This window comes from Nyctereutes procyonoides, unplaced genomic scaffold (assembly GCF_905146905.1).
Source record: "Nyctereutes procyonoides isolate TBG_1078 unplaced genomic scaffold, NYPRO_anot_genome, whole genome shotgun sequence".
Lineage (NCBI taxonomy): Eukaryota > Metazoa > Chordata > Mammalia > Carnivora > Canidae > Nyctereutes > Nyctereutes procyonoides.
In genome coordinates this window covers 4,513,039-5,666,471 of record NW_026575030.1, presented here as the reverse complement: position 1 = coordinate 5,666,471, position 1,153,433 = coordinate 4,513,039, and the positions used below count along the sequence as shown (strand labels likewise).

The window sequence follows — 1,153,433 nt, the reverse complement described above, 5'->3', positions numbered from 1 at the left end:
AGAGGGCCTTATGTGGGGCTGGGTCCCAGGACCCTCAGATGATAATTTGAGCCAGAGGCAGAAGTTTAACTGCCTGAGCTACCCAGGTATCCCCATATGGTCAATTCTTGTTCATTCCTCAAAACTCAACTCAGTTGTTCACTGTTACAGAAAACCTTTCTAATAGTCCTGGACAAAGCATCATTTCATCATATCACCATGTTTTCATAACACACTGGATTTCCATGTATTGAAGCATTTTTAGGTTTCATCTGTTTGTTTCCTCCTTTGATTACTCTATGAGACACAAATTCTTTGAAGGAATTTTCTGTGAGTTTGGATCCCTAGGGCCAAGTGCATAATTATATTTGGTTAATATTTGTTGAATGAACAAATGGCTTAATTAATTAATGTACGTTTGGCATATAGTTAACATACTTGAATAGAGGTATATATGAGCAAAGTGAAGAATTTACATGCATATAAACTAAAAGTGTTATCTTCTTTAGATTAACAATTGTAAAAGTTTAATAGAATAAGTTTAAAATCTATCATTTCATGAAATTGATAGATTGAGTGAATATGAGCCTAAACTTGTTAATCAAATGTCAGAACACTGAATTAGCAATCTAATCTCTGCTTTACCAATCTCCATTAACATTCATACATATGCACTTTAGAAGCACGAAGGAGAGACTTTTAAGACAGATAAAATTGTCAATGAGTTTATAGAACTAATTATCCCCAGAGTTTCACAGGGATGGTGTATGCAAGTAGTTTTAATAAAAGGTTGTAAAATGTAATGACTCTTCTGTGACACTATGAAAAATATCATAACGGTAATCGTTAATAGTAATTTATAAGTGCAATCATAAAAATAGTTTTTAGAATGAATTATAAGGCTAATTGTAAAGATAACTACCTTAATGATTAAATACAATATAGCTAAAGGAAATACACAAAATGAGAGTTCATAGAGGGTCTGGTAATCTAAACTGCACAGGTATGAAGGTGTGACTGAGAGGAAAATGCTAGGGATGGGGAATTCCACAGATTTCACCCTTTTCTCCAGGCGTCAGGAATTACAAAATTGATCAGAGCACTTTTTCAAGACAAAATAATCTTTGCTTTGAAGGATATTAGTAATACAACAAATTATACAAAAGTCAGTTACACTCAGTAAAATTCTTCTCTTATGGGTGAGATGTTTAGTAAACAAAACTCTTGCGGGAATTCGATGAAAACCTCCAAGAAAGTAAAATCAGCCTACCACCTCATTATCATGGAGCTTGCTGCTGTGAATGAATATAATAACTATGAATGAGCCTATGAAGAAGGGATTGCACAGTTGCTTTCACTGCTATATCTCCACTCTATTGACAGTATTTGGCTCATATCAGGCACTCATTTTGCACATGATTGTGATATAAGGAAGAAAACATCCAGAAATTAAATTTTATATGAGACTGTTATCTTGGGGTTGGGAATTTCAGCAAAGGAAGAGTTAGATAGTCATATGTATAGTAAAGAATACTTTAATCAGATAAATTATATGCACAAGGACCTTGAGGCAAGAAAGGGCTTGAATAGTTCATGTAATTAAATAAAATGTGTATAGTTAGATTAGAGATACCAAGAACATGAGGCTGTAGAGGAAACATGGGTCATATCCTGGAGGGTCTTTTTAATCATTATAAGAATTGTGTGTTTAAGAGTTTGGGATTTTTCAATTATTTTAATCAAGAAATTTTATGTTGTCCTGTTAAAGTATGAACTGTTCAAGGTATAATTTCAAAATTTAACAATTATATCCTGAAGTTTAAAATACTTTTGGTGCCAGATATGATGAAGGTTAATGCATTAATTTCACTCAATGTGTAATTTTATTTAATGTAAAATAAATTAAAGACATCAAGCCATGCAGATAGGCTTCTAGAATGTGAATCTCTGATATTTGTGGGTCACAGCTAAAGTTAAAATCTACACTCCCTCCCATAGAATTGTAAATATTGAGAATTTTGCCATAAACTGATTCACAATTTATATTATTATTGTCACCTAAATGAATACTAAATTCAAAAACCTAAACACAAATATAACTTAAATAGTAGTTACTGCAGTACTTTACATATTGAGCACTAGAAATCTGAAGGGTTTTTCACCACTCTAGATTGTAAGTCTAGTTTTAATGATTATTGTCTTGCACTTGAGAGATAGCTAAGGAGGTGCTTTTGTTCATTTTTAAAAGACAATCAAAGTACCTATTTTTAAACAGAATCACACCAAATTAAACAAAGGCAGTTTCTTGTTATAATCATAGCTTTTAGCAAACTATTACAAGTACTTAATCATTTTTTCTTGCTATAAAAATACATGAAATTTGAAAAGAAGAACATACTGAACAGCACATCTAATTTTGGTATAGCCTCAAAGGGTCTCAGTGTCTGCTGATCCCTCTTAATTTAAATCACATCCTTTCATTATATAACTCCTCATGAAAAAGAGTGGACAAGATTCCAGGTTTAAAAATCTAGCTAACCTGGATCTAACTCTTGGTACAGCCACTTATAATACCTGTGTAACTTTAGGGATATTTCTTAATCTCTCTGAGTCTTGGGTTTCTCTTTTATAAAATAGAGGCAGCAATATTTTAATCAGTCTTACTTTGAGTTATAGAAGGTAACTTTTATATATTGCTTAATCCCTCACTTATCTATCATATATAAGCATCTAATAAATAATCAGTTATAAAAATATTGGATTTCTTAATCTTCTCTTGATATTTCTTAAAAACTTCAACCCCTATTCATGAAGACTGACTACTTTTTCATGTTTTCTTTCAGTTTATATTTATATTTTCTGCGGGTAAAATTTCCATATGTAAATTCCTTGTCATCCTACACCCTACTGAGAGCACGGTCAGGTTTTTTCCAGCGGTTCTACATGAGATAGAACTGAGGGCTGCAGACCCGAGATTATCTTAAAATAATTCTTAAAGGAAGAGATGAGAAGGAATACAGTAGAAGCTGATGAGATGTGGAAACAAATCTTTGGGACAGGGATAGATACAGGGTGTTTGGAACTGAAGACAGGAGGATAGAAGAGTGAGCACTGGGCAAAATTTGAATGAAATATAGGGGAAAAATTTCAGTGAAATAGAAAGAAATGAATTCAGATATCCATTTATAGTTTTTATTCCTAATTTATGATTGTTGCTAGGTCCCATAACACTGAAAACCAATAACAAAAATTGTGTTAATGGGAAAACAAACTTCCCTGACATTTCAAATGTCATTATTACTTTATCAAGTCTATCTACATTTCTTAAAACTATTTGTGAATTCATAGATACTTACATTCATATGGCCCTTGCTTATTATATAGCATAATTTGATAAAAACAGAATTATAAATAGCATTTATTCAGTTTATAAAACACAGACTATAAATAATATTTATTCAATTTTAAATATATATAGATAATTTCCATAAGCTTTTTGGAATCTGCTAAAATACATCTTCTATAAATTGGTAGTTTACAGTATTATATTTAGAAGTCATTTCCTATGGCTTCCCTTTCTGCAAATAAAAGGATGGTCCTTGCTGAATCATTCATTTTAAATTCCTAACTTTAAAATATTTTTTCCAAGATAATGAAGTATGTGTAAGAAACAAGTGGTTTCTCAGAAGGAGTCTGAAAATCATAGAAGAGAGAGTATACATTAAACATTTTCTTAATGAATCAATTTGCAATTAATATACTGGATGTTATTTCAGGGAATGATACCTCATAATTTATTTCATTTTACAAAACAGATCTTAAATGTACTTTCGGGATATTAGAAAGTAAAAATTGCTCATGCAAATAACATTTTGCTTAAGCAAAATGCTTAAAAGTCACTGAACTTAGAATAGTAGAAGAACTGGCAATAAGATATCTTTGATGTGATAATACAATATTGGGACAAAACCATTTTCCTGATTAGATTTTAAAAGATTAGAAGGTGAAGAAAGATTTAAATCACACATACTAATTTGGTTTAGAAAGCCTGGAGGAAACAATGTCCTTCATGTTAAAATTCAAATTTTAAATTAACAAATGTTTCATGTGAAGATAAAAGTAATTGGAGAATTTCTGACCATGCACTTGAAAGTCAGACAACATTTCTATTGCTCTTTGATGATGGATTTTTTATGGTTTTTGTTTGGTATAATTTTATCAGGATTTGTGATTTTATGGCAATTTCTCACTGGATTTGATGTTGAGGGTGAAAAGATTAATTGGTGCTCTACGTACAGCAAGAATACATACATACATAAGAATAACTGGCAATTTTGTACACTGTTTTATTAAAGATGCTTATTACCTTAAATTTAGAGAATTAATCTCACATCTCGGAGATTAATTATTTTCTTGCTAACAGTTGTAGATAAAGGTAATGAAATTTCTGTTTTTCCTTTGGATGGTACAGCCTATTCAATCTAATTATAGCACAGAAATACTTTTGTTAGGCATAACTCTGTGGATTTTACACTAGCAGGCAATTTTAACGTTTGTATCATCAGTTCACTTGTGAGCTATCACTTACACAGAGATAGGGTATGGTAGAAAGGTTGTTTTACTTCATCAGACATTTATCCTCAAGTGCATTCATGTATCATTCATTCAACAAAATGCTAGCCAAATCACTGTCATTAAATGAAAAGAAAGAAATAATCAATAGGTGATTTACTGGACTGATTAAAGTCATTCAGTTATTCAACAAACAACCCTAGCTGTGATTGTCAGCCTCCAGGACAGTGAAAGAAGACAATAAATTGTCAGGTTAAGTCACTAGGTTTGGGCTCAAAAACTAGTTTGAATGCAGTAATAAACAAAGCATGTATTTTAATATGCTCCTAATAGGACTTAGTTAAATATATAATAAAATAATTCTGCTTCATGAATACTCAGGAGATTATGCAGCCTCTCTTTGAATAAGTGGATATTCAGTATTCTTACCTGTAACAACTGAACTCTGAACAATGAATTCAGAGCACATGAACAATGGTATTTTTGTCTTCTCCTTCAGGTAGATGGAAAATATTGAGATGAATTAGCTTTAGTGTTCATACTCATATTCCTAGCTGCCCTTCTCAGGCAAGATCTTATATTAAGTTAGTAAGAATAAATAGGACTTTTCTGGTTTCCAGTTCCACATATCATGAAGTTGGAAGTCACCACTGTCCTAACAAGTAAAAAGCTGAACAGGTGGAAATATCAACAACTCTTCTTAGACTCTTAAGAGAGAGGGCATAGTGCAAACCACTGCCCCCAGTGTTGGAGAGACAGGTAAATACAGAAAGTTGAGGCTTACTAGAGCAAAGACTCACAAGCAGAAACCATGCAGGAACCAGAGCTGGGGTAGAGAAACCTGAACTGTAATTGATAAATTGTTGGAAGCTCAGTGTGAACCACTCGAAGTAGAGCCTCTTAACTCACGATGTTGTACCACCAGGACATCAGCCAGGTTTTCTTAGTAAATACGAGAGAAGAACCCCTTGGGGCTTGCAGGAGGGGGAGGAAAAAAAGCCATTTTTGAAATATACCAGAGCGCTCTGTTCTTTTTCACAGGAATCTGGTTAACCAGAGCCTAATCTACTAAAGTATTATCTGAGCCTAATTGACTTGGGGAAGGGAAATACCCAATTGCAGTCCACTCCATCTGTCCTTTCCATCATAAGAGGAGGAGAAAAAGAAATTGGGAAATACTTATCAAGTTCCTAGTCCAGGGATATAAGCTCACAAAGATAGTGAGACCTCATCTCAGGTTACAGAATGCTTCCCCCATCACACGTACACATCTCACCACCACATTACTAAAGGCCTATTTAGAGTGTTAAAGGTCTTTTTATCCTGTACAGAACAAAATGTCTAAGGACCATGGAACAACAACAAAATATATAACATACACTCTTAATAAGAACACCAGAAGGGAGAGAGAAAGGATCAGAAGAAATATTTGAAACAATAAGGACTAAGAATTTCCCCCAAATTAATGTCAGATAGCTAGGAAACCCAGAGTACATTTTTATTTCTCTTATTCTTAATTAATTCCTCATTTTCAAGTCTGCTTTGTCTGAAATTAAAATAGCTTCTCTTGCTTTCTTTTCATTAGTGTTAGTATAATATATTTTCTTCCTTCATTTACTTATAATCTAAATGTGTCTTTATGTTTAAAATGATTAATTGTAGACAACACAGAGTTGGATGGTGTTTTTCAATTCCTTTTGAGACTTTCTTTTACTTGGTGCATTGGACCATTGACTTTCAAAGTGGTTATTGAGATAGCTGGATTAATATCTATTATATATGTTACTATTTTCTATTGGGTGACCTTGCTCTTGGTTCCTATTTTTGTTGTTTGTGTCTTTTCTATTTTTGTGTGTGTGTGTGTGTGGTTTAACTGAGCATTTTATATGATTCAATTTTTTCTTCTATTTTATCCTATCAATTACATTTCTGTTTTTGTTTGTTTGTTTTAATGATTGCCCTATCAAGTTTGCAATACACATTTATAACTAATCCAAGTCCATTTTTAATAATGCTATACCACTCCACAGGTAGTGTGAGTACCATAAATAAAGAAATAATTCTATTTCTTCCTTTCTGTCCCTTGCATTTTTCCTGTCATTTCACTTATATACATGCGTACATGTATGCATAAGATATACACATAGCTTAAATAATCAAATAACTTGTTATTATTCTGCATAAACTGTCATCTGTTAGATCAATTAAGAATAAGATAAACATTTTCACTTTACCCATATTTATTCCCTCTGACGCACTTCTATTATTTATGTATGTTCAAGTTACTGACCTATATCATCTTGATTCTCTCTAAAAAAATTAGCATTTCTTGCAAGGCGGGTCAATAAAGTGCCTCAATTTTTATTTCTCCTCGAAAGTGCTGGATAATGTATTTTATAGATGTCAATTATGTCCAGATGATTGATAATGTTGTTGAGTTCAACTATGTTCTTAATGATTTTCTGCCTGTTGAATCTGTCCATTTCTGAAAGAGGGGAAGTGAAATCTCCAACTGATAGTGAACTTGTCTATTTCTCCTTGTGATTCTACAAGTTTTTAGCTCATATAGTTTGATGCTCTGTTATCTGGTGTATACACATTTAGGACTGTCCCTGTAGTATACAGCATCCAACTTAGGATCCACATTTTTCACAAGCTTATATGGATCACATTCTGGGTCACAAAAAAAAAACCTTAATATTTTTTTAAATATAATTTCAACTTGCTGACATATAGTATAATGCCAAGTGCTCATCACATCATGTGCACTCCTCAATAAATTTAAAAGAAAGGAAATCATACAGTGTGTGCTCTGGTACAATTGAATTAAACCAGAAACCACTAACACAAAGGTAACTGGAAAATGTGAAGACTAAACAGCATACTTCAAAATGACTTAGGGATTGAAGAAGTAATCTCAAGAAAAATTTTAAAATACTTTGAAGTAAATAAAAATAAAAATGCAACATATAAATATATGAGAAGCAGTAAAAGGAGTACTTAGAGGGAAATTTATAGCATTGAATGCACATATTAGAAAAAAAGATCTAACATAGGCAATCTAGGTTTCTATCTTAAGAAAGTTTAAAAAGCAAAAAAAAAAAAGGAAAAAAATTAAAAAAAAAAGAAAGTTCAAAAAGCATATTAAATCCAAAGAAAGCAGAATAAAATAAATAATAAAAATTAGAGCAGAAATCAGCAAAATTGAAAACAGGAAAATAATAGAAAAAATCAATGAAGACAACAGGTGATTCTTCAAAAAGATAAAAAATTATAAATATTTTGGTTAAGAGAAAAAAAAGAGAGAAGACACAAATTACTAATATCAGAAATGAAAGGGAGGACATCACTACATATCCCATGTAAATTAAAGGATAATAAGGAACACTATGAACAACTCCCCATAAATCTGATAACCTAGATAAAATGGACCAATTCCTTGAAAGACACAATCTGCAAAAACTCATACAAGAGGAAATATACAAGCTTAGTAAGCCCATGTGTATTAAATAAATTGAATCTATCATTATTAAACTTCCAAAATAGAAAGAAAAAAAAAGCCACCGGGTCCAGATGGGTTCACTGATGAATTCATTCAAAAATTTAAGGGAGAAATATCTACAATTTCTTTCAAAGGATAGAAGCATAGGATATACTTCCTTACTCATTCTATGAGACTAACATTATTCTAATACCAAAACCAGACAAAAACATCACAAGAAAACTAAAGACCGATATCTCTCATAATCATAGATGTAAAAACCTTAACAAAATACTAACAAATTGAATTCAATAATGTATAAAAAATTAAGAGAATTATACACTTTGGCCAAGTAGAATTTATCTCATGTATACATGGCCAGTTCAACTTTGAAAATGAATTAATATAATCCACAAAAATCAACAGGCTAAAAGGAAAAATCACATAATCATGTCAATAGATGCAGAAAAAGCATTTTGTAAAATTTAATACCCATTCACAATAAAAAACTCTCAGTAAATTAGGCATACAGAAGAATTCCTTTCACACAAATAAAGGATATCTATAAAAAATCTACAGTTAATATCATATTTAATGGTGAGAAACGGGGTGCCTGGGTGGCTCAGCAGTTGAGCATCTGCCTTCTTCCCAGAGCGTGATCCTGGAGTCCCAGGATGGAGTCCCACATCAGGCTCCCTGCATGTAGCCTGCTTCTCCCTCTGCCTGTGTCTCTGCTTTTCTCTCTGGGTCTCTCATGAATAAATAAATAAAATATTTTTAAAAATGGTGAGAAAAAAAATGGTGAGAAAAAAAATGGTGAGAAACTTGAATTTTTTCCATTAAGATCACATATAAGGCCAGGGTTTTCCCTCCAACCACTTGTTTTCAACATCATGCTCAAAGTACTTGTTAATACCACAAGTCAAGAAAAGGAGAGAAAAGTACACAGATTGAGAAAGAAAATATAAAGCTGCTTTTATTTAAAAATGACATGACCATCTATGAAGAAAATCCAAAACAACTGACAAAAACCTCCTGAAATTAATAATTGATCATACCAAGTTTGGAAATTACAAGGTTAATATACAAAAGTCAATGCTCTCCTATATGCCAACAGTGAACAACTGGAATTGAAAATTTAAAAATATACCATTCATATTAGAACCCCCAAATAAAATTCTGGAGTATAAATCTAAAAAAAATGTGCAAGATCTGTATGCAGTATAAATTAAAACTCTGATGAACAAAATCAAAGAAAATCAATAAATGCAGAGATATTCCATTTCATGGATAGGAAGATTCAATATTGTCAAGATATCAGCTCTTCCCAAGTTGACATACAGATTCAATGCAACCCCAATCAAAATTCCAGCTAGATATTTTGTGGATATTGACAAACTAATTCTAAATTTTATATGGTAAGCAAAAGACTCAGAATAGCCAACATAAAATTTTAATATTATGAAGAAGAACAAAGCTGGAGAACTGAAACTATACAACTTCTAGATTTACTTTAAGCTATAGTAATTGAGATACTATTGGTGAGAGAACAGACACACATATCAACAGAACAGAATGGAAAGCCCAGAAAAAGACTACCATAAATAAAGTCAACTGATCTTTGACAGAGGAACAAAAGCAATACAATGGAGCAAAGATATTTTCTTTGATGAATGGGGCTGGAACAACTGAATATTGACATGCCAAATTAAATAAATAATAATCTAAATGCAGAACATAGACTCTTCACAAAAATTAACTCAAAATGGATCATAGGCTTAAATGTAAAATTTAAAATTTAGAAGACAACATAAAAGAAAACCTAGATGAACTTGGGTATGTGAATGCCTTTTTAAATATAACACTAAAGACATGATTTCATTAAAATTAAAAACTTCTGCCTTCTGCACTATGGAAGACAATGTCAAGAGAATACAAGTCATGGACTAGGCGAAAATATTTTCAAAAACACATCTGATAAAGGGCTGTTATACAAAATATACAAAGAACACTTAAAACTCAAGAAAAAAAACCATATTTAAAAATATGTCAGTGAATTTAACAAACAACTCACCAAAGATGTTATATGGATGGCAAAAATGTATATAAAAAGAGGTTCCATATCAAATGTCATTATGGTAATGAAAACTAAAAGAACAACAAAATACCACTATACATCTATTAGAATGGCCACAATTCAGAACACTAATACAACCACCAAATGCTAACAAGGATATGGAGCAATAGAAACTCTCATACAGGGCAGCCCGGGTGGCTCAGTGGTTTAGCACCGCGTTCAGCCCAGGGCCTGATCCTGGAGTCCTGGGATCGAGTCCCACGTCAGGCTCCCTGCATGGAGCCTGCTTCTCCCTCTGCCTGTGTCTCTGCCCCTCTCTCTCTGTCTCATAAGTAAAATCTTTTTTTTTTTTTTTTTTTTTTTTTTAAGAAACTCATACATTTCTTATGGGAATGCAAAAGGGGACAGCCAATCTGAAAAACAATATGGCAGTTTCTTATAAAATTAAACATACTCTTAACATACAAACTAATAATCACAATTCTTGCCATTAACCTCAAAGATCTCAAAACTTTTGTCCATATAAAAATCTGCACAAGGATGTTCACAGCAGCTTTATTCATAAGTGTGTAAACTTGGAAATAACCAAGATGTCCTACAGTAGGTAAATGAATAAAATGTGGTACATCTAGATAATGGAAAATTTTATTTAGCATTAAAAAGAAGTGAGCAATTTAAGTTATGAAGAGAAATGGAGGGACATAAAATGCACATTACTAAAAAGCTACATACTATATATTTCCAACAATATGACCTTTTGGAAAAGGTAAATCTATCGACTACAAAGTCAGTAGTTGACAGGGGTAGAAGGTACAACTGAATAGGTGCAGCACAGAGAATTTTCAGGGCATGAAAATATTCTGTATAATATTACAATGATGCATATGTCATTATACATTTGTCAAAACCCATAGAATATACAACATCTCTAAGTTAAACTGTAGACTTTGGGTGACTATGACAGGCTAATGCAAGTTAATCAATCCTTGGTAAAAAATGTGCTATTTTGGTGAGTGATATTAATGGTGACAATGGGGGAAGTTCTGAATGTGTCAGGCTAGAGAACATATGGGCAATTTCTGTATCTTCCTCTCAATTTTGTGTTAAACCTGAAACTGCTCTTTTTTTTAAAAAAAAAAAAAGTCTTAAGAAGAATAAATAAGATTGTTTAAGACCAGCTTTTCCTGGGGACACCTGGGTGGCTCAGTTGTTAAGCATCTGATTTTGGCTTAGGTAATGGTCTCGGGGTCCTGTGATTGAGCCCTGCATTGGGCTCCATGCTCAGTAGGGAGTCTGCTTGTCCCTCTCCCTCTAACCCTTACCCGGTCGTAACCTCTCTATCAAATAAATAAAGCCTAAAATAAATCAACAAAACAAACAGCTCTTCTCATGTGAAGAGAATTAGAATGAGCTAGTGAGGAATCCCTATTCAATTCTGACATTGACCAGAAGTAGCTAGAAGGGTAAACATCAAAGTAAATTGTGTCAGTGTTTCAAATATGTCAGAATATGAACACAATTGACAAATTAATAATTATCAATATTGTTGAGTAAAAAGGCACTGTTCTAAGGAAGCCAAAAGGAAGAAGATGAAACTATCACTACTCACGAGTGGAGTAAGTGTATTTTTAGACTAAAATCTGTTGCGATTTATCTGTATTTACACACAACATTTGGTGTGTGTTATGGGGCTTAATTTTATTATTTATTTTGAGGTAAGTGGAGATTCATTTGCTGTTGTAAGAAAAAATACGGAGATCCCATGTACCCTTTACCCAATTTCTTTCAATAGTAACATCTTTCAAAATTATATTACAATTATTATTAATAATTCCATTTTGATGTATCTACTTATTATTCACAAAAACTGTTTTTAACCTTCATCTTATCCCTAAATATCTAAAAGCATGAAATAATAATAAGAGCAAAAGGAAAAACTAATAAGTTTAAAGAATTGAGTCTTTTATTATAATTCAACTCCATTAATATCCCAGCAAGTGAAAGGTGCAAATTTTAGGATTAATCTCATCAGGGAAATATGACAAATCTGTTCTTTGATTCAAGTAAAAAGAGAACAACTTGTTCACCTAGCTTATCATAATATCTTATTCCCAACAGACTCTTATTTCTTCTTTATTTTACTTTTTTTTTTTATCTTGGAAGAAAGCTACCCTACAATGAATTGTAAGCTATAGTTAAGTTTAAAGTCAAATAAGTCATGCGAAGAGCCATTGTATGGTGTATAGCCATAAACCACAAACTAATTGTACAGTAAATTTTTTATTATATTTACTTTATCACATATTTTATCCTACTCTCAATGTCTCTTTCCAACCATCTGTCAAGCAAGAGTTTTTTTTTATCCACTTTATTATGCTACCTTTCACTTATAATTAAAAACAACCTATGAGGTACACAGGATTTGTAGCGTTCATCTCATTATAAATATGGATTTCAGAATTGGTCCCTAAAGAGCTATGTAAGAATGAATGGATTGGTAGATAGGGGTAGAGACATAAGCAGATAAAAGGACAGAGTGATATCACAGAGGGTAGATTTAAAACTAGGCTCTTCTAATTCTTCTCATCCATTGCCCTTCACCCTCTGAATGTTTTACTTTCCCAATATGCTGCCATTCTACAATGGGAAGGAAATAGAGTATGTATTTTCTAACACTTCAAAATGCTATACACAGGAAAATTATGATAATAGAACACCATCGTCATCATCATTGTTGTTGTCATATCATCATGACTGATATGATTGGGATGAACTCACTTCATTCTCAAAAATATCCCCCAAACTGTAGAGAAGAAATCCAAGCACAGAGACATTAAGCATCTCTTGCATATCCCCCATAAGAAGTGTCAATATATCCTCTTTTTCCTCTTCTCATAACTTTCCTTTAGTTGTTGGTGAAAATTCAGAAAGTCCTGTTGCTCAGGACTTGTAGTTGAATTGTAGTTCCCAGGTAATTGTGACTGTAGTCCTGTTCACTAACCCAAGTGTAGCCATGTGTTTTTCCACTCGTGAAGACACACTGCTTGCCTTCACTGGAAATTAAAGTGTAGTAGCATTAGTGAATTAAGATGTCTAAATAATGATTCCTTATAAATTGGATCATCATCTGTATATACTGCAGATTTCAGTATGCTCTGTGATTCCAAGCACAGAAGCAGTAAGGCAATGATTCCTTTCTTTGGCTTACCTGAGCATTTTATAGGAATTCCATTTTGATATACCTATGGTGTCTTTCTAATGATGGCTACTATAAATTCTTTATCAAGTAATATCTTAATGTTGGCATATTTGATTCTTTTTTTTTAATTTTTATTTATTTATGATAGTCACACAGAGAGAGAGAAAGAGAGAGGCAGAGACACAGGCAGAGGGAGAAGCAGGCTCCATGCACCGGGAGCCCGACGTGGGATTCGATCCCGGTTCTCCAGGATCACGCCCTGGGCCGAAGGCAGGCACCAAACCGCTGCGCCACACAGGGATCCCTATTTGATTCTTTTTTATACTCATTTTGAAATCTTCCTGGTTCTTTTTTTAAGATTTTATTTTTATTTTGAAATACAGAGAGAGAGAAAGAGAGAGAGAGGCAGAGACACTGGCAGAGGGAGAAGCAGGCTCCATGCAGGGAGCCTGATGTGGGGCTCAATCCCTGACTTCAGGATCATGCCCTGGGCTGAAGGCAGGTGCTAAACCACTGAGCCACCCCGAGATCCCCATCTCTTCTTGGTTCTTAATGTGACAAATACTTTTCAGTAGAAACCTGAACATTTTGTGTATTACGATCTTTTGTGTATTTGAATCTTATGTAAACTTAGTTTTAGTGGCTTTCTCTGTCATCATTCTGACAGATCAGGGGAGTATGCCTTCATACTCTCATTACTGTCAAATAGGGGTAGAAGTCTGGGTTCCCTGTTTGATCCCCATCATTACTAAAGGTCTTAGATTTCTTTTTACTGCTGAATGGATGTGGGAATTCTATTTCTAACCAGCTGGAAGAGTAGGAGAGGACTTTGTTATTGTTTCCCATGTTGATTTACTAACAGGGATGTGGCTGATGTCCTTATAACTGTTGGAGGTGATGAATGTCCTCACTCTCAACTAGGCCTCCTAAGAAAGAAAGAAAGAAAGAAAGAAAGAAAGAAAGAAAGAAAGAAAGAAAGAAAGAAAGAAAGAAAGAAAGAAAGAAACAAGACAGTGGGGCTCCTTACTGCTAGGTGGAGGTAGAAATTCAGATTCTCTATCTGGTCTCTGCTGACACCACAGGATAGGGCTTCATTACTGCTCAGCAGGGATGAGTGTTCATGCTCCCTACTCGTCCTTCACTGATACACCATGTGCCTTGTATAGGTTGATGAAAGTAGAAATTTGGGCTCCCAGTCAGTCTTTGCTGGTGAGGTAGTAGTGAGGCCACTGATGTGTGAACGTATGCGTGTGTGTGTGTGTGTGTGTGTGGTGTTTGTTGGATTGGAGCCATTATTTTGTGAATGTTTTGAGTCCTCGTAGGCTACAGTTTTCTTAATACTTTGGCTAGAGAGCAGGAGTGCTTTAGCACAGTTTTGGTTTAGTGCCTATTGGTGTTTCTAGGTGGTTGACTTCTAAGGCACCATCTCTGAGTTATATTAGGTAAAGAGAAGAAGCAGATTCACTACCATCATTCTTTCCATTCTGGGATCCCTGGATTAGTCTGGTTTTCTTCTCTCCACTTCTTAGGGTTTCATTATTTTGGTTTATATATGATGTCCTAGGTTTCTAGTGTTTATCTGGAAATATGGAAAAAATTATGACTGTTGTATTTTTTTCTGGAATCAGAAGTCTATATCATCTATATTTAACTATTTTTACATAGACATCAAAATAGCACCTACTTATTAGCTAGATTAAGCAACATGATCAGGACAATCGGTTGTTCTAATCAGCAGCAGATAATCCAGTAGCAGTATGCTAATGAAGAGACAACTCTCTAGGGGCAGCTAATATAGTATAATAGTATAGTATAGTATAGTATAGTATAGTATAGTATAGTATAGTATAATAGAACACAATAGAATATAATATAGTGTGATAGTGCTGTAGCCATCATCATCTCTGGTAAAGAAAATTTCTTGACAACTTATTTATGAGCATGTGTTAGATTTTTATTACAATATTATTTTGAAAGAGAAAAGACCCCTGATAGGCTACCAAAAATATCTGTTCTTGTTAGGACATTTTTATAGGGGAAATAATCATAGTTAGCTAGAAAGGAATAATAGAAAATCTGGTGAAAGTTACTATATTTTGACTGACAGCTCGGTAGGAGTATAAACAATTACTCCATTATTTTCAAAACAATCTTATTGGCAACAAAGTTCTTCCAAAAATCACTTATTTTTATCAGGAATGATAATTTCTTTTCAGAAGAAAGTTGTGAGTCATAGCCCCAAGAATTTCCAGACCGTATTGGGGATATCTTTTCTTTTTATACACATGTCAATACCAGAAACCTTTCTTATTAATTCAGTAAAGATTAGGAGGAAAAAGTCTTAATTAGGGAATATATACCTTACTAAATAGCTTAAAACTGTTAGGATTTCCAGGTACAATGACGATTTAAGAGAGTTTATAGACATTCTGACTTTATTTGAACAGGACATGTGAGTCCTCTAGCCTCTTCAACTTTGTCTACTTGACTTGATCTATAATGACCCTGTGTTGAGCCACTTACTTGAAGAATCTCTTACTTGCCTCCATTTGACTACTGGTCACTCTAGAACTGGCTCTAGAACACTGTCGTAATTATCTAGGGTCATTCTTACATGCAGGGTGTTTTGGAGTTCTAAAAAGGTTGAGATTGGAGATCACTGAATTTACACAATGGTTGTAAAATTGGGTTTTCCCGGTTTTGTTAAAAAGTGTAAGTAGAATTTGGTCTGACAGTTTTGTTATCATCTATCAAAGAAGCTTATGGGGGAGAAACTAGTCTTACACACGAGCAAATATTGTTTACCATCTATAGTTACTAGAAGTACGCAATAACAGTGCATTCCAAATTGTCTCAGTTTGAAACTGTATGTGTAACAAAGCATATTTTCTGTTAATTAAACACTGTGATATAATTTTGCTTAGGGAGCTTATCTGAAATAACAGATTTTTCTAAGTGTTTTGAGACCAGGGAAGCTGTATCACCTGACAATATTCCATGATTCTAATTACCTGGGAGGAATCTCATCAAAATTTTTATTTCATACCACATCTGTTTAATGTTTGTAGTGTTTCATATTTTTAAAAAGTTATGCTCTTTTTAAAAAAGCAAAATACAGTGGCAACTTTCTTACCTACCCTGATATTTTATACTCTGCATTTACTGGCAAACTTCCTAATCAGTGATCCAGAATATTTGTAACCACAAACTCCCAACATAACACATTTACCAGTAATATAGCTCAGGCTTGGGCACCCACCATTTATATATGTCTAAAAGCCACATTAAAAAAAAAAACACATAAAAACTTGTAAACTTTTTTTAACTTTTCTTTCCATCCATGGTTTTAGAGATTTAGATCCTCAAATTATTCCCCAATGCATGGAGTGGATTATGCTTTTTGTAATATGTTACATTTGATTAATGCTAACTGCACAGTAGGGCCTTTCAATTTATTTTAATTTATGCCCTCATATTGTAGGATATTATAAGTTAACCTCTACCAAAGTGCAACTTCAATGTAGCAGACTGAGCATTTCCAAAAGACTTTCAACAGCAGTTATTTACCTGTGACTATTTCTGAATCCATTAAGGTCCTAGGTCATTTACGTATGAATGCAAACCATCCTCAGTTCACATAGCCAACATTCATCAGAAACGAGTCTAAATCTGTTCCCGGGTCCCTCTCTTTGGGCAACAAATTGTTTAATGAAATGTGAAAATAGGCATCTCATAATGTTTTATGACCAAGCTATAGGCCTAGGAAAGAATGAACGTGGCCAAACTTATAGTTTAAAAACATAAACCCTTTTTGTATAACTTACTTTACTCCTAATCACAGCTAGCTCTGAATCTTTAATTCAGGATTAATAATCTAGAAGTATGAATTCTTCCTAATTCTGCAGGTACTGAGAAACAGAACAGCCAGATCTGCTTCAAATACTAATCACTGGCACCTAATACAGTGATAAGTGTAAGTGATTTCAGTTCCAACCTAACTAAAAATGACCAAAGCTATATGGAAAATTAATTCACTTAGCCAGAGTCCAGAGATAAAGTGACTCTAGAGTTGTTCATCAGCAAAATGAAGTCATCAAGAACCCAGCTTTTCCTTCCACCTTTTTCTGTCATGCTTAATGTGTTGGATTTTTTCATGGGTAAAACTGCTATTTTATTTCTAAGCATCACTTGCAGACATGACAATATTAAGTGGACAAATGACCTGGTTTTTCTGAGATGTCCCTTTTTAAGAGTTAATGTTTCTTAGAAATTCCCTCAAGCAATGTCTCTTTTTCTTACGTTTTATAGCTCACAGGCCCTCTCATAAATTAAGTATGAATAGATACTTTCCAGGATTGAGTACTTTCTCTGACAGGTGATTATCTCAACACAAGCAGGGTTTTGATAACAAGGGATTTCAGGGGGTATGTGGCTGACTCCGTTGCTTAAGCATCTGCCATTGGTGTAGGTCATGATCCAGGGTCCTGGGATGGAGCCCAAACTGGGCCCCCTGCTCAGCAGGGAGTCTACTTCTTTCTCTCCCTCTCTCTCCTTGTTCTTTCCCCCTCTCTCTCTCTCTCTCTTAAATAAGCATTTAAGTAAGATTTTAAAATAAGGGAGTGAAAGAAAGAAAATTAATACCTATACTGAGAACATCACCATGTAAGCCAAGTATTTTGCGCTGCTAGATTTTACAACTATCGTGGAGAAAGGCTAATGTCCTACAATGTTTCTGCATTACCTATTTTCCCCTTGAGTGTCTTTGTCATACAAGTGTCTTACCAAGAGAATCAGCTTCTATTAAAAAAATGTAATTCTAAAAGGTAGATGTGAAAGCTGGCAGATGTGAATCCCTTTCAATTATCCCTGGTCTCTATAGTCCTGACAAACCAATTATATACATTAATTATTGAATATTTTCAGCTTTTGGAATCAGTTTCATTCATATGTCTAGCCAGAGAATACTCAACACCTCACATACATCAGTCAAGGGGACTGGTTTAGGGTACAATTTCCAAGGCTAGATAGTTGCTACTGGTTTCTACTCTGATTTTCTATATTATCTTCTCATTTTCACTTTAAATACAATTGTGCATAGTTCCATTATGTGTGTAGAGATGTAATAAGTATAGGAAATATATATAGTAGGCAATGACAAGAAGAATAGACATTGAGAGTAAGTAGAAGGGTTTAAAGTTTGCAAATACTTGTGTTTATCATCCCTCCCACACTCTGACTCCTCTCAGTGTGGTCTGTGGCCCCAGAAATTGCTAAATGTCAACAAGGAGAAGATAGAGAAATTGAGAGTCTGCCTTTAGAAACACATTGCAGCAACATCCGAATAAATCTTCCTTTTTATAGAACAGTTCTAGGTCTGTTAAGGTAATGTTGTTGAACTTATGTGCTCAATCACATGTAGTGTGAACAATGTATTGTTTGGTCTGTCATGAGTTGTAAACTTAAAAATTAAAAAGAAAACCAAAAATTATCTTTGGGTACACAAAACTTGTGAAGCCTTACAGTATAACACTTAACCTAAGAAAACAAAGGTTCCCTTTACTCTTCAGTCAAGGATCTATAAGAATGTGTTCATGAATTAAAAAATGAATTATATAATAGTAGCTATAGGTGTAAGGCATAACACAGCACAAGTCATTTTGGAAATAATGACATAATGATGACTAATAATGAGTTAGTCACTCAAATGTCAAACCAGTTGTGTTTCTTCCAACCTCATGACAAAGTATTTTCAAAGTATTTTCAAAAGTAACATGAGTAACTATATATAATATACCTAATAATATATGTGAGTACCCCTAAAGCTTTTGTTTCAAGTTTATGAGGTAGGTCTTATCTATGTGACCAAAAACAGACAGTAAACAATAAGAAAAAACACTTCTCTGCTTATACTTGTGGAACCCAAATCTCAGACATGGTTGAAATTTAGCTAAGGTTTGAATTAGTAAAATCCTAATTAAGAGAATCAGTGATGGAATCAAGTTCCAAAGGCCAGGCTAGCTTCCTAGGTGCTGAGAAGCATCCACAAATTATGAGTGCACAAGTTTGCGATGTAACTAATGTGGGTTAGCTAAGTGAGAAAGGGAAGGTGAATTACGGAATTTTTTTTTTTAAAGAGGAAAAAAAGAAAAGAAAAAGCAGAGAAAGATATAAGGACTGTTCCATCCTAAATTTATTTAGGGCAGCTTGTAGATCTTGGAATAGTAGACACATGAACCTTTTAAACAAAATAAATTATTACATTAATGAGCACTGAAAATACATATCTAAAATTATAAGTGCAGGTATTGTATATGATTTTTATGCCGTTTTCTTCTATATTTCATGTATTATTCTGTAATTTTTTTAAAGTACTTAGAAGTATAAATCAGGTTAACACACAAAAAAGGGGAAATGAAATCCCAATTTTATAAAGAAATATATGGGAAAAATAAAAAGTCTGAAAATCTCTAATATTTTTAAGGGTGCAAAAATCCAAACTCTCATGTATTTTAGATAGAATCTGTGAACACATGCAATAATTTTAGAAAGTAAAATGGTAATGCTTGTATAAATATGCACTTTCACCAAGTCATATCATATTTGGGAAGCTTTGTTATTGAATTAAAGAAATATAAGATGTATACATATATATTTAACATACTTTTATAATCTGTATAATCATATATAATATACAGTTTTATAATACATAAATATATAATAATATACCATATATTCTATAGTCCACTTTATAAGCAGACACACATATAAATATATACACATATATATGTTTGTGTGTGTGTGTGTATATATATATACATATATATATATATATAATGGAATTTATTGCAGCATTGTTTGTAGCAGAAAAAGATTAGCAACCTAAATTTTGAACAACTGAAAAAATGGTAGAATAAAGTGGAGAAACTAGAAAAAAATGAGCTAATTCTGTATGTATTAAACTGAACAGACATTCTTTATGTATTGATCCAAATTACAAAATAATGTGCAACAATAAATTATTTGTGTAAACAAATCTTATATGGGTGGATTCATGTAAATGCCTAAGTATAAATTTAGACAGACATGCTGTAGTAAGACGTGGAGTGATGAAATTTTCCTGCTTACATCTATTAGCTCAGAAGTAAAAGAATGGTGGGAAACAGAGTGGGAAAATTGAACAAATTTCTCTTTATACATTTTTGAAAAATTTCCTTTGTCACAGAAAGAGCATGTTTCAATCAGAGTTTTTGCTCATTTTTATCTTAAAATAATTCTAAACTCACAATGAGTCTGCAAGTTGTTAATTGTTGTAATATGCAAAATGTAATTTGCAAAATTATAATTTGCAAAATCTGCAAAATTGTTAATAACTTGACAGTATAAATGCTCTGTATGTACATTTGAATGCACATGTGCACACACATACACATATTTCCTAGGAACAAATTGCCTTCTTATATAACTGCAATGATAAAAATCAGAAAATTTAACATCGAGACAAAGGGATTACCTACACATGGCCCATATTCAAAATTTACCAATTTCTCTAGTTTTATCTTTCACAGTATGTTTCTCTATCCAAGATCTGATCCAGGATCTTTAATTTACATTAAATGCCATATCCAAGTAGTCTCTGATGATATAGAACATAAAAAAAAAAAAGAACAGGTCTCATTTCTCTTTGTCTTTCAAGACACTGGTATTTTTGAAGAGTACAGGCCATTTTTGTAGAAAGTTCTAGAACTTGGTTTGTCTTATGTTTCATCATGACAAATGCTGGCTATGCACTTTTTTGTCATGAAAGTGACACGGAGTTAACTTTGATCCTTTGGTTAAAATGCTGCCTGCTAGATTTCTCTACCATAAAGTTATTATTTTCCCCTTTAGTAATAGTTAATAGTGCAGTAGGGAGATATTTTAATATTATGTAAACATTCTGTTCCTCAGTAAATGCTCACCTACTAGTTGTAACATTCACTGGTGATTCTTTGTTACCGTAACAGTTGCAAAAAATTGACCTTCCAACTCCACCATTTATTTCCTCTACATTTATTGATTGGCGTCCAACTATAGATTTTTTTTTATTTCAATAATGCTCTAATAAAATAACAGCAAGTGGGATAATACTTTTGGAGGCTACTGAGGATTAACTGGGCTTAGGTGAGGTTAGTGGTTGGCAAAAACAAGCCTTGGATGAAGCTTTGGCTCTAACAGGGTACATTTCAGTACATCTGTTAACCTTCCATGCCTTTGTCCCATTTCTGCCAAAATAAGGTTAATTACTGCAAAGGCACTATTGAGAGTTACGATTCTATGAAATCTTTTGGAATTGCTTCATTTCCAGGAATTCTTCCACTGGAAAAAGTAGCTCAAATTTAAGAGCTCTGGATGAACAAAGATGGAGGCAATTTGGCTCTTTACTATGCTTCAGTGGCCATGACTTCTCACATGCCATTTATACACAAAGGAATGTGATTCTGGGTAACTAGGGTACTGTATAATTTTTCTGACAATTGATCAAATTATACCTTTTGTACCAGAGCCAAAACAGTAATATGGAGACAGGGGCAATGTGAACATTTAAATATTTGTTTTAAAATATTACAGTGATTTTCCCCCCACTTCCTCTATGCTTTTAAAGATTGAATTGCATATAAAGGAAGCATTTGCTGTGAAAAATAAACCTCCACTTCATGTGAAGGATAATAATAAAGTGAAATTACACCTCAAATGAACATGTCTTGTTAGCCATAAAATTTAAATTATCATCCTACCAAAGAGAAAGCGGATGCTTCACATAATCATACAACTGAAAGGAATCTTAGACATCATGAGGTCCCACCTCTTTATTTCAAAGATGATAAACTGAAGGCAGCTGACATGAATCATTGAAGGTCATGGAGATGAGAATGCAGATTCTTTTGTCTAGCCCATGCTGTAGGCAAAGCTTAATTAGTATAAGGTTCCAGACACAGTAGTCAGGGTAAACATATTAAGCCGTTTCTTGAGTAGTATGATATAAAATACAGCAAATATAACTGTCCCCCAAATTACTCCACACCCAGATGACATTTTTTTCTGAAATTCTAATGTTAGAATTTTATCTTATGAAGATTTATTTCTAGAATTCTTTTAAACTCATATTTTTCTATTAAATCTTCATTTCATTGAGACTTGCTAATTCATTAACAGAATGTTATGAAGGTTATGAATTAATGTAATTCATTAACAGAATGTTATGAATTCCACAGTTTCCTATGGAACTCTGAGTCTTCTTTACATCTGCTTTATCTATCTATATCTATCATCTATCTATCTATCATCTATCATCTATCTATCATCTTCTATTTGTCCATGTGTTCATTTATTTTTCACTATATCCCTATGCTGTACTTTACATCCCTGTTATTTATTGATTTTAATATGTACTTGTCTTTATGTATGCATTCATTTTTATATGTTTTTGTTTTTTCATTTTTTTCTTGATCAGACTACAAAGCTTATTTATTATTTTGGTTTTTTCAGAACAATAATTTTGGGTGACTTTATTAAATCTATGGTTCTTCTGTATTTTAAATAACTATATTTTTCTTTTATTTGTATATTTCTTCTAACTTTCCAAGTTTTACAGTTTTTTTTCTAAATAGTGTTGAATATATACCCTGTTTGCTTTCATTCATTCTTACATAATACATTGAACATCAAATTATGAAGAGACTTTGAATATAGCTTTAACCACATTTCTTACTTTTAGAAATATACTAATCTAATTGTCTTACAGTTTATAACATGATATTGGTTAAATATTGGTGTCAGACAGAATGAATCCTAGCTCAGCCAGTATTTCCAATTTGTGCTTTAGAGAATTACCTTAATATTGAGCCTTGATAGCATCACTTTCAATGTTGTAATCTTGATGGTAGACATGCGAACTCTATTTAAAAGCGTGAACTCTAGAACTGGATTGCCAGGATTTGAATCTGACACTTCTTAGTTTTTAGTTCTGTGATCCAGGGCAATTTATATAATTGCTCTAATTGACAATTTGCTTATCTGTAAAATCAAACTGACAGTAGTACCAAACTCACAAGTGTAAGTTTCAAGTGTGTCAGTGTGTCAACACTAAAGAACATTGTAATAGGCAATTACACACTAACTAGCTATTTTTATGATTAAATTTGATAGTCCATTGAAAAGTTTACATCACACTGCCTATCATGTAGCAGATGTTCAGCAAATACGTTACAACTTTTAATATTATTAATCATTTTTCATATTCAGCATCTGGAATTTTTCTTTTGTTTTACTTCCCTCCTTCCCTCCTTCACTCCTCCTTTCCCTCTCTTCCTGCCTCTCGCTGTTTCCTTTTCTCCCTCCTTTCTTGTCTTCTTCTCTCCCACTCCCCAATTCCTTTCTTTTTTTTTTTTCTGTCCTACCTTCTTTCTTTTGCTAATTCTCTATCCATTAGTGTATGATTAAAACAGAAAACCTATAATAAGTGTCATGAAAAAGGGATTCATCGTGGGGATTAGATACATAAAATCATGGAAGCTAGTGAAGATATTCATAGAAAGTTAGTGTTGGTGTACCAGAAATCAGCATAGATCAGTAGAGCTAGCAGTCAGGAAGAAAAGATGGAAGTAAAGCAGGACAAACTGCAGTACTGAAGACAAAAAGGAATCCATAAATACCAACTAGAATTTGTATCCAGTACTTATCAACTTCAACCTCAGCAGCAACCAGGAAATTTTCCAGGGTATGCTTTGTATTCCAGACTTGCTGACCCCTACTCTTATTATGTATTTAAAATGCAAATACCCTGTGTAGGTCAGGATGGATAATACAAACCAGTGCAGTATTGCAATTTTGAAATTTGGCTACAAGAGACTGTGACTTTAATCTTGCCAGCCAGTTCTCTCTCTCTCACATCTTGACTTGGATGAAGCTGCCATATTGGACAGGACCAGATGTCAATAAATTGAGAGCAGCCTCTGGCCAACAGCCAGTAAAGAGTCACAGTCCAGTAGCCCATGAAGTACTGAGTCCTGCCACCAACCACAAAATGAATCTGAAACAGATTTTTTTTTGCTAGTAAAACCTTGAGATGACTGCAACCCAAGCCAACATCTCTTAAGCAAAACTTTATGAGAAATTCTGAAGCAGCAGAACCAGCTAAGTCAATAATTGGACTTCTAACCAAGAGAAAAGGTGAAATAATAAGTGCATGTTGTTTTAATCTGGAAAATATGAGCATAATTTGTTCATTGGCAATATATAACAAATATACTGCTCTTAGCACTCAACCAGTCAAGAGGAATGCAATAAGGAAAGTGTATAGGGGAAAGTCATTTTTTAAAAAGAGACTTTTCTTTTTTTAGCTTTGAGAAGAATCTTCAAATATACATTGGAAAAGAGGCGCCTGGGTGGCTCAGCTGGTTGAGCATTCAACTCTTGATTTTGGCTCAGGTCATGATCTCAGGGTCATGAAACAAAGCTCCACACTGGGTTCTGCAGTGGGATTGGAGTCTGCTTAAAATTCTCTCACCCTCTCCCTCTGCCCTTCCCCACTGCTCACTCTCACTCTCTCACAGTTTTTAAAAGACTGTGTGTGTGTGTGTGTGTGTGTGTGTGTGTGTGTGTGAATGACATGTTAAGGAGTAATGAGGAAAAAAAAGAATTTTAAGGAGCAATGACAAAAAAACTGTAGATAATGAAATGGTATAAGACAGTTAAGGAATACATTATATTACTACATTCAATTCCACACTGTTTTCTCTCTCTCTTTTTTTTTTTAAGATTTTATTTATTTATTCATGAGAGACACAGAGAGAGAGAGAAGCAGAGACACAAGCAGAGGGAGAAGCAGGCTCCCTACAGGGAGCCCAATGTGGGACTCAATCCCAGAACTCCAGAATCACATCCTGAGCCGAAGGCTGACACTTAACCGCTGAGCCACCCAGACGTCCCAATTCCACACCGTTTTCAAATAGCAAAGGTGGATGTAAAATTCATGTTCCTCCTCTGTTGTCTACACCCAGTCCTCCAATTCAATGATATGCCCTTACAAGGAATGTGAAGGATTGTGTGAATTTGAGGGAAGGGAGATAACTGCATTTATTTTAAAAATAATTTTTTTTAAGAATAATCTTACTGGAGAGTGGGTCTGCAGAGCACTTATTGCTGTCCTGCAGGATGTGGAACTCCTCACTAGGGTCATAATTTACATCTGGTAACTGATAATCCTGAACCTCTATGTTTGGGCTTATTTAACTTCATGAAATATTTATTTAAGAATTTTCTCATTTTTTTAAATGTGTTGTTCATATTTTTTGCCAAATTATAGTCATTTTTTAAATTTTTGGGGCGCAAATATCTTCATTGTCTTCTCATTTGTGGCTCCCTTTTTGATTCTTTTAAAAACTAGAAGTTTTTCATTTTAATAAAATTCATTTAATTATTTTTTTCTTTAAGGCTTCATTTTTATGTTATCTAAGAATTATCTCAAGGTCATGAGAATATTTTCCTAATTTTTAGTCTTTTGTCTTTCTATTTTACAACAAAATGATTCTGTGGTATGATGCTACAGTACCTTTTATTAAAAGATAATCCATTCTCCAACAGAATTCAAGAAACATAAATGAAGTTGCTTATATGTATAGATGTTTTTCTGGAATCTAGTCTGTCTTACAGATCTATTTACCTATTTTTATGCCAACACAGTTGGTTTTATTACTATAGTTTTCTAATAAGTCCTGAAATATGGCACTATTATTCTTCCAAATGGTTATTCCCCATTAAGATTGTTTTGACTGTTCTAGTTCCTTTCCATTTCCAATAATATTTAAAACCCATCTAGTCAGTTTCCACCAAAAAAAAATTGAAAAGTTTACAGAAAATTTCCATCCTAACAATATTGAGTCTTGCACACTTTTACTTCCCCATTTAAGTCTTTTTTAATTTCCTTTAGCAACACTTTTATTAAATTTATGGCTAAGTGTTCAATTTTTTCTTTTATATTATAAGTGGTGTGGGTTTAAAATTTCATTTCCCCATTGTTCCTTGTGTCTTTACAGTAGTACAATAAATTTGAGAGTATTGATTCTGTATGATACAATTTGGTGAAATCTTATTTGTCCTAACAATTACTTAGTGTGTTATTTTGGATTTCACACTTACCAAATCATCTGTTTATCTGTGAATAAACATTTTTTATTTTTTTTATTTCATTACAGTCTTCTTTCTTGCACTTACCTTTAGTAAAATGTAAAAAGAAAGTCATAGGATTAATGCCCTTATTCCTGACTTCAGGGACAAAACATTAAATTTTTCATTTAATATTATGTAAGGCTTTTTTACAATTATTCTTTATAAGAATAATGGTATTTCCTTCTATTTCCAACTTACTGAAATTTTGTTGTATGTAGGTGATTAATTTTTTCAAGTACTTTCCTCTGCATCTGTTGAGGTAATATTATAGTTTTTCTTTATCTGTTAATGTGATGATTATGTTGGTTTTTTGAATGTTAAAGAACTACTCTGTCATGCAGCATAATCTTTTTTTTATTCTGTGTCTAAGTATTTTTTTAAGATTTTATTTATTTATTTATGAGAGACAGAGAGAGAGAGAGAGAGAGGGAGGGAGAAGCAGGCTCCATGCAGGGAGCCCAATGTGGGACTCGATCCCAGGACTCCAGGATCACGCCTTGGGCCGTAGGCAGGTGCTAAACCACTGAATCACCTGGAAATCCCCAGTATTTGTTTTGATAATACTTTTATTCAGGTTATTTACATTTATGTTAATGGAGATAATAATTTTCATTATTTTTCTGTATCATACATGAGAGTTGGTATCAGTTACGCTAGCTTCACAAAACAATTCAGCAAGGGTTGTCTCTTTCTCTAATCTGTGAAAATATGGCATTTTGTATTCTCTAATATTATCCATATTCCATATCTTCTTGTCTTTCCATATCTTCCCCTTGTCCCTTCTGGAATACTTAGTCCCACAAAAGAAAAATTCTCTATGCTTATTCTTCCCACAATAGAATTCATTAACTGTAAGTTATCTTCCCTTTGACGACATGAAAATTATTTCTACTATAAGGATATCCTTGAATGGAAATCGTCTTTACTGGTGATTATTTTTATATCTACTGCCTTCCTATCAATGGTGCTGAAGTATTGTAATTGCTCCTTTTTGACAATTGACTATTTCAGAGCATTTTCCTTCCATACACTGACCCGCCTGACAAAAAGCAAAAGTAACAACACAACAAATATTTTAAAAAGTATTAAATCTCCAGTGGTGAGATTATAAGCTGTAATCCTTGTAGTAATTTTCATCATAAAAGGCATAAATATAACAACATTCTTTGTGCCATAACTTTTCTTGGCTCTCAATTCTCTACAGAACATTTTATAAAACTTGGTCCAACATTTTATCTTCTCCATAATTTGGCCCCAGTCTGACTCTGTAATGTTGGTTTCAGTAATATCTCTGGAGCAAGTTTATTTTATTTCCCTAAACTCATATAAGTAATATACCCTTACTCATACCATTTCTCTAGAATTCACTCTCTACTCTGCCTATCCAGATTCTGCTCATCCTTCTATACACAATTTTAATTTCGTCCTGTCCATGAAGCTTTCTTGGTCAATTCAGAAGAAAATATTCTAGTTGCACTTTTAAACTTCTTTGGCAGTGACATCAATGGATACTTCTGGTTATTATTAGTTAAATGCTTTTATATATCAGAATTTTCAACCACATAATATATTCAGAATAGAAAGAAGTCCTCTCTTATTCCTCTTGCCTAAAATGGTGCCCAGAATATATCAAATACTCAAAGGATATTAGTTACAGCAATGAAAGTGAAAAAAAAGTAATTATTTTTGTTTTCAGACTTCATAAACTTCATAGACCATTCCAAATATAAGAATCAGGGATTTGGTCTTGGCTGTGCTACCAACTATCTACATAGCATTAAGTAAATATTTCCATCTTAGTTTCTCCTCTCTGAAATGGAGTCTATTAATGTCTGTCTCTGTAAGCCCCATGATCCAACAGATACATCCTTAAAAAATTAAAAAATCTAGGTTGAAAGAAATAATTTATTATACAAATAATAATTATTTAGCTTAAACTTTGACCAAGGGCTAGTTAATGGCAACATCCAAATATAAATATGACCTTAGAAATCATAAGGAATCTCAAAGTAATTGCAAGAGGGAAAACAGCATATTTTGTTACCAAATATCAAAAAGAACATTTGTATTCCTCCCCACTGTGAAGTTTCTGAGTATTTTTATTCTATAACTATTGTTTTCTCTTTATCTACAAGTTTTCTTTATTAAAAATATCAGAGGTAAATAACTAAAGAAGAATATTTGGAAAATATTTTTCCTATGCTCTAATACCTACACTGGGGTTCTTAGGAAAAACAGAAAAAATAGTGTTTTGGCATAAGTAGATACTTCAATAAATCATGAGATTTTCTGCAAATTATTTCCTAATAGTAATTAAAGGGGGCATGTGGGTAGCTCAGTCAGTCATGTGCCTGGCTCTTGCTTTCAGGTCAGGTCATGATCTCATGGTTCATGGGATCCAGCGCAATGTCAGGCTCAGCACTCAGTGGGGAGTTTGCTTGAAGATTTGTGTCTTCTGCTCCTCCCTCAACTCTCTCTTTCTCTGAAAATAAGTCTTAAAAAAAGTTTCACTCCCAAAACAAAGATGACTTCCAAAATATCCTAAGGTGAATTTGCTCAGTAATAAATGACATTTCTATGGAAAACTTATTTTAATGTAAATTGTAAAGGAAAATAACTTTCCAACTCTTGCTGAATTAAAAGGAAAGATTTAGTAATATCCAAGTGCTGGATGCCCTGGAGGCCCTAATGGTGGGGGAGTTATGTGGTGCAAATGGGATTGGAACAGCTAATGCTCAGTTGGGGTTTAGGTGGGAAGGAGACACAGTGTCTACTAAATATTCAGGTAGTCAAAAGATCAATGAGAAATGGAACTTTTATCTCATTATTTCCTTACAGGAACTGTTCCAATGACAGGATAGTAGTATAAAGTCTGCTCATGTAATAGTATAAAGTCTGCTCATGTCATTGAATAAATAAAGCAAAGGAAGCTCAGAGGCTATTTCCTAGAATGAATAAATATTATTATGTTAGATGGAAATAATCAGGGTAGAACCAAGGAAAGTAAAATAAGGAGGTGGATATGTCATTATAGGACTTGACAAATATTTAGGATTACCTTTTCTGAATTGAGCTTCAATAAAAAGTGTTTTGCTTAGGTAAATGGATATAGAACCAGTATCCAGCAGCTGTACCAGAAAAGCTTACAATTTGAATGCCAAAATGGTAATGTATTTATTCTTTTTCTACCATATTCCAAAAGTTTGTTGGTTATTATTAAGGATAAATTGAGAAAGTGAAATTTTCAGTAATGAAACATTTTTAAATACATGGAATTGACCATGTACGCGTATATAATTCTTGTGAAAACTATACTAAGATTCTTTTCTAGAAGCTGATAGAAATTTTTCAAAGCTTCATTTGAAAAAGTAAACAGAAGTTTGTAGATGAGGGCAGCCCGGGTGGCTCAGCGGTTTAGCACCGCCTCTGGCCCAGGGTGTGATCCTGGAGACCCAGGACTGAGTCCCATGTTGGGCTCCCTGCATGGAGCCTCCTTCTCCTTCTGTCTGTGCCTCTGCCTCTCTTTCTCTCTATGTCTCTCATGAATAAATAAATAAAATCTTAAAAAAAAGAAGTTTGTAGATAAAAAATAAAAACAGGATGGCTGACTTTTTCCCACCACAGAATGAAATATATTCTAAAGTAAAAATAATTAAATTCACAAATATCCGCGCAGATCATTGAACTAAAACAGCTGTAGAATTTATTTCACAATAGCTTGTAAGCAGTCCGAGATGTGAAGAATGTCTATCTTCTTGGCTTGCTGACATGAGATGGCATTAGTGATCAATAATAACTTGAGACTTGGGAATTTCAAATAAATGGACTTATAGCCTATGGAGACCTAAGCTGTTGATAGGTAGAGGCTCCCCTGAATATATAAAACCTTACAGTATAAAATAGGTTTTGTAACACATAATCCAGTGAGGCCGATAGCTTATTATTATGGTTTACCAAACAAGTATGTTAACAGGGGAAGCTAATGCATGTTTCTCAATATATTGGATATGCAAATGCATGAAAAGACACAGAAATATGGTCAACCACAATCAAAAGCTTTATTAATTTAAGGATTGAAGACTTGGCAATATTGGCAATTCTAATGAGAAATGAGTCATCAGAATTGGTTCCTCAATGAAATTGGCTACAGAAAAGTCAATCTGAGAAAGGAAATATATGGAAATCTTTGCTACTCAGACCCTTATTAAATGGCTTCTCTTAAGTGTTCATGGTTTTGAATATTAAACAGAATTTGATTTGATTCTGGAAAAGACAATCTTTAAAAAAAATTTAACTACACATGCAATAGATTTCAAAGGGGCCTGAATTATGCTATGCATTGCAACCTGTCTTGCTCATTTGCTTTGTTTTTGTTTTTCTAAATTAGAGTATTTGCAAATGTGCCAATTCTTCAGTTCTCTTTATTTTTTTTTTACAAATGGTTTGGTTGTGCATTTTTTATTGTAAGTCAGCAAACCTCAAATATTTAATTTTTCTCTTTTTGTACTTTTCTATTCATTGTTAAAACATCTTATCCTCTCAGCAGAGTTAGAAGAATCTGCTAGTGACCCAACTGTCTGCCTGCAATTGTAACAGTTGACTTTCAGTCCTCTGACATCCTTCTGGTTATACTGAATACCTATGTGTCAAAGAGAACTCATGACAAGAAGAGTATATAAAAGAGAACTCAGAGTAAAGTGTTCTTTTTCTGAGACTTTGGGTCAACCTCACTATTTCCTGCTCATTAATGTCACTGACCTCCTGTTCTCTGGTTTCTTCGGGTCTGGACTTCTAAATCTCTGTCTGGTCTTGCCTACTCTAAGCTACCTTTACAGAAATCAATGTCTTTCCCTTTAAACCAAATGAAATAATAAGAACATGATGTAATTCTAAGACTTCCTCTTCTCCCCACAACCTCCGTGCCATTCCCAGAACCTGCTTTGGTTCTGACTTCTGGATTTGTCCTGGTCCAAACTTGTTACCACTATTATTTAAATCAACTACAACTACTGCTTCTATTAAAATGTCACCAAAACATGATGTTGCACCACGTGTCATGTTTTATAAAGAGCATCTCATTTAGACTACATATTAGCCCTGAAATATAGGTGTTAAATCCCCATATACAAAAGGAGAAAATTGTGTCATGAATATTAATAACTTGTTTTAAGACATATGTAAATGATAGAACCAGGAGTCTTATTAACGTATTCTAATTTCAATACTATTCTCAATTTACTACATTTATAGATTAACTCAACAGGAAACCACACCAATCAGTCCATGCACCAAAAAAAAAAGGGGGGATTATTCATTTCCCCCAGCATGTAGACCTCGAATTGCCAAGGTTCCAGATACAGCAAGTCAAAATATTAAAGAAAGAGAAATTAAGGCTTTTTGTCATGCCTTTTTTTTTTAAGATTTTATTTATTTACTCATGAAAGACAGAGAGAGGCAGAGACACAGGCAGAGGGAGAAGCAGGCTCCATGCAGGGAGCCCAACGTGGGACTCAATCCCAGGTCTCCAGGATCACACCATGGGCCAAAGGCAGCGCTAAACCACTGAGCCACCCAAGCTGCCCCTGTCAAGCCTTTTTAACTACGTGAAAAAAAATTAAAATGTTTACACATAGGCATATACATATTTATACACACATATCATACATATGTTTGTGTATACATATGTATATATGTGTGTGTGTGTGTACATCAAATTTGTTATTTAGACTCAATATAGGAACACTTCTTTATAAACTTATAATTATTGGCTTATCACGACTGATAAGAATATCCACATTTTCTTATGAAGCAAAGAAAATTAACCAGTAGCAAAAAAAGGCCTAGAAGAAAAATTTTGTTTTCTATTCATTCAATTACCATTAATTATTTCAAAATGAAATTTACCTTTGTAAAAACTTAGAATTAAGTATGCATTTGATTAAAGGGGTCTATGGAAATTGTAAAGAATGTCATAAATACAAATGAAATTACTTTTATTTGATAATTTTATATATAAATATATAAATCTTTGCAAGATATGGTATTTTTCATTGAATAAACTAAAAAGATAATATGCTCAAAAGAACAAGTTACTCAATTAAATGAGAATAATAGAATTTGAGCCTATTTTATGATAAATCTTTTTTTTCACTTAAAGATGGTGCATATTTTATCCTTAAAAAAATAACTAGGGCAGCCTGGGTGGCTCAGTGGTTTAGCACCGCCTTCAACCCAGGGCCTGATCCTGGGAACCAGGGATTGAGTCCCATGTCGGGCTCCCTGCACGGAGCTGCTTCTCCCTCTGCTTGTGTCTCTGCCTCTCTCTCTCTCTCCCTCTCTCTCTGTGTCTCTCATGAATAAATAAATAATTTTAAAAAAATAACAATACTTTATATTGGTACAAAATCTCAGAGAATTGTTAAATTTTTATCAGGCTCTAGAAAATGCCAAGTACATATTAAAATTTATTGATGCCAATAAATTTTTTTTTACAATTTTCTGAATTCTTCTGTGATGCTTTCTTTGCTCTGAAATTATTTCAAAATTAATGTTTTGATGATGGTACTCATATGCTGTAGGAGGCTATAAATTGAATTTGAAATTAGCTATCACAGTCACATTATCTTCACTTTAATAATTAAATATCTATATTCTTTTGATACCAAATATTGAATAATGAGTAAAAAAATTCCCAGTTTGATTTCATATTAGTTCTTACCAAACTGTTCAGTTTGGAGCATGATTCTTATCCTCACTAAGCCTCACTCTTCTATCTGCAAAATGAAGACAATGGTCACAAGAGACATAGCTGTTGTAAAAATTAAATGTGATAATTGTACACGCACACTACTAAAATGTTGCTTAGGACAGGAAGCCTATAAATAATAGCTATTATCATCGAGTATCATGATTAATTTATATATTTATATATAAATATAAATTACTAGTACACATTAATTATTCCTGTTTTATTTTAATCAGTTATTACACATTAGTTTTGTTGTTGCCTCAAATCCAATATAGAATGAGATAAGCCATAAGATAAATAATTGATTCCAAAATGTATACTTGAAATACATTTTTTGTCTATCACTATCAATATCCCATAATAATTAGCAAATTTCAAATGAAAAGCTAGCTTTGAACAGAATATCAGTATGCTTTTGGTTCATTAACTTATTCAAAAAAGGCTGAATAAATGGCACTTTGTAACACTGCAAATAATGCTGACCATTTTCTGGTTTATAAAGCTTCACAATGAATCCTAGGTGGCTAAATAAGAAATACACTTATTCAGAACTGTTATAATTTTTTTTATTTCAGTTCTTTGTACCACTCTTCCCTGCTCTGACAGATAATGGAAGTTGACCATTTTATGACATATATCTGATTCTATTATCACCTAAAACTTTAAAACTAACTGAACATCATTTTGTTGGTAGCAATAATATCTGCTAGAGTATCCCTTTCTATTGATTTGATGTCTTTCTTTATTTTTAAAATTTTCTATCTTAGCCAAGCTGAATTATGTAATTGTTGCTGCTTTCCAATAACCTGAAAATTATTATTAACAATCTCGATATTCACAATATTTTTATTACCTACAACACCATAGAGAACATAGATGGAGATTTCCTGATGCAAAACTGCATGTATGGCATTTGAGAAGTTTTCGCTTGCCACTATATTAAAATATGTCTTGCATCTTAGAACAATATCTGCTTGCTAAAAAGTCTTTCCTCCATGTAAAATGACAGTTTCAATCCCTGTGAATTTTGCTCTAGATCATGTTTAGCTCATACTTTGAAACTTTGACCTCCTATTCTTTAGTCCCCACTCCCTTGGGGAATAAAGTTTTATTTTTGACTCACCTAATCTTGACTGCCAAGTAATGGAGTGATCAAGACCTTTGTTCTGGAATTATAAAATGTGGGAATAATTCACGTGCATTTTCTATTTCAGAATTACTAATAGAATAAAACTTGTTGGCTATTTGCTTTCCTTCACCTGTTCTTTCAATGGACTTACCAATATGAATCTCCTTGACCCTAAAAACTCTGATTAACTCCTTTCCACCTTACTCTTGAATATACCCATAAGAGCTTTGAAATAGGTCAGATTGTATCTTTTACTACATGGTTGTATGTATCTCACATTTCCCTAACCCCTCACCCACGTCTGTTAGTGACCTCTCCAATGTGAGGCTCAAAAGCCTGTGTACATGCATTTACTTCCCATATAATAAACATTGAATGGTTATTTGCTAAGTGAAAAAATAAGAAAATGGATAGTTATTGTGCTATAATATGTATTTGTCTCCTACAATAGTTTAGATATTGTGTCAGAGAAAAAATACATAAAATTCATTTTTATATCCCATTCACTAATACAGCACTTGGGATGTAGTAGAAGCTCCAAATATGTTACTAAATTAACTAACTTTGTTTGCCTTTCAGATCATAAAAATGATGTAAAGTAAATCTTTCTCTTTCCTTCTTCTTCAGTGTCATTTAGGTCTAGGCTTTTTGGGTGATAAAAAATGATGGCCACTTAGAGCTGGGTGAAAAGGAAAAACAATCAAGAAGGGTTTGAACAGCACTTAGGTAAGGTCATCCAGTCCAATGATTTATATTATCAGGGAGAGTGGTGAACAAGGGTCAGCCTCAGGAAAAATCTACATGAACATATGCACATAATCCACTGGAACTTTCTTTTCTTCTTATTTTGTTCTTAACACATTTTTTTGAGTTTATTTATTTTTATTTATTTATTTTATTTTTTATTGGAGTTCAATTTGCCAACATATAGCATAACACCCAGTGTTCATCCCATCAAGTGCTTCCATCAGTGCTCATCACCCAGTTACCCCCCCACCCCTGCCCACCTCCCTTTCCACCACCCCTTGTTCGTTTCCCAGAGTTAGGAGACTCTCATGTTCTGTCTCCCTCTCTGATATTTCCCACTCATTTTCTCTCCTTTCCCCTTTATAACCATTCACTATTTTTTATAAACCCCAAATGAATGAGACCATATAATGTTTGTCCTTCTCCGATTGACTTACTTCACTCAGCATAATACCCTCCAATTCCATCCATGTTGAAGCAAATGGTGGGTATTTGTCGTTTCTAATGGCTGAGGAATATTCCATTGTATACATAGACGACATCTTCTTTATCCATTCATCTGTCGATGGACACCGAGGTTCCTTCCACAGTTCGGCTATTGTGGACATTGCTGCTGTAAACATCGGGATGCAGGTGTCCTGGCGTTTCACTGCATCTGTATCTTCGGGGTAAATCCCCAGCAATGCAATTGCTGGGTCGTAGGGCAGATCTATTTTTAACTCTTTAAGGAGCCTCCACACAGTTTTCCAGAGTGGCTGCACTTAACACAGTTTTTAGTGTTAAGTGTTAACACACTAAATCAATCAAGTGTTAAGAACATACTAAAAAGTGTTTTTGTTTTTGTTTTAAAAATAGTATTGCTTATTACAAAGCATTTATAACATGAAGGGGCAAAAGAATGAAAACTATCCCATATTACATCACTAACTATAAATTACTATCAATTCCAGACGTCATTTTTCTATACACAAATACAGATAGAATATTCAACTAAAATTTACTTCAATTTCAGCCAAGTAAAAAAGAAAAGTAAAATAAAAGGAAACTAAGGAAATTGTAGAACTGTTAAACACTGCCTTACAAAAGTTATTACATCCCTAAAGCTTTATCTAATATGAAAACATTATGAAAAACATTAACTGTTTGAAATAGTTTTTCATTAATAATTTCAATTTTAGGCAGTATTATTGACTCTCTGCTATGAAAGTCAAGGGTATTAGCATCTGATTCTCTTCCCGCTTTTACTCCATGAATTGCTTTATGTTTGCTATTTTACTTATTATCAATTACATCATTATTTTTGTACCATCATTGTTTCCAACATGTAAATTTTCTACTGTAAAGCAGGATAACCTCAACAGTTCCAGATACTTGTTCTCTATTTCCTACATTTATTCATATTAAGAGAATACACCTGGTCTATACACCTGGTCTTTATATCCTATATAAATGGTCACTTGGTGTGAGTGGAATATTTTTTCATTCTCAAGTTGACATACACTACTCTTCTTATATTATCTTCTGATACTCAAAGTTCTAGAGAAATGTGAGGCCAACCTGATTTCTTTCCTTCTAGTCGCTGAATTTTTTTCTGACTTTATATTAATTCATTTTAAAAATATCGTTATTTTAATTAGGCGATGTTTCAGTAGCTATTGTTACAAGACATATGTTCTTTTAATATGCAGATCCTTTCTTCATTTCAGGGAAAGTTTATCTCATTGTATTTTTAATATGTTTTTCTATTCTGTTTGTTTATTTCTCTACATTAGAGACAATTCATGTTTTTGTTTGATTAATTTTGACTTTCTTTTGGTTGTCTTTGTCACCTGTATCCACTGGAATTAACTACAGCTTTATTTTCTGTCAGTAATTGGATTCTGCAGAAGATACATCAATTCTTTAATTCATACTTTAATCTTTAATTCTGCTTCTTTTTCATCATGTTCTTACTGTTCTTACTGATGTTTCTTATTGTTGCCTTATGTCTAGCTTCTCTTTTTATTTTTTCTTATCTCATTTATTTTCTCATCTTCTGTTTGTAAATTTTTTTATTAGATTGAAATTATTAGTTTGTTGATCTATACTTCCAAAATTATGAAGAATTTTTCCTCTATTTACATGAGTTTTATTTCTCACTTGGCCAGGAAATGGTCTAGGATAATGGTCATGTGTTTGGACTCTAGAACCAAACTGCCTTGATCAAATCCTTGCTCTTTTACTTATGGTTTGACTTTAGCCTAGTGATTGAATCTCTCAGTTATCTGGTTTGCTCCTCTGCAAAATGGGGATGATAGTAACTGTATATGCTTCAATATAATTTTTGTGAAGATGAAATGGTAGTATAGGTATATAGCCTACTACCTGGGTAAAGGTAAAACCACCGTACAGAATATCATTCCACTAATACTTATTCAACTGAATAAAGTATAACTGCTCCCAAAACAGTGACCCCTAGAATATAAACAAAAACAGAGCGTTTAAGAGCAAAAACATCAAAAACACAAAACTCACGATCAAAGAACAAAATATAGGATTCTAGAGTAGTAAATCACAGCATATCAACATTCTTGCTTCTGTTCTTTCCCCTTAGAAGGCAAACTGGCATCCTACAATTCCAAATCCTAAGAACTTTTGCTAATAGTCCCAAATCTTTTTTTATTTTTATTTTTTAATTTACTCATGAGAGATACACAGAGAGAGGCATAGGCATAGGCAGAGGGAGAAGCAGGATCCCCAGGGAGAGCCTCAGGTGGGACTCTATCTCAGGACCCTGGGATCATGCCCTGAGCCAAAGGCAAATGTTCAACCACTGAGCCACTCAGTTACCCCTAGTCCCAAATCCTTTAGCAGGGACTTTTCAACCTTTCCTATGACAGAAGAGAAGTGACATGGGCTAAAAAGGAGACAGGTGAAACAGGTATAGCAGAAAATACATTGTGTCTTCCTCTTCTTGTTAATGGCTTTGCTACATTTTCTGGCATCCCTTGTAGATAAGCACAGCTGTGAGACTGAGTACCATCCAAGGGAGCATGAGGGGAACTGACTTGAATTATTCTAGTCCAGGCTCTTAGAACCCTCCCTTGTTTCCATGCCAGGCTATAGAGAGGGGGAGGCAATTACGAGAAAAAATTTAACAAACTACAGGTTGAAGTTGGGAAAGCTTTTTCTAGACCAAGTTTCAGAAAGATTACATAGATTAGGGGGCCATCTCTATAACATCTTTATTCAGTATGGTAAAATGAAGGGAAAAAACAACTTAAAAAAGACATATTTAACTGTATTTGAGCAATTTACAATTTTACAATTTTCAAATGTTTGTCATGTTAGGCTACATTAACTACAATTTATGAGCAATGAGAAAAAGAGTTATCTCAGCCTCAGTGAATGCGATAAAGTTTCTTTTTTCGTTCTTTCTTTTCTTTTTTTTTTTTTTTTGCAATGAAGTTTCCAGGGCTACCTGCTGCTGTGGGAATCGATATGAAGCTTGGGGCTAAATACTCCATGTAGCAGACTCCTTCACCTCTGTGTGGCCAACCCTCATATGTGGCATTCACAGAACATCAGGAGTGAGGGAGGAACTCCTGTATTCTATTAAAAACTGCACACCACTTCAGATAAACTCTCTACACCCCCATCATCTCCTTAGATTACCGAAAATTTAGAAGAAACCTAGTTCCACCCAGATGAAAGACCAAAAATCTGAGAAAGAAAAGAGCCTGGATGTTTAAGAAATGGAAAGAGTTGGCAGGAAAGTTGTGCCCAAGTTAGAAATGACATAGGAAAATTTGGGGTATGCTGATCCAATACGGTCCAATACGGTCTTGCAGATTTAATTTTAGGTATTGTTAAAGACCTTATTTACATTTTATGCAGAGAACTATGGGAAACACTGAAGGACCTCAAGAAGATGGCAACAAGATGTAATTTATATCAATGAAAAATTACATTTCAGGGGTAGACAAACTTATAAGTAGCAAAGTCAGGAAATCATTACACATGATAATAAAAACATCACCCATTCTTAGAAAATGACCTTCAGTTTAATAACTACAGTAACTAGGGAAAACCAGAACCAGTTTTAAACCTGACATCAATAACATTTCACTTCAGTGAACATGCCTCTAAAATCCATCCAACTAGTCACAGTTCCACAAAGACTCACTCTAATAAACACACTTCTAAGACTGATATCAACCGCCTGCCACCTCTATAAGCAACACAACCCCATGATTAAACTCATTAATATTGTGCAGTGATAAAAGATAGAGTGCTTGGAGAGATCTGAATAATTCATCAAGTAGCTATGGTCTTTCAAACGGCTATTTTTATATATAAATATAGCATTCCTATTGTACCATGGATTGTTTTAACCAAAAACAATAAATCTACTCACATGTAAATGATAATGATTTGAAATTGTTACAGCAAACAAATCTATAATGGAGAATGTGAACCAAGTGAGCTGGAAAGTAGGTGGTAGGCAAAGGTCAGCATAAGTAGGATTGGGCCCTAATTGCTTAAAAGTAGTGAAGTATCAAAGAAAAAAAAGTGGTAAAGTATCTATAACCTAGAAGTGGGGAATATTTATCATTTAGAATCTCTGAAGGTTAGTGGGATTAAACCAAAAAAAAAAAAAAAGTAAGTTTTCATACTAAGTAAAACACATACCTAATGACAAGCAAAAGAATAAGGTATATGCTTAAGGCAATTTCCATATTTCATCTTTACTCACAAAAAAGGACATAATTTGTTAGCAAGTGTGCAAAGACCTCTTCAGTTTTGTTCACTACTCCCTTGGATATCTCATCCATCTTAAAAACTCTGTTTACAGCATAGTGACTAACCATAGTAGGTACTCAGTAGGTACATGTTGAATGAACAGATTAGTAGATAATTGAATTGAATTTTGAAATTAATACCTTTGAGTACACTCTTTGAAAACCAATATTCTAGCAATCATTCTTAGGGTTTTTGAATACAAATCTCTAAGAGATGTATAGTTTCCTAGGTAAACACTGAACAATAATATATGTGCTTTTTGGGTAGTAACTATATTGTATTTCCTCCATTTGAATTATATTTCATCATCTTAAATAATCTTTTTTGCAGCACTGTATTTCCCTTTCTTCTCAAAACATTATTTTTCTTTGTCTTGTAGGACACCATCTTTGCCATTTTTTTCTCTTTCACATGTTTTCCTTTTCTATATCCTCTGCTCATCTTTAAGTATTAATGAGTCCTAGCGATTTGGACTGTCTATTCTTTTATATCTATTGTTTTATATCTGTAAGATCTCTAGGTGATCTTACCAAGTTTCATGGTTTTATAAATCATTTCTTGACCAATTATTTCAAAATGTAGATGTCCAGCTTTTACCTTTACTGTAGACTCCAGGATCATGTAATCAAGTGACAAGTGCTTTAGCATATGAAGCCATTTAAACTTAACTTGATAAAAGCAGAATTCTTGATTTTCACCTCTGCTAATGGAAATGTATCATTCTTTACATCCCCTAATATAATTCATTGCTAACTCCTCTTGGCTCTGTAATGAACATATATCCATATGCCACCATTTGCAATGCTACCTCTTTAGTTCAAGACTCCATATATCAAACTCAGGTTACTTCAATATCTATGGAGGTGGTCTCCAACATTCAGGCTTATCTACTTTCCACTGATTTCAACACACCAACAATAGTAATATTTTTCAAAAATAAATTATATTATTTCTCTCTATAAAATATATCTGAGATTTTTCATCACTAATCCAAAGTCCAAAGCATTTCATTGACCTATAAATTCCTACACAGTCCCACCCTGCTTATCTCTTTGACTTTTCTTTTCCTATTTTCTCATCTCCTACTATCCTCAGGATCAATGGACTTTTTTTTCCTGTGCCTTAGGGTCTTTGAAGTTTGTGTTTCCTTAACCTGTAAGCCTATCCTTGTACACATTTGCATGACTATCTCCTTAGGTTTCAGTACAAATGTCTATGAAAAAGCTTCTCATCACCCTATGAAAAGAACTGTACCTGCAGTCATTTTATTACATACCTCTATTTTATTTTAAGGCAATTACATGAAAATATTTGTTTCCATTATTTATTTATTTCTCATTTGCCCTTCTCCAATAGAATGTAAACACTATGATAGAAGAAAAATAACTCTTCTTCACTACTATATTTCTAGTTCTTAGCATAATGCCTGGCATGTAGTAATTATGTTAGTGTATTGAACAAACAAATCAGTAAAATATATTTTTATGGATAAGATCAAAATTATCAAAATAGGGGAAAATAACTATAATCTAACCATATTGCTGAGTGATTGATGCCTAAATATACCTATGACTAAACAGATTAGTAGATAAAGGCACAGTGCTGAAATATTTTTACATGTCTTGACATTTTATTTCTCCTGTGTTGTCTGACCTATTGTTCCTTAAAAAACATTGATGTGTTATTTATATTTTGCTAACATATTTTTAGTATTAACTACAAGCCACTACAAAATCTTCTATGATCTAAGGCAGAGGAAAAAGAATTAACGATGTGACTGACAACCTGAAGAAAATGGAAGAGGTATAGTTATCAATCAAATGACTTTCTTTCATCTATTATTGACTTTTTAAAAAACTTTTTTTAAGAGATTATTTATTTATTCATGAGAGACAGAGAGAGAGAGAAGAGAGAGAGATGCCGAGACACAGGCACAGGGAGAAGCAGGCTCCATGCAGGGAGCCCGATGTGGGACTCGATCCCGGGTCTCCAAGATCACACCCCAGGCCAAAGGTGGTGCTAAACCGCTGAGCAACCTGGGACTGCCATTTAAAAAACCTTTTAATAATAAAAAAAAAAAACCTTTTAATGTCTGTGATTGAAATTGATGCCAGATTAAAACGCACTATCTTAACTTTAAGATGTTTAATTTAATTATAACAGTAACCAAAAAGAAAACATCTATAGAATATACACAAAAGAAATAAGAAAAGAACCAAAACATGTCACTAAAAATAGTCAATAAAAGAAAAGAAAAAGAAGCAAAACAAGCCCTACAGAAAACAACAAAATGGTAATTGTAATTCATTCTTTATCAATAATTACTTTAAATGGAATGGATTAAATACCCCAATTAAGAGATATGGAGTGAATGAGTGGATCAAAAAAATAAGATACAACAATACACTGCTATGAGAGACTCACTCATATGTCTTTAAAAAAACATAGAAGCTGAAAGTGAAAGGACAAAACAGGAATGGTCATGTTCATATGACACAAAATAGACTTTATAATATAAATTGTCCCCAGACACAAAAAAGGCAGTATATAATGATAAAATGGTCAATTCTCCAGGACGATATAGTAATAATAAATATATACACACTTAACATAAAAATACTCAAACACATAAAGCAAACATTGACAGAACTGAAAGGAAGTGACATAAAAATAATAGAAGACTTCAATACTCTACTTTCAGATATGGATAGAAGAACCAAAATAATCAATAAGGAAATAGGGGATTTGAATCAAACCTGACATATATGCATGTATTTCTAAAGTGCACATGGAACATCCCCTAAGATATACCATATGTTAAGCCACAATATAAGCCTTAACAAATTCAAGAAAATTGAAATCATCCAAAGTATTTTCCCTGAACACAACAGAATGAAACTAAAAATTAAAGCAGGAAGAAATTAAGAAAATTCATAAATACATAGAAATTAAAGCACTTCACACTTCAATAACATATGGGTCAAAAAATTATAAGGGCAATTAAAAAGATATGTAGACAAATGTAAATGAAATTACAGCATCTCAAACCCTAAAATGCAGCTAAAATGGTACAGAGAAGTTTATGGTAATAAACACATATATAAAAAAGAACAAAGTTCTCACATCATAAACCTAGCAAAACACCTCAGGAAACTAGAAAAGGAACAAACAAAGAAAAGTTACCAGAAGGAAGGAAATAATAAAAGATTAGAGCAGATATAAATGAAATATATAAAAATAATAGAAAACATAATAAAGTTGTTGGCTTTTTGAAAAGATCGACAATATTGATAAATATTTAGATGAGGAAAATAAGAGGGAATGCTCAAGTAGCTACAATTCAAACTGAAAGAGGAGACATTACAGCTTATGCTCCAGGAATGAAAAAGATGATAAGAAACTATAATGACAATTACTCCGATAATTAGGTAATTGAGAAAAAAAAATACATAAATTCTTAGAAACAAAATCTACCAAGACTGAATCATAAAGAATTTTTAAAAACCTAAAGAGACATATAACCTAAAAGGAGATTGAAATAATCAGAAACCTCCCCTTGCCCCAAATAAAAAAACCCAAGACCAGATGGTTTTGCCGGAAAATTTCACCCAACATTTAAAGAATTAAGAACAATCTGCCTTAAACACATTTTTTAAATTTAGTAGGAGGAAACACTTCCAAACTCATTTCTTAAGGCCAAAATCTCTGAATAAGATATCAAAGATATAAGAAAAGATCATTATAGGCCAATATCTCTTTTGAATCTTGTTGCAAAAATCATCAACAAAATGCAAGCAAAACAATTTCAAAAGCACATTGAAAGGATTATGTACCATGACCAGGATATTTATAGCAATAAAAGATGGTTCAACATACCAAATCAATACAATACACCATGTTAACCGAATGAAGGACAAGAAACACATAATGATCTCAACTGACAAAGAAAAAGCATTTGACAAAATTTAACATCTTTTCATAATAAAGACACTCTTACCCTCAGGAATAGAAGAAATATATACTTCAAAATAATAATCTCCACTAACAAAAAGGCTACAACTAACATGAAAATTTTCCATCTAAAATCAAGATCGAAGCAAAGATGCCCACTCTTGCCACTACTATTCAATATAGTACTAGATGTCCTAGCTGAAACAAATAAGTGACTGATGGATGGATAGATAGATAGATGGAATAGAAGCAATCAAATTGGAAATGAAGGAGAAAAATTATCTATGTTCATAATTGACATGATCTTACATGTAAAGAAGTTAAAGATTCCCCCTACCCTAAAATGTTGAAGCTAATAAATGATTTTAGCAAATTGCAGAATCCAAAATCAACATACAAAAACCTACTGTGTTTCTGTGCACTAACACTGAGGATCTGAAAAGGACAATTCCACTTCCCATATTATGAAAAGTATAAAATACTTTGGAATAAATTTAACTAAGAAGGTGAAAGACTTGTATGCTGAAAATTATAAAATATTGCTAAAAGAAATCAAATAAATGGAAATAAATATCATGTTCATGGACAGAATGACTTAATATTCTTAAAATGTCCATATTAGGGATCCCTGGGTGGCGCAGCGGTTTAGCGCCTGCCTTTGGCCCAGGGCGCGATCCTGGAGACCCGGGATAGAGGGTCCCGGTGCATGGAGCCTGCTTCTCCCTCTGCCTGTGTCTCTGCCTCTCTCTCTCTCTCTCTCTCTCTCTCTCTCTCTCTGACTATCATAAATAAATAAAAATTTTAAAAAAATGTCCATATTACCCAAAGCAATCCACAGACTTGATGCAATTCCTATCAAAACCCCAGTGACATTCTTTGCATAAACAGAAAAAAAAGTCCTAAAATTTATACAGAATCTCAAGGGATTATTAATATTCAAAACAACCTTGAAAAAAAGAGAACAAAATTGGTGTTCTCACACTTTCTGATTTCAAAAAATAATACCAGCAATATTAATTAAGATAGTGTGGTTCTGGCACAGAAACAAAATAGAGATCTGAGAAATAAACTCTTAAGTATATGGGTAACTGGTCTTTGACAAGGGTACCAAGACTACATAATGGGAAAATGACAGTCTTCTTTTCAACATACAAGCTTAGGAAAACTGGACATCCACATGCAAAAGAATGAATTTGGACCTTACCCTTACACCATATGCAAAAATTAATTCAAAATGGATTAAAAACCTAAACATAAGATTTAAACCTATCAAAGTCCTACAAGAAAACATAGGGGACAATGTCAGGGCATTGGATTTGGCAATTATTTTTTGGATGGCACCATAAGCACAGGCACCAAAAGTAAAATTAAACAAATGGAACTACATTAAACTAAAAAAATTCTGTGCAGCAAAGGAAACTATCAACACAATGAAAAAGAAATCCACAGAATAAGAATCAGAGAAACTGTTTACAAACTTGTATTTGCAAAAATCATATTATATTTGATATAGGAGTTAATATCCAGAATATGTAAGTAACTTGATATTTGAAAAGGAGTTAATATCCAGAATATGTAAGTAACTTCAGCAACTCAATAACATCAAAACAAATAACCTGATTTTAAAATGGGCAAAAGTCATAAATAGATAATTCTCCAAAGAAGATATATAAACGGCCTGCAATCACACAAAAAGTTTTTAACATTACTAAACTTCCATAAAATGCAAATCAAAACCACAATGGGATATTACCTTACACCTGTTCAGATGGCCACTATCAAAAGAATAGAAAATAACAAGCATGCCAAGGATGCAGAAAAATTAGAACCCTTGTGCATTGTTGGTGTGAATATAAAATTGTGCAGACATAATAGACACATGAAAAAATGTTCAACATCCCTCATCATCAGGGAAATATAAATCAAAACCACAATGAGATACCACCTCTCACATCTGTCAGAATGGCTAAGATGAACAACTCAGGAAACAACAGATGTTGGCAAGGATGTGGAGAAAGGGGAACCCTCTTACACTGTTGCTGGGAATGCAAGCTGATGCAGCCCTCTGGAAAACATTAAGTTCCTCAAAACAAAGTTCCTCAAAAATTTAAAAATAGAACTACCTTATGACCCAGAAAATTACACTAATAGGTATTTATCCAAAGGGTACCAAAATACTGATTCAAAGGGGCACATGCACCCCAATGTTTAAAATAGCACTGTCAAAAATGGTTCAACTATGGGAGGATCCCAAATCTCTATTGACTGATCAATGGATAAAGACTGATAAACCATGGAATATTACTCAGCCATCAAAAAGAACCAAATCTTGCCATTTACAACATGGCAAAGTATTATGCCAAGTGAAATAAGTCAGTCAGAGAGAGACAAATACTTTATGATTTCACTCATAAGTGGAATTTAAGAAACAAAACAGATGAACATATGGGAAGAGAGAGAAGGAAAAATAAAATAAGATAAAAACAGAGAGGGAGGAAAACCATAAGAGACTCTTGACTATAGAGAACAAACTGAGGCTTATGGAGGGGAGAAGAGTGGAGGGATGGGCTAAATGGGTGATGGGCATTAAGAAGGGCACTTGTGATGAGCACAAGTGCTCAAATGTGCTGGGTGTAATATGTAAATGATAAATCACAATTCTACTCTTGAAACTAATACTACACTATATGTTAGCTAATTTGAATTTTAATAAAATCTTCTAAGAAAAAATATAAAATGGTGTAGCCATTATGGGAGACAGTATAGAGGTTCTTCAAAAAAATTTTAAATAAATAAATATATATATATATATATATATATATATATATATATATAATTACTATATAATTCCTCAATCCTACTTCTTGATATATACAGAAAGGAGTACACAGCAGGATCTTGAAAAGATATTTGCATACCAATGTTCAATGCAGGGTTATTCAGGATGGCTAAGAGGTTTAAGCAACTTAAGAGTCCATCAATAGATGAAAGAATAAAGAAATATTCATATATACATATAATTGTATATGCTACTCTCATGCTATTTGCAAGGTTCTCTCATCTTTGTTTCCAACAGTTTGATTATAATGTGTCAAGTTTTTTTTTAGTTTTTTGGATGTGTAGGTTCCAATCTTTCAACAGTTTAAGATATTTTCCTTTATTATATCTTCAAATACTATTTTCCCCTTTTCTCTCACTCTCCTTGAGACTCCTTGATCCTTGATCTTTTGGATATTGTTCTAGAGCTCCCTCAGGTTCTATTCACTTTTCCTCATTGTTTTTTCTTTCTGCCCCCCAGACTTGATAACTCCAGTTGTCCTTATTTTCAAGTTTGCTGATTCTTTCTTCTGCATTCTCAAACTTCCTGGTGAATTCCTTTAGTGATTTTCTTTTTTCCTCTAGAGAAATTTTTATTTCGGTCATTATACCTTAAAGCTCCAGAATTTCTATTTGGATCTATTAGTACTATTTATTGATACTTTCTTAATACATTGTTTTCCTGGTTTCCTTTATTTCTTTATCCATGGTTTCTGTTAGCCTTTGGAATACATTTAACACATCTGATTTAAAGGTTTTGTCTAGTAAGTACAGTGTGTGTGCTTCTTCTGAAGCAGTTTCTGTCACTTTATTATTGTCACGTGAATGAGCCATACTTTCCTATTCCTTTTTATGCCTATGGTTGTTTCTGTGAAAACTGAACACTTTTGAATAATTTTATGTAGTAATTCTGGAAATTAAATTCTCCAAGAAATCAACTTCTTCCCCAGAATTTGCTAATATTAATTATTTAGGGATTGTTTGATGAATTTACAAACTATTATGCAAAGACTCCATTCCTTCTGCTTCATGGTCACTGAATTCTACATTCTATTTTCTTAACAGTCAATACTCAACCTGACAAAGACTTCTTTAAATACCTGGAGTCAAAAAGAGAAAAAAACTAGCTGTCTAGATTTTTTTTTTTGGATCAGTTCTGAGCTGAGGCATCTCTTCAATGCTAATCCAGGCCACTTAGAACTCTGTCTTAGCCTTCATCTCTTGCTTTTGAAGATCCCACAAATTCTTCAAACATGTATGCCTAGCATCTTCTTAAGTCTATTCTGAGACTGCTTCAAGCCCTGAGCACGTACACTGAATTTCATATTGCCCAGTGAAAACAGATCCTTCTGAACTTTTATTTCTTCAAGAAACTTCTTCTTGACCTACGTCTTTCCCAGGTGTTAGAACTGTCTGCTGTTTGTCCCATTCACTGTAACTTGCCTCAGGTAGGCATAGTGTATGTCTTTAAATCTTTTGATGGTTGCTGGTACTACTCAGAAAGCCAATCCAGCCTGATGGGGGTGGGTAAACAGCAGAAAAATAAATGTTAGCCTCAGCCCTGGTCCCTAAGAAAACCACCAGTGCTATACAATGATGTTTGTGTTCTCCCAAAATTTATATGTTGAAACCTAATCCATAATATGGTGGTTTCTAGAAGTGGCATATTTGGGAAATGATTAGATAATGAAGGTGTTAACTTTTATAAAAATAGGATTAGTGGTCTTATAAAAGAGGCCCCATAAAGCTCCCTTGTTCTTTCTACCATGTGAGGATGCAACAAGAAGACAGCAGTCTGTAACCCAGCAGAGAGTCCTCATCAGAACTTGACCATGCTGGCACATTGATCTCAGACTTCCAGTCTCTAAAACTGTGAAAAATAAATTTCTATTGATTATAAGCCACCCTGTCTATGGTATTCTGTTACAGTAGCCCAAACTGACTATGACAACCGGATAAGTCAAAATATACAACCATAGTATTTTAAAAATAAAATCCCTATTAGCACCTAGCTCTATCAAGCTGCACCAGGTATGTGGGCTAACATCCCCATGGCTGCCATTCCTGCTATGCTGGGGGAGTTGCATATGGTAATTATATGAATGAAATGTTCCAAGGCCTCTACCAAAGCTCAGCTGTCCTTTTCTTCATTAAGTAGTCCTCTGGTTGTTATAAATATTGGATTAGATTAAGTTCCAGAGTTACACAAAAGTTTAATCTGTCAGTATTGCCAGTCAATAATTGTTTCAGTGGAGGGACCTGTTATTTAACCACCTCACTCTGCCATTTCCTGAGGCCTCACTCCCTGTATGATTATCTCTTGATCTAAGGGCTGTTCCTTATCTCTCTTCTTCTTAACATATGGAAAAGAGAGATTGTAACTGGGTTAATTTAATTCATCATCACAACTAGATAAAGCAATTTAAGATAATGGCCAATTCATAGATCAGTAGCATTTCCATATACTTTATAAATTAAGGTATCACCTAGGAATATTATTTACATATCCGCCCAGAGCAATTTCTTTGCATTGCTCTATTCAGTCTCATTTGACAATTGCAGAGTGGCCTGGAAATGTGCCTTTGATAATTGATAAAGTTGTGACTTTATTATTATGCTTTAATTTCCATTTCACAGAAATATTTACGTGTATTATGTATTGCCTGCTTTTTGAAAGCCACAAAATGGATGAGGAAGAAATTATCTGATTGCATATACAATATTTACTGAGGTGTAGCATATCTAGATTGACTTCACCGTTCTGGAGTCATTTTTCTTTTCCTATATATTAAAATTTTTTTCTAATGTATTGCATATTGCTTTCCAAAGTAGAGTTAAGCAATCATATTAAAATAAAAAAATTGTGAAAAAAATGCAAGAAGGAATAAACAGTAATAAAGGATCATTTTTAAAAGTTCTCAAATTAATCCTTTCATTGGAGTTGTATATATGTTGAGCTTTGAACACACCTGTATGAGATCACATATCCACTTCCTCATGAATGTAGGGAAAGACAAACAAACAATGTTTCCAGAAAAGGAAGTTGTTTATATACATCCTGAAAATCATGAGGCAATGTATATCCAAAGTGGGAAAGTACTGGCAATTTTTACCTCACCACTGGAAATGACTGACATTTATGCAAGTGAGAACACTTAATCAATCGATGTCCAAAATAATAAAATAACCCAAAATATGATAACTATATTCATATTTTATTGTTGTAGATGGTATATATATAATAATTCATATAACATATATGCATACTTTAAAAATAATAAAAATAAATGTCTACTGTATAGCTTAAAAATACAGTAAAATTTATATAATGATATATAAAGCAGGGATATATAATGAAAGATGTGTATGAATAGATTTTTAATGTCTTTAAACTTGGAAGGAGGAAAATTTACATCTTTATTTTTACTAATCTCTAGCCAAAATTTCACATTTTCTTCAATTATGTACATATAAAAAAATTAAAATAAAGAAAATTAGTATTAGCTGTTCCTATAGTTTAGTCACCAATAAAAATTAAGTATATTTTCATAGTCATTTATAGTTGTTCCAAATATTTAAAAACATTAGTTGTATTCTTGACTTCTTCAAAATTACAGTAATTACTGGACTCTCTGTCAGAAGTCATATGATCATAGTTAATGTATGTTCAGACACATCTATGAGATAATTGGCCTCACGTGAACCCTCTAGGAGCCATTTAACTACCATAAGGTAAAACTGCATATGGTCATATTGGTGACCCTGCTAGCTACATTAAGTTCAGTGTTCTCTGTTTATAACTGTGCATTGATCAAGATTTGGAAAGAAGTTAATTGTATTCTTTTTAATTTTTAATTTTTATAAAATGGAACTGATTCAAATGAGAATTCTAAATTTTCCAATGGGACGCTTCCAAGATTAAGTAGGGTTAGCACTCCTTAAAATCTTTTCTTGAAACATCCAATACAGTTACTTATTAGATTGCCAAACAATAACAAAAAGCTCAACAGTAGTATTACAGAGATTTAAATGATGCCATGTTTCTCACAGAAAATTTTCAAACAAGCTTTTCTCTAGACATGAGGGAAAGGCTTTAAAGGGATTCCCTTTCTAAATGATTTTCTATGTTCCAAATATGTTCTATTTTTTAAGAATTATCATCTATCTATCTATCTATCCATCTATCGTTCGATAGAAGTTCTATATTTATATATATATTTATATAATTCTAAATGTATTCTATATTCAATTGATATGTCTTTTAACTTTTGGATAGTATTGGCAGCCTCACTACTTTCCTTCAATATGAAATTGGGTAAAACGTCCACAGCTACCATCTCCTTTTATATACATATTTTTATATATTTAAAGATTTTATATACATACAAACACACACATATATGCACAGTTATTATTCTGTAGGTGTATGCTTATGCCAAGGAAGAAAAATTCACTTGTTGGCATGTCCATTTTAAAAGCTACTAAGGCAGTCATCATTTAAAAAATCTTGAAAATGGCTAAAAGATGTTTCTTGGTTTTCTTTTTTGCTCAAAAAGATAACTTTCACTGGAAATAAAAACCTCATCCTCTTGCCACAAATAAAGCTCCTGACATACTTGAAAAGGCTTCTGTTTTTTCTACTTTAGCAGAAAAGCAAGCTTCTCATACAGTTGTCATATGTTGCTTTTTACAGAGACATGCATTGGCACTAAAGATTCTTCCAACGACCCTGAAAGTTTTGTCAACCACCATAAAAATCATCAGCTTTATCATTAAAAAAACTACTTTGTCAAGACATGGAGATAGAATACAAAAGTGCTTCACTACCACAAAGAAGTTTGCTTGCTCTCAAGAAGACAAGGATTATTTCAACTAAAGTTCAAGCCTAAATCTTTCTTCAACCACAGTCAAGTACTTTCTTTTCTTTTTTCTTCCTTCTTTTCTCTTTTTCTTTCTTTTCTTTTCCTTCCTTCCTTCCTTCCTTCCTTCCTTCTTTCCTTCCTTCTTTCCTTCCTTCCTTCCTTCCTTCCCTCCTCTATCTTTTAAAGAAAGGATATTTATCCATAGGTTGGCTTACCTGACAGATATTTTTAACAACGTAAATGAAACATACCTTTCAATACATGTCCTAAAATCACCATTTTTTAAAAGATTTGTTTATTTATTTTAGAAAGAAAGAGAGAGAGTGTGTGTGTGAATGGGGGGAGAGAGAGAGAGACACCCTACTGGCCCCACACAGTGCTCAATCTCATGACTCTGAGATCATGACCTGAGCTGAAATCAAGATTCAGGTCCTCAACCAACTGAGCCACCTAGGCCCCCACCATTGCTGATGTAAGTAAATAAATGTGCGTGTGTGTGTGTGTGTGTGTGTGTACACCTTCTTGTCCAACTTGCCAATATAGAAAAAGACAGTTGCTCCAAAAATCCTTATAAACATTTAGATGCTGAAAGAAGAGCTTTACCAGGACACAATTGAGATACAAAATTATCTATCATTTTATTTCTTTAAAGAGAGAAATCTACACAAATCTTATATACTTAAGCTTCTTCTATAGTTATTTCTTTCTTTTAAAAAGCTATTTATTGGTGGAGGATGGGGAGGGGGAGGGGCACAGGGAAAGGGAGAGAAGTAGACTCCCCATTATCAATGCGGCCTGACCTGAGGCTCAGTCTCACAACACTAAGATCATGACCTGAACAGAAATTAAGAGTTGGATGTTGAACCAACTGAATCTTTAAAGATTCTGGTGCCCCTCTAAAGTTTTTTCTATCTTTATGGCATTATAATTGAAGAATAGTTCCACATTTCTTCTTTTACTGATATAAACTATTAAAGATACCAACATAGACAAAGAACTCATGGATTTTGTCCAAATAAGCATGGACAAAAGCTTATTACTAATTGAAACTTACCACAAAAGAGTACTCGAATTAACATTTATTATTAAGTTCAAAGCTCACACATAACACCTTGAAAAAATGCTAGTTTTCCTTGACAATCCATGCCTTGTAGAACACACTGTGGAAGACTTAAATTACTCACAGTAATACCTTTGTGAATCCAGACTTTTCTTTTTTTCCTTTTTTTTAATAGAGAAATCCACATATGCTTTCTTCCAGAAATAATACAGTACAATTTTTGTATTTAGATTAATGTTTCATTTGAAGATTTTTCTTGTATATTGAATATCAGGAGCTAATTATTAAATGGCTTTCTAAATGCTACTGCTTATATATAGAATTGCATTTGATCTTCACATCTTATATCTAGAAAATATGGCAAATTTTAGTAACTGCAATATTCTCTTTGTAGAGCTCTTTATTTCCGTTCATCAAGAAAGTAGTATTTTGGTAGAATTTGGAACTCTGCATCCCTTTCGATCTTTATGGCACTGTTGCTACCCTCTACTGCGATGTAGCTTTATTTCATACTTAAAAGAAATGCTTTAGTGTTTTGACATTTAATTTCATATTAATGTTGGACATAAACCCTTCATGAAGGTAAGGGATATTTTAATTTCTGTTTCTAACTGCACATGAACTTCATTATAAATCAATATATATTTTATTAAGTGATATTTCTGCAGCTACTTTGATGAGCATGAGATTTCCTCTTACATCTAGTAATATGATATATTAGCAAAGTCTTCTAATATTGAAACAAACTTTTATCTCCGGAAGAAATCCAACTTGTTCAAAATACATTACCTTTTCTACTCCATGTTCAATTTTGTTTAATTTTTCCCGAATTTTTACATCTGTGCCACTAAGGAGATTGCCCACAATTTCCATTTCTCATAGTGAACTTGTAGGAGTTTGAAATTAATTTATAAATTAAAAAAACAAATAAATACAAAGACGTGTTAAAATGTAGTTCTTTCAAAGAATAAAGTTGAACAGCCTTTGGTGACAGTATTCAAGAAAAAAGAAACATGGCACATACAGCCAGAATCAGGAATGAAAATTGGAACATCATTACAGCTGATTCTGCTAAGGCAGTAATATATACAAAACTGTATCAATGTACTTGAAAATTTAGACAATGTGGATAATTGTTAGAAAATAAGTGCTGGGGTCCCTGGGTGGCGCAGCGGTTTGGCGCCTGCCTTTGGCCCAGGGCACGATCCTAGAGACCCAGGATCGAATCCCACATCGGGCTCCCGGTGCATGGAGCCTGCTTCTCACTCTGCCTGTGTCTCTGCCTCTCTCTCTCTCTCTCTGTGACTATCATAAATACATTAAAAAAAAAATAAGTGCTACAAATTGACATAGGAAGAAATATAAAATTTGAATTGCATAATACTATTAAAGAAAATCAATCAGTAGCCAAAAATATTTTCACAAAGTAAACATCAGGTGCAGATGGCCTCATCAATAGGTTCCACTGAATATTTCAGAAACCTGTGATTTCATGTAGACCTAAAGTCTTCCCAGATAGTATAAAAAAGAAACTACTACTTAGATCACTTTACAAGGCTCACAGAACTTCGATGTTGAAAGATAGCAAGGAAAATGTGAAAATGACTAATTACAGGCTCATCTTACTCATAAATATAGATTTAAAATATTAGCAAAAGTATTTAACAATGCATGGAAAGATAACACACTGTGAACAGGTTAGATTTTCCCAGGAATGTAAAGTTGTTTCAACAGTTACAAAATTAATCAATGCTAGTCAGCATATTAGAATATTTAAAAAGATAATTTATGTGATCATTCCATAGATGCAAAATCATCATGATACAATATCTTAGAAAACTAGGAATAGAGGAATATTCACTTAATCTGATTAAAATGTGTCTATGTATATATACATAGGTAGTATAATATTATGTATATGTCAGCACTTTAATCATTTATATATAACATAAACTTATCAACATGTGTATGTCTATGAATGCATGATATGTCTGTGTATTTAATAAATACTAATATATATTTATATTTAGAAGTCTTTTTTTTAATGGGAAAGAAGTTCAGTATCACCATCTTTATTCAGTGTACTGACAATGCTATCCTGTAGAGTAAGGCAAGAACAGGTGGAATAGAGAAAAACAAAATTTCCAGTAAATATATAGATTATGTGACTATGTATGTAAATGTTCCAAAAGAAATTAAAAATATATAACCAACATTAAGACAAAGATTTCAAAGAGCTGCTGGATGGATAATAAATCAATAAATCTAATCCAGAGTTCTATAAGTTTAGGCAAAAAAAATATATATATATATATACACACTATATATATTTTTTAAAATATATATATTTTAGGCATATGATAGAGATTTAGAGATCTAAATCTAGAGATCTAATCTCCTTTGTGCTCCTTTGACATCAACTCTTCCCCTGTGCTCAGGCAATCAGATATCAGCTTTCTTTCACTCTACATTAAGTTCTACCTTTTCTAGAATTTCACATAAATAAAATGCCACAGCATGTACTCTTTATTCAGGCTCCTTTCATTCAGTATATTGTTTCTGAGATTCATTCATGTTGTTCAACTTATCATTAGTGCATTTATTTTTGTTGCAGGATAGTATTCCTTTGTGTGAGATTTGTATAGCCAGTCTCCTATGAATGGACATTTGGACTTTTTCCAGTTTGATGCTATTATGAACAAAGCTGAGGGGCACCTGGGTGGTTCAGCTGGTTGAGTGTCTGACTCCTGGTTTTGGCTCAAGTCATGATCTGTGTGATCGAGTCCCACACATGCTATGCATTCAGCCAGGAGTCCGCTTGATACTCTCACATTCCATCTGCCCTTCCCCCAGCTTAGTCTCTCTTTCTCGCTCTCTCAAATAAATAAATCTTTTAAAAAATTAAAAAATCTACTATAAATATTTGTATTATGGCTTATGCTTTTATTTCTCTTAGGTAAATTCCTCAGCATGAAATTGCTGGGTATTACTACAAGTATGCATTTAATTTTATAGGTAATTGCCAAATAGCTTTTCAAAGTGATATATCACTTTGCATTCTTACCAGTAAAATTTGGATATTCCAGTTGTTCGAATTATTTGCCAACTGCATCAATCAGGGTGGCAACAGAAACAATAGGATACGTATAGGTATTTAAAAAGAAATAGATCTTTCTTATGATTACCGGCTCACATGAAGTTCACAGAGAGGCCGAAAATCCCATCTGCTATCTGCAAGCTGTAGCCCCAAGAAAACTGTTCTTGTAGCTCCATTCCAAACCCGAAGGCCTGAGAACTGGGGTAGACATAATGTAAGTCCTAGTCTAAGTCTGAAGACTCAAGAACAGGGAATCAACGGTGTCAAAGCCAAGGCCTGAGAACAAGAAGTGCCAATGTTCAAGGGAAGGAGAAAATGGATATACCAACTCAAGCAGAGCTTCAAGAGAGTAAATGTACCCTTCTTTTGCCCTCTTTGTTCTAATCAGGCCATCAATGGATTAGATGATACACAAGCACACTGGTAAAGGTGATCTTCAAATGCCAAAGCTGACGATTCAAATGTTAATCTCTCAGAAACAGTTTCATAAACACATGCAGAAATAGCGTTTTGCCAGGTTTGCCCTTGGTCCACCAAGTTGACACATGTAATTAACCATCACACCAACACTTGGCTATGTCAGTATTTTTGGTGTTTCCAATCTAATGAATTTGTAGTAGTAACTCATTATGCTTCTAATCTAAGTGTTAATGTGATGACTAATGATATTCAACATATTTTCATGTACTTGCTAGTCTTCTTCTGTTGTGAACTGGTCAATATGGTGCCTAATTAGTACTAAATTTCTTTCTTATTTTGGACTTGTAAGAGCTCTTTATATATTATGGATTCAAGTCTTTTTACAGCATTATAATTGCTTTTAGAGGCACATGGTCAATACTTTTAGTGTCCCAGATATTTTTTTTTTTATTTTTTAATTATGAGAGATTTTTTTTATTTATTTATTCATGAGAGACACACAGAAAGAGAGGCAGAGACATAGGCAGAGGGAGAAGCAGGCTCTCTGCAGGGACCCCGATGCAGGACTCGATCCCAGGACCTCAGGATCACAACCTAAGCCAAAGGCAGATGCTCACCACTCACTGAGCCACCCAGGTGCCTGATATTTTTTTTATTTTTATAGCTAGAGATAATTATATATTTTACATTAATTAATATTCTTTAAACTATACATAATCTTTTGCACACCTCTTTGTATATCTGTTTTGTGTATTCTTACCTAGGAGTGGTATAATCAAAAAAGGGAAGCATGTTGGCTGGAACTTCTGATTCTCTTATTAAGTCAGAGGCCCCAGCAATTTACATCTTGTGCCTCTGCTATTACTTTAGCCCTTGAAACATTCTACTGGAGCCTCAGGATTCACTGGGAGAGAGATGATTATTGCCAGTTTCTTATAGGCCAAATCTAGTAGTGGCACATGTAATTTCTGCTAACAAGAAATTTACTACTCTTTAGTTATATAGCCCCATTTAAATGCTTAGAAGGCTAAAAGGTATAGTTGTACAAATGTAATCCTAGGTGGAGAAATTATTACTTTTAATATTTTATTTTTATTTTCTCTAGTTCCATTACAGTTCTCATTTGGTCCAAAGGTAGGCATATGGTCCAGGTTTGGGCCACTAGTTTATTTCTTTATTTTTCACTACAATGATTCAGGATGGTTATTAAACCCAAATTAGTCCAAAGAACCTCAATGTATTATTGCTAGATTTTGAGAACCATAGGACAGTGACTAGGGTGAGTTCCTCTTACATTTTATAACTAAAGTGTTTCATTTAACCCACTATAGTCACAGTTTTGAGAACCACTATTCTTCATTAAAACTCTAGGGCTCTCTTGAATGCATTTTTAAAAGTTCCTGATATTTTGGTTTCTACTCAAATTATTTAAATAATGGGTGATCTGACTCCTACAAGACACCGGCTGGGAATAATTATTTTCGACCTCAAAGAATAAGTTGTAAAAAAAATCAAATTATATGTGTAAATATTTCAGCCACTGAAAGAAAGGTAATATATATATATAATATATTATATAATATAAATATATATGGTTGTATTGCATATATGCATATAATATATATAATATATATGGTCATATTATATATGTTTGTAAATATATATATATTTTGAAATATCAATATTCTCTGAAAACCCAGTGTATCAATCTTGCAGTTAAAAATATATTAATTAAAACTGAAAGCACAGGTACTATGTTTACAATACAGCATGCAGTATGATTGGTTTGGGAATTTATGATGACTACTTTTTATATGTATTTGGCAGAGCAATTTTTGTATTTTTATTCTACATAGTTCATATAAATATACTATAATCCGTGCAGTGCTATCCCCTTTTACAGATAATAAAATGTTGTATGGAAAACATTTTTATACAATGAAGCTTTTGAGTAAGATTTAAATATATGTCTGTACAACTATAAACTCCATGCAATTTATAGAGCATCTTTTATTAGTGGAAATAAATAATTTGGTAAATTAGTGAAAATCTACCTAAAGCCACAACATGCTATGAACTCTTAAACACAAAGAAGAGAGTTACTACCTCTATGCCCTAGAAATGTATACTTTAGAATTTGTACAAGAAATCTTATTACACTCATAGGCAATTAGATAACAATACAAATGATCTTTGGTAGAGTTCTAAATTGTTCTGTTCTAATTGTTGCTTGGCTATAAAGTGCTTAATATCAGATATTCTCCATTTATCACCCAGCTTAAGGTCATTCAGCATAAATTCTGTAAAAGATTTGAACATAAACAGTATTTTTAATATAAGATGGCTTTCTGGTACACAGAAAAGAGGGCAAAAGTCCAGATGCCAATGTTTAGAAAGAATTAAAGAGACGGCCACTTTCTCTACTATTGCATTGAACCACTATGAAATTATAACGACTTTGGTCTGGGGAGTCTAAATACACAGCATCCTGTTCTAAATGTTAGCACTTTCATGGTGAACACCACATGAAATGCCGTGATGACTGGCATGAAAGCAATGTCTCATGCATGGAAATTCTATGTGTGGCAAAAAAAAAAAAAAAAAAAAGGCCTGATTAATAAGTACACTTGAGGCATTTGAAAACTCTTAGTAATACCTCTGATGGTTGTACATTTAGGAGAAGACTGTCAAAATCTGGGAAAACAACTTATAAAATAGATCAGAGTAGAGTGATATATACCAAATTATGCCTTTTTTTCTTCATCCATTTCAAATAATGATATCATGCCTTCCTGAAAACTATCTTAAATCTATACAATATATGACATTATTAAGCATGTAAAAACAGGCAGATAGGTAGATGCCCCATAATACATGACACATATAAACCAACTGCAAATTATACTTTTCAATTTTATGCCATTAATCTAATTTTAAGCCTTTATATGAATATTTGATATTTGGGATTGGGAATGGTTTCTTGAAAAGCACTCAAAAAGAGTAAAACACAAAATTAAATATTGAGGGTATTGTCTATATCGCAATTAATATTTTCACATAAACTAAAAACAAAAAACAAAACTCAAGGTTTTTTCAATATACAAAGAGCGGATTAGCATTCAAGATATCTGAACGACATTACAGATCAAAAGAAAAATAGTAAGAAACATAATTTAAAAAATGAGATAAGCAAGTGATTAGGAAATACATATGGCCAATTAGATGAATCTCTTATTTTGAATTGATCAGGGTTAGCAGCAAAAGCCATGGGACAGTACATGAAGGGTGTTTTTCACATAAGTTAAGATTGCTTACCTGCCTTTTTAAGTACCCACCTAAAGCACAGGTACTTAATCCCACCTAAAGCAGAGTATTCAGAATATTTACACTAAAAATTTAAAAGTCTATTATTACAAAATATTGTCAAGGATGCAAAAAATAAGAATATTCACAAACTGTGACAATGTATCAGAAATTCCACCCTTAGCTAGCTATATTCCAAATAATCTATATGCAAAGTACATAATTATAGGAATATTTATTGTAGCACAGTTCAAGAAATTGGAAACAACATAAATGACCTTCAGAAATAAAATGGAGGGATCCCTGGGTGGCGCAGCGGTTTGGCGCCTGCCTTTGGCCCAGGGCGCGATCTGGAGACTCCGGATCGAATCCCACATCAGGCTCCCGGTGCATGGAGCCTGCTTCTCCCTCTGCCTGTGTCTCTGCCTCTCTCTCTCTCTCTCTCTCTCTCTCTCTCTCTCTCTCTCTCTGTGTGTGTGTGACTATCATAAAATAAATAAAAATTAAAAAAAAAAAAAAAGAAATAAAATGGATATATAATTTGTGAAATATTCAGCAATATAAAGTACTTAAAGTGAATGAACTAGATGACATATATTAACATGAATAAGTTTCAAAATATAATGTAAAAAAACAGATTCAGAAAAATGCATACATATTAGCTCTTATTTATTAAAAGTCAAATATTATATAAAATGTATATGAGAATGCATATATAATGGAAAGTATGCATGTGTTATAAAACCCAAATTTCTTGTGGTGATTTCCTCTAGAGAGGAAGAGAGGCATTAAAGCTATAGGGGTACCTGGGTGGCTCAGTCGTTGAGCGCCTACCTCCGGCTCAGTTCGTGATCCTGAGATCCTGGGATCGAGTGCCTCATTGGCCTCCACAAAGGAAGACTGCTTCTTCCCCTGCCTATGTCTCTGCCTCTCTTTCTGTGTGTCTCTCATGAATAAATAAATAAAATCTTTTTTAAAAAGCCTATATATACATACATGATTTGTGAAAATTTCATCCATATTAGGATGTACTCCAACTGGTTGGTGAGTACATTAAACATCATTGTGTTATAAATTCTAATCTTTTTGAGATGTCTCCTTAAATAAACTAATTTTAAAATAGAAGGATTAGAGAAGATATAAAGTTGCTATCATCTGGTTATAGATTAAATTTCATGAAATAAAAATATCACTTATCAAATATTAAGCTTTATTTTTAAAAAAATAAGCTTTCCTTTTATAGGTCACATATAAAAACATTGTCTAACAAATCTAAAAATTATATTAAATATATATATTTTATATATAGATGATATATAACTCATTTTCACTATATTATGTATATATGTTAGTACTATTAGTAGTTTTAATGTTGATTCAATGGAGCTATGTCCATAAAATGTTTTATACCAAAAATGCTAGAGTAAAAGTAAGTACCTATCACCATTTTAAGGAAAAAATTACCTATCAATATGTTCCAATGACTTTGACAAACCACTCATTTACTGTTAACTCAACTTAACAGTAGAAAACCATGGAAAACAGTACATTTGACCTCATTTGACCTAATTAGATGAAGAATGTGAAATATGGAGTCCCATTTCTGGCAAGAAGCCATTCACTTAAATTGATTTTCAAAACCACATCCTTCTCATCACCTTCTCTTGAGTTATGCAGACTGATTCCATTCAGTTCCCTTCCCAAACTGGAGTTTCTCTAAATTCATTTGACTATTGATTTAATTTGCATCAGAATAAGAAAGAGCCACTTATATGTGATATTCTGGTAGAAGGTGAGAAAGTGAAGACATCCATCCAAGTAGCATCAGGGAAGTATAAGACAAGCCTGATTCCTATTCATAGTGGGACATTGGCTCCAATTGTGGGGTGCCTATCATGGACAGCCTATTTTGTGGAAGATTGAGGTCCCCAATATACCACAAATCTCTACATACTAGGGATAGAAATTTTAATAAAATTTCAGAAGAAATGTAAGTTTAGGAGAATATTCAGAAGTTATTGAAAGGAAAATTACTATCTTTTTTATGCAGTGCAAATGACAAGAAACATTGAATGAGTGTGTGTGTGCTTTGAAAATATTTCTGCATTGAGTTGTGTTGTTATGGATTCTTTATGTTATGTTTTGCTTCTGGTTTGGTTTTCTTGGTATCATAGCAGCTTTTATCATAACATTTTACATCAATCACTTTGAAACTGAGGACTCTAATTTCAACTTGTCAAGGACGAAGAGATGAAATGTGAGGAAACTACCTGACAAGAAGCAGATATTTGTGCACCAAGAAATGATATTCACTACTCCCATTGTGAATCAGATGTATAAAATTATGGCTGTCTTGGCTGTGATTGACATTTGAGGGATTTTTTTTCTACAAAAAGGCATCAGAGAAACATCTTTAATAAAACTCATGCCTCTCTGTTGGCCTATAGTTCACACAGTGATTCTAGAATTCAGTTTTATACAAATGCATACATATCTAAATTCCAGTTTTTATTCCCTCTGCTGTTTGTATGTGCTTTAATGCTACCATGTGTATTGTTTTGCAACTATAATTTAAATGTTAGGGCAATATACTTACTCTAAAAACCACTTCATATAATTACCTAGAGTTAGAGATTTGAAGGGGGTCCAACCAGAACAACTGCTTGGCCAACTTTATTTGATATATATATATATACTTTCTCAATTGGTGTTATTATTTGCAAAAGGTCATTAAATGCAAAATATCCTTTAAGTATATACCACATAATTCTTTGATCAGTCACTTCCCCAAAGTGTGGATGATGGTTAATTCTACATGTCAGCTTGATTGGATCATGGGATGCCCAGATACTTGATAAAAAATTATTCTGGGTATTTTTATGAGGATGTTCGGGATGAGATTAATATTTAAATCACAGATTGACCTTCATAATGTGGGTGAGCCTAATTCAGTTAGTTAAAAGCCTGAATAGAAAAAAAGGGCTGAACTTTCCCTAAGAAAGATAGTCTTTACTCTGGGAGATGAGTTTTATTCTCCCTTCAGAGTCAAACTGACATATCAGCTCAGCTATTCCTGAGGCTCAAAGCCTACCACTTATCATTCTAGAACTTAAGCCATTGGCTCTGTACTGGGTCTTGATCTTGTTGATCCATGCTACAGATCTTGGATTTGACAGCCTCCACAGTCACAAGAGATAATTCTTTGTGATAAACCTCTTAGTCTCTCTGTGTATACATCCAATTGGTTCTTTATCTGGAGAATCCTGACTAATGCTAATAAAATGTTAGATGAGTCTAGTGATTTAGTTTTCAGTGACAGACAGTATCAAAATTTTAAATAATAAATTGAGATTATTCTGTTGCTACTATAAGTCAAGAGAGAGAAACTCAGAAGAAACATGTAAAACAGATCACAGTAGACTAATATATACCAAAACAGATCAGAGTAGACTGATACATAGCAAATTATATTTTTTAACCACTTCAGGTAATGATGAATGAGATATCTGAGATGAAATTATTAACTATTTTGTCATACCTATTTGAAATTTTTGTGTTTATATTATTATTTTTTAAAGATTTTATTTATTTAATTGAGAGAGAGAGAGAGAGAGTGAGTGAGAGAGAGAATGATCAGAAGAGAGGGAAAACTAGACTCCCTGCTGAGCAGGAAGCCTGACATGGGGCGGATATGATGACTCTGGAACTATTACCTAAGCGGAAGGCAGATGCTTTAACAACTGAGCCACCCCGGTGTTCTCTATTTGAAATTTTTAAACAATCATTTACTATTTTGCCAATAAAAAATAATGAATAAATAAATAAATAAATAGATATTTAGAAAGAGCTTCCAAATTTACCAAATTTCACCAACATTTGTCTGTCATGACATCTTTTAAAAAATTATTGTATAACCTTTATTCTTAATCTATCTTTGTGGGCTTACATGTTCTATTGACCTTTAAAGTTGAAATACAATAAAAATATGTGGCTAAAATTTGAGAAGTAAAAATTTTTTTCTGATTTAACATTCTTTCCTCACATGTAGCAGTATTATTTAAAGAAATCTCAATTTCAGAAAAGAAAAAAGTATAATGTTGCTTTTCCAACATTTTTAGAAAATACAACAAAAAGGCATAAGTATAATAAGAATTTCATTTTCTGTGAATTCCAGCTTAATGTAAATCTAAGACCTAAATATAGAATATAGTCAAATCTTACTATTCGAGGAAAAGCTGCATCTGCAAAAATTCAGAATTAAAAATAACTTTGAAACCATTAAAAAGCTAAAATAAGCTAATTTTTAAAAAAGATTTTACATATTTATTCATGAGAGACACAGACAGAGAGGCAGAGAAATGGGCAGCAGGAAAAGCCTGCTCCCTACAGGGTGCCCGATGTGGGGCTCCATCCCCTGATCATGCTCTGAGCCAAAGGCAGATGACGCTCAACAATTGAGCCACCCAGGTGCCCCTAAAATAAGCTCATTGATATTTATAAGACACACTACCCAAACAATAGCAGAAACACTTTTCAAGTACATACTGAGCACATAATGAGACAGGGCATATTCTAGGCCATAAAAGGAGTCTCAATATTTTCACTGGATTTAAATCACGCAACATATATTATCTGCCTAAACCGGAACTAAATTGGTAATTAATAGCAAGAAGCTTTCTGGAAATTCCCTCATATATTAACAGAAAGAAATCAATTTCTAAGGTTCAGCTAAAGCAATGCTTAGAGGAAAAAGCGTAGAATTGAGCACATTCATTTAAAAAAGAGAGATAGAGAGCATTCATATTAATGACCTAACTACCTTAGGAAGTTAGAAAAAAAGAAAAAAGAGAGAAAAAACAAACTAAAATTAAACAAAAGAAGAGAAACAATAAATATAAAGGCAGAAAACAATGAAATAGAAACTAGAAAACTAATAGAGAATATTAATGCAGCAAAAAGATTTTTCTTTGGGAAGATCAATAAAATTCACAAACTTCCTGCCAGGCTAATCACAAAATGTGAGAAAAAACATAAGTTATCAATGTCAAGAAAAAAGGAGGGGACATCATTGTGAAACTTCTAAGACTTTAACAAGTTGATAAAGGAATGGTATGAGGATCTATAGGTCAGTGTATTCAAAAGTAAAAATGAAGAGACTCCTAACTCTGGGAAACGAACTAGGTGTGGCAGAAAGGGAGGTGGGCAGGGGGTGGGGGTGACTGGATGACGGGCACTGAGGGGGCCACTTGATGGGATGAGCACTGGGTGTTATTCTATATGTTGACAAATTGAACACCAATAAAAAATAAATTTATAAAAAAAAGTAAAGATGAAATGGACAAATACCTTGAATGATACAAACTACAAATCTCATTCAACAAGTAATATACAACTTAAATATTTGTTTGTCTATGAAAAAGACTGATATGTTAGATACAATTTTTATACAAAACTCCTGTTTCAGATGACTTAGAAATAAGGAAATGATATTTGTTCTTATCTCTTCTATTAAAAGTTGTATTGAAGATTTAACTAGTACAGTAAAAGTAGGGAAAATAAAACCATAGATTTGAAAGCAATAATTAAATGTCTTTATTCATAGAAGACATGATAATCTATGTAGAAAATTCTAAGAATTCACAAAAAAAATCTATTATAACTAGCAAGTATGTCTGGAAAGGTTGGAAGATATGAAATCAAAATGCAAATATAAATTGCATTTCTATATACTGGTAATCAATCATTGGAAATCAAATAACCTAAAAAATACATTTCATAAATGAATTGAACAAAATATATAAAAGATCTCTGACCTAAAATAAATAAAATGGATTAATATCTAAATGAATTCAGAGATATATTAAGCTGATTCATTAAAGACACATTTTTGTATTAGGGTTCTCCAGAGAAAAAGGAGCAACAGGAGATTTGAGAGAGAGAGAAAGAAAGAGAGAGAGAGAGAGATTATAAAGAGAGAGAGAGATTTATTATAGGACTTAATTCACATGATTATGGAGGCTGAGAAGTCCCAAAATCTGCTAACTGCAAACCTCAAAACCGGGAAGCTGGTTGTGTAATTTAGTTTGATCCTAAGGCCTGAGAATCAGGGGTGCTGGTATTGTTCCAGTCCAAATAGAAAGGCCCAAATATCAGGAGTGCCAATGTCCAAGGGCAAATTCTTTTTTAAATGTCTTTTTTAAATGTCCCAACTGAAGCAAATAGAGCAAACTCGCCCTTTCTCCATCTTTTTGTTCTATTCAGACCATCAACAAATTGAATGGTACACACTCCCATTGGAAAAGACAATGTTCTTTACTCATTGTACTGACTCAGATGTTAACCTTTTCCACAAACACACTCACAGACATGTCCAGAAATAATGTTTTACCAGGTATCTGGACATCTTTTAGTCTAGTAAGATTGACACATAAATTTAATAATTAAAATTATTAAGAGCCAACCGTCCCCTACTATATCTATAGAGTCATTACCATTCCAATTAAATTTTTAACAGACTTGTATGTAAATTGTCAAGCTGATTCTAAAGTTTACATGGGATTTCAAAAGCACTAGAAAAGGAAACTATTTGAGATGATTTATACTTAAGTAAAACTATAAAAAGTAGACTTTTTCTTATCACTTGCCTTTTTTTATTAATGAGATCAAAAATATCAAGGAGCTACAACTTTAAAGACAGTTTCATTTCTTTCCTATAAACTGACACCTCCTATGATATGACATTTCCTGAAAATTAATGGGAGCTTCCTGAATCTGAGTATCTCCATACATGACCCGCAAACCATCCAAATCAATAGAGGGAACAAAGAAAACCTTCCATAACCTTTGCCTGAAATGAGTAAGAGAGAGGGAATACTACAGCTCCAAATTATGTGAGTGATGATATAAACATCTCATTTAATTCCACACTCAGTTGCATCTGCAACGCAGAATCAGGATTTGATGGAGATTTCTCAGGAAAAGGAAAGTCCTACTCTAAAGGAAAAAATTATTTCAAGCTGACGCTAAGTTGGTCAGATCAATGGCCACAGGAAAATTGATAAGAAGGGGCACAACTTTTGGGAGGAGAGAGGTGACTTAGATGGCAAAAGTTTCCCTCAGAACTTTAGTAATGAAGGTAAAGAAGGATATAGTAGTCAAAATTAAGTTTTCTACATAAACAAAAAATTCACAAAATCAACCCTATCAATGAACCACAAAAAACTAAAGAAGCTGCCTTCCAACAGCAAAGAAGATCCTTTATCCATAATTTGGCCAAACCCCTCAACCCTGCCTATGTTGAAACAACTGTCATTACTGATCTCAGAAAATACAAAATGTATGAAAATAAGCACAAAATGGCAGGTAATATATAAAAGTAAAACTACAACAAAGGAAAAACAGAAAGACAAAAAAAAAAATCAAATGCTAAATAATGACCTAAGTCACAATAATAAGGCAGAGAAAACCTGTAACATATCACATAACCTAATTTTAATGCTATCAAACTAGCCTTTATAGATATGAATCAGACAGAATTCAAAAATCTCTTGAAAAAAATCAACAATACATGAAAAAAAAGAAACTTTGACTACAGTGAGAAATATTTTTTTTTCAAAATGGAAGTCTATTGCAGATGACTTTATTTTTTGTTGTAAACAAAAAATAACCATAACCCAGTCTGTAGGGATATATCACCTTTTATAGGTGAATTATAAATTCACCTTTTTTAGGTGAATTATAAATTGCCATATCTGTATTGGACTAATATTTGATATTTAGGTTTATATTCAGATTCAAGGAACAGAGATCATCCATGGGCCATATACTACTCCTCTACACTACATGCTAACTCATTTAATTTTCATTAATTCCTTCTGGTGGGTGTTTTAGTTTCTATTTCGTAGATGAAAATCTGAGAAACAGCAAATTAAAGATATATGCTCAAACTTTCACAGCTTAATGCCAAGCCAGATTTAAATCCAGTTCTCTCTATACCCAATGTTCCCTTCATTTTATTCTGAGAATCTCAATCTATTACACTCTATAAACTGTACATTTCATAGGTAGTCAGGTATAAATAACTGCCTTTTAAAAATTTAACTGAGTTTTTCATATATTAAATGCGAAACAATTGTCGTGAACACCAAAAAATGTTGGATAGAAAAAGGAGATTATCATGATTACCTCTGAAATCGAATTCCAGGCAGAGTAGCAGTGACATGATTAAAAATGGGCATCCAGTTGCAGCTTAAGATGTACAAATTGTAAGAAAATACTAATCCCGTCCTGACGATAAGAACAGGGCAGAAAATCTACACATTATAATTAGTTTGCTTCTTTCTTAACATCCATCACAGAGCTGAGGGGAGGGATGACGGGGACACACATAACACACACACATACACACGAGTAAATGGCACACACACACACACACACACACATCAGTCCATGGCTGATTTCATTCTTAGCAGAACATGGCAAGGAACCACAGTGGCAAAGAAGAAAGAAGATAACATTTTAACACATTTGTAAAGCTACCTTAAGGGTTGGTGCAATGGTTTGCAGTCCCCAAACACAAAAAGTGAGCACTCTCTTGCCAGCTCTTTGCATGAAGCTTCACTGCACGCTCATGAGAGAGAGTGAGTGTAGGGCTACGAGTGAGAGTAATGAGAGTAGAATGAGAGTAGAAAAGCTATGAGACCTCATCCAAACCACAGGCACAGCAACCCCGGCGAAGGCTGAGGAAAGGATTGAGAACTCAAACATCTGAGCCTTACGTGAAGCATGAATTTGCTGTCATTTGAAGCTGGAGGGAGGCCCTGAGGAAGACCTCTCTCCCTTTAGTACAGGTATATGGTACCTCTTAAAATCTGAAGGGAGGGCAAAAGAACTTCAAGTCTAGAGGCATATACGAGGCCTTATTCTGAGTACAGGGAAGCAGGCAGCAGTAACGGAGTAGAGACAGGAGAGGTGAAAGAAATGCAGTGTATGGAGTCTGCAGAAGACTGAGAGTAGGGCCGAGAAATGAGACCAATATTCCAGACCAATATATTTACAATAGTATACATATACATAAAACACTTAGGAGTAAATGTAACAAAAGCTGTTCAATAAAAACTAGAAAACATTGTTGAAAAAATTAAAGATGATCCATTAAATTGATAGATCATATCTATTAAACAGATGAAGCAGTATGGTTCAGCTTTCAATGTTCTCCAAATTGACCTATATTTCAGTTTTATTACATCAAAATTCTGACAGGTACATTTTGTAGCAATGCATGAGTGCAAGGGAAAAATACAAAACTGCAAATGATACAGGTTATATACAAAAGAATGTTGGAAAAGAAGAAGGCTTATATTATCAGATTAATTATCAGTAATTAAGATGGAATAGTATCAGCTAAAGGACAGAGTTGAATTGAAAAATATTCAAGATTCCAGAAGTAGATCCGTCCATACAGAATGAATAAAGAATGAAAGTATAAACATGTAGAAAAAAATTGCAGAGGACGTGGGAGCCTGGAGCCACCAAACATCTTCTGGAAGGATGGGGTGGGTGAGAGCAGAAAGCACAACAATAAAATTTCAAAATGATAAACTGGGACTTCACTATCATTAATACCTTGTATATGCCCAAAGAGATAATCTAGTAAATTGAGAGAGAAGATACAAATTGGGAAAATATATGCATAAATACATATCTAAGAACTTGTAACCAGAATACAGAAACAACTCTGGCAATTCATTTCCAGGTTTTCTCATCATGCCAAATGGAAATTCTATACCCGTTAAATAAAAACATCTCATTTCCCTTCCTCCAGTTCTCAATAAGCTCAGTTCTACTTTCCGTCTAAGAAATTGCCTATTCTAGTTATTGCTTATGAATGAAATTTTACAATATGATGTATCCTTTGGGTCTGGCTCTTTTCCCCTCTCTCCCAGGAGTTCTCTCTACCAAGAAAAGACTAGGGACTGAAAGACTCTACTCCGTTAAGAATAAAGAATTATCTGTAGCATCAATGTCCTAGAAGCAAAAGGAACCTGAATCGAGTGAACTCAACTCTAAATTAGATACTTCCTTATCAAGACCAAAGTAATATGAATAAAATTCCAATGTGCCATGCATTATTAAAATATGAGGAAGTACACAGAAATTTTTGAACTCTAGTCAGTAAGTTTCTTTTGGTACAAATATATTGTTTTGAAACTACTGTCTGGCAGGAGTTAAGAAAGATACATGATCATATATTTTAATTAATTGTATATTTTGTTAGCAATTAGTGTTTTAAAAATAAGAAAAAAATACTATAATGTGATCAAGTATCTAAATTTTTTAAAGTGTATATTATTAATATAAAATTAGATCAATATAACTTTACAAAACTAGAATTAAAAATAAAAACCTATTTTTTTCTAGGTTTTCCCACTGAAATGGCCATTCTGCAATGTCCTGATACTCAGATACTGATATCTATTTTTCTGTAAATTTGCCACAAAAAATATAGCATTCTCTAGAGAACTGTTTATTTTTTTCATTCCAATTCTGAGGCAGAAGGACACAGAGGAGAGCATGATACACTCAGTCATGCCAGAAGCTAAGAGACTTTCAAAGACTATTCAAATATGGCAAAAAGACACAAAAGCCAGTCCAAAGGGAACCTCTACTGATACTTAAAGTTGATATAATTTGAATATGAATACAGTAAGGCTTAGTTAATTAACATATATGAAGTCTGAAAATCCTTAAACCCATAGTTATACACTATCTTTTAAAAGCTATGTAATCTTAAGATTATAAAATAATGGCAAATGTCATGACATTTGAAGTTCTTTAAGTTGTCTTTCTTAGGATTTATCAAATTTATCATTCTTTAGATTAAAAGAGGAATAAAACCACATTTATACACTTCTAGAGTCCATCAACTAGTGGCAGTTTGTCTTCTTAACAGTAAACTGCAGAATCTAAAAAAGAAGTACAGTGTTTCTCTAGGAGAATGAAATGAGATCTGCGTTAATTAAAATTTCTAAACTGAATATATGACAGGAACTGTGTGTGTGTGTGTACGTGTATGTGTGTAACACCAATTTCCTCATTTTATTCATCACTCTGTGCATCTGAAAGCTTTACATACATTATTCCATTTATTTATACAATTACAAATGTGTCTTTCAAAGGTTTTCATTCTCATCATCATAGACCCTTGTAGAAATTCCATGTCTTCAGAGTTCAGAAAGACAGAGCTTTTGCTAAATAGCAGTAAACTGGTTTAAGAAAATAAAAACCTATCATGAGTCCTAAACTACTGTTACCCTCCTAGATAAGCAAAAATCCAGCTTGCACAAGCATGGTAAATCTGTGGGATGTTGAAGAAGGCAACCTGGTCAAAACAGAGAGCTACGTGGTGTTCAGAAATAAACACAGTCCACCAAAATGAGAACAAATGGAAGCTAACTACTCAGAATTTGCTATAGCAAGGGAGTCAGCCTCCATCACTTGTTTGGCAGAAATTCAAATGCTTTGCTAGGGTGCGTGGTTGGCTCAGTTGGTTAAGCTTCTGACTCTTGATTTTGGTTTAGGCCCTGATTTCAGGGTCTTGTGATCAAGCCCCCCATCAGGCTCAAGCTCCACACTCAGCAAGAAATCTTCTCTCTCTCTCTCTCTTTTTCTCTCTGCCCCTCCCCACCCTCCACCCTACTCATACCTGCACACTCTCTCTCTCTAAAATAAAGAAATGAATCTTTATTTTTTTAAAGATTTATTTATTTATTTATTCATGAGAGATATATAGAGAGAGGCAGAGACATAGGCAGAGGGAAAACCAGGCTACTCGAAAGGAACCTGATTTGGGCCTCAATCCCAGGACCTTTGGATCATGACCCCAGCCAAAGGCAGACCCTCAACCACTGAGCCACCCAGGCATCCCAGACATAAATCTTTAAAATAAACAAATGCTATGCAGGACATTGGAAATTGTATAGCACAATAAATTAGAGGAGTGAGACTTCAGGCATATTCTGATTGGAGATTTTTGACATGTGGAGACTGAAGGTGGGCTAAGGGCAAGTGGGATGCCTTTCATGACACATTTGGGGAAGCTATTCAGCTTTCTCTGGTTAGTACTGAATTGGATATGGGAGTAAAAATAGGGAAGTTGGCAATCATTGACCAACCCATGGCAATTATGGACTGATTACTATAGACATTGTGGTCTTCCTATATAGGTCTAAGTTCCAGTAGCACTATGGTCCAGCCATGTTCCACATGTACAGTCAGATTCTTACTGTGATTTATTTTAAAAAATGGATAGAAATGAAGGCCCTTGAGAATCAAGGGAAATTTAGGGAAAATTCTAATTTTCAAACTGATCACAATATTATCACACAAATGAACTTTTACTTTTGGAATAGTGAAAGAATTAGATGTTGTTTTGGGTTGAGAGAAAAGGATGAGTAAAGACTAATATAAGTTTATAATTTAAGTTATTCAAGCAAAGTTCTCTCATGACATATGTTTAGCTTGCAGGTATAGGGGTCTTCTATCTATTTCTCAATGTTCTAACTAAACTGTCAGCAAAAATAAATATCTGCTGTCTATTTAAATTTCTTCACTCTATTGATTAGCAATTTCATTGTCATCTGAGCACTACCAGACTATTCCTCCAATTCCCTCTCCTAAAATGTTTAATCATCACTGAATGAAGTAGAGTTGATCAGTCACATCAGAATTTATTTTATCTTTGGATGATTCAAAGCAGTCACTTGCTTTTTCTGTTCTCTGTTAGTGGCCAGGCTTTTGGAAGTTTCCATTTCTATGTCTCCACAAGAGATAAATGGAAAATCCAAAAGCATAAACGAAATGTTTAATAGGGGCTAAAATTTAAAATACTGGAGGGATGCCTGAGAGACTCAGTTGGTTAAACAGCCAACTCTTGATTTTGTCTCAGGTCATGATTTTAGGGTTGTGAGATGGAGCCCCATCTTGGGTTCCACATTCCAAAGTCTGCTTGAGATTCCCTCTCTCTCTCTGCCCTTTCCCACATGCAATCTCTTGCTAACATATTTTTTTTTTTGCCTTAGGAAGCTTTATTATGGGGATTTGACGGAGAAAAATCACAGAGATAAATAAAATCTTTTAAAAAATTAAAGTTCTAGAGAAAATCTTATCTTTGTATTTTCTGAAAATTTCATTTTTCCAAAAAAGCTAGTTCCTCATCAATACTGACAACTTCTTTTCTATACTCAAAAACACATTTTTCAAAAAGGCAAATGTAAATAATGCATAATATCTAAAACATAACATGAATATATATTTTTATGGCACATTGGAAATGATCATGTTAAAATTCTTAAAATTTTTCATTACTTTTATTCCATGAAAAATATAAATACCTAATGAAAAATACCTTTAGAAAACCCACAGGATGTAGTTTCTAATTACAGGCATACTCAGAGATTTTGAGGGTTCAGTTCCAGACCACCACAATGAAACAAACATCATAATAAAGCAAGTCAAATGAATTGTTTGGTTTCCTAGTGCATATAATACACTGTAGTCTATTAAATGAGCAGTAACATTATCTCTAACAAGGTGTATCTAACATAATTTAAAAATGCCTTATTCTTAAAAAATGCTGATCATCACCTGAACTTTCAGGGAGTTGTAATCCTTTTGCTGGTGGTGGTGGGGGGGGTCTTCTCTTGATGTTGATGGCTGCTGACTGATGAGGGTGGTGGTGGATGCTGAAGGTTGGGTGGCTGTGGCCATCTCTAAAAGTAAGACAACAGTGAACTTTGCTTTATCAATCAACTCTTCCTTTTAAGAACAGTATCTCTATAGCATTCCTTGCAGTTTGATAGCATCTTATCCACAGTAGAACTTCTTTAAAAATTGGAGTAAATCCTTTCATACCCTGCTGCTTCATCGACTAAGTTAATGTAATACTCTAAATCTTCTGTTGTCACTTCAACAGTTTCACAGCATCTTCCCCAAGATTCCATCTCAAGAAACCATTTTCTTTGCTCATTCATAAGAAGCATCTCCTCATCCATTCAAGTTTTATAGGGAGCGCAGCAATTCAATACTCTTTTGTGCTGGGGCTAGCAGTTCCTATTGATGATTCTCACCACTCGGTACCTTTGTATACCCCTTGGTCCATGAGTGCCTAGAATTCATTTTTGATCAACACTAGGTCATAAACCTATAAGAAAAGTGACTTACTCTAAAACCCTTTGGAATGGGAGGCCTGAAGCTCTTTATATATTTCCTAATTTGACATGCTTTGCTTTTGGATATAAGACGATACAGCTTTCAATGCCTTGAGTAGTGAGAGGTTAAAGATAGAATGACATGATTTTTTTAAAGGTTGAAAAGAAACCAGGAAAAAATATCTTGTGTTTTTTTTTAAGTAAGTGAGCAATAAAAATTTATTGTGTCCATCAGCTGATACTTAGGAATCATTAACAGCAGTTAATAATTTCAACTTTATATTTATTTTTTAAAGATTTTATTTATTTATTCAGGAGAAACACGGGGTGGGGGAGTGGGGCAGAGACATAGGCAGAGGAAGAAGCAGGCTCCATGCAGGGAGCCTGATGTGGGACTCCATCCTGAAACTTGATCCGAAGGCAGATGTTTAACCACTGAGCCACTCAGGCATCCCAATATTTTCAACCTTAATTCATTCTTGAGTATTGTGAATGGAAGTGCTCTTGCCAAAAATGATGGATAACCTTTTTTCGTTGTGTGTGTGTGTGTGTGAAAATGAGGGAGTAATTAATGTTTGCTGTATGCTCTATGACTTTTTTAATCAGATAAAGAGAACTTTAACACATTACCAAATTCCATCAACAACTCAGAATGCACCCAGAAGTTCTTCTCCTACTTGCGTTGGTTTTGGAAGGGTTGAGGGGTTGACTTAATTTTCAAGACACCACAGAAAAATGGCTGAGAACACAGATTCGGCAAATAGCCCACCTATAGTTGAATACTGGCTGAGCTAGTTTGCAAGCCCAGTGTTGTTTTAACTAAAGGCCCATCCTCTTTCCACATCACTTTTACTTTTTAATATAACATTTTAGTCAGTAGAATTGAAAGACTGCTCAAACGTAAATGCATATTTTTCAGCAGAGACACAATGAGATAGACCAATTATAAATAGCAATGTGTTCTGAAAGAACTAAACTTTTTCATGTTGCTCAGGTTCAGTGAGTATTACAAATGAAATCAGTTGAAATATGATGATACATAGCTGTAGGACTGCTATAAACACTTTAGGCTTCACAATTTACTGTTAAAATTCGTCTAATTTTCATCTCAAAGCTGTTGCAAATGCATAGCTGAATGAATCAGTCAGTTGTTGATTTTTCACTGTGGAATTCAATAGTACATTTGCAATTATATCAATGCAAATCTCCTGAAAAATTATTTTTTTCCTAAAGAAAGTGCAGACTATTCCTGTGGTTTCTTAATAGTCACAGAAACATGTGCACATTTATATACCTTGATATCTCCATTGAAAATTGTAATCAAACTCTTTTTTACTTTTAAAAATTGTCATTTTATATTAATGAAAAAATGATGAATTGATAACCATTTACTGTTCAGTCTGACAGGAAGCATGTGAAGTAAAGAAAGATCAATATATATTTTTCTGGAATATTCTACATTTTTTGTGTTTTCCAAAGATTGCCAATGTCAGCAAATAAGTTAGGAAAGAACAGGTCTTTAAGTTACATATTTGGGGTCAAACTAATAGGGCTAAGGTTTTTAATTCCTTTCAATCAGAATTCCAATGGCACATTATGATTGTTCTTATTATCATAACACCAAACCAACCAATAGCACTTAAATCGTTTTATTATAGACTTTGACCATAGAGAACAAATCGTGATATTTCATATAAGAAGTAGCTCTTTCATCCATTCACAAAGGAAGTTTCTGTTAGGTTTCAACCTAAACATTAATTGAGATATGTGTTTACTACCCTGTTTGCCTATTACTTTATTTCCAAACACAGAATTAGTAAGAATTTCTCTCCGCCTTTACTGAATAAATGAACTCAAAATCATTAAAAAGCTATCACTTAAAAGGAGTAAGTAACTAATAAACCACAATGAATTGTTCCTACTTGTGATTCAATATTCTAAATAGGTGGGTGACAGAGGAAACAACAAAATTCAAAAAAAAAAAAAAGTTGTTCATTTTGAACTACTGGCTTATCTATTAGGGACTGTAGGCACAGTGCTCAAGGTAATTTTAGGGACCCCCAGGAAAGCCTTAATTTTCATTTCTTTTAAAATCAGAAGAAAAAATTAATAGTGTAATACTAATGAAAATATAATAGTAATTTGATTCTGGATTACATTCATCTTCATACCAATACAATTGTAATATATGATTTTTAGTACTTTTATTGAAGAAGGTGTCCCTGTAGGCAAAAAGGGCTTAGGTTTCATGGTAGTCATAATGGAACTTTTCTACTGGTTATAAATTTTAAATAATTATTTGAATGAAGGAATAATTAATTAAAGTTAAATAAATTTGAGCTGTCTGTATAAAGTACTGGGTTGCCAATACTGAGTTGTCAAAATTTAAGTATCCGAAGATTTAATTTACATTAGTCAGCTTTATGTAAATTGGTCTTTCTAATTATACTAAAGAAACCTGATTCACTTAAAATGGTATAAAAATGTTCAGAAATGGTCTTTGATTCTTCCATAATCAAATTTTGAGGTGCATATTTTTTGACTGGAAAAGGCAAAAGAAAATAAACTAAAATGGTGCTAAACAAAATATTGTTTTCTAATGTATGCCCCATAAACTCTGATGTTTGTTTAAGGGCATTTATTAGAACATAATGTTGAAATGTTGCAATCTATCTCAAGGAAATTTTTTAGTGCAATGTCAACAAATAAATATTAAATTGCAAGCATGGATTAATGGCAATAAATGATCATAAATAAAAGTATGGTAGTGGTAGGCAAGAAACAACTCATGAAGATTTAAACAGTTATCCTCAAAAGAACTTTTTTTAGTACAGCCTAGAGAAAAGTTCTGGGAACCAGACACTCATTCAACTCTCATTTATTAAATAGTATATATTGGTTAGCTACAACTTCAACTAAAGAATAAAAATACTGCTTTAATAAGAGACATTTATTTATCTGGGAAGAGACTAGCTTCAATATAATCAGACCTTCACTTTTTTTAGTTAACTTACAAAAAGTATTATCCAAATGTCAGAATTTAATGTATCAGCTTTACAAATCTTAATTTTTTAATACATAGAGTTTTTAAGATTTATTTATTTATTTATTTTAGAGAGATGGAAAGGGGCAGAGGGGGAAGAGAATCTCAAGCAGACTCTCTGTTGAGTGGGAGCATTACACAAGGCTCCATCTCAGGACACTGAGAACATGAGCTGAGCCAAAATAGAGTCAGAGGTTTACCAACTGAACCACCCAGGCACATGTAATCATAGATTTTAAAGATAATAAGAAAATTGCTAAAGTAGATAAAGCAAATCTTCCTTTCAACATTATAAACTCATCATTAAGTTTACCATCTAAATACAACATTATGCCTATTAGTACAAGGATCTGATGTCTATTTAATAAATGGAATTATTTAGTTTTAGCTTTGGGGAATATATGACATTGTAATCCATTCAAGTTCAAAAAATGTAATTTTGACAAGTGATGTTGCTTTTATGACAATTCAATTACTTTGTATGCTTGGCTCTTTTATTTTCACCAACAAATTTGGATATTTAAAAGGGAAGTAGGAAAAAATGTTAGAAAACCAAATACTATTCAAATAAGTTACCTAAGGATGTCTGGGTAGCTCAGCAGTTGAGCATCTGCCTTCAGTTCAGGGCGTGATCCCAGAGTCCTGGGACTGAGTCCCATATCGGGCTCCTCATGGGAAGCCCGTATCTCCCTCTGCCTATGTCTCTGCCTCTCCCTGTGTGTTTCTCATGAATAAAAAAGTAAAATATTTTTTAAAAAACAAGTTAAGTTACCGGAATGCTTACTATGTACAAGTATCTTAGGCAGAGAACATACATAAGTTTTTGCTGTTGTCATGATTGTATTTCAAAATAATTATGGATTTCGTGTGGAGAATGGTTTCAGCCAAATAAAGACTGGGATCTTGGTGAATGTATTGGCAGTAGTCATGAAGATTAAAATAAACTTGATAAAGAGATTTTGGAAATATAATTTTAAAAATCATTGGACTGATTAGATCTCAGGGAAAGGATAAAAGGCAGAGCCAACATGGACTAGGAAACTGTTTACTTAAAAGTTGATTATATTACTAACTAGTAAAGTGATTAAAAGATTTAGATATATTTTGGGTGGGAGGGTAAAACACGATGAGTTCCAGTTCATATTTTAAGTTTGACACCTGTTCAGTAAGCAGTTGGCTATGCCAGGCTAGAACTAATTCAGGGAAAGAAGTATTGATGGAAGAAAAAAATACAAATATATCTCACCAATGGATGTGAATAGAATCACACATATGGAGATGACAATCAGAGGGAACACTAACATTTGAGATAAAGGAAAAAGAACAAATGAATAAGATTATAAATGTGTTACTGAGGAGTTGGATTCAATACCAACTCCCCCAAAACATTTTCAGAATTATGAAATTGTCAAAAATTATAAAAATGAGAGTTACCCACAGGATTTCGGAAGAAACTGAACATGAATAACCTTTGCCACAGTAGTTTTGTGAAGCAAAAACTAGACTGCAATGGGTTGAGAACTCTATGGGAAAGGAAAAAAAAAACAGAAACACAAAATATCAAAAAGGTTTTAATAATGCTCAGCTCCCATGATATATTTTTTCCCTTTATAGCTCTTAGAGGGAAGAAAAGATTCATAGGATCAAAGGCTCATGGTTGGAGAGAGGAACAGAAAGATCAAAGTATGTTTAAATGATGATGGGGAAGAGCCATTAGAGAAAAAAAATTGAGAAGAGAGTGAAAAAATGATCAGTTATTTCACAATACAAGAAGAGACACATTTTAGAAAAGTTTGTTCTATATTTTCCTTTGTGACAATGGGGAAAGACAAGGAAGATTGTATAGATGGAGGCAGAGGGATAAAATATTGAAGGACCTTCACCTACAATGAAAGTATATTGATGAGTACAATGATAATAAAAACATTAAGTATGTATATGGTGCTTACTGTATACCTTCCATGGTTCTGAGTATAATATTTTTTTTTCTGTAGAAGGTAAATGAGATTTTTCTCTTTAGAATTATGTTGTTTGCATGTAGGTGTGTAATAGGAGTAGAAGTAGAATAGGGGTAGGAACTAGAAAAGACGAGACAATATGAAATAGTAACTGGAAAATTACTAGATATTATTGAGTGTCCAGAAGGACTAGGCCTCAGGAATCTATAAGGTCACAAAGCTAAGTGGTTAGAAGATTTTCCTCAGCTTTGCTTAGAAGCTCCTGTAAAAAAGGGAAAGGTAGAAATTGAGAACCCTGTCTTGTTAGAGTGCTCCAGGTACAAGTGAGGTCTGAGGTGTGCAATATCAGAGATAAAGGTTCATAAGGAAATGGAGTCAGAAGTAGTCTTGCAGAATGGAGGAAGGAACAGGTGTCAGTGAAGTTAAAGAAAAACAGAGGAATACTGATAATAATACGAGGCCGCTGTCATAGACTGAATTGTTTTCATTTACGATTTCAGTTTTGGAGGAGCCCATGATCACAAGAGCAAAGCTGTAGCTATAGGAGAGGATGTTAAAGTAGAGTTGAGATTTAGGTCACTGGAGCTAAAGAGAGGTCAGGGAAACTTAACAAGTCATGCTTCAAGATTTGAAATCGCCCCAGATCCTGGAAGACCCTGGAATCAAGAGGAGGACTACTGTCAGATGCTTTGAAGTGGGATGAGAGAGCAGGTCTGGTGGAAGCCCAAGTATGAGAGAGAATAAATTAAGTGATGACTCAATTCAGTAACAAATCTACTAATTTTTTAGTTCAAGAAAATAAAGAAAGCTTGTTTCACACAGAGAAAAAGAACTCATTTGTTATTTCATTTTACTTTTCATCTTCCAAATTATCCAATGCAAAGTCCTTCCTTGCCATCTTCTTCTAGCAAGAGCCAGCTTCATGTAGAATGATGTAATGGTGATAGCAAAAGCAAAGGATTTGCTATTTCCTAGGCATCACTCTGAAGGTTTCCTTTACCCAAATTGATTTCACACTAACTAACCTTGTAAGGTGGATACTACTATCATTTCCAATTTGCAAATTTAAATAATGGAGACCCAAAGAAGTTAAGTAAGCTTGCCCACAATTACACCATTAAAAGGAGTAGATCTCTCATTTGATTAAGTATGAAAGCTTATCGGTAGATTGCATTAGGTGAGCCTAATAAGAGGAGAGTGTTTGTTAGTCTTCTGCTTTTCTAATTAGTAGATTTAGTCTTGGGATCTGGGGTGATCACCAAAAACTATTTATTTCCCTGCCATGAGATCCCAGTCATTAAGAATTGGCCTCAGTTTCCTAGTACATCAATTTGGAAGATGTGACAGTCACAATGAACCTATACTCTAAATGGCAGTGGATTTTGCCTCCTTATTTCTTGTCAGTTTTCTATCCCAAGTTTGTTTATTATATCAAATCTAGCTGAAATTTTACTTTTCACAGGTGTTGTCAAGATTCTTTTTCTTTTACTTTTTCATCTTTACATTGGAGTCAGAATTCACGCTAATTAAATACCTCAAAATCACCCCATTTGTCCCCTGCAAACTATAAAGCAAACAAGAAGGCAAGTTGCATTAAGAGTGACAGTCCTATTATTTAGATAAGTAACAGAATATGCTTTACATAAGAAAGAATAGTATCAAAGGGAGCAATGAACGGCAGATTTCAAAATGGAATTAAAGACAGAATAGATGTCTTTTCGCTCCCTTCTGTGAGGCACCAGCCTTCTCATATTAAATGTTAAAGGTTATATAAATAATGAAATGAAAGGCAAACGCAAGGTATCGTCACTTAGATATTTCTCAACAGACATCAATGAACTGGGTTATTTTAACTTTAAGCTATTTTTCAATAAAAACACATCTCACTCATGGAAAATTAGAGAAGTCACCACAGTTTTTGTGCCTTGTGATATTTGTAGTGATTTTAAAAGAAAGTATGTCAATACTTTAGAATGAAAAAAAAGATGATATGGATATACTGGATTAGAAAGATAAAACTCTCTAAGTCAAATAAATCATCTACTTAATACATTTCTTTATTTAGTGACTTTTTCAAAGATAAACAGGAACATGTTCATCAAACTATAATTTTTAGCAGATTAGTATATTTAGCTCTCAGTCAACAGCTTCCAGGAATGATCTGGCTTGATATTTTTCTTGTCCCCTTATCTACCTGAGTATATAGAGTACTGTAAACCCTCTCTGACACATTCTGCTAATTTGTAGAAAGATAAAGAACCACAAATCAGATATGGCTTGCCATAGAAAGCCAACAAAGTCACAAAGGGCATCATCTGTCTGTTGCTGGAAAAGTTTTTGCATTTGTGAACATAAATTTATACTAACATTTACTATGACAAATATTCCAAGATGCACTATTATTTGGAGGATAGGTGTAAACCTCTTTACTATCTCTATTAGAGGAGATTGTGTGGTTTATAAGGAGGAAATTACTGTCATCTGACCATTTCAGTAGATCACTGAAATATTCTTTTCTGCAGTACAAAGGTTTAGGGAAAAACTTTAGGGTGATATGACGTTCTAAATAACAATAATATGTTTTTCAAATATTTACAGTCATCAGCACTGACTTGGCATCTTTGAATTCTAAACAAGTGTATGGCCAAAGAAAAAGATTTAATAATGACCCTTTGTAGTGTGTCCACCCAACAGCATGTTCAAGTGTCTTGGTTCAAAACTAGCAATTCAAATGTGTGGTGTTCTTAAGGAATTAATGACAAATAGGAAGGAGTAGATGGCCTAAGAAAGAGTTGAGGACAGTTAACTTCAGATGGTCATTAATCCCCAGGAAATGTTTTGTGCTTGTTATGGCCTCTAAATATTGAAATGGAAAATAATGCAGTGATATGAGTTCTTTTTTATTACAAAATTGATAGTTATAGCAGCAATTACTAAATTCCTATGGAGGTTTGCCCATGTTAACTTCCTTAAGTGGGTTAATTACCTAACCTTTCTCGTGCTACTCATAAAATATATACAAATCATGAAAAATCAACTAAAGTCCTGCCTGGCTGTTTATGGAATATAAATAATAACAGAAATGAAGTAAATAGCAGGTACACTAAACATTTCATAAACTGTGATTATATCCAAACTTGTCAACTCTCAGTTGTGCAACACTGGGCAAATTACTGTTTGAATTTAGTGTCCTCAACCATGTAATGTGGTAAATACTAAAGATAATATAGGAATGTTGCACAGATTAACTAGACCCACAAATACAAAGTCTTTAGCATAGAACATTGTACCTATTTAGGTCTCAATAAATGTTATCTCAGTCCCCTTACTTCCCTAATCACTTGGAACTTAATTGGGTACCTAAGTGCAATGCCTGAAACGATAGCAAATGTGCTCACTGTCCTCAAAGAGTCCTCAACATATATCAAATGTACTCCAAAGAAAAAGTCTCTCTAAATGTTCTGAGGGAAAAAAGTTTATGAATTAGACTAGGTAAAAAGATAATATGTATTGAATAGCCAGCTAGCTAGACAGATTGATCCTATCTAGTATATTCATAATGTACAACAGTATATTAAAGAATCTGAGAAATCCTATCATGAAAAAAAGCTTTCATTTTTAGAGTTGTTTTTCTTTCAGTGCTATTAAATGCTTATTAATATCCTTTAGGAAGTTCCTAAGGAACAGACGCTGAGAAATACTGTTGACCCTTGAACAATATGGGTTTGAACCATGCACGTCTACTTATATGGAGTTGTTTTTTATTTTTGAAGACTTGACAGCAAAAGACAAAAGATATTTATTTATAACTGCCCACTTCAGCCTCCACCAGACTTTATCAAAGGCAACTGAACACAAAGGTTACACCCAGTGCCTTTTGAGTATTTGGGGGTTCTACTGGGAATTTCCACAGCTCCTGGGGTCCCTAGACTGAACATGGCTCCTGGTCACCCATGTGCCCGGAGGGTGGTCAACTTAAGATCCCAAGGCTGGTAGGCCGGAGGCTGGGCTGAAGCAGAGGAATGTGCTTGGAGGGCAGGGATGGTACTGTGCCGGGGGCCTTCTGTCCCCAGTGTTCCTGCTCCCCAACTCCTTTGCATGCTTGGCTTGCGGGCTATACTGGCCAAGCCTTCGTCCTTGGGCCCCTCTGGGCCAGGCACAAACTCATCCTCATTGGGGCACCCCAACACTTCAGCCTCCAGAGGCCAGCATACTCACGTGTGGCAGCTGCCAATGGCCACAGTCTGTGGTCTTACCTTGAGGATGGGACAGGTGTAATGCACTTCCTGGCTGCTACTGCCACCCTCAGGCCCACTCCACAGCTGCTGTTGCTGAGCCAAGGTCCCAGTGCCGCAGAACATTGTCCTCCCGGAGCCAGCCCTCCGTATGCTTCTGTCCCAGCTAGGCTTGGCCCACCTATGCTACCATTTTTTTTAAATAAATATACATATGGTATTGTAAATGTACTTTCTCTTCCTTATAATTTTCTTAATAACACTTTCTTTTCTCTAGCTTACTTTATTAAAGGAATATAGTGTATAACACATAACATACAAAATATGTGTTAATGTATTTATGTTATCAGTATGGTTTCCTGTTAACAGTAGGCTATTAATAGTTAAGTTTTGGGGAAGTCAAAAGTTATGAGCAGATTTACCAATGCACAGGGGATTGGCACCCCTAACCTCTACACTGTTTGACAATCAGGATTACAATTTAATAGTTTGTTGATTGCATATATTCTATTAATAAAAAAATATTGAATTGTATGAGATTTGAAACCTACATATATTTGAAACCTGTGTACAACATTATCACATTTTTATGAAAACTAATACATGAAAGGATCATTCAGGATTAAACTGTAACAGCAAAATAAAAAAAATGAACAGCTGGAGAAGACTCCATGAAGGGGACCACACTGGAACTGAATCTTGAAATCCACACAGGATTTGAAAAAGTTACTTAATGGGATCAAAAATGGCCACCCCAAAATATGTCTCTTTGGCATGTGGCTATTTCAGGTAAGGAGGAAATTACTGTCATCTGACTATAGCTGTTTTAAGAAACAAGACTTAAGATATTTTTCTCTTTTGCCTCTCCCATAGCTAACTAAAGAATTTAGATAGAGGATCTGTTCTAGGAAGTGAACTATCATCAGAGATAACCACATTATAATATGAATTAGATGTAGTATAGGGAAGAACCTAGAAATGTCTGTTTACTAATTTCTCTTCCTGCCCCATTGTTTCTGTATGGTCCAGCAAACATTTGTTTAGCAAATATTTACTCCTTCTACTCTTCATGTGGATTGCCTTCCTTCCCTTTGGGCCCAGACCCCTACCATTTTTCAATCCACAATGACATATATACCTCATTTTGCCTGTCTTTAGAATCTCTCATATTTATGCGGATTTCCTATACATATGTAATTAAATTTGATTTTCTCCTGTAATGTTTCATCTTAATGTAATTCTTAAACCAGCCAGAAGAATCACAAAGACTAGAGGAATATTTTTCCTCCTCAACAGGTATAGTCAGTAGGATAAATTTTCCTGGCTGGACATTGCTTTGAGTCTGCTGCAGCTGAGAAATACTGGGACATCTGATAAAAGCTGGCAGGAGGTAAGATTTCTTACCATATCAACTTCTCAATCTCTGTCTGTGGGGTCCAATGAAAATGAAAGTGGTGACAGTCTTTTTTCTATTTTTTTCTAAATTTAGATTAGGAGGAGAAAAATGTCTGTGGAAATATTTCCTTGGCTTAGCAGCTCTGGTAAATTTGGTAAGGTACTCTTGGTTTGACTAATTCATTTCCTTCTAGAGACGGTCACTGTTTTTCTTTGTTTTTGTGTTATCATGAGGAGGAAAAACCATAGCATAGAACACAGGCATAGGCCATAACAGGTCTGCTGTTTGAGCCTCACAGAGTGGTTAGTTCACAGTTCTCACCAGACCAGTGTCTGTTTAAACAAACTATTCTGTGGTTTAGTGTGTACATGTGATAAAGGCTACTGCTAAGGGGCATCTTGGAAGCAAAAGCCACAAAATTGGTGGGCATGGATGAAACACTTAAGAGCTGAAAGAGCATTTGCCACCTAACCAAAGACTCTCATGTTAGGATAAGTTGGTCATGGGATGGGTTAGATTAACACTAGATCACCTGCTGAGGTCAAGAAAATTTTCATGTAATAAGGTACACTGTAAAACACCACATAATTTCCAACCCTATAACCCATTGCCATCCTTCCTAGGTGTCATTTTGGTTCTGACAGACCCAAAGCTTAGCTAAGTTGTTAATGTTCATATAAAGAAAGCTGGATGAGGTTTCTCTTTCATCTTGTCCTATGTCTTGAGAGCTTGGCTTTATGACCAGTGAGAATGTTTTTTTCTGGTCTTCACCAAAGGGTGCATATACCAGCATGTGTCTGGTGGACAGCTATTTAGGCTGTGTATCCAATAAGTTGGTTGGTCAGAAGCATAAGGAACACCTGGACTTTTTATTGGTATCCCTTTGTCCAACAGTTCCAGTTTTCAGGGCAGGTTGTCATAAGTAGTTGTGGTCCATAAGGGACCTTTGGCATTTCAACCTTCATCGTCTTGTTAATGCTGGGAAAGTCCCATTCCAGTAGCATCTGTCTAGTGTCACGGGTTAATGGATCTGTGGCGGGGCATCTTATGCCTTTGACAATGAAGGCCTTTTGCTTACTTAGGCTAACTTTGGGAGTGATTTCTGGATCTTGTAAGGGCTCCATTATTTGCACTCTCTTTTGAAGATGCCTTCTGAGTCCACAGGTAAGTCATAAAATCTTATTGGTTTGAGTTGCTTGCAAGATTAATAAGATCCTATCTGTCAATAGACAGAGGATGAATCCTTTAAATTGGCTATATTTGGGAAAAAAATTGAGCACTTTCATCCTGAACACTGTCTTATTGGTTTAACAATTAGCTTTAGGTACTCCTTTAATAAGGCAGAAGAGCAGAAACTAGACTTAGAACAAAACTCAAAGTCCATTCAGACCCTTTCCTATTTGCCTTCAGACATTTGCAGATACTGTAAAAAATCAGGACACTGGAAGTATAGTTATCCTGCATTTAAGAAAAGAAGAAAATACTTGAAAGCAACTTCCCTTATCTTACAGATACTTGCAAAACTTAAAAACACAAGTCTAGAAGTAATCTAAAGTCCATATATTCATTCTTATCAATCCTAAAAACTCCCTTATTTATCTCAAAAGGTTTGCAAAGTATTGGCCTTAGGAAACCAAAGTCCTTGCAGGAACTTACATTCTTTCTCTGACCCTTAAAGCTATAAATCTTTCCATGTCTTTGAATTATAAACATCCTAAAAAGTACCTAAAACAATGCCCACACTCACCTGAGACTAAAAGAATTTTTTTTTTAAAAAAAGAGGACTTTAAAAAAATACAAACTACAAAAATGACTCTCTTGCTCAAACTTTAGACTATAGCCTCCTTAGGATTACTTCCAGGGACAACAAATCTTAAAAGTCCTCTCCACAAATAGTAAAAAAATCTTTAGCCATCTGAGTGAATTTATTTATTCCACCTGTTATTTATGATTTAGTGAGCTTTATATTATTGTATTACAGAAGCTCTAAGATCTCTGTGTTTGTTTCTACATACATCTACATTATAGATAATGTATTTTTCTACCCTGGGATGGTATTGCTGAAATCGCTTTGTAAAATAGCCCTATTTAAGTGGCTTAAAGAAAATTAAGTACTTATATTAACATTCTCAAAAATAAAGCAGAAATTTAGTTCAAGTGAATTTCAGGTTCACATGATCTGGCAAAACAGTCAATATCAAAGTTAATTTCAGGTAGACATGTTTGGGGTGCCTGGCTGGCTCAGCTGGGTAAGCATCTGCCTTAGCTCAGGACATGATCCAGGGTCTCGGGATTGAGTCCTGGATCGGGCTCCCTCCTCAGTGAGAGTCTGCTTCTCCCTCTCTCTGTCACCCTCCCCACTGCTTGTGCTCCCTCTCTCTCTAAAAAATAAAATAAAATCTTTAAAAGAATTAAGATAAATAAACAAAATAGACATGTCTCACTTTCTAAAATTCCACCTGGATTTATTACTTAAATAACTTCATATTATCTCTATTGCAAAAGTTTCCAGTAAAAAAAAAAAAAAAAACAATAACTTAAATGATGCTTGATTTTGTCTAATAACTCATGAAGTTTTTGTGAGTAACCTGAACACAGCTGTTGGGAATAGATAATTGAAATAAATGCAACTGTGATTAAAATTTTTAAGTGAGCCTTTTAGTAAAATACATGTTTTTATGGTATGTGTACTTTAAAATAATTTCCAAAATCTTTCTGGTTACCTGAGACTTTAGAGTTTTGCTAACTAAAATGATGAAAATTTGTGGAATATCTTGGGCCATTTCCAAATAGAGTAAAATAATGATTAACATTCATTCCTGAACATAGGTTTATCCACTTTTGGCTTCCTTATTTCAGAGAAGCTAAAGATAAATTTGGGTCTGTCCATAAACATGTTTTATGCTTTACTGAAAGATTGTATTATGAAGAAACACATTTCTGGAAATTATGGAAAGTATTTATAAATTTGCCAACCTAAAGAGTGCTAATGTTCACAATTGCTTACTTCTTAGTTCTTACTAGAAATTAAGGTTTTTTAAAAGTTAAAATTTTTTGTTTGAAACACTACTGTTGCTTTTTAATGTTTTGTTTTCCATATATGAGGATACTTTTTCTCTTAAGCCAACTATGGCTTGCAATTTGGTAAATTATACATTTGTAAGCAGAATGGAAACAATTATCTCTCTCTCCCCAGCTGATTGCTCCAGAATCCAGAAATTGTTGCTGAATATTCTTTTTTTATGGCAATATGTTTATTTGCATAAGTTCAATAAGAATCTGTTATCCTTATAAGAGAATCCAGTTGGAAAGAGTGGTGATATTGCCAACTTTTGACTGGAATGTCGTATTTGAGAGAGATGTACATGTACTCAGGTATGACCAGAACAGCTTTAAAGAACTAAGGTTGGTTTTATGGACCAAAGAAGCTCCTTGGATACGTTGGTCTGATACTTGCTTACAGAATTCCCAGCAGCCTTACCAGGTGAGTAAATAAGGTCACTCATGGTAGGTATAGGAACCTCAAAAGAGAGGAATTAACCCAAATCTATTTGTATGCAGACAAAATCTGAGCACATATTTAGCTTGGCTTCTCAGCCTTATGAGGCTGATAGAAGTTCAATCTGGAGATTCCTTATAAAAAGTTCCAGCAAAGTAGATTTTTTTTTTAAGATTTTATTTATTTATTCATGAGAAACACACACAGAGAGAGAGGCAGAGACACAGGCAGAGGGAGAAGCAGGCTTCATGTAGGGAGCCCGATGTGGGACTGGATCCCGGGTCTCCAAGATCAGGCCCTGGGCTGAAGGTGGTGCTAAACCACTGAGCCACCCGGGCTGCGCAATTTTTTTTTTTTAAGATTTCATTTATTTATTTGACAGAGAGAGAGAGAGAGAGAGAGAGAGAGATCACATGAAGATGGAGTGGCAAGGAGAGGGAGAGGGAGAAGTAGGCTCCGTGCTCAACAGGGAGCCCAATGTGGGTCTTGATCCCAGGAGCTGAGGTCATGACCTGAGTAAGGCAAATGCTTAACTAACTGATGCTTAGCCAACCTTAACCCAGGCGCCCCTCTAGCAAAGTAGGTTTAAAAGAGCTATGTGATCAATCAATATTTTTGCCACACTTATACAAATAATCAGGCCAAACTTATTGAAACCAAACTTATTTTGCAAAGTAGTCTTACTTCGGCTATTTTTGATGGAAATTAGGATGATTATGACAATAAAAATTATGTTTTAATAGCAGAACTTGGTGGATATTTTACACTATAAACTGAACTAGATTCTGAATTCTTTTAGTTTCCTCCATGTCTGGATACAACTCTCCAAAATATCATTTTCAATTTTTTTCTACCCTTCTGACTTAGAGAACTAAAATTGCCTTTTTTTTCTTGAAGCCCTGCAAACTGAATATGAACAACTTGACATAAACTTTACAGATAGTCACAACACTCATATATGGATAATCTTTGTACCAGCTGCTGTTGGGCTACTCAGAAAGTTTACTTGAACACCTGTTAACATCATCACAGACATTCAAACTACAAAAAAAAAAAAAAAAAAAAAAAAAAAAAAAAAAAAAACTTTGCCCTTGACATCTAGAAATCTTCTTGACTGGCTCAGAACTCAGAAATTGTTTTATAATTTGCTTCAATCATTAATCATTGTTTTTCTTTTTTTCCCCATGGAAATGTCTCTTATTTAATATGTGATTACTTGAACCACCAGCCTAACTTTGCATCATCACCTTCTGAAATGAGTTTAACTGATCTATTAAATGAAACAATCTACCAACTTAACTTCTGGACTGTGAAACTTCTTGGACTATAGGAGAGGAAAATATGCCACCCCCAAATGTGCTCTTTGGCATGTGAATTATTTTAGTATAAAGGTGGAGTGCTCAACTCTTTGGATATAAAGGATCCCATTTAAACAAATTTTATTCATAGGTTCTTTCTGGACCCTATCCAGCCTAAACTACACCCAATCCAGTTCTTAAATTAGACCCAGTCCAACTCTGACCAGACACATGTATTAGTGAACAGAGACTATGGACTGGATTCTAAAGATTGGAGAATTCCATACTGAACCAAATGCTAGAAACTCGGATTCTTGAAGGGAACATCTGCCAGCTCAGACTGACCCACCAAGCCCTGGATTTGAAATCCATTTAGGCCTAGAGCTTAACCAAAGAGAGGAAAGCTCAAACTGAGAGGAACTTACCAATAGCTCCAGGAAATGATGGGAAAGACCATGAACTCAAAAGTCTTCTCAGGGTGTCCCTTCTCATTGTCCCCAAATGCTGACAGTTGATCTCATTGCTGCCACCAAATCTATTTTTAAAAACATAAATTCAATTGAGTAAATTTGAAGACCTAATTGGCTTTATTCAATGATTCATGAATTGGTTAGTATCCCTTTTAGTAAATAAACAGGTGCTCTAAAAAGTTGTACAAAATGGAAGATTTGTACAGATGGAAGGTGTGGCAGGGAAGCTCTTAGCAAAAGAAAAGATTGTTTCAGGCCAGGTGAACATCTTTTGGGAGAAGGGGACTACGACAGGGGTCATATTATGCAGATTATATCACCAGTACTACTCAGGAAACACCAGATTGACCATTTAAAGGGCACATTTCTGAGAGAGGTTGAAGCTTCATTGAAGTCCTTTGGCTAGTGTGGCAGCAAACGACTCAATTTTGGGCCTGTTTGCCTTTTGTTTTGTTTTGTTTTGTTTTGTTTTGTTTTGTTTTGTTTTTTTCCCAACAAGTTCATTATGACCTATCTACCTCTCCACTCCTATCTCCCACCACACTCTAACTTATAGCAAATTGCTAACCACCCTCCTCTACCCCAACCTATCCCCACACATAGACATGATACATACAGAAAGCAGTATAGTACAGTGCTTTTGAATTCATATTCTGGAGTCAAGCTGCATAGATTTAAATAAATCTACTTAAATAAATCTTAACCAGTTAACTTCTTTAAATTCACTATATTTCATTGGGAATATTAATGCCCCTAACTTCCAAATTTGCTTAGAAAATTAAATGAAATAATATTTATAAAGCACTTAAGAAGTAAGTGCTAAATATAAACCATTATTATTATTAGCATTATTATTACTTGTGTGATGGTGGCTATGATGATAAGAAGGAGGCGGTGGATCTACTTGTGGCATTGCCTCTTCCTATCACACCAGTTATTCACTTCTCTGACAACTTTTTGTGTCAATTTTATTTGGCCAAGAGATGCCTAGATAGCTGGTAAAACATTATTTCCCAGTGTGTCTATGAAGGAAGAGATTAGCAATTGAATTGGTGAATTGAGTAAGCAGATGGCCCTTCCCAATTTAAGTAGCATAATCTAATCCTTTGAGGGCCTGAATAGAAGGAGGTAGAGGAAGGGTGAATTGTCTTTTCTCTGCTTGAGCTGAGATACCCTATCTTCTGCCTTCTGACATTGGTGCTCCTAGTTCTCAGGCTTTCAAACTCAAATACCTTTGCTTCCTAGGCATCAGACTTGGACTGAATTTCATCACTAACCTTTCCTGGCTTTCCAGCTTCCAGACGATAGATTATGGCACTTCTTGGCCTCGACTAAGCCAATTTCTATAATAAATATGTATATGTATTTATAGCCTTTTGGGTCTGTTTGTCTGGAGAACCCTAATATACCTACATAGTTATATTTGCCCTTCATATTCAGTTCAGGTATCAAGATTCTCTAAAGTTCTGGGTTGAGTGAAGTATAATGCTCCTATAATACATATGATTCTATGGGTTAAAGCAATAAATTTCCTTGGGATAGCCTGCTTGAGTTGTCTGGCTTCTACACTACTTTATGAGTAAGTACCTCAAGTATAGAGATTATATCAAATTTATCTGAGTATCACCATTATTTAGCCCATTGCCTTGCTTATAATATGTGTTCAATATCTCTCCTGTGGAAATGAGTTCCCTGAAAACAAATTATCAACAATTTGTACTTGCCAGTGTTGCTAGTATCATGATTTTAAAAGACAACACAAAGAGTAAGATAAATTGAACCTAACGTATCCAACACTCCTCATTTCTTTCCCCTATTCTTTTACATAAAAAATTCCTAATATTTGGCTCTTCAGGAAATTGGGTCAAAATTCCAGTCTTCCTGGCCTTTGCTTCTGGTCCAGTTTTCTTGTCTTGCACATTCAATATTCTCTCTTATGACATTGTGCTGTGAACAGCCGGCAACATGATGACACACCACTGACTGCCTCCAACATGCTTCCTAACAGCTATCTTCACAAATAAAATTTAAATTGAAACTATTCCAAAAAACATCCATGACCCCAAGAAGATTTATCAGTTCTCCTGGTGTATGTAGTAAATGAAGTTATTATTCTCTTTCCACACAAATTCTGTCTGACAGATGGTGTTTTGTTATTTTAGGAAAGAAACAGTCCACTGAGTCTTTAAGGGTTTCTTTTAATAGTCCCATTGAAACATTTCCATAAATCTTTTGTTTCTCTCTAAAAGAACACATGTAATAAATTCTTCCTTGGTCTGACTACAGAGAAACTGGCATCTCTTAGGGTTATGAAGATGAGATTAAGAGCACTGATATGAAAGACCTCTGTCATCCATCAATACTTTACAAATATGTGTCTAAATAAGGAAACTCATGTTTTCCAAGTGAGTGTCCTAAGGGATATTTCTTCATATTATCTCCATATCTCCATGGACCTAGTCATTTAAAATTGTTCTTGTCATTCAGTTATCTCTATTTTCCCAGTGTGAAATGCTCCTCACATTTTTCAAATGCTGGATGATAAAACTGAGTTTTATACTTATTATTATCCTTCACTTTACAGGAATACAAACAGAGAGAGTCAGAGTTAACCTCACCTGGGAAATGAAAGGCCCATCTGAAAATCTGAACTAAAGAGACGATATTGCTTTATTAATGAATCCCAGGGGAGAACAGCCATGTGTCATTATTGATACATATCATAAGGGCCAGGTTATATAATCCAAAATTAAAGATGATGACCAATGGGGATTATCACTTAAGGCCATTATGGAATGATAGCACTCAAGGGAAGGCAACGAGAGTTTCTGAAAAGCCAAAGAATGTCCAGGCTACAGAAGTTTATACTTTTAGAAAAAAACATGTTGAGCATTTTTTTCTTTGATTTGTTGAACATAAAATGCCTAATTTGTCATTTTAAGTGGATTGAAAGAAAAATCACTATATTGAATTAAAACACCAGTTGAAATTAGTAGTTTTTCCTTGGACATATTTTATTTTTTATTTAAATTCAATTTTCCAACATATAGTATAACACCCAGTGCTCATCATATCACTTGCCCTCCTTAATGCCCATCACTAAGTTAGTTATACTATCTCTCCCCACCTCCCCTTCCATAACCCTATGTTTGTTTTCCAGAGTCAGGAATCTCTCACGGTTTGTATTCCTCTCTAATTTTTCTCCACTCAGATTCCTCCCTTCCCTTATGATCGCTTTCACTATTTCTCATATTCCACATATTAGTGAAACCAGATGATAATTACCTTTCTCCAGTGGACTTACTTCATTCAGCATAATTCCCTCCAGTCCCATCCATGTCGATGTAAATGGTACATATTCATCCTTTCTGATGGTTGAGTAATATTCCATTGTGTGTGTGTATATATACATACATATCTTCTTTATCCATTCATTTGTGCAAGGACACCTCAGTTTATTCCACAGTTGGGCTATTATAGACTATGCTGTTATGAATATTGGGGTGCAGGTGCCCCATCATTTCAGTATATCTGTATCTTTTGGATAAATACCCAGTAGTGCAATTGTTGGGTCATAGGGTAGCTCTATTTTTAACTTCTTAAGGAACCTCCATACTGTTTTCCAGAGTGGCTGCACCATTTGCATTTCCACCAACAGTGCAAGAGGGTTCCCCTTTCTCCACATCCTTGCCAACATCTTGTTTCCTGTCTTGTTAATTTTAGTCATTTTCACTGGTGTAAAGTGGTATCTCATTGTGACTTTGATTTTTATTTCCCTGGTGACAAGTAATGTGAAGCATATTTCATGTTCTTGTTGGCTGTATGTAGGTTTTCTTTGGAAAAATGTCTGTCCTTGAACATATTTTAAATGTATTAAATAGTAAAATAAATATGAATCTTATGTTTTATGTGTATGTCTTTGTAAAAATGTAAATAAGCTAGACTGATTTGATATATTTTATACATATTTAGATTCTAACTTACCATCAGTGGTCTTTTAAAATTGGGAGTATAAGGTATCTGAGTCACACAGTCTGAGTGTGCTAGCTAAAATAATTGGTAGTATAAATTTGTGCAACATTTTTTGAGCAGTTTCTCAATATCTAACACTAAGTTTTTACGAAGTGCACACACATTTTTGATCCTATAACTCCACTGCTAAAAGTTGGCTTCCACCTGGAGCAAAAATTTCATACTCACAATATGATTATTGAAGTATGGCAAAAATAATTCAATAACAACAGACTACAGACACAGTGGCTTTGGAACACAATAGTAATCAAAGTGTTTAGTTACTTATACAGCTTTTCTTTTCCTCTGAAGGGCTTCTAAACAAACTAGTCTCCCTCACATTTTCCACTGAACTGATTAAATTTTTGTGCTATAGTGATGCTACATAAATGTTAACTTCCATACAGTATAGTTATACATTTCATACTTTTATAAAGTACTTTATAAAACATTTTGCATCAAAGCCCTCTACAGCTTTGAGGACTTTTATGTTCCAACTTTTATGAAGTTATAGTAATATGCTGTCATACTCTGTCCATCCCAATTAAACTCACTAAGACTGACAAGGAAGTAGATCCCAGGCTTCAAGCACAAGTCTCATGATCAGTCTTTGCAGTAACACCTGTGAAAAGCAGGGTGACCCTAGAGAACTTGCCTTAGACAGTCCAGGTCTGGGAGCATTTTCCTGAAGTAGTTACTAAGAGTGCATCTGGACTCTTAAAGCTCCCCTGTTGGTTCTCACTAATAGAAAGAGTATGTAAGGCAGCACTGCTGGTGATTTACCATCAGGTCACTAGAAACAGGGACCTACTGTATAACTTGTGTTGTTGTCAAATAAAAATGCCTAGACTCATATAAAAGGTGTCTCTTTTCTTTTGTCACCTTATAACAATACTCAGGTTCTCACCCAGTGTTTATCTGGAAGCTTCCATTCCTGCCTACATCAAAGTCAAGTTAGGCTCATATTAGGCAGAAATACATGCAATTCATAAGTCAATTCTGAAAAAAAAGTCAATTCTGTATATTAGAAGGAATTCAATATTCACAATTTCATATTCTTAAGCTTCTATATCCACTATTTGGTATTATCCTACCATCATGCTATAGGACGTGGTTTGGTATCTTAGTTTTGTTTTGTGTTTGTGTTTTTCCTCCAAGTGCATGCAAAGCATATCAGACTGAGATCCAATTATCAAAAAGGAAAATAAAAAAATAGACTTGTGCTGGTAGGCATCAATAGTTGCTAAGTGGTTACTAAATAGTTGCTGCATCATACTTGTATTTTTGTATATATTTTTTTCCTTTCCTTTCAAATCAGGTTTTTATAATTTAAATCATTTTGTTTCCAAAAACAGTAATTGAACTTAACCATTCAATTTTTATTTTGTTAACTTTATCTCTCATACCTATATTACTAATAGAAGGGGCTAATTTACAAACGGCTTTTATGCCCTGTTAAAATATTGGTGATAGGCAGCCATTGAGGACTTTATGTTTGAAATACTTTTCCCAAATGGTTTGTCGCAATAATTCCTCCCTAAATGACTTAGATACTAATCTCCTAAATGAATAGCAATTCAGGTGCTTAGTCTATACCTGAAAAATATTCAGGATTTGCCAATATTGTGAAGAATGTGAAGTACTAAGTGAGGCAGTTGGTAAGAAAGGGGATCTTCTTCTCAGCGGCCATAAAGATAAGAACTGAAGTTCTTCAAACTACACTTAGACAGGTGTACCTTGACCAACAAACTCTGAGGCCACAGAACTTTCTTGGATATTGGCTAAGTAAAAGCAAAATAAAACAAGGTTTGTAACATAGACTTGAGAGGACTTTGGGATAAAAAAAAAAGAAATTTTCTTTTTTTTTTTTTTCATCCGTATCCGCTGATACGGATTCTCAGTGCTGGATAAGAGAGAATTGATGGCAATGATGGCAGAAATTGAATCTCCCACAAAGTGATCCCTGTAGAGAAGGAGGGTAAAAAGGTAGCAAGAGAGTCAAGACTATTTCAATCATTCCATATTTGTTTTATGACCATTTCATTCTAGACATTTGAGATGGAGAGAAAAGATGCCATCCCTGAATACACAGAACTTTTAATCTAACATAAGTAAGAGTTGTTCATTCATTCATTTATTCACTCGATCTCTTAAGTCTTCAACCAAATATCTGCAGGAATAGAGATAACTGAATAATGGGGAATTATGGGGCATCTAATTACAGGGTGTTGGGGAGAACTTAGAATAGGAATTGGGCTTGTGTAAGGTGATTTTGACAAGGATTCAAAGAAGTTCTATATGAAAATGCTATCAGGAAATGGGGTTATTCTATGTTGGGTATCTAATAATTCTTATCCAGAATGCAAGAACAAAGAGAGGCTAAAGCAATGAATGAAAAAGAAACATCAGTGAATCATGTTAGCCAGGATAGGGATAATGATCCATTTTTTGTGGTTTGAGTGACACCTTATTTTTATCTTGATTCATCAGAGTGGCCTTGTCTGACATTGGTGTTCTGTGGAATGACCCAGTGGAAAAACACCAAGGCTTTGCTCTAAGTGCCAGGCTGCCCCAAACTCTCAGGAGTGTTTTTATTTTTTATGTCATTTATTCAAGAAACACCTATAAAATCTGTTATGGATATGCCCCTAAATTTATAAGTACACATTTGATAGCCTCATTCTTAAAAAGAATAGCTAAGTTTAAAGTTACAGACTATAAATTAGAATTATATGTTGATAAAGTGGCCTCAAATGAAGGAATTTTCAGGGTGGCAGGGAATATTCAGTGAAGGCTCCACAGAAGAAATGGTACTTAAATGAGTGTTGAAAGATGCATAGGTTTTGAAAGTTTCAGATAAGGAAGAACACTGTGGGCAGAAGTAGCAACCAAAAAAGTCCTAATAAGTAAGAAGTACTTTGAACACATCAGTAGGTCTGAGAAAGGACCTCACACATTAGCCTGAAGAGTTAATACTTTTTTACTTTCCTTTAACTATAAAGAACTATGGAAGTATTTCATACAAAGGAAATCTGTGATCACATTGGTACTTGTCCAAGTATTTAAAGTGGGGTTAAAAACATTTCTTTATAAATAAATAAATAAATAAATAAATAAATAAATAAATAAATAAATAAATTTATTATTTATTTATATGAATAATTTGGAGAACTAAATAGGATCATACCCAAAGAGCCTAGTACAGGACCTGGCATGATCTGGGTGCATAGCAATGCTCTCATCACATGGGTTCTCCTCTTGCTCCCAGGGAGGATGTTAATCCTGTGGAAGGAAGGGCTGCCAGATGAGAAGAAACTATAGTCATGGAAGAAAGACTGTTTCAAGGAGACAAAAATGATTTAGTGTCTTTAGTAATGTCACTTGATTTCAGAGAAGGATAAAAACAATTATGAGATCACATGTCAGTGATGAGTATTCTCTGGTTTTACAAAGCAGACATTCTTTCAAAACTTTTCATAAGGCCACCATTAAATATAAAATTTAAAATAGTCTATCAGCAAAGCATTATTAAATGCTGAAAAGCACCAGCAAAGGAAGACATGGCAACTTCTCAAAAGGTCTAAAATAGGATGGATTCTAATCTTTCTTGGATAATTTAAAAGGGATCTTGTGTGATGATAAGGAAATGAAGTAGATGACCTCTCAATGTCCTTTATAGACTAGAAATTATTCGATAATGCATTCTAATAAGTACTTGTAGTTAACAAAATAGGAAAGGGCTTCATTTTGAGCTCTGTTATTTGTTTTCTTTCTGTAGAATAAGGATTGATTTACCTTAAAGTTAAATAGGGTGTGAAATTGGTTCTTAAGTTTTTTTAAGCAAAAAGGTTATCTATTATTTTTAATTTTGTATGATTTCACACATAATATATACTTACTTTGAAAAAAATTGAAAATATAGTAATTTCCAAGTAAGAAAAAAATCACCCATAATTTTATCATCTATATATGTTTTTGTTTAACAATTTGGTATCTACTCATCTATTATATTTAATACAAGAAATCAGTGCAGGCAACATTCAATTCATAGCTAGCCCTCCCTGGATTCAATTCATTCTTCAATGGCCCTGCCTGAATTTCTACTCCTTCAAAAAATATTCTTCCTTTCCTTCTCATCACATCCACTCTCACCTATAATCATAAATCAGAGTGTCTTTTAGGTCATTTTACAATTCTGTTCACCACATCTACATTGAAGGACAGTGAATAGCAGGGTTGAGGAAAGACAGCATCAATTGCTTTTTATTTATCAAACTACTTTCTCCTCCCTCAGAGCTTTATGTACCATTAAATGCAGTCCGTTGAAAACTGCCCACAAAAATGTTCAAGGAAAAAAATGGTACAAACAACTCAGGGAAACCACTTAGCCGTCTGGTATATAAACATCAAGGCTGTAGACAGCTCTCTAGAGATAATGGACATCAAAATAAAGAGAGGAATTCTCCTGTATATAATTCAATACAAAATCACACATTCTACTGCATTACATTAGTGGCAGCAAAAATTGCACTCAAGGACTTAATTCTGAAGCAAATGGATTTAAATTTTTATATTACTTGTAAGTCTTTCAATAAGGAAATTGAAGATAGTGTCAAAAGTGACACAGGTTTTAATTTTAGGAAAGTTCCGTCCAATGTGTACCAGCCATGATTAGAATAAATTAAAAAAAACAAAAATATAATCATGTCTCTATCAAATTTTCATCTTTGGTTAATAAAAAGGAACTCAGTTAAAAAGGAGACAACTTGGGACACGTGGGTGGCACAGTTAAGCGTTCCACTCTTGGTTTTGGCTCAGGTTGTGATCTCTGGTTGAGAGAAGAGCCCGACATAAAGCTCCACATCAAGCTCCACACTCACATGGAGGCATGGAGTCTGCTTGAGTTTCTCTCTCCTTCTTCCCCTTCCCTCATCTCTCTCTCTCGAATAAATAAATAAACCAAAAAAAAAAAAGGGGGGGGGACACTTTTCCACAACACCTAAATGGAATCAGACAGATTTTTCTGGAGTAGCCATTTGTTCTGGGGAGATCTTTGTTTTCTGCTAAGTGGCTGTTTCCTTTTTTGCATTTATCCTATTATTCAGCACGTTTGGGGGTAATCATTAAATGTCTTGCACAGTGCTAAATACTTTCTATGGTGGTAAAGACTCTACATGCAACATCTCATTTAATCTTCATTATAAACTTAAGGTAAGTAAAATTATTATATGGATTTTATATTTGAGGCAGCAGATTCCCAGAGATTAAGTCATTTGATTATGTCACACTTCTAGTGAGTGTGACCAGGCAGTCTATCATCAGAACCATCATGGCTAATGCCTGAATAGATTACTTAACTTATTCTCTTTAATAATATTTTAAAATGGAAATAATATTTGTCACCAGCATATCCCACGTGTTTGTGTGTGTGTGTATGTGTGTATATGTGTATATATATATATATATATATATATATTTACTTTGGGGGGTGATGGATATGTTTATTACCTTAATTGTGCTGGTGGCTTCACATATAAATTTTTTAAAATTTAATTTTAAATTAAAATTTTATTTTAATTTTATAAAACTATAAACCTTAAATATTTGCGACTCATTGCATTTCAGTTATACCTTAATCATTTTTTTAAATGAGGTCTATTTTCCTATATAAAGATTAAGAGTTTTCTCCATGAAGGGAAATACAAAGAGTCTCAACCAGATTGATATAATAAGTTAAAGGAAACTTCTTGGAACCAGAAGGTGCTAATGCAGCACAAGCACCAATTCTAATAAGTATGAATATTCAGTCAATATGTTGTTATTAATATTATTAGTAGTAGCAATAGTAGTATGGAAACCTAGGAATGGGAGAGAAAAGAGAAATGAAAAAGCTATTTATCTTTTATTAGGTATCTGCTTATTTTGGACATTGTGTCATACTCTAGGAAGATGGGGAAAGGAATAGAAAGGGTAACTAGAAATCTTAATTTTCATCCATGCAATAAAAATATACTAATGATCCAATATTAGATCAGGCTTTGTAGGAAATACTGGGGATGTAAGATGTACAGATATAATTCTGGCTTTTACTAAGCTCTTTTATACAGGTAATTATGGAGCGCTTTTATAGAAGTAATGCAGTATACCACAGAACATAAAAGAAAGACACCTGTCCAGCTAATAGTAGAGTTGAGCTAAAAGCAGGAAAATTTCCTAAGGGCAATGTCTTAAAAACTTAGTAAGGAATGGTCTGATTAAGATGGTGGGAAAGTGCACTACTAACAGTGAACAGTGTGTGCTAAGGCACATATTTGACAGTGCAGACAATCTGGAGAATTTCAACCATTTCAGTATGGCTTCAGCATGAGCAGGATGAAATGATAAAGGAGGAAATCAATGGGACAAATATGGTTGTAAGTGATCAAAAAGAATTCTATATCTAATGTTAGGGCATCCAGATTTTATTATGAATAATAAGAAAGTTAAAAAAAATAAGAATGGATTTAATTTGTGTGATCTACTTCAGTGATTTTTGCTTTTTTATTCTGTATCTTCACAGACTTTGGGGTGCCTGGGTGTCTCAGTTGGTTAAGCAACCAATTCTTGATTTCAGCTCAGGTCATGATGTCTGGGTCCTGGGACTGAACCCATGTCTCACAACTCAGCAGGGAATCTGCTTCTCTCCCTCTTTCTCTGTCTCCCCTCACCCTCATTCTTTCACTCTCTCAAAATAAATAAATCTTAAAAAAATATATTTACATGGTCTTTGAAATGTATGTAATAAACTATGCAAAGGATATCTATTTTAGAAGAGTTATAACAGAGTAAAACTAGTTTGAAGACAGAAGGTGCTAACATCTTCCCTCTGTGAGAGCTCTAGTACTTTGTCTCACCACAGAAAATCAGCTAAAATGTGAACCATTTTGGATGTTTGTTGTATGGGAATAGCTTTTCTTACGGGACCAGCATTGACTAGAATTTACTAGTATCTTAGAACCATGAAATCATAAAATATCAGATCTGAAAAAAAGTCTGAAATCATCTATCCCAATTCCATTTATAGATAAGAAAACTTGGATCAGAGACAAGTGAATTCCCTATAATGTCACATAATCAGAAACCGGGAGAGCAAATAGTACAATATACGACTGCCACTACCTAGTCCTGGTCTCCTTAATGCTCACTAGGCTGCTTAGCCTGCAACGTTTTCAATACCCATTACTGACAGTTGATGTTAAAATATTATTGATAATCATTTGAAAATTAGCATCTGCAATATTTAGCATGTAAAAATCATATGAATGTACCCCTGAAACTAAAGTAACACTTTGTGTCAAATATTTTTCAATTAAAACAAAACAAAACAAAAACCCATATTACGTCGTAAAAACAAACAAACAAAAAATCACACAAAGCTATTTAAACCTTTGAAGCAAGACTGAAAGAATTTAGCTTCTCCAAAGTTCCTTGTCACATGGTTACAACAAAACTTACACATGAAAAATTTTCAACTTGAGGTAATCATAAAATGCACATCTAGTTCAAGATGGCAGATATCTTTTTTTCTTCTTAAAAGTCTATTAAATTGATTTCAAATAAATAAATACTAATAATAAGGGTGTTTAGAACAATTATTATGAAAAGGGGTTGAAATATTCTAAGGAGCATGACAAGTAAAGATTCCAATACATAGGCTTGATTTTTATGTCCCCCCCCCAAACAAAATAAAGACTATCCTATATAGAGATATTTAGACTCTTAAAGCTTTTTAATTTCCTCACTATTTAACTAAAGATAGTAGGTAAACCTTAAACTGAGTGTCTCCTCTGTCTTTACTGTTGAAATAGTTTAATCCAAGAAAGCTAATGACAAAGATCCCATTTTCCTTTAAACTTATAAGCACTAACTGAGTAATAGAATCTCAACATTTGAAGGAATCTTAAAGAGGATGTGTCCTGTCACTATACTTTAGTATGTGGAAAGTACAGCACAAAGACATAGATCTATGTATTTGAACTCAAGTTCCTGTGTCTCCCAAGACAGGGCTGAAGGGTTGTCTGTGTCCCTCATTTCTATAAATACGGCCACTTGACTTCTTTCCTTGACAACTCTCTTCCTGACTCTTCATATAACATATATTGGCAAGTTCTCTCAAATTTATGTTTGAGCTAGATCTCAAACCTGCTCACTTTCCCCCATTTTAATTACATCCATGCTAGTCATAAGTCAGTAATAATTTATCACGTTTCCACAGTGTGCCAGATACATATGCACTGACTGGTGTGATAGTCCCAACACTCAACAAGCTTAAATTATAGTGGAAGTAATAATCTGAAAAAAAAATAACTAAATAAATCATATAACAGAGTGATATGTGATATAAGTAAAATAAAATCCCAGTTTAGATCATCACTTTTTCAAGAATTTGTAGGAGATACCTTTCTTTCACACCTCAAGAGTGCCAAGCATCTCTCTGGTGACATTACCTACTCTGTTTTGTCATTATGGTTTCTTGTTATTGCAGTCACTCCCAGGTAAGGTAAAAGTGGAGACATGCAAATGTATACACAATTATCTGGACATTCTACTTCTCAATGGCATCTTATGTAAGGAGCTCTGCAGACATGCTTGCCAGTGAAACAACTATAGTGAATATTATAAAACAAAACAAAAAAATCAACCTTTTATTTTTTATTTTTATTTTTTTTTTTAAATCAACCTTTTAAAGTCTGTGAAAACTGCCCTTAGGACATACAACAAATGAAAAAAAAAAAAAACACAACAACATTCATTCAAGAAAATCTAAATCTCAATAAGAACTTTGAGGATCTGTGGTACTTGCATAATAACCTGCTGTCTTCTTCCTACTAATCTTGCACTGAGCATGGGGGAAACTCTACTCTGGCTAAGTGTGGCCAAGAAGACTAATCCTCTCCCCGCAAAACTCCCATTGAAAGGCTGCAGTAGCTCCCTTGAAGGGCCAATGGCAGCCTTTTTCATCATCCAGCTCTGTGTTACAGGAGCTAAATTCCAGGTCAGTGTAGGCCAGAGGTTGAGAACCTTTTCCACACTCAGTCTTAACTTGTGGGGTGAAGGCTTTCCCCCAGGTGTGGGAGAGCATTGCTGAAAAGCCATCCATCCTCCATAGATATCTAGGGAAAATGTATCCCTTTCTTTCTTCATTGATTGTGGTGATCATATCTGTTTTCTTTACTTTCATACTTTATCATTATGCCTGTACCAAGTGGGGAACACAAATACTTCATGAAAAAGAATGAAACAAAAGCTCTCTCTTTTATTTCTAGTTATATAATCTTAACCATCAATATTGGGTTGAATAGTTTACCTCCAGGACTGATATCTTTCCCAGAACCTCAGAATGTGACCTTATTTAGAAATGGTGTCATGGCAGATGTGATTAGTTAAGATGAGGTCACAATGGAGTTAGGCAGGCTCTTCACCCAATATGACTGGTGTCCTTATAAGAAGAGAAGAGAAAGAGGTAGACACAGGTTGGGATGGAAATTGAATTCATGCTGCCAAAAGCCAAGGAACACCAAAGAATGCCAGAAATCACTAGAAGGTAGGAGAGAGGCATGCAGCAGATTCTCCCTCTGAGCCCCCAAGAAAGAACCAACCTTGGCAATACCTTAACTTTGGAGTTCTAGCTTGAATTATGAGGGAATAAATTTTGTTTGTTTTTAGCCTGTAGGTTTATAATATTTTTTTTATAGCAGCCCTAGGAAACATACACCATCTTTCTAGATTCAGCCCAAATAGTCTCTCATACTTGAGCCTTCCTCAATTCCATCTAGACTGAGTGTTTCTGAAGGAAAAGCTGTGTCTTGTTCTTATTTGTACCCTGTCTAACACACAATAGGAGATTAAGTACTGCTTTTTTGAAAAGATGAAGTTTCTTCCCTCTGGAAGTAATCTTTCCCTCTTCTGAATGCTCACAACACTTAATAAAGGAAGACAGAGAGAATCCTGTTCACGTTAGTGTCAGAACAAAATAGTGACTCTGGTGAAAAGATGTAGAACAAAAATCGCAGGACATAATAGATAAACCATAATATAGACTGAATTGATAGAAATGCCTAAGGCAGCAAATTGTTAACAATGCTTTTTCGTGATTCCTAGGAAATAGGGCATACCCTATGTATTTTTGCAGGAAACACTTGTTTTTCCAGGAACTCTTGAGTCCCATAGTGAAAAAGAAAGACCTCTCATTAAGAGAACAGCTGCATTTCCTCCCACTCAGTAATGTGGGGTGTGGACAGGAGGGATACGGTAGGCATTCCTCTTGTGTTGTTCTCTCTTAGGAGAAATCCAGCTCTGACTCCTTATGATTACTCTAACATCCTACTTCTCTGGAAGTGAAAACACAGAAGAGAGTTTTATCACTGATGGCAGGGATCCCTTTCTTCTAGTAGTGGAGAATGGTGGTGTAAAATACTAGGTGAGAGCAGAAAGCCTGACATTTTATTTGCATTTTCAGAAAACACCCCAGGGACTAAGGAAAGAAAAAAAAAAAAAAAAAGCAAACCTCTCATTTTTATTTTTCAATTTATAGCAAAATAAAATCATAGAAAAATCTTATTTCTTTCCCCGAATTTTCTGTTTCAGTTTGCAGCTCCCTGGCAAGCTTATTATGACAATATAGACCTAGAGAATGGCTGACATTCTCATGAAAAATACAAACCTTAATGATACATTTTATGGTATATGATTTGAGATGCTCATCCTTGAGTGTGCATAATGCTCTGAATCATCATTGTTTTGGCATCAAGATATGATTGATATTAGATGTTATACCTAGTATTTTGTCACCTTCCAAGATGTAACTTTTAAAATTGGATTCTTTCGAACATTTACCAACTGCACGATATTATCTCTAGAGGAATGAATATTTGGATAATTGGGAACTCTAAAACGTTGATGTAGGGATTTATGATTTGGATAAAATTGCCTTCTGCAACATGAATTTTTGAGAGACTGGAAAAATTCTTACATCCCGAAAAGACTCAGAACTTATGAAGTGTATCAAGATAGATTCAGATTTATACTGAGGCTTTATTACATTTTTCATTTAACAGATTTGTGCCTCCTTTGATCTTTGATCCCAAAAGACTCAACCCAGCACACTACCATATCATACTGAAACATGTGTATTTTCATGCTCAATGAAATGCAACTTTTAAATACTCAATACTATTTTACAAAATGTCTCATGTGAACTTAAGAGATTTTCATACAAGAGAACTTAAAACTAATTTCTACATTTCAAACAACAATATCATCTCATTTTTTACAGTGCTCACAATACTACCATTCTTATCTTAACCTGTGACATAGCTCAGGCCACACCACCAGAAAAATAGATGGGTTCAACTTTTAATTATTATAATGCATTCTTCATCACTATATTTTATTAATAATGTCTTCTTATTGGACTTCTGGGATTCATTTATCTGTTTTTTTTTTCATGTTCCAGATCATATTGCCAAGTTAAAAACAGATCAAGGTATAAGCCGAAAGGTTAGGAATCCCTTGAAGCGATATTGTCAAATCATGACATCCTCTCACCTTTTCTTCCAAAGTTGACAGTAATTGATTGGGCTCATTTTAAGTCAAGGTATTATTTAAAATACTGAATAAAATTCAAATAAGAAAGTCATAATACCAAGACTCCTGGGTGGCTCCCCGGTTGAGCATCTGCCTTCAGCTCAGAGTGTGATCCCGGGTCTGGGGAGAGAGTCCCACATCGGGTTCCCCAGTGGAGGAGCCTGCTTCTCCCTCTGTCTGTCTCTGCCTCTTTCTCTGTTGTCTCTCACGAATAAAGAAATAAAAGCTTAAAAAAAAAAAAAAAAAAAAAAAGAAAGTCATAATACCTGACACCAAGAAGTTTAAAACAACACCTTGTCTTATAAGGCAATGTGTGTTTAAGGTAGGCTCAATTAATAATTGCAAAAGGAAATCAGAGGTTAGAAGCCTTCTGTAGATTAGAAAAGCCTACTGATAAATAGGTGTGGGGTTGAAGTTCATCTTGACTGTGATTTCAGAACCAAATATATAGACTTCTTGAGGGATAAGCATTCTGATCTTTGAGCTTCTCTGATCATCGAGTTATTTTCTGAAATGGCTTTAAAAAGTATAAAAATCATTATTCATATCATTATGAAAAAAATGTAATAAACCCCTTGGCCCTAGAAAATCTTGTACGACTGGCTATATGCAATAATAAGAAACGCAAGTAGATTTAGTTACAAAAAGCTCCAAGAGAAAAAGAAAAAAACAAAAAACAAAAACAAAACATGGAAATGAGACATGAGCAATCACTTTCATCCTTTTTTATTTCCATTGGTGGTAAGCTTTTTTTCCCCCAAATTTATTATTCTGTGTCATAGTGTTACATAAATTTCAAGATTGAAGTACACTTAGACGACATACATAGGAGCAGTTTTCCCTAGCACTTATAGGCCCAGGAGAGGTACCCTAAAGCTGCCCTTTGAAGCTGAGCTGAGTGGTTGGGAGAGGCTGAGCTCAAGCCTTCTCCCAGCTCCATCTCACAGGGCTTCAGCCAGAGAAGCTGGGCTTTTGTCTAATTTTTTTTTAAGTTAGACTTCTGTATATATATTTTTTTTAACAAAAAGATTTTAGAAAGAAATGTTTAACTATTGATCTATTCCAATTCTCCCATTTTAAAAATGAGAAATATGAACATTTATTAAGATTAAGGAGTTTCACAAGGTCACAACTAAGGATTTGAAAGGAAAATTTGGAAGGAATTAAATTTAATTTTCACAGTAAGAAAAATCATTTTGCGTAGCCCCCATTAGGCTTCTCTTTTATTTCTTTCTCATAAATCTAGACCATCGAAAGGGGGACAGAAATTCTCTTGTTTTGCATTCAATATTTGCAAATAAAACTACACATATGCGCAAGACTCCAAAGGGGGTCAGTCTAGAAAACACAACTAAAACAAGTACATTGATATAATAGGTTATTTAGAATACAAGTTAATGATTTTTTTTTTAAGATTTATTTATTTGAGAGAGAGAGAACATGTGGGTGTATGTGCACAAGTTGGGCGGGGGGAGCAGAGGGAAAGAATCTTCAAGCAGATTCCTTCCTGAACACAGAGCCTAACACATCACAGGGCTCCATCCCATGACCCACAGCATCACAACCCCTGAAATTGTGACCTGAGCCAAAACCAAGAGTCAGATGCCCAAATGATTGAGCCACTCAGGCACTCCTACAAGCTACTGTTTTTAGGAAACAAGTTCATAAGATACTTTCAAAATGGATCTTGTCAAGATACTTATTAGCAAGTGTTCTGGTAAGATTACAGCATGAGAAAAAAAGCATAAAATTGTCTTAATACTTTGTGTCTGACACGTTACAGAGTTCTGTTTATCAATAATGGGAATATTCAAGTCCTTAAATGTAGTTCCACCTTGCATTTTATCTTAGATTTCAGATGTGCAGGATTCCCACAGAGAATATATTCCCAGTTTGTTGGTAATTGATATAAATGTAGTCCAAGTCAAATATAAAAAGGTGATGTCACCAGAGAAAACTAGAGTAATATTAGGAAAAACTTTGAATCAGAAGATGTCCTTCATTAATTTACAAATGATATCCTTTACCATGCCCCAAATTTACAAACCAACCAACCAGCTTATAAACATCACCTTAGGGAGGTACAGAGTAGCTGTGAACTAACAAAACAAAATGACTATGGCCTTTGTAGTCAGACAGAGAGTAGTAAGAGAGCAGTACCTGTAAAGATGAGGTGATAATTAAATTAAATCATGAAATATGCAAATCTCAAAAACAGGTGCTTGCCACAGGTACTGTAAACTAATATTTAATCCAATTACATGGTAACAGTAGTACCAAAATTAGAATCAATAATAGTAATAATGGTAATGGGAGACGCTGTATTTTTCTAAGAGTAAAAGAAGGCAGATAAAAGTAACATCATATAATCTCTTCTCCCTCTCAGTATTCTACAAAAAAGATTTAAAAATAATTTACAGGGATCCCTGGGTGGCGCAGCGGTTTGGCGCCTGCCTTTGGCCCAGGGCGCGATCCTGGAGACCCGGGATCGAATCCCACGTTGGGCTCCTGGTGCATGGAGCCTGCTTCTCCCTCTGCCTATGTCTCTGCCTCTCTCTCTCTCTCTGTGACTATCATTAATAAATTAAAAAAAAATTAAAAAAAATATTAAAAAAATAAAAATAATAAGAATAATTTACAAAATGGCATAAACCTGTAAAAAGGAGAATTAGAAAAGAGTGATCTATGGCCAGAAAATTTCAACAATTATTGGACCATAAAAATAACATGAAGAAGCATCTAGGGATGCAGCCTCAAACTTGGCCATGTGCACTGGGCTACAGCCAAAGAGGTTGCCCCCCTGTTGCAGAGCTTCAGTGACTACATTTAGAAATTCAGGCTAGGGATCCCTGGGTGGCGCAGGGGTTTAGCGCCTGCCTTTGGCCCAGGGCGCGATCCTGGAGACCCGGGATCAAATCCCACATCAGGCTCCCGGTGCATGGAGCCTGCTTCTCCCTCTGCCTATGTCTCTGCCTCTCTCTCTCTCTGTGTGTGTGAGTGTGTGTGACTACCATAAATAAATAAAAAAATTAAAAAAAAAAAAAGAAATTCAGGCTAAAATGTGGGCTGGAATGAGCACCCATGCTTACATCACAGGTCTAATAGAAGATAAGTAGGTGGGAATAGTTTAGTCCGTATGAGCATACAGAATATACTCTGCTGTGTGATGTCTAGACAAAATGTCCTTCTGTACAGACAGATACTTGATGTCTGGGACAAACAAAGGCCTCAGGAGACCTCTACTGTTAAGTTGACCTTAACAGCTCTCCCAGGACCACAGCCTGCCCATCAACAGCCTATATATTAATACTGAGCAACTGGCCTTGCTTCTGCTCCACACATAAATATAAGTCCAAAATAAAGGATCCACATACCTTTCAAGGAATTTGATACAATGAAAGGGATTTGATAATGAAACAGAATGAAAGAAAAGAAGCTTAAGAAAATAGCTTCAGGAAAGTGTATATATACCTTTTATAGACAGACAAAACCAGAATCTTATGAAATAGAAAAATCACACAACTAGATATTAAAAATACCATTGTCAAATAAAACAAACAATACATGAAGCAGAAAACTAAGTTCAAGAAATATTCTAGAGGATAGAATAAAAAGATTAGATAAGGAATGAGAGAAGAGATTAAAAAAAAAAAAAAAAAACGAGAGGACCAGAGAAGAAACCTATAAAAGTTCCAGAAGGAAGAGGAAAAATAGTAATAATAATAATAATAATGGGGAAGAAAATCAGTAAAGAAACAATTTAAGAAAATTTTCCACATCTGGAAAGATATAAGGCATTCAAGTGAAAAGTATAGAGAATGTCATGCAAGATGTATGAAAATAAAATCAGAAATCTGGATGTATGAATTGTAAATTGCAGATTGCTGAGGATAAAGTGAAGGCCCTAAAAGTATCAAAATCGATGAAAAAATAGGTCAATTACAAAGGTATGAAATATAGAGTTGCCTTGGCCTTTTTCTTAGCAAAAATGAATGGAGGAAGACAATGGAAAAATACCTTTAGAATTATGAGAGAAAAAGATTTTTCAACTTTAGAACACTTTGGCAGACTACAATAAAGTGGGAAGATTATGGAATAAAGACATTTTCATCATGAAAAGACTGAAAGAATTACCTTTATTCAACACTTAGGAAATTCCTAGAGAATATATTTTAGTAAGATAAGGGATGGATCTAATTAAAAGGAAGACATAGACTCAAGAGACCAAGAAAAGTAAATCTTATGATGATTTCTGTAGCTGGCCAGAAAGCCTATATTGGAGCAGACTAAAGAGTCTGGGGAGGATACCTCTTGAGGAAAGAGGATTCAATGAATGCAAATCTTGAACATTTTTAGAAGATGGAGGGATGGCAGTTAAAGTACCTTGATAGAAGCTGCAGATGAACCTTGAATTAACAACAAACAAAAGCAACAACAAAACCCTCTAGGTAAAATAGGGATGAAGACCTTATGTAGGAAGGTCACATATGGACATGTGAATGATTTCCTCATCTCTTTGCTAATTTCAGGAAGTGAACAGCACCTAAATCTGATTTACAAAGTAAGAGCAATATTTATTTTGTGATGCGAAAAAGAAAACACCATGAAGTTAAGCCTAAACCAAAGTTATAGTCATTGTGTCCAGGAGGAGGGAATGGGGAATGAGGGGTGGTCTCTGTTGCTTTTCATTATGAAACTGTTCTATTATTGTTATCTTATTTGAGAGCTACTTTGATAAAAAATAAACAAATTTAAATAGCCATTTAATGTCTTCAAGATAGAGTTTTCCCATAAGCAGACCTGGAGACATGTTTTCAAGTGCAAATAATTTATTACTGATGTGTTTCAGGGAGAAAGCATTTGGGTGTCAGATGGTTTTTCAGTCGTCTGAGATGGACAAGGAAGGAAAAACACCAAACAGGTGATTTCAGGGTAAATCTCAACCTCGGACTGATCCCCTAAGATCTGGTCCTGACTACAGGCAAAGGAGCTGGGCTTTTCTATGCCACGCCAGCTTCCAGTCTATCGCTGCAAAGGGTTGTATTGGAGGCAGATGAGAGGAACCCAGTTTTTATGTAATTTTGTCCCTGGGAATGCAGGCAAAGTAGCCCTCTGATAGTCCCTAAAGAGGGGCAGGTGCAGGCCTGTAAACTGGGGGCGGGTCACACAGAAAGGGGAAACAGATCTGAAGAGATTCGGGTAGAAGACAGGGTCCACTACAGAATGTAGTTCAAGATCAAAACTACTACAGTCTTAGCCAGTTTTAGTAGTTATGGGTCATCCTCCCACCCTCCCCAAACATTTTAATAAACATCTTTTGAGTTCCTACATTCCTTGTCCTCAGACAGCACGATCCATTAAATTGTACATAATTTATTAATTGCTATCATAAAGGGATATGCTCTGAGAAAGTCCTGGACCCAATTCATATGATTAGGAGGTGGTTTAGGGAGTGGGGCTGGAATAGTGTTGCAAGGAATATTTCTAAGAGGAGCTAATGCTGGTGTTGGAAGTATGAATCAGTCTTAGCTAGGCAAGCAAGTGAGAAAGGTCTTTCCAAGGAGAAGTCACAGATGTGAGCCATATGCAGAGGGGGAGATCTGACTGAGCTTGGCACAATCTGGGAACTGCAAGTACTTCAGTGTGCAGGTCGGCATCCACTCATCAGCTTCTTTTAACAGGCTATCGCTAACAGCAAAAAGTTAGACATGATCATTAAAGCCGATGCGACAAGATCTCTAATATATTTATATTTTCATGTTATTTGACCTTTTGTGTGTATGTAAAAGCAATAATATTTTCTAATAAATCACTGCATTAGCTTCAAAACCAAAAGCAAGCTACCTTTTAAGAGCTCAGCCTACTTCTCATAGAAAACACACACTGTGAGAGCACTGGTTCACCATATACAGCGGACTGCAGACGAGATAAGAAAGCACATTTCACCCTAGCATCCCTGTTATCATTCACCTCTGGTACTTAATTCTTATCTGGAACTTTGTTGCTAATTCTGTAACTTTCCCATCCTTGCTACCCCCGAACCATTTCACATTGAGCAAGTTGTTTTATCTTTCAGGGACCCATATTTTCCTAGTTATAAAATAAATTTGTATATAGTTAATTGGCAAAGTTATTACGCAGATAAAAAATGAGATCATGTATACAACATAAATAACTGAGGCCAAGAGTCTTGCTAAGTACTAAATAGACTACGGTTTCTTTCCATTTCAGATCATGGCTGCTAATTATCTACTATAACTTCTGCAAAGACTGTTTCTTGTTTGAGTTCTATGTTCCAGATATCCTGGTTGCAGTATATGCATTACTTATCCTCAGAAGGAAAACTTGAGATAGGTATTGTAATGATTCCAGCTTATACATAAGAAAATGAAGGAACAGGGAGATGAAGTAGGTTTCCTAAAGTCACATGCTAGGTAGACAAAACAAAACCCAGGGTTCATCCTAAGTGATCTGCACTACAACAAAACTATTACAGATAACTCAGAATCAGGCAATAAATAATGCTTGGATGTAAACATTTATTTTAAATGTTCTCAAGAAGTATTTTTAAAAGACCAGAAAAAAGAAAACATCGCATTTGAGCACTGGCAATGTTGCCCATATTGCCTGACAAACGTGATCCTTTTGTATTTTTATTGGGTAGCTAGGGTATGTAAACATACACTGGACAATTAAAATCAACATAAAGTTTCTATGCTGAAGCAGGGTGAGTCACTGTAAAAGTTGTAGGGAGTATTTTACAGTAATGTAAAATTGCTTGTCTGCTAAAAACCAAGGCACGAGATCAGAATGTGTGGCACTCAAACAGGACCTGAAATTTCTGGGAGTCAGGATTATTTTATATGGACTCATATGCTGCCTTTGGTAACTTTAAAAAAGAAAAATAAAAAGGTTTTAGTGGCACATCAGTTGGTCCCACAAAAGATGCCATGGAAATGCAGTTAGGAGAGAGGAGTAACATCTAGGAAAGCAAAGGTTGTGCGGGACCTGTCAAGAGACTGTGGTATAAATGTAACAAAATCTTTGCCAGCCCACTGGGGGCTACGGAAGAAAATTGGAGTCATTCTATTGTGAGCAAACATTGCTATACCTTTGCATCACAGTCTTGTCCAGTCACTGGCTGAGGCCACCCCAAGGAGAGTGTGAACCTAACTCAAAGCTGAGGCACACCTGAAAGAGTTAACTGCAGGAAGCTGCCAATTAACTGTACTCCTCACAGTTGGGCAACAAGTCCTTCCTTGAAGGGAGATTTGAGGTTACATCTCTCTGTATCTACAATCCATACCTTGTAGATTCACTGCTCCACATGCATCTGGAAAACACCTACTTGTGGGGATAGAATTTTCAAAAGGAAGGTAGAGGCTGGAATTGTATCTCCCTTCCCCACTTCCATTCCAGGGCTGCAAGTAGTACTAATCCATCACTTTCTTCCTTCATCTTGCTTTCAGGTCACCATTTCCCTCAGCTATCACCTCTGCTGGTCCCAGTGGGTGGCTTACCTTCTGTTGTTCACAAATTCTCTTTCTTGAGGGATCTGAGTTCCTGGCTACCATATTCTTCTAAGGCCAGTGTCCTGCACTTACTCATTCATAGTTACAATTGGGCAAGAAAATATCAGAGGAATCCAACCGGATACCACTTTTTCATACATATTCCTTACTACCCATGTTAAATAGAAGCTGCTCTAGCTCTTCCTGCCCATGAGGTTTATAGGTCTGCTCAGACTGTGACTCCTTTTCTGTGCTGCTAGCCCCGGATACAGAAGTCCAAAGTGCAAAGGGGTAGTGTCATAGCATTTAGTTCAATAGGATGTTTATTGCATCTCCTGGCAAAAGTGGATCAGGATCTGTAATCCTGCAGAACCAAGAGTTGAGAAAAGGAAAGCACAAAGCTTCCTCAGGGTGTCTTTAGAATTGGGAATAGTAGTGATTGGAACCATTTCTGCTTCTACCGCTTAATTCCCAGACTTATGCATTCTTACTATTGGGAGAAACAATGCCATAGGTATGCCTCTAATTCCTGGAAGATGGTACCCCACGCTCAAAGAATATTGCCACCCAGCTGATGCTTCAGTAGTGCCTTCAACATGGCCTTATGATGCTGTATTAGGTAGATGCTTCCAGTGGGTACATGGGAAACAGAGGATCCTGTGCTTACGGCTAACTCCTGTCCCTCCTTTGCTATGAAGCAGGACCAATCAGAAGTAGCCATCAGGGCAGCCCAGGTGGCTCAGCGGTTTAGCGCCGCCTTCAGTCCAGGGCGTGATCCTGGAGACCCATAATCGAGTCCCACATCAGGCTCCCTGCATGGAGCCTGCTTCTCTCTCTCTCTCTCTCTCTCTCTCTCTCTCTCATGAATAAATAAATAAAATCTTAAGAAAACACATTGATAGATTAAAAAAAAAAAAGAAGTAGCCATCAGATGGCACATCATTTAATAAGTAATTCTGTGTACTTACCTGGTAGTAGCTCTCTGGTAGATGCTCCCTGCTGGTATTAACATGTGGAACAAAGATCTTCACACTGTATGTCTATTCCCATAGGTCCATCTGAATGTCTCTGCCCCAGACCCCTGTGTCTCTAACCTCCCACTCTTTTTATTCTAGGCCCCTGAAAGCTGACCAGTCCATCTATGACTTTCCATGAGTCTGTATATATTCTAATCCTGGGCCGCTCCTTCTTCCACATAAGTGGAAGCCCAGGTATAGCACCTAAAACTCTTCCCTCTGGAGAGGTTTTCTCTTGCCACCATCAGTCATGGCCATTTATGAGTGACCACAACTCAAAAGCTGAGGTGGACCTAGAGATGATAGTAGCTGAATGCTGAAGGCCACCTATCCTCCTCAGAGCTAGGCACTGAGCCCTGTCTTGAAAGAGGTACAGCTTCATGTCTATCACGAGTGGACATATGTTATTCTGACAGACTTGGCATTCCTTCCTCATTCTTTTGGTAACAAGGTCTCTCTTCTCTTTAATAAAGAACCCTTTCTGGTAGTTCTGGTAAGCCTTTCAATCAAGATAACCTGCTCCTCTGCTCCTTGGCTACAGATGAACATGTGATCAAATTGAGTCAATCACACTCTCCCCAGAGAACTTGAAATTATAGTCATGCAAGGGACACCTGGGTGGCTCAGTGGCTCAGCATCTGTCTTTGGCTCAGGTCGTGATCCCGGGGTCCTGGGATCGAATGCCGCATTGGGCTCCTTGTGTGGAGCCTGCTTCTCTCTCTCTGAGACATAGGCAGACAGAGAAGCAGACTCCCTGTGGGGAGCCCAATATATATATATAATTTTTTTTTTTACTTTGGCAGATATTACAGCTGTGCACTGGTGCCTGTTCTTCTGAAAGCCTTAGTGTTCCATAAGCTACCACAATATCTTTACAACACATTCCTTTTCCATTTCATAAGTTAAATAGAGTAGATTTTTATTGCTTGCTATAAAATCCCTAACTTACATGGAACTCTAATAGATTGTACAACTGGACCTGAAACTCCAGGAAAAAACGACATTTCTGCAAACTGAAAACGATGTTTCATTCTGGTCAGATGAAAATCTATGAATGCATAGCTTGGTGAGCAGATGGTCCCTTTGTGCTAATGAGGAAAAGAAGCTTCTTCAAGTGGCATTCTTGGCGGTTCCCTTCTTCAAGATTCAACCTTGAATACCTCTGTTTGAGTCAATTCTTCTGCTAATGCCTATCAGAGAGCAAGGCCAGAAGGAAAATAACATAGGATAAAAATATTTTTGAAGTGGAGAAATATAATGCTTGATATGGTACACGTTTAAGTGGGGCACAGCTGATAGTGGCTTCAGCTGAGAGGATGGAGTAGCAAAAATGAAGTCACTCGTTTTCTTGGATATGGTGGAAAAGAGATTACTTCAAAATGAAGAAGCAGGAAGAAACCTACATGCGAATAAGTTTTGCTCTCAAAAAGAGAAAAATATATTTTATCCAGTTGGCTTTAATTTAGAAGTGCAAAAGTTAACCAAAGTAATTATTCCAATTTCAGCACAGAGAGAACCAGTAAAGAGAAGAAAGAGTCCATTTCTGAAGGACACCACTTTAGCATAAACTTTCAAAGGAATTCATTCTTATTTTTATTTAAAAAGCTTTCTTGAATCATCACCTTATAAAACTGAAAGCTTTGCACAATTCCTTAGAAGAATCTATTTGATTAAAGCAGCTTGATTTCAAATGTTATGACTGAATATAAAATTTTCACACAGGAAACCAGGGAAGACAATTTTTCATATGTTACTGGATAATATGTATGGCAACTTTCATGCCCCTGAATAGACAGGAAAGACATTATGGTCATCCATTCAATATTCTTGCACAAGTCTTGTCTATCTCCATGCAGATAGGTTGTTTTTACTGAAAAACATAAAGGAAAATCCTACATTATTCTAACCTGGTGAATCTGAGAATGTTTGGTGGGGATATTGCGGGAAATAATACAATACAATGACACTCTTTTATCTGGAGTGTGTAAGGCCTGGTGCTTCTGCAGCCATATGAGGGTCTGAAAAAAAGTAACCACAAGGAAATGAGAATCAAGAACACAGCAGAGAAATGGACCTGGAATTCTGTCTGAAGCTGCCCTACCTATTAATCGCTCTCAATTACATAAGACAATCAAATTACCTGTATATTTTAATTTAGTTTAGGTTTTCTGTATTTGAAAGCAGAACTTCCTAACTTATACGGAGTTAGTACTGAAAATGGAGAGTTTGTAAGAAGACTGTCCTCTAAAAGATTGAGAGGAGAGGGGTATAGAACATGTTTCTACCCCAAGTAAGAAATTGATGGTTATTGTTTTACATTAGTGAAACTATTATTAATTTGTGGCCTAATGTTTGAACATGGATCTTCTGATTAGCAAGGTTACAGCATTAGGGAACATGAGTCAAAAGCTCAGGATGGTATTATTCGATTGTCATTTTTAGTAACTTCGGTAAGTTCCCTCATCACAAGGACAAACTGCTTTGAAACTGGTCAGAAAGGAGAGAGGAAGATGTGCAGTTTTTCTATAAGATGTTTTGCATGTCCAAAGACTTCAGTCCACGTTGATGAGACTTCAGTATTTTAAAAGATACCAAGATTGAAAGAGTTAGATTTTCTACCCCAGACTCTAACATCAGTTCTGGCAAAGACAGTAAAGCTAAAATCTTGGAAGGTTTTAAGACTGCAACACAGGTAAAGTTTGATTCCCAAAGGCTCTCCAAATAACCCCAGTAGAAGAATCTCTGTCAAGGCTGACAATCTTTTCAATGCAGGGAAGAGCTGGGATATAGCCTACAATAAAAGGACAATCTACCTTTACCTTGGTTCCCAGGTCCATTTGGGTCAATTCACCCACGGAGATTTTGAAGTAAGGAGTAAGGACACAGAAGAACTTAAGAGTGGGCAGAAATGTTCAAGTTTATTATTAGCCACAAATACTGGCTGGAGAACATTCCATGACTTGTAGAATATGAACTGTATTAGAATAAGATACACGCTTTGCAAATAAAAAGTCTGACTCCATTTTTTTATGTTTAACTACAACCATTTTTAAGTCTTTTCCCTCATTCTTCCCACACATCTGAGCAAGGTGATATCTGGTGGTCCTTCCTATGAAGTGAGTACAGATTAAAATCACACAGACCCTCCACCCTCTATGGGAACCTCACCAGAGCTGCCACCCCTAGCCACAATCAATATCTCAAGCCAGTAGTTTTCCTTGCTCTCTCAAGACAGTTGTGGACCAGCTTGGGAAGTCTGCCTTGCTCTCCCTAGAAGAGCCTATGATGTAAGTAACTAACTATTTCATATCCTCTAGGTGTGTATATGGAATTATTACTCTCAACATCCAAGCCATATTTGGAGTGGGAATTTTTCCTGCCTCTGTAGGATGACTAAAACAGAACAGAAGCCTAGAGAGTATTTAAGGAAGATGTTTTGCCAATGAAACCTCAAGCCTAACTCCCAATGGCTTATGACTGCTTTAGCTATGGGGCAATATACTGGAACCTGAATGCACACCACATGGAAAAAGGCTGCTTTTTAATCCTTCCTATTTTAAAAGACAACATCTATAAAGGGCAATACATATGAGCATGGAAAAGAGACAAATGTGGGAGACCAATCCTGAAGAACAGAACCAGGATTCAGTCAATAGACTGAAGGATTCACTTCTCCAACAAGGCAGGGAGACTTTGCTATTATTTTCCAGAGGATATTTTAGGTGTTGTGAATAAGTGACCACTATTTCTGGTTTTCAAATGTCCCTTCCCCAAGTGGTAAATTTTATTAGAATTTATATCAGAGTGCTTAAATTTTCATTTAATCATAGACACCGGACTATGAGGAGCTGTGTCTGTGCCCGATAAACAATACTTCACTTCAGTGAGCCTAAAAAATTAGAGTTACACGATATAACTGGATACAACTTTTGTTAACTCCTTTTGAAGAGAAAGTGAATAAAGCTAAGTTTGATAAGATCATTTAGGAAAAGGAATGTGTTAAAAAATGACATAAATGTTCATCAGCCAGATAGATTTTTGTGAATAGTTACTGGTTGACTCTCTAACATCCATTCATCCTTCTTAGTGACTCCCAGGATACAGTGGAAATCCCTGTGGCTTTGGGCCAGCTGATTCCATCATCAGTACCTGAAGTGACACATGTTCTAAGACTGTTAGGACAATTTATCTTAGGACTCTTCTTATAAATGTTATAATAGAGATGTACTCATCCATTGCTTTGGATGACATGGTGTACGGATGTTAAATTTGTAACTGCTGCAGCCCTTTTTCTGCCATAAGGAATACCGGCCTAAGCCCGAGTCTGAAGGACAAGAACAAAGGATCTAAGAAAATATCAGGAAAATATACCTGGAGCACTGAACAAATTACACTTGGAGCCTATCCTACTTCTGAACCTTTTCATTTACACAAACCATGCACCAACAAATTCCCTTTCTGTTTGAGTTAGAGTTGGGTTTTTGGTTATTCGCAATAATAAGAACCAGATCATCGTGGAATAAAAAAGAATGAACAAACGAACAAAAGAAAGAGATAACACATTATGTCTCACAAGAAGGAGTCTACATGGCTCTCTCTTCTATTATAGTGTAAATAAAAATGCCATCAAGTGTTTAGAAGGGCCATGATCATCATCTATTAATTCTAAGAAGAAATTGAAAGAACATAAAATCAAGCTCTGAGTTAGACCCAAATGTCTAACTTGCGACTAGATATCTTCGTTTGGATTTTATATTAGCACTTTTATTCACCAGAGCTAAGTTAACTTTGTGATCTTCACCTGAAATCTGCTCCTGTTCTTATGATACCAGTGAATGTCTCCACCAATCTTTACTTAAGTGGGCCAAAAGCTATACCTCATCTGCAGTCTCTCCCATATTTCATTCCCCATGTATAATCATTCCTGTTGCTTGTAGATTTTCCCTCCAGATGGCTCACAATTACCTTACACTAGTTCAAGATACTATTGCCTTCCTTCTGACCTGCCTTCCAAGGTTAACATTTGCTTCTTCTAACCTGACTTCTCCAGAACAAGCACAGTGATTTTTCCACCATTCAAATCTGCTATCACTCCATGTTTAATTCTCTCCACTGTCTTTTCGTTTCTCTGCAGGTGAAAACAAAGTGGTTTAACATGGGTGACCATGGCATATAATAGAAGATCTGATAAATTAATGTTACCTTGTTTATTATTTGTCATCATGATCCCTGCACATGATGCATATCAGCTAGCTTGCTTGTAGTCTCTAATACTGACACTTGGCTCTTGCTTGCTTGTAGTCTCTAATACTGACACGTGGCTCTTGGAAAATCTCAGTTTCTCATGCTGTGGCCTCTGCCTGAAAGGAGATTCCTGACTTCTCCTGGAAGAAACCTTTCGTGACTTTACTAACAATGTTATATCCCTTCCTCTCCACCAGTATTTGCTCTAATGGTATCATGTACCTCTTCTTCTCAGCCTTTGTTATGGTTTCATAATTATGCATTTTTTTACTTAACTATGTGATTATCTGATTAATGTGTGACTACTCTAGTAGGTTTTTAACTTATTGAAGGCCAGATATGTCTCTACTTTTATGCAGGATTGCCTGAAGTAAAGAGGATGCTCAGTAAATATTTTTTGAAATAATGAAAGTACTCCAGAGTGATACTTACAGTACATATTCTCTTTGAATAATTAACAAAAACTAACCCTGTCTACCTCCTTCACAACTTCATTATAGATTCTATTCCAAACTTTGAACAGAAGTATCATAATTGTATGTATTCAATTTTGGCAAAACCACTCTTATATTGGTTGTAGCCTAGAGGAGGAATATGATCTGTTATACGTGCCAGAAGGAAGACTACTAAATTAGAAATCAGAAAAGTCCTAGCTATCTTGTTGTACCTCACAGTAGATTAGTGGTGCCAAAGAAAACTCTGAGCTGGACGGTAGGTAATGAGGTAAAAACAGGTATTACTCAGGAGCAAGTCAATAGGGGAAGAGAGATCTCAGTATTACTCTGGGATAATTCCAAATACTGCCAGTAAGTAGGGATAGGTAGCCACGGAGTGGATAGAAAACTACTAAGAGGAAATATCAAGAGTAAAGGGAAACTTCTGGCTAAATTGACTTGATAGAATTCTGCAGAAGGCCAACCAGGATGATCAGGTAATTAGCTAGAGAGTGGTAGAGGATGAGGAATTTATTTTTTAATTTTTTACTTTTTTTTTTGAGGATGAGGAATTTGATCAGACATTGAGCATGGGGGTTCTTTCTGACTGAACATGATTCTTGCTAAACCTGGGAGAACAGATGCTGAAGTTCAAGGCCTGTAGGGCTTAGTGGAACCTAATTAAAGTTTACTGAAGAAGACAGTCTTGTTAGTAGCTTAGGAAAAATCATAACCCTCCAAAGACTCAGTGTCTTCATCTCTAAAGTGGTCATAATAAGCCCATCAAATTTACCCCATAGGATTATTTAAAAGATCGTATAATAACTTTTCTGCCATCAGAAAAGCCAGGCATTAGTCAACACAGATTTCAACTTCTTCATCTTCTTTAATCCTTCCCAGATGCCCCAATCAGAGGTGGACATTTTTAATATGGAACCCTAGGAATATGTTGTCGTTATCACAATGATACTTGCTACATTTTTGCCTGTTACATCCACAGGCTTCTTTCTGGAAAACTCTTATAAACTTAATTCATCTGATACTATGGAAAGTGACTCATACGTAAGTGAGCTGTAACGTTGCCAAGTAGAGAATAAAGGGTTTTATGATCTCTTATATATGGATGCTAAAGAGAGACATTAGCTTTGGAGAAATGCAGTTCTGTTCACATCCTGTTTCCATCACGTAACTATCTGTGACCTTGAGCAATCTTAAATTCTTCATGAAGATCCTGAGGATCAGAAATAATGGGTGCAGAAACTGGTATAGTTCCTGGTACCTAGCTTGTGGATAACAAATGATGGTAACCATTGGTGTTGCTGTTATTATCATTATTGTGGTTATTGGAAAATGTCACATTAATGAGACTCATAATACAAGAAAGGCCAGAAATAGTAAGTCGATGATGTAACCATGTTGCATGATTCTTTATGAACACTTGTATATATTTTTACTGACTCATTCAAAATTTAATAAAGACCTCTACTTTATATGGATTACGTAAGTATTTCTCATAATAATCTTCAGAGAGAGAAAATTTATAACTTATCTTTAACTAATGAGGACATATTTGTCCAACTCAATATAAAGTATTTGATGAAACTGGATCTCCAGAATATCTTGGCAATTATACTTACTATCTTACAACTCTTCATACATATTCCTTTACAAAATTAGTCCTACTTTGAACTATGGATTCATATACCATGGAGTCTTCAGAGATGACTGATACAAGTGCAGCTATATGTTATGTGCACATAGAGATAAATATGACAAAGCCCTTGTCACTAACAATCTTTTTTAAAACATTTATTTATTTGACAGAGAGATAGAGAGAGCCTATGAGGCAGGGGTGTAGGTAGAAGGAGATGGAGAGTCTGAAGCAGACTTCATGCTGAGCTTGGAGCCCAATGTGGTCTCAGTCTCATGACCTTTAGACTACTACTTGATCTAAAAATAAGAGTGGGATGCTTGACTGAATAACCCAGGAGCCTCTTACCAATACTCTTCAAAGCAAAAGATGATAAACTATATTGTATCGTTTATTTGTATGATAATACTTGTATCCACAATGCATAAAAAATACAGAAAATAAAGCCCTTATTTTTTGTCTTTTATTATTTGAGTATTTGCCACACCATAGGTCTAAGTGTACCTATAAACTGCTGGTTTAACAAGTTCTCTTGGTGATTTTTTCTTTTCCTGTTTTTATATGTTGTTTAACAGCTTTATTGAGACATAATTGAAACACAGAAAAACCCTGCATATATTAAAATGAATATAATTTGATGAGTTTGGACACATGCAATATACTTGAGAAACCATCACCACAATCAAGATAATAAACATACCCATCACCTTCAATAAATTTCCTCATGTCCTTTTGTTTGTTTTTGATAAGCATACTTTTTAAAATTTTTATTTAATTTCAATTTAATTAACATAGAGTGTATTATTAGCTTCAGAGGTAGAATTTGGTGATTCATCAGCTGCATATACCTCAGTGACTTTTAAATCAGCAGACCTCTGGGTAATAGTTTGACAAGCAGTGCAACTTGGCCTTGCACACATTAGGAGTTCTATAAACAATTACTGAATTTGATTGCCACTGAAATTTAATAGTATTATATAATGGAAGCTATTTTTATCTATGTGAACATACAGATAGGTTAAAGCATTATGAACAAGGTTAATTTAAGGCATAGTGGAAAGAAGCCATAATAAAATGGTGATCAGTTTAAATTGGATATTAATAAATGCATCAAGCAGAGCAGCAAATGTTTTAATGTCTTAAGGAGGTGACCTAAGGGGTAAAATTCAAATTATCAATGTTTGAGCTATAGGAGAGGTGGTAAATGAAGCTTGAAAAAATTAGTGTGGTTCTACCATCATAAGTAAAGTTTGGCATGAATAATCACAGCTGTATAAAAGATACCATTTCATTATATCAAAATTCTATAACAGAAAGAAGTAATAGAGAGAGAAGAGAGAGAGGAGAGAAAGGTGGGAGGGCATAGAGAACTGAATGATAGCCCTCCAATAGATAAATGGAGGTGGAGCCTAGGAACATGATCTTATTTGAAAAGGGACTCTGTGAATGTAATTACATTTCCTGAAATTGAGGTAGGTCCTAAATACAGTGACAGGCATTCTTATAGCACAGGAGGAAACACAAAGACAGAGGAGAAGGCCATGTGAAGATGAAGGCAGAGATTGAAGATATGCAGCTTCAGGCCCAGGCACCTGAAGGGGGTTTGTAGGAATCCACATTTGTAATCAACCCAGACAGAAATTCAGGTAGCCTGTGGACTCCTGTTATACCTTGCATCTGAAGGAAGGACAATCTTGTTGAAGACCTTGCTCTTTATCTTGTGAGATCAGTATGACTCTGGATATTTAGCATTAGAATTGAAACACTTTGCACTTAACTTGTGGTGTCTACACCAATTCTGGGTAGTCAATGTCAGCATTGAATTTGAGTTGTAGGACATCCAATTGGTATCAGAGAATTGATATTGGAACACACTGGAAGATTCTCTGTGTAGAAAGTGTGTTCTGAAGGGAAGACCAAAAGTGTGTCTGGACAACCTTTAGCTGAAGAGACCAGGGATGTGCCCTATGGATCCAATTAAATATTTTAATATCTGAAGCCAGGAATAGACATAAGACTATGCAGGAAAGATCTGTGGAAGACTCTTACCTAATGCATGGACCATGAGACAAACACAGGAGACCAGTATGGTTTTTGAGAATATTCTATCAGCAGAAATACCATTTTAGATTGAAAGGGGCAAAAAGAAGATAAAATGACAATAGTGTGCCAGAGTTCTAAAATTCTATAGTCAGGGGGTGGATGGCTCAGTCAGTTAAGTGTCTGCCTTTGTCTCAGGTTATGATCCTGGGACCCTGGGATCCAGCCCTGTGTCAGTGGGGAGCCTGCTTCTCTCCCCCTCTGCTTATGTGTGCATGCTTTCTTTCTCTCCCTATGTTTCTCCCTCGCAAATAACTAAATTCTAAAAAAAATAAAATAAAATTCTATAGTCAGGAATGGAATCACAGAGCTGTAAATATAAACTGCCCTACAAGACAAAGGAGGAAAGACTCTGAGGGAAGCTTAGACACTGGTGGGACCATCAGGAGCACAGAGGGCAAAGCTTCCAGCCACAGAGGGTTATTCTCAGGCCTTGAAGCATAATGAAATTTTCCCTGATGGGTTCTGAACTTGCTGGGGTTTGAACAACCCCATTTCCATTTCTCTCCCTTTTGGAAGGGGAATATCTACTCTATACTCATCCCACTATTGTATTTCAAAAGTAGATAACTTGTTTTCTAGTTTCAGATAAAGAATTTTGCCCCAGGATGGATCAAACCCTGAGTTTCACTCATATCTGATTTAGATGATTTAGATAATGAGATCTGAGAACTTTTGACTTTATATTTAGATGAAATTTTGGACTTGGGAGTTCATGGTGTGATAGGTTGAGGATTTCATGAGTATTAGAATGAGGTAAATGTATTTTAGATTTAGAACAGATATGAATTTTTAGAGGTCATAGGGCAGATCATAATGGGTTGAATTGTAGCCCCCAAAAGATACTTCTACCTGAAAGTTGTAAATATGACCTTATTTGAAAAAAGGGTCTTTGTAGATATAACTAAATTAAGAATCTCAAGATGAGATTATCTTGGGTTTACCTCAGGCCCTAAATTTAAAAACAGGTATCCCTACAGAACAACAGAAATACAGAGACACAGAGGTGAAGACAACATGGAGGTGAAAGGAGAGTTCGATGCTATGTAAGCTATAATACCAGGAATACCCAGTGTTGTCAGAAGTCATCAGAAACTAGGAGAAAGGTAAAGAACCAATCCTCCCTCAGTGGCTCTAGAAGATAACAGCCTTACTGACACTTCTATTTCAGACTTCTGACCTCCAGAATTGTGGGAGAATATATTCCTGTTGCTTTAAGCCACTGTGGAAATTTGCTTAAGCATCTAAAGGAAACTAATCTATAGGGGCAAAAAAGAAAACTGGATAGATTTATTAGTAGTATACCATACACTCAAATGAAAAAAAAAAGTTCCATATTTATCTTCTCACTAAAATGATCCAAAACAAATGTTCAAGCAGATTCCAATCCACCACACTTTCAACAGTCACAGAAACAGTTCCTGTTCTGCTTATGCCTTGGAAAAGTTGAAATTTTATATTCATCTCTTTATTTTACACTAAACAACTTGGATGCCTTAACAGGGCACTGAATTATTTATCAGAAAAGAGAAAAGCTGTGTTATTCTTGACAGTAATGAATAAACATTGACAAAAGAATAGAAGAGGCAGAAAAAAAAAACAAGAAAGGAAGGTTTGAAACATACATGAGTAAGGTTTGAAAACCAAAAGGATGAAATGGGAAAGTTAAGACATGATTAATAATTAATTAGAGAAAAAAAAACCTTTTTCTACTAAAATTTATAGTGTTGAGCCAAACACAGCAATGTATACAATACCTTTTTTGAACAGAATCACATGCTAAACTCCAATGTGGTATCTTAATTCCCAATTACATATACATTTTTCTTTATAACATAACATTAAGCCTAGAGAAGAAAGAAAAAAATCTACATAAAATGTGTGAAATGTAAGTAATTTTTTAAAGAACATTATACATACCTCAAAACTCAGAGGCCATTTGTTGTGAATACAACTAACAAATGCATATCCAGCAAGGGTAATAAATGTTGCAAATTAAATTGAATAATGACTCCACTGTCTAGTTGGTTTCTACATGAGAGACACACATGGGGCTTGAAAGCAAGTCAGTATTTATAATGCAATATAAGAGTGTAAGGCGTACTCTGAGATGGGATTTCTGAAATGTCACCCACACACTAATTTACTGTTATTTCCAGAAGAAAAATAAAAGCATTGAACACAAGCAATATAGACTGAGGTTAACAGAAAATCTCAATTACAAATCATATTTTTCCCTTTAAACTTTACTTTGCTCTAAGGACAACTTTGTCGGTTTTGAAGAAAGAGAAGAAAAAAATAAAAGGATATTCACTGTCTACTTAGAAGAATGCATTGGACATAGTTATAACTGGATCAAAAATTGATAACTTCAGATATGTTTCAATCTATAAATTTCTTGTTTTGCTAAAAATCCTATAAAGAAATGCTATTTTGTCAAACTTCAACTGTATCTTACTTGTTGAGAAAAGAATTACAGAAGATAGATGCCAGTCACTTTTTATAAAACACCAATCTACAAATCAAAGAAGAATTTCCAGTCTGTTGAGAATTAAATTAATTTCAAAAGTTATGTCAAGAGAAGTTCATTCAGTTTCAGATATGTATGCCAATCTAAGAGGTTCCTATATCAGAGTGAAGGTTCTACACTGGTTCCTTATGCTAATAAGCAATGTGTTTGCTTCATGAGTAGAAGTGGGTGGTGGTGGGTAGGGCAGAAATACAGGGATACGAAAGAAAGCAATGTTCGACAATACCAGACAGCAATTCCTAAATAGCATTAATCTTTACTTAGAAATGGAATATTCACACTTGTTAATTGAGTGATTGCATAAATAAAAGAATATTTTTTTCTTTTGCTATGGTAAAGATGATTTTAAAAAGTAGATCATGATAATAGCATGTTACTCATAAGTTTAAGAAAAAAACAAGCATATATGTATTGCCTTCTATGGTAGTTTCTAGTAACAGTCCATTAATAAAATGCTAAAATAAATTAAAATGACATATGTCATCTTTGCACACATGGCTTTAGAGAAAAACATAGGTAACAAAGCAACACACTCTGTATGAGATGCTACAATCTGTTATTACATGGATTTGTGATTTTGCAAGTATATTACTTGCATGTGTATATGGAATATATCAACAGATTTATTATATTTAAATCTAAAGTTATTCACTTATTTTTTAAATATTTTATTTGTTTGAAAAACTGAGAGAAAGAGCATGGGGGCTGTTGATGAGGCAGGAGAGGGAAAAGAAGACTTCTTGCTGAGCATGGAGCCAGACCCCAGGCTCGATCCCAGGACCCTGAGATCATGATCTGACCTGAAGGCAGAGGTTTAACTGACTGAGCCATCCAGGTGTCCTGATATGTAAAGTTATATATTTAATATTTATAATATATAAGTACATATTTAAATATATTATATATAAAATCAATTATATTCAACTATATATGTTAAATATGTTTAAATATTTATTTTAGGAGCACCTGGGTGACTCAGTGGTTGAGCGTCTGCCTTTGACTCAGGTCATGATCCTGGGCTCTATGCGTGTAGCCTGCTTCTCCCTCTGCCTATGTCTCTGCCTCTCTTTCTATATCTCTCCTTAATAAATAAATAAAATCTTTAAAAAATAAATGAATAAATAAATTAAAAATATTTATTTATTTTATATATCAAATCAATTACATATCAACTATAGACAATCAAATTTCTATTGGTTCTGTTTCTATGGAGAAACCTAATACACTCTGCAATCTAATTCTAGTAAATATTTTTATTTGACTTGTTTTTCTAAAGTCTACCATAGTGGCTGCATAACTGTCTATAAGATACTGATACTCTACTTGATATTCTGCTCTATATAAAAAGCCTCATCTGGTCATTTTCTGGAAGTATCTGTTTAGTAATTACCTGCAGCCAGATATTCTTTCCTGAATAGGCCTCCTAATGCATTTTCTTTCTCTGAATGCTTATATGACTATTATTTTATACCATACCTTTGATTTCCTATCTATTAAATAAAGAATAGGCAAATTGTAGTCTCTGGGCCCAATTCGGCCTGCTATTTTTATAAATACAATTTTCGTGAAATACAGCCATGCCTATCATTGTATCTGTGGCTGCTTGTGTCCCGCAACAACAGATTTGAGTAGTTGCATCAAAGATAATAATCCCAAAGCCAAAATATTTACTATTTAGTCCTTTGTAGAAAAATTTTGCTGACATGATGGAATCAAACTCCAGTTGGTTCATTTAAGTCTCTTCAAATATGCTGTATGCTTATTGGAGGAAACTCCTCCATCTCGATTTATCCTGTGTTCCCATAGGTGTAAATAGGATTCATGGCATGGTAGATGCTTAAAAATAGATGGTGACCTGATTTCTTCACTTAGAGATTGAAAAAAAAAGCAAATAGAGAAGGAAGAGGGTCAAGATATTGAAGAAGTATAATGTTTTCTTTCATTCCAAGAACCTGCTGGGTTGTATTATAGTGGATTTTTTTTCTGTTCTTTGGAAGGATTTTTCTTTTACTAAATGATGAACTGCTTTTTTTTAAGAGCAGAAATAATATTTTAATTTTTAAAATTTCCAAACACCAAGCACAGTTATCTTGTTCAGAGTAGTACTCTAATACATGTGTTTAATGAATGAATGAAAATAAGTAACCTGAGCAAATGGCCAAAGGTCAGAAACACTCTGCCTAAGAGCTCAGTGCTGTTGGACAATAAAAGGCAAGGTAAAGGATGGTGAGGTTTCAGGTTAGAAAATTAAGTAAAGGATCCCTGGGTGGCTCAGCGGTTGAGTGTCTGCCTTGGGCCCAGGGTGTGATCCTGGAGACCCAGGATCGAGTCCCATGTCAGGCTCACTGCATGGAGCCTGCTTCTCCCTCTGCTTGTGTCTCTGCCTCTCTCTCTCTCTCTCTCTCTCTCTCTCTCTCTTTGTCTCTCATGAGTAAATAAATAAAATATTTTAAAAATTAAAAAAAAGAAAAGTAAATACATTATGAAAGGCTGAGTGAGAAAAATTAAGGATGCTATCATTTAGGTGACAGAGTGATCACTGGAGAATAATAATTAAGGGAGAATCACAGGTCAAGTTGTGTTTAGATAGACCACTTTGAAAGGTTATCATTAGAATATTAGAACAATGTTATTGAATAAGAAATAGAGATTTAGCTAGAGGGACATTATGTGGTTCTTGAAGCAAACAAAATATACTACACATTCTACAAATAAGTAAATTAAAAAAAATTAAGTACATTTTAAAAGTTCTTTACAAATTTATTTATACAACTAAATAAATAACTCACCCACATAGAATATATAGGGGAGGTAGAAGCACATTACTAGAAGTTCTGGAAATGATTGAGTGATTCAGAACAACTTCCTATTTCTGTAATCTCTAACCACAAATCATACTTCATCCATATAAGTTACAACTTCCTGAATATGTCCCCAGAGGAAACTTCATTAACTGCCATATGAGTAGCAAACAAAAGTATGAATCTCCATATTAATAGAGCATATTTATTTAACTTTATTTTATTTTTAAGAGGTTTTTATTTATTTACTTTTTAGAGGGAGAGAGCATGCACATGAGTGGGGAGGAGCGGAGGGAGAGAATCTTCAAGTAGAATCCCTACTGAGCACAGAGCCCAGGTAGGGCTTGATCTCACGACCCACGAGATCACCACCTGAGCCGAAACCAAGTCAAACGCTTCACTGAGCCAGCAAGGTGGCCCGATCTAATTTTATTTTATATTTGAAATTTCCCAAAGATCAGTTTGATCCCATAACGATGGCAATGCAACGGACAAGCAGATGTCAAATGACTGAGAGATAAATTAGAGCCTTTCCTTAACGTGGCAAATTACTACATATTGGAGTTTTCTCCAATTTATGCACATTGTACGCCCACAAAAATATACTTCTTTTACAAAAATTGTATTCAAATGTGAGATATGAACAATACAGTAGAAGGATAAGGGGCGTTGGGATCAGAGTTGGGTGCAATTTCCAGCACCATCCGAGCTAAATTGTGTTATTTTTTGGTAAATCATTAACTTTTCTGTGCCTCATTTTTCTCATCTAGAAAATTATGATATATCTACTCAACTATATTCTTGTATAAATTAAAGATAATGTATGTAAAATCAGTGTAACTAAACGGTAAAGTTCCATATAGGTTATTTGAGAGCACATTTTAAAATCTATTCAAATTTAATTGCACATAAGATATAGTTGTATTAGCGATAAAAATACACATCTATATAATAGATAAACCAGTTTTCATAAAAGATGTTCATATATGTTGCAATTGTAAAAAATGAATGCAATCAGCATTTGTTTACTTTCAAAGATCAAGTTCTTTACTAATAATTATGAAAAAGGCAGAGAATGTTGAAAATGAGGTTTCAAATACTACTTATTTCCTACATTTTCTTTGTGTTCTCAAAGGAAGAAAAAGTGTGGGTCCTCTGGAAGTCATGGTCACACCTAAAACAATGTTTTAATTGACCTGCTATGTACATGAAGAACAACTACTGTTTGCTGTCATGACACCTGCTTTGCAGGTTTTTAGCCTCTGTAAGACATTTGCTAAAACCCAGTTTTATTTCTAATCTTTTGAGCTTTCCTTTATATTTCAGATCTGAAATCACCGTTTTCATGTGAACTGGTATGAGAACCCTGTGATATATTTTCAAAATGAAAATAAATGGCTAAACTTTTGATCATAATCTCATTAGAAAAGTTCAAATATCCACAAAAGAGAGAAATGTTTACTTCCTCCCACTACCTCGAAAAGTCACTCTCTAATTATTTCCAGTTTGTAGCCAATTAGCTGAGTAGCTTGAATCACTGAACTAATCATGAAATCTGATTACCCGTTCAATGCTTGTATAGACCTGCTACATTTAGTTCAATGCTGCATCAGTCCACATCATTATCCCCAACCAACTACTGTCCAAAGAAACGCCAGATTATATTTTTCCTCGCCAAGATAACAGGAAAAGGAAAAGATAAAGGAAAAGATGGCATTATGGTGATTCATTTTATATAAGGGAAAAATTATTAAACCTGCATCTACTTCATGTACATATTCTAATAATATAAACGTGACTCAAAATTGCATTTTGTTTCTTCTCAAAACACATTAGAAAACGAAGCAGTTGCAAGGTAATGACTTTGTACTATTAAAAATGTTGATATCATGTGATATTAATACATTTAAGTTTGTGATTTGGTTAGTGGATACTTTTATTTTGTAGAGAAGAGGGATTATAAAGTACAGGGAATGGGAAAACTATACTAATATACATAGAAATAGTCATTTTTAAAAATATGGTCTTAATGGATTTTATTTTTATTGCACCTAAAATTTCTTATTTGTAAACACTGGAGGCTTTGGGGGCAACATGAGAGTATGTTGTTGAGGTGAAGAAAGAAGGTGGTACTTTGTAAGAGGACATTCCATTTTCTCAGCTCCTGTTACACATGCTCATTTTAGGTCACTACCAGGCTGTGCAATGTGCACACTTGTAATTACATACTTGACTCTTTTAAGGGCTATCACGTCACTCACATAACTGTTTCTAAACTCAAATCTTGTTATTCCACTCTGGTTACAATTTCTCCATGATGAAGCTGCTTCACACACCATCTGGAGGTGTCTGTTTAGTGGCTAGACTTGTGTTTTCTGTAGGCCACTTTGGCTGCTCAGTGTTAGACTGAATATAAGATTAACAAGTCAGAAGCCAGAGAGACCAGAGAAGCACTGTCAAATGGAAGTATAATAGAACCACAGAGGTCATTTTAAAATTTGATACTAGCCATGTTAAAAAAGTAAAATGAAAGAAGTGAAATTAATTTTAAGAATACAGTTTATCTCACATAGTAAAAATACTATCGTTTCAACATTAAAGCATTATAATACTGTTAATGAAAGAGTCTATATTCTTTTTTTAAAATACGATCTTTATCTCCAGTATGTAGTTTGTGCTTTCAGCTAGGAGCTACATGTACCAGCCAGAAATTTAAGTTAGCAGTCCTGTGGCTAATGGCTACTTATACTGGATAGTCAGAACTTAAAGCCTGCTCTAATATCTTAAAAGAAAAAGGTTACAGCCCTAGCAGATAAGCTGTAGCCAGAATGAGGTAAGAGTGAGGCAGTAGGTGAAATTGGTGGGTCTTAATAACTTATTGGAGGTCATGGGTGAGTGGGAAGGAAGAATCAACACCCTTTCTTGTTAAGTTACTGTCAACATTATGGGAAAAGAAAGAGAAAATCATAAGCAAAATATCAAATTGTTAAAACAAATAAAAATATATTAGATATTACACAAGCAATCATTTTACCTTATGGGTGGAAAAAATCATTCATACAAATAGAAGATATATGGAAAGGAGAATTGTTTCATGAGTAGTTTGGGAAATGATTTTGTAAACATTTAATCACAGAATGATCACATATCTCTGTAATTTTTATTCAAAGATAATTATCATTCACATAAATTACTACTTTTGGAAAACATGTCCACTTGCGAAGTTCTGTAACTGTCATTTTGTTTTAAGGTTGTGGACTAAAATACAAATTTTCTAAGTAGTAGCATCTATTGATTTGGTTTTATGTAAAAAATGTCATGAAGAAAAACCCATCTGATAACAGCATCAGTGAAACAAAAATACAAAACTCCAAATAATAAAGTTTAAAATTAAGATTTTTTTGGCTTCATTTAATAATGTTTTACCTAGTAGGGTTTTTTTTTTTTACAATTTATGGATATTTTGATACCCATTGTTGGATATCAACACTGTTGATATAACAGTAGTGTAGTAGTAGTAGTAGTAGTAGTAGTAGTAGTAGTAGTAGTAGTAGATATAAAAGTAGTAGTGTTAATATAACAACACTACATATGAAATTATGACAGGGAATGAATGTTGAGACAAAGGACTATAACTAGAAAGGGAATTGGAGTGAGTTGAGTTTAATTTTCAGCACCAACATAGTCTGCCTGTGTGGCATTAAGCATTTATTTGAGAGAGGAAGGAGCATTATGAGCAGGAACAGGGGCTTTTTGCAATGGGTGCAGAGGGAGCAGCTGACTGTGGGCTCGATCCCAGAACCCTGGGATCATGACCTGAGCCAAATGCAGACACTTAACCAAGCATCCCAGCATTAGGCATATTATTTAACTTTCTTGTGCCTCAATTTTTCCATTTGCAAAATGATGATATACTACCTATTCCACAGAATTCTTTTTTAAATTAGAGAAAATACATATAAAACATCTACTGGTTTAACAAATGTAGAACACATAAGTATCTCCCAAAATATTGTAATACTTATTCACATGAATAATAATTTCTGAATCAGTGTAGCTTTTTATATAAAAATAAGATTAACATCAAAAGAAAAACTTGATAAGTATTCTCATAGATAATTTGAGAAATTTTAAAATTTCTTTAGGCAAATACATATAAATATGTCAGTGTTATGGTTTTCAAAGTATACAGAAATACCTATCTCTGAATTACATGGAAGAATCAATTTTTATACATTGTCCCTGAATAATGTTAGTGGGAAGGAAAAATATTTTAAGGCAATCAAATAAAATCTGTATCTTCTTCTAAAGAACCAAAGTTCTTTACCAATATTATTGGCAAAGCGATTGTGCCAAAATGAGAGAAACTTGAAGGTGTTCTTTTCAATCCTACTTGTTTTCTCGTTCTTCTTTCAGGTGCCAAAAAATGAAAATCAAGTTTCTCTATACTCTTTTTTAGTAATCTAAACATATTTTTCCTTTCATTCTTCCTGTGAACAAACCCACACAATTTTTTCTATATTGAACTCTGAATCCATTACTGCTTTATTCAGCCCAAGCTGAAGTATTTGTAATAAACTTGTAATTAAAAAAATCCACTAGATCAGCATTGATTAAAATCATCCAAAACTATAAAATCCAAACCATCATTGATTTAAAAAAAAAATTAACATCTCAATCCATCATGGTCTAACACTTTTAAAAATACAGTAACAATGATGTGTAGAAAAAAAATAAAGATCTATGATATATAAGCTCAAGATGTTTCATCCCTTGAAGTCAATGGTCTTATTAAATTTTAATATTTTCAGAACAAACATAATGGTGAAACAACTAAATATATCCATTGCTTGCTGAAACTATGAGTAATCAACATAGAAAATATTATGCAACATATTTTGATATTCTAGAGTCTTAACTAAAGGGAAATTTTAAGGGTTATAATGAATCTCCATGTTAAATATTTGCAAACACACTTTTAATGAAGATCATTATATAAACAAACAGACATTAATATGACAAATGAACTTGCTTCTCACTTTTTAACTTTCCTAATCTAGGATGCATCAATAATAGCACTGCTCACAGAAAATAAATGTATACCTAAACTCAGTGTCTTGTTTTAATAACCCTCGTAATAGAAAACTAGTGTCACAGTTGCATGTTGATGAATAGAAGAGATTTTAAAACAATTTCAGTGAGCTCAGATTATTCTTTTATTTTTTTTTCCCAAAATGTAGCAGGTGATGCTCTGCTTTTAAAATTCATTATCAGGGATCCCTGGGTGGTGCAGCGGTTTGGTGCCTGCCTTTGGCCCAGGGCGCGATCCTGGAGACCCGGGATCGAATCCCACACCGGGCTCCCAGTGCATGGAGCCTGTTTCTCCCTCTGCCTGTGTCTCTGCCTCTCTCTCTCTCTGTGACTATCATAAATAAATAAATAAAATTCATTATCAGTCTTTCGTTAGGAGCTATTCCCCATAATTTATCTTATAAATTTATTTTATTTTTTAAATTTTTTTTAATTTTTATTTATTTATGATAGATATCAAGTCATACAAATAACTAAATGATTAAGGTTTCTCATATTTTTAATTCTTTTGGGTTTCATTTAACAAAAAACCTCAAAATAACACATGAGTACTGCTTAGTTCACTATCGGCTACAATTCATCATGCAAGATCATCAATACCTAAATAAATCTGTTTCCTGTTCAGTGAGAAAAGTCCCTGATCAAGTGCTTTGAACGCTGCAGCAATGGTAAATTACTCAAACGTTTTTTAAAAGATTTTATTTATTTACTCATGAGAGACAGAGAGAGAGAGAGAGGCAGAAACATAGACAGAGGAAGAAGCAGATTCCCTGTGGGAAACCCAATGGAGGACTTGATCCCAGGACTCCGGGATCATGCCCTTAGCCTAAGGCAGACGCTCAACTACTGAGCCACCCAGGTGTCCCACTACAAACATTTTATTTTTTGTTTTATTTTATTTTTTTTAAAGATTTTATTTATTTATTCATGAGAGACAGAGAGAGAGAGAGAGGCGGAGACACAGGCAGAGGGAGAGAAGCAGGCTCCATGCAGGGAGCTTGACGTGAGACTTGATCCCAGGTCTCCAGGATCACACCCCAGGCTGAAGGCGGTGCTAAACCGCTGGGCCACCAGGGGGGCCCCCACTACAAACATCTTAAAAACATTTTTAATTTTTGTATCATCTTGTCATGACTCTAACAAAAAATTAATTTCATAGTACCAATTCATAGACCACACTTGAAGTCCTACACAATTGCATAGCTCTTCTAAACTTGATTTTATTTGTATGACAGATAGAGAACATCGGGTGAGATTTAGTGTAGAGCAACAGATGGAACTCACATTTATATTATGTTATTTATAAATGTGGATAATTTCAAAATGTCCATATTAGAATGAAGGGGTTTGGCAAACTATCATTTGTTTGCTATTTTGAGAATTCCTCTTGGCATGTGACCACTTATCCCACTGGGTTGGATCACCCTACTAAGGATGAGATTGATTGATTGATTGATTTATAAGATTTTATATATTCTATCTATTATCTATCTATCTATCTATCTATCTATCTATCTATCTATCTATCTATCGAGAGACCACACTGGTGCACCAATCAGGGGAGGGGCATCGGGGGAGACAGAGGGAGAGGGAGGAGAATCTGGAGTAGCCTCTGCATTGAGCTGGGAGCCCAAGCTGGGGCTTATGACCCTGAGATCACATCCTGCGCCAAAACCAAGACTTGGAAACTTAACTGACTGAGCCACCCAGGCGCCCCAAGGATGAGATTTATTTTTTAATAAACTTGATAAACTTAATCAAACTAAGCATCAATTTCTCAAATGGCAAAAATAAAACAATTAAGTTACAAGCTCCAGGTCCTTAGTCAAGGGGAGCTGATCCATGGATTGGGGGAGTACAGTGGCATAAACAATGGTACATGCTCCTTAACAATTTTGGGCAAGTTTTACGGAGGGTTAAAAGCAGCAATGAACAGACAGGCTAGGGATGCATGCCTGTCCTTATTTAGAAAGATCAAGGGGCAAGTAAATAAGTATGAGACCCAGAGCTGGCTTGGCATTTGGCGATTGGCTGACTGGCTATACCGCATTTACAGGAACATGAATGTCCAGTTTGCTGACTTGGCACTCTGGGCAGGAGTGGCTACATCTACGGCCTAGAAAGTTATTTCAACAAGACACTATCTTTAACTCCAACTAACTTTCATCCAATTATTCCTTGAAAATATAGAATCATTTCCCTCTACCAGTAAAATACATTAAAGCCCATATTTTATTTAGAATGAATTCATAACAATAGACTGTAAAGAAGACTGCATGTTGGTAGCCAGAACTTAAAATATATCTTAAGGCATTTTTTTTTTCTGGCTTTGAGATGGGTTCTGATTCAGGTTCACCATTCTCTACTTATATAGCTCTGAAAAAATTCTTCTGAGTCTAAACAGCTACACAAGAAAGGTTGAAATAATACACAGGATTCTTTTGTATGTTTGAAGCAATACACATAAAACACTTTGACTTGTCTTAGAATATAAAACAACTTCCATAAGTGGAAATCTTCACCATAATATTTATTTAAACGTTATTTCCATGTTGAAACCTCTGCTTACGTAACAGCTTCATGTGGTCAGTTTTTATTTCTCTGGATCTTAACCTTGAAGAATAACTGCCCCAAACTGAGTTGATCTAAACTGTTCACAGCAATGTTCAACTGGCCATGAATATATCATTAATATTTTTTCTAGGTCCATAATTACCAACTAGTATTTATTTCTCTCCTTTCATGAACTGGTTAAACATCAAGTCCTCTATATTCACATTATTATTTCTGTGCTCAACCTCATAAGGAAAGTATCATCTTCTGTAGTTGCTATTTTAGTATAACCCACATGTCAAGTTTCCATGATAGGATCAATTTTAGGGCTGCCTGACTCCGTGGTGTGTGCTCTTTCCATATCCTACACTACTACCAAAAAGCAGTGTGAAAATGGGGAAGAAGCAAACTTAGATCTCTAGGTTGACATCAATTTGGACTTTTGCAGCTTTTAAACCATGCCCAGCACGGAGGATTTACTTAAGTAAAAAAACTTCTGTTTTTGACATATTGGAGGATAAAATCAAAGTCAAATATATTGTATTGATTTTATTGTGCATTCCAAGATGTTTGAAAAACATATGAAGGCTATTATAACTGCATATATACAAGCCACTATCTTAATAAATAAAACAATGCTAATAGAATTGAAGATCTTTGTGTACATTTCCATAATCACAAAAACCTCCAATCCCTTTTGAGCTCACAATTCTACTGAATTGGAATTTGTTATAGCTACATGTTTAATATTTTGATTACATTTATATTTATTTAGGTACAGTATGTGGTATCATATTATAAAGGAATTACCTAACCCTAGCTCTTAGCTAATTATAAAATTTCAGATTTTAAATTATACCTTCCAGTCCACAAAAATATTGTTTCTTGCATCCATTATTGTGATTGAATAGTTAACTATTTTCCTTGTAAATAATCTGCCTTTTCCTCCATTCTGGCTGTCTTGGTGTTATATAGTTTCACTGTGATATATTTAAGTACATTATTTCTTGTTATTTATCCTTCTTGTAATTATGCTTCCTGAATAGTACTGTCTTCCATCAACTAGAGAATTCTCAGATACCCTTTTCAAATAAATATGTGCTCATACCCTTTCTCACTATTACATTCTTCTTGGATTCCAATCAGATGTATATTAAGTCTTCTCATTATATTCTCAATGTGCATAAGACTTCTTAATAGCTTCTTTTTTTTCCTTTGTGCTACATTCTGGGTCATTTATCCATATGTATTTGCCAGGACATTAATTCTTTTTCATAATGTTTTTAATTTGCTTGGTAATATATTGGTTAGTTTTCAAATATGCCAACTTGTTTTTCAAAGTTGTGTTCATGTTTTTTTATTCATAATATTATTTCCTTAAATACATTTTATAAGCATCTGCAATCCTAATTCTGCATTTTATTCTTTCCGTTGTCTGTTCTATTGATTCTCTCACTGTTTCAATTGACTTATAATTTCTTTTTTAGAGCTCCTATTTCAGCTGATTTTATTTGAAAAAAAAATCCAAAGTAGGGTAAACTTGAGTTTTCCCTAGAGGATATTTATATTTGTTTTCTTTTGTGATCGCTAAGGCTGTGCTTCTCAGGCTTTAATGTATGTAGTAGGTAGAATAAAAGCCACACAAGGATGTTTATATCTTAATTGCCAGAACCTATGCATATGCTACCTTATATACCAGAGGGTGTCTTTGCAAATGGGGTTAAGTTAATGATACTAGATTTTGCAGGTAGGCCCAAAGTAATTACACGTTCTTATAAGAGGAGAGCAGGAGGGTCATAGTAAGGGAAGGAGATTTGATGAATGAAACAGAGAGGAGAAAATGAGAGAGGATTGAAATGTTACATTGCCGGCTTTGAAGATGAAGGAGGAGCTACAAGCCAAGAAATGCAGGCAGCTTCTAGAAGCCTGAAGAGGCAAAGAGATGTTTTCTCCCCTAGAGTTTCCAGTAGTAATATGGCCTTCCATCACCTTTATATTACAACTTCTGAAAAAAAAATAAAATAAATAAAAAATAAAAATAAAAAATAAAAAAGAACTTCTGATTTTCAGCAAGACAATAAATTTGTGCTGTTTTCCACTAACTTGGTGTTTATAACACTTTGTTCTACTAAATTTGTTATAGCATCAATAGGAAGCTAAGGCAATGTGCATGCAAATCACTTTGGGATCTTGTTAAGAAACAGAATCCGACAGCAGACCTGGGAAAGTGTGAGAGTCTGTATTTCTAACAAGTTCCCATTGTCATTGAAATTAAAACCTCAAACATTGTGTGAAAGCAAAGTATCTTTTAGCATATCCTTTCTTGGAGATGAGGTACCTAGTTTTGTGAAGAGGTCTCATTGAACTTTTCTCCTGCTATAAATTCAATGATTTGTCTCTGTCCCCTGAAGAGGCACTAAATTTATGGTGTTAGCAAATGTAAGAAAAGCCTTTACCTCGATAATTTTCTGTTTACTTTGCTGGCTTCAGCTCCTCTGTCATTTATGGTCTTTATACTTTCTTGCTATCTCAGCTATGCATTCGTGAGAATATTTGTTGCATTTTATGCAGGATTTCTAGTTATTTTTGTAGCAAAAGAATATTTAATCTGCTATCTCTTAAAAGTAGAAGTCTTCATTTATATTTGCAAATTTGAAAATTGTCTACTCATTTCTCAATGAACATCTCCTCAATGACTTCTGTTTGTTTTGGGGTGATTCTTGCTTCTATAGCCAATTAATTGCTAATTAAAACCTGATGTCCTACATAATATTTAAGAGTGGTTTTAGGGAGTAAAAGTCAGTATCAGAGAAATGAAGTGGTTAAAATAGTTTATATACAGAGAGAGAGATAGATAGCTTTAGATGTTTGGACTAAAGAAGGAAAGCCAGTGGGTAAATAGGGAAATCTACATTTTCTGTTAAGTCTCAATCACTGACCTAAACTCTGTGGATGCCATGAGTCATAAAATATATATATCCTGATTTTAGACAAGAGAAAACTCAGACTCAGAGAGCTAAAAAAAAAAAAAAAATCTTTTAGAGAACCCTTCTAGACATGTACTGTTGGACCCTGGCTCACGGGTGCCAACGTGGCCCGGTGGACGCCCCAGAGACCCAGACCCCAGACAGGCAGATGCAATCAGCAAGAGGGTTTATTGAACGTTTGCGCAAACGGGCTCTCCGCCTCCGAGGAGGAAAAGAGCCCCGATTAGCAATTACAGGGATCTTTTAAAAGGCAAAAGGAAAGAAACTGCCTAAAGACAAAAGAACCCTGGGAGTCGCGTAGCATCCAGGTTGATTTCGGGGAGGGTCAACATGAACCTATTCAGGGACATTCCAGTCAGGGTGTGTGTGGGGGGAAACGTTTTTCTTATTGTAAACAGAATGCTTTTAGTTGCTAAAATTTCAGGAAGAAGACTGGATGGGCTGCCTCTGGGTTAGGGCTGGCCCTACTTACAAGGGGGGAGGTTTCTTCAGTACATTTATACATTTAAGAACTTATACATTTAAGAATAACACTAACATTTATTAAGCTTCTGGTTGAGTCAAGATCAGAAGGAAACAACACCCTACAGCTTAAAAGGCAAAGAGTCAGTAATGGAATTCAGGATTTTCTGAGACCAAGCCTATGCTCTTTCCACCATTCCGTGTTACATCTACAGTTATCCAAAATAGACTGATTTTGAATACTGTGTAAAATTCTACTTAAAGTTTACTTAAACAGTGAGACAGTCTCTTTCATATGCTGGCAGTTGAAAAGTTAATTGGGGAAAATACAAAATATATCAGAAACAATTTGTCAAGAGCACAAGTGTATCACTTATTTACATGAGCAAATAATCGCTTTTAGGATACAAACATACACACAAAAACAAAATGGCATACCTGCACACTCCACTGCTGATTGTTACTATTTTATGTTAATGAGTCACAAATTCCTAACCTAAACTTCTCAACATACTGTACATTTAATTCCTCCAAAGAGCCTTACATTTTCTTCCCCTTCATCAATCTCAGATTACTTCACTTCATTGAAAAGATTTAAGTCATTAAGCACAAAAATTTTTAAATTCCCCTGCTCAATGTTACATACTTTACACACTAAAAACATCCTGAAGTCACAAAGGATCAAGTACCACCTTCATTTGAAAGCCAGTCCCTCCACATGTGTCCTTAATCCTGACACTTTCTGTCTCCCAGAGATTAAGTTGTATTGATTAGTATTGCAACCGTTTTTTTACCTTTGATTTCTCCCTCTGACATCTTTCCTCTGTTAGTCATGCTTAAAACTCATTCAAAAAAACTAAATTCTCCTTTCCCTTCTATGCCATGTGGTCTGCAAGGTATTGTTTTATCCTCTTCTCTTTTCACTTACACATCACAAAGAAAAAAAATACCCTGTCATGTCACCTGAATTTACTTCTCAATTTATGATACGGATAGTTTCTATTCTTAGAAAAGAACTGACATTTTTCTTAACATAATTGAATGGCCAAATCTAATATTTTTTCATCCTTATATTAATAAAATTTGCTGTTATGTTTGGCAGCACTAATCACTCCATTCTTGAAAAAGTGTCCACTTTCCTCTCATGGCTGCTTCTAAGTTACTCTTGGGAATTAGCGTACCTTAGTTTTCCATGGATTTCTGTGTTTAAGTCATTGCTTTTATCATCCATCATACTTCAGCAGTTTAGGTGATCACTTCTACTCATAACTTCAACTTGCTCTTGAATGCTGATGACTCATAGACCATATCTTCTATCTGTCTTCTCCCCACCAAGCTTCAGTTATGCTCTCTCACTGCCTGATGGTCAATTACCTCTGAATGCCCTACAAGTACTTCACATTGTCCACAATTCAAAATGAAATTGATTTTCTTCCCCTACGGGCTCCTACTTCATACATCAGTCAAGAGTGCCACCATTCATCAGTCTCCATCTCAGAATTACCCTTGACTACTCATCCCCCTCCCTCAAAATTGATTCATCAACATTCTTTATTAGTTAAAATCCAATCAGGAGACAGAAACTACACAGCAATTTGAAATGGGAAACATTACTGTAAAGAATTATCAACTATATCAGGAGAATAAAAGGCAAGGATAACTCAAATAAATAAATAAATAAATAAATAAATAAATAAATAAATAAAAATAAAAATTAAAAAACCCAGGGCTGAGGGAGAATATCCAAGAAAAAAACAAACTTGGAAATAGTTTTTTCCTAAAGACTGAGTTTCAGACCTTGTTGGAAAAGGTAGGGTGGCAACTCATCAGTTGGTCAAAAAATTCTGTGGCTTGAATTTTTGGGCCAGAGCTCTTTGCAGTTTCCACGAAAACTGCAAACACCTATCTAGGTGGTAAGAATCCTGGCTGAGATTTTCAAGCAGGAAACCTGTAGGGTGCAAAGGACCATTCTCATGGAAAAATTCACCACAAGGGCCATGGCTTTAGTTGCTGATTAATGGCTGGGTAGTGTGAGACCTGAGGTATATGGAGTCAGTATTAGGTGTTTCTTGACATATCTATGGGATTCAGGTTGACCAAGATACATAGATGGACAGATAGTGGGAGTCAAGGCCTCAGGAGCATATACTGAATACATAGCCCAAGGCCTGGGGAGCACAGTGTCCTTATTAGCAAGACTGTAGTACGGTGGTAACCAGGTCAGAAATGGAGCTGTAAACTTACCAAGGGACTGTATACTCTGGGTGCGCAGCTGCATGACAGGAGAAAGAAGAAGCCAAGAGATGCAAACTGAAACTCAGAAGAGAAATACTCTCCTCTTTCAGTTTCCTTCCTATCCCCTCTACTTCCTATGCTTAACATTATGTTCACTATAAAGGAAAACTGTGAATAGGCTCCAACTCTATTATTACAGAACAGATAATAAAGGATGAATTTGGCGCTGTGAGGCAACACATACCTTAAGTGCAAATAACTGTCAAATGTATATTTTGTAAGCATATCTTTACTTTGGATATTAATACCCTTTCTTCTATCACTATCATTATTTAAACTTTTACCACCACCTAGATTTAAAATCTATTCTCTCCTAATACAACTAAATGACCTACTCAAATGGGAATTCCAAATCACTGTTCTTAGAAATCTACAAAATAATAGTCATCATTCATAAATGAACACCAAACATATTCATCCAGCAACTAAGCTCCTTCGTCTATTTTTGAAGCCATATTGAAGAAACCTCCCCCCTTGTAAGTAGGGCCAGCCCTAACCCAGAGGCAGCCCATCCAGTCTTCTTCCTGAAATTTTAGCAACTAAAAGCATTCTGTTTACAATAAGAAAACCGTTTCCCCCCCCACACCCTGATTGGAATGTCCCTGAATAGGTTCATGTTGACCCTCCCCAAAATCAACCTGGATGCCATGCGACTCCCGAGGCTCTTTTGTCTTTAGGCAGTTTCTTTCCTTTTGCCTTTTAAAAGACACCTGTAATTGCTAATCGGGGCTCTTTTCCTCCTCGGAGGCGGAGAGCCCGTTTGCGCAAACGTTCAATAAACCCTCTTGCTAATTGCATCTGCCTGTCTGGGGTCTGAGTCTCTGGGGCGTTCACCGGACCACGTTGGCAGCCGTGAGCCAGGGTCCAACATTTGGGGGCTCGTCCGGGATCTGAGACGCCCCAGACTCAATCCTAAGACTGGCAGGAGGTAAGACCGAGCTCGCTAAATGTCCTATCTGTCTCGTCCGTTTGTCTGACTGGCCGGGTCTGTTTTGTGCCGGGTCTGTATTGTGCCTGCAGGACGCTGTACTCTGTATTCTGTATTTGGACCAGCGGGGGAGGCAGACGTGCCCGAGACCCCTGGTCCCCCTCCGGAGTCGGACTCCGGAGTGGTCTGGAAGAGGAACGGAGCCCCGGCACTCCCTCCTCTTCGGGGAGGGTCGTGGTTCGCGACCGCTCCCACCTGAATCTGCCGCGCCAGTCCTGTCGTTCCTGTGCGTCTGTTCGTTCCGTGTTTTTCTTCCTTTCCTGTCCTCCTCCTCACCGCTCACCCTTCTCTACACCCATGGGGCAGACTGTAACCACCCCTTTAAGCCTCACTCTAGATCACTGGAAAGAAGTCGCCGGCCGGGCACACAATCTTTCGGTCGAAGTCAGAAGACGAAGATGGGTCACCTTCTGCTCCTCAGAGTGGCCGGCTTTCAACGTCGGGTGGCCCAGGAACGGAGCTTTTAATATTGACATTATCTTGCAGCCGACCTGGGATGACCGCCAACAGCTCCTGCAGACTCCCCTCACCATGGAGGAGAGACAGCGCGTCTACTCAAAGCTCGGAAAAACGTCCCGGGGGCGGATGGGAGGCCGACCCAGCTGCCTAATGAGATTGAGGATGTTTTCCCCTTGGTTCGCCCGACCTGGGACTACGACACTGTTGCTGGTAGGGAGCGGCTGCGTCTCTATCGCCAGGTACTCCTAGCGGGTCTCAAAGGGGCAGGGCGTCGCCCCACCAATTTGGCAAAGGTAGGTGCTATAGTGCAGGGAAAAGATGAGACGCCGACAGGTTTTCTGGAGAGGTTAATAGAAGGCTATACTGGCCACCGTAGTACAGGGCTCAGGGCAGAGTAAGTCAGGACAGAGTAGGGACCTGGGAGACAAAAGAGGACCACGGGTTGAACGAGACCAGTGTGCCTACTGCAAGAAAAAAGGACATTGGGTTAAAGATTGCCCAAGGAAGGGCCAAACGCAGGGACCTAAAAAGAAGCCCATTCCTGTTTTGTCCCTAGAAGATGAAGATTAGGGGTGTCAGGGCCAGGAACCCCCCCGAGCCTCGGATAACCCTTAAAGTGGGGGGACAGCCGGTGACCTTCCTGGTCGATACGGGAGCTCAACATTCAGTTTTAACTGAGGCAAAAGGACCCTTGAGCTCTAAAACGTCTTGGGTTCAGGGGGCAACTGGAGGCAAGTTATATCGATGGACAACCGAAAGGAAGGTCCACCTGAGCACTGGGCAAGTAACGCATTCCTTCTTACTGGTCCCAGACTGCCCTTACCCTCTCCTAGGCAGAGACCTTCTTTCAAAAGTAGGGGCCCAGATACATTTTCAGCAAAAAGGGGCCACTATTACTGGCGCGGGAGGGCAGCCCCTCCAGGTACTGACCTTGCGCCTAGAGGATGAACACCGGCTGCACGAGGACTCTCCACCGTCAGTGCAGCCCCTAGATTCTGAATGGCTCACTAACTACCCTCAGGCCTGGGTGGAAATGGCCGGAATGGGACTAGCTGTAAACCAGCCGCCCATAATTATAAACTTAAAACCCTCGGCCACCCCCATATCGATCCGGCAATATTCAATGAGCAAAGAGGCCAAAGAAGGCATTCGGCCACATATACAGAGACTATTACAATTGAGCATTTTAATACCTTGCCAGTCGCCCTGGAATACTCCTCTATTACCCATAAAAAAAAAAAAAACCCGGCACAGGAGATTACCGGCCGGTACAAGATTTACGAGAGGTTAACTGGAGGACAGAGGACATACATCCCACGGTGCCGAATCCCTACAACTTGCTCAGCACCTTACCCCCAAGCCATGTCTGGTATACGGTGTTAGATCTAAAAGATGCATTCTTTTGCCTAAGATTAAGCTCTCAAAGCCAGCCTATTTTTGCTTTTGAATGGAAAGATCCTGAGACGGGATTCTCAGGACAACTCACTTGGACAAGGCTGCCACAGGGATTCAAAAACTCCCCCACTTTGTTCGATGAGGCCTTGCATCGGGATTTGGCAGATTTCCGAGTTGGCCATCCGGACCTCGTCCTCCTGCAGTATGTGGATGATTTGCTCCTGGCGGCTAGGACAGAACAGGATTGTATAAAAGGTACGGGGGCCCTGCTTGAGAGACTGGGAGAACTGGGGTGTAGGGCCTCCGCCAAAAAGGCCCAAATAGGCCAGAGACAAGTGACCTATCTGGGATATCTCCTGGAAGGAGGCCAGAGGTGGCTGATGGAGAGCCGCAAAAAGGCTGTAGCCCTGATCCCAGCACCCACTAATGCCAAAGGACTACGAGAGTTCCTCGGCAGTGCTGGGTTCTGCCGCCTCTGGATACCCGGGTTTGCGGAGATGGCGGCTCCCCTATATCCTCTCACGAAATCCAACACCCCCTACCACTCGGGAAAGGAGCAACAATTGGCTTTTGACAAAATAAAAAGGGCCTTATTGACCGCCCCTGCCCTGAGCCTCCCAGATGTAACCAAGCCTTTTACGCTATATGTTGATGAACATAATGGAATAGCCAAAGGGGTCCTAACTCAAAAACTGGGACCCTGGAAAAGGCCCGTGGCATACTTTTCAAAAAAATTAGACAGCGTGGCTGCAGGATGGCCCCCATGTCTCCGAATAATAGCCGCTGTGGCAGTCCTGGTAAAAGACTCAGACAAGTTGACTTTCGGCCAACCCCTCACTGTGGTGGCCCCCCACGCCGTAGAGACAGTCATCCGCCAGCCCCCTGATCGATGGCTCTCAAACGCCCGGGTCACCCATTATCAGGCCATGTTACTGAATTCTGAGCGGATACAGTTTGGAACGGCTACATCTCTAAACCCGGCCACCTTGCTTCCAGAAACCGAGTCCCCCTCCCTAGTAATGCATGATTGCCACCAGATCCTAGCTGAAGTCCATGGCACCAGAGGGGACTTGACGGACCAGCCTTTGCCAGATGCTGAAGCAACCTGGTACACCGATGGGAGTAGCTTTCTACGAAATGGCTGGACAGAAGCTTTCCCCACCAAGCAAGAAACCGCCCAGGTGATTGTCAAGAAAATCCTGGAAGAAATTTTCCCCCGGTTTGGACTGCCCAAGGTAATAGGGTCGGACAACGGCCCCGCCTTCGTCTCCCAGGTAAGTCAGTTGGTGGCCAGATTACTGGGGATAAATTGGAAATTACATTGTGCATACAGACCCCAGAGCTCAGGTCAGGTAGAAAGAATAAATAGAACAATTAAAGAGACCCTAACTAAATTGACATTGGAGACTGGCACTAGAGACTGGGTCCAACTCCTCCCTATGGTTCTGTTCCGAGTCCGGAACACTCTCGCGCGCCATGGGCTAACTCCTTACGAGATTCTCTATGGAGGTCCCCCACCAGTAACGGACTTACTAGATTCTGCTCTTGACCCTCTTGCTAACACTCCCGGTTTACAGGACAGGCTAAAGGCGCTCCAGATTATCCAGCACCAGATCTGGAAACCCCTTGCGGCTGTCTACCGCCCCGGAGACACAACCGGCCCACACCCGTTCCAGATCGGGGACTCCGTCTACGTCAGGAGACATCAGTCCAGGACGCTTGAGCCCCGCTGGAAGGGCCCATATACTGTACTACTGACCACCCCAACTGCCTTAAAGGTAGACGGCATTGCTGCTTGGGTCCACGCCTCACACGTCCAGCGCGCCCCATCAACGAGCACCGCTGACGCCAGCCAGGACGGACCGGACGAGCCACTCCAATGGAAGCTCCACCGCACCCAAAACCCGCTCAAGATAAGACTTACAAAAATTGTTCAATGACAGTTGTTATATTCCTACCTCTCCTAGCGCTCTTCACCTCCGCCAAAGGTGACCCTCATGCCCTCAAAAGGTTAACCTGGCAGGTACTAACGTCTGGGGGTGACGAGGTCTGGTCTATAACTAAGACCGCCCCGTGGGAACCTGGTGGCCTAACCTATATCCTGACCTATGCAAGCTAACCATAGGGGCCCCTAGCCCATGGGACCTAGAGGGATACTTCGACACCTCTAGAGCCCCTAACCAAGAAAGCCCTCCAGGGCGACTGGGATTAGACCCATGGGGAGGATGTGGCACGCCTGACAGAAGGGCCATGCTAAGCACTCTTCCCTTTTATGTCTGTCCCGGGTACCACAGAGATCGCAGGCTAAATCCCACCTGTGGAGGAGGGGAATATTTTTATTGTAAAAATTGGGGGTGCGAAACTACTGGGGATACAGAATGGAGGCCCTCCTCCTCCTGGGATTATATCACTGTCAAGGCTAACTATACTCACCGGACATTTAGCAAATGGAAAACCCTTAATTATGGGCCCTGCCAAGGGTGGTGTCATCCCCTACGGATATCCTTCACGGAGCCCGGAAAAAGGGCTACTTACTGGGCCAATGGATATACGTGGGGACTCAGGTTATACAAAGAAAGAACAGATGATGGTTTTATATTCAGAATTAAACTAAAAATAGAATCCCCAGACCCCATGGCGATCGGGCCTAACCGGTCCTCGGGAACAAAGAGCTGCCCCGGCCCTAGCCGCAGGGAGTGCCGCACCCACTAACTTCGCGGTCACTCCAACCCCTGGGTCGTCACCCGAGACGGGACAACGACTGTTTAATCTTATCATAGGGGCATTCCTGGCCCTTAATCGAACCAGCCCCGATGTAACTAAATCCTGCTGGCTCTGCCTTGCTTCCCCTCCCCCTTATTAGGAGGGAATTGCTACTTCAGGGACCTATAATAACATCACTAGCACTCAGGGATGCACACCCGACTCCCAACCACAATTCACCCTTACAGAAGTTACAGGACAGGGAACCTGCATAGGAACACCCCACCGGGGCTACCAGAGACTCTGCAACACTACCACCCCGATTTTGGGGACTGATTCTTACCTGGAGCCCCAGCCGGGAACTTGGTGGGCATGCAACAAAGGCCTCACCCCCTGTGTGTCGGCTAAGGTTCTAAATAGCTCAAACGACTTCTGTGTCATGGTGCAGATCATACCCAGGGTGTTCTATCACCCTGCTGAAACTCTAGAAAATCAGTATGATAAACATCCTACCCGTTTTCGGCGCGAACCTGTCTCCCTAACCTTAGCCGTTATGTTGGGACTAGGGGTCGCTGCTGGGGTGGGTCCTGGCGCAGCTGCTCTGATCCAGGACTCACAACGTTATCTAGAACTCCAAACAGCTGTAGATGAGGATCTACGGACACTAGAGCAGTCCCTTTCTAAGCTAGAACAGTCCCTCACCTCACTCTCAGAAGTAGCACTTCAAAACAGGGGAGGCTTGGATTGACTATTCCTGAAAGAGGGAGGACTGTGTGCGGCCCTGGGAGAGGAATGCTGTTTCTATGCAGACCACTCTGGAGTCATCAGAGACTCCATGGCCAAACTCAGGGAAAGGTCAAATAAAAGACAAAGGGACCGGGAGGCCCAGCAGGGCTGGTTTGAAAGCTGGTTTAATCAGTCTCCCTGGTTGACCACCCTAATCTCTACCATTATGGGCCCTCTAGTTATCCTGCTCCTGCTGCTAACTTTCGGCCCCTGCGTCCTCAACCGGCTGCTCCAGTTCATCCGAGAAAGATTGTCTATTACCCAAGCTCTGGTATTAACTCAGCAATGTCGGGCCCTCCAAACTGAAGAAATAAATGTTCCCTAAGATTTTAAGGTTAAAATCAGCCCAAACAAGAGGAGGGAATGAAGAAACCTCCCCCCCTTGTAAGTAGGGCCAGCCCTAACCCAGAGGCAGCCCATCCAGTCTTCTTCCTGAAATTTTAGCAACTAAAAGCATTCTGTTTACAATAAGAAAACCGTTTCCCCCCCCACACCCTGATTGGAATGTCCCTGAATAGGTTCATGTTGACCCTCCCCAAAATCAACCTGGATGCCATGCGACTCCCGAGGCTCTTTTGTCTTTAGGCAGTTTCTTTCCTTTTGCCTTTTAAAAGACACCTGTAATTGCTAATCGGGGCTCTTTTCCTCCTCGGAGGCGGAGAGCCCGTTTGCGCAAACGTTCAATAAACCCTCTTGCTAATTGCATCTGCCTGTCTGGGGTCTGAGTCTCTGGGGCGTTCACCGGACCACGTTGGCAGCCGTGAGCCAGGGTCCAACAATATCTCTTAGCATTCATTGGCTGTGTTTGTCAATTTGTGCATAACTAAAAATGAAACAAATTTTTAGTGGCATTGCAACAATAAGAATTGTTTTTCCCTCAAGTGTATGTGGGTTGTCTGGTGTTGTTTGATAAAATGGTGGGCATAGATAGGTGGCTTTTAGCAGTTATTTGAGGCCAGGTACACTCCCAAAATTTATTTTTCCAACAAGAGGCCAATGAGAACATATTGAACTCATAAGGGCAGAGATGCAAGAGAGAATATCAAATTGTACAAGCCCATTTTTAAGTTCCTATGTCCATCTCATGACATCCTTTCTTCAGCAGGTCATAAAATAAATCTAAAATCAAAGACCTAGGAAATGTAAGTCCCCCATGAATGGCAGCAGTGGGAGAACATATTTCTGAAAAACATAATCTATATACCACCCCTTGCATTACTTCCCACCATTAGTCATTTGCTAAAATGATATTCCGATTAGTAATATATAAGATGCCTTCCCACGCCAAAAATTCCAAAAAAGCAAAACCATCTAGGATTTTAGTTAATATCCATGTATTTGCATTGCTAAATGTATGATTTGTTATGGCTTCTGAAGTGCTGGAAATAACTTACAGACCTGTCAATGATTTCCTATTACTTATTGATCTCAGTTCAAGAACTTCTGTTATAGAAAGTATCAATAAAATTTATTCTTTCATGGCATCATGTTGACCTTTGGAGAAATTATTTATCTTTTAAATCTCTAGTGCTTTCTGCATGCTTGTCACATTCATGATGCCAACTGTAATAGCCATTCGCCCTTTCTCTTTTTACTCCATATGTCTCCTCTGGAAGCTCCTGAGCTCTGCTCGGAATCAGGGATTCTCCTTTGCACACCTTCCTCATTCTCTCTTCTCCACCTGTCTTTGGCTAGCTGGGTCCATGTACTTCATAATCCAACTCATACATTCATAAATGCTTATACATTCTTGCTGTAAAAGGACCAGGGACTTAATTACTATAAAATATTCATACTCACTGTGCTACTTTCTGGCTAATTACTGCTTACTAATAGCTACTGAAAAGAATTGTCCTTATGCAAGAAACCTAGAAGAACGGACTCTTAAAAAATTAAACAGGACTTGAAATGTTGGATTAAATATTAATTTGCCATTTTGCAAAAATATAATTTAGCCAGAAAAAATGAAGAAGAGCAAATGGAAGTAAAGATAAAAATCGTGAAGGAAACAGAATAAAAAAAGCACAGTATCCTGACAAAAGAGTTTAGAAAGATGCTTCCTGGTCTAGGCCTAGGAAGATAAAAGACGAACACTTTTATGAGACCCATCAAGAGACCCATCAAGAATTCTCTTTGATGATGGAAATCTGTATCATTTTGTCTTTTGGCCAGCTACAATCTGTCCTAAGGAGTTCTCGCTCCACATTCTCATCTATCCCTTCTGTGAAAGAAGGATCATTCATTCTATTTTGGTCTTGCTCCAAGAAAACTGCAACAGTGTTAAATGGTGATGCCTGAAAAATGGTAGGGAGACTAATTCAAATTGGAGTTCCTAGGGCCAGAACAGACATCAGATAAATGGGAACAATAAAGAAGATTTATAATCATTGTCAATCAGTTGTATTTCTTAGCACCTACTGTGTCAAGAGCCACGAGAAAGGTTATACAAGGTTAACATCCTTCCTCAACATGTTTAGATTCTCTTTTAATATGTAACTGGGTCTTAATAATTTAATAAAACTTGTCCTTTTATCTGGTATACTCAAGGTACAAAAAGGCTCAGAAAATTTTAGAATAAGTTCACCCCACTAACCTTTAGCTGATGCTTGCTCTGAGACTCTCCTTATCTAGTAACTAGTTCAGGGTCTTGGAAGGCAAAGGCCCCTATTGTATAGTCATCTCAATTCACCACCTTCTCAGCAGATTCTGCCTTTAAAAAAAAAAAATCCAGAGTCTGCTAAAGCCACAAGTGTAAACAAATAAAATAGTTTGTGAAAGTACATAAAGTTGCCTTATATTGCACTCAACTTCCTTATATCATTCTTCATGAAATTACAAAGTACATGGGGGCTGGAAGTATAAATCGCATGATCTGACCTATGATACAATATAGGAGATTTATACCTCTTTTTATATGTAAATATTACATAGAAATACATGGTCATGATTTATTTATAAAAGATTTCTTAGTGGTAGTGATTTTCAATTACTAAATTAAATTTTACATTAACACATTTTTGGCAGTTTTATGATATATCCAAATGATAAGTTTCACTTAACCGAAATTATACATTTTTTAGCACAGTCTGGATTTTGTAACAAAAGATTGTCAGATGAATGCTGATACCTGAGTATCATCAAGATTAAAAAAAGAAAAGAAAGGAACACTGAAGTATTGAAGCCATTGAATATAATAAATGTATCCTTTCTCTACTGCAGGAAGGTACATATCATAAACTAAAGGATCCTGGCAAACTTGAATCTTCATTCTGGCAGTGAGAATATGCTATCTTTTAATAAGTAAGTAAATACACACACATTCAATCTAGTTTATAGATTTTTATTGAATATTTATTAAGAAAGTGAATAAAATATATAGAATAGCATATAATACCAATCCTGTAATTGCATGTTTCTGTGTATGAAAATCATGATTTGGGGTAGACAAGGTTCTAGGAAAATTCCGTATGACTTATTAATACCCTTAAGAAATAGGCAGGAATATTTGCTTTTCCTGTGATAAATACATGTTACTGCTAATTAGCGTAGATGAAACAAAAACTATTCCTATCAAACACTGTCTCTAACTTCAAATGCCAGACATCATCAGTCCTTTGACTTTTATCTTCTTTACATAAGATATTTGAAATTGCTAAGTTTATTTGTTCAAAGTGTAAAAGCTTTGGGATAAGAAGAAAAAGTGTACAATAAATACAAAACTTTTCATAGCAACTTGAAAAGATTAAATTAAAATGGAAACATCTTGCATAACTGAAATTTTATACCCATTGAGCAACACCTTCTCATTTTCCTTTCTTCTTTAGCCCTGGCTACCAAAAGAAAAAAAAAAAAAGAAAAATCCATACAAAACTGGTCAGCTAAACTGCCAGTACTAATTTACTTCTTTTTCTCCAACACTAAGATAAGATACCAAATAAATTGTGTCTAAAGGGTCACCTGAGTGGTTCCATGGTTGAGCGTCTTTCTTTGGCTCAGGGTGCGATTCCAGGATGGGCGATCGAGTCCCACATCAGGGTCCTTGCATGGAGCCTGCTTCTCTCTCTGCCTATATCTCTGCCTCTCTCTGTGTCTCTCATGAATAAATACATAAAATCTTAAAAAAAAAATCTATCTAAAAACAAGCTTTATCCTCAAGAAGCTTTAAATCTGGTAATTAAAGCCTCAAGTAATAAGTGCAATGATATCCATAAAAACAAGAAAAACTACAGACACTTAAAGGTGTATTCATCAGGCTCTGTTTCTGGTTAGAGCATAGAACACAATGTAAATTCCACAATGTGAAAAAATTAATATATCATGAGAAAGTAGGTTTTATATCAGAAATTCAAAGATTTATACAACATTCAAAAATCAGTCATTGTAATTCACCATTTGAACAGAATGTAGTATAAAACATGTGATCATAATTGATACAAAAGAATAGAAGGAAACTTTCTTAATCTGATGGAGGAGATAGACCAAAATCCTAAATTAATATCATATTTAATGGTAAAATATTAAAGTCTTTTCCATAGACGTTTTTCCCTCAAAAAATCCATTTCACAAGAATTCCTATTTTGGATTCAGCATCTAGGGAATTGAAACTCACAGATACAAATAAGTCAATTAAGATTCTTTCTTAAGATATTAGAAAATTGGGCAGCCCAGGTGGCTCAGTGGTTTAGCGCCACCTTCAGCCCAGGGCCTGATCCTGGAGGCTCAGGATCCAGTCCCATGTCAGGCTCCCTGCATGGAACTTTCTTCTCCCTCTGCTTGTGTCTCTGCCTCTCTCTCTCTGTGTCTCTCATGAATGAATAAATAAAATCTTTAAAAAAGATATTAGAAAATAAATAACATAATCACAATGATATGGGATATTAGAACTAAAAAAGAAATATTAAATTTAAATAAATAAAAAGGAATAAATATTTGAAGCCCTGTGTGCTGTATAGTATCCTCTTCCTCCAAGGAGTATATACCATCAGGTGCTGTGTATTAAGTCATCTCACTATTTAAGGGAGAGGATTACTTATTCACCAACAGGTTGAATAGGAGGTGTTCAGAACACTTAAAATACAGATATAAAAATATATATGTAAATACTAACAAATGCAATCCAAGAAAGCATCACCACCAACTATAACCTACTACAACCAATGTAGACTTATTCTGACAATACAAGGTATCTTCATATGAAGAAATCCATTCATATGTTATCTAAGTAGATACCTCATATCATTGGATTCTGATGACATTTTATACACACACACAGAGTGCCTAGTGTTGAAGTTTTGTGTGTATATATGTTTAGGTAAGTTTTTATAATAAGAAGGAAGTTTTGAAAAAAAACACATATTGGGCCAGCAATGAGAATGCTGGCAGGGGAGTGGGAGATGATAAGCATTGACAATACACATATTAAAGTACATTATTGCACTTGTTGTAACAAGCATTCATTCGTGTGTAATTTAAAAGTGAAATTTACTTTTAAAAAATTAACATAAAGAACAAAGTTAACAAAGCCCAACAGAGATTTGATCAATACAATTAAAATTGTTTTTTTTTCTTTTTGAGACGAAAAATGTTTGTAGAGTATTATTAATTAAAAAAGGGAGACAAGACTTCCAGGGAAGATGGTAGAGTAGGAAGATCCTAAGCTCACCTCATCACACAGTTACACCCACATCATGTAAATAACCAAGAAAACCACTGAAGACTACAAACCAGACTCTCCACAGCTAAATGTAGGAAAGAGGACACATGAAAGAAAGCAGGAAGGACATAGATGTAGTTGGCAGCTTTACAAATCTCGGGGCAGCCCCCCGGAGGGAAGGATGACCTAGGCTCAAAGAGAAGAGAGTGAGCAAACTCTCACACCAGGGAGGCTACATGAAGAAGATGTATCCCTATAACATCTGGCTTTGAAAACTAGAGGAGCCTGGGATGCCTGGGTGGCTCAGCAGTTGAGCGTCTACCTTTGGCTTAGGGCATTATCCTGGAGTCCCAGGATGGAGTCCCACATCAGGTTTCCTGCCCGGAGCCTGCTTCTCCCTCTGCCTATGTCTCTGCCTCTCTCTCTCTCTCTCTCTCTCTCTCTCTCTCTCTGTCTCTCATGAATAAATAAATAAAACCTTTAAAAAATAATAAAACTAGAGAGGCTGAATTTAGTTAGTTCTTACAATCAGCAGGACTTAACACCTGGAACTTTGAAAATCAATGGGCCTAGCTCTGGAAGAACCATGAGAGTGAGAAGAAACTGAGTCCTTGCCCTTAAAGAGATGGCAAAATAAACACCCCACTATGATGCAGCATAGAAGCAGCAGTTTGAAAAATACCTGGGGTAAATAGGATGAGAATTTGTTGATTAATGTTAGAGCATGTGCTGGAGGAGCAGGCATCTCTCAGGAGACATCTCTAGGAACAAAGGAGCTGGTGAGTGCCATTTCCCTCCTGCCCACAACCAGCACCCAAATACACAGACATGTGCCCACAACCAGCACATGGAGAATACTCTCCATCTAACTTACTAATAGCATGCCTTACTCCCACATTCTTCTGAGGACAACCCTGGACAGCTGGGCCTTATCTAGGTCCTCCCAGGCAGACCCCCCCAAAAAATGTTTTTGCTAACACTGCACACCTGTCCCATTCTCTTCTGTAGATCGGTCTCCTTCAATTATCCCCACCCCACCTCAGTTCCAGGCAGGTGCAGAGCTCCTCCCACCAGCCAAGGCAGAGCTTGGGACCTGCCAAAGTCTGGTCTAATTACAGTCTCTGTACACTGATTATAGTTACTCAAGGAAAGACAACACAGGGAAATCACTCTGTAGCTCAGTGCTACTGCATCTCTGGCAATCCCCTAATCTGACTTATGTTAAGCCCAAGATGGCCCCAGACTGGCCCACTAACACCACAGGGACCAAGCCCTGCCCACAACAGGCAAAGAGAGTCATTGCAAACCACCAGTCTGAAGGGAAAAGTGACTCAGCCACAAGATCAGGGTGCACACAACTTACAGGGGGCACTTCTGAACTGCTGAATTACAGTGAACAGGGGACACTGCACTGCAAGGTACTACAGGATGTATTCTCCATAAGGCCACTATTTTCAAGCATAGAAGATGTAGCTGATTTTCCTAAAAGACAGAAACAGACACTGAAAGTTAGACAAATGAGGAGACAGGGACTATCACCCTAAAGGAAAAAAAAAAATAGGAGGAAATCAAAGTAATAGAACTAAACAAAATGAGGTAAGTAATATGTTTAATAGAGAATTTGAAGTAATGGTCATAAAGACACTCACTGCACTGGAGAAAAGAGTATGGAACCTTGGTAAAATCCTCATTAAAGAGATAAAACCCAAAAAGAATGGCACAAAGTTGAAGAACTCAGCAAAGATAAAAATAAAAATACACTAGATGTAATAGGTAGCAGACTACAGGAAGCATAGGAATGGATCAGTGACCTGGAAGACAAAGTAATAGACAGCAATTAAACAAATCTACAGAAAAGACAAAGATAATAATAAAAAAATGAAAATAACTTAAGGAAACATAACAACATCATCAAGCATAATAATATTGACATTATGGGGATCTCTGGAGAAGACAGAGAAGGGGCAGAGAATGTACTTGAAGAAATAAATAGCTATAAACTTCCCTAATCTGGGGAAGGAAACAAATCCAGATCCAGGAGGCTCAAAGAACCCAAAACAAAATCAACCCAAAGAGGTCCATACAAAACATATAGCAATTAAAATGGAGGAAAAAAAGTAGTAATGAAGAGAGAATTTTAAAACAGAAAGAGAAAAGAAAAAAGTTACTTATAAGGGAAATCTTATAAGGCTATCAGCTGATTTTCAGCAGAAACTTTGCAGGGCAGAAGAGAGTGGCATGATATCTTCTAAATGCTGAAATAAAAAAAAAAAAATCCAGCAAGGCTCATTAAGAACAGAAGGAAAGATAAAAGTTTCCCAGACAAACCAGTTAAAGGAATTCATAAACACTAAGCCACACACTACAAGAAATATTAAAGAGGAATTTTTGTGAAGAAAGGAAAAACCATAAGATAGGAATAAGAAAGGTAGGAAGCACAAAAGCATTAAAATTAAGTATATCTCTAAAAATCAGTCAAGGGAATCACAAATAAAAGCATGTAAATTATGACCATATATCTAAAACACGAGGGAGAGAGGAGTAAGAATGATTTCAAATTTAAGTAACCATCAGCTTTACATAGACTGCTATGTGCATAAGATGTTGTGGTTTATCTAATGGTAACCATAAATCAAAAACCAGTAATAAATACATAAAAAATAGAGAAAAGAATTAGAGTGTAACAAATCACTGAAGAAAGCCAGCAAGCCATAAGAAAGAGTGCAAGAGAAGAAAGGAACAGAGAAGAACTACAAAAACAACCGTAAAACAAGTAACAGAGTGGCAATGAATACATACCTATCAGTAATTACTTTGAAGGTAAATGGACTAAATACTTCAAACAAAAGACACAGAGAGTTAGAATGGATAAAAAAGCAAGACCAATCTATACATCTGTATGCCGCCTATGTGAGACTCATTTCAGATGTAAAGACACATGTAGATTAAAAGTGAAGGAAAAAAAAAAGTGACACACAAACGGAAGTGAAAAGTGAAAAGAAAACTGGGTTAGCAGTAGATATACTGGACAAAATAAACTTTAAAACAAAGACTAAAAAAAAATAAAAAATAAAAAAAATAAAACAAAGACTATAACAAGAGAAAAAGAAGGACACTAAAAAATGATAAAGGGAACAATCCAACAAGAAGATAAAACAATTATAAATATTTATGCAACCAATACAGGAGCACCTGAATCCATAAGGCAACCATTAATAGACATAGAGAAAAAAATTACATTAATACAATAATAGTGGAAACTTTAACACCCACTTACATAAACAGATGAGTCATCCAGTCTGAGGACCCAAAAGGAAAGTGTAGCTTTGGATGACACATTGGACCAGATATACCTGAAAGATCTATTCAAAACATTCCATCTTAAATCAGCAGAATACACATTCTGCACATGGAACATTACACAGGATAGATCACATGTTAGGCCACAAAACAAATCTCAACAAATTAATCAGCAATGGAACTGAATCAGTAATCAAAAAACTCTCAGCAAATAAAAGTCCAGGACCAAACAACCTCACAGGTGAATTCTATCAAACATTTAAAGAAGAGATAATACTTACAATTCTCAAACTATTCCAAAAGAATAGAAGAGAAAGGACAGCTTCAAAATCATTCTATCAGGCCACCATTACCCTGATACTAAACACAGATAAAGACACTAAACAAACAAACAAACAAAAAAAACTACAGACAAATATCTCTGATGAATATAGATGCAAAAATCATCAAGAAAATAATAAAAAATTGAGTTCAACAATACACTAAGAAAATCATTCATCACGATCAAGTGGGATTTAATCCTGGGATACAAGAGGGATTCAATATTTGCATATCAACAAACATCACACATCACATCAACATGAGGAAGGATAAAACCCATATGATCCTTTCAATAGATGCAGAAAAAGCATTTGACAAGATATAACACCCATTCAAAATAAAAACCCTCAACAAAATACATTCAGAGAAAACATACAACATAATAAAGGCCTATATGAAAAACTTACAGTTCACATATTCAATGGGGAAAAACTGAGAGCTTTTCCTCTAAGATCAGGACAAGACAAAGATGTCCATTCTCACTACTTCTATTCAACATAGTACTGAAGTCCTAGCTTCAGCAATCAGACAAGGAAAACTAATAAAAAGAATCCAGCTAAGTAAAGAAGTAAAATTTTTGCTATTTGAAGATCACATGATACTATATATAGAAACCCCTAAGTAATACATCAAAAAATTGCTAGAACTGATAAATAATAAATGAATAACTGATAATGAATTTGGTAATGTTGCTGGATACTAAATCAATAAAATAAATCTATTGCACTTCTATGCACTAACAATGAAGCAGAAAGAAAAATTAAGAAAACAATCTCATTTACAATTGTATCAAAAAAGGTAAAATACCTAGGGGTAAACTTAACCAAGGAGATGAAAGACATGTACTCTGAAAACTATAAAACACTGATGAAAGAAATTAGAGATGACAGAAACAAATGGAAAGATATTCCATGCTTGTGGATTGGGAGACCAAATATTGTTAAAATATCCATACCACACGAAGTAATCTACAGATTTAATGCAATTCCATCAAAATACCAATGGCATTTTTCATGGAACTAAAACAAATAATTCTAAAATTTTCATGAAGCCATAGAAGACCCTGAATAAACAAAACAATCTTTTAGAAAAGGAACTAAACTAGAGGTATCATAATCCCAGATTTCAAGACAAAATACAAAGTTGTGGTAATCAAAACAGTATGATACTAGTACAAAAACAGACACATAGGTCAATGGAACAGAATAAGGAGGTCAGAATTCCATGAATATACAGTCAATTAATCTTTGACAAGGGAAGCAAGAATATGAAATGGAGAAATGACAGTTTCTTCAACAAATGTTTTTGGGAACACCAGATAGCTACAAGCAAAAGAATGAAACTGGACCATGCTCTTACACCATACACAAAAATAAAATCAAAATGGATTAAAGACCCAAATGTAAGACCTGAAACCATAGATATGCTAGAAGAGAGCACAGGCAATAACTTCTCTGACATTGCCATAGAAACTTATTTTTTGATATATCTCCTGAGATGAGGGCAACTAAAGTAAAAATAAGCTATTGAGATTACCTCAGAATAATAAGTTTCTGCAGGGACACCTGGGTGGTTCAGCAGTTGGGCGCTTGTCTTCAGTTCAGGTCTGATCCCGGGATGTGGGATGGAGTCTCACATCAGGCTCCCTGTGAGAAGCCTGCTTCTCCCTCTGCCTATGTCTCTGCCTCTCTCTGTGTCTCTCATGAATAAATAAATCTTTTTTAAAAAAGTTCCTGCACAGTGAAGGAAACCATCAACAAAGCTAAAAGACAACCTACTGAATTGGAGAAGATATTTTCAAATGACATAGTCAATGAAAGATTAGTATCTAAAATATATAAAGACCTTATACAACTCAACACCAAAGAAAACCCAAGGAATCCAATCAAAAAATGGACAGAAGACATGAACAAACACTTTTTCCATAGAAGACATCTTGATGGCCAATGGAGCCATGAAAAAATGCTAAACATCACTTATCATCAGAGAAAGAAAGAAAATGAGATGAGAAAGGTGAAGTTGTTTTCAACTTGTGTAATAGAATGTGCTTCTACAGATGAGTACTTACCAACGGAAAAGTAGACAAAAATAATGTCAGGATTATGATAGTGAGTGTACTTCAAAATGCATCTTTAATAAAAGATAAATTTGTAGAAGTTAATATAATGTGTACCCCACCCAAAAAAATGAAAAAGATGGCACAAATGAGCATAATTTGAAAAAGAGTACATTCCTTTTTTTCTTTTTTTTAAGTAGGCTTCACACCCAACATATGGCTTGAACTCACTATCTTGAGATCAAAAGTCACACGCTTTCCCAAATGAGCCAGGCAGGCACCCCACAAAAAGAGCACATTCTTAAAGATAGAGAATGTTTTTAAAGTATTTAGTAACCTGTAGAACTCTTTGGTAACAAATGTTTTTAAATTGACAAAAGGATATATTTCTAAGAAAATAGAACGTAAATGACAGGAAAAATGGAAACCAAATCTAAAAGTCACTGGAGCAACTAGAAGGGCAGTCAAAGATTTACAGCATTGACAATAAATAATGGAAAAATGTCTACTATATCTTCAATAAAGAGTTTATTATTCTCATAAACGAATGCTTTTACAGCACAAAAGCATGAACCAAATCACATCCAATTCTGTAAGCCTAGAACAATTACGAGATCAATACTAGTCAAGTACAGGAGATAAAATGTAAAGTTATCTATGAATATCAATGTGAAAGTAGTAAGTGAAAGAATAACCATCAAGCCACTAGTTTATTAAGAAATGTGAAAGAAAATATTTGAGGAAGGTGAAAAATGAAAGCTTAACTTTAGTATTAGATATTAAACTCTATTATAATAATTAAAACATATGATGCTGGTGAAAATTTTAGTATTTCAATAAGACATATATAATACATATTGCATTTTAGTACTTGATAACAATGGAATTTAAGTTCAACACATAATGGCTTATCAACATATGACTATGTTCTTGGAAAAACTATAATTTTATAACAAAAATGTTAACACATATAAATGGTAGATTAATGAAATAAAACTATATATTAGGAGGTATATAGGGAAGATATTATTAAAAATATTGAAGCTGTAAGGAAAAAACAGTACATTCAACTTATGTAAACATTAAAAATTCCTTGCAGAAAAGGTACCAAGTTAAAATCATTATATGTATAGTTCCCTAAATATATGAATGAAAAGATGTCATCCTCAGCTGATATAAGAAAAATGCAAAATAAAACTGAACTAATTATTGTGAAGATGTGAAAAAATTGATAATTTTATATACTAATTTTGAAGTTTAATATCATAATGTTTTATTGGAGAGTAGGTTGACATCAGAACTAATAATAGTATTATGTTTGCACATATATATGTATATATATATATGTATAAATACTACATTAGTTTTAATAATAGACCATTGTAATCGACTTAAAAATATATTATTAGAGAAGAAATAAATACGCTCCAAGTCTAGTATGGAAAACAATGTGACCATTTACTCTAAATGTACACACACACACACACACACACACACACACACACACACCACAGAATCACATACCAATTTCTAAAACATTTTGTTAAGTTAAATTTTATATCAAATTATCTTATGTGTGTATCAACGCACACACACATGCATGCACACATATGTACAACAAAATAATCAAGTTTCATAGAAAATAATTACCTAGGGCACCTGGGTGGCTCAATCAGTTAAGTGCCTGCCTTCTGTCCAAGTCATGATTTAAGGGTCCTGGGATCAAGCCTTACATCAGGCTCCCTGCTCAGCAGAAAGCCTGCTTCTCCCTCTCCTTCTGCTGCTCTTCCTGCTTGTGCTTTCTCTCTCTCTCTGTCAAATAAATAAATAAGATCTTTAAAAAAAAATCTAATTGATAATGATCATTGGAGAATAAAGGGTGACTTATATACATACATTAATTTTTTGTGCATGCTTAGTGTTTAATTTTACAAGACTACATAATAAAATATTTTTTATCTATCAAGTTGGGAAAGAATTACAAATATTAGGAGCAGCCGGGTGGCTCAGTGGTTGAGCATCTGCCTTCAGCTCGCGACGTGATCCTGGAGACCCGGGATCTAGTCCTGGAATCAAGTCCCGCATCGGGCTCCCTGCATGGAGCCTGCTTCTCTTCCCTCTGCCTATGTTTTTGCCTCGCTCTATGTCTCTCATGAATAAATAAAATCTTAAAAAAAAAAAGAATTACAAATATCAGCAAGTTATAAACATGAATTTTCCACATCATTTGGTGAAATTATATCTACTTTTTTCTGAAGGAAAATTTGGAAATATATTTTAGAATCCATAAAACTTTTAATATCATTTAATTCATATATTTTACTCTTAAAATTTTTTCTAGCAAAATAATTTATATATCTTAAGACACTTACAGACACAAAATTGTTTATAAAGTGTTAGCTTATAACAATGAAAACTGTTTGAAAGCAGCCTAGGAATTTAATAATAGAAACTGGGTTTATTATGACCAATTTAATCTTTAAAGATTAAAGACATAATCTTTAATTAAAATGAAGGTCATGTAGCACTTAAAAATTATTTTTAGAAATTGAAAATGATATTTGTGGGAAAAACAAGTTCCATGACACATATAATAACATTCTTGCTTTTTAGACTTTCCCTGTGGTCTCAGACAAAATTAAAACATACTATTGAAGATGTTTTCCTTAATTGGTTAAGGTTACGTGTAGTACCTTTTACCATTCTGGCTTAGAAAGTTTTTGTAATCTTTCCACAATTAATTATACAACTACTTTGGATTTTAATGAGCTCCATTGCTAGCTGCTTTTCATTTAATATATTAATTATTTCATTACATTTTTCACAATTTGCTTTATACCAATTTTTGACCCTCATAAATAACCTATGAAGAATTATGCTTATACCCAAAATGAGAAAACTGAGTTGTACATAAGTGACCTCAGGAGGACAGCGTGGCTGGGAACCAAAAGCCAGGTTCACTCCCAAGTCTAAATGATCCCAATGCTTGACCCCTAGGGGTTGCACCATGTTCCTGTCACTGCCTAGAACAATGCTAGGCACATAATAAGTAACAAGTATAATACTTGTTCATTGTCTCAGAGATAAAATGTTGAGCAGAACACTTCATGGGAAAACAATATTTAATTCAGTAGTTATTTCTGTGTGGAAATACACAGGATTAAAAAATGACTGTTTTATTTTTCTAGCACCTTTAAATGAAGACTGGCCTTAAATGTATAGTATCAAGTACAATTTGGGAATGCTGGTGCATCTCTCTTGCTTTGCAGCAACTCAACCAACATCTATGTTCAAGGAGAAGTCACTCTTTCTCACTATTCTTTTGATCTTCACTCCTGCCATTATTTCTTAACAGAATTCCATTTTATGAGGTGCAGGTCCCGACAGGCCACTGTTGAATACCATCATTTAAAATGCCATCATGTTTAATCCTTTCAAAATCCCCAAGAGATGAGAATTATTGGTCTCACATTATGGATAGGCTTGGAGAGGTGATGGTGTTAGAACCAAAATTCAGGCATGCTTGCCCAAGAAACCAACTGTTTTCAAGACGTTGAGGACTGTTGGCCTCACAGTTGTACCTCTGAGTCAGAAAGGTTCTGAAAGATCTTTTGTACAACCAAACAGAATATATTATATGTCCTGTTTTTGTGATTAATAAAGTGGAAAGGGGAGCACCTGGGTGGCTCAGTCGGTTAAGCGTCTGCCTTCGGCTCAGGTCCTAGGATGGAGCCCTGCATCAGCCTCCCCTCTTAGTGTGGAGTCTACTTCTACCTCTGCCATCCCCTCTCTCATGCTCTCTCTCTCTCACTCTGTGTTCTCTCTCATAAATAAAGTCTTTTAAAAATAAATAAAGTGAAGATTGATTTAAATTGCTAAATTAAAAATAGCTTTGTTGTTACTATGCACTTTCTCAATTAACAGAATCTATTTCTATTATGTGAGAGTCACTAAAACCTTACCCCAAAAATTGCTTCCTAATCCAGATTGTTGGAAATTCCTCTTCTTCATCTTTTTCCTCATTCCTGACAAAGAAAAATGACTGGGTTGAGTTGACTTAGAGAACGGCCTAAACATGTTTATTTATATAATAACTATATATTGAGGAGATCATGTGCCAGGTATTTGATCAAGACCCTGGGAACTCAGTAAATAACAAAGGAACATAGTAGCAAACAAAGAAATGAGATATAAATATAGATGCAAATATCTATGTCTGTGTCTATGTCTACACCTCTTTCGATGTCTACATCTCCATTTACATCTATATCCAGAGGAACCCGATTTGAGTGAGAGAGGAGACAGAGGAAAAGAATGAGTTAAGTGACACATTAAAAAACAGTAGATGAAAGGATAAAGGAATGTGAAGTCTCTATGTGTGTGTTGCTGTTCAGATAGGATTATTAAGCAATTTCTCACTGTGCAAATATCATATAAGCAAAGACATAAAAGAAGGGAAAGAATCACCTGCTGTAGATTAATAGGAGACAAACAGTTCAGATATAAATAACAAGTGTAAAGATTGCAGAAAAGACTCCTGAGGAGCATCAAGGAGGGTAGCATGGCTGAAAACAAAGTGAGCACAGGGAGAGGACAAGAAGTCTAAGGTGAGACAGCTATTAGGATTTATATAGGGCTTATGGGCTAATTATAGGATCATGACTTTTACTAGGCAATGGGTACCTACTGATAGGAAGGTTGACATGACATGACTTATTTTATCATTTAATAAAAGCTGACTGGGTGCTTCCCAAATATCACCTCCACCCGCATGCCATAGTGTTGTGTTAATGCTATCTTTTTTAGGCTCTTCAGGAAACTCATTAGAATAGGATGAAGAATCAAATTGTGTATGACTAAACTCATCACGGAGCCCAGCAGTGAGCATGAAAGGAGGGCATATGAGCAGCAGTGGTGCTGATGCTAGAAAGAATCCTATATTAGCCTGGCACAAAAATAGAATAAGTGCCATAGTGAATATATTGCATTTAATATGTATGCTCATAGAAATCAGCAAGCTCTCACATATATTAACATAACACACATGTGGTAGCTTAGCTTGGACAGCATGAATGTAGAAGTGAAGAAAGACAAAAGAAAGAACTCTCATTGCTAGTGTGCAAAGGAGTTCTGCCCCAGTCTGCAGAGCCTACAGATATTCCATATGAGAGACAGCACCAGAAATACCAAGAGGACTTCCTGAGCTGTTTCCAGCCTTTATAATTTTTCTGTTTGTGGGTGCTAAAGGTGATGCTTATCAACGGGAAAGATGACATCTGAAAACACTTAACTAGTTAAGATGATGACTTTGACAATACATTTGAACATGGATTACATTTACAACTTCAGACAATTAATTGCCTTTATGGGATTCTAGGTATGGATTTGTCTTCACTTATCTCTCAAGTCATCGGACTCTCACAGGGATCTTAGAAAAGCAACCAGCAAAATTTTCTTTGTCAATAAGGCCAAGGCTAGGTCTCCTGCTAATGGCAGGTGTGTATCACAGCTACAGTAAAAGCTGGAATCAGTGCATGAGCAGAAGTATTCATGTTCTTTTTTGTCATAATTTACCACCCAGCAAAACAAGATACATCTGTGGTCTGCCCACTTTAATCTTTTCCTGGTTATGTTGTTAGGATGAAGACTTCCCAGGAAAGGAGCAGAGGAGAACATGGAGTGAAGTGGTTGCAGATAGAATTAAATTTGAATCCCACTTAAAACCTTCATGACCTTGAATGAAGAATTTAAATTATCTGTGCTTCATTCTCTTCATCTTTTTTTTAAGATTGATTGATTGATTGATTCATGAGAGACAAAGAGAGAGAGAGAGGCAGAGACATAGGCAGAGGGAGAAGCAGGCTCCCCACAAGGAACCTGATGTGGGACTCAATCCCAGATCCCAGGATCAAGACCTGAGCCGAAGGCAGACACTCAACTGCTGAGCCACCCAGTTGTCCCTCTCTTCATCTTTAAGATAAGTGCAATAATTTATATTTCTTAGGTTGTTAGGATGGTTAAGCAGCATGAACACTGTACTGGTCTCTAATGTAATATGTGCTTGCACGGCATTATTTGCAATGGTGAAAATAATATTAATAATAATAAATACTGTGTCTAACCATACAGTAATTTATCCATGTACCTCTTTATATATCAAAATAAAATTCTGTTGGACATTTTAACCATATAGTAAATTGGTTTTTTTTTCCCCTATTTTTCATGACCAATGCCATCCTCCACCCCCATATTAAATCATTGTCATTAGCGTTTTCTAAGCTAGACACATGGGCTGGCTTTTTAAAGACAAGGGTAACATTAAAAAATACCACTTTGCATTAAAACATGCAAAGACTTAACAGGATGGCATAACATTAACTTCATTTTTATAAGAGAAAAATCATGCTGAATAGAATTGCATTACTCTCTGAAGCCTCTTGGCTCCTTGCATATTGCCTGCTGAATGGTGTGTCAGAGATATTAATCACTCTGAGAAATACATATTTCAGAGAGCTCTGTTGGAGTAGACTAGTTTTTTTTTTTTTTTTTTTTTTTTTTTTTTTTTTTTTTTTTTTAATGAAGGAGCAATTGTTGGGCTGTTTAAACTGAAATATTTGCATTTCAATTGACATTATCCTAAGTTTTAGCTCTCACAAGGAAGTGGCTCCTTAACTGGATTCTCTTGTTTTTAATGTACTTACTAGTTAAAAGGATACTCTGGAAGCATGGCAATGAAAGTGATTATTTGATTCTTTCTGACTGCTGTAAAGGAAGTCTACATCATGAAAGCAATGATACTGAACTACACAGAAGAGACATACACAATCATCTTCTCAAAGAATAAAAGCACTGATGGGTGGATTCTAAGGAACCAGACCTACAAGCCACTGGATCAGCTCTCCCTCTGAATACACTTATGGGAGAAATAAGAAAATTGTTGGAAAGAAGCCCACTTCAGAAACTTGTCTCGGAGCTGACCGTTAGAAACCATCTGCAATGTCTATATGCTCAGCTCTAAACTTCCAGGCTTTGAGAGCTGAAAGGCATTTCAGATGGTGCCAATTCCAATGCCCTCATTTCACAGATGGAGGAACTGAGACTCTAGAGGTAGAAAAATTTGCCCAGAATCTAGGGAGAATAATGTCAGAGTAGTGGCCCCATAAAGGTCTCCAATTTCTAATTTATACTTTCAGTGTGTTTGCTGTGATCACTATTATCTGACTGAGAACATAGCTTCCTCAAGATTCTATAGCCAGCAAAGGGTAACTGAATTGCTGAGAGAAAGAAAGAGAAGAAACCTGTTTTTCTTGGCTTCCTAGCCTTATGCAGTCTTTTTTTTTTTTTTTTCCTTAGTGCTGGTCATACTGCACTATGGTCCCCTCTTTCCTGTGCTTATGTCCTCCACTACATCAGTAATTCCTAACACTGATTACTTAATCATTTTAGAGACTAATTAGGTACCAGAGCTCTACCTATACCTAATGAATAAGAATCTCTCAGGGAAAGGCATTGTTACGTTTAATTCTAAGTGATTCTGATGTATGGTAAAGTTGGAGATCTGTAAAATTAGATGTATTTTCTAGAAAACAAGAATAATTCATCTTACAACTCAATGCCCAGCATTGAAGCAGGCCTTGGTATTTTATAAATTAATGAAAAAGTGATTCTCTCAAATCAGACAATAGTAAGGAACCACAGGAAAGACTCAGACATGAAAAAATGGGAAAAAATGAAATAAAAATTATTTTAAAAAATTAAAAATAAATAAAATGAAAAAATCATCTATAAAGCTGTAGGGAATGTGAAAAGTCACTTAATCCATACCCACAGTTTAGATATGAAAAAAATAAGATCCAGGGAGATTAAAACTCTCTCATGGCCACAAAAGTAGGTAGGGAAGGAACTATGACTAGAAATTAGATGTCCTGTTTCCTAGCTCTTGATAGAAGATTGCAACAGAAATGATCTAGGGTAGGCCAGTGCTTGTCAACGTTGATCTCAGGATCAGAGGCATCAGCATCATCAGGAACTTTGCACATTTCTAGGACACACCACAGACCTAGTGAATCACATACTCTGAGGAAGAAACCCAGTGATCTATTTTAACAAGCCTCCTGGTGATTCTAAAGCACTCTTACATTTGAGGACCATGTATATAGGCAAACAAATTTATCTCCACCAATCTATTTCAAAAAGTTGTTCTTTACATGATATCCATGTTAATCTACAACATTTTCCAATTTTATTTTAGGAACAACCCAAAGCAATATATTATACCTTTCAGGTGAGTAGAAATTAACTTGGAACTAAATATCCTAATGTTTTGCCTCATTTGAATTTATTTTCTTTCTTTTAGAACTTTACAGAAGCTCTGTTTTTTTTTTTTTTAAATTTTTATTTATTTATGATAGAGAGAGAGAGAGAGAGAGAGAGGCAGAGACACAGGCAGAGGGAGAAGCAGGCTCCATGCACCGGGAGCCCGACGTGGGACCCGATCCCGGATCTCCAGGATCGCGCCCTGGGCCAAAGGCAGGGGCCAACCGCTGCGCCACCCAGGGATCCCAGAAGCTCTGTTTATGTGAGTTTCCGTGACATTTACATAAACTTCACCGTTGTTTTTGTTGTTGTTGTTGTTGTTTTTGTCTCATTGTTTCACACATAAGACCATTAAGCTCAAACTCCTATAGAGATAGTTAGCTATTGCTTAGGTTCAAAGGCGTTTCTGGTGTTCTCAAACAATGTGCCCCACCTTCCTTCTCAGTGCTCAAATTCTAGCATGGTGATCACTATCATTCAAGTTTGATTTCTGCCCATAATATTAGCTGTGTGACATAGAAAATTACTTAACCTTTAATATCAACGGGTACAAAAAAATAATAATAATAACTGCCATTAAAAAAAAACAGAAACAAAAGAAAACAGAAAAATCATAGGTGCCAAATGAAATCATTTGTGCTATGTTCACATCACCAAACTAGAGCTTAATATCTAATGTAATTACAGTTTCAACATTCCCCAGGAATATAGTCTTAACCAGTCAGTCAGAAATTTTCTAGTAAGCTCCGGTGAAGTCACCTGCCACATAGGCCCTTTCCATCCCCCAGAAGAAGATGAGGTAATTGCTTTTTCTCCTGAGCTGTTTCAGTCATGTATTCCCCAGCCATCCATCATATTCGTCAGTGATATCCTTCTATACTCACATTCCAATACGGTTACATTGCTGCCATTGTTAGCATTGCATTCAATCAACATTAATTTCCACCTTGTTGAATATTTATTGACCCAAATTATTTTAAATTTCCAGTGATGCCTGGAACAAAGATCTCCCTCAGTCTTATATGAAAACTAAAAATAACACTTCTTAATTGGTTAATCAATTTAACACCAGTTAAATATGTAAATGAAAATTTTAGAATCTAAAGTATGATAAGATAGAAAAAAAAAAAGGGCAAGCCGGGTGGCTCAGTGGTTTAGCGCTGCCTTCAGCTCAGGGTGTGATCCTGGAGTCCCAGGATCGAGTCCCACGTTGGGCACCCTGCATGGGTCCTGCTTCTTCCTCTGCCTGTGTCTCTGCCTCTCTTTCTGTGTCTCTCATGAATAAATAAATAAAATCTTAAAAAGAAAAATAGAATAGGGGGCACCAGGTGGCTCAGTCAGTTGAAGGTCCAACTCTTGGTTTCAGCTCAGGTCATGATCTCAGAGTCATGATCTCAGGACTGTAGGATCAAGGCCCATGTTGGGCTCCACACTCAGCATGGAATCTGTCCTTCTCTCTGCTCCTCCAGCAACTAGTGCTCTCTCTAAATAAATAAATAAATAAATACAAATATTTTTAAAATGGAAAAAAATTCTAAAATAGAACTATATATATATACATTTTTATAGTCTAGGAATTACATATGACTTTTAAAATCTTTTCAGGACAATCTAAAAATAATTATATGGAATTTATCCTAGGAACGCAAGACAATTGAAAAATCAGTCATTACAATTCACCATGTCAATAAGCTAAGAAAAACATCATCTCAAAATATGAAGGATAAATCTTTTACATAATTCAAAATTTACTGGTGACAAACTTTCAAAAATTAGCATGAGAAATGAACTTCCTCCATCTGATTAAAAAAATAAAAAAAAAAAAGGAAGCTTCCAACAACCAAACAAACTACAGCTATTCCTATGTAAAAATAAAAGACTGAATGACCTCCCCAAATGATGGGTAACAAGACAAGGGTATTTTCTTTAATCACACCTATTCATCATTGTACTAAAGGACCTAGACAGGGTAATCAGGCAAGGAAAATAATTAAAAATTACACACTTTGGAAAAGGAGAAGTAAAATGGCTTTTATTCGCAAACAAGATCTTTGACCTGGAAAATTTCAAAGACTACCAAAATTACAGGAACTATGAAGGTGATTTTAGCAAGGTTACAGGATACAAGATCAATATACAAACACAATTCAATTGTATTTCTATATAATATCAATTAAAAAAAACAGAAATTGTAATTTGGAAAGATCCACTTATTACTGCACCAAAACCATGAAATACTTAGGTGTACATCTTAGAACACCTGTGCAAAACCTAAACAGCAACACTATAATAACACTAATGAAAGAAAGTTTAAAATATACACATAAATGGTGAGATGTGTTATGTGCCTGGTTTGGGAGACTCAATGTTGTTAAAATAAAACTTTTCCCGAAGTTGAATATGCAATTTCAATTTAAAAATTGCAGAAAGATTCGTAGAAATCAGAGTGCATGGTTGGCTCAGTTGGTTAAGCATCTGCCTTCCACTTAGGTCATGATCCTAGGGTTCTGGGATTGAGCCCAGATAACTACTGAGAAGCGAGCCTGCTTCTCCCTCTCCTTCTGCCTCTCCTCCCCAACTTGTGTTCTCACTTGCCCTGCTCTCTCTCTTGCAAATAAATAAAAAGTCTTAAAAAATATATTTTGTAGAAATCAACAAGCCAATTTTAAATCTTAATTGAGAAAACAAAAATAATTAAAGTAGCTAAAGATAGAAAAAGACAAATGAATTTGGAAAATCTTATGGTATGAATGACCATACCATCTTACTGTTCAGCTTTATGGTAATTTTATAACAAAATTATGTATATATCCATGTATCAGAATTGAGTCTAAAAATAGACCAAAGTGTATGTGGTCAGTTGATTATTAAGACAGTTGAAGGAAAAAAGATTGTTTTTAACAAATAGTACTCTAGACAAAACAGAAAAAAAAAGATGAAGAAAAACCAAAAAAAACAAAACCCTGTTCCTTACTTCACATCATATATAAAAATTAATTCAAAATTAATTATAGGTGTACATGTAAAACTTTAAAATTATAATACATTAAGAATTTAACAGAAATTTTGTGTTGCCTAAATAAAGACTTTTTAGGTAGATGAGGTAATAAGTATGATCCATAGTTTAAAAATAGAACAAAAACAAAAAATAACTTCACCAAAATTAAGAATAACTATATTATTATGAAAAATAACTGTTTAATGGAGATATTTGGAGAAACTATATTAGAAATATTTAGTTATTTTAGATTTTTTTTTTTTTTGATTTTCATAGTAATCTCTACACTTGGCATGGGGCCCAAACCTACATCCCCAAGATGAAGAATCACATGCTCTAGGGATCCTTGAAGTATCTGGTTATTTATTATGGCAGAAACAGAAGTTAACATTTACCTTTTACTAAAGTGTTTCTCATCCTGGGTTTTATTATATTTATTGCTCAAGTGCTAGTTTTATAAACATATGCACATGCATTTGTATACACTGCATGTGCAATAACCACACACACACACAGGTATTTCTCTCTTTAGAAGTTGAAGTGTACTACCTAAGTGTGAGAAACATGATCTAAATCTTCTCGAAGTGAGAGAAGCATACATGCATAGGCTCACTGTGATATCTCAAATTGTGTTTTATTCACTGTAGCAACAGGAATTTTCAGCACCATAAGGCTCTTTATATCAGTGAGTACCATTGTGGATCTCCTCTTAGTGCTCAAAGGATGTTCTCTAATTTAGATTCTACTGCCAAGAGTGGAAGAAAAATAAAATGTACACCTGTCCATGCAATCCATTAATGACCCTTAACTTTTAACCTAATGGGCAGATGATGTCCATAGGTTCTTCAGTATTCTAAGGGGATCAGGCTGCCAAGGAAAGAGATTTTTCTAACAATCTGTTTTGACTAGGAACAGTCACTGACAGTAAAGAAAAATACCCATAAGGGAAAGGATATCAATTTTTTTATTTATTTTTAAAGATTTTATTTATTTTATTTATTTATTTATTTATTTATTTATTTATTCATGAGAGACACAGAGAGGCAGAGATATAGGCAGAAGGAGAAGCAGGACTTGATCCTGGGACCCCAGAATCACACGCTGAGCTGAAGGCAGATGCTCAACCACTGAGCTACCCAGGCACCCAAGGATATCAATTTAAAAAAAAAAAATGTTTCACCAAGACAGCATAAATATGATTAACTGATCCTGCCCAATGGTAGGTTGAGTAGAGAGTCATCTTTCCTCAATTAAAAGGCCTCAGGAACCATATTCTAACTTTTTAAGTGATTGGTTTTAAATACTGTTTTTAAAGAATTGCTTTCAACAGGAAGAATGCATGTCCCTTCTAAAAGTATATTTTGTAGTTGTGTTATTCTTCTTTTTTAAAAGATTTTATTTATTTATTCATGAGAGACATGCAGAGAGAGAGGCAGAGACACAGGCAGAGGGAGAAGCAGGCTCCATGTAGGGAGCCCGATGTGGGACTCCATCCCCCATTTTCAGGATCACACCCAGGGCCAAAGGCAGTGCTAAACTGCTAGGCCACCCAGGCTGCCCTAGTTGTGTTATTCTTATTCTCAAAATTATTTGCTTGGTAATCTAAATGGGTTTTTTATATTCCTAGAGCAACTTGTAGGAAAAATAATTTTCAACCAACCAGTTTCAGAACACAATGACAACAGTAACCTTTGATTAATTTGTCCCATGCAGGCATGCCCCTCTGTGTCATCCCCCTATCACTCCCTCACTGTGGTAACAGAGCAAAAAGATCACAGCTGCATATGAGTCCATTGACACTTTTTAAACACCCTGTGCTCTTTCATGACTGCATGGCTTTGCACTTGGTCGGCCCCGAGCAGACAACCTATAAACATAAACTTGCTCATCTTTCAAGACCTACTTTCAATGTCATCTTTTCAAAGGAATCCTCTCCCATTTCCCTAATGAATTAAGTAGACCAACATTCTCTAAACCAATTCACCAGAGAAACCTTCACTGCTTTACAGATTTGACTCAGGTTGCTTCCCCCACTGCCTTCTGAGCTTCCTGAAAGCCTGAGCCTGATTTATGTTAGGACATCTTTACATGGTCTGTCCTCAGTACACAACAAGCCTTTGAAAAACAACTGCTGCAAGAAAGGAAAGGAGGCAAGGAGCAAAGTGGATAAAGAAAAAAAAAAAGAAAAAAGAAAAAGAAAACAATGAATGTTTTATTGTAGGTATTAGGTAATACAAAGATAAGAGAATATTCTAATCCCAATATCTGGCATTTGCACAATTAGACAACCCAGATCACCAAAACTTGGTCACAATACCTGAATTAAGATGATCTTGATAAACTCATGCATTTCAGAGTTCAGAACTTAAAATAACAGGAAAAATTCTTAAATGAGACAATGTGATAATGATTTCAAATCAATGCTATCAAGGGAATAAATAGAATTATGTATTATTGAAGCAGTATTAGCTAATGGGTCATGAGACTAATAACATTTTATAAGCTTTCCAGTGATACTCTCATATTGACTAATTGTGATGTTAAATAAAAATATATAATTCTCTCACTGGGTTCCAAGAAGAAATGGAAGATAACAGAAGTCACTGCAACTAGTTCACACATGGATATGATGATGCATATTATCTAAAAGAAAGATTGTGAACAAATTTCCAGCTTAATGCTGAGAACAGAAAGCAAGACATTATTTCCAGACTTGAACCACTAATTTTTAGCTTGATGAACCATGGAAAAATAATCTTCCTCCATGGTGACACCCGGGTGGCATAGCAGTTGAGCATCTGCCTTCAGCTCAGGGTGTGATCCCAGAGTCCGGAGATCAAGTCCCACATCGGGCTCCCTGCATGGAGCCTGCTTCTTCCTCTGCCTGTGTCTCTGACTCTCTCTCTCTCTCTCTCTCTCTCTCTCTCTCTGTCTCTCATGAATAAATAAATAAAATCTTAAAAAAAAATCTTCCTCTATGGGACTCACTGACAACACAGAGGGCTAAGAACCCTCCAACTATAGAGTATTCATACACAGGCAAATATTAACATAATTGAAGTAAAATACAAAAAATATTGAGATGTCAGTAAAGAAGAAGTTGAGCTATGGGGGATATATTAATAATAATAAAAAAAAAATCCCTGAAGGGCTAGATGGCATACAGAGACACAAGCACAGAGGTCATGGTTGTGACTGTACTCTTAACAGCCAGTGAGAGGCAAGGCAGTTATTTCATAGTAAACCAAAAATGTTTATACACACAAAACAGAGACTACCAGATTATATAGGAAATATAGAGAAAAGTTGTTGTGAACTTAAAAATTACCATTCATTGGGGTGCCTGGGTGGTACAGTTGGTTAGGTATCTGACTCTTGCTTTTGACTCAGGTTGTAATCTTAGGGTCCTGAGATTCAGCAACAAGTGGAGCTTGGTGCTCAGTAGGAAGACTGCTTAAGAGTCTCTTTCTCTCTCCCTCTGACTCTCCCCACTGTATGCTGTCTCCATCTCTCTCTAAAATAAATAAATACATCTTTTTTTTTAATGACATTTATCATCTGATGGCTATCTTCATGTTACTTGGGCTATATCTCAAATCAGGGTCAGATTAACTCTTGCCACAACCTTGCACTCAAAGATTTAAGTAAACACTTCCTGCATTTAAGAAATACTTGCCTTCATGTTTGAAAATATGCCAACAATTCTTAAAGGAACCACAATTCACATCTGAATGTTGCAAGAAGCTCATAACTGCCTTGACTGATGCTATCATTTTTTTCTTCCTTGAAATGCTGGATATTCAAGGGCAATGCTGACCTCACTCATTATGGTATTATTAGATGAACTGATTTTATTAAAAAGGAAGATATATCTAATGTCTATCACACTAAACATTATTTCCTGTTATGCATATAAAATAATCTATTTATGATTAGCTGCCACCATAGAACATGGTCACTGGGATGATATAGTTTATTATTTTGAGTTCACCCTGCCACAGTTGTAGTTTTTTCAAGCAGCAGTGTTTTTCTTGGCCGAAAAACAAAAGAGAATCTACAGATTTAGGTCTCAGAATTAGGTAACAATGAGATTTAAAGCAGTTGGCACTGAAGCGCAAACTCATTTGTGCATCTATTTCTCAAAAAGTAACTATATTTACTTAACTGGAATTGAGCATTTGCTGGTAAAACTTAACACTACAATTGCATCTCTTCCCCTCCCCCACTAACTCTCTTTTCTTGTATTTTTATTTCTGAACAAAATGCATTTTATTAAATCCTGATCTTTTCTGAATTCTTACACAAAATAAGAAGGCTCATTTCAGGAAATTGCTAAAGGCTTTTTTTTTTTTAACCTTTTATTCTGTGACAGAATAATAGCATACTACAAGTGATAACACCTAAGGAAAGAAATCATAGCAATTACCTGAATCATTCTTTTTTGGGAAATTAGCAAACCTACAAAATGGTAATCTTTGAACACTCATATGATTCAAGAAAAATGTTAAATAATTTTTCATAGGGCACCATTGTAAAAGTTCTTTCTAGGACAATTTAATCTACTTTTCTATACTAAGAATCAGAAAGAAAGCTTTCATTAAAAGAGAGAACCTCAGGGGTGCCTGGGTGGCTTAGTGGTTGAGCATCTGCCTTGGCTCAGGTCATGATCCTGGGTTCCCAGGACGGAGTCCCACATCAGGCTCCTCACAGGGAGCCTGCTTCTCCCTCTGCCTACATCTCTGCTTCTTTCTCTGTTTTCACTCATGAATAAATAAATAAAATATTTTTAAAAAGAGAGAGAGCTCAATTTTCACCAAGTTCTATACAGTATGTGACTAGTTTCTGTAAAAATTAGAAATTACTATGACCATTCAAAAACTAATGACTCATATTTATGAACTACAATGCTATCTCTAGATAAATCATTAATTAGAAAATGAGGATCACCATAGTCCAGTTACAAAAAGGGCTATATCACCCATCAATACCTCTTTCTATCATTACTAATGATCTGCTACTTGGAGCTGACATAGCATTTTAATTTATTTATTTTATACAGTTGCTTTCTACCCAGGCTCTTCCATCTGTAAATGAAATCAATTATAATTTCTATAGTGGGATTTTCCAATTGTATATTGAGAAATTCAGATATTTCTGAGCTTCTTTTAAAAATGTTGAGGTACTTTGATAGTCATTTCTTGAAATGATACTGGAAAGTCAATTGAGCAAAGAGTTTTATACCTAATGACGGGTTGTTCATCAGAGGGGAAGTGAAATGTGAGTACATCATCGTTTTTGTCAATAGTATTAATTTCCTAACCTAAGCATCAGGAAATTAATATCCACTGGGAAGACAAGGTTTTTTTTTCATTAAACTTTGCCTCACATTCAATTTCAAGTATGATTTCATAGGGGTTTCTCTGACAGAGTGTGATACACAGGGGAAAGACTCAATCTCTCCTGATTTTTGTAAAAATTTAAAATTCTAATTGGGGGATCAATCAGCTCATAAATATTTTACATTGAAGAGAATCTCATAAACAGCTGTAAAACATTTTCAGGACTTACTGTGTCTGGCAAAGCAGTGGCAAATATAAGGGAGGGGAAACTTTATTGATAGAACATGAAAGAGAATCATGGAAGGACATTTGATCCCAAGGCTGACAAACCACTAACACATCATTCGTGTTGAGATCTATGTAAATGGTGTCATTGATGCCCATGTGAAATTCTCATTGAGAATGTCCTAAGTTTCTAAAGCAAGAGAGGATCTGTACAGAATACTGGCATTCCTATGGAAGCATATAGCAAGCAAAAGAGAAATGTGCTAGTTATACTTTAAATCGCAGGTGCTTTCCACAACATTTTTATCATAAGCCTTATAAACCTTTCCCCATGGAGTTTATTTTGTATTTTCAATTGCCTGAGGGTAGCTCAAGAGATGTAGGGTAAAGAAGAGCTCTTGGGCTGTATCCATAATACATTCAAGGTTTCTAGTATAGCAAAAGAAGACTGAGGCTGAGTCTACTCCTCATTGCCTCAGGTCAATTCCTGTGACTATATCTGTGCATCCATTTTCTTTCATCTTTATAACATACAGAGCTACCTTATTGTATCACCGTAAAATACTTATGAGATAGTAAGTGAAAATCACTATAAGCATTGTAAGATGTCATAAAATGAATGTCATTTTCCATTTAAAGGGTCCACTTGTCAGCCACTGGTTTGGATATTGTGAATCGCTGATTTATGATTAATGTCAATATCATTGTTTTATGACCTCTGGATAAGGTTATGGCATTAGATTTCCAGTAAATGGAAGTTAGAAGTTCCTTTTATTTCTACAGTTCTCCATATACTCTTTCTAATTGTGGACTTCATCGGTAGCTGCTAATTCAAGAAAAATTCTCCCCATTCTTTGAATGTAATATGTAATTAAGTGAGTATTAATAAGGATTCACTCAAGATTGCATTCCGTTACAAACTGGGATTGTTGGCTTGTTAATTTTCCTTCTCAATATAATCTAACTAAAACTGAGCCATAGAAATTCAGTTTACCTGAAATTTGAAGCATGTAAAGTAAAAAAACAAACAAAAAAGTTGGATAACAGGTTCCTGAGACTGAAATCCTAATTCCCAGTCCACAATAGCCTTGCTCTGTGATCATAGGAAATGCTTACTTTTCATTTTTTATTTCTCCATCTTTCAAATCTGTACTACCAAGCTTATCACACTGCTTAAAAACAAAATATTCTTACTTGCAACCATGAAAATGGGACATGCAAGAAATTAATCCCACTACTAAGAGAAACTATACAAGATGTATAAAATACACAAACATTTGTCCAAAGATGTAGGAAAGAATAGGAAAGCAGGCAGGAGAAGGGAAGCACACAAAGATAAGCATTCATTCACTTATGTTGTTGCCTCAGAAAACTTGCCAATCACATTTTAGAGAAAACAATGCCATGGTAGCCTGAAGACTGAGCAGAGTGTGGGGTGCCTAGGGTGACAAATACTTAAGAGGCAAAAGACCAGAGGCAGGAAACCAAAAAGAGTGAGCCTGGAATTTATAGGTCATTCCCTCTTTGGGCACTGTTCAATTCTTATACTTCATGTGTGTAGGCTGAGACTCCTTTTTTTTTTTTTTTTTTTTTTTTTTAATTTTTGGCTGAGACTCCTAAAAAGCAAGTGGAGAGCAGTATCTGAGGAGCTAGAGAGCTGAGAAAATAGTTTGGCAGCCTTACTACAAAGAAGTTAAAATTCAAGCCTGGCTATGGAGGTAGAGAGAGACGAAGGAAGAAGGAAGGAAGGAAGGAAGGAAGGAAGGAAGGAAGGAAGGAAGGAAGGAAGGAAGGAAGGGGTTTCAGGTGAGACACTGAAAAAGCTATGTTGTAAGAGTGCAAATCACACCCTAGGATAAAAGCAGCCTAAAATAGAGCAGCCCTGTTAAAACTGGAAACAAAGTTTCCACTGGACTAAGGTAATTTACCTGTATGCTATCCACCTGCCAGAGTAGAATTAAACCTTCTCTGGAAAAAGCATCATCCAATGCACAGAATATCCCATTTTTAGTGAAAAATTAATAGGCATGCCAAGAAATAGAATCAAATGACCAAAAAATCAAGAGTAAAAATTAATAAAAGAAAATACCTAAAAGTGATCCAGATACTGGAACTATCAGGGAAAAATTTTAAGATAACTATACTTAATATATTCAGAAAAGACAGATTTTTAGCCAGAAACTGAAAACACGTTTTGGAAATTTTACAACAGAAGCTGTATTAGTGGAACTTAAGAATTCGAGAGATAAGTTTAATAGAATCGCAATACAAAAAGATATTCATATAACTCTATATTAGGGAAATTAAAATGAAGAAAAAGTGTGATATCACTATGCTCATTTTCGAATTGAAAACATTAATTTAAAAAACACTGATAATATGTAAATGGAAATTAGTGTTGGCACTGCTGGTGGGCATGTAAATTAGTATTCCAACGACTACTCTGGAAAACTTTTGGTAGTAACTATTAAGCTAAATACCAAGCAATTTCACCCCATATACAGAAGCTATATTTTCCAAAATGTAAGTACATGAGTGTTGATAGCAGTGTTATTATCAATGTTAAATTTAATAAATCGTGATATATTTATTAATGGAATATAACAGCAATAAAAAAATCTGAAAATAAAAGAAATTCTTCTACACACAACACAGATAAATCTGGTAGCAATAATTGAGATAAATTAAATATATAAAAAATAAAATATAAGGGAGATGAAAAAGTATTATATACTGTATAATTTTTATGTAAAGTTTAGAAATAGACATCAATTTATGTTATAAATGTTGCAGAAGTTATAACTATGGGGTGGGGCTTAAATGCGAGAAGACACAAAGTTTCTGATGTGCTAATATGTTTGCTAATTGGTAATATCCTTTATTTGGGTGATACTTACAGATGTTATACATTTGAAAAAAAATCACACACAGGATTTATACATTTAATTTTACATTATATCTTGCTTTTAAAATCTACAAAAATTATGGGGCACCTGGATAGCTCAGTTGGGTAAGGGTCCAACTCTTGATTTAGGCTCAGGTCATGAGATTGAGCCTTGTGTACAGCTCTGTACTGAGTATGGAGCCTACCTAAGATTGTTTCTCTCCCTCTTCCTCTGTCCCTCCTCTGCTGTTTATGTGCATTCTCTTTCTCAAAAAAAAAAATTATGATAATTAAATTTAGTCATATGGAAGTACTTTAAAAAAGTAAAAAAAGAAAAATTAAGCATATAATTTTTGTCAACTTGCTATTTTTGATGCTCAATTTCACATTTGAAGTTTCTAAAATAAATAAATATTCTTGAAACAGAAAAGCAGGATTTCTCTGAGGAAGGACTGATTTCTGATCTTTCAAGTATCAGGTGCTCCCAAATAGTATACTGTCAATATTGGATTTACTAAAACTAATTTTAAAATTTAAAATGTCATTTCAATTTACCTTCTCTCAAGTCAAAATTATGTGCAGAAAAAGACATTTTGTTTGCCTAAGGAGCAGGTCACTGGAACCTTGCAAAGTCCCTCTGAAAGGTGAAAAATCTTTTTATATCCTGGGAATTCAATATTTATTTGAGCCAGCAGAGTAGTCTGGGGCATAACAATGAAATGTTTTGTTCAAATTGTGTTCAATAAAGTAGAGAAATGACATCAACACATGGAAATCTGCTTGAACTTTTAATTTAAGAATGTAGCTTTCACATTATTTCTTCATTTTTCATACATCTTTTTTCTCTTACATCAAGTCAATAACTAATCAGTCCTCTAATGAATAACACAGCCTCTTTGTGCAATATTAAGCCATATGAATCCATGCTCCTTAACACATTTTTTGTTGATATTTTCCTATCTTTGATGTGGAAAACCATTTTTAATGTATCAAGATTAAGATTCCAAGTATAATAAATTGTTTCACTCTAAATAATTTTATGACTGAAAGGCATCACAGAAATCATCTTGTTCCATCTCCTTGTTTTGTATTTTAAATTATGTGAGAAAGGTAAGCTGGGTTGAAATCCACACAGCTTTATCACACTGAAATTGGAACCTAATTTTCTGATCACTATCCATTGTTTTCTTTTCCCAATGGGCTAATGTCAAACTGGCATAAGAAAGGCCTCAGAATAGAACCCAAATCTTTGTGTCTCAGCTCATTCTGCAAGAGTTATTCTATCACACTGATGCTCCACATTAAATTCTGCATTGAGAACTATAATAATACCAACAAATAGTTCCTTTGCTAAACGTCAAAAGTCCGAGCTGAAGGATAATAGCAAAGAGAGTTTGTATATAGCTCTGGGCAGTTAGGAGTAGCTTGATAGAATGGTGACATTTACAATAGGAAAATCTATGAAGGCCCCAATTAAATTTTTTACATGTGGAATCAAATCATGGAGACAATTTTGTATTAGGTGCAAGACTGTAGGAGACAATTTTGTATTAGGTGCAAGACTGTAACTTTGACAAGTGATAGTGAAAGGGAACATTTCCTGGATTATCTCCAACACTTGGGCTGAGCTCTGAGTTAGTGGCTGCAGGGAGTTTGGTACCCAGATGGCAGGCCAAAGAGTCCAAAAAGTAAACTGGCTGGCTGAAAACTATTTCAGCAGAAATGAAAAGCACTGACATTCTTGATGCCTGGGTGGCTCTGCTATTTATCCTGCTCATCTTTTCTACCTTCATCACCATAGATGGTATGTAAAAAGTCAATATAGAATGATTGGTAGTGGATATTGCCTACTTCAGAGGGCACAGCTGGGATTCATAGCCTTAAAATTCACTATCCCCTATATACTGTCTCGCTCTTTTTCTGTCAATCCCCACCCTGCTCAGGCTGCAAGCTGCTTAGCTCACTGATTTGGAAATCTGTATTAATGAGACATGTACATGTGTGGCCCTAATTATAGGGCTGAGCAGGTCTTTGAGTATGAACGAATCAATACTATACCATTTTATTTCATTCCTTTCTTCTTGCTTTCTTCTTTTATTCTTTTATGCATTAAAAAACACTCGAGTATCTATGCTTTTCTATGTATGACTGTGCTACATTCTGGAGATCTAAAGGAGGATTTAAGCCCTGCTGTCCTGGAATTCAAAGCCCCCTTGGAATACTTTGGGAAGACAGAGTAATGAGCACACAGGCAGTAGACATGGGTGAACTTTCTGTGTTCAAAGACATGACAAACAGTAGAACATGGATGCAGGACAGAATCTGAAGGAGAAGATGAAAGAGAAGGGCCTGACTTCAGTGCTGTTCCTAAATGAGATTCTGAGACCAAAATGATTAAATGATTTGCCAAAGGCTACCCAAGCCATTTCTCAAACTCACCTCCTAACGTCAAACCCACACTCTTTAGAAATACCACACTAGGGCAGCCTAGCAGTTTAGCGCTGCCTTCCGGCCAGGGCGTGACCCTGGAGACGTGGGATTGAGTCCCACGTCGGGCTCCCTGCATGGGTCCTGCTTTTTCCTCTGTCTGTGTATCTGCCTCTCTCTCTCTCTCTCTCTCTCTCCTCTCTCGAATAAATAAATAAAATATTAAAAAATAAATAAATACCACACTTCCTCTATACACCTACTTTTAGTACTGCCCTGACTTGGCTTCCACTCTTGCTTCCCTCCAACGTTTTGAGAGCCATGCAGTTTGTTGAGATTTCCATTATGACCACCTCATATTCCCAGGTCTATCTCTCCTGTTATGATTTCATGATCCTAAATTTTCTGGAATTGAAAACTTGAAATGAAAAATAACCTTATCCTGTCCTTTATATTTTACATTCATCATCTCCAGTTTTCATTTTCTTAAGTCAATCCTCTTCAAATTAAAGCTCACTGGTATATCTTACCTACACAGCTGATGAATCCTGAGGCCCTTCAATTGAAGAAGGGAGGGGCAGCTTCCTTTTCTCATCTCCCACCCTCATATTCTTTTCTTATCCCTACAGAGTCCCCTGAATTGATAATCATTAGCTATAGTATGTGGCTTATATACTTGTCATCGTTTTACAGATTAAGGTACCAGAGACTAACTTACCCAAGATTCCAAAAGAGAAAGTGGTAGGGAAGAAACTTGAAGCTTCAGGTTTTATGTTCTTGTCACTAAACCACAAAATTTAAGGTTTATGTATATCTTTTCAATCTTTGCTCCCATCCAGCTCCCATGTTGCTACACATCCTTTTAAACACATCTGGAAGGCTCAGGGAACATTCTCTACTAGAGGGTATCTCGCTCCTCACGTAATCTTCCTGAATGAAGGCCCTTCAAAGATGGGATCCTTTCATAGAGTGATGGCTGAACAATGAGAAACAAGATGTTAGCTCATGTCTTGGTAGAAGAACACATTGGTTTCACTTTGGCCTATTTCTCCCATTCTGCAATCAGAGGCTATTTCAGAAATGAGCTGAATGCAAGTTCCTGTGTTCATATACTGAAGCCCAAATTTAACAGGCTGGGAATGAACCAGTTCAACTCTGTCTTTTCTGGAAACACACTGCATACTGATTGTATTCTCCAAGGAATTTCTCATTGCTGGAACCTATCCAAGAGAAGAATAAAATAAGGCTTCTGAAACTTGTTTAACAATTCCTTGCCTCTTCTTCATTGATGGTCTAGCATCTGTTAATATTTTTAAGTAAAAAAGTTTAACTTAATATTGTTCCTTTCTTTGACATCACACACACATTATTACAATTTGATTGAGAATTTTTTTTTAGATTTTATTTATGTATTCATGAGAGACACAGAGAGAGAGGCAGAGGCACAGGCAGAGGGAGAAGCAGGCTCCCTGCGGGGAGCCTGATATGGGACTCAATCCCAGGAGTCCAGGATCACGACGTGAGTCAAAGGCAGATGCTAAACCACTGAGTCACCCAGGTGCCCCAACTATTACTGTTTTTAATCACTGTTAGTCTACACACTGATTGATCCACCCCTTGCATAAATGATAGATGATTGCATTTCCAGATTGCTAGTTAAAACAAAAAGTATATACTAATGAAAAAAAGTATTCAAACTACTAGATTTATTTTCTCTATATATTCTCTTTATGTTTAGATAAACTATATTGCAATGATTTCTATGTGCAATTTTTAACTTTTAATACAGTAAAAATCTCTAGATCTACACACGTTTCCCACTCTCACAAAGATAAATTCAGAAGCTCAGTAATGATTCTGAGAATAAACCAGTACAATTTTAAAAAATATATACTGTGATTTTTCACATAGAGCCACTTTCGGATATTACTCAGGATAAGGTCCCAATAAGGAGTTCTGTATCTTTCTTGAGACAACACCGCAAGGTGATTGATTTTACCCAACTATGATTTTACCCAACTATGGCCCAAAGCTAATATAACCTATTTAATTGAAAGGGGGACCAAAAACTCTGTTCAAGGCTTATAATTGATGCTTTTTTTTTTTTAATGTATTTTATAACTTTGTGCTGGATAGGTGACTTTTGCAAAGAGAGCATGGGACAAGTGAATGTGTCCTTAGGAAAAGCCTACAAATTGACAACTTTCCTGTTACTCTTTTCTCAGCCTTCTTTATCATAGCATATAGGACAATCCATCAAGTTTCAAAAGGTTGATCTGATTTGTTCACAGTCATCCAGGGGCACATTCAACTGAAAAATAGCCAATTTACAGGCCTCTGTAAAGAGCAAACAAGCTTACTCCCCCTCAGGGGCCAGGGGCCAACACATGAGGAAAAGCAATGAAGTGACAAACAGTAGAAGAGGAACAAAGGATTGGCTTAGCCTCCACAGCACTGAGTATGGAAAGGTATTGCTTCAGTACCCATGGAGTAAACACACAGACATTACTGTAATGATTGATTCTGCCTGTGTGAGCGCTATTGGGCCATTTTCCATGATGTCTTCTCCACTCTTGTAATCCTCATATCTCTAACATCCAATTCATAAAATTGGCACTGTGTCCTATTAAGCTGGCATGGAAAGTTATACTATGAGGCCTTCCTAATCTCTAAAGATATAATAATAATTTCTAAACAGCAAATAAAAAAAAGATATGACCCTGCTATAAAATTAACTAAAATAAATGTCTCTAAAAATCAGAAAACAAAGCTCAAAGCAGAGCTAAAGCCATGAGCACACCAGGCTACAGGCCCCAAAGCAGGTAGAAGCATCTGAGAATCTGACTCATGTAGGGTTATAAAGAATGAACATCATTCTCCAGAAGAGGTGAGGAAATAGAGTCAGGGTCACTGTGTTAAAAGCAGAGTATGATAATGACCTTTGCTTATAAAAGTAAGAAAATTGAAAAATATTTCTGCCAACCCTTGCCTGGCAACATAGCTCACATCCATCTGTTTTCTTAAGCAGCAACAAGATAGAGACACCCTGCCCCCTCAGTCATTGAATCAAAAGCAATACCTATAGTCACCTTGGAGTAGGAACTGAGCCATGCATGCAGGATGCTCAGTTCTCACCTGGGAGTCCTGGGAGGCTTTATGAAAGCACCTGCAAAACCACAAGCGAGTGAGGATATGATGGAGAGAGAGAGCCTGTCCCTAAACACTGGTACAACAAAGCTCTAAATATATAAAGTACAATGGAACTATAGAAGTTACCAATAAAACCAACACTAGTAGATGGATTCCCTTCTAGTAAAATGAAAATGACATAACAATCAGACAAAATCTTCAACATGATTATACTCAGAGTCCTCTCCTGACTAGCGAATAAATAATATTCATAAAAATAACTTATGAAATTAAAATACATGGAAATTAAGTTTGAAGATATATGTATATTCTACAACTCAACATTATCTATGATATTTGTATAAGTCAGAGAAATTGAAGTAAATTTAGGAAAATGTGAAAATATTAAAGTTTTTATCATAAGACTTTTTACATGCTATTTTACACAACAATGCCTCATATCACTAAAAATCTTTGAAATTTTTATAGCAATTTCACATCTCTTTTAAATCCATGAGTACTAAGTTTTTGGTTAGGCAGATATTATATCCATTTCATTAAAGACATACTGAGACAGAGAATTTTAATCAACAGTTGCATAGCTACTGACAGGTATTACTCAAACTTAGGTCTTCTGATACAAAAGCCCATTAATGTAACTCCAAAGGCAAATCCCAATCTCCTCACTTGTAATTTATTAGGATGTTGGAAAAATGAATTATTACCATATATAAAGCACCAAATGGGAATTCAGTAAATTTTACTATACTTTTTTTTTTCTCCTTCTAGCAACTTTTTGCTTTCTTTAGTGCTGGCTGAACTTCGTTTCTGAATAAAGTTTGTGCAGCTAGAACCAAGTTTAAAAGTTTAATTATATATTTCTTTATGCATCCTACTTGTTATTACCAAGTAGAGACTTCCACTACCTATAACAGCTTGGTTCCTCACATCTACCTGTAAAGTAGGGGAGGAAGGTATTGGTATTCATTTTTAGTGTTTTTTAATTTAAGAAATTGAAGGCTCAGAGTTACCTGACTCACCAAGCTGCCATAACTGAGAGAAGATTGAACTACAGTAAGAATTTGGTTGTCTAATTCTAAATCCAGAATTTCCCTACAAATGTGGGGCTTCTAATTATCTACCTACATCCCCATTTTTATTTATTAATCATTGCTCTTAAGCAAAATCATTGCTGGAATCTCAGTGTATCAAATGACTATGAATCTGCTATTTTTTGAGGGTGTGGAGGTACATTGTAAAGGCAAGATCTGTGCCCCAGGGTTTCTGATTAGATAGGTCTAGGATGGAGCCCAAGAATTTGTATTCTTACAAGTTCCCAGATGAAGCTGATGCTGCTGGTCTGAGGATCAGACTTAGAGAATTACTGTTCTAATTTCTTGCTACTCATTGTGTGGTCTGCTGAACAGCAACATCAGCCTCCCTTAGAAACTTGTTAGGACTGCAAAATTGTAGACCAGACCCCACATCCACTGAATCATAATCTGCATTTTATTAAGATTTGCATGCACATAAATGAGAAGTTCTGGTTTGATACACTATATCTGAGCGCTAGGTGCACATTAGCGTAACCTGGGAAGATATAAAAACATACATGCTTGAATCGCTCCTCCCAAAATTTCCATTTCATTGATCTAGGACATAGGTGGTTGTGAGTGTTTTAAAAATGTTTTCCCAGGTTACTCAAAAGTACAGACAGGTTTGTGAGCCACTGGCCGAGAATGCATCATTTCCCACACTTGCCTTAGGTCAAGAAACATCTAACAAATTGACAAAAGAGCAAATTCTCAGGCACCTCCAAAAAATACTCAACAGATCAAGGAAGTACCACAGTTTCAACAAGAATTATATGCAATTCTTATTGTCAGGTAAGTTAGAGAAACCCTACTTCAAAATTCCACATATATCCCTAAAATAAATGAACTACATTTTGGTAACATGTTTACTTATTATTAGTACCATCTTGGAAGTGCCTCAGCCAACATTTCAAATTTATTTATTTTTTTAAAGATTTATTTATTTATTTATTTATTTATTTATTTATTTATTAATATATATATATATATATATATATATATATATATATATATAGAGAGAGAGAGAGAGAGAGAGAGAGAGAGAGAGGCAGTGACACAGGAAGAGGGAGAAGCAGGCTCTATGCCGGGAGCCCGACGTGGGACTCGATCCCGGAACTCCAGGATGGCGCCCTGGGCCAAAGGCAGGCATTAAACCGCTGAGCCACCTAGGGATCCCCTCAAATTTAATAGAATAATTCTGAGGCTTATGCTTTACTTTTAAAAAATGTTGATTTCCTCAGCAATAGGCATTATTTTAATAGAACATTTAAGTTTGAAAGTTCAGAAACAGGGATTCTAGCCCTGCGTCTTTAATTCCATGCATTAATGTTGACTATTCAAGTAATATCCTTAGATGTCCATTTCTGTACTCATATATAGAAAGGGGCTTACTGGATGATTGTGGCTCTACAAAGGGTTATCATTTAGGTAAAGGTGATGAGATGAGTAGAAGGTGACAGAAGGTTACCTGCCAACCTAAGAACACTTCATTTCAACATTTGGTTAAATGACCTATTTCTTGAGATTACTTGGTGTAGTCAACTGTCAACTCCCCCAAAGACCCCCAGTAAAATCTATTATTCAGAGCTGAGCAGTAGAGAATCACCTTCTTAACCAATTCTGAATAATATCTCAAAATGGATAAATTGGGATTTAGTCTTTGTTGGTTATTTTTGAGGTAAGTATTGCAAATGGAAAACTGGTTGAGATGAGGCAGGGAAAGTATACGAACTAATAATTTTGGGTTAATGGTCATAAGAAAGTAAAACAAGGGTCTTGAAAATGAACCTTGATGAAGAAACTGTTGTGTTGTTTAGTTGGTTTAAAAGAACAATACTTTCTATTCTTTAATACTTTAGCACAGTAACAGAAAGTATGTTGGTTTCAATTCTGGGCACTTAATTAAAATACCTTTCTAGGGTTTGTTTGTTTTGTTGTAATAATCGCTCATGTATTTCCAGTCAGTTAATCCTGGAGTCCAAAATCTGGAAAACCAGGATCTTTATCTGAAGTCCAAAGGCAGGAGAAAATGAAAGCCCCATCTCAAGAAGAGAGAGAAAATTTGCCCTTTCTTTTCCTTTTGGTCCCATTTTGCACCCAACAGATTAGGTGATGCTCTTCCACATTGGTGAGGGCAAGTTGCTTTACTCAGCTAAACCAAATGCTAAGCTCTTCCAGAAACATCTTCACAGACATACTCAGAAATGTCTTTCTTGCAAGCTGTCTGAGCATCCCGTAGGCCAGTCAAGTTGACAAATGGAATTAACCACTGTACCCCTTACCCATATCCCTTGCCTACTCTATTTCCTATTGGGTTCGTGATAGCTGTCTTATTGAGTCTTAATTGTCCTCCATGTATTTATCAGTTTGCTTTTAGTATTTTGTCTTCTGGTATTCCTTTTCCATACATAATTTTTTTAAGATTTTTTTAAATAATCTTTGTACTGAATATGAGGCTAAAACTCACAACCCCAAGATCAAGTGTTGCATATTCCACAAACTGAGCCAGCCAAGTGCCCCTCCATACATATATTCTTACTTTTACATAATAAGAATTATCCTATAGATTCTGGATTCTTTTTTATTTAGGAAAACCTTTTCCCCTCTGAGATTATAAAATAAATTCCTCTCTATTGTCCTCTAGCTTTAGTTTTTGCAAGAAGAGCATAGTGTAAAAAACGTACAGATGCAGCATTTTATTTTTACTTGGTTTATCAGTTATATATGAACTCTATATTCACTTAATAGTTTTCTCATTGTTTTTAAATAATAGCTTTATCATATGCTTAGTATATTTACGAAATCTTCAATCCATTTCATTTATCTACTTGCTGATTTCTGTGAAAACATCAAAAGTTTCTATTACTATCTTTTTGTAATATGTTTTAATATCTGTAGAAATATTAATGCCAATTAAAATTGTTATCATAACTTATCATCACCATAACTATTTTTGTCACTTTTTATGCCAACTGTTACCTGTTTTCACATATTATGTTTAGCATCAAGTTAAGTGTCAAACAAAATAATTAGCCAAAATTTAATCAATCCCATTAACTTTATAGACGCACTTTGAAGGAATTGGAATGCTTAAACATTTATTCTTTTTTTTTTTAAAGATTTTATGTATTTATTCATTAGAGACACAGAGAGAGAGGCAGAGGCATAGGCAGAGGGAGAAGCAGGCTCCTTGTAAGGAGCCTGATGTGGGACTCTATCCCTGGAACCTGGGATCATGACCTGAGCCAAAGGCAGATGCTCAACCACTGAGCCACCCAGGTGCCTCACAACATTTATTCTTATTGACTAATGACAAGGTATTTAGGTGTCTCATTTAATTTCCCTTTGTAAATATAGAAAATTAAAAGTGGTCACAAATTCTTTGTAGCTCTTCCTGTCAAGAGATGGAATCTATTTTCCCAGGTCGGGCTTGAATCCAGGCTGGTCTTGTAACTTGACTTTGCCAGGGAAGAAAAAGCTTCTCCACTCCCTTACATTTGGTACCGGGAACCTGCAAATTAAACTGGCAAAAAACAGATTAACAGGGGAAACATGTTTATTCATGGCACACAGAAGCCAATAAAAGAAGTAGCTAGCTTGTTAAATGGTTAAAGGTAAAGGTTTATATACTTAAAGTAGTAGGGGAAAGGAAAGAAATGGCTTCTGTGGGAAGTACAAATAGGTCTCTTAAGGAAAGACCAATGGTTTTTAGAACAAATGGGAGATAATAAAGCTTGTGATACTGTTTGTCTATTTAGGTATGAGTGGTCTTCTTTGGGACCATAAAACTCCTGGAGAGGAGATTTTTAGTACGTTTATTTGCAGCCTTTCTCCTGGGAATAGATGGTGCCCTGGAAGGGGAATTTATTGCAGTCCTCACTTCTCCAAAGTTTTTACTTTTAGTCATATCAGAGAAGTTCTCAGAAGGTTTCTTTCTGCATCTGTGAAATCTCAAACGCTTAAAATAATCTTTATACCAGCTCTCAATTTCTGAGTGGATCCCTACAAATTCTAAATTTAAGCCTAAAATAATCTTGTGGCTTATATTCTCACATGAAAGGCTGTTACCATGTGTGAATAACCTAGGCTATCCTCCTAGAGGAAGAGAGAACACATGGAGGGACACATGGAGACACAGGTAAGGCCAACACCACCAGGAGCAGCAGAGAGGATTCATTTCAGCTGAGCACAGCCCAAACTTCTGACCAAGAGAAACATAAGTGAATAGATAATTGTGCTTTAACACATTAAATTTTGAGATCATCTTTTTTAAAGATTTTATTAATGAGAGAGAGAGAGAGAGAGGCAGAGACACAGGCAGAGGGAGAAGCAGGCTCCATGCGGGGAGCCCAATGTGGGACTCGATCCCAGGACTCCAGGATCATGTCCTGAGCCGAAGGCAGACGCTCACCCGCTGAGAGACCCAGGGGTCCCAAGTTTTGAGGTGATTAATTACACAGTAGTGAACAACTGATGGGTATGTAAAGTTTCTTCCTCTAGGTCCAGACCTTACTTAAGTTTATTTTTTTATATAATTTACATCTGTTTACATTATAAATGGAATCTCTAATTTCCAGGAAGTTGTTGATAAACATGAACTCTATATTGGTATATCACTTTTGTACCCACACTGATGAATTTATTTTGAGTTCCTAATAGAGTTTAAATTTAACTATTCTGAATAGGGATCCCTGGGTGGCGCAGCAGTCTGGCGCCTGCCTTTGGCCCAGGGCGCGATCCTGGAGACCCGGGATCGAATCCCACGTCGGGCTCCCGGTGCATGGAGCCTGCTTCTCCCTCTGCCTGTGTCTCTGCCTCTCTCTCTCTCTGTGACTATCATAAATAAATAAAAATTAAAAAAAAATAAAAAATAAATATTCTGAATAACCAGCTGTATGATTTCATCATATTTAAATAAGGATAGTTTCATATCTTCCTTAACAAAGATGTTTTTATGTATGTTTTATGCACATTTCTGGGGTATTTATATTGACTATTACTTCTGGAATAATGTTAAATAATAGTGTTGGTAGTGATACACATACTCTATGTTTTCCGAGTGTAATGCTTTTTTCAGTGTTCCATTTTAAACTTTACACTGAAAGTATCCATCAATTACTATTTTCTTGAAAGCTAAGTTATTTTAATGAAAAAATACATTTTAAATTTTATCATGTGTCTTCTGGCCATCAATCTAGCTTTTGTAGATGTTTTATAGCAATTTATATGTTTTTGTACTAATTCTAATCTATGTTGCATACGTTTTTATACTAGTATATGTTTCTTACTATGTTATATACATACATTTCTTACATACATATGTTGCTTAACATTAAGTCATTTTTTTATTTTGGAAAACCTAGTTTTCTATGGTATTTCCTAATTTAGCTTTTTGCTGGAGTCTATTTTATTAGAGACTTATAAATCAATATTGTTAAATGAGTTTTCTTTCTTTGAACTGATTTCTCTGGTTTTGGTATCAAGGCTATGTTTGACTTTTAAAAATAGTTTTGAACTTTTCCTTTGCTCTCAGTGCTCTGGAAAAGTATAAATAGCATCACCATGATCAATTTCTTGGAGTATCGATAAAATCCACCTATAATAACCTCTGGTTCTTGGCCTTTTGCAGGATATTAGAGATGCAGTGGTTAGGAGGAGGTTATTTTCTTTTGGAGCATGTTTAGTTTCCCTCATGAAATTGGTCTGTTTATGTTTCCTGTCACTTCAACTTTTGATTTTTGCAACTCTCATATTCCCAGAATCTCATTTATTATATTCAGCTTTCAAATTGATTTGAAGAAGTGATAAATTATTTAATTCATTTAATTTTCTCTGTATCTTTGGTTCTTTTCCATTTTTCTCTCTAATCTTTTGTGTCTATGCTTTCTTGTTTATCTTTTTCTGAGTTAGATTTTCCTGTTTTTGAAATAAATCATATTTGGATTTATGTATTGTCACTGCATTTGTTTGAAATGTGTTCTTTTCTTTATTAATTCTATCTTTCCACTGTCCTTCTACTTCTGCTATTATTAACTTTTCAAAATCCTTGACTTCAATGGTTTGCCTTTTCCTTCTGAACCTTTCTGTCTGTCTGTCTCTCTCTCCTTGTCTGTTTCTCTTTCTTCTCCTCCATTCTCTCATTTTTTTTCTGGCCTTACTTTTCTGAAATCTTTGCTGCCTTTATAGCATAATAATAGTTTCATGCCTGTCCCGACCCCTGAAGGAAGTCACATAATTATGGATAAAATCTCTTAAAAAAAGAGAAAGACAAACAAAAAAACAGATTCTTAAATAGAACAGAGAGATGGCTAGCAGAGAGGAAGAGGGGGATGAGTGAAATAGATGAAGGGGCTTAAGAGTACATTTGTTGAGCACTGAGAAATGTATAGAACTGATAAACCATTATATTGTACACCTGAAACTAACAGAACACTGTATGGTAATAATATTTCAATAAATAAAGACATCTTTTACACACTAAGCTGCCACAATTTGCACACCTGTATTATTTTATACATTAATAAATACACAAATTGTGTATATTAGTATATAGTAAGCTTTTGTTTGCCAGTATCAAGGCAGTCATACACAGCTTTTCAGATAAAAGAAGAATGATTCATATTTAATTTATTAAAGCAAAACCAGCCTATTCAAAGCATTAAGAAAGGCCTAATTCTAGTCCTTTTTTTTTCTATTTTATGTGCAGAACACTCTCTTGCCTTGGTAGAAAAATCTGAAATTTAACACAAAAGATAACAATCCTAACTAATGGAATACTAGAAAGAGAAAAAGAAACAATTATCCTTTCCATTGTACATATTTTCCTGTTGTCGAACTAATTTGTTTCAGCTTTATCTCACTTTTGCCTAGAGAGTTGCTCACAGTGAACCCAGGCAATACACATGGGTATTTCTTTCTCAAAAATCTGCAGAACTAAAATTACCATTTCTTTCAGAATAATGACAACAATAGTGAAACTAAAAATAATAACTGGAGTATCCTGGTTCAGATTTGAAGAAGCAGTTCTCATTCTGAAGCTAACCTGGGAGGGAGAAGCAGCAGCTGGACAGGCTTCTCTTAATTCTCCTTGTATCTGTGTGGGAGCATAACAGAAAATAGTATCTCCTTGGTTTGGTCTAACACTGGGGATCATTTCATCAATGGAAAGAATTATATGTCCATATAGATGAAAAAATACTTTCTTGGGACCCCTGGGTGGCGCAGTGGTTTGGCGCCTGCCTTTGGCCAAGGGCGCGATCCTGGAGACCCGGGATCGAATCCCATGTCGGGCTCCCGGTGCATGGAGCCTGCTTCTCCCTCTGCCTGTGTCTCTGCCTCTCTCTCTCTCTCTGTGACTATCATAAATAAATAAAAAAAAAATTAAAAAAAATACTTTCTTTAGATAAAGATTTTGATAACCAGCAAGGCCAGTTATAAATGTGTTATTCATTCAATTTTCTGAGGCATTTTTAGACTTCATGTGATTTTCTGTATTAATTTTTTTCCCTTAGTTTCCAATGGTTTTCAACCTTTTTCTGTTCACACATTTTATCAGTCATACTGTAGGAGATGTTTTTGGACATACATTTCTCCCAAGCGAGTTTCAGATAGACTTTCAATTTCCATTCCCAATGGTTTCTACCCTCTGTGTATTTCTCTCCCAGAGAAAATGCAGAAGAAAGAATAAGGAGATTCATAAGTTATACTCACTTGTTTTAACATGTCACTCAGATGTTATGAAGCATCTCACAGCTGTGGCCTGCACTTTCTACTCACATATAGGTCTTTCATCTTGTGCAATTTACCCAGTTAATGAATAAATCAATAGTTCGATATCTCTTGATGTCATTACAAGATTAATAATATAATTTAATATTCAAACTGGGATACTTTTGTGACCGAAAAACAGTTCTATTGGTAAATATGCTGGGATTAACACTGAAATCACCAAAGTATTAACTTCCTGGCCATGCTGTTTCTTCCTTTTATATCCTTCTGGAACATTTTAAGTTCCCAGCGTTTCTAAGTTTGGTCTCTCTGCCTCCCATGCACGTTGCACAATCCTTCATAAGATCATATAAAACATATAAGAAAACCTTTTATATAAAAAATTAAAGATGATTTTTAGTGAAATTTATATGTCATCTTGTAAATTAAAAAGTTAATGTCATTTGTATAAAAATTGGCAACATTATATGAGGTGATCCTATGGACATAAGTACTTGGATGATTTAAAATGCTCTATTGAAATTACTTTGGCTAATAGGAAAAGAAATGAGTTTACATAGCTGGCTGACAGATGTAAGATAAAAAAGATGTCTCAATTCTATTCAAATGGGACTCAACTTGGTTAAATTGAAAAAGGATATTCCAAGTGAGCATTTTTATAACTGCCTTCTCATGCCAAATATATTATAAAAAGATATGCCACATGCAACTGAAATAAACAGCATGTTTGGGTTCAGCTGCCTATATTTCATGATTATGGAGGTCTAAGAGATTGTGAAAAGTTGTTTGTGTGTTTTGAGAAATAAGAAGCAAGAAATGACAAGAGATGAGCTTTAGATTGTAAATAAAAGTTAGTATGCTGAATTTGCAAGTTAAGAATGGTTACTGAATTCAGGGACATGTAGTGACTCAATCAGCTAAGTGTCTGCCTTTGGCTCAGGTCATGATCTCAGAGGGTCCTGGGATTGAGGGATCAACCCTGCACCGGGCTCACTGCTCAGCAGGAAGTCTGCTTCTCTCTTGCTTCTCTCTCTCTCTCTCTCTCTCTCTCTCTCTCTCACACACACACACACACACACACACACACACACACACAAGAATAGTTACTGTATTCTGATACTTTAAATAGCATAGTGTCACCTGTGTATATGGCCTCATGTTCTATCTGGTGGCCCCTGTAGTATAGGAAAGGAATGCTAGGATTGGGGAAGACAGAGCCATTCCTTTGGTAGAAGGGCTGGTGTGAATTGCCTGGGGCTTCTATAAATATGTTAACCTGCTACCTTGATTGTTCTTACTGCTCTCTGCTGTCATTGAGAATATTGATACCATTCAAAGAGAATAGGAGGGATCATCAGTGGATTCAACTTTGCTAACAGGTTTCCAGTAAATTATTTTTTACTTAAACAAGTCTACAATCAAATTATGCTTTCTTACAACCAAGATTATTGAGTTGTTTTTAACATTTTGTTTTTGTTTTTTAACTGTTTGATATAATGAATTTTGGATTTCCTGAGATGAGACTGTAAGTGTTGACTCCCTTTGAGAGACTCCTTTTATAATGCCATCCCATAGTGCTTTTGAGAAAGCATACTCCAAACTGCAGATGTGAGTGAGTAGTAAAGTGGATCCTAATGGTTCACTGATCACACTGGTTATCTAAAAAGGAGTTAGATATGTGTATTCATGAATGTGTGCTGGAATGGGAAAACCAGAGAGGGAGAAAGGATACCCTTCTTCATGAGTGGCTCTCAGGTCCAAGATATCTTTTTTTTTTTTTTTTAACAACTTTATTTATTTATTTATGAGAGACACAGAGAGGCAGAGACACAGGCGGAGGGAGAAGCAGGCTCCATGCAGGGAGCCTGACGTGGGACTCGATCCCAGGACCCCAGGATCATGCCCTGGGCTGAAGGTGGCACTAAACTGCTGAGCCACCCGGGCTGTCCAGGTCCAAGATATCTTATTTATAAACAAATGAGAAGAAGGCTAGATATTCAGTTCCTTCTTGGCATGCAATGAAAATAGAGTTGGTTCTCAAGCTTTTTTAAATTCTTAACTTGGTTCAAGATCCATTTACTTATTCAACAAACATTTATTTAGTACTCACCATACAATAAATAGGTAAAAAACAGTGTCTCTCCTTACTGAATTTATAATCTATTGAGGAAAGTATACAATAAATACCAAAAAAAATTGAAGGTGGCAACATTTGAGCAGAGATCTGACTGAAGAGTTGAAGCCAAGCACAGAAGTAGTATATAAGTAGGCAGAGGAAGCACTGCATATATAGGCCCCAGGAAAGACTACATTTAGCATTTCAAGAAAGTGCAAGTGCTTAGGATGTTTATATCAAGTGGACAGAAATGTTAGAGAATTGGCCTTAGAGCCCAGGCCATACATAATAGGCTCCAAAGGCTACGCTAAGGACTTTGACTCAAATAAACTACTAGAATGTGCCATGGAATTAATTGCATCACCCCAAAACTGGTATATTGAAGCTCTAACACCCAAATTTGGAGATAGGGCTTTTAGGTTGTAATTAGGTTAAGTAGTATGATATGGGTGGACTCCTAATCTGATAGGATTGGCGACCTTATAAGAAGGTTTCTGTCTCTCTCTCTGTCTCTGTCTCTATCTCTGACATGTGAGGACATGTGAGAAGGCCATCAGCGAGTCAAGAAGAAAGCTTTCACCGGGAACCAGACTGACTGGCATCTTGATCTTGGACTTCCAGCCTTCTAATGTGTGAGAAATAAATGTTTGCTGTTTATGCCACTAGTCTATGGTATTCTGTTATGGCAGCCCAAGCTGACTAATACAGAATGCATCCCAAGAAATTTAAATATGACTCACTCTTTCCAAATGTTGTGAGTGAGTTTCTGGACAAGAAATAGCCCAGTCTTCTAAATTGTATCAAAATATTGAAGTAAGATGACCTTCCTACACCTCACCTGATCTCCAAGTTTCCAGTATTACTTTGTTTTCATTATAATCGGATGACTTTTACTCAGAGTTCTTTCTCTCCACAGGGTATCCCATTTTTAAGGAGAACAGATACAGTACACTGAGTTTAATTTTAATGTTCTCTTTAAAATGCTAATAATTACGGCTCAATTATTGCAGTGGTTTCCTTGTTAGAGTTTTCTCCCTTGAGTTGCTCTAGATCGTAAGTGGTATAGAACCACAAAGCTTACATGATTATCTACCCAGTCCATTGCCATGCTATGTGTCTTTTCAGGACCTGTCCTTTGGACTATTTCCCAGATGGTTGTCTATGCTAAAGTCACCTGTACATCATTTGCTTTTATCCTCTTTGATAGCACATTGCCGTCATCGTGAGTAGAAAATTTTGTTTCCCAGTTTTCAAAACTGCTATTGTAAGACTGTGCTTGGAAATGTTCCCAGGGATTAGCATGATGTTCTTGGTGGGATGTTTAAAGATAAAGTTGTCAAGGCTATACATGCAAAATTTCTATAAGGTCTTAAAAATATCTTGATTTCGATACTACTGATTTGATGTTAGCATTTAAAATCAGCTGATTCAAAATAAAGGGTGTGTAAACAGGTGACTGAAACCACTTTTTAAACAGAATTATCAATAATTCTCTTAATTACCTGTCGGTGGAAACTTGTCCTTTCCTTTAATTTTCTGAATGTAGGTACAACTTTTACTATACTGAACAACAAAAAAATAACTCACTTTCTTATAACTACTCCCAATCACTCTTTTATTCTCATCTTGCATTCATTTCTGATTTCTGGATCAACTGGTGGTCATCTACAGCCTATATGATGCAACCTATACCCACTGGAACCTCTAGGAATCTGATTCCTACCTGAGCCACTCCAGTGAACTATACCCAAAGTCACATTTGATATGATGTACACATTAACTGTTTTTCCCTTTTAATCTTTTTTTTTTCATTTTTTAAGTCAACCAATTCTCTATGCAGTCTGAATAAATGATGACAAATTTTTAACAGCACCTTCATTAGCATCCTTGAATCCTTCCATCACTTAGCCAATGCTAAACACAGTCCATGTTGCCATTCTTTCTCTCTGCCTGAAAGAACTGTGTTTCCTGATGTTGGAAGTCTGTTATTAGTGTGATCTGTCTATTTTGCTCCTTAACTTCTCTATCATAGGTGCAACCAACTCCTGCAGTAAACTGCATCTGCTGTAAACTTTGAAAGTGGATTTCCTTTTCCTGATTAGACCCTGACTGACACAAAATTTTTCTCCTTTATTATTTCAGTGAATAATCTCTTTCCCTATAGCCTTTTTTCTAGACCTCCTCTACTTATCCTGGCATGCCCTCTTCCTGCTCTTGCACTTTCAAGTACCTTCATTGACCTAATTCAACATAATTTTAGGGTTAGCTCATTTGTAGAAGGCGAAAAAGAAAAGAACGTAACAAACAAAACTAAAGTTCTCCCAACCTGTTAAGATTTATACCACAATTAAATCTCTGTCTCTGTGCCTGTCCTCTCCATCTCTCCCTCCACTTCTGCCTGCCTTTCTTCCTTCTACATCAGTCAACATGTGAGTGTTGGAGCAAATACATGCATCTTAGGCCTTCAGAATCCAGAGTCTATAGTCATTATTTAATTTTCTACAGTATCCAAACTATTCTTCATTTTACTTAGCAGTTGTATTTGTAACCTTTATTCATTTCTAGAAGTCTCATTGTATTGCTTCTTCATGGCTACAGCCAATCAATTTTGTACGTGCTTTTTTGTATATGTGAGTATACAAATCAGAAATAGCCTAATTATTTTCTTGATTCTATAGAGAAACTATTTTAAATAAACAAATTTCCTGATTTTTCAGGGTAGGGACTTTCTTTTGATTTAAGGTGGCTCTCCATAAACCCAAAGAGGTTATTTTTTTTAAGTCAACCTTGTTTATTGTGGCCCTAACTATGATAACAGTTGTGGAGATATTTTTCACTGTTTGCCCTGATCAAAATCTAACACATGAAAAACTGGTGATTGGTACTCTATCCCAAAGCCTTACTACCAGGGGCATGGATAACCTTGCTATCCAGCAGCTCCCTTATCACACATATTTCTTTCTTCTGTCTGCCTGTCTTTGGCTGGCTTTATCCCTTTAAGTTAAGAGTGTTGGTATGGCTTCATTCTCTTTCTCTAATACCTTAACAAATGTGCAATTATTAATTAAAAATCACCCCATAATTTTTCTTTGATTCCAATTTCATTACTGTTCTATATCACTGAAAGTCCTTAAGTTCTAGCATGAGAGTGACAACATTCCTTCCTCAGGCAGAGTAACAATACAAATTTCTCTTCTATGTGAAGGTATAAACACCAGAGCCTACATCATCACCATATATGGAAATCTTGAAATCAGAGCCATGTTTAAAATACCCTAGGCTTTCAATAAGTGGAAAATTTAATAAATATATCTCAGGAATAATATCCTACCATACACAAAATATTTTAAACATTTCTCCTATCACAGAAAAGCTTGATATTATAGACTCCTTTACTTGCACTCATTCACACTGAATGTGAGATTTCTCCTATCACAGAAAAGCTTGATATTATAGACTCCTTTACATTGCACTCATTCACACTGAATGTGAGATTTGCCCTCTACCCTTGAGTTTATTAGAAATTATATCCAGAGGCTTCTGATGGGGGAAAAGGGTGTAGATCTGCTTTCCCTGCCCTACTCTGCTAAGCACAACTGGAAATCTTGTAAATGGCTCAAGAAACAATAAAAAAGAACTCTGAGAGGTGGTAAGAAGAATGTGATCTGGTTTAGGACCCCAGAATGAGACGAATAGCATAGTGGCAGGCATCTAGCATCTTCCTACCCAATGGAGGAAGTCCACTCAGACCCAGCATGTACTCATGTGTGATCTAGCAACAAAAAGTAGTTCATTCTTCCCCTAGACATGAGAGAGATCTTCTGACAACATCAAGTGAGCTGGCAAACACCATCAACAAAGAGAGCTATTTGAGATATCTGGAGAAGTAAGCTACCAGTGGAGGCACTCTCCCTTGCAGGGCATGAAACATTTCCTTTTCCTCTAAGAAATACTGATGTAAAAAGAAGACAGATGGAGAGAATTAACTGAAGAGAGTAACCTGGGTTGGGAAGCCTCTTTTTCTCTGAGGGTTATAAACTCTTCTTCCTCTTCCAGAAACACCAGGACAGTAGCGGGTGAGAAGAGGAGTGAACAGTGGTTAGATCCTACCACACTTGCTCCTTCACTGAAGACATTCTGCTGCCAGACCTGGAGAAGTGGCACTAGATTAACTAAACAGACCAGAATAACACCATTAAGACTCTGAAAATTAAACTGACTTTGAACCACAGCCCATAAACTAGATGAACACCAGCATGTTAAACCTAAACAGAAGAATACTGACAAAATAAAAGACATGATATCCAGTCTCCTAACATTATAGGTAAAAATGTCCAGGGCAAATTAAAATAAAAACAAAACAAGCAAAAGCAAAAATCAGATCTTATACCAAGAACCAAGAAAATCACAACCTCAATATGAAAAGACAATCAAATGATATGAACACAAAGGTAAATCAAATATTGGGATTATCTGACAAGAATTTTTAAATATCCCTAATAAAACTCTTTCAACCATTACAATTCTTTTTTAACAAATTTAAAATATATATATATATATATAAAACCTCTGCAAGGAACTAGAAATTATTTCTAAAAAGGAATTAAATAGTAATTTTAGAATTGAAAAATGTAATATAGAAAGAAACTAACTGGATGGCCTGAATAATAGAGGTGACAAAAGATAGATTCAATGAGCTTAAAAATGAAAACAATAGGATTCACCCAGTCTGAATATCACAGAGAATAAGGACTGGAAAAAAAAAATGGACAGAGCCTCCAGGACTTGTGGTATAAAAACAAAAGGTCTAATGTTCATATTTTCATGATATTTTGTAAAAGACTGGGGCTGGTTGATTTGAAGAAATAACAAAAAAAACCCTCCAAATTTGGTGGAAGACATAACCTATAAGTCCCAGAAGCTGAATAAACACTAATCAAGATAAACTAAAGGAAATATTTGCCAGGATTTATCGTATCTAAACTTTTAAAAGCTTAAAGACAAGGAGAATCTTGAAAGCAACCAGAGAGAAGCAATACATTGCCCATAGAAGAACACAAATTTAAATGATAGTGGACTTCTCATATAAAATCATGGAGGCCAGGAGAAAGTAAGCTGATTTTTTTTTAAGTGCTGAAAGATAAAAACTGTCACTTACAAATTCTATAACTGATAAAATTATACATGAAACAGTCATATATATTTTAATACACATGGCAACCACCACAAAAATTATACGAAGATTTACATCTAAAAACAGCTAACATTCACACAATTTAGACAATATAAATAGCCCAGAAAAGGCAAGAAAAGTGAAACAGAAGAAGAACCACAAGAAGCAAATAATCCAGTACCAGACTTAAGCAATAATTACCCAAAAAGTAAATGTTCTAAATATACCAATTAAAAAACAAAGATTGGTGGGGTTGATAAACAAAATATAACATAACTTACTAGCCTAGTCTTATTAGTTTTTTCAGTTGTATTTGGCAGAGAGGGACAGGGAAAAGCACATCTACATCCATTTGTCACTATTAAAAGTCTCCGCATATCATTCTAATAAACTGAGGGAAAAAGACAAATCTCACATTCAGCGTTACTTATAACTAAGTCACTTCAAATTCAAAGATGTAGATAGACTAAATTTAAAAGAATGGAAAAAGATATACATGCAAACATTAATAAAAAAAGGCAGGGGGAGACGTATCAATACCTAATAAAGTAACTTGGGGGAGGGGGAGCATTACTAAAGATAAAAAGATAAATAGATTAATCCACCCCACACCAAGAAAATATAACAATCTTAAGTGTGTATATAACCAAAAACGGAGACCCAAAATACATGAGGTGACAACTGATAATGCTGTAATGAAAAAGAGGCATGATTACAGTTGGCGACTTCAACACTCACCTCTTAGCAAATAATAAAACTATTAGACAAAAAAATTGGCAAGAATATAGACCTGAACAACATAGCCAACAGACTGATGTATAAAAACACACCAACCAACAATAGCAGAATACACATTTTTTCAAGGACCCATGGAATGTTCACCAAGATAGACTATATCCTAGGTCATAAAAAGACTTCAATCAATTCAAAAGAATTTAAATCTTACATAGTGTGTTCTCTGGCCATAACAAAATCAAGCTAGAAATAAATAATAGAATGAGAACAGGAAAATATAAGAATGTAGGAATTTCTTTAAAAAACACATTTGTAGGGCACCTGGGTGGCTCAGTGGTTGAGCATCCGTCTGCCTTCGGCTCAGGGCATGATCCCAGGTCCCTGCAAGGGAGTCTGCTTTTCCCTCTGCCTATGTCTCTGCCTTTCTCTGTGTGTCTCTCATGAATAAATGAATAAAATCTTAAAAAAACCAAACAAACACACATTTCTAAATAATCCATGGGGCTCAAAAGAAATTTAAAAATACAAAAATTGAATGGGGAAAAAAAAAAGAAGCACACCAAAACATAGAGTATGCTCTAAAGCAGTGATGAGAAATAAATTTATGGAAATATTTACATGATAAATAAAGAAAGTTACCAAATGAATAATCTTATTCCCTACAACAAGGCACTTTAGAAAAAGAAAAATAAACTCAAAACCAGCAGGAGGAAGGAATTAACAAAGAACAAAAGTCATTTCTTCTCCCTTCCCCTCTATTCCCTTTCACTATTATTTATATTCCCCAAATGAGTGAACGGGTAGGAAATATCAGAAAGGGAGACAGAACATGGAAGACTCCTAACTCTGGGAAACAAACTAGGGGTGGTGGAAGGGGAGGAGGTGCGGGTGACTGGGTGGCGGGCACTGAGGGGGGCACTTGATGGGATGAGCACTGGGTGTTATTCTCTGTATGTTGGCAAATTGAACACCAATAAAAAATAAATTTATTATTAAAAAAAGAACAAAAATCAATAAAATTCAAAATAGTGAAACAACAGAGAAAGATCAATAAAACACAAAGCTGGTCCTTTGAAGTAAATCGGTAAAATTGATAAATTTCTAACATGACTGACAGATATAAAAAGAGAAAAGACAAAAAATGCAACTATCAGGATAAAATGGAGAAATCACTAGAGATCCTGCAGCCATTAAAAAGAGGAATATGTGACACAACTTTGCACTCGTAAATTGACAACTTAGAAGAAATGGATCAATTCCTCAAAGACCACAAACTACCAAGACTCAAAGAAAATGAAATAAACTATCTAAAAGGCCCTACATCCACCAGAGAAATTAAATTAATAATTTAAAAGTTCCCAAAACATAAATCTCTAAGCACATATGTTTTTGCCAGAGAATTCTACCAAACATTTAAAGAAAAATTAACTAAATTTATATATCCTCTTCCAGAAAATAGAAGATAAGGGAACACTACCCAACTCCTTTTATTAGACTATTTTAATTACCCTGGTACCAAATGTAAACAAAGGCAACTCTCCCCTGTGATTCATAACATATAGACTACAGACCAAAAATTCTCATGATGCTAGATGCAAAATAGCAAACAGAATATTAGCAAGTAAAATAAAAATGTTTATAAAGAATTATATACCATGATAAAGTAAGATTATTTTAGGTTTTAAGGTTGGTTAAACATTTCAAAATTGTATAATATAATCTACTATATCAAAAAAGCTTTAAAAAAAACTGAGAATTATGTTAATTAACAGAAAAACAATTTAAAAATCCAATACCCGGGATCCCTGGGTGGCAAAGCGGTTTGGCGCCTGCCTTTGGCTCAGGGCGCGATCCTGGAGACCCGGGATCGAATCCCATATCGGGCTCCCGGTGCATGGAGCCTGCTTCTCCCTCTGCCTATGTCTCTGCCTCTCTCTCTCTCTCTCTGTGACTATCATAAATAAATAAATTTTAAAAAAAATCCAATACCCATTTATGATAAAAACTCTCAGAAAAAGAAATTAAAGGGAAAATCATCACCCGGATGAAGAATATCTGTAAGAAGCCTACAACTGCATGCTAGGTAGTAACGTGAAAATATATGAAAGTATATTACTCAATGGTGCAGGTAAATATATATCCAAATTCAAAACACTGATATTATAATGATATCATATAAATTACTTTTAGAAAGACTAAAAGACAAAATGATTTAAAATAACTATAGCTATGGTATTTTGTTAATAGTTAAACAATATAAAAATCTATAAATTGTGATATCAAAAACAAAATATTGGGGGGAGCAAAAATATAGTTTTTGTGTATCATTAAAACTAAGTTGTTAACAATTTAAAACAGACTATTAGAACATTAAAATGTTTTTTGTAAGCTTCATAACCACAAAGCAAAAACCTATAGGAGATACACAAAAGAGAAGAAAGGAATCAAAGCATATGACTCCAAAAATTATCACATCAAAAGGAAGACAGCAAGAGAGGAAGAAAGGAACAAAAGAACTGCAAATCAATTTTTGAAAAATGGCCATAGTAAATTCTTACCAATATTTTTTTTACATGTAAATGGATAAATATCTGCAGTTGAAACACACAGAGTGGCCTGGAAGATAAAAACAAACAAACAAACAAACAAACAAAAAAAACCACACACACACACAAAAAACCATGACCCAACTATCTGCTATATATACATGCTGCCTGAAATTCACTTTATCTTTAAGAACACACAGAAAGGGGGCACCTGGGTGACTCAGTGGTTGAGTGTCTGTCATTGGCTCAGGTTGTGATCCTGGGGCTCTGGGATAGAGGCCCACAGTAGGCTCCCACAGGGAGCCTGCTTCTCCCTCTGCCTATGTGTCTGCCTCTCTGTCTCTCAAAAATAAATAAAATATTAAAAAAAAAAAAAAAAAGATAAGAAAAAAAGAACACACAGAAACTGAAAGTAAAGGAATGGAAAAAAAAAAAGATAAAACCATGCAAGTAGAAACCAAAAGAGAGCAGGGCTAGCTACACTGATATCAGACAAAATAGATATTAAGTTAAAATCTATAAAAAGACAAGAAAAGTTGTAAAGATAAACGTAGATATATCTTAATTTACAATTGTAAATATATAGTATCCAATCACAGAACCTAAATAATGTAAGTCAAAAGTTAACTGAAGAGAGAAACAGACAGGGATACAATAATAATAGATGTCTTCCAAACCCTAATTTCACAATGCATAGATTATCCAGACAAAATATAAATAGGAAAACATTGGAGCTGAACTACACTTAGGACCAGATCGACCTAGGAGACATTGAGAACATTCTATTCCACAGCAGCAGAATATACATCCCTAAGTGCAAATAGAAAATTCTCTAGAAAGGTCACGTGGTAGGCCACAAAACAAATCTTAACAAATTTAATAACACTGAAATCATATCAAATATCATTTTTAAACACTATATATTGTACACCTGAAACCAAAAATACACTGTATGTTAACTGGAATTGAAATAAAAATTTTAAAAAGTAAAATTAAATAAATTAAAAACAAAGGTATTTTTTTTTAATTAAATAGCATGAAACTAGAAATCAGTAACAGGAGGAAAACTCACAATATATGAAAATTAAAAAACAACAACAACAACAAACCAGACCCTGGAATAACCCAATGGATCAAAGAAGAAATCAAAAGGAAACCCAAAAAATACTGTGGTATAAATAAAAATGGAAGCACAATCAATATACCAAAACCTACAGGATACAGCAAAAGCAGTTCTAAGAGAGAAGTTTCTAACAATAAACATCGACTTTAAGGAAAAAGAAAGATCTCAAATAAACAACCCACCTTTACACTTCACAGAAACAGAAAAAGAATACATTGACCCAAAGTTGGCACAAGGAAAGAAATAACAAAGATCAAAATAGAAATAAACAAAATAGGGAGAAAGAAAGAAAAAAAGAAAGAAAGAAAGAAAGAAAGAAAGAAAGAAAGAAAGAAAGAAAGAAAGAAAGAAAGAAAGAAAGAGAAAGAAAGAAGAAAGAAAGAAAGAAAAAGAAAGATTTCATAACAAACTTTTTTTTTATAGATTTTATTTATTTGAGGGAGAGAATGAGCAGGGAGGAAGGGCAGAGGGAAAGAGAAAGAGAGAAGCAGACTCTTCACTGAGCAAGGAGCCTGCTGATTAGGGCTCCATCCCAGGACCCTGGATCATACCTGAGCCCCAAAGGCAGATGCTTAATGACTGAGCCACCCAGGCACCCCAAAACAAATATTTTTAAAAGTAAATAAAATTGACAAACCTTTACCTAGAGTGTACCAAAAAAAAAATGGCTCAAATAAATAAAATTAGAAAGAGGAGACTTTACAGCTGATAACATAGAAATACAGAGGATCATTAAGAGGCTACTATGAACAACACAGGGATTCTGCATACGGTGACTGTGGAAATAACCAATGCTGATTGGTAGATCACATTTATGCTCTGGGTCTCCTGAAATTAATGTCAGTTCAGATGTAGTGTCCAGTAATCCCAAAAAAGTCTGACAGTTTCTTCTTCCCTCATGAATAGCAATCCTACCTAATTAAAGGCTGCAGGTCCCTTTGGGGAATGCGGAGATGAAGATTATCAGTATGATCAGGATTATAAATTATCAATATTATTTTTAGGAAGTAGGATTCTTCCTTAAGTGTATTCAGCCTCCCCCCACCTTTACTCAAGGGGCTTTCGGTCTGTAAATTGGATCCAGTGTAGGAACTGACTGAGTCTGTGACTGTTTCGGTGATTCAAGTTAGACTTCTGTTCACTTGACCTAGAAGTTATCTGTCTATAAAGATCAAGTATGAATTGCTGTAGGTTATAAATCTGTTTTTCTTCTAGAAACATCAAGATCAACTGGGCAACATTTTTGGTCTCTGTGAATCAAACTTTTGGTTGTTGCTTTGACTGTCTGTCTTTTAAGGCCATCATGTTTGCCTTTGGCATTTAAATGATTTTGGCAATTAAGTGCTGCCATTGGCATCTAACAATCTCTCACCACATTTAATAATCCCAAATCAGAAGGAACACTTTCCATTGTAATTTCTGACTGACAGAGGAGAGCAACTACAGTAGTCTTCAAGAATGCTAGGGCACCCTTCACAAATTTACTTTTCACAAAAATGGTGAAAGTATGGTCTTGTGGATCCTTCCAGAATGAGAGACCAAGTCTTACATGATAAATCCACTCTATCACTACATTCTCCCTAAACCTTGGGATCTTTTCAAAAGTATTCCAAGACTGTTTTGGCATTTCAACCTCATTTAGTGTATGCCACCTTTTGCTCCATGTTTCACCCACCCAACCAATCAAATTGTTAGAGCCCCTTCTAACTCCTTGAGCTTCAAAACTGAATCCAGATGCTCTCCTTAGTAGTCCCATATGAAATACTTTATTCCTGACCCCATTTTTCTCCCAATCAATGTCTTTACTTTAACAGGAATCCTCAGAGGTTGGGAATTCAATTCCTGCTGTGATTCAGTAACTAGTAAGGTAAGAATCTGAATACACTTTTCAGAAATATTCACCCTACAGATACAGAAGATGTGTTTTTTGTTGTTTTGTTGTTGTTGTTCACAGAAATTTTCAGGTCATTTATGCAAAGCTTAAGCTGGGAATTTTAAGTCCCAAATTTATCCTCTATATCCCCACTTTTAGAAGCAACCAATCTCATTATACTCATCAGTTTGACAAAAATACCTAAGGTATCAAATATACAGTCACCCAGAAACGTATCTTTTAGAAGTATTTGATTAGGAGTATAAAATAGTGTTCTCTTTACCACTGGAAATAGTCATTACTGCCTTAAAATCTGATCAGATTAGGTAATTCCAAAAAGCCCAGAACCAATGCAGAAAACTCATCCTTAAGATGCTGTTCCTCAAAACAGTTTTCAATATAAAAATCTGAATAAATCAATTTTCTCCATAGAAACACAACCATTTGGGTATATGGGTATATTACTTAAAGAAATTGGCTTCATGATTGTGCGGACTGTCCAATCTGAATCAGTAAACCAATTTGGCAGGCTGTAAACTCTTGGGCAGGAGCGGATGCTTTTGTCTTCAGGAAAAATTTCTTCTTATAGAAATCTCAGTGTTTCTCTTAAGGATTGACTGAATGAGGACTACTCACATTATCAAGCATAATCTCCTTTAAGTCTACTGATTTTAGGTATTAAGCACATCTATAAAATGTAGATGCAACAGCAACACCTATATTAATGTTGGATTGAATAATTAGACATGATAGTTAAGTTGACTTATAAAACTAACCATTATACCATATGACTGTGAAATTTCTCTCCCATTTATACATTCAACATAAGTGGAAGGTATATTTACACACAAACTTGTATGTAAGTCTTTATAGTAGACTCATCCAGAATAGCAAAAAAAAAAAAAAAAAAAAAAAAAGTAGAAGCAATTCTTACATCCATCAACTGATAAAAGAATAATAAATGTGGTATATCCATATAATGAATATATGAAGTGCTGATACATGCAACAAAATGGATGAACCTTGAAAATATTATAATTTAATGAAGTCAGATACACAAAATGACTTAATTTACATTATATGTCCAGATTAAACAAATCTTTAGAGGAAAAAAAAGTAGATTAATGGTTCAGGGAGTAGGTGAAGCAGGAAAGAGGAGTGACTGCAGATGAGTATAAGATTTCTCCCAGAGGTGTTTAAAAATGTTCTGAACTTCATGGTGACTATTGACAGTGATACCCACTAGTTGTACACTTTAAAATAAACTTTAAGAATTTTTAAAAAGATAATGTATATAAGGCAAAGTGTTCTATAGTGGTTTTTCCATGAAAAAATAAGACAAATGAGAGGATGGACTAGATAGATAAATAGACATTTGTCTGCTTTAAATATCTTATTTTATTTTATAACATATAAATCTACATTTGACAATTTTGATGTACGCTCTAAACATTTCTCTACTGACTGAAATTACCATCTTTGTTGCATAATCATATCAATAATACACAATTATATATTTATGGTCATAAATTTAAATGGAACAGTACATTAAAGATTCTTACCAATTATTCTTAGCCCATTACTCTGTGGAATTATTATTTTTAATTTTTTAATATTATCTTTTCTAAGCCTATTGAGAAAGACTATTATTGTGGTAGTTCATCTTTCTTAAGTTCTTAATAACACTTGTTTTGCTTTTTATAGAAAGAACTATTTTCCTTATCCTATTTAATCAGTCTATATCTTACTAAATAAAATTATGTAATGAAATTGTGAGTTCAAACAGACTTAAAAAGGAACATATCAAATAACGTGAGGAGAAATACACTCAGTTTGTTTTGCTAAGACATGGAAAGTATATTTAACTTAGTTAATGGCTAAAGGAGATGAATTTCAATTATAACATACACACTGTACTTACTGAATTAGCATTAGTAATGTTAAGATGCTAGAAAATTGAAGATGACTAATAAAATACAAGTAGGTAGAAAGATAGGCAATGGTGCTAGTTTGAGCCCCAAGGTCCAGTCCTAATTTGAATTCTGGCTCCCCCTTGCTAGTTGTATGATTTGAATAAATTACTTAACCTTTCTGTGCCTTTGTTTGCTCATCTATAAATGGTATAAAATTATACCTAACTCAAATTTCTATGAGAATTAAATATGTTGATTATAAGTAAAATGCATAGAACCAGGTATATTTCTAGAGATCAAAAAATTTAGTTTATAAAACAAAAAGTAGAAGCAGACCTATAAAATACAGAGAACAAACTGACAGTTGTCAGAGCATGGTGGTGCAGGGATGGGCAAAATGGGTATAGGGTAGTGGAAGGTACAGACTTCCAGTTATGGAATGAATAAGTCGTGGGAATAAAAGGCACAGCACAGGGGATGTAGTTTAGTGATATTGTTAGTTTCATGGTGACAGATGGTAGCTACACTTGTGGTGAGCATAGCATAAGGCATAGAGAAGTTGAATCGCTATGTTGTACACCTGAAACTAATGTAACATTATGTGACAACTATATTCAAATAATTTTTTTAAGTTAGTTTAAGAGGAAAACAAAAAGAGCTTCTCTTGAGAGTTCCAGACTATATGTGCAAATGAAGTATTGAGGAAGTACCGAGATTGTGCCTTATTTTTTAACTGTTTTATTGCTGGTTATCAAGTTATGTTACTCAGTAGACCATAGTGGGATAGGCTATAGCATTGGCTAAAAAAAAAGGGCAGGGATTTGTTTTGCCTCTAAATTTTAGTGCTAAACCACAAATAAACTACCAGTTTCTGTTGGATGGAAACACTGTTCTGTGTGTTAGGCAGCTCTTCCAGTTAGGTCTATCTTAAGAAGTATGAATAATGTGCCTTCAGACTTGACCAGGATCAACCTTGTCATGTCTACAGTCATGGTCATTCTATTGTTATAGTTGATTGAGGTGGACAGCTGACCCATTTGGGATAATTAGGTTCTTGGTCTCAAGCATTTAAAACTGGGGTTGAAATATCTATGATATGTAGCTAGTTTCTGTGAATAGTTGAACTAAGAAGATATTCATATGACAAGCAGGAGGAAGCATTTGGCTGAGAAAAGGATTAATGAAATGCCCATATAGAAATAGGAATGAAAGATAATACATTTATAAAACATAGACACAGCTTTATTTCCAGAGTGTTTTCCAGGCCTGAAGTTAATTCCTCTTTTTTTTTTTTTTTTCTACCACCAGTTTGGGTGAGTTCTTGTTGTTCCTAACCAGAAGAGCTTTAACTACAAACCATCTATTTTTTCATGTGGAGGAAATGGGTAAATAGTAATTCCTGCTGATCAGGCCTCCTCAGAAAAATAAAATGGAAAAGTAATTGTGTGTAAAATTCCACCAAAAAGCAGCTGAATTATTTGGGCCAGAAGTAAAGAGGGGAATAGAAAGAAAAACTACTTTTTCTAAGTTTAATTAATCAGGCTATTGCCTATGTATAGATTTGATTTTCCCAGAGGAGAGTAGTTCATAAAAACTTTGGAAATCAGAGTCCTTAGATGTGCAGTGCAGTAGATTCTACATTTGGAAAAGATCTCATTTGTCATTAAGATAAAATCTCTCTGACAATAGAAGAGTCTGCAATGAGTGAGAATATTTATAAAACCCAAATCCCAGAATACCTAAGTGAAGACTTTTTGGTGGTTATAGATGCACACTTTCTACCTCAGAAGCCCCTCTGTTCCCCAGGGCCAAAGAGACATTCACTTTACACTAGGATTTTTAGCCAAATCTTTCTGAATGCAAAATTTTTCAAACCTATGATAATATTCTTTTTTTCCTCAAAGTCATAAGAATATTCTTAAGGGTGGAGAGTCTTCTTGTCAAATCCCTGGAGTGCCTTAAAGGACCTTTCAAATTCATAATCTGGTTCTACTTACTTCCACATTTTACATTTCCCAAGGATTCACTGATTCATTCATTCTATAAACATTTATTGAGTAAGCACTATGTGGCCAGTTTAGAACTAAGTTTCTAAAAGGCAGGTATGGAAGACAGTCTTGAGATAAATTTCAAGGAATTTCAGGCAGGGAAATAGAAAAGTAGAGAAATAACTGCAATAACATATCAAGAGGAATATGAACATAAGTGGTTTGAAGTAGAGAAGGGCACACATCTTATTTTGTATAGAGGTGCAAGAGCAAAAGTTTCTTGGGAGAGATAAATTATGAATGAGTCTATGTTTGGGACAAGAAGACCCTCCCATCAGGATAAATAGCATATGAGAAAAGCCATGGAGAGTTGATAGAATCATGTGAGGGAGGAAGTGATTATTTACACCATATGAGGCAATGTTCTAAGTAGTTCATGTTCTTTAAAATCCAATTTTCAGTTCAAACCTGTGAAGTATTGTTCCCACCTTATTTTTTTTTAAGATTTTATTTATTTATTTATGAGAGACACACAGAGAGGGAGAGGCAGAGACATAGGCAGAGGGAGAAGCAGGCTCCATGCAGGGAGCCCCATGTGGGACTCGATCCCTGGTCTCCAGGATCATACCCTGGGCTGAAGGCGGTGCTAAACCACTGAGTCACCCAGGCATCCCTGTTCCCATCTTAAAGATAAGGAACTAAGGTACCAAGTGTTTCAGAATAGTCTAAGGTAACTCATTAGTAAGTGCTGGATTCAGATTGGATTGCAGGCTGTGTGAATCTGTACCATACTATCATGTTTATTTTACTTTGCTTGGCACATGATAAGCAGTCAGTAATGATCTGTTGATGAATTAATGAAGAAACTATTTAATTAATTAATTAATTAATCATATTTTGAAAATGAACAACTCTTAAGCAGTCATTCTCCAAAACAAAGTTGTTCATAAGATTTTCACAGTATCTAAACACACAGATGATTTAAATTAAATGCTGGTAAAAATGAGCTTAATAGATGTAAACAGTACTGTGGATGGAGTCTGAGCCTGTATTTATCAAATAACCAGACCAAATGAATATTCTAACCACCAACTTTGGTTTTTCTTATGTGCATCCTGGTTTTACAGTACATGAATCATCAAGTCCTGAAAGCACCAACTTGGTCTGTACTATCACTGAGGGGTCTATACTATCCTGTGATAAGGATCATGTACTATCACAGAGGATTCTTCGTAGAGTACATGATTATCTCTTCAAGCATGTCTTAGGAGCATGTAAAATTCTGCAGCAGACTTAAGAGTACTCATGAGCCTGGTCCTCCATCACTCGATGACTCTGAAACTTCTTTCTCTTAGTTTTCCCTGTCTTGTTTGACTGCATGTCTAACCTACCTTTATCTACCTCCATATTTATGTACCTCCACTTTTCTCTAGATCTCTGTTTGACTTGGATTCAACATCTACATTTAAAGCCAGCACAGCCTCTGAATCATACCATTAAATGCTAGCCCTCTAGCCATACCCATGTTCTCCACAGGTATGATGAACTCCACAGTCAATCTTCTCTAAGGTCTCAGGGGGCCGGGATGGTGGTGGTAGGGGCTAGTTTTCATCTTCTCTCCATTGCCATGGCAGAGGGACCATATTTGTAAAACTTTATTTTTAATTATATCTTCCTGTTTAGCTCACTTACTCTATATTTATGGTATGAGAATTAGTTTTAGAAAGGTTTAGTGCATGGAATGAAGGCATCTGGATTTATTTTTTTATTTTTATTTTTTGGCATCTGGATTTAATAGGCACTCTGCAACTGATTTGCAAGCTGACTCAGACAAGCATGCACTTTTTTTGTCTGTCTCTCTCAAATGAAACAAGCGATGCCTGTCCTGCCTATCCACAGATATTGTTTGGTTCAAGTGATATAACCTATGTAAAGTCTTATTGAAAATACCTTTTAGGAGCAAAGTAAAAAATAAAGTCAGAATATTGAAGTATATTATTCACAGATGAGAATTTAAGCAAGCTCATCTTTTTTTTTATACACAGAGAAGAACATTTCTTTTGTTAATAATGTGGTGAATGTTGAAGTCTTTGTAGGGCAAATATAGAATTAAAAAGAATAGCAGAATAAGTACAGCTTAAAAACAGTGAAAGAGACTCTTCCGTGTTAAATTTTGCCTATCAAGGAATTTGTTTTTCTTATGGAGCCTTTGAAACTACATAGATTTTTTTAGTACCTCTCACTGATTGGAATTGGGCTTAATCCAATGGGAACACTTAATACTGAGAGCACTTATCAATTTTTCTCTGACAGAAATAGTGAATGTAACTTTATACTACTATTTGTATAATTACAACTCTTCTTCTTCTCTTCAGTATAGTAGAATTTACCTTTTTGCTTTTACAAAATGTAGAACTTTATTTAAAAAGGAGTTATAATCAAATAAAGATTAAGATTCCAATAGCTAGACTTCAAGTTTTACAGCTTAGAACTTAGTGGCTCAGAGCTTGGTAAATAAGCACCTCTCTGAGCCTTTTAAATAGTATTTGAGCGGAGTTAAGTTTATGAGTTAGCTATAAAATTATAATTTGGTTCTGAAGAGAAAAGCTCATTTAGTGGCACTCAACAAACTAATATAGTGACCCTAAATCCCAACCTGACTGTTTAGTTATTACTACATACTACTATGAAGACTATTAACAGGCCTAATTAAGGCATCAATCACCTATCAGAACTTCAATAACCCTACAATAACTCTTTTTATGGCATTTTTAGCAATTTGCTCTAATGCATGGGGGCCAAATACAAATGAATTGGATATCAGAGGCCCTGATGAGAGGAGGCCATTTGGCAAGCATTCCCAGCCCCTGCATTTCCACAAGCTCGCTGTGAAGCAGAATGATACCTTCTAAGAAGGACAGAGAGAAAACATTCATTTAATACAACCCAATATGCTTCCAGGTTTTCAGAGTCATGCAGGCATTCAAACAGAATAATATAGGCCATTGGGCATTTCCAGGTTTATAGACTGTTTTCTGTTCAGACTGTGCTATCCAGAACAGCCATCTATGTGGAATGAATCACCTGCATGACAGCCACTTTGCATGCAGCTGTGTGGGCAAACTTTCTGAAGGGTGTGTTAACACTTTTGACCCACTGTGTTAAATGGACCAGACTTTCTCCACTGAGTATCTCTCTAATAAATCAAGGACACTTTAGTAAAATAGGAAGGCCAGGGGCATTATTTGGTAAATCACCACAAAGTCACATACTTTAGTTTATCCTGATGTAGCTATTAGCATTTCCCAGCTGATTTTCCAGTTGGGAAATTCACAAAACATCAATCCATACTCCTCAGTGAAATCACCCTTCCTGCTTCCTGGGTCATCAGGGCATCAGGAAGGAAGGAGGAGACAGGTAGGGAGTAAGTGGCTGCACTGGAAGAATTACCAGTTTCAAAATCTGCATGGAATACAAATTTCATGACTGGTCAGGCAGAGGAGGGGGGTAGATGCGAAGACAGTAGTGATGAGGATATGACTGATATTGTGGGGGCACCTAATCTGTAGCTATCAACTGATTACCAGGCTGCGGGTTTGTCTTGTGTGCTGCTAGATAGGGAACACATTATGAGATGTGAAAGGAAGAACCAACAATCTTCCTAAACTAGTAAGTAGGTCTTCAAAAAGTTGGTCCTGGGGCAGCCCGGGTGGCTCAGCATTTCAGTGCCGCCTTCAGCCCAGGACGTGATCCTGGAGACCCAGGATCGAGTCCCTCCTGGGGCTCCCTGCGTGGAGCCTGTTTCTCCCTCTGCCTGTGTCTCTGCCTCTCTATCTCTCTGTCTCTGTGTGTCTCTCATGAATAAATAAATAAAATCTTTTTTAAAAAAGTTGGTCCTGTGGCTTATGTTTCTCATGTTAGTCATTCATTTGAATTAGTGCATTGTGAATCTCTTAAAATACAAAGGTGTTAGTACTTGAGAGGCAATGTTTTAAATCACATTCAGGTATTTATATATTTGAGTGAATTCATTCATTGTTTTTTGAGGAAAAAGTCCAGGAAGATATGAGATAGGGATAGTCAGTTTTGAAAGATGAAATAGGCTGGGGTTATAGGAAGATGTGTATAAACCCTGATCATAGGCAGACATGGTTGGGGGCAGATTTAGTATAGACAAGTAAGAAATGAAGAGATAGGTTTCCTAGAGAGACCTTCAAAATAAGCAGGGTATCACTGAGATAAAAGAATACTAATAATCTTTTCTCTGCTTACTTAAAGTAATTTTAGCTGGTGTAACAGATTCCCCCGAAATATAAAGGCTCAAGTATGACAGTTCATTTCTTGAACATGTTAAGTAAAATAATTGCCCCTCCCCCATTTTTAAAAGATTTTATTTATTTATTTGTGAGAGACACAGAGAGAGTGGCAGAGACAGGCAGAGGGAGAAGCAGGTTCCCTGCAGGGAGCCTGATGCGGGACTTGAACCCAGAACCCCAGGATCATAACCTCAGCCAAAGCAGACACTCAACCACTGAGCCACCCAGCCACCCCAAAACCATTGCTCTTAATTGATAGGCAAGGTTTGCTCCAATTGATAACTTAGAAATTCACTTTTCTTCTATCTCATGGCTTCATGATCTGAACACATGACTTTTACTAAGGTTACTAAGCCCATGTGCATCAGGTTGATGGAAAGGGAAAAATGTGAGTCATATCTAAGTACAAAGAAGTCTGGAAAATGGGCTTAGCGAAAGCTAAATCATCTGTGACACACTCGCATTTTCCTGAGCCCTGGTCCTGGCTCTGTGTCTCAGTTTCCAGCATAGTAAAGCTGGTCATGATAAGCCAGAAAGGGATGTGAATGACGAAAAAGAGAAGACTTTTTGTTGCACTTACTTTGGTAAAAATAAAAATAAAAATTTGCCTCTTGGTGTAGGAGAAATTAATATTTGAGTAAGAAGGGCTGACAGAGCCAGATTGGAGTTTTCTGCTTTGTTGATATTCACATGGTTATTATGCATGAAACAAAGGCCACATTATCCCATTAAATGAGTAGAGTATGGAAAAACAGTCTTGGCACTCCTGGTCTTCCTCTGCTCCCAGCTATGCTGAATTTATCAGTAATAAAGTTTACCCAGTGGTTTTCCAAGTTAAAGTACCATGCACATTAAGTCTACTTCTAATCCAAAATATCATGGAGGCTGTTGTAGAATTCTTTAATGCACTTCTCAGTTGGGGGACTTAGCTAGAATGTGGGCTCAGTAGTGTATTTTAGTCACAATACTCTTTAAAGACTGAATGATAATCTGGAAAATATGAACCCGAAAGTATAGAGAAAGATAATCCAAATGATTTTTCACTAAATTAAAAAAAATATTCTGTGTTGGCTGCAACCTCAAATTTACACATTTGCCTCTAACAAAAAAAAATTTGAAAATTGCATCCTGTGATGTTGGAATCCCACGGCTGGACAACAGACCCACACCAAGTATCTTTATTTAAGAACCCTAAACCCCAGTGCCCACAGTCTCCAGCTATTCCTGGGACTTAAAGCTATACCCGAACACCAGAGGCACTATAAAATGAAATTTCCTATTACAAGAAACAATGGGAAAAAGAATATTTCTTCTGAGGTTTAATTCCTTTTTCTTATTAATAAAAATGGCTTTCTGTTGATGTTGTTTTCCTTGAACATTCAAACTCTATGGAGGGATATTGTTACTGTTGAGTAATGTCAGATCAGTGGCTAATGTTGCATCCCTAAGTGCTTGTGGAAAACATTATTGTAAAGTTTATCATTAGAGCTTGAGGATTGTCATTAATTTTAAACCAAAGCCATTAAAAGCATGAAATGTCCACAGTGATGATCAACTCCTTAAAAAATCAGAGAATAATTGTGCAGATTTCTTACAATTGCTCAGTCCATTTTTTAAAAAGAAGTATTGTTGGTAATTTTTTTCATTCTTCATAAGGGATGTGTCTATGCTCGTAGCATAAGGTGACTCATCACAACTCTGTCACAGTGAGTGAGCAGAAGGCATAAGCCAGAACTCCAGCATTATCCAGCAGCTGTCACTTCCATTTAAGGGACCGGCACATCCTCTCACAGACACTTCCTGGGGCAGCCTTTTGCAAATTACTCACCTAATAATTGGAAAAACCTGGAAGGAGTTTTCTCCAAAATAGTTGTAGGAATTGATTTAACATGAAATGCTAAGCTAGTCTTATTAGTATTGTTTAAGAATGAGATGTTTCTCTTATTAAGAGATCCAATTCAGATTTGGGGGATTTCGTTAAGGCTATTTCTTACTTTAGATTATAAAAAGTGCTTGTTCTGCAATTTGGTGTCGCATACATATTTATAAGTCAGTGGATTTTACTGGTTACATGCCAAAGTTTTCAATCTTGCCTTATGGAGACAGGGACTTACTTCAGTCAATTCTTCCCTTGTGAGAGAAAGAATCAGTTAGAAATTAGAACACTCCTGTAAGCAGCAGGGACAACACCACTCCTTCCAACAACAACAACAACAACAACAAAAAGTGGTTTGAATAAATTAAGAAATTTGTCTGTCCCACAGATATCAGTAACCCAACATGGGACTGGTAAATTTGCTTCTAGACTGGGTACATTGTCTGTCCCAACGAAACCTGTGTTATTTGTTAAGGAGGAAGTAGAGAATGGATATTAATAAGCAGCTAATGGTCTTTGTCATAGAAGGATCAAGAAGGGGATCCCTGGGTGGCACAGCGGTTTGACGCCTGCCTTTGGCCCAGGGCGCGATCCTGGAGACCCGGGATCGAATCCCACATCGGGCTCCCAGTGCATGGAGCCTGCTTCTCCCTCTGCCTGTGTCTCTGCCTCTCTCTCTCTCTCTCTCTCTCTCTGACTATCATAAATTAAAAAAAAAAAGAAGGACCAAGAGGAGAATTTCTGTTCTCCCTCTCCCCTACTTCATCACCTGTGTTCAATCCAGTTCCCATAAATGGAGAATTAGCCAACCTGATTCATCAGAGGTTAAAACTAATTTTGTCCAATTTTAATAATAGGCAGAGTTGTTGGCCTAAAAAATACAGACTTGCTTTTTGAACCCTCTCATCTGTCCTGCGGCAAACTAATAGACCTTTGTGCGTATATTCTATTGGTCTGAATGCCAAAGGGGAAGAGGAAGGCATGAGACATCATGAAGCTCCAAGAGAAGGCTACCTGTATCTTGGTTAAACTTTGAAATTTGCACTAGAGTGTTGTCTACTTCCTAGTTTGTCCCTTTTCCTATCTCTCTAATATACTTCTTTTCTGTCTTCAGCTACCCAGGTCTTCTCCCGACCTCTCCTACCAGTGAAACATTCCCACCTGGTTTCTTTATGCAGAACTGTTGACTTCCTCCCTGCTCATGCCAGCCTTCCATGCCCCACCCAGTTTTAGCACAGTATTCAGCCCCCACACTCATAGTGATTTACTTGTTTTTCTTCCACTAGGTGGATGGCTTCTTAAAGACAAGGACTATGGCTCATCTTTGTGAATCTTCAGAGACTATCAGTACCTTGTTACATAGCTCTTAATTAATAGTAATTAGTTATTATTTAATATAGAGATGGAAACTAATTGTACTGAATCATGAGTTCTAAGCAGGCCACAGCATTATCTTTCATACAAAGCTTGGAAACTCAGTAGAAGTCAAAATCTTTATTGGTAGTAGTTTACAGAATATATGTTAGGGAGACCCATGACAGGGAATTTTAAACAGGGGTATGTATCAGAATCACTAATGTTCTGCCTTCAAACCTAAGATTCCATTCAATTGTGGGGGGTTGAGGGGGCAAGAGGGTAGGGACTGAGGATTCTGTATTTTTAGAATTATCCCCTAGGTAGTCTACTTCATAACCTATATAAAATTGGTATAGAGACAATTCATGGCATACAGCTTCCTTTAGTCTCCACTCCCCTTCCCTGTGATCAATTCCATTATGGCCAGCTTTAAATATATAGAATTTCTGAACGTGGGCAAGCAGAATTATGTGGGGAGGGTCAAAAACTTCAGATTCCCAAAATACAATCAGGAAAGGTAATTTGGAATGTGGGGGGAGTTACCAAGTCATCAGTAAAATGTAAAGCTCTTCAGGTCATTCAAATGAGTAGCCAAAGTTGAAAGTCAGTGACATATAGAGATTCTGTGAGAATTTTTACCTGCCATAAAACAACAACAAAATAAAATAGGAGCAAACAAATTAAACTCTACAAGTGACTTCAGTCATTAGTTTATACATGCCTAATTTTTTTATACCGGCTAAACACTGCCTGAGTATTAAGTAACTACTTCATCCCAGGCACCTCTTTTTGGCTTCCTCTGCTCTTTGGTGCATGTGTGTTTCATTGGTCTTTGAACTTCTCATTCTAACTCTGCCCTCCAGAATATGTGAACTTCTAAAGTTTGTTCTCAAATGGATCCTGACACGCTGCTTTCTCTAGTCCTTGCACATCATTATCTGACCATGGCCTGCTGCCTTGATTCTTTTTTTTTTTTTTTAAGATTTTATTTATTTATTTATTCATGAGAGACAGAGAGAGAGAGAGAGAGAGAGAGAGAGAGAGAGAGAGAGGCAGAGACACAAGCAGAGGAAGAAGCAGGCTCCATGCAGGGAGGCCGACGTGGGACTCGATTCCGGGTCTCTGGGATCAGGCTGAAGGCAGCGCTAAACTGCTGAGCCACCCGGGCTGCCCTGCTGCCTTGATTCTTACCCATGACTTCCTTCGCCTCTCATATTATCTGATCCCTTGAGTATTTCATGATTACCATATCCAGCTCTTTCTCTGTTTTCTCCATTTTGATCTCCATGTTCTGTGTGACACAACATCACTTTTTGACAAATATTCAACAAAACTCTGTGGTATTCCAAAACTCAACATAAGTAAGGCACAAGGAAATTAATGTGAATTTTTAAAGAGTTAGAACTCATTCTGATTTTTAACACATCCATTCATTTGTCCTGTTTTGCTGTCATGCACATGAGCAGCCAGAGTATAGATGGGATTTGTGCCTCTGAATGTCTCATATTCTTATATTTGTCATAATGCCCATGGACAACCCTCCCAATATTTAAGGGATGCTCCAACATAAAGTGAATATTTACCCATCAAATTTAGTGCCTACATAAAGATTTGCCTCTCAAATGACCCAAATCACTCTGGTGTTCCAGTTCTCATGTTTTCTAGCTCATTAGACATCTGCACACCCCTACCCCTGTCTCGACTGTCATTAAATTGTCTTTGCTCTCACACAGTAGCTCCTCTCTCAGCTTCTTATTCCCTTTCTAATAATTTCACCAGTCTTTTACAGTGGATTTTTATTTTTCCCATTCCTTTATGACATACACTTGGTTGACTGTTTTTCACAATATGTTTTGCATCCTTCACAAGCTTTCTCCTGCCCTAACAAGATTGCTACCAGTCTCCTCCCATTAATCACACAGTACCATGCACTTCCAAGTTCACTACCTTGTAATATGATTTCCCTGCCCAAACACTGGGAATGGAACACCTCAATCAAAGACTAACTTCTTGGTCTTTCCAAGGGCTTAAGAAAATGGTTTTGTACCTTACTTCAAGGAACATCTACTTCTCCTCACAGTGAGCCTCATTTCCAATATACAATATGGGCCTTTCTAAATCTGAACTGTTACTCTCATTGAATATGGCACTCCATTTAAATCTCATTCCTCTTTTGTATTTTTCTAATAGGTCACCAATGCATGAAATCTCCAATTATCACAGCTGAGTGCATTCTCTCTCTTCTGAATATAAAATTCTTCTACCCATTCTCATGGCCCTTATTACTTTCTTCCTTATATTGTTGTTATGTATGTATAGTTTGTCTTCATTAAGAGCTTAAACTTTCCTTGATAACACAAAACTTACTCATGTTTATATTACCCTACAACCCACACCATAAACACTTTTCATTGGCTTTGTCGATAGTAGCTTCTAGATAATTAGCTATTGAACTATTTTAAATAAGTGAATATTGGATTAGCTAATAAATTCAATTAACCAATGAACAAAAATAGATCCTCTGAATAGAGATGCATGTTTGTATTAGAAAAAAAGGTACTTCTATTTTACAAGATATTTGTATCTCTTTCTCTATTCCTTCCCATATAGAATTACTTGAAAAACAAATCAAATACTAGCCTCCTGGCAATAAATTATTAGGTAGCAATGGCATAAAAGTGAGACTGTTTAAAGATTCAAGTCCTAAAGAGTCAAACAGAACTTCTAGGCAACAGAAATTAGCTGTGTGATACATTTAAATATGAATGCACTTGGAATATCTGTGCAAAAATAACGGAGACTGAATGTTGATTTCTCGGTAGGATTAATATGGGAGTATTAAATGCATCATAGTACGGAAAGCAAGATATGTATTGGTAGGAACTTTGAGATGCTCATGTGAATATGAGCATATTTACAAATATTTTTGTAAAAAAAAAGTTGCTTATGTTATAATGGATGACAACTAGAAACTATGGTGCAAAATAAGTAATCACTACAGAACCAATTGGTTGAAGTAAATAAAACTGCCTACGGTTACAAAAAAAATCATTTTGAAAAACTTAATATCTTATAGGAAAATACATTTGGAAAACAGATTTCCTGTGAACCTACTGAAGCCACACATATGCACACACACTTGGATCAAAAAGAATCAACAAATATAAATACAACAGATTTTTAAAAATTACTTAAAATTTGTGATACCCTGGTCAATTTTTATTTTATGCTTATACATTCTCATTACTGCCAGTTTCAAGGGGAGGATTTTTCTCCCGTATATAATATGCATTTTCAGTGGGTAAATTTCTGGAGTGGGTTTTTATCCAAATATGAAATTCCTTTTTCCATTTTGGAAAAAAATGTTTTCCTGATGGTTTTCAGAGCATTTCCAAAGTACAAATTTTTTTCCTAACTCTTTTTATTGACAATGGTCAATGTAAGTTCTGGTTAAACTGTTCTCCAGCTTTTAAAAATGATTTTAAGACATTTTTCAATAACAGCTCCTCCTTACTGACTTTTAACATTCGGTCCCCATTCTTTTTTTACCACATCATATTTCTAAGTTTCTAACAATCCCTAGGTGATTTGACATTATTTATTCTGGCTTTGAAATTCTTCCAATAGATCCAAAACTTTGTGAAAGGCAGATCCAGTAGTTTGAGAAAGATTTCTGAATATACTTTATACATAACTTAAAAGCTCATGTCTAGTGATAGAAGCAGGTAAAATTCTAGAGTTTATTCTATTTTTAAAGTGTCATGTTTCAATTAAAAGTAAACTGTACTATTTTCATAGAGTTCTTACAGAGAAAAGGTTTTTTTACTCTTTTGTATTTTTACTTTTCATGAGTTATTAAAACTTCCCTTGGTATTTGACTTAGGGCTTAGCAAAAAATATTATATACATTTGTGAAAAACTGAGATACCTTAATATAGGGTATCTGTCATCATAAAATGGTTTTCTGCAGTTGAGATTTTATTGATTGATTCTTACAGTTCTTGTTGACCTAAGAAGTAAATATTGACAAATGGAAAACTCTAATTATATTCTTCATTGTGGGAACATTCTGGACAGGATAATAAATTTTGCATTTTCCAGCAAAATCTTTAAGGAATATAAAGAGGGAATGCAAGGGGTTGGAAAGAAATACTAGATTACTCCAATAAAAAAAAGAGAAAAATATCTTAATAGCATATATTTTCCATACCTTTGTTGCCAATATTCATAAATATATAAGTAGTATTAATTCTCTGACAAGTAAAATGTTTTATGTTTCTATAAGCATCATAGGAAAAGCATTTTAGTTTCAAATGTTTTGTTGATATTTCATGGCCATGTAGGATTAACTGGAAATGGTCTCTTCTCAGTATGTAGAACAGAACTGTTTCATGCCTAGGGCATCCAAATTGGAGCCAGTGCACTTCTGCATCTTTTGCAGCCCACAGTGATTGAAAACCACAACAAAAACAGCACTATTAAAAATGATCTCTATTCCATTTTCTACTGATTAAAAAGGCAACTTGATTTAGGAGAGGATGCCCTATCAATTTTGCAGCAATCTTTGTCACCATGATGCCATCTCAACAAACTAATATTAGTAGAGAGAGAGAAAAGAACTGACTACACTCATTTTAAAAACTCCTAGATATACAACGTAAACCACCCTTAATATGCATACCTTAATATGTATACCTTCCATATTTTTTGTCATAGTTTACCTACCAAATGTTAAACAGGTCATGTCCTAGAAGCAATAAAAGTCATTGCATCCTCCTTCCGATGTCAGAAAATGAGCTGAAACAATTCCAAATATACAGTGCTGAGCAGTAGACTTAATTATTAAATATAACCAATTTATTTTGGAAAAAGGCATTATCTGCTGTGAATTTTTATCATTATATTATGGAAGCTCCCTTCTCTCTCAAAAATGCCACCAGAACAATGCAGCATTTTATTGGGTTTTAAAGTAGCAGCACTTTTTGTCTTGGATTTTGTATCCAGATACTTTATAGACTGGCTATCCAACATTGTAGGCACTAGGCACATGTGGCTATTGAGTCTGAAATACAGCCAATCTAAATTGGAATATGCTATAATTGTAAGTAGCATACCAAATTTCAAAGGCTTAGTGCCAAAAAAGCAAAATATATCATTAATAATTTTTATATTGATTAGATCTTGAAATAAAAATGTTTAGATGTGGGCAGCCCTGGTGGCTCAGTGGTATAGCGTCGCCTTCAGCCTAGGCCGTGATCCTGGAGACCCAAGATCGAGCCCCATGTCAGGCTCCCTGCATGGAGCCTGCTTCTCCCTCTGCCTCTGTCTCTGCCTCTCTCTCTCTCCGTCTCTCATGAATAAATAAATAAAATCTTAAAAAAAATGTTTAGATGTATTGAAGTAAATGTATCATCAATTTACCAATTTAAAAAAAATGTGGCAATTGGAACATTTGAAATTACATGTGTTTTGCATTATATTTCTATTGAATATGTCTGAGAGAAACTAAACTATCCTTTCATAGGATTTTCTTTCTCGAATCATATACACTGACAGTTATAAACAACTCCTGGTTGGAGCTATCACCGGAAGGACTGTGATATGGCACTGGCAAAATCGAAGTTGGCATCATTTACAAAAAGCTCCATAATTACATAATGGTAAGAGTTCATTAGGTCATCACTAATTATTGCAGTTTATCATTTCTCCCTTGGTCTGAATTCAACAAATTGCTCTTAACTTCTTCAGTATTTGGAAGAGGGAATATTGTTATGTAGCAATGTCTTGAAGACTAACACAGCATGCCTAGAGAAAATTGTAAAAGACTCTCCTCTTTAGATTTGGTTTTCCAACTTGTATAAACTGCAACTGTGTTCTATTCAAACATGTTTCCTGTTTTCTTCATTATAACCCAGGCTTGGGGATCAAATGAAAATCAGGATAGCTAGGAGTCAAGAAGAAATAGCTATAGGAAATAGAAAGAAAACTCAAGTTTCATCTTCTGCAAATTATAAACCCTACAGCGCACATTTCATAGGAAAAGTAACTGCTCTACTAGGGAAGGGATAGTAAGCTAGCTTTGGAAAGGTGGTCTGTCAGAAAAAAAGAGAAGAAAAAAGAGAGACAGACAGATTGACTGACTCACTTAGCCCAGAGCTATCATAAGCATGTGGATCTGTCCTTTCTCCTAACTCTTAGATTGATCTAGCTCATAAGAGTAATAATAACTCTCAATAGCTGCTTCTAAGACTCCATGAAATAATGCATTCATTAGAAATTCTTACATCAGGCAACATTTACATATTTATTCAAGAACCATTTTGCTAAAAAAAAAAAAAAAAAAAAAAGAACCATTTTGCTTTCCTGAGCAGTAGTTTCTGATTCTTGAGTCTACAAACCAAACACACAAAGGAAAAGGGTCTGGGAGAATTTGAACCACAGAATATATACTGTTGGCTGTATTATATTAATTTTTCATATGTCAGAATATTGCTTAAGAATACTTTTAATTTTAAGGAGACTGATGATCTATTTACATAGCAATCATAGTTTCCAGGAAGTCTTCCAAACATTTTTGCTTGGAAGATCTCAAATGTTGAGCTATGTAACTGGCAATGGACCGCCAAAACCAACTGTAAATCTGTGTGGTCCTTTGACAATTGAGCTTATTTTTCTCCTGAAAGTCTTTTTAGGATTATGGATGTCTCAGTAATGATAGTGGGTATGAGACCAATATAAATTGGAAGATACAACTCTCTTTTTGCCTGGAATGATGTTCTACCAACTTTTCTCTGTGGATGCTGGCTTTTTTTCAGTCCTGCATGATGTATTCCCATAACGGAGCCCAGTGTTTATTGAAAAAGAGATGATCCCTTTTAGCAAAGAAGGTCCCAGAAGGAAGCAATGAGGAGCAGGTGTGTTTTATCTCAAGCCCAGCAGGCTGTCCTTCTACAGTAGGCTCCTCCAGCAGCCTGGCCAGCTGTGCAGTGCATATGGAGTGCAGGCCAAATCTATGCCTCGGCAGTTGTGCCCACATCACTAACTTCAACCACAAGCTGCTGCTCACAGCATCCTTTACTTCTTGAAAACGGCTGCACCAGAATGAATCTCATTTTCTTATACCCACTGAAACACCCAAGCCTGCTCACTTGCTCTCTCTCTCTCATCCTCTCTGCCTAAGCAAAGATTTCAGAGATCCATTCACCAAACAGGTTATTTTAAGGTAACATCCTTGTAACAAGAGGATTTTAACAGTGATACATTTACAGTATATAAAGTATACTGCTCAGTTCACTTTGCCTGAGTTTGGGTTCCCCTGTGGCAGACTTTGAGAACAGGGTCTCTTGCAAACATTTGTTTAAAAGATGAAGGAAACAGTAGGGGAAGTGAAACACAGGAGTGAAGGTACATAATCAAGCCCACTACCATTGTGGATCACTGAAGCTTAATTCTGCTGGGGAAGTCCTAGGACCCAGTGTGAAGATCATGCCTCTGGGTTACCCCACAAAAGGGACAAGAAGAATGATGCATTCTTTGCATCACCTCCCTTTTTATAAAGTCATTGGTTAATCACTGCTCCCATGAGGTCCTACATCCTCAGCAAAATTGGCCCATGCTTGGGCTGATGAATCTTGCTTACAAACTAGAGAAAGATCTCAGGGAAAGGAATGCAGATTCTGCGACGGAAGTCAGGTGAGCATGTACCAAATTGATAAAGATAAGGGGATGCAGGTGGCACACAAACAATACTGATGATAGTTTTGTTTTTAATTGAACAACTGAATCTTTTCTAGGGGGAGGGGACCACTGTAAAGAATACACTAGTTCAATCTAGTTGCTACACATTTATGGTCAAATTTACTATATGGGAAATTTAGGACAAGTTTACTCACACTCACACTTATTTCATCTCTGCTTGCCCTTTCTTGTTTACATGGAAAACATGGCTTAGAAGTTCACTTTTTTGCTACAAAAGTTCTCAAATTTTCCATGATCTAATTAATTAACTCCTGATTTCATCTGGAATCTGATTCAAAACTAATAGAAGAGTTTTCTTAATACTTAAGCCAGAGTGATATTTTGTGGGATTTATCAGGTATCTCTCATTTACCCATTCTGCTACTTTCATCCCTCCCTGATCTCATTCTAAAAATGTTCATATTTTGCATTTGATCATCTACCACAATAATTTTATAAAATTTTCTTTGTCTTAAAATTCTTTATTTTATGGAGCAATACTGATCCAGCAAAGAACAACAACAACTCTTCACATTGCAAAAGCTAAAGGTTCACATATGCTTATAATTATTTCTCCCAGTTATATTTGATGTTTCTAATATGTACATGATATATTTTAACACTGGAATTGGCATGTTCACATATCTTGGGAGACAGGGAGCTTCTCTAGCATCTTCTCATTTATATTATGTTAGTGGTCTCTTTCCCTTTAGGGACACCAGAGTATACATACATCTTTGATCCATTGGTCTCATACTTGTCTTCACATGACCCTGTGCTTTCCACCAGTTGTTCCAGGCCATTCATTTTATATCTCACATTTCTAAATAAGATTCTTGCAAAATTAAATTTTAGAATGCTGCTTCCCATATGAAAATCTTTGTTTCTTTTTTTGGGTTCCTTTTTCAAAATGATTTATGGCTCAATTTTAAAAGCCTCACATCGAGTTAAGATTGAAATGGGTTGATAACATGTATATTGCTCTGATATAGATTAAGCAGTGAGAAAGCAACAATGGAAATGCCACCATCTAATTTATTTCACTTTTAGATGATCAAAGAGATGTCCACACAAACAAAGCAATCAAGCTGTTTTAAACAGCCCTTTCAAATTTCCTGAGGCTCTTCTACTGAATCATTATGGACACATGAAGTTAAATTTAAGGAAATCGATGAGAGTGATAATGAACAATCCTATGCATGAACCTTTTCTGCATTTCTTTTTAGCTCTGAATTATAATGCAATCTTGGTAGATCCTAAAGTATAGTGTCTATTATATCTGTTCCAAGCACTGTTCCCTGAAGGTGTAAAAGTCTATGGCAGGACAATCATAGAACTCGAGTCAAATGAAAAAGTGGCTGAGCCTTTATCACTAAGGGTAAGGAAAGAAAAGCCTGAGGAAATCACATCTACGGCCAACATGGGCTAAGATACCTATTAATTTCAGTAACAGAGAAAGGAGTCTTTGTATTTGTGATGGCATGAAGTGCATTCTCAGGAAACTGCAGTAGGTGAGGAACATTTTCTAAATTTCCTCAAAAACCTCATTAATATATCATAGGAAGGAACACTGAAAAGTCCTCAGCAGGCTCCCAAATATTTAGATTCATCTCTTTTTCAAAAAACAAACACAACCAAAATATTCAATATGCAATATTTAGTATTTTAAGACATATCTATTTCTATATGTAGATATACATAGATAAATAGAAAGAGATTTGCTAGAGATGTTTACATTAACTTCTATGGGATATTTGGTCCATAATTAACACTTACATAACTATTTACATACATATGTATATTGCTGTATAAATAAGGGTCAGAGAATGTTGAATTTCACCTAAGCCCTATGGTCCTGGAAAATAGCAAAGCTGAGAAATCCCCCCAACATTTTGTATTCCTGGAAATGGCTTACTGCAAAGAACCACGTTAGATGTGCCCCTTGTTTACCTATGACAAGGCCCCAAACCAAAATCACACCCTCTGAATTCACATTCTTACCAGTGATTAGCTGAATTGTTTCGTCCTTACTAATTCATCAGAACAAAACACTTTGAGAGAAGCAACATACAAATGAATAATGGCCAGACCATATGTAAAAACTGAACGTTGGAGCACTGGGGAGGCTCCGTTGGTGAAGCTTGTGACCTAAAAGCCCCTCCTGAGAAGTGGCCTCAGAGTGAAACAGTGTGTCTTTGCCTGTCACTGCACACCCTTTGTCCTACTTCCCGTACCCGGCTCCTCCCTGCCCTGTTCACTCCTCTCTGTAAAGGAAAAACTGCTTTTGTGGAACCTTTGAGACACCTGCTTATCCTTATGGTCAGAATGTTCTCCCTATTGCATTAGCGCCCCCCCCCCCCCAATAATCCTTTCATATCAGGCCCCTTCTTATCAGGTCTGGATTTGTTTTTGCTTTGCTTTATTTGACAAAGGATTTGTGAAGAAGTATCTGAACTAGATGTATATTTTACTTATGTTTGAAATTTTATTTTTATCTGTGAATAAGATAGTTTCCATTTGGTGGTGTGGCAAGGTGCCACAAAGTGAATGACCAAACATCACCACCACAATGATTTTAAGAAGCAAAGAATGTGGCTTACAATTCTGTTGAATCATATACTTTGAAAAATAAGGAAAATAACAGGGATTATGGGGGTGATGTGAATCTGAATTTACTGAGTTTGTCTTTGCTTAATTTTAGGTGACAGGAACCAGGATGATGTGCCATCAACATATATGAAAACTTGGATGATTGTCCCAAATTAGTGTTAAGATTGGAGATGAGGAGGGCTTTCACACAGTAATTCTCATGAGTAAATTCATTCACTTATCTAGAGAGAACAAGCTCTGTGTTCAGAGAGAAAAATCTTTCATTGGATGTAGTTAGCCAAATTCTTAACATTTTTCTTCAGATCTATTGAGACCAAAAGAATCCTGTGCTTTTATTGAATTTCCATTAGAAAGACATGAAAAAAAGTTTGACCTATCAGCCAGAGGTGATCAGCTTCTATTATCTTGATATCTGAAAAAACAAAGGCTCCTTTTGAGTAGAAAAGAGCTATAAACAAAGGGTTTAAAGCACTACCAGAAATGCAGCAGAGTTCTGCTGAGCCTCATTCAGACACCTTACCATGTCAGTGATACTCTTCAAAAGACCGCCTATTTTTGCCACAATTAATACTTTTGAAATCTTAATTACAATATTGCTTAACATGTACTTACAGTTTACTATTTGCCAATCACTATCCTAAAAGCTTTTTTAAGTAGTATTTTGTTTGATTATCACAAATCCTCTCAGATGTAGGCAATATTTTCAACTGTGTTTTACTGATGAGGAAACTGAGTCACAGAAACACTAAAAACCACACCCAAGGTCACACAGTGAATGTTAGAGCTAAGAACTAAGCTCACGTGGATGGACTCCATAAATATTTCCTCCAATCACTATGCTAAACTGTGAATTTTATAGAAAGCCCACTGAATGGAACAGCCACCCCATCTCTTCACCTGATACATCACTCTGCTTCCCACGTAGCAGCCAGTAAAGCATGCTCTCCCCATGACATCCTATTTTACAACCACTGCACTATCTTAGAAGGTCTGAGCATGAATAGATTTATTTGGTCTCTAGATTCATTTGCCACATATCAAATATTTTCTGAATCATTTTATAGGAAAAGTAATTTTTCTACTTTTCCTTTGATTTTTTTAAGTAATATCATTCATTTTAGAAAATTCAAATAATTTGAAAGTTATTAAAAATATCATAGTCACTCTCCTCAAGACCAAACTTTATTTATATCTTTTCTTTTGCATTTTTCTAATGAAATAAAAGCATGCATGTGTGGGGGGTAAGCCGGGGAGAGTGGGAGGGTGTATCTGTCAACAAATCAGTGCTTTGACACACATTAAAACATAAATATAGGGCTTATTTTTTCTTTTCCACTTAAGAATAGATCTCAGACATATTCTCATGTCTGCAAATACTGGTCTGACTCAATCCTTTCAATAACTGCAGAGCCTTTTATTGTACACAGGTAGTACATTATACTTAAACTGTGATATATTTATGGAAATTTAGATTATTTTTAAATCTTTTAATTAAATACCTTTTCTGTATTTCATTTAATTTTTATCATTGCAAGTATGCTGCAGTAAACTCTTCACATAAATAACTTGACATTTTTTGACAATGTGTCCAGTGGCTAAACACCCAGCAAGTATTCAAAAGATGTGTACTTTTTACCCTAGATATTAACATATTGCTCTCTGGGAAGGTTTACCAATTTAGACATCAACTCTCATCAACTTTGTGACAGTTTCCCTGCAAATTCTTGAACACCAAATATAAACTATTTGTGACAAATGGATAGGCGAGAGTGTTATCACATTTCTTTTTGTTTTTTTGTTTGCATTTTCCTAATGACTTATGAGAAAGTAAATATTTTCACAGGCTTATTGGAATGCACACACACAATCTCTTTTGTAACAATGCTCCTTTTTTAAAGATTTTATTTATTTATTCATGAGAGACACAGAAAGAGGCAGAGACAGGCAGATCAAGAAGCAGGCTCCCTGAGGGGTACCTGATGTGGGACTCCATTCCAGAAACCCAGGATTATGACCTGGGCCAAAGGCAGATGCTCAACCACTGAGCCACCCAGGTGTCCCTGCAACAATGTTCTAAAAGAAAACTGCTACAGGGTCTACATTTTGAGCCACCTGGATGGTCAGCTGGTTAAGCTTCTGCCTTCAACTCAGATTATGATCTCAGTATCCTGGGATCAAGCCCTGCATTGGGCTCCCTGTTCAGCAGGGATCTACTTCTCTTTCTCTCTGCCACACCCCCTGCTTGTGGTCTTTCTCTCACAAATAAATAAATAAAATCTTAAAATTAAAAAGAAAAGAAAAGAAAAGAAGAAAAGAAAGAAAGAAAGAAAAGAAAAGAAAAGAAAAGAAAGAAAAGAAAGAAAAGAAAAGAAAGAAAGAAAAGAAAAGAAAAGAAAAGAAAAGAAAAGAAAGCTGCTATCAAGGAAAGACCTTTTGCAAAATTGGAGGTAAAAGTGAGCAACCTCAAGTAATCTATATGCAATAGAAAACTGTATCATATAACAAGCATGGTATCATAGGGCAGTGCCAAGAATTGTTAAAGACAATGTTTTAGGACCTATTCACAAGCAAAATAGAAGCTCAATCCAGAAATATTCCTACCATCTTGAGTAGGAAATTTTTCAACATTTGTCCAAAAGGATTGTAGAATTGTTATGAACCAGTCTTCTATGTTCCTCTTTGCTCCTTTCCAAATGGGACTGCTAAATGGTTTTTCTATCCCTGTTTTACTTGGGGTTTGGGGGACAAAGAGCTTATGCTTTTACTTCATAGGTTTATAAGAAAAGAGGAACTACATATACCTATGATACAGAACATGAGACTTTAAATATTGAAATTCATGCAGTTATTCAATAACACTGACATTGATGTGACTGGTTTGGAATAGGGAATTTGCATGTGACAGGGAAGCAGATGCTTGTAAACCAGAGGAAGACTACTGTAAATTGGATGGCAGTTTCCAAATTTTCACTTCCTTCCTGCAATACATAACAATAATAATAATAATAATAATAATAATAGATTAATACATCTGCATATTTTCCTGTGTGTCTTTGTAGCATTTGCTTGAAGAATATGTGGAATGTACATCCTTGTTTCACTGACTTTAGGATAGTCATATGACTTGTTTTGGTCAATGGAATATTAGAGGAGGTAATGTAAACAGAGCACTTAAATATGTTTATTTAAACTTTGGGTTAGCACAGTCTCTTCAGTTTTAGCATCTCTTATAAGATTATGCCCCGGTATCTGCAGTTCCCAAAGTGGCATAGATGAAGCTGACATAAACCTGAACTATATCCTCAGCTGAACTGTCCCAGAAGGCCTCTAGAGCTCTGACAAATAAATAAGTGCTTATTGAGATTATGGAACTTTTTAGTACAAAGTATTACCTTAGCAGACCCTGACTAATATAATTATGTAATTAAGTATCACATGGACCATACTATTATCATTATTTAATTAAAGGATCCGAGGATTTAAGTAACTTGATCAAGATAATATATTAATGAAGAGGCAGTCAGAACACAAAGATGGGAAAGTGATTTTTTTTTTCATATCACTGTCTTCCTGAAATGTGTAAAATCATTGAATACCATAGGGTGAGGGCAGTAACAGAGAAATTAATTCAGGTAGTATGTGACTTAAAGTGGAGTACAATGAAAAAGTGAGGATTAAAAGTGAAGAATAAAAGAATGGAATAATTTACAAGAAATCAGGGGAGAGGGATCCGTGGGTGGCTTGGTGGTTTAGCACCTGCCTTCAGCCCAGGGTGTGGTCCTGGAGTCCCGAGATCAAGTCCCACATCGGGCTCCCTGCATGAAGCCTGCTTACCCCTCTGCCTGTGTCTCTATCTCTGTCTCTCTCTCTCCCTGTCTCTCATGAATAAGCAAATAAAATCTTTAAGAAAAAAAGAAATAATCAGTAAAATTCAGGATATTCAAATTTTGAAGTGTCACTAAGATCCTCCTTTTAGAGTGCTAAGTCAAGAAGATAAACCATTCAGCAGGCAGGTGCTGGATTCCGTTCACTGTGGTAAATAAAGCAGAAATTATTCGGAAAATTCTCTTCTTTCTGACAACTTGTACCAATATACAAAAATCCTTCTAAGGAATATTCAAATTTTACCTTGGGGGATCTATACCTAGAAGCAGCAGCAGCAAAAGTATTTTGAATTCTGTAATTTATCTTGTCCAACAGAGAGGATATGCAATTCATATCAATGCAATTCTCATTCTGGTAATAAATAAATATATTAATTAATTAATTAAAGTGAAACAATTAAATAGACCATTATAAAACAATGCATGCATGCAGTAGTGGCTGGATTAAGCCAAAATCATCTCCTTTTTCACATACTAGTGATAAAAGCAGTAGAATTATGCAAGTATGTATGGCAGAAAATATAATAGTTTCAAGAAATTAAAGAGTTAGTGGGTTTATCTTCAGAGACCATATACTACCAATACACACACACACACACAGACACACAGACACATCATTAACTGCTGGGATAAATCTTGGATATACTGAAATTTTTATTAGTCCTTACTGATGGGATGAATTCTCAATTTAAACAGTTGCATTCTTACTAAGCAACATTACAGAAGAAGTAGCTTTTTGCCCTAGCCTTTACTAATAAAAATTATTAGACTCACCGCCATGTTTGAACTTCCTGTTGCCAAGCAAAGGTACATACTTAATACATGTATATCATTCAGAAGACATAAATCATACTGGGGATTCGAGGAGGGGAAATTTTATGTACCAAATTATCAAACGGATGGTAGAAGGATAAAAGGAAACTGTAAGGTGTAGAGAAGCAGATAAGGCTTAACTCAGCTACTACTAACCCACGTGAATAAGGAAGGAACAGACTTAGAGTATCCCCCCATTCCCATCTTAAATTCAGACCTCTTTGGAGAGTTTGTTGCTGCTACATGAATACAGGGAATACAGCCTTCCAGAGATGAAGAAATTTGCCAGAGTGAGCAGGCCAGAGCTCATATGCAAGAGTGGCCTGCCAGATTAGAAAAACCTGCAGGAGAGTGACATCTATACATAGTATATGAAGGTTCCTGAAGAGGGTACGTCAGACCTCCTATATGTTGATTCACTGGCTGTCCTGTGTGTGGAAACAGCACATAGAAGCAGGGAACCCCTTCCTCTTACAATATCCCTCCAGCTCCTTCTAGTGACAAATCCTAACACTGAGACAGCTGCAAGGGGAGAAATGTTTAGAGCGCACAGTTTCAGTATCTCAAAGGAGAATAAAAGAAGAGAGATTTGGAACCGAGAGGCAATGCATTTAGGTGATGTAGCATGTATCCCACTTCCAGATATTTTCCTTTTTTTTTTTTTTTTTTTTTTTTAGAAAACAGTCAAATATAGCCTATTCTGTTTCACTGTCACATTTTGAACAAGTCAAAATTCCATGGGGGGGAAATACAAAAGAGAGAGAGAAGTCAAAAATCCTGTCAAGACGTGGCTCAAAGGCAACTCCAGTAGTTTGATCAAGTCACTCCTGCTTCATAACAACTTACATAGAGATGTCTCCCCTTATACTGGGGTGTTAGTCAAATGAATTGAATAACTTCCCATGAAGTTATCAGAAAGACAAAATGACATGAATGTCTTATTTAGCCACATGTTCCTAGAAACACTGACACTTTAATTATGCACATCTCTCTATAAAGAAACAAAATGAATGAAGAGAGATGGAGTATGTGTCAATGTTCTTCAGCTTGCTTTTATGCAGTACAGGACATTTCAGATAATTTAATGTTAGATTAACTTTGCCTCATTTCCCTATGATTAATTGTATTGTGTGATTCTTCACCAGAACAGTTTGACCTATATATCATGCCAGAAGAATCAATAAAGATATCCAACTAATCAAGGTAACAAATACTCTTTCATAATTTAGGTTTGCTTCTTTTTCAAATGCAGGTCAGCTCAACAAAAATACTTTTTTTCTTTTTCCTTCATATTAAAAAAACTTTGTTTTTTAGAGCAGTTTTAGTACAAGTACAGAGAATTTGATGTACCCCCTGTTCCTACACATATAAACCTTGCCCACTATGGGCATGCCTCACCAGGGGTACATTTGTTTCAATCTATAGACCTACCTTGACACATCATTGTCATCCAAAGTCCATAGTTTACATTAGGGTTCGCACTTGGTGCCTTACATTCTTAGGTTTGGACAAACGTATAATGACATTTATCTACCTTTATGGTATCATACAGAGTATTTTCTCTGCCCTAAAAATTCCCTGTGCTCTGCCTATTTATCCCTTCCCTCCTTCCTCTCTAGCCACAGGAAACCACTGATCTTTTTATTTACTACATAGTTTGGCTTGTTCCAGAATTTCACATAGTTGGAATCACACAGTGTGCTGACTTCTCAGATTGGCTTTCCCTAGTAATATACATTTAACTTTCCTCCATGTCTTTTCGTGGCTTGATAGTTCATTTATTTTTACTGCTGAATAATATTCCACAGTTTATTTATGCAGTTACCTACTGAAGAAGATCTTGGTTGCTTCCAAGCTTTGGTAATTATGAATAAAGCTGTTATAAAAAAACATTTGCAAAAAGATTTCTGTGTGGACAGAAGTTTTCAACTCATTTACATAAAAACCAGAGACTGTGACTGCTGGGTTGCACGGCAAGAGTTTGTTAAGAAACTGCCAGTGTCTTTCAAAGGAGATGTATTATTTTGCATCTCCACAAAAACAACTGAGACTTCCAATTGTTTCACATCTTTGCCAATATTTGGTGTTGTCAGTGTTCTGGATTTTGGCCATTCTAATAGTTGTGTCATGGTATCTCAATTGTTTTCTTACTGCTGAATTTTATCATCAGAGTACTTTTGTATAATTAAATAATTGTCTGTGGTGTCTTCTACAAAAAGTATGATTTCCTCTTTATTTCTCCTGCTTTCAACCATGTAGATGAAAAGAAAATAACAAGGTGCAGATAAGGATAAAATACACACTATATCAGATCAAACAGTAACCCAAAGAATTTAGGGACTTCTCCAGGGAATGTATTAGTAAACAACATCAGGCACTTTGGCAGCTGCCGCTGCTACTACTACTACTACTACTACTACTACTACTACTACTATTAATGATAATAATGGCAGATTCTGCTATTTATTAAACAGTTATTTTGTGCTGGCATCATTCCATGTGTTTCCTAATCTTTAATGTATAAAGCCCTAGTACGTGAATATCAATATTAATATCAGTTATCAGTATTGATTTATAAAGACAAAATAAAGATTCAGATATTATTAAATTACTTTCCTGAGGTCACGTATATAGTCAACAGAAAAATTGGTATTGCGGTACAGGGTTTTGTAATCTCAAAGTCATGTTTTTGCCATGCTATACTGCTAGTCAAATGACAAATCGTGTTATAGAGATTATCCCTGCCACACAGTTGGAGAGAAGAGTTTGTAGCAGTCCCATCTCCCCATTGTCCCAAATTGCTCAGGGACCTATTTGAAGGAGGCACAGAACATTTTGTTTTGTTTTGTTTTTTCACAAATCAACTCCTAAGCCCCCTGGCAATCATCAACTACTTGCACCTCAGTTTCTCTCTCTCCATTCCCAAACCTCTATCTGATTATTCATCTCTGTTTAAAGATTCTGCTCAGGCCTATGGGCATGATGCACGCCTTCATATTCCCTCTAGTGTCTGTGGTGGAAGCAGCAATATTCTGGCAGGAGGACTTAGCTAAACATTTAGTCAGTTCCTTCCACTGTGACAACCAAAACTATCTTCAGGGTATTATGACCATCATTAATTTTGCTGACCAGATATTTCAGAAATATCATCATTTAGATATGTGGGCCAACCATACTTGATGACCCCATGTGGTTGAGTGAGGTATGTGACCAGCTATGACCATGACTTGTAAGAATCACAACATTTGGTTAGTGATTCCCTTGGTTAGAACATTTAATTGCCAATGCAAGACTCTCCGGCCACACCTCCAATTTTTTACTTCAAACTCAGTGCCCAGTAACATTCAAATTCCTAGCTGATTTGTCTGCTTAGGTTGCTAAAAGACTATTAGAAACAGAGCACTCCTAAAAACACTCAGTAGACATATGTGACCGTAGTAAAGAAATCTTTGCTTTCAACAACTTGGAATTTTGAGGATTATCTACTATAGTAGCTGTTACAGAATGTGTTATAGTAACTGGTTCCTAGAATTAGAGTACTATCATTAAAAGAAAAGGAAAACTAAAATATGTGACTGGCTACAAACAGAGAGAAAACTAATATTGAGAATTGGACATATGGTAATCCATGCAATGGACAGGCAAAAAAACTAGACAATAATTCTGCCTGTGATTTGAAAAGCAGATAATGCAGCTATTACATATATGACTTTAGAGCTAGATGTTAAAAATAGAATGGTAATATTATGTGTGCATTGGCTTCTTTTAGGTTGCATTTAATAGAGTTACTTTAAGAAAATAATCTCCATTTGCAAGAAGGAATTAGAGGAAATCAAGAGTACAGGGATTGTGGACATGAAGAACTGGGAATGGCAATTTATTGATAATCCTAAACAGTAAACAATAAAATTGAGAAATGCTATGAGCAAGAAAGGTCAGTTAGAACTCAGCATAATGGCAATGGCAAATCTAGGGTAAATTCAGGCATCAGTGGTTGAAATGGCTGAATAAGTTGAGATACCTGGGAATCTTAACAGTTAAACACATTTTTTTTCAGGGTAAGGAGACTGCTCTCCCACTAAACTGATAGGCTCTGCATATCCACGTTTAAATCTAAAGATAGAGAAATGTCTAGATTTACGCATATGGCTAGTAACATGTGGAACTCTATAAATCCAAATAGGTAAGAAGCTCTGAAAGAGTTTGTCTCCCAAAGACACAGTATCTTGGACTGAAAATATTTTTGACGGTATAAAATGTGCAAAAATCCTTAGGAACTTAAATCCTTATAAACAGGAAACAAGCTAAAACATCTCCCCAACTCCTGGTCCCTCTTGGGAGAACTTACTCTCCAATGCCTACTTTAGAAGTGGCCAAGGAAGAGGATGAAAATGCAAGTGTTAGGAGACAATTCTCCAGGGACTTCTCAGGTTTCTGTCTGCCTTGCTAGCAGAAGCATTACTGGTTTTGTTCTGGATAATCTTTTCAAATGTGTTTGTATAGTGCGGCTTTGGAGAACAGAAATAATGTCTATTCAGGCAAAAGTGTGGAATGTTTACTGTCCAGTGTAATAAGGGTATAAGTGAATTAGGTACTCTTACTGCTCATTTTTAATATGAGTTCTCAAAGTTCATGGATTTTGTTTGTTTGTTTGTTTGTTTTTCCCTATCATGCAGCCCACTGTGTGTTCGAGTATCATCTGAACCTCTTTATGTCTCCCTGAGGGAACCAGGGCTCAGGGGACAGGCACAAGAAAATGCTGATGTTCCAAGCTGGGACCATTGCTACAATAATAAGAATTTTTGTCTCTGTCACAGAAGTCTCATGTTTTCTGCCAATATCTGTGAAACTGTGGCAGGCTAACTTGTCAAGTTACAAGAATGGTAGACACTCAGGCCTCAGGCCTTCCTCAGTTTTTGTTATGATGATGATGTCAAGGCTACTCACATTCACACACATACACACACACACACACACACACACACAAGATATTTATGAGTGTGTGTGAACTGTGTAAGTATCTATGGAGTCAAGTTCGGATCTTAAGAGGTTATTCCTAACCACTAATCTCAAGGTACGAGATCCCTTGTAATGTCTGCTCAACAAGGTATTAGAACTGCTACAGGGATCCCTGGGTGGCACAGAGGTTTAGCGCCTGCCTTTGGCCCAGGGCGCGATACTGGAGACCCGGGATCGAATCCCACGTCGGGCTCCCTGCATGGAGCCTGCTTCTCCCTCTGCCTGTGTCTCTGCCTCTCTCTCCTCTCTCTCTCTCTCTCTCTCTCTCTCTGTGACTATCATAAATAAATAGAAATTTTAAAAAAATAAAAAAAGAAACTTTAAAAAAAAGAACTGCTACAGACTAATGAATTTTATATGTTCTATTTTTTGTCTTTTCTAAATAAGTGTTTGTTGTCATATTTATACAGTTTCTAGTTTCTTTTCTGTTTTTTTCTATTTATGTTCTTTCATAATTTTGTTTCATCTTAATTACTATAGCTTTTGCAACTACTAAATTCTCCCATTTTTCCTCTTTCAAATATATTTTGATAGTAGTGGCCCTTTCCATTTCCATAAAAATGTCGCAGTTCGGACTGTCAACTTAAATACACACACACACACATACCCCAATTTCGGAATTCGTATTGGGATTGCTCCGTATCTCAAGATTAATGTGGGGAGAACTGCCTTCTTTATACATTTGAGTGTTCCAGTCCAGAAACACTATATATTACTTTATTCATTTAGATCTTCTTTTTTTTTTTAAGATTTTATTTATTCATTCATGAGAGACACACACACACACACACACACACACACACACACACACAGAGGCAGAGACACAGGCAGAGGGAGAAGCAGGCTCCATGCAGGGAGCCTGATGTGGGACTGGATCCTGGGACTCCAGGATCAGGCCCTGGGCTGAAGGCAGGCACTAAACCACTGAGCCCCCCAGGGATCCCCCATTTAGATCTTCTTGAATGATCCTCAGGAGTTTTATATTTTGTTCTATATAAAATTCTTCTGTATCTTTGTTTAGATTTATTCCTAGGTATTTTTATTTTGATGCTATTGGAAATTAGACACAGATTACTTCAATTTGCTTGTTCCTTTTTATAGAAATACAGTCTTTTAAAAATATATTGATTTCATATTCTTCACAAACTTTTTTTAATGTTTAACTAAAATAATAATATCCTTTTGATATTCTCCCCTACATAGCATAAGTGAAAAATGATTTGTTGTTCTCTTCCTAATTCCTTTAGCTTGATTTGTTTTTCTTAGCTTATTCTAGCTGTTAGTGACTCAAAATTGTTAACTAGTAAATGCTTACAGTTTGAATAGCTAGCCAATTTATGCTGTTCCTTTTCCAAACATTTCACCTTTAAGTAAAATAGCTGTAGGTTTTTATACTGCTAAATGATTATACTCCAAGCAGAAGAAATAGGTATCTTTGAATTTGTAAAAATAAGGTATAATTTAATTAATTTGTTTAATTAACTACTTTTAGAATTAGTTATTGACTAACGCTGTATCTTGAAAACTGTCTCTAGCACAGCTCTTTGATAAAACTTTCCATGATAATGGCAATGCTCTGTACTATCCTGTCTATACTGAGCCCTTGAAATGCAGTTTCTGGAACTGGAGAACCTTTTTTTTTTTTTTTCTTTTTTTTCAGAGAACCAAATTTCTTATTTTATTTACGTTTAATTAAGTTGCCACATGTAACTATTGGTTTGTATCTAGTGAATGTCACATCTTGAAAAATTATTTTGGGGGCAGCCCCGGTGGCCCAGCGGCTTAGCACCCCCTGCAGCCCAGGGTGTGATCCCAGAGTCCCGGGATCAAGTCCCACATCGGGCTCCCTACATGGAACCTGTTTCTCCCTCTGCCTGTGTCTATGCCTCTCTCTCTCTCTCTCTCTCTCTCTCTCTCTCTCTCTCTGTTGCTCATGAATAAATAAATAAAATCTTAAAAAAAAAGAAAAATTATTTTTGTCAAGTAGAGGCCATTTCTAGTACACACTTCCTCCTGGTGTCAAGATTTAAGAAAACAAAGAATAAAAAGAAAACATCAGGATGTTTTAAAATTTCTTCACTTTTCACATACTCCCCAAATTTTTGACCACTGCAAAAGCAGGAGGGAGAAGTCTATCATTATTTTTCCTAGAATGAGGCACTGTGTTATTTCCCCAGTGTGCTGAAGATTCCCCAATTCATTTCTTCTTGTAATATTTATGTGGCCATGCCTCCACTCAATACAAAATATTTCTTCCCCTCTCACACATTCCATTAGGAAAAACTTATTTATTTATTTATTTATTTATTTATTTATTTATTTATTTATTTATTTAAAGAAAGAGTATGTGCATGCAGGAGGTGAGGCAGCAGGAGTGGGAGTGAGATCTCAAGCAGGCTCTACACTCAGTGCAGAACCCAATGCAGGGCTCCATCTCGGGATCTTCAGATCATGACCTGAGCCAAAGCCAAAAGTCGGACACTTAGGCTGACTGAGCCATCCAGGAAAAACTTTTAAACTTTCAGGTGACAACTAAGGAATCTGACAAGCTAATGTGTTGAGGAGTATCCAGTATGATCGGAGCATAAAAGGATTTCACTACAGATTCATTTACATTGCTTCAAACTGCCAGAAACATTATCTTTTAACAACAACAGAACAACAACAAAATAGTTTTCAGATGGCCTTCAAAGGCTAAGGAAAAATTATTTATGAAAGACTAATCATTTAAGACTTTAATCATTAAGATGCTAGAAGCTCTATCAAGTGTATGGCACCCCTGGCCTTGAAGAGTGGACAAGTCACATTAAGTACTGCCTTAATATGTACTGCTGTAATGAAATGCCATGGAATAGGCAGCTTAAACAACAAATATGTATTTCTCATAGTTCTAGAGGTTAGAAATCTGAGGTCAAGGGGCCAGCAGGGTAGGAATCTTGGTGAGGACCCTCTTCCTGGTTATGTCTTTACAAGATCTGTCCCTGGTTCAGGCATGCAGTGAGATCTCCTGTAGCTAACTCCTTTTTTAAAGGCAGTAATCCATCATGGGGGCTCCATCCTCATAACCTCATTTCAACCTAGTTACCTCACAAAGGCCCTACCTCCAAATACCATCACATTCATGATAAGGGCTTCAACATTTGAATTTTGGGGTAGACACAAACATTAAGTCCCTAGTATGTAAAAACCATATATTAAGAAAGACCCTGAGAGGTAGAAGAAGACAAAAAGAATGGAGGGCAAAATAATCTATGTTTACCAATATCCCATGTTCAAAGCATTGTGCTACACACTGAATTTTGTTTAAAAAGATGACATAAGGGCAGCCCGGGTGGCTCAGCAGTTTAGCACTGCCTTTGGTCCAGGGTGTGATCCTGGAGACCCGGGATCGAGTCCCACGTCGGGCTCCCTGCATGGAGCCTGCTTCTCCTTCTGCTGTGTCTCTGTCTCTCTCTCTCTCACTCACTCTGTGTCTCTCATGAATAAATAAATAAAATCTTTAAAAAAAATAAAAATAATAAAAAATATGACTTAAAAGACATGGTGAGATAATAACAAAATTAAGCGTAGGGTGGATACTCATGAATGAACATTCACTCCTCTCTAACTCTCTAGCATGGTTTCCAGTGTTTTTTGATTCTCCATGATATCTGATCCCAATTAATGTTTCTTTAAAAAATTATTTATTTATTCATGAAAGACCCACAGGGAGAGGCAAAGGACACAGGCAGAGGGAGAAGTAGGCTCCTCACAGGGAACCTGATGTGTGACTCCATCTCGGAACTCTGGGATCATGCCCTGAGCCGAAGGCAGATGCTCAACCACTGAGCAACCCAGGCGTCCCCCATTAATGTTTCATTCATTAATTAATGACTTCTACTTTAATGAGATCAAATTAATGGGATATAACTTATTCTTGTTAAAATAATTTTTATTAAAACTTGATTTACTATCTTCCTGTTTTCTGCTACTTGCTATGATAGAAAGGGAGCATTACACTGTTCATCAAACTGAGCATGAAAATAGTGCTCTAAAGAAATGTTGTGGGTTCTAGGCATTTAGCATTTTTGGCAGGAACATATATAAACCATTCAATCCAGTCATGCTTTCTTTAGAAGGCTGAGTATAAGAAATATAATAATTTGATTTGATTGTTCAATTTTCTTTTAGTTTTCCTCACCACACCCATTTGCTTTTAAGATACTAAACTTTTATTTGAGGTAAGAAGAGATTTATGGTGATACCAAGTATAGCTTGACAAAAAAAAAAAAAAACAAAAAACAGGAAGAAAATCTAGAAGCTATTTCTATTAAGGTAGTTATTCATTTTTATAAGTTAGTTGAAAAATAAAAATGAGAAGTCAAGATACGGTACAAATTTTAACTCATTTCCAGCATGGTGCTCCTATTTCCATACTTACAGTAGTACCATTTACTGCCTAAAAGATTGAAGGAGGCATATAGTACACCGTAATGCTCTTGAAATATTTTGACTACACATTGAATTCCAGATATCTTTCATAACTCCAGTAGGTGATTGTTAAAAAGCAATGTTTTTATTCCCTTCATAAATTAGGTAAAAATAATACTGAGTAGAGAGCTGGGAAGATGGGCAGAGGAATCCTGGGGGAAGGAATGATGGGGGCAAGTAAAGGCTTTTACTTTTTAAAAGAAGTTTAGAAAGGAAAATGGGTGTCCACTGACACTAAAGTAATAGCCAGGCGTCCACCAACCACTTTTGATTATATTTCCCATGCAAAAGTCAGACAAACCTAGACAATCTAATGAAGAGACACAGTAACAATGTTCATTGACAGGTGTGGAGTATTACAAGCAAAGCTGCATGTGATACAGACAGCCTACTGAACCTCCTTATACTTAGATGGTGTCTTATTCCAAAAATACTTCTTTTGATGAAAGATAAATCTAATGATGATGGCTGCCCCCCCAAAGGAAAGATGAACATATATTTTTGAGTGGGGATTAAATGGTGGCAATAACGTCAGAAATTTCAGAATGGTATCAGAAAAGAATGAGTTCAAGAGATCAAATCTCTTCTTGGCTCTATTTTGCTTTACTTTGTTTGGAGGAGAATCATGTTCAATTTATCAATGCTTTTGAACAAGAAAAAAAAAGGAATGGCATCTTACATGAATTTACTAGACTTGATGATAAATCACATTTAATGTTATTGAAAGAAAAACTATCTAAATCCAACCTATCATTACAATATATGCCATGGAACTGTTAACCACTCATAGCTGCCAGCAGGAAATCCTGCTAGATGTATGAAGGATGCAGTGGTTGTAATGGCTAGTGCACCTCTGGCTGCAAATAATAAAACATCTGATGAAAGAAGCATAACTATGACAAAGAAAATATAACAACAGTTGGCACTTATTGAGCATTTTGCATGCAATGTGCATTTTTAAGTGTTTTTCTGCTTTATTTTACTTCTCCCCACAATAACTCTGAGATACTTTTATTATCCTATGTTTACAGATGAGAAAACTGAGGCCAAGAAGTCTATAAACCCACAGAACAGAAAATTTCCACACGATCATAAGTACACAGTCAGATGGCCAATGATTGGTTAATTGGGTAATTACATGATCAGCTTCTCTGTGATTTTCTTGGATTTCCTCATGTGGTAACAACATGGCTTCTATATATCAAAAGGGATTTCATTTCCCAAATCAACTCTTGGGGACACAAGGGCAGGATAAAGCCTATAAAACTCATCTAAGTATTTTGGACGGTAACCTAGGGCGGAGTTTCCCACTACAGGACGCTAGGCTGACAAAAATAAAATTTATTAGTACTCAAGGATGGTTCTAGTCAATTTTATTAGGATTCTCTCTCTGTGTGTTGATCTTTTTGTGGTCTTTTTTTCTCTTCTAAGGCAAATAAAACTTTTTTAAAAAATAAAACACAACCAGATAAATGTGAGGTGAGATGAAGAACACAATGCCACCAAGAATTTTTAGGCAGACTGCTCTCATGAGAATAACTAGTATTTTGGCAGGTGAATTCTAATTTTTATGGGATAAAATAAAACTCATGGACTGAGAAGTTTAATAAAATTGGGGCTCATATGCAGTTTAGGTTAGGATTATCAAGCGGAAGAGATGAAACAATCTCAGAAGATATTTCTAAAAGTTGTCTGGTAAAAAAGGTCCTAGCCTATGCCACTAAGATTTATTGCTGACTCTTAATGCCTCCTCCAAATTGTAAAAAATTCCTTTCCTCAAGAAAAGTGTCCTGTTATGTTATAGTAACACAGAGTTTGTTGATTTCCCATAGCATGAGAAACACCACAGAGACAATTCTGAAATGGTGCCATGTTAGAGGAAGTGCATGTATACATTTTTGCTTATGTTTGGGCTCAGAAACTCTCCAAGGAAAATAACATAATAAGGAGAGTCTAGGGATTGGCTGACTTCTCTAGATGAGAGTGTCTGTAAGTGAGGAGAGGTTCTAAGAGAAGAAAATTTAGGCAAGTCAAAAGCATCTTGTGATTGCTATTATATAATTTATGAGCACTCTTCTTTAGTATAAATAAGTACACTAATACTTGTGAAATAAAGTTTTAGAAATTTACAGAAGGGCAAACCAGATGGTGTCTTAGGAGCTCTTTCATACCACTGATGAATGATACAAGTGATGAAGAAATTTTTCAAAAGCCAGTATAACTCTGATTTCAAAATCTAAAGAATAAACAGTATAATACTATAGAAAAAAGTTTTCCTATATATTAAAAATATGTGTTAGAAAAATAATATTTTCCCTTCAGAATATCACACAATCACATACTTATTTTTCCTTTTCTAAACTCCACTGAAATAATAGAAATATCCAGATAAAAATAGATGAATTTATTTATTATATTATTACAATAGTATTATTACAATAGCAAGAAAAAAATCTAGATGTTTGGAAACATTAAATAATTGAATATAGAAATAGAAAAACTTGAAAGAGACACTATTTACTCCCAAATATAAAGCCTTTCTTGACCTTCATTGCTTTCAAGAATTCTGTTTTATTTCACTACTACCCTTGCCTTCTTCTTCTACTATTATTTTTTTTAACTGACCAAAAATGAAAAAAGAGAAAGAGGGCCAGGGTGACTCAGTCTGCTAAGCATCTGTCTTTGGCTCAGGTCATGACCCCAGGTTCCTGGGATAGAGCCCCAAGTCAGGCTCCCTCCTCAATGGGGAGCCTGCTTCTCCCTCTCCCTCTGCTGCTCCCCTTGCTTATGCTCTCTGTCAAATAAATAAAATCTTTTAAAAAATTTTAAAAAAAATAAACTGACCAAAAATGTATAGGGAAGAAAATTGGAAGAAGGTAAGAAAGCTAAGTAAATGTATCCGAAAAATGAAATGTTCTACTCACAGAAGAACCAAAAATGTTTTAGAGGAAAGGGAGAGGAAGACTGGAATGTTTTGTTAGGTTGACAGCTGATAGGGAAATTCATTTTTTGGATTTTGTCCTTTATCATTGAACACATTATCATTTAAATTTTTTTCTGAAATATATTTTACTTACTTTGTTATCTGCTCTTTTAAAACCAAAGATAAGTGATCCCTGGGTGGTGCAGTGGTTTAGGGCCTGTCTTTGGCCCAAGGCACGATCCTGGAGACCCAGGATCGAATCCCACGTCGGGCTCCCGGTGCATGGAGCCTGCTTCTCCCTCTGCCTATGTCTCTGCCTCTCTCTCTCTCTCTGTGTACTATCATAAAGAAGTAAAAAACAATTAAAAAAAAAACAAAGATAAGCAATAAGAAGGACTATGAAATCTCTAGGGCTTCTAGGCTAAAGGAAAAAAAAAAGATAAAATGTGTGTTCTAACTTTTATCAGGTACTTTGCATGACACTTTACACACATACATATTACTTTATTTTTTACAAGAGCACTGTTAAATAGCTATGTATTTTTAATCTTTTGATTAAAGTTTAACACATATACTGTAAGATGCATAAGTCATGAGTATGTGTAAAATGAAAATATCCATGTAACCATCACCTAGAACAAAGAACAGAATGCAACTAGCATCCCAGACCCAACTTCACATTCCTATCTTGGACTTATAACAATGAATATGTAATTAGTTGATTTCACAGGTAAGAAACATGAGAATCAGAGATAATCTAGGCTCATAAAATTATTGAACAAGATATCTAAATATTAGTGAGCATTATAGACATATTTCACCATCTTGTGATCTTGCCAATGGCTACCTCTTCTCCAATCTTAATAGCCCCAAATATTATTTATTTTCCAAAAAAATCAGTGAAGATCTTGAGTTTTTCTGAGTTTCTTTCTGCCTGGAGCCTACTCAGGTTATTTGTGTGGTTCACTCACTCTCTTATGCAGGTCTTTGATCAATCGTTGCCCCCTTAGAGACCACCGTATGTAAAACTGCATAACCTGTTTTGTTATTTTTTGTTGAGAATTGAATATTTGAGTATTATAAAATGGTAACTCTGGAAATTAGATTCTTCTCTTCCTTAGTGTGCTTTATTTTTAAATTTATATATTTATTTTTGATTGTTGAGGCAGTGGTAGTCCATTTGTTTAGTGATTTTCCCCAACTATTCTTGCAAAAATTATATTCTTTTTCATCTGTGGTCACTTGTCTCTTTCATTTAGCTTCTGTTCAACTAGTGTTGCTTTGATTTTGCAATGCTGCATTTTTACAGAGATTGATTTGAACTGGGAACTACAGCAAAGAAGCAAAAACCTCCAAAACAACCATTTATTAAGTTAAGGAAGTTTCTCTCTATTGATAGCCTTACTTCTACCTTGAGTGCTGAGTTTTTCAAGTGCTTTTTTTTTTCATCCATTGATGATCATATGATTTAGCCTATTATTGTGAAGGATTATGTAAATTCATTTTTGAATGTTGAATCAGACTTGCAAATCTGGAATGAAGTCCAATGGTATTTGGGAATATTTCTGTTTACACATTTCTGGATTTAATATGCAAATAGTTAGCTGAGAATTCTGTATGCACATTTATTGGAGATACTGGTCTATAGCAGTTTTCCTGTCATTTCTTTATCAGATTTTATGACAATTTTGGCTGCAAGGAATGAGTTAGGAGATATTCCATCTGCTTAAATTTTCTTAAGGATATTACAGGAAATTAGAATAATTTCCCCTTAAATATTCAGTAGAATTTACCATCTCAGCCTAGTACTTTTTAATTTTGTAAAATTATTGATCATTGCTTAAATTTTTATAATAGTTATGAACCTTTTCAGATTATTTATTTCTCCTTGCTTAGTTTTTGATAGTTTGTGTCTTTCAAGATATTAGCCCAGTTCATCTAATTGTTCATGTTATTTTATTTTCCTTTAATGTCTTTGGGCTCAGTAGTAATGAATTCTCTTATTTTTCATATTATATGTGGTGATTAACATCATGTATCAACTGTACTAGACCACCAGATGACCAGACATTTGGTTAAACATTATTCTGGGTGTGTCTATAAGGGTGTTTCTGGATGTGGTTGACATTGAATCAGTAGACTGAGTAAAGCAAACTGCCTTCCTTTATTTGGATGAGGCTCACCTAATCAACTGGAAACACAAACAGAACAAGTAAGTTATCTTCCTTAGATAACTGCTGTCTGGCTGCTTTGAGCTGGGGTGTCTGTCTTCCTGTGCTTAAACCCAAACTGGGTATCAAGCCTCCCTGCTTTGGAATACAACTTATACCACTGGCTTTCCAGATTATTAGGCCTTTGATTTTCTTTTTTCTCTCTCTCTCTCTCTCTCTCTTTTTTTCCTTTGTTCTCCAGCTAGAAGTATATCAATTTTATTGATATTTTTAAAGAGTGAGGTTTTGATTCTGTTGACTTTATCATTTCCCTGTTTTCTTTTTTTTCCTGTTTTCAATTTAACTGATTTTTCTCTTATTTTTATTGATTCTTTTATGTTTTATTTTTTTTAAATTTTATTTATTTATGATAGTCACAGAGAGAGAGAGAGGCAGAGACATAGGCAGAGGGAGAAGCAGGCTCCATGCACCGGGAGCCCGACGTGGGATTCGATCCCGTGTCTCCAGGATCGCGCCCTGGGCCAAAGGCAGGCGCCAAACTGCTGCGCCACCCAGGGATCCCCTTATTTTTATTGATTTTATTCTGATTCCTTCAAACTAAATTATTTTATTTTGGTTTTTCTAAGGTGGAAGCTTAGGTTATTGACTTCAGATGTTCATTCTTTTTTTTTATTATATGTATTTGGTGTTATAATTTCCTATACATCTTGCTATTTCAGCGGTCCCCGCCCAGGAAACTAAAGAAGCTGGTGAGCCACTTTTCAGCCTCAAGCATTACACAGCTGTCCTTAATTGCTAAGTACTTTCTGATAACATTATTATTTTGCCTTTACGTTTCTCACATTGATATTTAAAGTATGTTCAATACACTTTTGACTATCCTGGTAACTGCCTTGTTTTTAAGCAGAGCCAACAATAGCACAACCCAGCCAGATGAGTGCTCTTTGGGCTATAGCCTTGGCTGAGTGTGACCCCAGAATCTATGCTGAGCTATGTATCCAGAAGAACACATTTGGCAGTTGGAAGAAATATCTGAGATTAAGATCATGTCTATTGGGGATCCCTGGGTGGCGCAGCGGTTTAGCGCCTGCCCTTTGGCCCAGGGCGCCATCCTGGAGACCCGGGATCGAATCCCACGTCGGGCTCCCAAGTGCATGGAGCCTGCTTCTCCCTCTGCCTGTGTCTCTGCCTCTCTCTCCCTCTCTGTGTGACTATCATAAATAAATAAAAAGCAAATAAATAAATAAATAAAAATTTTAAAAGATCATGTCTACTGCAGGGATTGTGTAATCTTATTGTTTTACTTTATCCTGCCATGTGTTGTATGTATGGTGGTTTATATTTCAATGTATTGAAAACTTTTCATTTTCTTTAAGAAATGTGTCACATGGGGATGCCTTGGTGGCTCAGTTGGTTAAGCATCTGCCTTTGGTTCAGGTCATGATCCCAGAGTCCTCAGATCAAGTCCAAAGTTGGGCGCTCTGCTCTGCAAGGAGTCTGCCCCTCCCTCCACTTGTTCTCTCTCTCTCTCTCTCTATCTCACTGTCTCAAATAAAGTCTTTTAAAAAAGAAAAGAAATATGTAACATGTTAAAACCTTAAAAGTTTTTGTAATCTCAAAAAGAAAAAAAAAGCAAAAAGGAAAGCACTATTCTTTTCTGTGTCCCACAAATCTTGGTAAGATGTATTTTCATTATAATTTAAAGCTCAAAAATATTTTTATTAAGATTGTCTCTTTGACCCATGTGCTATCGAGAATTATGTTTTTCAATCTCCGAGTATTTTTGTGATTTTCCAGCTTTTTTTTTATTATTATTGATTGCTAATTTAATTCCATTGTGGTCTGAGAGTACACATTGTATTATTTAAAATATGTTAAGGTATGTTTTCTGACCCAGAATGTGGTCTATCTTAATAAATGTTCCACAGGAACTTGAGAAGAAGAAGGTGTATTCTGCTGTTGCTTAGTGAAGTAGTCCACATATGCTGATTAGATCCAGTTCACTGATGCTGCTTTTGAGTTCAACAGTGTCTTCACCAATTTTCTGGCTGCTGAATCTATTATTAATAGAAGGGTGTTGAAGTCTTCACTTGTCCTAGCTGTCTATTTCCTCTTCTAGTTCTATTAGTTTTTGGTCCACATATTTTGATTCTCTGATATTAAGCACATATACATTAAGGATTGTCTTCTTAGAGAATTGACCCCTTTTTCATTATGTAATGCCTCTTTTTATCTCTGATGATTTTCCTGCTTTGTAGTCTTTGTCTGAAATTAATGTAACTAATCCATTACTACATCTTTCTTTTCATTAGTGTTAGCACAGTATATCTTTCTCCAACTCTACTTTTAACCTAGCAGAGTTGCTGAGTTCATGAATTTTAAGTGGGGTATTTACTTATTTATTTATTTATTTTGAATAACAGATAGGCAGGTCTTGTTCTTTATTCTCTTTGTGACAATCTCTATCTTTTAAATGGTGTGTTTAGATCAGTTACATTTAAAACAATTATTGATAGGTATGGCTTAATACCTACTGCATTTGTATCTGTTTACTATTCATTGCAATTTTTTTCTTATAATCTTTTCTTTACCTTCTTTCTAGGAACATTTTATATGATTCAATTTTCCCTTTTACCATTTTATTTATATAATATAATATAATATATATATAATATAATAAATATATATATATATATATATATATATAGTTGTCCTAGAGTTTGCACACTTGAATACTGGTGATGAAGTTCATGCAAGACCATGAACACTAAGGGTCAGCAAGATTAGCAGACAGAAAGGAGAGCTGGATGTGAAGTAGAATAAGAGAAAAAAACAAATCCATTAAGGAAACCCATGAGGACAAATTGAAACCAAATCTGATTCTGCCCTGATTACTCTGATGACCTTTCATTAAGGAACTGCTCTTGTGCCTGGCCCAGAACTAGGAGGAGGAGGTCTTATGATATTCAAACACCCAGAGGCCAGGTTGCCACCCCACCAAAGCAAGGTGATCCAGAAGATCAGCAATGTGTGTGAGCTACTACAGTGCCTACAACTTATACCAACCTCCAGAGCTACTTCCCTTTTACTTTCCCTACCTCACACACTTTTCTCTTATGATAAGATCTAAAGTAGGACTATAAAGAAAGGTAATTCTAGGAAATGTTTCTGTTCAGCAAGTTCAGATGTATGCAAAATAACAAATTGCCTTCCAAAATACATATGGAAAAATAACTGTGTAAGCTAGCACTTGAAGAGTGAAATAACACAGTTAATAATTCTTACAGGTATGGAGGGAAGGAAAGTTTATTTCAGTTAAGGCAATATAAGGACAAACCTACAAATGCTTTTAAGTTGAAAATTAATGTTTGATACAGTTTTGATTTCCCATCTCCCATGGAAGCAGAATGGGGAAGAAGCGTTGATTGAATATATAAGGTGTATGGAAACTAATGTGAATAAAGATGTGGACACAGGAAATAGGACAGTGGTTAGAAGGACACAGACTACTTCAACTAGAGCTAAAGACCCACATAGGGGAGCAATAGACATTAAAGGAAATGTAAAGCAGTTTGATAACTCACTGGTATAGTGAGACATTATTATTAACTAAAATCGATAATTTACTGAATTTCCCTTAGTTTCTACCTAATGTCCTTTTGTTGTTGCTCCTGCTATTGTTGCTATTCTAGACTTTCATCTTGGATCCCATATTACATTTAGTGATCAATCATGTCTCCTTGGACTCCTGGCTATGACAGTTTCTTAGATTTTCCTTCTCTTTCTTTCTTTCTTTCTTTTTTTTAAGTTTTTTAAATTTATTTATTTACTCATGAGAGAGAGAGAGAGAGAGAGAGAGAGAGAGAGAGAGAGGTAGAGGCATAGGCAGAGGGAGAAGGAGGCTCCCTGTGGGGAGCCCGATGAGGGACTCCATCTCAGGATCCCAGGATCACACCCAGAGCCAAAGGCAGATGCTCAACCACTGAGCCACCCAGGCATCCTTTTTTATTTTTATTTTTATTTTTTTAATGAATTTGATAGTTTTCAGAAGTATTGGTCAGGTATTCTATTGAATTTTCCTCAATTGGGATGCATCTGATTTTCTTTTTTTTTTTCTTCCTATGAATATATTGGAGTTATAGTTGCTTGGGAGAAAGACCACAGAAATCAGGTGCCATTATCATCACATCATATCAAAGGATACATACTATCAGTATGACTTACTACTCCTACTGTTAATCTTGGTCACCTGCAGAAAGCACTTGTTTCTCCTGTAAAGTTGTTTCTTCTTCCTTTTCCAAACAGCACTCTTTGGAAAGAATTCACTTGTGCACCCTACACCTAAGGAGTGTGGTCCACCTCCTTGATGGCAGAACATATGTATAAATTACCTAATGGCTTCTTGGTTGAAAAGAAAGAGATGAAAAGGAAATAAACTTTCTTTTTTTTTTTAAGATTTTTTTTTTTTTTTGAGGGAGGAGCATGCACATGTGCACACACAGGTAGGAAAAGGGTCAGAAGGAGAAGGAGAGAGAGAATCTCAGTAGACTGCCCCCCTGAGTGCAGAGCCAGACTTACAGCTTGATCTCACAAACCTGAGATGATGACTTGAGCCAAAATCAAAAGTCAGGAGCTTAACAACTGAGCCACCCAGGAGCCACAAGAAAGAAAATCTCTTAAAACAACTATTAAGAATACTGCAAATGTGGTAACTGGAATCAGCTTATTCCAATGATTTATTAAAATGATATATATTATGAAAAACATGTAAGTCGATTAAAATACGGAATCTATCTTAATTTCTCAACTACCAAAGGACAGAAGGGACATGCTCAGATTTCTAAAATACACAATAAAACATTAGAAAACATGAAAGAAATTCAGAAAAAATCCTGAGAGTTAATAATCTGAAGTTTATTTCACTGGCCTCCAATCCTTATGCAACTGGACTAAAATTCATAGAAAGGAGTCCCACAGCACGGGGCAGGATATTGATCTTGATTTTACCAAGAGGACAGTTTTGTTCTGATACACAACAGTGGCAAGGAGGGAACTATATGTGGGGCCAGAAGATTCAGAGAAGAGCCCTTTATACATTTTTTTTCTTCCTTTATACATTTTTAACCACTATTTCTGGTGAAGAAAACAGTGGCTGCCCAATAAAAACAAAATCTGCCAAGAGCTTGAATCATTATGTATGGAGTATTTATTAAAATGTTGAATATTTGTTGATATGGCAGTTAAGAAATATTTACACTTTTAGAGTCAGTTCTAGTATAAGGCAGAATTGAAACCAGATTTCAAGGAGTTGTAAAGTAACCAGAGATATGAAAGAAAGAAGAAAGAAAAGAAAGAAAGAAAGAAAGAAAGAAAGAAAGAAAAAGAAAGAAAGAAAGACTACTAAAGAGTACTTCTTAAATGTATTAAAAAGTACTTCTTAAATACATTAATATATTCTAGGGGAAAAAAAAAACAACAACAACAACAAAAAATCAGTTTCTGGTTAGAAAAGTTGGCCCACCCCAGAGGCTGGATAACAAGGAATTATTGGCCATGGGACTTCAGTGCTATTTGCTTTCTTTCTGTCTCCTAATTCAGCTATTTACTTCTGAGCCAATGAGATGATGAAAAGTTACTGCTGTCCTTGTGTCTGAAAAAGTTGGGTTTTTTTTGGTTCCCAAAGAGAATACTGGCAGGACTCTCTCCTTTATAAACTGAACAAATGATGAGAACAACTCCTTAGCCCAAAGTCCAAAGTAAACCCCAAGAAGTGTGTGTTGGTATTCTCTGACAAACAAAAGGCAAATTTAAACAAACCAACCAACAAACAAAAAACAACAAAGTGTCTTCCTTGCTTTTGAGATGAGACAAGAGGGTAAAACAAAATAAACAAACAGCTTGCACCACAAAATAAATATCCATTGATATATACTGGCATAAATATAGTTAAATGATAGATAAGATGGTAGATGAAAGAAAGAAGAAAAAAGAAAGGGACAAATCTGCTGTGTAGTTATTTCAAATAACTTAGGTAGATTTGCCTTTAAAGAGGTAGAAAATAATTCTCTACTCACTAAATGTGGGCTGTGTACAGAAACTTTATTACACCATGTACAATACATTAAGAATAACTGTACCAGGGATCCCTGTGTGGCGCAGCTGTTTAACGCCTGCCTTTGGCCTGGGGCATGATCCTGGAGTCCTGGGATCGAGTCCCACATCAGGCTCCCTGCATGGAGCCTGCTTCTCCCTCTGCCTGTGTCTCTGCCTCTGTGTGTGTGTGTGTGTGTGTGTGTGTGTGTCATGAATAAATAAATAAAACCTTAAAAAAATAATAACTGTACCATGAAAAAACCAGACAAAACCTATCTCAGCCAGCTTATCAAGGTCAACATCAGCATCAATAGGTTTTGTTGGTAGTATGTACCCCTTGGTGTAATGAGAATGGCATCTTACCTCTTCTTCCTCCCCAAACTCAGACCCAACCTAATCATGAGAAAAATATCAGATGAACTCAAGTTGAGGAACATACTACAAAATACTGACCAGGACTTCTCAAAATTGCCAACATCATCAAAAACAAAGGAAGATTGAGAAACTGTCACAGCTAAGAGAAGAGGAGCTAAAGGAGACATGACAACTAAAAGTAAGGTGATATACTGGATGGGACCCTGGAGGACAAAGAGATGATAGTAGGTAAAAATTAAGGGAATCTAAATAAGACATGGACTTCACTTAACAACAACGTATAGGTATTGGTTCATTAATTGTTGCAAATGTAGCATACTACTGCAAGATATTAATCATAGTGGAATCTGGGTAGGAGTAAATGAGTATTTTGCACTATCTTCATAACTTTTCTGTCAACCTCAATCTATCCTAAAACTAAAAATTTAATAGGACAGTACATAGGAACAGATGATAACACTGAGGAAAAGATAAGGTGGTGAATTGCATTCTGCAGGAAACTAAAGTGTACAGAAAGGAGTATACAGTGCAGAAAGAGTGTGAGGTGCAAAGTATGCAGCAGGTGAAGGGGTATAAGATGAAGGGCATAAAATGAGCATCAATGTCCTATCAGTGAAGTCCCGGGACATGGAAAAGATTTCATAAAGAATGTGTAGATCTTTGCATAACGCATATAAATAAGGGCAAATGGCAAAAAGGCAGAGAAAACAGTAGACCTAAGACAATGACCTAGCTAATCCCAAGGAACATGAGAACTGTTTTCACGAAAAAAAAAAAAAAAAAAAAACTGCTCCTCAAAACTCAACTCACACCTCCATGCGTTCTGGTAATTAGTTGTTGATATTGAATAGTAAAGCTTGATAAGAGTGCTCATTAGACCAACAGACAATAAGATTTTCAAGAATCGGGACTATATTATTTAAATTGTAGCATTTAGCATGATTGCTAAATGAATGCTTATACATTTATTACAATTGCTCTTCCCTTTCTCTGTAACAATCTTCCCTATTTCTTGTGTCTGTGTGTCTTTGAACACATCTTTTTCATTATTCAGCTCATTGTTCAAATATCTTTGTAGAGAGGCTTTTCCTGATCATTACCATAAAACAGATTGCTTGTCCCCCACTGCTGTCACTCCCTATCTCTTCACCCTTTTGTATTTTCTTTTTAACATACAACATATCTGAAATTATTTATTTACATATGTCTTTGTTTATCACCAACTAAGTTGTAAACTTCCCGAAAACTGCAATCATTGTGGCTTATACTAAAATGATACTCAGAAATATCAACAAATTAGGTCCCACATTCTAAAATGACAGGGCTGATAAAAGTGAAAACAAACATACTTCAGAAAGTTTATAAAATCAGTAAACTAAAGGATATAAAAATTCACCAAGACCCAAAAGGAGATACATTACAACTGACTCAGCCTTAAAGCACACACTTTTTGATACATTAAAGGCTTATTTTATATGTTAGGAACTAAATATCCAGAATCATTCTATAAAGTAATTTGGATATAATATATGAATAGAATCAAGAAATACTGAAATAGGAGCACTAGGGTGGCTCAGTGGTTGAACATCTGCCATTGGCTCAGGTCATGATCCTGAGTCTGGGACTGAGTCCCACAATGGGCTCCCCACAGGGAACCTGCTTCTCCCTCTACCTATGTCTTTGCCTCTCTTTGTGTGTCTCTCATGAATAAATAAATAAAATATTTTTTTAAAAAAGAAATATTGCAATAGAGACTCGATAGTAGTTTCATAAAAGTTCCTGCATCTATCAGAATCTCCAACCATGTCCCACAGTCCAACCCTGGAAGTTTTCAACTTACCTATGTACACATCCTTCCTCTGTGGTATCACGGATAGTTATGCAGTAGCTTGAACTATCATCTATTCACTGACAACTCTCAAATATTCCTGTTCCATTCCCCTCAATTACCTATCTCATTACCTACCTAACATCTTACATACAGACATATACAATATTTGAAACTTCACATCATCAATGGGGAGCCATTAATTCTCCAACACGTGTGTTGCCTCCCACCTAATCTATCTCAGTTAATGAATTCCATGTTCTGATCAGTAATTTTACACTTACCCTTCACTCCTCTCTATCATACTTCCTATCTAGTATGTCAACATGTCTTAAGGATTTTATGTTCAGAATATGTCCAGAATAAGTCATTTTCTCAATTCCTCCATCCCAACCCTCCTTATGCAAGTCACTGCTCTCTTTCCCCAGTTACTGAGGTAGCCACCTAACTGGTCTCATTTCTATCCCCTTGCCTTCCTTCAGTCTATTTTCAATGCAATAGCCAGAATTACCTTGTTAAAATATAAATCAGAGAGGGGGGGCCTGGTGGCTCAGTTGATTAAGCCTCCAACTCTTGATTACAGCTCAGGTCATGATCTCCAGGTTGTGAGATGGAGCCCCATGTTGGGTTCCACACTGGGGAGGGAGACTTCTTAAGATTCTCTCTCGCCCTTTCCTCTCACTGCTACCCTTAAAAAAAAAAAAAAGTATAAATCAGGGCGTATCACTGTTTTACTCAACATCTCAGTGGCTTCCAGCTCTTCAAGGGCAAAAGCCAAGTTGTTTAACCTACAAGGACCCACATGATTACTTTTCTGATCTTCATCTCCTGCAGCTTTCCCCTCATCACACTCTTCCAGCCATGATGACCTCCTAGCTACTTCATAAACAAGCCCAACATACTCAGTTCAGGTCTTTGGGGGCACTGTTTCCTCTGGCTTGAATGATCTTCCCTTCAGCTATATGCATGACTGTTTCATATCTGCTTCAGATTTTCGACCCCAGTGCCACCTTCAGTTAAATTTCAATTCCTCCCATCCAAATCTCCCTTCCAACATTACAGTGCAAATCATATCACATATCAGATATTTACCAGATTTATAATATTTATTGCTTATCTCCTCTTACCAAATCTCATGAGGGCAGAGATTTGTGTCTATTTCGCTCAACAATAACTCCTCATCACCTAGTTCTGTCTGTGGCATTGTGGTAAGTGTTCATAATTTGTTGTATACATTTAGTAAATATGATTAAAATAGAAAGTTTATAATTTGAAGAAAGAATACGTTGTTTTAGACAAAAGCTTTCCAAAAAGTGAAGCAGTGAACAAAATATCATTACATATATTGTAAATATCAAGGGCCACTGGTCCATGTAATTACCTCAATTTTCCACATCAGCACCCATGAGGACTATTAAAATACTAATAATGTTCACATTTGCTTAGTGTTTTAATTTGTAAAGCCCACGGGTTGTCTTTGCTGATCTTCTAACCATCATGCTACCCTGAGTTGCAAAATCAAAGTAAAAAATAAATATATAGATAGGTAATTTTTTTGTGAAACAAAAACAAAATATAAATCTGTAGAGTTTTTTAAGACAAAAGAAAAGAACAGTAAGACAAGAAGACACCTGAGTTATTATAATAATAATAATCTGCTTAGGGACGCCTGGGTGGCTCAGTGGTTAAGCATCTGCCTTTGGCTCAGGGCATGATCCTGGGGCCTGGGATTGAGTCCCACATTGGGTTCCCTGGAAGGAGCCTGCTTCTCCCTCTGCCTGTGCCTCTGCCCCTCTCTCCATGTCTCTCATGAATAAAGAAATAAATAAATCTTTAAATAATAATAATTTGCTTGGGCTGTTATAAAAAAAATACCACAGACCAAATAGTTTAAACGGCATTTTAAACTAAAACTTTAAACTTTCTCACAGTTTTGGAAGTAGAAGTCCAAGATCAAGGTATTGTAAGGGCTGGCTCCACCTTAGGCATCCTTTCCTGTTTCACTGAGAGACAACTTCTCACTGTGTCCTCACATTGCCCTTCTTTTATGTGAGTTCACAAAGAAAATGAGAGAGCTCTGGTGTCTCCTCCTCATCTTATAAGGACACCCAACCTATTGGAGCAGGGCCCTAACCTTATAATTTTCTAATTACCTCCTTATTGACCCTATTTTCACATACCATCATATGTGGGATTAGGACTTAAAAAAAAATTTTAAAAAGGGACTGTAGTGTATGAATTTTGAAGGGACACAATTCAGTTCATGAGATGCACATATTCACTTTATACATGAGTCAGGATATTCCAAGTTGCAAGGAACAGAGACACTTACTCTACCTTAGTAAATTAACATTTATTATAAGATGCATCTCATGATACAAGGCTCTAGTGACCTTGTTGTCTTTTAGGTACTGAAAATCAAAATACTTATTGCTTACTTTAGGGCTTTGCCAATCAGTTCACTTGGTCACCCTATTTATCTATGTATCTATGTATATGTATCTATGTATTTATCTATCTTTGCCTCTGTATCTCCTAGTGACTGGCTCTTCAGTCACTGGAGACCAGTCACTGACTGGTCTGATTATGGGACCATAATCAGAAGTCTCCAAAAGGAGTAAGATGGTCCTGACTTAATATAATACTGAGGGGCAGGCTGGGTAGAACTATTTCACAGAGCCTTTCTTAGCCAAATGATCCTCCTATTAATATCTATCTTTTTGCCTTGAACTACTCTCAATCCAAAGGGCTATGATTATTTTATGGTGGTAATTACTTTTCTTAATTATTCTTCAAGACATTCCCTATAGCAAGCCCATCCTAGCTTTGAACTATGGATATAGTGTATCTAGTATACTTTGTCTAGAAATTAAAAAGGATTTGAAGTCCCCTAGCCAATGACCATGACCACTACTTAACAGGTGCCACTTGAGTCTGCTATGGGAAAGACTGTCATGCTTACCAAATATCAATTTGCACCCCTAAATTTTCAAACCTTCTGCAGAGGCATGAGACTTGGCTATTGGGTTGTACAGAAAAGCAAAGTATGTAGTTGAATCAGTAAAAATAAACCTACAGACAAACATGCATGGTTCTCTAGTCTCTCTTTATAACAACCAAAAAGGTGATTTTTGTTTGTTTGTAGGGGTGTGCGCATGTGTGTGTTTCAATGATGGAGGCACAAGATAATGGAGCATAGCATAAGCAAGAGATAGTTTCTCTTGAAAACCATAAATGTCATCTGCCAAGTTGTTTGTAAAATTATTTTGGGGTTATTGTTACCCCGGCATAGCCTTTCCTACTGGTTAAAAAAAAGAGAGAAAGAGAAAAAAGAATTTGTTGAAACAAACAAAAGCCTGAAATGCATGGCTTTAGTTTAACAATTAAGCTTCATTGTTGAAAATATGGGAGAGTAAACTAAAACTCCAAAAAGGTAGTGATCCACATAATACAATGGCAAAATAGTAAGCAATACTCTTATCTGTGGAAACCTGGAAAACAAGTCCTACATTATGAACCTTTAGCTCTGCACAAAGAGCTTGGCAAAGGATGCTTGTGTTGGGCTTTGTTTTCAGATGCATAGGGTACTGTAGGAAAGAGAAAGGACTATCGGCTTTGTGAGCAGAAAAGAAGGGAATGGCAAAATCTCAGAAATTGAGGGAGTACTTGCAGTGTTAGAAAAGCCAACTTTCAAATGTAGTCAAGGGGTACCTGGCTGGCTTAGTTGGTAGAGTATGCAACTCTTGATCTTGGGTTATAAATTGAGAGTCCAATGCCAGAATGAGATAATTTGATTAACAGATATCTCCCAAAATCTTTTGGTAGGATTACTGTCTTGTGATACAGATGAACAACAGTTCATAAGAAACATAGTTACCAGATTTTAGAATCTAAATTGAAAAAGACTATAACTTAATGAACATTGGGACATTAACCTTTTATGGCGAAAAGTGGGTTGAGAAAGCTGCATAGTACCCAAGAAAAGATTATTTTGCAACCTTAGATATGCCCAAAATGGATAATAGAGAAGACTATTAGAAAGGAATCTTAGAGGATGTTGGACAGTGGAACAATTCTCAGGGTGAGAAATTTGGGCCCATTCAACAGTCTCCTTCTTCAGGGTGGGGACTTTCGTGTCTGCTGGTGGGTTTTCAGAGTATTTATGTACTTCTTCCCCCTCTTGAATTGAAATATTTGTTATAGCCACATCAGTGCTGTCTACCATGCATATTGGATGTGGTGGGATAACCTGTATTTTTAAGTTAATTGGTCATGAGACCAAGAAGAAACAACTATAAGTTCAATGTAGAGACCAACCATTACCTGGGTATCCCAAACTTTGAGCTGCATACTCAAAAAATGTAGGGATTGTCTCCACTGGGAAAAGGATGAGTATGCTCTATGCAAAAGGGAATAAAAGGTTTGAGGTCAAGATGGCTGACTATGGCAGAAACAATAATGGTCACTTGTATTCTGACTGACATTGTCCAACCTCCTTATAATTTGCATAGTCATATGGTAGTTCTACTCAATAGGCTGTGAGGAAAAGCAATCTGGGCCATCTCCTGGTTTTGTTAGTAAAAATCCTTGTGTACTTTTTCAGCCTGTTTCCCCTAACAGTACCTGAGAGAGATATAAACTTTTGTTGTGTTAAGCCTTTGAGATTTCATGATTAATGTGTTTTACTTGCATGAAGTAATCAATCCTAACCAAACATATGCCTGATAGATTTCTATTCCTGCTATGGCCAATAGGACTATTTCAGTTTTCCTTTCTCATTAGCATTCTTTGGGCTCAGGTAGGAATATCAGGCAAGGGCTATTTTAACCTCTGAAGGCTTCTCTTAAAGGACTGGCAGTGCAAAAAATATTATTTTGCATCCTGGAAGGGATTTTAAGGCAGGAGTGAGTAAGCCAGATACATGAGATAAAGGGCAATTCTACTTTCTTTCCTCCCATAGCATGGGCCACTGCTGGGTTTAAGTTCGTATCAGTTAACTCAAAAATGGCTACCAAATATGGCTCAGATTAACACACTGAATGAACAGTGTGTTATATCCCCGTATACCTACACAAATAAACAAGGAACCAATCATCTCAGTATAATTACCTATTTGATAAACTTTCTCACCAGGAGCCAGTAAAATTCATATATACTTAATTCTTTCTTGGTTTCTTGTAGAAGATTCTATAAAAAATTCTTCATAATCCATTTATTTGTTATTCTGATTTTTTGATATCTTTTTCAGGTCCACAGGGCATTCGGATAGCATTTGCTCTAGTTGCAGGGATAAATTAAGAGCAGATTTGTATGCTTTTTAAATGTGGGAATCTCCAACACCCCGGGCACTTTCAATTCTTCCTAAATAATCCCATTCAAATTCTTAGGTGCCAGACCTTCGACCATTAAGGTACTGATCTTGACCATGAAATCCTATCATCTTTAGACCTCAAATTATCTTTAAAATGCACTGCACATATCTCTAGAGCTAGTTTTATCTCAGAGCATTAGGTATGAGGAGACAACATACTTTAAGGTGTTTATATGATAATACTCTTTTTACCCCTTTGTCTTGTGTTTTTTCTACTGCAGTCATTTTGAGGTATGAGAAGTAAACTTCTACATCTACTGTGCCTACATTACTTAACACATTGAAGTATTCCAAAGCTGCAGCCAAAGCTCTGCTTTAGTCTTTTGGTAGAGAAATATTTTATATAATAGCTTAATCATCAACTTCACAGACAAATCATGAGCTCCTTTGTGCTACCACCTCCAGCTTTGTACTATTGCCAGTTCTATAGCCTCGAAGCCTTTATGAGGATCCATTACTTGCAAGTTAACTTGCAATAACTATCTTAGGTGGCATTTTATTTTTTCATACCTCAAGGAACATGGACCGGCTTTGGTTGCCTCAGTTAATGGTTAATTTTAAGAAAAAAAAAAAAAAGAAGAAAGAAGAAAGAAAAGGAAAGAAAGAAAGAAAGAAAGAAAGAAAGAAAGAAAGAAAGAAAGAAAGAAAGAAAGTTTCAAAGCTGTATAAGGAAGACTTTGAATTAGAAACTCATTCAGATCACAATATGATCCCTAGTAGTCTTCTATCCTAGGGATGCAATGTCTAAGCTTATTTTCTCTTTCTCTCTTAACAGTTGTGTATATTTATATACTTCACACACATACACACGCACACCCAAACACACATACACATGTACTGTTCCAGCTCCATAGGTTTTTATTTCCTTTCCCTCCTATAGACTCGTTCAGATTCTGTTGCCAGTATATTCTGTTTTTAGCTGTTGCTTTCACAGTAAAACTCACTAATTCCTGATTATGTTAGTGTAGCCCATCATGATCAAATATAGAGTAATTTTGTCCAGCAGAACCTTTAAGACACCTCTTAATTTAATTCCTGGCCCAACTATCAAAAAAGCTGATTTACAGTTAATATCATTTGATGCAAAATATGACCATCAATGCAAAATGAACCACCAAGCCTGCTTTCCTTAGATGCAGCCTGTAAGAAAGAGAAAGTAGACAAAGGAAGGCCGTCTTAAAGTGGTGAAAGTAAGGTCGTGATAAATATCTTTTTGGTATTGCCTATGAATTGAATGAGACATATAAAAAGAAAAATAAAAGATGAATGACAGATTTTTGACCTAAATAACTGCCGATTTGTAATTCACTTTACTGAAGAAGAGAAGATAGGTATAGAAAAGATTGTAGGAAGAACATCACATTTCATTCTGGGCATGGTAAGTATGAGAGACCCATCAGATATCTCAGTGCATTTGCTAAATCAGCAGCTGGCTATATGTAACTAGTAACCAGAAGAGAATTTGGGGCTGAAGATAGACACTTAGAGATTGTCAGTATTCATTTATAGGCTGTGGAGTGGAATTTATTACTATTAAGATTGTAGAAAACAGCTAAGTGTTACCATATATAAAGATGGTGGTAAAATTGGAGGTGATAAAATAATAGCAAGAATAATAGAGTGCTACTTTGCATTTTTGTAATACTTTAAGATTTTTCAGTGAGTGGTCACAGCAATAGTCTATCCTTATATGAATCATGTCATGGATATAGGGGAGTTACTAACATATTTTAATATGAAGAGTTTGAAATACCAATAGTTAAAGTTACTTATACACAGATACATGCATAGGCCACAGGAGATCTGGGACTAGTTTTTGGATTGTCCTCACAAGCCTATACTTGCTACCTTTACATCTTATGCCTTAGGAGGTTCACATCAAGAAAGGAGACATAGAAATTTCCAAACCTTACCAAGATTTCATATTCTATAACACTGAAAAAATGGATCCCCCCAACAATTTTCTACTTAGGGTAATGAAGGAAACATGGGAACCACTCCACACTCCTAAATCTGGAAGAGGATTCCTATAACAAAGAGATGTCTATTTATGATGCACTGTCAGAATGTGTAATATTTGCTTAGATAATTAAGGTTAACATGCTAAGGTTATATTCTATTTATTTCTAGAATTGATTCTCCACCAACACACACTGTCAGGTTTTTTTCTCTTTGCAAATGGTCAGTCCAATTCCTATAACATTTACACTGCTGATACAAAGTCACAAGGCCAAATGCTGGAAAAGATGAAAATGTGTTTATTAAAATCATGCTTGTGCCTTCTCAAAAGCAATGCAAAGGACTGGATAAAGTCTAGGTCCCAGGGATATGAATTAAGAAACTTTTAAGTAAAATTTTAAACTTTTTTTTTCCTATTTTTCAACAAGAAAATTATCTCTTAGTAAGAAAATTCCTTGACTGGTAAAGATAAAGATAATGCACTAAGAAGATTTTTATCAACACTGGTGAACATAGATGCCTACTATCCTTTACCATTTCTTTTGGTATGTACCTTGATTTTCCAATGCGAAAACTTCTTGCAGTCTCTCTCATTTCATGTGGACATTTATGGCTGATTTCAACTATTGATTTAAGGAGAATCAAGCCTACCTTCAGGGCATATCATGTCTCTGACCACAACAATTGATCCATGGATGTCCAAGTAACCCAAAATACTACTGGTATTCCGTCTCAAGCCTTTGCTGTAACTATTAAAGAACGAGAATTCTATCTTTACTGAAACTCAATTAATAATGTTGAGAGAGTCTGTTAAAGAATGAAGCCAGGAGGGAAGGTATAAAGTCCAACCAATAAAGAGATGGACCATACCCTGATGGCTTTGCTTGAATCTCTATACATTAGAATTACACAGTGTTTATTTTATTTTATATTTGGATTTTGCCATGGACACATGACACTAGAAGTACTTAGCATATGACATTAACAGAAGATATAACCAACTAAAATGTATTGAGATTCACTTTTTTCACAACAGGTTTGCTGCCAGAACACAGGTGTTATGAAAACCACTGCTAAACCTAAATCAAAATGGGAAAAGAAAAGACTCACATCACCATCGTTGTCATTGGACATGTAGATTCAGGCAAGTCTACCACAACTGCCCATCTGATCTACAGATATGGTGGGATTGACAAAATAACTATCTAAAAATTTGAGAAGGAGGCTGCTGAGATGGGAAAAGGTTCTTTCAAGTATGCCTGGGTCTTGGATAAACTAAAAGCTGAATGAGAACGTGATATCACCATTGATTTCTCCCTGGGAAATTTGAGACCAACAAGTATTATGTGACCATTATTGATGCCCCAGGATATAGAGACTTTATCAAAAACATGATTACAGGCACATCTCAGGCTGACTGTGCTGTCCTAATTATTGCTGTTGGTGTTGGTGAATTTGAAGCAGGTATCTCCAAGAATGGGCAGACCCATGAGCATGCCCTTCTGGTTTACACACTGGGTGTAAAACAACTAATTGTTGGTGTTAACAAAATGGATTCCATTGAACCACCCTACAGCCAGAAGAGATATGAGGAAATCATTAAGGAAGTCAGCACCTATATTAAGAAAATTGGCTACAACCCCGATACAGTAGCATTTGTGCCAATTTCTGGTTGGAATGATGACAACATGCATGAGCCAAGTGCTAACATGCCTTGGTTCAAGGGATGGAAAGTCACCTATAAAGATGGGAATGCCAGTGGAACCACACTGCTTGAAGCTCTGGATTGCATTCTGCCACCAACGTGTCCAACTGATAAGTCCTTGCATCTGCCTCTCCAGGAAGTCTACACAATTGGTGGTATTGGTACTGTCCCAGTGGGTCAAGTGGAAACTGGGGTTCTTAAGCCTGGCATGGTGGTCACCTTTGCTCCAGTCAATGTTACAACTGAAGTCAAGTCTGTTGAAATGCACCATGAAGCTTTGAGGGAGGCTCTTCCTGGGGACAATGTGGGCTTCAATGTCAAGAACATATCTGTCAAAGATGTTCATCGTGGCAACATAGCTGGTGACAGCAAAAATGAACCACCAATGGAAGCAGCTGGCTTCGTGGCTCAGGTGATTATCCTGAACCATCCAGGCCAAATCAGTGCTAGATATGCACCTCTGATGGATTGTCACACAGTCCACATTGCTTGCAAGTTTGCTGAGCTGAAGGAGAAGATAGATCGTTGTTCTGGAAAAAAGCTGGAAGATGGTCCCAAGTTCTTGAAATCTGGCCATTGTTGATATGGTTCCTGGCAAACCTATGTGTGTTGAGAGCTTCTCTGACTATCCTCCTCTGGGCTGTTTTGCTGTTTGTGACATGAGACAGTTGCTGTGGATGTCATCAAAGCAGTGGACAAGAAGGCAGCTGGAGCTGGCAAAGTCATCAAGTCTGCCCAGAAAGCTCAGAATGCTAAATGAGTATTATCCCCAATACCTGCCACCCATCTTAATCAGTGGTGGAAGAAGGGTCTCAGAACTGTTTGTGTCAATTGGCCATTTACGTTTAATAGTAAAAGACTGGTTATGATAACAGTGCATCATAAAACCTTCAGAAGGAAAGGATAATGTTTTGTGGACCGTGTGTGTGTGTGTGTGTGTGTGTGTGTGTGTGTGGCAGTTTTAAGTTACTAGTTTTTTAAATCAGTACTTTTTCATGGAAACAACTTTACCAAAAATCTGTCACAGAATTTTAAGACCCATTAAAACAAAAGTTTAATGAGAAAAAAAAATGTATCAAGATTCTATAGAAATTGATAACTTATTCAGAAAACACAAAAATCTATCATATGTATGAATATACCTAATCAATCTATATATAAACAGGGACCTTTTATATTTTCCTGGTTCCATGCTAAATCTTAGTGATACTTAACGGATGTATCAAACACTCTCGCAATCTCGAAATCAGAATAGGAGGCTTTTGGCTGAGGAAATTAAAAATACTTTAAAGAAAATTATTTATTTCACTACTTCATAATAAACCACTACCTGGATCAGTTGCATAAAAATAAAAAAAAAAATTATGACCCAGGCACTGTGGTAAGTCTTCTGTATGTTATAACTTCTCTCTTTTAGTACTACTGAAATTCATATAATCAGATCACTAACCTGTTGTACTGAGCCATTCATCACTGAACTTACATACTGACATTATGTGTAAGATCCCTGCTCAACATCTGTAAGACAGAGATAGAAAGAAGCCATTACAAATCCTAGGAAATTTTTATGACAAAAGAGTTGGCTCCTCAGTGGATAAAGTATTTACAAAGTAACCTCAAGCATTAAAAGGGAAATAGAAGAGTTGGTCCATATTCTAAAATTGAGAGAGAGGAACCTTCAAAGTTATAAAAGAGAAATAATAAGGAGAAAAAAAATAGCTGAAGAGACTGTTAGCAATGGATATCCAGAGCAACTACATGCTCATTAAGTATCCCCATCCTCTAGTAAATGGACATTAAATAATTCCAGATTTTTCTCCTTCCCTGTTTCAAAGCATTCTGTTTCTTCTTGCTGTCATGAAGTCTACCATCCTAACAGTAGCTGAGTCTTTCCTGCCCAGCAAGACTCATTTTACTGCAATTTTCTGACAGCCCCTTGCCCCATGTTTCCACTCTATCATCTCTTTATATCAATGCTTTTGTATTAATGTGAATGTGTTATCCTTTATAATGGTGTTTTTCATTTCACTCACAGCCTTCTAGAGACAATCACTTAATCTAAAGGGACAGTTTCAATGGGAGGAATTTTAAGTACCATTCCAAATGAGCAAGAGGCATTTTGATCAGAAGAGCCTTAACAATATTTCTGAAACCAGAGTGAACAATCTGCCTGCTTTTTATCGTTGTGAATTGACTCTTAGATCCCTCTACTCTAAGACAGCATCTGGACTATACGTATAGAAATTCTAAAAAAGTAATTTTAACTATTAAAATAAGCTCATTATTCACCACAAGTTCAATCGCAATAAGCAAACATGTTAATATTGGTTGATATGACTTGGCAAGATCACAGAGATAGAGTGCACATGGAAGAGGAATCCAGCTTTCATGACACTCTTCCCCACATGCTCCCATAAGGCTTCTACATACTTACTGTCTTCTTTGGTCATCCCAGACCATAAATTTACAGTGTCCATGCCAATAATTTGTCTTTGTAATAATTACTTTAAAGATAAAAGATGTAATTTTGGCCTTGATTTCCTTCTAAAAGCACTTAAACTGTAAGAGATCAGAACATGTCACCTCCTTGGGATGCCTGGATGGCTCAGCGGTTTAGCAGCCGCCTTCGGCCCAGGGCGTGATCCTGGAGTCCCACATTGGGCTCCCTGCAAGGAGCCTGCTTCTCCCTCTACCTATGTCTCTGCCTTTCTCTCGCTCCATGTCTCTCTTGAATAAATAAATAAAAATTAAAAAAAAAAAAAGAATATGTCACCTCAAATATGCTATTTTGGCATAAAAATTATTTTGAGCTGAAGACAACTGAGAAGCAAAAAAACCTCTCTGTCCCACTCCACCTTCAATTTACATAAAAGCAGGTTTAGGCATTTAATCATTGGCGAATCTTACCAGCCCTGAGAAGACATCAAGAGGCATCTACATAACAAACCTTACTAAAACAGCCCTTACTTTCCATTAGTTTTCCTATATATTTACCTTCCTATGGTTTGCCTCTCTTGGAAATATAAAGCTGTTTTCTTCTGTCTTGTCATTTGTCTACAAATTTGTTCTTTGTTAATATGCTATATAACCCCTAGTTCTAACCATCTCTGAGTTATTCATCACTGAGTTTCTCCCTTATATATGTGAACTGTATGTATTAATAAATTGTTTTATTTTCTCTAGTTAATCTGTATTTTGTAAATCTAATTTGCAGGGCCCCAGGGAACCTAAGAGAATAGAGGAAAAAGGTTTATTTCCTCCCCTACAATACAAAATTCAGAGTTCAAATATCAGAATGAATTAGTTAATCTTATTAAGAGAAAAATCTTACCCAGATTATCAGAAACATGTATTGGTTTAAAATAAAACTATAATCTCTTCCATAGAACTGGTCTTCTAACATATCTATTTGAAAATATTTGGCAAACATAATTAAATATAGTCACTGTTTATAATAAAAAATATTATATTTTAATTTGTTAAAAAAAACTGTGGTGGTTGAAATGGTTTCTGTGTTAAGGAATAAAATTGAATGGAAAAGACTGTTTTCAGGTAACTTTGTGGAGATATGCTGAAAGGTGGTCAAGGTATACAAAGGTATACAATCAATGAAAGATGTTAGTCTATCTATCATCTATCTATCATCTATCTATCATCTATCTATCTATCTATCTATCTATCTATCTATCTATCTATCATCTATCTATCATCTGACAGTTTTAAGTGCTTGTATAGTCAATCTCCGAGATGTCTTATATGCAATCTCACTTATGGCTAATTTCTGCTGTTTTGTCTTCAACCTCTATCTTTTCCTTTAAGAACTATCTTCTATACAAAAACTTAATTTTTTTAAAATTCATCTGACTGAAATAGTTTCTCTACAGGTATAGTGTTTTTCTTGAAACTTACTTGGTTGTTTGCTTTCATTTACATTTGGTATATATTTTAAAATTTAGATATATGAATATACATATAAAATATAACTAAGAGACAGTCTCAGCTAAAAGTTACTAGTAATATTTACTCTTTCAATATTTTAGATTCATAATGATGTATCTTTGTTTTATTTATTTATTTATTTTATTATTATTATTATTATTTTTTTAATGATAGTCACAGAGAGAGAGAGAGAGAGGCAGAGACATAGGCAGAGGGAGAAGCAGGCTCCATGCACCGGGAGCCCGACGTGGGATTCGATCCCGGGTCTCCAGGATCGCGCCCTGGGCCGAAGGCAGGCGCTAAACCGCTGCACCACCCAGGGATCCCGTATCTTTGTTTTATAAAAACTTAAATGATTACCTTTGACACCTCATCTGTTTATGGAAATTCCGTGGTTTCACTGATCTATTTTTTTAAAAGATTTTATTTATTTATTCATGAGAGACAGACAGAGAGAGAGAGAGAGAGAGAGAGAGAGAGAGAGAGGTAGAGACACAGGCAGAGGGAGAAGCAGGCTCCATGCAGGGAGCCTGGTGTGGAACTCAATCCTGGGACTCCAGGACCAAGTCCTGGGCTGAAGGGAGGCGCTAAATCACTAAACCACACAGGGATCCCCTCAACTGAATTTTCAATGACATATTTAAGAGATGGGATAAGGCTATCCTGCTGCAAATCACAAATTTTACTCCATGTCTAAATGTTCAACTGCACATGAAATTATAAATCATATTTTCAGTATACGTGTTTGAATGTAGTTTTCACTAATTCAAGTAGGCCCCTCATTTCAGAAAATCAAAACATCTTTATGGAGTACCTTCTGAATGTCAATTTCTACTAAGTCCCAGGGGTTCAACGATGTATAAAGATGATGTCTTTACTAAAAGATCGCACAGATTGTATTTGCATATTTAAGCTTTCTTTTGAGCTCTAGGGGAAAATATGTTCTCACAATTTAAGATTTATGCTGCAAATTGAGTAGTTTTTCTATAATAACTGATTGGATAATGCTATTTCTTTTTTGAACAATTTCTGCTTGCATATACAAATTTGTTGAAGACGCAAAGTTCTAATAACAATTTCATCTTAATAATAATAGATGAAAATATTCATTTGCAGAGAACAACAAGTCAGGCCACTTCTAATCCTTTTATCCTATCTCTGTTTTCATGCCTTTCTGGGGGTTAAACTTACCTAAATAAACACATGTATGTGTGTATATATATATTATATGAATATATACAAATATTTTCAAAAGTGTATTTACATTTTTATTTATTTATGTATAAATATATAAAAATATATTTTACAGGAATAATATTTAAAATATTTAATCATAAATAAGGCATGCTGACTAAAGCCAGAACTTTCTCCTGAGGAGAGCAGGTATCATTTATAACCATAGTAATTATCAGTTAAATATCAGCCCTAGTTTTAGCAAATGGAGTTTGGGCTATCAATACATCAACATTGACATCAAGCAGCAGAGTCCCAATATAAGAGTTATTTTTTTCTAATTCATGTTATTTTGGGCAGAGGAATTTTGGTAGGATGACAGTAACATGATTTTAGAATGTCTCTGAACATTTGAACAAAAATAAATATATGTGTCAGGATAGCAAAACAAGCATATGGCCAGCATCTACGATAAAATTAAGTGACAAAGTACTACCATAGTCCCCAAAATTTAAGTGGGAAAAAACAAACAAAACAAAAACCCACCATACATACACACAGCAATAAAATCCCCGTGTGTACACAGTGGTATAGAAGGACGCAGAAGGGAGAAGAGAATTTGGAGGTCCTTTTGGAGAGCTTAATGGAAGGCAATGGAAAGTGGTTTCAAGCCTCCAAGGAATGGGGGAACTGACTGTTTTGAGGTGAAGTTAAATGGTGCTAGAGTATTTGGGGATCTCAGAACTCTTGAAATGACCCACTAAAATATCCTTTCAGGACAAAGCCCCCAGATTATGAGAATTTGTTGAAGTCTACTTATAATTGATGTATGATTTTGTAACATCATACATTGGTCATTTTGGAAACGCTGGATCACAAAATTATGCAGTTCTTCCAGATATTTATACATTTAATTGTATGATATAAAAAATCATATTCATAATAATCTCTTAATTCATAAATGTTGAGAAGCTGCCAATCTTATGGTGGCAGATAACTAAGTTTTCCTAAATTTTAATATTCATCTGAAAATAGAGATTTTTTTTTTTATGGGTAACAAATACAATCAGATTTTCTCTTGAAATTACAGGTTGAATATGTTAATTTTCAACAATTTTTCTTTCAAAAATCCAACTCTGAATAACAGTAATTTATTTTTCTGACTTTTTTTTTCAAATAAAAATTAAGAAAGTAACGTTCAGCTTTCAAATCACTCAACAGCACAAAACAAATACTTCTCCTGAAGACAACCATTGTACTTTGTTATGCAGGAAAAGTGCTTTATGCATATTGCTTATTTTATTACATCAAATATTAAAAGGACATATCTTTGTTGGCTGACATTTAATAAAGTTTATATTTTTTCATTTCTTCATCAAAAACATTCTTAAGAGAAACTGGTTTTGGTTGCTTCCTTTTCTGTAAGTGTATGACAATGAAGAATACAATGCCTACTAGTTCTGTTTGGCGTCACTGTTTTGTTTGCTAAATGTCACCACTTTAATGACCCAACCCCACTGATTTTGCATCAGGAATAAAACGTCAATGTAGTTACTTTTGGATAAATTATGATATAAAATCAGCACTACTTGTATTTGTTGCCAAGTATTCACATAGAAATCTTCTAAAACTAGTTAGTGCTGATACTAGAATATAAGCAAAATAATAACAAAGTAGATTAAAGGTGCATAATAACAAAGTAGATTAAAGCTGCATATTTTAAAATAAATTTCAAGAAATTAAGAAAATACTATAGAACTTGAAATAATAGCATATAGTAGAATTATATAGACTCATAATGAGGTAATTGGAGAAAAGGGAGATTAATTTGAAAAGGTACTGACAGAATTCAAAGACATTTTTACAAATTAAAAAATAAATTATTTCAGAAATGAAGAATCAATGAAACACAAAAGTGAATAAACAACTTGATAAAGTACTTAAGATAAATAGATGACATAAAGGGAAGAAATTTTAAAATGAATTAAAAATATAAAAAATGATTTGATTATATAACATAAGCAACGAAGATTCAATTTATATTTAATAATAATCCAGGAAGAAGAAAACTAAAACAATAGAAATTTACTAAATTTACACTATAATTTAAATTTGAAAGCTTAACAAAATATGAAAAATAGTTTTAAACTATTAATTAAACAAACATACTGTGTATCTGGAAACATCAATCCTGAATGGCCAACTCACAGACATAGATTCTAGTAAAATTATTAAACTCAATATATATCATAGGAGAAAATTCTTTAGGCATCCAGGGCTCATATAAATTAGCAACACTTTTATAAAGCAGACATGGGAGATATTAAAAAAAAAATAGATGCAGGATCCCTGGGTGGCGCAATGGTTTGGCGCCTGCCTTTGGCCCAGGGCGCGATCCTGGAGACCCGGGATCGAATCCCACATCGGGCTCCCGGTGCATGGAGCCTGCTTCTCCCTCTGCCTATGTCTCTGCCTCTGCCTCTCTCTCTCTCTCTCTCTCTCTCTCTCTCTCTCTGTGACTATCATAAATAAATAAAAAATAAAAAAAAATAGATGCAGACTACAGACTGATACAGGAGACTCTAATGCATCTCTCTCAACCCAAGATAGATGAAGTGAACAAAATATTATAATAATGTAAAAATTTAACAATGACAAACAATTTAACAATTATAACAATTAAAAATAAAGCAAATTTATCAATTATAGCAAAATATGCTACCCTAAAATTTGCCACTCTGATGTAAGGATTATTTTGAGCTGATGGCAAATAAAAAGAAACAGATACAAAAAAAAGCTCCCTGTATACCCATTTGCCAAAAACAGGACTAAAATTTTAAAGGTGTCCTCCCACCCACCCTTCCTAATCATTGGCTATAAATTAAGGCCCTTTATAAGGCAATAATACTTATATACATATAACAGTGAACTCAAGTTCTTGAAATTAAGCTTTCTTTTCAAAATGTAAAGTGAGTGCTGATTAGGGAAAAAAAAAAACAAAAGACCATATCTTAGGACACAAGGAATATCTCGTATTTCAAATAATATAACTAATTTAAATCGTGTTTTATCACTACTGTTTAGTAACACCAGACATTTTAAAACAAGTCTTTACCCCTAAGGAAAAAAAAAGCTATACATATCTATACATATTCTATTCAATAATTCATTGGTCTAAGAATCAATTAAATATTTGAAATTTACTGATTTAATAGTAACTGAAACATGACATGAAGCAATGATATAGAGCAAAAGTGCTTAGTAAAAGAAAATTCTTAGCATTAAAACCAAAAAAATGAATGAATAAAACATCAAGTTGAAAGTCAAAGAAAAATAATAAAGTTCACAGAAATAAAGTATAGAGAATAATCTAATAAAAGGATAAATTAATGAGCTCGAAAACAGTAGAAGAAAAAAATAAATGTTATGTCCCAGATGAAATAATTTTGAAAATTACTGGTAATAAAAATTTGAATCGAATTAGAGATAGGAAGATTAGACCAAGATATCTATAAATAAGGACAGCCCCCTCACACATGCACATATACAAGCACTCACTCAAATAAATGTAAAAATGAAATACAGCTGAGATGTTTTCTTAAAAAATTTCTAAAAAACAAAACAAAACAAAAAACCTTTTATTTAAAGATCAGTTTTACCAATACACCCTAAAGCATTCCAGAACATGGAAATATAAGAAAAAATGTCCACAATTCCTTTATAAAGCAAGTGTAACATCGATTCAAAAATGGGGGAAAAAATTAATACCCTGGAATGAAAACTATAAATCAATCTCACTTTTAAATATCAAGAGAATCTGATATTATATTTAAAACTTATATAGCATTACTCCACTGTTTCAAGGGCACTCAATATTAGGAAATCTATTTACAACTCATATTAAAATATCTAAGAAGGAAAAAAAATGATTCTCTCAATACATGCCATAAAGATATATGACAAAATTCAATACCTGTGTAGACTAAATGCATTCAAAAAAATTTTAAACCAAAGGATTATCCTGTCTCTTAATGCAGAAACACCAGACTCTTTCCCATTAAAATTAAGAATAAGACGGGACATCCCATATCTTCACCAAATGCAAATAGGCTAGTGAAAGCAATTAGAGACATAACAATTAGAGAGAAAGAGGTAAAAGTTCCTCTATTTGCATATGACATATCCATATCTGATAACTTCCTAAAATAATTATAGTAAACCTGTCCTGAAAATTAAATGATTTTGTATAGTAGCTGGTTTGAAAAACATAGAAATGTCAGTAGACTTCATGGATACAAAAATACCAATTCTTTTTTTTTTTAATATTTTTTTAACTTTTACTTTTATGATAGTCACAGAGAGAGAGAGAGAGAGAGAGAGAGAGAGAGAGAGAGAGGCAGAGACACAGGCAGAGGGAGAAGCAGGCTCCATGCACCGGGAGCCCGATGTGAGATTCGATCCCGGGTCTCCAGGATCGCGCCCTGGGCCAAAGGCAGGCGCCAAACCGCTGCGCCACCCAGGGATCCCCAAAAATACCAATTCTAAGAAAGAGAAGAAACAGATATTTATCATAGCAAACAAATAAAAAAAGAAAATAGATAAAAATAGGCAAAAACGAGATGTGTCAATCCATATGAGCTAAACTACAAAACACTTCTGAATGAAACATATATCCAAACATGCTGTGTTCTTATTTAGGGAGGTTCAGCATTATAAAGATATTACTTTTGCTGAAGTCAAATTATAAATTTAATACTATGTCTCCACATAGTGGGTATTAATACTATTATATTATTGCAACATGCACCAGGAATAAAGCATGAGAAATACATCCTGATAATCCTACAGAATGATCGCCAGGATTTATTTTTGAGTGAAAAATTTAGGTGGAGAAATGTGTTTTAATATGTTACTGTTTATTTAAGAAGCTAGAGATTAGTACCATCTATGCATATTTTGTCAAATCATACTGTTTAAAATGAATGCATAATCCATATTTTTAAGTGATATGTATAGGGAGAGATTCAGTAGAGTGAAGAATAGGATCTAGTTTTTATTTCCTTTTATATATATTTAATTTTTAATCATCCAAGTATGTTATACACAACAAAGTTGAGTATAGTAAGCAGTACTTAAATATCTAAAGAAAATAAAACTAATAATTCTAACTTTATATTGAGCATAAAGTACAAGTATATTGAAAGGATTTTTTCCAAATGATTTTTAAGCACATTAATATACCTATATACTCCAAGTATTGAAAAAAAAGAAAATAAATAAATAAAATATGATTTACTAGTCTTATTATTAGCAGTGAGTTTGACATGTTTTCCTTGAGACTGCAATGCTGAATTATAGGTTGAAATCAATGAATCCTCATTTACTTTTATTAAATGGGTAGTGAATGCATAACATTTTAATTTTTAAAAAGTTTTCTTATTCTGTCCACTGAAAAAGCCTCGAAAAAATGATCAACCCAATAGCACTGAGCACTTCTATTGGAAATTATAATGTGTAAATACAATTTCACACTGTAAAGCAGGAGAGCTCCAAGTCTGGGGAAAGAAATACAAAGAAAGTACAGAATATTTCGTCAAAATACAAAAAAAAAGAAGCTATCACAGACTACCTGGATTATAACAAAAGGACTCAGGAATGAACGTAAAGATCAGCTCCAACAGCATAAAAGAGGCATGGTGTAAGCATCAGTTTGGATAATAAATTCAAACGATTAAGGCCCATACTATGTTTAAATTTGTAAGTTTCTAACAATTTTAAGACTAAAAGAATTCCACAGTAGATTTGGAGAACAACAGGAAATCAATTAATCATTTTGAAAAGTTTTAAATAAAGGGGAAATCTGAGACGTTTGTCCTGCCTTTCCTACACATACTGTAGGAAAAGGTTTGAAGGCAATACATTTATTTCCTTTATAGAAAATTTTGAATTAACTAAGAAAGAAGAGATGTAGAATTTCAAGCTTTGGGATCTTTAATGAACAAATAGAGCAAGCAAAGTAAATAAAAAGTTTAAGCACAATGAAACAATATCTTAGATGAAAAGATCCACATTAGGGATCTTTTCGAGGGGGAGAAATTATTTGTAAATCATGTATCTGATAAGAAATCGATATCAGAGCATTAAAAGACTCTTAAAAAAAAAAAAAAAAACCCATTGGTACCTGGGTGGCTCAGTCAGTTAAGCTACTGCTGGGATCCAGCCCTAAGGCAGACTCCATGTTCAGAGCCTGCTTATCCCTCTCCCACTGCTCCTCCACCCAGCTCATGATCTCTCTCTCTCAGTTGCTCTTTCTCTCTCAAATAAATAAATAAATAAATAAATAAAATAAATAATAAAAATTTAAAAGAAATTTAAAAATAACCCGATTAAAAAATGGCAAGCATTTTGGACATTTCTCTAAAGAAGACAAATGGCCAATACACAGATGAAAATATTCTCAATTATCATTATGCATTAGGTAAATGCTGATCAAAACCAAAAGATACCTCACACTCACTAGGATGGTTTAAAAAAAAAATAGCATTTTCAGGATGTCAAGAAATTGGAGACTTTCACATTGCTGGTAGTAATGTAAAACAGTGCAGTCACTTTGAAAAAAATGTTTGGCAACTGCTAAGCCAGTTTTCCTATGACCAAGTAACTCCCCTCCCAGGTACACAGACAAGACAATTGAAAACATATCCACACAGAAACACGACTACTTTAGTAACATGATTCATAATAGCCCCAAAGAGACAAAATACCAAATGTCTACTGATGAGTGGATTAAGAAAATGTAGTATAAACATATAACGGGGCATCTCTCAGCTACACAAAAATAATGAAGTACTGATACATCCTGCGACATGGATCTACCTTGAAAATATTATGCTACGTGAAAGAAGTCAACCACTAAATTCCACATATTGTATGATTCCATTTATATGAGAATTCCAAAACAGGCAAATCTATAGAAAAAGAAAATAGATTAGTGGTTGTCAGGAGGTAGGGAAAAAAGTGGACATGGAGGGTGATGGCAAAAATGTTATAAGGTTTCTTTATGGATGATAGAAATATTCTCAAAATAATGGTAATATTTGCATGAATTTGTGAATATACTAAAAGCCATTGGATTGTACACTGTAATTTTTTAAAGTTTATTTATTTAAGTAATCTGTACACCCAGTTTGGAGCTCCATCTCATGACCATGAGATCAAGAGTCATGCACCTGCCAATGGAGCCCGCCAGGCACCCCAGATTGTAGACTTTAAAACATCATTTGTGTGGTTTTAAGAATCACATAGCTCATTAAAAAAATAAATTTAAGCAGAAGGTCATAGAAAGAGAATATATCTCCTTTCAGCATTCAAGAAAAGTCACAGTTTATTGATCACAAATAGAAAGTGACAGGATTAAAGTGTTTTCAATAAAGGTAAAGCTCAGATGAAGGATGGAGTCTCCTGTTGCTACAGATGGTCTCAACTTAGCGGCCCGTATTTTGAGTGATAGGGAAAGAGGTTCTCTATTCCTCCAAACATTGTGTCTATTCTTAAACCATGCTTTAAAAAGAATTTAGAAAAAAAAATAAAAAAAAAAATAAAATAAAAAGAATTTAGGTTTAGTTACTGATTTCACACCTGTTTAAAAGTAAATGTTAAGAAATATATTATTTTTTTAATACTAAAAATCTGTAATCCTGTAATAAGTAGCATGTGACTATATAAGATTTAAGAAGGCATTCGGGCTCCCAAACCTCATAGGCAAGAGGGAAAGGAGGCTGTGCTACTCTCCAAGCAGACTGACCTATTATTTCCCTTTCCAAATGGGACTAATTGGAGAACCTAAAACTGATCCTCTAAAATTTTAAAGGTCTTCAGACCTCATTGTAGGTAACATATTATACCTTATTTTATATATATATATATATATATAATACATATTTATAAAATTTATATAATATATATTTACATATATAATACATATATATGTATTACATATATTCTATATATAATGCATATATAATATATATAATACACATATATAGGGATCCCTGGGTGGCACAGCGGTTTGGCGCCTGCCTTTGGCCCGGGGTGCGATCCTGGAGACCCGGGATCGAATCCCACGTCGGGCTCCCAGTGCATGGAGCCTGCATCTCCCTCTGCCTGTGTCTCTGCCATTCTCTCTCTCTCTGTGTGACTATCATAAATAAAAAAAAAAAATACATATATATAAAATTTATATAATACAATATATATAATAATATATTTCATATATATAAAAACATATAATATAATACATATATAAAATTATATATATAATACATATATATAAAATTTATATAATATAAAAATATATATTTTATATATGAAAATATATAATATAATACACATATAATTATATAATACATATATAATACATATATGTAATATTTATATATTTTAGGACATAACACCTTGTACCTTAGATTCGGGCTCCCGGCGGTTACAGGCCCCCGCGGGGTATGGGCCGGACCTCAGCTGCGCATGCGCGCTGGTGCCCAACAGCTGCCTTGAATTTCAAAAAGGTGCGGCGGGGAGTGAGGGGGCGGGTGAGGTCGCGGTCTGGCCTCTGTTAGTGCCTCTGCTGCGGTGGAGAGACCCTCCCAGCGAGCTCCCGCCGCTCCCACAGACACTGTGGGATTAGTAAGTGGGTATCCACATATCCTCTAGGTGCTCTTTTCTTTCTTCTTTTTCTTTCTTTCTTCTTCTTTCTTTCTTTCTTTCTTTCTTTCTTCTTTCTTTCTTTCTTTCTTTCTTTCTTTCTTCTTTCTTCTTCTTTCTTTCTTTCTTCTTTCTTTCTTCTTTTCTTTTCTTTTCTTTTCTCTTTTCTTTTCTTTTCTTTCTTTCTTTTCTTTTCTTTTCTTTCTTTCTTTCTTTTCTTTTCTTTTCTTTCAAGATTTTACTTATTCAAGAGAGAGAGGCAGAGACACAGGGAGAAGCAAGCTCCCTGCGGGGCCCCTTGCGGGAGGCGGTGCAGAGGCTGGGACCACGCCCTGAGCCAAGCCAGATGCTCAGCCACTGAGCACCCAGGCATCCCTCTGGGTGCTTTTCAAAGCTGTTTTGCTCCGTGTCCTGGTGCAGGTGAGTAGTTGCATGGGACCTTTTTTTTTAATATATATTTTTATTTTTTGTATATTTTTTATTGGAGTTCAATTTGCCAGGATATAGTATATCACCCAGTGCTCATCCCGTCAAGTGCCCCCCTCAGTGCCTGTCACCCAGTCACCCCATCCCCCCACCCACCTCCCCTTCTACTACCCCTGGTTCCTTTCCCTTCAAGGGTGGTTCTCATCTCCCTAAGTTCTGTGGTTTTCCTGTACTTCCTTACTGGCAGCCTTCACAGCCAGGAGTTTGGGTGCTTGCCTGTTCTGTGAAGGATGTAGGATTTGGGGTGCCTGATGTGGAACACAGAGCCCTCGCTTTTCAGGAAAAAAAGTACTGCGTTTTAGAGATCCCTTCTGATTGTGGATTGCTACCCCTGAAAAGTTTGTTTTGCAGGTTTTTTTTTTTTTTTTTTTTTTTTTTTTTTTTATGAGACCATATGTCTTTTACCCCTTTGGGTGCTGCCCTTTCGTCTTTTGTTGTGAAGACTCAGTTCATCTAGTTACCAAGTCTTTTTTTTTTTTTTTTTTTTTTTTAATTTCAAGAGAGATAGGGCGTGAACGAGGCAACAGCAGAATTTTAAGTAGCCTCCAAGCTCAGGCCTCAGCAGGACCTGGGCCTCCATCTCAAAACCCCCAGATTATAACCTGAAATCAAGAATCTGTGGTCAACTGACTGAGCCATCCAATCACCCTTCAGGTCTTTTTCTAAGAAAATTACTGCATATGTCATTGTGGATTTGCTGTGAGAAAAGGTGAGCTCAAGATCTAAGTGCCATCTTGAACCCTATCCTCCCAGAAATCCTGGGCTCTGTGCAGGAAAGAATTGGGATTATGTCTCTTGGGGTAGGGTCCATTGTGCTTTGTATATGGGGAAAATCAAAGGAGTGCTTGAAATGTATCATGTTCAACATTATGGATTGAGCCAGTGATAGCACTCTTTTATCTTCCTGAATTTTCCAATCTCTTTGCTGTTAAGAGCTGCCCAGAAAAACGGCCTACAGGCAGGTGTGACGGTATCACTTCAGAGAGATGGCAATTGAAAGCTTCTATTGGGCGTCTCCTTCAACCTTGAAGTTACAGCCAGGAGACAGGTGTTTCAGATAACAGTGGGAATATAACCATATGTATGACACCTGCCTGTGCATGACATCATGTGGGTAAGTAAGCTTTCTTTCTTTTTAAGGTTTTATTTATTTACCCATGAGAGACACAGAGAGGCAGAGACATAGGCAGAGGGAGAAGCAGGCTCCTTGTGGGGAGCCCGATGAGGGACTTGATCCTAGCACCGCGGGATCATGACCTGAGCTGAAGGCAGATGCTCAACCACTGAGCCCTCCAGGTGTCCCAGCTTTATTTCTTTAACATTTTTTTCTTACATTGTACTAATTAGCCTGTCTTGCTGTGACTAAGCCATTGGCTTTTAGTAAATTGACTTTATTAAGCTTACAGTTTCCTTATATAAAAATTGGGATAGTGATTATACTTAATTCCTGCAGCTGCTATAAAGGTGAAATAAATATGTCTGTTAATGAGCTTATCCTGGTGTTACTGAAACTCAGGTTCGGCTGCCTGTCTCTAGAAAAGCCATTACTCAAGAGATGAGTTTTCACTGGAAAGAAATACAAGCTTTCCTAAGGAAGCTGGTAACCTGGGGGAGAAGGTGGACTCTTATCCAAAGGCCAATTCCAAGCTTTCTCTCTGGCCCAGGGAATTGTAAAGGGATTAAGGGCAGTTAATCAGTAAGGGGAATGCAGTGGTCATAATATTTCTTGCTTATGTACAGACTAGATGGTGCCAGTGACAGATGTTATCCCAGTGCTGGGAAGTTATCCAAGGGGGTATGGTCCCTTAGTGCCCAGGGATTCTGTAAGGGGTCTGGTTTTTGTTTGGTGGTATGCCGGAGTTCTCTGTTCTTTTTAGGAAAGAATACACAAAGTATAGATATATAAAGAAAGGTTGGTTAATCCATCATGTGGGCTAAGGTTATTTGCTAAAGTTTAAAGGTGTCTAGATTGCCTGGAGGGGCTCAGGTGGCTTCACTGGGTCTTGGCAGAAAGCAATTAGTTAATGTTAGCTATTTTTATTACCTTTCTATTTCCTTAGCAAATAACAAACAGGCTAGGGTAGTGTATAAATCACACATATAAAAAGTATACATGAATGAGGCATTATATTCAATGATGTGGAATAATGAGAGACTTTAGGTTTTGAGAAGAATTCAAAATAACTGAGAGGTATGCTAGAATTTGACAAAGTGAATGAGGATAAACTAAAGAAAATTTCCAAATATTGTAAGGAGTCCAGATGAAGGTAAAAAAATATATAATTTCACAACCAAATTTTTTAACTCCTTTTACTAATACCTATCAATTTGGAAACAAACGAAAAGCAGGCAAATTATACAGTTTCCTGGATTTGGGGAATGAGGAAAGCATACCAAAAGAAAGGTGGTAAAACACAAAGAATACGACTGGTTTGGGGTCTAAGCTGAGTAAACACTCAACTGAAATCCTAAGGTGGTCAGCTAGGGCAGTGGGTCATTTTATTTATTATTTCTTATTCTTTGGCAATACTTAATCTTTCTATAGGATATTCTTTCCTTTAGTTAAAACAAAGTTAACACACAAGATAAGAAAATTAAACTTAACCCATTTTTTTTTTTTTTTTTAAATCAGTGTCCCTCGGGATCCCTGGGTGGCGCAGCAGTTTGGCGCCTGCCTTTGGCCCAGGGCGCAATCCTGGAGACCCGGGATCGAATCCCACATCGGGCTCCCGGTGCATGGAGCCTGCTTCTCCCTCTGCCTATGTCTCTGCCTCTCTCTCTCTCTCTCTGTGACTATCATAAATAAATAAAAATTAAAAAAAAAAATCAGTGTCCCTCTTCAGGAGGTTATTTGAATTGAGAAATAATTGTCGAGAAATGGCAAGACTTTACTACAAATTTCCCTAAATTGATAGTGGGATAGGTAACTGCATACAGACCCACTGCTATCCAATGTGACGGTGGGCTGCAGAGTCCTTTTGACTTGGGGGGAAAAAAACAGTAAATTTGTTATGGTATGATTATTCAAAGGAGCAGGTCCAAGGGGATAGCGTAGACCATAAGGGAGAGTTACAAATGACTCAGTGAAAATCAAAACATGATTGAATATGCTGATACATTTTAGTGAGTGATGACTCCTTTAGCTATGACATTTGAACTAAAATACCCATTTATACATTTGACATATTAATTAAATTAAGTGTTTAAAAAAAGATCTAATGTTGTATCAAACAGCACAATACCTGGCACATAGTAAGTGCAAAATAAATTTTTTGTTATCACATGATTTAAAGTCAACCTTGAAGTTGAAATTTTCCATTTATCCTAGGCAAGAGAATTTACAACTTGTTCTCCCCAGAGGCTTAAAATCCAATTACATCATACAGATCATTAAAAGTCACACATGATGTCCTAAAGGGATAGAGAGTTGGAGTGTAATGACAATTACTCCCATTAAAAGTGTATATGAATGGGGAGGCTGGGTTACCTGTGTTTCCTTTGCTTTTCCCATCGGAATATGCCTTATGTAATCCATCAATCAGGAGAATTAATGGTGTGACTAGCAATTCAGGCCATACGGAGATAATCAAGGCATCATAAATCGTGTTAGAGCAAATAAAGCCTGCAAAATGGGACTGCTAGCACAGCAATCAAATTTCAAAACTGCCTGCCTGCGCTAGAAACTGTGTTGATAATGAAGAGCAAAGGTGAAGAGAGAAAATGTCAGCTAGGAAAGAGTGTACCAACTCTTAGGAATAGAGGACAGAACAGATTTTGAGGGTCTTCTGGGAGGAAAAGTAAGAAACCTTTAAACAAAAGGTCTGTGTAACCCCACTCCTCCTCACTGCTCAATGCCTTTAGCTGTATCTAGTGAAAATGCCTGCATTCAGGCTTTTACCACATTTGGTAGCATTGACCTCATTCTTCTGTGCCCCTTCTGGGCCCCTATCTTACAGCCATTCTCCTTGATCTTTGTTGCACCCTCACTAAGGAGATTGCAATTTCAGATATGTGACTTCCCAGCCTGGCATACTCATCCATATGGGTTTGCAACCAAAGCCTGGACAAAAGGATTCGAAAGGAATTCTGCTCAAGATTTCTGGAGAGAGTTACCTTTCCCGATAAAAACACAGTCACTCCTTGCCTGTCTGTCCTGGGATATTGCTGTGAAAGCACATACTGTCCGGGGCACTTGCGGTTATCTTGAAACTAATGAAAGGGCCAAATTATAAGCAGAGGCTAGAGAAGAGGGAAGAGACTGGGATTTGATTTCCTCACTGATCTGTTAAACTGTGCCTAGAGGCACCCAACTTCAGCTTCCTTGTGATCTGAGTAAAGAAATGTTCTGGTCCTTTAAGCCAGTGCTTCTCAAACTTTGCATACAAATCACTTGAGGATCTGTTGCCTTTAAGTTTCTCATTCAGGAGGGTCTGGGTGATGCCTGAGAGTCTGCATTTCTTTCTTTCTTTTAGTTTCTTTTTCTTTCTTTTAGTTTCTTTCTTTTACTTTCTCATTTATTCATTCCTTTGAAGAGCAGGGAGGGGGAGCACAAAAGCACAAGCAGGGTGAGGGAGAAGCAGACTCCTCTCTGATCAGGGAGCTGGATGCAGGGCTTGATCTAGGATGAGCCAAAGGCAACCACATAATGAACTGAGCCACCCAGGCACCCCAAGACTCTATTTCTAACAAACCTCTGATTCCCAAATTGCCCACAAACTGGGTCCTAAGTATTTAAGCCACCGCTAAGTTAGTGTTGAATTACTTGAAATCAGATGCATACTAAGTGGCAACACTGAATAGTGAGGGGTTTGAAAATGTAATCCAACCTGAGATAAGCATGATGAACTTTAAGAATTTATCAGCTAAAAAAATTCATAGAAAGAATTATCAACATGTGAAGGCTTTCAGTTCATATGGTGTGTGTTCAAATCCTGGTTCTGTCATTTACAAGCAGTGTGACCCCTGGAAAATTGTTTAGCCTCTCTGAATCTTGATCTAATCAGAGAACAATGTCTCACATGGTTGGTCTGAGCATTTGCGGAGATTATGTGACAAAAAGCCTAGATACTGAACATATGTGAGTTGTTCTTCCATTAATGATTTTGGACTTCTGTATTGTTAAGCTTCACTCATGCCAAAGATTACTTAGATAAAATGGTGCTAAGTCTGATAGAGAACAGATTGTTTTAATCAGCCCAGAGGCTTTCCTTCTACCCAAGCTGCTGTATCAAAAGCCTTCCATACTTGTTATCAGATTGTCTTAAACTTAATTGGAAGTCTAAACAAAAAATCAAAATTGTACTTTGATATGACCTCTTTTTTTTTTTTTTAATCTGTCTTCCTGTCTTTGATGAGAAAGGAGATTTTTTTAAATCTCTCTTCCAAATTGCTGGAATTTTGCCAAATGAAATGACTGTCCTTAGCAGATTTGATCAGTGGTAAAAAAAAAAAAAAAAAAAAAAAAATCTATTTCCTATAGTGATAGAAAAGTGGGAGATAATTCAATTTTCCTAAGTCAGGTTGCAAGTATTATTGTGAATGCCAGTTAAGGCTCTAAATGTTGCAACGTGCTTTCTGGATTTTAATGTTTGAAGATTAGGTGGAGTTTTCATGCTCAAAAACCTGGGTGCTTTGATCAACACATTTTAAATGCCTGTTGGAATGATTTTGGGATGTTCCTGGCTTAATGTCAGAGCAAGGGATTTTACTGATGATATGCTAGGCTTATAGACATTGTCTTCTAGGCAAAGGTTTCCATGGATGGGAATAATTCTTGCATATCTTCAATCTAAAATAAAGTGTATTTTAATATTACATAAGTCCTCTTGATGTCAGGGAATCCATGTAGCTTCAAATATGGCTACAGTGGAACACTAGCCTATCATTTACCTTTCAGTATAATCGCTATCCAATCATTCTCAAAAATATCTGAACTGTATATTTAAATAATCAAAATCCTTTCTTAGATGAAACCTCTCCTACTTCAAGAGTACTATAAAGCAAAATGGCTGAGAACAGGGGCTTCTCAGATGGCTAGAGCTAAGTTTTAGGCTACTCATTCATTAGTTATATAAATGTGAACACTTTACATATTCCTCTGAGACTCCATTTTCCTATTTGTGAAAAGGGTATCATTTTACATCAGGGGGTGTTGAGTAGTTTAATCTGACAATGAAAGTAGAGCACTTAGTACATGCTTGGTGTTTCATAAGCATCCAGGAAATTTTAGGTAAAAACAGCTTATTCTTAACTGAAAAGGAAGCACTTCATTATTCTGATTTTACTTGTTCATTCTATAGTATTCACAGTGGTAAGATCTTGTGGGCAGAAAGGTTTCCCCACAAAGTGGGGCCTGTTGCATGTGTATTTTATGTCGAGAAACGATTCAAGGACCACACAGAACATATAGTCAACTGCTCCTGTCTTCCATTAACTGGACTTCAGTGCGGGTTATTAACATCCTCTTGTAGACTTGGAATGTTTAAATGACCTGTGTTGGTTCCAGTAGAGAGGTAACATGATGTCAGAGAATCCTCAGAACAGAAAGTAAAAGAGCGTGCAGCTGAGGGCTCAGGTTTTATTTATGCACTGCTGGTTGCTGTGCAATGTGAAGATGGTGAAAGCATTTGAGGAGCGACACAAGAGGTATTTCATACATGATTCTTTATATAAGCTGTGTGCCCTTAGTGACCTTTGAACTTGAGAGCAATTCAGTCCTAGATTCTTCTGTTTCAGCGCCTACCATTTGAAGACAGCAGGTTCAATAATTCCCTGTATGGTAAAGACCAATGATCCAGTCACCTCATCCTGGTAGAACTACAACTGGAATGTGCACAACTCTCAAAGGGAATTTCTATACTAAATATCCAATCAGAAAAGACTTTCTCAGAGTGAACTGAGACCCTTAAGTGTGTGTGTGTGTGTGTTTGGTTTTGAGACCCAGGTTTTGAAGAGCATCGTCTTTATTTCCCAGGAAACTCAAGATCCTATGGTCTTCCCTAGTCTCTATCTGTTGAATTGGAGACTTCAATGGAGGCAATGAACATTAAAAAAAAAAAAAAAAAAAAGGAAAAAGAAAAAGAAAAAAACTCTTTCCTCCTTTAAAATAGTTTCAACAGGTTATGTGTTTATGGTTGATTTGATACTGCTTACCTGCTTTATAGAATTTTTTGAGTTCTTTTTAAACTTTAAAGGGCAAATCACACTTGAAAAGCTTGCTACTGGGGTTCTAGGAAACCCTTAGAATGCACAAATCCATGTGAAATAGTTGGATTACAACCAAAGGCAAATGTATAAAGGAGAAAGTTCAGTTACATGATTCTTTTAATAGCTGGTGTCTGTTTTGGTGAGCAGTCCCTTTTCTAAAGTGGCCCAGTGATTAAAACTCAATCATGGAGATGAAAAATGTCCACCTTCCTATTAAACAGTATGTCTTCATTTGAGGTCCATTTAGCCTTTAAGGTGAAAGTGGGTTCCAGACAAATGTCTTTCGCATTTGAAACTGTATTAAATTAATTGAAAAATAGATAAACATTGATAATAGTAATAAAACAAGAGAAATGATAAACAGTAAAAGGTAAATACTTTTAAAATGTTGCTCAAATAGACAATAAAACCACATCTTTCAGACAACATAATTATTTGCATCATAAAAAACTCTAGTGGTTGAAATTTAAAATATTGATTAAAAAGCTTCAGTTGGACTTCAAATCAGCCTAAAAAGAAATTTCCATCTTAATAAAATAGGCAAAACTTTCCTTTTAAACATTAAACTTATTTTTTAAAAAATGTGTTTATTATTCTTGAAAAAAGACCTGATATGGGTCTCTCAGAAAAGTGAGCCTTTCCCATTTTAAACTGAATCCAGCGGAGCAGTGAAGACACAATTCCAAAGCATCCAGAATAAAAGTCGAATATCCAAAAAACAATATATACGTTTCCAAATACCCAAATTTTGGGGTTGATCCTTCAAGAAAATGTGAGAGTTACTGAACAGTTCTGTGACATTTTTAAGCTTCCTCCTGGTCTGATGTCATGATAATTCAGTCTGTCCTGAGGAATTTGAGAGAAACCACAAAAACACAGTACACTGCCTAGCTTGATCTAAACTTCTAAGCTTGGTTACACTTTCAGACATCTTCTGGAAGATCACTTAAGTCACCAAAGTGATTTTAGTCACCAAATTTAATATTCTCATGACTTAAATTTGACTTCATACAGTCAAGTTTATTTTATACTCTCAGTTACTTACTACTGCAAGTCAATACAGCACAGGAATTAATGCATTTGTGCCTTCAACTCAAATTAAATAGGAAACACTGCTGTTTGTGAACTTTTTGGCTGATGAATAAAAAATATTTCATTTCTAATTCTCACCAGAAGGATTTAAATTAAACAGTAACAGATGAAGTGGGCAGGCATAGAATACTAAATAGGAACTGGCAAATGAAATAATCCAGCTCTTTGCTTTTACAATGAAAATGAGAATTGACTCTGCAACTCTGCAAAAGAGAGAGAGAAGTAAAAGGACCAAGTGTTAAAAAAAAAAAAAAAAAAAGCCTTCTTCACCAAAAGAGCAAAATAGCACTCAGTGGCATTGCATTGTTAACAAAATTTCTTTATCAGAAACTATAATTTAATATTTAAGTATCTAATTTACATGTGACAAGGTATCATATTCAAAAAATTAAACTGCAACTAGAAAACTATTAACCACTAAAAACGATACCAAACACAACCCAAACATTTATAGGAAAGCAATAGCTAGAATCTGAACTGGAAAAAAGGTTTCATCATTTTTGGCTCATTAAACAAAGCATCCGTTATAGCCTGTAAAAGAGCATCTCTTCTAATTCATTAGAAGTTTATCCTTTGTAGCATGAATAACATGTTAAGATAGATTTATTGACTGTATATGCACACGTGTGTTGATTTAAAGATACTGTATCTACTGATAACTGGCTGAACTCTGGAAGGTGCTGAAATCCATATTTCTACAAGACCTTGGACCCATTTAATAATGTCTTTTTATAAACAAATTACATAAAATACTCTGTTTTTTATTAACTGAATATTTTCTTAAGCATAATAATAGACAAGGAATTGCACTTATTGTAAAGATACAGTGAAGTGTTAGGTTGCAGCTCAGCCATGAAAGATCAGGGATGTGATACTGGATAAGTGTGCATCATATGCAAAGATGATGGTGGCCACTGAAATTAAAATGAGAGCAACTAGTTACAGAACAAATTGGGGGTGGGGATAACAGAAGAAAACATGCACTACTTCTACTTTAATGCAAAACGAATTTCTCCCAGGAAACCAACCCTTTGACCTTCCTTACACAAAGAAACAGGTTCTGCACCCTTGGCAACACAGTAGACTTGGACATCTGTATGCAAATTCTAGTTCATTGTCTCTCAGTGTGCTGTTCCAGTGTCATCTCCTTCAGCTGCCCTTGAAATTCTAGAGCATGTACAATATTACAGTCTCTTGGTTAGGTTTCATTGAGCCTCAATATCCCCTTCAGTTCTATATAAATAGGGTCCATTATTCATCTTCTTCTGGTTCCTGTGGTAACACAGGGATTTCTTCCTTTAAACAATCACTGAAGAATCTGAGGATTGTGCTGTAGAGATGATACTTGCTCTTCTCAGATATGTTATGACCTTCATCTGGGTAGACCTAAGATATTGAGGGGGGAGGGAGATTTGAAGTTACCAAAGCAGATACTGTCCCTCTAGAATTCGTTTAGTCCCAGTGGCAATAAAACTTTGGCAAGTAATCATCAGCCCAACATCTACCCTAATATAACTCTGGAGTTTTTATGCCAAAGTTTCCACTCTTTTTAAAGTTACAATCCTTTGATTGTCAACAATTGAGACAAAATATCATTTTTTTTATGTATTTAAATTAGAGCTCATTGGTCAAAGAAAGTAGAGCTTTCTATGTTCATGTTGGCTAGAAAAGCATTAACACTCCCTGTTTCTTCCTGACTGTAGGGCCCTGACCTTCCTTTGCTGAGAGCTATTTTAGAAAACGGATTGTAAATTCTCTGTGTTTTGTATGTAAATCATCTTCCAGTCTTCCAGTTTTACAGTTTAGGAAATGCCTTTCTCAAGGACTGAAAAACATCTCTGTGAAATGTAAATATTAATGTAAATATTAAAAGGGATAGCAGCCCTCTCCCTGTGGGAGGGTAGAACCCTTGTTCCACGTTGTAAAACTACCTCCTGTCATAAACAGTGTACTTTTCCTTTTGGTAAAGTGAACTGCCAAATGCAGATGGCCTGTGAGTCCCTCCACCCCAGTTGCTAAAAACTCTCCAGCCCTATGTTTCAACAGAGTTTAGTTTCTCTCCCCTATTGCAATAGTCTTAAACAAAGCCTTCCTTGACTAACCTTGTCCCATATATTTTTTCATTTTATCCTGTCCCTTCTAATATAAATGACAATAATTTTTCTAAAATCACAAATATGAATATTTGTCAATTCCTAGGTATAAAGTTTTTATTTCTTTATTTTTTTCTTTTAATTTGTATTTTTTACTATTAACAAGACATCACTTTTACTGATTTTTTTATTTTTAAAATATTTTTAAACTAGTTTAATCCCAGTTAATATACAGTGTTATATTAGTTTCAGATGCACAACACAGTAATTGAACAATTACATACAAAAAAATATCGAACACTTCACAGATTTGAGTGTCATCCTTGCACAGGAGCCATGCTAATCTTCTCTGTTTCATTCCAATTTTAGTATATGTGTGAGAACCTGGGGATACAGTTTTTAAACAGTGCCTCAATGATCTAAGTAAAGCCTTCTGCTTCTTCACATTGTTTGTGGCCTGATCTGTCATCTGTTTATCTCTAATCATTTTCTTTCATCATCCTAACCTTGGTACCTGGGCTTAACAGATATGTTGAACCACTTTTATTTCTTTCAAATGCTGAGAAATTAGAATTGCCTTTTTATTTTCCTCTCCTTTCTGTGACTCCTCCCTGAGTGAAAGTCCTCAAAGGTGTAAAGTCTGTTTACCCACCTATCACTGTGACCACTATGAAGCAAGTCTCTGGTACTATTCACTACATGTGGTTGGATGTGCAGATGTAAGTGTTTTGCTGTCTCCTTTTTTTCTCAATATCTCCTCAAACTACTTTTTTCCCTACCTTTTATGATAATGGTAATAGAAAGTGAGGAAAAAACAAAGGGACTAGAAGGGAAGTAGAACATGACTCCCTTAAAACAATTCATTATTAGCGATAGAAATAAAAGCCTGAGAAGAAAAAGACATTCTTGAAAGTTTTTGCAATTTACTTGTAAAGCCTGAGCTGATCTACCTTCTCAGCATAATTAGGAATCTTTGGTACCTAAAAATCACTGTTAAAAAACAATAGCATGGGGGGATGGAATAGTACAGAAGCTGTATTCTGTATCTCACAACTGAAAAAGCAAGGTAGGAAACATAGTCTTGTGATTAAGTGACTTACCTGCATAGTATAATTCACTCCAGCTTTTATTAGATGTTTGATTAATTCTGCTGAATGCTGGAAATGGACTTTTGCTGCAAGAAATTAAATTCTATTACTTGATAGGAATGCATTTATTAGGATCAGAACTTTTTTTTTTCAAGGAGATTAAATATTATACTTTGCATACATTTCACATTTAAAAGACAGATACCTGTCATTAACTTTTGAAAACTGGTAAGATACATGCAGATAAAACTTTAAGTTTTACAAAAAAATTATACATTACAAAAAATAAACTGAAACAGGAGCTACTAAGGCTTTACTTATTATACAGGATAGTCTTTAAGTTTATCATTTATTATTTCTAATTGTTCACAATACGTCATACAATTTTAATGCAGTGAATGCCTACCTTCATAGTTATATAGCAAACCATCTTTCTGTTCCTTTCTGAGGATCTACTGGGGCCCAGTCTCAGTTAGATAGTGACATTGTTTTCCTTTAAATTAGAAAAAACTATACCATATTCAGAAATTAGAGTCTACATCTCATTAGCCAAGGGTTCAGTATTTAATGTGGATCATACTGGTTTCTCCTGTTTCTTTCTAGCTTCCATCTCTGCTGAACCTGAGGTCCAAACTTCTGAAATATGCATCACGGTAGACCGAGGTTGTGTAGAACTGCCCTAAGTAGCTACGAATATTTGGATGATTCATTCAGATCTATTTGAACAGCAATTTGCTCATATGCTGCCTGGCTGTTTATGCCTATACTTTGTGCATCTTCAAACTTCTGTAAATCACTCTTAAGCTAACTTTTTTTAAGTGTCTTTGTCAAACTAGGTCAGCCTTAACAATAGTTTCGGCTTCTTCGTCTTTCTGATTCTATGATATTGGTTAATCTTATCACATAGAAGACAAGAGATTCCAAAAGATCATTTAATCTTTTCAACATCTACCCAAGATTTTTCCAGCATCTTCCTATTATACTTAATGGGAGTATTACCAGGTACTTCTAAATGGGTTTGCAAATTGCTCAGTAAATGTAAGTTAGGAGAAATGCTGATAAATGGGGGCAATGACTAAAGTAAAATGTTTGTTATTGAAAAAGTCTGAAAAGGAATCCGTCATTTCTCTGCACAGATGCAGCTGAAAAGATTAATGTACAAAGGTATAGTTGGATATTTTTCTGTTTAGTTTCTGGTGTGAAGCCTGTTAATATTTTTCATTTGTCCATTTCCTAAAACAGAGACATTAAGGATCCTATTGTCTTAGTGAACTAATTTGCTAGTAGTTCCTGAGGTTGATATTAATAATGGTAGTATTATAATGTGATTGAGCACCTATAATCTGCCAGGCCCATATGAGGTGTGTGGAGGTGTGTGCATGTATTTGTGTATGTCTGTGCTTTTCCTTTGAAGTGACCAATGCTGAACCCCTGCTTCCATTTTACCAGAGAGTGAAGAACTAGGTCTATGACTAAGTGAGATTGGAAGAACATGACTTACCTTAACAGCTGCAACATATTGACAGGAATTTGAATACCACTAATATATTCTAGGGTAATGGCCAGACCTGAAATAATTTAACCCCGAATTTATTCTTACAAATGAAGCTTAAGAGCACAATGAAAAAGAGCCTTCATGCCAGATTCCAGTGCCCATTCCATGAATTAGCAGTTGTGTGATTTTTGGCAAGTTATACAAATTCTGTAGTATCTATTTTCCCAGTCAGTTAAATAAGAGTAATAACACCTGCTGCACAATACTTCTGTGAAAAACAGCTAATATAACATTAAAAGCTTTTGGCATGTTTTTGAAATATACTCAGCACTTAATTTCTTTTTGTTACTACTAGTAATATACATGTAAGATCTTAATACCTTAGGACAAAATTCTAATGTCGGTCAAAATGTTTGTCTTTATATATGTTTCATCCAGAATGGTTATGGCATCATCTAAGTTTTTTTTTTTAATTTTATAATAGTTGTAGCTTTTCAAAAAATGTTGCAAAGGCAGTACAGGGAGTTCATGTAGATCCCTTACTCAGTTCCCCTTATAGTTCATATCTCACATTATTATGGTCCATTTGTTACAACTAAGAAACATTTAAATATGACTCCTTAACCTCTTCTGATCGAGGAGAAATTTTCAGACTTTTTTTGATGACCTTGACAGTTCTAATGAATTATGGGTTACAATGTTCCTCATTTGCATTTGTCTTATGTTTTTTCTCATGGGAAGAGTGAGGTTATAGGTTTTTGGGAGAAGACCATAGAGAGAGGGAGTGTCATTCTCATAAAGTGATATCAAGGGTGCATACCATCAACATGACTTGTCACAGTTAATGTTAACCTTGACCACCTGGCTGAGATGGTATTTATCAAGTTTCTCCATTGTAAAATTATTCTTTTTTTTTTCCCTTTTCCATACAGTACTCTTTAGAAGCAAATTACAAAGAGCAACCCTTTCTGAAAGAGGAAGAAGAAAGTTAAGCTTTGACTCCATAAGGAAGTTAATATCTACATAAATTTGGAATTCTACCTAAGAGTGGTTTTTGTCTCTTCTCCCCCATTTATTTACCCATTTAGTCAAATACACACACACACACACACACACACACACACACACACACACACATACAGTGCATCTAAACTCTAATCATGACCTGGCATGTTTTAAAGTTAAGTTAAAGAGCTGATATAACCTTTGCTATAAGACCTTTTTATTGGGATGCCTGGTGGCTCAGCGGTTGAGCATCTGCCTTTGGCTCATGGTGTGATCCTGGGGTCTGGGACTGAGTCCCACATCGGGCTCCCCGCACGGAGCCTGCTTGTCCATCTGCCTATGTCTGTCTGTTTCTCATGAATAAATAAGTCTTTTTTTAAAAAAAAGACCTTTTTAGTGATAGTCTCTGTAAAATGGGGTGAAACTACTGAGGCAGGACAGGATGGACCTACAAAAAGTAGTTCGATATTAGGAAATACTGCTTCAAGGCTTTGACTCTGCTCACTAGCCAAGATAGCCTTGGTTAAATCAGTTTTCTCCTTGAAATTGATTTTTCTCATCTGTGAATGGGGCTATAAATACGCATTCCTCTATTGTAAAGTATCACATAAATATATAATATATATTAATGTGATATATATATTATATAATATATATAATTTATATATATAAAAACCCTTTGACCCTTAAAGACTTCAAAGTGAATATATAAAATTATATTTATAACTAGTCATATCAATCACGTCCATCTCCAATGTTTAAAGTGATGAAAAAAGGAGAAGTGATATAAATATGCATTTTAAAAAGTTTTTGTTTTAACTGTGAGTTATCCTATTAGAATTTTATCTCTGTGCTGGCATCTTTTTGCCGTCCTGATGTTTTCTCAGTTTGTTTTGATTTACAGTGTGCTGAATAACACCATAGTGGTAGTCAGTAGCCATATGTAGTTATTAGAATTTTAATTAATGAGAATTAAACAATTTAAAATTCAGTTCCTGCTCATACTAAACACATTTCCAGTACTCAAGAGCCATATGTGGCTGGTGGTTAGTGTTCCACAGCACAAATACAGAACATTTCCATCATCCCAGAAAGTTTTATTGGATGGTGTTGCCATCGAGGCTCACAACTTCTTTCCTCTTAGTCGTCCTGACCTCCTCCTCCTTACTTTCTGTCGTATGTCGGATTTCTTGTGCCACTATCCTCTGCTATCTTCTTCAAAAAGTTTATAGGACCCCTTGTCGAGTTCTTAGATGTACCCCTTTGTTCAAGGTCAGAACCCATCAAACAGCAGCAGCAAATACAATACTTACTGTCAGCAGTCCCATGAATTATTAATATATTTTCTTCTTTTAAGCCGTGAATATTATGTAGCACACTGGATGCCTATAAAGGAAAGCATAAATATCTATATGTATGTATATAAATCTACCTATATTTGCAATTTAACTGAATTTTTAGAATATACTCTTCTTTCTTCATTATTTTAAATGTGTTACCTGGTATGTACTTTCTTCCCTAGATGGCATACCAAGGTATCTTTCAGAGAATGCTGAGGCTGTGACCCAAGAAAACAGAAATTTAAGGATAAACTAAAAACCATTTGACTAGCATTATTTAATTTCTACATTTCATATTTAATTGCCATGCTCCAGTAAAACTGATTGAATCAGGGGGTGATAAATAGCTGAAAACATCTCTGATAGCACATGATAAATGAGCTCAATTGAGCTCCTGAGATTTTCTTTTTTACAAATCAATATATTAAGTCAATCTGTAGGAAGTACTCACCGTACAACTTCAAGTCTGTGATGGGTGCAATCACTGATCCACATTTAAAAAGCTTTTCATCTGATTTTAATATCATTGATGCAATATAGCCACCATATCCCTGGCAAAATTAAAAAAATATATATATATATATAGCGAGAATATATCAGTTATCTTTAGAGGTATTTTTAGCTTTTGATCACTGTTTGGTAATATACATAACAGAATGTCTTATAATGTCCCAGATATGAGAAAAGAATACACAAAGATCACTTTGTATAAATGAAAATTTTGAATCTAAATTTTTATAAAACAAGCTATTTTAATAACTTTAGGTAAAATATAAAATTAATTATATATTGCCAGTTTCCAGTGTTTGCTCTTTGATTTCATGTAGTATATCTGGGAACAACTCCAAATAACTCAAAGCTAGGGAAATATAGCACTTATTAAATCATATATCATTTCAACAAATCACACACACACATAGATTTAGTGAAATATTTATTAATGATGGTTATGTAGAATTAGGAATGTAGAATTAAATATTTGAACTCTTGTCATCGAGTGGTGCCTGGATAGCTCAGTCAGTTGAGCATCTGCCTTTGGCTTGGGTCATGAGCTCAGGGTCCTAAGATATTTCCCCACATCAGGCTCCCGCTCAGCGGGGAATCTGCTTCTCCCTCTCCCTCTTCCTCCCCCCCCCCCCGTTCATGCTCTGTATCTCTCAAATGAATAAATATTAATAAAAATAAGTAAAATCTATCATCGCAAATATAGATTCTGCTTTCAGTTGTAAGCTTTTTTTTTTTTTTAAGATTTTGTTTATTCATGAGACAGAGAGAGAGAGAGGCAAAGACATAGGTAGAGGGAGAAGCAGGCTTCACGCAGGGAACCCAATGTGGGACTTGATCCTAGGACTCTGGGATCACGCCCTGAGCTAAAGGCAGACACTCAACTGCTAAGCCACTCAGGCATCCCAAGTTCTACACTCCTAAATATTTGAAGGAAATGAGCTTGGTAAATAATCTTGCTAGTTACATGAGTTGGATTATTATTTAATTTTAAATATCCTCTTGCAGTTCCTTTGAACTAAGTTAATTATGAATATTTTTTTTAAAAAATAAAGATGTCCATTTTTCTTTTGTAGCCCATGATTTGACCAAGATAATTCCAGAGGAGATTTTAACAGTTTAATAGATTTAGGTTAAGGTAATGACCTCCTGAGTTATATATTCATTTTAGAAAATTTTTTAGCTATGCTGTGGGCAGTATTCTTCATCTTTTTGGCCATCAGAGTGTCCTGGGAGTTATTTAAAAAAAAACAAAAACAAAAACGATGACCCAGGCCTTAGCCTCAGCTATTCTGATGCAATTGGTTCATGATGAGGTCTACTTTTGAAAGATTACCAAGAAGAGTTTAGTGTAGTCCACTGTGATAGGAATCTGTTAGTCTCACTAAATTCTTGAGATGAGAAATACAAATTTCATTTATCTTATTTGGAACATTATTTAAATAGGATGATTAACATCAAAGTCCCAAATGCAAAGATTACTTAAGCATCTGAGAGAACCTATGTAAAGAGTAGCAAAATATGCCACTTTTGCCTATTGATTATTTTGAGCTGTAGACATTTGAAAAAGAACAAATGCAAGGAAAAGCTTTCTCTGAACTCCTCTTATCTGTCTAAAGACAGACCCTCTGAAAGGAACTGTTGTCATAGACCCTCTTCCTGGGAATTTCATCAATGAGGGAAGATTGATTTATTGTCACTAGAAATCCACAACACACCTAGAAAGACCATCATAAACTATCACTCTTCCCATCTCTTCCTCTAAGGGCCCATTCATCTTTCCTAACAACCATTCAGTCTCCTATCCTAAAAGGCCTACATCCTGCCCTCCTTTCCCTATTAAGGTGGTATTTAAGCCTGAATTCTAAGCCCACCTCAGAGAGTTACTCACTTTTCCCTGAGTATGTCTCATGCATGTATGTCAATAAACTTCTGTTTTTCTCTTGAGTCTTTTATTCAATGGTTCTCAGATAAGAGCTCAGAAAAGTAGGGGGGAAATCCTTCTTTTTTTGCATATGTCAATTTTGTGCTAGAATATTTAGCTAGTACCCAGAAGCTTGAGCAAAGCTTCTCCACCAATTGGGAAAAAGAGGGAAATAAAATTATTATAACAAATAAGGTACCACAGAGTGTCTTTACTCCTATCTTTTGAAAGATACAAAAATACCCTTAGGGCAGTAAAATTCAGAAGTATTAAGCTTAAAAGTGTTAAGGCATCTAAAGAAAGAAGTGGAGGAGAAAAAAATAGTCTCTCTCCTTCCGAGTTCTTGGCTGAGATGCCTATAATAAAAGATTATCGAGTAAAAAAATAGTTTATTAACATGTGTACCTCACATACACACAGGAAATACCTAGTGATGCTGAATAATAACTCCTGGAGGTCGCCCAAGCCAGCACCCCAAAAACCATCTTTAGCCAAAGACAAAGAGGTTGGAGGGAGCTCAGTTATGGGAAGTTACCAGGAAAAGAACTATAAACAAGGGTAAGGTTTGTTAGGGGGTGAGGTGGATTTAAGTCTGCTTTGGAGTCAGTTCCTTCTCTATTAATAAGAGTTTCTTAAAAAAAAAAAATTGTATTTATTCATGAGAGAGGCAGAGACCTAGGTAGAGGGAGAAGCAGGCTCCCTGTGGGGAGCCCAGTGACTCAATCCCAGGGCCCTGGGATCATGACCTGAGCCAAAGGCAGACGCTTAACCACTGAGCCACCCAGGTGCCCCCTAATAAGAGTTTCTTATGATTTAGAGTCAACCTTCTCATCCCAGTATAAGGAGGGAGACACAAATGGAGATTTCTTTTGTAAATGTAAATGTCTCTTACAAAAGAGTAATTTCTATTCTGTTTCCAAAGCTTCTCCTGTGTCTTAAAATAATCAGCTCAAAATGATCCTTATGCCAAAGAGGTGTATTCTAGGACAGCATATTCTGCTCCCCTCCAGAAGTATGCAGGGGTGGGGTGTGTTCTGCAAAGTAAGTAAGTAGCTATTATAGAGCAAAAGTATAGAGAGCCTCTAAAAGTTCTGTCCTTTAAAGAGAGCTTTTCCAGTGTATTGTTTCTTGTTCTTGGTCATGAAGGTATGACCAAGGTGTTGAAGCCAAGAGATTTCACATATTTCCCATGGGGCAACACTGTTCCCACAGTGAGAAATGGTCATCTCAGTTGCTAACTTTTCTGGTTCTAATTCCGCAATAGAATTAGAACAAATTTGATTATGATTTGGTTGTTTATATAACCTACTTTGAAAGAATAGCTGAATATTTCAATCCACAGAACAACTATCCATCACAATTTAATAATATAAATTAATACATTGGTATTATGTTTTTGTTTTAAATCCTGTTTTGTATAAGTCTCAGTATGATTATCTCTAGGAACTAAGTAGAATGGTGTCTTCCAACAGAGGGGCAGATTCTAGATCAATACTTGAGAGTTCATTCATATCACTTGGAGATGTTGTTAAATGCATATTATTTTAATTCAGTAGATCCTGAGTGGGGCCCAAGATGTTGCATTTTTAACAAACTCCCAGGGGATGCCTAGGCTGCTGTTCCATGTTTTGAATAATAAGTTCTTACAGTATAATAATATAACAAATATACCTACCCAAACCTCTCCCTAGCTTCAACCAGCATTCCCCAAACTAGTGGAGATTTAAATATATATATCAACGCTCTCAAAAATAATTTAGTTGTGGAGAATGGACTGTGGAGCTTTCCAAGTAATTCTAAAGTGAATCTAGGGTTGTAAATCATTGCTGCTGCAAAGGAGTTGCATTTTACTGTTTTTTTTTTTTTTAATATGAAAATTTGAGAATTAAGCTAAATAGTTTTTAAGAGTTACTGATAGCAAATCTGTTAAATAAAATTGTCTCTATAGTATTCAAAAACCTAATCCAAAATGTTGCTTTAATTTATTTCAGCAAAATACTTTCTTTTTTTTTTTTTAAGATTGTATTTATTTATTCATGAGAGACAGAGAGAGAGAGAGGCAGAGACACAGGCAGAAGGAGAAGTAGACTCCACACAGGAAGCCTGATGTAGGACTTGATCCCAGGACTCCAGGATCACACCCCAGACCAAAGGCAGGCACTAAACCACTGAGCCACCCAGGGATCCCCAGCAAAATAATTTCTACTTTTAAAAGAAAATCAACACTGGGAGGCATTAGAATAAATTGAATTTTAATTGCCCACCTTCCTCAGTACCATTTTATATTTGCTCACATAATGCAAGAGTAGATCATAAAAAAGTTCTAAGAAACCATATCCTGGAAAAGGGTAGGAATCGGATGTAAGTTCTAAGTAGACACAAGATGGTGATTTTAATTTTCAGAACAACTCTGGTCTATCGGGAAGATACCAGAAACCGTGGGTCATCATATTGACTTAGTCAGTTGGAGGGTGTTTTTTATTTGATAAGATCAAAAATAGTTAATGGAATAGGTTGTTCTGGTCAATTGTACATTTTATTGGTTTCTCAGTGGTCACATTTTTCCATTCATTGATATCAACTTTTCATTTGCATAGCATTTTAACTTATACAATTTTAACAAATTTATCTGTTAAATTTTTTTATTCAGTGGACCTAAAGTATAGAAATGTTTCCTGAGAATTTTTTATCTTAAAAAAGATATACCCGTGATGAAAGAAACTGAATCCAATAGATAGATGGATTTAGAGGAGCCAGGGGGTAGTGTCTACAGTAACCATTTTACTGAGAAATTACATTTTCATGCATCTTGTATTTTGAGATAATCGTTAGGTGACTTTTTTGAGTACTCTGAGAGTTAATGAATACAGTCAAAAACACTGACAGAACTGGAGAAAAATAAAAAAGTTCTTCCTAGCCTTAGACTTAAGACTCTGTGAACCACATCACTTATGGCACACAATGAATTAATGTAAAATAAAAATACTATATATATGTCACTAGTAACACAATTTATTGCATTGTATTATTTTACATTAAATCTTTTTGTTTATTTTAATCATATACATTTTATCACAGTTCTTACCATCCTGTCTTGATTTTTGTCCTTCATACTACATATATTAAAAGCTTCAAACCTTAGAAATGACTGCCACTATCAAGCCTTATGTCAATTGAGAATATATAAAAGTATAATAATTACCTCTTTAAGTCAAATTTTAACAAGCTTCCATATTAATGTTTGTACTTTTTTTTTTTTTACATTTCTCATATATCAATGTTTCTTGACTTCTCAAATTTCATAGTCCTAGGTCACATGATTTCCTAGTGAAATTTTCCCTGTTATACAAATGGAAATTGCTATCTCTTCTTTAATCTTGGGCACCCAATCTTACTCTCTGGTTAATTTTCCTGAATTGTTCTATGACTGACATTTTACATACTTTCCTAATTTTTAAAATTTGTTTTTTATTTCTTTCGTCACTAAACTAGGAATTCAAAAAACTTGTGTATATGTGTGATTGCCATATGTCCAGCACTTTCAAAAGTGGTAGGCACATAGTAGACATTTGATAAATGTGGAATTAATTTTATTCCCTATTGATGTAGCCTGATAATCACAGCAATGTCAGTTCTCCATATAATGTTATGGGTTTTCAATTTTGCCATCTATTCTCAATTCATGTGATTATATTCTTTTTTAATAAAAGAACATTTTCTAGTTTTCTTTAACTTTTAGATATAATTACTTGATGGAATGAACATTAATATTATTATACATTATGTGAGATTAGGTTGAGGTCTGGGGATAACTATATGAAGTTTTTTAAAAAAAGTACTACCTATCGGTACTGGTGGGAAGTACCTAAGGCAGTAATGCAAGGGATTTCATAACTCAAAGAAATACTGCTGAAAATTAATAAGGTAGACATTCAAGTCAGTAATTTAGGAACAAATGGTTTAAACAGTAGAAGAAAAAAAATAAGGATAGTAAGTGGAGAGATTAGTGAAATAGAAAAGACAAATTGAGAACAACTAAGCCAAAATATGGTTCATTAAAAGAGAGTTAGGCATGGAGGAGAGGGGTAGAAGAGAGACAAGCAGGGAGAACAAGAGCAATTAAGAGAAAATGTTCTAGCAAAGGCAAAAAAGGACTAATAAACCAAACTAGGAGTCAAATAGCACATTACCCCCACTAATGAAATGATTAAACATATAACAATATATACTGTGCTTCAAAAGCATAAAAATATATTAAACAGAAAAAAAAAATTCTTTTAAAAGTTCTAAAACTGACTCCAAAAGAAATGGAAAACTCTTAGTATTCTTGTCTTGATTAAATAAATTTAACATTACATTTTTCCAACAAAGGAAACAAAGCCTCCTATAGCTTTATAATCTGATGCCAAAAAAAGCATGAATCATAACTCCCCAGCCTATTTTATGAGTTTTGGATAACTTAGTTTGATACTGAAATTAAATAAGTATATTTTAAGAAAAAAAAAAAAAACTATGAGATCTATGAAGTCTTGATGCTAATGGCATTCCTTTTTTTTTTTTTTGATGAGAAAGCCACATTCTAAACTATAATTCAGTCACAGATATTGATTTTAATTTATTTAATTGAAATGGAATATTTTTCCATTTAAACTAAATCTAATTACATTTTACTTGTTTATATCCTATATCAGTCTTTTGTATATTTAGATTACCAAAATCAGTTACCTGAGGCTCATCAGCCCCCTTATAAAATGATAAATACAGGATTTTGAAAGTTTAAAACTGAGGCCTAGAACTTTATTTTCTCCTGGTTATGGACCAAAATCTGACTTTGTGGTTAACATGGACTTTCTAAGGTCTGTGCCCATACTTCTCTCACTGTTTTACCTGTCATTCCTTTATGTGAGCCTTAATTATAGTCAATTATTTTATTCATGTTCTTCAACTATGCTCTTCCTACTGACATTGGGCATTACACGAAAGCCTTCTTGCTCTCTGCTTGCTGAATGACTTTTACCATCCAGTTTATGTTCTACTTTCTCCATGAGGTATTTTACAACCTTCTGAATCTAAATTTCCGTAGTAATGAATATTTGTTTAGCTCATTTGATCATTTTAGACTTATTTGTGTGTGGATAGAGTCTTAAAATAAATAATCCCTAAGTCTGTTGTAAATTATTATATATATCAGGACCATTAAAGAGTAAAATGTTCTCCACTAGATGCACTTTTTTATGTGTGTGGTAAGAAACACTTTATATTTACTAAGTTAACCACTTTTAGGTGCACAGTTCAATAGTGTCAGATGTATTCACATTATTGTGAAACAGATCTCTACAACTTATTCAGCTTGCAATTGTGAAGTTCTATTACCTATTAAGCAACAAGCTTTCCTTTTCCCCTCTCCCTGGGCTACCACCATTCCACTCTGTCTTCATAAACTTCACTACTCTAGATATCTTATGTAAGTGGGGTCACACAGTTTGTCCCTCTGTGATGGGTCCACTTCTCTGAGCACAGGGTCTTCAAGGTTCATCCATACAATAGCTTTTGAGAAGACTTTGGTGTATGTACTTGTTAATTTGTCTAGCATTTCCATTTCTTTGGAATGATCACTTTATTACACATTTCCATTTTTTCATTAAAAACCTTTATTGTTTGGGCTTTAATCTATGTATTTGTACTTATGTCAGAGGGACATTGTATTGATCTCTTGAGTGTTACTGAGAACAAGAATAAAATAAAGCAAAGACATGATGCACTGCAGGTCTCTGAAATCAGGGAAGAATGGAAGTGATTTGTGATTATTTACATTTTATTCTTTTGTTAAATGTCTTTTCATATACTTGTCAGTGAACACCACTAAAATTTATGCCCCAGTAAAATTATCAGTTATTCCTGTCATGTATCTTTGGGTTCATTTATGGATAGTAAAACATCTTTTATGTTTAAATCCATGCACACCAATAATTTTCCTTGTTTCTAACTAAAATAATACTAGATCTCCTTCCTTTCATCTTAGTATCCATTATAGTGTCTAGCCCAGTGATAGGGATAAACTAGCTGCCTAGTAAGTATCTATGTGGCATCTCTTTCCCTACTGTGAAAATGATGTTTAACCTGACATAAAAATTATTGCAATGAAATATATCATGCAGAAAACACTAAAGACATAATTATGCATATTGGTCATCTTTCCATTTCTAAGCCCTGTCAGTCTTCCCTAAGGCTATGGTACTTGATTCTTTTATAGAGAACACCCTGCCACAAGAGGGTTGTAGGACTGGCTCCCTCTTGTTATTTAGATATCAGCCTAAATACCATTTAATCCATGGGATCTCACTTGACTGCTTAATCCAATAACATTGACCCTTTTTAGAGTTAACTTTTGTCCACCTATTTTTTTCTTATAAGACTTATATGAAACTATGTTTTTCATTTATGTGTTTATGTTTTCTCCTTTCTAAAAGGTAAGCTTTATGAAACCCTATTTTTTTGTTATTCATTATTGCTATACTTCTAATACCAGGACCAATTAGATAATAAATAGTTGCTGCATTAATAAGTGACTGATGTACACATTATTAATTATAATATTACATTTTAAAGAATAGTACAGAGAGATTTTAGTAAAATGAAGAAACTAGGCACAAATACAAACTCATATAATACACATTGTGTGTGTATATATATATATGTACTTTATATACATAAAAATATAGAAACATTTCTTTTTCTTTTTTTTTTTTGAGACATTTCTATTTACCTTTCCAAAAATGCTTAATCTTTTGGAGTCAATGTATGGCTGTTTCAGTAAAAATCTGTAAGGAGAAAAATAACACTTATATTTTGAGTCAAATACACATGGGAATTCATTCTTGGCACTCACACACATGCACACAAAGAAAACCAGACCTCCAAGTAGAAATAATTTAGTGATTGGAGTTCTATTTATGTTCAAGGATCATATATTCCAAAACCTTGCTACTCAAAGTGAAGGTACAGTTGTTTGTATATCACCTGGCAGGTTGATACAAATGCAGAATTTGGGGCTCCATTTCAGACCTACTGACATACATTTTGACAAATCCTAGTCAATTTCTGTGTATTGTTTTGAAGAACCTACTTGATTTTTTGGTCACTCATGCCACCATGGGAATGGGAATGGTATCTGTGAAGTTCAAGAATTGCAGTTAATTGGGAAATAATAGACACTGTAGATTATTGTAAATAAATAGTAGAGTGGTTTAATTAAGGTCTCTCCCATTTTTTAGGGTGGGAGGGGCAGAGAGAGAAGGAGAGGGAGAGAATCTTAAGCATACTTTAGGCCCAGCACGGAGGCCAATGCAGGGCTCAACTTCATATCCCTGAAATCATGACCTGAACTGAAATCAAGAGTTGGATGCTTAACTGACTGAAATACCCAGACACCCCAAGGTCTCTCCCAGTTTCATAAATTCAAAATAAATTTTCATTCCGGGGGTAGATATATGATAATTATTTTATATGGTGCTAAGAGTGAAAAATACTTGAAAAAATGATATAGTCTTTATGACTTAGAACTTTCCATTCAGTAAAGTAAATTAGTATTAATGTATCATATACCTAGCTTCTGTCATTATAGGAAAAACAGGAAAATGTGCACCCACTTACTTCACAGCTGCTATTTGGTCCTTTACTTCCACTGAACCTAACCTTCGATGAATCTCCTGCAAAATTTTCAGGCCCTGGAATCCACTTCCTCTGCCATCAAATCGTGCCGTGATGACATTATCTGTGTCAACAAGTACTGAATCCCAGTCAATATGGAACTTATCTGTAACCAGCTGGCCTCCTGGTTCTTCATCCCTGTAAATACCAACACATTGGACCAAAACATGAGGCAAAACAATTGGCAATGTGGTAGAAAGTTTAACTTTCACACTTAATATTTAAAAAGTTTGGAAAAGACCTATGTGGGTTATTAAAATTTCTGTTAATCCTTCATAATAGACCTGAAAATATAATGCTATTTTCCTTTGTAAAATTTCAAATGAAAAATTCTCTAATGGGCTGAAAAAATGAAAAAAAAAAAGATTTGAAGATGTTCTAAGAGAATATTTTAACCATTTTTCAACTGAGAGAACTGAAGAAACATACATTCACTTTTCATAGGCATTTCTTTTTTTAATTTTTTTTAATTTTTATTTATTTATGATAGTCACAGAGAGAGAGAGAGAGAGAGAGAGAGAGAGAGAGATAGGCAGAGACACACACACAGGGAGAAGCAGGCTCCATGCACCAGGAGCCCGATGTGGGATTCGATCCCAGGTCTCCAGGATCGCGCCCTGGGCCAAAGGCAGGCGCCAAACCTCTGCGCCACCCAGGGACCCCTTCATAGGCATTTCTAAAGAATGATAATCAAGTTGACATACTGGACCACTTTATTGAATTTCTTCCAGACATTGTGTTTTAGAAATATCTTGCAGATGGTATACAATGCCTAAAGGATCTAATAGAGATCAGAACCAGTTATGGAGACTTAATAATTGTTTATTAACAAGCATTAAAAAAGACAACAGACCCAAAATGAAGTGTCTTTTATAAAATTCCTCCAAAACTTAATACCTAACCTAATTGCAATGTCATCCTCTCCCATGAGTGGAATTTTAAACCAATCGCTTTGAAATTTCCTGATCTGTACTAGTGAGGTAATCTACATGTTAAGACCCCCTCCCTCTCCTGGCTCCCAACTTCCCCCTTAAGGGAAGGTGACCTGGGCTGAAACAATCTTTTGTTTTCTTTTGCTAAAAGCCTTCTGTTCCATCCCATTTCTGCCTATAAAATCTTTCCATTTTTTACAAGTCCATGGAACTTCTATTTGCTGAATGGGATGCTGTCCAAATCATGAATCATTGAATAAAGTTAATTAGATATTTATATTACTCAGTTGAATTTTGTTTCTTAACACAAGGAGTGAAAAGTCCTAAAGAATTTCTGACACCAAAGAAAATACTACATTAATATTCCCTGATTTTTTTTTGTTTTGTTTTGTTTTTGTTTGTTTTTTTTTTGTGATGGAATTCTCACTAACGAGAATTTAAGCATATATTGAGGAAAAATTACTTTGTATCACCAAAGTTAACAAAAAAAAAAAAAAGAGATGCATATATTTGAAAAATTTGAAAGCTAGAAGTAAAAAAGGACACACAGATTATAAAGCATGAACTTTGTCTCTCAAAGGGTAGGGTATACAATCTTAAAAAGTCAAATTACAGTGGTACAATGGTATCCTCTTTTCTAGAATATAAAAAAGCTAAGACAACAGCCTCTCATAAAATCAGATTTAGATCCAAACCTAGACATAGTTCAAACATGCATTTATTTGTCCTTGTGATAGATTTAAAGATCATCGAGCATGCAAGGTTCTGAGAAAATCTCTAGTTTTATTTGAGCTGCATACCAGAAATCTTCACCCTATTTACTCTCCTGTAAAGACCCCAAACTCCCTTGGCTGCATTATGTAAATATGTTGCTGAGAAGCACCAGTACATACCAATACACAAAATAATCCTCATCAACGGGCTTTTAACATTATCAGATTTGCTAAAGAAAATAACTTCTAGGCAGCAAATAGAATTGAACAGATACAGAGGCTGTGTGAAACCCTTGAGTTAGGTAAAGGAGGAGGTAGGGAATGGGACAAAATATAGGACAACTAAAATTTACTGGATGCTGTTATCGGCTATGTTTTGTCTTTCGAAATCCATATGTTGAATCTCTAATGCCTACTGCCTCAGAATGTGACTGTGTTTGGAGATAGTGCCTTCCCAGTGGTCAGTTGAAATGAAGATATTAGGGTAGGCTGTGACCCATCTGACTGGTGTCCTTACAAGAGAAAATTGGGATACAACAGAGATCTTAAAGACCTGAACCATGCAGAAGAAAGATCCTGTGAAGAGGCAGCAAGAAGGAAATGAGCTGCAAGCCAAGGAGAGAGGTCTCAGAAGAAAAACACACCTACTGACACCTTGCTCTTAGACTTCTATTCTCCAGAACTGTGAGAAGATACATTTCTATTGTTTAGGATAACCAACCCTGGTAAGCTAATACCAATGTCTTTTGTGGCTTAAGTACTTAAGATCTGTTATTTTATTTACTCTTCACTACCGAGATTTATGTAACCTTTCTGGGGAATAAGTTGTCTTTTGTGTGGCTTATAAGTGTGTTATTATTCCTGTACTATAAGTACACTGTGCCATCAAAGTGTCTTAGTCATGATCTCCCCCCATCCTCTAAATCACACAATTAATGGTGACCCCATGATCCAAATCTAAATCTGTATTGTCCTTCTGTGGTGTCTGTGATCTTTAGCTCTTGTAATTTTATTTTTTAATTTTAATTTTTTAGTTTTTGCAACATTACCTCTTTACCAGATTATTGCAAATTGTTACTACACATATGCACGTGCTTGTGCCTAGAATTCTAATTGTCTATTTCAGAACCTAAGTGTGGAGTTGCTATTTTTTCCAGATTCCCAGGTGACACTGATACAACTTGTCTGTCATTTGAGAAATATCATGAATCATTATGCCTGGCACATTATGCCTGAACACTGAAAATTCTATTGAACTAATTCTTTTCAGGAAAAGTAGACTCATGTGAGGTTTAAAATGGAAGGACCTTTAAAAGCCTTCAGTTTACATAAAGATACTATATTTTGAAGCTTGGGGGATTTATTGCAAATATTAGAGAGTAAAACATGATCCACAGAGAATAAGCTATAATGATTAACTTCAGTTTTTAAGCTGAATAAAAATATGGCTATCTGAGTCACAGCTTTACTCTGAACATGGATAGGCAAGACACTAAAACTCCAAGATTCAGTTTCCTTATCTTTAATGATGGCAAGATAGTCTTGTTTTCCTCAGCTTTGCATGCATAAGTGACATAATTAATATATTTGAAAATACTTTGTGAATTATAGTAAGCAATTTAAGACAGTTATTAAATTCATGAAACAATAGAAACTGTTACTATTCTTTTGTTTGTAGCCAGTGTTGCTTATTTTGAGCATATTTCCTTGCAGTTAGAAATGGAGAACTGAAAAAAAAAAAAAAGCCTTGGACCAATTGTCCAGAAATTAAACTGGGCAGTGTCTATGGATAAATGTATTGTCATGTCATATGAGATATTATGTCAGATGGACTTCTAATATAAAAAAAGTGTAATCCACAGATCCTTTGGAGTGATTATTAGAGTGTTGTCCATTATTAAGGCAGAATTTTCTAGTCTAACACTGGTAGCAGCTCTAAGGTAACATTATAAAATGTTTTGTTGATGTAGAAGATATAATTTTCCAATGAACTTATTGTTCACAGCTATTTAATGAGTTCAAAGCTGAATTAAGTGTAGACAAAATGTTAAGTCACAGATATTTTATGACATTTTAAAAATACAGTTTAAAAGCATGTCTTTCAAGCTTAATGATTAATAAATAGTTGTAGATTTTTATAAACAAAAGCCTTCAATCTCTTACTAAGGCTTGCAAAACCCAGAGAAAACATAGAATTCTGCACCATAGAATTCTGTATTTTCTCTAAAGGGCCATTTTTAACTTTTCAACCTGTTTTTACAAGTTTTCAGTATTAGAATACACAATGATATCAGTGCATTACCAGCCAATGACTTTAACACATTTTTCCATCTAGTTGGGTTTGTTGTTCTATTTTGGTGCATGCTACAGTCATATCTATTTCAAGATGAGTTATGAAAGAATATGAATTGGTTATGTAGAATTGGCAAGCTTCAATTTATTTGATTCCTCTTTGACATTCTGAATGTCATCTTCATCTCTTAAAGCTCTAAGTGTTTATTATTTTTAAAAATTTTAATTCAAATATAGTTAACATACAGTGCTATATTAGTCTCAGGCATATAGTCATCTTCATCTTTTTTTACTATGGTATTTTGTTTTACTCTGTTTCAGAAATTTCTGGGGGTCCATTGAAAGGAGGGTATTTCAAGGCTGAGAGTAGGGACATACAATTTTGTTGAAGGTTGTGGTAAAAGACAAGTCCACCTGTTCTAAGCAGTGGAAAGACTGTAGCAACATGAAATGTGTATTTTATAACACAGGCAGCAAAATTAAGACTGAACTTTTCTTAAGAGTTAAGGTCTTAGAAGGCAGTCTTCATTTATTTCAAAACCTTCAGCACTAAGTGTGTCTGTATGGAGAGTTCAGGATATGAGCATATAATAAAATATAGAAAAGAAAGATGAGTAAACACATAATATCCAAAAGGCCTTTAGAATGACAAAACAATCTTTATGACTAACCAAAACACCATCTATACCAAAATTGAATTCAAGCGAACACCAGCTAAAGCGTGCAGACTACATGCTTGGTCAGGTTCACAAATTGCTACTTAAATCCATGTAAAGAGAACTGAAGACCTATGTTTTGGTCCTGACTTGGTTAGGATATGCTGAGTTACCCTGAGTAAATTATATGCTGTTTTTATTTTAATTTTTTTTGTAATAAAATAGTTTTATGTTGTAAATAGTTAAGATAACCTGCAGTACACTTTAGAAGTCTTTTCCTAACCAGTAAAACTTGGTTACAATAGATGGAAGGAAAATACTTTTGAATGAGTACACTTTCCTTGACTAATCTATTGCATGGCAAGATTTCTTTTCCTATGTGGTAGAACTTTAAAATTGCTATACTAACAGCTGTGTATCTGTCCACTGGGGTGTGGAAGGGAAGGGGCATAGGGGACTTAGTCATCTGCTGGATGATTCAATAGAAGGTGAGTTTGACATAGGACATTTGCCTTAAACAATATTTGTCTTGCCTTAATCTGAAATTTATTTAATAGAAATTTATAGTTAGTGATGGTTTGGTTGTAGCATTAAGTTTGACCTCTTTCAAGCAATACATGCATAGAGATACATACATTGGCTAAGAGCTTCTTGACCAATTCCTTCTTTTTCTCATTTTAAGATCCTTAGATTTCTTCTCATGGATGGATTGCCCTACATACAGAACAGTAGAATGACTTTTCTCATATATTTATTAACTACAACATGAGAAATAACATTTTTTTTCCTGTCAGAGAACTATTTCTCATCCACATCCCTATCTATCTTCACTAGGAATATCACTTAATATCTGCAACTTTCTGATCCTGTGGTTTGTTTATAATATAATTTCTGACTGAATATCTTTTTCCCCCTGAGTTATAGGGAAGTATTTGATAGGTCAAGGTTATTCAGGGTTCTGCCTAGAGCCATTCTTATACTGGCAAAGCCTGTGTTTCTGGTGGTGGTTATGATAAGGCCTAACTGATAATATATACAAAATTAGGCTTATCAACAAAATTCTCAAATTATATCTTTAACACTTGTGTCCATATAGTTGAATTCACAGATCCTGTTCAGTATTAAACCTTTTAGAAAAATGGCATTAATCCACTGGGATTAGGAATTACAGGGATGTGGGGTGCCATCCTGGAAAAGGTATGGCTGTGATTAGGCACTAAAGCTGAACAGAGATCAGACTGCCCTCCAGGTGGACTTGCATGATCACTACTTGTGGACCATGCTTTTGTACTGAAACTGTGAACCTTAATGATAGGCTTAGTTCGAAAATTGTACGTTTAGGCCACTTAGTTTTGAATTTCTCTATCCTTGTGTGTTTTCATATGCTTTTGGGGGGTGGTGTAGAGTTCACGTTCACATGTTTCTGTTGTACCCGTGTTAAATGACTTAAATTTTGTAAAGCAAACTATGAAATAAAACTTATCCACTGGGGGGAAAAAAAAACTGAGTTGAGCCCAGATCCAGTGGCTTTAGCGAATTTAGGTAATTCCTGAGTCTTTGTAAAACAACAGTCAAGTTTTTCTTCTTTTGTTGGGCCTAAGGAAAAATTCAGTTGCATTAAAAATCTTCTACTTTTTTTCTGGATTATATAATTTGTGACATCGAAATTAGGTCTTCTTTCTAAGTCATTTTTTTCCAGTAAGCTTTCCTTATATTCAAAAAGCTATTGAGACACATAATTTAATGGTTTTTTTCTTGATCAGAATTTGGATCTCTGAATGTGGGAGGCAAAAAGGGATCTTTTCATCCTTTCCCTACTCCTCCACTCAATCTCTCCCCTTTCCTCCTATTTGTTAATAGAATAAGCTTCCTCATATCAGGGTCACTTTCTGTCCCTGATTCTTCCTTGTTTTGAAAGGAATTCAGTCATATTTTTCTTTGATATCTCTTGAATAAAAGCCAGAGATTGTAGCCTTAGCATGACACAAAAACTGCATAACAATTACCATTAATGAAGAAAAAGCAGAATCCAGTTCATTAAATCAAGTTATTTCTATTGTAGGATGCCAAAAAAAAAAAAATGAAGAGCTTATCAGAACGCAGGTTGAGATACTGAACAGCATGGTTATTAATGAGCCAGCTATAAAACTCAAAAATGGACTGTTAGTATTATCCACACAAAATTAACCTCAGGATAAACATCTTAGCACATGAAAATATTGGAAGAGAACCAACAGCAAAGGGCCTCAGGGATATCTCACAGATAGAAATTGTGCAATAAAATGGGAGCCAGTTCCAAGCTCCTAATCATCTCTGCTCTCAGAGTCTTACTACATTAATTCTTACCCATTGGCCAGTTTCCATTTGTGATAATTTCTGACAGAGTGGCTGAAGCGGTAGAAAGAGAAGGGGGTTTGGTGATATTTACCTTCAGTTGCTGGGAATGACTATATCATTCATCACTGAGGTAGACCAGCATTTGTTCCACTGCTTTGGATCTCTTTAGAGAGGGCCAGTCAAAAGTATGTTTAGCACATTGTATTAACAGATCAAGAACAGGAGAACTGGCCTTATGCTACATGTGTATATAACTGTTATGTAAATCTCTTATACAGCAGGTCTGCTTTAGATATTATAATACAAAATATTTTATATGTTGGCTTAAAAAACATAGGAATTTTCCAAATAAAAATAGAACAAAGCATGTGTATCTTAAAAAAAAAAAAAAAAACAGCAGCAGCAGCTGACCATCTCCAAAACAGTGTCCTATTTTTTCATTTTCTAGTGGAGAATACAATTCCCCATGGGACTATTGCAAATGTTAACATGGAGGCAAATAATACATGGGCTATATGTCAGGGATGACAGTGGGTTTCTAATATAGGAAAGTATGACAGTTATATACAAACTTTGAATCTGCATGTTATCCTCAGTGGGACATTATTCCCCTTCAATAATATGTGGTGGTTATATGATACATTGTGTTTTTCCTAATTATGGAATCTGGATTCTAGAAGCCAATCAATTTATCAACTGGAAAATATGCCTGCATAAATGCAGGTGATACTCAGTTTACTTTATGTGTTAGTTAAATAGAAATACTAATGAGTGCTAACTATGGACAGTTATTAGAAGAACCATTTTACAATTTAATAAACTGAGACACAGGTAAAGCAACTGTAAACCATAGATGAATAACCCAGATAGATCTTTGAGAGAACACAATTATAAAAGTAGACCTCAGCAAAACATTAATTTCCTATCTTTGACATATAAATAATTACATTCTTAACTTAAAAAGATTTTAGAATTCTTAGCTGAAATAGAATTAAGAAAATAAGATTTTGAAAGCCTTATTATTATTTTTTTTTTACCAAGTTCTAACTCTGGGCCTTTTCCTGAATTTATATAATATCTTTTTAATGTTTCTTACCCCTAGAATTGTTTAGAGAAAAGTAGTAAAAGTCTGAAAATGTACCTTTTGGCTAAGTGTTAACAACTAGTAGATGTCTGACAGGAACACTCTACCAACTACTTCTGATTACAGCATCTGCCCAAGCACTCATCGGACTATGAGAAGAAAAGTAAAATGATGTGTAAATATTGTCTGGTAAACTGAATGATATATAGATGATTTCCCCATGAATATCCATATAAAGATATATATGTTATGTTTACATATGTCATACATATATGTCTATATATGTATAACACTTTTTTATACTTTTCATTCTTAAAGATGCAGTTGGTTCTGTCCAATATGTGTTCATTTGGTATGATATATTTCATGTGATGGATTAAAAGGGAAATAATGCCAACATAGATTTCACTATGGTTTTGGCACAGATTTTCAAAGATGTTAATATTTGAAGATAGGGAGATACTTTCTTACAATGAAAGTGAAAGCTTCAACAATATATTAAGAAAAAAAATGAAAATCAGTAGAATCACCTTGATTTAGGGAAGTTATGGATGGCATAGTAGCTCTCAAAATCACTAGGTCCCTCTATGTTGGGCTCTTTGGTGACAACTGAGAGTTCTAATTATAGAGTTAGCAAAGCCATGGACTAGAATAAGCAGTGGATGAAGGGCACACCTAGATCAGGTTTATAATTTTTTTTAATTTTTTTTTATTTATTTATGACAGTCACACACACAGAGAGAGAGAGAGAGGCAGAGACACAGGCAGAGGCACCGGGAGCCCGACGTAGGACTCAATCCCGGGTCTCCAGGATCGCGCCCTGGGCCAAAGGCAGGCGCCAAACCGCTGCGCCACCCAGGGATCCCAGGTTTATAATTTTGATTAAAATAATATGATAAGAAATGGCTAGAAGAGAATGCCCTCAAAGAGGAAGTGCAAATGCCTACTTCCATGCTGAAAAAAAAATACAGTAATTCTAGGTAAAAATGTTATTTATGATTTAACCCTACAAGTATTTTAATAGGCATATTACTGTTTATGGTTTTGTTTTGAAAGTTTAATAGTTCTGAGTTTCTTCCCCAGTCTCATTTCTCCTAGATATCCTATAAATTTTAATGTGTGATCTTGTTTAATACTTATTTCTTTGGAATATACATGTGATGTTATAAGAGACAGGCCTTTGCTTCTGGCAGAGCTTCTCATTGTCACTGACACCCCTTAACTCTGCTTTGCCTATATGCTGCATAGCTTTATATGAGTCATAGTACATTTTTATATTTGAATCAAACAGGAAGAAGGGATAAGAGACTCCTTGAATAATGTGTCATTGATGTACTCTAACTTGGGGTTTTGTTGGATTACCAAGGGAGAAAGCACAGTATCTCATCATCTCTAGTTAAAATTTTCAAGGACACATTAAATTACTAACATTTAATATTCTGTCATGGATTTTAGAAACAAAAATCATTAAACTACAAAAAATAATGATTTAAATAAAAGTGTATTTTTACATTTATGACCTAATATATGACCACTGAAACTTTAAAAACAGAGTAAATTAGCAAGTATTTCTTATGAAAAGCATTTTGTAGCATACCTTTATATATAAAACATACCTGTAGGTTTTAAACAATATCATTCATGTGAAACTATAATTCATGCCATTCATATGAAATCATTAATATCTGTATTAAGAGAGGAAGAGAGCTAAAATGGTATAAATATCAAAGTCATAGAAGTGAATTATATATTTTTCTCCCTCTATGTATAGATCTGTCAATTTAAAAGAATCATCAAAGAGAATATGATAATTTTTACATTATATACACATTTTGTAAATTTATAATTTTTTTCATGTGTCACCTTCTCAAGACCACCACCTTTGCGTACACTTTTAAATAGTACTAGGAGATTAATACTGACATTTACGGTGCATTATCTATAGATTGTGAAAGAACAAGGTCCAATTTGTTCAAGGTTAAATGGAACAACAATAGCCTTCTCTCCTTCCATTACCTAGATTGAACGCCACTGTCTTTTCTTAATCATTTCATCTGCATTTCACTGTGGGTGAATTTTTCATCTGCTTAAATGTGGAAGGTTTAAAAGAATGAGAAAAATCAGAAACTTAAAATTTAAGTTTTGACCTGTATTACATGACAAAGCAATAATAATAACACTTTAAGGCAAGTACTAGCTATCTCTCGTCTATATACATTCAATATATGTGTTAGTTTTGTAAGAACTGAGAGTGAACTATATATTTGGCATCAACAGGTGGAAGGTCAAATAATGTTACAGGTTTTAGAATATATGCATCTTTTGGGAAACAAACTTCTGACCATCTCAAAAGTATATGAATCCACAAAATAAATGATGGATATAAAGATTTTTCAGAAAGTGAACATTTTAGTTGGAATTTTATGAAATAGTCTGGGTGAGAATTTTATCTCTCATGTGGAATATCTAGAAACTTAATCATGCATCTTATGATAATTATTTTATACCAATGAACATGGTACAGGTGGAAAAGTCTACATCCTAGAGATTATTATAAATTTAACTGGGAAGAAAAAATCTCTAAGAATTTTGTTGTACTGAAGTCTCCATTGATTCTGGTCAGCATTTTTGATAATTTTCCAATAAAAAATTAATCAATGGGCTATGCAACAAGATAGAATTAAGTAATAAAAAGAGCAGCTTTTTGATCCAAAAAAGAAAGAAATAAAACTTGGGTTCCAACCCTAATTTTATCCTGCTCAAAATCTTAGAGATAATATACATGACCTATTTTAGTCACAATTTCCTTGTGTTAAATGAAGACAATGATATTCATCTTGCATGGTTTCTGTAAGGTTTAAAGGTCATATCTCCACATCCTTAAAATTATGTCCCTTATCCAATAAATTATTATTTTAAGATGCTCAATAATCAAATGTTAAAGAGAAACACTGAAAAAGTAACATGAAAATCAATTATTAGGCATTATCCAGGAAGATTATTAGGGAAATGAGAACTGCACCTCACATTTTTCTAAGTGGGAAACTACACGGCAGAGAAATTAATTTATTCAAAGACTGAATTTAAACACATTATAAACTTTCAAATCATTTATATCTCCCTCATTCCCTATCTTGATTGATTCATTCCCAGTGATTAACTCAGGGTTGATTGATTTGTTTGACATTCATTCATTTACTCATTCATTCTGTCAATATTTCCTGAACACAAATAATGTTTCTGTCAGTGTTAAGGCAAAATAATACAAAAGGAGTTCTTATAAACAAGGAATTTATAGTTAATAAGATAGCAAAGCAAATATTAAAATCTGGTGTGGTTATATAATAGAGGTGTGCATATAATTTGAGGAAATACATTTGTAATTGTTAAGGGAAATTTTTCCAGCACGTTAAAAAAAAAGTACTGAAAGACTAAAAAAACACATAAAAAAGCACAGAGGAATGATCTAGAAATTGGTATTTTCTTCATTAAAGCAGTTTTTAATTTATTTTTCATTTTCTGTTTTTTAAATATCTAGAGACTGAATCTCTACTAGGGGGTAGGTGGAATCAGATTAAATCAAGAGCTACATTTTCAGATATGGATCACACAAAGTTCACTTTAGCATCAGAGTGGAATAACACTAAAAGATGATAGAGCAACAAACTTCAGAAAGGAAGTGTAGGTAGAGAGCAGAGTGGCAGATTGGAGTTGACTTATCCAGATATGGTGTCTACCTGTACAGGGCTTCAGAAGAAGAGTGTGGGCTCCTGGACAACCCCACTGTTTCAAAGATGAAGGCAAGATACTGAAGTCCCATGAACATGTTATTAAAATTGTAAACAATATCCATATTGTTTGTTGAAAGGAAAGTATGTTCATGAGAACAAGTAATGATATTATCTTGATTGTTGGACATGAGTGGCTGGATAATTTCTCTCACTGCATATGTACCAATTAATTATATCCTGCTATTTAACAATATAGAAAAGAGCTGACAAACAGTTCACTTCCATCTAGATGACCAAGTTGTAGTACTTTGATATGCATGACATTGAATGCTGAAATTATCCAGATAAAAATGAATCATGATCTCCAGTTAGAATAACTTAGTGGAAAAACTAATAGTGATCGTATTTATATGTCTTCATGGTTGTAGCAAACAACCTTTCATTTTTAATAATACTATATCTGTCTGGATTGTGTCCTACCATGTTCTAGCCATTTAGGTTCATATGTATTTATCAAATAAACACATGTAACTGTAGGCTATTTCCCACATAATCTGTAGTCTTGCATCATAAAAGAAAGATTAGTAAATTCTTATAGGGTTTCTCTATGTATGCCAGGCAATATGGAGACACACTTAACAAATCTAAAAAAGAATCATAGATTTCAAGATGCATGCAATCTTTTATCTCCCCACAGCCATTGGCATAACTTCTTGCACACGAAAGCAACATGTAAGTGTGTTATTCTAAATCACATATATGAGTAGAAAATAAGAATAACAAAAAAACAACAATTCAAGGTGATAAATGCTGAAATGGATATAGATACATATAATACAAAGATGAATATAGACTACTGGGTACTTCAGGGCTCCCTCTAATGTTAGACTAGAGAAAGACAATTAGCTATCTGAAGGGAGAATAGAGTAGGAAAGAAAAAGGAGGTCATGACCCCATAGAGACTACTGTAAATGGAGGTCACTGGGATTTATCTGTAATAGTAATGCTTCACAGATTTTCTATTACAGTAAAATATTCTGTTGCCATTGATTCACTTTTACTTTGAGGATCACAAAATTAGGTTTGGGTTTCAGAAAATGTGGCCACAGAGAGGTCCTCAGAAGACTATTTCTTCTGAGGTTCCTTAAAGATTTAGTAGAAAGGGGATTCCAGATTGTCAGAGGCTACTTTCTTCAAGGCCCATCTTCCTTCCAGCTACTCAGGTATTTGCTGCAGCCTGTCTCCAACTGATAAATTCATTATAGAATTTCCTGGATGTAAATCCATCTGTATAGGTGAAGAAAGGACTTACATAGTCTGTCAGGTAAGTTGAACATGAAAGTCTGTCAGGTACTAGATAGACTGCACAGAATAGCAAAAAAGTAGTGACACCAAAATCACTAAATCATCTCAGCCTCATTAAAATAATAGTAACTTTATTATTTCTAATCATCCATTTAGAAAAAAAATTCAATTATGCTTTCTTTTTACAGTGGGGATTCCATTTGTCACTGAAAACATGTCTAATTTTAAGAGAGAAAAAACAGACCTTTAAATTATAAGCAACCTATAAAAACAAATAAAAAGTCATTTTTACCCACATAGATTTACAAGCATAAATATATAAATATTTCAGAAATGAAAAAAGCTTAAAACACTAGACCACTTTATTTAAAAATAAAGTAAAAAAAATCCTCAATCTGACATAAGTCATATTCTGCAAAACTTCTGAGAATTTACCTCTGAAAACAAGAAGCTTGGATAAATTAATATTTGCTCTAATCAGCATATACAAATAAAAATACTTTCATTTTTCCCTTTATCAACCAAAAGAATAGCAAAGAAAATTCTATAGGATTGATTAGATTATTTATCTGCTTTCATAATAAATGTCTGTTATATAGCCATAGGTGCTAAATTATACATTACATATTTCTATTGATAATTTAGAAAATATTTTTTATTTTTAAATTGTATATTATGTGAAAAACAGCTTTTAAAGAAAATAATGCCTACTAGGTCATCTTTATCCATAATTTTTTTCATAATTATTTTAGTGGTCTTTGACATTTTTATTTTATTTAACTTTTTCATTTTAATTGTAATATAGTTAACATACAGTGTTATACTAGTTTCAGTTGTATGATATAATGCTTCAACAATTCTATACATTACTCTGTGCTCATTATGATAAGTGCACTCTTTAATTCCCATCCCTTATTTCACTCATACCCTCATCTATCTATCTCCCTTCTGGTAAACATCAGTTCTCTATAGTTAAGGGTCTATTTCTTGGTTTCCCTCCCTCCCTCCCTCCCTCCCTCCCTCCCTCCCTCCCTCCCTCCCTCCCTCCCTCCCCCACTTTGTTTTGTTTCTTAAATTCCACATGAGTGAAATCATATGGTATTTGTCATTCTCTGATTGACTTATTTCACTTAGCATTGTCCTCTCTAGTTCCACCCAAGTTGTTGCAAATGGCAAAATTCCATTTTTTTATGGCTCAATAATATCACATTGTATACCATCGTATACCATATCTTTATCCATTCCTCTATTATTGGAAACTTGGGCTGCTTCCATAATTTGGCTGTTGTAAATAATACTGCAATAAACATAGAAGCGCATATAGCCTTTCAAATTAGCATTTTGTATTCTTAAGGTAAGTATCCAATGGTGTGATTACAGATCAGAAAGTAATTTTGTTTTTAGTTTTTTGAAGAACCTCCATACTGCTTTCCAGAGTGGCTGCAACAGGTTGCATTCCCATCAACATGCATGAGGATTCCATTCTCTCCACATATTTGCTAACACGTTTCTTGTGTTGTTGATTTTAGCCATCTGACAAGTGTGAGATGTTATTGCTGTTTTGATTTACACTTCCCTAATGATGAGTGATGTTGAGCATCTTTTCATGTATCTGTTGGCCATCTGCATTTCTTCTTTGCAGAAATATCTGTTCATGTCTTCAAAAATTGGGTTGTTTTTGGAGTGTTGACTTGTATCAGTTCTTTATGTATTTTGGATACTATATCAGACCTGGCATATGCAAATATCTTTTCCCATTTCATAGGTTGTCTTTTAGTTTTGCTGATTATTTCCTCTATTGTGCAGTTTTTTTTTTTTTTTAATGTAGTCCCAATAATTCATTTGCTGCTTTTCTTCCCTTGCCCCAGGAAGGAGACCTAACTAGAAAAATGTTGCTATGGCCTACATAAGAGAAATTGCTGCCTATGCTCTATTTTAGGATTTTTATGGTTTCAAGTTTCACATTTAGGTCTTTAATCTACTTTGAATTTATTTTTGTGTCTGGTATAAGAAAGTGGTCCAGTTTCATTCTTTTGCATGTAGCTATCCAGTTTTCTCAATACCACTTGTTGAAGAGATTATCTTTTTCCCATTACATATCCTTGCCTCCTTTGTTGAAGATTGATTGACCATATAGTTTTGGGTTTATTTCTGGGTTTTCTGTTCTGTTCTATTTATCTCAGTCTATTTTTGTGCCAGTATAACACTCATTTGATTACTACAGATTTGTAATAAAACTTGAGGTTGGAATTGTGATGCCTCCAGTTTTGCTTTTTCTTTTTCAAGGTGGTTTTGCCTATTCAGGGACTTTTGCTATTCCATACAAATTTTAGGATTATTTGTTCTAGTTCTGTGAAAAATGCTATTGGTATTTTGATATGGATTTCATTAAATCTGTAGATTGGTTTGGGTAGTATGGACATTTTAACAATATTTGTTCTTCCAATCCATGAGCATGGAATATCTTTCTATTTGTTTTCAATTTCTTTTATCAATGATTTAATACTTTTCAGAGTATAGGTCTTTCACCTCCTTAATTAAGTTTATGCCTAGGTATTATTTTTGGTGCAATTGTAAATAGGATTGCTTTCTTAATTTCTCTTTCTGTTGCTTCATTATTGTACAGAAAAGCAATGGATTTCTGTACATTGATTTTGTATCCTAACATTACTGAATTTGTTTATTCGTAGTTTTTTGGTGGAGTCTTTTGAGTTTTCTGTATATAGTACCATGTCATTGCAAATAGTGGAAAGTTTTACTTCTTTGTCAAATTGGATGATTTTATTAGTTTTTCGTATCTGATTGCTGTGGTTAGGATTTCTAGTACTATGTTAATAAAAATAGTGAAAGTGGACATCCTTGACTTGTTCCTTATCTTAGTGGAAGGCTCTCAGTTTTTTATTGTTAAGTATAATTTTAGCTGTGGATTTTTCATATATGGCCTTTAATATGTTCCCTTTAAACCTACTTTTTTTAAAAAATATCTTATTTATTCATGAGAAACACAGAGGAGAGAGAGAGGCAGAGACACAGGCAGAGGGAGAAGCAGGCTCCATGTAGGAAGCCCGATGTGGGACTCAATCCTAGGACTTCAGGATCACACCCTGAGCTAAAGGCATATGCTTAACTGCTGAGCCACCCAGGCATCCCTATCCTTGCTCTTGATGTGATATATAATGTTGATTGATTTGCCAATGTTGAACTATGATTGCATCCTTGGAATAAATCCTACTTGATTTTGATGAATGAATTTTTTAATGTATTGTTGGACTCAATTTACTGATATTTTGTTGAGTTTTTTTTGGTATTTATATTCATCAGAGATATTAGCCTATAATTCTCTCTCTTGTGCGTGCTCTCTCTGTAGTGTCTTTTGGTATCAGGGTAATGCACTCTTCATATAATGAATTTGGAAGTTTTCCTTCCTTTTAGTTTGGAATAGTTTGAGGAGAAAAGATATTAACTTTTCCTTAATTGTTTAGTAGAATTCACCTGTCTGGTCTTAAGTTTTTGTCTGCTGGGAATGTTTTGATTACTGATTCAATTTCATTGCTGATAATTGGTCTGTTTAAATTTCTATTTCTTCTTCAATTTTAATTTTAATAAATTATATGTTTCTAGGAATTTATCCATTTCTTCTAGGTTGTCCAATTTGATATATATTTTTTTCATTGTATTCTTATAATCCTTTTCTATGGTTTTAGTTGTGATGGGTGCATAAATATTTACAATTGTTATATCTTCCTGTTGCTTGTCCCCTGAAGGATTCTCTATCTCCTGTTACAGTCTTTGTTTTAAAATACTGTGTTTAATATAAATATTGCTACCCTGGCATTCTTTTCATACCTGTTTACATGATAAATGCTTCCTTGTTCCTTTACTTTCAATCTGCATGTATCTTTAAGTCTAAAATGAGTCTCTTGTATGCAGCATATAGATTGGTCTAGTTTTTTCATCTATTTTGTCACCCTTTGTCTTTTGATTGGAATATCCCATTTTTATTCAATTACCTATCAGTAATTACTGATAGGTAGGTACTTAGTGTCTTTTTTTTTTTTTTTTTTACTTATTTTATGGTTGTTTTTGTAATTTTTCTCTGTTCCTTTCATCCCTTGCTCTCTTCTCTCACAATAAGTTGATTTTCTTTAGTGATATACTTGGATTATTCACTTTATTATTTCAAAGCACGTCACTAGTTTGTGATTTGTGGTTACCATTTGGTTTATATAACATCTTCTGTACATAGCAGTGTATATAAGTTTGAACTCATTCTTTACAACTTTCCTTCTAGGAATATGGTGTCATATTTTATATCCTTTTATTTTGTGAGTTCCTTGACTGATTTTTGAAAATACACTTATTTTTCCTGCTTTTTGTGCTTTCTACTTTCCTTACTCTAGCTTATGGTCTTTCCTTTACACTCAAAGAACCCCCTATAACATTTATTGCAGGGCTCATTTAGTGGTCATGAGTTCCTTTAACTTTTGTCTGTCTGGAAAATTCTTTCTCTCTCCTTCTATTCTGAAGGATAGCCTTGCTGGATACAGTATTCTTGGCTGCAGATTTTTCCCTTTCAGCATTTTGAATAGATAATGTCAGTCCCTCTGGCTTGCAAGGTTTCTACTAAAAAATCATTTGATAGCCTTATGTGTTTTTTATGTGTGTAACTGCTTTCTTCTGCTTTTAAAATTCTCTATCACTTCATTTCCCATCTTAATGAATGTGTATCTTGGTGTGCACCTCCTTGGGTGGATTTTTTTGGAGGATATCTCTGTGCCTAGGTTACCTGGATTTGTTTCCTTTCCCAGATTTGGGAGATTTACAACTATTATTTTTTCAAATAAACTTTCTGCCCCCTTTTTTTCTTTTGATGCTACAATGCAAATGTTATTACACTTGATGGTATCACTGAGTTCTCTGTTTTCATCTTGGTTTTAGATATATGTTATATGCGTGTGTGTGTATATATATAGATATATATACACACACACTTGTATATAACATGCATATATACACTATATGTATGTATGTGTATATATATATATATATATATATATATATATATATATATATATTTTCTTCCCCCTATCTTCTCAGCTTGATTACTTTCTATGTCTTCTCTCCTCCAGGACACCAGTCCAATCTGCTTCACCTACTGTTTATTATATCTAGTGTATTTTTAAATTAATTTATTGTGCTGCTAATCTTAATTTTTTTTTTTTTTTTTTAATCTCATTAGCTGTCTCACTGATGTTCTCTACCCTCTTCTTAAGTCTGGTAAGTACCTTTATGATCATTACTTTAAATTCCCTAACAGGCATATTATTTATCTCCATTTTGCTTTGGTCTTTTGCTGTGATTTTGTTTTATTCTTTTATTTGGGGCATATTCTGCTGTTACATTTTTTCTTTCTGTGTAGGTTTCTATGTGTTAGGGGAGACAGCCACATCTGTACTTGGCAACTAATGGTCTTATGAAGAAGAGGTCCTGTAGTTTCCTTCTGTGCAGTATCCCCTTTTACCAGAACCCACAGTTTCAGGCGTGTCTCCTCTATCTTATGTATGTACCCTATTGTGACTGAGCTGCTTTTTCCTTCAGTCCAGTTGTCTGCAATAGCTTTCTTTGACTGTTGTGGGCAGTTTTTACTCCCTAGGGTGTCAGTGGGCCACAATGGACTTGAGTTGAGTCAGACCAGGCATTGGCCAGAGATGTAGCAGCACCAAATTGCAGGGCACTTCCCTGGTTGTCCCCTGAGAAGTTTTCATTGCACAGTGCGGTCTGCAAACAGACTAGTTTTCTGCCTCCAGCCTACTACTGGTTCTCTGACTGGTGTATGTTTATTTTTCCTCCCTCAGGCATGAGTCACTTTGAAGTGGTGCTGGCTACTCTAGGGGCTGCTTTCACACTGCCAGGGGTGCAGCATCTTGAATGGGCTCTGGTCAAGAGTATATTGGAGAGGGTGGATCCACTGAAGCATAACACAGGGAGGGCAGGGTGGCAGTGCTAGCAAGTTTTGAGGCCCTGTACCTCCCAGAATGAGATGGTGTCTGAAGCAGTAGATCCGAAGCTGATAATTTTAACTATTAAAAATACCAGTGCTAATAACAACTATGTTTATGGTTACAATTTATTAAGCAATGAGTGCAAGTATTTATGATCTACCAAACACTATGGTGACACATCTTTAAATATCCCAAGTTATCATTTGCAGTTTATTTATAAGGAAGCTGAAGCTTAGGGACACCTCGGTGGCTCAGTGGTTGAATGCCTGCCTTTGGCCCAGGGCATGATCCTGGAGTCTCGGGATCAAGTCCTACATTGAGCTCCCTGCATGGAGCCTGCTTCTGCTTCTCTCTCTGCCTATATGTCTGCCATTCATCCTCTCTTTCTCTCTCTCTCTCTCTCTCTGTGTGTGTGTGTGTGTGTCTCATGAATAAATAATCTTTTTTTTTTTAAAGGAAGCTGAAACTTAGAAAAATTATGCAATGTATTGGTAAATCTTTGAGCTGAGATTTGAACCCAAGCATACCTGACTCCTACACTAGTTCTTTTACTCTATTACCCTGCCTATAAAAAAGACCTGACTATCCTTTTTCTACCAAGAGAAATTGTCTTGTACTAATCTATACGTTCTTCTTACAAACTAAAAATCACCCATAGTAAAACGCATATCAGATGCCAAAATAAGTCGGTTACTTTCTCTGACTCAAGGCTAGAGAGAATCTGTAATTCCTGTCTACTTTTCACCCCAAAGTGTGACTACTCTGGAACCATTGGATAGGCAAGTGATAATAATTGCCTACATAGCCATCTACATAATTGAGGCATGCTTCATGAAAGAATGCCTAGTAGGGTTCCTTTACCTGAGAACCATCTCCCCTTACCCCAGAGTGAATAAACAGAACAGCCTCTTCTCCCAAATGGTGGAATGACTGAGACAAAATATAGAGTTAAGATTTTTTTTTCTTTTTTTGTCTCATTTTAATGCCTTAAGTGTTGTCCTCAATAAATCACACATATACTTCAAATAGGGATTGGATTGAAGAAAAGTAGGTAGAAGAGAGGAGACAGAAGAAGGAATTATAAAAGAGCAAATAAGAACTTTCTTAAGGGAGTCAGCAAGAACTTTCAGGGCCTTCTGGTTATTAGGGACAAAGGAGAATGGTCTGGGCATGAGAAACTAGAAGTCGAGGCATCATCAGCCTAAGATGGACAATGGAATGTGGAGAAATATTAAGTATAATAATCCTGTATTTAGTTGCTTAAAATTAAGTGATAAATTGTTTCTATTTATTAAAGACTCCAAATACAATCTATGTAAATATAATGAACTATAATAAAAATAATTAAAACAATCATATATGCGTGGCATTTTACACGTTATACTCCATTTAATCTAAAAAGTAGACTTAAAACGTGGACTGTCTTATAATGCGTTTTGTATTTGGAGAAACTGAGCCTTATATGAGGTTAAGTAACTTGCTCAAGGACACAGCTAATAAATGACAATACTGGAATTCATATCCAGGAAGTTTGATTTCATAGGCTGAACACTTATCCTCTATATTCACTAGACAAGTTATGCTATTTTCGTTTCTCTTCCTAATAAGGTTCTGATATAATTGTAAACAATTTTAGGCATTGCCATAGAAATATATGTTGGCTGGGTTCTTTTTTTTTTTTAAGATGTTTATTTATTTATTTGAGAGAGTGAGTGAGAGAGCACAAGATGTGGGGAGGAGAAGAGGGAGAGGGAGAGGCCCACTGAGCAGGGAGCCTGATGCAGGGCTTAATCCCAGGACTCCAGGAACATGACCTGAGCCAAAGACAGACACTCAACTGAATGAGCCACCCAGGCACCCCTGGCTAGGTTCTTAATAATGAAAATAACTAATAACTCTCAGGAATAAAATGCTACATCAATATCAAATAGCCATTAGATGTTAGGGACCTCTGTGCCCAGTACTATTTCAAAGTATGATCTCCAAAAGTAAATGAATTCAATTCCAAAGTCAATTCTATGTTGGAGAAAACCACAAGTCCAGTTTTCTGAGCATGGATGGTGCTTCCTGCTCACCATGAATCCAGGAAGAAAAACCAGCAGGAGTGATAAAATAACTAGTGGTTTCCGCAATGGAAATAAATGTTTCCTCAGTGTTGCATAAGCAACTGATAAAAAGCATGGAACCTAACTGTGAAAACATAGATGCACCTTACATTATCTTAAGTGAAATAGGCCAGTCACAAAAAGTCAAATACTGCATGATTCCACTCTTACAAGACATCTAAGATAATCAAACTCCTAGAAGCAGAGAGTAGAATGGTGTTTACCAGGGGAGGGGGAAACGGGAAGTTGGGATTCAATGGGTATAAAGTTTTAGTTATGTAAAATGAGTAAGTTCTAGAGATCTGCTATGCAACACTGTGCCTGTAGTTAACAATACTTTATTGTACATTTAAGATTTGTCCAAAGAGTAGAATATTAAGTATTCTTGCAACAATAAAAAATTGCTTTTATGAATTCAGCATAACTTTGATATGACAAATATATTGCAAAGAAAGAAAATAATAGACCAATATTATATATGAAAACAAAACAAAAATAAGAGTAGGGTTTGGTAACTGCTTAAACAGACATCCATAAGCCAAACTACATGTGTCATTCATCCCGGTAGTTAACACTGAGTTCACCTTAGGAGGGTAAGAAGTACAAACACATTACACATCCTTCCATGTTGATTAGTGGTGGGGTCCTTGATGAGCTCATACCACTGACAGGTGCCCCACTTAACTACATATATAGGACTTCTGTTTTTTACTCAGAATGCTGTCATGTGAGTCATAAGAAAAATTATAAAGCCTTTAGATTCCTTCATTTCAAAAACAAATGAAATACTTACATTATTAACAGAAGAGCATACTGGTTTCGGTCCGTAAAATCTTTGGGAAAGGACAACTGTAAAGGAAGTTCTTTTAAAGAAAGAGCAGAATATTAAAGATGGAGAGTCATTTACATGTAAAACTGTAAGATGCAGAGAATGTTGTTCTTAAATAACATAGCATGCACAAAGCTTTACCATAGTCGTCAATATGAAGCATTTTAATTTCTGACTTTATTATCTTCTTCTTCAGGATAGCTTCCTTCAGCATGGAATTGCCTTCCAGTATAAAATACTCTATAAATCAAAAAAGTTAATTAATTTATTTTTTTTAAATATTTTTTTAATTTTTATTTATTTATGATAGGCACACAGTGAGAGAGAGAGAGGCGGAGACACAGGCAGAGGGAGAAGCAGGCTCCATGCACCGGGAGCCCGATGTGGGATTCGATCCTGGGTCTCCAGGATCGCGCCCTGGGCCAAAGGCAGGCGCTAAACCGCTGCGCCACCCAGGGATCCCAAAAAAGTTAATTTAAATAACTACTATGTGTTGATCAGGAATCAGTGCAACACAACAAATAATCATCCAGTAATTATCATTTGGCAAGCACTGTGTTAGGCACTGATTAAATTCTCATAATTTCCCTCCTGGCTGGATTATTACAACAGTTTTCTAACTGAGCTTTCTTATTCTGGTGAAATGTTCTTTACTTTCCCTATACTTGAAATTAGCGTTTACATTTTCAAAATGTAAATCTGATAATGTTACTACTCTGCTTAAGAACATTTAAAAGAACACAAAATTTTCTATCACCTAGTAAGATGACACTGGGATTCCAATACAAAATTATGAGGCATGTAAAAAAATCAGGAAAATATTACCCATGATGAGTACAAAATGTAATCAACAGAAATAATACAAGTGATATAATTGATTGACTATACCTTTGAAAAAGAGAATATGATTATATCTCGTGTGTTTATTAAGTTAAAAAATAAGCATGAGATATTAAGGAGATATATGAATGAATTTTTTAAAAAAAGGCACAAGTCAAAATACTAAAATTTAAAACCTGTAAAACCTGGTGTTCATAAAAACTAAGATTTAAGATAAAAAATTCTAGGGATTAGCGCATTTTTAGGTACTATAGAAGAAATAATAAATTAATTTGTAAATACAGCAATAGACAGCATTACAAAATAAAAAAAGAAGTTGACAAAACATGAACATCAGTAATTTGCTGGATTTTGATATACTAAATCTATAAATTATTAGGGAGACATAGTGAAAAAATAGTGAGCCCTCTAATCCATTAGTATGTATGTATATCCATTGAGTTTTTAATTTCTCTCAATTTTGGGGGAAAACAATGTCTTTCAACATTAAGACATTAAGTATGATATCAATGGTATTTCTATAAATTCTATTAATTTAATTAAGGAATTTCTATTCTATTCTTGCTATTATTTTTATTGTTTTTCAAATTTATCAAGTGCTTTCTTCTGAATACTCTGAGTTAATAAAGTGAATTGCATTGATGGCTGAATGTTGCAGCAATCATGGATTCTTCAGGTAAACCCTATGTACTTATAATATATTATCCCTTTTTAAATTGGCATATTTGTTAGTCTTTAGTGAACTTTGTATCTATACTCACTAGGAAAAAAAATTGAAAAAATTTTTTAAAAATATTTTTTTTATTCATGAGAGACACAGGCAGACGGAGAAGCAGGCTCCATGCAGGGAACCCGACATGGGACTCAATCCCCGGTTTCCAGGATCACACCCTGGGCTGAAGGTGGCACTAAACTGCTGAGCCACCCTGGGGCTGCCCAGAATTTTATTTTTTTAAGTGATTGCTACATCCAGCATGGGGCTCAAACAACCCTGAGATCAAGAGTAGCACACTCCACCAACTGAGCCAATCAGGCATGCACCACCCCCTTTGTTGTTTTAGTCCTTGTAATATGGATTTGGTTCTGGAATGCTGGCCTTATATTTTTTGAGAGTTTGTGTAAGCTTGGTATAAATATATCGAATATTGCACAGAATTCACCAGTGAAGCTAACTGGAATTTTCTCTGTGGAAGAATATTGAGAGAGATTTATATAGTGTATTTCTTCCTGATTGTTTAGCAATGAATGTCTTTTAAGAAATTTTCCCACTTCATCTAAAATGTGAGATTCATTGCCTTAAAATTATTTATAGTATTCCATTACTATCATTTTAATGTGTGTAGGATCCATTATTAACATCATGTATTTCATTAATGAAATAGTGATAGTATATGTTTTCTTTGATTCTATGTAGAACTTTATAAATTTTATTGATCTTTTTAAAATTTTTTTAAAAAAATTATTGATCTTAAAAAAATCTTTGTTTTTATACATTTTTTCTACTGCTAGTACATTTCCTTTACCATTTATTTCCACTCTTTATTATTATTTCCTCTCTTCAACTTAATTTGCTCTTTTTGTAGCTACTTAAGGTGGAAGTTTAGATGATTGATTTTATAGTTTTTCTTCTTTATTAAGCAAGAATTTACAGCTGTAAGTTTCTGTCTCGTCAGGTATCTCCAAACTTGAATTAGTTATATTTTCATTTTTCTGTGGCTCAAAGTATTTTCCTAAATTATTCTTTGATCTATGTCTTATTTAGAAATGCAAATCTGATAGTAAAGCATTCTCAGCATTTTTTCTGTATTCTTTATTTTTCCTTCACTTTCGAAGGCTGTTTTCCAAGATCATTTATTCCAGGTTGAGGATTATGTTTTCTTTTCCATCATCATTTAATTAACTAACTTTAATTCCAGTATACTTAATATACAGTGTTAGTTGCAGGCATGCGATACAGTGATTCAACAATTCTATACATTACTCAGTGCTCATCATGATAAGTGCACTCTTAATCCCCTTTGCCTTTTTCACCTACCCTTCCCCCACCCACTCTCTCCTAACCATGTTTATTTGTAGTTTTTATTTTTTCCCTTTTTTTTTAAGATTTTATTTGCTTATTCATGAGACACACACACACAGAGAGAGAGAGAGAGAGAGAGAGGCAGAGACACAGGCAGAGGGAGAAGCAGGCTCCATGCAGGGAGCCCAACGTGGGACTTGATCCCAGGTCTCCAGGACCATGCCCTGGGCTGAAGGTGGCGCTATACCGCTGGGCCACCCAGGCTGCCCTATTTTGTTTCTTAAATTCCACAGATGAGTGAAATTATATGGTATTAGTCTTTTTCTGACTGACTTCACTTAGCTTATACTCTCTAGATCCATCCATGCTGTTCCAAATGGCAAGATTTCATTAATTCTATATGGCTGAATTATATTCCATAGTGTGTGTGTGTGTCTCATCTTCTTTATCCATTCATCTATTGATGGACACTGGGCAGCTTCCATAATTTGGCTATTATAAATAGTGCTGCAGTAAACATAGGGGTGCATATCGCCTTTCAAATTACTGTTATATTCTTTGGATGAATATCCAATACTGTGACCACTGGACTCTCTGGTAGTTACATTTTTAATTTTTTTGAGGAATCTCCATACTGCTTTCCAGAGGGGCTGCAACAGTTTGCATTCCCACCAACAGTGCTTGAGGATTCCATTTTCTCCACACCTTTGCCAATACTCGATGTTTCTTCTGCTGTTGATTTTGGCCATTCTGACAAGAAAGAAGTGATACCTCATTGTGGTTTTGAGTTGCATTTCCCTGATAATGAGTGACATTGAGCTCTTTTCATGGGGTCTGTTGGCCGTCTGGATATCGTCTTTGGAGCAATTTCTATTATGTCTTCTGCCCAGTTTTTAATTGGGTTATTTGTTTTTGGGGTGATGAATTATGTCAGATCTTTATATATTTTGGATACTAACCCTTTATCAGATGGGTCCTTTGCAAATATTTTTTTTTCCATTGTGTAGGTTGTCTTTTAGTTTTGTTGATTGTTTCTTTCGCTGTGTAGAAGCCTTTTATTTTGATGTAGTTCCAATAGTTCATCAATATTAATTTTGTTTATCTTTTGAAAGAACTAGCTCCTGGGAAACTTTTTGTATCTCCTTCCAGTCTTAATAATAGCCTTGCTGGATAGTGCATTTTTTTCTGCATACATTTTCCTTTCAGCATTTTGAATATATCATGTCATTCCCCTCTGATCTACAATGTTTCTTGCTCAAAATTCAACTGATAGCCTTATGGGGTTTCCCTTGTATATAACTATTTTCTTTTCTTTTGCTGTTTTATTTTTCTCTTGCTGCTTTTAATATTCTCTCTTTATCACTACTTTTTGCCATTTCAATTACTTAGTGTCTTGCTGTGGACCACCTTGGTTTGATTTAGTTCAAAGGGGGCTCTCTGTGCCTCTTGGATTTGGAGGCTGTTCCCTTCCCTAGATTGGGGAAGTTTTCAGCTATTATTCCTTCAGATAAATTTTCTACACCCTTTTCTCTCTTCTCCTGGGATCCCTGTAATGTGAATGTTATTTCACTTGATGTTAAGTCCATTCTGGTTTTGCATAACTTTTTTTTCTATCACCAGATTAACTTGATTGCTTTCAATTACTCCATCCTCCAGGTCACTGATCTGTTCTTCTTCCTGTAGTCTACTATCTATTCCATCTAGTGTATTCTTAATTTCATTTATTGAGTTCATATCTGATTGTATTTTTTTCCTGTGTTTTCTCTTTAAGTTTTTCAATGATGTCCTCTAGTCTTTTCTTTGGTCCAGTAAATATCTCATGATCATTACATTCTCTATCAGGTGTATTACTTTGGTCTGTTTCACTTAGGTCATTTGCTGTGATTTTGTTCTTTCATTTGTGACATACTTCCTTTTCTCCTTTTGTCTAAATCTTTGTGTTTGTTTCTGTATGGTAGGAAAGTCAGCTACATCTCCTGCCTTATGAAAAGGAGATGTGTAGTGCCCTGCAGTGCAGCGTCCCTTGTTCACCAGAACCTGGTGCTTCAAGGGTGATTCCTATGTGTGTTGCTTGTGCCCTGCTGTTGTGGCTGAGCTGCTTTTGCCTTCCATCCAGTCATCTGCAATGGCTCTTTTTTGCCTGTTATCAGCCGTGTTTGTTCTCTTTTGTACTGTGGGCCAAGCTTGGACTACCTTGGGCTTGAGTTGCATCAGACCAACCATTTGCCTAAGTAAACATTAGCTCCAGAATGCAGGACACTTTATTCGTTTTGTCCCCTGGGAAGCTTCTGTCGGTGAATGGAGCCTGCAGTCAGACCAGGGGTCTGTACCTTGCCCACTGCTCAGGCCACAGCTGAAGTGGTGTGTGTAGTTATCCTCCCCTGTTCCTGAGCCAGTTTGCAGTGATGCTGACTCCTGTTGGGGTTGTTTGCACATTGCCAGGCTTTGGATGGGCTCTGGCCAAGAAGATGTTGGAGGGGTTGGCTCTGCTAAGGGATCCAAAGATGTGTGTGGAGGGGAGGTGCAGTGGTGTTACTTGTCCTCTAGAGGAGGGGATTTGCATTCACTAGGACTAAGACCAGCCAGGCTAGAGAGGGCAGATTTGAAGTGCAGGGAGTGAGGGAGGTGCAAGATTTGCAGTGTTAGCAAGTGACAAGTGTCTGGGCCTCTCTGGTTCCTGCAGGTGGCCATGTGTTTATGCTGGATGGTGGGGGCAGATAATAGTGCCTACCAGCTCCTTTGTTTCTGAAGAAGTCTCTTAAGGATCCCTGCCCTTCCATCATACTCCTGAGATTAGTAAAGCAAGCTCCTTTCTGTATGCCCCAGGCATTTTTTCAAACTGCTGCTTCTATGCTGTATCTCTGCAGACCATCGTTTGTTGTGCTGCTGTCTCTTTAAGGGTGGGGACTCAGTTTCCTCTTGCCCTCCAGGTTTTCCCAATACCGAGCCCACTCATTTTTCAAGTTTCGGGTTTTGAGTCCCATTGGTTTTAAGAACTTATGAAATTCAGCCCCTCTGGCTTTCAAAGCCAAATGTTATGGGAACTTGTCTTCCCTGTGTGGGCTTCCCAGTGGGAGAGTGTTTCCCTCTCCAGTCCAGCAGCTTCCCAGCCTCCCACAGACAGTCCCAAGTTTCCCTTTAGTTGTAGAATTTGTTTTCCTCGTCTTCTTGTCATTTTCTAGGTTATTTACACTGATGTGTTATCTAGTGTTCCTGGGATGAGGCGTGCTTTGTGTTGTCCTATTCTGCTGTCTTCTCTGAAATTCTTCCATCATCATATTAAAGATTTTGCTCTATTTTTCGTTTTTTTTTTTTTTCTTTTATGATGAGACCTCTGAGCCCAAGTAATTCTTGGCTTCACTACCATGTATGTAATGTGTAGATATATAGGAATCTTATTTTGTTTTTAAACCACCTTTTCTAGTGGGATACATCTGCTTGAGATCTGACAATTTTATACTTTTCATGTTATTTGGCCTTGGCATTATCTCATCAAATATTTCTTACATGCCTCCCCTTTTGACTTTAGTTAAAAACATCATATATATATTGTCCTATATTAACTTAGGCTCTGTTCATTTATTTTTTCATTCTTTTTCTTTCTGTATCTGGAAGTTTCTATTGATAATGTTTCAAGTTCACTGATCTGTTTTCTGTAGTGTCTAATTTGCTTTTAGTATTTTCCAGTGAAGTTTTTATCTCAGATATTTTACGTTCATGAAGTTCCTTTAAAAAATATTCCACTTTTATTCATATTGCATTCATTTTTTCTTGATCTTCAAAATCATATTTATAATAGCTGCTTTATTATTTTTGCCAGAAGGCTCCAACTCTCTCATTTCTGAGTCTGTCTCTATTTACACTAGCTTTTTTCCCAGTTATGAGTCACATTTTCTAGCTTCCTCACACACCCAGTAATATTTTATTGGATTCCGATGATTGTAATATTTATAATGTTTTGGATTTTGTTCTTTTTTTTAAGATTTTATTTATTTATTCATGAGAGACACAGGCAGAGGGAAAAGCAGGCTCATGCTGGGAGCCTGACGTGGGACTCGATCCTGGGATTCCAGGATCACGCTTTGGCCAAAGGCAGGCACCAAACATCTGAGCCACCCAGGGATCCCCCATTTGTTTTGTATTTAGAGGAAGCCAATGTCACCTGATATTTGGTAACTACAATGAAGAGAGTTTTTGGAAGAATTCATCTTATTTAATTTTTACCTTTATACCTCTAACTGCAGATCATATTCTTGGCGGTTTTTTTTTTTTTAAACAAATTTATCTAAAATGATTAACTGAAAAGATACAACCAGAGGCACCAATATGAGTATGATATACTAATAAATTTCTCATGGTTTCTCTTATCAAATGTCAGTGGCAAAAAATAAACCTAATTACATATCAACTAATTACATGCATGTAGGGGCAGTTGAGAAATTTTTACTTCTAAATCAAAGGCTACTTATTTACTCATGGGGAAAAAATTAATCCATGTCACAAGGAAATATATTTGAGGAAGAGAGAAGGATAGGAAATAGTAAAGCTATTTTGAAAATATTAAGAACAGATAGCTTTTATTTCATGATAAATTCACAAAACACATGCAATACACAGTTTTTGGTGAAATGTGGAGAGGAGGAAATGTTAAGACATGGTTTTAAGTGTGGAATTGAAGAGAAGAAAATGAAAACTGAAAAGAAGAAAGTAGAAGAGGAGTAAAGAAGGATGAGAATAAGATGGGATAGAGAAAAAGGAAACAGGCATATATACAAAATTAAGGAGAAAGAAAATGGTAATAATATGAGACAAAGGACTTTTGAAATATTAACTAAGTAAAATTTTGCATATTTATACTTTGTCTCAACTCACTGAGCATTTTAATGAAGGGTTTCTTTTTCATTAAAAAAGTAATATATGAAAAAAAAAAAGTAATGTGTGTTCATTGTAGAACATGAAGCAAATACTCGAGAATAAAGAACAAAAGTCACCTGGAAGGCTGCTAGGCAAATGCATGAATTTTAACAATTGCGAGTATTATTTTCTTAAATTTTTAGATGCATTTTTCAAACAGTTTTGTTAGAGTGGTATAAACATTTGGACCCCTTGATCACTTAGAACTATAGCTTAAACATTTTTGTAAACATTTTTTTTTAATCCAAGTAGGAAACCGATGGTGACTTTGTCAGAATAACTTAATAACAATTTAATAAAGAACTATTTACAAATATATGAACAATGGGTGGGAGTTCATAAGGGGCAGTCGAGTAATCCAGGGCTTAGGACAGTGGCCTTGCCTGCAGGTCAAGAGCAGTAAGCAGTGGTAGTTGAGTGAGGGAGAGGGATCCATGGTGACCTTCAGCTAGGAATCCTGGCAACCTGGGGTAACTCCACAGTGTTCTCCAATAGAGAACACTGGAGAATAGATACTCTAAAACTACTTTTCTCTGTCTCTTCAGTTACTCACAGGATTCATTTTAGCTAGAACCTAACTGGCAGCCAAATGGTAATGGAACCTAAGTCATCTATATAGATTGGAGTGACCAAAGGGGGAAAAATGAGATCCAGAGGTTCTGGAAAGATAAATAGAAGATATTCAAGCACTAATTAATATTTCATTAAAGTCATTTACAGATCCCCCTCTTTTTATCATTTGTGTTTTTTTCATTATCATCACCAGTGCTGTGTTAGATTTTCTCTATTTAGAATTACTTCCTCAGTATAAACCATTAAGAGGAAAAATACCAGGTAAATAAGTATAAAAGACTGAAGGCTTATGACTTAGTTTTTTTCAAGAGATTGCTATAATTTATAATTCTACCTGCAAGTTATGAGAGCCTTACTGCATTGTATCCTTATTAGCAATGTAAATTTTTTGGTACTAGTAATTTGTTTGGCAAATTACATGGCAATGTTTTACTCTGCATTTCTTTGGTAACTATTGGGTTTAAAGGTTTCCATGTTAGTTAAATATTTTCGTCTTTCTTTCTTAAATTTTCTTTCCATGCTCTATTTTACTTCATGTGGCCCCCAAATGCATTACAATTCATTCATTAGTGTAACAAGATTAATCCAAGATCCATTAACCAAAATATTTACTTGAAACTGAATATAAGTTTTAGCTCAATAAATGTCTTTTAAAAGGAAAATTAAGCACCTGGCCACTGCTCACTTTGTTTTTCTTGACCCTGAGATGATCGTAATTGGCTTATAAATGGGAAAATTAGAAAGATAAATGTGTCATTATTTGCAGCAGAAATTACTAGAAAACAACACTGCTTTGTAACAGTAGAATAAAGTTAATTAAAATCAGATTGGAAATCTTTAAAAAGTTATTTTGGCAGAATATGCAATATAACAGGAATAGTTCCCATTTATTCAGTGCATCCTGTGTTGTAAATACATCTCAAAATTCATTTGCTGATTTGCCTACAAGGAAATTGATCCTATTATCTATTCTTTTGTCTCAGATCTCACAAAAGGTATGCAATAAAATCATTTTATATACTGATTTTTTAATCTGTAAAATTCAACCTTCTATCTTATCCAATATACTGTTTTATTATTGTTGCTGTTAATTTTAATACTGAATAGACTACTTTGCTTACCACAACTTCTTTAAGGTTCATACTGATAGGTGAGTACATCATTTACTTTCTATGTCTTTCCAACCACACAAAACTCCATCACAAATTGAGCAATTTTGTCTTTTTTTCTAGAACAGGGAGGAAGTCTCCATATGTTGGTATTTGGAAAATATGAATGGTCTTTCTCTGTTCTCTAAAAATAACATTGTGCTTCAACATTACAGTCTTATGCCTGCATCTCCATTAAGTCAAGGCATATGAATAAAACTCCTTCTTAAATACGAGATATGAAAGATAAAAACAGAGTAAGTTACCATCATACAGTAGTGATAATGAGTTAAGGAAGCCGAAAGGAATCAATTTTAGAAAGGCTGTGTCTCTGATGTTTTTCTGCTAGGCCCCATTTCCGTATTTTACCTCTGAAGAGCCAAAGAAGCTATGTTCCCACTTGAAGGGGAAAGCAAAAATCATTAATCATTCTCTTGAGTTTTTTCCCAGGCCCCAAACACATAATAGCATCAAACATGTTCCAGGACATTAGCTTCAAACAAACTTCCACTGACACTAGCACCAATACATCCTATTATTCATCTGTCATCACCTTTGATTGGACCCTACCCTGGATTCCTAAAGGAACACATATTCCTAGATCCTTTTCCAATATAAACCCCTAACCCCAAGCAATGATGACTCATTCTCCTTTCCAAGTCTCCTAGACACTCTGTCTGCTATTTCTACTTACACTATTCAATAAACTGTTTTCACTTTCACTGAATCACATTTGATGTTCTATCCTATGTGAAACCAAGGACCCTCATGGCTGGTCCTTCAGGACCTTCCTCTAGCCTGCTTTCATCAATTACAATTACAATTGTAATTACTATTTCATCAATTACAAATACTATTCTGGAGTCATATGATTCCTGGCTCTGATATCCATTAGTATGAATTAGGCAAGTTATTTAACCTCCCTGTGACTCAGTTTCCTCATCTTTAGAAGAAGATAATAAAATTAACTATATCAGGATGAGTTCTGAGGATTAAGTTCATAAATATAGCCTCATTTGTTAGATCATAGCAGCCTAATGTAATCTTCAGAGCATAAGAGTATTGATTTAGGGCAGCCTGGGTGGCTCAGCAGTTTAGCACTGCCTTTGGCCCAGGGCGTGACCCTGGAGACCTAGGATGGAATCCTACGTCGGGCTCCCTGCATGGAGCCTTCTTCTCCCTCTGCCTGTGTCTCCCCCGCCCCCCCCCCCCGTGTCTCTCATGAATAAATACGAATCTTAAAAAAAGTATTGATTAAATAAAATTGAAAGAAGGAAAAGAAACATGGAAGAAAAGGCAAGAAGCAATCTGGTTATTCATTTTTAAGATTACTTCAACCACTTATTTACTTATATGTTCCACTATAATGTCATAAACACACCGACCATATTTTCTAGCAGTGTTCACCCAACCTGTTATATTGCTTGATGAAGTAGGGGCTCACTTAACAGATGATGAACAGTTAAATACATAAAAGAAAAATGAATATATAAGACGAGGAAGCCCTGGATATGTCCAACAAATAGGATAGAAAAATATAAAATAATATACTTTTCATATTTTTCACAAAAGTACACAGAAGCATTGGAGGAATAACCTATAGGAGGCCCAGGGAAATATGAATCCGAGCACTAAAGGGCCAGTAGGCTGAAATGTACCTAAATGAGCCTCATCAACCAGTCCTCATTCAATTTAGATACAGTAGACATCCAGATCCAGGCATATAAGATCCAATTCCAACTGTAACATGGCTCAAATGGCTTGCTTTACTATTTCTCTTACATAACCAAGGTCAAGTTGATGGTACCTACACATCTCCCTCCATGCTGGAAACTCCTTTGAAAAAGATTTTATAAGAATATGACACTCAGAATAAAGAATACCTAAGACCAATGCCCACCATGACTATCCCTCATTGTCATGTGTGTGTACTTACTTGCTGGGTTTTCTGTGCTATGTAGACTGACCACTGGGACACCTGGGCCTGGATTTTAAAAACAAATATATATTAAAAAATGTATAAATATTTGAAAGACATCTAAGTAATAATTATTGGAAAGGCTATGTGACAGTTATTTTTTCCAAATTGAAGCATTTCATAGTTAAAAACATAATTAAACAGAAACCAGGTAACTAGATTTCATTTCTATCTATGCATATTTTATTCAGAAAAGAACATATGGGGAAATAAACAATTTTCAGAGATTATTAAGATCTCCACTTCTATAATTGTATGGTACTCAATTTTATGCTCCTTACCGTCTATTTCACCTTACTCTCTTTCATAGAGTAGTCACTGACGTTCAGAAAGCAGATTCATGACCCCATGACCCCTCATTAGTTCATCCAAGATTAAATTCTATTTACCACTCAACCAAGGAAGATGCATACATGGATAGAAATATCGGTTCTAATTAATTATATATCAATTGAAAAAAAAAACATTAACTGGAATCATGAAATAGTTCAAATATACGAGTTAACTTAGTATAGCCATGTTATCTTGAAACTTCACTCCTCTAAGGAACTATATCTAGAGGTCTAATAGTTTTTTCCTGGTGCCATCAAACACGTACTTTTTGATATCTAGAGAAAAAAAAAACAACACTAAAAAGAGCAAAGTGTTGTTCTATTCCTCAAGATTTCTTAAGAACAGGACAGCTTCAGGTACCACTTAGAGCAAAAGCACTCAGTCTATCACAATATAAGGGATACATTTCTTCCATTCCATCTCTAGGAAATTAAATATCTACTTAAGAGGCAATGGTTCCTATCAGTATAACCTGATATACCATACAAATATATAAGACATAAGTACTTTTACCAAGTGGAAGTAATTGAGGTGAATGTAATCTTTTAGAATGGAAGGGTGCTAGACTCACCCAGGCAATTACTCTAGATCCCCAATCTCTTAACAACCAAGCTATTATTTTAATAAGAGGACTTTTTTTTTCTAAAGACTAGGTAAATTAGTTTATTGTTGTAGCATGACTTGGCTGATGTAAATGTTTATTCACTTTTTTAAAAGGTTCACTCTCAAACAGCCTTTATTGATCATGAGTAAATGTTGATTTCAAATTTCATTTTCTAAATGAAGATATAATTTATAGCTCAGTAAATTCATAATTTACAACTTAACAGAAACATACATTTAGAATATCAAATCATAGCTAGAGAAAAATAGTTACTCATGATAGTAATAGATACTGGTCAAATAAAGTAAATTTCATCAGAAATCATGTATTACCTTTACAGAGTAATAAGAAATGTTGATTCATAGGACTAAAACTGGCATCAAAATATGTACATTGTTCTTTCATAAAATTACATGAAATGCATTGACGATTCAATAGTCCTTCAGTAGAAGCACTGGAGAAAGAAAAAGAAAATTAGAAATGGTACTATTCCAAGTACTTAAATGTATGGCATCAATATTTAAATATTAAACTGAGGAATTACAGCATTATTTATGTTGCATTTCCTTGTAAATGATGACTTATCATATAAATGCAAAGTCAATTTCTTTTTTCCCCTTATTTTCAAAGTCAATTTCTATTAATGTTAAGACATACACATTTTTCTCCTCTAATAAAATTAAAATTATGTACACCTGTATGCATATATAATGTATGTATGTTTATAACCAAGGAACTGATTTCTACAGGACTCCATGTAACTTACTCTTATCTGCCTTTTCTCTATAGATATTCCTTTATAAAATTGTAAAAGGAATTGCCCACAGATGGGCATAACTCACCATGAATAAAAATTGAAAGAACTAATAACATGCTTTCACAAATCACACAAAGAATCAAGCTCATGATTTCCTAAATTCAGTATTCTAAACCGTGGAATTTGCTATCAGTGTCAGATTTTTCCCACTAAATAGATGCACTGAAAATACTTGCCTTATATACTTGCACTGAAATTTTTGATAGTTATTTTTGTATGATAATGTTAATGATCATATATAATTTGAGACATCAGAGAGGTATGTAAAGAAAACAATCCCTTTATTTTATGAATAATGATACTTAAAGTCAGAGTGAGCTATTTACTCAAGGTTAAATATCCTACATGGAATCATTTATTTTATAAATAGAGTTGAATCATAAATTGTGCAAACATGAAAATGCTGGTGAAGATGTATCTTAAACTTGGACAAAATACTCTCAATTTCATTTTGAAATGAAACATGATTTTGGCTATACATTTGTAAATGAATCCTAGCCATTTTGGTGTTCAGTATGCCACTGGCATGGGGTTGGGAACAGGGGTATTCACATGGGTAACAGAAGCATTAGAAGCAATTGAGGATAAATGTTAAGTATCCTTGATAAACTCGCAATTTCACATTTGAAGCATTCTGAACTTGTTACAATCCAAAATTTTCCTTTACTGATCAAGCAATTAATATACACTAAGCATTTCAACACATTAACCATTTTACCTTTACTTACCTATTTTCTCTTTAAAGTTGCTGTATGTGTGTATATACATATGCACGTGCACACACACACCATAGCACTTGCCACTTTAATCATTCTTAAGTGTACAGGTCAATGTCATTAATTATATTCAGTGTTGTGTAAGAATCCATAGAGAGGCTAAGAATGCATGCTAGTTGTCTACAGATACTTAAGTGACATAGAGTTTAAAACCTTTTATCAAAAAAAAAAAAAAAAAAAACTTCTATCTCTCTACTCTTTCCTATACTTTTTCAGGTTCAAGTTCCTCAGAGATTTGATGCTATTTTCTCATTAGATTATGAAATTACTGAAATAAAGAAATGCACATTTTGAGACAAAATTCTGAACTATGGCAGCAGTTGTGTTTATGCAGGGGTATCTCGTCCCATACATTTAGTAAACCAATGATGATTTTTATGACCTGGAAAAGACAATGAATGAGTTTTCTGGGTTATACACTATTGTTAGCCATAATAGTCAAGCCAACTGGCATTTGCTGAGCTATTTAAGGGGAAATTTATTGGTACTACATTTTGTTTATAACACAGCCTGCTCTATTAGTACAGTTCATAGATATGCTGACTCTTCTGCCTCAGTCACTAGAATGTGAAGATAAGCACACAAATCTAAGAAGTCATTTTGATTCAAATCACATTCTAGGCTAATAAAGGGAAGACAGATTGAGATAGTTCCATTGGCTAAAATTGTCCAAGTCTAATCTTCTGACATTATCACTTTTCTTTAAGAGTTTCATAAAATGAGAAAAATAAAACTGATCAAGCAGTTTCATGACCTTAAAACATAGTTCAGGACTACTAGTACCAACCAGAGTATATGTTTCAAGATAGGCATTCGGTCACCAAAAAGAACAACAACAAAAAAAGTAACCAGTACTTTCATCAAGAACTCTAAACCAAAATTAGAATCAGTCTCTAAATAAATAGCTGTTCTCCCTTTGGAAGTCATTGAGAATATGGGTTCTGGACTCTGAGAAAAACAAAACATCCAAAAACTGAATATAGAAATCATATACTGGGAGAGGTGATAAAATGAGACACTTGATTCAGATGAAAGCAACTGATGCATAAATGAGAGTGGTGGATAGAGGGAGTTTAGGGTGCTTTAAACATACATTCTTACTCTCAAAGGAAAGTCTACGCCATTGGGTATGAATCAGTGGTGAAACTTCTTCAAACATGAAGAATTTCTACTGAGAATATGCCATGGCAGTTTTGACACTTTAAAAATGGATCTGTGAAATGGAAATTAGAAAGTGTATACAAAGTCTAGAATTAATAAGTTGCTTGCCAGACAAAAATAAAAGTCATTCTTGTGAGGTCCTGGTGAAAGCTTTCTGAGTGAGGAAACAATTTAATACTAAATAGGTATGACCTTAAGTATCTTTAATGAATATAACTTTCCATCTCAGAAAATTGGGCAGATGAAACATTTCCCATCTAATGCTTTATTTTAGTAAGCAATGAGTGTCCCTGGCTTCAATAGCAAACTTACTAGGTTTTACACACTATAGGGGGCGGGGGGAGAAAAAAATTTTCCCTTGATCCACTCTTCTAAGTAGTCACAATGGTTTTATTTTGTTTGGGAATAAATTACTGGTATACAGTATTAATGCACTGAAAATGAAAAATGAGGCTTAGCAGAAGAAAAGGCCAGTGAGGAAAATACGTAAATGCCTATGATGTGGGCAATTGAGAGAAGCAAGCCTTAAAAAAAAAAAAAAAAAAAAGATATTTTGAGACTGTGAAAGCAGGTAAGGAAAAAAAGAAGTAACAGCTAGATGGTTTTCCCCTCAAGTCCAACCCTTCAGGCTCACGAAGGTTCAGAGCTGAGAAAATGGATCAAGAGTGTGAGATTTTGTCATGTCAAAAATGAAACTTCAGATTTTCCCATCCTATCATTAAGCTGTGTAGATGGCCATTGAGAAATCAACCTATACAGGGCAATCCTTCCACCTTGCTTACCTGTACAGCTGCCTCCCTCTGGGAGAAGTCTCCGTGCTCAGAAAGTAACTGCCCAGGAAAGAAAACAACACAAACATCAGGCACAGATCAATTTTTGCCAGGCTGATTTTCATTTGAATTTTCAAACTGCCAAAGAACAGGTAAGAGCTGTTTCATTATTCAACCACAGAATTTTGGTCCATTTGGGAAACACATCTTTTTTTCTTAAAGACGTCTGAGGGTGTGTGCACGTATCTGTGTAAGTGTGTCCGTGCAAGTGTGTCCCTGGATAAAGATAGGGAGACTCTTTAAAGAAAAAGTTGGTCTTTACACAGCTGGACTGTCTGGACGAGGACCACAGTAAGCAAAACGTAAATCTGGCAGAAAAAATTGCATTTGACAGCCCTGACTTCCAACCTGACTAGAGAACCAAAAACGCTCACATTTTTTGAGTAGTTTCATCGTATGCCAAGATCTTTATAACTTCCCAGTTTCCTGATGTCAGATGTCGCACGGTAATTTGCTCACTTTTACTCTGCAAAGAAATAGAAAATATTGATTTTCTTTTTTATTTAAACAGCACCTCTGTGGTCAACACAAAAGTACTAACTGCCTGTGTCACTTTTAATTCTGTAATTCTCAGCTAACATTCAGTTTTTTGCTTTCAAACTCAAGAATCCGTGCGTGCACGCACACACACACACACACACACACACACACACACACACACACACGCAAACATTGACCAGAGTAGGATAGTGCCTTTTCTCCTATACTGTAGGAAAACCATTCTGAAAACACCTCTGGGTGAGGCTTGCCTGTGCATCACTTTGACATGGGATGTCATTCGTGGCATTTGGTACAGACATAGGACTTTGGTAACTCTCATCTTGATGACTGGCAACTGCACAGTTTGGATGTCTTTAAATAAAACATTTCAAAACAAACTTTATTCTAAATAATTACTATTACATACTTTCAACTTTTACAACATGTTGTCACCTTAAGATTTGCTATTTCCCCACAATAACTTATCCCTGAGATTTATTCCTATTAATGTTTGTAGCCATAGTTTGTTTTCACTGCTATATGGCATTTTATATGAAGATAGCATAATTTGTTTTATCAACAGTTGAACATTTCCAAATCTTTGCTCTTAAAAACAAGTTGACTATGAACAGTTTTATTAATGTCTCCTGATGCATATGGCAGGGTTTTCTTGAGACAAACACCAAGAAATTGGGGACTGGTCTTTAGTACAGATGTCTTCTACTTAAATAGGCAGTGAAAAAGTATTTTCCAAAGTTGTCCCTGTTTACAGTCTACTAGCAATATGAGTTTTCATTGCTCCACATCTTCATCACTGCCTTACCAACATTAATTTCCTCAGACTATTTAATTTTTTGTCAAACTAATGAGTATGAAATTGTATCTCATTCATTTTATTGAGAAAATATAGAAACCTGTTGAAAGGCAGAATGGAAAGTACATGGATATCCATAAGATCATTTCCTAGATTCACCAAATGTCAACATGTTGAGAATTTGTCCCCCCTCTTTTGCTGTTTGCTGAATCATTTAAAAGCTGCAAACATCAGGGTATTTTTTTTTTTAAATTTTTAACATCAGGGTATTTTTGCCTTAAATAATATACATCTCTCAAGATTAAAACTATTTTCACATGTAGGCAAGTCACATATCACACCTATTAATTAACATTAACAAAATCTAAATATATAGTCTATACCCTAATTTCCACAGCAATCCCAAGTAACCCAAATAACTATATATATATTTCATATTTAAATGTACGTATATTTATGTATTTAGATAAAATAGATGTCTCAATCAAGCTTTACATATTATATTGGATTATCATCTCTTTAGTCTCAAAGAAAAGCATTTGTCTTCTTTGATTTCTACAATAATGGCCATTTTTTAGACTCTTGGTCCAGTGTTTTACAGAATGCTCAGCATTTTGGATTTGTCAGAAACTCAACTTATGATAGGTATACTGGTATAATTTCAGTTTGCATTTCTCTTAGGAAAAAAGTTGAACATCATATATATGTATGTATAGTACAACATATATATCATTTGCATAATTACAAGTGAGATTCAGTAATTATCTCTCTGCTAATGTTTGTCTATATTATCTATCAGATTTCTTTTGTGTTTTGGTCTTCTTTATTTTTTAAGAGCTTTTTACGTCTTTATTTATGTGAGCTTAAGCTGCAAATATATTTTCCTGGTTTCTCGTCTTATGTTGACCTTAGTTATAGTACAATTTCACAAAAATTTTTTTTCTATATGTAATCAAATTTACCATCATATTGTCTCTAGGTATTGGTGCATAGTTTAAAGGCTTTCTTCAAACTAAGGTTACAAATAATTTATTGATGTTTTCTCTCAGTACATGTAAGGTTTTATTTCTCAAAGTTAGATATCTGAACATTTTAGAATTATGGTGGTAGCATATATCTACTTTTATCTTTTTCCTAATGATATTCAATTTTTCCAAGACTACTTTATGAAAAAATTCATTTTTCCTGTACTTTGAAATGCCATCTTTATCAGATATATTTCCATATGTGTCTGTCTATACTGTTTCTTTAGTCTCTGTTAATTCATGTCGCAAAACCACACATTCTTAAATACAGATTTCTGTAACATCCATATTGTTTACAATTCACCCCTTCTCTATTTTTGTCAGGATTTCCCCAAATATTATTAAAAATAAGCATGTCTCATTCAAGCACATAAAAACTTGACAGAATTTCTTATTGGTATGAAATAAAATTTATAATTAATATTGACCTCTTTTTGATCTTTAGTCATTTTATCCCAGAACAGGGATGTTTTCCCATTTTTTTCACGTCTATGCCTTTCAGAAAGCTTTTATGTCTTTTAGCATTGTCCTCATACAGATTTTGTACATTGAACACATTTACATTTCATATATATTTCATTTTTATATTAATTACCAAGTGTTTTATATTTTGTGGCTATTGTGAGTAGCTTTCTATTTCATATCTTTTTTAAATCATATCCTTTCTAAATGGTTATTATTTGCAAATAATGACACTATTCATTTCCTTATGCTAAATATCTATCCTGCTATCTCACTGAATACTTACCCAAATCTTACGGCTTATGGTTTATTCTCATCTGATTTACACAAATACCTCCCAACACAATATTGTGGATATGGTGTGCATCCTTCCTTGTTTATGACCTTGATGGGAATCCTACTCTATTGGATTATGGACTGAAACATATGTTTTATCATGTTAAGAAATTATCTACCAATTCCTATATTTTTAATTTTTAAATATTTTATTTTTTAAAGATTTTATTTACTTATTCATGAGACACACACACACACACACACACACACACAGAGAGAGAGAGAGAGAGAGAGAGAGAGAGAGAGAGAGGCAGAGACACAGGCAGAGGGAGAAGCAAGCTCCATACAGGGAGCCCGACGTGGGACTTGATCCCAGGTCTCCAGGATCAGGCCCTAGGCTAAAGGCAGCGCTAAACTGCTGAGCCACCCAGGCTGCCCCTATATTTATTTTTTTAAAACCAGGAATTGAGGGATCCCTGGGTGGCGCAGCGGTTTGGCGCCTGCCTTTGGCCCAGGGCGTGATCCTGGAGACCCGGGATCGAATCCCACATCAGGCTCCCGGTGCATGGAGCCTGCTTCTCCCTCTGCCTGTGTCTCTGCCTCTCTCTCTCTCTCTCTCTCTCTCTGACTATCATAAAACAAAAAACAGGAATTGATATGAAATTTTGTAAAAGGCTTTTACAGCAACCATAAATAAAGCACATAGAATATTTCAAATTGTGTTGGTATTACTTTTGAAAGTCTGGTAAGATTCTCTTGTAAAATCATGTGATCCTTGGTGCTCCATTGTGGTGTATTTCTTTGATGACATTATTTCTTCTATGTCATTAGTCAATATAAGTTGTCTGTCTCTCTTGGGGCAGTTTTGGTAAAATGTGTTTCCTCATGAAACTGTTCATTTCATCTAAATTTTCAAATTAATTGGCATAGAGTTCTTCAAAATATTCTCTAGGGATCTATTAACTGTCCTTTGCTATTTCCCACCAATCATTCCTAATTGTATGTGTTTCCTTTCTCATTTTTACTCAGTTGGTCCAGCCTGTGTTTTGTCTTTGGGTGTGTGTGTTGTCATTCTTGTTATCACTAGTTATAAATTTTGCAAATTTGAACTTTGCAAGGAATTGTTTAGTTGGATTTACTTTAAAAAAGTTTCTAGCCAGAAAACTTGTTAAAAATATATTCTTGATTTACATTGTCATCATAGCATGCTTTCATATAATTTCTACTTTATGGAACTTATTGAGCCTTTAAAATAATTAATGCATGTTCAGTTTTTATCAGTGTTCCTTATGTACTTGAAAAGGATTTATCTTTTATTTGGATATATATATATAATTATATATTACATGATATATATATATTATATGTATTGGAATATTGGTGAAGGGAGAAGTGAAAACTAGAAACTAGTGATAGAAACCAACTGTATATATAACTATATATAAATAATATATAATGTAGCTAATATTAGAATACAATATATAATAAAATATAATATATAACAAATATATATATATATATATATATATATAAATCATATAATGTGATTAACTTTGGACAAAGGTTGGTACAAGAAGGTTTCCACATACCAAGTAGCTTTTGTGCCTTTCCACTTTATGAAGGTAGCTATTGCACTATCTGACACAGATACAGACATTTTTAACTATTGTACCTTCATTGTGATTTGTGCCTTTGAACATCATAAAGTTTCGTCTGGTCTTCTTAATGCTTTTGAGGCATAATGCTCTCTTGTCTAGCATCAAGATTTAGTCTTTCTAAATCCTTTTGTTTTAAATGTGTATTTTCAAAAAGACTGAATTGCATTAGTTTCAAGAACCAATATGAAAAACTTTTTATTTTTTATAAGATTTTATTTATTCACAAGAGACAGAAAGAGAGAGAGAGAGAGAGAGAGAGAGAGAGAGAGAGAGAGAGAGAGACACAAGCAGAGGGAGAAGTAGGCTCTATGCAGGGAGCCTGAGCTGGGACTCAACCCTGGGTCTCCAGGATCAGGCCTTAGGCTGAAGGCGGCGCTAAACTGCTGAGCCACCCGGGCTGCCCTGAAAAACGTTTTCTTAAAAATTTTAGTACATAAATTAAGCCAAATTACATTTATTGTGTATGACTGATACCTTTTGAAAACTTCTATCGTATTTTATATATTTATTATGGATATCATGTTTAATGAGGTTTTTTATAAGCAGTTTTTTGTAATTTTGTTAATGTTTTTAAGTCGGCTAGGTTTCTTAGTTTTATGTTATTATTGTATTAATAACTTTTTTTGTATTAATAACTTTAATAATGTTCTTACCACCACTCCAAATTTCTCTTTTGTTTCCTGACCATTTTTGTTGTTCTAGTTTATTGTTGGATTATGGTTTTAAATTTTGCCTAACCCCTACTGTTCTTCTCTTTTTTAAGAAATCCAATTAAATGTCAGTTCATAGTATTCCCCTATCTTAGCTATTTCTGATCCTCTCAACTTTATTTCATTTGTTTACTCATTTGTTTTCATTTCCCTGCTTTATACCCACTAGTATATTTTCAGCAATATCTATTTACCCTTGATCATCTTTCCATTAATTTATTTCTTACTATTTTGTACTATTTTTTAAATGTCCTTCCTGAAATCTGTTATTTACTCTACAACTTTTCTTTTTGAAGCCTTTACTGAGTTTTAAATTTCATGTTTGATAATTTTATATATACAAGTATTTATTTAGTGATACTTAATTCTTTCAGGAGTATCATATGACTGTATTCTTCTGCTTCATAGTTGATTTTGAGGGAGGGGTATCTTTATTGAATATTTTTAATTCTTACTTTCTGTTAACCTCATACAGTCATGTCTGTGTGTCTGCTGCCAGCTATATATTCTTCTTTATAAAAATCTCAGATTTTCTAGGATATAGATGTGTAAGGATAGTAATATTAGATGACCCACTAGACTTACATTACTGTTACACTAAGGAACTAGGTCCCTAAGGAATACTTTTTCTAGAACTCTAAGAATTTATTCCCCAGCAGTGTTAGGAGGGGATGCGTATTTTCTGACTATATATATATATATATATATATATATATTGTTATATATATGTTATATCTATAGTTATATCTAACATATATCTATGTTATAGCATGTGTCAGAATTCCCTTCCTTTTTAGGTTGGTATATATACACACATATATGTATATATACTTTTATACATATATACATTATATATATATAATATATATACATATATACATATATGTGTGTGTATATATATATATTTTTTTTTTCCCCTGCAGGGTCTTTAATTTCCATCACTAGTTTCTAGTTTCCACCTCTCCTTTCACCAACAATATTCCCAGAAATGACTCTGTTTTTTTCTCTTTTTCTTAGGTGGCAATTTTTAAAAACCATCATATTTGGTTTTGTGCATAGTCAAGGTCCTTCACTTTGATTTCTTGTCTCAATGGTGATTTTTATTTTTAAGTTTTATTTATTTTTATTTAAACTTAATTGACAAAATATTTTATAATTTCAGGTGTAAATCATAGTGATTCAATATTTTTACACATTAGGGAATGATCCCCAGGTTAAGTCTGGTTACCATCTGTCAGTATACAAAGTTTCAATGCTGATATTTAAAAGGAAGCTTAACTAGCGGTGCACTGTAGACTACGCTAAATTACTTAAGGTTTTGGTGAATGCCTTTATCAGCTTAAAGAATTTGTCTTTGTTAACAAATTTCTGAAGTTTTTGAATATGTATTTTGTAGAATTTATTGGAGGCTGTCTGCATCTATAAGATGATTTTTTTTCATGTGGAGGCAAATGCATTGAATTATGATATAGATATTTACATTTTAAGCAAACTTAGAATTCTTATGTGAAAAATAAGTTTTTTTTTTTTATCCACTGAAGAATACAATTTGCTATAATTTGGTTTAGGAGTTCTTAAGTGACATGTAATTGTCCTTCATACTGTTTTCATTTGGCTTGGGGTACCAGATGATAACCTGTATCATAAAATACATTGAAAAATATTCCATCTTTTTCTATTTTCTGAATGTGTTTCTATATAATTTAAGTGTGTGCTTCTTGAATATTTTGAATATTTGGTAGATCCCAACTTTGAAATCCACCTATACTTAATGTGAAAACATTTTAAAACACTGTTCCATTTCCTTAATAATATAGGACAATCAGATAGTTTCTTAAATTAGATTTGGTAATTTTTTTCTATAATTCATTTTACTCAAGTTTTCAAATTTGTTGGCATGAAGTTATTAATACTATTTTAAAATACATTTTAAAATCTGCAGTTATGCTTCCTTTTGATTACTTTGAGTTTTTCTACTTTTTAAGCTAACTTAATAGACATGATACATTTAATTATTATTAGTATTTTTTGCAGAGCCAAGTGTTTGTTTTGCTATGCCTCATTATTTTACCTTTGCTATAGTTCATTGAATTCTATTGTATTTCTCATTTCCTACCTTCTTCATTTGAATTTATTTTGTTCTTTTTCTAAATTCTGATATTGAATGTTAATTTATACATTCCATATTTCCTTTTATTGATGATAACCTTTATGTAGATAATATAATGTATATATATTCTATTAAATCCATGCATAATGTAGACATTATATTTTAATTTCCCAGTGTGTGACTTTGGGACAATTGTAATTGTTGGAATTCACCTCTAATTCATTTGCATTATCCTTAGAGAATTAAATATATTACTAGCTGAGTAATAATTCACGTGTTTTTGGTATAAATATGTCTAGAATCTGGGGTTTTTGACATTAGAGAGTTTCATTACAATATCAACTTTCGCATACTATTGGAAGCAGAAACTAAAAAGGGCACTCTACTCCACTATGTATATGTAGTAAAATAATTTGCCTTCAAAAATTTTTCTATGTCTTATGTCTATATTTTGACATCTCCCTAAATCATCTGTTCCTTGTTTTTAAAGGGAGTTCCCTAGACCTCTAGCTTTTTAACATTGACAACAATATATGACTTCCTTATTTTTAACTTTTTTCTTTGCATGTTGTCTGACACATTACAGCACTTTACAAGTATTTGCTGAATGAAAGTATAAATGCAAAGATGAAACCAAATTTCTCTGATTTGAGGCAGAGATAGACCAAAGACTTACACAGAGTTCTGAAATCACATATTTAATAGCCGGATTCCCACAGGTCAACATCCCATAGATGGTTTCCCTTACTCATTTTTAAACCCTGCTTTGAATGAGCCAAGGACAGGATATTAAGATCTTAAGGTTTTACTGCATCTTTGGTGCCCAATTTTAAGATGAACAATGTCTCAAAACATTAAAGATAAAGAAATTCTGCTCTATATTTGTACATACCTAGGGAGGCTTTTGGCTCAGAGATTTCTAGCTTGACTATATTTTCTTTTTTTTTTTTCCAGAAAATTTTGTTATTTGTAGATAAATGTTTAAGGGTAGAAGAGTGTCCACATTAAAAGTGATCATGAGCAAAAATCTTGTGCTTTGAGACAATGTCTGAACACAGCATACATAAGATTAAAAACCACATTATTAATTTCAATGATCCATCTAGCATAAAAATATTATGCTTCTAGTTTAGGACCAAAAGTCCTCCTGTTAGAAGCGTTAACAACAGCCTCACAACCATCGGATTCACTTCGAGCATCTGTAATTGCCCTACTTGCTTTATATCTACCAGGGAAAATCTGGGTTGTGGACTAAGTAGAACCTCATTTCACATGTAATACATAGCTTATCTTTTATAGTTCTATAGTTACAGTTATAAGACTCAACTATTTTCTACTAATGCATATCAGATTTTATCATAGCATTGAGCATATTATTTTTGATCTGGACCTTAGATAAATAATTCTAATACAAATCAGAATATGGTAGATGGCCATACGGTAAGTTCAACATAAACATCAAGGAACTTGGCTAGTCTGCTCGAGGGAGGTATCTATACCTCAGTTAGTTTTAAATCCACCTTCAAAGGACAAGCAATCACAGCTAAGATAATTTAACAGAGAAGGAAAGAATAATCATTTTTTACTGTACAGTAATAATTATTTCCATGCAACCACAGTCTCTATATTAACTTGGTAGAACAGAAAAATGATTATGAATAAGAAAGCACAGTGGGCTTTTGACAAGGGCAACATGCAATGTACTTTAAATTAAACTCTTATTTCACTTTTAATTTTAGAATAAACAGTAGTAGAACTAGTGATTTCCTTCACTGGAGGGATGACAATCTAGGATGCAGATAAAGTATTTTTATTTCCGAATAAAATAAAATTTGAGAATATGACATCAGAACTATTACACATCAGATACCTCTCCTCAAATTAGTATAGATTTTCTCTTACTCAGAAAAATTAATCTTGTATTTATATTTAAAAATTTGGAAGATGTTGGTATCATTGAAAATTTAATAATACATGTGCTTTTTACCTGATTATATATGGTTCATTCAAATTTCTTAAAAATTCTGTTGAACTTCTGTAGCTTCTAAATAAGTAAAATTTTCCAGTGCTTAAAAATAGCATGCTTTAATTTACTGTCTATCACATGAGGTGAGTTAATTGTTTTCAGACAATGTTCTAATCAGATACAATGGTGAAATTTAATAAAAAAAATATTGGGTTGATTATGTGATAGACTTGTGAATTGGGGGCATGCCATTTTCTAAAGTATTTGTAATGAATGCATTTAAAATTGTTCCAAGTGAAATCATCAGTTCTCATGAGCAATACTTTGTATTGCTACATACAGAAAGAGAATGGATTCAGCAACATATATAATTTTTCACTTAACACAATTTAGGAATATGACAGGGCAATTCCTTATGTTTATGAATTTGAACCACTTAACATGATTGAAACTCTGCTTACTTCATATTTGAGAGAAAAAAGTAGCCATGTCTTTGTCAAAAACCCTTTACTTAACTGCAGCCTGCATTACAGGATGCAAGATATTAGAGTTCCAAATATGGCAGTTCAGAAGTTTAAGGTCTACATAAGAAATACTATGGAGAGATGAGGAAGGAGATTTCTGAAGCAATCACAAGTTTAATGGTCTGAAGTAAAGAAGTTTTACATCATTGTTGGATTTAGGCAGTATATAAATTGATGTTAATATTGCATATTGTATATTCTACTCAAAAGAACAATTACTTTATAGATTTTTGGAAAAGCCAGTTTTTATTTATGTTAATATTGTTTTTAATGCAACATATAAAAGTAGAGGAATTCTGCTATCACATACTCAAATTGAAAATAATCTAGAAATTAAATAATATATGTATATATTAATGTATATATACATACTTATATATTTGTAGTATTTAAGGAATAATTTATAAATATCTTCCATTATTATAGTCTTAATATTTAATATTATTCTTAAGTATGGTTTTAATAGCTGTTCATTCTGCCAAATGTTCATTTATATATATATATATGTATATATAAGCTTAGAAATATTTTACTTTTGATGGAGGAATTCCGGTTCTGTTAATCAAAACTAAATAAATACTCCATAATAAAACGTAGCTTTTTGTAGAGTGACAGATGTAACTACAGCAAATTGCTATGAATTATACATAAATTAATACTGGTTAACTATCTATATCCAGTCAACTAAATATTAATCTTCTAAAGAACTGGTTTTCAAAAATTCATAGCATTATGGGAAAAGTATGCTTTACAATTAGAATTTAAAATATTAGAATGAAATACTCTAGTTTACATAAAATTATAATCTTGTCTAAAAGGAGGATACACATAAATTATTTCTACTTGTATTTTTTGAAATTAGTAAGGATCAATCAACTTTGTAAATACGGAAAAAAACCCACTAAAGTATCTGTAATGACAACCATCACTCTCTATAATGAAAATAACCTGAAAGACTAATTTTATAGCCTGGTCTTAATTAATAGTTTTAAAAAAAAATAATAGTTTTTATCTACATACTCGTGAAAAGGAAAAGTGTTTGTAAAAATTTACTAATCTCATTTAGTAAGATACTTCAAACAGATAAATTTGTTTTCATTCAGTGAGGAAGCTCTCAAATATAGCTAGACATCAGATACTGCTAGGGTAGTCATCTTGATTGTTGGCCATCAAACTCTCTGTTCTGTCAATTCTTACTTTCAGTATGTCAAGGGAAAAAAGGGGGGGGTGAAAAGTCATCAATGTTGGTAATGCATTGCTGTTAGACTGTAAATTACTATTTTTATTTTTCAATGTTTTTTTTTAATATACTATTTTAGAAAGCCAATTTTACACTCCATATCAAAAACCTAAACAGGGATGCCTGGGTGGCTCAGTGGTTGACTATCTGCCTTCAGCTCAGGGCATGATCCCAGAGTCTCAGGATCGAGTCCGTTTTGGGCTCCCCGCAGGGATCCTGCTTCTCTGTCTGCCTATGTCCCTGCCTCTCTCTTTCTGTGTCTCTCATGAATAAATAAGTAAAATCTTAAAAAAAAAAAAACTAAACAAATACATATGTACATATGTGCTTTGCCTAGGTATCTTTTGATAACATATATATTTGTGGTAATAATCACAAATAAGTATGTATAAGAATGTTTATCTCTGAATAATCTCTAGTATCAAAACTAGCGTCACTTTAATGATGATTCAAATTGATTCATTTAAATATAGTATAGTAAATCTAGTTGGCAGAATGAACATATATAACATACATATTAAAACCATACTTAAGAATATTAAATATTAAGAATGTAATAAATAATGGAAGATATTTATAGATTATTCCTTAAATACTACAAATATATATGTGCTATGATTACAATATTTAAGAGAAAATCAAATAGTTTTTAATATTAAAAGGAATTAGAAATAAAAAAATAAAAGGAATTAGAAATATGTATTAGAAATACCTCATATATGTTAAAAGGAATTAGAAATATATATTAGAAATAAGTACGATTTATACTGTAAGAGTATGGGGTGATGAGATTGTGTTTGATTTTAAATTTGTTCACTTAATTCGGTTTAGAATCATACACATTTTTATAGCATATATACGTGTCATTATGGTAATCATAAAAGATTCATAAAAGAGCTTTTTTGTAAGCTATTTAAAAAATTGAGGCAAAGGAATTCAAACTATTTAAGATTGTGTGTGTGTGTGTAGACTTAGGTATAACTTATATTTATCTAACCACTGACCTCTAACTCATGAGCAAAGTAGATTTATTTCATCAACATTGCCAAAATATCCATAAATAATCAGTCATGTTTATTTCTCAGTGAGACAAGCTACAAATTCTCTGAACTGCCACTAGAATAGATCAAAATATTTTCTACTTCAAGGAAAGCTTTGTTATAATCTTCATATGGAAGAGGAACAAAGTAAACACATCTGCTCTATGAAGTTTTTGTAATAATGAATTAGAATGTATGTCAGGATTATTTGGGGACAGAAGGTATTTCTTCCTATGGCTTATAAAGGAACTTCTGCTGATTCATAAATATCTTTTTTTTAATTTTTATTTATTATTTATGATAGTCACACACACACACATACACAGAGAGAGAGAGGCAGAGACATAGGCAGAGGGAGAAGCAGGCTCCATGCACCGGGAGCCCGACGTGGGATTCGATCCCGGGTCTCCAGGATCGCGCCCTGGGCCAAAGGCAGGCACCAAACCGCTGCGCCACCCAGGGATCCCGATTCATAAATATCTTGATTCCTACATACCAGCATCAGCACCCCCCCATTCCCAGCCAGTCCCACACTTTTAAAAGACACTATTTCTCTTAATTTGTTGAATAGATTGTTTTCCTGGAATTGTATATATAAAAGATGTATTACACATCTTTCCCTATCTTTCACTCTATCTTATAAATATTTACAATTTGTATCTAATTTTGACCACCTGGATTTTCACACAATTTCTTGAATATAAAATACTAGCCTTTAAAAATTTAATCAATTTAAAAATTTAATAAAATGCTACATTCACTTTTAAGATTTGGAAAGTGTGATTTATTATTTTTGGCCAAAATATCTCTCCTATTTATGATAACAGAGTTGACTATTAGCTAGCAAGAGTTAATCAGGTAGAGCAATTTGCTAGTGAAGCTTCCTCCAGTTCACATTAAAAAATAAAAAACAAAAAACAAAAAAAGAGTTCCCTTAGTCATACCTTTCTGATTTAATCATTTTAAAAGTTAGCTATAAAACTGTCAGAAAATTTATGCATATATATATTTATTTAGAAATAAATGAGATCACATTATACATTAGTCTATAACCTATTTTTCCAACTTAATGATATACTATGAAAATTAATCTACATCTCTATTTTGGACATTATACACGTCCCAAAATTTTTATTTCAGCTTTGATTAAAATTAAAGCCATGACAATTATTTTAATAGGTACAGACCTTAGACAAGTGTTTAATTTTAAACTACTGATATAAGATTTTGAGAATTCAAGGCACTGAGTTGCTGAACATAAATATGTATGTAGATAATGATAAAAGTATAAGAATATGCACAAGGCTTAAAGGTTCTAACGACATAAAAGTAGCTAGGTTGTTTCGGGATCTTTTGGCACATTTATATTTTTTACTCTATATTTTGTAAGCATGAAATTGATTCTTGGCTAGTTTGTTTGGAAACTCTCCTAGAGGATTCCAATTTTTCCACAAAGTTTTATCTTTATAAATTATCTTTTACCTGAGACTAGGATGTTTATTTATGTGATTTTGAAGGAAACTAGTTCTCATGAATATTTGTTACTAGCCATTACATTCAAATTGATTCATTAACCTTGTCATATTTCAACTATTTCTAAATTCTCTAATTTTTTAGTAATTGGGTACAACTTTATAAACTTTTAACTGTAAACTCATTTGCAATTTAAAGGAAAAATGACCCTTTCCTTCTTTTTATCAGAAAGTCTATAAAAATTTAGCACAGTCTCTGTCTCTTTATCCTAGTTTTTCAAATCTGCATTACATTCGCTTATGAGCATCTACCATAATATATCCAACTTTTCGATGGACATGTAGTTTGCTTCAAGTATTTAAAACATTTATAGCACTTTGAAATACTGCTTGTACAAAATAAAGAATATGTATTTGTTGAATGAAAAGTTTTCTCTAGATTGTCCTCAAGTCTATGAAAGTAGGGGCTGGGTAATTTTCATGTATTCAATTCTATATCCAAAGGCCCTCACCTCTTAGCATACGTGTATGACTCACTGAGTTCTGTTGAGTGTTGAGACTCTTGTGGGAAGGTACAGTTTGAACTTGTAGCTATGGAGGGGAATCCTCTTCCTAAAACGTAGTCCTTGGGTTAAATATATGGCTGAACTTCACAGGCATTAACTATAGATTCATAATATGTCACAAAATTGTACCGCAATGACACCGAATAGAAAGAAGCCAGCACTTACCTGGACAAGAAACATCGCTATGTGGTGAAATTCTCCACGGCCCCCCTGCTTAACAGGAACTGTCATAAAGAATTTGCTGCCATCTCTAGAAAACACCGGCTCCTCATTCTAAAACACAGAAGTGCATATAATGATCTCAAGATGGTATGTGCTTTGTGCTGCCAACCATTGCTAATTTAAGTATGGGTTACATAAATTTCTCATTTAGAATTTGTGAAATGGTCAAATTATCTCTAAAAATAATGTGAATGCACCACCACCACCTATCTTCAGAAATTTTGTAGGTTTCTGAAACTGTGCCCATTAAACAGTAACTTCTCATCCCTCCCTACCTTACTCCCCATCATTCTCTTTTCTGTCTCTTTGATTTGGACTACCATAAGAAGCTCTTTAATGAATGGTTTACCAAAAAACATGCAATTTTTAATATATGTGTTCTGAAATCTTTGACTCAGCAATTCTGATTACTTGAACATACATTTCTCTTGATCTATATATAAATTTACTGAAAACACAGAAGATAAAAGGCTGCAAAATCGGAAGGAATCTAGTGAAAATCATTTAATTCAAACTTCGCATCTTCACTTCTCACCCCTCCAAAAAAAAAAAAACAAAAACAAACCCACACACAAACACAAATGCCCATTTGATCATTTTTTAATTAAACTCTAGTGGCATGTTAAATCAATAGAATTATTTTCTGAAAATTAAATGATGGAAGCTATACATATAGATTGCTTTCCTTTTGCTCCAGGGGAAACATTAAGAAAATGGATTTGCCTGACAAAACACTGGATTCTTTCCTATTGGATTAGTGAAAGTGATTACACATATAGTAAAAGGAAGGCTTTGCTTATGGTTTCTTCTGCAGGTCTTTAAAATGGCCTACAAGCTGTTTGAGGTGATCTGGCCCACCACTCTCTTTCTGATCTCTTCTTTTCATTCTCTTGTTTCCATATTGTGCATGCTCCTGCTCCAGGGCCCTTGCACTTTTTATTCTCTTTGGTTCTTTCATTTATGTCTTCCATACGTTGTCTCTTTGTCACCTTATCAGTTAGGTGCTTCTCACCCCATCTAGAAGGGGATCTTAGAGCGAGATCACACAGCTCTATCTGAACCCTTCATCCCCTTTTACCTACTTCCCATTTCTTTCTATATTACCTAATAGCATCCAACACACTATGTTATAGGCAGGGGTGTATATATGTGTATGTATGAGGTGGACAGGTAGGTAGACAAGTAGGTAGTGTTCCCCTGGAATGCGAGCTCCATGGGGAAGGAACCTTCTATTTGTCACTGCTCTATCTCCAGCACCTAGAAAATGACTATCACATAAATTGTGCTTAATACTTATATACTTAATGAATAAGTAAATGACTCTTTTCATAATCTTAAGAGTCTGATTTTAGCTTTACTAGTGAGATCATCCTTTGATAGAAATATAAGGATAATATTTTCCTTGTATACTTCATGGACACTCATGAAAATATAAGATGATATATGCAAACATTTAAAACTGAAATAATATACAATTCAAGGATGAAGACAATGCATCGTTACTAGGCATATAATATAAGAAACTTGACTGAGTGAATTACATCTTTCAACTATGATAGAGTCAATAATTCTGTAGGTTCCATCTCTTGTGCTCTGGGATTTCTCTTGGCCTTTGCACATAAAGCTTTTTCTCTCTGGAACAACCTTTCTGTTTCCCTTTATGCTGAATCTTACTCTCCCCTCCTCCCTCGCCTGCCCCTCCTTAAACTCAAGGAACAGGAACCATTTACAAATCTCCCTAGTTAGAGAGTATCTCATAGTTAGGAAATCTCTCCTCAGAGATTCTAACAATTACCCTGTGTTCATCTCTATCACAGCATTCAATGCATTCTATTATATGGTTGGCTTCCTTCACTAGGCAAGTAATAATTAAACTAAATTTGCAATTTTATCTTTTTAGCTATATTGCCTAGGACCCAGTAGGTGTCCAACTCATAATTGAATAGATGAATGTGTACCACAGGCAAAAATGGTTGTTATATATCACTCTATCCACATTTGCTCCAACCTATTAGCTCCTCCCCTATTCAATATTATCCCTTTGTGATTTGCTCCAAAAATAAGTTGCCTTTTTAAGGTACAAGGATATCTGTATCTATTTTACTTTCTATATTTGTGTACCCATCTCCTTCCAATTCTGGTGCCTTATAAATGGCTCAGTGAAGGAGCAGATGGGGACTATAATCTCGTATGCATTGGTGCACTTAATAACTTTCACCACTAGGCAATATCTGTCTATAAATAGAGCTCTATGCCAACCTCTTCCTAGAATCAAATAATGGAAATGGAGCCAATTGCACTGTCCACTTTCATGTTTGTGAGTCAGTGTTTATGATGCACAGAGTAATGGATTGGGAATACCAAATTCTATCTCTTGACCAATAATTCTGTACAGAGGTTATCACAAATCTCTTGAAAGCCAGGCCAAATATGGCTACTTCTCTATTCTCACTACAGTCCAGAAAGTAAGCATATGATGATTAAGTTTCTAGTTTTCTTAGGAATTTGTTTCATCTCATTACTATTATCATTCTCATACTTTAAATTTCATCAAATTCTAAAAATCTCTAAAAGCTTCTAGAGAAAAACTCAACTGTGACAAACTACCATCTGCATTATTTTTTACTGAATAGTTAATTGATAATTGATAACTAGTTTCTATGCTTTAAGAAGAATTTCTATTAAACATTCATAAATCTGGGGTTCAAAATGTAGATAGCACAATTCCTAAAGCACATGGATTATGTTGATGCATGTTACACTATTATGAATGTCACTGAAAATAAAACTGATAGCAAAATAGGTTTAATAATGCAGGGCAATTTAGAATATGTCAATATCCATTATCTTATTGCTTCTCATTGTTTTTATTTTCAGTATCTAACTTAAGAAATTCCATTACTGACTACAAGATCAAAGTTGATTCTTTTCCAATTTCATTAGATTAAATAGTTTATATTAATACCTACTTATTTATTGGTAGATAAATATAATATAAATAAGGATAATGCTTATGCTTCCAGCAAGAAAAGGTTTAGCTTATCTATAGTCCTTCCTACTTTTCTTTATCCAGCAAGTATTTATGGAAATTTCTTATAAACAGACTCTATATGAGGCATTTAGTCGACAATGGGGAAAAAAAAAGTGAAGACCCCTCCTGCCCTTGTGAATGTAGGGAAACAACATAGAAATAATTGTGTAAGTATTACAAAAAAGATTACACTTGACTTTAAAAAAGAAGGTTTTATAAACGGATGTGATGTGATTATAGTGGTTGGAGGAGGTAGTATTTTAGATGGGTGATTTAAGCTGAGGTTTGAAAAAGGAGCAGCCTTCACAAAACAAAATAGTTGATAGAATTCCATTTAAAAGAAATGCTCATTAAAAAGAACCTGTAAAGTGCTCGCTTCAGCAGCACATATACAAAGAACCTGTGAATATTAGAGCTAATGTGCCTAGAATGGGCCTAGAATGGAGAAGGAACTGACAACAATGGTTTCAGCTGTAGAATAGGCATGGCTAGGGGCAACCAAGGGTACACTTTGCCATGGTCTGTCAGCCAGCCTGCAGCATGGAGAAGAGATTGGCATGCGCCTGAGGAGTTGAGCTTTCAGCAGGTAAAGAGGACCTGCAGTTTCCCTTTTTTTTTTTTTTTTTTTTAAGATTTTGTTTATTCATGAGAGACACAGAGAGTAGAAAGAGAGAAAGGCAGAGGGAAAAGCAGGCTCCATGCAGGGAGCCCGACGTGGGACTCGATCCCAGGTCTCCAAGATCACGCCTCAGGCTGACAACGGCGCTAAACCGCTGAGCCATCTGGGCTGCCTGGACCTGCAGTTTTTACACAAATAGTGGATGCTGTTTGTGAAGCTGAGGAAAGTAAATCGACTGGAAATCTTGGAATGTAAAATTGAAAAACCTGGTGATGAATAATATACAGAATAATAGTCTAAGAAAAATAATATGCAGAAAAGGATAAGAAAACCTTAAGAATGACTACTAGGTTTATGGTTTTAATAGCTGGATGGGTAATTATGTCCTTGACTCCTAGGATAAGAACAATACATAAGACTAGAAGAGGAATATGTTCAGTTTGGACCTGTGGAGTGTGCAGTTACTTGTACAGATTTAGGAGAAGATGCCAAGCATGAATTTGGATGGTTTAGAACTCAGCGAAGTGAGCAGGGCTATACATTTAGAGGCCTCACTACATGGTGGTGATTGAAACCAGAGAAGTGTATGACACTTCAGGAGAGAATGTAAAAGATCTCTATAGAGAACAAAACAAATCAAAAGCAAACCAAACACATTTCCCTTTGTAGAAAAGTGATGGAGTTAGTAGTAAAATGAATTCAGCCATATTCAGATAATTTACTTGTGTTTCCTTCTGAAATGTTCAGAATGAGACCATGTCATGGAGACATTTGGTCGTTATTCTAAAGTGTTCTAAATTTTCAGCCTCATTTATGTCATAAATTAGCATCAGGAGGTAGGATACATGTAGGGAAAGAAGCGTTCATCTAAATAACCTCCACATAATCAATTCATGTGGAGGTTTGGTCAGTTTTCTGGGGAATTTGATCAATGCTGATGGTTTCCAGCTTTAATGGGTCACAACTTTTTCCTCTTTTAATTTATACAAAAGTTGACTTATGTGAGTGATCCTGAAATTGGATCCTACTAATTATTCTGCAACTTATGCTCTATAGAAAATAGAAGTAACTTTTTAATAAATGATGTCATAGAATGGTCAAGTCTGGGGTGCGTGGGTGGCTCAGTCAAGTGAGTGTCTGCTTTCAGCTCAGGTCATGATCTCAGGGTCCTGGGATTGAGCCCCATGTCACGCTCCCTGTGCAGTAGGGAGTCTGCTTCACCCTCCCTCCCTCTGCACCCCGCTTGTGCTCTCCTCCCTCCCTTTCTCTTTCTCTCTCAAATAATCTTTAAAAAAAAAGAAAGGCCAAGCCAAAAATACAATAATTTAATATTTTTGACTCAGTCAAACATAGCAAAGACTGAAAGTAATATTACTGAGATAACTTTTGAGAGAAAGTTATTATACAGAAAATGGGTAAATAGAATGAGTACAATAGCCAAAATGTGACATAAAGCAACCTCCTATACCATACCTGTTTGGAGAGCCAAGTATCTGATGTCATCTCGTATTTCTGAAAAGAAATAATGAACTCCATGAAGCTTCTGAACACTAAAATGAGTAGGCATCGATTTTTTTTTACATGTTTCCATTAGGCATTTTTTCCCCCTCTCTTCAACTGGTGAAATACCATGAGAGATCGTATTATCACTACTGTTTTCAACTGAATGGATAAGTACAGAATTGGGATTAAATTATAATTTAATTATAAATCCTTCCTTTGGTGAGCTCCTTTAGAATTCCCAGTAGTATGTCACCAGGGATAGAAGATCATTTTCCAGTGCTGTTTGATTACCTCATTCGAACTGTTTTGAACCACTAGGCACTGTTTTCACCTCTAGGCATCATTGGGAAACAAAATTATTAAGTCCTTCAAAAGAACTGGGCAAACATCCAAGAATAAAATGAAAAGGTAGATGTTCTTTCAACATTTAATCCACTCTCCATCATAGTCATTTTCTTTTCTTAAGGAAAAATAAACATTTGAAATGACAAAATTTTATGTACCATTAAGGTAATCTTGCAAATGATCAGAACCAAGATCATATTTCACAAAGCAAAATGAGATTAATTTAATCTTAAATATGTGTAGATACAGTAAGTTTTACTAGTAATGTTTACAAATAGGACTTTATGAAAGTCTAATATTCTAGAAAAAATGAATCTATAATAAAAATATTTAAAGAAAACTAAATCACAGTATATTACCAATCTTACATATATGCAGAGGTATAATTTAAAATAGTTATAAAAATTTATAGTTTTTTTTTTTACCACTATCCTCTTTCAAAGCTGTATTATTACATTATAATCAAACACTTTCTCTTTTCAGGGCCTGTTTTTGTTTTTTTCAATTTTTTTGACTAGATTTTCTACATACAGATATCAAGGAAACATCTAACTAAAATATTCCTTGATTTTCTATTTGCATCTCTGCAATAACCATCCTTGGTTATTGGTATCTATAAAACATAGACACACAAAAATATATCAATGGCACTTTTCATTAGTATTACTCTTTTGTTAGAATCCATTGAAGTCCAAAGTTTTCACATGCATTTATCTTACTATCTCAATATAGTAGACAGTAAAATAATTTTTAAGTTCATAATGGATTAGAAATATATTAGAAATACAATATGTTGGGATGCCTGGATAGCTCAGTGGTTGAGCATCTGCCTCCGGCTCAGGTCGTGATCCCAGAGTCCTTGGATCGAGTCCCACATCAGGCTCCTCACAGAGAGCCTGCTTCTCCCTCTGCCTATGTCTCTGCCTCTCTCTCTCTTTATCTCTCATGAATAAATTTTTAAAAATTAAAGGAAAAGAAATATAACAATATCAATAAGGTACCAAATCCATAATATGATTGGGTTCCTATATCTATTTTCTTCTGAAGCATTTTGATACATTCTTGCCAATACATATACAGATTATGATCATATAGAAAAGATGACAGGTTTTCTCTGACTAGAATATACACATGCCAATTTCTAAATGATGTAGTACTCAGCCGAATAAAAAATGGTGCAGAATACTTTCACAAATAAATGGTGAGATCCTATCAGCCTATCAGATGATGGTTGAAATAAGTTTCTTATTAATACAAGCTAAATGTAAAGAGCATTAGTCAAATCCAGTAAGTAAATGACTAACTCATCAACTTTATCTCCCTATCTATGCTTATCACTCCAATCAAAACAAATTTCTTCCCCCTTACAAATTATGCTTTAATATTGGAGAATAACTTGTATATAGTGTGATATGGATAGCTCTAAAGTGTTTGTGATGAATTTTAACAGATATATTCACAGGCCATCAAGATATAAGATCTTCACACTTTCACACCTTCTCTCATGCCCCTTCCCAGAGGTTCCAAAAAGACAGTCACTCTTCTGAACTCTTTCCCCATAGATTAGTCTTGCCTATCTTAGAAGTTCAGATAATTGAAATTATGTATTATGCACTTTTTTGAGTTTTTGAGATGCACTTATATTGCTGGGCATTTATCAGTATTATGTTTCTTTTTCAATTGCTGAGCAGAATTCTGTTATATAGATATGGCTCATTCTGTTTATTAATTCCTTGTTAATAGATAATTAGTTTCCAATTTTTAGCTACTGTAAATAAAGCTTCTCTAATTTTTTTTTTAACAAAGCCTCGTTGGACAGTTTTTTTTTTCTCTTGTTTAAATATCTAGGAATGGAGTTACTGAAGTACGGACTATATATATATCTATATTGATACCTCTATCTATATATCTACATACATATATAATGCATATTATTATATATACATATATAAGCTATAATGTTTTTATGTGTATGTTTAACTTTACTGCAAAATCATTTTTAAAGTAGCTGTATCATTTTACACTTCTACTCATGAAGAGTAAGAACAATTTTCTACATCCTCATCAATAATTAATGTTGTCACCTTTTTGTTTTAATTTTAGTCATTGTAATGGTATGTAGTATTATCTAATCATGAGTTAATCTATATTTTCCTAATCTCTAATAATGCTGAATACTTTTTCATGAATTTATTACTTCCTTATGCATTTCTGTTTACAGTTTTTGATCTTTTTATTGGTTTGTCTTTTCATTATTGAGATGTATACATTTCTTTGTCAGATACACATTTTACAAAATATTTCCCCCTACTCTGCAGTTAGCTACTTCTTAATGGTGTGCTTTTGATGAGAAGTTTCTAATTTTGATGATGTCTAATGTATTATTTTTTCTTTTATGATTAATGACCTTTTGCCTATTCAGTATAACAAAGTTAATCCCATATTTTTGTCTAGAAGATTGACAGTATCATCTCTTAGATTTAGGACTGCAATTTATCTCAAATTAATTTTAGAATATGGTATGTGATAGGTGCCAGATACCATTGTACTTTTCATTTGGTTCTTGATTGGTCCAGCATCATTTTCCCCCATTTGGATTGTCTTCGCACCTCTGTTAAAAATCACTTGATCATATAAGTATGGATCTATTTCTGGAAACTCTATTAGTTCGGTTGATCTATTTGTGTGTTCTTCTGTCTCCATTACAATCTTTCAGTTTCTGTTGCTTTCTAGTTATTCTTGAAATCCAGTAATGCAACTTCCAACATTTTTTGCTTTTCTACAAGATTGTATAGCTCATCAGATCTTTAGCATTTCCATATACATTTAGAACCAGCTTGTCTTTTCTACCGGATAAATCAATCGATCAATTGATTAATCTTCTAGGAATTTGTATTGTATTGAAACTACAGTTCACTTTGAGTAGAATGCCATCTGTAATATCCAGCTTTTCAATTCTAGCATATAGCTTCTATTTATTTAGAAGCTTTTCAAAATGTTGTAGTTTTCAATATGGGGATTTTGCACACTATTTGTTAAATTTATCCTTACATGTTTAATGTTTTAAAATTTTATTGGCATTTTTATTTTCCATTGTCATATTATGAATATATAGAAACACATTTTGTTGCTTCTCAACTCTTTATTTTGAAAAAAAGTTCGAACTTACAGAGAAGTTAAAGACTGATTCAAGAAACATCTGCATATCCTCTAGACATATTACTCATTTATTTATTATTGCTCCATTTGTTTATTATTATATCCCTCTACTGTTTCTAAACCATTTGAAAGGAAGGCAAAAGTATTTTTTTTTTCAAAATTAATTAGAAGTTAGAAATATACCTTATTTCTAAATAATCTGATAGAAATTTTTAGGTATTATATCCATTTACCTCAAAATAATTCAATAAGCATTTCTTAAGAAAATGACAGTATCCTGTGTACATGTTTTTTTTTACCATAAAATGATCAAAATCAGGAAATTAAACAATTTAAGTTGGTACACTGACTTGTGAATTGTGACCCACTCTAGGATTTGTGTTTTTTGTAGGTTTCCTACTTTTTATTTATGTAATAATGAAGAGAATTTTATTTATTCCTCACGAATCATTATGATATTTATTCTTTGCCAAGTTATTCTGGTTAGAGTCTCTAATAAAGTTTGCATAGCACAGTAAGAATGTATATCATTAGTTAACATCCACTATCCCAAATAACTACATTTTTTTCCTTATGATGAGAACTTTTAAGGTTTATTCTCTTAGCAACTTTCAAACATAAATGAAGTATTGTTAACCATAGTCCTCATGTGTATATTACTTTCCCAGAACTTACTTATCTTACAACTAGAACTTTGTACCTTTTAATCACTTTCACACAGTTTCCTTACCTTTACCATCATGTCACCTCTGGCAAACAAAGTCTAATCTCTCTTTTTCTAATTCCACATATAAGTGAGATCATACGGTATTTGCTCTCTAACCTAGTTCACTCAGAATAAATGCCCTCAAGGTCCCTCCTCTGTTGTTACAAATAGCAGGATTTCTTTCTTTTTTATGGCTGAATAGTATTTGTGTGTGTACCTCCGTGTGTGCATATATTTATGACATTTTCTCCATCCACCTGTGGATGGACACTTGCTTTCTACCCCCATCTTGGCTACTGTAAGTAATGCTGCAATGAACATGGGCTTGCAGATATATCATGGGATAGTGATTTCACTTCCTTTAGATACATATCCAGAATCTGAATTGCTGTATTATATTTTATTTTCAATTTCCTGAGGATCTGTCCTACTTTTTTCTACAGTGACTATACTGACATAACATTCTTAACACAGTGCACAGGGTTTCCTTTGCTCTAGTTCCTCACCAGCATTTATCTCTGGTCTTTTTGAGACTAGTCATGCTAACAGGCATGAGGCAATAAATGACTGCAGTTTTGATTTGCATTTCCCTAATGATTAGTGATGCTGAGCACCTTTTCATATACCTGTTGGCTATTTTAATATCTTCTATGGAAAAATGTCTATTCAGATCCTTTGCCCATATTTAAATTAGATCATTGGGGTTTTTGTTTGTTTTTGTTTTATTTTGCTACTGAGTTGTATGAGTTATTTATATATTTTAGATATGAACCCCTTATCAGATGCATGATTTGCAAAATGTTCTTCCATTCCACAGGGTAGCTTTTCAATTCATTGACTGTTTCTTTCTTTCTTTCTTTCTTTCTTTCTTTCTTTCTTTCTTTCTTTCTTCCTTTCTTTCTTTTTTTTATTGTTGACTGTTTCTTTTACTGTGCATGGTTGACTTTTAACTTACTTAGATTATCCATTACCTCTAGAAAAAAACAAAAACTAAAAGATATTTTTATTTTATTTTGCTCACATATTTACCATTTTGGTTACCTTTCTTTTCTTTATTTAGATTTGAGTCTTCATCTGATGCTGTTTCTTTCAGACTGAATAACTTCTTTTCATGGTATTTATGCAGATATACTTGTGCTGAATTAGCTCTTATTTATCTGAAAATGTCAGTCTTCATTTTTGAAAGATACTTTCATAGGATATAGACTTCTGGTTTACATTGTTTTTCTTTGAGTCTTTAAAAAACGTATCCTATTGCACCCTGGCTTGTATCATTTCCAATAAGATAGAGGCAATTATTTTCATCATTCTATTCCCCCATATGTAACATGTTTCCTCTCAGGCTGTTTTAAAATTTTTCTCTTAGTCTTTGGTTTTCAATACTTTGAATATTATGTGTCTACTTATTTTCATTGTTTTTATCCTGTTTGGAATTTGCTAACTTCTTAGATATATAGGTTAATGGCTTTTCTTCAAATTTGGGAAATATTAAGTCATTGTTTCTTAATTTTTCTTTCCTGCTCCAATATTTCAAACCTTGCCTTCTGTGTGTATTATATCCTACATATATATCAGCTCAAATTATTCCATATATAACTGAGGCTTTGTTCCTTTTTTTTTTTTTTCCAGGTTTTTCCTCCCCCTCAGGACTTCAGTTTGATTTTTTTTTTTTTATTTCCCTGCCTACAACAATGTCCAATTTGTGTTTGGACATTATTGTCTGGACATTATCCAGACATTTTCATATCAGATACTGTTCATTTTAGTTCCTGAAATTCCATTGTTCTGTATTTTAAAGTTTATTTCTCTACTCAAATCTCTCATCTATTTATTAATTAGGGCCACCCTTAATTTGCCAAATATCTTTCAGTCACCTTTAGAAAATTCTATATTGGTTATTTCTAATATCTCTATTCTGTGTAAGTCTGCTTTTATAACCATTGGGGGGGGCAGGTTATATTTTCTGTTTTTCTACATATAGTAGACATCCCCGAGGCTGGACACCTTTTCCAGATGGCCTGTTTGGCGGAGCTTGCCCTACAGAGGGCAGGAGTCCTGGGTGGTGGTGGGATGGCTGCCCCTGTGTCCCCGGGATGGGACAGGGGGAGGAGGCCTGATGAGGGAGGGGCAGTGAGTGGTGGTGGTGGAAATTGGTAGAGCAGCCCCAGGCTGGGGTGAGGGCCAGGGCTGGGGGAGGGAGGTGGGAGCAGAGCATCAGAGCTTTCTTTTTCTTAAGTGCAATAAATCTATCAGGGAGCTGGGGCGGGGAGCAGCCAGGGTTCTAGAGACCCGGCTGCCCTGGCCCCTTGAGGCTGCGCCCTGAGAGGCACTACAACCCGGGGGGGGCGGCGTGGGTGTGGGGTACGGGGGAGGGGCTACTCCTGTCGGTGCAACTCTGTTCACACCTTTTCTAATAAACCAGAGCTGGGCTCAAAAAAAAAAAAAAGTTAGTATGTAATAGTATGTTTTGATTGTGTAATTGATATTTTAAATTTTAATTCTCCATTTAAAAGAGTAAACTTTGTTCTAGGAAGACAGCTAATTTATAGGCATGTACTTGATCCTTTTGAAATTTAATATAAAAGTTTATTGTAAAGAGTATACAACAGGCTTATTTCTAATGCATTTTTCTTTCTGGGCTGTGAGTTGAAAAATGCAAAGGGTTTTTCAGTGAGAGCTCTCTATTTTTGTTGTTTGGTACTCCAAAGTCTCTAAGCATTGTGCAACCTGCAGGTTCTATATTTGCTTCTCTCCCTGTGAAGCATATCCTGTACTTGCACGCTTACTCACTGAGCTAAAGCCTTAAGAGGTCCTTTACATAGATTGCCAGAGCTCTTCTCTCTATAGCTCCAGATCTTGTGGTACTTGTCCTACAAATTTCACGCATCACAATAGCCTCAAACTGATTCCCTCTGCCTCCTTGGATCAGTGATACCACTGTGCTTTTCTAGGACTCCATTAGCTTGCACTCTACATATCAGCATGTTCCCTACAGGAAGTTAGGCTTATCTTACATATTTACATTATTTTACTATTTATGCCCTGATCCTGCTATTGTCCAATATCTGAGAGTACTTTTTTAATACATTTTGTATAGTTTTATAGTTGACTACAGCGGTGATGCTAGGCTGGCAACATTTACTCTATCCTGTCCAGAAACAGAAGTTTGAAAATTCTGTTGCTAAATAATTGAGAATAGTTTACTAAGTACCAATACAGGCATACAGTGCAACAATTTAAACTGATTACAGTATACCTTCTGTTAAGAACTTTAAACATTACACATATAGTATTTATTGCAGAGTTTATAAAAACTGATTGTAGAAATAGAAATACAACCTACTTTCAAAACACAGTGGTTCAGGGACCAGTTTTTCTTTTTTACTCTTCTTATTTAAGTTAAAAAGGGAGACACTGTCCATTATTTTAGAAGACTAATCTGAACTACCAAAAAAATAGAATTTTTGGAATATGTTTGAAAAAGATAGGAAAAACATTCCACATTCACAAGTGAACCAAGGTCAAAGACATATTTCAGGATTAAAGTAATGGGGCTTAGACTCTCTTTTATACTATACAAGAATTCATTTTTTATAGTTCTCTTTTGCTTATCATCCATATTTCTCACTTCAAAGTTTGGATAATTTATGGATTAAAGTATATTCTTCTAATAGAATGACTCTTTCCCAACTACCTCTGGAAATTAAATATTGGTCTTTGTACAATGGATTGCCTGATATCCCTCAGAGAATAGGATAAACTACTTCATTTTAAGCATAAAAGAAAAGTAAACTATACTTACTCTACTGCAAGCACCAGTGGTAGTCTCACAGACAGTGAGGATGGAGATGTTCTGAGGCCGGTTTAACCATCTGACCACTGTCTTGGTATTGCTTACCCATTTAACCATAGTGATATAATATTCTCTAGTTTGGAAACAAAAAAATATTTACATTTACAGCAGAGAACCTATACAGTACCAATAATATACAATTGCTATTTTATATACAAGGATAAATGAAACACTTTGAGGATGCAAAATCATATTAATTTCTATTTATCTATAAATACATATCTGCAATTTCAAATACATATATAAATACAAATATGTGTGTATGTAAACACGTGTATATATACATACACATACAAATGTACAGAAAATTTGAGAATAAATATGAAAATGAATGATATCCTAGAAAGGAGATCTTTAGAAAAATAAAAATAATCAAGATGATAGACATTTATGAATTTTTTTTAAACTTTCTATTGATTAGCACTAATATGTACAATAAGCATAAATTTTTAAACTACATTCTATTTTCATAAAAAATAAAATCACTAATCAATTAAAAGGCAAAAATTCTTTAATATTTCTTATGCATGATTTTCACGTTATTTCACTTTACTGATGGGGACTTGCGTGACAGTCATTAGTTTTCATTTTTTATTTTGTGTGTGTGGTCTTTCTCAGGTGTGAGCCAAGGGCCAGTCCCAATCCTATTCATTATACATATATATACACACACACAGACACACACATATATAACACATATATACACATATATTAATTTTTAAAATCTTTATTTGAAATAGTTTAAAACAAATGAGGTATTAAAATGAGATGAGAGACTATAGAATTTTCAATATAGTGAGGATATTAATTAGTGGAGCCTATGATTTTAGGCTATTTGTAGATTGGGAAAGCTCGTATTTTTTCCTATAGTTAGTTTATATTTCTTTCATTATAGATTCTGTGATTGGAAATTTACATACTATGTCAAAAACCCTCAACCCACACAGACAAAACGCAATGGTCAACATTGATTCAATTTATGATAAAAAGAAAAAAAAAACCTTCCAACAAATTTGCCCAGTTTCAGAGTAGATGAGATGATTTAAAGTGCCATCTGTGAGCACTGTCTTAAAATTAATCCACCCGAGGGCACCTGGGTGGCTCAGTCAGTTAAGCATCTGACTATTGGTTTCCACTCAGGTCATGATCTCTTGAGATGGGAGATTCAGCCCTCTACCAGGCTCTATGCTCAGTGGGGAGTCTGCTTAGATTCTCTTCCTCTGCCTCTCCCCACTCCAAATAAATAAATAAATAAATAAATAAATAAATAAATAAATAATCTTTTAAAAAATTCACCCAGTTTTTGTGGGCCTTAGAAAAAATCATGTATGGGAGAAAAGCTTTGTGATACAAATCACCTCTCCTTAGACACATGTGGGTTAGACATTTAGCTACATGAATCTTACACTTCTAACATTTCTGAATAGCTACTGCTTCCTCCAGAAAACCGGTTAACCCATCAAAGCAAAGATGTCAGTAGAAGGCAAGCAAAACTTAGCATACAGTGAAGCCTGCCTAATTTCGTCAACAATCTCTTCAAGACATCTGGCAGCTTTCAAAACCAGCTAAGTCTCACTTGAAAATGCCAAGAATTTCAGTGAAATCATAACATGAAGTTCCCTAAATAGTTAACAAAGGCAACTTTGAAACAAATATGCAACTGGTTTAGGATTAATTTGGTCAAATGCATGGTCTTTGTGATTCTTCAAAGAATGATATCCTGTTCATTTTTACTGTTTTGGTTTAAAGTGATTTATTTTGCATGCATTATGATGTTCAGCAATGTGACTATTAAAAAGGGAAAGATAGGTGTTAATCTTTAATGGATTTATCTGGAGAATTTAGCATGGAAGAAAATATTAATGGATACTATAATCAGGAAAGGAAATGCTAAACTCTGACAATATATATTTCTGATTAACTAGTGTAAATGTTGTTTAGAATTGAAGTAAAAAATAATTTGGTTATTGTAAACAACTGACCAAAGACTGCAAGATCAAGGAGGTTATATTCACAGAAAAATCTAGGTAGAACTGGTATACAGAAATTTTCTTTTCTTTTTTTTTAATTTTTATTTATGATAGTCACAGAGAGAGAGGCAGAGACGCAGGCAGAGGGAGAAGCAGGCTCATGCACCGGGAGCCCGACATGGGATTCGATCCCGGGTCTCCAGGATCGCACCCTGGGCCAAAGGCAGGCGTTAAACCGCTGCACCACCCAGGGATCCCGGTATACAGAAATTTTCAAACCCAATTAGGAATTTATCTTAATTAGTTAAAGCGAGTAATGTTCCATATCGTGTCAAATGAGATGACAACCAACCTGAATAATTTTTAAAACAAGTGCAACCATAAAACATAATTTAAATATTCATCTTGAGTATTCTCCCTTTCAAAGTAGTCCTCAAATATAATGTTGCAAGAGCATCCTCCTTATAATGTCTTTATAGACATTGACACATATTTATTATCCATGATGAAAAATCTTAACTTTTAAAAAAGGATTTCATATTAGAAAAACAAAATTCAACCAGTGTAAATCTGGTGATTAAGTGATTTTTTTAAAGGGAATGCTAATTTAGGGGTAAAATTAAGTTAAACAATAAATTCATAGTTATACCACTTATCTTTCTCTTTGATTAAATACTGTGGTTATATATTACATTATTATATAACATATCTAATGCTTATAATCAGAATTTAGTGTGATGTGAACTTAGTATATACCTTATTTATAATCTGAAAGATGGGAGTTCTCTCCAAAATTGAATTTATAAGATTGTTCAGGGGTAATTTCAAGCCACTAAAATTTCCATGATAAAGTATTGGGATTATCTAAAATGAAAGTTAAAATAGAGCCTGGCACTTAAGAAGTAAGATACAGTCAGTATTCTTTCTTTCCTCATCCCAGGATCCTAGGTATACCTCTACTTCGTTTGCTCATAAGTAAGCAGCTTCCTCCGAATGAGGGAGTAGGTAAGGGCCCTTACCTGGAAATCACACTCCTTGGCCTGTCTTTTGCTGATGTGGCTGTCCTCCTGGAACTCCATTTCATGAACACATTAGATCTGGTATACCATGACCAGTGACTAGGAGAAGTGCCCCCTCCTTATATTATAACTGGCTTTACTGCTTGTTCCTAGTCTCCATGGCTCTGGATTACCCAGAAAATCTTTAAGGAACTCATCCTCTTAAGTCACAGAGACAGACAAGCAGGTTAGACGTATTAAACTCAAGTCAAGAAAGACTTTCTATCAGCTAGGTGGTCTGGCACAGAAGATCTAATTATTCACAAGGGTATGTGGAATGGAGGCCCCAGCATCATCAGCAGACAGGTACTATATTAGAAGTCACACCTGTATTTTCACTGGCTTTCTGTCCACTACTCTTTGTATACATATAGTTGCACCAAGCTCACTCTCTTCCAGATAATCCAGGATATCAACTGATAACTATCTTGTAATGGCATGAATGACCAACTCATAGCTGGTTCAAAGACCTCTGTTCTTAACAATGAATTACTTGTAAGAAGGGTCATTTAGGACATTTCCATGAACATAGAAATTTTTCTTAATTTGATTTTTTTGTAAGACAGAAATATTCTTTGACAAAGAGGAAGATATAAACTAGGCATACTTCAGTGATAATACGGTGCTATCAAACCCAGGTGACAGGTAATATGACAATGTCACATCGGTGCTACATGCTAAGAATAATGAGTCACAAAGAGTGGACTACTAAAGAAAGATTTCAAGTAAATAAAATAATGTCAAAGGCACAGAGTAAGGAAAAGCCAAAGACAAAATACTACCTTTCCTCTTCAGTCTGGAGATATCTGAATATAAAGGATAATCACTTCCTCAGAACAATGTGACAACTGCCTAGCCTGTAGAAAAATCTACATTTCATTACTATAAAAAATCTTTCCACATAGGGGGCGCCTGGTGTCTCTGGGTGGAAAAAAAATCTTTCCACCAGAACTTAAATATATATTTTTAAAATCTTAATTATACGGTCCAATAATGATACAGAATGATTGCAATACCTTAAACACAAAGTGTAAAAATTTACAAAATGTTCCTTCCTCTTAAGATGAGATAGATGAATCATCTAACTCCCAAATGGGTCTAAAATGTTCACGAAAGCGCATTATCTAAGTTCCTATTGTGCTACATTCTGAAGAATCAACACAGACAATAAATAAAGAGTATAAGCTGAATCACTATTGAAGAAAAGTTGCATTCATGATCTGAATTTGCTTGATAAAGGATCTTCAGCTAAAGATGAATCACAAATATACTTTTTTAAAAAAATGGAGTATGGGAGAAGGAAAAAAGAAAAGAGCTTATACTTTTCTCCAAGTTACGATATTCTTCTAATTTCTTGTTAAACCAATATAAATGAATTGAAATTTATTTCACAATCTTTGACTAGAGTTTAAGTATCTGGTGTTAGGGAATGTCTACTGAATGCTGATTTTATTTTGCAGACATATTTCTCCAAGACATATAATAACTTACACACCTGAGTTGTTAAAATCAAATCAACCAAATAATCAGCAGACCAGATGACTTAACATTTTCAAATTCTAAAAAAATTCTTGATCTTTGGAGTGTGAGTCAAAGAACACAGTTTCTAATATACTTTAAGTCCCAAAAGACCATCTTTCTATGTATCTTCTAAATCTTCCTACCTACTTAGGTGTGCACATATACATTTAATAACAGTTATTGTCACAATGGTGCTTTTATGAGAAAAAAGAAGGCTTAGAGATGGTCACATATGAAGTTCAAGTTTAGTAGAAAAAAGGAAGGATCAAAAAGGAAAAAAAAAGATAGGTTATAACTGCAAAGAGTATTAGAATATGATTATTAATTGCCGTTATGTATATCTGAAGATAATATAAAATATGGTATATGCTTAAATAACATACAAAAGATGAGTAAAAGTAAATTATTCCAGAATGAATTACTCATTAGGTAGAATCTAATGGTATAAAATGGTATAAAATAGAATCTCAAATGTATGAATAGCTATGAACACAACACAAACTCCAAAAAAAGGAGAGGACATTTGTCTTAATAAGGCATGGGAAAATTATGTTACTAATAAGTAATTAATGCATGTTTATACTTATGCATTAAAAATAAAATATGGTTTCTATTTCTTGGAATTTGTAGGAGTATTGTCACTAATAAATAGGAGGATACTGCTACTGATACTGGTATCAAAAATTTAACTTACGTATTTAATACATTTATTTTTTTAAATAAAAAAATAATTTGAGTTAGTTTAGAAAGATTTAAGAATAACATGGTAAAGTAACTTAGGAGAAGAAAAAAGAAAATAAGTTAGAAAGGGAAATGGGTGTTAGTCACCATGGGTAAACTCCAGGTCTACCATATACTAATGCAACTAGTTAAAACACCATTATTTAAATGACTCGCAGTGCACATGAGAAAATGAGGCAGGTTTGCAGGAGAAGCACATGCACTAGTTGATGAATCATAGATGTGTGTATGTGTTTGTGTATGAGTGTGTTTGTGTGTGTGTGTCTGTATAGAAACAGAAAGACACTACACACAGGAAAAGACGGACTGTCAGGGAGAGAAAACACTTCTCACATGTCTTCAGAAAAATCACTGTGTGCTGGTGTGGATATCTCCAACACTTGCATAAAGTATGATATACTTCTGCCAATATTATTATTAAATTATTTGTATGGAATATTCTCCATTTGCCAGGTCCATTCTCCAACTCTCTCCTTGTAGTTTCCAGAGGCTGGCCGCCACCGTGAGGCTGCTTTGCCAGTAGAATGCTTCTGTTGGAACTCCAAGTTTAAGAGGAGAGAGAGTTTGGGGTATTAATTCCCAGGACTCACTTCCTAACAAGGAATGACTTGTTCGGCAATGACTGAATTGCTCAATCTGTGGACAGGTCCTCCTGGTCCATCCTGTTCTTCAGGTACAGGCCTCTTCAGGATTCATAATTGAGCCTGCACCTCATTCCTTCAGTCCTGAGGACAGTGATAGCTTTCCCCTACTGTAGACTCAAAGTTGCTTCCCCATCCTCTGTGAGTTTCCTTCATTCTACTCACATTTTTGTTAATAGCCCCTTAATTAACTGCATTTCATTTACCCTTCTTGAGTGTATAATCTTTTTAATTTTTAAGCTCTTAAGATCTCTAACTAGGAGGGCACGATAGTTTTCTAGTTAATTTCTATATGACTAAAGCATTAAGTATAAAATATTAGAGATGTTAATCCTAAAACAAAATCAAGGAAAAAATAAAAAGTTGGGTTTCCATCTTATTTGCAGCTAGATGAATGAAACTCTCTTTGATTCACATCATGGATGTATCTATTTTATTCATGTTTGCATGTTTCTGAGCTCATCCAAGTAATATTTATGTACAGAGTGACTAAATGCAGATGATCTAAAATTCATTTCTTATCCCTCTGTGACTTGGACTGAAACTTTCTACCAGAAACAAATGAGTAAGGAATGATTTCTATATAACTGAACCAAGGGAATATTTAAAAATATCAGTTTTGAAGTAAACTTTGATCTTGAGTTTTTCAATAAAAAATCATACATTTTGGTACATTTCATATGCTACAGATGGTACTTACATAAGACCCTGAGGCAGAAAAAGCAAAGTTGTTTGGTGCATTGTATATATAAGGTATTATGTGACTCTACCCAAATTGTAGAACAAGTTCATCACTAAACCAACATACTTGAATTACATTTAAGAGATTTTTCTCTACAAGATTCTTCCTCATTCTTAGTGGGATCTTGTATATTATTCTGTATACTCGGTTTATATTTAAAGAGATATGATACCTTTTTGCCATGGATGACTAACTTTATGATACTGTACTTCAAATAATACAGATATATACTTAACTTATAACCCAATAAATGACAACCGATTCTGTCTTTAAGAATTTTTGTGTTTGGTGACATTACTATATCTATGCGGTAAACCCACTACAACCTCTTGGGTTATAAAATCAAGGTCCAGAATCACTACTCTTTCTTACACAGAAAGCTGGCTGTAGTAAAGTTGACTTCCATTTCAAATATTTCAAAAGACTGATGAAAATAAAAAAGTATTACTTTAAGGTGAGATTACTCAGATCCAGAGAGAGGTAGAGTGACTTGTCCAAGCTCATGTCATGAAGTGGTGGAAGAAATGTGACTCAAACACTCCAGTTTGAGCATTAAATAAATCAGAGAAAAAGATAAGAGCTAAGATGAGACCACATAAAATACTAATGGCTTCCATAATTGCTTCATTTGTGATGAATACTTTCATGTTTGGTAAACAAAGTTCAGTAGAGTTCCTATATGATTTAGTTAACTCTACTGCATTCTAAATATCAATTCCAAAGGCCCTGTAAGGATTTCTATCATGATCTGCATGAAATGCTCTATAACTTGAAACAGGCTTTACCGTATTTTCTACCTCTGTTACCAGCTAATTTTCTCTCTGGGCCTCATCTTTTCCATCAATAATTGGAACAGGTTGTATTAGGTATTTATGGGCACCCTTCCAGTGTAAGCAGTCCATATATTTTTAATAACTTTACAAGTAGGGAAAATTTCCACACACTGCAGGCAGCACTGTCTGTGAAAATCCCCAACTGTGATAGAATTTTCCCAAATATATTAATGGAACAACTTTCTAATGAAATTTATATTTGAATCAGTCCCCCAGCACTGATTGTTGCTGGCATCAAAACAAAGTTTGAGCTTAGCCCCATATCATTCAATAGCATGAAAGTGTTTTCCTAAATCAGCTACCTATTCCATCTCTAGGACCATTGTTAAATTTCAAAGGGTTGTACTATTTGAAAGACTACCCTTGAAGTCTAAGACCACTCTGAATTTCAAAATCCACATGATTATTAATTTTGTGTTATTGGAGATTTTACTAATATTAAAATTATGCTTCTTACAACATAGAATGTGTCTCTTTTCTCTCCATTCTAAGTTCTTAGATAAGAAAGCTTCTTATGTAGGATATTTTGAAACCATATCTCATTATATTTCCCTGCCTGGGGAAGAAAGCTAGGGAATCACTCCCAAGCTAGGGGGAAAATTTCTGCTAGAAATAATTATACAAATTCTAGCAAGATTGTACTCATTTAAAGAGGACCATTTTTAAAAAAATGGAGTAACTATTTTCAGGAAGAACATTCAATGGAAAATTATCCTTTGCCCCTATTTCCCTGTCACATCTCCTACAAAAAGTCTAATTCTCAATATTACTACATTTAGTCATTTTGTGGTGCTGCTAATCACCTTGAAACTTTAAATGCTCCCTGGGAACAACAAGAAACACAGAATGAGTTCATTCCTGCAATAATAGGGCAACCTCATATTTATTTTCAAGTGGATTTGTTGAGCTGATCACATCTCTCTAAATTGCAACAAAATGATAATTGAAGTAAAAATAACTATTTCCAAGTAAAAGTAAAATGGAAATTGCATACCTTGATTTAAAGCTGTCGGGAGGCATGAGTTCCAAAGTATGAGTTGGTCCATATAGGTTTACAACATATAATTTGATGGTTGGATTCATTTGACCTGCCTTTGAGAAAATGAAGGTTGTAATACAAATATATTGAGCATTAAAATATATTGAGGAAAAAAAGAAAATGTGGTGTGATTCCTTTACAATTTTGTGTTAGAACAGGGAAAAAGTTTAATTTCTCTGAAGTAGAAATGATTTTAGATTCAACAACCTGATTGCCTCCAATTGTTTCTGTAGATTGCTGTTTCTCAAGCATTTTAGTCAGACAATTAAAGGTGATGGAAAATCAAGATGAGTTTATTCATTAGGCAGTGCTACTATGTTCTTTCCCTAGAATGACACCAGGAGGGCTGGCTTTACAGAACAACTAGTAGAACAAGCTCCTACTTATATTATAGGATAAGAAATGCCATGAGAAAAAATCTTGACTAATTAAAAAAATAAGAAATATAAAAAAATAAGATTTGCCAATCTGGGTGGCACATGGTTAAAATTCCCCAATACCTAATCCATTCTATTGCACTAAGAATTCATAGGTTTACTATCTTTTTTCTTTTCTTTTTCTTTCTTTTCTTTCTCTTTCTCTCTCTTTTTTAGTTTTAGGGGTAGAATTTAGTAATTCATCAGTTGCATATAACACTTAGTGCTCATTACATCAAGTACCCTCCTGAATGCCCATCACCTAATTACCCAATACCCCCTTACCCACTTCCCCTCCAGCAACCTTCAGTTTGTTTTCTATAGTTAAAGAGTTTTATGGTTTGCCTCTCTCTCTGTTATTATCTTATTTTATTTTTCCTTCCCTTCTCCCTAGGTTTCCTTTTAAACTTTAGTGAATACTAGATGGGGTGTTATTTATTTTTTTTAATTTATTCATTTATTCATGATAGACATAGAGAGAAAGAGAGAGAGAGGCAGAGACACAGGCAGAGGGAGAAGCAGGCTCCATACAGGGAGCCCGACATGGGCCTCGATCCCGGGTCTCCAGGATCACACCCCAAGGCAGGCACTAAACCACTGAGCCACCCAGGGATTCCCTTAGATGGGGTGTTAAAGTGTACCTTGGGAAGTGGTGGACCACAGAGCAGTCTGCCCTCACTAAGTACATAGTTAGATGAGTAGAAGGATTGTGATAATAGGTAATAACTAGTCTAGAGCATTAGTATATTTCTGGCTCATAGTTTATAGTGGAGGCACTACATGAATTATCTTACTAAATATTCTTACTTCTGTTTAAAGATGAAATTATACCCATTTTCCAGATAACAATGGAGAAGCTAAGCAAACCATGGAAGATGGATATCTAATAACTGAGGAAGCCAATATTTAAACCCAGGATTCCCTTCCCTGCTGTGGTTTTCCTTCAGTTCATCCCCAGGAAAAGGCCCCCAAAGTTTTTCTATATATACTGTGAATTAGTAGGGGGCAAAAAAGGAATCTTTTCACAATATATCTCAAGCAGTTTGAATAAGTAAGAGAATGCTTACATCAATAAATGATTTATAGATTCAGTTGACTACTTGTGGTGCAGTGTGTTCCTAAACAAAGTACTGATGTGTCATTGGAGTGTGGCTGAGATTTCAGGAGAAGAGTATATGAGATGTACAAAGAAAGTCAAGGAAATTAAAAGTGGGTCAAAATAGAAGACTGACAAGAATCAAAGGAGAATTATAAAAGTGACTTAAAGATGAGAAAGAAAAATCCATGTTCAGATAATTGGCATTGACAAAATCCAAAGTTGAACAGGATCAGAAGCAACAAAATATATTCCATCAATAGTCCATTATAGTCCTCAAGTACTGTTAGCCTGTTAAATACAACTAGTATGGCAGGGAAGACAGAAGGATGAATAGGTGGAGCCCAGAGGATTTTTAGGGCAATGAAATATACCGTGTGATACGATAATGATGGATACATGTCATTATATATTTGTCCAAACCTACAGGATATACCACACCAGTAGTGAACTATAATGTAAACTGTGGACTTTGAGTGATTATGATGTGTCAGTGTAGCTTTATCAGCTGTAACAAATGTATTGCTGTAGTGAGTGGTACTGATATTGTGGGAGGCTCTCTAAATGTGTGAGTGCAGGGGGCATATGTACCTTTCTTTCAATTTTGTGGTGAAGCTTAAACCACCATAAAAAATAAAGTCTTAAACAAAAATGACAAGCACATCTGTGGTGGTACATCATACACAAGTCAGAAGTTTTGAGCCAAATAAAGGAGTTAGGAAAATCCTTTACTGTAAAAATGCAAAGCTATAAAGAGATATTATGGAAATAGTTCATACAGTGAAGGGGTTCTTGGAAGATAAACTATGATCCTGTCTCACAGAGAAGGCTCTGGTGTCAGATTTTATAAAGCTTTTCATTGTTCTAAAACCCTCAAATAACTGGGCACATTTGTCTTGGGCAATTTAGCATCCTACCATACACACTGAGTTCCCTTTCACATCACTCCCATTTCAATTGAACTGCCATGATCTTCCCTGAAAATATTGGCTTTATCCATATTTTTCAATCTAGCCATTTCTCTAGTTTGACCAGGTATATTAAAAATTAGAGCTGGGACATAATAATTAGTAGTGCCATTCAAAGTGTTGATCTTTGGCAGCACCCATCAGCATCCCCTGGAATCTTAGAAACACAAATCTGGGCCAAACACAGATTCAAAATCAGAATCTCTAGGTATATGGGCCTAAGATTTTGTATTTTAACAAGACTCTCAGATAACCATAATTGTGTGCAAATTTTATTTTTTTATCTTTTGTTTTTTTTGTGTGCAAGTTTTATAAGACACTGACACGTCTATTTTTCAGTAATATATTATTAGTAGTAATATATTACTAGTATATGTAATAATACACACACACACACACACACACACTAATATATATTACAGCTCAGTGGTTATCAAAGGTGTTAACCTGCATCAGAATTACCCAGAGAACTCCTGGGTGGTACAGTGGGTTAAGCGTCCAACTTGATTTTGGCTCAGGTCATGATCTCAGGGTCCTGCATGGAGCCCCATAACAGGCTCTGTGCTCAGGAACCTGCTTGTACTCTCCCTCTGATCTTCCCTCCACTCATGCTATCTCTAAAGTAAATAAATCTTTAAAAATAAGAAAAAAAAAGAAAGAAATGAATTACAGAGGGCTGGAGGGCTTGTTTAACAAGATTTAATCAGTATTTCTCATGTCATGTGACATGGGAATCTGTATTTCTAACAGTTTCTCAGATGAGGCTGATAGTGCTGGTAAATATGAGAACTGGATTAGCTTAACCTATGAGTCAGAGAAACCTGGGTTTACATTTTGACTGCAATATACTGAATATAACTGGGGGCAAGATGTTAAAGATCCTTAAGTATTAATCTATTGGATTATAAAAAATGAGACGCTTCACTGAGAATATGTCTACAAGTCAGAAGTTTTGAGCCAAAGTAGGTTTCCTTTCTGTAGCTATAAATATCTTATAATTTTGTTATGTGGATTAACAAGATGATCATATATAAAAATGTCTAAAATTGGGGCACCTGGGTGGCTCAGCGGTTGAGCGTTTGCCGTTGGCTCAGGCCGTGATCCCTGTTTCTCCCTCTGCTGTGTCTCAGCCTCTCTCCCTCTGTGTCTCCCTGCAGGGAGCCCGATGTGGGACTCGAGGTGGGACTCCAGGATCACCCCTCTGGCCGAAGGCAGGCTCTAAACCGCGAGCCACCCAGGGGTCCTTAAAAAGTCTAATTTTTTTTAAGTCTAAAATAGTATATAGTACTGAATTAAAAAGATAATCTCATTAAGACACTGATTTTTCTAGTTGGTGAAAAATTCTGCCTATTTTTAAAATTCTTCAGTTAGCTCATTAAAAAAAAGAAATTAAATTTGATCTTTTTGTCAGTTCTTTTCAATGATGAATAATTTTATTACATATTTTGTCAAAGATACATATGGTTATTACCATACTAAGGGAATTATTTTTTAATGTCTGCAGCTTGGTATGCTTTTACCTGGATAGGATCACTGATATCCTAGCTTTTACAGGGAAACAAATTAAAAGTTGTGTATACATGTGGCCATTTTTAGACAAAAAGCAAACATCAGGCTGTTTCTAAATTTCAGCCATCCAACATTCTATAATCTCAATTAGATTTTTATCTCTCCATGGAGTTTTGAAATTAAGTGCACATTGCAAGTTCATTTGTACCTTTTAATATTTGGATCGTTTCAATAGTTTGCAAATTAGAAGAGTTTGTCTATTTGCTTTTTACAGTCACATTTGCCAGAAAGACTGCATATCTACAGAATCCTTCCTCTAAGATTCTGAAACACAAGCCTCAATAATAATTAACCTTATTTTACTGGCAACTAAATTGTCATTAAATGAGATAATGCTTTAATTAAGAAGATTAACCTGAGGTTACTGACATAGAACTGTGCATCTCTTTTGTGCTGAATTGCTAATGATAGAGTATTTTATGAGTTCTGAATCATGCTGAATTAAGTAAAATACAAATGTATTTGTTTAGTGTAAGTATTTCATTAGTAAATCTGACCACATCGAGTATTTGCTGCACTCATTTTAATCTAGTTTAATTTGAGGCACAATTTAGTGTAACTCTGTGAATTACTTCAATGTCTAAAGTACTACTTTTTGTAGGTTTATTACAAAAGTAAGAGCAAATCAAAATAATACAGTTGTGAGTGGAAGAACTAACAGACATTTAAAAAAAACAGAGTAGAAAATAATAAGACTTCCAAAGTTCAAGTAATATATCCAAAATGATACTGAAACTTATCTAAGAACAAGGATCAAGCCCAGACTGTTTTATTGAGTCCCTGGGCCGGGATTCCTACTAAAAAATGCCTGAGCACTTAGGATTCTTTCTCTTGGCTTGTCTACTAGAATAACTATCTTTATTTTACATTTAATACTCCTCAATTGTAGTCATTAACACATACTTGGGCCTTTTACCTTGTTTTACAAATTCTTATATATCTATCATCTATCTATCTAGATGTGAGACTTAAGAATCCTGTGTATATCCCACCTCATATATAGCCAAGTCATTAGGAATAAATGGAGAAAACAGAATTCCACATGAATTTGTTAACTTCACATAAAGTTAATTTTGATTCCAGCTATGTCTTCAGAGATACAGGTTAACCTCTCATAGTTTTACAGGGAGGGGCAGGATCAATAAATTTGAGTTATTTCCCTGTTCTCAAAAGAACTGTGACTTTTATAAAAGGACTTAGCCTTTGAGAGAGCTTGGTTTGTCCATTTGTAAACAGAGGTAATTGTGAGGGCGTCCAAATAAAGGAAAAAAAAGGAAATGAAAACTGTCTCTGAAAATACGAAGCCTATTATTAGCAAACATGACTTGTACAATAGCAAACATTAATTTAGGCCCAGTTTTACTATTAAGAAATATTAAATAATTAAATAATAACCTATTAGTAACAAAGTGTCTAGGTTTGTCAACACAGCATCTTCTGAATTACATTTTCTCAGACATTGCCATTTATCTATTTGTTTCTTAGTCTGTTAAAGTTATGAGGCCTAGGGGTGTCCAAGTTCAAGTGCCAGCAGCCCCTAACCGAGAAGGCAATTTGAAAATGCACGTATTGTGTAAGGCTCTTCTTTGTGAGTCCTAAAATTCCCACTCCTCTTGCGAAATGAATTATAAAAAGTTGTTCCTTCCCTGGGGCTGATTTTATTTGCTTTGTGCAGTGGACAAACTGAATAGTCGTATGTGAATATTTGCCTATTCACATACGCTTTTCATAATATGCCACTTTGTTTTGTATCTAAGTTGTCAGGTGAGGGGTGCCTGGGTGGCTCAGTTGGTTAAGCATCTGCTTTTGGCTTAGGTCATGATCCCAGGGTCCTTGGGATCCATCCCCGCCTTGGGCTCCCTGCTCAGCGGGGAGTCTGCTTCTCCCCCTGCCCACTGTCCCCCACCCCTTCCCCCATGCTTGTGCTTGCTCTCTCCCTTTTTCTAATGAATAAATTAAAGCTTAAAAAATAAATGGTCAAGGTGAACTTTCATTATCATAATTAAATCAAATTATGTGAGAATTAATACATTGGAGAAGTTTTCTCACTCATTCTCTGGGGGGAAGACAGGTACAGTTGTGTTACAGAGGAACAAACTTTCATTCATAAAACAGGACTAAATCTATACTAGAGAATTCATAAGTCATGTACATGAAGTACAAGAAAAAAATCTCTTGGTGAATATGATCATTTTGTTGTTGTTGTTAGGTCAGGTTGCCATTTTCTCCTGAACAGCACTGAGTACATGTGCCTAATTTATATCCAGCACTAAGTATATGTGCCTTCTAATTTATATCCAAAGAAGACCCTAAACATAATAATTCAAATCACAGGATCAGATTCCTCTCAACCTGGGTGTCCTTCTCAGCTATAGGCCAGTCAGTTAATACTACAATCTATGGAAAGAAGGTAAGATTGACAGGGGGAGAAACCCCAAAAACAAAAAAAAAAAAAAAACAGGTGGTACAGAATCTCACAGAGGAAACATTCTTCTTATTCCTGATTCTCTATATTCAAGGCTGTTTTTCTCTCTCCTTCCCTCCTTCCCTCTTTCCCTCCCTCCCTCTTTCCCTCTATCCCTTCCTTCCTCCTCCTTGTCCTACTTTAAGTAACATGAGTCTGGTGGAAGACAGGAAAATAAAAGTCATGCCTACCCTAACCATGCCTTCACTGCAAGTATAGAATAATCTGTGTGATGGGTAATTTGTCCAATACCTTGCCCAATTAATGTAACATACAAGTTGAAAGGTATAAAACCTATTGTGCTTGGGAAACAGAAGAGTACAGCTCCCTAAAGGAATGGCTTAAAAATAGCTTCTAAATCAGTTAGCAGCCATCTCTTACCTGGTTAAGAGCTGAAAAGTATAAAGTGGAGTTTAAAAAGTTTCCTACAAGACCTCTTTATGTGATTAATACACAGGCGGCCTCATTCATGAGCCTTTTTCTTTGTAATATAAACATAGGAGAAATGCATTTTAAAAAAGAGACCTCAAGTTATCAAAAACGCCATGCAAGAGAAAAAAATAGTTACACTCCAGATGCTTTTGCAACCTGCTCTCTACTTGAAAATAGTGTTGCTCACTGGGCAAGATTTCCATATTTGCCTCACTCAATAAAACAATTCTATCTATCTTAGCTACGCCTGGCTATGGCTCTACCCCATCATGTTATAAAGTATGTTCCAGAGTATGCTCTGCCAAAATAATGCTGATGTTAATACTAATACTAATAAATTCTTTATGCTTAGTCTCTTCTTTATCGGTGATTCTTTATGTTAGTCTATTCTTTATAGAGATTCTTTATGCTTAGTCTATCCCTTACTAGAGATACTTTATGCTTAGTCAATTTTTATGGGAGATTTATAATGCACATTAACATATAGTATATTAAGTGCTCTAAGAAAGCATCTGCAAGAAGTTGGATTTTTTTTTTTTAACAAGAATTTTCAACTTATTTGACCGTGGGACTTTTTCTTCCCTTATAATACCTAGTAACAACTATAATATAACAAATATTAACAAACAGAATGTATTTTGGAGAAACCTGTACCTTGGCATCATTGCTGGCCTTCATCTCCTTTCTATCTGGGAAGGTGAGGGAAAACAAGAATGAAAGAATCAAAGAAAAAAAATGCAGCAAAAGTGGCAGTTCCCAAGCCCTGAATCATCTCTACTTCTTCCTTCTTCCTACCAGAACACTGTGTGCAGGCTATTGCAAGCTCTAAAAGAGGAGTCTGACCAGTAAGAAAAGCTTCCTTTTTTTTTTTTTTTTTTTTTTTTTTTTGCAAAGACAACTTGTTCATGAATGAAGGGTAGTATCAATCAAGTTCTTGGTGTGGAGAGAGAGAGAAAAAAAACTAGTACTTCCACGTTACTTACCTTAGGATATGGGTACTGCTTTCCTTTGGGATACAACGCTCCAGTAAATCGAGGGATAACCATGTTAGGCACCAACGAATCATTTATCATCAGAAAAGCAAGCCTTTCTCCATCTGGTGACCACCAGTGGGCAATGTGAGAATGCAGAAGTTCCTCTAGAATAAATGAGTATTATTAAAACCAACTGTAGAGATGTGGGCTCAGTGACCCACAAACATCTGTCCTTGAAACCTCCATTGCACATAGACATTTTTTTTCTATACAATGTGTCAGATTTTGCTTTTATCAATGTCAAAGAGAATTATCTATTTCTGAGTTATCCTTTTAGTCACAGGATAAGAGATAGAATGGAAGGAAAGAATGATGAAGCAATGAAGCCAGGATTTCATAGACTGTCAGCAACATGAACAGAGAAAATGGAAGCACTATTGGAATAAAAACAATAAGAACAGAAAGTGAACACTGAAATATGGCATAAAACCGTATTTTGTCACCATTTATTCACATTTGCATTCAGTCATATTTCCATCATCAAACAAGTTAAATATCTACTCTCTTCATTGAATAAGTTGAATCCCCTCTGGATTCATGAAACTATTTTAAGCTCTGAAGAAAGAGAATGAGAAATATATTGGATATCTTTCATGTGACCCCAGATCCACTCTTCATTTGTCTATACCTGATTTCTGGTCCAGAAAATTAATATGGGTGAACTATAGCAAAAGGGCCACCATGCCCTCCAGGGCACAGCCTTTATGGTATGATGGCAAGAGATTAGAAGGAGGAGAGTAAAGTCAGAGTATATATTCCCTTGGCTCTATCCTGAAATGTCACTTCAGTCTAGCTGTGTGCTTTAAATGATGTCACTATTCCTGTCAATGCAGTCTCTTCTGTGAAATTTTCTTTTTTCCTTTTTTTTTTTTTTATCTTGTAATGGCTCATCTCTGTGGTCACAGGGGTGATTATAGCTTGGTTGCTGCTAGTCTAGATCATAGCTCTGTCCTTCATGATTTCACTTTGTAAATGTGGTCTTTTTATAAATAAAACGTCTTCAGATTACTGAATGTGCTAACTTCGTACCCTGACAGATACCATGATGAATACCAGTAAGAGACTCAGAAAAGGGAGTGGAATGTTGCTATATGTGTCTAATTTTATGGCTGAAGATGTCAAACCCCTAAATTCCCACAAACCTTCTTGCTGACAGAGGCAGCCTCTATCCAAGGGAGCTAAACATTCTCTGCATTAAGGCAGAGTGAAATATAAATTCCTATAATGTTTAAGAGTCTGTATCCTTAGAGGAGAGTTTAGAGATCTAGTACCATAGCATTTACTGGGATAGTTTTTCTAAAATGAGAGAAAATTTGTTGGAATCGTACTTATGCAAAAGTAAAGTGGGAATAGACTCTTCAGATTTTGAATAACAACTTAAAACATATTCACATATGCTGTCCTGTTCTACTTCCCAGATAACCTATAAAGCTTTCTGTTCTGAGCAGAGCCTTTGCAGGATAGGACTATGCAGCAGATCAAGGCCATGGGACAACCTTCCCGCCCATCTTTACCTGGTGACCCAGCAGATAACAATGCTAATGTAATTGTGCATGGTAAACAGAGATGCTGTGTGGAGCTTCTGGCACTCATTATATGGCAATTAAAACACAGGCATTACAAGCTTTAAAGGAAGGCCATTTCCTCTTGTGTTGATAAATATTCTCCTTTTCAAAAGCAGCTCTACTGGGCTCTTGCAGAAACAATTAGCCTGACCACAGGATACCAAGTGGCTGTGGAACCCAAACTACCCATCATGAACTGACTGTTATCTCATTCATTCACTGACCATAAAACTGAATATATACAGCAACATCCCACCATAAAATAGAAGGGATTGGGACAGAATGTGTAAGTAAAATGTCCATAATATTGCATGTTCTGTTTTACTCTCTCTCTTCCAGCTCAAACTAAACCTCAAGATGTGCTTTTAATATAAGCTGGCAGGGCAAGAACAAAAGCAGGCCTGGTTTATGGGTGTGTGTGTGTGTGTGTGTATGTGCTATACTTGGAGGGTCTAGAATTGGATAAGCTCTGTACTACAGCCTGAAGAGTGGCACTAAAAGACTAAAGTAAACATAAATTCTTCCAGTCGGCTGACTTTTGAACAAGATCTTTAGTTTCTCACTTCTTGGGATCCCTGGGTGGCGCAGCGGTTTAGTGCCTGTCTTTGGCCCAGGGCGCGATCTTGGAGACCTGGGATTGAATCCCACGTCGGGCTCCCGGTGCATGGAGCCTGCTTCTCCCTCTGCCTGTGTCTCTGCCTCTCTCTCTCTCTCATATGACTATCATAAATAAATAAATAAATAAATAAATAAATAAATAAATAAATAAAATAATAATAATAAAAAAGATTTAATTTCTCACTTCTTGTGGAAGGAGAATTGGCTTGAAGCATGGACCTATCCTGACTCATGCACAGTAACTAATAAAAGGCCTGACTGGGGTTATGGGAAGATGGAAATTAATGACAAGGAAGTACAGGGAAAGATAACTGCATCGACTTATCAAGAGGGGTAAAAAAATGTAAAAATATGTAGATATTAGTGTCCTATTTAAATATCCACCAGAACACATCCATAGCAGAGTTGGCTCTGGATAATCAGATGAACAATATGACTACTGAGCTCATGTCAGTCTGCTTTGGCTCCCACCACTACCTGCCAATAATAGGGGCTGTCATTAAACTTGATATGGCATTATTTCACAGCAGGACCAGCTGGCTACCTGGTGGCAGGCAGATTACACAGGAAGCTTCCATCAAGAAGGGGTAGCATTTTGTCATTACAAAGATAGACACATAGTCTAGTATAGCTATGCCTCTGCTGCTTGAAATCCTGTTACCACTGCTCTTCATGGATTTACAGAATAGCTTATCCATCACCACAATAATCCACACTACATCACCACCCAACAGAAAATATTTTATGGCAAAAAGAAGGTCAAGAGGCTCGGACCATGAAATTCACTGTTCTCTGGCTTGATGGAAGCACAAACTAGTCTCTCTCTTTCTCAGTTTTGACACTATAACAATCTTGAAGTCTGGATGTCCCCATACAGCATGCAAGTGTCACTCTTGCATAGCCAGAAAGCAAATGGTAGAAATGTAGCATTCTCTATCACTATCACACCATTACCCCCACAGGATATATTTTGTTTCTTCTCTTCATGATAAGGAGATCAGTGGGTTTAGAAGTCCTAACACCTAAGGGTGGGAACGTCATACTTCTGCTCCTTTGAGCAGATCCTTTGAATTGGAAGCTGAAATTTCCCCCTGACCATGTAGGGCTCGAAAGGAGTGGGGGAAAAAGAAACTAACAGAATGCATAGTCACTATGTGTCTGATGTTTAAGCTTATCTGCCAGGAAGAATGTGTGTCTTCACTATATAAAAGAGAGCAAAGAAGAGTATGTCTGGACTCAGCAGATTCACAAATACTCCTTTGTCCAACTAGATCTCATTTTCCAATTCTACATTTCCACATTTCAAATTCCATTTCAATGGAAAACTGAAATTGTAGGAACCTAGGAAAAAGAAGCAAAGGAATAAGATTTGGCAGGGATAAAATTTTGGTTTGATCCCACCAGGCAAATGACCTGTATAGTCAAAATGCTGGCAGAAGGTAAAAGGAAAAAGGAATGAGTAGTTGACAGAGGGAACCAGGATTACTAGTTAAGGCCCTATGACAACTTTCTTTTTTTTTTTCTTAATGGGGACATTTGCCCCAAAACCTTACATGAAAACAAAAGTGTTGGCTGTAGTTATAAATTTCAGACAGATATATAAACTGGACTAATACTACTCTACAATGAAACAGTAGCAGATGGAACTTCATGTCTTCTTTCAAGGACATGAAATTTTTATTTGAATAAATAATATCCCCATGATCTCTGAGTTTTTGTTGGCTGTGGCCAGTGTGAAACCAGACAAATCAAATGAAGAGAATAAAGTTAGTGCACGGTATTTATTCTCTTGGTTCTCACCTGTTAGAAACATGTGTGTCTGGCTATGTTCCTCAGCCAAAACTTACTGCTTCTGTTACTGCAGAAACTATAGGATTCCTTCCTTCTAGGTTCTAGTAACAGCTTACCCTTCTCACTGCAGTTGTTAATGACGAAATCATTACTAGCTACAAGTTGCTACATAACCCTTGTCTTTGACAAGTGGCCCCTTCATAGATAAAATTGTGTATATTCCTTTGAATGGGCCTTTTTTTTTTCCAAATTGTAATCCTGTCCCTGACTTGTACAAATTACTTAAAATTCTTATGAGGAGACATGAGTCATCCACATGACACACTGAGGGAAAAAAAGGCTGAACCCAAACTGAGTATAAACTCTTGGTCTCATGAAACTTGAAGGTACAGAGAGATCAGATTGTGTTGTCTAAAATCAACACTCAGGGTTCCTAAAGAAATGAGCTGTATCCTAGGTGCTTAAGTATGTGTGTGCAAGTACTTCCCAAGAGTAAGAATGGCCCAGATTTGAGAGCACCATTCAGCGGAAACTAGGTATCATCTACTCTACTTTATTTTAGAATGATCTATACCTAAAGTTGTTCCTACACAAATGTTAAAATAGTAAAGTTGTACACACAAAGAGTTATGTGACTTCCTTCAGGTCCCAAAATAAAGCTAACTGAAATGGGAAGGAGGTAAATAAAAGAATCTTTAATATGCATCTGCCTAAGATTTCTCTTGGATAACACACACAGTTCTTCAATTGTAACTAATAAGGACTCTTACTCATGGACTGAAACTTCCTGTGTTAATTATATTAGATTATTTACAAATAATGTATTTTTACAAATTGCATTCCTTTCCATGTCAATGAAGGTTTGGTTCTTCTTTGTCTTTATTACAATGATTAGAGAATCTCACTGCAAAACAGATGGAGTTTTCAACACATGTTGTTTTATATCAAAGACACTTAAAAACATAGCCTCAACACAAAGTACTTACCGAAAACTAATATATAATCATTGCATGCAGATTAACATGCTACTCTGGAAAGTAAGCTGATTTTATCCATTTATAGTTTATCAATTTAGGCAGATAAGATTTCCTGAATATGCTACTGCCAGCCATATGGGTCTATGGTTCATTTTCCCCCCCTTTATTTTCTGTATCTCACTGTCATGTTTCTTAAAAGAATTGTCTATATGCATAACCTTCTCACTTCCTGTTTACACCTCTATCCACTGCAATCTTGCTTTTGGTACCACAAATTAACTGATTTTGCTCTTATCAATTTCTGGTAGCAAATTCAACAGTAACTATGGGATCTTTTAGTTTGTTTGACCTCCTGAAACTCAGCTTTATTAGTCTATCTTCCTCTGGCTTCCATGGCTGCATCTCTATTTTTTTTTTCTTTTTCCTGTCATAGTCCAGTTTTACTGGGATTTAGTAAGTGCTCAATAAATATGTAGAATCAATGAATGGATGAATGTAATTTCCTGTGTCCAAGACAAGTCATAAAAAAGTGAAAGTAGGTATTTTGCACTATTCTTCATAAACAACCAAAAAATGTAACAATCTCTATCTGTTGATAAGGATATTGTTTATGCTGTCATTTTTTTCTCTCACTTTTCTAGTAATTCTTAAAGCTCAGTGCAAATACCATTTGTTCTATGAAGCCACCCTATATTTCCCCATCCCATTAGACTTAATTCCTACTTACATTTCTAGTTGGTATGTAGGCATGTAGTTCTATTTACCATGCTCCAAATGGTTGCTTATGTAAAATGTGTTTACAGTTTTTCATTCCACTAAGTTGGAAATGTATGAAACATAGAAATCCTATTCCTCTTCATACTGCTCTCAGGTAATGTTGGAAAGATATATGTACTCAATATCCTGAACTGAATATCACAGAAGAATTCCTTAACAACACATTTGTAAATCATTTAGGCACATTAGTTCCAATATTTTATATGCTCATATAACTTAAAGTGATAGTCGTTTTTTGTTTCTATTTAAGATTCAATACTTTATGGAAATTTTCAAAGTTGTAGACTTGGTAGCTGTGAACTCTGTTTTTTTAAACAAACCATTCATCTGATATTTTATTTAGCTAACTTACTACTTTAAATGTTCCAATTCATATGAATGACATTAGGTGCATTTTATGTGAATTGTGTTTAAAATGATGTTTCATTTTAAGTATGTTTTATTTTTCTTCTGAATTTCACTGACTCTTTAAAACACATTTTATTTGCCTTTATTTTCCTTAGGAGTTGAATACTACTAGAAATAGAAACAAGGAGATTTTACAATAACACTTTTAAAGACTTTAAAAAGTCAACATAAGTGCCTGTGATTGGGATCAAGAGCCACACTCACAGATTGGCCTAGACCTAAAAAGTTTAAGCCATGCCTTTAAAATGTGCCACAAAAAAAAAAAAAACCACTTTATTATTTTTTATGTGACTCCTTCTCAAATCTTGTTTTTTCTATGATAAAGGCAAATTTCAAATAAAAAAGTAAGTGGAAATTTTAAGTGTTACTTCTTGATTCTTCCACACATACTAATTCAGATTGTAGTTGAATCTTTTCAGATTGTAGTTGAATCTTTTTGTAAAGTAACAAAAAAGGAAATCTCCACACTAGAGTATCTCACATATACCTGTTGAAGATCATATGCATCCCTAGTAGATGTCACTGTGTTGTGGTGAGTGAAATAAAGGGAAAAGAGGAAGCCTGGAATCTGGGAGTTTTTAGCACCTTTGGAAAACCAAAGTGGTATTGGGAGATGAAGGTACATGTGGGACTCTTGAAACATAGATTGGGGATGATGCGTGAGGGAAAAATCAGTAACATCTGAATGGCCTAAGTTCCTGTATCAAACCTTAACACTGATTCCCTTGATATAACCTACCCCTTCTCTTGGAAATAAAGCAAGAATTGAAGTAAGTCCATGGTCAATAGGGTTCAGAGTCCTTGGCTGAGGAAACAGATCAGTGAAATCTAATGGCTTAGGTCCATAATGTATATCATCCCTTAGGGAATGAGGAAAAGCACTGAATTCTAACAGGTAGAGTAGACCAGGATGAAGTGCTGGCTTTGAGGACACACATTCAGGTGCCAGCTCCGGCACTCATGAGCTTTGAGGCCATGTCCAAGTCACCTGTCTCCCTGGGTCTTGGTTTCTTCAGTAAACGATTAAATATGCTAGCATTGTGAGGCTTCATCACATAACACATTTAGGATCTGCTAGTATACCTACAACATAAGAGCCCAAAGGACTGAGTTTATTTTGAATAGCCAAAACTTTAATTTTTCCAGAGTTTTTGTCCTATTAGTCCTACCTATCCCCTAACACAGTGTTCATTCTCCACCCAAATATATAGAATTTTCTTCTCTAATTAAGAAAATAACTGTCAGATAATGGTCTTTAAATTCTCTTCTGACATTTTCTAAAAAAATGTAATGTTATAAATTATATAAAGCCTTACATAAAGGACAGAGGCCCAGGGCATGCTGTTCAGTTGTCAAGGTCGTATATTCTACATTAAGTTAACTTAAAATTTCTTCGATGTGAAGGATCACAGTTTGTTACCCAAGGTAGCAAGCCAGCACACTGTGAAGCACCGTGTCACCACTGAAACCCACCACTCTTATGAATGCCTGCTCACTGTGTCTGTTACTAGTGACTCAAACTAGAACCCAAAGAATCTTTCTGGACTTCCTCTCATCTGCACCCCAACCATTTAACCAAGATAGATATCTATTCACTGCCTCATCAATTTTAGAATTTTCTCTCCTTCTTACTGCTTTAATCCGAGTAATATTGCTCATTATCTCTCAGCAGAACTTAGAAAAGCCTCCCAGCTGCTCACTGGTTCCTTCTGCTTTTCAATCCCAGCTTTGTACTGTAGTCAAAATGATCTATTTATATGGAAGATATGATATTAACACTCCCTTACTTGAAAAGCTCTATTAGTTACCCCATTTACTAGTGGAAAAATAATTGAAATCCCAGGTTATTTTTAGGGTCCCTATCCCTTGGTTCTTGCTGCCTTCCTTTTTCTCAAATTTTATGACCCAATAATACCGAGCAGACTTTAGTTCTCAAGGCACACACCATGCTATTTAACTTAGCTATGCTTTTGCAAGCTCTTAACCCTTGCTTAGATTTCCCTACCTACTTTCTTCTTTAAAAAAATATATTTAAAATCTCATTAGTTAACATACAGTGTAATGTTGGTTTCAGATGTACAATATAGTGATTCAGCATTTCCATAGAGCACCCACTGCTCATCACAGTGAGTGGATTCCTTAACCCCAATAACTTATTTAATTCATCCCTCCACCCACCTTCCCTCTGGTGTTCACCAGTTTGTTCTCTATAGTTAGGAGTCTATTTCTAGTTTCCTTCTTTTTCTCTCTCTCTTTTTTCTTTTGCTCATTTGTTTTGTGTCTTAAGTTCCACATGAGTGAAACCATATTATATTTATCTATTGACTTATTTCACTTAGCATAATACTCTCTAGCTCCATACATATTTTTGCAAATGGCAAGATTTCATTCTTTTTTTATGGGGGAGTAATAGTCCATTGTATATATATATATATATATATATATATATATGCTATATCTTCTTTATCTATCCATCAGTCGATGGACACTTGGGCTATTTCCCTACCTAGTTTCTTCTTATAGTTCTTAATCTTTCAGGCTCAACTCAGAGGGTTTCTCCTTTAGGAAAATGTTTGCAAATCCCTAGAATGGGCTAAGTCTCCTTTGTTCTTTCATAGAATTCTGTGTTTACTGTGATTTGACTTCTGGCCACACTCCACTGACTGACATCTGGGTCTCACATAGTAGCAACAATATTTTGAAGATAAAGTGTATCTCTTACCTAGCTCCTCTCTGTAAGAAATGGTTAGTTCTTGCTATCTAGACTCCTGGAATTACCCAAGTTTCAAGTTTGTTCTCCACTTATTTCTTTAATCTCTTGAGCCATCTGAGGCTCCTTCAACAATTTATCCTTTTGAAATAAGAAAGCCAGAGTCAGCTTCTGACACTTTGAATGAAAGAACCCTACTTATCAGTTTGTGTTTGAATTTTTAAGAATCTATAGCGTAATTATTGTTGATATTTTCAAAGTAGCTATCACTACTCCTCGGAATAAATTGTGGCCTCTAAAATACTTTATTATTTGATGCTAGTATATACATAGAAAATATATAAGCATACATGTACACATATGTGTATAGATCCCAAAGGCTACAGTGTCTCTTCATTAGTAAAATAGCTCCACCCAGCTAAATGTTTTTCTTTATGTAAGGTCCTGAAAGTACTTTGTTTCTTATTATATCTCAGCACCCTTACAAATACTTGGAACATAGTAAGTCTTTAACAATGTTCAATGTTCAATGACAGAATGGATGAATAAATGAATAGGCAAGTGATATACTTTTCTTATAGAATTAAAAATATTGATTCTGAGATAGAAAGATTGCATTTGCCAATATTGCTCAATAAATAAAATTTATTTTCTAGATGAGCCTTAGCTTTATAATTTCTAATCAAATATGACTAGCTTATTTTAAATCTTGACATATTTTGCCAAGATCAGTTGCAGAGTCTGAAACTTAGGTATTAACCTCACACCTTGAGTCTTCCCAGGAAATCTGTACCTACAACCCAGCTGATAATTGGTGCATGATCAGGCTGGATAGAGGTTTTCATTACTTGGTTCCTTTTTATATTCTCAGCTATAATGAAAACTTGATTCAATAGTTATTGCAAATAATTCTTTAGGTGGGTTTTATTTTGCTCCCCATGCAATGGCTTTTAAAATGTGACAGACTGTTCTTAATGGGAATGACTAAAATCAAGTGGCTTTCATGCATTTTTTGAGCAGTAGAAGTTTTTGTTTCTTCTTTTCTATAGTCAGAAAAATTTAGCATCTAACTCCAGAGTTGACATAAGATCATTATTCACTTTCATTAGTTAAGCATCACCAAAATAAAATCTATGTAGCCTGAACAAAATGTATGTATATGTATGGGTGTGTCTACACACACACACACACACACACACACACACCCTAAATGTGGTAGATGTGAATCACAACCAGTTGAAATATGAGCACATGCAAAGACATGAAAGCATGGAGGCAGTTTTGAGAGGAAATAAGAGGAAATGGAGCTCTAAGTATTGTTCTAGAATGAACATATTTCTCTCACAGATTTTGTATAAAAACAGGTCATCTGTGTTCTATTGAAACAAAATCTAGTCAACTCACCTTCATATAACCAGTCAGCAATCCCATTAAAAATAATTCCTTCTTTTCCAGAAGATGTCAGTCTCAATGAACTACTCTTTATGTCAGGTTGATAGTAGATATTATTTTCAAAAATATAAATCTGGATCCAGAAACATATAAAACAAACCAAAAAATGTAACACATTAGGAAGCTTTCTAAGTACTCATACTATAGAATAATTGCTGAAGAGCCAAGTGTTGTATTGTTTGCCTGCTTTTAGTTTGTCTTTATTTAATACCTACATTTGCATCGCTTTCAGTTATTAATGGCTGTTGCCTTATCATATCAATATCAAATTGTCATTTAGAAATTACACAGTACCAATACTGAAGCTTTTAAATCCATAGTTTCAACAACAATTGTTCATCTGCTTAATCCCTTTTTTTATGCCACAAAAATGATTTGGGTTTGAGCTAACACTGCACACTTAAGAGACTGATAAACTATGATAGATGTCACTTTAGTAATAGCCAACTCACAGCTGAAAAGTTTCAATTTGGGATCTTATTACAAAAAAGGATTTGTTCATCAATAAAAATAGTCTCTACGGAATCTTTCTGATTCCATCCAGCTCGACTCACAAATACTCTGATGAAAGCAAAGGGTGGCAAAATTCCTTTGAATTGATAAATGGGACACACCTAGCTATGCCCCACTCTTCACTGGCAGTTCTTTTCTAACTAGCATAGCAGTAATAGTAACTGTGTGCTTGAGAGTTCAGGAGAGGCTTTTAATTTCAACACATCACAAAGCATTCCAAAATAATATTAGGATCAACAATAGCCCCCACAACAGGAACAACAGAAATTAAACAGGCTCTGTCTACACAAAATAGAGATAATTCAGGATAAAATTATTTAAAATCCATGTTCAGATAGATATATTTAATGCCAAACATTTCAAACTGCTGGCCTGTATTATAATATAACCTTCAGAGAACCATGTTTTGTCTATATGTTGGGGCAGTAGAATATTGTCTAATGGAAGCCAAATTACTATCTACATTGAACATTCTAAAAAGGTAGAAGATGTTCTAGAGGCCTTGTGTTCTAGCGTGCTACAGGACCATTACCTAATAGCAAACAGAGCAAATGCCAGGACTTCTGATATAATCCTCTAATTATGAGATCCTAGATTTTAAATCTCAGTGTGCAAAATGATGAAAGCAATCTTAATATCCAGAAAATTTCATTGATATTCTACTTTGATTATGGTGATTTGGCAAGTATGTAACAATGAGCAGATATAGTTAATCATTTCAACACTTCATGTCATTTATATCACAGGTGAGAATGCCAAAATACACATTTTTGAGGGGTGGGGTGGGGAGAAAGAAAGCTATAACAGGTTGTTTAAAAGAGAGGGCTTTATAACAGGCAGCCTAAATTTAATATACAAATGACTCTAATAATTTTCCTAACCTTTTAAAATCTCAGTCCTCTCCTTTTATAAAATGTGGATAAGTCTCACACCTGCCTTAGAGATCTGTTGTGAAGCATCCATGACATGATGAATGTAGAGCATATAATACATGTGACTGTTACTACAGATAGATAATTTGGCTCAAAATTCTAAGCTTTATGGAGGTGACAAATTCTAAATCAAAATAAACTTATATGGCTTAAGCCAATGTATAAACTGTCACAAATTATTGACCAGTATTACATGTTATATTGGTAAAATATGGACCAGGAGTAATAGAATATTAACAGCTGTAGTTTTAGTACCAATAGTGGGAAGAGGAGAGGTAATAACAAATGATATTTACTGGTTTCCTTTCATTTAGAAAGTTTTCAAGTGACAATAGGAAATAAGAAATAATTATTGAAACCGTGTGGGTCATATGTAGCCAGAAGTTTGAGAACTATTATCAAGGGTCTTAAAACTGGATAGAAGGTGGTCTTATTTTTTTTTAAGATTGATTTTATTTATTCATGAGAGACAGAGAGCACGAGAGAGCGAGAGCGAGAGACAGCGAGAGAGACGCAGAGACACAGGCTGAGGGAGAAGCAGGCTCCATGCAGGGAGCCCACATGGGACTGGATCCTGGGACTCCAGCATCATGCCCTGGGCTGAAGGTGGCGCTAAACCACTGAGCCACTCAGATATCCCAGAAGGTGGTCTTAATTACAACTTCTTGTAATAGAGAAAAAAATATTCACTTTATTCTAGCCATCTAAAGCTTAAGCTTTACCTATTTTGTATACTACCTTCTTTTGCCTTTCACAAAGAGAATGTGAAATAGGCACACAAAGTCTTCCTTACTTGGAAGGAATCCTCTTTTTGTATCTGAACCTTCTATTAGGACTTGTGAGCAGTAACAGTTCAGATCATCCACACCCATGCTACTTAAGCTCATATGGCTATTCCAAGGAGCAGAGGTTACTTAGTCCAAACTAATATAGCTCCAGATCCTCAGCTTTCTGAAAGGAACAAACTCTAAGTCAAAACAATTGATAAAACCTCCACGATTCTAGCAGATGTATAAATTATCCAAAACCATTGACCAGTAATTACATTTATATTTGAAGAACAGATTGGATGATATTCAGAATCCATATGAAACTGACATCTGCTTCAATGTAAAAGAACAAGCAATATGGAATCAGAATTTTAATGCTATTTGCTGAAAGCTGCAATACCAGGGAATGTCCATAAGATCTTTTTTCTGTGGACAAAAAACTAGTGACATTAGTGACTGCCTTCATGAAAGTGTACATTTATAATCTTATAACTTCTTTTAAAAAGCTAAAGTTTTTCCTTGGGTTATATTAGTTTCAAATAATAGTCACAAACTACTAGCTTAACAATATGAGAAGTGCAAATATGCACTCTGATGAAATTAAACTGGATCCAAATGTCAATCATCAAGGACTGCAACTAGATTTAAATGACATTGAAAACATGACAAACACTAATGCCATTTATCCTAATGTTGATTAAGCTGTCATAATATTTTTGATGCCATTAATTAATGCCTTCAAAGAGCCACATAAATAACAAATAGGAATACATAGCTATTTGACCATTTTACTCTTCAATTTAGATAGCAAGCCAACTACCTAGTTTTTCAAAATCAGTGGTCTTAATGTACTTAAAAAATAACTAAAAATTGGTAAAGTTGCCAGAAAGGGAACAAGAAGGCAACTGAAGTACTATATGCTGAATCATGATAAGTCAAGAAATACATAATATATGTTCTAAGAAATTAGTCAATGTATCAGTTGATATTGGTCATTACCAAGTGATTGGACACAGCAGTGTCACTGCTTTGCAGAAGTTTATATATAAAGGCCAATTTTTCACCTTTTCTTCCCACTGCCACAATCAACAGGAATACTTCTGATGGTGGACACCTCAGAAGCCTGGATTTCTGGGTGAAGAAGGTTGGAGTAAATTCATTCCCAACCCCTAGCCAACTTGTAATGGACACATAGCAAGAAATGAACATTTGATGTTAAAAGTTAAGATTTTGGAAGTGAGAGTAATTACAATGTAAATTAGCCTACTGTGACTGATTTAACCAGAGACAAAGCCTGATAATAGCAGACTCTTACGAACTTTTAACCAGCTTAAAAACAACACAGAATAAAACATGAATATAATTGAATATTAGACCTATTTTTGCTATAATACTGCTATAAAGCTAATCCACCTTCCTTGATTTTCATAATTTTAAATTAGAAAACTGTGAATCATTCAAAAATCCCCAGGCACTATAATGGCATTAGAGGATCTGCAACAGTCTAGTTAGGATAGCATTTGAGGTGCTTTCTATTATGACTTGCTTTCTGGGGAAAAATGCAATTAAGAGACTATCCCAGATAACAAATACTGCTGGCAGGGATATAGTGAAAGGAGTCCTTTCCTATGTTGATTGTGAAAACAAAGTGGTATGCCCATATGGGAAAGCAATGTGGCAACTGAAAACAAAACATAGTCTATATCAGCAATCCCAAACCTGGGACCTCATCTTGTAAGGAAAAAAAAAAGAAAAAAGAAAAAAAAAGAACCAATGTGTAGAAAATGCTGATGCATGATATTTATTTCAGCAGTGTTTATGATGGCCAAAAAGAAGAGTCAAAGTGAAAACCCATCAAAGCAAATGCCTGGATGGATTATGATTCATCTGTATCATGTTAGAACATTCAGGCTTTGTGGAAAACAAAGTAGTATTACATGAATTGACTTGGAGAAGGTTCGCCAAGATATTACTGAGGGACAAAAGACACAAAAATTATTTAATGCACTAAATAATGACAGTACTGATACAAATTTATACTAGCAGTAACCTAACCAGCATATATACATTGGCCATTGTCTATTGCTAGTCAGCTCCATGCCTGCCCCTATATAGTCTTTGATTACAGTGGGCCATTAGAAGCTCCAAATTCACATTTCCCAGACCCTCTCGCAAACTAGTCTTCTAAGCTTCTTAGCCATATGAGTTCTAGTTACTTTCTGTAAAAATGAGAGAATCAGTAGTTAGGTACTGAAAACCTTTGCCTTTGGCAGTTGGTCTAGCCAACATGAGCCAGACTGATTCAGTGATAATTTATAACATTTATGAATGAATGAATGAATGAATAAATAAATAAATATAAAGAATTATAGGAATACATATATGCATATGTATTGTGTATCTATACAAATTATACAGTCACATAAATATGTTTATGTATAACTGTGACTCTGGAAAGACACATGCTAGCCTTTTTTTTTTTTAAGATTTTATGTATTTATTCATGAGAGACACACAGAGAGAGAGAGAGAGAGAGAGAGAGAGGCAGCGACATAGGAAGAAGGAGAACCAGGCTCCCTGTGGGGATCCCAATATGGGACTTGATCCCAGAACCCCGGGATCATGCCCTGAGCCAAAGGCAGACACTCAACCACTGAGTCACCCAGGCGTCCCACATGCTACCCTTTTAATATGGGTGCATGTGTTGGAAGGTGGATATACAATGAGAGAGGAATAAAAAACAGGTAACCAAACAGAAAAGACTGGGAAAATATGCTAAAAAGACTTGATTACATATATATATATATATATATATATATATGTATATGTAATCATATATTTATATATAAAAAAGTACCACCAATAATGTCAATTGTAATAAAAAAATAATGACAGTGATATAGAAATTAGTCTGGCATGTATGCATGAACAGGTGATTCTTTTTATTATTATTTTTTTAAAGATGGAATGTAATGATAAACGGTGTCTTCTTAACTTGGATTAGGATTTTTCTTTTTTTTTTTTAGGTTTTATTTATTTATTCATGAGAGAGAGAGAGAAAAAGAGAGAGAGAGAGAAGCAGAGACACAGGCAGAGGGACTAGCGGGCCTCATGCAGGGAGCCCTCCAGGATCTCCAGGATCACGCCCTGGGCTGAAGGCAGGTGCTAAACTGCTGAGCCACCCAGGGATTCCCGGATTAGGGTTTTTCAAACTACTGACATTGAGGATTAGATATTTCTTTTCTTTTTTAAAAGATTTATTTATTTATTTATTTATTTATTTATTTATTTATTTATTTATTTTTATTTTCTATCTATCTATCTATCTATCTATCTATCTATCTATCTGAGACACAGAGAGAAAGGCAGACATAGAGGCAGAGGGAGACACAGGCTTCCCACAGGGAGCCTTATTGGGGACTTGATCGGATCCGTATCCCAGAATCATGCCCTGAGCTGAAGGCAGGTGCTCAACCACTGAGCCACCCAGGCATCCAGAGGACTAGATAGTTCTTTGTTGTGGAGGACTGCCCTGGCATTTTGGGATTGGCGACAACCCATTACCTCTACATACAAGATGCTAGTGGCAGCTCTTTCTTTCAGTTGTGACAACCAAAAATGTCTCCAGACATTACCCAATGTCCCCTGCAGGGGAGGAGAAAAAAAATCGTTCAGTTGAGAACGATTGATTTTGACATAAGTTTTCTACATGTATATGCTCCATAAATGAAATAATTTAGTTTAATTCCCCAAGCATTTAAAAGCCAATTTGCAATTTGTTGTTTGAAAGTACACTGCTAAGTGCACCTGGGGCTATAAAGATTTTAATGTGTAGTCCCTATCTTCAAGAAGATTATAATTTTATGTGAGAGATAAGCAGGTAAACTCCTAAAATCCAATGAAGAAAAAATACATATTACAAGGCATAGTCATGAGTGGCAGAGGTCAGGTGAGGGAAGTGATTCATGAAGACATTTTTGAGATACTGAATTTAAATCATGTCATTAAGGACAAGGGGTGATTTCATGGGATAAGGAAGGTAGAGAAGAAGAAATGCCAGGCTAAGGGAAAAGAATGAGCTAAAGCCAAAATTGAACAACTATCGAAATATTAGAATAACTATTTCTTAAGATTTAGGAACACCTCTATCTACCTATGACTGTCTAAAAGTTAAGATGGTAACCAACCATAGACGAGGTTGAATGCTAGACCAAATGGTTGGAATCCCATTTTTTTCAATGACTGAGAGCTGTAAGATGTTTATGAGCAGGTGGGCAATTAGGAAAATAATTGGTAGCAATAAATGAATGGAAAGTGGAACCAGAGAATGCTGGCAGGATAATTCAAATATTATGCTTAATAGAGACAATAATTGTAAAAATGGAGTCATTATTCCTAACATATGACTTCCTGCTTATGTCTAAAACATTTGTGAATACCAATGCCAATGTTTTAGTAACTCTCACTTGGATCATTTAAAGCTTCATTCTTAGAGTTAGACATTGCATTTTTTTTTTCACACTAGTTTCATACCCTTCAAACAATATGCAGTTCTCACCTTTCACCCTGCCCAAAGAGAAACTGAACATTCAGTCAACCAAATCCTTGGCTCCTTCTGGCTTCTGGCCCACCTCTACTCCTGCCTAATCATTCTCCCTGGCCCAAAACTGGCTGCAAAATTTGTGTAGAACCTTTGCCTTTTGCTTTACCAGGAACAGATTTTCTATTTTCAATCATGCCTGCTTATCATTTTTTTAAAGAACTTATATTAAACTAAATATTTTTATTAAAATGAATTTCATCTAATATTATCTTGGAAATAAGTGACACAAAAGAAGATTTTGCAGTGATTTAGAGTCATCGTTAGTGACAGATGTTATCATTTTTCAATAAATGAGAAAATTTCATCATATGGACAGTATGAAAACATATAATTATGCATCCAATTATTTTTATCAAGATAAAGAATAAACCACCTTGAACTCCATCATACAAATAAGTTGTTGAAGGACATTTAAATGTTTTTAATATATAAAATATTTGACCTATTTAAGCCATTCTATTAATGAATCTAGTTCCATTGAATTTGAAATAAAAATTTTCCTTTTAAGCAATATGCTGCCACTTAAGTCTAGGAAACATCATGAGGATAATTCTTTAAAGCCTTTAAGTATAAATTTTTATAAATAAAAGTCCTTATTTTGATTTATATAACTTAGAATCTTCGGGTAATATGAAAGAATACAAGCAGGAAAAAAAAAATGGAGTATTTTGGTTTTACGATTAGAATGGCTAAAATGAAAATGAGAGCCAAAAGTTAAGTGTTGTCAAGGATGTAAAGCAGCTGGAACTTTCATGAACTTCTGGTGGGAGAGTAAATTGGTACACTTTGTAAATCTCTGTAACAGGTTTTATCAAAGCAGAACATATGTGTAACTGCATGACTCAGCAACTCCATCCAAAGAGTTTCTTAACAGAAATGTATGTGGGTGGGTGGGTGGGTGGATGGATGGATGGATGGACTGATTGATTTACATATATATATATATATATATATAGGAAAGCAGGGATATGTATGTTTATATATATATATATATAAATATATATATATATATATAAATCAAGGCACATATTCAAGAATGCTCATAGCAGTGCTATTTATAATAATTGATGATACTGCAAATCAGGGTAGAGATTACCTTTGGAGGGGAATAGTGACCTGTAAAGGGTAGAATAGGGGTTCTGGGATATAAAAAATGTTCTGTTTCTATTCTGAGCACTGAGTAGATGGGAGTATACACAATTATCATATTCACTGCATGTATGGTAAACCTAAAGAAAAAGGAAAATGTAATATGCCAAACTTTATTTGCAATCGTAATTCATTTAAAATACTAAAGATTACCTGTATGTCACTGAAAACTACAGTGCATCATTCAACTTTATAAAAATTCTGTTTCTTTAATTTGCCAGTATGTAATAAATTCTGAGTGTCCATTTATATAATGCAAAGTAAAGCTATGAGCACAAGTTAAATAGTTTGATTACCTCTGACATTTTGGCTTTGAATAAATCTCTCTGTGGGTTATAGAGTACCGCTTTCATTTCTCTGCAGGACCATCTCTCGGATATAGAACAACTCACTCAAATCATTCATGTCACCTTTGCACCAGTACCTGACATTCTAGAGATATAATCACTATCAGAGAACTCTCATCCCTTGACATTTGCAATTATTCATATCAGGAAGCCCTTTCAAAGAGTTCTTATTTCCTAAAACCTTTACAGAACATTATGCATTTTCAAAGAAGTGAAATATATCCCTTTGTCTTAAATTCATAATTATGTAAGTCACTTCCCAGTTCCAAAGCACTTTTATCCATGCTTTCTTAGGAGAAAAATGGACACCAGATAAAAGTTAGCAGATAGACAAATGACAGCAAACTCTAATCAGTGAAATGTGACAATGGCAGACTATATGTTGGATATGTCAGTCCGTCAAACTCATCTAGCGTAAGAGAAGACCTTATGATAAATAGAACATTTTGATAATCGAGGTTAACAAAAATATTTATGGGCCTCCAGTAATAAACTGAGACCTACAGAAGATAGTCATCAGCATTATTACATTATTAGAAATATCCTTATGTACTTATTTACATGTCAAATGCTAGAGGATAGAAGGACCTAGCTACTCTGTATACATGTCCTCCTCTATCTCATGTTCTTCTCTTTCCTTTCTCCTTCACCATCCATCTTCTTGCCTTTTTTCCCTTCTTCTAGTTCTCCATGAGATGCCAAATATGTATCTGGTACCGTTTATATGCTAGGCACCGTGCTAAGCCTTGGATATAGTATCTCACGATCTAAAGTGACTTCACAATACAAGCATTTACAAATTAATGTAGGTGTGGTAGGTAACAAAAAATAAAGCCAATGTACAGGGACATTAATTCAGGATAAAATGTGACTGCTTAATGTGTCATGGCAGTCGAATCTGAAATGGAAAATAGAAGGAAAAGCAAAAGTGTGGGAAAATGGGATTGCTATTAGAGAGACATGGGACCTAATTCTGTTAGAGATCTTTGTAAAACTGGGCATTAAGTTACTTTGTTTCTCTGATATTGTTTCCTCATTAATCAAGTGCTGATATTAATGCTTTTCCTGGTGGTCTACAGGGTGAAAGAAACCCAAATTAGGTCATGAATGTTGTTCTATGTACCTGCACATAGAAGTTCAACTTTTCCAAAACTAATTGAAGCCCGTAAGTATTGGCCATAAAAAATATGATTTAAAGAGAATCAAACATTCCTCTCCAATTATCCTAAAAAGAAGCTGAAGTATTTGAAGAAGGTAAGTTAATGACTTCACCTTCTGTTTCTCTGTATCAACTACATAATGTTTATATTTCTTCTCTTTCCTAGACACTAAGATCTGACTTCCATTCTTATTTTGGAGGATTCTTGAATTATGTGAGTGTTGGGGAGAAGCAGAGCCTCATCTCTAATCATAAAGATAAAAGGCCAAATAAACATCTCTAGGTTATGATCCTACCTATGATTCTGAATCTTGAAGGAATAAAGCTGCAGTTGAGAAATTATTCACCAGAGCAATAGCAAACCCTCAAGGGTCCAGCAAAGGCAGAGGCAAAATGCCCACTGATGTACTGCCAGTACAGCATCCTAATCACATTTCCTGCAGCGTCCCAACTGGATTTTCCTGAACACATCCCAGTGTCCAACAATGCCTGGGTCTTTGTGACTCTTGTGACTCTTGTGCATTTTCCAGTCCTGGAATTTCAACCTTCTCACTGATTCCAACAGCTTTCACTTTCTCTTGAAATGGACCTGAGTATTTCTCTTGCTTACTTCCAGGAATCCTAATTGCCAGATGGCATTCAACAGTTTAACAGTCAAACTCTCATGGATAAGGAAAGCCCTTCACTGGTTTTTATGTAGGGAGCAAACTGAATTAACCCCTCTTTTTGCCACAGCTAGCTCTCCCCTCCTTAATCCCTCCACAGATTTGCAAAAAGCATGGCACATATGAACTTTAGCTTCTGATGCTAAAACAATTTGTTTTTATATTTGCCTTATGACTCCTTTTATTTCAAATGGGGACTCCTATGTTCGTAAAAGAGATTCCCTGAGGGAGGGTTGAGGGAGACTGGAAGAAATTCTCATATGCTTATCAATGAGTCTGTGCCTAATGCTTTCCAGTTTATAGGCATGCTGATAAGAAAACAAATTGAAAAATGCAGAATGTGGAACCAGCCTTGGCTATCTCCCATGCACATTTCCCACAGCTCTAGACTCTTTATTTCACTTCAGGCAATTACAAGGCATCCTTGGCCACAAATGAAGAAATATAGGTGTTTGTTTGGCTGTGTTTGTTGTTGTTGTTGTTGTTTTTAACAATACAGAAATATCCATTTTTTTTTCACTATAGCCTCCAAAAATAGTGGATATCAGTAAAATGACCATGGAAAAGTTGACTTAACAATGGAATGTCTATGTCCAGAATCAATTTGCTTATTCTAGTTAATGTTCTTATGAACTCAAATTTAAGTGACACAATGATAAACTGAGGATGAGAATCATATACATTCAAGCATAACCTGGGATTCAGAATAAAAACACCTGAAATATTCCCCTGCCCCCTAAAGTTCTATAGAAATGGCTGTCCCTCTTATGCTTTAGTTAATCTGCCTGCTGCAATGGGGTATAATTAAATCCTACCTGTGACGTATGCATACCTGCAGCACAAAATAGCATAATAACTTTTTATTTTGTGGATGAAAGTATGTAAGAAGGTGTGTAAAAGAGCATTTTCTTGTGGGGGCCGAGAAAATTAGGCCATTCCACCTTAAGTTCAGCGTTAGCATAAGTACAGCCATCTCAGGCCCCTGTGAATAAGAGCTGAACTTTACCTTACTTCAGTTAGGGAGGTGTGGGGGGGTGGGGGGTGGTAACAGCTTAACGCCCTAGAAAGCCCCATATTAGAATGAGAACAGAGCTCAATGCCAGTGGCAGAAAGTCCCATATCAGAATGAGAACAGAGCTTAATGCCTTTGAAAGCCCCATATCAGAATGTAAACAGAACTTGAGAAATTCCTCCACCCCTTCTGGAGGTCCCCTAGACCAGCCCATAAAACTAAGCTGGAACCCACCTCAGGGTCCAAGTCCCTGCTTCACGGTGTCGGGTATACTTGGACCCAAGCTCAAGCTTGTTAATAAACCCTCATGTGCTTGCACTGGTGTCGGCTCGTCAGTGGTTTCTTGGATTCGCAATATTGGGCACAACATTTCTGACTCTTAGCATTTCATGTTTGGTTCTTTGCCATAGATTATTCACTGCTGTCCCTTCAGGTCTCTACTTCCATCCATTTAATAAAATGACAAAACTTTGTCATCTTCTGTCAGTGCTTCAACTGAGATTGATAACCAACTAAAGAAGTATTCTATTACTCAGCATTCAACAAAGAATAAAGGCTAAATTGTTTAGGCGAAAATTCAGAGCAAAGTATATTATATAGGACTTATGTATTAATTCACCTAGAAGGCAGCCCTCACCTTTGTAAATCTCATCCATTTGCCATCACGTACATATGGTTTTTGAGTGTATTTGTTTCATTTGCTTCACCCTTAGAAAGGCATTGACACATGTACACACAAAAACAAAACAAAACAAAACAACAGAAAAATCCACCTTGAACAGGTTGGTTATATAGACTTCCTAGCGAAATGTCACTTTTTTCAAAAACAAGTGTCAGAGGTTATTGTAGTTTTATGTTAATTGAAGATACATATAAATAAATATTTACTCCTGGGGAAAATATGTTTAACTCTCTTAATGGAGAACATTTAAAGATGAAAGAAGACAGTAACTTATGTTCAGCATAGGAGAGGGCTATATACGGAGGGATGACGGTGGTATACTTAACTCATTCATTTGCAATTCTATGACACTTCTAGTATGTACCACGTCTATGATAACATTGTCTAAGTCTTGGTCCCTGTTGTTGATGAATTCAGAGTTTAAAATAAGAAAGATAAGAAAAAAAAAGCTGTTTAATAAAATATGATATTTCTGTGATATAGTAGTACACACAGAACTATTGGAATGGAAGTGAACGATATGAAATATGGATTCCCCTTGCTTTCCAAAAGTTTGTGTTAGGCCACTTCACTTTTCTGAAAGACCTACCTTCATACCCTTTTTAAACTAACTGAAATCAATCCTAAGAGAATTTTTGCTTTTAGGAAAAAGTCATTATGGTACTTAGATAGGCCTTTTGTGAAAGCAAGGTGCTATAATGTGCACTTTCTGAGAGCACGGGATACCTGTAATCCAAATTTGGCTGAGGAACAGGAGGGTCAGAAAAGGCTTCAGATGAGGCATGGCATTCAGCTGAGCTGACAAGTTCCAGTAGATGCAGAGAAAGGTAAACCAAGATTCCAAGCAAGGAAATAGTTGAGGGAAGGCAGATTTAGATGATCCGGCCTGAAAACACAGTGAACAGGAAAAACAGAAAGGAAAGGAAGAGAGATGACAAGACAAAGAGATGTGTGATAGGAGTGAGTGAGGCCAGGCTATACATATCAAAGAATTATCTGAGAACTAGAAAGAAGTGAGAGAAACATATAAAGAAAAGGAGATGCCTTCTTCACAATTTTCCTTTTACTGGTTTGAATGAGCATTATGAAAACCAGTTCAATCTAAAAATTGACTAGAAAAATATTAGTCCATTTGTGGAGATACATAGATGGATAAAGTGTATTGAAAACTTTTAATTATGATCCTATGGCCTTTAATTTCATTTTGAATTAATCTCAATTGTTTTCTGTACCCTCTGTCCTAGTTGAGCATCAGTTGAAATGGGATCTCACTGATAATGTAATATTAACAACTAAGGCAAAGCCTACCTATTACTGAAACTCCAAATGCCATTCCCAAATAGGTCTCCTGATTCCACAGGTATTTAATACCCTAAAACAAATAATGTGCCCTGTATTAAAATGGACTGCTTTTCACATTAGCCATTGGTGGGAGGTAGGTGTGTTTCTAAGTTTAATGCATATTATACTCTAACATTAGAACAGACAACAGAGACTAATAGAAAAGAAAATGTAGTATCATAGGATTTCACTCATATGTGGAATTTAAGAAACAAAGGAACAAAGGGAAAACTGAGGCAAACCAAGAAACAAACTCATTGAAAGAGAACAAACAGATGGCTTTCAGAGGGGAGGTAGGTGGGAGATGGGCAACACAGGTGATGCGGATTAGGGAGGGCATTTTTATGAGGAGCACTGTGTGATATATGGAATTATTGAATCACTGTACTGTACCCAAAACCAATATAACACTGTATGTTAATTAACTAGAATTTAAATTAAAAAAATAAAGAGAGAAAAAAGATAGATAGCAAGTTGCCACTGATGACCGGGTATCATAACTCTGAAGAGATATATGATTGAGGAACAAATAGCAGGATTCTGGGGTACCATCACCAGTGCATACCCATTTCTTGATTTATAAATGGAGAATGGGATAAGAAAATATGAAAAGTGATCATGGTTTGATTTAAGCTTCCTTTCAGAACGGTCTCCCTACGAAGGATTTTTTTCCCTTACAATTTAGAAGTAATGAGAAGGATGAGAAAGGAGACATACAAAAAGAAGGAGAATTAGATTTCAGGAAATATATCCAGAATTTTAAGTTACTTCATCAAAATAATTTAGGCAGCAAGTCTGCTATCCAGAATCCATCCCGCAGTTTAAGCAATAGGATGCTTTTGTTTTGTTTTTAATTTTATTTATTTGAGAAAGAGAGAAAAAAGAGCACAAGCAGGGGTAGGGGCAGAGGGGAATCAGATTCCCTGCTGATCAGGGAGCCCAAACTACATTGGGCCTCTTCCCAGGACACTGGGATCAAGACCTAAGGTGAGCAGTAGGATGTTTTATAATAGCATTTATCCTACCAAAGACCTTCAAGGTTCCTAAGGATCCTATTATCACAACAATTAAGTCTCCTTGCCCCCAGCTCTGTGATCACCTTCCTCACACAGAATCAACTAAATCTCTCTTGTCACTTATTCCTGTTTGTGTCCCTCAAGATTGTAACTGTTGCCACTAACAACTGATCTCCACCTTGCCATCATCCCCAGAACAATGCTCAGCTCTTTGTCATCTCAGCCTTCCATACTCTTTCATGCTACATTTGAAAACAGGCACTCTCCAACCAACCTACTTTCCCCTACTCTGTTTCTTCTCTAAAAGTTTCTTCTTCCTCTTAGTATTAACTGAACTTGGTCTCCCTTGTGGACATCATTACCCAGGAGCCCTGTTTGGTGACTCCTGATTATTTTCACACATCTCAAGATGCTCACTGCTCCCTATTGCTTCTTTAGAACATAACTTTTCCACCCCATTATTTAAAAAAATCTTTTTCATATGAGGTTCATGCCAATTATCTTTACCAGTCTCTGGCTCTTCAAAGTACAGAACTGATATTCTAAAATACTAGGTCTAATGGGCAGGCATTATATGAAAATGAATTCCATGGTCTAAGGCAGGATTCAACAAACTATGGCACATGAGCAAAATCTAGCCTGTCTTTGAAACTGCATGGTTCACAAGCTATGAATGGTTTTGCAGACCATCATTTGTGATTTGATGAGAGGGGACACTTACTCACTTACTTGAGAAATTAAGTAAAAAGATTTCCCACAAAAGTATTTTCATTCTTCTCATTAGTAGACATGTACTATAAAACACTGTACTTAATCATTATTTTGCATTATCTCAATAAAATGTTTTGGTAATTTGTTTTCTGTCTTGTTACGTAAGTACCCATAGAATACCTTCTTAATTTTGCCTGTTGTCCTGCAAAATCAAAAATATTTACTACCTGGTCTTTTACAGAAAAAGTTTACCGATCCTTGGTCTAGGGGAAAACAACAAAACATCAAATTAAGCAAAATTACAGTTTTTCTTTCCTTCTTTCCTCCCTCCCTCTCTTTCTTGCTTTCATTTCTTTTAAATTTGGAATTCCTCAACACTTTTGTTAATTCCATTATGAATCATTGATATTCATGACATAATGTTGCACTTCTTAAATGCATTTGACCATGACTATTTATTTTTTAATCAAAACATCTTGCAGGCCAAATATTCTAAGGGAAAAGTTTTAAAATCACATTTTAAAACAGGTCCTATTTCTTAAATAAAAATGTACTGGTATTTGGATCATTATTTGCATCCTTAAGGACCAATTATTTTCACAGCTTTCAAATTGCATAGCACTTCTCTAAGATGTGGGTCAACTCTATGTCATCAAAGTTCAGTAGCAATCACAAACCTCATCTTGAAGAAATTAAATGTTAAGGATTGACTGGAATTAATGTGATCAATTTAGAGCAACATTTTCATATTTTCTTTAAAAACATGGGTGAGGATCTCCAAAACCAACTGATTCATATTTACATATTAACCTTACTTTAAGCACCGTCTACTCAGCCACCTGATACTTAACAGGAAAGCCTCATTCCCTCATCCCAGACTTCACTTGTCAGCTTTCCATTGTTTTCCCTTGGATCCACCATTCTCTTATGCTTTTCAAGTTATGCATGAGAAGTTAGCTCCAATCTTTCTTATCTTCTGGGTCTCCTCATATGCCCATGGTTTAATAAAAATCCACAAAAATAATTCTTATCCATACTATTTATAATACTATGCAGCTTTTTTTTTCATACGTACAATTGTAATGGGTTAGCATTTCAAACTTTACTAGGACAGTCACCTCAGTGGACTCCGTCCAAGTTAGTCCCCCACACTGGGACATATCTGTCTTCCATACACCTGCTGGAGTTACCTTAAACTCCATTTGAGGTGCACAAGAATCCAATGTGATTCTCAATTAACAATTCCATCAAAAATGGAGCCACCACAGTATTCCAGATCAACCTAGCCCAAACCATTTTATCCTAGCACATCCCTCATTCTTTTTATCTTTTAGATTCTCTGATACAACAAGACAAACTCCAGGGAAAATATGTTAAATCTTCTAAGACATTTGCAAATAACTTTCTTTGTTTTGTATAGTCTCTTTTTATTTTCTGTGAATACACACATATCACTTCCAAACCCCAATCAAGAAATCATGATTTCAAGAAAACAGACCCACTATTTTCTCCTTTTTTAAAAAAGATGCACTTAATAAGCTTTTCCGCATGTGCTACATCCATTGAAAATTTGTTCAAATTATTTCTTGACTTATCACCTTCTGCTTCTGGATTTTACGGTTTCAGCAGTTCATGAGTTTCACTCCAAACAATTCTCTAGAGTGACTAACACATAGCAAATTCTAACAACACACTTTCTGTTCTTTCGAAAACTCAAGCACTTATTTATATTTATAGGAAATATTTACCACATTTTTCTCACTAAATTTTTGGAGGTCATGACCTTTGGGAGTAATACATGCTACCAGGAAGTCTGAAATATTTCATTAGCTATACGATTAAAAATAGATTAGCTACCAAGAGAATGCATCTTAGGTTTTGGAAATAAGACAGAGGACAGAAACCTCAAAAGCTTAGTGTTCTAGGAAAAAAAAAAAACCTGAAACAATTATAAATCATTGATCAAGAAGCACTTTCAAAATGAATTTTCAATTTTTCAAATGTACTAGGAACAAAACTGTTTAAAAAGGAATGCTGTTTATGAATTCATGATTCCACCTTTGTTTGACTGATGGACATAAAATATCACATACCCTTAAGTTCTAAAAACACCAGATAATTTGATTCTTATTAGTCAACAACCAACATGAAGTGCCTTAGTTATGGAAGTTAATAAGCTAATGAAAAAATATAGGAATGTTGTAAATGTACAGTTTCTTACTTTCCCACCATTTTCATCATTACGGTTGTCAAGAGTATTACAAATACTTATGTTATATACCTTCAAAGGCTTATGGCCATTTTTAATTTTAATGGCAGCATGTTTTATGCAGAAATTAAGACATAATTTAGTGCTTGATGCTTACTCATACATTTAACATTTCACTGTTCTTTCATTCCCAAGGTCTGATTTCCTCTGATATTTTCTTCAACTGAAGAGCATTTCTTGTAGTATGGGTCAGATGAAGACAAATTCCCTTATTTTATTCCCTTTTTTGTTTTAATCTGAAATTGTTTTTATTTATTTTACCTCAATTCTCCATGGTTTCTGGCAAGAAGTCTGCAGGCATTCTAATTGTTGTCCCTTTGTATCTAATTTGTTGTGGTGCTTCTCTGGCAGGTTCAACATTTTCTCTTTATCTTTAGTTTTTACAGTTTGACTAATATGTACCCAGGAGTGGTTCTCTTGGAATTTATTGTTTTCCTCTGGGGGAGTGTGGTCACTGAACATCTTGAATACGTATTATCTTTTAATAATTTTAGGATATCTAGCTATCATTTCTTCAAAGACTTTTTCCAATTTCACTCTCTCCTTTTAATTTTTTTTAAATTTTTATTTATTTATGATAGTCACAGAGAGAGAAAGAGAGAGAGGCAGAGACATAGGCAGAGGGAGAAGCAGGCTCCATGCACCGGGAGCCCGATGTGGGATTCGATCCCGGGTCTCCAGGATCGCGCCCTGGGCCAAAGGCAGGCGCCAAACCGCTGCGCCACCCAGGGATCCCTCACTCTCTCCTTTTAAAATTTCAGTTACCATAATGTTAGGCTTTTTGTAATTTTTCTTCTGGTCCCTGGGGATCTATTTTTTTCCTTTTTTAAAAAATCTTCTTACTTTTTTTCAGATGGAATGATATGTATTGATCTGTATTTCACTGTCTGCACTGTCATTTCCATTCTGCTACAAATCCTTTGTAGTTGCTTTTTTAAGTTAGGTGTTTCTCAATTCCAGAAATGCCCATTTTGTTCTCTTTCATATTTTTACATATGTGTGTATAAAATACAGTATACACACACACACATGCATGTTTCTATGCTGATACACCCTATCTGGTTCTTTTGCATGCATTTATTTTTCTAACTCTCAAGGAGCACAGAATAGCAACTTTAAGGACTTTGAAAATTAAAGAATCTATAATTCAGTTTCAGTCACAGGGTTGATTGAATTTACACAACTGCTCATACTTCTTCTCTAACTCTCTCAGGGTTTTCCCCTCACTCTGGGAATTATGGTCAACCAGGGACTCTTTCTCTAGCTCCTGTCTGAAGATAGTGGGTTTTCCTTTCAGAGAGTCAGCCCCCACATATCTACCTCTGCCTCAAATACAGCTGCTTTTAAGATAATATCCTAAAGAAAAAAAAATGGAGAACTCACATCTTGCTGTTCACTTTGCTACTAATTTTTACCTCCTTCCCAAATTTGCATAGTTTTGTTTAGTATCCAGAATCCTTGGGTAGTTTCGTTTTTTTAAAATATTTTGTCTAGAGTTTATAGCAGAATTCCCATGAGGCTTGTTTTGCTAACAGCTTACTCTTCCATATCTGAGTTGAGAAGTCATTTATTCAGCTTTTTTAAAAAAATATTTTTATTTACTCATGAGAGACACAGAAAGAGAGGCAGAGACAAAGAAAAAGGTAGAAGCAGGCTCCCCCTGGGGAGCCTGCTGTGGGACTGGATCCCAGGGCCTTGGGATCATGACCTGAAATAAAGGCAGACGTTCAACCACTGAACCACCCAGGTGCCCCTATTTATTCAACTTTAGTCAAAGTTCTTTTAATTGGAGAATGCTCTGGAAATGGAATGGTATTTTCCAATATGAAATTTATCATATTCCTGGTGTAATACATTTATTTTTCCTTTTCATATTGAATCTCTTGATATCGGGCAAATGACATAATTCCAAAAAAGTGATAGTGGTTTACATTTGAAGACAACTCTAGTTCAAAGAATCCACTTAAAAATCTGATATCCCACTAGATATATGCCATTACTTTTCCAGGGACAAGACAGGGATTTTTTTAGAGACAGAAAAATGGTTAAGAAGAAAACAGACAACAGAAACAGAAAATGATGTAAGTTTTCAAAGGGAAAGTTCTTTTGAAAGACACTGAATTTGGGTAACATAAACAGACGTCAAAGAAATTCATGAACTAGCTTTTTCTATTCTTTAATGAATAGCCAAACTTGGCTATGATTACCCTTGTTCTGTTTTAGTTCTGGGACATAAAATGTAATTACTAAAATAATTTTGAATCAATAAGGACTCAAGTACCAAATTTTATATATAATATACATAAAATATAATTTTGAATATATATTAATTTTATATATATAAAATATGGTTTTATATATAATTATCTTCATTCTATCATTCATATCAGAGCACATTAGAAAATATCATGATACTGACCAAACTTTTTTACCATTCTTCTTCAACATTAGTAGTTCTGTTTTGTTTTTCTAACAAGTAAAACTAAAGGACCAAACCATGGTTCTTTTATTCAAGCCATGTAATTTTTTATGTCCCTTGTTCCTTCTCAAACTATAATTCCTATTCTAATAAGATAGTATAAATATATTTTAAAGACTAAATTACCTATTATCCTACTACTCTAAACCAGTAATCATTTTTACTTTACTATCTTCCCTTGCTACCTTTGTCACCAATTGTGTTTCACATTTTTAGCAGAGATAAAATTTCATGCCATTCTATATGCTCATCGCTAGTATGTGCTGCAGAGTATAAGATATACATATAATCCTGTTTATCCACTTTATCTTTACATACACACACATATATATAACTTGTCATCTTTTTCTCTATTTTGAAAGTCCCTGAGGTGCCTTAGTTTTTACATGCTGTTTAAGTAATCACTTTTGTCTCAAGAACTTCATTTTGTCATTTATAATAATTCTTTAAACATACTTCATTTAAAATGTAAGAAATGCTCTGAAAAAATATTAAACTAAATGATATAATGTCACTGTCAAACTCCAGTTCTCTCCCAGGGGACAACCACTCCTAACAGTGTCTCTCTCTATATATATATATATACACACCATAATATACAATACAGAAGTAGAAATGATATAAAATCATTGTTTTGTTTATTATAATAATGAGAACATACTGATTAGTCTTTTATTACTGGATAGCATTGCATATCTGCACATGGAGAAGAATCATAGTTATTTCAATGGCTTCCTAATAGTTTATACTTTTATGTACTCTAATTCATTTTATTAGTCTAATAATGGTGACCTATTTAAATTATTTCTAGTCTTTTATTTTGCTTTTTAAATTATAAATAGTGTCCCAGTGAATTTTCTTTTCATATGCCTTAAGGCACATATGTAATATGTCTTCCGGATGGATTCTACATTTGGAATTGCTAGATATATAATACTACATTTCTTCTGGATATAATCTTAGTCCAATAAGAATGTGTCTGTGAGATTTATGTTTGTTTGTTTTTATTTCTAATTTAATTCCTTTGTTGTCCAAAAACATGCTCTGTGTGATTCCCATTGTGTTATACTTATTGAGACTTGCTTCATGGCTCAGTGTGTGCACTTGTATATGCCAAATATTCTGTAATTGCCGAGTACAGTGTTCTGCAAACGTCAATGACATTATGTTGGTTGAGTGGGTTGATCAAATATTTTATATCTTTTTTGATGTTCTGTCTACCTGTCCTGTACTATACCACAAGTGCTGAAATTACCAGCTAAAATTGTCAATTTGTCTATTTCTGTTTCCAGAATGTGGTTAAGTATATATTTGCTTTCAATCTTTTTCTGGCTTTGGGGAATTATTACTTTATGTTCCTTAGAGATTACAGTATAAGATGTGGTTGATTAATAGCATCATAAAAGGTAGGGTTTCTTTTCACATTTTCATTTCCTTTGTTGTTTTTAAGGAGGAGAACAAGGGAAGAACTCCTCTATGCACCATTTAAAGATGTCTGAAGTTTTTCTGACAAGAAGAATTTTGCCATTAATGCAGACAATAGTTCCCCTCAGAGAGTTTTCACGTCATTTAATAAAACAAAGTAAAACAAAGTAAATCACTAGAATACTAAACTCTTCATAATTGGTATCTCTTTACCTCAGGGGTTGTGTAGGATGGTTTACATCTTACAAATAACACTATTATAATTTTATTTTTAAAGGTTCTATTTAGACCACTGATGGAATATGACTTGACATCACTGTAGGATAACCCTGTATGTTCAGAGTGATAATAAGAGATATGCCAAACTTTAGTTGCAATGAAACAGAAACTAGGAAATTTCAGTGATTATCATCTACATTGTTATTCTATTCAAATGGTTTCTTAGCAGGAACTGTCCAAAGTGTTCAGTACATTGGATTATGCGTGACCTAGATTTATAGTTTAAAAATCTGCAACCATGGAGCCTCCACAGCTCTTACTATTTGTTATTTTATTTAATGTTAGGAGCATCTTGAGGAAAGAACTGCCAGCAAAATTGCTATCTCTGGGAAAATAGGGAAAAAACAAGATATGGTCGTTGCATTTACCCCCATTATTGCTAAATAACTCAAAACTGTTTAAACATAAGTTAAGGGAAATTTTGTGAATTCCTATTTGAAGTAGGAAACAAACAATGGTTATTCTTTCTGTTACAAATCTGACATATTTTATATTTCTGGCTATTTGATTCTTTTTATCTTTTCACAATTGTCACTTATATCAAGTCATAGTTTTTTGTTAAAAATATAAATGAATTAAAGCCTTTAATTAAAGCATTTAATGATTCCATATGCATCTATTCTATTTCTTTTCGTATTGAGAACTTCTGTATAGTCTAGAGGAATACCTTTAAATATAGGTCCTGCTATGTACAATTGACCTTTGAATGACATGGGTCTGAACTGTGGAGGTCCACTTATATGTGGACTTTTTTCAACAAATACAGTATAATACTGCAAGTGTATTTTCTTTTCCTTATAACTTTCTTAATAATATTTTGTTTTCTTTAGCTTATTAGTTTATTGTAAGAATATAGTACACTTCTGTTCAACAGTCAGCTGGTAGTTAAGTTTGAGGGAAGTTAAAAGTTACAAATGGAGTTTTGTCTGGGTGTAGGGTTGGCACCCCTAACCTCTGTGTTGTTGTTTAAGGTCAAATTTACTTCAAACCTCAGCTTTCAGGTCACTTCCTCCAGGAAACTGCCCCATCATCTCGGAGAGCCTCCTGCCCTTGCAAAATGAGGTCTGTGTTAGGACCCTCCCATTTCAGGTTTTGCAAGAGGGGAGTATCCCCGTTTGGCTCTATTTTCTGCAAATTCCTGGAATATAGAGATTATGCCTTTTATATTTCTATGAATAGGAATATAAATTCCTTTAAATAGGAATAAAGATTACCGCTTTTCCCCAAAAGAAATAATTTCAGATGTCTCATTATTAATATTGGTACTTTTTATGATGAAATATTGATTTCTGTTTGATTCTTCTAAATGTGAAATAAAACATTAAACACATAACATAGGCAAAGGTTATCTCAAATAGTATTTAGTGGATTGATGATTTTCTTCTCTTTTCTTTTTCTTTATTTCACATAAGCCTGGCAATATTTCTACTTACCCTCCGAATCTCTAGGGCTGGCCTCAACTAGAAACTGTCAGCATTTAAATAATTTCTGTTTTCACATGCTGACATAGGGTGCCACACTCTCTCAAAGCAGCTTCCCTTTAATTATTTTCAGTGGAAAATCCATGCCTGCTGCCTCTAGAGCTCAGTATACAATTATACACGCTATGAGGATTCCCTGCCTTCAGAAGGTTCACAGTCCAAGGCAGTCAGCAAAGATAAGTCAACATATATTTATCAAGTGACTTCTAATAAGGCCATTGCACACACCTAAAGCAACGTGAAGACATCTAACCTTATGCAAGTTGCTCCATTTCTCCTTACCTTGAAATATGCAACACTTAACTAGAGGAACCATTTATACGTGTGCTTACAGAAAATGAGAACTGTATTTTCTTTTTGTTGTTGTTGTTTCTTTTCTCACAACTCTTGAGATCAAGTCTTGAGCTGAGATCAATAGACACTTAATCAAATGAACCACCCAGGAGCCCCAGAACCATATTTTCTATTTCTTTTGAAAGATCTCTGAATTTAGATTTAAAAAGTTATAAATATGCTATTCAAATAATTATCAGACACTGGAGTCTACAGCAGTGCTTAACTGATATGTAGGTAATTTTCATAGCAATGGAAATTAATTTTCCTTTACTATATGTAGTAATTGTATATATATATGTGTATATATATGTGTATATATACACACACATATCTATACATACATACACATATTTATTTTTCCCTTTCTACTCATATACTTATAATGTTATAGTATTTTATTCATATAAGAATATATTTTCTGTCACATTTAAATATATAATATGTTAATGAAAATATATACCTGAATACAATGCAAATTTATCAGTCAAAATGTTTGGGACATTTTAAGGGTGTCTTGTTATTTTTGTTAAGTCCAAACAGTTATCCTATTACGGCTCACTAGGTTATTTCCAGTCTAATATTGAGTAAAGAAATTATAACAGCTTCTTGATATTAACTTTCCTCATGTCAAATTTGAAGCAAGACACATTCGACCTTAAATGTGCCTAGCACTAAATGTGCTAAGAGGGATTGCTTTTATTTTCTGGAACAAAAAACAGGAACATTAAATTTTGTTACAGATAACATGAAAAAGGTAATTTGTTTTCAATTATCTCCACTAATGAAGATGAATGAGGTAAAAAAAAATGCTCAGAATTCATTTATATGGGAAACAGTCATTGCAATAGGTGCTTGAGGATGTTAATGGTGTAAATTTTCTGATTTTACTGCTTAGTTTTCCTCCACCAATTGAATGTACTAGGAATGAACACTACACACACTAGACTGAAGAACTTACGTGAAGTAGAACTTGACTCCTGCTGGTCCTTTTTAATCTATTACTAGGACACCTCATATATGCTAGGACTTGATACCCAAGACTTTCATCGCAGAATGTATATGATATTAGCAGCAGAGAGTATGTGTGTGTCTATGTGTTTGTGTGTGTATATGTGTATGTGGTGATTTTTAAGATTTTATTTATTTATTCATGACAGGAACCAAAAGGAAGGCAGAGACCTAGGCAGAGGGAGAAGCAGGCTCCCTGCAGGGAGCCCAATGTGGGACTTGATCCCAAGACCCCGGGATCCTCAAAGACAGATGCTCAATCACTGAGCCACCCATGTGCCCCCCAAATAATTACTTTTATATCAAAAAAATGAGTACTTAATAGAATGTGAAGTAAAAACATTTTGATTTTCAGTAGGAAACATAAGGTTTCAATGATACCTCCTTTAAACCATAAGGACTAAGGTCCTACTGGAAAAGTCAATGAAATTGTTCAAAATTTCCACTACTGAAAATGTAAACACATCAAGGAAACTGGAAATTCCCTATAGGTATAGAACATTACATTGTTAATCACTTAAGATTTTAATGTAATTTTAAATTAAATCTCTAGTAAAAGTGAAAATGCAGGTGATAGGAAAGTCTGATAATTTGTATATTTATTTGGAGAATTACCTAAAATATATTTTTCAATTACATAGGTAGTAAAATGTAGAAAAAATGATTTCTTCAAATGTCTAGAAGTGATAAGTAAAACATTGGATATTTTTAAAGCTTCATGCCATCGGAAGGATGGCTATGGTGATTTTATTTTACCCTGAATACACTGAAAAAATATGAGCAGTATCAAAGAATTCTATGTTAAGTGTTTCATCACACACAAAAACAAATAGGGCACTGGGCAACTTTTCAATGTGATGGATATATTATGGCATTGAATGTGATGATAGTTTCACAGGTATATACATATCTCCTTCTTATCAAGTCTTAAACAAAATGTGTACATGCTTCTTGTATGTACTCAATGATGCAAAGTACAACCATTTATATGCAGCAATATTTGTTCTCAATAAAGCAGTTTAAAAATTATGTCTAAAATGATATTTAGAAGTACACTAATATACTAATTGTAGACATATATTGATATAATATTTGCATGATATAATGTATTTGAATGAATATAAACCAATTTTTATTTCCCAGATTGTGAATAAATTTTCGAACTCAATAGCTGATGCATTTATCTCTTGAATATATTTTGTATAATACAGTTCCAGATTGTAACAATAGCCTCTAAACCTAGCTCTCTGCCTATAAACTCAATTGCCTACAGTCTAACATGAACTCTTCCACCAGACCTGTCCTTTCATGCAGGACTTCTCTTCACATCATGATATCCTCAAAACCCTCTCTGGTATCTGATCATCCATGCAAACAGCTGTCAGCCTTTCATTAATTGCTCAATGCTACCACATATTTATTAAACCTATATTTTGCCTTGTGCTAAAATGAGTTTTACAAAGGAGGAGAAGGAAGAGGAGTGAAAGAGAGAGAAAAAGAGAGGGAGGGAGGGAAAAAGGGATTGTTTAGCATATTCTGTATTCCATCTCCTTTGGAAATGACTGTAGGTCAGCTGTGGAAGACAGCAATGTAAATAATTTGAGATAAAACAAGGATGTTAGAATACTGAGAAGTATTCACTTAGCCTTTAAAAATACTGGGGAAAAACTATCAGAAAAGAGGAATACTTTAGCATTTTATATTTTAGTCTTTCAATAAAGACTTCGGATGAAAAGAAAACAATGACCTGGTACACAAAGGGAAATGACTCAGAGGCATGAAGGAGCAATACGTTACCATCTGGGAATTGCAGAGTTCGGTTCATATAGAGAAAAATCTGTGCTTCTACTCTGCAACAGAGTGGCAGGAGCCAGATGATGTGTCACCTTAGCTTGCATCTTGTGTGTCACATCAATGACATTTTATAACCTGTGGGGATTGTTAAGAATCTGCATTTTTAACACATACCTCTGCAGATGCCGGATGGATTAGAGTGGCAAGTGAGTGAAGGAGGGATATTTAGGTGAAAGATGATACAACTGAATTACACCGTGTTACTGTAGGAAAGGACAAGTGGGAATCAAATAGACAGCTACCATTCATTAAGCAGTTACTATGCTGTGATGGTTAATTTTATGGGTTAACTTGTCTGGGTTATGGTGTCCAACTGCTTGGTCAAACAAGTCGTGTGAAAGCAGTTTGTAGATGTGATTAACATTTACAATCAGTTGATTTTTAGAAAAGAATAATGTGAGTGATCCTTGTCCAATCAGTGGAAAGGCTTTAACAGCAAAAACAGGTTTCCTGAAGAAGGACTTCTGCCTCAAGACTATAGCTTAAGATTATAAAATTCACTCTTATCTGAGTTTCCAGGCTGCCAGACTGCCCCATAATTGCATGAGCCAGTTCCTGAACATCTCTCTTTCTTTCCTTTCTTCCCTTTAGAGAAAATACACACACACATGCACGCACACACACATAAATATACACACAACATTGGTTCTGTTTTCTGGAGACTCTTGACTTAATGCACACACCCCTATCTTATTTAAACTTCAAACAAAATTGTGAGTGGTCGCAATTTTCTGTAATCTTTATATAAGTAAGCTCAACCTTAGAACTGCAGCCTTTCTTACATCACCAAATGCAAAAGGAATCTGGGCTTGAGCTTAGGCTTTTTCAATTCTTGATATCAAGTTCTGATCAATGAAATGTTTTTCCCTTCTCCAGCTCAAACCTGTTCACGTGATTTTCAAAGTCCTTAAATTCTTGTGGTAGAATTATAAGTTTATTTTATTTTTTTACATATGAATTTATATGAATTCATATACTTATGCAAATTTTAAAAATGTCCTACAGTGGGTGATTTTAACTTTTTTAAGAGAAGGTTACTTTTCAAAAGAGAAAGGACATACCCTCTTAAACCAGAAGCCTTTCCAGCTGAATGATTAAGGTATTTTTCCTGTTTTAGGACCCACTATTTCTTTTAATAAAACATTTACTACACCTAAAGTGGCCTACTCACCACTTGTTCTAAATAATGCATGTCATATTGTGATAGAGTTTAATTTCTTTTTTCCCCACAAAGTTTGCCACATTCAAATTGCCTTCTACCATATCTACTGTTACTGAAAAATTCTCCCTGTGAATTCTAACTTAGACCCTCTTAACTGTAAATTATGTTAATCTCGTACCTCTCTTCTGTACAGCCAGGGATTTCTTTTATAGCAAATAAAATTAAAAACTGAGAATTAAGGAAGAGAAATTAATTGTCTTTAGTTTATAAACACTACAGGACTCTTTAATTATTTTAATGCAAAACTAATTAAAGCATTGTAATGACTCATCTCTAATAAAATCCTATTGCTGAGTTCGCTGATGGCTTCAAATATTGACAAAGCCTGTCATACTCATGTGAAGTGGATGATTAGCATTTGTGGAGATGCATCCTTTAATTTATATTGAATTGATGTTTACATGTACACCAAAGATAAGCTTGACAGATATGAACTATATCCCAAAATTTTCTCAAAAGACTTTGGGATATTATTTAAAAAAGAAAAGATGAAAGAAATGAAGAAAACCTGCCATGGCAATTACTCCTCAACTCTTTCAACCTCCCATACTCTCCCTTCTTTATTCCAATCATTCCAAAAATTATTTTAATAATTTCAGTGTTTTTAGAAAATTACAATATTTAGAAATGTATTATACAGAATGTACTATGAACAAAGCCAAGAAGCATGGGAAATGCCCTCACTTTACTCTGGATGAAAATGAAGTGTCAAGAGGAAACATAACTTGACGAAGGTCACATGGCCAACTGCTTACAGTTGCCCAGTGACAAGGGAGGTCGGGCACCTCTGCCCAGAAAGTCCTCAGTCCCCAAGACGACCACTCGGGGCCCACCTGGGTCAGCTGGCAGCCGGCCAGGTGGGTCAGCAGCCCTTCCAGGGTCCCCCGTCTACCTTGACCTGGCCTATCTGCCCAGCGGGAGCAGTGCCCGGCTAGTGGACGAGGAATTCTTCTGGTGGGTGCGTGCACTCTGCTATGTCATCAGTGGCCAGGACCAGTGCAAGGAAGAGGGCATGCGGGCCATCCTGGATGCACTACTCGCGGGCAAGCAGCAGTGGGACCATGACCTCCAGAGGAAGCCTTGAAGCAGATCTTTGGAGGATAAAGTGACCCTGATCCCCACCTTTGATTCAGTGGCAATGCACGAGTGGTACGAGGAGACGCATGCTCGGCACCAGGGGCTGGGCATCACCGTGCTGGGCAGCAATAGCTCCGTGTCCATGCAGGACGAGGCCTTCCCCGCCTGCAAGGTGGAGTTCTGGCTCCGTTCCCAACACCCACCCCCTCAGCCCAGATTCCGCCACTGTCCCGAGATTCCCCTGCATCAGAAATAAACCAGGTACTCCACTCAAAAAAAAAAAAAAAAGTATTTTTTTTTTATCTCAAGTATATTTACTTCCAGAATATTTTAGGTACAAATGCTTTTCTAATGAAAAGAAACACTATCTAGTAGCAATATATTACTCTACAGCCTTCTTGAGATGTGAAGGCTACTTCCCTATTTCACCAGTCAGCCTTTTAAGGTATTTCTTAGATTTATAAAATTGAATAAAAACAATAATAATGTGTACTTATTAAGGGAAATATTTAGAGTTCCCCAATTAATTATCATAATGAAATGATGATGTAGATATTTCTATTTTATAAATGAGGAATTTGAAGCTCGTAGGAAATAAGAAACATACCTTAACCTACCCAGCTGTTGTTGAAGCAGCACTTAAAAAAACCAACCAACCAAACAAACAAAAAAACGGGGATTCTAACTTCACTTACAGGACTGTGTCAAAGGTCAAAGTTAGGATTAGTCAATCAGAATTATTAAAGACAAATAGTTTGCTATATTGATAAGAGTATCAAGAATTCCAATACTGAGAGATTTACTTACCATTAAAAGCCCTCACTCTTAAAATAGTTTAGTGTATGTACTGCCGAGGCAAGCACAAAATAGTTTAAGTTATATAATGCAAAACTGATAGCATGCTAAAGTAGAGGATAACTATCACTAGCAAGGAAATAAAAGTTTAAAATGTAATTATTAAGATAGATCTAGTAGGCAAATATTAAACACTGTACCTATCACATATAAAACATAAAAGTTTATAATAAGCTATAAATCATATCATAAAATTCAAAATCATTATTACAAACATCTATTTCTGAGCTTTACATATAGTTTTAAAGCCAATTCTACATTTGCATAAATTTAAAAATAAAGATCAAAGTAGTCTATTTGAAAAAAGAACATACAATGAAAATTGAAATAATATTCAAATTAAATTCTACTAAAAATATTAATATCAAACTTGTTGGATGAAGATAAGGTAAATTTAGAGAAAATCTTACAGTATTCAGTATTTATATTAGAAAAATCCAACATTATAATAGAAAGCATCGAATAAATTCAAAATTTGGGTTTTTGAGAAGACAAATGTGAAAATTACAAATATCAAAGTTGATCATGAAAAAAGAAAGTACTTATAAATAATATAGAAAAAGAAAAACAAGTACAAAGATTAAAAGAAGACTTAACAAGTTATAAAAGTATGTTAAAAATTGGAAGTTTAGGTGAAATAGATTTTTAGAAATGTATACATTACTAAAACAGATTTTAGCAATGTAAAACATAATCTTATCACCATAATAGAATAAGTTTTTAAAAGTGTCCCCCCAACACACAAATACCGCACCATATCTAGACACATTCATAGGGTAGCCAGTGCAAGAACATTTTTATAAAATAGAAAATATTAAAATGGGAGAAGCAATAATGCCATTTCTAAGAAATAATATGATAGTCTGGAAAATCTAGTCTGAGGGATATGGTACAAAGGGAACTCTCACATTGTCACTGGTAGGAGTATAAACACTCCAGCAATTTAGAAATCAATTTGGCAGGACGTACTACACTTGAGCATTCACATGCTCTATAACCAAGCAATACCATTTCCTGAGCAATACTCCTTTAAAGTCTTTATACTTTGACCATGAGGCACAGACAAGATTATGGTTTTGGTCAAACTCCTTTATATGTCAGTAATTCTCTTTTGAGTTTGTGATAATTTGAAAATCTAATATGACAAGAAATCTTCCTCTACGAGACCTCTGTCAAGTGTAAACCACCGTCTTAAATTTTTACCCTGAATGATGCTTTAAAAATAAGTAAACTTTGACAACATTATGTAATGGAAGTTCCACAGAACTAGACCTTGGTATTCTGGGATCTCTTCTAGGATTCACTGTCAACTACCAGTTTAATCACACTTAATTGTATAAACTTTTTTTCTTCTTTAATTAATTGATAAAACAATACTGGTATTATTTGATATATTCTTAAACTGGAATACTAGATAAAAGATGGAAGAGTAAATAGAAAACATCAAGTATACCAGGATACTGTGCACAAGGAAGTGGCTTCTGTAGACATTGTCCACAGGCCCATGGCTGACACTATGTGGAAGGTACCAACCCCTGTGCTTACCAGCTGTTGCCCTTGGACACCCCAAGCCGCATACTGCAAGACGGAGTCCTCTACTTCAGGAGGATTTAACTCCCAAACTTCCCTTGAAAAAAGGTAAATATTTTTACATGAACAAATTGACATTTACACCAACAGTTTAGCTGGACAACAGCTCATGAAAACCAGAAAATAAAAGAACTTACCGAGTGTGTATGTTGTAAATCACGTATGAAGCAGTATAGGAATAATGAAAAATCTGAAAATTAAAAAAAAAAAAGAGAGTTAAGGACTGCAGTTTGGAATAAAAGCTCTATCTTAGGATACAGACATGTTCTCAACAAAATCTGGGGAATCCGAGAACTGATTTTAGAGAGAAATCAAAATGTGAAGTATTACAGTTCTGAGCTTTATTCAGGAGCCTCTTGCCTCTTCTGACCATTAGCTCAATCTCTTATTCAATCCACTCTATTCTTAGTAGAATTGTGATTATATTGCTGTCTTGTTCAAAATACTAAATGATTCCTCATTGCCTATAAAATAAAGTTCAAGCTGCTTCATTAATGTTCAAAGATTTTGGTACTTTGGGCTCTACATCCTTTTCCAGCTTTACCATCCACCAACTTCCCTTTACCTGGTCTATACTTCAGTCACATTAGACAAATTCCCCCTATGTATCCTGAACTTGTTCTGTTTTCCCCCCACCCTCCAGAACATCGTAGGGGAAAAGTTAGTGATACTTTATTCAGCATGCAATTATAAAAGCTTTTATCCCTGTAGTGGATGTATACTGCACAGATATTATAATATTGTCAATTAAAACTTCCTGAAAGTCAAATTGTTATTTCTTCTTGCTGCAATAATAGCTTCAATTAAACATGATTGGCCACATATTTGGTAAGGAAATACTAGTGTCATCTCTCTGCATTGAAAGTGCAATCGTTACACCATTTCTTATAGTATTGTGTTTTATAATGAACCTTTATTCTCCTGTTCCTTTTAAAACCACTATTAAATCTAAGATTGACTTTGCTATAGAGTTGTAGAAGCAAAAATATTTTTTCCTGGTGTCTTTTTTGACATTCAAACTGTATTCTATAAAATTCCATATTTGACTACAAATCTTAAACCTTGACTTTACTACCATAGCTGACAAAAAGATAAGAAATGTGACTACCTTCATAAACATTTTTTCCCATCTCAGAAAGTTCTGTTGCCAAAGCAGACTGCCAAGTGAGCATTTCATCTTCCAGGCAGACAAATGTGCTAATGACGTTATGGGTAAAAGGAGTGTGTCTATTCATCCTATTACTTACCTAACAACACGCTCTAGCTGGATTCTAGGCTCACATGCATCTTGAGAGAAAGTTCCTGTGCATTACTATTTAAGCCAGAGCAGGCCAAAACAATCAAGACAAACCAGATGTAACAACTGAATTTTGCTCTCTTTCTATAATTCTTGTTATAGAAGTTGCTGGCTCTTCTTAATATATGAATCCAAAGGACTCCAAACAATGTCCTCCAAAGGGATATACAAACCTACTGTTTGCTTCATAATTCTTAGCCCAATACAACATTTTCCCCCTTAGCTCATGCACTGAGGTGGAAGATCATGATAAAAGAAATTAACCTTGACTTGTGTGCAAGCCCAGAGCAAGCTGCAGTAACAAATTGCAGGGTTTCACCTCTACAGATGTCTTACAAAGCCAGTATTTTGCCATCTGCAGATAATTAGAACCTAGCCCTTTCTTACCAGCTTAGAGCTTTCCTCTAAATCTGCTCATCTTTGGTGTGTGTGTGTGTGTGTGTGTGTGTGTGTGTATTCCCAGCAGATCTCAAATACTTCTTGTTGTATAATTTCTCATCATTACAATAGCACTTGATACTCACAACAGAATACAGCCAGTATGGAGTAGAAGGGATCTTAAACAGGGTTAGAGGTGGAGGTTTCCTTTTGTTTATTTGTTTGCATTGTGTTGCAGAGATTTCAAAAGGGATATTTTCCCAAGAGAATTGGATTTAGCTTTACTGAACATCTGTATTAAGTTGCGCTTGTCTAAAATCACTGTTAATCTGCATTTCTCTCTTTCTCTATCTCTCCCCTGCCCCCCACTCCTTGGATAGCATGTCTATTATTATTATCATTTCCTCATTTCCTTTTATCCTAGATTCCTCTTCTACATTAGCTAGGTAGGTCTTATTTCAGGATGAGAGGATAAAATTGGAGTCATAAAGGTTAGGAACATTCTTTTTCCTGTATGATTGGCTGCTGCATAATGAGAGCCAAACTGAACATCTGATGAGATCCTTGGGGAGAAAGACATTTCACAGTCAGAAATCACATATTCATCACTTCTCTGCAAATGATGCTCCACTGCCTGTTACAGAGTGTGAATGGTTATGGCAAAGGTAGTGGGACTGGGGCAAGCTTGAGAAATAATATGTAAAAACTTGATCAAAGCTTACTCCTGGAAGCTGGCCTTGAGCTGTCCAATCATTAAATCTCATGATGCAAAGGTATTGGGTATAGAGAAACCTTCATAAGATCCTGCAATCATTTCTACATTACCTTGGGAACCGCAAGAAGAAGCTGATTACTTAAGTGTTTACTACTAATAGTAGAATAATTGGTTCTCATTATTTGCTGTAGTCTTTTTTTCTATAAGTCATCGTAAACACTGAGTTAGCAAATACCGAACATAGACTCCTCGAAGAAATAGAGTTAGGTTCCTGTGAGTCTCTGGTTGCAACATTTTCATCAAGTCATCAGTACATAATTTTATTTCATGTATATTTCTTTTTAAAGTCACTGTTTTTAATGTTTAATATTTTTCATTCATTAATACTGAACTCGTGGCCAGCAGCATTATAACTCATGCCTGAATAAAGTTTATCTGACACGTGTGCTTTCCCTGTAAAGTATATCACAGCCTCTTGTACCTGGTGACACACTAGATAGCACTCTAGCACTGTTTAGGGGGGTGGTCATTTTCAACAACAAACCCATTAGCAAAAAACACAAATGCGAAAAACAGCATTTAAAAGACTGTGAAAATAGCAAAAAACACAAATGTGAAAAACAGCATTTAAAAGACTAAAAAGGACGCTTAGTTTACAGTATGACAGCTGAAGGCAAGGAGGCAGAGTGTCATCTTGTTTGATCTCAGCTGGAAAAGTGTGTATCAGGCAACTCAAATGTTCTGCAGCTCTGCACTGTCTAGGAAAACCTAAGAAAGCATAGCGAGTATTGATTTTGAGGTTACAAATAAATTTTAAAAAACAGGTAAATTTGGAAATCTGGAATCCACAAATAATGAAGATGAACTGTACTGGTAATGTAGATGTAGCATGATATGTTACTGGAGGAAAGGAAAAAGCAGGCATATTTAGGGCCTACCAGAACTTGGATAGAAGAACAATACAATTCTCCAGAATGGTGGCATTCATGTTTTATAAATGAAAACTAGCTACTTCCATTCATTTATCAAATATCTGTTAAGTAACTTCTTTGACACAGGTCCTGTACTAAGTACTATTAAAAAAAGATTTTGTTAATAAAGATTATTTAAAAATAGGATAAAATATAAAAGAATATCAATTGATAATTTTAATTTATTACTATATTTTATCTGTCAGTTTATAAATGTTTATTGAATACTAATTATGTGCAAGCTCACGAGTTAAGTACCTTGCCAAATGCAAAAGCCAAAATAAATGTAATTCTGGTCCCCAAGGAGCTCTTGATTCAGCCATGGTGACAAGATTAAGAAACATTACATTAGAGCACTCTGTTGCAGGTCATAAATTAAGACTTGCAGATTATAAATCTATAGACTTTCCAAGATGCAACTGTTCCTTTTGGTTTTAAGATTGTGACTTTAACAATAATTTTTTTTTTCAGTAAAAGTTTTTGAATCGAGCATATACTATATACTGGACATCTGAATGCTTTAAGTATGTTATTTAACATTTAAATGTACCTTAAGAAATAGATAGTCTCATTCACAATTCACATAATAGGCTCTGGAAGCACTGAAAGTTTAAGTAGGAGACACAACAATAATTTGAGCTCACGTCTGTCTGATTATTGTGACTTAATCTCCCTGCACACTCTCTTTCAGGGAGCTGGGATGGGAAGCACGGCTCCAGCTCTGCAAAAGATTCATTTCTGAAAGACCTATTAAGCCATCATCCAAAGATTTATTGACAGGAGTAGGCATGAATTAATTGTGATTACTGCAGTGAAGAGAGATTTCATTTTGGAAAGATGATCTAATAGATCAGATTAAAAATGTAAATCCCCTTCTCCTCTAGCTGTTTTTCACATTTTTTTTTCTTGGAATATCAGTTATTACCTAATACATCTATGGAGATTCATGTCAAGGAGAGTTACAAGAAAAAAGAACAGGACACTAGTAATTTATGATTAAACCAAAGGTTTATATCTCAGGGTGCCAAAGCTTTTCCTACACTGCAGTTAAAATGCCGAATTGGTATAAATAGCATGCATTTTCATGTCCTGGAGGATATTTAAAATGGGATCATGGATTTGCCATTGACTCAAACAGGAAAACTAAAATATGAGGAAGCAAGTCTCTGAGTAAATAGCATTTATGAAAGAATGCCAGTGAGAGAAAAGACCATATAGGCAAAAGGGCATTTGTTTCTCCTGGAAGTAAGTGGTATGATGATGCCAAGTTTGTTCTATGATAATGAAATACCTTTTAAAATGAGTAAGTTGTGCTCGCTTCGGCAGCACATATATTAAAATGAGTAAGTAGTGATTCTGTTGCTGGAAACTTTTTATCTTTATTACACAGTGAAGAACTAGACCATTAGGATACTTTAATGTAATAAATACAATAATAAAATTATAAGCTGCAGCTCTACAAAAATACTTCTAAAGCAGTGTATGATAAAAACTTTGTGAACACTAAATAAGTATTAGTTGAAAGGGAAAAGAAATCTGGTTCGGGAATTAAAGATATATTAATATTTACTGATCAGTATTTTAATTTACTTTCTTTTGTTTTCTCATCTAAAGTTCATTATAAACTTATAGGTGTTTTTCATCCAGGATAGAGTTAGTAAAACCAAGAGTAGAGTCTAAATCTTACATACTACAAATATATAAGGACTGTTTTAATGTGTTACCACAAAAAAAAAGTATTATGTAGGATTATTTAATTGTATCACCAGTATGGTAAGTGGTGGACGTAGTAAAATATTCAAGATGGTGAAATGAAATATAAATGTTGGTGAAAAGGATACAATTTAGGTGTTGCTCAAATTCAGCTCCCTTTATGCCAAAACCTATATAAAAAATAAAATAAAATTGGTAATAAAAAATAAAGACTACCTGCCACAAAACCAATTTAGTCATTCTGTTAGCTTCTAGGCATCATTATGCCATCACCACACAAGATACATAGTAAAATAATATTTATATTTTTCCTTGCCTTAATTGGGTCTAGTTGGGTTCCAATTTGGAAAAATATGGTATTATTTGGGATATTTTAGCATTTATCATGTACTCACTCTGAATTGAATAGTACAGTCACTCTGAATTGAAATATGATACTTTCAGCATACTATGTAAGTAGAAACCTAATGGGAGATTATATTAGGTAAAACGTGTTTCCATTTACTACATTTATTTTATTTACAAAAATGAATGACTGATGATTCAAGTTTAAAAAGCACACCAAAAACTACCTGGGCATCATTTCTCAATTTTAGATAGTACTGCTGTGTCCAGAATATAATCTGACTGGGCTAAATATTATCAACAGTCAGCACAAAGAAGATACTTTATTATATAATAGGAGATCTTTGAGTGAACAGAATACATCATTCTCTCATATATTCCGTGTTAGATAAAGTAACTGATCATCATAAGCAAACTCCCTTCAGGTTATTCTTACAGTTCAGTCCATGAGATGTCTGTAATGCAAAATTTTATTTCAATGATGCTCCATAACCCAAGTTTCTCAATTATTTGACATGGAATTTTCCCATAATATACCTCTGATTAAAGTACCAACCTCATTGACAATGCTACTCTTTGAAATAAAATATTTTCATGTACCAGACCTTTCCATATTAATTAATGCAAATGAGATATTTTCACACCAATTGGCTTTAAACTATTTCCAACGTACCATCACTGAAAATACCTAGTTTGATAACCTGAATAGCATTTAAAGGTCAATTACTAACAGTGGTACAGTAGATTTTCAATGTGTAATGAAATAAATTTATACACCATCTAACCCCATATAAACTAGTTTTCTCTCTAGCCTATCAATGCAAAAATAAATATATTGCAAGGGGACAGAGTGAGGGACAAATGCAACCTTGTTTCTATTCAGTGCTAGAATTAGAAAGGCAAGAATAAAAATCAGTGTTTCCATCTACAGCTATTTTGCAGGTGAGCCAGGTATATAACTTAGAAAAGTGGTCAATTCATTCATTCCCCAGAAACTTTGGTGAAAAAGTCCTTCATTTGAATAGTATCAAACCTTAATTTATGTTTTCTTGAGCAACTTATTTGAAATAGTTAATCTGCTCATCAGAAAAATGCAGAAGGCAGGATATATCCAACAGTTTTGCTATAAAAATTAGAGGAAAAACCATATGGAAATTATTCAGTTATTACATGAGATTATACCAAGAGAAGAGAGCCAGAAAAACCAAAATGTATTTCAATTGGCAACATGTCACTTTTTTGAATAAAAGTCTTACTAACAGAAGGTCCAACATAGCATAAGAAGACCCTTAATTCACCTCCTCCCATAGACACACCAAATATACACCTATATGTAGAGAAATTTCTCCAAAAGAACTGAGGGCTGATTGGATAACTTCTATACAACACTAGAAAGACCACAGAGAGAATGGTAGAAGAGACAGAGATACAGTAATGACAGGAACCCCACTCCCTGATGTGATATCTGCAGTAGGGAGAAATATCACTGAAGGGCAGTGGAACAGACTCTCCCCAGCAAAAAACAAACAAGGAAACAAACAGCAACAAAACAGAAACAAAAACTCCAGCAGTTTAAAGGGCAACTAGAGTCTACGTGGAAAAAAATATCCACTTACTAACCTTAAGATGATCTGACATTCTGGAATCTTCTCTAGGGTCAGAGGTGCTGACGAGCACCACATTTTATGTTCTTTTTCTACAGCACAGATGGGAGTAGGGTCCAGGCATTCTAACTGGCATTCCAGGGCTCCCCAGGGCACCTGGCATTCCTGGCCCACACCAGCTCCAGCTCCAGCTCCAGCTCCAGCAATCCTATCAAGGCAGCCCACTGCTGCATATGTTGGGATCACCCCCAAGCTGCATCTGATTCAGCCCCAGTTGCCTCAGCAAAGCCTTCAGGTATACAAAGTTCATTAAAAAAAAAAAAAAAAAGATACTCTGACACAAGGCTGCTCCTTCAAGTCTAGGAAAGGTAGCTATTCTACCTGATTCATAATATTTTTATTTATTTATTTAACATAGAAAAGCAAACAAAAGAATAAGATAAAACCTCAGGGAAGGAAAACAAAACAAAATAAAACAAAAGCTAATGAAACAGAGACTAGTCATTTACCTGATAAAGACTTTAAAATAATGGTCATAACATATCTCGCCAAAGTGGGAGAAAAATGGAAGAAGAAAGGCCATCAAATCATAATGTAAGTCCAAGAGAAGAAAGGAACAGAGAACTATAAAACAACCAGAAACTAACAAAATAGCTATAAGTACATATTTACCAATAATTACTTTAAATGTAAATGGGTTAAATCAAAAGACATAGGGTGGCTGAAATAAAAAAAAAAAAAAACAAATGAAAACAACAACAAAACAAGAACAGCCATTTTAGCAAATAGTTTAGAGGTTACTCAAAAAATTAAAAGTAGAATTACCATATGATCCAGTAATTCCACTTCTGGGTATTTACCCAAAGAAAACAAAAATACTAATTTGAAAAGATATGTGCACCCTTATGTTTATTTCAGCATTATTTACAATAGCCAAGATATAGAAGCAACCCAAGTGTCCGTCAATAGATAAACAGATAAAGAATATGTAGTATGTCTACATAATGGAATATTACTCTGTCATAAAAAGAATGAGATCTTGCCACTGGAAACAACATAAATAGACCTAGAAGGTATAAGACTAAGTGAAATAGGTCAGACAAAGAAAGATAAATCCATATGATTTCATTCATAGGTGGAATTAAGAAATCAAACAAGAGAAGAGAGAGAGAATGAGACAAACAAAAAACACTCATATATAGAGAACAAATTAGTGATTGCCAGAGAGGACATGGGTGAAAGAGATAAAGAGGATTAAGACTACACTTAACATGATGTGCAATGATTAATAAACAGAATTGTTAAATTATTAGATTGTACACCTGAAACTAATATAACACAGTATGTTAACTATATGTCAAACAAACAAAAAACAAGACCCAGTTATATACTGTCTTCAAGACATATTTTAAACCAAAAGGAATACAGAGACTCAAAGTGAAGAGATGAGAAAAGATTTTCTATGAAAACGAAAAGAAAAAGAGTTGGACTAGTAATACTTATACCAAACAAAATAGAATTTAAAATAGAGTGTTACAAAGACAAAGAAGGATATAACATAACAATAATGTCCTCTAGGAAGAGAACATACAATTTATAAATATTTATGCACCCAACATAGAAGCACCTAATATGTAAAGCAAATATTAACAGACATAAGAAAGAAATTGGCAATAACACAATGATAGTAAGGGACTCTAACATCCCACTTATTCAACAGATAGATCACCTACACCAAAAGCCAATATGGAAACACTGGAAACATTGGCCTTAAAAGACAGAGTAGACTAGGTTTATTTTTTATTTTTTTAGACTAGGTTTATTTAATTAGACATACATATAATATTTAACCCAACTACTGAATATATATTCTTTTCAAATGCACATGGAACATTCTTCATGATGGATCACCTGTTAGGCCATAAAACAAGTAAGTATAAATTCAAGAACATTAAAATCATATCAAGTATCTTTTCTAACTAAAATTTATGAAACTAAAAATCAATTACAAATAGAAAGCTGGAAAAAAACACAAACACATGGAGGTAAAATAACATGCTATTAAAGAATCAATGGGTCAGCAAAGAAATCAAAGAGGAAATAAAAAATAAGAGAAACAAAAATGGAAACACAATATTCCAAAACCTATGGGATGCAGCAAAAGCAGCCCCAATAGGGCTTGCAGGTCAGAAGATACCCACATTTTACATTTTGATTCATTACTAAGTCAGATTCTGGGAAGAATTTATACTGCTGTATGCTACACAAGTATGTATGTGTATGTGTGTGCACTTGTTTGTTTAACATCACAATAAAATGATGTCACCCAGTGTGCTGATTTAGATTCTTTGAAAGACAAAAACAAACACAAAACATCATTTAGAGTTGTAATATGATTATGATTTTGCTTGAATATTTTGTCATAGCTTTTAATATTTTGTGTTTCTTCATTTGTATCTATCAGTGTACTTTCTATGAGGTTATTCATGTTTTTCTTATTGATCTCTAAAAGCTCTTTTTATATTGTAAATTATAATTTTGTTTTAATGAATGCAACAAATATTTTGCCCAAATATTTGTCTTTTCATTGTGTGTGTGTTCTGTGGGAAGACTGAAAATCATCATATGATTATTTAAGTCCATGTACTCTTTCACAAACTTGAATAAATCTGTACAACATACTTAAACTAATGTAACCATGTGTCAACTATACTTACAGTGATTTTCTTAATTAAAAGAAACATTTATTCTCCAAATCTTATTGAGATCATAGTTCATTAAAGATTTAAAATCTTTGACAGTCATAAAATGTATTAATAAGATTTATAAAATATGAAAAAATGAGATTCATATTCTCTTCAGTTTACCTAAAATTGTTTTTTTCTTTAAGATGTGAAATATATATCAAATTGTTTTATTCCCCAAATAATCAGGGAGTTGCCCTATATAATCATTTGGCATTTTTTTCTTTATTATAAAGTTATTACCACATCCCATTTATGCTTGATCTTTTTCTGGATGATTTTCATCTTATTATTTCTTTGCCTTTACCTGACTAAAATCACTATAATATGACTTTAAAATATATTTTCACATCTGAGAGGATTAGGTCATTTTTATCATTTTAATAACATATATACACTCTAAATCTTGATTATTCAAATCCAGGTCTCAATCTTTAAATTCTAGTTAAACTGAGAAGAGGATTCAATATTATGAATGGAAATTTTGTTGTTCATCACCTTTAAAAGAAAACTCAAGTCATTTCTTTTTTCTTTCTTTCTTTCTTTCTTTCTTTCTTTCTTTCTTTCTTTCTTTCTTTCGATTTTGTTTATTGAGGACACAAAGAGGCAGAGACATAGGCAGAAAGAGAAGCAGACTCCCCATGAGAAGCCCAATGCAGGACTCAATTCAATCCAGGACCCTGGGGATCATGACCTGAGCCAAAGGCATATAGATGCTCAACACTGAGCCACCCAGGTGTCCCTCAAATCATTTCTTAAAACACCAGTATTTTGATTGGTGATGAACACCATTTACTTGCTCATGTTTTTATTTAACATCTGTCATCATCACATTAATCTGCATGGTAATACCATAATGAAGATTGTTTGTGGGGTGTTATTAAAGGTTTGTGTGGATTGTGTGTCTGACTCAACCTTTACTGTGCAGACTTGGAAAAGTGACATAACTTTGCTTGTCTTAGTTTCTTAGAGATGATCAATGCTTTTCTTTTAGTAGAAAACTGCTCAGTTTAGAAGTAACTCTTCAGTTACTAGAGGAGTTAATAAAGAGGGAGTCCTATAAAGGAAAAGGATTGTACATTGGAAGTATTTCAGAATAACTGACCTTTTGATAAAAATACAAGCAGACACTAATAAAGATTCATGCTGTCTTTTATATGTTACTTATGAAAAAGTAGCATATACAATTACCTGAATACTAAGCTGATGAGAAATATATGTATATATTTTTTTCCAAAAGGAAACAGAACTCAAGGCTCCCTGCATGGAGCCTGCTTCTCCCTCTCCCTGTGTCTCTGCCCCCCCCCCAACTCTCTGTGTATTCTCATGAATAAATAAATAAATAAAATCTTTAAAAAAAATTCCTCTGATGTCTGTACTTGTAAGGTACCTGATGGCATGAACCTCAAATACATAACAAACTGATTTTCAATCTCACATACTTCATGTATATTCAACTGTCTGGCATGTGGTCCATGCCACCCTGGTTATTACCCAAAACATAAGTGTCTTCCAGAAGAAGCCAAATCTTCACCCCTAAAGCTGAACCAAACCAAATGAATATGAAAATCGCAAAGAGACTGTCCAGAAATCATTAGGTAGATCAGGAACCAGGGCCCGAGGTTCGAGAGTAGACTTTTTCTTCCTTAATAAGCCTAATGCCACAAATATGTAACTATTTGCAAAGGGGAGTTGGTATATATGATTTATACCAAGGATCAGAAGATCAAAGAAAAATTATTTAAAAATTGATGTATGAGACACAGAAATGAAGAAAATAAATCATATTCTCATGTTCAGTAGAAGACACTGAACAAGTTGATGACAAAGACTGGACAAAAGATACAGTTGTCTCAGTGACTTGGTTAAGGCACTTGATGTGCTATCGGGAGTTAGTCTCAGCAACCTACTACATTTCAACTCCAATGATTACATTCTGGATAGGGGAAGGTTTAAGTCCCACATGTGGACAACACAGATGATAAGGGGACCTGCCCCATAAGCTTATTGGGTATATAAATTGAGATAGTGTTTGTGAAGTGCTTGGCATATCTTCAGGATTTAATAAACATTAGATGCTATTATTGTTGTTTCTGTTTTATTAGGAATATCATGCTTGAAATAATTATGATTAGAGTTTTTATTATACAACGTCAATTAACTTAGTCATCCTGAACTACATTGGGTTTTTATTATACAATTCTGAGATAAGTTAATTATACAGCCATTCTTAGAAATATCTAGACTTCTTAAACTCCCAATTAACAATTGCATTCCAGATTATGATACCTGGAATGGAATAAAAAGATAAAAACATTCCTTACAAAATTTCTCCTTAGCCTGTATTATTCGTAATTAGACATGTTCTCCACAATATTAACTCATTGACATGTATTTGTTAGGAAGAAAGCAATTAAATTAACTTCTCCTGAGGCTGAATAAGAGATAGCCAACTCAACGACAAAGCTGCATTTGTTTGTAATACCACTCTATTAAATACCAGCATACCCAAGGATAAGAAACTAAGATCAATGAATAATACAAATGAATAATACAAATAAAATAATAAAATCACTGAAAGCAAAAGCATGTTCTATTAAAAAATCAATTAGATTGATAATCTTATAACAGAACTGACAAAAGAAAAAAAAAAGGAAAACAAAACTAGAAACACTGAAATAAAAAGTATCACCAAACCATTACAAGGCATTAATTACCTTATTGGCAGTAGTTAGTACAGTTCTGTATCTAGAAACTTGATAACTTAAATGGCATGAACAAATTTCTTGAGAGACACAAAACTATAAAACCTTCTCAAAATAAAATAGGCTACCTAAACAATACTATATGTATTAAAGAAATTAAATTAATAGCTAACAAAAATTTGAAACAAAGAAAACTGCAGGTCCAGATCACTTCGTTGGTGAACTCTATTAAGCATTTAATGAAGGATGAATACACACACATTATCAGAATACAGGACAGAATAGAATACTTCTTAATTCATTTTATAAGGCCAGCATTATTTAATACCAAAACCAGATGACGGCATTAAAATGGATACAACTGCTCAATACACTTCATGAATATAGGCACAAAAATCCTCCCCAAAATTCTAATAATATCCTATAAAAGGAGAATATCTAATGAGTTATAAATAGGATTTATTCTAGATGCAAGATTGCTTTAATATATTTCATATTATCAACAGTCTCCCCTAAATCATATTATATATTAACTCATGCAGAAAAATCACTTGACATTCAATATTCATGATTAAAACTTCTGAACAACCATAATTAGAAGCAAAATTCTCAATGTGATAAATAGCATTATCAAAAGCATACAGCTAACGTCATTCTTTATGGTGAAAGATTAAGTGCTCATCCTCTTGGAAATGAGGCAAAGAATCCATTCTCAGCATTCTTGTTGAACATTATACTGGAATTCCTAGCCAGGGCAAGACAATAAAATAACATATATGCTTAATGGAAAGGAAAAAAATGAAACAGTGTCCATTCTCAACAGACATAATTGCTTCTGTAGAAAATACAAAGAAATTACAATAAGTTTCAGAACTGATAAAACAATGATAAGAAATTAACAATGTTAAAGTTTAACATGTCAATGTAGAAAAATGAATCAAAAAGTAACAATAAATAATTGGGAACTAAATTTGAAATTGCAGTACCATTGATAATACTGTCAAAATTATGGAAAAATCTAAAAAAGTACACAGAATTTAAATATAAATCTAAAATATAATATCTCAATATTATCTACATATAAATATAAATATATAAATATGCAGAATGTATATACTTTAAACATGGATGAAACAATGTAAGTATAATGTCATACACAGTATTCATGGGTTGGAACATTCTATGTACTTAAGATGTCAAGTCCCCCAAAACTAATCTATAGATCTAACATAACTCCAAATAAAATTCTAGCAAATTAAAAAAAATGCACATTGACAAACTAATTTTAAAATATATATGAGTTGCAAAAAAGCAAACCAAACCAAAACAAAACTTAGAAAAGCCAAAATAATTTTTCGGAGCAAAGTTGGACGATTCACATAATGTTTTTTCAAGATTCCTTATAAAGGTACAGTGTTCAAAACAATATATTACAGAAATTATAGACACATATCACAGAATAAGATAAAATCTAGAAATATATATACATAGTGAATTTCAAATAAAGATTCCATGGCAAGTCAATGGTTTAATGAAAAAAGAAAAATTAGACTTTTCAGCAAATGGTGCTAGAATAATTTGAGATTTACTTACAAAACAATAAATTTTTATATTTTGCATCATATGTTAAAATTAACTAAGGGTGAATTCTAGACCTCAGTGTAAAACCTATAAGTTCCAAAAGGAAACAACACTGGAGAAAAATCTTTGTGACTTTAAGTTAGGCAAAATTCCTTAGCTAGAAAGCCAAAGCACCATGTATAAATGAAAACAAAACAAAACAAAACAAACTAAACTGGATTTCATCCAAATTAAGAATATCTGATTTTCAAAAAAAATATTTATATTAAAAATCATTTATATCAAAATGAAATGGTTAACTACAGACTGGGAGAAAGTATTTGAAATCTTCTATGATAAAGGATCTGTATCCCAAAAAAAAAAAAAAATAAAGAACTCATAGATAATAAAACCAACTCTCCCAATCAAAACAAATGGGGAAAGATTTGTATAAAAATTTATCCAAAGAAGATATATGGATAGAAATTAAGCATGTGAAAAACATTTCAAGATGATTAGTCATTAGGAAAATTCAAATACCACTACTTACTAAATGGCAATATAATAATACTGACAATACAAAGTAGTAATTATACTGAAAGTGGAAGTTTTAAACATTTTTGGTACCAAATGGTACTTTAGAAAATAATTTCACACTTCTTTATAAAGTTATATATTTACCATAATATTCAACAATCCCCATTCTAAAGTATTTCTCAAAGTGAAACATAAATCTATGTTCATACAAAAACCTGTGTCCAGTGGTTTATGCAAGCTTTTGAGATAATCACAAACACCTTGAAAGTACCCAAATGTTCCTCAACTGGAAAAATAGATGAATAAATTGTGGTATATCAGTTCAATCAAATATAATTTAGAAATAAAAAGAAACAACAATGTGTGGACCTCAAACACACCATGCCAAGTAAGAGAAACCAGATTGAAAAGGCTATATTATTTCTATTTATCACAGAATAAGATAAAGCAAACACAAAACTGTAGAGGAAAAAAAAAAAAGACCATAGTTCCCATGAGCTGAGATTAAAGAGAAGGGTGAGAGCCAAGTAGCATGGGGTAATTTTTTTATGTGATGGCATTAATCTGTATCTTAACTGTAGTGGTGGTTCCATGACTATATGCAGTTATTAAAACTTGTAGACTTGTACACTAAAAAGGCCAGATTTTCCTGCATCTAAATTATATCTTAATAAGACAAAAACTCCACAAAAAACAAAGATGAGCTGTTTGCTGTCTGAGATCAAGCAAGATATAGATGAAGAAAGGAATAAGGAGATATTTTAAGAAAACTCTCAATCCTTTAAGATACTACTAAGAATAGTTTTCTATATTTAAACTGCCTTACTCTACATCTCGAGATATGGTTTTGAAAATGAAGATTTTACTTTTCATTATATTTCAAAAAATCTGAGTTGTGCACTTTTTTCACATTTTAAGATCTCAAACTGAGAGGATGCTGAAACACAAGAATGTTAGCGGTGCTAGAACACAACATAATGGTGCATCTTTTAATTGATGATATGACAGATTTGAAGAAATGCAGTAATTCATCTATTTTAGCAAACAAGTTGTGATAAAAGGAAGTCTGTCTTTCTCAAAAAGGTTAAAGGTTAACATGCTGCCTTGCTGCTCTTCATTCTACAAGACACTATTAATTACCTGACATCAAGTACAAAATGGGAAGGATACAATCAATATGGGAGTGGGATTTAACTATATCATTGGAGTATTTAAAGCAAGATTCCAGGGAATTGTAAGTTAAAAATGAAAATTAATTTCTAAGTAAGAGCTTAGGCAAGCATGGTCAACTGGACTTTCTGCAGGGCAGGAAATGTTCAAATCTGCTCTGGCCATAGGCCAGAGGTGGCAATGGACTACCTGAAATACAGAAAGTGCAACTGAATAGCTGAACATATAATTTTACTTAGTATTAATTTAGATTTAAATGGCCGTAAGTTGATTAGTGGCTTTGTACTGGACAACACAGACTTAGCCATTGCACTGAAGCATTTCTAGGATGAGGATAAAAGGAACAGGCAGTTGGTGGCTCTATGACATGGCTCTGCAAGTATCAGCACTGCTTTGGCCTTCACAGTCCTGCATCATCAACTTTTTGAGGATAAGGCAGAAATAACAGGTAAGAAGATTAGCACAGGAGGCAGTTGGGTCAGCAGTAAGGACACCAACCATTTCTCCTTTCTCACATTCTATCTACAGGCTTTGAGGCTTTTCATGCAATTAAGCATTCCCTTTTCCAGCAGAGAAAACTCTAGTAGCCCTCATCTTATTTTCATTTTTTTTTCAGTGTGGTAGTATGAAGATTAACACAATCAAAAGATGTAGATTAAGTACTAATATTTGTTATATTTACTAAAGAGATAACAGCTAATGGTGGGAAAAATAAGGCTCAGGACTATAATCCAGATCTTACTGAGATTAAACAGAGATCACAGCCTTCCCTGCAGATGAACCAAAAATTTATAATCAGTAATTGACATTTTATATCACTTTTGATTATTGCACTTTGCAATTTCCCCAGTATATTTTTTGTACTTCATTTATTAGATATGTTGGATTAAACGGTTTTGAAAGAAAAAAATGTTTTCAGGATAAAATAATTAGTAAATTCAGATTATTTCCAAAGTGTCTTGACATGTTTACACTATAAGCAGTAGATAGTAATTTGACTACCAGTAAAACTTAACTACTTACCAAAGTCAGCTTAAAATAATTTAATTCATCACTGGTGCAGCACATGCATGTACATAAATGCATAGATACATGTTCTATATATGTATAATATATCAGGGCTATTTCTTAAGGTTGTACAGCTTATTCTGTACACAAAACAACCCAGCAGAGGAGACAGGACACCAAAAGCCAATCTATACGTTGTCTATCCTCCTGCATAGAGCTGTGTCTGACTAGAAGAGAAAGCAGCTTGTCCTATTTTTTTTAATTTAAATTAAAGTTAGTTAACATGTCAACTATTAGTAGTTGTGGGGTAGAACTTAGTGATAAATTTAGATTCACTGGTTGCATGTAACACCCAATGCTCATTACACCAAGTGCCCTCCTTAATGCCCATCACCTAGTCACCCCCTCCCACTACCCAGGAAAGCACCTTTTTGTCACACAGCCTGCTGAACTCTTGTCAAGCAGTGTGCCCATGGATGCAAATGCTCCAAGAAACAGCTTTTCATAATTTGTCTATCTGGAGCAGGAGTACCACTATTTAACACAAAGGTGCTATGGCCCTGACATATTACTTAGATGTGTTCCATGTATCATGCTATGCTTATTCATGTTTAGATCTCCATCATTTGGACAAAGGCTTAGGGAAAGCTCTATCAGAATTCTTGATTACAAGTAACAGAATTGGATTTTAGCTACTTAAACTTAAAAGGGGGTTATTAGAAAGCTATTGGGGCTCTCAAAGAAGAATTGGGAACATTAAAAAAAAAAAACAAGGATGGGGACTAAGTTTCTGGACATATTGGTTGAAGCTACAGCATGGAATTAGCTGGTGAAAAAAAAGAAACCCTGCTGGTGCATGGAACTCTGTAGAAAACTTACACCTCTCTCTCTCTACAAAAACTATTGTAGTACTAGGAACATGATTGGTTTCAAGTGATGCCAGGGAAAGCCAAACCAGCAACCTGGCAAAACAGAAAGCCTTCTTTTCCATATTAAATAATTCTGAAGTGAAGTTAATTATTTGTGGTTTAAGTTACATTACCTATATCCTAACTACCAGAGATCACCATGTTGAGAACACTGAAATATGGGAACAATAGAAAGGCTTATCAAAAGATGATGGAAAGCCAACTAAATTATGTTACCCTATACACAGCCAAATAGAAAAAATGACATTGCATGTGAAAGAATAATGTTAGCATCTATAGCAAATGAATCATTAACTTATTACCCACTTATTTCTCATTATTACTATTCTTTTTTTAAGGTTTTATTTATTTATTCATGAGAGACACAGATAGAGAGAGAGGCAGAGAGACAGAGGAGAAGCAGGCTCCATGAAGGGAGTCCAATGTGGTGCTCTATCCCGGGACTCCAGGATCACACCCTGGGCTGAAGGCAGGCGCCAAACCGCTGAGCCACTCAGGGATCCCCTCATTATTACTATTCTTGGTTTTCATATGATGATACACAAAACTTACTGTTTCTTAAGAAAAGTTCCAGAACTCATGTTAGCCAATTATTAATCAAGAATTTGGTCTATAAACGTGGTACAAAAAGGATATTCTTATAGGGTAAACTATTAATTCTAAATACAAAGACTCTCATGATTACAGCAAAGCAAAGCAGAACAAAAAAAAAACCACATCTATGCAGTGCAACTGTGAAAATAAAATTAGAAAAAGATAAAGAGAGAAAATATCAGAGAGGATGACAGAACATGAGAGACTCCTAACTCTGGGAAACAAACCAAGGGGTAGTGGAAGGGGAGGTGGGCAGGGGGATGGGGTGACTGGCTGACGGGCATCGAGGGGGGCACTAGACAGAATGAGCACTGGGTGCTATACTGTATGTTGGCAAATCGAACTCCAATAAAAATATACAAAAAAGATATAAAATCAGAGAAAAATGAAAGGAGAGAGTAAGAACAAGAATTATAATGGGATCTGTGATAAAATGATAATTTCAATTAGGCTGTTGGACCTCAAATCGATTGTAGACTGCTTTCTAAGTGATGTGGATTACATAAATAGCAATCAGAATTATTAGGCTCCAGATACTCTATTTGCGCTAAAAGAATCCTCATATCCCAGAGACACTGGCATTAAAATTTTGAACTTAGAAAACACTTCATAATTTATTTAGACTAAGCCCCTCATTTTACATCCAAATATTTGATGTATTACTTTATTTTATAATGACTATGGATATGGTCTCAGAAATGTGAAAAACAAACATCTCAAACACAGTTCACCTTGACTGTGCTTCACCCTGAGCAGGTGAAAAAGAAAACAGGCATGGTTACCAGAGTTGTTTTTTTATGGTTAAGAAATCTGAAATGTAGCTGTGAAAATGAGAAACTGATATCTGGGGATAGATAATGATGTAAAAAGCACAGAATTAAATGACATAGTGAAAGGTGTTGACTGAGGGACAAACAAGATTAAAAGAACCTTCAGAAAGCAGAGAGGGCCTCCTGGGACTCTTGCTCCAGGACAGTCCTCCAAACAGATCTCTAAAATGCACTTCTGATTTCTCTTGAACAATATTCTCTGTCTGGAATGTTTTTCTCTTTTGTCTGAGTCTTTTCTCATAGTTTTGAAAACTCATCATGAAATCTTGGAATTTTTCTCCTTACTTTCTGCTTTTTCTTGGGGGGTGGCTACTTTTAAAGGCTCCAATATATATCGCTCGAGTTTTGATTTATCTTCCAAAACTATTTTTGACATTTAGAACATATTAATGAGATTTTTCCACAAGTGCCATAGGATAGTTCCAAAATTAAAAAAAAAACAACTATGATCTATAAAATGTCTATTGTGCCAAATGACATACTCATCTGGGAGCCCTGATTAGAATCCTCTCTATATTACCAGAGTTGTTCAAATAAAACTCCAAGATATGGGCACAAACATCCCCATTTATAAATGAGATTATATAATTTGCCTGATTTTACATAGCAGGAAAATAGAAATACAGATTTTCTTATTCTAATGCCCATGTGTTTCCTCCCAAAACCAATACAACTTAAATTCCAATCTATGTTAGGGGCTTTGGAGTCACCAATAAAATGATGCTATAATTCATTCATTGTTAAATTTACCAGGTATTCTTTTAACAATTCCCCAATTTCTTGAAATTTCTCAAATTTCAAAGATACATTTTCGTAGGGGACAAAATCCTGAATAGAAGTCTTTCTTCAATTCCCTTTACATAACTAATATTCTGAAGATATAGCATGTTTTTACTGGCTGAATTGGCTTCATGGATATGTGACTTTTTTTTACCATCTTGACATTTTTTAACAATTACATCTTTGAATCTGTTTTGTAATTGAAGTTTGCTGGGACAGCAGAGCATACGTGTGACCAGGGGAGATACACACAATAGGCATCTCTGGGGCAGCCCAGGTGGCTCAGCAGTTTAGCACTGCATTCAGCTCAGGGCGTGATCCTGAGGACCCAGGATCGAGTCCAGGAAGCAGGCTCCCTGCATGGAGCCTGCTTCCTCCTCTGCCTGGGTCTCTGCCTCTCTCTCTTTCTCTCTCTCTCTCTGAATAAATAAATAAAATCTAAAAAAAAAAAAAAAAGAATAGGCACGACTGCCATTGCTTGCCATCCATTCATGTATGGTATTTATGATGCCTCCTAAGCATAGACTTCTGGTAAACTCATGTGTCAAAGTTCAAAAATACTCAAACTGTGTACCAGATAAGTGTGCTGTGTTCACAATTGAGTAAGCAGGAAAGAAGCTGACAGCCTCAAGAGCCCATGTTCTTTGTTTGAACCAGAGCTTATGTGAATAAAGAGAAACATGAATGATCAAGGGACCACATTATATTCATTTTACATGTCATAGCTCCCCGTGTTAGTCAACCATTTATGCTGAAAATAATGCCACTGAAGGAAAGGGAAAGAAAAAAGCCCATAATTCCTTTACCTTTTAAGTCCTATGTTACTCATCATTAAGTCAAACATAGAGATTGTTGGCAGACTATGCATATATCAAAAAATAAAATAAAAACAGCTGAATTAATTTCATTATTTCCATTGCCCAGTTGGAAGGAAATACACATACATGCTAAGAAATATATATTGTATCATTTCAGCAGTTCTACAGATAAGATAAAAACTCATATTTTCATTTAAAATTGGTATTATACACAGGACACCTGGGTGGCTCAGTTGTTAAGTGTCTGCCTTCAGCTCATGGTGTGATCCTAGAGTCCCGGGATCAAATCCCACATCAGGCTCCCTGCACGGTGCCTGCTTCTCCCTCTGCCTATGTCTCTATTTGTCTGTCTGTCTGTCTCTCTCTCTCTGTGTCTCATGAAAAAATAAAATCTTAAAAAAATAAAATTGTTATTGTACAGCATAAGTACAAATGCTAAAATTCATGCTAATAGTTAAAATTTTAATTTTCTTTATTTAGAATGACATTAAATAGCAAATAATAATAACAATAGTGAAACCCAACACTATGGCAATTTGAGAGAAAGACACTATAAGGGAAAGAAAAAAGTTACATATTTTAATAACTTTAATGTCATTTTCTACCTGCTTTTTGAAAAAAGGAGCCTCATGTTTTCATTCTACCCTGGCCCCCCTATATAATTATATAACTGGTCTGAATACCACTCAAGAGTTAGATTTTGTTTGCATTACTTACTTGGAGTATCTGTCATATTATATTTTCTTCTAGAATTTAAGTTCTATTTCAAACCATGTGCACAGTCAAACCAGCTTTGGTGTCAAAATACTTGCAATAGAATATTTTGCAAAAAAAAATAATTTGCAAAAATCTAATAAAGAAATCTGACACTCAGGAATGGTCATACTATCTGCTGACATGATTTTTCCTATTTCTGTTAACTGATGATGACTTAAAAGACCAAAGTTACTATTTCTGAATTCTCAGATATATAAAATCAGACTGAGGTAGAAGTAAAAACCTAAGATTCAGAATCCGGGAATCAAGAGATAACTAGCATTGGGTTTTCCACTCACCAGTCATTTAACCTTGGGCAATATGCTCAAATTTTCTGAGCCTCAGTTTCTCATTATGTAAAGGGAGGAATTTCAATGAGACAATCCTTAAGTAGTTGCCAGTTAGAAATAGGAAATGATATAAGAAGGATGCCTAGTACACTGTTACCAGCAGGACTTCAATAAATGGAAGCTATTATAAATTCTAGGACAATCTATTTCTTTGTTTTTTTTTTATTTTATTTATTTACTCATGAGAGAGAGAGAGAGGCAGAGAGAGAGAGAGGCAGTGACACAGGCAGAGGGAGAAGCAGGCTCCATGCAGGGAGCCTGATTTGGGATTCCATCCTGGGACTCCAGGATCACACCCTAATCCAAAGGCAGATGCTCACTGCTGACCCACCCAGACGTCCCATAGGACAATATATTTCTTTTTTTTTTTAAAGATTTGTTTATTTATTCATGATATATATATATATATATATATATATATATATATAGAGAGAGAGAGAGAGAGAGAGAGAGAGAGAGGCAGAGACTAGGCAGAGGGAGAAGCAGGCCCATGCCCGGAGCCCGATGCGGGAGTCGATCCTGGGACTCCAGGATCGCGCCCTGGGCCAAAGGCAGGCGCCAAACCCAGGGATCCCCGGACAATCTATTTCTTAAATTAACCTCCATACTATGTATTTACGTCCTTAGATGACATAATGATTAATCCACTTGTGGCTTATTTGTGAGTACAACGTGGCAAAACTAGAAATGATGGCATACAAAAAAAAAATAAATTCTTAAAATGACTCATTGCTTAAGCACTTAGGATATGGTTAATTAATTAAATAGTGACAACAGAAATCAGTTGGCCTGGGGCTAGCAGAACTGGCAAATGAATGAAAACTAATAGATTCTTTCTTATAATGTTTACTGACTGAATTCCTTATTTTAAACTGACCAAGACTTGATATCTTTGGAAGACTCTCTGTCCAGTAGACATATAAAAAGCTGTCATATTAGTAAAATTATTGTATTATTAAAGCCATAATCTGCATTTTAAAGATAATTGGAAATATATTTAATCTTAAACTATGTTTTGCAAATTACTTTCACTGTAGAAAAAGTACTGTGTACAAAGTGGAATGGGGAGTTGGTCTGGAAAAGAGTATTCTGGTCTCAAATTTGCTAAAGGCTCATTGTACTACCTAGAATAATTCCACTTCTCTGGTCCTTGTGTTTATATAATTTGTTTATAAAATGGGAAGTTGAATAAGCTTTTTTTCATGTTTAATATTCTCAGCAACTTCCATTTAGTCTGTGATTCTACATAAAAAAAGATTAGTAATGATTTTTTGGGAGAGCTTTTAGACAATCCCATTGTTATAAAGAAAGGACTAGTCAAAGATAAAAGCCATTTTTGTTTTTCTAAATTAATGGAAATCCTCCTTCTTCAGTTATCTTTAAGATTCAATTCCTATAGATCTAATTGATTTGTTGCACCCAAGTTAACTGACAAGGTCAGAGCTCTGCAAACATCACATTGATTTGATTCAATCAGCATCAATTACTCGCTGGTGATTGATAACAACCAGTGCCTACTATGGGTCATAATTTATAGATGGTATTAACACTTTGGGGAGTGAAATATAGCAAGTCACAACTAATGTCTGCTGCCAAAGTAAAGTAAATACATATTTTTAGAGAGAGAAGGATATGTTAACACATCTAATTAATCCTTAAGAAAAAAGTTGTCAAGTAGGGAAACATGGTAGGCTTGGGCTGAGAGAGGACAAGCGAATGGGTCAAATCCAAGAACATCATTATAGTTTTAGCAGAAAAATAATGATGAGATGGTAGAGAGAGACCTCTGCAGAGTGCTTGTCAATTAGTAATCAATTATGTTCATTTTAAGCAGCTATTGTTGTCTTTTTCAGATTGCTGTTGCATTTACTAAGCTTTAAAGATAGATATTGCTAGCATTCAGATCAGTACTTCTAAACACAACACAGTAATCTTGGATAGGTGAATTATTTCTTATAGAAAGAATAGTTCATATAATTTATCTAGAGGGACTAATATATCACTGTCACACAAAATGTAATTAGTTTTATTATCTTGGAATAATGCAACAATTTTTATATCACACATAACGCCTTAAATATTGAAGGAAAAAGGGGCAACATGAATATATATTCTACTATGACCTATTGAAGAGGGTTCTCTTTAGACATGCAGCTTCAAATACTATTTTCTTCCTATATTCTAAACCTTGAAGATGCTTTTTGAAACTATTTATTTCTAGTAGCTATTAATGTGGAAATTACATAAATATGAAGCACTTAATATAAATTAAAGCTTATCTATTATCTTTTAAAAATCTTGTGATTATCTATCTTAGGTTCATTTAGATTACTCAACAGCATTAAAAATCCAAGGATTTCTAAAATAATAACCATTCAGATTAATAATTTACATTCTGAAGAAGCTTTTTTGGAAATGTGGTTGAGAATTTAAGGCATAACATAATAAAACAGAGCAAGTGAACTTAATTGAGTGAAAAGGAAGAAGAACAAATGCAAAGATAGAGATCTAAAAAAGTCTTGAAAAAAGAACTAGAGAAAAGTACTGCATTTCCTAAGTTTCATAAATTATAAGAAATGTTCTCTTATTGATTTCAGATTCAAGGGCCACAGATAAATATGGAAGCTGATATATGAGTGCCTAATTTTTAAATGGCTGGTTTTAAAGTCATGAGAAGTTTGTTCTACCACTATTATTACCTTCTATTAATCAAATTCACATGTAATTTTCTGAGAAAATCTACCTCTGCCATTATTCTTTCCTTATATACTTTTGGCTTTTACAAATATTTATCTCTTAAACAAGAGGTTCTGATACATAACTGTGCTTTAATGTCAATAGGAGCAAAAATATTAATTTTCTAGGGTCAATAAATACAATTTAAGATAAAATTACCATATTATCATGGAAAGATGACCATGACAAATTATATGAGAAAAGAACATTTTGTATTATTTATATAGAGTGATTACATTTTTATAAGTCAAATAAGCATGTCAACATTGTAGTTGTGCTTATATCTATCTTATGTATGTTCTTGAGGAATATATGCCAAACATAATGATGGTTTCCTTCAACTGGTTGCATTTCAGTTCATTTACAATTTCTTCTTTATATTATCTGAAATTTTAACATGAACATCTTTTATCATAACATGAAAACTTTATAAAGAATAAGCCCCTGACTTCATCAAGATAAGAAGCTTTTGCACAGCAAAGGATACAGTCAACAAAACTCAAAGACAACCTACAGAATGGGAGAAGATATTTGCAAATAACATATCAGATAAAGGGCTAGTTTCCAAAATCTATAAAGAACTTATTAAACTTAACACCAAAGAAACAAACAATCCAATCATGAAATGGGCAAAAGACATGAAGAGAAATCTCACAGAGGAAGACATAGACATGGCCAACATGCACATGAGAAAATGCTCTGCATCACTTGCCATCAGGGAAATACAAATCAAAACCACAATGAGATACCACCTCACACCAGTGAGAATGGGGAAAATTAATAAGGCAGGAAACAACAAATGTTGGAGAGGATGTGGAGAAAAGGGAACCCTCTTACACTGTTGGTGGGAATGTGAACTGGTGCAGCCACTCTGGAAAACTGTGTGGAGGTTCCTCAAAGAGTTAAAAATAGACCTGCCCTACGACCCAGCAATTGCACTGTTAGGGATTTACCCCGAAGATTCAGATGCAATGAAACGCCGGGGCACCTGCACCCCGATGTTTCTAGCAGCCATGTCCACAATAGCCAAACTGTGGAAGGAGCCTCGGTGCCCATCGAAAGATGAATGGATAAAGAAGATGTGGTTTATGTATACAATGGAATATTACTCAGCCATTAGAAACAACAAATACCCACCATTTGCTTCAACGTGGATGGAACTGGAGGGTATTATGCTGAGTGAAGTAAGTCAGTCAGAGAAGGACAAACAGTGTATGTTCTCACTCATTTGGGGAATATGAATAATAGTGAAGGGGAATATAAGGGAAGGGAGAAGAAATGTGTGGGAGATATCAGAAAGGGACACAGAACATAAAGACTTCTAACTCTGGGAAATGAACTAGGGGTGGTGGAAGGGGAGGAGGGCGGGGGGTGGGGGTGAATGGGTGACGGGCACGGAGGGGGACACTTGACGGGATGAGCACTGGGTGTTATTCTGTATGTTGGTAAATTGAACACCAATAAAAATTAATTTATAATAAAAAAAAAGAATAAGCCCCTAACTAGAATTTCTAATTTTCCTTTTAATACTCACAAATTGGGATCCCTGGGTGGCGCAGCGGTTTGGCGCCTGCCTTTGGCCCAGGGCGCGATCCTGGAGACCCGGGATCGAATCCCACATCGGGCTCCCGGTGCATGGAGCCTGCTTCTCCCTCTGCCTGTCTCTCTGCCTCTCTCTCTCTCACTGTGTGCCTATCATAAATAAATAAAAAATTAAAAAAATAAAAAAATACCCACAAATTTATCATTCTCCTTTTTCTAAGCAAAGATACAAGAAGAGTTTCAAGAGAGCAAGGTTCTTTCATATTTTTCAGTTCTACATGTAAAATATTAATAGTTTTCAAAGCTACTTCAGCTTCCATTTTTTTTATTTCCCCAGAATTAACAGGAAATGAGTAAGCACCAAATTTTAAATTTGAGCTTAAAAAAAAGCAATTCAAAATATGAACAATATCTTGCAATGCATCACTGTCTTGCTGACTTTCCCACAGTAATTAACACCCAATCACCAAGTCTCATTCTCTGTCTTTTCTCTTCAGTCTTAGAAACTTATTTATCATAAATGAAGAGCTAATTCTCTAAAGATTAGAATCAACTCAATAGGAAGATGTTGAGTAATTATGTGATCAACTCAATAATTTGTATATTTATTAATTTTTAGTTATTTATTTAACTAAGTAAGTGATAAGAATTGTGAATTTGAAGAAAATTTACCAAAGGAGGAAAGGGATGAGGGTCCCTATGACTTGATAATTTACACCTATGTACCTGAATCAATCACTCAAAAAAGTCATCTAGAAGGAAAGAGGATGGAGTAGGTAAGATGTAAATAAATATAATCAATGAATAAAGCACAAATTTCTGTGACTTTTTACAAACTCCACATTTATATAACGATTTTTATAGTATTTGATGTGAAATATTTTCTAAAAAATTGGTATACTTTATTTAAAGCAAAAATAAAAAGTTTATTCTGATAAATGCACACTAGCTGAATTCCATGAAAAAATTCAATCTAAAAGGTCAGAGTTGTGGGAATTAATGTTGGGAGCCAACTTTCTCTGTCCTTGATAATTACTCTAATGAGTCTATCAGCTACTTCATCTTGTCCATGCTAACATTTATTGCACCTCCTTTGCCCTCTCCTGTCTTAACAGTGACAAAGAGCTTACACATTAGGATTGAAAGATATTGATTGGTCTATAAACAATAAAGACCCTTATCCCACCTTTCAAAGGGCAAACATACTAGGGATTCATAGAAAAGGAAAAAGTAGGAAGAAGCATGTGGTGTTTTCCTATCCAAGATTACTTAAAGCAAACCACTTAATTTTTGTGCTTTTTGTGACTGATGTAAGAACCACCCCAACCCCGAAACAATGATTTATAGACCATTCTGTTTGCTTAGCCAGGCACTGTCAATTTGGAACATTTCTTGATCTTTCTGTTTTTAAATCCTTTGGTACTTCTCTTTTCAAAGGCTTTCCTTAAATAATAATTAAGAAAAATAATTAAATTTTGTGCTTATTTTCATCCAGTGAATATATATATTGACATTCCCATAGAAGGGAATTTTAATAAGGTTTTATCTCTCCTAATATTTAATATAGCAAAGGCAATTTGCTTTCTTATTTTTACTATTGGGTTTATAGCCTTCATTTGGGTATATTTAGAATTTATTTTTTATATTTGTTTATGTTAATAAAAGATTATAAAGTGCTTATGATGAAACGAACACTGTGTAGGGCAAGGGGGAAGCATGCTGGATGGAACTCATTCCTAGACTCAAGGAAATTAAATCAAATTGAGTATACTGATGTGTAAATAATTCTGACATAATTAGATACAATATAAAGAGAACATACTGGAGGGCTTCATGAGTTTTTAAATTTTATTATTAATAAAATAGTTCTTAGAAAAATCCATTTTGCCTGTTTGCTGAGTGGATTTGGTACTCAGACTGAATGAAAATTATTCTTATTAAGTGAGTGACCCTGAATAAGTCATTCATTCATTCTCTTTACACTATAATTTCTGCAACAATAAACTGTGAATAACAGAACCTAGGTTTGTTATAAGAATTAAATAAACTAATGCAGGTAAGACTTTCTCTACAGGGGTTGGTCAGAAATAATCAATAAAAGAGAGTTATAACCACCACTCTCCTCTTCTCCCATATCATCATCTCCATTATTGTCACTATCAACATAAACTTGCCTTTCAAGGAATAGGACTCAACAGTTGTAAAAGGGGAAAGGAGTTATTTAGGGAAGAGGAGGAGTCTAAGTTAATTGTAGACAGAGTTTAGCATATTTAGAGGGAAGAGTGGCAAGAAATGAGACTGGAAATGAAAAGCAAGGCAAATTATTAGGAATGTTTATGAGATACAAAGTAGTTTGAATTTTATTTAGATAGTGGGAATTCCCTAAGACATTTTTGAGCATGTAGAAGGCAAGCAGACTTACAGGGTTTTTTTTTTTTTTTTAGAGGTTTTATTTATTTATTTGCAGAAAAAGAGCACAATCAGGGGGAGTGGGAGAGGGAGAAGCAGGTTCCCCTCCAAGTAGGGAGCCCAATGCAGGGCTAGATTCTGGAACCCTGGGATCATGACCTGAGCAGAAGGCAGATGCTTAATTGATTGAGCCACCCAGGTGTCCCTAGACTTACAGTTTTAAAATCAAATTACTGGTACTAATGAAGATGAACTGAAATCAGGTACAACAGGAGAAACTAGAGTTTGGTATTTCTTATGCATAGTCATCTTTTGTTACTCTAAGGATATTTCCCCTTTTTTCAACTTGTATTTGACAAATTCTACTTTATATTTTGTCTGGTTCCTAAAGACCATATCTTTTTTTATTTCTTTTATTTCTTTATTTTTAAGTTTATTTTTGAGAGAGAGAGAGAGAGAGAGAGAGAGAGAGAGAGAGAGAGAGAGAGAGAGGCAGAGACACAGGCAGAGGGAGAAGCAAGCTCCATACAGGGAGCCCGATGTGGGACTTGATCCTGGGTCTCCAGGATCAGGCCCTGGGCAGAAGTCAGCACTTAACCTCTGAGCCACCCGGGCTGCCCCTGAAGACCATATCTATACCTGTAGTTATCTTAAACACTTGAGCAACTGGACATACCTTTTAGTATCATTTCCCTTCTTCTGCTTAACCCATATTGTCTCCTCTTTTGACTGCATTTTGTCCTTTGAATTACCTGTAACTATTCTAAATTTGGCATATCTATCTCTAACTAATTGATGATCTCAATTATTCATTGAATAAATACTTTTTGCTGTGTGTGAGGCATGGATTAGAACCCATTCACCTTTGTGCTTTCCACCTCATGTCTCTTGTAAAATATGATTATAATCTTCATGTTGAGAATTCATTCTTAAGTGACTCTAAATATTTCACTCCTTTGAAATGTATTATCATGGTTTGTTTTATGTATCAACTTGACTGGGCCCTGAGGTGGCCAGTCATTTGCTTAAACATTAATCTAAGTGTGCCTATGAGAGTGTTTTTGAAAGAGATTAACATTTGAACCAATAGACTAGGTGAAGCAAACTACCCTCTTGAATATGGGCACTGTGTGCCCTCTGTATCCAACCCACTGAAGGCCTGAATAGAACAAAAGGCAGAAGAGAGAATTTGATTTCTCTGCCTATCTTCAAGCTGAGACATTGGTCTCCTGCTTTTAGACCTAGGCTAAGACTAGAATTTTTTTTTTATTTTTTATTTTTTAAGACTAGAATTTAAACTATCGGCTTTCCTAGGACCTAGGCATTTAGACTCTGACTTTAACTACATGAGCACCTCTCCTGAGTCTCCAGCTTGCTGATGGCCAGTGTAGGACATCTCAGTATCCACAACTATATGCGCTAATTCCTTACAATGAATTCCAGTGCCTTACTAGATAGATAGGTAGGTAGATAGATAGATAGATAGATAGATAGATAGATAGATAGATGAATACATGAACAATGTCTGGAAACTATCTGCTCATTTTCTTTATAAGTAAAATTTTAAGTATAAATGGAAGCTAGGGAACATGGTTAAAAGAATGTGCCATTTCTCTCTTTTTCCAGTCTTCACATGGTATGATCAAAGTTGATATAGCATATTTAGATCTCTATTCTCTGATACTGTTAATGTTATTTCAAGGATCATTTTCATGATATTCAACCTTTTTGTCTTGATATATATGGGAAACATTTTGCCTTCTATATCTTAGAGGCCTTTCCTAAAAATCAGTTCCATTTTTTTCCAATTCTTTACCTTGAAAATGAAAATTACTTTTCTTCCTCTAATTGCTTAATATAAATTAATTCATTTTCTACTTGAGAGATGCCTGGGTGGTTCAGTGGTTGAGGGTTTGCCTTCGGCTCAGAGTGTGATCCTGGAGTCTCTGGATCAAGTCCTGCATCGGGCTTCCTGCATGGAGCCTGCTTCTCCCTCTGCCTATGTCTCTGCCTCTCTCTCTCTCTCTCTTTCTCTCTCTCTCTCTCTCTCTGTGTGTCTCATGAATAAATAAATAAAATCTCTTTTTAAAAAAGTAAAAAAAAAACTTTCTACTTGAGTGAAAGACAATTTCATTTAGAAGGCAATTCAGGGTAGAAAGGTGAAAACAGGCAACAGAGGAATGAAAGGTCCCAGTTATGTTCTTACAAAGCTTATAATGTGATGCCCTACCTTTAATTTTCAGGATCATTAATTTTCTTCCAATTTACCAAGTAGAAAGACTAATTTACATGTCTACTTCCATTAAACAAATAGGGTTAAGTAAATCATTTCTATGGTGTTGGCTTGTTTGTTTTTTTTTCTTCTTTATTTCAAAATATAAACTTGTAGTTTCAATTTATTCCTTCTTTAAAAAAAATGTTTTAGCCCTCGTTACTTCTAACAGAGACAGACAAGACTCAGACCCTTCCTTCAATTTTCTAATCATCTGAATTGGAGAAATTTATACACATACACAAACACACACACACACTCACGCTTTATAATACCACAAGAATTTAGTAGGTGGTAAGACAGTACAAGGTATGGTAGAGGAAAACTATCTGGAGGTGAGGGATAGAAAGGCTTGAAGAAGAGGGGGCACTTGAGGTGAGTCTTAATAAATGAACAGGAGTTCCTTCTTTGTTTCTTCTTCCCTTTCCCACCCTTTGTTTTTAGTGCTTCCAGAAGAGAAGGACTATGGGCAAAAGCATGGTCACCTAAGGGTGTCATGATTAAACTAGAGCAACGTTGCTAGAAAAGAAAATACTGTGGGAAGAGGAGGGTAGATGAGGTTGAGGAGCCAGAAAGGAGTCACAGCATGAAAGAGCTTAGGTGTCATTCTAAGAAAAAGAAAGTCTGCAAACAGTAGAAAGATACTCTACTCCAACCCCTGTGGCCACAGGTGGATTATATGCCAATATATATGAGACAGAACCAAGAACTCTGACAGAAAATTAGAAGATATAGAACAAATTAACAGGAAAAGTTGTAGTCATAACCAGGCTTATATGTTAACCTTTCATTTATCAGGAAAGAGTAAAAACACAATTATTCTTACTGAATGCCAAGTATAGAACTCCCTTACCACCCTACGCCAAAACGTACCTTTATCTCGACACAGATTTTTCAAGATGATGGACATAAAAGTTGTCATGTCAAGAAAGTTACTCAGTGAAAACTTTAAAATATTCCCTGAAACTATCACAGTAATAGAAAGTCTTTCAGAACATATGGATTCAAACTGAAGTGAATAAAAGGCATTTTTGAGTATTAACTGAAACACACACACACACACACACACACACACACATCCATCCAAATGACTGAAATTCTGTATCACTAAGATCTGTTGTGTTAAAATCTTTTTTTATAGTGGTGCTGCCAAAGAGAAAATTGAGTATTATTCATATGATAGAAATTCTTCGTGCCAACAAACTAGTACTGGCCACATGGAAAATATCAAACATTCTTTTGAAAGTCTGTTTTCTGCCAACAAATCCAAAAGTTAATTGAATTAACATATTTAACACACCATGAACAAAAATGTGTCTTATTTCTTCCAATATTAGAGGAAATGTGATATTTGGCAGGTGACCTTAACAGCAGCCGGACTTACTTACAGGTATTAAAGATGGAAACAAAGTCTGGTAGCTGGTTAGAAGCTAAATATAAGAAAAATACATAGGAGGAAGAATGAAAATACTTATTTTCTTGCTCTTTGAATTAATATGAAAAACAAGGAAGAATCTACTCTATGGAGAACATTTCCATTCTTATTAAACAGTATATAACATATACAAATCCACATGATGAGTAAATGTAAAATTTAATTCTCTCCTTTTTTACCGTTGAAAGTAGAACACTGTTAACCCCAAATATTATTTTAAATTATTCTAAAACCAACTTATGTTTATTTTAAAAGGTAATATAAAGGAATGAAAATATTAATAGGACATTGATCAATGGCTTTCTAAAAGTAACATGTTTCTACATAAAGAGTACCCTGAAGGAAGAAAAAAAATTGAATTACAAAAATATAAATATTGTAAAATTTAATCTATATTTTCTAAAATATGTTTTATGAAATCAATACTAACCATGAAATATTCTTCATAATAAACTTCCATCATACTTGGTTGATTGGCACTTAATTCTGTCAAAGTCCATAATAATTATTTTGGTTGTTAATGAACTCAGATAAAGTAAAATACAAATAACTCCTCTCACTTATATTGAATATTTGGCCCAGGCACTCTGGTCACTTATAAACATTAATTCACTAATCCCTGACAGGACAGATACATTATTTTCTGTCATTAATACTCTCATTCTTGCTGTTGCACTGTTTCCTCTACTTCCTCCCCAGGCTTTCCTTCCTATCAATGCTGGAAAGATATTTTTCAGAGAATCAAAATAATGCAGAATCACCCATGCCAGTACCTCTGCCTGGTCTCAATTATTGCTTTGCTTTCCAACTGGGTTGGTGTCCCTACACCATTAATCTATTAAGTCTTGGCTCATTCTACCTTTGCTAGGTGCTCAAGGAACAAAGATGAATAATGAAGATCCTCCATCTGATTTCAATTATCGCTTTGCTTTCTGACTGGGTTGAGATCTCTATTCCATTAACCTATGAACTCATGCTTTATTCTACTCTTGCTTTTATAGATCCTCATTACCTCACTCCCATGTTGGTATAATTGATATAAATTAGTAAGGATATCCTAGGGTGAACAAAATTCCTATGGATTACTTTTAAATAAAAGAATCATAAAGAATCATCACCATTCTTCTTGCTGTGGTAGATGCTTCACATGATCCCATAAGTAAAAATCACTTTTATCTCTCCTGGTATGCTAAATTGGGATGAGATGGTTACTTGCTGTTCCTCTGGACACACAAAGTAACAATATGAAATAAATTCTTCTTTCTTTCCAAAATAAAAGTGTTGAGCCTTTACTGGGTGTATTTAGCCACATCCTTTACCCAAGTTATCATAGTCCTCTGTTCGTGAATTTATTTTTTATCATATATTATTTCTTTTTTAAGATTTTATTTGAGGGGGGCATGAGTGGGGGGAGCGGCAGGCAGAGGAAAAGGGACAAGTAGACTTCCCACAGAGGAAGGAGCCTGATGTGGGGCTCGATCCCAGGACCCTGAGATCATGACCTAAGCTGAAGGGAGACGCTTAACTGACTGAGCTACCCAGGTGCTCCTATCAGGTATTAGTTCTAACACAGTTTCTATCCTGTCATATTTTAATTATTTGTACTCCCTATAGGAAATATCTTGCTTTGTATAATAGCGTTTCAGTCACAGTCTCTGGTAAATATTAGTCATTGAGTTATTGTTTATACAAAGAACTAATAAATTATTGTAATCATTATATAGCCACTTGGAGGGGTTTAGAAAGCTTTCTTTGTGCCAGTATTTCATCCTCAACAGCCTACTTTAGTGCCTGAAATTCTATCATTAGGAATGTATTTCTGTGCACAATGCCTAGAGGGAGGCTCATTAAATCAGTGATACCCATGAGAGAAGCTGTCCTCCTCCTCTGACTGCTGCACACTTAAGAAAGAAAAGGTACTGATGAGTCTTCAAAGTTTGTGTTCTCTTCCTTCTTTCTATCTATGCTCCAAAGCCCAAAGGCTTTCCAAATATTTGATCTTTGCAAATACATAGATCAATCTCTACTGTCTAGAGTGAGGTAGATGATTTTCCTTCATTCCAATGTGATAGAGATAATTATTTATGGTTACTATAAAAGGAATATATCTTACTTCATATTCATGACCTACCGTTTCTGATTAATTTCTATACCAATGATCTCCCTCATCTGTTGAGACTGATCCAGGACCAAGGAATGCACACACAGTGGCAGGGGAAAATGCATTAGAAAATGATTTTCTAGAATTCTAAAAATCCTTGATCTGAAAGGAACTTAGTAATGGTACAACTCAACAGCTTCAACTCAGAGAGGAGGAAACTGAAGCTCAAGGCTGTTAACTTTCTCAGAACTCATTTGAAACATTTTTTAACTTACCAATATGAAATATTTTGAAAATAGGATTGATTCGAGGATCTGAGAAGATATTACACTGGGTGAAACATAATCTTTTGATATATTCACCCATACAATATTCCCCACCTATCAGTAAAGGAAGACAAAGGAAATATCTAAATGGATATTACACACACACACACACACACACACACACACACATACACACACAAACACATACACAAATATACTCTCACCTATGTCTTTTTTTTTTTTTTCATCTATGTCTTAATGGCATTACATCTTAAATCCACTGGTGTTTGGGCACTAAGTAGTGCAGATGGGACTGAACAATTACCACACTGCTCCTGAGAATCAGTTTTATTTTTTGTTTCCTCATCTCTTAATTTTGTGGATATATGATAGAATTCCCCATATGTCAATTCCCCGAGTGTTTTACCAAGAGTCAGGTTGTGTTCTCATTCACAGTGCTTATAGCCCTACTATTAGGATCCTTAAAGACCTCAGTGGGATGTGCTCTTTTGTCTGACTTTCTTAGTCTTTATGAGCATATGAATATGGGACCTAGGGGTCACATGGGTGGCTCAGTGGTTTAGCATCTGCCTTTGGCTCAGGTCATGATCCTGGGGTCCTGGGATTGAGTCGAGTCCCACATCAGGCTCCCTGCAAGAAGCCTGCCTCTCCCTCTGCCTATGTCTCTGCCTCTCTCTGTGTCTCTCTCATGAATACATAAATAGAAAATCTTTAAAAAAATTAAAAAAATATGAGACCCAGGAGCAATGTACCACTCTCTGGTCTCTTTTATTCCCAGACAGAAGCAGGACCAGTATGGTGATTGACTTATAACAAGTACTAAACAATTCTCTATTGCTCTATTGAATAGAATAAGAAATAGAAGAGTAAAAGGGAGCAAAATGCGCGTGTGTATGTGTGTGTGCTGGAAAGGGAAATATCTATGTCTATCAGTTATCAGCTAGGGTTCTATTTGGTCCATTTAGCAAAAGTCAACCACTATGGCTTAATATATTCAAACTATTTTTACTAACTATGTGCTTATATTATGCTCTTTGTCTCAATAATTGTTGCAATGTGGCTGTCCAGGACCACTTTAACATCTTGCACAGGAAAAAGGAGATAGAGAGAGCGGACAAAATTTTCCCAGGAATCCCCAGTATATTTCTGCTTATATAATACTGGAACACAGTATGTCACATGACCAACCCTTTTGCAAGGGAGGCTGGAAACTTAAGGCTTTTATGCTTTCTTGTAGTTTGTTTTGTTTTTAAATTAGACATATAGTACAAGGTATAAGGTTTTTTTTTCTTTCTTCTTTTTTTTTTTACAGTGAGGAAGAAGGGCATATGGCATGATGACTTACTTCATACAGAAAAGTTTCATTTTCCACCATTTCAGGCAAATCATTTTCTCTTTATAATTCAAACATTTATTTGGGGGAGATTGAAAGGTTTAGGCTAAATTAGGCATTACAAGCTCACACAATCGCAGAGTCCAGGCAGATAGTGTAAAGAGAAAGTGGCTGGTGGGGACTGTGAAGCCCTAGGGATCACGAGACTTTTCCGAAAGTAGATTCAGCTTTTGAGCTCCAAATGATTATAATCATGTAGGAATATGTATCAAGTCTTCTAAATTTTTCAAATAAATTGAAAGCTGTCATCTGTGTGTCAAATCTCACCATTTTCAATGTCAGTATGTAATACAAAAATTTTAAAGCACAATGCAGCAAAGCAAAACACCTCTGTGGGGTTGGACTTGGCCTACGAGGAAAGAGTTTAGGACTTTAAGAATATATTCATTCTCAGGACCCATTTAATAAGATAGTCTGTGTCTTAGCTTCCTATCTGATTCCATTACAGGATGCTTTTCACAGCAGCACTAAGTTACACACTTAGAATAGCAGCAGGCAATGCTGTAAGCCCAAAAGGCAAGTTTCTATGCAAGTTGCTTTGGAATCTGACTTTACTACTCTATAAATTTTCCTGTCTTGTTCACCACTGCAAAGAAACATATAACACAATTATGTTGTTGGGCATGTTTATGTTTCAACATAAATAATTATATCTTTGGTGGTATAATTCATTTAAACTGCATTAAATTATGGGGACTTATGCTGGCTGTTAAACTCAACCCCACACAACCACTCCTATTCAGTGAATATGTAAACAAAATGTGTGTTTCCTATACATTAGATATGGTTAAGTTTTTCTAATTTTCAGGATGGTTAACCACAGTTGGTACAGTGTGTGCAACTGGGTTCAAGAAATGTTAAGTGGACTGCAGAGAATCAAATTCAACTGACCTGGTTGGCCAGTCAGGTGCTGATGGTTCTGACAATTATGACAGTGACAGGAGAGCACCAACAAGGATAAGCACAGAAACCATGTGAAGCATCCCTATGTCCATTTCTAATACATTTTTCACCAGATAGTCCAAAAGGAGTACTTAGAAAATCACTTTCTTGTCCTGAACTAACTGTGACCACAGACAAAATAAATGACTAAGTTGATCAGGGTCTGATATGTAGTAGGAATTCATAAGTATTTGTTAAATTAACAAAAAAACCTGAATGTTCCTGATGGCATTTCATTGGAACACACACCAAAAACCTTGTGATCAACTTTCTAAAAGTATGCTGAACATAGTTAGATTTCAAGTATACTTAATGTTACCAAGAGTATAAGTAATTCTTGTAACTTGAAAAGAGACCTGGAGAATAATTCTGTTGATATAAATTCATATGGGCCTTACCACCCCTCAACTTCAGATACCATCCAGTATTCAGAATTAGACACCTCATCTCTTGTCATGAGTTCATCCACCATGTCAAGGGTTTGTCTTTCTTCCCCTTTTCACACCTTTATGTGGAATATGCATTCCACAATCTGCACAGGTAGAGCCCTTGAGCCTTAAAGTTTACTGTCTCTGCAATTTTTCATGCTACTACTGTTCTTTATTAGCAATCATGTTAACTATAAAATACAATGACTTGATTCTTTAAACCCTCTATGCAGCCAAAAATAGCCAATGTCATAGTAGAGTGTCTAGAGCAATTAAAAAGAAAAACTGCTGAGCGTAACTTTGAACTACAGCAATGAGTTCTACGTCTTGTAAGAACTTCTTTACGATGAATTCACTCAAGCAGTAATTTCACTAATACTACTGTTGTCACACTTGCTCTACCTTTTTTCCCCCCAGAGGATTTTATTGACAAGGCCAAGACTGACTTTAATTGCTAAGCCAGAGGAAATGAACTAAGTTGAGTTCATTCCTTCATTTTTCTTTCTTAATATATGTTAAATAATTTAAATGATGTCGTATTTCATGGGACATTACTTATCATCTCTTGATTCTTAGTAGACCTTCAGAAGTGACAGATGGGGCCAATAATATTTAATCGAATTAATAACCAGATAAATATTTGTACAGGTTATATAAAATTTTCTCAGTAATATATTTTAAATCTATAACCTGAAAAATGTCCCTATGCATCAGGGTCCTCCAGAGAAACAGAACCAAAAATCTATCTATCTATCTATCTATCTATCTATCTATCTATCATCTATCTATCTATCTATCTAGACTTATTTTAAAGAATAGGTTCCCATGATTATGAGGATTGGCAAATCCAATATCTGATGGAGTAGGCTGGCAACACGAGGAGTCAAAGAAAAGATGCAGTTGGAGTTTAAAAACAGTCTGCTGGCAGCATTCCTTCCCTCTCTGGAAAGTCTTTCTTCTGTTATGATTTTCAACAATTTGGAAGAAGCCCACCAACATTATGGAGGATAATCTGCTTTCTCAAAGTCTACTGATTTAAACATTAATCTTACCAAGAAAACTAAATACATACACACATAAAACCTTCATGGAAATATCTAGAATAATGTTTGACCAAATATTTGGACAATGTAATCCCGGCAAACTGATACATACATAAAATTAAACATTGCAGTATCTTATCTGTTAAATATCACTGGATTGCTATTTGTTAAATATCATTGGATTGTATTTATGAGGCATTTGCTCCATTTCTATTTAAATTTATACCCATGTTGAAAAGAGAAACTAAATTTGGACTAGAGTTACAGTAATATACAACAAGCAAATAACATATTTATAATTATCTAACCACTGCAAATTCAATGACTTAGAAACTAATGCCTACCATCCCTTCTGTGTGTGCTGAAGATGATTTTTGTTTAAATGATCAACTTAAATTCTTCATGAGCTTTTTGCTCATTACTCCATCTGCCTAAGGGAGAAGTTGGTTTCAAGGCCAGCTAGTATAGTGTTTCATTATTTCAGACCCTGTGGCTGAAAAGCATGATATTTCATAAGACTTTGATATATGAAATGATATAAAAAGGGTTTTCTTTGAAGCCATCATACCCCATAATTTCCCTGAATCTGGCCAGTTACCAAGCTATCACATGTAAGTGAGTCCCTCCCATTTATTCATTCACTTATGCAACATGTGCACTAAACCCAGAATATGACACAGATTCTCCTAGGAACTAGGGGTACATGGCAAAAGTATTATTACCCTTACTGACCTTGCACTTTAGTACCAGGAAACAAATAATAAATTCAAAAATCAGGAAATAAATTTAGAAAGTGGTAGGGACTATGAAGACAATAGACAGTGTAATGGTAGAGGAACAAAAGTATGGGGTAATTGATGCCGTTTTAAAGTGCTTCCTCTAAAGAAGTAATATTTGAACAAAATGAGAAGAGTAAAGTCAAAAAAGGAATGAGCTGGGTACATTTGATGACTGCAAAGCAAGTCCATGATGCAGAATGCAGAGAACTAAAAGAAGATCATCAGCAGAGGGGGCCTGGAAAAACACCTGAGGACAAATCACACAGGGCCTTAAAGCCCAAAGCTTGTACTGAAAGACTCTTATTACAAGGAGAAGACAGGACCTCAATTACTTTGAGTAGACAACAGACTCTTGAGGAAGCCGATGAAACACAGGGAGATCATTTAGGATAGATATAGATGCTGCTTGGCCGAGGAGGGATAGTAGAGTTTCCAGACGTGAGATACTGGAAAATAATAGAATTTTCGCTGATGTAAGTGAGAGTGCTTCCCATGTGCTGGATGTACATCATATCACACATATTACTCCACATATTTCCAAAGCTATTTTATTATTTGTATTTTATTATAAGGAATTCAGCAAAATATGGCAAGAAAGATAGCTTTAACCATCACATGGTGAATGGATAGCTGATAGAATAAGGCTGAGGGACTGAAACTTTGTATTTTGTAAATTAATATTTATGATACCCTTATATAAACACCAGCTCCGGGATCCCTGGGTGGCGCAGCGGTTTGGTGCCTGCCTTTGGCCCAGGGCGCGATCCTGGAGACCCAGGATCGAATCCCACGTCGGGCTCCCAGTGCATGGAGCCTGCTTCTCCCTCTGCCTGTGTCTCTGCCTCTCTCTCTCTCTCTGCAACTATCATAAAAAAAAAAAAAAAACACCAGCTCCTGCAAAATCATCTTTTATAAAGAATTATCTAATACCCAAGGCAACTGGAACCAACAAGGCCAGCTCTGATTGTTAGAAAGGTACCCAGTAATCCAGCAATCCCTGGGATGTTTCCCAGCGGAGCCTAAATTAAAATGCAAGGATTCAAGTCACAATGCATATGCCATAGAGAGGCTTACCTCCAAGGCAGCTCACTCACACTCATCTAGTCCCACAAAAATACAATTAATAACTTGGCCAACATGACTCCACACTGTTGCTCTCAAACTGGTAGGTAAAGGAATTTAGGGTTTGTTTATTAACTATAAAATTAATACCAACTAAACAACTGAACATTTTTTTTTCCTCTGAGAAGAAATGTAAACTCTCAGTGTGCTAAGGTCAAACAAAGATGAGAAAAGACATGCAGAACTTGTTTGGTGTATATGGTGGGTCCGCAGAGGGAGGACAAAATGACCAGAAAACAGGATAAATGTTAAGTCTTCACTTTCTTGGGAAGGATTTTTTTCAGTCCCTTACTTTATGCATTACTTTTTTTGCTTGTTTTAGGGGGAAGGTCTCAGCCTCCAGGACATTTTTTTTTAGAAATCCTTAGCATAATGAGAGACAAGTATTACTTTTCCTTCCCTGAAGGGTCTCACTAATATTTGTTTAGTATGTACATGAGTAATTCAGCAAGCTTGTTTTGTGTATGTGTATATGTGTGTGTGTCTTAGGTGTTTGTTTTTCAACCACATTCAACAGCCCAAGGATACAATTTGGAACCAAACAAATCTAAGTTAGAAATACGGACCTGGTCACTTATTAGATATGTGACATGAATAATTTGTCATATCTACCCTCAATTTTCTCTTCTCTAAAAGACATCAAAAACTATTAGCTTTCTTCATTTTCTTTTTCTTCTTTTCCTTTCTTCTTCTGTTTTTTATTTTCATCTATTCCTCAGTCTCTCTAACTCGGTCATTGGTTTCAGTGTTGAGCTACACCAGTGCTTCAAAGGACCTAATATGAGTTTGGCATGTAATAGCCACTCCACAAGTTGCAAATTTCCAAGCATCACTCTACAGAAGAACCATCTGAGAATCCTGTTAAAAATGCAGATTTCTGGGGCTCCTGGGTGGGTCAGTCAGTTAAGCCTCTGATTCTTGGTATAGGCTTAGGTCATGATCTCAGGGTTATGGGATCAGAACTGTGTCTGGTTCTCTGTTCAGCAAGGAGCCTACTTGAGATTCTGTCCCTCTGCCTTTCCCATTTCATCTGCCCGTCCCTCCGTTTAGGTGCCCACTCTCTCTTAGATAGATAGATCGATATATATATATATATATATAGATATAGATATAGATATAGATGATAGATAGTTGATAATCTTTTATTTTTAATTTTTTTAGATATTTATTTGTGAGAGAGAGACAGAGGTAGAGAGAGAGAGAGAGAGAACCCAAGCAGAGGGAGAGGCAGAGGGAAAGGGAGAAGCAGACTCCCCACCTTCCAGTGAGGAGGGAGCTCGACATAAGGGTCCATCCCAGGACCCTGGGATCACTACTGAGCTGAAGACAGATCCTTAATCAACTGAGCTACTTAGGCTTCCCAACAAATAAAATCCTTTTTAAAAAACAGATTCGTGAGTCTGAACCTCAGAGATTCTGATTCCTAGATCTGCAAGGAGATTCCAGAAATCTATGTTTTTAATGAGCACTCAAATTTGCTGAAATTAATTTCCTGCTAATTATGGATGGAGAAAAAAGGAACAGCAACAAATTTGAGCCTCATTCATCTATGGCCCTTTTTCATATCAGAGGTAAGCCTTGCTTTAACTCTGGTTCTTATCAAAAACTTCTGACCCATGACCTCCTACATACTGGCATGGCATAGAACATCAGGACAGAATCCACTTCTACAGAGTCTTTTTTTTTCCTGCCTGCCCTCTTTTGCATGATGAGTTTTTGAATATAGCACCTACCTGACTTATTTCCTTGTTACTATTATTTGCCTCTTTCTTTCCACTTTGCTTACTGCTTTAGACATTGGCTTCCCACTAGAGGAGCTGGGTTGTGTTATGTCAGGCTAATACTGGGCATTACATTTCCCAGATTCCCTTTTCCATATAGTTCCAGGTTATAGAAGAGAAACTTTTGTTAGTTATGAAAAGTAGAAGAGAAAAAGAAGCCACAACTTTCAGAAAGTTATCTAAGAAAGGACACATGGATGGGTAGACATAGGTACATGGTATGCCCTGGCTTATTCTCATTCTTCTCTTCCATGAATCCCACACACCTTTCCTGTTGCTGGTATTACTGACCAATGGCAGCCCCAGACCTACCACTGAACACCTCGCTATGGATCCACAAAGGCTCCCAAAGGCAGCATTTTCTTAGAACTCTTGCCTCAAGTCCCCTCTTTGGAATTCCACTTTGGTGGTAGACATGTTTGGTTTCTTGCATTTCCATGCAAGCTCTCACCTGTCCACTTGGGCCAGAATTTCAGAAAACCTGTTAGAGATTCTTTTCCTAATTGTTCCACTCACCATTAAAGACCTTCACTTCATCTGCTGCTCCCATTTTTGTGTAAGGTCTAGTTCCTCTGCCCACATGATTTAAGCAGCTGTTTTGTTGACTGAAATCAAATGTATACAATCACTAAACCCAACTCAACTCTCAATGCAGACCCTTCATATTTTATAATCCACAGAGGGACATCAAAATAAAACACAGTAGGGCAATTGAGACCTAACCTATTTTTATTTATTTTATTTTTTTAAAGATTTTATTTATTTAGTCATGAGAGACATACAGAGAGAGAGAGAGAGAGAGAGAGAGAGAGAGAGAGGCAGAGACACAGGCAGAGGGAGTAGTAGGCTCGATGCAGGGAGCCTGACGTGGGATTCGATCCCTGGTCTCCAGGATCGCGCCCTGGGCCGAAGGCAGGCACCAAACCGCTGAGCCACCCAGGGATCCCCTAACCAATTTTTAAAGATAGCATATCAGGTTATCTTGAGTGATCCATGGGAAAAACATACAGAAACCTCAGGCATTTCTCTTCTATCCCCAGAAGTCAGTATTGATATTCTAGCCACAAAACTTTCACCAGATGTTTTGACCTAGAGTCTAAGAATTAAGAGAAGAAAAAGCCAATTCTGTCTCCTGAAGAATTCTGGTTTACAGGCACTTGGATCTGTCCTTAGAGATAAATGCCAAGGTTGATTGAAATATATAGATGAAGGAACAATTACCATTGCAAATTGTTGTAACCTTCTTACTGCATGGTTGGCCATCACCAAAGGAGTTCAGCCTTCCAGATTGCAATCACATATGATATCAGAGAATTAAATCACCCATTACCAACCCTTTGAGCAATCTTAGTCAATGTACACTTAGAATTCTGAGTAAGTTTTGACTGAACAAGAAATGTGCAATCAACTGATAGATTTCAAAGTCTCATGATACTTTTCTTTCCAAACAATCACAAAGCAGTACCCATTAAAATTAAGCAGAACCACAGATGCATATGAAAGTATATATATATCAGTGATTTTCATAAGCCCTATTCAGATGAAGAGTGATCTTTGCATTCCAAATGCTTTTTTAACCCTCAGATTCTCTTCTAAACCTAACCTGGAATCCGATTTCTGGCTATTATCCTACACACCACACTCTCATTCTACCGAGAATCAATGCCTTCACTCTTCACTTACATTTGAACTATATCAACTGAATGTCATATTTGCAGTGGTCACAAGAATCTTACCAGAAGTCACATACTTCTAACAATCAGGCTCAATTTGACTTCACACAAGTTTGTTCTGATTGGCATCGCTGTTAATCAGTTGGTAAAAACTGCACAGACCTGCCTTAGACGAATAGTATGGACCTCCCTCCCCAGGAAAAGGGAAATTTCATCAAAGTTTCATGCTTATGAAACATGTTCTATTTCTGGACTCAATAGTAAATTCAGTAATAGTTTTCATCTTAACTACCACTAAATAAACTTTACTCGTGATTTGGAGGTGCTAGATTTCTTTGGCTCTTGGGAATCCTCCCCCAATAATTCACTGCCTGATTCTTCTGAACTCCATACTCTTCTTGGCATTGTCGTCCCACCCTCCTTTAGGACTACACTGCATTTTTCACGTTCCAAGACTCAACTGCCTGCCTCTTGTTTTCTTATTCTATTTTCCTCCTCTAATTTCAGATGTCTGTGCTAAATGTCTATCCTTTTAGTACTTATTCTAATATAACTTGATGAATTTAAAGATACTTAAGTTACCCACTTCCGAAACTATACAAAGACTATTGCCTACTACAACTCTACTCACATTTCAACAGGTGATTTTGTGATTAAGTTTTTGGTTTTTACTTTTAAGTTCTAAGATCTCTCTCTTGAAAAAATTTCAAATTATTATTGCTTTATATAGGCATCATTATTTTAGTTTAAATCACATACTTACCAATATAATTGCTCATAGTTTATTCTTGTATCTTTCCTTTCCATATGGAACCATTTCCTTCTGCCTACACCTTATACCTTTATTTTATTAAAAAATCTTTTATTTTCATTTATTCAGCATTTATGTTTAGTAATATCTTCTTTCATCCTTGCTCATGAAAGATATTTTACTGGGAGTAGAATTTTAAGTTCTCTCAGCACACTGAAGTTATTATTCCACTATATTTGGATTTCTCTTAGTTGTTGATGAGTGGTGTTAATTTCCCATCTTCTGTAGTTTGTCATTCCTTCAGAAACTTTTAAGATTCCATTTTCCTTTGAATCTTTTATTATTATATATAGGATATGAGGATACAATTCTGCATCCCTCTTTATGTTATTTCTCTGTAATAGTTAATCTGCTTTCACATTCAGGCATATATCAGTTATGATTTTTAATTCTAAGAATTTAAATGTTGAAGAAAAACTGAAAGATCAGTATAAGGAAGTCCTGAATAGTCCTCCATGAGATTCATAAACTACAAACCTCTTGTCATATCTGCTTCATCTCTCTCCCTTTCTTTCTCCATATGTACATATGTACACATGCACACACACAGAGCTGTCTTGTCCAACAATCTAGATTTTCATATTTCAGGATGTCTCCCTCAAGAACATATGACCACACCATTACCATACCTGAGAAAAATCAATCTTAAGATTATCCCATGCACAGCCTATCTTTAAATTTCATCAGTGTTCATATAAACATTATATTTATCTTTTTAATACAGGATACAAAAAAAAGTCCATATGTTGCATCAGAAGGTTATCCCATTTTAGTCTGCTTTCATTTATAAAAGTTGATTTGACCTCCCACCTAGTCTTTCATATTGAATCCTTTGAAAAGTCCAGGCCACCTGTTCACAAAACACATTATTCTTTTTAAAAAGAACCACCCTACCCCATTTTTTCGTTCTTCTTCTTTTTAAAAGATTAATTTATTTGTTTTAAGGGAGGTAGGGGTAGCGAGAGAAGGGGAGAATCTCAAGCAGACTCTATGCTGAGCATGGAGCCTAATGTGGGGCTAAATCTCAGGACCTAGAGATTATAACCTGAATTATAACCTGCTAAAACCAGCAGAAGTTGGACACTCAACCAACACACAGGTACTCCTCTTTCTTCTTTATCTCTTGTGTCACTATGGATCCATGGATTTATTTTTAAAATTCAACTTGTTATTGTACATTTTCCTTATTGATGATGTATATCCCAAATGAGTTCAATAAATTCTCTACACATAATATCTGCACATTTCAACCTCTTACCCTGTTAATCTTTGAGCACTCCTTTGCTTTCTGGCATGATAAGATGTTCCACAATCACCTTGGTCTTTCCTGTTTCAGACCTGAAATCAACCATGTCTTTAAGATCCCTAGTTTTTAACACATGTGTATGCCCAGTCATGATCTGGGCATTGGATGCACAAATATATCATGGTTTCCTTTAGCCAAGAGGAGAAATATAATATCGGAACATAGTACAGTTAGATGGACTCAAGTTGGATGAATATGTGCTTGTACTTAAAGGATAATAAATGTGTGTGTGTGTGTCTGTGTGGGCATGAGCATGTCTGTGTGTATATAATGGGTTCATAAAGACACTTTTAAATAAAACCCAGTACTACAGTGTTTTTATACATTATCCTATTCTATGTTTTAATCTTCCTTTTCCCAACAATATCTATACATTTACTCATTTGAATTTTTTCCTATGATAAAGAAATAAACTAGTTTCATAATGACCACACTAATACAACTACCAACAACTAACTTATTTTGAAAAGCTCATATTTCTGTAGTTGTTTTGGACTTCAAAATACATCCAAGCATGTGCGTTATGAATAACAATATGTGAGTTATGTATTTTAATTAATTAGCATATCCATCCATTCATTAATTATTCAAATAAAAGTTACTTGAATAATTTTCTTAATGTGGTAGTTATTACTTTGATACTCAGGATCAGTTATTTTTATTTCATTCAACTGCTTTTTCATACTTTTAAATCTAATTGTGTTTTTTGATTGTATAAAATATTTTTATAATTTAAATATCAATTTATATAAAGAGGAGTTTTCAGGAAAATCATACTCTCAGTGCTAGTCTCTCTCCTGCATTTTCTTCTACTTCTCACATGTAACTATTTTCATTAGTTTTTGTTTAGTCTTCCTGTGTTTCTTTTTGCTTCAAAAGTAAACAGGTAATAGAAATCTCTCAAGAGAGAATCATCTTTTTTTTTTTAACTTCCCCTATTTGTCACATAAACATTAACAGGCTATAATTAGTATATCAAATATTCTGAAATCACTTTATATTAGTTCATGGAAAATTTCTTTATCCATTTTTTTCACGGAAAAATAGTATTCCACTGAGTGATTGTACATAAATTATTCAACCAGCACCTTAGGTTGTTTCCAGCATTTGAAAGTTACAATTCATGCTGAAATTCAAAACCTTGGATATACACTGCTTTAAGTGTGGAGAACTATCTTCATGGTAAATTCCTAGACATGGGGTTATTGAAGTCAAGTAGTTTGAGTAGATATTTCCATTTGCATATTTTTTGTATTTGATTTTCATATCTCTACAACTGTCCCTAATGTCTTAATCCTTTTATTGACAGCTGCCACAAACTACTTTTCTTGAATACATAAACATTTAACTTTATCCCCCAGAGTGGAGTGACTAAAACTGAATCTAATACTAATAATCAAGTCCAAATTTGAGTAGCACTATAATCCCCATTGTTGCAAATATTTTGTCTATTTGGGCCAGTTATCATAATCATAATTTTATACTGGACTGTTTTTGACACACACATCTCCTTATTACACTATTAACAATTATTTTGCTCTTACAGTCACTTTAAATACCTAAGTATTTTTCATATTTGCATCTTCACAGACTATTAAGATGGCATTTTTGATTCAAACAAGGGTCTTTACTCACTTTTCTTTATTTTAAATATTATCCCACAAATTTGATATATCATGCCACCTGTCAATATGGTATGGTCATCATTCTGTATCAAACATATATTAATCCTTTCCAGCTTTAAGTCAGTGACAAATTTGATTAAATTGCTTTTATATCATTATTGAAGACATTGCTAAAAATAGTTATTGGACGAGGCTGAGGACACTAATCCTCAAGGAACTTCTCTCTAAATATTAAACAACTCTTTCAATTGTAGACTTATCCAGTTTTTTTTTCTTATCCAGTTTTGAATCTTTAATTCTACATGCAAGCCCATTTCTTTCATGATCATAATGATATCATGATATATGTATTCATTAAGACTTTCATATTTCACTGATTTATTCAGCTAGTAACTCTGACACAATAGGGCAGAGAAATCTTGCATCACAATACTATTATTGTTTTTCCAAGAACAAAAAATAAAAAAATAAAATAAAAGAAAGAAAAATTCTCATAGAGGTCTATTCATTTGTTAGACCAGTGTTATATAGAGGTATTTACATTTACTGCATGTCAACTATCTACTTGGTATCTTACAACAGGCTGAGATCGCACAACTGAAGAAACTGAGTTATGAAGGAAGGCAATGATTCATGTGAAGCATAAAGGTACTAAATGGAAGTGCAGTGTGGGCAAATGAGTTTGAGTTTCATATGGTTCTGAATTGTAGTGGACTGCAACAGAAGTTCAGGTGTTCATGGTCTGCTGGCTATTTGTGCTTCTAATCCTACTAAAATGAATTTCCTTGACAATGCTTGCTTTTACTTTTTTTTGGGGGGGTGTTTCTAAGAGTTTGATAAAAAAATGGCAAGACAACTAAGGTGGTATTTTTGAGACTATTATCTAGCCATGAATTAGTCAAGGAAGGAAAATATTAGGAAAAAAAGGGATAAAAAGATGCTCCTAGCCTTTGAGAACCAAACACTTCACTTTGAAAAATTTATCTAAGTTGATTTAACAAAAAGGTAAGGGATAAGTCTTTTAAAAGTGTGAGAGCCCAAGAAAGAACAATCTATTATATTACCTTTCCTTGAACTTTCTTCTCCAGGATCTTAAAGTTCTTTAGAAAAACTCATATGAAAGACAGGTATTTAATAAAGGAAAAACTTAACTTCAAAGAACCTTTGAAGGAGGCATTACCATAACTAATTTACAGGCGTAACATCTACACAAGGGAAAGTTTCAAGATCTAAAAGGTCACATTGTACTAGGAAACCAAAGGTGTTAGTATGTGATCTCATTTTGCTTCTAGGAGCTCTTTTGAATCTTTGCTACCTTCAATTTGATTCATGAACAGTGAAGTTCTTTTTTTTTTAAGATTTTTATTTATTTATTCATGAGAGACAGAAAGAGAGAGAGAGAGAGAGAGAGAGAGAGAGAGAGAGAGAGAAAAGCAGGCTCCATGCTGGGAGCTCGATGCAGGACTTGATCCTGGACCCCAGGATCATGTCCTGAGCCAAAGGCAGATGCTCAACCACTGAGCCACCCAGGCATCCCAAGAGTAAAGTTCTAAATCTTCTTCTTCTTTTATTTAAAAAAAAATGTTTCAGGGAAACTTGACTTCTATAAAATGCTCTGTCAACCTGAAAGGTGATAGGCAGTTTCGAAGAATCCTGCTAGAGATCTATGATGCACATTTCACATATTAAAGGCTCTGAGAAACTATATGAACAGAGAACTCTGTTCCTCAGACTCAAACATACTGCATCTGATTTTTTTTCCTCTCATGACACTGAGAAATATGCTCGGAAAAATATTGCCCTGACAGTTTCTTCTACCAATTCTTATCTGCTCTCATTTCCTATCTTCCTCCAGGCCTGTGGCCCTGCTGTCCACATGGCACCTCACCATTTCCACCATGGAAGAGGCAGCCATTCCATAAGCTGTGAGCTCTGTTAGGGTAGAGGCCCTGTCCATCCTCACAGCAACACCCTCAGGGTCTACCAGCAACAGGGACAAAGGAAGACTTTAATAAGTATTTGGAATAAATGAATATTTGATAACCATTTCCATACGCCCCAATGTATAGAAATTCACTTGTAAACAAGATATAATTGAAGATGTGAATTTTTGATTTGCTAAAGCAGGGACTGGCAAACTTCTAGAAGGGGTCAGCAAATATTTTAGGCTTTGGAGGCCATAGGATCTCTTTTGTAACTATTTAGCTGCACTGGTACACTGCAAAAATAGCCACAGATGATAAGAATAAATAAATGGGCGTGGCTATGTTCCAGAAAAATGTTACTTATTCAAACAGGCAGAGATGATCAATATCATTGGTTACCCACCAAAAATGCCCAAACTAAAAAAAAAAAAAAGAGAGAGAGAGAGAGAGAGAGAGAGAGAGAGAGAGAAGATGGATAAGTCTCAGCAAGAATGTGGAGAAATTGGAACCCTTGTACACTGTGGGTAATGTAAAATGGCCAGGTCACTTAGGAAAACAGTCTGGCAGTTTCTCAAAAGGTTAAACAGAGTTACCATTTGACCCAGTAATTCAGCTTGTAGGTGGATTGCTATCAAAGAGAAATGAAAATATGTATCCAAAACAAACACACACACACAAACACACACACACAAAAGCAACTTATGAATAGTAGCAGCATTAATGGTCAAAAGTAGAAACAACCCAAATTTCCATGAACCAAATAAATGATAGATAAATAAAAAGCGGTACAGGGACACTTGGGTGGCTCAGCAGTAGAGTGTCTGCCGTCGGCTTAGGGCATGATCCCGGGATCCAGGATCGAGTCCCACGTCAGGCTCCCTGCACGGAGCCTGCTTCTCCCTCTACCTCTGTCTCTGCCTCTCTGTGTGTCTCTCATGAATAAATAAATAAATCTTTTAAAAAATAAAAATGGTATATCCATGCAAAGGAATATTATTAGGTAATAAAAAATAAATATATTATTCATACCCGCTCCACACAGAGAAGCCTCAAAAACACTACACTAAGTGAAAGGACCAGGCACAAATGGCCATACTGGACCATGTCATTTATATGAAATGTACATAATAGACAAATATGACAGACAAGGTCAGATAAGCATAGTCCATGGCTGGGGGGCTGGCTGAGCGGTGGACAGGGGAATGGGAAATCACTGCTCATGTATTCAAGATTTCTTTTCAGGAGGATGCTGCAAATGTTCTATGATTAGATTATGCTGATAGATTCACAAGTCTGTAAATAGACTAAAACAACTGAATTGTATACTTTAAAATGACTGAACTTTATGTCATGCTAATTATATCTAATAAACCTGTTAGAAAACAAGCAAAAACAATTTTAAGTGGCACAGTGTTTCCAATCCCTATGCTAATTGAGTCATAAGGCTTCCTTTTACTAGAGAAATAATTGAATTTGCCAAAACCTGAGTTGTGAATAATCTTTTAGAACTCCTGTGTTTTATGAGAATGCATACCTACACTGACACAGATGTAGATGAAGAGCTCTTGGCCCACATTTCAGGCGAATCACAGGCATGAATTTAGAATACCTGGATGCAAATAAACATACCCTCCTGCCCCTTGTCAGTGCAGAAACTGGCATATCTCTATTAGCCTGAATTAGTCATTGCCAATGATATTCATTATAAATTTTCTCCCTTAAGTCCTTCCTTGATTTTCTGGATTGATCTCTATATTCTAAGCATGAAGGACTGTGACTTACTGCTTCACTAATATAGTCTCCAGAACTCAGTCCAGTGCTTTTCAAAAATTTCATTCTTAATTAATCTATATTGAAACCATGGAAGTAAAAAGTACATAAGATTTAGAATTAGAGGGATCCCTGGGTGGCGCAGTGGTTTAGCGCCTGCCTTTGGCCCAGGGCGCGATCCTGGAGACCCAGGATCGAATCCCACGTCGGGCTCCCGGTGCATGGAGCCTGCTTCTCCCTCTGCCTGTGTCTCTGCCTCTCTCTCTCTCTCTCACTGTGTGCCTATCATAAATAAATAAAAAAATAAAAATTAAAAAAAAAAAAAAAGATTTAGAATTAGAAAGGCCAAACTTGGGATGCTTGGGTGGCTCAGCAGTTGAGCATCTGCCTTCGGCTCAGGGCATGATCCCGGAGTCCCAGAATCAAGTCCCACATTGGGCTCCCTGCATGGAGCCTGCTTCTCCCTTTGCTTGTGTCTCTGCCTCTCTCTCTCTCTCTCTCTCTCTCTCTCTCTGTCTGTCTCTTGTGAATAAATAAATAAAATATTAAAAAAAAAAAGGCTCAGGGCAGCCCGGGTGGCTCAGCGGTTTAGCGCCGCCTTCAGCCCAAGGCCTGATCCTGGAGACCTGGGATCGAGTCCCACATCGGGCTCCCTGCATGGAGCCTGCTTCTCCCTCTGCCTGTGTCTTTGCCTCTCTCTGTGTGTCTCTCATGAATAAATAAATAAAATCTTAAAAAAAAAAGAAAGGCCCAACTTTAAAATTTCTAGGATCCTCACTTATGGCATGTGGTTGGTCCAAGCAGAAAAAATGGAATGGAATGATAAAAATATTCCTATTCAATTCACAAAATGGAAAGAAAAAGAAAGATCTGTGTAAACTCTAAAAAGGTGCTATAGACATATGCAATATAATGAGTATTTAAGGTAGATGTGCCTTTGTCCATTTGTTTTTGTGTTCTTTAGGTTAATTTTCTTGGAACTTAGGAGCAAGATATGTTTATATACACACACATAAGAAAGTAAATGCATTCAAGTATATTATAGACATGCCTGAATCTGGCTGGGAAATCTAATTATATGGAAAAAATTTAATTACTTTAGATTATAGTTAGTTATATATAGATGGTGAGCTGCTAAAGACAGGTGTTCTATCATAGCCATCTTTGTAACCACACTGCTAGAACAACGCTTGGCATCTGGTTGATGCATCATAAATATTTCCTGCATTGAAAGATTTGCTCTTTCATATTATTAAAATAAGTGTGTTTTTTATTAAAAAGCATGACATAAACTGCATATTAAAAACATGAAAAATTAGAACATATTCCTGATTCATAAATGTATAGTCAATCATAAATTACATAATTGGCAACACTGGATCCTATCAAATAAATAAAAATAATTTTTATAAACTTCCAAATTGATAAAATGATTTGTAGCCATATAGTATAAGAATTCTTAAAAGAGACTCAAGCCTTACAGTAACAAGGTCCTAATCTGTAGACCATGAACCCAATGATAAACTACACAGATTGTTAGCCCTCAGCTTATATGCAAATATGTGTATTGACAAGCTTGCTTGCATTTTTCTAGGTCTGTGGTTTGGTTAGATTCTCAAAGTGGCCTGTGGCTATCCACATGTTAAGAAACATTTTATCAAGGGCACCTAGGTGGCTCCATCGGTTAAACATCTGCCTTTGGCTCGGGTCATAATTTGGCTCCCTGTTCAGTGGGAGCATGCTTCTTCTCTCTCTCCCTCTGCCCCTTTCCCCCCACTCATGTTCTCTCCCGCATCATTCTACTTTCTCCCTCTCTCTCAAATAAATAGAAAATCTTAAAAAAATAATTTTACCAAACTGTTATAACCTCATCAACATCAAGAATAAAGATAAAAGGTACTTGGAGTTTAGGGGACTCATCTTATCCTTTTCTGAGACAAAATGCAGCAGAGATTAAACCCAAGGAAGCTAATCATTACACACTGACTGGGTAATAATAGATCATGGTACACTCCACATAAAAGGAATAAACTCTTATACTTAACACCTACTGGGCAATATTTTTGCTTGTAGTGAAATGGATTTCTTTCAGTTGACTTGATGATCAACAGGATATATTTCCAGGCAGCTAGTCTAGAATGCCTTAGGTGAAGGATTCAGGGAAGGACTGAATTTGTTATCCTGAAACTCAATGACATTTGTCTATAACCGGTGTTTTTCTTTAAAAAAAAAAAAAAGTAAAAGTCCAGTGCACTAATTTAACAGTAGATGTGACTGTTTGGTTCATACACTGGGGTCTCCTGTGTGAGATATCTTTGAAAATGCTCCCAATCCCTTTAAATCAGCATTTCCCAAAAAGTATTGTTTATACCCACCCCAGGCAATGCTAATAGGTATAATGAAAAACACATTTAACATTTCCTAAATGTGATCATCTTTGGGATCATTGAGAGTCAGTTATTTTTGTATGATACTTTAAAAACATTGCTTTAACACAAACTTGAGAAATGCAAAATTACTCATAGGTTGTCCACAAAAGTTATAATTAATTTGGCCTTAATAGGGAGAAGAAAGAATACAATGAAAGCTTTCTCAATGCAAAAATTAAAATAAACAACAAAAAACACCTCTAACATAAGAAAAAAAAATTCTTAGAGGCACTGGTTTTCTTTGACACTGATCTTTTTTTTTTTCCTTCCTCTAGAATGAAGTTTAAAGAGTAGAAAGGAAAGTATTCCAAAACAAACAGAATGTAAGTCTACTTTCTTTCAAAGAGGGCCAAGGCCATGCATCTAGAGGTGTAAAAAAATATGAAGAAAATATTCGTGCATGCTCAAGAGCCAGGTTAGGGAGAAAAATATGAGTCAATTGATCTCTAGAGTTGACAGTGACTGCAAGGAGATGGCACTGCATATGGTACTATTATATTAGTTCACTCTGGAAACCATGTTAATAGGAATATATACTCAGAATTATTTTTTTCCATTTTTAAATTTACATTATAGATTTTATTTTATGGAATTCCATTATAGAAATATTCCTTACATGTTTAAAATCCTCCTAATGCCATCCATGAAGCTTACAACCTACAGAAATACAAGGTAAAGTCAAGGAAAAAAAATCTGCTTCTAAAAAAAGGAGGCTCATTTTCTTTCTTTTTTTTCTTATTTAGATATGTTCCCTGCTAACTGTATATCACAAAGTATTGTCTATTTATTATTAAAGAAAAGTAAAACCTCATGCATTTGAAGATTAATAGCTAGAAATAATTACTATAATTTAAAATGTAATGCTTTATAATAGAAGGATATTTGCAGTATATATGCTTATTTCCACTTCTTCGGAACACTAACATTTAAGTTCAAAAGATGCCCAAAATAAAAATTGTTGGAAATTGCATCTAAAATAGTTTAAAAGTTAATTGGCTCTCTATGATCCAAAAAGAGATGCTCGAACAGTACAATTCTCTGCATGTTTTTTCTTCACTAGGTGTTTGGACCCAACAACTGGAATTAAGTACAAAAAGATTTTTTTTTTTAAAGACTCTATCTATTCATGAGAAAGACAGAGAGCGAGGCAGAGACACATGCAGAGAGAGAAACAGGCTCCCTGTGGGGAGCCAGATGCAGGACCTGATCCCGGAACCCCCAGGATCACGCCCTGAGACAAATGCAGACACTCAACCGCTGACCCACCCAGGTGTCCCAGTACGAAAAGATTTCCTGAGATGCATCATACATCATTCATTGTCACCATCTCTCTGCCCCTGGATGATAACCATGTCATTTTGAAATATAAAGGGCAAATTATGTTTTCAGAATGGGCTGCAAGTGTCTGGAGGTATTTTAAGATTTGTGTTATCTGAAAACATTTCCTCCTATAAGAAATGACATTCATAAAATAGGTTGACCGTACATTCCAATTTATGCCTGCCACACTGATGTAATTATACGTGAGAGCTTTCTTTATTCTCAAAAACTGACCTGACTTGGACAATGAATTATAGGGCCATTCTACCCTAATACTATATTTCTCATGGAGATTATCAAAGTAACTGTGCAGAGATCTGACGAGAGCAGAAGTTTCTGGGAAAGATGACATTATTGATCTTTATCATAGATGATGAACTAAAAATTTCAAAAAGGCATACTCTCAAGCAAATGGATAGAGGATTATGACTCTCTAAGCAATCCAAGAGTGTCAACTCCAACAGAATAGTTAATATAGACACAAAAGAATTACGGCTTCTTCGTAAAAATATGACAAACTTTCTGTCTAGCTGACAGTGTTTTGCAGGCTTGATTCCTAAGCACAGTATTTTATCTGTGTTTTGTATTAGTCTTCTAGTTGTCCATGTAAGACTTTTTTTTTAAAAAATGCAAACAGTGAAAAACTCACGTTCTAGTTCTATAAATTCTACTCCATACTTCCAGTGGGGGAAACTAAAGCTGGTAGCTATAGGTTTCTGAACCTAGACTATTTTCCCTCTTTAAAACTTTGCCATATGTGCTATGACTTAAATGGAACATTGTTCCTCTGAATATAAACAATGTGTGGCTGTGTATGCAGAAAGAAAAGAGAGATAAAGTGGAAAGGCAGGCTAGGTGAGCAGACAACAGGCAACCAGATGTCAAGTTTGAACCTGGACCAGCATCCTGTTGGGGAAGCAAGGCTGGCTTTTCAAGTTGCACCACCCATTTTCCTGAACGACAGCTGATATACATCGATGGCAGTGAGCAACGATTTCAGAGATGGTAATGTTCGTTAGTAACGAAGCGGTGCCAGAACATTCCAATGTGCCATATAGGAAATATGAGGCAATTTCCTTTTGAGGGGGAAACTGAACTCACAGAATAAATCTCCCTTCTTAATTCACATTTATTAAGAATATAGTTTCAAGTATGGAGCCAATTTCAATATTCTTTCCAAAGTTTTAAAGTTACTCATTCATCTAGTCAATCAAATAGTAACCAATCCTCAGGTGTCCCCTCCATCTGTCGCTGGAAAACAAAGTTAGAGCAAAGCCTCATCTCCAGTGAGTTTATCGAAGAAGGCAGAATGGTAAATGCTGAACTCAATAAAAGGTAACAGGTGTTGTAATAGAAGTTCGCACAGAGGAAAGCAAGGGCACAGAAAAAGGCAGTTCTGTCCCCGAATTAGAGAGAGTCTCCCTGTCTGAATCTTGACTGTGCCTGAAAAGAAGAGCAGGTGACTAGAATAGCAGAGGGTTACACAGAGGAAGCAGCAGGGGTAATGGCAGGAGTGTTAGAAATAGCTGGCCCTATTCAGATAGCTACAGGTGAGTCGACACTTGAGTATTGATCTTTCATAGAAAACGATGAGAGACCGGTCAGGAGATGGGAAGTAGAGAGAATGCCACGCTAAAGGATATTAGACTTTTTTAAAAAAAATACAGATAATGGGGGCACATGAAGTATTTGAAGCAGGGAACTAATATGTGCAGACCTGAATTTTAGAACTATAAATGGTTTGAACAATTGGAAAACAAGTGAGCAGGGTTGCAATACAGATGTTTAATCTAGACTTGGGAACGCTACTCCATGTAGGTGATATCTGAGCTAACGTTTAGTTCAAGGACACCTGGGTGTCAAGCATCTGCCTTCAGCTTGGGGGTGATCCAGTGGTCCTGGGATTGAGTCCTGCATCGGGAGCCTGCTTCTCCCTCTGCCTATGTCTCTGCCTCTCTCTCTCTCTCTCTCTCTCTGTGTGTGTGTGTGTGTGTGTGTCTCTCCTTAACAAATAAATAAAATCTTAAAAAAATAATAAAGTTTAGTTCAAAGAATGAACAGGGGTTAACCTGACAAAAAAAAAGTCCTTACAGAGAGAAGAATGGATACCAGATGTGCAGAAATATGCGATATCATAATGTAGCATAAAGGTAGCAATAGGACATTTTGAGGAATAGGACTGCAAGAAAAGCTACACCGCAGATCGAGAAGAAAATAGAATGCCATAAAGAATTTACACTTCCCCCTCACTGTTGACGGCATGTAATTCAGGGCCACCATGGCATTCAACTGCAGGGAGCACTGTTTATAACACAGTCAAATTGAATGATAGCTCGTGACGTTTTGTGATGCACAGCTATACACAGGAATCCTTGAAAGTTTTAAGCACTGAAAGTCACACAATCAGATTTGTATGTTAGATAAATGGGTAACTCTGGCTGCAGAGTGAATAGTGGATTTATAGGAAGGAAACTCAGAGCCTAGAGTACCTGGAAAGACCAGTGGTGGTGGGCAGAGAAATCTTTCAGAGAGCAAATCTTACAGTAGGTGAAACCAACAGATGTGCCAACTTGTTTATTCCTCAGGACCTTTGAATTTGCTCTTCCTGCTGCCTCTCATGTTCTTTCTCCAACTCCCCACTAACACATTTTCCTATTCATAACCCTAAGTATCACCTCTGTAGATAAGTCTTTTGTGGCTTCTGACAGCCTAAGTGGTAATAAAACAAAGACAGTTCACTTAACTAACACATTTCACTCATTGTACAATTCTAGATAAAATGTTAACTTCTGTACACTCTTTATCCACTGTTTTATGTTTTCTTCAAAACATTCATCCTTAGTAGAAAACATGTTTCTCTCTTTTTTTTATTAAATTTTTAAATTTATTTTATGATAGTCACACACACACACAGAGAGAGAGAGAGAGAGAGAGAGAGGCAGAGACATAGGCAGAGGGAGAAGCAGGCTCCATGCACCGGGAGCCCGACGTGGGACTCGATCCGGAGTCTCCAGATCGCGCCCTGGGCCAAAGGCAGGCGCCAAACCGCTGCGCCACCCAGGGATCCCCTCTCTTTTGTTTTTAAAGATTTTATTTATTTATTCATCAGAAACACAGAAAGAGAGACATAGGCAGAGAGAGAAGCAGGCTTCATGCAGGGAGCCCCATGTGGGACTTGATCCCATGACCGTGGGATCATGTCCTAAGCCAAAGGCAGATGCTCAACCTCCGAGCCACCCAGGCATCCCCCTGTTTCTCTCTTGACAGATTTATTGTCTTCTCAATCCCAACTCCTCAACAAGAATATAAGCCACATGAAGGTAGTACTTAATCAGGACTATAATTATATTCCAGCACCTGGAAAAATCTCTGATATACAAATATTAAATACATATATAAATATAACAAATATATATGTTATATACATAAAGAATTTAATCTGTGTATATAGAGACACTTGCATGATAATACTATAGTAAACATCTTGTTTTGCTGTCAGGTGTTATGCACTACCTCCATTATGACCGTATTAAACACAATTCATATGCAAATAAATGTGGGACATTTGAAAAAAAATGAATGAATGATGACTGGATAATAAAGTTTAATAATGGGGACATGAAAAAGCAGAAGCACTCAAGTGGGACTCTTTGGATTCTAGTGTAGGGGACTGGGTATAAGAACATTTTATGAGAATACAATTTTTTACATATATATACATTTCTTAGATCAAGTTTATATACATCAAGCTTTTAATGGTGGTATCCAGCAAGTAGATGGTTGGATATAAGAAACTAAAATTCTGGAGCAATCTAGACTGAAGTCAGTATCATGGGATAGTGGCTGAATGTGGGCAATTACCTAAAGAAAATACGTAGAATAAAAATAAGACACTAGAAAACACCAATGTTGCTTGGAAAGGCAGAAGAAAAGTCTTTACGGGAGACTTTATCCCATCAGAGGGTAAGAGTCCAGCCAAAAGGATGTAGTTTTCTGGGAAGATAAGGAAATAGTGGGATCCAGAGAGAGGTTGTAGCCAACTTTGTCAAATACTACAAAGAGAGAATAAGAAAACAAAAGAAACACCCTGTACACACTGCAATTTGTGACATATATGTGCATATATGTAGATGAATAGCTGCTGATTGAACATTAGGAAGGTTTTGTTGTTTGTTTTGAAATTGAAATATATTTGTGCCAATCAGAATGTCTATATTCCTACTTTGGTTAGAGCAGGGACACTGGAGGGGTAAAGCTCGTCCCTTACCTACCAGCTGCCTAACCAGTATCATCAAATTTAATTCTCTGTGACTCAGTTATCACATTGGGAAAATGGAAAAGTATTACAGTACCTAACACATAGATTTATGAAATTAAATGAGGTAATATACAGGACACAATTACCACACAATAGATATTTGCTTTATGTGCAGAAGAGAATTTTCATGATCCCAATTGGTCATTTCTTTTTCCTATGATAATACACCCTGTTGCACAGAATATGAGCTCAAAGGTATCTTAGCAAAGCTACGGTGAAATGAGATGAGGAATCCTAGTTTGGGATCCCAAAGCTGATTTACAATTTTAACAAATGAAGTTACTTTCCTATTTCATCAAAATCACAACTCATCAAATTTAAGCAGGTCTGAATAATTTAGAGTTGCTAACAATTTCACAGGTCCTATATTAGAAAGGAGAAATTTCTAATTTTTGAAATGGTCAGTTTAATAACTCAGACTAACTCCATACATCTCCCATCTCTATTTAATTAATAGTCACAACATTACTTTTTCAAAATGTATTATCAAACTGAATTCTCAAATATAATTTCCATTTCAATTCCCTCTGGAGAGTAAAAGGAATGGGGACCTCAGGATGAAATTCCAAATTCCATGTTAAGTCCTTGACTCTCTTATTTGTCCAAAATATTAAGTTTGGCATTAATTTTCTTAATTCCCATGAATATCAATGATCTTAAACAGATATAACCTCCTAGTCTGAAGCACTGGTTTCTAGATATTTGTTTAATATGAAATGAACTGTTTTCATCTTTCATTTATATATTTTTAAATATGCCACTCTGCCCTTTCTCTTTAGCAATTATCCTCTTGCTTGAGTTTCTTTTTTCACAGAAACCGGCAGTAACTTGTGAATACATTTATTTTGTGATGCTGTGACCTTATGAACAGAATTTGTGTTTGACTAGTCTGTGGAGTCAAGGGTGATGCAGCTTATAACTCCATGCATTCTAGAATTTATAATCTATCAATCAGATGAGATAAACGATGTCTTGTGTTTTTTTCCAAAACATGTGCTTCTGTTTTAAAGATAAAATAGTCTGAAATTAAAAGAAAAAAGTGATGTGTTTATCAACAATAGGCAAATTATGGAAAGACCCCAAATGTCTGTTGAATGATGAAGGGATAAAGAAAGATGTGGTATATCTATACAATAGAATATTACTCAGCCGCCAAAAATCGTGAAATCTTGCCATTTGCAACAATGTGGATGGAGTTGGAGTATATTATGCTAAGTGAAATAAGTCAGTCAGAGAGTGACAATTATTATATGATCTCATTCATAAGTGGGATTTAGGAACAAGATGAACGAATATATGGGAGGGGTAAAAAAGAGAGAGGGAAATAAAACATGAGAAACTCCTAACTATACAGGACAAAGTAGAGGTTCATGGAGGGAGGTGGGTGGGAGATGAGCTGGATGGGTGATGGGGATTAAGGAGGGCACTTGTTATGATGAGCATTGGGCGTCGTATGTAAGGAATGAATAACTGAATTCTACTCTAGAAACCAATAATGCACTGAATGTTAACTACCTAGAATTTAAATAAATAAATATTTTAAAGTTCATGTGTATATTTATATTTGCATGCACATGTTTAAAATTGAATTTATGTATAATATCACCGTTGGCCAGCAAACTTTCAGGCATAAAAGAAATATAACTAGTTTTATGACTATTGTCTTACTATTAAATATTTATTTACTTTTCCATTTCTTTCTTGGTAGGTTTTACAAATTTCAGTGCTTGCTAAAAATTTTACATTCAGTCTATTCTTTTTTACAGGGGAAAGAAAAAGTTTAAATTCTTTATCTCATCTTTTGTCTTTGTTTAACCTCAGAGTTATTTAATTTTACTTTTTTAAAAGACTTTATTTATTCATGAGATACAGAGAGAGAGAGAGAGAAGCAGAGACACAGGCAGAGGGAGAAGCAGTTTCCCTGCAAGAAGCCCAATGTGGGACTTGATCCTAGAGCTGAAGGCATCCACCCAGGCATGCCTAATTTTACTTTTATTTTCTTTTCTGATCCTGATGTGTTCTCAAGTGCTCTTTTAAAATGTTATTTATTCCTAATTTTCCCCAGCCATTCTGAGGTCTAGTTTCTCTATCTTAGTGGCTGTTGGCCATTTTTAAAAAGGTTTAATCCAAGTGATCCAAGAGATTATCGCTTCTCAGAACCAGTGTGATTCTGAATGCATCTGTCTATCAAAGAGATAGAGAGTTTAGTGAGAATATATAGAAGATATAGAAATATAATCCACAGTTAAGAGAGGAAGCATGTGTTCTTTTAAATGCCCTCATCCTCAGTATTTCATTTTTTGTTTTTTCCAAACTAGATACCGATTAAGAATCCATGAGCACAAGGATTACTCACTCACTTAGCTGGACAACACTAAGTACTAATGGCTAACGAGAGGAAGCTACTCAGGTGAGCAAGTATTTTGCTTGTGATGCCATCTTATAATTACAGCAGGTATCAGGCAAGCTTCACTGGTCACAGTAGAGTGGTGGTTCCATATATACGTATATGCAAATATTTTTGCTGACTTGTAATAATTTAAAATTGATGGTTTCTTTTTCTCTGCCTCTGCACACATATAATAATAATTTATACATGAGAAAGGAGGTGACAAATTCAGAGATAGAGACTTACAGGGCTATTTGACTAGCCACATAATAATTTAATATTTATTATCCACTCAAACATTTTAAATGGATATGTATCTAACATCCACTGCTACCCTGGTACAAAACCTCTGTTCTCGCAGCATGGGCATCCAGGAGACTTGTACTCTGGTTACCAACTGCCTTGAAGCAAGTCACTTAACGTCTCCAAGACAGAATAGCTTCCTCTATAAAATAGTGGAGTTCAGAGAACATGTTAACCAAGAGTCAAGGGTGATTCGTGTAGCCAGACTCACTGCCTGACTACACTAAGTGAGCAGGCCCTGCCAGGTGCATTCACAGCCCTGCCAGATGAAATATCCCACATAACGTACTCTCAACAACATTTTTGAGAGACATAAGCTGGAATTGATCTCTAAAGTTATATCCAATATATCTTTAAAGTTATATCCAATTTTAAAATTGCATAAAAATAAGTTTTAAAGGTGTTTAGAGTAGACATTTCAGTTCTCTGCTAGTATCTCTTTGACCCTTACCACTTGGGTGTATGTTCTGAATTCTAGCTGATAATACCTTTGTTGGGACGCCTGGGTGGCTCAGCAGTTGAGCATCTGCCTTTGGCTCAGGGAGTGATCCCAGAGTCCCACATTGCGCCCCCTGCGGGAGTCTGCTTCTCCCTTTGACTGTGTCTCTGCCTCTCTCTCCTCTGTGTCTCTCATGAATAAAGAAAGAAATGAAATCTTTTAAAAAATAATAATACCTTTGTTGCTCTGCCCCAGCGATTTCTTCAATTTCCCTTAAGCAGTCCTGGTTGGTAACGAATGTCCCTGGAGTCATCTTTAAATCAAGGACTGATCCCACCCTTATGTGTCCCATGGGCAGATAGGGCAGTTAACTGTGAATTATGTGTTTTATACAATTTTCTGTGTCTTCTCAAAAGGATTGAACTCTAGTTTCTCCAATGCTAACATGCTTGACAATGTACCCTTGACAATTTACCTATCGTTCCCTGTCCCACTTTCTCACTGGGGTTTCTTAAGCTCATCTCCCAGATAATCTACTTCTATTCAAATCCATGCCTCAAAGTCAGCTCTTACAGGAATGCAAATGAGACAGTAATGTATCGGCTCTTAGTATTAAAAAGACTCAGAGAAGGGATGGATCTTTGTATTTGATCAAGCTGTCAGAAAAGATTCTCTGAATATGGAGCCTTGTTTCAGGGAATTGAAGGGGAAAGGAGAGAGAAGAACATTGGAAGACAGCCTGCTCTGTGCATGGGTGCCTTGAAATCACAGTGCAGATTTTACATCATGGAGAGACAGGAATCAAGCTGGAGGCATTTATCCATAGAACTCATGGACACTGAGACACAGAACTGATCTGATGATACAATAACACAAGAGTTGCTATACACCAAGGACCAAAAGATATTCTATCAGCATATATGTCAGAAACCACAGATACACTGTGCCTTCAAATATGTCCTAGGTGCTTATTAAACACTGGTCCAAGCATTGGAATTTCCTTAGTTTCATTGATAAGTATGAAACTTCCACCTGGTCAACCACCAAATTAGAAAATACCATGTAATTTCCAGTAAATGGAGAGATTTCCTTTCTATCTATATAAAAATAGCACCCAAGCATCTGGCTTTCCTAGAAATTACTCCAGCCGCAAGTTACAGAAACAAACTACTAAACACCAGGAGAATATAATTCCTTGAGCTCTTAGCTAAATATGCTCTCTCTCAGCAGCAAAGTATGAAAATCACGTAACAGTTACGGTTACAGTCATTAAAAAAAAGAAACACATTCTTTGCTTTATGTCCCATTTTATGCAATTGATTTATCAACTCTGCCTAGTGGTAAGATTATTCTTAAAATTACCAGTTGTGATATTTTTACTGTGATTGAATGGAAAATGATGGAAGTGGTAAAAAAAAAAAGACATTCATGTTCTGCATTTTTAATGCATCTAACTGTACTAGGAATACCAAGATCCCTACTTCATAAGTTCATATAAGCTCATATATAGATCTAAAATAAGTATTAACACACTCAACCTTATAAGAGAAGCACTATTAGATTGATTTCAAAGAGAAGGAAACTGAGGCTCAGAGAACATTAGTAACTTTCCCAGGATCATAGTAACTATGCTATGCAGAAATCAGATTCCAACCTAGGTTTTTCTGCCTGCAAAACAATGTTTCCCACTTACTACATTTTGGCAGAAGAAATCACCAATTAGAGGTTTTTGATGGGAACTTGGAAGATATGCATTACTTCACTATATGTGTAGGAGAAATGTGTAAATGAAATTATAGCTAGTGGTGCACTTTGTAGTAGATTTCACACACAAAAAACACATAACTTCAGAATTGAATTCATTTAGCCAAACCACATTGTAAAATAATCCTGCCAATAATTACCTAGAAACTCACAAGGATAGTCATCACACTAAACTAAAGCAGGGCTATATTCTAATCAAATAATCTTGATTTCTAGAATGACATTCCACCTTTGGTCCAGAGGAAAAAATCCTGGCAAATAGTTACCAAATTCCTATAGTACTTGATCTTATTTTTGTAATTGAGATTTTTGTTTGTAATATTTCATGCTTTATTAGGATGTTAATTTGGTCATATTAAGAAGATGTCAAGGTAAGCACATAGTTAAGTTAGAAGTTGACTGGAATATAAAACTATGAATTTTGGCTAGACACATGTCCCTCTATGTATATGATGAAGGCCACAGAGAAGTGGCACAGGTAGATATCATTTTCCTGCCATGTTCTAAATATATCGCATAGGCCTAAAAATGTGTTCTGAATGGTTACATTTTCTCTACCATATCATTTAGTAATCCTAATTCTAGGTATTTCTCTAAAAAAATTGAAATTAGGATCTCAAAGAAATATAAGCACATCATCACATTCACTGCAGCACTCATCATGATACCCAAAATGTGGAGACAACCCAAATGTCCATTGGTGGGCAAATGGATTTAAAAAAATGTGGTATATACATATCACAGAATAGATTTCAGTCTTGAAGAAAAATAAGGGAAGTTTGCTATTTGTGACAACATGATGAACCCTGAGGACATCATGCTAAGTGAAAGCAGCCAGTCACAGAAAGACAAATACTGCATGATTCCACTTGTGTACAGTATCTAAATTGGTCAAATTCACAGAATCCAGGGGAGGAATGCTGGCTGCTAGTGGCTGGAGGGAGAGGGAAATGCGAAGTTAGTTATTAATCAACAGGTATAAAGTTTCAGTGACTTAAGATGAACAAATTCAAACAAATCACCTGTATAATATTATACCTATAGTAAAAAATAACATAGTGCACGCTTAAATGTTAAAAAATGGTAGATCTCATGTTAAATGTGCTTTTTTCATGTTAAATATTCTTAACCATATTTCAATAAAAATAATAAAAAATGTGAAGGAATATCTAATATCTGTTAAGATATCAAACTGAGAGTCAAGAGATATGTATTCCAGACTCGGTTCGAACCTTACCTCTCCATTCAGTCTTTTTTTTTTTTTTTCCAATCAGCCTTGAGTAATGTTAATGCCCCCAAGAGATCTCAGAGGCCATCAAGTTCAGCACTCTCATTTTACAGTTGTTGTTGTTGTTGTTTTTAAATCTCCTAAGAGTGAAATTATAGACTCAAGGTACTAGAGACAACCAGTCAAATAAGTAGCCAGGCTAATAATACAGGGCTTCTGACTTCAAGAGCAGTGCTTTTTAAAAGTCATGGGCTGCATCCCCTTGTCTCCCCACTTATGATATGGTCTCAGCAACATGCTTCCAAAGTTTGATCCTAATATTCAATCATTCTGTGACATTCTCCTATCTGTAAGCTACAATAGTTGAAGCATGAGAGAAATCTGGAAGCATACATATTCATTTGAAGAAGTTAAAGTCATATTGTTATAAAGGAGTTTCGCTTAAAGAAGAAAAAATAGGTCAGCTTTGTATTAAAGCCAAGAATAGACACTTCTGTCATCAACAAGGCTGGGAGGGCAGGAAGAAGCGGTTTCAGAATCAGGCTTTTCGTGGAAATGTTGGCAAAGCCATAATTACTGTGGCGCTGGAGTCGGCTCCCCAAAGATGCTATATTTCAATCCCTTGAAGATATTAATTTACTTTTTGAAATGTTCATTGCTTAGATTAAGATTGGGTTTTTGAAATGTGTTCCCACATAATTTATGCAGGAGAAAAATATGCTCTTCCCCTGAAGTGCAGAATACTAATTTGAAAATGATCTATTTTCTATAATCATTTTACATTTCATTCCCCTACTGAAAAGTTAGGATCATGGTTATTTTTTTCTCTTTCATTTCCTGCATGAAGGTTTTTTATGCACTACAATTCAAGAATATTAGTCACACGATCCAGCTTTTATTAAAATTCTATTTCCTTTTCACTGTGAGAATGTAAGCCATATCGATCTGATGTAATATAGATATGTAGACAAAAAGACCTATGTCTTAAGATACCAATTTTCAACCATTGTCAAGTGGTTGGATTAATTTCCTGACATGCCTAGAAATATCAATGTTCTCCTAGGAAGTATGCTTTCTAAAGATATTCATTTTCGTCACTGTTGCTTTTCTCTTTTATCCATCTTTTTTTTTCTTTTAGCTTTTCTTTACCATCCTACTCAGTACTTGCAATTTTACAGTACTCTTCAAGACATTACCACAAACCAGCCAATTCCAAGTACTCATATGCTGCTTGCACTTATGGTAGTGGTGCTGGGGAGCAGACAAAGAGAATTTAAAGGAGGCATATAGCTCATCCTCAGGTAACTCAAGATCTCTTTCAATGATTAAGATGCTATTTGCAAGTATTTTAGGAAGTGAAGATCCAAGACGTAGTTTTATAAACACGGATAGATCCAAAACTTACTCTCTTTCAAATACTAAGATCTCTACTCATATAGCTCTTTGTTAGCTGTATTGGAAATGGTTCTAGGATTCACTTCATATTAAGCATGTGTACACATGTGTATACACACACACACACACGCTGATCATGGTAGCTATTCTCCAAGACAGCCCCCATGATCTTTTTCTCCTAGTATTCTTACCATGTCAATCCTCTCACTAACTCTAAAGTTAATCTCAGCAACTAATAGAATATTGTGAACATAATCCGTGACATCTGAGACTAATCATAGAAGACATTTCCTCTGCTGTGGGCTCTCTCTTGAATCACTCTGTGAAAAGGGAGCTGCTATACTGTGAGTCTTAAGCACTCTAAGTAAGCGACCCATGTCGGGGATACAGAGGGCTCCCTCCAATAGTCTGTCTGCGATCCAAGTGAAGTGAAGTAATTCATTCTAGAAGCAGATCCTTCAGCACCAGTCAATCCTTAGTGATTGCAGCCCTGGCTACCATTTTACCTCTAGTCTCATGAGAGACCTCATCCACCCAGTTAAGCCACTCCCATATTTCTGATCCACAGAAACTTTTATCTTTAATATTGTTTTAAACTACTAAATTTGTGGATAATTGGTTACACAGAACTGATAACTATTACAGAGCATTTTCTAGATTTTAAAATGTTATCTATTCTCTATTGACTTCTCATGAACAAAGATGAGGATCTTCTCTTTATCTTCTACATTCTGGAGTTTCACATTGACCTTCATAGATTGCTCTTTGTTTGAACTTCTCCTTTTATATTAGATACCCAAATATCTTTGTTCCTTTTCAGTATCTTTAATTTCATCTAATCAAATTTGTATTTTTAAAAAAATTGTATCCATCACAGTTATTTCAGATTTCCAACACTTTTTTTTCTTTTCCAAACATTTCTTAATATTGTATTTTCCCATTAATAGAAGAGTTTTTGACATTTATTTGTGGATATTCATTATATTATTTTCTTCTTGTACTCCTCACACTGTCTCTTTTACTTTCATGTTCTCTTTCTCTAGTTTGTTTATTATTGTTTCTTTCATGTTGAAACCTTATTCACACTATCTGAGCATCACTGAATTATTCAGATTTAAGGAAGAGACACTAAAAGCTGATTGGAAATTCTTATCACAAACACAGTTTGAGGAATGAAGATCCTCAGTGTAGAGAGATCAGATGGTCATTTTATATGGTATCACTATGTGGCAGCGTCTGTGAATCTTTTCTGTTGGACTGTTCCATTCTCAGATAAGAGCCTTCCAAAATCCTTTATGAGACAGGAGAGTTTAGCAGGGAGGGTTTCTGGATCTCAGCTTGGAAAAGGAGTGGGAGATGTCTTATTCACGATAGAAACTATTATTTTTTTCCTGTTTAGTAAGCTCCTGTGCCCTCAAGGCTACAAGTACAAATATGTTTTTATTCTACTGTGTTCATTTGTTTGTTTATAGAAGGTTTTATTTATTTATTTCAGAGAGACAAAGAGAGAGCATTAGTTCAGAGAGGGGTAGAGGGAGGGAGAAGTAGAGCCCTCACTGAGCAGGGAGCCCGACTATGGGTGCTCACTCCCAGGACCCCAGGATCATGATCTGAGCCAAAGGCAGAGGGTCAACTGACTGAGCCACCCAGATACCCCATTCCACCATGTTTAATGAGAAGTCCAGGCTACTCCACTTTGTGGTATCTCTAAACTTTAGAATAGCTCAAATAAAATATGTTGAATTTAAATTAATCTCTGCATGATTTCCACAAGATCTTGGCCTTGTTTAATGGGCTGCAACATCTGATATTCCCACCCAGGCCTCAGCTTTGCTATATTACTTCCATTTAAGTATCCTCACATACTTTTATTTTGTAAGATGTAGTGAACATATACCTTGGGCCATGGACTAGTATACTATATGAGGTATAGGTTGAAAAGTGTTAGTAAATAAAACCAGTGTAATGTGGACCTTACAACCTAGTGGGAAAGATATACATTAAAGTAAAGAAATAAAATTTATGATATTAGGTTGTAATAAATGCTAAAGGATATAAGACATATAGAACACAATGAAAGCATTATCTGATTGCATTTTTACACATAGCTTCAAATCATGCTACTAAAATGACTTGAGATTTTTTTTTAAGATTTTATTTACTTATTCATGAGACACACACACACACACACACACACACACACAGAGAGAGAGAGAGAGAGAGAGAGAGAGGCAGAGAAACAAGCAGAGGGAGAAGCAGGCTCCATGCAGGGAACCTGATGTGGGACTGCATCCCAGGTCTCCAGGATCATGCCCTGGGCTGAAGGCGGTGCTAAACTGCTGAGCCGCCCAGGCTGCCCAAGAATGTTTTTTTTTTAACAGCCATATCATGCTGATGACTGATACTATGCTAAAGGTAATCACTTAGGGTTCATATGTTTTTTTTTTCCACATAGTTGTTTAAGATAGTTATTAAATAACTCCTCTCCTTATATATTTGTGTAAATATGTTTGCTTTCATTGGTTTGCTTTTACCAAATGTGAACTTTTATTCTTTTTGTAAGGGAACATCTAATTTCCTATACTTTGAAATATATTTGAATTAACTTGAATCATTCTCCAAATATATTGGCCAAGTCTCCCAGAATTTTGCCATCTACAAACATGGTAAGTATACCGTCTAAGCATAACAAGTCATTGACAAGATGGAAGAAATCAGAGCAAAGCCACACACGTACTTCATCTGAGCTAACGTCATTTATCAACTTTAGGTTTTAATTTTTAGTTTTCTGTGTATCTTTGTTTTTGCTTCTCACAACTCTTTTTCTTTCCCACTTTATATATTTTGGAATCACAGACTACTTAAGAGTTATCTCAACCTGAGATGTTTAAGGACACAGTAGGTTGCAACTGGCCAGTTCTAATCGAGGCAAAAGAGGAAAATGAAAAGCACATTCTTCCTTCTTTTTGTCCGACATGCCTTTCATCACTTTCTATCTCCCAAAGTAGTACTGCACAAAAATCTCTGTGGTATAAGAATTCTGCTATAGGAACACTTATCCACATTCTCACCAGGCAAGCAGAAGCCTCCTTGAGAGCTAGCCCAGAAAATCAGCACTGTGCTTTTAACTCTGACTTTTGCAATATCTTTATAGACAAGAATGAATCTAATGAAGGGATGTACCATCTTCACTGCTTGAAAGGTATCCCTTCAAAAATCCTAGGCTCATTTGAACTCAAAGTGTTCTACTATTAGAGACGTTGAGAGTCCTCCAGCCAAGTGTTTACGAGTAGCTGTAATCCACTGCTAGATCCAACAACCCACCTCAAGAGGAGAAAGAGAGAAACAATTCAAAGAAAAGTAATCAGTACTAGGTGAGAAGTTACACAGATGAAGCAGACAAGAAAAAATGGGAACACATTTTGATTATATTTTAAAGTAGTGCCATTTAGTTTAGTTTGGTTTTATCTTATAGACATACAGTTCAATTTGAGTCTATTATTTTAGATAAAATAATGCTTGAGATGTTAATGAAAACTTATTTAAATTTCTTTGCAGCTTTTAAAAATAAAAAATGTGCATACTGAGAAATAAATATCTAATGATTAGTTTTCCCCTGCAGAATCTTAAAAAGCATTTTTCACTCGATTCTTAAATTGTTATGAATGCTAAAAATTAATTTTATTGAAACATTATTTCTGAGATAATAAAAATTTAGTTTTATGAGTTATCAACAAGAATGTTAATTAAAAATGTTTTTAAAATATTATGTTAGGAATCAGTCAGTACCTTTTTACTAACTTATGTCAATTTAAATTTTAGCTACAGATCTTCCTATTACCGACTCTCGAGAGAGACACAATATCATCTAAAGTTATACAGAATAGCAAAGGCATTGATCCTTGAAGACATGAGATCTGGGTTTGAACCTCGGTGGGACTTTTAATCAGGTGCATAACCTCTCAGAGCTTAGTTGCTGATCCTGTCTGATCCATTATAATTTTCATTCATGGTGCCATTGGGAAGTTGAAAGAGAAGATGATCCTATTATATAGTAGGTGCTCCAGAAATGCTGATTGAATTTGAGTTTCATTAAAAGGCAAGGCAAAAGCTCCTGTTTCTAAAATAATTTACTTGAGTACATTTTACTTCATTTGATCCTAAGATGAGAATATTCTGGGCTATAAGATATCACAGTTTGAAATCTGGTAGGAGGGGATCCCCGGGTGGCTCAGCGGTTTAGCACCTGCATTTGGCCCAGGGTGTGATCTTGGAGACCTGGGATCAAGTTCCACGTCGGGCTCCCTGCATGGAGCCTGCTTCTCCCTCTGCCTCTCTCTCTCTCTCTCTCTCTCTCTCTTTTTCTCTCTCGCTCATGAATAAATAAATAAAATCTTAAAAAAAACCTCTCTCTCTCTCATGAATAAATAAAATCTTAAAAAAAAGAAAACTGGTAGGAACTGTTCATCTTTCTCCCCCTCTCCTTCCTTCTATTTCTTTTCTCTGTACTTTAGACTGAAGAAGAGGGACACCATTGTAAGTGACAAGGCCTTCACTTAAATTTGAAGGAAAATATATTTTTGTTTAGCATGGACCAAATCAGAATATGAGAAAAAATAGAAATCTCATAAAGTCAGGAAAATATTTACCAAAAGGAAAAAAAAAAGGACCTAGAAAGATTGGAGTTAGAAACTCTTGATTACAGCTTAATAGAGAGCTTAATTACAGCTTTAAAGACAGAAAGAGCTTAATTCACAATTTGGAAAGCTATTCAATTACTTTGTAGTACCATTAAGTCACCAGATTCTGTAGGATTCCAAGTCTTAGTCATACCAAGTACTAAGATGGGTCTAAAGACCATGGGCTAAGTGAATGGCAAAACAAGTGATATATAACCTATTTTCCAGAAGTATAGAATGACTAAGAGAAAGACCAAGATACAAGATAAAGAGTCACAAATCTGTTATAAATTCTATAGTATTTATGAAGATTCTTGGCAAGAAAAGTGGGTTTAGGAAATGATAAATCCCAAATTAGGTGTTTATCAATAATTTTCAATATGTACATGCCAACTTCAATTTCTATGAAGACATTTTGAAAAGAAATAAGCAATGGGATTTTATTCTGGGAGTATGAAGCATGTGAGAGGATGTCATGTTTGTTGGAGGAGGTTTTGTTGTTTTTTATTGGTTGGTTTGTTTACTTGCACAATTGGTCAGTTAGGGCATAGATGCTTACCTCTGGATATTTGAGAATGGTATAATTTTAATATCAGACAGTCCCAACTTTTGCCTATGTGTTATGACATTGAAACATGTTTCTTTTTTTTTCTTTCCCCCCCTCTTTCTTCTTTATTTTACCTCCTTTTCCATCTACCCTTCTACATGTCCCTCTTCTACCAATTCCTCCATTTATATTTATTCTCCCAGATTAAAAAAATTAAATGTAAGAAAGTACTATCGCCCTCTGGTTGGAAAACATTACAGGAATTCAACAATATTATCCAGATACTATTGGATCCTATTTCCCATGCTTTAACAAGTTTGTAGTTACTGAAACATATACCATACAGCTAAATTCTATATTGAGACAAAAATAGAAATGCTCTGAGTTCTAACAATGGGCAATTAATGAGGATTTGAGTAGATTTAAGAAGTAGAAATTGAGTTTATTAGACAAATAATGGCTTTATTTAAAACTGTTATTTAACATTCAGGGAGACAGCATTGGGTGATAGAAAAGTTTAGAATTTTGACCTGCATCTCACAAATTGTGTCTTCATAGAAAAATTATGTTATATAATACGTCTGACTTAGAGTCTTAACTTAAAATGAGAGAAAAATGTAACTAGTGTGTTTCTTACTAGCTTTAAATAATAAACCATATGGAGTATCTCAGAAATTGATAGCCCAATACATGCCTGTTAATCATCATCTGTCCCAAAAGACAATTATGAAATTCATTCATTTTCTAAAAATATATCCATAATCTATCTGCTCCCGTAAAGCTGGTGCATCTTTTTTTTTTTAAAGCTGGTGAATCTTGATGATTGTTTTTCTTTGTAATATTATCATCATCTAACCATCCTTATATTTTGTTGTGAGATCATGGAAGACTCCAAAGAACTCATCTTCAAGCAAGAAGTTATAAAAAAAAATGAGGGAGTCATGAAATCACTTATTAAATTATAACAGGCATTTAAAGAAGTAGAATAAAATGCAATAGAAAACATTGTAATTCATTGGTTAACTGCTGTATCCTAAACTTTTTGTAGTAAGAATGAGAGATGAATTGGAGACTTTCAGATTAAAAGTAACCTTAACAGTTGTACAAAGGAGTTTTGGCAAGGTGGTAGGAAAGAGGTGGTTATTTAATGTTTTCAAAACTAAATAACATGATACACAAGTATAATTGGCAAGAATATTGATACTGGCACCCTAGAAAAGAATGAAATAATAGTTAAGAGATTCTTGCAGATGCAGGGTCATGAAATAATAAAAGACTTAGATTTAGGTGACGGTATTCAAGGTGAAGGAGGTAGGATAAATCTGAGTGACATTTCATTGAGGGAGAGAGACAGTGCTTGTGAATCATGACAGCAATTACCTTGACAGAACAGAACTATAGTGGCTGACCAGTTCAGGCTCACAGTGTTGTTATGTTGCATCGAGTGGGCAAGTAGTCTAGGGTGAGAGAGTCCCTCTGGGTTCAGAGAAGAAATGACAGGTATGAGAATTGCACTTCGGCAGTTTGATATTAAATCAGAGGTTGAGATAGTTTCCTATGTAAGGTTGATGCCAGGACACTAAAGTTTCTGAGGGATATACAAGAAAGGGTAGAAAGTTAACATATTTTGAAAACGGAGTACTGGGCTACCCCTTCAAGAGGAACAACCTTAAGAATCAGCTGTCATCAAATGTTTTTCATTTAAGAAGCACAATTTAAGAAGCACAATATCAATTTTTTTGTGAAAAGGTATCTATAGATCTTGAAAGACTGCAATGTTTCAAAAGCTACTATAGTAAAAAAAAATAGCTTGAGGAGAGGTTTATTCAGATTATGGTTTGTCTCTTTCTTTGTGTTTTGTCCAACAACCTAATATACATTTACCTCTCTGCTTTTATAAACCGAGTCTTCATAAATGCATGTTCTTTTTAAAAAAAAATTAAATTCAATTAGCCAACATATAGTACTAACTAAATGCATGTTCTTATTCAGCATTTAGTTGCTGATGAACTTTGTCTTTCTTAAGAAGTAAACTTGTAGGTGTATTTACCTTAGTTTAACTTTGTATAGATAGGGATGCCTGGGTGGCTCAGTGGTTGAGCATCTGCTTTAGGTTCAGGGTGTGATCCCAGGATACAGGATTGATTCCCACATCGGGCTCCCTGCAAGGAGTCTGCTTCTCCCTTTGCCTATGTCTCTGCCTCTCTCTCTGTGTTTCTCATGAATAAATAAATAAATCCTAAAAAAAAAAGCTTGTATAGATAGCTCTACACCAAGTTTAGAGTCTGGAGAGACTGTTAATAAGTACCTCTTGATAATAAGTCAGAAATATTTTATCTTACAGGAAACAACAATAACACACACACACACACACACACACACACACACACACAAACGAACCCTGTGCTTATCCCACCTCTTGGATAGCAAGCCAAATGTGTTCATAGATCAAAGTTCTGAGGAAGAAATTTCACTGCTCTGAAATGGTTAAGATTTATTTTGCACAAAATTCTGCTTTAAAAATATGCCAGCACTGCACGTGACAAGTCTGTGCCTTTTCTCCTTTTCTTGCTCTTAGGCTGACATGGTAATAGCTGTCAGGAAAACCAAAGAAAAACATAGCTGAAGGGAGGCCAAGTACTTCCAGCCAAGTTTTGTTAGGTCTAAATGTTACATAGGAGCATGAGCCTACATTCTATCTTACTTGCCTCTTCAGACACTGGGGAGTACAGAGAAAGCTGAGAAAACAGATCTGTCCTATTTTCTTGGTCACTACTACTGTCAGAGTTGAGACTAGACTCCTTTTGTGTCTTTTCCAAGTCACAATTCCCAAACAGTATGGTGCACTTGTCACCAACTAAAGAAAGTATAAGATAATGCAGGTTGTAGCTTGACTAGGAAATTGACAGAAATCTAGACTGTTTTTTCTCCACTATTTCAATTACCAGATGGGAAAATTTATATGGATTTATTATTTTTCAAGTTACAATACCTAGAATATTGCCAAGAAAAACAAATCTGATTTTCAATCATTCCAGGTAGAAGAGCCAACAATGTACCAAATTTCTGGAAGGCAGTATACCAATGTATATCAAGGACTTTAATAGTAATCATTTCTCTTCAATTACTTACTTTTAAGGTAGTCAATAATAATTATACTACATGGAAATTACTTGAAGGAAATAAGAAGACAGCTGTATGCCAATTTACCTGTATGTCTAGTCACTGCAATGGTATTTAAAATAGCCAGTGAGTAAGTGGCTTTTTCAGGGCACTAAATGAATCCTTGGCAGATAAGATAAAAACAATTTGCAAAACTCTGACTTCTTCCCTGCAGCCACTGTTACGTGATCTGTGTGTAACCAGGCTGCACAATGACAGATTCCTGGAAGAAATGTAACCTTGCAAACATAGATATATTTTTTTCTCACATAAAATATATACCTGTAAGGAAGACCTTCTTTTCCTTTCATAAAAACCCCAGCCTTAAAAAAAAAAAATCCCAGCCTCATAAGATCACAACCTCACATGAAAAAGTAGAAAGAAAAATACAGGCAAAATTATATTGCCTGAAAGAGCAAAGAGAAATGCCAAAGAAAGTATTTTTGAAGAAATCCTTTTAGATATTATATGAGATAATCTCCCTCACAAGACACAGATATTAAGATCAACAGAAAATAAAGGATTGAAATAAACTAATGTGATGTAAATTTGATTACAAGGTCTTTACAAGATTCTGAGTTAAAAATGCACATCAAAAAAAATTAAAAAAATGCACACCAACTTTGGAAATGTAAACATTCCTGCATCACTCTTTGAAATATTCATTATGTTTCCTTATGTACACCTTATTATTCCATAAAGTAGTCCATTTTTTTTTTAGATAAAGGCCATATCTAATAGGTCTTTGAGGCCTTAAAACATATACAAGTGAATGAGATTATGAGAGGCATCATTGCTGAGTGTCTTCTATCCTATTGAAAAAATAAGACCTTTACTTAGAAGCGGTTAAATTCTTGCTTGCATTCAGGGTATTATTCATGGAAATGTTAATTTTTGAGAAAAAAAGAAACCTAAGAAGTGATTTAATACAAATATATCTAATTTCACAGTTGAAGAAACAGAGGCCTTGAGAGGTCAAATGTTTTGCCTGAAGTTACACAATTATTGTTGCCCAACTAGTTAAGAATTAAGCTTTCTATCCCCCTATCTAATGCTTACTAACCCAAGTAATAATTCCTTCTTTTGCCCCTATAGATTCCTCTTTAATGAGACAGAACTTCTGCAAAATAGCCAAATTGTATCAGTATGATCAATTTTAATAGGAACACACTTAACATCATTTATCTGTATTACAGATTTCAGGTGGTAAATCTCACACTTGACAGTATTAAATGTGAAAGATATAGCCTTTAATCACGGATTTTTACTTGGGTAGATGGTGTTTGTATTGTTGTTGTTGTAAGAGTGATAGAGCTGCTAAAAGAAACAAAACAAACAAAAATTAAATCTAAATATAGGTTAATATCATTTTGAAGTCCCCCTAATGGGAAAACTGAAATCCATCCATCATATTTTACATGAAACCCATATTACTTGAATAAGTTCTGTGTTCAAATCTAGTCAACAAAATGGTATTTGGCAACGAGCACAAATCCCGTGAATATCAGCCATAATTTAAAAGTTCTAATGAATGAATAAACACTTCATCTTCTAAGAAGTATGTATTTTTGCCAAAATTTAAGAAGATATTCTAGCCTCATCAAGTACCCAAAACTACACGGACAAGATAACTGAATGTGCATGAAACAGAATTGCTTAAAGTTTGTATTGTTTTTCTATTCACCAGGCATTAATTCTAAAAGGGACAGTTCATATCCAAGTGACTATTAGCTTCGCTTATACACAGAGGATGGGAAAGAGATTTGGATTGGTGTCTCTGTTAAATTGTAGCAATTTTTCAACAGCAGTTATGCTTTTGTGTAAATTTAAATTAGATGGTATCTGCTTATAGATTATTAATCAAACAGAAATATTCAACTCAAGTTTTCCCTCATAATTAAACTTTTATTTTGCATAATATGCCATTTGCACTTCATCTACAGCTGCAATCTCATTGATATAAAAGAAATGTCAACTTCAAAGTTGCCATATCTTACAAATTATAAATTCAGCTTTGTGGATTAATGTTTTAAGTGGCCTACTCTTATGCTAATTAAATGTGAATGAACCATGCTTTAGAGGCAATCAAGCAGAAATCATTTCCCCAAAGATGCACAAGAATAGATTACCTGAACAATTTAATATGGCATTTCAATATATATATATATATATATATATATATATATATATATATATATATATATATAAATATATATATATCAACTAATATATTTAATAGGACTCCTATGTAAATAAAAGTTTCAGGAATATACCATTATGATTGTTCTTTTTCAAAATATATACTAATGAACCTGACATAGCTTATTAAAATTTGTATCTTTCATTTGAGAAAAAAAACTATCTCAGTTTTAGTTATTATTTTAGTAGTTTTAGTTATTAAAAAATACTGGGCATGAAGTTTGTACTTTTGTGATCGAGAAGTGAGCTCCTAACACACCTATCCAGACATAAGTAAAAGCGATAAATTTTTGATAAATACAAAAAGCAACTAGTTGAGGGCTTTAGATATTGAACAAAGAAGTGAGCTTCTAGAGGGGAATTAAGATGTGGGGAAGAAATGATCAGCATATAGTAGATCCCATTTTAAGGGTAAGGAGCCTTACCCTTAGGGAAGATGCCATTTCATCAGAGACAGACTAAAATGGTAACTGGTCAGAGGAACTAGGAGAAAGACTTGTGTAATATCAAGGGCTGCCCAAGAGTAAAGGGCAGGAAGGAGCGACTCAGGGGGAAATAAACCATTAATATGATGTGCAAACTCAGTCTAGCTTCCTAGTTGACCATTAGGTCACTAATGTGGAGAGCAAGGGATGGTGAAAAGAATGAAAGCAACTTACAAATGAGAATTAAACAACAACAACAACAAAAAAAAACAAAACAGGGAAGATGTGAGTTACTATACACTGCAGATGCGACAGTTTACTTGAGCTTATCAAGTAAATTGCCTGCTAAAATAAAAAAATATATATATAAGCAATTTTTGGGGGAAATAAAGAACAGAATCCAGAGCCTATACAACATAACACTCATAATACCCAAGATACAATCCAAATGACTAGATACAAAAAGAGCAAGAAAGTAACCCAATTCCAAGGCCAAAAGATAATCAACAAATGACAAATTGGATGGCTCAGAGGCTAGAATTATCAGATGAAGATGGTAAGTAGCTTTTATAATTATATTTTGTAAAGTAAGTGAAAATATATTCATAATGAATTGAAACAAAATCTCAGCAAGGATACACATAACATAAAAAAATAAGAGGAAATGTTAGAACTGAAATAAACATATCCAATAAAATCACTAAATAAGCATAATAGTAGAATGAAGATGACAGTGAAAAAGGCCATGGCACCTGAAAACCTATCAATAGATTTCATTAAATCAGAAGATGAGAGAAAAAAATATAAAACAAGCAAAAAATTGAACTGAGCCTGAGAAACAATCAGATAATGTGTACCGTTAAGTGTCACTCACAGGATATAGGGGGAAAAAAAAAAGAAGATCAAAGTAAGCCCAAATAGAAGAAAACACATATTAATGTTTAAAGCAAAAGCAACAAAAAGAAAAGATGCACACAATAGAGAAAATTAGTGATGCCAAAACTTGTTCAATGAAAATATTAATATCCAATATCCAAATATTCAACCAAAAACAGAGGTGACAAATTACCAGTATCAGAAATAAAAGGTCCTCCAGACATTTAAAGAATAATGAAATAATATTACAAACATGCCAAAAAATCAACATTTTAGATGTAATGAAAAATTCCTTGAAAGATAACTGTGAAAGATCAAAAAGAAATAGATAACCTGGATAGCCCTACATTAATTATACAAATTGAACACATAAATTTAAATAGTTAAGCATCTTATGCAAGGAAAATTATAGGTTCACATAACTCAATGGGTAAATTCTGCCAAACATTTAAGTAATAAATGAAATAATTCTACACAAACTTGTGCATAAAAGAGAACATTTCTCAACGTATTTTGTGACTTCAACTATACCTAGATAGCAAAAACAAAGATATAACAGTAAACAAATAACAACACACATACAAACTAATGGTGTACATAAACATATATATATATATATATAAATATACTTAACAAATTATTAACATATCAATCCTGGGGATATTCTCAAGAATGCAAAATTGATCTAATATTTAAAAATTAATCATTTGTAATTAATTATAATCCATCATGTTTATAAAATAAAGGATGATATCCATATAATCTTTTTGACAGAGAAAAAGCATTTGACAAAATTTAACATCATGATGAAAACTTTTAGTAAACTACAAATAGAAGAAAACGTTCCATCTGATAAATAGAATCTGTGAAAAATACTTATACAGCCCAAATCATATTTAATGATGAAATGCTAAACACTTTACTACTAAGATCAAACACAAGGAATGGATGTTTACTTTTACAATTTCTGTTCATTGCTATATTAGAAAATCTTGTCATTTTAATAAGGAAAGGAAAAAAATCATATAAAAGGAAGTACCATTGCCTTTATTTTCAGATTATGTGATTATCGACAAAAAAAATCCGTAGAGATCTTCAACAATTTTTATCATTGGTAATCTTAGCAAACTTGGCTATTAGGTTAATATTAAAAATCTATTTTTATATATTAGGAAGATCAAATTCAAAAAAAATAATTATGCTGAAAAGCACACAAAAGTAATATATATATAAATTAATTTAACAAAAGACGTGCAAAACTTGTACTCTCAAATCAAGAGAAAATTGCTGAAACGTTAACAAAGAAAAAAACTAAATAAATAGATATGCCATGTTCAGAGGCTAGAAAATTCAATACTCTTAGGCTGTCAACTCCCACAAATTGATTTATAAATTTACAGCAAACAAAATAAAAATTCCTGCAGATTTTTTGTTTTTTAGATTTTGAGAAGTGATTCTAAAATCTTATAAAAATGTTAATTAACTAGAATAGCTGAAATAATTTAAAAAATATTTTATTTATTTATTCATGAGAGACACAGCACACACACAGAGGCAGAGACACAGGCAGAGGGAGAAGCAGGCTCCATGTAGGGAGCCCGCCGTGGGACTCGATCCTGGGACTCCAGGGTCACACCCTGAGCCAAAGGCAGGAGCTAAACTGCTAAGCCACCCAGACATCCCAACTGAGATGATTTTTTAAAATAAAGTTAGAAGACTATTATTAGGGATCCATGAGTGGCTCAGCGGTTTGGCACCTGCCTTTGGCCTAGGGCGTGATCCTGGAGACCCAGGATCGAGTCCCACGTCAGGCTCCCTGTATGGAGCCTGCCCCCCCCTTCTCTCTCTGCGTCTCTCATGAATAAATGAATAAAATCTTTAAAAAAAGGAAGACTAATATTATTGATTCCAGTATTTATCATAAAGCTATAGTAATCGAGCCAGTGAATTGAAAAAAAAAAATCCCTAAGCCTCACTGAGATGTGACTGACAAAATCTATATGAATATATAGGTTGTACAACATGATTTCTTGAAGGTATACAATGTGATGAAATGATTAACACAATCAAGTTAATTAACACATGCCATCATTTCACATAGGTACCACTTTTTTGTGTGTAAGTACACTTAAAATCCATTCTTTTAGAAAATTTAAAGTATACAATATAGTATTATTTACTATATTCACCATGCTTTACACTAAATCTGTAGAATTTACTCATCTTATTACTGAATTTGTACACATTGACCAACATCTCAGTCCCCCTCCCACCACTCCAAACCCTGGCAACTATAATTCAACCCTCTGACTCTATGAATTCAAATCTTTTAGATTCCACATATTATTGTGATCATACAGTATTGTGTTTCTGTATCTGGCTTATTTTACTTATTATAATGTCTTTTGGATTCACTGATGTCATTACAAAAGGCATTGTTTGCTTTTTTCTCAATGGGTGAATAATATTTCTTTATATATGTGTACCACGTTTTTTTATCCATTCATCTGTGAAATATGCTGTTTCCGTATCTTGGCTACTGTAAATAATACTGCAATGAACATGGGAGTCCAGATATTCCTTTTTTTTTTTTTTTTTAAATTTTTATTTATTTATGATAGTCACACACAGAGAGAGAGAGGTAGAGACATAGGCAGAGGGAGAAGCAGGCTCCATGCACCGGGAGCCTGACGTGGGATTCGATCCCGGGTCTCCAGGATCGCGCCCTGGGCCAAAGGCAGGCGCCAAACCGCTGCGCCACCCAGGGATCCCACCAGATATTCCTTTGAGATACTGATTTTGTTTCCTTTGGTTATGTAACCAGAAGGGGGATTTCTGGATCAGATGGTAGTTTCATTTTTAATTTTTTGAGGAACTCCCATATTGTTTTCCATAATGACCATACCAATTGCATTCACCAACAATGTGCAAGGGTTCCATTTTCTCTACACCCTCACCAAAACTTGATATATCGTGTCTTTTTTTGTAACAGCCATCCTAACAATGTGAGTGATATCTCATTATGGATTCACTTTGTATTTCCCTACTAATGAGTGATGTTGAATGCCTTTTCATGAACCTGTTGTCCACTTCTATGTCTTAATTGGCAAAATGTCTGTATAAGCATAGACAAATAGATCAAGGGACAGAATGAAGAGTTCAGAAAAAGACATATGATTAAGTGATCCAGTCATCAAGATAATTCAATAAAATTGTTTTTCATGGTGCTGTATAGCTATATAGAAAACAAAATGGCCATTTATCCTTATCCCACACCATACATAAAAATTAAGTGGAGGTGCACCATAGACCAATTTAAAAAGCTAAATTCAAAATTTTAAAAGCTAAGATTATAAATCCTTTAAAAAACTTTAAAGAAAACATTTATAACTTCAGGGTGAATAATAATTTTGATAAAATGTACAAAATATCAAACTATAAAGAAAAACAAGATACTGAAATTGATCAAAATTACTATTTTTAAGATTTTTTTGTTTATTTATTTGAGACAGAGAGAGCATGAACAGTGGGGAGGAGCAGAGGGAGAAGGAGAAGCAGACTTCCTGCTGAGCAGAGAGCCTGCTACAGAGCTCTATCCCAGGTCCCTGAGATCATGAACCGAGCCAAAGGCAGATGTTTAGTCAACTAAGCCACCCAGGCACCGCTATCAAAATTATTTTTTAATTTTTAAATAATATTACCAAAAAGGCAGAAAGTTAGGCCATACAATGGGAGAGAATCTTTGTAAAACATTTATCTGGAAAGGGCTAATATAAGAAAAGAACTCTTACAATGCAATAATAGAAATAAAACATAATAAAGCCTGGACAAAAAAATATTTGAGGAGATATCTCACAAAAGAAGATATGTAGATGACCAATAACTATATGAAAAGATATTCAACATCATAGGTCATAAGGAAAATGCAAGTTCAAAGTACACTGTGGTACCAATGCAAATCCATTTAAAAAACTAAAATTAAAAAGACTGATAAATCCAAATGGTGGCAAGGATTTGAAGAAACTAGAATATATATAAACTGCTTTTATAAATGTAAATTGTACCACAGCTTCGGAAAACTAGTAGCTTTTCCTCTGTTTTTAAGTAGGTTCCAAGCCCAGCACGGAGCCCAAAGCGGGGCTTGAACTCACAATCCTGAGATCAAGACCTGAGGTGAGATTAAGAGTCAGATGCTTGGGATCCCTGGGTGGCGCAGCGGTTTGGCGCCTGCCTTTGGCCCAGGGCGCGATCCTGGAGACCCGGGATCGAATCCCACATCGGGCTCCCGGTGCATGGAGCCTGCTTCTCCCTCTGCCTGTGTCTCTGCCTCTCTCTCTCTCTCTCTGTGACTATCATAAATAAAATTTTTTTAAAAAAAGAGTCAGATGCTCAACTGAGTCACCTAGGTGCCCCTAGTAGTTTTTTTAAATTAAAAACCTATCAATGAATGAATTGATAAACTCCTACATACACAGACACATACAATGGGATGTAATTCAACCATAAAAAAAATAATGAAATATTGACTTTTGTGATGACATAAATGGAATTCAGGGGGATTATGCTAAGTGAAATAAGTCAGACAGTAAAAGACAAATACCCTGTGATCTATCTTATACATGGAAAAATAAAACAAAAACAAGCTCAAAGGTACAGATTGGTGGTTGCCAGAGGTGGGGTGGAAGGTGAGAGGAATAAGTAAAAGGGGTCAAAAGGTAAAAATATATTAAAAAAAAAAAAGAAAGAAAAATCTTGTTCGCTTATCAAGTCTTTTTGTCAAGTCTAATACTTAGTTTCTTTTATAAGAGCATCAGTAATAATACTGAGAGTTCTCAGTATTATTTATATTTATATAAATTAAATTTATATAAATATTATAAATATGTATAATATTTATGGAATATTTGCTATGAGCCCAACACTGTGCTAGGCATTACACATGCATTATCTTATTTGATCCTCACATGAACACAAAGGGACAGTTGCTGGCTAACAGACACATGAAAAGATGCTCAATATTACTGATCATCAGGGAAATATAAATCAAAACTACAAAGAGCTATCAACTCTCAACTGCCAGAATGGCTAAAATCAACAACACAAGAAACAACAAGGATTTGGAGAAAGGGTAAACCCTCTTGCACTGTTGGTGGAAATGCAAATGGTGCAGCCACTGTGGAAAAACAGTACGGAGTTTCCTCGAAAAGTTAAAAACAGAACTACTCTCTGATTCAGCAATTGCTGAAAGCCTGAGTAGGTCGCTGAACAGAATATATTAGCATCCAGGTTATCAGTGTCGTTTTAATTACAGTTAAACAGAACTGCCATTATATTTACTAGGGTGCCAGCGACTGAGAAAATATAAGATCTAACATTTTGTGATACTACCAACCTCTTTTGGTAGATAAGATTAGGGGATCAGGGGAGCTGCTTTTGCTTTGCGTGCTGTTTATCTTAACTGACCTCAGTCATAAATGATACGGGGGGGGGGGGGAGCATCACTCTAATCTGAGGCTTTGCAATATTCAAGGTAAATGACAATGAGAGAGACTCATCAGGAAAAAGAAGAGAATTAATTTTGTGCACAGTGAAAAGTGTTATAGTCTAGGCAACATTCTCATGCTTTACAGGATACATTCTGATTTGTTGAATAGATGAACATATGCAGGTAGAGACACTTGCATACATGTCTGTGGAGTAAAAAGGTATTTGGCAGAAATAATTAGGATACTGGCAAATATTCTGGCAAAGATGAATGGAACTCTTAGGATATTACTTATACCGTAGAATTTAAAGTGTCAACATTGGTTTGGTTAAACACTTTTTCCTGAGCTTCCGCTAACCTATAATTCTCTGCGCATGTATTTTTTTTATAAATGTTTTCTTAAAACATAGACTGTCAACCCAGTTAGATCTTGGTTAGACTTGGGATGCCTGGATGGTTCAGTGGTTAAGCATCTGCCTTCAGCACAGGGTGTGATCCCAGAATAGGATTGAGTCCCACATTGGGCTCCTTGTGAGGAGCTCCCTTCTCCCTCTGCCTCTCTCTCTCTGTGTTTCATGAATAAATAAATAAATCTTTTAAAAAAAAGATTTTGGTTAGATTTCACTTTGTTACCTTTGTTGTGATGTTTCAGCCTTTAGAATATGGGTAGTGAATCTAGAATTCATATTTGCTTCCTCTTCCAGATTTTATTTTATTTTATTTTTCTCTTCCAGATTTTAATTGCTTATAAATTATACAATTTTTATGAAAGCTATTTCTGTTACTGAAGTTATTGACAGATAGTAAAAAGGGCTCTGAAAAGAGTTCGGCAAATGATTTCAAAAGCTCTCCCTATGACTTGACCTTAGACTTTAGCCAGTATTTAAGCTGTGGTTGTCTAACTTCCTTCACATTAAGCGAACAATTTTAGAGCTACGGTCATCTCATTTATTCCACAAACACCATGGAAGTCTCTGAATCATGTGCCACTAAAATAAAAATGTATAATAATATTTGATTTCTATAAAACAATCGAATAGAGTAATCTATCAAAAGAGAAGCCACAGTTAGTTTGCACTTCATGGTTTTAAAGACTTCAGCTGGGAGCTCTCTAGTTATCAAATGCTTTTTTTTGTGAGTTCTCAAAAACCTATCATTTAAAGAACTCTTCATAGATTGTGGCCTACTATGTAGGAAATATAAGATGAATATTAGTTGGTCAAATGAATGAATGCCTACATTGGGGATGTCATTTTAAAAACTCTCTAATACTTCATATCCAACTTCTCAGGCTCTTTCTCACATCACCCATTTAATATACATTAATTTATTTTATTTAATAATCAGATCTACAATTTTATCTGAGTCTTTTTCCAGTCTGAGTTTCTTTTTGGTCTGTACATATTTGAGAATGTCTTATTTTTAGTTGCCCTAACTATAATTGTACAGAAGAATACTATTTAAACTTGAGTACATAAATCCCTGCCATGGTTCATGGAATCCATTCTTCTCTATTCATTCATTTAGACAACAAATACATAGAGTTTCTGAAATACACTTCCCTCTAGGCAACCCCTAATTTCTTAAAAATGAAATAAACACTAAAAGGAAAGATAGACTGTATCAGTGAATGATAAACATGGGTTTTCAAATCAGTAAAGAAGATAAACTTTTAAATACATGATGTAGTAGCTCATATATCTGAATGACCAAACTAAAAGTTGAAAAAAACATAAACCAATTCTCATAGTACATACCTCAGTAAATACACAATGATCCAGAAATCTAAAATGAAGCTGAAATTATTCAAGTACCTTTTAAAAGTGGTTTATATTGTTTTATACATCTAGAAATAAGAAATTCCCTAGGTCTAAGATTCCAAAAGCATTAAGGGAAAAGATCAATAGAATTGATTAAGGGAAAAGATCAATAGAATTGATTATATAACTGTTTAAACTCTAATACACGCCACAAACATATTTAACCAAAATATGACAAACTGGAACAAATATTTGCATCACAGAATAATAACTGTAACTTCTATCTCAGAAAATGTTTACAAATTATGTCACAGACAAAAATTTAATACACCTAATAGATAAAGGAGTTCAAGGAATTGAGGAGAATAATATCAACAAACTGAAAAATAAGTGGACACGAGATAAGAACAGAAAGTTTAGAGAAAGATTAGAGATATCCTCTAAGCATATGAAAAGATGCTCAAGTTGCTCATAATTAGGACAAGGCAATTAAAGCTACAGTAAGAAACATTTTTTTTTTCCAGTGAGAGAACAACCAAAATTCTGTGTTGGACATCTTGGTAAGCTTATGGGAAGACAGGCACTTTTCCTCCATAACTGTTGGAAATGCAACGTGGAATGGAATTAGACATTTCTCAAATAAATTGTGTATGTGTTTATTTCTTGGCCAAGTAAACATATATTTCTGAATCTAAAAAACATGAAGCAAAATATGAGATAATACATAATTTATAGAGCCCTGCTCTAGAGTAGGCTAACAGAGCTTTTTGCAAAATGGAAGGGTTTTATTCTGCACTATGCTTTACAGTATCCATAGTGACATGTGGCCACTGAGCGCTTGAAATGTGACTACTACAAGGGAGGTATTGACTTTTTTACATTTATTTAATTTAAATAGCCACATATGGATAGCATCTACTGTATTTCACAGCACAGGTAACCTGACATTTTCCAAAACAATGTTGCCATTTTGTTTCTTGAAATTATGTGTAGCCTGGGTGATACTTGGCTCTTCCTACTACACTATAATCTTGGAGGGCGGAGATGACATTTGCTTTGTTCACTGCTCTCATCCTAAGGCCTAGCACAAGATTTGGCACAACATAGACATGTGATAGATATTTGCCAAATGAAATCTAGGAGGCCAGTGATAAAAGCATTCAATGGTCACACAGTCAGGGAAATGATGAACAAAACCGGTTTTCTCAATGACTTTTATGTATTAATATGAACATTGTGAATTTTCAAAATGGGTTGTCAATTACAACATTCCTAAAATATCAGCGGCCTTTGTATTTTGTGCTTGTTCCAGAATATTTATTAACATTTCACTGAACACAAATCCTTCATGAACTGCAACTTGAGAAATGCTATTCTTGGTCTTATACTAGAGGAACAAAAGTAGTTCTTGCAACTCATAGATTTTCTAATCCAGTTCCAGGCTCAAAGTCAAAACTTCATAATGGTAAACAGTGTGCGTGCGTGCGTGTGTGTGTGTGTGTGTATGTGGGATAGGCTCTATTAAAGTCAAAAATAGATTAAAAAATACTTTGAGAAGAACTCTAATATGGTAAAAAATAATAGCATGTTTCAGAATTAAAGCAGTTTTGAAACCACTGACTTGGGAAACCTCATACATAAGGCTGTGGCAGGGGTTGGTTGCTGGAAAATAATTCAGTTATTCAATACGTTTGACAAAACTTCCACTTCATAGATTAATAGCAAAAATATTAGGAGACTAGCAAAGACCAATTATTATTTAGGTATTTTCTCTTTTTTTGCTTGGGGAAATTTTTCTCCTCAGATGCAAGAAGCATCTGCTAATGTTTATCATTCTCCATATTTCATTACTCTTCTTCTTCTCTCTGCCGTATAGCTTAGACTGACCAGGTGAAATGTTGCATTCTCATCATTATGGAGTAGAAATATACAAAAATGAAGATTAAGGATGGCTGCAAATTCTGTGTCACTTTCTCATTGAAAGGCAATGCCTATACCTCTATACCTTGAATCTAAATAGGCCCTGTGACCACTTTGAGCAGTGGAATATAGTAGAAATGTTGCTACTAGCTTTGCTCCCCAGCCCTAATGCACTATCAGTTTCCTGTCTGTTGGGCCACTCTCTATGGAAGCCCTGAACCACCAATTAAGAAACCCAACTGCTATGAGACCAATGTTTTAGAGGCCATGTGGGGTGTCCCAGTAGTCCCAGATGAACTCAACCTCCCAGCCATCTACAATAAGGTACCACCCTCTTCTAATGACTATCTAATGACTAAGGTACCATCCTCTTCTAATGACTATCTCCTGACACCAGGAGAAGCCTTCTCAAACTTTCCAATCCAGCACATTTGCAACTACTGTCAAGTAACCGCTGTTGATGTCCAATGGAAGGATAATTTCCTTCCTCAAATTCCTAACCCATAAAACTGTGATATATAATGCAATCCCATTGTTTTATGCTAGTAAATTTGGAGTTAGTTTTGTTATCAACAATTGGAATAGAATGAAATAATTCTGAGTGCAAATGATTCTAAAAGGGCCAAGAAGGAATTAATTTCCTAGCAGTCCTGACAGCAGAGAGGGCTAAGAGGAAAATCACTTTGTTTGATATGTGATCTGGAACATGTAAAACCTAATGCAAATATTCAGTGTTCTATTTCCCCATTCTTTGTTTGTTGGGCTTAAACCTCTCTTCTATTTAAGTTCAGTTACACAAGCTTTCTGAGACTCAGTCTCTTATTCATAAAAATAGAGATTACAGTGTCTGATAATCTCAGAGAACTTCAAGATAATAAATAACTTAACTACAAAGGAGAAAGAATGAGAGAGAGAAATGTTAATGGCCTAATACACAGCAGTCATGGATCAGCTGAATTCCCCATTGTAGACTGGTAACAGCAGGACAGGCTTGGCATCAGGAGACTGAGTAATATTAACCATGAGATATTAGATAAACCATTGACATCTCTAAGGAGTTCTGTTACAATTTTAGAATGAGGAAGATTGGGACATTATTTGCTAATCTCACTGGGTAATTTTATTGGGATTCAAGTATGTCAATTGCTATTAACAGTTGATAAAATTAAAAAGTACAAGAAAATATGAAATATTAATTTTTACCATCAAAGATGATGAGTCTATCATTTTCCTGGACCCAAACCTTTAGATCCATGTTTTAGCTTCAAGTCATTGTGATTTGTGGTGAGCACAATGGTAATTCCTATAGAAAATATACTTGTTCCTTAAATTCCACTTCCTCTTAGTCACTTTGGAAGTCAGCTTCTGGTTTCACAGTAACATTCAGGCACAATTCACTACTAAATGCCTATCCTCAAATAATCAGATGGCCTTGCTCAACTTTCTAGAAACTTCTAGCACTGCTGAGTAAAATTAATTCTAAGTAATGTGGTCATTTGTGGGTATCATTGGGAACTCTGTTCTTATCATATCTTCAGTTCTGTATAGGTCAGTGGTTTGTCAATTCTGTTTAGCAGAGCATTATTTTATATAACAGTTTAGTAGTATTTGCATCTCTAAGCAAGAAGGTTGGTGGTGAAAAGATCAGATTGGAAATTAGGAACCTGGGCTCTAGTTGTGACTCAAGGACATTTTTGTTATATGACCTTAAGGAAATTACTAACTCCTTGAGCTTTAATTTCTTCATCTACAGAATGGTGATAATAAGCTCTGATTCACTGGCCCATTACTAAGTAAAATGACATAATGCATATAACAGTATTAGGAGAATACTTAAGAGGCCTGCAAAGGAAACACACTTTACTACTATGACTACTTATTATTTTTGAGTCAAATTTTTTCTGCAGCTGAGTTGGGCACAGTGATTACAGAGATACGATGCATGAGCAATCCGCTTTTTTTCTAAGAAGATCTAAGGTCCAGCACTTTAAAACATAAGCCTCAGTTATGGTCCTCATGTTTCTCTCGGGTGATTAAACGTATAGCAAATAAGAACTGAGGTTCTACAATCAATCGCCTGCATGCACATCTTTACCACTTCCCAGAAATTTGACTTTGATCAAGAGATTTTAACTTCTTTGGGTGTCATTTTCCTTATCTGCACATGGATATTTGTTCAACAGAGGTTTGTGGAGGACTCCTCAGGGCTGGGTGGCAGGGAGAGAGAGATGAGGGGAGAAGTGACAGCATAAATGTAAAAACAGAGGAGGTAAATTGTTAATAGTCAGTGATTCTGGGTTAAGGATATACAGAGGACGGTTTATTTCAGTTTTCTCTCTGTAGGTCAGAAATTGTTTACAAATAAAAATTTTTAAAAAGAAAAAAAAGAGGGGCAAATTCATATGCCATGTGTGGATGGAGCCTGAGACTGTGTCAGCAGCAGTGTGAGTATCTGGGAACTTCTGCTTTCACTTTGCTACATGATTGGAATCATTCATTAGAACCACAGAAAGACTCAGTAGGGTTGAGGAATGTTAACTAAGGCTTATTGCAGATTAAAAATGTTTTTTTATCCTTAGCATTTCTCTTATAATATTTTTAAAAACCCGTCTGGTCTCAGAACTTCTAACATGAAACAGGTAGTCAACAAATGTTTGTGTTTTTCTTTTTCCCAAATAAATACACATGACTGATAGGAATCATTTGCTTTTGGGGGTCAATTATTATATCCACATGAATATGCTTTACTGTGGTGTTCCTCAAAGCCTGAGTTCTGGAAAGTTTGCATCAAAAGGAGGTGGCTACACTATATAGTGGGCAAGACCATAGACTGTACAATAAAACAGACAATTCAAATCCCAGCCCTGCTGGTTATTAGCATGTCAGTGGGTAAATAACTCTACCTCCACTTGTCTCATAAGATACAGATAACAAAATGTAGTGTCTCATGATTTTAAAGAAGTTAACATTTATAAAATATTCATAACAGGGGCACCTGGGTGGCTCAGTAGGTTAAGTGTCTAACTCTTGATTTTGGCTCAGGTCACGACCTCAGTCAGGGTTATGAGGTTGGACTCTATGCTGGGCATTGACCCTGCTTAAGATGCTCTCTCTCCCTCTCCTTCTGCCTCTTCTCTTTCTCTATCTCTCCTTCTCTTTCTAAAAATAAATAAACAAATAAATAAAATACTCATAACAGTGTCTGGCATGTAATAAATACTTATGTAAGTGTTAGAAGAAACAAACATTACCTCAGGGAAGAAGAGCTTGAGACAATGCTGGTTTCTGGGTCCCACTCGTGACTAGACGAATCAGAATCTACTGAGCCTGTGACATTTTAACAAGCTCTCCAGATAATTCTTAAAGACATTGGAGTTTGAAAGTCACTGCGTTGGTTATAAGGAGGCTTGATGAACAGATTCCTCAGGGGCCGCTGATATAGTACAACTTTACTTTTTATGTCAGTGTCTTAGGTCTGAAAAATCCTCAAATCCTTATGGGAGATTTCTCCCCAAATCAAATTAAATGGACCAATAAAGCACACTTCTGGAATGATTAGCATCTCAAATCACAGTTCTGAGTATGCATGTTTCTTGGACTTGTTTTTACCAGGTGGTTTCCCTTCTTTGATCTGTTTCCCAAGGATAAATGTGCTCACTATCCACATCTCTGCTTGTCTGATGACTAGATATAACCTTCTCACTAAATTACTCCGGAAAGACTCTGTGCCTGGTTGGAAGGAAGCTTTTATAGGAAATGCCAATTAAACATGACAGTTTTCAGTGGTTTGTTTCTTCCCCAGAAGGGAATTTAGAATTGTAAAAAAAAAAAAAAAAAAAAAAAAAAAAGTTGCTGCTTTCCATATTTATTTTGTCATTGGCATCATGTCTACAGTTAAACTAAATGTCCCAATGAAATGCAAAAAATGGGACCATAATTGAGGACAGTTTTTAATGTTAAAAGTAGCAAAACCCCACAGAAGCCAAAGGCCCTGGCTTCAGTGGCTATTTAATTAAAGGGAAGTGCTAGAGCTATACTCTCAGCTTTTGTTGTCACCAAACGCAGTCACATTCTGACATACTGAGGGTTATGGAATGTGGAGGTAGGCACAATTTGGCCTATATTAATGATAATGATGATGATAATGATCAATGTCAGTCAGTGGTTAAAATTATATATTTTTAAATATTATGTCAGTTATGAACTTCATCTATAAAAATAGTGAATGTCTATTTCAGGTCCCTTTTGAGGCTTAAGGGTCACAAAGTCACTGCCTCTCAGGGGAGAGAGTAAAAAACACCTATTAATAGCAAATGGGAACTAGACCAGTTGTCAGAATCTGGCAGATTTATATTAATGAGCACAACTGTAAAGTGAAGATCTCTAAATTTTTATTGCTGGAGTGCTAGCCCTGCCTGACATCAGTCAGCATTCTAACATTTTTGCTTTCTTGGGAATGTGACTAACAAATTCTGCTTAAATTATCTCCAAAGGATGATGCCAGCCTTTTTCCAGACTCTAACATAGCACTGAGACATAGCTTAAGCAATAATCAGTATACTTTCAGTATGTTGTTATTATAGATGGAATTCTAGTTCCACTCTCCTTTTTACCTTCTTTTCTGCCAATGGCAACATGAAACAGTCATGCCTAACATGGACCAGTTGTTTCCCATAAGACCCAAAGTTACCTGTAAAGCTTTCCAAATATAGTTAAAAAAAACCTCATAATACTGTTAAATTTTGGTCTCATTAATAATGAAGTAATTTCTTTAAAGGTTCTGTCAAACCAAAAGCCTTATTGCTAAACTTTTAGATCCCTTGAGAAATATCCTCCTCAAGTGCTGAATTAAAAACAATGAATCTGTTTGATGGTTCTTATATAGTCCAAATAACTGTGATTCTGTCCCATGAACACTACAAGAATCTTCATCTACACATATTCACACATACATAAAGAGAGAAGGGATATAGATGGTGTCTGTGCATGTACAAGTATACATTTCACATTATAATTTTGGCAGGTCAATTTGAAAAATTTAAAGAATATAACTTTTTCCCTGATAATTCTAACCTGAGGAAATGTATCCATAGAGAGGATGCATCAGAAGAATAAAAGAGATTGGAAAATGTGGCTAATTAAAGGCACATAATATCTTGCACCTGTATTTGTTCCACAAAACTAATGAAAGAAATATTTGTGGGTGCATAAGCTATGGTAAGTCTTTAACATCCTTATAAAACAAACACATTTATTGTTAATGTTTTAATCTCGATAAAATTTAGAGATCTCTATAGCAACCCAGGTGCTGTATTACGTTCGTTGATCTGTGAATATATCAAGCTTTTTAAAGATTATAATATATAATACTGTAATTAGACAGCTTTGGTTTATTCACACAATAGCTGGGGATGAAATACTTTCTATTTAAATTTAGTGGTAATGATTGTCAGGAGAAGAATGGCCCCTAACAATTTGGTTTGGAATGGTGAAAATGATTTATATCCCCACTTGGGAGTGCACATTTTTACTTTATAAAATGTGTATACACACATACATGCATATAGGCATGTGCATACAAAGATTTTGGAAGAAAATACACCAAAACTGTTTGGGCGCTCTTTTTTGGGTTTTGAGATTAGGAGTGATTGTTGTTTTCTTCTTTCTAAATGTTTCTCCATTTTTTTTTACATCTTCCATAATAAAAACCGAGTTCTTCTAAAATGAAAAACAACAATAACAACAAAGAACGCTACAGGTGTATTTTTTTTTTTTTTTTTTTTTACAGATCTTTTTTAACAAAAGAGGGCTCAGCCTTCTTAGGCAGCGTCTTTGTGCTTAAGGGAGGGCAAAGTGACACCATGTCAGTGCCTGTTTTCAGTGCACTGCTATTCCTAGCATATTTCTACACATTGTATATTGGATAAAACATTCTGGCAACATTCAAGGCGATGTAGGGACTGAAGGCTTTGAAACTTTTTGCATTCCATTGACTCATATTTAATGTCTCAATGGATCTAATTATTTTCTTCCTTAGTGAGTTGAGTAAAAAGAACCAGGCTAAGAGTACAATGACATTGGAGCTAGTCTGGCTTCCTCAAACATTAAGTAGGTGTGTGAGTGTCAAGGGCAAGGGATTGACTCTGAACCTCAGCATCCTAATTCACTCTGTGGGTGACACCCACCAACCCCCCTCTCAGCTGGCGGGACTCAGCAAGTCACAAAGGACACGTGAAATGCTTCAATAACAGCAAAGAATGATACAAGGCAGTGTGTGAGATGAAGGAAATTTTTGTCCTGTTATTTTATGTTTATCTGTTTACTGAAGTTATTTAAAGCCTTTGGTCATGGAGAAAAGCACTGTATCCATATCTGTATTTTGGTTAATAAGTATGCTTAAAAGAAAAGCATTTCTAAATCTGTGCTTTTAACAAAAGAACTTTATCTTCAGAACTTTTTCTCCTTCAATACTTTTCTGTTAGGAGATTAGAATAATGACACTGCAACATTAACTCAGGGACAGATATTTGTCATGTATTTGAAGATGACAAAGCAAAATGGCAGATGGAGAAGTGATATCTTTAGGAGGAAATCCCTATATTAGATTCTGAAGTTCAATTGAAAGGTCAGCAGGGAGGGAGAATTGTAGGCAGATTCTATGTGTCATCTGAAGTATAGATTCCATTTGAAATACCAGAATATTTGATACCAGAAGCTCCGATCAAATATTTTACTCTTGAAATACATGTAACATGTCTAATACAGTAAAGAATGACTTTTTACAAGTTTAACATTGAAACTGTTGGGCCAGTTTACATAAATGTAGATTTAGGATTTTCCTCCTTTATTCTATTTTGACTATTCTGAATTCATGGGAATATTTTAAGGGCTTCTGCTTATTTTGGCTCTGCAGATGTAGTCTTAGAGCTTCATTTATTGCTCAGTTTCTATCAACTAACCAATGATGAATGTGGCTTGCATAAAATAAGAAACCAGCAGGCATGAAAGACAAGAGTTTTCCAGTTGTCGTGATTTCTCTGCAGGCAAAAAGACACTTCAGAAAGTAACACTTCAATGTCAGAAGAAATATATTAAATAAAATTTTCTCCTCAGACGATTGACTTCAGTCTATTTCCCATGCATCATTGTAATTTCAACTTCTATAAGCCTGATTTATTTATTTTTATAAGCCTGATTTAAACAGAATTTGGTGATATGAAAATTTGTTTTCTGGGCAGCCCGGGTGGCTCAGCGGTTTAGCGCCATCTTTGTCCCAAGGCCTGATCCTGGAGACCCGGGATCGAGTCCCACGTCAGGCTCCCTACATGGAGCCTGCTTCTCCCTCTGCCTCTGTCTCTGCCTCTGTCTCTCTCTCTCATTATGTGTGTCTCTATGAATAAATAAGTGTTAAAAGTCTTAAATTTTTTTGTTTTCTGATTATTTGAAGTTATTTTATTTTGAATAATTAGTGGTCACACATGGTACATTATTATCTTATTTCAAATTAATATTGGTTCCTATTTGTAATTCATGGCAATCATAATCATAAATAGAGTTGAGATCATGAGCCAATGTCAGTTAAATTATTTAGGTTTTCCCTGATTTCTGACTCAGATGACTTCACAGTGTATCCTGCCTGAGCAGGTTTCTATATAGTCTGTAGTCTGCATATAGGGATGGCTATGAATGTATATTAATAGTGGTCCATGCCAGATATAATTACTTCTGTTAAGTAATTTCATCAGGTTTTAGTGTAGTTCCCTACTGATCACTTACTCTTGGATCATGTAACTGTTGTACCAAATAAACCAAAAAATATCCTATAAATCATATGGACATGATATAAGTATATTTTAAAATAAATCAATGCAATCTCCTATTAATGAACTCTGTATTAATACTTCTCCCTCTCAAAGGATAATTAATATTTGTATATATCTCATTAAGTATAAATTAATTTTCAAAACCACTAACACTTTGCCATTTTAAAGCTTAGGGTACTGTATTATATTTCTTCAAAATCAATGAAATACATTCATCCTACTAAACAAATAGATTAGTGGTTTTGAGTTCAGTCTCTGAAAGCCGTCTACCTAGGTCAAAACCTGGTTCTATCAATTAGTAGCCATTTGAATTTATTTACTTCATATCTCTTAACATTGTTTCTCTTTTGTTATTTATAAACTAAAGGTTAGTGAAAGAACATGCCTCATATAGTTATTGCAAAGGACAAGCAATATAGTACAAAAAGATGACTTAGAATATTACTTGAACACAGCTACCCAAGGAAGAATCTTTGTTTATGGTATGGACAGTAGAAAGAAATTAAGGAAGACTGCTGAATACCCATATGGAAGTAATATGCTAAGGAAAAAGAAACACAGATTAAGAAAGGATTAGAATGCCACAAAAGGATTAATGGGATTTCATTAGCCAATGTGGCCAGTGCAGAGTCAATTTATTCTGGTAATGCTTACTCTAGGTGACAAGGAAATGTTGCTAATAAATAGATACCACAATGGAACAAATAGAATAATGGTGTCTCACACATTCTTCAGAAACAATATATAACAACAAGGAAAAAACAAAACTTGTGTATAATTAAAAGATTAAAAAAATCACCTCTCTGAAGAAAGAAGAGGAAGAGAGGAGGAAAAGGAGGTGAATAAAGAAAAAAGACCAAATCCTGGAGAACTATCTCATGTTTTTACAGCAAACCTCTGTCAGGAGTAAAGATGGGCAAGAGAGAAAATGAGTGCCAGTAGCAGGTATAAAATTAGCTAATAATTGCTGCCAAAGAGAGACAGGAAAGAAAAAAAAAAGAGTTCCTTCTTAGTGTACAAAGATCAAAAAAGAGTCATGGCAGCTTGAGAATACTTCTACAGGAAAGGACATGCCATTTGAAATTGCAATGTAGAAGCAATACTTCTGGGAAAGAAGAAGATAAAGAGGAAAGGAGAGATACTTTTAGAAATTAGTTATGAAGTAAAAAATAAGCAAATGGGGAATTTAGGGTCCTACTGTGAAAAAGAAAAGCAACAAATTAGAGGTTACGTATAATCCCTCTCTTTCTCAAAATCAGAAACAAAAATAAAACAAAAGTAAAGAAATATGAGAGTACCACTGAATATTGAGTGTTATATAAAACCAAAAATTTTCCAAATGACTACATGCAAACTATAGATATCTACACAACAAAATTATAATATAGCAGAAAATAAGAACAAAGGCATTTAAGAAGATGAAATCCCACTTCCTCATATGAAACTGCAAAATTAACCACACACACACACAAACCTAAAACTCCACATTTCAAAATGATTTGAACAATTGACAATGTGAAAAAAGCACCCTAACTGAGAAATTGAAACATAAAACAATAATCAGACAATAAATGGAAGAAATGTTTAGGAAGAAAGGTAGCTGATTAATCTAGAAATAAGTGGAAGAAAAAGACAAAAATCATCTTCAGATCTGTATATTAATTTTTAAGAAATGTCAATGGAGAAAAGAGTCAAATGAAAATCCAGTAAGGGATTGAAGGAAAGGAGAAAATATGTCAACAAAGTGAAATTGAGATAAAAAGATCAAGAGAATATAGCTGAAAAAGGAAATCAGGCAAAAAAATATGGAATACTACTACTATTTAAAGCTGAAATCCAAGAAAACATTTTAGAAAATAGATCTGCATTTGCATACTGAAAGGGGGCACTGTATATCTGGAAAAACTGATTGAGAATGAGCAATTGCAAGACATATACAAATAATTGTATGGGACTTCATTGATAAAGAAAATATCCTTGATGACCTCAAGGGTTTTTAGATCATATAGTTTATAAGAGCAAAGGAGTTAACCCAGAGATCATATTTCTCCAAAAGGTGTAAAGTAAGGTAACGGTAGAGGAAAATTAAAAAACAAAACAAAACCTCTTAGAACAAAATATATATTAAACATGAAATTTGTATAATATAGTAAAGGGGGCATCTCAAATAACCAGTGGAAGACAGACTTTTTAATAGTTTAAAACAACCGTGCAGTCATTTGTCAAAAAAGATCAGCATAGACCGATACCTCATAATATACACAAGGATAAATTTCAAATGGTTAGAGGTCTAAATGTAAAAAATGAAACCATGTTGTAAGACATGTGTGAATTCTGCTATAACCTGTGACATGTTTGTTCTATTTATATGGGAAGGTTTTGAAACTAAGGTTCAAAATCCAAATACTATAAAAGAAAACTTGGATAAATGTGACATAAAAAATAATTGCCATAAATACATTCAAAAGACAACTGAAAACTGAGTGCAAATATTTGTACACTATATTACAGATAGATGTTTAATATCATATAATAATCTTATCCATTGATTTGGTTTTGAATGATGACCAACTACATGATAGAAAAATAAGCAAAAGACAAAATTAGCTCACAAGAAAGATCCAAAATGTCCTTTAAACATAAGTGCCCAGCCTCACCTTGAGGTTGAGAAATGCATATGTAAACACACTAAAATATCATTTCTTAAAAAAAATAAATAAAATATCATTTCTTACCATTCATACTGGCAAAAATTAAACAATATGACAACATATTCTATGGATGAAGTTCAAGTGAAATAGGCACCCTCAACATTGTAAGTGTAAATGCAAATTGATACAAGGTGATACAAATTTTGTAGGGGAGAATTTAGTTACATTTAATCAATAAAATTCCACATGTCTTAAAAAGTCAACATCTAGAAATTCTCCTTGAAGCACTGTTTGTAATTGCTAAAAACTGAAATCAAGTCAAATGCCTATGCACAAAATTTAAAACAAGCCAAACACCACTGCATGAGATGCATAAATCCACACTAAGAAATTATAAAACAATGATAAATGAAATTATAAAACAATTGTAAAACAAATGAGAAAATCTTTAAGAAGTAATCTGGGGTGATATCTAAAATATCAGTGTTAGTGAAAAAAAAGCAAATTATGAAAGGGTATCCAAGGTATGCCATGTTTCATGTGAGAGAGCAGAGGCTATAATATACCTCTATCTATGCATTTTTGAAAAAAAAGAAATGCTGGAAAGTTAAGAAGCTAATGAAGTTGATTATTAGATGCTAATGAGGAAGCTAATGAAGTCTATGGGATGAGTGGAAACTGGAAGGGAGAATGGGGAAAAGGAATTGGGTGAGAAGGAGTAGGGCAGTGAGAATTCCTGTGGTTTATCTTTTTGTGTAATTGTGTTTCCTTCTCTTTTCGTATAATTCTAAGTTTCAGAATTAATGTTGGATATGCAACATGTGATTCCTCTAACTTTCTCAAGGTGCCTTTAGTTATCCAGGGTCATTTATGGTACCACATAAAAATTTTAGTATATTTTTTTCTATTTCTGTGAAAAATAACATTGAAACTTTGATAGGAATTGCACTGTTTTTGTAGATTATTAGTCTGAGTACTTTCAGAAATATTCCTTCTTCCAATCCAAGGATGTAGGATATCTTTACATTTATTTTGTCTTCAATTTCTTTCATCAGTGCCTTATAGTTTTCAGTGTATGAGTCTTTCAACTCTTTTGGTTAAATTTATTCCTAAGTATTTACTTTTTGATATTATTGGAAATAGATTTATTTTCTTAGAGTCTCTTTTAGATAACTCACTCTTAATGTACAAAAGCACAATTGATATTTGTATGTTGATTTTGTATCCTGTGACTTTACTGAATTCATTTATTAGTTCTAAAAGGTTTTTTTTTTTGTTAGAGTTTTTAGGGTTTTCTATAGTGCCATCTGCAAATAAAAACATTTTTACTTCTTCTGATTTGATGCCTTTTATTTCTTTTTCTTGCCTAATTGTTCTGGCCAGGATCCTAGTCCTATGTTGAAGACAAATGGTAAGAGTGGGCATCCTTGACTTATTCTTGACCTTAGCGGAAGAATTTTAACTTCTTGCTATTGAATATGAGTTAGTTGTAAGTCTACCATTTATGGTCTTTGTTATATTATTGTATATTCCTTCTATACCTAATTTGTTGAGGATTTTTATCATGAAAGAAGTGCAATTGCAAGAAGTCAGGGTTAAGGCAAGAGAAAAGATACTGAGTGAGACAGTGGTTCAATCTGCAATCTCTGTAAAGGTGAAAGGCAGGATTCTTGAGGCAAAACATTCTATGATACATAATTCTATGATTGGTTTATACAAAGACAAAATGGAAGCTGGTTTGGTAATCTGTTTTAAAAGCTGCTTCAACTTCTTTCCTGCTGCTATCCAAACACCTCTCATTAATTTTCTCATTATAAGTGACAATTGAAAAAAAAACTGATACTCTTCCAACAGAATTTTATTATACCAAGCAATCACACACACACACACACACACACACACACACACACACACACACTTCATTTGGTTAAATTTCAATGTTTACTGTAATGAAATTTATTGTTTGTGTAATTTCTTGAGTACTGCCAAGTTGCAGTTGTAAAACTACTAATTTTCTTTGTTTATTTAGCAAAGTGGAAACAGAATGTTCATTGCAGTCAGAAAAAAACAAATTTTTGAATCTTGACTTTAGCACTACTCTGTAACCTTGGGAAAGTGTGGGAAACACAGTATGTTATCATGTCATCTGAAAATAGCATAAACACTTTTATATCATAAGGCTGGGCAAACTCTACATTTTATAACTTTAAAATAGTGTATAAAGTAGTAAACAGAAAGCTATTCTATCAATTTTGACCTATTCAGACTGTGAAAGCAGCTCTAACATGAATATGTTTCACATTGGAGGAGAAAACATTAGGTATTAGCATTTTTGGCTAAATTAATTTAATCAGAATGACCTTGTAGGAATGGATACGGTACATACTGCATTTCACATTGGTTAAAACAACAACATGAGTGTGTAATGTAAAGAATGAATGCATGGAAGTGAGCACTATTTAACCTCTTTTGTAAGAGCAGAAGGATTTGAACAGTGCTTTTATTTTGGTACACAATTCTGATGTTGATGTTACTCTTGATCAAGACACATTTGTAAATGTAATGGCACCTCTTTTCACACCTTCTAGACAATTATTTTGTCTTATTTTTCCCAGATCCATATAAATGGTATAAAGAATGTCTATTAAGAAATGTTTGCTCATCTTTTACACAGCTGACTTAAGGGTATAAAAAAAGAAATAACCTATGAGTTAACTTTAGGTTATACTCTAAATACTTAGATAAACACTTCCCATTTCAAAGATATAAAAGATTCTGCTGATTCTCAAGTGACCACTCAAGAGTCTGTGCATGTTAATGATCACAACTTGGAAATGCATACAGAAAGAAATATAGACCTTGGGAATAGATCAATAGATGTGAAGAAACTGGAAGCTGCAGAGAAATTTCTGCCAGGATCTATATCTGTCATGCAAAACACACACACACACACACACACACACACACACACACACACACACAGAACTAAAACAAACAAAACAACAAAAACTATATTTCATCAGTTCAGGTTAGCATTTCCACTATTTCCTGACATGCTAATAAGTTAGAAGGTAGAAAAGGTCAAGGGTGAATTAGGGGACATTTTTTTTTTAGAAAAGAACAATGAACTTAATAATGTGTTACAAAATCCTAGGGACTAGTACATGGCACAGGAAGCAATAGCTTTGGAAGACTCATTTTTGCCTCTGACTTTAGATTGGGAATTAATTCCCACACCAATATCCATATCAAAAATCTGGATACCAAAGAGAAACAAGAGTGAGATGCTGATATTAGACTACAGTCACCTCCCCCTCTATGTTTCAGAGGTGGGAAAAGCATCCAACAGCAACTGAAGAGTAAGAGTTACCTCTCTATTAGAAGGGGATGCTTCTGAAAAGAACATCAATAAAAAGCTCAACCTAATACGTAGTGGGTGATTTATATGGTAAAATAGAATTTGTACAATAGACAAGACTATAATACAAACCAAATAAATTATTTTTTTAAAGATGATTTTATACAAAAGGAAAGGCCTCTATTTTGTTTGGTGATATATTTTATGAAAATGGTTTAATATAAATAAAATCTCCCTGCAAAACAACACATGGCATACTAGTCCCCTTGTATAAGGGACATATGTGCATGAGTGTGTACATGTTTATGAAAAAAGTTTCTAGATTAATGCATGAAGAGCCACTAACAATAGAGACCTCTAAGGTATATTATGTTAAGTTCTTCAGATATCAAGGTTGGTTTGTGAACATAACATAAGCTAGAGATGCTCTGACCAATGCATGTAACAACTGAAAGGATGTTGGGAACGAATGCATTTAATATATTTATTTCATCTCCTCATTATATAGTAGGTGTGCAAATTGCTTTGGTCAAGAACAAATATTAGTTTTCACTATACTTGTAAACCCAGGGAAGAGCATCTCCAGTGGTGTCCTTCCTAAAATGATAGATGGTTGTCTTCATGGGGAGAGAATGATAATGAGACTGAAAGCAGAAACTTGATTCTCTTCTCCCTATTGGCTTTTCTCATAGTAAACTTGCATGAGGACACATATGTGATTATGCCCTATTTTCTTACACATGATAAAATTTCAGCAATTATAACCAATTTTAACTCCCCAAGTGTTGTCAAACCATTATGTCAAAATTCTGGGTAGATAACATAGTAGCTCTGGGAGAAGGACACTTGAGTAAGTACTTATATTAAACCAAGATCAATGGGGCACTTGGGTGGCTCAGTGGTTGAGCATCTGCCTTTGGCTCAGGGTATGATCTCAGGTTCCTGGGATCAAGCTCCACATTGGGCTTCCCAAAGGTATCCCGCTTCTTCCTCTGCCTATATCTCTGTCTCTGTCTCTCTCTCTCTGTGTCTCTCATGAATAAACTCTTAAAAAAATAAAGTAAGCCAAGATCAAGTTTTTTTTAGTGAATATGTTCATGGGGCTGGAGAAAGCTGTTAATTTGTCTTGTGGGGTGGGGAGGGGGAGGGAGGTATCAGCGCTAAGAAGCTAATCTGGATCTGGTCTTCTCCATTACTCACTCCACCTGAAACATTGAATAATTCAGTCTGCATTGGCTTATTTTTTAAATTTTTTTTGCAGTGGCTTATTTAGCATGTTGCTTGACTAGTACAATAAAGATAATCTAAGGCAAATTGAACCCCAGCATAATTTTGGAAGCCCAGAGAGCATCAGAGCATCATAAGAGCATCTTCCCAGCAGAGTCATGAATCCAAATCATGTGCTTATGGGGTGGTCTGTATAAAGGAATCAGAGTAGATTATTCTGCTATAAAGATCATAGCACAGATAAAGTTAAATATGTCATTTGTTTAGTAAATACTATCTTCAATTCCCTCAATAATTCATTGATCAATGTCCTAATCCAATTAGGATCCCTTTTTTTCTTCCCAGAGGAAGCCCATACAAGTGTATTATACTCAATAGTCAGAATATTTTATGCTAATTTAATATACCCTTTTATTTATCCAAAGTTAAAATGAGAGTCATCTGTTTCTTGAGGAAGAACTATAAATGTGTGCAATGACACATATGAAAGTTTATTAATGTATGTTAATATACTTATTATTCCTGAAAATAGTGATAATTCCCACTCAGAAATACAATTTATACTGGCTTCAAATTATGTAGAAGACCAAGAATAATAGCTATGGTGTTTTTCCTCATAGCTATTTGCTGCATTTGAATATAAAGATTCATGGTAATGTTATTGTGTAATTTCATAATTTAAACCAAGTTTATCAGGTCTATGATATCTACAGGATATACTTTGAAAGTCAAATGACTATAGCCTTGCATATAAAGTTATCATATCTGGATAGTATATGAATAATGCAAGAGTGTACACTAAAATGTTCACATTAAATTTATCTGAATTGCTTTTGGCATAGTGAATTCCCTTTAAATCCATTCATTTCTTAGGCCAAGACAACAACACCAATATGGAGGTTCTGGTCTGAATCTTCTATTTTCTTTCTCTTCTTTTCATTCATCACAGCTGGATCAACCTAGTTTCAAATTTCAGGGCTCCAAATCTAGGAATTTATATGGTAGGTAAATTTTTGCATAAATTGTATAATGTCATCTTGCCTAAAATCAAAGAAGGAAGAACGCTTTAAAATATAGATGCCATGGAAAATTTTAGCCTCCCCTGCCTTTTCTCTCTGGTTAATCCATTCTTTCGCACTATCCCAGTCTGGAAATCATGATCTTGAATTTTATGAACTAATGTTATTTTTAATCCATGATTATTCATTATGCATATTATATAAAGTCCCTTAAATCAACAAAAATGCTTAAAAATTTTTTTGACCCTTGACTTTATCACATCCTAAAACAGTACTTTCTGAGAAACATCTTCCACTTCTCTCCACATGTGTCACTTGCCAAGGTCTATTGCAGTCCAAGATAAAAGATGAGAATATGAAGCTTACAGAGTAAACAGCTCAGCAGCTTAATCTATCAGAAAATATTGATTGGTTTGATAATAACTCTGTAAGTGTGAGACAATGGTTGTCCTGGGAGGAGCTTTTCTAAAGTATAAGACAAAATTTATGGTGAAGTTCTTTGAATTGGGGGCCTAGAAGGTATATGCAACAAATTTTGTCTATTGCCTATACAACAACTGTTTTCACCTCTCTGCTTGAAATAGATATGAGACCCCAGGTACTACAGCAGCCATCTTATAACAACTAGGTGACAAACATGGGGGGAAGGTTAGAGGTTTTAAAGATGACACTTGTACCACAGCAAAGCCAAAGAGCAAAAATATCGACTGCTTGCTAATGGACTTATTTTGTGAAACTAATAACTCACAATTTTTTAACAACAACATTTATATATATATATATGATAATATAATAATATATATATTTACTGGAGCTGAAAGAATTTCTACTTTACTCAATTTGTTATGTCACTGGAGTGATTTGTTCTTAAGATTCAAATTAATATTGATATTGCTTATTAAGCTCCTCATACTGTTCATTTTGGTTAATTCCTTTATTTTTGGAGGTTCACATTGTTATAAGTAATTGTTATAACCTGAAAGCTCTACACAAGTTTGACAGGTGACATAAATAAGTGAATTATGTGAGAATAAGACTATATCAAATATGACAAGTGCTACATCTAACTGAAAAGGGATGACCTATGATGTCTGACCACTGTTTCCCCAAGGAAATGCTATCTCAATATGTTAATATTGCCATATTTTCCAAGTTTTCAAGAGGAAAAAAAACCCATAGGCTGTAAGATTTCCCAAGTTTTAAATAGTGACAATTAATTATTTTTTACGTTTTTAGCCAACATTTGAACCAGTACTATCAGTGTCAATCTAAATCTATCTGAGTATGGGCCAAATTACTATTTTAGAGCTAAATTCTTTAAACAAGAAGACTAAGACAGTGTCTTTTTTGACATACCTCACTTAGACAAAGTGATGTAACATGGAGCTTTCTTTGTTTTTCTTACTTCATGACAATTACATAAATAGTTCTTAAATTATATCAGGCCATGAGGATTTCAATAGAAAGACTGAACCAGCTGCAACCCCATATTTAGCTTTTTTACATTCCTTTAAATAAGCTTTAAAGTTGGTTATTTCAACTGAAAAGTTGAGAAAGAAAATAGGTCACAGTCTAAGCAGATGGCTACTGGGAACTTCATGAAAGAAAACAAAACAAAAAAAAAAAACAAAACAAAACAAAATGGGGATCCATTTCAACATGTAAAATAGTTAGAAAATGAAGCAGATATTTCTGTGCTGTTAAGTGCACTGGGGACTCTCTCTTCATCTGTTCAGCAATGTGCTATGTATATTACCATGAGTATGGTTTGGAACACATTTTGTATCATCTGTTTCATTATGGCTGTCAGGTATGAAAAATATTATAGAGATGCCACGGCAATAATGAGGTTAAAGAGATTGGTGTTATGAGAATGGTAATTTCTAACTGGGCCAAAGAAGCAGGTCAACTACTTTAGCCACTAGATTGATATGTGTACAATATCTGATGATGATTTTTCCTCATTTTTTATTCATATATCACTAATTCACTATACTTCATAGCTGTGATAAAAGCCTTTGCAATTATGGATTGTTACAAGAGCCATCACTGACTGTAGTAGAGTTTCACTGTTGCCTAACTAGCATCTATTCTATTTCTTTATTATTCTTGACAAAATTTGGACTTGCTTTAGAAATTTTCTCTGCTCCTTCTTGCAAGACAAAATTATCTGAGTGGGATTAATTCCACCCAAGTTACATTGATGAAATTGATTTCTATATGCTGACCAGCACAATCACATCATCACAGTGTCTGGCTCAGGGATAGGTGTGATGTAGAAAGAGAGAATGACAGTTGAGGGAATAGCATGTGTGAAGATTGGGGTGAGAAGGAGTGTATGATTATTCAAAAGCACGCTATATCTAGTGTGCATAGATGGTGAAGAAAGACAGTGGAGAATAAAAAGCCAGAGATGTAGACACAATTCTGTGCTTTACAAATCATGTAGAACTTGAAGAAGATTGAGACTTTATCCTAATGCAGTGTCACTGATTGATTTCAAACAAATAATTGGCACAGTCACATTTTAGTCTAAAAAAATATATATATGGTTTCTGTGTAAAGAATGACCTAGAGAGGAGGTGGGATGCCATGATTGTAGAGAAACCAATTTAGGATGCTATTGTAGCCATCCAGGTTAAAGAAAATGGAGATTCTGACCAGTGTGGGGGTGTTGTAGAGATAGAATTAAAAGATGTGTACAAGTGGCACATAGATGTTTGGACTCCCACACATCAATATGCACTAAGTATCACAGGAGTCGTAGATAATTCTGTAAGATCTCAGAGACAGAAAAGGTCATCTTAAAGTGAGGGGATGAGGAGAGAATGCATGGATGGTAAGATCTTTGGACTAAACACTAAAGGATAGCAAAGTGTGATGAAAAAAGGCAGAGGTCAGAGGGGCATCTGGGAGCACAGAATAAGACAAGAAAGGACAAAAAAAATCATGCTGGGTAGGATAGAGAATAATTACACTCATTTGGGGCACAAAAGAAACATTTAATGCATACATAGAAAATAATGTGCAAGTGTAAACTCTGGGTCTATTGTGTTGGCCTCGATAACAAGTTTACTCATGCATACATTATTCAACAGTAGACATGGCTCATTTAACGTTTTTGGAAAATCAATTTATCCAAACAAAGTTATACTTGAATAGTGAGTACCTAGCTGTGGTAGAGACATGGCTTTTAGATTTCCAGCTAAGGAGAGGGATGGAAGAGGTCTCAGTATTTGTACTTTGTTGATAGCAAAGCATAATAGGGTAAGTGATGGTGCAAAACTAACTGAGGCTTCAAACTGATTGTTAGGTGGGTAATGACACCCTTAACAGAAACAGAAAAGTCAAGAGAAAATTATATTTTGGTGAAATAAGAGGGTAATTGTATAAATACGCTAAAATTTATGGGATGTCATTCCCATACTACAGAATCAAACAACAATTATAACTGAAATGGAAACAAATGCTATTTTTAAATGAATATATAGGCACGTGAAAGCGCACACGTGTTTATACTGTGGACACAATGGTCGTGTCATTTATTGATTGCTGTTTTTATGTGTCTAATAATTGATTTCCCTCCACAATTCATCATTAGGTGGTAAATCCATGGAGATCAGAAACTGTCTCTCTTGTAGTCAGTAATATCTGGAATAATAAGGGATCTTGAGATCTTCTGAGGAAGTAGCTAAAGCCTCTTAAACAAAGCTCCTCATGGTATCACTGACTTTTCTATACTGAGGTTTGAAAAATATTCTCCTGCATAATGAGTCTTTCTCTCTGCACATTTTTATCCTAATTTGTCTACTTGACCAACTCTCATATCAGCCCCTCCATATATTTTTTTTTCAGCATGATAATAGCAAAAGCAGAAGTTGTGCTGGACCCAATTAACTGAGGAATCATCAGAAGCTTTTCTTTCATTCTGAGATGATTCTACTCTCAGGGCTTTATTCTACTTTCCTGGCATATAAAAAGAATCTAATGCACAAAAGAAAACTTGCTTTACAGATCTCAGAAGACTTAAATATCTAAATTGTCATTTGAAAACTATAAAAAGCAAAGAAATCAGATCAGATGATTATAACCTACAGCACATTTCCACCAAACTTCTATTATAGCTTTCTAAATTCGAGGTACTTTTGAATTGCCTTAAAATTTAATTCTTATTGGTTAATTGATATTTCTCGTTAGTTTTGTACCAGCTAATCATGATTTTATTGTGTAAAAGTTAAAATTTACTTGAGTGCTATTTTCAAGTCTAATTGAGTTATTAAGTAAAATGCATTTGAACAATGAAACATAAAAGAAATGGATTTTATTCTAACAAGTAAAGATATAGATTCTACTCAAGACTCTTAGGGGAGTGCTTTTATTACATGTAAAGAAATATAAAATACGCCTGATCCTCTAGTATTTTGCCCTAATAAAATCATTTATAAGCCATTTTAAGAAAAGTTTATTTGATATAGGTTCATGAAACAAATTTAGAAATGGCAAATGAGATAAGGCATTGGGTTTTATTTTTAATGTGAGCTGCCACTGTAGCACAGAAGACTTAAATACTCTCATGTCAAAAGGACTTTATAAAGACCTTAAAGTTTTAATAAAAAAGATTTCAGTGCTATAATTCTGCAAAAGCATCCTTCAAAATGGTTTTGTACATTATAGCCAGACAGCTTTTAAAATAGTCCTCTAATTATTTAACAAAATGAAGAATGACCTCACTTGGAATTTTATAGTAGGTTATCATTCACTTCTTGCTTAGAGTTTTTCTGTAGGGCAATACTGGGCTGGAAATGGATATGAAGTGGCATTCGGTGCCAGGGATAAAGGGTAGTATGCAGAACTAAAAATGGGTCAAGGAAAGAATATCAAATTAAAAGCTTCTCAAAGGCTAGGGTCATAGCTTCTACGAATTTCCTATTCTTCATCAGGTTCAGTTGATATTAGTTCTATTAGTGAGAGCTCACTAATTAATATTCAAATTAAATTATATTTGTATACACGATGAGGCTGCAATATTGCAAACAGAATGTGAGGAGTTGGAAAAACCAGCAATAGCAAAATAAACAAAATGTCTGTCTTCCCCAACATTATCACGCTACCCACTATACCATCCTACTTTGACTGGTTTTCTAGCAGCTTTAGACTTTAGTTCCTCAAATAACACTCTCTGAGCTCTTTACCAGATAGTAAAGAAAGGAGATGAATTGCAGCAGTCTCTGAAAGGTTCAATTATCAGTGTTTTCCTTTTTATCCTACACTTACACCCATATTTTATCAGGATACTGATGATTTAACCCATCCTAATGAGAGTAGAGAATCCTTTTAGTTATCATTGCCAGGATGCAAAATAAATGAGGATTAAGAATGTTGCAGAAAAATAAAAAGGTATAATGTGGAAAACCCAAAATGAACGGGAAGGGAAAGAAATACATTGTTCATCCTGTCACAAGGGAACCATGGAATTGTAAGTTTTGGCTTATCCACACTGAGGGCACCTTACAAATACAAGAGCAGTATGGTCTACCTGCCTGAAGAAAAATACATATAAACATATATCCAAGATATACATATTCAATATTGGATTAGAACAGAGTTTATTACTGAATTTACTTATTTTGATGTTTCACCTTGGATAGAAGTTTTAGTAACCAATTGAGAAGGGAGTGGGTAGAACTCATCAGTGTCTCTGCTTTCTAGAAGTGGAAAACCAAAAGATAATGGTACCAAATCCCAGTGCAGACTACCCTAGGTTTAAGCGTGTTATTTCTAACTACAGAGGTTGCTGAGAACTTCTTTTTGCCTTCCGTCCCCCATCTCCTGCCTTTCCACTCCCAAATAGAAAGGATAGTATCAAGGTCAATAACATTGGAAAAGCTCTGAATACCAATCATACGAACATGTAAATAGAAGACCAAGACAAGAAGTTTTACTGTTTGCCCTGGGTCAGAGGGTGGAATGGAGACATTTGCTTCCTATGATCTTGCCAAGTTCATTAAGACCAGAAGTGCTGGGTTAAAAGAAAAAAAAAAAAAAAAGACTAGAAATGCTGGGGTGCCTGGGTGGCTAGGTTGGTTAAGCATCTAACTTCAGTTCCCTTATGATCTTGGGGTCCTGAGATCCAGCCCTGCAATGCACCCTGCTCTAGCAGGCAGTCTGTTTCTCCCTCTCCTTCTGCCCCTCCCCTTGCTCATGCTGTCTCCCTCATATAAATAAAATCTTTAAAAAAACCAAAACACTAGAAGAGCCATACAGAGGTAAACATAATAGACCGCTTTTTCTGATAACAAAAACTCAATAATTTTTGTGAGCCTATAAGTGATTAAGAGTTTGAAGTTTCATTATTTTATTTCACCACAACTAACTTCAGAGATTGGAGATAGTTAGCAAGTAGATGGCTTAAACTTCCTCTGAACCATTTCCATATTTCATTTTCTAACATTCCTGCCACAGAAATATCTCACTGCTCTGTACACATGCCAGGACCTTCCATAACTCTGGTTGTAGACATGTCTTAAGATATCTTCCCACTTTTTTTTAATGATTCTATTTATTTATTCATGAAAGACACAGACAGAGAGAGAGAGAAAGAGGCAGAGACACAGGCAGAGGGAGAAGCAGGCTCCATGCAGGGAGCCCAATGCGGGACTCGATTCCGCGTCTCCAGGATCAGGCCCGGGCTGAAGGTGGCGCTAAACCACTGAGCCACCCGGGCTGCCCCCACAGGCATGATGTTCTCTCCTGGGAAATTTGAGCTTTCTCTGGTTCTTGAAGGCTGAACCTTGCCTCATGTATTATAAATCTTCTGTTAAAACAGATGTCCCCACTGGAGTGCAAACTCTTTGAATGAAAGGTGGGAATGATACATAACCAGTTTTACTCCTAGTGGCTACACCACATTTCCTGATATTTAATTACTTCAAAAGGAATAGAAGTGTGAGGAAAATGCAATGTAATTAGTTTTTAAAAGGGATTAAGATAGATTTGTCTTTTTCTAACTTTTTTTGAAGGAATACAATCCCCCCCAATAAGGTACATTTTAAAGAATAATGTGAAAAAGTCCTTTACTTTGCAATGTGGAGACCTAATATCCAGGTCAAAGTCTGAACTGCTTACCTTTATGTTGTTTGACTTCTTTGGGCCTTAATTTCCTTAGTAATAAATCAGAGCGTTCTAAAGTCCCCTCTAACATAAAAATGCTGTCATTTCAGAGCACCTTCTTTACCCAGTAGGAAGGAAACAATTTAATTCATGCTCCCAACAAACTTTTCTCTCCTCTCCTCTCCTCTCCTCTCCTCTCCTCTCCTCTCCTCTCCTCTCCTCTCCTCTCCCCTCCCCTCCCCTCCCCTCCCCTCCTCTCCTCTCCTCTCCCCCTTATCTCTTCCCTTCCCTTCCCTTCCCTTCCCTTCCCTTCCCCTCCCCCCTCCCCTCCCCTCCCCTCTCCCTCCTCTCCTCTATCATTTTCTCTTCTTCTCTTCTCTCTTTCTGTTTTGGAAAGAAAGGGGAGGTAGGGGGCCAGAGGAGAGGGAGAATATAAAGCAGGCTCCACACCCAACATGGAGCACAACCTCACAACCCTGAGATCATGACCTGAGCTGAAAGCAAGAATGGGACGCTTGATTGACTTAATTACCCAGGTGCTCCTAGAGACAAACTTTCAAGAAACAAGGTCTCTTTATTTATCAAACAGAAAACACATGATGTAGTAAAGCAAAAGGAAATAATCCCAAACTAATTTTCACCATTCAGTTCACTTGCAGTAGCAGATGCAGAACATTTAGCACCTCTTCCATGTTGAGTTCCAACTTTTAGGCAGCATATGCTTGAATGCCATGTGTTCTGTTGCCCTTAAGACAGCAGATGTGAGAATTGGTCTAAATATGATCGGTCTTTTTTGGCTTTTTCCCTAAAATGAGCCAGATCTAAATGAGTCAGACTAAAAACTTCTAGCCAGAGTTTTATTCTTGATGGGAAGAAAGGGCTGAAGAGTTATAGGATATATAATAAATTTTGTGCAGAAATAAACTGGGACAAGTACAAATAATCCCCTCTGTGAAGTTTACAATTTTGACCAACATGCCTTTTATTTTCTATGGCCTCTACAGAGATTACACTCTCACACCTGATTTTTAAATATGTGAGACTTTAGTAATTAATATGAAGTAAGTGGGAAAGAGTGTCAGCCTGAAAAGACCTGCAGAAATAGCAGGTGTTTATCTTTCATCATATTATTTGTGGACACCTTTGTGGCAGGTAATGTGAAAGATTTACAAATAAAAACAAGAAATTGAAACAATCATAACAAATAGCTGTAATTCCAGAAAGCTAACTATATTGATAATTTCCTAAGAATTAATTAACACTATAAAAGAACTCTTATTTTTATTATCATTTCTGTGACATGATATTATAAATAGTTAAAAAGCACATTTTAATTTGTTTCTCAGTTTTCACTATCTCACACTTTCAGGGAGAAAATAAGCATGTGAGAGTCAGTGTTTCTTCAGTTGTTCTTTTTTTCCTTTATCTTGTCAGGGACAAGAATGATCTAAATTCTTTTAGATAATTAATTTTCCCCTTTAAAATACAATTCTTAAATAAAAACCCATGTAATATGAATGTCATTTCCACAGCAAGAATTCAAATCATCATAATGATGAGTTTCCCTTATTGATTCTTGGCAGCTAAGTTTCATTTCTTAATTCTTTGTTACAACCAAGGGGTAAACTAAACATTGGTACTCAATGAAAGTATTGTCTAAAATAGTTTACAGCAGTAGGAACATTGCCACGTGCATCTGCAAGTCATAACTTTTGTTCTTTGATATAAGATGAACGCATCCCTTCCATAAATACTGACTGAGTGATTACTACTTTCTACTATACTCTAGGCATGGAAAAGAAAAATTAATAAAAGAAAACATAAAAACATAGTGTATGCCCTCAAGGAGCTTATTGTTAGTGGAAATACAACATATAATATTGAGGGGATAAGAGTTCAATTACATAATACAAAATAGAAGAGATCAAGTTTTCATGGAAATGTTAGTGTTCAGCAGAAATGAAGGAACTTCTTTGTATCTGGTTATGCTTTTACCTGTGAGTTTATTGTTACCAGTTTTGTGTGTGTGTGGACAAAATTTGGATTGCCAGCTTTCCGTGACACCGGATCAATTCAGAGTTTTTATTAATATCAGCAAATATCATTTCCTGAATTTTGTTTATTTACTAAGCTGCTTTTGTGACCTATCAAAGGGACTTAGTAGCCCTTATTCTTTGACCAGGTCAAAGGCTAAGACTGGCTCAAATCTTAATTTCCCAAGTGGGGTGGATTTTCTGGGGCATCCACTGAGTGTTTGACACCTGACATGACCTTAAAGAACCACAGATAATGTCTGGTTGGACTTTATCTCCATTTCTTCTGACTTTCATGACACTTGGCTGTGCTGAGGACCTCACTCTAATGCAATGTCTTCTGAGTCATAGAAGATGTCATCTCTGTTCCGCCAGTACATTCTTAAGCCTTAAAAGTGAGGCCCACAGTATCCAAATCGGTAAGAAAGAAGTGAAATTTTCACTAATCACAGATGGCATGCAGATAGGATTATACATATATATATAAATGAATTCAGTAAGGTTGCAGGATACAAAATCAATGTACAGAAATTGGTTGCATTTCTGAATGCTAATAATGAAGGAGTAGAAAGAGAAATTAAGAAAACAGTCCCATTTACAGTTGCATCAAAAATAATAAAATGCCTAGGAATAGATTGATCCCAGGATGTGAAAGATCTGTCCTCTGAAAATTATAAAATATTGATGAAATAAAGGTGACACAAACAAATGGAAACGTATGTCATGCTCATGGATTGGAAGGATAAATATTAAAATGTCCATACTAGCCAAAGCAATCTACAGATTTAATGCAATCCCTATCCAAATATCAACAGCATTTTTCACAAACTAGAACAAACAATCCTAAAATATGTATGGAACAAAAAGACCCTGAATAGTCAAAGCAATCTTGAAAATAAAGAACATACTAGAGGTATCACAATCCAAAATCACAAGACTACAAAGCTGCTGTAATCAAAACAGTATGGTGCTAATATACAAACAGACACAGAGATCAATGGAACAGAATAGAAAATCTAGAAATAAACTTGTGGTTACGTGGTCAATTAATATTCAACAAAGTAGAAAAGTATATCCAATGGGAAAAAGAATGTCTCTTCAGCAAATGGTGTTGATAAAACTGGACAGCTATATGCAAAAGATGAACTGGATCACTTTCTTACAATCATACATAAAAATAAACTCAAATGGATTAAGGACCTAAATGTGAGACCCAAAACCATAAAAATCCTAGAGGAGAGCACAGGCAGTAATTTTTTCTGGTATCAGCCATAGCTTTTTTTCTAGATATGTCTCTGAGGCAAAGGAAACAAAAGCAAAGTATTGGAACTACATCAAAATAAAAAACTCCTTCACAGCAAAGGAAACAATCAACAAAACTAAAAGATAACCTACCGAATGGGAAAAGACATTTGCAAATAACATATCTGATAAAGGGTTAGTATCTAAAATATATAAACAACCCATACAATTTAATTCCCTTCCCCTCAAAAAATACCCCACAAATATTCCAATTAAAAAATAGACATTTTTCCAAAGACAACATACAGATGGCCAACAGACACATGAAATGATAAATCAACATCATTTATCATGCATCTCTAGTGTTTACTGCAGGATTATTTATAATATCCAAGTTATGGAAGAGTGTAAGTGTCCATTGATAGATGAATGGATAAAGAAGATGTGGTATTTATATACAACAGAATATTATTCAGCCATAGAAAGAATGAAATCTTGCCATTTGCAACAACATGGATGGATCTAGAGGTTATACTGCTAAGTGAAATAAATTAGAAAAAGACAAATACCATATGATTTCACTCATTTGTGGAATTTAAGAAACAAAACAAGTGAACAAAGAAAAAAGAGACAAACTAAAAAACAAATTCTTAATTATGGAGAGCCAATAAATGGTTAACAGAGGAGAGAGGGGTGGGAGGATTGTTGAAATCAGTAAAGGAGATTAAGAGTACACTTATCATGATGAGCAATGAGTACTGTATAGAATTGTTGCATCATTGTATTGTACACCTAAAACTAATATATAACACTGTATGTTAACTACACTGAAATTGAAAAAAAAATGTTCAAAATGAAAAGAGTAATGCCTGCAGGCACTGGTGAGTGATGGATAATGAAAAGTAGTATGTGTGCTTCTGACTTCATGCTAAAGTCAAAGATTTGATATAATCAACACAAACATTTCATAAATTGAATACTAAATTAATTTAATCCTTTTAAAGATAAAATTCTAACCAAAGTATTTTGCTATTATGAAGTGCTCAGTTTCATTAGACCCACAGAGAAGAGAGAATCCTTTAAGTCTTCCCAGCTTTGGAAGTAAGATCATGGGAGGCACTACTGATATATAATCTCTGCAGGTACATTAACCATGTAGGGTCTACAGAGCCCTATAAAATCTGCCCTACTGTTAACACTGACATCATCTCTTCATGCTTCTCTCTCTCTTCTCTCTCTCTCTCTCTCTCTCTCTCTCTCTCTCTCTCTTTCTCTCTGCTCCAGTCATACTGGGCTTCTTTGCTGCTCCAGATTCTGACATAGGACCAAGGTCTTGATATTTCCTCCACCTAGGAAACTTCTCCCCAAAGAGAGGTTTATCAGTCTTTTCTCACATCCCTAACTGTATGCTTTGCTACTATTTTCTCAGGAATGCCTTCCCTAACCACTCTCTTGGGAACTGCACCCTTCTTTTTTTTAAATTTAATTTTATTTTTTTAATAAATTAATTTTTATTGGTGTTCGATTTACCAACATACAGAATAACACCCAGTGCTCATCCCGTCAAGTGTCTCCTTCACTGCCCATCACCCATTCACCCCCACCCACCGCCCTCCTCCCCTTCCACCACCCCTAGTTCATTTCCCAGAGTTAGGAGTCTTTAGGGAACTGCACCCTTCTTAATGGCATTTCCTTTTCTGTTTTTATATATCTTTGTATACAAATCAGCAATAAAAATATGCATATATGTCATATGCATGACAATTGAGATGCAACCTAAGGATATTATACCAAATGAAAAAAATGTCAATCTCAAAAGTTATGCACTGTATGATCCCACTGATATACCATTCTGTTGATAACAAAATCATAAAGATGGATAACAATAGATGCCAGGGATTGGAAAAGTGGAGGGAGATAATGCTATACAGGAGCAGCCTAAGAGGTTTCCTTTGTGATGACAGAAGAGATCTGAATCTCAGTTGAGGTGGTGGTGTTGGTTATATGTGAAAAAATCCAATAGAATTCTGAATAAAGGTATTGCAAAAAATGAGTGCATGCAAAACCTGGGAAAATCTGAGTAAGATCCACAGGCTATTTAATTTCATTGTGCAATTTTTAATAAATGTACTACTGGAATTTTTGATGAATGCACTACTCCTGGTTTTGATAATGTGCTATTATTTTGAAAGATGTCACCACTGAGGGAAGTTTAGTGATGAGTACAGAAGACAGACATCTGTGTGCTATGCTGTAAACCATGAGTCTGTATTTAAAAATAAACAAATAAATAAAATAAAAAGTAAAATAAAAAATTCTACCCAGCACTTATCACCATCTAACCATCTAACTATTTTCTATATTTTCTCCTAGTATGCAAGCACCGTATGGACAAGGAATTCTCATTGGTTTTTGCTCAGTGCTGTATCCACAGTACAGAAGATAATTCTAGGTACACAGTAAGTTCTCTGTGAATAGTTATTAAATACATTTATGATTAATGAAAATATTTTACATTAAAAATCATCTTAACATTGTGATTAATATCATGACCTTTGATTGTGATCCCAGCTCTGCTATTAACTAGTAAAACCTTCAACCAAACTCCTGAAAGTTTTATTCAATTTTCTCACTCCAAAAAATTAATAATGCTTAAAAGGTTAAATTTTTAAAAAGTACACACACAATAACACAGAGACGGTGGGATGCTATCTGAGATAAACTTCTTGGAAATAATTACAGGAATATGCTTCAATAACCTTACAAAATTAATATCATTTGACCTATGGTTTATGTAGGTCATAGTTTTAAGTGCAGGGAGATCACCACAACATTATTTACATAGTGGGAAAATTGGAAGTAACCTAAATGTCCAAAGGCAGAAAAAAAAGGGCTATGTTTTTAACATATAAATTGGAGATTATTTTTGGAAACAGACACTTCATTTCATTTTATGAATGGATATCTAATACAGATGTAATCCACAATAAGCCAATTATGGTCAGATTTTAAATTTATATTCTTTATTAATATCATCACTATCAACATCATTATTTTAAAAAATTTCCCCTTCATATTGCCTTTTGCAATATGCCTATATTTTGCATTACACCAATAAAGGAAAAAAATTGTCAATTATAAGGGAGAGTAAGTGAGCGTGCCTCCCACTATTTTGGTCTCATGGCATTACTGAATACACATAGATAATGTAAGTTATTAATAAAATGCCCTCCCCACAGAATGTATTATTATACATAATAGACATACATACTAAGTGAAATGCAACTGCAAAATGAATAAATAAATAAAAATTTGTTCCTCAATTCCATATATAAGGAAGAGTAATCATGACAAAGTGATATCATTATGCTGAAATTATTAATGTTTCTGCATTTGAAATATCATAGGCATTTTACTATTCAAAAAGAAAAAAGTGATTAAAATCATGTCAATCAGACACTATTCATAAATTTGAGTGCAGAATTATATGTGATAAAACTAGTTTAAGGTGAAAAATTATATGTGAAGAGCTTCAATTATTTAATTAATCTCTTTATGAAGATCAGATTTCACATGAATACTACTGGCTTCTCATCATCTCTAAAGTACCTCTTATTTTGAGACAGGGTGTTGAAAACTTTTTAAAAAGAAGAAACAGTTTTGGGGAAGAAGAAGAAGCAGAGAATTCATCTTCTCTCCCTGAGCGATGAGCTTTGGTCCCTCCTTCCACTGGCCATACATTTATTCAACAAACAAATGGCAGCCAAGTATGCTTGCAAGGTACTTAATGTAGTAGGGGTTCCACACAAACTAAGCTCCGGTTAGAGCCTTAAATAATCTCAAAAGCTCAGGGAAGAAAAATGTGTATCAAATTAAATTAAACATAATCAAATACAAGTAAGTGAAGCTAAGTACAATTATATAATTCTTCATTATGTTTCAGGTACACTGGATTAAATCTTATATATAAACATACATTTTTGCTCTTAAAAATCAAGTCTCAATTTTCTGACAATAAGCCTTGGTCATTTTCAGAAATGTGTGGCCTCATTACTCTAATTATATTCTCTACTCCCTCTTTATACTGAAATTCTAAGGTCCTTTCCATTTGGCTAATTAAGAGGCCCCCTTCACCACATACAGTCTTTGAGCTGGTTAATTTACTAACACACAATCTTTAACTGTTTTTATTTTTTAAATAGGCAACATAAAAGCACTGAGAAGTTAATTGGTATAAATTCCAATTAGAAATTGTAATATTACTGTCTCCTGGTATAATTAGAAAATGCCACTTGTGGATTCCTCTCTATGTGTGCACAGTCTATTTTTGCTATTTCTAGTAAGAATAACTATTATTACTGTTTTATAAAACGTTATCTTCTATTTGATTGTTTTCAAAATAGGATAAAATAAAGCAAATCTGATTTTGGTTGAAATCTGTACCAAGGAAAATCAGGGAGTATTTAATCTGCAAAATTTCAAACACGACATATTAACCAGAGAGCCACACTTTTCTTTCTTCCTATGTTTATGGTATAATGTGTTTCAGAGGGAAAACTATTATTTTTCTCAGATTAACTATTATTTTTCTCAGAGAGCCACTGAAATCAACCTATCCCAATAGAGTTTACCTATATAGCTTTTAAAACAATTTAAAATTTCTTTGCACAATGTTTATAATAGTTATCCATCCACCTTTTTAAAAATTTCAAAGAAAGTAGGTACACTCTCTCTGACACTGGCCCTTGTATTGTTGAACAAGCAACTGTTAGAAAGACTTTCTTTATGCTGAGTCAAAATCTGCCCTTCCTGATGCCATCTGATAACACTAGCTGTAGTTCTACACTAAGGAATACATCTAATTTCTATTCTCTATGACAGTCCTTTAACACTCATAATATCTATTATTTGCCTCATATTTTACCAAGCATTCTCCTTCCACAGATAGATATCTAATTCCTTCATTATGGTTTCTAAGTCTTGGAGAATTATGACTGTCTCCTTGTACACAGTGTCTGGTTGGGTACAGCATCTCAAGTGTCTGTTATTCATTCATTCATTCATTCATTCATTCATTTATCTATTTATTTATTTGATTTATTCACTCATGAAAGACACAGAAAGAGAGAGAGAGAGAGAGAGAGACAGAGACAGAGACAGAGAAGACACAGGCAGAGGGAGAAACAGGCTCCATGCAGGAAGGATCAATGCAGGATTGAAGGACTCGATCCCGGGTCTCCAGGATCACACCCTGGGCTGAAGGCTGCACTAAATCACTGAGCCACCTGGGCTGCCCTCAAGTGTCTTTTAATTGGGATTTAGAACCTCATGTGTTCTAGAACAGTACCAAACAGAACTATAATGCAATCCCTACATGTACAAGTTTAATTTCTTTAGCCATATTTACAAAAAAGAAAGAAATAAGTGAAATAAACTAATATGTTTTATTTAATCCAATGTATCAAAAACATTAATATTAATCTCTCATGAATATGACACATTATCAATGTTTTATATTTTTCCTTTTTTACCAAACCTTCAAAATCTGGAGTATTTTACACTTATGGTACACCTCTATTTGGAATAAGCACATTTCAAGGGTTCAATAGACACATGTAGCCGGTGGCTATAGCACACCAAAATACCACAGTTTTAGGAAGCTTAATTTTATTAACTCAGCCTAAAAATATATCAATGTTTTTAAAGCTCACATGATAATCTATGTTTATACTGCTTATGGCCAATGAACATATCTAAATTGGCATTCAGTTAGTATACCTTATCCTATATTTTAAGAATTATATTTTTGTTCTAAAACACACGCTTACATTTATTCTAACCAAGTTTGTGTTTACTAAATCAAATTTTCATTCTAGCCTGGTCATTCCAATCTTTGATAAATAATCCTTTAATTATTTAAAACTGGTTTATCAGAATAAGTGAATTAACTAGATTTACCAAAATAAATAGTTAACTGGACTTTTTGTGGTGATCATTTTGCATACAAATATTGAATCATTATGTTGTATACCTGAAACAAATTCAGTTGATCCTTGAACATTGTAGGAGTTAGAGGTGCCCATCCTTGCCAGGGGGAATATCCCCCATAACTTTCAGGTCCCTAAAAGCTTAATTTATAGCCCATTGTTGGCCTGAGCCATATCGATAATAGAAACAGACAATACATATGTTATATTTGTATTATTTATGCTTATAATAAGAATTAGAGAAAAGAAAATGTTATTAAGAAAGTCAAAAGAAGAGGATCCCTGGACGGCTCAGCAGTTCAGTGCCTGCCTTTGGCCCAGGGTGTGATCCTGGAGTCCCGGGATTGAGTCCCCCATTGGGCTCCCGGCATGGAGCCTGCCTCTCCTTCTGCCTATCTCTGCCCCCCACCCCCTCTCTATCTCTATGTCTATCATGAGTAAATAAATAAAATCTTAAAAAAAAAAAAAAAGAAACAAAGAAAGTCAAAAGAGGGGCAGCCCAGGTAGCCCAGCGGTTTAGTGCTGCCTTCAGCCTGGGGTATGATCCTGGAGTCTGGGGATCGAGTCCCACATCAGGCTCCCTGCAAGGAGCCTGCTTCTCCCTCTGCCTGTGTCTCTGCCACTCTCTCTCTGTGTCTGTCATGAATAAATGAATAAAATATTTTAAAAAAATAAAAAGTCAAAAGAAAAAGAAAATACATTTAGAATACTATACATACATTCACTGAAACAAATCCATATACAGGCAGGCCAGGATGGACTGGGCCAAGGATGGTGGAAGCTGAGGGTAGTGGGGTGGGTGCTGGCCCAGGAATGGTGATGTGACATAGCCTTGTGGCCTTGGCCTAGCAGTGGCAGCCACACAGTGATGAGGGTGGGGAGAGAAGCCTGGGCACTGAGTACGGTGGCCCCATCTGCCTAGACGTGTACCACTAGTTGGTGCCCAACAGCAGCTATGCCCATACATGAGTGCCTAGACTCTAGGAGGCCTACAGGCTAAGGTGCCACCATGGAGAAGGGTATAAGCTAGACCTGGAGGCATCGGAGGCTGGGCAATTCAGTTGTAGAGGATTCAGGAGTAGGGGGTTGGGGGTATGAGGCTCCCTGCAGGACTATCCCTCCCCTCTGGACATTGTTCCTCCCCTTCAACCCAGCCTTCTGCTTATCAGCCCCAGGCACTCCACCTGACCACCCTATCAGCACATAGTGCGTCTTGCAGTCCTACCCAACGTACCATCTGACAGCAATCACATATGAAGGCCCAAGTGGAAATAGCACAGGTGAGCCCTTCCAGAATTTCTGACACACAGAGTCCATAATTATAGTAAATTTATGTTTTATACTACTAAGTTTTTGAGTGATTACAGGGCATTGGGTCATCAGAACATGATCTTAACAGTATGACAGCATTTTGCTAATATAGTATTTCTCAAACCAGGCACTGTAATCATTGTATATTTAAGAATTTTCAGAATACCTATAATAAACATACTATTTCAAAAACAAAGGACAATAGATCTGATGCACCTGAATTAGTGCTAAACTGATAAATAAATACATTGGTAGCTACTGCAAAAAGGGAAGAGTTGCAAATACTATTTTCCAAAGCTTAGGTTTCCTTCTTTCTCCCTCCCTTCCTTCTTCTCCCTTCTAGGACTCTTCTCTTTAATGATCGATCAATAGATAGAAATTGACATTAATATTTTTTATTAATATATGTTTCATACCTTTTCATCTTCCTTTAGTAAGGAGGAGGTTAACCAGGGAGTCATTTTAGTGGCAGCAGCAGCTATAACAGAAACAGAAGTTGCATTCTCTGCACTCTGGAGGCAGGATACTCTCAGGGTCAACTCCAAACCCCATATATTTGAATGGAGTCACTTTCCTAGGATGAAATTTCCCTGAGTTTATTATTAACAGGATTATTTGAAATATTTGTGTATCCCAAGTGTATGAAGCTTAATAGCTTAGACAATCTCATGACCAGATCATGCGCTCCCCCAGACTTCTTAAATATGTGTCTGTAATTGTAAAGCACTGAAGTATTAAGGCTAAGAATTTAATTAAATAATTCACTAGAGACGAGTTACTTTTTTAGGCACTAGTGCATACAGAATTCATTTTACAGTGATGCCTTCTTAAAGTAGATATTTATCATAAAGAGGGTCTTGTCTGTAGAGTTACAAACTAGTAGGAACATAAATGGAAATAAATGCATCCAACTCTAGAGGATAACAATACTGTTCTTTGGCAGAGCATCAATTCTGGAGGACAGATACCAACACAGCAAGTATATCACATATATAAATGATTTGTTCCTTCTATTAGACACAATTTAAAAGATTCACTCAGTTTTTAACACTGTATTCAAAAAGACCTTATTCTCATGAAGATTTAAGTCCCATCATGCAGAAAGGACAGTTCTAATTATGCCAAAGTAACAGTAAATTTAATTAAAGTTTCTGACCTCAAACATAAGACACAATAAGGGAGCTAACAATGTAAAATAAATAGTTAATTTAACTATTCATTAGTCCATTTAATGTGTATTTTTAATCCAAACAATAAGAAAACTATAAATTAGAATGAGTTTAAATACTCATTTCTACTTGTTTGTCTTAAAAAATGTGCATATAAAAACACTACTGGTTTCAAAGATGGCTTAAAAATGCAATTGTTAAATAATTCAAATGGAACAATAGTTTCAGACTGTGAAAATACATAAAATAAACTGGATCTAAATATTTAAACTATTTATGACTTATGACTCAGAATAACACGAATAACTTTGCCTAATATAAGTAATGGTAACTATTAGTTCCTAACTATAAGTATTCTGATCATCAAGATTTCAAATCTAGATTTCATCATACATTGGAATATGTTATTCTTCTTTATTATTTTCAAATTTGTGGCATCAAAATGCATCCCATAATGATTTAGTTGACTATTTAAAAAACAACTAAGAAGCAGATACAAAAATGAAATGTAAAATCACAAGGCTGGAGAAGTATAATAAATGCTACATGAATATTGCAAATAATGATATGCAATACAAGTACTATTTTTCTTATAATTACTTAATTAAAATACAGTTGATATGATTTTAAATGAATGAGAAAATAATTATGCCAGAGTACAGAATAAATCTTTGAAAATATGTAAGGATTTTTTCACAATGGTAGTATGATCAAAAGACTAGGGACTTTGGATCTAGAAAGATTGGATAATGCTCCAGCTCTCAAATGGCAGTGCTCTTAGGTTAGTTAGATTTCTAAGTCTCCTCACTCTGTAAAAAAAGACATCACTGGCCAAGGAGCAAGGACTTTGGGATGTTTAAATTGATATATACACTTCCCATATAATAGACAGAATTTTAGTAATCAACAAAAATTTGTTGATTTAATTGTAATCTCTTAATTTAACTTAAATTAAGATGTTGATTTAAACTTAATCTCTTTTTTAACTAGTTGCCAAAGAAAAACAGGGTAATAGGAAAATGAGTGATCAGATAAATTATCTTATATAAAAATCCATTATAACACATACACAACACATGTATTTACTCCAATCGGCAATTAACTATGATCTATGTAGCAGAATACTATACAGTAGGGAAAATGAACAAGGTATTGTCCATTTATTGAACAATGCAGATATATTTCACAAATTTATTGTTGAGCAAAAAAAATATACATAGTATTACATAATGTATGAATCCATATATGATAAAGTACAAAAACAGATGAAACTAATCTAAGCCTTAAAAGCTTGAACAGTGGTCTTCCTTGCCTACAAAGGAGCACAGTAGTGTTTTGCTTCTTGATCAGAGCAATCATTACATTACAAAGATGTGTTCAATTTGCAAAAATTCATCAGGCTATTCTCATAATATAGTTATGTTCCTGTATGCATGTTACACTTCAACAAAAAATTAAGTATGAATAGTTTGAATACAATCTTATATATTTTTCTCCAAATCTCATGTATCCTCACTAAGCCACATATAACATCACAGATTAAGCATCAGTCTTGAAGAGTAAATGAGGCCAGAGTGTGGTGTACAAGGTCAGAAAGGAACAGGTGGACATCAAATCCATGATCAAATTATTTTGAAATACTACAGAAAAAAAATGGTAGATAATCTTTCTTAAATGATATTTTTTCTAAATCACTGTCATGTGCAATGGTTAAATTTTGGCTACTTAGCTCTTTTCTTAGGTACAGCTCTAGGATTGTAAGAGATAAGTTTCTCTTGGGATGCCTGGGTGGCTCCGTTTGTTAAGCATCTGACTCTTGGTTTCATCTGGTCAAGATCTCAGGGTTGTGAATTAGCACCATGCATGGGGCTCTGTGATTAGCAGAGAATATGCTTGAGGAATCTGTCTTGCCCTCTGCCTCCCCCGCTCCCTCTCTCTCAAATAAATAAATCTTAAAAAAAAATCAGTTTCTCTCAACAGGTGGTTCTCCATCTTGAGCATGCATCAGAATTACTTCAGTGGCTTATTAAACCACACATTATGACCCCAAAATCAAAGATTCTGTTTTGGTTGGGTTCTTTACAGAGCCCATGAACTTGAATTGCTAATAGTTCCCAAGTAGTCCCTGAGGCTGCTTTTTAGGAACATATATTGAGAAGTACTATTCAAAAAAAAAATGTTTCAATCCTGAGTCATACATTAGATAAGCTTGGGAGCTCCTTTATTTCTCTATTTCCGCCAGTAAAATAAGAATAACAGCAACCACTATAAAGAAAACTTATAAGGAATAAGGGTATTCTCCAGGAGCACCTGGGTTACTCAGTGGGTTAGGCATTTGACTCTTGATTTCATCTCAGGTCATAATCTCACGGTCATGAGCTCAAACCCTGCAATGACCCCTACATGTCAAGCCCTACATTGGGCACCTTGCTGGGCATAGAGCCTGCTTAAGATTCTCTCTATCCCACTCTCTCTGTTCTTCCCCATCCTTAGCACATATTCTTTCTTTCTATCTCTCTCAAAAAATATTTTTAAATAAAAAAAATAAAATTCTCCAGGGGATTTTGATGTGCAGCCGAGACTGAGAATCACTGTTTTAGTTTTACAAACATTCACTGTTTTCTATGTGCCATTCACTGTAGGAAATTCTATGGGCATTAAAATAAGTGAAGAAAAATTCTTGACCTTAAAGGTCTTATAATTTAGTAAAGGGGATACACTCATAAAAAGAATGTGTTCAATATAATGGCAGAAATATGAAGATGTAAGTATAAATCAGATGTCATGAATGCATAGAGATGGGTGACTTACTTTCACCTGGCACTTTAAGGAAACATTTGCTAAAGGTTCTGGTTCATTAGTTCAACACATTAAATTTTAAATTATTTTTTCAGCAACACTGGGCCAGGCATTGTGTTAAGCACAAATACAGCTATGATAAATTCTACAAAGGGGAGGTAGCATACCATGAATCTTATAATGAGGGAATTTGACCAAGTCAGAGAAGTCAAGAACAGCTTTGATGTTGAAAAACATGACTGAATTGTCATCTAAAGAATAAAGTAAAAGTTACTGATAGGAAACAGAGAATACGAGGTAGGAGTTTGTTCCATGTAGAAGAGGGAGGGAAAACCATGTTTTGAGGTATGGTAGGTAACCTGAGAACTGCTGAAAGTAAGGGGCAAGCTGTGAGATGTGAGGCTGGAAAAGCAGGGCCTTATAGTCTGTACAATGATTTCTAGTCTTTGTCCCAAAGAAGCCTGGGGAACATTTTAAGAAGAATGACAATTACGTTTTTTGTTTTTTTTTTTTTTTTTTTTATGAGAGAGAAAGGCCAGGAGGGGAGAGGGAGAGAGAGAATCGTAAGTAGGCTCCTGCCCAGCATGAACCTGATGTAGGCTGGATTCCACAACCCTGAGATCATGACCAGAGCCAAAACCAGGAGTCATAAACTTGACTGACTGAGTAACCCAGGGACCCCAATCAGATTTTCTAACAAGATCAGTTTATCCTGTTTGGAAAACTGAATAGAAAGAATAAGAGTGATTGAATGAAAACATGCTAGGGGCCTGGTATTCTCACAAACCAGAGACAACGTAAGCACATCATCACTCCACGGCAGGACTCTTTATTATTTTTTTGAAATATATTTGACATCTAATGTGCAAATTTACAGAGTAAACATGTTAATTAGATACATGAAGATTAATATATTGTACTCTGTAATCTATCTTTTTTTAAGATTTTAATTATTTATTCATAAGAGACACAGAGAGAAAGGCAGGGACATAGGCAGAGGGAGGAGAAGCAGGCTCCCTGCAGGGAGCCCAATGTGGGATCCCGGGAATCCAGGATCATGCTCTTGGCTGAAGGCAGGAGCTCAACCACTGAGCCACCTGGGTGCCCCTCTGGTTTATATTTTATACTACTTATTTATAATGGTCTTGATAAAGAATTTTCAAAAACTGTCTATAAACCTATATTAGTAATCAATCACACTTGCTTTATGACTTTTGACACTGTAACTGCAGACCATTTAAGTGTTAAAATAGTATAGTTAACTTGAAAGGGCTGAGAAAAAAGGATCATACTCTTCATACTTCAGATACAAAGACTGTATCAAGTCAAGCTCTGAATAAAGCATTTCAACATTGGGTGACCTACAGATTCATGTTTCAATAATGCAAGTCTACAGGTAACACAGAAGAATTCAGTTGTTGACCTTTAAAAAAAAAAACACCTTCTAAATTTGTCCTATGTTAAACTGACATTTGACTCAGATTGAGGACACTGGCAGGGAGAAAAGGCTAAATCAGCACTCTCAAGCAAGCTACTCTGACACCAAACACAAAAACAAAAAGCAGTGCTAGATCCTTTATAGTTACTCTCTCACAGAATCCTTAAGGCAGAATTATCATCACATGACTTTCCCTTTATATCAGACAATTATACAAGATAGTAAGTTTGATAAGTATTCATATTTTCTTCTTCTTCATTATAGCAATGGGGAAACAGAGGCTGAGGACACATGTCATATCCATGAGACAGCTCACATCTCTCAACTGTGTTGTATGGCCTTCTAATAATACAACAAGAATATTCCTTTGTGGTCTTCCCAGGTGACTATTACTATGTTCACTTTTATAAAAGGTATTTCCCATCATTATGATCTTTTAGGAAGATTGGTTTTAATCACTTACCACCATAAACAGTTGAAAATAAAATAAAATGGAATAAATATATCTATTCACATATTTAATAAATATATATATACCTATGTTATATGCATATATTTAATATTTTTAAAATATGCAAATATATAATGTATATTATATAATATATATTTGTTTATAAATATATATATATTCCATTTTATTTTTTATATATATATGCAAAAAACCTATGAAGAAGGGAAAATGTACAATGATATATTTCCATATTGGTGGACATTTTTCTAAGCCTAGAGACAAAAGAAAACACAGCAATGTAAAAGATGAATTTTATCACAAAATTAAAAATTTCTCTTAATAAAAAAAATAAATTAAAGCCAAAAAATTGGTCTTATGTTTTAAAAAAAGTAATAAAACTAATAATTGATTATACAAATGTATATTTTAAAAATACACAAAGGCTACAGAAGATAAATGGTGTATATAAACACATTATTCACAATAAAATTAATAAAACTGAAATTATGTGCTGGGAATGTTAGTCAAATCAGTATTCAAATACATAAGACATATATACCTAGGAAATGCATATATGTATTTTTATATTTATATGGGTATATATGAATATATTGAATATATTTAATTGTGTGTATGAATTGTATACATATACTCAAAGAACTATAACTATAACCATGTCTGAGGAGGCTTCTCGAGATCTGGACATGACCTGCTTAATAAAAATCGTGGACTGCAAATGATGAAAATATCGTGAGCCCTAGAGAGACTGAGTACACTTGGCATGTAAACTAAGAAAATAAGGGACTAAGTTAGCCAGCCACTAAGGTGGTTCCCCCAAATTCTCTCTTCTTAGTAGTCTCCTTCCACACTGAATTAGAGCTTACTCTTATGGCCAACTACTACTACTACTACTAATAGTAATAGTAATAGTAATAGTAATAGTAATAAATAGCAATAATAGAAAGGAAAAGAAAAATACACCTTCAGATCACCTGGGTCTCACATTTGCAGGGCCACCACAGAACTGTATATATTTGCATATTTTTTAAAAGCTGATGGCTGAGGTCTAGATTCCACTCAGCTTGAATCTAGGTGCCAATATACTCTTTTTTTGGACACTGAAAGGTATTGGCACATACTCAACTACTGAGAATGTCTAAAAATACAATAGGCTGCTTAGACAAGCACAAAGGTTTGCAAGACAACCAGGAGCTCAGGCAAGGTTGAACAACAAAGTGCATCTCTTACACAAAGCTACTCCTTGTCAACTGTGAGAGGTGACTGTTTCATCAACTATACAGAAACCAACAGAATCAAGCATAAACAGAGGATATGTTCCAAATTAAAGAACAAGATGAACCACACAGACACACACACACACACACACACACACACCCTAAATTACCTGATGAAGAGATCAAAGTAATGGTCATAAAAAGCTCACCGAACCAAGAAGTAGAATGGATGAACACAATGAGAACTTCAACAGATAATGGAGAATAGAAGAAAATACCAAATAGAAGTTACAGAGTTGAATACACTAACTGACCTGAAAAAATATACTAGATGGGTTTGATAGATACACACACACACACATATATGTATACACACATATATACATATTCAATCATAAAAATAATTAAATCTTTCCATTTGGAACAACATGGATGGACCTTGAGGGAATTATTATAATTTGATAAGAGAACAACACATACCATATATCTGTTCTATGTAGAATATTTTAAAAATTAAATATAAAAACTAAGCTTATAGATAGAGAGACTATATTAGTAGCTGCTAGAGATAGAGCTGAGAGGTAGGAGAAATGGGTGAATTGTTTTTGTTTTTTGTTGTTGCTTAAATAAATTGAGTTAAGGGGCACCTGGGTGGTACAGTCAGTTGTGTCTGACTCTTGGTTTCAGCTCTGATCATGATAGTGGAGTCGTGAGATGGAGCTTCATACTGAGTGTGGATTCTGCTTAAGATTCTCTTTCTCCCTCTCCCTTGGCCCCTCCTCCGAAATAAATAAATAAATTTCAAAAAAAATTGAATTAAAAAAAAAAAAAGCTCTGTGAAAGTAACAGGTAATTTTTTTTTTTTTTAAGAGAACAAGTGTAAGCAGTGGAGCTGAGGGGCAAATGGAGAGGGAGAAAGAGAATCTTAAGCTCAGCACAGAGCCTGGCACAGGGCTCCATCTTATGAGATCATGATCTGAGCAGAAATCAAGTCAGACACTTAACCAATTGACCCACCAAAGCACCCCTAATAGGTAACTCCTAAGGAAGCATTTAAGTTTCTGCTTTAATCTTTTGTATTATTCATCCTGAGGACATCCAGGTATCATATTATGAGGGCACTCAAACAGCATTTTAGAAAGATCGTCAGGAAGAAATCTGAAGCCTCATGCCAATAGTTAGCACCAATTTGCCATCCATGTGAGTAACAGACCTTGGAAGTGTATTCTTCAACCTCAGTCAAGCTGTTGGATGGCTGCAGCTCCTGCTGATAGCTGACTGCAATTTCATGAGAAATCCTGAGCCAGAAAACACCCAGCCAAGCCAATTCCAAATTCCATTACACAGAAACTGAGCACAATAAATGCTTTTTTTTTTAAAGTCACTAACTTTGGGGAAATTTACTGCATAGTAATATAAAACTAATACTGATTGTATGTGTGTGTGTGACAGAGAGAGGGAGAGAGAGAATGTGTGCATGTATTTGATTAGTAGATAATCAAGTTAATAATTACTTTTTAAAAAAATGTAGTTCTAAGTTGATAAAGATGGTAATATAAGAGGCCAAACATTGCCTAATGGTAGATATAAACCAACATAACCATTTTGGAAAGCAGTGTTTCTATATATAGCATGAGCCTATATTTTGTGTTATACTTGGACCCCTATCTCACACTTTACAAAAATTAATTCAAAATGAATCAATAACCTAAATATAAGAACCAAAAACATAACATTTTCAAAAAAAAGTCATAGGGGTAAACCTTTATGAGCTTGAGTCTGGCAATGGATTTCTATGACACCAAAAGCCTATGTTTAGATAAATTACATTAATCAGAATTTTTAAAATTTATGCCTCAAAGGACATTATAAAGAAAGTGAAAAGATAATCTACTGAGTGGGATAAAATATTTTCAAGTCCTATTGTGTACTGTTCAGAATATATAGACAGTTCTTAAGCACAACTTCCAAAAAGAAAAATAAAAGGAAATAGGCAAAAAAATTCAATAGTCATTCCTCCAAAGAAGAAATACAAAGGGCCAACAAGCATATGAAAATATGCTCAACATAATTTGTCATTAAGGAGGTATACACCAAAACTACAATGAGATACCAATTCATACATACTAGGATGGTTCATAATAAGAAAAACAGAAAATAACAACTATTAGTGAGAATATAGAGAAATTAGAACTCATATATTGTTGGTGGGAATAAAAAATGGTGCAGCCACTTTGGAAAGCAGTTGGGTGGTTCCTCAAAAAGTTAAACATAGAATCAGCATCTTACTCAGCAATTTCACACCTCAATATAACTCCCAAAATTGAAAATAGGTACGCAGGAAATTCTTGTGTATAAATGTACCCACTATTCAGAAAAGCCAAAAGTTGGGGAGTAAGCAAATATTCCTCAAAGGATAAGCATACGAACTGTGATATATTCATGCAAAGGGATATTATTTAACCACAAAAAATGAATGAAGTCCTGATCCATACTAAAATGTAGATAAACTTCGAAATACTATGTTAAGTAAAAAAAGCCAGACACAATTTACATGTTCAATGCAATCCCTATCAAAATACCATGGACTTTCTTCAGAGAGTTGGAACAAATCATTTTAAGATTTGTGTGGAATCAGAAACGACCCCGAATAGCCAGGGGAATACTGAAAAAGAAAACCAGAGCTGGGGCATCACAATACTGGATTTCAAGTTGTACTTGAAATGATCATCAAGATAGTGTCGTACTGGCACAAAAACAGACACATAGATCAATGGAACAGAATAGAGAATCCAAAAATGCCCCCTCAGCTCTATGGTCAACTAATATTCAACAAAGCAGGAAAGACTATCCACTGGAAAAAGGACAGTCTCTTCAATAAATGGTGCTGGGTAAATTGTACAGCCACGTGCAGAGGAATGAAACTAGACCACTCTCTTTCACCATACACAAAGATAAACTCAAAATGGATGAAAGATCTAAATGTGAGACAAGAATCCATCAAAATCCTAGAGGAGCTTCTGCACAGCAAAAGAAACAGTCAACAAAACTAAAAGACAACCTACAGAATGGGAGAAGATATTTGCAAATAACATATCAGATAAAGGGCTAGTATCCAAGATCTATAAAGAACTTATTAAACTCAACAGCAAAGAAACAAACAATCCAATCATGAAATGGGCAAAAGACATGAACAGAAATTTCACACAGGAAGACATAGACACGGCCAACAAGCACATGAGAAAATGTTCCACATCACTGGCCATCAGGGAAATACAAATCAAAACCACAATGAGATACCACCTCACACCAGGGAGAATGGGGAAAATTAACAAGACAGGAGACAACAAATGTTGGAGAGGATGTGGAGAAAGGGGAACCCTCTTGCACTGTTGGTGGGAATGTGAACTGGTGCAGCCACTCTGGAAAACTGTGTGGAGGTTCCTCAAAGAGTTAAACATAGAACTACCCGACGATCCAGCAATTGTGCTACTGGGGATTTACCCCAAAGATACAGATGCAATGAAATGCCAGGACACCTGCACCCCAATGTTTATAGCGGCAATGTCCACAGTAGCCAAACTGTGGAAGGAGCCTCAGTGTACATTGACTGATGAATGGATAAAGAAGCTGTGGTCTATGTATACAATGGAATATTACTCAGCCATTAGAAATGATGAATACCCACCATTTGCTTTGACGTGGATGGAACTGGAGGGTATTATGCTGAGTGAAGTAAATCAATTAGAGGACAAATATTATATGGTCTAATTTATTCAGGGAATATAAAAAAATAGTGAAAGGGATTAAAGGGGAAAGGAGAGAAAATGAGTGGGAAATATCAGTGAGGGAGACAGAACATGAGAGCCTCCCAACTCTGGGAAATGAACAAGGGGCAGTCGAAGGGGAGGTGGGCAGGGAGATGGGGTAACTGGGTGACAGGCACTGAGGGGGGCACTTGACGGGATGAGCACTGGGTGTTATACTATATGTTGGCAAATCGAACTCTGATAAAAACATATACAAAAAAATAGAAAAAAAAAATCAGACAAAAAGGTCCCATGTCATACAGTTACATTTACATATCAAAATGGGTAAATCCATACAGATAGAAATCAGATTGGTGATTACTTAAAGGTATTGTAGGGAAACATGGGGACTGCCTGGTTAATGTGTATGGGGTTTACTTTTGGTTGATAAAAGTGTGTTGGAACTAGATAGGGGTGGTATAGCCTCGTGAATATGCTAAGTGCCACTGACTTGTACACTTTAAAGCAGCTTATTTTGTGATAACCTTTATGAATTTCAGTTCAATTAAACAATGTTACAAGTTTCACTCAGAAATCCCATGTATGTAAATGCATTCTATAGAAATTATATAAATCAGGAAAAAGGGAATATACTAAAAAATATTTTCAAAACATTTTAAAACCTGAAGATAACTAAGTTCCAACAATAGGGAGAATCTGTAAGTTGTTGGAATCTAGCTTTTGATTACATTTTTTTCTGGTTCAGCTCTCTGCCTTACATTGAAAATAAAGACAAAATATTGTATAAGTCCATTTGTTAGTGCATGGCTATGACTTCCTAATTGAAAGATCTTGGATAAATTTCTAAATCATCAAACTCTGTGTTTTTCAGCTTTTCTGAGATTAACTTTTCTCCACCCTCAAATCAGGATAATAATGCCTGCCTAAAATAATGCTTAATACATGATACCCCCCACTTACCTACTTTTAGATATAAATGGGGACAAAAGGAAAAAAATACATTAAAATAATCTTATTGGATGTGCAGAGGGGGTTGTATTTTATAGGACTTGTTTTTTTCCATCTTTGTTAGTGAGCATTATACACATGTGCATGAATACACAAACACATACACCAGACCCACACACAGAGTAAAAATGTCATTTAATCAAAGGCCCCAAATGGCTATCTCAGTCAGTATAGGCTGTAAAGAATAAAATGGAATTCAAAATCTTCTATAATTTGGGCTTTACTAGGTATATAGGTTTATTTATTATTAGTTAGTTAGTTACCAGTGATCTAGAGAATCTGAACTAACTGTCATCCCTCAAAGACTTGAAGCTCCTACCATGAAGCCCCATGTTATCTGCCATTTGGAATGCTTTTCTAATCATCTTTACCTGTTTACTCTTCAAATCTTATCATACACTTCCTTTCCCAACATGATTATCTTGAGTAGAAATTTTCTCTATTTGTTAATATTACTACTCCTATAACACCTCACACAATGCTGTATATAGTAAATATAAGTGTTTGTGTCATATTGCCTCTGATTGTATGTTTCCTGAGATAGATATAAATACCTTTGGATATTTCAGCAAAATATAAAACAAGTATTTTTCTTGCTACTACATGTGCTTTTCAGAATCTCAATGTCTATTCATTATTATCTCTATTGATAATACAGAGCAAAAATAAAAAGTTTAAGATTTGTAATTGGAAAAGATGTTTTTGATTATAATCTCCTTGTTTTTTAGTGTCAATTATTTTTTAAATAAAAATATATAAATTTATCTAAAAATACAGTACATGTATACTCCAAAAGACTAATTACTTAGAAAGTCCTTTGAACTGTGAAATTTTATGTGCTCAAAGCCTTTCAATGCATTATATGAGGCCTCTTGCCTTAAGTCTATAAAGTTTTATTGTCTTAAAGGACATAAAATTTTTTGAATGGTTTCCAATCATTTATTTTCTACAGAAACTAATCTGCTGAATTGCCTTTCAACATTTACTTTGCTTCTTAACAGTGCAAATTATATCTAAATACAAAATACTCAACAACCATACATATTGCTCTAATTGTGTGCTGTAGAGCTGACATGGAATAATGAAACGCTAATTGCAATTAGAACATTTTATTTGTTCAGAATTGATTCCCTGGTTTGACCCACTTTCAGAATTTTCTATAACCACAAGGCTTGTGCTCAAATACCACCAAAAAATTTACTGTCCATAACCTGAATCAGTGTTTTCACCAGTCCCCTCCCATTATACACACTGCAGCTTAGGGCAGAGCCATCAGGAAATTTCTTCATATACACATGCATGAAACACATTAGAATAAGGCTGTCCTGACAATAGCAAAGGCATCCATTTGTCTGATTTGCTAACCAACCTGCCACACTCTCCTTTAAAAGAGATGTACTAGGACTAGCACATATAAGTAGTAGACTGCCCCAGCTACCTGCTAGCCAGGTATGGAAGGCAGCTACTTCCTCCAAACCTCTCTTGTGCAATATTGGTTATCAGTATCCCCCTGCAGCTATTGGATATGCACAATTTTTTCTAGATGAGTAGATGACCAAGTAAAACTATGACTTGTTACCTGAATGCATCGAAAGAAAAGTTTTTTTTGTTTTGTTTTGTTTTTTCAAAGAAGATCACTCCTTTACCTGTTTGACATCGTATGCCAGAAGAACATATTTTAAATCTGGCGAAACTGAATGTTTTGATGCTTTGAAGGTTACCTAGAAATTGAAAAAAAAAAAAAGGCAGTTACAAAAACAGTGAAAAGCTTAATAACAGAGATGTTAATATGCATTTGGGTATGTAGATATTTAAAAATATATCAATTCTCATCACAACACAGTGGCATAGGCATGTTTATTCCTATTGTAAATATGCATATACATGCATGCAAGTATGATTATTCAGATGGACATAAAAACTTAGGCTATATTAGCATTCCATTAAGAAGAAAATTTGCTAGCATATAGTTTTTACATGTTATCACTTACAGACAATGTTAATATTTTCATTAGAAGAAAAAAATTAGGGAATCCCTGGGTGGCGCAGTGGTTTGGCGCCTGCCTTTGGCCCAGGGCGCGATCCTGGAGACCCGGGATCGAATCTGTCGGGCTCCCGATGCCTGGAGCCTGCTTAACCCTCTGCCTGTGTCTCTGCCTCTCTCTCTCTCTCTCTCTCTCTCTCTCTCTCTCTCTCTCTCTCATAAATAAAAAAAAAGAAGAAAAAAATTAAAAAATCACAACTTCATAAATAAGCAAAATGTTCTCATATTTGCATGTTGGATTAAGCAAAAAAAAAAAAAAAGAAACAGTAACATGCTGTGGTGTCATGATTTGCTGTTTTTGTAAGTTCGTTTTCTTACAGGTTGCATACTTGTATTTAAAAGATGTTTAAAAAAATAAAAAATAAAAGAAGATGTATATATTAAAGACAGAGACTCTTTAGACTATATTCCTATAATAAAATAGAACACAAATAACTGATTATTCTTGATTATAACTACACTGTCCCTGATTTTGATCCTATAATTCTATCATTGAATAGACCTAATATAAGAATTGAAAATAAATGAATAAAGTGAAGGAGAAATATATTGAGGGTGGAGAAATAATTTTATTTGAGATAAAGATTATATTTAATTTTAGATCTAAAATGAAGTCAAACAAGTTGAGTTAATGCATCAAAAGCCTACAAAATACAAACTAAAGATAAAATGCACTCTATATACATTTTAGGTGAACTACTTTGTATGGTTTTTGCAGACAAAAGCATATGTAAGTAATTTCATCCACCGTTTTAGAGGTCAATTTCTACAAGAAATTCTCTGTGAAAAATGAAAAAGAGTGAAGTAACGGTTTTTATACTTAGAATCCCCCCAAACACAATGGAAAGAACAAGAAATTCAGACAAATTAATATTTGAAAGAATTTTGTGGGGTATAATAAAAAATATACATTTAGTTTTCTTCCCTGATTCCTTGCATAGAGCTCCTAAAATGCTTAGAATTTTCTTAGTGATAGAAGTGTCATTTGATATTAATTAATTAATTAATTAATTAATTATTAGTTCCCTTTGACCATGCTTGGTTTACGCCAATGAGATGACTCAAGGGATAGAGGTGGCTGGGGAGAGCTTCTGGATGAGGACTGCCTACCAAAGGAACCAACCACCTGATTAGAGAATTAGAACTTTCAACCCTAACTGGATGTCAGGGCGGGTGGAAGGATAGGAGATGGAGTACAGTCACGTGGCCCATGATGTAAAATCAATCATGCCTAGGTAATGAGATCTCAATAAAAATTGTAAACAATGAAATTGGAAGGTACTTCCTTGTTAGTAAATATATCAATATACCAGAAGGGTTGCACCTTCCAACTCTATAGACAAGACTGTGCTATTTACCTTTCATCTGGCTGTTCATTTGTAAGCCTCTAAAATAAACCAGTACTCCTAAGTATAGCACTTGCTGTATCATTCAGCAAATTATTGAAACTAAAGGAGGACTGTGGGAAACATCAAATTTATAGCTAAGTTAGACCAAAACCCAGGTAGCCTGGAGACCTGGGACATGCAGGTTGCATCTGACCTGGGGGAGTCCTTAACCTGGAGAGTGTATACTAATTCTGGGTAGTTAGAATTGAATTAACTAGTAGGATAACCAGATGGTGTCAGAAAATTTTGTTGGAATCACACTACTAATCTCTGAGCCCAGAAGCCAAGAAAATGGAGTGGTTTGGAAGAAAATACTATTATAGGGTAATACTAAGATTTTGAGGTTTTACTTACATAAAACCTATATACATCTATCTTGTACAGCCTTTGTATAAGACATTTAGGAGATGGTCAGAATAATCATCGGCAGTAATTCATTTCAAAGATTTTAGTTTTCATTTTTTAAAAGTTCACTCAATAATAATGGAAATAGCAAACAATAATAACAACAGAGCTACAATTCATCAGCTCTGCAAATTGCTTATAATATTGTAGTTCTCAATAGTTCTCAGCCCTTCTCATGATAAGTATTATGATGTAGGTATCCTCATTGTTATTCTTCCTTTTCTGTCATTAACTTATTGTGTATGGAAACCAGATGGAAATTGGTCTGCACAGAGTTTTTTAAAAGACTTACTTGTTTTTATTTTAGAGAGAGAGAGAGAGAGGAAAAAAAAAGTGAGGATGGGGGCTACTGAGGGGCAAAGGGAGAGGGAGAGGGAGAATCCTTAAGCAGACTCCTTGCTGAGCACGGAGCTGGATGCGGGGCTCAATTCCACGACCCTGAGATCATGATCTGAGCTGAAATCAAGAGGTGGACACTTAACTGACTGAGCCACCCAGGTGCCCACTAGTCTGTGGAGAATTTAGGGTGACAGTGAGAAAATAAGGTCAGGTCTCTCAATATTACACTATTAAGAAATATACTGTAACACAGTAAGGGGAAGTTTATTATCTAAAAATTGGTCAAGATGATGAGCACACATAACAAAAGGATATAGGATAAAACTCCTTTAATAAACCCTGCATTATCCCACTAGCAGGAGTTTCTTTCTGTATGGTATGGAAGAGCTTACCCAACTGAATTATTTAAAGAACATCTCACCTCCCCTGTCTTCATCCCCTTTCATGTGACGCTCCTCACACAAATTAACCTCACACGTTTACAGGTGTGTCTGTGGCTCCAGTAACACTAATTTTAGTGTCTTTTATGGTTCCTACAATTATCCAGTCTGGCACTTTATTAATTATCGCTATACTGCTTCCAGGTTAAGTGGCATACAAACCGGGAAATTTTCCCAATACCTTTTCAGGGGCCCAAGCTGCTGAACTTTATCTGAATTTAGAGAGTTGTGTGCAGGTCACTGATGGTGCAAAGTAACTTGGTGATGGTATATGCTGCTTAGTCAAGAGACATCAGAAGTCTCAGATAAATACCTCTTAGCATAGCCATTAATGTGATCATCTGTTGGTCTGGGAGATTCATTCTTTCTAGCAGGCACCTGAGACCCCTTGATCCACACTCACCCTGATTACAGATATTAGTATAGTTCTGGTTGAGATTCAACTTGATATGACCTTGAAGTAGTGTTTTGAAAGAACAAGAATGCTATTATGTCACCTACAGAATCACTTAATTACTACTGAAATAAAAGGATGCAGAAATATTTTCTACATGTGTTTATTGATGTTCAGCAATAATGCCTACCAGTGCATTTTTTGACACCGGGAACGTACAAAGGGTATTAAAATGCATCAAGTCTACCATCCAGGAACATTCAATTAAAGCCAAGCAAGTTAGGGGGGGAAAAAAGCCAAGCAGGGTAGGATAAACAGGAAAATCATACACATGGTTAACTAAACAAATTAAATGGGGAAGACAAAACATTTGATCAAGTTGAGAAATAAAATGCATTGTTCCAGGCAGCTTGGGAAGATTTTATAATACCTTATTTACATGTACCATTTGATTCTACCAATATACATTTTATTGAACATTCACATGTAACCAGTACCATAGTAGATATTGAAAGTGCTATAAGGTTAAGAAACCAAGTTCCCTAAAATAATCTCCATCCCATATTGGACAAGGGAAGACAGCACTCTGTTTCTCTATAGTCCATAGTAGAATAAGAGTTTCAAATCCAAGTGCATATAGGGACTCGGTATGCAGTAGCAGAATTAAGCTGTATGGGTAAAATGAGGGTAAATGAAATAGTCACACTGCCTAAAAGGGGCAGTAGTCCCAGCTCCAGGTAACATTAACTTACAGGAAAGTGCATATAGAATTTCTGGTGTTCCAATTTTTTTCAAGATAAGCTAGAAATCAAGATTTTACTTTACAATCTTAAGATTTTTTAACTATAGCTCAATATTTCCAAATAGATTTATAGGCACAAATTTCTGCCTGGGGTTTATGAGTTTGCTAATTTTTCGTAAAGCAATAATTGCCTTAAGGATGAAGGAAGGGAAAGAAGACAATGCTATGAAACTTAAAGAACAGAATGGTGGCGTGCCTGTGTGGCTCAGTTAAGTGTCTGATCCTCGGTTTTGGTTCAGGTCATTATCTCAGGGTCATGATCTCAGGGTTGTGAGGTGAAGCCTAGCATTGGGCTCGGCGCTCAGTGGGGAGTCTGCTTGAGATTTTCTCTCTCCCTCTCCTCCCCCACCTGCTCTTTCTCTCTCTCTCTCTCTCAAATAAAATAAATATTTAAAAAATAAAGAACAGAATGGTATCCTTTTCATATATTTTGTGGTAATGTAATTGAAAAATTCATGATCCAGTGTTTTCTATATAAATGAAATTATACACTATGTTATGTTATTAGAATAATTTTATCAAAATACACAAGAAGCTTAAAAAGATTACTGGAAAGGTGGGGGCCAACTCATGGATTACTGCTAATATTAATAATGCATGCAGTATTACTAAGGTGTGCAAAACGATTTTGTGTTTCATGTTTTTACCACTGGGTGAAATGTTGCTATTAGAACATGAATTGGGAAAAAAAAATTGAAGAAAGCTTAAAACATGTCATTTTTTTAAAAGATTTTATTTATTTATTCATGAGAGACACAGAGAGAGAGAAAGAGACAGAGAGAGAGAGAGAGAGAGAGACAGAGACAGAGACAGAGATACAGGTAGAGGGAGAAGCAGGCTCCATGCAGGGAGCCTGACATGGGACTTGATCCCAGGACCCCAGGATCATGCCCAGAGCCAAAGGCAGACACTCAACCACTGAGCCACCCAGGCATCCTGAAACATGTCAGTTTTAGATATGCTATTGTTTATATTCCTTTTAGAATATCCAACAGGAAATTTATGAGATTTTGTATAAAAGTCTAGAGTTTAAGGGATATATCTAGGAGCTGAATTATTAATCAGTTATATAGAGCATTAGACAAAAGTTTATATTCAATACAAATCCATCCTCAACATAGAAAAGGGATAAAATCCCCAAAACAGCATGTTCTACTAGGGATGGATCAGTAACAGTGCAGTCATTACAAATATTGCTCACTATTACTTATATTCTTCAAATATAGCTGTTTTCTCCAGGTACTCCACCTGCTGCAATACTTTCACAACTTTATCTGGTCCCTATTCAAATTCTATTTCTCTAAAATATTCTAATTCTCCCTCTTAAACCTTCCCTGTCCTTTTCGGCTCAAGTGATTCATCTGACCTTATATGTATATAATTATATGTGCAGTTCATCTAATCATTGATCACTGTTTCATGATTGCTCTACTAGGTTGTTTGGAACTACGATTTACATCTTTTATTGCCACAGTAATGCCCCTATTAACAGGCTCCAGGGCAATGATTCACTCCTGTCAAAAGCATTATAACTAGAGGTAGAAATAAGATAATGATAGTGTTCCAAGATGTCAGATACTGAAGATCGGGCAAGAAATCATTAAATACAAACGTAAAAGTCAGAAGTGCCAGAAAATGTAAAACCTGCATTTGTATGACTTGAGGCTGAGAAAGGATGGAGCAAGAGGACAGGAATAAGATATGGAGTTAACAATGAACACAAACTGGTAAGAAGGATTTGGTTGCCTTAAGATTGAGGCATGACAGAAGGATGAGAACTGTCTAGTTCAGGTAACTACTGCTCTTGATCTTGTACCAAGCTGGTGGTAAAAATATTTATATTCATCTCCACTTACAAAAATAAATAACACAAAACAAACCAAAAAATAACTGGCCTAGGAACATGAACTGGATAATACTCTAAACCTTAAAGTATAGGTAGGTATATATCTTTTTTTTAAGATTTTATTTATTTATTCATGAGAGACAGAAAGAGAGAGAGAGAAAGAGACACAGACACAGACACAGACACAGACACAGACACAGACACAGACAGAGGAAGAAGCAGGCTCTATGCAGGGAGCCTGACGTGGGACTCGATCCTGGATCTCCAGGATCATACCCTGGGCTGAAGATGGCGCTAAATTGCTGAGCCACCCGGGCGGCCCGGTAGGTATATTTTTAACAGAGAATGATGAAGACCAGAAGGTAGGTCTCTGTGGACCTATGATCTTTCCTTCCTGCTTCTGGCACCTCCACCTACCAAACTCCCTACAGACACACAGACACATGCACACACATGCACTGTTTATTTTTATTTGGGCCATTACTTTCCTCATTACCTAATCTCATTTTTAGTTTATTGATACCTGACAAAAATGTTTATTTTATTTTTTTTAAGATTTTATTTATTTATTCATGAGAGATACAGAGACGGAGGCAGAGACATAGGCAGAGGGAGAAGCAGGCTCCCTGTGGGGAACATGATGCCAGGACTCGATCCTAGGACCCTGGGATCATGACCTGAGTCGAAGACAGGTGCTCAACAACTGAGCCACCCAGGCGCTCCCCCACAAAAATGTTTATAAAAATCATCTCTTATTCTAGAAAAATAAAATATTATTTTTTCAAATATGTGATTAAGTATATATTATGAATAAATTTTGTTAACACTACAGACCATAAAGACCATTAAAAACACTTAATGAGGGATCTTAGAAGGCAGTTAACCCTAAGTGGATGGGAGGACGAAAAAAGGTCACTGAAGTTAACTGATACTGAGAAAAAGATCAAGGAAGGCCAGAAAAAAAGGCAAACCAAAATGCAGTCCACAGAATGATGCTAAGAATGGGCTCTCCTCTCTCTGGCTTCAAATGAAATGAACGAGGAAGAGTAAAAGAGATTATTTTTTATCCTGAAGCTTTAAACAAAGCCACAGTTTGTTTTTTTAGCCATGACTGTGCTTATATGCCAGAAGTTTAAAATCAAATATTTTACTGTGTATCTTTTTTCACATTCTCTTTTCATAGCTATCTAATTAGTTATTATAGTGTTTGAATTCTATTTATTTGCAATACCCATGATATTCATGTTGTATAAATACAATAGATGGTCTCTTCCCTTTTTTTTCTTGGAACTATGCATCTTATTGATAATAGAATGTTTTTTAAAGCTACTAAATGAGGAAAATGCCATGGTACAAGTAGGTAGTTTTTAAGGCTATTGAATGGGTACCTATTAACCCCTGTAGAGTACCTTGCATATATATTTATTGCTCAATAAATATAAACAGCCACATTAGTACTTATTGATTTGGATCATAAGCCATGCACTAAAACATTTAAAAAACAATTTTTATTTTTAATAAGATGGTGAAAATGAATGGTCTCTGAATTCTCTTAATAACTTAAAAAACAGGGCAGACAAGGTAATTTTGAGGATGAGAGTGCCAATATTCTTCCTCCCAAAAAGTCAATAAATCAGAAATCTTTGGCTGGAGAAAGAAAGAAAGGGATATTGTAACATATATAATTATATAAATTGTTTCTTTAAAATTTAGCTTGTGCTATTCTACTGACTCTTCAAATTATCTAGGGCTTTGTAATCATCATATTTTGAATATATTTTTAAGTGGTCACATTCTGGTGATGCTGGACTAAAGAACAGAGCATATAAAGCAATGAAAGACATGCAGATGGCCTACAAATCCATGAAAAGTTGTTCAGCATCACTCATCATCTTGGAACTGCAAATAAAAACCACAATGAGATATCACTCTACACCTGTCTACATTCTACACCTCTACACCTGTAGTATCAAAAAGGCAAGAAAAAAGTGTTGGTAAGGACATGGAGTAAAAGAAACCCATATCCACGGTTGATGGGAATGTAAACTAGCAGAGCCACTATGGAAAATAGTATAGATTTTCATTAAAAAAAAAGACAGAAATTCCATACAATCCAGTAATTCCACTACTGAGTATTCACTCAAAGAAAATGAATACACTAATTTGAAAAGATACACATACTCCTATGCTTATTGCAGCATTATTTATAGTAGCCACAATATGGAAGCAACCCAAGTATTCGCTGATAAATGAATGGATAAAGAAGATGTGGTATAAATGAATGTATGTATATTCACACATATATACACTGACACAGACACACACATACACACACACAGACGAATATTATTCAGCCACGAAGAAGACTGTGATCTTACCATTTGCAAAATATGGATGGTTCTAGAAGATACTATGCTAAAATGAGTGAAGTCAGACTGAGAAAGACAAACACAGTATGATTTCACTTATACAAGGAATCTTAAAAAAAAAAAAAAACACCAAAATGAATGAACAAAAAAAGCAGAAACAAATCCATAAATATTGAGAATAAATTCATAATTGCCAGAAGGGTGAGGGGTTGTGGGAGGGGCAGTAATTGGGCAAAGGGAATTGGGACATACAGGCTTCCAGTTATGTAATGTAAAAGTCACAGAAATGAAAGGGACAGGGGATCCCTGGGCGGCGCAGCGGTTTGGCACCTGCCTTTGGCCCAGGACGTGATCCTGGAGACCCGGGATTGAATCCCACATCAGGCTCCTGGTGCATGGAGCCTGCATCTCCCTCTGCCTATGTCTCTGACTCTCTCTCTTTCTCTCTCTGTGACTATCATAAATAAATTAAAAAAAATTAAAAAAAAAGAAATGAAAGGGACAGCATACAGAATACACTCACTGGTAATGTAATAGCGATGTATGATGACAGATGGTAGCTACACCTGTGGTCAGCAAAGCATAACCCACAGAATTTTTGTTCTCTAGGTTATATACCTGAAACTAATTGTGTGTCAACTGCTCTTCAAATAAAAAAGAAAAGAGAGAAAGAGACCACATAGAAAGATATGAAAAGTTAGGGAAGTCCTAAAAATTGTAACATCAGAATTTCTGGATGAGTTTTCCACATTATGGCCTAATACATATTCAACAGAATGCTTATAAGTTAGGTGGACTAGTGCTCTTCATCAGTAAATTACTTACGTCTTTTCTTGCTGCAATATTCCATCAGGTAAATCAAAGACTGATCTCACAGACCTGGTTAATAGAGTTATTATTTTATTTTTTTTAAAGATTTTATTTATTTACTTGAGACAGAAAGAGAGGAGAGAGAGAGAATGAGCAAGAACAGTGGGAGAAGGGAGTAGAGGGAGTGGGAGAAACAGACTCCCATGGAGTGTGGAGCCCAAGGTGGGGCTCTATTTAGGACGCTGAAATCATGACCCGAGTCGAAGGCACACACTTAACCAATTGAGCCACCTAAGTGCCCTAGAGTTATTATTATAAAATATGACATGTACATTCCAGGTATTTAGGTTATTCATGTGGTTTTGCCATTGGCAAGAAGATGGCTACTGAGGGCTTGGCAATTCCCCTATTTTTAAAAAGAAAGGAAAACATAATGAGCATTATTGTCTTATTTAAAAAAAAAGGTTTTAACCTGGCTCTTCTTTAAAAATGAGAAAAATTAATAAATAATAGTACTTTAAAAAGTAAATTTTCCTAAATGCTCATCATTTTTAATAGATGAAAGGCTCATTTAGAGTTCATATGACATCAGTAATTTAGTATTGACATTAATAGTCTCAAATAAAAAGAGAGAAGTTAGTAACTACAAAGAAAATTGTTTATTCCAGATTTGGTGTATTCTGACATATACCTCATTAATATTATGTTTGATATCTACTTCCTCCTTTTACCTTTGATGAAATTATTATATACAGTATATAATACTTATTAGCTGTTTTCATCTTAATGTGTCTTGGATGCACAGAATTAGATTAATGATAACTTTCTTATCATGACTTAGTGTAATTCATGATAAATTTGGCAAATAAAAATATAGGATGCCCAGATAAATATCAGAATATCAGATAAACAATATATAAAAATAAGGACAAACCATATAACCATGAAAATAACATGGAAAGAACGGAATATCTTATAACAGTCATGAAAATAAGTGAACTACAGCTAAATACAAATATGTGTAAATCAGTAACAGAATGCTGAGTGATAAAGGGAAGTATAAGATCATGGGCTGCTTGATTCCTCTATTAAGAGTTCAAAACCAATTAAGACTACATAATATGTTACTTAGGCAAACACACACATACACACACACACACACACACACGAGTTATATATTCACCAGAAACCCCCCAAAGATGTAAAAATAATTTCCAAAGTGAATTACTTTAAAAATTGAGTTGTCATTTACTAAATTGCACTTTAATGGTCCGAAGCTGAAAGTCATTCTTTATTGTCCACTTTCTCAGAAATGTCCATTAATAGATCCCATGCTAGTTGAGGACACTAGGGGTTGTGTGCAACTATAACTGAATAAATCTCTGTGATCTTTTTCCTGATGCACACAAGCAACCGTTTTTGCTAAATAGAGTTACTATATGACTCAGAATTACACTCTAAATAGCAGAAACACATCAAGAATTATGAAAACATATGCCTACACAAAACTTGCATATAAATACAGAAACATTATTCATAATAGCACCTATTCAGGGTGCCTGGGTGGCTCAGTCAGTTCAGCATCTGACTCTTAAATTTGGTTCAGGACATGATCTCAGGGTGAGAAGGAGCCTTGTGTCAGGCTCTGCACTTGGTGTGTAGCCTGCTTAGGATTCTCTTTCTCCTTCTCCCTTTGCCCCTCCCTTACCCCTCAAAAATAAATGAGCCAATTCAAATGTCAATTAACTAATGAATGGATAAACAAAAGTAGCATATCATGCAATGGAATATTATTTAACAATAAAAAAGAATAAAGTATCGATATGTCCTAAAACATAAATAAATCCTGACATATTGTACTAAATGAAAGAAGTTAGACATAAAAGACCACATACTGTATATTTCATTTATCTGAAGTGTATGGACTACACAAATCTGAAGAGGTACAACGCAGACTACTAGTTGCAGGAAGCTGCAGAGGGAGAGTCCTGGAGAAAGACTGCTAGTGTGTATAGCTTGCTTTACAGGCACCTGAAGAATATTCTAAAATTAGACTGTGATGACAGTTGTACAACTCTGAGTATACTAAAAACAATGAACTGTACATTTCAAATGGGTGAAAACTATGGTATGTGAAGTATCTCTCAATAAAGCTGTTACAAACATAAACACAGAGGACAGTAGTGGAGGGAGAAGAAAGAGGAGGAGGGAATTAGGAAAAAAAAAGAAATTGAAGAGTTGTGTGATGAAGTCAGAGGATTTGTGAAATTTCCATGGTTTAATTTCTTTTCCAATTGTTAAAATTAAGCTTTAATCTCTAGTTTTCCCATTAGCCAAAAGTTAGAAAAAAATCAATTATAGGAGTCATATTTTGCTTATCATATGTCAATTCATTAAGAGATGAATAGATTTTCCTGAAACTAAGGTGAAAGAGACATTTCTTTCAATTTCTAACAAGCAATGAATATATTGGAGTATTAAATAAAGCTCCTTATATGTACATATATATTTCTTGGATATCTTATAATTAACAATGGAAAAAATAAAATAAAAAATAAAATAACTAAAAAAATAAAATATGTTTCAAAGAATCAAGTAATTCTTTCCTATCTTTCAATCTTTACCAAAAATAAATACTGTTCATTTCCATAATTGGAAGATCTTTTTACTTGCTTATAATCTGATGGGCTCATACCTTTAGTGAGTGAGGAAAATTATTATTTTGGTTTATAAATTATCCTTTTTGCAGCTGATTCAAATTTAAGGAGAGTTAATTAAATCTCATTTTTCTCCTACACTGTCTCATGGACCACTATGAATCAAATATTTACATAAATGATGCTGTGTGGAAAAAGAAAATAAATCTGATTAATCCATAAAATGTGCACTAAGTGTCTACTTAAGGCTATGCCATCATTGTTCTAGTCACCGAAAACACAAAATTGATTCTGTCTTGGTTGGCCTCTTCTCTTAAGATATTCATAAACTAGTGAGAAGTTTAATGAAAGATATAAAAATGTGTCATCACTGCTTAATCAAAATATCATCAAAATTTATCTTTGAATATGCTTACATATTTCAGGATTTCTAAATCAATAACTACTTCATTACTTATGTCAACAATCTATTTAATTAACTCTTTTGAAATTAAAGTTTTAATTTTAACATTTCAATCAAGGAATCTGATATGTAGAAAACCCAAAGGCCTTCACAAAAAAACAAAACAAAACAAAACAAAAAACAAACAAAAAAACAAACAAACACCTGCTAGAACTGAAACACAAATTCAGTAAAGGTACAGGATAAAAAATCAACATACAGATATCTGTTGCATTTCTATACACCAATAATGAAACAGCAGAAAGAGAAATTAAGGAATCAATCCCATTTACAACTGTACCAAAACTAAGATAAGATACCTAGGAATAAGATACCTAGGAATAAACCTAACCAAAGAGGTTAAAGACCTGTACTCTGAAAACTACAAAACACTGATAAAAGAAATTGAAGATGAAATAAAGAAATGGAAAAACATTCCATGCTCTTGTATTGGAAAAATATTGCAAAATTGTCTATACTACTCAAAAAAATCTGCACACTTAATGCAATTCCTATCAAAATACCCACAGCATTATCAACAGAGCTACAATGAACAATCCTAAAATTTATATGGAACCACAACAGATCCTAGATAGACAAAATAACATTGGGAAAGAAGAGCAAAGCTGGAGGCATCACAGTTTCAGACGTTGTTATATTACAAAGCTGTAGTAATCAAACAGTATGGCCCTAGCACAAGAATAGACATACAGATCAATAGACAAGAATGGAAAACTCAGGAATGAACCCACAACTATATGTTCAATTAATCTTCAACAAAGCAGGAAAGAATATGCAGCGAGAAAAAGCCAGTCTCTTCAACAAATGGCATTGGGAAAACTGGACAGCAACATGCAAAACAAAGAAACTGGAACACTTCCCTACATCATACATGAAAGGAGATTCAGAATAGATTAAAGACATAAATGTGAGACATGAAACCATAAAAATCCTAGAGAACACAGGCAGTAACCTCTTTGACATGGGTCATAGCAACTTCTTTCTAGATAGGACTCCTGAGATAAGGGAAATTAAAGTAAACATAAACTTTGTGACTTCATCAAAATAAAAATCTTCTACATTGCAAAGGAAGCAATCACCAAAAGTAAAAGGCAACCGACGGAATGGGAGAAGATATTTGATAAAAGGTTAACATCTAAAATACATAAAGAAATTTTACAATTCAACATCCAAAAAATGGATAATCTAATTAAAAAATGAACAGAGCACATGAATAGACATTTTTCCAGAGAAGACATCAGATGGCCAATGGACACAGGAAAAGAGGCTCAACATACTAATCATCAGGGAACTAACAAATCAAAACTGCAATGAAATATCACCTCACAGCTGTCAGAATGGCTAAAATCAACAATACAAGAAAGAGCAGGTGTTGGTGAGGATGTGACAAAGGGGAATCCTTCTGCCTTGTTGATGGGAATGTAAACGCCACTCTGGAAAACAACATCGAGGTTCCTCAAAAAGTTCAAAATAGAACTACCCTATGGAAAAAAAAAAAAAAAGAACTACCCTATGATCCAGGAGCAACACTACTAGATATTTACTGAAAAAATACAAAAATACTAATTATAAGGGATACGTGCATCCAATGTTTATAACAACATTATCTACAATAGCCAAATTACAGAAACAGTCCAAGTATTCACTGACTGATCACTGGATAAAGAGGATGTGGTGTATACATACAATGGAATATTATTCATAAAAAATGAAATTAAAAAAAAAATGAAATCTTGCCATTTGCAATGACATGGATGGAGCTAGAGTATTATGCTAAGCAAAATAAGGCAGTCAGAAAAAGACAAATACCATGTGATTTCACTCATAGGTGGAATTTAAAAAACAAAGCAAATGATGGGATGCCTGAGTTGCTCAGCAGTTGAGCGTCTGCCTTTGGCACATGGCGTGATCCTGGGGTCCTGGGTTCGAGTCCCACCTCGGGCTCCCTGCATGGAGCCTGCTTCTCCCTCTGCCTGTGTCTCTGCCTCCCTCTCTCTGTGTCTCTCATGAATAAATAAATAAAATCCTTTTAAAAAATAAATAAAAATAAAAAACAAAGCAAATGAGCATTGCGGGGAGTGAGAAAAGGAGGCAAACCAAGAAATGGACACTTAACTATAGAAAACAAACTGATGGTTACCAAAGGAGAGGTGTGTGGGATGACAGGTAAAATTAGGTGATGGGGATTAAGGATGGAACTTGTTGTAATGAGCACCAGTGATGTATGGAAGTGTTGAATCACTGTACTGTACAACTGACACTAATATTATGCTGTATGCTAAGTGGAATTTAAATAAAAACTTAAAAAAGTACTGAGTGATCCAAATAATTATAATTAAAACAGTACTTTTGAAAAATAGTACACTTTTAACATCCAGGAGATGATGGATTGAATTTCTACATTCTATGTAAACTTCCTAATTTCATTGCAAATCTTTTTCAACCAAGACTCAAAAATTCCTTTATTGTACTGTTATATACAAAAAAAAAACAAATGTAAACATACACATACATCAACTGAAAACCAAATAGAGTCTAATGTCAAGATTAGTTGAAAAACATTAAAATAGAAATGATGACTTAATGCCATGTAAAAACCTAACACACAATGTTGATTCCTCTATATCTGAAAGATACAAAGCAATTAGATAGAGACCCATCCACTCTATCCTCAAACAAATCCTTGATCCAATACTTAGCATTTTTTTTTCCTGTTAGTCCATTTTAGTTCAAGCCCTAAATCTTCTCAGAAATACCATTGCTGTAGTCCTCAAAGTGGTCTTATAATTTCTACTTTAACATCCCTAGAATTTATTCCTCACAAAACAGACAGAGAACATTCTTTTAAAATGTGACTTAGATATAGCCACTTTCTTCAAAGTGTGCCTATTGTTTATAAAACAAAACCTTGGCCTATAAAACTCAACATAGTTTTTCTCATAGTTATTCTACTGGGTTCATCCTCTACATTCCCCATTACAATATTTCCTATTCTTTTTTTTTAATATTTCCCATTCTTAAAATAGATCTATGCAGTTCACTCCCAAGTTTTTTATAATTATTCTTCTTTGAGCCTACAAAACTCTTGAACCTGACCTTGAAATGTTGCCTCCATAGTGGACCTTTCCGGGGTCCTGAAACTTCTGTAATTTTCACTCCATGCTACATTTTTCCCCAAGGGCTTAGTATCAGCTACAATTGCTCATATTGAGTATTTGAGTGTTTGTGGTTGGTCTGAAGCCTTCCTTGTTCAACAGGTATCACCAGAACCTAGAATTTTATCTGATATATACCAGAGGTGAAATCATTTGTTCATAAATGAATTAATAATATTAATAAGCTAAGATATGATGAGTCATTTTAACAATGATGCAACAACATTATAAAACAGGGAGAAAAAGTTCTGTAAGTTTTAAAGGGAAGGAAGGATTTCAAACGTAGAGTAGTTACTAACTCTGTAATGGGCTGCCATTATCATTTAGTGTTTGCTGAATGCTGAATACCCTACATTATGTTCCATAAACAAACTGAACTACTATATTCCCAGTGTACTATGAAAATATCTGTACTCTACTATAAATGGCTACAAAGTTATAATGCATACTTCTCTATTAGCAAAGGTGCATAGACCAAGGTATTCTGAAACAGGAAGGAAGGAAGGAAGGAAGGAAGGAAGGAAGGAAGGAAGGAAGGAAGGAAGGAAGGAAGGAAAGAAAGAAAGAAAGAAAGAAAGAAAGAAAGAAAGAAAGAAAGGAAGGAAGAGAAGAGAAGAGAAGAGAAGAGAAGAGAAGAGAAGAGAAGAGAAGAGAAGAGAAGAGAAGAGAAAGAAGAGAAGAAGAGAAGAAAAAGAATCCCTATATCATCAGCTTGGAAACTTTCTAAGGTCTCTTAAAATGCATTTTCCTTGTTCAAATTCCACCATGAATTAATAGAAGAATCTGGATATTTCACTATTAATATTTTTTGAAATGTCTAATTGGCTCTCCATGACTGGGAGGTAGTCAAATATAAAATTCCTGTGAAAGAAAATGAAAGACAGAAATATTCATCAGATGGTCAAGGGCATATAATCAGAGCCTTGAACTGCTCAAAACAGACTGATTGGTCCTAGATATAATTCAGAGCACTGACCTCTCAGGAAGCTGAATTTTAAAATAATTGTAATTAATTGCAATAAATCTGGCTGCCAGCTAGCTTCTCATTCTATCTGACACAAAACAAAGCAATTTACATCCACAGCCCCAGGGATTCTAAATAAGAATCTTGAAGGAAGCATACTGGAATTGTAATAATTTTATTGCACATGTTTCAGAGGATATATTAGATATAGTTGAAGCAAGCTCTTTTTCAAAGGGTTAAATAAAAGATGTTTAATAGAAACTGGTGTTTTATTCCATACAACAGAGACTTTAGATGTATTATTTAGGAAATTTTGATTTCTGCAAGGATGACATTCAAGAATCTTCGTAACAATTAATAGAGCTATTGATATGGTTTTATTAGTAACAGCACTACTGAGGACAAAAATGATTATACCATCCAAAATACTTTATCCCAGTGAGTAAATTTGTTTGTAGCATCTGTTTCCTGGATCATTCACACTGCTAATTAAGGGTGAAACAGATTATGGAATGGTCTCTGAGTCTTTCTCACCTATGCGGAAGAATAACTGTATGGAATTGTAGAGTAATCATGTCACACTTGCAAACATATGGAGAAAAGAGTATCTGTTCTCACACTTTAGATTTGTCCTTGAAGAGACTGCAAGGTTAAAACTATGCAAAGACTCATTTTCACATTCATCTAACTTAGAAAAATTTTAAACAAGCTAAATATTCATGGTAGATTCAATGTTCTCTTTCCTAAATGAATATAAACAAAATATTCTAATCTTTGCTGAAAAATATGTTACCTTATTTCTATTCCCCTGAATGTGCATAGATGGTATATGTAAAGTTCAATACTTCTTTGATGACTAAGACTTGGAAATTACCTAAATAAACTAATTAAATATAATGATCCTTTTAAGAATGAATAATATGGGTGTAAGAGGATCTAAATATTTTCAAGCTGAATAATAAAAACATGAAAAAAATATGAATGTATCCAATTGTAGGAAGTAGTTATTGCTTTTGGGTGGAAGAGAGCTATGTCCAGTCTGAAAACAAATAAATTCAATTATTTATAAATAACGTAATGCCCATGTGAAGAATTACACTGGCTGGAAATCTATGTAGTCATCAGTTTTTTCCTCTAACTTAAAGAAAATCACTTGGTTTTTTTGGTCAAAGAAGTGGATAATTTCAATAAGTGATACCAACTTGTCTGAACAACAACAAAATATCTCAATTAGAAGTATCTCCAGAAAACTATAAGAAAACTAGGGCCATACTTTTAGCCTATACTCTACACTATCTAAAGAGGAGAAATCCAAGGCTATGTGATTATATTCATGTTTGCTGGTCTTCTTTAGAGATCTGTCTATAAGAAGAAGAAACATGTCTCAAGAAAATGAAGCCAGAAGCCACAGCTTAAAGTCTTCTCTGACAAAAAGAACCATTGCTTTGATCTCACCCATTAAAAAACTACCTTTGAATCATCTTGGGTTCCCCTGGTATCCCTGCCTCAAATTGGATTTTGCAAATTGGGCACCATTGACATTTTCAGCCAGGTAACTTTTTTGTTGTTGTTGTAAGGAGTTGTCTTGTGCATTTTAGAATGTTTAATCTCATCTCTGACCTCTATTCACTAGATTCCCATGGCACACTCCACCTCACCAGTCATAACAATCAAGAATGTATCCAGAGTTGCCAAATGTCTCCTGATGGCAAAATTACCCCCGACTGAGAACCACTAGTCTAAATAAAGAAACTGTATTGTGCACAGAGCAACTGGGTAAATGTGCAGATCCTGTGACTTCACTGGCCAATCAATATTGGTCACACTACTGATGTCATTACTACTGAGATATCAACACATACTGCCAAAGTCAGATCTTAAAAAAAATAACAAAGTCTCCATAATTATAGCCAACATGTAAAGCCACTTGTCCAGTCAGAACTTTCTAATAACGTTTTGTAAGTTCATTTTTTTGAGTTTTTATTTAAATTCCAGTTAGTTAACATACGGTGTAATATTAGTTTCATGTATAGAATTTATTGATTCACCACTTACGTGCAATACCCAGTGCTCATCACAAGTGCCCTTCTTATCTTTATTTCAAATTTTAAGGGACGAAATAAGAGGTGAAATTTTGAGTGTCTTTATCCAATAAGTATTTATTGGTACCACAGAATTTTTTCCATAGGGCACCTATTTCCTTAAACATGAATCAGAAAATAAGTTCCTTGATTGATTTTATGGTGGGGAAAAAAAAAAGAGTTGGATCCATTCCCCCCACCCACACATACACAGTGGCAGAACAAAGTAAATAAATAAATAAATAAATATAAACATTACAGTGGCATGCAAACCTACGAATGCTATCTCTATGCCTAAGTCAATAAATTCTCCCTGGTTCTAATCAAATCTACTATCTAAGAATGGCCTATAAAAAGACAATTGGGCCGCCAAAATGTGTAGCTAACATTTCTTTGGAATCATTCTGCGGCCAAATATGAATTTCTTCCCTCTGTTCTGGGCTATTTTTATAGCATGTTTATAAAAGCTTGTAGATTTTCAGAATCAAAAAGATGTAAGAGCCTTATCCATCAGTCACCCATTTCCATAATAGTGCATTAGATACATGTTTCTAATTTCCTTCTAATTTCAAAAAGTGATTTGATAGAACTGTTTATGGCTTCTGGTGTTTTCTGCTCAGACCACTGGTGATTTTCAATTTACTGACAGCAGAAAGAGTACATACAGCTAATACTTATGAAACATTTCCTCATTATGTCACTGTGAATGAGCTTTTGTTTGAAATAGTTCTGGCTTTAAGAGATAACATTTTCAAACACTTAGAAATGATTAAGAGCAGTTTTGGGGCTAAACCACTTCTTTTGCATAACTCCTCTTCAAAAAGTTATATACCCTTCAATTTCCTCCTTCATTAGAAATCCACCTATCTTCAATCCAAAAGAAGCCTTAAGACAATTATTTCAGGAAAACGATTTAGTTTTGTTTTATTTTTGACAGCCATGTCCAATATTATTGTTAATCATAGAGTCTGTTAACCATGATTATATAGCTAAAAGTACCCACTATTCATATTTTAAAAGATTTTAAGAGGGGGAATGACAATGTGGTGTTATCTTAATTATTAAAATAAACTGTTACATTTTAGAGAAATATGTCCTACTAAATAATAGGCTATTCTGTTATCACACTTCTATCAATAAATAGTTTATTTTCTTAATTGATTTGGCACTTTTATTACAAAGCTTTTATAGTGATCTTAGTCAATTAACTATGATTCTAATTAAAATATTGATAATTGCTCAATGAAAAAAATTTCAGTATGAATAAAATCCTTATGCTCTGGTAAGAGATTTTTTCAAGCAGAGTGTCCTTGGAGAGAAAGCAAATCCAGATTTTAGCCTAGCATGAGCTTTGAAAATACAACTATATTTAAATATGCTATCTTGGAGTGGGGGGGGGGATGATTAAATGAGTTCCTCTGTAGAGATGTGGAATCATGATATTTGTATTGCTTATTTTTTTCCGATTTTTTAAAAGATTTTCTTTATTCATGAGAGACCAGAGAAAGAAAGGCAGAGACACAGGCAGAGGGAGAAGCAGGCTTCATGCAGGGAGTCCGATGCGGGGCTCCACCCGAGACTTCAGGATCACGCCCTGAGCCAAAGCCAGACGCTCAACTATGAACCACCCAGGCATCCCTATGTTTTACAGTTTAAAGTTAACTGGTTGCAAATATATACCACACTCTAATCCCTTATTCATGCATCCCACTACCCCCAGTGAATTCTGATACCTCTAGGACTTATAAATTGTTTAATTATCTGTGTTGTGAGATAAATGTCTTTAGGGAGACTATGAATCTTAAAAGATCAGTAAATTAGAATATTTGCTAAATATGACTCTGTGGTAATTAAGAGTCATTGCCTACATAGAAGAGAGTAGAAATAGACCTCTGAAGGATTTAAAAAGATTAAACACACAGGCACAAAGATAAAATGGTATTAACAGCACATGAATAAGATGAACTGGAGGTGGTATGAGATACCAACAAAACCACTGGGATAATGGACTAAAGCCACAAGGTTTTATTTGTTTTTGTTTATTTTTTGATGTATCATAGAGTGTAAGAAAGCAAGGAATAAGTGTTGAAAAAAAACCATAATCTGTGTTTATGTTTTTTTTATAATGAAGACTCCATTAAACTGTAAAAAAGTGAATGATCAGCAAGAAATAGTCACACAGCTGAATATTCATGTACTGAGTGTCCAAATCCAACTTAAAATCCTTGGCCATTGAAGGCCTATACTACACCTCAAAAATGATACTTTATGATAAAAAAAAACATACAAAATAAGAAATGTATTTTGTTTCTTCCCCAAAACTAATTTTATTGAAAATCAATTCATATTTTTAATGGGCAAATCATTAGCATATCCTCTCCTCATTACCAATTCCTGCTTTCTGCCTTCTGTCCTACTGAGGGCTTTTTTTCCATTCATTTCAACATCTCTTGATGATTCCTTAGCCTTTTCTCCAATACCACAAAGGACCATCTAATTAAGAAACAAAAGGGCAGCACAGGTGGCTCAGAGGTTTAGCACCTGCCTTCGGCCCAGGTCATGATCCTGGAGTCTCGGAATTGAGTCTCGGGATCAAGTCCCACAACAGGCTCCCAGCCATTTTATAATAAATATGAAGTCTAGAAGCCTATTCCAAATGTAGAAGTAGAAATAAAAAAAAAAAGTAGCTGATGATTTGCTCACTGATTTAATTTGCAAGGAAGATCCTCTGAGGCCTTGGAGTATGTTTTCTCTGTGTCATAGGAAATTATTTAATAGGCAATATATTGAACCTTTCATTACATAAAACCATGAGTGAATAAACTGTGCACTATTTTTCAGTGGTGTTTGACAGCTAAAGTTTGAATATCTGCAAAGTTAATTTATTAATACTCACTCTGTAGGTAATCATAGTTAAATCCAAACTTAAGAAGCCTGAATTTACATGAAAGACAAAATTCATATTCTCTTGTAAGAACAAATAAATATATTCTGTTACTTAAACATTGTCAGGCTAACCAGTGAAATGATGATAGAAGCCTATGTTATAAAACTAAAATTCATCAAATCCAGAAGGGCAGTTTTAGAAAGCCTACCTTCTGATTGATCCAGAAAACTACAACAAAATTGAAGTCAAAAAGAATGAAAAATAAAGAGTAAGAAAATATTGTGGTAACTTGTGTTAGTTTTTTTTTTTTTTTTTAATCTTGACATTCATATGAGTGACCTTACATAGGAAATACTGGAAAAAAATATCCATTGTAGGGATATTTTATTTTTGGAACCATTTATTCATTGACTAAAAAGGGGAGATATGAAGATAAATGGGGATACATGAAGCAGATGGTCACATGGGCATTTCCTATTAATAGATGTACTGATTCTAATGATGTGCCGAACCCTAACTTTTTACCTGAAATGTGTTGCAGGTGCTGGAGCTAAAGAAGAAAAAAGTTATGTGCACCAAGAGAGCATTCTAAACAATACTGAAATGCATAAAGTAATTAATCTTTCATTACTTACAAAAGTTGTGTTTTCCAATAATAATGTGGTGGCATTTGTTTCTATATTCAGTTTAATGACATGTCCATTCTCGCTTTTATACACCACATCTGTATCTGCAACAACAAAGATATTAACAATTGACAGATTAACTAGGTAATATAATAAACTATAAAGGAGAAAATGTGCATAATAAGCAGACACATTAGAACAATCATTGTTAGCCTTTAATAACCTGAGCAAATTTTTGTACTTGGCTCACATTAATCTTCAACGATCAAGAAGCCTGGATAGCACATGGTCTATTGTGCAGTGAAGACAGGGTTAGTGAAAGGGCCACTCAGGTTTCTGGTTTAACAACTGAAAATTAATTAAAATATGGAAAATCTGCTGCCCACTGTGTGATGGAAAGAAGGGGCAAAGAAGTGCCTCCCATTTCCAAGGCACTGTTACTGAATCATGATCTAGTTAAATTGACAAGGGCTGCCAGTTTACCATAACTCCACACAATTCTGAGCTACTCCTACCTGACCATCCTCATGCAGACTCTTTCCTGTTTCCAGTCTTACCAATTCTCAATTCCTTTCCAACCTTTCTCCTTAGGAAATTTGTCCCTAAAAGAAAAAAATCAAAAAAAAAAAAAAAAAAAAAGGAAATTTGTCCCTAATATTTTACCTGGCTTCTGTGATCACAGATCAAAATCTCAGACTGTTAGCATGCCATTGTAACCTCTCTGTCAACTTTAGGAAAATGATGTTTTTATTTTATTTGATTTGATTTGATTTTTGATGTCTTCATTTTAAATACTTGCATTGCTTCTGGATAGTTGTTGGTTTTATATATATTTGAGTTCAATTCAGCCACATTTGTCAGCAAATTAAATCTTCTTAAGAATACCTCATGGAGGGAATCCCTGGGTGGCTCAGTGGTTTAGTGCCTGCCTACGGCCCAGGACATGATCCTGGGGTCCTGGGATCGAGTCCCGCATTGAGCTCCCTGCGTGGAGCCTGCTTCTCTCTCTGTCTCTGTCTCTGTCTCTCTCTCTCTCTCATAAGTAAATAAATAAAATCTTAAAAAAGAAAAAAAGAATACCTCATGGATGCCTGGGTGGCTCAGTCAGTTAAGCATCTGACTTTGGCTCAGGTCATGATCTCAGTGTCCTGGGATCCAGCCCTGAGTAGGGCTCCCTGCTCTGTGGGGAGTCTGCTTGTCTTTCTCCCTCTGCCTCTCCCCCACACTTGTGCTCACTCTTTCTCTCAAATAAATAAATAAAATCTTAAAAAAAAAAAGAATACCTCAGACTAAAAGTATCAACAGAAGGTAAAACTACCAGAGAGGATACTCAGGAGTTAAATATACATATATATTCATTTTCACATTCATCTTAGAAAAAATTTAAACAAGCTAAATATTTATGGTAGATTCAATGTTCTCTTCCCTAAATGAATATAAAAGAAATATCTCAATCTTTGCTGAAAAATGTTATTTTATTTCTTTCTCCCTGAAGGTGCATAGATGATATGTGTAAAGTTTGATACTTCTTTGATGACTATGACTTAGAAATTACCTAAATAAGCTAATTTAATATAATGACTTTTTTTTAATTAATAATATGGGTGTAAGAGGATCTAAATATTTTCAGCCTGTGGGATGCCTGGATGGCTCAGTGCTTGAGCACTTGCCTTGAGCTCAGGGAGTAATCCCAGGGTCTGGGATCAAGTCCCACATTGGACTCCCTGTATGGAGCCTGCTACTCCCTCTGCATGTCTCTGCCTCTCTCTCTTTCTCTCTCTCATGAATAAATAATTAAATAATTTAAAAAAATAAATATTTTCAACCTGAATAAAAAAATGAAATAAATATGAATGTACCCCATGATAAGGAGGAGTTATTGCTTTTGGGTAGAAGAGAGATATGCCCAGTATGAAGACAAATAAATTCAATTATTTGTAAACATGATATATATAATGTAATGCCCATGTAAAGAATTATACTGGGTGGAACATTAAGTAGTCATCACTTTTTATCTTCTAACTTAAAGAAAATCTTGCTTCTTGGTCAAAGTAGTTGATCAATATATAATACATATTATATGCATATATATGTATTATATTACACATATATGTATAAATTTCACATATATACATACATATTATACATCATACATATTATATATTACACACAGAAATACATATATATTACATATCACACATGTATGCATACATGTGTGTTTGTGTGTTAAAGGGAAGATACCCAAATAAAAGAAGACTTGAGTGCTTTTTCTTGTTTTATGATAATCTTCTTTCCAGTTTTACTCAATTCTAACCTTTTGCATGATATTGAATCTCCCTAATCCTCTGTCCATTCTTGGAAGAAAGGCAATGTTGAAGCAGTCTGGGTCCACTATCCACAATAAATGAAGTTAAACAAGATACAGTTTTATCAGAATAAGCTTTTCTGATTTGTTCTCTGGTTATTTCAATATTACAAAAATTTATATCTAAAAACGACTCTCCTATTAAAGTTATAGATGGCACAGAAAGCCAGTAGTTCTTGAGCTCAATAAGGACAATGACATGTTGGGTTGGGAAAAACAAAGTGCTTTTAAAAAGGAGGAAAATAGTCAAAAAAGATTTTCAAGTTACTATCTGAAGTGGACTGTATGGGCAGAAAGGCAGTTGTATGTGATATTTAAAATAAGGCCTTCTATCACCTTCTGAACTGAATCAGCTACAAATAAACTCGGTTCTCCTATCATTAACTTTACCTGTTGTCTATTCTAGTGATGTAAAACAAATCTGAGCTCTACACAAAGAATAAATATTTATTTTGATTTATATTTCTTTCCTCTTCTCCCTTTCTTTCCTATCCTGTACTTCTGATCACAGCTCAATAGCAACACTGGTCACCTGTGTTACTCATTTGGTTTTGCCAGCTAATTCTGGTCTTCTGTCTTTGAGCTCTCAATTAGTGTTGCTTGAAAAAATGAGTATGATCTCAATCAAGACTCAATCAAGACTCAATCAATCAAGACTTCTGTTATTTTTCTTCATATTCTCAGTTCTGGATCACTTCTAGATACTAAAGGAAACTGCCATCATTGATTAGCAAGAAGAGCCAAGGAGCATGTCTTAACAAGTCATCCTTGTAATATTTTCACTATAAATTAAGAGAAAAAGGACTTTACCCCTTCTACTGCACAGTGAAGGAAAATAAAGCCAAAAGCCATCAATGAGTGGTTCTTCTCCTAAGGGGCAAGCATATCGTAGAATGTCAAACAGGGGGCAGCCTTGGTGGCTCAGCGGTTTAGTGCCGCCTTCAGCCCAGGGTGTGATCCTGGAGACCTAGAATCAGTTCCCACGTCAGCCTCCCTGCATGGAGCCTGTTTCTCCCTCTGCCTGTGTCTCTGCCTCTCTCTGTCTCTCATGAATAAATAAATAAATAAATAAAATCTTAAAAAAAGAAGAAGAATCTCAAACAGGGATGAAGTCTGTGGACTTAGGGAGGAAGAAGAGCTCAGAGTGCATCTGCAGTATGTATGATGGTTCATCTTTAATGGTAAGGATGAGTAACACATGACCCCACAGTCTCACAGTAAGAGGAAACTCTAAGCAATGATGGATTGAATCAGGTTTAGAAAGAGGGTAATTAATTTTTGTTTTCCTTAGAACCAAAGTAGAAGGAAGCAAAGCTTATTTGAGAAGATAAAAACTATGTTTAATATTTTAAAAGTAAATCTTGCTGAATTATTTAGACTTGAAAAAATGTACAGAGAATTGAGACTTATAAATACCTTTAGATCTGCACATTTGCAAATTTTCCTATTAGATTCCCAATGCTAATTTAGAAGAAGAAACGTTTTTAATTCAAGTGTAACTCCGTAGCTTAAAATTTAATACAGATTTCTGCATGAATTATTTTAAAAGCATCTAATATCTGCCTTTATTAATTCTATTTAATTTTATTTTCTGTTCTTTAAAATGTGGTCTTCTGGGTCTCATATTTATCCTACTTTACTGTTTGATTTACAATCACTAGTGGAATCTCCCATTTTGATACTCCTGTTACTGCATTAATAAATTACTTTCTCGAACTATATTTCAAAATTGTCATGTCATATTTTGCTTAATATTAGGTAATGAAATACTAGTGAATAAGAGCAATGAATAAAGTACATTAACCCAGGAAGATTAAGGTAGGTATACTTGAAATATTCTTAAAACACAGTATTAGGCATGTCTACACAGTACTTTGATTAAATAATCTTTCTTCCTTTTCAGCTCATTGAAAGTTAAGAGTCAATTATCCTGAACACATATTTGATTCAGTTAGTTTTTTTAAAATTAAAAGGTGTAACAAGACAGAATCACCATCTACCCTCTCCATCCTGAGCTCCAAGAATGCATGTTTAGTATCTGTCTCCCTAAATTATTATTATCACTGTAATTTCTGTCTACCCCCCTTTTCCTTAATGTGTCTAAAGAAAGGGAAAACATAGTAGTATGTTTTAGGTTAAGATAACTCAGGTAAATGTAATCTTTTATTTTCTACCTCTTCAATACAAAGCAGATAAGTAAAGCACTTCACAGAACAGATCAATTCTCAAATTGCTAATGAAATTAGCCTCTACATCCACCTCAAATGTCAAGACCAAGAATCAAAGCAGCCTACATCCATAATATTTTATTTTGAGTTACTACATATTCTTGCCCATGAAAATAAGTGTAAAGATATATAAACAATGTTTTCAGGAACTTAACAAAAATTAATTTACCTGAGTAATAGGCTCTTGAAATGGAACAAATTTCTTAATTATCAAGCACCTCTTTCCTTAATGCTAACTTCAAGATGCCTGCCTCTCTGTCCACCAATCCTAAGCTACTACATCATGAGATGTGCCCAACTCCAAACTCATTCTCATATTGAAAGACTGTCTTCACCACTCAATCCCAGATCCCTAGCCCTACACTTACCTCCCCACACCCACCCAACCAGCTCCTGTTTCTGGACATTCTAAGACTGTCAAAATATCCTCCACAACTGCAGTAGGTAATAAACTCAGCTCCGATTAACAGGTTATACTTAGGGTTAACAGCAGACAAAATTCACCTCCCATGCATGTCCATATAAAGACATTGTTTTTCTGCTGATAACAGAAAATCTGATAATGTAAGTATGCATTCAATTTTGACATGATAATTTGCTTTGGATATTTGCTTTGGATATTTGCTTTGGATAGTTCAAAACAAAATATACCATCTATCTATAAAGAGAGTTTTCAAAAATTGAAAAAAAAAAGCTTGGCAAATAAATTATTTGGGAGATGTTAATTCAAATGCGACCTTCGTTTTAAAAAATCTGTTTTTTTTTAATCTGTTTTTGATATCTAAAATGAAAACTCCACAGCATCTGATATAGTTTTAACTCACAAGCAATAAACTGAACAAAATTTAAAACTGGTGAAATAATATCATGAAATGATTATCACAGGAAAAACTAAAATACTTTTTGAAAGAATTTCTTAAATACCAAGTTAAGATTTAATCATTAAACATTCAAGGGCCAGTCTGGAATATTGAGCTAATCATCTCTGAAACGCAGCAGATCCCTCATTCATCTCTCCTGATGAACTGCTCACAAGCGTGCAAAACTGTCCTCACTTTTTGAAGAGCCCCAAGCCTGTCATGTATTTACCTGTGAAAACCAAGGACATCTGAATGGCTTCACTATCCTGTCAACCTCAAAAACACATCCTATACTTATTCCTTTTTCTCCAGACTTCTAGAATGAGGTAATCTTTCTCTTTTGTAGCCAAACCACTATGCTCTGAACTCTTGAATATCTTTAATATCTGGTACCTCTTGCCAGCTACTAGTGCTTTTCATAGTGTATATATTTATTTTCAATATTAATAATAGTAACAATAATATAATAATGATGATGACGATGATAATCAGTTCCATTCAGCTCTTTTGCTCTCTCCCAGGATTTTTGTCTCCCTTCACAGGAACCTTCAATAAACCCTCTACATAATGTTTCTGTGTCATTCTGAGTGTCTTCCTTGCATACTATTCTTCGTATTTCCCAGCACTATAGCTGTGTCCTCACTCTACTGAACTTGCAAACTTACAACATCACCACCGGCCTGCAAAAATCAAGTCCAATATGCTCTTCCTCCAACCTTTCTTCCCACCTCCCTTGATTTTGCAGTGTGTGATAATGATTAAGTACACAAAGATTTTAAAATCTTTTCTGACTTTGAACCATCGCTTTGCCCTGGAATTATTTCCTCAAAATTTGAGTACGTCCTAACTTCCTTCCTTGCTTACAAAACAGACATCCTTCCAAGCTCAGCTCTGAGCTTTATTTATTTAATTTCCAATTGCTATTCTCTGAGTGATCCTTTCTAATCAGACCTTCCTATATTGATTCTTATACTTTCAACTCAGGTTCTGATCCCACCCAGATGTCAATTTTGTATTTTCAGTTCTATGCTAGATCACATAAATATCTTGCAGGTATATAAAAGTCGGTGGACTCCTTATATTTATGGATATACCCTCCCTCAAAGTTCCATATAGATTATCTCTTCACTTCCTATATTAATATTTTTCTTTACAACCTTTTGCTTGGAAGATTGTTTTAATTTTTTACATTTTATGTAAGCCTCCAATTTATACTAATTACATACTCTTACACATTCTAAACAACATTTTGCATTTCGTCACATGCACCAAAAAGACTCATGGTTTGCTATTAATAAAATATGAAATGAAAGACTGGCACTCAGGTTACCCACTACTTGGCTTCAACATATATTTATTTACATAGTTATTATCACCCAACACCCTAAAATAGCCCAGATCATCTGTTGTTTACACTTGTTCACATATTTAATACATCACCCTCATTCTATTTTGTTTATGATACTCACTGCCCAAGTCCTGCCCAGATTCTGTGTCTTTTTCTAAGCACCGTTAACCCAACACATCTAAAGTCCTCATTCAATCTCTTTTCTGAACTTCATGTTAGTCATTTAACACTTAATCATATACTTCATTAAAAAAAGTACTGTCTTTTTATTTAGTTTTGATGTGTTGTTTTGGGTTTTCAATTACTTTCTAAACTCAAGAAATATCATCATGTTCCTTTGAGAACTGAGACTATTCACACCCACACATCTTACTATCTATATTAACATGAGTTTACCATCAACTGTCTGCATTAATAAAACTTTAATATGTCAGGAAATTCTTACCAGGAAGACGAGGTTGCAAATCATTTCATCTCCCCAGTTCCCCACGGAACTTTTTCGAAAACCCATTTACTTGAAAAATAGACTGTTCAACCAGTGCCCACTAAAGTAAGTATCTCTTACAACAATACATAGTTCAGCCAAATTACTGTTTAATATTTGAGATCCTCTTCCAGACCCTCACTGCCTTGAACTCATCAATCCTAAATTCTTACCATACACACTCACCCAATTCCAATCAACATTGCTAGTGAGAGATCTGCCAAAACAGATTCCCCCTGGGATCCGTGGGTGACTCAGCAGTTGAGCATCTGCCTTTGGCTCAAGGCATGATTCTGGTTCGGGGATCAAGTCCCACATCGGGCTCCCTGCGAGGAGCCTGTTTTTCCCTCTGCCTGTGTCTCTCTCTGTCTCTCTGTCTCTCAGGAAAAAATAAATAAATAAAATCTTAAAAAAAAAAAAAAAACAGATCCCCAAAACCCCATACACACCCTCCTTGGTCCTCCTTTCCATGTGCTACTCACTCACTGTCAAGACCTTGATCTCCTCTACCAAAGTCAGCAACAGCCTCACTTGTTTCTTTGATGAATTTCTTGGTGGGGATCGGGGGATAGAACCAGCATTTAGCCGTTTGAAACTTCTATTTTATATAATATATATTTGCATGATATGTATAGTGTATATCCCATTGAAGGATCTCAAGAAATATTTTTCTCTGCTACAAGACTAAATCTTTTCACTATCTTTCATATTTCTTTTTTTTTCACTGTTACAACTTTATTTAGAAATGTATTTAACACCACTGACAAAGACTCCCTCCTTGACCAAAATTCAGCCAGACTCCTCTGAGTGCTCTTCTTGACTAGTCCTTGACGACCTTGGTCTACCTTTAGCACGAATCCTACCAAGTCATTTTAGCAAGAACACCTTCACCATTGATGTCTAATCAAATTCCTCATCACCCCCACACACACCTGTGAAATCTAAGTGCTTGGCCTTGTAGTTAAAGAGAATCCTCCTAAATAAATAAATAAACAAACAAACAAACAAACAAATAAGGAGAATCCTCTTAGGCCAGTTTAGTAAAAATCCCTTACTCTCAATAGGTCCTCTTAGTAAATTTTCTTTTCTTTTCTTTCTTTCTTTTTTTTTTTTTTAAGTAAATTTTCCCTACTATCCTCTCACTCTGCTCTTTGACAATAAATCTCCAGTTTATTTGTGGTATTTAGAGTTCAGTTCAGTCTCTCCCCCTGTTGCCATAGTCTTACCTCTATTATAATAGTCATGAATAAAGTCCTCCTTACTATTTTGACAAGTGTCAGTATTTTTCTTTTGACATTACCTTGGAAATCTAAACTTAGGAAACCTACTTTAATAATATTCTGGTATTAAATTTAAATTGTATATTATGTATTCTAAAATACTATGTTATTAATATTAAATTAACAAATTTAATATAATGTAATTTAAATTATATATAAGAATATATACATATCAATAAATAAACTTTATACATACTGTTGATCTGTGAACAACCCCAGGTTTGAACTATACAGGTCCAGTCATATGCAGATGCTTTTCAATAACATTATCAACATATTTTCTCTTCCTTCATGATGTTCTTAAAAAACATTTTGTTTTCTTTAGCTTACTTTATTGTAAGAATACAGTATATAATACATATAAAATAGAAAATAAGTGCTAATTGACAATTTATGTTATTGGTATGGTTTCCAGTCAATACTAGGTATTAGTAGCTAAGTTCTTAGGGAGTCAAATGTTATATGTACATTTTTGATTGTGTGGAGGGTCAGCACCTCTAACCTACATGTTGTTCAAGGAGATACACACACACACACACACACACACACACACACACACACACAGTAGGTTTAGTATGCCAGACTGAGTAAGGGACAGGCAGGGCTAGGCAGGGAGAGATAGGTAGGGGGCCATGGAATCAGGCTCACAAAAATCCCAAAAATGTGGAGATGAAAGGAAACCAGAAATAAACGAACAGAGCACCCTGTCCCAAGTGCCAGAGATGGGGTCTTGTTATAACAGCTACTTGTGACCAACAAATAATTACAGGATCCTAAAAAGGAAGTAAGACATTGAAGATGCTATCATTAGTCCTTACTCAATGGTGATATCAATAGAGATGTTAAAAGGATTTAGGTTCCCTGGTTCTCTTTCAATAAAAGACCAAACTTACAAGCCTCAGTGGCTACCCTGTCAAGATGCCTCTCACTCCTGAGAGCTTTCTCCGTATCCTTGCTAAAAAACTTCTGTCTCTTTACTCACTCTCCTTTGTACTGGAGATTAATTCTTTAACTCCATGAGACAAGAATCTGCTCTCCCGCTTCAAGACCAGTGGTGCACAATCTCTAGCTATGGCTGTGGACCAAACCTGGACTCACCAAATTTGGCCCACAAACACATTTGTTTGTTTGACTGCTTATCTTTATCTTTGGATGCTTTCACACTATCATTATAGATCTGAATAGCTGCAACAGACCAAATGGCTGACAAAGTCTGAAATATTTACTCTGGTCCCTTAAAGACAAAGGTTGCTGGCCTCTGTGTTAGACTATTAATTGTTTACCTCCTTCAAAGAACATACTTTTTACTCAATGTATTTATAAATGTTAATTTAGTTACTTATCATTGCAATGTCACAAGAAGAATGTTCTTCAGATCCTCCAAATATCTATATATTCTGAAGAGTTTTGTTTTGTTTTGTTTTCCAACCTGGGAGGAGAAATATATTTGCCTTAAAATGGTTGGAATTCTTGGTAACTAGGATAAAGTCAGGTGTACAAAACAAATGAATTTTCCTAAAAAGTAGTCAGAATAAAGGCCATCTTTATTTAAAAGTCATCATAATTGTAAGCAATCATTATTAATTCATATGAAAGTGTCAATCCTATAAATGGCACTTCCTGTAATAAAAAGCCCTTTCTGGGCTCAATAATGGAGCAGTTGATGGCCACTCAGCTAAATTATGTCTTTTTGATTTGTAGCTAAAATGTGAATAGCAGCAATTTTCTGATGATCATTTCATTCTTTAGATTATTTGTAAAAAAATTCACACAAGAGGAAAATAAAACACCCCTCTCTAGAATTTCAAATATTTCTTGTCACCAGAAGGTTTGTTTGCATAACAGCAGCATAAGTACCACATTGTAAGTGGTTCTTAACTTTCTTCAGTTAAAACCTACAGGAGTTTACCAAAAGCTTTCTTTAACTTCAGACTCCTATAATCAAAGATCTGCTTGAATGGTTGTCTACTGAAGCCAGAAGGCAAAAGGAAGACATACACAGATTAAAATCTTCTCTTCACTGAGTATCTCATGCAAAAGGAACATAAAAGTTGCATGTGTTCCATAATCCTAAAGATCTAAAATTCTACTGCAGTTGATATGGGAAACAAAGACATAATACAAATTATTAAATTTCCTTACTACCTACAGCCCATTGACAAGTCCTTTAAACAGACAGAGTGATCTTTCTCTAGGGACTCAGCTTCTTGATGTTAATAATTTGCTAAGATCTAAATTCAATCTTAGCTGGACTCCCAGGACCCTGTATGTCTACTTTAACGTATAAAAATCCCTTTGGAAACTTTTTTTTATCTCTAACCCCCAAGATACATGTTGGCAATCACCTCCCAAGCCTATGACCCACTGATATATATCTAAAGAGTCTCAAGACTCAGGTTTTATTAGATAGTAATAAATAACCTTTTACCAACAATAGGACCCTCACTCCCCAAGGTCCTGGAAACTTTGCTTCCAAAATTCCTTAGAGACTTACATTATCTCTTACCCCCTCCCAACTTGAAAATATATAATGGGCCACTCCTCATGACCCCAAAGCAGTTCTCTCTGCCCACAGGTCCTATTATCATGCTTTAATAAAATCACTTTTTTTTTTTTGCACCAGAGAGAGAGATTTGGTGCAAAATTCACCAGGATTTTTCTTGGCCATTAGCTTTGAATCCTAATGTCTAACATCTTTCCTACATCAATCACAGTGATACTTGCAGAGAACAGAGCTCATTTTAAAGTAACCCCTAAACCACAAAATATACAGGAAAAAATAAGAGACTGAGCAAGCACCTAAAGCACTGTTCTGTCCTTTAACTTTGCTTTTATTTTAGCCACTATCAACCTTTTTTTTCTCATTCTGAAGATTAAACTAGGCTGATCTCAGCCTCCAACTGTACTTTTGGAGGAGGAGCCATCAATCCTATACAAAGTGAGAGTTTCTTACATCAGGGTTCTACTCCTGTAAAGTTCCTCTCTGTAAAAATACCATCTGACCTTCACCACACTGCGTTAGTGATTTGTCTGTTGCTGTGAGTAAAAAACTCTTTATCTCTGATGCAAAGGCCTCATGTTTTATATTCAGGTTAATTTGCAAAGAGGGCAAACCTCAGGTCCTTGCATTCACTTAAAAGCTCTTCTCTCCCATTTCTAAACATACTCCCATTTTCTCTCAAGGTTTTAATTTTAATATTAATTTCTACATCACTAATAAAATAGCCTCAAAATGCATAGTGAAATTTTATTAATGCAATCATAAATCAAATAATCTTTCATCAAACTTGCAAATTAAAAACTCAAAATGGACACTAATTCTACACATCCAATTTATGCTCTCATACTGCGACACCGACTACCATTTAAAGCTCTGAATCACACCAGTTAAACATCTATCTGTGCAGATTTGGTCACCTATCACTTAGCTATTGTGGTATCCCCTTTGGATCCTTCCTGGCTGGTCCATGCACTTAAGTCAATTTCCATTAACTACTGACATTGTCCCAAAGACAAACATGTTTACTCTCTAATATCTTTGATAAGGCTATGACCTTCTTCTCAAGATGCAATGCTCTGCCATGGTTCTTTCTGTTGAATGGCCATACAATTTTATTCTTTGTGCTTATTCTGGGCCAGCTTATCTTGGACAGATTTTGTTATCCCATGGAAATGTTTTCCTGTCATGTTTAATATCAGCACGTTCAAAATGGCAAAAGACAAAGACAGATGGTGATTTTACTTATGGGTGGAATCTAGAAAACAAAATAAATGACTAAGCAAATAAACAAAGAGCAGAATCAGACCTATAAATAGAACAAACTGGGGGCTGACAGTGAGGGATGGGCAAAATTGGCAAAGGGGAAGAGGAGGAGTTCAGGCTTCAGTTATGAAACAAATAAGTCACAGGAATAAGATACAGTATAGGAAACATAGTCAACATTGGAATAGTGCTGTAGGTGACAGATGGTAGCTACACATGTGGTGAGCATAGCATAAGGTATAGAGAAGTTGAATCACTATGTTGAATATGGAAACTAATGTAACATGTGTGTCAATTGCACTCAAATTAAAAAAAAAAAAGGAAAACAAAAAAGACATGAGGTCAAAGCCAGTAACTTGTGGCATCTTTATGATTGTAAAGCATTATATATTCACCACTGAAAACTGGTATATAGGGCAAATATATCAAGGGAAATAACTGAAAATGTTAATGTATTTCCTCATAAAACACACAGTTGAGGTCTCATTGTATATCAGAGTTTGCATCATTTTTTTCTCTTAAAATTGAAGATTAGGTATTATATCCCACTATTAATAATTCTCCATTAGCTATTTCAAATGCCTAACATTTTTCAGCCCAAATGATACTTTAGAAAGAAAAATAAATTGAAACATGATAATTGGTAATATCAAAGAGGAAAAGTGGCAATATTTAGAATGTAGGAAAAAAGGAAATGTAGATAAGATAGCCCTGAATATAGTTTCATAAAGTAACACTGAGGAATTTTGTTGTCTGGCAAACTAATTCACACATCTGAACAGATGCTATGGCTCTTCAAATGCATAATGGCATACCTTTATCAATTTCTACATTTTTCAATTAAATCTCTAGAGACTAAAATTGATCACTGCACTCCAAGAAGCATATAATTGAACCATAAGGTAAGACTTGATTAAATAGAAAATTGACTTAGTTGAATAAGATAGAAGCATTGCATTGATTTAAACAAAAACAACATTGAAAGACGTGACAAAAAGAATAATTTGAAATTCACATACTCAAAGACAGCCAGACCCTGGAATGAATAACAGAAATGGAAATGTTAAATATATTAAAACAAATATAAGATGATTATCAACATCAGAAAACTATAGTTAGTCCTATGGTTTAGTGGAAATGGGGCACTAACTTTGGGCAACAGGTTTTTGTTTTTGAGTTTGGATTAAGTCACTTCTCAAGCATTTTTAGGTCTTTCTTTTCTTTAACAGTGTTAAGGTTCATGAGAAAAACTCAGCTGATTAAAGAAAGATGCTCATTAAGTCCAAGTAGTAAAATGGTTTTAATCATATTTTGTCATATGCCAAGGATGTAACTTAGCCAACTATAAACAGCTATTACACAAATTGATGTTCTTAGGAAAAAATTGATCAGATAAGAATATTTGGATAAGTCACTGCTACTATTTTCTATTTCAGGATAGGAGATAGGGACAATTAAAGGATTCTTTTTGTTTCCAGTATCAAAAGCCTCAACCTAAATGGATATAATAATAATTTAAAAAGGATTATACTGTACATTTGGCTTTAAGAATGACTTGATGCAGGAGCTCAAATGATCCCATCGGGGGCATGGATCTACTTTACTGAATTTTTTTCAGATGGCTCCATTGAGATAGGCTTTCTCTTCACAATCAAAAGATGGTCGTAACAACATGGAAAGCTTACAGTCTCTTACTTTCAAGCCCAACCGGAAAGATCAAAATTCTTTTTCCCAGGATTCTCAATTAGAGATTCATTGCTCTCATTGTTCTTGACTGGGTCAGGTAGACCTTCCTGCCCTGGAAGTTAAGGATTTGCAATATATGAACAGGCACAGGACTAAATCCCATGTCCATTCATGCCAAGGATTGAGTATTAATTTTTAAGAAAAAAATATTTTGTGGACGCCAGAAAAGGGTCAAGTTTGGCCAAGCGATAACAGACAACAGAACGATTACACAGTATATGTGCTCTGTGAATGACTAATTTCACATATGAAGGATGTTGTTTAGAACAAAAACAATGCTTCTCCAAACCTATCATAAATTGGTGTTTTATTATATAGGAAAGTGAAGGAGAATTGATTGTGAGAGTGAATGAGAGTAGGTAGAGGGTGGTATTTGGCAGGAGCAGAATGGGTCCATAATAGGAACTATATCACAGTAATTGTTAAAATCCTGAGAAAAAAATTCAAGTTTGCTTGGGGTCCTGCCATATTCCCAAACCATGCTTCCCCTAGAAAAAAAATGATTTTGCCTAAATGACAGGACTTTTGTGGCTCATTGGGGAAGCTTGCCAGGAGGACTGTGTGCTTTTGCCAGGATGTGTAGTCAGAGATTTCATTCTACTGAGAGGGGGAAATCATGCTGGCAGCAGATCAGTCTGAGACTGCTGAGGGGATATATAGATGCACATCCTGGAAGAATTACAAATTTCCCTCAAAGTTTCAAGTCTCCTGTTGAGTTGTTAAGAGTTATCAGATTTGCCAAGGAACAGACTGAATTTACAAATGAGTCTTGCCAATAAGGATAAACTCTAAACATACTATTTAAAATGAATCACTTAGTATTATAACACTAACAGTATGTATTTTATTACCATGTTTATTTCCCTCAAACTACCCACATTAACCCTACTTATGATTATTGTGAACCAAGTCTCCCTTGCTAAATGCCATAGACAAGTTCAAAATCCACCCCTCCACCATGAATCCTTTCCAAACAATCAATATTTGTCATACATATACGCGTGTATACATACATATATATACCTGTATCATACATGGGCATATTTTATTTTATTTTTAATACATTTTTTTAAATTTTCATTTATTTATGATAGTCACAGAGATAGAGAGAGAGAGAGAGAGAGAGAGAGAGAGAGAGAGAGAGAGGCAGAGACACAGGCAGAGGGAGAAGCAGGCTCCATGCACCGGGAGCCCGACGTGGGACTCGATCCCGGATCTCCAGGATCGCGCCCTGGGCCAAAGGCAGGCACTAAACCGCTGCGCCACCCAGGGATCCCACATGGGCATATTTTAAATATGCAAACATTAATCATACAGATATACATTATCTAATTGCTTTATCAGTAATTTATATACATCACTTCTATAAAGGAGTCCTGAGAATAAAAAATAACAATAATAATAATTAACTCCAAAATATTCTGAAGAGCTGGGAGGAACCAAAGAGGTCATCTTATCCAATTCTTTAATTTTATCCATGAAAAATTAAAACCACAGAAAACTTAAAAAAAGGTAAACATTTATTATGTCACAGTTTCCACGGGTTATTGAGTAAGGGACAGGCAGGGCTAGGGAGGGAGTGATAGATAGGGGGCCATGGAATCAGGCTTACAAAATAAAGTCCAAAAAATGCCGAGATATAAGGAAACCAGAGATAAACAAACCAGAGCACCTTACCCTAGGTATGGGTAGAGAAGATATTTTTTATGAGAGTCAGCCTATGACCAACAAATAATAACCAGACTATTAAAGGAAGGAAAGGAAAAGGAAGCCATTAAAGATGGTATCACCAGTCCTTACTCAAACCAGGACATCACATAAATGATAAGGCCAGAGGCACCCTGGTCAGTTTTATAAATAAAAAGGCTGTCCATGGGGACCCAGGGTGGCAACCCTGTCAGGACACTTCTCATTCCTGAGGGTTTTCTCTGTATTCTCACGTAATAAATTTCTATTGCTTTACTCACTCTCCTTTGTCTGCGAGATTCTTTCTTCAACTCCGTGAGACAAGAACCTAGTTCTTGGGCTACATTATGAGCCCAGGAATGTTTAGCTGGGCCCTCTGCTCAGGGTCTGACAAGGCAACAGTAAAGTATGAGCTTCTGGGAAAGCCACAGAAAAATCAGGGTGCTGAATAAGTAACTAAGACTCCTGGATTGGGATCCAAGTTCAGTCCAGTTTCTATGACACTGGCTATCTCTTAAATAATGACAGATGCTTATACTGCTTCCTTAAGCTAGCCCTATAATCTGGATGTTCTTTTCCCTTTCCCCTTAGCTTTAAATTTCAAGAACCTCCTTCATGAAAGTAAGAGAGGCACTGCCATGTCACAAGTCCTGGTGAGCAATACATTATAGTTATAAGTGTCTCCCTGCTATTGTTTCCAAGATGGATTCAGTTGACCCACAGTAGTCTGTTGAGGGAGCACAAGGGTCATGTTGCTCCATCCATTCCTTGGGATAAACACATTGATGATAGAATTAATTATTTTAAAGATTTTATTCATTTATTCATGAGAGGCAGAGAAAGGCAGAGACAGAGGCAGAGGGAGAAGCAGGCTCCATGCAGGAAGCCTGATGTGGGACTCAGTCCCGGTACTCTGGGATCACACCCTGAGCCAAAGACAGACACTCAACTGCTAAGCCACCCAGGGGTCCCAGATGATAGAATCATTAAAAAAAAAAAAACATGAAGCATGAAGGTGCTTCAAGCCTGTTGGACAAGTCGTCCCACACTTTCTCTTCTAACTCTAATGCACAGGATGGTTCCCATTTCTCAGTTTAAGAAAGGTGCTCTGGGTTTTCTTAAATTCTCCACTCCTTGCCATCCCTCCAACTATGATTTTTTAAATACTCAACATCATATTTAATTCAAGCCACCTGTTTGCACAGATGGCAGCTTGCTCACTTTTATGCAAAAGCTAAAGATCTAGGCCTGACAAAACATGAGTTAAATTGTCACTTTGCTTTGTTTCTCCAAGCTTCAAGTGAATTAAAGAATCAGAGAGAACAGATGTCTCTCCTTACACATTCTATTTCACCTTTTTTGTCTCCCATCGTCTTTTGGAAAACACAATATGAGATCCTTTGCACTGAACATTATGTTTCTGCTTTAAAAAGATGCACCTTTCTGTCTCTCTTCTTAATGTGACACTTACTGTCACATCATTAAGCAGATAAGAGCCACAATCTGCAGATCCTGCCTCACTTCACCTGTATTTTACCTTCATAACATTTGCTTTGGGCACAGCTGGAAGCATACACGTGATTGACGAGCAGATAACTGTGGTCGCAGATACAATACAGAAAATAAGCACTATTTTTTATCCTTATCAAAGTGTTCTGATATACTAAGTAACAAGATAATACACACAATGTTTCAATCTATGATTAGACAAGCCACTCATTTATTTGTTAAGTGTTTACCATGTTTCTGAGGAATGTGAAGGAGGAGGAAAAAAACATAAAAAAATCTTCAAATAAAGTTATGTGGTACATTAAAAAAAGAGCCACCGGGCAGCCCAGGTGGCTCAGCAGTTTAGTGCCTGCCTTCGGCCCAGGGCATCATCTTGGAGTCCCAGGATCGACTCCCGCATCGGGCTCCCTGCATGGAGCCTGCTCCTCCCTCTGCCTGTGTCTCTGCCTCTCTCTCTCTCTCTCTCTCTCTCTCTCTCTGTCTCTGTCTCTAAAGAATAAATAAATAAAATCTTAAAAAAAAGAGCCACCATTTATTACTGTCTGCCAGAGCGAAGGCGTTTCATTAGGCATTTATACTTATCTCATTTAATTCTTACAAAAATGGTCCTTCTTACATAAGAGAAAATAAAGCTGAGCCTCAGGGAATTTAACTAACTGGCTAACACTACACAATTAAAAGAGTGGTAGAGCCAGAATGGTATCAGAGACAGATTTAACTACAATTTGATGATGATAGTTACAATAGCTTCTCTTGGGGATGCCACTTTCCTGGTCCCCATCCCCTTCTAGCACCCTACCACACTCACCAGTCTGGGATGGTGTCCTGTCCTGACCTAGAGCAGAGAGAGAGGTAGGTCACTGAAGGGGAAACTCCTGAAAGTCCTTGCAATATTCCATTCTGGGAGACAAATGGGGTCTGAAGCTGGAAAATTCAGGAGCATATGCCTCCATGTCTATTTTGCAGGTGCATGCTCCTGCTCCTTTTGCTATCCCCAGGAAGAAATTCAGACAGAATCCTGTCCCAAACTGAGCTAACAGTGCCATAGCCTCTGGGTGACTGGGGAGCTAGCCCCAGCTTGGCTGGTGTAGACCTACCGCTGAAGCTCAGCTGGAAGAGTGTGATGACCTCTACAGTGCCAAAGACAGACCATGAGGCTGGAAAAAGATGACCAAGCCCTCCTGCTCTTATATGAGACTCCGTGTGGTCATATGAAATATTTATATATGTTTTTATTTTAAAAAAATTAATATGTTGTTTTCCAATTATTTTTGTGATAAAATACTCATAACACAATTTATAGTCTTAATGGTTTAAAGTATACAGTTGAGTGGTATTAGGTACATTCATATTGTTGTGCAGCCTTTACCACCATCTATCTCCAGAACTCTTTTCATCTTTCCCAAACTACACCTGCTTAACAGTTACTCTTCAATATCCTCTTCCCACAGCCACTGACAATCGCCATGCTATTTGCTGTTTATATATTCCAACTACTTCTATGTACCTCAGAGAAGTGGGATGGTACGGTATGTGTCACTTTGTGATTGGGTTACTTAGCACATCTTCAAAATTCACTCAAGTTGTAGCATAGGTCAGAACTTTCTTCCTTCTTAAAGATGAATAATATGCCATTGTATGTATATACAACATCTTGCTATCAATCCATCCATCAATGGAAACTTGAGTTGTTTCCATGATTTAGCTATTGTGATTTAGTGCTATAAACAGGGATGAACAAATATCTCTTTCAGTTTTGGGGAGATATACCCAAAGCGGGAATTTCAGGATCACATGGTAATTTTGTTCAATTTTTTGAGGGTACTCCACTCCCTAGGTGCCCTAACCACACTGTTTTCCACAGTGGCTATTCCATTTCACATTCCCACCAGTAATGTACAAAGATTCTTATTTCTCCACATCCTTGCCAACATTTGTCATTTTCTGTTTTGTTTGTTTGTTTTAATAGTAACCATCCTATGATTGTGGTTTTGATTTGCATATTTCTGATGTCAATATTGTGCATATTTTCATGTTTTTACAGTTCACTTACAGTATATCTTAGAAAAAATGTCTATTCAAGTCCTTCATCCATAATCCGGTTTTTGTTGTTTCAGAGTTTTAAGAGTTCTCTAAATGCGCTGGCTATTGATCCCTTATCAGATATATGATTTGCAAATATGTTCTTCTATCTTGTGGGCTGCGTTTCCACTCTGTTATTAGCACCTTTTGATGTGCAAATCTTTTTAATTTTCATGAAGTCTAATTTGCCAAATTTTAATTTTGATCATCAGAGCTATTGGTGTCATATCCAAGAAATCACTGCCAAATTCAATGTCATAGAGATTTTGTACTATGCTTTCTTCAAAGATTTTTATACTTTTAAGTATTCAATTTAGGTCATGGTTTCATTTTGAACAAATTTTTTGTATATAGTGTTAGGTTCAATTTCAATATTTTTCATGTTGATATCCAGTTTTCCCAGTATAATTTGTAGAAGACTGTCATTTCTCCATTGCAGGATCTTGTCAAAAATCATTGACCATATATGAGAGGGTTTATTTCTATTCTATTCCATTGGCGTTTATGTCTGTCTTTATGTCAGTACCACAATGTTTTGATTACTGTAGCTTTCTGTAAGTTTTAAAATCAGGAAACATGAGTCCTCCAACTTTGTTCCATTTTTTCAGGATTCTTTTGGCTATTACAGAGTTCCTTGTGATTCCATATGAAATTTAGGATGGGTTTTTCTAATGTTGCAAAAAATACTGTTGGGATTTTGATGGAGATCACATTGAATCTTTAGTAATCTGATATTAGCACAGTTACCCATGATCTCTTTTGGTTACTGTTTGGATAGAATATCTTTTGTCATACTTTCACTCTCAATTTATTTGTGTGATTGGATTGAAAGTGTGTCTCCTATACACAGCATACAGTTAGATCATATATTTAATCCACTATGACAAAGGTAAGATTTTTACCTTTCTATTGGAGAGTTTAATGTGTGTGTGTGTGTGTGTGTGTGTGTGTGTGTATGTATTTACTGGTAATTTTAAGATATTGCTGATAATGAAAAACTGATTTCTGTCATCTTTCTATTTGTTTTCTATATGCCTTATAGGTTTTTATTCTAATTTCCTGCATTAGTTTTCTTTTATGTTTATTTGATTTTTTAATAGTGAAATGTTTAAATACCTTTCTCATTTCCTTTGGGGTATATTCTGTAGCTATTTTCCTTATAGTTACCATGGGAACTACACTTAACATATTAAAGTTTATAACAGTCTAATTTGAATTTATACTAGCTTATCCTCAATAACATACAAATCTATGTTCCTTTACAGCCCCATCCCCACCAATTCTAGTTGTGGATGTCACAAAATTACATCTTTATATATTGTGAATCCAAAAACATAAACTCTGAGTCTCTGTTGCTAAGTTCCTTTTTCTTTTTTTTTTTTTTCAAATTTTTATTTATTATAGTCACACACACACACGCACACAGAGAGAGAGAGAGAGAGAGAGAGAGAGAGAGAGAGGCAGAGACATAGGCAGAGGGAGAAGCAGGCTCCATGCACCGGGAGCCCGACGTGGGATTCGATCCCGGGTCTCCAGGATCGCGCCCTGGGCCAAAGGCAGGTGCTAAACCACTGCACCACCCAGGGATCCCTCTGTTGCTAAGTTCCAAAGAAGCTCATATAGTCTCTGGTGTCTTTTATTCACTTTCTGCCTCCATGAGCTGAATCCTTTAGAGCCTGATTGAGAGGCAAGATGACCCTTATGACATCCTATGCTTTTCTCATGTGAATTCATTGCTTTAGTTTTTAGAGCAGTCTGGTGCTAAGATTAAGACTGTTGAAAAAAAGGAAAGTTTCACTTAAACTTTCAGAAAAGTTGGGACACCCGGGTGGCTCAGCAGTTGAGTGTCTGCCTTCAGCTCAGGGCATGATCCTGGTGTCCTAGGATCGAGTCCCACATCAGGCTCCCTGCATGGAGTCGGCTTCTCTCTCTGCCTTCGTCTCTGCCTCTCTTGGTGTGTCTTTCATGAATAAATAAATAAATTCTTTGAAAACAAAATAAACTTCCAGAACAGTCTAGGTGCCCTATTATAATTTTTAAAAATCCACTTTTCTTGTTATGGACATTCAGTAGCTAATAGAGCAGTGTTTATTTATACTTGGTATCTCCCTTCTAAAATTATTCACCTGAGGTTACAAGGTATAAAGAATGTGAATAATGACAGGATTTAGCCATTCGTGGATTCAAGGACTTAATGTCATCTTACAGCACCCTAAATTTCAGTTATATTCTTAACAGAAACTTCAACTCTGTTACACGCATACTCTGATCCACTGGTAATCTAAAAGTTCTGGGTTCTCATTGAGTTATACCTCATCAATAATATGCTTTCTTTTTCTCCATATGTCTTATGAGAGAGAGAATGACAGGCCAGTCTTTAAGCATTGTTAGATAATGTTACACACACACAGTTCTGTATGCAAAATATCAGAGGAAAAAAAATAAGTTTTCAGAAAATAGTACTCTAAACCAACATTAAATAGTTAACTTAAATTGATTAAATCATTACAACCTAAGTAGACATAAAGTTAGCTGATTTCAAGAGTGATACATAAAACTGCACTCTATGCACCTACACATTCTCTATGGCAGTCAGCCAGAGGAAGCCTTTGGAAGACTGAAAACCCATGCTGGAGCCACTGAAGTTTATTCTTGCCCATTCTGAAAAATTGGCTGATATTGATAATTGTTATAAAAAGTTTACCCCATGAGCCTCATAGCCTGCCAAGAATGTAATTGTGCTGAAATGGAAGGCTGGTATTAAGCTTGCATCTGGTTGTGAGTCAAGGAGCCCTCACTCTTTGACTAGCATCAAGGGAAGCTTCTTTCATTTAGGGAAAACAGATGGAACAATTTGACTATAATGGAGTTCATTTTGAGGAACTGTCCCAGCTTGTCCAAATGGATGGTACATTGGATAGGATTTCAAATAAATAATGAACACCTGCAGGAGTTGTACTTACTATCCTTGGCTGAAATAAATCAAGTTTAAAAACAATTTATTAGGCATCTACTATATTTGAGCCATGGTTTCACTCATGATTTCATCAAACATAATATTACATTCCTAATTCTGTCTCTCTTTTACTAAACAATTGTAACAGAACACTGTATTCTATAATAAAAACATTTCTCAGAATACTTTCAGATTGTGTTTTATTATATCAATTAATGGTTTTTGTGAAGCTCAGCATTTGCATAATTTTAAGTGGAATCTTAAATATATTTTAACATTCCTGAGAACCTCAATCATCTTGCCAAATGCTTTCTCAATCTTCTCCCATGATCTGCTCAAGAGTGCCAATGCATGACATTTTGAAATTGCTCAAGCATTTTGATTCATAAAGTTTCAACTCAACCATGATGAAAAATTGTATCCATAAACTATAAATGCTGAAGCTATTTAAATACTTCAGCAATAAAACTCAATAAACATTTATTTAGTTTTTACTATATATCAGGTACTAACTAGCCTATGTGCTAGGGATAAGAAAAAATATGAATAAAACATCCTCCAGTTAAAGAAGCTCACTCTTTAATGGAGGATACGGGCATTTAGTTTTATTTAAAAATATTTAAAAAATAAATAAAATAAATAAAAATAAAACTATTTTATTACAAAGAGAAGTACTGTGATTAAGAGTAAAGACTTGTGTTGCTGAATAAAAATTCCAATTAACTACCTATATTTTAAGACACTAGCCAAAATCAAGATGTACTACAAATGTAAAATACAGATTGGATTTTCAAAATTCAACATGAAATAATATAAAACATATCATTTTAAAAATATTGAATACTTAAGTGCTATTCAAGATATATTCTATTAAACAAAATGTATTAACACAAATAATTTCACCTATATCTTTTAATTTGTTAATGTGTCCGTTAAAAAATTAAAAATCACAATACATTTGTAATTCATGTTAAGTTTCTGTTATAGCACATGGAATGAACTCTTATGCTAAAACTTTTGTATTCAAAACTCATTCAATCATTTATTAACTGTGAGACCTCAGACAAAAGTTACTTAATTTTCTTTGCCTGTTTCCTCATCCATATACAGAGGTTGATGATAAGAAACATTACTGACTGAAAAGGTTGCTGCAATGAGTCAAAATGAATTAAATCACTTAAAAGGGTATTGTTATGATATAAGTAAGCATGGAGCACATCCTCTTCTATTTGGTAGGGCACACAGAAGAATACCCATCTCAGGCCAGGAGGACACACAGAAGAGTACCCATCTCAGGCCAGGAGAAGTAAATTCAAGGAAGAATTATAAAAAAGAACAACAACAAAAAAAATGGTTTTACAGAGTCTTAAAAGAATATGAGAGAGCTGTCTATAATAAGAGGAGAAGAATATTCTAGGAATAGGGAACAAAATGAATGAAGTCATCAAAACTGCAAGGAACTGTGTCCCATTCCAGGAACTAAAAGTGGTTTTCAAGGTATGAGATTGCAAATTTCCTCAAAGCAGTGGTGGGAAAAGACACTTAAAGAGGCAAAAAACAGGTCACTGAACTGTCCTATCCTATTCTAAGGAACTTAGGAAATTGAGAATTCTCTCTATAAAATCAACCACACAGTCCAAAGGAAATATATAAAGAGAAGAACTGAACAGGGTATAAGTGTTGTCATTCAGGTGATTGCTAAAATATTACTAAAAGAATTTCTGACGAGTAAAGTATACTTCTTCCCTAGTTTGCTTACTCTGGAGGCAGGCTGCTTCTGATAACTAGAAAACTATTCTTTTTCACTAATTGAGCTTATTAGGCCAACAAACCTTAAAAGTTATAGTCATTTATTATACTCATTGTAAGCTAGGTTTGAAGAAACTTTGATTTTTGTAAATCAGCAAGGCCTCCAAAATAAATATTACTGCTCAGATTCTATTCAGATTATTGATGGACACCAACACACATAAGTTGTTTATAATGTGTATGGGCAAAATAGAGCTACCTCCTAGGAGAAAGAGAAAAGGTTGAGAGCTATTTGAAAGGGTTACTTTGTCTTAGGGACACAGGATCAAGATATAAACTGAGACACACAAGAATTTTCAAGAGTTCATTTGAATAAACATGGATTCAAATTGGACAATGCCAAAGAAAGTGGTTAGGAGCTCTCTGCTGGCAGCACTGAGGGAAAAGGCTTTTATGGTGAAGATACAGAAGGAAAACAAAACATTTGATCAGCTATAAATTAAGCAGTTGCCTTATTTGATTGAGAAAGCCTTAATTGGCTGTTTGTGATTGACTGCTCTTAAATTTTGTCTGGTTTTGTTTTTTGGCTTCTAGCATATCAGCTCTGGCTTAGGTACTGAGTTGCTTACATACACTGCCAAGGCATTAGAGCCACCACAGTCTAATTGCCTCCTTGTCTAATTATTTTAATAGTAGTTGCAGTGGGTGGCCATGAAGACGATAAAATAATGAGAAAGGTGACTCCTTTGAAAGAAATATGGTGGATTAAATTTTAAATATGTCAAACAAAGACACATTATAAAAAGTGAAATAGACAAATACATGTATCCATGTACACATATAGTATATACTAAAAAAAGCAGATAGGAGAGCCTGTAACAGTAAGCAACAGCAATAATATCTGAAACAATTCTTTTTTTTTAAGATTTTATTTATTTATTCATGAGAGACACAGAGAGAGAGGCAGAGACACAGGCAGAGGGAGAAGCAGGCTCTATGCAGGGAGCTCGACTTGGGACTCGACCCCGGGTCTCCTACCTGAAATAATTATTATTTTTTATTAGAATCATTTCTTTGTCTTCTCTTCTAGTAAGTCACTGCTTTGTCATCAATGTTCTAAACAGCAAGATACAACTCCATGCCAACGTCCTATGCCAGCCCCTGAATGAATATTCCTAGTTGATATCACAATGGGCACCTTAATTAATTCTTGGTAGTATGTTATTAGCATGTTTCTCAGAGTTTGTCTCTGTCCCATTTGTTGTCATTCCCCACCACAGTGTCAAATGCATCACGAAAGCATGTCTGCCCCTTTGCTTTGTGGAAAGCATGTTCTTTCTCTTAGGGCAATAGTTTGTCTTGTTTGGTCTCACAAACAGACCACATTTACCAGTCATTCATGGCTCAACACTGCAAATTTCCATTTGTCTCTTCTTTGAGCTAGATTTTTTTTTAATTTACTGTTCTTTAGATTTGAAAATTAATGATGCAGTCAACATAAATTTTGAAAATAAAATTCTAGCTAAGACAGATGTATCTTCAGATGAGTCAGAACTACAAAGAAATAAAAATGTAAAAGTAAATATTATACAAAATTATCTCTAATGTTATTTAAGAACCGAAGCTCTTAGTGGTCCATATATATATATTTTTTTTTACTGACCTTTCATTACATTGCAAATCTCACTGTGACTGTTTTTGGGAAGAGAGTACAAATAAACAAAATTTGAAACAATGAGCAATATAGAAAAAAAGAATAGTGTCAACATGGCCTCAGTGCTGGGAGAGCAGATTGGGAAATGCTCAAGCAAACAGTGATGGAATGTGACAGAAGCTATTAAAATCCAAATCCACACACACATTCGAATTGTATTTCATCCAGACAGTTTTTTTCCCCTAGTCTGAACTGCGATCAAATAACGGGCTTCAACCATCTTATCCAGTGCCCAATGAGAGAGGCACGTTCATGCTTTCAAACATTTGGGCTATCTACTTGTTCATATGCTGTGCTTTGATGCCCAGGTTTCGTTCGGTGCCAGAGATCCTAGACCAGAATAAAACTGGAAAAAGATGGTACAGTGACAGGATGATAAATGAGGTTTACCAAATTAAAAGGTTGGGTTGTCCTCTTACATTCTTGGCAATAGAAACAGATTTACCAACAAGTCAGCCCTGAAATACATTCTATAAAGTTTTAAAATCAAACAGCCGATTTCCACAATATATAAAAAGACTAACAGGCAACTCTTCCTTTTTGTCTTTACATAGCTACCGAGATTCAAAATTCCTGCTGCAGAACACAGGACTCATATAGATACAGATCCTATGTGTTTGTTGTAACTTGAACCAAATTCTAAAATAGGCAGACATCCTAAGGGTACAGCAATTCGACTTCATGAGAGATTTTCCACTTAAGGTTTGTCACACATTTTATTTTAAAATGGGATCTATCCAATGCACTTAAAATGCAATTAAATTTTATAATTGCAAAAAATTATAGATTTTTAATCCAAATTCTTAAGCAGTCTTTTAAATAATACCAAGATATCAAGATAAGCTAACTTTTTCAAAAGTATTTCAGTCTGTGATTGTAGAAATTTTGAAAGTATGCTAATTCTTTGAAAAGAAATAAAATAAGAGTATAAAAGGTATTAGTCAGAATAGCAGACAGGCAATACCTACTAAATACCAGACCTCTAAAATTGACTACAAGCTAAAATCACAAAGAGCAAAATGACAACTGGTAAATGTATCACATAGTTTCATTATCTTATCAGATACTTTGTACATTGCTATCTAAAGTCCAGTCAACATTTCATTAGATTAAATTGAATTTGAGAACATTCTAGAATACTTTAATTTGAAAACTGATTTAATACTTTTGTTACTCCCTTCTAAATAATTTTTAAAAATCATAGTTTTATATTTCATTCATATTTAAATCTTATTCAAATAAGATTTGATTCTTATTCCTTCTCCTAATATAATTCTCCTAATATAATTTAGTGAAACTGAAACACAGTATTCTGAGAGGGCCCTGATTCTGTTACCTGGGTTTATGTTTGTAATCTCTCCTGTTGGCTAAGGGTTACAATTTTTGTTTCACAAGATCCTACGTGTATACAGATTGTTCTCCATAATGAAACTTGCTATACAAGTCATAGGGAACACTTCAAGTGTCACTCATCTAATAGTAATTTTAAAAAATTTGTTAAAATGTCTTGTGTCTTTAAGTTTGCCATATTAAATAGCGATATAAATTGATCAATCCCAAAAGCATAGGGAGTATCCTAGCCTACTGTCTCCAATTCTTAATGACTTATTTAATTTGTAATATGTTTGTGTTTTATGAGCATGTGTGCCTGAGTATACATGTATTTATACTTTTTCTTCATTGCCACCAATGCTGTTTATACTTCTTTATCTATCATTATCTTTAATTTTCCCCTATGCTTTCCAAGTTTCTGAGGGAACTTTAGCATTTTCTAACAAATCTAGGTACTTCCTGAGGATAGTATTTAATTTAAGAAAATCAACAGAGAAGAGAAGTAAATTGTAACCAATATTCCCACCATAGGCCAGGAACTTTCAATATATAGGTCATCTCTTTAATCGCACAGCCTTTGGAGAAAAATAATATTACCATCATTTTATCTATGAGTAAACAAATTTAGAGAGATCCAGTAATCTGCCGCTCATCACAATGATAATTAGAGGTGGACCCAGCATTGAATTAGATTTTCAACAAGAACATCTATAATTTAGTGCTACATCATAATACTTTAAGCTTCTATGTAAATCAGTAGTTACATAGCCGAATTTTAGAAAACTGAGGTTTTATTCTCTACTCTTTTCAATTTTTCACAAATGTAATAGGATTTATATTATTTTATCATCTCAAATGTTAATTTCATCATAAAAGTTGTTAGCAATATAGATAGACTACATTAGGTTTATTGTTTGGACACTTTTACAGAAAAGAACTTTTGGCAATAATCTTCAAAAACTGTGGAAGGAGCCTCGGTGTCCATGGAAAGATGAATGGATAAAGAAGATGTGGTTTATGTATACAATGGAATATTACTCAGCCATTAGAAATGACAAATATCCACCATTTGCTTCAACGTGGATGGAACTGGAGGGTATTATGCTGAGTGAAGTAAGAGAGGGACAAACATTGTATGTTCTCATTCATTTGGGGAATATAAATAATAGTGAAAGGGAATAGAAGGGAAGGGAGAAAAAATAAGTGGGAAATATCAGAAAGGGAGACGGAACATGAAAGACTCCTAACTCTGGGAAACGAACTAGGGGTGGGGGAAGGGGAGGAGGGCGGAGGGTGGGGGTGAATGGGTGATGGGCACTGAGGGGGGCACTTGACGGGATGAGCACTGGGTGTTATTCTGTATGTTGGCATTTGAACATCAATAAAAATAAATTTATTATTAAAAATAATCTTCAAAAACTCAAATAATTTAAATTGTTCTATTATCCATACATCAAATAGGGGTAGATGTTTAGTGTAATCTGGGGAATATTAATATTCCTAGAAATTTTCTGTTTGCGGAAAATGTTTTAATTAAAGTATTTCTCTGCTTTCTGAAGAATACGAGCTCTGCAAAATGTTGGCTCTTCAAATGGTGGGTTCTATGATTTTAAAAGTACAGGAGTAGTCCATTCTAATTTTCAACTCAGAAATGCCAAAAAAGCAGTTTAAAGAATCTTAAAGGTCCATAATCAGAGGCAAGAGGATAAAGATTTATATAGATTGATATTTCCATATTAGGTTGTAATGCAGAAGCCTATTATTTTTTAGAGGTAGAAAATAAGTTAATCAGGGATTTATAGATAAACATCTTGGTGATACTGATCCAAAACAATGGTTTTCATACTTTTAAATTTCACACTTTTAAATAGTTAATAGTGAATTCCTTAAAACACAGTTCACATTGTTATTCATAATGGAATTTTATATTAAGTCTTTAAAAAGGCAAATTACTATGAAAGTACACTAATTTGGGAAGCTAGTGTTTGACTCTGGGCAAATTCAAAACCTACATGCATATATATCTACTAAATGACCAAAATATTATGCTCATTATTTCAGTTTCCATTTGAATACATTTAGCATTTCCTCAAAAAAATTTTTTTGGCCCATATTTCCCTCCTGAAATTTTAAAATACAATTTCTTTTCTTTTCTGTTCTCTCTCTCTCTCTCTCTAAAGAGAGAGAGCATGTATGCACACATGAGAGGAGAGGAGAGGCATAGGGAGAGGAAGAGAGAGAATCTTAAGCAGGCTCCATGTCCAACCCAGAGCTAAACAGGGGGCTCGATCTCATGACCCTTAAAATCAATCCCAGGTGCCCCTTAGAGAATTTCTGAGAGTTAGGCAAGGATAATTAGACTACTGTCACTAATCTTTATTTGCTCTACTAAATATTTTGACATAGTACAATTTATTTCAATAAATTTTCCCCTCTCAATGTGAAAATTATACTAGTTTATTTTTAATTTTCAAAAGTTCTACCACCTTTAAGATCTATCCTAATTTTTAGTCATACTTTATTTTAATATGTACTTTTATTACAAAGTTCACAGTGCACAATAGGATAACCATATTCTTTAAAGAAATAATCAATAGCATTATTATAGAGCTAGAGGAGTTAACTGCTGAATTTAGGAGTACATGTTATTGCAATCGAGAAAAGGTCAAGTGCAAAATTTATATAGATGTACCAGGGAAAATGGACTGCAAATATTAAACAATACTTAATAATTTTATCATTATATTCTTTCCTTGAATCTATTCAAGATGGGGCCAAAAATTTATTGTTCCCAGATAGATTGTGTGATTATTTGTTCTCTTTAAGAATATAAAAGAAAAATCAGATTGAGCATTTTTAAGCTAGGGAATCAGCATTGCCTAAAGGGATAGCTTAATCCACTGCATTTTAGGTTAATGCAATAGTTTAGACATAAATGGATCAAAATAAGGTATGTTCTCCTACTATTAACCAGGTGGTGTCTCATATGCAAATAAGACCAAATCACTTAAATAAAAAAATAAATTATATTTTCTGTTTATTTAAGTTGAAGTATTAGCAATTCTGTGATATCATGGATAAATATACATCATCCCTATATACTCCAAGAGATGACTACTGACAGTATTAGGACCCTGTACCCAAGTTTCTTCCCTTCTAAAAACCTCAGAAACCAATTCTTCAATATGCCCTTTGGATTTCACTGATTTTAAAACTCTTGTATTGAAACTCTTAAAGCTCAAAATTATTCCAGTCTCAATGACTGGCAATAAAATATGAATAGCTATTAGCACTTAGCTTAGTTTTGTGTGTAGCATGTGTCAGAAGCCATGTTAAGTGTATCAAACCTCTGAGATGAATCACTCATGGATGTTGTTCTTAAACAAGGATGATACAGAAACACTATGCTGTGGTGACAAGGGAAGGAGTATCGAATTCTCCCTCAGAGGAACATAAATAATTTCCAAATGTGGTTGACACTGGAATGAATCACTATTCCACCTTTTTGGGAACAGTTTAAATAAAAATTCCAAGGAGCTAGGCAATGTACCATAATTTTAGGGTCTTCCTTAGTTCAAGCTTCTATAACAAAGTACTATAGACTTGGTGGCCTAAATAAAATCATTTATTTCTCTAGTTCCGGAGGCTGGGAAGTCAAAGATCAAGGTGTCATCAGAATTGATGTCTGGTAACATCCTTCATTCTGGTTTGCAGATGCCTGCCTTCTCCTTCTATCTTAATAGGGCAAAAAGCAGAGAGAAAACAAGCTCTCCAATCTTTTTTTTTTTTTAATAAGGACACTTATATCACTTATGAGGGTTCCATCCTCATGTTCTAAACACCTCCCAAGGCCTTCAACTGCTAACACCATTGCATTGAGGGTTAGGACTTCAATATATGCATTTTGGAGAAACACAAACATTCAGCCCATAACAAAAAACAAACTATTAAATTTTGCTGGGTCCTATAATTGTTTAAGAGGTAAACAGACTCCATATCATGGAGGACCTTATGTTTCATATCACAGAATTTGGATTTCAACCCAGTTGGCAATGAAAAATCAGTAAAAAAGATTAACCCAGGTACTGATATGACCAGTATGATGTAACAATAATGTTGATGCAGCAGATGCATGGTTTGAGGGAAGTCAAGACTAATATAAAAAGAACATGCAGAAGAAGCAGTAGGCTAGGAAAAAGATGAAGGATTCTGAATTAATGTGGAAGGAAAGAGATGGAAACAAGAAAATGAGTCAATGAAGTCAATAAGGAGGTAAAATAGATTGAAATTGGGTGTCCTTTGGATAGAAGGGATCAGAAAAAGGGAGTCATAGAGGAATGCTGAAGGACTGGCACCCAATGGTATCATTCACCAGAGTTTGGGAAATAGTAGAGTCAGTAAGCAATGACAGTCAGTTTAATTTTGAACAATCTGAATCTGAGATGCCTATGGATAGTTAACTTTTGAGTTCTTCAGTGGATGATCAGAAAAGTAAAGCAAGATGCAACAATTTCCAAAAGATATAACTGAATAAAAGAAATTTCAAGGCACCATAGGCTCAGGGAGGACTAAATGAAACCCCCCCTTTTTTAAAAAAATCAAAGGGTACCTACTGTTAATGAAGACTGAAGGAGAAAAAGAGGGAAGAAGGGAGGGAAGGAGATCGGAATTGACTTTGTAAGCAATAATTATTACATAATCAGAGTATCAGAGCAAAGGGGACACTATCTCTTAGTGTAAAAGTAAATATCAAAACTATTCTTCATAATAATAGTTCTATCTGAGGTAAGTAACATATAGAGTTATCTACTGGAGAAAGATCACCCACAATTTTTAAAATAAGCTTTTTGAGGTATAATCTATATACAGCAAAATTCACCTATTTAACTACTCCCAACTACTCCAAGAAATTTCCTTTTAGTCACTATGCTTCAAGTTTTACTGAATTTTTTTAAAGTTAATTACTAATTTGTTTAAGAATATTTTGAATTTTTGAGATGACAGGACATAAGAATACACTGGTTTTATTAGTCTTTTTATCTTTTTGACATAGAAGGCACAGAGGAGCTAATCAATTAAAACTCGTTAAATAATAAAATTTTCATTCTTGAATGCATCTCTGTTGCATTTATTTTCATCTTTCTCTTGGAGTATGAACTCAAATTTACCCCACAGTTAAGCTCCCATAACCCTGAAATTAACACTGAAATGGTCACTTCCCTAACTCATTATATGAAAAGTCCCTGCCCTCATATGGACTCAGCCCATGTAGGAACAGACCTTGATTAGACCAGGCAATGTCTCCTGATCAGATTCATTTTACAGCACTCTGACTGCTGATTTTCATGCACATCAACTCTTCTCTCTTCCCATTCACAAAACACAGCAGTAGCTAAATCATGCTTCTGCTTGCTGTAACCCTGCTGTGACCTTTCTTTGCCTTGTCTCAGGATTCTGATAGGGCAGCAAGAGAAAGACCCAGAATCAAACAGGAGGGTCACAATTGTGTCGCTACTACCATGTATAAATGATGCAAACTTTCTGGAGACATGTATGTGCAGCTGACCAAGAAGAACGACTCATTAGAAAACTTCAGAACCCTGAATATATTTGTAAAGAGAAGTGATTAATGTTAACATTTGTTAAACATTTTCAAAATCCTGCAAGAAAAGCATAATCTAAATCTAGATTTAAATAGGTGTGTTTTAAAACACAAAACCAAGAAGACTGCTTTTTTAGCTATGGAATGTCACCTTGGGAGATATTACTTGAGTTCAAATAGATAAAATTCCTAGTACTTCATTATGTCTCTTCCACTTATGTGCCAAAAGAGAATAACTAATAGGGAGAGAAAGAAAGGTTTTATATTTTCAAGTCGTTATGAAAAATGTAATCCATTCATACAATAGAGTGTGTGATTACTTATGTGGACACCAGGCAGAGTTAATGGGCCTCTGAAACCTATTATATCAGTCACTAGAAAGTACCATAAAGCTAAAATTTGAAACTCCCATCACCACTGAATATTCAAATGAATACTATGGTTACTAATTCTAAAAAGGAAAATTACTACATTTATTGCTATATGCAGAAAAGAAAAAAATTAAATGTAGTTTTTCATCCTTAAGGACAAATTCTACATCCTATTCAGCTTTATATCCATATCCTCTACAGAGTGATATGAGCAAAGATGCCCAATATATATATATATATATATATATATATATATATATATATATATATATCTCCTTATATAAGCCTTGCGAGTAATAATACCTAAGGGTGGCCTGATGAGATGGCCATCCTTTTTATTTTTTTCTTTAAACTCTAGGCATTGAATGAAAATGAAATCTCAGAAATTAAAAATTATTTCAATCATTCAAGCGGAATTTGGGAAAATTATATTTGGAAATATACACACTAATTTAGATTCATACTGTATTCAATATTCAATGTTTTTTCCCTAAAATTTCTATTTTTGTGGGTCCTCTGACAAAGTACTTCATGTCCCATCTTTCATCAAGTTTCCTTATTCAACCCTAGAAAAGAGTCATTTTTAAAGGAGGGGCTGGCAGGCACTTGGGAAAATTAGGTTTAGTACACAGTTTACACTTCATAATGCTGGCACCACCTGCATGAATGAATAAAAAGACCAATGATAGCCATGACAATAAAGCCATGGAAACAGTCTTTCGTGTGATTAGAGAACTTCAAAATCAAACGTGCAAATGAAAACTGACTCATCCCATAGTCTGACAACTAACAGTCATGTGTTCCCCCAAGTCACCAATATGGTTTCCAAGGAGGTTAACAGAGGTGCTAACCAATGCTAACTGTCTACAGTGGCTGTTGTCAATTGCAAGCCTCTGCCACTGCCTATGCCAGATTACTGAGACTGTCCCTTTAGCAACAAGTCCCTGCTGTTGGAATGTAGGCATAAAGGAAAGGGCTATGTCTTAATCAGGTTAATATTCCTTGTGACTAAAGGAATACCCAGCAAAATATCAACTATCTACCAACCATATATTGCTGGCATGTATTATGTTTAACATTATTTGGGTGCTTATACTTTATATGTAATGAAAATAGGCACATACATGATATATGTAGATAGACTACATATATACAGGGTATGGATAATACAAATATATCTTATCCCCTTTCATTAATTTTTCTTTACACTGGTTCTCTATATCAGAATTTATTTTAATATACCTTATAATTCCAAGAGTCTCAATATTCTAGCGATACTCAAAGATAGCATGTGAGTTAATGACTAGAGAACTTGATTAAAGACACACACAACAAAGTCATGGATGCTCAACCAATACAGTTTGATCATTGCTTGTCTCTTAGAAGACATCTCAGTTGCTGTTCTTCATGACAAAAAGCAAATAAGTGTTAAGACTTTACAATGACATTTACCTATGTTGTTTTTAATTTAAATGTTGAAATGAAATAATGAGGAGAGAAATTAAATCCTTCACAATAATACCAAGATAAGAATGAATTCTTAGAGCTGGCGTGAATATAACTGCCATGAGAAAATCTGTGGTAGGGCTTAATTTTTTTTTTTAAATTAGAGACTCCTCATGAATCAATAGGTTTCAATTGATTAAGTTGAAATGCATTATTTTGCCCTAGTAATCATAAAATTTGCCAAAATTTCCGATTGAATTAGGGAGAAAGGTGTGGTGACATTAGATACTGATTGAGTCTCTGATTAACTCATAATCTATTTCACACATATTAGTTAAGCATTTCTTTAAAATAAATACTAGACTGGGGCACCTGGGAGGCTTCGTTAGTTAATCTTGTAACTCTTGATTTGGGCTTAGGTCATGATCTCAGGGTTGTGAGATCCAGCTCTGCAATGGCTCCACAATGGGTGTGAGGCCTGCTTAAGATTCTCATTCTCCTTCTCCCTCTGCTCTTCCCACATCCCTCCCTAAAAATAAAATAATAAAATGAAATAAAATAAAATAAAATAAAATACAAAATACTAGTTTGCATATAGATTTGACTTGTTGAGTAAAAGCTAGTAAACATAGATGTAATATTTTCATGGTGATACTTCATAATTAACATGCTGAATAATTATTCCCATTATACAGGACAGTGTGTGTGTATACACACACACACACACACACACACACACAATACTGACCAAATATTGGCTTTCGCTGAACCCAAAATGTACTGGGTAAAAATTATTACCTAACAATCATTAACTAACAAATTATTTTTATATTATATAAAAATTATAAAAATAACAAATTATTTTTATAATTGTATAGTTAATTATTAACTAACAAAAGTTATCCAGTAGAAAGGCTGGGAGAAGAGAAACAGAGGAATAGCATGTGCAAAAGTCCTGAGGCAGAGAAGAATTTGGCATGCTTGAAATGTTGGTGAGAGGCAGCACAGCACCATGTATTGGCCAAGAGTAAAGGCACCCTGGATTTCAATCCTAAGTCTTTCCCTTACTAGCCATGTATTACTGACCACTCTTTGCCTTGGTTTTCTCGTGTGTAGGGACTAAGCATGCTTGGCTTATGACAGTCATTGTTATTAATGGAAAGAAAACCTGGTAGTTCCAATGTGGTGAGCCAAAGAGTAAAAGAAATGATGCTGAAGGCTGGCTGCATCTGTGGGGCCCTGAAAGGCTTGGTAAGACTTGGATCTTAGTCCTAGGATGTACTTTATTTTTTTTTTAATTTTTTTAATTTTTTTTATTTTATGATAGTCACAGAGAGAGAGAGAGAGAGAGAGAGAGAGAGAGAGGCAGAGACATAGGCAGAGGGAGAAGCAGGCCCCATGCACCGTGAGCCCGACGTGGGATTCGATCCGGGGTCTCCAGGATCGCGCCCTGGGCCAAAGGCAGGCGCCAAACCGCTGCGCCACCCAGGGATCCCATAGGATGTACTTTAAACTAGGGAGTGACTTAGTTCAATTTATACTTTATAAAAGTTTCCTATCATATTCCAGGAAAATAATTTCCATCAAGACAACTATCCATTGTTGGAACAAAATGAAATCCTAGAGAGATCCTGAGAAAGGATGACAGAGGTAGGTAGGGATGAGGTGGAGAGAGAAATGAGCTTTAGACTAGTCAAGATAAAGTGTGCTTATTAGTTAAATAAAATATTTTCTTCTATATTTTCCTCTTCACTTTTCTTCCTTCCAGGAGTTGAAATAGGGACATAGGAAATAGTTGAAGGCTACATGAAATTAGATGAAGCTTTCTATATTTGCTATATATGCTTATGCACTCTTTTTCAATCCAATAAGATTGCCTAGATACATTGTTTTTTCTTAACAAAAAGGAAAAGGTTTTTTTTCTAAACAAGTGTCTATGAATTTAATACACATATGGAATAAATGAAAATAGGACTTATCCTTAAAATGATTTCTTTATTCTTTAAAATTCCCTTGTTTTTGTTATAAGTAAAATAAACATGTTCTTGAAATATTCCTCCATCAATGTCAACCTTATGACATCTCAGAGGCCAAAATTAGATGTGGAAATAGATCTAATGGCTCCTTTGATGGTAGTGTTTTCTCTCTCTCATGAATAACAGATATCCTTACTATTTACCCAGTGTAAGTACAAAAATCAAAGATTTCTAATGAATTAATAGATTTGGTCAAGCTTCACCCTTAATCCAGTTTTAACTAATTTCCATCATCCTCCCAATCCATCTCAAGTCCATCTGCCATAATCTCTCCCCACCCCCTGCACCAGACAATCTTCGTTTTGTATCTATAAAATCATCTTTTCTGGACATTTCATGTAAGTGGAATCATACGATGATGTTTTCAGGGATCGTCAGTTTCATAGCATACCTCGAGAGTTTGGTCTTTTTATTACTGATTAGTATTCTACTGCACAGATATATGCATTTTGTTTATCCATTCACCAGTTAAACCTTTGGACTGTTTCCAATATTTGGCTATATGCTCTTAGGAACATTCTCATACAAGTCTTTACATGAATATAAGTCTCGTTGTGCTTGAGCATATATCTAATTGTGTAATCATGTCATCTGATTAGCACATTTCTTTTTTTTAAGATTTTATTTATTTATTCATGAGAGACACAGAGAGAGGAGCAGTGACACAGGCAGAGGGAGAAGCAGCCTCCATGCAGGGAGCCTGATGTGGGACTCAATCTGGTACTCCGGGATCACGCTGTAAGCCAAAGGCAGACGGTCAACCGCTGAGTCACCCAGGTATCCCACATCTATTTCTTTTTTTTTAGAGTAACTGTGAAAATGTCTCCCAAAGTTTGCACTACTTTATTTTCCCACTGGCAGCATAGGAGGGCTCCAATCACTCTACATCTTTGCCAACACCTGGTAATGTCTTTTTTATTAGAGCCATTCTTGTAGGTATGTAGTGGTATACCATTATGGATTTTATTTGCATTTCTCTAAAGATTAATGAAGTTGAGCATCTCTCGATTTGTGCATTATCCATTCATATGCCTTCTTTGGAGAAATATCTCTTTGAATTTCTTTCCACTTCCTTAAGTTATTTTTTTTTTAATATTGAGGTTTGAGTTTTAAAATATATTCTAGATAGAGTTTTTATAAGATGCAAGCTTTGCAGTATTTTCTCCCTGCCTACGGCTTTTCTCTTCTTTCTCTTATCAGTGTTCATTCAAGTTTATCAATCTTCATTTTTTTATGGATCGTGCTTTTCATATCACGTAAGAACCAATGTCTAAATCATGATAACAAAGATGTTCTCACAGGGCTTTCTCCAGAAGTTTTAAAGTGTTAGCTTTAACATTTTAGGTCTTATATATGATCCATCTTCAATTTTTTTATCCTGTGAGAGAAGGGTCCAAATTCATCTTTTTGCAGCGGATACACAATTGTGCTATCACCATTTCTTGAAAATACTATTCTTTCTCCAATTGAACTGCCTTGCCTCTTTGGTTTTATAATTCACTTGACTATAAATATAAGGCTTTACTTCTTGACTTGAAATGTTTATTGCACTGATTTATAAGTCTGTACTAAGACAGCACTACAATTTCTTAATTACTATAGATTTATAAAGTTTTGTAATCAGGTAGATCAAGTCCTTCAATTTCTTCCTTCATTTTCAATATCATCTTTGTTATTTTAGGTCCTCTGAATTTTCATATAAATTTTAGAAAGTTTTTCAATTTGTGCCTCCAAAAAAAACTATTGGAATTTTGATGAGTATTTGCACTGAATCTTTTATTTGTCTCATCAAGTTTTTGTTTTTCATGCACAAATTTTGCATTCATATTTATAATGATATCTCTAGGCCTTTAATTTTTCCTCCTCGGTTTGTGTGTTTAGAAAGCTCTCTCAAAAATTCTATAAAACTATGACACGTTACCTTCCTTTGCACGATTTTATGCAACCAGCAGTACATTGGAAGGATTTATAGTAGCACTGATCCATATTTAGTATTTTGGGAAGATATAATTGACATATGCCATTATATTAGTTCAGGTATACAATGATCCAATACATTTATATATTGCAGAATGGTTACCAGTTATACAGTTTTTCTTGTGATAAGAACTTATACACTTTCTTAGCAAGTTTTTGTTTGTCTTTTTGTTTTTGTTTTTGTTTTTAGAAAGAGACAGCAAGCGAGAGTAGAGGAGAGAGACAGGAAAAGTGAGAGAGAGAATCTTAAGCTAACACAGGGCTCAATATTATGTCCATGAGATCATGACCTGAACTGAAATCAAGAGTTGGATACTTAACCAATTGAACTACCCAGACACCCCAGCAACTTTCAAATGTATAATACGGTATTATTATTAACTACAGTCACTTCAGGACTTATTTATTTTATAACTGGAAGTTTGTACTTCTTGACTATATTCCCTATTTCATCCATCCTTTACCTCCTTCCTCTGGCAACCACAAATCTGTTCTATCTGTGCATTCCTTTTTTTTTTTTTTAGATTCCACATAGGAGGTCATCTGTTATTTGGCTTTCTCTGACTTATTTTAGATCTAATAATCTCCTTGAGGTCCATCCATGTTGCACAAATGGCAGAATTTCCTTCTTTATTATTATTTAATCTTGTATTACTCTTTATCATTTTGATGTTAAAACACCAAAGCATTTAGAGTTTTGATGCAAAAGTTTGCAAAGGTGTGAAACTGTTGACAAGTATAAAAAGAAGGAAGAAAAGTGTGCATAAGAATCATGAAGGTCTACAGAAGTTAGAAAGTCCAGGGAATGCTGGGGAAAAAACACAGGCAGGCACAAAAAGTTTGCAGATGGAATCATAGCCCATTTTCAGGTCTGAGAACATGGAGGAGTCCAGTCATTATTTGTGTCATCAGGACCCTGAACACTCAGACCCAAGAGACAACTACTGAGATAGTTCCACTCATAGTGAAGGAAGTTCAATCAGCTTCAACTTACATCAGAATGGAATAGAAAACCCTTACATATTAGGAAGTTTGGAGGGCACAGGCCCTATTTAACTGACTTTTTTATTTTTATTTTTTTAATAAAAAATTTATTTTTAATTGGTGTTCAATTTGCCAACATACAGAATAACACCCAGTGCTCCTCCTGTCAAGTGCCCCCGTCATCCATTCACCCCCACTCCCCACCCTCCTCCCCTTCCACCACCCCTAATTCGTTTCCCAGAGTTAGGAGTCTTCATGTTCCATCTCCCTTTCTGATATTTCCCATACATTTCTTCTCCCTCCCCTTATATTCCCTTTCACTATTATTTATATTACCCAAATGAATGAGACCATATAATGTTTGCCCTTCTCCTATTGACTCATTTCACTCAGCATAATAACCTCCAGTTCCATCCACGTTGAAGCAAATGGTGGGTATTTGTCATTTCTAATGGCTGAGGAATATTCCATTGTATACATAGACCACATCTTCTTTATCCATTCATCTGTTGATGGACACCGAGGCTCTTTTCAGTTTGGCTATTGTGGACATTACTGCTATAAACATCGGGGTGCAGGTGTCCCAGCGTTTCAATGCATCTGTATCTTTGGGGTAAATCCCCAGCAGTGCAATAGCTGGGTCGTAGGGCAGGTCTATGTTTAACTCTTTGAGGAACCGCCACACAGTTTTCCAGAGTGGCTGCACCAGTTCACATTCCCACCAACAGTGTAAGAGGGTTCCCTTTTCTCCGCATCCTCTCCAACATTTGTGGTTTCCTGCCTTGTTAATTTTCCCCATTCTCACTGGTGTGAAGTGGTATCTCATTGTGGTTTTGATTTGTATTTCCCTGATGGCAAGTGATGCAGAGCATTTTCTCATGTGCGTGTTGGCCATGTGTATGTCTTCCTCTGTGAGATTTCTCTTCATGTCTTTTGCCCATTTTATGATTGGATTGTTTGTTTCTTTGCTGTTGAGTTTAATAAGTTCTTTATAGATCTTGGAAACTAGCCCTTTATCTGATACATCATTTGCAAATATCTTCTCCCATTCTGTAGGTTGTCTTTTAGTTTTGTTGACGGTATCCTTTGCTGTGCAAAAGCTTCTTATCTTGATGAAATCCCAATAGTTCATTTCTGCTTTTGTTTCTTTTGCCTTCATGGATGTAACTGACTTTTTTAAATGGAAGCCCAGCTTTTTGAGGATGCTAAAACATTTCAGGTGGTCATTAAGGGGCTCTGTAAATCAATGTTATCCCAAACGAAATGCCCTGCCTATAGTCAAGTGAGGTGTACCTATATAATAAACATAGCAAGATCAAGCATTGCTGGATAGTAGAAGTCTCCTAAGCATATCAGTTCAAAAGGAGTGTAAATTAATATAACTAAAGGCGAAGAGCAGGCAAAGTAATGAAATAAGAAAACTGGATGAGAGGAACTGTGTTCTAGTCTTTGCTGTGCTACTGATAAAATGTGTGACCTCAATCATTGATTTAAGCTCTCCTGGCTTCCATTCATTAGCCAGTAAAGTGGTCTAGGAAGACTGGATAGACTTTAATGTCACTTCCAGTACAAACTTTCTGGAATCTAATGGATCTTCACAGACACACACACACACACACACCCTATGCAGTTGATATTTTGTTCATTCAAAAAATGATATATGCTTACTGCAGCACTACTTACAATAGCCAAGTAATAAAGAAGAGGAACTACACATACACACACACACACACACACACACACACACGCACAGAGGAATACTGTTCAGGTACAAAAAAGAATGATGTCTTATCATTTGTAACAAAATAGTGGATCCAGAGGGTACTGTGCTAAGTGAAATAAGTTGGATGGAGAAAAACAAAAATTACATGATTTTATTTATATGTCAAATTAAAAGAAAACAAAATTAGTGAATAAAAAATAAAAACAGACTCATAGAAAACAAATTATCAGAGAGGTGAACAGTTGAGGGGTTGGCAAAATATGAAGGAGATCAAAAGGTACAAACTTCCACTTACAAAATGAGTAAATCATGCATATGAAAAGTACAGCATATAGAATATAGTTAGTAATACTGTAGTAACCTTGTATGGTGATGAATAGTAACTACACTTATCATGGTGAGCACAACACATTGTATGTCATGGTCAAATCACTATATCACACACCTAAAACTCATATATCAGAGTATGTCAACTATACTTCAACAAATAAATAAGCAAGTTAATTTTGCTCACAACTATATAAAAAATATTTATTCTAGATTTATCTGTACAAAAACTTAGAAGTACTAGCATTGTATTACATATGAATTTTAATTATTCAATATTTAATACATAAATGTTATTTCTTCAATAAAAATATTTTAAAACTAGTACAGAAAAAATATTATTTATTGAATATGAATAAAAGACTTCTTAAAACATATCATTGTCATGTTACCTAATAAACCCAGGAGGCTAAGCTTTCTCAATTTTCAGCTGCTTTCCATTGATAGCATTTTTAGCTAAGTAATTTCTCTCAAATATAATATAAAGAAAATGGTAAGGTAGAAATTATAATAAAGAAAATGGTAAAGTGGAAGTTATAATTTTGTCAATACACCTCCAAACATTTAACCATGTAAAGGAGCTGGAGAGCAACCAGCAGCCTACTTTCAGAGTCTGGCATACTGATGGAATTTTGGAGATGCTCACTTAGTAACATTTACTGAAAGTTTGGATATTATAGTCACACTGAAATAGAATCTTCTTCATTAGAAGTTTCTTCAACAATAAATTATATATACATATATTTGAATTCTGTATCTTTTAAGTCTTCCCATCTAGTTGTAATTATTCATCCTCAATAATTTAATAGTTCATTTGTGATACTGTCACATTTTTGTGAGTATTTTTAGGTGATAATTCCATTTAAGCAGATGACAGATTTCTTTGAAACAACAATATTCATGCCTGTGAACAGATGCTGCAAGAAATACAGTGGGAAAACCACAGGCTTCTGAGTTAGAAATCCTTGCCCTTTTCTTCTTAGTCATTTGGTAGTCAATGGTTACATTTTATAAACTACAGAATTCTATGTTTCTATTTCTATTTCCTATTTTGAATATCACAACAAATAGAATGTAAAAACGTGCACAGATGTATGAGTGAATTGTAAAGACCTTGGAAAAGATGGTGTCTTCAGGACTCTGCACAATTGTCTGAACAAGAGTCAATAATATTTGAGCAGTCTCTCCTACCTAAAAGCATATACTAAACAAAAAGCAAACACCCAGGGCTACAGAGAAAAACAAGTGCATGCCCTGCACCTAGATGCCTCCTGGAGCTGTTTATCCCTTTTCTGGTATCTGAAAGGCACTGCATCGATCATGTATAAAATAGATATATTACATATGAGTGTGTGTGAGTGTGAGTGCACTCTGTAACCTCCGCCTCTGCTTCTGTAACCTCCGCCTATGTCACGATGGCCCCCAGAGCCTGCTACTGAACCAGAAACATGGCTTCTGTACACTGGGGGTTGGCCTCTAGCAGGCTGTTGTTTCTCTGGCTCTGACTGTCTCTAGCTATCTTTTCTGATTGTCTTGGTTCCTCTGGTTTTTCCTGGCCCTCCTTTCTATGTCTCCCATTCTGTCTTTTTTCTGCTTGTCTTTATCTGACTATTGCTATCTGTCTCCTTTCTGACTGTCCCTGATCTCCCAGCTGTCATCTCCACTGGATTCATTGGAGACATGAGATTTTATTTTTGTGAATAAGCCTGAGAGATCATGGATTCTTTTTTTTGTTTGTTTGTTTTGAGAGATCATAGATTCTTACAGTCTATATCTTTGGGGATTCTGGGTGCTAGTATAAGACTGTGACCAGGGCCTGCTCCGTAGACCACAACCTATGAATCCTCATCCTCCCACCCATGTCCTATTTGATTCTTTTCATATTTTGCACATGGCATCGGGCCACTGTCCCTATCCCCACTATAGTTCTGCACTGTTACCAAAGTCTCTTAAAAATGAAAAAAAAAAAAAAAACCCTAGAAGATTCTGTTATATTTAAAATCTTCTGTCCAAAATCTAGATGATGCTATATGTCTTCTATTGCCACACATAGCTTACAACCCTCTGCTCTCTTTGAAACATACTCATTTGAAGCTCGTTCCGACTACGTATTATTTATTATCGTCATTATCATCAAAGCCATCACATTGTTATATCCATCATCTTTAGCATACAACTGCCATCCTGCTCAAGAATCTATTATTAGTAGACATAAAATATCATTGGCCCTCACTGACCCTTATCAGTTAGTATGAGCCAAATGCTAATGGGACTTGAATCCTGTTACAGGCCTGATAGCACAAGTAACCTGTAGAAACGTGCCATGGGTCTAGATCTATCTATTTTAAAAATGCATATGTTTATGAACCTACTAAAAGTATTACTGCCATATGTGCAATGATGTCTGCTTTTTTAATTGCAACTACTTTTATCTCCTTGGCTCCTAGCAATCTGTCCTCAAACAGGATCTCCTATAATCTGAAAACCAAAAAACTAAAATACTTTGGAATTTGCTTCAGAAATAAAAACTGGAACATCTTCCTATTCTATAACCAGGGCTGAGGCAAGGTATTTGAAATATAATGGTTTAGTAATTACAAGAAGAAGAAAATGATGATGACGACGAAGACTTGGAAAGAAATGTCTCCCCAAAGTAGTCTATGATTGACAGATGATTCTACATAACATAATTCATCAATGAGACAATTTTGACTTACTATTAATACAAGAAAAAATGCACCTTTCATTTTATTACTTATATTTAAAGGTCTTAGGAAGGAGCAGGTGCCTTGATCTAATTTATGTGAAAATAAGCCCCACTTTAAATACGTAAGATTCATCAAACTGCTAAATGTAAAACATATACAGAAAAAGTTACTATTTAAGGTCACAAGAGGCCTAATCTATAAGAATATTCACTCATTTCCTACTTTGAAAAAGAAAGGAGGAAAACTATAGGGTGAAGGAAAGTGAGGAGAATAAAGAAGTTAGAAGCAAGAAAAAAATAAAAATATTAAAGTGACAAGATTCTCTCTGTTTAGATGTTAGAACAACTTTACTTAGGGCTCTTCTGTGAAAGAAACATGGTGGAATCTGTTTTTTTCTTATTTCCAAGTGCTTTAAGACACACTCTAAGATAACAAGGGCAAAGCATGTTACTTGAATATTATCTAATGCATGTTTGTGGAGTGGGCTACTGGTGAGAGAGGACCCTGGCAACAAGAATTTGCTCCTAGGGAACATTTGGCAATATCTGGTGACATTTTTGGTTGACATCACTGGGAGATGCTACTGGCATTTAGTGGTTAGAAGCCCTGAATGCTGCAAAACAGACTACAGTGTCCAAGCTAGGCACCCACAAACAAGAATTCTGTTCTAAATATCAGTAAGTGAGAAACTGTGAACAGGTCAGCTGTCCTCAACCTTCAGCCATTAGAGCCACAGGGAGAACTTGTCAAAAACACAGTTTGCTAAGTATTATCTCAAATATTTTGGACTCGGTCTTGGTTGGGACCCTCAAATTTACATTTCTAAGAAATTTCTTGGTGTTGCTAATGCTACTTGTCTGGGTACCACATTTGGAGAACCATCATCTTGACCTAAATTATTTTGATAGAAACACTCATAAAATCCTCCACTTCTCCTTATATATCATATTTATAATCACAAATGCAATATCCACCTTCCTTCTAGATTCTAAGTTCAATTAAGCAAAGCAATGTATGTTCAGTTTATTCCTGCTTATTCATATAACAAGCACTCAAATTTCCAATGAATAGAAAATTTATTTAACTTCTGTATTTTGAATACTGCTAGAAAGTTTTAAAATCTAAGAGATTGAAGGCCATTTTCTTCATAGAACAACAGCAACCAAATGCTTGTTAATCAGAGATTTTTGATATTGAAAGAGAAAAGTCTGGTTTTTGATATTGAAAGAGAAAAGTTTTGATATTGAAAGAGAAAGAAAAAAAAAAAAAACTTACTGCTGTTTATATATATCCTGCCTTGAAAGTTGAAAGCATTAACAAAACTGCTCCAATTAGGGATCCCTGGGTGGCGCAGCGGTTTGGCACCTGCCTTTGGCCCAGGGCGCGATCCTGGAGACCCAGGATCGAATCCCACATCGGGCTCCCGGTGCATGGAGCCTGCTTCTCCCTCTGCCTGTGTCTCTGCCTCTCTCTCTCTCTCTCTGTGACTATCATAAAAAAAAAATTAGAAAAAAACTGCTTCAATTATTTTCAGCCTTTAAGAATTCACTTAAAATATTTATATAAGTCATTGATACTAATGGAAATCATGTGAATAGATTTCAGCCTCATCAAATTGAGAATCAACTTATTAGAACACATTGTTCAATTTTTAAAGAGATTATTTATTAGCATGAGTGTAAAATAAAGACAAACTAAAAAGGACAAGTAAAATATAATACAGAACAATAGTCTTGATCCTATTTAACTGCTCCCTTCTCACCTAGACAATGCTATCTCTAGTTTTCTAATTCTGCATTCTCAGATAAAACTGAAGCCAAGCTATGTACAAAATTACTAAAGACAACTCTTCTTAGATAGATGATGGGCCAAATAAGAACTCTGGCAAGTTTTACAAGCTCAATTTTCTTCCCTTACATTTCTTCCACTTATGAAACTCTCTTTAAGGGGGTGTGTGGTGGTAGGGGGAGTCTGTGATAACAAACTTTAATATAGTTGTAAGGAATAGCTACTATATATATATATATATATATATTCAAAACATACAGTATGTAGTGATTTTTTTCTTTGGATGTGTATTCAATAAACAAACCTGATCTCTCAGGATTATCAAAAGCATTAAATAGCAATTTGATGTAGTATCTTCTCTTTTATGATCTACTCACTTGCAAGTAAACAAACAAAAATCTTCCTAAAATTCCACCCTGATCATCTTCCTTTTACAAATCTTAAAAATATGTTTCATTGCACAGCAGAATACAATAAAAAAAAAAAAACCTTCTGACTCCAGGAAATTAGGCAAGCTCAAAAACACTCCCATAATAACCCTTAGAAATAATGGATGAAATACAAACACACATACAGAGCACAGATATGCTTGCAAGGTTGAAAGAAAAATAGAAATCTAGAGTAAGAGGCAGCCACGCCACCTGGTAAGAGCTCTGGTTAGAAGGGACAAGAGCAGTGGACATAGTTATAAGGAAATTGCATTGTAATGTGCTTTTCAGGCAGTACTGAAACACACTAAATATTAAATCTAAGACTTTACAGGAGTGCAAGCCTGTTGAAGAAAAAAAAATCTTCACTTACCAATGCATCAAACTAAGTAGCAGCTGGTCTTGATCTGGGTCTGAGATGGATTTAAAACAAACAAAAGCATCCCATGGTAAATCAGATTAGTAGGTCTATGTTCTTACACAACTTTGGACCCTTAATTTATACTAACCATGTGTGATTTTGGAAACCCAAAGCCAAGAAATAGTCACATTCCAAGTGCTCAATAGCCACATATGGTTTGCGTCTCCTGCACTGACCACTGCAGGTCCAGAGAATGAGATAGCTATATAACATTGCAAACATAACCATAGGACAACCTAGGAAACCACAGTGATTATTTATCTTAAACATGAACAGGTGTAAGTAGAAAAGTTCCCTAGAAGGGAAAGTAGTTCATCTGACATCATTTTACAAATAAGACCTATATTGGTCACATACAAAAGCCCTTTTCAATTTCATCCTTCGCCACTGCACATAAAATCTTCATCTACTACCAAATCCCACATCAAACAGCTAAACCGAAGTCATATAAATCACAGCAGGTTGAAGTGCCCAGCTGGAGGTGTATGGTTGTATGTTTCTGTCTCTAGATTCACACAGCACCATTATTCAACCTCATCTTTGACTCTTAACATTACATTTATTTATGTTCTCCTGTTTTTGTCTTATGACCAACTCTATCATCCTATCTTATTAGATTTGGTGTTTTTAGTTTTCTCAAAATCTGTCGTTAAAATAAGAAACTATGATGTAAAATAATAATATGTGCATGACACTAAATCAGGAAGAAGAAAATGCAATACAAGGTGAATAAAAAAATTTAGAAAGAGGATAAAATAAGTAAATGAAGCTCTACATGGCTCATAGCGTTGAATATATCATTGAACTTTCTGAAAACCAGTGAAAGAAAAAAGCAATGTCAGTCTGACAATCCTTACTACCTTAACAAAAGAAACTTCATTTTTCTTCAGAGAAGAAAAACTTGTCATTTAAATTCACTCTATATATGAATATATATTCATATATTCACATAATATATGGCAATATTATACACACACACACATATATACACAACCACCTATCTTTCTAAACCAAAGCTCCTCATTACTCCCTACTCTCAGGACCTGGTAACTACTGTTTCAGCCTATGTTTTTAATATAAAATTCATCCATGTTATACCATATCAGAGTTTCATTCCTTCCTAAGTTTTTATTTAAATTCCAATTAGTGAACAAACAGTGTAATATTAGTTTCAGGAGTACAGTATAGTGATTCAACAGTTCCATATATCACCTGGTGCTCATCACAAGTGTCCTCCTTAATCCCCAAAATCTATTTAACCCACCCCTCTCCCTTTCTCTCCTATAGTAGCTATCAGCTTGTTCTCTACAGTTAAGACTGCTTCTTGGTTTGCCTCTCTTCCTCACCCCACATGTTCCATTTGTTTCATTTCTTAAATTCCACATATGAATGAAATCATATGGTATTTGTCTTTCTCTGACTTACTTCAGTTAGCATAATATTCTCTAACTTCATCCACATTGTTGCAAATGGCAACATGTCATTCTTTTTTATGGCTGAGTAGAATTTCATTTCTTTTTTAAGGCTTAATACTACTCCATTGCATGTGTATACCACAAATTGTTTATCCATTCATCCACTGATGAATGTTTGAGATGCTTCTACATTTTGGCTATTGTGAATAATTCTTCTATGAACATTGGTATGCAAACCTCTTAGATCCCTGCTTTCAGTTTTTGGAGGGTATATACCCAAGGTAGATTTCTAGATCATAGGATAATTCTAAGTTTAAATATTTGAGGAACCGCCATGTTGTTTTCCACAGCAGCTGTACCATTTTACACTCCTTCCAGCAATATGCAAAGCGTCCAATTCGTCCATGCCACTGTCAACACTTGATAGATTTTTTCATCTGTTTGTTTTTGATAATAGCCATCCTAATGAGTATGAAGTGATATGTCATTATGGTTTTACTTTGTATTTCTCTAGTAATTACTGTAGTTTAATATTTTTCATGTGTTTTTCTCCACTACTTTTTTGTCATAGTTCTTCTTTAATTTGACATTCCATCCACAATAAGCCTGTCTCAAAAAAAAAAAAAAAAAAAAAAGCCTATCTCTCTCTTCCTTCCAGTTTGAAATTCATGTCGTAAAAAAAGACTTCTTTTAAAAATATGTACTATAAACTCATATTCCTTTTGGTCTTAAGGCACATGAATATTAGCTGTTTGGCACTATGAGATTCATAAGATGAACTTTTTTATTAAATATTTTATTTATTTATTCATGACAGACACACACAGAGAGAGAGGCAGAGACACAGGCAGAGGGAAAAGCAGGCTCCATGCAGGGAGCCTGATGTGGAACTCCCGGGTCTCCAGGATCACACCCCGGGGTAAAGTGACACTAAACCGCTGGGCCACCAGGGCTGCACACATAAGATGAATTTAATAAAATAAAATACATGTAATAAAAGAAGGTAAATTTATGTAAACAAAAATTCAGATATAAAAATTCCATATCATTTTTGTTTGTTTTTTTTTTAGTGATAGCTCTTACATTACTACCAAGAGCATCATCTATCACCTTCAGAATTCACTCCTATGTCCTAATGAATAAACTTACACAGATTTGTCATATTCTTCTTTTTTTATTTTTTTTTAGATTTGTCATATTCTTAATATATTTCACACACTGTAGTGCAAACTGTTGTTTACTACATGATTAAGGCAAAGGGACACTGGATTAGAATATTTAAGTTGCCATCTGCTTTCCTATTCAGCATCATTTTCCGTTTTTAAAAGCACCAATGATTATCCGTGGGATTGTTGTAGTCATAAATGATTTAAACAATACTAGAGCTGTGCTTATCAATCTGAACACTTGGGGAATGAAACTCCACTCTCTTAGATTCAACCTGATGATCTATTAGCATACTTTCCCACTTATATAATTAATGTGACCGAGGAAGTGCCTCTTATATCACTCTTACTCCATTTTGAATCCATAGACTCCTTCTGATGAATCTACATCATGCTTTGTAATCTCTGGGGGAAAAAAAGTGAAATGGATTCCATCCACTCCAGCCAATAACTAGAGTATAACAAATAAGCAATGGCTCCAGAGTAAAGTGATCTCAAGATGGGGGTGGGTAGAGCTCTGGGTCACAGCTTCAATCTGCCCTATAAATTGTAGAATATAGTAAGCTGTGTTACTTCTTTAAAGCTGGAAACCTATCTATGTGGTTAAAACAAAGGCTGGTTTGCATTTGTAAAGGAGCAGCAACAACAGAAAAAGTTCAGTCTGCTATCAGATTTACACCCTAAAGAAGGTTCACAAAGAAATCTTTTTGGCAATCTTTTGGCAGTCAATGGGAACATAGGTCACTTTGGATCAATTCAAAGGTCATCTTTTCATGGAAATTTCTCATTAGATGAAACCATGTAGGGGGCTGGGTTAGATGACATCTGAAATCTTCTATTGACTCTAAAAGATCTGCAATTTTTGATATGTAATTATCAATAAATTGTATTCTAATTTAATTTCCCATAATCATGTTTTTATAATCACCAATGAGACTTTGAGAAATACTTTAGAGAAATACTCTGTCTTATACTTTATGAAATTGTCATATCTTACAGATTATTAAACTTGAATTTCTAATCGACTCGATAGAATTACTAATTATTATTTTGGTAGAAAATTTATTTGGGGGATCCCTGGGTGGCGCAGCGGTTTGGCGCCTGCCTTTGGCCCAGGGCGTGATCCTGGAGACCCGGGATCAAATCCCACATCGGGCTCCCGGTGCATGGAGCCTGCTTCTCCCTCTGCCTGTGTCTCTGCCTCTCTTTCTCTCTCTCTGTGACTATCATAAATAAATAAAAATTAAAAAAAAATTAAAAAAAAGAAAAAAAAAAAGAAAATTTATTTGGGGATCCCTGGGTGGCGCAGCGGTTTGGCGCCTGCCTTTGGCCCAGGGCGCGATCCTGGAGACCCGGGATCGAATCCCACGTCGGGCTCCCGGTGCATGGAGCCTGCTTCTCCCTCTGCTTGTGTCTCTGCCTCTCTCTCTCTCTCTCTGTGACTATCATAAGTAAAAAAAAATAATAATAAATAAAAATAAATTAAAAGAAATGTTTTAAAAAAATTTATTTATTGAACTGAATACAGTTCATTTTGAAAGTTCTTCATATAAACACTAATCATTACTTTGAACATAGTTGGAATACAAACTACACAAATATTCAGCACTAGGATGAGAAAATTTCAAATTAGATGAGTTTTCTATGTTTCAAATCCTTCAAGTCTTAGTTTTCCATTTTTCATAATTCTCATTTTTAATCCCAACCTTGTCCTTTACTGTATACAAACATCAATACTGTACCTCTAAGTGGGCATCAATAGATGGTATCTAATATGGCTGACTGACTATATACCAATAGTACCAATGAACGTGCCCAAGATCTGCCAATACCTTGCTCGTTTTTGTCCCTGTCTAGACTGTCCTTGCCTCTGTAAAAACTAAAAGTTTGAGATCAGTTCTAATATCCATAATCTGGCACTTATATTTTTTTTACTGGTCCAAAGGGTTTCCTTTATTCTCTTCTAAGCACAGTCCCATCATATAAAGAATATACAGGCAATCCTAGCTTTATACATTATCTGAGATTGCAAAAATGCTCACAATAGCTAAGACTGTGCAAAGTGATCTTAATAATCGGGGTGGGGTGGAATCCCTGGGTGGCTCAGCGGTTTGGCAACTGCCTTTGACCCAGGGCATGATACTGGGGTCCCAGGACTGAGTCCCGCATCGGGCTCCCTGCATGGAGCCTGCTTGTCTTCCCTCTGCTTGTGTCTCTGCTGCTCTGTGTGTGTGTCTCTCATGAATAAATAAATAAAATCTTTAAAAAATAATCAATGGGAAAAATTGTGATTGTTCTGTGGCCTTTGAAATTTTTTCTAAGCATTAAAAACTTTTTCTGGTTAGTTATAAATATATGAGAAAATGAAAAATAATAAAATTAATATTTATTTATTAGTACAGTGTAACTTCAAATATCAGAAACAATAAAATTTAAGATGCTTATTTTTATTGTTTTTATAAGAAACTTATTAAAAGTATTTTGAACAATGCTGGTCTTTTATTATAGCTTAATGATAGAAAGCGCCACTTCTATGACTTGATTACTTGTAAAACATCTTTCTATGTTTGGACCTTCTTCCAACATTTTATCTTTTGTGCCTTAAATGTTGTGAAATATCTCTGAGAGTTCTTTTAATGTCAAGTTTTTAGGTTTTGTTACTTCCTCTGGGGACGTTTTTGACTGTTCCTTCAAAAACACTTTCTTCATTTTGTCCAAGTTCCTCTTGACTGAGTTGCTCTAGCTTTATATCTAGAGGTTCTGGAAGGGCAGTGACGTCAACATTCCCATATCAGCTATTTCTTCTATAAATCTAGTTGTGTTACAATCCATTTACATTCAGTTTTCACTTCAGTCATTTTCACTTTTCATTTGTTTGATCCACTTTTATCTTTGTTAACCATCTTTTGATTATTCATTTTTTTAAAATGTCACTTGCCTCACTTTGCTTGTCCACAAACTGAATAAGAGATGCACAGTGATTAATCAGAGATAGACACTGAAGTAATATGACTGGTCATTGATCATGATGCACAACTTTTATTTACACAATGAGGTGGGGACTGAAGAACTAGCAGTAAAGTTTGTACATTATGCATATAACATTCAGGTAATATATCATGGCAATTCAAATTTGAATCAGAGTGCTGAAAGACAGATGCTGTTTAGCTAAACCACGGTTCCTGATTTCATATATATCAGAACTGTGTAAAAAGAAGACTATGGGGGATCCCTGGGTGGCTCAGTGGTTTAGCACCGGCCTTTGGCCCAGGGTGTGATCCTGGAGTCCTGGGATCGAGTCCCGCATCGGGCTCCCAGCATGGAGCCTGCTTCTCCATCTGCCTGTGTCTCTGCCTACTTCTCTCTCTCTCTCTCTCTCTCTCTCTCTCTCTCATAAATAAATGAAATATTAAAAAAGAAGACTGTGTGTGTGCATGTGTATCTGTATTCTAACATTTTTTGTGCATTGTGCTAAGATGATTACCTAGCCAGTCTTACTGCTGGAACTTCAGGAACATTTCTGTCTCTAGTTTCACATCTCTTTAGTTGATCTAAAACATCATAGGTGAGGCTGCTTTCCTCTTATTCTATCCAATAGCCCTTGTCATTAAACAAATATCTCACCTAAGGACCAAAATTGTACTTTTTCCTCCAGGAAATCAAAAAGATAAACAATAAAAAGAATAACTAAATTATTTCCTTAATATCAGGTAAATTCAAAATATTTTTATTACATATGAGAATATAACACATAGCCTCAATGCTCAAAGACTTTCCTATATATTGGAGAAGAAATGACCAAAAAATATGAAATAATTGAACCAATCAATAATTAAAATGTATTAGATAAAAGAGGCCAGTGGTTACCTAGAAAATACATATACTATATTTACCAGTAGCCATCCAACCCAATGACAATCACTACCACTCAGAGTGGTTTAAAAAAGACATTCTTGAAATAAAAGTCTAGTCTCCATGGACACAAGTCTAAAACTGTATGATGAGTTGCCCTTCCATAACCAGTGAGATTTAGGAACCACTGAGAGAGACTGTACACAAGCTTGGACAACTACTGTGGACCAAAGTGGTAAACTAGCTTCCTAACTACTACTTTAGTAAAGAAGTGGAACAATAGAAAAAGTTGAGAGGAGGGTCAAAAAAAAAAAAAAAAAAGAGGCATTCCAAGCATGGGGAAGGGGGATTAAGGAAGGAAAGAGGAGAGGGGATTAAGAATAGTAAAGCTTAAAAAAAAAAAAAAAAGAATTGTAAAGCTTACTGATAGTAATGAACATGGATATTTACATAAATAAAAGAACAAAAAATGGATAATAAATATGGGCATATTTTGAAAACAAACAAACAAAAACGACTATGTTTCTAATGAAGGTGGGAGCAAGGATAGAAGGTTGTGACTGACAGGAGGTTAAGAGCAAAAAGACGAAAAACAAAAACAAAAAAACAGAAATAAGACTTTCTCTCATTATAGATGTTCTCCACGATCCTTTTCTCAATGCCAAAATCAACCTGCTACACACAACTGTCTTTCATAAACTGCCTTAGATTTCTCAACCCATTTTTGTTTCAAAAAATTTCATTAGAACTCCCTAAACTTTCACACAGCAAATTATTTCTCTGCCTCCTTTAATCCACAATCTCTCTTTCATAAGGCCTAACTAAGTACATGCTGCAGGGCAATGCCTTCCACCTGAAGGTAGCCCACAAATGTCCATTCCTTTTGTAAACCCATCAAGCATGTGACCCTGGATTGCTACACATGGCTTTAAAATTATAGTCATGGATCTATCCTCTGAAGGGCCAATGTAGGTCCAATGTTTCACTCCTGTTGATTCATATGAATGAATGCCACTGGGTTTTCAAGACCACAAGATAGGATGCAGGACTCATAGCAGGAAATGATGACATACTTCCTGACAGTATATTCCAGTTGCAGAAATAACTCAGTAGTACAGCAGGCAGAGGCCACTATTCTAACCCAAGAAAACTTGATATGCTGCAGCATTCAGACAGCGTCTGTTCCTCTTTCATGACACAAGAGTCTATCATATTCATTCACACATTAAAATTCTATGAAATTCTTACAACCTACTAGGTTCTAGAGATATAGAATAAAATCTGGAAACACGTACACCCTATGAAGAGAATATATGCATATATTTAAGCCTCCACTTAAGGGTTGCCACCTATTACATGCCAGGTGCATACTAGAAATAGAAAAGTGTGAATTCAAGGGACGAGTGGATAGCTCTTCAAGGTTGGAAATGGAAAGAAGGGGCAGAAGTATAAAAAGTTTAGAAGTATCTAATCAGGAAAAGTACCCCGAGCAGAGTCATAGAAAATGAATTGGTGCCTATCAAGTAGACTATTTTAGGAAGAGAAAGTCATGGGAACGCAGATCTGGCCCTGCCTTTTCAAATAGAGGCTATTACTCCTCCCACCACCCCTCACACCCTATGGACAACGTTTCATCTTTATTTTGGCACACCCTTCCCTTCAAGGAAATCCTAGATCTTCATTTTGAGAGAGCAACATTTGTACACATCTGGGGAAGAGAATGAGAAAACTTCACAATATATGACTTCTGCCCAAATCTATAATATTAACAATGAAGCAATGACAAGATGGTAACAGCTAACATTAATCAAGTATTCTTATCTGCCAGCCACTTTGCTAAACACACACACACACACACACACACACGCATGTACACAGATGTGTGCATGCGTACACACAATTTGGTTGGATTGTCTCAACAATCCTTTTGGAAGGCATTATTTTTGGTGTGACTATATTGAATCTATGAAAGATGTGAGAGGCTTAGCAATATGCAAATCTCACATAGTCTATCATGGACATAGGAGGAATTCAACACTAGGTCTATCTTCAGAGTCTGGGCTCTTAAACATTTTGCCACACTGCCAGAGATATAGACTGAGATTCAAAATCCAATCAATGTTCTTAGCTCTAAATTGGACACTAGGTCAAATATTTCAGATTATACTTGCAGAATATATTGTTTTTAATTCAAATTATCTCCAAAGAGCTTCTATCTGCTGAAAAGATCTTATACAACCTATTTTTTTACAATAAAGTAAAAAAAATACTTTGTACTTTTGAATTTGATAGCCAATTTACTCAGATACTTGGAAAATAATTTTAACATGCAATTATAACACACATTTGCAATAGTATAATAGTTTAGAGGTAAGCATAAGAGGAAAACACTAATTGGCCAAATGTGTTATGTTTCTATCCTAATGTCACTGATTACCTTAAAAGGACAAAGGAAATAGTAACCAAAATTTTCTAAGTATTTTTTTGGAAATATAAAACATACATCTACTCTTGCCAGTGTGTGTGTGTGTGTGTGTGTGTGTGTGTGTGTGTGTAGGGGGGTGTATAATACAATATACACAAAGTATGTGTGTGTGGGGGGTGTATAAACACATTTTTTTGATGAGTTAAATATTCCTCCAGAAAACAGAAAAATAACTCATTTGGTATTAAATGCAAAAAGTTTCTTAAATTGTTTTAAATATATATAACCCTTAACCCCAAGAAAGCTCTTGAGGACTTTTTGCATGGAATTTCAAATTGTATGGTATCATAATGATAGTAAGTAAGCCCACAGCCCAAAAGTACTAGCTTATGCCACTATTCTAGACTCTAGAGTCCAACAGAGCAGTAGCAGTCCTGTTTATGACATTTCTACAATATTTACCAAAACATTTGCTCCAAAACAAGTCAGAATGTCAAAGTAAATTGCCCCTAAGTATTGATATCTTCTTCAAGATAAGCACACACATATAAAATACCAGTTTGAACATTTTTTCCACTGTGAGGCTTGTCTTGAGCCCTCCTACTAGGAAGGGTTTATCCATGCCTCTGTGTGTCCCACTCTACAACATATAGAGCTCTATTATTGCATCTGTCACTCCATTTCACAGGAACTGGATGCTTTTCAAATATGAGGAACCATATTTGAACCATCCTGAAATTTCTCAGGACATAATTCAAAATGTGGTAAGTAGTAGATGTCCAGTCAACTTTGTTTAGTGAACAGAACACAATTTACTTTGTCTTGAAATGAGCCAGTGTTTCAGAAGCTTCAGTGATCAAGATCAACTTAATTTTTTAAATTCCAAATTTTAGGGCATCCTGGGTGGCTCAGTGGTTTAGTGCTGCCTTCAGCCCAGGGCCCGATCCTGGAGACCCAGGATCAAGTCCCATGTCAGGCTCCCTGCATGGAGCCTGCTTCTCCCTCTGCCTGTGTCTCTGCCTCTCTCTCTCTCTCTCTCTGTCTCTCATGAATAAATAATAAAATCTTTTAAAAAATAAAATAAATTCCAAATTTTAGATGAATATCATGATCCAAATGTAAAATTACCCAGGAACTTTCCTTCCATAGCTTTCTTGTTTTATCCTGGTCAATTTTATGTTTGTGTTGCTCTTGCAAGAGCTACTCTTGTCCAATGTATAAATTATACTACCACCATTACCCATATATATAGTCATTAATATTTTTCAGAGTTCCTTAACATTTATTATCCTACCCTATTTCTGAGACAAATTGAGCAGAAAGCTATGTCAAGATTATTAAAAAAGAAAATTAATCACAGTATATAGATGTTATTTATCTAAAGATACAAAGAAAATGACTGCTAGAACCAGGCTGGAATTCAAATCTTCAGAAACTACTGAAATCTCATAATGCAGAAATGTGAATTTAGATATGAGCATGTTAGTCATTAAAACTGATTAACATATGAAGGTTACATCTGAGTTACATAAAGTTAAGCAAAAAGCTCACTTAGACAACTTCATCTTTGAAAATACTGTTCTTTTTGTTTACAGGGGAAAAATAAAGGAGTTAATAAAGGAATCAGGAGCAAAATCTAGGGTGTATCCAACTTAGGCAGTCCTGTGGGTAGACCTAGTGTGAAGGAGTCATATGTTAGGCTGATGTTCTACTTTTAAAGTGAAATCAAGAGAATATAAAACATTTAGTAAATGTGAATCTTAACTAGAAAAAAAAATGTGTGTTGCACAGAGAAAAAATAGTACATTATAGGAGTAGAAATTTTGTTCTTTTATATATAGATGTGCCTTTGCATATGTACCACATACACACACAAATAGCCAAATCAATCCTGCCCAAATTTTAAAAACCATTAATATTACTAAAATAATCAGGGAAAGCATCTTTATTGGTTTTTAATTGACTATAAATATACAGAAAACCTAAATTGTAATGGCAATTGTATTCATATATTTAAAGTGAAAATGAAGAATGCACTCTTTTGTAGCCCACGGAACATTTATAAAAAAACTATTGTATCAGGACATAAAGAATATATTAACTAATAATAAAAAAGAAATACACAGCCTGAATTCCCTAAGGGTCGTTAACCTCATAGTGCAGGAAGATTTCAATCATGGAAACAAACATACTCTCCACCTCATAGTGCTTCAGACAGAAAGTAGGGGGATCGTTTTTGTGCGGGGGGGGGGGTAGTACGGGAGGGCAGGAATCTGTCTCTGCTGTGTCTGATTTGAACTGCCAGCCTCTTCTGGACTGATCACAATATCCAGAAGGATGGAGTATGCTATTAATCTAAACCATAACCAGTGGCAGTATTTCTCAATATTGACATATTTTGGATTGATTAAATGTTGCAAGGAGCAGTACTCTGTGCATTAAGATGTTTGGTAGCATTTGTGGCTTCTACCATTAGCATCCGCATCTCTGTGACATTCAAAAATGTCTTCAGATGTGTTCAATGTCCACTGGGAGACAAAATTGCTCCTATTGATAAGCACTGACAAAAAAATATTCTCTCTCTCTTTTTCTTTCTGGCTCACTCTCTTGTATACATATAAGCCTTTTATACCAGGACCCCTCAAAAATAATATAAATGATATCAATTTCACCCAGTCATTTCACCCAATCATTTCACCTACCCATCAATAATTATTTACAGCATTAGAGAAAGGAATGGTACCTATCATCAAATCTAATCCCCTAAAATCACAGGTAAGAGTCTGAGTCCATATTCCTGAATGACTTGCCAACAGTCTCTCATAGAGCTACACAGTAACTACCGGGCAGACCAACTCTTTCCGTTTTATATATGTCTTTCTCATTTGAAATGAAGTCTTCAATTTCAAGCATTATTTGTTAAAAGAAACTGTCTCTGCTTTCATTCAGATATTAGTGAAGTTTATAAGAGCTTAAATCAAAACAAAACAAAACAGAAACAAAAACAGGCAACTGATGAAGCCTGACAAAGCTGACCATCTCAGCTAACATAATTAAGTGTACTTGTCCATAGATGTGATGTTTGCTGAGGAAAGACAACTGATAGGTAACAATGAATACCAGGGTATAAAATTGAGTCCAAATGTTGACTATATTGTCCAAAAAACGTTTTGTGGGTAATGGTGTTTTGTCTGCTTTCTATTTTGAATATGGGTAATTTATACATAGCTTTGATTATTATGCTCACTGGCATGATTTTTCTCAGAATAAAGTATATGGGTTTCCTGCTCAGCTTTGAAAACAGCTTATTTGTCTCATTAGCAAGAATTCTGACATTATTCTAATCAAATTCCAGATCCCACATTATAGGCATCCTGCAGTAACAAAGATTCAGAATACTACTATTGTTCTAAATGTAGTTCATATGAATGTTTAGGCAGATACAAGTGCTTGTTTGTCCTATTTTTATATTCAGATCTCCAAAGAGTGCAGAGGAAACATTAGGCCTGCAATGGTTGGCTGATATCCAGAACATGTGCCTTTTGGTCAAGGTGGGTCACAGAAAAAGGGGAAGTCATCTGGGAAGACCACTGAAGTATCCCAGGCCAAAATGACCTTGATTAGCACAATGGAGAAGTCAAGACCTACAAAGGAGTAAGGAACCTGCTGTTTTTTTTTTCCTTATTAAATTTAGATTCCCAGCCCTAAAGCTGTCAAGAACCACTAGTTTTCATCAGTTCCCACCCAGAGACTAATGGCCTCTGGCAGAATGGTGTAGGCAGCACCACCCCTAATAACTTCTGTATCAAGCTCCATTCTTGTGGCCCATGTGTATTCCTACCTAATTTAGATTCTGACCTCTACCATGCAGAAGTGTTTTGTTGGGATTCCTGATTCCATGCTGTGGTGATCCTGTGCTAGGGTCACTGACTGCAGTGTGGTAACTGACCTTTTAATGCTGGGTCCCTTCACTTGGTCATCTACTCTTTATGTATGAATCCATGCCTGGGTGCTAATATTTACCTATTGCTCCATTGTCTAGTAAGATTCATGGACTTGCCCCCTAGGCTCCTGAAAGCCTCTCATGCCTCTCTTTATCCTATAGATCTCTCTGGTCAGGATGGGCTATCTAATATTTATTACAGCGTACCTGGATTCCTTTTCTTTTGCAAGATATTAGTTCATGAAGAATCAGAGTGCACTGACATGAATAATAGTCCTGAATCCCTACTTTGATTTTTATTCTCTTAAAAAGCTAGTATCATATCTGTTTAACCAACCTAATATAATGTTCCTGGCAAAGTTTGCATGAGGATTGGATCTTAATAAATGAGGAGGGAAATTTATGCCACCTTATTCCAATATGTTTCATTTAAGCTTTCAGAGAAACTGCCCTCTCTGGCAGGTGGTGGAGGGAATGGAGGAGAAGGAGAAGAGTGTTCCCTTTTAAGTCCTCCTTGTCAAATACTATGAATGGAGGAATCAGGTGAGAAGTAAAACACAGAGCAATTTGCTCATCTACCATTGCATGGGTCTTGGCAGTGTGCTGTCTTTATTAAACTCCTTTACAAAAGAATACCATTCTTTAAAAAAAAGTACGGCCTGAGGCTTTTCAGTTAGAAAATTCAATAAAAAGCAAAAACCTGAGACTACCAATTGAAGCTATTTCTTCATCCATGTTGTAAAAGGAGTATTATTTTCTAATTTGTTTCTGTTGGAATATATTACATTTTATTTGTTTGTTGTTGGTTTGATATCATTTGATCCACCCTATTTCTGATAAATAGCTGAATTCCTCAAGTACTTGAGAACTGTGATTGACAAAGACCTATAAAATCCATTTAGATGAAAAGGAGTCACAATGTTACTGTTAACCATTTTTTTTTTAGTGTTAAAGAATATCATTTCCCTCTGCTACATGGATTGATAAATATAGTATGCTTGTGTTTTATGTGTGTGTGTTTCATGATGTTTCACATTAGTTTCATATCCCTCAATTGCTAAACAAAAAAAAGAAGAGAACCTGGCCATAGATCTGGTAACATTTTAGATATTAGAACAGTCTAGCCCTGATCTCTTAGTCATTTAGCTACAGCTAAATAGCAAACATTATCTTGTGAAGCAATTAATTTCACCAGGGAGCAGATCTACTCTTTAGACATTTTTATTTTCTTAGATCAAACCACCTTCTGATCTCTAACTGCAAGTCCAAGTTTATTCATTCATTTCCTTTACTTTCTATGTGGAAATTTTTCTTTAAGTATTTGAAAATGAATATCACACAGCCTTGTATCTCTCTGGGGTTTTTTGTTTTGTTTTGTTTTGTTTTTTTTTATTACTATTTTTAAATCTCTCCAAACCTTTATTGGTTTCTTCAGCTCTTTGTCATATATAGATACTTTATCCTTCTAAGTAAACATTTCCTTGAACCTAGTCGAGGTTCATTATATATGTATTTTGAAAATGAAAACAGGAACTGAACACAGAACTACAAGCATGACTTGTTCAACAGAGTGTGGGTGATCATAGTCATTCAAGGTTCTTACAGGATTGCTAATAAAAACCTGCCCCGTTACCTTCCTTCTACTGGTAATGACCTCAACCTAATTGTTTGCTTCTGAGGGGTAGGTTATGTTTCTATATATATTACAACAAAGTGGACTAAGGAAAGGTTCCAGATAAGCTCTGACTCTGGGTAAGTGGACAAATAAGTCAGGTTCTTGCTTAATGTTTATTCTCATTGTAAAATATGCATGAATTTTTTTAAGTTTGCAAAACACTATGGATATTGTGTCAAGAAAGTGTCATTTGGCTTTTATTAATGTACATGTAAAACAAATCTCTCCTATTTTCTGCTTTGCTCACATGCCAGGCAGCATGGAAAAGCATTTTTGGACATTATGTGATGCATTTTTAAGCCTCATTGTTACTGTACTTTATGATCACATCTCACCTTATCATTTATTTTTCCCAAACATTCAATTTATGCTAGCTTGTTGAATTTTATGTATGCTTGTAAAACTTAATTTTTTTTTCAAATAAGGCAAGGGGTATATTAATAAATACAATTCACTTTATTTTACTTTTGTTTAAAGACTTTATTTATTTATTCATAAGAGACAGAGAGAGAGGGAGAGAGAGAGAGAGAGAGAGAGAGAGGCAGAGACACAGGCAGAGGGAGAAGCAGGCTCCCTATGGAGAGCCCCATGCGAGACTTGATCCCAGAACCCCGGGATCACAACCTGAGCCAAAGGCAGATTCTCAACCACTGAGCCACCCAAATGCCCCTAAAATTAATTTTAAATACAATCATAAAAAATACAATCATAGATTGTATTTAAATAAAAGCAAATAAGCATATGCATCTGTAAAATGTTTATTTTTTAATTTAATATTTCAAAAATAGTACAAGGAGTTTGAAAGCAACTTTATATGTATAAAGCAAAAAAAGCCCTTTATTCACTACAATTTTATTCACAAAAATAACCGCAGTTAAACTTTAACATGTACCATTTGTTTCTTTTAAATGCATCTTTCTTTTCTTCCTTCTTTGCACTCATCCCTATCCTGCCTTTCCTGTTATTTCTTCTACCTATCTGTAGATCAATCCTCTATCTTTCAGAAGGAAAACAAACAAAAAAACGACTAGATGGACTTTTCATTTTGTCATATACATGTTTTTCATTTTCTAAAAGCTGAATAATATCCTATTATAAGGAACTACTTGATTTTTTTAAAAAAAGTTTTCATTTATTTGTGAGAGACAGAGATAGCGAGAGAGAGGACAAGCAGGGAAGAGAGAGAGAAGCAGGCTCTCAGCTCAGAAGGGAGCCCTAGGGGATCCCTGGGTGGCTCAGTGGTTTGGTGCCTACCTTTGGCCTGGTGTGTGATCCTGGATTCCCGGGATCGAGTCCCGCATCAGGCTCCCTGCATGGAGCCTGCTTCTCTCTCTGCCTCTCTCTCCCTCTCTCTCTCTCTCTCTCTCTCTCTCTGTGTGTGTGTGTGTGTCTCATGAATAAATAAATAAAATCTAAAAAAAAATAATAATAATAAGGGAGCCCTACACAGGGCCTGATCGCAAGACTTTGGGATCATGACATGAACCCAACCAAGGTAGATGCTTAATAGACTGAGCTACCCAGGCCCTCCTATCATCTCAACTTTCACAATTTGTATGGATAAGAAGGTTCCATTCCCTCCCTTGCTTACTGCTTAGTCTAGTTAAAGTCCCACAGAAAAAGATGTGAACTGCAGCAAAATAATGGTGACAAATAATCTCTGGTGATAAAAAAATATCCTCCCTTCTTCAACGGGATCCCTCGCTTTCCAACACTTAAGGAAGAACAAAACTAACACTAACGGAGGACAGAGAATCTTTATTTTAGTTTTAGTGTTTTAGTGTTTAGTGTTTTGTGTTTTTTGTAGCAATGTTTTAAGAGGAGGGGGGGGATAATTTGGAGAAATTATATTTTCCAAAGAGGTTTTAGCAGGGAAAGGAAGATGTTCTTTAATCATAGCCACTATGTTTGCTACTTACTATGAGAAGAATTTGAATTCAATTTCAAAATCACTTCTAATATCAAGAGCTATTTCTAGAGTTGTACAACCTATATTCCTCTAATTCTCTTTTCCTGGTGTCACTTTCCATCTCCCAGTTTGGCAAACTCATTACTCCTCTCCTGAAAGCAGTCAATTACATAATGCAATAAATCTCTCAGGGGCCAATACCTCCCAGCAAACTGCAGTTTCTCCTAGAGTCCTTCTTCCATTTGTACCCTGTGCTCTCTTTAGTACTGAGTGATGGAATTGCTTCTCCACAAAACATTTGTGCATTTTGAAGAGCACCATCTCCATCTCCCACTCTTACACTTATCTTATCAAGCCAGCTGAATATGAACAAATTTTGCCTTTCAGGCATGTTTGGCAAAGGTGACTGCCCATTACAAACAGTCTGTTAGTGTGACTCAACACAATCCCCTTCTACAGACAACTGATTATAACCTATTAGTCACAACCTCAAATTACTGAAATTGGCCTTCATAATAAATAGTATGGCTTTTGTCTTAGTGACTTATGTTAATGATCCAAGACTCCGGTCTTAATGATTCTATGAATCGGCTACCTCTTTTCAATCATTAAAACACATGTTTTTGGAATCCCCAACATAATATTTAACTTTTGAAAAAAAATTTTTTTGGTTTCAAATTTTTATTTAAATTATAGTTAGTTGGGATGCCTGGGTGGCTCAGGTGTTGAGCATCTGCCCTGGGTTCAGGGTGTGGTCCAGAGTCCCAGGATCAAGTCCCACATCTGGTTCCCCTAGAGAAGCCTTTATGTCTCTGCCTCTCTCTGTGTGTCTCTCATGAATAAATAAATAAAATCTTTTTTTAAAAATTCTAGTTAGTTAACATACACTGTGATACTGGTTTCAGGAGTAGAATTTACTGATTGTTCACTCACATGTAATATCCAATGCTCATCCTAAAAAAAATGTAATTTGTATTGTTTATTTGTATTAAAAAATCCAGTCTCCTAGAAAAAAATAAGATATAAAACTGATGTAAATGAGAAGTTACAAAGTGTCTACAGAGCAGTAATTTGATGAAACAGATTTTTAGGAGAAAAATAAAAAAATTCCTTTTCATTTTGTTTTTAAACTTTATTGAGGAATAATTGACAAATGTAAGTGTACATATTTAAAGTGTACTACAGGATGATTTGATATACATTACCAAGAACAAGATAATTAGCACATTCATCACCTTAACTCTTTTTAGTTCATGTGGTGAGAATGCTAAAGATCCCTTCTCAGTAACCTTCAAGTATGTGGTGCTGTATCATCAACTAGTCTTCATGACATCCATTGGATCCTCAGAACTTACTTTTCTTATAACTGAATATGTGTATCCTTGGATAAGCTTTATACCATTTCTCCCTGCATTTAGTCTGTTTCCATGAAACTGTTTTTGTTTTCTTTTGTATACTGTATAAAAGTGATACCGTACAATATCCGTCTTTCTCTGTTTGGTTTGTTTCATCTAGCATAATGCTCTTTGGTTTCCTGCATGTTGTTAATAATGGCAGTGTTGTAGGAACGAGTTAGGGGCAGATGGGGCTAGGCAGGGAAGGATAAGAGAAAGGCCCAAAGTCAGGCTCCCATAGATCCATGGGCTCCCATAAACCCCAAGGACACCAAAAGGCCTAGAGTCAGATTCCTACCCATCCCAAGAAAACAGAGATAAGTAAAAAATAGAGGGGGAAAAAAAAAAAACTGGCTCCTTAGCTTCTAAATGTTAGGGAGTATCCTCCTTTAATGGCTACTAAGTAATCACAGAAACTCACCAGACCACAAAGAAATGTCATTAAGGTGTCATCAGTAGTCCCTGCTCAAACCAAGACTGCACAAGAATCTCAAGGCTGTGGGCTCCCTGGCTAGGCTCTCAATAAGAGACTGCCACTCCATGCCCTCAGTGGCACCCTGTTGCCCACCCCCCACATCTGAGAGCTTTCTCTGGATCTCTGCTCAATAAACTTCTATTGCTTTACTCACTCTCTTTTGTCTGCAAGATTCATTCTTCGACTCCATAAGAACCTAGCTCTCCCGTGTCAGCAGGTTTCCTTCCTTTTTGTGGCTGGGTAATATTCCACTGCGAGTGTATGTTCAGGGAACTCAAAGACTAAAATTTCTTTGAGGTTCATAAATAGAAAAAATGTTGTGTTTCTTTTGTTGATGTGCATGTGTGTCTTAAAGTTTTTTTCATATTTCTGATGGTTTTCTGTTAATATCGATACATTTGAGGAAGCATTCATCTCTCCCAGCCTTTTCATACTGGCTTCAGTGTGAAAAAACTTTCACCTGAAGGTGGCTGAGAGGGCACCAGCTTGGAAGGTGTAGTGTCTTTGGTTCCTGGGACTACACAGCAACATAGTCTCTATGCAAATTCCTCAGCTGCCAGGTCATCTGTAGCAGAAACTTTGGAGGTCCTGAGGGTGGCAGCAGTAGCTACAGCTACTGAAATCCTTAGATGTGAAAGGGTGTTGGGATTCTCCTGTTCTCCTTTTTTTTTTTTTTTTTTTCCCATGACAGGGAGTCCTAGCCATGGGTATACCTCTTGGTGCCTGGTCTGGCAAGCTGGCACTAGAACATAGCAGAATTGGGGTCCTGGGATCAAGTACACGCAGAGTTAACAATGCCTGTGTCTTGGAGGTACAGACACACTTGCTGCAGCAATGGTACTGGTTTCTAAGGTGCATGGGTGTGCAAAGCTCCTGCAGAACAGGGATCTGAGTCTCTAGGATTCACTGCGGTAACTCGGGCAGTGGGTAGCAGGGAGGCACAGCAGTGGCAATAGCCCCTGAGATGATAGGGTACAGTGGTGCTTGGGCCCAGGGTAAAGGGTACATTAGCAGAGCAGCCTGGGATGATGGGTCAAAGGCCTGGCTCTGGCCCAGGGGACAGCCACAAAACAGCAGCAGCAGGTCCCTCATAGTAGCCCACTAAATCCTCATGTCGGGACCCTGGGACCCAGTTCTAGAACAGCAGCAGCTCAGTCTGATAATGGTTGGTCAACACTGTGATGCTAGATCTGAGGGCAGGACTCAGAGCAGCAGAGGATGCACCCAGAATGGTGGGACAAGGCCATGACGTGGGACCTGGAGCAGGGCACACAAAAGTGCAGCTCTGGTCCTGTACATGGCAAGGCACCCTGACGTCCTGATCCTAGAGAGCTTAGCACCGGGATCCCTGGGGATGGGTCTCACTGCAGCAACAGCTGTAGCCCAGGAAGCTGACGACCAACAAAGACTCTGAGAAGCTTCTTCAGCTGGGATCACTGTTGGTGAAGTCTGTGGGAGTCCTTAAGAGCAAAGGCTGCAAAAGTCCACAGTGATAAGGCTTCCTGGAGTTGTGCTGCTCTCCTTTTCCCCATAGAGTAATGTTGCTCTGAGGGAACGCCTGCTGACATCAAGCTGCTCTGGACTGTGGGAGGCAGAGACAGATAGAATGCTTCTTATGCCTTTCTGTGGGGGTCCTCCTAAGTTCTTAAGGGTTTTTGATGCTGCTTTGTTGTGATCCAGAGCTTTCCCTGAACTTTTTGTCAGTTTGAAGTTGTTTATTGTTTTTTGTTGTTTTTGGCAACAGGGAGCCTTTGGACCTGCTGGCCTTCCATCTTGCTGTGTCATCTCTATTTTCATTATTTTTTTTTTCTGCTTTCTACCAGCAAAGAACTTACCTCACCCCTACACCCAAAGACAACAATCTATGTTAAAAGTAATATTTTAGAACACAATAGCATTAAAATTTTATTTTTTTAAAGATTTATTCATTTATTTGAGAGAGAGAGAGAGAGCCCAACTGAGGGGAGGGCCGGGGGCAAGGGAGAGAGAAAATCTACAATAAACTCCCAACTAAGGGTGCAGCCCATTGTGGGGCTCGATCTCAGGACTCTGAGATCATGATCTGAGCTGAAATCAAGAGTCAGATGTTTAGCTGAGCCACCAAAGTGCCCCAGCATTAAATTTTTAAAAACTTTTAAGTTACCTAAGCCCAGGGCAGCCCGGGAGGCTTAGCAGTTTAGCACTGCCTTCAGCCAAGGGCCCGATCCTGGAGACCTGGGATCGAGTCCCACATCAGGCTCCCTGCATGGAGCCTGCTTCTCCCTCTGCCTGTGCCCCTCTCTCTCTGTGTGTCTCTCATAAATAAATAAATAAATAAATAAATAAATAAATAATCTTTAAAAAAAAAAGTTACCAAGGCAGGTAGGTATTTCATGATAAAAAATGTTCTATACATTAATATTTTCATAAAAAATGAATGCTAGTCAAATCTAAAATCTGCTACACAAAACTCAAATCTTTAATTTATTAAGATAGATTTATTTATTATTTATTTATTTATTTATTTATTTATTTATTTATGAGAGACACAGAGAGAGAGACAGAGACAGAGACACAGGCAGAGGGAGAAGCAGGCTCCACGCAGGGAGCCTGACGTGGGACTCGATCCTGAATCTCCAGGATCACACTTGCGCTAAAGGAGTTGATAAACCACTGAGCCACCTGGGCTGCCCACAAAACTCAAATCTTAAATATAATAATACTATTGTTTCTATAATACTGACAAGTATAATACTTGATTACATCTAGATTTAGGTTTAACCTTACTGGTTGCTGGTTGTTTTGGCCTGTTTATAACGGGATATTTCCTATAGTGATTTTCAAACATTTAACTAACTGTTGTTCTGGCCAGGTTGGCATAAAGTTATCCAGATTCTAACAAAGACTCTGGTATGATTCTAAATCATCAGGTGCTGAAAGCATTTGGTGCCAGAAGGTATTTGATAGCTAGTATTTGACAGCTGTGTTTGGGGAATCTGGCATCCCCAGGAATGCAAATTATAGATCTGTTTTTTAATCGGCTTTTGCTAAAGATAAATGCATATGAGTATAAATCAAAGCTAAGCAAATATAACAGGTACTATATAAGATCTCCTTGCAGAAGAATATAGTTATAATAAAACAAAACAACTGTAGTTTCAAATATTGTTTTCTAGTTAGTATCAGACAGCAATTCCGATAAGGCACTGCCACTTTGCTGTACAATGCACATTATAATACTTATCTCAGAAATGTCCCTTATATAATTTATGATATCAAAAGTTAAGTTAATGTTTGCTTAACTAGCCTTGGAGCATACTTTCCCTCAGCCAGTTTTCTCAGCCACTATCCCAGGCAAAGCCATTCTTTCCCTCAATTACCAGTTTTTTCCTCTATAGAAACTCCACACAGACACGGATGGCTATATATACAAACAAGGCATCCATTTAAAAAGTATGACTTCGCATGCTCGCTTTGGCAGCACACATACTAAAAAGGATGACTTTCCTTTGTCATTTGAATTTTTAATTAACATTAAAAAATCCTATTTCTTATGATGTTTAATCAAAATAATAATTTTTGTATATCAATAAGAATATGTACCCTAGAGTTCTCTTTCCAAATAGAATAGACACCCCAGGCACATTTAACTACAGAGCACTCCATATGTAGCTGAATTGACTTGAAAGGCTCTATAAGTATAAAACACTGACTGTGTTTTAAAAAATGTAAAATGCATCATTAGTAATTCTTATATTAATTGCATGATGAAATGCTAAAATTTGAATAGAGTTAATTAAATGGATTCTTTCATTAAAATTAATTTTACCTGTTTCCTTTTTTGCAGTGTGGCTCCTAGGCAGTTTCTACTTCATATGCTTATATATGTAGCTCTTATTATATTTCAATTGGATAGCAAGAGAGAGTTGGATAGTTCTCCAGAGAGAGAGCTCACTAGGGTATTCTCAGGACTGAGGTTACACATTGTAAGAGAGTGGCATTTGAAAGAATGTCATTGTCTCGTGTAACACTAAATGATTAATAATTTTGCCCCTTATGTAAATGAATCTGAGCAAACAATCCTACCACTGAGAAAGTCATAGGACACGAATAAATTTATATACTTTTTATTCAACTCCCTTAATTGAACGAACCCACAATATATGAATAATATCACTGGGAATGATTTACTCTTCTCATTATCAAATCAAGTTTATTTAAGATAAAAAAAAGAAAAGGTTAGGAATATGAAATGTGATTATTTACTACAACTTTATCAAGTCATTCTCTAATTCATAGGGACAGAATGAAAGTCATAGAAATGAAGATCTATGGGTAGTAAAACTTTCATCATTTGTGGTTTCAGTCTTCTAACAATTTTTGCTTGTTTGCAGTAAATGATTTTGTCATTTGCTTAGCAGAATGATGCACATTTTTATCACAAAGAAATATGCTGCAGGCACAGTCATGCAGACTTCTTACCTAAACTACAAAGCTAAGGAGACCACCCAAACAGAACTGCTCTCTCAAATACCTCTGGTTGAAATAAATAACTAATACCAAAATGTATTCATTGGGAAGTAAAAAAACCTAACTCAAACCCCAGAATTCTATGTTGCCTGTGCTATACATATCAAAATAGCAATTTATAATATTAAGGGAGTTTCCATTCTGCCTCTCACGGTGAATGATCCTTGGGACGACTGATCTCCCCTCAAAGTAACAGAACTCATTTAAAAGCTTTTCACCAACAATTTTCTCCCTCAAATCCATTTGAGTTTGCTAAGGAATCTCCCATAGAGGCTTGCCACAGAGCAGTCACTTCTCATCTGTTCCAGGCATAAAACTCCTGTGAGTTGAAGGTCCTATTTATATTCCCTAATCTACAAAGAGCTTTGGGGTGGGAGGAGGGCTTTCAACTTGTTGGAGATGAAGGGAATTTTGAAATAGAAAGCAGGCCCTGAACTTGGCATCCTTACATTTTAACAGGCATGAAAAAAAGTAGTGATGACTGTATTTTAGTCTCTCATGGAATCCCCTCATATATTTTTCACTATTTGCCTGAGTCTAATTGATTCAAATTAATATAAATATATTGATGTTGCTGAGATCATTTTCAGGTTTGACATTCTATGAATGTACATGGGTATAAAGTTCTTAATGATAAGAACATGTTAAAGATTCAATAAATAATCAATGAATTAAATGTGAATGAGGAAGAAAGCAGGGGACAAAAGGAACAAATTTAGGTAGGACCACTATATTACAGACTAAAACTATGATTCCTTAATCCTTGACAAGCCAAAATTGTAAGATGTCTGATCAACATGATATCTATGATATCTTGTGTCATAGAGGAGAAGGTCCAACTTTGTCTTAATTAACCTGTTTGACAGAGACCAAGCAATACAGGCTTTTAGCCCCGTGTCTTATACTACCTCTGGTGAAAACACTTTTTCACCCTGTTCACATAGTTTGGTTATGTAGATGTCCTACAAAGTAACTGCCCAAATTATATCAATTCAGGTCAAACATGAAGAGATATAACATCTCTAAAGCATCATGTTTGGCTTTTGGCATACTTCTCCAACATGTCCTGGCTCTACACAATCCCCTTTCAGATCTTTCTGTGAAGGATGAGTTGCAAATCACATGTGTCCTATGTCACAGCAATAAGTGGCAATCACAGATATTCAGCTACTTGGGCAGTTCACTCATTGGCCTCACCTCACTCCCTTTTACTGATGACTCTATCAAGCTCAGATTCAGTTGCTGGAACAATACACAAAAAAAATTTGCCTTAGGGACAAGTCTCTTCCAGGACACATCCTAGTTTCTCATGTGAAATAGACTCCTAGTGGGATATTCTCACCAACTAGCCAGATAATTCTATACCCTATGATTATTAAGTGAAATATTTTATATACAACTTATATATATGTAGGAACCCAAAAAATTCCCAAGGAAAGAGTCAAGTTATGGTACTGGTTCTAAGTGTCACTGAAACTCTGGACAAGTCATTTAAGCCTTCTGACTCTCCATTACTTGCCTGACACTATCAGTGAGTTAAAGTAGATGTCTTACAAGGTAACTGCCATCCCCTAAATTATATCAATTGAGATGAAGAGGTATAACATCTCTAAAACATCACAGTTGGCTTTTGGCATACTTCTCATACTTCTCACATAATGCTGGCTCTTCACAACACTTTTCCAGATCTTTCTGTGAAGGATGAGCTGCAGAGTTCATTGGTCAGAGCATTAGGCATTTATCGGGCTTAAATAGTGCCTTAATAAGCAAGCAATCATCTATGATTCACTCTCTCCTTGTCTTTGCATTTCTATTTCAGCTCTATTCTGTGATATCTATATCAATGGATTCTTTTTGGCTCAGTCATATATATTCTGTCTCTCCTGCATACATGCTTGTGTAAACCAGTAACCAGGCACATATGAAGGGGAAAATAGAAATTTCTTAGCCCTTGAGTCTAGATCAACTAACATTACTATTGCTGAGGTGATACACTGAGGTGCAAATGTATAGCTTCTAAAGAACTCCATGGGGAGAATTTATGACTGGTAGGATAGGATTTGGGTTTACTATCAGCCCAAAATATTCTGGAAAAACAAAATCTCACCTTTACCTCTAATAACTTACATTTGACATTTTACATAAAGTATGTGAACCTGAGTCAAGAATACTTTCATGTCACATTCTTTATATCTCAGTTATCAACAATATAATTCATCTACGAGTATATACAATTATACGAGAAAAGTTCCAGAACCCCAAGAGGAGAAGATTCAACCCATTTATACATTATTAATACACTACTTAAATAAGTAGTGCCCTATTTCTCATTTTAAATATCACCAGGGGACATTTTAATGGTTTTAGATATTTTTAAAATGTATTTTAGTTCTTTCTTTTCTATAGAATTCAAGCAGCACATACATTTTTTTTTTGAAAAATGGACTCATTTAAGTCATAAAGAACAGAAAAGGATGGCCTATTTTCGAATAAATGTTTGAAAGCTTACTTTAATAATTTGGACACTGTTAGGTAAAACATTAAATCATAAAGCTAGTGGTGGACTTTATCTCTTAATCCCACTCCTAATTTTGGTTACCTCACAGAGCAAACTATATAAGCTTGGTCACCCATCTTAAATTAAATAGATTTCATTAGTTTTTTTTTTAAGGGAATTTTCTGCTTTATATTCATTCAGTCAGCAAATAAATACTAAACTCTTCTACTGTAATTTCCTAGTACAGCATCAACATGTATTTTGAGCACTGCTCAACTACTGAGGGTACCATTTACATTCACAGTCACTGTAGATTTGTACGTATTATAGCAATTTTCTGGCAGGTGACAGAAAAGCATCATTTTTAAAGAATAGCTGTTGCTGAATTGTACAAATGTACCACTCTCTTAGACAATCAATTCATATATTTTCTCTCTCCTCAAATACACAATAGCTCCTTCCTCTTTTTTACTTTCACCAGATGGCATTGCTTCACAGAGAAAATAGAAGCCATCAGAGGAGTGCTATCTCATTATCCCAGCACCCGATCTATGCACCTGTTTCTATGTGCCCTGCCTTCTCTGTTACTGTGGATCAACTATCAGGCTCTACTCTTTGAAAACACCCCTCCTTTTGGGACCTAAGTCCTAAACTTTTCACCTCATCAAATGCAAACCTCTGGCAATTATATCTCTCTTTCTCACATCAGCTTTTCCATCTTTACTAGACTATTTTCACTAACATACAGCATGATAAAGTGCATTTTATTAAAAAAAAATAGTTGACCCCACACCTTCCTTTACTCATAGCTACTGTCTCTTATTATTCTTCTTTTCACCAAAATCGCTTAAAAACACTGCTAATTCATGTCCTTCTCACTCCTCTTTCGTATTACTTTCACAAGTTTATACCTTCCCTACTCAGTGGAAACTAGTCTTGTCAGGACAACAATGACTTCAGCAATACTATACCCCATAGCCTAATCTTCAAACTCTTACCTGGCTCATCAGCTACCTTAATACAGATAATCACTCCCTCCTTGAACTATTAAACTCCCTTTCTTCACTTGGACTCGGGGATAAGATTTTCTTAGCCAGTGGGAAGGCTTAAAAGGAATCTCTGTGCTGAGTAACGTGATCTTAACTGGCTATTTGACATTTCTACTTAGATGTCTAATAGGTACTGAAAGCCTAATATGTTGTGAAGGTTGATGTTATGTGTTAACTTGTTGTATGTTAGCTCCAATCAACTGAAGAAGGCCGTGAGAGGAAAGACTGAGGTTTTCGATAAAGGAAGAAATTCTGCCTCCAGACTCAAGATTGCAACATCAACTCTTCCAAAAATTTCTAGCCCACTGGCCTGTCCTAAAAATTTTGGATTTGCTAGCCCCGCAAGCTCTTGACCCAATTCCTTAAACTCTATCTATCATCTATCTATCTATCTATCTATCTATCTATCTATCTATCTATCATCTATCTATCTATCTATCTATCTATCATCTATCTATCTATCTATTTATCATCTCCTATAGATTCTGATTCTCTGGAGAACTGTACCACATGTGAAATGAAAAAGTTCCTGATCTTTTCTACATACTTGCTCCTCTGGTATTTTCCATAACTTGGCAAATAATGAACTTTTTTTTTTTTTCAGTTCAAAGTTTTGCAGATCAAAGTAACCTTTCTTGAATTAGTTGTTTCTCTTGCATGTCATATCTAACTCATCAGGGAATCTTATAAACTCTACCTTCAAAATGAGTTGGACTCTCACTCCTCTTCTTCATGCTACATACTTCATACATACATAATTCACCTGGATTACTAAAGTTGCTTTCTCATATGAACCTTAATTTTCTAAAATATATCTAGCTGAACCTCAAAGCACACATACGGCGTGGAACAAATTAAGCATTTACACTAAGACAAAATGTCCACTACCACAATCACTATTTTGGAGGTACCGGCTAACACAATTGGACTAGAAAAAAAGTAGAGAAAAATGAAAATGAATGGAATAAAAATATACTGCTGACAAGACTGAATACCTAAAAAGCACAGATAATTCCACTGAAAAATTAACAAATCACAAGAAACACCAAGCACAACACAGAAGAAAGAGTGAGACATAATGAAATTAGAGACATTATGAAGTTGAAAATAACACCCAAAACCAATCAGTGACACATGCTAGCTATGATCATGGACAACTGTGATCTCCTTTTCCCTCTGTTTCCTTACATACAAAATGGAGTTATATAGAAAACTATGTCATGGAATTCTTATAAGAATTAAAAGCATTAATGTATCTCTAGCACTGGGAATATTGCTTCAATACAGAAGAGTTGGCTACAATAACTATATTGTTATGATATTATTACTCTTGATGTAAACTGTTGCCAAAACTTATATAAGCCCTTTTCCAAACTGCAAATTGTTTCCCAAACCCCTTTAAATTGTATTTCTCTCTGAATGCCACAGTAACCATATTCCTTAGAAAGAAGTTGACACCGCTATCTAAGGGTCAGGGAGGTGATATTTTTACATTATTTTGGGAGTCTGTATCTACTGATCTTATCTTTTTCTAGCAGGTCCTTGGCAATTTAGAATATACAGTACCGGGATGCCAGGGTGGCTCAATGGTTGAGCGTCTGCCTTTGGCTCAGGTCATGATCCCGGGGTCCTGGGACTAGTCCCACACTGGGTTCCCTGCAGGGAGACTGCTTCTCCATCTGCCTATGTCTCTGCCTCTCTGTCTCTCTCAAGAATAAATCAATAAAATCTTTTTTAAGAAAACCTGCTATCCTTATAAAAAAAAGTATACAGTACCAAGAAATTAATAATGAAAGACTTGTATCTATGTTGAAGAGCTCTATTTGCACCAAGGAGCACTTAATTCTAACATATGCATCCGTGTCCAATATCCGTTCTTCAGAGGAAAAGCTAACAGAAGATTGTATCAATCTTATATGGTAAGTATGAGTGGAAATATCAGAAGTTGGTTCCTTATGTATGAGTTACAGAACAAGTCTCTGAAATGTTATAAAATAAGACCTATAGGATGTCACCAGGCAGCAATCACATAGCAAGCGACACAACCTCTTGTGGCAAAGTCTCTTCACTTGATTAGTCCCTCTCACATCTAAATTCTAGAAATCTCATAGATTTCAATCTCCTTGTGTAAATTGCTACTCATGAAACTGGAACACAGTCTTATAATTGCCTATTTATTGGTCTGACTCCCACAAAGCCTTTGAGCTTTCGGTGGGCAGAAATGATGTCTTATGTTTATCTCTTATAAGACCAGAACTAATAAAATGCTTGCCACATGAAAGGCACACACTAAATTATGACTTAATTAACTGATTAATGGTATTTTGAGTATAAAAATGTCTAAAAAATATTTTCCAAGCTTCTATTCTCTATTCCAAGCCTTAAGTTACCAGTTAAGTGTTTGATAACAAGGAAGGGCAAGGACAAAAAAAAATGATACAGAGTAGTATAGCTCAAGATCTCCAGAATGTACTATCAATTTCCCATCCACTTGTTTTGGCTAGATTTAGCTATGGTTTCGAGGTTGCTTATCCACCTACATTAGCTACCCATTGAGAAAGCTACCAGTTTAATGCTGATTTGTTTTCTACTTGAAATAAGCTTGAAACCAATATCAGCAAATTATGAGAACAGAGGGAAGAAGACCCTAATTAACCCTTCTCCAAAATCCCTAAGTGCACTCCACTGCACACCAGGGAGCTGGAAAGTGTGGACTGACTTTTGCATTCTATCAACACAGTACCCATCCTGTTACTTCCCTCTGTGACTTGGCAAAGAAAAATGTCTGTTCAACAGCCACTAGAGTGGCCATTCCATGGCAACATATTGTGTAGTATAACCTAGTTGCAAGCGTCAAAATATAATTTCAATTTTGGAAGGATATCTTGTAGTCTAATTAGCTTAATATTCTCAGAAAATAAACACAAATGACTTCAAGTTTACTGTTTCATTTTCAGATTTGTGTCATGATTCCTTTCAAAGCTGTGTGAAAAATTGCAATAATCCTAGAATCAGAATATACAATATATTAAAAACTCATTGTGAATATCCTAAAATATTTTGCTCATTAAAATAAATATGAATGTATATATATTTACATAAAAATATCAGGCATACAGGCAGAGCCGTCAGTTTATTTCTTACTGACATCAGGTCAGGATCCCTACTTTCACATATACATATGCAAACTCCATTTTATGGCACATGCATATATATCATGCAAATGGCAAGCACAAAGACAAGCAGGACCCTCATTTTATGCATTAGCACAAAATTAAGGGAAGGTCATATTTGAGAATTACAGTCAATAGAACTCTTGCTAAAGAAAGGTGCAATTAAGTTTCTGGCCCTGTGCACTTGGCAAGCTTTCATCTATCCAGCTTTTGGCATTGAGCCCTTAATGGACCTTTTAATTAATACAGACTGTGTTACTTTCTAGTTTCATTTTAAACAGAGACCATATACAAAAGGATGAACTTTAGAAGTTAACCCTTTAGAAACAACTATTGGTAGAATGTTAATACACATGAACACAAATGTCAAAGATAGATGCAGATGTGGCTGTTACTGAAAAGGTCTGGCCTATGATGGGGCCATGGAATTTTCCAACAAAAAGAGCTAGGTTTTGAACTGATCATCTAGGGAGGCATCAAAACCCAAAAACCAGAAACAATGAAACTGGCCAGGGTACAGCCAGACATACAGTTGCTGAGGCAGAGCAATAATAAACAGAAAGAATATGTAAGGCCAGTTAAAAAGAGAAGAAAGCAAGAGGAGAAATTTGACCAGAATTCAGGCAGCCCAGGTGGCTCAGCGGTTTAGCGCCACCTTCAGCCTAGAGCCTGATCCTGGAGACCCGGGATTGAGTCCCATGTCGGGCTCCCTGCATGGAGCCTGCTTCTCCCTCTGCCTGTGTCTCTGGCTCAGTCTCTGTCTCTCTCTCTCATGAATAAATAAATAAAATATTTTAAAAAAGAATTAAACACCTAACTAGGCAAATAAAGTAGTAAGGCTTAGATCTACAAACAGATCACAAATCACTGGCATCAGTAAAAGCTCAAGAAGAGAAAAGAGCACAGGAAATTCTAAAATCTGAGATCACGATGAAGCCTTCTGATGACACAGGAAAGTTTAAAAGTTGACTTTAGCAATAGCTCTTCAAAGAAAGCTGCCCCCATCTTAAGGAACATGGCTTATCAGTGGGAATCTGGATATTTTGAGTCAAAAGCTGTGATTTCTTTCCAGTGTGCTTCCTGAACACAGTGTTCTGTTTTAATGTTAACTTGGGAGATAGTGGCTCTGTAGTTTGGTCTTTGATACATGCTTTGCTCAAAGTATTCTAGGAGCTCAGCACTTTTCTTTAAGTCTCTCCCTCCTCTCCACCTCTCTCTCCCTTTCTCTCCTTCTCTTTTGACTTTGCATGAGACATTAAGTGTTCAGAAAGGCAAGGCTAATGTTATATTAATCTCTTTGGCAAATCCTGGCAGAGTGCCAAGCACAAATTTATATAAATGTAAGTATTATTTGATGTTAAATATATATTAGTTTCAAAATTTGCTGTAACATGTATGTTGTGTATGTAAAATCTTTTCCAAAGACAAATTACTTACATCTCTGATATGTTACAGAGTGTACTCAGTATTCATTTAAACGACATTAACCCATCTCCTACTAATTGTCAGGAATAAATATTAAGTGTTGGATAAAAGATCAATGAGAATGTACCTCCTCCAAGTCAGGTAGAAGCAGCATCTAACAAGAAAGAAGACAACAGAGATCTAGACTCTGCTCTGTCTTGCACTTTTTATATAATCTTGGCAAGTCACTTTATTGAACTGGGTTTACATGTATTCATTTTGACAATAATAGTTAGATTAAATTATTTTTAAAATCTAGGTTTGAAATAAGATTCTGAAATCACTCCACATAGGTAGAGTTTGGGGCAGGGTAATTATATGTATATTTTATTACTTGCTTAGGTAGCACTTGGCATAAACATGGCATGAACTTAGTGCACACTAATGGGAGAGAGAAGCTTAAGGCCCTCCCTCAGAAAAATGTTGTATCCCTAACAACCCTTGGCTACTGAATCAGAAGTATATATCAAATCCCTTAGACTCTGGCCAGTATGTCAAAGACATCTGCTATAACAGAGAAATCTAAGTGGAAAAAATCACTGGGGGATACAGAATTACCTTCCTCAGACAAAGCCAAATGGTTAAAACACGCAATTGGAGAATTAGACTTGATGACTAACATGTTGAAATTCCCCCACCATCCACAACTGCCCTTCTGCTGGAACACAGGATAGCTATCAATGGTTCATTCCCAGAAAAAAAAGGCTTTTACAGTGGCCTGAATATGAGATCTGAAAAACTGTATTTTGGCTTCCCAATCAGTATTTCATTCATAAAGCAACAGATGTGGTAGCTTTTGCAGTGTCATGATGATAAACAAAAGAAAATCTAGTTAAATTAACCAGTGATTTTTTTCTCCGAATTTTCAGATACATTTATATGTAATCTGGATATGTTGTTCTGATCATAAAAATAACATTTTCTTATGCAGACAACCTAAAAAATAGAGAAAATAAAAAGAAAGAAATTGAATTTAGACAATCCTTACTATGCAGGTTTAACTGACTCTCGTACTGCACTGTTGTGGAGGCTCTGCCCCAATCTGCTTTTTTGACCTCCTCTTCACTGTATTTCATGAATTTTACTGACTTGGGGTCTCTGTTTCCTTTCTCTTGTGCCTCTCTTTGTGTCTGTTTTCTATATGCTTTACATTTGGACACCATTAGAAAGAAGAGCTGGATAGTTTCAATTATGATTCAACAGAGTAACATTGTGGGGCAGAGCTTGGCGACAAGGTACTTTGTCAGCTCCTGGCCAGGCAACCAAAAACAGCCTCTTACTTCAGTGCCCTTCTCTGGTCCAATTAGCTGTGTTCCAAGTAGGAGGGCTTCATGGAACAAGACTCGATGGCTCATATACAGGGAAACCCTTGGAAAATGGGATGTGGTTGTGCACACACGAAAGAAGAAAGAAGAAAGAAAGAAAGAGAGAAAGAGAGAAAGAGAGAAAGAAAAGAAAGAAAGAAGGAAAGAAAGAAAAAAGAAAGAAAGAAGAAAGAAAGAAAGAAAAAGAAAGAAAGAAAGAAAGAGAAAGAAAGAAAGAAAGAAAGAAAGAAAGAAAGAAAGAAAGAAAGAAAGAAAGAAAGAAATAACATGCAGTAGAATACTTGATGGCATTGGCAATTCAAGGATAATTACTTACAGTATTTATATAAAGGAAGAAACCAATAGTCATGAATATTCCATTGTACCCTGGTACAATGGTGATCCTCTGTTGAGCTGTGCTTAAAAGTACAATGGGAGCACATACTATTTTATCCACATCAAGTGGGCATATATCAGGATTAGAAAATTCATTTTCCCTCCCAATGAAAGTTAAAGGTTTTGTTTTCCCCAAATAACTTGTTTGTTTAAAAAAAATGAGAGGAAAACCTTCTCAATACAAAAAGTAATAAGGATGAACAATCCCAAGTACTGACAGTCTGTTGAATAGGTCAGAATAGCTTAGTGCTGTGCCAAAGAAAATCCTACTGTAAGTCATCTAGAGTCACCATAAAGGAAACAAAGATCATCACATGCAACTGTATACCAACCCTAGACCAGCAACACTGCAAGTGAAAATGCTATTCAAAGCTCATTGTGAAGAATCAGAACAAATTTAAATGTCAATGGCTCTCCAAATATACACCTGTCTTTACAAAGAGGTTTCTTTTTTTTTTTCCTCAGAATCTGCCCTTTTTAGTCAAATTGTCTAAAGATGATCTATTTTCCATAAATCAAAAATTTATATTTTAATTAAATGGTAGTGTAAAGTTATGTAAATATTATATCATGATTCTTTTTAATTTCTTCTAATGTCATAATAGACTCTTTATAGTCCTTTGAGCAATGCACATAGCAGCAGCTGTCTCTCAACAGTCAATTACATGTGAACAGAGTAGACAGGAACTTTCCTGTCCTCCCAAACCATTACCAATTCCTGACAACTTCTTGGTTTATGTGCCTTTAGCAATTTAATTAGGAAATTAGAATGAGTTTTTATGTGGGACAAAATGCTGAGGTTGTTTGTTTCTTGTTTGTGTTTTGTTTGTTTGGATGTTTGTTTGTTAGACCAGTTTTGTCTCTAAGCACAGCTCCTTTCATGGTTTATAATAGGTGCTTACATAAACATATGGTGAGACCAAGTATCCAAAAAATAACACCATCTGCAATTGCACTATTTTTCCCCAAAAATAAACACTTGATAGATAATTCAGCATCTACTATACGTGAGAACCCATTCAAAGCAGGGAAATTGGGGTTGAAGTTGAGAACCAAAACCATCCAGCCTCGACACAGCTTACTGCCTACATTCTCCTGATTTCACTATTCCACTGCCAGCATTCACATGATCTTAAATTCTAGAAAGCTTTTCCAGGAAGATAAGAGTTGAAAGTAACTTGTTATTACAGGAGCTTCCTGAAAATCTGATCACATCAAATAGTTCAGCACAGTGTACTACCCCTGGTTCTTTTAAACCCTCTCCTCAAAACAACCAAACCAAAACCCTTACCCATCCCTAATCAAGCTATCTCAAGAAAGAATTCTTTAAACCACATTCCAAAACTCTGAAAGATATCCAAATTTTGTTCTCCTCCCTCCGAGACTCCACTATGACTCTGTCAAGATAATATGCTCCTTTACCACAGGGAGAAACAACCACCATTTCTGGTTATTTGAGTTTTGAGGAGCCATCATGTGACAAGGAACAGAGTGAAATGAGTTGTTTCTATACAGATTTCTTTTTTTTTAAATAAAATACACTTTGAAATTTGAACCATGTAAAAATTTTACAAATTAAAACAAATATAATTAAATTAAAAAAGGAAAATAAAATGGAAGACAAAATTCACCTAATTGTGTATCAAAGTGTTAATATAACCAGTGATATAAAAGAATTATTTTAAGTGACTTCTGCAAGTTCATTCACTGAGCTTATTTGCATTCTTACATTTTAAGGTCGAGACAAACTTCAAAGAAATATTCTATTTCACTCATAGATTGTTATTAATAATACCATACTATAATTTTGAAGCTAGCATAACTATCATGGAATTAAAACAATGTTTAAATATGTTAATGTAGTAGGAACCAAAGTTTTCAGTGTAAAACAAAAGAGATACAAATACAAAATAGACTTGAGAAGAACCCTAAATTTAAGCATTAAAGTTACTTTATGAGTTTTTTAAAATTATACACATAAAGGTATATCCCTAAATCTTGTTTTTCTTTTTTAAATATTATTCTGTACTCTTTATTAAAAAAAAATCCAGGGTTTTGGAGAAAGGTAATTTCTTGTGAGCCTGAAGCTGTGACTGATAGTAAGACATCAAATGTCCAGAAAAAGAGGGAAAAAGCAAGAAAGATAGATATAGAGGCAGAGAGAGACAGAGACTCATTTGCTCTCACTCTACCCACTTAATAGAATAATAATGTTCTTATCTGGCTTTTTTTTTTAAATGCATTTATTGTCATCTGTGAAGAAAAAGCTAAGTTTTACAAAATGATGGGTGATAAATAAAAAACAAATAACCAAATTATGAAAACAATCACCATTTTGTAAATTCCAAATTAAAAATCAACTTGTGTAAAGGTTGTAAATATATGCTAAAGACCTTGGGTATAAAAGATGATTGAAGGACAACTTGGTGCTAAAGTAAACTAAAACCTCAGAAATCTCTTGCTAATAATTACAAAGACATAATTTTGCAATGGGAGTACAGTGGCTATTTCCTTAACCAGATTACAAAACTTAGCATCCTTAATAAATGAACCACCTGACAAACTGTGCTTTTGATGTGATGCAATATGAAGTAAATAACCTCTGAGTTATTCTTGCCAAACCAAGAATAATTTAGCAATAATTAAGGCCTTAAACCCAACTTCCAACTATTTGGTATTTTAGGGGATATGTGAACAAAGCAAACAATACAAAATGAGAAAAAATCAAATCTATAATGGGAGCATTCTTCAGCGAGTGCCCTGGTTATGATAAAAAAAAAACAATAACAAAAATCTTAGGAAATATAAATAAATGGACAGATAGTAGATAGATAAATGGACAGGGAAGACATTGATTTAAAGGAAATAGAAAAACATAAACACAATATGTGAAGTTGAATACAGGCGCATACAGAAGTGTTTAATAATGATACACTATGATGTATCCAAGTTCAATTCACATATATAATTAATTAAAAGAAACATAGTGCATATATAGAACAAGCAAATAGGGCAAAATATGATCAGTTTTTAAAGTTGACAATAGATGTATTGCTTCCTATACTTCTTTCAATTTTCTGTATGCTTGAACATTTCATAATACAATGTTGAGGGGAAAAAAATTGTTAAATTTGAAGTTATCGTAAGTATTCTTTAGTATTCTTAGTATTCTATTCTTTAGTAAAGTATTCAGCTTTATCATGACCCGAAATAAATCTGTTGGTCTATTTAAAAAAGCCAACATTTGTAATATTATTCCTATGAAAAAACAATACCAACTGACACGAGTTAACTAAATAAATGAACAAATCATAACTTACTTATTTGTAAATAAGTGACTACTTATGGTTTATTTTTTCACTCCCTGAGCTGAAGGCAGGTGCTCAACTGCTGAGCTAGCTTGCTTGCTTGCTTGCTTGCTTCCTTCCTTCCTTCCCTCCCTCCTTTGTTCATTTGTTCCTTCCTTCTTTCCCTCCTTCCTTCCTTCCTTCCAATTGACTTTCTTGAACTTACTATAGAATCTGTCTCCCCCATGACACACAACCTGTGATTTTTCTGCTTAGCTTTCCTATTATTATCATTCTCCTTATGTATAAGGCTACTTTTCTAGACATCTCTCCTGTGCCTTTAGAGTTTAGAGGTCATCTAATTATTTGGACAAAAGGTATGCTCAACATCCTTGTTCCCATAAGGTGCCTGTCCTTTTCACTCTAATTAGTGGTTTGGGAAGCTCAGTTATAAATGCACCTAGTTTTTTATTCTTTCACAGCATTTGTATTTCCCATGTCTTCTAAAGTCTCCCTGACAGATGTGCAAGTTTTTCCATCGACCATTGATATGAGGACAGCTCATCTCAGCCCTCCCGTGGTTTTCTAATTTCTTGGATCTCCTGATTAAATTTCTGGCTGCTCCACTATTCAGTTCAACCAGGGTGACAAACTTGAGATGAACAAAATTGTGAGGTGTTTTTTTTTTTCCATTTGTTCCCGTCTAGGTCCCTACTTTTAGTTGTCAAAGTCATCGATTTTTATGTACTCTTAAGAATTGAGTCAGTTTTCTACAGCCTGAAAGCTTTTGGCTTTCCATGCTAACTGTTATAACATTGCTTTTGCTGACCATACTGTGGTAGCAAATAAAGATGGAAGACACCTACGCAAACAGGCGACAGGTACTCAGTCTTCTAACCTGCAGCTCTTGCATTTCTTACAAGAGTAAATTTTTATCAACTTGTCATTTGCTTTGGTTGGTATCCAGTACCCTGATATATTTTTAACATTTATCTTTCCCAATATTATACTTTTGTTTTGGGGAGAACGTGACATCTTCATGTTGTCATAACTGAAAGTCTATTATAATTAATTTAAACAGGAGGGTTTATTTCAGCTTCTTGAAATAATTAATCTAAAGTACATTTATTAGCTGGGATTCATTAACTTTTTTTTTTCTATTCACAGTTGATCTGGTAAATTCAAACAGTCAAGAGAATCATCTGAGCATTTTTAAAGGACCTGGATGAAATTGTGTTGAAATAAAACTTTTCTTTCTTCAAGGTAGATTCTTAACTCAAAAAGAAAGCTGACCTTTAAGCATATATATTAATATATTATGAACTTCAGAAATGAAAGAGAGAAATGCATGAAACTGCAGCAAGCAGTGTTGATTCTTTAACAAAATTTTAAGGTTCTTTTGAAGGCAAATAATGTAGCTGGAAATGCAGAGCATAACTAGGAATATTCAAACAGTTTAGGTAAATAAAAATAAAATTTCAGTCTTGTGTTCCTATTGCATAAGTGCCCAATTAATACGAGTTTGAAAGGTAGTTTATAATTGTATCATTGTGTGTTTTTAGATTCTATATTGGATTACCAAATATACAGATATGTATCTATATCCATTTATCTATTCTCCCAGTCATCTCCTTTGTGCCTTTGTACATGTTACTAAAATCACTGGGTGCCAGTTTCTTTATCTGCAACATCATTAAATAAATGAAGTGTTTGTCTTGGTGTCAGGCACAGTGTGAGTATTCAGTAAGTTGTAATTATTAGCGATAATGGTACTGGTAGTAATAGTAGTAATGAGGCAAGGGGAGGTGCCAATGAAAGGTCATGGACACTGACTCAGAATACATAGTCAAAATAATGTAATGTTCTAAGCAACAATACAAATCCATGTATGAATAAGTGCTAAAGGAATGGAGAGCTGCAGTTCTTAAAGAGTCCTGTTCTCTAAATAATTGTTGCTATGTAGGGAAATTACACTGGGTCATTGAGGTAGACTTGCCTTTGACTGTATATATCTAAAGATATGATCTAATAGAGAACCACTTCTATTTCAGATGACAAAGAAAACAGAATACCCTTTTCCTTTGAACATGGTTGAAAACTCAGGAAAGTTAAATTTTAAGATCTTCATTCTGCAACCAAATGATTGAGTTTGGAATCCAATACCTATAATCAGAAACCATAGAAGGTTTCCACTGTGATATTCATTTAAATATCAAAGATAGAAAGGCAGCTATGTACAAGGTAGAGAATATGTTCTAGGACATCACAGCCTATTGAGCAGTTTTAATGATGCAAAAAGCATTTTATTACATACTCACAAAAGACTATTTGCATTCAAAAACAAACCACAACTCTTATGTGAAAAACATTCTGTTATTTATGATATATACATATATATATATGTCTTAAATAAGAACAATAATTACAAAAACCCATAAAAGAGATTCATTTCAAGTAATTTTGTTAAACACATATTTATTGGATGAATGAGCTCCTCTAAGGCACTCTTACTGTGTTAAGGACATGTCATGAATTTTTTAACTACTTAATAATGCATTTGCTTCAGGGGTGACTCAGTTCAATAAATCATGTGAGTCGCAATAAATTTTATCACATATTCATATGGAAAGGGATATTCTAGTTTCTTAAGTAGCACTTTCCTAACTATTAATAGGCAGCTTAATATAACCAAGGGAAAAAGAAAGAAAAGTCATATATAAGGAAAATATACAAAGAAATGCATTCAAAGTCACCTCTAAGCCAGGTCAAGTTCAAAAAGGAATATTTAAATTATATACAACAGTTTGTGCCATAAATACCTTTACGAAGAAAGTATCCATAAATTTCATCACTTTATCAAATTATGAAATAATTATAAACATTTACTCTATGTGACATTACCAGATCAAATTTCATGCTAATAGCCCAGCAATTTGCAGAAGGGGCAAAGGTGGGATGGCCGAGGTATCTGGATGGAAGCAAGGACCATTGGTTAAGAATATAAACAAATATATGGGGAAAATACTCATGGCGAACATTTCTCAACCCTTACAAACACAAACTCGGAAAATATTACCTCAAAGGAGGCAGACTGGTAATTTGAATAATAAAAAGTTCTGGCCACGGGGTGCCTGGTTGAGCACCTGCCTTTGGCTCAGGTGGTAATCCGGGGGTCCTGGGATCAAGTCCCATATTAGGCTTCCCGTGGTGAGCCTGCTTCTCCCTCTACCTATGTCTCTGCCTCTCTCTCTCTCTGAATCTTTCATGAATAAATACATAAAATATTTAAAAAATAAAATAAAAAGTTCTGGCCAAAAACACAAGAAGAATTTTCTGGGCCAAAACTGGGTATAAGCTAAAGAGGAAGCTGACCATAAGTAACAAGTAAAACATCATCTCCCTTTTTGATTAGTGAAGCATATTGTGCTATAACTTTTATTCAGTAAGACTACTTGTATATGGTTTTCATAATCAGCCTTGGATGCCCACTTCCAAATGTTTTTAATTCACATAGGTTTAACTCAATTATGAAAAACTGACTGAATATCAAAAAGTTTGGAATGTAACTCTAGTCATTTAGATGACTATGTTACACTATCCCTTCTTTTTTAAATGATGTAAGGAACACAAAATATATTATCAATAAATGCAGCTTGAGTTGAAATAAAATGTGAAAACTAAAGGCTAAGATACAAGTAAAGATAAAATCATCTGTTTCTAATTTATTCTTTCAAAATGAGGTTATTGAAAAAAATAATTTCCTTAACTTATTCAAAGTTGTTTTAAGGCACATAACCCATCAAGAACACTCAAACGACCATCTTCTATTTTTCTTTTACTCTGATTATATAGACAGATCATGTTCTGTTCAAATCCTGTTGGCATTCCTAATGATGTTCTAAGTAGAAGTGATCAAGTCACAAAGAGTGAATTTCATCTCAAATTATCTAAGTATGTCTGTCAATGATCCATGTCATTTTTCTGAAGTAAATACACATTTTAATACTAGAAAATGATTAATCCGTTTAAAACACTTTCATTTATAGTGTTAATCTCATATATTTTTATTTTTTATTCAACATGATGAGGAGATCTTCCCTCAATGTGCTAAGAGTTTTCGCACATTACAAATTCACTTTTGAGTCTTGGCAGTTTCCTTGGTTTATTTTCCTTTTTATGATAAAGATGGACAATGACTGTAGTTGATTGTTCAATGAGGATAGAGAAAAAAAAAAACTGAAATGGCTCTGACTTCTATGGGTGATTGACTGCAACAACCAAAGCTAATGACTGTGGAACAGAAACCTTTAATTGCTTTTTAAACTTTAGGACATATGTTGGAACAGTAAAATACTAACACAGTGGGAGCTATTGACATTGTATGCTGTGTCTCTCTAAGTGACTTAGTAGGCAACAATAAAGAATAAAGAATAAACAAACAATGGCTAATGAAAGCCCTTTACTCATTTTGACATTTTGTTATTTCAAGCTGAATATCCATTTTAAGAAACACATGATGGGGAGCCTGGGTTACTCGGTCTGTCAAGAGTCTGACTCTTGGTTTCGGCTCAGGTCATGATCTTGTATCCCCATGTTGGGCTCTGTGCTCAGCTAGGAGTCTAATCATCCCTCTCCCTTCCCCTACTTGAACATTTTCTCTCTCTCTCTCTCCTCTCTCTCTCTCTCTCTCTCTCTCAAATAAATAAAATCTTTAAAAAAAAAAGAAATCACAGGAGGAACTGGGTTGAGTTATTGGCTATTTAGTTCAGATATCAATTTATTTCTTAATATTATTCCACAAATCTTCTAAAAACAAATCTTGATAATTAATGGAGATCAGTATGAATATTTTACCTAATACTGTGGCACAGTTCAAAACTACCCATAATTTTCAAGATTATCACAAAAGAGCACAGATGCTTGCTTGTATAACATTAATTAAAGAGAAATAGTTCTCTATCAGGCCAGGTTGTCTTCTTGAAAGGACACACAAGGAAATGCAAGATATGATGAGTACAACTAGATAACCAACCATCCACATCAGTAAAAACCAGGCTGACAACCCATGAGGTATACACTGTATGGCAGTGCACTGGTAGCTACAATGCTATGTAAAACATTTAACAACCCACTCAAGCACTGTAGAGGTTTACAAAGTAATATGGTAAATGAAAGTTAGTGCTGGAAATTCACAAAGCCATTAATGTGACATTGAAAAGAAAAATGCAGGTAGCTGCATATGTTACTGATCAACAACTCAATTAAACAGCATTATTTGAGAATATCATATGTACACAATACTCTGGTGAATATTAAAAAGATATAAAATAGCATTCCCATATTCGTAACTATAATCTAGATGGGAGACAACTGAAATATATATGATAGAATGCAATGTAGAAAAACTTAAAATTAAGTGGAAAATCGTATATTAGTGACCTATAAGTTTTCTTTAGAGCAAAGGTTTTTATCTGTAAAATTATTCGTGAAGATTCTGAAGTGGGTTGTAAGCCAGTACTAGGTAGCTTTTACAGAAATAGATGCAAAAGGGGTAGACATTTAATAGATAGGGGATCTCAGATACAAGGATGAGCAAATTTTAATTAGCAGAGTAAGGCAAATAGGGGAAGGCCTAGAAAGAAAGTCACAGGTATGTCTGAGCTGGTAATAAGGCATCACTGAAACATTTAGAGGTTGTCATAGAGCTGAACTGTGTCACCACCAAATTCATACACTGAAGCTATAATCCCAGTATTTCAGAATGTGACTGTATTTGGATTTTGGGCCTTTTCAGTGGAAGTTGAAATGAGGCATTAGAGTGTGGCTTAATCCAAAAGAAAAATTTGCACATGCAAAAAAGTGACCCTAAGGAGTACATGTATAGAAAGATGACCATGTAAAGAGGCAGTAAGAGGGTGACCATCCTGCAAGCTTAGGAGGGAGGCCTCAGAGGAGACTAACTCTGCCAGCACTTTGACCTTGGACTTCCAGCTCCAAAAATGTGAGAAAATAAAAGTCTGTGGTTTAAGACACCCAGTATTGGGATCCCTGGGTGGCGCAGCGGTTTGGTGCCTGACTTTGGCCCAGGGCGTGATCCTGGAGACCCGGGATCAAATCCCACGTCCGGCTCCCGGTGCATGGAGCCTGCTTCTCCCTCTGCCTGTGTCTCTGCCTCTCTCTCTCTCTCTCTGTGTGACTATCATAAATAAAAAAAGAAAAAAAAATTAAAAAAAAAGACACCCAGTATTTAACTATGGCAGCTCTAGCAAACTAATGCAGAGGTGACTAGTGTATTATGTGAAAATCCTTTGGAGAATTTGAGCATTTTTTTAATCTACAGTGTTAGAAAGCAAACACTGGGAGGAGGGGATGAAGGATTTATTTTTTCCTGGGCCAAAATGATCTTGGTCTTTTTCTTGATCTTTAACTCTCCTGTGAGACACCATCAACTCTTGATAATATCTTGATACCATTACTCTTAGCAAGTAAGTCTAACACTGTTATTATTTTTATAATTTGCATATTCAAGAAAGATAAATAAATTATCAAAAGCTATCTGGATACAGAGGAGTAGATAATCATTTGACCTGTAGAGTCATAAAAGCTGTGCTTCCATGAGCAAATGATAATGGGGTGACACTTAAAAATCTACTCTGTTTAGATTTCTATTTTACAAAAACCTAGTAATTCCAGAAAAATATTGTGCTTGACATGAACTATTTTGATAGTTCGTTTAAATATTTACCTCTCATAGATAATTGTATCATGCTAGGAGAAATGCTTTTAAAATATATATATTTTATTCATCCACTTCATTAGTGTCAGAGAGGTTTTTTTTCTTTGTTTTTCTTACTTTGATTTTTTTTTGTTTGTTTTTGTTTTTAAGATTTAATTATTTATTCATGAGAGACACAGAGAAAGAAGCAGAGATACAGGCAGAGGGAGAAACAGGCACCCTTCAGGGAGTCTGATGTGGATCTCCATCCCAGGATCCCAGGATCATGACCTGAGCTGAAGGCAGACAACCACTGAGCCACCCAGGGGCCCCACTTTCATTGTTTTTGTTTGTTGGTGAGTTTCAATGACTCATAGCAGCCTATGAGAGTGTTTTAATTTATTAAAGAAAGAATTTTAATATCTTCTACCTTCCCCAGAGTGCCTTCAAGAGCTATGGTCTGTGTTTCAATAGACCTTCCATTCCATTCCCAGAGCACTGTGATGCTGAGGCAAGTCATTTCATTTCTCTGGGGATCTGCATTCTTACGGAAGATGACCACAAGCCATCTTTTATCTTCTAGCTTCAGAAGTTCTAAGATACCAACAATCTAAAATTTTCAGTTCCAATTTTTGAAATGGAAATTTGATCATGTCACTTTCCAGTTAAAACATTGGGTTCTTTACTTGTGGCTTCTAAATCAATTTTAAAGTTCTTTATAAAAAAATAAATAAAAATAAAGTTCTTTATAAGTGTGATAAAACTGTAAGTCATTCTCTGTGTAATAGTCCAACTACAGCCCACTTTCCTCCATCAGAGCCCACCTGCTACTTATAACAAACTTCATGTCTACATTATATTAACCATAGACTCCTTTTAGTTTCTAGAATAAACCATATTCTCTCATCAATGGACCTACATATATGCTATTTAATTGGCCCAGATAGCTTAACATATCACCTTCACTTACTTGGCCTGGCCAGCTCCAAGTCCTGCTTCCTATGGCAGCTTAGATTCTGCTGCCTTTATAAACCATGCCAGACAGATCAGGTCTGGACGGCTAATTTGCCTTTTTATTATATCTTTTAACCAAACCATTCCAAAATAAGGCCAGCCTCCCATGAACTAGAGAAAATAAAAAATCCAAAAGCTCTCTATTCTTGAAGATACACAAAAGCCCAAAAAGCCAGAAACCTGAAACTTATCATTAATGCAAGCAACATTATTCCCTTCCATACCCCCGATTTGCCCTGACATGGGACTTCTAGCAGTGATCCAAATTCAAAGATTATAAATATTGTTTTCATTAGACTGAAAACTCACTTAATGGTTATAATTAATATAAAGAATTAAACTCTATAAAACAATGTATTTGTAAGAGTGTTAGCTTTATTTTAGTTTCAATCATGGCCAATGAAATTAATAAGAAAACTATATTGATATAGTCTGATCTATAAATTAGCATGGATCATCTAATAGACTGTCTTGAATTTAATACTGTCCTGAAAATAGCCAATATGATTACACTCACTTGGTATACCATTTTTCACTATACCTTGAAATTACATATATGTGTGTATTTAATATTTTTGAGCTATCAAAAAATAAAAAAATTAAAAATAAAAAAACAAAACAAAAAATATTTTTGAGCTATCAGTGCAGTATTTTTTCAATGTAACGTAGCTTTATATATGAATTACGAAAATTGAAAATGTAAAACTAGAAATAGCAAAACATAGCTCAACAATTTATATCCTTAAGACTGAACACTTTTTTGACCTTTCTATTAACACAATATCAAAGTGACTACTTAAAAGAAATTAGTTATTGATAATAAAACACAGCTTATAAAACAAAAGATCAGCAAAGATTGGAACCTCAGTATGTTTTACTGACTTTATAGCTTTCCAGTAACTGTAGCCTTGAATGAGAAGAAAACAAAATAATCTAAAATGACATTAGGCTCTCTGCTTGTGGACACTACCCAGTAAGCATGTTAAAGTATCCTCTCCCACTACCATCATGTCTAAATAGAGGCTCTTCTACTTTCTTAACAGCTGCAGAAGCTCTTCATGGGAGTTCTGAACTTTGAAAAACTGAGGAGCCATACTGAGCAAGGGTTATGCTCACAGACAGTATGGTAATGAGAGGTCCAAACACCAAATGTCTCAGAGGCTTTGGGTGTGTCATGTATGCCACTGTGGAAGAGGTGGATGCAGCCATGAATGCAAGGCCACACAAGGTGGATGGAAGAGTTGTGGAAACAAGGATGTATGTCTCAAGAGAAGATTATGAAAGACCTGGTGCCCACACAACTGTGAACAAGATTTTTGTTGGTGGCAATAAAGAAGATACTGAAGATCATCATCTAAGGATTATTTTGAACAGTATGGGAAAATTGAAGTGATTGAGATCATGACTGACCAAGGCAGTGGCACAAAGAGAGGCTTGGCTTTTGTAACATCTGAGGACTATGACCATGTAGGTAAGACTGTCATTCAAGAATACCATACTGTGACTGGTTACAACTGTGAAGTAAGGAAAAGCCCTATCTAAGCAAGAGATGGCTAGTGCTTCATACAGCCAGAGAGGTTGAAGTGGTTCTGCAAACTTTCATGGGGATTGTGGAAGTGGTTTTAGTAGCAATGAAAACTTTGGTCATGGAGGAAGTCAGTGGGTGAGGTGGCTTTGGTGGCAAAGTGGTGGTGGATACGGGGCACTGGGGATGGCTATAATGGATGTGATAATGACAGAAACAGTTTGGAAGTGGTGGAAACTATAATGATTTTGGCAATTATAATAATCAATCCTCAAATTTTGGACCCATGGAAGGAGAAAATTTTGGAGGCAGACACTCTGGTCCCTATGGTGGTGGAGGCCACTCGTCTGCCAAACCGTGAAACTAAGGTGGTCATGGCAGTTCCAGCAGCAGTAGAAGTAGCTACGGCAGTGGCAGAGGTTTTAATTACTGTCAGGAAACAAAGCTTACCAGGAGAGAAGAGCCAGAGAAGTGGCAGGGAAGTTACAGATTACAAAAGATTTGTGAATTCAGCCAAGCACAGTGGTGGGAGGGCCTAGCTGCTACAAAGAAGACAGGTTTTGTTTTGTTTTTGTTTTTTCAAAGATTTTATTTATTTATTCATGAGACACACAGAGAGAGAGAGACAGAGACAGAGACACAGGCAGAGGGAGAAGCAGGCTCCATGCAGGGAGCCCGACGTGGGACTCGATCCCAGATCCCCAGGATCAGGCCCTGGGATGAGGGCGGTGCTAAACCACTGAGCCACTTGGGCTGCCCAGAAGACATGTTTTGGACACTACTTAAGTGTATGGGTAAAAACTTGAGGGCAATATTTGTGACTAATTATATAACAGTTATCTTAGTTTCTGTTCTGTGGAAAGTAAAATATTCTAAACAGAGGGTTTTAGTGTAGATTTTTTGGCACACATGGTACTGATTGCTAAATGTAATAGTCTGATCATGATGCTGAATAAATGTCTTTTAAAAAAATAAAAATAAATAAAAATAAAAATAAAAAATAAGTAAAATGGCATTAAAATGTAAGGCTTTTTGTTGATTTCCCATTTGGCAACACAAGAATAAATAATTTGGAGAAGCATTATTATATCAGCAGGTAGAGAATATTTTCACAGAACCACAGAAATTTGCATCCAGAAGGGACCTCAAACACCATGAGGACCCACTCTCTATTATTCATATGTGAAGATGGGCACACAAATAGCTGACTTGTCCCGGATTATACAAGCATTTACTGGGAGAACTCACATCCTAGTAGCCTGGGTCAATACCATTTCTGTTACGGCCCTAAGATTCTCCTAATGGATCATCTTATTACCTAGCTCTTTAATTTCCTAAAATTTGTTTACATAAAAAAGAGAAATGAATATGTGAAGTGGCTTAACTATAAAGATATTATGATTCATTCATATATCACTCCTACAACGCACTTTATGTTTTTCTCCCATTCATTTGGGGTAGAAAAAAAAATTTTTAAATTGATTGAGAGAGAGAGAAAAAGACAGAGAGAATCCTAAGAAGACTCCATTCTGGGTATGGAGCCTCATGCGAGTCTTAATATCATGACTCCAAGATCATGACTGGAGGCAAAATCAAGAGTCAGAGATATAACTGACAGAGCTACTCAGGCACCCCAGGAGGAGAAAAAAATTAAATATTTTCTTTTTTGGTCTCAGTTTAATAAAATGAATATTGAACCACTTATTTACAGATACAGATTTATAATTACGATAAAGGATTTTTTTAATTATTTACATGTGCTAAAATCATATTCAGTGTATTACACACATTTAATTGCACCTATAAAGTTTAGATATTGTTATCCCAGATACATAGATTCAGAACCTGCAGTTTAAAGAGGTCAGCTGAAGCTCATAAAGTTATTAGGGTGAGGATCCAAGTTTCAAATGTAGACCTGTCTGACATCAAAACTGTTTGCTATTTCATATACCACTTCAAAATCCATTCCTTCAGGATGCCAGTATTTGTCCTGAATGCTCTCATAGCACTTTAAATGCACTCCGTGTTAGCTGTCATGAGATGGAATGATCTCAGAACATGATCATGCTCCGACGATCAGTGTCATCATGTAGGGTGTTATGCTGGCACATAGTCTGTGCCCAGTAGCCAGGTCTTCATAGTAACTGGATTCATTAGAAAACTTAGATATAGGCATAGATAGGTCCATATTGTTAATCATTATCCCACTGTTGTATAGTCATGCTTTGGAAGACTCTGGATTAGCAAATATTTTCTGAATATTGCAGGCTAATAGCAAATAATGGCATAAAGTCACATATTAGGTAAGAGCTGATTTCATCTCTGAGTTCCCAATCTACTGTCCTCCTGTGGTGCCTAAAACTCACAGACACCAGCTCTCCTGAGCTGCTCTCCTTTCCCCTAATTCTTTTTTTCCTTTTAACATCACAAGCTTTTGTATAAGAGACTTCATGAAACCAATACTAGGATTTCAAACAGTGACAACCAGAAAGACAAAGCAATATTTTTGTGTAAGGTTATTTTAAGGGAGAAGATAACTTGTATAGGCTGATATTGGTTATGAATACAGAAAAACAGTGGGATGCAGTAAATTATCCTGGGATGGCACTCTGCACTTTAAACCAATTATTTAATGACTCCGAATTCAAACTTCTCACTAAAATGAGGCAGTTAGATTCCAATTAAGGTCTAGAGGGTTTTGGTATTTGTTTTATGTGTTTCCATTCAATTTATACAGTGTAAAGTTTTAGCATGTTAGTTATCATATAACGCTTTCAGACAAAAGTTGTAGGTCAGTGGTTGAACATCTGCCTTTGGCTCAAGTCATGATTCCAGGGTTCTGGGATTGAGTCCCACAGGGAGCCTGCTTCTCCTTCGACCTATGTCTCTGCCTCTCTCTCTGTATCTCTCATGAATTAACAAATAAAATCTTTAACAAAAAGTTGTTTATGCCATTAATTAAATACAACCATTAAGAAGCTTTTTTTTTTTGAGACCCTTTCTTTCTCGACATTAAACTTAAGTATTAAAGAAAACAACTGGTATGCTTAATGAAAGATAAAAAAAAAAGATCATAAAAAAAGAAAAAAAGATCATTTAAGCAATGGCCAGTACCCCTATTTACATCAAGCAGGGCACAAAGATAAAGCAGTGACAAAAAAAGGGCAAGATCATGTGATAGTTAATTCTTATTGCAAAGAAACTTGGAGCCTGTTATACCATGAAGATGCAGCTGTAGAACACATACAAGTTATCATCAACAGAAACGCCATCTCCCCTTTAGCAGAAAACACCAGTTGGTTAACATATAATTATTACTGACTAAAAATAGCCCTTGTGGGAATTATCTCAACTTAGCTTTGTTCCCTTGGGTGATTGTCTTCAGCATGGTTGTTTGTGTGTAGTCAACAAGCATCTATGGGTACATAAACACAAACCATTTCAACTAAAGGGCTGGTTTTTGTTCATTCAACTTAAAACAAATAGTACTTCAGTATCTCTAAGTTTTCAGTCCCTTCAGTAAGAACTAAAGAAGCAAAAATCATACAAAAAAAATAAGGAAATGAGTTTAAGTAAAGAATCTTACTGAATGTAGAAGTACTTTATTCCTCACACACACACACACACGCACACACACACACACACACACACACACACAAGAATTCTCACATGGTCCTTATTTCCCCCATGGTGACTAAGTGTGCATTAGCTTTGATGCAATCAGAGCTTAGTTTTAGGTTAGAAGTTATTTTATAACAAATGGGTTACACTAAATGAAATATGAATCAATTATAGAGAAGCCTCATTGAGTAATTCTAAGAGTGTCATATTTTATGAAATGAAACATGTTCACTAAATGAGTATTCACTCAGGGACTCTAAGACAAATAATTACATATTGAATATTGCTTTGTTGTGACTGCTATTCTCAAGAATTTCCCTAGTCCTCACACATTAAGTTGAGCTACTCTAGAACATGACTGCTGCTTTGTTAGCAGTGGGTATTACAACTCATTGGTGCTTCTCTAACCAGGACTCTTCCCATCCTCCTACCCAGCAACACTGTCCTGGAGATAACCACACTTGACTTTCTAACATTAGATTTAGTAAAGTTATTCTTTAGTTTAGATAAGTAATTTATTCATGAAAAATTTGTTGAATTCCAAGTGTCAAGCACATGTGAGACAAAGTGGATAGAAAATCTATACAGTAATGCCCTGTCAGAGAGCTAGAGGACAGACAAAAATAAAAATTATTACACAAATGATTTTTCAATCTTAATTTTCAAAGAGCCAAGAAATTATATGATTTGCCATAACTGAGCTATAATTCCAAACTCCATGTAGTTGAATGTTGTAGAATGAGTGTGTATGTCTGTGATTATTTCAAGAGTACCTAAATGCAGGCAGAGGGAATACTACTTGGGTGCATTTTGTTTGCTCTGAAAACATTTTGAAAACTGATTTCATCAAGTTGACAGGATTATACTCATTACCAAGATAACGGGGAGCAGTTCTTTTTTTCTATAATTTTATTCATTCATTCATTCATTCATTCATTCATTCATGTATTTATTTAGAGAGTGTATGTGCATATAAGCAGTAGAGAGGGGCAGAGGAAGAGAGAGATAATCTCAAGCAGACTCTGTGCTGAGTGCAGAGCCAACACGAATCTAGATCTCATGACCCTGAGATTGTAACTGGAGTTGAAATCAAGATTTGGACACTTAACTGACTGAGCCTCCCAGGTGCCCCTCTGGGAATAGCTTTGATTGCAAAAGGAGCAAAGGAAAAAAGATGAGTTCAGATATCAGGTTTATGATTTGGTAAAGGAAAAATGAGGACTTATATCTGGTTCCTTTCAAGAAGTTGAAAACATATGTGTTTGACTACTCTTGCCATGATCACAGGAAGATTACACTATATTTTCTAAGCTTAATTTTCAAGGGTTAAAAAAGAAATACTCTTTAAAGTTCCTACAGCACCATAATTATATATCATATAACATACATTATATTACATATAAGTATATATGAAAAGTATGATATATAACAATTTGTAACATATTTTCTCATGTATCATATATAGCATATATTGATATATATTTCATACATTATACATTATATATTGCATATGTAACAATATTTATCATATATAAGAGCCATAATTATACATCATATGTATGTTTTGAATTTTTAGTTGATATAAAAGCAGGAGTCATATTTTATGAGAACGTACATTTATGGAATGTAAAGCAAATACCATTAAATAATTCCTCTTCACAACATGTATTGAGTACTGAATATGAGCACAATGCTGTGGGAAACACATTTTTTTTCTGTCCACAATAGGTTTATAGTCTGGAGAAAAGAAAAATGACAATCTCAGAAATTCCAACACAGCATTTTAGATGCTACAATGGTAGTTTACTTATGATCTTACTGGAAGTATAAAGAAATAAACAGAGCTGGCTAAATAATCCAGGAATGCCACAAAGTATAAGAACACAGAGACCCAGGACCTAATAAAATATCATTACTCTTCTACTTCTCGGTATATTTGAAATTATTCATAATAAAAAGAAAATAAAAAGGTAGATATTTACAAGGTCTATAGTTGTATTTGGAACTTTTTAAGGTAATGTACTATGCCTATTTCAGTATTCTCGCATAGCTTTTTTTTTTTTTTAAGAACTGAACATGTAATAAAAAAATACTGATAGGTAGGGGCACCAGGGTGGCACAGTCCATTAGCATCTGGCTTTTAGCTTTGGCTCAGGTCATTATTTCATGGGTGTGGGATCAAGCCCCAAGTTGGGATCTGCACTCAGTGTGGAATCTGCTTGGGATTCTCTCTCCCTCTGCCCCTACCCTTCCCTCAAATAAATAAATAAATCTTTTAAAAATATATACTGATAGGTAAAAAATACATTTAAAAATGAATCTATCCTGTGACACAGAATTTTCTATTTTCACTTGGGGCAGATGGAAAAAAGATGCCTGTTTACCTTGTTTACTTGATGCTTTTAATTAATAGTATTTCTATTACTCTGGCTGCCTTTATAAAGATTGCCCAATACAATTAATTCCCTAGAAGATTCTGAGTAATCAACATAAGGTATACAAATTGTCCAATCACCATTTCTTCTATCATATAACATATATTTAAAAATAAATTAATAAATCTTAATGTTCAATCTTGGTTTAATCAATATTAATTCCTCCAAGTGGCAAATTAGTCTTAGAATAACATTTCAGCTCATTTGTTGGTATTTGACAATTTTGTTGACCAGATGTACATCATACCTTATGTAAAATAAGTACATACAGGTATAAATATGCTAGATTCAGATTATATTTAATGCTTAGGCAAGTAGTCCATATTTGGTCATGTTTCTTACTTACTCCCTATTTGTTCTTTTGGGTTAATATTAGGAAAATAGGTAAGGCAGTCTTTCAGAGAGGCAGCCCTACATTGAAGGTGAATTATCCTAACCTTTTCTGGTTAATACAATAAGCAAATGCAGAGTAAAAAAAATGAGTACCATAATATGTTCCAAATCATTATTCTATAAATACCACAAATCATAAATCAAAAAATTATAAGCTATGCTTTTAATAGATATAAATTGATAATGCTATGGCAAAATAAGCATAAAACTGGTAACTACAAATTAAGACAATTCTTAGACTAACTTGACAAAGTTGCAAATGGCAGAAACTCAGTCTGAATTAGTTTAAGCAAAACAGGATTTCCAGGTTCATTAACTGGATTGTTAATATCCAGTGTGATTCTCTAAATATGCAGATTGTTCATTCTGGCCATAATTGCTGTAGTTCCAGGGGTTGTTTTGGTTATTTTTTTCAGATTATAGATGACCATATCACTTGTGAACAAAGGGAATTTTTCTTCCTAATCTATATAATTTTCTTTCTTTCTTTCTTTTTCTGTCTTACTGCACTAGCTAGGACTTGCAGTATGAGGAGTATGATGTAAAAGAACAGTGAGAAGGAACATCCTTATCTTGTTCTAATGAAAAAGGTTCTAGCTTCTTACAATTAAGTATAGTGCTAGATATAGGGGTTTTTAGGTATATATTCTTAATCAAACTGAGGAAATTCTCTTGTATTCTTAGTTTACTGATAATTTTCATATTGCTCATGTACTTTTTCCTTTTTAGCCTGTCAATGTGATGGATGGAACTAACTGATTTTCAAATATTCAACCAGCCTTGCATTCCTAGGATAAACCCAACTTGATTGTGATGTATAATTCTTTTTATACATGTTATATTTGACCTGCTAATATTCTGTTGAGGATTTCACAATCTATGTTCATGCCAGATACTGGTGTGCAGTTTTCTATTCTTGTAATATCTTTGTCTGGCGATAGTATTAGAATAATGCTAACATCATAGAATGAGTTAAGAAGTATTCCCTCTGCTTATGTCCTCTGAAAGTAATTGTAGAAATTGGTAAAATTTCTTAAATTTTATAGAACTTATCATTTGGGCCTTATACTTTCTGTTTAGGAAGATTATTAATATTAATCCAATTTCTGTTGAATAGACCTATTCAAATTATTTATTTCTACTTGTGGGGGTTTTTGTTTTAATATTCATTCATTCATTCATTCATGAAAGACACTGAGAGAGGCAAAGACATAAGCAGAGGAAAAAGCAGGTTCCCCACAGAGAGCCTGATGCAGGACTTGATCCCAGGACCTGGAATCACAGCCCTGAGCCAAAGGCAGATGCTCAACCACTGAGCCATCCAGGCATCCCTCTTGTTGTGGGAGTTTTTGCAGTTTATGTCTTTCAAGGAATTGGTCCAGGAATTAGTTACCAAGTTTATAAACATAAAGTTATCCTTTAATGTTCATGGGATCTCTAGTGATTCTCCTGTTTCATTTCTTTTCTTAGCAATATCAGTCCTTTCTCTTTTCTTAGCCTGGCTAGAGGCATATAGACTTTACTGAGATGTCTCCAAAGAACCAGCTTTTGGGTTTGGTGATTTTTCTCTATTAACTTCCTGTTTCGATTCCATTGATTTTTTTTTTATTTTTGCTCCAATTAGTAATATTTCTTTTCTTCTGCACTCTTTGTATTTAATTTGTTCTTTTTTTTCTAGTTTCCTAAAATGAAAACTTAGATTACTGATTTTGCAATATTTTTTTGTCTTCATTCTCTTTACTTCTTCCCTTACTTCCTACAGCCTAATTTAAAATTATAAATGAATGGGTGGGAATTCAGAGGGTGAAAGTAAGACAAAAACTGTTCCAGTCTATGCTTTCTTTTTAATTTTTTTTTTTTAATTTATGATAGTCACACACACACACAGAGAGAGAGAGAGGCAGAGACACAGGCAGAGGGAGAAGCAGGCTCCATGCACCGGGAGCCCGACGTGGGATTCGATCCCGGGTCTCCAGGATCGCGCCCCAGGCCAAAGGCAGGCGCCAAACCACTGCGCCACCCAGGGATCCCTATGCTTTCTTTTTAAATTCAACTCAAGCTCTGCTTGACAGTAAAATACTCATACTTGCTCTGCACATCTGTTCTCCACTAAAAACAATTTAGATGGGAGAGGAAACCAAATAATTGAATTGAACATAAAGATGGCAATGGAAAGAGACCATTAGAACCAATTAGATCTCTTTAGTAATTCAGGTTCTGAATGTCAGTCTGGAAGAGTGGGGGGCGGGGGGAAGAGGGAGAGAACTGATAGACTGTCTCCTAGGTAATATTCTAAATGCCAGGCTTTCTAATCATTAAAGGATATACTCTGAAATCTTACCTTTTCCGGGTAGCCCAGGTGGCTTGGCAGTTTAGCACTGCCTTTGGCCCAGGGCCTGATCCTCAAGACTAGGGATCGAGTCCCACATTGGGCTCCCTGTGTAGAGCCTGCTTCTCCCTCTGCCTGTGTCTCTGCCTCTCTCTCTCTCTGTCTCTCATGAATAAATAATAATAATAATAATAATAATAATAATAAAAATCTCACCTTTTCCTAAAACTGTGGACAAAACCCAAAATACTTCTTGGTGTTCATCTATAAAATACACATGTTGCTTTTTCAGTTTGGAATTTAAACTAGGAGATACTACCCTCATTCCCATCCAATCTCACAAAACCTAGGACAGAATATATAATGGTTACAAGAGAAGCAAATTCCCTATAAAAGCCTCTAGTCTCCACACAAACAAGTAGACAAAAAAGTATTTGTTTTACATGCTCCTGTCTCCACCCATAGCTCCACTGATTTATTTTAAACAAGAATGAGCTCAACTCCCTGTACTTTCTTATTCCCTCTCTCACCACTCACCCACTGATGTCTTGTTGCGGGCTTCACACTCAGCAGTCTAATATGTTTCCTCCATCAAAGACTATTAATGAATTGAAAAGTACTAAAGCCACAATGATTTTATGTTATCTTCCTGACTATACTATTTTTGAAACATTCTTCTCATTCCTAGTTTCTTCACTTATTTTTCTGGCTCTTTATTTTCCTATTCTTACAACCTATGGGAGGGAGTTCCTGGTGTAATGCTCTGGTCTCTTTCCCCCCCTTTCTATTATCAGTGAGCATCTAATCCATTTCTATAGCTTCAATATCATCTTTATAGAAAAGACTTACAAATTCATTTGTCTAATCCTTTGCACAGTATTGCACAGAAATTGATAGCATTAACTTCATTTTGACTCCCAGATTAGCTGCAACATTGCAGTAATTTTATATAACCTCCTTCCACATCTATGTTCTCATCTGGAGGAAACAGAATAAGATTGCCTATCTCACTGGATTGTCCCTACTAAACTACTTTTTTTATATTGTTATTACCTGAATGTCTGACACAAATAGACAAGCACTCAATATTTACTAAAGACTTAATTCTACTTCTCCTGCTGGTTTTTACTAAGTTGTTCCTTCCTCCTGAAACTTTCCCCGATCTCCCTAAATAGGAAGCCCTCTTAGGGCTGACTGTATAACCATTACCATAGCACCATCAAGCTCTATGGCATTAATCCATACTATATATTATATATTGTAATATCAATAACTTTATTGCATCAACAACTTTGTTGGTCATAAATTATTTGAGAGCAGGCAAATACTAAGGCTTGATTACACTCATATTACTAGTGCTTAACATAAATTAAATAATTGGCATTAGGTCATAATAAAGGTCTGGGCTAGGACTCAACACAAACCTGGCAATAGCGTGCATGCTGTACTGACTCTGGTATAGTGTTTAAATTACTCTGACTTCAATGATGGCTTTATGTTTACTCCATATGCCAGATTAAAAACTCCAGGGGCTGGTCAGCTAATCTGGTCTCTGATTAGGATTCATTAAGAACCTTTTTCTCTGGTGCAGTTGCTGAGTCAATAGCCAGTTATCACAAGTAATGGCCTCTGGCTGTGTGCTATATCACTGAAAGAATGTGGGCCAATTAAGAGTGTTTCATACTTTCTAAAAGTTTCATCCTGCTGAGTTCAGAGCAGAATCAACTTGGCTTCACCCAGAATATGGAACATTGCAAAATTACAAAACCTTTTAATACTTATTGAAATCAAGTAGGTTCTATAAAACCCGCAGAGATTTTCTTTTACCTCTGAAGGGTAATGATTACCTTTTCATTCACTGTCTTAAGTGATATCTAGAAGCTAAAGAAATAGCCAAAAAAGAACTGCAATTTTTAGAAACTATCACCAGAAATTAGTCGTTCATATTTTTAAAACCAAAAAAGCTTACATGTCCTCTTTTTCTTCTTTCTTTCTAAGGTCTTTCTTATTTTCAGTTGTTTTCCCTTATATAACAAGAATAGCACTGAGAATTGAGAATAGCATTTCTCCAATATAGTTTCATGGTCTAAGCCATATGAGAACACAATTGGGCCTATTAATGAAAAAAATATCTTTAGAATGCAAGATCCCAAGGAATTTTACACTTTTAACTACATGAATATTAAAAAGACTTTAAAAGCTAGTTAATTACATAGAAAATAAGCATTTGGGGAAAAAATAGCTTAAATTATACTAGGGTCATTGTTAGAGCCACAAAGAAATCAGAACAGCATTCAAACTAATACTCATCCTATTCAAGAATGCCTTGTACAATATTTCTCATAAGCATCTACTCTATCACAATTTGAAGACATTTATGGAAAGTATCAGCACATTATTTAATGATCTACTACTCTGTTTAGATTTTTTATTATATTAGGATTAAATAGGTTTCCCTATAACTTCCCTCTATAGAAAGTTATATAGCTATAGCTAAAAAGAAAAAAAATCTATACCATTTTTTCAAATGTTATTTCTTAAAATCTTTGAATATCTGTATTATTCTCCCTTTAATACATTTCTTCCACAATGAGGATCACAGCATTCTTAGTAAGCTTGGGTCCATATCCAAATAATTATACTAAAAATTTCACTCAGGAAAAAAGGCATTATATAACTATGAGTACATTTAAATTCCTTTGTTTGAAAATCAATCATCTTTATTTTTTATTTTTTTATAAATTAATTTTTATTGGTGTTCAATTTACCAACATACAGAATAACACCCAGTGCTCATCCCGTCAAGTGTCCCCCTCGAAACAAACAATCCAATCATGAAATGGGCAAAAGACATGAAGAGAAATCTCACAGAGGAAGACATAGACATGGCCAACATGCAAATGAGAAAATGCTCTGAATCACTTGCCATCAGGGAAATACAAATCAAAACCACAATGAGATACCACCTCACACCAGTGAGAATGGGGAAAATTAATAAGGCAGGAAACAACAAATGTTGGAGAGGATGCGGAGAAAAGGGAACCCTCTTACACTGTTGGTGGAAATCAATCATCTTTAAACAGTGTTTCATAAAAAGTTTCAGGTTCATGTATTTAAATGAAAAGCCTTGGTTTGCTGTTTGTTAAAAAGATGTTTGCAAGTATTTTCATAAGATAGGTTTATTTAAAGTATCAATTCTGCCATCTGGCAGCAAGATATTCAAATTACAGGAAAAGTATCTGAGGGTCATAAAGAGTTCAACTTGACAGTTCATCCTGAGAATCTAAATATAAAATTTAAAATATACATGACACACATAGTATGAAAGCAGAGGGTATAAAATGTGATAAATTCATCAACTGATCAAAACTAGTTCATTTTTGTGGAAAAGATTAATAGAAAGGGACTGTGGAAATCAAATAACTGTGTCAACATAGAAGTAGGGGATATTGCTATATTCACTTGGGCAAACTTGTTAAACTTTTAATTTCTAAAACAAAACTAGTTTAATTTGCTCAATTACAAAGACTTCCTCAAGTTTTCAGGTAAGAGCATGGTCATTATTGTGTTTTCTTATTTGAAGAAGATATAATTTCAGAAATTCAAACTCCTATAATTTGTTGTTCTTAGAGGATTTTTAAATGTATTCCTGGGACCAGCAACATCATCTGGCACTTGTCAAAGATGCACATTTTTGGGCCCAATATAGATCCAATGAATCAGAAACTCAGGATGAAGCCTGGCAATTCCTGGTTTAGCAAGGCTCCAGGTGATTCTAATACATGCTGAAGTTGGTTTACCTTTTATTTTCTGAGCATGAATGTTTGTGGTAGATGATAGAGACAGACAAGGGCTCCAAGACACATAATCATTGTTTAAATATATCTTTTTGTTTCATTTTATCTTCTCATTTTACAAATCACATAACTCAGAAATTAAAGCTTAATTTTTCAATGGTTTTTTTTTTGTTTTTTTTTTTTTGTGTGTGTGTGTTTTTTTTTCTTTTCTAAACAAGGGATAAAATTAGGACTAGCACACCAGTTGTTGACACTATTTTAGAGCTTTTCGTCCATATTTATTCTTCTTTCTCCACGACTCTAATTATTTTCTCTTTCTCTCAAAATCTTCATGTGCTACAGTTTTCAAGATCAAACTTCCAGTTTTTCATGGCTTAACTCCATTCTAACATGATTAATTAGTATGTCTTCTCTGATTTCTAAAATCATCATGGGGCAAAAATAAATGATCTTCAAATAGGTTAACATAGATTTCAAGGAATGAATGTTTCTAATTTTATGAATAAACTCTCATTTACTCTATCATCTAGAATAAACAAACAGAAGGAATACAAGGTTAAGTGTTTGACAGGGGAATTCAGTTAAATGTATGCAAATGTATCTTGCTTGTACATTTACGTTTTGCAATAGAATCTTTTTTTTTTTTTTTCCTCCAGATGAGAAACCTCAGTATTAAAACCAGTTTAAAGTGAGACTGTTCTGGGATCCCTGGGTGGCGCAGCGGTTTAGCGCCTGCCTTTGGCCCAGGGTGTGATCCTGGAGACCCGGGATCGAATCCCACATCGGGCTCCCGGTGCATGGAGCCTGCTTCTCCCTCTGCCTGTGTCTCTGCCTCTCTCTCTCTCTCTCTCTCACTGTGTGCCTATCATAAATAAATAAAAAAAATTAAAAAAAAATAAATTAAGTGAGACTGTTCTGGCCGAAGCAGAGAAGCAGAAAATCTTTTCTTGTACTGCTCCTTCCATAGCTCCAGAGACCCAACTGTGAAAGCAAACTTTTTGCTTAGTCAAGTCTGAAAACTTTGATCAAAAACATTTTTTTCTCTGAGTATGTTTACATGTATTACAGATAGATTTACAAGAACTGTCACAAATGGAAAGTTGTTGGTTTTTTTTGTTGTTTTTGGCTTGGGCAGAGTAATCAGTCAATAAATAAACTGAACAATAGAAGAAAGAAACAGACATTTCTCAGATATTGAGTAGAAAAGCATTCAGGCTGCATCTCTCCATGTAAAGACACTATTATTTCCTCAGCCTCTGACCTATGATTATTAATCCCATCCTTGTAGATTTAGCAACTTTTATTCATTCTTGAAAATTCTACGAAAGCTCTATTTGTTTCTTCATCTATTTAAGAATTTATTTATTGAATGCCTACTATACATTTCTTCATTTTTAAAATTGTGTTAAAATACACATAAAATTTACCATTTTAGCCATTTTTAAATTAACAGTTCCATAGCATTAAATGTGTTCACATTTTGTGCAACCATCACCACCATCAATCTCCAGAACTTTTTCATCATTACAATATAAAACTCTGTCCCCATTAAACAATAACTTCCATCCCCTCTTATCTCCTGAGCCCCTGGCAAACAATATTCTACTTTCTATCTCCATGAGTTTGCCTACAGTAGGGACTTGAATATAAGTGGACTCATACAATATTTGTCCTTTTATGACTGGCTTATTTCACTTAGCATAATGTATTTAAAGTTCATTCATGTGTAGTATATGTCAGGATTTCATTCTTTTAATTGAAGTATAACTGCCATAATACTATCCTATTAGTTTGAGGTGTGCAGTACATTGATATTTTTATCCATTACAAATTGATCCCCACAATAAATCTATTACCATCTGTCACTATACAAAGTTGTTATAATATTGTTGAATATATTCCCTGTGCTGCTCATTATGTCCCCATGACTTATTACTATACAAGTAGAAGTTTGTACCTCTTGATCTTTTTTACTTATTTTGTCCACCCGACCAAAGGCTTCCCAGTCTAGTAACTGACAGTTTGTTTCCTACATCTAAGAGTCTGTTTATATCTTGTTTTGTTTGTTCATTTATTGTGTTTATTAGGTTGTATAGGTTCTTAAGATATTTTTTGGATTGTAATCCCTGATCAGGTATATGATTTGCAAATACCTTCTCCCATTCAAAAGCTTCATTTTTTAAATAAAAAAAGATCAAACTTTCTACTGTTACCTTAAACTTATCTTAAATGAATTTCTAACATTATATGATACCCAAACATTCTACTGTGATTATTTGCCTACATCCTATCTGATCCTTGAGCTGTATAATACCTTATTCTTCTTTCTACTTCCAACATAAAACATAAGTTGTCACATGACACTCAGTAAATGTATGTTTTAATCAAAACTACAAAGAAAAATTAAGACAATTATTCATGTGAAATTGTTTAAAGACTCAAAGAAAAACTAATTGATCATAATTGAGGCAAATGCTCTTTGTTTATAGTAAGCCAAACTTAAATATTTTCTGTTTAATTGTGAGTATATAGATGAGTTTACAAACTAATTTTGATCTTTTAAATACTTCTGAGAACATTTTCTTTTCATCAATGTTTGTTAGTGATTTATTTGACTATACTTTCAGTCTAAGGCTAAAGATAAGTCACATTGGGTAGTTTTCTAATCATTTGCCATTGGCTATAGATATACTGAAATATGAATTTCCAGCTATTTTAGGAAAAATTTCCCTCTCATATGTAATCAGCTCTTAGGAAACCATTTCAATGAAAGCTCGAACTCAAAAACTCTCTGTTAATATACATAGATACCATGTTTATTTAAAGTGACGACTATAATTAGTGAAAACCTCATTTTTATCAGCAAGTAAAATAGATAGCAATCAAGAAATAATGAGATATAAACTTACCATATGTTAGCATATAAAGGCAGTTAGTCAATATAATAAATATTTCATAATAGTGTCAATTTTTGCTCAAAGAAAATATCTCAAAGTACTTTAAATTAAAAAGGGAATCAACCACTGTATCTATCAAACATCTGTACGAGTGCATAAGGACATTCAGCCCTTCAGTAAAACAACACTGTACTAAAATATATCTTAACCACTGAGACATAAAAAGTGTGTAATTATTGCATTTTAATCTAGGGATAATTACATTTTCTACAAATTAATATTTCTTCTCATTCTTCCTACCAAAAGCAATTCAAATTAGTGACTCAATTAAAATCTTGCATAAAAAGATAATTAAGAATAATATAATACACTATCTCAAATGCTTTAAAAATAATAAGTTAGAAAAAGATGATGGATACTTTATAATAAAACTAATACAAGTAAAATAGTAAATAAATAAAATAATAATAAATAAAATAATATTTAACCTAATATATGTAGGCTTTGCATATCACTAGAAAGGTACAAATACAGCCTTTGATCTCAGAAAACATATTACATGTTTTGATTTCCATCCAGTGCTCCTTGAAGTCCTGCAATTTAATAAAGGCCCCCAGAGGCTCACCAGAACAAATCTTATGACAAAACTGTGGAAAACCAATGCTTTAAGGAGTTCCTAGAAATTTCTAATTATTGCCACTGACTTTAATTTACTGTGAAAGCTAAGAAAAAGTATAGTAAACTCAATGATCAACTAAGTGATATCCCTGAGATTACATAATTTTGTTTTAAGATTTATTTATTCATGAGAGACACAGAGAGAGAGAGAGAGAGAGAGAGAGAGAGAGAGAATGAGAGAGACAGAGAGGCAGAGACACAGGCAGAGGGAGAAGCAGGCTCCATTTCATGCAGGGAGCCTGACGCGGAACTTGATCCTGGGTCTCCAGGACCACACCCTGGGCTGAAGGCAGTGCTAAACCTCTGAGCCACCCAGGCTGCTCGAGATTACATAATTTTTCCAAATTTACACACAAGATGGAGTTGGAGCTGAGACGAAGTACTTTTGATTTCTAAATTGTTTTCATTTGGGAATCTTAAAAGTCAATCCAAAATCTAGAATAATCACTATTATTTTTTCTATTTGAACATCTATTGAATATCAACTTCTGTTTTCATAAATATTAAAGTTAGTTTTATTAGCTATTATAGAGAATTTTACTATTATGTTAACTTCAAAACAAAGAAACAGCAAGCATATAGTTCACAAAACATGTAGAAGTTCATTAGTTCTTGTTATTAATTAATAATTACAATTTCTTTCTAGGGAAAAGACTGTTTCAGTAGTGTACTTCATTGAAGTTTTAGTGACTTATTCATCCTAATTCCCTTTAAACTATGAGAAATATTTTGGTGATTTGAAGAATTTTGAAATCAGTCAGGACAAAAAATGGCATTTAGAATTTAAAAAGTAAAAAATTTCATAAACTTATTAATATTAAATGGTACCTGGTTAGCAGTGCTTTTCATATGTCTCTCAAAACTCTACCAAATTATAAATGGAAACAAAATAGGTGGATTTAGTATGCATCAGTATACTAAAAAGTAGAACAGTTTCCAGGAAACTTGGAAGAATTTCTATCACCTATAATGCTTCTGGCATTAGATTAAAATTCACAATATTTGAATCACCAGGCTGTTGCCCAAAAATTGGCTAAAATAGAAACAACACAAAAAATCAAAAAGAATCTACAATCTGTCACCACTCTTTGTCCCTGGGATCTAAAAATCAAGTGGTGGGATGTCTGGGTGACTAGGTGAGTTAAGTGTCTGACTCTTCATTTTGGGTCATATAATGATCTCAGGATGTGAGACTGAACCTTTCATCAGGTTCTGTGCTGGATGCCTGAAGCCTGCTTAGGATTCGGTTTCCCTCTCCCTCTGCCCCTCTGCCACTAAAATTTTTCTTAAAAAAATAAATAAAATAAAATAAAAAAGTAAAATAAAATAAAATAAAAATAAAATTCAAGTGATGTATCAACCAGATAATTAAGCTAGCCATGTCCAGCTGCATAGGTGTTACGTCGTTTCCCACATATGTGCTTTACCTTCCAACTCCTCCCTACAGTATCACTCTTATAATACCAATTAAAAATATCAACTTCCAGAAAATACCTTGGTATATATAGGGTTGTTTAGAGAAGATAGTGATGGAGACCCGACACATAAAGAATGTAGGCTTGAACTTAAGCAAGAAGAACCTTCCTAAAAGGGAATTCTTGGGAATATAAGTGTTTGCTTTCTATCAATGCTCTTTAGAGTCAAGGAGGCAAGAAATGAAGAAATGAGTAAAAAATGCAAAATCAATTCCCATGAGACTTCACTAGCTAGCATCTGCTTAGATGCTGAGAAGTGACCCAGGAACTAGGCAGCTCTACCCATCCTTTATCTGTGGATCTTAGAAAATTAATGAAACCAAGGGGAATAAACAATGAGTCTAAGTAGACAGTCCTACCTCCAAAGATAAGCAGGAAAAAATGTTTATAAATGAAAACTACAAAATATCATCTTGATGAATCAGAGGGAAAGGCAGTGACTGGTACTGACTTTGACTTAGTTGTACAAGACCAGATTTTTTTTTTTTTTGCCAAGAAAGAAAGTTTAAAAATCTGTTTAGTAACTAAAAGGGATATATGACAATGTACTTTGTATATAATCATAGCATAAAACTGTAAGGAATAAAATGGAGATTAAAAAAACTTAAAATGATATAAAGAAGAAAGAATATATTTATGATCTTAATGGAACCAAAATTTCATTAGCAGCATTGGAAGTACTGAATAGGATTGATGCATTAAAAAGAAAATGAAAAGGAAACATGTAAAAGGTAAACTTGGGAAACTCTCAGAATAAGGAGGTTAGTCAAAAGACAAAAGTAATAAGGGACAAAGTAACTGATAAAAAAGCAAAGTAGCAAAGAGTCATCTTAAGCATCATAGGTCTCTTTGGGGGAAGAAACCAGATAATTATTTTATCAAAGTGTGACTTCTCAGCAAAATCCCAGGCACTGACTACCAGTCACTCTTTATATCCTCTTCCTTTAAAACTGATCTTTTAGAATGCATGAAATCAATAAATCAATAATCAGAAACTTTCATTATAGGAGGTCAGAAAAGCTAGCAATATATTAATACTGATTAATAACAAAATTAAGAATCACTGGTCGATTTTAAATATAGCTTTCTCTGTGCCTTGTGACCTTGAGAAAAACCAGAGTCATCCTAGGATTTACTTCCTCTAACCCTAAAACAAGGCTTGGGGTGATGACCATGGATGGTGGCAATTAATGGATATGGCTTCGGTATATATAGATATATAGATATATATATATATATTAAGTCAGTAAAGTGTCCTGACTCGATCTCAGCTCAGGTTTTAATCTCAGAGTCATGAGTTCAAGTTCTACACTTGGCTTTATGCTGGGTTTGGAACCTACTTAACTCTTCCAGTTTCGGCATTCTAGGATTAGAATTGTATAGAGAAGGTAGAAAAATCAAGAAGAAAAAAAAAATGACTCAATATATAAAAACCCAGTCTTAAAAAAGAAGATAAAAAAGCAACTTCTGAACCTGAAAATCCCATAGGTGTTACTGAAGATACAGTGTGTTTTGAGTAATTCATCAATTTCCTGCCTGATTACTTGGATCATCCCTAGCTGATGTCTACAGTTTCTTCTAGTTCTTGGTATCCAGATGACCCTAAGGAACCATCTAGCCCTTAACTCATACTTCTCTCTTAAGGGTCCAAATTATTTCTATTTTAAAAGTCTACATATTTGCATTTTTTAAATTTTTATTTTATATCCCATCTGGAGTTAGATAATTCTAGACTTCACCAAAATCCACTGTCCCTTTAGCATGCAGGATACCTCCAACAGACTACTGGATTCTAGCATGGTGTGTTTAGTTTGGGAGATTTGGTATGCTCAAGAGTTCCATGACACAAATGAGTATTTCAAGTATCCCAACAGAAACAAATACTTCTATTTCATAGAATTTGTCGCAGCAATTGTGGACAACAATATTGTTCTTCCTATATATTCCCATCAGTAATCACACCACCCTCTACACACTGTTGGTCACAGTGATTTTGTTCTTTTCTGCTTAAAGCTAACTGATGGAGTTCCTTGTTTTAAACTGTTAAAAGAAAAAATAACGTTCTTCAGTATTTATATTTTCTCTAAAACTATAAGGAAACATTAAACATTAAAAGTTTACCCTCACAATTATGTCTGTTTTCAAATTAAAATGTGGGGAACACCTGGGTGGCTCCGTAGTTAAGTGCCTGCCTTCAGCCCAGGGCATGACCCTGGAGCCCGGGATTGAATCCCACATCAGGCTCCCTGCAGGGAGCCTGCTTCTCCCTCTGCCTATGTCTCTATGTCTCTCATGAATAAATAAATAAAATCTTTTTAAAAAATTAAAATGTGGGCCTGTGGTGTCAGAGTACACATTCATTTGCCAAGGTAGCTATCTACTAAGCAATGTTTTTGATGGTAGAAGCAGAAAAAACATAATATCCCTGTTCTGAGGAAAGTGATTTTTAGGAGCTTGGATCTCAAACAGGGCAGAGCATAAAAATAGTCCAGGGAGATTTTTTTTTTTATATAAAAATGCCTGGGAAAGTCATAGCTGAAGTTAGAGTAGAACTGATGTTTTATAAGTAAAAGTAGGAATATGCTTTCTGTATGGAAAGAGAGTAGATTTGGGGAACATGCAATAAGGTATCCTCTTTCAAGGGGTTGAGCCCTCCCTGTTCCTTGGTATGGCAAGGCTCAGGGAGCAGAGAGGAACACTATACTGAGATAATATATTGGCATAACAGGAAAACACCAGGTCTGTATAACTAAGGCTTTTAAGCTCATTCAGTGAGTTACATGATCTTTAAATAGGAACTTCAACATAGCAAGAAAGGCAGAGGTAGCCCTCCAAAGTGACAGCAGCAGTTGAACTTCAAAGCAAATTAGGAGAGCATATATATAGGCTACTGGGCAAAAAGAAAAAAAAAAGTCAAGTAGTAAATATTTCATTTGCTACCTTTTACTTTCTTCCAACTCATGCACTCTCTAGGCAATGGTTCTTTGGACTAATTTTTAAATATTTTAATATATATATATTATTTTATTTTTCTCCCACAGAGTTACCTTCCTTTTCTCCTTTCTCTTTTCTCTTTTCTCTTTCTTTCCTTTTCTTTTTTCTTTTTTCTTTTTTCTTTCTTTCTTTCTTTCTTTCTTTCTCTCTTTCTTTCTTTCTTCTTTCTTTCTCTCTTTCTTTCTTTCCTTTTCTTTCTTTGGTGAAAACACTAAAGGTCTATCCTCTTAGCAAATTCCAAGTATAACAAGATGGTATTGTTAACTATTGTCACACTGCTGTATATCAGATCCCCAGAATTTATTTGTCTTGCATCACTGAACCTTTGTACCTTTAATCCCTCCTTATGTAATGATCTAGAGCATCTTCTTCCAGTTAGGCTGTGTGGGCCTGGGAATCTGCGTTCTGTTTTCTCAGCTATAAACTAGAGATCATAATACAAAAAAATAATATGGTTGTAAAGAATAAATAATATTGTATCATTAAAAGCAGTTACACAGTGTCTGGCACATACTCAACACCCAATAAATAACTAGTTGTTATTGCTACTGTACTTTGACAAAAGTAATGCCCAGAAATATTGACTGACCTGCCCAAGGTCATACAGTCTAGTGAAGTGAAAATCAATTTTCATTCAATAAAAAAGAGAAAAAAGGTAGGTAGTTTAAATTTTTTGGAGAATATGTATTGCTTACGATATTCACAATGGTTTTAGAAATAAGGCATGAGAGGAATTATGTTCTCACTTGTATAGGTGAAAACATGGCAACTTCAAAAAGTCAAATGACTTGCTTACCATACCGACCAGAGAAAGAAGTAAAGCTCTGACTTCTGGAGATCTAAACCCTGGTTTGTCAGACATCTGTTTGACATACAGAAAGTCCGCTTCTCCACCTTGATGGCTGATAAGTCCCTTAGAAAATGATACATCTGGTTGGCTCAAAGCCCCAAAGTCATTTAATCATGAGCCTGGGAAGATTATGGAGTCCTTATGCTCCAGGAAGTCATACTTACTTTTCTGAATAATATATATCTTTTTTTTAATGTTTAGAGTATGATAGAATCTTGGTAGAAATAAAATCTAAGGTGTTCAATATTTAAAATAAATATATTTTATCATATGTGTGAGCCACAGGAAAAAAAAATAAAACAATTAGCAGAACAGATAATGGCAGAAAACCAAGTTAACATTCACACTCTTGAGAAAGAGGGAAATGTACACACATACAACTAATTAATATCTGCTTTCTTTTTTCACTTACAAATTGAGTACCATCAGAGACCAGGTAGTTGCGAGCTACCTGCTTTCAGATGCTATCTACAAGCACGTGGTAGTGACAAGTTAATGCCTTGGGTACACAGCCCCAGCAATGAATGCTCAACCTCATTAAAACCAGCATGAGTATTGACAGTATGAAGGAGTATACTGAGGTGTTATCAACTGAAAGTGCAAAATGAGATCAGTTTTTAAATTATTTTTCAGCTACTCCATATGGCCAAACCAAAGAGGAAAGACTTCCATGTCATATACTGAAGGTTTCCTGTATGGAAATGAGAAGCAGAGAAATTTCTGTGAAAGCTGATACCATTCCCCAGGAACTATTTAGACCAAAGAATCAACTGTTTTCTAAACCAAAGACTTAGAACAGTGGTTTAAACCATTTATGTTGATTTGGAGATAAAATGGCAAAACCCTAGAATGAAAGTTGGTTTTAGAAGTCATCTTTATCACCTCATATCAATTATATGAATCCTGGTAAGGTATTCTTATCACAGGATTACCCAAATTTTAGTATTATTATTATTTTCTAGCTCACTCCAACCAAAAGTTGGAAAACTGCACTTGCCAGATTAAATTTACCACAGTGGAGCAGACACTTGTCCCTGCTAACTTTCATTTAGTTAACTCAAGTCCATAGAATAAATCTGATTTCTTAATCACAGGATGAACTTTCATATCCAGTGATGCTTATGGTAACATTTTTAATTCCTTGCTTCTCTAGGTCTGAATTTCTACAACCATATTTCAGGAATTCTAGCTCATAATTCTGATTTGCTTTTTTGCAAACACAATTAACACTAAACTCTGTTACTCAGAATTAGTACAATTCCAGCAACCAGTTAGGATCAGCATAGATTCCTCCCTTTGACCACATCTCCAGGAGTCTATGCTTTTTTCTACTTCAATTAGATTTATTCCTTTAATTTTTCTAATTCATATATAACATGTTAGAAACATAATTCAGTTATTCACACTCATATCTCTATCCTGAGATGAAACAATTCATAAGATCATGGCAACCATTCACAAGTTGGTGATAATTACTTGGAGGTTCATTGTACTACTCTTTCCACTTTTATGTATAATAAGAAAGTTGCACTATAAAAGTTGTATGAAAGATGACATAATCAGAATATCTCATTCTCAGACTATCTGCACTGCCCCAAACTCTCACTTCTCATTTACAACAAAGTAAAACTCATATTTTGATTCACAAGATGTATAGTGCATTAAGGGCATTAATTCATTAGTGATGTTAAAAAAAACATTGACATCTTACATAAGAGAGCATACATTTGATTATCAGCTTAACTCATGCCATTTAGCAAGTCCATTAGTAGTTAAGAAAGAGTAAAATCAAGTTTTGAAAATGATAGTAGAAAACTATAAAATACTCACTAGTAGTGTTAAATAACAATAAAACTTCCACCCAAGCCAGGGAATATGCAGTTTAGTAATATGCACTAGCCATACTATCTTTTGCTTTAGGGTCTACTGCACTATAACACCCATATTTGGATAATTCCAAAATGAGCAAAGTGAAGAGATCCCATGTGTCATTCAAACCCTCTTCTCAAGCAGATGAAGAATCTGAGGTCCAGCAAGATGATAAAGTTTGCCCAAGATGAATATTCAACCACTGAGCCAGGATTCCTGAAACCCAGTGTAATACTCTATTTTCCACATACGTTGTTTTAAATTTCAGTTGTGTGTACATATTATTTCAAAGTTTTTATATACACTTACCAGAGAAATTTCACTTTTTTCTAACTGTATTGCTTATGCTTAATCTCATGTTTAAAATTTTCTTTTCTCCTCTTAATATTCTATTTCTTAGTTACATGTGTTAATAGTTACTATGCTCTTTCTTAAACTTATATTTGTTAACAGTTACTATGCTCATCATTAGTTTAACAGTGGAATATGAGAACTTAAATTCTGATTCTTCAACCTTTTATTTATTTTTTGTTTCTTAGATATACAATATACTGATTCAACATTTCTACATATTGCTTATTATTCATCATAACTGTACTCAGTCTCCTTTATCTATTGCAACCAACACCCACCCTCCTCCCCTCTGGCAATCGCCTGTTTGTTCTCTGTATTTAAAATGCTATTTTTCATTTCTTTTTTTCTTTGTTAGTTTTGTTTCTCAAATTCTACACATGAGTGAAATCAAATGGTATGTCTTTTTCTGATATATTTCATTTAGCATCATATCCTCTAGATCCATCCATGTTGTCACAAATGACAAGATCTCATTCTTTTCTATGGTTCAGTAATATTCCATTTTATGTATATACTTCTTCTTCTCTATCCATTAATTTATGAATGAATACTTAGGCTGTTTCTATATCTTGACATTATAAATAATGCTGCAATGAACACAGGGGTACATTTCTTTGTTGAGTTGTGTTTCAATTTTCTTTGGATTAATACTCAATAATGGAATTACTAGACACATGGTAATTCTATTTTTATTTTTTTGAGGAACTTTCATACTGTTCTCTACAGTGGCTGCATCAATTTGCATTCCCAGTATAAGTGTGTGAGGGTTCCATTGACTCCCTATCCTCAACAATCCTGGTTATTTCTGGTCTTTTTTAGTTTTAGCCATTCTGATTTTTGTGAAGTGGTATTTCATTGTGATTTTCATTTCCCTGATGATTAGGATATTGAGCATCTTTTCATGTCTCTGTTGGCCATTTGTATGTTTCCTTTGGAAAAATGTCTATTCAGGTCCTCTGCCCATTTTAATTGAATTATTATTTGATTAAGTTATTTGATTATTTAATCAATTTTTTTTTCAGTATTGAGTTGTATAAATTCTTTCTGCATTTTCGATATTAACTCTACATTTGGGATATATCATTCGTAAGTATCTTCCCCATTCAGTAGGTTGCCTTGTTGTTTCATTGAGGTCCTTTGCTATGCAAATAACCTTCTTTTTCAGTGTGGTTTCAGTAGTTTATTTTTGCTTTTGTTCTTTTGCCTGATGAGACATATCTAGAAAAAGATTTCTATTGCAGATGTCAAAGAAATTACTGCTATGTCTTCTTCTAGGAGTTTTATGGTTTCAGGTCTCACATTTAAGTCTTTACTTTAAGGTTCTTTTTGTGTATGTTGTAAGAGAATGATCCAGTTTCATTCTTTTGCATGTATCTGTCCAGTGTTCCCAACATCATTTCTTGGAGAGACTATCTTTTTCTAATACGTATTTTTGTCTCCTTTATTGTAGGTAAATCAACTTCATAAGTGTGGATTTATCTGAGCTCTCTAATCAATGTATTTATTTTTGTGCCAGCGCTGTACTGTTTTAATTATGAAAGCTTTGTAATATATCTCAAAATCTGGGATTGTGATATCTCCAGCTTCTTATTTCTCAAGATTGCTTTGGCTATTCAGTATATTTTGTGGTTCCATACAAATTTTAGTATTATTTATTCCAGTTCTGTGAAAAATGCTGTTGGTATTTTGATAGGCAGTACATTTTTAAAAATATTTTATTTATTTATTCATGAAAGACACAGAGATAGGCAGAGACATAGGTAGAGGGAGACGCAGGCTCCCTGCAGGGAGTCCAATACAGGACTCCATCCCAGGACCCTGGGATCACGCCCTGAGCTAAAGGCAAAGGCAGACACTCAACCACTGAGCCACCCAGGTGCCCCAATAAGGAGTACATTTAATCTGTAGATTGCTTTGGGCAGTATGGACATATTAAAAAAAAAAAAAAACATTTGTTGCTTCAGTCCATGAGCATGGAATTTTGATTTGTTTTTGTCATCTACAATTTCTTTCATCAGTATTTATAGTTGTTGTATTACAGGTCTATCACCTCCTGAGTTAAGTTTATTCCTAGGCAATTCAATCTCTTTGGTACAAATTGTATTTTGTTTTTTAACATTTGTCTTTCTACTACTCCATTATTATTGTATAGAAACGCAACATATTTTTGTATACTAATTTTGTATTGTATAACTTTAATGAATTTATCACTTCTAGTAAGTGTTTTTGATGGAGTCTTCAGGGTTTTCTATGTATAGTAACACATGTCATCTCCAAATAGGGAAAACTTTTCTTCTTCCTTACCAGTTTGGATTTTTTTTTTTTTGTCTGATTGCTGTAGCTAGGACTTGCAGATCCATGTTGAAAAGCTGTGTGAACTTGAAGATATCAATCACCTATTTGCTTTAAACCTCTCTTTGTTTATAAAATGAAAATATTTCTACTTAGGAAAATATAAAATTACATATAATAAGTTAAAAATGCAAATAATGACTCCTGACTACTATTAGAAGCCCCCACCAAGCATGACTTTTATTATTATCATTAACAACAAATTGATGAAGGCAGATTATACAAGTTTATTTTTTGCGTCCCTAAAGTAATTATAATAAAACATATCATGTATTTTTCAGCAAAAACAAAATAACAGGCAAATATGGAAAAGAAATAGAATTAGATCTAGTAAATCTACTCTTACGTGTGAACACAACACATGAACATGCTTGAAACCAAACCACTGCTTGGAAGAAATATTTCAGTTGATTCAATGCTTGTGCTTGAAATGACTTACCATAGAGAATAATGTTAAACAATATTATCTCTAGCAAGTCTTCTCACTAAAGATTTTCTGAAATGTGCCTACATGTTAACACTTGTTTATTCAATACTAAATTATGGAATAGTTTATTGTGTGCTCTGTAAATATCTCAATGGCCCATCCAAACTGACTACATGATCAAGCCCATTAAGTAAAATTAGCCTTAGAAAGAAATGCACCTCTGCACCCACACACATACACACACACAACAGCAGAAAATATGTCTCAAGGAAAGCAAGATGAATTAAAAGCTTAATATGCAAATGTAAGTTGTTATTATGGTTTGCTGCAAGGCTTTTTCTTTTCAGTTACAATCAATGATACAAAATGATTACATTTTCTGAAAATCACCTAAGAATTCTAATCAAATTCAGTCAGATATTAGTCAAAGGAAATCTTCACTTAGTATTGGGTCTTTCCTTTAAAACACTTTTCATTAAACTGTCAATGTGGTGTTTTTTTTTTTAATTTGTAAGCATTACTAAATGTTAATTTAATGACAGCACAAAAAATTCATGAGACTCTTTTTTCTATTGAACATTGCACATGAAGGCTGGATTCCAGCCAGAGCTCATTACTGATTTTGAATTGCAAAGAAGCGAAGAAAACCTCTTTGTGTCTCAATTTACTTATCTATAACACAAAATTAATGCCACTTTGACTTCCAAGGTAAGTTTTTCAAAGAAAAACTTGCAAATAAATGAAATGTGGAAATATCCTGGAAAAGTGGGAAAGTATATGTAAATTTGAGTATACTATAAACTTTAAGGTGAACTTCCTTTTAATTCTAAAAAAATAAAATAGCTAAAAATCATCAGAGCAGCTTCAAATTCCTCTGTTTCAAAATGATTTAATAAAAAAATATTAAATCTAATAGTATTTAAAGTATAACAAGTGGGGTAAAATGATAATATTAATATTTTAATTATATGCCAATACTGAATTGATCAACTTCTTCACCATTAATTTTAAACACTACACACACACACACACACACACACACAAAGCATTACTCTTCATTAATCCTATATATTATGCTAATCTCTATGAAACTGTCACAACACAGCCTTATTCTCCCAGTGATGTCCTCTCTTTTCTCCTGTGCTTATCTGCCCTCTACATGGACACTGGACTTCATCTCTTCTGTAAACATTATTCCAGTTAATCTTAAATCAAACTAATCTCTTAGTTCCAACTGTTTCATGTGTTTATATAAGTAGTAATGCAGAAACTTATCATAGAATTTTCATATACTTTCTAAATCTTCTAGGTACCTTAATTATATTTTATTTCTTGTAACCTTGTCAGTGATACATGTATATATTAGTATGACTATTAACACATATAAGTGAAGACTATATCAAATAAAGTGAGGCAAAAAGAACAAAAAATTGTTCAAAAACCAAAATGTGCTAGTGTGTATCCTCCATCATATCTGAGAGAGAGGTGTGGGATGTGCAGATTTATTTTAGATTATGGAGAAAAAAGGTGAATCAAACCTCATCATAGTTTGTACTGAGTATTTCTCATAAATCTCATTATCTCTACTTTCAGCCCAATAGCAGCCTTGGATGACTAATTTCACGTCTTTAAACCCCAGTTATCAGAAAATATACTGTACACAATGGGGAAAGAACCTTAATATTCATAATTTCCTAGGGCAAAAAGGACTACATTTATTCATCCTTATGCCCTTGTATCTACAAGAATTGTTGGCTATGCTCCATGAATATGTCTTAAACATGTGAAAGGACAGATGGACAAATTAGTGGAAAGATATATGTCTATGTCAAAATGTCTATTAGTCTACATTTGTGTTGACAAACTCAGTCTTTGGGCCTACAAAGCCAAGACTAACCACAATTGTGAGAAATGCACTATGACTATGACTATTTATTTTATCACAACCCTTTCAAATGTCCACAGATCCCACTTGAAATATACAAAAACCTATGCAGGGCAAATAGTTGAAACTCAATAATACTTGTTGACGAACTTAAAACATAACTGTTTCATCCTACTTAGACTTTTTCCCTCCTTCTTTTATGAATTGAAATACAGTTCTCTTAAAGTCTGGTTTCTATTTCCAACTCCATTTAAATTCTCTAAAGTAATTATTGTATTTCTAAAACATAGAAATATTGTCTTCCTGAATTTCTTCCCCCTGAAATGTTAACACTGGATTTTATGGGTAAACTCTTACCTCTATTCCTTCTCAATGTTTAGTATAAATTATGTCATTTTAAGGTAAGCTGGAATCTTAAAAATATTTCCTTAAAAAAGCTATTTATATTTAAATTTCAAATAAAAATTTGAATACTTGTAGTTAGTATATAAGGTCACCATAGTATGATTTTTTATAGCAAATATTTTATTTTTTACTTCAAGTGCCCTAATGTAGATTAATTTAAAATTTATGACATATAAATCATATAGTGATAAGGAAAATATTTTTGGTGATTTAGAGATTAGAAATTATCTTAATGGCATACTTTTCTAAGTACTTATTTAATTTTGGAAGGAAATGGTCTACTCTTGATGATAAGTTGTTTTGACATATGTTACTGTTAAAATTAAAAAAAAAAAAACATTGGCCAAGAAACAATTAATTATATTTTAACCTAATTTTTCAGTTATCTGAGCTATGAATCAGGAACTAGGGATGTCATCATTTTAATCATCCTTTATATGTTTTTATTACTGAGAGAAGAAAAGAACATTAGTAAAATACAGGGACTAGTCTGTCCCAATCTCTTGGGAAATACGGAGTAAAACTGCTATTATAAGAATCCCCACCTGGGGCACCTGGATGGCTCAGTGGTTGAGTGTTTGCCTTTGGCTCAGGTCGTGATCCTGGCATCCTGGGATCAAGTCCTGCATCCTGCTTCTCCCTCTGCCTATGTCTCTGCCTCTCTCTGTGTGTCTCTCATGAATAAATAAATAAAATCTTAAAAAAATACTTCACCCCTGAAGTTAGTCCAGATCTGATCCTGCTGGACTGAAATCATAGGTAGAATCTAACAAAACCAAAACAAATTAATAAGCAAATGAACCCAAAGCAGAATCAGACCCATATATACAGAAAACTGCTGGTTGCCAGAAAGCAGAGGGTGTGGAGGGGAAAATGGGTGAAGAGGAGTGGGAGATGCAAGTTTTTTTCCAGTTACAGAATGAGTAAGTCACAGGAAGAAGAGGCACAGCATTAGGGATATGTCATTGATACTGCAATAGCATTGCATGGTGACAGATGGCAGGTGCACTTGCACGAGCGCAGCATAACATACAGAAATGTCAAATCAGTATGCTGTACACCTGAAACTAATGTAACATCGTGTATCAACTATAATCAAATATTTTTTAAAGGCTGTCCAGCACAGCACTAAGAACATTCTCCTTCTCCCAGGCTTAGTAACAACCCTATGTTCTATCTGTACCTCTCTCTCTCTCATGTTGGTCCTTGTGCAAAAGGAACATAGTCTGTCTTTCATCCTAGGGTTTCAGGGCTGGGGAGCTCTTTTTAGGTCTCCCTAGATGATACTGTATTTCTAGTGTTCTCCTTCACATCTTTAAGGGCTCCACACTCCCCAGCCCCTGTCAGATATCCCTGGCACTCATTTTAGATCATGTCTCTAACTTGTTTTCTTAATTTTTTAAAAAAAATATTTTATTTATTTATTTGAGAGAGGGGGAGAGAACAAGCAAAGGGGAGAGGGAGAGAGAATCTGAAGCAGACTCTGCACTGAGCACAGATCCTGATATGGGACTCAATCTCAAGATCTGAGCTGAAACCAAGAGTCAGATGTTTGACTGAGTCATCCAGGCACCATCTAATTTCTTTTTAAATAATAAATAAGTGCCCTAAACAGTGACAAAATAAATATTTAGTGAGCTGAAAGTATTTACATTTTAGTAAGAATTTTAATAATTTTTATATCTTAAAGAAGTAACAACACATTTGTTGCATATTTGCAAAATACAGACAAAAAAGGAGAAAAAATTAAAAACAGTAACTCATAATCACTCCTTCAGAAAGTTACTTAAGATGTTACCATATATTTTTTTAAGATTTATTTATTTTTTCATGTGAGAGACACAGACTGAGAGGGAGAATAGGCAGAGGGATAAGCAGGCTCCTCACAGGGAGCCCCATGCAGGACTTGATCCCAGATCCTGGGATCACGACCTGAGCTGAAGGCAGGTGCCCAAACACTGAGCTATCCAGGCGTCCCGATATATTATCATATTTAATCCTGATACCATGTTCTTTGCATCTATATTGTGTACATGCATGTAACATAACTATGAATGTACTGTGCACATAATTCTATATGACTGCAATTCTATATTCAACTGTTTTTGCTTCACATTTTATTCTGATCTGTTCTAGATTTTTTCTTTCACAAAATCACTTTATAGCTTTAAAATATTCCATTAAATAGATGGAAAACTAGATGAAGATAAATCATCTAAATATATATCCACTTTTGCACATATACTAATAATATTTTGTCCTTATATATTATATTGTAATAAAAATATAGATTATCCCCTGAAATCTCATAGTCCTGAGTTCAATTCTATCGTTTTGATTGATGGTTATAAATTTTTTTCTGGAAGATAAAAAATAAGACAAAAGACTTAAAATTATGACCGGGAGGGCTGGGAGTGAGAATGTTGTCAGAATTGTAACTAGCCCTCTACCTACAAAAATATCCAAAGCTTCTGTAACACAGTGAATGGATAGACAAAAATTCTAGTATGATAAAAGTGTCAAAAAATAACAAACAAGCTTCATTTGTTTGATTCACCCAATCATCATTAGTTCTCTTATTTATTGATATTATTTCCATCATTTGCTTTATTTTTTTCATGAAGAATACAACAATGGCTTTTCATTTTCTATTCAATATCCCATATACTGTTCATCAGGATGAAACAGGTATTTACAAAGAAATATCCGGTATCTACAGAATCTCTCTCTCTCTCTCTCTCTCTCTCGTTTATTGGAGTTCAATTTGCCAACATATAGCATAACACCCAGTGATGACCCACCAGGTGCCCCCCTCAGTCTACAGAATCTCTAAAAGTGGCTATCAGGATCCTAACCATTTGAAGAGGTATAAGGCTTCAGATCTTCATTTTTTACTTACATATTTTCTTACCTTTTTCTTTTTGCCTTTACCTTTGTTATATTTGCTTTTTATATATTATGTTATTTAACTTTCACTATGCTTTTACATATGGGAACTATCATCCCCAGTTTAAATGAAAACAAAATAAAACAAAACACTAACGTTAGTAGGCTTTAAAAAATTGCTGAGAGGCCCTGGTTTGTCTCATTTTAGTGACTCTCCTGTATCGATATGTCATAATATCACACATAATTTAAAAAAACCCCGATTTACATATCTATTTTGGATATCATCTTGGGAAATGAGTTGAACTTGTTGCAACTGGCAAAAGGGGTTCTTCTGATGTTTTTTGAGAAGTGCATGAATCCTTTCAGCTGGACCTTATAAAGTTGTATTTGACAAGAACTGATAGAGGGATTGGTTGGAGACCTATATGACTAAAAAAGGGGGAGGGCATTTTTTTCTTAATTAGTTATAAAAGTCATATAAATATATTCTTTGGTAAAAAAAAATTTAGAAAAAAATATATAGGCAAAATGAAAAAAAAAAGTCCAAATCCAGCCCTCTGGACACATTCACTGGTACACAATATAGATAGTGTGATATCACATGCCATCAACACTGTTCGGAAGACCTCTTTGTTCACTTTTTATTTCATAAGGCTATCAATAAAAATGCTTATATATCTTTTTTTTTAGTGACCACATAAGGTAAAACATTATATGGATATACCTAGGGAAAGGACATCACTGTAATATTAAATAATTAAAGCAATGAAATCTATAGCAAGGAGATTATTAAAGTAGCTGGCACATATTAGAGATTGAGAATGGTATCTCAGAGCCGAACAATGAAAAACAGTAACTTTTACATTTAAACATAATGAGTAAACCAGGGTCCATCTCTTATCAGCAGTGTTTTCGGATACACTTTTTTGTTGAAGTCTCAGTTTTCTGGGGTTAATAATTTTAACTTTACATGCTATTCATGAAAAATGTATAGAAAGCATCTAGCACAAAACCTAACACAGAAGGCTGTCAATTAATGTTAGGTCTTTCTTTGATGATTGATTGATCATCAAATGTATGTGAAGAGATGAGTAATGTTACCGAAGATGGATTTCCAGGTTTCAAGGTGACATAACTAGGAAGAAGATGCTATAAAAATGGAGATTTCAAGGATATGAACAGATTTGGGGGAAGGCAGTTGTTAAGCTAGCCATGAACATGAGCACCCATCCAAGGCTGCGATGACATTCACAGATATATTAGTTGAGAAACCGCATAATGAACGACATGGCTGTGCTACATCTTAGACATGCCAGGGCCATCTCAACTCCCTCCTTCTCCTTGATCAGTAATGCATTAAGTGTTCCTAGGTGACCTCCAAGAATTAAATGAAGCCTCCAAATGAGCTCAGCTTTGACTCCTTCAAGCCACTTATATAGTAAGATGACCTATGAGACATCTCATAAAGAAAAAGATCGCATTTCACCCTTAGATATAATCTGTGATAATGAGGCCAAGGTTACACATTTTATCCATATAGTTCCCACTGTATTTTCTGGCTATGTGAGGAATATGTAAATAGGCCAAGTATCTAGTGATTGCCAGAAAGGAGATCTGAGTTGGAAAGAGAAATGAATGAGCACAAATCTATTCCTCTACTTGAAAAGCATGAAAAGCAACCTGGTGCACACAATCTACTGACAGTGAGTCAATTTTTTCAGTGGTATTTTTAAAGACTGCATGCACCTGAAAGCTTAAATTTTGTTTAACCTTGTTCAAAAAATTGTTTTTATGTCAAATTATTTTATAAATGTTTAGGCCTTAGGTTTTACTTAGAGTATTATAATAAGGCTGCAGCTTTGTCCTGGGGTATTCTCTCAAGATCCCTTACCAATGATTGGTAAAGAAATTATGAAAACAATGATGAAAATGATTAACTGCAATTATATTATTTCGGTATCTTTTAAAGTGTTAAAATAGAATGTGTGTCCTAGATATTGAAATGTGGCTTAATTTAGTATGCAGTTCACTGCTTAAGTATCTGTCCAGGCCTTTGGCACTTCAATATCAAAGTGTCAGTTATACACAGGAGTAAATGCCTCTTTAAATAGTCCAAGCTCACCTGAGAAGGGAGATGAAGCCCATGATTTTTTGTTGCTTTCCAAAGTCAAAGACTACATTAGTTTCTGCTGTTTGGCCAAAATCATGCTAAATAAAACAGAATGTTCCTGAGCAGTTCAAATCTAATGACCCTGAGTTTCTTCCACAATTTTTATGTCACCTTTGATACAAAATAGAAATGCTAGGAAGTACAAAAATGATTTTAAAATTAAAAGCAGGAGAAAGATTTGTGAGAGGTCCATGCAATATCTGGTAATTATCTACCTCCTTCTTAGCCTTCCTTAGCCATAGCGCTTATTTGAACTAAACATACTGTACATCTAAAGTAATCATAGTGCAAAGCAACAGTACGGCAAGTCTCAAATTTATGAACAATTCAAAATATAAATATACAAATGATTTAATAAAATGCTATCTTGTTTTCTCTATCTATAATACCATCATGTACCATCACCATGATACACACTCATCTTTCAGCCAATTTTAACTGTAACTTGAGTTTATCTAAAAATAATAACACTGGACTTCAATTAAATGCATTCATTCATTTATTCAAATCTTGAGTGCCTGCTGATCTCAAGGAACTGTATCAGTGCTAGGTAAACAAGTATGATTTGGCCTCTGCCCTCACAAACTAAGTTACATTCTTTTTATAGCTTCCACAAATTATCATTTAATTTGCAGGCATAAATGCACTTAATTAGAATATTAGAGAAGAAAGAATGGACTATATGTGAGATGATCTTTATTAGATAAAAAGGCAAAGCTCTTTTTATATGTCATACAAATAATTGACTCCATGCCTTGCAAACAAGCAAAGTTATTATGTCTAAATAAAGTGAAGGGCAAAGATTAACAGCTATCTAACAACAGTGATTAGTATGGTCAGGCAATTTGGAATATTCAAGGAATGGATACATGACTTCCTTTTTACCAATGTATTTCTCATGACTAGATTTTGCAGTAACGTCCCCTATTACTTCACATTAAGACAAACCACAGTCCATGAAGATATTCAGTGGTTTTTATTTTTGGTTGTTTCTTTTTTAATCTAAATGCTTTTTTAGAACTTTTGATAATAAAATCAGAAATAACCCGAGGGAAAGGAGGCAATGTTTTTGCCAAGCCAGAAAAGGACAAAGTGCAGTATATTTCCATGCCACATCCAAGTATTTCAACTTTGCAAAGATTCTTCCTACTTTGTAGCACTGGAGCTTAAAAAGAAAAGCCAAAAAGAGAAAAGAAAACACATCTAATTGCCTAATTTGAAGCACTTGCTTATATAGGCTCCCAAAATCTATACTTCCACAGCAAGAAGAATTATCCAGAGAAATGTTAAGATTTAACCCATGCTTAAAACCACATAATTGGTGATCGTGAAGAATAGCAGAGATAGAACAGTATGTCTAATACTTGGAGAATAATTTGATTGATGATCTATCTTAGGAATTAGTTTTATCTCAGAAGAGCCAAGATATTAATTTCTGATTAAACAGTGTATTGCTACACGTAATTGTTGAAGCACAATGTCAATTAAAATACTAACTAATAAATATCATTATTTGCTTTAATTTTAATTACATGGAACTCAAAATAAATATAGCACATACAAATTTATGCACATACCATTGATCCATCGAGCTTCAGGGTCATGAAGCACAAAATCTCTCCTGAAGAGGTCTTCTAAAGACAATCTAGTTTCTGATGAATTTGTAAGTTCATCTAAAATAAAATAAACCTGAGATTAGGCACTTATCTCATGTTAGTTTTTAAAACTAATGAGTTAAAAAATTTGGAATGTTTTCTTTCAAAGTTATGTTAACTAGAAAACAATACAGTTAAAAAAGAAAACAATACAATTATCTTCATATGGTCTTTGACATTTGAAGCTTTTTGCTTCATGAATTTTTCAAGGTATTATTTGAAATACTATAATTGTCTTCATCTAGCACAAATTTAATAGAGAAACCCCTTGCTATGGAGCAATATATAATATAAAAGCAGTTGAAGAGTTCCTGTTCTGCATTGTACCACACATTTTTCAGGGATTAACCATAATCTAGTCCATTACTTTCTAAAATAACTTTGACATATTCTTCTAATGCTAAATTTGTATTTTTGTTATAAACACTAAAGGTAAGAGAGTTGAAGATCCTGATATAAATGATAAAGAAAACTTCCCAACTCAGAAGTAAGTTTACCAAATAAACAGAGTGAATACCAAGTTCCAGCAAACAATTACCACCAAACAAATACTAAATAGATTTAGGAGTTAAGTATAAGAATTCAAATAATACAAATCCAGGATATTAATGAAAAGCACACATTTATATATGTCCCTGACATAAAAATTAGTTGCACTCCCCTTTTAAACTGAAGAATCTAGGAAGTGTAAGATACTATGGTTAAGTACCAAAATCAGGCATAACAAACATGCTTTTGATACAAGAGGCTATAGAATATTAGCAGTATTTCATTTTCTTTTCAATGGCACTTTTTATTTACTGTATAAAATCATCTTTGTTACCTCTCAGTGCTGACCTTCACTTCGGTTGGAAATAAAATGTCAAAGATATATACTAACCTCATTAGATATTGTTTTTTAAAAGTTCAGCACTTATTGCAGTGGGAGCTTTGTTTCTTCCAGCCAAAAAGCTGGGGTAAAGAATCAATAATTTCAAATGCAATTTCCTTTCACATGAATCAACCACATATTTAACACACAAAATAACTGCTAAGAAACACCTGGAATTTTTTTTTTACTAATGGCGATAATAAGAACTGTATGATCCCAAGGCTAGTATTGGACATTGTGATTATATAGATTTTCCAAACAAAGTGCTCCATTTGATAGTCTGTCACATCAGAATATGAACTTTCTTTATTCATTCAACAAATACTGGACCTTTAGTTTTCAAAATTTTAAATGAAATATTGTAAGTTGCTGGAGACCTATCTATGAGGGTTTCACACTTGCAAAGCAAGAAAGAATATGCCAAATGTCAGAATGAAGATGCAGAGTATTGTAGAAGTTCAAAGAAAGGAAGAGAAGTATCTTGCAAAAGGCATCAGAGAAGGTCTCAGTTATAAATAAAATGACCAGCTCTCATCCATTGCTGGAGTGAATGCAAAGTGCTATAGCAACTCTGGAAGACAGTTAAGTGATTAATCACAATACTAAATATAAAATCCAGCATTTGTGCTTTGTGGCATTTACCCAAATGAGTTGAAAACCTATATCCACATATATGAACATTTATAGCAGCTTTATTCATAACTGTCAAAACTTGGGAAAAAACCAACATGTCCCTCAGGAGGTAAATCAATAAAAAAAAAAACTGTGATATATCCAGATGATGGACTATCATGTAGTGATAAAAAAATAAACTATCAGGGCAGCCCGGGTGGCTCAATGATTTAGTGCCACCTTTGGTCCAGGGCCTGATCCTGGAGACCTGGGATCGAGTCCTACGCCAGGCTCGCTGCATGGAGCCTGCTTCTCCCTCTGCCTGTGTCTCTGCCTCTCTCTCTCTCTCTATCTCTCTCTCTCTCTCTCTCTCACTCTGTGTCTCTCATGAATAAATAAATAAAATTTTTAGAAAAAAAAAGAACTATCAAGGATGAAAACACATGGAGGAAACTCAAATGCCTGTTACTAGGTAAAAGAAGACAATTTGAAAAATGTATACATTGTGATTCCAACTATGTCATATTCTGAAAAAGGCAAACTATGAAGACTCTAAACATATCTGTGGTTGCCAGGGATTGTGGACAGGGTGGGGGAGGGGGAGGAAGAACGGATGGGTGGAGTGCAGAGGATGTCTAGAGCAATAAAACCACACTGTATGATCTATAATGGTGGATACAAGTCATCATACATTTGTCTAAACCAGGGCACCTGGGTGGCTCAGTCAGTTAAGCACCCTATTTTGGATTTCACTTCAGGTCATGATTTTAGGGTCGCAAGATCGATCCCTACATCAGGCTCCACATTCAGCACTGAGTCTGCTTGAGATTATTCCCCCCATCCCTCTGCTCCTCCCCCTGCGCTCTCTCTCAAATAAATAAATAAAATCTTAAAAAAAGAAACCATATATATATATATATATATATATATATATATATACATATATATACACGCACCTATTTTTCTTTAAGATTCTTTTTGTTTCTAAGTAAATTCCACATATTTTATCTACTGTATCTTTTATGATACAGATGCTTACACATATTTTATTACTACCTCTTTTATAATACAAATATAGATATAGATGTTAATATAAAAAATACTTTATAAGGCAAGTACACATACCAAATAATCTTATTTTCAAATAATATTTCAAATTCAAATGATATTTCAAATATTTCAAACATGTTTTCCTTTATATAGGCATTAAAATCATATTTCAACTTACCAAATGGAGAATCTTGTTAAAATTGACTACATATGCACAGTAAATTTGAAAACTTTAACCATTTTGTAATATTGAAGCTTTTCATTCAGAACTATTTATACCAGTCACATTTTATGTACATTTATAATATCACATCTTTTATTTTTCATATAAATCCTTTACTTTTCCTATTAGATTTAATCCTTCTTGTATACAGTTTATCATTACCTTGAACAGAATATTTCTCATTCTTATTTCAATATTAAATATTACATATATATATGTGTAAGTTATTTGCAGTTTCACATGCAGTTGTGAAAAGAGAGAAAATCCTTTACATATTTCATCCAGTTTTTCTTAAGTACATGCAACACCTTGCATAATCAATATCACAAAAAGGAATTAATATTTATACACTCAGAGTTATTTAGAATTTAATTTTACAGGTACTCATTTGTGCATATGTATGGGAGTATGTTTGGTTCTATGCAATTTTATCATATATGACCAGCACCAGTCAAGGTAAAGAGTTCTATCCTGGTGATAGGGACTTTTATTATAGCCTCCCTCCGCAATCACTAGAAAACATTAATCTACTTTCCATCTCTGTTATTTTGTTATTTCAAGAACACTATGTAAAAAGGATAATACAATATGCAACCTTTGGAAATGGGCGTTTTTCACTCAACATCACTCTGAGATCCACCTAAGTTGTTGAGTCTATCAATATTCTGTTTCTTTTTTAGTCCTGGGTAATATTACAGGTATTAATGCACCACAGTTTGTTACACCTTTTATTTGTTGAAGTACATCTGTGTTGTCCTTTGTAGTTTTAAGTTATGACTATTGCTTCTATAAGCATTTTTGACAGGCTTTGTTTGAACATAAATTATTCTTTCCTTGGGATAAATGCCAAAGTGTGCAACTGCTGAGTCATATGGTAAGTATATGTTTAGTTTTGCAAGAAAATGTCAGAGCTTTTTCTGGAGTAGTTCTATCATTTTGCATTTTCAAGAGCAATATATAAATGATCACGTTTCTCTGCATTCTTGCCACAATTTGCTGTATGTGTGTGTGTGTGTGCGCGCGCGCGCGCGTTTTAATTTAGCTATTCTGATATCAATGTCCTGATATACCATTGTGGTTATAATTTACATTTCCCTAATAACTAACAGGAGACTATTTCCCTCATAGTCTCCATCTTGTCTTTTCAAAGGGACTTTTCCAGAGAAAAAGTTTTTTAAATCATTGTGGTCCAGTTTATCAATTTTTCCTTTTATAAATCATACTTTTGCTGTCAAAGCAAAGAATCCTTCACCTATTAGAAGATCCTGAAGATTTTCTATGTGTTTTTCTAACAGGATCATAGTTTTATAATTTACATTTTGAGGCATTTTGAAGTACTTTTTATATGTGGTTTAAAGATTAGTTTGAGATTCATATCTTATTTAAGTTTTATTCTACTAGATGCCCAATTGCTCCAGCATCATTTGTTAAAAAGCATTTAGTTCATCTTAGTGAATTATTCCATTATGTTGGATGTCAAAAACAATGTTGAAAAATAACGGTGCTAATGACACACCTATCCTTTTCTTTTACAATGGCACCATCTTTAATATTTCATTATATGATAAGATATTTTTTCTAGAATTTTGGTAAGGAATGCCTATCATTTATAAGCAATATTTTTTACTCCTATGTCAGAATTTTTATTTGAAATTATTATTATATCATAATGCAATTCCAGATTCTCTCATGTGAACATATTTTTCTTCCTTTAATGTACAAATATAAAAAGTATATAAATGAGACTTCCTATTTCTGGTCAACTTCTATCTTTATAACCAAGCCCAATTGGTCAGGTGAATTATTATTATTGTATACTCTTAGATTAATATGCAAAAAATATTTACTTAAATGTTTATATCTGTGTTGATGAAAAAAATGACACAATCTATTGTTTTTTTCAATTTGTATCATATTGATCGCTAATTATTTTAATATTACAATATATTAAATATATTTTAACTTTTCCTGTGACCTGTAGTAACTTACTTAAAAAAAGACTTTTTCTTTTAACTCAATTGTACCTGGAATTGATTTTAAAGTAAACTCATCAAAGTAATTCAAATTATTGTAGTTAATCTTCCTTTCAAGCAATAATCAGACATGTGTGTATATGTGTGATTCTGACTTCTTTGGTTTCAATCATTACTGAGAGAATGAGCTACATACTTTCATTCCTTTCTTCTTTCCTTTTTCCATTTATTTTTTTTTTTCATTCCTTTCTTTAAAGTTACCTTAGCCGCTGGGCACTATCTCTGAGGTCTCATGAATTTTTCGGTCCTGTAATAAAGACTTCTGCCTACATAGAATGAATAAATAAGCTTCTCATTTAATACCCTCCCAAGTTGGCTTCCATCCTCTATCTCCTGTCTCTTCAAATCTCTTCATAATCTTTTGGGGGTGCTTATCCTTTGCAATTAATCTTCCATTTTCAAAAATGCCTTCCAAACCATATTGGGTACTAGTATTTTCACTCCACAGGGGAAAAAGCCCCAGCAAGATTAAATGTGACAAAGATTAGGTGGATAGTAACAGGCAAGACTGAGGCTGGAACCTCTACCTCTCTGAATTATTAAGCTCTTCTGTCTCTCAAAATAAGTTTTCTCTCATCTTCTTTAAGACTATACCAATTACTCTTCTTAAGAAAAACAATGTACAATTCTATAAACATCATTTTAAGAATATTCTTACTCTTTTTTAGCCACAAGAACCCTTCCCCAAATTGAAATTTGGCTATTCAGCATACCCTCTCCAGACCTTATTAGCATTTCTTTCTGGTCCAACTTGACCAAAAAAATACCATTGCCATTGCCCTTTTCTTTTCTCAGAGTGATGTCACAGCACTCACTAAGAAGTAGAGCTGTTTGTATGTTTTCTACAAGAAAATTACCTGCAACATGTCAGCGAAATTCCAAATTAAACCTCTGCTCACTGTTGGGTGCTATTTCATGTCACCACTTCATGAGCATTCCTCATCACATCCCACCAGCAAACATTTATAACATACTTTAGAACCTAATTACATAGAAACTTAATTTATATTAGAATCATCTGGAGAAATCCTTTATTTTTTTAAAGATTTTATTTATTTATTCACAAGAGACACACAGACAGAGAGGCAGAGACACAGGCAGAGAGAGAGAAGCAGGCCCCATGCAGGAGCCTGATGTGGGACTCGATCCTGGGTCTCCAAGATCAGGTCCTTGGCTGAAGGCGGCGCTAAACCGCTGAGCCACCCGGGCTGCCCAAATCGTTTATTTTTAATCTGGAGAAATCTTATTTGATACATTTTTAACAATTGTCTCTGTATTTTAACATGAAGGCTTTACTTGACAATAAAGAATCACGGACACCATTCATTTATCCCTATACATTTACATTGAACACAAAAAAAGGTATATCAAAGAGAATTGGTAACAGAATGTGAATAATTTTTAGAGATGACCCCCTCACGTAATGTGCCTTTATTATAAATCTTCATAAGAGGAAATTCTGAAACATTACCTATTCCGTAATATAGCAAAATAATACTTAGACTTCATATCCAACCTCTCTTGGAGTGCCCATCTAGGTAGCTCAGCTGGTTACACCCCCAATCTTGGTTTTGGCCCTTTGCTCCCTCTCTAAAATAAGATAAAATAAATAAAAAGCAACTTAAAAAACAAAAAAAAAATAGATATAGAAATCTTGTGATTTTTCCTCCTGTTCCAATAATATGTGCTTGCTTTCTTAAAATTTACATTATGAACTATAAAATTCTTTAACCGGTAATTAGCAAATCTTTATTCATTTCCTAGGTGATAAATTAAGAAACAAAGAGAATTTGGGATTGTGTATCTGATCTCAAATGACATAAATGTTGACATTTGGTCTGTTGTAAGTGTTTCATCATCCCAGTGAAAGAAAAGGATGGGGAAAAATGATGGAAAATAAGAAGGGAACTAATGCTTCAGCTGTTAGATAATAAAAACTTTATGGTCTGTTGACTGGTTAGGAAATATACAAACAACAAATATTTTGCATAGGTCTGGAATTTATCCATGACTATTATACAAAAAGGGGTGGCAGGGGTGTTATCATTTCAACGAATTTTAAAAACTCACCAATGTTTAAAATGGAAATGTGCTACAAGAGTAGTCTACAGTGACACTAAATGTAGAAAATGAGAACAATCTGTAAAATTAGACAGAGATTTAAACATTGCAGTTGGAAATGGAGGTGGTAGTATGGTGGCTATTGGAAGAGAAAAGAGAATCACATGAACAGAAAGGGGAAACAGTTTTGTACCTCTTGCGGGAAATTCTAAGTACTTGATTAGATATTTCTTATTAGTGTGTTAACAGGAAATTATTTCAAATAGGATTTAAATTAAAAGAAATATTTCTGAACCTGCGATGTCAAGAGTAAACTAGATACAAAGTAACACAATTAGTTTCTATAAAGAGAAACCAAGAACTGAAAGTCATAAATTAGTTTTTCTTTGGTTCAATACTAAAGCATTTTCTTTTTTCTTCTAAGATTATGCAGTCAACTTATTTCAAAAGGCCATTTAAAAGCAAGATTGGATTTTTGGAAGAAAGCACGCAAATACCAGTAACAGTCTATGATCTTAAAAGACAGACTAGAGCAGAAAAAAGAACATGTAATGAATTATTTAATGTCAGTTGTAGCACTGAATTCATGTCGCCAAAGCTGAATGTTTTAGCTAAGATTCTGTATTTTGTAACTATTTAATGAATGATTACTCTATTTCCAATTCTTTTTTTAATATAGTTGACCTACAATGTTACATAAGTTTCAGATGTATAACTTAGTGACTTGACAGCCTTATGTATTATTCTATGTTCACAGCAAGTATAGCTACCATCTGTCCCTTTACATCCCTATTACAGTATCATTGACTGTATTCCTTATGCTGTGCTTTTTATTCCTAGGACTTTTTCATACCATAACTAGCGGCCTATTTCTCTCACTCCTCTTTACCTATTTTACCCAACCCCCAGCTCCTCTTTTCCCCTATCCTCTTATGATGTTTGTCATATTGTACATCTCATTAGATTTTTGTGATGCTCTTCATTATTATAACTATAATCATAGGGACCCTTTGCTTAACAAATAACTAGGCTTTTATCAGCAACTATTAGTTATTATAGGTTTTTAGACTTTCACACATGGATATGCACTCACATATATACACACATCAGAGAGGTATCTCATATTTAGTTGCAAAATAACTAGAGACATGTTACCCAATATTTAGTGAAGAATAAGGACTATGAGAGGTGGACATTTTTATAAAGGTGTGGTTGATTGATTTAGAGAAAGCATGAGTAAGCATGCTTACTCTAGAGGGAGTAAGGGAGAGGGAAAGGAAAAATAATCTCAAGCAGACTCCACCCCGACTGTGTGGAGCTGGTTGTAGAGCTTGATCTCACAACCCTGAGATCATGATCTGAGCTGAAATCAAGATTTGGATGCTTAACTGACTGAGCCACCCAGGTGCCCCCCTATTTATTTCTTAAAATAAATGAGCAAATATATGGAAATCATTAGGCAAAACATTTGGTTCACTTAGTCATTATCATTATTTTGATTAAAACACTAAAATATATGTCAATAGCCTTAAATTTTATAATTTCAGAACCACAAAGAAAAGTTTCTTTTTTTTATTCTTCTGGACTTTCCTCCTCTTTCATAGCTGTTTCCTTAAGTCAAGATGTTTCAATATGTATATTCTCAGATTTACCCTACCAGAAGCTCAGTATTGAGTTTCTTCTTATAATTAATGAAAAAAAAAAGGTAAAATGTAAAATTCATTCAAAAGTCTCTTTTTGGAAGAAGGACACTTGACTATGTTGAATCCATAAGGTCAAAAATATGAATCAACAAATAATAAATTTTTATTCTTTTCAATGAAGCAAACTTCAAGCAGCTTGTCACTTAGTATTGCTGTGAACAACCATTCAGCCATTCATGCAAAAGCACAAAAAGAATTAGTGCATCACATAACATCTGTTTTATAGTCCCAGAAAACTACCTTTGTTCCTTCTGGAATGCTGGGAATTTACTTCTGTATCTCTTTCTTTGCCTTTTCTTACTTCAATATCTTGTGGCAATATCTAAGTTTCTTGAACAAAGAGGTCAGTTAATTCCTCATCATTTCTTTCACCTAGAACTACTCTTGATTGAGATTAACCCAATATCTTATAAAGTCTACTAATATATACTCTTCTAATTGAATGTATTCCCTAAATCAGATTATCTTCCACTGAACATTTGTTCCTTCTTAAGTGTATTTCTCAAATGGCTTTCACACTGAAAGCCATATTTTAATTATAAAAAATGCATATTAAAAATAAGCTATGTGAAAAGCTACCAAAATATGAGCAAAGCTGTGTCTATACTAAATAGAATTGAACAGGACAGCTGGCAAAAAAGTTATTCTGTATTTATTTATGTGCCTCCTTCTTCCCCTTTCCCATACTGCCCCTTTTTCACCATACATGGGGAGAGTTTTTAGGAATTTTATATTGACTATGAAATAATGAAATATGGATTCCATGAAATTTACCTCCAATGATACTTTCATCTTCTCTAAGGTCCTCCCTCCCCCCACACACATACACAATTATGGACCTATTCTCCCATTCTCTATCCTCAAAGAAGGATAACCAATAATGCTGAGTTCAATAGTCATTGGAGCTAGAAGGTCATATGCAAGTTCTAGTTCAACCCTTACTAGCATATATGCCCATGACACTATCACTTAGTCTACTTAGGTACCAGTTTTCTCCTGTAGAGAGAAAAGCCTGGACCAAATTACACCACTGCCAGCTATCTTCTAGAAACTCCTATAAGCTCTCTCAGGACAGAAATCAGAAGAGGAAGGACCGGGGTTATGTGGTCAGAACTCCACAGTCAGAACAGCTCTGCTTTAATATATTTTTGGCTTCTCCATATAAAATTATATTGGAAATACTATGCACACACACTGGCATGCACATACACACACATACACACATGATGGCCTATGAAGTAGCTTGCATCTCTAAAATCCCCCTGGTTTCCACTGTATTTTGTACAACCTTCTCCTTGTTTTCAGCAGACTCTAAGTGCTCATCAAATAAAGAATGTATTTTCAGGTTCTGAAGGACTTATTAAGTTCCACCTCAAACTTGTCATCTCTTGAATAAATAAATCAAGAGCTTTAGAATTTACTCATAGGTTTAATTAGTCAAATTAGTCGATTATTCAAAATGCTAATCATTCTGAAACCTCTTTTTGAGACCTTTTTCAAATTAACATCTCCTGAATTTGAGTAGAAAAGTTAAATATGAGAACTGCACATGCACAAAGGCTTTTCACATTGTGAGAAAATTATGCAATGATGCAGACACATGCAGGCACACTTTGTAGTTATGTCTTTTTTCTTATTTTTTTTTAACCTTAAAGTGCTCTGGTTCTACTTTGAGCCTTTGAGTTCTTCTACAACTTAGTTTAAGTTCCTCCCTCCGGTATACCGTTTGTTTCAATTACGTTACCCTGAGCAAATTTTTGTTTCCTACCCTTATTATTCTAAAGCCCAGGTTTGCAGTGTATAGCTCTTGAACAACTATTGAAAACTTTTTTTTAACATTTTATTTTTAAGCAGTCTCTACACCAAACATGGGGCTTGAACTCACAATCCTGAGATTAAGAGTCACATGTTCTACCGAATGAGCCAACCAGGTGCACCCCCCGCAAACTCTTCTAGTGAGACTTTTAAGTAGTGTACCATCAGTGATGTTAACTATGTTTTTGTTTTGTTTTTATGTTGTACAATAAAGCCCACCAACAATTAGAAAATTAGCATAATGCAGTGAACCAATATTTTGCAAATGGCCAAGGCACAATATTACAGAATCACACATAGGTAAGAGATCTTTTTAAAAAGGTGGACCTGTTGGTTTTAATGTAGCAAAGTACTGATAGTTCACTGACATATTTTCAGATTCCACATGGCAACTAGTTTGAGAATAAATCACTTGCTAAGTTTATAAGGAGGATTAAGGAAGGACAATTACATGAAAAAGCCATCAAAACACATCTTCCATTTCTAACTACATAAAATTATGAGACTATGATTCTTTCATACATATCAACCAAAACAACCTACTGCAAAAGAATTAACACAGGAGCACATATGAGAGTTCTGATATCCTCTATTTATCTAGACATTAAATAGATTTGCAAACAATATATAAAATAATGTTGTTTGCACTTCATTTTTCTTTTGAAAAATATCACTATTTTATTACAAGTTATGTATATTTACACATATAGTTTTATTATTGTCATTTTAAGTGATTAAGAAACATTTTAGAAAAAGTCTTGGTGGGATCCCTGGGTGGCGCAGCGGTTTGGCGCCTGCCTTTGGCCCAGGGCGCGATCCTGGAGATCTGGAATCGAATCCCACGTCGGGCTCCCGGTGCATGGAGCCTGCTACTCCCTCTGCCTATGTCTATGCCTCTCCCTCTCTCTCTCTCTCTCTCTCTGTGTGTGACTATCATAGATAAATAAAAAAAAAAGAAAAAGTCTTGGAAATTATATTTTAATTTCTAATCCAGTAAATGAGGACAGATACAACTGATATGCCCAAAAACTATTTTTGGGGTTTTCAAAATCTGTTAGAATATCCTACACTAAGCTCTACTGTATATACATCATTGTGTATTTTATTATTTTTATATTTCAAACTGCTAAATTTATAGTAAATAATATTCTGGTCTCTATACGTGTGGATTTTATTTTTGACAACATCATCATTTATTTCATCAGATTTGTTTCATCAGATTTAATGATCATACTCAATTATTATTATATTCCTTCTCATGAACTTTCACAAAATACTTCTGTTACATTCTCTACTTTTTAATTCAAGAGTGAATAATCGGATAAATCTGTCACTGGTCAGATTTTACTGGAAACCCAGTATGAACTGATTATAAATATTATGCATGGTATTATAAGCATAGGGAATTGTGTAGATGGTAAAGACATAAATCCAATGCTTGAGGTTTCAAATATAATAAAGAATTCATGTTAATCACAGACAGAGGCACATGCAAATTACATCAGCAAAGTTTGTCAGATATCAGAGTAATATCAATGAACATGGAGGCATAGGCAGCTCCAAGAGACTGTTTCTCCACAGAAACATCAAAAAGCAAGCAAAACTGTCAGAATAAAATTTGTCAGAACTCTGGAAACCAAGGTTTACAACAATCTAGCAAACACTGACTCAAGAAAAACATAACTTAAAAATAGTAGAAAAGCTTTGTGCCACTTTTATTTGCCATTACTCCAATCCCCTCCCTGATCAGTGGTGATCTTCAAGTCAACAGCCTACATTTAAAGAATGGGACCCTGGTCCCTGGGCTCTGGAGGAAGCAGAATAGACTTTATCTCAAAAAAACTTGTGTTTGCCTTCTCTTTCCTATCTGGGGCTACCAAAAGGACTGTCATGAGGCACTTATTTTTCTGAACACCTGACCCAGAATACTCTGCAAAGAAAATCAGTAGATATTCTGAAAAAACATTGCAAGGCAAATGAAACAGCCACTTGGAAAATAAAGGTATAGTAAGGCATAAAATAGAGCACTTAAGCTTGAAATGAAAAGCTGAGGAGAGCTTTTCTTTGAGAAATTAGGCATCCAAAGTGCCTACATATATACCTGGAAATTCAGAAAACCACATACATGCCCAGACCAGGTTGCATGTTCAGAAAAGAACTGAGAAGACCCTAAGTTTTCACTTCTAGCTGAACTTCAGGCTTAGTGAAAACAGGAAGTGAAGGCTAGGGCAGGGTTGCCAATTCCCTGGCTAAGTAGTAAACAAGTGCCTCAGCACAGAACTCATCTGAAAAAAAATGGGAGTGTTTGTTGGTCCTAACATTCAAGGAATTCTTTGCAAAAACACTAACTGAATGCAAGCTAAAGGAAAAGAAACTTCAGAGATGACACATGACAAAAAATTATGTTTCAAGATACATCAGAAAAGTCAACTAAACAACAACAGAAACAACTTTAGCTTACAACAAACAACAAAAAGCATGCTCTAAAGAGGAAGAAGAATCCAATAGCAAGGGATCCATATTGCTGCATTCAAAATGTACAGTTTTCAATACAAAATTTAAAGCATGGAAAGAATCAAGACGTTATGGTCTACTGACAGAAGAGATAAACAGAAACTGCCATTGAGGAAGCACAGGCAAGTTACTTATTAGACAAAGACTTTAAATCAACTGACTTAAATATACTCACAGAACTAAAGGAAATCACAAAGAGTTTAAGGAAACCATGAGAACAGCAAAGAATAACATTAAAGAGATAGCTTATTTTAAAAGATTTTATTTATTTATTCACAAGAGACACACACAGAAAGAGAGGCAGAGACACAGGCAGAATGAGAAGCAGGCTCCCTGTGGGGAGCCTGATGCAGGACTCGATCCCAGGACCCTGGGATCACGATCTGAGCCGAAGGCTAATGCTCAACCACTGAGCTACCCAGGCACTCAGAGATAGATTAAACAATCTACATATGTTCTAGAGCTAAAATGTACTACAATGGGAAATAAAATTCACTAGAAGGTCCAAATAGATTTGAAGAGACAGAAAAAAAAAAAAAAAACAATGAATTAGAATTTAGGTTAACTGAAATCACCTGCCTTGGGGAACAAAAAGAGGAAAATAGAAAGAAAAACAAAACCTAAGAGACATGTTTAATATCATTAAGCATATTAACATATGAGCAAAGGAAGTTCCAAAGGAAAAGAAAAGAAAGGACAGGAAAAAAAATATTTGAAGAACTACTGGCCAAACATCTGCAATCTTGACAAAAGACATGCATTTACAGGTCAAGAAGCTCAAAAATATCCAAGAAGGATAAACACAGAGAAAACCAGGCTGAGAAACATTGTAATCAAATTGCCACAAGCTAAGGACAAATATACAATCTTGAAAGCAACAAGAGACAATCAACCTAGAGTTAGGGAATCTTTAATATGTTTAAGAGCAGATTTCTTATAAAAAACTATGAGGCCAGAAGAAGATGAATGGTATTATAAAAGTGCTGTAAGAAAAAAGCTGTCAACCAAAAATTCTATATTCAGCAAAACCATCCTTCAAAATTGAAGGAGAAACTAAAACATTCCAAGATTAACAAAAGTAGAGAAGCTTTGTTACAAGTAAGTCTGGTCTCTGGCAAACGTTAAAGGGTGTTCTTTGTGATAAAGTAAAATGACAGCAGTAACTTAAAATCAAGTGAAATAAAATTAAGAACTCTAGTAAAAATAACTACACAGGTAAATAGAAAAGCCAGTATTATTATATATTTGGTTTGGGATTCCTCTGTATATTTCTTATATGATTTAAAAGATAAATGCATAAAGAAATAATTAAAAATCTCTATTAAAGGGTGTGCATAATATAGAAGATATAATTTGCAACAAAACTAATATAAGGAAGGGCAAGGTTACATAAAAGCCATTGAAGTTGCACTGGCATCAGTTCAAATTAGGTTGTTATAGAGGAGCCTGGGTCGCTCAGTCAGTTAAGTATCTGACTCTTGATTTTGGCTCAGGTCATGATCTCAAGGCTATGAGATTGATCCCCATGTCAGGCTCTGCACTTAGTAGGGAGTCTGCTTGAGGATTCCCTCTCTCTGCCCTTCCGCTCTCCCTAAAAAACACATACAAAATAAGTTGATGTAAATTTAGGATGTTAATAGTAATACAGTAATCATAAGAAAATCTAACACATATATACACACAAATAGAAAAAAAGAAACTACAAAAATCAATTAAAGACAAAAGAAAGCAGTATCAGAGGACCTTGAGAAACAGAAAAGATACATATAGAAGATAAATGGCAAAATGTTAGAAGTAAATCCTTTATTATAATTACTTTAAATGTAAATTACTTTAAATGTGAATGTAAAGCTAAACTTTTTCTTTTTTTAAAGATTTCATTTATTCACGAGAGACACAGAGAGACAGAAAGGCAGACATAGGCAGAGAGATAAACAGGCTCCTCACAGGGAACCAAATGCAGGACTTGATCCCAGGACCCCAGGATCATGCCCTGAGCCAAAAGCAGATGCTCAGCTGCTGAGCCACCCAGGCATCCTACGTTAAACTCTCTATACAAAAAGAGAATGGCAGAATGGATTTTATATATTTTTAAAAGATATATTCATTTTAGATCCAAAGATACAAATCAGTTGAGGGTGAACAGATGGATAAATATATTCCACAGAAATAGTAACGAAAAGAGAACAGAGGTGACTATATTATAATCGTAGAAAAAAATAAGTTAAAAATTGTTATGAGTCAAATAAAGATATTATGTATTGAAAATCATTGTCCCCGGGATCCCTGGATGGCGCAGGGGTTTGGCGCCTGCCTTTGGCCCAGGGCGCGATCCTGGAGACCCGGGATCGAATCCCACGTTGGGCTCCCAGTGCATGGATCCTGCTTCTCCCTCTGCCTATGTCTCTGCCTCTCTCTCTCTCTCTCTGTGTGTGACTATCATAAATAAAAAATTTAACTGAGATATGTTTAAAAAAAAAAAGAAAATCATTGTCCCCAAAAGATATAGCAAGAATAGTTTTACCTGCACCAAACAACAAAATCACAAATTCTATGAATCCAACATCAATGCAAATGAAGAAATAGGTCTTTGAAAGTATTTGGAGACTTCAATTCCTCACTTTCCAGATGTATGATACATTTAGACTGAAGATTAATAAAAAAAATATAGGACTTGAACAATGCTATTAATAAGGAGACATTTTATATATGTATATGTAGACAGATATACACATACCCATATACACACACACATATATACATGTGTGTATATATTTTATATATAAAACATTCCACCCAAACACAGTAGAATACATTCTTTTCAAGTACATGGAATACTCTCCAAGATACAACATATCTTAATCCACAGAAAAGGTCTCAATAAGTTGAAAATACCAAAATCATTCAAAGTGTCTTCTCTGAATACCCTGGAATGGAGGTAGAAATAAGCAACAGAAAACTAGACAATTCATCTAATTCATCTATATAAATTAAACAACACACTATTAAGAGGAAATGTTTCAAGGAAGACATCACAAGGGAAATTTGGAAATACTTTGGAGCAAATGAAAATGAGAAGGCAGCATATGAAAACTTATGGGATGCAATGAAAGCATTACATAAAGGATTCTTAATAGCTATTAACATGTCCATTAAAAAAGAAAGAAATGAAATCAGTAACTTAGCTTTATCTATAAAGTAGGAAAAAAGAGCAAAAGAATGGAGAGATTCAACAAAATCAAAAGTCGTTTATTTAAAAGGGTAAACAAAATTGACAAACCTTTAGCTAAGAATAAAAAAAGAACATGCAAGTAATAAATCAGATACAAAACTGAGAACATTACCACAAATTTTACAGAAATGAAAAGGATTGCTATAAAATACAATCAACAACTGTATGCCAACAAATTAGATAACCTAGATAAAATGGGCATATTTCTAGAAACACACAAACTACCAGACAGACTTAATAGGAAATAGAAACTCTGTATAGACTTATAACAGGTAACAAAATTTAATTTAAAAGAAAAGAAATTAAATTAGTAATGAAAAACTTTCCAATAAAGAAATATACAGGAGCATATGGCTTTGCTTGTGAATTCTACAAAACATTAAAAAAATTAACACTAATGCTTCTCAAACTCTTCCAAAGACCAAAAAAAGGAGGGAATACTTATTGATTCATTCTATAAAGTTAGAATTATCCTGATCTAAATCTAGATAAAGATAACACAAGAAAAGACCACTTATCAATATTCCTTATAAATATTAAGTGCAAAAATAATGCAATACTAGCAGAGAATGGCAGAATGTTTTCTTGGTTGTTTTTAGTTAATAAGTCAAATCTGTCAGCATATCAAAAAGATTATGCACCATTAAGGACAGAGAATTACCCTAGAAATATTAAGTGTAGCTCAACAAAAGAAAATCAACCAAAATAACAACACATTAATAGAAAAGAGAGAGAGAGAAACACATATTCTTCCCAATTGATGATAAAATGCATTTAGCAAAATCCATCACTCTTTACTTATAAAAGCATTCTTTTAAAAATAATCCAGGAATAGAAGGAAACTTTCTCAACCTGCTCAATAGGTCCTCTATTAAGAACACTAAGACAATAGTCAATGGTGAAAAACTGAAAGCTTTCCTCCTATGATCAGAAATGAGAAAAGGATCTCATTTTCACCACTGCTATTCAACACGGTACTATAATCTAGCCAGAATAATTAGGTAAGATAAAGAAATAAAAGGAAGTGAATTTAGAAAGGAATAAATAAAACTATATTCATAGAAAAGCCGAAAGAATCTTTAATAACTACTAGAGCTAATAAGTGAATTCAGTACAGTTTAAAGGATATACAACCTACACTTGACAATTCGTTGTATTTATATACAACAGTAATGAACAATCCAAAAATAAGGGATACTGAAAAAAAATCAATTATCTTTATTGTAACACTCAAAAGAATAAAATACTTAGAATAAGTTTCACCAAGAGTTAAAGACTTGTCTGTTTAAAACTGAAAAGAAATTCCAGTATTACTGAAGTAAATCATAGACATAAATAAATAGAAGGACAATTTGTGTTTATCACTTGGAAGACTAATACTTCTAAGACAGCAATATTACCCAAAGTGATTCCACATATTCAATGCAACCACTATCAAAACCCCAACTGCCTATTTTTGAAAAAAATAAAAAGCTGATCTTTGCATATGGAATTGCAAGGCGCTCTAAATAGTAAAACAATATTTTAAAAAGTTTGATCATTCATACTTTCTCATTTCAAAACTTACACAAAGCTACAGTAACCAAAACAGTGTGATGCTGGCACAAGGATAGATACATAGAGCAATATATGAAAATTACATATCCTTAAATAAATCCATAGTATATGTGATCCATGATAATCAACAAGGTTGAAAAACCATAAAATGGAAATAGTCTTTTCAACAAATGATGGTAATAGAAATCTAAGTTATATAAAAACTGGAGTTGGTGGGCAGCCTGGGTGGCTCAGTGGTTTAGCGCCACCTTCAGCCCAGGGCCTAATCCTGGAGACCCAGGATCAAGTCCCACGTGGGACTTCCTGCGTGAAGCCTGCTTCTCCCTCTGCCTGTGTTTCTGCCTCTCTCTCTGTGTCTCTCATGAATAAATAAATAAAATATTTAAAAAAGAAAACTGGAGTTGGATTCCTTACCTCACAGCATATAACAAAATTAACCCAAAATCAATCAATGATCTAAAACAGATATGGCAAAACTATAACTCTCTTTTAAAAAAAACATACTGGTTAATCCTTAGGACTTGGATTTAGCAACGGATTCTTAGATATGATAATAAAAGTATGAGCAACAACAGCAAAATAAACTGTACTCCATCCAAATTAAGAAATTTGTGCATCAAAGGTCGCTATCAAAAAAGTGAAGACAATCTACAGAATAGCAGAAAGTATGTGAAAACCATATATCTGGCAGGAGATTATATCCAGAATATAGAACTTGTACAACTCAACAACAGTGAAACCAACAACCCAAATTAAAACATTAGCAAAGGACTTAAATAGATGTTTCTTTAAAGAAGATATACAAATGGCCAATAAGCACATGAGAAGATGCTCAACATCACTAACATTATGGAAATGCAAATATAAGCCAAATGAGATACCACTTCACATCTCTTGGATAACTATCATTAAAAAAATAGTAATATGTGTTGGAGAGAATGTGGAGAAACTAGAATACATGTATATTGCTGTTGGAAATGTGAGATGGTTCCAGTGCTATGCAAAATAGTTTGGCTTTTCCTCAAAAAACATATGATTAAAAAAAAAAAAAAAACTATGATTCTTTAATTCTATTCCTAGTTATATATCCCTAAACATGGAAAAATAGGACTCAAAAAATACAGGTACACACGTTGATAATAGCATTATTCTCAATAGCCAAAAGGCGAAACCAACCCAAATTCCCATCAGTGGATATAAGGATAGACAAATTGTGGTACATAAGTACAATGGAATACTATTTAGCAAGAAAAAGGAATGGAGTACTAAGATCCAACAATATGTATGAACCTCTATAACATTATATCAAGTCAAAGAAGTCAGACACAAAACTTTCACATATTGTTTGGTCACACTTACATGAAATATTTACATAGGCAAATCTGTAGAGTCCAAGAGCAAACTGGTGATTGCCAGGAGAAAGAGGAAAATGGGTATTAACTGGGAGTGACAGGGCATAAGGTTTCTTTTTGGGATGACACAAATACTTTGCAACTAGAGGTAGTGAATGTACTAAATGTACACTTGATCATTACTTTAAAATTTCATGTTTTTAGTAGGCTCCATGTCCAACATGGGGCTTAAACTCATGACCCTGAGATTAAGAGTTGCATGCTCTACTGCCTGGATCAGCCAGGTACTCTGTGAATTGCATTTTAATAAGATGAAAATTGTTCTCAACACAGAGCTTTGAGTCAGAGAATAAAGATAATGAATATGATTGAAAAAGATCAGGTGATCAGAGTAACTAGACTGGTAAATGTTGAACTATATATAAAAAAAGTAAATTTACTGTTCTTCTTCCTTGTTATATAATCACAGGTGATGCCCCAGGAGAAACAAGGTAAGCTCTGAATCTAGGATTGCAGATATGTTATCCCCTATGCAAAAGCAAATTGTGAGACACAAATTTAAGAAAGAGTCTTCTGTATAAATAAAGATGTTTCCCAAGTCTCGTGTAAATGATTCCAGTTTTTCTAGAGTTTATTCAACTGGGCTTTACACTCCGTAGAATAATCTTAGACCAAGAGAAATACTGTGGAAAACAGGCCAAAGCAATGAACGTTCATTGAAATTGTTCCAGCTAAAATTTCATTTTCCAGAACAATAGGAGAAAGTAGGATATTATTTAAAGAGCTATTTAATTAAGGTTTTTATTTGTCTGTTTCTTTCATTTGTTTTTACAGATAGAGTCTCCTCTTACACCTAATGAATGAACTCTAGAATGGGATGCCTTAAGTTACAGTTCAAAGACAAGGAACTGGATGATAAATTTCCTGGAAAATCACTGCATACTAAAATACCCTGTTCCCACAAACACTGGGGACAAATGTATGTTAAAAGCTTTTTTCTTTCTTCCGACAGGAGGACAGGCAGTTGAATTCAACTCCCACTTTTAAGGAAACTTTGATCTCAAGGGTCAAGCTGCCTTGGTTCCCCCCACCCTCGCCCCCGATTTTGAGAGGCCAGGCTCTCATATTTTTTAAATTTATATTTCAAAGAAAAAATATGACAAAATATTTAAAGCTGTACAGTGAAATATAAATAATTTTTGTACAATGTGGTTTAGAAAAGTAAGTGTGTCCTTATATTTTATCATGGGTATATGAGGTTTCAAAAAAACATAATAGCTGAAATAAAAATTCATACAGAATTTATATGCATAATTTTCAATTGCCCACTGCTGCCACTCCTTTCCCATTTATCCTTTACGTTCCTCAGCTTATTCCTTCTCTGTTATACATCCCATTTAAAGAAGACAAAAAATCAACTCACTTACTAAAACTATCAGGGTCAGAATGAAGCAGAGCTCATTTTTTTGACATGTTTCTTATCCATATTTTCCATGGGTGCAATGATATATCTTGCCCTATATTTCAAAGGTTAAGACATGCTAGAGTCAAAAAGCCCTGAAATAGAGATCCAGCTTTTCCATGTTCCAGTTCTGTGACATATAACTTGCTTTATCTTGTACGACTCAACCAAATAATGTAGAATATGCATAAATTAACAGTACCTATTTCACATTATTGGTGTAAGGATACATAAAATAGTGTGTGCAAAGCACTTAGCACAATATCTAACTTGTAATAAGCAGCTAATAAATGTTGCTTATTAAAACAGATTGTTTTCTGACTTATAAAACTGAGCATATTATAATATAAACTAAATCCAGTATTTATCTGATTAGACAACACAAAAAGATGAGAACAAGTAATCAGATTTCACTTAAATGTAAATGTAACTGTAAAGCAAAGACACACAAATATAACACTCCTACTTATTGATGTCAGAGAAAATTATTTTTCATTCAACATGAGAGATAAATCTACTAGGAAAGCAACAATAAGCCATGTTATCCAGGGGGTAACTGTTAGAATCTGTCATTGTTTTCACTTTGGCAACCTGATTATGCCTGGGTAATACTATATTCAAATGGGTTCATCTGTGCTGTTCTTGGAAAAACAAGCAGAGACAATTTAGCTTATGCCTATCAATACAACATATCTCCTTTTTTTAATTCAACAAAATAAAATAAACAATTTGCATCTTGGTTGATGTTGATGTTTACAAGTGAGTAATGCTAATCTTAAAATCTGTAAAACATTATTTCTCTCTCATAAAAGCATTATGGGATGGTTTAATTGTTGCTTTGACATTTTAAAACACAGGTCAGATGCTTAAATGACACCTTTTAAATTGCAGCTGCCAAGAGATTGCTTGCAACATAATATAACATGACATTTTAACTAACTATCACCAGGAGCGATTGTTCTGGTAGAACATAATAGTAATGAGAATAAATTCATTTTGAGTTTTTGCATAACAATAACTAATCAGCTGTCACCATTCCAATAAAATATTTAATTTTATCAAATGCTTTCTAGAAAATTATTTTTTTTTCATAAATAGGAACAGATTAATCTTTTGTAAGCCTCTTTTCAAAGGGTCAAACCATTCTTTATTTAAAAACCTGGTGTGTAAGACAACAGGAAGAAAGAATCCTTTACTTCAAAGTCTTATTTTCAAGCACCTATCAAGACTAGGGCATGAACTCAAGTCAGTCTGATGTGAAGGTCAATGTAATCACTCACTCTGCAATACTTTCTTCACAAATTAGGCACCTCAGTCATCCAAATTCTCCTGGCCTTAGCTGTATTACCTAGAAAACTGCCTTTTCTTTGAGCTGGTGTCTCATGAGGAATAAATGATAGGATGATACACTTTCTTTGAAAAATAGATGGAAGTGGGCATTTCTTCAAAGACCGATACATGTCCTTAAGTATTAGCTTCTAGTTTCTGTTTTATTTTTCTGGATTTAAGGCTGTCAAAATCTCTCTGGTTCCCTCCACTTCCTTAGTTTTAAATCTTGGCTCTAGTGAATGGTTTGAGCATAATTTCATGGATCAAATCCTTACCTGACATAAAGATTTACCTAACTATTAACACCACAGTGGTAATCTCAACATGTGTATTTCTTTCCCAACATGACATCTGAAACTAGTGTAAAATTCTTATTATTAGAAATACTTTTAGAAGTGAAAATAAAGTCATGCATATAGTGAAACTAGACCATCCCTATTAAATTCTTCTTTAAGTGGGATCTAGCAGAGTCCTGATGGCTTACACATGAATGCCGATTACTTATATATGAATGCTTCTTTTCTTTTATACTCTGATAGACCTGCAAAGACCAGCCCAAGATGCTCACCTAAAGAGGGTACTAAAGGATTGGGAAATTGTTGAAGGAGCTAAAGCTAATGATAAAGGCGTAATTTCAGTGCTTTATGATTTTAGTCAGCCATGGTAGTAAATTAATCCAATGATGCTGTTTTGACACTGGATGATCACAGACACCAAAGGGCAACAGGCCACTGTTGCTGAAGATTGGTTACCACACACAGTCCACACCGGTGGCTATCTCAATATGGCAACCAAATTCAAAGCTTAATGAATATTCTTCACCTACTACATTCTAACTCATAAAATATGTCTCTCCTCTCAAAACAGATCAAAATGGATAACTACATTCTGCATGAAATACTTCCAGACCATGACCATTCTCATTCTACATGTTCAGTAAAAATATGAGACTGTAAAGTGAATGCATGGCTATGCAAGACTAGTTTCTAATTTGTAGAGTGTAAGTATTAATCTTATAGTTACATATTCTGAAAATAAATGTGGATGCTCTCTTTAAGCTGATTCAGTTCAAACAAAAAAATATGTAAGCTTGATAAATGCATCTAAATAAGTCTGCCCTTTAATAAAAAAATGAAGTGAATAATTTGTTCTTTTCAAAAATAGTTACTTATTAAAGAAATACTTGAATGGTTAACCCACTCTTCAAAAATAATTAGGACTTCTCTTCACCAGGCAGGGAAGTTGCTGACAATCTTGGAAATTAAGACACCTGTGTCAAATTACTGCTATAATAAAATTTGCAATCAAACCAAAATTACAATGAACATGTGTTTCTCTGGTTATAGGCTTGCATTCCTTAGCACTTACCTCCAAAATGTGTTGCTATTTTGAGCAAAGCAGTTTCTAAATCATTTCTTAGACTAGATAACTTTTTATATGCTTTCTTCCCTCTGCCTCCCCCCCAAAAAAAATCCATTAAATATATTTTCAAAATAGAAGAGACTGTAAGAATTCACCAGATTTAATCTGTTGCTACATTTGTTACCAAAAAATCCATAATTATTGCTATTGTTGTTATTGATATTATATTAGATCATAGATATTTGAACTGTAATAAACTTCAAAAGATCACTAGACTTCATAGTCTACTAAACTAAAGATGTCCTTCTTCAATGAAACACTTGATGTCAAATGAGGTAAGTGATTTGCCTAAGGTTATTTTATAGCTACAAAAAGTATATGGAGGGGAACCAAGGTGGCTCAGTTGGCTAAGTATCCTACACTTGGTTTGGTTTTGGCTCAGATCAGATCATGATCTCAAGGTTGTGAGATCAAGCCCCACATGGGACCACGCAGTCAGCAGGAACCTGCTTTTCCCTCTCCCTCTGCTCCTTCCCATGCTTGCTCTCTCTAATAGATTAATAAATAAAATAATTTTAAAAGGCATATAGATTTCTGACCCCACCCTTATTGGAAGGATTGTTCTAGAGTCAGGCCTTAATCTTCAAGGTCTAGTGTTTTGTTGAAAATTTCTGGATCAGAAGTTTCTCCTTATGACATGGATTCCCCCTTCCTGGTTAAAAGTTTCCATCTGCCTTAGTAGTTCTAAGTTGGCCTTAGAGACTACTGGTGGACAAAGGTAACAACAGAAGGGGGTATAGTATATTATCTTTCTATTTGGAGGTTTTCCTCTGTTGGTCTCTTCCAGTCCAGCTGAGGAGTCTTAAACCTGAGAGTCAGAAGAAGACATGGTGTGGTTAGAGCACTAGAGTCTGACCACAGACATGCAGAGGCACACACACCAGCTAAGTCAAAAGTCTACACTAATGGTCTCGATATATTTTCTAGATTAAGCAATCTCAGGTGTTTTCATATTTCATGAGGGAGTCAAGACTACATACCTTCTAAGAATGCTTCCAGGCTTATGATGTAAGTCTTAGGCTGCAAACAGTCTCCTGGCCTTATTTCACTAAGCTACTCAGTTTGAGCCCACCATGAAGGCCATGTAACCAGGCTGTATTTGCTTGTTCATAACTCAAGTAAACTCCTAACTACTCTCATTACACCTACCTACTTCATCAATTTCTAGAATTTCCTAAGTTTCCACTGGCTTTGAGTTTACACACCAAGAATGCACAATGCAGTTTAACTGTTTCCCTTAGCAACACTTTTTCCACTCCAACATACCAACCTTTATTTTTCATATCATAATATTCTTGAAAAAATAACAGTAAAAACCACAGACCTCTGAACATGTAGCATGCTAAATGCACTTAAACTATAAATCTATATAATTATTTATATGTCCATTCATATGACTAATTCACATGAAATTAAGTCTTTGGGTTTAGGATGTGTGGTCATTATGTGTTTATGTCATTAGGGAAAAGGGATTTGAGGTGATGGATATAAAATAGGAGAAAGCAAGACCAATAACCCATAGCAACTAGAATGTAGTAAGAATTCTATAATTATTTATTGATAAATGAACCAACAGACCACTGAAAGACTCACTCCAGACTAAATATTTAGTTCTTTTCTATCTGCCATAATCCAAAATTGAAATCACAGATATATATTCTGAAGAGACTTTATGTTTTTTCTTAGAAATCTCCCTCAAGTAACACAGGGTTGGGCATTGTGTCTGGTGGTAAGTACTGAATACTAGCAATAATAAAAGGAATAGGAACAGCAGGGCTAGACACTATACCAAACACTTGAATTATTTCATGTCATCTGTCCCTTGTAATAACAGTAGAAATTTGGCACTATGTGTTGTACCCATTTTACAGCTGAATGAAATAATGAACAAGGTTAAATAATTGGCCAATTTCAGAAAACCTGGAAATTATAGATTCAGAACCCAAACCAAGGTGTGTCTTGCCAAAAGTCCTTGTATTAATAAATGAATAAGTGCATAACAAAGTGATTCCGATCATACTCTCTTTTTATATTGGACAACATGGAAATAGCTGGGTAGAGGAAGTTTAATTTAGTCAATGGCCAACTCTATAAGGCCTTGTGATACCAAACACCCAAAAGACCCCAAAGTATTATGATGGCCTCAGAGGGTAACAAGAAAATCTGAGAGAATGAAACAGTGGGAAAAGTTACTATAATCAGATGAAAGAAAGATCAAGAGAAATATACACACGGGCATCAGGGCATCAATTTCTCCATTTGTTTAACAGTCCCCAGTAGAACGCAGTATACCCAAGCCATTCATTTTTTTTAATAATTAAAATAAAATTCCTTAAGCGGAACACTATGTTGAATATATGCTTATCTTCCTTTAACAATGATTCTTGGCATTCTTCAGCAACTTAGAGCCATCACATTGCTCAGTTAGGCTGTATGACAGATGTACATAGGAGACAGTTAAGACAGGGTACCTACAGAGAATGTTGGATAAGTCATTTCTTATCAAGGAAGTTTTTACTTTCTTTCTTTTCTTTTCTTTCCTTCCCTTCTTTCCTTCTTATCTTTTTCTAATTCTCTTTCTCTCCCCTTTCCTTCCTCCTGATTCCCTTAATTTCATATTCAATCTCTTCATGTTAAATCACAATTACAAACTATTTTTGGCAATTTACACATTTTTAAAACAATATTTTTACAGAGATGATACATTTCACAAAGTACCACATTGGAACAATTGATATTGTCATTTGTATAATTAGTCACTATAATTAGTTGACTAACTTTGAAAGAGAGCTATTATTGTTAATCCCATTTTGTTCATAGGAAAATAAGCTTAACCTGTTTAAGGGCTTGTAAATAACAAAAGTGGGGCAAGAACTGAAGTGTAAATACGTATTATTCAACTATAGGCTGTAGCTTCATTATATCAGTTGATATGGGGAATAGCTTAATCCTATCCTAAAAATGACTATTTTTTAGACTCCTGAGTAATCTATGTGTGTCCAGTCTCTGAGAAAGCTAGTTGGGTGGGCGTAGCAGCATGCCAAATGCATTTGTTCCCAGAAGACATTTTGGAGAGTTTTTAAAAGTCAGAAGCCTTTGTCTGTCTTCCAATATTAGCACCTACTAAAGAGCAGTAAAACTTCTGGGTACTGAAATAATCCCCAAAGAAGAATTAAGCCTACTGCTAATTTATATATTAGTGTTAAATTCCTTAATATAAATGACACAGTTTAAAGATCATTGCAAGGGCAATTTGGCGATGTTCTTTAGACAAAGGGGAGACTGGGAATATTAAAATTTTAAGAAAGAAATAGAGGAAACAAGCATGTACAGGCTTAGCTCACTCTCTTTTGATCAAACTCTGTCTCTCAAATGCTCCCTCACCACCCTCATTACACTTGAGCTATCACCTCCATATGGGGACTTCCAGACTCTACTCCCTTATCTTCAATGCACAATAAAAGTCAAAAGTCCCCTGAATTTATTAACCGACTAACATAGTGAGTCTCCAAGCAGCAATGGAGACTAAACATCTCTTTGGCATTCTCAATGTATATATTTTACAATTCATTTTCCAAAAATATTTTACATGAGAGTTGAACCACAAAATTACTGTGCCATTTGCAAAATGTCTGGTTATGCATTTTTTTTATTCCAACCAATGCTAATGTGTCTTAAGATACCACATATGGCTACCCTCTTAAGGCATTTGAATGTGAAATTATCATCCACAATACCATCATAAGAGAGGAATAAAGACAGATTACCTGGGGTTAAGAGGATGACTGACATAGTGATGAGTGAGCATACAACTAAAATCACCAGCAGGGCAATAGCAATTCCCTTCCAGTTTCTCTGTGGAGGGCTGTTACTTCCCAGTTCCTACCGAGATAGAAAAAATAAAAAGGTTCATAATTATACATGCTCCAAAAGAAATGTATTCATAAAGGAATGATTCAGTGCATGGCACAATCGCAGTGTGAAAGCTGATTAGGATCCTTTTCCTCTTCAACAGCTCACTTAAATATTCTAAGGTGCATATATTATAAATGGCTATCTTTTGGGGGGTAATCTCTTTTTTCTAAGAGATAAACCAACAGAGCTTTTTGCCTGCTGTCCAAGATGTAGATGGTGTTAAAATGCATTGACTTTAAACACTAGGACAATAGCCAAAATACTCTGCAACATAATTATGGAAATAAAGTGTACCTACCTACATTTTTTCTTACTACAATAGAACCTACAATAAATATTTAGATACAAATATTTCCTAAGCACTGTGGACTACTTTTCTCACTGGCTAGTGGGGAAAAAGATCTGAGATGGGAAAATCATTCAAAATGCCCCTTGCTGCAGAGCAGGGCACATCTGTCAACACAACGGGTCCTTTTTAAACAGCTCCCCCACCACTCATAAAAATCAACAGGATGTAGTAACTAAATTAAATGAGTGCTTCTATATCAATGGTTGATAGCATCCTCTCCCTAGGCAGCATGCCTAATATTGGCAAGGAGATAAGATTGATGGAGAAGGATAAACTCGAACATCTCTCACAATAGAGTAAAGCTTTTCATTTTTCAGATGATCTGTGTTCTACCCTGTTGACTAGAAATGTGTGAGCATAATTCACCAAAGCAAAGCAAACACCACACTGAATTAAAATGAATGCCAGATTTTCTTTGCAATGAAGTTTAAAAAACACTGAATCTCTCCTTTCTTTCTTCTTACCCCATCTTCCAGCTTCTTTTCCTCCTTCCCAACAAAGTCTTTATTCAAAACTAGCTAAATGATTTGAAGACAAATGAAACAAAACATAAGGGTATCCAGCTCCTTGTGTGTGCACAAATCACTCAACAAGCCATAGAGCAGCCCTGCTTTAAACAAAGATAAATAGAATAGCAAACATTTAATAAATTAGAAATGGATTCCTGTGACTCACAGATTAAAACATTGAGCAAATTTTCATACAGTGATGTTGGCATTCAATTCTGCCATAAACACTTTGGACATACAGAACAAGATCCTAAATAAATGCAAGAAGAGAACATGCATGGAAGGTATTTTGTTCTTTTTGTTCTTGTTTTTCCCTTTCTCAGATCAACTGCTTTGTCTTTCAGTCTGATGAACCAAATCCAGCAGCAGTCAATTCTACTCTCTTTTTAACATAACTGTCTTCATACTTCTTTTTCAGGCTTATTAATGCTCATTATCCAATACCTCTATTTCTCTTGCATTTTGGTTAGAATCTCCATTGATACGTGACCTGTGTAAGTCCACTTAAAAATACGGATATTTATAGTCTAGTACTATAAATGTGTTTTCTCTTCCTTATTATTTTCTTAACGACATTTTCTTTTCTCAAGCTTACTTTATTCTAAGAATACTGCATATAGTACATATAACAAAATATGCATCAATTAACTATTTATTGTTACTGGTAAGGCTTCTGTTCAACAGTAGGCTATAAATAGCTATGTTCTGGGAATTAAAAGTTATAAATGGGTTTGTGACTACGCTGGGGTTGGTGTCCTTAACCTCCACATTGTTCAAGGGTCAAATGCATAAGCAAATACAACTGATGTCTCACTTCAAAAAAAGAATCAAGATAAATTATAATTTTAAATATACTGATTCTGATCTTGATTCCCTGTTCCTTGATATGCAGATGCACATCAACAGACTCTAAACCTAGGGTGAGTGATAGTCCCATAAGGCCAAAGACAAGACCCAGAGACAGTGATAGAGACTTAGGTTTATTGGGGAAACTTACATACAGGAAATCCAGGAATGGCCAACTAGACAAGCATACACTGCAGGGATCTACATGCAGCATGTTTTTATACCACAACAGCTTATCTTAGCAACTATCTGTTGCCTCTCCCTCCCTACATGGCCAGAGCCCTAAAGGAGACCAAAGCCTGCCATCTAGACACTCATTGTTACAAAGGAGATGCTCCTGTTTGGTCAGCCCCAGAGCCTCTGACCTTGAACACTCAACAACATGTTTTTTTGTATATTTTTCTTCATTGGAATATAGAGGGAGGACAGGAGTTTTACAGTCTCAAGATAGTGATTAATGGGGGCAGTCAGGGTATGCTTTCCCAAATTAGTTATCAGCAGGTACCATACACTTGAATACAAGGCAAATTATTAAAGAAATGACTTGAGTATACTTTTCAGTTTTTGAATAAGATGTAACCATGTAATGTCTACCAAATGTTGTCTAACAGTAATAATACTTTAGATATCTTACTATACTGAATACTTTATGATGAAGTTTTGGAATGTAGGTGAAATTTGTGGGGTGAAGGCCAGAGCTGACGACCAAGATAGTAGAATTCTTGAGACATCTTTGACGCAAAATGACGGTTTTATTAAAGCACAGGAATGGACCTGTGGGCAGAAAGAGCTGCTGCCCTGGACCTGTGAGGGGTGGCTGATAATATACCTGGGAGTTGGGAGGGGTTTGGGGATAGCATACTTTCTAAGGAATTTTGGAAGCAAAGTTTCCAGGACCTTGAGGGGGCTAGCTATTGTTGAGGTCATTTATTGCTGTCTAATAAAACCTTAGTCATGAGACCCTTCAGATGTATATCGGTGGGCCATGTGCTCAGAGAATGATTTCCAATACATATCTTGGGGGTAGAGATAAAGGAAATATCTAAAGGAATTTTTATATGTTCAAGTAGACTTACCGGATCCTGGGGGATCAGCTAAGATTGCCTTTTACCCTTAGCAAAGAAGTAACATCAAGACAATTGAATCCATAGAGGAACATCCCTCTGCCTGTTTCAAGGACCTGTCATTGTGCCACCCGTAGCTTCTACTTTGTCCCCAGCTAGCCCTGTGTGTTCCCTCATCACTTTATATTCATAGTATCTCACAATCCTCATAAAAATCAGGTGAGAGGGATGCTTGGGTGGCTCAGTGGTTGAACATCTGCCTTCGATTCAGGGCATGATCCTGGAATACTGGGATGGAGTACCACACTGGGCTCCCTGCATGGAGCCTGCTTTTCCCTCTATTTCTCTGCCCCTTCCCCCGCCTCTCTCTGTGCCTCTCATGAATAAATAAATTACATCTTTTAAAAAAATCAGGTGAGATTACTATTATTTTGATAGATTTGCAGATGAGAAAAATGGGATTCAGAGAGATTAATTAAAAATCCACCGACTGTTCAAATGGAAGATCTCATGGGCCAGTCCATAAACTCTGGATCTTAACCACTTTAATATGTTGTTCTAAAGATAAATATGCCAAGGATAAATGTATGAATCAATAAACAAATCAATGAATTGAAGGTCGATTTGGACCCCAGCATAATAATAGTTGTACTTTATTACTTTTTATTTAACAACATTCACAATTAAATAAAAGCTATTCCAAATTCTGTAATGGTTTCAAATAAATTTATATTTTCCCAGTCATGGCAGACTGAGAAAATACACCATTTTTAAAATGGTAAAACACATTTGAGTAAAAAAACAAAACAAAATAACAACAACAAAAAAACAAAACTTCTGTTCATAAAGTGATGCATGTAAGAATGTGTGCCTCCTTTAAGATGACTCATCAATACCCAAGGTGGCTACACATCTGTTTAGGAACTGCAGACTTTAATGAGCTCCTAATATAATTCCTTCTTTTCTATCCATCTTAGATTCTATTACCATGGCACTATTTCTAAAGCATGGTTTTACTTATGTCACTTTATTCTATAAAATCCTTTAATGTCCCTATACTATCTAAAGAATCAAATGCAAATGAAAGAATTTAGCATAACAATTGTCTATAGCCAAGCTCCAGTTTCCTCATCCAGCTTGATCCCTTTTGAAAAAGAACACAACCCTAAACAGCTCTGATTACCATTTGGCACATATGTCTCAAATGCTTCAACCTTCACATCACCTTCCTTCCTAATTCTTCCCCAACCAATCCCTTTAGCATGCCTCTACTTAGAGGCCCTGCCAATCATTCAACAACCTCTAATGGCTCTCCTCCAGGGAATCTCACCTAATTATGCAACCCAAATATGATTTCCCTTCCTTTGAAAAAAAAAATGCCTAAAATACCAATAGACTGAATCCACCTCTACTACTTAGGAGCTGTGAGATTGCAAAGATGCATTTTTTTTATTTTTTTTGGTTTGTTTTAGCTGAACAAATAGAATAATAATATAATTATTTTTAAATGTGAGTATTAAAACCAATTATTCAACAAAACTCTTCGGTACAATAAGGTTCACATTAAATGAATTGCTTGGAATGTTCTTCCTCAACACACTTAATGTAGATCACTCGCTACATTAAAGTCTCATTTCAAATCCTCTTTCCTGAAATAACATTTCACATCACTTATAACCTCTCACTAGTCGTTCTTTTTTCTTCCAGCATTATCATTTTAGGCATATCACATGTCCTATTTAATCATGTATCTATAATAATATATTAAGCTAGTTAAGTATATATATATATATATATATATATATATATATATACATATATTAAGGCATTTAAATGTTCATTCTATCTTTCTCAGCTCTGCAGAATAGAAACTTCATGGTGTCATTAGGGTAGTTCATCTGCTATATCCCTAGCAGTGTGAACGATATTTGGCACATACTAGGTATGTTATAGATAATTTTTAAATGAATGAATGAATGATAGCAGATATGATAAATATAATGATGATGGTGACAGTGGTTCTGATGATAATGCTTAAAGCTGTATATTAAAGCCATCATATCACTGTCAAAGTCACTATCTGCTTAAAGTAAGAATGACAACTTTAGATTACTTAGACCACTTAACAACCTCTGGTTCTTTTATTATGTGCTTAGAAAATAATTGCCCCATTAATTGAGTAGAATAAATGGAAATCCAAAAGGGGATGGAGGTACAGTACCATTAGTCAAATACATATTAATGGCAAACTTTTAAAATGTACTGACTTGCTAAAGATCAATTTGACTGGGATTATTTTTAGCCTCCTTTATCTGATGCTAGCTTTCCAAAATGCAGTTGCCAATCTTCAAGTTAACTTCCTTTTCAACAAACTTGATAATTTCTATTGCTGTGGGAAGTGGTTCCAATTGACTTTGCATTTCAATGACTTCCTACAAACCAACACCTGAAACCCAATCAAGTGCACATGCCAGGTCCACAGCACAGGTATGGAGCTGTGCAGCAACCTGAGAAAACATACTAAGAAGTTTGCAGTGAGGTATCTGGATGCTCTGGAAGCAGAACAGAGTCAATGCTAGGAAATTTTATTCCCAGGATGGGCTTGAGGGTACCTTCAAAGTCACAAAGACAAACAGGTAATAATCCATATATAAAGCTGCTTATAAATCAGCCCTCCAGGGAGAGATGTATCAGTTGAAAGACCTGTGTACAATTCCAGATAATTTTCAGTGCTGTGATTGTCTAGAGACAATGTTGGTGCTAGAGGGGAACTGGATCTGTAACCTAGCTACTCATTTTGCATCTACCTATCTACTCATCATCTTCCAGAGAAGAGTTAAATTTATAAGACAAGGTTGTCCACTACAAACAGAGTTTATTGAAATCCAAATGCATTTTTTTTATTTGTTCAAGTGCAAAGAAAAAGGTGCTGGAAATCATAAGCAAAATGCATAAGCAACGAACAGGATTTATATATCATTTCATTTAGTGAAATAAGGGAAAACAGGCAAAATGATTCTATTTTCTTAAAAAAAAATAAAGGTTACCAAAATTTGAGGGCTTTTTAAACCTATAATATTCCACTTGTACTTCCCTTTAGAGAACTGCAATGTATTCACTGCCATATGCACCATGAGAAGAAATATGATCCGTCTATATATTAAAATAGTCTCAAAAAGTGATAACATTTAGAGGAAGATTCAAGGGGAAAAATCATGTTAAATTATGCCTGTAGATTAGATGTGAGTGTATTTTAATAAAAATAGATTTTCTTCTACCACATGTCTACTTTCAGAGAATCATAGAGAAGGTTCTTTAAAATATCTTTACTGCTACTTGAAAAGGTTGAACTTAGATTTCCGGGCTTAGAGTGTTATTATTTAATGCATTGATTCTTAGTTTGGTTCTCAACACAACCATACCAACCATCCAAAAACTCAGGTCTTCACTTTTATTTTATCCCCTAACTGTACTTATTATTTCAAAACCCTCTGATATGTTAAAGTTTTCACAAAAACAGACTGTTAATATTTTTTTAAATGAATTCAGGTAAGTTCCTTAAGTTAAACAAAACAAAACAAAACCATGGACAACACATTCCACCACTTCATTTTTGGTTAAATAGCTCACAAGTTTGGATTATTTTTATTTGAATAATTTTACTTTACACGTGTGTTCAAATTCTCAACTATAAATAGCTTAGAAATAATCCAGACTTTTATACTGAATAATTAGAAAATACCTTAATTAAATTTAAAATACTTTCAAATGTTCTATATTATTTAATGATATTAGAACACAGCATGTTAGAGTTAAGAGTCTTACAGATACCTTGGAAAAATTCCAAAATGGTGAAAAATACTTTTATATCATTCCTAAGAAAGGTTTAAATGAGTTTGGCTTGAAAAACCTTGAGATACAGGGATTCAACAGTTAGCCAATTATCTTTAAACAATCCTATTTAACAAAATATACTGGAATATTTTAGTGTATAAGATATTACACTACATGCAGCTAGGAATACAAATTAAAATAAGAACTGTCCCCAAAGAGCATAAACTCTAATGAAGAGTTTGCTAACCACCAATGTAATATTAGGTTATGCAACTAAAGATAAAGCAGGAAATTACAAATTTTTTGTATGGGAAATGAGGGGAGAAGTTTCGATTTCCTTATTGAAATAAAAAAATTTGCTTTGAACACCCCAATCAGCATTTTGTAAAAAATGAGGTGCTAGTTGTGCTGAGATTATATGACTATGCAAAATCTGGATTGAAAAAAGGAATCACAGGAGTTTTTTAAAGTGTGAAGTGCACATAAAAATACAGACTTAGGTATTTAGGAATTCAACAGAGTGTGCACTTTTCTTTATAGCAAAAATAATTGACAACATTTACAAAATGGAACAGCCCAATAAACAAAATTGTGAGGATTTTTAGGGATCTCCCCCAGAACAGAGGACCATAGACTCTGCCTCCAAGGAACAGATAATTCCTTTACCAATTTATAACATTTTGGAGTGTACTGAAAAAGTAGGAAAAATTTCTAAATTTTATTAAGTTCCTACATTGTCTCAATACTATGTCTAAAAACTATAGCACATAAAGAAATTTTAAAATTTAAATAAATATATATGACAATTTATCAAATAAAATTTTAGTGAATTAGATGCAGAGGCTTAATAAAATAATCATTAAATATTATGAAACATGATCCAATATTAGGAGATACAGCCATAGTTTCCTACAACATATTAAGAATATCAATAAAAACAGAATCATAGAGATGGTGTCTCATTTCTAATTTGCAGTTAATATTTATAATGCCTGCCACTTCTGAAAATTTCCCATTATATTCATGGCCATTCATGATTTTCTCATTCATCATGCTTCTCTGATTAGAGGACTCTATGCTAAGTCTATATTTTTGGTAAATGATCACAAGTTATATATTCTTCAAAATTATGCTTGTTATAGTTTTGTGCTGTCAATGTACATGAAGCAGTGTTGAGTCAGTGCTACTCATAGTGTGAACTACAGACAATACCATTACCATCACCTGGGAGCTTGTTAGATAAGCAAAATAGGATCTTTTATTGCTATTTGCCTTACTTTTTTAAAAATCTGATTTGTTTTTATTTGTTCACCATTAATTTGTTTATGAAAGAACTAGCAATTATCTTAGTAATACTATGACATTTATCTCTCCTCAATAATTATGATGTTGGTGACACACTCCTAGATAGACCACCATTAAATTAAAAAACAAAGATAATGGCTATCATCAATATATTATGTAGTAATAGTTTTAAATTTCTATTATGATTTATGGGTTGCCTGAGTATCTGTGACTCTGGACATGTTTATAATTCAAAACCACAACTTAAAAATATAGCATTTAAAACAAAACAAAATGAAAACAAAAACCCTGATCTGATATGAGAAAGATGGCAAACTAAGAAGCTCCAGGCTCTCATTCTCCCCGCATAAACATCAAGTAAACAACTGCAGACTGGAATAATTTGTGGGCGCTCTTCAAACCAGTTAAGGATCTGCAGCAATTGAGCACAAGTCCAATCAAGACTACATTCAAAAAGGAATTTCATGGCGTTCTTTAATTCCCTACCTTCCTCCTGCCTCCTACATAGTGGAGCATGGTCAAGAGGACATAGCCCAATCCCAGTTTTTTCCCTCAAATGGAAGGAAATCAATGGAACTTGTTTGTACCATCTAGCCTGTCTGTGGGCTACCAGAAGGACTCATTTTTGTCTTGCTTGACTTGGAGATCAGTGAGAATGGCTACATAGATTGGGTCTCAGGTTGGAAGACCTAGAGGGCAGTGATAGTTTCCATGGTGCATGGAAACTATGTGGAACAGACATGCAGAACATGGCAAGAAAAAATGACAGAGGAACATAGTAGAATACCTAAGGCCTCAAGAAAAAAACAGGGATGAAACTTTTGGGGAAATTAAAACATTTAAAAATATCCATATATACAGGGGAATTTGGAGGGAAAATGCACACACAAATGTAAGGAAGACAAATGCTGCATAAAGATCTAAGAAGATCTTGAGCCTTCTCTCTGTAGTAGTTAGTGACCATCTTCCTCTGCACAGAGCCAGACTATAAAGACTGAGAGAGGTGCTAATATTTTCAAATTCCCAATTTTCAGCAAAAGGGATAGAAACAATCAGGGAAAATAGTCCACTGAAAGGAACAAAGCAACTTTTCTGAATTGCACTGTGAAATAACAAAGGCTTCAAAATTACTAGAGAAAGACCTTAAAACAGCTGTCTGAAATATGCTCAAAGAACTAAAGGAAATCAGTATAAGCCAAATATAAATATTAATAAAACTACAGAAATTATTGCTAAAAAATCTAGAAATTCTGGCTTGGAAAAATAATTGAAAAAAACTCATTAAAAGGGTTCAACTCCAGATTCAATCAGCAGAAGAAAAAAAAAAATATCAGTGAAGACTGGTCATTTGAAATTATTAAGTCTGAAGAGCAAAAAGCAAAAAAAAAAAAAAAAAAAAAAGAAAGAAAAGAAAAAAAAGAAAAAAAAGAATGAAGAGAACTGAACAGAAACCAAGGGACTTAATGGATACCACTCAATGAATCAATAAATACATTATGGGAATCTCAGAAGGAGAAGAAAGACAGAAGGGATCAGAAAGCTTATTTAAATAAATAATGACTAAAACTTTCTAGATTTGAGAAAAGACATGCATATCAAAACACAAAAAACAGAAAAGCACAAATGAACTCCAGGCAGAATAAACACAGAGCCCCACATTTAGACATATAATCAAACTACCAAAAGCCAAAGACAAGAAGAGAATCTTGAAAGAATAAAGAGAAAAGGGACTCGTTGCTTACAAGTATCTACAATAAGATTATCAGAGGCTGTCTCAGCAGAAACCTTGCAGGCCAGAGACAGCAGGATGATATATTAAAAGCGCTGAAAGGAAAACAAAAATCAACCAATAATTCTACGTTAAGCAAAACTATCCTTTGAAAAAGAGAAAGACATTAAGATATTCCAGACAAACATAAGGAAGCTTATTGCCACTAGACTTACCCTACCCAAAATGCTAAAGGGAGTCTAATTTGAAATTAAAATGCTGGGCAGTAACTTGAAACCATATGAAAATACAAACTTCTTCCATAATGGTAAATATGAAGACAATTATACAAAAAAAAAAAAAAAAACAGCATTATTGTAATAATGTTGGCTCCTAACTCCACATTTTAGGCTTCCACAGGATCTAAATAATAAAAATATAAAAATAATTATAAGTTTAGGTTATAAATACATAATAAAAAGATGTAATTTATAACACTAATAACCTAGGAAGGATAGTACTATAAAAGACTTTTTGTATGCAACTGATGTTAAGTTGGTATTCATTTAAACTAGACTGTTGTAATTTTTTTTAAGATTTTATTTATTCATGAGAGACACAGAGAGAGAGAGAGGCAGAAACATAGGCAGAGGGAGAAGCAGGCTCCCTACCAGGGGCCCGATGTGGGACTTGATCCCAGGAACCTGGGATCACAACCTGAGCCGAAGGCAGATGCTCAACCACTGAGCCACCCAGGCATCCCCTGTTGTAATTTTTGGATGTTACATATAATCACCATGATAACCACAAAAAAAAAAAATCTTTATAATTTACACAAATGGAAATGAGAAGGGGATCAAAATACCTCAACTAAACACAACTAAACAAATAAAGTAGTAAAAAAGGAAATGAGGTACAAAAAACTATAGGGCATAGAAAAAAACAAACAACAGTAAGTCCTTCCCTGAGTAATTATTTTTAGAGTAAAGGGATCAAGTGCCCTCAATCAAAAACAGATTAGCAAAATGGATAAGAAGGGATACAAAAAGAACAGGATTCAACTATATGCTGTTTACAAAAGACTCTCTTTGGATCTAAGGACACACCTGAGATGAAATCAAAAGGATGAAAAGACATCCCCTGTGAACAGTAACCGAAGAGAAATTAAGGGAGCTATAATAAGTCTGATCCGAAAAGATATTTCCACATTCATGGTCACGGCAGTATTATTCACGATAACCAGAAAGTGGAAGCAACCTGATTGCCCATCAATGGAAAGGAAAACTAAAATATATTATATACATACAATGAAATATTATTCATCCTTAAAGAGAAAGGAAATTCTGACACATGCTACAACACAGATGAACCTTGGAAACATTATTCTAAGTGAAAAAAGACAGTCACAAAAGGTTAAATATAGGATTCCAGTTATACAAGTATTTATAAACGTTACCTAGAACAGTCAGGTTCATAGAGATAGAAATTAGAATGATGCCTACCAGGGGCTGGGGAAGAGGAGGAAAGAAGGAGCTACTGCTAAGTGTATACAGAGTTTTATTCTAAGAAGATAAGAAGTTCTGGAGATGGATAGTGGCGATGGTTGCACAAGAATGTGAATATATTTAATATAGAAATATACATCTTAAAATTATTAAAATGGGAATTTTTGTTATACATATTTTGCCACAGTTTTAAAAATGTAGATAACAGCAGATTCATAATAGCAAGATATGTATTACATTACGTTAGAAAGTTATAGTGTCCAAAGAAAGAAAACCACAAGATTTTACTGGAGGATTTATCACCACTTAAAAGATGAAGGGAATCACTGAATTCCTGGTAAAGAAAATTCAATATGGTAAATATGTTCATTTTTTTAGATTAACCAAAAAATTGAAAGGAATTCCAATAAAAATCCTAACAGAACTCTGTTTTCTTAAACTAATAAAACGATCTTAAAGTTCATATGGAAATATTATCACATGAGAATAGAATAATTTTAAAACAAAGAAAAATAATGACAGAATCGAGATCTTGAAAGGTAAGCTAAATCTGCTCTAAAGAAAAAAAGTGTGACATTAATAAAAGGTTTAGAAACAAAGAAAAACAATGGATAAACACAAACACATAGAATTATTCATTTTTGATAATCCATTTTCTCATTATACCTTCTAGGGTTGGGGTTTCAGACAACATTCAAATTAGATGTCTACACGATCTCTAGAGTGCCAAATCAGACAATTTCTCTGTTTTCTTACATGGCTTCTTAGCAACATTCTCCCTCATCAACCGTTAAATCCTCCCAGGAAAATATTTTCTTGGTTTCTAGGACACCACATTCTCCTGTTTTTGTTTGTTTGTTTTCTGAATCCTCCAGCGTCAAAATTATGGCTACTTCTCCCTTTTCTTTACTGATTTCTTCTCAGACTTAGTTCTAAACTTTAGAATTCCCCAGCTCTTGGCCCTGACTCCTCTCTTTTGCTCTCCATGAACAGTATTTCTAGTGATAGTCCAATTCCACTTTTTCATCATTCAAATTTTCTAGCAATTTTATATGTCAATGTTAAAAAGAAAATGAATGGACAAGCTATTTTTAAAAGAAAAAAAAAACTCGATCTCGAAGTAGGCAGATTGCTACACATTATCACTGTATCCTTCAAGCATCCTATAATTCCTTCTGTAGGGATAACATCTTACGTATCACAATCAGCTGTCACTTAATAGTACTTACTGCTTCTTAACACCGTCCATTAGATTCATGCCATTCACAGTCTGTCACTTTTTTCTACTGCACTGTTGAGGAGAGCTCCATGGTAAGTGAAATACCTATTTTTTTTTGTTGAAGTACCTATTTTGATCAAAGGTTTTACATGTTTTAAATTTGGGATTCTTAGTAGGTTGCTTCTGTTGATCTATTTAGATAGTTCCTTAGCTCAGTGCAGTCCAAGAACCCGCAGTGTAGAGTTGACCTTTAGATGCTCCCCAGCAGGATCTGAAAGCTTATTGTAAATAAAAACTATTCAGTCCCACCCCATACCTTGTGACTCACCATGGCTAGAGCAAGCCCAATAATTTATTTTAACAAGCCTTCCAGATTATTCCATTCTATGCTAAAGTTTGACAAACATTCCCCAAGGTCAGAGCTACGCAAATAATGGTCAGTGTCACCTATGAGATTATAGGAATAAAAATTACTCAGCACTACAGACCTAGTAAGTTTCTGTGGAAAGGCTAAGCAATTGTTATTGCAACAAACCCTCAACAATTCCTGTGCATCTTTCCTTGGCACAGTAAGCCTGAGAAGCTGACCACAGAAATTAAACTCTGAAGTGGTATAGTTTTGGAACTGCTAAAATGATCCATCTTAGTCTCAGAGGAATTTTGTGGAAGCATTAGGACTTAGTGGCTTTGTAGCCAGTACATCAAGATTTCAAACTCCAATTATCTACTTACTCGCTCTAGGAAGCAAAACAAGTTTTAGTCTCAAATGAGTTGTACTTTGTCAGAGATCATTTCATATTTATCTTTGTATCCTCAAGACCTAGTACAGCAGATGGTAAATAGCCAAAAAATATTTAGATTGAAGCACTATGCTCAGATTTATGCTCTAAGAATTAAGAACAGCGTCTTTAATCTTGAGGAATTAAAGACCACATGGAAACTAGGAGCTGAACTAGTTATCTTCATCTGAAATCTAAGGAGAAGAGACATTCCAGGAATGTAGCCATCAACTCATCTCAGGGGCTGAATGTTTGTGGTTCAAGATCACTAAAAGAATCTCAGTGATCTATAAACTGGATCAATAGCCCTAAAGTTCTATGGTTGATTACCCACATGAATTGCTAACAGGTCAAACAATCCGATCCTTGAACCAGATTTCAGGAAATGAGAAGGTTCAGTCTTCCCAAAGTTTTAGTACTTTAACCTCTTGCCTATGCACAGGAAAGAATCTAGTCATTGCTCATAATATTGCATTGCCCCTTGCAGTTTTTTGTACCCATGTTTATGGGATATATGAACGTAACCAATTAAGAAACCATTTGGGGGCTTAATACATAATTTTTATCTTTACTTTGAAGGTCCTTTCCGAATTTAAATTCTTAATTTTTAATACTATTTTAAAACTAATTTTATATTAATGTGTGATATAAAACTAACTTGACAATAGATTATCTATGTCTTATGAGAAATATTCATTGTAGAGGGATGGAAAATAGTAAACCGAGTAGCCTAGTCTGCCTACATTAATAATTACTTGTGTGATTTAAGGTAAAGCTTTCATTTTCTTAGGCACCAAACAGAAATAGCAGTGTATGTCCAAATAATGCAATCGGGAATTATCTGATGCATCAAATATGCCACAAAACCCATTCCCACTTTCCAATCTACCAGATGAGATACAGCCTCACTTTGTTCACACATAAAATAGAGGTGATATTACCAACTTGTATATATTTGTGAGCCCTCCAGGAAATAATGCCAGTGAAAACTGTTCATAAACTATTCAATATGCATCCACTTAAGTTTTGTAATGATCTCTCTCGAATTTGAATAATAAAAAAAAAAAACTATGTGCAATTGTTTGTATTAACTGTCAATGAGTAAGGAAAAGTAGGTCCTTTTGAAACAGACAGTTTTAAGACTACTGTAAAGTCTTAATGAACACATACTAAAAGGACAGTATGGGATAAGGAAGGATCAGGATAAGGAAGGATAAGTATGACCTCAGCCTGTTGCTAAGGTAGAGGTCAATTTATACTGGAGGAAAGACAGAAGGGTGGAAGAAAGAAGAAAAATAAAGGAAGAAGGGAAAAAGGAAGAAAGAAAGGACTCGGGATACGCTCACTGCATTCAAATAAATGACAATTTTGTAGGGAAGGGCAATAGTTTATTAAGCAACAGAGGGGGAAATACAGAAAAAAAAATTCAATACTGTAGTGTTAGATGCTCCATGCAATAGGATTCCAGAGAAGAGGGAGGTCCCTGATGATGCTAGTGTTAGGTATGCTAAAGATCAAATCTATATTGACTCTCCTCTAGTTAAAGAAGACTTTGATTAGGAAGAGCTTAAACATGAAAGACAGAAGAACGTCATCCCAACCTGAGGAAAACCTCATTTCTTGTTCTCTCTTCCAGTTGAACAAGGTGTGTTTAATTTGCAGCCTTTTCTGGGGGTTAGAGATTGCAGTTGTCCAGCAGTCAAATAAGATTCCAAACAAAGGTTAAGAAAATAGTAAAGCCACCGGCAAAATATGAGTGCTTGAAAAGAACCAGTGCAGCCACAGCTTCCAGCTAAGTTCAAAGCCAGCACTATTAATGTGCTCTTCAAACACAGCTGACCTTTAGATGCTGCGGAGCATCTGGGGAAACATTTGGCCCTTCACTATAGCTCCGATGTTAACTAACTGTACTTGTACACCACCATGTCCCAAGCCAAAAACCTTCCCAGCAAGTCAGCACTGGGTCCAATCTGGAAAGCCCTCTCTTCAGGAACAAGTGTCACTTCTCTGTATCCCTTGCCAGAGAAAAAGTCGTTGGCTAGGAAGGATTCACCTCTTTCAGCAGAAATACCTTAGGGTTTTTAAGGAGTCAAAGCCGATATTAAATTGAAATAGTCATATGTGATATTGCTCAAAATTTACTTTTTTGACACTTTTATTTAGTGAACATCTATTACATATGAACTCTGAAAAAAGAAAACATAATAAACTTTGAAAATTAAGCATTCATGTCACTGTAAAACTTTCCAACTCTGCCTGTTTAGTAATAGGAATGGAAACAGCCACTTTTTTCTTTTTTAAAGACAGTATGTGTGTTAAGGACAGCATGTGTGTAGGAGAAAATCTAATTCCCTCTTCACATACAGAAATTTAATATCCTAAAGAGACAGCTATAGCTAAGACATCAATTATACAACTTTTTCTTCAGAAGAAAAAAAAAAAGCAGAAATTAATGAAATGGGGCAGAACAGGAACTAAATGTGCTTTTAATTATTTTTATTGCTTTTGCCATTAAAATGTTAATAAGTATCATATAGGTATTTAAGAAGGAAAGAAATAACAGATTATACTTCCACTGTGGTAATTGATATTCCTATGCTCCTTTTAATTGGAAATGTTAAGGATGTGTGTGCTTTAACTTCTTTACCATCCTGTGTTGATAATAATCAATTCTAACACATATATACTATATATACACACTATTCAATGAAGAAAAGAAGTTAACAGAGATTTGGGCCTTTAATTTAAATCTGCAGTAGGTAGGACCCTGATTATTTTCCAGAAGCCTCCTGGACCAGGAATAATTAAATAAATCCAAGGTGAGTTATACTTTATCTGCATAAGTATGCATTATGCATTATTTGTGCTCTGCTTAAAAGAGGACTTCTCTGGCTGACATTTTTGTATGGATGAGTAAGGCAATTACTTGCCTCAAAGCCAGTCAATGTTTCTATTCATCTCCTGAAGAGAGTCTTCTTTTTCCTTAGTCTTTGTGAATACAGTACCCAGTATCTGCAGCAGTCCTCAGAATGTCCCCTCAGTACCGCTAGTTCAAAATAGACCATCCCCCATTCACTTTCAAAAGAGGTTTGCTCTAAAGGCTCATTTTGCCTGAGTTATTAGGTTATGGGTAGTTTAAATCTATCTTACAGTTTTATATTATTTTGCAGGTCTTATATTTTCATTCTCCAAAAGAAGAGAATAAAATTCTATCAACCTTATGTCTGCATTGGGGAAAAGGAGGTGGGAGTGACAATCACCTGCCAGGAAAAGATAGCTAACTTCATGTCTCTCCCTCTTGTAAAATCATCATCAACATTTTCTGGTGATATCTATTAGCATAAAAAGCAATCTGAGAATTTGGGGCTAATAGTGGTCTCAAACCAATCAGAAGCTTCCCCTCAATAAAATACATCAATGTAAGGATTCCATATTAATAATCACAAAGGATTTAAGCTTACCAACATGAACCTAGCCATTTTTTATATCATTAAGTCTTCCAGAAGAGATAAGAGAAGATAGCTTTAAACTTGTCAAAGAAGAAAAGCTATAAATACTATTTTGGAAGTTCCCTGGAAAAAGTGAAAAAAAAAAAATGTGGGAAGTGCAAGGAGGGAGAGAGAGCAAAACTCTCTTCCAGATGTAAATCTATACTTTTTAATCCAAAAATAAACAAAAGCTGTCTACTAGCATAAGAACGCCATGTGAGCTGAATCTTGTTTGTTCACTGTGTCCATATTGCTAACAGAGCCTGAGGTATAGTAAGATCGCAACGTATATTTGGTAAGCAAATGAAACTCTAAGACCAGAAGCATACTTTCTTCATAAGCCAACCTCCTAATCAATGTATATCTACAATATCACCATGGCCTTTTGGGCCTCTTCAGAATGATTGAATGATGCACCAAGGCTGCACAAGGCACCCTCCCCAGTTGATTCATGGCATCCTCGCTTCTCCCCATGGTAGCACTTATCACATCGCATCTGATTGTCCACTTTCATATGTCTTACCCACTAATATTTTTAATCAATATATATTTAGTGAACTGGATGGGAATGAGTACCATAGAATACACTTTAATAGTGAGATTGAGTGTCTTTCTTTTCAGAAAAGATCTATTTTCTCTTCTCCCCCAGCTGTATTGAGCTATAACTGACATATAGCTATTGTGCAGGATTAAGATACACAAAGTGATGATGTGATGTACTCATAACTGTGAAACAGTTGCCATAGGAGGGTTAACACCTCCATCATCTTATGTAATTGCCATTTCCCTTTTGTGGTGAGATCACTAACAATCTACTCTCAGAAACCTTTACATGTATAATAACGTATTGTTAACTATAATTTATTCATCTTTTAAGTGGAAGGCTGAACCCTTAGCCATCATCTCCTCATTTCCACATTCCCCAGCCCTGGTAACCATCATTCTACTGTGTCTATGAGTGTGGCTTTTTTTTACATTTCACATGTAAATGAAATCATACAATATTTGTCTTTCTCTTTCTGACTTCTCTCACTTAATATAATGCCCTCAAAGTTGATCCGTGTTGTCAAAAAGAGCAAGATTTCCTTCTTTCTCACAGCTGAATAATATTTCATTGTGTGTGTACATCTGAGTATGTATTTTTCAACTTCTTTATCCATTCAAATGTAGACATACATTTAGTTTATTTCCATATCTTGGCTACTGTGAATATGGGAGTACAGATACCTGAGTGCCTGCTTTCATTCCCCCTTGGAAATACACCCAGAAGTTAGATCTTTGCATCACATGGCAGTTATATTTTTATTTTTTGAGGAACTTCCATGTTGTTTCCTACAGTGGCTGCACCAATATACAGTCCTACCAATAGTGCTCTACATTCCCTTTTCTCCACATCCTTGCCCACACAAATTAGCCCTTGTCTTTTTGATTAACAGCCATTCTAACAGGTGGGAATTAACTGCAGTTTGGATTTGCAATGGCCTGAGTGATACTGAGCACCTTTTCATGTACCTATTTATCGTCTCTATATCTTCTAGGAAAAATGTCTATTCAGGTCCCTGTTCATTTTTTAACTGTACTGTTTTTGTTTTTCTTTTGTTATGTTTACTATGGAGTTGTAGGAGTTTCTTATATATTTTAGATGTTAACTTCTTATCAGATATATGGTTTGCAAATATTTTCTATTAAGGAAAGATTTGTTTCTTTTGTTGTTATTCTTCATGTCACAAGACTGCTTATTGCTTATCTCTTTCCTTTGATTTGGCTGTCAGGCAAGATAAACTATTTCTCTCAGCCTAGTTCGTTCCTTCAGTAAGAGCTGAGATTTACAGACATGCATGTTGATTTAGATTTCAGTGATCAAATGTGAACTTTCAGAAGATCACTCAGGATATATGGATCTAGCATAACTGTCCTTCAACTTTCTCTCCTTTTGCTCTTCTTTGTAAAATTCATTTCTGAATTCTCATTCTGCCTATCTCCCAGCATGCTGAATATATGACACTGTTGTGTGTTATTAAGTTCCACAATTTCTGAACAGCTGAATATTTCCCTATATTTTTCCTTATCAGAAGCTTGTCTGCACGCATGATGGTATAGCAAGGAATTGAGGGAGTAAAAGGAAGAAATGCTTTCTTAGAGTTGAATCATAAGAAACAGAACAGGCTCTGTCTACAGAGAAAGATACTCCCTGTACCCTCATAACTGTATCTGGAAAAAGCTGTGTAGCAATAAGGTCAATGCCAACAGTGCCCTTCTGGTTCTTGACCATTCTGATCCCCCAAACACATAAATTTCTATTGAAGACATAAATGTATAAGGAAATATTGGGCTCTATTAAATATTATAGTCATAAAACAAAGTCTCTTTATTCTAATCCCATATTCACCAAGCAACTTCTAGATGTTCACTTAACTTCCTTGAAATACTTACCAACTGGGACATAAAGGTATGACTAGAATGATCTGAATCCTGCAAGCTACAAGGCCATTTTAATTTTATTTCTTAATTTACAAGAGCTCTCTGGTTATTGCCAGTTGTGCCATTGGTTAATGAGAATATGCACTTAAGAAATGGATCAGTTGAATGTGATTATAAACATCAAAGGATCTGTGCCTTAAAATTGAGTGACATACTTGTACCTAGGAGAATCCACCAAAAGAAATGACATGCTATGAGAAACATGGCAAGATGACTTTGCCAAGGGGTAGTCTGAACTTGACAATCACCTGTCTTTCACACTTTCACAATAGACACATTTCCAGGATTAGTCACCATCCTCACACACACTTAGCAAGAGCACATCTTAACACATCATGTAACAATGCTTAGATCCTTAGAAGTAAATGTTTCAGTCTGATACCTCCATATTTAGTAGCTGTAAGAAACAATTTTGGGGAAACAAAAATTATATTGTACCTGTAATCCACTAAGGCTATGCCCCCCGGATTTGGACATACACCACTTTGGATGACACAGCAGCATGGCAAGGATATGGTAAGCTACAGAATCTATTCAAAGCCCATTCACAGAGAATCTATTCTACCTAAACATCTAACACCTGATATGTGGAAGTGTGCTATCTAATTACTAACCTAGAATATGGTATTTTGAAACAAGCATAGATTCAGAATGGAGTAGAAAGCAACGGGTACATGGTATGTTTTAAAGACAAATCATTTAGATTCCAAAGAAATTTCAAGAAGTAGTTTTTTCCCTATGTTTATTACAGCATTGACAATAGCTAGGATATGGAAGCAGACCAAATGCCCATCGATAGATAAATAAATTTATAGTATATAAACACAATGGAATATTACTTGGCCACTAAAAAATTAGATTCTGCCATTTGTGACAATGTGGACAGGCCTAAAAGGTATCACGTTAAGTGAAATAAGTCAGACAGAGAAAAACGAATACCATATTATTTCACTTATACACGGAATCTAAGAAAACAAAATAAAACAATAAACAAAAAGTAGAAATAGGCTCATAAGTACAGAGAACTGGTGGTTGCCAGGAGGAGGAGGTTGGAAGGATGGGCAAGGTGGGTGAAGGGGAGTGAGAGTTACAGGCTTCTACTTATAGAATAAGTAAGTCCCAGGAATGAAAAGTCTTAGTGTATAGAATGTAGCCAATAGCTTCAAAATAATGTTTCATGGTTACAGATGGCAGCTATACTTTGAGCAGAGCATAGGGTACAGACTTGTCAAATCACCATTGTGCACATCAGAAACTAATGTAATTTAGGTATCAAATATACTTCAATTAAAAAAGTATTAGTTTTTATTGAGTTTCTAGGTTTTCTTGTTAATATTTAGCAAGAAAGTGTGAAGAATGCGCTGTAAACTAAGATCAAAAGAGTGTAAACTGTACATTATAAACATAAATATATATAGAAAGTATAATTGTTTTATATGTAGTACATATGCATATAAAAACAAACATAATTTAGTTTTACACATATATGAAGTTTACTACACAAAGGATGTTACGAGGAGGGATTCATTTCTATGGAGGTGAAATTTAGATTCATAAAGGCTTACCACTGAAGAAAACAAGACTAGTAACTAGACACAATGAAGGACTGGGTACACATATGACATTTAAATGGAATAAAGATTTTCTCCAGGAACATTTTACAACAGAAACTGGTGTTGCCTGTCTTGGATAGTTAAAGAAGAATTAGTTATATAAGGGAGTAAGTTTTTTGCTTATAATGCTTTCCAGTTCTGGATTTTTTTTTTATTATGTAAACTTGCAGAAAAGGCAATGAATTTTCTTTGCCTTAAGGTTGGAAAAACGTGATCTACAGTATGTAATGGATTTTTTTGGCAGTACACAGTGGCACAGTGCTATAGATTCATAAAGTCCAGTCACTATCAAGGTCTTGCTCTTGATAAATATGTTGAAAAGTAATGAGTCTACAATGAAGATTCGGTCAGTGACTATTTCATTGTCATAAAAGATCAGCTCTGACATTCCCATGCCTATATAACTCACAAAAGTTTCCAACTATAGTTAATTTCATTTTTATGGATAAATGGGCTTAAGAGTCAACACATCCATCATTTACACAAAGACAGTGACAGAAAACTATATGAATAAATAAAAATATATGGATACAGTGGCCATATAAATTGTTCAGGAAGACAAGTACTATGATATCAGTATACAGCAAGACTGTGCTTCATCCAGTATTTAAAGAGGAAAAACAAAACACACCATTAATTTACCAGCTATTGGAAATTTGTGGTGAGTAAAATTCAATATGTTATGTTGGTTAGTAAAGCTTAAAGTCAGGATTTTTATGTCTTCAAATTTAATAACATTTTACTAATGGCCTTGAATATTTAGTCTGGGGAAGGTTTAAAAAGTGGTATGCGATAAAGAAACAGAGCCTTATCTGCAATCATATAACAACTTTAGCCTTTGCCTTGTGGATTAGAATTGGAAAGATGGGCAGATCAGCATTGATATACCCTGCCTCAGAGACTGTAAAGTGATTTGCCTTATCTTCACCTTTTTTTTTTTTTTTTAGGATTTTATTTATTTACTCATGAGAGACACACACACACAGAGAGGCAGAGACACAGGCAGAGGGAGAAGCAAGCTCCATGCAGGGAGCCTAATGTGAGACTCAATCCCAGGACCCCAGGATCACGCCCTGGGCTGAAGGCGTCGTGTCGCTAAAACTCTGAGCCACCTGGGCTGCCCATCTTCACCTTTTTAAGGGGAAAAAGCAAAGTCTCCCCAACAAGTGATAATGGGAGTGTTAGAAAAATCAGAGACAACCTACTGTATATGTATGCTTATTGCTATGTCATGATTTAGAAAACCGAAGGAAATATCTTTCCCCAAAACATAATGTACCACCTTAAAGAAATGCTAACTAATCCAGCGTCAGTGACATCTTTTGGGTTGAGACAATAATCTCCATGTAAAGGCTATTTTCACATTTATTCTCATCCCTGCTTTAGTCTAGGTTCCAAATACACATATCAATCTGTATACCGAGAAGCAGGAAACTTCAATATTTATTTCTAATGCACATCTGATTTGCAAGAGATCATGTGACTGAAGAAAATTTTCTGCCAAATACTTTTATGCTATAATTTCTTTTGTATCAAAAGCACGTCAAAACTGGATGTTTTGGGGGTATCTGGGTGGTTCAGTGGTTGAGCATCTGTCTTCAGCTCAGGTCGTGATCCCGGGGTCCTGGGATCCAGTCCCATATCAGGGTCTCTAAGGGGAGCCTGCTTCTCCTTCCGCCTAAGTCTCTGCCTCTTTCTCTGTGTCTCTCATGAATAAATAAAATCTTTAAAAAAAATTGATATTTTTCATCAAATACACAGTTTAGTTCAGGATTCCTATAATTTCAGAACACTGGGGAATTCAGAGAGGTGAACACTGTTTATAGAATCTATGACTATCAAAATGCTTTTTAAAAGTAATTTCATTTTTAATTATCATTACCTGAATAGCCATTAATAATCTTCTTACCACTGTCTCAGGTAGCTTTACTTTTTCCCCATTATGAAAATTGTTAAGCATATAGAAAAGTTGAGGAAAATGCATAGAGAACAACCATGTACTCAGCAGCTAGGTTCCAGAATTATTATTTTGTTGTACATAGCATTAACTTTTTTTGGGGGGGGGGATTAAATTTACATAGAGTGAAATGTACAGAGCTCATACATTCAGGTATTGTTACTTTCCATTTGCCTTGATATTCACCTCTTTAAAATTTTAGTAAAACTTTCACAGGCCCCCACCCCTCCTCCATTTTCTGAAACTTTGGGACTTTGTAAATCCATTGTTCTGTTTCTCTATTTAATAATTTCATGGATGCTGACTATACAGTCCTACATTTTCTGCCCTTCTAGAATGAAGAAATCCAATTATTAAAACTCTCATCAGTTCTTCTACATCACAAATAGGTACTTGAATCTGTAATATTATTTCTGTAGGATTTTAGCCATCTCTCTTACAAAGAGAGATGGCTAAAGAAGCAGGGAATTTAAATATGATAGGCTATTACTACTGTACATCTGGTTCGTGACAAATCACTGTCATGTTACTTCAGGAAATTTCCTGACAAAGATTTGTACACTCCCTTTGCTATCGAAAGCATATCAAATCAAAACTGGCTACATCCTCAGCGATCCTATTCATTTTTAATAGGGAGTCAAAACAACAGCAAAATGATCACTCAAAATTAGCGCTTTTTATAGAGAAGATTTTAACAATAAACTTCATTTCCTCCTTCTCTTGTCAACTCAACCACGCCTAATCCACACCCTCATCACCCTCTCCAAATGCACCCACTTTGCCTTTTCCCAAGCCCTATTCCTGTTGCTATTGACAGGAGTGAGTCATTACTGGCTGAATTCTCAGCCCTCTGCTTATATTTTCCACTTTAAACATCACAGGCCACCTGACACAGGAAAATAAATCCTATCTTAAACTTTCAAAGTGACAAGATGTGACTCCACATGTAGACCTTAAAAAGAAATTCAGTTAAATGCTTCTAAATCTACACTCCTAATATAACATCAGCATTTTCTAGGATCCTAGGAAGGATTAAATCCTTCCTTAAAGTTTCTCTTATTTTAAAGCAAAAATATTAGCACAAAAACAGCACCAGCCCAAATCTCTCCAAATGTTATGAAAAGCCACTGCCGTGTAAACTTTAATGATGTTTGCATACCAGTATTAGGACCCATAATAACTCTTTCTCAGAGTATTTTATTATAAAAATAAAACATTGGGACTGTTTCCTCCTGCAGTAATAAAAAAGAGTAAATACAAATAAATTAAGTAGACCACGACTCTGATTTAAACTTAAGAGTTTATTTATCAGCACTAATGTAAAAGATTCCTTAAATAATACACAGAAACATAACCACAGCATGCATAAAAATTAACATAAATATGTTAACCTATGGGAAGAAATAAAGGCAATGAAGAAACAACAGAGAAAATGCTTCATTAACTACAATATATCATTACTTGGTTTCCACTAATACTGTAATCACAAATTGCAAACACGACTATAGGGCAAACAGAAAAGCAGCTATAACGTAATTACACATAGAAACCAAACCCAAATTGTTCTTGGATTTGTGGCAACTGTAATCCTAGGTACAAGAATGAGACAATAGAGAGTGGGGCCTTCTCTTTTTCCATTCCTAGCAAAAAGAGAAAGCCAGAAAAGAGGCCTGACCAATTTAACAATGTTCTTCGCTTGCTGAGATCAATCGATCTTTAATCCACCAGGTAGTATTGCTTACATGCTTGAAATGAAAAGTGTTTCATCTAACAATGGGATGCCTTTCCTCATTGGAGTTCTGTGTAGAAAGGTCACCCGTGTAACTTGCACACATTCCAAAGTATTAATAAATACTGAAAGAAATTTTAAAAGAAGTCTGCACATACAGATAATGATCTCTCCTGCTATTGCCTCCCATTTACTTTCTGTTAAATGTTCATTATCACCTGCATTTAGAAATATGGCAAGTTACATCACATTGCAATATTATAGTCAGTGTATCTTTTAGCTGATGAAATAGCAGATATTCATTCTCTTTTTAAAGACAATTAGCACAATAATGACTTCATAGGTGATACAGGAGCGAGCAGCAATTAAGGACTGGGATCTCACTGTGGAAAGACATGGACCTTGTGCCTGCTCTTCCACTTGGCTAAATTTGTGACTCAATTCCTAGAACCTTGGTTTCCTCATCCGCAGAGTTCATTAGGGTTTTAAATGAGCTAATGTGCTTTAAGCCCTTAGGGCAGAGCCAGACACGCTGTCAATATAAAGTAAACATTTAGCTATTAGCATACTTAGTTACAAAACCCATACTTTGGACATGAAAACATGGTGGATAAACAACACCATTGAGAAGCTGAGAATTTCACGGGCAATGGTTGCAGATTTTGGAGAATGGTATGTTTTAGAAGAAAGAAAAATAAAAGGAAACGATCTAGAGGATAAAGGAAAAATTAATCTGATGTTGACTTAAATACCTTCTATTCCACTGTTCCTAATAGGGCTACCTTCTCTGTGAGGTACCTTGGCACAGGTTTGTAAAGTGCACATTTTAATACTAGGTTTCTTCATCCCTGTATCTTTTTCAGAAGCATCTCATTTTCCTATAGCAACACTGTAACATAATTTATCTGCTAACAAACAATAACAAATGCATTTACATTTTTTCTTCCTCACTGAGCCTAAAGCTACTTTTGTCCTGTTTTATAACTGGTAAACATACATGCATCACAGATAGTATTGTGTGCAATTAATTAAAAGTTCAGGAAAAATTACTGCATGCCTAAGGATCTGACAGGTTAGAGTATAAGTCCATGTTTTGACTTACCAAGACCACTCAGAGATTATAAACAAAAAATTAATAGGGCATTTGAGAGGTAATATATTATTTATTTAAACTGTTGGGCCCTCTCTGTTCATTTGGTTTTGTAGAAACATAGCCAGGCTAAACAAATCAGAATGTTACAGAGAACAGGCATATTGTGAAAGTAATTTGCCTTTGTCACCAAAAATTAATAGAGTATGTCATTAATAGCTCCGGTGACACAGAAACTACACAGCACAATGAACTTTTCAGCACAATGATGTAGATTTTCTTTCTGTGACTACTTTACTTAGAATTACTTAAGATTTTGATACTGTGAAGGAAACAGAGTTATTTTGTTTGTATCAGCTCTGTTTGTAATAACTGGTTGAGATAATTACAACCCCGTATCATATGTATACACACTCCGGAAGCCACATTTCCACTGACAGTCAAATTGATTAGAAATCAATGTTAGTTATTCGGCCTAATAAGTAACAGCACCATCAGACTGAGTTTAACACTGAGCTTAACTAATCATCAGAGGCTCTGATAAAGTGGTATCAGATACTTCACACCTAAGATAAATAAGCAAAAGTTATCAAGATTGACTACCTATTATTGACTTTAAAAAAATAACCTCAACCAATGTAAAGCAATAAATGATAAACACAGTTAAACAGTTAAAACAAGTAGCATGAAGAGAGTCAGCCAACAAACATCGTCAGCAGATACCACTTCCTAGCTGCAAGAATTTCAATAAAATTGTCCATCCAAAAATGTAATGCTCTATATCACATAGTTCTTCACTGATTAATTCCAATCCAATTATGGATTAAATAATTAAGATGGTGATATTATTAAATGATTCAAAAAGATGATTTATAATAATATAATTGAGTGATCTGCATTATCTCCAGGCAACCCAAGGAAGGGAAAGCTACACTACTATCTTTACTCTTGAAAAGAGGCCAGGGCAGGGAATGATATTATAATAGGAAAAAGTGAGCCTAGTAACAAGGCTGAGAGAAAAATCATGGCCAGGTTATAGAATCCAATCCAAGAAAGGCATAGTCTCATTAGAAATTAAGAAATACTCAAATGTCCAAAATAGATTGCAATACACTTATTAGTATGATCCTTATCCAAACATGTTAGAAGGACACTGGGCAAAAAGTGTCCATATTTAAAGATTGAATCAAGACTCTGAAGCTCAAAGTGGAAAACAGGGCATAAGATAGAAATATTATTTTGCTAGAGACTTAACCCTCCCACCCAAATCTCAAAATCTGCAAATACTGTTAGTTTGAAACAATAGCTTAAAAGTGGACATTACCTTCTATCCCCAAACATGACTATCTCATCCCCCTTTGATATTTACGTAGGCTCTAGCACATGTAAAGGAAAGATAGCTAGTGAAATACTACAGTTGCAGATATGGGTTACTTTCTGGAAAAGATCCTCTGAGGAGCAAACCCTCTTGGCTCTAAACAAAAAGAATTCCTCTTTTAAAAGACTGTATTCTATAGATTTTTTTTAGGTGAGAATCTAAAATATAAAGTGTAATTGGAGTGGAATTCAGTGGAAAAAAGATTTCATGAGTTTTTAATATTATTTTCAGAAGACAGAGTAAATATCATGTACAGAAAAGTATTAATACTAGCCATTCAGATATTAGAAAAATAAGAATTTTCTCCAGTCAGAGATGACACGATTGTCTATAGAAAAATAATCCCAGTGAACATACATGAAAACAATCCTAGAACTATTAGTATGTTTATCAAGGTCATAGGATACTGACTAGAAAAAAATCCATTGTGAGTATAAGTGTGTATAATGTATATTTTTATACACATCTAATGTTAAAAAATTGCCATTTACAATAGCATCCAAAATAAAGTTCTTAATGATACATTTAATGAATGTGCAAGGCTTGTTAACTGAAAACTACTGTCCATTGAGAGAAATTAATGGGAGCCAAAATAAATGGGATACATACCCATTTTATAAATTGGGGAGGCTTAACATTATTAAGATATTATTTCTAATCATATCAGATTCAATGTAATGCCATCAAACTCCCAGCAAGTTTAGGTTGTTGTTACAGAAACTGACAATCAGGTTCTAAAATGTATATTTAAATGCAAAGAACCTAGATAGTTTTTGAAAAAGAAAAAAGCTAGAGGACTTGCACTACCTGCTGATTTCAAGACCCGCTATAAGAACTATAATAATCAAGATAGTACATTTCTGGGGTCAAGATAAACACATAGATGAGTGGAACACTATAGTGCAACACATACACACACACACACACACACACACACACACACACAAAATATATGGTCTATTGATACTCAACAGAAATGCCAAGGTAATTCAATGGAGAAAGGATAGTCTTCTAACAAATGATGCTGGAAAAATTGACTATCCATTTGCAAAATAATGATCCATAATCATGATCTTATACCATATAAAGATATTAACTTAGAAGGGTGTAGAGTTAAATATTAGATATAGTATAGAACTTTTAGAAGAAAATCCAAAAAACCTTGAATGATGGAAACACTTTAAGGTACATGATTATGGTTATATGATTAGATACATTAAGGAAAATTAACCACACTGTTTATTTAAAATTAGTGAATTTTACTGTATATAAATCAACATCATAAAGCTAACTATACCTGTATCATGCAATTATGTTTGATGTGTATTTATCTTCTTATACTTACTTACTAAAGTAATGTTACAAGTTGGCAGGGCTCATCTCTCTTAATAAGTACTACGGTTATTAAACAACCTCCCTGCCCCCAATTCAAAGTAAAGAATATATCACTAATAGTTAGACTTTATAAATATAATAGCAACAACAATAGTAATTTTAAAGTACATATATAAAAATCAATACAAAACTTCAAGATTACTCCTGGATTAGTATTTTAGAATTTCTAAAATGCAATCTTACCCTATAAACATCACAGTGTTTTTTAATATTTTCCTGTGGACATACTCTACTTTTATAATCATAAAACAGAGCAAATTTTTCCCACATTTCAATTTATAATGTTTTAAGATACCTAGTTTTTTTTTGCAGAATATTGATCAAGTATATTTATATACTACAAGTAGTATATCCACACTACTTGGACTAAAGCATTTATTAATTCAAGTAATATTTATGGGGGACATTCTCTTGCTAGGCCACTGAAAGACAAAATATATGAATGTCATAATAATTTAAAACAACAAAAGTTGTGAGGTTCTGTGTACTTTTTGAAAATAAGTTATACTTAATCCTATAAGCATATCCTAATTCTAGTGGGCTTCATGTGATTGTACCAAGAGGCACAACTATAGGAGGTATTCCATTTCAAACCAGCATCGATCATTCAGCATGGCATCTATTAGCAAATAAGCTCCATTGAGGAAGAAGCATCCTTTTCTATGAAGTGTTCATGTTTGTGGTGTCTCAGACACAATTACCCTATGGGAATTGTCTCACATCTCTACACCTAGTAAATACAGAAAGGGGGGAAAAAAAACCCTCTCTGAAACACACATATCAGCACCAAAGGCCTGTCTTTGTTCTGAAATGGAAAATAAAAGTTTTACCTGGTTCTGAAATGGAATCAGGAGATGCCTCATTAAGGCACTTATTTCTAGTTTCTACTGAAGCAACACAAGAATTCTACTTTATCCTAAGAGTGAATATTAACAGAGAACTGAAGTTTAGGGGATGTAGTGGAAATCTGTTTAGAAGCAGCTAGATAAAAAGAGGAAAATTAAATCTCTAGTTCTTGGTCTAGCTGACACAAAAAAGCAAAAACAAAAAGTAGGCAGAATATTGTTAACAAGCCCCAAATTCCAGTTTCATCTCTCCAGACTAATCTTTTCACATTTTATGGACAAATACATGAAATATGTATTTCAATGATAGCTTTTGTGGGGGACAGGGTAAAATTTTCATGTTCAAAAGGGTATAAAAGAAATCAGATGAGAACAGAGATATAAAGTTAGCCATGGACATAGATTTAGGATATTCAAGGCATTTGCTCATATGACCTTCCTAGATGACCAAGAGTAAAATAGCTAGTACTTCTCTTTCACAAATCGAGGAGGTAGGATGTCCATAACAGAATACAATGAGCAGAGAAAATGAAGACTCTTTCAAACCTTGCAGAAGAGGCTGTCTAAGGGAAATCTTTGAGAGATACAATTTCTCAACACATGTGGAATATCTAAGAACAAATGCGATATTTTGCTTTAAAGTGGATTCATTTCCCAATCCAAACTGTTTCATGAGTGTCTAATGACCATAATGTTGCTCATGAGTGAGAAATCATGAAAGGTGACCAGTGAACCATAAAACTGATATTTACTTATTGTTTATGGAGCATATTTTAAGATGTCACAGTTCTCCTGGGAAAAGCCTGAATTCCTAAAAGCCTTAGATTCAAAACTTCCAGACTACGATTTTAAGTTGATAAAATATCTTTCTGTATTTTTTTTTACCAGTAATTTCACCAGCATACCTGAAAGCAGAAGACACAGATTTGAAGTTTTCACTCATGTCTTAGCAAAACAGTAATGGAGTTTTCATTATTAGTTACCAATTCTAAGACTATTCATTACCAGTTTTCACATGGGTTTGCTGATCCTAAAGATACATTTTTCATCATGTCACTTTTTTTCTTTAAAAATCATATAATCCCAAACTCAAGATCTTACCCTCCTCAAGATCTTACCCTCCTATTCACTCTTCGACAATTCATTCAACTAATACTTGTTAAGTTCTATAAGATAGGTCAGGCCACTTGCTACCATTGGACATAAAATTATAGGAAAGATACAACATGTACCTTCAAAAAGCTTGATGTTCCAATAATCTGAAAGAATACCACCCCAAAAGTTAGTTCTGACCCTAAGACTATATTAAATGGAAATCAACATGCACTTTTTTAAATTTAGCAAATCTTGCTACCAAAAGGAAATGTCTACTGTCCTATTCATTCCAGTATTAGCTCCTTATCGTGTAGAGATCACCAACAAGGGGCTGGTATGGATCCACACTCCATGCTGTGAGTACCACTCTCTCTTAGATGAAGTTCTCTTTCCCTCCTCTTTCTTCTGTTCCCTCCTCTCCTTTTTTTTCTTCATTGACTTTCTGGCTCCTCATTCCACACAGTCAATAAAATATGGTGAAAGCAGTTTTCTAAAGTTCACAAGTCATAAATCCATAGGTATGGTCTTCATGATAGTTCCCTGTGTCTGTCTCCAATTCTGACATGAAAGAGTATCTGTCAGTCTACCATGGGTGAAATGTCCATTTCTAATCTAATCAAGCATGGTCATGGGTCAGTCACATGGTGTAATAATGGCTTCTGATGGTGTTCATTGAAGCTTAAAAGCTTTTTTTATTTTATTTTATTTTTTTTTAATTCTGGTGACATCCAACTTATCCATTGTATTTTTATTGCTGGTACTTTTGTTGTCAAATCTAAGAAATCATTATATAACCCAATATAACAAAGATTTACATCTCTATTTTTTCTAAAGGTTTTCTAGTTTCATTATGGCAGTTTCATATGGCAGCATGTAAATATGCTAAAATACAATTAATTTCATGCTTTAACCCAGTTAACTGTATGATATGTAAGCTATCTCTAAAGCTATTAAAAAAAAGATGGCTTCTGAGTAGTCAAACTCGGTAAGGCATCTACAACAATGAATTCAATAGGCAAGTAAGTGGTATCATCAATAATTATTCTGGAAATGAGGAAGGGCTCAACCTCTAGACAGTGTACACGGGGACAGCTTCACATCAGAGGCAGTGAGTAGACTGGGGTTGAGTGACACGATCATAAGGAAGCAACCATTGATATGTAGGTATGTACAAGACTTTATTGTACATTTGCATGTTGGCACAGAATTCCCACAACCTTAGGTTATGGGAAAGCATTATTTGCCCATTGACAGAGTAGGGAAATGAGCCTTAGAAAGAATAAATGGTAGGCTCAAGGTTGCACATAATTAGAAATGCTTGAGACAGGACTGGAATCAATGTCTGTCTTCCAAACTATGTCCTTAACCACCTCATCAAATCATACAACAATGAAACATCTCTAAGTATGGGTCAAGGACACTTATGGAGGCCTTTAGGACTGCACATTTTTTGACAGTAAAGTCAATACTGTCCTGTATTCTGTCAACCATAATTTTTGTGACAATGTTAAGAATAGAAGTTATAACATACAATGCTAATTGTATATGCTTTATGAAAGTTTAAATGTGCTTCAAAATGTCACCAATATTACATATAGCGTTCTGTTCATGTGATATATTAATAAAAGTTTGAAATTTATTTAGTAAGCAATACCACCACAGAAATTGTTCTCAAGTTATGCTATATTTTCATTAAGTTTCAACTACTAAAAAAAATATATTTATGAAGAAAGCATACATGCATCAGTGGCATGCCCTTTATTATAAAACTAGTTATTCCTTTTTTTTAAAAGAAAAATATGTTATTTATTTGAGAGAAAAAGAGTACAAGTTAGGGGGAAAGGTAGAGGGAGAAGCAGACTCCCCACTGAGCTGGGAGCCAGACTTGGGGCTCAATCCCAGGATCAGGACCTGAGCTGAAGGCAGATGCTTAACCGACTGAGCCACTCAGGCACCCCAAATCTAGTTATTCTTTAAAAGTAGCTAAGGGGACACAGTGACTGAAGTGCCTAAATGACTTTGTTATAAAACATTTCATCCTATAATATAATGTCATGTATGGAGTACAAGGAAAGTGCTATTGAGTATAGGAAAAAAAAAACTGGCAGGATTTAAGTGTCATTATCATTCTCTTCCATCCCTACAGTAATACCAAAAAGTACATTGTACTAAAAGATTCTATAGTATTGCAAACTGACTGCTCTTAAGGCAAGGAGTTTTATAAAGTTAGTCATTACCATGGCACTTGACTGTTTAGTTCACAACAGAAATGGAGAGTCAGATACTTCAGGATCCCTTATTGAGAGATAATTGAAAATGCATTAGCAGGGTGCCTGGGTGGCTCAGTTGGTTAAGCATCTGCCTTCCACTCAGGTTATGATCCCAGGGTCCTAGGATGGAGCTCTACATTGGCCTTTCTGCTCTTTGGGGAGTCTGCTTCTCTCTCTCCCTCCACCTGATGCTTCATCTGCTTGTGCTCTGTCAAATAAATATTTTTTTTTTTAAAGAAAATGCATTAGCTACTTTACTATACAGTGGCTGTTTCTCTAAATTCTGAGACAGGAAATAAAAATGGAAATTTTTTTTAGGAATTACTTGATTTTTAAGGAATATCTAAGTTAAAAATATACCAGGTATAATTTTCTTGTATAAAAATACAAGGTTTTTATTTTTCAATCTCAATAAAATTGCTCAATAAATTCATTTTAGATTCTCTTTTGGGAAAACAAGAAAGAAATAGGACTTTTTAAAAATTTAAACTTGAAACTTGTTGGCAAGTACCTGTGCACTGAAATATCTTTTGGATCAACCTAGAAACGGAGGGGCATAGGTCAATAGCCGGAAATCGTGGTCAAGAGCTTTATGAAAATTATATTATTAGTGCAGTCCTGGGAATACAGCAGCAGTGAATCAGAAACATTATTAGCACCTACTTAATAAAGGAGAAGAAAAGGAAAGTGATAAACGTGTCTCTAAAATAAGATGATCTTGCCAAAATCTCTCATGCTTGCCTTTATACTGCCACCAATAAAGGTGACTGTATCTCATTGAATATCTTACAGAAGTCTCAGAGTAATCCATCTAAATGGGGGCTGTGCCTCAGAGCACCAGGAAATAAATGGCATCATTAAATTCCTCTGAAGTAATGTCTCCTTTCTCAGTAATGTAGCAACTCCTGTGATAGTTGTCCCTCAGTCAACTTAGCATTGTTCTCTCCCTAGAATGAGTGACTTTAGATTCTTGAATGTAGCCCATATTTAGAAAAAAAATGCATTTGCCTATGGAATTATAAAAGCATTTTTAGATAAAAAAATGCACAGATAATTAGCTCAATATAATGTGTTTTTCAGAAAAGAGAGCAGATTCTGGCCTGTGATTCTCTACCAGCCGTTTACAAATTATCCTCTTGAGTGATATAAGTGACAAGCCTCATTAGCAACCTTAGTGAACTCTCCACTTCTTAAAAGATGGCTGTCTCAAATTTGGAGTGGCCAGGCTCTATGTATCTTTATTCCCTCCTCTCCAACTGGCAACTGGACAATTGTGTGTTTTCTCATTATCAATAATTATGCTAAAAGCCGAGAGAAAAGTAGGATTGTAATTGGTCTCACCACATATCCATTAAGAAATAAAGAAATGAGGATAGAATTCACCTCTAGGTGAGATATAAGAAAGATATTTCTATCCCCCAGAATATGATGGAAACTGTGGAATTATTCTTCTGGCATGAATTTATAAAGAAACCTGTCTACATAACATTTATATGATATCCAGAAAAAGAAGAAATGCTAGCGTTTGCTGCCAAAATGACATACACAGTAACTTTTTCCTTTACTATGTAAACATGGAAAAATCCTTTAAACTCTTTGAACCTTGGCTTCCCTTATATATAAAATATTAATTGCACTATTTTCCTCATAGATTTTTGCAAAATGCATATGAAATCACATGCCTCAAGCATTAGATGCATGGTAGTTACTTATTCATATACATCAATAGATAAATTATGTAAAATATATTTGAGCATCTCTGTGTGTACACACACACTCTTATAGACTGATGGCTAGCTAGAGGGATATAAGATAGAGATTATTATTTAATCAGGGAACTCAATACACATGGTACCTGATTTATCTCAGAGTACCTCTCAAAGGCAAAGAGCAACTCTACTTTTGCAATACTGGTCAACCTGGAGGTTTTGAATGTTTGTTTTGTGAAATGCCCTGCATGAAATGCTTTCAATTATAGGTGGCTGTTAAAATTCATTTCAGAAAGGCAGAAACAACTTCTATATATGTGCTTTTACTAAAGCTTGTTTAAATCATTGACCTTTCCTCTTTGGTTCATAACACCTTGTCAAGATGCAATGGACTGTTGCTAATATAAAAGAAAACAAAGTAAGATTCTATTCTGGGAATGGTTCTGCCTGCCTGAAGTGCTAAAGACTAGCAATCTTATAGAGGAATGTTAAAAAGTTACAAACCAGAACATCCTTGTTCTGAGGATATTATTATGCTTAATCAGGTGGAGGAAAAAGACAAGAAAGAGGCAATGACAGTTAAATGATAAGTCTAAGGTTCATCTGATAATGAGCTACATAAACAGTTTGCATCTCAGTTTTACTTTGTGTCTTCTCTGTGAGCATGGGTTAAAATTCAGATTCTGTCTCACTTTCTGACTTTCCCACTGAAGAATTTGATAATCGCTATTTTTTTTCTATTTCTCGCACTCATGTTGCCATAAATTTCTAATTCCCCAATGGATAGTTGTCAATGAATAATTCATTTAACCAAAGCTTCCACTCTGTAAATTTTTTATTACATCTTTTGGCAGTGGATACACTGATAAGTCTACCCACCACAGCTCTGGAGGGTGTCAGAAATTCTCTGTAGATTAAACAAAAAATAAAAGATGAAAAAAAGAAAAGAGCAAGTACTCTGGCCATACCACTAGAGCAATAACAAATCAGATCTCAAATTTCACCTAAGAATTAGGGGATAGGAGAGAGGTGATGGGAATGTAATAGTTTTAAATCAGAGCTGGCATAATTCTGCAGGTTCTAGTATGAAAAAACTTCAACATGACAAGGCGGGAGCCATAATAGTTAAGTTTTAAAATCATCTTTAAAAATAAAAGATAGACAAAAGAATTAGACTGTATTTTCAAGAATAGTTATACAATTACGTATAATAGAAGTACCATTCAAATGTAAGACTCATTTAGATAACTATTAACTGGTGATCTAAAGGGTATACACCTTTAGTGTTCATTCAGTTCTTCAGAATGCTCTACAGATGGAGGCAGGAGTTCTTTGCCTACTCCAATCAATGACATTCCACCTTACAGTATCTTTCTGAGAGACAGTAGCATGACACATCCTAGTGCAGTAGATTCTGTGAAGTTTATAGAACAGCTACAAACCATTTAACTTTGTAATCCTCAAATTCATTTGGCTATAAATCCAAATTGACTTATATGGTCAATTAATCTACAACAAAGGAGACAAGAATATACAATGAGAAAGAGACCATCTTTTCAAAACTGGACAGTCAGATGCAAAAGAACACAACTGGACCGCTTTCTTATGCCAGACACAAAAATAAGCACCAAACGGATAGAAGACCTAAATGTGAGACCTGAAACCATAAAACTCCTAGAAGAAAACATAGACTTCTTTTGAAGATCACCTTAAGCAACCTTTCTCTAGGTAGGTCCCTTCAGGCAAATGAAACAAAAATAAAAATAAACTATTAGGACTACATGAAAATAAAAAGTTTTGTCCAGCAAAGGAAATCATCAACAAAATGACAAGGCAACCTACTAAATAAAAGAAGATATTTGCAAGTGATGTATTAGATAACGAGTTAATATCCAAAATATATAAATAACGTATACAACTCAACAGAAAAAAAAAATCTAATGGAAGAATGGGCAGAGAACCTTAATAGATATTTTTCAAAGAAGACATATAGATGGCCAACAACACATAGAAAGATGCTTGATATCTCTAATCATCAAGGAAATGCAAATTAAAACCACAGTAAGGGACCCCTGGGTGGTGTCAGTTAAATGTCCAACTCAATTTCAACTCGTGTCATTATCTCAGGATAGTGAGATCAAGTCCTGCATTAGGCTCTATACTGGGAGTGGAGCCTGTTTAAGATTCTCTCTCCCTCTCCCTCTGCCTGTGCCCCTCCCCACTCCCCACTCTCCACTCATGTGCATTGTCTCTAAAAATAAATAAATAATTAAATAAAAACCACAATGAGATATTATCTTACACCTGTCAGAATCTAGAATCAAAAAGACAAAGAATAAAAAGTGTTGGTGAGGATGTAGAGAAAGAAGAACCTTGGCTTACTATCTGTAGGAATGCAAATTGGGAGAGCCACTATGGGAACCAGGATAGAGTTTCCTCAAAAAGTTAAAAATAGAAATAGCATATGATTTAGTAATTCTATCACTGAGCAATTACTCAAAGAAAACAAAAACACTAATTTGAAAATACACATGCACTCCTATGTTTGTTGCAGCACTATTTACGATGACCAACACATGGAAGCAACCTGTGCCCATCCACAGATGGATGAATAAAGAAGACATGGTATATAGATACAATAGAATACTTATCAGCCCTAAAAAATGAGATCTTGCCATTTGCAACAACATGGATGTACCTAGAAAGTATTATGCTGGGATCCCTGGGTGGCGCAGCGGTTTAGCGCCTGCCTTTGGCCCAGGGCATGATCCTGGAGACCCGGGATCGAATCCCACGTCGGGCTCCCAGTGCATGGAGCCTGCTTCTCCCTCTGCCTATGTCTCTGCCTCTTTCTCTCTGTGTGTGTGTGTGTGACTATCATAAATAAATAAAAAATTAAAAAAAAGTATTATGCTAAGGGAAACGACTCAGAGAAAGACAAATACCATATGATTCACTTCTATGTGGAATCAAGAACAATAAACGGACTTAAAAAATAAAGCAAAAACAGGGCCATAAAGACAGAGAACAAACTGATGGTTGTCAGAGGGGGAGGGAGGTAGAGGAATGGGCAAAATAGGTAAAGGGGAGTGAAAGATGGGACTCTGGTTATAGAATTAATAAGTCACAGGGATGAAAGGTACAGCACAGGGAATAGAGTCAATGATACTTTAATAGTATTGTATGGTGACAGATGATATAGCTATACTACAGTGAGCACAGCATGATGTACAGGATTGTTGAATCACTATGTTGCACACCTGAAAGTTAAATGTAACATTACATGTCAACTACACTTCAAGAAAAATAAATAAATTAAAAAAAAAGAACATACTACTTGTGTTATACTCAAAACAGTTATGGAAACTATCTAAATGGGCTTCATGTTCCAAATTCAATCTTCAGGAAAAAATAATGTTCATTATTGAGATTTAGGAAAAAAATCAATAAGTTTAATGATTTTTAAGAATATCATTTCAAATCTCCAATAATATGTTCTGAAATATCACATTTTAGATCAGAAGGTAGTCATAAATGCTACTATTTGTGAGACCTCTTTAAAAACAGTCTTTAAAAACAAATACAGTAACAGTGAAAAATAAAAAGTCTAACCTTGATCAGAAGGAAAGTACTAAGGATGTATTCCACTCTTGAACATTCAAACAATTCACATTGAAGCAAGAAAGATAAACACTTCCAAGGAACTGAGAAAAGTAAATAAATACAGTTATTTGTCTCCCTGTCACTTCTCTCTTTCCATATCTATGTATCTATGTATCTATCTACCTACCTATCATATCATCTATTTATCCATCCATCTACCCATCCATTAATCCATCTATTCACCTGCCAATCCATCTATCCATTCATTTTAAAAACGCTTCATATATAAAAGAAATAGTTTTAATGAATTCTATTGGCTTGTTTGTACCAAATAAACATAAGCAATAACAATAAATTAATGCAGATCAAGCCACTCTTTCAGACAACTTCAGTAAATATCTGACAGGTATTTTTTTCCACCACCTGGATGTATGTCTAAGAAATATTTTGATTGTGAAGCATATAATGTTTATAATAACCTTGGTTCTAATCTCTTTTCCTTTTAGTGATTCAAGGTAAAGACTAATTCAAAGCAGTATAAAATTAACATACTCATTCTTTAATGAATTCATATATTCTAGGTAAAAATGTGGACTTTTTCTGTTCATTGGTAATATTTCTATAAACCAAATAAAAATATTTTTTTCTAAGAAAAATTGGAAAGTCTTATTTTGGGCATTCAGAGCATAAGTCAACATTTCTGCCAGCCTAACATTATCTATTACTCTGCCAATCTAAATGCTCATTTCTTCTCATGAAAGACTCTTAACTCTGGGAAATGAACAAGGGGTCGTGGAAGGGGAGGTGGACAAGGGGATGGGGTGACTGGGTGATGGGCACTGAGAGGGGCACTTGATGGGATGAGCACTGGGTATTATGCTATATGTTGGCCAATCGAACTCCAATAAAAATATTATAAGTAAATAAATAAGTAAAAATAAATAAGTAAATAAGTGCTCATTTCTTCATTTAACAGTTCAGTATCCAGTTCCTAGAATATGTTTTGATGCTAAGTCAATCTCTTTGATACTTTGGATAATATGACATGAAGAATGATTTATAACAATACCAAACGTCTGTAAAACAGTAACATCAATTTAGCCAAGAACCTTTTTTGTTCAATTTTATTATGTAAGTATTTATAAAATATTTCATCTTAAAAGATCATTTATAGAGCATGTGAATATAACTAACTGGTTGAGCATATATGCTTGCATTGCTTTCATCTTCTACTAAAATTCTAAAAGGCCTATCTAGTTAACATTTTGCACATATATCTGAATAAATGAAAATATTATTCTCAACACAAATGGAACTCATGGAAATCTTTAAAAATACTGCCAACTTCACCTTTCTCAATTAAGATATCTACCACTAATTTCATGTTTACATTTTTGTTACTATTTGTCAAATTTTCTTTTCTTTTTTCTAGGTTTATTTATTTCAGAGATAGAGAATGTTGGGGGGAGAGGCAAAAGAAGAAGGAGAGAGAGTCTTAAGCAGACTCTCAGCTGAGCATAGAGCCAGATGCAGGGCTCAATATCAGAACACTGAGATCATGACCTAAGCCCAAATGAAGAGTCAGGTACTTAAACAACTGCACCACTCAAGAGCCCCTATTTGTCAAATTTTAATAAAAACAACTACATTATGAATTATTCTGCTGGCATCATCATATTATCATCCAAAGTTTTTACCATTCTTTTTCATATTTTCCTACCCAAGTGTTTCTCACCTATGGTTGTTTAAAACCTATTTTTGTTTTCCAACTTACATTTTAGCTTTCAGATAGATGTTGAAGTTTCCAGTTCAAATGAAAAAAAAAAAAGTATTTTCAAAAGACATCACAGCTGTTCAGTGGTACCCAGTATCTTTACTGCTTATTCTTTCTGTGAGAATTTGGAGCTTGTCACTACATTTCTAAAAGCAGTAAGAAAACCTGGCAAGAACAAGAGAGTTTTCAATGATAAAGGAAAAAAATGCAACAACCTGCAGAGCAAAGACTCTGGAAGTCAATTTTCAGCCTGATCCCTTGTGTGACTTTAAAAATCTACTCTTAGGAAAGTGCATAGTTTTCACAGTTTGAAAGGATAAAGAATACACTGTTCAAAACTTCAGTCAAAATTTCCTTATTTCAAAACTTCGTCACCTAGTAAAGTACCTAACTATCTTAGAATGGTCAGCAGTAGTTCTGAAGTACAGAATATGGATAAATGTTCCTTTTAATGCCATTTAAATCAGGGTTATCAAATTGATTTCCTCTAAGTATTCTTGTAAAAAATCAGCTGTTCCTGTAACACCTATTTGTTGATATTTCACACATACCTAAATGAAAATCCCATTGAAGCTGCAATAAACTTATATTGAAAACAGTATCACGTGGTAAAAAGAGCTTGAGCATTTTCAGTATGCTGACGTGGGTTTGAGAATAGAGAATGGCTGTACTGTGGTAGGCAGCCTCCAAGCAAGCCCCCCAAATCCTCTTCTGTTATTTATGCCCTTCAATTATCCTTCCTCCTTGGATGTGGGGTAGACTTGGTGACTTATTTCAAACCCTTAGAATGTGGCAAAGGTAAAAGAATGTCACTTTCAATTTAGAGTAAAAAAGACTCTGGCTTCCATCTTGGAACTCACACACAACACCCTTGGACTACTCGCTCTGGGGAAACTATGTGTCATGTCATGAGAAAGCCCTGTGGAACAACAGACATGACAAGCAACTGAGTGAAGAGGTTTCTGGGCTACTGCCAGTAAAGAAAAAAAAAAAAAAAGAAAAAAGAAAAGAAAAAAGAAACTTGCTTGACTGAATTTGGAAGCAATTCTCCCCCAGTCCACTGACAAGACTCCCGCCCCTGCCAACAGCTTTACTGCAATCTCCTTAGAGATCTTAAATCGGAAGATAATAAATGTTGGTTGTTTTAAGCCATAAGTTTTGGGGTAATTTGTTATGTAGCAATAGATAACTTATACAGGTGTTTTGTATTCTTACTCCTCGTATCATATAATGCTTTCATGGGAGCTCAACAGATGGTAGATTTTGTTATTTTTTAAAGCATAATCTTGAGTTGTTTACAAACCCTAAGCTTTAAAACAACCAATGCTTTTGCCCAAATAGCATTTAATAAGCATTTATTTCATATAAGGCATTGTACCAGTCCAGTACGTATGAAGATAAAATGTCTTACTCTCACAATTATACACAATGAAATTACAATAGAATGGAAATAGAAAGATTAAAAAGAAAATAAAGAAGTTTAAGTACTCATAGAATAAAAATAATGATAAATCACTTAAACATTTAATAAACAGACCCACTGTTTCTCTCCTACTCTATTTTCCCCCTAACATCTTTCTCTCATTGACTCCAATACATGCTGAATAGAATTAACACATCATATTTTAGGAAGTCACATGGTAGTCTCTCTCTCTCTCCTGCTGAACATATATTATAGCTATGAAGTCATGTTTGCTTATTCATTAAATTGTTCAAGGTTTGCAGAAGGTAATGAAGCTTTCACATCAGAGTTCTCTGAGTTTTAATTCTGGTTTTGTCAGTGCCTGGATCTTAAGATCCTATGAAGTAAATCAACCTCTGACCCATAATTTGTTTCTCCTGCAATTTTAAGACATTAATGTTTACCTATTTCAAAGGGTTATTATGAGGGTGTAATAAGATGAGTCTATTACAGTGCAAAGAGCCTAAAAGTGAGTCTGAAACATATTTAGAACACAGTAAGTGGTAGCTACAGACATGGGGACACCCAAATAAGTGAGACATACTGCTAGCATTAAGGTTACACATAGTTTTTGAGAGAGATTTCTAAGTAAATGACAATATCAATAAAGTATAAAGCCACATACATGATTAGAAACAATTTATAGTAAAAACTCAGCGTAAATACCCATTAAGTGCCAACTCTGTGCCAATAACTAAGATGTGTGTAAGACGTAGCTGTGACCTATAGCAGAATATTAGGAAAAGAATAAGTGGACATATACATAAGTCACTGTCAAATAAGGCAGAGAAGAGCAACTACAATTTAAAAGGCACAAGCTACATTGAAAATAAAGACACAAAATTAAATCCGATGAAAGCTTCAGGAAACTTCTTGAAGACTCTGTGATTTGAAATGGATTTTTAAAAAAATGGCTAGGTATCATGTTTACCTATAGAAAGGAAAAAACATATGCAAAGCAGAAGAAACTATATGAGCAAGTGTCCTAAGGAAGCAAAGTGCAGGAAAAGTGTTCTTAACTAGATTAAAAGGCAGAAAGAGGTGGTGAGGGAGAGAGTGGGGGAGGGAAAGGGAGAGAACTAGATGAGAAAGAGAAAGCTTCCTGGGGCATATATCACAGACTGGTGAAAAGTGTTGCTGAAATGCAGTTATACGATAATGATGGTGCTCTCGTTTTCAAGAATTTGATCCTTTATGTCCTGAAAAAAAAAAAAAACACTTTTAGGTATAACAGTGCTTGCTAACGCATAGCAGAGCCTTCCTAAAGACAATTCTCTGATATTCCAATGCATTCCTATTCGTGAAATAAGAAATTTCAATAACTATGTCTCAAGGCAGAGACTTATCTTTCTGCAGTTATTTAAAATATATTGTATATATGTCTCTATGTTAGAAATGTGTCAAGCTAAATTCCCCCTCAGACTCAGCCCCATGAAAGCACAGCCTTCTGTTCTGTCTCTGAGATAGGCACCGAGGGACATCTCACAGAAACCAGGATTTGCTTCCAAGATGATAATCTAAAAAAATACAAAAATAGTTCCTCCAAACCTCCCTTGATTCCCTTTAGTGCCTAAACATTAGCATCTTTCTAGACTGCAGAATAAAGTTTTTCAAATAAAGTTATACAGCATTTAAGATGTTTTTAGCTAGTGAAGCCCTCCCTATAGGGATGGATATGAAAACAGTTTAAATCAGCATTGACAGTGAGTCTAAAGAGTGAATATATTTTCTGCCTATAATAAAACAAAATCCAGTGCCTTAAAACATAATTAATCTAACATTTGTCCCACGCCACCCCAGGGAAACCATAAGGGCTTTGATGATATTCTCTGGAGAATCCCTGGTTTCTGAAACCAGGGTTATAGTGAAATCTCTGGTTTTCACTATACAGTCACTATAAATATTTCATGCTACTTAATTATTCTAAAATCTCTCATTAATTAGTTTCTTAGAAAATACCGGTTGACCAAATTATCATCATTCTCAAATCTGAAGCCAAGTTGCACAGGACCACAGGCAAAGATAAAACCATTCTGAACAGTAATGAGCAGATGCAACATATATGTGATACTTAGAATAACGCTTTTAAGAACCTTTAACACCTTCAGGACTGAATTTATGATTTGAGAGATGAATGCATCATATCCCCATAGACAGCTTCTCAATATTATACCTGTTGTTACTCTTCAGCAGAGTTAAAACACTATTCTATTTAACTGCCACTAAAATGAAAAAAAAAAAATAGGGCACCTGGGTGGCTCAGTCGGCTAAGCATCTGCCTTCAGCTTATGTCATGATCTGAGACCTTGGATCAATACTCACATTAGGCTCCCTGCTCAGCAGGTAGTCTGTTTCTCCCTCTGCCCCTTACCCTGCTCCTAGTGCGTGCTCTGTCTCATGTTCTCTCTCAAATAAATAAAATCTTTTAAAAAATGAAAACAAGCTCCTAAAAGATGGGGTAGATTAAATCTGTTCAGCAATTAACAGCCCTAATATCAAAGGGTTTATTGGAAAGTCTAAGAAAAACCTGCAAAAATACAATAAATGGCTAAAAAGCCATGCCATATAGCTACCAAATTCCCCTCTTAAACACTTCTTACATCATTCCAGCTTCCAGATAAGAAACTTGAAGAAATTTCCCACTGCTCAAAGAATAAAGTTTAAGATACCTGGCCTGGAATTCACATTTAAATGTAATTTGGAATCAATCCTTCATTTCACGTTTATTCACAAGAAATTCAAACTGAACTCCTACATGTAATACATCTTATCCAATTAGTTTCCAAGCTATGGCTAGCTGATGACCAAACCAATCTAACAATTAAAATGATTTCTCATGTTAACCCTCCTGAAACATCAACATGAAATCCAAGTCCTATCATTTCCTTCATCTGTAATGACGTCTGGTATTAATATTCTAACCAAAATTAGCCTATTCCTTGTTAAACACTATTAGTACTTATAATCTGAACTATTTTTTAATTTTTTAAAAAGATTTTATTTATTTATTCATGAGAGACATGGAGAGAGGCAGAGACATAGGCAGAGGGAGAAACAGGCTCACTGCATGGAGCCTCATGTGGGACTCGATCTCATGACCTGGGATCATGACCTGAGCCAAAGCCAGATGCTCAACTACTGGGCCACCCAGGGGTCTCCTGCACTATTTATTTAGTACTTAATGATACTATAGAGCATATGTTAAATGTGGATGTCTCTTCTGTTCTTTACCTCTGGTCACCATTTTGACCTAAAAATCTTAAAGTAGCATTGTGCAGTGAATTGAGATATATTAGTGGGACTGACATTCAGTTAGTGAGTTGCTTCCAGCCCTTATCCTCAATGAAATAGATAAGAATACATCACATGTAGTAAGGGTAAGTATTACCTGTGAAATTGTGTTTTATCTATGTCTATAGATATGTGTTTAGTGAATTGCAGTGAATATTTCTTACATCACTACAAGACTGAATAAAAAGTTTGCAAGTAATCATCCCAGTAGACCACATCTCATACTTATCTAAACATTAGGTGTCTAATGAAGAATTATATATTAAATAAATGGTTAAAATGGGTAGGTAGGAAACCACATGAAATTAAGAGAATCACATACACATAAGGGAAGCCAAATCTAAAGGACAGAATTGGGGGATGCTGGGAGTATCAATGAATATCTACAGAATGAGAAAAGTGGGGAATGTGAAATTGCCAAGGTCAAATTTCATTTTCAGTGCTGCCTAGAGCAGTTCTGATTTGACCCAAGATTATGTGGCACATTGAGTACTATGCTTCAGTGAAGGCATTTTTTGTGGATTATCATAAAATTCAAGTGTAATCTACAATAGGTTATAATACCAGCAAGTGGTACCACCTACCAATATGAAAGATGGGCTTGTTTTTCTTCAATATGTAACATGGAACATTTGACACTCTTAATAAAATCCATAAATGGTGTTTATCTAAATTCATGATTTTCTTATGACCATTTCCTTCACACAGCCCAGAATTTGTTATCTACTTTTCACATATTGTAAATAAAGCTTTATATTTTAAAACAAAGATGACATATGAATAAACATTAAATAGCTTATAGAACTGAAATAACACCATCTGTCTAAACAACATCATCCTAAATATATGGCATCTTTTTCTATTATATTTCTCAAATTATAAATTTGCTAAAGTATCCAAAATGATACAGAGTATTACGAAGCACACTCCATGTGATGAAGAGTATTGTTTGTTCACTATTCTTTCTTCCTTTCTTCCTTCCTCATCCTGAAATGACTTCTTAGTGGTGTACCTCCTCACTGGTTTTGTGCTTGTTTTTGTGACTTGTTCTGACCATTCAGTGTGTGTTGATATAATGAACCATATCCAACCAGTCTTTAAATGTGTTAGTATGGTTTGGCTTACATACGCAATTCTTCCCTAAACTATCCAAGTATTACTTAATGATTGATTAATTAATTTCAGTCCTAAAACGTGAGACACATGGAAGAGACAATAACCCAACTAATAACATGAAGTAGAGTCACACCAACCAATGTGCAGTCCCTTCACTGAAGAATATTTTGATGTCATTGAGAGTTTTGATGGTTTACTTTAGTAAAAATGATTAATATACTTCACAGCTCAGAGTATCATAATAACCAAATTAAAGTTTAAAAAATAAATCACAAAAATCCATTAGCACTCTTGAAAAGCCTCAATGGTTTAAGTTTTTCAGCATGAATTTCTTGGTATATACACTCTTCTAAATTTATCATCCTTTTGAATATTTATTACAGGAACCATTTTTTACTACTTTCCAGTCTCTGTTAATGAAATAAGACCACTTCTCCTGTCCATTTCAAATGCAATCTGATATAATTTATAAATGCTTGAGTTCAGACATATAGAAACCAATGGGCTTATCGGCTGCCATCTACTGTATTTTAATAATGAGTGTGTGTGTATGTGTATGTGTATTTTAAGCATCTTCGGGGTTTTTGTACTACCATTTTCAAAGGAAAAATAAAGTTTTGAATCTATTTGCAGAGAACAAAGCTATTTATCATGTGTTTGGAAATAAATACTACAGCAGTGAAGCACTCTTAACTTACTAATGAATAACTCTTCTACAATGGAATAGTTTTTGAGATATTTTTATATAAGAGTAGGACTTCTGTGGATTGGTAGTTGTTAAGAGGATAAAGCATTTAAACTAGTCCACCTAGCTATCACTTTTAAAGATGCCAAATGTGTCCCTGGTAAGATCCTCAAAAGACAGAATATCACATATTGTAATATGATAATCCCTTCAGCATTCTTTGAATAAACAATCATAGATATTATGGCTACATATACCCTTAAAGATCACTTTAGGCCAGGGACCAAAGGACTGGACTTCTTATTAAAATGGGCATTTTAGTAAAACAAGAAGTGAATTCTGTTGTAGAAATACTCCATATAGTATTTAGTAAAGTGAAAAACTACATCCAGGAAAATTAAATTACTTGCTCTAGAACACAGCTATTATTTCTAGAGTAAGAAACATGCTAATATTTTATTGGTTCATTTAATCATTAGTGTGGAAGGTACAACCTACAAACTGTAACTTCCTGGGATGGTTCTACTGCTTCCACAGAAAGTATCATGATTTTAATTTATATTTTCTCCTGTGGGAATACAAGGAATCTGGGTATTAATATACAACATTTATAATAAGTCTATCTTTTCAATGGGACCTTGATAAAAAAAATTCATGAGAGCAGTGACTACAGAGATGCTAGGACAATAAGTGGGAGAGGATTATATATGGGGAGAAAAACTATTAAAGTGAAATTTTTAAGCACATAATTTATCTAAGAACCATCACTGCTTTCAGTATAAAGATCACCTTATCTGATTTTTGATAACTGTAATTTTTTTAACATATTGAATTTTTCTCAATATCAATCACCAACACTTGCTTAGGATACAAAGAAGCATTTTTTAAGATTATGTTAAATTTTAAGTGTAAATGTACACATCACAATCAACAGTTGCTTTATATTATGTGACTATATATATATATATATAAATATAAAAGAATGAGTAATACTGCTCCATGTCCACTCACATTTTAGATTTCTGAGAAAATACTTCAAAAAATAAAAATAAAATAGTGGTGAATATATGAAAATGAAGGGAAAAAAAGCCATTGTGATATGAAAGAAATTTGGAGAGAGAAGACTAAAAGGAAATAGGAAAAAACTGGTGAAAAGATGAAGTGTTAAACCAAAAGCAACAGATCTATAATGACCAATACGTCAAAGATATAATGGCCCACGTTTTTTGACTTGTGACAAATTGACACAGTGAACTAATTTGTGACTTCTTTCTATTAAAAAACACAGATATGCAAGATAAATTATTTATCAGGTATTTTAAAAATACCTAATTATGTTACAGAGAAAGAAAAAAATTTCTATGTGCCAGAAATAAAGATGCAACCATGAAAATCAGAAAAAACATACAAAAAGGACTCCTTCTGAAGTGGGAGAGGTGAATTTGGAAACTACATAAATATGCTAAAACCGGAGTTTAATGTTACTATTATTATTATTGCTGTTAATATCATTATTTACAAAAGGCATACCTAAACCATAATAAAAAATGTAACGATTGAAAGTAAAATACTAGAAAGTGACATGACTGACCAGGAAGAAAACAACCTAAAGAAAGTTGGTATAGGCATATGAGACAGAAAAGACCAGGCAATAAATACTTCTAGATACACAGGTCGGGCTTCACTTAGTAACATAAACATGGAATAAGCGTGTAATAATTAAATAAGCTGAACAAGTGATTAGAAACATCCCCATAAACACTTATTTCAGTCAGTTTTATAGATATATTTAACCCAACTTTCAAAGAATAGGATAAGTAATTCCAATCTTACACAAACTCTCTCGAAAAATGCAAACAAGCAAAAAAAAATATATCAAATTTAAACATTAAGAATACAAACTCCCAATTTTTTTCATGAGAACAGTATAATCTTGAGACCAAAAATTAATGACAGTAAAAACAAAACACCTTAAAAGCCATTTCATATATCAATATTGATGAAAAGCCTCAACAAAATATTAGCAACATAAATTCAGTGTTTAAGAAAGCAAGATTGGTTTAACATTAGAAATTCAATTCAATTCATTCATCCATTCATTCTGTTGACAGAATAACTTGTTTCTTAAATAAAGGGAAAAAAAGGCACCCCAAAACTTAAAGTTTTTCATGGAATTAAATGTTTTGTTTTATTTTTTTAAGATTTTATTTATTTACTCACGAGAGACACAAAGAGGCAGAGACATAGGCAGACGGAGAAGCAGGCTCCTCACAGGGACTCAATCACTCCTCACCATGGGACTCAATCCCTGACCTGCTCAACCACTGAGCCAACCAGGGAGTCCCTGTCTTTTTTTAAATAGAAATAGAATGGAGCTTTTTTAACATGACAAATGTTTTCTATTACACACCAACAGCAAACTTCATACTTAATTCCAAAATACGTAAGTAATTCTCTTTAAAACTAGAAATAAATCAGAAGGAGAGCTACTGACACTTGTATGTAATCACACATACAACAAAACAAAAAGTAAAGGGATTAGAAAGAACAAAACTGTCACTATCAGTAAATAAAATTGGTTTATATCAAGAAAAATACAAAGCATAAATTTAGTATCTATGAGAATCTTGAAGCAGCTCTGGGTTTGCAGACAAGAACAAATCAATTTCTATAAATCAGCAACAAACAAATGATGAAATTTAAAATAATTTCATTATATATATATATATGCAAACATGTATAAATACATATGTAGAAATACATTTTAAAACAAATGTTTTGGGACACCTGGGTGACTCAGTGGTTGAGTGTCTGTCTGCCTTTGGCTCGGGGCATAATCTGGGAGTCCTGGAATGGAGACCCACATCAGGCTCCCTGCCTGGGGTCTGCTTCTCCCTCTGCCTGTGTCTCTGCCTCTCTCTCTCTCTCTCTCTCTCTCTCTCTCTCTCTCTCTCTCTCTTTGTCTCTCATGAATTAAATAAAATCTTTAAAAACAAAAACAAATTTAAAAAAAAACAAGTGTTTTTAGAAAACCATAGTGCTTTATCTCATCATTTAAACATAGCCTTTATAAACTGAGTGTTGTATATTTAATTCTGTCCAAAATGATCAATAGCTGGGAAATTCCCAGCAATTTTCTTTTTTAACTTGAAAACTGTCATTGTGATATTCATATGGAAGAGTGAATAACAATGAATTACCAATTTATGTCTGAGGTAAAACAAGAAAAAGACAAGCTGGGGAACTATGTTACACATTCTCATGACTTGTATTGCTATAGTAGCAAATATAGCATTGTGTTGGCATAAAGGATAAAAAAAATAGACTAATACAGGAAAACTGAGGTGCTGGTACAAGACCTACTCTTATATGGGAATGTGATTTATTATAGTATTACAGATAAGTCAGTAGAGGTTGCTTATTCAGTTAAATATTCTATATATCTATATGGAAAAAGTTAATGCTAACTTACCCTAAAAACAACAATCCAATTCAAATGATTTAAAGCATAAATGTGATCAAGAAATTATGAAAGTTTTAAAAACAATGTAAGTGGTATCTTGAAGGATCTCAGGATAGAAGATTATGTAAACAAGATATAAATAATATAAATAATAAGTGAAATATTAGCAAATCTATTAAATCAAGATTATAATCTTCTACTTGTCAACTAACACTACAAACAACATGAAAAGGCAAGCCACAAACTGAAAAAAGACATGTTCAATATATATAACTGACAAGTAATTAAGATCCAGACTACATATAAAATTTCTACAAATAAAATTCAATTAAAGAATACTTTGAATGATTGCCTTATTCTAGAGGAAAGTACAGATAGCCAACAATTATATATATATAATCATGAATATATGAATGAATATATTCATAATATATATGAATATATATATATATTCATCCTTATTAGTAATAAAAAATTGAGCCAAAACTTGAAAGATGCATGGCACACATCTAACATATTAGGGGAAAAGAGTAAGACATTATCAAATGTTGACAAATAATTAGGGCAATTGGAATTCTTTTTCCCTTCATGAAATGGTTTGGCATTACCTGGAAAAAATCTAAATATCCAAAGAAAGGATAATGGATAAGTACATTGTAGTATATTCATTCATACAATGAGATACTCCATTAAAATAAAAATTAATGAACTCCAGCTACCCATCAACATGAAGAACATAAAATGTTGTAAAGCAAGTTTAAAAGACTGAATATATGTGAGTGTGTTAAAAATATGAGAAAAAATGTTTTAGACGTATCTATATATGGTAAAACTAAAAGAAAAGGGAGGGCACCTGTGTGGCTCAGTGGCTAAGCATTTGCCTTCTGCTCAGGTTATGATCCACAGGGCCTGGGATAGAGCCATTCAGTCTTGAGACTCCTACTCAGTGGGGAGTCTGCTGCTTCTCCCTCTACTCTGCCCCTGCTCATCCTCTCTCTCACATGAATTCTCTCTCTCTCTTTCAAATAAGTAAAAAAATAAAAAATGAAAAAATCTAAAAAAAAAAGTCAAGGCAATTACTCTAATATAAGACTGAAGCCCTCAAATAAATGAATAAAAATATTATCTGAGCAGTATACTTAAACAGGTTGATTATATATATATATATATATATATATATAAAACTTCATCAAATTTATTAAACTATATACATTCTATTCAAGTAGACATTAATATTTATAAATATAATATATGGTTCATTTTGTATATACTCTAATCAAATATGAATAATATAACACAAAAGAAATTTCCATCAATGCTCCTTAAAATGTGTAATCAGTAAAACAATAAAAAGTCAAAAATTTGATTTGGAATTTTGAAAAGTGTAAATATACATATAGAACATAAAAACTAATAATGGAAACCTAGAAATATTTAGAATTAAATGAAAATAAAAATATCGCATATCAAACATTTGAAACAAAGCTAAAGGGGCACTCAAAGGTAGATTAAGTATTTTGAATGCATATTTTAGAAATGGCAAAAGTTAAAAATTAGTAAGTTAAGCATCAACTCAAAAAGGGGGGGAAAAGAAAGAAAAGAACAAAAGGTAGGAAATGCTTTGCCTTGTATCACAGTACCAGTAAAATAAACCTTGTCTCTCTCCTGATGGTCTGATATAAATGCATGATAAAGTAATTAAATGGGAGACCACCGGCAAGATGGCGGAAGAGCAGGGTCCCCAAATCACCTGTCCCCACCAAATTACCTAGATAACCTTCAAACCATCCTGAACATCTACGAATTCGGCCTGAGATGTAAAGAGAGACCAGCTGGAATGCTACAGTGAGAAGAGTCCGCGCTTCTATCAAGGTAGGAAGACGGGGAAAAGAAATAAAGGAACAAAAGGCCTCCGAGGGGGAGGGGCCCCGCGAGGAGCCGGGCTGAGGCCGGGGCGAGTGTCCCCAGGACAGGAGAGCCCCGTCCCGGAGGAGCAGGAGCTGCACCAACCTTCCCGGGCGGGCGGAAAGGGGCTCACAGGGAGTTGGAGCAGGACCCAGGAGGGCGGGGATGCCCTCGGGCTCCCGGGGACACTAACAGACACCTGCGCCCCGGGAGAGTGCGCCGAGCTCCCTAAGGGCTGCAGCGCGCACGGCGGGACCCGGAGCAGCTCGGAGGGGCTCGGGCGGCGGCTCCGCGGAGGGGGCTGCGGGGCGGGAGCGCGAATCCACCAGCGCAGGCCCCGGAGCACAGGGCGCCGGGACACAGCCCAGGATCCGGCCTCCCCCGGGACGACAGAGGCCAGGAGGGCCCAGGACAGCGAGGACGCTCCTGCCCCGAGCTGAGCAGATCAGCGGCCCCGCCCCGGAGCCTCCAGGCCCTGCGGATGGAGAACCGAGAGCCCCGAGCCCCGTAGTTCCTGCGGAGGCTGAATCCAGGCTTCCAGAGTTGCCGTAGCAACTGCGGCTGATCCTCCTGGGGCCCCACGGGGTAAACAACCCCCGCTGAGCCCTGCAGCAGGCAGGGGCAGAGCAGCTCCCCCAAGTGCTAACACCTGAAAATCAGCACAGCAGGCCCCTCCCCCAGAAGACCAGCTGGACGGACCAGTGATACTCCCCCGTGTTCCAATACAACTTGTTTCTGGCCACTCTGCACTGAGCAAAATGACTAGAAGGAAAACCTCACCTCAAAAGAAAGAATCAGAAACAGCCCTCTCTCCCACAGGGTTACAAAATCTGGATTACACTTCAATGTCAGAAAGCCAATTCAGAAGCACTATTCTACAGCTACTGGTGGCTCTAGAAAAAAGCATTAAGGCCTCACGAGACTTCATGACTGCAGAATTTAGATCCAATCAGGCAGAAATTAAAAATCAATTGAATGAGATGCAATCCAAACTAGAAGTCCTAACGACGAGGGTTAACGAGGTGGAAGAACGAGTGAGTGACATAGAAGACAAGTTAATGGCAAAGAGGGAAACTGAGGAAAAAAGAGACAAACAATTAAGGGACCATGAAGACAGATTAAGGGAGATAAATGACAGTCTAAGGAAGAAAAACCTACGTTTAATTGGGGTTCCCGAGGGCGCCGAAAGGGACAGAGGGCCAGAATATGTATTTGAACAAATCCTAGCTGAAAACTTTCCCAATCTGGGAAGGGAAACAGGCATTCAGATCCAGGAAATAGAGAGCTCCCCCCCCTAAAATCAATAAAAACCGTTCAACACCTCGACATCTAATAGTGAAGCTTGCAAATTCCAAAGATAAAGAGAAGATCCTTAAAGCAGCAAGAGACAAGAAGTCCCTGACTTTCATGGGGAGGAATATTAGGGTAACAGCAGACCTCTCCACAGAGACCTGGCAGGCCAGAAAGGGCTGGCAGGATATATTCAGGGTCCTAAATGAGAAGAACATGCAACCAAGAATACTTTATCCAGCAAGGCTCTCATTCAAAATGGAAGGAGAGATAAAGAGCTTCCAAGACAGGCAGGAACTGAAAGAATATGTGACCTCCAAACCAGCTCTGCAAGAAATTTTAAGGGGGACTCTTAAAATTCCCCTTTAAGAAGAAGTTCAGTGGAACAATCCACAAAAACAAGGACTAAATAGATATCATGATGACACTAAACTCATATCTGTCAATAGTAACTCTGAACGTGAATGGGCTTAATGACCCCATCAAAAGGCGCAGGGTTTCAGACTGGATAAAAAAGCAGGACCCATCTATTTGCTGTCTACAAGAGACTCATTTTAGACAGAAGGACACCTACAACCTGAAAATAAAAGGTTGGAGAACCATTTACCATTCAAATGGTTCTCAAAATATACCCTGAAAACTATGGAACACTTCTGAAAGAAATTGAGGAAGACACAAAGAGATGGAAAAATATTCCATGCTCATGGATTGGCAGAATTAATATTGTGAAAATGTCAATGTTACCCAGGGCAATTTACACGTTTAATGCAATCCCTATCAAAATACCATGGACTTTCTTCAGAGACTTAGAACAAATTATTTTAAGATTTGTGTGGAATCAGAAAAGACCCCGAACAGCCAGGGGAATTTTAAAAAAAGAAAACCATATCTGGGGGCATCACAACGCCAGATTTCAGGTTGTACTACAAAGCTGTGTTCATCAAGACAATGTGGTACTGGCACAAAAACAGACACATAGATCAAGGGAACAGAATAGAGAACCCAGAAGTGGACCCTGAACTTTATGGTCATCTAATATTCGATAAAGGAGGAAAGACTATCCATTGGAAGAAAGACAGTCTCTTCAATAAATGGTGCTGGGGAAATTGGACATCCACATGCAGAAGAATGAAACTGGACCACTCTCTTGCACCATACACAAAGATAAACTCAAAATAGATGAAAGATCTAAATGTGAGACAAGATTCCATCAAAATCCCAGAGGAGAACTCAGGCAACACCCTTTTTGAACTTGGCCACAGTAACCGGAGAAGGACAAACAGTGTATGTTCTCATTCATTTGGGGAATATGAATAATAGTGAAAGGGAATATAAGGGAAGGGAGAAGAAATGTGTGAGAAATATCAGAATGGGAGACAGAACAAAAACACTTCTAACTCTGGGAAATGAACTAGGGGTGGTGGAGGGGGAGGAGGGCGGGGGGTGGGGGTGAATGGGTGACGGGCACTGAGGGGTACACTTGACGGGATGAGCACTGGGTGTTATTCTGTATGTTAGTAAATTGAACACCAATAAAAATTAATTTATAAAAAAAATAAAGTAATTAAATGAAGTCTCAAACACCATGTAGACAAATGTTTAAAAAAAAAAAAATGTGCTACTGGGATGCCTGGGTGGCTCAGTGGTCAACTGTCTGCCTTTGGCTCAGGTCGTGATCCTGGGGTCCTGGTATCAAGTCCCCCATTGGGCTCCCTGAAGGGAGCCTGTTTTTCCCTCTGCCTCTCTCTCTCTGTGCCTCTCATGAATAAATACAAATTTTTTAAAGTGCTACTGAATAATAAACCTGGAGACTATTTTCTATCTCCCTGAAGACTTAGGTAGAAGGCCTCCAAAATTACTACTCCAGCTGGTCTAAACTCATTCCTAGATAAATTTTTTAATGGTACAGAAAATCTTTTAAGTACAATTTAATTAAAAAATAGAAGCGATAATATAATTTCACTGGGTATCATTTTGTTGATTCCACCATTTCAATGTTTCCCAATGTGGAAATTGAAGGGGTATGAAGCATTTCAAAGGGATTTATAACTGATTTTCATTTAAATATAATAAAGAATGCTGCTTCACCAATTTTCCTTGAAACTGCCCAAGGAGGTCACCATTTTCCCCAACATAAAGAAGATAATTAGCTCTTTGTATCTTGATGGTTTTGAATGCTTTCTAAATTCAGTGGGGTTTTGTGAGTTTCCTCTCTATTGAGCATCAGTGTCATCTACCTACTGCTTGACTACTGTGGTTCCATACATCACATGGATTTGCTCTGGGTATTCAACTTCCAATCAAGGTCAGATGGAAGAATGCTATTCTATGCCTCAGGTGATAATTCCCTCTGAGAAGAACTGAAATCAACTCAGTGACCCTAAGAACTTCCTCTCCAACCAGTGGGGCTGGGCTGTCTTAATAAAACATGTGCAAATAAGGTAAGCACCAAAAGGAAGGCATTCTGGCTCTAGAGTGTCAATTTATATCTACACCCACCTGTTCTGTTTTGATTCCTTTGGCTCACATTAGGTTTTTACCTTACTGCTCAGGATTTTCACAAAGTATTTCAATGAGACACTTTTATTTCAGCTTCAGCACTAAATCTCTGGTTAAGATTTCCTATAGCATCTAATCTGCAAGCTGCTTGTGAAGTCCTAATTCCTTGCCAATTGCCTTTAACTGAAATCCCAAACTGGTAAGACTTTCTAGAATCTGTTTATGTAAGGTCAAGTTAAGATAACTACTACTTATTTAGTAGAATTTGACTGGGTCATGAGTTGGGAGGATGTCTGGGCCATCTCAGAAGAGTTACAATAATGTAACTAAATGTTGGAAAAGACATGTCAATATGGAGATAAGTAAAATACTTCTGCCAAATAGAAGAATTTGAGAAAGGTTAAAAAGACAGATGGGAAACTTTGTAATAACCACTGAGTGGAGTGCAAGAGACTCACATGCATTTCGAACCATTTATCACCTATAAACATTTGCTTCTGGTCTTATAACAGACACAAAATGTTGGCTTCCATACAAATAAAGTCTCTCCTTATCCTCTACAACACGTGTACTCAAGAAATATGTGGCAATTTTATTTCCTTTCAACAAAAAAGCGAGTGATAAATTGGATTATAGAAATATTGAGACAGAAAGGCCAAGGTAGTTTCAAATGCTCAAGACTGAATGGGAATTCCCCATAATGCCAAGGCAAATTTCCCATCTTCCAGGTCCACTTAACCCCACTTCACCACAAGTTCCTTATCACATTGACAGGGTACATACTAGAAATACCTAAAGCAAAATGACCTACTAAAGTTAATTATGTTACCTAATGCCTTTTAGGGTCACTAAAATTGGATCATTCAGAACACATTTTTATTATAATTTTTTAAATTCCTATACAGCTTTTACCTGGTGGCAATGAAATCCTGAGGGGCACAGACTCAACTGATTCCATGATGCGAGTTTGAAACGTACACGTGTTTTTCTTTTTCTTTTCTTTTTTCACCCACAGATTACAGACCCTCCTCTTGATTACATTCTTGCTAGAGTAGTTGGGATTTATTGGCTAAGAAATACAGTATTTCTAGCCAATGTTTCTATGCAGTATTTTCTACTGTTCTACTTCTGCTAACAAGGACAATTCAAGGGCACACACTAATTATGATTTTGACACAGTTTCACTTTTGTGTTTAGCTTCAAAAGTAATTCCATGGTATGCCCCAATTCCCTTGTCAGTTTCCTCTACTTTTAATTTCTAATTGAATGAACTAGTGAACTCCGGAAAAGGTTCTGACTTTAAAATTTTGTTTCATTCCCCCAAATTTTAGTTTCATTTAATGTCTACTTAATATATCAACAATTACGAGAGGTATACTGAAATATTCCAGTATAATGAGGGATTAGTTAACAACTCCTTTGTATTTTGAGCTAGAAAAATATTCTGAGACTATATGTGCACAAAACTTCATATTTTTATATCTAACACCATATATTTTAATTGTATAGAAATCAGAGTCTAATAAGAATTGAATCTTTATCATTGTACAGTAACTTTTTAACACTAATGATGATTTTTGGCTTAATGTCTACTTTATCTCATGAATTAGATCTCATTGTTTCTCTTGTTAATATTTGCTTGATATACTTCTTCCTGTCCTTTTTTATTTTCTTTTAAACATTATTGAGGTATAATTGACATTCAACATACCTGCACATATTTAAACAAAATAACTCTCCTTAGGGCAGCAATATGTTTTGGTATAGACTACTTGCTAGAAACTCTTATCACTAAGTGTGGCTAGGTCATAAAGTTCTTCACTGATGAACAGTAAGCAAACTTTTTTGAGGCAGATTCTGAGAAGGCTCTTTAAAAAGAGTACAGCTAGCTGAAATCTGCTTCTTTTCCTCATCTTTCCTCCCTTCTGCTACCTAGAATCCAGGCACAATGATTGGAACTCCAGCAGCAGTTGGAACATAATTGTTAGCAGGATACAGGAAATAAGACAACTGCTCCCTATACACTGCCCTGGAATGCTAACCTCTGGATTAATTTTACAAGACAAATAAGCATCCACTTTGCTATAGCCATATTATTTGTGCTGTTCTGATGAATGTAGCTGAATCTAAGGTTTGGTTGTGATATATATATTAATTAGAATAATTTTGCCTGTGGTGAGAAATCTGTTTCTTCTCATTTAAAATACTGAGTATGTGGTTATTATTAAATATTGGTCTAAAAATATTATTTTATTTTCAATTTAATTTCATCTTTAATTAAACTTTAACTAAATATTATGGAGATTTAATTTGCCAAATTGAATTTTGGAGGTTTAATTTGAACATCTTTGAGATTTTATTTATTCCTAGAGTCTTGTCTTTACTCTCTTGCTTTACAATCAGTTAAACTCTGAATGGCTTTGTCGTCTATAAAACAAGAATGATATTTCAGTGGGTTGTCATGAAAATTAAGCAACAAAAACGAATGTAGCTGACACAGTGAGTGGTCAGCTGACATCTACTGTCAGTGTCTTCACTGCTGATCTGCTTAAGTTGCTCGTTTCTAATTCTTTTGCCTAATATACTAACTTCAGACCCATAAAACAAAATAAATTCTATTTCTTTGTACTACAACAATAACAAAATTGCCTTGAAAGTACTTTTGTTTTATTGATGTTTCTGGCATCAATAAATCCTATTTGCTTTCAAAACAGAAATGTTTTCAACTTTTAAGGACAGCTGTTTCCGTTTAAGGATTCGGAGTAATCACAAGAACAGAAAAAAAAAGAAAAAGAAAGAAAAGAAAGAAAAGAAAAGAAAAGAAAAGAAAAGAAAAGAAAAGAAAAAAGAAAAGCCAGGCCACAACTTTTTAAGTTCCACCTGAAATTCTGTGTTTTTTCTTCCACAGTTTGACTCCTTTCCTGAACAAAAAGCTCTTCTAGAATTCTTTGTAACTTTAAATTCAATTCCATTGGCATATTGTCTCAAAAACATCCTATTAAATAATTTTAAACTCAAATACAACATAGATTATATTATCAAGGCAAACACGTAGGAATTAATGGATTAATGGAGGCCACGATTTTATGTGATTTAGGAAAATACTCCACACCTATCTGAAAAAGACTGTATTTCTACTTCAGGTTTTCCTCCATTCCAGATAAAATGGTTATTGGGACATAATGCATTATTACTCACTATTAAAATGAAAAGAAAAGAAAGTTGGAACCATAGATCAGAAATAAAAATATTTGTTACCAGCTTTGCCTTCAGCAAACTCTATCGCTAGAGGGTTAAAAGAGATAATTTTCATTTCAAAGAATGCAATTGGGATAGAGAAGCAATACACCAAAGAAAGCAATTAGTCTGAGACTTTGGAGATTTGAAGAGTTTAAGCAAACTTCATTCAAGTACCTAAAGAAAATTATGACAATGCTTTATTCTCAGGACTAAGTTTAAAATAAAAATCTTAATTATTTAAAGCCAACAACTACAGTGAGCACCAAATCCATCAGAGTTCCCTTCCTATAGGCTCTGTGGATTGAACTAAACACGGGGATGAAAAAGGCTGTTCCCTATAAATCATAATTAAGCAGATGAGAAGGATCAGAATACAGATAACATACACAATGTAGCATTAATGTCTCTCAGTTAAACTATAGTTCAATCAAAAATCTTGATAATTATTTCAGTTGAAGTACTCCTAGCTGACAGGTCAACCATAATAGTTTTTATTTTAACTCCAGTTAGTTACCATACAGTGTTACATGAGTTGCAAGTGTACAATATAGTGATTTAAACTTCTATACATCACCCAGTGTCCATCAAAGGTATGCTAAATTCTTAATTCCCATCATTTCTTTCACCTATACTCTAATTATAGTAAAATTATACTGGAAAATAACTACATCTAGAGAAGTATGACCATAAGAGTAAATAATTATTTTTCACATTCTATTACTTTTCCTAGTTCTTTTCCCCTTCATTATTTTTTATCCTAAATATCATATATTTCTGAAGTACAAGTAAAAATGACTTATCAAATTCAAAAAAAAATGAAACAATGATGACATTATTACCTAATCTACAGTACAAGTTCAGAATTTATCAATTTTCTAATGACATTTTTTATAGTTCTCATTTTTTCCCAATCCAAGATGCAATCTGGTATTGTGCACTCTGCATAGTTGTATTTCTCAATTTTTAAATTCTGAAACAGTTCCATAAACTGCCTTTCTTGACGTTGACATTTTTTGAAGAAAACTGACCAGTTATTTTGTAAAATCATCTCAATCTTAATTTATTTGGTGTTTTCTTACATTTAGATTTTTGGTAGAAATACTACTAACACAATGTTGTATTACTCTCAGTGTATCTTATCTGGAAGCAGATAATGTCAGTTTTTCCCAAGTGTGATGATGTTAATATTAATCATCTGTTTAAAGAGACGTCTTGCAGATTTCTTTACTGTATAGTGGCATTATTTTATTGGCATTTTAAAAGTATTTTGTGGTTAGATACTTAAGATTGTGTGAATAGGGACACCTGGGTGGCTCAGTGGTTGAGCATCTGCCTTTGGCTCAGGGCGTGATCCTGGGGTCCCCAGATCAAGTCCCACATCGGGCTCCCCACAGGAAGCCTGCATCTCCCTCTGTCTGGGTCTCTGCCCCTCTCTCTCTCTCTCTCTCTCTCTCTCTCTCTCTGTGTGTGTGTGTGTGTGTGTCCCTCGTGAATACATAAATGAAATCTTTAAAAAAAAGATTGTAAATACACTTTTCTCATTAAGCTGTCTCCTACTAGTTTAAGCACTGTTTTTGAAAACCATCATTCCTTCTAAATATACTATCTTGCCTTTTATAATAAAGAAAATGTTTTTTCCTTTTTTCTTTCTTCTTATTTTTCCATCTGTCCATCTCTTCCTTCCTTCCTTTCCTAATAGCATACACTCATGAATTTCTACTTTATAAAACATCTTGAGATTCTACCCATTATGTTCTCAAATACTTTTTAGCTCTTCTCCCCCTCCCCCGCCCCCTGGCTTTATTGAGGCATTACTTATAGATCCTCAGAATTTTTCTTCTTATAACTTATAAGGCTCATTTGTACACTTTTATAAACATCTTTCATTTAGTTCACTCCCCAGCCTCAGGAAACCATTCTAGTCTGTAGCTGTTTAGACGTCATATAAAAGTAACAACCTAAGTACTGTTTTTTACTGTAGGGTTTCTGTCACTTAGTGTAACATGCTCAAGGTCAATCCATGTTATCCAAAAGGTAGGATTTCCTTTTTTCTCATGGCTGAATAATATTCCATAGTAATATATTTCCTATATTTTTTATTCACTCAATCATAGATGGAAATTCAGGTTGTTTCCACATCTTTTGAGTAATGCTGCAACGAGCATGGAGGTACAGATGTCTCATCAAGATGGTGATTTTACGCTTATATATCCAAAAGTGGAACTGTTGCCTAATACAGTATTTCTAGATTTAATCTTTTGAAGACGTTCCATATTGTTTCCATGGGGATTGTACCAGCTTCCATTCCCACTGACAGTGCACAAAAGTTCTCTTCTCCACAGCCTTGTCAATATTAGATACCTTTTGTGTTTTCAATGACAGCCGTTCTGACAGGTGTGAAGTGACTTTGATTTGCATTTCCTTGATGATTAGAAATGTTGGGCATCTTTTCACATCCCGTTGGCTGTTTCTATGTTTTCTTTGAGAAAATGTCTACACAAGACCATTTTAATTGGTTTATTTGGGTTTTTACTATTGGGTTATATGAGTTTCTCATATAACATATTTTTTAATATTAACCAATCATCAGGTATATAATTTACAAATATTTTCTCCCATTACTGGTTGCCCTTTCATTTTGCTCACTCTTTCTTTTGTTGCACAAATGCTTTTCAGTTTGATATAGTCCTGTTTTGTTTTTTGTTCTATTGCTTGGGCTTTTGGTGTCATATCCAAACAATGATTGTCAAGACCAACAACAAGAAGCTTTGTCCTGGTTTTCTTCTAGTAGTTTTAGTTTTTAATTTGAGTTAAATTTATAACTAAAAGCTAGGGATACAATTTCATTCCCATTCTGGTGAAAAATGGTGAGTATCAATTTTTCCCAACACCATTTATTGAAGAGACTACCTTTTTATCATTGAGTATTCTTGGCTCCCTTGTCAAATATTAGCTTACCATATATTCACAGGCTTATTCCTGGACTCTCAATGATGTTCCATTGGTCTGAGTCTCTGCTTTGTATTAGTACATACTGTTTTGATTACTATATCTTTGAGATAAACTTTTAAATCAGAATTATGATACCTCCAGCTTTATTTTTCTTCTTTAGGATTGCTTTGGCTATTCGGGGTCTCCCATGAATTTTAGGATTTTTTTTCTATTTTTATGGAAAATGCCATTGAAAATTATAGAGATTACATTAAATCTGTAGATTGCTTTGGGTAGTATAGACATTTTAACAATATTATTTTTTTCTGATGGACATGGGCTATCTTTTATTTGTGTCTTTTGTTTCATTAATATCTTGCAATTTTGAGTATACAGATATTGCACCTTCCTGGATAAAATTTTCAAGTATCTTATTATTTTTGATGATACTGTATACAGGACTTTTAATTATATATGATAATTCATTATCAGGGTATAGCAATGCAACTAAATTGCATATTGATTTTATATCCTGCAACCTTATTTAATTTGTATATTGGTCCTAACATTTTTTTCATTGAGTCTTCAGGATTTTCTAGATATAATATCGAACCATCTGCATTTGGAAATTATAGTACTTCTTCCTTTCTGATTTGGATGCTTTTTATATTCCTGTATGATCTGGATGGCTTTTACAACTTTTGCCTAACTGCTCTTGCTAGTACTTTCAGTACTATGTTGAACAGGGATAATGAGAGTACGAACCTTTATCTTGTTCCCAATCTTAGGAGAAAGCCTTTCAAACTTTCACCATTGGGAATTGTGAGTTTTTCATATATGACCCGTATTATGTTGAGGTGCTTTACTTCCACATCTAATTTGTAGAGAGTTTTTTATTATGAAAGGATGTTGAATTTTATCAAATGCTTTTTCTGCATTGAGATGATCATGATATTTAACTTTCATTCTATTAATGTGGTATATCACACTTGTTTATTTGCATATACTGAACCACCAATTCATCCCAAGTACAAATTCCCTTCATATTGGTGTATATAAGACACTTAATGCATGATTAAGTTTGGTTTGCTACTATTTTGTTGATAATTGTTACAAGTATCTTCATCAAGATATAGCCTTGGAGGTTTCTTGTAGTGTCCTTATTTGGCTCTTGTATTTGCTTTAAAATTCATGACTGAGTCTTGCAAGATTGTGTGTTTTGGGACTTTTTCCATTTGTTTTAGGTTATCCAATTTGTTAGTATACAATTGTTCATGGTAGTCTCTTATGATCCTTTGTATTTCTGTGGTGTCACTTTTAATGTATCTTTCATTTCTGATTTTATTTGAATCATCCTTTTTCTTGCTAACAGTTTGTCAAGTTTGTTATTTAAAAAAACAGGACTTATTTTGGTTGATCTTTACTATTGTTTTCTAGTCTCTCACTTATTTCTGCTCTGATTGTTGCTTATTTTTCTTCCATTTGCTAACTGTGAACTACTTTGTTCTTTTTCTATCCCCTTGAGGTAAAAGTTAGATTGTGATCTTCCTTTTTTCCTGATGCGGGTGTTTATGGTCATAAACTTCTCTCTTAACACTGCTTTTGCTGTATCCCATTAGTTCAGTATATTTCTACTTTCATTTGTTTCAAGATTTGTTTGTGAAGATACATTTTTATTTCCTATATAATTTCTTCTTTGACCCATAGGTTGGTCAGTAGGGTACTGAATTTTCTAATTTTCCTCCTGTCATTCATTTCTTGCTTTATACCAGTGGTTGAAAAAGATACTGAGTATGCAAGATCTATAAAGAACTTATTAAACTCAACATCTAAGGAACAAACAATCCAATCATGAAATGGGCAAAAGACATGAACAGAAATCTCAGAGGAAGACATGGACATGGCCAACAAGCACATAAGAAAATGCTCTGCATCACTGGCCATCAGGGAAATACAAATCAAAACCACAATGAGATACCACCTCACACCAGTGAGAATGGGGAAAACTAACACGACAGGAAACAACAAATGTTGGAGAGGATGTGGAGAAAGGGGAACCCTCTTGCACTGTTGGTGGGAATGTGAACTAGTGCAGCCACTCTGAAAACTGTGTGGAGGTTCCTCAAAGAGTTAAAAATAGACCTGCCCTACGACCCAGCAATTGCACTGCCAGGGATTTACCCCAAAGATTCAGATGCAATGAAATGCCGGGACACCTGCACCCCAGTGTTTATAGCAGCAATGTCCATAATAGCCAAACTGTGGAGGGAGCCTTGGTGTCCATCGACAGATGAATGGATAAAGAAGATGTGGTCTATGTATACAATGGAATATTACTCAGCCATTAGAAACAACAAATACCCACCATTTGCTTCGACATGGATGGAACTGGAGGGTATTATGCTGAGTGAAATAAGTCAGAGAAGGACAAACATTATATGGTCTCATTCATTTGGGGAATATAAAAAAATAGTGAAAGGGAATAAAGGGGAAAGGAGAGAAAATGAGTGGGAAATATCAGAGAGGGAGACAAAACATGAGAGATTCCTAACTCTGGGAAACAAACAAGGGGTGGTGGAAAGGGAGGTGGGCGGGGGGGGGTGGGGGTGACTAGTTGACGGGCACTGATGGGGGCACTTGATGGGATGAGCACTGGGTGTTATGCTATATGTTGGCAAATTGAACTCCAATAAAAAAAATGAAATTAAATAAAACACCCAAACCCTAAAAGAAAAAAAAGATAGAGTATAATTTCAATATTCTTAATTTGCTAAGACTTGTTTTGTTACCTAACATGTATCCTGGAGAATGTTCCATGTGTGCTTGGGAAGAATGTGTATTCTGCTGCTGTTGGGTAGAATATTCTGAATATGTCTGTTAGATCTAGTTCATATAATTATAGGCCAATCCATTGTTTTTGATTTTCTGACTGTATGATCTTTTGTTAAAAATGGAATATTGAAAGCCCCCACTATCATATTGTTGTCCACTTCTCCCTTCAGATCTGTTAGCATTTGCTTAATACTTTTAGGTGCTCCAATATTCAATATATTTACAATTTTATTATCCTCTTGATGTACTGACCTCTTTATAATTCTATAGACTATTTTTATCTCCTGTTACAGTTTTTTACTTACTGTCTATTTAATTTGATATAAGTAAGTAATGTCCATTTCATTTGATATAAGTAAGTACAGCTATCCCTGTTCACTTTTGGTTTCAATTTGCATGGAATATCTTTTCCATCCCTTCATCTGGACCCTATGTTTGTTCTTAAAACTGAAGTGAATCTCTTGTTGGCAGCATATAGAGTGCTTCTTAATTCATTCAGCCAATGTCTTTTGAGAATTTTACACATTTACATTTAAAATAATTTCAATAGGTAAGTACTTACCAATGTTATCTTATTCATTGTTCCAACTATTTCATTGTTCCTTTTTTTTTCTTTCTTCCTGATTTGCTATCTTTCTTTGTGAACAGATGATTTTTTGTTGTGGTATGCTTTGATTCCCTTCTCTTTATCTTCTGAGTATATACTGTAGGTTTTTGCTTTGTGGTTATCATGGGGCTTACAGAGAACACCTTAGAGATATAATAATCTACTTTTAAGTTGATAACAACTTCAGTTCGATTGTGTACAAAAACTCTACTCTTTTACTGCCCCCCATATTTTATATTTTTCTTGTAAACATTTCCCCTTTTTATACAAGTTATTACAACTCTAATTATTTTTACTACTCTTGTCTTTTAAATATTATACTAGAGTTAAGTAGCTAACATTTCACCATTTACAGTACTGGAGTGTATGAATCTGATTATATGCTTACCATTACCATTGTGTTGTGTGTGTGTGTATAATCTCCTTTGAATGATTTCAAATGAGCTGTCTCTAGTTGACTGATTCCTTTGTTTGCTTAGTCAAATTTGCTGTTGAAGCTCTCTGTAGAATTTTTCAGTTCAATCACTGTATTCTTTAACTGCAGGATTTTGATTTCCTTTTTTTATTTTATTTTTTATTTCCTTTTTAAAAAAAATTATTTCCACTATTTCATTGAACTTCTCATTTTGTTCATGAATTGTTTTCCTAATATTATTTAGTTATCTATATAAGTTTTAGTTCACTTTCTTTTTTTTTTTTTTTTAAATTTTTTATGATAGGCACACAGTGAGAGAGAGAGGCAGAGACACAGGGAGAGGGAGAAGCAGGCTCCATGCACCGGAAGCCCGACGTGAGATTCGATCCCGGGTCTCCAGGATGGTGCACTGGGCCAAAGGCAGGCACTAAACCTCTGCGCCACCCAGGGATCCACCACTAACTTTCTTAAAATTAGTCTGAATTCTTTGTCAGGTAGTTCAGAGATTTCCATTTCTTTAGGGTCAGTCATTGAAGTTTTATTAATTTCTTTTATTGGTATATTTCCTTGATTATTCATGACCCTTGAGGACTTGGGTTGAGGTCTGTGCATTTATAAAAGCACACACCTCTTCAGTCCTTATATGCTGGCTTCAGAGGGTAAAGCCCTTCACTAGTCAGCTGACCCAGAGATTTTAGATGAGATCTGTTGGTATCTGTGTGTAGACTCACTGCTAAAGTCATTGGCTGGGCAGGCCTCATGCTTCAGTACATGGGGAGTCTGGGTTCACTGGGCAGGACTGGCACATGAGTCTGTGGTGCTGGACGTGCAATCTTTGTCTACATAGGTAAACCTAGATCTTGAGTCCACAGAGTCCATCCATATACCAAGAACCACTAGGTCCACACAGGCTATTCTTGTACTAGGATGAGCCAGGAGCCTAGTTTTATAGGAGCTGCCTAAAGGCTGGGATGAGAGAGACCAACCTAACAAAGTGCAAGCCTGAAGCCTGGGGTCATGGAGTAAGCCTGTAAACTACGAACTGGGTGAATAGCTTTGAAGGATGGCTTTGTAGGGGTCAGTCTGGCATAGTGGCAGGCTGGCAGCCTGGGTCTGTAAAAGCCAGATTGTAGGGTCATGGGGGCTGACCTGGCCCTGAGGTGGGTCAGGAGCCTGTATCTGAGGGAGTCAGTCTGAAATCTAGGACCACAAGAGATGTCCTATTGTTGGAGTGAGCCTGGGACCTGAGCTGCAGTAGTTGGTGCAGCACTGATCCTGGCTAGGAACTTAAGTCCCTGGGGCTGATTGGGAGCCTGTGGTCATGCCTGGAGCTGTGGGAGCTGGCAGTTGCTGAGATGTGCTGGGACTGGATTTGTAGGAGACTACCAGGAACCTGGTGCTGGCTGGGGCTGCAGGAGGTAGTTGGAATCTGGCTGGGACAGGGACCTGGGTTTATGAGGATCTGCCAAGAGCCTGGTGTCCTGAAAGCTGCTGGAGGCCATGGGAGGCACCTGGGGTCACTATTGCTGGCAGGCACCTAGGTAAGCCTGGAACCTGGGTTTTCAGCAACCGAGGATACCTAAGGCAGGATACCTAAGGCATCAGTAGTTGGTCTAGTGCCTGTAAAGACTGGTTCTCAGGTTTGTGGTGAAGTTGAGACTCATTTCATTCTCCTTTTCCCCACAAAGGAAGTGTCTCTCTCCATGACAGGTAGACAGACAAGAGGGGAGTAGTGATGGGAGGTAATGTGAATCTATTTTTTTTACCTTCCTCAGTGCATCTTTTTTCCTTTCTATGTTCCACCCAGGTGCTATAACTCCTCACCTTGGTATCTTATGAAGGTATTTTTTATGTGTGGATAGTGTTCAGATATATGTTTTGGAAAGCAGGGTTTGGGGGCAAACACTAGAAATACCATTGCCACCATTCTGCAGACATCACCCCCCACTTTTCATTTTGCTTCTTTTTTCTCTCTCTTTTATGCTTTTCTACTTCCATTATCTTCCATAGATATTTAAAGAAACTTAGAGCTCAGATTTGGGGTATTTGGAGTTCAAATAAAAGCTTTGTAATAAGAAAATCATATAAAAATCATTTCCCCCACTGGAGACAGCTAAAAAAGGTAGCAGAAAAGGAAGATGTGTGTATATGTGTGGGGAACAGTATTTAGGGAAAAAAGGTGCTGTGTTTAGCAATGACAGCCTCAATCTCAATATGCCTTAAAACAGTCATTAATAAAATTAGGCCAGTCACACCTACATCTCAAAATTTTCTTAGAGAAAGCTGTGGAGCTTTTCTTAGTGAAACTGTTAAAAATGGTGGAAAAGTATTTGAAATGGTTGTGGATTCCAATCAAGATAAAGGAACAGATACAAGTACTTCAGTTTCCAAAGCACATAATCCTACCCTAGTTAACAACCACAGTTGCTATTATTTCTAACTGTAATTTTTTTCCAGTAACTGCAGTTGCACATCCCTCCAAAGCCACCAAAGAAGAAAGTAATGAAACACTTTTCCAAACCAGATCTCTGACCCTCTCTCAATTCCATTCCCCTGTACACTGCTGCTACAAAGAATCCCCAGCTCTTGGAATCTTCTCCATTACACACAAGACCATCACGATTTGGACATATAGAATATTGGAATTTCACTCATATTCCATACACATTTCCCCACATAAACCATGTTTGAATAGCAAGTTATATTACTATCATTCATTAACATAATTCCAGAAGCTATGAGAAGACTTTGGTAGGCCAACATGGGAAAGAGATACCACATAGTACTTTTGCTGAAGTAAAAACTTTCTTAGTTGTCAATAACTACTAAATACAGTTTTGGAACATAAGCTGTTAATTAGGTTGGCATCCATAGCAATACTTTTCCTGGAAACTTCTCCAGGAATCTAAGAAGATTGCATAATATAGATGTTCTGAGATCTGAGACTATCATCGCCATACCTCATAGGCTCATATTTGTCCCTATTGCTCATACTCTTGATTCCATATTCCCTACATACCCCATTGATACATCCATTCCATTTTTCTCCCTTCCTTCTGGACCTTTTTGCTCACAGATCTTGTACATGGTCCAAAGTATTGTTCAATGAATTTCTCTTCTTAAAACAAACTTTAAATTTTAACCTCTGTCACAAAAAGCAAGATCTATGTCTCAGTTCAGATTCATGGTAGATACCCGCCTAATCAGTTGTGGTGCAGTACGGTCACTGGTTTTGGGTAATGAGTCTATTGCACTGTAGTCTGACATTATGTGTCTATTTTACAAAAGAATTAAACAATGTATGTTAGCTGTAAAATCAGACTTTGCTAGTTAGGTCCATTAGAAAAAGATCTGGATCGTGTGATATATTCTAACATAAGTAACTATTCCATCCAGGACAATAAACAGAGAGTGAACAGGAAGAAAAAAAAAAAAAAACCTAGTGGCTTTGGGAAATACTTAAATAGTGAATTCAAAGGCCAAAAGCACTATGCTTCTGTTATCCTTTCAGTGTTTGATCAGCTTACTGGACATATTTCTTTACTATCTGGTAACTCACCTATTGCAAAAATTCAATAAATAAAAGATAATCATAGTAATACACAATAGCCATAATCACTATCATTCAGGAATGCTGGATCATTTTTCATTCACCACAGCACCCTCCCTGACCCCAGCTATTACTGTTCCTCTCCTAGAACCATATTGACCTTTTCCACATCAACTAGCCAGCTCTTTAAGGAAGAAAAGTAAAGTTTCTTTTGTCCAAGGACTTGAATTCTCCTTCTTCTATGAAGTCTGTTTTTTTTAAATACATAACTCAAAAGTTATGCAGTAATTTCTTTCTAAACTCTCAGATCATATAAGAACTTGACTTAAAAATGCCAATAAAATTCTTTAAGATACTCTTAATGTGCTATGCAATGGCTTAGCATCTTACTTCACTTTCAACTTCATTTCTCTTAACTTCCCTTCTAAAGCAGTTGACCTACTAAAAAAAAGCCAGATTTTCTATCCTCACTGCTCACTGATTCCTGTTATCTTGTCTATCAGGTTTTCTCTTCTTGGAATACACCATATTTTCCCCTGCATTTTACAATGCTACCCATCTTAAAGTCCAGTTAAAATGTCATCGTTTACAAGGTTTTCTCTGATCACTTCATATAGACCTACTGCTTGAACTTCCCAGAACATTTACTTTTTTAAGTGCTTAATATTTCTTACAACATATTTTATATCAAAACATTAATTTAATAGAAAAGATACTTTGTAAGATTCATCTGCATATTACTACAGTGCCATTCTACCTGGAAACACTAATTCAAAAAGATATCAACACCTCCAGTTCACAGCAACATTGTTTATAATAGTCAAGGTATGGAAACAACCCAAATGTCCATCAATTGATAAAGAAAATGTGGGAACAATCTATACAATGGAATATTATTCAGCCATAAAAATATCTGTCATTTGTTTCATCATGGATTGACCTTGAGGGCATTATACTAAGTGAAACAAGTCAGAGAGAAAACTATGAATGCCATATGATGTCACTTGTAGAATTAAAACAAAACAAAACAAAAACAAAAAATCAAGTTCATGGATACAGAGAAGAGACTGATGGATGTCTGAGGTGGCTATGGGTAAAAGCAGGGAAGGGGGACAAAGGTACAAATTTCCAGTTATAAAATGAATAAATCATGGCATGTGATATACAACATGGCGACTATAATTAATAATGTACTGCATATCTGAAAGTAGATAGGAGCATAGATCTTGACAGTTTTCATCACAAGAAAAACAATCTGTAAAATGCATGGCATTAGATGTTAACTGGACTTACTGCAATTATTTTACAGTACATGCAAATATTAAATCATTAACCATCTACCTGCAATTAATATGTTATGTTGATTATATTTCAACAGAAAATTTTAAAGAAAAAATAACCAGTACAAAATTCAATTTAAATACCTATGAGGATACTTCTGAAATTGGTGCACCTGGGTAGCCAGTTGATTAAGAGGCCTACTCTTAATTTCAGCTCAGGTCATGATCTCAGGGTCCTGAGATTGAGCCCAGCTTCCAGCTCTGTGCTTAGCAAGAAGTCAGCTTAGGATTCTCTCTCTCCCTCTCCCTTTCCCCAACTTATGCTTTCTCTCTCTCTCTCTCTCTCTCTCTCTCTCTCTCTCTCTCTCTCTCTTTTAAAGATTAACTTATTAGAGAGATACATCTGAGATAGTTGATATATTTTTGAGCATGAAATTCCATTAATACTGCCACTTTGTTGGTCTCATTAAGAAATTTACAAGGAGGTCACATAAGAATCTTTCCTTTATTCCTACTCTGACTGAATTTTACATGAAAGAAAACTTACCATGTATTAATATGGCAAGTATTCCTATTCAATCACAGAACTTCCACAACTCGTGAAACAAAATCTGAAAGCAAACGTAAAGAGAGAAAGTCTTGGGACACAGATGGGAGAAAATATATATGGATGACATTGAACAACGTGAATTTGAACTGCATGGATCCACTTTACACATGGATTTTTTTTCAATAAATAGAGGGATAGTACTGTAAATAGATTTTCTCTTCCTTAGGATTTTGTTAATAACATTTTCTTTTCTCCAGCTTAGTTTATTGTAAGAATATATTATATAATATATACAACAAAAATATGGGTTAATTGACTACTTATGTTAGTGATAAGGCTACCAGTCAACAGTAGACTAGTAGTAGGTAAGGTTCTGGTGAGTCAAAAGTTACACACGGATTTTCAACTGTGCAGAGGTCAACACCTCAACCCTTGTATTGTTCAAGGGTTAACTGTATATAAAATCTATGCTAATTTTTTATTCCTTTTATTCCTACTAAAATGTATTTAGAAGTGTCAGAATAAATGCTTAAAATTTACAACTATGGAAGACTTTCTGTTTATTTCTCCAACTTCTAAATATAATGCATTCTCTCTCACACTCTCATTTTATAGTGTTCACAGTGTTCTTTGAATCACTAAGAAATATTTTATACTACCAGGCCAAAAAATTTACCACAAAGTTCTGTTTTAATTATGTAAGTTATTTATTTTGGCTTTAAATTCTAACTTCTCCATTGCAATTTTCATAATGCCAAAACATTTTTATATTACTTTTATCTTGGCAAAATATTTTGCTATCACTATGGCATAATTATAGCAATTACAGAAGTAATTTAAAAAGACCAGTGTATTATATTGGACCTTAAAATATATAAGTAATATAGTTGTGTACATATTCATAGAATGCCAAGGCTTTGTCTTCCCTTCTGATGCTAACAAACACAAAAATAAATGTCACAGGATTTTGTTTTAATGTCAAATGGGTTTTTAATCTGCTTATTGTAATGGGCATTTAGTTTCTTACCCCAAGATGCCACTTTCTGTAGATTAGTAAATAGCCAACACATTAAAGACTTGAATCTTAAAAGGTAATAGATTATATATAGGGGGTCCCTGGGTGGCTCAGCGGTCTCGCGCCTGCCCCTGGGCCAAGGCGCTATTCTGGAGACCTGGGATCGAATCCCACGTCAGGATCCCTGTATAGAGCCTGTCCCTGCCTATCATAAATAAATAAATCTTTAAAATTTCCCAGTAGCCACATCAAAAAAAAAAAAAAAAAGAAAAAGAAAAAGAAACAAGTGAGATTATATATAAAATATTTTTGAATTTCAAAATAATAAGAAATCCTGTAAGTAGTCACCCAAACTCTAATAGCATTTTGACCTGTAGATTATCCACTTTAGACAATACATTTAACTTTTTTTTTTTACACAGATCCTTGTCTAGTGAAGCATATATATTGTTTGAAAACACTGCCTAATATTTATCTTAACTTCCCATAAGCTTTCACTGGTGACTATGAGGAGAGAAATGGGTAAATGAAAAATAAGGAAGAAGGAAAAAAGAAGAGAAGTCAACATTTTGAGCCAATAGACTTTATGATATAAATTTGGAAAAATCAAATACTTGATTGCCTGGGTTATGGCCTTTTAATTTATATAAATTGTTTTCTAAAGCTATCATTAATTAAGTCAAAGATCATGATGAGATTTTACACTCAATTATTTTCGGTTAAAAACAAAACTCTTTATCAGGTGACTAGTTTTACAGTTTTTGTTATAGCACTTACAAAAATAATTATATAATTACATGGAAACGTGAGGGAATAAAAATATAGAAAAATAGATTTTTTGCTAACCTTTACTTCCGTTTTGTTTTATTTTTGTTGTTTTGTTTTAACCTAAGCATAGTTTTATTTTCAGGCTTTAAGACAACCACCAGGCTTTATGTGTTCAGCCACTGAGATTTTCTATCACTAGGATTAATGTGCATAATCGACCTTATACCACTTCGGTACCAACCAAAGCAGGATGCTGCTACAATTAGACCAGAAAGAGTTGTCAGTTCCTTAGCTATAAGGTATCTGGTTCCAAGAAACTAATATTGGAGGCTGGCAAGATGATTTTCCATGATTATGCTAAGGCGAAACATAGGTAAGACTCGTACCTACAGTAAATTGGAAGCCAAAATATATGCCCACAATTTAGTAAAACACAAGAAACATTATGGACATGTACCTAAATACTCTCATATTTGTGTGTATATATGTGTGTATATAGAGAGATGTGTGTGTATATGCATATATATGTATATAGCCATTATTCTAATTTATTTGAAAAGTAGTAAGTCTATGTGAAATTACAGAAATATCACCAAATACCATTAAGGATTTACATAATAAATATTAATAATCATTTCTGTAATAAATGTTATAACATTCTCCTGTTAAGTATTGCCCCTTCAAACTTTTCAAAATATGAGACCATACCTCATCTTACTTTTTTTAGCTCTTAAAAATTATATATCCAAGTGTAATCTATTTTGTAGTAGTCCCTATGATAGTAATAAGTCAATGAGCACTCTTTGAGCACTATTTTCTTTTTTTTTTAAAGATTTTATTTACGTATTCATGAGAGACACAGAAAGGCAGAGAGAGAGGCAGAAACAGGAGAAGCAGGCTCCAGGCAAGAAGCCCCATACGGGACTCCGGGATCATGCCCTGAACCGAAGGCAGACGTTCAACTGCTGAGCCACCCAGGCGTCCCGAGCACTAATATCAAAGGAATCTTTCATGAATATATTAAAATCTTTAAAACAACCTTATAACTAGAGTTATCTCTATTTTCAAGATAAAATTTAAGGCACAGAAGGACTGGCTGCTTTGGTGAAAGTCAAACAATTAACCAAAAACATATACATATATATATATATATATATATATATATATATATATGTATTTCATATATATATATATGTATTTTCATATATATATGTAATATATATATGTATTTTCATATATATATATGTATGCATATATGTAAGGGAAGTTCTATTCTGAAGTGTAAATTATGAAGTATAAAGTGTTCCTATGTCATAGGTAGCCAAAGTAAGTCTAATGAAAAGTCAGGGAGAAGTGGAAGTGGTGTGGCTGACAGCAGAAGGCTAGCTTGTGTATCTCTCTCATTATGATGCCATGGCTACAAAATTCCCAGCACAAACATCACCAATGCTGTTAGGGAGCAGAGGAAGTTCAACGAGCTATTACTGATTTGTTGTAAATCACAATACCTAAGAACATATTTTATGAATAAGTACATTACTATTTTATATCAATGATCTACACAAAGCAAGATTCTGAGGATGTCAGAAATGAGGTCGGTTGTGTTCTTTCAGAAAGTTAAGAAAAGATATAGAGGAAACCTGTAGCTACCAAGGATAATCAAAATGTTAGAGTCTATCGAAATGCTTAAACATGCAGATTGTAAAAAGTTAGTCTTGGAGATACTAGAAAAACTCATTTTCTGTTTGTTCCTAAAAGGCACTGCTATTATTAAGTTCTCTGTTGTATCATAATAAGCTTTAGAGATGGAGAACCAGGCCTGGTATTTAGTGAAGGATTTGCCAGTTATTATCTGTTACTGAAGAGTAAATCATAGTTATTTTGGTTCTATTTGTACATAAGATTTTTATGAAAATTGCATTTGAGTGCATAGGCAGTAGCTAGTAAAGACCTTAGCCTCACACTAGGAAGGCAGGAAAGTTTTATTATTATTGTGGTGGTTGTTGCTAGATGCTATATATGAGGGAAGAGCATTACATTTGCACTCTCCATTTTAGGATTTGCCATGAACAACTAGAGTTCAAGATAGATTTCATTGTTTTCATTGTTTTCCTGGCAGCCTATTAATGTAGAGCAGCATTAGTGGAGAAAGCAGGACTTATGCTATCCTCCATGACAAAGAGTATCCTGTGAGCTAACCAGCTTATTCTGAATAATGACTAATAAGTGTCCCTTGCAAATCAACATATCTCTTATAGAATTTAAAACTATCCTTTCAATAGAAGAGTCACTGGATGGGAGAAGGCCAGAACAGCACAATGGTTTCAATGTTTAATGTCATTAAACAACTAATTGCTGATGGCTGGCTGAAGTGCTGTTTAAGAAGGATTCCACTGGAAAGAATGCTATGATAGGTTAATAATGTCTGCCATAGAAAAAGAAAGTAAACGAGAAGCCCTGCTCATTTAGGGAGTTATTAGTAGTACAAGCATGTTGCCTAGAAATAAGAGGACCAAAGAAACCACTACTCTCCATCTTCATCTTCATTATTACTAGGCAACTACTGGCTTTCCATCAGATATTTGAAAGGTATCCATGATTAACTAACATAGGGTAACTGTACACTAACACATTTGCCTGACAACAATGTCCAGAGGATATTCTTGAGGACTTGAGTAAAAACTCCACCAACATGATTTTAGTTCAATAAGAAACGTTCTGAGTCTTTTTAATTTTATTTGTAAAATGTTGATAATATTCGCCTCAATATTTTTCTTTGAGGATTTACTGACAATGTTTAGCATTGTGTCAGGCAAACACACAAAAAGCAGTTGATATATGGTTACAATCATCATCACAGACATTGACAGAGATCTCTGAGCATGTGCTTGTGTGTGTATAAAGGGGGAATGTATATGGATTTTGTTACGGTTGTTTCCTGCACTTCTTTATCAAGAGTAAAGCCTTAATTTTAGTCATAAGGAATAATAGTAGAGATTTAATGATTTAAACATTTCACTGAGAAATCTCCCATGAGACCGACTCTAGCACTGACAAAACCATCCCACAAAATGTACTTCTTGGGGTCACAGTGTCAAATTTCAACTTTAGGATAAACCGGAGCACTTCAGAAAATAATGCAATATACTTGGCTTTGAAATAATCAAATAAGGCAACTTGATTTTAAAGTAGAATTGCAATGCTTTAAAGGAGTCTGTACCAGTTTCCTTCCTTTTTTTTTTTTTTTTTTTTGTAAATTGGAAAGCAGAGACCTACGCCCTAATAATTCAAATGACAAATACTTAAAAAATAATTGAGGTGAAGTCTTACTACTATTTTTACTGTCCAGATCATTGCATCTAGTCTTCTTCAGTCTTGGTATGCACAGGGTTTTTGTGCTCCTGCGAACCATTTTCTAGCCCATATTATTCTCACAAAGAGAAGTCTGTTTTCTGAACTTCCTTGCACAGAAGTTTCCTAGAGCAATTTGCCTTTCCCTGTGGATATCTGAGAGGTCACACTGAGAATAAAATTAGCAAGTGTACAATAAAAGCTAAAAAGAAAAAAAGAAATTTAAAAAGAAAAACCTAAGCATTTTCATGTTAAATGAGAGAGAAGGTAGAGAAAGGCTAATAGAGTCTAAAGATCATGTTCTCATCCCAGAGATATCATAAATCTAACCTTCAAGGCAATAAGGAGGTGCTAGTTTAAACTCTAGAGCAAGAGCTGACTTTTATGCCAAGGTCATATTGTCTATGATGATCAACTTCTAGAACAAATAAAACCCTGGTAGAAATGAAAAGACTACTAAATACAAGTGTGCATGAGTGTATTTGTGCGTTGTCTAGAATCTGAAAAAGATCTGAAATAGTGCCTACTCGGCAGGAGTGAGAAAACCTGGGCAATTTTTTTCATTTATATATTTCAGAATAATGCAATAGGCTATTTCATTGTCATATTCAGAGAAAGCAATAAAATTGGATTAGTAAACATAAGGCGCGCGTGCACACACACACACACACACACACACACACACACACGGCTATCCTCTAGTCAGAGTGGCCATGGTGAGTAGTTGCCATGGCATACTGACTGCTATTCTCCTGGCTCTAAATGTTCCCCAGGAGTGCAGGGATTAGAGTAGACAAAACTTCTGCTGAAAATTAAGATTTGAAAATTTTTCCAGACCAATTTTAAGAAAGTCCAGCTATTGATCTGAGAATCTATTGTACTGGGGAGAGAAAGGCCAACATGTTTATTAGTCTTTACCCTCTATAGCCGTGTTTTATGAACTATGAGACTCAATCTGTTCAAAGGTTATCTAATCAGTTTAGTAGGTCATGAAACAAATGTCTTGAAAACTGATAGGACTGTATAGAAGAGAAATAGAAATTATAGTGCAGGGCATGTAGTACAGAAAAGGATCAGATTGTTTTTTTTTTTTAATGTATCTCAGAGGTGTGTGTTAGTATGAGACAAAGCGAGGCAGAGAAATTAATTATGACCCAAAATGCATTTCCTACTTTGGGCCAGAGATAAAAATGATAAATACTGATCTAACACTAAAATGGGAATAACTGAATTGGGGAGAAAATAGCTATTTCTTTGAGTTTTTCCTACCACTTACTAGAATTCACTCCTTTCCTTAAGGTTAAAGTGACATGAAGGCATTTCCCCCACTTCTTTCACTAACTTTGCACTGATTTGAGGATTACCTTCGCACTAATTTGAGGGTCTGGAATTTTGTGTTTAAAGCCACCTGCTACCACTGAAGCAGGTGAACAGAGATGGGGTGTTTGTGAGGGGTAGAGAAGAGTAGAGCCTGCATTCCCACACCTGGTGTGCCAGAGATACAGTTTTCCTGGAGTCAGAGGATGCTGAAGAAATTATATGGGGAATAGGATCTTGTACACACACTGTGCTTCCAGAAAGCACAGTGGTAACAGTTACTGGAGAAAAGCATATCACCTATCTAACCTCAATTAAACTATATAAACAAATTTTACATACACACATGCATGCACATTTGCACACATGTTCTAACACAATTACAAACCTTCTTTAACTTGTTTGTGAGATCACCTTTGATTTTGTATTACAGAATAAATTCTGTCATTGTTAGCCTTTAAAATATGACAAGATAGTCACTTAATGGCTTTGCCACAATAAGTTCATTTTGTTGGAAAAGATAATCTATAGTCAAGATTAAGATGATTATGGACACTATCAATAAAGTTGCTAAGCATCTATAATTATTATCTAGCTCAGATCCCTAACAGCTAGTGTAACAAATTAAGTTATTTAACTTTTCTGAGTCTCAAATTACTCCATATATAAAATACAGTTAAGAAACCTACATCTCAGGATGGTTGTTCTAAGGATATATAATGATGATATATGCATAAAATTCTTAGCAATGCTGGTACATATTAACTACTGGATAAACAGCAGCTGTTATTATGATTATTGGGAAATATTAATGCTGTACAGATTAAAAGCTCAAAATGAGTGTATTCATGGAATTCAATATGCATTTTAGGAAGCTTGTCATGTGCAGTGATGAAAAGGAATAAAATTAGTTCCTTTGCCTTATGTGAAGATACTGTAGAAAATATACTGACATGTGTGTGAATATCTTCCACAACAGTAGGCACATGACCACAGTACACATGTGCAGAGGAGGAAGAGAGTTCATAAGACAGGGAAAACCACAGAAGGCTTTAGAGAGTCTGTGAAATCAAACCTGGGTGTTCAAGTACGTGCAAGTTCAAATCAGAGCTGTTATATTGTTATGAAACACCATAAGCAAAATAATTAATGAGAAAAGGGACAAAATGGCACTTTTGGGGGACTAGCCTGCCATATAAACAGGTTAATTCAGTCTCTAAGTTAAGTCAGTCCCTTCTTCCCTAGGTTCAACATATTATGTATATTACATTTAAAACTAATAAAAAGCTCTGTTGTTATAATAATAATTTTTATTGTTGTTATAATAAATAATTATTATTTTTCAGAGAAAAAAAAGTCAAGCCTAGAAAACTTCTATTAGGAGTAACTATGAATGTAACTCAAGTCTCCAAGAGCTGAAACCACACTTTCAACATTGCCTCTCAATGCTAATGAGTTTAGTGGTGTTGGTGTAAAGGGACACAGGCTAGAAAGTTGGGCCAGGGCTCTTGAATAGTGAGGCAGAAAGTATGATCCCGTTCAATGGATGCCAATAACATAGATTTCGAACAAAAAAATGGACTGGGCCTTATGAATACTATGCCCACCAAAGGATGCTTTTTTGATTAGAGTGAGAAAGGCTGGAAGGGCCCATGTGGATGTACATGCAGGACCTTGGACCAGTGATTCTCAATTTTATTGGGCATGAAAATCACACATAGAATTTATAAAAATCTAAAGGTCCAGTCCATGCAAGCCTGAGTCTCTGTGTGCAATATTAGCTCTCCAGAGGATTCTCTACCCACCAAAGTATGAGAACCCACTGGTCTGACAAGAAATAGTGTTGGAATGACCTGGGTACAGGCCCTAGGAATATGAGGAGGGAACAAGGGGAGAACCACAGGGAAAAAAAAAAAAGTGAACTAGATTAGATTTACTTTCCATGTGTCTACTTCTTGAATCAAAGATTTGGGGGCTAGAGATTGTTTTATTGTTCCAAACAAAAGTATAGAAAATTTCTGGTGAGTTTCATTAGTGATGCAATGAGGAATAGGAGATACTCTGCAGAACTGAGACTTAGAGTTCCAATAGCTCTTGGAACACTTCTGTTCACTAACCATTCAAGAGAAGATTTCTTCAGAAGAATGAGGTATTTGATTAGGGCGATTTCTAAAGCCCTTTTCCGTTCTAAATGGACCTATAAATTGTACAAAACATTTATATATTAATATGAATTGCAGTATAAAATAGGTACTTGAAACTCTTCATGGGAAAATGTGAGGAGTATAACAGCAACAACAAAAGATCATAAATATATGTGCTATAGGACAGACATACTCATTTACAAATAGAAAGTGTGTTATTATATAGATTTAATAAAAGTAAAATAATATGCACATTCTTATTTTAAGCTACTGAGTTTAGAATCAGTTTTCTGTATTTCATAAACTTAGATTGGTAATTACGTGTAAGTAATTTATGTTTTAGTCTATAGATCCATGCTACTTTTCTACTGGAAAATTTTAAATATCTCAGTTTTAACTCCACATGAAACACAGTTGTATATAGTTTAATAAAGGTACAGAACTCCCTGGAAGGATGTGACCTAGTTCAAACAATAAATTAGTTTTCACTCTTTATTTTTATGTTTGGAACACTGAATCATCTGTCTCATTCACACTCCATCACCTCAGCTTGCTTCTCCTAAGTTAATTAAATTAACTAGTTTTGGTCTCACTTTTAAAACTTCCAAGTTATGTCATTAGTTCTCAGTCCTTGAGATTGAGTTTACGGACATTAGAGACTGAAAAAGATATTAATTGTATTTCTTTTCCAGCAAACCATAAGCAATATTAAAGCATTACAGATTTTTCTCCTTATAGTTTTTATGTGCCCATAGTTTTAAATCTTTTACAATTAATTTGATACCAAAAAAGTATCCCCCCAAAAGTACAACAAATAAATTATTACCAGATCTTGAGAGGTTCAATAGAATCTTTTCTAATATGATTCATTTTTCATTAAATGTAATACTTACTAAAATGTAAATGTGTACAAAAAATAGAAGTTTATAAAGCTCCCTCTTTCCAAAGACTTAAATAAGGAAAGCGTATTAGAAAAATCCTAAAAGAAAATAAAAGTACAGAAAATTATAATTAGAATGTTAATAGAATGCTAATTGTTCATGGGAGGAACACTATCTATAAAATAAAAAGAAAGCATAAAATGACTGAGCAAACTATAGTATATACATACAATGGAATGCTGTTTAGCAATAAAGGAAAATGACTATTGATACACCCAACAGCATGAATGAAAATCAAATGTACTATGTTAAGTTATAGAAGCTAGTCCCTAAAGACTACATATGGTAGAATTTTATTTTTATGACAATTTTGAAAGGGCAAAACTATAGACAAAATACGTCAGTAGCTATGAATAACTGACAAAGAAGGGTGACCAAAAAAGGGCTAAGAGACAGTTTTAAGGAACTCTGATATATCTTAATCCTGATAGTAGTTACATGGCATATGCATTTGTCAAAACTGAGAACTGTTCACTAACAAGAATGAACTTTGCTGTATGTAAATTACATCTTCCAAATTGAAGAATCAGCATAATCCTTTACTGCAAGATAAATACTTCTGGGGCGCCTGGGTGGCTTAGCAGTTGAGCACCTGCCTTTGGTTCAGCTTGATGTTGGGGTCCTGGGATCAAGTACCTCCCCTGCAGGGAGCCTGCTTCTCCCTCTGCCTATGTCTCTGCCTCTCTCTGTGTGTCTCTCATGAATAAATAAAATCTTAAAAATAAAGATAAAGATTACCAAATGATTTCATGTATTCTGAAGCTTAACCTCACTCTGATAATTTTTTGCTAAAAATAGTCTGTACAGAAATGAAATATACAATTTCCTTATTTCATTAAATCTCTAGAATCTTACATGTTCACATAATTCACATTATCCACAACATATTTTATCTTATGTAAGCTGAAAAAAAAAGAAAGCATATGTTTACTTCAGATATAACTCTAAGCAACAATTTAAAATTTAATCTAGAGAAGATCAATTCCATCCAAGTGTCTTCACATCATAATAATGCAAGATGTAACATGGTCCTACATTCACAGAGTATAAGAATGTCCTGGGAACATGAGTATTCATATGGAGTTTCCAGCCTTTAATATAAATAGAAAATGCGCCTTGGTATCCACAGTCAATAATTATGTGCCTTAGCGTGGTGATTTCCTGTTGTGTTTTGACTTACTTGAAATTTGTAGATCTTTAGACAGGAACATATCCATTATGCCACATGGAAAGCTTAACCTATTACAATTGGTTATACATAGGTAACTCTATTAACCAGCAAAATCTGAGGTCCAAATAAGTAATTTGAAATAGCAACTTTTGCTCTGAAATCAATTTCCTCCTTCAAGATATTTAATTAAATTGTGCTTCCTCTAACTACAACTAGAAATAGTGAATTGATACAACAGTTATAAGTAGTCGAAATGAGCATTTTAATAAACTCTGTTATAGACAGAAGTGCTCAGTGAAGTGTCATTTCAAAAGCATTAAGCATTTCATAGCCAAATGAGATTACCTAACGTAATACAGGGACAGTTTGAAGATTTTGTTCAAGCTTCTCAAGTTCTATTTTGCTATGTGGATAGCTGACTGTATACTTGTAAGTATTAATTTAAAAATATGGGTTTACTTTGCCAAAAAATGATTTTCATAGACATATAGAAGAGAACCACATGATGACTAAGTGGCAAAAAACTTTTCTCACTCAAAACCAAATCAAAAGATCTCACCAACCTCTTTTTCTCACTGTGTCCTTGCAGAAACATGTCAAACTCAGCATAACAGTTTGGCATACATTCACACATATATACAACACATGAATATATATATATATATATATATATATATATATATATAGAGAGAGAGAGAGAGAGAGAGAGAGCTGTAAGTAATTACATCTTTAATAAAGAACATACCAAATAGTGCATGATAAATACATTATGAGAGAAAATAATACTTAGTCTAGCTCACCTAATACCAGAATTTGCTCACTGCATCATGACAACTAAATCTGCAAACCAGGCAGATGACAACAGCATTCTAAGTGACAAGATTCATATCATATACACTCTGTTTGTTGAATAGTAAGTAAACCTGAATGTAAGCTTTGCTGACAAGTTCTGTCAACAGCTTGCATTGCTGTCAGATGACAGATTTGACAATGAGAGTTTTGATGGAGATGATACTATGAAAGAGTCAGAGAAAATGGTCATCAGCCAAGTGGAATGAGCACTGCAAAAGAATGAGATGAGAAAAGCCTCTTAACCCAGACATGAAACCCCAGGACCATCTTTGAATTCTCAACTTTATGCTTTGCAAATATCACATGCAGTGATATTTATCCTATCATTGCAAGTTTTAACTTTTTTCCCTCAATATTTTTTAAACTTCATTTACCTAGATGAAATATATAAATTTCTAAAACCATACAACATGGGATCCCTGGGTGGCTCAGCGGTTTAGCGCCTGCCTTTGGCCCAGGGAGTGATCCTGGAGTCCTGGGATCGAGTCCCGTGTCAGGCTCCCTGCATGGAGCCTGCTTCTCCCTCTGCCTGTCTCTCTCTCTAATAAATTAATAAAACCTTTAAAAAAGGAGATCCCTTATTAATTAAATAAATAAATAAATAAATAAATAATAAATAAATAAATAAATAAATAAATAATCATACAGCCTATCAAGACTGAATCAAAAAGAAAGCGAAAAATCGGAGCAGACAAATTACTAGTAAGGAGATTCAATCAGTACTCCAAAATTTCTCAACAATGAAAAGACCAGGACCAGATGGATTCCCTGGTGAATTCTATCAAACTTTTAAACAAGAATTAATATCAAAACTTTCCAAACTCTTCCAAAAAACACAAGAGGAGGGAACACTTCCAAACTCATTTTATGAGGCCAGTATTACCCCGATATCAAAGCAGATAACACTACAAGGAAAGAAAACTATAGGCCAATTTCCCTAATGAACACAGACACAAAACCGTCAAAAAATATTAGCAAACAAAATTCAAAGTACAGTAAAAAGATCATCTGCTATGATCAAGTGGACTAATTTCTGGGATGTAAGGATGTTTCAACTTATGACAATAAATATGATACACCACATTAACAGAATAGAAGATAAGAACCAAAGATATGCAGAAAAAGCATTTAAGGAAATTCAACATCATTTCATGGTAAAAACACTAAAATAAATTGGATAAAAAGAAACATACTTCTGTAGAATAAAGCCCAGAAATGAAAAGCCCACAGACAGCATTATACTCAATGGTGAAAACTGAAAGATTTTCCTTTAAGATCCAAACAAGACAAGGATGCCCATTCTTGCCACTTTTACTCAACATGGTACTAAAAACCTGAGTTACAGCAATTAAGGCAAGAAAAATAAATAAAAAGGCAGTCAAATATGAAGGAAGAAGTATAATTTTCTCTTGTAGATAAGATGATATTGTATGCAGAAAACCCTAAAATCTCCACTGAAAAAGATGTTAGGCTAATACATGAATTCAAAAAAGTTGCAGGGTACCAAAATCCACAAACAAAATTCCTTTACATTTCTATACACTAAAATAAGCAATTAAGGGCAGCTCTGGTGGTTCAGCGGTTTAGTGCGGTCTTCGGCCCGGGGTGTGTCCTGGGGACCAGGGATCAAGTCCCACGTCGGGCTCCCTGCATGGAGTCTGCTTCTCCCTCTACCTGTGTCTCTGCCTCTCTCTCTCTCTCTCTCTCTCTCTCTCTCTCTCTCTCTCTCTCATGAATAAATACATTTTAAAAAACCTTTAAAAATAAAATAAGCTATCAAAAAAATTAAGAATTTCATTTACAAAAAAAAATTCATTTACAATAGTATTAAGAACAATAAAATACTTGGAATAACTTCAACCAGAAAGGTGAAATCACTACACTGAAAATCACAAGGTATTGAGAGAACTGAAGATGATACAAATAAATGGAAAGATATTCCATGATCACGGATTGGAAGAATTAATATTAAAGTGTCCAGACTGGGGCTCCTGGCTAACTCAGTTGGTACAGCACACAACTCTTGATCTCAGGGTCATGAGTTTGATCACCATGATGAGTATGGGACCTACTTTTAAAAAAGTCCATACTACTCAAAATAATCTAGAGATTCAGTGCAAAATCTCTCAAAATTCTGATGGCATCTTTTACAGAACTAGAGAAAAAAAAATTTTCCTGAAATTTGACCTGAACGAAGAAAGACCCCCAATACCCAATACCCAAAGCAACTGAGAAAGAACAAAGCTGGAAGCATCACACTCCCTAATTTCAAACTATATTGTAAGCTATAGTAATCAAGAGTATGGCAGTGGCATAAAAACAGATACATAGATCAGCAGAACAAAACAAAGAGTGCAGAAAGAACCCCATGTATATATGTTCAATTAATTTTCAATAAAGGTGCTGAAAATCTATGATAAGGAAAGCACAGTCACTTCAATAAATGGTGCTGGGAAAATCTGACAGCCACAAGCAAAAAAAATGAAAATGGAACATCATCTCATACCAATACACAAAAATCCATTCAAAATGGATTAAAGACTTCAAACCTGAGACCTAAAATTCCTGGAAGAAAATATACGGGTTAAGTTACTTGGTACTGGTCTTGGCAATGAATTTTTAGATTTTATACCAAAAGCAAAGGTAACAAAAAGCAAAAACAAACAAGTAGGACTACATCAAACTAAAAAGCTTCTACACACCAAAATAAACCATCAACAAAGCAATGTCCAATTCTTGTGGAATGAGGCGAAATATTTGCAAAGTACATATCTGACAAGGGGTTAGTATTCATGAGACAGGTAACTCATACAAGTCAATTACCAATAAATAAGTAAATAAATAAATAGGTGAACAATCTGAGTAGACATTTTCAAAGTCATTCAAATGGCAAATGAGTACATAAAATGGTACTCAACATCACTCATCAACAGGTAAATGCCAATCAAAACCACAATGAGATATCACGTCATGCCTGTTATGTATTATTAAAAAGCCAGGGTATAGCAAATTCTAGCAAAGATGTGGAAAAAAGGAACACATTTGCACTGTTGGTGGTAATATAAGGTGGTACAATCACTATGGAAAATAAGAAATTAAATATAGAACTACCATTTGATCCAGCAATCCCACTTTTGGGCATATAACCAAGAGAAACTAAATCATTGTTTGAAAGAATTATCTTTTTTTTTTTTTTTGAGATAGAAAAAGTGAGAGAGGAGGAACAGAGGGAGAGTGAAACAGAGAATCTTTTAAAAAGATTTTTATTTATTCATTTGAGAGAAAGAGCACAAGCAAGAGAAAGAGCAGAGGAACAGGGACAAGCAGACTCCCTGCTGAGCACAGAGCCCTACACAGGGCTTGATCCTAGGACCCTGAGATCATGACCTGGGCCAGAAATGAAGAGTGGGACATTTAACTGTGAGCCACCCAGGCGCCACTGAGAGAGGGCTCCACTTTCAGCTCCACTTTCCATGCTCCACTTTCAGCATGGAGCCTGACACAGGGTTTGATCTCATGACCCTGATCATAACCTGAGCCTAAATTGAGAGTTAGACACTTAACCCACTGAGCCACTCAGGTGCCCCCAAAAGATATTTTTATACCTCTTTTACATCTCTCTGTATACCCACTTATATCACAATAGTATAGAAACAACCTCAGTGTCCCTCTACAGATGAATGGATTAAAAAAATGTGGCAAATAAATACAGTGGAGTATTATCCAGCCTTAAAAAAGAAGAAAACCCTTCCACTTGTAATAACATAGTTGAATTTATTCTAAAGTGAACTTATTCTAAATGAAATAAGCTAGGCAAAGACAAATATGCACAGTATCACTTATATGTAGAAACTGAAAAATGAAGTCAAATGCATAGACACAGTAGAATAGTGGTTGTCAGGGCTGGAGAGTGGGAGAAAGAACGAGAGGTTGGTAAAAGGACACATACTTTGAATTTAAGGTAAATAATGTCTGAGGATCTAATGTAGAGCATGCTAACTATAGTTGTTAATACTGTATTGTATGAGTAAAATTTTCTAGGAGGATAGAGCGTAGGATTTCTCACCAAAATAAAAAATTAAATATGTGAGGTAATGGATGTGTTAATTAATACATAGATTAATAATCAATACATAGATGCTTCTCCTCCATGAAAGCATGGAAGAACTTCATTAACAATGTATACAGATGTCAATTCATTATGCTATATACTTTAAATATAATTTTGTCAACTATATCTCAATAAAGTGGAATAAAAAGTTATTTAATTTTGACCCACAGAGAACAATATATGTTGATTACTTTTTAAAAATACACACAGGTAGAGACACTTGGGTGGCTCAGTTAAGCGGCTGACTCTTGATTTGGCCTCAGGTCATGATCTTGGGGTCATCTGATCAAGCCCCACCCTGGGCTCCATGCTCAGTGCAGAGTCTGCTTTAGGTTCTCTCTCCCTCTCCTGCTCCCATGTTCTCTATTTCTCAAAAAAATAAAATCTTCTTTTTTTTATGTGGATTTTAGGGAACCTGGATGGCTCAGTCAGTTAAGCATCTGACTCTTGATTTCGGCTCAGGTCATGATCTTGGGGGTCATGAGTCCCCATGTCTGGCTACAGCTCAGTGGGGAGTGTGCTTGAGATTCTGTCTCTCCTTCCTCTGCCCCTCCCCCCATTCCCACTTTCTAAATAGATGATAGATAGATAAAATATTTTTTAAAAACCTCAGGTATAGGAAAAAGTACATAGAATACTTAGAGCAATAGAGATATAATTACCGTTAATATGTGATTTACATTTACCCATATCCATTAATATATTTTCCTATGTAATTTCATTTAAGCCCACAGTTTTGACTGTCAACTCTCCACAGTTGACTCCCAAATCTACATCTCTAGCCCAATTATCACCGCTGAGTTCCAGATTTATTCATCTGCTTTGGTTTCAACATTAACATGTTTCAAAAGCAGTCAAGATGAAAATCAAGGGCCTATTCATTGCTGTCACTTGGTGCTTGTTCAGAGTTGCCCATTTTAGAGAAGATCTCACCTTCCATCTCGTTGATCAGTCATAAATCTGTGGTCTCCTGAACACCTCTCTCTCACTTCTCAACAAATCAAAGACCATCTACTTTGCTTGTTAAACATCTCTTCCTCTGTGATCTTTTCCCCATCTTTACTGTCCTATCCCTACTTGAGGCTATCATGATCTATCTTGTGCAGTATTTCATACCCTTCTTTTTTTTTAAAGATTTTATTTATTTATTCATGATAGACAGAGATAGAGAGAGAGAGGCAGAGACACAGGCAGAGGGAAAAGCAGGCTCCATCTCGAGAGCCTGATGCGGGACTCGATCCCGGGCCTCCAGGATCGCACCCCGGGCCAAAGGCAGGCACTAAACCGCTGAGCCACCCAGGGATCCCGAGTATTTCATTGCCTTCTAACTGGTCTCTCTGTGCCGTCCTTGCTGCTTCTCTTGAAAACTCCTCACCACAAACATCAGAGGAATTTATCTAAAAATGCTAATGGGCCAATGGTTTTATTTCACTTTTAGGATGAACAGGCTGGAATATCATAAATAGACCTATGATCTGTCTCCTACCTAAAAGGTGAGTATGATGTGGTGAATAAGATTCAATCTGAATTCAAAGCCTAGCTCTGCCAGGATTGTGTGACCTGGGGCCAATTTTTAATTTTAGTGTTGTCATCTGTAGAAATGAAAATAGCCATATCTACTTCAAAAGTATCTGAGAGTATTTTATGTAATAATTGCATATCATGGGATATATAGTAAACATTCGGTATTTGTTACCTAGTAATTTTTTATACTAGTTTCTCCAGTTCCACTTCTCCCAAATCCACTGTTAATCACTAACCTCTAGCCACCTATACATTTCAGTTTCTAGGCTAAAAAAAAAAAAAAAAAAAAAAGCAAAAGCCATATAGACTTTTCGTTCCTTTCTTCTTCTTCCTTATATTGTTAACTCTGCCTTACACATAGTCAACTCAATTCTCCCATCTTTCAGACTTAGGAAGGCCAGTTAGACCAGGTACTCATTTTGCATACTTTGCTAAAACCATACTTTTATTTTCACAGTGTTTTCACAGTTGTAATTTTACATTCATTTGTTTGCATATTTACCTGATGGATGTCTTTCATTTAACAGACCATAAACCCAAAGGGGGCTGAACTCATGGTAGTTTGGGATCATCACTGGAGCTTTAACACTCATAATACTATCTCATACATAGTAGGGGCTTAATAAATGTTTATTGAATAAATTAAGTGTGCTTTCAGCTTTTATATTAATGGATACAATTCTACAATGTCATTTTAATGGTTTCATTAATGTCCCAAAGTATTTATATGGCATGATTTATTAAAGAATACATTTTGATGAGAGTGAAGTTTACTTCCAAATTCTATGACAAATACTGGTGTGATCAACATTATAGAGCATCTCTGTGCATGTTATTAATCATATTTGTATAGAAGTTTCAGAGTTTCCCCTCAGTATTTTTTGTCAATCAGTCTGATCCCAACAGCTTTCTATTTCTCAGGGTTTCCTCAAGCTTTCTAGTATATTGCTGCCGCTAGACTACACTCTTTCTTAAGAGTTTCTCTTCAGTTTCATATTTTTCATTTAATCTTTTTCTGCCTTGCAGGGGGACATGCCTGATGCTCAGTATCGTTTTGGATACAGTCTACTAAAACTATTTACTTTTTCCCCCTCAAACTGTTACAAATAATATGCATAATCTTAGTTTACTATATACATAGTGTTGTACCTAGCACAGTTTTTCCATTTTCAGGAATCTAACTGGATTCAGAATTTACTTGTCAAAACCCCCTTAACAAGCAACTGGCACAGCCATAATTAAACTGGTGATTTCTAGGTATTTCATTGGGCCTTGCATCTCTTCCCAGTACACTGTGACAAAGTTATGCTGTATTACCCTAATCCTGTTTGTTAAAAAGAATACATAGATTTACACATACACACAGATACCCCTAAAAGTTTAATTTTAAGAGATTATATTTCATTTTTGAGGCCACTGTGCCACACATTTTTATTAAAACACTGATTATTTTACTATTTTTCTGCCTAACTAGAAGCATATCAATACACACACACACACATACAAACACATTGTACAGCCCAATATTACCAGATTACTATTATTTCAAAATACTGAAATATGGATTTCTTCATGAAGTTAATTTTTAAATGTTGTTAACAAATTCTAACAACACTTTGGGCAATACTTTGGGCAAAAAAAAAAATACATATTGGAGTATACATGTAATACATAATTCATTTGGCCTAGGTTGAAAAGTTTGCAACTTCTGATGTAGTTAACACCTTTTAATGTTTTAGAATCAAAATAAACACCATGGTTTTAATTATATTCACTAACTGTATAATAATAATTTAGTTACATATAAATAAAATATATTTATATGTATATATTTTTTGAAGAATGGATATGATAGTTAAAAGTAAATTATGTGAAATACATAGCGCAGCATCTGGTATAAGAGTAGTGAACAATTGATATATTTCCCTTTTGAGCCTCTCAAGAATCATCAAAGCCACAGTGAGAGTGGTTTGTTTTGTCTTGGTTTTGGAAACATCAATTAAGGAAACTCACAGGTAAGCCAGGCCTACTAATTTCTCAAGCTCATCTGTATCAGTGATATATTGTTCCCCTATCAAGGATTAGTTATGTCTATACTATACATAATCACCTACAGATGACAATTTTTCTGAATGCATTTTTTCTTAGAATAATATTAAACTCAAGGTGTCCTTCATTAGATCACATGGAAAAATCTACACAATGGAAATAAATCAGAAATACACTTTTTTTTTTTTTAAGTAGGCTCCATATCCCACGTGGAGCCCAATTTGGAGCTTGAATTCATGACCTTGACATCAAGACTTGAGCTGACATCAAGAATAGGATGCTTAATTGACTGAGCCACCCAGCGGTCCCACTATTTTTTTCTTTCCACTGTCTAACAAGAACTCACAAAATTAGTCTTTGGTAGTGAGAATTCCTACAATTTTACTAGCTACAAGCAGATTACAGTGGTGTATGGACCCAAGTAGAAAATACAGAATAATGGCTAAAAGTATAGACTGTGATATTACTTTGTCTTCAAACATTTACCCTGCAACAATGCCAACGGAAGTGGGCAATTAAATCTCCCTGAATATCAGGCTCTCCATCTACATGATAGGAACTTTAGTTTTTAAGGGTTAAAGATTAAAGTGGATAATGCTTATAAAGATCGCACCCAATAAATACTAGTCATCAGTGGTATTATTAGCATCACTGCCATCACTCTATCACAGCAACTTAATTAGGTTGGGCTAACTGGCTCACACCTCTCTCTAGCTCTTGATGACGGATGATAAATTCTGATAAAAAATTCAACCACTCATATTCTTATAGCAATTTTTTCTTTGTTAATATAGAAGCCAAAGCAAGGTAGCATCATTAAAGGGAACAAGAATATGACAGTATAATTCTGTTTTCCTCTCAGCTCATTTCCATGTCAACTGTGCAACTGTGTGGTTCCATCTCTAACTTTCTATGCCTCATAATTTAGCTAATGGCATTTAAGGCTATTTTATTCTCTTATTAAAATTCTAAAAGATATATTAATTTTGAGAAAGAGAGAGAGAGAACATTCAAGCAGCAGGAAGGCAGAGAGCAGGAGAGAATCTCAAGCAGACTCCATACTGAGCATAGAGCCCCATGTGGGGCTCGATCTCATGACCCTGAGATCATCAACTGAGCCAAAACCAAGATTTGGACACTTAATCACCTGAGCACCCCAAGTTTTCCTAATTTTTAAATTGAGAATACAGGATAAGATTTTAAGAATTACAAATCTATGTTAGGTACCACATATAATAAATATCAATCATCTTGATGGTTGATGAATATGGCTCCTTATGTTATTGTCATTGTTGTTATTCCTTATGGATGTTTCTGGACTTCAGGGCCATACACAAGAAAGATCAATAATAAGAATGAAAGTATATATTTGTGGCTTTAAGTAAAATAAATATAGAAAAGTACTTAGAATTATAGCTGGAAACCTTGAACCATGTAAATATGTACATGATCTCAAGACCAGACAAAAATTAATTGCATCCTTATTATGTAGTAAATAGTAGAGAAATTGATGCAATATAATTTTCCTCATTCTCAAGCAGTTCACTGCCTAGAAACCAAAATTAGTATACCTAGAACCTCAGATACAAAAAAGGCAAATGTAAGCCTATATTATGAGTGTTTATGATCCTATGCTATAGAATTGAAAACCGTTTCTACTTTTTAAAACTATGTAACTATGAACTCTCCGTGGCCCTATTTATTATTTATAAGTGGAGATAATAGTTGCCTTAGATATTTTGATAAATAACTTAGTACGTGTTATCACTGAACACAGAGCCTAGGATCTTAAGCACTCAATGTAATTTGGTGGGCCATGATCATGGCTACTAGGATGGGTAATATTAATGCTTCTAGCACTAACAGGTTAATTGATTCCAATTTAAGCATACAGTATTGACCCCCTTTAGGAAAATATATATTATAAAAACATAATGTTTCTCTCAATTAAAACACAATCTAATTCAGTAGCATTATTTGTTTAAATTATGGCAAAAAAAAATCACAAAACTGGCTTACAGTTCACAAACATTAGGCAACCAGACACTATACATGGGAAATTGTAAGTTTGCTACAATTATTTTCAGTATATACCACTATACAGAGGATTTCCTTGAAATGAGAAGAAAGCCAAGGATTTTACTTACAACATTGTCAAAGAAAAAGAAAAAATGATGAAAGATACAGCCTCGTGGAGTGAAAGAAAACAAGATCTTGCTGCTTCCAACTAATTTATTTTAAAGGAGGCTAGAATCTTTATAGCATTAGAATTACTTAGATTATGCTGGAATTTTGGAGGGGGGGCACTGGTTGGGGAGCTTAGGAAAACCTTTTAAGAAATCAATTAATTTCTTGCTCTATTAAAGGATATCTTTTTTCTTCACAAAACTTGACACAGCTGGTGACTGCTTTATTTTTTTTTAAGATTTTATTTATTTATTCATGAGCGACAGAGAGAGAGAGAGAGACAGAGACAGAGACACAGGCAGAGGGAGAAGCAGGCTCCATGCAGGGAGCCTGACATGGGACTCGATCCCGGGTCTCCAGGGTCACGCCCTGGGCCAAAGGCAGGCGCTAAACCACTGAGCCACTCAGGGATACCTGGCTACTGCTTTAAATCTTATGCCACAGTGAAATGCCGGGACACCGGCACCCCGATGTTTATAGCAGCAATGTCCACAATAGCCAAACTGTGGAGGGAGTCTCAGTGTCCATCGAAAGATGAATGGATAAAGAAGATGTGGTCTATGTATACAATGGAAGATTACTCAGCCATTAGAAATGACAAATACCCACCATTTGCTTCGACGTGGATGGAACTGGAGGGTATTATACTGAGTGAAATGAGTCAATCGGAGAAGGACAAACATTATATGGTCTCATTCATTTGGGGAATATAAAAAATAATGAAAGGGAATAGAGGGGAAAGGAGAAAAAATGAGTGGGAAATATCAGAAAGGGAGACAGAACATGAGAAATTCCTAACTCTGGGAAGCGAACTAGGGGTGGTGGAAAGGGAGGAGGGCGGGGGGTGGGGGTGACTGGGTGACAGGCATTGAGGGGGGCACTTGATGGGATGAGCACTGGGTGTTATGCTATATGTTGGCAAATTGAACACCAATTTTAAATAAATAAATAAATAAATAAATAAATAAATAAATAAATAAATCTATCTTAGGCCAGTAGAATACCAGAAACCATAGAATTGAAAAGAAATATGTTTTTCCTAAGATGTATATTTTATTCAAATATCGTGCTCTAAAGAAGCCAAATATAAGCAGAAGTAAGAGAATAAAAGTTTTTCTAGAAAATGTAAGGATCCAGCAAACTTGCTTGCTATGCACTGATCAAAATCATGGAAAAGATGTAAGGCTACATATCATGTTCCAAGAAGAATCAAATCCTTTTTCTTTTCTTTCCTAAAAGCTCAAAGTTACTTATTTCTTGAGTTCATTTTTACATATATTTGGCAGCTATGTTACAAGGGCCTCAAAGTAACATCTTACACAGGCAAATGCAAATATGGTAATTGTGTCCTTTTGAATACATGTCAAAAAGCTGAATCAAGAAAGCAAAATTCTATATAAAATATTCAGTACAGCTCAACACATGTTTATTGAATCTTTTCAAGAAACTGAGAACTGACAAATCATTCATAATTAATTAAGACACTGGAATTGGGCCGGCCCTTGAAAACAATATAATCTCATGAGGAAGAGACAAAAACAATAACAACAAAGGTTATGTAACATAGGACGAGTAGGCAAAATGAGAGCCTATACCTAGCTGGAAGTGTGAGACAAAGTGATGCCTGAGCTAAGTCTTGGAATAAGCAGGTTAAACAAAGAAATAAGACAAGGACAGTCTTAGATATGAGTAAACAATAACTGAGTGAGTAAAAAGACATGTGAACCAGGAGTGTGTTTTAGGAGACAAAATAGGTTCAATATATAGACTGCTGGGCAAAATGACAGGAAACAACACCAGTGACATAGTTCTCAAAAGAGCTTGATTTTCACATGCAGAATATTAGATGCTTTAGGACAGGTGATGGGTGGCATTGAGGGTACATAATACTGAATGTGTATCTGTTAAGTCCATCTGGTGGCATTTTCTAAAGGAATGGCATTCTTTCTTTATTCACTCTAAATTAATAAAATACCTGTATTCAGAACACATGCTGTCTACTGAGGAAGATCAATACATAGCAAGTTATTGCTGTATCGAAGATCCTCAGCATAATAGAGGAAGTAGTCTACAAGTAGAAAGTTAAAACAAAAATGTCAGAAGTCCTAAGTAAATAATAGTAACCACTGCTTACAAAAACCGGTCATTTAGAATGACCGCTAAATGAGCTTTATATAAATAAGCATTTTATAGATGTTTACCATACACTATGTTATTGATTACTCCCAAAAGAAGTCCAGTTGCTATCATTAAATAGCTACTAGTCTATCATTTTACAGATGAAGCAATCAAGATTTAAAGCCATGAGATGGTTACCCCAAGGTCAAACTGCTAGTAATTAGCAGTCCTAGGATTCACAATTAGGTTGTCTGATGTCTGTTCTTTGCTCGTAATTATGGAATATCTTGGTAAAACCCAGCAGTGAAAACTATTCACCTAGGAGATGATGGGAAGTTAATATGTGAATTAGGTCTTGAGGATTAATATAAGCTTATCTGACAGATAAAGGGATAAATCCAAACAGATGCTACATATCAATTTGAAAGGTATATTGCAATTAAACTCTTAAATATTTTAATGCATGTTTTTGATTATGCTAAGTTAGACACATGTATATTTATAAAATCAATCACTGAAATTTTTCAAGTTCTGTGCAAATGAGGTAATATCTTGGGTAAGCTTAACCCCCAAATGGATTCCTGCAACTGCAGCAGAACTGGAATAATAAAGCTTTTCATCAACTTGCTGAAAGCCAGAGTTGTCACTAAACCATCTTCATGGGATGTAGCTTTCATTCCTTACATTGACTTGGCACCCAGACCAAACCCCCATTCATTCCAGAGCCACAACGGTTCTCAATTTGCATGGCACTCTCCAATCCACCGGCCACATTTGCCAGGTTGTTATGTTACAGTCTCAAGTCGGCTTCCCAATTTCTGTCAATGGAAGGCTTGCTTCTCAAACAGGATTTCTCTGCATAACTGAAGTCCAAATGTTAAATAGTGCTAAAAAAAATTATGTGTCCCTAGTTTTTTTTTCTCAATTTTTTTTAAAAAAGCACTTGCCTATTTTTTTCCATCTATAAATCCTGCCCTTATTTCAGTACCTTAGAGATCCAAGTCAGTTTATTAAGCTCGTAAAGATTCCTAAAAATCTAGTGATTATAGTAAGCCCTGAAATAACAGCAATCTGGGTATTAAACACCTAAGCTTATCATCCTAGTACTTAGGACATGGGGACTTGCCAGTCATACTGAACATACTGTGCACTGTAATGCATCTGTTACTATTCACAGCACTAAGTGCATGGATGTTAACAAACATAAATATTAATTGCAGGAATACAACTGGAAATAAAACAAGGTATAATTAGGACAAGATCACAAACAAAAATACAGACTTTATTCTCTCCTACCGAAGTCATTAAACAACAAAATTACATGAAACAAAAATGTCAGAGGAACCACTTCCCAGTAACAAGGAATAAAAATAAGAAAAAAAAATAGCGTAATCTGAAAAGAAGAAAGATAAACATTTACTATCAGTCTGGATGAAGATGGATAAAGTAAGCATAAATAGACCCATGAGATTTGAAAAGGTGTCGTTAACATGTTTGAGTTCACAGTCTAATTTTTTTTCCCTAAGTTAACAGCAGTCAAGAACAAGGCTTCCTACTCCAATGTATCTCTTATTAACTCTGAAATTCTGGAAAATGAAATTGCATTATATCTTGACAGATTCAGAGGTGGATAAATACCCCAGCTCTCTAAAATGAGTCTTCAGTGAAGACTTTCCTCTCATCTTCCTGGAAACTCTACCCTCCTGCAAGTACATATAATCCCTTCAACTATATTCTATAAGCCACACAAGAGTTAAATTAAGAATTAATTTAAAGGATAACAGCGATAAAAATTAAATATTGATGGGCATGGTTAGTCATGTGCTGGGTCTTCCCTTTGTACTAACGTAAATGAACTGTGCGTATAATTCTGAAAGAAGTAAAATACTCTTAGTTTCATATGTAATAAACTCAAGTATTTCTCAGAATCAGAATGAAATACAGAACTCATTGAACTCGCTTAAGACACAGCGTGTAGAACCATGTTAGTTTAAGAATTTATGAACAAATACTACCAACTATGTATATACACATTTTTATTATAATAAAGCTTTTATCAGTGTATCAAAGTAAAAGACATTTTAGCATACTTGTATGTACTTCAGGTAGGTAGCATTTGAAGAAATGTGGTTTCACACTATGGTTACATAGATTACCATTCTACCATTCTACCAAACAAAAATGTCATTCTCTCTCATATGTTAAGAGTGTAGTACTACATAGTGACCCCCTGAGTGCCAGCATGGACTTTTCAAAGGCGTGCTCCACAAAAGTTTATGTTGAATCTAAGATGCAGATCAAAGTGGTATTTTCAGTTATAGTAACTGAAGGCCGTCTCTGATCTTAATGACCAGTGAGTGTCCTATGGCAAAAGGAAACACTAGTCTATGCGATGCATATCGGGCTGATTCTCTTCATAAAGTAGACTGCTCCGATCATCTCTGCCTAATATAAAACCACCTCACATCTTCAAAGGAGCCTGTATCAGCAGGTCATGCTATAACAGATTCAGGCAAGGAAGTTCACTCCAATGAGTTTCTAAAGTACTAAAGTGCTTAATGGAACAATAAGTATTTAGTTTAAAGGTAACATAGATAAAGATTAACCTCACAACTTGAAAATTGGCTAATTGGTAGGTAAAGTACAAGTACTTGACAAAGGCATTGGCAGAGCTTCATTGAGAAATAATTGCAGGCTAAGGTCACAGCTAAACCATGCATCCTGGGTTATTGTTTTGCATAATGTTGAATGCACATTTAACTCCATAAATCAAATGATTCTGACCTGTCTTTTGCATGAGGTGTTGAATAACTATAGAACCAAGCAGTGTTAACTAGCACTCACTTGTTAATTAAAAAAAATAGTAATACATTGAATGGGAAAACATTTCAACCATTCAAATAAAGCATTTGCTGCCTCCCACACAAGAAACAAAACAAAACAAAAAACGAGTATCACTAAGAGTTTATCTTTGTATTTAACACAAATTTTTACAGCATTTGTTTCTTAATGAAATGCAAAGCACATATATCGACAAAATATGAATGCACTGAGGCAGCATTAATTTTATTGCTTCTGATGTACACAACTGACAACCAGTATACTATTGCCTTATTAAATATACAGTGAATGTCCTCCAAATGTCAATATTCTAAGTATAAAACAAAAGAAAACATTATAAGGAGGGATCACTTTATATATATATGTGTGTGTGTATATATATATAATTATATAGTATATAATATACATTTTATATGCTAGACTATATATATTATACATAATATTATGAGCTATTCCTTGGATTATATAATACATTATACATAGTACATTCTAAACATACTTCAATAACAAAACAAGCCAATGTTATTAAATCCAAAATGTGTCTGTACTGTATGATAGATGATGTATGACTAATCTAATAAAATTTATGTATGACTAAACTAATAAAATTTAGAAAATGATGATACTATTAACCAATGGCCATTTATTCAGGGTGTGGCTATGCTACGTAATTTTCATGTATTGTCTCATAACTGTCTTCTTGGGTAGGCATTGATATTTGGGCCATTTTAGTTAAGCAGGGTCTGGATCCTGCTTAACTATTATCATTGTCCTTCCTCACCTAATGTCACACAGCCAAGAAGAAGACCAACCCTTTAAGTCTTTGCTGGCACGTGTCAAAGCCCAATGCCCTACTCATAACACTAGTGTGTTCTCTCTTCTAGCAAATCTCATTGTTTTAAGAGTGATTTAGAGAAATTCCAGAACACACCCATAAAAATCTTCATTTTTCTTATTCAAACTTGATCTTTGATTTTATATCCACATAAACGGGTCAAACATTTTTAAATAGATTTACAAATTGAAACTTTTTGTTGCCCAGTGATAAATGATCATTTCAAAAATAGTCTCAGGGACTTCCAGGGCAATGGCAGAGTAGGAGGGAGCTAAGTTTACCCCATTCCACAGATCCAACTAGATAACATTCGCATAAAAGTAAATAAGCCAGAAAACCACCCAAAGATGGGCAGAACAAACTCTCTACGGCCAAATGTAGAGAAGCGGCCACATCAAAGAGGGTAGGAAGGACAGAGATGCATTCAGGAGCTAGAGGAACATGAGGGACTGTCTGTAGGAGGGAGAAACCCCACAGGTGCAGAGAAATAGACTACCACACCAGGGAGCCCACACTGGGAAGACAAATCCCCATAACACTTGGCTTTGAAAACCAGAGAGGCCGAATTTTGAGAGTTCTTACAATCAGCAGGACTCAAAACATGGAATTTTAAAAATCAGCAGGTTCAGTTCTGGAAGGGCCTGGAGAGCTAGAGGAAATTAAGTCCCTGCCCTTAAAGAGACAGCACAACAAACAGCCTGCAGAGCTGCAGCATAGAAGCAGAACTTGAAAAACACCTGTGATATATGGGAAGGAGGTTTGTTTACTAATCTTAGAGTATGTACTGGAGAGGCAGCAATCCTTAGGAGACTCCTCCAGCAAAACAGGAAGTAGTATACACCATTTCCTCCCCCTACCCCTAGCATAAACACAGGGCTGCCTGCAGGAACCAGTGCAATGTCTGACACTTACTACCTTATTTGCTAACACTGTGTCCAGCCCCTGTGTTTTCCTATAGGCACCCCATATTCAGGCCTGGCTCCAGGTCTCCTCCCCAGCAGACCCCCTCAAACCATGCTAACTCTGCTTCCCCTACCCATGTTCTGCAGACTGCCCCCTCCAATATGCTCTTGGTCAGAGCCCACCCAAAGAGGTGTCACAAGCCTCACAGTGAACAAGCAGCCCTGACGGTGGCCAACACCACTCCAAAATGACTCCTATCCCAGGAGTCAGACTGTGGCCCCAGCAGAGGGCTGCGTGCAGACAGCTGGCCTGACTATAGGCCCTGCCCACCAACAAAAGCTTCTCCAAAGGACAAAACAGGTAACTGCATCTTGCAGTTTTTTTTCTACTTTGTCTCTGGCAAATGCCTGGTCTGATTTAGCTCAGGCCCAAGGTGGCCTCAGACTGTCCCACTAACAACACAGGGACTGGGGACCCAACTGTGCCCACAACAGGCAAAAAGAGTCATTGCAAATAACTGGACTGAAGGCAAAAGTGGCTCAGCCAGAACAGTAGGGCACACACAACACACATGGAGACACCCTTAAAGCACCAGGTTCTGGTGAACGGTGGGCACTGCACAGCAGGGCACCACAAAAACTCTTCATCATAAGGCCACTAACTTTCAAGAGCAAGAAATGTAGCCAACTTTCTTAAAAAATAGAAACAGACAGCTAGATAAAATGAAGAGACAAAAGAATATCCCAAATGAAAGAAAAGGACAAAATCTTAGCAAGAGATCTAAGTGAAAAGGAGATAAGTAATATGCCTGATAGGAAATTTGAAGCAACAATCATAAAGATACTCAGTGGACTTGAGAAAAGAGTGGAGGATCTCAAAGAGACCTTTAACAAAGAGACAGAAAACATAAAAAAGAACCAATCAGAGATGGAGAACCCGATAAATGAGTTTTAAAAATATTTTAGATGTAATGAATAATAGACTAGAGGAAGCAGGAGAACAGGTTAGTGACCTGGAGGACATAGTAATGGAAAACAATCAAGCTGAACAGGAGAGAAAAAAAATGTAACAATAAAAAATGAAAATAGATATAGGGAACTCAGCAACATGATGAAGCACAGCAACATCCACATTCTGGGATTACCAGAAGAAAAAGTGAAAGAAAAGGGAGGAACAAAATTTATTTGAAGAAAAAATAGCTGAAAACTTTCTAAATTTGGGAAAGGAAACAGAAATCTAGGACCAGGAAGGCATGAGTGGCTCTGTAGGTTAAGTGTCTGCCTTTGGCTCAGATCATGACCTGGGATCCTGGGATCAACTCAGGCTCCCTGTTCAGTGGGGAGTATGCTTCTCCCTCTGCATGTGTTCCCTCCCTCCCTCCCTCCCTCCTCTCTCTCTCTCCTCTCTCTCTCAAATAAATAAATAAATAAATAAATAAATAAAATATTAAAAGAAATCCAGATCTAGAGGGCACAGCGGTACCCCCAAATATTCAACCCAAGGAGGTCCATACGAAGACACATAGTTTTAGGGGCACATTAGTGGCTCAGTCAATTAAGCATCTGCCTTCAGCTCAGGTTCTGATCCCAGGGTCCTGGGATTGAGCCTCACATCAAGCTCCCTGCTTCTCCCTATGCTGCTCCAACTGCTTGTGCCCCCTGTCTCTATCAAATAAGCAACTAAAATCTTAAAAAAAAAAAAAAGACACATAGTAATTAAAATGGCAAAATGTAGTGCTAAATAGAGGATTTTAAAATATCAAGGAAAAGAAATCAGTTACATAGCAGGGCAACTCCATAAGGCTATCAGCAGATTTTTCAACAGAAACTTGGCTAGTCAGAAGGGAGTGCCATGATATATTAAAAGTGCTAAAAGAACAAAACAAAAACAAAAACAAAACAAAACAAAACCTGCAGCCAAGACTGCCCTATCCAGCAAGACTAACCATTCAGAAAAGAAGGAGAAATAGAGTTTTCCAGACTAACAGAAAATAAAGGAATTCTTTACTACTAGACTAGCCATATTAGAGAAAGCTAACTATGAGAAAAGAAATCAAGAAAGGAACATAGAGAAACTATAAAAACAACCACAAAACAAATATCAAAATAACAATAAGTACATACTTATCAATAATTAATTTGAATGTAAATAACCTAAATGTTCCTTCCAATCAAGAGACACAGGGTGACAGAATGGAAAAAAAAAATCAAGATTCATCTGTATGCTGCCTATAAGAGACTCATTTCAGACCTAAAGATACATGCAGATTGAAAGTGAAAAGATGGAGAAATATTTATCATGGAGATAGCTGTGAAAAGAAAGCTGAGGTAGAAATACTTGTATTGTACAAAACAGACCTTAAAACAAGAATGTAATGAGACAAAGAACACTATGTAATATTAAAGGTGGCAATCAACAAGAAGATATAAAAATTATAAATACTTATGCATCCAATATAGGAGCACCCAAACACATGTAACAGTTAATAACAAACATAAAGAACTGATTGATAATAAAATAATAGTAGGAGGCTTTTCTACATCACTTATTGCAAATGAATGATGATCTAAACAGAGAATCAAGGAAACAATGGTTTTGAATGACACTTTGAACCAGATGGATCTAACAAATATATTCAGAATATACCATCCTAAAACAGAACATATTCTTTTCAAATGCACATGGAACATTATCCTGAATAGATCACATATTACACCACAAAACAAGTCTCAACAAATTCAGAAAAATTCAAAGTCATATCATACACCATTTCCAACCAGAACACTATGAAACTAAATATCAGCATAAGAAAAAATCTGGAAAGAGAACAAATATGTGGAGTTTAAGTAAAATGCTACTAAACAATGAATGGGCCAACACAGAAATCAAAGAGGAAATTAAAAAATACATGGAGACAAATTAAAATGAAAACACAAAGGTTGAAAATCTTTGGGATGCAGCAAAAGCCTTCCTAAGAGGAAGTTTATAGCAACATAAGGCCTACCTCCAGAAGCAAGAAAAATCTCAAATAAACAACTTAACTCTACACCCTAAGGAGTTATAAAACAAACTCAAAACCAGTAGAAGGAAGGAAATAATAAAGAGCAGAAATAAATAGAAACAAAAAAAAGAAAAAACAAAAACAAAAACAAAAACAGAACAGATCAATGAAACCAGAAGCTGGTTGTCAGAAAAGATCAACAAAATTGCTAAACCCTTCCTAGACTTCAAAAGACAGAGAAAGAGAGAATTCAAATAAGCAAAATCAGAAATGAAAAAGGACAAATAACAACTGACACCAGAAAAATACAAAGGATTATAAGAGAATATTGTGAAAAACTACAGGTCACAGCAATCAGACAAGAAAAAAGAATAAAAGTCATTCAAATTAGTTAAGAATAAGTAAAACTTTCACTATATACAAATGACATGATACTACATAGACAAAACCCTACAGACTCCACCAAAAAATTACTAGAATCGATAAACATATTCAATAAGGCAGAAAGATACAAAATCAATAAAAGAAATCCATTGTATTTCTATACACTAATAATGAAGTAGCAGAAAGAAAAATTAAGAAAACAATCCCCCCCAAAAAAAACAATCTCATTTACAATTGTACCAAAAATAATAAAATACCTAGGAATACACTTAACCAAGGAAGACATGTACTCTCAAAACTATAAAATACCGATGAAAGCAATTAAAGACAACACAAAGAAATGAAGAGATATTCCATTCTCATGGATTCTAAGAACAAATGTTGAAATGGCCACACTGCCCAAAGCAATCCCTATCAAAATACCAACAGCATTTTTTACAGAATTAGAACAAACCTATAATTTGTATGGAATACAGAAGACTTGGAATAGCAAAGCAATCTTGAAAATATAAACAAAATGTTATATTAGAAAGCTGTAGTAAACAAAACAGAATGGTACTAGCACAAAAACAGACACATGGATCAATGGAACAAAATAGAGAGCCCGGAAATAAACCCCTGATTATATGCTCAATTCATTCTCAACAAAGGAGGCAAAAATAAGCAATGGGGAAATGGCAGTCTCTTTAACAAATGGTGTTACAAAAACTGGACAACATGTAAAAGAAGAAACTGGACCACTTTCTTACACAAAAATAAACTCAAAATGGATTAAGTACCTAAATGAGACATGAAACCATGAAAATCATTGAAGAGAACTCAGTCATTCATTAATTTCTCTGACATAGGCCATAGCATTTTTCTAGATGGATCTCCTAAGACAAGGGAAACAGAAGTAAAAATAAAATATTAAGACTACATTAAAATAAAAAGCTTCTGGGACACCTGTGTGGCTCAGCAGTTGGAGTCTGCTTTCAACTTAGGTCGTGATCCTGGGGCCCCAGGGTCAAGTCCCGCATCGGGCTCCCTACATGGGGACTGCTTCTCCCTCTGCCTGTGTCTCTGCCTCTCTATGTCTTTCATGAATGAATAAATAAAATATTTAAAAATAATAATAAATAACTAAAAAGCTTCTCAGCAAAGAAACAAAAGGTAACCTAGTGAATGAGAGAAGATACTTGAAAAGGACTTATCCCATACAGGATTAGTATCCAAACCATATAAGGAACTCATATAACTCAACACCAAAAAAAACCCAAATAATCCAATTTTAAAAATGAGCCAAAGATATGAACAGACATTTCTCCAAAGAAGACATCCAGTCACCAGACCCATGAAAAGATGCTCAACATCATTCATCATCAGGGAAATGCAATCAAATGGGATTTATTCCTGGAATGCAAGAGTGGTTCAATATTCACAAATCAATCAACATGAGAAAGGATTAAAACCATATGATCATTTCAATAGGTGGAGAAAAGCATTCAACAAAGTACAACATCCATTCATGATAAAAATTCTCAAAAAATATGTTACAGAAAAAAAATATGTTACAGGGAACCTATCTCAACATAATAAAGATCGTATATGAAAAATTCACAGCTAACATCACACTCAATGGTGAAAAACTGAGACCTTTTCCCCTAGGAGCAGGAATAAGACAATGATGTTTACTCTCACCACTTTTATTCAACATGGAATGAAAAGCTTTTGCACAGAGAAGGAAACCATCAGCAAAATGAAAAGCTGACCCACTAAATTGGAGAAGATGTTTGCAAATGACATGTCCAATAAAGGGTTAGTATCCAATCCATGACAAGTGTTGGCAAGGATGTGGAGGAAAAAGGAACCCTCAGATATTATTGGTAGGAATGCAAACTGGGGCAGCCACTGTGGAAAACACTATGGGGGTTCCTCAAACACAAAAACAAAACAAAATTTAAAAAAAAAAATCACCAGAACTACCATAAGGTCCAGTAATTGTACTATTGGGTATTTATCCAAAGAATACAAAAAACACTAATTTGAAAAATGTGCACTCCTATGTCTATTGCAGCGTCATTTACAATAGCCAAACTATGAAAGCAACCCAGTATTCATCAACAGACTAATGGATAAAGAGGATGTGGGGTATATACACACACACACACACACACACACACACACACAATGGAGTATTACTCAACCATAAAAAGAATTAAATTCTACCATTTGCAACAACCTGAGTGGATCTAGAGGATAGAATACTAAATGAAATACGTCACTCAGAGAAAGACACATACCATATGATTTTACTCATATGTCGAATTTAAGAAACAAAACAAAGAAAAAAGAAAGAAACCAAAAAAATGACTCTTAACTATAGAAAACAAACTAATGGACATCAGAAGGGGGCTGGGAGGGGTGTTGGGTGAAATAAGTGAAGGGGATTAATAGGCACATTTATCATGACAAGCATTGAGTAATGTATAGAATTGACGAATCACTCTACTGTTGTAACAGTGTATGTTAACTACACTGGTATTAAGATTTTTTTTAAAAAATAGACTTACACTGGAAATTTTATGCTCTAAAACAAAAGGGCAACAAAACACTATGAATATCAACAAAGGAAATCAAGCAACTCATTTTTCCAAATAGCACATCGAAATTTAGCAAAATGATGTAGAAGTTAAAAGACAGTATTGTTCATGTCATTACATATTAATTCTTAAAGTACAGATTTATCAGATTTACATCATCACTCGAACAGTCGTGGATTGCTTTATGCAAAATAAACAAATTGCATTAAAATATAAATGTCTTGAGTATTTCTTTTGGTATTGCTTGGATTTATTTAGTCTTCCTCTCTATATCTTTAGTATCTGTGATGAATATATTGTAGAAACATAGTGCTTTTTAATCTGTGTTACTATCAGTGTCACTAAATCTACGAAGTATAAATGTTGAGACAGCTGTAGTTCTTTCTTGTCCCTGCCAGAGCAGCAGCTTCTTTTTGCATCTGCTTTGATATGAATTCATCTCCAGGACACAGTTTCTTCCTTACAGTTATAGTGTTATTTATTTTTTCTTTGCTATTCTGAGCTACAAGACCACATTGCCCAGAGGTTTGTTTGCTTGCTCAGGAAAAGAGCAAGAACAAAAGCAAAATGATTAAAGCAAGGTATAAGTTACAAGCAAGAAAGTTACACTGGACCAAAAAAAAAAAAAAAGGATTAAGAAAGCAATACTAGAGAAGCAAACCCCACAGAATAAAGTCTACTTTAGCAAGAAGGCAACTAAATGAAATTATTGCAATTTCACATATCAAGACTTTTTACATTTAAGCCTAAGTGTAGAATATTTCAAGTATAAACATACAAATATACAATATTATATATTATAAATATATTTATAGTAATATGTTAGATATATACAAATATATATTTTGAATCTAATTTGCATATCTTAAATTTTGATATATAAATTTGTCTCATAAAAGCAATTAAAGAATGAGTGGGTACCAAATATAAATGTAAGATCTGGAAACAGCTTCATTTTCTGCCAAGATTCTCATGTTCCCTACGGAGGCATATTTGGCCCCTTGGACAGAATATGGGGTTTATGAAGCACTAACATTTTCCTTAAAATGAGAAGGGTTGCATTCATTCAACATTTGAAGTTGTGGAAAGGTGTTCAAGATCAAGGATACTTCCTTGGGATCCGGATGATATAGTCTAGGATAGAAAGGAATGTCTCAGGAGTACGTATCATTTTCACAGCTGAAGACTGAGGTCTGGCCTGAAATATTCAACATTCAGTTTGCCAGTTTATAGTGACTCAGTTCTATAATCTGAGTACTGACGTGTTGTCCATTAGGCCAACCCCAGACACCATTTCAGAATAAATATTTCACAACCGATCGAAAGTGTCAGGTACAAAATATTAATATTATTTTATACCTTTGTAAATTTCCTCCGAAACTTACACTTCCAGACAATTAGAAACTATGATGTTGGCATAGCCCTTAACAAAGTTTCAAGCCCAGGCAGCTGTTCCTATCTCAGTCCTCGGAGAGGGCTGAATGTCCCACTATTGTGGCTGGAGAGCCAGCAGCCTGTGCTTCCTCTCACCTGCTGCCCTGCACACTTTACTGCTGCAAGGACCTCAAGGACACAGCTACAGTCACTGTGCATACCCAACACCTACTATGGTCCCTGAAACATAGGCAGTGATCAATACTTGCTTACTTGAATAATGGAGACAAGAGAGACTGGTAAAGTACAGGATATAAAGCAGATTTTAGAGCTAAATGAATGCATTGCTCAAAGTCAAATAGCAAGAGACTGAGGCAGAAGCAGCTGCCACTAAGCATTTCCCCTCTACCATGGAACCCCTCCTTTTGGAAGTTTATAACGATATTAAAAGAAATTACTCTTTTACTCAATACCATGCAGTTAAGGCTAAATGAAGGTAATAAAATACAAAATAAAATCACAACGAAGACATGATATAAAGCCACATTTCCCTAGAGACATGGATTCTGATCCTCGCTTTGCCACTAATGAGCCCTAAAGTTTTCGCAAGGTGACTGAATTGTCCTGAGACTGTTTCTACATCTTAAACCAAGGGCTTGGATTAGCGGACTTTCTAGTCCTAAAATTCTATCATCCTTAACTCATAACTGATCTACCTGCTAATAGATGCCTCCAAGAAAACTCTTGGGACTCTCCATCTATCCCTTTCTTGACAACCCACTGTAAAATAAGAGGCACTAACATCCCCAGGGTTTTCCTGCCTCTAGCCTGACTCTCTCCAATTTATTCTTCTCACTATACTGAGTCATCTTCATCTAGAAACGCAAATTTGACCTTGGTATCTCCTGCTGAAAATCTTCCAAAGGCTTTCTTTCCATTACCTCAGGCTCCCTTCCAAATTCCTTCACACACAATCTACCTGCTGAGTTCCAAGTTTTATCTCAAGATACTCTGATTTTGGACTCTGTTCTCACCTCACTGGGTTTCCTTCCACTGCATTAAGACACTAATGCACTCTCACCTTTGGAATTTGGGTGCCCCTTAAGAACAACCTTCCCCCTCTACCCTTGATCCAACTGACTTAGACTATTAACAATTCAAAGGCTGTAAAACACTTAGCAGAGTGCCTTAAACACAAGAGGAACTCAAATGTTTATTAATTTTTAAACGACTCAAGCCAGGAAAAGGCATTTTCCCTTCTTCCCTTTATTTTTCTATGGTAATTGCTCTTTAAAAACTTGTAAGTCATTACCTCGGTTTGTAAATGGTTCATAGTACAGAGTACCTATTGCGCTGAAGAAAAACTGGGGATCGGAAAGCACTAATTGCCAAGACTGGTGGAGGAAAACAAATACTCTTCTGTAACTGTACACAAGTTACTCTGCAAAAAGCAAAGCAAGCCTAACCGAAGAGACAGCTGCAAAACCCACAATGATATAATGTGTTTGCCGATCTGCAAAATCGTTTGAAAGTTACTGCTTCAACAGCTGGTATCTGGATAGGGTAAGCATCCTTCAGTCTAGTTAAAATTACACAGAGCAGAAATGTTTATTATGCACACAAAAAGGGGGTTCGGATGTTGAAGTTACAGCACTTTGAAAAGTCTGGAACAGTCAACAAAACACTTCTCGGCAGTTGGAAAAATCTCCCATAATCCATAATTGTTCAGTCATGTTCTCTTTCTAGTTTTACAAATCTCACGATCACGTATTGGAAGACTGTTAGAGAGATCCCACCCTCAACCTGGTTCATTCATGTCACATAATTCTTTGCGCCCTTCCTGAATCTAGATTAAGCAAATAACATGACATGCTTAACCTTAGCATTCATATTTAACACTGCTTAGCATTTACAGAATAAATGAAAAGCCAACTGGTTCTATGACCCCAGAAAAGTAGATAATGCAACCCTCTCAATAGCAGATACCTCTCGATGGAGGTATAAACCTAGCTGAATAGTGTAACAAAACGGTTGCCTAAATCAAACTCCTGATAAAAATGTTACCCTAATCCCACTAGAATATATAAATTTGTCTGAATTTTCCATACCATCATTCTTTTAGTTTAATGAAATGTTTTTTTCATGTGTTCTATAGAACTGATATGTAAATAGGTTGGCTTTGGGAGAGGGGAAAAAAAAACCACATAGTTCCATTGTCAAAGGTGGGAAGAAATGTTTTAAACAAATATCAAATGTTTTCTCTATTGAAGTACTTTTCAGAGCACTGAATAGGAGAATCTGGTAGGAAGTTTCCCCCACATGTACTTGTAAATAGTACTCTTTGTTCGTGAAAATCTTGTTCTGAGAATTCTGTTATTAACAACATAACAGAAAACACTGATTTAAGGTGCTACAGATTCTTTTTAAAAAAAATGCAATAGGTTTCCTGTGGCATCTACTACGTTATCTCATACTAATGCATTTACCTAACTACTACATCTAGTAAGCAGCCCAGTCACCAGTGAGGGGGGAACATTTCCTTGTCCTTACAGTTCCATTAAAAACCAGTGTACACTAGTCTCCTCCAGGAATGAGATGTTGTTTTTTCCCTGTTTGGATTTCTCTCACTGACAAAGTCACTGCTCCCCAGGGAAGGAGCTATCACGAACTGATAGAAGAGGCAGGGAAAAGAAATTGAGCAGCTTCCTCTTTCATTTATGACCTGTTTGCCCTGAGAGTGTGGATACTTTTCTTCTCTGTTTCTCCAGCCAGGGTCAGGGCCCAAGGTTTCGTCCATAGAGGCCACTTCCCTCAGCCTCAGGATCCTTATTTGTAAAATGTAGGTGGTAATAACCTGCTTTGTTTGCAGATTAGCACTTACATGAATATGAGGATTTCAAGATCCCGGCATTATCTAAAGGTTTAGTAGATTTTTCTCTGTTACTGGCATAGAATTCACCGCAATTGCATGTTGGATCTACACAGTCCTTGTGGTATATATTGCTTCTGTCAGCTGCCAGAGGCTTTGCTTTTCTAATTCCTTGAATGCTCAAGACAATGTCAGACACATGGCCAGTTCTTCGTTCACGTATCAATAAAGACTTCCCTAGAGCAAGTTAAATTACCTTCTGTGCTACTTGTTTTTCTACTGCGCCTAAATTAGAAGTGGGCACTTGGTGTTTTAGGAGACCACCAGCTTATGCATAGCTTTAAGCAGAGACAGGTAGATAAGGCATAATGGATTTTTAACTATAGAAGATAATTTCACTAATTAGCTTTTATTTATTTATTTTTTTAAGAGAGGCAGGGAGAAAAAGGGAGGGGAAAGGGGAGATGGAAGAGCTGAGGGAGAGGGAGAGGTACAGAATCTTAAGCTGGCTCCACATCTGGCACAGAGCCTGACAGGGGGCTCAATACCACGACTCTGAGATCATGACCTGAGCCAAAATCAAGGGTTGGATGCTTAACCGTCGGAGTCACCCAGGCGCTCTTTAGCTTTCTTTTTCTTTACAAGTAATCTAAAATCAGCTCAAATCAGAGTAACTGAAGAAAATGTATAGAAGGGAAGGGAAATCTTTCCTGCTCAAAGTCATTCACTCCTGCAGACTTTCATCATTTAGATATTCATTTGAATGATAAAATTTCTCTACTGTTTTTATTCTTAACCCAGAGAATTTTTTTACTTCTGAGTATGAATTGCTTTAGTATGATAATTACAGTAAACTCTGATATGCTGAGAAAAAAATTGTTGGAAAGGGAGGAGAAAAATTAATCAGAAGAAAACATGACAAAATATACTGTATAGTATAAAGAATCATGTATAGTATAAAAATATTGTGTTTGGAATGGGAGGTTCAGGTAGGTACAGAGCAGTTCAAAAAGAAAAATGAGAGGCCGAAGGTATAGTGCCAACTCCATGGTATTGTTTGTGTGTGTGTGTGTGTGTGTGTGTGTATTCATTTACACGTGTGTCTTTCTGTTTGTCTACCTCCCCCCTATTTTTCCCCCAGAGGAGAAAAGCTGCTACACTCGTTACATAAGGCTGAAAATAAATTATTCTGGTTTTGGGGAAGGATAGCACCATTAGCTCTGATCAATTCAGCTCAACTCAAAATGATGCAACTCAGCATCTTCTCCCTAATCTGTTTACCCTGGAATTAGGAATGGAGAAAAATCATATAAAAGACAAAAGACAAGCCATATATATATATATCTGGCACAGAGCCTGACAGGGGGCTCGATACCACGACTCTGAGATCATGACCCGAGCCAAAATCAAGGGTTGGTTGCTTAACCATCTGAGTCACCCAGGCGCTCTTTAGAGCTTTCGTTTTCTTTACAAGTAATCTAAAATCAGGTCAAACCAGAGTAAAATTATACATATATATCCCTCCACCTTCTCATCTTAGTAGCACTTTCACACTTACAGAACGAACTCTTCAGTAGAGATCTGAGAAATGGCAAAGATCTTTGGATTTTTATACTGGCAACAACTTGTGAAAAAAATCTGAAGGATGAGTAGACAAAAAGTTAAGTCTAGACTGCAAGGCAACCCTATTTCTTGTACTGAAGACCCATCTATTCCTGTAGAAAACATGAACTTGGTCAGTAAACTCAAATTACTGCCCCTGTTGGTTGTTCTAATGCCCTCTCTATTCTTCCCCTTGCATACATTCCCTATCTATCTCTTCCTTTATTGATTTCCATCAAGTACTGATTATCCTCTCATGTTGAGTTGGACATACTGAAATTTTCCTAATGCTTTTTTTCTATGCAAAAATAAGCATTAATACCAAAAGGTTTTTTTCTCAAAATTAAGTGAAAAAAATTGTGTGTGTCTATTGCCTGTGAGGCAGTAATACCCTGTCCCTGATGAAAGCAGCGTTTCTAGAGCCACAATAGCCAATCAGCAGCCACTAGCTATTTATGACTATTTTTCATTTAATATAGTTAATACTTGATAAAAAATTCAGTTATTCAACATATTGGCCACATTTCAAGTGCCTGACAGTCACATATCCACTATTGGACAAATATACAATATTTCTTTCCTCATCATAGAAAGGGTCACTCGACAGTCTACCTCTAGCACAGAAATAGGAAAAGTTATAAGAAACCTAATTTGGACTTAAAATAATGAAACACTCCCAAATAAATACAACTGTCAGAGATATAGACCTTCTAGGAAAAAAGAGAGGCAAACAGGTCCACTGGAAGTACTTAAATGGAAGCTATGCAACTAAAATAAAAAATCTCAACAGGAAGCTGAAGTAGATGAGCTTAAAATTACAAGGGGGTTTAACCAGAAAACTGACATCAGTTCAATTCCACAAAATTATGATTTCCCCCTTCTTAATTAACAGGTATTTTTCATTCAGCAACAAACCAGAAAAGGTTGTACTTTAAGTTGCTAGGATACAGAAAAGTGCTTGAGTTTAAAATCAGTGGCCTTTATTTTTTGAATTTTTAATTAATCAATTAATGAAATGAATTATGAACCTGTGGCTGAATTTTGATCAAATTTAAATAATGTTGGTAATAAGCATTTTTAAGAATGCATAAACACTAACATAAAATTTAGAATCTTTCATAATACAGGAGCCACATCCAAAGAAATAAGAGCACAACATTTTATTTTACTTTTAACTTTAAAGATTTATTTATTTTAGAGAAATAGAGGTGGGGAGCATGCACACAAACATGCACAAATACAAATGTATGGGAGGGAGGGGCAAAGGGAGAGAAAGAAAGAAATTTAAGCAGATGGCAATGAGCATACAGTCTGACCCAGGGCTCGTTCTCATGACCCTGAGATCACAGCCTGAGACAAATCCAAGAGTCTGATTGATGCTTTACCAACTGTGCCTCCCAGGCACCCCCAGAAGTAAGAGCACTATATTTTAAAGAAAGACACTAATGGTGGCACCTGCATGGCTGAGTCAATCAAATGTCTGCTTTCTCAGGTCATGATCTCAGGGTCATGAGATTGAACCCCACATTGGGCTCTCTGTTCAGTGTGCTTCTCCCTCTGTGCTCTCTATCAAATTAATAAATAAAATCTTAAAAATATAAAGGAAAGATCCTAATGTAAGGGGATGAATAGTCTCCTTCGAATAAGGAATTTTAACCTCAAGATAGCAATTCTGAATATGGAAAAATATTACTCCTTTTTTTTAAAATATTCTATTTATTTATTCATGAGAGACAGAGGGAGAGAGAGAGGCAGAGACACAGGCAGAGGGAGAAGCAGGCTCCATGCAGGGAACCCTATGTGGGACTCGATCCCAGGACTCCAGGATCACACCCCACCCAAAGGCAGATGCTCAACTGCTGAGCCAGCCAGGTGTCCTGGAAAAATATTACTCCTGAGGACACATCAAGACTTAACTCACTTATGGCTCCACTGTATGGGGAAAGAGTGGGACTGGTGTAGACCAGTTAAAAAAAATGGATTCCCATAACCTGGAGGGTACCTTGGGCTTTTGAAAAGAAATAGTCTACATGCCAAGGAGTCATTATTGTTTCCTTTCTTGGACTCACTTCCAAGCTATTTATGTATAGACACAACAAGTAGATCTTAGTTTAAGACTTCTTTAACTTAGAGGTGAGGATTGATAAGAGAGTTTCAAAGCAGTTTTGTTTTGTTTTGTTTTTTAGCTTTTAAAACTCTTTTAGATTTTATGAGGGCTGAGTTCCCACTTATTTTTTTAGTGGGATAAATACAATGATCTCAACTAGGACTAGGTAAGTGCCACGAATTGAGGAACAAAGAAATCTCTCTTATTTCCAAATTTGCTTTCTCCCTTTCCTAATGAATGATTTGCGTGTCTACTTCCCATCCATTAGTATTATTTGTTTGGGATAAAGCTCTGAAGTCCTCAGGAAAAAAATGCAAATATATTAGACAAGTCAGTCAGTAGCATTGTAGTTTAAATTAGTATACAAAATAAACTTCCGTTATATGGAAGGACTCAAGTAGTCAAGAATAAAGAACAATAAAATCATGATACATGAGGACATGATTAAAAAGGGTCTAGAGCCTGACCTGCATTCAGCAGAGTAGTCCTAGGTGAAGTATTCTTTGCCAAAATGGAAAAAGGCATTGACGAGAGAAATAGGGGGTAAATTAAATTAGCAAAGTAAACAGCTATTCCATAACCTTCATAAGAGCTATACCAGCATAGGGAAATAATGCTCTTCTAAAGTCTTACTTTCCGCATAATAGCTTAATCATTTCCACCAAAGACACCAATAAGTATGCCACAATTTTTCTGAATGAATCTTCCTTTGTTGTTACTTAATCAACCATCATTTTTAATCTGCTTATAGAAAAGATTAAATGCTAGGTGCTTAATGACTTTGGAAAAAACATTAGCTAAATGTTTAATCTCACCACAGGGCTTCTTGTACACCTATGTGAAAATCTAAGAATTACAGCCAAGATTGGCAGTAGTAATGGTTATTTGAAACTCTGCTGCTATACCACAAATGATCTCTCTCAATGCTTTCATTCTTCAAATATAGCTCAGCTCTGGATGGAAAAGACGCCCAACTAAACCATCTGTCAGAGAAGATAGAGTTCAGCTGGAAAAGGCAGTTTGTTTTGCTGCACTCTTAAATTTTCTTGCTTCAAACTAGATGAACTGTGGGGGAGCAAAAAGTACTCTGCCTCTCAGATGCAACAACCAATGCACAGAAATAGTGATAGGACCCAGAGCTGGTGTCATGTCTGTGTAGTCTAAGTTTGGAATATAATCATTCCACTCTAGAGACATTTTATATACTTCCTCTTGATTAAAGGTCAGCCATGTAGGAGGCAAGCCTCCTGCCTTATTTTAAAACACTGTGGGTGTTAGGACAGTGTTTGATCTCAAAAGTGCCAAGGAGAAGGCTTCATATACTATTTGACATGGTCTCAAACTCAGATCTACAACCTGTAAAGTATGCCTTATGAAATCCAGAGATTTTTAACCATCTCATGAAGACAATGAATGAAAAGGAAATCATAACATAATAATTATTTTCTTTAAATCATCTTTCAGTCTAAATACAAATTTAAAAGCACACAGTACTATGAACAGAGACTCAAACGTGAAAAAGGGCATGGGCACAAAAGGAGGGACAAAACAAACACCAGAACCAAAAAATGTCAAATCCTAAATGGATCACAGATTTCCCCTCAAATCCTTCTGGGAAAGAACCATGATATTGAAATAAAGATACAGCTACATGGCTCTGGGTAGACAAAAAGGTCTTCACAGGTATTTGTAATATACAAATCTAACATCTAGATGTTCAAATGACTAATAAAGCACGATTCCGTCAGTGCAGAAGACAAAAGAAGTCAAATGACAACAACTTAATGGTTATTTATAATAGTTTTTGACTCCCAGTGCTTCAAATTCAATGAATTTTTAAAAAGGCAATAGAACTTAGCTGACCCTGATATTCTCCATACTACATACAGTTTTTATAAAACCCACATACAAATTTATGAGAGGTTCCAAGTAGAAAACTCACATACATACAGAGAAGCACATAAGCAAGCAAACAAACAAGAGATTAAAGAGTCCTTTGCACCACCACCACCACCACCACCCCCCCCAGCCAGACTCTACTAAATAAGATAGTAGTTAGTAGTGATCAGTAGAGCATACTGGCTGTAGTGTGGCCTCCGAAGCAGGTATCTGTCTGGTATCTGGCATCTACTCTTTTTACTAGCTGTCTAACCTTGGGCAAATTCCCCTAAATCTCTCTGGCTGATTTCCATCATATCTTAAGTAACCATAATAAGATTATCAACTGATTGCTTATCAAAAGCTCTAAGTTTGTTTAGAAATTTAACATTTTTAGAATTTGATAAGATCTGTTAATTATCTAATTAAAAATTGTGGCTGAGAACTAATGTCCTTGATAAATATTAGCTATTATTATTATTATTATTATCAGTACTTATTACTAGTAATAAAATTAGGAGTACTAGCACTATTATTGTCTATACCATTGTAATTAGTTTCTGACACGTTCTCATATATTGAAAAGCTTTAAAGATGAAAATAGAAAACTAGAATCTGGATCCATTTATGCCTCAAGCATGTCAAAGGCTTTTGGTTAGAAGAGGAAAAGCTTTTCCATCTTTTTCCATCATTAGATCTCCTTGACAAGTAACGATAATGGTAGATTCTTATTTAGAAAAAACTTCTATTCGTCAATTCACTGTGCATTTATTAACTGCCTCCTCCATGCCAGGATTTGAGTTAGGTGGCAGAGATTTAATAGTAAAAAAGGAACCAAAAAAAACCTTGTCCTCAATGAACAGATGTTCTGTGGTAGATGAGGGATACAATCAAAGAGAATAAGTAAAATACAATATATAAGAAAGTGCTGTGGAGAAAAATAAAGAGTGCTTAGAAGGAAAGCAGTGCAATTTTAAATAAATCCTTTTAAGGAAAGAATCACTGAGAAGTAATTAGATTAATATCATTAAGAAGCTGAGGGAAATGGGGTGCCTGGGTGGCTCAGTCGGTTAAGCATCTACCTTCAGCTCAGGTCATGATCTCTAGGTCCTGGGATCAAGCCCTACATCAGTCTCCCTGCCTGCTTCTCCCTCTCTCTCTGCTACCCCCACCCCACTTGTGCTCTTTAGCTCTTTCTTTGTGTGTCAGATTAATAAATAAAGCTCTTAAAAAAAAAAAAAAAGCTTAGGAATCCAGGAAGATATCCAAGAGATCATTCCTGACTAACAGAACAGCAAGCACAAAGGCATATCTGAGGAATATCAAGAATTTCAGGGTGTCCATATAGAATGGCATAAGAGGTAAGTATCTTCCATATAGAATGGCATAAGAGGTATCTTCCATATAGAATGGCATAAGAGGTAAATATCTTCCAGATGTGACAGTACACAGTTACACAGACACACACACACACACACACACTCACACACAAAGCACGGACAGCAGATATTTAATTTATACCTTTCCCATAACATACAGTAGTACAAAAAAGCTGAATGGCATGAGTAAGAGAGAATTTGAGGAGGTGAGTTCAGAGAAGTATTAGGATATTAAATTAAACAGTTCTTATAAACCATTAAAAGAACTTTGGCTTTTACTCTGAGTAAAAGGGAGAAAAATTAAGCATTTTAAGCTGAAGATAGCTCATTTAAGTCTTAGCCTAAATCATTTAGAACAGACATATCTATTTTAATTAATCTTGATGAAATTACATGTATCATTTTCAAGAAAACGATCATGAAGTTGTGACGAGAAAATACAGTGAATGAGAAATACAGAAAAAGAGTTAGAGAGGAAATGCACTAAATCACTTAGCAGTAAATATTTCAAAGAGAAAAAGCTGCATAGATGAGCTATTACATATCACAGAGAAGTAAGAGCATTTATCATGACTATAGGCACACCACATATTAGCAAAATTACTCTTTGAGGAGTGCTACAAAAGTTGGTAATAAGATCCTGAAGAATGTAGACACATACTATGCAGTATATCCAGCTGAATTCTGAATCATGCCAACTATAAATGCCATAGAATATCCATTTTCATAAGCATACTTCGAGACCTCTGTATCCTGCTGCTTCATCCAAGTAGGATATGGATTGAGCCAACTCCAAATTTTATGGCTAAGATTTACCAACACTCCATGTTCTGTCAATGAATCAAGTCGTCTCTTGAAGGTTTATGGTAGGCTTTAAATGCAGTATAGAAAATAAGAGGTCAAAAAACTTGAAGATAGAGCCAATAAGATCTCTTGCCCTGAAATCTGAATTCTGAGAATTACAGTGACTAAACATGGTTAAAGCTGACTTTCAGTAGTGATATTTTGACCACTTCTGAAGTGAAATTGTTCCAGTAACTCCTGAAAATAAGTTTAAGTCCATATCCTCAACTTTACTTATTCCTGTCTGTTTCTCAAGTATTATACACCATCATTTAACCCTGTCCATGTCGTATTTACCTGCAACTCTCAACCATCTCACCATTGCAAAATTAGGCCTTATACATTTCATGTTCGAGATGTGACTTAGTTACAGCGTTAAAATAAAGCAGGTCCCCACAGGAAGCTCTATTCTTTTCAGCTCCACACATTTCATCATTGTATGTGGATATATTTAACTTTATGCTTCAATTTTATTGTGCATTTTCTTCTAAATGTTCTCTGATAAGCTTCTTCAGGAAAGTTAGCTTGTATATCATATCCGCACCTCTATATATGTGAATAAAGTCAGAGGTACAAGCAGAGAGCTCAATAAAGATTCATGCAAGCCTTAACAATCTTCAGGAGGACATGGTCAGAAGTCTTGCCTGATTTTACTTATGGTAGAATACATGTAAATGTCAATCTTTTAAACATTGTCCTTTATTCATGGAGATAGCTACTCACTAAAAGGGAGAGAAATAGGATTTTTAAATAGGGAAATACTGGGCAGCCCGGGTGGCTCAGAATTTTAGTGCCACCTTCAGACCAGGGTGTGATCCTGGAGTCCTGGGATCGAGTCCCGCATCGAGTCCCACATCGGGCTCCCTGCCTGGAGCCTGCTTCTCCCTCTGCCTGTGTCTCTGCCTCTCTCTCTCTCTCTCTCTCTCTCTCTCTTTCTCTCTCTGTGTGTGTCTATGAATAAATAAATTTTTAAAAATCTAAATAAATTAAGTAATTAATAAATAGGGAAATATTTAGGAAAGAGGATTTTCAACACAGGAAACACTGAAATCTCAATTATTTGAAGAGTGTTTAAGATAAACATTATCTTATAGTAATATTTTTAAATATGCTTTTATAAGATAGAAGAGAGGAACAACTAACCTAGTAGGTCACTATTAACACACCAAGCCCCTATATGTGGAGCAGGCAGATGCAAGATTCACCAAGGCAGATGTTAATGTGTTTTGTTAAATATCTGACATCTGAGGGAAGAACATGCTCCCATGATCAAATGTATGTAAGGTAAACTTTAATTCTTCAGCCTCAGCTGAAATTGGAAATCTCCGGAAAAATATTGCTATGCTTCATGGATTGTCCACAATTAATAAATAAAATGAACAACTGGTCCCTGGAAAAATGGCACTTCAATGACACATATTTTTCCCCAATGCTGAAAACACCTCAGATTGACATGAAATATTGCTCCTGTGTATTCCTTTCAAGATGTGTTCTTTATCTACGCTGTTGTTCCATTAAATACTTGGTTGTCATGGCAAATTCACTTTTTCACCAAACTGGAAATAATAAAATAAGTGATGTACTATTTGTTTGTACACAAATGTGGAAGAAAAGCAAGGGAAAATTAGAGTACCTGCCTGCTACTTTGTTTAGGATGGAATGCCACAAAACATACTGCCAGGGTCATTAAGAAAAGGAATACCGTGCAGCAAAACCAAAGGAGAAGCAGCCTTACAAATTCTGACAACTCATCAAAAGGCTACCATTTCTAAATGAAAAATCAAGGTCCCACAGGTTTGTATCATTACCAGCTTTTGGTTGTAGAAAATAGTTCCTGGTCACATGCAGCCAAAAGCAGTATCTAACATAATACAGCAATCAAACACACTAATGAAGTAGAATTGAGAATTACATTATGTACTCATGTAAACTCCTTGAGTACATAAGGATGTAACTGGGTGGCTTTCAAAGCACAAGCTCAAAGTAATATCTAGAAATATATTCACACACATACACACACACACACAAAACATATTCACACTTTTAAAAAACAAATGTCCAAAACAAGCCTCTGCCTTCCACAGTTGCAAACCCAACAAAATATTCATCTCTACACATGAGTGTAGGTATGGTCTTTCTTCCTTATCATACTAGAACATAAATAACATTTACTCATAACATCTTTAAGAGTACACAGCAAAACATGAGAAGGACAGTAATTACATGATCTTGAAGACGTGGTTTTCTTGGAGCCACCATGAATCAGAATTAGAATCCTCTACAAGGCCTTATGAGTATGAAACCAGTGTTTGGATTCCAGAGCACCCTTCAGCTGCTAATTACATGTTGCTTCTTCAACATAAGTTTGCTCCTCATTGATAAAGACGAACATGCAAAGAATGCCTGAAATATAACCCCAAGTCTGCTTTTGACACTACCCAAATAGAATTATCAGACACCAAAACTCAACACTAGGAAGTTGACCAACACAATTTGCTGATGCATAACACAGTGAAGACTCTAGAAAGTGCTGTCTTCCTGAGGGAACCTGAGATACTGCCTCTGCCAAGATTAAGTGAAAAGAATGCGAAACACTGCATAATTTCCTATTGTATTAAACATCTTGCATTAATGTATTAAACTTCACACATAAATGCCCACTCTGGTCCCCTGCCATCTAGATTACAGCAAGTGTTCATAGCCTGTTGTAAGGTAGCAGGAAACAGTGGCTTGACAATCACTTTAAGCTCTTACAAGAGCAGCATGGAAAGAGCTGAGAATGTCTGTCAGAAAGTCAGACCTCTTCTTGAAGGTCAGCTTGGTCAATGGGTTATGAACCTCTCTAAACTCCAGTTTCCTCATCTGTGCATCCGAGATCATATATCTCATTCACATTCCATACAGAGAGCCCCAGAATAGCTAGAACCATACTCCAAAAAAAAAAAAAAAATTGAAAACCCTAAAACCAACCAACCAACCAAACAAACAAACAAACAAAAAACACTAAAAAGAGTTATTTTTCTGGTAATTTATTTTTAAAACTAAGGATATCACACTAGGCATATACATTCAAATTACGATTTTTTTTAAGTTCTTGGAATAGCTCCTTCCTGTGTGACTGTGTAATCTCGTATACACACGTTTAGATCTGTTCATATGTTTTATTTTTAACATTTAGAGATTCCTTCATTTAGTTGTCATAATTTAAATTATGTAAATTATTTATAGAGATCCTAAAAATAACTTCTACAAGATAACGTGTATTCAAAGAATAATATACATTTTTCTCATTACCCTCTTCCTTATTATTTCCTTCTTCCTGTCACAAATAAATATTTTTAAATGTTCTATGTATTTCCCAGGCTTTTATTTTAAAATATGAGCAGATACCTGTGTATGTAACCATACTATGTATCATTTATCCAAGAAAATACATATTGTCCTTCTTGGAAAAATGGTAGTATGCATTTCAGCACTTTTTGTGTTATGATAGATAGACAGATAATGATGACAATATAACAACAGATGTATTTCTGAATCATTTTTACAGCTGCAAATTACATTTGTATAGATGTATCACAACACTATCAAGAAAATTTAGATTGTTTCTGGTCTTCTATTGTAAATAGTCTTGGGTGTACTTTTTTTTTCCTGCCAATATATATTGAAACAGATTTCTTAAAGCAGGATTGCTGAATCAAAAGGCAAAAGTATACAGAATTTTACTAGATACTGCCAACTTCCTCTCCATATGAAATCGTACCTTTTTGCATTTCTATCAGCAATTCCCACAGTTGTATCAAACTTTTCAATTTTTGCCAATCCAAAAAGTGATAATTGGTAATGAATACTGTTTAAATTTGTGTTTCTTTTTATGTGAGACTATAAACATTGTTATGTATAGTTAGGAAGCATTTGCATTTCTGTTTTTGTAACCATTTTCTAGCAATGAACTTTTTGAATGTCCTGTATTTCGTGACCTGGTCCATGTATTTTCTGAAGAGACAACAAAAGACCTCATGTTTTCTTAATAAATTTCATTTAGGTTAAAATTACTTGAGTTATGCTTCCTTTCAGTGAAAATTCAATGAAAATTTAGCAACCTTCATGTAATTTCTAGATTATAGTCCAATCTCTTCTTTATACAGAAAAATTCAGTTAACTAATGTTCCCCCAAGACCCTGCTTCCTTGATTATCCCCCTTTCTCCCATATCTCTAGTTTTAGTCTGAAGACTATAAACACTTTTCAGTTTTCTTTATTCTAAAAAAATAAGAGAAGTCACACAGATAATAGAAAACAAAATTTAAAAACATGAAATCTTTATTCCATGTCTCCCCTAGTCTTATTAGTCTTTCTCCTTCAATGCTCAGCAAAACTCCTGAAATTTTACTTTCCATCTGCTCTTTCTCATTGCTTCAACCCACTATATTTTCACCGCTACTTTTCCAAATGCTACAAAATGTATTGATTTCAATTTCAGACTTCTCTGCTGCCTCTAACATGGAAATTCTTCCCTTATTGAAATCTCATAATTCCTTGGGTTCCATGATGCCCTTATCCTGATTTTCCTCCTACCATTCTGGCCATCAGGTGTTGGTGGCCTCATGGACTTCTATTCTTCCATCTGCTTATTAGATTTTTGTCCTCTATGGTTTTTTTCTTTGAATACCAAAGAAAAACCTTATACACATTAAACCTGAAAAAGTCCATCTAGTTTCATATATGTATATATATACACACACACACACATAAACTATATATTAATATAATGTGTGTGTGTGCAGACACACATACATATATATTCATATCTATGTACTGGTGTTTCCAAACTTATGTCCTATTTCCTCCTCCAAGATTTAGTCTCAGCCCAATAATGTCCATAAGTATCTCAAACTTTACATATCAAAAACTAACTTGTCCTCAGCTGGATTTGTTTCTCCCCATATATTCAGAGTCTTCACATCACTTCCCTAAGTCAATAGAGCTAAAAACTTAGAGGCATTGTAGTCTTATGCTACCCACTCAGAGTAGTTCTTACTCAAATAGTCAGCCTTGATGATACATCATCCTACTTGATTCTCAAGTCATGATGAACTAAAACTATATTTTCGGGGATCCCTGGGCGGCGCCGCAGTTTGGCGCCTGCCTTTGGCCCAGGGCACGATCCTGGAGACCCGGGATCGAATCCCACATCGGGCTCCCGGTGCATGGAGCCTGCTTCTCCCTCTGCCTGAGTCTCTGCCTCTCTCTCTCTCTCTCTCTGTGACCATCATAAATAAATTTTTAAAAAATTTTTTTTAAAAATATTTTCAAATACTTTACTTCTGTTCTTTCCTTACAATCAGTTTAGTTCAGGTGCTTTATTAGCTCATCTGAATTTTGTTGGCAGCCTCTGGCTAGACTCTCTTACTACTCTAAGTCCATCCTACATACTGCTGCCAAAATGAAACAGCTGTGAATTGACTATGTCAGTCACCTGTTTAAGTCCTCTCCTAAGCTCCTCATCTTCTAGAATAAAGCCCAAGCTGCTCTGAATATCCTATAAAGACAATTTCTGGGATGTGGCTCCTCCAGCCTCATCACATACCACTTCTTTGAATTTATATAATCATCACAAAAAACTGCTTGTAATTCCTCTATAAGTACCAAGTGATTGGGATCTAAACAATTTGTGCATGACACTATCTATTTCGTGAAATGACCACTATCCCCCTCCATTCTTTATTCTATCTGCTGATCATGTTTCAAGTGTCAAGTCAAAGGTCATCTCCTCTGAGAAGACTTCTTTAATTCCATTACCACCATGAAGGAGGAGCTAAGCAAAGCTCTTACAAGAAAACTGCAGCATTCATTGCATACTTTATCACAATCACCAAACTACTGTATTGGTCAGTCTACATATTATTCCATTTTAGGTTGTGAGAGCTGTATCATGTCTTCTTCTAAAAATGCAACCATTAACACAGTTCTTGGTGCATAAGGTTCATTCTGTAAATGTTGCTGTCCCAAGCATATAAAATATACTTTTATTTTCTCAACATAGAAAAATATCTACATAAATATAAGTTTACAATTAAATAAAACCAACAGAGAGAACAAAAACTATGAATAAGATACAAAAACAATGAAATCACTGAGTGGTGAGAGAGAGAACAAGGGAGGAAATAAGAGAAAATTTCTATTTAATTGCAAAAGAGTTAAAAATAATTAGCAAAATAGACTTTTAAAAATTCAACCAATTAATGTATTTTATTAGGTTCAAACCATAATAATGTTGGGTATATTTATTGTGAGGTAAAGGTGGTGGGGAGTTGCTCTGTTATACTGTAATCAGCCTTATTCTTTTTTTTTTTTAATCAGCCTTATTCTTGAAAGTAATTTTAGCATTTTTCACCAGGAAAGTGAGGATAATTCCTGAAGAACTCTAGAATACACTTGCATTATACTCTATATTAACAGGTTTATAATTATAGTAATTACCTCAAGTATAGTGACCTACATAGGTAATATTGTCCAGATTATATCCTTTTGTTAAAATTAGCTTCCCAGAGTTTCTGCTACACTGAATTAGAGCCATATCCATCTATGCCCAATTAAATAACATTAAATATCTTGATTTATATTATTTTCCTCTTGGTTTATTTAATCATAATCTAATATAACCATATATTATTAATGCAATTTGCTACAGAAATAAGCTTTAATATAAATTGAGATAAAGTTAAAATATTTCTCAATAACAAATTTTACATGTTTTTTTTCAAATCTATCAGTTTTTAGGACTCTAGTGATAATTCTTCTGCTTAACAAGCTTGATAAAACAGTTAACATTCTATGAGCTCTTTTTTTAGTACAGACTCTTTCACAATACTTCAGAACTTTTGTCACTACATTTATTTCTCTGTTGAAATGTCTAAATATATGTTAAAGGATGTTAAAAATGTAACTCCCTGACTTTAACTTCTCCATTAATACAATGTGGTTCAGCCTCCAAAGTTCTTCAAACAGGTCAGAGGTTTCTGTAATTCACTGAATGTGTACAGTTCAAAAGTTAAAAAAGAAAAAAAAGAAGGAAAAAATCCTTCCCTATCTGTAAAAACAAACGCTTGAAACAAGCCAGTTAGTCTGCTGGGCATGAAACACCTTTAAAACAATGTCATAGCATTTATAAGAGTGAGAACTTGGGACCTAGCTGGTTCAGTTGGTGGGACATGCTACTCATGATCTTAGATTTATGAGTTTGAGCCCCACATTGGATGTGGAGATTACTTAAAATCTTGAGAAAAAAAAAAAAAAAGATGGGGCTCCTGAGTGGCTCAGTCATTAAAGGTTCAACACTTGGTTTTGGCTCAGGTCATGATCTCAGGATCATCAGATTGATCATCAGATTGAGCCTGGTGCCAGGGCTCTGTGCTCAGTACAGAGTCTGTTTGAGATTCTCTGCCTCTCCCTCTGCCCCTCCCCACACTTGCTTGCAGGTGCACACATGCATGTGTGTGCACACTCAAATAAATAAAATCTTAAAAAATAACTTAAAAGTTATAATCCTACTATGATCTACCTTACTTTATGGTCCTAATCTAATTCTAAAAATAAAAGAAATAGGGATCCCTGGGTGGCGCAGCAGTTTGGCGCCTGCCTATGGCCCAGGGCGCGATCCTGGAGATCCGGGATCGAGTCCCACGTCGGGCTCCCGGTGCATGGCCTGCTTCTCCCTCTGCCTGTGTCTCTGCCTCTCTCTCTCTCTCTCTCTCTCTCTCTCTCTCTCTCTGTGACTATCATAAATAAATAAAAATTTAAAAAAAATAAAAAATATATCAAGCAATGCCATTTTTCTACTGTAACTTATTTCATTATTAATTTTATTTCATTAGATTTCAACAAAAGACTACCATATAAAATTTAAATTTTTCTCAAGCAATGATGAATTTGGCAATAAAGTATCTTTTAAGATCCTCAATATCCTCTTTGACTTCTATATTATACATTACTAAAAAGTGTTCCTCTTTTTTCTTAACAATGTTTGGCAGAAAATATTACTTAGGATAACAATAGCTCCTACTGGATTATTCTGCTGCCTTGCAATTACTTAAGGCAATCTGCTGTCACCTGTCACAGTTCAGAGATTCCAACAATATGTGAGGCGGCGAATGTTTACATTAGGATATCTATCTCTTGTACAAATGTTTGAAAGTATGTTGGGTGAAGAGATAAATAGCTGCTTTTCTTATCTAACTTTTATTAATACCCAAGTACTTCAAAGACCAACATTGGCTTGAGCCATTAATTATAGATGGCTTGGCGTTGCCTTTTATAGCTCCCCCATATAGGACTTCTGTGCAGTTGTGATAAATGGGAACATGCCTCAAGGGTAGCCTGAAAAGATAATGTTACTCTTGTCAAGTCCCTTTTGGTGGCTACCATCATCCTGCAAAATTCTAAGAAACAGAAGAAATCTGACTTCATGTACATCATCTACAGATGTTCACACACCTTCTCTCTGTTCCCTCCTTTTTGAAACTTCCTCTTCTACCCTACCAATCCAGGCTAGCAGAGTCAGCTCAGATGTGCAATTAATCCTCAATTAGGCAGTACAAGAGTTCTTCCTAATATTCTATTATGGTGAAAAAAATAATAACTGAAGCTGACATCATTCAGATGACAGGACACGGTTTAATGTACTGGTCCCTTTTTGACACATTGTCTCCCTCGGGATAGGTCCTATCTTTGTGGCCATCATTCTTATTAGGTTTTATAGAGTTTCTTGTGACTGATTAGTGGGAAAGTCATTGAGGTGTCTATTCTCTCACCCTCTATGGGCCTCAAGTCCAAAGACAATGATTGGATTCAAAGTTAAAACTCACATTGCAATACACTTCCCTGTCAGTTTGCCTTGCCCTGTCCATTGCCTTCTCCCATGAGAAGTCTCCAACTGGCATTATCTCTGTAGAGGCCTTTGGAGGCTCACATGAGGCACACACATCCTTCCTAGCCTAGCACCTTGGATTCCATAACTCCCCTGTATGCCTCTCCAAATTTCTTTAAAATCCTTTTGATCCAGCTTTTGAAGCTCTTGAAGCTCGTGTCCTTCTGCTGTGCATTAACTAACTCTAGATTTTCTCTATGAGATCATACACCAAAACACTAAATGTTCATTCCACCTCTCACAATGAGTTCACCTAGGCTTCCTTAGCCCACCTTGTGTAGTACCCTTGATCCACAGATTGGGAACTACTGTAAACACTGATCAGCTTCATAAAGATTGCCATGTGCCCCCTCCTAAAATGCCAGACTCCTTTTTCTTCAAAGCATTCTACTACAAATACAAATTGATAAATATTTTTGAAACCTCCTCACTGATGACACAGAATTAGCAAAACCTAGTCACTCTCCTTTAAAAAAGTAGCTATTTGGAGAGAGACCAGTAAACAAGAAATTTCCAAGTATGATGGAATTGAGAAAAAGGTTCTGTGAAAATATGGCTGGAGGGCACTTAACCCAAACCACCAAGATTGGAACACTTAAAATGCTCCCAAGGACCACAAGGCAGAATCAATTTGGAAGAACAGGATTTTTTTCCCCATGGAATTTGGAATGTTAAAGGAAGAACCAATGTTTAAGAAATGAGAGACAATTCTTATGTGGCATTTTGAGGTAGAATGACATCATAATAGTTTCCTCTATGTTCTTTTCTGCTTTAGGGCAAGAGAGAGTTAAAATGTGGTCGCAACTAATTGTGCAGGTCTTACATTATCATATCAAGACAGATCTTCAAATAAGTTATTATTTTTTTTCCTTAGTTGATGTGTGTGGGTATGCTTGGGGTTTGAAATTTTTTACTTTCCTAAAATGACTTGCAGCAGCTGGTGCTCTAAGTGGTGTAGGCTACTCTTCCTAGGTGGTCCAGTTGACCACCTGGGACTTCTCAGTTTCTACATTCTTATATCCTCTAAAAATAAAGAAAGATGGAGGTATAAAGCAGTATTTCAAGCAGATGAGGCAGTATGGAGGAGTGGGAAGCACAAGAAAGGAAATTCTCATCAAGTCCGGTTAAATAGGAATCTCCTGAGAGAGCCTCCCCACCTTCTCCCTTAAATAACTTTCACTTGATCCAAGAGGTAAATAAAGGGGAAATTTATCATAAAGAGGGACATATACCATACACAAAAGTATCTACACTTGGCACTGGAATCCATTTTAAAAAGTTAAACCACTGAGAGCAGAGTAGTTTTTCATGCACTTTTAGTGTCTAAGGAGGGACACGAATTTAAAGAGAATTCTATTGCCCTCCTGAAAACCCCAAAGTTATTTTTTCCCCAGATCGTTTTCTCCTCATGTGAAAAATCAGACTTTATGTGAAACCTCTAGAACATATCAAGCTCAGCTTAGTTGCTTCTTCCAGCATGAAATGTGACAACATAAAATATTTCACAGTGACAGAATTCATTAAAGTAATTATATCTCAGAATCAAAGTACCTTTATAGCCATAATAGTCAACTTCTGTGCACAGTGTTGTCCCTTCCTTTATGATATATACCTTCTCAGAAGTCTGGATATATGTTTTACATTATGGCACCAAATTACTCTACATGGTCATAATTTCCCTAAAGTTAAAAGTTTATTTAGAACATGCCATATTTTCAACCAAGCAGTACATTAAATTTACTCCCAAATAAATATACTTAATGAGTAACGTAGATAAAGGTGAATGTTTTATATATATCTCTATTTTACAATGAAAATATGAATCCTCATACTTTAAGAACCATCGCATTTGTAGGGCTGTTCACTATCAATTATAATTTGCCTTCAAAATTCTAAAGGGACATATATTCACAGATTACAGCCAAGTACAGCACTGACACCATAGCATTACTTTTATCCTTACAATATTTTCATCATTTAAACACCCTTAGATTCTCCACATGCTCATATAGTGAACATTTATATCCAAATATAGGTTTGTTGTTTGGGCTGTTCTTTGGTAGTCCATGGTAGATGTAAGATGACTGCAAATTCTTTACACATCTCTAATGGAGACAAGGAGTTGATTTTCCCTTTTGTATTTGGGTTGGCCCTGTGTCTTGCTTTCACCAATAAAATAAAATGTGGCAGAAGAGAAGCTCTGTAACATCTATAGTTAATCCTTAAAATATCTGCAATCTCTACATTCACTGCTTGGAAAGTTCCCTTTTGAAAGACAACTACCTGGTAAGAAGTCCTAAGACTTGTACTGTGAAATAGTTCAAATTATCTGTGTGGAGAGAAAAAGGCCATGTAAAGCAGCACCAAGGTACCATATATGAATGAAGTCTTCACTGCCTGTCAGTTTAACCTAGCTACTAGCTGAATTCAGGTGAGTTTATGACAACACATGGAACAGGAGAGCCGCCACCAAACCCTGCCTGAATTTCTGACCAACATAATCATGAAAAAGTGAAACAGTAGTTGTTTGAAGCCACCAAGTGATGGAGTAATAGGTTAGGAAGCAATAGATAATCAAAACAGAATTATGCCTGAGATACTCTCTGAACACCAACAGGTTAGCACAATAATTCACCGGACTTTTCTCTGCAACTTCTTAAAAACAATGAAAGCTGTTCATTTGAAGAATTTTTGCAGCAAAACTGTTTGTCTGAAAATTGTTTCTCAAGGTCTAGGATAAAAGAAACAGATGTGCCTTCTGAGTTCTTAGCATAAAGCAGTTTCACATTAGAAAGTGGCTTTTAAATTTTCGGTATTCACAAATCAAAATAAAAGTGAGGTGTTTTTGTTAAAGGATGCACATTTTCAGTAGGAAGAGAGTGATTTTTTTTATTCACTTCTTTATTCCCTCTTATCTCTTTATGGAAGGGAGGGAGGGAGGGAGGGAGGGAGGGATATATATAACAATCTGGGGAAATAGAGGGTTTGCTGTGCCAACATACTAACATCCACAGGCCAAAGGAACCCTGACTTCCTGACAAACTGCCCTGTTTCATCAAACTTGAGTTATCTAACCTAGGGTTTCAGGTTAATTTGGAAAAGTAATAGGCCCAAACTAAGAGATGTTGGATTAAAATGCAAAGGAGTTGCTAATTCCTCATGATAAAAATCAAATAGTACCATTGCCTGATCTTTATGTATGAATATGTGATTAGTAATATATTAAGGTTTAAATCATATTCATTCAGCCTTTACAACATGAAATCAGGAATCTCTCTGGTCTTGTTTCACACACTTTTTTTTTTTTTTTTTTTTTTTTTTTGGTCTGGGTCATTTAAAGAGACTTAAAAAAAAAAAGGAATTATAAAAGCCTTGCTTGGTTCCTATCAAGGTACCTCCCCTAAACTGTGCCCATATTCTTCTAATATCTCAGGCAGGACACCAAGGATGCCTGTTCAGAACTCTAAGAACCACCTCCAGTTCAGTATTTTGACTTTCCAGAGCTATTAGAAAAGAAATTCTTTTTCTTAGTGTTTAAAGATTAGCAGCTACAAAGTATGTTCTAGCAGAATGCAGCAGGTGTATTGTAAAAAATTGATTTTCCTTTAAAGTTTTTCAGAAAAAAAGGTATTTGGTTTTAAATAGCTCTGTAATTTTTACAGAATCTTAAAATAAATTAGGAAAATAAACCTTGTTTTTCCTATTGTTAAGAATAGTCTAACTAAAAATTCTTCATCTGAAAGTAGCTGAAGTCTTAGAAGGGCTGGTCATCCTTAAAGGACTAATAAAACATTTCATAACTACCATTTTTCTTCCTGGTGTGTTTGTTAATAATTTTCAGTACTACTTGGTGGAAATGAGGGGAATATTTTGACCAAATCAATTTTCTGAGTTTGAAATGGTTCTCAGCTTCTTCATTACATGAGGTGGTAAGGACATAAAAATTCATGCATTTCTAATTTATTGAAGTAATTTTTCTTTGAAAATAAAGAAGGACTCTGCAAAGGCCAAAGCCTTTCATCTCTTCCTCAACTCCTGTTATTTTCCTTCCTCTTCACTAGGAGAATAAATAATTGTAACTGAAAGCAATATACAGCCTTTCCAGGCCCAATAATAGATGTAAATGTGTGTACTATGCTCCTTAAAGAGGTGCTTCCCATTTCCCAAATTAGATGAATTCCAAAGGATATAAGAAAATGCAAGCATGTTAATATACTCATCATCACTTATTAAAAGTCTCTAGATGCCTTAATAAAATTAAAAGAAACCATATTTTCACAATGCTGAATCCTTTCCCTTGGCAGACATTTGGCTTCATGGGACCATTCATTCATCTACTCTAAGACAAAATGTTCCTTATTTTTACAGAAGAACACAGGGCATTTTTAAAATTCTCTACTAAAATTTCTAAATACTGTCTCATTTCCTTAACATGAATAAAACACAGAATATAGACCTGTCTTTAGAAATCTGGGAAATACTCATCAATCATATACAAATTTTTAGACTGCAAAGGCTGTCACTTATTCTTGAGTCTAATGTTTAGGACAGGAAGGAAGCTAAGCTCTTTTCAAGATGTTAAAAGAATCTCATATAGAGATCAATGTTATATAAAGGTTTTATATACACACACACACGGCACAGATAGATGTCAGTGAAGTGAATGCCAACAAATTGAATAATTTTTTGCTAAATTGAATAGTTTTATTACAATTTTACAAATGAGGATATGAGATTCAGAGAAGATAAGAGATTCCCATGGTAGAACAGCTAATAAATGGAGAAAACATCTTTTTGGTCACAATCATACATAGCATAATAACTATCAATTGCTTTCCTTTATTAAAGTTAAATGATTAGATATTTACATAATACTGAATGATTTAAATTATGTTAAGTAATCTGTTTGTGTGGCTGACCTATAAATAATAATTGATTCTCTTCCATAGGTAATAGTAATACTCAGACTGACAGTTAATGTAATAATCCTCATCAGAAGTCTGGGCTAATACTGTTTCTTATTTTAAATATGAGGAAACCGAGGGATAGAGAGAAAAAGTAATTTGACTAGAGTCGCATGATGTCTAAAGTGGCAAAACTAGGGTTTGAACCTAACTATCTGTCTGTAGAGTCTATGCTCTTGTCCTGCAAAACAATTTCCTCGGTATTTAGGGAGTATCTATTGTGTGTCAGACAATGTGTTAAGAGCATGATTCTTGTTTACTGTATGTTCACGGCAAATGTAGTTTACTTTGAACATTTTAACTATGCATAATTTCCTGTTTATCCACAATATTTTAAAAACAGAAAAAAACCCACTTGCATGTGTGCACAATGTGTATAAACTCCACAATTTAGAGAAGCTTAAAATTATCTGCCTTATTACTTCCCAATAACCTTGAACAACAAATTGGCTTCATTTTAATGAGTGAAAAGGTGAATTATTCAGCTTTGGTTATTCAGTAACCTAAGTGTAAGATCTAAGCCTTATTTTTTAGAGTTGTTTAGTTAAATGACCAATGTTAACCAAGTCTACTTCTTTATTTCCTGATTTTATTTTTTTTTAATTTTTTTTTTTTATTTACTTATGATAGTCACAGAGAGAGAGAGAGGCAGAGACACAGGCAGAGGGAGAAGCAGGCTCCATGCACCGGGAGCCCGACGTGGGATTCGATCCCGGGTCTCCAGGATCGCGCCCTGGGCCAAAGGCAGGCGCCAAACCGCTGCGCCACCCAGGGATCCCTATTTCTTGATTTTAAATAAAGCAGTTGTCTTCATTAATTTCTAAATAACATAGTCATATGTTTCAAAACCAGATATAACACAAATATATGCTGTGGAATGTTTCTCTCCTAGAGTTGTTCCTCTGCAACTCAATTTCTCATTCTACCATTATCTTAATAGATCACTGCTACTATTATTTTCATCTTTGCTTTGAAGAGAAATGTTCACATATATACAAGCTAATCCAACATTTTCTCCATCTTTTTATATAAAGGCTAGTATACACATTTATTTTAAAGTATATGACATTATTATGCTGTTTATTTTTTGATAAAAATCTGGACATTATCAAAATAGAGCCTCTGATTCATTAGTAAATTTTCTTCCTTTATTCATGATTTATTAATGTCTGTGTCTCATAAATTGATAACTAGTCTTGGTGCATGCGTTTGCATGGTCACTTGTGTGCCCACAGAAGATAAGGATCGTGATCTCTTCACATTGCCTAAAACAGATACTCACTAAACAACTCAAAAATTATCTAGTGGAGCACATGAGCATGTGTGCCTAAGGGCAAATAGCCAAGGTTCAAAACCTTGTTCTGCCAGTTAGACATCATGCAACCCTATTCAAATTATTTTCTCTATGCCTCAGTTTCCTCATCTTTGCATGCTAAAGTTTGAAAAACAAAGATCTACAAATAATACAGTAGCTATTTGTCACATATGGCTTTTTAAATTTAAATTAATTAAAACTAAATGAAATTGGAAATGAGTTCCTCAGTGACAGTAGCCATAATTTAAGGATTTATTAACTACATGTGGCTGATGAGTACCACACCAGAAAGCACATATATAGAACATTTTTATCATTCCAGAATGTACTATTGGACAATGCCTATAAATAAAAGGTTTCTGTAGGCAGTAAAAGATATATCAGGAAAAATAAGTTTTAATAGTTTGATAAGATTGTTTCAACCCCAGCTTCACAAATCCCTTTGCACACAGTACATAAATATTCATTCAAACATTTTTTCTTTCAAACCCAGATTAGAAAATGGCCAAAAAAAAAAAAAAAAAAAAAAAAGAAAGAAAATAGAGGGCCAATTAGGGAAGTGGCTTGCTTCATGTGCAAGCCGTGATTCTCTCTTGAGATTTCCAGACCCATTTCTATGTTTCTTTATTTCCCTTCATATTCATAAGGCCTTCATTTTGTATGGCCCCTAACCGTCAATTCTGAAGACAGGCCATACTAAGCAATCACACAGAGACAAATACATTCAAGTCATACATACATTGTTACTACTCCTTGGTTACCATCAAAGGAACAAAGAAAATCATGGGAGAATCCCAAATATGCAGATGGATGAGAAGAAGCTATTTCTTGAATGGCAATAAAGAAAATGAGCGTCAACAGAAGGAAAACTTACACGTCTTAAATCCGACTGTGTGGATAGGTATGGTATCTCCTCCTAAGGGCAGCCATCTAGCACTGGGTGTTATTCTGTATGTTGGTAAATTGAACACCAATAAAAATTAATTTATTAAAAAAAAAATAAGGGCAGCCATCTTCTAGAGACAATCACCACCACACAACTTCATCTGAACCTTATTTTGCTGAATCTTCAAGGATGGCTTTTCACCACCTTGTGGGCAATTATTCTACTTAATCTTTTCCTGCAAACAGCTATTTGAAATTACCAAGGTGTTCCCTTCCATCCCTCAAAAACACCTGGACCAATTTGTTGGCATGAACTTGAGAAACAGTATTGGTTGACTGGCTGCATTCCAGGACCTCACTGCAGGTGAATCAGATTTGACACCTGAAGCTCCACAGGGCCTGTAGAAAGCTTTGATAAAATTGCCTAAGAAGTTGGCTGTGATATCAAGTGTAGACCCAGATGGCACCATTTTTGTGAGTTAGGGGATAAGAAAATGTTTGAGAACTTGGAAATAAAACTTAAGTATGACTGCATGTTCACCTTTTCTATGGCAGGCTGAATCATGGTCTAATTGGTGCACACAAGCATTGCACAATTTTAGGAAAATACACCTTTCTTACACTATTTACTTTTGTCATAAATCTACAACATAAACATTAATTGTAGAAGTTACAAAATATTTGTCTGTTATAGATAACCACAAAAGTTATGATTTAAATGCTGTCAGATATTAACCAGTTGTGCATCTTATTTTGCAAACTATTGTGTCATTCCTTTCCTGAATGACTATATAAATCACCCTCCTTGAAATGCTCTTTGGGCTACTTTTGCCATCTTCACCATTCCTTTATAAATAAGCTAAATCCTTGACATTTGTTCTCTGTATATTTTGATGAGAACCAGGATTTTTTATTTGTGAACATATACTTTGAAAGGATCAGTGCTGTGTTCTTCAGACCTTCACATATGATCTGCACCAGACCTTCCTATTCTCTGCCACTTCATCTAAGAAAAGAGGAACAACAGAAAACTTAAGCCTCCTCCAACCATTACACATGTGACATTCTGCTCCTTGATACTTCCAGATACAATCTATATAACAGATCTAATTTTATTAAACCTATTTCCTGAAAAAAAATTAAGGAAAAAAACCCACAAATTTAAGACCAACTGGAAACTTCCCATTTTAATTCTCATCTACTTTTTCTTCATCTGATGTCAATACATTCAACCCAAAATGATTTTCATGATCCTAATGATTGAGTGAGTCTCCTAGCAATTCCTAACTTAGGAGGGAAAAGCTCTGATTTCTGATCTACCAAATTCATCACTGGTATGACCTTGAACAAGTCTGCCTTTATCATTCCCACCATCTTATCAGTAAATGAGGTGACTGAATCATCACGGTTAGTTCTAGGATCCTTTAAAAAGAACTATATCTCTTAAAAGGACAAAATTAAAGGAAAATTAGATTGCATTATTTCAAACTCTCATTCAGAAGTAGGAACACAGCACATATAACTAATAATCACCATCAACGGACTTGATGCTGGCAATTTGTTCCCACACTCGAGTCATTTAATATGTGCCTGCCTACAGGATATCCATAAGAATGAATATTTTCTCTTTAAAAAATGGCTTTAAACGGAAAATGGTACTGTACAGCAGTTCCATATTATGATAACTGCTTAATTTTTTATTCCCTGTATAGTATAACCTCTTCATACTTTGTGACCTCTCTGAAACACCTTTTCTTGTTACAGAATGATGCATTTTAGACTTTATATAACAATTATGGGCTTGCTATGTTGCATAGCTCCATACCAGCAATTTTATATCATGATGCTTTTGTCCTGGGTTTCTCCTTAACTAAAACTGCCTTATGTGACCAATAAGCAATATCAAGCTGACATTTCTGAGCCCAAGTAGCTAATCCTAAATTGTATTTACCTATTTTCAAATATTTGCACCATCTGTGATTCTATATTAGTTTTCTTCCTTTTTTTTTTTTTTTGACTCACTGTTACAGCCCAAGGACTACAGCTTTGAGTAGAAATGAAGCAGCTCTTCAAATGTAGAATGTATTATAAGCATGAGAAGAGAACTTAGGCATGGAATGGGAAAAGAAAAAAAATTCAGGAAAAGCAAATATATATTCAGTTCACCACCTTCAAAATGCAAACTTTGTTGGTTTTCCTGTATTTCTAAGTAATATAAAAATGGATGCCATATATTTTCTTAATTAATCCCTAATCCATGTTTGCTTTGGAGCCAAGATACTTCCATATAATCCCCATATCAATAAAAACAGGAATTTAATAATAAATGTACTCTGAATTTTGGTTAAAGTAATGGAGAAATGAGCTTTAAAGCTGGTATTCCCAACATCTGGGAACCTCAACATCCAGTGAAACTTGGTTTTGCATCACTTTGCCTCTGTCTGGTGTAGTAGCCCAATACATATTAATAACAAAAAAGTAAATAAATAAATAGACACCAACGTTTTTTTCAGTACCTCCTGGATAATAAATCTATCTCACTACTAATCATCAGAAAAATTCTGCAATATAAGCATCATCCCATTTCCAAGTGAAATATTAAATTCAGAGAGAGACCGAGTAACTTACTCAAAGTAGTAAACAGAATTTAATCTGAGGTTAAATGTAGAAAAAGTCCTAATTCTTCCCACTATAAAGAATTGTGTCCTTGAACATTCTTATTTATTTTGCAAATAAAAGTCTCTCGGGGGCAGCCCTGGTGGTGCAGCGGTTTAGCACCGCCTGTGGCCCAGGGCGTGATCCTGGGGACCCTGGATCAAGTCCCACGTCGGGCTCTCTGCATGGAGCCTGCTTCTCCCTCTGCCTGTGTCTCTGCCTCTCTCTCTCTCTCTCTCTCTCTCTCTCTCTGCATCTCTATGAATAAATTAAAAAAAAAGAAAGTCTCTCGGAGAGGATGTGGAGAAAGGGGAACCCTCTTGCACTGTTAATGGGAATGTGAACTGGTGCAGCCACTCTGGAAAACTGTGTGGAGGTTCCTCAAAGAGTTAAAAATAGACCTGCCCTACGACCCAGCAATTGCACTGTTGGGGATTTACCCCAAAGATTCAGATGCAGTGAAACGCCAGGACACCTGCACCCCGATGTTTCTAGCAGCCATGTCCACAATAGCCAAACTGTGGAAGGAGCCTCGGTGTCCATCGAAAGATGAATGGATAAAGAAGATGTGGTTTATGTATATAATGGAATATTACTCAGCCATTAGAAATGACAAATACCCACCATTTGCTTCAACGTGGATGGAACTGGGGGGTATTATGCTTAGTGAAGTAGGTCAATCTGAAAAGGACAAACATTATATGGTCTCAATCATTTGGGGAATATATAAAACAGTGAAAGGGAATAAAGGAGAAAGGAGAGAAAATGAGTGGGAAATATCAGAGAGGGAGACAACACATGAGAGTCTCCTAACTCTGGGAAAAGAATAAGGGGTAGTGGAAAAGGAGGTGGGTGGGGGGAATGGGGGACTGGGTGATGGGCACTGAGGGGGGCACTTGACAGGATGAGCACTGGGTGATATACTATATGTTGAAAATTGAACTCCAATTAAAAAAATAATTTAAAAAGAAGTCTCTCAGGTCTTGTATTGAAACTTGGTACTTTGACAAAATTATCAGAGATTCTAAAATTGCCTTACAAGAAATCCAGTGAATCAGAAGCCTGTTATTTCTATTCTCAAGGAAGCTCCATAATTTGCCGACATGCTTTCCAGAGTTCCTAAGTATACCCCTCTTTCTGAAGGAGGGAGTCAACCAGTTACTAGTCTGCTCACTATTAAATTGTAATTTCAAATGCTGAGGGAGAGATCAATGGGAGGTCATTCATGCTGAGGAAGAGATTTAAGAATGCCAGGATGTGCATGTATAATGGAAGGTGCTGACATGTCCTTAGAACAGGGGATCTCAGTTTACTTCCAAAATGGCTTTATGGTACTGAGGTGACTTCTTGTCATGGCAAGTTGGAGAAAATGCTTATATGGTTCTCTAAAGCTTTGTGGCAAGATATTAAAAGTCTAAGGACCACTGGCCTAGGAGAAACCAAGAAATGTCAAGTGAGTTTTGCCTAAAGATTCAAAGGTTTTAAGGACTTTTTTTTTTTTTTTTTAAGTTACTCCTCTGTCAAGTGCTAACAAGGTAGATGTGTCACTAAGGCACCAACAAAAGTGCTATATCAACAGCTGAAATCTAGCAGCAGGACATGCAGCAAATGGCCATAAGTGAAGAGGCCCAGAATCAAGTACTGCCTCTTGATTCTAACCTACTGTGTGACCTGAGACAAGATACTTCATCTCTCCATTGGATATCTCCTGATTTGAAAACAAAGACATTAGATTCAGCAATCAGAATACTTTCTCAAAATGCTACCATCATTTATTACTTTATGGCCATTTGAAGGAAGAATTTGGAAAGACAAGGCTACTGTGGACATCAAAGTAGTTTAGACATCAGAGAATCAATCTTGGCCAGAGATCAATCTCAGAAATGGAGAGAGGTGGAAGGAAATGGATTTGGATTTGGAAATGGCACAGGGGGAAATAGAGACAAAGGATTCAAAAATCACCATCCTGTAACATAAGAGGCACTGATTCTGTAAGCAGACATTTGTAAGGAATGGCAGATACAGAAGATACTGCTTATAATGCACTGTGGCACTACTGTTAGGTAAATCTCATTTTAGAACAATAATAAGCAACCTCCATAAATGTGAACAGGGGTGGATCTCTTCCATTATCAACTCCAGGTTCAGTTCACACCCACCTATCACTGCCAACAGGACTGTCAAAAAGTGAAATACACATAATTCCTAGGATCAGAGGAAATGGATAATTCTAATCCCTTCATGGTACTTAGAAAAGAAACAAACAAGTAAAATGTATATACTTTTCCCATAAAAAATAGTGGAGTAGATAGCATAAACTCAGACACTAGGAAATACAAATTATATACTAATATATCCAAACAAATTACCTATTTCTATATTTTGAGAAATTTATGAATTTTCTATTTTTATTCTTGAAAAGACCTATTTCTGACCTCTACTCAGACGGTATCTTGACTCCTAATCTTTGATTTGGTGTGCAGAAGAATCAGTGTGCAAGTTCGTAAGACATTGATTTAAAAGGTCACTTTATTAAAACAATAACAACTGACACTTTTTTCAAAACATGTGAAATGAAAAAAACAAAACCAAAAAACAACAAACCAGCCATGTCTTGCAATCATTAACTCATAATAAAACCCTTTCCTGGAGATGAGATGTAATTAATGGAAGCAAGGGTATCAAGAGTTTTCACTCGATTCCTCCTGCCAAAAGTAAATCCAAGTAACAATAACAGGAAAAGCCTACTTCTAACCCTGTAGAAGCATTATTAATGCAATCTCAAGTGGTCTCACTGGTCCATTACTTGAAAATAAATCGCAGGAGAGCCTGCCATTCAAGTTCTCAATTATAAAATTCAGGTTTGTCATTGTTTTCAGAGCAGAGGCTTTCAGATGGTATAAAAAATTGAATCTTCATTCAGATCTCAAAAAGGGGGTGGGAATAAAGATAATAAAAATACCTTTTTTTCCCCTCACTTTTCTTCATTTGCTACTTTGTAACCTGATACACAGGCTTTCTCATTGACCTGAGAAAATCGGTAAGTATGATAAATTGCAATAATAAGAAAGTCAGGTGATATTCAACTTGGCTGAAGAATATACAGTTTGCCTTGGCTTTTTCAGATGCACAATCAGTTTTGACTATTCACTCAACTAACATTACTTAAATTTTAACCCAACCTATTATCAGCTCCTGTATACAACGAATTTATAAGTCCATCATTTCTCGAAACCAAACTTCCAGAAAGAGAATATTAAACCATGAACACTTTGAAGAAGATCCTAAGGCTTTCAGGAAAACAGGTTATCATCTAAAAATAGCAAAAATTAGTCAGATTGTTATCAATTGATTTCTACCTAATGCTCTTTAATAATCTAACTCTAAAATACCCCATATATTTAGATGATAAGTGTGTATATGTATATATATGTGGTGTGTTTGTTATGTATACACACCCACACATACATATATTCACCATTTTCATTAATGTAAAATTGTCTTAGCAAAACATGAAATACTCTTCTCAGATAATCTAGAATCATAGTAGCAACAAGAATAAAAATGCTAAGTTCTATCTTCGGCCAGAGGTTATGCAAGTCCATTCCCACAGACTGTCTTTAATCCTTGTATCATTCTCACCATCCTCTTCCTTTCAAGATGAGGAAATGGTTTTAGAGAGATTAAATAGTCTGCCCTGCATTGCATAGGGAATGGTAGAAGAAAGTTTTAGTATGAAATCTGTTTTGACTTTGTTCTCAATCCTACATCACATTGCCTCTCCCCCAATTATAATTAAATCTGAATATCATTTGTCAATTCCAAAATTATTGTAGAATATACTATTCTGGTTAATGGAATTAGCATATCATCTGAAAATTAAGTTAAAAAGTATTAATATTTCAGTCACTTTCAAATAAACTATAGTATGTCAACCTTGAAAAGAAAAAGAAAATCATTTTTTATTATATGGAAGACATTACAAGGGGTACTGTACTGTTAACATCAATTATTGAATGGATTAGTTCAAAGTAAAATATTTTATCAGTTTTGGATAAAAGCAAATTTTCTGTATATAGCCTGGCAGTGAGTGTTACATCTCCTATTATATAAGGGTATGTCTGAAACCCTGAGGGATCAGTACAACGTAACAAAAATGAATCCATAAGAGAAGAGCTTTTTCTTCAGTCTCCATCCTCCCCACTAAACCAACTTCCCACATTATCATCCTGGAAGTAACAATCATTCCTTTTAGTTAATACATAATAAATGAAAAGAATGTCTACCAGGAGACGGTGTACAGTTTAAAAATGTTGGAGGACAGGGACTGTCTAGTTAGGAGAATGTAAACAAAGACTGCATGTTGTCAGAAAGCTTGTAGATCAGGTCAGTACAAACTTTAAAACATACACTAGGACATACACCAGGGCAGAAACACTTCTAAATTTACAGGAGGGCATGTGTTTATTAAGATATTTATAGTCCATTATTTATTTGCCCTTTTTGGGGGGACCTTTTACAGGCCTTCAGATGGGACAAGCTCCAATTTTCCTTGCTGATGCATGTCCCAGGTTATGTCCTCATTAGTCGCCCCTCTTCATCCATGAGAGATATATTCTAAGACCCCCAGTGGATGCCTGAAACCTCTGATACTGCTGAACCCTATATATATATATATATATATATCACTATGTTTTTCCCTATATACACATAACTATGATAAAGTTCAATTTATAAGTTAGGTAGCTGATTAATAATAGCTAATAAAATAGGACTATTATAATATACCATAATGAAAGTTATGTGAATGTGCTCTCTCATCATCCTCTGATGATTGATGATGATGATGATGATGATGATGATGGCGGCAATGTGAGAAGATAAAATGCCTATGTGAGGAAATGAAGTGAGGTGAATGATGCAAGCATTGGGGCAGAATATGAGGCTACTACTGACCTTCTGACACTACCTCTGACAGAGAATGGTCTGTTTCTGGGATCTCAGCTGACCTGGGGACCTGAAATTGTGGAAAGTGAACAACGAATGGGAATGGGGCTAAGGGTGGGGCTATTGTATCATGTTTCCGTAAAATATGAACTTGATTGGAACACAGGTAAGGCCACTCAACAAGTATGGAAATATATGGAGGTAGTTTTATAATTGGAACACCAAATATGAAATATTAACTTAAATATTAAAGAGGATTTCAAATATCTCCTTTCTCCATGCTCATTACCTTAGGAAGCATATTACACTGAAAACAGAGTGCAGCATATTCTGCAGCTAATTCACCTGTTAGTGAGAATTAGCCAATGTTTACTTCCAGTTTGGGTCCTTAGAGAGTAGGATGGTAAAGAAGTGAGTTTTGCCTGAATGGAAGTAGAGATGTAATAGAGTATGTTGAAATCTGTGTTTCTGCCAAATCAGCCCTGATGTTCAAACCACATAATACATATTATTAATATAATATGTATGTGCATGTGCAACCTCATATGTAATCCTAACATGGGTACTGAACAATGCAATGTTTTGTAAAATGTTAAAATAACATACCAGTTATAGGTAACTCGATGATCCTCTAAGCCTCCCTCCCACCTTTTTCTAGGTTCCTGTTCCCAGACTAGGGAATGAAAGCATATTTGGCATGAGATAGGCTTTATTCAAAAGTCTTCACATATTATTTCACTTAATTACAATAAATATGCAAAGGATCACCTCCATTCACAAAAGAAATATAGAAAATAAGCTTGCCTGCCCAAGGAAGCAGAGATGACTAGTGGAGCTGGAATATAAACGTGAATCTGTGGTTTCCAGTGCATAACCCAATGCATAGACAATAGTAACATTATGTAATTGTAAGTGATTCAATGAACCAAAATTTTTAAATAGCATTATTTTTACTCAGGCTGAGAGAAGTTTGTTTTCAGTGTTTTAGTTCTAATATAATGCACTTTATAAGAAAATGCAGCATTAATATTTAATAATACAATTTTCTTTAACCTCTTTTTATATAGTTTAATTTTTCTTAAATGTGCAATTTGCTCAGTCCCTGAAATAAACAAAAAGATTAGAAGCTTACAAGCAAGGGATGTTTTGTGGAATGGTCTAAACTCACTAGATAAAATGGCATATATACATGTAATAAGATATACAATACATATGTAATAAGAAATTAAGCGATAGTAGAAAGTGTATAATATCCCCTAAGTCATAAAGACTTCTACATAATACCTTTACCCAATCCAATTCCAGTATATGTGCCCCGAAGTGAGCACCCTTTACCCAATGTAAATTCTCTTTTGTAAACCAAATCAAAAGAAGTCTCCCATCAATTAGATATATTTATGTTATGTTGAGTTAAGAGTAATAAATGGCCTATTAAATATTTTTTCAGCATGATTTCTAAGAGCTACTTTTGAGGTTCTGTGTTAAAAACAATAGTTTATAGACTAAATTATAACATCTTTTATATTTGTCAGGGAAAGATGGAAAAATAACTTTTGAAAAAAATTTCATCAAGAATATAGTTGAAAATTTTAATCAAGGTTGCCTTACCAAACTTGAAATAAAAAGACTGAATCCTAATTTCTGTATGATAACATTTGGATTACTATTCCCTATATGTGAGAAGTACAAGAGATATTTTACAAGAGGCATTTTGCATGGTACATATTTAATTGCAGTTTGGACCACGAATTATTTCATCAAGAGGCTGTTGCATACTGAACCATAAGAGACTGGTTTTCCACCAGAATATGTTTTTTAGAGAAAAATGCATAACTAATGATGTCTTTGCTACCAAATTGTTGTTTATAAAAATATATTGTTTAGTCATACTTCAGAAAGTAGGGTTGTGGGGTTTTTTTGTTTGTTTGCTTAGCTTCTCATTTTGTTTGGAATTTTGTTTTTGTTGTTGTTATTGTTTGTTTTAACTTGTTTTGATTTGGTTTTTTGGAGCTGAGAGGACCACCAAACATTTTAGGAAATATTTTTACCCATTGGATTCAGCAGAAGGGTGCCACCTGGTGGTAATGTGGATAAAACAGATTTAACTATGAAAACGTACCTCATTTAAGAAACCTTGAAAGGCCCATCATTACTAAGATTTTTTTTTTTTTTAAGTTCCTGTGTACTTATCAGGACCTACCTGGTTCTTTTTATATTATTTCCATCAATGGAAGAGATGTTAAGTTAATTTTACAATTTTAAGAGCTATTATTTACATTTCTAATCAAAGCTTTAAACAAATTCATGTTATATTCAAAGTAAATCTGTACACACAAAATATTTGTAATTATTTTTAATTATGCTAATAATAATGTGTTGAACTGTAATTGTGTAGAAGTTAGAAGGTAGGGCTTTAGAATTAAATGACCATATTTTATCTTATGTACCATAGACTAGGGTTAAGTTCCATCTCCACCACATATGAAGACAAGTTTGATTAAGTTAGTTTCTTTTTTTTTAAATTTATTTATGATAGTCACACACACACACACACAGAGAGAGAGAGAGAGAGAGAGAGAGAGAGGCAGAGACACAGGCAGAGGGAGAAGCAGGCTCCATGCACCGGGAGCCCGACATGGGACTCGATCCCGGGTCTCCAGGATCACGCCCTGGGCCAAAGGCAGGCGCCAAACCGCTGCGCCACCCAGGGATCCCTAAGTTAGTTTCTTTAATCCTCTATATTCTCATCTCTAAAATGGGAATAACCACAGTACCTAACTCAAAAAGTTTCTTTGAGGACAAAGTAGAAAGATGCATTTAATAAATGTTACCTTATCAGTCCAGAGGACAGTACTCTGCACATGGCCAGCATTCAGGGGGTTATTTTTTAAGAATAGTAAGTTACAATTTGTCACACAAGATTTTAGATCCCTCAGTGTAAAGTGGGATACTGACCATATTAAAAATAATTCTATCCACCCGTATCAAATCATTTACCTAGATATTTTGTAAATGTGGAGCCTTATGAGAACAACCAAAATAACTGTCATAAACATTTAATCAATGAAGTTTTAAAGGAAAGACTACTGAAATGATAAAAATATTTCCAATGATTCAGATTATTAATAAAGGTACACAGTCCCTGCTATTTTTGTGGCTGCTTCTCCCTGGGGAAGAAGTGACTATTGTCGTGGCACCGTGTGCCTTAGGAGAGTCACAGATGAGATGAAACAGGGAGGTCAAGCCCACTTAAGGACCATAACAACAACCAAATTATATCATTCATAACCATTTCACCCAGAGGAAAGACCACAGTCTTCCACTGCTCTGTAAGTGGAAACAGGTGTGCTGATGACCTCAGGACAAGGCGTTTTGGAGATTTCATAAAAAAATCTCTACCATGAAAAGCCAAAGACCTTTCTGGCAATATTTGAAAGCTTAAATCACTCAAAATCAATACACAGTGAGTGATTAGCTGGAGCATGCCCCCTATTTAACCATTAAGTAGGACTTCATAAAGCTATATTTTTATTTAAATTTGTGAATCAATTTTTTTTCAGAAATATAGAAATCAGACAATCACTCACATCTAGTTGGGGGTATTACAGCTAGTGCCACATGAGAGTTGTCGGACAACCGCAGCATCAGGCCACAATGTCTAACCCGGTTAATAAAAACTTAGTACTCTTAGAGCAAGTAGTTTAAGCAATCACAGCAATCATCCACATTATCTGGTCATCATTTCACATGTCAGGCTTCAGACAAAGAATATGCTAGATATAGATGTTTTCTGGGAGTGCCTGGAAAATCCTCAATGGGATTGCGCTCTGCTTTCCTTCCCCTAGCAAACTCATTCTCTTGCATTTTTAACTCAAGCATAATATGCGTGCCACTGACATTTCAAAATCATGTAAATGTCCAAAAAGGCACTTAAAAAACTCAATTAAAACAAGAGTTCTGCAAACGGCCACTCCCTGAATATGTGAAGTGGCCATAAACAAAAAATGCACGCTAACCAAAAAGACGGCTTCAAGCTTGACTCTATCTCTTCAGATGAATTTTAAGTACCCGACTAGTCCTGACAAAAGGCTTCCCGGTGCACATGCAGCTTGTCCACTGTTTACACATACATTTTCAGTTCCCGTGTGCTCTGCTCTGCTTCTTCCTCCCCACCTCCACTGGCACTGGAGCAGTTTGCAGCACCTCAAGTAACCAGCTGGTGTCACAGGTTAGTGAGCAAAGATTTCATGTGGGGACTCTCACCTGACTAATCCTTCTTATTGGAAGCATCATTCCAAGAGCAGTAGAGAGAGAGGCTCAGCGCCTTGTTAATGAAATTTAAGGGCTGTCAGCTTGAAAGAGGATCTTAAACCCACGCTCCTCTCCCCAAATTCTCTTTATAATCTGCTAACCAGTTGCCACCTTGTAGTTGGAGAGGGCAGAGGAAAAGGACGTAAGGGGAAAGGGTAGACAATACAACATAGACGTGTCCATATTCTGATAGTTCTCTCAGGGCGGGGAGTAAAGCGGCCCGTTTAAGGAAACCGCTGCTTTGTGCAAACTGCAACATTCACTCCAGTAAATGGAAGGGGGAGCTGTAAGGCACCGAGCAACCCTCGCCACCTGTGTGCAACATATGTGCGGGAAATGAGGAGGAAAGGGAAGGGGAGACGAGAGAGCCCCCAAGCCAGGAGGGATGGCCAAGGCTGGGATATTGATACGAGCAGCCCTGGCATCTCCCCTCCGCTCACCGCCACTCGGGCGACCCGGACGGCTTCCCTTGCCCTGCTCCTCGGGGCTGCACCACGCGAAGAGCCGAGCGGCCGCCGGAGCCTCGCGGTCGCCCCTTTGCAGCAAGGAGCTCGCTCGGAGCGCGTCCGGCAGAACCGCGCCCGGCGGCCTTGGCCCGTGCGCTCGGGGCAAAGGGCCGCCCGCCGGTACCCGGGCGCCTCCGTCGTTAGCCGCTGACCTGACGGTTGCCTTCTCGGCTCAGGGTCCCCGATGGATGTAAACGTGACGACACCTGGAGCGGGCTCAGCACAGCGCCCCTCCTCCCCGCCCGGGCACCTCGGCGCTCCCGACCCTACAACTTTGGGAAAAAGCGACACCGAACTCCCGAGTCACCCCAATCCGGGAACGGAGCCCAGATGAAGATCCACCCTACGGGTTCTGCTACAAACCCCGAAACGCCACATAAGGGGGGGGAGGGGGTGGCCGGTGCGGAAGGAAGGGGACAGAAATAACCCTCGGCCAGTACAGGGCACCTCATCTCTGCAGACACAGCACATCTGGCCCCAATCAATCACTAAAGCCAGTACCTTGCCAGCTTCCCACACTGATGCCTTCTACTCCCAAGCTCCGCTCCCAGCTCGGCCGACCGCGGACGCCTGGAACGCCGCCCGCCCCGGGCAGCCCCCCTGCCCCGTCCCGGTCTCCTCCAAAGAGGAGAAGAAAGGGAAAACTCTGGCGGCCTGGAGGTCGTTTTCCTAGTGGGCGGCTCTGGCCGGCGCTCGCCCCTTCCCGCGGCGTGGAGCCCGGCTCCGACCCTGCAAGCGGGCGCCCCCAGGAGCGCAGCGGAGCCCCCACCCGGCGGGAATGTGAGCCCGGAGCCCCCCCCCCCGCCGGGGCTCCCGGGCCACCCCGGCCTGTACCTCTCTGCCCCCTTCCCCGCGGCTCTGCACCCCGCGCATCCTCTCGCCCGGCCCCAGAGCGCACTCGGATGCTCTAACTTCCTGCGGAGTCCATGGAGGAGCGGAGGGAGCCCGGAGCCCGGAGCCCGGAGCCGGGGCGGGGGCGGGGCGGGGGGAGCGCGCCCCGAGCCACCCCTCCCGGAGGGCCCGGCCCCGGCCCGCTCTCACCTGGTCCGCCGGCGGCGCCTGGCTCGCCCTAGCCCCGGGGGTGGGCTGCTGCTCCTGCTTCATGGCTGTCATCGCCGGCGGCCCGCGTCGGCGCTCACTTCCTCGCGGGCACTTCAGACGCGTGGACCGTCACTTGGCAGCGCTGGCATGGCACAGGAGCCCGGCGCTCTCGGAGGCGGGGGGGGGGGGGGAGCGGCAGCGACGGGGGGAGGGGAGCGGGGAGCGCCGCGGAGGGGGGCGGCACCGGGCAGGCTCCCCGCGCCAGATCCCTCCTTCGGCTACCGCAGACCCTCCGAGTCCCCCGCCCCCCGCCCCCGCCTCCCCGGGGCGTGCAGAGCCTCGGAGGTGGAACGCGACCAAGTGGCAAGTTGGCGGCGCCGCGAGAGGCACCTGACCGCGCTCGAGCGACGTCTCCCGGCGCCCGCGGAGCCCGGCTCGCATTCTACCGCAGTCCGCGCCCCCCGCGCCCCCGCGCCCCCCCGCCCCGGGGCTCCCCGCGCCGCGCCGCGCTCAGCGCGCCAGGTGCCGCCGCCGGGAGCCGCGCGCCCGCATCGCCCGAGCAGCCGCAGCGCGGGAGGGACCCTGCGCGCTCCGCACACGCTCGGCCGCCGCTGCCCCGCGCCGCGGGCCCCCCGCCCCCCCCCCCCCCGCGGCTCCTGCAAAACCCGGAGAAGCGGAGCGCGCCCGTGCGAAGCCCTCGGTGGCTGTGCCGCTGCCACTGGGCATGCTCCAGCGCCCGGGGAGGGCAGGGGGCTGGGGGCGCTGGGGCTGCCGACACCTGTCGGGACCCAAGGGCCGGTCCCAGGGCACGGGCCGAGCCCCTGCGTCTCTCCATTGGTGCCAATGGACAGCGGTAGCCTAGAGTCCTCCAGCCTGGAACCCCCCCCCCCCCGCCGCTCCGCTAGCTGCCAGTGGAATTCCCAAAGGTGGATGGATGGATTGCCAGCAATGAGAACTAGGGATGACATTCCACTACTCACTCCCCCCACCCCACCCCCATACATAGACAAGTCTTCAAATTTTAAGTCCCGTCTCCAACCTTCCCTTGGCTTAACACAACCCTCTCCCTCTCCAAAGTTGGTTTTCTGAGCACCTATCATGCGTCACACACACTGCAAGGCTTGGGCGGATTGCGGGGCGGCGGGGGGGGGGGGGGAGACACTAAATACCCAGACAAATTTAGCAAATTCCCTGCCTGCAAGGTGTGTACCTGGTACGGTGGGTACTGGGAGCCTAGAGCAGGGATATGAACCAATGAGTCAAATGAGTCCATTTAACTCTTTGGAAGTTGTATTCCTGTGGGTGGGTATAACACACCAAGTCCACCTGCTTGCTAAGAAGGGCCTGCCCAAAGAAGATGGGCCACGAGCAGTCCCCAGTCTCAGGCACAGGTTTTGGAGATTGCTCACCAGAAAAAAGGCTGGAAGCAGTTAAATATCCAGATGTTATTGCACTCAGTACCAGGGTTGTGGCAAGGTTCTAGTGGGAAGGGATGGAGCATATGGATGGGGGAGTGTGGCTAGTAGCTTTGAGTTTGTTTTTATTGGCTAAGGCCTAGTTCCCCCACCCTTGTCTGAGTTAGTCTATGAACTAGCTATTCCTAGAGAGAGGCTATCCTAGGATAATAGAAGTTGTGCTCTTGCCTGTTAGTGAACTGTCACATTTGTCCTGAGTATTGTGACAACAGTTCCTTTAAAATGTTAAAAAAAAAAAAAAAATTCAAAGGCACCTGGGTGGCTCAGTGGTTAAACGCCTGCTTTTGGCTCAGGTCATGATCCTGGGGTCCTGGGATTTAGCCCCACATGCCCTCTGCTCAACTGGGAGTCTGCTTTTCCCTCTCCCTCTGCCCCTGTGCTGTCCCTCTCTCTCTCTCTCAAATAAATAAATAAATAAATAAAATCTTTAAAAATTAAAAAATAGTGATCTCTAGGTTTTATAGATTAGAAAATAAAAATATGAATTTTTTCTTCAGAAAGGTTGGATTTGAATGATGAGAGCTTACTTTTCAAAACTAGGTAGTCGAATGAATATTATGAGTGACTTCTGATAGTGCATTGGTCCAATGGAAATAAGTTTTTGAGAGGAATAACTTTGCTGTTTGTAAAAGTATAAAGCAAAGTTTAGAAATGAAACATGGGGAGTACCTGGGTGGCTAGGGCATTAAGCATGGGACTCTTGATTTCTGCTCAGATCATGCTCTCAAAGTCCTGAGATCAAGCCCTGATCCATCTAGGCTCAGAGAGAGTCTGTTTGAAATTCTCTTTTTCCCTCTGCACCCCCACCAAATCTCCACCTCCTCCTGCTCTCTGACTCACTGGATGCTTGTGCCCTCTCTCTCTATCAACATAAATCTTTAAAAAATGAAACATGGGTATAGTAGCTATTGAGTAGTTTATCCAGTAAACATGGCAATCTCTGTTTTCCCATATGCTACCCCTCTTCCCCCAAGGAAGAAAGGGGTCTACATTATTCCAAAGGTGTTTCTGATCTTATATTTTGCTCTTCTGCTTATCATTTTAGTACATTCATCCTTTGAATGTGCTTCCATTTTGGACAATTGATTAAACTTGAGAGTTTATGTACAAAGATTTTTGTTGACATGGGACAAGCATAGATCAGAGGGAATCATGGTCATCCTATTTGATTACTCATTTGATTGAAGTCAACGGTTCAATTTGCATTCTTTTTCAGCATTCATTATAAAATCCACTTTGGTTACAAACAAAAGATGTAAGTTGTATATGCTTCATATATAATGTGTATATGTATCATCTTTTAAAGGAAAGTTTCTTTGATTTGAGTCCATCTTTTTGTGTGGGTTTGTCTAAGCTAAATGCATTATTTATATCTGTTGGGGGTCTAAGTTAAAGGTATTAATTAAAACAATCTCTCTACAGCATATCATTTCTAAAAAGTAAAGATTTAAGGAGAGCTTTGTAGAAATTAATAGAATATTTTTGAGTACTTTTCCTCATATGTTTGATGAACTAACTCATGGATAACCATAAAACTTAAAATACTGATACAATAGTAAAAGAGCTTTTCCTAGATTTTGTGGAATGGGATCAGACTCTAGTAACTGCAAAAGACCTGTCTCCAATCTGTGGAGAGACTGCTTAGCAAAATTCCCTCTATTTTAAGTTATAAATTTCTAAACTTTGCAACATACTCAGAAAGATTTCTAGGATTTAGACTCCATCACTTCCTTCTGAAAATTTTCATCGGCTCAAATCCTAGTTTCCGGTTCCCATGGAGATATTACCTATCATGTTGCATCCTCAACATACTGATAATTTCCAAAGTCCCTCAAAAATTTTCTTGCATAAAATATTGTGAGCATCTACAATATCTTTCATTGATATTTGATTCTTCAAAGGTGAGATGCCAATTCAGTACATTTCATTTTACCTAAAATTATTAACATGAATAATTGAGGATGGCTGATGAGATTTAGATAATAATTAAATTTATTGAAGATAATCATTAAAATGTTTGTCAGTGGCAAACAGAGGATGTTCCAGAGATACTTAAGTCATGTGTGCTATACTCAGTCTTCCACGTCAAATAGTAAGTCCAGGACCCTAAAATCCCTAATTTACTTTAACAACCCCCCCATAACAAGGCCTGGCTAAACTCTGATATGTTAGAGAAAGACAAAAGTCCTTTGAGATTTTGAGAAGTAGGGTAGCCTTTAGAGATAAATTCTTCAGTTTCAGATAAATCAGATAAGGCAAATAGGATTCTGTAAGCAACTAGTGCCCTGGAGTGTGTCCTCACCTTTTCCTTCTCTTCTCTCTCTTTCCTGAGGTAATTCTGCAGTGTCATGTAAAGGCCACTTTGATGGGGATTTCCCTAGCATTAGCCAGTCCTCTATTGAGTGCCCTTAATGAGCACAGCATCAGGAAGACAGAGTTCATGAGCTGTGCCTTCAGAGACCTGGCCTGAAATGTGTCCAATTAGCTTTTCACAGATCAAGAAATAGCTTTAGTTCACATCTTCTGCTATCATTTGCTTTCGATTTATCAATCACCTCTACTCACCTCAATCGGCTTCTTTAATTTCCCAAAGTGCACATCATGTCATTGTGCAGAAAACAGAGATGTTGAGCAATCCTCAGAAACAAGCTATATTTTAGAAACCCTAACTAGTAAAATATCTCAAAAAATCATTTTAAAAAGAATTAAAAAAAAGGAAGGAAAAGAAGTAAAGGCCCTAAATATTTAAGTGATAACCATGTACATTACTCCTACTGTTAAGAGATTCTTGCAGCATTAATTTAACTAAATTTTTTGTCGGTCTCTATGACAGGAAGACTTTCCTGTTGTAAAAATTCATAGCCCAATTATGATCTCTGGTGGAAGCAGACAGAGTTGCAATATCCTGAGAGCCATTCTGTTGCTCACTGGAGACCTGCAGATATTGACAAACTGCTCATTCACATTGAAACCCAGTGCTATAGAGTCTGCTTAGTTGTTATATTAACAAACCTCACAGCTTCTTTAACAAAACAGCCCTTCTAAAACATATGAAATGGTTTTAAGACAGGAAAATAATGCTTATGATTTTTCTGTGTAATATTTTCTCTCCATTCATATAGCTGAGTCAACACCAAACACTTGAGAATGTGGGAAATTTACCTGTTGTCATTGTTTTTACCCAGTAGAAGCTTGACAAGGGGTCCATGTTTGTTTATTTGATTTTTTAAAAGAGTAATTACTTAATGAATCAGTTATATTGGCTTAGCAAAAAAAAAAAGACATTTTATCTTTTTCAGTTGATATTAGTGGTTATTTTTTTGTCTGATTTTCACATTTCTTTAGAAATAAAATCAGGTTTTCCAAATCAGACTCTGTCTGCAAATAACAGAAAGGTTGTCAGATGTGGAAGAGTATTTAGAAACACTGGCGTAACATTTGCTCTTTTCAGGCAGTGAGTCTGCCTTTGATAAATAAATTTCTCTGAACTTGGTATTTCTCATTTTCATAACTAAGATTAGATTTTCTAATAAATCAAAATATCTCTTTATCTTTGTCCTTGGAAAGTACATTATTAGTGAGACATCTCTTATACTCAGATTTCATAATAGTTACCTTTTTCCCTTATATAATTCCCACAACAGCACAAAGCACATTGCCCATTCAGGGAAATCTTTCACAAACTGCAAGAGAAAATGCTACTGTGAAATACTAATTTTTGGAGAGAAGAGAGCATTTCCAAATTTTGTAAAAATTTCATCATGTTCAATTTATTCTTAAGGAGTTAATACTAGATTCAGACTCTCCCATGAATTTTCCTTTTGAAAACAAGAGATAGTCTAGCATATAGGTGAAGCAGCTCCCAAGCATCCACTGACATTAAAGGGCCCCTGGCGTTTTTCCCACTAATTGACTCTCTAACACTGGGAATTATTCTAAAAAAAAAAAAAAAAAAAAAAAAAAAAAAAAAAATTGAGGCCAAGTCCTTGGATTCACAGCTAGTCCTTTTACCACACAGTCATCTGTTTAGATTATACAAATATAGTTTCAGGACATCTTGGGATGTGACCTCTATTGAAATGAGGCACATTAAGATACATCTCTCATTACTGAACACTGTTTAACCTATTAGCCTAGATGGGTTGTTTGCTACTGGTATAGATAATTTCTTATACTCTAATATTTGAGTAAGGGACAGGCAGGGCTAGGTAGGGAGAGATAGGTAAGGGGGCCATAGGACCAGGCTCACAAAAATCCCAAAAATGTGAAGATGAAAGGAAACCAGAGATGAACAAACCAGACAATCCTGTCCCAGGTGCCAGATGCGGGGTCTTGTTATAACAGCTACTTGTGATCAACAGAGAATTACAGGACCATAAAAAGGAAGTAAACCGATGAAAGTGTTAATCACTAGTCAAGGAAGTAAACCGATGAAAGTGTTAATCACTAGTCGGTACTCAATGCTGATATCAATAGAGATGTTAAAAGGACTTAGGTTCCCTGGTTGGCTTTCAATAAAAGACCAACCCTATAAGCCTCCAGTGGCAACCTTGTCAGGACCCCTCTCACTACTGAAAGCTTTTTTTGTACCCTTGTTTAATAAACTTCTATCACTTTATTTACTCTTTGTCCATGAGATTCATTCTTCAACTCTGTGAGACAAGAACCCTACTCTCTTGCTTCATATTCACATATTTCTTGTCCATCTATATCTTTTGGGGAGAATAACTGAGTCATTTAATATCTATCTTAAACATCTAAATATTTACTAACGTCATGTCTTTATTCAAATCAGAGAAAGAGGAGAAAGAGGTTAAAGAAAAGTGGACGGAGAAAATGAGAAAAAAAAAGCCAAAAGAATGCATTTTGAAGCTGTTAGAGATATTAAGCCTTTCATATTTATTCATGCTTTCACATGAGGACTAGAAATACTATAATTCCTATTGGTTAGATCCTATGTATTGCTCCTGCTGTTGGCTATATTCCATATATTCATATAATTTTAGAAAGCATAGTCCAAATTTTAATTTCCTTATTTTTCTCTAGCTGATTTATATTTGATATTTTCAATCAATAATATCAACCTTATATTTTCTTGTGATATTTTATCATTTTTTGCACTTAATAGTTGATTGTAAGCACCAATGGAGAAGGTAGAGAGAATCTATAACAAATAGCACAGTTTATATAAATCAGTGACTAGAAAAATGCCTTTTAACTAGCTATTTTATTGAATCAGCAGTGTTTGTATGCGTCTTTAATCCTACATGATAGGAAGTCAAAGTTGCCTCACAGATGAATGAGCAGCTCTCTCCTGGGGTCTTCTAGTCCTCCCTGTGGAGAAACCTACCACTCCTTCTTCCATCTTCTCAAATGTGACTGATCTATTAGGACCCAGCTCCTCTCCAAACTCCAACTCAAGTTTACAAGGATTTTCTTCATTCAGTGTTTTCATAGTGTAAAAGTCATTACATATTTTATGACACTTTTCTGGACTGGCTTGTGTAGCATCCCAATTGTCACAAGTGACTTCTCTTTCCTAACAAACTGTAAATTCTCGGGGAGAGAGAACAGCCCCTTGGGGACTGACTTAAAGTTTGTGTGTGTGCAAAGGGTTGTGGGTAGGGGTCTATATCAATCTCCTCTGCTAAGTAGAGATTTTGGGGGATATGTAAGTTGAAAAAAAATTCTTCTCCTCACCCCCTGAATATTAAGCTCTGTCAGAAACTTCCATACACTTGTTTTGTTTTGCTTTCTTTTAATTTATTGAACAGGGTCAACCAGGGGAAATATTTTTTCTCTCTCTATTGTCTATTGTTCACCTTTATTATGCCATGTAGAAATTATATAATCTTGATATTCCTCTGATGCTGGTATGAGTAACGGCCCACAAGATATTGCTTGACTGCAAAACATTAAGTAAAAGCCAGATAAATTTGGAATTTTCCACATTAATGAGCAGATCCTATTTGTTAATAAAATACTGAACCTCCAATGCTGTGAAATCAAAGTGCAAAATGAATTTGGAGATAACAGCTATATTGGCAGTACCACTCCTAATTTATTCTTTCACCCATAATACATAAGTATTATACTCCTTGAGAAAGGAGGAGCTATACTGAGCAAAATGATAAGGAAATGTTTAATTGAATAAGATATTTTGTTGTTTTAAATATAGCTTAAATTTCCATAGCTTGCCTATAAAATGCCAAAATTAACACAAGGTCAATAGAATTTTTCAGGATTATACCTAATCCTAGCTCATAATTTGTTTTGCCTTGTGTCCTCTCCATACATTTCAAGCAAATTTGTTTACCTAATCTATTAGCCTTTGGACCACATTTCAAAAATAGTGTGAGAGGATTGTCATTGGATGGGGTATACAAATAATAGCAAGAAAGGAAAATCTATATAGTTAGAGAAAAAAAAGAAAAATATTGGACCTTCCACTTAAAGTAATAGAACAAATTAATACCATTTAGTGTGGGGAGGGAAAAAGAGGCAAACATCCCTATGCAACTCAGTTGGATCTTAGAGTATAACCACATCATGGCATAATAAAGTTGATGCTCAAAATGAGGACCTTAGAAAAAGTAAAATCACACTGGACATACTTTAAATGACAGGGTTATTTCAAGAAGATAGACTCCAGTGATGCCAGCATGGGTTTAGGCTAAACAGAGAAGTAGATATCAAAACCAAAAGCACAACATTTACAATAAATCTAGATAGCAAGATATCTCTCCAAATTTCTAAATACCAAAAGCAACACAACTTGGATGTCTTTGGTGTCTATTTTTTTAATAATAAATTTATTTTTTATTGGTGTTCAATTTGCCAACATACAGAATAACACCCAGTGCTCATCCCGTCAAGTGCCCCCCAGTGCCCGTCACCCATTCACCCCCACGCCCCCACCCTCCTCCCCTTCTACCACCCCTAGTTCGTTTCCCAGAGTTAGGAGTCTTTATATTCTGTCTCCCTTTCTGATATTTCCCACACATTTCTTCTCCCTTCTCTTCTATTCCCTTTCACTATTATTTATATTCCCCAAATGAATGAGACCATATAATGTTTGTCCTTCTCCGATTGACTTATTTCACTCAGCATAATACCCTCCAGTTCCATCCACGTTGAAGCAAATGGTGGGTATTTGTCATTTCTAATAGCTGAGTAATATTCCATTGTATACATATGTAGTCTTTGGTGTCTAAATAGAACAAAGCATATGGAAGTTGTGGGACAAATGACCAATCTGATAACCCCAAAACATTCAAGAAAGCCCCCAAATAGTCAGTAGATAGTCACTAGAAAGCAATGGATCAATTTAAGAACATCCAAGAGAACTAGAAGATTTTTATGAATTCCAGTGTGTAAAAAAGACCCCCTGTTGCTATTTGCTGTACCATGGGTAATAAAGTTCTTTGTCTCTGACTCAAAAGTCCCATGTCTTTTGAAAATATCCATAAAACCAGTTGACTGACTTGTTAGCTTGCAATATATGTAAAATCTCAATTCTTAACAGGCTGATGTCAAGATCTAAGGTGGCTGGAGAAACCTAGATCCTATGAATCCTTGAAATTGACATGCCAGCATTTCTCCTCAACACAAAATCCCATACTAGGAAAAACTACTAGAAGAGGAAGCAAAATTGAGCAGAACAGAGGTAACACAGATGACTAAAAGATAAAATTCAGCCAAAAGATAGACAGATCCAGGCAACCTAAGAGCACAAGCCATCATATATTTTTTAATACTACATGAAAACAAAAATATAAGGATCTATTTGAAATTGGAAAGCCTCTCCTCTCTGAACTTTTAACTATTTAAAGTTCAAGAAAACAAAAAAAGTTCAAGAAAACTAAATTCACATAAAAATGATCAATACAAAACTATCCTGGTCATAGCCTATGATAAGTGTCACCTTAAAAACAAAACTGCTACAAGAAATAAAAATAATTATGTCCCTATAGATAAGGAATTGGTAAATCACAGTCCACAGGCCAAATCCGGACCTCTTCCTATTTTTATAAATAAAGTTTTCTTGGAAAATAGTCACACTCACTTATTTACATATTGCCGAAGACTGTTTTCATGCTACAATGGCAGTGTTAAGTGTTTGTGACAGAGAACATATGGCCCACAAAGTATAAAATATTTACTCTCTTTGCACCTTATGGGAAGTTTGCCAACTCTGCTATTAACAAAGAAAGCTTGCCAAAAAAGTCATGCTCAAAAATTTTTCAAAACTGCAACATACTATTTCAAAATGAGCTAAAGAACATTTAAAAAATATCATACGAATACATGAGAGAATAACATTAATCAGAATTAGAAAAACTCAGTAATAAAAAGGGACGGAACTCAAGAAAGAATGTGAAATAAATGTCATATGAGAAATGGAGACTATTCTAGGAGATACATAAGAGCAAATAAACACAACAAATGATACTCTAACAGAAATCAAGGTAGGAAGGAAAAAAAATGTTAAACATAAACAAGTGAAAAAAGACACTCAAGACAAAGCAACAAATATTGGAGGTGGCAAAGAAGATCCAACATACATATTAGGGGAGTTCTGAGTGGGAGAACAAATCAAAGCAAGGTTGGGGGGGATGGGGTGGGAAAAATGCTAAGAACTTTAAATCATGAGAATGAACCTGAAATAAAAAACAAAACAAAACAATTTAAGACTACTTATTTAAAAATCATATAGAGTACCTGAGATCAGAGCAGCACAATTAGCACCAAGTAAAAATTAAAGGATCTTAAATAAGTGATTGAATGAAAGAATGATTTGGGCACCTAGACAAAAGCAACATTTAACTTAAAAAGTAACTAATATTATATTATCATTAGACTTTTCCACAACAACACTTTATCTTCAAGAGAAAAATGAAATTATATATACAATATGCAAAAAATAAAATGTAGGCCAGGAATTTTATGTATTTATATATGTTTATACTTCTTTTTTTTTAAAAATATATATATTTATTTATTTATTTATTTGAGAGAGAGTGAGAGAGCAAGCACAAGCAGGAGGAGGGACAGAAGGAAAGGGAGAAGCAGATTTCCCACAGAGGCTGGATCCTAGGACTCCCTGACCATGATCTGAGCCAAAGGCAGATGCTTAACCAACTGAGCCACCTAGAAGCCCCAAAATGTTCATGTTCATGTTCTTAGATTTAAACTGTAAATGTAAACTATTTTCTAACTCTCCTTTTTTCCCTCTACCCTTCACAGTGGTGAATTCTGTGTCACTGTCAGAGATCTCTCTCTACTTCTTTAAATACTGCCCTTTGTTCCTTCATAGGCATTTCCTCCAATAACTCTTACATGTCTAACCACACCTGCTTCTTAGAGCACCTAGACTAACACAGTTTAGCAATAATGACCAACCTACTTGCAATGAGTTGTCAGGTAAAATACAGGGTGTCCAATTAATTTCGAATTCAATGAAAAATAAATTTTTAGTATAAGCTGTCCACTGTGGACTTTTAGGGATATGCTTTTACTAAAATTTCTTTGTCATTTATTTGAAATTGAAATTTACCTGGGGGTCCTGTATTTTTATTTGTTAATTTTACCAACCCCAGTAGCAGTGATTACCACTTACACTCAGATTGTGGTCATAAAAGAAACCAAGGCTTCTTAGAGAAATGAATCTGTATCTGGAATGAGAAATGTACCAGACAAACTTGGAACATTTTCACATAAGCTAGCATGGACGCTATCAAAAAATACTAGGATAATATTAAAAGGAATTAAAAGGCAACCTTGAAAAAGTTCTAGGCAGCCAAAGAAAAATTTGAACTTTGGTAAGGATAACAATTATAGTTGATGGGAATCCATCAGGTATGTTTAAGACCCAAATGGTCCTCTCCCAAGGATTATGGGGAACCAATTTTTTATTATGGAAACAAGGTAAAGAAATAGAACGTTGATTCTGCCCTTTTTGGGAACTGCATGCCTGAGTAACCAAATTGTTACTCCAATTGTTGTTGGAGAGGTTGCATCTCTTTCGAAATAAAATTATCCTAGCAAATAGATAAAAAATAATGGATATAATTAGAGTATTACCATTTTGGAAGCTCCAATAAAATAATGAATTGACATATTAAGCATCAGCTTGTACCCTGATAAAAGAACATAAGACTACCTATAGTCTTGCCAGACACTTCAAAGCTATATCTGACCAAGGGTCTACTCTCATTTGTAAGAAGTACAAGGCAGAGAACATTCACTCAGTCAGCAACTCTACCCTGGCTTAAACTCTGTTCAACTCATCAAGTTCATCTACAGACAAAATTTAAGGAAGAGAAAAGAGAGTTTAGTGGGGGTTGGGGGAAGGGATGACTTGATTAAAATGAAGTTACAAAACATATCAATTAGAAAATGGACAACTAAGCCATAGTGCATTTGGATGCACACCTAAGTGATAAACCATCATAAAATACAAGGAAATGATTACTATAAAAATCAGGACAGTATTCATTTTAGGAGGGAGGGAGGACAAAGTATATGGGACAGTGTGGGTAGCTAGCAATGTTTTCTTCCTTGAATTGGGTGGTGGCTAAAATGGTATTTGGTTTAATAATAATCTTGTGTGATTTCCTGTACCTGTGTTTTATTTTTACATAAAACCTTAAAAAATGCCTAATAGAGTTCTTGGCTCCTAGTAAACACTCAATAAAGGGTGGCTATTAAAGACTATAAAGTAAAAGATAAGGACTACATAGAACAATTCCTTCCATGTTGTTTTTTTAAAGTGATGGTAAACCTCCAGCTCTCAAGGTCATATTCTCTCTCTCCAATGTATGTAGAGCTACAAAATTGCTCCTGCCTTTCCAAAACACGTTTATGTCATCAAAAGTGTAATAACTTTGTGTGTGATTCTAGAACTCCTCAGAGTTAGCAAACACCAAGATAGACAGGAGGTTGTAAAGGGAAAGGCACTTTATGTTTTGATGGGGATCCCCTATGGGATCTTCATTGCAAGACCATTAACTCATTGCAAGACCATTAACATACTGTTAAATACTAAAGTAACTTAGCCTACATTTGACACCATGGAGAAAATTGTAGATTGTGATCGATTTTGTTGAATTGCAAGTTTATGTGGAAAAAGCAATGAGTCCCAGCCTGAGCCCACTCTCTCCTATTGACTGCAGAACTACACAAGACAGTGTGATGTACAGAACAATCCGTGCTCTTCCTAGCAGGATTTGTGGTTTCAGGTGGCTACGCCTCTTGCCTTTCCAGACTCAGTGACATGCCTGTTTGAAGGGCTATAGTCTTCAGTCTGCAATTGTCTGGCTATAAACAGGTGTACAGTTGCTATTCAAGCTGAGCTTCAATTAGTATTAGAAGGATGTCTTCTCTTCCCTTATGTCCATACTTCTTTCTTATGTAGCACCTGCCTTGGAACTATCTCTGTCCACACTGCCAGATCTTGGCACAGTGGGCTGTGTCTGAGGGTCCAAATGGGGTTCTTCTATCTGCCAAGAAGTGCTAAAATCTCTGCATTTGTACATCCCTGGAAATATACCCCCTCCAAATGCACATTTTCTCCACCTAAAAATGTTTCCAAATTCATTTAGACTCTTCAAAGAAACCATCCCTGCCCACTCCAGTGAAAAGTGATTCCTTCTGTTTTACATTCCTAGAGCACTTAATATCTTTACCACGCATTTGTCTCGTATCATTTATTTCCTTGTACCATCAGTCATCACACTGGTTTTCTAGCACTCTTTCCACTCTACCACTCTATCGAGTCTATTCCCATTTTGGAATTTTTCCTATGAATAATAATAATAGTGAAAATAATAATAACTCATATTTATTGACTGCTTAATGTGACTCAGGCACTGTCTAATGCTTTTAATGCAACAACTCTATAGGGTGGATGTTAGCTCTACCTCCATTTAAAATCCTGCAAACCTAGGCTTAAAAGATGACATCCAAAGTTTCACAGCTATTTAGAGGCATAAAAGAGGTTTGAACACAGGTGGTACTATTGCAAGTATCCTTAGTAATATCCTTTCTTATATCAAAACTCACAAAGAATAGGTGTCCATTTAATTTAATCCATAAAGTTTCATAGAGTGCTTGCTATGTTGATTTTTTTGCCTGCCATTATTATGTAATATATTATAAACTTTATAAGTATATGTGTGTGTATATATACTATATAAATATATATGTATATACTAAGTATATCTATATGTACATGGTATATACATATAGCATACATACATATACATAAAAAGGCAATAAATAAAATGAAATGGGTAGATGACTTATAACATTGAAAGTATTTTGTAAGATCTTTGTCCAATTTATCTAGCACAGAGGATATAGTAGTTGTTCAGTAGGATTTCTTTTTTCTGCTATCATAATTATCTCTAGGCCACCCCACGATCCTTATGAACTATTGGTTACATGCAGTCTTCTTCATTCAGATATATTATTTAAAATCTTTATCTAACTGAGAAGACCTGTATTTTAAAATCTGTATCCAAAAGCCTACACTAACAATAAGAATCTTTGGCAGAAATTTTCAGATGCAAGTTTGGAAAGCTGTGGAGAAAAATGTATATATAGTATTCTCGAATCAGAGTATACAGGGAACCACCTATTTGCCTATATTTGAGATAGTCTTCGACAATTTTCAGTATAATTTATTCGATGTAAACAAATAATAAATGTGTTTTGGTAAGTATGCTTCAAAGGCAAATGCATGAAGAAAGATACAAAATACTGAAACTTCTATTTGGACTTTAGGTCATTCTAGTGTGATAGTGTAGTGATTCTCCGTGTTGAGTGCTGCTCAGAATCTCTCACTTCCCGATCTCCATTGTGAAGATGCAATAGAGTTATATCTAGGAATCTGAATTTTTATCAACACCTAGTTGATTTTGAAGAGATTGGGGAATTCCACTTTGAGACCAAAATTAAAGATACAGCAGTTAAGAGAAGAAATTTGGAGTTGGGAAGACCAGAGAGTCACTGATTCAACATTTACTTGCAATGTACTTAACTTCTCCAAACGCTAGTTTCCTTTTCTGTAAAATGCATAATAACAATGTTCTCTGACTCATAGCTTTGTGAGAAAATACATGAAAAGTGATTGGCTTAACGCCTGGTACATAAGACGTGATAATTGCTAGCACATAGTGGTAGTGGTGGTATTACTAGTGTAAAAAATTGTCGGTGTTCTCAGAGTCATATGTCATGAGGGAATTAAAATTAAAACAGCAATGAGGTACCACTGCACACCTATTAGATTGGCAAAAATCCAGAACACTGATAACACCAAATGGTGGTGAGGATGTGGAATAATGAATACTCATTCACTGCTGGTGGGAATATAAAATTGTATAGCCATTCTGGGAGACAGGTTGACAGTTTCTTATAGAACTAAATATACTCTTACCAAACAATCCAGTAAGCACATTCCATCATTGATATTTACCCACATAAGTCGAAAACATACCCATAGAAAAAACCTGCATGCAGATATTTACAGCAGCCTTACTCATAATTGACAAAACTTACAAGCCACCAAGATGTCCTTCTGTTAGTGAATAAATAAACAAACTGTGGTATATACAGACAATGGAGTATCATTCACTGATAAAAAGAAATGAGCTATTGAGACACATAAAACACAGAGAGCAATCTTAACTGTATATTGTTAAGTTAAACAAGCCAATCTAAAAAGTCTATATACTGTGTAGTTCAAACTATGTGATGTTCTGGAAAAGGCAAAGCTTTAGAGACAGTAAAAAGATCCGTGGTTGCCAGGGTTTTGTAGGAAGAGAGAGATGAGTAAGTGGAGTTATGGAGATATTTAGGGCAGTGAAACTATTCTGTATAATATTGGGAGATGAATATATTTCATACATGTGTCAAAATACACAGTATATACAAAATAAATAGTGAACTCTAATATAAACTATGAATGTTAATAATATATTAATATGCTGGCTCATCAATTGTAACAAAAGTATCATGTTAATACAAGCTATTAACAATAGCAGGAAATTTTGTGTGTGTTTGTTAGGGAGCATACGGGGACTCTCTACTTATTCTGTAAACATAAAACTGATTTTAAAAATAAAGTCGATAATAACAAAGTAAACCAAGACAGAAAAGGTAGGTGCTACCCTCATAGCTAAGTAAGAAAATGTGATATCGAAGAAAGAACATTAGTCCTGAACTCAGGGATCTAGGTGAAAAAAAAAATTACACATTTGGATTTTAAGACTTAGCACAAAAAAAGGAACCCATTTCATTTACAAATTTTATATTGATTATTATTAGATATAATGTTGCATTAAATATATTAAAATTAATTTCACATATATTTATTTTTCAAATTGACTACTAAAATTTTATAAATTATACATATGGTTCACATTAGACTTTATTGAGCAATGTGATCTGTGAAATGCTTAGCAGGTTTCTAGCATATAACACGCCTTCCAAAAATTAGCAATCTTAGATACTCATCAATATCCTAAGTGTCTTGTAATGATCTTTCATTATTTTTCTTAATTACATAAAATTATTTTTTTTCATTTTTTTAAAAAAGATTTTATTTATTTATTCATGAGAGACAGCGAGACAGAGAGAGAGAGAGAGAGAGAGAGAGAGAGGCAGAGACACAGGCAGAGGGAGAAGCAGGCTCCACTCAGGGAGTGCAACGTGGGACTCGAGCCCAGGTCTCCAGGATCACACCCTGGGCTGAAGGCAGCGCTAAACCACTGAGCCACCAGGGTTGCCCTACATAAAATTATTTTTATCACTTTTCCTCCCTTGATGAATTCTAAAAAAAAATTAAGGCCAGTTTAATCATTTGGACATCACCCCAATTTTTCCATCCTGTCTTATAACTGAACTGTCCAGTCACTGCCTCTGGACTGTAGTCACCTCCAGAGCCCTGACTAGTAACATACCAGCATCATCTGGAGTCAGTTAGTACTTTTTGGGTCTCTCCAATGTGTGCCTCCTTCCTCCCATTCTTGGGGTTCCTAAACAGATAGCCCTGGTTGCCTTTGAGAAACTCTAAACTTTCAAGAACAGTGTTTCAGGAGTTTTCCATCTTCCTGTGAGTCACTGAGTTGGCCAAATGGTTTTATGTTAGAAAAGTTCTACTATTTAAATGTTGAAAAATAAACCAAGTGACTTGACCCCCTCCTATACACAGCTCTCATGATTCTCCGATATAATGTAACACACAGGACCTCAGCCGAAAGAATATCTGCATTTTCTTCTGTCATTTTGCTTGATACAGTTTGAAGAAGATCTAGACCCAGACCCTGGAGAAGTGAGAATCATCTCCCGGAGGCTAGAGGGAAGTCAGTTAAAGGGATCTATGGGACAGAAGCTGCATCTTGGAGGCTCTCCATCCTCTACTGGTACTGGGATTGAAAAAAAAAAAAAAAAAAACAGAATGAGATGTGCTAGGACACCCTTGGTGTCTGAGAAGATCGTTCCAACATGGTCTCACCCCATTTCATAATGTCAAACATATTTAGGCCACAAGATCAAAGAAATGATCCAAAATTCAGAACACCAAACTCTCGTGAGGTATAGCCATCCTCAGCAGGATCCAGCCTGTGGGACTCTGTAATGCATTTGGCATATTTAAGATCCCCAGCACATTTTAAACCTTTTGTGCCTTCCTCAACAGAATTCATAGCTTTGTGGAAATTATTCTATATTTTGAATAACGCCCCCATTCACTGAACAGATCCATTCATTCTCTGTCATCTATTTCATCTCCTATTTTACTAATCTTTCCAGTCTGTTGATCAAGTCTGTTCTACCCAAGCATCCTATAATACTTTAAATATCCTCTTAGCCTGGGAAGTGCCAATGCTGTTGTTGTTTTAATAATCATAATGAACCGGGACACCTGGGTGACTCAGTGGTTGAGCCTCTGCCTTTGGCTCAGGGTGTGATCCCAGGATCCAGGATTGAGTCCCGCATCGGGCTCCCTGCAGGGAGCCTGCTTCTCCCTCTGCCCTGTGTCTCTGCCTCTCTCTGTGTGTCTTGAATACATAAATAAATCTTTTAAAAAATCATAATGAACCATCACTTCTAGCTGCCTGTATATTTTCTTTAGTTTCATAACTGATACTTTAATCTCCACCTTCTGAAAGGAGTTATAGTTTATTCATCCAGCCACATGCTAGCAAAGGGTTACCCTACCAGGTATAAATGATGCATCTCTCTGCCTGTTCTACATCATCCAGAGCAACTCCAGCCAGCCTCATAGCACCATGCTTGTCCATATCTGTCATGGTATGGCCTACTGTTCCTCCTGGGACCAGGCAACATCCGAAGGCAGGTGACTCTAGCAGAGGGATTTAGAACCCAGTACCTCCAGAAATCTCAAGCCCAATTAGAAAGAGCTCAGCAATGCACCTTCTCTGAGAGTAGCAAACCACCAAAGAAAAGTGGATCAAAAGCCCCGTCCCTTAATACAAGCTCAAATGCAATTCTAGGGTACAGCCCTCAAAGCCCAGGCAATTTTCATTTCTAGGAAACCACACCACCACGACCAAAGGGGTCAGGCCCCTCTTGTAAAAAAAAGAAACACTGCTCAGAGTGAAGTGGCTTTGAAAGAGGAATGGAGGTAGACCAGGGACTCCCAAGGAACTCTGGAACTGGGGACCTGGGATCCAGCTTTTTCTCTTCCTTCTCACATAGCAGTGAACACTCTTTTTTTTTAATTTTTTTAATTTTTTTATTTATGATAGGCATACAGTGAGAGAGAGAGGCAGAGACATAGGCAGAGGGAAAAGCAGGCTCCATGCACTGGGAGCCCGACATGGGATTCGATCCCAGGTCCCCAGGATCACGCCCTGGGCCAAAGGCAGGCGCCAAACCACTGCGCCACCCAGGGATCCCAGCAGTGAACACTCTTAGGGAATAAACCATCTTTCCCTGAGTCTTGATAGAGAAAATTATAGAGCCCATTCAGAAGTGTGTGAGATTCAGAGGGGTATCCCAGGGGCCCCTGAGCCTTGCCACACCCACCCCTACCTTTTATTTCATGTTTAAGCAAAACCGCCTCTCTGAATCAGTTAAGCTTCTGAGCTGGAATTTCTAAGCTTGGCTTGCCTCTGTTTAGATCAGCAGTGTTGGCTTCCATCTGATCTCCACTCCTAGGGCTAATCTCCTGTGTTCAGGGTACGTAAAGAGCATACACTGCTTTGTTCCCAGGCTTTGACTTTGTCTGTATTTAGAACCTTGGGCTCTGGCTAGCAAAAGCTTTTCCTGAATTCCAAAATCCAGACTTGTACCACCCTTGCTTGAGCCCCTTTGTGGCCATGCTTGATTAACTGATCACTGCAGAAAGCAGTGAATGATTTCTGCAAAGCCCAGGATTATAGGCAGTTGATGAATATTAAACAGCAAGAGGAATACAGCCTTTAAAGCAGAAACACTGTGCTATTATCTGTCTTTTCTGATAGAATAGGAAATCCTTGATAGCAAGAACTGTGTCTTATTTGGCTATGGAGTACATAGCTCCTTGCCTATCAAAAGCACTCAATGAATGTGAGACAAATGAATGAATATAAGAAGACACCTGTATATAGGACAGCATGGACTCTCTCCTCATGCGGATTACAAACCTGGATGTATTTCCTTCCAGAATCTAATAATATGTAATGTGTTGTGTGCACTTAAATTATTAAACTCCTATCTTACACCAAAATATTTGGAAGCATCTTTTCAACTTCAGGTAGAAATGACCACAGGGGCCAGCCCTGATGGCTCAGCTGTTTAGCACTGCCTTCAGCCCAGGGCGTGATCCTGGAGACCTGGGATCGAGTCCCATGTAAGGCTCCCTGAATGGAGCCTGCTTCTCCCTCTGTTTCTGTTTCTCTCTCTCTCTCTCTCTCTCTCTCTCTAATTAAAAAAAAAAAAAGACCACAGGTAAGGCAAAATGCTAGTTCTATCCCATGCTAGCTAAATCACCTAGGTATTATGATTTAACCTTAATTTCCCCACCTCTAAAATAGAGCTAAGAGTCTCCTCTCAAACATATGCTGGATCAATTAAAACAGTATGTGAAAAGCAGCAAACACAATCATGTGTGATACAACATGCATCCCACGAATTTCCCTTTGTCTTCCTTTATAAATGCCAAGTTTCTGGGTATTAGTTTGAGAATACTCCTGAAAGAAGCTAGAAAAATTTCTTTCCTGCATTTACATTGGTGATTTCCATGTTGGGAAAAGGCTGTGAGAATCAGCTAGGGAACATTTCGAAGCCACACATTTTGCAGCCCGTCCCCTCTGATACCACCCCTGTCGTGTGTGGATGCAGAATACTTCCAAGTAATTCCAATAGCCTTAACCACTTCACCGAACATCTGTACCCTCTTGTCCTATTCAATAGCTTTCATTCGTGGCTGAACGTTAGAGTGCTCAGGGAAATTCACAAACTCTGGTGGATTTTTAGGGCTATCTGGTAAACGTATGATATTCCTCTACTCCATGCATTCTCCTACTTTCCAAGATAAATGGTTCACCTCTTTTCCTCTGTCCTTGAAGGTCCAATAGGCATTTCAAAATTATCATGCACAAATACCCCTGATTTATTTCCCTCACATAACCCATCCCATTTCAGTAAATGGCAACTCCATTCTTCTAATTACTTGGATTGGAAAACCCAGAGTCATCAATTACTCCTCTCTTCCCATCTCTCTCCTCTCACACATCATATCCATTCTATCAGCAAATCCTGTTGACCCTACCTTCAAAATAGATCCTGGATTCCACCTCTTCTTACTACTTCCACTGCATGAAACTCCGTTCAAGTTATCAGCATCTTTTGTCTGGATGGTGGCAAAAGCTTGCTGTCATCCCTTCCTATTCCCTCCTTTCCCTTGAATTTTCTCAGAGAAGTCAAAAAGAGCTATTTAAAAAAAAAAAAAAGAAGTCAGCTCATACCATTCTTTTACTCAAAGGTGTCTAATGGCCTCTCCTCCAATTGAAAACAAAAGCCAAATTTCCGATAATGCCCCAAAGGCTCTCATTGATTTGGCTCTTTTGTTGTCACTACCTCTGAGCCATCATTTCCAATCACTGTTCTTCTGCTCACACCCCTGCAGACTTACTGGCCACCTTAATGGTCCTTAAACAGAAACTCTCTGAGCTTCCCTGCTGTTTCCTTTGTCAGGAGCATGCTTCTTCTTCTTCTTTTTTTTTTAATGTTTTTTTTTTTTTTTATTGGAGTTCAATTTGCCTACATTTAGCATAACACCCAGTGCTCATCCCACCAAGTGTCCCCCTCAGTGCCCATTACCCAGTCAACCCAACCCCGCGCCCACCTCCCTTTCCACTACCCCTTGTTCATTTCCCAGAGTTAGGTGTCTCTCATGTTTTGTCACCTTCACTGATATTTTCACTCATTTTCTCTCCTTTCCCTTTATTCCCTTTCACTAATTTTTATATTCCCCAAATGAATGAGACCATATAATGTTTGTCCTTTTCCGATTGACTTATTTCACTCAGCCTTATACCCTCCAGGTCCATCCACGTAGAAGCAATCTCTAAAATCCACATGGCTCATTCTTTACTTCCCCTGAGTATCTGTCAAATGCCACTGTGCCAGGAAGCTCTTTCCTGAGTACTCTCTCTTAAGTAGCAGCCTTGTTACTCTCTATCTTCTTTATTCTGGTTCATTATTCTTTTTTTAAAAAAGACTTTATTTACTTATTTGATAGAGTGAAAGTGTGAGCACAGGCAGGGGGAGTGGCAGGCAAAGGGAGAGGGAGAAGCAGGCTCCCCACTTAGCAGGGAGGTCAACACGGGGCTAGATCCCAGGACCATGACCTGAGCTGAAGACACATGCTTAACTGACAGAGACACCCAGTTGCCCCACTATTATTATTTCTTAATGAAACCCATCACCACCTGGAACATGTTGATATTTATTATCTCTCTTCTTCTGGTGTTACATAAACTCCACAGCTCAAGGCCTTTGTCTATTTTTATCCACTTCCATACCTTAAATATACAACATGGGATCTGCCACTTGAGAGGCACTTGATAGGTATGGATCTTGATCTCAGTGGAATCCAGTGTTCCAGAGCTTAAATTTTCTAGCCTAGAACCATTTGCCTGGGGCAAAGAGGTTCATATTCAAGCCAGTTCACCTACCAAGTTCATGTCTTAATGATAGGTTGATTCGTGTATCATTAACACGTAATGATCAAGTTATTTTATAACAAAATAGTCTCAAGATTTTATTATTTTTACTTCTCAGATCTTTCAAGTTTAGGTTCTTCTGTTAATGCCTTAGATGTATCACAGGAGCACCTTTCCATTCTTGCTTTTGACTTCTAGACTGTTTTGAATCTCAATCCCCTCTCCTGCCTCACAAAACTTAATTTATTAAACTTTTGATACTGAGCCCCAAATGTCCATGTTTTAGTCAATTTTTCTAGATGATTATGGTTAGATTTACAAACAGATGCTTACTACATATTTCACTGTCTCAGTAGTATTTACCTGGTCTTTTAAAATGTGAAGCTTTTGAAGGGTGTGTGTGTGAGAAAGAGAAAGAGAGAGGGAGAGAGAGACATTAAGAATGTCTTTCCAGAGTTCTTTGGAGATTTACACTAAATAACTTAAAAATTGAAAACAAAATCTAGGAAATTCCATTGTATTTTTGTCTCAGACATCACCTATAACATGAGTTCTATAACAGTGATATATTTTCTCACTTACGTGATTAAAATTTTGAATACTAAGTCTCCTGATTCACTTTTCAAAGATAGTATACCATAAATTAAATAAGACAGTTATTCTGTTCTTTTTGCATGTTTTTAAGTTCCTGATTCCCTTTTCAAAGATAATATGCCATAAATTAAATAAGATATTCTTTTCTTTTTGCATATTTTTAATTTCTGTTATAATTACTGGAATAGTTACTATTTTAATTGCTAACATAATGCCTTTGCAAATACCCTCTTGGAAAATGGAATTTTCTAGAGAGAATATAACTCTCAATCATATTTGAAGGAGGAATAAAGATTTATTTAAATAATAAATCCATGTGCATCACACACAGCAGTTTGTTTTACTTTACCATCAATATTAATTTCATTTTTTTTCTACTGCCTGGAAGTCACTGATGATTTTAAAGACATTTTGCCCACATGTAAGTTATAAGAATTTACTGTTGAGTATGAATCAAGGAAATACATGTAAATTAAACATAATGCAACAAAGTCATGGAGCTTAAATCCTAATAAACAGATATTGATTAAGGATCCCAATACCATCTACAAATGCAACTCTAGATGTGAAAATTAGTGATATATAACTTTCCCAATGCTTTACAAAATTGTCAGTTAAAAATTAAATCACCTTGGTTTATTTACTGAGGTATTGCTGGTGCTCTAATTAATAAAAAACACATTTGCATTTTATTTTCCCAAATGAAATATATAGCAATCATTCTTACTCACAAGAGTTATTTTCCTACTGAGTAATTATATCTATGTTTGTCTTATCTTTTAAAATAATGTTGAGTGAAAACATTGAGTTAATATAAATTAATGCAAACTGTAAATGTGTTCTAGAAGGGAAAAAAATGTTCTTATTAAATGCATGTGCAACTATTTCAACACAAATGCAAATCAGCCCTAATTTTATTTTCAAAATGCTACTCTTTAACCAATATAATGCACAATCAATTTTAAGTACCAGGCAGGATGCTTTATAATGCTGCTCTAGGGAAGACACACAATTTTTCATTTCATCATCAACACTGTTAAGTTGTATCACCAAATAATCTATAAACCTCTGATTAACCAGATGCTATTTTTCCACCCTCTGTTCCAGATTAAAATGCAGTGATGTGTTCAATAGGGTACAAAAAAACAAAACAAAACAAAACAAAACCTTGATAAGCTTTTTTTCTTTTTTCTCCACAGAGCCACCCAAGCCCTCCATGTGGAGGAGAAATGAAGAATGGCAAGTACTTATGTGTGTAACTTTTGGAAAAGTAAATTAGAATAAAAAATGTATTTGTTCCAATTTTGTAAGGTCCATCTTAATGCAGTGTCATGGATGCCAGTGCCTCTGCCAGTCCCTACATCATATCCTCTACTTCTTCTTTCTTAAGCTTTCAACATCTATTATCTGAATATTGGCGACCCACATTTCTCAGTGTAAGTCTGACCTAGCCACGTGTGGGAACTACTGGCTGCCTTACTCTCATAGTCGAAGAGAACTTTGAATTAGTTCTTTGTCTAATGGCACAGTTGTGTTGGGAATGTAGTGGTTGCCTGCACTCTAAGTCAGGACATTCTCTAGATCCTTCCTTATCTACATATCTAACTCTCCTGTTTCTTGATAGGCTTTGTTAAAATGAAAACCACAGGCCCAAAATAGTGTCACTTAGACTGAGTTCCCAAACCAGAGCTTGATACCTAACTTAAGTGCAATTTCAACCTCTCCCACAATCCGTCAGGCAGGAATTTTTCTGATCAGCTCAAAGAGGTCTGCCAGAGGGGCTCCCACCATCCCCACAAAGAAAGATGAGGTCCTCTGGCAGATAAGACCCCTTCCAATTCCCCGAAGGGAAAGATACTGTCATTTAACAGCTTCTTAGTTGGAGTTCTGTTAACCCATTAACCATCCTCCAACTGGGGAATGTTTTCTCCTTCCCATAGAACTCCCTTCCCCCTTATTATGAATGGACTTCTCTCTATAAACCACAGTGCCAATCAGTGTCTTCTTCTTAATTAGAACCTGACTCTCCCTAACGCCTGACCTACCCCTTAGAGATTCTTTGGTCATTGAGCTTGGATGCCTTCCACCCCTGGCCTGGCCAAACACACTGGACGAAGTGACGTGGACCACTCATTCCCTTTTCTGCCTTCATCATAGCCTTTGAAGCCTGGGTAACTGGCCAGGCTCGATCCTGCCACATCTTGCACTTTCTCCCTAACCTGTGTGCTAAGGGACTAGCCGGCCTCAAGCTTACACCCTTTGCTGTGCTGATATACTGGTTTTTTGCCAGATGGTTAAATCAGATAGATGTGCTAGAGCAAATCAAATCATTGGCCAGGACTGGGATCCTCGTGTTGCACTCCCTAAAGCTCTATTTACTGTATTAGTTGTAAATCTATCACTCCCTATCAGAAAATGGAAAGCAAACAGATGCCCTTCACATATGAGGGCGAGACAGGATATGCCCTTTGAGTTTATTTTCCATTAGCACAAATGACCTTCTCTTCCCACCCACTCCCCATGCCCCCACCCCCCAACACCTGTGCATGGTTTGCATGCTAATGGCTCTGGCGCTGCCTTGTTGAAAAAGAGTGAAATCATCTGGATCATATTAAGGGAGTAGCCACCACCTACACCTAATGCAAAAAACACCGAGTTAACTAAATATTGGACCCAAATGGAATAATACCTACTTCATCCCATATCATTGGTAAGGGAAATGTTCTCTTTAAGTGAAAATATTTTAAAATCTATTTTGGATGCACAGTTTTCTAAAATTACTACATTGCTCTCAGCTTTCTTACCCTGAGGATTTTAAATATGACTCTGGTCAACATTTGGAACATCAATTTCTGTGCTATGCCCCCAAAGATTATTAGCAGAGGTGTAATTGTTGGCTCCTAAAATAGGTGTCCTCACACTGCTTGGCTCTGTAAATCTCTAGGTCTGCTTTATGGTTTTTCTATCTATCTCTTTGCAATTTTTGCCTTTGCCAATTGCTAGTAGCATTTCCCCTTTTAATCTGTTTTGACCTGCGAAATGAGATAGCCATGTTTGGAAGAATAGGTCGTAACATAAAAATACATTGGTTCTGACTGAGCGCCTGAGGACATCTCTTGAGAATATACACATGAAATTTTAGGAAGAATAATTTTTGAAATATTATGCCCTTACTTTCTTGCTCATAGCCGTAACTCTGCCCAGTTGATGTGTCCCTACAAATTCTATGAGAACACATAAAAGCTAGAAAAACATTGCCATTTGTTCCAAATATCTTCACAGCACATCCACATCCTCACAAATACTGAGACAGGACTCATACAGGTGCACTCTTGTGGTTATAGACGCACAACACATCTTCCCCAGTATACAATTTAACACACGTAGCTAGGCTTACAGGGATCTGGGTGTGCTGGGTGCCTCAGAGTTCCATCTACTTCAGAGCCTTTGCAGCATTGTGATTTGTATTCACTTTTTTTTTCTTTTCAGTATAAACCAAGTAGTTTCTGTTTAGTCCCATAAAGTTTCATACATGAAAGACTCCTCAAAGACACAAGACATCACTTTTTTCTTCCCACTCCTTAAAAATAAATAATTAAAATTACCTTTTTGCCTAAGTGTTCTGTCTCTTGCTTCTCACAAAATTCTTCAGGTGGAAGATTCCGAATGACAGCAGGAGGCCAAATTAGCAGGCCTGAGTGCTCAAGTTAAAGGGGAAAGGGAGAGAAGTTTTGCGACTTTCTGGCATGTTCATTTGAAGCATGAGAGTCACAAACCATGAGAAAACTCACCTTTGATCCTGGGGATGGAAGTCAAGAAGCCTTTCTGCAGAAAGGTCTGTCTTTGGGAGTAAAATGTTGAAGATTGAATATCCAGCCTCAAAGACTCATAGGAAACTACCCCTTGGACTAGGTTGGTGGTTTGAGGTTTACACTCACATTCACTGGGAGAACTAAAAAGACCCCAATTTACCACATTCAGGTCAAACTCGTCAGGTGAGAGAACCAAAGTACATCGTACTGAGGACCAGAAATTGTTTCATTAAGCATTACAATGTCGCATTCTAAGTCATGAGCAGTGTCCTAATGGGTAGGCCATTCAGTCTGGCAGCACTATCACAATGCTGGTGACTTCTTCTCTTTCTGGGCATTAAAAATGGAATGTGTAAAATCTGAGTTTTGTTTTATTTTGTTTTGGTTTTCATAAAACAGGTAATTGAGTGCTATTGATAAAGAAAGCCAAAATCAATATATCCTCCAAACCTGTCCAGGATATAAGGAGGCGACTAGGAAATTGGTGCAGAGAACATATATTTGGAAGAAAGGAAGGAGGGAGTAAAATCTCTGCAGGAGGAGGAATAAAAATTACCAAATTTTATTTGCTCTTGTTACCATTTGGCTCTCCTCTTCGAAATCTCTGGATTGTGCTTCATCATCAGAACTGCAGGGAGAAGGCACACAAATACAGTGAGATGTAACTCCAGTGCCCAATCTCAGGGGAGCTGTAAAGGAGTAGGACCCAACAGGACTAGAGCTATCCATCCCCGAGAATGCTGGATTTCCCTACTTGGCTGACCACCTTTCTATCTCCAACATCTCACATACTGCCTGACTGCTTTAGGGAATAAATAGAAGGCTTCACCACTGTTCTCTTCTTCAGCATTCTCACCCAGCCATGACTACTATTCCTATCCTGGGTTTGAAGTGAAAATGTAATTTCACAAATCAGTGCGAACTGCCATAGTTTGTGTTTAGTTAGAACAGCAGCATGGAAGTTTCCCTCCCTCTGTCCAAGCTAAAAGATGACCTCACAAGGCTCCTCCCCAGAATTCTTCTATAATTTGATGTAGAGCCTTGTCCTAAAATGCACTTATCCTGCTTTATTATGAGTTAAAATTTTTCCATTACTAAAACAACAAAATGTAATGCAATGAAACCACTGTCCACATTGTGGTGTGTTTCCTTCCAGTCATTTTTTTTTCCAAAAATGCACTTATCCTTGACCCTGTAGATATTATAAATATTTTATTATCCATTACGCTGTTACTCTGATTCTTTTGGATGAAGGCTGTATTTGCATCGCCATGTCTTTCTTATATTTCGAGTCATTGGAGTTAGCATACTATAAGTAAAACAAAGACTTTGGAATCAGACAGGCAGGTTTAAATTCTGGCCTTAAGAAGTAAGGTGTGTGAGTCGGGCAACTAACTTAACCTCTCTCAGACTCAGTTTCCACATCTAAATAAGGTTATAGGAATACATATTTCATATGATTGTTTTGCATATCAATTGTAGGCAGTCCATGTGTACCTAGCTAGCTGCCTAATGCAGGGCAGACACAATAGGTATCATCCTTGCTGCTCATGTGTGGAGGATAGGGCCCAAATTGTTACACTTATTTGGGATTCTACTGATGAGCAGCATATATATGAAATTATCTATTAAGAGGTATTTGGTTGGATACTCAAGCATAGACAATTAGTTATTTCTTTATAAGAAGTTCTGTTAATTCATACTTAAATCTATATATCAAATAATAATTATTTTTTACCATGTCTTATAAAGGAATGTTTTGCTAATGCTATTCCTGTTCTTCTAGCTACTTTTTTTTCTTTTTTTTTTCTTCTAGCTATTTAACTGTATTTAAGATTGGTACCCAAAAAAAACTACAAATAATAATAAAAATCTCATTTTTACAAAACATGTTTTCAGAGGAGAATAATTTTCTTTAATAATCTTCCATCATTTGAGCCAGTGTTCATTGATTATTGAGTATGGTAGCGCTAGGCATTGGGGGGCAGATACAAAATATCTAGAAGACATCTTTGCAGAGAGACCTGATTAAAAAGCAAATAAGTGGCTTGGTTCACTTGTCTCCAAAATGGTCCTCAGCTGTCTTAAAGATTGCAATGCAGGTGCCTATAAGGAAAATAGCTCTGGCCTTGAAGTCAGGTAGGAAAACTTCACATTCCCCTTTACCACTTAAAGGTGGTCTTTCTCTAAGTAAGTCACCTGTGATTTCTGAGCAGCATGCCTCATCTGCAAAATGACGTTTCAATAATAGCCGACATGCCTAATAAAGTCCTCAGCATTAAGTAAGTACTTAGTTGTTGTTATTTTCACTTATTTTTCCTCATTTTCTTCTATTGATAACACCTACTTATAGAACTTTTTAAAGATTGAATAAGAAAACCTATTTAAATGCCATGAGTAACAGATCTTGGAATATAAGTACTCAGTGTTAGTTCACTTCCTTGATTTTTCTTTCTTAGATTTTAAATTTACTTATTTGAGAGAGAGTGCACATGCAGGAGCAGGAGCAGGATATGGGGCGGAGGCAGAGACAGAGGGAGAGGAACAAGCAGACTCTACACTGAGTGCTGAGCCCCTCAGGGGGCTCCGTCTCAGACCTCAAGATCATGACCTAAGCTGAAAACAATATTGAGACACTTAACCTAGTAAGCCACCCAGGTGACCCTGAGTCCCTTGATCTTTAAGTTCCTAAAGAGAAATGTCCCTGGTCAGTCTGTACTGTTAGGGGTTATCCATTAATATCACTTTTCATGTGTGAACTTATATTTACATGTTATTGAGAAAAGCATTAATGGATTGTACATTAGTTTCTGTATTGGAATTCAAAAGAAGCATGCACTGTACACTTACTTTTGTAGAGCTGATACTGGAATTCTTCAATAAAGCTCTTAGCTCTTCTGACTCTCGTAGCATTCTGAACATGTTTCAAAAGCTGTCTACATTGAAGAGTTTAATGAATGCATATTAAAAATATCTGATTGTCTACTGGTTTGATTAAATGGTATGTTTCTAACAGTTCGAGTGGTCAGGTGATGAAATTTCAAGTTTGCAAAATAATTTTTTCTATTAATCCTATAGTTCATAGTTATATTTAGAAATTTTCCCATTTGCCAAATGGCATCCAGTGAACGGATTTTGATTCACAGAAGTCCTGCTGACCAGAGTAATACCAGAGCAGTCATTAATTATGGACGAATCTGTACAAGCTTCATCTTTGGTCTATTTGTTTCAACTCTATGGTCATTTGTTTTGGTTTCTGCATTTATCCCATGTTTGTTTCTTCCTAATTACTGCTAGATAGAATAGGTCATTACAAATGAGAGACTAGTGTATTAATGAAGTTAGAGGACCTACTGGTATGACAGGCCCTGGGAAGACAGATTTGAGTGAGATAGTTCCTCACCTGAGGGAGCTGCTAGGCTTTTCTCTGCCAGGAGTTGATGTTGCCCCTTTTATTAACCTAGGGAACCCTTATGCATCCTAATTTAGGTTGGGCCTTCTCGCATACTCACATTTCTAATGTAGAATCAAGCATACAATGGTAATAAAAAACATTACTCCATATACCAAAGGTATAGGGGATGGTACCTAATTAAATATTACAGGCTCACCTGTACTATTAAATATTACTGAACCCACCAAGTGCTTGAACATGAATTCCAGCCCCAGGCAGTCAGTTAGGCAATCTCCCATTGTAAATGCATGTGACTGCTGCATACTTTTTTCCTGGCATATGCTCTTGTCTAGCAGGATCTTGGATTTCTGGTTTTATAGGACTTAGCTTTGGTCCCAGCATTATGAAAGGCCTTTTTAGTGATCCTGCTCCCCATCTTTGGCTTATCAAATGGTGATTTTTGAGATTCCTTTTCTGTTTGGATTTTGAAATCCCTTATAAATCCTGGAATAAAATTCCCTTTTCCCAAACTTAGCCCATGAATTCTAACTAGATAAGTCGGTCTCCCAACTCCCTTTTAGAAGAAGTAGGTTTAGGAAAAGAAAGTCAATTGAGCATGGAGAATTCAGCAATGAGAGACAGTTATGCCTGAGCAGAGTTTTCAGGTATAAGTCAAAGATGTAAAAGATGAGGATGTCGCAGAGATATGAATAAACCACACCTAAATTAGTCGGGCAAGTTGTGGAGTTTAAGCATTACTAGCTAAAGGCTAAGATCGAAAATTTTAAGAACAATTTGCAGTCATGTTTTTGACCTGGAATCTATTTGAACTGTTGCTTTATTTTCATTTATACATGGCTGTTAGAAGGAAATGTTGCCTGAGGAACCACGTTTCATTTGGATTATTTCCCTTCCTGTCCCTTTCACATTGCTGCAACCTCAGGAGACCTTCCGTGCCTTTTGTGGACCTGCAGGGAGAAACCCATTGAGCTGACTACAGTTTGAGGAAGGAACCTTCCTCACTCTGGAGGAAGTGAGAAGGATTAATTAGAAAGAGCCCTGCAGGTGAAAAACAAGACAATCTAGTAGGGGGGCAGTTATTACAGTGCAAGTAGGAAATCATGAAGAAATGCTGAACTAAGTCAGTAACAGTATCATAGAAGAGAGAGGATAGAAATGAGTTATTAAGACACTGAAATCGGCAGAACTCAGAGATAATTGGGTATGGAGGGCAAAGGGAAGGAGCAATTGAGAAAGGCATTTCATTCTACCAGCCCAGCGAAGACATACAGAGTAGAATGAGGGAAGAGAAAGTAAGTTCAGTTGGGGGCATGCTGACAAGGAGAGGTATCTAACATGTAAAGAGAGACATGAGGCTGGAGCTCGGGAGAGAAAGTACAGCCACACATGAAAGCAGCTGGTAACACCGAACTTGGTAGCTGAAATCTTGAGAGTAGGTAACATTACTTACACAAACTATGAGAGAGATAAAAGGAAAGAGTGAGGATGGGGGTGTCTGGAGACAATATATCTCATAAAAAAGCAGAGGTAGGGAAATGAAAAATTAAAGATCTGAGTCTTTGTAGAATCAGAACAGGATTAGGCCATAGAAGCTGAGGGAAAAGAGAGATATAAGGAGAAAGGCATCAACTGAAGTTTGGAAAATGTTCATTGTGTCCAGCAATTTAAGATAATTGTGACTTTAAGAAGTTTTGGGAGACTGATAGAGCAGGCAATGAGCCCAAGAATGCCTAGACAGTGGAGTAGGGTATCTTGAGTATCTTGAAAGAGAAAGGAATTCTATCTGCATCAGCAAGCTATGGAAAAGGCAAATGTAAAGAAAAAAAAACAATTTTTTTGGAGTGGTAATGGAATATATGCATGGATAAAAAGGCTTTGATTGGGCAAGGAGATAAATTGTGAAGGTGGTTTGGAGAGTTCCAAGCAAGCTGACTCACTGAAAGAAGAAAGGAGAAAAGCTGAAGAAATCTCCTTGGATAACAGGGCCAGGTGAAAGGGGGGGCAACACAGTAAGCCATGTGCATGAGACCACAGAGGAAATCCAGAAGAGAAATAGAGCAAAACTACACAAACTTTAATGAGCGTATCACCATGGGATTTTCAAATGCATATTCGGATTCACTGTGTCTGGGGTTGGACCTATGATTCTGTATTTCTTTTTTTTTTTTTTTATTCTGTATTTCAAACAAGCCCTCAGGTAATACCCGAGCTACTGGTTCTCTGACCACCCTTTGAGAGAGATAAGGACATAGAGGAAAGTGCATGAGTAAGGCACATGGGTTTTGAGTGTAGTCAACATAAATGCAAAATAAGGACCTAGTTTGACAAGTCACAAAACATGGCAAAGAGGAACAACAAGAATGCATTTTACAAGTAGTTCATGTATTTATTAAGAATGTACCAAATTCTTGGGACGCCTGGATGGCTCATCGGTTCAACCTTCAGCTCAGGATGTGATCCCAGACTCTGGGATCGAGTCCTGCATCAGACTCCCTGCGAGGAGCCTGCTTCTCCCTCTGCCTATGTCTCTGCCTCTCTCTCTATGTATCTCTCATGAATAAGTAAATAAAATATTTTTTTAAAAAATGTACCAAATTCTTATTTAATCTGTGTATGTCTCTCCTTTGTCGAAAATGACACAAGGCACATTAGGTCCAGCCTCTGAGTTTAAGGATATCTTAATATGTACAAGAAAACATAAAGAAAACGCTAGTAATTAAAAAAAAAGAAAATGCTAGCAATTAAAACATATATATAAAATTTTCAGAAATAAACAATGGGCAACACTTGTTAGGGATGGTAGCTAGACAGCTCAAATATTTCTTTGGATTATTTTTTTTGGATGCAGACATCACAAAATTTTTCAACTAACCATTAATTTTGAAGTTGAATACATATTGAGTGAATTATCATCCACCTTCCCCAGATTCAAGTTTAAAAGAAGACATGACAGATGTAAAGTTTTCATCAATTTGAGAATAGTAGAAGGAAAAAGGAGGCTGCCCCTTGAATCTAAGCGATCCTATCTCTTTAAGCCTTTTTCACAGTGGAGAGCTACATGAGCCCTGAGTCTGAAATCATTTGGTTCAGACAGAAGAGACATGACAAGGAACAAATGTCATGAAGAGAAGAAACAATGTTAGATGTTGAGAAATTACCTAGTGCTCTTTTAGGCATTTCTTCCTGTTTACTGTATTGCACCCCCCCCCTTTTTGCTGCTACTCCATCATGTTAGCCTATGGATAACACATTGCTTGTGCTATTCTTACCTCCATCACACATGGTGTGCTTATAGCTGTTCAGAACATTGGAGCAGCACAAAAAGATTGGTAAGAGAAAGTTCAGTGCCTTTAGAAACTTGCTAGCTGCTTTAGAAGAAAGGGTTAAATATAAAACTACATTATGAAGTAGCATTGGCCAAAAGTCCTTTGCAGAGTAGTGTTCCATGAAATTCCACTAGAAATGTGGACTAAAAGAGAGTTTGATGCTGATAAGAGTTTGTAAAATACCATAGATGAAAATTTCTAAAGATTCTCAGAATTATGGCAGTAAATTAGTCTGTTCTAAAGTTTCTAAAGTTATTTGTTTTTTTTTAAACCACTGTACTATTTTATATCGTAAACACTATTACTAATTTAAGGACCTAGTATTCTTCAGAGGACAAATAAGGGACTATTATTGCAAAGATTCAAATCCTTGCTACAGTCAGTGCAATTGCTATTAGGGAAGCCAGTGATCATTTCAGAAATCAGGGACCACTTTAATGAGGAGTTGGAACTGACACCGAATGATGTGAGTAGTTTGAGCATTCACAAAATAAGATATTCTGGATTTGGATGGAAGCTGAGAGGGTTAACGGAATAAATAAAAATGTTGAGGAGGAAACAGTTCAGGGTTCAGGTGTGTTTAAACCACAATGAGAAAATCAATATGCCTGGAGAGGAGGGTTTTGATTGAGTGAAAATCAATTTGGCAAGGCTGATTATAAAGACCCTTGCATTTTTGGGTTAGGTTCTATGAAGATTGAACTATGCATTAATTGCATCCAGAGGGGAATATTTAGGGAATATGTCTTTAGCATTCTGACCAAACCATTTCTTTCATTCTTTAAAAACTTCATTGTTGCTTCTGGTTTTAAAAATAACTCAAGCACATGGTGGAAATCTTATAAAAAAAAAAGTAAACAAAAGAAAGTTAAAATCACTCATAAATGCAATGACCAGATAATGCAGTTGACATTGGGAATATCCTTTGCCAATTTTTCCTAAGCATACACATGTTCACACACTCATTTTTGAAAAGTCAGCTCACTCCATGTCATAGTGGCTAAAAACTAAACTCCTAAGAGGTAAGAAAGTTAATATAAATGTGTGTAGCAGGCTAGAGAGGGTGAGGTGTTGAAGATGCAGTCTTTCACACAGACACATTACAAATTAAATACATGGAATGTTCTTTGCCTTCCACAAGGAAATATACTATTTCATCCCACTACACCCTTGCACTATGTTTTATTTCAAACATATAGCCATATCTGGGTCCATTTTTAATGTAACTACACTTCGTGGATACAGGTATAAAAAATTTATTTTGTCAACTCTAATGTTAGAAAAACAATAGATAAATGGTGCTGGACTCTAAGCCTCAGTGTGTGGGAGGCTGAGAGAGGGGAAAGAGCACTGACTGAGGGTGCGGCCACCACTCAGCAGCAGCTAGTTACTGCTGCCAACCAGGACTGAAAATAAAAGTTGGCAGATCCTCATAGTTTTCAAGAGAAGACAGAAATCCAGTACTTATGTGTTACTATCTGACTTTTTTAAAATAGGAATTAATCCTTTTAACAAGAGCATCAGAATTCAAGAGTGAAACAAAACACATACTAGACCCTACAGTTGGCACCTTGTGCTTATACATACCCACAAAACAAAACAAGACAAGAACAATGAAACTTCCTGGTTCTTTACAGTTAAGAAATGATACTATCATGCATCCTTTATTGTAGGAAATCTTTTTGTTTGTTTTGTTGTTTAATTTTATTTATATTCAATTGGCCAATATAACATAGCTAGTATAACAGCTAGTCTGCCAGGAAATCTTGAATGGGTAATGGACATTTCTACTTACTAGGCTTGTCCATCCTTAGATGATGTGACCTGATATATTATTTACTTTTGTATTAGCATATTATGAATCTTTCATTGTAAAAAAGACTCATTTGGAAAGTCTGTAGCATTTTAAAAATATGCTTACTGAATGTATATTTTGTTGATTTGAATAGGTATTTGCCCACTGGAGGAAGATCTATTCCCAAATGCCACTTAGGTTATTTTCAAGAACTCCCTACTGAATGTTGATGCAGCTGTGTGCCTTTGCAGAAATGGAAACAAAGCCGGCTGTGTCGAACCTTGGAATCACGGTGAGTAATTAGCACAAAGTCTGTAATCAGGGAAAGGTTAGGTTAGGAAAAGAGGAATATAAATGTCTGTGACACACAAAAAGGAACAAGAGAGAGATCATCTGAACAAGAACAACAAGAGCAAAAAGAACTCTTGAACTTATAACGTAAAAAAAAAAAACTAGTTTTAATATATTTATTCACCTTATCTCCTCACTTTAATCATAAATTTTTCTCTTACTTGGAAAATCCTAGCCAGGTGATACTATGCTTTTATCTACTTGTATCATTAGTATTGCTTTTAAATAAATATGTTCCAACTACTCCAGGTTGACAACAAGAGAGCTTTCAGAGTCAACCAAGATTGCCTAAGCATAGAAAACACAAAATAACTTGAAATAAATAAAGTACTATCTAATTTTTATCAATAGCAAGGATGGTGTAAACTACAATAAAATGTTATGAATGGAAATAGTCAACAAATGAAGTTGTTTCCACAAAAACTTGTACTTGGTCTATTGTGAAAATATAGGTACAATTCCAATTATGAAACAGGTCTCTTACTTAACCTAATATTATGGCTTCTTAAAAATCTAACTGAAATATTTTTGAAATCAAACTATGGATCTGATAGGGTTCACTATTTAAAGAAATAAAGAAATGAAGTAATTTAAAAATTGTACATGGACTTCTAGTTTTTCTGATTCCCAGGTTTGTACTATATGTGTTTGGTTTTCCTCAAATTAGAAATGTCATTTCTTTTCCACATTGGAAAATAGAAAAGGTTAGGTTTTAAGGTGCCTGCCAAGATCCAAATTTCTGGTCCTTATTTTGTCTTTTTCTATTTAGAATTAGTTTGAAAACTCTTTAACAATACCTCTCGCAATTTATATTGCATGCACAGGGATGATGTTAATCAGGTGAGAAATACTTGTTTATGGTTCCAAGATTTTTTTTTATCCTAGTATTACTCATATTGTTACTTCTACCACTTGAATTTTGGACCCTTAGATGACCACTTTTAGCAATGTAAAACTTTATAAATTGGCTAACTAACCTTCACTAATGTCCATGTTAATGTTTGGGATTCCTTCCACAGTGACAGTGAATAGGAAAGCAGTTGAACTTTTGACAGTTGGAAATTGGAGAGTGCCTTTTTATATTGCTGCATGGACTTGGTGGGTTTCTCTAAAGTGGGGAATAAGAATAGGTTATTTCTAAATTGTCCCTGGTTCTCTTCCTGGTAAGAAGATATAGGATGAAGCCCCTCGTAAGTCAAAGAACAGAATCAGAGTAACTCTACAGTTATTTTTCTAATCCATCGGTTGATTAATTGCTTTAATAAGAGTTTGCTAAACAACACCTAGATGTCAGGTACTGTTTTAGACACCAGTGATGCAATAATTAACAAACAGACATTGCTCATTTGTCACTACAAACTTAATGTAATAAGACTTACGTGATGGGAAGGAACAAAAACATATAATTACATAAGTAATTAATTAGCTATAATTCTAGGTCTTATGAAACTACACCTAAAAGAAGATTTTGTCTAATTTTGAGTAGTCAAATAATAATGTCACATAATAAATGCTCCTAAGGAAGTGCTCTTTATGATGGGTTCTGAAATAACACCAGGAATTAAGGAAAGATGTGAGATGGTCCAGCCCAGGAAAAGTGGAAGGAAGCTGCCTATGTGAAGGCTTAAACCAAAATGAGTCCTATATGTCTAAGAATTTGAATTAAGCCGGTGGTTCTAGAAATCAGATAATAAGTACATGAATGGCAAAGATATGGTTAGAGAGGTGTGTAGGGGTCAATCAACAAGTTCACTTAAAGCAGTTTTAACCTCTTTACTTATTTTATGTTAGAAACAGATGGAAATTAGTTTGAAGGAGTAAATAGTTTAGATAAGACATGGTGTTGGTTCATACTATTGCAATAGAAATAGACTAGAGAGAAGCAGAAAGACTTGAGATATGTGGGAGATAGAATGAGCAGAAATTGGTGGTTGATTGGATGTAGTAGGTGAGAAAGAGAAAGGAACAAAGGGGTCACATCCAGGTTTGGGGTTGAGCAACTGGCTGGATGGTAGTGCCATTTATCAAAATTAGAATCTATCCTAGAGAAGGGATGGGTTTAGGTAAAGAAGGCTTTGCTAAGGCAAAAGTTACTGTCGTGTAAAAACATCCGTGAAAAGCCACCCTAGGGATGCTTCCATTTGGCAATTTTGTTTTACATAGCATTTCAAGGTTTTCTCTTTCCTCCATGTTCTTCATCCTCTCCCCAACATGATTACCCTAAAGATGTTTGAGGCAATTGATAAATATATCAAAAAGAACCGAAAGAGAAAAAGCACATTATTTTACCCCTCTCTTAAGCTCCCCTGTGTAATCATACCTATTTTTTTCATACCTCTGCAAAATTTTTAACAAAATCAGCTCAATCCTCCTCATATTCCTTTTCGTCATATGTAAGCTTACAAAATCTCTTTAGAAAATTGTGCACAAGTCAGTGCTCCAAAAGTATGAAAAATATATGGACACACTTTAAAAAAGTTTTATAAAAATAATATAATAAAGAATTTTATTTTTATAAAAAATAAATCTTTTTACTTTAATAAAAAGATTTTATTTATCTATTCATGAGAGACCCACAGAGAGAGGCAGAGACAGAGGCAGAGGGAGAGGGAGAAGCAGGCTCCATGCAGGGAGCCCGATGTGGGACTTGATCCCGGGATCATAGGATCACGACCCCAGCCGAAGGCAGATGCTCAACCCCTGAGCCACCCAGGCAACCCTGGAAACACTTTTAAATATAAATACTAGCAATTATTTTCAGGCAATTCACATTCAAACATGGAACTCACTGGCACACAAAAGAAAAGACTGGCTATGGAAATTGCTATTTTGATTTTCCACTTGTGTGGTAGCAGGCAGTGAATTTCCAGTCTCTGTAATTCCCTTTTTATTATTTTCAATGAAAAAAGTTCACATCATTTGACTTGGCATACCTTGTAAATAAACCAAATAATTGGCTGTCATGACCAGAATCAATCAAGCAATCACCAAATATGGACAGAGTGCCTACCAGGGCAAAGTCAATACACTGGGAAGAGTAAAGAGCTACAAGGAAGTATACAAGTTTTTCTCACAGAACTTCCTGTCTAGCTGGTGGGACAAGATCTGAACATATTTTTGAGAGGTGATTTTTACATAAGTGAATACAAGGAGAAATAAATAAAAAAATACAGCAAGTAAGAACAGATTCATTGTACCACGTATATGTTCTACTAGTTCCAAGAAAAGAGAAATTTTTGTGCATTGAAAATTTGGTCAATATTTATGGAAGATAAATGTTTTGAGCTTGGTGTTGCTATATATAGATTTTAGCCAGAAAGAGAGGAAATGAAAGAAAAGGATGATATGATACAATATTCCAATTACAAGCAGCTCAAGAGTAAATTGTGGTGTTGTCGGGGATGTATCAACAGGATTAAAAGCTAGAGAATTTGTGTTTTAACCAAATTTAACTATATATATATATATATATATATATATATATATATATATGCAAAAGCAGTAACCTCTGGACCTCCATTTTCTCACTTTTAAAATGAGGGAATTACATTAAGTGTTCTCTACAGAGTCTCTGAAATTTAACATTAGTTTGTATTATAATGAAAAAGTTTTTCTTATTTGTCCAGCATTATAGGAAATCAACAAAAGGCAGAGTTTTTGGAAATAGGCAGATTATAGTTGAAATCTGACAGGCCAGGATGCAAATATTGGCAGATCCATTTGGTATCTAGGAAACTTGGAGAAGATGCTTAACCCTGATGTGCCTTTATTCTTCATTGATCAACTGATAGATGGTATAGATATAAATATAGATATTAACATAGGTAGTCTTTTGAATAATGAAAATAATATGTAACACTGCTGTATTACACAGCTGGTTGTGAAGGAGGCACTGAAAAAATTTTGGTTATATCCTTTGGTATCCATGGATGAAAACTTAAATTGCAGTCATGAGATCCAACTTCAAATCTCTGCTAAGCAATAGACTGAGGGTCTGAAACTAAAAGGGACTTGAACATGATCCTAGTTTACATATATCTCAGTACCACTCAATGTTTTAGAGGAAAACAAAAGATCAAGATATATATGGGGCAATATGAATTGTTTAGAATGCAGCAGTTGACGAAGCTAAACAGCTGGAGAATGCTGTAGTTATCCTATTTCACAGTATTTTTTTCTTTTAACTAGACTTATTTTCCCCTCACACTATTCCCATCTGATGCTTGTGATAACTTACAATTTCTCTTCAGTGTGCTTTGAGATTCTTGGATACTGTTTAGGCTGCACAACATTTCCACTCCACTGTGCTAATTAACATCACAATGAATAATTATCAGCAGTTTTACAATTGTCTCTAGCATACTGTTTTTATTTTATTATTTTTATAGATTATGAGGAGAGCAACATAAAACACACCACCAGTTTTCACGCCAAGAATACTTCATCTAACTAAGAAATGCCATGCAGTACATTTCAAAAATAAATGCCACTCATAAACACGGTATTCTAATGCATATTGAAGTTTCATGTACTAAAGATTGGAGTAGCTATCGGTAGTCAATGAATAATGGATAGGAATGATTAATGACTTTGTGAGATAAGGGATAATTAGATTTGGCATGTGCATCCACCATTTAAGCAAATTGGTATGTGGAATGTGTAGTTGAAAGAGATACAGACAAATGACATTAAGCTTCAATGATTCAAATGGGTCTCCTGAGAATGGATGATCCAAATTCTTTTCTAATTTTCCTCCAACAACACAACACAACCATAAAGGTAACAATGGATCTTATTTTTATGCTAGCAATGGTTGCCTCAGCAACAGAGTGACAGACTCTGAAGCCCAGACAAGCGTCTTCACACTCTTCTGCCTTCAGGTCATTCACCCTTCTTTTCCCACATCTCTGTCATTTATTCAGATAATGCTCTATAGTCCTACTACCTCTGGACACAGTGATGTTGGGGAACAATAAGAGCTCTTGGCAAAACTGTGAAGAAGGAAGAGTTTTCTATAACATCTCCTGCCAATTCCCCATCTCACCTCCTCAGTGCATGCTCACAGCCATACACATAGGCAACTGCATTTGTAACTGTTTGTATGGTACCCTATGGCTACTCACCTCTTCTCAAAGTTGTACACTAATAAGGATTACCCTTTGCAGGTAATGGGAAGTTTTGGATGCTCTTTAGTCTTAACAAACCATTTATGTCCCACTTCCCTTGTTTGAATTTTCTAGTTAAATCAAGGAATTAATCCATGCCAATGTGCTAATGCTACATTTCTAAATCTCAAAGTAGAAAGACACTGGCATGCCCTAATCAAGAGAGAGGCATGCCAAAGTAATTTGTTACTAATATTAGATAAAATGCAAAAATTGTATGAAGGATATTTTATTTAAATTAGACTTTCTTCAAGGTTATCAGTATAAAAAATACTCACTTGTATTGAAATATGCTTTATTTTCTCCTAGCAGAATTGAAATGAGGGAGTAAAATTAAAATTCAGTAACCTGAGTGGGTTGGGGAGTGAAGGTGGGTGTGGTGGTTGGTGGCACATAAAGAAGGTCTAAATTGTAAGTATAAATTTTTAAAAAAATGTTGATGGAAGCTATTTGATAAATGAGCTTATTCTTTTTTGGGGGAGGGGCAAAAGAAGAGGGGGAGAGAGAGAAAGAGAGAGAGAGAGAATCCCAAGCTGGCTCCACATCCAGTGTGGAGCCCAATGCAGGGCTCAGTCTCACTACCCCAAGATCATGACTTGAGCTGAAATCAAGAGTTGGACACTCAGCTGAACTGAGCCACCCAGGCACCCCATAAATAGGTTTACTCTTAATAAATATTTATAACTTTAGATGGATTCATGTAGACATAAGAAAACAAATGAATGGATACTATTAGGAATTAGGATGAGGTATTCATTAAATCAAATGCCTGCATATCATACTTTCTTTTGTCTGTGTTTTTAGAAGAGTAATACACAAAAGAAATAATCATGACCAGGAACCTAGACATTATTATGTGCTGTACAAAAAAGCTTGATACCTCATACATAGCTCTGGTAGAGTCTAGTTTCTAGTAGCCTACGTGGGACCTTATATGTTGCCAAAAATCTTTACCTTAGGGATTTATCACCGTCAGACCAGTCACATAAATTAAAAAAGTAGAGACAAGAAGAAGCTTATGATGGCCAATTCCCTTGGTGAGCTCTTCCACCTACAAATAAACCTCAAGGAAGATAGAAAAGAGATGGAAAAAGAATAGAGATAGAGAAAATGGATGCATATGATTTAATGCACACTCAACATTAATGAGAATGACTTCATTATTGTTTGATGGCTGACTAATCAGATCAGAAATGTCTTCATTGGGCCAAGGTGTGGGACTGGGGATGAGAAGTAAAGCTAGGATGGTTGTGGGAAGAAAAGAGTAGAAAACATGACAAAAATATATACCTTATGAAGATACTTAAAATAATGAGAATTTGAGACTAATAAAGGAGATATTTGGGAACAGAAGAACCATTTAGGACTTTCAGATTAAACACATACACACACAATATGTGTGTGTATAAACATAAATATAAACACATGTATTTGAAAAAAATGTATGTATTTGTATATATACAAATATATATGTCATATATAACATAACATGTAAAAAATAAAACAAAACATAAATATAGCACAATATAAAATATATAACATATATTAACTATTATATATAATATAGAAATTTATAAGTAAATAAATATGATATTTAAGTATATCATACATTAAATATACATTATATATGATACATATGATTATATGTAGATACATATGATTCTATCTAGCCTAGCCCATAGTGATACACACATACACACACCCCTGCATATTTAATAGTCACTTAAAGAAAAAGACATATCTATATGCAGGGTAATCTGTGAAAACAACCTATAGTAATCAAACTAGTTGTTTTTGTTCATGAACTAATGAATCATGAGTCACCAAATGTGAGCAAAATATTAAAGAAAATATCAGTGTAGGGAAACATACAGCTGCCTAGGCAGAAATAGAAATGATATAGAGAAGAAAACACCATCTACAGGATAGATTTAGTGTATTCAGAGGAAAACAAGCATTTATGGCACTTATACAAGAGACTGCTGTCAAGGAAAAAGAGAGTATTAAAGAACAAGTACCTAGATAATTTTTAAAGTCAACTTATAGAATGGAAAGTAAGATGAACAAAGCTAAGGATATAGTTGTTGATCTGAAAAAGAAAAATTGACAGAATGGTCCAGAAGACAAAAAGAGAAAAAGACAAAGGGAAAGATAATAAAAGGGAGATTCTTCCCAAGGAGGAAAGACCCAAGACTCTAGATCTCATTGAATAGGAGTCCTAGATGAAAAGAGCTGAGGGACAGCTGGGTGGCTCAGTGGTTAGGTGTCTGCCTTCGGCTCTGGTCGTGATTCTGAGGTCTGGGCTCGAGTCCCGCATCGGGCTCCCTGCACGGAGCCTGCTCTCCCTCTGCCTGTGCCTCTGCCTCTCTCTAGATAGAGAAATAAAATCTTAAAAGAGCTGAGATGATGAATGGAAAGAAATAATGGAATAAATAATAAAATAAAGATTATCTTAGGTAAAGAAAGACATTCATATCACAGACACATAGAAATGCTAATTAGAATGAAAAAGACCCATACCATATGATTTACATAACTTCACAGGATAAAGAGAAATTCCATGACCTTTCATAAAGAGAAAAAAAGTTTTGACGTACTGCAAGAATCTGTTGGCTGACTGATTTCTCATAAGAACACTACTGCTAAAAGGATAATAAAGATGCAATCTGAGGAAAAGTGAATCTACTCAAATTCTCAGTGAAGTACAAAGAAAAAAAATCCAATGTTTCAAATGTTCAAGGACCTCATATTGAAAATGACTCCTTGCAATTTTATTGGATCCCACTGTGGGCTTCCCAGATTCCCTCCCTGGCTATTTCAGGGTCTGAGCATGCATTTCCCCAGCTGCTGGATTGCTGACAGTAGCTCGCCTCCTCCCCACCGGCCACCCCAATATTGTCCCAATATCATGCCTCCTCAGTGCAACTCACCCCCAGTGCCTACACTCTTGTCCTAAGTTGGCACAATTCTGAAGGAATATCTCTGGCCAAGAAATCCTCGTGAGATCATGTGAGACATTGTTATGACTACTTCAGCTCAGCTTTTCCTTTTACCTCAATTCTGCTGCTTTTTTCAATTCATTCTCCTTCCAATCCATCCTGCACCAGGCTGATCTTAGGAGCAAGACTCAATCAATTCAATTTCCTGAACACAAATCTCTGTCTCAGAGTCTGCTACCTGGGGAAACTTAACTGCAACAGGAAACTACAGAGAAAAAAAAAAGTATTCAAGAAGAAAATGACAAGATAATTATGCATTAGTGGTCTCTGAAATTTTATATATTTACACACACACATACATAAAGTAAGCTCAAAAGAAAGGAGAAGTCACTAGATACAGATGTTTAGGATATTCTCCTTTGTGCATTAAAATTTCAGTATCATAAGATTACATTTCTTTCTTTACAGTTTTAATTTCAGCATTTGGGTTACATATTTCTACAATTTACTATATTTACATAATTTAATAACTATAAATTGTTTTCATTTTCCTTTTCTGTTTGGACTTAACCCATAGTAAAACTGGAATACAAATAGTTGCACTGCAGATGTGAAATTTATAAACTTAGAAATTTTAAAATAATAGTATAAGCAATAAACTTTAGGTGACAAGGGAGAAAAGAACACAGAGTTGGGTAAGTTACTATATGACTAATTTTCAAAGACTGGAATCAAATAATACTGTCAAATATTAGTAAATCATGAAAAAATAAAAATATTTATTCTAAGCATATGAAGGATAGTACCCAAAGAAATAAAATTCAGAAACTATGAAAAGAAATTAGCCAGAGAAGAAATGGGTAGGACTGTAGAAAGAATTTTACACTCTTTTTTTTTTTTAAGATTTTATTTATTTATTCATGAGAAACAGAGAGAAAGAGGCAGAGGGAGAAGCAGGCTCCGTGCAGGAAGCCCAACATGGGACTCGATCTTGGGACTCCAGGATCACACACCCTGGACTGAAGCTGGAGCTAAACCACTGAGTCACCAGGGCTGCCCAATTTTACCCTCTTAATTTGAGACTCATCCATACAGATGTTTAGAAATTCTGTAGATAGTTCTTTAATTTAAAATATAACTTTAAGAAAGTTAAAGGGCACCCATATCAACAAAAGACTAGGTAAGTAAGTTACAGTGAAATAAATTTTAATAGTCACTTATGTCCCTCATTTTAGATAATGCTCATACCCTCTGAAAGTGCTTTCACATGTTGTTGAAGTAAAAATCATTTATTGATCACTTCTTCTGGGCAAGCCATTGCTTTCTCTATTAAGTCATTTGTTTTCATTCCTGAAACAGGTAAGGGAAAATGTCTTTCGTCCTTTTGACAGTTAAGAAAAATAAAACAGAGAGTAAGTTGCTTTGCCTAAGGTCATCAAACTCATCCTTGTGGTACAAAAGCTCTGAGCCCTGTCCTCCCAAACTCAAACCCAGTTTCTTGTGGCTGGCCTCTCATTCCATTAATGGAAAATGAATGATAGCCAAAGGAGTTAATCCAGAAGAGCCAATGTGAGAAATGGATAAAAGTCAATAGAGGGAGAATTGGGAAATGCATAGGCAAATAATAATAAACTTTAGGGTTTTTTTAAAGTTTTTTTTTAAGTTATACATGTACATATATATGATTGTATAAAACATATATATATGTATATATATATATATATATATATATATATATATATATATATATATTAGGTAGGAGAGGGAGAAGCAGGCTCCATGCAAGAAGCTCAATGTGGGACTCGATACCAGGACTCCAGGATCACGATCAGAGCCAAAGGCAGATGCTCAACTACTGAGCCACCCAGGTGTCCCAGCAAATAATATTTTATATCTGACTTTTATTTCCCAGGCACTGTGGTAGGTGTTTTACAGATTTTATTTCTTTAGCCCTCACAATCCTTAGGAAATAAATAGTATTGTCTCTAGTTAATATGTAAGGAAATCCAGGCCCAAACTAGCTACTTATGATAGTTTACTCAGCCAAAAAAAAAAAAAAAGGCAACAAACTATCCAGTTCTTTAACTTGTGTTCTTTTACCCTAAGCAAAGTTTCTCTCTACCTCCATGTTATTGACTATTTGGACTGGATAATTATTTCTTGTGGGGATGTTAAACAGCTTCTACACACCGGATGCCAGTAGCATCCCCATCTCCATTTGCGACAACCAAAAATATTTCCAGATGTCCCAGGGCGCAGGATGAAGGGATCAATCTCAGATGAGAATCACTGTCCTAGGTATATGGATTATCTTCTTGAGCTTTATTATATTGCAGACTATCCCCCCAGTGGATTTTAGTTCCTAGCACTTGGATTCTCTTTAGTTCTCTCTTTGTATCTTTCTGTGAAATTCTTATTGACCATGTTGAATTTTATCTGGGCCATGTGAGTCTGGAAGGCAGCCATGGTCAGGCAATCCCTCCACCTGTTTGTGTTCAGGGAAGGACTTAACTGCAAGGAACCACCATTCTGCATTTGACTTAGAGAAAATAACAGACATTCCACGTGTTCACCTCTGACAAGGCCTGAAGTGGACCCTCCAAATTCCCATTCTTTGTCTGATGAATGATTAGATGAACTGTTTTGTCCCCACTGATAAATCAGAACAAAATGCTTGTAACCAAATTGATTGTTTCTCTCCTCCCAGGCCTCCAGACTTTGATCTACTCTTAGTCTGAGCCTACCTATATCCTCTCTTTAAGATCCCCACCCTGAGAATAGACATACCTCCGAACAAAACGTTCTCCCATCTACTCTCTCACTTATCTTACCCCTGCTCCTTCACTTCCTCAAACTTCATCTTTTTGTAGCTTTGTTTAATTCTCTTTACCAAGAAAAGAGCTTTTCTGGCTAATGTTTGAGAAGCTGGTCATCTCTTGGTTAGATGTTCTTATGCAAAAGTCCCTTCCTGCTATTACAATAATTCATCCCTCCACTCCATCGTAATATGTTTGTTTGTTTGTTTTTTCAAATAAAGTGTTTCTTTATCTGGATCCAGATTTGTTTTTTTTTATTTGACATTATGATAACACAGAGAAACAAACAAACAACAACAAAAAAATAATGCCAATGACAAAGATGTCATTTAGGACAGAATCAAAATCCTGCATTTAACCTAAAATACAATTTTAATTCAAAAAGAAAAGTATGTGGAATATACATTGTAAATACATAGCTGAGTAATAATAATAATGATGATGATGAGAAGAAAGAAAAGATGAAGAAGAAGAAGAAGAGAAGAAGAAGAAGAAGAAGAAGAAGAGAAGAAGAAGAAGAAGAAGAAGAAGAAAAAGATATTTCATTCCATGACCTCAAAAGTTGCTTATATTCACAGCCTTCTAAGTCGGCTTGTTTGGAACCCTCAGGCTGGAAGCAAGAATAAAAAGCTGCTCAAGAACTAACATCTATGCATTTGTCAGCGTAGGACACAATTGACATGTCAGCTGAGTATTAAAATGGTCAGGGCAAAGCTAGCTGTAGTGAGTGACTCTAAATGAGAAAACAGTGTGATGAGATTCATTGCCTGAGGCATAGAACCTTTGCTTAAACTGCCTCCCAAAGGTCTGGATTGATGAGAAGCCAACTTGTCTCCCAGAGCAGTCTCGGTGACTAAGAAATGGCTCACCACTGACAAGGTTAGTTCAAGGGAGCAAAGGTGGAACAGAAATAAAGCCAAAACTTGATCTGCCATGGAGAGATTACCTTTTGCAGCCATGTCAGATGTGTTTCTTCCATTCTGAAACCACTTTAATTTATTCTGTAATTTAACAGGAAGCAGAACCCATGGGGAGTGGGGATGAGGAAGGGAGAAATGGGGGAGCAAAACTAGTTCCACCAGTAGCTGAATTTTGTCTACAATAATTTTCTAGCCATTTCATTTGCCTGTTCTGCTAATTATTGCTTTCAAAAATTATTGCTTCTCAACCCAAATTTTGGATGTGGGTCCAACTCTTTTATTTTTTTATTTCCTAGGACTGATACTTTAGAGGAGAATTTTCTCTTGCTGTTTTAACATAAAAATACCATTAATGACATTAATTCAGGTTTTTTCCACCTAGCTAGAAATAAGAAAAATGGATGAAGAGGTGTCACTCCTGATAGAAGAGGGATTGTCTCGGTTCCTTGAATTAACCTATCAACCAGTCTTCTAAGTCTCTTGTCTCCATTTCTCAACCTTACACCCACCTTCTCTTCCACTGATGAGTGGCCACACTATCATTGTCATTGGGATTTTTGGACCAACACTGGCCACAATCTCAAGAGTATTCAGAAATCTAAAAACAAATAAATTAATATGAAAAAAGTAAAGCTAACAGGCACGAGATAATAAGAAATGAGAGGAGCCATGACTGAACAATGTTGAAAGATACTTACACTCTTTTTTTTTTGATACTTACATTCAATTAAAAATTATTTTGCAGTAGTTGCAGTAAATAATAGTAAGTTTCTAATTTCTACACACAATCTATTTATGGCTTAAAATTGTCTGTGGGTAGACCATAGTGATATATTTTGTATGGTTTTTATACTGTTCAATAATTTGAACTGGATCCCTACATTTAATTGAGAGTTGGTATAAAAAAAACTATTTCTGACTTCTCTTCCTATGCTGGTGATATCTAGTCCACATTTCAGCAGGGAAACAATTGCTTGACCTTTGTAGATGCTCTCTTTTTTTGAGGAAGCATAGGCTTTCATGTTCACTACAGTCTATTGGATTATACCTGCCTGTGCAATCCATTTATATTACCTTCCAAGCCTCTGCTGGCATCTAAGTTTGAAAACTCTAGTCTGTAAGTGCTATGATTCTTTGATCCTACTCCAGATTCACACATCCACAATCTCCTTCTCCTGTATATTTCATCTATGTCTCTTAAGACATACACATATTGATAATGAATAAATTTATATCCAGGGATAAATAACCATCAAGGGTCTATGTATAACCCTGGGAAATAGCCTGGTCAAAGTGAACCAGATCATGAAAAATAATGGGTGACTCAATGTTATCCTACATGGTCAGATTAACAATAACAATTATGACAAGATGAATTTTGTGTAAAGTAATCTCAAAAGATTATGTTGAACAAGACATGTGCACACTTAAAATTTGCAATAAAGTAAATGTTCTTCAACTTCATTTCTCCTCCAAAGATGAGAATATATTAATATATTCCTTTTAGAAAGACAATGTCCTATTTTAAATTTTGCATGTTCAGGTCTTCTTAAAAAGAATGACTAGAAAAGTTCTATAAATCTTTTGAAATTATAATAAGTAAGACAGTAATGGTACAAATCACAAATACTGTAAAATTGCCTTAGGCATTATATTTTCTATAAATTAGCATTTTAGAGTACATTTTGAATTTATGATCAAGTGGTAATGCATAAGAGCATTTTGACTTAAATTTAAAAAGATGTACGATATATATGCATATACACACACATATATATAAAGCTATAACCAATCCAAAAACATTTTTATTGCTCTTTTTTATTATATTTTCTTTTTCCCTCTTTCTCTATTAAGTCATTTATTTTTAAACCTAGAGTTCTAATGTTTTAAGGAAATTCAGCTTTGTAAACAATTAGACTAAGCAATAGATTGTCAAATAGGTGGTTTCTATTCCCTTCAGGTTATAATACCCAAATAAAGTGATATAAAAATCGTTCAGACAAAAGACCTTCACATTCCTGTTACCTCACAAAATTCTGTGTTTAGAGTTATAATAATCTTTGTTAATTAGAGATTATCAGAATTTAAACATTTTTTGGGGAGAGAATGCATCTTCCAATGCAGCTCTATTTTAGGAAACTTTTTTCATTCATTTCTAATTTGTGCATAGAGTTTTCTCTTGGGACTAAAACCCTTGCTTTGGATGCCAAAAAAGCCATCTTGTAGGAAGTCAGTCACTGTAAGACATTGGCACAGAATAGAAATATATTCCCATCCTACTTCACTACAAGATGCAGTCTGTGGAAATTATCAGTAATTCTAAGCATTTACACAATCACTGTTCAAAGTGACATTATCAGAGACATGGCATTGACAGGAAGAACTGCCAAATGGTAAGAAATATAAAGTAATTTGCAGAAATATCACAATGATGCCAAAATAGCTTTAGGTGATAGAAATTATTTGTATGTCCATGTCTTTAGAACTAGGAAACAAAGTTTAAGAAACTGGGTTGTCAGGAATTAAACTGATCTATGCCTTTAATGTGTCTAAATTACACTAAAACAAAAATTAAAACCTTTGTGTTGCCATTGGTATTCAATACCTCTTCCTAATATGTTCATTTGTTTATTTTTAGTCTTTGTGTATTTATAATCACAGAAAATTTGTGTACTGAAACAACAATAATAAAACACAGAAGAGCGAAAGATTCATCAAATATGCGTGCTTAACTTCAGTACATCTTTTGTTAGAAAACATAAATATTTTGTTTGCCAAGGATTGATATTAACAATAGGCTTTGGAACCTACTCAGTGATCTATAACTGTGCTAATCCATTTTGATGTGTTAAATCATATGGATTTTTAGAATCACAGTGTGACCATCTAAGAGAAAAATTAAAAGGAAGCACAATCAATAGTGAGGAAGACCTAGACCCAAGTAAGAGCTAAGGATAAATGATTTTGTTTTTTCCTAACAAAGGATTGAGAAAATGTCTTATTTAGTTGATTAGGGATTTTTGGTTTTGTGTATAAATGTTACAGGGCAGTGGTCTCTCATTGAGTTGTTGGCAAAGAAAAAAAAAAAAAAAAGACTGGGATCCCTGGGTGGCGCAGCGGTTTGGCGCCTGCCTTTGGCCCAGGGCGCGATCCTGGAGACCCGGAATCGAATCCCACGTCAGGCTCCCGGTGCATGGAGCCTGCTTCTCCCAAGACTATCTCTTAATCACACTAACGAGACTTAGTGTGAAGAACCAGAAAGATAACATAATATGGTTACTAAAAATACAGTAGATTGCTACTGTTTTATATATATGATATTCTCCAAGATCCTGTACTATGGTCATGTAAAATATTGAAAAGATATGTATTTAGTTCTCAAAATATAATCCTGGCTGTGAAACACAGTAAAACAAACTACTTATTTATTCATATATTAAATGGTTATATGTCGAGTATGTGGTATGAGTCAGGCACAGCTCTAAATACAGATGATTAAGTGATGAAAGATGGACATTAAACTCATAAAACTTATGTTTTAGTAAGAAAGGGCAGGTATTAAGCAAGCAAAAACAAGAAATAAACATGATTATTTCTAATAGTAGCTCTGACAAGCTTAAAATGGAGAGTGGTACCAGAAAATAGGTTGTGGTTATAACAACTAAATAAACTACAGTAGCTTAGTGGTTCGGTAACTAAGGCGGGAAGGGAACCGATAATATTGGAAGCATTTCAGATGGGAACCAATGTATGTAGTATGCAGCTGTAAACCATTTAATAAAATTGTTGCCCATGATAATTCAAGAATCAGACTGGTACCTACTGAGCCTGTACCTCTAGAGAAAATGGTTGAAATGGATAAGCGTAAGACTGTGTACTGAGATTGTGTATTGTGTATCCAGTTGAGAATTTGTTGAATCATGAAAAAAAATAAAGAGGAATTAAAGAGTTCAGATTTTAGAATGCTAAATGGTTACCAAAGTTTACAGCATAGACCACGAAGAGCATCAGACAAGAGGCAGAATATTTTGAATGATTAAGGGCTATTCGTATGCAGCCTGGAAGCAAGGATCAGATTAAAGCTGTAGCCATCTCCTCCAAGAGTGTTGCACCAGAAAGCCCCAACATCTCCATCATTAACTGAAATACAAATTGTGAAGGCAAACAATTGAATAAATCAATCTGGCTTGAGAAGTATATCTTGAAAAAAATTTGGTTGCGACTACAAGTAGGTGGAACATGACTGGAATAAAATAGACCGTATGCCTACTAAGTTTTTAAAGAAATTGTATTGCCAAAACTTCTATAAACTTAGTCTTTTAAAAAGCCTTTGGCATTTGCATCCTGAAAACAACTCTTGGATTCATAATCTTCCAGGATAGGAAGCATGTGGTGAGCGATGTTCTTCCCCTACAAGAATTTTTAGAAAACACTGTAGATATCATCATGGAGAGTGGAATCAAAAACCACAGAGAACAATGGACAAAAGGAATTTCTGAAAGAGAGCAGGATCACGATCTGATGAAGAATTTTTCCATCCTATTTTGGAAGCCTTCATGACTCATACAAGAGTTCATAAATGCTATGGACCAGGAATTGTTTTGTGTTTCTTCCTTTACTGAATGAGATAATCACCAGTTATTAGCTGCCGGACCTCCCATTACACATTAGGTCAGGATACAGATAATTTTTACTTTGGTTGATAATTTGCTACATCATGAAGAGCCACATCTGGATCTGAAAAAAAAAAAGATGTTGTACTTCACCTGAAAATTGTGAAATTTGAGCAGGTGGCAGTACTGGAAGGAACTTTGGGTTGTCTCTTTTTGGAAGGTGTTAAATATGTAGAGGAAGGGAGCAAAGTGATATTTGAGGCACATGAGAATGGACTATGACATCTCAACTAATCATTACACCCCTTTCCACTTCTTTCTTTAAAAATACTTTCTCAGTATCAATTGCAGTTGATAGTAATCATATTGTTTAGAAAATGTCAGCAAAGTGATGTATGCTGGTTCTAGGCCTAATTTATTAAAAACCTACCCTGCATAATCTTCCATGTTCTTTCCCCCTTTCCTAATGCTGGACATGAGGTGATCCCCAAGGTAAATATGAAGCCCAATTTTGAAGACTGGTGTAGTCAAAATTTGAAGGAAACCATAGTTCTCCTATCATTGTTTGTAGGAGAATCACCTGACTGGAAACACCGTAATTTAACTGGTAAGGGAGAGATATGTAATTTGTATGGTATCAGCTATTGATATTTTGGAGTTTATTTTTAGAGCATGTATTGTTGCATCAACTAATCCAAATGGCCAGAGCTTTAAATAAGAAAAATCTTCTTAATGTAATAAGAACTCCAGGAAAGTTTTGCAGCTCGAGGATCAGTATCCTGGGAGACTATCATCCTTCCACCATTTTCAGTGCATTGCCTCTTTTGTTCTTGTGTTTATTGTTATATGGCCACAAAGTAGTTGCCATAATTTCAGACATTATGATCAAGGAGTGAGGGAAAACTGTAGAATGGATAGGATGTGGAGAGGAAGTTACTGGGCTCAAAAGGACTTTCTTCTGTATTTCTTTCCATCAACATAGCAAATCTTTATCAAAATTCCCATATTTTCCCATAATATTGGGCTGAATATTTGAACCCCTCTGAAGAAATCACATGTTGAAGCCCTACTCTGTGAGGTGATGGAATTTAAAGGTGGGGGCCTTTGGGATGATTAGGTTTAGTTGAGGTAATGAGGGTGGAACCCTCAGAATGGGATTAATGTCCTTATAAAAAGAAGAAGCTCTATCAGCGCTCTTTTTCTTTTTTTTTTTTTTCAGCGCTCTTTTTCTTTGCCACATTGGAATACAGAGAAAAAACAGTGTCTGTAAGACAGAGAGAGAAATTTCACCAGGAACCAAATCCTCTGGCATTTTAAACTTGGACTTTCCAGGCTCCAGAACTGTGAGAAATATATGTCTAAGTAAGCCACACAGAGTATGGTAGTTTGTTACAGTAGCCTGAGCAGACCAACATACCTTACTGTATATTTACTGTCTTGACCCAACACTATGTTAACCTCCCATTCCTTCTATTCATAATTAGTCAGAAGAAATCTGGATCATGTAGATACTTTGCAGACTTGGTTCAGATTCCCCGACATTTTGATCAGCTCACCATATCAATGACGTCATGTTAACTGGTCAAGAATAGCAAGAAGTTACAAATGTGCAGGGGACCTCAAAAAGACACATGTTCCAGAAAATAAAAAATAAACCTTTAGGAGCCAGCCATATCAGTGATGCTTTTAGGAATCCAATGGTCTGAGGCATGTTGGAAGAATCTAACAAAATTAAAAGAGAAAGTTATCACACCACTTTGGATTCTAGAGCATGCATTATATTTGGGGATATTTCTTTGATCCATTAACTAGGTGACAGCAAAGATGGCCAATTTTCACTGAAGATGAGAAAAAATAAGGTCTCTGTTACAGGTCCAGAATGCAGGTAGCTCTACTGCTTGGATCATGTGATCCAACAGATTCTATACTATTACCTGTATCAGTGATGGGAAAGGATGCCATGTGGAGTTTACTGTAAGCTCTAATTTTAAAAAATCACAACATAGACCCCAAGGGTTCTGCTACAAGATTTTGCCACCTGCAGTGGAGAACTGCACTCTATTCAAAAAGCATTTTTCAGAAGATACAGGTCAGCTGACTATGAGATATTCAAGTGATCATTCAGCCAGATCTTTCTATCATTAACTGATTTCTGAAAGACCCAAAAAGTCCTAAGGTGGGATAAACCCAAAAGAAATTCATCATAAGATGGCATTGTACATTTGGATTGAGCAAGAATAGGGACAGGAGGCATAAATAAGATGCACAAACAGGTAGTTTAAACCTCATGTCATCCATCACTCTTAAATTTATCTCTCAGCACACACCTATGGAGAGGACCATTATGACTAGCTAACAGGTGGGCAAGTGATTGAGCTCTGCTATAGGTAGTTGGCTAATTATGAGAGTGCAACCTAAAAATGACCCTGAGGGAAACCTGGGTGGCTCAGCAGTTAAGCATCTGTCTGCAGCTCAGGGCATGATCCTGAAGTCCTGGGATCGAGTCCCACATCAGGCTCCCTGAATGGAGCTTGCTTCTCCCTCTGCCTATATCTCTGCCTCTCTTTCTCTGTGTCTCTCATGAATAAATAAATAAAATCTTTTAAAAAAATAAAAAATGAAAAAAATTTCCCTGAAAAACAGCTGTATGAGTACATCTCAGAGTTTTCCAAATAGAGCTTCAAGTGGTGCATCTGGTTTTCTACTTGGTATGTTAAGACCAATGTGTCAAAGACACATGGACTTATGGACTATGGTGAATGGCCAATTATTTGGGAGGGAGGAGGGAAGATTCAACAACTGAGATAAGGAAGTATATGAGGAATAGGTATGTGGATGGATCTAGGGGGATTGTCACAAAGTATGAACACTTTGGCATAGGTGAACACTCAACAGAGAATGCTGAACATAGAAGAAGCACTTATCAACCAAATTTAAGTGAGCCAGTTCAGGTCAGTCAAGCTTTTTCATCTGCCATCTCAGGCAAAAAAAAAAAAAAATAGAGCAGCTCTGATGATGAGGATAGAATCTGTGCATAAGTCCAATAGTATGGGCTCATACTCACCCAGTTTGATTGAGTTACTGCTACTTTTAAATGACAAAGAAACCAGTGGTGCACCATCCTTTGAAGAGACCAAAGCACTTTATTAGTGCATTGATTGCATCAGATCCCTTTTTCCCTTGGAAGGAGCAGACATTCATTTTGACTAGAATTGTCCATGTACCAAAGAGTAGATTTGCCTTTCCTTCATCAGCATCACTATAAAATAGACTAAAAAGTGTTTGATATTACCAAAATGGAATCCACATAACATCATATTGAACCACATATTCAACACTTCAACACGGGATTCACTGACTCCATCACAAACCACAACACTCAGAAATATCCAGATTTATGGAGCAATAGGAGGCCCTTATGAAGGCACAGTTGAGACCTTAGCTTGGATATGACACACTGAGAGGATAAGGCCTTATCTTCCAGTGGATAAAGTATGCACTAAGCATCAATGACCATTATGTATAACTGTGTCCTCAACAGATATAATATGTGATATGGGAACAAACAGATGGCTTCACTTACCATTACTCTCAGGGACCCACTTGAGGAATTTGTGCTTCCGCAAATCTTGATTCCTTACGTTTAAAGAGCTAGATCACAGAGGGTCACAAAAGCTTCATTAAAATTTAAGCTATAGCTACTACCAAGTCACTCTGAGCTTTTCATACCGATAGACCAACAGATAAAGAAATCATTATCCTGGGAAGGCAGTTTACCTTGATCATCAGGAAAATGTAAGGCTACTATTGCACATTAGGGACAGGGAAGGAATTGCATGACCCCTACATGATTTACCTGGTGATTTACCAGGCATCTCTTCATATTTTCTTGCCAGTTTTTTATAGTAACTGGACAGTGAGTGCAGCAGGCAAAGCCTGAGAAGCTTATAGATAGTAAGTCCAAACACCTTTGGCATGATGTTCAATAACATTCAGTCTGTGAGGCACCTAGATTAGCAGTGACACTAAACAAAGGAAAGGGGAATCTAGAAATGGTAATGGAGAAGGGAAACGATGAGTATAGTTTAGGACTTCAGACTAGCTGTATGGTGTGGGCTAGCTCATCTCATTTACTATTTGTATGTTCTCCCCAGGAATTATGGAGGAGCTTGTCCCAGAATTTATTGTATGAAGCACAAGGATCTGGATAGTGCAGGAAGTGGAATGCAGTGGATGCTCTTGTACACTATCATTTCTTTCTGCAGTATTGAGGCTCTTACCTATCCCCTAGCTTCTGTGAGTATTTTTGGCTGATATCTCTCAGCCAGGACCTTCCTCTGAGATTTATTCTCAGCCAAAGTGAGCTGATATACCCACAACTATGTCTCCACTGCTCGTTCAATGCTCGACTGATGAGGAGGTATAAATATATTTCTCCTTTGCAACAAGTTGGGATAATTCTTTGTTAACATCCCAGTACCAGAGCTGGTGGAAAAGGTAAATCTGATGAGGCCTTGATTCTGACTGCATGCCTCTGCCCAAACTGGTTTCCTTCATGGGTGCTAATCCCAAGGACATTGACCAGGAAAATTCCTACATGCATATCTCTGTCCCAAAGTCTAAATTCTGGAGATCTCTATCTAAAAGAGTGATCATACTAATCTCCCTACAAATGTGGTGTTTGAACTGAGACCTAGGGACAAGGATTCAGCCTTAAGAACCATCAGAAAACAAAAAAACACCAAACTCCAAACCCCAAGACACCAAAAGCACAAGCAAAAGCAAAACAAAACACTTCTAGGTAGCAGGATAAACTTTATAGTTTATCTGATATTACTGTCCCACTCTGGGTACCCCAATCATATCTCTTTCTTATCTGAGGAAAGTCAAATATGGTTTCCAAGAAATTTTGCAGCCTTATTATTGCCTTAAAAGTTATACCCAAATGAATTTTGAACAAGCCTTGTACAATTCATTAATGCTACACTTTAATCAATTATAGGCAGAAAACAAAGTGATACTTTTATCATTTAGAGATTTGGGGTCATGTTTATTGGGGGATTAATGTATTACATGTTCATGATATAGTTTGTTAACTAGACAATAGTGGTCATTATCTAAAGAAATTCTTCATTAGTGAGATTTCAGTGATCTAAGAGTACTTAAATGAGAATCAATATTTCTAATCTCTTTCAAAGCATTCTAGGAAAGACCGTCACATTGGAATTCAATATAGATACAGACCTGAAGTATCTATATATAAAAAATTTGATTCTTAACTAGGATCAGAGATGATCTTTAACATGAAGTTAGGGGAACACTGATTAAGTGGAAAAGACTGTTTTGAGGGTCTTTGCTAGCTAGATGGCAACAGTCTTATCACCTTTAATTATGTAAAAAAATGTCCCTATATGTAGGATCTTGCTAATGTGGCCAGTTGGAATGTCAGCACACAGTTACATAGCTGTCTTAGTTTAATCTTAACCAGACTAAGCTATCTCCTTACTATCAAAGTGGTTATTTTCACAAGAATATAATATCTAGATTAGGTAGGCATTTGGCTTGAGCAAAACCTTTTATTACTATTTAAGGGATAGCAACAAGGGAATGAATTTAAACTTGAGAAATAGGTTTAAAATGAACACTCATTGATTTATCTGAAACACAACTTTCAGAGAAATATAAACCAGATACTATCATATCTGAAATAAGCATTGCAACAAATAAAGAATGAATTTACTAGCAATGTTTCTTAGAGAAATTGACATAAATACTTATAGGTATTTATATGTGCGTAGAAGTGCATATTATATACTAAACTTATTAAGCTGTTCACTCTAGTGGTCTTTATTCCTTTTGACCCAGGCTATCTCTAATCTACTTCCTGTCTTCCTTCTCCCCATTCTCCACTTAAGCACTTATTTTTCATTCTATCTTACTCACCAACCAGGAAACTCCTCATATATTTGTACAATGTGTACCTATATATCTATGTATCTAAATCTAATCTGAGTTCAGGAAACTACAACTTATGTGATTGCTACCCCTTTTTATAAATAAAGATTTATTAGAATATAGAGTGCTCATTTAAAAAATATATTTAGGGCAGCCCGGTTGGCTCAGCAGTTTAGCGCCACCTTCAGCCCAGGGCCTGATCCTGAAGACCAAGGATCGAGTCCCATGTCAGGCTCCCTGCATGGAGCCTGCTTCTCCCTCTGCCTGTGTCTCTGCCTCTCTCTCTCTCTCTGTGTCTCTCATGAATAAATAAATAAAATCTTTAAAAAATATTTATGGCTGCTTTTGTCCTACAACAACAGAGTTAAGTAGCTGTGTAAGAAATTATGACCCACAAGCCACAAATATTACTAGCTGGCTGTTTAAGAAAAAGTTTGCTAACCCCTAATTAAATACATGCTGTATTAGTTATCTTCTGTTGTGAAACTAATCATCCTAAAGGTTTGTGAATTAAAACACCACTCCTTTATTGGCTCCAGATACTGAATGTTGGCAGTTTACACTGAGTCCATTTGGAGAACTCTGCCTTAGGTCCCCTCTAGGTTCACTCACTCAACTGGTTGTTCAGCAGGGAGTCCATCAGCCAAGAGAGACTCACCCTTGTGTTTAGTGGTTGGTGCTGAATATTGGCTGGGATATCTCTCACTTGGTCCCTTATCCTTAAGAAGGCTAGCATCCCTTTTTTTCCCAAGGTGTTATCAGAGTAGCATTCTAAGAAAACAAGAGCAGAACCTGTAAGGTAGCTTAGAGTCCTAAGTTTAGAATATCACATCCATCAAATTATAATGGTCACATTAAGTGGAGACAAACTGAATTTCAAGGCATTGTAAAAATTGACTATTTCTTACTGGGAAAATTAGAAAAATCACATATTAAAAGCTTATCATAAAGAAATTGAAGAAGTTTATGTTCTCGCTCACTCTTTCTTTATTTCTTTCTTTTATTCTTGGAATGTACTCCTCTCAAATATACTCTAGATTATATTGATACATATTATTTGGCAATTTCAGGAAACAAAATGTTTCTTTTTTTTCTTTTTTTTTTTCAAAATGTTTCTTATAAAATACTTTCCAGGACTTCAAAAATGAATCTACAAAAACTTGGGAATAGTCATGATAGAACATTTTCACAACTCTCTGGCATTTTATCTTATCTCCCTATAGAGAATATGTTGATTATAACTTAACCTATATTCAAGAATAGCTTTGTCATTCTCTAGTGTCATTTATATATAGGCTTCTAATAGAGCAATGGCCTTGGGAGTTATTGATGGGTATAACTGTATGGAACAGTCGTCATGAAACCAAGTAATTAATAGCTCTTTTTAAGTTTTATGATTGTTTAGCAGTATCTTCAGATTTTATTTCCTTTTTCTAATCTTCTATATCCTGGTATTGGCTGGAAAATTATACTTGACATGTTGGGATTGTGTCTACAGCAAAAATACATAGTTTTTTTTTTTTTTTTTAAGTGAAAGCCTTCCCTAAACACTGTAGTTTTAATGCAATTCGATTAAGTCACCAAGAATTCTCAGATGACTTTGTCTGGTTCAGTGGTTGGGTGTGAAACTGATGTCTCTCTAGCAAGTAGCTTGGAAGATTTTGGGAAAAACCCAAAAGTATCAGTGTTATGGTCAATATCTGTGTCCCTTCCCCTGTCATAACAAATTCATATGTTGAAATCCTAATGTTCAATGTGATGATAGTAGGAAGTTAGGGTCTTTGGGAGGTGATTAGATCATTAAAGTGGATCCGTTATGAATGGGTTTGGAACTCTTATAAAAGAGACCCCTTGGGACGCTTGGATGGCTCAGCAGTTGAGCATCTGTCTTCAGCTCAGGGCATGATTCCAGAGTTCTGGGATCGAGTCCCACATCAGGCTCCCTACAGGAAGCCTGCTTCTCCTTCTGCCTATGTCTCTGCCTCTCTCTGTGTCTCCCATGAATAAATAAATACAATCTTTTAAAAAAATAAAATAAAAGAGACTCCTTCTACCATGGTAGGACACAGCAAGAAGCCGATAGTCTCCAACCCAAGAGAATGCTTTCACCAGAACCTAACTGTGCTGGCACCCAGATCTTGGACTTCCAGCCTCCAAATTCATTCCTGTTAACTTAGTTTTTAATTAGTTGCTAACATATTAAGGTTAGCAGATTTCACAATAAGACATCTAGCTATCTGGCTTATCTAAAGTTAGGAGATCTGATAATGATGGTCCTGCTTTGCCATCTCACTCTCATCCCAAAAAGCTGGATAAGTGCTAACACATTTGACACCTTTGATTCAACGTTCGAACATTCTCTGGTTCGCTGCTCTTTCCTACATCCCATGTCTTCTAATTCTTCTTGCCCATCCTATCCATCTGGCATTTAAGTCTGAGAGACCAGTTTTAGACTAACCTTTCCCTGGATCTGCATTCGTCCTCACTGAACTGGGTTTATTTGCTAAAATCAATGCCCTGGCACTTTACATCCTGTGGGGCTCCTCTGACTCTTTCTGCACATAGTTAAGATCAATTCTTTAAACACCAGTCTTTCTGCTGGTGTGGATTTTCTGTTTCTGTGACTTATTGTGGACTAATGTCTATTCCTTTGCACCTGTACATTGCATTGCATTATGTTGGTGAAAAAGAGGTATTTTTCTAAGTCAAGTTAAAGCGAGGACCCTTCTTGGTGTGTGTGCGTGTGTGCGTGTGTGTGTGTGCGTATTTGTTACTTTGGCCCACATTTTAATTTCTGCTGAGTTGGGTTTCCCATGTATATTGGGTACAGTTACTTCTGATGTTAGAATTTTCTCTAGCAGGAAGCTCAATCTTTGACAACTGGTACATTAATCTGAACATCTAACGGTGCAAAGTTTTCCTTTCCTTTAAGGAGTAGCCATACCTTCATGGAAAGGACAATTTACTACCTAGTCACATCTATTTTGTCACTAAAATGATTGCCTGCCCAGGAATCATATTCACTAGTGGGACCTCACCCTAACAAATTCATGCAGATTGCCTGTTCAGATATTTAATCGCCAGTGATTCTCCTCTACTCACTTTCTTTCTCTACCCACCACTCACCCCAAACTTTTAAATTCTCATCATACTCCTAGGAATGCATGAAAATACAGTATATTGTTAAAAAGACTACAATGAATGCGATGTCTCCTGAGTATGACTAAAATTCCCTCCCCTCCCCTTCCCACCCCACCATTACCATATTATTACAGAAAAATGGTGTTTTAGGGTTGCATGCAATTCTTTAAGAACTTGTATCTCTCGTGAGTCTGAAGTTGCTTTGTAAATCAAATGTGGCTTTGTGGTTAGAACAGTGAAGAATAAAAGTATGTGATTCAGTTTTTTTTAATTTAATTAATTAATTAATTTATTTATTTAAAACTTTGTTTTTATTGAAGTTTGATTTGCCAACATATAGTATAACACCCAGTGCTCATCCCAAGTGCCCTCCTCAGTGGCTGTCACCCAGTTACCCCAACCCCCCTGCCCACTTCCCCTTCCACAACTCTGCTTGTTTCCCAGAGTTAGGAGTCTCTCATGGTTTGTCTCCCTCTCTCATTTTTCCCACAAAGTTCCTCTCCTTTCCCTTATAATCCCTTTCACTATTTTTTATATTCCCCATATGAGTGGAGTCATATGATGATTGTCCTTCTCCGACTGATTGGGTTTTTAAATCACAATTACTCTGATAGATATACTTAATATTTGGGTTATTTAGCCAAATTAGAAAATCAAATGTACTAGAAAGACATGACCCAGAATGGATGTATACATCATCTTAGAGTTTCCCAAACTTTCTTGGTTCACAGCATGCTTAGTGGCTTCGTAATATTTTTAAAAAGTAATGATTGTTTATATCCTAACAACCTGTTGAACATTGGGTCACTTCTCAAAACTTGGAATCAGATTGTACACTACCCTTCATTTCCTGTTCCACACTGATTTTCACATGGTTCCTGCTGTTTGCAAGAGCACCTTCCAAAAAGCCAGTTCCTAAGAGATAGGACATAGTGAAAAGGAACGAGTTGAAACTACCTTACAGGTATCTGTCATTTTTAGCAAGTTCACGTTATGCCACTTTGCTTTTAGAAAAGACCTACATTAGTACCTGTTTTCTCTAACCAAAAGCAATCTAAAGAGGATTTTCACTTTTACAAAAAAAAAAAAAAAGGCGAAAAGCAAAAACTAGTGTTCAGCATCTGTTTTGCAGTGATTTGCTATAGAGGCAGCATGCGCCCCAAACCATGTGCATGCCCCCGCCAAGCTCCTCCCAGGGAACAACATTCAGCATCTCAGCATCAAGCTGCCATAGCTTAGAATTGTGTCTCTGAGCATTTGTGCTTTATCTCAATTTATTTTATGTATCTGTTAGCAAGATATTAGCATCTCCTGACGATGTTTGGTATCAGAAAAGTCTAAGAGAGGTTGCTTTTTGAGTCAGAAAACACTCAGAAATTTTTTGATGTAAATCAACAGCAACTGCTTCTTTGCTTTATGCTATTCTGGGTTATGAATAATTTCATAGGGATGCTCTATTTTTGGCTGGGGTGGGGAACCTGTATCTCCAAGTAAAAGTTTGCAGAGTGTCTGACACACATCTCTGTGAGTTCACTATGGTGCTCTAGTACACTTTGACATACAGTTTTGGGAACTATGGGTCTAGGTGTTGAATAAGTACATACGTTAATGTTGGTGTACCTTGGGTGGTTTGGTGAGTAATTTTGCATTTCAGACATTTAATTTATAGAAAGTTCATGGCTCCCTGGCATTTCAAAGATAAACAGGTTATTAGCAATCATTAAGCGAAGTCTCTTCAGCTGACCCATGAAGATGCTAAGGCTCTGAAAGATTAAAGGCCTTGCCTACCTTCATAGTTTTTCAGTTTTTCTTGCAAATTTTATCGTTATGCCACTTGAAGGTACTATATGTAAGATATTTTACAGTCTGGAAAATGGAATGTGACTCCTTTTATAATGCAACATTAATGGCCCGTGGTCTAATCTCACTTAAAATACAGAAATGAATTGATTACAGTTCATTTCCATTGCTCCTATGTGTTATACTGCACATGTTGTTCAGAAAGAAATGCAGAGTTTCAGTGCACCTGGGTGGCTCAGTTGGTTAAGCATATACCTCTTGGTTTTGGTTCAGGTCATGATCTCAAGGTCATGGGATTGAGCACCCACATAGGGGTGTGTGCCCAGTGTGGAGTCTCCTGAAGATTCTCTCCCTCTCCCTCTACTTCTCCCCCTCCCTGATCCCTCTCTCTAAAATAAATAAAATCTTTTTTATTTAAAGATTTTAAGAGAGAGAGAGAGAGAGAGAGCAGAAGCAGGGGGAGTGGCAGGCAGAGGGAGAGAGAGAAGCAGACTCCCCACTGAGCAAGGAACCTGATACGGGGTTCAATCCCAGGACCCAGGGATCATGACCTGAGCTGAAGGCAGATGCTTAAACTACGGAGCCACCCAGGTGACCCTGAAATATAGGAAATCTCTAAGAAAAATAAAAGCAGAAGTGCAGAATTCCTTTTGGCAAACGGTAGCACAGTTTCCTCACTTGTGTTTAACAGTTCCCAGGGCCAGATAACTCTTATGTCAGAAGTCAGACCTCAAGGACAACGGCCTGACCCACTCATAGAGCAAGCAGTGGTTCCGGCTCCAGCTACCTCACACTCACATTGTTTCTAATGCCCATTTGCTTATGATCTTCCTCTTACTGCCAGGAATGATATGTTCCTTTATCTAAAGCCATCCTTTTTCTAAGGTGCACTTTAAACTCCATCGATTTTTTTTTCTCCTGATGATATCATTCTCAGTAGAATTTCCATATTTATTTAAGCCCTAGTATCCGCATCACCCACACAGCTCCTAGAATTTGCTAACATATGTGCAAAATAAAGGCATAATTTAAAAAAAAAGAAAAAAAGGCATAATTAAACAATTCATTTCAATTGTTTACTTTGAATTCACAAGAAATTGATTTCAATCCATCACCGGATTACCATTTTGTCCATAAATTTGCATCATGAAGGACCAAATCTACAGAAATATTTAGGTCAGCTACGTGAACAGAATCTTCAAATTTATTGCACAAGGATCTATTTCAGAGGTCAGCGAATGACAGCGCATGAACCAAAAGTGCCTGTTGTCTGCTTTTGTATGGCCTGTGAGCTGAGAATGTTTATATATATAAAAAACTAAATATATATATGTTTTCATACTTTTAATTTTTTCTTCCCTAGAGGGAGAGAGAGTCAGGAGTAGGCCAAAGAGAGAGGGAGAGAGAGAATCTTAGGCAGGCTCCACCCTGGGCATGGAGAATGATGCAAGGCTTGATTTCACAACCCTGATATCAAGACCTGATCCAAAATCAAGAGTTGACAGAGCTACCCAGGTGCCCTTAAATGATTACATTTTAAAGAGGTAAATGAATACCACATATCAGCCTCAATTTTGCTTTTTGATACTCTAAGCTTAACATGTTTACTATCTGTCTCTATACAGAAAAGGCTTGCAAAACTTTAGTATCCTTATTTCAGCGCCCATTTTATTTTTATTTATTTATTTATTTTTTATTTATTTATGATAGTCACACACACACAGAGAGAGAGAGAGAGAGAGAGAGAGAGAGAGAGAGGCAGAGACACAGGCAGAGGGAGAAGCAGGCTCCATGCACGGGGAGCCCGACGTGGGATTCGATCCCTGGGCCAAAGGCAGGTGCCAAACCGCTGCGCCACCCAGGGATCCCCTCAGCGCCCATTTTAATGCTGTTTGTCACCATCAGCCAAGTATAACTAGCTAAGCTAAATTAATTGCTTAGGTAATTCAACTACATCTGAATTCAGATAGCGAAATTCTGTTAACCTCAATATATACTCATGGAGCTTCTATTTCAAAACGGGCATTGTGCTAGGTCCAGGGGATGTGAAATTTAATAAGACAGGAAACTCACAATTCAATGAGATCTCCACATTTTACTCAGAGAATATCTCCTTTAGATTTCATATCATATATTACGATTGAAGTAGTTTACCACCTGTTGTAAGTTAGAGGATTGAGGGTTGCCTTTTGACTCTTATGATCAATGAGAAAATTTGCTGAAGGTAGGAAAATAATTTTTTCTTTCTCCCAAGATATGTACCCAATCCAGATATTTGACTTCTTTCATCACTTTCAGTCAATTCACACTAGAAATTGAATAACATCCACAGAGCTTTTGTAACAGCAAAGCGTAACCACAAAGGTCAGCTGCTGTCATATTTTTAACTCTGAATAGAATAAACTTATTTAAATGACATGATCTTGACTTTAATTGGTACATCACTATGTAAAGTGACAATGATTGAATCTAATATATGAACATTTTTTCTCTTTTCGTTTAATGGAAACATGAACTCCATGATTCACAATTCACTTTTTAATACTTCAAAGTTACCTGATACCCCTCAAAATACAGCAGGTAAGTCTCAAAGCCTCCCACTCAGTTTTAAGAAATCACACTGTAACATATGAGACTTTTCTTTTTTATCCTTAAATTACCCATTCAGTTTCATAAAATATCTTTGAGAATATATGTTTCATGAATGCAAAGAAGAATTTCTCCTTTGTTGGAATCTTAAAAAGAAAAAAATAATCTCTTTAAAGTAGTTCATAAATGTGTCCACACAGAGACAAGATACACTCTCCTAAATGACAACATATTAAGTTAGGAGAACAGTGAACGTGTTATGTGATATACAATGCATTTACCTAAAGTTTAGAGTTTTTTTTTTTAATTCTACTTTTTAAGTATAATTAATGACCCAGCACTCACAGGTCAAAAGAATCCTTATTTCAGCCTTGTCATTTACCCAGAAAGGCTGTCTCGCTTATAATTCCAGTGGCTGCCATTCACTGATTCATTCAACAAATGTTTATTAGGTATCTACTCTTTCCCAGACATTAGGTGACATGAAAGCCTTGCTATGTCTCCAAATTCGGTTTCCCTCCAAAGTAAAATAAATAAACTTTTTATAACTATCCTTTTTTTAAGTATGGATTAAATGTAGAAAGTTTCATTTGTAAGTGTAGCTGTCTTTTAGAATTGTCAGGTAATAGTATAAATGATAGCATAGTCCTTCACTGTAGTGTATTCCTTATATTAGTTGAACTGATATACAACACATTGTTGATATTTATAATACTGTCCTGTGATGCATACTATTATGTATATGTGACTGAGCTCACATTAGCAGATTCCCCAGGAGCACCAGTATGTCAACTGTTTCATGTAACTGCATCTCTGTGTGTAGTCAGTAGCAGTTTCACAGGCCTTCTACCCCTTCTCTAAGATGAGTCTTGACTTAGTATGGTTTGTTTCATTGAATTCTAGCTAGACTTTGACCTCCTGTCTACATTTTTTCCTGATTTTTATCTTCTAGCCTTTTTATCTTAATGGGCAGTGAAAAAGCCCAGAGGCACTTCAGCGGAAGGGAAGACAGGGTCAACAACTTCCACTACTGTATTTCAGATTTACAGTCTTGGCTTTAAGTTTTTTTGTTTTTTTGTTTTGTTTTGTTTACTGTCTACTATATAGTTGCCTAAAAGTCAATTCAGTAATTAGTCAATCAATGTTTTTTTAGTAGCAAGGATAAAATACAGTTACATAGCACTTTGGAGCTGTAAAAACACTTTTACATCCATTATCCTATTCAATTCTCTCCTAAAGTGAAAAGTAAACCAGTGTTACTATTATGTTACCATTTTTCCAGAGGACAATACGATGATGCAATACCATTACATTTGCTAACATTACACAGCTAGGAAATGCTAGAATTGAACTTAAATCTTCTTATGTCAAGTGCTGTGTTATTTTTTTTTTTCATTTTATCATGCCTTCTCTCTTGACATTATTTTTTGAAATCAAATTTGAAAATAAAAACGAAAAACAGTCAGGTACCAGGTAGAGTGGGAGATGCAGAGTACAACTCTTGAGACCTAAAGATGGTAAGTGTTTTTCCAACATGACCTGGTACATTAAAAATAAGCATTAGAAACAGACATACCTTAGTAGAATAGAAAAAAGATACATTACATCATGCTGAGTAATCAGGGGGAGGACAAGATGCAAGATGAGATATAAACTAGCTCTTTAAGACTGGATAGGATGTTTTATGTTAAAAAGAATGCCAGAACCATTTTGGAAATGAGTAATAAAATGAACAAATTAGTGACGTGATAATGTGTGAATCACATGATAATAGACACAAATTGTTTGGAAAGTGAGTTATTTGGTAGTAGTTTGGATTGTATTCAAGAATATAGACTGAAGTTGAACAGAGAGAATCCACAGTCTATTAGTTTGATAAAGTAGTGCCAATAATTTAAGCTTTCTGAGGTTTAGGTTCTTTATTTAAAAATGCTACTAAACAAGTCTCAGGCTGCCAAAATGATTAAAATATATAAAAGCAAAATAAATAAATAAATGAATAAATGAATAAATGAATAAATAAATAAATAAATAAGCCCTTAACAGAGTGCCTTGCGTGACACCCACACTTACTATTTGTAGTAGTATCTTTGGGTAGCTAGAATCAGGATCACTTTTCTTTTAAGACTTTTAATTAATTAATTTTTTTTTATGATAGTCACACACAGAGAGAGAGGCAGAGACATAGGCAGAGGGAGAAGCAGGCTCCATGCACCGGGAGCCCAACGTGGGATTCGATCCCGGGTCTCCAGGATCGCACCCTGGGCCAAACCGCTGCGCCACCCAGGGATCCCAAGACTTTTAATTAATTAATTAATTAATTAATTAATTAATTAATTTAAGAGATGGAGAGAGCAAGAGCATGAATGGAGGACGGACAGAGGGAGAGGGAGAGAAACAAGCAGACTCCCTGCTGAGCATAGAGCCCGATATGGCACTCAATCCCAGGACCCCAAAAAATATGATCCAAGCCAAAGTCAAATGCTTAACCAATTGAGACACCCAGGTGACCCAGGATCACTATTTAACGGCATTCCCTAGAAAGTCTCAGAGCACCATTGTGACTATTTTCAATTTACACTAATAACAAGGTGTTTTTCTCAGTACGGAACAACAAAGCTGTAACACCAGATAACACAATGAAGAGGCAGGTGGACTGCATATGTACAGGGGTCTCCCCTTATCCAGTTGGGAGTACATTCTCAGATCTCCCAGTGGATGCCTGAAACCATGGATAGTACCAAACCTTGTATATACTGTGATATATCACACACACACACACACACACACACACACACACACACACACAGTTTAACCTGTAAATTAGACACAGTAAGAGATTAGCAATGACAATAAAATAGAATGATTATAACAATATACTAAAATAAAAGGTGAATGTGGTGTCTCTCTCAGAATATGTTACTGTCTATACTCCCCCATCTTGTGAGGCTGTGAGATGATAAATGCCTATGTGATGAGGTGAATGACATGGGTACCATGACTTAGCATTAGCCTTAGTTGACCTTCTGACAACTCCTCAGAAGGAGGATCATTTGCTTTCCAAGGCAGGGGACCACTGGTAAGGAAACTGCAGAAAGGGAAATCACAGATAAGGGGTACGACTGTCTACTCTGAGAGAAGAGAAACTGAACTGAGCTGCAGGTCAAATGAAAACAAAATGAAGCCTTTCCCAGAGCTGATTACGACTACAAATGAGTTTTGGCTTTTTTCATTGTAATTCTGCCTTTTTAAGACATTGTTCATAAAGATAATTTCAATGTAACTTGACAGGGCTTCCAGTGAAAAAATGTTAAAGTCGTTTTTATTCTACTCCCTTCCCTCACATCTCACTGAACAAATATGTACACGCAGGAGGGAAGAGAGGGGACACTTTTTTTTCCCCCAAAGTGCCAAGAAAGGCCCCTAACTGCAAACCTAAAACTGTAAAATATCCTTGTCATACACTAAAGTTTGGATAAAAATGAATATGGCTGCTTAGGGTCGATATTTATCTTCTCAGACCTTGGATAACTGCAGACTTCTCTACAAGAGAGTAAGATGGTCTTGAAAAGGTGATTCAAAAATACTTTGTGGAGAGTGTTGACAAGGTCCAGAAGTGTGCATGGTCTGAGAGGGAGAGGGAGAGTGACCTTGTGCAGACCACAAGCTACCAAGCAGAACAGGAGAGAGGCACCTACTGAGGATCCCTGCTGATGTGCCATTTTATCTTCAACTCTGCTTCTAAGCACAGGGAGGTGACCCGCCAGAAGAGAAGATGGGCGGAGGGGAAACAGATCATCTGCTTACATCATAGGACTTCCTTGAGCTGCAGCTTTGCCCTAAAAGCTCAATGCTAAACAGAGAGATGTTCCTAAATCAGAAGACATACTAGATTTTGTGAGAGGGAATTTGAAACAACAAACCTGAATGTGTTTCAGTTTGTTTCAAGGCAAGTGCCCCACCTCCCCCACTTTACTCTACTTCACTCATCTTCAAATACCTACTCCAGATGGCATTCACTCCCATGCCATTCCCTCCATTGAAACAGGGGCAGTAACTGAAAGAAATCAGCACAGACCCAGGGACTACAAATTTTAAATATGCATAGAGTTATGTTCAGAATGTCATTTTGTGAGTGCCAGTGAAGGTCACCTCTGGGTGAGTAGAATTCTTTGCATGTTCATGTCTTACATTTTAAAAAAAAGTGAGATGTAAACATTTGGCAAATGGATAAGGAAATGAAACGTCATACAAAAAGTAATAGTGAAGAAGGGAAAACTAAGGGGAAATGACTATGGGGCACAAAGTGAGAATCAGAGAAAACGAGACAATGGAAAAAGAGGATGGACCCATTGATTCACGTACTGAGCAAACTTTGTGATACCCCAGCTCCTGAGCTGGTTGTTGGAATCAAGAGATGAAAGGTGAGAGTCGCAGGGAACTGATGGTGCACAGTCTAACTTAGGAGACAGGCCAGGAAATAAATGATTTCAACAGAGTGAGGTTTTGCTTTTGCTTTTGTTTTAGTTGTAAATGGAAGTGCAGACTGCTATAGGTGGATCCTATTTCTGAACATTGAAGTGTTGCCTACTTTTTCAGGCACTGCCCTGGTGATGGACACATAAAGTGAAATGGGGGTGCTTTCCCAACACTACCCGTGTGCTGCTGGCTCTTATTTCTGCTCTGTGTTCCTCTGAAGCAGGAAGCAATGAGGCACAGACTAGTGAAGGCAGAAATACCAGCATAGGGAAGGGTGAAGGAAGTTGAAAGGGACAACTGACTGGTGGCTATTATTAATAACATTATTTATTTTTACTATTATTATTATTTTGTGTGGCTGGTATAAGAGGAAAAATCTTTTTCCAGAGTGTGATGGAGAATGTAGTTCAGTAATAAGATTCTGAACTAGGGATTGTGGAAAATGACAGGAAGTGCTAATCAGAGAGCTATACAACTATTGCCCAAGTAATACTGGAGCTCACACATTTCCAGTTGCAAATTCACACAATGGCTATACCATCTATTTCTAGCAATGATCAGTAATGTAGAAGTCAAAGAAAAAAAGATTGGATTGGATTGGATTATTTTGGCCACGTGTAAGAATGACAAGAAAGCAATGAGATTTTTAATAGTAGAAAGAAATGGTCATTTCTTCCTGATTGTGATGATTGCCACAAAGTCTAGGAGTGTTCAGAAAAATGAGGAAGGCCAAAGGGAATGAAATTAGAACCTCAGGAAAAAGAGATAAAAAAGAAAAAGGAAATCAGAGACTTGAAGCTTCAAGGAGATAAGAGGATGACATATCAGAATTTAAAACATAAGAGGTGGAGGAGGTTTGCATGACAGTTTTCCAGGATGTTACTGGGGGTGGTGAGGAGCCAAATGGGAGAGCAGTAATGAGTGGAAGTCTACTGTGTGTAGGAATTCAGATCATGCTAGAACTGAGATTTTTTTCTTAGCTAAATTTGGCCAAAAATTCACTCAGCATTTCACTCATTGTTTAGTGGAAAAGGAATGCAAAATTAATATAAATCTCACTATCTCTCTCTCTCTCTAGTTTATATAAAATATATACAGTGTGTGTGTGTGTGTGTGAATGTTGTTCTTTATTCCTTGTAGAAGTTAGCTAAATAGCATCAATTTTGTGTTCCTCAAACAATTCTCAAATAGTATTTTAGTAAACCTGATGAAATCCAGGTTGAAAACCCCTCTTTGATAGTTTGCTCTAGGAGTGCCTGGGCGGCTCAGTCGGTTGAGTGTCCAGCTCTTGATTTCAGCTCAGGTCATGATCTCAGAGTCGTAGATCAAGCCCTGCATTGGGCTCCATGCTCAGTGCAGAGTCAGCCTGCAATTCTCTCTCTCTCTCTCTGCTCCTCCTCCATTTGCATATCCCCTCTAAATAAATAAATAATAGTTACAGCTCCAAAAAATGGTTCTCAAAGTATGATCCCTAACTAACAACATCATTATCACCTAGGAACTTGCTGGAAATAAGTATTCTAAGGCCCTACCCTAGATTAGTAAACAGAAACTCAGAAGATGAGGCCAGCATTCTGTGCCTTAACCAGACTCCTATGGGATTCTGATGCATGCTTGAATTTTAGGACTGCTGCTCTACAAGTTATTTATACTAATTGATCAAATGATATTTTTTGACATCCATAGTTTTCTTTTTTAAAAGAATTTATTTATTTATTTATTTATTTATTCATTCATTCATTCATTCATTCATTCATGAGAGACATAGAGAGAGAAGCAGAGACACAGGCAGAGGGAGAAGCAGGCTCCCCACAAGAAGCCCCATGCCGGGACTCAATCCCATAACCTGGGATCACACCCTGAGCCAAAGGCAGACACTCAACCACTGAGCCACCCAGGCTTCCCAACACCCATATTTTTCTACAAGTCTTTGCTTCCTTCAGCTATTTTCTTGAAGGTACCTACAAACATCATAATGCTACTATTTTAACATCCAGTGTATTCAACTGGGAGTTTCAGTTTGGCAGATTCAGCTTCTTTTAACCATGAAGGATCAAACCTGTTTACTATAAGATAAGATAAATGGCAGAACCATGAAAGAGGGCAACAAAAATAAATAAAATACATTAAACTCAAATTAGAACACACAAAGTGCTTATTGGCTGAAGATATTGGTCCTGTAAGCTAATATTCATGGGGTAAGAGCCAGCCACAAGAGCCTGCAGTGCTTGCTATCATGGGTTAAAGGCATAGTTTGGAAGATAGAGTAAGGTAAGATATTTTAGCTGTTTATAAAACATATTTTATGTTATAAAATAGTTCCGATAGAAACAGCATTCTAATGAGCCAAGACTAAAAAGGCTAATTTAAATGGGATATTTTTTGAGGAACAATTTTTTAAATTATTATTATTTTTCAATAGAGGTTGTGAGGGGGAAACACTGAGCTTTCCTACCCTATAATTTAATGGCATTAGCCAAATATTCAGGTTATATCTACTTCTGATTTTTTCAGGTTAAAATTCAGCTTTTTGAGAAGTATTATTTATTAGAATGTTCCCTTTTAACTATGTATTTTCTAAATATAGTACTACAAACTCATTTATTCAGATTAGAGTAATTTATTATAATTTGGAAATAACTGGGTTGAAATTAGCACTTCTATTCTTTTTGAAAGAGATGTTCCAAACATACTTATATTTCAGGGGAAATATTTTACCTGTTCCAGCAAATGGCATGCTTTCAGTTACTGTCACAGAATGAATATGAACACACACACACACCTCAAAATTATATACATAGGAAATCAGAGTATCCTATCTAGGACATGCTTTCCCTGGTAAGCTAACTAGAAATTAATGTTATGGGTGTATTAACACTAGTCTTTAATCTCTCAATCTCTTTCTTTAAGTATGATCTATGTAGATTAGAATAAAACTACTTTTAAAAATCATTAAAAAATCAGAATATTTTCTTAACTCAACATGCTACATTGTTAATCTTTATTGTAAATAAAGATGCAATATTTATATAACACCATTCCTTCTATTAGAAGTCAATAAAAATATTTTTCCTTTTTTAATTTAGTGTTTTTCCTCAACTTTTGATCTGCTTTTTACTATTGCCAGTATTTTCTTATTTTCTTTTTTTTTAATATTTGATTTATTTATTCATGAGAAACACAGAGAGGGAGAGGCAGAGATATAGACAGAGGGAAAGGCAGGCTCCTTGCAGGGAGCCCCAAGTGGGACTCGATCCCGGGACTGGGATCATGCCCTGAGCCAAAGATAGAAGCTCAGCCGCTGAACCACCCAGGCATCCCATATTGCCAGTATTTTCTTAAAATTTCTTCCCCTGCAATATTTACATGTTTACTAACCTATTTTTTTCTCCTAAGTGCTAGGAAACTAACCTTTACTCTTGTCTGGAAGGTACCTGAATATATATACTTCAAGTCATAAGGTCTGTTATAATCACTCAAACAGAGAGTCTGATTTATATTAAATATGCATATATGCAAATCATATATTTAAATATGCATCTACTCATAGATACATATATAGATAAATATTTAATTTATACAAACACAGAAACATACACAGAGAGAGAATAAAAGAGAAGAGAGAAGAGAAGGAGGAGGTGAGGAGGATGGGATTGCTTGAGTAGATAAAGCTGATAATACAAAAGAGCACATAAACAAGTCAAGGAAAAGTTTTGTATTCCTTGGGCAAATTAGTGGCTCAAATTCAGTCTATCATAATACATGCATAATGCATGCATATATATATGCATACGTAAATACATATTGTACTTTCAGGACATGTTCATTTTCAGATAGTCTTAGCCCCAGTGCAAACTCTATTACAAGAGATAAACCAAGAGAGAGTTAGCATTTTCTCTGTAACCATATTTTGAGCTATGTGCTCTCCCCAGAATAAATGTTGCACCCAACTGAACAGCAGTGGGTGCAAAAGTAGAACTCTTTCTGAACCAGCGAACTTGCAACTCTGTAACCAGGAAGAATAAAAATAAACTCTTTTCTTAGATGTGCTAATCCATTTTTTTATGAGGCTGTGTTGTCTAACAGAGTGGATTTAGGTATGCTTGAAACTGTGAGCCCTCAGGGGGGAATATCAACCCCACACAACTTGAGGCAATCATTATTACAATGGAAGCAGCTCTCTGGGTCCAGCATATGGACCACAAACTGGCAGAGAGCCTGAGCTCTCCGGGGAAGGACGCCAGTGCCCCTCCATAGTTTCCTTAGCTGTTGGGAGAGATTTCAGCTCTTCAGCACTTTCCCTTCCTGACCAGCTTTTCCCAAGATAAATCTTAGCTAGCACCATATGTTTCAAGAACAAAAAAACAGCTTCTGAATTATTACAGCACAGTGTACTCTTGCCCAGGAAATTCAGGCTGCTTAGGCACTAAAATCATAGCACCAGACCGAATTTGAGAGAGCAGTGAACCTGATTTCACAACCTTTTGTCAAACAACACTTGTCTACAAAGTGTAGGATTCCTTGGGAATTTCCCTGAGATAAGAAAAAGTGTTGCCTGTAGCCCTTAGTGATTTTGGAATTATAATCCTGGCTGAATGACCAATTCTCAGATGATGCTGAATCCACAGCATTATTGGAGTTTGGGGAGATCAATGTTTTCCTTTAAGTGTTTTTTTCCCCTCTATTTTAGAGACACAGAATGACTATAATTATCAGGAACTGTGCTAAATGCTGGGAATATAAAGACATTTAAGATGCAATACTTGACTTCACATAGTTCTAATAAAGTAAATGGACACATTATCAAAAAACTGCAAAATTGTATACAGGTATATTTATAGGGATCCCTGTGGGGTTGAATAGCATCATAAAGGAGGAGCATCTAGATGTTTCATAAAAGGCCACCTGAATGAAAATAGAATTGAATCTTAAAAGAAGTGCAGTAGTACATGCAGTGAATAATAGGAGAATGGCCAGGCATTCCTGGTTAAGGACACAGGATCAGTAGAAATAGGGAGGCAGAAAAGGGGAGATATAAGAGAGGGAGAGCAAAGGGTTGGATTTCTGTTTGTTTACTTTGGGGTAAGATGTTCAAGAAGGAAGATACGGAAAGGGGACAGCCATAAAGAATTCCTCATTGACTCTATTTATTTAGACATTCAGTGCAGTGGGTTAAAAACAGGCACATATTCTTTGACACTGTCCTCATCAACAGGTGGAAGCCCTTCCTATTGAATCTGGGCCAGGCTTGACCCATGCTTAGTCAAGAAAATATGATAAGAGTGACCAGAGACTTCCAAGGTTATGCCCTAGGACTTGTTTTCTAGTCTGGGCCTCTCAGAATTCTTGTTCTTAAAGTGCAGCCACCATGCTGTAAGGAAGCTCAAGTAGGCCCATGAAGAGACCTGCACAGAAATAGAAATTCCTTTCCAACTACACTGGCTGAGCACCCAGCCTACGGCAATACCATCTTGCCAGTCACGTAAATGACCCACCTTGGAAGTCAATGCTCCTGCATGAGCTGAGGTGGCCCAGCCAGTGCTGCATGGAGCAGAGATGAGCCTTCCCCTCTGCGCGCTGCCCAAATAATAACCTTGAATAAAGTAAGTTATTATTGTGGCTCTAAGCCACTGAGTTCAGGCATTATTTGCTATGTAGCAATATAATTAACTGGAAGAATCAGCCAGTATTAACTGACTGCTTACCCTATTCTTAAACTATTATGTTTAAGAGTTTACACTTTAATCTTGACAAAGATTTTCTCCTTGACCAACCTCTAGCCAGACTCCTCTAATCCCTCTTTATTGACTAGATCACAACCGTGGCCCATAAAAACGAAGACTATCAACACAAATAATTTTGTCCACTCATCTTCTTCCTTCTTATAAGAATGAAACAAACACTAACAGTTTCTGGCAGCTCAAGGCCTCAACACTAGGATGACTCTAGACTCCCTTAAAGTGCCTGCCCGAGAAAACTCAAGGCTTTCAAAAGGATTTACTGGGCTTTTTTAGGCCAACATCTGAAGATAGGCCCCAAACATGTTTTCTGGAGCATTTGCTAAAAAGAGGTTTCATCTGTGAATCTTTCCTCTGTCCCTTTGAGATATGTATGTATCTCCTACAATTCAGAAGTTTCTTCTTAAGGACCTGAAAGCCATTCCTTTATTTTTTAAAGATATTTTAAGCTCTTATTTATTTATTTGAGAGAGATAGAGAAAGAAGAGAGAGAGAGAGAGAGAGAGAGTATGGGGGGGGAGGGCAGGGGAAGAAGCAGACTCCCCACTGAGCAAGTTCAATACCAGGACCTTGAGATCGTGACTTCATCTGAAGGCAGATGTTCAACCAACTGAGCCACCCAGGTATCCCAAAGCCATTCCTTTAAAATATGATCATCAGAAAGGATATTGCCTCAGTCTCTCAATTTCTGGGGGAGGATAGAATCCTAACTTCCATATTTTGACATCTAGCAGACACAACCAGCCTAATTAACATTTACACTGATCAGTCCTTTGCAGTTTTTCTCTTCCCTGACTCTACTGAGCCCCAGTGTGTTCCTCTTCCTACTTGCTCTTTCTCCCTTTAAAATACCCAGTCACCTCTGTGCCAATCAAAATTGAGTTCAATTCATGCTAGATCCTCTTCCCTGCTGCAATAGCATATTACTGATTAAAATGCTTTATGCTTTAGTGTCCTGCTTTGTTTACCTTTGACAATCTGAAAGCAAGAAGCTTTCACCTTTATTTTTTAAAAATTTTATTTATTTATTCATGAGGGACACAGAGAGACAGAGGCTGAGACATAGGTAGAGGGAGAAGCAGGCTTCCTGCTGGAAGCCCAATGTGTGACTCGATCCTGGGACTTCAGGATCACGCCCTGAGCTGAAGGCAGACATGCAACCATTGAGCCACCCAGGAGTCCCAAGATTTCACCTTTAAAGCTATCTCCTGGCTGTTGGTAGTGGCTGGGCTGTCTTGTAGAGGAATGACTTTGGGATGAGTATCAGAGGCAAAGAAGATAATTGTAGCAGCATATGTACTTATGATTTGCCAAATCTGCTACAGTAAATGCTAAGCTTCTGAAAGTTTTTGTTTGTTTGTTTGTTTGTTTTAATAACTTATTTTGGCAGGTAAGTTTAAGATGGCTATAAGAGAAACAAAAAAAAGAGAGAGAGAGAGAGAGAGAGAGAGAGAGAGAGAAACAAACTAGAGTTAGGGAAACTACTCAAGAAGCTATCAGTGTTTCAAGACAGAGAAGTGGAAGGCCTGGACTGGGGCAGTGCAATTGGCTCTGGAGAAGACACAAATATGATGAGAATGGAGTCCAGCAGAGTCCTGTGTTACCTCCAGGTTTCTCTAGCTGGCTGCTGGTGACTACCTGTGACATGATGTGAGTTGGAGGAGTAGCCAGCAAGCCAGCAGATGGCAGAGAAGAACAGAGATTCCACAGTTTGGGATATGTTCAATCTTAGGGCCCGGGGGACATGTATCTAACTGTCGGCTAGGCGTCACATTACACATTCAAGTCTGTAATGCAGGAAGAGGTTTTGTACAAAGATAGAGATTATGTTATCATAACCATACAGCAGGTTGTTGAAAGAAAAAAAAATGAAGAGAGTCCACAGGATAGTTTGTAGATGGAGAAGTGGCAAGAAGATTGAAACCTGGCTAACACTTATAGGAAGAACCAGAAGAGATAAAATCCACAAGGGAAATGGAGAAAGAACAGGGCAGAGCTTCTAGTGGAAGAAAGAAGGAATGGTGTCACAGAAGTCAAGAGTATGGGTTTTTAAATAGTAATCAACATTATCAGATGATGCAAATGGTCTTCTTCGATAAGGACTGAAAAATGTCTATTGATTTGACAAGTAAGAGGTTTTTAGTGACTTTAGCAAGAATAATTTTAATAAAGTAACAGAGCTACATGAATTAGCTTTTTCTGAGAACCAAACCACTTCTAGATTTAGTGGCTCAAAACACAACCAGTTATTTAGCTCATGAAACCACAGGTTGACAGCCGTGGCTGGGCTTGGCTTAGTGGATTTTCTAATCTGGGCCAGACTTGACTGAACTCAGTTGATCTCAGGTAAGATTTCTCATGGATTGGCAGTCAGCTGGAAGGTTCACTGGCTCTGGTGAGTGGAGAATCTTCCCATATGGTTTTAAAGCATCCAGTAGTCTACCACTGGCTTGCTCAGGTTCACAGGACTCCAAAAGTAAGAATGGATGTACTCAAAGATTCTTGAAACTCTTCTTAGAACACATATAACATCCTTTCTGTAGCATTTTGTCTACCAAAGAAAGATAAAGGTCTGCTCAGATTCGAAGGGCAGAAAAGGTATGATGAATTGCCATTTTCTCAATCTCCTGCAGTACCAGCAAATAGTTCTTGGAATTCTGGTTTTCTCCATAGCCACAGCCCTTTATGGACAAAAATGGCCTCAATTTATTTTAGCGTGAGCTTTTTAAAGTGTCAGAGCAAAAAGAGCAAGGCACATTTCTATAACCCTTTACATCTACAGAGAGTTAAATACTGAGAAATTTCCCCTTACCCCATCCAGGCAGCAGAGAGAGCATTCTTCTTAGCAGAAAGCTGAAGTCTCATTTAACCTAGTCTCCTTATTATTATTTTTTTTTAATTCAAGTTCAGAAGACATTTTGTTTCTAGTAATGGGAGGGCCAGGTTATTGAAATGAATGCTCCAGTTGAAAACCACTTTAAAAAAGATGGATAAAATATTACAAAAGAGCTCCTTAAAAGCATCGCACAGACAACAGGATAGTAAGGAATTACCAGGCCAAAGTGAAAATATAACAAAACCCAGAGATTTATGCCAACGTGGAAAGTAATTTTGCCCTGAAGGTATATGACTTCTTGGCAGACACTTTCTGAGAATGGGACCCAAATCAAAGCCCAGAATTGAAAAAACCTAGATGGTTGAATCAGTCTCCTTCTTGGTCAGCCAGACCCTAAAGAAATGGCAAAGCCTGAGTAGAATTACATTCAGGTATTGAGTTATCCATATCAAGCCCTGAGCTTGATGAAGCAATGGCCTTTCTCTTTGAAAAACTGCTTGAGAGATTAGTCCAAAACCATTTCGAGTAGAAAGTTCAAAACATCAAACATAATAAGTAGGTGCAAATAAATGTGGATACACAGGAAAGGCAGAAATGGAAACAAATGCAGCAAAAGGTAAAGATTTCAGATGTCGAAATAATTAGATGCCAACTGCAAAACAGCTATGTTGATGATGCTTAAATAAGTGAAAGATATCTGCAGAGGGCTTGGGACTGTAAAAGTGACATAGCAAATTAAAAAAAAAAGTTCTGGAAAAATACATAATAGAAAATAAAATCTCTGTGAGTGAGCTTAACAACAAGCTAAGAGGAGCTAAAGACAGACATGGTCTAGAGGAAGATGATTGGAAAAGAATTATCTTGAAAGACCAAAGGAGGACACTATGCAAAACAGAAGCTAATAACCATGGATGGACAGTCTAACAAGGTCTGGGATCTGTAATCAGAGTCCTAGATGAAGAAGAGAGTATTTGGGACAGCAGACATATGCAGTGGTTGAGAATTTTCTAGACCCAAAAGATAGTAATCTGCAGATTCCAGAATCCCACAGATCTGTTGAAGGGTACTTAAAAAGAAATCTGCAACTAAATACATTACATAGAAAGCGCAGGAAAAAATAGACTAAGCGAAACATCTTGAGAGGCCAGGCGCAAACAAAAAAGGAGAGATTATCTTCATAGAATTAGACTGATGGTTGACTTCTAACAGCAACAAAGTAAGACAACTGATAGAGGAATCCCATCTTCAATGTGTAAAAGAGAATGATTACAACCCAGAAAACATATCATGAATGTTGGTGAAAAAAGGATGTCACACAAAGTGAGAAGAGTCATTGTGGCAGACCTGCACAGAACAAAATCTAATCTACATGAGGCAGAAGGAAAATGATCCCAGGCATGTCTCAGGTATAAGAAGAAATAAAGAGCAAATAAAGTGGAAATAAGTGGGGGAAAAAAAACACACACTGGAGACTGAATTATCCCTTAACTCAGGGGTTGGCAAACTTTGTCTATATTAAGGCCACGGTGTAAATATTTTAGGCTTGTACACTCTATGGTCTCTTTTGTGAGTATTCTGCTAATGTGAAAAAACTAACCATAAGCAATGTGTAAAAGGAGGAGAATGTGGCTGGGTTAAAATAAAACTGTTTACAGAAATAGGAAGTGGGCCGCACTTGGCCTGCAGGCCATAGTGTACAGACCCTAACTTTAGTGAACTTCCAGTTCTACTCCTGAGCTCTTTTGATTTACCTTCATGCTTAGCGGAAAGATACGAAAGACCAAACAAGTTCTCATCCTGTCCTTTATTGTTGTAGTTTAATATATAGGGGGCCAGTACCTACACATTTAGCACAGGCTCTGACTCCTCCCTCTCCAGGCACAGGTCGGGGTGACACTGGGAGTGCATTACACAGCTTCCTCTATTTCCACTTAATTCTTGTAAATTATAAGAAATATTCAATAACAACGAAACAACTTGAATGGCTTTCTGAAACACACATTTGATAATGCCATTTCCTGGTTCTCAATTTTTTGAGGGCTTCTCTGTAGTCATCAAGCCCCAATTCCTTACAATGACACAAAATCTTTATGACCTGGATTTGATCTTTCCTGTCTACTGTCGCCACTTGTCCCCCACTCCATCCAAGCTCAATTTACCACTTGAACTGAACACCACAGTCTCCTGAGCTTGGTGTACTGGCTGCTTGCAAGGAGTGAGAGCTCTATGTACTGATCCTCCTCCCCAACTTTGTCTAGTTGACAAATACTAGTCTTTCAAGGCTCCACCCAGGCTGCACTTTCACTTGGATGACATTCCAAATTCAGCATACACAGTCCCTCTGGACTCCTAGTGCTCAACTACAGTTCCCAAGCACCAATGGCCACACAATATGTTCTTGTGTGTCAGTCTTCCACATTAATCTGTGGTTTCCTTGAGGATCTCTTATTTCTGTGTCTCAGCATGCTGTAGATTGGGCATGCAATTAAGTGTGCATGTCTGTTTCAATGAATGATTGGATGAAGCAAAAACAAGAGCAACACTAACTGGAAAAACAACAAAGCTGTTATCCTTGAGTTTATTATAGAATCAATCCAAATCAACATCACCCATTAATCAAATAACCCACAAATATCTATTGAGCATGATTATAAAGAGGTCAAATTAATCAAAATATTATTGTATAGTAATTATGGTGTTAGACTTTCAGCAATTTAACTAATCACTTGAGTAATTTAAATTATTGGTAATATTTAAACATGTCTGTAATTTGAATGAATGTGTGGAAATAATGAGAATGGGTATAAAGACAAAGGAAACTTTTTGTTTCAATGAAGGGCATGAATTTGAAAGAATTTAAATAGTCATGTCAGTTGACCAATCCCATGTGTCTATTGCAAATTCAGGACTGTTTAGGTTAGCAATCCCTTCAGTTAATTACTTCAATTTATTTAATTTTATTTTATTTTATTTATTTATTTTATTTTATTTATTTATTGATAGGCACACAGTGAGAGAGAGAGAGGCAGAGACACAGGCAGAGGCAGAAGCAGGCTCCATGCACCGGGAGCCCGATGTGGGATTGGATCCCAGGTCTCCAGAATCGCGCCCTGGGCCAAAGGCAGGCGCCAAACCACTGCGCCACCCAGGGATCCCAATTACTTCAATTTTAAATTTTAAAACATAATTTTAAAAGTTTGCATTCATACATTCTATATATTGCCTAGATGTTCAGTTATTTTCAGTTACTTAAATTACCTTTACTAAGCACTGCATTGTACAAATAGCAATTTGTTTACGCCTGCCTGCATTGTAATGTGTTCCATTTGTTCATTGATTTAAAACACATAATGGAACTTCTGGTGTGATGTTATTTCCCTTTAATTACTTCTAAAATAAATGACTTTAAAACAGTTTTACAATATTTACCCTATTCTTTTTTTTAATAACAAATTTCCAACAATGATATGTTTGTGAGATTACAGCATAATTTTCTTTTATTGCTTATTTCAGTAATGTTTAATATTTTCATGTAATGTGGAGTTAATTTAATATTGACTAGTGTGAAATGAAATCATTTGGTGTTCATTTGAATGTCACATATATTTTCTTAAATGTTTCATTATAATTTAACAATACTTAATAGGCATTAAAAACAGTTACCTATGTATTTGCCTGAGTTGCATTAGCATATTGTGCTTGTATCTTTGAATTTAAATGGTGAGTTTGTCTTAGGCCTTTATGGGGTGGGTGATGGCAGAGGAGTTTCCTTAAAGATACCTAAGTGAATCCAAAAAACCCCCAAAACCCTAAGATTACTTCTGTTTTCCCCCTAAATCTAAGAAGCTTAGTTTGATGCTTATAGAATAATATTTTGAGTGACTAAAAAAGAAACAAAGTAAAAAAAAAATTCTCTCCAGGGCAAATGTATTCTAGGATAGAGGGAGCATTAAGCCACTGTTAGTACTGGCTAATTTGCTTACCAGATTGTTACCAAGGAGAAAAGTCCTGAAATAATATCTAAGTAATATATCTAAGTAGTAGGTGAGATGTTAGAGTAAATAAGTGAAGCAGCAGAATCTTGATCACTTGAACTGTTCTCCAGGACAAGAGGGTTAGCACATTTTGACAGGGCATCACACCTCAAGCACACTTCAAGATCCTAGGTTGCCAAAAAGTCAAATAAAAGATGTTAGAAGTTAACGGTTGTAATGTGACTTCATCAAGACATTTTACTTCTTTGGGGTCTCATAATTTGAAAAATCATTTTTCAACTTTAAATAAGGTGCTTGGTCAAAGTTGCTAGCATAGTCTTTTTAATTCTAAAATTATATGAAATGAGGGGATTTTGAAGAGGAGATGAAGCTAAAGAATGATTTAACAATTTGTTCAATTTCCTAGTTTACTGCTGGGGTCAGATGCTATGTATCTGACTCAAATACAAGAAGAATTTTCTGCATGGTTCCTTTGTGCATGGTGAATCTGGTATGTTCTCATCAGTGCTTACAAAATCCCTTAACTTTTTTATTATTGAATAAGAATTGTAACCACTTTCATTGTCGCTAGCTAATATATGGTGAATGAAATAAAAGAATTTACTTAGGTTGTTTTGATTTTTGCATAGTCACATATTAGACTACAGTCTTTAGTCCATTCCATTGTACCTAAATATTTAAGAATTGCCCATACAAAAAGAATCAGGGAGCTGGTGGTGTTTGTAGAGAGGATGACAGTGACAATGACGGTAATATCAACTTTTCATAGATGTAGCTGTGAAATTCTGAGTAGAATTGTGCCAACATATGAAAAAAAAGAAAATACCACTTTTTGGTAAAGATATGAAAAAAAAAAGAGTACTCCCATGGTTACAACAGTTTTACAACTACTTCAGAGAGCAATTATGCAACATGGTGGTAAATGTTAGCAATTTTATAATCCATATCAAAAATAAATATTCAAAGTATAAAACTTGCACACATGAACACAAGAAGTCATGTGCCAGAACAACAGTGCTCATTGCTTCATTATTTATAATAATAAAACTATAAACAACCTAGCATTTATCCAGGGGAACATGGAAGAGTACATTGTGGTATAATTGTAAATGGAATACTACCGTGGGGGAGGAAATCTTTTCCTTACCCCCTTAGGGTTCCTGGCTGGGTCTGAAAATTAAGCTGACAAGAGGAGACTAACAGGAGAAAAGCATGTAGATGTATTTAATATGGTTTTATGTGACACAGGAGTTCATGAGGAAACAAAGACTCACTTAAACCCGAGTATTTTTATGCGAGGTTTGATGAAAAATGGATGGTTACAGAGAAATGTGGTAGGTCAACGAGTATCAGATAGATATAGTAAGCTGGAGGAAACTTAGCAAAGCCTGTTTGTTCAGATTCAGCTAGTATCCCCTTTGTCTTTGGAGACAAAGGTGCTCCTTTACTGTAGGTATAGAGAGAGCACCTCTTACGTGAGGTTTTTATGATCTGCTTTAGGGAAGAAGGGATGGTGGAAATGAGAGTGACCTCCCTGTTTCTGCTGTTTTCTCAAACTCCTTCAACTTAAAGTATTCAGTCTGCCAAGGTACCCTATTTTGGGGTGGGGTGCCCTGAACCCCATCACTGTGTACCAGTTGGAATGAATTAGAGTTGCTCTACCAACATAAATAATACTCAAAACCAAAATACTGAGTAAAAGTAAGGCATCCAATATTACATGTAGTAAAACACTACTTAAATAAAGGGAACAAAAAATAAAACACTACATGCATTTATGGATACATAATTATGCAATGAAAGTATAGAATGCCTGTATAGAAATTATTATAATTTTAACATATAGGACTAGTGCCTACAGATTGAGCACAATCTCTGACTTCCTCCCTCTCTCTACAATCACAGGTAAGGGTCTTCAACTATTAAAAGAAAAAAAGAAAGAAAGAAAGAAAGAAAGAAAAGAAAAGAAAAGAAAAGAAAGAGCTCTTTTTTTATGTGTACTGAATTTTCCATAGCTATTAGTTTGAAGGAAGAAGAAAATGAACTTATGCAGGGGAAGAGTAGAAAAGGGATCTCAAATGTATCTCTACTGTTTAATTTCTTTAAAAAATAAAAAAATAAATAAATAAAAATAATTATTTCCTAAAAAAAATAATTATTTCCTAATTTAACACAATGAAACTTGATGTTCACTTTAACACCTTAGTTCTCACCCGAGTGTCTGAAATATTTCACAATTAAAATTCAAAATTCCAACAGCGACAAAAACAAAGGGAAAGGCCAAATCCTGATGAGGAAGGCATATGGGTAGGGAAGTTGAGAAATGTGTCTGTTGCCACAGAGCTCAGTTCACAAGCACATACTGTGGGCTGGCTGGGCTAAATGGAAACCTAGACCTTTTGATTCTGAGTGCGGTGCACGATTCACAGCAGCACTCTTTCTTAATTGCTTCCTGCACTCTATTTGGAATCCAAATTATCAAAGCACTCTTGACCCTGAATGGTAAGATTACATTTAAGAAATGGTGGACTAAATTTTACTTGTTGGAGTTTTAAATTGACTCACTATCCTCAAATAGTAAGAATTCAACCACTCCGCCTAAGGTGGATAGAAACAGAATTTTAAGTAACCAGCTGGTGTTTTCTGCATTATGGAGGAGAGGGAGTTGCTTAACAGAGGAAAAATCCTTCATTATTGCTTTCTTGCTCCTTTCCCCACAGTAAGATGGGCAGAACTAGTAATTCTCAAATTCCTTTAAAGCTGCTAAGATTATTGGTGATTCAGAGAAGACTTAGGACCCCTAATTAAATTTTAGATTACAGACGGCAGCTGACAAACACACAAGTCATTTCTTAAAGGAGAGCATTTCGGCAAAGGCTCCATAGATAACTATTTCATTAGGGTCTCAAAACAATCTCAGGATTCTGGACTGGATTCTAAACTAAAAGGGCAGAACATTCTTCAAAGTTCCCAATCTGGAATTTCTACTTGATCATTCTGCACAATGACTGTATCAAAGGGCCATTCGGAAATTTTGGCTTTTCCTAGGACTTACATGTAAATGCAAAAAAACAGTTCTTGACAAACAGCTCTGCTTTCACCTCTGAACAGCTTCTTTTTTTTTTTCTCTGAACAGCTTCTAAGGAAGAGAACCCCGTGGGTTAGGTATTTTATGCAAAGCATCAGCGTGACTGGCAGTCCATGTTAGCACAGGTAGCCCTCAGTAAGAATGTGTGCACTCTTCTCCCTGTTTTACCTATGATCTCCCACACTCACAACCTCACTTGCCCCCTTACCATCTCATAGTCAATGACCCACAGATGTTTATCTGCTTTCCACATCTCTCCTCCATGGGGCTGAGGACTTCTCCAACTGCTTACGTGGCTTCTCATCCTGGTACCCCAAGGGAATCATAAAATTCAGTGTGTTCAAAGAACATGATCTCCCATTCCAAATGAAAGACTTTCTTAGGATATACAGTGTTACGGAATAGTAACACTGTTCAAATGGCTACTCAAGTCAGATACATCGGTATCACAGGCAAGGTTCTCCTTCATACCCTGTTGATTTAACCTCTAAAGTAGTATATGCAGAAATCCTCTCTACGTGCACATCCTGTTGGTTCTCTCTCCCATGTATTTTATGCAAATCAACTGTTCTCTGTCTCCACCACCCCACCCGAGTACCTACATCTCTCTCACCTAGGCAATTTCGTTACCTTCAAATATCTGCTGTTGTCCACATTTGATTCCCTCCTATCTGTGGCATTTTATTTGTTCCAATGACATATAGGATTGCTTGATTAAAATCTTTCTCTAAAAGGTAAACTGTAGAGTCAAGAAACTTGCTTGTTTTTCTCAGGTTTGTGTTTATTCCTAGCACCCTGCAATTGCATTATATTATCATCCTGCCTATGTGCCCTAAATTCTGGAAAGCAATTTCACATGTGTGCTTATGAATTTTTTTCAGCAGTAGCAGTGTCTTTGGAATGACCCCATAGCTCTCATAGCTCAGGATTTTAGGTTGAATGGTACTTATCAAGACAAAAACATTTTGCTTTGTGTGTTAAAAAAAAAAATCATTTCCCACCCTTAAACTTAAAAGTACCAATCTTTTCCCCAGTCTTTACAAGACATTGCTGAAGTAGTAAATAGGCTGGCTTGATTTTGATGACCCTTACTTGATTCTTCCTATTTTATAATAAAGGAGCAGCGGATCATATGAAAGGTTATAATTCAGATGTAAAGGAGGAGGAAACACACACTGAATATTTCCTATGCGGTAAGTCTTACATATATTATCTTCCATTTAATTTGAGCAACATCTGGTTGAATATATTTTTAACCACCTCTACTTTATAAATGAGGAAATTGATATTACAAGAGATTTTGCTTTTCCTAAGTATCTCAGCAGGTAAATGGCTGAGCCAACATTCCAGGTAACATCTCTGATTCCAAAATCCCCGTTTTTTGTTTTTTTGGCGGGGGTGGGGCAGGAGGGGGGAGCACATGTGTGTGCAGGTGTGCACATGAGTGAAGAGCAGTGTGGAGGGCAGAGGGTGAGGGAGCAAGAGAATCTTAAGTAGGCTCTGTGCTCAGTGCTGAGCTCAGTGCTGGGCTCAATTGCTGGACCCCGAGGTCATGTCCTGAGTCAAAATCAAAGGTCAGATACTTAACTGATTGAGCCACCCAAGCACCCCTCAAATCCCTATTCTAATCTTTGTAGACTATGTTTTCTCAAATCAGGAGTAGCCCAGATTACTTGTTACCAGGCTTATTCTGTGAAAGAATTATTATAAGATTATTCTGTGAAAGAATTATTATAAACTGAATGAGGTTGATTTTATATCAGGAGAAATTTTCCTCCAACATCCTATTGGGAAATAGTTAGGTAGGTTAATAGTAGGTAGAAATAGTAGGTAGGAAAAAAAAAAAGAATAGGTAGGTTTGGAGAAGATTTTTTTTTTTAAGCCATGGGCAGGCCCTAATACAGTGATTCTCTATTGTGGCTATTCATGAGACTGACCAGGGAGAATTTTAAAAATCAGAATTTCTCAGGGTAAAATTCAGATTACAGTATTTTTAAAGCTCTCTAGAGGATTCCAACGTGCAGATAAGGTTGGAAAGCACGGTTCAAATTCTTTTTAGGAATGTATCATTGCATCTTTAAATTTAGTATACAAATGAACACTAAATTTTAGATAGGCAAATTATTCTTTAATATGGGAGACAGATTCAGGAACATTATGCTTACTATTTCTATCTGAAAGAAAATATATCCTTTCACTTTCTATTTAATATATATTATTTGCACTCATTATTAATAAATCCTTGCATCTCCCTTGCAACTCATGGAAAGCAGGTATTTTAGACGCCTAAATACTCTTCATAGATAATGTGCCTTCTTGCTGCTCTTGTGTTTTAAACATTCTGTCCAAGATGTGTGTGTGTGTGTGTGTGTGTGTGTGTATTTAAGCAAAGTGTTAATTCGGTAATCGCACCGGGACACAGTTTTCGGAAAAGAGGAGATAGGCTCACAGAGAAGGCAGCAGAGCAGCAGGCAGGGTAACAATGTTGAATGTACTACAGGCTGCTGTTTCAAGGGCACAGGTGAATTTAAAGCTACTATACTCACATCTACACACAGCCAAAATCACTCAAGGCAATAGAGTAAAGAATGGCTTCTATGAATAAAATATAAGCCAAGATTGTTTCTTTTAAGAAAAAAGACATATCTATGCTAAATTGTAAGACCTGTTTCTAGGACTGTTCCCTATAGCAATGTTACTTGTCTGCTTGGCTTAGTCTGATTGTCATCTTCTTCAGCAGGGCTCTCATTCAGATAACTATCAGGTGATATATGTGCTTTTTAAAAAAACAGATGGGAAAGAATGCATAAATGTGCATTTATTCCATTTCCAATCTGTGACTCATTTCTGTCCTTTCTCCAACCTATTGTTGCATCCTAAAGTGTCTCTCTTCTATATATTCTCAATATCTTCCCTGTCTTTTCCAGATCCATGACCATTATCTTAACTCTGGGTTAAACTCTCATGTGTACAACTGGATGATCTCTGTCTTTCTGTTCTCATTCCCTCTAACTCTTCACTCTCTGGCTCTGCCTGGTCTGGCCCTGTCAATGACACTGAGTATCGTGAACACTGTTCATTGTCATGAACATTATTATCTTTTATTCATATGAAAAAACCTAATGGAAATGTGTGTGTGTGTGTGTGTGTGTGTGAGTGAGTCCATAGATTAAGGGGCCAGGGAATATCCTCCCTCTTGGCTTCAAAATGTTTTAAATGGAGGTGATCAGACCCTCTGAACATGGTGTCTGTCCTGTGCCTCCACCATGTTCTCAGCCACTGCTTCCCACCTTGCTTGACCACAGCCCATCACAACTCCTTCCCTATGTGAGTGCTCAGGAAAGAGAAGAAAAGAGCAAGGAGTAAAAAAGCAGGGAAGATGAGAAAAAAAATAGTTAAGTATGAGGGGTAAGGGAAAAAGTATACAAAGAAAAGTTTATAAAAAAAAGAAAAAAGAAAGAATTCTCTATTGCTGACTCCTTGAAGAGCAAGGACATTTATGAATTCTAAGATAAGTGTTTAATTGGCAAGCAGACAATTGCATAAACATTGATTCATTAATTTCTATTTATGAAGAGAAAATAGTCATTTAATTGCAAAGTTAGGCAAGTAACCTTTCGTCCTTTATAAATATTAATTTTCAAAAATACTCAGAAAATTATTGGCATTGATTGGGCAGATTTGTTTTTGACTATCTGGAAAATTTCATGCCTGAAGCCAAATACACATTTTTATTAGATGGAGGCTAAATGCACTGAAACATGAATTTGAGAAAATTTATGTTATTTAATGCACTTTTAATTTAAAATTCAGGGAGGCAAAAAGAAACAGCCAGTAACTGTCGATAATCATGAATTTAACCACACTTAATTAACAAATTAGTATTGCTACACTTTTCTTTGTACTTATTATTCCTAAAGCAAATGAGCCCATATGCTGAGAGTAATGTCTATATCTGTTTTATAATCGTATGCTGTTACCTGTTTGAGAGCCAATACATCGTAGTCGGTGGGTTATCATGCTAATAAATGTGTCTGATTGATTGTAGTTAGCACTGTTTTACGCTCATTATTAGAATTCAGGGACAAAACATCAGCATGCTTTTTTATTGTAATTTATCATATCTGAATTAGCTTATGTGATTTGACATGGTGCTAAATAATCTATCGCCCTCTGGACAGAGTATGCTTGAAGTACTGTTTAATAATTCTCTGCCATATATTTGTTCTGAACATTGATGAAAGATGGTAGGGCAATCTAGTTCTTTTCAGTTTTATCTAAAAGATTACAATACTATAATGTACTAAATGATTGAAATATAGCACCTGTTTCTGCGTGCTGTTTAAGGATCAGAGTATGTTAAGAAATAATGACTAGCGTTTGCATAGCTGACAAGCTAATTCCTAAACACGAAGAGATATGTAATGCCACATTTGCATGAAGTATTATCTCTTATCACCACATAATGTATTTCTCATTATATTTTTATGAGCCCATGGGGTTTCATTGTGTTTGTTTGTTTTAGAGCATCCACATTTTAACCTAATAGATTATGATGATATAAATCTACCTTCCAGGGTATTCAGCTCAAATCAATTTTATTTAAATTTGTACACTATATAAACATACATACTAGATTTGTTAGCAAACACCACATCCAACCCCTACAGGTAGGTGGTTATTTTATGCTGAATCTTATATTCATTTATATATATAGTGTAACTTATGAGACCAGAATTCAAATTTGGATCACTGTCAAAGCTCATACTCTTTACCACTATGCTAAACTGAGTAAAGACTGAGTTAATGCATTTCTGACAAAAGCAAAGAAACATTAATCCTTTAGTTAGTCTTTGAAATCTTACTGAGGATATTGAGAGTAAAACTGTAATTTCTGTAAGGAAATGCCTGAGCAGTCTGGAGAAAATCCATTATGTCTTCACAGACCCCTAAGGTTCCTGAACCTGGTTGGAAACCTAGTTTTAGACATCTGTTAATTAATCTGATAGTTCTTTCTTAAATTGAAGTATAGTTGACATACAATAGTATATTAGCTTCAGGTGTACAATATAGTGATTCAACAGTTCTATACATTAGGAAGTGGCCACCACTACAGATATAGCTACCATCTGTCACCATACAAAGTTGTTGCAATATTATTGGATATATTCCCAATGCTATACATTGTATCCTGTGTCTTATTTTATCACTGGAAGTTTATAACCTTTAATCCTCTTTATCCATTTTACCCATCCTCCTCTCCCCTCTGGCAACCACAGGTTTGTTTTCTATGAGTCTATTTCTGTTTTGTTGTGTTTGTTCTGTTTTTTTTTTTTTTTTTTTTTTTTAGATTCCACATATAAACAAAATCATGTGGTATTTGTCTTTCTCTGTCTGACTTATTTCATTTAGCTTAATACCCTCTAGGTCTGTCCATGTGTTGTCCCAAATGGTAAGAATTCATTCTTTGTTTTTTTATGGCTGAGTAATATTGCTCTGTATATGTATTTCATGTCTTCTTTATCCATTCATCTATCAATGGACATTTAGGTTGCTTCTACATATTGGCTGCAAAAAATGCTATAGTGAACTTGCAGTACATATATCCTTTTGAATTTGTGTTTCCATTTTCTTTAGGTAATATCCAGAATTGGGATTGCTGGATCATAGGATAGTTGTATTTTTGATTTATTGAGGAAATGTCATACTATTTTTCACAGTGGCTGCACCATTTTGCACTTCTACCAGCAGTGTACAAGGACTCCCTTTACTCCACACCCTTTCCACCACTTGTCATTTCTTGCCTTTTTGATCTTAGCCATTCTGACAGGTGTGAGGCGATAACTCATTGTGGTTTTGATTTGCATTTCCCTGATGATGAGTCATGTTGAGCATCTTTTTCCTGTGTCTGTTGGCCGTCTATTCAGGTCCTCTGCACATTTTTTAACCGGATTGTTGGCTGGTTCTTGATATTTAGCTGTATAAGTTCTTTATATATTTTGGATATGAACCCTTTATCAGTTACATCACTTGCAAACACCTCTGATTTAGTGGGTTGTCTTTTCATTTTGTTGCTGGCTTCCTTCATTGCGCAAAAGCTTTTGTTTGATGTAGTCCCATTTATCTTCACTTTTATTGCTCTTATCTGAGGAAACAGACCTAAAAACATATTGCTCACATCAATCCAAAATATTACTGTTTATGTTTTCTTCTAGGAGTTTTACAGCTTATGGTCTTATTTTTAAGTCGTTAATCCATTTGGAGTTTATTTTTTTTTATTTGGTGCAAGAAAGTGGTCCAGTTTCCCCCAGACATTTACTAGAGAGGCTTGTCTTTTCCCCCACTGTATGTTCTTGCCTCCTTTGTTGAAGATTAATTGACCATGTAAGTGTAGGTGTATTTCTGGACTCTCTATGCCATTCCTTTCATCTACATGCCTGTTTTTGTGTCAGTACCATACTGTTTTGATTACTACAGATTTGTATTATGGTTTGAAGTTAGAGTAAAATATTCCCAGCTTTGTTTTTTTTTTTTAAATCAAGATTTCTTTTGCTTTTCAGAGTCTCTTGTGGTTCCATACACATTTGAGGATTATTTGTTCTAGTTCTGTGAAAAATGCCACTGGCATTTTCATAGTGATTGCATTGAATTTGCAGATTGCTTTGGGTAGTGTGGATATTTTACCATATTAATTCTTTAATTTATGAGCATGGTATATCTTTGATCATTTCTTATTTTATTGGGATCATGAAACCCAATGCTTAACAACAACAACAACAACAACAACAACAAAATACTGTTATTATTGTTCCTTATCCTACTAAATATTTTGAGAAATGCAACAATAAGAATCATTCTAGGTTGATATTTTGTTCCTTTAGTCATCATCATACTTCTAATGCCTAAAACAGAACTGAGCAGCAGGTATCCAATAATTATCTGTTGAGAAAATTATAGGTATTAGGAACAGGTGGCCATTTAGAATAAATTTGGTTAGTGCCATATGTTATTCAAACATCTTGTTATTGTCACTTACTTTAAGTTGAAGGTAACTTTTAATTTTCTAAATTTGAGAGACTTTGCAATTTTAAATCAATTGGGCCATGTAATGGACCGCAAGATCCCATTAGATGCCTGAAGCATGCTCTAATTCTATATTTAGGTTGTACAAATAACTACATTAGCTCTTTTCATATTGTTATTTGTATTTTCCATGGATTTTAAATATCTTTGAATGTGGCCCTTATTAATAAAATAATGTGTAGAGATTTAATGTGTACCTATGCATATATACGTAGGTACACAAGTAGTCACATGTGTGACAAAAATTGCAACTGATATTAAATTCTAAAACCGTATAATCTGCAGCACTATTAACACAGAATGAAATATTTAGATATCTTAGGTGAAAATATGCATCATTTAGAATGCTGATAGATCTAAAGGCTTAGTTGGTTATTAATTATTACTTTAAGTATTATTCTGGTTCAGAAGCTAAGTCAACTGCACGATGGCAGGCAACATGCTAAAGTTGACAAAATTTAAGATGAAAAAAGATATCCACTAAACTCTGCCACACAAACTCACTTTTTTTTTCCTTTGGTAAATATGTTCTATTGAAAACTAAGAGTCACAAATGTGCATTCTTGATGAGAAAGTATATTGTAGATTGGCTCAAAGGGGTAGACTGAATACACAACTCTACTGTGCTGTTTTTTTCAAAATCATGTAAAATGAGAAAATACCAGGGAATAAAGTAGGATGGAAGAGAGGAAGAGAGAGAAGTAGGGGGAGGGTTACCATCGAAAAAAGTGGCTGTACTCACAGGCATACATTTTCAAAATGAACACCTAAAAAACTGGAGTACTGTTAGAGAACCAGAAATTTTGAGGAATCCTTGGAACTCAGAAAGAAGATTAAAAACCACTCTGAAGATAATAAAATAAACATAAGAACCCAGAGCCCCAACATTTTGTATTGTGAGATCTTCTGCTAAGGCTGTAAGTCTGGAAGACCCTAGTGATCAGAGTGAGTGGATGGAGAGGCCAGCTGGTCATTCATCAGGGTGATTACTGGACCAGATGACCCACTCCTCATTTATCCTTTCCCAGTTTCTATCAAGCAGCTGCTTTTAGAGAATTTGCTTTACAGTTTTAGTTTCCAACTGAAATAAAGCATTTAGAAAACTCAATTGACAGGTAGAATTGGGAAGCAGATCGAGCTATTAAAGAAACAAGTGAAGGACACCTGGGTGGGTCAGTGGTTAAAGCGTCTGCCTTTGGCTCAGGGCATGATCCCGGAGTCCTGAATTGAGTACCGGATCAGGTTCCCTGCATAGAGCCTGCTTCTCCTTCTCCCTGTGCTCTGCCTCTCTATATCTCTGTGTCTCTCATGAATAAATAAATAAATAAATATTTTTTTAAATAAATAAATCTTAAAAAAAAGAAACTAATGAGCTTCAGAAATAAGTTTCTTTTTAAAAATTCAGAAAAGAAATATGTAACTCGGTTGTGTGTAACAATCTAGGAATATACAAAAAATTAATGTTAAACTCTGAGAATGTCAACATAGGAAGCAACTGATGGAGATGAAGCATGTAGGGTACAAAGATAGGGAATGTATGTAATTTTAATTTTCTAAATAGGTACTAATTTAAATTATCCTTCAAAAATTATAATATGTACATGTATATTAAACATTCATGAGTAACAGGCATATGATGCATAATGCCTTAAACTAGAACAATTGGGAAAAGATGATTCGATGTAGTAAAATGAAATAAAGAAATCCAAATAGATGTCAGGAGGAAGACTGTATTAAAAAAAACTCTATTTCACCATTCATTTCCCTCCTCACGCTCACAAGCTCATCTCTCAGCCACCTCTGTGATGGCCAGCTCTGAGAAGACCGACCAACTTCTACAGGTGTGACTTCCTGGCTTGTCACTGCAATATCCTTGCCTTGTGCCCCATTCATACCTCCTCTTCCCACCCTTTGTCTCTCACATATTCACATATAAGTGCTCAATGCCCATCTATGTCCAACCAGGATATGGGGCAGTGGGAGGAGGGTGATGGGGAAGTAGTGTGGCAATAAGAGAGAGTGGATAAGTTTTCACTCTGTCTCCTTAGATCATACTGTTCCAAGTCCTATAATTTCTGGGAGAGTGATCAATAACACATTCTCAACTGGCTTCCCCTCCAATTGACCTCACTGTTTCTCCCTGGGACCATACTCTCCAAAGTAGTAGACGCATGTAAACCTTTTGCTTCTGGCTCCTCTCTCTGGGGACCTCAACTTAAGCAATGCTAATTAAGTTAGTACATAACCATAAACACAACATATTTCCTTATTATAAAACAAAGGCCCTAGCGTTAGGCAAATAAAAACAAAAGTTAAAAGAAAAAAAAAGGAAGAAGTCAAATTAACAATAATTTCAAACTGAGCTATATGCTGTTTGAGAGTAAGACACTTAAAATATGATAAAAAATAATGGGGAAAGTATTTATGGCAAATTTTAATAATAACCACTACAACAAAAACAAATAAGCATTGCTCCAGCATTTTCTGTTCCTAATAGTAGAAAACAAAATGATAATGAAGCACTTAGAAATATTTCATATTGGTAAAAGTAAAATCATGAAACCTTATGTATCTAAAATATAGTATTGAACCATATAAAACTAAGCTGATAGAAATATAAGGAGAAATTTACTAATTTTTAAGTGTTAGAGACTAAGGATATTTCATTTTAAATGTATTTGATGGTGATATTAAAATCAAAATAAAGAGAAATAGATTATTCAAAAAACAATTTGATTTAATAGCTATAGATATCTACACATCTATATTCAATATATATGTGCAGAGAAGGAGGCAGAGAGAGTTGTACTCCTAAGATAATAATACAATTTTTCAGACACTCATAAAAGACAATTTAAAATTGACACATAATGAATCACAATTAAAAGCAGAACAAATTATATAACAGAAGGCCACATTCTCTGAGCAAAATATTTAGAAGGTAAAATTAAAAAAAAAAGTCCAGAAATGGCTAAATATCTCTTTGCTTAAAAATTTAATATGAAAGACTCCTAACTCTGGGAAACAAACTAGGGGTGGTGGAAGGGGAGGTGGGCGGGGGGTGAGGGTGACTGGGTGACGGGCACTGAGGTGGGCACTTGATGGGATGAGCACTGGGTGTTATTCTATATGTTGGCAAATTGAACACCAATAAAAAATTTATTAAAAAGTTAATATATTAAAAGAAACTTGTATTATAAAGAAACTGAAAATTGAATTTATAAAAAAAATTATATGAAAGCATCTGACCCCCTGTGGTTCATCCAAAGTGCTGTGATAGGTGTCACCTCTGACCTTTGACACTTGCTGTTTACTGTCTAGTCTGTGTAATATTTTCTTCAGTTCTCAGCTAGGATGATCATATCACTTAACTCAAATGATATTTGTGAGGGTTAAATTAAATTAATTTGTATGAAGCACTTATGAGCATGCCTGGTACACTTGTAAAATTAAAAACAAAACAAAACAATTTTATAAGTGCTATTTAGCTACTGTTATTATCATCATCATTACAATTATTATTTTTCCTAATTATAGATACTATGCATTTCATATAATTAGTACGCATTTTTAAATTTCTTAAGAACAAATTCAATGTAAGTCTATATTTACAAATTGCAAATGGCTTAGCTTTTGCACAGAGGGGACCAAATGTGTTATTTGTGTGTAAGTCATTGCTCAAATTGCATTATTGGATACCACTATAATGTCTCTCTCTCCATAAATTGGTAGCACTTTTCCATTGCAAAGAGCAACTGGAAATTACCAGCTTCAAAAGCCATTTGGCTAATTCTGGCATGACTGAAAAAAAGTAAAGGAGTCATTTTCATCTGCATTTATCTATGAATTTTTAATAACAAATAGACAAAATATAATTTTTCCCAGAAGCTTCTGCAGAGGTCTGATGCTTCTTAAGCAAGTGCTTAAATAGGAGGGAAATCTCTATGTCTCCCTTTCTATTGTTTTTATGAGGTTGAATAATGATTCTGGCATTTAACAGTATTGTTAATTGTGGTAATTTAAAGCCTTGTAGCTCTAATGCCTTGGGAGAAGACAAGTAAAATGTTAAGAGTCTTAAAAAAGTCTCAAAGTAACCAAAAAAAAAAAATCCTGGTTAATTGTTTAAAGGGGAGTAAGCCATCATAGAGAATTTCTAATTTATCCTGAGATGCAACAGAAAGCATAACAGCATAAACCTTCAAAAAGACTGAAGTGTATGAGTGTGGAGAGAGCATATCTGTTCTCCCAAATATGATGAGAGAACCCTTGCCACACATTACCAGGGATATTTGCTAAGATTAAAGAGTTTGAGAAGCATGTTCCTGAGCTCAGCTTATTATTTACATAAAATGAACATTCCTTAGACAGGAAAATTAATAATCCAGGATGTAATCAGAAGGGAGAAGAAGATTTCAGGGAAGGATATGATCAAAAGATGAAACTTGTTAGAAAAATACAAGATATTGTGAATGAGTTCCCAAAGCATATGCTACTAAATTCTGAAGAATGCTGGAGAATGGGAGAGTTGATAGTTCATTTAATTATTTTTATGTATGTATATATCTATCATCTAAATATTTATGCTGTGTTAACTGAGTGCTTGACACTGTGTTAGACACATAATATATTTGTTGACATAATAGAACAAATAATGCTTCCTACTTTCATGTAACTTACAATAGTGGGGGAAGAACATCATTTAAATAATTAGACAATAAATTAAAGTAAGAAAAGGTTGGAAAAAGAAAGAATGCTAAAGATGTACAAACATCATCCTCATGTTTTAAATTGGAAATAATTGATTTTGGAAACCCCAGTGCAACTTGACATCTGCTTGGGGAAAGTAAATATTACTAGTCATGCATGCCTCTTGTACTGCAAATAAAAGAAACCCAGCTGAAAGGGGCTTAAATAAAAAGTGTAAGTAACTGAAAAGGTCACTGGTAGAAATGACTTTTTGACATGTTGTACTCTCTGTACTTCCAGGTTATCAGGAATCTGTTCCCATCTCTTGGGACTTTTTTTTTTTTTTTTTTTTGCCTAGTCATTTCTTCCCCACATCTTCTTTTTTCCCTCTTGGAGCTCCTAGCAGCCCCAAGCTTTCTTCCAAAACTTGTTGAAATAGGATTTATCATTTGTTCTTTTTACTCACAATCCTGGGGTTAGCTCTGATTGGCTCTGAATGGGTGTGATGTCCATCTCTAGTTATCATGGATGAAGGAATAAAATGTTTTGACTGGTCAGATCAGACTTCATTAGATCATATAAGACAGAGCTCTCCCAATACACTTGCACTGGAAGTGAGGGAGCCTGGATCCATTAGGAAATTTGGGTACTGTTAGAAAAACGGAGAATGGATATTACATAGGCAAATAACAAATATCTACTGCAATATTTGTCAAATAGTTTATGAGAACTTAGAAGACAAAAGGAGACTCTTTAAAACTTGTGTGATTTATTAAGAACATACGATGCCAGAGTAGACTCTTTTCTTTTTTCTTTTCTTTTCTTTTCTTTTCTTTTCTTTTCTTTTCTTTTCTTTCTTTTCTTTTCTTTCCTTTCTTTTTCTTTTCTTTTCTTTTCTTTTTTCTTTTCTTCTTTTCCTTTCCTTTCCTTTCCTTTCCTTTCCTTTCCTTTCCTTTCCTTTCCTTTCCTTTCCCCTTTCCTTTCTTTTTTTTTTCTTTCCTTGCTCAGCCTCCTTTTTTCTCTCTTCCCTCTTTTTCTTCCTTCTTTCCTTCTCTTCCTTCCTCTCTCCCATTCTTTCTTTCCTTTCTTATCTTCGTTCCTTTTTTTCCCTTTCTCCATCCCTCCTGTTTACCCTCTTTTACTCTTCCTCCCTTCCATTCCTCTTTCCCTCTTTCCCTGTCTTCCTTCCTTCTTTCCTTCCTCCCTGCCTTCCTCCCTCCCTCCCTCCCCTTTTTTCTTTAATACTACTGTTAGAGCAGGTGCCACTGTTAGTGGGAGGACTGACAATAAAGGATTTCCAATCTAGTTAGGAATGGATCCTTAGTAGGGATGTTAGAATGTTGGAGCTCAGCTTGCGTTTGCTAAGAAATCTATACTTTAAAACTGGAAGTGACACACTGGAGAATGTTCTAGTGAGAGTACACAAAGGCAAAATAGTCTGTCTTATGGGAAGGGATGATGTATCAGGATTTCGGGACTGGAAAACAAAAATGAATATCAATGCTAGAAGCGACTGTGGAAAGGAGGTAATTCACGGAAATATTTGAAGGGAGTCGTTTTGCAGAAAAGATTATTTAGTTTCTCTGTGCTGGTTCAGACTACAAAAATAGGATGAAAAGTTAGAAATTTGAGAGATGGATTTCATGTTTCCATGAGAGGAAGAGGCTGTTAACGAGCAGCAGAAACTGAGTTTTTAAGGAGTTTGTTTCTTGTCATTGTAAGATTCAAACCCAGTCTTGGTTTCAATATGAAAGCTGTCAAAGAAAGGCTGACAATTATGTTTCCTAAACTGAAAGAGAAAACTCTATGATGTTTGTCAACTACCCATTATGGGGAATGTTGTCACAAAGTCTGGGTTATTTCTTGTGCTAGATCATGGGCAGCTCTGCCCATGGAAGAAACAAAGAAACAAAATAGGAAATCTCCTAAACCCTCCAGAGCAGGTCACATGAAAGAATGGTCCCGTGTGAACACAGCAAGGATTTGAAGACCCAAAACATTCTTAGCTCCTGTAGAGTTTTGTACACTTATTTACTATTTTGTAAATAAACCAAAGAGAAAGCAAGCTTGCACTGACCCCAAGTAAAAATTCTCACCCAAATTCAAACCTAGACAAGACAGGTAGATATGGCCTAGGCCACTTTTTCTCAGAGGTGTTGGGACAATATCACCCCCTAGGATGGGTTGCCCTCAATGACCTCAAAAGCCCTGTCTCCATCTCCTAAATCCTGTGACTCTTACTTATACCCATGATCTATTGGTTTCTGAGACTAATTATAAAGTAGAAGTTCTCTGAAGTCCTAAAGTGAATAATTTACCATGTTGGGTTTTTTTTTTGTAATAACATGCACATTTACTAAAACAAAACAAAATAAGGCAAACAAAAACCCTATCCCTCTTCTGTCCTTCCATAGGAAGATAACGTCACCCAATAAAAACTGCAACTCCACACCTTCTCAGCAAGTCACTGACTCCTGGTTGCCTCATCTCATGGAAGGGTCTGGTACATCTACTTGCTTCCATAGTTGAAATAATGAAGATGCAAAAGCAAGAAACTTCCAAATCCTTAGTTAAATGTAAGCCTTTGTTTTCACAATCCCTCCATTCCTCCATTCAATTCTAAATTTTTTTTTCATATATAATAAATGCAAGGAGAAGGAAACATTTTGCAAAACTCTATTCCCAATGTAACAGATAAACAGGTAGACTGGTACATGGTGTGAGTAGTTGGGTAGGGGATGTAGTGCTGAGATAAGCTGGTATCTTGGTATATTTTTCTGGCAGCTCCTATCCAAGGAGTCAAAAAGGGCTAAACAGAAAGTAGCAGCTTCAGTTGTAAAACTCTTTCCAGATATAAGCTTTGGTAGAAACAAAACATAGTTTTGTTACTATTTGTTGTTGTTCTTGTTTAAGGAGTGGTTCTCTTTTAAACTGACGTTGAGGAAATGAAGCTATGAGTAGAATGATTTCTGGTATCAGTCTGCTTTCATTTGTTCACACAAATGCCCTAGTGGTAAAATAAATTAAAAGCTATCTCTTATTCTTGGTTGCAAATGTTTTAGGGAATTTTGTTGCAGGTGAAAGGGGTAAAGACTGCTTTAGTGAGCAGGGCTGCTGTAAAGGTAGACATGATGAACTGACATCTCCATTTTGGCTATTTCTGTTCTTCCCACTCACTTTCTTCTAACTCACTGTCCCACTCCCTGGCCTCCATTTCAGGCCATTTGGAGAGGACGGATGTACAGCATTGAACTTACACTGACCATGGTTCATAGCTATCTGGGACATGATTGTATGTGCTCCTCAGTGACCCACATTTTTCAGACGCTGGATGTACTAGTACTTCAGTGGCAACTTAGGTATACTCTGTTCATGCTGGTCTTCAAATTACAGCATCCTTGAAGTTGAGAGAATGATAGAATTTCAAGTTTGAAAAGTTCCTTAAAGTTAACTGGTCAAGTGGTGTTTAGCCTGCTGTTTATCTTCTACCAAACACTTTGTCAAAAAAAAGTGAGCTCTACCATCATTGAAAAAGAAAGCTACGTTTTCCAAGAATGACATTGATAAGTTATTTGATTGATAAGAATTCTGCTATATTTATCATTTACAGTAGGTTTCGAAACAATGAAAAAGTTGTGATTGTAGTTTTGGAGTAAGTCGTATGTGTATTATTACTTCTTGTGTTGAGTTCCATGGTTATACAATATATGCAAAGTAGATTAAAACCAGTATAGGCTGTTTGGAGATTTAAGAGAATGATGGAAAAACAAACAAACAAACATTTTCCAGGGGCCTCGAGTAGTCAAGACGTTAGTAGTAGTTCCTGTCATCTTTGTGTTTTAGTAAAAGCCTGACTCACTGAAAGAAAACAAGCTGCGGGATCCCTGGGTGGCGCAGCGGTTTGGCGCCTGCCTTTGGCCCAGGGCGCGATCCTGGAGACCCGGGATTGAATCCCACGTCAGGCTCCTGGTGCATGGAGCCTGCTTCTCCCTCTGCCTGTGTCTCTGCCTCTCTCTCTCCCTCTCTCTCTATCATGGATAAATAAAAAAATAAAAAAAATTAAAAATTAAAAAAAAAAAGAAAACAAGCTGCATGAGAAATTACAGACAAGATGGACCAATCACACAGTTTCATTTCAAGCACTACAAAAATAAATAGCAGCATTATTATTAAAGGACTGTAGGCAATTCAAAAGGGATGTTCAAATAAAATAATAATATGTTAGCAAAGAAATACAGTGAAAGGTGGAAGCCAAACATACTATATTTTGAAAGGAAATTGTGTATAGCAAGTATGATATCTATTTCTACTTCAGAGCAGGTATGAGGCTATCATAGACCAAAAGCTGAATTAAGAAAGTAAATTTTACCTTTAGTTGTTTGCTTAAAACTTGAGTTTCACTCTAGTTGCCACAAGAACCTACAAACATGAACCGCATAGTACATTTCCCTGCCAAGAATGTTATTGAAGAGAGGTCCACTCTGTCACTTGCAATGAAGTGTCATGGATGGAAGTGATGCTAGAACTGAGTTCCACAGACTCAAGTTTTTAAGAGTTGCCTTCAGGAAGCAAGAGTCAAATATGATGTTCATCAATGTCAACTACCTTAAGGCTTGAAAGTCTCTGTGACTAGAAAGTGGACCACTTTTCCATCTTCTTTTACATTGTTCTAGGATCTAAGGAGCCACAGAACATTTAGTACTAAAACCAAAGATGATAATACCTGATCATATTCCATAAAGTACAAGAAAATTAGCTAAAATTTTAGTTATGTGCATCAATTAAATGATCTGATCTCCATGAACCTAACATGTTTTGGCTGTTCTATTCATTTTGTAACTAACAAAAAAGCATTTACTTGAAGGCAAAAATGGGGCAAGGCACTGCCAGTGATAGTATATTAACTTGATTCTTCCAGGCCAGAACATAAATGAGTCATATAACATTTAACTTATTGATATGACAATAAGTTGTAAATGAGTACGTTATACATTTTGGAGAAAGAGTCTGAAAAATCGAATTTTCATGTAAATACACCTTACATTGAAAGTACATGAGAAAAAAAAGAGAAAAAAAAGAAAGTACATGAGATATATTTTCCACATTCATATTCATTTTCAAAATTTCTGTTAGATATTTCTTTTTCCAATTCTTAAAAATTGAGATGTTATTTCCCATCTTACCATTTTAAAGTATATGTTTCAGCCATCTTTAGTAGAGTCACAATGATGTCCAACCATCACCACTATCTAATTGGAGAACATTTTTATTGCCCCCAGAAGAAATGTCAGAATCATTCAGTATTCAGTACCAATTCTCTCAAGCCCTCCAGCTCTTGTAACCAGTAATGTACTTTATGTCTTTATGAATGTCCTATTTATTCTGGATGTTTTATTTTTATGGATTTTTACAATACATGGCCTTTTACATCTGTCTTCTTTCACTTAGCATCTTGTTTTCAGGGCTCATGCATGTATTGGTATTTGTCCCTTTTTATGACTGAATTAATATTCCATTGCATTATTATACCAGTTATTTGTCTATCCATTTGCCAGTTGGTGGACATTTGGGTTATTCTCACCTTTTGTGTGTAATGTGGATAGGAACATTATGGACCAGTGTTTGCGTGAAAGCATATTTTCAATTCTCTTAGTTAAGACTAGGAGAGGAATTGCTGAGTCACATCCTAACTCTATGTTTAAGTTTTGGAGTAACTGTCAAATTATGCCTCATAGTGTCTGCAGCATTTCGTACTACCACCAGCAATGTGCCAAGATTCCAGCTTCTCCACTTTTATCAGTAACACTTATTATTACCAATTTTGTTTATTATTATTAATTTATTTTACCCAGCCATTCTAATGGGTTTGAAGTATATCTCATTGCAGTTTTGATTTGCATTTCCTGAATGACCCTTGGTGTTGAGTATCTTTTCATGTGCTTACTGGCTGGCCATCTGTAGATCTTTGAAGAAATATCTATTCACACCAGATGATTGTTGATTTTTCAGTTGTGTTGGCTATCTTTTGGCTGCTGAGTTGTGAACATTATTTACATATTCCGTATATGAGATCCTTATCAGATAATCAGATATGTTACTTGCAAAGATCATCTCCTATTCCATGGGCTATCCTTTTACTTTTTTGATATTGTCTTTTGAGGAATAAGTTTTTAAATTTGATTAAGTTCAGGTTACCTTTTTTTCTTTTGTTGCTTGTGCTTCTGGTCTCATATTTAAGAAAACCCTGCCCAGTCCAATCATAGGGAGATTTATAGATGTGTTTCCTTCTCAGAGTTATATCTTTTTTAGGTGTTACCTTTGTGTCTTTGATCCATTTTGTGTTAATTTTTGTATGTGGTATGAAATTAGGGTCCAAACTCCATCTTTCTCTTGTGGCTTTCCAGTTGTTCCAGCACTATTTGTTAAAAAGATTATTCTTTCCCCTATTGAGATGTCCTGGCATTCTCAGTGAAGATCAGTTTAGCTGTACATGTATGGTTTTATTTCTGGACCTACATATCTATTTTTATGCCAGTACCACATTGTATGTATGTACATATGTATGTATGTATGTATCTGAGAGAGAGAGAGTATGAGCAGGAGGAGGGGCAGAGGGAGAAGGAAATACAGACTCCCTGTTGAGCAGGGAGTCTGATGTGGGGTTCAATCCCAGGACCCTGAGATCGTGATCTGAGTTGAAGGCAGACACTTAACTGACTGAGCCACTTAGGTGGCCCAGTACCACACTATTTTGATTACTGCATAATGTCACATAAGTAAAATATAGGAGATGAAAAAACACTATATGGCCGTCTCAGCAGCTTGGGAATTAGTCTTGAAATCAGGAACTGTGAATTCTCCAACTTTTTCTTTTTTGATATTGTTTTGGCTATTTTGAATTACATATATATATATATATATATATATATATATATATGAAGGAAACACATATATAAATCTCCCTATGATTGGATTAGGTAGGGTTTTCTTAAATATGACATCAATCATTTTGACATATGACATCCACATTTTGGAGTGAACTTATCTATTTCTGGAAAGAAAAGGAAGATGGAATTTTGATAGGATTGTATTCAAAGTGTAGGTCATTTTGGAAAATATTGCCATTTTAATAATATTATATTTTCCAATCCATATACATGGATGTCTTTCAATTTATTTAAATCTTTGACTGATTTCAAGAATATTTTGTGTTTTTCAATGAATAGCTTTGTACTTCCTTGGTTAAATTTACTCATAAGTATCTTACTCTTTGTGATGCTATTATATTTAGGAATGCTTTATTATGCTTCATTTTGTGATCCTATTATATGTGGGAATGTTTCTAACATTTTCACTTTTGAATTGTTCATTCCAAGTATGTTAAAATACAACTGAGTTTTGGTATCTTGTATCTTGAAACTTTGTTGAACTCATTGATTAGTTCTAATAGGTATTCTTGTGGATTATTTATGATTTTCTATTTATGAAATCATGTCATCTGTGAATAGTGATTGTTTTGCTTCTTTCCGTGCTGATACCTTTTATTTATTTTTCTTGCCTAACTGCTCTAACTAGAAATTTTAGTAATTGTTGAATAGAATGATGGAAGCAGACATCCTTGGCCTGTTCCTTATGTTAGCACAAAAGCTTTCAGTCTTTTACCATTCATGTGAAGTTAGCTGTGGGATTTTCATAAATGCCCTTTATCAAGATGAGGAAGTTCCATTATAGTTCTATTTGGCTGAATATTTTGCTGAATATTTTGGTCATAAAAATGATATTAGATTTTGCCAGGATTTTTCTGGGTCTACTGAGATCATATGGTGTTTTTTCCTCTCTTACTTTCTCTTTATACGGTGTATTACATTAAATTATTTTTAAATGTTGAACCACCTGCTGTTTCCTAGGATAAATCTTACTTAGTCATTGTGTATAATCTTTTTAATATGCTGCTGGGTTCAGTTTGCTAGTATTTTTTGAGGATTTTTCTATCTATATTCATAAGGGATATTGATCTGCAGTTTAATTTTATTGTGTGGCCTTTGCCTGGCTTCGGTATTAGGGTTTTTTAGATCTAATATAATGAGTTAAGAAGTGTTGTCTCCTATTGCATTTTTTGGAAGAGTTTGAGAAATAATGGATTTTTCTTCAAATGTTTTGTAGAATTCACCAGTGGTTATGCGCTGTGTTTGATTACCAATTTAATCTCTTTATCTATAAGAAGTCTATTCAGATTTTCTGTTTTTGAATCATTTTGGTAGTTTGTGTGTTTCTAGGTCTTACTCTGTTGTCATCCAAATAGCTACATTTTTGGCATATCTTTGTTATAGGATTTTTATTCCCAACATCTTGTTTCACTTCTCATAACTATATCGCCATAAAGTCATCAAATACTATCTCTGTTGCATAGATAAGGACAGGGAACGAAAAACTCTCAGTGAGTAGTTTTGTTGATGACTTAGAAGCCAGAGCTAGCTTTCTACAGTCTGATACACTCTTCTTCTTCAAGACTGTTAAGAAAATCAACAATTAAGTGTGGCATATATTATGTTGGTATAAATGGACACAGTGAAATATCCAACATGCACTAAATATTTAAATATTTAATGTTACTTCTTAAGATATTGGATGGCCAACTTCATAATTATTATCATTATTTATACTATACTAAAGTTAATGTGTTAAGTGGATTTAAAAATATTTTTAAAAGAAAATAATATGTTATTGTTTCCATGCTATATAATTTTATGGCTCGTTCCTTTGACACTTACTTATTATGTATTAGTACTTATTTATCTGATCATTTATCTATTCAATCATCCATTTGCTCATTAAAATATTTATTAAACATATTCTCTTTAATTGCAGGTGGTAAAATTGTGAAGACATAACTTCCTGCATTTAATTTACTTGCTGACATTTGAGAGAAACATGAAACTTGAAATAACACCAGATAAAACTCACTAATTTATTGGACTAGAGAGGATGACATTCCTCAACTGGTTTGACCAATGAGTAACATGCTGGAATTACTTAGTTGAAAAACAAGGAAAAAGAGATGAGAAGTTGAGCATGGGTGAAATTTTAGATATGTAAAGAACATCCAAGTGTATGTATACAATAGGCTGTTAGTCATGACATTGACTAACATGGGCAGGCCAAAAGAATAAAATGGATTCTAGTCCTTAGTGGCTTTACACTTAGTTTGAGGGAACAAGTCATTTATATGTAAAATTAAATTAAAAAGATGATATATCACTAGAGAGTAAGAAAATTATAAAACTGAGCTCTATACACATAGAATATTACTGTTTACAAGGTGGAGTAAATTGTAGACACAGCTGATGAGGGATTGATACATAAAGAATGGAAACTGAAAGGGATGGTGAGTGAGAAGTCATATTTAGGTAAGCAGACAGAAATAGTTTGAGTAAGAGAAGTTTTGGGGAGCTGGCAAAAGATATTTGTGGTACCTGAAGATCAGCAAGAGAGTCTCTCTTTTAGTTACTGATTCTATTATATGTATTACTTTCAGATTTTCTAATTTTAGAAACTGTCCTTATAGCTTGCTTGCTTATTTTTTATTTATTTATTTATTTATTTATTTATTTATTTATTTAATCTTATTTGGAAGATACAAGAAATATAGCCTATTTATTTATTTATTTAATATTATTTGGAAGATTACAATTTTATTTTTATGTCTAATATTGTTTTCATTATTAATTTGTTCAGATGTCAAGGTTGCTGCCCTTTTATTTTACATATTAAACAAATTAAACTGTATATGACTCACATTGACTATTGTTATCTACAACATTTAGACTTATAAGAAAGGAAGAAAAATATTAAAGGTTTACTGATTTAAAAGAATGAAAGAGAAGGGGTTAAAATCTGATTAGAAATAATTCATACTAACTACAGTATGACTATGGACAAATATTTTCTGAAGTTGAGAAATATTAAGATGAGACTGAATACACAGTATTTCTTCAATTGCAACATAAGAGTGATTGATATAGTAAAGATATAATTAACATTTAGCATCTCTGGCAAAGAGCAATGACAAAATGAATGGATTTAAAAGGGTACAGTGTAAATATATTTGTCAAAATCAGATAACTGGTTAGAAGAATCGATAAAATGACAAAACATTTGACTTATTCAACACTGGCATGAGATTCACCTATCCAGCACCTTTATAATTTATAAAATTTTCAATGCGTTTTGTGGATCAAGGAATATCTTGTTCCACAGAACGATATATATGTGTTACTACAATTAAAATAGTTAATTCTCATATGCTTGCAAACAACAAATGCCTACAAAGCAACAAAGAGGGACACCTCTTCGACTTTGGATTCTGAACATTAACTAAATTGAATGAGGATATGGTCCATTTTTAACATGTACCAGGTGGTATTTTGCTGATGAAGTTTACATAACAAAAACAAAATTAAAATACAAAATATAACCAACCACATATTAGAATCTGTACTAATATTAAGAAATAGCAATTCAGATTTTTAAAAAAGCTCATAGGAGACAAAAACAATGGATATGCTGAAATAAATAAAATTCACATATAGCAAATTTATGCAAAGGTTGAAAAGAATTTGGGAAATAATACATTTTTAATAAATATAGTATCATCACATTTTAAAATTAATTATATTAGAATATGTCCTTCTCTCCATAATATTTTTGGACAATTGAATGTTTTGGTCTTCAGTCTTTACAAGTTAGTTGCTATGTGTCTCCTCTATCAAAATAAGTTACTACTGTCAAGCACTGACTACTGAAGTTACAAACTAAGGTGAATTCTCTGATTGAAAATTGCAAACTGTTATCATCCACCGTGATTTAGGACGACTTCACAGAGCCAGCACAGGTCTAATTGGATGTAATATATATAAGGGTTCTCTAGAGAGAGATTCCCATTTTACTTCCTCACCCAAGCTGAGAATCATATCTTGTGGCTTATTAAAAATGCCCATGGGGTGTGAAGGGTAGAAATCTATTTAAGCTTTAAAAGTTTCCAAGAATTCAAATGATATGGTTTTGAGTAGTTATCTTTTTTTCATTAGATAAAAATTAATATCCTTTGTAACCAGAGATAGATTCTGTCCTTGTTTAAAACAGTATGATTTGTGAAAATGATGGCTTTATAGATGGAGATGATATTGAATTGTTTACACTTTAATTAATTGCTAGAACCTTAAGTTCCCTTTTTATCTTACCAAAATGTCTGTTATTGCTTTTACATGAAAATAGCTGGTCAATTCAAAATTACCAATTGAATTTATTTAACATCAATCAGAAGGCATGCACACAGTCTCCCAGCACACATCAAACATCTCTCTTGTGCAAACACTAATTTGAGAAAATTACTCACTAAATTACTGAAAGAAACAAAATGAAACAAAGTTGAACAGAAAAACACAAACTAACAAAATTGATATATAAAATGTATCATCTGTATTCTTCTTTATCTGGCCAAAATATATCTTTGAACACCACAGAATCAGTAAAGGGGAAGAGTTTTGATATCTTTAATATACAGATATTTAAAAACTTCCAATAAAAGATATATATATATCTATATATATCTATATATACAGATATATCAAAACTTCCAGTAAAAGCCAGTGTTTCAAATGTTTTCTCTACAATTTCAAATTTAAAAGCTAACTTGCAAATAAAAAAACAATACATAAATTGGATTTTTTTAAGTTTCTTTTCTTCATTTTGACCAAGTTGCTAGTGGATACTGATGAGGATCACAAAACAAGCAGCAAGGAAATAGAAGAATTAAGAAACTTATGGATATGTCAATTGACTGGTCCATCCCTGAATAATTGAGGGTTTACTGTATTTTCTTTAATAGTCATATATGATGAGTTTAGAAACTGAAAACTATGAAGCTTGATGTATATTCTGTAAAAGAAGACATTTTAAATTACCAGCTATTCAAATTGTTAGTATTTATATGACTACATACTTTGATAAGGGTGCTTACAAACAACAGCATAGCAAGCCTGTAAGGTCTCTTAAATTTTGTGATCTTGGAAACTGAATTGATTTCAGTCCAATCAATTGATTTTTCAAATAAATATGACCTTTTCAAGATTCATGTGATTTTGCATCATTTTCTAATAATCAAAACTGGCTAAACCAATCATGCAACATCACATTATATTTTAAGGAGAAACAAATCAACACAATAAATATTTCTTTATTAATACATAAAGTATCAGAGACTCTCAAAAAAAAAAAAAAGAAAAGAAAAGTTAACACTCCGAATTCCCTAGATGAAATATCTCAATTAGTTTGGCTAGCAAGGCTTAAATAGATCACACATCCTTGAACCGGGGAAATCTGCCTATGTCTATGGGGTAGAGTATAGCTTTGGTCAAACAACACTACTTGGTGAAATAATTCTGCACATATCATTACTGAAATAAACTCAAAATTATGAAATTATTTAATATGCAAAATATCAAAGTCCAAGGGTTTTGCATGAAACATTAGGCAGATTTAGTTAATTAGGCAGAGTCCCTGATTATTAGGTTCAAATTTAAAATGGTCTACAAGTGAATGTTATGAAGTAAGAGGAGGAGGTAGAAAAATACCAGTATGGGGAAAATAAAATAAAATAGATTATGGCATGAATTGAAACTGGAGTATCATGATGGTCTGAAGAGACTAGTCTATTTTTGCCCTCTGCTCTTTGAGCAACATCCTTTCCTAGCCTGCAATATGAAGGGCTGAAATTAAGAAATGTTTTGGTTCTAACACTCCATAAATCAACAATCAGGAATAAAATATGTTCACAATATTACAATAGCAATGACATCAGGTTTTTATGAGAACAGTCTATAAGATAAAATATTAGCATTTTACCTGTATTTCATGATTTGAAACTTAGAGCAATCCTTTGAAGTTTGCTATTTTTTTATCCATTTAACAGATGTGGGAACTGAGAATCATTTAGTGAATTAGTGATCAGCCCCAAACTGAAACTTGCATTTTTTTGAAAATTTTAAATGCTCTTTCTACTAAATGATAGGTTCTTGAGAGAAAAATAATGAGACAGCAAAACAAAAACAAAAACAAAATATAGCTTAATTTGAGGAAAGGAGGTGCAAGCTTCATAATGAGAACTCTATTGTAAAAAGCCAACAAGCAACAGATGGCTTATTGACAGATGACCAGTAGGCTCATGCCATCCTCACTGTGTAACGAAGGGCACCACCTATTTATAGAATTTGTTTTCTTAAAACATACCATTCCTCAAAGTCATAACAAATTCTCATGCGAAAATGATGAAGGATAAGGTCAGGAAGAGAATTTCCAGGTATGTGGACACTGTAGATTTATAACTCTCATTAAAATTCTTGAGGCAGCCATGGTGTGACCTAGAAAGATATACTATGTGGAAGAAAGAGAGTGAAGAAGTTCCACTGTGATACAACAAGGGGAAAAGTAAAGAAACAGCAAGAAAAACAAAAAACACCACGAAGAAAACAGCACTGTTACTATGAAAAATGTATAAAGAATATAACATTAAAAGTTATATTAAATCATAAAAGGAGAGATCCCTAAGTTCACATCCTGACTTCGGTCATAAAAAAATCACAAAGCTGGAGATCCTCTCTATTTTATCCTATCAGATAAGCAACATCTCATGGTCAGGAAGAATGATGTACAATCCTTCTTTCCTGGGTGAATGCCAGGCCAAACTCAAAGTAAGAAACCAGTGATTATTTGTTTCATATGACACAGTGCCAGATACTGAAAATCACATCAGTGGGAGCACAACTGTTTTCCTTGAAAGTTAGTTAATGAAAGAGATCCCATCAATAAGTCATTTTATTCCATGGGCCGGGTGATCACAGAATACAAAAAATAATAATAAATATCTGCTCTAGACAAGACCATATGTTAGTAAGTCTTCTCCTTTCCTCTTGGTTTGTACCTGAAATTGGTACTAAAATTACTTAGTTACAAAAATAAATTAATGATAATGATAAATTAGCCCACTTTTTAAAACAATTTAGAATTAGAAGCTTTAAAAGTAAGATAAGATATACCTGTGGCTTGAATGGATCTGAGGGAGGTTGAACAAATTAGATTCTAGTATCATCTATGTTTATATTTATATGGTCTTCAGAATGGTTGGTTGGACGGATTCCTCAGATGAAGGTTTGTAAGTGTAGGTTGAGGACTAGGAGTTAGTGTTAGCAAGGCAATGCTTAAAAACTGCCCATTCGGGCAGCCCAGGTTGCTCAGTGGTTTCGACTGCCTTAGGCCCAGGGCGTGTCCCTGGAGACACGGGATGGAGTCCCACGTCGGGCTCCCTGCATGGAGCCTGCTTCTCCCTCTGCCTGTGTCTCTGCCTCTCTCTCTCTTTCTTTCTCTCTCTCTCTCTCTCTCTCTCTCTCTCTCTGTATCTCTCATGAATAAATAAATAAAATCTTTAAAAAACCCTGCCCATTGGACAGTTGCTGATGGATATGTACACGTGTTTTGTTTTAAGATTTTATTTATGTTATTCATGAGAGACACAGAGAGAGAGTCAGAGGTAGAGACACAGGCAGAGGGAAAAGCAGGCTTCCTGTGAGGAGCCTGATGCAGGACTTGATCCCAGGACCCCAGGATCATAACCTGAGCCAAAGGAAGATGCTTAACCACAGAACAACTCAGGTACTCCTGATATGTACACTTGTACCTCAGTAAAGTCTGGCACCATTAGTTATTGTGCCCAATAATATGCAGTCTCTAAGATCCCAATGTACCAAACAACCTAAACATTATTTTTAAAATGACAGCTTAAAAATCGGCCATGATTATGGAGGTAATCACAAAACAATTTTTTTAAATGCACCTGACCTACAAGAAAAACAACTCAATTCACTAACTCATGGGGGAAAAGTGTGTACACATAATTTGCCAGGTCAAAAAACTACTGGGAAGGTCTTGTTCTCTGGTCTAAGAAATCATATCATGCTGACCCTTTCCTTGGGGCCAGAATATCTACAAATTCTCACAATACAGCTAGCTGTTTACTTTATGTATTTATTCTCCAGAAGGCAAAAAATGCAGTCACAGAAAATTTGGATTCACTAGTATCTAAAAGTTTACACTATTAATTGTCATTCTTTAAAAATAAATTTATCTGAAATGATTTATCTAATCAAAGCCATTCAATAGACGTGTACCTTCTATGGGATAAATCTGAGATTCTTCGAATGGCATACAACTCTGCAATATCTGGCCCCTTACTTTCTCTGTCCATCATTTCCCACTTCCCTCCCATCTCAAAACTTACAGTCCTGCAAAACCAAGAACTTTATACAGTGGACCCCAGAATATTGCAGGAGTTAGAAGCAAAAATCTCATATCGTTAAAATTATGCATATAACTTTTGACTTCCCCCAAACTGAACTACTAGTAGCCTGTGGTTGACCAGAGTCTTACCCATAACACTGAACAGTTGGTATTTTAAATTCTATTTAAATCTCTGGCTTATAGCAGAAGCTTACTCAATTTTTAAAAATAAAATGAATGAACATCACCCAGTCACCCCCACCCCCTGCCCACCTCCCCTACTTGACGGGATGAGTACTGGGTGTTATTCTATATGTTGGCAAATTGAACACCAATAAAAAATAAATTTATAAAAAAATGAATGAACAGATGATTGAGGACAGGTTGAACTGACTTCTATTCTTTTTCTCATTTTGTAACACAGATCTTCCACCTGTATTCATTGCCTACATGCCCAGGCAGAGAATAGGTATCCAGAAACTAACTGATCAGCCCAAACAACACATGACTATTCAAAATTTTGGTGCCTTTTGGGAACTTAAACAAGCAAAGAAACTCAAGTATAGTAGTTAAAATAGACTCACTTGTGAAATGTTAAAATAGAATAATAGGTAACGGTAGAATTCAAGTTCTGGAGAACATTTGAGTTAGTGTCTCACACATTACTCTTCAATTACATAGCTTCATTATATGGTTGGCCTCAGAGATCATACAGACCAGATCAATGCCTCTTAGACTTTAAAGTGCACATGAACCACCTGACAAGTTAAAATGTAGAGTTTGATACAGAAGGTATGGGGATGGGAAGTGCTGATATATTCACTGTTTCTCAGATCATTCATTGTATAGCAAAGGTAGTTCAATGTGCCAATTTATCTATCATCTATCTATCTATCTATCTATCTATCATCTATCTTTTATTTTATTTTTAAATAAATTATTTATATATTCAGCAGAGACACAGAGAGAGGCAGAGACACAGGCATAAGGAGTAGCAGGCTCCCCACAGGCAGCCTGATGTGGGATTCAATCCCGGAACTCTGGGATCACACCCTGAACTGAAGGCAGACGTTCAACCACTGAGCCAGCCAGGTGTCCCTATTTATTATTTTAAAAATTGTATTTATTTATTTGAGAGACAGAGAGAGCACCAGCAGTGGAGAGGAAGAAGCAGGCTCCCACTGAGCGGGAACTCAATCCCAGGACCCCAAGATCATGACCTGAGTTGAAGGCAGATGCTTAACTGACTGAGACACCCTGGTCAGTGTGCAAATCTTAAAGAGCAAAATAATCAACTAAGTGCTTGTTAAGAATATAGATCTTGGAAGCCCATAAACAGAAATTATAATTTGGAGTGACATCAAGCATCTACATAATTAACAAATACTTAAGGTACTCTTCATGTCAGTGGTCTCAGTATCACAATTTGAAAATCATTGCATAGGAAATATAAACTTCTTGAGAGTGATCCTTTTGCCTTCTTTAGTTTCTCTTGCCTAGCAGAGTTCCTGGAACTTAGTAGCTGCTAAGTGTATATTTCTTTTTAAAATGAAAGAAAGCCATGAATAAATGAACCAGGACTTCACCTAAGATTTTTGAAAGAAAGAGGAAAGAAAAAAAATTGTTGTCACATACATGTTTATACATCACACACACACATATTACGTGGGTCTACAAAGATTTCCAGTAACAACTTTAGAATATTTAGTATTTATAATTTTTATCTTTCCTTCATAATCTTCTAGTTCTTCAATATGTGTAAATAATAATATTTAGGAAGTACAAACCAAATGATAGAGCAAAATCATTAAAAATGTGTAATCCCAGAAGATTATTTTTAAATTTGTCAACACACACTCCGCCACAGGTTGCTCAGTGCATTTCACATGATTTGTATTTAACTATTGAGTTCTGGTCTGTGATGGTAGACAAATGACTCTCTTGGCAGCTTAATCCACTTGGAAAGGGAGAAGAATGGCCCAGGAACCCACTGCTTCTCCCTCTCAAAAAACATTACATGGTCTTCTCTCAGAGATAGTTCAATCCTGAGGCCTGAAAAAGTGAGTGATAAGAGGTGGTTCATGTTTTGCAGATTTGGGGAAACTTACAGATACATCTTTTCCTACATTTTAATATGTTTCTACTGTAGAAGATTCAAGTTTCTTTAATTCTCCCCCCTCCCCCCAAAAAAACAACAACCTTGTAACAAGAAAACTTTATGTTGAGATACTGAATTGTAAATGTATATAGATGATGGGTTAATGAACATAAAGTACTCTGATTAAAAAAAAACAGCAATGTAAAACGACAACAAAAAACTAATTGTGGTCAGATGAAGCATTAACTGAAGAGAATTTTAGGAAGTGCCAAGTAGTTTGTACATTGAGGTGCTAACTTAGAAAATAAGAGCAAGCACAAGCACATCAATGCCTTCTGTTTCCTTTGTTAAACTTTTAGAATTATGTGATAATTAAACACTACTTTTAAATATTTTTAGATTTTTTAACAGGAGACTATAATAATTTGATTAAAATTTCCTTGCTCTTATAATAATAAAACATAATAATAAACAAAAAATAATAATTGCACTCTGTTATGACTGATAATTTTTCACCAAAAAACATTATAGGGCTTAATACATATGCATATTTTTTCTTTCAAGAGGGATCACTGCTCTCTGCCTCATAGGTGGAAAACATAGGACAACATTAATATGATTTTTAGGAAGCACTGTGCACAAAGATACCAGAGGGGGGAAACAGGAAAATAAATAAGTCATAATAATAATTAATTTTCTTGGATGCTAATCATGTACCGCTTTAATGCTTTATTAAAGCATGTACTACTTTTAATGCTATTATTTTATGAATATAAACTTATTAAAATAACGTGACATCCTTATGAAGTAGTTGCATCACTTTACAATTGAGGATAACGAGATTTAGAATTTAATCTTCAAATAGAGATTCAGGCCTCCTACCACATTTACACATGGGGTGTTAAAGGATCCAAAGGAAGGATGTGAAGCATAAAGGCAGTTTCTACCATAATCACAGTTCAACACCGGCTTGGCTGAGGAGGTGAAATTTAAGAGTTGTCTAATTTCATTCATTCCACAAATATTTTTTGAGAATTGCTATGTGCTAAATACATTAGTTGTTCTGGAATCCAAAGTTAAGATTGAATTTCCTCTGTGAAAATATATGGCAATTATAATTAATTATTGCTCAAGTAGTGTATAATAAAAAGAACATATTGTAAAGATACAATATTATGGAAGTGATGGATAGTTTGTGTTATAAGATTGGTTTCTAAAAATTTCATAGAAATCTGAGGAGCTAGCACTCCATTCTGCCTTATGGGGCTAAGAATGGAAGTGGATAGGGAGATAAATAGGAAAAGATTTATGTTTAAGTTTAGGATTAAAAATTAAGTAGGAGTTTTTCAAGGCAAAAAGAGAAACCATGGAGGAAACATGAAAAAAGAATGCAATGCGTGAAGGCATGGAAAGGTTAGTCTCAGAGTTGAGAAACAATCTGGCTAGAGCACAGCATGAAATGTGTTATAAGGTAAATGGCAACTGGTGTGACTGGTACAGTAATTTGTGTTTACATTGAGAAAGACCTTATGTAGCATGATTACATGAACTTATCACATAACTCTACGTGATCCTGCTTAATTTAGCAAGATAACTCTGCAGGTACTGGGAAAATATAATAGAAATGATTAGAATTTAAAGTCAGGGAGACCAGTTCAGTTGTTTTATAAATCAGTAGTGTGAAAGAACTGAAGTAGTGTCAGTGCAAAAGGAGGTAGAAATTCCAGAGACTGCATAGTGATAGAATTGTCATGACTAGAAATCAGTTGGATATAGCAATGAGGAAGAGTGCTCAAGTTAAAGGCAATATATATATTATATATGTATATATATATATATATATATATATATATATATATGACTTTATAAATATAGAGAGCTTCCAAGGTGCAGGACTCAAACATTTTACAAGTTTTAACTTATTTAAGAAGGCCTTGAGTTTTGAATCTGGATAATTGAATGATGATTCCCATTTCACATGTAGAGGATAAAGAAGAGGGGGAGAATACTGAGGGCAGTGGGAGATAATATGTTTGCTTTTGGAAATATTTGAGAAGTCTACATACCCTTTGGGTGGTGATGTCTATCATGCTGTTGGTGACATAGATTCCACACTGAAGAGAGAGGTCAGGGCTGGAGATATATATTTATGGCTCTTACTGTCCATGCATCAATGGGGCTTTGTAGAACAAGAAGAGGAGAGAGTAAAAGTTGGAATTCTTGGAACACAAATACATAAGGAAAGGGAGAGAAGATAAAACATAAAGATGAGAAAAATGAAGTAGAGGGAAAATCAGGAGGAAAAAAGTAAAAAAAGGAGAAAGTTTAAAGAAAGATATTGCAGTAAAAATGCCAAGTTTTGCATTTAATCTAAATAGGAGGTGAACTGAAAGTAAAAATTTGGGAATTAGAAAATGAGTGGTAAATTCTAGGAGTCCATTTCAGTTGCATTAAGTGTGACAAAGTGAATGAGAAGTCAAGACAGAGGCCAAGTAGACTGTCACCTCGAGAATTTTGACGCAGCAGCGGTTGGAGCTGGAGGGTAAGGATGACGGTATTATTAAGGTTTTGAAAAAAATGAAAAACCACTTTAACATATAAACAGAGCAAAAGGGGCCACTAAGGATGGAGAAGCTATGGTACAAGGTAGTGATGGAAGGTCAGCAGGATGCAGAGTGATTATTGATGGAGTGTAGTCCTGGGGAGACCACAAAGCGAGAGAATAAGTTTATGTAACAAATGTAATATCTCACATATTTATGGCCTCCGTGTTTGGAGTCAAGCAGCTCAGTTTGAATTCTGACTCTCCCACTTATCAATTGTGTGAACCAAGAAGTTACTAAACCTTTATGTGCTTCGGTTTCCTATCTGTCAAAGGCAAACTAGTAGTACCCCCTTCCCTCATCCCCAGTGTTTCTGGGAGGATCAAATGAGATAAGGCTTGTGAGAATAGGACACACTACTATTGGGTAAGTGTCCTCCAAAAACTAACTGCTATATTCAAGAGATAAGTGTAAGGTGCCATTGTGGAAACAAGGAGAATCTCTAGTCTTTGTGATAAAGCAAAAAAAAAAAAAAAGGGAACAAAAACGACAAAGATCACCTAACAATGAACCTATATTCTAAATACACATGGGATATTCTTTTATTCTTTTTATATTGCTTATAAAATAACTTTTAAATGTTCCATATCTCTAAGTAATATTAACAGTTACTCATTGCTAAGGGAAATAAATATCCTTCTTTTAATTCAGAGGAACTCTAAACACAATTACTTAACTTCAAAGTTTTTGAGTCTTTGTCTAGATATGGTTCAAGGTACAGACATCAGGAATCATGACCAACTCTTTCTATTAACTACATAGAAATGTATGATACTAACATTTCAGGGTTTTACTTCATCTCCCTATCTGCAAACTGCAGTGATATACTCTGCGAATGATTTCTCTGCTTTGCATGGTCCTTGTTATTCTGTATGGATACTCTTGGCATTTTAATAGGGAAAAAAAAAGGTAATTTCAGAATGAACATGACTTGAAAAGGACGGCCCATTCCGAAGAAAAATAGATACCAGGATATTTCCTTTTGTTGTTAACAAACACTGCCTACTTGTTTTATTTTTAACTACTTTGTTCTCACTCTCATGAAGACTACATGGAAGTCAGAGTAATCTTTTCTCTTATTTTGACTCTTCTTTTAGAGGATTTTATAAGAAAATTATATATGATAGAGTCAAGCTTTGCATTCTTCCATTATATTGAGCATTTATAAAGGAATAATTCAGCAATGATACATACCATTGTGGTTGTATATTATGTAGGTAATGGGTAGTCTGTGTTTCAAAGTGATTTTTACAACTATTATCTTATGTCGTCCATGCAAGAACAAAATACATTATGGCTATATTTCAGGTGAGAAACCTGACATGAAGAAAGCAAAGAAAATTTCCCCTAAGTCAGATAGCAAGGTTAGAAATGCTAAACTGTTAAAAGCTGCATTGTTCACATTGTAAAAAGCTATTCTTAAGCCATATTTGAGAGCTTTTGTAAAGATTTACTCTTCCATGAAATCATTGAAGAAAAGGATAAACAGAACAAATTCTCACTTTTTCTCTTTGTTTCTTTCAACAGCATTCTAACATCTATGAAACTGCTTATGTTTAAAATACAATCTACATGCAGAAGAATGACTTCCATTTAGAGAAAGCAATGATTCAATGATCTAGGAAGTTTCCTGTGTTTATTTTCTTAAAGGTGAACAGAGGTGGAAAAAAAAAGTTAAATAATTGGGTTCTCAATGCATCCCTATTGGACACAAACCAAGCAAGCTCATAGTCATCTTCTATGATAAGCCATCCAGAGAGCCTGTAATATGCATTAGCTATCAACAGAGGTAGAGAGATCAGTGTTATGATGTCACAGAATTTGAATCTCATTAAGTCATTCCAGGATCTTTTCCCATCTCCAAATATACATTGAATAGACAGGAGACATCATTCTCTCCAAGTAATTCTTCTAAGATATTGGGAAATACTCTTCTAGAGGAAAAGAAGTTGTAAGCGGTATGTTGGCACTTTTGAGTATATACGAAACCTGTTGTATGGTGTTTAGAATGCTTCCAAGTGAGAAATGTCTGAGTGAGAAAAATAGCAATTTATGCTAAAAAAGCTTTTAGCCAAGGCCAATGTGTCAAAAGATTTTCAATGACAATGGAATCTCAAGAGTTATGAGACTATGTTCCAAAATGGTATCCTGATTAAATATTAGAGAATAATTCCTTACATTATCTATCTCATTTCTGGAAAATTATATTCTTAAGTAAATCCTGCCCTCAGGAGGTAAAACATAATCTAAGGTCAATATGCGATTTCAAAATTCAGATATCCATTTTAGGATAGGATTGAGTCATAGGGAAGATTTACCATCATGCTTAAAACAACTAAAAACAGAAACTGAAACCACACCAAACCAAAACAAAAACAAGAAACCAGGCAAAATACATGAAACAATGGTTGTCAAGACACTAAATGTCAGGCAGTGAAGGATAGTGATTCTAAGAATCTAAGTTAGTAAACTTAAATTAGCCCTAAGACTTACCACTGGAGAGATTCCAAGACATGGTGCAGAGAGGATAAATTAGGCAGAACACTGAGATCTCCATGAACTGAAAATAGTTGGCAGGAGTCATGGAACACCAAGGCTTCATGAGCTTGTGTGAGAGTACCATAAGGATGAAATCTGCATAAACAGGGCACAACCTGCAGAGGATCCCTAAACTTTTCAACTAAAGAAACTATGGGCACCTGAGTCAGGGGTGCCTGGATGGTTCAGTTGGTTAAGAGTCGGCCTTCAGCTCAAGTCATGATCTCAGGGTCCTGGGATTGAGCCCTGCATCGGGCTCCCTAGTCATGAGAGCCTGCTTCTCCCTCTTCCTCTGCTACTCCCCCTGCTTGTGCTCTTTGTTTTTGTCAAATGAGTAAATACAATCTTAGAGAAGGGGCAGCCTGGGTGGTTCATCAGTTTAGCACCTGCCTTCAGCCCAGGGTGTGATCCTGGAGTTCTGGGATCGAGTCCCACGTCAGGCTCTCTCTCTCTTTCTCTGTGTGTGTGTGTGTGTGTGTCTCATGAATAAATAAACAAATCTTAGAAAAGAAGAGGAAAGGAAACTACCGGGGTCAGGGAAAGAACCACTATGCTATGGGCATTGGGTGGAATATTCAAAGGAGTTTGCCTTTATAGTGGGGCAAACTTAGACCTGGACTGAACACTGTTCTGAACTGCTAAACAAAGCTTGAAAGCAAGATGTAAAGGAATCAAACTACTTCCAAGTAACTTTAACTGAATATCAGGACAAAGCTCAATCACATTTAGATACATGCAAAAATATCCAGAAAATTGAAAAGATAAAATTCACAATCTCTGGCATCTGCTTAAAAAAAAAAAAAAAATATATATATATATATATATATATCAGGCGTGTCTAGGTGGTTAGTCGGTTGAGGATCCGACTCTTGATTTTGGCTCAGTTCACGATCACACGATTGTGGGATCAAGCCCCATCTTGGGCTCCATACTCAGGGTGGAGTCAGCTTGAGATTCTCTCTCCTCTTCTGCCTCTGCCCATCCCCTTGCTTGCTCTCTCTATCTGAAATAAATAAATAAAAACTTAAAAAAAATCAAACAACATTTGAAGAAGCAGGGAAATATGATTCCAAATGAGAAAAATCCTTTGAAATCCTCCCAGAAATAACATCAGGATAGAATATTATAAAAAGGACTAAAACAATTTTTGAGATCAAAAATACTACATAGGATCAATGGCATATTAGCATTATAGAAAAATAGATTAGTGAACATAAACATAAATAAATAGATACTATGCAAAATGAAATGGAGGGGGAAAAAAAGCTTAGAAAAAAAAAACTAACAAAGCATCAGTGAATTGTGTTACAACTTCGAGTAGTCAAATATACATATAATATGAGTCCCTGGAAGAAAGAAGGGTAAGAACAGAAAAAAAAAATTTTTAAAAGACATTAATGGCCAATTTTTTTCTAAATTTGATGAAAACTATAAATCCAGAGTCCAAGAGGTTCAAAGTACTTAAAACCACAAGAGAAATGAAGGAATCTATACCAAGTGATGTTACAATTAAATGACTTAAAAACATTGATAAATGGTTCCACAAACAGAAGAAAAGACATTTATACTCATGGATTGGAATAACATATATTGTTAACATTTCCATATTACCCGAAGCAATCTACAGGTTTAAGGCAAGTCTTATGAAAGCACCAACAGCATTTTTCACAGAATTAGAATAAATAGTCTTAAAATTTGTATGGAACCATTAAGACACCAAATAACCAAAATAACCAAAGCAATCTTAAAAAAGAAGAACAAAATTGGAGGTATCACAATCCCAGATTTTAAGATATACTACAAAGCTCTAGAAATCAAAACAGTATGGCACTGAAACAAGAATAGACACATAGATCAATGGAACAAAATAGAAAGCCCAGAAATAAACCCATGATTATATGGTCAATGAATCTTTGACAAAGTAGGCAAGAATATCCAATTGGAAAAAAAAAACTGTCTCTTCGACAAATGGAATTCAGAAAACTGGACAGTTAGATGCAAAGAATGAAACTGGACCACTTTATTACACCATACACAAAAATTAACTCAAAATGGATTAAAGACCTAAATGTAAGAACTGAAACCATAAAAATCCTAGAAAAGAGCACAGGCAGTAATTTTTCTGATATTGGCTACAGCAACACTTTTCTAGATATATCTCCTGAGGTAAGGGAGACAAAAGCAAAAACAAACTACTGACACTGCAACAAAATAAAATCTTCTGCACAGCAAAGGAAATAAAAGGCAAAGTTTGGAATGGGAGAAGATATTTGCAAATGACATATATAATAAAGGTATACTATCCAAAATATATAAATAACTTATACAACTCAATACCAAAGAAGTAAGTTTTATCCAACTAAAAAATGGACAGAAGACATTAGCAGACATTTTCCAAAGAAGACCTGTAGATGGCCAACAGACACATGATAAAATGTTCAACATCATAGAAATGCAAATTATCACCTCACAACAATAAGAATGGCTAGTGTAGAAGAGAGAAGAAATAACAAGTACTGGCAAGGTGTGGATAAAAAAGAACACTTGTACATCAATAGCAGTAATGCAAGCTGGTGTAGCCGCTGTGGAAAACAGTTTGGAAGTTCTGTATAAAATTAAAAATGGAATTAATATGAGATCAAATAATCTCCAAATTTACACAAATATTATGAAAACACTAATTTAAGAAGATATGTGCACCTCTATGGTTATTGCAACATTATTTATAATAGCCAAATTATGGGAGATAAATATTTATATTTATATATAAGTAATATAAGTAATATCCCATTATATTATGGGAGATAAATATATATAAGTATATAAATATATAAATAAATATATATATTATAAATATATATATATCTCCCATTATATAATGGGATATTACTCAGCCCTGAAAAAGAATGAAATATTATCATTTGAAGCAACACAAGTGTATCGAGAGAGTGTAAAGCTAAGTGAAATAAGTCAGAAAAAGAAAAATACCAGATGATTTCACTTATATGTGGAATTTAAGAAACAAAACAAAGGGAAAAAAGACAAGTCAAAAAACAAACTCTTAGCTATAGAGAACAAACTGTGGTTACTAATGGGGAGGTGGGTGGCGATGGATAAAATATGTGAAGGGGGTTAAGAGTGCAATTATCATGATGAGCACTGAGTAATGTGTAGAGTTGCTACATTCTGAAATTAATATAAAACTGTATGTTAACTATACTGTAATTTCAAAAATATTGATAAATATAAAATCCCAAAAGCAACCAGAGTGAAATAATATAATATGTAGAGAGGAACAATAATGATGACAGCCAATCTCTCAGCAGAAACAATGTAAGTCAGCAGGCAATTTAGTAAAACTTTTAAAGCATTGGCAGGGAAAACAACAACACAACAACTTAGAGTTTTAGATTGAGTAAAAATGTTTTTCAAAATTCAGAGTGAAATAAAAATAATTTTTAACACATATCAAAGCTGAATTTAAAACCAGCAGACTTGCACTATAAGGAATATTAGAGGAAGCCCTTAAGGCAGAAGGAAAATGATATGGAAACCTGGATCTGCACAAAAAAATGAAAAACACCAAAGAATTGTAGCTATATGACCAAACAGAAAGACTTATTTTTCACACTATTTAATTCTCTTTAAAAGGCAGCTGTTTTAACTACAGTAATAAAAGCATATCGAAGAATTTAAAATATTGTTAAAATAAAACATGACAATAAAAGCACAAAGCCTAGGGATGGTAGAAATAGAAGTAACCTTAGGAAGATTTGCATACTATATGTAAGGTATAGTATGTATAGTATGTATGGTATGTATAGTAGGTATATCACTTGAATTAAAGATATGTGCATACTATAAATCTTAAAGCAATCGCAGAAAACTCCCAATAAACCAGAATTATAGCATATAAGTCAAAAAGGAAATAAAATTGGAGTCATTAAAAATAATTTAATATAAATAGAGGAGAGGGAAATAGGAAAAAGAAAAAAAGGATAAATAGAAAGCAATAGCAAGTATATTAATATTCACACTCAGTAGGCTTAAATGGCTTATAAATGCCAACTGAAGGTAAGAGATTGTCATGTCAGGTTAAAACCAAAACTCTACTGTCTATGCTCTACAAGAAATTCCCTGAAATATAGATATGCAAGTTGGTGAAAAGATAATGAAACACGATGTATCATGCTCACACTAAACCAAATTTCTTAGGAAGACATAACAATTTTGAATTTTTATATGTATAATGAAGCAAAATACATGAAACAAATTGATAGAATTTTAGTGAAAAATAGATCTTCAGTGATAGTTGGAAATTTCAAGATTCTTCTCTTGATAAATGACAAAGAGAAGATCAAGAAGGATATGAGATATGAATAACACTGTCAATTAACTTGACCTAATTGGCATTTATAAAACACCGTACAAAAGCAAAAAGTACATTTTTTTTCAAGTGCACACCATACATTTATCAAGATAGACTGTATTCTGAGCTGCAAAACAGGCCTCAATAAATTTAATATGTTTAAAACCATACAATGCATATTCTCTGACCACAATAGGAATAGAACACAATATATGCAAAAGTGCCCAAACATTTAAAATGAAATAAAATGTCAAAATAAACTGTTAATCAAAGAATCAAAGGAAAACTTGAAGGAATTTTGAACTGATTAGAAATGAAAGTACAACATATCAATGAATTTAGGGCCTGTATTTGTCTCTGGAGGCAGTACCTTAATTATCTGCCTTGTAATGACCATCTCTACAGCCTCCTCTTCATTCATTCCCTTTCTCCCCATCAATTTTTCAGGTGTTGCTTCCTCTGTCTGGCTAGTGCTGCTTATACTAAGAGAAGGCGTGTGGAACATTGAGGGGTTGGGAAAAATAAAAGGATTTGGCTGTGCCAAGTTTATTGCTATGAATTCACTAAATGAACATTAATGGATTTTTCATTGACTAAATGAAAGATATTTAAGCTTCTGTTGCAAAAGTATCTCATTGCAATTTACAGAAATGATATGCATCCACTTTTCAATTCTTATCACAGCATCTGAGCCCTTTAGACTTATTTTAATTATGCAGAATAATTTGTATTGGTGATCATGTTCTACAGATATTAGTATATATCAATTTGACCTTTTAATTTTTCACTCATTCATGTAGATACTAAAGAATGATAATGCTTTGTAATTGACACCTGGGCATTGTCACATCTGTTTTTATTCTTGGCAATGAAAAATGCATCATTTGTGTTTAAACTATATCTATATTTTCTAAGAAATTTCCCTCCGATTTACATGATTAACTTATTTAGTGAGGCAGAAAAAAGGTCTCATGCATTTTGCTTAGTTACAAACAACGTATGACTGGATAAATAGCAATTGCACATTAGTCTGCATGACTTCCTGTTATTATCTACCAGCAGGAATACATTAAAAGTCGATTCTGTTGTTACATTCATATGTACACATTTTCACAGTATGTCACCATATATTACAAGCTTGATGCTTAGCTTTCTGCATTACCTTTACTTGATTGGCCATAGAATTTTTAGAATAGCTTTATAAAAATCATAAAGTTGTATACTTGCAGAAATCAACTATGAATGGCCAAATGATCAAGAAAAACACAAAAATATTCAACTACATTTTATTTTCACAAAATGAAGAAGATGACAGACTGAAGATAGATCAGAAGAAAAGTTTTGGAAGACCTACCATCCACTATCAGAGTACTTATCACACTACATTTTATCTACTTTATCTATTTTATTTTCTTTAAAAGAAAGTTCCTGGAGGACAAAAATGATCTTTCTCGAATTTATATCTTCAGTGCATAGCATAGTTCCATACATATAGTAAGGATTAAGAAAATATTCATTGGATTGATGAATAATCTAGTAATATATATTAATAATATAAAATGTTATAAAATATAATAAATCAAGTATATAACTTTGGGAAGATTTCTATTAAAATTTGTTCTCCATTTATATATTAAGTCCTATATATATGAGAAACATTGATGAATATCTGCATGAATATAAAATATTTATTTCCCAGTAGTTTGTAGCAGTTTTGAGAATTATGTATGCTTTGAAATTTGTGAGTTATTCATGTTACATAAATGATGTAATTGTTCCAAAAATCTCCATATCCTTATGTTAAATATTTAACTTACAAATTAAAAAATATCACAAATTTATTTCAAAATAATATTAAAAAAATCTTCACAAAAGTCAAAATATAACATTGTTATAGATGTATAGATAGTTATATAGATATCAAAGTTAACATTGAAAATGAGGAAAGGTATATCATGAGTATAAATAGAAATAACACTTTTATTGATAATACAAAGGATGTAAATTTAGCTATATAGAAAATGTTGGAGCAGGACAAACAAATGGACCTCAAAGTTTATTTGATAAGTTCTTATTTTCTTACACCACAAAAGTCATAGATGTCACAAAACCAAGATCTGAAATTGCCAATCATTTTCTCAGCTCTGAAACAATGAATATTAGAGAAAATGGACATGCATGGATTATCTCCTTCTTGTCTAATGCCATGATTTGATTGGTGGTGGAATTACTCATAAGCCTGAATAGGTTTAAAAGAATTTGGGATATTTTCAGTTGTGACAGTTTTATTTATTTATTTTTTAATATTTTTAGGAACATTCAACATATGGGAGGGGAATCAAATTATTTTGCTTTGACATTAAAGTCATTTAAATATTCACCAAAGATATTGTTTTACAGTGCTATTGTGTGTTTAAGAACTGTTATTGTAGCATATTTTATAACCATGGTAGGAACAAACAGAAATGAAAAGCTACTTATAAGCAAGTGATTAAACACACATAAAATGGGTTTTATGAGCAACAGAGTAGGTTATAACCATCTGAAGCTATTTACTGTAATGACAAAAAAACTATTGTAAAAGATGCAAATTTATTCTTAACCACAGGTACTGAAAAATCTTCGGAAAGAATTAACTAGGTTTGCTTTTCTTTTCCACATTACATAACACAGTTATTTTGGGAGATTTTTTTTTTCTGGAGTTCTTAACTCAAAAAAAAGAAAATATTGATGGCACCAATTCTCAACTCTAGGACGTAGGACTCCGAATTAATGATTTTTGCGTGTGTTTATTTACTTTCTCTAGATTGTGATTTCTCTATCTCAAGCAATCTTAGATGTATAAGAAACACTAATTTGAAACTTGATGAATTAGATTTTAAAATTGTATGCTCTTATTTTTCTATAAATTGTTTGGGGGCATTTATTAAAGTATATAATTAATTTGTAAAACTAAGAAAAAACTAATTAAAAAGGGACTCAACACTAGGTTCTTATCTAGATGAGATTGAAAGGTCAGAAAACAGAAATGGGAAGATCATAAAATACACTAGATTAAATGTAAGTAACTTAGCTGGAAATTCTACTGAATTTAGGAATGAGCAAGAGGGAAAGGGAAGCTGATGAATTTTTAAAAAATCTTATTAAAAATAACAACAGGAAAAAAGACATAGACACATCATATTTCCACAGGGAAAGTTGAATTGATTAGTAGGATAAGTCATAAAAACTTGGTAGCAGTTCCTCTCTTGCTGACTCCTTTGCCAAGACTGAAACCAAGTCAGGGGCTTTGGGGCACAATAGCTCTTGAGACACATGTAAGTATAGGGTGGAAGACAAAACAAGAAGTCCTATAACTCCTCCCCAGACTTTTAAAATTATAGAGGTATAACATACAAATCCTAAATGTGCCTATTTTAAAGGTGCAATTTGATGAGTTTTGCTAAATGTATACATTTATGCAACTTCTACCACAGTCAAGATAGAGTATTTCTATTAAATACCTCCAAGATTTTTCTCAATCCTCTTTCCAATCAATAATTCCACCTCCAGCAAATTGTATCATTTTAAACTTTTATTTTTATATTTTATTAGATTTGTTTTAAAGATTTTATTTACTTATTCATGGGAGATACAGAGAGAGGCTTAGACATCGGCAGAGGGAGAAGCAGGCTCCATGCAGGGAACCCAAATGTGGGACTTGATCTCTGGACAGGGATCACACCCTGAGCCGAAGGCAGATGCTCAACTGTTGAGCTACCAGGCATCCCCCCCTTTTTAAAAAATTATTTTACTTATTTATTCATGAGAGACACAAATAAAGAGTGGCAGAGACAGGTATTTTATTAGATTTTTAAATCAAAAAGTAAAATATGCTTTTGAAATTGGGAAATATAACATAATTGATTTTTTTAAATGTTAATATTTCCTCTAACATGCTACTTGTACATTCACCCACTGAGGTAACTCAAATCAGAAATTTAGATGTATAACTTTACAAAACTACGTATTGTATTTACTTAAATGTTTATCATATACATATAATTTGTATTCCTTTAAAGGTCATTTTACCATTACATTGCTCTGCAACTTGCTTTTATTCTTTGACTTTTCCATTTCTCCCAACTGCACACCATGGACATCTCTCCAGATTCATACTCATACAATTCATTCCCTTAAATAGATGTTTGTCAGCTTTTTATTATTGATGAAATATGCTTGATTTTAGATTTTTGCCTTGAAACAATACTGCAGAAGATGATTTTTTATATAAGATGATTAATTTTTGTATTGTTATGAAACAGAACCCCCAATTTGGAATTGTTGGTAAAATACTCTGTACATTTTAATTATAAGTGATATTGCTAGGTTATAGCAATTTGCATTTCTACCTAAAGCTAGAATAAACTTTGAGCTCTGAGTACTAAAAATCTTATAGTATCTCTTTACTTCCACATGTTATTTAAATAAAAAAAAATATGTAAGAAAATCCAAAGACAACATTGACTTCCCATGATGGTAACATTGTACATCTTTTAAAATGTTACATAACAGAATCTTTAAATAAAATTTTGGAACTCTTGCTTCTTTTAGAAATATTATAGCACTTTCCCCACCTGCTTTTGGCATGATTTTCTTACTGGAACCAGATATCAATCTTCAAAAATATTTGACAATCTGAAGGATGAAAAACAGCATCTCATGTTGGTTTTAATTGACATATTTCTGACTACTGGGTAATTTGAGAGTCTTTTCATAGATACATTGGCCATTTTATTTACTCACTTTTGAGTTTGATGATCAAAAATAAATTTCAGAAGCCATATGCATATTATATGAAGTTAATAGTTGAATGGGACTTAGTTGTTGTCTCATATGGTCCTATCCCAATCCTAGGCATGCAGTTAGACATTATTGTTGTTTGGCAAATGAGAATTCCAAAGCTGAACATTTACTAAATTTGCTCAGACTTACTTACACTGTTAATTGTCATTCTGCACCTAGAGTTCAGTTTCCATGAATCCTGGGTCATTGAACAAATACAGCCTCACTTCTATCTCTGAGCTAGGCACACATTAGGTACGGGGTCAACAGAGAGGATTAAGAACCATTGTGAGCAGTTAAGGATTTCACAGTCTCAGACCATATCATGCTTTCTAAAACAGTTCTTCTCCTAATTTTGGCTGTCAGTTTTTCTGGTTTTAGAGCAGCCCTTCAGGGTTCTTCCCACCTATGGAAATGATGTTGAATACTGAGAGAGAGGAGAGAAGCAGCATTTATTGCTAGACTCTTCTTTCCCCTGGGGGACCCTTACACATATCAAACAGAGAGAACTGGAGGTTAAGTATGGCTGGTGGGTGTCTCACAAAATTGCAAAGCAGGGAGGATAAACTTATCTTTGTCATTCTTTCCCCACTCCCGTATGCTGGGGGCACCAGGATTCAATCTCAAAGGAGAAAGGCATTTTTTATGTTTTTATATATTTTAATGTCTAGCTTTCTTAAGGTCTATTTATCTGTTGCAAAGTGGGATATCTGTTGTTTGGCAGTTTTTAGCTCACTTCTTGCTAGGACTCTTATTGTGTGCTGAATCCTGTGCCAGACAAAGGGAATGCAAAAAAACGAAATAAAGTTTGCCTTCTTTTGTTTTGCTTTTCCCCTACAAGGAGTTGATAGGAAGGAGAAGCCAGGGGGAGCTTCTTGGAGAAGGCAGCATCTGTGTTGAGTGTTGAAATCAAAACAAAATGCCAGAGAAAGGTAGAGTACATAAAAGAGGAGTTGGCATGGACCAAAGTGTCAGGATAAGTAGGGACAAGAGGCAAGTAAACAGCATACTTTTCAAGTGTGAGAAAATGGTGGCCAGGGCCAGATCTTCAAAGGTGTTCCAGGAACTTATTTTTATTAAGACAGTCAAAAGGAAACTCCAGGTGGAAGTTAACCAGAGAATGAGATTTGGCTAAGGAAATCTCATTCTAGTTGTAAAATGAAAATTTTGTTTGTTTGTTTTCAAGAATGTTTTTTTTTAATAATAAATTTATTTTTTATTGGTGTTCAATTTGCCAACATACAAAATAACACCCAGGGCTCATCCCGTCAAGTGCCCCCCTCAGTGCCTGTCACCTATTCACCCCCACCCCCCGCCCACTTCCCCTTCCACCACCCCTAGTTCGTTTCCCAGAGTTAGGAGTCTTCATGTTCTGTCTCCCTTTCTGATATTTCCCACACATTTCTTCTCCCTTCTCTTCTATTCCCTTTCACTATTATTTATATTCCCCAAATGAGTGAGAACATACACTGTTTGTCCTTCTCCGACTGACTTACTTCACTCAGCATAATACCCTCCAGTTCCATCCACATTGAAGCAAATGGTGGGTATTTGTCGTTTCTAATGGCTGAGTAATATTCCGTTGTATACATAGACCACATCTTCTTTATCCATTCATCTTTCGATGGACATCGAGGCTCCTTCCACAGTTTGGCTATTGTGGACATTGCTGCTAGAAACATCGGGGTGCAGGTGTCCCGGTGTTCATTGCATCTGCATCTTTGGGGTAAATCCCCAGCAGTGCAATTGCTGGGTCATAGGGCAGGTTCCTCAGAGAGTTAAAATGAGGAATGATTGGATGGGAGTGCAATTCAGAACTCACAGGGACTCTTGGAAGCAATACGGAAGAGAGATAAGGAAAGCCTCCAGAAGTGGCAGCAGCTATGCTGTTGAAACCTCCCTTTCTCTCACTCCCCAAAATTGCACATTCAAGCTTTTTCTCCCTACTTGTTCACTCACACATTCATTCCTTTATTCAACTATTTATTTTGCTCCTTTTATAAACACTGAGAGTAAAGCAGTAAGCAAAACAAATTCTGCTTTGACTCAAGTATAACTTCTCCACGCTTAATGAAATGTCTGCTTCAGTACTTGGTTATTGAGGACAATTTCCTCTTCTTAGCACTCAAAGGAAAACACGACCATTGGTGATATTGCAAGCACTAAGACAAAGGATGAGATATTATGAATCCAAAAAAACCCCACGTCAGTTTCTTGAAATTGTATCATGCAGCTAACTGCTTTCCTCTTCATAACATTTCATGTACTATTACGGTTTCAACATTTATTGACAATTTATTTTCAAAACACTATCTTAAATAGTTTATATGCACTCTCTCAATTAATTCTTAGGATAACATAATAAATTCAGGCTTGTGATAGAATAATGACCCCTCAAAAGATGTCTCCATCTTAATCCTCAGAACCTATGAATGTGTTTTATCCATGACAGGAGGGACTAAATAAGTTAAAATCTTGAGGTAGGGGATTATTCTGGGTTATTCAGGTGGGCCCAGTGTAACATACGAATTCTGAAAAGTGGAGAATTTTTCTTGTTTGTGATCATGGAGCAGAAGTGACAACAGAAGAAAGGTCTGAGAAACGACAGCTTGAGAAGAACTGCTCCACTAGCTGTGGGACCCAAAAAAGAAAACTCAACGCCTGGAAAAAAAAAAGTTATAGGAATATTGGTTTACTAAAAGTTTTACTGAAAGAAGATTTCTCTTTGTACAGAGAGAACACTGAAGCCTAAATGTTAAGCAACTTGTTCATTATTAATGAACAATTTGGCAGAGGTGGATTTAGAATTCAATTTTATTATAAAGCAGAGAAGTTTTCCCTTAAGAAGACATGAGAAGATGGGAAATCTACAGATGGGTGTGTTGGACTGGGAATTGGTGAGATGTGGGGAATACGTGGAATTATGCCTATTTTTGGGTATGCATGCATATATCCTTACACTTAATCTAGGATAATTAAAAAAGTGTTTTGCCTCCAAATTATAAAATGAATGACTATTAAAGAATTGTTGGAATATGAATAATATAAAATATAAAATTATAAAAAGAATGAATATGAGCCATAACCTATTGAGCTCTTTTTGTTTGTGCCTTTAAATCACTCTTCACCCCTTTTCTTTTGTTCTGTGCCCCAGGAAAATGGCCATTAGACTCTGATCCACTACGTTCTGATAGATTTCAGCCAATGGGTAGGCAGGAGTTAGGAGGGTGGAAGAAGGCAGAGATCAGCATGGCTGGGTCCCTCTGGGAGGTCTTTCCCATGCAGCTTCCCTCTCTGAGTTCCCTGCTCTATTTCTGCTTCACCAGGCTTAGATATAATAACTTCTTGTTCTTCCTAGCCCCTGGGTGTTTCACTATCCCTTGTCAGTACTGCATTTTATTCTGTTTAGTTTAGCTTAGTTTAGTTTTACTTGCAGCTAAAAGGATGCTGCCCAATATACAAGAGATTCCATTAAAACCAGAAATGAATATATTCTTGATGAAAGAGTCTGAGTCAAGATAAGAAGCTTTTGCACAGCGAAAGATACAGTCAACAAAACTAAAAAAACTACAGAATGGGAGAAGATATTTGCAAATGATGTATCAGATAAAGGGCTAGTATCCAAGATCTAAAAGGACTTATTAAACTCAATAGCAAAGACACAAACAATCCAATCATGAAATGGGCAAAAGACATGAACAGAAATCTCACAGAGGAAGACATAGACATGGCCAACATGCACATGAGGAAATGCTCTGCATCACTGGCCATCAGGGAAATGCAAATCAAAACCACAATGAGATACGACCTCACACCAGTGAGAGTGGGGAAAATTAACAGGGCAGGAAACAACAAATGTTGGAGAGGATGTGGAGAAAGGGGAGCCCTCTTGCACTGTTGGTGGGAATGTGAACTGGTGCAGCCACTCTGGAAAACTGTGTGGAGGTTCCTCAAAGAGTTAAAAAAAGATCTGCCCTATGACCCAGAAATCGCACTGCTGGAGATTTACCCCAAAGATACAGATGCAGTGAAACTCGGGGACACCTGTACCCCGATGTTTCTAGCAGCAATGTTCACAGTAGCCAAACTGTGGAAGGATACGTGGTGTCCATCGACAGATGAATGGATAAAGAAGCTGTGGTCTATGTATACAATGGAATATTACTCAGCCATTAGAAATGACAAATACCCACCATTTTCTTCGACGTGGATGGAACTGGAGGGTATTATGCTGAGTGAAGTAAGTCAATCGGAGAAGGACAAACAGTGTATGTTCTCATTCATTTGGGGAATATAAATAATAGTGAAAGGGAATAGAAGGGAAGGGAGAAGAAATGGGTAGGAAATATCAGAAAGGGAGACAGAACATGAAGACTCCTAACTCTGGGAAACGAACTAGGGGTGGTGGAAGGGGAAGTGGGCGGGGGGTGGGGGTGAATGGGTGACGGGCACTGATGGGGGCACTTGATGGGATGAGCACTGGGTATTATTCTATATGTTGGCAAATTGAACACCAATAAAAATAAATTTATAATTTTTTAATTTTATAAAAAAGAGTCTGAGTCAAATGTATCAGGAAGTACTGTGAAGAATAAGAAAATTGAGTTTTAGTATTCAGGGAAATAAACCATCAAAAATGCAAATGGTGTTATTTTGAAAGTGCTAGGCTGTTTATTTATTTATCTAACAATATGAATATTAGAACAGCACTTATATGAAAAAGAAGTATTTACTAGAGAATAACCTAAAAATACCACGTATCTATCTCATGGAGCAAAATGAAATACTACACTGTAGCATATGTCCTAGCAACTAGTCCATTGTCCATGTAAAATACTCTACTATTTTTAAGAAAACTGGACACTAAATCTCTTTTGATAACCATTAGTTCAGGATTGTCTTGCTATCCACCATTACAGATACTGGTAAGCAATGTTCTTAATGTTCTATATCCAATTAGATGTTAATGATGGAGGAAAAAGGCCATTACTTAGCAGACCCTTGGTGATAGACTAGAGAACTTCTTTCCTTGGTTAAGGCACTCACTACTTAGTTTTCTCATGTTAGACAGTTATAACTGCGTGTGTTCTTATATACTTTCTTATAAATTTCTTACAAAGCTCCAAAGAAAATAAAATGCATGATACTACACCAAAACTAGATATTCTTTTTTTTTTATGATAGTCACAGAGAGAGAGAGAGAGAGGCAGAGACACAGGCAGAGGGAGAAGCAGGCTCCATACACCGGGAGCCCGACATGGGATTCGATCCCGGGTCTCCAGGATCACGCCCTGGGCCAAAGGCAGGCGCCAAACCGCTGCGCCACCCAGGGATCCCCAAAACTAGATATTCTTAAGCTACGACACAATAGCTTTTGGGTTGGATTATGAATATGAGTACTGCTTTACGTGAGCACCATAAGGCCATATCTCCAGAGGCCCACACTGGAATCATATTATGAGTCCATAAAGAACTTCTCAGGTTGGGATAAACCTTTGGCTGTGAGACCCTCAGGTACATTCCATGTAAACATGTGAAGCAGGGAGATCTAAGACTGAGTCCTATTAGTGGTTTTTAAGGGAGGTATTGTCAACCATACAAGTCATAACGATAAATTCTCAAATTAAGGACTTGATAAATGCACTCATGTTGTTTCTTTCCAAAGTCAAGACTTGACCAAATTGCCAAATTCAATCAGCTCACAGTAAATATAGAAGCAGTTTCAGTCTAATTGTGTCAATATTAAAAATTAATAATGTTGCTTCATGTCACTCTTCCTATATAGTTTTGTTGTTTTGGACCAGTGTTCTAGTTCTATGTAAACTCACATAAATTATTCGTTCTTAACCCACTCAAAACTGAAAATTTTCTTAGTGAATGATTATTGTTCCAATTAGAGAAAAGAATCAAACCATCACGTGACAAAGAACCCCAACATTGAAAATCATTCAACAAGATAATGCCAAATTCAAGATTATTTGCCCTTAAGAACTGTAAAATCAGAAAAGGATTTAGTATACAACTTTCTCCTTTCTCTCCAGATCTCTTCCCTCATGGACATAGAAGCCCTTCCTTCCATCCCAACATTTCTCTTTCCAGAAGTCCTGATTCATTTTGTCAACATTTTTTTTCATATTGACTTCTTTTGTTTGTAATTTTACCAATTCTTGTCTCTTTTGTAAAATATATATAAACTATACAATGTATATAATTATAATGTTAACAGTTTTTCAAAGGTTAAATTTTTCAGAAATGTGTTCCATTTATGACTTTCATCTGTGAGGGTTGACATCTTTTTGCAATATTTAAATTTCTTATATACTATTTAATGATTACATTGGCAGGGAGAAGAAAAGGCGCCCTTTCATATAGAAGTAACAAAAATTATTTTTCTACCTATTGTTTTTTTTAAAATATAAACTAGTAGTACACATTATACCCAGTGACTCGCTTAGGAAATTTGTGTGAACTGACTTGTTACTACAAACCAAGATTTTATCAAGGTAGTATACATCTAGAGAATTTCAGTTTGGACAAGGATCTGCTCAATTGATAAGCAGGACATTTAAATCTATATGCTCAAGACAGAGAGTTGTAGACTTAAGGTATCGATATTGCCTAAAATATAAAGCCAGTAAAAAAAAAAAAAGAAAAGAAAATGCCCGGTCTGTTTTAATTTAAAGAAATTAAAAACTGCCTTTAACCACTGTTGTATGTAACTTCTATTTTCTGGTAACTAAGTCAGAAAAGAAGAAAAAACATTAAAAAATAGTGAATGTCTGAGCTAATATTTGCATGTGTTTTGTCCCTCAATCATCTTTTAAATGGATGTACTTCCCACCTTCTTAGGCAATTTATAATGTCATTATTATATCTACACACTACAGTCTACGACAAAGAAAGTAGAATGTGATTTACAGGTAGGAAGATCAAAGAATATTTCAGAAGTGAGGGGATATGATTTAACTGAAGAGTGACAGATGATTACACCTTGCCTCAAGCCACCTGTGATATTAAAAATAAATTAAATCCCTGGAAGAAAAGCAAAGCCATTCAGTTTCCAAACCCGTCCATAAGCTTGATGTTTATTACTTTTGCACTAGCAGCTTAGAGAAATATCCTTACATAGATTGATTCTTTCAAAGCTTGAAAGAGAAGTCCTTTGTGAGGGGGGTCAGAGCAATCTTTCCAAATAGCTGAATCCTAGAATTCTTAATCTTTCTACATCCATATCTTATGTGTATGGCATTCATTATTTCTATAAAAGTGAGAGATTTACCTATTTGGTTTTACCTGCCAGACTTGCAGATTCATACATAATTTTATTCTAAAAATGTATCCAAGAAATAGTACCTTATAAAGTACATGGAACAGGAGAGAAAATTTATACATGCATTTTACATTGAAAATGGACAGAGCCTGATATGTTCACTAGAGGAAGGATGGAAAAAGAACACTGATGATGTTTCAAAGTTTGTCTCCTCCTCCCCCTAAACAGGCACAATTCTTACAATTGGTTTTAGAGAAATGCAGAACATTACATGAAGACAATTGAGGAAAAATATATAATTTTGACTCTCTTGATAAGCTTCAGATTGGCTATAAAGGTATGTAAATTAGTCATGTGTAAATGTTGATTACTTGAGGGAGACTACACAATTCTCTCTCCAATATCTTTATTTTTGTTTAGAATCTCTTTAAGAGGAGACTAAATTTTAATTTACCTATTAAAAAGAAGATATAGAATTCACTTCTTTTGGTAAAGGGAAAATAATGGCATAAACAAGTTCAATTCAATCAAAATATATCAGGCCAACTTTGGTTCTATGTGTGAAAGAAATAGGGTTACTCAATGCATACAGTCCTCACTCCCTGGTAGTTCAAAGGGTGGAATCAGAGCAATCATATTGTTTATTGATTGCTACAATATTGTATACCACCATATCTGCTGGTCAGCTGGTTATCAGCTGGTCCAAGATGGCCACGGTGGAAGTAACCTACACAATAAGGTTCTACTCCATGTATCTCTCACCCTCCAGCAGAACCAGCCTAGGCAGGTTCTCATGTCATCTCTTATCAAAAGGCAAGAGCAAATGCACTTCAGTGTGAAAGTACATTTCAAACCTCTGCTTGCATCCTATGTGCAAACATGCTATTAGCCAAAGTGATTCACGTGGTTGGACTCAGAGTTAAAGTGAGCAGATACCACAAAGTAACATTGCAAAAGGAAACAGGGAGAGATCATGAATTTCAATCTAACAGTTTTTCAATCTAATATAAAAATTGCACACAGAATTAAATCCAGTGTGGTAAGCACAATATTACAGTTGATAAGGGAGACCATAGATATAATTCAATTTGTAAAACTGCTATGTCATTGGAAGAGCCTTTCCAGAGCAGGTGATCTCAGAGGAACTGAGACATAAAGAAAAATGGTCATTTGCCAAGGAAATATGGGGATTTCAGATAATTGTAAATGTATCAAAAGCAAATATACAGAAAGAATATAATGAGTAAGTGGAACTATAGGGACAGCATATGATAGTACATCAAGTGCAAATATGGAGGGCAAAGATAGCCTGAGTGCTGAGAATTTGAGTTACAGAAAACTGGGAGTCACAGCCTGGAGAGTGTACATAACATATTGGATAGTTCTCAGTAGAGTAGGTTTTAACAGGGTAGGGGAAGAGGCGAAGTGAGGTACCCAGAGGGCACTGGTTATATGAAAGGGGAGGGATGGATGTAAAAAGGAAGCCATGGAAGTACCCAATATAAATTCTACTGCTTCACAGTACTTTTGAGACTTAGTCTGGATAATGGTCATTTGAATTTAAAAAAAATCATATATATTTTTTTCCCTAGGTAATTTTCTCATGTAATATGTGAATACTATGCTACCATACATAGTAATTACATTTACTTCACATATTCTATCCAGAGTTTTAATGCACTTTTTCAAGTGTATTAAAAAATTCCCTTTTACATTTCATACATTTATGCTAACCACTGGATTGAGCAGAGCCAAAACAAAAACATAAGATTGTAAGTTAGCAACAATAATAACAAAACCTATAATCTTCAGAAAATTGTTTTTTTATAGCTTAATTTAATGTAAATAAAATCACTGTCCTAAAATAAAGCCTGTTAGTCTCATAAAGAGTACACTTAATGGAGAGACAATGGGAGAATAAAGGTTCAGATCAGGAGCACAGAGCTATCCTTGAGAAGATGGGGAAGAGGGATAAGGCTAATCAGGAAGGAAATGACGAGGTCGATGATTTAGTTGTCACAGAAATATTCAGAAAGTCAATTTGGTCCTCACCAAGCTTTGCAATTGCTCCCTAAGATCTGCTCACGTATAGACTCATGTGCACACATACATGCGCGCACACACAACCACATGCACACAGATAGTCATACAAGCCATGAGTAGATTAAAGGAAGATAATGTAAACTATTTGCAAGCACATGCATGCTATGCAAATTATATGCACAAGCTAAATTTGGCTTTGTGTAAAAAAGAACAGATACTTAAATGTTAAGGCATGAATCACATTGTCTAAATATACAATAAAAACTCATCCCATGTCACATTTGAGTTTACAGACTAAAAATAATAGGATAGTATGGCTTTTAGTTTATTGATTTTTAAAAAAAACTTAAAGCTTTGAAAATCTGTGTGTACATGTCAGATTTTGACATGGAAAAACCTGAAGGGTAGAACAGTTATTTATTTGTTCATCCATGTAATAATAATAACTGAAGAAAAGGATTACTCACTCTGATTGTACTAAATACCAGGAGTGCAATAAAGAATAAGTCACAGCCTCACTTCTAGGAACTCACTGTGGAGTAGAGAATAGATGCAACTAAATGATAGACTGCAATTTGATAAATGGAATATGAGGTGCAGGTTCTAGGAACTGTATGAAGAAAGTAGTGAGCAATGATTTCTGCAGTCCTTATTGTTGTTTAGAGGTGTCACAGAGTGATAACTGATCTAAGAAGTAATGGGCAAGCAAGGGAGAAAGACACACTTCAGTGAGGGAGGACTAGCTTCAGTGCAAATATATATGTGTTCGGGGGCATGAAATATTCAGAGAAATGCAAATAGCTGGGTGTAGTTGAAAACGTGATTTTAAGGAAAAGTAACATTGGAGAAGGAAAGTTGCCAGGTGCCCCTTCTTCCTTGTGGAATTGTTGAGATAGTAACACTCAAGTTTATGAATATTCTTATATAAATACTCACTGTCCATAAATAGTCCACAGGCTAATGCTCTGTAATTGTTAATGGTGTCATATCTATCAGATGCCCTCAATTTTAAACTCTTCTTAATTTTGCTGCTTCTCTTTCTTTGTTATTTTCCTCACTAAAACAATTTAGTCATCAAATTCTGCTCATTCTTCCTTTAAAGGTCTCTTGCTTCTGCTGTTTAGAATGGATCTGAAACCTGCTCTTCATTTTTCAGATGCCTCTCAGTTACCTGGGTTGTAGAAATCTCATTTTTTGTGGAGTGGGGAGGGCAGTCTTAATTTGGTTCTTTGGGTGCAAGTCACAGAGTCTGCTTCTGGCTAACATCACCCAAAAGGGGATTTATTGGAAGGAATAAGTCAGAGTAAATATTAAACAAGTAGCTGGTATAAGGCAGGACTTAGGTTGGATCTGGAAGCCACAGCTGCAGGAGTTGTGTAAGTTCTCCGCCGGAGGCTGACATTAATGTATCTCAAAACTTCCCATTGGGAACCTCTGAACAGGGAGCTAGGGAAGGCTATCTTGTGACCAGGCAGATGGCTAACATTTTATTAACTATAAACAAGAAAAGCCAGATGAAACTACACGCAGATTGCAGAAAAATGTGTTTCCACTCTGGGCACTCACAGTAGTTCTATTAGGACCTCAAAAAGCTCCTCTTCTTCAACACATCTTTATTTTCTCTACCACGATTCCACATTCACCCCAGCTTCCCAATAACTGTATGAGGCATAAGTCAGTTTTTTGGCTATTGATTTTGGATTTACATCTGATATATTTGACCTGGTTTTCATTTCAAATACCTGCTGGTGGTCTGTTCCTGTATACCTCTACAACCCATTCCTTGTTTCTCTCCAGCAAGATCCCTGCCCATCTGTGGACTTGCTTAAACATAAGCATACTCAGACACTGTCTTTTGGTGTTAATAGTCATTAAGAAGCCACTATATAATTCCTCCCGCCTGCTACATTTTCTCCATTCTCCCCATGCTTATCTCCAAAAAGCTCTCAAGAATATGCTTCCTTCCCTCTAATTGATAAATCCTCTTTATTTTTCTTATATTTGCAGGGCTTATTCTAGCCACAGATAATTTATTTACATTCATCAGATCTGTAATGTCTCGTCCATAATAAATTTTCTCTTTCTTCTTTAATACTTGTTAATTAGTTAACATACCTCGTGGTATTGCCAGCTGTGGAGTCAAAAAAAGTTAACACGGTGTTAGCACTAAGATGGAGGTTCACTGTGTAATATTGTAGTAAAAATTTCTAGTCATTATCCATATCTCTCCCTGAATTTCTATGGGTACTCAAGGAAATCATCCTTCCTTGTTCCTTTTTCCTTTTTCTTGAGTGAAAACCTGTGAATAATTCTGGCTAATGGCTTTTCAGAGGAAGTAACTTTTATTGTGTTTAGGTCAATGCCTTAATTATTGGTGTGAATACTCCAGAACTCTCCACCTCTCTTGATGATCAGGAAATCTTGACTACTGAGCCATTACTGAGAAGACAGCTGCCCTGGACAGTTGGCCAGGCTGATGGTAGACTTTGGGATAAAGTATAATTTTCTCACTGTAAGACACTGATGTTTTACTACAGCCTAACCAAATCTATATTTACTGACAAACATATGAAACATCCTTGAAAGTTTCCAAATAATCTGAGTTTGTGTGACTGTGATTGGGTCCTACCTATTATTCACTTATGGGGGTATCCTAAAATTCAACAAACTTCACCTTTGATGTATAGGAAGTATATTATACAACACATGGAACAGACATGCCATTGGTTGTTATTTATAAATTTTAAGTGCTAATAGAGCCTATGAAAATATTTTGAGAATAACTAAGACTTTGAGTTCCCATAGAGCAAGAAAAACAGTGATGAAATGTCAGTGGCAATGGTGCTAGAGACAGCAAATTCAATGTATTATTGAAGGCTGGGCTAAGGTCAAAGAATATGAGAAAGGAGTAGAAACTCTCTTCTGAAAAACACAAGATGTTAACTTCAAAGGGATGTCTAAACTCTGACCAGAGAGATTTCCAAGTCAAGCCTCTTTTATAAAAAAAAAAAAGAAAGAAAGAAGAAAGAAAGAAAGAAAGAAAGAAAGAAAGAAAGAAAGAAAGAAAGAAAGAAAGGAAAGAAAGAAAACAGTGCTGGGAAGAAAAAGTAAAAAGAATATTGCTTTACATACTTGAATGGGGAAAGGATATTAATAAAAGGAAGTTATCGGGTAACTGTTGGGCAAAAAAAAGCATTATTTTTTTAGAATAAGAAAGAGTAATTTAAATTTATATTGGAATAATAAAAAAATCTGAGCAAATAGCTCAGCTACTGATAAACCTAATATATGGAAACCAGCGAATCAAAGATACACAAACAAATTCAAAGTCAGGAGGCTGGTTAAAGAAAGGGAGGCTGAAGAGGGAGAGATAGCTAGATAGGTAGACAGACAGGCAGGCATGCAGACACACATCTTCAAGTAATTTTTTTCTTACACTTCCATTTGGTTTTTAATAGAATGTCATCACAGAAGATTTAGCATCTCCCTTTTTATAGTTCCTATGTGACTGTGTTGAAAGCCACATTGTTAATATGTCCAAACTATGATTATATGTTTATACATGTGTCAGTTTTACAGAAAAAAAGAAGCTACTTCTTTTTATAAAACTTCAGTCTCTTTAAATTGCACAACAAAGATAACTAATTAGCTTCAATACAAGAAGCATTCATAATTAATGAAGGTTTGTTCAGCTATTCACTTTGATATTGATTAATTCAGAGAAAGGAAGGAAAGATACAGTTTACAAGAAACTAGATGCCAGGGAAACACATCACCAGTGACTGTGAGAATAGTTGTTATAAAGTGTGAAGGAAAAAGGGAAAGAGGAAGAGAACAGAAGGGGGGAAGAGGAAAGGGGGAGGGAGAAGGAGGAAAAGTCATAAAATATCTATATGGTAAATTAAAGAAGTTGAATCTGCCTGTCTACCACTTGATATATTATAGTTTAGCACCGGAATGATTACAATGATCAACATCACTCTTATATTTCCGAAGTCAACCAAAAACTCCAATAGTCGGTATAAGGAAAACAGAAATATTTGAAAAAGAATTTTAGTATAAAGCCTATCAGACCAGAATGTGAGGAAAAAAATTATTTGCAAATAGATCTGTTTTATTCTAAACTGCTGTCCCAGTGGGAAATATTACTTTAAATCTGCGTAGTGATTATGATTTCAATAATGGACCACTGACAAAGTAATCTCTCCCGTTCAGTTACTCAAATGGATATTCTCTACCTCCATTCAAATGATCTTACATGAATCTGAGCCTGTTACCACTGGGCTGCAACAAGCTCTCCAGACACATATGCTGTCACTACCTCCAGACTTAAGCAGTAATCAGTTCTTATTCCCTCTCTTCACCTTTGCTCTCCTTCTGGAGTATCCTTCACTCCCTTGAACTATGGACTAGTTCATATAGTTCATCCCATCAGGTCAACTTAATACGTGATCTCCTTTATAAAATTTTTCTCAGTGGAAAGTGAAGTTGCAGGGAGTAAATAAATACATAAAGTATAAGAGAGCCTTGCAGAGGTCCATAACTATACTGTTCCATAAACTGAGAAATGTGATTAATGCAAATCTCAACAATGTAAAAAAAAAAGATATATAAACCACCCCCTGCTACCACCAAGCCCCCCAGGCAGAATAACTGTTCTCCTGGTATGTAGCTCTCTGTCTTCTATCATCACAGCATGCTTTATATGTTTGTTTTTACCACTACATAACAGTCTTTTTGGGAAAAAATACTATTTGGTTCATTCATTTATTGCTATGTTTCTGCTATACCTTTTATATGACAGGTGGTTGTTAATAATTATCTTTGGATTTAAACTGACCAATTCATTGTCAACTCAGGCTGGAGTTTGTTTGCCATTGAATATGAGCAACAGAGATTTTGGTTCTCTCTCTATTATTGAAAATTCTAGATATTTATTTGGATCAAGCAAAGTGTGAGAAACAATGTATTTTGATGGACAGAAGGGCTGATTATAAACCACACAGCTTAACTATTAAGAGGTTATATATGACGTTTCTGCAGAAGTATCATAAGAGTGACGTAGAAAAAAGCCAGAATTGAAGCTGAGCTGATAGATGAAGAAGTGTAGATAATATTGGTGATATGTTATTGACAAAGAAAAGAAGGGAAAAATGACTGTATCATGGGGAAAGGGGTCAAGGAAAGATTTTTTTGTATTAAGAAGATGGCTCTGAGGATGAATGCATGCTCAGAAGGCGGATCAAGTAACGGTACATGATGAAAAATGTGAAGACTTATGGTATAATGGCCTGAAGGATCAGGGACCAACATACTAGAAGAAGGGACAATCTTGTTTTTTTTTTTGTCATTTCTTTCTCACACAACCTTTGCACTCAAGGAGTACAGTCTTGGACTACCAGTGAGAGATAGCATCCTAGTATGACACAAGATCTCTGGCTCTTTCTACATGAGCAAGATTAAGGGCAATTCCTACTAATTTCAGCATTAAGAAAGTGCTTCACAACTAAACTCCATTCAGAAGTAAGGGGAACTTCAAAGAAATGCAGCCTTTCACAGCTTATAGACATTAGGAAGGATAACATTTTGAGACAACACATGGATTATAGGGACAGAAATAAAATAATAGGGGTAAGAAGGAAGGAAGATATGAGGGGAGGGAGAAGTTATGCCAAGTTATAACTTAGAAATACTTGCTTAATAGTGGAGAGGTTATACCGTGTGTAAGGTCCTTGAAAATAAGTTTAAGTAGTTGATGGAATTTGGGTTGAGGAAAAGACTGGGAGGTGAAAGCCATGGTGAGTGCAGGAGATAGTGTCTAGGGCATAGAGTGAACAAAGTTGAAGACATGGAGTAGAGATGAAGTTGGAGAGTAGTTCTGGCAGTTTTACTGAAGTATAATTTGCATACCATAAAATTCATCCAGGTAAGTGTACACTTCAATAACCTTTGACACTTTTTCCCCCCAAATTTCTTTTTTTTTGGGGGGGGGAATTTTAATTTTTTTTTAATTTATGATAGTCACAGAGAGAGAGAGAGACAGAGACAGAGACACAGGCAGAGGAAGAAGCAGGCTCCATGCAACGGGAGCCCGATATGGGATTCGATCCCGGGTCTCCAGGATCGCGCCCTGGGCCAAAGGCAGGTGCTAAACTGCTGCGCCACCCAGGGATCCCCTTCCCCCCAAATTTCTTAAAGGCAATTAGAAAGTTCATCCTACAGCAATGCACTTGTAAAAGTCAGCTTTAGATTTTTTGCAGATAATCTTCAATGCCTAGATTCTCATTACCTCTTACTATTTAATCATGCTATTTATTTGTATTATTTACCTTTTTGCTATTAAGTGATGAGTTTGGCAGTTTCATTGTTATTTTTATGGACTTGTGTTCATTAAATAAGTTGCTCTTTAGATCTGATCGGTTGTGGCAATTAATATAAAATCATGACCATGCTCTTGGAGTGGTTTGCAAAGATTCTTATACTCTCTAAATAGTTATATCCAGAAAGGGTTTATGAGATGAAACGTTGGGGAGGGGCTGTAAATGACATTGCTGCAATTTCTGGAAAGAACATGAATGCAGTGATCTCGTCCTTAAAATCTTGCTAAGTCTTAATTGAGTTTTGTGGTAATTACTGCAAACTCAAGGCCCAGCCCAAACTGAAAGGAAAACCTACACTACAAACAATGGCCATTCTGATGTTAGTTAACCACACATTTCAATGCTTTTAAAGGTTTTTGGAACAGATTTACTGGACTTTAAATGAAAGGAAAATACAATATAAATATAACATGTATTAAATTGCTATATTTTACTACTTAATTATTTTAACTTCCAAAAGACAAGTTCACTTTTAACCAACATTATTTCAGTTGCTGCTGTAGATTTATCAACTCAAATGATGATACTCAAATTATGTATAAGCATTTCAATTACAGAGACTACTTAACCATGTAATTTGACAGCCACATCACACACTATATCTTTAGTTAATCTGACACTGAGGATCAAGGCATCCTTATTTAAATTTCTAACTTCTGAACACTCAGGATGGTATGCACTTATTTTTTTAGCTTTTCCCTTTTATATATCTATTTTCCTATTTTAATTATGGCCATGTTATGATTAAATTTGAAGACAATCAAATACAATTTTCATGAAAGGATAAAAGTGAATGTCACACACACACACACACACACACACACGTCATTCTTTTGCTATGTCCTCATCATTTAATACAACAGAGGGTTCGGCTCCAATATGACTTCCTCCAACCTGTCTTTCTATTCTAATGAACATGCAAAAACCCTGTTCACCAGCCATGGTCTCAGTTATGGTCTCTTCCTTTTGACTTAACTCACCACTAATTTCATTTATTGAACCGAATTACCCTGCTCCTTGTATATGCCAAGTATTTAGATCAGCACAGTCCAAATGAAGCAGAATGGGATCCTGCTCTGGTGAAGATTACAGTCTAGTAGAGCAAACAAAACACACATAATTAAATAAGGAAGGAGGACAGTTTAGACTGTCGCAATTGCCATGAAGGAAATAAACAGAGTGGTGGCAAGAAGGGATTTAGCACCTCTTTTTTAAATAGCTGCCCAGCAAAGCTTTCCCTGAGAATGTGATACTGAGTGGAGAACTGAATAAGATTGAGGTAAGCATTTGAAGGGCTTATGAAGAACATTCCAGACCAAAAAGGAGGGAAAGTGCAAAGACCCTAGGCAAGAAAATGTGTAGGCTCTTTGGAGGAGGAGGATCATATAACTGGGAAGAAGCAAAGCATGGGGTGGGAAAGAATTAAAAAGAAGACACAGTTAGAGAAAGGCAAGATGACACAGTCATCAGGCCTTGCAAAGGAGTTTGGATTTTATTCTAAAGTCTATGGGAATGCACCGAGTTTTCCGTTTCTCACTAAAATAAGCTTTAAGCAAGAAAGTGATATGATCTCATTTTTAATTTAAAGTTCTCTGGAGTGTGTTATGGAGGACAACTGGAGGGGAGGGGGAAGCCATGGAAATGTGCATAGAGAGGACAGGATCACACCTGGGGCTGGGGAGCTGGAGAAATGAAGTAGGAGAAAGTGCTACATTCTACCTTCATTTTCAAAGTGAACCTCAGGGCTTCCTAATGGCTCTGATGTCACAGCAAGGAAATGAAAGAAAGGGAAAACTTAAGATAAGGGTAGGTTTTCAATGACAGAATGGTGCCTGCCGTTTTTTTTTTTCCTTTCCTTTTTTAACCTTTTATTTTTTGTTCACAGAGAAGAATCCTAGAGAGAACAACATGTTGGATGACACAAATTTACTTAAAACCTATTTTGGTGTTACTTGCAATTGGTAGGTCTTTTCATTACAAATGACACATATTTTTATCTGCAAACTTTGCTAACTGTTGTTTTTTGCTTTTTAACAGCAATTTTCCTGCTTTTGTTCTTAACATGTCTGTGGCACTGATACACTCTGCTGACTTGCAGCTTGGACCATTCTTTTTTTTTTCTTTTTGCTCAAATGTGTTATAAATATAATCACCTTAGATAAGCTTCCTTCTGGTCCAAGATGGCCTTTTGAAATCAAAGACAGCAGTCACAAATGTGTATCAGGTTCACTCCAACACCCATGATTTATATTTTAAATGAAATACACATCTTCTAACAAAAATGGGAGAACAATGAGGCTTTTAAAAGACAAAGCATCAGTGGTTTGTTTGGGAAAGCTTATCCTTTTTGGGATTAATTATCTGGCAGGAGTTTAGAAGCAACCAGGTACAGTTCTTTAGAGTTTAATGCTGAGTGGCAGCAAAACTGAATCAAATCAGATTTATTGGAGTGGCTCTAATAAAGTGTTAAATAAGTAGAGGAATCAGAATTTCTGTCCAATGGGTTTCTGGTCTGGTAGCACATTAAAGTTATGAAGTCTCAAGTCCATCTGTGTCTGCAATTTTATATATCACTTGGTTCTAAGTGCCTGTCTGTCAATCAAAACTAATCTGCACAGGAGGCTGTGTAGATTAATGGTTAGGTCAGAGAATGGCCACTGGAACTACAGGATCTGGGATCACATACTAAATTCCCTATTAGTTTTATGGCATTGGGTAAATTACCTAGCCTCTCCGGGACTATTTCTTCAACTTTAATATGGGCATGATAATAAGATCAAACTTCTAAAGTTTTAAAGGAATTAAATTATTTAATATAGGTGAGACAATTTTAAAAATGCATGATGGTGTAAGCCTACAGTTGACTCTTAAACAACACAGGTTTGAATTGAGCAGGTTCACCAACATGCAGATTTCTTTTTTTATAAATACAGTAGAGTACTATAAATGTATTTTCTCTTCCTTATGATTTTCTTTTAATATCATTTTATTTTCTCTAGCTTACTTTATTGTAAGAATACTGTATATAACACATAAAAATATATGTTAATCTACTGTTTATGTTATTTGTAAGGCCTCCAGTCAATTGCAGGCTATTAGTAAAGTTTTTGCAGAGTCAAAAGTTATACATGGATTTTTCAACTGTGTGTGGGGTCAGCCCCCTTGACCCCTCATTGCTCAAGGGTCAGTCGTACTTTGCTTTTTCTCAACTTTTTTAGTTATTCAGTGTACTGGGCAGTTCCCTACTCAATCGTAAAATTCATTGACAGCACTCAATTTTTTATAACTGATGAACGCCTTTAACCATGTGTAAAGGCTAAAATGACCTTAGGGGAATGCAATTTATATTATAATGGCTTAATGGAACCAATTATATTATATCAGCATAAAAATTTTAAATAGAAAAATGTATTCACCAGTAAAAATGTCCTATATTTCAATAAGAATGTTCACATGCCAACTGTTTATTAGTCAAGATTCAAGAAATATTCACCAGTTAGTATTAAGTTTTATGATTTTTAATTCAATATCCATTAATAAGTTAATTCAGAAGCAAGAAGGGCCTTTATAATATGACATTTAATTATAAAATAGCCTTAAATATAAGGCATCTAGGAACTATGTCAAACTTTTCAACAAGTGTAACTAATTAAATCTTTCTAGGGGGAAATTGTATCATCTGGTAACTGATTTAAAATCATGGAAAGGAAATCTTCACAGCAATGAAGACCATTTTCATTATTTTCATATACAATTTTCATATTCACTTAAAAAACACAAAATTAATAATCAAGTGTATAATGCATTGTTAGCTCTGAGTAGTGCCATTAATATTCTTACAAAGAAAATGAGTTTTGATATCGAACCTAAAATCACTGGAGGATAGTTAATATATAGTAATAATATTTTAGTAGGACAATAATGTTTAATAAAAATCTTTCAGATTTAAAAGTTGAATTTGAAAACTATATTTGAAGTAAACAATTTTTAAATTTTTCCTTAATATTTTGTTATCTTGCTGAAACTTCATTAGTGCTGAAAGAAAGTATACTTACTAGAGTTAGTTTTATCACAAACACTCCGTCACTAAAACAATAAAATGTGTGGGATGAGTATGATGGGAAAATTATAAAAGGTTTTATCACAATTTACTGGCTCTATTCCTGTGAGATTTTTTTATAGATCATTATAAACTTTGTGTTGAGAAGGAATCACTGAAGAATTTCTATGATAAATAACTGGACAAAATAGAGCAATAGGAAAGTATAATGGTCTACAATGTTGTAAATTAAAATCTATTTTAGTTATAATGCTTAAAGTTCTTAATTTAATGTATTATACTCTCCCTACCAAAGGAAAAAAGCACATTGTATGTTATTGAAAGTTTTCTTGATATGACATGTATAATCAATTTAACTGCCTATCTCATTCAGTTGGGACAAAAGAATGATATTACATACCTACATACAACTACATTCATGTAATTACTTTTTCTTGAAATAAAAGACCATAAGAATAATATATTGTTTTATACAATGGAATATAAAATGCCATTAAAATTAAATTAAGAATTACAAATATAATACATACCCATTCTAAATTAAAAAAAAAGATAAATTAAAACATTAAGGTTTCTTACTTAGCTACCCAATCTCAAATCCCATCATAGTTGACAATTTGGAGTATATCATTTTAGACCTTTTCCTTACACTTATAAAACTATATGGGCTCATACATTTTTGTAAATGTACATATCTTTTCTGTAAAAAAAAGAATTATAACTAGATCTGTTGTCTTTCAACTTGCTTTCTTCAGTGAAAGATAAATTTTCACACAGAGTTTCTTACTTTTTAATGACTGCAAGTACTCCATTCCATTGATTCCACATAATTTATGATACCAAAGATTGACATAGAGGTGTTTGCAATATTTTACCATTACATACAAGTTTCAGAGGCCATTTGCACCAACACTGAAGCACTGGTTGAAGGTCTTTGCAGAAGTAGAATTAATCAGTTAATGGATTTGAGCATCTAAATTTTTGAGAAATACAGAGAAATTGCTTTCTGAAATGGTTGGGCCAATTTATTCTCCTATCAATAGTGTATGACAGTGCTTGTCTTCCTTATACTCTCTGAAACACTACATATCATTCTTTACATTTTGTCAATCTCAATGGTCAAAATTTGCTGTTTCATTATTGCTAGGATTTGAACTAAATTGAGACTAGGATTGGATTTAGGCCATTTGTATTTCTATATTAGGGAAATTCCTAATTATATTCTTTATTTATCTTTCCATAGCATCCTTTTGTTCTTTCCAAATTCTAGGAACTCTTTATAAAGTATAGCTTTTCTCTTTTGTATTTCATATAGGTTATAAGTAATTTTCCAAATTTGTCACTTGTCCCTGGAATTTGTTTATGGAACCTTGGCATCTGTAGAGCAATGACTCTTAACCATATTATTCAATGTCAGTGTCATGTAAGAGTGATATTTAAAATGTATTATGAGGGGCACCTTGGTGGCTCGGTTGGTTAAGCATCTGCCTTAGGCTCAGGTCATGATCCCCAGCTCCATCCCAGGATAGAGCTCCGTGTTGGGGTCTCTGCTCAGTGGGAAGTCTGCTTGTCCCTCTGCTGCTCCCCCCACTTGTGCTGTCTTGCATACACTCTCTCTCCAATAAATAAAATCTTAAAAAATAAAATGTATTATGAGTCATTTATACATATCAGTAGAAAGCATAAAATTTGTGACTATATTAACTTTTATAAGATAAATAAGATCAGATTCATAGTTATCTATACAGTATTACCCTTTCTACTTGCTTCTATATGTTTTTCTAGATACTGGGGATAAAGCAATAGAGCAGACACACAGAAATATACTGCATTCACATCACTGCTCTCAGAGAGGGGCAGTCTGACTGAGGAATCAAGAAAAATGATAGAAGGTAAGGGAATAAAGTTACTTAAAAACAACAACAAAAGCTCCAAATCAACAAAAGACTAAATGAAATTATCTTCATTGTTGATTAATGGAGATTTAGCACACACACACATTGTTAGGTTATATATTAATAATTAGAAAAGGCTATGAAAACTGGCAAAATTTTCTTAGGAAGAAATCAATTGACATTTGTGCACAGAATTTCTGTGCCAGAAAATTAGTGTTTGATTGGGTCTACCTATACTATAAAAGAAATTTATCTAAACACATAGTTTATATAATTAAAATCAGTATTTTATAAGTTTTAAATAATTTTTCTCTACTAATTTTCTAATGTATTTACCAATGTAGCTAATTAGTTTTTATTTACCACTTATTCTTGAAAGTAGTTTGTGTAGACATGCTGCAAAAATTTTAAATGTGCCCTAAATAAATCTCCCCTCTGACTCTTTTCAGGGCTAAGTATATCTTTTGTAGTTAAAAGATTTTAAACTATAAGATTATATATCCATAATATTTACACATTATTAAGTATACTGATGTTCAGTAATTACCACCCAATATCAAGTAGCTTCACTCAATTAGTGATAGGAATCCAAGATAATTAAGTACAAATCCATAGGTAGAACCTAATCCCAAATCCGTTGGGAAAGCCTACTAAATAATAAACTCAAGTAATAATAAACATGATGGGGGAAAATATAAATAATATAAGTGATAAGGAACACAAAACTGGTGGAGAGAACTGATGGGATCTGTCATATAATTAAAGATAAAAAATTATAAATGAAACATTCAAAATAGGTGTCTTGATTATCTTGGTTCTCTTTCCCCATGTGCATTGTTAACACTTTAATAAAGTCAGATAAAGAAATTCCCCCATTTTAAATATTAGAGCTAGTATGAATCTCTCTGCAAAACACTATTGAAAAATATCTCCAAAATCCAACTGATTTGTGAAAAATAATTTGTTGGACTAATAAAACTACATGATGAGATTATTTCAATGGAAGAAAATGCTGCCAACTTTATTTATCTAGGAAACACAGGGCTGTGTTTTTCTCTGTGTATGAACATGACAAATTGTCTTAGTTGTGTGAGATGAACCATAGTGAATTATATGGTCCAGCAACATGAAATGTCAACAGTGTATTAGGAGTAGATGTAAGGGAGGAAGTAATTACAATCCCTATCTTGTTGATCATGATGGCAGGTATGTATGAAATAAAAGATTCCTCATCTTCAAAAGATTTGTCTTTACTGATTTATTGATAAAATATCTAGCAATGCCATGTAGAAATCATTTGAATATATATCTATATTAAAATATTACTATTATTTTCTGTTTGGAAATAAACCTAATTCTTATTTTAAAAGGTCTTTGAATCTCAAGCCAGGATTTGGAAGATTGAAACTCTATTACCACAGGGAGCTACATAAAAATTGAAAGGGATGGGACAGTCAAGGTAGTTATTTTCTGTGAGGAAAGAACAAAGAATAGTGTTTTGTCTTTTATTGGAGTTTATGTTCTGATATTTTTGGGAATCTCTCTATTGTTAAATACCACTATTTTTCATGAACTGATACTTTCCTCTGACAATTTTATGAATGGTGTGTTCTTAATCTGTAAAGAAAGCTTGGTTACCTAGAGCTGCTTTTCAAAGTGTGGTACCCTGGACAGAGAGCATTATCATCACTGGCCATATCCCAGATGTACCGAATGAATGAAAATCACTTTTGTTGGAGCTCAGCAATCCATGCAAAGGGATTTGTCATGCATGTAAAGTGTGAAAACTACCAGCTCATCTCTCCAATATGGTAGCAGATAGCCACATGGGCTATTCAGTTTTGTATTTAGATTAACTAAAATAAAAAGAACAACTCAGTTCCTCAATTACACTAGTCACATTTCAAGTGGTTAATAACCACATTTGGCTAGTGACTACCATACTGGAGAGTAAAGATAACTGTCAAAAAGAAAACCACAGGCTCAAAGTGGTGTCATTCTGGCCAAGTCAACACATAGGCTGAATACCTAACCTAACTGCAGTTTCGACCTCTTCCAGAATAAGTCTTAACCTTCTTTCAGGAATTTGCTAATCAACACCAAAAAGATAATCTGTCATAAGGACTCTCTCCATCTCCCAAAGGAAGATGAGGTAATCCATCTAATAAGACCCCCTGCTTTGGCACCAAAGGTAAGGTTACCTTGCTTGGAACAATCTTTTCTTTTGCTAATAACTTTCTTATCCCACACTCTTTCCTATAAAAACCTTCCATTTTGTACAATTACTTTAGGCTCCCCTCTACTTGCTAGATAAGATGCTGACTGATTCATGAATCACTTAATAAAGCTAATTAGATCTTGGAATTTACTCAGTTGAATTTCTGTTTGTGAACAATGCAAAATATTTCCATGACCATAGAGATTTCTATTGGTTAACATTACCTAGGTCATGTCAATGATCCAAACCACTGCTGAATTCATTATACTATCTTCAATTACTCCAAAACTTCTAAGACCCTCATTCTTTTTACTTTCTTCTGTTTATTTCACTTTTGTCATGATCAGATTACTTTAGAAACGAGATAATTGGGGGTTAAAGTGTCAAAGGGAAGCAGTATTGAAAAATCTCTCTCTTTCAAATTTGCAAAAACCATAGAACCTGTCAAAATTAATTGCCAAGATACACCAGCAGCAAATATCCATAAACACTTTAAAGTGGCTGCCAAGAAGAAAAAGGAAGAATCTAGAACTGAGTACAGCACTACTGGGAAAAGAAAGGGAGTTATTTAAGTACTCTCAACTTTAATGATATTTTCCAGTTTGGAAAGAGAATTAAGAAATTAAGAATGCAAGTCGTTAAGCAGGAACAATTTTAAGAATGACAACAGTTATTAGGACTGGAAAATTTTCCGTATAAATAAAGGGCTTTGGCCAAGATAGGAAAGGCCTAAAGGGATTCCTATCTTGGGGGAGCATGAGGGAATAAGGGTTGCCTACCTAACTAGGAGAGTTGACTCTAGTACAAAACAGTTAATATCATTTCAAAGAACAGAACAGAGCTCTATGCTCCAGCAAGAATTGGTCTCAGCTTCATCCAAGATCTCCCCATTCATTCCCTTGTCTTCATGACCTCTGATACAGAAAAATAGTTTAAACTTGATATCTACCATTTAAATTATAGTTTCAAGGGAAAAACAAAGGTGCTGGATAAGATGACTAAAGTGTGAAGAATTCATTCATATGAGTGAAAAAGTAAATAGAAGGTAGGGACAGAGCTGCCCAATTCAAAGATAAACAAGATTTTGACAATTGCTTGATAGTTATACAAACATATTTAAGCAGGGATGAGGTGTGTGCTGAGAGGAACAGAACAAACAAAAGACATAAAACAAAGAAACAGAGACTGCTGCATAAGATAAAAACAGTATAGGGATCCCTGGGTGGCGCAGCGGTTTGGCGCCTGCCTTTGGCCCAGGGCGTGATCCTGGAGACACGGGATCGAATCCCACGTCGGGCTCCCGGTGCATGGAGCCTGCTTCTCCCTCTGCCTGTGTCTCTGCCTCTCTCTCTCTCTCTGTGTGACTATCATAAATAAATAAAAATTAATAAAAAAATTAAAAAAAAACAGTATAAATATGAATTCAACAAAAAAGGAAAAATGCTGTGATAATAACAGAATAAAAATGATCAAAACAAGTTGCCTATTAAAATAACTCCACTACAGAGCTTATAAATGAATGGAAGTCATTTTAAACGAAGTGGGCCCTTGAATATCAAATTATTGGCATGGAGGGAAATAATCAGAGTAAATGCAAAGGAAGAGACAGAGAAATCAAAACAATAGAAAATGATGGGTATGAAAAGGGGACAGAGAAATTTGAACATAAAGATTATTGTTGTTCTTGAAGTAGAAATCCAACAAATAGAATTGAAAATAGTACTGAGGAAAGCAATACAACAAAAAATTTCCTGAAATAGGGGAGCATTGAGTCTGCATACTAAGTAGGTACGCTAAATAAAATATCAGGAAAATTTACCACTGAACAACTAGTATGTACATATATATTCTAGTACATTTTTTTGTTGAACTTCAAAGCTAAAGAAAACATTTTACTATTCTAAGCAGAAAAGAAGAAGCACTTGTAAGGAAGAAAAAAATAGTCTGTTTCCAATCTTCTCCACTGAAATATTCTTTACTAAAAGACAATGTAAAACTACTTACAAAATTCAGAATGGAAAGTATAATTCAATAATTCGGTTATTTCCAACTGTAGTGTCATTGGAGAAAAAAGCAACAGGGAATATTCAAATTCTGTTTCTTTTCAGGAAATATTACACTTATGTTCTTGAAAAAAATAAACTGTTCAATGGTGAAATTTAACAAAGAGATAAATTACACAAAAATGGAGACTCCATAGTAGAAAAGCTAAAGGTAAGCTTTGCATCTATTTAAATATAACACTTAGACAATATGGTAAGTAAATTGCAGACACAGAATGCCATATAAATGCTGAATAAAGTGACAGAATCTGGAAGAAACTTAAAAGAAAGAAATAGGAAGAGAAAAAATGCTAATCATCGTGTCTTTCACAGTAAAGAATCAACTGACTATAAAAATGAAATGCATAGTTTAAATTAATCACATTTTAATAATTTTCATATTTCAAAAAATTTCTGAGCAAGTTTTTTAGGGTTCTTGTAATAAAAAACATTTATGTAAAGCTCAGCAATTTTTAAAAATTGGTCTTCAAATTATTTTATTTCCATTAAAATCAAGTCATATTTACTTGGTTTCCTTTAAACTTATTTTAATTTTATAATTTAAAATAGAAAGTATTCTCATGTAAAGCAATTGACCATTGAATTTAAAAATAATAAGTTAAAATGGAAATGAAAACATATTTTAACATTTTTATGTTAACCAGAAGACATTTTCACTAGTCACTGTTCACTAGTTGATGTAAAATAAACGTTTCTTCTTTGTGCATATATATACCAATTGAAGTTCAAAATTTTTCCTTTCAAAATAATCATATCTCTTTGTAGAAACCATATTTTCTACAACTTTCAATTTCATTTTTTAAAGAAAAGCAACACATTAACATAAAAATGTTTGCAAAATAGTCTGAATGCAAATCTTTCTAGATTTTTTTCTTAAATCTCATCAGAATGGTTTACAGTTGTCTCTCCCACACTAATTCTACAAAAATTTCTGACAACTTAATTGTAACATGTCTTTCAAAAATATTCCATTTAATTTTCATAGATATAATTCTTATATTTTCAACTTCATGTTCCATCAGTTTATATAATATTTCATTAAAAAATGAAAATAACAGCTATAACCTAGATAAGCAGGTTTGGGAGTAAACTTTTCTTTCTTTCTTTCTTTCTTTCTTTCTTTCTTTCTTTCTTTTCTTTCTTTCTTTCTTCTTTCTTTCTTTCTTTCTTTCTTTCTTTCTTTCTTTCTTCTTTCTTTCTTTCTTTCTTTCTTCTTTATTTATTTTTTAATTTTTTTTTGGGGGGGAGAGTAAACTTTTCTGACTTAACAGGCAGCTCAACTGGTAGGAATATAAGTTCATAGTTGTACTAGAGAGGTACCTGCCAACCATGAACATCTATTGCCCCATAGGCTGTCACTTAAATGGATGTCAATGCAGACAGCCCACTGCACTTTTTATAAAACAGAGTATGTAAAGTATGACCTCATTCTTATAAATTAATTATGCTCCTCTAACCACAGTGAATATTAAATGTGAGCATGTGATTTAGACAATTCAATCAGGTTAAAACATAGAACTCTTCCTTAATTAGATTTTTAAAAAAGATTTTATTTATTTATTCATGAGAGACACACAGAGAGAGAGAGAGAGAGAGAGAGAGAGAGAGAGAGAGAGGCAGAGACACAGGCAGAGGGAGAAGCAGGCTCCATGCAGGGAGCCCAATGCGGGACTCAATCCTGGATTCCGGAATCATGCCCTGAGCCACCCAGGCGTCCCATTTTTCCTTAATTAGAATACTAGACAGGAACACTTTTTTCCTCAGCCTTTAGATATATGCAAAGAAACACCTAGTTGCTAATAGAAATCATCTTTCAGACATTAGGAAGGTCAATATAAGACAAAACTGGCACTGTGGTAGGGGGGAAATGTGGTCAAACTTTAATTTCACGGACTCAATGAAGCCATCAATCCCGTGGTCCTGCGTACCTCTAGATTCCTGTTAAGTCTTTTGTGTATATGCAAATGGATTGAGTAGGATACCTAAAGCACCCTTACTGAGATATTCATTCATTAGTCCAGAACATCAATCCTTCATACTACATAAAATACAATAATCACATTTGTGCTTGAGTATAATTTCAAAATACTTGGGCAATGGATCTTCCAACCTTGTGAGTCTTCAAAACTGAACATTAAATCTGTGAAATTCAGAGGACTAATCAGAAGTTTTCCTAATTTTGGATTAAGTCAGTCAAATTGGTTTTGAACATAGACCTAACCATTTCTATGTAAATTAATATTTGTTCAGAAAGTGAATTAGAGCAAGTTCAAAGCTGATGCTTCTCCAGGACAATAGCAAAATGTGAAGCCCAAGGAGTGATTCCCAACTAGGAATATTTGTGATTACCAACTAAATCAATCACATTCTATGTGAGATTTTTAACAAAACAGTGAATAAACTGTGAAGAACCAACTTATTCATAGTAGCCTAACTTGGTTTTTAAGTGTTCCTATGACAAATGATATCAGTGAATTCAGGTTTGCTGGCTTGATTTTCACAGTGGTTATGATTAAACCAGAGAATGCTCCTCAGCCATTTTACTACTGCAAATTACTATATGAAGTTAAACTGGACTGTCTCAATCTAAAGATTAGACATAAAAATAATAGAGAAAAACAACTATTTTTGAAGGCTGGTTTTCCTCTTTAATAATGAGAGATTAATATCTAAATAAGTTGTGCCTTAGGGAAAATAGGAAGTAGTCTTAAATTTTTATTCACTGCTCCTTGCCTCTTTTTTCTCTGTGTTTTGCATAAAACTTCATGGCCTCTTCCTCTCCACTTCTTTAGTTCTACTTGCCCTCTCCAACTTTTATTTTTTAGTCACAATATAGCTAGTATAATTTTGTTTATTCACAGAAAATTAAATGAAGGTTGGCATTCATTTATATCTCTGTGTGTATCAATTTTAATGCATTGCTTCTTCCAGTGGTGTTTTTACATCTAAAGCCATAGCTCTAATAATAGAGGGAAAGCCTTATTTCTTCTAAACCAGATTCAAAATATAAGTGAGTAGGTTGTAGTGGCTTTAAGAGGGCATGAAAACCCTTTCCCAAGGGATTATTAATGGTGCCATGTGATTATAATCTAGTTTATCTTTTTGCCAAACAATAAGTAAATGGGTAGGTAAGCTAGCAAATTAATATATGGCTGTAAAAATGCAGTTTCTTAAAGTGGTTAGCATGCCATAAATTATGGTATCCAAATGTGACATCAAAATCTGAATAAGTTTCCTTATCTTTCAAATTGAATGTCAACTTTGTGAAATTGCTGTGAGCTCTAAATGTGTTAACATAACTAAAACATTGGGTACAGTGTTTCTGACACACAAGAGGTACTCAAATTCCACTCTTATTCAAATAGAGTATATATTGAGCCACAAAATCTGGGTTATTCTTACAAAATGCATGTTATAAAATACAATTGTCTAACTTATCTTGTTGGGCTATTATATGCTAATAATCTCCTAAACAAATTCTTCCCTTTGCTGTCCTTCAACTTCCTAGTCTGAGTTAAATGCACATCCTACATGCTAGTTTAATAGCCTGTGTTTAACTCAGCCATCTATCACATGCCTGTCTACTCCATTAAGTTTTGAATCCCTTGAAGGCTGGGATCCAGTTACTAGAGATCAATAACCTTGGGATAGGATGAAAGAATAAACAAATTGAACCAATTTATTGCTAAATCTTAATTTAATTTGGTGTGAAGTAAACAAAGCTGCATTAATAGATTGCTACCAAGAAAGAAATAGTTGCTAATATGTACAGTTAAGAGAAAAAACTCTGAATATGAGGGTTTCTGGTTAGCTGCCATCGTTTTGTTTTTATGTTTTTAAAGATTTTATTTGTTTGGGAGAGAATGAAAGAGATGAAGAGAGAGGGAGTGATAGGTGGGAGGAGGGGCAGAGAGAGAGGAAGAAGCAGACTTTGCCCCACTGCTAAGCAGGGACCTCCATCCCAGGACCCCAAGATCATGACCTGAGCCGAAGGCAAATACTAAATCAACTGAGCCACCCAGGTGCCCCAAAATGCTATGGTTTTAATAAAAATTCAGATGCCTGGATTTTATTCCATCCTGAGAAAATCTGATGATGATAGTTCCAGGTGTTAGGGGATTATACACAGTCTGGCCTGCCTATGATGGGTCCCTATTGCCAGTTTCTCTTCAGTGTGCCAAGACAACATTTAACTTCATCAAATGCATATAGGAGTTTTAATTTTAGTTTTAGTTTTAGTTTTATATTTAGACTACCAATATAGGAAACAGTGTTCACCATTATGGGGGGGGTGCTTTTAAAATCTGATTGAGCTACATAGAGTCTGAGTTGCTGACATAATGCTTTCATCAGTAAACCTCTATAGTTCAAAATCTCTAAAAAAAAGTTTTCATAATTGCCTCTGTGATATTGTGATGTAATAAAGATATATTTGATCTTTGTCCCTATTCCTAGCCCAGAGATCCCTTGTAATTTACTGAGTAATAAGAGTGAGAGGAATATCTTTTGTTATTCATAAGAAGTCTCTCTCAGTCATATCTGAGTCTCTACTGACTCTTGGTGGGAGCTGAATACTAGAGGAAACAACTGTAATTGAGGAGTTGAAACTTTTAGTCCCACCCCCAAATCTAGGTAGGGAAGAGAGGCTAGAGGTTAATTATCAATGGCCAATGGCTCAATCAACAAGCCCACATAATGAAACCTCCATAAAACCCTCAAAGAAAAGAGTTTGGAGAACTTCTGGGTTGGTGAACAGATCCACATGTTCCCAAAGGGCCATGTGCCCTAAACTCTTACACATGAGAGACTTCCAGACCTCATCCTATGTACTTCTTCATCTGGCTGTCCATTTTATCCTTTAAGTATCCTATATAATAAACCAATAATAATGAGTTAAAGTCTCTCCCTGATTTCTATGAGCCATTGTAGCAAATAATGGAATCTCAGGAGGGAGTCATGGAAACCTTGGGTTTGTAGTCAAGTCAGACACAAGTGTGGATAAGTTGAGGACTCTGTACTTGCAATTAGGAATGTGAAGTGGGAGACAGTCCTGTGGTACTGAGCCCTTTCCTTTGGGGTCTGGCTAATTCTGGGTAGTTGGTGTCAGAATTGCTTAGGTGAGGGAAATCCCACATGCTTGATGTCAGAAGTACTGTGAGAGTAGAGTTCTTTTTATTCTTTTTATTCATTCTTCTTAGTCTTGCCAACTTCACCTTCATCTAAACCATATCTAGATTCCTAAGGCCAGACTTATTTCCCCATTTTAACTTTCCCCTCATTTCATCATGAGGCCATAAGTAAGTCTACTGACATCATGTTGGAAGTTGATGTATGTCCAGGCTAAATTTGGCTGTAATCTGCCTTAATCCCTGCCCATATTTCTACTTTTACTCTCTTATTGTCTAAATCATTTGCCAAGCAGAGCCTGGACATTCAACCATACTTGAGGAGAAGTCAAGGGTAGGAGAAAATTGACTTTGGCTATAGAGAGTAGTTTCTAGTGATGTTAATTAAGGCAAACAATACTAGCTTCTATAAAAGTAAATCCTGAAATCTGAGTGGTTAAAAACAATTCAAGTTTCTCAATCACATTGTAATTCAATGAGGATTGGAGGGTGGTGGGTGTTATCTGTTCCATGGAACCTGTTCAGAATCAGGTCTTCAGAATCCTGAACCATCAGCCAGATGACAGGAAAAGAGTATTAGAGATGCTATTTGGGCCTTCCCTGAAAAGAGGCACATATCATTTCCATTCATACTGCATTGACCAGAATTACATAGGATGCTGGAAAATGCAGTCAATCTTGTGCCCCAGAAGAGAGAGGACACACATTATCAGCACTGATATAATCTGCCACAGGCAATATCTCAAAAATTCAAGCAGATGGTCCTCACGAGTGTCAATCTCAGGGGTATGTAACTTTGTAAAAGTGTCCTGCACAGGTTCATTTAATTTAGTGTGTATATCATGGTTGTAATCTCTGTATAAGAGAGAAAAACCAACATTCAAATAATGTATTTATTTTGTAAAAACATTATGTAAGGAAGCTATGTGAATTCCTTTGTAAAATTACTGAACTTCTTCCAAAACAGGTAGTTGCCCCAAAATTTACAGATCCCTTTAGAACAAGGGTATTACACAGTTGGATTTAAGAAGCAACACATTTACTGTAATAATTCAAGGCTAATATGAGTCTGTATTACTATTTGAAAAGTATATTACATGAGCCAAAAGTATTGAAACTAAACCTAAAATCTTTGGTGGTTTACCTGTCAGAGGATTTTATTAATTCACCAACATTAAATGAAAAAAAAATTACTTAAGCTATGCTATTGGATATAGACATTTCAAAATTAAACATTTTGCCATTTTATATCTCCTATGTCCAAGAATATCTTACCATTTGTTCAAATGTGTCACTTGGCCCAGCTGTTCGAGATTAACAATAAAGTTTTTGTTTCGTATGGCCCCACGAAATGAACGGCATAACAAATCTGAATGGGCCTGGTTGGCTCAGTTGTCCAGAATGTGAAATTTATGAGGCCATTATCATGGCCTCAATCATTGTTCAAATTGGAAAACTCTGCTATACAATGACAAGACTAGTTGTATTACCCTGACAAAGGAATAGGCAAATATTTCTAGGAACCACAAGAGAACTCTTGGGGAAAGAATCTGAATACTTGGAACAAATTCCATGTAGTTCAAGAAAAATAATTCACTCAAATCACATAGTCTTATTGAAAAATTAGTAAATGTTGGTTTTAACATATGAAGAATGAAAGTATTATGAATATTTTATTATTTAATACAGTCATAAATGGCCTGGTACAAAGAAATGTACTCTATAAACAGATTGTTCATTATTTCTGGCTGTGCATAACACGTAATAAATTGTTGTGAATCAGATGTGGACATGGCATAGCATCTGAATTCAGAAACCATTTCACTTTGGAATAACACATTCAGTCACTCATCCTTTAAGAATATATAGTGAATGCCTAATAACTGTTTTGGATGCTGAACTACAAAGATAAAAGAAAAACATCCTTACCATCAAGGACCTTTCTTTCTGGAGGAGAGTAATAATTGTAAAACAATAATAAGATTATGAGATGCATATTGAAACAGAAGTCTATATATAGACGGTCCAATGGAAACAGAGAAGGAAGGTCATCCAAGCTGACATAGGGAAACCAGGAAAGGTCTCAGCTAACATGTGAAGACTGAATCATATTTGCTCCGGTCTGTGTAGAAAGACTGGGAAGCCCATTCAAGGCAAACAGAATAGCAGAGGTAAAGGCATGAAGACTGGATAAACAAAAGCTTGATCATAAGACGGGTTAAGGAAATAGATTAAGTAAAGAATTTTTGATGTTATGCTTTAGGTGAAGAGGACCCAGTGAAAAATTTTGAGAGGCAATGTGATATAATGAGGTTTGCTTATTTGGAAAATCCCTGGATAGTGGTTCAGGAATGGGTCGCGGCAAGGGCAGTAATTTTGACATGCTATGTACATAAAGAATCATGTGAGCCCCACTTTTAGAGATTCTTATCCAGTGTGCCTGAGTTGAGGCACAAGAATTTGCATTTCTAATAAGCTCCCAAGTGATGTTCATGCTGCTGGTCTGTGAACCATACTTTGATTAGTACTGGATTCGAGGCAAGGAAATGTCCCTGGAATAATGATTATGATAACCTGAAACAAAGCAGTGTCTATAAGAATAAAAAGAAGCTGAAGACACTGTAGCAGATGGAATAACTAAGACCAATGGGTCTTAGGACCAATACGAAGCTTTGAAAACACAGAGATAATCCTTTTACTTCACTGCAATGTACAGACTCTCAGCTTTCACTGTCCTTCCTTTATACCCCCCATTCCCTCCTTTTCACATTTTCCTTCTTACTTTGTTTGCTTAAGTGATTAGTCATACCCACTCCTTTGCTTATTGTCTCACTGCTTTGTTACCAGCTCTACATTCCATTACACTTATTTGATATATAAGACACATGGTTGGTGCACCTGGGTGGCTCAGTAGTTGAGCATCTGCTTTTGGCTCAGGGCGTGATCCTGGGGTTCTGGGATCAAGTCCCACTTCAGGTTCCTCCTGGGAAGCCTGCTTCTCCTTCTGCCTATGTCTCTGCCTCTCTCTCTGTGTCACTCATGAATAAGTAAATAAGAATCTTTTTTTTTAAAAAAAGGAACACCTGGTTAAATCCAGACCCCTGATTACACTTTATCTGCATTTTATAGCTGGAGATAGATAATTTGAAAAAAATCACAAGCCAGTGATGACTGAGACACTTTTATTTCCCAGGGCTGACTTCCTCTGGGCCCACAGTATAGTCTGGCAATCTGCCAGATTTTTCTAGTCCTTTCTTTTCTTCACTCTTCCACCATCTACTATGTCCTTAGACATTCAGTACTAGCCTTATTCTCAGCTTCATATTCCACGGAGAACCTACAATCAATCAGCAAAGAGCCTCTACAGGCTCTCCCACTACATCTATCCTAAGTGCACCTGTGCTATATCTGTGCTGGCTTTCCTGCATCCATGAATGTAGCAAAAACATTGCCACCTATGAATGAGGATGTAGGCCTTCACTAGATGTAAAATCTGCGGGTGCTTCGATGATGGACTTACCAGTTTCCACAACTATGAGAAATAAATTTCTTTTATTTTTTTATTTTTATTTATTTGTTTTTTATTTCTTTTATTTATAAGCTACCCAGTCTATGGTATTTTGTTACAGGGGCCCATAGAGACTAAGATAAAGGACTAGCTTCCCCTCTCTAAAATCTGCGGGTGCTTTGATGATGGACTTACTAGTTTCCACAACTATGAGAAATAAACTTCTTTTATTTTTTTTATTTTTATTTATTTATTTTTTTAAATTTCTTTTATTTATAAGCCACCCAGTCTATGGTATTTTGTTACAGGGGCCCATAGAGACTAAGACAAAGGACTAGCTTCCCCTCTGAAAAACCCTGCCCGAGTTCAGCTCTGCTAGGTCTCTGTTTTACACCATCCACTTCTCATTTGGCTATCCAGCTCTTTTGGGTCCTTAGGATTTGATCTTCAGCCAACTCCTTGCAACCAAGACTGTCAGGTGAAATCATCTCTTCACTGCTTTCTTGGAAGACTCAGGTCATTCCTGTGGGCTCTGAAGCTCAGCCCACATGCTGAGGCAGCCAGGTGAGAGCTGAGGACAGCACTTTCTCTGAATTCTTTTGCTTTTTTGCTGCACCAAGAGCTTTAATAACTGTATTTACATTGGCACAGAGTATCAGCCTGCTTATGGAGAAAAGGGAATCCATAATGTGGTGTTTTAGTGCCACATATAAATTTTTTTAAGATTTTGTTTATTTATTCATGAGAGATACACACACACACACACAGAGAGAGAGAGAGAGAGAGAGAGAGAGAGAGAGAGAGAGAGAGAGGCAGAGACACAGGCAGAGGGAGAAGCAGGTTCCATGCAGGGAGCCTGATGTGGGACTCGATCCCGGGTCTCCAGGACCATGCCCCAGGCCGAAGGCAGGCGCTAAACCACTGAGCCATCCAGAGATCCCCCACATATAAATTTTATATCTCTGGTTGTATGTGTGTTACAAACTCCCCCCCCACACACGCACACACTTCTTGTGTATTCAATCTAAAAATTGGATCTGTGGTTTTTAGCTTTTTCCTTAGGCATTTTTCTCAAAACAAATTATCACTCTTATTTTTGTTTTTGAAAAGATGATAAATCTGGATTCCCTCAATGGTCTCTAAGTTGCAATTTTAAATACTATTTACTAAAATAGTTTGCATATTACTCATACATTGAGAAATTCTGATCTGATATTTTAAAGTTACTAATATAAGACTTCCTTTTCTTAACAGATGTTTCAGGAGTCTAAGGAATATTTTAACTTCGATTTATATATTGTTTACAAAAATGTTATTTTACTATTAAAAAATTAAGAAACAAATTATGTCCATGCTTTTTTAAAAGGAAACAAACAAACAAATAAATAAATAAAATCAGTATTTTTAGTTGTCAGAATGAGGCACTGTTTTAATATGTTTAATACAAAGCATCTACATTAATCTTCACAACTATCTATTATTAACTTGATTTTACAGATTAAGGAAATAAGCACAGGGTGGTTATACAACTCCATGCTAATCCTATAGTTAGTGAAGTTATGACTTGGGCCTAATTTTTCTGTTCTTGGTCCTGTATGCCTGAACATGTGGCTAGGCTGCACTACATTTTCTAGACTTTTCTTTCCTATGTGTTTTCAGTTATAAAGGACCACTAGAGATTCTCACGGGAGATTTGGAGGGCAAAAATGAGGGAGCAGCTCAAATATGTTGTCACTGACCTGCTATCCCCTCATTGCTGTGAGGCTACAGTTGTGCCTGCAACCACTTTACTGACCCCCTGAATCCTTCTGCTTTCCTGACTCCTGGACCAGGTGGGTGTTTAGGTTGTCATAAGGGACTCTGGCCTCTGCAGATATATATACATATAGATTTTAAATAAGGACTTTATGTATAGAGATTCCATATACAGGTTCCAAATACAGATTCTACATATACAAATCCCATATATAGAGATCCATATATATCCATATATATCATCCACATATAGAGTGTATATATATATATATATAGAATATATAATATTAATGTATATCCATATGCATGCACACACACACGCACACACACACACACAATCTCCTAGTGGTCCTATTTCTCTGAACACTGAATGATCCAACATTGAATTATAAACCTGATTTTGCTGGGATAATAAATGCCATATGGGTCTTTATTCATTTTTTAAAGTTAAATTCTTCCTAAAGAGACCTCTGTTTCTTTAGCCCTTTCTGTCACAGGAAAAATGAATGAATGAATGAATCTATGAAAATCTTTGACACTTGAAGCAAACCTGTTTTGTTAATATATGAAATGCCACTACTTTGCTATTTTAATATGTCACGGGAAAAAGAGTTCTTTCAATTTAGGAGAGTCATTTATATTACTGTCTCTCAGTCTCTACCTTCCTTATTAATACAACTCCAATGAGAGATCAAGAGTCAAAGTAAATCTTGCATAGCCTCTCTTCCAATTGTTCAACATCCATGTTCCTGGACCCTTATCCTGCTATAGCTTCACATTTATTTTTAAAGATGTTTATTTATTTATTTATTTATTTATTTATTTATTTATTTATTTATTTGAGAGAGAGAGAGAGAGAGAGAGAGAACATGAGCAGGTGGAGGGTGAGAGAGAAGCAGTCTCCACCCATTGGCAGGGAGCCCAATGTGGGACTTGATTCCAGGACCCTGGGTTCATGACCTGAGCCAAAGGCAGATGCTTAACTTACTGAGCCACCCAGGTAACCCAAGTTCAGTTTCCTTGAGGGGACTATGTAACAAAACTTTGTTTCACATTGGCAATGGCAGAAATCTTTTGACTTTCTCTTCCTTTATTATGTAGGCACCATTAAGACCCATAAGCTGCCGGAGTGTTCTTCTTGGACAACATTGTACTTTATCCTTTTAAATAAATACATTTAAGGAGAATCAATAGACCACACACTAGCCTAACCTGAAACAGTCTTACCCACACAATAATCTTTGCCATTCTTAATTTGAAAGGAAAAATATATTTTCCCCTAGCATGCTTATATCTGCATTAAAATGTACTCTCTACTGAAGACTCAAAGAACTTCCCTGATAATGTAAGACAGTGGCTGTAATCTGTGAAGCCATCTGCAGAGTCATGTCTGGGGTTTCCGATGACTCAAAATAGTTAAATATAACCTGACGAGAATGAAAATTTACCTGAACACTGTCACGTAAGTCTGATCTTTGATTTAAATAAAATAATCCATACTGAAATTTTGATAGAGATGATATATGAGTTGAAATGAAAGTATGTTTTCCCCTTGCTTCTTGGCATAAGGAAACTGCATTTTCCTCTTCTTTGCATTGGTCTGATGGACAATCAGATTTACTGTTTCCACCTTCAAAGCATGTGGGCAATGTGATTTGCCTCTGGCCACCTTCACTGTTGCCACCCTGGTCTAAGCCACTCTCTCCACTGAACCGTTAGAGTAGCCTCCCTGTTTCTCCTTCAATCTGAACAAAAGCAGCCAGGGAATGTTTATTAAAAACTGAGTCACATTGTGTCACTCCTCTATTCAAACTATGAACAGTGCCTGCTCATCTCACATGGAATAAAGACCAATGGGCTGTGATTTACCTGTTTGTCTTGCCTCCTTCACTAGCAAATAAGCTCTAGGAGGGCAGGAAACTTTATGCATTTTGCTTGCTGCTATACCTGCACAACCTAGATCAGTGCCTGGCAAACTACAGGCTCAGTAAATATGCAATGAATAAATGAATGAGTTTTTAAGTGTAAATGAAATGAGACTGACATCAGGCATAACAAATTATGTATTTCTAAAAATGATAGCTCAACAAGCATCCAAATGTTCAATGAAGCACCCAGAAGAGCTTCTGGCTCTAACTGCTTTCCTCATTGCAAATACAATTATGCCATAATATGCAACTATTACCTCTTTCCTTGCATTTAAGTCTCAGCATTTGTATTTAGAGAAGGCTCACTTAAAGTCTTTGACATAAAACTTTCTTATGAATAAAAAAAATGATTCTACTAACTGGTATAAGGGCATGCATTTTGAATTGCATCTCTTTGGATGGAAACCCAAGTTTGTGTCCTTTCTTGTCAAGTTTATTCAGAAACCAGTGGCGTGGTTTCACATTTGCTGTTTAAAACTACAGTGCCCTTGCCACTGTGGTGAAATGTTTGCCTCCACATGAAGCAATCACACTTCCAGTGAACCTGAAATCTGGGTCTCAGTACTTACAGTTTCAAGAAAGCCACACTGTCCTCATGTGTAAATAGATGCAAAGATAATCCATGGATTTTTGTTTAAAGAAATAGTGTGCTTAAGAATGTTTTTAAATGCTGAGGTTGTTATCCTCAGAAATACATCTTGTGACATTTTAATTCTCTCTATTTGACAAATTTGTAACAGCATTGCTTGAGGAACTTAACAAGACTCAAAGTAATTATTCTCATCCATCTCACTGAAGATATATAAATCTTACATTAAAGATTTTGCAAGTTATGAAAATATATTGTTCCTATAAAGTACATTTAGCATCAGAAGGATTCAGATGAGGCTTTGGAATAATAATGGAGAAAACCAAGTGGTTTAAATTAGAGCTCAACAATAGTGTCCAGCAAATCATTTTGCTGGTCTTCAGCTCCACGTTTATGTCTCTTCCATAAGTAGATTATGCTAATAGGTGCCAAGAGATTCATATCTCCGGCAGGCTGAGAAAGTCTGTGGTTACTTTAAATTCTCTTTCTCTCAAAGGGCAGACATCATAACCTGAAGTATTTTCATTATGGTTCACTTAACAAAGACGATGTGTGGCAGGTAGACTGCCTATCAATAATCTTTAGTGAGTATTCACTTTGGACAAGCTTTGTAATGTGGGTTTGGAGCAGAAAGGCAAATAAAAGAAGATATTATCTTTCTTCTTAGATGCTTGAAGTAAAAAATCACATGTGCATTCCCACTCTCCTTTCCCTAGCAATGCACGAGGAATAGAATAAATTCTCATGGGGTCAAATCCTACTAACTGTAACTTATTCTTGAAACACACACTAGATCCTATGGCTGTACCTCCACATGTTCTGAAGAAACTATATATGCAAAGCATATACACAAACTAATACACAAACACAAAAATAGCCAAAAATCCACTTTTATAAAAGGATATTTAACTTCTTGCCAGCATTATTTTCTCTGATCTCATTTTTTTTCACTGATAAGATTGGAATAACAAGAGTATTGATATTATACATAATATGTAAGTATTAAGGAGATAAAGTACAAAGATGATAGCATACAATCAGCATTCAATAAATAATAGTTATCAATAGTAGGAATAGTATGAATTCAGCAGCAGCCCTATTTATGAACTCATGAACTAGAATTGAGAAACTTTTGTAAGCCAGATACTGCATTAAAGTGCTGGCAAAATGAAGATAAACCACACATTCTATACCCTTAATCATTTCTCAGGTTTTTGTGAAACACAGTCATTCACACACACACATACACACACACACACACACACACACACCCTCAAACACACAAATGCACACAAAAATACAGTATGACAAATGCTCTGATTACATTTTACAAGGCGTTATAAAAGCACATAAAGAGTCATGGCTTGGCAGATGTCACATATTTTATGCTATTCCAATATTGTCTGCTCAAATGTAAAGAAATAAAAAAAAAAACCTTTTAGTTAAAATGTATCCTTGTCTGTTTTTGATAGGATACCAACCATTGCTACCCAGTGAACTCATTTGAGCTTCATAGCCAGAAAAACGCATTGGTCAGTTACCATGTATAGAATCTTTCTCAAACTCACCTATACCTCAACATATGTCCACTTGACAGAAGATTACAATTCATATTGGTTATACAGATGACATTCCATTACAATGAATGTCCAGTGAATGAATAGCATACAGTATTTTCTTAAAATGGGATTTCACTGGAGCAGAAACTATATGGATATAACCCATCACCACTGTGCAGAGTGTTATTATGATTGCAACTGGTTTTTCATTTAAATTGTCTTGAGGAAAGATAATGAGATTCCACCTGTATAAGCTAAACATGCAAAATCATATTTTAGTTTTCTCATGGTCCAGCTACTTGAAATTAATGCATGATAAAATTGTTTATATTTTCTTAAGTGAGGAAAATTAACAGCTGTAAAAAATATTAGCTTCACAAAGAATACTCCAATACCTTAGTTTTCCAGCAGTTACGCCCATAGATAACTCATCATATCCCAGCTAACAAAAGTGTATGTGAACAAAATACTTGCTGCACATCAGAGACACTGGATTACTAAATGCATAGTCCTCTATTATTTATTACAAAATTTTCTTTAGGAATAGGCTTTTGTTAATGAGAGCCATAGTAACAACATCTTTGTTTTTACTTTCCTTCTTTAGAGCGAAAGTTCGTAATATAATAAACACGTTGCCTTTGAGAAAGCACTGAAATACCAGCTGGCAAAAAGATGGAGTATATATCTTCAAATAGTAGAATGAACAATTGATACATTCTTGCTCAGAATTCACCTATATATGATGCGTATGGCTTAGCACCAGATGCCTGGTTAATTTTGTTTGTTTGCTTGTTTGTTTGTTTGTTTCCTAATTATAAATGAGGTGTGTATGTTGCACCAAAATGATGACCACAATCTAAACTGGTCTGTAGAACTCTCATACGCTGCTGGTCTTGAACTCAATAACAAAAAGAAAATAATCTGATTTAAAAATGGGTAAAGGGTCTGAATGGACATTTCTTCAAAGAAGATATATGAATGGCCAATAAGGACATGCAAAGCTATTTAATATCATTAATAATTAGGGAAATGAAAAAAAAAATTAGGGAAATGCATATATCAAAGCCATGATGGCACACCAGTACATACAATAAAAATAAAAGGTAGCATGTGTTGATGAAAATGTGGAGAAAATGGATATATATAATAATGTAATTTATATATATCCCCTTATATTTATAAACTTATGCATGGGAAGTTTATCACATACAATGTATATTTATTACATATTTACTTGATTGTATAATCCTCCCCAAATATCTTCTATTGAGATGTTAGTATATTAGTTTGGTAACTAATATGTTCATATCTCTAATCAGAGTAAACTACTTAGATCAATTAATACTTAAGGAATATAGTTTTATTTTGTTTTTTTTATGATTTATTTATTTATTTATGATAGACATAGAGAGAGAGAGGGAGAGACACAGGAGGAAGGAGAAGCAGGCTCCATGCCAGGAGCCCGACGTGGGACTCGATCCTAGGACTCCAGGATCGCGCCCCCGGCCAAAGGCAGGCGCTAAACCACTGAGCCACCCAGGGATCCCCAAGGAATACAGTTTTGATGTAATCATTATTGCTAAGTCAAACACATATTTGGTAAGATTCTATTAAATCTTATAATAAGGGATCCCTGGGTGGCGCAGCGGTTTGGTGCCTGCCTTTGGCCCAGGGCGCGATCCTGGAGACCCGGGATCGAATCCCACATCGGGCTTCCGGTGCATGGAGCCTGCTTCTCCCTCTGCCTGTGTCTCTGCCTCTCTCTCTCTCTCTGTGACTATCATAAATAAATAAAAATTAAAAAAAATAAATGTTAAAAAAATCTTATAATAATGTCATATAAATATCAATTTTCTTACAACCAATATTGACACTTTAAGTGTCTGTTAGTGTTTTAGAGGAAAGAGAGATAGTATTGAAATTTATCAGGTATGCTTCCTATTCTCAATAGACAAATAGAACATTAGAAGAGATGAGTATGTGAAAACTCTAATATGAGCCAAATGGGTTCAGAGCTCTAATAAATGTAATGCAAAGCAATATAATCTAAAATAGTGATATTAATTCAGTTTGGAAAACTAGGGAAGACTTGATAAAAGTAAAAGAAGGAGATATTTGAGCTGGAATAGTATAAGAAAATAAATCTCTTATTTTGTTACTTTAAGATAATTTTTGTCCTTTCATTATTAAAACCCTTCATTTTCAGTCTAGCTTTAGGGTATTTTATAATATTTAGATTTACTTCTAATAACCTAGAGTAATTACTTATGGAAGCACCCTGGGAAATAAATGCAAAGTTGGTTGATTATGATCACTTTTTAAGCATATATAATTAAAAGTCAAAAAAATACAATTTATTTACCAAGCACAGAGGAAACTCAATAGAAATCTGCAGGGATCATCTTTTTATCACTCAGTTATCATATCCATCTTCATTATAAAGTTTCCTGTACAAGAACCAGATACAATAAACATGACAATGGCATGAAGCAAATTATAAAAATGAAATACTAACTCAAAGATGATTGAGGGTTTAGCTTACTTGAGCTAAACTTTGTAAAATATACGATCGCTCCTTCCTATGAGTGTTTCATACTAAATCTTACTTTGATTTATGATGTTGGAAACCTATGAAGGCATGCTTTCTAATACATATACCCAGTCACGGCTGAATACCTCACTAATGTACTATATTCCCTGATGAACCAACCAATTTAATAACTTTGCCAATGCCAGCTTTTGAACAAAGCAGCCCCTCATTGACATTCCAGGGCAGTAGCTAATAACAATTAGATTTCATTATAGCATTGTATCATGCTATTGTCATCCCAACAAGAGATGCTTTCCTTATAATCCATACAATTGACATAAACGTAAATGTTAGTCCAACCCACCAAATAAGTAGTCTATGGACCCTCATTACCAGATATGAGCTCACATCTGTCTCATTGTCATATATTGTTTTTCCATGTCATTTATTTTCTAGTCTTTGAAAAGTCTCCAACATTTTTCAATTTTTGAAATCCTGTCACTAATTTGGCAAAATTGTTCAGGCTCTAGAGAAATGTATCTCTTTTTTGTTAATATTGTCCTTTTAGAACCTAAATAACAGTGTGCTTATCTACACATTGTATGGATAGAGAACTCAGGTTTTCTTAGTACAGATGTTAGAATCTAAACATTACTCAAAGTTCTATATTCAAAAAAATTATCATCTTTGCTTCTTTGCTCACCTAGACGGTCATTTTGGCAATTTGACAATAATGACAAAAGACTTGTAAAGATGTTAAAGGAAATAATATAATTGAAATACGTTGTTCAATGTAGACAAGACAGGGTTGAATTTGCATTACTGTAGCTATAGAGAGCTATAAAAAGCCATTTAAATTAAACTGATTATCAAAGTAATGGAATGGCATATGGATATATGAACATGGCATTCAATGGCTTTTTCAGGATTTCCTTTAAATTACATTAACCTTCAGATTTCTGAAAAGACGATGAACCAACATAGGTTGCTGAAATCTATTCTATAGGAAGATGCCACAGAGAAGCAAGGAATTTGATGGACCACAGACACATTAAAACTATGAAAAGTCTTTTGGAGAGATTAAAGATGGTTGGTATCTAATGGGAGAAATTACACAGTGGTCCAGAGCTGAGGCTGAGGCAAAATTCTCATATTGTTTCCTCCTTCTCCCTGACCCCCACTCATTACTGCAATGGGTGATCCAATGCTCTGTCCTTAGCACTGAAAAGGTGAAAGCAAACAGAAACAAAAACAGTAAGACTAGCCCAACCCAAACCAGAGAATTTGGGAGTAATGCCTTAGGATACAAACTCATGGGCACCAACTAGTATGGCCTTGTGAACCAAAATCTCTGAGGTGGGGCTAAATTATTTGTTTTAACAAGTTTGCTTGGAGCTTCTGGCAGGAAGCTCAAGTTTTGCCAGGAGCACTCAAGTTTGAGAAGTTCTAGAGCCTAACTAGGGTGGAGAGTGGTTAAGAGATATAGGTATATTTCTAGCAAAAATCTCTCTTTCCATGGAAGAACAACAGTGCTGGATATAATAGTCCTCCAGAAAAAATTCTAAAGGAAGAGGATGATGATAGTTGGGTGAAGAGAGAAAAATGAAAGTGATATATTCTAGCCTTTCTGTTCTGAAGTATTTAACTTTCTTTCTAAAATCTCCAGAAGCATTATCAATATCCTTATAAGGTAAAGGAGTAATATTGGAAATATTAAATAAAAACAAATTTTTAAAAGATTTTATTTATTTATTCATGAGACACACACACACAGAGAGAGAGAGAGAGAGAGAGAGAGAGAGAGAGAGGCAGAGACACAGGCAGAGGGAGAAGCAGGCTCCATGCAGGGAGCCTGACATGGCACTCGATCCTGGGTCCCCAGGATCAGGCTCCAGGCTGAAGGAGGTGCTAAACCGCTGAACCACCCAGGCTGCCCAAGTAAAAATAATTTTAAAGAAAACCCAAAGAGAAATAATGAGTATAAAAAAAGAAAATATTAATTTACTGATGGGTTACATGGCCAGATGAATTCAACTAAAGGACAAACTAGTAAACTGAACCATTAAGTTCAGGAATTCTCCCAGAAGGCAAAGATAAAGAAATAAATAATGAGAGACAAAGTAAGCTAAGAGATAGAAAGGATAGAAGGAGAAATGTTAATATTCATTTAATAATAGTTCCACGAGAGAAAATATGAGAAGAATATTTGAAGCAATAATGACTGAGATTTTTTCAGAACTAAGACCACAGATTAAAAGGGTTCATAATATACTGTTAAAAAAAAACTTATACTAAGCCTCCGGTTGCCAAACCAGGACTTATCTTAATTACAGTTTTGGCCCTTGTAGAAATGGGACCTCAACTCAGTTGTGCGGAATCACCTGATCAGCACTAATGAGGTAATTGGCTGGGTAGACCCCTGTCCTCCCTGGAAGGAAAGTGACCTTGCCACAGGAATCCACTTGTTGCTAGTATACTTTCCTTGTCCTGCTCCCTTTTGCCTATAAACATCTTTCATTTTGTACAGCTCCTCAGAGCTCCTTTCTGTCATTAGAAGGGATGTTGCCTAATTCATGAATTGTTGAATAAAGCCAATAAGATCTTTAAAATTCGCTCAGTTAAATTATGTTTTTTAACAAAACTAAACCATGGAGATGGAGGTGAAGGTAGGAACACTTGAGAACATAACTAAATTAAATTTAACAACATTAACAGCCAAACAATTTTTTTTTCCTGAGGGGAAAATACTTACATCTACAAAGTCCCTGTCAGGAAAAAAAAATGACTTTGAACTTAAAATGTATGTCTATCAGAATTGTCGTTTTTTAAAAATAAAGAGGTTTTCTGTGTTACACAGGCTCAGAAACATCATCTTATTAAAATCCTCTTTGAAAGGATTTTTCAAGAAATTACTATAGCAAAAAGCAAAGAAGTATGGAAAATATGAAAAAGTAAACAACTTATGGAATTTTAATGTCAACCAAAGCAATGACAAAAGGCAGGAATCCAACAAAACATGTTTTGGGATGGGAATGGCACATGGAAACAGGACAAGTAGTGAAAAATGCTGAAGAACTTTCTTTATTTGGAGAAAATAAGATTATGATAGATAAATATATAGTAGATGTAGGTATACAGATATATATGTATATATAATTATATTATATTGTATATTTATAAGTTAATTAGAAAAATAAACATGTGAGGGCCTGTAAAGGTTGAGAAGTAAAGAATATATAAATTGAAACTAACTGAAGAAAAGTTCTTTTAATCAAGAAAATATAAAGAAGATAAAAATCAAAGAAAACCGCAGCACAGAGAGAGATACACTGTTTGGAATTAGCTAACAATAACAATGACTGTAATTATAACAGAACTGAAATCCATCTCATGAATATAAAAATTATCTCTTAGATAATTTTGTAAAAGATCCACTGAAATAATATCAAGAAAATTTATTAATTGGAAAAAATGTATGTTAGGTCAATATTTTGGAAGATAATGTGATTTTCTTATCATGAAAAAATAGAAGTGAAACTTGATGATATCCAAGTGGATATTATATTCTGATAAATTTTGCTAATGGAAAAAGAAATAAAAATGAAAATATATGCAGACCTCTCTGTAGCATCAAAAAATATGAAGTAACTGATGAACTAAAAGGCAAAGTTTCTTCTTAAGTTTCACTTGAATATTTTGATTCTCTCAGAAAATGATTAAACAAATAGACAAATATCATGCAACACATTTGAACATTTAGATGCAATGCTCATATTCTTTGAAAAATACCACTTTCCAAAGCTGGCACAAGAAATGGAACATCTGAATATTCCTAGATTTGTCTAAGAAATCTAATTTACAAAAAATAAAAAATTAAAAAAAAGAATAAATCTAATTTACATGTAAAAGTCTTCCCGGTAAGAAAACTACAGACTTATAAGTCTTCTTTGGAGAATGCTTCTAAACCCCGAAGGAAGACACAGTAGCAATTTTACCTAACCCTTACAGCAAAAGAAAGGAGGAAATGCTTGCCAACATGTTGATGATGCCAAAGAAAGCCTGACACCAATCCGTTGTAAGACATGAAAAGATAATTGCCTATATCTCACTGACACAGAGACAGACAAAACAGAACACCTAATCAAATATTAGCAAACTAAATCCTTCAACATATAAAAATTTTAATAACAAGTGGATTTTCCCCAGGAATTTAAGTTAGTTTAACATTCAAACAACAAAACTGAGGTGGTGGGGGGGAGTTTTCAATTCATCTAAGTAAGCTAATCAACTCTTGATTTGGATTTGGATGCAAATAATCTGAAAATACAAATCTAACAAAAATATTCAGTATTTATTAAATTTCCTTCAACCTCAAAATCTATTCTACAGTTTGAAGGCTTAGACCAGGAAATATACATAAAGTGCCTAGGAAAAACCTGAGTGGCATAGAGTGGTAGTCATTATTGCATTATACATTTCCAGTGGAAAGTGGTACCTGTAATGCCATGTGAAGGCTCCAGAAACCTTCAGGTCATGACAAATGATTCCTGGCACAAAGTATCATGCCCATTTATTTCCCACATTTAGGTAACAAGAAATATAGTTTAAAAAACATTAAGGAAAGGAATACTTCAAGTGCAGATCAAAAATAGAAGATGCAAACAATAATGAATTTAACAAATGAGCTATAGATGCCTAACAAACAATTCTGTAAGGCAAATTCGGATATCAGAGAAAAAGAAATGTGAATGAAATCGAAGTACCATTATTCTTCTGTCAAATTAGACAAGTTTTCAAAGACAGTAATAGTTAAATATAGTTAAACTATATTTAGTTTAAATAGTTAAATATAAATATATACATATTGCTATACTGGCTTAACAATAATCACATATTAACAGTAGAGTGTCAAGAAATGTGACTACAAATTGTATTATTAGTAATAGCAAGAAAATAATATTTTCCCCAAACATACATATCCAAGGGAAAGCAAGTTGCCATTCCGTGCCCAAGAATATTTTGTAATGCACAAACACAAAATAGTCTTCTCATAGAAAAGCATTACACAGAAATTGAAATTAACAAAAAAATATTTTACCCTAAAATGTGTATTATAAAACTATATCATGATAATGAAATGATAAGAAAATAAATTACAGCATATGAATACAATGAAACATTGTGCACTCATAACATCTTATGTTCAAAGCAAAATAATAACATGGGGAAATATTTGTGCTATAAAGTTTTAGTATGACTGGAGTGAGGGAATGTTCCCCATATTATATAGTCTAAGCCATTTTTAAAAACAATGAAAGGAAATAGAGCAACACCTTAATGATAATTTTCTCTGGAGTAATGGCTGATTTTTAAAATATTTTCCAAGACGTCTATATTTTCTATTATATTCATGACTTAAATTGTGATTAGAAAAAAACAGGTTTATCTTAGAGTGTGAAAGAAAATAATTATTTCAATTTAACACAATTATCTTTCTAATTTTGAGAAGACTTATGATATTTCAAAATCTAAATGTCCATGAAAGACCTCGGTCTTTAGCATATATACAATTTGTATTACATAGACCAGGATGGAGTGTGTGTACATGTCTTTACAGTAAAAGAGACTGACCAGAGAAGTAGATGGAAAAGATGCATGAGGGGTAAATTAGTTAATTTAAGAATGTCTGTGGAAAATAGGGATTGGGGCACAAAATAGCAGGTTGACCATTGCAGCAGGGCCTAAGTGAGCTGCAGAAGTATATCGACAAGCAAAACAACAATTTTGAAAAATAATTAATTGATTAGTCCAATCAAAAGACAGGTTTGGCTCATTTCTCCTGGTCTCAGTCCTCCAGCGACACTCACCATCTGGAAATGATCAACTGTACTAGTCAAAAACATTGAGTGATAGTGTAGCAATATCATAATCTTTGATCTCATAAAATGTCTAGAACCAAGGTTATTTCAGCTACAGTTCTCTATATGGATTGCATATTCTCTCCAAAGTCTTTCCGTAAAGTCCTTTCTAAAATCTTCCCATTTCTCAGCTCCCCACAGAGGTCATCATGGTGTGGCAGAAAAAATGCAAGCTTAATAATTAATGCCAGCTAGGGAATGTGCCTTTTCAGCTGCTACAGGTACGTTCATCAACAGTGAGTGCATTACTTGGTATAGACAGTAAGTGTATGACAGTTAAGAGTGTATTTTCATGACATTGAGTGAATCTCACGAATCTAGCATATGTTGCAATGTAATACAGCAACTTTTAGGACCCCTGAACCCATATGACCCCAATATTCAAAGGTAGAGAATTACTTGGAGTATCATGAAATGCTGCAGACATTTAAAATAATATGCTTATGATTTGTGTATGCCCTACGCTGTAATACCTAGAAAATAATTGCTTTGCTAACTTGGGAACAATCAAGGAATAACTAATTTCCTGGGAACATGTGGTTCGTTGATGGAATAAACAGCGGTTGTTCATGGAGAGACCACTGTGGGAGCTGTTGGGTGTTTAGATTTTAGAACTGAATGGTATCTAATAGACACAAAAGAAAATAGGAACTCAGAAGCATTAAAGAAAATCTGAAACTTTCAGCAAATGCCCTGGAGTGGACAGTTGAGACAACAAGATGGGTGCCAAAGCATGTGGAAACCAACCCATAGAGATTGGAGTCATGTCTGTCTATTCTTTGATACCATACATACCTGAGGCATCATTAATGCTTTTCAGCAAAGCAGTTTTAAATTTGCTTAAGAAAAAGGAACAGATTCTTGTATTCCCATTTAGCACCTTTGCAATTAAAGCTTTCTAAAGTGTTCGATAAAACAAGTTCCAAGAATAAAAGTATTTAGTAATGTAATTTAGCCTTGAGTGTGTGTGGCCTTGCCTGGGCATTACGGCTAGATTGTTCAGCTGACAATAGTCCCATTGTAAAATACAAGCAATGGTCACATAAAGAAGGATGTGAGAGTCTAGAGAATGTAATTAGTGACTTAGGAGATATATTTAAGGAAAAATTACAGCTTTTAATCATTTTAAGAGTCCAGAGACTAGAAGACACAAGCAAAATAAAATGTGTGTGGCACAGAAGTAAACACAAGTCATAGTAATGCACAATACTGTTACCGTAATGGCTTTGCTGTCTTGGCAGTTCAGTTTATCACTTAATGCTATGTTATCAAGGCCTGACATTTTAATTTCTTTTCTACCTAATTGATATTCCCTTAACACAAGGTAAAGACAAAATTTCATACCTTGATCTGGGGTTTGCTACACTGCTTATTGGCCGAACCAATACAAACATGCAAGAATCTTATTAAAACATCACTTTTCCTGAGTGGTCTCTGGTGGAGATTTTGATATTTAGATGTAAACTGACTGTCACAACACTAACTGCTCAAGCTCACAAAAATTTTCATTTCAGGCCAGTCTGTTTTTAGAAATCTATGGCTGTCAAATCTTGTACGTTTCTCTCTCTCTCTGATCCCTAGAGCAGATGTGCTCTGTTTGCTCTTATAATAAAACATGTGTCTGGCCTCTAACTGATTACTGTATCAACGGAACATAACAAGACAGACTATCCAAAGGGCTGTGTCTCAAAGAGCAGTTTAAGTTTCTTGGTGAAAGAGGGTAATTTCTGAGAGTTTCACGGTGTAATAATTACAGGCTTGATCCACAAAGGACAATATTAGATTGTGCATTAACCTTTTGATTATTCGTCCTTCTAGAAGGAAGGCATTTCAGAAATAATTGTTTCACATATATTATGAATGTTTACCCAACTACCAGGGATTAAAATAAGCTTAAATAAATTGGCAGAACACATAAGCAAGGTGAGTAATTGAATGTCACAAGAGACTACTTGTAAGTCCTTTATATGCGTGTCAATTAGGATACTTTGGATATCTATTCTGTGATCCATTGTAGACCCACATACCTCAGTTTATGCAGTAATGCATTCCAGAAAATTATGCTATGAGTTACATTTCAAATATAAAGTAAAACATTGATTTCACTAAGAATGATCTGGTGTTATGGCCTGAATGTTTATGCCCGCCCCCAACACTCTCATTCACATGTTGAAACCCTAAATAACAGGCAACCTGGCTATGTTTAGAAATGGGACCTCTAAGGAAGTAATTAAAGTTAAAGGATATGATAAGTTTGGGGTCCTGATGCTATAGGATTGATGTCCTTGTAAAAAGGGACACCAGAGAGCTCCCTTACTCTCTTCCCATGCATGCTCACTGAGGCAATGCCATGTGAGGCACAGTGTGAAAGTAGCCTTCTGCCATCCAGGAAGAGAGCTCTAGAAATCAACCATGCTGGTGCCCTTATACTTCCAACCTTCAGAACAGTGGGAAAATAAATTTCTGCTTTTTTAGTTACCCAGTCTGTGGTGTTTTGTTATGGAAGCCCAAGCTTACTGATACATCTGGTAGAGCCATAAATGTAGGTAAAGCATTTTGTAAAGTAACAGTCAACCCCAAAGTGGAAAAGGGGGTGGTGGAGGTGGTGGTGGATGAAATACAGAAATTATCCTAAGATAATTAAACACATATTCTAGGGTGTTTATATGAGTAGGACAAAATGAAATACTTTTTTTCAAAATTAAGAGTTTGAATTAAATACTGATGATTTTTATTATAGATTTTTATCTATATTATGTTCATCTTTCATTATCTTTATTAATATTACCTTAGATTCAGTTCAAATTGTTCAAATGTATTGTAAAGGAGAAATAAGGCAGGGTTTGCACTAAGTGGTATTCACATGTATTATGGAGTTGAAATATTTTAAACAGAGTGAAATAGGCACCAAGATAGGCTGACAGTAATCACACAATGTTGAAAATGGAGGGAAAAACAAGTGTAGAAATAATTCAACATATGATAAAGGTAGTACACAAGTTAGAATAAGTAAAAATGGTTTTAAATCAGTACTAAGAGAAATGAATAATGATTTCTTAAAGTGAACAAAAGGATGACTGGATCATTTACTGCAATACATTCTTCTAGAAAGATTAGAAGTACACACTCCACATGTCAATATATATATATACACACTGAAATGCATGGAAATTTATATCCTATATCCAAAGCTATAAGAGAATGAAAAAGTAAATGAGTAAATAATTATCTGAATTTGGATTAGGAAATACATGAATAATATCAAAATCAAGAGCCTCAAATGAAATAATTGAGTAGCTTTGACTAAATAAACGGTTCCATTTTTTTTTGTCATAAAAATCTTTTTTAAAAAAAGCATAAGAGGGAAGAAGCATGATGAGAGGAAAAAAGGTAATGATGAACTTACCAAACATAAGGATCTCATACATACTAATGAGTTAGAAAGGTTACTCCCCGATCCAAAAAAAGCCGGGGGTGGGGTGAGTGGGCGGGGGATGCCAAGGCAGTTCTCAAAAGGAATAAGTAGACTAATACCTAGGGAAAAAATATTCAAAGTCACTGTTCTTAATCATGCAAATTGAACAACTAGGCACAAATATTGCCTGAAAAATCAGCACTTAAATATGTTTATCAATAATGGTGTTAATGGATATAGGTAATTCCATGCATATTTGGTAAGCTGCCATCATTTTTCTGAAAATAAATTCAGAATCATATGATCACCATTTAACTCAGAAAGCCACTTCTAGTTACTTGAAGAATAATTACGTTTTATTATGTGATAGAGAAGAGGTTATATTATTCAGAAGAGATAAGCTCTGTCATAATACTGGAAGATGATCAGTAGTATGTACAAAACTGTAAGTATAAAATATTTACAGTGTCATTATAAATAATGGGAAAACATATGGAAACAAAAGATTTCTGCTAAACAATTTCTTATACCCATTAATAGCATTCTTTATAGTTATATTTTAGGAAAACATAATGACATGTAAAATATACATTATATTGAAAGAAAAATGTATATTAAAATAGTATATAAATATAGAACTAATTTTATTACCAATAGAGCCAACAGAGCAAGATACCTCTATCTCTCCTCTATCTTTAAAATATGAATGGATATTGGCTAGGATGAGATACATCACAGCATTGAATGTTGGCATGATGTGTAGCTTTATTTACTTTTCTATACTGCTTAGTATTTTAGAATTTTTCCAAAATGAATATTACTTATATTATCAGAATTGAATTGGAATGAATATTGTTTTTAATCTAAAGGCCCTCTTCCCACACCCCCTGTGGAAGAAGCATACATGATTCAATTTTGTGCCAAATTCCTGTGTTTACTGACTAAAATTAGACTGCAGTAGTTCTCAACTCTGGCTGCACATTAGGAACACTCAGGAAGCTTTTTTTTTTTTTTTTAAGATTTTACTTATTTTTCGTGAGAGACACAGAAAGAGAGAGGCAGAGACACAGAGGGAGAAGCATGCTCCACACAGGGAGCCGGATGTGGGACTCGATCCCAGGACTCCTGGATCATGCCCTGAGCCAATGGCAGACACTTCACCACTGAGCTTCCCAGATGTCCTTCAGGGGAGCTTTTAGAAACAACTACTTATGTCAGGGGAACTTCACCCCAGAGTTAGTTATTCTGGGATATGGATGTTTTTTTATAAACCCCTTAGATTGTCCTAATATACAGTCCAGAGATTCCCAAACTTGTTTCTTCATAAAGATTCACTGGAGGCTCTTATTTATTTATTTATTTATTTATTTATTTATTTATTTTAATAAATTAATTTTTTATTGGTGTTCAATTTACCAACATACAGAATAACACCCAGTGCTCATCCCATCAAGTGCCCCCCTCAGTAACCGTCACCCATTCACCCCCACGCCCCGCCCTCCTCCCCTTCCACCACCCCTAGTTCGTTTCCCAGTGTTAGGAGTGTTTATGTTCTGTCTCCCTTTCTGATATTTCCCACACATTTCTTCTCCTTTCCCTTATATTCCCTTTCACTATTTTTTATATTCCCCAAATGAATGAGACCATATAATGTCTGTCCTTCTCCGATTGACTTATTTCACTCAGCATAATACCCTCCAGTTCCATCCACGTTGAAGCAAATGGTGGGTATTTGTCGTTTCTAATGGCTGAGTAATATTCCATTGTATACATAAACCACACAGATGGATTCCCAGACCACATAATTTAAAAGTCTTCAGATAGTTGGTCTATAGTTGGGACTTACACACACACACGCGCACACACACACACACACACACACACACACACACCAACTCAGGTGATTACTTCTGATCAGCAAAATTTATTTGGTAATGGCTAAATTTGTCTATTCCTTCAAGCCAAACTCCAGATTGCAATCATAGTTGCAATGACACTACTGTGGAAAGACAATTCTATGAAGGGCTAGCAAGTCTCATCTATAAATCTGATGAATTGAAATTGCAGGGTGAGGGGACCACTTACACATGACGTGGCTCAATACAAATTCAATAGTGCATATATGTAAGTTCCTCATGGACACATTAAGTGCTAAAGAAACAGAGAGAGAGTGTGTGTGGACTCTGGGCTGCAGTAATGTAAGAGGTTTCAGAAAAATGGTGGTTGATACAGACTTTTACAGATGAATGAGGATGAGTCAGGCTTAAAAGCAATGAGAGGACCTTTCTTTTCAACAGTAGAAGAGAATGAGCAAAGAGCAAGCAAAGTGGCATATTGATTAGGATAGTAGGGAGAGATAAGAGTAGAACACTGGATGTAGAGGGAGCACAATGAGAGGTAGAGGAGTAGGATGAAAGGATTTTAAGTGAGATGATTAAAAGACTGTAACTTAAAAAAAAAAATCCCTGTAACTTAAGTACCTGTGGTAGATTTACCTCATTTATTAGTGAATCTTCAAAATCTGTACCAGTAATTGGCACTTGTTAAAGGCTCAAAAAATGTCTTCACATGAATAAACATGATTATAATGATAATGGGACAATTTACCAGTTGTTTAGGACTAATGGAAAAATGCGTTAAAATATTATTTTGTAAGAGCTTAGAGAAAAGATGTTTGCAATATGAAAATGACTGCCGGGCTACTATCCCCTATTCCAGCCCCACTATCTCACTAACCTTCCCCTGAGCTAGAAGGCCCCAACGTCTCCTACAGGAGGGCCTCCATGACCACTTCCTATCACTAGATCCAGCTCCAGCTTCTGAGGCCTGGAGGGCAGTTGCTCTTTTGTAATGTCAATCTAACAAATACATTTTTTGGTACATTTTTTATTGGAGTTCGATTTGCCAGGATTTAGTATAACACCCAGTGTTCATCCCGTCAAGTGCCCCCCTCAGTGCCTGTCACCCAGTCACCCCGTCCCCCCACCCGCCTCCCTTTCCGTTACCCCTTGTTCGTTTCCCAGAGTTAGGAGTCTCTCATGTTCTGTCTCCCTCTCTGATATTTCCCACTCATTTTAACAAATACATTTTTAAAAAATAAGGCGCTTTTGTAAATGAATAAGAGACCAGTAGCAAAGTTAATGGGTTCGTAATGGACTTGAGGAAGCCCCAGGAACTCAGGGGAAGTTTCACTATCATGGTGTCCCTATATCTTAATAAAAATAATAGCAGCTAGGGGTGGTGGAAGGGGAGGAGGGCGGGGGGTGGGGGTGAATGGGTGACGGGCACGGAGGGGGACACTTGACGGGATGAGCACTGGGTGTTATTCTGTATGTTGGTAAATTGAACACCAATAAAAATTAATTTATAAAATAAAAAAAAATAGCAGCAGTATGCAGAACTTTTCAGTTTCCTGTCTGAGAATAAAAGCAGTTTGTTCAAAGAGGGAAGGGAGAACAGTTCAACTGTACATTTTCTTCATCTATTGCCATGGTTCTCAAAGTGTGCCTGGGGACAAACAGAATCAGCCTGACCTGAGAATTCTTAAAAACAGAAAGCCTCAGCTCTCTGTCTGGATCTACTGAGTGACAGGATCTGGGTATATGACCCGGGAACCTGGGTAAATAGCCCTTTGGGTAATTCTGATGCAGAATCAGGTTTGAAAGCCTCTATTCCAGGCATTTGATATTCTTCTGGGTACTTTCTATCTTGTAGCCTTCACCCTGCAGGATATTTTGTCATTGTTGTTAGTGTTTTTCTGTCTTTGCCTTCCACTTTTGCAAACTTGGTCAATATTTTAGAATATTTGGTTGGATTGTGTGCTCTATCGGCAGTGAGTGTTAAGCCCTGTTAGACTTTCTTTTGCCTGTCTGATTATACTGAACTCTGCATTCAGCTCCTAATGCAATTTAGAATCTCAACATTGGCTTGGACAGTTGGACTCTGTCCCAAACTATGGAGCTGCTGACAACTCATGGAGCTGTTGAAGTGTTGTCAATGGTGGGGAAGGATGGTCCAGAATGTACCATACAGACTTCAGCTGGTGCTGCCTAGAGAGGTCTAGGTCTTAAAGAAAATGATGAAGGTAAATGGTGACAAAATGGAGGAAATTTTCAACTTTTCATGATTGTGGGCTCTGCTTCTGAGCTCCCAAGGAAGCTAGACTTCAACATTTACCAAGGTCAATCAAAATGACTCAGCAAAACCTCAAAACACGGGCTCTATTTCTGCCCTGAGCACACATTGTACATCTGCATCATTAAAAAAAAATAACCAAAAAGGAGTATTCCAAACATAAAGATAAGAAGAAAAAACCTTACTGTTTCCCATCAGATTAAAATCACACAGCCTTGCACGTACTAAAAGCAGAACATAAAGTCTGGAAATTTACGTAATGTCTTTTGTCCTGATTTGTGACTCTTTATACATAAAACAAACAAATATAACCCTACGCCAATATTCCTTCCCCAGAGCACTTCTCTTTGTGAAGATTGTGTACTGAGGGTGGCTGTCCTAACTTGGGCTCCAATAAAACTCTCTTCCTTTTTCTTTAATTTTTTTTAAAAGCTTGTTTACTTTGCATCAACAATGGTCAAAATGCCATTGCATCCATCACAATACCAATTAATGTTGTAATGTCTCTTTTTTTTTTCTAGCTAGAATATATGCTCCATAAGAGCAAGATCATTCTATCTTATCTCTCCCACATGCCCAATAAAGTGCCTGTTCATTACAGATAATCAGTAAATGTGTGCTGGATAAATGAATATAAGAATGAAAAAAATATAAATACATCTATTACACAGAATTCCAAGGATCATAAGGGTCGTTCACAAATATTCTGGTCTACGTCTCCCTCTGGGAAGGATATGCTTCTCTGCCTCCTTGAAGGTAGGTGTGGCCATGTGTTTGGGCCAAGGTGAGTTCCCATTTTCAAAACCTTTAGTATGAGTTAAGCATGTATTTTTGTTCTTTTAACCACCAATATTTGAACTGGGATTTCAGCATTTTACTGAGTAACCCTAACTGACATGATATTACTTGTATTTTTCAAGAAGGACCCTGACATGCAGCTTGGTTATTATTCAAGGACATGCAGTTAATAAAAGGCAGCAGCAGATTTCTATGGTCAGCCCACACCAACCATGCTGCCTTTCCTGCAACCCAGATGCTGCCCATTCCCAAGTGAGAGACAAAGTCAGTTTCCAGGGCTGCTAGCCCAGCATCAGTTGGATTCGCAGATTCACACTTTAGCCTCGGATGCTACTTAGAAATTTGTCTTCTTCAAGCTGGAGAAGAAAATAATTTCATGTCTTGTTGTCACTTTAAACTCCCACTAACCTTTGAATCTATACTCTGCTGCCTTTCAGACCTGACCCTGGTGATCAAGGGCTCACCTGTCTCCTCCAGAGGTGTCATTTCACATTAAGTCACCTGCCAGGCTGCCCATGTGGGAGAGGCATGGTTACTGTTCTTTCCCAGAGGAGGAAAGTACCTGCTACTACTACAAATGACTCTTTTGTAGTCAGACAGGGGAGCAGGCTGTTAGCATTTTCCTGATGCTTGTCTCTAGTCCTGAAATCCAAGGACCAGCCAGGTAGTTGAGCTTAGTCCTGGGGGAGACCTCTTTCTCCAGGGAAGGGCTTTCATGGTCTACTCAGGCTTAAATGGTCAGCCATCCAGCAGTATGGTTTGAAGGATTCTAAGAGAGGTACGTCGACTCCCAAATAGTCTCCCTTCCTAACATGTTTTAAGAATAGTGTTCAGTGGTGAAAAGGACAAAGTATCAGAGGGTATGTCGCCATCAATAATACCAGGTAAAGAATTTCCTCAGAGGTCCCCCATCCCCACCTACTCCACTTCTTAACAGGGGGGTTCCTGGCCTGCAAAGGGCACTGGGATGGGGGAGAGAAAGGAAGGGACAAGTTCAAGCATCACATTTGAACAATGATTCCTGAGCTTTCTGTCTCCAGAGGCTGAATCGGACACATTTCTCCAACTTGTGCTTAACTCTATTGTACCACCTTAATTACTAGTTTGCAATTGTCTATTTAATTGGGAGTCTCCTCATCAAACTGTGTGCTTTTGCTAGTAGGAACTTGTTAATCTCTGTCCCTCAGGACATCAACAGTATGCTTACAATATGCTAGACATTTGGAATAGTTTGTCAGACCATTTGTCTGTCTGAGGAGTTATCAAGGAAAGACTTCTTTGATTTTGCAGTTGGGCCTTAGAGTGTCCAATGGATGCTTTAATGGCACATTTGAAGACAGGATTCTTCCTCGGGGGAACTTCTGTGGCAGGGTCTAAATTTACCTCACACACACATGCACACATGACCACTAGGCTCTGGGAGAGGATAGTTTGTGGGCTCTCCTATCTCAAGAGGACCAGAGATATGACCTGAAGTTGCCTTTGCAAGCTTGTCTTTCAAATTTGAACCCTTGAATGCTGGAAGCTGTTAGAAGGCTTGTCCTCTAAGCTATCTTGTAGCTTTTTGATCCACTTAGGTAATCAAACCCCATACAGGAACTGCAAGATGAGCAATTCCCAAGCAGCTGTTGAAAAGAAAACAGATCTGACCTTTAAATCTGAACACATGCAAAAAGATCATCTCGATAAACAGAGCCTGATTGAAAAGTGAAACTCTCTTCCCTTCTGAAGGAGTGAACGACACTGTTCTCTTCTGCCCTTTGTAGCTCTGATAGTCAAAGTGTGGGCCCAGAACAGCAGCAGCAGCATCACATATGGCTTGTTAAAAATGAAGAAGTTTAAAATAAAATAAATAAAATAAAATAAAATAAAATATAAAAAAAATTAAAATGAAGAATTTCAAGCCCCCACCCATACCTCCTGAATCCGAACCTGTATTTTTAATAGGTGATGTACATGTATTAAAGTGTGAGAAGAACAGCTCTGCAGAATCAAATGATTACATTTAATCTTGCACCTGTTGCTTTGGGTTTTGTTCTGTTTTGTCTGGTTTCCCTGAGGGATTGGAATGCATTTGGTCAATTGAGAATCCCCTCCCAATGATAATAAGGGAGAGCCTCCATTCTCAACAGCAGGTGCATCCTCCACCAGACTAGCCTAATTTCCTTTTCCCAAATATACTATGCTCTCTGATGTCCCTGCACTTTATCTTAATATAGGTATTTTTTTTGTTTGATGAGACTTTCAACTTTATTTTCTATATTTTTCTCTCTTCTTGTTTGCATTTACTTTTTTTGGTTCTTTTCTTCCCCCCCCCTTTTTTTTCTTAAGGTAAAAACCATTTTTGCAAAGTGCATCTCACATCTCAACCGAACAGTGGAAAAGGCAATTCTGGTAAGTCTAGCCTTATTAAGGATTCGGGATTTGTTTTAAAGAAAACATATGGCAGTTCCAGCTAAAGGTCTGAGGAGATCTATAGGATTTGTACTATAAGGGGAGTCACACATAGCAAGTGAATTAGGATGGCACTGGTTGATAGTGATTTTCAACAAGGCTAATTAAAAATCAAGTAGTGTCCTGAGATATAGCACCAAAAGCTCAGTGATAATAACAAAATAGATAATTTGGACTGCATCCAATTTTTTTTTGCATCCAAATTTTTAAAAACTGTGCTACAAACTAAACCACCAAGAAAGTGAAAAATTAGTCAAAGAATTGGAGAATGTATTGGAAGATCATATATCTGATTAGTAACTTGTATCTAGAATATACAAGGGACTCTTTCAACTTAATAAAAAAAACTAATCTTAGAAATGAGTAAAAGATTTGACTAGACATTTATTTTTCCAAAGAAGGTGTCCAATAAAGTCAATGAGTCCAGGAAAAGATACTGAGCGTTACTAGTTATTAGAGAAATGTAAACACCAAATCCACTAGGACACTCTAATTAAAAAGGGAGATAATAAAAGTGTTGATGAGGATGTGGAAAATGGAACCCTCATACATTGCTGGTGGGTTTGTAGAATGGTGCAGTCATTTCAGAAAACATTTAGCAATCTCTCAGAGTTAAACACAATTACCATATGGCCCCAAAATTCTGCTCCTAAGCATATACCTAAGAGAAATAAAAACACATGTCTATATAAAACTTGTGCCTGAATCCTTAGAGCAACTTATTGATAACTACAACCAAAAAAAGTGGAAACAACACATATGTCCATCAACTGATGGATGACAAAATGTGGTATATCCATACAAATGAATGCTGTTCAGCAATTTAAAAAAAATTGAAGCCCTGATACATGGTATGACATGTATAAACCTTATTTTAACTGAGAGAAGCCAATCACACACACACACAAAAACTATGTACTGCATGATTTATACAAAATGTCCATTTATACTAAGTGTCCAGGGATCCCTGGGTGGCGCAGCAGTTTGGCGCCTGCCTTTGGCCCAGGGCGTGATCCTGGAGACCCGGGATTGAATCCCACGTCAGGCTCCCGGTGCATGGAGCCTGCTTCTCCCTCTGCCTATGTCTCTGCCTCTCTCTCTCTCTCTCTCTCTCTCTCTCTCTCTCTCTGACTATCATAAAAAAAAAGGAATTATACTAAGTGTCCAGAGTAGGCAACTCTATAGAAACAAAAAGAGACTAGTGGTTACCTAGGGGGAGAGGAGAAGTGATTGTACTGGGTATAGGGTTTCTTTTTAGGGTGCTGAGATTTATAAAATTAGTTTTCATAACCATAGAATTATATAGATACACTAAAAACCACTAAATTTTACACTGAGACTTATAAGAGTTAACTTTATGCTATGGAATTTATACCCCAATAAAGCTGTCATTTAAAAATCAAATGGTAAATTAAATAACATGTAACATATACACTGTTTAGTTATTACCTCTTGTACTTTTTTTAAATGTAAATTCAATTTGCCAACATATAACACCAAGTGCTCATCGCATCATGTGCCCTCTATGTCTTATACATTTAAAAAATTTTATTATTATTTTTATTATTCGATTTGCCAACATATAGCATATCACCCAGTGCTCATCCTGTCAATGCCCCATCAGTGCCCATCACCCAGTCACCCCAACCCCCCACCCACCTCCCCTTCCACCACCCCTAGTTCGTTTCCCAGAGTTAGGTGTCTCTCAAGGACTGTTACCCTCACTGATATTTCCCACTCATTTTCTCTCCTTTCCCCTTTATTCCCTTTCACTAATTTTTATATTCCCCAAATGAATGAGACCATATAATGTTTGTCCTTTTCTGATTGACTTACTTCACTAAGCATAATATCCTCCAGTTCTATCCACATTGAAACAAATGGTGGGTATTCATCATTTCTAATGGCTGAGTAATATTCCATTGTATACAGACCACAGCTTTTTTATCCATTCATCAGTCAATGGACACGGAGGCTCCTTCCACAGTTTAGCTATTGTGGACATTGTTGCTATAAACATTAGGCTGCAGGTGTCCTGGCATTTCACTGTATTTGTATCTTTGGGGTAAATCCCCAGCAGTGCAATTGCTGGGTCGTAGGGCAGATCTATTTTTTACTCTTTGAGGAACCTCCACACAGCTTCCCAGAGTGGCTGTACCAGTTCACATTCCACTCACAGTGCAAGAGGGTCCCCCTTTCTCCACATCCTCTCCAACATTTGTTGTTTCCTCTCTTGTTAATTTTCACCACTCTCACTGGTGTGAGGTGGTATCTCATTGTGGTTTTGATGTGTATTTCCCTGGTGGCAAGGGATGCAGAGCATTTTCTCATGTGTTTGTTGGCCATGTCTATGTCTTCCTCTGTGAAATTTCTGTTCATGTTTTTTGCCCATTTCATGATTGGATTGTTTCTTTGCTGTTAAATTTAATAAATTCTTTATAGATCTTGGATACTAGCCTAACCAAAGAGGTAAATGATCTATACCCTAAAAACTACAGAACACTTCTGAAAGAAATCAAGGAAGCCACAAGGAGATAGAAAAATATTCCATGCTCATGGATTGGAAGAATTAACATTGTGAAAATGTCAATGCTACCCAGGGCAATTTACACATTTAATGCGATCCCTATCAAAATACCATGGACTTTCTTCACAGAGTTGGAACAAATCATCTTAAGATTTGTGTGGAATCAGAAAAGACCCCAAATAGCCAGGGGGATATTAAAAAAGAAATCCAGATCTGGGCGCATCACAATGCCAGATTTTAGGTTGTACTATAAAGCTGTGATCATCAAGACAGTGACGTACTGGCACAAAAACAGACACATAGATCAATAGAACAGAATAGAGAATCCAGAAATGGGCCCTTAACTCAACCTATGGCCCTCAACCTATGGCCAACTAATATTTGACAAAGCAGGAAAGACTATCCACTGGAAAATAGACAGTCTCTTCAATAAATGGTGCTGGGAAAATTGGACAGCCACATGCAGAAGAATGAAACTAGACCATTCTTTTACACCATACACAAAGATAAACCCAAAATGGATGAAAGATCTAAATGTGAGACAAGAATCAATCAAAATCCTAGAGGAGAACACAGGCAACATCCTTTTTGAACTTGGCCACAGCAATTTCTTGCAAGATACATCTATGAAGGCAAGGGAAATAAAAGCAAAAATGAATTATTGGGACTTCATCAAGATAAAAAACTTCTGCACAGCAAAAGAAACAGTCAACAAAACTCAAAGACAACCTACAGAATGGGAGAAGATATTTGCAAATGACCTATCAGATAAAGGGCTAGTTTCCCAGATCTATGTCTTATACTTTTGAAAAGATAAAAACATCATGATAAAGAAATGACTACAGTGTGTGGCTTCTATAAAAATTAATACAAATTTAAATAAGAAAAGACCACTACTGCATCCTATATATCTTTCCCTTTGCTCATTTATCCATTCATTTATATGAGTATTCAATGGATTCATTAAATGTGTACTAAATGTGAGGCATTGTGGTAGGCATCTGGGATACAGCTCTGATAGCTACATATTATCCTGCAGTAATGTGACCTACAGTCCAGAGGTAAAGTCAAACTAAAGCAAATATTCCACAAAGCCTGATAAATAAAATAGATAATAAAGCTAAGATATCTATTCATTTTGGTTATATAATGCCTAAAATAATTTTGATAAACTATGTCTTCCCTACACAATTTTAGGTCGGCATTTAAATATTTTCTTATGAAGGGTGACTGAGTGGCTCAGTCTGTTAAGCATCCGACTCTTGTTTTGGCTCAGGTCATAATCTCAGAGTCATAAGATCAAGCCCCTGCATTAGGCTCCAAGCTGGGCAGGAGCCTGCTCAAGACTCTCTGTCTCTCCCCTTCCCTGTCTCTGCCCCTACCCTTGGGCATGCACACAATCACTCTCTCTCCTCTAAAAACAAACAAACAAATAAATATTTTCATTATGAGTTTGGATTAATATATCTTATTTATAGTAGCTAGAAACAATTATAAGACAAAATATGAATGACTATAACTAGGATACATTTCATTATATTATTTGCTAAGATAGATTTTAAGTATGTATTAAACACAAAATATCTGAAATACATTATGTAGAAGTTTTACTTACATGTTTTGCACAATATATTTTTTAAAATGTGGCATATTCTCAATGCATTTCTACTACCTTTCAAAGAATCATCTCACTAACCTATAGCTTCAGCTCTATGAATTGCATGGATCCCCAAAAAGGTTAAAATATTATTCTAATAGCATGTTTTATCCTTCCCTTATGGAAATATATAACAAGGCAGGAAAAGATAAGTAGCCTTATGAATTTATGTTGTCTAAATTAAATATTAAAATGTATTTTTCTTAAGCTAATATTTCAATTTCTTCTTTGTTTGATGGCCAGGTGGGTTGTACAACCCAGGGTTGATTTTACAAAGCACAGTAAGATTTCGTAATGGTGAGAGGTTTGTTTGTTTATTTTGATAAATTGAGAGTATTGTGAGTATTGCTTCATTCTCAAGTTGATCAATTCTAGCAAAGATCTGAAGGTTGAGGACATGGAAGTAAGTACCCTTAAAACTCTTGGTACAAACACACCAGTGGAAAGTCTTTCTATGTCACTGTGGGCTAATGTATCACCACCACAGTGTGAAGATCACAGTTCTATAGTAGAGTAGAGACCTTCTGAGCTCTGTAGAATTACCAAAATTAAAGTGAAAATGTAAGGAAACAAGCAAGAAGTAAGGAAAGAGTTATAAGATTGGTAGATTTTGTATTCTTTACAATAGGTGATAGCATACATGAAGAAGGGAAAAGGTATGGCCAAAGTAGGATGCCATCAGATATGCCAGCTTCTTAGTACTTTTAAAGACTATATGTTAGAGGTGAGTGAGAGCATTAAGCTTTATAAATTATTATTTTAGAATCTGTGCCCTAATTATCAGCCCACTATTTATTGTATCTGATTAGTATCTCCAACTGGGAGCTGATATTTGGAAAATAACAATATTCCTTTCCATTTGAACCAGGCTATGGTCAGAAAGATGGTAATAGATTGTTTCCAAGATTAGGTGCTCTTGGCCCATTCCATCCCTCTATACGTAAGCATTTCTGCCAAGGAGAGATGGAGTCTATTCCTCCAAACCCTTGAATCTGGGCTGTTCTAGGACTGCTCTGACCAAGTGAATATTGTATAAATAATACCATGAGACTTCTGTGATTAGATCAGAAGAAACACTGTAGTTTCCTCTTAGGTCTTGTGGACCATGGGCTCTAAGAAAAAATAGCTACAATAAACAAAGTTCAACCCCTGGATCTCAATGCTGTTAGGAAACCCAGGCTAGCTCTATGCAAAGGCCAGAGAGATGCCTATCTAGCTTCCAACTGCCCATCTAAGATTCTGATCACCAATTCCATTTCATGGGGTTTTCCCCATGACACATCGGAAAAATCCTGTGATACCAATTGGATGTCCTACAATTCAACTAAAATTGGACATTCTCTACCTGGGGATAGCATCAGATCTCACAGGTTGAGGGCTCAGTCATGCAAGACTTCCCTCTTCCCTACTTCAGATGCCAACTGCAAAGCTCAGGTTGTCACTGGTGCTTCTGACTGACCGGCTACAGATCAGAGGTTCTAGGGATGTCCTCTTTGGGTTTGATTAATTTGTTAAAGTGGTTCATTGAATTCAGAGAAACATTTACTTGCTACATAACTTGTTTATTATAAAACATATAACTCAGGAATAGCTAGATTGAATAGATGCATTGGGCAAGGTATGGGGAAAGCATAGGGAGCTTCTGTGCTCTTTGAGACTCCCACTCTCCCCATATCTCAATGTGTCACCAACCCAGGAGCTCTCTAAACCAAGTTCTTTTTTTTTTCTTTTTTTCTCTAAACTAAGTTCTTTTGGGTTTTTACAGAGGCTACATTATGTAGGTTGGATTGATTAAATCATTGGCCATTGGTGATTGATTCAACCTTCAGCCTCTTCCTTTCCAGGGAGGTCAAAGGGTGAGGCTGGAACTTCCAACACTCTATAATCACATAGTTGGCAACCAGGTCACATCTTTAGGTGTTTTCCTAAAGTCAAATCATTAATATAACAAATGGTATCTTTTTTTAAGATTTTATTTATTTACTCATGAGAGCACAGAAAGAGAGGCAGAGACACAGGCAGAGGGAGAAGCAGACCCCACACAGGAAGCCCAATGTGGGACTCAATCCCGGGACTCCAGAACCACACCCTGAGCCAAAGGCAAACGCCCAACCACTGAGCCACCCAAGCGTCCCAACAAATGGTATCTTAATTGGTTTCTTCACATAGGAAATGTCAAGGGTTTTAGAAACTTTGTGCCAGAAACAAAGACCAAATATAAATTGCTTATTAGATATCACAATATCACATCATCTTAGCCTAGGCACTGAAGATGTGATTAAAGATGTCTTCAGATGACTCTAGTCTAAACACTATTTGACTGTAACTACACATGAGATCAAGTGAGAACTACCAAGGTATGTTAGTCAACCAGCAGAATTTTAACAGATTGTTTAAAACCAGTGAATTTTAGGGTGGTTGGGTTTTAAAGTAATAGCTAACCAGAACTGGTGATATTTGCAAGACTTTGTTATATTATCTATTTTCAAGAAGAAAGTCTGTTGAGTTACAGGAAGATTATGGGTATAGTTTCAACTATAGTTACCACTAGTAACTTTAGTAATGAGAAGTCCATAAATTTAATTAGAATGATAGAATTACAGAATTATAGAGTTGATCATAATGCCAACTATTACAATCTAGCATCTTCAAAGTCAAAAGACTAATTTGTGGGCTAGTTCTATGGAATTCTGTTCATTTTTTTCACATCTCTCTTGCCCCGTTTACACTAGTGGAGTGTCACTAAACTGTTTGTCTTTAGGAAATATACCCTGCTTGTGAATAACTGAGGACTTTGTGAGGTAAAAGAGTAACTGTGTGGTCGCAAATTCTCTTAAAAGTACAATATATTGTGATTTTTCCTAACCATAAATATGGACATCCAACTATATAATCTGACAACTTATTTTTATGTCTCATGTGTATCTCACACTTCAGTTGGACAAAACAGAATTTTATTGTTCCACCCACAACCTGCTCATATTTAGTCTTTCTTCATCTCAATAAATAATGCCACTCTTCAGTTACTTAAGTAAAACTTGGAGTCATCTTTGACTCCTCCCTTTTCTTCCCCAGCCCTCATTTAATTAGTCAGAAAGTCTTGCATCATTTTAAAAATATATTTCAAGTCCATCTACTTTTCTTTATCTCTACTAACCTAGTATTAAGTTTTTGAATAACTATATGAATTAATATTATCCTTGAGGTTTCCTTCAATATAAGCAGATTCGTTATTACTTATTCGTAGAAATAACTGCATTGTATTCCCTTTGTTCCAGTTCTGGTAGAGCTGGATATCATCCCATGCTATAGGTAAATAAGGAATCCTGAATATACAATGCTGGATATAACAGATAGAAAGCTGTTTTAACTCCTTTCCTAGGTGATAGAGAGAAATATTTTGCTCCCTAGAATAAACAAATCCAACATGGGAAGGATCCATGGTTCCTTGGGAATGTATACGTCTGTAAGAGAGAGATAAGACAAGCATATCCAACTTTATAACATAGGATCATGCCTATGGTCCCAGAGCCTCTTCCTCTCCTTTCCCTTACAATATAAATGCACATCTTTGAGGAGATAAATCTTTCTAGATAGTTTAGCACTATCTAATCAGTTATAATTTAACTTCCTAAGTTTGTCTTTTTATTTATTTTTTATTTTTAAAAATATTTTATTTATTTATTCATGAAAGACACAGAGAAAGAGAGAGAGAGAGAGAGAGACAGACAGACAGACAGGCAGAGAGAGAAGCAGGCTCCATGCAGGGAGCCTGACATGGGACTCAATCCCGGTTCTCCAGGATCACGCCCTGGGCCCAAGGCAGCGCTAAACCGGACCCACCAGGGCTGCCCCAAGTTTGTCCTTTTAAAGCCAATTCCCAAGTTTTAGTTAAATTTGCCCTCTAGAAAGTCCTAATGATGCATAAAAATGGAAATATTTTCTCTGCAGCACTACATACACCTAGTGAAGCCATCATCATCTGTCCTAAGTCCGTGCCTGGCTTGCACACTGCCACCTCCCATCCATTCTCCATAAAGCAGCAAGTTTGATTTATATAAACATTAATCTCATTGTCACTCACTGGATTAAACACTTCAGAGGTTTCCCACTCTAGTAGAATAAATCCTGCTTATTTACCATGGCCCACAAAGGCCATAGTGATCTAGCCCTCCCTCAGTTCCTTGACTACTAAGCTTACTCCCCACACAGGGCCTTTGGCATTGACAGTGCCTCTGTGAGATTGTCTGGCATGGCTGGCTTCTTCTTTTCATTTGGGCCTCAGGTTAATGGCACTGCTCTGGAGATGACTTTCCTGAATATCCTAATATAGCTGCTCATGTTCCCCTATTTTCCATCACAATACCAAGTCTATAACCTGCACAATGATGTTTCAATTGTTCTATCCCCTACTTGCTTATTGTTTCTTTTCCTCACTATGATCCAGAAGGGCAGAGATCTTTGTTGTCTTTTCTTATGTATTATCCTTAGTGCTCAACACCATGCCTGGCAGAGTCTGGGTGTTCCACAAATTTCTACTGGGAAACAGAATGTATGAGTAAATAGATTAACTGGGGCTATGTACAGAAAATCATTCATAAATAGATTGCTTCCCCTCTTGGAGGTTATTACTTGTCACCTTGACACTAAAAGGACGTCCAATAAAGAAGATGTGGTCTATGTATACAATGGAATATTACTCAGCCATTAGAAATGACAAATACCCACCATTTGCCTCGACATGGATGGAACTGGAGGGTATTATGCTGAGTGAAATAAGTCAATCGGAGAAGGACAGACATTATATGGTCTCATTCATTTGGGGAATATAAAAAATAGTGAAAGGGAATAAAGGGGAAAGGAGAAAAAATGAGTGAGAAATATCAGAAAGGGAGACAGAACATGAGAGACTCCTAACTCTGGGAAACAAACTAGGGGTGGTAGAAGGGGAGGTGGGTGGGGGGTGGGGGTGACGGGGTGGCAGGCACTGAAGGGGGCACTTGATGGGATGAGCACTGGATGGATATTATTCTATATGTTGGCAAATTGAACACTAATAAAAAATAAATAATAAAAATAGAAGGATGTCCAAGTAAATAATTAAAAACATAAATTCAAGTAAAACAGAGAACAAAAATATCAGAAAATTTTAATTCAAAAGTGAGATCTTTCTATAAATGGGGGACAAAGGGAAGTCTATTGATTTCAAACTTTTATTTGACATATTTGTGCTTAAACTCATACTAAGTACTTGAATAAAGAGAACATATCAGGTAACTTATTTATTTTATATCAGCCTAGTATTTACTGAATGAAGTATGCACGCAGAAATGTACATTTCTTTTTTTTAAAGATTTTATTTATTTATTCATGAGAAAGCAAGAGAGAGAGAGAGGCAGAGAGGCAGAGACACAGGCAGAGGGAGAAGCAGGCACCACACAGGAGCCTGATGTGGGACTCGATCCCGGGACTCCAGGATCATGCCCTGGGCCGAAGGCAGGCGCTAAACTGCTAAGCCACCCAGGGATCCCCGAAATGTACATTTCTTATCTATAGTTTGGATAGTTGCCACTTTTGAATGTTAAAATACATGAAAAAGCCATACATTTCTTCAAAGTTCAACTTTCCTTCATGGAGGGAAGGATGAAATCAAAAGAAATGATGCTATAGATTACATTAGAACAAAAAGATCAACATGAAGTTGAATAAGCTTATTAAGGTTTATGTCCTATATTCCAAATAGTATTAGATGTCTTTTGAGCATGAACTATTATATTTTAAAGGATAAGCTTTTAGAGTATGGTTTTAGAAATATCCTAGGCACAAAGATTTTTAGGATTTCCAAATCAAAGAGTATCAATATCTTTACCTATTCTCATACCCATACCTATCTTTGCCTATCATGCCATACAGTACAGTTATAGGCACAAAACAAGTGACTAATGCCTACAGGTTCCCCAATTTAAAAAAATCAGAATGTAGTAAAAATGTTAGATCAGAAATAAGAAAATGTGTTTTAAGTTTTGATATGCCCTGAAATACTAGGGGACCTTGAACAAATGGCTTCATAATTCAGATATACCAGATAGGCTAAACCAAAGTATTTCTGAGGTTTCTTCCATATTTAAAATTCAACAAATAGGTAACAGCATGCTAAATGGCAAGGATTCTATGAACACTTTCAACTTTTGAAGAAATTATCAATTTTCAAGGCAAGAAAATATGCATCTTTAGAGTCTTAGTAATTGACAAAAGGATAAGGAATGTGACAATGCAAAGCAGATGTTCTATGGTAAGAACAACAACAAAATATCAATTCCAGAATAAAGGGCAGTCAGTTTACTCAGAGGCTTTTGGTAAATCTGAAGAGGTGCTGTAAGCAAAATAGAGCCTTACACCATCCAATAGAATTTGTTTCATTAGGTAACAAATGAAAATATGTTGAAAGTACCTCTGGCAAAAGAAATAACATGACTCAGGCCCACACTAAACACTGAAATTTTAATAGAAAAAAAGATTTCAGAAAAAATTGGCAAAATAAATCATCTCAGTTTTCATACACATGAATTGTAGGTAATAAATCATGCTCTCTATAAAGTCAATACTTTCTTAGATTATGTCCAGTCCCTGGTTATTATCTATAAATAACTGCAACAAATTGTGCCATCTTGAATCTTGAATTCTAAATATGATGAATTACTAATATATCTGACCAATAGTTAGATTATCAATTGTACTTACTAGTTCTGGACACTTGTCAGAGAATGGTCCCTGAGAATGCTGAGAACAACTTTTGCTTCCAGTTTTTAACTAATTATTATTTTTTTTATTTTAAGAAATTCAGCTTGCCTTTTGTTTTGAAAGGATTCTCTCTGTCTTAATTGAGATCAACTAGTACATCCTAGGGATTGATTGACATTCCTCAATATAGGAATTTATTTCTTTAATTCATTCTGTAAAATGTCTATTGTCTAACCCTATTCTCTCTGGCCTATCCTTTTGGAATTTTCTTTATATGTACATTAGATATTCTTTCTTTTTCCTCTGTGTCTCTTAATTTACTCTTCAAATTTTCTTGTTTTGCTATTTCTTTCTCAGCTGAATTTTAGATATTTCAAAAATCTCACCCTCAGTTTACCATAGTAATTACTTCTTCAGTTGCGTCTGGTTTGCTATTAGGCTATCTATTAAAATTCTAATTTTCATAATTGAATGTTTTAAAATCTGGAAGTTCTATTTGGTTATTTCCCAACATATAAATGAATGAGAGACTGTATCCAGAATGGACAGCATTCATACAAGTGGAAAAGAGAAAGGTAAACTACCTGGTTGAAAATAAGCAGAAATTTGAATAGGAACTTCACAAATGAGGAACTCCAAATTGTTAATAAATATGTGAAAATGTGATCAATTTCATTAGTAATGAGGCACATGAAAATTCAAACCACAATGAGATAACACGATGCACTCACCAGATTGCCAATTAAAAAGATTGATAATAGCATGTGCTGGCAAGGAAAGAGAGCCATTGGAGCCCTCATAATCTGTTGATGGAAATGCAAATTATAAGCTTCTGAGTCAACAGTTCTATTTCCAGGTATATATACAATAGAAGGTATACACAGGGCCACCAGGGAACATATGCAAAATATTAATGGCAACACAACTGTGATAGCCCCAAACTGAAATGACTCAAATGTTCATCAATAGTATAAAACAGACATAAAATTTGGAACATCATCAGCAATGTAAATGCAAGAACTGCAGCTCCGTGTATTATCATGGGTGAATCTTACAAATGTATTCTTGAGTTAAAGAAGAAAATCAGAAAAGAATAATAGTGATGGTCCCATTATGTAAGCTTCAAAAATCTATAAAAATCAAACTACAGTTTTTAAGAATGTATATAGTTCGGTGGTTAAAGTATAATGAAAGTGAGGAATTCATTATCATGAAAGGCAAGAGCCCGGTTCATCTAGGGGAGAGGGAGGAATTTTAATGGGGGAGGGTCACATGGAAGGCTTCTGAGGTGCTAGCACTATTGTATTTCTTGTTCTATGTAGTGGTTGTACAATAGCTTATTTAATAGCAAGCTGTTAAGCTTTACATCAATGTTTAATGCACTTTTTCTGGTCATATATTTTATTTTCCAATAAAAAGTTCAAAAGAAAAAAATGAAATTTGCTTTTAACTACCATCTAGCTGACTCTAGAAAATAGATAACAATTAGCTATGAAATGTATGCATGCATAAAAGTCTATTTATACACAGAATTTCTATATTGATTAAGCTACTATGAATAGCCTTCTTGGGGAGCAATCTGTTCATAACCATTTGGAAAAGACAGTGAATTCCTAAAAGATTTTTTTTTTTAGAAACTGTTCATCTAAATAGTTAATATACATTTTTCCTGTGTCACACCTCTCTCCATGTAATAAATTAGATGAGATTCCCAACTACCAAAACGGCATTAAGATTCTAGTCCACATAAGGAGGATTGATTTAGGAGTGACTTAGAGAATTAATGATCTACACTTGTTGTGCATATTAAATACGGGCAACTCTATTAGAGAAGAGTTTGGGCAAATTGGTGTAGAGGCATCAGGAAGAAAATAAAACTCTGTTCTTTTCTTCAGTATGTCAATGCCATGTATCTGAAGAAAGCACTTTGGGAATTGCCTCTATGTGAAATCAACACACACTATTGAAAAATAAAATCTTCTGCCAACTAAATAGTTGTATTATTGTTACAACCATAATTTAATCGATTGTTCTATAGTATAGATATTTCAGTGGTATGTTAGGACTGATATTATTAAATTTGGGTATAATTAGTGCCACTTACAGGTTTCCTGCTCTCTTCTAAGCTCTGTAACTATACTCTCATTCTTGCAACTTTGGGATGAGAATTTTATAGCAAAGAAAAGGAAAATCAAAGTGATTACTTAAATTATCTAAAGGTACATAGCTATAGAAATGACAGATTGGACACAAGAGTCCTAATTCAATCTGTTTGAATAATTTCTTTTTACTGTATTAGTTATGGCAGGCTAACTCTTTTGACAAGAACCCCCAGTATCCAAGTGGCTTAAAACAGATAAATGTTCATTTTTAAAAGAATAATACAATCCAAAATTTGGATGCCAGGTTGAGGGGTAGGGGCTGTGTACTCCACAGCGTTTAGGGGACCAGGCTTCCTCCAGCTCCTAGCTATCAAAGGTCAGTGGTCTTCCCCTGGATCCTTTGGCATCTGTCCAGGATGAGAAGGAACATCAAGGGTCTTGTGGAATAATTTGAAAATTTACATTTGGAAATGGCTTATGTATCCCTGTTCATATTCCATTGTCTAGAGCTCCTCACATGGCCTCCTGTCACTGCAGTAGGGCTCAGAAATGAAGTCCTACTATGTGCCCATGAAGAAGAAGGAGGGATGTGATGAATTTCTATTCATTGCCATAATGCCTCTATTCTCAGCACTAATGCCAACCACATTTCTATAACTCATTTGATATTTTAGCATCCATTCTGCATTATTTTATTTTCAAGCCATATGCTAAATACACATTTTCATATGCTAAATAGTCCTCATTTTCAGGTCCTTTAGAAATAATGATAATAGATAATATTTATGTGGCTCGCGCCACATACTAAGCACCTCCTCCATCCTTTACAATTATTTACTATTTTTAAATTCTCAACAACTATATAAGGAGGAGGCATTATTTTTTCCTGAAGATTAGAAAACTAAGTACAGAGTTTAAGTAACTTGTTTAATTATCATATTTCTAGTAAGAATTTTTGCTCAACTTAATTGACAACACACTACTTTTTCTATATCTAATCTCTTTGCCACAAATTATGTATTTTTTATCTTTTATAGATATAATATTTTTCATTTATTTTGTCTTTTTATATCTTTCTATGAAGGCCTAATACAGGTTTTAAAAAATAATTTGACATGTAATCACATATCTATTATTAAGTTGATTCTGGTACATTGTGCTTAGGTTTTGAACTTGGTTTCATTTCTTGTTAAGTCAATTTTGTTGACCATATAAAGTAGGTGTTTTTAAAATCCATTAATTCTTAAGAAGAATTACCTGTGCTGAGTGTAACTCTGAAAAGTAACTACTTAATTGCAATTACTATTCTGCTGTTTTGATAAATACCTTTTAGACAAAAAAGGAACATTTAATATTTTTCAAGGATATTGATTAATAAAGTTATTAAATATAGTGGTCCTTTGCCTGGTGGGAATGGGCCAACATTCAATGGCCTATGGATTTCCTAAGGCTAAATTTACACCTGCGACCTCCTTTAAAGTTTTTTGTTACTTTTCTTTTAACTAGAATTACTTAAGGGTTACATAATACTGTCTCTGGAGACCCAGAAATAAACTGCTTCCAGACTATTAGAAGTGTGCACAGCCTTTGTAATCTGGCAGGGACAGATTGGAATCCCTGGACTACATTGTACAAAGTTGTCTGATGTTTTTTACCTTCCTCACCTGTAAAATGGAAATAATAATATGTACTTTACGGAGGTAATACAAAAAATAAATGGGTACAAAATTTTAAATGCAGCATGTGTTATGTAAATATCAGTTATTTTCAAATAAAGTGCACCAGCTGGACACTCTTCCCTCATGGGACTTTGTTAAATATAAAGAATAATTGACAAGTGAACAGATACAAAGAGAATAGCAGAAAAAGGCGAGGAAAATGAAAGCTATCTATGAGGAAGTAGAAGGTGGTAGAAAAGATTCTTAGGTGTCTGGGAGCTAAATTTGAATAGGACCAGACTTAACCCTGGTAAGGTTATAGGGAGCAGGAGCAAAGGGCAATGCCAAAAAACTATTTTTTTTTTGTTTCCCAATTTTAATTAGAGAGTTGGCTTTATATCACTCTAAAAGCTATATCAGAATATTTTCATCATTATTTTGTTGATTTGATGAAATGAAGTTCAAGTTTTAAAAGCATCGCTAACTTGTTCATAAACATGGAATGGATTGTTATTATTTCTATGGAGGAAAGATCAAGTTGCTTCTTCTAGAAATCATGATTCTCCATACTTGGTCCCAACTAGCCTTTTCCACCTTGATAACTCTTAAATCTGTTTGAGTTTCCTCATTTCACAGTTAAGATAAGCTATTTACTCTTCCTCCTACTGGTTCTCTTTCTCAAAGCTGTACTTATGTGCCCGGTATTCCTTTGTCCCAGCATGGCTTCTTCCTGCCCCATATACCTCCAAAAGTCCAAAAGCTGCCTGATGATTTCAAGTCCAAGCCTAAATGCCATGTCCCTGAAACTTCCCCCAACTGCCTTGGCTAAAATGAGTTATCTCCTTTGAACCTTCATAACATTTGATCTACATCTCTGTTAAGGCTCGTGTTGCTTTCTAGTTTATTTTAGATTCATATTTAACTCACAGTACATGTGCAATATATTTAATACTGAATGTATGTTTTGTAAATTGCATTACATGGAGCATCATTAGTATACTGGCAGACTGGTGTTTTTTGAAAAAGAATTCTAGGATCATTTATGTTTAGGAAATTGTCATTTCTCCCTAGTATTTAATTCTTGGAGCTCTAAGATAGTCAAGGAGGTGTTTAGAATATAAAGTGTTTGAAAGCTTATTTAACTATGAAGTTAATGATTTTTTAAAATAATAAAGACCCTATTTTCTTATAGTATATCAATGTTCCATGGAATACACCTAGGAAAAACCTTATGTCCAATGAGCAGTGGTTTTACTACTGCCTCAGTTCAGTGGAAGATCTTGAGTTATCTCTGCTAAATCTCATCATCCTTACTTCACAAGTGAACAGATACAAAGAGAATAGCAGAAAAAGTAAGAATCCCTTACTTAATGGGGATTTTTTTTTCTGGTCACTGCCATTTTTCTTGGAGTCTAGGACTCCATCATCTGTCCTGAGTTTTGGAAAGGAGGCTTCTCCATGTGGGAAGGATATGGTGGCGGGGGAGAAGTTTTGAGCAATATGAGTCATTAAAAAGCTACACGCTGCAGTTTGTTGGCTGTCTTCATCAAATGGCAAAGGGAAAAAATAATTTGACTCTTTGTCACAGGCATTATACAGGTTTATCTGCATGTGGTTTTCAAGGAGCCAAAGAACTCTGCTGGCTATCTGGAGCTACTTTCTGTGCTCATGGAGCAGAACCAAGAGGGTTGTCTTTATGACTCCATTCCAGTTTGTATGGTCCTTGGCCTCATTCTCTCATTCAGCCTGAGGATCCTTTGACTAGTTTCGGTTTGGAGATTATAAACTGGATCAGAGATTTTATTTTTTTTTAAATTTGTGTGTATGTGTGTGTCTAGTAACTCAATGGACCATATCATTTGAACATAAGAGCCAAGAGTTTCACATTGTCTTTCCTTTCTTCTCCGAAGAAAAATCTCATCCAAGTGAATTGGTGTATTAAGTCTATTTGGCTACTTTGGAGGTGTAGGGTCAGGATGGAACTTCAGAGTTCAAGGAAGATTGGAAAGGGTAGCGAGAATAGATGGTTAATACAAACTATTATCTTAAAACACTGATATATATGAATTACCTCCCTTACCAGCCAATAAATTCCTTGAAGTTTATCCTTGTGTGTTGTTTAGTCTACAGCACTTAGCAAAAAATGGTTAGTATCTAATGAATATTTGTTAAATGAGTATAAAGTTTTAAGACATTAGTTGTGGGGAGCATCTCCCAACTATCTGCAACCATTTTGCTGACATTTTTAGTTGCCAGCTGAGAGAGATAGTAGAGGGGTTCTCATTCTAAAGGAAATTACAGATTCTGCCCCATAGAGAGCTGATACTGGCTCCATGAAAAAAAGGCATATGTTATTTCCACAGACAGACATCTTCAGGAAGAGCACATCCTGCCAAGAAGGACTGGGGTGTAAATCATCATTTAACATATCATATGATATTGAAAGATAAGTGCAGATTTCCTCTTCTTGTCTAAATTGTAATTTTGACTCAGTGTCCTTCAATCACTCATAGCAAAAGGAGATTAACAGGCTATTTAATCATCCACCAGGAAAAAAATACATTTAAAGATGTTGCAAAATGACTCTTCAGCAAGGTCACATGATTTTTTTGCAGTGATTTGAAATTGTTTGCTAATGACTGATTATGCTCCTTTTTGATAAAAGCACTGCTGGTGGCAATGGCTTTATGTGTGGCCACAATTAAGACTGATAGTTCATTCCCCATAGCCTCATACTTGAAGACAACCCTTCTGCACGTGTGTCTACTTGTGGCATTTCCTCATACAGTTAAGCTTAATTTTTAATGATAAACCTTTCCATTTTTCTGGTATTTAACATTTTTAGGGTACTTTAACACCTGTGTACCACATCAAACTCGTAATAGTCCTGAGAGGTAAAGAGAGGCAAAATTAGGTTTCTAATTGCACATTAAGTGTATGTGGCAAATAGCATTTGTCACATAATTTGTGCCAAGGCTTATTCTGTGACCTAATAGTGCCTCTTTTTTTTTCCTTGAACTCCTACTTTAATATGTCCTTGGAATATCTTTCAGTGACACTTCTTTACCTCACCATTACAGTTACTGGGACACTTGGCTGCCAACCACTTTCAACAGATATTCTTTCCATAGAATTCATTGAGATGAGCATTCCTCTTTGGCTTGGAATTTCTCTAGGACATATTTTTCCCTATGTGTCCTTTTTCAAAAAGTTAGTTTTGACTTTATACAATAGCATCTTTCATCAGGATGTGATATTCCAGAACTACTGGCAACTGAAATGAGTACCAGATATAGCTTGATATGTTTTTTTAAGCAGAGTGACAGCATTTGCCCATATTGTACAATGCCACAGTGCTCTACACATTGAATATACTCAATAAATAGGAAAAATTAAGATATTGTTATTTCTAAGTTTGATATGCATCATCCATACCTCACTTGGCTTCAAACTTGATCTGTCATTGAAATATTGGAATATGGTAACATAGTAGGCACTCAATAAATGCTTCAAGAATGAATGATATTAATAAGTATCTGAATATTGGCTGCAACAACAAATGGGTGATAATTTAAATTTTTCTAATTGTGGTTTATTTTTATAGAATTTTGAGAAGTTGGCTTGGGGCTATTGAGGACTGTTCTGCATTTGTGGATCAAATTCAAATGTTTCCCCCTTTGTGTGTGTTCTATTTCAAGCTCTCATCTCTCCAAGGCTCCTGCTCTCTACTCTAATTGGGTTAGGGAGGATTTTATACTTATTTCCCATCCTCATTTTCTCCTCAATATTGTTTCTTGTGCCTTTCATGATCAAACTGCCTTTTCCCAACTATCTCCTATTTCATGGACAACATGTTTTCTCTTTGCCCTGAAGCACACAAAGTCATTTAGAAAATGTGCTCCTGCATCAAATCTGTCTTACCACCTGCTAGTGAATCAATCTGAGACCACTTCTTTAGCTTTTTGATCAGCATTGGAATATGCAGGTGCCCCTCTTAGCACATATTACATTAAGTGACATTAAACTGTGTTTGTTTCTCCATCAGACCATGAGATCTTGAGGGAGAAAGACATGGTATATCCATGTGTATATCCATAACTGATGGCTTCAATGTCAACCCAATAAGCATTGGTGGAATTGTATCCAGTCTTCTCAGGACAGGCATGAGAAACTTAATTTTTGCAAATGAATATTCACTTTAATAATATCTGAACAGACACAATAAAGATGTATACAATGTGTATTTTTCTTTTTGCCAAATGTTTTCAATTAAAATATTAGTCATTCTTACTTTAGACTGCAAAATATGAATAAAAAAAGTGGAACAATTGTGACAGCCATCTGTCAAATAACCTGATATTTGGAAGCAATATTATGATGACTTCATTCATCAGTTTTAATATGGACATGTTGGAGTTAGGTAGAGACAAATTGAGAGAACCATTTTTTCTAAGATAATGATTTTCTATGGGCTTCTTTCTTTTCAAAAGCTATTCAGAAAGCCAAAAAAAATTGCCCTATAAAATTAAGTGCTTATAATGTTACATAGAAATTTTAAAAATTGTACATTCAAATGAAAGGTGATGCTATCATGAGTAAATATGACAGTGATGTGGTTCATGTTCATGTAATAATATCATTAGAAATATGTGCAAAAATGTGTGTAAAATTTTTAAAATTTACTTAGAGTCACATAAATCCAAACCTGAATATCATATTTCAAATTGGGCAGATTAAGGAATAATATGGGAGATTTTTCTAAATCCAATGCTAGAGACAAATGAACAGGGATGTGTTACTTATTAGGGCTGTCATAACCAAGACCTTAGCCCTTGACAAAGTATATGAGATATCTTCAAAAGCAGATCTTCCAAAGATAGGGCTGATTATACAGTCTGTAGGTACATGAAGAGATTCTGGATAAAGTTACCTCTGGTGGACTATCTCATGATGATACTCCCATGATAATGGCAACCTGAAATTCATATTTTTATGCAATAAAATATCAAATAGAGCCTAGAAAATGTTTTTGGTGCTTGTGTTATGTTGAAAAGAAGGACACCTAAGATGAATTATTTTTACTCCTGAGATGTAAGATAGAGTTAAAATTGAAGGTAGATTGAAGGGGAAGACCAGATTTGAAGATTGATGCTATCTGACTTCAAGACTTACGATAGCAACAGTAATCAAGACAGTGTGGTATTCGTAAAAGAATACACAAATAGCCCCATGGAAGAAAAGTGACAGCTCAGAAATGACCCACATAAATACAGTCAACTGATCTTTGACAAAGGAGCAAAGGCAGTACAATGGAGCAAATATAGTCTCCTCACTAAATGGAGCTAGAACAACTGGATGTCCCCATGCAAAAATATAAATCCATAGACCTTACACCCTTCATAAAAAATAACTCAAAATGGATCAGAGACCTAAATGTAAAACACAAAACTATAAAACTCCTAGATGATTGCACAGGAGAAAACCTAGATGACTTAGGTATGGTGATGCCTTTTAAGATGTGACACAAAAGGCATGATCCATGAAAGAAATAACTGACAAACTGAACTTCATTAAAATTAAAAATTTCTACTCTCTAAAAGACAAATTCAAAAGAATGAAAAGACAAGCCACAGACTGGGAGACAATACTTTCAAAATATATACCTGATAAAGGACTATAATCCAAATTATACAAAGAATTCTTAAAATGCCACATTAATAAAACAAACAACCTGATTAAAAAATGGGCCAAAGACCTTAAGAGATGCTTTACCAAAGAAGGTATCCAGATGGCAAACAAGCATATGAAAACATGCTTCATACTGTATGTGATCAAGAAATGTACATCAAAACAACAATGAAACATGCCACTACACACGTACTTGAATGGCCCAAATTCAGAACACTGATGACATCAACTGCTGGTGGGGATGTGGAGCAACAGGAGCTCTTATGCATTGTCAGTGAGACTGCAAAATAGTATAACCACTCTGGAAGACAGCTGGCAGTTTCTTGCAAAGCTAAACATAATTACTATGCAACTCAGCAATTATGATCCTTGATATTTACCCAAAGGAGTTGAAAACTTATGCCACATAAAAACCTGCACAAGGATGTCCACAGCAGCTTTATTCGTAATTGCTAAAACTTAGAAGCAAGCAACATGTCCTTCAGTAGGTGAGTGGATATATAAACTGTGGTACATACAAACAATGGAATTTTACTCAGCCCTAAAGACAAATGCCCTATCGAGCCATGAAAAACCACAGAGGAACCTTAAATGTATATTACTAAGTGAAAAAAGCCTATCTGACAAAGTGAAACTATGATATTATAATGATGGATACGACATTATAGATTTGTCCAAACCCACTGAATATACAACACCAACAGTGACCTCTAAGGTAAACTATGGGACTTTGGGTGATTATAATGTGTTGATGTAGGTCCATCCTTGATAAAAAGTATACTATTCTTTTGAAGGGTGTTGATAATGAGGGACACTATGCATGTGTGAGGACAAGGGTATATAGAAAGTCTCTGTCTTCCTCTAAATTTTGTTGTACATATAAAACTTTTCTAAAAAGTTAAAATCTTAAAAAAAAAATCCAGGATAGCCTCAGGAACATATTTACTCAGATGTTAAAAATAATTTTTCCTGCAAATTTTCATATAAACTGTGGATTTAAAAATAAGAGTGTACATTCTACTAGAAATATAATTTTATCTCTCTCAGTATTGTTTTAAGTTTTGTCCAAAAACAAAAACCATTTCATTATATTCATAGACTTAAAAAATTTAAGTTTATAATGGTCAGAACATTGTCATGAATAAAACTAAAGACAATAGCTCTAACTTGTTGAGTACTGAGTGTATGTTAAGAACTCTTCAGGGGCACCTAGTGGCTCAGTTGATTAGCCATCTGCCTTCAGCTCTGGTCATGGTCCTGAAGTCCCAGGATAGAGCTCCTTATTGGGCTCCTTGCTCAGTGGGGAGTTTGCTTCTCCTTCTGCCCCTCACCTTGCTCATGCTCTTTCTCACTCTAGCTCTCTCTCTTTCTCCCTCTCAAATAATAAATAAAAGCTTAAAAAAAAAGAACTCTTTATACATTAGGTCATTTAATACTTGTCTCAATCCTTTGAGGTTGAAATCATCATCCTTATTCTTCAGAGGAGGAATTTGATGCTTAAAAATATTAAATAATTTGCACAAAAGGCAAGTGGAAGAACTTGGATTGCACCCAGAGAATCAGCCGTATATTCTACTTGCTAAACCACAATACTCCATAGTCCTCATCTATAGCATACTTCTGAATGTAGTTTTATATCTCCCCTTATTTTTATAAAGTATTTAGGTGTCCGGAGATTACCTAATGAGTATCAGTGATGAATACTGTCAAGTGGAAAAGGAGTACAATGAAGGCAAACTCAAGTAAGTTCAAAGACCCATGTTAAACTGTGTGCACATAATAAATCCCTCAGATTTTGATAAAGACTTTCTAATAAAAATCAGTTTCTTCTCATGCCCACTGAATTTTAAACAAACAGTTGAAAAATATAAAAATGAAGGGGCAGCCATGAGTAAGAAATATTTGTATTTTTGATCTCAGCCTTGATCGTACTCTAGCAGCAACTCTGGGTTTATTGCACTGGGTTGTTTGCATTCTGTTGCTTTGCTGTTTTATGGACAAATGTCTTCCAGTTCTAAGAATAGTTAGCAGCCATAGAGATTCTCTTTACAAAATCTGTCCAACCTATAAGGAAATTTGAGAACATTGATAACAATCTCTTGATCTCATCAAGGAGACTACCATATATTATAAACTAATTGAATTATGTAAGGGCCCATTTTAACTTCTCCTATCAGCTAGTGCGGGGCTATATTTATAAAACTGCTCTTCAATATATTATTATTCATTTTATTTCTAATGTATCTTTAATATGAAAGAGCCATGTCAATTTAATAACACAATGCAAGGCAATTGGAAAAAAATAAATAATACTAGTATTCATTGTAGAAGGCCTGACAAAAAATAAAAGATAATAAAAATAATAAAGATCCAAATATTTCTAATTCTTGCCATTAGTAAACCTTATGCCTACATAGAGAAGCTTTTAAAATATTTGGCTTTATTTTACTCTCTGGGCTTTTGGAATCTAAATGCCATGAAGGTAAGCCTAAAATATCTGCTAGATGTTTTAAAACATGGGGTCCCAATTGTTCCCATTTCCCCACCAAATGCCAGACACTTGAGTGAGGCCATCTGAGACCCCATCCTTGGCCCAGGTGAGATCAGGCTGGCTTCTGGCACATCTTAAGGAAGTATTTGATGTTCAGCTGCTTCATAATAGCTGGGATAGAAATGTAGATATGCAACTATGTTTTATTTTTCATCAAAATATTGCTCTCAGAAATATTCTATTATAGATCAAGTAAATAAAGAAGGATTTTACTAATACATTGAAAGAGGTCAGGAAAAACAAGCCAGGGTTATGACCAAATGAACTGCAATGAGCATGCTTCAACAATTAACAGTATGCTTATTCACATCTACTCCTAACTCACTGAGAATGAAAGTCTAGCAGCTCATGGAAAGAATAGCATTTTTTCATGGTGTCTCACCCTACTAACTTGTGTTAGAAATTGTTATTGCTAATAGGAAACTATATTTAATTAATCAACAAATACTAGTTGAGCTCCTATCCTCTATACTATATGGGATGCTGTGAATGCAACCTATAAGACATATAAGCACAAGCTCTGATAGCCTTGCCCACGTTGGTATCATTTGACAGGAAGCAAAACCAGGCTCTTCTAACCCCAGACAGTGTGTAGTCGCTCCTTCTCTAGTCCTCAAGAAAGAGATGAACCTGGGACTTTAGGAAAAGTACACTTGACCAAAACCCAATATACTTGGTCTTAATCCCAAAGCTTTTAGTAAGTAATTGTGTGATTCTGGATTTGAACCTAGTTTTTCTGAACCTGCTTTTTTTTTTTTCACTTATAGTTTGAGAGGTAAGAACTTACCTTCTTTGTCTCACTCTTTGAGAAATGAAATTTAGCACTTTAGAACTAAACAGCACAGATAAAATTTATTAACTGGAACAATAGCTATTTCATTTTTCTATACTTAAAGAGAAGACCTGAATTGGCATATTCTTCTCTTTTAGTTTCACCCATCAGGAAAGTAAACCATAGCTACTGTGTGGATTTTGCACTCTCGAATAAGTTTTATATGTTCTTTTTTCTTCCGCTTGGATTTTTATTATAATTCAAATTTTTCCTAATCTTGATTGTAGAAATTTTTCATTTTATTTTAAGTGTTGATTATGTATTTCATTTCATCATATGCATTACATATAAATGACTCCAAACAGTTTATGAAAAAAAGCTAGTAAATACATTTTTTAAAAACAAACATGCATATGTATCAACACATACTTGTTATAGGGGAAGGAATGGGCCCACCCCTGATATAACTTTAGGACACCATGAACTATCTGGTAAATTTTTGGATTTTAGCAGAATGACCATGGGACATTAGAACAAGTACACTTACCCAGGAGCCAATATACTTGTATAGCTATCAATTGAATTCATTTGCTGTTGGCATATGTGCTATGGCTTAAGAATCTCTTGTGCCTCTCTGAATTTCCCAGAAGAAAAAATATTCCTTGTACAAGCTAGTGGCATAATCTTCAGTGACCAAAGAGCTGATTTTCTAACCTCTATTGTTTCATTTGACCATATCCTAGGTCATTCAATTACCCCTCATCTCTTATTAAATTTGCCTTATTAACTGAACATCATGGATAGATGATAGATAGATAGATAGATAGATAGATAGATAGATAGATAGATGATAGATAACCTGTCCCTATGGCTCAAAGAAGATTCAATGCAATCTATTAGAGTAAATGTACAAAAGGTTCATAAATTTCTTTGGAATCAAAATGCCATGTGAAGAAGCCCTGAGCTTCTTGATATATGAGAAATTGGGGCCTCTCATCTGGTAGGTATTAGAGACAAGGGGCCCCAATTTCTCACATTACCTCAGCTAAATGCTGTGTAAGACAACATGTGAGGCATGCTACCCACCATCAACATCACAATGGGCCATTCTTCTTCTGTATTGAGGTTTCGGATTTGATTTAATTTTAAAGTCAAAATAAATTATTTTCTAGGATCTTCATGTCTACAAATACAGACCCATGAAACATCCACAAAATACACAGGTAATATCTGCTCCATTTCTAGCACAGGTGATCAGAAATCAAGTCAAAGTGAGGTGAACTAAATAAAACCTGTCAGAATTACAGTCACATCAACATCACAAAGATAAACCAGGAATGGCCTTCAGAGAGCAATTAGCCCATGTTTCTGATCCAGTCTAGTCCTTTGCCTAAATCTTTTTTGAGAAACCAGATTTTTGGATTTTCTTTTTCAATATGGATGCACACAAGTCTATGACATTTACACTGTATTTGATTTTGAAACCAATTCATCTGTCTCATTCATATCACCTCATCTTTTACATTTCCAAGTAAATGTGTTAAGGTATTTGCCTCATTTTATGTTTTTGACTAAGTTTGAAAAATGTGGTACATTTGGTATACTTTCTTGCTAGTTAATATAATTGTATTTAGTGAAAGTTCAGTCCTTGGAAAGTTCCTTAAATAATATTGCTCATTAACAACTGACCACAGCACTTAAAACCCAAACAACAAATTACACTGTAGAATTATTTTTCCCACTTGTTAAATAAAACTCATTTATTTTTAAGAGAACATTTTCATTAATCTTATCTGGCAGGTTTCTTTGTGTGCGTGTATTTCCCGCAGTTAAAACTAAACTCTGCCCTCCTAGATAATGCTCACAAAATTATATATGACAGTGCTGATGCAGCTCCTTGTTGGCATGCCGCAACCTGCTTTGTTAATGAATATTTTTAAGCTTCTTTGAAGTCTTGAATATGAAAATAGAATAAAAATGTGATTACTGTCACTATAGCACTGCCAAATTTGTTAATGAGGCAATATTCTTTATTTTGTCTTGGGCCAAATTTGGTGGTTGTTTTGCAAACAGCACAAAGCAATGATTAACACGTAAACTAAGCTCTTCAACTTTATGTTGTGGATTTCTTTTATGTAGATTTATTCAACATTTTCCCCTTAGTGTTTGGGAGGAATCAAATTTCATAGTTTTCACTACTTATTCAGGGCAATCCTCAGTAGGTAAAATGGAGGTGACAAAGTTCCACAGGGAATAAGTATAATCTTTTATATTATATGTTGTCATAAAAAACTTTATGTGATGGCATTTGTCATCTAAACTAGGGTTGCTAAAATTCTGAAATGCCATTATAAACAATCATCCTCATCTTTATTAGTACTAAATTCTCTAAGTATGATCTCTTCTACCTAATTCAAAAGATCCCAGTATCCTAACTCCTGCAGAGAAACACATGGACAGTACAGGGAATCTCCTGCAATGAGAAGAAGTGGTCACCACATTGAACAACCTTCCATGTAAAACTATTTTAAAGTTCTCTTGAGTTATTTACCCTCTTGAATTATAAAGCACATTTTTTTGCCTCTATCTTTTTTTAAACTGTCAAATATTTCAGTTACCCCAGACACCCACCCACCCAACTACCTACTTTCTTGGAGGCTGATGTTACAGTTATTGGAATCATGTATTAAAAAGAAACAAACCCACAGGCCCAAAGTAAAGTCACTTTTATTAAAGCTTCACATCAGCAAACCAAGACTTAAAACCTAATCTAACTACAATTTCACCCCCTCTAGGAATATGACCTTTAACCAGCCAACCTGGAGTTTGCTGCTTAGCATTAGGAGATAACCCACTGATAGACCCTAAAAATAAAATAGACCCTACTGTTCCCCTTAGGAGGGCAACCTTGCCTAAAATAATGCATTCTTTGCTATTAATTTCCTTTTTCTCTGTCCCCCTCCCTGCCTTAACAAACCTTTCCTTTCCCCCAGGTCAGCAGACATCCTTTGTATTTGCTAGTAGGATGCTGACCTATTCATGAATCATTTAGTTTTGTTTTTTAACACACTTGATTTTTTACCTTACTATAATTGAAGCTTTCCTATTTGCACTTGGAAATAATTTGAGAATTATGCAACTGTTTGCTTTTTTTAGTGAAAGAAAAGGTGCGCCATAAATGTAAAAACACTAATTTTCATGCTTCTCAGCTCCTGATATTCCTCAGAGACTGCCAAGTTAAATAGCTTTAAGAATTCAGATAAATTTGCTAGATTGGTCTATGATGGAGTGCTAAAGGGAAATGAGGGTATCTGAGAAATGATAATGATAATAGCAATAAGTGGACACTTTATTGAGCAGAAAACTAGGGAAATAACAAAAACATATTCATTGCTAGATAGTAGATTCCTTGAGGACAAGAACTATCTCTTATAAAACATTTAGCTCACATGCTCAGCCTATTCGGTGGTTAAGTGGTCAATAAATAAGCACTAACTTCAGTTTAACAGTCAGAGAAGTAGAGAGAGGGACAAATGAAGAAAATGGCAAAATAATTTACCTCTAAAGTCATCTATTATTTGAATCATCTTTTAAATCCAAAGGATATAAATAATTCAGTACCCCAGACAAGCAATTATTTGCCAACTGCCACTAAATCCTGGAATGAGAGCCACACACCTTCCTAGCAAATCCTATTCCTTTCACATGGAAATACTAGGCATATATATTACAACTGCAAGAATAGTTGGCCAAGTATATTTTGTCTTTAATGGCATGGTATACAATGGATCTTTTAGATCATGTCTACAAGGAAATGAGTTCAATTCTCTTAGGTGAATCCAGCTAATCAATCAGTTTGAGTGACTTTTTTTCTAAATGTCTGACTAAATCATTTAAAAATCATTTTGATGTTTCTTATTCTAAAGTTTGTATTGATTAATTTATGAAGGACTTTTTTTTTCTTTTGCTTGTCTTTAAAGTTCTTTAATAATGTCATTTTCATTTTATTTCCTTTTGTGGGCACAGATAAGGGGCTGGGGTATTTAGATAACCAGTGGCCTTTTCCTTCCATATCTTTCACTGTTTCATTATTAAAAATGGCCAAATAGACAACTGTAGTTATAATGCTTTTCTCCTCAAATGTTTTTTCTCCTTGGGTCAGAAATACACATGACTGAGGAAACAGTTTGGATAAAAATACTTGTGACTACATAAAGAGGCAAAGAAAGAAACAGCTTGGTTACTAAGTAGGCATTACAAGAAGAATGAATTTGATTTTGTTAAACTTGTTAGCCGGTACTAAAATTACAGTTAGTCTTAAATACAAATTAAATAAAGTACAAAAAATAGAGACAATAATACCAAAAGTCTGAGGTGTAAGAAAATGTTACAACTAATTGGCTAATAATAATCATAATAGTAACAATACTGATGATGATGTTGTCGATGATGATGATAATTTTCTGGGTTAGGCACAGGTAATTCTACATACTTTAAATTGACCAATTTCACATAAATGTCACAAAGCGTCAATTCCTCTGGTAAGTTCATATCTTGATTTTATAGATAAGGAATATGAGGCTCATGGAGGTTAAAGGATTCACCAGGGGTGCCTGGGTGGCTCAGCAGTTGGGCATCTGCCTTCAGCTCAGGGCATGGTCCTGGAATCCTGGGATAGAGTCCCACATGGGGCTCCCTGCATGGAGCCTCCCTCTCCCTCTGCCTGTGTCTCTGCCTCTCTGTGTCTTTCATGAATAAATAAATAAAATTTAAAAATAAATAAACTTCCTTTATATATATATGTATATGTGTATATATATATATATATATATATATATATATATATATATAGAGAGAGAGAGAGAGAGAGAGAGAGAGAGATTCACCTAAGAACACATAGTTTAAGGAATCAGGATTCAAACTCAGTATGATTACAAAGCTTCAAAAAAGATCTTAAATGGTGAGGCATGGCCTTCTTGGCCCTTTGCTGTATTCTATAAATGCAGAATGCAAATGAAAACACTGGAGCTCTAACTGCCATCTTGGACCATGAAGTAATTTTAAGCATGGGAACCAGGATGATAGAACCATAAGGTAGACAGAGCCTACCTCTGTGGCCTGTGCTTGACTATTTTTAAACAAATAATCTCTGGACATTTCTCATATGTTTAAGCCACTGTGATTTCCAGTTACTTATAGCCAAACCTAGGTGCTATAATTATGATTACAAATGTGTAACTGCAGTACTGATCATGGCTAAATCACTTGACTTGTTTGATTTTCTTTAATACTGCCTAATCTCTTACCTTGTTAAACTGAGACTGAAGCCTTGGGCCTTGGGCCTTGAGCCCAAGGATCTTAGGAAAGGGCTGTAACCTGGGTTTAATGTCTCATGTGAACTCCAGGGGATCAAGTGCCAAAAGTCCCAAACCAGAATTTCCATTTATGTGGGCTACTTAAAGAAATGAATCAAAGACTTCAGAACAAAGGGATTTTAGATATGAGGGGTATGTCAGTGAATTATAGATTCAGAGGCAGCAAAAAAAAAAGCTGTATATGGATGAATTTCATGAGTCAGAAATCAGATACTTGGAATGTTTTGTATACATGGCAACATTGTGGTCATAAGGAGAAAAATTTATAAAAAGAGGATAAAACCAAACCCAATGAGGGTACTGATGGTATTTGCTGTACCTAACAAAAGCTTGTTGTATGAATCAAAGACAGAAGGAAATGTGAAAGAAATTTTTTCATGTAAATCCATACATAAATATCCAGGTAGGTTTTTTTTTTTTCTAGAATTATTCAAACAAAATCATAATGGGTTCTTTAGGCTGAAGTTCTGTGTTTTAAAAAGTATTATTCTGAACATTGTTTATATATAAATAAGGAAATTTCTGATCCCCTCTCTCCTATAGTTCATTGTTATCTTGTAAATATTAAATACATCATACATATTTTTGACTGGTTGATTTTATATTTGACCTAGTCATTTCTTCATCTACCATATTTAAAGGTACTTTTTTTTTCTCTTTATGCCTTCATTCTTAATGGCAAAAAGATATCCATTCGACACAGCCAAATCATGGAATAGCACTTGTCTGGGATGAAAGGCTAGCCAGTAGTATTTATCGTATTCACAATGCCATGTTCCCCATGGGATCTCAGATCATTAACATTATTAAAATGTACTCAAATGTTTTTGATTCTATATGGCCTCAAATTCTTTCACATACCATGACTATTTTAAATTATTTTATTATCAGGTCAACTTTTTTCTTCCCCTTCAGATCCCTTCTTCCCTTTCAGATCCTTCCCCTTCAATCCCAAAGCACACGAAAAGAAAGCACAAATGAGATTCCCAAAACCTATCTTTGTCTATTCAAGTTTTTTACTGTGTCTCTTTACCAGGAGCTTTGAACTCTGAATCTATGAAAAGTGGTTGAAGAAAATATATTTAATACAGAAAAGATAAAATTTGACTCAATGTCATCAATACTTAGGGAACACAGGCAGGAAGCATCCACAAGTGGGTAGGCTAGAGAATACAGAAAAATGGTTTAAAATTGAGACAAACTGAACAGCCTATTTCCCCATTGAAATGGTCTTCACTTCCTGTAGTTTCTGACTTTATGGGATTGTGAGATCAGTAGCATTGAAATATCTCATGTTTCAAGAGGAAGCAGAAATCTAGATTATCCTATAAAATGTTAATATTTTAAAGGGCACAACATAGCACCATAACTAGGAAGAGTATGGGCCCTAAAGCCATTTTTCCTGGGTTTGAATCTCAGTTCCACTACTGACTTGCTGTCTGTGCCTCAGTTTTCTCATTGTCAAAAGGGGATGATAATAGAATAATGAAACTCTATTTCATAAGGCTACTATGAGTAGCAAATTAGTATTTCTAAAACATTTAAAAAATTAATGACACATAGAGGGTCCTATAACATGATAGCTAAATTAAAATAATCAACTTTAAAACACAGAGTAGGAATATCATTGTGTAAGCCAAAGTATAACTGTGAATTTCGTTCAGGGTGCATGATATGACTTTTGAACCCCTGATTTAGGGAACATGAGAACAAACTTGGTAACTAGGGAGGAAAAAGAGTAATCTTATTTTATGTGGCATTCAAATGGGATAGAACTGAGATCAGTAAGTGCAAGTCAGAGGAAAGTCTGGTTTGAGTCAAGATAAAAGCTACTTTCTTCCAATTAGATATGTCTAACAGTAGAAGGAACTGCCTAAAAAACTAGTGAGTTCTCCATCATTTAATGTGATTCAAGCAGAAACTATAAGATAGATTATCTTTTGGAGATATAATAGAGAATTTCTGCAGAATTTGGAAAAATGAACTCTAAAATACTGTCCAACTCCAAAGTCATGAATCTTATATGACAAATATCAGAGACCCCTGGCCAACAGAACATGTAACAACTTTCTAGGGCCACTGCTGAACCCATCAATAATCCACAAGCAGTGGTAAGTTACATCAGTGATCAGGGAGGCAGAGAAAAGAGAAGTAGCAACAGATGAGTGCAGGGGTTTGTGAGGACACAACAAAGACCTGCTACAGGGTGTTCATATCCATAGTCCCAGCCAGATGCTCGTAACCAGGTACAGGGTCAGGTAAGGGGAGAGTAGTATGATATTACTAGAAGAGCTGCCTGCCAAATAATGCCACCCACCTCCTTCTGTCCTTCTCTTTAGCTACTACTTATGTGATAGCTGTGGTCCTGTAGCACCTTGAAGAGGCTGCTTGGCTTCTGACAATGATAAATATTTTCCCTCAAGCAGAAATTGATGGTGGGCAAATGGAAGGTAGATTGGGGTGATGGAGAATTGACAGAATGCCACCAAGACGAATGGTCAACCACAATTTTGCCAAGGGCAAGCACTCCATCATGTCTTCATTACGGATTGAAGGAATCCATTTGTAGAAACACTCCCCCCACCCTTTTCCTCCACACACTCAGAAACCCTATACTAGAGACAGAGTTTTTTTATTTATATATAATTTTCATGGTTTACTTTAGCAAGACCAAATAGCCTTCTCCAAATAGCCTTCTCCAACTTTGTGGACATTAAAAAGGAAGTGGTTTTTTAAAGTCAATTAATTTGCTCTTACTGATATGTGTGATGTTTTTTAAATTAATGCTTTAATTTAAGGTAAATTTTTTGAGAGTTTCCCAAAGGTTGAAGTTTTAAAGAAGATTACATCGCAACCCTAGTGGATTTCATTAAATGTGTATATACATACATCTTCAGAGAGTATTTCTTTTTATTTACCTGCCATAGCATCTGTCTGATAATTTTATAGAATTTCTTATTCTAAAACAATACTTAAAAATTTTCTAAATGCTACAGAATCTTAGATCTTGGAGAATTTTATTATTTTTAAGATTTTATGTTTATTTATTTATTTATTTATTTATTTATTTATTTATTTATTTAATAGAGAGAGAGCTTGCACACTCTAGTGGGCACAGGGGCAGAGGAGTAGGGAGAGGGACAAGCAGATGTAGGGCTCAATTTCACCATCCAGAGATCATGACCTGAGTTGAAATCAAGAGATCAAGAGTTGAGTACTTAGTCAACTGAGCCACCCAGATACCCCCTAGAATTTGGAGAATTTTAAAGACCCAGCCCATGTTTGAAGATAAAGAAAGTGAAAGGCAGAGAAGCTAGACCAAACTAGTAGGTCTAGTAAATGACAACAGCAATAATTTAACCCTACATTTCCTGACTCTCAAATATAGTATTCTTTCTATGCCACAGTAACAACAAAAATGTCTTTAATGACACAGATATTAGCTGAGTTTCTAGTAGCAAATGCAACATTAAATTCAGTGTTAGGGACACAGTAGAGTAGTTAGCTACCTGCCCTTGAAGTATGCCCCAGCTCAAAGGTGAAACAGTAGCTTTCAAAGTCATCAGTGAAACAAAGAGTGGTCATCACAGTCTGTTGAATAGACAGGGATTCTAGGATGGGCTGGGTTCAAATTTCTGAGTGGTGAGGGTCAAACAATTAAGCAATCCAAGAAGAGAGAACAGAGTTATTAGGAACCTTTCACCTTCCCTTCACTTAACAAGTATGTAACAGCCTTTGTACTCTGACTCTTCAGACATCCAACAACTATGGCTTCTGTACTTGCTCTGTCCCAGGCACTCAGGGTCAATGCAAGGGGCGGGGGGGGGGGGGGTATGGAGAACAAGGACAAATAGGTCTCTGTTGTTACAGACCTTACTTTATTGGGGAAGGAAGTGAGACAACTGACATGTAAATAATTAAGCAAGAAAAAAATAATAGCGATGAGAATTGTGCAGAAAACATACAGATGCAGTGATGTAATAGAGAATGTCTGGATGGCTACATTATTTTGATAATTGTGAAAATAAGTAGAGGAGACCTCATTCAGAATGCAGTAGGGAAGCCCCAAAAGGGGAGCTCTCATGTACATTTCCCTCTGAAGCCTACATAACCAGCAGGAAGAAGAAAGATAATTGTTGTGACAAAAGAGTGCACTTTTCACACAGGATTTCTCTCTCGCCCTTAAGAAAAGTTAGGAAGAGCCCTTCCTGCATCAGCCACAATGCACTAACCACCGCCTGCAGCCGATGGGAAACTACAACAACCTCAAACTCTTATTCTTCTCCAATAAACTCTCATTTAGAACCACCCTCCTCAATTTCTTCCTAAAACCTAATAAATGCTGACCCCTTTGTCTCTTCAGACTTGCCTATGGTTCAGCATAGCTTGCTTGTCCCAAATTGCAATTCCCCTGCTATTCCAGAGTAAATTAATTTTTTTTTATAAATTAATTTTTATTGGTGTTCAATTTACCAACATACAGAATAACACCCAGTGCTCATCCCGTCAAGTGTACCCCTCAGTGCCCGTCACCCATTCACCCCCACCCCCCGCCCTCCTCCCCCTCCACCACCCCTAGTTCATTTCCCAGAGTTAGAAGTCTTTATGTTCTGTCTCCCTTTCTGATATTTCTCACACATTTCTTCTCCCTTCCCTTATATTCCCTTTCACTATTATTCATATTCCCCAAATGAATGAGAACATACACTGTTTGTCCTTCTCCGGTTACTGTGGCCAAGTTCAAAAAGGGTGTTGCCTGAGTTCTCCTCCGGGATTTTGATGGAATCTTGTCTCACATTTAGATCTTTCATCTATTTTGAGTTTATCTTTGTGTATGGTGCAAGAGAGTGGTCCAGTTTCATTCTTCTGCATGTGGATGTCCAATTTTCCCAGCACCATTTATTGAAGAGAGTGTCTTTCTTCCAGTGGATCGTCTTTCCTCCTTTATCGTATATTAGTTGACCATAAAGTTCAGGGTCCACTTCTGGGTTCTCTATTCTGTTCCATTTATCTATATGTCTGTTTTTGTGCCAGTACCACACTGTCTTGATGAACACAGCTTTGTAGTACAACCTGAAATCTGGCATTGTGATGCCCCCAGATATGGTTTTCTTTTTTAAAATTCCCCTGGCTGTTTGGGGTCTTTTCTGATTCCACACAAATCTTAAAATAATTTGTTCTAAGTCTCTGAAGAAAGTCCATGGTATTTTGATAGGAATTGCATTATACGTGTAAATTGCCCTGGGTAACATTGACATTTTCACAATATTAATTCTGCCAATCCATGAGCATGGAATATTTTTCCATCTCTTTGTGTCTTCCTCAATTTCTTTCAGAAGTGTTCTATGGTTTTTAAGGGAATATTTTGAGAACCATTTGAATGGTAAATGGTTCTCCAACCTTTTATTTTCAGGTTGTAGGTGTCCTTCTGTCTAAAATGAGTCTCTTGTAGACAGCAAATAGATGGGTCCTGTTTTTTTATCCAGTCTGAAACCCTGCGCCTTTTGATGGGGTCATTAAGCCCATTCACGTTCAGAGTTACTATTGACAGATATGAGTTTAGTGTCATCATGATATCTATTTAGTCCTTGTTTTTGTGGATTGTTCCACTGAACTTCTTCTTAAAGGGGAGTTTTAAGAGTCCCCCTTAAAATTTCTTGCAGAGCTGGTTTGGAGGTCACATATTCTTTCAGTTCCTGCCTGTCTTGGAAGCTCTTTATCTCTCTTTCCATTTTGAATGAGAGCCTTGCTGGATAAAGTATTCTTGGTTGCATGTTCTTCTCATTTAGGACCCTGAATATATCCTGCCAGCCCTTTCTGGCCTGCCAGGTCTCTGTGGAGAGGTCTGCTGTTACCCTAATATTCCTCCCCATGAAAGTCAGGGACTTCTTGTCTCTTGCTGCTTTAAGGATCTTCTCTTTATCTTTGGAATTTGCAAGCTTCACTATTAGATGTCGAGGTGTTGAACGGTTTTTATTGATTTTAGGGGGGGATCTCTCTATTTCCTGGATCTGAATGCCTGTTTCCCTTCCCAGATTGGGAAAGTTTTCAGCTAGGATTTGTTCAAATACATATTCTGGCCCTCTGTCCCTTTCGGCGCCCTCGGGAACCCCAATTAAACGTAGGTTTTTCTTCCTTAGAGTGTCATTTATTTGCCTTAATCTGTCTTCATGGTCCCTTAATTGATTGTCTCTTTTTTCCTCAGTTTCCCTCTTTGCCATTAACTTGTCTTCTATGTCACTCACTCGTTCTTCCACCTCGTTAACCCTCGTCGTTAGGACTTCTAGTTTGGATTGCATCTCATTCAATTGATTTTTAATTTCTGCCTGATTGGATCTAAATTCTGCAGTCATGAAGTCTCCTGAGGCCTTAATGCTTTTTTCTAGAGCCACCAGTAGCTGTAGAATAGTGCTTCTGAATTGGCTTTCTGACATTGAAGTGTAATCCAGATTTTGTAACTCTGTGGGAGAGAGGGCTGTTTCTGATTTTTTCTTTTGAAGTGAGGTTTTCCTTCTAGTCATTTTGCTCAGTGCAGAGTGGCCAAAAACAAGTTGTATTGGAACACGGGGGAGTATCACTGGTCCCTCTAGCTGGTCTTCTGGGGGAGGGGCCTGCTGCGCTGATTTTCAGGTGTTAGCACTTGGGGGAGCTGCTCTGCCCCTGCCTGCTGCAGGGCTCAGCGGGGGTTGTTTACCCCGCCAGGCCCCAGGAGGAACAGCCCCAGTGGCTATGGCAGCTCTGGAAGCCTGGATTCAGCCTCCGGAGGAACTACGGGGCTCGGGGCTCTCGGTTCTCCGTCCGCAGGGCCTGGAGGCTCCGGGGCGGGGCCGCTGATCTGCTCAGCTCCGGGCAGGAGCGTCCTTGCTGTCCTGGGCCCTCCCGGCCTCTGCCTGTCCCGGGGGAGGCCGGATCCTGGGCTGTGTCCCGGCGCCCTGTGCTCCGGGGCCTGCGCTGTGGGATTCGCGCTCCCGCCCCGCAGCCCCCTCCGCGGAGCCGCCGCCCGAGCCCCTCCGAGCTGCTCCGGTCGGTCCCGCCGTGCGCGCTGCAGCCCTTAGGGAGCTCGGCGCACTCCCCTGCGCTCGCAGGTGTCTGTGAGTGTCCCCGGGAGCCCGAGGGCATCCCCGCCCTCCTGGGTCCTGCTCCAACTCCCTGCGAGCCCCTTTCCGCCCGCCCGGGAAGGTTGGTGCAGCTCCTGCTCCTCCGGGGGACGGGGCTCTCCTGTCCTGGGGACACTCGCCCCGGCCTCAGCCCGGCTCCTCGCGGGGCCCCTCCCCCTCGGAGGCCTTTTGTTCCTTTATTTCTTTTTCCCCGTCTTCCTACCTTGATAGAAGCGCGGACTCTTCTCACTGTAGCATTCCAGCTGGTCTCTCTTTACATCTCAGGCCGAATTCGTAAATTTTCAGGATGGTTTGAAGGTTATCTAGGTAATTTGGTGGGGACAGGCGATTTGGGGACCCTGCTCTTCCGCCATCTTGCCCCTCCCCCCAAATTAATTTTTTAACTTAAATAAAATTGCTCTTTGTTCTGTTTAAAGTTAAAATGGTCAAGAAAACTCAAACTGAGGAAATAATTTTTAGATTCAGAATCATAAGCCGTCATGAGAAATATTAAATTTAAAAAGTGGGGGCAGCCTGGGTGGCTCAGCAGTTTAGCGCTGCCTTTGGCCCAGGGAGTGATCCTGGAGTCCCGGGATTGAGTCCCGCATCAGGCTCCCTGCATGGAGCCTGCTTCTCCCTCTGCCTGTGTCTCTACCTCTCTCTCTCTCTCTCTCAAATAAATAAATAAGTAAATAAATAAATAAATAAAACCTTAAAAAAAAAAGCTGGTGGGGCTGAGGATAGTTGGCAGGAAGAAGGTAGAGGAACCTGAAGAAGCACAGGTAGTCAGGGAAGAGATTTTAAGATATTTTTTGAGCTAGGGTAAGGAGTTTGAATTTTGTTATAGATGTGTGGAGATAGTTTGTAAGCATTTGTATGTGGAGGGCTTTGGGGAGGAGTGGGCACCGTAGTGCATTAAGCAGGAGAGTGGCAAAATCTTTTTAAAGATCACTCTGGTATGTAGCAGTTGAAATGTTTGATGTAAATCTTGGAAGCCAGGAAAGCTGGTTAGATGTCCGGCTGTGGTCCAAGCAAAAGACAAGGGTGATTTGGTTTAGAGCAGTGGCTCTCAATGGGAAAGAGGGACATTTCCCCAGAGTACATTTGTAATGTCTGGAGACATTTTTGGTGGTCATGACTGGGAAAGGGGAGGTTGCTACTAGCATCTAGTGGGCAGAAGTCAAGGACATTGATAAACATCCTGCAGAGCACAGAACAGCCCCTGCAAAGAGAATTATCCAGGGTCAACAGAGACAACTTCATGGGTTACACCCTGTGCAATCTCATAGGTCCCCAAACACATTCAGGAGGTAGCCACACCAGATTTATTGCTCGCTGCCATGAAATTCTTAATAATCTTATCTTCGAATGCTTCATTTATGAATTAAGTCCTTTGGGACAATGAAGCATGCCTCTAAGGAGAGGAAATATATGCATTAAGCATGTCCTCCATCCTTGCTGGCCCACTGACACATAGGGTTTGCCATTCTTGATGAGCAACAGAGCTCTGGTGACCTGTGGAATTTCAGGAGACTCAAAGAGAATAAAAGATAACCATGTTATGTCTATTATTGAATAAGAAGAGCCTAAGAACCTCAGGTGACCACACTTTCTGTTTGAAATAGTTTCCAATGCACAAAGATGCAATGACTTCCTAAAGCAACACACATGACCAAGAAGTCGTATGTATGCTCTCTGACTCGTGTTACTGTATCATATTAGCTACCAACTTATTTGAAAATAATGGTATTTGAAGGACAGTGAAAAAAAAGACAACTCTTGTTTCCTTTTTCTTTCTCTTATTACTCAGAATGCATTGGGAATGTACACATGAGGAAGCAAAGTAAAACTAGTTGGGTATTGTGCAGCATTTCCACTGTTCTGGTAAAAATAAAATACATATGCATGCACAGGTTATAGAATTCTACTTGTGTAGTTTCCATGATTCTATGTATGAGTTAAATGCTCTCAAATTTACATTTAAAACTGGCATTGCACGATGTAAAAATGAATGGTAAAACTTATGCTAATAATTTAACCTTTTCTCTTTGCTAGAACAACATCAAATAGAAAAATAACACCATGACAAGAAAAGAGAGAAGCTGCAGAAGATAGGAAAAAGCTCTATGTTTTAGTGGCTTTAATGTCACATTTTCCTTGCATTTTGAATAAAGGACTTCATATTTTCATTTTGCACTGGGCTCTGTAAATTATGTAGCTGACTCTGGCTCCAAACATCAATAATGTCAAAGTTGAGAATTCCTGGCGTAGAGGATGTCAGGGAGGACGGAGAAAAGTGGACAGATATAAGATTTGTTCTAGAGGCATAGTTAACTGGACTTTTTAATGAAAGCACTGTCAAGGAGGAGGGAGCAAGGGTAGCTAGTTTGGGGCTTGAGGAACAGGTAAAGTAGTGGAGAAATTATGTGATGACATATATTATCTAATTCAACCCTTATAAGAGTGACATGAAATATACATCATTTTCCTCATTTTATAAAAGAAGGTTAGAAGTGGTCATCCAAAATTGCAAACTAATAAAGGGCAGAGCCATAGTTCAAATCCAAAGACCTTGGAGTTCAACGAGAGCGTGTCCTGGCTACTTTGCCTCCCATAATTGGAAATTCGCAGGCTGAATGAGGCTCGCTTACAAGTTATGGAGCCTGTTGTGAATGGAAGTCTGTGGAACACAGCAAAGGACTTTATTCCTTGTCTGCTCTGATCTGTGGATTTCCCCGCACTGCTGGTGATGCCAATAATGAATATCCCTTTCACTGTGTCTTGTCAATTCATCCGTCTCCCAATATTGCATAATATCTTACAGGATAGTTACAGAAATTGAGAAATATGAGTGTATAAAAGAGAAAGTATTTGCTGTGCCTTTTCATTATATTATATTCTGTATTTTACATCATTCATATTTTTCTTTATAAACTCCTTGTCAAATATTTGAACAGTCATTTACTTTATCTGTAGTTTGCAAGAATACTGAATATAGTAACAAAACTCTAAAAAATGACCAAGACATTTCACTTTATAAAAATTCAAAGTATATAAATATATTGGAAGTTCTAAAAACTCATTCTAAAGTGTCATATTCCGCTACACATACAATGATACTCAGATTTATAGCTTTAAAGATGCCCTTGTCTGTTTCTTATTATATATACATATATTTGAAAGTAATTGATATTCTAATTAAAGTATCTCTTTAAATTATACATGCCTCCCTTCTACTAGTAACAATAAAACAGCATATGACATAGAAATGTGTTTATGCCAAGGATTTCAGTAATTCAACTGTGCAAAAATGAATGTTTCATTATTTAACTTATGCTAATTTCTTAACTGTCTCCACCTGTTTATTTAGATAACCATAGCCTGAATTTTTCTCTGAATATTTGGATCAAGTTCTGGTAAGCTGAACTGCCTTACTCCTTTTCTTCTTCTCCAAATTTGTTATTTCTCATCAAGCACACTGCTGAGAATTTGGGCTGAACTTATTAGTTTCTCAACAGAGCTTTCAGTGTCCCAGGAGGCAAAGTAAGATTTATTCCAAGTCAGAACCAAAATAAAGATATTAGTTTTAGTTCTGCAATAAGCTGCAGTAAGGAAAAAAAAAACAAACAACAACAACAAAAACCCTTAGCAGCTTGCATTATGGCACTCACTATGCTGTGCTATAATTTATTCATTTACATGTCTGCCCTCCCATTAGGCTGTGAGGTCTTTGTTAGTAGAAACCATTGTCTTTTTTTGTCTTGTTAGATCTCCTCTTCTATATAATGCCCTGCCCATTATAGGGGTTCAATAAATGTCTGATAAATTAATGAATATTGAAAAAAAGCATTATATGACTGGCACCAATAACCCCCAAACCTTTAATAGTTACTTCTGACTCCGGGTCATTGAGGTTAATATGAACTAAAGGCAAACTACAAAAATCCAAATTATATCATAGAGCCATACTTCCTAACAACATTTTCATGGAAAAAATGAGACCTAGCACCCAAATTGCAGACAAACTATGTGTTACTGGTATTTGTTGGTATTGTTGCTGTTGTTGTATGAAGATGTGACTTTGAGGACTGTTTGATCCAACATATTGGAATAGCCAAGAAACCACCAGCTCCCTCTCCAGTAGTACAAGGGAAAGTTTAATAATAGGTGTTCTGGATTCAAAGTGCCCAAGGTCAAAAGCCTTCTTCTCAATTTGTAAGCTGTGTGGCAGTGGGACAAATTAATAATATTAAGCTTCAATTTCCTTACCTATAGAATATAGGTAATAACAGAATATATATCACAGAGGTGTTGGGCCTTCCAAAATTCAGAAAGAAGTGCTGAGTACAGTTCCAGGCACATACCAAGAGCTTAGTGATTGTTAGCTTTTATTAGTTTCACATAATAGATAACCTTTGGGCCTTTCTAGGTTCAAAGTAAACTCTATTTCCATTATTAGATCTTTCTTAGAATCCTTCCAGGCACTTTAATTTCTCCCTTTCCTGATGTGTACAGCACATTTTGATTGGAAAATGATTTGGGGCATTTAGAAATTTTACAACACCTTGAATTTCTTTGTAATTACTTTATGGGCATAAGTCTTATTTCCCCAATATTACTTGCCTATTATAAGGATTTATGGAGTGTTTTGTTTTGTTTTCTGAATAGACTCATGGCAGCAACTTCTCCAAAATAGGGCAAAATCCAGGTAAGGCAAGGTCCAAATATGAAAAGCTAGAGGGTAAATATTTACCTTCTCATAGGGAGCATTGATAACTGTAACTAGGAATGTGATATGTACATCATCTTCCATAAGGCAATAAATTAAAAACAAAGAAAAGTAGTGAGTGCTGTTTTAACTTGAAAAAGAAAAAAGAAGGAAGCAAGAAAAAAGGGGAGGGGAGAGGAAAAAAAAAGAGAAAGGAGGGGAAATGAGTGGGAAAATTTAGAGAGGGAGACAAACCATGAGAGATTCCTAACTCTGGGAAATGAACAAAGGGTTGCGGAAGGGGAGGTGGGTGGGTGTGGTTGGGGTGATTGGGTGAAGGGCACTGAGGAGAGCACTTGATGGGATGAGCACTGGGTGTTATACTATATGCTGGCAAATCGAACTTCAATAAAAACAAAAACAAAATGAAAAAAAAGAGAAAGGAAAAGAAAAAAAAAGAAAAGAGCAATGACACAGCTGACATTTGGTTCTCTTTGATCTTATAAGAATATTGCCTGTGTCCTTTAGGGGTTCACATTAATTTAATCAGCGAGTGCTACAACAAACCCAACTAAGATGTGCTAAATGTTTTATTTTCATCAGGGCTTTATGTTGATTAAAGATCCTGATGGATATCATATAATAAGAAGAAATGTATTTATTTTTTTAATGATTTCATGTATTTATTTGAGAGAGAAAGCACAAGCAGGGGGAGAGGCAGAGGGAGAAGCAAACTCCCCACTGAGCAGGAAGCCAGATGTAGGGCCGCAATCCCAGGACCCTGGGATCATGACCTGAGCCAAAGGCAGACGATTAACCAACTGAGTCACCCAGGAGCCCTGAGGAAATGTATTTAAAACAGGCATTTATCTGTTGATAAAATGAATTTTGTATTAGTTCCATGAGCTAATACAGATGTTTCAGTATCCCTAAATCCTATATTTACCTAACCACTGAAGCCCATTTTTAGCAAAAATGGAAACTCATGTTCTGTTATGACAATTAAAACCTCATATTTTCTTGAGATTCTGTAACAATCACCCCAGAGAGGTATCTTCACCTTTAAATGTCTCCTCAGTCTATTGTATATTCCAGCCAAGGATTCCCCTTCCACTTTTCAGCTATCTATACCTTCTATTGCCCAAACAATAGACCATCTATTCTCCTTTATGAAATATTTTATTACTATAAGGAGTAAAAATTTCAAACTACATACTGCCATTCTCATCCCTATATGGAATCACTGTTGTGTGTTTTGCAGTAAAATAGGAAATATAATTCATTGAATGTTTACTCTGGATCAAGTATGCATGCAGTGTTTTTCATGCATTATGCCATTTGCTTCTCACCAAAGAATTTATGAGAAGGAGGGATTATTATTATAATCATTTTACTAAAAAGAAAACTGAGGCCTTGAGAAGTTTAAGGTAAAAATTAGTTAATACAAAAATGGATATTGAAATAAAGTTAATGATTATGTTATATTTCTACTGGGAAGAACAAAAATAATGGGTTCAGGGTGACAATGTTCTTCAATGAGAACCATGTCCAAGATTAGAGGAAGAGCCAAGAAAGCTACATGTTTGAGAGAAGCTTCATTTAGATTCTTACACACATTGGGAATGAATTTTATTCTGACTTTTCTTGTACAATTGTGACTTTCTACTGTCTCTTTCCCTATGGTTAAAAATCTTCAAAGAGCTGTGTTTGTTCTTCAGATGAGTTATGAAAAGTTGTAAAAGACCACATTGCCCTCTGCAGTTAGACAAAAGCCCAGGGCTTGCTCTCTAAAGGCCATAGGTGAAGGTAAAGTGGAGTCTGGTCAGTCAGCTTCTAATGTCCATAGAACAAAGTCCTCTAAGGGGGCAGAGACGGTAGCTCTGGAGGTGATCTAGGGACCACCTGGAACCCTGCAAGTACTCCTGAATGTGAAAAACCAGCAGAAAGTCCTTGAGTTTCCACCTTCCCTCACCATCTCCCTCCCTAATTCCCACTACCCATCTCCCCTAGTTAGAGTTAGGCTCCCATATTATTATACACTTATTTCATCTTTATACTTTTCACACAACAGGCGATAACAGCCCACATATTAGTCAGTGATATGGCCTGAATTGTGTCCTCCAAAAATACGTATGTTGATGTTGTAACCCTAATACCTCAGAATGCAACTGTATATAGAAAGAGGGTCTTTAAATAGGTAATTAAGTTACAATGAGTTCATTAGTTTGGTCCTGAATCTGAAGTCCTCATTAAAAAAAAAAAAGAAAGAAAGAAAGAAAAAGAAAGAAAGAAAGAAAGAAAGAAAGAAAGAAAGAAAGAAAGAAAGAAGGAAATCTGGACATAGATACAAAAGAAAGACAATGTGAAAACATAGCCATAAGACGACTAATCTACAAATCAAGAAGAGAAATCTCACTCAGAATATCCCAACACTGCTGACACCTTAATTTTGGGCTTTTATCCTCTAGAATTCTGAGAAAATTAATTTGTATTGTTTAAACCTCACAGTCTATGGTACTTTATGGCAGCTTTAGCAAACTAACAGTCAGTCACCCTCACTGGATTTGGAGCACCTCCAGGGAAAGAGCTGTGGGTTTTATCTATAATTCACCTGCCAGCTAGTATAAGTTCTAGAAGGTGACTAATATGTATTTGTTGAATGAATGATTTAATAAATATCTATCATAGATATTACTGCATCTGCCTTCACCACTATCTGCTAGTGAACTTAGAGAAATAGCTGGTTAGTTATCAACCCTAGAATTTGGTGATTTCCTGCTTGTTTGCTTATTCTTTCATTTTTCCTTTTTTTAATTCCTTTCTTTTAGATGCAAAAATAAATTCCTAATCGGCAAAGATGGGACAAGGCTTGGATCACCAAGAACAACAACTTTCTGAGTTCATACTTGAAAGCTTTTCTGAATATGATTGTAGGGTCTTATATGAAAAGCAACTTGGAGTAGTCCCAAGGAAACTACAGAAAGCTGATGAACAATCTTGCTTTGGGTATGGAAATGCAACTTTAGAGTAAGAGGTGTAATGGAAGATCCAATTTATAGTAAACACTGATGTCTACATGCTGTCACGGTTAACTATAATCAATCACGTGATAATGAGTTTCCTTATGTGGTGCTCATTATGGGCCAGATACTCTGTGGAGTTTTATATTGGCTAACTCATTCATTCTCACCACCCCTAAAAAATTACAATCATTATTCCTATTTAATATTTCAAGGAGGGTACATAACTTGCCTAAGTACACATGGCTAGCAAAGAGAGAGGCCAGCATTATAACCCATGCATGTGGGCTCCAGAGCCACTACTTTCAAATGCTTTATCCCTGTGGCACATACTTTTGTTGCAGCTAGTCCTTCCAATTTGTAAAAAAAAAAATTTTCTTTACAAATATATATACATATATATATATATATATATATATATATATATAGTACCTTTTAGTCCAATAAAAGCCGAAACTCATTCCTTACTGCTTATTTCATAAATAAAGCACCATGATGCTCTCAGCCATCAGTTGATAATCCTTCCCAAGTAAAATAAAACTAACATCTAAATTCAATAAATATAACAGCAACTTTCATTGACTGAGTGCTTTCTATGGTGCAGACACTGAGCTCAATCTTTTCATAAACTTCCTTAACTCTCCCAGCCCTGTGAGGTAGGTATTCTTATTTTCCCATTTTGAAGCTGAGGAAACAGACTCAGATAGGCTGTCTAGGTTAACAAATTCCCACAGTTAACAAGTGTCAGAGCCAACCCTGGCTGACCCTAAAACTCATGATCATAATTACTGCTCAAGATTAATTTAACAAGTCTTTAGACTTCACATTCATCTTAAATCTTAGCTCAAGTGCCCCTGAAATTCCTATCAGATCTAGGTGTAAGGTTTTGTTTGTTTTTTTCCTGCTAGGGTGGGGGGGTCCATCTTCCAGATTTACCCTGGATCTTAGGACTCATCTCAATTTAATCTAGCAAAATCAATGTCCTGTCATTTGCTTGCCCATACTAGGTATGTGTCTTTGGCTTATTCCTTGTCCCTTCAAGTTGGTCTCATGATTCTCATGTGATAAACAGACCATTTCTGGCACTCTATCATGAACTGAATTGAAAGTGAAGGTGGTACAATGGGGAAAATAAAATCACCCTTGGAGGATTAAACTACAAATCAACACCTTATGGATGAGGTCAAAATCACCTTAAGATATAGTAGTTCTTTTAACAAAAACCTCTCAAAATACAATTATCTCAAGGCTGGCAATATTTAACTGTGACTACATCAAAAGATATATATATATATATATATATATATATATATATATATATATATTCAAGTGTCAGTCAGAAAAACAGATTGGTTGATAACAGAATATGGGAATAGCATGGGGCCAGAGACAAATCCATTCACTGTTCAAGCAGTTCCTGGGAGAAGGGATCCAAATCAAAGACTCAGCCTATATAGTTTTGCTGGCAAATAGTTCTTTAGATAAACACCTTAGGTCATAATTTCTTGAAGCTCTTGAATATTCAAATCATAATGAATTCACTTTGTGTTAACATCAAGCAACTTTGACCATAATTTGGCTTTAATGTACTGGGCCACCAGGAGAGAATATTGACTAGGTGATGTGACTATCACATTTCTCTGGTAGTAATCTATCTAACTAAAAATTAATACCTGGCCATTCTTGTTTTGAATATAATTTCATGAGAACTGTCTTAATTGGACTCAGTGTTCAGATCTAATCAAGTGTGAGATACTCCCAACAAGATTGAGTTTCTGAATCTGGGAGCTAAGGGTCACATGTGAAGCCTGGGATATCTGATCCAAAGGCCTTTACTGGTGACACCAAGACCTCATTTTCCTTTGGATAGCAACATCCTGCTATGCTTTTGGACTTCTTTAGAAGGGAAAAGACCAATCTGTCAGGCGAATCTTACTTCCTTCCACAACATAGTATAGGCATGAAAAATGGTTTCAGTTTAGCAAGCTGTAGCCTGGTGCATAATGAGACATATAGTCATAAATAAATATTCTCAAAGTTTGTGCAAGATCATATTAAGACAGATGCCAATGCTCATAATTGCAATACACTGCATATTACTGAAACTTTTCATAAAACCTAATGAGATTTTAACTTATAAGGAAAGAGGCATAAGGAAAGTTGTAGCAACATAATTGGATGACACTTTCTGCCCAGAGGGCAAAAGAAGCTAAAAAGCATAACTGGTATTTGTGTTCCTAAAAGGAAAGGATTTGGGAAGATGTTTAAAATCCAATAAGTCCAGTTTTGATTGCATTATCTTTTGAAAACTAGAATGAAAATCTTTGAACAAAGGGTTCCAGAAAGGGTAATTAAAAAGTTCCCACCACTCAAATCATATTGAATAAGATCATTCAAAAGGTGAGGCTCTTCTGTGCTGGAAATGAGAATCAGGAGTGAGCTAAAGAGACTCTCTAACCCAGATTTCGATGTGTCTGAGTTCCCCCCCAAGAATCTTCTTGTTTTAGAGGTGGCACAAGCCCTGGAAAAACAACTCACTTTGATTAAAGACAGAAGTAAACAAAGATCTTGAAGGAAGCAAAGAAATATAATGAGTCTTGTCTTTCATCTTCTGTACTTTATTCATTAATACAAACCACAAAATTCTTCATGGAAAGAAATTAGTTACATGTTGGGTCAAGGAGGGAACCAGTGACAATCTCCCCTAACCTAGAAAGGTGTTCAAAGTGAATATTTATAAACTAGTAAGGAATAAAGCCTGCATATGTGAATGTGATAATATTTGAACTGTTAATGAGCCTTTTAATACTCTTAGAGGAGTGTCCTGTCTCCACTTTTAACCACAGAGGTCAAGGGAAGGTTAGTGCAGCATATTTTCTCCTTTCCTTAGATCACAGGCTACTAAATTCTGTGAGATGAATTTACCACTTGTTCTATTCCTTGCATATATGACTAGAGTAGAGGCTTTACATTTTGCTTCTTGACTTCACCAGTTAGCTGTGTGACCCTGGGAAAGTTACTGAACGTCTCCAAACTTCAACTACCTTGACAATTAAATAGGCATAAAAATATTTACTTTTGAGAGGTAAATAAGATCAAGATTTTAAGGCTTCTAACACATTATCATTAAGATTCCATAAAGCTTCATATTTACTACTAACAATGTACATATCTTTCCACAGGCAACCTAAATATTGTAAATTATATAGCACCTCTCATATCACACTTTCCAAATAGGATTACTTTGCACAGAGTATATAGAACATATGGTATTTTTCACATGTATATTAACTTATTAGATAACAATACAAAAACACAAGTTCAGAGCCAGAATAAGAGCTCAATACACAGGTTTGTTTTTGTTTTTGTTTTTGTTTTCTCATTAGCTACTATATGCCCCAAAGGTGAGTAAAAATCTAGGATGAGATTAATAATCATTCTTTCTTTGCCATGATTTATAAGTGTGATTATGTTTTGAATAAATAAACAAACTTTTAAATAAAAGAATGTATTAGAATTGGGCAGGTGTCAAGATTGGCTTTATTCTGGTTAAGTTTTCCTAGTGGTTCAGAAAAGATTTTCAGAGTAATGAAGCAGAAATAGGTGTATCAGAAAGTTAATCTTCCTTCCTGTTTCCTCCCCATCATGCCTAAGACAACACCCAGCCAAATGGGATTGCTATTTGGAATAGAACGTGTCCCAGCATCTCCTCTCTCACTTGAATATTAATGTGAAATGATTAATGAACCTGTTGCCCAACATGTTAAATTAAATAACAGTGAAGAGATTAAGAATGTCTTTCCCATTATTGAGTGCTGCATTTTAAGTTCTAATGTGTAAAGTAGACCATTAGTTTTCAGTCAGGCTTTGTAATAGATTTATTTATGAATTTATCTCACCTTTTCTGTAAGCAACTCATGCAGCAAATATTTATTTTTTTCTTTCTACTTAAAGAATTGAAAGCTTGTTCCACCAGTAAATAATGCAGATCTCTGACTCTGAGATTTTTACATAACTGTCATTTTCAGACCAATTAGTATGGATAACTAAGGCACTCCTGACTTAATGCTTCACCTTACTTCTAAGACTCCTGCAGTGAAACTGTACTCTCTCAGGGTGTATATAAACCTAGAGGTCCTCAATATGAAAATATAATTGATAATCACAGTACAACTTTAATAGCAGCCGTCACTGTTTCCATAGAATCAGATAGTCGAGAACTTGTGCTTACAATTAGAATAGATATAAAAAGTGTCCATCTCCACTCCTCAAGCCTAGGATGATTTACTATTCTCTGCATATTTTCCTAGATTTTATTATTTCCTAGGATGACCTTTCACATTAGAAAGAAACCCTTTTATGAAAAAAGAAAACCCTTCTCACATCATTTCTTAGGATGACCAGTTGTCTCCCAAGAGAGAAATGTAAGAATTGTTTTGTGAAGATTGGGTCAAAAAGTTACCTACAGCAAAATGAATTTAAATAATTGCCATTTATTTTTCAACTGATGTTTATAATGAATCTAATAAAAATCAGATGTATTAGGCGTATTAAAGATTTCTCAATATATAGGAATGAAAGGATTCATAAATTAGATGAATAAACTACAAGAATGTGTGTGTGTGAGAGAGAGAGAGAAAAGACTAAGAGACAGAGAGACAAAGAAGATGAATAAGACACTTGCAATCTCATTTTCAGAAATTTTTAATTTTTTCCCCAGATAATAGATTTCAAATTAAGGACTAGGTATTTGCCACTCAAATAGGGCTTTTCAGAGCATTTTAGTTATTCGTTTACTTGACAAGTTACATGAGGTGCATGTCTTGACAAAACAGAATATTGTTACAACTCCTATTTATCTAAATTAATATGGGGTATTAGGGAAAATTAGTTTAAATGTATCCTCCTTTCATTCATCTAAGTAGTACTGGAGCCAAACAAGAGGACTTTCATAATCACTTCCTAGATGGGTCACTGTACAGCTGGAGAACATTACAGAGTATCTCTTTGAATTTAACTTTATTAATCACTTTGAAATTGTTCTGAGAGCTCTTTCTAGTGTTAACATTTTCATGTCAATCTCTGGAAATTTGCATTTGAAGTGTTAAAAGTAGAACAGGATGTGTCTATTCAGGTCCTAAGCTTGATTTTGGCCATTTTACTTTGGGAGTCCTATTGCCTAAACAAAGATGTCTAGTGATTTTATAATTTAGTTGCGTGATAGCAGTGGTTCATTCTTTACTTCTATACCCTAACTTGGTTAGGGTATAGAAGTTCTTGGTTCTAAAGAACTTGGTTCTAATAGTTCTTGGTTCTAAAGAACTACAGAGGAGAGGGAAGTCTGTTGTGTGGAACGTCCCCCATGACTACCTTTCTTCCACCTTTAACAACAAGCTAGAGCTAGAATTGCAGAAAGAGCTACAAGGTTCATAGGTGATACTGCACAGGCGTGCACACTACCATACAAATTGACTTCCAAACCTGATATTACTCTTTTCAGCAAACGGTTTCACAGGCCAAACAGCTCCTGTTGTTCTATGGGTGGTCAACTACATGCTCCCTGACTCCTCCCAAAGTTCCCTATCAATAAGTAAAGCAGCATGAGTGTAGGCTCCCTCTCCAGGAGCACAATCCATGGAATGCCTAGCTGTGATGTGTTCAAACACACTTGTCAGTGGGACTGAGTGCTTTCTCTCAATCTCCTCCTGTAAAATGGTGTTTCATGATTGGACCGTATGAGTTGTTAATGATGTCCCTACCCTCAATCTTGATGACTGTGGGGCTGCTAAGGAGGAGGTGTGGTTCTTTTGGGAAACACTATATTCCCCATGCTAATGCAGTAGCTGGATAAACACTCAAGAACTGTTTATGCATCATTGTGCTTATTTCAAATGTCACATTGGTAAAATAAATCTATACTACAAAAAAGTGAGAAATGTAGATTTTATTGGCTTCCATAGGAAAATAAGAGTTTATATCTCATGGGAATACTGCAAGCAACTTAATAAAACTCTCTATTAGACATTTCTGTTCTTTCTCTATATTTCTCTTTTAGCATCAGCTCTTTTGTTTTTAGTTCATTTTTTTCTAAAACAGTATTTCCAATATCCTCTATTATCTTAACATTTTAGCTCTGTCCTCAAATTGCTTGTCCCTTGAGCAGAATAAAAGTCCTTCAATTAACTGAACTGACATTCCCTAGAAGGCAGATATGCAACCAGCTGCATGATGCAAACATGACTTTGAGGCATTGAGCCCCACCCCAAGCAATTTATCAAATTACTCATCCACATCTTCCCCTAGTGTGCAAAGGACAGGCACAGAAATAACAAAGCCACAGTTGGGGGGCAGTGGTGAGGGGGCAGCTTTGCACTGCTAAGAAAAATAGTAATTTCTCCTTTTACTTCTAAATAAATAAATGGAAATACAAACATGGTATCTTCAACCATGGCTGTAACCTTCTAGTATCTAAAGAAGTAGTTGAACTTTGGCTGATTTTTGTCCTGTCTCAAATCACACAGTAGTGAAGACATTCTGTCTGTACTCATCAGGGTTAATTTGGGGAAGCAGAACTACCATGATTCTTATGAAATTATGAATTAGACCTTAGACAATTTGGAAGGAACTGGGGAGAAAAAGGCCAAGAAAGGGAGCAAAATCCTAACTATCCCATATGCTGGTTATCAGGTCAGAGCTGCAAACAAGATACATGTATGAATGCATGAAAGGGGATGATGAAAAAGTCTATGACAGGTTTGGGTGTTGTGGCTCTGAGTTTGCAGCCTTTTGGCCCTGAGATCAATAGCTGCTCATCAACATGGATGGGAATTGGGATGGAGAGCTGATGGTGAAGACAGGGAACCCACCAACACTATGCTGTCTGTCTCTCACTACCAGAGGACATGATGGCAGTTGCTTTACTTCACTTTCAATCAACTACAATCCTTGAAATAAAGGATCATACAGGAAAGGGATCTACAGAAATGTAATTCCCAGAATAATCAAGTTCACAAGTAGAACAACCCAGTACACTGTCCCATGAGGAACTGGATTCTAGTTAACCTGTTTCTTGGCATTTATCCAGAAAGCTGGTCACCTCTCTTAAGTTGGGTGTTGGTAGCCATCAAGGCACAGGATACCTGTTTCAAGGGGACACATGCAGCACTGAGAATGAGTCAACCCTGGGGGCAGCCCGGGGGGCTTAGCGGTTTAGCGCCACCTTCAGCACAGGGCGTGATCCTGGAGACCCGGTATCGAGACCCATGTCAGGCTCCCTACATGGAGCCTGCTTCTCCCTTTGCCTGTGTCTCCGCCTCTCTCTCTCTCTCTCTCTCTCTCTCTCTCTCTCTCTCTCTCTCTCTGTCTCTCATGAATAAATAAATAAAATCTGTAAAAAAAATAGTCAACCCTGAAAATTAAGACAGATATTTTGATTTCATTATGTTCTTTAGATGCCTGTGTATGGATGTGTGCATGCGTGCACAAACACTCATGCACATGCACACACATACACAGACACTCACTGGTAAACCTACCTGCTACAAATCCTACCACAGTCTTTGGCACATCTGAGGTGCTTAAATCATGTTTATTGAATAACTGAGGGAGCCACACAACAAACCTATAAAATAAAAATGGATCTTTTGGTCATAAAATGAAAACTCCTAATGTATAATACCACCTGACTGGGCTTCGAGCAGCTAGTAAAATGAGAAATTTGTTTATTATAAATAGTAAATAAACCTCACACATCATAGCCTGACTTTTGTCAAATATCACTGGTGCGTTGACACGGTGCTTGTTCAAATAATCTTCAACCTACATTTCTTCTCTTCTGTTTTCCCATCTTTCACATTTATTCCTGATATATTTTTCTCACCAGTTTTTATCTCATCTCCCTTTTGCTCATTTTTTTTGTCCTAACTTTGTCTGCTCTTCATGTAGCCTCTTTTTCCTTTTATCATGGCCCCCAAATCAAAGAACCATTTTAATTGGAATGTTTGATTTCACAGGAGAGAGAATCACAGTCCATCTGCCAAAAAGGGTTGTCAGCATCTGGTTCCCGGGTGTAAGATTTAGTTTTTTTTCCACTCTGCTAGCACACACATCGCCAATATTGTATCATACTGTTCTGACATTGGGGGGAAATAGCAAAATGCAATTGCAGCATCTTATGATGGAGAAAGAAATTCTTTTTATCTTACATGAGCTGTGAGTTCTTAGTCTTTTTTTTTTTTTCCACTTGGACAGTTGTATGTGATAGCTTTCCAGATGGAGTTGTATCTGCAGAGTTTTAAAAATCTATTTGGTTTTGCTTTTGTTCTCTCGGACTTTAAAATCTATGTTTGGTGCTGCTGTCTGTAATAATGCTATATTGAGAAGAGGAATTTTGATGTAAGTAATAAAATTCTGGATTTGTTTGTAGGCATTTTTTGTTTTAAAAAATAGCTAAAGATCATTGGGCTTGGAATAAGAATATGAATCAACCTTTGGTTTTGTGCTATATGCACTAAAACTATTTGAATTGATTGGTTTTAAAAATGATCACCTAGTTATTTTGATTATTTTGGTGGAGACACAATCTTTCTCCTTTTAGGATATTTTACTCTCAGGTAGAGGACACTCATTTTTAAGTGTTTTTTTCCTAAGCCCTATCTCTAAGTACCAAAGAGTAAACTATCCGGTCCCTTCAAAACAAACTACAAGTATCTAGTTCAAGCACTGTACATTATAGATGATGAAAATATGATCACAGAGAGGTGGTAATTAGGCATATTTCCCAGTGTTACTTAGCTATTTTGTGGAACAACTTACATTAGGAAAAATAAGAGCTGTATAAATCAGACACTGCTTAGTGAGGACTAACTTCTCAGACTATGGCCTGAACAAAGTCACCCAAGGACCACCTGCAGAAGCTGGTCAAATCAATCTTCTCGCTTGTTCACTCAACCTTATCTGGCACATGTGTTCCATGTGTTATGACTTAATATTGTTGATTGATTTGGCTCAAGAGTCTACTTGTTTAAATATTCACTGACTCTCTTTGATACTGGAGTGAAAAATAAATTAGGACCACTATAATGATAGTTTATGTATTTACTGGTAATAAAACTAATTTGATATTTTTGTGGTTGTTTGTTTTGTTTGGAAAACATAGTGATACTTTTCAGTTGGTTGAGAACCATATTCTTAACTTTTATGAGATTACTACTTCCCAGGGTTTGGCATAGTCTTGATGGTGTGGACTGACTCATAATAATCAAAGTTAGGTGCCTGTATCATGTGGGAGATGATAACCCATCATAACATTGAGTTCTGTAGCATCTACTGTTGCAGACTCTGGATTCCACATGAACACAGAGTTTGGCAATGGGAAGTGTGCCTAATGAAGGCTGGATGAGCCTACTCTCTGGCTCTGGCAGGTCTGTGGCTCCCTGCAACAAAGTTTCTAAGGAAATAATGGAGGTTAAGCCAGGGAAGCTCTTTGGACCTACATATTTTGCTTTTATAATAAAATATTTAGACTTAAACCATATATTCATAATAGAGAAAAGGTATGTTGTAGAGTTTGAAAGCATGGACTTCTGATTCAGGAGTATCTGGGTTTAAACCCTAGCTCCTCATGTGGAAACTTTTAAATAAATGAATTCATCAGGGAAAATGGAGAAAAAAAAAACTTTGTCTTAAGCTTATATAAAAGCTTAAGACATCCAGGAAGAATTTAGAGGTCAAATATCGATTGCCCCTGGGGAGGAGAATCCAGGGGCTCACAGACAGCATTGGGAGAAATACTTTTATCATATATTCTTTAATGTACTTTGAATATTGAATCATGAGAATGCATTACAATAAAAAAGTAAAAAAACAGGGCAAAATAAAGATGTAAGCTAAAGTGAAAAAAGGATGTAATATTCAATATAATAATGTCCACTAATTTCTGTCCCTGTTTCGTTATGCAGCCAAAGTTAAAGTTTGAAAATTTAATTTGTCTTGCTGAATTTCAGCTTTTCTTCATCAAAAAAAAAAAAAAAGAGTCCAAGATGTTAACAAATAAATATGTGCCATTAAGGTCAAATACTATGCTTATACAAAAACATCTTTACAAATTCTATCAAAAAGTCATATAAAATATAATTTTAAACAAAAGCATAAATTTTGAAAATAAAATTCTAGTTCTAGCACCAATCACTCTGTGGCCTTGGAAAATGTATTTATTCTTAATGCCCAATACCTCTATCTAAAAATGAGGCTATAGTATTTATTTTGTTGAGTTTTTTTTTCATCCTGATCAGTGTGCTCTTTAATCCTCATCATGTATTTCACCCAGCCCCCCACTTACCTTCCCTCTAGTAACCACCAGTAGAATTTTTGTGAAGATAAACATGGAATAAGGTAAGTACAGTCTCTAATGCAATGCTTAGCACATGCAAGTACTCAGTAAGTTAGTTAACCAGTAGTGATGTTATATTTAATATTATGATTTCATATTCGAGCAGGGAAAGTGGCCAAGATAGGGACAATCATAGAATCAATCATAAAACCACATATAACCTTAAAGAAATCAAAACCTAGAGAATGTGTGATTTTATTAACTCATGTAGTTAATTCCTGTAAGAGTTAAGATAAGTCTGATTTCCCAGTAAAAATCCAAGTTCTTTTGAATGAATCAATCTGTTACTTAATAGGTCTGCATAGACCCCTGTTCCCCAAAGTATCAACCAAGTTGCAGCAGCCAGGCATCATATAGAGACATATTAGAAATGCAGAATCTTGAGCCCATCCTAGACCTACTGAATTAGAAACTACATTTTAACAAGATCCCCAGATAATTGATGAAACATTAATGTTTTAGAAATCTAGGAATAAACTAAATCTAAAATTGTGATAATTATCAGCAAAACAATAAACTCGAGTAATTCAGGTAAAAATTGATAAGATTATGTGAAAACACCTAATAGAGAAGTGAAAAATGCCCAAAATCCCTTGTGAGGGAAAGATCCTAGATAGGTGGAGAGATGGATGGATGAACAGACAGACAGCAGACACAAAGACAGCCACAGTGAGACATATGCATATATTTTTTTTCTGTATTTTGTGGGAAAAGTATTGCACTAATTTTAGAAGATGTGAGTTCTATTTCAAATCAAATATAACATTATTGCTATATCTAAATCAAATAACTAGTTTGATTATTTCTTCCTTTGCACAATCGGTTGAAACAAATTGATCAGTTGTTAGAAAATAAATTTAAACCCACTTTCAATTAAGTAAAATATGAAATCTGGCAAAAATATGGTGTGGTCACAGGAACATTTAATAACCTACTGATCAATTAAATGATTAATTTCTCAACCAGTTATTTTGACACTGTGTAAACACAAGGTGAATATCAGATGCTCCTTCTGTTGAGATTTGTAACAAAGGATAATCTATACAGATAGACTCTATATGGGAACAAAGCAAAGGATCTGAATCACTCAGATATAATTCCCAGCTCTGCCTCTTAGTATACCCAGTTTCCTAAATTCCCTTGGAAAAGTTTCCATAACTCTTCAGGTGTAAAATGGAAATATTAAGAAAGCAGCTCACAGGCTTGTTTTGAGGACTAAGAACAGGCATAGAGTGCATTGTAAACATCATATGAGCGGTAGGTATAATAATAATTCTAATATTATTCTATGTCTTATTTAAACCTTAACAGAAACTCCACTCACAGTTGTAACACTCATAAAATAATCTGATCATTTTCAGAGTTTCAACGGAGAGTGCACATTTTAATTACTACTCTAAGTGAAGCACAAAGGATACTGCCATTTTTGCAAAGCTCTTTAAGTAAATGTTCATTGCGAACACAATTGACATACATTTTATTAGTAAACTATTGCATAGGAAATAGTGCAATCAACTTTGTTTGCTAGATCATGGTGAATTAATTCATAGACAAGCAAAATGCTCTAAAGTACCTTTTTAAAGAATAAAAGAGGAACAAAAAGTGAGGATACAAAGGGTACTTAAAATGTGTCATTATATCCTAGAATTTCAGGAATGGGGAATAGATTTAAAAAACTAAATAACAATATTAACTAAACCCCTATTTTTGCAGTTTCTTAAAAGTCATAAGACACATTTTTATAATTTTCCTCATTAAATTAAATTGTTACAGAGCTATGAGTTAGATATTTTTTATTCCCATTTTATACATGAGGAAATTGAGATGCAAAAGCCAAGTTACCTTCTCAGAGTCATGCATAAAATAAGCAGAAAGAGTTCACTACTCTGCACCTGCCTCACAAAAGTTCGGGAACCAGCTATCAATGTAGAATGGAATATCAATCTACTGAATGCTGATTTAAATAAGGACAACTGCTTCTTAGAGATTGTTCATCCATTTCATCTCTAAATTTCTTCATGGATTTATTTCAGTCAGGTATCTTACTTTTATTTTTTCTAACAGCTAACTTCTTCCAACCTGTGAGACTTCACAATGCGAGCATGACTAATACTTGTCCAAAATTCCCTCCTATGAAAGCCCAAGGAATATTTCCAGGGCCTGGGATGACTGTGAGGAGGTAGAGGAACTAAACTTCAGAGCATAGAGCCAACATCCAAAAAGGAAGGACAAGAAGTAGAAGAAAAACAGCTCAGTATAGAGTGTACTGAAGCATGTACCCAAGGAGGGTAGGCCAGTAGGTGCAGGCAATCTTACTTATCTTTAAATGATAAAAGTTCCCACTAATAGGTCAGGGATTCAAGAGACCAGCCAATAGGTTAGAAGATGGGAGGGCTCTGTAAAGGACAGTGTTATCCAAAAGCTTTTCTATTTTCTTTTCTATTCTATAACATCTTACACACACACACACACACACACACACACACACACCAAACCAAAACAAAACAGGGGCCTTTTTTCTAGATTACAGTATGGATAAGGATACAATATTTTTATATAGTGTATAAATGGATCTTTTATCAATCTAGAAGCACTACAGGATGAACTAGAAGCTAAATTCCTGTATACTAAAAATTAGGCAGGAAAAATTATAAGCTTTGGATTCAGAGGCACCTATCCTAGAATCCTGGTCCTCTCAATTTCTAGCTCTGGGTGATTTAAGACGGTTGCATCCCCTCTCAAATCCTCAAAGACTCTTTTCCTTTCAAAAATGAATAATAATATGTATCCAGAAAAAGTTTTGTAAGAATTAATTGCTATATTATATTTATTATAGTGGAAAGGTATGGGCACTGAAAGATACTAGTCACTACAGGACACCTGGGTGACTCAGTCGGTTGGGTGTTCAGCTCTTCTTGGTTTTGGTTCAGATGATGATCTTATGGGTCTTGATGTCATGCATCTTGAGACTGAGCCCCATGACAGGCTCCAAGCTCAGCAGAGAGCCTGCTCCAAAGATTCTCTCCCTCCAACCTTCCCCCATTCCCACCACCAGCCATGTGCACACCTCTTTCTCTCTCAAATACATAAATAAATCTTTAAAAGATAGTAGTCACTACTGCTGTATTATTATCATTGTCCAGTGAGTTTTATAGTTTGAAGTATAGAAAAGTGTACAAATCATATGTGTACAGCTAGAAGAGTTATCACACAGTGAACATATTGATATATCAAGAATGTAGATAAAGGAAGAATTAACTGTCTTGTACCTTCCCCATCAACTCAGATTAATCACAATTCTGACTTTTAATACTAGAGATTAGTTCTGCATGCTTCTTGAGATTCTTATAAATGTAGAATTTGTACAGCTGTCTTCTTTAGTACTTAACTTCTTCCACAAAATATTACATGTGTGAGATGTTATTGTATGTAGCAGTTCATTCCTTTTCATTGCATATAGTATTGTATTTGTAAAGATATTTATACTGTTGATGAGCATTTGAAATATTTCTAGTTTTTAGCTACTTACAAATAGTATTTCCTCAGAAAGTCTCTACTTAGCTCTGGTGACAATATTACACAGTTCTGTTCTATACAAACTTAGGATTGAAATTGCTGATCAAGAGAATGTGTGTATTTAATTTTAGGAAATGATACAGGGCAATTTCAAAGGGATTCTTCCCATTTACTCTCCCACTGACACCTAGTAAGAGTTTCTATTTCTCTGTGTCACAATCATAAACATGTGGTATTTTTAATTGTTTTAAGAAGTCAGTCATTTCTAGTGGATGTATAATGACATATCATGGAATTCTAATTTGCATTTCACTGATAACTAATAATGTTGAACTCTTTTTATATATTTATTTACCACTTCAGTATTTTCTTATATAAAGTTCTTATTGATGTATTCAACTCTTCCTATTTCTTGTCTTTTTGTTTTTTTCCTTTATCCTTCTGGTTCATTAAAAATTTTTATATATTCAGAATATAAATAATTTGCCACTTGAAGGAAAATATTAATAGTTTGTTCTGTGGCATTTCCTTTAGCCTCAGAGATGCCTAAAGATATGACCTTTGCCAAAATGCCTCACAACACTAACATTCAAGAAATTATCTGGGGTGTATTTATGTCAGATCTAAGATAACAGAACATCTCATCCAAGACTATATACTGAGACTAAGCCATTAAAAAACTAGAATTACCAAAAGAAAATTGCGTGGACTCATAAAATTTTAAAACTTCCTCTTATAAATTATTTCTATGATATAAGGTGCTGATTTTGGGGTGTGGCAGGAGTCCCTATTTGTCTCTAGTAAGCTGTGTGTGTTATCTGCATACTAGATAACAGGACAACCTTGGTATGTATATGAGAGAAGCACAACAGTACTTTGATATTTAGACAGCTTTAACATTGCACAGAGAAGAAAGTTGTGTTCATATATACGGGCTACAGATAGTTCAGGGAAGTTTCTAAGAGTACATTTTAATTTGGATAACATATATTATGACAGATTTCTAAAATGGATGTTTATTTTATGTTAGATGGTGTTCTCAATGAGGTCCTACAGTAGAGGGCCTGTGTTACTTCCATGTATTTTAAAATACTTTTTTAATATTTTTATTTATTTATTTTTTAAGAGATTTTATTTATTTATTCATGAGAGACAGGGAGAGAGAGAGAGGCAAAGACATGGGCAGAGGGAAAAGCAGGCTCCATGCAGGGAGCCTGATGTGGGACTCGATCCTGGGACTCCAGGACCATGCCCTGGGCCAAAGGCAGACGCTCAAACCACTCAGCCACCCAGGAATCCCTATTATTTTTTTTAAATCCTGTTCCTACCTCTCTCTTCTTTCTTCCTTGCTTCCTTCCTCTCTCCCTTCTATCTTTCCTTCCTTCCCTTCCTTTCCTTTTCCTTCTTTTCCCTTCCCTTCCTTTCCCTTCCCTTCCCTCCTCTTCCTTGTCCTATCTTCTCTCATCTTCTCCTTCTTTTCCTATCTCCTTCCCTTCTCATTTTCTCCCTGACATTTTCTCTTCTGGACTAAATTTCAAACTGGATCTATCTGGAATGGAAAGGGAGTTTGTTGTCTTGCATCTCAATCAGTACTTTTCATCTATTTGCTTTTCTGTGGACTCATTAAAGATTGTAGGTAGAAGAAGACCAATGATTTCACACAGGAAGTAATATGTCTTTTTAAAGATTTAATTTATTTATTTGAGAAAGAGAAAGGAGGGAGGGGCAGAGAGGGAGGATGAGGGACAAGCAAACTCCACGCTGAGCACAGAGCCTGATGCAGGGTTTGTGTCTGGATCTTAGGATGCTGAGATCATGACCTGAGCCAAAATTAAGAGTCAGACACTTAACTGACTGAGCCACCAGGTGCCCCCAGGAATATTTCTGGGTTTATTTATTTATTTATTTAGGCTTATCCTTCACCATTTGCAAACATTAACTCAAAATGGATTAAAAACCTGAATGTGAGACTTGAAACCATAAAACCTCTAGAAGAAACATAGACAATAAACTTGTTGACATAATTTTTTAATATCTGACACCAAAAGCAAAGGCAATGAAAGTACAAATAAACAAATGAGACTATGTCAAACTAAAAAGCTTCCTCACAGCAAAGGAAACCATCAAGAAAACAAAAAGGCAACCGATGGAATGAGAGAAGATAATTGTAGCCATATGTTTAATAAGAGGTTAATAGCCAGAATATACGAAAAACTCACATAACTCAATAGCAAAACTAAACTAAACAAATAAACAAACAAACAAAAAACCACTCCAATCAATCTGATTTTAAAAATGGTAAGAAGAAAAGCATGTTTCATCTAAAACTAGAACAAATAATCCTAATATTTTTATGGAACCACAAGAGACTCTGAACAGCTGAAGCAACCTTGAAAAAGAAAAGCAAAGTTGGAGGCATCACAATTCCAGACTTCAAATAATATTACAAAGTTGTAGTAATCAAAAGAGTATGGTACCAGCACAAAAACAAACACATAGATCAAAGGAACAGAACAGAAAACCGGAAATGAACCCACAACTATATGGTCAATTGACCTCTGACAAAGCAAGAAAGAATATCCAATGGGAAAAGTCTCTTCAAAAATGGTGTTGGAAAAATGGGATAGCAACATGCAATAGAATGAAATTGGATCACTTTCTTACACCATACACAAAAATAAATTCAAAATGGGTTAAATACTTAAATGTAAGACCTGAAACCATAAAAATCCTAGAAGAGGGTGCAGGCAGTAACATCTCTGACGTTGGCCATAGCAACTTTTTTCCAGATACATACTCAGGCAAAGGAAACAAAAGCAAAAAGAAACTATTGTGACTACATCAGAGTAAAGAACTTCTGCATGAAACAAAACAAAAGGAAACCTACAGAATGGAAAAGATATTTACAAATGACATATCTGATCAAGGTTGAGTATCCAAAATATATAAAGAACTTATAAAAATCAATATCCAAGGGTGCCTGGCTTGCTCAGTTATTAAATTATGCAACTCTTGATCTCTGAATCATGAGTTTGGTCTCTGCACTGGGCACAGACATTACTAAAACAAACAAACAAACAAACAAAAAACCTCAATACCCAAAAACAAATAATATAATTAAAAATGGGCAGATGATAAGAACAGACATTTTTCTGAAGACATCCAGATAGTCAACAGACATATGAAAAGATGTTCATAATCATTTATCATCAGAGAAATGCAAATCAAAACTATAATGCAATATCACCTCACACCCATCAGAATGGCTAAAATCGATGACACGAGAAAAAATAGGTGTTAGTGAGAATGAGAAAAAGGAGCCCTTGTGCACTGTTGGTAAGAATGCAAACTCTGGAAAACAGTTTGAAGCCTCCTCAAAAAGTTAAAAATGGAATTACTCTATGATCCAGCAATTGCACTATTGAGTATTTACCCAAAGAATACAAAATACTAATTCAAAGAGATACATGCACCCCTATGTTTATTGCAGCATTATTTACAATAGCCAAGATATGGAAACAGCCCAAGTGTCTACTGACTGATGATGAGTGGACAAAGAAATGTGGTGTTTATATGCAATGTAATGGAATATCATTCAGCCACAAAAAGGATTGAAATCTTGCCATTTGCAATGACATGGTGAGAGCTAGAGAGTATAATGCTAAGCAAAATAAGTAAAAAAAAAAAAAAAAGACAAATACCACACAGTTTCACTTATATGTGGAATTTAAGAAACAAAACAAATGAGCAAAGTAAAAAAGAGAAGGAAACACAAACCAAGAAATAGATGCTTAACTATAGAGAACAAACTGATGGTTACCGGAGGGGAAGTGAAGGGAATGAGTGAAATAGTTGATGGGGAAGCAGTACCTTTCTTGTGATGAGCACCAAGTGATGTATGGAAGTGTTAAATCACTTCATTGTTCAGCTGAAACTAATATAACACTGTATCTTAACTAATCAGAATTTAAATTGAATTTTTTAAATGGGCAGGAGATATGATTTTTCCAAGAAATTCAGATAGCCAACAGACACATGGAACAATGCTCAACATCACTAATCATCAGGGAAACAAATCAAAATCACAATGCAATATCACTTCATACCTATCAGAATGGCTATTATGAGAGATTTTTAAAAAAACAGTGTAGGTAAAAATGTAGAGAAAAGGAACCTCTCTGTACCATTGATGGGAATGTAAATTGGTGCAACCACCATGGAAGATATCATTGAAGTTCCTTAAAAAATTAAAACTAGAACTACCATACAATCTGGGTATTTATCTGAAGAAAACAAAAATACTAACTCAAAATGATATTGGCACCAAGTTTACGGCATCATTGTTTATATAGCCATAATATGGAAACAACTCAAATAACCATCAATGGATGATTGGATAACACATTCACACACACACACACACACAAAGGAACATTACTCCTATATAAAAAAGAATGAAATCTTTCCATTTGCAACAAAATGGATGGATACTAAGGACTTTACGCTAAGTGAAATAAGTTAGAGAAGGACAAATACCCTGTGATCTTACTTATATGTGGAGTCTGAAAACAATAAACAACAAGCTCATAGATGGAAAACAGATGGTGGTTGCCAGAGGTAAGGAGTGGGGGCAGGAAAAATGGATAAAGAAAGTCTAAAGGTCTAAACTTCCAGCTATAAAATAGTAAGTCATAGGGATAAAATGTACATCACGGTAACTATAGTTAATAATACTGTATTGCATCGTGGAAGTTGCTAAGAGAGTAGATCTTAAAAGTTCTTTTCATAAGAAAAAAACTTTTGTAACTATCCAACAGATGCTAACCAGATTTATTGTGGTGACTATTTCTCAATGTATACAAATACCGAGTCACTGTTGTACACATGAAACTAATACACTGTTATATGTCAATGATAGCTCAACAACAAAAAAGAAACAGAAAAAAAAGGATTCGCAGATTAAAACAAGGTTTATAAAAATGCACATGCACACAAATGCACAAATACTCTCCCACTGTGAAGTAATCAGATATCCACCCCCAAACTTCTACCTCCCAAATGAAATATGACAAAATATGAACGCTTCAATGACAAATTAGAGAGAATAAAATAAATGAAAGTGCCATATAGCTAATGCCCCGATCCTTAATTTTACTTTTATGCTACTAAACAGCAATATTCAAGAACCATCTCCTCCTAGTCTTTACAATTTCCATAACAAAGGAAAGTATAGATTTTTTTGAGGACTTCTTCAAGCTTTGTTTCTTTATCACTCAAGGTCATATCTGCCTTCCGACTATGGCACCTGTTCTTGTTCCTCTGAGATTGTAAAGTCTTCTTGAAGTTTTTGAGCATCAACAGGCCTCCCTGCCAGAGGTGTTTTATGTTTTCAATCAGTATTCATATAAATTGAATAGTCTTAGGCTTTTGAACATTGTAGATAGAAGACCTCTTTATCTGTGTTTCTTAAAAAATATTTAATGACAACAACAACAAAAGAAAGTACTTAATAACAATCGAGTTAAAGTGAAGATACAAACTCTAACATGCATTTTGTTTTAGACTTTAATTGGTAAAAACCAATTCTGAAGAAGGATAATAAGTGAAAAGCTAATATTGTTGACAACTTACTACGTGTCAAAATTGTTCTAAATGCTTTACAAGAACATCTCTTCTTAGACTCACAACAACTCTAGGAGTTAGGCAATATAAGAGACGAATGTGGATTGGATCTTGATTATGCCAATGTCCATCTGTGATCCCACACAAACCACTTAACCTCTCTGGGCCTTAGTTTTCCACTAAGTATTAGTCATCTCTTGCTGCATAACAAATGATTTCACAACCTAGGAACAACAGATACTAATTATTGTATAGAGTTTCCAGAGTCAGGAATCCAAAAGTGGCTTAGCTGTATGGTTCTGGCTCAGGCTCTCTAATGAGGTGACAATTGAGATATTGGCCAGGGCTGCAGACATCTTGAAGGTTGGACCTGGGCTGTGAAATCTACTCCATGCTATTCACATGGGTGTTGGAAGACTGCTCCAGTATTTCACAAGCTACTGTGGGGACCCCAGTTTCTCAACATATAGCCCTCTCCATAGAGCCCTCCTCATCAGGGCAGCTGGCTTTCTCCACAGTGAATGATTCCAGAGAGAGTGAAAAAGACAGAAGCCTTAGTGCCTTCTTATTAACTGGTCTCCAAAATTTCACTACTTCATTTCTCACTAGCTGTTTTTTATTGAAAGAAGTGAATCACTAAGTTCAGCCCTCACTTAAGGGGAGGGAAGTTAGGCCCTCCTCTTGAGGAGAGAAATATCCAAGAATTTGGAATGCAGAGATGGCTTTAAACTGTCATACCATCTATAAAAATTAATAGGGTGAGAGCCATGGGTCAATTTCACTAGGTCCTTAAAACCCCTGAAATTTTGCAAAAATGGGCTTCAAGTCTTCTTGAAGCTGACTAACCAACTATGCCCCTCTTTTAGTGCTGACTCAGAATGGTGGCCTTGTTGATGTATATATATCATATTGAAAGTCTTAGAACCAGCCTTACTTACCATAATTACTACTAGCAGTTATTGTAGTCAGGCTATTTCCTTGGCAGCTTGATACATTTTCATACATGTTTACATCCATGTAACTACAATGTAGATTAAGTTAGAGAACATCTCAATATTCCAGAAGGCTCTCAAACCCCTTACCAGATACCAGTGTCTTCCAAATATAGCCCCTAGCCTGATCTCTATTCTCATAGATTAGTTTTTAGACTTTAATTAAATAGAATCCTATCATGAATAAGTTTACTTATCAAACTTTTTTTTAACTCAATGCACCTTATTTTTAAGTGTAGTAGATGGTTATCCAGAGTCCAGTCAGAATTCCATGTATTCCAAATAGAGCTGTATAGGTGTTTGAAATTCTTATCACCAAAAATTTACTTAAGAGATGAGGTATACTTTGTGGAAGTAGCATATAGTAGCATACTTGGGAGTTAAAGTAAACTTCTGGATTTTTCTTCAGATAGAGAGGCTTTGTTTATATCAACTCATTAAATAAATATTTATCGTGTTCTTCTTAGATGCCAGGTATTGGAATACATGACTAGAATATAAACATCATTGGGCATAGCTTGTAATCAAAAGGAGCTCTAGTTTACAGATTCAGGAATGATTACAACACAAGTACTATCATGGAAGCAAGCAGATCAAGAATAGTTACCCTAGCTGTGTAGAAAGGTCAGAGAGGTAATGTTTGAAGTCTGCCCTGTAGACTTAGAAGGAATAACTAGGAGTTTGACATATATATTAGGGGTTATGCTAAAAGAAAGGATGCAATATCTATAAAAAATTAAGAAAAAAATGGGCATAACACATTTGAGAGATGGCGTGGTGAAGCAATGAGGCTAGAGAATGTGGCTGCAGAGGTGAGGGCTGTCCAGGCAGTGAACCTTGTGCAAGCCACAGTTATGAGCTTATATTTACTCTATGAGCCATCAAGAGCCTGAGATCCTGACCTGAGCCAAAACCAAGAGTCTGGTGCTTAACTGATTGCGCCACCCAAGCATCCCTTCTGGAACATTTTAAGAAAGAGGCAAGATCAGATTTGCATGAAAATAACTCTAGCAGCAATTTAAATAATGAGTTGGAAAAAAGGAGAAAATGGGAGGAGGGCCACAAAGGAGGTAAATTATGATATAAATGAGAGATAATGAGGACCTAGACCCTGTCCTGGGATGCATCTCAGAGAGGTCCCTGAAGTCAGCAACAGCAGGGCTCTTTCATCCTCCCTAGGAAAGGTTACAGGTATAACTCATACTCATGGAGGTTCTTTCCAGCCATCCTTGAATCCTGAGAGTGCCCAGGTATTCTAGAGGTCCCCAAATCTCCTGACACTATACAACATAAAATCGTATTAGTTGTAGGCATGTGTATTGTGGGGGCACGGGAATGTGTTTTTTTCTGAACTAAGGTTTTGTCTCACATAGTTTAAAGCCATTACATGAAAGGATCATTAATGCAGACTGAGTCAAAATATAGAATTACGTAACTGTGTAACTAACCTTGTTGTTAAATTGAGAAACTTAAGAGAAGGAACTTAATTTGTTTTAATTTAAACTCCTAAAATCTAGCACAGTGCCTGGCACATATTTGGTGCTCAATATGTTAAGTGCATAAAATTAGTAATCCAAACTAAAGAGCTCCTGTAGAATGGGGATGTCTTATGACTTATCGTGAGCAGGAAGTTCAAGTATAGATTTTAAAAATTTGGTACTTCATGATACAGAATAACTATTCAGTGCATGGCAGTTGTTAATTGTATTAGTTTTGCCCTCAGTAACACACGTAAACTCCCATCTAACAATATCTATAAGAAAACCGTTAAACCCTGAATAAGGATCTGAGTAATAATTTTCCAAGCATTGATTTTAAAAATGCTACAAATGATATGAGCCAAAAGTGTTGTCAGGAATAAATGTTAAAGAGAAAAGTTTTTGATTACTTTTAATTAGCTTTTGATCTCCCCTTTGCCGGCCTTTTATCCTCTCTATAATAAAAAAAAATAATGAGGGAAAAATGAGTAGAGGTGCTAAATCAAAATGAAACAGTTATATAAAATTCTGTCTAGAGAATACATTCCTATCACATAAACATTTTTTATTCTAAATATTATAAATGGTTTAAGTTCCTTCTGTACAAAAAAATTCTGAACAAAACAATCTGGAAGCTTTCCAAAGAAACTAAAAACATATGGAAAAAATACACTAACGTAACATGGCTGGTTATAGTGCAGGAAAAAAAATCCTTAAGACTAAATGCAATAAACAGTTATTGTGAAGTGTTTGGTGTGTGAGTCTTCTGGAGTTCTTATGGTACCTATAGAGAGAAGTGGATTCCATTCTCAAGTCTGGATGCAGAAATAGGGAAGAAGCAGCTTGGGAAACCTCCACAAAGATTGTACCCAAGTTCACTTGGCTCTAGTCTCTAGGATCTGTACTAAGATTTTACCAGCTTAAAACACACACACACACACACACACACACACACACACACACAAAATGAAATACACCTGGGAACAATGAGATGGCTACCTCTTAGGGCATGATAATAATGATTTTAAAAATGATTTGTGTCAAACAATGCAAACATTTTAAAAGAATTAGCAGTAGTTTATTTGCAATATTTATTATTCATATTGAGATACTATTCTATAAAAACAATTACTTTAATAGACTTTCAATTCATCTTTTATTTTTAGGTTTTAGGTTAGTTAATATCGACCTAATTTTTATCAAAAATATTAGGATACAGCAGTTCTCTGATTCCTTAAAAATAAAAGGTGTCTGGGATCAGGGTCAAGGATAGTAAGATAAAAATGGTGTGTTATCTAGATTATTTTGGGCAAGTTGAGATCACACAAAATGCTGTCCCTGAATTACCTCTTGGCTATTGATAACAGAAAAAAGATATATTGATTTGTGTTTTGATATCCATTTTTGTGTGGAACATGGATTTATAAGAAACTACTTTAAGCAAAAGGTGTTTATAAATCCCCCCTCCCTACACCCCATTTACAGAAAACCTAGCAGAGAACAGCTAAGAAAAGAGAAAAGAGATCCCAATGTGATTAGTTCAGAGAAGCTGGGGGCTCAGGCATCACTCAGCCGTGTGGAAATCAATCAATAGAAGCTTGGTAGTAATTTGATTTATTGAAGTTCGATCTGCCAACATATAGTATAACACCCAGTACTCATCCCGTCAAGTGTCCTCCTCAGTGCCCGTCACCCAGTCACCCCTACCCCCTGCCTGCCTCCCCTTCCACTACCCTTTGTTCATTGCCCAGAGTTGGAAGTCTCTCATGGTTTGTCTCTCTAATTTTTCCCACTCGATTCCTCTCCTTTCCCTTATAATCCCTTTCACTATTTCTCATTCCTCGTATAAGTGAAACCATATAATGTTTGTCCTTCTCCGATTGACTTACTTCACTCAGCATAACACCCTCCAGTTCTATCCACGTCAAAGAAAATAGTGGATATTCGTCCTTTCTGAAGGCTGAGTAATATTCCATTGTGTATATAGACCACATCTTCTTTATCCATTCATCTGTCAAAGGACATCATGGCTCTTTCTTTATTTTTAGGTTTTAGGTTAGTTAAAACCTATTGTTTGGCTACTGTGGACATTGCTGCTATAAATATTGGGGTGCAGGCGTCCCAGCATTTCACTGCATCTGTATCTTTGGGGGTAAATCTCTAGCAGTGCAATTGCTGTGTCATAGGGTAGCTCTAATTTTAACTCTTGGAGGAACCTCCACACAGTTTTCCAGAGTAGCTGTACCAGTTCACATTCCAACCTCTCTAACATTTGTTATTTCCTGTCTTGTTAATTTTCACCATTCTCACTGGTGTTAGGTGGTAGCTCATTTTGGTTTTGATTTGTATTTCCCTGATGGCAAGTGATACGGAGCATTTTCTCATGTGTTTGTTGGCCAAGTCTCTGTCTTCTTTGGAGAAATCTCTGTTCATGTCGTCTGCCTATTTCATGATTGGATTTTTTTTTTTTTGTTTCTTGGGTGTTGTTTAATAAGTTATTTATAGAATGTGGATACTAGCCCTTTATCTGATAGGTCATTTGCAAATATCTTCTCTCATTCTGTAAGTTGTCTTTTAGTCTTGTTGACTGCTTCTTTTGCTGTGCAGAAGCTTCTTATCTTGATTAAGTCCCAGTAGTTCATTTTTGCTTTTGTTTCCCTTCCCTTCATTGATGTATCTTGCAAGAAGTTGCTGTGGCCAAGTTCAAAAATGGTATTGCCTGTGTTCTCTTAGGATTTTGATGGAATCTTGTCTCACATTTAGATCTTTCATCCATTTTGAGTTTATCTTTGTGCATGGTGTAAGAGAATGATCCAGTTTCATTCTTCTGCATGTGGCTGTCCAATTTTCCCAGCATCATTTATTGAAGAGACTGTTGTTTTTCCAGTGGATTGTCTTTCCTTCTTTGTTGAATATTAGTTGACCATAGAGTTGAGGGCCCATTTCGGGGTTCTCTATTCTGTTGCATTGATCTATGTGTCTGTTTTTGTGCCAGGACCACACTGTCTTGATGATCACAGCTTTGTAATACAGCTTGAAATCTGGCATTGTGATGCCTTCGGCTCTGGTTTTCTTTTTAAATAATCCTCTGGCTATTTGGGGTCTTTTCTGATTCCAAACAAATCTTAAAATGATTTGTTCCAACTCTATAAAGAAAGTCCATGGTATTTTGATAGGGATTGCATTGAACGTGTAAGTTGCCCTGGGTAGCATAGACGTTTTCATAATATTTATTCTTCCAATCCATGAGTATGGAATGTTTTTCCATCTCTTTGTGTCTTCCTCAATTTCCTTCAAAAGTGTTCTGTAGTTTTTAGAAATCTACTATAGATTCTTTACCTTTTTGGTTAGGTTTATTCCTATGTATCTTATGCTTTTGGGTGCAATTGTGAATGGGATTGATTCCTTAATTTCTCTTTCTTCAGTCTCATTGTTAGTGTATAGAAATGCCATTGACTTCTGGGCATTGATTTTTGTATCCTGCCACACTGCTGAATTGCTCTATAAGTTCTAGCAATCTTGGGGTGGAGTCTTTGGGTTCTCTATATAGAGCATCACATCATATACGAAGAGGGAGAGTTTGGCTTCTTCTCTGCCAATTTTAATGCCTTTTATTTCTTTTTGCTGTCTGATTGCTGAGACTAGAACTTCTAGTACTATGTTGAATAACAGTGATGAGAGTGGACATCCCTGTCGTGTTCCTGATCTTAGGAGGAAAGGCTCTCAGCTTTTCCCCAGGGAGAATGATATTCACTATGGGCTTTTCATAGATGGCTTTTAAGACACATGTTCCCTCTATCTGTACACTCTAAAGAATTTTGATCAGGAATGGATGCTGTATTTTGTCAAATGCTTTCCCTGCATCTATTAAGAAGATCATATGGTTCTTGTTTTTCCTCTTGTTGATGTGATCTATCATGCTAATTGTTTTATGAGTGTTGAACCACCCTTGCATCCCGGGGATAAATCCCACTTGGTCATGGTGAATAATCTTAATATACTGTTGGATCCTATTGGCTAGTATCTTGTTGAGAATTTTTGCAGCCAAGACCAACTCCAGGGATATTGATCTATAATTCTCCTTTTTGGTGGGGTCTTTTGTTTTGGAAATCAAGGTAGTGCTGGCCTCATAAAACGAGTTTGGAAGTATTCTATCCCTTTCTATCCTTCAGAACAGCTTTAGTAGAATAAGTATTATTTCTTCTTTAAATGTTTGATAGAATTCCCCTGGGAATGGGCAGCCTGGGTGGCTCAGCAGTGTAGCACCTGGCTTCAGCCCAGGGCATGCTCCTAGAGACCTGGGATCAAGTCTAATGTCAGGCTCCCTGCATGGAGCCTGCTTCCCCCTCTGCCTGTGTCTCTGCCTCTCTCTCTCTCTCTCTCTCTCTCTCTCTCTCTCTCTCTCTGTATCTCTCTGTATCTCTCATGAATAAATAAAAAAATAAAATAAAATAAAATAAAATAAAATAAAATAAAATAAAATAAAATAAATAATTTCCCCAGGAAGCCATCTGATCCTGAATTTTTGTGTCTTGGAAAATTTTTGATGATTGCTTTCATTTCCTCATTGGTCATTGGCCTGTTCAGGTTTTCTATTTCTTCCTGTTCCAGTTTTGGTAACTTGTGGTTTTCCAGAAATGCATCCACTTCTTCTAGATTGCCTAATTTTCTGGCATATAGCTGCTCATAGTACGTTTTTAAAATCATTTGTATTTCCTTGGTATTAGTTGTGATTTCTCCTCTTCTATTCATGATTTTATTAATTTGAGTCTTTTTTCTTTTTAATAAGACTGGCTAGGGGTTTATCTTATTAATTTTTTCAAAGAATCAACTCCTGGTTTTGTTGATCTGTTCTACAGTTCTTCTGGTCTCTATTTCATTGAGTTCTGCTCGAATCTTTATTACCTCTCTTCTGCTTGGTGTAGGTTTTATTTGCTGTTTTTTTCTCCAATTCTTTTAGTTGTGAGGTTAGCTTGTATATTCTAGTTTTTTTCCAATTTTTTGAGGTAGGATGATGCATTTGCCTTTTAGGGCCGCTTTTGCTTTAGCCCAAAGGTTTTGAATAGTTGTAGCTTCATTTTCCCTATTTTCCATGAATTTTTTAAGTCTTCTCTAATTTCCTGGTTGACTCATTCATCTTTTAGCAGGATGCTTTTTAACCTCTAGGTGTTTGAGTTTCTTCCAAATTTCTTCTTGTGATTGAGTTCTAGTTTCAAAGCATTGTGGTCTAAAAATATGCAGGGGACAATCCCATCTTTTGGTATTTGTTGAGACCTGATTTGTGACCTAGTATACGGTCTATTCTGGAGAAAGTTCCATGTGTACCTGAGAAGAATGTGTATTCAGTTGTGTTTGGATGGAAAGTTCTGTATATATTTGTGAAATCTCTTTGGTCCAGTGCATCATTTAAGGCCCTTGTTTCTTTGGTGATGTTGTGCTTAGGAAATCTGTCATTTGCAGAAAGTGCTGTGTTGAAGTCTCCTACTATTAGTGTATTATTTAAGCATCTCTTTACTTTGGTTACTAATTGATTGATATACTTGGCAGCACCCACATTAAGGGCATAAATATTCATGATTGTTAGGTTTTCTTGTTGGATAGACACTTTAAGTATGATGTAGTGTCCCTCTTCATCTCTTACTACAGTCTTTGGGATAAACTTTAATTTATCTGATATAAGGATTGCTACCCCTCTTTCTTTTGAGAACCATTTGAATGGTAAATGGTTATCCAACCTTTCATTTTCAGGCTGTAGGTGTCCTTAGATCTAAAATGAGTCTCCTGTAGACAGCATATAGATGGATCTTGCTTTTTTATCCGGTCTGAAACCCTGTGTCTTTTGATGAGATCATTTAGCCCATTCACGTTCAGAGTTACTATTGAAAGAAATGAATTTAGTGTCATCATGATACCTATTCAGTCATCATGATACCTGTTTTTGTGGATTATTTCTTTGGGGGTCCTCTTTCTTTACAGGGTCCCCCTTAGTATTTCTTGCAGAGCTGGTTTGGTGGTCACATATTCTTTCAGTTTCTGCCTATCCTGGAAGCTCTTTATCTCTCCTTCTATTCTGAATGACAGCCTTGCTGGATAAAGTATTATTGGCTGCATGTTCTTCTCATTTAGGACCCTGAATATATCCTGCCAGCCCCTTCTGGCCTGCCAGGTCTCTGTGGAGAGGTCTCCAGTTAGTCTGATATTTCTCATCATATAAGTTAAGAATCTCTTGTTTCATGCTGTTTTAAGAATTTTCTCTTTATCTTTGAAATTTGGAAGTTTCACTATTAAATGTCAAGGTATTGAGTTTTCTTTATTGGTTTATGGGGGGGGGTCCCTCTCTATCTCTTGGATCTCAATGCCTGTTTCCTTCCCCAGATCAGGGAAGTTCTCAGTTATGATTTGTTCAAATATACCTTGCAGTCCTCTCTCTCTTTTTCAGTCTTTTCTGGAACTCCAATTATACATAAATTCTTCCTTCTCAAGCTATCATTTATTTCTCTAAGCCTTTCCTCATGGGTTCTTCATTTTCTCTTTTTTCCTCAGCTTCCTTCTTTACTGTCAATTTGTCTTCTATGTCATTCACTCTCTCTTCCACCTCATTAACCCTAGCAGTTAGGACATCCAGTTTGGATTGCATCTCATTTAATCTATTTTAATTTCAGCCTGATTAGATCTCAATTCTGCAGTAACGAAGTCTCAAGAGTCCTTTATACTTTTTTCCAGAGCCACTAGTAGCTTTATAATTATGTTCCTGAATTGATTTTCTGACATCATATTGAAATCCAAATTCTGTAACTCTGTGGCAGAGAGTAATGTTTCCGGTTCTTTCTTTTGTGGTGAATTCTTCCTTTTAGTTATTTTGTCCAGTGCAGAGTGGCTGTATGAGTGGGCTGAGCAAAAAATATCAACCACGACCTAAGTAAAATACACCCTAGATGCTTCCAAAGAGATCAGAGACCAGAAAATAAAAGAAAAAGAAGAGAACAAAATAAAACAAAGGAACACTAAAATGGAAAACAAATTTTAAAACAAAGTAGTCAAAATAAAAAGCCAAAACCACAAAGAAGAAGAAAAAGAAAAAAGGAAAAAAAAAACTAAAGAAAAGAGGAAAAAGAGAAAAAGAAAATAAGGGGGCAGGGGGATGGTGGTGGTGAAGAAGTGGTAGTAGAGAGAGAATGTAGTCTGCTTGAGGGGTCCTAGAGGGTGATTCTCTGAGTGTATTAAGTTCTGTATGTTAGAAGAAGCTCAATCCGAAATTTATATAAACCAGCAATACTTGTAGAAAGCCCCAACATTGACCACCAAGACATAAACAAGATAAAAAGACAGGGGCAGAATGGGAAGGAAGAGAGAATATAATCTCAGAATGAACCAGCACAGTGTTCCACTTGGTTCTGGGTGTACGTTGGTTGTGTTTTAGAAGGTATTAACTTCCAACACTATAAAACAAAACAAGACAGAAAAACAAAAAAACACAAAAGTAAAACCCATTATCTCGTATATCTGCCAAAATTAAATTGAATACATTGAAGGGAACCCAGAAGTGAAAAACATATCTAAGACATGCAATTGTAAATTTATGAAAGTCAAAAAGGAAAAAAAAAAAACTTGAAAATGGAGAGCTGGTAAAAGGTTGTTAAGGTGGGAAAAGAGGAAAAAATTGGAAATTTTTAGTCTTACATAAAAATGAGTCACAATGGAAAAAGGAAAAAGAAATAAGAAAAAAAAAAAAGTACCCTGTAGTTCTACATACTCTATTGCCTCGGTCCTGGAGCTTCCCAGCCTGCTGGGTCCGGAGCTCGCCCTTCCCCTGTCCTTCCAGCTGGTCTCCTGGGGGCGGGGCCTGCGGTGCTGCGTCTCAGGTGCGCGTCCCTGGGGGATGCCCCACCCCCGCCAGGTGCCCCCCAGGCCCGTGTTCCCCTGAGATCGCTCCCGGGAGCCCGAAGGCAGCAGGGCCCAGCCCCCTCCCCGGGTGCCCCGCCCGACCCCCGGCTTCCCCCGAGGCCCCGGGGTGCGCTCCAGCCCTGCCCCAGATGGGCTGCGGTGGGGGTGCGCTCTCCCCCGGCGCCCTCCTCTGCTCGTGACCCCGGGACCTGGGGGCTCCCCCGCCCTCCTGTCGGCCTGCCCGACCCCCTGCCGACGCCTTTCCCTCCGGGGAGAGGAGAGCGGGGTGGAAAGTTCCCGCTTCCCGGGGGCTGAGCCTTCCTGTCCCAGAGGCCTTGCTCCCCTACTTGATTCTTTATTTTTTTTCCACCTTCCTACCTTGTTAGAAGTGAAAACCCTTCTCTCTGTAGTGTTCCAGCTGTTCTCTCTTTAAATCTCAGGTCGAATACGTAGGTGTTCAGGATGATTTCAAAGTTATCCAGGTAGGCTGTGGGACCGGTGAGTTGAAGACCCTATTCCTCTGTCATCTTGCCCCTAAACTAACGTATCTTTGAGGATTTTCATTAGTAGGTGCTTTTGCTCTAAAAACTTTCAGATCTTTGAAGTGTTTCCCTCCTGAAACACAAAACTACTCAATTTTCCCCAAATCAAATTGAGACCTTCTGATAAGACTTGTGTAAGTCACTGTGGCATGGTTATATATCATAGTGACCTCATTTTCTTCAATTTCACATCAAGTTTCTCTTTGATGAAAAATCTTAGTGGTATCTATGTGACCCCATATATTTGAATCTCAAAAATTTGAAATGTCAAATAATGTTCCCTATTTATAGTCTTTGGGGCATTAAATTTCTGTATTTTTCATCTTCTGACACTCCCTTATTGTTATCTCCTCAAGGGAACTACAATCTTATTAGAACTCATTTTTTGTTGGACTTGGTTTATTTACTTTTTAAGTACTGTGTGCCCTGGATTATAGAAAGTATCTCTATAGAATGGTTTTAAATTTTCTTTGTTAGGATCCCAAGGGTTTCATGAATTTTGGATCCGTATCTATTGTGTTCTTGGCTCTTACTAATATGAAGTAAATCTAACCCGTTTTCATGCACAGCACCAGGCATTTAAATTTCTTGTGGGAAAATTTCTTCTCTACAATCAATGGGATAGAAAAATGGCAGTTTCTGTGTCATCTTCTATTTGTTAGCCAAGTTCATCTAGGGTCTATTATACGTACTTGGGCTATTCTTGAAAGGTCCCAAGTTGGGGCCAGTTCCCCAACACACATGGGTGCAGAGCCCTGTATTTTGAGCACCTTTGATTTTTAATATTTTAGACATAGAGGACTGTTTCTCAAGTCTGATACTTTCTGGCAGCGTAAGTGAAGCTAACTACCTTGACTTTGACTTTAAAACAACAATTTAATAACATGTATTTAAAACAACAACTATCAATTTTCTTCTCTTTGTCTTTAAATTCTTTCAGATGTTGTTGTTGTTATACTACTATCATAGCTAATGTTAGTGGACACATGCAATGTTAGTGTATTCTGTTTCCTGAGCCATGATTCACTGTTCTTTCCCTAACTATAGCACCAACCTACCATTTATTTGGTGCATTTAGCTAGTGAAACCAATGCCTTTACATAAAGAAGTGATTATTATAGCAGATCCATTAAAAGATAACTTTTATGAAGATGAACTTTTACCAAGACTATTAAAATCACACAATGTAAATAAAGGATTTTACTTTTGCAAAAGGCTATCCCTGGATACACTCACATAATACCTATTTTCTACAGATGAGCTGCTTCTTTGCTCATTAATTTATTAGCACAATCATTCTGGAAATATTCATCCATAACCTCAATTGTGTTAGGCACTATTGTAGGGGTTAGAAGTACAGAAATGAATAAGAGTATCTCCCTATTCTTAAGGAATTTACAAACTAAATTGCTGTAGAGTCAATGATCAAAAACCACAATTACTGTACTGGGAAGAGGAGATGGAAGTGCTCCAGGAAGTCAGGCATCACCCCATGGTTGGAACTGAAAGTAAATAACCGGGATGGGGCTGCAGGGTTTGGATGTGGGGAATATAGAGGTGGATAGTCCAGGCGTAAAACTATGAGGGAATCTGTAGATAACAGAACTGTTACAAATTGGCATGCAAGGAACAGAATTTGAGGCAAGGTCCAGCAAGACTCAAGGTACTGAAGGCAACTGAGGACCACACCATATTGAAGTTTAGTCAGCAAAGAGGGATAGGCCATGCTAATGAAAAAAAATTAAAAAAAAATAGGAAAGGAATTGTGCAATCAGACTTTGTATTTTAGAAAGACATTTTGGCTCCTATGACAGACCCAAATATCTGACCATATGAACAGGTGTCATCAGCCCTTTTCCACAGCTTGACCCCCATTAATAACAATTTGAAAACAACTTAGCCAGGAGTCAGCAGGGTGATCAATAGAGGTGTTTTTTTCTCCTTCATGTTTCTATGGACAACTCTGTAATTGTAGTCTACTGATACAGAATGTGGAGCTTGATTAAATTAGGGAGTATTCATGGAGTCTCAACTACAGTCAGGTTAATACCAGTGCAGAGTTGGATCCAGAAGAGTAAAACTTTGGCCATCTTTAATCCTCATCTTGAAACAGAAGAATCAGAATTTGAGTGTGGAATTTATATTTAGGAACCAATACAACTTAATTTTACCTATTTGGGTCTAAACTGTAGGAAAGAAGGATGGGACATGAGAAATGAATTATTTGTTTCTTAAAGGCCCATGTTTCAGACACTTGGTAATCCAACAGATCCTTACAGTCTTCTCCTGAGGTATTTATTGAGTAATTGATCAGCACTTTAAATTCATGAAAACAACTTGAATGTCATGGCTTGATATTTTGATTTCTCAATGTAATATGTCATAGGGATGAGACAACTTTAGAGAAACTGGGTTCTTAACCAGCCTCCATTCAAGGTAAACATATACTATCATAAACTATACTATATCAAACATATGCTATCAATTTTTTTCAAAATAATGATGGATTCTTATTAATACTTCATCAGAAACATTTATGTTTATATTATGCTGAAATTATTAGTAAAAAAACAGAGGTGAATGGCCTCCAGCTTAGTTATATTAGCACAGCCTGCCTGTTCCTTAAATTTGTCCTCAGGGAGATTGAATATATAAAAATATATTTGTGTGAGAAAGAAATATCTGCAGTGAGTCGGAAGGAAGATGTCATGATTTTAAAAAACAGAACAAAACAAAACAAAACAAAAAACAGTTTTCTCTCCAGGCTACTCATGGTGTATTCTTCAGAGTCTCAGCTAGGGAAATAAACAGGTTCAGATGGAGTTTGCCTCTTCAAACACCTTCAACTATTATACATTAGCCCTGCCACAAGAGAGAGTGAGAAATAAGAAAAGAAAACAGGCTTCCTGAAAAAGTGTCCATTTAGAAGTGATTGGCAATATTTCAATGGCTAGATTTTTCACACCTGTTGACAACCCAAAGCTATTGCTTCACACTTCTTGTAGATGTTAACCTGCAATGCTGCTGCAATTCATTTTGTGGTTCACATACCACCCAGCTGAGTGAGGCAATACTCTGGGGAAACCCACCAACATGAAAGTTGCTGAGAAATAACTAAAATGCTGTTAAAAATTGCTTAGATCTCAGGCCTGTTGTTGGTGGCCCTTTCTGCCTCACAGAGATATATTGGGTTGGATTAGTTATTCTAGTAGGAATCTTATTCTGGGAACTGTAAGAATTCCCAGCAATCTTCAACTCTCTTTGATTTTGTTTTAAATTAATAAACTTTATTGTTTAGAGCAGATTTAGTTTCACAGCAAACTTAAGTGGAAGACATAGACAGTTCTTGTATGCTCCCCACCCTCAAGCATGCACATTGAGTTATTTTGCAGTGTTTATCAATCATCTGATATCTGCTATTCCTGTTTTCCTCATGAGATTGTAAGGATCTTGATTAGGAAGATTACATCTCGACCTCTTAGTGTCCCACATCTGGGAGGAGTTTGATGCCCTTTGGTTGAGTGATCGAGATGCCAGGGCCTTGAAGAATCCTGATATAATGTCATGTAGAGATGCCTTATCACATGAGACAGCTTGATGTGGTGTGAATACATGGACTTCGGAATCAGACATAACCAAATGTGAATCCTGCCCCTTTACTTCATTAATGACTATTATTCTTCAAAATTTCGATTCTCATTAAAAGTAAGTAAAACACCACTCACTGCATTGCACAAATGTTGTAAGAGAATGTGTCTACAGAGAATGTGTGTGTAATATTTCCAGCAACGACTTTGGTAAATAACTTAGTGAACATGATCTTTCTCCTTTTATTCCATCCCACCCCTTGACTATTCTAATTTTATAGTAATTTTTCCCCTTGGAATTCAGATACTTTTTTTTTTGAATTCAGATACTTTTATCTTGCCTAAGTGTTCAATTTAAATGGGTAAATATATAAATTGATAACATTTTTCACTA

General features: G+C 35.3%; 2 protein-coding genes, 1 non-coding gene and 1 pseudogene across 3 annotated transcripts; 2 read left to right on the top strand and 2 right to left on the bottom strand.

Annotated features, from left to right (window-relative positions):
- The first annotated feature begins 144,978 nt into the window (after positions 1–144,978).
- On the top strand, positions 144,979–148,898 carry LOC129503821 (uncharacterized). The gene is made up of 2 exons (XM_055316246.1): positions 144,979–145,963; positions 146,267–148,898. Exons 1-2 carry the CDS (start codon positions 145,070–145,072, stop codon positions 146,627–146,629), a joined length of 1,257 nt encoding a protein of 418 aa, XP_055172221.1. The 5' UTR covers positions 144,979–145,069; the 3' UTR covers positions 146,630–148,898.
- Positions 148,899–265,005: 116,107 nt separating this feature from the next.
- On the top strand, positions 265,006–266,381 carry LOC129503823 (elongation factor 1-alpha 1-like; annotated as a pseudogene).
- Positions 266,382–287,391: 21,010 nt separating this feature from the next.
- DPP10 (dipeptidyl peptidase like 10) lies at positions 287,392–887,102 on the bottom strand. The gene is made up of 26 exons (XM_055316192.1): positions 886,943–887,102; positions 740,436–740,550; positions 713,355–713,450; positions 585,867–585,961; positions 563,834–563,908; positions 428,872–428,924; positions 428,690–428,771; positions 397,912–398,032; positions 387,611–387,765; positions 379,638–379,735; positions 371,087–371,210; positions 363,045–363,083; positions 357,865–357,972; positions 343,731–343,822; positions 343,309–343,356; positions 340,105–340,226; positions 338,794–338,841; positions 327,504–327,602; positions 327,327–327,396; positions 305,320–305,514; positions 304,433–304,487; positions 295,690–295,789; positions 295,398–295,456; positions 295,212–295,284; positions 291,411–291,484; positions 287,392–289,603 (listed from the first exon to the last, which is right to left on the bottom strand). Exons 1-26 carry the CDS (start codon positions 887,012–887,014, stop codon positions 289,469–289,471), a joined length of 2,403 nt encoding a protein of 800 aa, XP_055172167.1. The 5' UTR covers positions 887,015–887,102; the 3' UTR covers positions 287,392–289,468.
- On the bottom strand, positions 290,597–290,704 carry LOC129504041 (U6 spliceosomal RNA). The gene has a single exon (XR_008663278.1). It is a non-coding gene; the product is annotated as a U6 spliceosomal RNA (small nuclear RNA).
- Positions 887,103–1,153,433: the final 266,331 nt, after the last annotated feature.

Bases quoted from the DNA above. Each gene is read 5' to 3' on its own strand.
- LOC129503821 (XM_055316246.1), top strand. From the start codon at position 145,070: ATGGAGAGCCGCAAAAAGGCTGTAGCCCTGATCCCAGCACCCACTAAT. The intron at 145,964-146,266 runs GTAAGTCAGTTG...CCCGGTTTACAG, and splicing joins GCCCCGCCTTCGTCTCCCAG to GACAGGCTAAAGGCGCTCCA.
- DPP10 (XM_055316192.1), bottom strand. From the start codon at position 887,014: ATGACAGCCATGAAGCAGGAGCAGCAGCCCACCCCCGGGGCTAGGGCG. The intron at 398,033-428,689 runs GTAAGCACAGGG...TTCTGGATCCAG, and splicing joins GTGTCCAAGGGCAACAGCTG to ATTTATATTTTTGAAAATAA. The intron at 295,285-295,397 runs GTAACACATTTA...TTTCCTTTATAG, and splicing joins GGGAAGAAAGTACATACCAG to GCATCCAGTGTGCTACATAA.